The sequence below is a fragment of the Rhodnius prolixus genome, unplaced genomic scaffold, assembly GCF_049639745.1.
Source record: "Rhodnius prolixus isolate KJV_2025 unplaced genomic scaffold, Rpr scaffold_10, whole genome shotgun sequence".
In the NCBI taxonomy this organism is placed as follows: domain Eukaryota; kingdom Metazoa; phylum Arthropoda; class Insecta; order Hemiptera; family Reduviidae; genus Rhodnius; species Rhodnius prolixus.
In genome coordinates this window covers 12,627,526-13,780,958 of record NW_027411615.1, presented here as the reverse complement: position 1 = coordinate 13,780,958, position 1,153,433 = coordinate 12,627,526, and the positions used below count along the sequence as shown (strand labels likewise).

General features: G+C 32.8%; 41 protein-coding genes and 2 long non-coding RNA genes across 87 annotated transcripts; 27 read left to right on the top strand and 16 right to left on the bottom strand.

Annotated features, from left to right (window-relative positions):
• Positions 1-93,614: 93,614 nt before the first annotated feature.
• LOC141457078 (uncharacterized) lies at positions 93,615-94,406 on the bottom strand. The gene has a single exon (XM_074133592.1). The coding sequence runs from the start codon at positions 94,404-94,406 to the stop codon at positions 93,615-93,617; it is 792 nt and encodes a 263-aa protein (XP_073989693.1).
• Positions 94,407-133,587: 39,181 nt separating this feature from the next.
• Positions 133,588-134,184, top strand: LOC141457077 (histone-lysine N-methyltransferase SETMAR-like). Its single transcript, XM_074133591.1, has one exon. The coding sequence runs from the start codon at positions 133,588-133,590 to the stop codon at positions 134,182-134,184; it is 597 nt and encodes a 198-aa protein (XP_073989692.1).
• Positions 134,185-193,344: 59,160 nt separating this feature from the next.
• Positions 193,345-197,010, top strand: LOC141457076 (uncharacterized). The gene has a single exon (XM_074133590.1). The coding sequence runs from the start codon at positions 193,345-193,347 to the stop codon at positions 197,008-197,010; it is 3,666 nt and encodes a 1,221-aa protein (XP_073989691.1).
• Positions 197,011-211,229: 14,219 nt separating this feature from the next.
• LOC141457222 (calcium-activated chloride channel regulator 1-like) lies at positions 211,230-388,346 on the top strand. Of its 2 annotated transcripts, none has more exons than XM_074133888.1 (12): positions 211,230-211,658; positions 378,026-378,317; positions 379,933-380,089; positions 381,014-381,217; positions 381,324-381,435; positions 381,908-382,138; positions 382,219-382,554; positions 383,517-383,744; positions 383,834-383,989; positions 384,086-384,203; positions 384,374-384,532; positions 385,285-388,346. In XM_074133888.1, exons 1-12 carry the CDS (start codon positions 211,506-211,508, stop codon positions 386,550-386,552), a joined length of 3,414 nt encoding a protein of 1,137 aa, XP_073989989.1. In that variant the 5' UTR covers positions 211,230-211,505; the 3' UTR covers positions 386,553-388,346. The 2 variants fall into 2 exon arrangements, with proteins under 2 accessions (XP_073989989.1, XP_073989990.1); XM_074133889.1 differs by lacking the exon at positions 211,230-211,658 and adding an exon at positions 369,334-374,683.
• Positions 388,347-389,343: 997 nt separating this feature from the next.
• Positions 389,344-405,828, bottom strand: LOC141457223 (2-oxoglutarate dehydrogenase complex component E1-like). Of its 2 annotated transcripts, none has more exons than XM_074133892.1 (13): positions 405,581-405,828; positions 403,311-403,536; positions 401,329-401,652; positions 399,536-399,804; positions 399,044-399,172; positions 398,017-398,177; positions 396,291-396,426; positions 395,900-396,034; positions 395,459-395,662; positions 393,165-393,329; positions 390,715-390,901; positions 390,029-390,296; positions 389,344-389,829 (listed from the first exon to the last, which is right to left on the bottom strand). In XM_074133892.1, exons 1-13 carry the CDS (start codon positions 405,776-405,778, stop codon positions 389,418-389,420), a joined length of 2,814 nt encoding a protein of 937 aa, XP_073989993.1. In that variant the 5' UTR covers positions 405,779-405,828; the 3' UTR covers positions 389,344-389,417. The 2 variants fall into 2 exon arrangements, with proteins under 2 accessions (XP_073989993.1, XP_073989991.1); XM_074133890.1 differs by having other exon boundaries at positions 401,308-401,652; positions 405,581-405,827.
• Positions 405,829-406,726: 898 nt separating this feature from the next.
• Larp7 (La related protein 7) lies at positions 406,727-412,115 on the top strand. Its single transcript, XM_074134170.1, has 8 exons — positions 406,727-407,024; positions 407,159-407,337; positions 407,413-407,577; positions 408,083-408,377; positions 409,625-409,769; positions 410,616-410,880; positions 410,982-411,126; positions 411,899-412,115. Exons 1-8 carry the CDS (start codon positions 406,862-406,864, stop codon positions 412,048-412,050), a joined length of 1,509 nt encoding a protein of 502 aa, XP_073990271.1. The 5' UTR covers positions 406,727-406,861; the 3' UTR covers positions 412,051-412,115.
• Positions 412,116-413,292: 1,177 nt separating this feature from the next.
• Noc2 (Nucleolar complex protein 2) lies at positions 413,293-419,330 on the top strand. The gene is made up of 13 exons (XM_074134169.1): positions 413,293-413,736; positions 413,933-414,105; positions 414,269-414,378; positions 414,467-414,567; positions 414,838-414,995; positions 415,681-415,908; positions 415,987-416,175; positions 416,255-416,374; positions 417,500-417,631; positions 417,715-417,930; positions 418,039-418,299; positions 418,381-418,520; positions 419,069-419,330. The coding sequence occupies exons 1-13, from the start codon at positions 413,442-413,444 to the stop codon at positions 419,199-419,201; spliced, it is 2,256 nt and encodes a 751-aa protein (XP_073990270.1). The 5' UTR covers positions 413,293-413,441; the 3' UTR covers positions 419,202-419,330.
• Positions 419,331-420,691: 1,361 nt separating this feature from the next.
• Positions 420,692-427,372, top strand: LOC141457333 (GDP-fucose protein O-fucosyltransferase 3-like). 2 transcript variants are annotated; one of them, XM_074134172.1, is made up of 7 exons: positions 420,692-420,895; positions 422,131-422,179; positions 422,284-422,405; positions 422,503-422,719; positions 422,800-422,983; positions 423,954-424,128; positions 426,790-427,372. In XM_074134172.1, the coding sequence occupies exons 1-7, from the start codon at positions 420,839-420,841 to the stop codon at positions 427,264-427,266; spliced, it is 1,281 nt and encodes a 426-aa protein (XP_073990273.1). In that variant the 5' UTR covers positions 420,692-420,838; the 3' UTR covers positions 427,267-427,372. The 2 variants fall into 2 exon arrangements, with proteins under 2 accessions (XP_073990273.1, XP_073990272.1); XM_074134171.1 differs by lacking the exon at positions 420,692-420,895 and adding an exon at positions 421,060-421,320 and having other exon boundaries at positions 426,790-427,371.
• A 3,661-nt stretch (positions 427,373-431,033) lies between these two features.
• Cow (Proteoglycan Cow) lies at positions 431,034-721,364 on the top strand. Its single transcript, XM_074133234.1, has 11 exons — positions 431,034-431,480; positions 645,023-645,092; positions 692,256-692,502; positions 712,682-712,830; positions 712,964-713,184; positions 714,217-714,415; positions 715,394-715,559; positions 716,007-716,104; positions 716,207-716,344; positions 717,017-717,171; positions 717,251-721,364. Exons 1-10 carry the CDS (start codon positions 431,367-431,369, stop codon positions 717,139-717,141), a joined length of 1,527 nt encoding a protein of 508 aa, XP_073989335.1. The 5' UTR covers positions 431,034-431,366; the 3' UTR covers positions 717,142-717,171; positions 717,251-721,364.
• On the bottom strand, positions 694,929-705,914 carry eco (Establishment of cohesion). Its single transcript, XM_074133233.1, has 10 exons — positions 705,682-705,914; positions 705,184-705,397; positions 704,300-704,437; positions 703,904-704,218; positions 703,489-703,802; positions 702,602-702,707; positions 702,292-702,475; positions 701,691-701,849; positions 701,127-701,338; positions 694,929-695,814 (listed from the first exon to the last, which is right to left on the bottom strand). Exons 2-10 carry the CDS (start codon positions 705,378-705,380, stop codon positions 695,691-695,693), a joined length of 1,749 nt encoding a protein of 582 aa, XP_073989334.1. The 5' UTR covers positions 705,381-705,397; positions 705,682-705,914; the 3' UTR covers positions 694,929-695,690.
• Positions 721,365-723,740: 2,376 nt separating the features above from the next.
• Positions 723,741-727,526, top strand: LOC141456884 (regulator of microtubule dynamics protein 1-like). Of its 2 annotated transcripts, none has more exons than XM_074133240.1 (7): positions 723,741-723,988; positions 724,752-724,916; positions 725,042-725,296; positions 725,382-725,437; positions 725,514-725,651; positions 726,504-726,618; positions 727,176-727,526. In XM_074133240.1, exons 1-7 carry the CDS (start codon positions 723,881-723,883, stop codon positions 727,233-727,235), a joined length of 897 nt encoding a protein of 298 aa, XP_073989341.1. In that variant the 5' UTR covers positions 723,741-723,880; the 3' UTR covers positions 727,236-727,526. The 2 variants fall into 2 exon arrangements, with proteins under 2 accessions (XP_073989341.1, XP_073989342.1); XM_074133241.1 differs by having other exon boundaries at positions 723,838-723,988; positions 724,720-724,916.
• A 1,989-nt stretch (positions 727,527-729,515) lies between these two features.
• LOC141456878 (uncharacterized) lies at positions 729,516-815,477 on the top strand. Of its 7 annotated transcripts, none has more exons than XM_074133223.1 (29): positions 729,516-729,905; positions 737,639-737,847; positions 746,536-746,687; positions 748,355-748,398; positions 768,490-768,555; positions 772,095-775,520; positions 777,445-777,525; positions 786,123-786,346; positions 786,425-786,569; positions 786,643-786,732; positions 786,840-786,970; positions 787,419-787,491; positions 787,642-787,680; positions 793,929-794,085; positions 794,180-794,288; positions 794,681-794,713; positions 797,720-797,781; positions 797,853-798,022; positions 799,930-803,832; positions 805,568-805,630; positions 811,425-811,629; positions 811,709-811,849; positions 811,942-812,056; positions 812,141-812,252; positions 812,392-812,514; positions 812,905-813,041; positions 813,313-813,389; positions 813,472-813,667; positions 814,094-815,477. In XM_074133223.1, exons 2-28 carry the CDS (start codon positions 737,752-737,754, stop codon positions 813,641-813,643), a joined length of 10,146 nt encoding a protein of 3,381 aa, XP_073989324.1. In that variant the 5' UTR covers positions 729,516-729,905; positions 737,639-737,751; the 3' UTR covers positions 813,644-813,667; positions 814,094-815,477. The 7 variants fall into 7 exon arrangements, with proteins under 7 accessions (XP_073989324.1, XP_073989326.1, XP_073989328.1 ...); XM_074133224.1 differs by lacking the exon at positions 729,516-729,905 and adding an exon at positions 736,219-736,513; XM_074133225.1 differs by lacking the exon at positions 787,642-787,680 and having other exon boundaries at positions 729,520-729,905.
• On the top strand, positions 732,173-734,395 carry LOC141457074 (probable cleavage and polyadenylation specificity factor subunit 2). The gene has a single exon (XM_074133589.1). The coding sequence runs from the start codon at positions 732,173-732,175 to the stop codon at positions 734,393-734,395; it is 2,223 nt and encodes a 740-aa protein (XP_073989690.1).
• LOC141456888 (uncharacterized) lies at positions 738,672-739,726 on the bottom strand. Its single transcript, XR_012460099.1, has 3 exons — positions 739,689-739,726; positions 739,186-739,240; positions 738,672-739,092 (listed from the first exon to the last, which is right to left on the bottom strand). It is a non-coding gene; the product is annotated as an uncharacterized lncRNA (long non-coding RNA).
• Positions 815,478-817,552: 2,075 nt separating the features above from the next.
• LOC141456885 (thioredoxin domain-containing protein 12-like) lies at positions 817,553-827,547 on the bottom strand. 4 transcript variants are annotated; one of them, XR_012460098.1, is made up of 6 exons: positions 827,100-827,547; positions 821,812-822,017; positions 821,278-821,436; positions 818,752-818,864; positions 817,785-817,871; positions 817,553-817,687 (listed from the first exon to the last, which is right to left on the bottom strand). XR_012460098.1 is itself a non-coding variant. In XM_074133242.1 (4 exons), exons 1-4 carry the CDS (start codon positions 822,013-822,015, stop codon positions 817,681-817,683), a joined length of 483 nt encoding a protein of 160 aa, XP_073989343.1. In that variant the 5' UTR covers positions 822,016-822,055; the 3' UTR covers positions 817,553-817,680. The 4 variants fall into 4 exon arrangements, 1 of the variants encoding a protein (XP_073989343.1); XR_012460096.1 differs by lacking the exon at positions 827,100-827,547 and having other exon boundaries at positions 821,812-822,055; XR_012460097.1 differs by lacking the exon at positions 827,100-827,547 and having other exon boundaries at positions 817,785-817,854; positions 821,812-822,055.
• Hibch (3-hydroxyisobutyryl-CoA hydrolase) lies at positions 824,437-826,193 on the top strand. Its single transcript, XM_074133239.1, has 3 exons — positions 824,437-824,689; positions 824,845-825,856; positions 826,004-826,193. The coding sequence occupies exons 1-3, from the start codon at positions 824,687-824,689 to the stop codon at positions 826,129-826,131; spliced, it is 1,143 nt and encodes a 380-aa protein (XP_073989340.1). The 5' UTR covers positions 824,437-824,686; the 3' UTR covers positions 826,132-826,193.
• Positions 827,548-827,723: 176 nt separating the features above from the next.
• Positions 827,724-831,039, top strand: LOC141456886 (small ribosomal subunit protein uS11A). 2 transcript variants are annotated; one of them, XM_074133245.1, is made up of 4 exons: positions 827,724-827,862; positions 828,236-828,398; positions 829,905-829,992; positions 830,715-831,039. In XM_074133245.1, the coding sequence occupies exons 2-4, from the start codon at positions 828,250-828,252 to the stop codon at positions 830,931-830,933; spliced, it is 456 nt and encodes a 151-aa protein (XP_073989346.1). In that variant the 5' UTR covers positions 827,724-827,862; positions 828,236-828,249; the 3' UTR covers positions 830,934-831,039. The 2 variants fall into 2 exon arrangements, with proteins under 2 accessions (XP_073989346.1, XP_073989344.1); XM_074133243.1 differs by lacking the exon at positions 827,724-827,862 and adding an exon at positions 827,937-828,002.
• A 2,232-nt stretch (positions 831,040-833,271) lies between these two features.
• Syx5 (syntaxin 5) lies at positions 833,272-837,540 on the top strand. Of its 3 annotated transcripts, none has more exons than XM_074133236.1 (6): positions 833,272-833,692; positions 833,948-834,361; positions 834,966-835,222; positions 835,407-835,640; positions 836,062-836,183; positions 837,108-837,540. In XM_074133236.1, the coding sequence occupies exons 2-6, from the start codon at positions 833,977-833,979 to the stop codon at positions 837,265-837,267; spliced, it is 1,158 nt and encodes a 385-aa protein (XP_073989337.1). In that variant the 5' UTR covers positions 833,272-833,692; positions 833,948-833,976; the 3' UTR covers positions 837,268-837,540. The 3 variants fall into 3 exon arrangements, with proteins under 3 accessions (XP_073989337.1, XP_073989336.1, XP_073989339.1); XM_074133235.1 differs by having other exon boundaries at positions 833,647-833,838; XM_074133238.1 differs by having other exon boundaries at positions 833,658-833,751.
• A 1,424-nt stretch (positions 837,541-838,964) lies between these two features.
• Positions 838,965-840,760, bottom strand: LOC141456887 (cytochrome c oxidase subunit 7A1, mitochondrial-like). Its single transcript, XM_074133246.1, has 3 exons — positions 840,601-840,760; positions 840,267-840,356; positions 838,965-839,431 (listed from the first exon to the last, which is right to left on the bottom strand). Exons 1-3 carry the CDS (start codon positions 840,667-840,669, stop codon positions 839,288-839,290), a joined length of 303 nt encoding a protein of 100 aa, XP_073989347.1. The 5' UTR covers positions 840,670-840,760; the 3' UTR covers positions 838,965-839,287.
• Positions 840,761-840,916: 156 nt separating this feature from the next.
• On the bottom strand, positions 840,917-850,598 carry Ctf4 (Chromosome transmission fidelity 4). Of its 2 annotated transcripts, none has more exons than XM_074133232.1 (18): positions 850,438-850,598; positions 850,198-850,309; positions 849,975-850,126; positions 848,879-848,987; positions 848,561-848,794; positions 847,944-848,213; positions 846,001-846,175; positions 845,753-845,871; positions 845,228-845,412; positions 844,894-845,141; positions 843,890-844,098; positions 843,684-843,818; positions 843,442-843,597; positions 843,177-843,343; positions 842,967-843,091; positions 842,738-842,856; positions 842,095-842,262; positions 840,917-842,026 (listed from the first exon to the last, which is right to left on the bottom strand). In XM_074133232.1, the coding sequence occupies exons 1-18, from the start codon at positions 850,509-850,511 to the stop codon at positions 841,886-841,888; spliced, it is 2,898 nt and encodes a 965-aa protein (XP_073989333.1). In that variant the 5' UTR covers positions 850,512-850,598; the 3' UTR covers positions 840,917-841,885. The 2 variants fall into 2 exon arrangements, with proteins under 2 accessions (XP_073989333.1, XP_073989332.1); XM_074133231.1 differs by having other exon boundaries at positions 840,922-842,026; positions 842,738-842,886; positions 850,438-850,597.
• A 1,848-nt stretch (positions 850,599-852,446) lies between these two features.
• LOC141457318 (uncharacterized) lies at positions 852,447-853,411 on the bottom strand. Its single transcript, XR_012460309.1, has 3 exons — positions 853,267-853,411; positions 853,039-853,175; positions 852,447-852,903 (listed from the first exon to the last, which is right to left on the bottom strand). It is a non-coding gene; the product is annotated as an uncharacterized lncRNA (long non-coding RNA).
• Positions 853,412-853,526: 115 nt separating this feature from the next.
• LOC141457313 (probable salivary secreted peptide) lies at positions 853,527-867,773 on the top strand. 3 transcript variants are annotated; one of them, XM_074134080.1, is made up of 4 exons: positions 853,527-853,680; positions 864,931-865,099; positions 865,634-865,699; positions 866,261-867,773. In XM_074134080.1, exons 1-4 carry the CDS (start codon positions 853,553-853,555, stop codon positions 866,447-866,449), a joined length of 552 nt encoding a protein of 183 aa, XP_073990181.1. In that variant the 5' UTR covers positions 853,527-853,552; the 3' UTR covers positions 866,450-867,773. The 3 variants fall into 3 exon arrangements, 2 of the variants coding, with proteins under 2 accessions (XP_073990181.1, XP_073990182.1); XR_012460308.1 differs by having other exon boundaries at positions 864,931-865,699; positions 866,261-867,744; XM_074134081.1 differs by lacking the exon at positions 866,261-867,773 and having other exon boundaries at positions 864,931-866,141.
• LOC141457317 (probable salivary secreted peptide) lies at positions 865,352-873,557 on the bottom strand. The gene is made up of 3 exons (XM_074134088.1): positions 873,406-873,557; positions 867,808-869,964; positions 865,352-867,579 (listed from the first exon to the last, which is right to left on the bottom strand). Exons 1-2 carry the CDS (start codon positions 873,534-873,536, stop codon positions 869,715-869,717), a joined length of 381 nt encoding a protein of 126 aa, XP_073990189.1. The 5' UTR covers positions 873,537-873,557; the 3' UTR covers positions 865,352-867,579; positions 867,808-869,714.
• Positions 873,558-880,129: 6,572 nt separating this feature from the next.
• LOC141457315 (probable salivary secreted peptide) lies at positions 880,130-882,842 on the bottom strand. The gene is made up of 2 exons (XM_074134085.1): positions 882,585-882,842; positions 880,130-881,660 (listed from the first exon to the last, which is right to left on the bottom strand). Exons 1-2 carry the CDS (start codon positions 882,713-882,715, stop codon positions 881,405-881,407), a joined length of 387 nt encoding a protein of 128 aa, XP_073990186.1. The 5' UTR covers positions 882,716-882,842; the 3' UTR covers positions 880,130-881,404.
• A 6,973-nt stretch (positions 882,843-889,815) lies between these two features.
• On the top strand, positions 889,816-891,488 carry LOC141457316 (probable salivary secreted peptide). 2 transcript variants are annotated; one of them, XM_074134086.1, is made up of 2 exons: positions 889,816-890,021; positions 891,123-891,488. In XM_074134086.1, exons 1-2 carry the CDS (start codon positions 889,891-889,893, stop codon positions 891,376-891,378), a joined length of 387 nt encoding a protein of 128 aa, XP_073990187.1. In that variant the 5' UTR covers positions 889,816-889,890; the 3' UTR covers positions 891,379-891,488. The 2 variants fall into 2 exon arrangements, with proteins under 2 accessions (XP_073990187.1, XP_073990188.1); XM_074134087.1 differs by lacking the exon at positions 891,123-891,488 and adding an exon at positions 890,289-890,428.
• A 4,763-nt stretch (positions 891,489-896,251) lies between these two features.
• Positions 896,252-900,257, top strand: LOC141457314 (probable salivary secreted peptide). Of its 2 annotated transcripts, XM_074134084.1 has the most exons (3): positions 896,252-896,387; positions 896,540-896,626; positions 899,951-900,257. In XM_074134084.1, the coding sequence occupies exons 1-3, from the start codon at positions 896,350-896,352 to the stop codon at positions 900,207-900,209; spliced, it is 384 nt and encodes a 127-aa protein (XP_073990185.1). In that variant the 5' UTR covers positions 896,252-896,349; the 3' UTR covers positions 900,210-900,257. The 2 variants fall into 2 exon arrangements, with proteins under 2 accessions (XP_073990185.1, XP_073990184.1); XM_074134083.1 differs by having other exon boundaries at positions 896,324-896,626.
• A 3,222-nt stretch (positions 900,258-903,479) lies between these two features.
• Positions 903,480-909,607, top strand: Tsp33B (Tetraspanin 33B). 2 transcript variants are annotated; one of them, XR_012460307.1, is made up of 7 exons: positions 903,480-903,970; positions 904,040-904,134; positions 905,188-905,279; positions 906,916-907,117; positions 908,179-908,434; positions 908,562-909,003; positions 909,449-909,586. XR_012460307.1 is itself a non-coding variant. In XM_074134079.1 (6 exons), the coding sequence occupies exons 1-6, from the start codon at positions 903,803-903,805 to the stop codon at positions 909,551-909,553; spliced, it is 918 nt and encodes a 305-aa protein (XP_073990180.1). In that variant the 5' UTR covers positions 903,482-903,802; the 3' UTR covers positions 909,554-909,607. The 2 variants fall into 2 exon arrangements, 1 of the variants encoding a protein (XP_073990180.1); XM_074134079.1 differs by lacking the exon at positions 908,562-909,003 and having other exon boundaries at positions 903,482-903,970; positions 909,449-909,607.
• A 922-nt stretch (positions 909,608-910,529) lies between these two features.
• Positions 910,530-931,265, top strand: LOC141457311 (ABC transporter G family member 20-like). Of its 3 annotated transcripts, none has more exons than XM_074134078.1 (16): positions 910,530-910,669; positions 916,163-916,272; positions 917,258-917,390; positions 919,655-919,809; positions 919,904-920,011; positions 920,693-920,786; positions 920,905-921,033; positions 922,672-922,796; positions 924,444-924,672; positions 924,754-924,931; positions 925,348-925,463; positions 926,195-926,259; positions 927,185-927,273; positions 927,752-927,928; positions 928,001-928,087; positions 930,343-931,265. In XM_074134078.1, exons 2-16 carry the CDS (start codon positions 916,163-916,165, stop codon positions 930,561-930,563), a joined length of 2,016 nt encoding a protein of 671 aa, XP_073990179.1. In that variant the 5' UTR covers positions 910,530-910,669; the 3' UTR covers positions 930,564-931,265. The 3 variants fall into 3 exon arrangements, with proteins under 3 accessions (XP_073990179.1, XP_073990178.1, XP_073990177.1); XM_074134077.1 differs by lacking the exon at positions 910,530-910,669 and adding an exon at positions 910,968-912,411; XM_074134076.1 differs by lacking the exon at positions 910,530-910,669 and adding an exon at positions 914,265-914,407.
• Positions 931,266-933,973: 2,708 nt separating this feature from the next.
• Positions 933,974-958,370, top strand: LOC141457270 (ABC transporter G family member 23-like). 2 transcript variants are annotated; one of them, XM_074133999.1, is made up of 15 exons: positions 933,974-934,207; positions 939,196-939,328; positions 942,503-942,657; positions 944,159-944,266; positions 945,105-945,198; positions 946,728-946,862; positions 946,941-947,062; positions 950,135-950,360; positions 951,135-951,312; positions 951,515-951,630; positions 952,301-952,371; positions 952,442-952,530; positions 953,557-953,733; positions 954,944-955,030; positions 956,714-958,370. In XM_074133999.1, exons 1-15 carry the CDS (start codon positions 934,074-934,076, stop codon positions 956,926-956,928), a joined length of 2,040 nt encoding a protein of 679 aa, XP_073990100.1. In that variant the 5' UTR covers positions 933,974-934,073; the 3' UTR covers positions 956,929-958,370. The 2 variants fall into 2 exon arrangements, with proteins under 2 accessions (XP_073990100.1, XP_073990101.1); XM_074134000.1 differs by lacking the exon at positions 933,974-934,207 and adding an exon at positions 937,737-938,152.
• Positions 957,969-962,771, bottom strand: Zip88E (Zinc/iron regulated transporter-related protein 88E). The gene is made up of 5 exons (XM_074134014.1): positions 962,299-962,771; positions 962,124-962,203; positions 959,517-959,636; positions 959,215-959,421; positions 957,969-959,138 (listed from the first exon to the last, which is right to left on the bottom strand). The coding sequence occupies exons 1-5, from the start codon at positions 962,600-962,602 to the stop codon at positions 958,986-958,988; spliced, it is 864 nt and encodes a 287-aa protein (XP_073990115.1). The 5' UTR covers positions 962,603-962,771; the 3' UTR covers positions 957,969-958,985.
• A 135-nt stretch (positions 962,772-962,906) lies between these two features.
• On the top strand, positions 962,907-976,477 carry LOC141457272 (poly(A) RNA polymerase gld-2 homolog A-like). Of its 3 annotated transcripts, XM_074134007.1 has the most exons (13): positions 962,907-963,045; positions 963,133-963,211; positions 965,131-965,613; positions 965,780-965,959; positions 968,647-968,853; positions 969,073-969,184; positions 969,283-969,384; positions 969,482-969,650; positions 969,850-969,993; positions 970,120-970,248; positions 970,376-970,553; positions 974,186-974,301; positions 975,193-976,477. In XM_074134007.1, exons 3-13 carry the CDS (start codon positions 965,321-965,323, stop codon positions 975,339-975,341), a joined length of 1,779 nt encoding a protein of 592 aa, XP_073990108.1. In that variant the 5' UTR covers positions 962,907-963,045; positions 963,133-963,211; positions 965,131-965,320; the 3' UTR covers positions 975,342-976,477. The 3 variants fall into 3 exon arrangements, with proteins under 3 accessions (XP_073990108.1, XP_073990110.1, XP_073990109.1); XM_074134009.1 differs by lacking the exon at positions 962,907-963,045 and having other exon boundaries at positions 963,205-963,344; XM_074134008.1 differs by lacking the exons at positions 962,907-963,045; positions 963,133-963,211 and adding an exon at positions 964,483-964,860.
• A 506-nt stretch (positions 976,478-976,983) lies between these two features.
• Positions 976,984-977,801, top strand: LOC141457073 (histone-lysine N-methyltransferase SETMAR-like). The gene is made up of 2 exons (XM_074133588.1): positions 976,984-977,459; positions 977,558-977,801. The coding sequence occupies exons 1-2, from the start codon at positions 976,984-976,986 to the stop codon at positions 977,799-977,801; spliced, it is 720 nt and encodes a 239-aa protein (XP_073989689.1).
• A 1,311-nt stretch (positions 977,802-979,112) lies between these two features.
• On the bottom strand, positions 979,113-985,549 carry LOC141457274 (metaxin-1). Of its 2 annotated transcripts, none has more exons than XM_074134013.1 (7): positions 985,409-985,549; positions 985,120-985,266; positions 984,724-984,827; positions 984,469-984,634; positions 984,114-984,348; positions 983,677-983,825; positions 979,113-979,285 (listed from the first exon to the last, which is right to left on the bottom strand). In XM_074134013.1, the coding sequence occupies exons 1-7, from the start codon at positions 985,496-985,498 to the stop codon at positions 979,202-979,204; spliced, it is 975 nt and encodes a 324-aa protein (XP_073990114.1). In that variant the 5' UTR covers positions 985,499-985,549; the 3' UTR covers positions 979,113-979,201. The 2 variants fall into 2 exon arrangements, with proteins under 2 accessions (XP_073990114.1, XP_073990113.1); XM_074134012.1 differs by lacking the exon at positions 979,113-979,285 and adding an exon at positions 980,023-980,183.
• Positions 985,550-985,846: 297 nt separating this feature from the next.
• On the top strand, positions 985,847-991,879 carry bys (Bystin). 2 transcript variants are annotated; one of them, XM_074134011.1, is made up of 8 exons: positions 985,847-985,982; positions 986,054-986,239; positions 987,883-988,024; positions 988,408-988,557; positions 989,152-989,378; positions 989,465-989,673; positions 990,736-990,991; positions 991,110-991,879. In XM_074134011.1, exons 1-7 carry the CDS (start codon positions 985,854-985,856, stop codon positions 990,956-990,958), a joined length of 1,266 nt encoding a protein of 421 aa, XP_073990112.1. In that variant the 5' UTR covers positions 985,847-985,853; the 3' UTR covers positions 990,959-990,991; positions 991,110-991,879. The 2 variants fall into 2 exon arrangements, with proteins under 2 accessions (XP_073990112.1, XP_073990111.1); XM_074134010.1 differs by having other exon boundaries at positions 990,736-991,879.
• A 667-nt stretch (positions 991,880-992,546) lies between these two features.
• Positions 992,547-993,429, bottom strand: LOC141457278 (NADH dehydrogenase [ubiquinone] 1 beta subcomplex subunit 2, mitochondrial-like). Its single transcript, XM_074134018.1, has 3 exons — positions 993,217-993,429; positions 993,016-993,139; positions 992,547-992,737 (listed from the first exon to the last, which is right to left on the bottom strand). The coding sequence occupies exons 1-3, from the start codon at positions 993,318-993,320 to the stop codon at positions 992,663-992,665; spliced, it is 303 nt and encodes a 100-aa protein (XP_073990119.1). The 5' UTR covers positions 993,321-993,429; the 3' UTR covers positions 992,547-992,662.
• Positions 993,430-993,503: 74 nt separating this feature from the next.
• On the top strand, positions 993,504-1,023,742 carry LOC141457269 (uncharacterized). 5 transcript variants are annotated; one of them, XM_074133998.1, is made up of 17 exons: positions 993,530-993,791; positions 995,323-995,393; positions 997,215-997,338; positions 997,431-997,575; positions 998,170-998,226; positions 999,781-999,888; positions 1,000,928-1,001,962; positions 1,002,724-1,005,501; positions 1,005,577-1,005,720; positions 1,007,446-1,009,275; positions 1,009,368-1,009,485; positions 1,010,798-1,010,999; positions 1,011,088-1,011,271; positions 1,018,893-1,019,087; positions 1,020,346-1,020,516; positions 1,021,731-1,021,823; positions 1,022,821-1,023,742. In XM_074133998.1, exons 1-17 carry the CDS (start codon positions 993,738-993,740, stop codon positions 1,023,015-1,023,017), a joined length of 7,506 nt encoding a protein of 2,501 aa, XP_073990099.1. In that variant the 5' UTR covers positions 993,530-993,737; the 3' UTR covers positions 1,023,018-1,023,742. The 5 variants fall into 5 exon arrangements, 2 of the variants coding, with proteins under 2 accessions (XP_073990099.1, XP_073990097.1); XM_074133996.1 differs by having other exon boundaries at positions 993,535-993,791; positions 1,007,443-1,009,275; XR_012460296.1 differs by lacking the exons at positions 1,018,893-1,019,087; positions 1,020,346-1,020,516; positions 1,021,731-1,021,823; positions 1,022,821-1,023,742 and adding exons at positions 1,016,355-1,016,431; positions 1,018,566-1,018,726 and having other exon boundaries at positions 993,504-993,791; positions 1,007,443-1,009,275.
• A 1,120-nt stretch (positions 1,023,743-1,024,862) lies between these two features.
• On the bottom strand, positions 1,024,863-1,027,504 carry LOC141457277 (nucleoside diphosphate kinase homolog 5-like). 3 transcript variants are annotated; one of them, XM_074134016.1, is made up of 4 exons: positions 1,027,364-1,027,504; positions 1,026,902-1,027,080; positions 1,026,311-1,026,623; positions 1,024,863-1,025,150 (listed from the first exon to the last, which is right to left on the bottom strand). In XM_074134016.1, the coding sequence occupies exons 2-4, from the start codon at positions 1,026,977-1,026,979 to the stop codon at positions 1,024,894-1,024,896; spliced, it is 648 nt and encodes a 215-aa protein (XP_073990117.1). In that variant the 5' UTR covers positions 1,026,980-1,027,080; positions 1,027,364-1,027,504; the 3' UTR covers positions 1,024,863-1,024,893. The 3 variants fall into 3 exon arrangements, with proteins under 3 accessions (XP_073990117.1, XP_073990118.1, XP_073990116.1); XM_074134017.1 differs by lacking the exon at positions 1,027,364-1,027,504 and adding an exon at positions 1,027,198-1,027,343; XM_074134015.1 differs by lacking the exon at positions 1,027,364-1,027,504 and having other exon boundaries at positions 1,026,902-1,027,191.
• Positions 1,027,377-1,079,506, top strand: Moe (moesin). 5 transcript variants are annotated; one of them, XM_074134003.1, is made up of 13 exons: positions 1,027,377-1,027,515; positions 1,027,619-1,027,708; positions 1,030,491-1,030,540; positions 1,046,107-1,046,286; positions 1,066,703-1,066,825; positions 1,068,976-1,069,127; positions 1,070,105-1,070,335; positions 1,072,156-1,072,416; positions 1,072,506-1,072,632; positions 1,074,052-1,074,282; positions 1,075,780-1,075,815; positions 1,075,918-1,076,145; positions 1,077,595-1,079,506. In XM_074134003.1, the coding sequence occupies exons 3-13, from the start codon at positions 1,030,529-1,030,531 to the stop codon at positions 1,077,757-1,077,759; spliced, it is 1,746 nt and encodes a 581-aa protein (XP_073990104.1). In that variant the 5' UTR covers positions 1,027,377-1,027,515; positions 1,027,619-1,027,708; positions 1,030,491-1,030,528; the 3' UTR covers positions 1,077,760-1,079,506. The 5 variants fall into 5 exon arrangements, with proteins under 5 accessions (XP_073990104.1, XP_073990105.1, XP_073990106.1 ...); XM_074134004.1 differs by having other exon boundaries at positions 1,027,619-1,027,749; XM_074134005.1 differs by lacking the exon at positions 1,027,619-1,027,708 and having other exon boundaries at positions 1,027,411-1,027,515.
• A 16,925-nt stretch (positions 1,079,507-1,096,431) lies between these two features.
• Positions 1,096,432-1,100,049, bottom strand: Uba4 (Ubiquitin-like activating enzyme 4). The gene is made up of 8 exons (XM_074133873.1): positions 1,099,784-1,100,049; positions 1,099,639-1,099,714; positions 1,099,483-1,099,575; positions 1,099,259-1,099,379; positions 1,098,881-1,099,182; positions 1,098,470-1,098,696; positions 1,097,162-1,097,393; positions 1,096,432-1,097,082 (listed from the first exon to the last, which is right to left on the bottom strand). Exons 1-8 carry the CDS (start codon positions 1,099,895-1,099,897, stop codon positions 1,096,937-1,096,939), a joined length of 1,311 nt encoding a protein of 436 aa, XP_073989974.1. The 5' UTR covers positions 1,099,898-1,100,049; the 3' UTR covers positions 1,096,432-1,096,936.
• A 123-nt stretch (positions 1,100,050-1,100,172) lies between these two features.
• Mekk1 (mitogen-activated protein kinase kinase kinase 4) lies at positions 1,100,173-1,118,861 on the top strand. Of its 2 annotated transcripts, none has more exons than XM_074133871.1 (27): positions 1,100,173-1,100,371; positions 1,102,160-1,102,333; positions 1,102,423-1,102,520; positions 1,104,397-1,104,530; positions 1,105,039-1,105,212; positions 1,106,189-1,106,349; positions 1,106,626-1,106,711; positions 1,107,079-1,107,251; positions 1,108,487-1,108,602; positions 1,108,988-1,109,101; positions 1,109,181-1,109,304; positions 1,109,388-1,109,588; positions 1,110,518-1,110,679; positions 1,110,773-1,110,918; positions 1,110,992-1,111,096; positions 1,111,192-1,111,378; positions 1,112,021-1,112,173; positions 1,112,262-1,112,471; positions 1,113,049-1,113,212; positions 1,113,301-1,113,344; positions 1,113,443-1,113,619; positions 1,114,018-1,114,205; positions 1,114,289-1,114,457; positions 1,115,006-1,115,128; positions 1,115,218-1,115,324; positions 1,116,437-1,116,616; positions 1,118,623-1,118,861. In XM_074133871.1, exons 1-27 carry the CDS (start codon positions 1,100,313-1,100,315, stop codon positions 1,118,701-1,118,703), a joined length of 3,810 nt encoding a protein of 1,269 aa, XP_073989972.1. In that variant the 5' UTR covers positions 1,100,173-1,100,312; the 3' UTR covers positions 1,118,704-1,118,861. The 2 variants fall into 2 exon arrangements, with proteins under 2 accessions (XP_073989972.1, XP_073989973.1); XM_074133872.1 differs by lacking the exon at positions 1,100,173-1,100,371 and adding an exon at positions 1,101,945-1,102,039.
• Positions 1,118,862-1,120,172: 1,311 nt separating this feature from the next.
• Positions 1,120,173-1,125,075, top strand: LOC141457216 (uncharacterized). Of its 4 annotated transcripts, none has more exons than XM_074133877.1 (8): positions 1,120,173-1,120,271; positions 1,122,361-1,122,505; positions 1,123,096-1,123,213; positions 1,123,295-1,123,456; positions 1,123,627-1,123,857; positions 1,123,951-1,124,082; positions 1,124,451-1,124,623; positions 1,124,870-1,125,075. In XM_074133877.1, the coding sequence occupies exons 2-8, from the start codon at positions 1,122,366-1,122,368 to the stop codon at positions 1,124,940-1,124,942; spliced, it is 1,029 nt and encodes a 342-aa protein (XP_073989978.1). In that variant the 5' UTR covers positions 1,120,173-1,120,271; positions 1,122,361-1,122,365; the 3' UTR covers positions 1,124,943-1,125,075. The 4 variants fall into 4 exon arrangements, with proteins under 4 accessions (XP_073989978.1, XP_073989977.1, XP_073989979.1 ...); XM_074133876.1 differs by having other exon boundaries at positions 1,120,181-1,120,320; XM_074133878.1 differs by lacking the exon at positions 1,120,173-1,120,271 and adding an exon at positions 1,121,229-1,121,285.
• On the bottom strand, positions 1,124,837-1,130,373 carry LOC141457215 (palmitoyltransferase ZDHHC6). Its single transcript, XM_074133874.1, has 9 exons — positions 1,130,073-1,130,373; positions 1,129,685-1,129,866; positions 1,129,313-1,129,397; positions 1,128,909-1,129,072; positions 1,128,707-1,128,835; positions 1,127,526-1,127,657; positions 1,127,149-1,127,229; positions 1,126,883-1,127,070; positions 1,124,837-1,125,526 (listed from the first exon to the last, which is right to left on the bottom strand). Exons 1-9 carry the CDS (start codon positions 1,130,125-1,130,127, stop codon positions 1,125,391-1,125,393), a joined length of 1,152 nt encoding a protein of 383 aa, XP_073989975.1. The 5' UTR covers positions 1,130,128-1,130,373; the 3' UTR covers positions 1,124,837-1,125,390.
• Positions 1,130,374-1,139,870: 9,497 nt separating this feature from the next.
• LOC141457261 (pancreatic lipase-related protein 2-like) lies at positions 1,139,871-1,150,194 on the top strand. 2 transcript variants are annotated; one of them, XM_074133984.1, is made up of 12 exons: positions 1,139,902-1,140,037; positions 1,143,663-1,143,878; positions 1,144,828-1,144,944; positions 1,145,054-1,145,189; positions 1,145,610-1,145,772; positions 1,147,418-1,147,521; positions 1,147,729-1,147,862; positions 1,147,940-1,148,083; positions 1,148,278-1,148,385; positions 1,149,309-1,149,429; positions 1,149,500-1,149,657; positions 1,149,741-1,150,194. In XM_074133984.1, the coding sequence occupies exons 4-12, from the start codon at positions 1,145,101-1,145,103 to the stop codon at positions 1,149,875-1,149,877; spliced, it is 1,158 nt and encodes a 385-aa protein (XP_073990085.1). In that variant the 5' UTR covers positions 1,139,902-1,140,037; positions 1,143,663-1,143,878; positions 1,144,828-1,144,944; positions 1,145,054-1,145,100; the 3' UTR covers positions 1,149,878-1,150,194. The 2 variants fall into 2 exon arrangements, with proteins under 2 accessions (XP_073990084.1, XP_073990085.1); XM_074133983.1 differs by lacking the exon at positions 1,143,663-1,143,878 and having other exon boundaries at positions 1,139,871-1,140,037.
• The last annotated feature ends 3,239 nt before the right edge of the window (positions 1,150,195-1,153,433 follow it).

The window sequence follows — 1,153,433 nt, the reverse complement described above, 5'->3', positions numbered from 1 at the left end:
GTTGACATTTCGAGTGACTAAAAATTATACTTTTTAAAACTGTTTTGGATTATTCAAAGTGCGCCTATATCTAACTACCTAAATAACTGTTCCACTTAGATTTTTAACAAAAAAAATCAGTCATTCATAATTAATAACAATCGGTTTTTAAATTGGCCTACCTAAAAAATGTAATATTTTTCAACATTACGCTTTTTCATGCAGTTATTGACGATCAGCCCTTATACAACTATCCTACAGGAGAGTTTTAATTTCGTTCACACCTTCTAGGGCATCTGCGTCATTCAATTGTCGAGAAACTTCATTATACAAAACGTTCAAACTAGTATTGGCTACTTTGCCTCAAAAAACAGTTCGCTTATACTACTTGCAATGATAGGATGACGGTTCCGGAATGCTTTCTACCAAGATTTACCTGGTAGGTTATTATTGAAAGAGTTAAGTATATCTAGTTTTTTAATAAGTTTCCACACACTCATCACTAGAAGGCTATTAGTGATGGGAAACCCAGCTATGGCAACGGACGTGATCCACAAAACTAAAAAAAAATCATCTTACGCAGAGGAGAGTATCGTATTCGTCTGCTGACTGTAGATTTACCTTTCACATTGTACAGTAGGGTAACTCGAGCGACTTGGTGCTTTTTAGAAGCTTTAGTAATTGATATTCCTTCACCTACAACTAGCTCCCGCAGTTAACAACACATTATTGGCATGAAATATTATTCACTTATATACTACACTTTACTGAGTTATACGAGGGTCGTTTGAAAAGTCCGTGCAAAAATAAAAACTACTTAATTTTTTTGGGTAAACCTTTTTTATTTTTCAACATAGTCTCCTTTTAGGCTTATACACTTCGTCCAACGCTGCTCTAGTTTGTTGATCCCTTCCGAATAATAGGATTTGTCCAAGTCTGAAAAATAGCCATTCGTTTCTGCAATCTCCTCCTCGTTTGAATAAAATCTTTTTCCCGCCAGCCATTTCTTCATATTGGGGAACAAATAGTAGTCCGAGGGAGCAAAGTCTGGAGAATAGGGGGGATGTGAAACGAGTTGGAACCCTATTTCCATTAATTTTGCGACCACAACTGCTGAGGTGTGAGCTGGTGCGTTGTCGTGATGGAAAAGGACTTTTTTGTGGGCCAATCGTGGGCGTTTTTCTTGCAGCTCGGTTTTCAAACGGTCCAATAACGATGAATAATATGCACCTGTAATAGTTTTACCCTTTTCCAGATAGTCGATGAGGATTATTCCTTGCGAATCCCAAAAGACAGTCGCCATAATCTTTCCGGCCGAAGGAACGGTCTTGGCCTTTTTTGGCGCAGATTCCCCCTTGGTAAGCTATTGTTTAGATTGTTCTTTGGTCTCAGGAGTGTAGTGATGTATCCATGTTTCATCCACAGTGACGAAACGACGCTTAAAGTCCTGCGGATTCTTCTGGAACAGCTGCAAACCGTCCTTGCAACACTTCACACGATTTCGTTTTTGGTCAAGCGTGAGCAATCGCGGCACCCATCTTGCGGATAGCTTTGTCATGTCCAAATGTTGATGCAAAATATTATGTACCCGTTCATTCGAGATGCCCACAGCACTAGCAATCTCACGCACCTTCACTCTTCTGTCATCCATCACCATATCATGGATTTTATCAATGATTTCTGGAGTAGTAACCTCAACAGGGCGTCCAGAACGTTCAGCGTCACTTGTGCCCATATGGCCACTCCGAAAATTTTGAAACCACTTATAAACTGTTCTAATCGAAGGTGCAGAGTCACCATAATGTTTATCAAGCTTCTCTTTAGTCTCCTGAGGCGTTTTGCCTTTCATAAAGTAGTGTTTAATTAACGCACGAAATTCTTTTTCGTCCATTTTTTAAAAATCACTCGACTTCCTCGATTCAAACGAATGCCAAACACAAAGAAATAGACCGATCTGGCTGAAACTTGGTCTGTGTTCTTTCAAGAGATGCTACTAACTAAACATAACCTCGATACGCGCCAGTGGTGCTATCTCTCTGACTTTGCACGGACTTTTCAAACGACCCTCGTAAGTTATATGCTGTAGTTTCCTAGGGTAAGATCCATTAGTCGAGAAGGTATTAAGAGTTGAATTTTTTTAGGTCATGGTTTTGCTGTGAAATTGGGCCCTAATAACTCCCCAAGATAACAACAGATTATTCGTACGAAATTTTGTGCACTTACACACTCTGTTTTACTGAGTAGTATGCTATAAATTTCTTGAGTACAGATCCATTACATCAGATGATATTGAGAGTTGAAATTTTTTTGGGTCATGGTTTTGCTGTGAAATGGGGCCCTTATAACTCCCACAGTAAACAACAGATTATTCGTATGAAATTCTGTGCTCTTACACACTCTATTATACTGAGTAGTATGCTATAGTTATCTTTAGTAAAGATCCATTAGTTGAGAAGATATTGAGAGTTGAAATTTTTTTGGGTCATTGTTTTCCTGTGAAACGGGGCCCTTATACATCCCACAGTAAACAACAGATTATTCGTATGAAATTTTGTGCTCTTACACACACTGTTTTACTGAGTAGTATGCTATAGTTTTCTTGAGTACAGATCCATTAGTTGAGAAGATAATGAGAGTTGAAATTCTTTTGGGTCATAGTTTTGCTGTGAAATGGGGCCCTTATAACTCCCACAGTAAACAACAGTTTATTCGTATGAAATTTTGTGCTCTTACACACTCTGTTTTACTGAGTAATATGCTATAGTTTTCTTGAGTACAGATCCATTAGTTGAGAAGATATTGAGAGTTGAAATTTTTTTGGGTCATGGTTTTGCTGTGAAATGGGGCCCTAATAACTCCCACAGTTAACAACAGATTATTCGTATGAAATTTTGTGCTCTTACACACTCTGTTTTACTGAGTAGTATGCTATAGTTTTCGTGAGTACAGATCCATTAGTTGAGAAGATATTGAGAGTTGAAATTCTTTTGGGTCATAGTTTTGCTGTGAAATGGGGCCCTTATAACTCCCACAGTTAACAACAGATTATTCCTATGAAATTTAGTACTCTTACACACTCTGTTTTACTGAGTAGTATGCTATAGTTTTATTGAGTACAGATCCATTAGTTGAGAAGATATTGAGAGTTGAAATTCTTTTGGGTCATAGTTTTGCTGTGAATTGGGGCCCTTATAACTCCCACAGTAAACTACAGTTTATTCGTATGAAATTTTGTGCTCTTACACACTCTGTTTTACTGAGTAGTATGCTATAGTTTTCTTGAGTACAGATCCATTAGTTGAGAAGATATTGAGAGTTGAAATTTGTTTGGGTCATGGTTTTGCTGTGAAATGGTGCCCTAATAACTCCCACCGTTAACAACAGATTATTCGTATGAAATTTTGTGCTCTTACACACTCTGTTTTACTGAGTAGTATGCTATAGTTTTCTTGAGTACAGATCCATTAGTTGAGAAGATATTGAGAGTTGAAATTCTTTTGGGTCATAGTTTTGCTGTGAAATGGGGCCCTTATAACTCCCACAGTAAACAACAGATTATTCCTATGAAATTTAGTACTCTTACACACTCTGTTTTACTGAGTAGTATGCTATAGTTTTCTTGAGTACAGATCCATTAGTTGAGAAGATAATGAGAGTTGAAATTTTTTTGGGTCATAGTTTTGCTGTGAAATGGGGCCCTTATAACTCCCACAGTAAACAACAGTTTATTCGTATGAAATTTTGTGCTCTTACACACTCTGTTTTACTGAGTAGTATGCTATAGTTTTCTTGAGTACAGATCCATCAGTTGAGAAGATATTGAGAGTTGAAATTTTTTTGGGTCATGGTTTTGCTGTGAAATGGGGCCCTAATAACTCCCACAGTTAACAACAGATTATTCCTATGAAATTTTGTGCTCTTACACACTCTGTTTTACTGTGTAATATGCTATAGTTTTCTTGAGTACAGATCCATTAGTTGAGAAGATATTGAGAGTTGAAATTTTTTTGGGTCATGGTTTTGCTGTGAAATGGGGCCCTAATAACTCCCACAGTTAACAACAGATTATTCCTATGAAATTTTGTGCTCTTACACACTCTGTTTTACTGAGTAGTATGCTATAGTTTTCTTGAGTACAGGTCCATTAGTTGAGAAGATATAGAGAGTTGAAATTTTTTTGGGTCATGGTTTTGCTGTGAAATGGGGCCCTTATAACTCCCACAGTTAACAACAGATTATTCCTATGAAATTTTGTGCTCATACACACTCTGTTTTACTGAGTAGTATGCTATAGTTTTATTGAGTACAGATCCATTAGTTGAGAAGATATTGAGAGTTGAAATTCTTTTGGGTCATAGTTTTGCTGTGAAATGGGGCCCTTATAACTCCCACAGTAAACTACAGTTTATTCGTATGAAATTTTGTGCTCTTACACACTCTGTTTTACTGAGTAGTATGCTATAGTTTTCTTGAGTACAGATCCATTAGTTGAGAAGATATTGAGAGTTGAAATTTATTTGGGTCATGGTTTTGCTGTGAAATGGTGCCCTAATAACTCCCACCGTTAACAACAGATTATTCGTATGAAATTTTGTGCTCTTACACACTCTGTTTTACTGAGTAGTATGCTATAGTTTTCTTGAGTACAGATCCAATAGTTGAGAAGATATTGAGAGTTGAAATTCTTTTGGGTCATAGTTTTGCTGTGAAATGGGGCCCTTATAACTCCCACAGTAAACAACAGTTTATTCGTATGAAATTTTGTGCTCTTACACACTCTGTTTTACTGAGTAGTATGCTATAGTTTTCTTGAGTACAGATCCATTAGTTGAGAAGATATTGAGAGTTGAAATTTTTTAGGGTCATGGTTTTGCTGTGAAATGGGGCCCTAATAACTCCCACAGTTAACAACAGATTATTCCTATGAAATTTTGTGCTCTTACACACTCTGTTTTACTGAGTAGTATGCTATAGTTTTCTTGAGTACAGATCCATTAGTTGAGAAGATATTGAGAGTTGAAATTCTTTTGGGTCATAGTTTTGCTGTGAAATGGGGCCCTTATAACTCCCACAGTTAACAACAGATTATTCCTATGAAATTTTGTGCTCTTACACACTCTGTTTTACTGAGTAGTATGCTATAGTTTTCTTGAGTACAGATCCATTAGTTGAGAAGATATTGAGAGTTGAAATTCTTTTGGGTCATAGTTTTGCTGTGAAATGGGGCCCTTATAACTCCCACAGTAAACAACAGTTTTTTCGTATGAAATTTTGTGCTCTTACACACTCTGTTTTACTGAGTAATATGCTATAGTTTTCTTGAGTACAGATCCATTAGTTGAGAAGATATTGAGAGTTGAAATTTTTTTGGGTCATGGTTTTGCTGTGAAATGGGGCCCTAATAACTCCCACAGTTAACAACAGATTATTCCTATGAAATTTTGTGCTCTTACACACTCTGTTTTACTGAGTAGTATGCTATAGTTTTCTTGAGTACAGATCCATTAGTTGAGAAGATATTGAGAGTTGAAATTTTTTTGGGTCATGGTTTTGCTGTGAAATGGGGCCCCTATAACTCCCACAGTTAACAACAGATTATTCCTATGAAATTTTGTGCTCTTACACACTCTGTTTTACTGAGTAGTATGCTATAGTTTTATTGAGTACAGATCCATTAGTTGAGAAGATATTGAGAGTTGAAATTCTTTTGGGTCATAGTTTTGCTGTGAAATGGGGCCCTTATAACTCCCACAGTAAACAACAGTTTATTCGTATGAAATTTTGTGCTCTTACACACTCTGTTTTACTGAGTAGTATGCTAAAGTTTTCTTGAGTACAGATCCATTAGTAAAGAAGATATTGAGAGTAGAAATTTGTTTGGGTCATGGTTTTGCTGTGAAATGGGGCCCTAATAACTCCCACCGTTAACAACAGATTATTCGTATGAAATTTTGTGCTCTTACACACTCTGTTTTACTGAGTAGTATGCTATAGTTTTCTTGAGTACAGATCCATTAGTTGAGAAGATATTGAGAGTTGAAATTCTTTTGGGTCATAGATTTGCTGTGAAATGGGGCCCTTATAACTCCCACAGTTAACAACAGATTATTCCTATGAAATTTTCTACTCTTACACACTCTGTTTTACTGAGTAGTATGCTATAGTTTTCTTGAGTACAGATCCATTAGTTGAGAAGATATTGAGAGTTGAAATTTGTTTCGGTCATGGTTTTGCTGTTAAATGGGGCCCTAATAACTCCCACAGTTAACAACAGATTATTCCTATGAAATTTTGTGCTCTTACACACTCTGTTTTACTGAGTAGTATGCTATAGTTTTCTTGAGTACAGATCCATTAGTTGAGAAGATATTGAGAGTTGAAATTCTTTTGGGTCTTAGTTTTGCTGTGAAATGGGGCCCTTATAACTCCCACAGTTAACAACAGATTATTCCTATGTAATTTTGTGCTCTTACACACTCTGTTTACTGAGTAGTATGCTATAGTTTTCTTGAGTACAGATCCATTAGTTGAGAAGATATTGAGAGTTGAAATTTTTTTGGTTCATGGTTTTGCTGTGAAATGGGGCCCTTATAACTCCCACAGTTAACAACAGATTATTCCTATGAAATTTTGTGCTCTTACACACTCTGTTTTACTGAGTAGTATGCTATAGTTTTCTTGAGTACAGATCCATTAGTTGAGAAGATATTGAGAGTTGAAATTCTTTTGGGTCATAGTTTTGCTGTGAAATGGGGCCCTTATAACTCCCACAGTAAACAACAGTTTATTCGTATGAAATTTTGTGCTCTTACACACTCTGTTTTACAGAGTAATATGCTATAGTTTTCTTGAGTACAGATCCATTAGTTGAGAAGATATTGAGAGTTGAAATTTTTTTGGGTCATGGTTTTGCTGTGAAATGGGGCCCTAATAACTCCCACAGTTAACAACAGATTATTCCTATGAAATTTTGTGCTCTTACACACTCTGTTTTACTGAGTAGTATGCTATAGTTTTCTTGAGTACAGATCCATTAGTTGAGAAGATATTGAGACTTGAAATTCTTTTGGGTCATCGTTTTGCTGTGAAATGGGGCCCTTATAACTCCCACAGTAAACAACAGATTATTCGTATGAAATTCTGTGCTCTTAAACAATCTGTTTTACTGAGCCGTATGCTATAGTTTTCTTGAGTACAGATCCATTAGTTGAGAAGATATTTAGAGTTGAAATTTTTTTGGGTCATGGTTTTGCTGTGAAATAGGGCCCTTATAACTCCTACAGTAAACAACAGATTATTCGTATGAAATTTTGTGCTCTTACACACTCTGTTTTACTGAGTAGTATGCTATAATTTTCTTGAGTACAGATCCATTAGTAGAGAAGATATTGAGAGTTGAAATTTTTTTGGGTCATTGTTTTCCTGTGAAATGGGGCCCTTATACATCCCACAGTAAACAACAGATTATTCGTATGAAATTTTGTGCTCTTACACACACTGTTTTACTGAGTAGTAGGCTATAGTTTTCTTGAGTACAGATCCATTAGTTGAGAAGATATTGAGAGTTGAAATTTTTTTGGGTCATGGTTTCGCTGTAAAATGGGGCCAAAATAACTCCCACAGTTAACAACAGATTATTCGTATGAAATTTTGTGCTCTTACACACTTTGTTTTACTGAGTAGTATGCTATAGTTTTCTTGAGTACAGATCCATTAGTTGAGAAGATATTGAGAGTTGAAATTTGTTTGGGTCATGGTTTTGCTGTGAAATTGGGCCCTAATAACTCCCACAGTTAACAACAGATTATTCGTATGAAATTTTGTGCTCTTACACACTCTGTTTTACTGAGTAGTATGCTATAGTTTTCTTGAGTACAGATCCATTAGTTGAGAAGATATTGAGAGTTGAAATTCTTTTGGGTCATCGTTTTGCTGTGAAATGGGGCCCTTATAACTCCCACAGAAATCAACAGATTATTCGTATGAAATTCTGTGCTCTTAAACAATCTGTTTTACTGAGCCGTATGCTATAGTTTTCTTGAGTACAGATCCATTAGTTGAGAAGATATTTAGAGTTGAAATTTTTTTGGGTCATGGTTTTGCTGTGAAATGGGGCCCTAATAACTCCCACAGTTAACAACAGATTATTCCTATGAAATTTTGTGCTCTTACACACTCTGTTTTACTGAGTAGTATGCTATAGTTTTTTTGAGTACAGATCCATTAGTTGAGAAGATATTGAGAGTTGAAATTCTTTAGGGTCATAGTTTTGCTGTGAAATGGGGCCCTTATAACTCCCACAGTTAACAACAGATTATTCCTATGAAATTTTGTGCTCTTACACACTCTGTTTTACTGAGTAGTATGCTATAGTTTTCTTGAGTACAGATCCATTAGTTGAGAAGATATTGAGAGTTGAAATTTTTTTGTGTCATGGTTTTGCTGTTAAATGGGGCCCTAATAACTCCCACAGTTAACAACAGATTATTCCTATGAAATTTTGTGCTCTTACACACTCTGTTTTACTGAGTAGTATGCTATAGTTTTCTTGAGTACAGATCCATTAGTTGAGAAGATATTGAGAGTTGAAATTCTTTTGGGTCTTAGTTTTGCTGTGAAATGGAGCCCTTATAACTCCCACAGTTAACAACAGATTATTCCTATGAAATTTTGTGCTCTTACACACTCTGTTTTACTGAGTAGTATGCTATCGTTTTCTTGAGTACAGATCCATTAGTTGAGAAGATATTGAGAGTTGAAATTTTTTTGGGTCATGGTTTTGCTGTGAAATGGGGCCCTTATAACTCCCACAGTTAACTACAGATTATTCCTATGAAATTTTGTGCTCTTACACACTCTGTTTTACTGAGTAGTATGCTATAGTTTTCTTGAGTACAGATCCATTAGTTGAGAAGATATTGAGAGTTGAAATTCTTTTGGGTCATAGTTTTGCTGTGAAATGGGGCCCTTATAACTCCCACAGTAAACTACAGTTTATTCGTATGAAATTTTGTGCTCTTACACACTCTGTTTTACTGAGTAGTATGCTATAGTTTTCTTGAGTACAGATCCATTAGTTGAGAAGATATTGAGAGTTGAAATTTTTTTGGGTCATGGTTTTGCTGTGAAATGGGGCCCTAATAACTCCCACAGTTAACAACAGATTATTCCTATGAAATTTTGTGCTCTTACACACTCTGTTTTACTGAGTAGTATGCTATAGTTTTCTTGAGTACAGATCCATTAGTTGAGAAGATATATGAGAGTTGAAATTCTTTTGGGTCATAGTTTTGCTGTGAAATGGGGCCCTTATAACTCCCACAGTAAACAACAGTTTATTCGTATGAAATTTTGTGCTCTTACACACTGTGTTTTACTGAGTAGTATGCTAAAGTTTTCTTGAGTACAGATCCATTAGTAAAGAAGATATTGAGAGTAGAAATTTGTTTGGGTCATGGTTTTGCTGTGAAATGGGGCCCTAATAACTCCCACTGTTAACAACAGATTATTCGTATGAAATTTTGTGCTCTTACACACTCTGTTTTACTGAGTAGTATGCTATAGTTTTCTTGAGTACAGATCCATTAGTTGAGAAGATATTGAGAGTTGAAATTCTTTTGGGTCATAGATTTGCTGTGAAATGGGGCCCTTATAACTCCCACAGTTAACAACAGATTATTCCTATGAAATTTTGTACTCTTACACACTCTGTTTTACTGAGTAGTATGCTATAGTTTTCTTGAGTACAGATCCATTAGTTGAGAAGATATTGAGAGTTGAAATTTTTTTGGGTCATGGTTTTGCTGTTAAATGGGGCCCTAATAACTCCCACAGTTAACAACAGATTATTCCTATGAAATTTTGTGCTCTTACACACTCTGTTTTACTGAGTAGTATGCTATAGTTTTCTTGAGTACAGATCCATTAGTTGAGAAGATATTGAGAGTTGAAATTCTTTTGGGTCTTAGTTTTGCTGTGAAATGGGGCCCTTATAACTCCCACAGTTAACAACAGATTATTCCTATGTAATTTTGTGCTCTTACACACTCTGTTTACTGAGTAGTATGCTATAGTTTTCTTGAGTACAGATCCATTAGTTGAGAAGATATTGAGAGTTGAAATTTTTTTGGGTCATGGTTTTGCTGTGAAATGGGGCCCTTATAACTCCCACAGTTAACAACAGATTATTCCTATGAAATTTTGTGCTCTTACACACTCTGTTTTACTGAGTAGTATGCTATAGTTTTCTTGAGTACAGATCCATTAGTTGAGAAGATATTTAGAGTTGAAATTTTTTTGGGTCATGGTTTTGCTGTGAAATGGGGCCCTTATAACTCCCACAGTAAACAACAGATTATTCGTATGAAATTTTGTGCTCTTACACACTCTGTTTTACTGAGTAGAATGCTATAATTTTCTTGAGTAAAGATCCATTAATTGAGAAGATATTTAGAGTTGAAATTTTTTTGGGTCATGGTTTTGCTGTGAAATGGGGCCCTTATAACTCCCACAGTAAACAACAGATTATTCGTATGAAATTCTGTGCTCTTACACACTCTGTTTTACTGAGTAGTATGCTATAATTTTCTTGAGTACAGATCCATTAGTAGAGAAGATATTGAGAGTTGAAATTTTTTTGGGTCATGGTTTTACTGTGAAATGGGGCCCTAATAACTCCTACAGTTAACAACAGATTATTCCTATGAAATTTTGTGCTCTTACACACTCTGTTTTACTGAGTAGTATGCTATAGTTTTCTTGAGTACAGATCCATTAGTTGAGAAGATATTGAGAGTTGAAATTTGTTTGGGTCATGGTTTTGCTGTTAAATGGGGCCCTAATAACTCCCACAGTTAACAACAGATTATTCCTATGAAATTTTGTGCTCTTACACACTCTGTTTTACTGAGTAGTATGCTATAGTTTTCTTGAGTACAGATCCATTAGTTGAGAAGATATTGAGAGTTGAAATTCTTTTGGGTCTTAGTTTTGCTGTGAAATGGGGCCCTTATAACTCCCACAGTTAACAACAGATTATTCCTATGTAATTTTGTGCTCTTACACACTCTGTTTACTGAGTAGTATGCTATAGTTTTCTTGAGTACAGATCCATTAGTTGAGAAGATATTGAGAGTTGAAATTTTTTTGGTTCATGGTTTTGCTGTGAAATGGGGCCCTTATAACTCCCACAGTTAACAACAGATTATTCCTATGAAATTTTGTGCTCTTACACACTCTGTTTTACTGAGTAGTATGCTATAGTTTTCTTGAGTACAGATCCATTAGTTGAGAAGATATTGAGAGTTGAAATTCTTTTGGGTCATAGTTTTGCTGTGAAATGGGGCCCTTATAACTCCCACAGTAAACAACAGTTTATTCGTATGAAATTTTGTGCTCTTACACACTCTGTTTTACAGAGTAATATGCTATAGTTTTCTTGAGTACAGATCCATTAGTTGAGAAGATATTGAGAGTTGAAATTTTTTTGGGTCATGGTTTTGCTGTGAAATGGGGCCCTAATAACTCCCACAGTTAACAACAGATTATTCCTATGAAATTTTGTGCTCTTACACACTCTGTTTTACTGAGTAGTATGCTATAGTTTTCTTGAGTACAGATCCATTAGTTGAGAAGATATTGAGACTTGAAATTCTTTTGGGTCATCGTTTTGCTGTGAAATGGGGCCCTTATAACTCCCACAGTAAACAACAGATTATTCGTATGAAATTCTGTGCTCTTAAACAATCTGTTTTACTGAGCCGTATGCTATAGTTTTCTTGAGTACAGATCCATTAGTTGAGAAGATATTTAGAGTTGAAATTTTTTTGGGTCATGGTTTTGCTGTGAAATAGGGCCCTTATAACTCCTACAGTAAACAACAGATTATTCGTATGAAATTTTGTGCTCTTACACACTCTGTTTTACTGAGTAGTATGCTATAATTTTCTTGAGTACAGATCCATTAGTAGAGAAGATATTGAGAGTTGAAATTTTTTTGGGTCATTGTTTTCCTGTGAAATGGGGCCCTTATACATCCCACAGTAAACAACAGATTATTCGTATGAAATTTTGTGCTCTTACACACACTGTATTACTGAGTAGTAGGCTATAGTTTTCTTGAGTACAGATCCATTAGTTGAGAAGATATTGAGAGTTGAAATTTTTTTGGGTCATGGTTTCGCTGTAAAATGGGGCCAAAATAACTCCCACAGTTAACAACAGATTATTCGTATGAAATTTTGTGCTCTTACACACTTTGTTTTACTGAGTAGTATGCTATAGTTTTCTTGAGTACAGATCCATTAGTTGAGAAGATATTGAGAGTTGAAATTTGTTTGGGTCATGGTTTTGCTGTGAAATTGGGCCCTAATAACTCCCACAGTTAACAACAGATTATTCGTATGAAATTTTGTGCTCTTACACACTCTGTTTTACTGAGTAGTATGCTATAGTTTTCTTGAGTACAGATCCATTAGTTGAGAAGATATTGAGAGTTGAAATTCTTTTGGGTCATCGTTTTGCTGTGAAATGGGGCCCTTATAACTCCCACAGTAATCAACAGATTATTCGTATGAAATTCTGTGCTCTTAAACAATCTGTTTTACTGAGCCGTATGCTATAGTTTTCTTGAGTACAGATCCATTAGTTGAGAAGATATTTAGAGTTGAAATTTTTTTGGGTCATGGTTTTGCTGTGAAATGGGGCCCTAATAACTCCCACAGTTAACAACAGATTATTCCTATGAAATTTTGTGCTCTTACACACTCTGTTTTACTGAGTAGTATGCTATAGTTTTCTTGAGTACAGATCCATTAGTTGAGAAGATATTGAGAGTTGAAATTCTTTAGGGTCATAGTTTTGCTGTGAAATGGGGCCCTTATAACTCCCACAGTTAACAACAGATTATTCCTATGAAATTTTGTGCTCTTACACACTCTGTTTTACTGAGTAGTATGCTATAGTTTTCTTGAGTACAGATCCATTAGTTGAGAAGATATTGAGAGTTGAAATTTTTTTGGGTCATGGTTTTGCTGTTAAATGGGGCCCTAATAACTCCCACAGTTAACAACAGATTATTCCTATGAAATTTTGTGCTCTTACACACTCTGTTTTACTGAGTAGTATGCTATAGTTTTCTTGAGTACAGATCCATTAGTTGAGAAGATATTGAGAGTTGAAATTCTTTTGGGTCTTAGTTTTGCTGTGAAATGGAGCCCTTATAACTCCCACAGTTAACAACAGATTATTCCTATGAAATTTTGTGCTCTTACACACTCTGTTTTACTGAGTAGTATGCTATCGTTTTCTTGAGTACAGATCCATTAGTTGAGAAGATATTGAGAGTTGAAATTTTTTTGGGTCATGGTTTTGCTGTGAAATGGGGCCCTTATAACTCCCACAGTTAACTACAGATTATTCCTATGAAATTTTGTGCTCTTACACACTCTGTTTTACTGAGTAGTATGCTATAGTTTTCTTGAGTACAGATCCATTAGTTGAGAAGATATATGAGAGTTGAAATTCTTTTGGGTCATAGTTTTGCTGTGAAATGGGGCCCTTATAACTCCCAAAGTATACAACAGTTTATTCGTATGAAATTTTGTGCTCTTACACACTGTGTTTTACTGAGTAGTATGCTAAAGTTTTCTTGAGTACAGATCCATTAGTAAAGAAGATATTGAGAGTAGAAATTTGTTTGGGTCATGGTTTTGCTGTGAAATGGGGCCCTAATAACTCCCACTGTTAACAACAGATTATTCGTATGAAATTTTGTGCTCTTACACACTCTGTTTTACTGAGTAGTATGCTATAGTTTTCTTGAGTACAGATCCATTAGTTGAGAAGATATTGAGAGTTGAAATTCTTTTGGGTCATAGATTTGCTGTGAAATGGGGCCCTTATAACTCCCACAGTTAACAACAGATTATTCCTATGAAATTTGGTACTCTTACACACTCTGTTTTACTGAGTAGTATGCTATAGTTTTCTTGAGTACAGATCCATTAGTTGAGAAGATATTGAGAGTTGAAATTTTTTTGGGTCATGGTTTTGCTGTTAAATGGGGCCCTAATAACTCCCACAGTTAACAACAGATTATTCCTATGAAATTTTGTGCTCTTACACACTCTGTTTTACTGAGTAGTATGCTATAGTTTTCTTGAGTACAGATCCATTAGTTGAGAAGATATTGAGAGTTGAAATTCTTTTGGGTCTTAGTTTTGCTGTGAAATGGGGCCCTTATAACTCCCACAGTTAACAACAGATTATTCCTATGTAATTTTGTGCTCTTACACACTCTGTTTACTGAGTAGTATGCTATAGTTTTCTTGAGTACAGATCCATTAGTTGAGAAGATATTGAGAGTTGAAATTTTTTTGGGTCATGGTTTTGCTGTGAAATGGGGCCCTTATAACTCCCACAGTTAACAACAGATTATTCCTATGAAATTTTGTGCTCTTACACACTCTGTTTTACTGAGTAGGATGCTATAGTTTTCTTGAGTACAGATCCATTAGTTGAGAAGATATTTAGAGTTGAAATTTTTTTGGGTCATGGTTTTGCTGTGAAATGGGGCCCTTATAACTCCCACAGTAAACAACAGATTATTCGTATGAAATTTTGTGCTCTTACACACTCTGTTTTACTGAGTAGAATGCTATAATTTTCTTGAGTAAAGATCCATTAATTGAGAAGATATTTAGAGTTGAAATTTTTTTGGGTCATGGTTTTGCTGTGAAATGGGGCCCTTATAACTCCCACAGTAAACAACAGATTATTCGTATGAAATTCTGTGCTCTTACACACTCTGTTTTACTGAGTAGTATGCTATAATTTTCTTGAGTACAGATCCATTAGTAGAGAAGATATTGAGAGTTGAAATTTTTTTGGGTCATGGTTTTACTGTGAAATGGGGCCCTAATAACTCCTACAGTTAACAACAGATTATTCCTATGAAATTTTGTGCTCTTACACACTCTGTTTTACTGAGTAGTATGCTATAGTTTTCTTGAGTACAGATCCATTAGTTGAGAAGATATTGAGAGTTGAAATTTTTTTGGGTCATGGTTTTGCTGTGAAATGGGGCCCTAATAACTCCCACAGTTAACAACAGATTATTCCTATGTAATTTTGTGCTCTTACACACTCTGTTTTACTGAGTAGTATGCTATAGTTTTCTTGAGTACAGATCCATTAGTTGAGAAGATATTGAGAGTTGAAATTTTTTTGGGTCATGGTTTTACAGTGAAATGGGGCCCTAATAACTCCCACAGTTAACAACAGATTATTCGTATGAAATTTTGTGCTCTTACACACTTTGTTTTACTGAGTAGTATGCTATAATTTTCTTGAATACAGATCCATTAGTTGAGAAGATATTGAGAGTTGAAATTTTTTTGGGTCATGGTTTTGCTGTGAAATGGGGCCCTAATAACTCCCACAGTTAACAACAGATTATTCCTATGAAGTTTTGTGCTCTTACACACTCAGTTTTACTGAGTAGTATGCTATAGTTTTCTTGAGTACAGATCCATTAGTTGAGAAGATATTGAGAGTTGAAATTCTTTTGGGTCATCGTTTTGCTGTGAAATGGGGCCCTTATAACTCCCACAGTAAACAACAGATTATTCGTATGAAATTCTGTGCTCTTAAACAATCTGTTTTACTGAGCCGTATGCTATAGTTTTCTTGAGTACAGATCCATTAGTTGAGAAGATATTTAGAGTTGAAATTTTTTTGGGTCATGGTTTTGTTGTGAAGTAGGGCCCTTATAACTCCTACAGTAAACAACAGATTATTCGTATGAAATTTTGTGCTCTTACACACACTGTTTTACTGAGTAGTAGGCTATAGTTTTCTTGAGTACAGATCCATTAGTTGAGAAGATATTGAGAGTTGAAATTCTTTTGGGTCATAGTTTTGCTGTGAAATGGGGCCCTTATAACTCCCACAGTAAACAACAGATTATTCGTATGAAATTCTGTGCTCTTAAACAATCTGTTTTACTGAGCCGTATGCTATAGTTTTCTTGAGTACAGATCCATTAGTTGAGAAGATATTGAGAGTTGAAATTCTTTTGGGTCATAGATTTGCTGTGAAATGGGGCCCTTATAACTCCCATAGTTAACAACAGATTATTCCTATGAAATTTTGTACTCTTACACACTCTGTTTTACTGAGTAGTATGCTATAGTTTTCTTGAGTACAGATCCATTAGTTGAGAAGATATTGAGAGTTGAAATTTTTTTGGGTCATGGTTTTGCTGTTAAATGGGGCCCTAATAACTCCCACAGTTAACAACAGATTATTCCTATGAAATTTTGTGCTCTTACACACTCTGTTTTACTGAGTAGTATGCTATAGTTTTCTTGAGTACAGATCCATTAGTTGAGAAGATATTGAGAGTTGAAATTCTTTTGGGTCTTAGTTTTGCTGTGAAATGGAGCCCTTATAACTCCCACAGTTAACAACAGTTTATTCGTATGAAATTTTGTGCTCTTACACACTTTGTTTTACTGAGTAGTATGCTAAAGTTTTCTTGAGTACAGATCCATTAGTAAAGAAGATATTGAGAGTAGAAATTTGTTTGGGTCATGGTTTTGCTGTGAAATGGGGCCCTAATAACTCCCACCGTTAACAACAGATTATTCGTATGAAATTTTGTGCTCTTACACACTCTGTTTTACTGAGTAGTATGCTATAGTTTTCTTGAGTACAGATCCATTAGTTGAGAAGATATTGAGAGTTGAAATTCTTTTGGGTCATAGATTTGCTGTGAAATGGGGCCCTTATAACTCCCACAGTTAACAACAGATTATTCCTATGAAATTTTCTACTCTTACACACTCTGTTTTACTGAGTAGTATGCTATAGTTTTCTTGAGTACAGATCCATTAGTTGAGAAGATATTGAGAGTTGAAATTTTTTTGGGTCATGGTTTTGCTGTTAAATGGGGCCCTAATAACTCCCACAGTTAACAACAGATTATTCCTATGAAATTTTGTGCTCTTACACACTCTGTTTTACTGAGTAGTATGCTATAGTTTTCTTGAGTACAGATCCATTAGTTGAGAAGATATTGAGAGTTGAAATTTTTTTGGGTCATGGTTTTACTGTGAAATGGGGCCCTAATAACTCCCACAGTTAACAACAGATTATTCGTATGAAATTTTGTGCTCTTACACACTTTGTTTTACTGAGTAGTATGCTATAATTTTCTTGAATACAGATCCATTAGTTGAGAAGATATTGAGAGTTGAAATTTTTTTGGGTCATGGTTTTGCTGTGAAATGGGGCCCTAATAACTCCCACAGTTAACAACAGATTATTCCTATGAAGTTTTGTGCTCTTACACAATCTGTTTTACTGAGCAGTATGCTATAGTTTTCTTGAGTACAGATCCATTAGTTGAGAAGATATTTAGAGTTGAAATTTTTTTGGGTCATGGTTTTGCTGTGAAGTAGGGCCCTTATAACTCCTACAGTAAACAACAGATTATTCGTATGAAATTTTGTGCTCTTACACACACTGTTTTACTGAGTAGTAGGCTATAGTTTTCTTGAGTACAGATCCATTAGTTGAGAAGATATTGAGAGTTGAAATTTTTTTGGGTCATGGTTTCGCTGTAAAATGGGGCCAAAATAACTCCCACAGTTAACAACAGATTATTCGTATGAAATTTTGTGCTCTTACACACTTTGTTTTACTGAGTAGTATGCTATAGTTTTCTTGAGTACAGATCCATTAGTTGAGAAGATATTGAGAGTTGAAATTTGTTTGGGTCATGGTTTTGCTGTGAAATTGGGCCCTAATAACTCCCACAGTTAACAACAGATTATTCGTATGAAATTTTGTGCTCTTACACACTCTGTTTTACTGAGTAGTATGCTATAGTTTTCTTGAGTACAGATCCATTAGTTGAGAAGATATTTAGAGTTGAAATTTTTTTGGGTCATCGTTTTGCTGTGAAATGGGGCCCTTATAACTCCCACAGTTAACAACAGATTATTCGTATGAAATTTTGTGCTCTTACACACTCTGTTTTACTGAGTAGTATGCTATAGTTTTCTTGAGTACAGATCCATTAGCTGAGAAGATATTTAGAGTTGAAATTTTTTTGGGTCATGGTTTTGCTGTGAAGTAGGGCCCTTATAACTCCTACAGTAAACAACAGATTATTCGTATGAAATTTTGTGCTCTTACACACACTGTTTTACTGAGTAGTAGGCTATAGTTTTCTTGAGTACAGATCCATTAGTTGAGAAGATATTGAGAGTTGAAATTCTTTTGGGTCATAGTTTTGCTGTGAAATGGGGCCCTTATAACTCCCACAGTAAACAACAGATTATTCGTATGAAATTCTGTGCTCTTAAACAATCTGTTTTACTGAGCCGTATGCTATAGTTTTCTTGAGTACAGATCCATTAGTTGAGAAGATATTTAGAGTTGAAATTTTTTTGGGTCATGGTTTTGTTGTGAAGTAGGGCCCTTATAACTCCTACAGTAAACAACAGATTATTCGTATGAAATTTTGTGCTCTTACACACACTGTTTTACTGAGTAGTAGGCTATAGTTTTCTTGAGTACAGATCCATTAGTTGAGAAGATATTGAGAGTTGAAATTCTTTTGGGTCATAGTTTTGCTGTGAAATGGGGCCCTTATAACTCCCACAGTAAACAACAGATTATTCGTATGAAATTCTGTGCTCTTAAACAATCTGTTTTACTGAGCCGTATGCTATAGTTTTCTTGAGTACAGATCCATTAGTTGAGAAGATATTGAGAGTTGAAATTCTTTTGGGTCATAGATTTGCTGTGAAATGGGGCCCTTATAACTCCCATAGTTAACAACAGATTATTCCTATGAAATTTTGTACTCTTACACACTCTGTTTTACTGAGTAGTATGCTATAGTTTTCTTGAGTACAGATCCATTAGTTGAGAAGATATTGAGAGTTGAAATTTTTTTGGGTCATGGTTTTGCTGTTAAATGGGGCCCTAATAACTCCCACAGTTAACAACAGATTATTCCTATGAAATTTTGTGCTCTTACACACTCTGTTTTACTGAGTAGTATGCTATAGTTTTCTTGAGTACAGATCCATTAGTTGAGAAGATATTGAGAGTTGAAATTCTTTTGGGTCTTAGTTTTGCTGTGAAATGGAGCCCTTATAACTCCCACAGTTAACAACAGTTTATTCGTATGAAATTTTGTGCTCTTACACACTTTGTTTTACTGAGTAGTATGCTAAAGTTTTCTTGAGTACAGATCCATTAGTAAAGAAGATATTGAGAGTAGAAATTTGTTTGGGTCATGGTTTTGCTGTGAAATGGGGCCCTAATAACTCCCACCGTTAACAACAGATTATTCGTATGAAATTTTGTGCTCTTACACACTCTGTTTTACTGAGTAGTATGCTATAGTTTTCTTGAGTACAGATCCATTAGTTGAGAAGATATTGAGAGTTGAAATTCTTTTGGGTCATAGATTTGCTGTGAAATGGGGCCCTTATAACTCCCACAGTTAACAACAGATTATTCCTATGAAATTTTCTACTCTTACACACTCTGTTTTACTGAGTAGTATGCTATAGTTTTCTTGAGTACAGATCCATTAGTTGAGAAGATATTGAGAGTTGAAATTTTTTTGGGTCATGGTTTTGCTGTTAAATGGGGCCCTAATAACTCCCACAGTTAACAACAGATTATTCCTATGAAATTTTGTGCTCTTACACACTCTGTTTTACTGAGTAGTATGCTATAGTTTTCTTGAGTACAGATCCATTAGTTGAGAAGATATTGAGAGTTGAAATTTTTTTGGGTCATGGTTTTACTGTGAAATGGGGCCCTAATAACTCCCACAGTTAACAACAGATTATTCGTATGAAATTTTGTGCTCTTACACACTTTGTTTTACTGAGTAGTATGCTATAATTTTCTTGAATACAGATCCATTAGTTGAGAAGATATTGAGAGTTGAAATTTTTTTGGGTCATGGTTTTGCTGTGAAATGGGGCCCTAATAACTCCCACAGTTAACAACAGATTATTCCTATGAAGTTTTGTGCTCTTACACAATCTGTTTTACTGAGCCGTATGCTATAGTTTTCTTGAGTACAGATCCATTAGTTGAGAAGATATTTAGAGTTGAAATTTTTTTGGGTCATGGTTTTGCTGTGAAGTAGGGCCCTTATAACTCCTACAGTAAACAACAGATTATTCGTATGAAATTTTGTGCTCTTACACACACTGTTTTACTGAGTAGTAGGCTATAGTTTTCTTGAGTACAGATCCATTAGTTGAGAAGATATTGAGAGTTGAAATTTTTTTGGGTCATGGTTTCGCTGTAAAATGGGGCCAAAATAACTCCCACAGTTAACAACAGATTATTCGTATGAAATTTTGTGCTCTTACACACTTTGTTTTACTGAGTAGTATGCTATAGTTTTCTTGAGTACAGATCCATTAGTTGAGAAGATATTGAGAGTTGAAATTTGTTTGGGTCATGGTTTTGCTGTGAAATTGGGCCCTAATAACTCCCACAGTTAACAACAGATTATTCGTATGAAATTTTGTGCTCTTACACACTCTGTTTTACTGAGTAGTATGCTATAGTTTTCTTGAGTACAGATCCATTAGTTGAGAAGATATTTAGAGTTGAAATTTTTTTGGGTCATCGTTTTGCTGTGAAATGGGGCCCTTATAACTCCCACAGTTAACAACAGATTATTCGTATGAAATTTTGTGCTCTTACACACTCTGTTTTACTGAGTAGTATGCTATAGTTTTCTTGAGTACAGATCCATTAGTTGAGAAGATATTTAGAGTTGAAATTTTTTTGGGTCATGGTTTTGCTGTGAAGTAGGGCCCTTATAACTCCTACAGTAAACAACAGATTATTCGTATGAAATTTTGTGCTCTTACACACACTGTTTTACTGAGTAGTAGGCTATAGTTTTCTTGAGTACAGATCCATTAGTTGAGAAGATATTGAGAGTTGAAATTTTTTTGGGTCATGGTTTCGCTGTAAAATGGGGCCAAAATAACTCCCACAGTTAACAACAGATTATTCGTATGAAATTTTGTGCTCTTACACACTTTGTTTTACTGAGTAGTATGCTATAGTTTTCTTGTGTACAGATCCATTAGTTGAGAAGATATTGAGAGTTGAAATTTGTTTGGGTCATGGTTTTGCTGTGAAATTGGGCCCTAATAACTCCCACAGTTAACAACAGATTATTCGTATGAAATTTTGTGCTCTTACACACTCTGTTTTACTGAGTAGTATGCTAAAGTTTTCTTGAGTACAGATCCATTAGTAAAGAAGATATTGAGAGTAGAAATTTGTTTGGGTCATGGTTTTGCTGTGAAATGGGGCCCTAATAACTCCCACCGTTAACAACAGATTATTCGTATGAAATTTTGTGCTCTTACACACTCTGTTTTACTGAGTAGTATGCTATAGTTTTCTTGAGTACAGATCCATTAGTTGAGAAGATATTGAGAGTTGAAATTCTTTTGGGTCATAGATTTGCTGTGAAATGGGGCCCTTATAACTCCCACAGTTAACAACAGATTATTCCTATGAAATTTTCTACTCTTACACACTCTGTTTTACTGAGTAGTATGCTATAGTTTTCTTGAGTACAGATCCATTAGTTGAGAAGATATTGAGAGTTGAAATTTTTTTGGGTCATGGTTTTGCTGTTAAATGGGGCCCTAATAACTCCCACAGTTAACAACAGATTATTCCTATGAAATTTTGTGCTCTTACACACTCTGTTTTACTGAGTAGTATGCTATAGTTTTCTTGAGTACAGATCCATTAGTTGAGAAGATATTGAGAGTTGAAATTTTTTTGGGTCATGGTTTTACTGTGAAATGGGGCCCTAATAACTCCCACAGTTAACAACAGATTATTCGTATGAAATTTTGTGCTCTTACACACTTTGTTTTACTGAGTAGTATGCTATAATTTTCTTGAATACAGATCCATTAGTTGAGAAGATATTGAGAGTTGAAATTTTTTTGGGTCATGGTTTTGCTGTGAAATGGGGCCCTAATAACTCCCACAGTTAACAACAGATTATTCCTATGAAGTTTTGTGCTCTTACACAATCTGTTTTACTGAGCCGTATGCTATAGTTTTCTTGAGTACAGATCCATTAGTTGAGAAGATATTTAGAGTTGAAATTTTTTTGGGTCATGGTTTTGCTGTGAAGTAGGGCCCTTATAACTCCTACAGTAAACAACAGATTATTCGTATGAAATTTTGTGCTCTTACACACACTGTTTTACTGAGTAGTAGGCTATAGTTTTCTTGAGTACAGATCCATTAGTTGAGAAGATATTGAGAGTTGAAATTTTTTTGGGTCATGGTTTCGCTGTAAAATGGGGCCAAAATAACTCCCACAGTTAACAACAGATTATTCGTATGAAATTTTGTGCTCTTACACACTTTGTTTTACTGAGTAGTATGCTATAGTTTTCTTGAGTACAGATCCATTAGTTGAGAAGATATTGAGAGTTGAAATTTGTTTGGGTCATGGTTTTGCTGTGAAATTGGGCCCTAATAACTCCCACAGTTAACAACAGATTATTCGTATGAAATTTTGTGCTCTTACACACTCTGTTTTACTGAGTAGTATGCTATAGTTTTCTTGAGTACAGATCCATTAGTTGAGAAGATATTTAGAGTTGAAATTTTTTTGGGTCATCGTTTTGCTGTGAAATGGGGCCCTTATAACTCCCACAGTTAACAACAGATTATTCGTATGAAATTTTGTGCTCTTACACACTCTGTTTTACTGAGTAGTATGCTATAGTTTTCTTGAGTACAGATCCATTAGTTGAGAAGATATTTAGAGTTGAAATTTTTTTGGGTCATGGTTTTGCTGTGAAGTAGGGCCCTTATAACTCCTACAGTAAACAACAGATTATTCGTATGAAATTTTGTGCTCTTACACACACTGTTTTACTGAGTAGTAGGCTATAGTTTTCTTGAGTACAGATCCATTAGTTGAGAAGATATTGAGAGTTGAAATTTTTTTGGGTCATGGTTTCGCTGTAAAATGGGGCCAAAATAACTCCCACAGTTAACAACAGATTATTCGTATGAAATTTTGTGCTCTTACACACTTTGTTTTACTGAGTAGTATGCTATAGTTTTCTTGAGTACAGATCCATTAGTTGAGAAGATATTGAGAGTTGAAATTTGTTTGGGTCATGGTTTTGCTGTGAAATTGGGCCCTAATAACTCCCACAGTTAACAACAGATTATTCGTATGAAATTTTGTGCTCTTACACACTCTGTTTTACTGAGTAGTATGCTATAGTTTTCTTGAGTACAGATCCATTAGTTGAGAAGATATTTAGAGTTGAAATTTTTTTGGGTCATCGTTTTGCTGTGAAATGGGGCCCTTATAACTCCCACAGTAATCAACAGATTATTCGTAAGAAATTCTGTGCTCTTAAACAATCTGTTTTACTGAGCCGTATGCTATAGTTTTCTTGAGTACAGATCCATTAGTTGAGAAGATATTTAGAGTTGAAATTTTTTTGGGTCATGGTTTTGCTGTGAAATGGGGCCCTAATAACTCCCACAGTTAACAACAGATTATTCCTATGAAATTTTGTGCTCTTACACACTCTGTTTTACTGAGTAGTATGCTATAGTTTTCTTGAGTACAGATCCGTTAGTTGAGAAGATATTGAGAGTTGAAATTCTTTAGGGTCATAGTTTTGCTGTGAAATGGGGCCCTTATAACTCCCACAGTTAACAACAGATTATTCCTATGAAATTTTGTGCTCTTACACACTCTGTTTTACTGAGTAGTATGCTATAGTTTTCTTGAGTACAGATCCATTAGTTGAGAAGATATTGAGAGTTGAAATTCTTTTGGGTCATAGATTTGCTGTGAAATGGGGCCCTTATAACTCCCACAGTTAACAACAGATTATTCCTATGAAATTTTGTACTCTTACACACTCTGTTTTACTGAGTAGTATGCTATAGTTTTCTTGAGTACAGATCCATTAGTTGAGAAGATATTGAGAGTTGAAATTTTTTTGGGTCATGGTTTTGCTGTTAAATGGGGCCCTAATAACTCCCACAGTTAACAACAGATTATTCCTATGAAATTTTGTGCTCTTACACACTCTGTTTTACTGAGTAGTATGCTATAGTTTTCTTGAGTACAGATCCATTAGTTGAGAAGATATTGAGAGTTGAAATTCTTTTGGGTCCTAGTTTTGCTGTGAAATGGAGCCCTTATAACTCCCACAGTTAACAACAGATTATTCCTATGAAATTTTGTGCTCTTACACACTCTGTTTTACTGAGTAGTATGCTATCGTTTTCTTGAGTACAGATCCATTAGTTGAGAAGATATTGAGAGTTGAAATTTTTTTGGGTCATGGTTTTGCTGTGAAATGGGGCCCTTATAACTCCCACAGTTAACTACAGATTATTCCTATGAAATTTTGTGCTCTTACACACTCTGTTTTACTGAATAGTATGCTATAGTTTTCTTGAGTACAGATCCATTAGTTGAGAAGATATTGAGAGTTGAAATTCTTTTGGGTCATAGTTTTGCTGTGAAATGGGGCCCTTATAACTCCCACAGTAAACTACAGTTTATTCGTATGAAATTTTGTGCTCTTACACACTCTGTTTTACTGAGTAGTATGCTATAGTTTTCTTGAGTACAGATCCATTAGTTGAGAAGATATTGAGAGTTGAAATTTTTTTGGGTCATGGTTTTGCTGTGAAATGGGGCCCTAATAACTCCCACAGTTAACAACAGATTATTCCTATGAAATTTTGTGCTCTTACACACTCTGTTTTACTGAGTAGAATGCTATAGTTTTCTTGAGTACAGATCCATTAGTTGAGAAGATATATGAGAGTTGAAATTCTTTTGGGTCATAGTTTTGCTGTGAAATGGGGCCCTTATAACTCCCACAGTAAACAACAGTTTATTCGTATGAAATTTTGTGCTCTTACACACTGTGTTTTACTGAGTAGTATGCTAAAGTTTTCTTGAGTACAGATCCATTAGTAAAGAAGATATTGAGAGTAGAAATTTGTTTGGGTCATGGTTTTGCTGTGAAATGGGGCCCTAATAACTCCCACCGTTAACAACAGATTATTCGTATGAAATTTTGTGCTCTTACACACTCTGTTTTACTGAGAAGTATGCTATAGTTTTCTTGAGTACAGATCCATTAGTTGAGAAGATATTGAGAGTTGAAATTCTTTTGGGTCATAGATTTGCTGTGAAATGGGGCCCTTATAACTCCCACAGTTAACAACAGATTATTCCTATGAAATTTTCTACTCTTACACACTCTGTTTTACTGAGTAGTATGCTATAGTTTTCTTGAGTACACATCCATTAGTTGAGAAGATATTGAGAGTTGAAATTTTTTTGGGTCATGGTTTTGCTGTTAAATGGGGCCCTAATAACTCCCACAGTTAACAACAGATTATTCCTATGAAATTTTGTGCTCTTACACACTCTGTTTTACTGAGTAGTATGCTATAGTTTTCTTGAGTACAGATCCATTAGTTGAGAAGATATTGAGAGTTGAAATTCTTTTGGGTCTTAGTTTTGCTGTGAAATGGGGCCCTTATAACTCCCACAGTAAACAACAGATTATTCGTATGAAATTCTGTGCTTTTAAACAATCTGTTTTACTGAGCCGTATGCTATAGTTTTCTTGAGTACAGATCCATTAGTTGAGAAGATATTTAGAGTTGAAATTTTTTTGGGTCATGGTTTTGCTGTGAAGTAGGGCCCTTATAACTCCTACAGTAAACAACAGATTATTCGTATGAAATTTTGTGCTCTTACACACTCTGTTTTACTGAGTAGAATGCTATAATTTTCTTGAGTACAGATCCATTAATTGAGAAGATTTTTAGAGTTGAAATTTTTTTGGGTCATGGTTTTGCTGTGAAATGGGGCCCTAATAACTCCCACAGTAAACAACAGATTATTCGTATGAAATTCTGTGCTCTTACACACTCTGTTTTACTGAGTAGTATGCTATAATTTTCTTGAGTACAGATCCATTAGTAGAGAAGATATTGAGAGTTGAAATTTTTTTGGGTCATTGTTTTCCTGTGAAATGGGGCCCTTATACATCCCACAGTAAACAACAGATTATTCGTATGAAATTTTGTGCTCTTACACACACTGTTTTACTGAGTAGTAGGCTATAGTTTTCTTGAGTACAGATCCATTAGTTGAGAAGATATTGAGAGTTGAAATTTTTTTGGGTCATGGTTTCGCTGTAAAATGGGGCCAAAATAACTCCCACAGTTAACAACAGATTATTCGTATGAAATTTTGTGCTCTTACACACTTTGTTTTACTGAGTAGTATGCTATAGTTTTCTTGAGTACAGATCCATTAGTTGAGAAGATATTGAGAGTTGAAATTTGTTTGGGTCATGGTTTTGCTGTGAAATTGGGCCCTAATAACTCCCACAGTTAACAACAGATTATTCGTATGAAATTTTGTGCTCTTACACACTCTGTTTTACTGAGTAGTATGCTATAGTTTTCTTGAGTACAGATCCATTAGTTGAGAAGATATTGAGAGTTGAAATTCTTTTGGGTCATCGTTTTGCTGTGAAATGGGGCCCTTATAACTCCCACAGTAATCAACAGATTATTCGTATGAAATTCTGTGCTCTTAAACAATCTGTTTTACTGAGCCGTATGCTATAGTTTTCTTGAGTACAGATCCATTAGTTGAGAAGATATTTAGAGTTGAAATTTTTTTGGGTCAAGGTTTTGCTGTGAAATGGGGCCCTAATAACTCCCACAGTTAACAACAGATTATTCCTATGAAATTTTGTGCTCTTACACACTCTGTTTTACTGAGTAGTATGCTATAGTTTTCTTGAGTACAGATCCATTAGTTGAGAAGATATTGAGAGTTGAAATTCTTTAGGGTCATAGTTTTGCTGTGAAATGGGGCCCTTATAACTCCCACAGTTAACAACAGATTATTCGTATGAAATTTTGTGCTCTTACACACTGTGTTTTACTGAGTAGTATGCTAAAGTTTTCTTGAGTACAGATCCATTAGTAAAGAAGATATTGAGAGTAGAAATTTGTTTGGGTCATGGTTTTGCTGTGAAATGGGGCCCTAATAACTCCCACCGTTAACAACAGATTATTCGTATGAAATTTTGTGCTCTTACACACTCTGTTTTACTGAGTAGTATGCTATAGTTTTCTTGAGTACAGATCCATTAGTTGAGAAGATATTGAGAGTTGAAATTCTTTTGGGTCATAGATTTGCTGTGAAATGGGGCCCTTATAACTCCCACAGTTAACAACAGATTATTCCTATGAAATTTTGTACTCTTACACACTCTGTTTTACTGAGTAGTATGCTATAGTTTTCTTGAGTACAGATCCATTAGTTGAGAAGATATTGAGAGTTGAAATTTTTTTGGGTCATGGTTTTGCTGTTAAATGGGGCCCTAATAACTCCCACAGTTAACAACAGATTATTCCTATGAAATTTTGTGCTCTTACACACTCTGTTTTACTGAGTAGTATGCTATAGTTTTCTTGAGTACAGATCCATTAGTTGAGAAGATATTGAGAGTTGAAATTCTTTTGGGTCTTAGTTTTGCTGTGAAATGGGGCCCTTATAACTCCCACAGTTAACAACAGATTATTCCTATGTAATTTTGTGCTCTTACACACTCTGTTTACTGAGTAGTATGCTATAGTTTTCTTGAGTACAGATCCATTAGTTGAGAAGATATTGAGAGTTGAAATTTTTTTGGGTCATGGTTTTGCTGTGAAATGGGGCCCTTATAACTCCCACAGTTAACAACAGATTATTCCTATGAAATTTTGTGCTCTTACACACTCTGTTTTACTGAGTAGTATGCTATAGTTTTCTTGAGTACAGATCCATTAGTTGAGAAGATATTTAGAGTTGAAATTTTTTTGGGTCATGGTTTTGCTGTGAAATGGGGCCCTTATAACTCCCACAGTAAACAACAGATTATTCGTATGAAATTTTGTGCTCTTACACACTCTGTTTTACTGAGTAGAATGCTATAATTTTCTTGAGTAAAGATCCATTAATTGAGAAGATATTTAGAGTTGAAATTTTTTTGGGTCATGGTTTTGCTGTGAAATGGGGCCCTTATAACTCCCACAGTAAACAACAGATTATTCGTATGAAATTCTGTGCTCTTACACACTCTGTTTTACTGAGTAGTATGCTATAATTTTCTTGAGTACAGATCCATTAGTAGAGAAGATATTGAGAGTTGAAATTTTTTTGGGTCATGGTTTTACTGTGAAATGGGGCCCTAATAACTCCTACAGTTAACAACAGATTATTCCTATGAAATTTTGTGCTCTTACACACTCTGTTTTACTGAGTAGTATGCTATAGTTTTCTTGAGTACAGATCCATTAGTTGAGAAGATATTGAGAGTTGAAATTCTTTTGGGTCATAGTTTTGCTGTGAAATGGGGCCCTTATAACTCCCACAGTAAACAACAGATTATTCGTATGAAATTTTGTGCTCTTACACACTCTGTTTTACTGAGTAATATGCTATAGTTTTCTTGAGTACAGATCCATTAGTTGAGAAGATATTGAGAGTTGAAATTCTTTTGGGTCATAGTTTTGCTGTGAAATGGGGCCCTTATAACTCCCACAGTAAACTACAGTTTATTCGTATGAAATTTTGTGCTCTTACACACTCTGTTTTACTGAGTAGTATGCTATAGTTTTCTTGAGTACAGATCCATTAGTTGAGAAGATATTGAGAGTTGAAATTTTTTTGGGTCACGGTTTTGCTGTGAAATGGGGCCCTAATAACTCCCACAGTTAACAACAGATTATTCCTATGAAATTTTGTGCTCTTACACACTCTGTTTTACTGAGTAGTATGCTATAGTTTTCTTGAGTACAGATCCATTAGTTGAGAAGATATATGAGAGTTGAAATTCTTTTGGGTCATAGTTTTGCTGTGAAATGGGGCCCTTATAACTCCCACAGTAAACAACAGTTTATTCGTATGAAATTTTGTGCTCTTACACACTCTGTTTTACTGAGTAGTATGCTAAAGTTTTCTTGAGTACAGATCCATTAGTAAAGAAGATATTGAGAGTAGAAATTTGTTTGGGTCATGGTTTTGCTGTGAAATGGGGCCCTAATAACTCCCACCGTTAACAACAGATTATTCGTATGAAATTTTGTGCTCTTACACACTCTGTTTTACTGAGTAGTATGCTATAGTTTTCTTGAGTACAGATCCATTAGTTGAGAAGATATTGAGAGTTGAAATTCTTTTGGGTCATAGATTTGCTGTGAAATGGGGCCCTTATAACTCCCACAGTTAACAACAGATTATTCCTATGAAATTTTCTACTCTTACACACTCTGTTTTACTGAGTAGTATGCTATAGTTTTCTTGAGTACAGATCCATTAGTTGAGAAGATATTGAGAGTTGAAATTTTTTTGGGTCATGGTTTTGCTGTTAAATGGGGCCCTAATAACTCCCACAGTTAACAACAGATTATTCCTATGAAATTTTGTGCTCTTACACACTCTGTTTTACTGAGTAGTATGCTATAGTTTTCTTGAGTACAGATCCATTAGTTGAGAAGATATTGAGAGTTGAAATTCTTTTGGGTCTTAGTTTTGCTGTGAAATGGGGCCCTTATAACTCCCACAGTAAACAACAGATTATTCGTATGAAATTCTGTGCTTTTAAACAATCTGTTTTACTGAGCCGTATGCTATAGTTTTCTTGAGTACAGATCCATTAGTTGAGAAGATATTTAGAGTTGAAATTTTTTTGGGTCATGGTTTTGCTGTGAAGTAGGGCCCTTATAACTCCTACAGTAAACAACAGATTATTCGTATGAAATTTTGTGCTCTTACACACTCTGTTTTACTGAGTAGAATGCTATAATTTTCTTGAGTACAGATCCATTAATTGAGAAGATTTTTAGAGTTGAAATTTTTTTGGGTCATGGTTTTGCTGTGAAATGGGGCCCTTATAACTCCCACAGTAAACAACAGATTATTCGTATGAAATTCTGTGCTCTTACACACTCTGTTTTACTGAGTAGTATGCTATAATTTTCTTGAGTACAGATCCATTAGTAGAGAAGATATTGAGAGTTGAAATTTTTTTGGGTCATTGTTTTCCTGTGAAATGGGGCCCTTATACATCCCACAGTAAACAAAAGATTATTCGTATGAAATTTTGTGCTCTTACACACACTGTTTTACTAAGTAGTAGGCTATAGTTTTCTTGAGTACAGATCCATTAGTTGAGAAGATATTGAGAGTTGAAATTTTTTTGGGTCATGGTTTCGCTGTAAAATGGGGCCAAAATAACTCCCACAGTTAACAACAGATTATTCGTATGAAATTTTGTGCTCTTACACACTTTGTTTTACTGAGTAGTATGCTATAGTTTTCTTGAGTACAGATCCATTAGTTGAGAAGATATTGAGAGTTGAAATTTGTTTGGGTCATGGTTTTGCTGTGAAATTGGGCCCTAATAACTCCCACAGTTAACAACAGATTATTCGTATGAAATTTTGTGCTCTTACACACTCTGTTTTACTGAGTAGTATGCTATAGTTTTCTTGAGATCAGATCCATTAGTTGAGAAGATATTGAGAGTTGAAATTCTTTTGGGTCATCGTTTTGCTGTGAAATGGGGCCCTTATAACTCCCACAGTAATCAACAGATTATTCGTATGAAATTCTGTGCTCTTAAACAATCTGTTTTACTGAGCCGTATGCTATAGTTTTCTTGAGTACAGATCCATTAGTTGAGAAGATATTTAGAGTTGAAATTTTTTTGGGTCATGGTTTTGCTGTGAAATGGGGCCCTAATAACTCCCACAGTTAACAACAGATTATTCCTATGAAATTTTGTGCTCTTACACACTCTGTTTTACTGAGTAGTATGCTATAGTTTTCTTGAGTACAGATCCATTAGTTGAGAAGATATTGAGAGTTGAAATTCTTTAGGGTCATAGTTTTGCTGTGAAATGGGGCCCTTATAACTCCCACAGTTAACAACAGATTATTCGTATGAAATTTTGTGCTCTTACACACTGTGTTTTACTGAGTAGTATGCTAAAGTTTTCTTGAGTACAGATCCATTAGTAAAGAAGATATTGAGAGTAGAAATTTGTTTGGGTCATGGTTTTGCTGTGAAATGGGGCCCTAATAACTCCCACCGTTAACAACAGATTATTCGTATGAAATTTTGTGCTCTTACACACTCTGTTTTACTGAGTAGTATGCTATAGTTTTCTTGAGTACAGATCCATTAGTTGAGAAGATATTGAGAGTTGAAATTCTTTTGGGTCATAGATTTGCTGTGAAATGGGGCCCTTATAACTCCCACAGTTAACAACAGATTATTCCTATGAAATTTTGTACTCTTACACACTCTGTTTTACTGAGTAGTATGCTATAGTTTTCTTGAGTACAGATCCATTAGTTGAGAAGATATTGAGAGTTGAAATTTTTTTGGGTCATGGTTTTGCTGTTAAATGGGGCCCTAATAACTCCCACAGTTAACAACAGATTATTCCTATGAAATTTTGTGCTCTTACACACTCTGTTTTACTGAGTAGTATGCTATAGTTTTCTTGAGTACAGATCCATTAGTTGAGAAGATATTGAGAGTTGAAATTCTTTTGGGTCTTAGTTTTGCTGTGAAATGGGGCCCTTATAACTCCCACAGTTAACAACAGATTATTCCTATGTAATTTTGTGCTCTTACACACTCTGTTTACTGAGTAGTATGCTATAGTTTTCTTGAGTACAGATCCATTAGTTGAGAAGATATTGAGAGTTGAAATTTTTTTGGGTCATGGTTTTGCTGTGAAATGGGGCCCTTATAACTCCCACAGTTAACAACAGATTATTCCTATGAAATTTTGTGCTCTTACACACTCTGTTTTACTGAGTAGTATGCTATAGTTTTCTTGAGTACAGATCCATTAGTTGAGAAGATATTTAGAGTTGAAATTTTTTTGGGTCATGGTTTTGCTGTGAAATGGGGCCCTTATAACTCCCACAGTAAACAACAGATTATTCGTATGAAATTTTGTGCTCTTACACACTCTGTTTTACTGAGTAGAATGCTATAATTTTCTTGAGTAAAGATCCATTAATTGAGAAGATATTTAGAGTTGAAATTTTTTTGGGTCATGGTTTTGCTGTGAAATGGGGCCCTTATAACTCCCACAGTAAACAACAGATTATTCGTATGAAATTCTGTGCTCTTACACACTCTGTTTTACTGAGTAGTATGCTATAATTTTCTTGAGTACAGATCCATTAGTAGAGAAGATATTGAGAGTTGAAATTTTTTTGGGTCATGGTTTTACTGTGAAATGGGGCCCTAATAACTCCTACAGTTAACAACAGATTATTCCTATGAAATTTTGTGCTCTTACACACTCTGTTTTACTGAGTAGTATGCTATAGTTTTCTTGAGTACAGATCCATTAGTTGAGAAGATATTGAGAGTTGAAATTTTTTTGGGTCATGGTTTTACTGTGAAATGGGGCCCTTATAACTCCCACAGTAAACAACAGATTATTCGTATGAAATTTTGTGCTCTTACACACTCTGTTTTACTGAGTAATATGCTATAGTTTTCTTGAGTACAGATCCATTAGTTGAGAAGATATTGAGAGTTGAAATTTTTTTGGGTCATGGTTTTGCTGTGAAATGGGGCCCTAATAACTCCCACAGTTAACAACAGATTATTCGTATGAAATTTTGTGCTCTTACACACTCTGTTTTACTGAGTAGTATGCTATAGTTTTCTTGAGTACAGATCCATTAGTTGAGAAGATATTGAGAGTTGAAATTTTTTTGTGTCATGGTTTTGCTGTGAAATGGGGCCCTAATAACTCCCACAGTTAACAACAGATTATTCCTATGAAGTTTTGTGCTCTTACACACTCAGTTTTACTGAGTAGTATGCTATAGTTTTCTTGAGTACAGATCCATTAGTTGAGAAGATATTGAGAGTTGAAATTCTTTTGGGTCATCGTTTTGCTGTGAAATGGGGCCCTTATAACTCCCACAGTAAACAACAGATTATTCGTATGAAATTCTGTGCTCTTAAACAATCTGTTTTACTGAGCCGTATGCTATAGTTTTCTTGAGTACAGATCCATTAGTTGAGAAGATATTTAGAGTTGAAATTTTTTTGGGTCATGGTTTTGCTGTGAAGTAGGGCCCTTATAACTCCTACAGTAAACAACAGATTATTCGTATGAAATTTTGTGCTCTTACACACACTGTTTTACTGAGTAGTAGGCTATAGTTTTCTTGAGTACAGATCCATTAGTTGAGAAGATATTGAGAGTTGAAATTTTTTTGGGTCATGGTTTCGCTGTAAAATGGGGCCAAAATAACTCCCACAGTTAACAACAGATTATTCGTATGAAATTTTGTGCTCTTACACACTTTGTTTTACTGAGTAGTATGCTATAGTTTTCTTGAGTACAGATCCATTAGTTGAGAAGATATTGAGAGTTGAAATTTGTTTGGGTCATGGTTTTGCTGTGAAATTGGGCCCTAATAACTCCCACAGTTAACAACAGATTATTCGTATGAAATTTTGTGCTCTTACACACTCTGTTTTACTGAGTAGTATGCTATAGTTTTCTTGAGTACAGATCCATTAGTTGAGAAGATATTGAGAGTTGAAATTCTTTAGGGTCATAGTTTTGCTGTGAAATGGGGCCCTTATAACTCCCACAGTTAACAACAGATTATTCCTATGAAATTTTGTGCTCTTACACACTCTGTTTTACTGAGTAGTATGCTATAGTTTTCTTGAGTACAGATCCATTAGTTGAGAAGATATTGAGAGTTGAAATTTTTTTGGGTCATGGTTTTGCTGTGAAATGGGGCCCTTATAACTCCCACAGTTAACAACAGATTATTCCTATGAAATTTTGTGCTCTTACACACTCTGTTTTACTGAGTAGTATGCTATAGTTTTCTTGAGTACAGATCCATTAGTTGAGAAGATATTTAGAGTTGAAATTTTTTTGGGTCATGGTTTTGCTGTGAAATGGGGCCCTTATAACTCCCACAGTAAACAACAGATTATTCGTATGAAATTTTGTGCTCTTACACACTCTGTTTTACTGAGTAGAATGCTATAATTTTCTTGAGTAAAGATCCATTAATTGAGAAGATATTTAGAGTTGAAATTTTTTTGGGTCATGGTTTTGCTGTGAAATGGGGCCCTTATAACTCCCACAGTAAACAACAGATTATTCGTATGAAATTCTGTGCTCTTACACACTCTGTTTTACTGAGTAGTATGCTATAATTTTCTTGAGTACAGATCCATTAGTAGAGAAGATATTGAGAGTTGAAATTTTTTTGGGTCATGGTTTTACTGTGAAATGGGGCCCTAATAACTCCTACAGTTAACAACAGATTATTCCTATGAAATTTTGTGCTCTTACACACTCTGTTTTACTGAGTAGTATGCTATAGTTTTCTTGAGTACAGATCCATTAGTTGAGAAGATATTGAGAGTTGAAATTCTTTTGGGTCATAGTTTTGCTGTGAAATGGGGCCCTTATAACTCCCACAGTAAACAACAGATTATTCGTATGAAATTTTGTGCTCTTACACACTCTGTTTTACTGAGTAATATGCTATAGTTTTCTTGAGTACAGATCCATTAGTTGAGAAGATATTGAGAGTTGAAATTTTTTTGGGTCATGGTTTTGCTGTGAAATGGGGCCCTAATAACTCCCACAGTTAACAACAGATTATTCCTATGAAATTTTGTGCTCTTACACACTCTGTTTTACTGAGTAGTATGCTATAGTTTTCTTGAGTACAGATCCATTAGTTGAGAAGATATTGAGAGTTGAAATTTTTTTGGGTCATGGTTTTACTGTGAAATGGGGCCCTAATAACTCCCACAGTTAACAACAGATTATTCGTATGAAATTTTGTGCTCTTACACACTTTGTTTTACTGAGTAGTATGCTATAATTTTCTTGAATACAGATCCATTAGTTGAGAAGATATTGAGAGTTGAAATTTTTTTGGGTCATGGTTTTGCTGTGAAATGGGGCCCTAATAACTCCCACAGTTAACAACAGATTATTCCTATGAAGTTTTGTGCTCTTACACACTCAGTTTTACTGAGTAGTATGCTATAGTTTTCTTGAGTACAGATCCATTAGTTGAGAAGATATTGAGAGTTGAAATTCTTTTGGGTCATCGTTTTGCTGTGAAATGGGGCCCTTATAACTCCCACAGTAAACAACAGATTATTCGTATGAAATTCTGTGCTCTTAAACAATCTGTTTTACTGAGCCGCATGCTATAGTTTTCTTGAGTACAGATCCATTAGTTGAGAAGATATTGAGAGTTGAAATTTTTTTGGGTCATGGTTTCGCTGTAAAATGGGGCCAAAATAACTCCCACAGTTAACAACAGATTATTCGTATGAAATTTTGTGCTCTTACACACTTTGTTTTACTGAGTAGTATGCTATAGTTTTCTTGAGTACAGATCCATTAGTTGAGAAGATATTGAGAGTTGAAATTTGTTTGGGTCATGGTTTTGCTGTGAAATTGGGCCCTAATAACTCCCACAGTTAACAACAGATTATTCGTATGAAATTTTGTGCTCTTACACACTCTGTTTTACTGAGTAGTATGCTATAGTTTTCTTGAGTACAGATCCATTAGTTGAGAAGATATTGAGAGTTGAAATTCTTTTGGGTCATCGTTTTGCTGTGAAATGGGGCCCTTATAACTCCCACAGTAATCAACAGATTATTCGTATGAAATTCTGTGCTCTTAAACAATCTGTTTTACTGAGCCGTATGCTATAGTTTTCTTGAGTACAGATCCATTAGTTGAGAAGATATTTAGAGTTGAAATTTTTTTGGGTCATGGTTTTGCTGTGAAATGGGGCCCTAATAACTCCCACAGTTAACAACAGATTACTCCTATGAAATTTTGTGCTCTTACACACTCTGTTTTACTGAGTAGTATGCTATAGTTTTCTTGAGTACAGATCCATTAGTTGAGAAGATATTGAGAGTTGAAATTCTTTAGGGTCATAGTTTTGCTGTGAAATGGGGCCCTTATAACTCCCACAGTTAACAACAGATTATTCCTATGAAATTTTGTGCTCTTACACACTCTGTTTTACTGAGTAGTATGCTATAGTTTTCTTGAGTACAGATCCATTAGTTGAGAAGATATTGAGAGTTGAAATTCTTTTGGGTCATAGATTTGCTGTGAAATGGGGCCCTTATAACTCCCACAGTTAACAACAGATTATTCCTATGAAATTTTGTACTCTTACACACTCTGTTTTACTGAGTAGTATGCTATAGTTTTCTTGAGTACAGATCCATTAGTTGAGAAGATATTGAGAGTTGAAATTTTTTTGGGTCATGGTTTTGCTGTTAAATGGGGCCCTAATAACTCCCACAGTTAACAACAGATTATTCCTATGAAATTTTGTGCTCTTACACACTCTGTTTTACTGAGTAGTATGCTATAGTTTTCTTGAGTACAGATCCATTAGTGGAGAAGATATTGAGAGTTGAAATTCTTTTGGGTCTTAGTTTTGCTGTGAAATGGAGCCCTTATAACTCCCACAGTTAACAACAGATTATTCCTATGAAATTTTGTGCTCTTACACACTCTGTTTTACTGAGTAGTATGCTATCGTTTTCTTGAGTACAGATCCATTAGTTGAGAAGATATTGAGAGTTGAAATTTTTTTGGGTCATGGTTTTGCTGTGAAATGGGGCCCTTATAACTCCCACAGTTAACTACAGATTATTCCTATGAAATTTTGTGCTCTTACACACTCTGTTTTACTGAGTAGTATGCTATAGTTTTCTTGAGTACAGATCCATTAGTTGAGAAGATATTGAGAGTTGAAATTCTTTTGGGTCATAGTTTTGCTGTGAAATGGGGCCCTTATAACTCCCACAGTAAACTACAGTTTATTCGTATGAAATTTTGTGCTCTTACACACTCTGTTTTACTGAGTAGTATGCTATAGTTTTCTTGAGTACAGATCCATTAGTTGAGAAGATATTGAGAGTTGAAATTTTTTTGGGTCATGGTTTTGCTGTGAAATGGGGCCCTAATAACTCCCACAGTTAACAACAGATTATTCCTATGAAATTTTGTGCTCTTACACACTCTGTTTTACTGAGTAGTATGCTATAGTTTTCTTGAGTACAGATCCATTAGTTGAGAAGATATATGAGAGTTGAAATTCTTTTGGGTCATAGTTTTGCTGTGAAATGGGGCCCTTATAACTCCCACAGTAAACAACAGTTTATTCGTATGAAATTTTGTGCTCTTACACACTGTGTTTTACTGAGTAGTATGCTAAAGTTTTCTTGAGTACAGATCCATTAGTAAAGAAGATATTGAGAGTAGAAATTTGTTTGGGTCATGGTTTTGCTGTGAAATGGGGCCCTAATAACTCCCACCGTTAACAACAGATTATTCGTATGAAATTTTGTGCTCTTACACACTCTGTTTTACTGAGTAGTATGCTATAGTTTTCTTGAGTACAGATCCATTAGTTGAGAAGATATTGAGAGTTGAAATTCTTTTGGGTCATAGATTTGCTGTGAAATGGGGCCCTTATAACTCCCACAGTTAACAACAGATTATTCCTATGAAATTTTGTACTCTTACACACTCTGTTTTACTGAGTAGTATGCTATAGTTTTCTTGAGTACAGATCCATTAGTTGAGAAGATATTGAGAGTTGAAATTTTTTTGGGTCATGGTTTTGCTGTTAAATGGGGCCCTAATAACTCCCACAGTTAACAATAGATTATTCCTATGAAATTTTGTGCTCTTACACACTCTGTTTTACTGAGTAGTATGCTATAGTTTTCTTGAGTACAGATCCATTAGTTGAGAAGATATTGAGAGTTGAAATTTTTTTGGGTCATGGTTTTACTGTGAAATGGGGCCCTAATAACTCCCACAGTTAACAACAGATTATTCGTATGAAATTTTGTGCTCTTACACACTTTGTTTTACTGAGTAGTATGCTATAATTTTCTTGAATACAGATCCATTAGTTGAGAAGATATTGAGAGTTGAAATTTTTTTGGGTCATGGTTTTGCTGTGAAATGGGGCCCTAATAACTCCCACAGTTAACAACAGATTATTCCTATGAAGTTTTGTGCTCTTACACACTCAGTTTTACTGAGTAGTTTGCTATAGTTTTCTTGAGTACAGATCCATTAGTTGAGAAGATATTGAGAGTTGAAATTTTTTTGGGTCATGGTTTTGCTGTGAAATGGAGCCCTTATAACTCCCACAGTTAACAACAGATTATTCCTATGAAATTTTGTGCTCTTACACACTCTGTTTTACTGAGTAGTATGCTATAGTTTTCTTGAGTACAGATCCATTAGTTGAGAAGATATATGAGAGTTGAAATTCTTTTGGGTCATAGTTTTGCTGTGAAATGGGGCCCTTATAACTCCCACAGTAAACAACAGTTTATTCGTATGAAATTTTGTGCTCTTACACACTGTGTTTTACTGAGTAGTATGCTAAAGTTTTCTTGAGTACAGATCCATTAGTAAAGAAGATATTGAGAGTAGAAATTTGTTTGGGTCATGGTTTTGCTGTGAAATGGGGCCCTAATAACTCCCACCGTTAACAACAGATTATTCGTATGAAATTTTGTGCTCTTACACACTCTGTTTTACTGAGTAGTATGCTATAGTTTTCTTGAGTACAGATCCATTAGTTGAGAAGATATTGAGAGTTGAAATTCTTTTGGGTCATAGATTTGCTGTGAAATGGGGCCCTTATAACTCCCACAGTTAACAACAGATTATTCCTATGAAATTTTGTACTCTTACACACTCTGTTTTACTGAGTAGTATGCTATAGTTTTCTTGAGTACAGATCCATTAGTTGAGAAGATATTGAGAGTTGAAATTTTTTTGGGTCATGGTTTTGCTGTTAAATGGGGCCCTAATAACTCCCACAGTTAACAATAGATTATTCCTATGAAATTTTGTGCTCTTACACACTCTGTTTTACTGAGTAGTATGCTATAGTTTTCTTGAGTACAGATCCATTAGTTGAGAAGATATTGAGAGTTGAAATTTTTTTGGGTCATGGTTTTACTGTGAAATGGGGCCCTAATAACTCCCACAGTTAACAACAGATTATTCGTATGAAATTTTGTGCTCTTACACACTTTGTTTTACTGAGTAGTATGCTATAATTTTCTTGAATACAGATCCATTAGTTGAGAAGATATTGAGAGTTGAAATTTTTTTGGGTCATGGTTTTGCTGTGAAATGGGGCCCTAATAACTCCCACAGTTAACAACAGATTATTCCTATGAAGTTTTGTGCTCTTACACACTCAGTTTTACTGAGTAGTATGCTATAGTTTTCTTGAGTACAGATCCATTAGTTGAGAAGATATTGAGAGTTGAAATTCTTTTGGGTCTTAGTTTTGCTGTGAAATGGAGCCCTTATAACTCCCACAGTTAACAACAGATTATTCCTATGAAATTTTGTGCTCTTACACACTCTGTTTTACTGAGTAGTATGCTATCGTTTTCTTGAGTACAGATCCATTAGTTGAGAAGATATTGAGAGTTGAAATTTTTTTGGGTCATGGTTTTGCTGTGAAATGGGGCCCTTATAACTCCCACAGTTAACTACAGATTATTCCTATGAAATTTTGTGCTCTTACACACTCTGTTTTACTGAGTAGTATGCTATAGTTTTCTTGAGTACAGATCCATTAGTTGAGAAGATATTGAGAGTTGAAATTTTTTTGGGTCATGGTTTTGCTGTGAAATGGGGCCCTAATAACTCCCACAGTTAACAACAGATTATTCCTATGAAATTTTGTGCTCTTACACACTCTGTTTTACTGAGTAGTATGCTATAGTTTTCTTGAGTACAGATCCATTAGTTGAGAAGATATATGAGAGTTGAAATTCTTTTGGGTCATAGTTTTGCTGTGAAATGGGGCCCTTATAACTCCCACAGTAAACAACAGTTTATTCGTATGAAATTTTGTGCTCTTACACACTGTGTTTTACTGAGTAGTATGCTAAAGTTTTCTTGAGTACAGATCCATTAGTAAAGAAGATATTGAGAGTAGAAATTTGTTTGGGTCATGGTTTTGCTGTGAAATGGGGCCCTAATAACTCCCACCGTTAACAACAGATTATTCGTATGAAATTTTGTGCTCTTACACACTCTGTTTTACTGAGTAGTATGCTATAGTTTTCTTGAGTACAGATCCATTAGTTGAGAAGATATTGAGAGTTGAAATTCTTTTGGGTCATAGATTTGCTGTGAAATGGGGCCCTTATAACTCCCACAGTTAACAACAGATTATTCCTATGAAATTTTGTACTCTTACACACTCTGTTTTACTGAGTAGTATGCTATAGTTTTCTTGAGTACAGATCCATTAGTTGAGAAGATATTGAGAGTTGAAATTTTTTTGGGTCATGGTTTTGCTGTTAAATGGGGCCCTAATAACTCCCACAGTTAACAACAGATTATTCCTATGAAATTTTGTGCTCTTACACACTCTGTTTTACTGAGTAGTATGCTATAGTTTTCTTGAGTACAGATCCATTAGTTGAGAAGATATTGAGAGTTGAAATTTTTTTGGGTCATGGTTTTACTGTGAAATGGGGCCCTAATAACTCCCACAGTTAACAACAGATTATTCGTATGAAATTTTGTGCTCTTACACACTTTGTTTTACTGAGTAGTATGCTATAATTTTCTTGAATACAGATCCATTAGTTGAGAAGATATTGAGAGTTGAAATTTTTTTGGGTCATGGTTTTGCTGTGAAATGGGGCCCTAATAACTCCCACAGTTAACAACAGATTATTCCTATGAAGTTTTGTGCTCTTACACACTCAGTTTTACTGAGTAGTATGCTATAGTTTTCTTGAGTACAGATCCATTAGTTGAGAAGATATTGAGAGTTGAAATTCTTTTGGGTCATCGTTTTGCTGTGAAATGGGGCCCTTATAACTCCCACAGTAAACAACAGATTATTCGTATGAAATTCTGTGCTCTTAAACAATCTGTTTTACTGAGCCGTATGCTATAGTTTTCTTGAGTACAGATCCATTAGTTGAGAAGATATTTAGAGTTGAAATTTTTTTGGGTCATGGTTTTGCTGTGAAGTAGGGCCCTTATAACTCCTACAGTAAACAACAGATTATTCGTATGAAATTTTGTGCTCTTACACACACTGTTTTACTGAGTAGTAGGCTATAGTTTTCTTGAGTACAGATCCATTAGTTGAGAAGATATTGAGAGTTGAAATTTTTTTGGGTCATGGTTTCGCTGTAAAATGGGGCCAAAATAACTCCCACAGTTAACAACAGATTATTCGTATGAAATTTTGTGCTCTTACACACTTTGTTTTACTGAGTAGTATGCTATAGTTTTCTTGAGTACAGATCCATTAGTTGAGAAGATATTGAGAGTTGAAATTTGTTTGGGTCATGGTTTTGCTGTGAAATTGGGCCCTAATAACTCCCACAGTTAACAATAGATTATTCGTATGAAATTTTGTGCTCTTACACACTCTGTTTTACTGAGTAGTATGCTATAGTTTTCTTGAGTACAGATCCATTAGTTGAGAAGATATTTAGAGTTGAAATTTTTTTGGGTCATCGTTTTGCTGTGAAATGGGGCCCTTATAACTCCCACAGTAATCAACAGATTATTCGTATGAAATTCTGTGCTCTTAAACAATCTGTTTTACTGAGCCGTATGCTATAGTTTTCTTGAGTACAGATCCATTAGTTGAGAAGATATTGAGAGTTGAAATTTGTTTGGGTCATGGTTTTGCTGTGAAATTGGGCCCTAATAACTCCCACAGTTAACAACAGATTATTCGTATGAAATTTTGTGCTCTTACACACTCTGTTTTACTGAGTAGTATGCTATAGTTTTCTTGAGTACAGATCCATTAGTTGAGAAGATATTTAGAGTTGAAATTTTTTTGGGTCATGGTTTTGCTGTGAAGTAGGGCCCTTATAACTCCTACAGTAAACAACAGATTATTCGTATGAAATTTTGTGCTCTTACACACACTGTTTTACTGAGTAGTAGGCTATAGTTTTCTTGAGTACAGATCCATTAGTTGAGAAGATATTGAGAGTTGAAATTTTTTTGTGTCATGGTTTCGCTGTAAAATGGGGCCAAAATAACTCCCACAGTTAACAACAGATTATTCGTATGAAATTTTGTGCTCTTACACACTTTGTTTTACTGAGTAGTATGCTATAGTTTTCTTGAGTACAGATCCATTAGTTGAGAAGATATTGAGAGTTGAAATTTGTTTGGGTCATGGTTTTGCTGTGAAATTGGGCCCTAATAACTCCCACAGTTATCAACAGATTATTCGTATGAAATTTTGTGCTCTTACACACTCTGTTTTACTGAGTAGTATGCTACAGTTTTCTTGAGTACAGATCCATTAGTTGAGAAGATATTTAGAGTTGAAATTTTTTTGGGTCATCGTTTTGCTGTGAAATGGGGCCCTTATAACTCCCACAGTAATCAACAGATTATTCGTATGAAATTCTGTGCTCTTAAACAATCTGTTTTACTGAGCCGTATGCTATAGTTTTCTTGAGTACAGATCCATTAGTTGAGAAGATATTTAGAGTTGAAATTTTTTTGGGTCATGGTTTTGCTGTGAAATGGGGCCCTAATAACTCCCACAGTTAACAACAGATTATTCCTATGAAATTTTGTGCTCTTACACACTCTGTTTTACTGAGTAGTATGCTATAGTTTTCTTGAGTACAGATCCATTAGTTGAGAAGATATTGAGAGTTGAAATTCTTTAGGGTCATAGTTTTGCTGTGAAATGGGGCCCTTATAACTCCCACAGTTAACAACAGATTATTCCTATGAAATTTTGTGCTCTTACACACTCTGTTTTACTGAGTAGTATGCTATAGTTTTCTTGAGTACAGATCCATTAGTTGAGAAGATATTGAGAGTTGAAATTCTTTTGGGTCATAGATTTGCTGTGAAATGGGGCCCTTATAACTCCCACAGTTAACAACAGATTATTCCTATGAAATTTTGTACTCTTACACACTCTGTTTTACTGAGTAGTATGCTATAGTTTTCTTGAGTACAGATCCATTAGTTGAGAAGATATTGAGAGTTGAAATTTTTTTGGGTCATGGTTTTGCTGTTAAATGGGGCCCTAATAACTCCCACAGTTAACAACAGATTATTCCTATGAAATTTTGTGCTCTTACACACTCTGTTTTACTGAGTAGTATGCTATAGTTTTCTTGAGTACAGATCCATTAGTTGAGAAGATATTGAGAGTTGAAATTCTTTTGGGTCTTAGTTTTGCTGTGAAATGGAGCCCTTATAACTCCCACAGTTAACAACAGATTATTCCTATGAAATTTTGTGCTCTTACACACTCTGTTTTACTGAGTAGTATGCTATCGTTTTCTTGAGTACAGATCCATTAGTTGAGAAGATATTGAGAGTTGAAATTTTTTTGGGTCATGGTTTTGCTGTGAAATGGGGCCCTTATAACTCCCACAGTTAACTACAGATTATTCCTATGAAATTTTGTGCTCTTACACACTCTGTTTTACTGAGTAGTATGCTATAGTTTTCTTGAGTACAGATCCATTAGTTGAGAAGATATTGAGAGTTGAAATTCTTTTGGGTCATAGTTTTGCTGTGAAATGGGGCCCTTATAACTCCCACAGTAAACTACAGTTTATTCGTATGAAATTTTGTGCTCTTACACACTCTGTTTTACTGAGTAATATGCTATAGTTTTCTTGAGTACAGATCCATTAGTTGAGAAGATATTGAGAGTTGAAATTTTTTTGGGTCATGGTTTTGCTGTGAAATGGGGCCCTAATAACTCCCACAGTTAACAACAGATTATTCCTATGAAATTTTGTGCTCTTACACACTCTGTTTTACTGAGTAGTATGCTATAGTTTTCTTGAGTACAGATCCATTAGTTGAGAAGATATATGAGAGTTGAAATTCTTTTGGGTCATAGTTTTGCTGTGAAATGGGGCCCTTATAACTCCCACAGTAAACAACAGTTTATTCGTATGAAATTTTGTGCTCTTACACACTGTGTTTTACTGAGTAGTATGCTAAAGTTTTCTTGAGTACAGATCCATTAGTAAAGAAGATATTGAGAGTAGAAATTTGTTTGGGTCATGGTTTTGCTGTGAAATGGGGCCCTAATAACTCCCACCGTTAACAACAGATTATTCGTATGAAATTTTGTGCTCTTACACACTCTGTTTTACTGAGTAGTATGCTATAGTTTTCTTGAGTACAGATCCATTAGTTGAGAAGATATTGAGAGTTGAAATTCTTTTGGGTCATAGATTTGCTGTGAAATGGGGCCCTTATAACTCCCACAGTTAACAACAGATTATTCCTATGAAATTTTGTACTCTTACACACTCTGTTTTACTGAGTAGTATGCTATAGTTTTCTTGAGTACAGATCCATTAGTTGAGAAGATATTGAGAGTTGAAATTTTTTTGGGTCATGGTTTTGCTGTTAAATGGGGCCCTAATAACTCCCACAGTTAACAACAGATTATTCCTATGAAATTTTGTGCTCTTACACACTCTGTTTTACTGAGTAGTATGCTATAGTTTTCTTGAGTACAGATCCATTAGTTGAGAAGATATTGAGAGTTGAAATTTTTTTGGGTCATGGTTTTACTGTGAAATGGGGCCCTAATAACTCCCACAGTTAACAACAGATTATTCGTATGAAATTTTGTGCTCTTACACACTTTGTTTTACTGAGTAGTATGCTATAATTTTCTTGAATACAGATCCATTAGTTGAGAAGATATTGAGAGTTGAAATTTTTTTGGGTCATGGTTTTGCTGTGAAATGGGGCCCTAATAACTCCCACAGTTAACAACAGATTATTCCTATGAAGTTTTGTGCTCTTACACACTCAGTTTTACTGAGTAGTATGCTATAGTTTTCTTGAGTACAGATCCATTAGTTGAGAAGATATTGAGAGTTGAAATTCTTTTGGGTCATCGTTTTGCTGTGAAATGGGGCCCTTATAACTCCCACAGTAAACAACAGATTATTCGTATGAAATTCTGTGCTCTTAAACAATCTGTTTTACTGAGCCGTATGCTATAGTTTTCTTGAGTACAGATCCATTAGTTGAGAAGATATTTAGAGTTGAAATTTTTTTGGGTCATGGTTTTGCTGTGAAGTAGGGCCCTTATAACTCCTACAGTAAACAACAGATTATTCGTATGAAATTTTGTGCTCTTACACACACTGTTTTACTGAGTAGTAGGCTATAGTTTTCTTGAGTACAGATCCATTAGTTGAGAAGATATTGAGAGTTGAAATTTTTTTGGGTCATGGTTTCGCTGTAAAATGGGGCCAAAATAACTCCCACAGTTAACAACAGATTATTCGTATGAAATTTTGTGCTCTTACACACTTTGTTTTACTGAGTAGTATGCTATAGTTTTCTTGAGTACAGATCCATTAGTTGAGAAGATATTGAGAGTTGAAATTTGTTTGGGTCATGGTTTTGCTGTGAAATTGGGCCCTAATAACTCCCACAGTTAACAACAGATTATTCGTATGAAATTTTGTGCTCTTACACACTCTGTTTTACTGAGTAGTATGCTATAGTTTTCTTGAGTACAGATCCATTAGTTGAGAAGATATTTAGAGTTGAAATTTTTTTGGGTCATCGTTTTGCTGTGAAATGGGGCCCTTATAACTCCCACAGTAATCAACAGATTATTCGTATGAAATTCTGTGCTCTTAAACAATCTGTTTTACTGAGCCGTATGCTATAGTTTTCTTGAGTACAGATCCATTAGTTGAGAAGATATTGAGAGTTGAAATTTGTTTGGGTCATGGTTTTGCTGTGAAATTGGGCCCTAATAACTCCCACAGTTAACAACAGATTATTCGTATGAAATTTTGTGCTCTTACACACTCTGTTTTACTGAGTAGTATGCTATAGTTTTCTTGAGTACAGATCCATTAGTTGAGAAGATATTTAGAGTTGAAATTTTTTTGGGTCATTGTTTTGCTGTGAAGTAGGGCCCTTATAACTCCTACAGTAAACAACAGATTATTCGTATGAAATTTTGTGCTCTTACACACACTGTTTTACTGAGTAGTAGGCTATAGTTTTCTTGAGTACAGATCCATTAGTTGAGAAGATATTGAGAGTTGAAATTTTTTTGGGTCATGGTTTCGCTGTAAAATGGGGCCAAAATAACTCCCACAGTTAACAACAGATTATTCGTATGAAATTTTGTGCTCTTACACACTTTGTTTTACTGAGTAGTATGCTATAGTTTTCTTGAGTACAGATCCATTAGTTGAGAAGATATTGAGAGTTGAAATTTGTTTGGGTCATGGTTTTGCTGTGAAATTGGGCCCTAATAACTCCCACAGTTAACAACAGATTATTCGTATGAAATTTTGTGCTCTTACACACTCTGTTTTACTGAGTAGTATGCTATAGTTTTCTTGAGTACAGATCCATTAGTTGAGAAGATATTTAGAGTTGAAATTTTTTTGGGTCATCGTTTTGCTGTGAAATGGGGCCCTTATAACTCCCACAGTAATCAACAGATTATTCGTATGAAATTCTGTGCTCTTAAACAATCTGTTTTACTGAGCCGTATGCTATAGTTTTCTTGAGTACAGATCCATTAGTTGAGAAGATATTTAGAGTTGAAATTTTTTTGGGTCATGGTTTTGCTGTGAAATGGGGCCCTAATAACTCCCACAGTTAACAACAGATTATTCCTATGAAATTTTGTGCTCTTACACACTCTGTTTTACTGAGTAGTATGCTATAGTTTTCTTGAGTACAGATCCATTAGTTGAGAAGATATTGAGAGTTGAAATTCTTTAGGGTCATAGTTTTGCTGTGAAATGGGGCCCTTATAACTCCCACAGTTAACAACAGATTATTCCTATGAAATTTTGTGCTCTTACACACTCTGTTTTACTGAGTAGTATGCTATAGTTTTCTTGAGTACAGATCCATTAGTTGAGAAGATATTGAGAGTTGAAATTCTTTTGGGTCATAGATTTGCTGTGAAATGGGGCCCTTATAACTCCCACAGTTAACAACAGATTATTCCTATGAAATTTTGTACTCTTACACACTCTGTTTTACTGAGTAGTATGCTATAGTTTTCTTGAGTACAGATCCATTAGTTGAGAAGATATTGAGAGTTGAAATTTTTTTGGGTCATGGTTTTGCTGTTAAATGGGGCCCTAATAACTCCCACAGTTAACAACAGATTATTCCTATGAAATTTTGTGCTCTTACACACTCTGTTTTACTGAGTAGTATGCTATAGTTTTCTTGAGTACAGATCCATTAGTTGAGAAGATATTTAGAGTTGAAATTTTTTTGGGTCATGGTTTTGCTGTGAAATGGGGCCCTAATAACTCCCACAGTTAACAACAGATTATTCCTATGAAATTTTGTGCTCTTACACACTCTGTTTTACTGAGTAGTATGCTATAGTTTTCTTGAGTACAGATCCATTAGTTGAGAAGATATTGAGAGTTGAAATTCTTTAGGGTCATAGTTTTGCTGTGAAATGGGGCCCTTATAACTCCCACAGTTAACAACAGATTATTCCTATGAAATTTTGTGCTCTTACACACTCTGTTTTACTGAGTAGTATGCTATAGTTTTCTTGAGTACAGATCCATTAGTTGAGAAGATATTGAGAGTTGAAATTCTTTTGGGTCATAGATTTGCTGTGAAATGGGGCCCTTATAACTCCCACAGTTAACAACAGATTATTCCTATGAAATTTTGTACTCTTACACACTCTGTTTTACTGAGTAGTATGCTATAGTTTTCTTGAGTACAGATCCATTAGTTGAGAAGATATTGAGAGTTGAAATTTTTTTGGGTCATGGTTTTGCTGTTAAATGGGGCCCTAATAACTCCCACAGTTAACAACAGATTATTCCTATGAAATTTTGTGCTCTTACACACTCTGTTTTACTGAGTAGTATGCTATAGTTTTCTTGAGTACAGATCCATTAGTTGAGAAGATATTGAGAGTTGAAATTCTTTTGGGTCTTAGTTTTGCTGTGAAATGGAGCCCTTATAACTCCCACAGTTAACAACAGATTATTCCTATGAAATTTTGTGCTCTTACACACTCTGTTTTACTGAGTAGTATGCTATCGTTTTCTTGAGTACAGATCCATTAGTTGAGAAGATATTGAGAGTTGAAATTTTTTTGGGTCATGCTTTTGCTGTGAAATGGGGCCCTTATAACTCCCACAGTTAACTACAGATTATTCCTATGAAATTTTGTGCTCTTACACACTCTGTTTTACTGAGTAGTATGCTATAGTTTTCTTGAGTACAGATCCATTAGTTGAGAAGATATTGAGAGTTGAAATTCTTTTGGGTCATAGTTTTGCTGTGAAATGGGGCCCTTATAACTCCCACAGTAAACTACAGTTTATTCGTATGAAATTTTGTGCTCTTACACACTCTGTTTTACTGAGTAGTATGCTATAGTTTTCTTGAGTACAGATCCATTAGTTGAGAAGATATTGAGAGTTGAAATTTTTTTGGGTCATGGTTTTGCTGTGAAATGGGGCCCTAATAACTCCCACAGTTAACAACAGATTATTCCTATGAAATTTTGTGCTCTTACACACTCTGTTTTACTGAGTAGTATGCTATAGTTTTCTTGAGTACAGATCCATTAGTTGAGAAGATATATGAGAGTTGAAATTCTTTTGGGTCATAGTTTTGCTGTGAAATGGGGCCCTTATAACTCCCACAGTAAACAACAGTTTATTCGTATGAAATTTTGTGCTCTTACACACTGTGTTTTACTGAGTAGTATGCTAAAGTTTTCTTGAGTACAGATCCATTAGTAAAGAAGATATTGAGAGTAGAAATTTGTTTGGGTCATGGTTTTGCTGTGAAATGGGGCCCTAATAACTCCCACCGTTAACAACAGATTATTCGTATGAAATTTTGTGCTCTTACACACTCTGTTTTACTGAGTAGTATGCTATAGTTTTCTTGAGTACAGATCCATTAGTTGAGAAGATATTGAGAGTTGAAATTCTTTTGGGTCATAGATTTGCTGTGAAATGGGGCCCTTATAACTCCCACAGTTAACAACAGATTATTCCTATGAAATTTTCTACTCTTACACACTCTGTTTTACTGAGTAGTATGCTATAGTTTTCTTGAGTACAGATCCATTAGTTGAGAAGATATTGAGAGTTGAAATTTTTTTGGGTCATGGTTTTGCTGTTAAATGGGGCCCTAATAACTCCCACAGTAATCAACAGATTATTCCTATGAAATTTTGTGCTCTTACACACTCTGTTTTACTGAGTAGTATGCTATAGTTTTCTTGAGTACAGATCCATTAGTTGAGAAGATATTGAGAGTTGAAATTCTTTTGGGTCTTAGTTTTGCTGTGAAATGGGGCCCTTATAACTCCCACAGTTAACAACAGATTATTCCTATGTAATTTTGTGCTCTTACACACTCTGTTTACTGAGTAGTATGCTATAGTTTTCTTGAGTACAGATCCATTAGTTGAGAAGATATTGAGAGTTGAATTTTTTTTGGGTCATGGTTTTGCTGTGAAATGGGGCCCTAATAACTCCCACAGTTAACAACAGATTATTCCTATGAAATTTTGTGCTCTTACACACTCTGTTTTACTGAGTAGTATGCTATAGTTTTCTTGAGTATAGATCCATTAGTTGAGAAGATATTTAGAGTTGAAATTTTTTTGGGTCATGGTTTTGCTGTGAAATGGTGCCCTTATAACTCCCACAGTAAACAACAGATTATTCGTATGAAATTTTGTGCTCTTACACACTCTGTTTTACTGAGTAGAATGCTATAATTTTCTTGAGTAAAGATCCATTAATTGAGAAGATATTTAGAGTTGAAATTTTTTTGGGTCATGGTTTTGCTGTGAAATGGGGCCCTTATAACTCCCACAGTAAACAACAGATTATTCGTATGAAATTTTGTGCTCTTACACACTCTGTTTTACTGAGTAATATGCTATAGTTTTCTTGAGTACAGATCCATTAGTTGAGAAGATATTGAGAGTTGAAATTTTTTTGGGTCATGGTTTTGCTGTGAAATGGGGCCCTAATAACTCCCACAGTTAACAACAGATTATTCCTATGAAATTTTGTGCTCTTACACACTCTGTTTTACTGAGTAGTATGCTATAGTTTTCTTGAGTACAGATCCATTAGTTGAGAAGATATTTAGAGTTGAAATTTTTTTGGGTCATGGTTTTACTGTGAAATGGGGCCCTAATAACTCCCACAGTTAACAACAGATTATTCGTATGAAATTTTGTGCTCTTACACACTTTGTTTTACTGAGTAGTATGCTATAATTTTCTTGAATACAGATCCATTAGTTGAGAAGATATTGAGAGTTGAAATTTTTTTGGGTCATGGTTTTGCTGTGAAATGGGGCCCTAATAACTCCCACAGTTAACAACAGATTATTCCTATGACGTTTTGTGCTCTTACACACTCAGTTTTACTGAGTAGTATGCTATAGTTTTCTTGAGTACAGATCCATTAGTTGAGAAGATATTGAGAGTTGAAATTCTTTTGGGTCATCGTTTTGCTGTGAAATGGGGCCCTTATAACTCCCACAGTAAACAACAGATTATTCGTATGAAATTCTGTGCTCTTAAACAATCTGTTTTACTGAGCCGTATGCTATAGTTTTCTTGAGTACAGATCCATTAGTTGAGAAGATATTTAGAGTTAAAATTTTTTTGGGTCATGGTTTTGCTGTGAAGTAGGACCCTTATAACTCCTACAGTAAACAACAGATTATTCGTATGAAATTTTGTGCTCTTACACACTCTGTTTTACTGAGTAGAATGCTATAATTTTCTTGAGTACAGATCCATTAATTGAGAAGATTTTTAGAGTTGAAATTTTTTTGGGTCATGGTTTTGCTGTGAAATGGGGCCCTTATAACTCCCACAGTAAACAACAGATTATTCGTATGAAATTCTGTGCTCTTACACACTCTGTTTTACTGAGTAGTATGCTATAATTTTCTTGAGTACAGATCCATTAGTAGAGAAGATATTGAGAGTTGAAATTTTTTTGGGTCATTGTTTTCCTGTGAAATGGGGCCCTTATACATCCCACAGTAAACAACAGATTATTCGTATGAAATTTTGTGCTCTTACACACACTGTTTTACTGAGTAGTAGGCTATAGTTTTCTTGAGTACAGATCCATTAGTTGAGAAGATATTGAGAGTTGAAATTTTTTTGGGTCATGGTTTCGCTGTAAAATGGGGCCAAAATAACTCCCACAGTTAACAACAGATTATTCGTATGAAATTTTGTGCTCTTACACACTTTGTTTTACTGAGTAGTATGCTATAGTTTTCTTGAGTACAGATCCATTAGTTGAGAAGATATTGAGAGTTGAAATTTGTTTGGGTCATGGTTTTGCTGTGAAATGGGGCCCTAATAACTCCCACAGTTAACAACAGATTATTCGTATGAAATTTTGTGCTCTTACACACTCTGTTTTACTGAGTAGTATGCTATAGTTTTCTTGAGTACAGATCCATTAGTTGAGAAGATATTGAGAGTTGAAATTCTTTTGGGTCATCGTTTTGCTGTGAAATGGGGCCCTTATAACTCCCACAGTAATCAACAGATTATTCGTATGAAATTCTGTGCTCTTAAACAATCTGTTTTACTGAGCCGTATGCTATAGTTTTCTTGAGTACAGATCCATTAGTTGAGAAGATATTTAGAGTTGAAATTTTTTTGGGTCATGGTTTTGCTGTGAAATGGGGCCCTAATAACTCCCACAGTTAACAACAGATTATTCCTATGAAATTTTGTGCTCTTACACACTCTGTTTTACTGAGTAGTATGCTATAGTTTTCTTGAGTACAGATCCATTAGTTGAGAAGATATTGAGAGTTGAAATTCTTTAGGGTCATAGTTTTGCTGTGAAATGGGGCCCTTATAACTCCCACAGTTAACAACAGATTATTCCTATGAAATTTTGTGCTCTTACACACTCTGTTTTACTGAGTAGTATGCTATAGTTTTCTTGAGTACAGATCCATTAGTTGAGAAGATATTGAGAGTTGAAATTCTTTTGGGTCATAGTTTTGCTGTGAAATGGGGCCCTAATAACTCCCACCGTTAACAACAGATTATTCGTATGAAATTTTGTGCTCTTACACACTCTGTTTTACTGAGTAGTATGCTATAATTTTCTTGAATACAGATCCATTAGTTGAGAAGATATTGAGAGTTGAAATTCTTTTGGGTCATCGTTTTGCTGTGAAATGGGGCCCTTATAACTCCCACAGTAAACAACAGATTATTCGTATGATATTCTGTGCTCTTAAACAATCTGTTTTACTGAGCAGTATGCTATAGTTTTCTTGAGTACAGATCCATTAGTTGAGAAGATATTTAGAGTTGAAATTCTTTTGGGTCATGGTTTTGCTGTGAAATGGGGCCCTTATAACTCCCACAGTAAACAACAGATTATTCGTATGAAATTTTGTGCTCTTACACACTCTGTTTTACTGAGTAGAATGCTATAATTTTCTTGAGTAAAGATCCATTAATTGAGAAGATATTTAGAGTTGAAATTTTTTTGGGTCATGGTTTTGCTGTGAAATGGGGCCCTTATAACTCCCACAGTAAACAACAGATTATTCGTATGAAATTCTGTGCTCTTACACACTCTGTTTTACTGAGTAGTATGCTATAATTTTCTTGAGTACAGATCCATTAGTAGAGAAGATATTGAGAGTTGAAATTTTTTTGGGTCATGGTTTTACTGTGAAATGGGGCCCTAATAACTCCTACAGTTAACAACAGATTATTCCTATGAATTTTTGTGCTCTTACACACTCTGTTTTACTGAGTAGTATGCTATAGTTTTCTTGAGTACAGATCCATTAGTTGAGAAGATATTGAGAGTTGAAATTCTTTTGGGTCATAGTTTTGCTGTGAAATGGGGCCCTTATAACTCCCACAGTAAACAACAGTTTATTCGTATGAAATTTTGTGCTCTTACACACTCTGTTTTACTGAGTAATATGCTATAGTTTTCTTGAGTACAGATCCATTAGTTGAGAAGATATTGAGAGTTGAAATTTTTTTGGGTTATGGTTTTGCTGTGAAATGGGGCCCTTATAACTCCCACAGTAAACAACAGATTATTCGTATGAAATTTTGTGCTCTTACACACTCTGTTTTACTGAGTAGAATGCTATAGTTTTCTTGAGTACAGATCCATTAGTTGAGAAGATATTGAGAGTTGAAATTCTTTTGGGTCATAGTTTTGCTGTGAAATGGGGCCCTTATAACTCCCACAGTAAACAACAGTTTATTCGTATGAAATTTTAAATCTTTAGATTTTTTAAAACGATTCCTCTTTTTTTTGTGATGGTGCGGATTTCAGCCTTGTCAAATCCGATGATAGGGGGGGGTAGAATGGTGCTGATGGGTATGGTTTACAGCTTCGTTGATCTCGATGATTACCCGGTCAGATTTTGAGGTGTTTGGATCTGGCACAATTTAGGTGCGCCAGAACCGCCATTTTCCCTCTACTAATGTACTTGTGTATTTATTTAAAACAATAAACAAACTAAAATTGAGGAAGGAAGAACTGTATAAGAAATATGCTAATGAGTATGATATAATTTGCGCTCTAGCAGTGAAAATGTTCCACTTATTTTTTATTTATTTTTTTTAATATTATTAGCCACCATCCATTTACCTTTTTTCTTCTTTCTGTTACATTCCACTTTGCAGCATCCTACGTGCGGTAATAAGTTCCAAAACATCACCCACTTTCTAATTGCATTTACCTGCACTTTGTCTTCTGGCTCACTATTTCTTAACGCTACTAATTCTATTATACTAACGTTACACCAGGCCATTAGATTGTATACATACTCTAACTTAAAAAAGGATCCATTATTTTCCTTTATTATTGTTTTTTTCTTCAGAGTATTTAACCATAACCTTTGTCTCTCGAACTGGAACAGTTTCAATGGCGTTAGCCAATTAGAATTTTTTAAAATTTTTTCTTTTATTTTAATAAATATTGTCACTTAAAAGACTACTAGACCAATGTTCATCTCTTTCACTTAATAACAAACAGTAGTTTTACAATTCTATAATAAAACCCGCCTGGACGTACGGTACTGAACTGTGGGGTTCATAGAAACTCTCTAATCTTCAACGAATTCAATCTCTTCAGTCTAAAATTCTCCGCACTATCGTTAACGCTCCATTTTTACGTTTCAAATCTAACTATTCACACTGACCTGGAAATTCCGTTTGTAGGTCTAGGTTGCACGAACTCGCTATAAAAGTTTTCATCAGAACTTTTTCGCTCTCATTCCAATTCTCTTGTCCGCCATTTATCATCTCATCACCTTCCAGATCATCCTCCCAGATAATTAAAACGCCATTGGCCTCGCGATTTTCTCTCTTCTGAAGAGAGTAGCTAATCCTGGAGACGACTTAGGGCGTGTTATCACTGGGTAACTTCTCCCCACAATTAGTGAGTTTGTAATAGAAAAACTTAAAATTGTTTAACAAATATTTACGATCTGCGTTTTTTAACTTTCGCCATACACATTTTATAAAAGATGAAGAATTGTACACATCTCATAAACTCCTTAAATTTGAGTTCAATAATATAACTAGACATAAGAGAAAATGCCTTTGCTTGCACATTCTGCCAGAAACATAATGGTTTCTCCAATTTTATATGGCATTCGTCATTCAAATCCTTCATAATCAGGTAGTTCCAGGCAATCCCTTACAGCTTTTAGCGTAATATCAAGAGAAATAATTTCGAATAGCTAGTTAGATGGAGGCCCTCTTTGAATAATCCAGATCAGTTTTAATAAGTATAATTTTTAGTCACACGAAATGTCAACTCAAGATCTCTCTTACTTCCAATAATTAATCTTTTTTTTCCCCACCCATAGAGATGATGTCAACTGTTTTACTTCGAAGATAATTGGTGATAGTTTTCTGTCAACTTTGTTATTTCTGCGTTTTGTGGAGCTTAGATCGCGCTTTATAGTCCAGCAGTGTGACAGTAGCTTCTCGGTGTATTGGACAGTATAAAAATTATCTCACAAAGTAACTGGCTTTATCTTTAGATCACAAGATGTATCTTATAAATATTATACCTACAATTTTTAGCAAAAAAATATATTATCATGATAATGTAAAAAGTAATACATAGTAGTATTGGATTTCCACACGGAGATCCCGGTTTCGAATCTAGCTGCTGGCCCCTTAGGTTTTCTCTTTCTAGGTGCTTCTTACGGCTCACTGTCCGGTGATGGACAGTGTTGTCTGAATTGAGGAAACACTGTCCTGAGGCCGGCAGTGCACTGAAAAAAAAGCTGCGATTGCCAATAACCTGAGACGGGGACGTCGCACCTAAATAATAATTTTATACTAAATAAAATTAGTATAAAACCATAGAGAGTGTAAGTATATATTGCTAGAATAAACTTTTCTCTTTTTTCAGAACTGTTTTGGAAATATATAAATGCAGAAGTGGATTTTACAAAGAGAGTGCTCGTCTACTCTTTTTCCAAAATCGCTGACTCCGGTTAATTATAGGTCGATGTTTGTCAAGTAATGTGCGGGTTGGACTTAGTAATTTGTTAGAGCATGTTTTGGGCCAGATGCTGTCAGTTGCCTTTAAAAGCTACTTCGTTTTATCCAGTATATCTCAGACAGTAACCTAACAGCGCTACAAACCAAATTCTAATAACCTAGATTTACTTAACCGGAAACTTAATAGTTTAAAAAGTTAAGTATAAATTGTTGATTAAACGATAAAAATGGTACAAAACAGCAAGTACCCAACATTTCATTCATATTTCAGCTCGTAATTCCAGCCAATTAGAAACTTTCGAAAAAGCTTATGTGTTTTACTTAATTTCGTTTCTAATTTTGCCTCCATTTTTCAAAAATTATTTCCCTATTACTATTAGGGCTTTCTGAGCACTTTGCTATTCACCATTGAACCACGTTTCCATTAATCTTTACGTAAGAAGATATTGAAAATCCATTAATATAAATCCATTTTACTTCTTCAAATTTGTAACAATTTGTATCATTGTAGAGTGCTGCATTAAATTATCACTGATATTGTTTAGAATTTATTAGATAGATCCTTATTACGGCCATTTTTATTCATAACATATATTTTTTGTATAAATAATGATAAAATGTAATATAAATCTTTATACGAGGGTCGTTTGAAAAGTCCGTTCAAAAATAAAAACTACTTAATTTTTTGGGGTAAACCTTTTTTATTTTTCAACATAGTCTCCTTTTAGGCTTATACACTTCGACCAACGCTGCTCTAGTTTGTTGATCCCTTCCGAATAATAGGATTTGTCCAAGTCTGAAAAATAGCCATTCGTTTCTGCAATCACCTCCTCGTTTGAATAAAATCTTTTTCCCGCCAGCCATTTCTTCATATTGGGGAACAAATAGTAGTCCGAGGGAGCCAAGTCTGGAGAATAGGGGGGATGTAAAACGAGTTGGAACCCTATTTCCATTAATTTTGCGACCACAACTACTGAGGTGTGAGCTGGTGCGTTATCGTGATGGAAAAGGACTTTTTTGTGGGCCAATCGTGGGCGTTTTTCTTGCAGCTCGGTTTTCAAACGGTCCAATAACGATGAATAATATGCACCTGTAATAGTTTTACCCTTTTCCAGATAGTCGATGAGGATTATTCCTTGCGAATCCCAAAAGACAGTCGCCATAATCTTTCCGGCCGAAGGAACGGTCTTCGCCTTTTTTGGCGCAGATTCCCCCTTGGTAACCCATTGTTTAGATTGTTCTTTGGTCTCAGGAGTGTAGTGATGTATCCATGTTTCATCTACAGTGACGAAACGACACTTAAAGTCCTGCGGATTCTTCTGGAACAGCTGCAAACCGTCCTTGCAACACTTCACACGATTTCGTTTTTGGTCAAGCGTGAGCAATCGCGGCACCCATCTTGCGGATAGCTTTGTCATGTCCAAATGTTGATGCAAAATATTATGTACCCGTTCATTCGAGATGCCCACAGCACTAGCAATCTCACGCACCTTCACTCTTCTGTCATCCATCACCATATCATGGATTTTATCAATGATTTCTGGAGTAGTAACCTCAACAGGGCGTCCAGAACGTTCAGCGTCACTTGTGCCCATATGGCCACTCCAAAAATTTTGAAAACACTTATAAACTGTTCTAATCGAAGGCGCAGAGTCACCATAATGTTTATCAAGCTTCTCTTTAGTCTCCTGAGGCGTTTTGCCTTTCATAAAGTAGTGTTTAATCAACACACGAAATTCTTTTTCGTCCATTTTTTGAAAATCACTCGACTTCCTTGATTCAAACGAATACCAAACACAAAGGAATAGACCGATCTGGCTGAAACTTGGTGTGTGTTCTTCCAAGAGATGCTACTAACTAAACATAACATAACGCGCCAGTAGTGCTATCTCTCTGACTTTGCACGGACTTTTCAAACGACCCTCGTAAGTGTAACAATCGGGTGCTTCATTTTTACTCGGTACCAAATTATTCTCTTTATTTATCTATCAGATCTGGGTTGATGCAAAAAAAATCACAGTTATAAAGGAGGATTTGCCCTTTATTTTGAAGAAAAGTTGGGAATTTTATCTTTTATAGAAAAAGAGAAAAAAATTATCAAAGTTTAGTGTTTTTCAAAGCTACGATTTTCGTGCACTTTTTGTCGATCAACCATTCCAGACGATTTTAATATGCTCCCTTGCAGTGCATTCTCGATAATTTTCTAACTAACCTAAATAACATCATATAAAATATTTAAAAGGATTGCTGTAATTTATGAGACTTTATTTACCAGCTTTTCTATTTTCTGCTTATGATGGTGAAGTGGTTTGGGCTAGCTGGTGTATACTGGTAAAATTGGAACCCAATTCCCGGATCTATCTAATAAAATATAACTTATTTTACATATTTGGATTGTTTACTTTTCCGCCTCCGTACAATGCACAGGTTGCATAGTAGTATATGCAAATTTTGCCTGAAGATATAGGCATAATGTTATTTTAGTTTTCAATATTATGAACGAAAATGTAGTCAGGATTAATTTAGTATGCTAGCTATTGGATATATCCACCATCAATAGAGTACATTAATAGAATTTACCGCGTATAATATAAGCTATTATAGTAAAGGAGCGTTATACATTTAGAAAACAATGTTTCAGCGAATTTATTAAAGAACCTTTAAATTATTCACTAAATAATAACAACCAAGACCAATCTCAAATATAATATTCTACCAATACAATACAGTATATTGTTCATTTGCGGCTACAAATATTCCGAAAGGCTAATTACAAAACAGATTTAATCCGTAGTTATTGCGCAAAAAGTATTTTTTGACTTCGATAATATTATTTATAAGGGAGTGAGTATCTGTTCTCGTTTACCAATAATAATAACAAAAAAGTTTAGGAATTGGACAAGAAATGTAAAAAGTATGAACTCGAACTGTTGGGTTCAGCCAAGCGTTCCAATATTTACAGATTCCAAACTCTACAGTTCACGATTTCTACGCCTTATAATGGCTGCGTACTACATCTCTATTAGAACAATGATTGAATGCAATCCGATCTAAAAGTACCTTTTATTCAAGACCTAATCTCCTTCCATTGCAAGAAGTTTTCTTTCTCAGCTTTCCGCATATCCTAATCCTCTCATTGACCGACTCTTCCTGATTTCAATGTTTCCACAGCGCTTGACACATTGGAGAGCGACCGATGGATGGTAACTTCTCTCTTGTCAGAAGACTAATCATCTGATTTATTTCTTGCATGAGCAGTCGCTAATTCCAATTAAGTTTTTTTTTATGTTCAAATCATTGCCAGACGCCACACCTCTAAGGTCCAAATTTGATTTCTCAATTTTGAACTAGAGTAATGAAATCCAAGCAACTTACAAAAGTGGGACAATTTTCTTTACTTTTGATTGTACTTTGTTAAAGGTCCCAGCAGATATTAGAACGATGCTATCCTTGCATAGTGGGGCCTGCGACTTTTCCTGGTCTTTAAGTAAGGAATCTGATCTTGCTAAAAAACTAATTTACTTCGACTAATCATTGTAATATACTAACCAATCAACTGACTATCGCCGCTGTGGCGAAGCTGGAGGCATTTCAAACGTATTGATATATTCTATTTTCTTTTAGTAAATAGTTAGAAGACTTACGTTTGAAATATTGAAAATTATTCCAGAAGTGCTTTGGAAACAGGCTCTTCAAATAAAACTGCAACACACAACTGCACTTTTCACGGAAGAAAAGATTTAAATAGATTACTGATTAACAGAATTATTGAAATTGGGTACATGACTAGAATTTATTAACAAATACATTGCAAAATATATTTAAAAACAAGAAAATACATCCAAAGCTAAAACAAGAAGAACATTACATATTTCTCTTTTTAGAATCACGGATGTAGGCGAGGTATAATATGCGAGTATTTTATATTTTTAGTGAATATGGTGGGCTCAGTTATTTCCAGCGGAATCAATAGGAACGGCTAAAGGGTGCAGTAAAAACAGGGAAATCAGTAGGAACTCTTGCCTCTTCAGAGAGCCCAGAGCAGCATATTTGTCCGGACCTAGAAGAAGGGTGTGTTGCATTTAGCCTTGTTATTTTATCTCGCAGGCTTCCTGTAGTACATAAATATATATATTTTTTTTCACATATTCCTTTTTATTCACAATGATGGCCAAAGTTTAGATTTTGTATTCATCACATTGGTCCATATTAAAGTATTTGATTTACAGTATTTTTTAGTAGTGTACGTTCTTATTATTTCTGGGTAGACTTTAACTGTTTTTTGTGTGTGTTTTATTGTAATGTAAGCGCAAAAAGAGCTATCGGCTCGCTGAACTTGTATTGTGGAGCATCAGTATTCTAAATAGCACCAAAAAAAAACAAAACCATATATGCTATTGAGATATATGGACTTTAAATAAGGCTTTAAGGAAAAAGCTGCTAGCCACCATGATGGATTACTTGGAGAAGGGCAGCACGAATATCAAGGTTGGAAAGTGGAAGAAGTGAAGAAATAAGAAAGAAAATGAAAATTTCTAAAAATATGTAGCAGAAGATTGGCTAAAGAAATCTTAGGCGGAGAAGCTGAAGATAGAAGAAGAAAGAGTAGACACAAGGAAAAGTGGATAGCCAGCGTCCAATAAAGCCTCCACGGTTATGGACTAAGAGAATAGGATATCCAGGATAGATCCAGTTTGGAAGCTGAAATTAGAAGAAATATTTGGTTGAGGAAAACGTAAGCCTAATTGAGAAACTTTTGAAAAAAACTGCATAAAAAGTTAACATATAAGGGGTACCAGCACCCGCAGTGATGTTCCATTACCTGGAACATCACAGGTCAGTGAGCTGTAAGAAACTCCTAGGAAGAGAAAAATCTAAGGGGTCAGCAGCTGGATTTGAACCGAGGTCCTTCGCGTTGGAATCCAGTATACGCTAACCACTCAGCTAATCCCTTCCCTCTAATCATTACTAGGGTTGTACCATATTAGAAAATGCCTTTCTAAAAATGAACTCGCTGAATCATTTCAATTTAGCAAAGATATTTACGCAATTAATCACTGGCTGACTTAACCTAATAAGAAAACTTAACTAACGTTAATTAACTACTATTTTAATTGACATATAGTTATAGAAAAAACTATAACTAACTATAATCTCACAATCTGTTATGGAGTTTTCTTTTTTCACCACAATACACTTGCGGACAAATAGATGAAACTGGACATTAAAGATATTGTTCTCTCTTGGCCTTTTCATAGTCTCTTAACCATTAGAAATGATCGCAATAATCATCAGCAGTTCTTTTTCTTACGCTGAATGCTACAGAAGGTTTGTCTGTCAGATCGCTTTAATAGCGGTTAAGAGAGCAGTTTCTTCTGTGTGCTAAGATCAAAGATATTAATATTCAATGTTCTTTCCACTCTATTGTAGCTAATAATAATTGACTTAATGACAGAGTTGTAATTTTTTTTATTCCTCTGCTTTCATTTTTCTTGAACTTATTGAGAGTGTAATATCCACTAAGAATTTTCCACTAGCGTCTAAGAATTTATTAATATCCTAAAATGTTTAACCCATTTTTATAAAACTTTTCATACTCTTCTATTATACAACTGTTTCCTCTGAAATAAGAAAATCTAGCTCTAACAGAAAAAAAATAATCTCAAATTAGATTAGTTCAACAAATAGAGCTGTATTTTTGTAAGAGGAATTTTTTTTCCCCTTAACTTAGAATAAATCTGCTAAAGTTTGTTCAAGAAAAAACAAACGTAGATATTTGCGCAAACAAATGTAAATAAAAAGAATGTATAATAATTCTGCACAGAATTCTGCAGTACAAACATTTAGATTGGCCAGGAGTTCACCAACATTCAGAGTGAAACGCCATTTCACGTATTATTTCGTTGATTGTCTGGAAAACAAAACAAACAAAAAATCTAGCAGTGAATTCGGTTGGTTTATTTTTTGGCAACTTCGTTATGATGCGCATAATTTGATCGTTATTTTAAATTGCCTTGAAATTATGGCCAAACGGCTATATGATGAAGGAAGTTTTGGTTAGGTTATCCATTGGGAGGATCAATAATAATCATCCTGGGCTTGGCGAATATTTTATTACATGAGATTCATTTTTTATTGTTACCTAAATAAAGAAATTGGTCATTGCAAACGACAATTTTGCTATAGTGTCAGCGTTTTTAAAGTTTATTGTCTTTCTATGGCATAAATTTTACAATTTTGTTATTGATTACTTGTGTGAGGTGACTACAGAACTGTCGCTTCTCCCCCAATGAAAGGAAACATCATCAACATTTTTGGGCAAAAAGTAGTTTTTGGATGAAATTATCCATTAATTGCCAATAAATTAGACGGTTCAGGTCCCATAAATAAATCAGAAGGGATTAAACCTTAAACTGCTAACTTGTTATTGGCCCAAAAATATGTTTTTAATACTTCTGTTGACAAATAAAATAGCAACGAATCACGAATTTTTAAGCAATTTAACGAAGAAATTTGCCATTGTTAAAAAGTGGGACTGGTTTTTAATTATCCGAATCATTTTACACAGTAAAATATACAGAAAATATCTTAAAGAAATTGGGAACATGATTTTGTGGTGAGTTATTTTTAAGGATTCTTGTCATTGTAAATTTTTATCAGAGCAAGATATTTAGATAAGTTATACGTAAGAGATTTGCAAAAAGGATCTATGGATTGCAACTTTACAATCAATCTTTTGAATTTCCCAGAGATTTGGGCAGCATAAGAAGAATTGTTAGGAATTATATTTTCTGATAAATCTGTGTTTTTGTTTCTAGATTGATAAACTTTGTTCATAAATATGGACCTCACTTAAAAGAAATTGAAGTACCTTAGAATATAAGATCATTCATTACAGGATATAGAACGCTTTTGATGAGAAAAAGCCAGGAAAAAGGATAGATTAACCTTCAGTCAGTGGAGAAAGTCAGAGATGGACATGTTTCATTTTTTTTTCGAGCTATTTCGTGTGGATTATCGTGCTGAATGATAATCTAGAGTGGAGAGGAGCTTCAGCAGACGATTTTGGATTTTGGAGTGTACTGTGATTATGGAAGCAATCTCATGGTGGAGGGAGTCGATCTAGTAAGTCGATGAGATCCAGTCGCAAGTCCGTTGAAATTGCCGGTATTTTTGTTTCAAATTTGTTTTCTCAGTTTTGATACTGCTTGTAAGACAATCCTGAACTAGTTTTCAGTAGATATCGGTGTCAAAAATTAAGAAAAGTAAGATTTGTACATCTTCAGCTTTAGCCGAGGATTGTTTGTCCAAGTCGAGGTGCGGATGTTTAAGTAAAACGCATTGTTTTACTAGTTTCGTTTTGCGAGAAAATGGATTTAGATGAATTAGATCTTTGCGCTATTTATGTTATAGTTTGTACACATGATTGGTGATTATGTTGCTACATTTGTAACTAAAGTCATCTTTTGCGTTGTTAGTTATCAAAGAAATCACTGATACATAAATTGCATACAATTTTATCATTGGTAAATCGTTATAATAATTATAAAGCAAAGCAGAGGATTATAGCGATTTCAATCAAACTTTTACTTAGGCTAGCAAGTGTAGCGTGATAGAAACAAATATGGAATTCAAATCCTACACACTAAACAGATAAATAAATATCTGATAATGGATGAAAAAACTATTAAGGCAGCTACACAAAACGAGCTGGAAAGAACTTAATTATAATCAACGTTAAAACTAAGAATTAATCCATGTTTGAGACATAAATCTCATTTTTTTTGTTTAGCGAATTCCAAATTAATTAACGACTTAAATGATTCTTTAATTTTTATAACAAAATAAATAATTTCACATTTAAAAATAGACATTTTAATACTTTTTCACAATCGTAGTAATAAACATCTAATTTAACTGAAATCTAATTTCACTTAATGCATTCTTTAATTACTGGTAATTAGGAGAACCGTTGGTATTATACAAAATTACAATTTCATTCGACTATTTTATAATCTTATTTTACGAACGGGTCCATTTTTATTAGTTTTAAATACTGTATTTTGGTAAAGAAAATTGAGAATATAATTTGAACATAACCACTAAAACTTTTGTTTGCACTTTACGATCTAAAAAAGCCAATTATAGTAGAAGTAAATAACAAAATCTTTGGATAGACTTCCCTCACATAGATCTTAATTTTCAAAGATTTTGAAATCAAATTCATAACCGATTTCCCCAAAAATAAAATATTCATTAGTTTTTATTTAATCAGTAATGTAGTCGAGCCTAGTGACGGGAACTTGCGCTAGAAATTATTGATAATATGGATCTATAATCCCCACTTTGTGGTAAAGCAAGAAATCAATCAGCAGGTTTCATTTATCCTACTAATTGTAACGATTAGAGTAAAACAAATAAATCTGGTTTCGAAATTCACATCACTTACTTCAAAAGTTTTAGCTCTCAAATTTGCCTTAAAGCTCGAAATTCCGAAATATATATAGCTGTTAGATCATGCAGTTTGAATAAATCGTACATTAGACAGTAATCTGCCCGTTTTCTATCTAGAAATTGTAGCCCCATCTTCAAAAAAAAAAAAACCCCTAATATAAAGAAGTGATTAACCCTCTTAATAATGGGGTTTCTTTCGGTTCGATTTCTTTAAAATCAATAATTTTAGCCTCATAAATAATACAAAACCGTCTGTCTGCAGGATTTCTATGAATAAATAATATAATACAAACAAAATTTAGTTGGCTCGCAGCTCTCGACCTTCTTAGGAGGGGAGGTTTCACCTATTAGGTTTAAGGGGAAGGCACAATAAGCCTCGTGTGGCTGTGGTGCCGTGGGGATAGGGTCCCGCCCCGACTTTTCAAAATCTAAAAATCTAAATCTAGTTGGCTCGCAAAATTATTTAAATACTTTGAACAAGATAATAAAATAATTAGACTGACAGGTATTAAAACTTTTTAATTAAAAGGAGATAAAGATTTCTCATCATTGAATAATAATGACGGGAAAACATTCATAATTTTTAAAAATTAAATTATTTACATAAAAACGTCTATATTTTTTAGGCTGCCATTACATATAAGCATTCAAGTTTGGAACTATTTTACAAAGAATCAACTTCCTGGTGTCGTACAGTAATTTAAACCAAATTCCCTGACTCCTGTTTCTCCAAATAAGGGGTATTCTGCGAGAAAATGGACTATATCTTCTCAGTATAGTCAATTACAGAGATAGTATTTTTATTTTAATAAAAAATTTGAAGGTAGAGCCCTAAATTTTTTAACCTTTATTCTTAAACTTAATATCTTTAATAACGTAACAGTGCTGGATGCTGGTAATTGAAAGCTGCTGATATTAATGGATGAAAATGATTGTATGAAGATGAAAAGATCACGAAGTAAGAGTGAAATCCATCATAAAAAGTGTGTCCTTTGAATAGAATCCTTTGGGTAGACTGATTTTTGCCAAGAATCTTACACGACACAGTGTTCCCTTGTAAAATATTAAATTTGAAATTGCTAGGATTTTGAGTTTAGCTAAGCCTAGACAGAAATGGCCCACCAAAATAGTGCTACTAAATTATGTACAGCTTCTGTGATAAGCCCTAGGCGATGCCAACGCTCCAGATGACCTACTAATTTTAAAGACAAACTGGCCCAGGACACAAAGGATGGATTTCTCAAATTTTACGGATAGGTCCGCCGCAATACTGCATAATTTCGCACGCTTGTTTTTCTAGTTTTTGTATACCCAATCAGTTTCAATTCTACATTCATCATCAGAGCTTAATTAAACAATTTTGATCTAGAAAATCTGACTTTAACCATGTTTTTGAACTCAATCTACACTCGCTGATTTGTGTAAAATCTTTACATCAAATTGATTAATCAACCCAGAATGTCAGATAAAAGAATAAGTCCAGAAGATAATTGAAATTTGTTTTTATTTTGTGAAATTATTATTTGAATTTTTAATAATACCCCCTTTGAGATTGCATTTAAACTACGTCCTATTTGCAGATACATGTATAATAGCAAAGCCTCCAGAGTATTGATTCAATGCTACTCAGTACAGAATATTACAAATTCCAACTTGCCAAGCACTTAATACAAGAGGTACTTTAATTGTCTGGGTGAGCGTGATTAACCGCCACATATTGCGGGACATCCTAGAACTCTTGTAGCATATAATGCCGCTCTTGGGACTACGTTATGAGAAGAGTTATATAAGATATATGTGAGTTCGCTTAACATATCATCTCTACTTAGCTCCAATGCCAGTTAGGAGGTTTTAATACCCACGGAAAAGCGCCATTGTCCATTTACTTAACACTAGATCTTCCATTTTGTCCAGCTTATAATTTTGTTTAGTGTTAAAACAAGTTTAAATTAATAAATTCTTTAATCCTTAATGAGTCATGTAACAACTTAATAAATATAATATCCAACACTTTTTTGCAAGCAAATAGACTTTTGTAAATACTTTTTTTTTTTAATTTATTTTGTTATTTACAATCTGTATAATACACTATACAATAAGTAAATAGGGAGATAGAAGTATAGAGGCTTGAAAGGCAGGAGGAAAGAAACTGCCCAGCGGCAGCACTTTCTACAGGATATTAATTTTAGGCCTTCAGACTGCGAGGAAGTCGCGGGGCCACTGGCGATTCAGTCGGCGAGGAGGATTGTCAGGAATGTCAGAGGAGGCGAGAGACTGTACTAGAGGATTGGATCAAGTGGAGAGAGCAGTATGGAATTGTTGATATTTAGTCTTGGCTAATTGGTGTACGAAAGGGATGTTGAGGTCGTTGTGTAGAGTGAGGTTAGTCACCGTAGAAAGGAGCGTCAGCTATCTGTCGAAGTAGTTTTGATTGAAATGTCTGTACAGTCCGTATGTTTGTAGGTTTGGCTGAACCCCACAGCTCTAGTCCGTAAGTCCACATTGGTTTGAGGATAGTACTGTATATTAATCGTTTGAGTTCAATAGGTAATTTGGAGCGTCGTCCAAGAAGTCTGTAAAGTAGTTTCGCACGTTTTGTCATTGCTTGTCTTTTAAGTCTAGTGTGTGGGTTCCACATGAGTCTCTTGTCTATGTAGAGCCCAAGGTAGCGCACCAGATCTGTATAAGGAAGAGGATTGCTGTTGAAGAGGACAGGTGGACAGAAGCCCCGCCGGAGAGTAAACATGGCGTGCTGGCATTTCTGTGAGTTCATTTTAATCCGCCACTTCTTGGCCCAGGATTCTATTTTATGTAAGTGTGTCTGTAATTTGTATGAAGCTGATGTAGGATGTGTACTTGTGGCTAGTATGGCTGTGTCGTCTGCATATGTACAGAGTAGTGTAGAGGGTTGTACAGGTATGTCTGATGTGTATACTGTGTAGAGAACGGGGCCAAGTATACTCCCCTGCGGCACTCCCTCCCTCACTGTGGAGAAAGAAGAGATTGCTGAGCCAGTACTAATTTGAAAGTACCTATCTGAAAGATAGGAGTTTGTAAATACTAGATTTAAAAATACAAATTCCAAATGTTAATATGGACTAACAATACTTTACACCTTGTCCACTACAATCTTCACAATACACTTCCAAAGCTGCAACAAAAATTTTACTTCCACCTTACAAAATATAACATTCCTCAATTCTTATTTTACTAACAGTGGAAACGAAGGGAAACTCTGTCAATTATACAACAGGTCTACCACAAAATATGGAGAAAATTACTTATCATAAATATTTTAAATAATTAGCCTGTCCAAAGGTGCCCCCTCTAATATTATACACTCACTAATATTAATAGTACAATATAACCCATCTCCTACTTGCGACTAAGTCCCCGCTACTACATCTACTCATGTTTCTACTTATTTACAACCCAGGAAGTACTCTCCGTTTTTATAGCCTCACGGTGGCTGAACTCAGTATTCTTGTCTTCATGCTTTCTCGTTGTGTTCGTCACTTCTGGTTACACTAATTTAAAAAAAAAAGCTTGTCGTTTATTAGTGAAGTAGACAACTGTTGCTGGAGTAGAATATGTCCTTGTACAAAAAGGGTACCTCTAAATACTTATATAAAGTACGGGGAGCCATTGTTTCTTTTGTGTAGCATGGGCATCTGTTTGAGATCTTCATTACATTCTGCAGCATTGTACTACGCATAATTGAATTCTGCAATATTGCATTTAATTTCTTCCAAATAATAATTTACAGAAATTAAAAGTAATTTATCCCATAGTAATAACAAAGATCGCAGTTACTTATTTCATTTTCTTGCTATACAAAACAGGGTTGCCAACAGATTATACTAATTAATAATTAAAACTAGTAGTTAATAATTAGTAATAAAAATTCAAGTCACTGCACGACTGCTTCCAATACCTACTTATTTTAGTATCCGCTCCATTCTTAATGAACAGAATAAACACCAGCTTGTTTAGAAAAATTCCATGCTGCCAACATCTGTTGTTCGAGATGGAGCGACCATTTGCTTACCGATCTTTAGAATGATGGTGGTGGAGATGTTGTTGTGATAAAATAAACCAGACTTACTTATAGAATCATTGCGGCTATCAGATATCAGTTGGCTAATACGTTGAATTTAATGGCGTCTCTAATTAGAACTATCGAAATGCAGTAGTTTAAAGTTACTGTACTGACTTCTTGATACAATGATGGATTTTAGACTGATTAGAAATGTCTGGTTTCGTTAAATATATGACAACTCTTACTACCTGGGGTAATAAAATGGCGATCGTGTCTAATTTTTCGATATCGAATGTTTACCAGATGATCCTTTTGAAGGAACTCGTTCTGATAATGGTATTCTAACGGTATTTGCAATATTATATTTAAAGCAAATCATTTGGCCATAAAAAGCTGCATTTAGTTTCTAGAGACAGAAAAATAATCCATCTTTTGCGATCAACAAGTTAAGCAAAACATTTTTAGAGAACACGTGGCCTTGTGTAAACAACAATTTGACATCGCTAAAGATGCCCATTAAGTAATAACGCAGACGCGTCACGTAAAAGAACTTACAGTGATTACTTCATTTTATTAAAGCAAACGTACAACATGCAAAACAATGGGGATTCAGCAATCTCTTAGCCGGATGTTACAGGGTGAGATTGTCGCGTGTTGCGTCAAGTCCAGCATGCAGAGCTAGAAAATATTGCGTGACTACAATAAGAATCTATAAGCTGGCGACAATTATATCTAATTTTCATAATTTATTAATTATTTTTACCGAAATTAATTTGAAACAGTTTAATTACCTACCTATTGTACGAGTACACTAGATGAATTGGCAAGAATGTTATATGTTTAGGATAGATCAGAGTCCGGGGTTGAAAGAATTTTTTATAAGTATTTCAACCCCTCTAGGTTAATTTTTAGATTAAGTTTATTTTAGGATGTGCAGGAAAATTTGTTAAAAGTACTGCACATTATCATAGTTCTAGGGAAAATAGCCTTCTTATGGTAGATTAGGTCTAATTACATTCGACAATAAAACAATTTAGGTTTTGTCGTTAATATCTTAAGTTGATGTAGATAGGGGAAGGCACGAATGTATTCCACTCCCCCCCTCGTCTACTAGATCGATGAGATGAGAGAGGATGAGTGGAGATACTCCAACTTACCAAGGCTCCACCCTACCTTGCTCAGCAAGGTGCTGAATGTGAAAGCCAGAAGGCTCCACGTGGCGACCCAGCTCGAGTGGCTAAAAGAAGAGAGGAGCACTAAACGATTAGAGGCGCTAATGACTTCGGCAGTCGATGCGCCCAAAAAAAACTTACTAGATGAAACAATCATTAAGATCATGTAGAATTGACGATATCAAGTCTTCATTGGCAATATCCACGTAGAGATGTCCTTGTAGAAATTCGAATCTCAAGAAGAAATCTTGAAAAATACGTACATGGAATTCTTGCACTGATTAGAAATAAAGAAATAACACACAATTTGAAAGAATGATAAGCTTTTGCCCCATTATTGCGGATTTAAAGTATCTGCAGCTACCGAGTATTTAAGAATCATCAATTTACAGTTAGATTTCCATAAAAAATTGTTTAAAACTATTTTTATAATGAATTTATATCAACAAACAAACAGAAAAGGGATTAGCTAACTGTTTAGCTATTTCTTCAGTGTCTCCGAACAGTGTACTCTCGTCACGCGGTCCAAGACGAGCTGTGAGCCAGCTTGCAGCTCCTAAAAAAATAGATATTTTCTCAGCGAAATCCCGGGTTCGAACCAAGCGGCCGGCAATTCCTAAGAGTAAGCTAGTATAATGACGATGTAATGACTAGCTCGGCGCTAATAACCATCGCAGACGATGCGCCCAAAACAAAACAAAAAACTAAAATCATTGTTGGTGATGCAACGAGTTGTCTGTCTGAAGACCAACACTGCAGTGGAAAAAGCTCTGGGCGCCCGTAACTTCACATGTTGATGCGCCTTGGCTTACAACACACTTTAAGAAAAAGTACTTCTAAATAAAGTTACAAATTTTTTGTGCAAAATAAACATTTTACTAGAAGAGATAAAATGCTGTTAAATGCTCCCATCTTGACGATGCCAAGTAATCCATTCACAAGCTGTAGAACTGATGACTTCTAACTGTGTTTTTACTTTGTCAATGGGGGAACCAAGTTGGTAGAAACGCTGATGCAGCTGCAATAATCTTTCACCCTTATGTGAGGATAAATTACCCAACACCTTCGCACGCGCCAACATACCAACCACCGTCCTTTTCTTTTTGTTCCTCACCATTTAATTTTAAGAAGTAGGTAAGCGAAATAGGAGGTGTGGCTATTAAATAACGAAACTATTGCTATAAAACATTTTATTTTAAATTTATACATATTTAGTTATTATCACCTTCAATATACACCCCTCCCCTATCCCTAAAACGCTCCATGCGAATTTACCATTGTTCGAAACAGTGCTGGAAGTCTTTTTCTGTGAGCTCCTGCATGTCGCGTGCCGCTTTTTCTTTCACAGCTTCAACGGACTGAAATCTTGTCCCTTTTAATGCAGATTTGACTTTGGGGAACAGATAAAAGTCACATGGGGCCAGCTCAGGCGAATGGGATGGGATGAAAACTGGGATGTTGAACTTGGCTAGAAACGTCTTGACAGACAATGCAGTGTGTGCCGGCGCGTTGCCTTGATGGAGAACCTGTGACTTGTTCTTCCACAAATCGGGTCGTTTTTTCCTTACTCTTTCACGGAGTTGAGTAAGCACCTCACGGTAGTAATGTTGATTAATTATAATCGATATTTTCATCTGTTTTGGACGTGGAAGAGCGACCCAGCTGCACGATGGTTGTAGATATGGAGTAAGCGGTGGTGAACCTCTAAAGCTGCAGTGGGTACATAAGACTTCATGGTACCCGTCATTTCAAGCAAGCAAGTCTCAGTAAGCCACCGAGTAATCAATCTGTCGGCACTGCTGTCCAATAAACCACCGTAAGACACCAATGGTCTTACCGCCCAGGTATAGTTCCACAAGGTCGTCCTGGGGCTAAATAAATAGAGATGAACAAGACATGTGTTACCAGTTATACAGGGTGTTTCAGGGTAAAGTGTCCTAACTGAAAATATGAGTAGGACCTCAAAACAAGAAAAAATTTTCCTATGAAGGTATGCCCGTAAACGCTTTGTTTATGAGATATTCATGTCTAAAGATTTTAGAACGAATGATAAATTGATTGTATAACTGCTAAAATCACCTCGTGTCTCTAACTGCACATACCAATATTGACATTTTACGGAATAATACCATCTGGAATTTGCACTGTGGACTTTCTAAATAATAACACTTTCTCAATAACATTTATCAGTTTGACGCTTTTACAGAGTTTGCATCACACTCTGAAGAAGACACACTCACAAGAAATGTTCAGCCAAAAAATTTATCATCTCTGGATGCTCGAAAATCCTCAAGCACCATTTTCAGCGTGAGTTTCAGTGATATTAGACAGTATTTTAATTGCTCCGCATTTCTTACCACCTAGGCTTAATGCGGACAATTTTCAGCAGTTTCTTAGTAATGATTATTTCATTTTGATTGAAGTTGTTCCGCCTCAACTCAGAAGGAACTTATGGTTTCAATTAGATGGTTGTCCACCACATTTCGGCAGAGGTCCACGAAAGTGGCTAAATCAACATTATCCCAATCGACGGCTTAGGCTGCTTGCTCTCCAGATCTGACACCAATGGACTGTTTTTGCTTGGGGTGCCATGAAAGGAAAAGTCTATGAAATGCCGGTCAATGATCTTCATTCTTTAAAAAGAAGAGTAATTGAATCAATAACAGCAATCCAGTGCCGTTCGGCTATTGCTGCTGTGGAAGAAAGATACCGATTCCTCATTTTCTTTAATTTCATTTTAATTGTCATTATTTTCTATTAATAAAGTAGTTGGAAGACACTATTAATTTTTTTTATTATAACCTACCTAATATTACTTCATAAAATGGAAATCTTTATACGTGAATATCTCATAAACAGAGCGTTAACGGGCATACCTTCATAGGAAAATTTCTTCTTGTTTTGAGGTCCTAAATTTATATTTTCAGTTTGGGCACTTAACCCTGAAACACCCTGTATAGCTAAAATAATAACTTTCGGTTTTCCCGGTTTGTGGCTCCCCGTATTCACGAGAGTGCATAGCCTCAAATATTTTTGGCTTAAATACATAGTTATTTATTATTTGTTTGATTTTTTACCGGTCGTTTTAATTGAATTACGACACTTTTAGTTTTTTGCCCGTGACTTTCTTACTGGTTACCATGGAGACTACTAGCATAATGTTGCAGTTTTTACTTCTTTAAACAAAAACAATAAACTTTAAGGAAATACCTACTTTGTTTTTACTCACCTCATTATTAAAGAGAAAATGTTTCTCTTAAATATTTCTTAGAAGTACACTAAGATGTATATGACCTATTTCTCGCGGAAAAAGTGATGAAACGGAGTTCACATTCTCCTTGTTCCAGAAGAAAAGTGTAAAAGTGAAGTTGCCAAAGAAAAAAGAAAGGATTACTGCTGGCAAGAGAGCTTAGAAACTAATTAAAGAACTTTTAGCATTAAAGGAATAATAACTTCTGCAGTAAAAACTTGCGAGATAATTACGGAAATGCCAGCGGATGAGTAGAGAGAGAAAAATATTTGGAAAAGGAGAACTTTGAGAGTTAGTACGTGAAATTGGTGATGTCATTATTTTTTTGTTTAAATAAAAAAATAATAATAAACCGAGATGTAGGATACAGTCTACGTTTTGGTGTCACTCTTTGGTTGGACAAATTGAACCAATTTGTACGTAGCTCTAAGGCTGAAGGCGAGAGACTCGCTGATCACGCATCACCGGGCCTCATTCAATTATCCAAGCGATTGTATTATCTCTGCTTCCATATCTGAGTTGAGGTGGTTATATGGTCGGTGCTGGACAGCATCAGATCTGGAGACACCGTACACAATTTCATTATCTCGCAAACCCTTCTAACTAAACTTCTACCTGATGGGGGTCGCCTTCTAAATCAGTGACCTCAGTCCAACCGTGTTAGATTTTTGTAATTTTTGTCGCTCTCACTCTTTCCTCTCGGGGGGTTTTAGTTTACTTAGCTTCCATTAGAGGCGCTGCTGGTAAATAAATCAAAGCTCCTGATAAAAAAAATTATATGGTTTGAACACTAACTCGACTTTCTCACTCTGCAATTGACCTAATTAAGTTTTCTTGAAATTTGCCATTTTTCTAAATTTTTCCATTCAATAATACGAGGTCTGTAAATTAAGTAATGAGACTGATTTTTTAAAAAATTTTATTCAAAAAGAATTACAATTCTATATTGTCACCTTCAAAATAACTTCCTTCTGAAGCCACACAGCGCTGGAGACGTATCTTCCACTCCTCATAGCAGTGCTCGAACTGCGATACTGGAATAGCCTTCAGCTGGTCGGTTATAGCCGTTTGAATGTTTTCGACTGTCTGCCTTGACTTTTGGTGACAAGTCTTAGGTGTTTGAGTACGACACAGAAACCAAGCGCCAGAGCATGGAGTGGCACACTTCAACCTCTCCAACGCCCAAAAAAGCAAGGAAGTCGAAGCTCAACTGCATGCTGATTTGTTTTTTCGATATCCACGGAATCGTCCACAAAGAGTTTCTATCTTATGGTCTAACGGTCATTCAACACTTTTACCGAAAGGTTCTTGAAAAACTTCGGAAAAGGGTCATTTATATGAGACTAAACATCAAAAACAAGTGGGTGTTGCATCACGATAATGCTTCTTGTCACACAGCAATTTCAATAAACGAGTTTTTGGCCAGCAAAAACATTCCTGCGGCTCCTCAGCCTCCTTATTCGCCTGACTTGTGGCGCTGAATGACAAAGTAAATTTAATTGAATTTATATTGATAATATTTTTGGTGGCCTGACAGAAATTAGTGAATAAAACAAGGTGTTTCTTGTGTGGGTGCCCCGATCATTCAGAGTATAAGGGAAACTAAGCGGCATATCTCTTTGCTCGTGAGCAGCGCCTTCGGGTAGCCTTCGACGGCCCTTGAGACAGGCGAAGAAATTTATTATGGGCTATTCTCCAAGGCTGACTTTAGAATCTAATCTGTCAAGACCGTGTGGTTATCAGGATAATTGTAGGCCTATTAACCGGCCACTGCAGGCTCAAAAAACACATGCATCGCATGGGCCTGGCAGATGATAGCCTTTGTAGGTTCTGGCAGAAGGAGGAGGAGGAAAACTGCACTGCACGTGTTGTGCCAGCGTGAGGGGCTTGTTTGGCTAAGGATGTTACTTCTCGGCGAGGAAAAACCAAGGCCTGTGAGCTTTACCCAGGAGTCGCTCTCCAGAATTAAGAGTGATTAAACGGACGGGTCTGTTCAAAAGCAACTCCGACTGTATCCCCAAAATAAAAATCATTTTCAAAAGCGTGCATTCATTATTTTTGTAGAATTTTTTTAATTCAACTTACCAAGCTATTACTAGACTAGTTATCTGCACTGAGAAATTGTATCACTGAAAGCCAAATTTCTCTCATAAACCTAACGAATCTTTCTGTTATTGTTGTAACCAAGTGAACAGAGCGAACATTTTCCGCTTCCTTAATCTCCCCTAATCACAAGAGTGAGAAAAAGCAACATCTGAATGATTGATCATACTAGTTACATAGTTTTTATTTTGCAAATAATTTGTTTTATCTTAAAATACAATACTTAATAATTAGTATTAAGAGCAAATACAAATATTCACGCAAAAATGGTGTAATAATTTATACTACTCGCCACTTCATTTAATTTGTTGAATCAAGTGATTTCATACATTAATATGTAACTCATACGCCCAAAACTGTTTATCTAAATATCAAAATTTTAGACATAAAGCGCATTTATATCTGGTTCATTGTAAAAATACTCTTCATGATAATTGAAATTATGTTCCATTTCACTAATTTGAAATTTCCATGTATTTGAAATGCTAAAATCAATTCACTTTCTACAATCATAACTACCTTATTTACTCGTTGTACATGTATGATTGCAATTCTAATTGCCAGTTATTGTACAGTTATTTCTCAGATTTCAATTAACTGCGGGCTAGTGAGACATTTTGATGTAAAAATTTATAATAAAACAGCGTACTGCTCAAGATAGATTTGAGTTGCTAGCGCCCAGCTTAACCTTTAGTGACAGCCAGAGTGCGTTGTGTAAATTATCACATATACACAAACCAGTCTACAGGAATGAATCACATTATCGCAGAGATTGTAGAAACTATTGCCATTTTTAAAGAGAAGGGAGTCTGCATTAATTTTTTGTGGGTAAGGAGTCATTGTGGTATAAAAGAGAATGAAATTGTTGATACACTTGCAAAGGAAGCCACCAATAGTGGGGAAATGGCTAATTATAAATTACCACACACCGATATCAGGGGTATGATTGCAAAAGCAGCACTACAAAAATGGCAGACAGATTACAATAATGGTGATAAAGGTAGATTCTATAAAACTATGGCAGATCAGTTACCTAGACAACCATGGTTTAAGGGAACTGTCACTAATAAATGGGTTGTTACGACAATAAGCAGGCTGAGAGCGAACCACGCGGTGTGCGGATCGTATCTACACTGGATCAACAAAAGGTCCTCTCCTCTTTGCGTAGATTGCAATGAGGAGGAGGATTTCAAACATATAATAATGATATGTCCACGTTATGTGGTAGAAAGGAAACGAATGTTTGACGATATATACAGGTATTTAGATGCACCATTTCGCTACGAAGACATTATATTCTCCACCAACATTTATGTGCTTGGGTCGATAGCAGAGCTAGCAATGAAATATGAATGTATTTAAAAGCTATAGCCGAATTAGAATGAATGGAAGAAAATGCTTAGAGAAGGATTACGTGATTTTAATTTTGGTTAAGCTATAAGGATGGCAGGAGCACAGAGTGCTGCTCCATCCATTAGCTTTAGTTTATGTAAATAGCAGTATATAGTAGAATGATGAATGTGTGAAGCGAATGTATTTGTAGGTAAGAATGGAGAGTGAGTGATATTCTAGTAATAAGCACCTAGACGATGCTGGCTGTATGGCGGAAGCCAATGCCGAAAAAAAAAAAACAATTTGGAGTTTTTTGTTTTTATTTTTTGATATGGTTCCTTTATTGGTTTGTCCAGTTCTCTAATTGTTTGGAGTCAGTGCACGTAGATCTTACCGATGGATAAATACAGTCACAGCCGAACTGTCGGGTTCATAAGAGGCAATCATATCTTGTCGATTTCGTGAATCAAGTGTAAAATTTCTTCTTCAATGGCAGCATAGTTTCATTTGAACGTTAGGGCGACTATCAAGTTGGCATTTTCCCAAAGCAAGAACTGGAGTTATCATTTACATAACAAATGGCTAACAAGCTACGATGTATAAGCATTCTACCAACCTATCAGCATTAATTGAAAAGCTCAAATTGACATCTAGACAGACACATGGAATCATATCAGCCAATTCGTTTGGATTTTAACAAAATCATATTCAATAAATCAAAGATTCGAACGGATTTGGTACAGAAACCGTAATGAACGGTTGCATCTTTGTATCACTACAAACTGCACTTATTCCAACACTTCTTTAGCTGCAAGCAATACTAATTTTATTTATAGAAGTTAGAACAATTGAGATTCGAGTAAATATTCTTGACAAGTTATCCGTGGTGCTGTGCCTCAAGTTTCATTTTTCAGTTCAATTCTTCTATTCTAGTCTAGATAGCAACTACTGCAGTTACCGCACTTACTGACAATATCCTCTTTCTTTCCAAACATCTTCTATTCTTCTACATGTAACACAGAAATATCAGGCGCCACGGTATCCGAGCGGTTAGAGGCGAGACCTGTAAAGCTAATATGTATTGTGGTACTGGGTTCGATTCCCGGTCTTTGGCCTTGGATTTTATTTAATGTTTAATAAAAGAAATTTACAGTAAAGTATGTTTGCTAGTTGCCTCCGTCCACGACAATTGGTAGTTGGACGTTAAGACCCGCCTGAAAAAATAGGCGATTACTTTACTTTCACAGAAATATCAATTAGATAAACTAACAGACTGGTTTCATAAATTGAAAATTAGTGATAAACGGTGGCGATTATAAGACTAGCTTCAGCATTCGATGCAGACAGCATGTCCGACTTCTTCACAAACTACTCGTAGATTATATTCAAACCCTTTTTTTGCTTGCAAGAAGCAATAGCTTCAAACACAGACAGATCTATTTGTGAATACAATTTTTTCCCCTCTTTAAGAATCTCAAAATGGATATTTGTGGGGAATGCTCGACATGTGATCATAAATCAACATGTTTACAATACTTCTCACAATAAGAGAAATTAAACAGTAAATGTAATGGAAATTAATTTTAAAATACCTTAAAACTTGATAAATTCTATCTCTACAAAAATTTCAATCAGAATAAACACACACAAGTTGTAAAAAGTAACACTTTTAAAAGCCACTTTCAGTTTAAGCTGCGGGGGAGTCTCGTTGTAAAGCACTGATGTCGGTCTGGATATAATAAAAAAAAAAGTCAATAGTAAATATGCACGCGAACAGCGTATTATCAGGCAAAAGGCCATATCTACACGAAAAATACCAAAAATATATAAATATAACTAATTTCTCTAGCTTGGAAATCAATTTTACATTCCTTATCTGCACTTGATTTTCAAAGCAATCCTATGAATTAAATATTAATTGTTATTGATATAAATATTAATATAAAATTTAATAACTAATTAAAAGAATTGTTGAAAATGTTATTAGGTCCTCAGGGCTGGGTAGCATCCCAGATTTTATCCTCGTAGCGTACAAGTTTCTATTGTATCCCTGACAGGTTTTATACTTTCATCCATCAAACAATTCAACTATGTTTCCACAACAAATTGATGAAATCTAAGAGCAAATATATAAGCCGTTTGTTTGCAGTGAGCACAGCTAGCAGGAATCCAATCTTCTACCGTCTGCCGGAGTTTGAAACATATATTATTTACACAATTAGGAAACAAAAGTTGAAATTAATAATTTTACGTAAATAAATAAAACAAAAACATTTTAAATGCAGATTTGACTGAGAAAAACAGGAAAAGAGAGAAAATACATGAATTTTCAAAAGTTCATTCACTTTCATGACTGTACAAAAAGCTCCTCTCAGATGATTACAAAATCAAGAAACAGGTTCATTGAGGAATTTTCCTCTAAACTTCCATGAATGAGTTGCGTAATGGATGAGTTGAGGCCAATCTATACCATTCATCACGTTTACAAATCTTTCTAGAAAGAGATATCTTTCTCCAAAAACTGCCAAACGAATGGGCGACAGGACAGGGGCAGGTAGCAACAAAGTGGAAAGTATCCTCCTTCTCCTCAAGATTACATAGAGGGTATTCTACATCAGACTGTTGCTGGTCATAGGGCTTATAATTAAATCTCATCAGTTCTCCTCTCAGCTTGAGAACCCAACGAACAGAAGATAAGCTATTGAGAGTGTCTACCCCCTCACTGAGTAAATTAGCACATTTCACGTCATGATCTAACAATTTATAAATTGTAAATCTATGAGTAGTGCTTGCTCTTTATTTAAATTTATTTTTGGCGTTCACCCTCACTTGGTCTACCAAGCTCCCAATCTGAGAACTGAGGGTGGCGCCATCAGTTGTGCTCAAATTGATTGACAACGAAAAATGGTGTTACCGGTTTGATCGATTTTTATAAAAAGCTTATTATCATAAGCTTAAATGAAGCTTTTATCGAAAACCGTATTCACTTGTACCGTATAACACACTGAATCTTTCAGCAGTTTTATTACTTCATTACTTATTATCAAACGAGAACTGTTTTCGAAAATGCCGTTTTTCGCTCATTTTTTTTTGCCTTTTCTCTCGAAATCTCTTAGATCTGGGTTGTTGCAAAAAATTACAGTGGTAAACGAGAATTTGCCCTTTATCTTAAGAAAAATTTGGAAATTTTATCTTTTATAGTGAAAGAGAAAAAAAAAATTGTTAAAAGTTGGATGTTTTTCCATGATACGCTTTTTCAGTAAAGTTTTTGACGATCAACCCTTATACAACTGTCCCATCGGACAGTTATAATTACTTAATTGGCAAAACCATACAATAAACAATAATGTTACTTTACAGGAAAGGCTCTTTCACATAGAAAGAAGTAGTTCCGATTGCCTATTTTGAACAAAACTTCCTCAATCAGCATCCTCAATTAGCACTTGAGCAAAATAATCAAATTTTAACTTCATGCGATGGTTTGAGTTAAGTTGGATACGAACAGACAGACTGTGTTTTTTTTTTTTTTTTAATCACTTTTTAAGGACTCAAGGTACCACAAAACGGATTTTTTTTTAATGAAAACCCAAAAATGAGATTCTGCATGGTTACAATACTTACTTTTAAAAAGTAAGAGAATGGAAAAAGAAAACTGAAAAAGTTTTCTAAGTTAGTTTTCTAAACGTGAGAGAAATTCCAAGCACTTTTCGCAGGATAAACAGCGCTTCCGTCCGCCGACTAGATTAACTCGCCCAAAAAAAAAAAAAAAAAAACTGCCATTACTGTTACCTACTTTTAAAGATGGTGGAGGAATACTGTACCAGTACCCAGAATCATTTCACGAACTAACACCTCTCTAAGACCTTACTGCTTTTACACACATATACCCTACAATCATAGTTACACTAAAGTTAAATGTTTCATCAACAAGAGAACGATCTCCGCAGTTAGTGAATTTCAAGTTTAAAGACTATCTAGCAAAACTCATTTTCTGGGAAATTCAAAGAAATTCACCAATATTTGTAAAGTAATAGTTTCGGTGAATGAACTTTCTAGAAAATTCAAGCTTGGAAATTCCACTAGCACTTCTTTTGCTAGTGTATTTTAATTAATTTTAACAGATGACCGGAATGTGTACAATATTTAGAATTAGCACTTTACAGGAACGAACAATTTTAGAACTCTTCCGGTAAGATGGCAGTTTCAGAAATAGGTCACGATCGATTACTTCCTCATGCAAATACGTGAAGGTACGACTAAATAAATTGTTTTACAAAAAATGATAATAATGTTGATTTTAAAACAGGGAGAAGGGATCTTGATATGGATTTAGCTATGGACTGGCTTGACCTAAGGTAAATTACCAAAATAAATCCATAGCTAACGAATCCAGGTTTACAAGTTTAAATACTTTCCTTTAACCACCCTCATGTTTTGCTTCTTTTTGGCTGAACGGAATGAATCTGGAAATTACTTTTTGCTGTTAATCTTTTTTTTATTCGCTAAATATTGCGGTACCGCAATATACAGGGTGTACACGGAGGAGTGGTCGAAACTTCGGGAGGTGATTCAGCAGCTCAAATGCAACAAAAAATATTCTATACACATTGGCCCGATTCTCAATAGTGTCCATGATATTTGCATTTTTAACTTTTCCGTCGATATTCGCGTTTTTCACCATAAAAACGGCCGTAACTTTTCTATCCTTTATCTGCTTATTCCAAACGAAAGAGCATTAAATTTCCTATAAATTTGCTTGGTATAGAGCCTTAAAACGATTCTTATAACAATGAAATATTTACTTGAATGTCTAAAAATTTCGTTCTCGATGATTTTTGTTAAAATTTTCAACTGCATTTTCTCTATGGTTAATGAATCAAGGAATCACATAATTTCGGAAAAAGTTGCGCATTTATTGAGCTTCAAGATCATATGGATTTTTTTGGTTTTTAATGAAACCCTACCCCGAACAGAGGGGTGTAAATGCAGAAAACTAGGATTTTGCAAACTGGCTTTTCACTACTAATTTACTCAAATGTCAATTTTTGGAGAAGGAACAAAAAGAAAAGTAACCATTTTAGTTTTTCACAATTATCATTTAATAAAACGGAAGTAAAAAATAAAGTAGCAATAAAACGCAGTAGTTGACTACAATTGTTGGTGCAACTTATTTTAATGACATAATGGAGGTTTTTTTTTTTATCAAAGTTAATTAATAATAATTCAAAAATAAAATGGTTATATTCTTTTTGTTCCTTCTCCAAAAATTGATTAGTTTTGAATTATTATTAATTAACTTTCTCACCATCAATTCTTTTTATTAATGATTTTGTTAAAGATATAAATCTAACATGGATATTTTTTACTGTGAACTTATCAATATAGTTCACACTATACTTTTGCCCAGGCAATCAGCATTTAGGGCAACAGCACAATAAATAAACCGATTGAACGTTCAAATTTAAATCTTTTATTATTTGGTTATTAAATAAAGTGTATTAAACATGGATATTGTTCTTTTTTTACTTATTTAGAACAGTATAATGTAGGGCAACAAGCAAAAGTGAGGGTATAGAGGTAAACAAAAACAAGAATGGCACCTGATGTACTCATAGTACACTAACATGCTCCCCTAGTTTACAGTAAATGATCTAGAGGTTACATTTGCGCTTTAGGCTGGAAACATAGTGCAGCGGCGAGCAAAGCGGCGAAAACAAACAAAAGTTATCATATGGGACCGCGCATAGTGGAGAGCAAAGCGAAGATAGAGCAACGCTACCAAGAGAGAGTAGAGCAAAGCGTTATGACATGTTTGATTTCTTCGCTCTCATCGCGCTCAATTTCCGGAAAGTTAAAATGGATATTGCTGCATTTATTGGTGTAGTATTTTTTAAAGAAACCTCTGTGGGACCAAAAGGATCTTCTACATCACAACCGATTTGTGTTGGATAAGAAATGGGACAGGATTAATGGGGTTAACATTGAAATTCTTCCTTTTCTTGATTAACATGCCTTCAACACTGGCTGATATGTAATTAAATGCCACGGTAGCCGAGAGGTTAGAGGCGAGACCAGCGAAGCTAATATGTATTGTGGTACTGGGTTCGATTCCCCGGTCTTAGGCCTTGGATTTTATTTAATGGTTAATAAAAGAAATTTACTGTAAAGTAAGTTTGCTAGTCGCCTCCGTCCACGACACCTAATTGGTAGTTGGACATTAAGCTCCGCCTGAAAAAATAGGCGATTACTTTACTTTACTTTTTAGACATTCGAAAATACGCATAAAACTTGCCAGGATGCTCCCGAAGTTGTTGGTACAAGTGATGGAATTTACCAAGTTCATGTCTAGTTATTTTTATATCATGTACACTGCAGTTCCTGTTTATAAGCAGCTGTAAATACCAAATTTTCAAGGAAGAATTTTCGTATAGTAATAATTCCTCCATCTTGTCTCGTCGAAAGGAGAACGCCACAAAATTCGTCACTATGTGCATGTTAACTCTTTGCTCGTTGCTCTCTCTGATTTGAAACAACTATGTTTCCAGGCTTATGCATCACCTTGGGTCTCCATAGAGTGTGGTAGCTGATAATCAGGATATCACGGGATTCGCGTGAGTGGAAAAGCTGGAATTTAATTATTATTTTTTAATTTAGTGTTAACCAGATCGGATACGAACGGGATATAGAAGTAATTACGGAGGTTAAGTTTAGAGTTATAATTACCTACTTCCCTGGTGCTGCAGCCCGGGTCGGGCCTTGACCTCCAGAAGAAATCGACCCCAATCGTCCCTATCCAAAGCCTTAGACCGCCAATTCCGGGCGCCTAGCCTGGTTGCATCCCTTCCAACCTGGTCATTCCATCGAGCCCTCGGGCGTCCAACCTTTCTAGTACCGATGACACTGAAGTTCAAAACTTTCTTCGGCATTCTGCCGTCTTCCATTCTCAGGACATGTCCCACCCACCGGAGCCTATTAATGCGGATTAATTGCACTGCTGTAGTATCATCAAATTTATCGTAGAGCTCTTGATTATGCCTCCTTCTCCATTCACCATTAACTTGAACTGGTCCATAAATCCGCCTTAAAATTTTTTGCTCGTCCAAAGTTTGGAGATATAAAAGCGAATATCTGTAATTTGTCGGAGGATTTGACTGGATGTGACGGGAATGGGGAAGGCTTGGTTGAATCCCAAGTTCAGCAGATACCTCATTCAAAAAAAAAAAAAAAAATTTATAATAATGAATAAAATAAAAAAGTCGTATGACTTTTATTTATTACAGTATTTACACAAAATGGGCGCTACAAACTTATAAAGTTATTTAATAAATGAATTGCATTATTTTATTTGAAGCGGCCTCCGATTTAATTTTAATGCAGCTTTTTCGGTTACCTAAGATTGGACAGACCTGAATTAGAATATTTTCCCCAACAGAATTGGACGGTCTTGGTCTTAAGCCCCAGGATAAGAGTTTGTTTTATAGTAGATATAAATATTCCTTATATCTTGTTTAAATGTTCTCCTAAATTCCCAAATTAATCTGAGGATGTAATTGATTTTTTGAACGAGTAATTGTTGAAAATATTGCCGTGAAATAGACCGATTAATGTTGATATCGCATCATCTTCTCGACATATTGAAGAAGCCCTTAAAAAACTGACATTCACTTGCTAGATTAGATATAAGTTTGGCCACATGCCACTTTGGGCAATCATCTCCCCTTAATTTTGGCCACTTGTAGTTTTTTCTATTCATATCTATAATTTATAATGATAATAAAAAAAGACAGAGGACAATCCGAGGGGTACCTAATGGCCACAAGTATGGAAGATGGGGTTTTATATCTAAGGGTTGAAATAAGCTAATCTATTTATAGTGTAGCACATCACAGTGTGTCATATGGGATGGTTATATACATTGTTACTGCTGGGAACTTGATGGTGCCTAGTCTGTAGTGAATAGAAAAGAAAAAAAACGACGGAAGGCCTAAGGGCAGTATTTGCAATGGAATAAAGAGCGAACTGGTGGCATAGAGAGAGTATTGTGGGTGAGCAAGTGCCCATGAACATGGCAGCAGAATGCGTGCACATCTGGCCGCCTCTTGTAGCAGGTCCCTCTGGGCACCCCTACTAGTTACACACTTTCTAGCAGCTAGCAGGTGCCTTACACTGGGGGGCACAAGAACCTTTACAGAACTAGTTCACACAAACTCAGTTTCTCACATATCCCTTCTTGGTGCCCTAGTGCCGTCACACGTTTTCCTGCCCTAGTTACTTTGCTTACAAAGCTGTAAACCTTAGTGTAAAGCAAACTTATTTTCTCATACAGACTCAAACTGCAGTTTTCCTTCCACTTTACAATTCACAAGTACTGCACTTGTCATTTTACTTCTTTAAACAAAAACAAAAGACCAACTGCTATAAATACCTATTCTTACTATAAATAGACATTGTGAATTTGCATTGTACATGTTTTGCAGGACGTTTTGAATTCAAAAAAAAAAAATCTTCTGCGAACCCTCAAACGACTTTTTTTTTAGCGCAATTTACATTATTAAATTTTCTGAAACATTTTGTACAATATCTCAAAACATTACCTTCACTCACCGAAGCATTACTCTTCCTCCTATATTTTACAATTTAATTCCTTTACTTGTAATCAACACAGTCCGCTACCTTGGGCTTTACCTTGACAAAAGACTTACATGGAACCCTCATACTCGACTTAAGGAGAACAGAACTCAACAGACGCTTTCGACAACTGAAAAGACTACTCGACAACAGAACAAAACTCACTCTGGACAACAAAAGACTTATTTATGCAAGTATATTAAAGCCAGTCTGGGCTTATGGCATCGAACGTTGGTGTTCAACCAAACGCTCAAAACCTCCAAAGAATCCTGGCCTTACAGTCTAAAATTCTTCGCTCTATAGTTGGACCCTCCTTTCTACGTCACCAATCAAACCATTCACACAGACTTGAACATTCCTTTCGTCACAAAAGTTGCAAAAGCACAATACAGAAAATTCTATCTTAACATTCAATCTCATTACAATCCACGTGTACAACATCTATCTTCCAGAACATTTCCAGACAACACTTCTAGACGTCTTAAAAGACTGTGGCCTCGCGATCTTCTCTCTGATGAAGAGAATCAGTAGAATTTAGAATGTTATTGGAGTATTACCGTTGGGTAACTTCTCCACTCTGATATGTGTGATATGTTGCTTATTGTTACCCTTATTAAATTTAAATTTGTACAGCAAATGCAGCGGACTTAAAAAATATTCTTTCTTAAGGTACCATTTCAAACACAAATTATTCTTTTAAATTTATGAAATTTGTTTTGGACAGTGAGCTGTAAGAAGCTCCTAGGAAGAGATTAAAACTGTCCGGTAGGACAGTTGTATAAGGGTTGATCGTCAAAAACTGCACGAAAAAACGTAACGTTGAAAAACACCCAAATTTGACAATTTTTTTCTCTTTTTCTATAAAAGATAAAATTCCCAAATTTTCTTTAAAATAAAGGGCAAACCCTCCTTTATAACTGTAATTTTTTTGCAACAACCCAGATCTAATAGGTTTCGAGAAAAAAGTTGCCGAAAATGAGCAAAAACGGCTTTTTCAAAAAATGTTCTTGTTCTTGTTGTTGTTACCTTTTTTGTAAACAACGTAGCGCCTAAACGCGTGAACCGATTTTCATGAATGAGGTGTCATTCGATTCGGAATTTTATGTAGATGTGCCTTTTGGGGATCCTGACGCTGTACAATGAATGGGAGAGGAGTTAGCCCCCTTTATGTAAGGCCCTCTCCAAAGTTATTATTACTAATTACTCTGTAAATCTTGGCCCGATTTTGATAAAATTTGGTAGGATGATAGGGTTAGGACTCCCCTACGTAACATTAAAGCGGCGATCTGCTCTTACACTTATTAAGGGGATGTATAGCGATCGTTTCAAATTATCGAAATTCATTTTCATGAATGAAGTGTCATTCGAATCGAAATTTTGTACAGATTTGCACTTTGAAAGTCTTGACGCTGTGCCTTATAAGGACGGGAGTTCGCCCCACCCAAATAAGGCCCTTTCTAAAACTATTATTACCAATATTTCTATAACGCTTAGTCCGATTTTGATAAAATTTAGCACGAAGAAGTGATTAAAGCTCCTCTACGTGTCTGTGAAGTGCCATCATGCTCTTACTCCTACTAAGAGGAAGTACTGCAATCGTTACAATTATCAATGAGTGAACCGATTTACATCAATGAATTGTCGTTCGATTCAAAATCTTTGTCTCTTTGCCTTTTAGGGAGAAGTACTGTATTCGCAGTTTATTTTTCTTACTTTTCTTAAAAGGAAATACTGAAATCGCAGTATAATTTTGCTATTTACGTACAAATACCTTCCTATTTTATTCAAAACAAGTGATGAAATTCACCAAGTTCATTTCTAGACTTATTTATGTCATGTACACTGCAGCTCCTACTACTAAGCTGCTGCTAATACCAAAGTTTCAACGAAGAATTTTCATATAAAAATAGTTCCTCCATCTTGTTTTGTCAAAAGGAAAATTCTAAAAAATATTAATGAAAATTAATGCAGTAAAATTACTTAATAATATCAATGAAGTATTAATGAAATGTTGGGTACTTGCTGATTTGTGTACCTATTGGCGTTTAATCAACCCTTATACTTAACATTTTAAACTGTAAGTTTTTGTTAATAATCTATAATCCACCAATTGAATTCGAACCCGGGACCTGTGTATGGGAATCCGGTACGATAACCAATTATTTATTACGTAGTTATTACTATTAAATAGGCCATAAGTCCATGCTAATCAATAATCAATTAGTTATTTCTATTAAATAGGCGATAAGTACATACATTATAACTAAAATGGAACTTTAAAGTTGAACCCAACCACACTCGTTGCCCCGAAGTGACCTTGATATTATAAGAATTTATAAGTTAGAACCTTGATCATTATAGTGAGTAAATACACCTGATTTTTCTTCAAACAGATTAGTCTTCTAACAAAGTATCAAAGAGAAAATTAAAATTATTTATCAACTATGGTATAGATTATATACTAAGAAATACAATAAATATACTTAAACGGTCGATGACCTAAAAAGAAAATAATTGAAAGATAAAATTAGAATATTTTATGGATTTTTTGTTGTTTAATTATGTACACAGAGCAATGTTCAAAAGGTGGAAGGTTTCACAATATAAAAGGCTGTGCCCACATGGTTAATTTCTGTTTAATTCAAGTTAATCGTTCTGTTTTATCATGATAATAATAAAAAAAGAAAAAAAGAGCTACCATATAAGCGAACCACAAAGCGATAGAAATATACCCTAACCACAACGTTATTGATGACCTTTAAATAAAAGCAAAAGTTCATTGTATAGTAAAAAACCAATAATCGTAACAATGAGATAAACCAAAATAATAACCAAAAGTGATAATTTTAATGTACCATTTATTTCACGAAAGGTTGAACGTTTATTTGGAAAACAAGAGCAATTTAAGGTTAACTTTATTTGCAACAGATAATCAGTTATGTCCAATAAATGTGTTTTATTCCCTGTTTAAAGAGTGAGAAAGAGCTAGTCCATTTATTTATTCAGGAAATACATAAAACAGAGTATTTATTGAAGAGCTGATTATTTTCAGCTTAATCTAATTAACTTTTAATAAAAAATGAAAATATAGAAGATGAAAAATTGGCACAATAAATTCCAAATTTTAGATATATTTTCTAGCTTTTTTCATAGAAAAACTAATTCAAATTGATCAAAATAAAATCATCGTGAAATTACCTACGTCAACAATAAACTTATCTCGCTAAAACAAAAAAAAGAAGCTGAAATTTGAATTTACTGTGTGCGCTTTTGGCTAAGTACTTTACGAAACTCAAAACCAAAAAGTTGCAGATGGTTGAAATTCTGAAAATCAGCAAAAGTACAACAAACAATGGATGGCACAAAATAATTTTGGTCAAAATCAGTCAGGTGGTTGTATATACAGGGTGACCAGAGTTATATGCTCCACCCACTGTATCTCGAGATACTGCTCCAACTTTTGTTTTTCAAATGGAACGTTATATTTTTTTGCATATTTTTATAGTATTTGAGCTCCTAAAAAAAAAAACAAAAAAAAATTTTTTGATATCGGTTAGGTTTTTCAAAAGTTATGGTAACTTAAAATATGAAAAACAAATTCCATTTTATTGTCGAAATTACATTATTTTTTTAAAAAAAAAATCTGTTCAAACTGGGCACAATCAACGGATAGGCAAGCCAAAACTCTGGTCTCCCACGCTCTGTGTGTAGCAGCACTTGTGGTGGCGAAGTCAAGATCTAGGCAGGCTAGAGTTTTTCGACGTTTCAGATCACCGACTGAAGCTATGGGGTTAAGGTTACTGTACACTTTATTTTTTAGATATTCCCACAAAAAATAGTCCATTGGGGTTAAGTCCAGAGATCGAGGTGGCCATTGGATGGGACAGTGAGTCCCTAAGCACTTTTCATGGAAATTTCTGTACAGGTAAACTCGAACCCCTCTCGCATTATGTGCCGGGCAACCATCTTGTTGAAAATACATATCTAGCCGACGTTGTAGAGGAACACCTTCAAGTAGAACTGACAAAATGTCTTTTAAAAAAAGTTAGATACTTTGCACCAGTTAAGTTCTCTCTGTAGAAGTATGGGCCGATTAGTTGATTTCCTAAAACTCCACACCAAACGTTTGTAGAAAAAACAACCTGAACGTCGAATAACTCTAGCCTGCCTAGATCTTGACTTCGCTACCATAAGTGCTGCTACAAGCAAAGCGTGGGAGTCCAGAGTTTTAGCTTGCCTATCCCGTTGGTTGTGCCCAGTTTGAATAGATTCTTTTAAAACAATAACGTAATTTTTACAATAAATTGAAATTTGTTTTTCATACATTAAATTACCAAAACTTTTGAAAAACCTAACCGATTTTAAAAAATTTTGTTTTTTTTTTTTTAGGAGATCAAAAACTATAACGTTCCATTTGAAAAAACAAAGTTGGATGCTGTATCTCAAGATACAGGGGTTTTAAAAAATGGGTCAATCAGTGAAAATAAACTAGACTAAAAATGATTAAATACGTGTTTTTTATTTTTTCGAAATTTCCCGCCGTTTAAAAAAAAAGTGGGTGGAGCATATAACTTTGGTCACCCTGTATAAAGTAATAGCCTAGTTTTTCAGGCTAGGCTTAACACGTCCAACTACCGATTAGGTAAATTTGTTTTTTAACAAATAAAAAGTAACCAATGAGAGATTTTGAACCGATTATCGTTCCCTTACAAATCCACATTACTGACCAATCCACTAGCATCCGCCCTTGAAGTGCATTAATAAAATAAAATACTTTACAAAATTAATTTTTTTGTATTTTACAATTGAGAGAAGGAATTTCTAAATTTGAACAAAATCATTTAACTGAAAACGCTTCTCTAAAACCATTTTCCGTATTTTAAGTTTTTAAATTTAAAGTTCATTGATTGTAAAAACACAAATCTAAAACTTTCACCTATGCAGGGTGTCCCAAGCTATATGGATAACGACTTTTTTCTCGGAAACTAAGATAGCTAGAAAAAAACTAAAAAATACGTGTTCCCTTAATTTTTTTTAGAAATCCAAATTTAATTTGTAAATTTTTTTCGGTGCTTCCAGAAGCGAGATACAGGCACCAACTTCATTTTTTCAAATGGGAAGGTGCGGTTTTATTTCAGAAATAGATTCCTCTATTTTTTTTCAAGAAAAATTTACTTGAACGCTTTCTTTCTGTGAGCGATATTTTACAAGTTATGAATGAAAACATGATTCTTATAAGAAATGTCAAAATGATAATATTATAACGGTTTTTTTGATTGAATAAGAAGAAAAGTACTATTTTATTATAAATTTTACTCCTCATTAATATTATAGATCATGCTCCGTCTCGATACAACACCATCAGGCATGTAAAGAGATATCTCGACAGGCAATTTGATGGGCGTGTAACTCGGGAAGGCGATTCAGTGGCCACCTCTCTCACCGGCTTTGACACCTATGGACTATTTCCTTTGGGTATCCCTGAAAAACAAGGTGATTATTCATAACGTTTTTCTTTCTTTCCTTATTTCTGCTTATCTAAAAGCATTTCTAAATCTAGGTGCATCAGAATCAAGCCGGAATTGCATCTGAGATGAACTAAAGCTGAGAATATAGATGCCTGTAACTCGGTTAAAGCCGAATCTATTTCTATGGCAGTAAGGGGCAATTGGCAGGAAAGAGCATGTCTCTAATAGTAGAGGCCATCTCGAGCATGATCTGTAATATTAATACAGAGGAGTAAAAATTATAATAAAATAGTACTTTTCTTCTTATTCAATCAAAAAACCGTTATAATATTATCATTTTGAAATTTCTTATAAGAATCATGTTTTCCTTCATAACTTGTAAAATATCGCTCGCAGAAAAAACTGTTCAAGTAAATTTAAAAAAAAAAAAATAGAGGAATCTATTTCTCATTCCCCATTTGAAAAAATGAAGTTGGTGCCTGTATCTCTCTTCTGGAAGCACCGAAAAAAATTTACAAATTTTTGGATTTCTAACAAAAAACTAAGAGGACACGTATTTTTTAAATTTTTTTTCCTAGCTATCTCAGTTTCCGAGAAAAAGTCGTAATCCATATAACTTGGGTATAATCCATATACCTTGGGTATAATCCATATACCTTGGGTATAATCCATATAACTTGGGTATAATCCATATACCTTGGGTATAATCCATATACCTTGGGTATAATCCATATACCTTGGGTATAATCCATATACCTTGGGTATAATCCATATACCTTGGGTATAATCCATATACCTTGGGTATAATCCATATACCTGTATAAAATATTTTTTTCAAAATTTCTATTAACATTACTTTTGGGAAAGGGGAGGAAGATTTCTTAAAAAATGTTTAAGAATCAAATTTGGATAAAATTTTTTGTAGTTTAAAGGAAATAAGATTTTTTTTTTACCGCTACATCTTATTTTTACTCATGAGTCGGAGAAAAATAGAGCAAATAGAGCAAAAATAACCTTGTAAAACACTGCATAAAGCAAATGTTATTGCAGCTGACATAAACCTTGATATTAGTGAGAAAAATCTTGAACATAATTTAAAAAAAAATATATATGGAAGAAAAAATGAAAATTGCTAAGGACAAAAAAGAAAAGCTTTAAGAAATATTGTTAGCTGTATGCAGTTGTAATTTCCTCTTGAAATAAGATTATGTAAAATAAATAAATTCGACCGGGTATACTCGAGGGAAATTTGTACCATTACTGGCCTAACTCGCTTGAATATAGAATGCCAAAACAAAACCACATTCATGGCAGAAACCTGATTGTAGCCCTCCGACAATTCTCTTATTATTTATAATGTGTTCAGGCTTTGAAAACAGGCTTAGAACTTTATTTATTATATGCATGTATACAGCTTAAATTTCTTACAAAACAAAAGAACTAAACCAAGAAAATATCTTACTATTCAGGTAATTATATTAAAACTGGATGATGAACTGATGAGAAAGCAAAACTAAACGGTGACGTCGATAAACGAAAGGCTTTAAGTAAAAGTAATAAACCGGGTAACCTGGAAAAACCTTCTTTAACTTGAAAAAAAAAGTTTATCCGCAAGAATTTTGCAACCAAACTTCTAAATAATCCAGAGGGCAGTAATTAGATACCATTTTAAACGGAAGTTCATTGACAGTATTTGCGATTATTACAATGCTTTCCAGAATGCGAGGTGTGACTATTAAATAACGAGACTGATGCTGCTACAGAAGAACTATGCATGCGCCAAATCCTAACGACCGACAGCTGTGCAGCGTAAAGCCTTCTCTTTCGATTGCAGCGTCTCACGTGCTTGTAGAGAAATCTGTCTGACCGGAACCGCCGTTTCTGTAAGAGGTGTTATTTTCGTTTTGCCGAAAACATGATACTACACATGTAGTAGAGCAACGGATTGTCGTGAAATTTCACATGATACTTGGTAAAAACGCTACTAAAACTTATCTTTTATTAAAAGACGTTTATGGCGATGAATGTTTATCACGTGCGCGAGTTTTTAAGTGGTTCAAACGTTTCCAAGATGGCCGAGAAGACGTCGGAGATGATGACTGGCCGGGTCGCCCTTCCACGTCCAAAACGGATGAAAATATCGATTATAATTAATCAACATAACTACCATGAGGTGCTTGCTCAACTCCATGAAAGAGTAAGGAAAAAAGACCCGATTTATGGAAGAACGAGTCATGGGTTCTCCATCAAGACAACGCGCCGGCTCACACTGCATTGGCTGTCAAGACGTTTCTAGCCACGTACAACATCCCAGTTTTAGGCCATCCTCCTTATTCGCCTCACCTGGCTCCATAAGACTTTTATCTGTTCCCCAAAGTCAAATCTGCATTAAAAGGGACACGATTTCAGTCCGTTGAAGCTGATAAAGTGAAAGCGACACGCGTCATGCAGGAGCTGACAGAAAAAGACTTCCAGCACTGTTTCGAACAGTGGTAAATTCGCATGGAGCGTTGTAGGAATAGGGGAGAGGTGTATATTGAAGGTGATATTAACTAAATATGTATAAATTTAAAATAAATTTTTTTATAGTAATAGTCTCGTTATTTAATAGCCACACGTCGTATAGCAACGACCAGCCAATTGTTTTTATGTAAAACGTCCATATCCCAATTATTAATATCAAATTCCTGCCACAGTATCAATTTATGGGTAAATAAGTAGCGTATAAAATGGGTATGATATCTTGCTACTGGACCCACAGAGTGCTAACTTTTGTAAACCTAAAATAATTTGCTTAATTATAGTACTACTACTAACCTTCGAAATACCTTTCAAGTATAAATATTTCTTTATATAGTAGTAACTGAAAGGTGACCAAAATAAAACCAATCAAAAAGGCACTTACACCAGGGACAATCAATACGAATGTCGAATGTTCTAAGAGGTCAATAGGAAGCTGAATGATTCTTCTGAGATCTCTTAGGGCTTCACTCATTGCAGCGCCAAACGTTTTTGTTGGCCATCTGGAGTGCATGATCTTCTAACATAACATGAAGCCATTGTTTCATAAGTTATTCTTCAGTATTCCTACTCTAAGCATAAAGTTAAATAATTAAATTGAAATAGCCAACCCAGTTATTAACACTGAAGCGGCAAGTAACCTGGCAAGTGGATACTGCAGAGATTTTAAATGGCGTTAGCTGTTTCTACCTTCATCATTCGTAAATCAAGGACATCGTCCTCCCAAAGTCTCGTTCCCTGGCCTTGTTACAGTTGGGGATGATGGATATCGCCGCGCCAGTGTCCACCAGGTATCTTGTCCCTGTTTTTATGTCAGTGACGAAGAGACGGCGGAATTTATTAGCGGTAGCGGGTTCCGCCTTCCCGTCTACCGCGTCCCATTTGTTGACGGCTGGCTGGTGGTCCCCCATTTGCAAGGTTTCTTGCACTTGGTGGCCTTCTCCCCGAACTTGTGGTGGTAGTAGCAATACCCATCCTTGGGAGCTCCTTGGTCACGGTTACGGGACCTACTTCTTCCACGGTTGCTGCGCTGAATGGTAGTGGCCAATGAAGAAAATTGCTCGTGCAAATCTTGCAGTTGCTTCTCCAGTCGAGCCAGTCTGTCGCCGTCAGTATCTCTCACAGCGTGAACTGAGGTGTTGGAGTCTACCTCCATTACCTTGTCTGCCACAGTGGCCAACTTGTCTAGGTCGTCCTGTTCAATAGCGGCTAGAATCCCTCTCACTCTCTGCGGTAGTGCTCGCAGCCAAACGGTACGTAAGACGCCGTCCGACATCGCTGTACCCGCTTGGTTTTGCATTTGTCGCAACAGCTGTGAAGGAGTCATGTCGCCAAGCTGTGTTTGTTCCAGAAGCCTTAATATCCTTCTCTCCTGGCTTTGACTGTAGATAGCGATCAGTTTTTCCTTCGTTGACGTGTAAGGCACTGGACCAGGTGACTGCACTGAGCCGGCTATTTGTGTAAGCACCTGATATGGTAGCTGACCAACTAGGGCTTGAAATCGTCCAGCCTCGCTCTTGATCTTGTAGGCCCCAAATAGAGCTTCGATTTGTAGAAACCATAATGCTGGATTTTCCTCCCAGAACTGGGGTAACTTCACGAGGCTTACAGCCTCTGTGTCCGGTGCAGGCTCGAGCGGTGCGTCCCTCGCTTCATTCATCACGTCGGGGTCACCAATTGTTGTATACTAATGCGGCCGAGGGATGAAGTCCAGTATACAAGCTCTTCTTCTCACCGCTCGCAGGTACAAGTGACTGGATGGCCCTGAAAAGGACCGTTCACAAAAAATATGTCGGCGCTTGACTCGCCTATGGCGCTCCCCAGCGGGGAAGCCGTACAGTTGGGTGGCCCTGAAAAGGACCGTTCACACTGTTGGTTGAAGTTACTGCGCCGCTCCGAGAATGGCTTGATCCCAGCGCATGGCCACAGCCAAAGGGATGTGAGAGGCCCTGAAAAGGGCCGTTCGCTAATACCAGTCAACCGGCTTTGGGAGCCCCGGCAGTGTGGCCAGCACCCCGATAAACCCCGGTACCAATTGGCCTGGTCCTCGCTCGTATCTCACACTGTGGCAGCGCTGGTGATTCGTCTTGCCTTCGTAGCTGGTGACTAAGGCGACTCGTGTGCGGCACTTCCTTCTTTCTTCAAAATACAGGGGTTAAGTGATCGATTTTTTGTTCTGGTCCGGACAGTGAGGTCCTTTGGCCGGTACAGAGATCCAGGTTGAGAGTAAGGCCCAGTCAGCAATCTTCCAGCTAAGGTAGCTATTTTGGATGTTTTCCCGTTGAAAAATTATCTTGGACTGATGCAGACACGGCCGATTCTGCCCTTTTTATAGCGAAGTCGACCGTGCCGCGCCCTGGCGTCGCGACTGCGTCGCTATCTCTGTACCGTCCAAAGAACCACACTGCCATTCCAGAGTCTTGAGAAAGACTTTTTAAAATGGGCTATTTGCCTCTTTTCCTTTTTTATTTTTCTTTAATAAACAATTCTATATACATATAAAAATTATTTTTTTCCTATTTACAAAAATTATGTAGCTGTTCAATTATGCAGCAAAGTGAAGTTGGGGTTCCAACAATAAGTTTTCCTCATTGCAATAATTACTATTTTGGTATCCTGATTTAGAAGAAATTGCTATTATACCTTCTCACTAAGCCTCTGGAAAGGAACTCGTCTATGCGGCAATCTCTCTTGGTATTCTGTTGAAGCATAAAGACCACCATAGTCTTGAAATCAGCTTCCAGTCGCGTGTGAGTCGAAATGCACAAGCGCCATGACTAGAACTTGTCATTTCTGGAATACAGATTTAATACGCGAAGAGGCATATATTCAGTCACACCACTCTAAACTATTAATTACCTATAACTAATTAACTATCTAATAACTATTAATTTTAATTAAACTAATGTCCACTAAAATAGAAGTGATGAATAAGTATAATAATGCTAATAAAATGTAACAGCTTTAACCAGTTGGCTATTTTTCATTAGCTGACACAGGCCAAAGCAGGTTCTTTTGTTGACGGAATGCCTGCTTTGGTTCCTTCAGGAAAAAGGCTCTAATAAGGATGCCTTGACATGAAAATTCAATCTCCAATTCAAACAGGTAAGATCCAAACTGGACTTCCTTTTTCCGCTCCAGGAAGCTGTCCTGATGCCATAACTTCATGTTAGACATAATGAAGTTCAAAAGCCTTTTATAGGGATGACTAAATACCTTAACTTCCAATAAAAGAGTTTATTTTCTAAAAATAGACTCGGCGTTCTATTAAAATTTGAATGCTAGAATGGCCATTCAGTCTAATTAACAACCTTTTTAGCATACAAATTGTTTAGAAAACTGTATTAAATTTCATACTTTACGATTCAGCCATGCGATACTGTTTTGCCTTTGTAACTCTACTAATATCTAAATTAGTATACCGCCTTTTATATGGCCATCTGACCATGGTAAAGGGAATTTACTTTTCTTTTCTTTTTTCAAGAAAATCATTTTCCAAAGTTTTCCTTTGCATGGAAAATGAAAATAAAAATAAAATCTTTCTTTATATATTATTTTTACATTGTTTGAGATGAAATCATCCAAACAGTCCTTTTATGCTTAGTAAGTCTGGCAGTATATTAATATCTAACTTTGCCCAACTTTGGTTCATTTCTTTCATGTCACGTTAATTTTTATAAATAACTTATTAAAGGTATAAAGATTTTTTTTTTTTTTCATTTAAATTCATTTATTTGCTACCTGTATAAACATAAATATACACCAGGCAAATTGTTAATAGTACAAGTACGGTATAGGATGCGAAAACTGCCCGGCAAAGCCGACGCACACCGCAACCGTAAGGACGCAGGAAGAGAGAAATCAGCCAGTGCTGATATTCTCGGGAATTTTAGTTGTGGAAAGGTCTAGGTTAGCGTGATCACGAGGCCAACGTCGTTTTTGAAATTGAGGAATCGTGAATGGATTGTTTCAGTGACAAAATGGATATTTAGGTCTTTGTGAAGGATGAGGTTAGTGACATAACAGGGAGCATTTACAATACGGCGGAGGACTTTTGATTGGAAGGATTGGATGCGCGAGATATTGGAAGGTTTAGTTGAGCCCCACAGCTCTGATCCGTAAGTCCAGATGGGTTTAAGTAACGTCTTGCAGAGAGTTAGTTTGTTAGGTGTGGTTAGTTTAGATTTAGGTCCCATTATGTGTCTTAGTTGTCCGTACCTTTGGTTTAGTTGTAATCGTTTGAGTCTCGTGTGTGGATTCCACGTGAGCCTGCTGTCCAAGTAGAAACCCAGGTAGCGTAAGTACGTTCGAGGTAGGAATGGGGTTTATTGAGTATGAAAACACTGGGGCACGTTTGACGCCTGAGCGTAAAAGTTACTTGAACGCTCTTGCTTTCATTAATTTTTATGCGCCAATGGGTACACCAGCTTTCTATTAGGTTGTGGTGCTCTTGAAGGAATTTTGAGGTTTCGGATGGTTCTGAGTGGGTAGAGAGGATGGCAGTATCGTCAGCATAAGTAGTGATTAAGGTGTTTGGGTGAGTAGGAATATCAGCAGTGTAAAGGATGGGACCAAGGAAGCTGCCTTGTGGAACTACGGCGGAAATAGGTTTAACAGGAGAATATTCGGAGCCCACTCGAACTTTAAAATGTCGATCAGCCAAGTAGGAGCGTAAAATTAAATAATAAGTGCTTGGTAGGAATTTTTTAAGTTTGTAGAGGAGACCTAAGTGCCATACCTTATCGAAGGCCTGGGCAATATCCAGGAAAACTCCTGAGCAGTACTTTTTATTCTCAAAAGCAGAAGAGATAACATCGACGATTCTGAAGCATTGCTGGCTAGTGGAGTGGTTAGCGCGGAATCCGAATTGGTAAAATGGAATAATGTCATTGGAGTCAAGTATGGGCAGAATTCTTTTGAGGAGGAGCTTTTCAAAGATTTTAGAGAGGGTGAGAAGTAAGCTAATAGGTTTGAAAGACTTGGGGTCGTTGGGAGGCTTCTTGGGCTTCTCCTTCATAAAGAAATAAATGTTTTATTAGTCTATAATTTTCTTAATTATTTAAATAATTTTAATTTATGTTCATCACACCTAAATCTTCTCGAACCTTGGCCGCAAAAGTGGAGAATCAAAGTGAATGAATTGAAATCCAAAAACATAGTATTCACTCTAAACAAGAAAACTGTCTACTTCCATTGCACTTCTAAACCAATTATTAACCAAGTACAATGTCTCGGACAAAATCTTGACAAACGACTAACCCCTACATGAGACTCAAACGAATTGACCTTAATCTCAGGTACAAAATGTTAAAAAGACTACACGACAAACGTTTAAAACTGATTTCTGATTTAGACTAATGCATATAATTTAACTAATTCCTTTATTGGCTAAACAAACTTTTAAACTACCATTTTATAATAATTTATGAACTAATTATCAATAAAAATAAGTAAGAATTATACACGCAACCAAAAGTCCAAAATTTTGAAGGTAATTGGCGGACCGGTAATGCCAAATCACTGAATAGGATTTTTTTGAATTTTTTTAGCAGGAAGGAATAAAAAACCTTCATGCAGCGCCTCAAGTTATCCTGATCTCATGAAAGGCCACGAAGAAGAAAATAGTGGAACAGAGTCTTACATCGTGGAAGTTATGGAGTAGAAAGAAATGAAAGATGCTGCAGAGTAACTGTTCATTTAAAACAAATGAACGTCCGAAAAGATAGGTCTAGTTTTTCCTCAACAATGTATTGGTAAATTGAGGCATCAGTAGCTGTGAATACCAATGTTTGGTTATTTCCAGTCCTCGAAAATAATAAATGGTTTATGTGAAGACAAAAACATAATAAATAAATTAAATCTTTATCGATTAATTTTTCGAAAATAATATCTTTCAAGTGAACACTTGTAAGAAAATTTAACTGGATAAATTAAGAAAGTCATCACACTCGCACGTTCACTGCAGATTCTTTTTTGTGACGTGTGATTATGGCAATTGAAGCGTCATACTCTCAGCATATTCAGATGACATCATTCAAGCTCAAAAACTCTTCATTTCTTGTACAAAAAAAAATGTATGTGTAACGATCTCCACTTTGAAAGACACTGAGATTTGTATATCTCTCTTCATGAATTCAAGCATACGTATGTTTCCAAACCTTTATCCTATATCTTTGTATACTTACCGTTTGGGCTTCGTAACTATTAATAATTCATGAGCGTAAAGAAATTTGGACATATGTAAGTCGCGCTCTTTGTACGGCACAAGGATGTATTCAACGTTCGATGGCTTAAAAATGTTATCTGCTAACCTTTTCATACAAGTAAGCGTCTGTAGAATGCTGTTCTATCTATTTTCTCTGCAACCCTCAGCGTCTGGTAAATCGGTATGTGTCTGGCTGTCAGATATATCTCTATCAGTTTGAATATCCGAACACATATGTCAATCTATTTATATATAAACTATATCTATCTATTTTGGACATGTCATATTTGTTTTATGTCTGACACTTGTATTGATTGATTTGATTTTGTTTTTTATTATTATTAATATTTAGAAGCACCTAGATTTTTAAATGTAATTTTTTCTCTTGCTTTTGTTCACGTCAAGTTGGTGTAATTGCGTTTTAAATGGACAATTAAGATCTCCTCAATTACCAGTACAACAACGTTGTTTAAAAGCTTGTGAGTTTGTTTGTGAAAATTTGAGAAGAGATTTCGGATGCTCAAATTTCGGCGCTGCGTGTTCTATAATTTTAGCCTCAACTTTACTCATTCTTATTTACAAACATTTACTGATCTCAATTAGTAAAACGATTCAAAAAAGTGGAAATTCAAGGTTATCCCAACAATGGAGACAATCTTGTGACACCTCGGAAAGACGTGCATTGCCTCGATAATTTTCGCAGACGACCCCTACCAGTGTGACATTCACACAAAATATTTTAGCATTCTTTCTAGTGTCTAGAAGCTCCATTTAAGTTTCTGTGCAGTATGATGCATTTATCGATGGTATCTTTGCATTTAAGAAGCTCTGCGTGTACCTCCTCATCTTCATCTAGAGTTCTATTGTCCTAAAGAGATGCGGTTTCTCTAGTAAGGGGAATTACTTAATCTTCTTGCTGCCGAACCTGATGCTGTTGTATATCTTTAGCTTAGAAACGTCCTTCGATGACATACAATACATGCTCTTTTTTCTACTTAGTCTTCTATTGTTATGATGATTATCATTACTTGTTTATTTATGTTAAATTTAAGGTACATCATCAGTGTACCGAAGCTTTTTTTTGGTGCACTGCCTGTCTCCTGATAGTTTTCTCTTATTACAGACAACACTGCCATCATCGATCAGTTAGCTGAAAGGAATATCCCCGAAACAGAAAATCTAAGAACTAGCTGTTGGGACCAATCAAAACAGGGACCACAGGCTGGAAATCCAGGTATGCGCTAATACCTATTTACTATCCTTACTGAAGCCAGGACAACACTCCTCAGGGATTTCTCCAATAAGTATCTATCTTCAGCTTTCCAGATCCTGCGAGTATACATTTCCTCGGGCAATAGGCAGTTTGCTGAGATGTCAATCGGTATTATCCTTAACACATTTAGCTGAATACATACATATCTTTCAGTTCTATTGCTAGATCTTGTTATTTCCACCACTTCTTGTCCAATATTTTGCGGATCAATATAATCCAAGGGAATCCAGATGTTTATTACTTCGCATAATCCTCTAACGGGTATTTAAAATAAGAATTTCCGTCTTTTTGTGCAAGGCAGTTCTGTTTGTTCGATTTGGACAGCTAGAACTTGTTGGAGAATTAGCGCTACATTATTCTAAACTCTTGAGAGGTTGTAGGTACACTGTCAAACAATTTCTATCTCCCCGGTGTTGAATATAAGCTCTAATAATAATTTCCTGCTATCGGTAGGCTTTCCGGATGTTTGTCAGATCTTTTCTGCCCAAATTTCTTACCAAATAAGAACTTATTTCGGAAGATTTTGGATAGTGCATCGTATAAGTCACCTTTTTTCTTTTTTTTTTTTTGGCATTGGCTTTCGCCATACAGCCAGCATCGTCTAGGTGCTTATCACTAGAATATCACTCACTCCCCATTCTTACCTACAAATACATTCGCTTCACACATTCATCATTCTACTATATACCGCTATTTACATAAACTACTGCTAATAGATGGAGCAGCACTCTGTGCTCCTGCCATCCTTATAGCTTAACCGAAATTAAAATCACGTAATCCTTCTCTAAGCATTTTCTTCCATTCATTCTAATTCGGCTATAGCTTTTAAATACATTCATATTTCATTGCTAGCTCTGCTATCGACTTAAGCACATAAATGTTAGTGGAGAATATAATGTCTTCGTAGCGAAATGGTGCATCTAAATACCTGTATAAGTCATCGAACGATAAGTCACTTCTGTCCTGATGAATTCTTATAGAGCGTCCAGTTTCATGCCGGCCTACTTCACTTTTCTAAAAGAATATGTCAATATTCTTGATATGGCCCACTTATTCGGCGCTTTGATCTCATTTCTTCCACTTAGAAGTGTGGTTCTGACATTGTTTCTAAAATAAAAATGGGTAAATTATTTTTTTAGAGGGGCTTTCAGTCGCAATAATCATTGATGCCAAGGTACTTGTAGACATACGAGTATATCACGCCCTGTCTACTAATAATTGTACCGTCATTTACAATTATTTTTACAGCTCTGTGCTGCACTTTTAAATATGGACTTCTCGCTTCACCTGCCCTAATTTCCTGATAGTACACTAGGTATCTGCGGCGAACCATCTAGTCGGTCAGTGCCAACGATGGGCAGCCAGCGGCCCACATGTAAGATGGACTACTCTGGCTGCAGTCTATGTTGCTAATATCCTCCTCTACTACACTACCCTGGTATTAACCTCATGCTCTATAGGTGTAAAATGAAATCCACAAAACTCATCAGTCTTCGCCAAAATGGCCACCGGCTGATTGCCTTACCAGCTACGAGAGTTAATCCACCGCCTTCCCTGAGAACGCTGACAGAAAACGGACTAGCAGAACTTGCTGCTCCCGCATAGTTTATAGTCTACATTTTATGTATTACCTAATTCACTTATTTTCGAATGGCACATTAAAGAAAGAAAAGAAATTAACAAAAATGTTTCCATATTGTACAATGTACTAATTTTTATTAATAAACGTTAGTAAATTAATCGTGATCATTTTATTCTAAAATTTCTCTTGTATTCTATTTGTGGTATTCACAAATGAATGGTCTGTGAATATGTGCGGTATTAATGTCAGGTACATAGCAATGCTAAGGATGCACTATTGTGGTATGCTGACGATTTCAATGGGTAACGCTGAAGATCAAAGCTCATTCCAAGGACACTTGAAACAATGGTAGTTCTTGCTATTATTTCAAATGTTTAACATTGTTACCGTGATTTTAAGCAAAATATTATTATTATTTTTATTGCGAATATGGTCAAAATTCTTTTTCAATGCTAATTACCTATCGTACAACTGAGGTATGTGTACTTTACAAGTTATATACCTCAGTTATTGACGCGCCTTAACCAGTTAAGCGTGTTTGACGTGAATACACACTATAAAAACTCGAAATTTTAATAAAATACAATAAGAATATTATTTGGTGGAATGTTTCCTATATCTTACCAATAGAACTGCGGTAGGAGCCAGCCAAATGATAAGTGGTTGGTACATTGTTTGGTCTCCGCATTAGAGATTGGGAATTACGCACACAAATAAAAGCTCTCAACCCTTGTGCAATGCCCTTTCTTGCCTTAGATAGTGGTTCAGACCTCAGTAAGAGCATGATTTCATTTTGCACAGAATTCAAAGCTCTTTTCTTCCTTGTGCAAAGCTCTTGCGTCCCTAGTTAACTAGAGCAATGCATACGTGAAGCGGTGCAAGATTTTGAAAGAGCACAGAATGCTCTGTAATCTCAAGCCCCAGAGATTGTAGAAAAAGTCGCTTGTAGTGACTATTACGATGTTGTAAACTTTTGGATGTTTTGCCCTGCGTTCGACGTGTGTACACGTCATTGTCTGATTTTAATTCCGCAGACTGTGGAGGGGTTTTTGTTTAAAACTAAATTCCACGCTTAACTGGTTAAATCAATAAAAATAAATAATAATAATATAATAATAATAATAATATTAAATCAATTAATCATGAGTTAGTAACTGCATCATTCTCCTGTAACACCTAAACCTAACATGAAGATTGATCCTTACAATAAACCACACAGACAAATATTGTAATATAAAAACATTTTAAGTATATAGGGTTATTTAAATTTTCAATTAAGTTAAGCCGTTATAAAGATAGTCCTGATAATGTTTAAAAATATTACTAGAGTAAAACGATGGCATGAGATATCTAACTATATATTGTATGCGTGACCAACTCCAATGAATTCCGATCATGTTTAAACATGGTAAACAAATCTTCGGCATTACCCTTTATGAAGAAGATTTCAGATATAATTTAGTTTATAAGTTCATTCTAAGTTTTCTAATTTACCTAAACACTTAATGGTTTATTTACAAAATCGTTTATTTGCATAAAATAAGTAAATTTATTTGAGAAAACGGATATTAGAAATGAAGATAAATTTATTTTTCGTTTAAAGCATTTCTGATTTTCGTTTTTCTCTAAAGATAGGCATAATCGGTGGACACAGACTACAATAATGGTCGCATTCAGCAGACAAGAGCGCTACCAGATCGCTCCCAAAGGGAGCGCTTTATTTCTCTGAACGCTCTGCTACTAATGTAACCTAAACATAACCTTTTTTCGAATTAAGATTGGCGAGGAATCGGTCAAATAAAAAACAACTCGTCTTTTAAATCAAAAGGTGCTAGGCCATTTCAAAATCTGATATTTATTAATCATATTTCAATTTTTTTAACTTGTTGTCAAAGAGAAAGAAGAGCACGCGATAGGTCATTTTTATGTATCTTTTCATCCCCTTTCTACTAAAAATATTGCCAAGGCAGTAAAGCTAGTATTTTTCTTAATATCGGGAAATACATAAGTCGTTTTCTCAACTGTACACAAAATGGCTAAAAATTAATTGTACATCTGTTACAAACAAGAAGGTTTGATCATTATTTGGTAATTTTGGGAGAGTTGCGTTTAATTGCCAAAAAAATTGGAAAAATTTCAAACTTGTTTTGATAAATACACGTACTTTGCTAGTAGCGATCACCGCTCCGTCGAAGTAGCATAGAAAATTTCCGCTCCATAAGATGGCGTCCGCTCCCACAACATGTTGTGAGAGCGATGCTAAAAGTGCGCCATTCAGCGGATAGTTCCTGCTGAATGCGCCCAATGTTCCTAATGTATGTCATGAAACTCATGAATGAAGCGGCATTCCTTTTGAACTCTTGCTGTAATGCCAATCCTAGTTCGAAAGTCAGTCTGTGGCCTAGATAAAAAATCTTTTAAACAGGAAAGAGCTGGGATCGAGAGGAGCAGGATTTTTGGGATGAATGAATGACCAATCAGCACATGAAAGATTCTTTTTTTTTTAGCTACCTCTGCGATGAAATTGGTAAACCTGGCTAGATCGGTCGGATGGTTGTAATCGAACAAGTTCATTTGAACAGGTTTTTTCCCTGAGTCTTAAAGCTTGTGCTGGCTTCTAAAGAACTGGCAATCCGGAACAAAGCTTACCTGGAAGATTTAAGATTTGACCCGAGACTGGCAATGTACTGAAAAAAAACTTAGAAATTGACGTGCCTTAAATCAAAAACAAAAAACAAAGTATTTCTCTACAATTTATTCCTAAAAAACCAATTCGGGACTCGAGTTATGGGGTATATCCAGACATTCCTACATTCACCATTTCCATTTGAATAAAAAATACTCCGTTTTAAAACTAATGCTCCTTTTTACGTATGTAACAAGACAATTCATTCTGATCTCTAGATCGACGGCTAAGTACCATGCAATCTCTTTTAAGTGTATGGAGTAAGTATGAATATACAGGTTTTGTGACCGTAAATTATTCAATTAAGAATTCAAAATTGGCGAGGAATCGGTCCAAATAAAAACAACAACTCGTCTTATTGCCAACGTTTCGACAAATATATTGTCCTCTTCAGGGCGTGGCTATGCAGGTTGGTTGAGTTACAGTTTCATCCGTTTTGTACGTGGAAGAGCGACCCGGGCGATCATCATCTCCGACGTCTTCTCGGCCATCTTGGAAACGCTTGAACCACTCAAAAAGTTGCGCACGTGATTAACATTCATCGCCATAAACTTTTTTTAATAAAAGATAGGTTTCAGTAGCAGTTTTACCCAGTTCCATGTGAAATTTCACGACAATTCGTTGCTCTACTACATGTGTAGTATTATGTTTTCGGCCTCTTACACAAACGACGGTTCCGGTCAGACAGATTTCTCTACAAACACGTGAGACGCTGCACAGCTGTCTGTCGTTCGGATTTGGCGCATGTATAGTTCTTCTGTAGCAGCATCACTCTCGTTATTTAATAGCCACATCTCGTATCTCAGATAATCTAATTTCACAAAGAATGGTTTGTTTGGTGATATTAACTCTGTACATCAGGTATCCTCTCTGTTATGAAAACGATTCGCTGTTCTATACAAAGTATTGTATCTGGCGTTACAAACATTGTCAACCTCAACACTTAAGTAAGAATTAGCCTACTTTTCTACGAAACTTAGCAACAATTTCCTCATTTGAAAAGCTTCTCCTAGCTTGGATTTGAGTAGAGAAGCCCAATTTAGGTTTTTTTAAAACGTGACGTTTTATTATCTGAACTTCCACCAATTTTAGAACAGACTTACTTTTCAGACTGATGTATTTGGGAAACGAATTAATGGATCTCTGTTTAATCCTACGAGATTTCACAATCGGGACCGACAAACATGTCTAACAGAATATAAAGTATGTAATTAAAGTATCTTTGTAGTTTTTTCTTTTCTTTTTTTTTGGAAAGTTTAATAAATTTTTTTAAACTGGATAATTTTTTATAGTTATTTTTTAGGGCCACACAGAATGGAACTAATATATATTTAAGGGTACGTGCCACCGCAACATCCTTAACATTCCGCCCTCATTTCTTGTCCGCTTATCTGTACGTGACACGGTTTATACACATTATATTAATAATTTTATGTACTTTTATATTTTAGTAATAAAATAGTGGACATTCAACAAACAAACAAAAAAGTGGGGAAAAACATTAGTTAATATTAAAATTAAAAAAATAAATAAATGTAATCACGAGAATTCTTCCTATTTTCTGAAATTTATTTTGTATTTCACAGATATCTAAGAGCTACTAAAGCTTTTAATATAGATACGATAAGAAATTGTTGGAAATTAAATTATTACATTTCATTGGGTAGCAAATATTGGCTTAAACAGGAGGCTGAAATAAAATAAGAGAAATCTTTGAGTGGTTTATCTTGGTCGGAACAATGAACGAAATATTTCTTATTCCAGTAATAATCTGATTTATTTCCGCTGGCCTTTGTAACCCATTTCCTTTAGTGGCTCTTCTTCTGATCAAGGATGTTGGGTGAAAAGATTTGAGGCAGTTATTCATTATGATAGCAAGCAATCTAGAAAATACTGCATTGGTATCATTTTGATTGAATTATGCCTTAATAAATCAACTGTATTATGAACTCGTATTAGAATGGTTTCATTTTGTATCAGAGTGTGCGCGTTTGAAGCTTTTTAAAGAGCAGCAATTTGGTATTTTTTATGTGCGTGATTTTTATTTTCAAATATTGTTTGTAAGTAGTGACAAATTTTTGAAATTCCTTGAGATATTCAGACTAAAGAGAAAAATAAATTACTGATTCATTAGTTTTGGTAACTGAATCATAGTTTCAATAGGATGAAAAATTAATGCTAGTTTCAGTCATGATAAACTTTATTATGCCCAAGCTTTCGACCTAGGGACTAGGTCAGAGATGGCGAACCTTTTTGAGACGTGAGTCAAATTTTGTTCATTTTTTTTTTCAGTACTAGCTCTTGGGTCACTAATGCCCATTTGCACAAGAGTTAAGTTTAAAAATTTTAAACTGAATATTTTCAAAACTAAACATCTTTAAGATTCAGTTGGCTTTTACAGGTAAAACGGGACTAAACAAGTGCTACGGAAGTCTCTTTTTACAAACATAACTGAACAAAACCTTACAAAAGTGTGTATTATCTGAAGAAAAATCTAAATATGGTTATTTGCTTTAGGTTGTCGATTTTTTTAACAAACAAAATATGAGTAAAATTATACATTTTATTCGATATTTTGTAAACATTTTTGCTTTATTTCAACTACTACAAAAGCATTTGTCGTCATTTTCGTTTTAGAACTGTAATTATCAAACTAAAGGTTATAGATAGCATTTAAATTGCGTGATTGAAAAAAATACTGATAGAATATAAATTATCCACACAATTAGAAAATCTAAATCGACCCGCGTAAAGAAACAAAAATGGTTGCCTAACAATTGTGGGTCAGTGAAAAAGCTTGCGCGGGTCAGTGTCAGGGTCAGGATCATAGGTTCGTCATCACTGGACTTGGTCATCTTCAGGGCTAATTTACAATGTACTGTTTTACAACATTAAAAGAAGTCTTGTCTGTTCATGGACTTCTGTCTTTGTCTGTACATGGCAGTCCGTGAACAGTCAATACCGAATACACACCAACTCTCTAATGATGTAAAACAGTACATTGTACTAATTTAGTCCTGAAGATGGACTAGTCCTTAGTTCGAAAGCTCGATATAATAAAGTTTATCATGACAGAAACTGCATTAATTTTTCATCATATTGAAAAAAATAAAGTATTATTCATCTTTCTCTAGGAGGTCCTAGAAAAAAGAACTAGGATAACTTTGGATGAAGAAGTGAGGGAGGCTTTCCACGAGGAATTGTGGGTAGAAGGAAGAGTGGGCAGGATCAGGACGTGAAGGTCCATTCTTTGTTGCCTAGGGAGCCTCACAAGGAAACTTGAGGTTAGAACACTAGTAATTTTGGTAATATAATGCTCTGAATTTGTTGCTACAATACTCTCTAATATCAAAACAATTTACCAAGTTTTCAGGAAGTTATTTAATATAATTAGATACTTCAGAATAATATAAACGTGAATAATACTTGTAGACTGCAGCGGAGAATTCTTTAATATATCTATAGGTAATGCCGAAGGCGGTCTTGTGTGCTTATTACTTCTTGATTCTATATCAAAATTATTCTAAATTATTTACTTAATTTGACTAAATGTTTTTCTTAAAAATTGTAATTTTATGAACATTTTTACGTGATTGGTGCACTTTGTTTTCTACTACATCTGTTGAAAGTATTATTTAGAAAAGAACTCATCTTATGACTTTCATGTGCAAGAAATATCATCAAAGATGGCAGCAAAAACCTGTTCAAGTAGTTTGGAATGAGGATTCCAGAAGCTGTGCTATCGAAGTATTTTAAATGAATAAAACATTATTCATATTGAGTGAGTAGTACATATCTTCTTTGAGGTGTCAAAGATCAGAATTCATAAATACATATTTGGCTTTATTCTCTTTTATTACACCGACTATTTTCTTTAGTATTAATGGTACTAAAGAAGATCTTCGTCTTTCTTTCTCTGGTTATGGGAATACGATTCACAACGGACAGGAGGACATTATAAAAAATAAGTCAATGTGTAAAGTGGGAGCTTCAGTTCTGGAAGAGTAACATTTCAGTTAAGATATTCCTAGAAAATTAGAGCGCACTCTAAACTGTCGATGGAAATCAAATACCATTAATGGGTGTAAAAGATTAGATCTTCAGGTGTCTCTTTTGATTACATTTCCAATATTTGCATTTACTTAATGAAACCGTATCTTTACAAAACCACAAGATTAACAGCCACAGATGTTACCAACATTAAAATGGTTACTATAACTAAATTCTAATTTTATTTTATCAAACAAATTGAAACTAAGACTTGCTTTTATTTGGCCAAATGATTGTTCTTCGATTTTGTTTTTCCTTTTATTATTTAACTGTACAATGACCCTTAAAAATAATGAAATTTCAAACAAAATGGGGAAAAACTGCATACAAAAATATACAGAACAAAAAAGGAACAAATTTTGTCTAATTAATAACAATAGTATTGCCCTAAATTACATTGCATGACCAAAACACATAAGAACCTTAACATTAAGTCCAGTTGTTCTGTTCATTAATAGTCTTACACATGAAACAGCTGAATATTTCGCGGGTATCTTGAATAATATAAAATCGTATAAATTCTAATGTTAAAAATTCACACATTGAAAGATATTAACAAGACGTTAACATACTATATAAAGTGTAATGTACGCATTTATACTCGTTGAAGAGAAATAATGTATTGAAAGTTAATATTTTATTAATTATTACTACAAAAGTTTGAGATATATTTCAATAAATAACTGGTATTTCTGAAGTTTGGAAGGAATAGATGTTGATCAAATTCCCTTGACTACAGTTAGGTAGCGAAACTATAGTTCTAAAGAGATATAGGCAAAGTTAGTTACAGTTAAAGCGAGAGTTGTAGCCGAAAATGATTTAGTTTCCTAAAAGGAGTGATGCTTTCCATAAATGAGTCTGTAGAAAAGAGCTGAATTGCCCAGAATGGATCAATTAGAATATTGTGAATTATATTAATGTATCGTAAGATAGTTAAGTGCTATAGTGTGAAATATTAATTCTCGAATTGATCACGAGAGACCAATCTTCAGCTGAAAGTTTAAAAGACGATAATGATACTATAAAAATTATTATAATTTGAACTGAATACGTTATGTTTTTCATTTTTTATTAACTATTTATTTGTATTAAAGTATGGTTTCTTTTTTTTTTAATAATTCTCCTCTCTTCATTGATGTGTGACATAATCTCACGAGAAGCATAAAAGGATTTGGGTTTGTTTATTCGCTAAATATTGTGACTTTTAATCAAACTGGACAATTTCAGTCCACTTGGGTTTGTTGGGCTGTTAGCTACAAAGCTCTGCCGTTTTTTATAAAAGCCGGATTTAGATAGCTTATCAAGAAGTCTAGAAATACGTATATTTATTTGACAGTCGGATTCGATTCTATGTTCATATCTGTGTTCATGGTAGATTTTCTTACAAGAAATTGGATTTTTCCTAATATTAGTCCTAGAAGTTGAGTATTATGAGGGCATCGGTGGTTATTGCATTTCCTCCAAGAAAATTCCGTGGCATGAGTGGAAAATGATAAAATGGGAAAGCAGTCCAGAAGTCAAAGAGTTGAGAAAAATTCATGTCAAATGTACAGTCATTGTCTCATTCACAAGATAGATAATAGTGACAAGTCTCCAATTAATTGGTTCTTAGATTATTCTCTGTAGTTGTGGTAATTGTTATAGTGGGAATTTTTTCGTGAAATAGATAATAATTTGGACATCCAAGTTCTCCAGCCACATTGTTAGGATCTTAGGATACTACTTCGTGGAGACGCAATTGGCTACTTTCGGGGCAACAAAAGTACCAACGTGCTTGATTCCTGTTTCTTTAGAACATCCTATTCGCCTGTATTGCATTCTATGTAACGTTTGTCCCAAACCTATCTAATAATATCTAGTAGATTCTTCAACAATTTTTGCAGGCGTTTCTCTTCGTTTGAATTGTAGGTTTATTTTATTTTTTAGAGAGAGTTTGCCACTGTTCCAGACCCTTTTAAGCTTCTTTTGAACTGTACAACATCGACACGTGAATAACATCTACTTAAAGTTTGAATTGTTCCAATTCCCCAACAAATAATCCAACCAACGGCTATGTGTTGAAGTCTGGGCTGATCATTGCCACCAGAAATTTGATGTACTTGGAAGAAGTTAAAGAATGTCCTCCTAATAAACATGTTCATTTGATCGTTGTTGCAGCAGTTCGGGTCAGCGAAAAAGGCAGTCTCCCTTCCCAATTCTATCTGATAATGACATGATGGATAAAAAGCAATACTATTACAAAATTATAACAGATTTCAGTTATCCTGTTTCAGTGACAAAATTATATTTTATTTCTCTTTTTTTCATTTTCTGGATTTCATTATAAAGTTTATTTTAATAAAAAAAAAAAACTTCTGTGACATATCTGAAGTAAGATTTATAATAACGAACATAATTTATTTGTTATTTGAAGACGGCGGTATGCTTTCATTTATTTTTTAAAGAGACTGCCTTATTCTCTCTCTGAAATAAATTATTTGAATACAACTTTAATAAATTTTGTATGCTTTTTACTTTTTTTCACAAAAATATGGAAAATATTACGACGTGTCAAATATAAGATTTTGTCCTTTTACCGGAGAAATTTCTGTTTTAAGTAAGAAAAAGTAGTTTTTAGAAAATTTTCGTTTTACCGGTGACGATTGTGGCATTTTATGATGTTGATTATAGATTATTAAAATTACGGCGAGGATTAAAAAAGTGTAAAAAATTTATCAAATTACTAAGATTCTCTCAAATAATTCATTTTTTTTTTACACATAATTTAATTTTATAATGATGTTAATTACCCTTACAATTATTCTGTCCATAACTGGACATGATGGTAAATAACCTTGTTGTTGGCCGTTTGCTTCAGATTGTATTGGTGTGTATTTAAGTATTACGTTTTATTCGATAATTGCTTCGAAATCAGAGTTCCGCAATCTATTTCCACCTGACGCACCAAAATAAGTTGATGGTTAATCACAAATTACCGTTTTTAAAACAATTATACACATAATCAATGTCGTGGAAATCTATTCTGTTTTAAATCTAGTAACCGCTCTTCGAAGGTCCCTCAATAAATGGTGCACTGCAATGGGAACGAAAATAGATTATTGGGTCTTAAATTCATGAGATTCTTCTACCAGGTGATGAAAAACCTCTCCTTACAGGATCACAGGAGCGGCTGTGATCACTATTCGCTATGCTAACATACGCTTCATCTCCCAGATACTCCAGGACATTCTGAATAAGATCCGCCACTGTAAAAGACACTGGACGGTTCTTAGATAAGGCATATATCCTCTCAACACGTGTTAACTACTTGGGCTCTCCAAGGAATCCCCATAAAGGGGTGTATAGCCTGAAATATACTTCCATTACACCCAAACTCCTTGGTGCCAGCGCCTCTTGATTTTTCTGAGAATGGATCCACTAAGATGAAGGCGCCACGGTAGTTGAGCGGTTAAGAGGCGAGACCTGTGTAGCTATACAGGTACAGGGTTCGATTCCCGGTCTTAGACCTTGGATTTTATTTAAAGGTTATTAAAAAAAATTTACAGTAAAGTATGTTTGCTGGTCGCCTCCGTCCACGACACCTAATTGGTAGTTGGACATAAAGCCCCGCCTGAAAAAATAGGCAATTACTAAGATGAAGGGAACCAGTCTTACCAGGAAATTTTTGGAATAAAGAACGAGGCAGAGGGACCAATAAACTTCTTCCCTCCAAGAAATTCTGAGTAATAGCCTCCAATTTTTAAATCTTCTTTTAAGAAGCCTAAAAAGGACAGGCAGCCAGCAGTGGCGATAACTATTTCTTGAAGCCCTGTGTTCAACACACCGGTGTCCTGATTGCTCTCAAATAGATATATCCTTCTTCATCAATGGTTGCTCAGCTAGTTAACTTGAGGAAAAGAGACAAGGCTCTAAAGTCATGACGAAGTCCTCTGCTTTCGTACTTTGGAAATGAAAATTTTCTTCCTGATTGATAAATGATCAGCAAAAAAAAAGTCACACTAAAGTGCCTCGGCCAATCGGATAAGGTACTCTGCTTTCGAGAGGCTTTCCTTCATCTGAAAAAAAAAAGTTAGAGTCCAGCTTTCATGGTGTACACATGTCTTAAATCTGCTCTGTGAATTTTTAGTTTTTTATAGTGTTTCTTGTGACTTTTGATTTTCAATTTTTAGTGTAATTATTGTTATTAATTAAACTTTATAATTATTCTTTTTTATAAAAGTTATATTTAAATGAATATCGAAATAATAAGAAAAAAAGACGTTGAATATTAAGAAAATATCTTATTTTCGTTTAGTTTGTTAGTGTTATTATTTATAGTGGGATCAGAGTTTAAAATGGGAGATAGTGATAAACAGATCGGCCGTAATACTACAGAACAGAGTGGTGGGGGATCTGATTTGTCTGCTCGTATTTTGGATAGAATATCAGTTTTGCATGAAGATGTTAAAAAGGATATTAATGAGGTAAAAATTAAAAATCAGCAGCTGACTGATTGTATTAACACGTTTAAGGATGAAATCAAAACTAGTTTTTCCAAGGTTGACGAGGAGTTTACCAAGTTTAAAAACGAGATTTTTGCTTTGAAAAAAGAAAATAAAGTTTTAAAAAAATCTCTTTTTTTATTACAGTCATCTTTAGAGGAAAGTATTCAACACTCTATTTACAATAAGATTAAGATATTGAATGTGCCGAATCATCCAAACATTCAAATATTTGAAATTTTACAACGCATCTCTATTGTAATTGGTTTTGATTTCAGCAAAGAAAAACTAGGCGATTTTAATCGTCTTAAAAGTAAACAAAATACTAATTTTGCCCCACCAATACTATTTAATTTTTTACGGAATAATGATAAACACGAGTTTATGAATTGCTATAGAAAATTTTTGAAAAATAAGAAATTGACGTTGGATCAGATTATAAATGATTCTCCAGCGGAAGTAAACCCTTCGAATGTTCTATACATATCTGAACATCTCAGCCCACTTAATTACAAAATATTTAAACTAGCAAAAGCACTGAAGTCTCAAGGTAAAATAAAATTTGTCTGGGTTCGTAATAATAAAGTTCTAGTTAGAGTGGAGGAATCTGCCCCATCAGTGTGGCTAAAATCTGAGAATGATCTTCTTCAATATATGGATTCGGCACTGTCACATACTTTTTCTGGTGACTCTGAAAATGGAGATGAAGAAAAATCGGATAGTTCCACAATGAGCTTGCGTAAGAAAAGGAAGATAAAGCTGAGTGTTTCCAAAAGAAGTGAGCCTTTTTTACGCCCCAAACCTCTCAAAAACCCGCAAGATATTTGATAAAATCGAAGAATTCTCTCAGTTTCGGATTCTGGAATATTAATGGTTTGAAATCTTTGTTTAATTTATCGGTAGTGGAGTTAAGTGAATTAGTAAAATTTGATATTTTATGTTTGTATGAATCCTGGCTGACTGAGTCGCAACATATCTTACCATCATTTATGCAAAATTATGATTGTTATTTTAATGATGCTTTCAAGTGTGCTGGGAGAGGTAGACCAAGTGGAGGTATGATTCTTTGTCTTAGGAAGGGGCAGTTTAAGGTAATTAGGCATCTGTTAGTCTCTAGATGTTTTAGTTGTTACTTAATTAAGTTTGAAGAAATGTATATTTGTCTAGGAATAGTTTATCTGCCCCCTTCTACTCATAATGATTATTTATTGAATTATTTTCAATCTGACCTGTATTCTGTCCTATCGTGCTTGGAGAATGTTTATACAGTAATAGGAGGGGATTTTAATGGCAGAATTGGAAATCTTAATAACTTTGATTTGGAAGTTTTCCCAAACTGTAACATATCTGGTAGTAGATCCTCCTTAGATAGTGTGATAAACAAGAGAGGCTCTCAGTTAGTCGATATTATGGAATCGCATGGATTGGTTTGTTGTAATGGCCGATCTTTTAGTGATACTCCTGCGGCCTACACATATCTGAGTGATCAGGGTATGAGTGTGATCGACTTAGTTTGGCTGTCCCCTAGCTGCTTAGATTTTTCTATAGATTTTAAGGTTGAAAATTATTTTGAAACATCCGATCATTATTTGTGTAAGCTTTCATTTTGTTTCGATAATATAAGCAGTGAAGAGCCAAGTAACGAGGAGAGTCATAAATTGTTTATATATAATTTATCAAATGCAAATTTAATCTTGTTTAAATCTGTTTTGGATGACCAATTTAATGTAGATTTTGATTGTAATGACCCAGATATTTATAACGAAAAATTTTGTAGCACAATCCAGAAAGCTATGATTGAAACAGGAATTTTAAAAATAAAAAAGAACATACATTCAAGAATCTCACATGTAAACAAACCCTGGTTCACTCAAGAATGTTTCTTAGCTAAGAAAGAACTCAATAAATTATACGGACTCTGTCGTAAATCTAATTTTAAAGCAGAAGAACTTCAAAGATATAAATGCGCGAAAACTTCATATAAGCAACTAATAGAATTTAGTAAAACTAACTATTATACAGATATTAAAATGAAATTAAGAAATATTAGGTCCCCTTCCGAATTTTGGTCTACAATGAAATTGTTTCAAAAAAGAAAATGTTTCGAATGTCCTATCTCTCTGGCTGATGGGGAATCATTTTACAAGGAAATTTTACCCCCAAAAATTGTTAGAAATTTTGAGTTTCTTACTTTTTATAATCCTGAACTTGATAATGAGATCTCTTTTGATGAATTGATAGCCAGTATTAATAGAAGTAAAGTTGGTAAAGCTGCCGGGTTTGATAAAATTACTAATGAGTGCTTAAAAAACTTGAATGAACCATGGTTACGTTTTTTATTAGATTTGTTTAATACCGTCTGGGAAACTGAAAGGGCACCAAAAGTTTGGTCAAATATTAAACTGAAATTAATTCATAAGAAAGGTGATCCCACAAATCCTTACAATTACAGAGGAATTTCTATCTTTAATTGTATTGCAAAAATTTTTACTAATATTGTTAATAGCAGGCTAACTCAATGGGTGGAGTCTAGAGGTATACTTCCTAATGAACAGATGGGCTTCAGAAAAGGGAAAGGCTGCAGAGATAACATATTTGTTTTATCCTCTGCTATTAATCTGCATCTGAGATTAGAAAAGAGAAAAGTTTTCTCCATTTTCGTCGACTTTAAAAGAGCGTTTGATTCGGTTCATCATCACAAGCTGTGGTATATGCTCCATGATCTTGGTATCAACGGAAAATGTCTTCGTTTAATTATGAATATTTACGAATCAGCTACATTTAGAGTGAGTCAAAATAATATGTTGTCTAAGGATATAATTGTCTCAGAGGGTGTCCTACAAGGCGAGATTTTGAGCCCATTATTGTTTTCATTATACCTTTCCGACTTTAATTCATACTTTCAAGACTGTGATTTTAAAGGTATAGACATTGGCGGGGAAACAGATCTGCAAAGCTTATTCTATGCAGACGATTTGGTCCTCTTCTCTCCTACTTGGGGCGACGCTCAAAAAAAACTTAATAAATTGTCTGATTATTGTAAAGTAAAGTCCCTTCAAGTAAATATAGATAAAACAAAGGTAGTCGTGTTTCGAAAAGGTGGTAATATAGGGAATATGAAAAATCTTGTGTATGAGAATTCGGTAGTTGAGGTCTGTAACTCTTTCACTTATCTTGGAGTTCCTCTATCTTGTTCCGGTAAGTTTAGACAAGCAAGTAGCCATTTTTTAGCGAAAAGTGCGATTGCCAATAATAGGGTCATGTTTCTATTGAAATCTTGTAGTTCAGATTCTTGGGACTCAAAAAACTTATTATTTGATTCTCTGTCTGAAAGTATATTACTTTATCTGTCGGAGGTTTGGGCTTCTCAATACTCAAATATCTTGGAATCAGGGCAGCTGAAATTCTTTAAAATTTTGTTAAACCTTCCCATAAATACACCTAACTATCATGTTAGACTGGAAACAGGACGAACGCATGTGAAGTGTAGGATTTTCAAAAGAATGTTGGGTTGGTGGTGTAGGTTATTGACAATGGCTGATGATGAACTCCCCAGATTATGTTTTGAAAGACTTTGCAGACTGATAGACATCAGATCTATTCCGTATAATTGGGCATATGATATGCGAGAATTACTGATACAAATTGGTCAAAGCTACATGTGGGACAATCAAAATTTAACAACAATTAAGAGTAATACCAATCATTTAGTAGAAACTGTGACAAATCACTGTTTAAGTTTAGATGTCGAGTCCGCTATTAATTCCTCATTTAATTGTTTTTATAGAAATGTTAGTACATTTGGTCTAGGTGAGGAATACACCAGACATAATATTCATTTCAATAAGATCAAAGTCATAGCCCAAATCAGGTTAGCCAGTTCAAAATTCCCGACAAGAATTTATTTAAATAAGGTGAAATACATATTTGATGTAAATAAATTTTGTACCTATTGTAATTTGCGACAACCTGATTCTGTAACTCATTTCTTATTGGATTGCCCCAGTTTCCATTGCTATAGGAAAATATATTTATTGAAATATTTTAATTCCAATAGTTCTGAGGAAAGAATTAGTTGTTTACTAACTATTGATAATGTTCAAAAGGTTGACGATATTTATTTATATGTAGTTAAATCATTAAAATTAAGAGATTTTCTTACAAATTAGTTCAAAGTTTTGTTATTGTCTTATTATTATTATTTTATCTTTTTTCTTGAAGTTTCATGTATTTCTTTTATTTGTATTTTTTTCTTATCTTTTATGTAAAATTTCTTTTGTGTTAAATGAGTACTCTAACTCTTTGCTATGATGTATTTCTAAAAGCAATAAATATACATACATACATGCTTTCCTTCATCTAGAAATGTCTTCAATATATTCTTCCCAGTTAGAGGTTTAAATAAAATTTGGTCATCTAATGTCCGTACCAAAGCTGATGAAAAACCTCATCAGCTTTTTGTTGGTAAAAATTTTGAACCTAACCTACATAACAAAAGACTCTTATATCTACTGTTACTGCGACCTATTTGGTCATACGGCATCGAAGTATGGGGATCGACTAAGCGTTCCAACTCACTACGCCTCCAGGCATTACAGTCAAAAATACTTCGAAAACTTCTTAACGCTCCATTCTATGTATCTAACCTCACCATCCATAATGACCTCAAAATCCCTTTCCTTTACAGATCTTGCTAACACTCGTTTCTTAAAATTTCATTCCTTTACAGCAGCTCATCCTAATCTTTTAATTGAACACATATTCTTCCACATTACCAGGCAATCCTCCAAGGAGATTGAAGAGAAGATGGTCCCGCGACCTACTCTCCTCATAACAGTAAGCGATCTGATCACGTTAAAGGAGTGTCGCCACTGGGCGCCTACTCCAATCTTCAATCAAGACATTACATTACACCACATTTGCTTGTTGCAACAACCGTTGCAGTCGCAAGTTTATAAAAAATTAAAAAAATAAAAAAAATTAAAGTATAACTACCACACCTCCGAACCCTCTATCACAGAGCCAATTGCAGTTTGTGCAAGATATTTAATATCTTTATAATTCTTGTATTTAACGTACATCTTCAAATCTCTGGTTCATCTCCAGTAATTTTTTTTTTTTTTTTTGTGATTTAAGGCGCGTCAACATCTAAGGTTATTGGCACCCGGAGCTTTTTCCAGTGCACTGCCGGCCTCCGGACAGTGTTCTCTCGTTACAGACAACACTGTCCATCACCGGACAGTGAGCTGTAAGAAGCTCCTAGGAAGAGAAAATCTAAGAGTCAGCAGCTGGATTCGAACCCGGGACCTCCGCGTGGGAGTCCAGTATGCTAACCTCATAGCTAATCCCTTCCCTCACCTCCAGTAATAAATAAATAAATAATAATAATAATAATAACAACAATAATCTCAAAACACATGTATAAATTTGGGTAATCCACATCAAATATACAACCCTAATGATGTATGATGTAATTCTATGGCAGACGGTCCTTGCTGGCCGAAAGATAGCTTCACCCTTATTTAAAAGAAATCAATTAAATTATTAATTAAAAAAAAAAGTTTTCAGAGTCGACCTAGGGTTTCCTTCCCACGTTAATTAATAAAAGAATGTATTTAAACAGCTCGATTATTTATATCGATCCTTTTTCACGTTCATTTAAAAAGCTATCTAGATATAATTAGCCACTAATTATCTTCAATTTATATTATTAACAAGAAAATTATGGAAGTAAAGTAGAACAGGTAATATTAAAAAATTGAAATGAAAGTGCTTATTAAATGGGCTCTTTGAAATTTTTAGTTAATAATATTACCTGGGCCAAATACAAAGGGTTACCAATGGACAAAGTAGAAGTCTCAGGTGTTGAGGGATGAAGGTTTCATATCATATCCAATAGGAACTGTTTTTAACTTCTAAAGGGCGCGTCCTTTTAAATCACTTTACTAAATTAATTTTATGTAATCATAGTACAACATATGTATTCTTAAATACATACATAACGTACATATGTGTGTGTATTTGAACATAACCTTTATACGTGGTTGTAGTTGGCAGGAATTTGTCGGTGAGGTATCCGATTGTGTTAAGCGACCTCCGTAAGTTAGGATTTTATCGTACTATCATCTGTAGAACATCCGTTGGTGTAAGGTCTGTTGCACATTGGTTGATGCATGATTCGACACCAGCAATTATAAGTTTAAGCACTAGTTCAGATGGAGCGATTCGCAACAATATCTCCGGTAGCTTTACAACGACCTCATCATCCGTCCGTTTTGCCAGTAATCCCCTACATCGTCACAGAAGCACCGGACAAGTACCTGCTCCGGTCTTTCAGTAACACGTTTTGCCCACTGTAGGGAACGCCCATGTCCGGCAAAGTTATTGGCTTCACGCACCTTCAAGCAATTAAGTGTTTTGCCCAAATGCTTTTAGAAATTCAGTTTCTGGTTCTGAGGTAACAGAGCCATCTTATTAGAGAAAAATCAAGCTACCACAGTGCATGGACTCGAAATTTAAAAGACATACCATTCAAATCCATCATCGAATCCCAGCTAAATAAAACTCCACTTGTAAATTACGATATTTTTAATTTTTAATTTAGTTGAAGATTTGATAAAAATAGATGTTTAAAAAGTATAAACATTTAAAGAGGAGAAGAGTTTATTATTAAAGTTTTTACATTAATAAATGTCTTTGTTATCTGACTTGTAGTTAGTATTCCATTGTATTGGGTTGCACAGCGAGGAGAAGCTTCTGTCTTCAGGTTACATTCAAACAACCTTCTGTACATCCCACCGGAACTGCTGAAAAAGCATCTCGTTCAGTTATTCCTTCAGTTTTCTTTCACAATGTTAGATTTCCTGATGCTCAAGTTTTAGTGAATACCTATCCTGTGTGGTGTTTTGGTCCGATATTACTCCTCCAATTTGTAAAATGAGTTGTAATTGTAAAATACGAGATTTAAAATACAGTAAAATTATTCAAGTTTATTAATGACATTAAAGTTAAATTTAGTTGTAAATATTTAAATGAGAAATTACTAGAGTGTAAAAAAAGACAATAAATTTTAGCAACTTTTCATAATTTATGCGACAAGTTGCTTTGGAAAAGTGAAACGACTTGAATTTCTAATTGAATTTATGTACTTCTAAATGAATGGAACTTTGTTCTTAACCAGGAAATCTTTTGAGTTGACGTAATAAGGTTTTAGTAATGGGTTGGGTGAGTTGGCCAATGTAACTTGGGAGAGATGGCCACATATTGTAAATGAAATTGCACTAGTAAAACGTAAAAATAACAGAAAAAAATGAATGGTTACTTAATATTTAATACAGCTATGAGCTCCAGAGAAGTTAATAAAGTGAGAACAGACTTGACTCGTTTTCTTTCAGAGACGACAGTTTGGGTGTGGGTTAATACGATCTCAAATTTTCTTCAGTATAATTTCCGCGGTTTGTGTACTGTCTTTTATGCTGAGTTGGCATTTTTCTGCAGTGAATTGGAAACTGAGCCAAACTTTAACAGAAAAAAAGTAAAAATAATTGGCCATCTATTCCTACTGTTTGATGGCCATCTGTACCGAATGCTAGAGAGAGATGGCCAACATGATAAACATAACTCAACGCGTACTTTTTGACAGTTTTAGAAGTGGGGATTCATTAATGTATACTGTACTTTCCTAATATGTAGAAAACCACACTAAATTTCGACAAATGCATTTGCTGCAGCACGCAGTATGTAATTATCATAATATTTTTTGTTGAGACGATAATGTTTTTATTCTCTGAGTTAATTAATAACGCTTTGACGCAGACCAAAATATATTCACTGTAGTCAGACATGAAGGTTCATCACTTGAGAGGTCACTCAGCGCCGTCGGACGACATTTCGGTTAAATTTCGGCTGTTGGCCATCTCTACCGATTGGCCATCTCACCCGACGTTACCCTTTATAAAAAAAAATCTACTCTAGAAATGCATTTCCATTGTTACCAACTGTGATTTTTTGGTTCCAAACTTCACATTTTTAGAGAGAAAAATTCGAAATGAAAGTAGTGTAACTTCTTTTAATCTTTTAGAAAACAATTTCTCAGTACCAAAATAGTTTTAAATAATATAACTCTATATTAATTGTTTATTTTATTCAATAGCCTTTTTATAAATCCACCTATTTCATATCCATCGAGGAAGACATTGTCCAAATATTTACAAGAGAGTCATAAATCTCAAGTAGACTTTACTGAAAGAAAAGAAGAATTCTGTGGCAAACAACGCCATATTTCTAGAAAAATTGTGGGATGGTTTGTAGGAATCAATGGAGAAAGTAGAATAGAAGTGTTTTCCATTAAATTAATAGAAAGTGATAAGAATTGTAAGTTAAACGATTGTCAAGTTGTGAACAATAATATATATAATAATAATAATAAGTTGAGTAAATATAATATTAAGAGAATTTCATGACAATGGCAGAAAGAGAGGAAGGAACTTTGAGGTAATATTTGTGCTTCTAGATTTAAAGTGAGAAGAACCGTAGTGGTTCCAAGTGGAACCATAGTGTTTATGTTGGTTGCATTTAGAGGCGCTGTTGACGGCAAGGCGTGCTGTTGGCACCTGCCACTTATCTTTCTTTACCTTTTGAAATGGTCCAGAATTTTGTCGTTTTACAAACTCTTCTGTTGTACTCTTGTCATAGTGTTCGTTTATTTTCATTCTGTCTAACATTTTTCATATTGTTTAAATAAATATTTCTCTTATAAAACAAAATTAAAAAAAAAAAATGGTCAGTTATATGTTTATTGTGAATAATTGACCATAATAATTATAATTACATACAATTATTTGCTAAAATATAAATAAAATAGTTCTTCATGCAAAAGAAGTAAAATTATAGAGTTGAAATTTAGGATCTTTACGGAAATACCGAGAGTATTTCCTACCGCTAGGCTAGGAACACCAAGATGCTTCTGTTTACTAGAATGCATCATTGCTATTACTGAAGCTACAGTACACCTGTTTCGAGAAAGAGTACCCAATTGTCAAAGTTGTCGTTGTATGCAGAAATAGTTACCTTTAAGAAAGACATACAGAGAGGTATAGATTATTGACCCCGCTCTGAGCGTTATGAAAATAACAATAAGGTGGAAAAGATATATTTTGGAAGCGATACGAAGTGTGGCTATTAAATAACGAGACTATAGCTGCAAAACATTTTATTTTAAATTTATACATATTTAGTTATTATCACCTTCAATATACACCCCTCCACTATCCCTAAAACGCTCCATGCGAATTTACCATTGTTCGAAACAGTGCTGGAAGTCTTTTTCTGTGAGCTCCTGCATGACGCGTGCCGCTATTTCTTTCACAGCTTCAACAGACTGAAATCGTGTTCCTTTTAATGCAGATTTGACTTTGGGGAACAGATAAACGTCACATGGGGTCAGGTCAGGCGAATAAGGCGGATGGCCTAAAACTGGGATGTTGTACTTAGCTAGAAACGTCTTGACAGACAATGCACTGTGAGCTGGCGCGTTGTCTTGTTGGAGAACCCATGACTTGTTCTTCTACAAATCGGGTCGTTTTTTCCTTACTCTTTCACGGAGTTAAGCTAGCACCTCACGGTAGTAATGTTGATTAATTATAATCGATACTTTCATCCGTTTTGGACGTGGAAGAGCGACCCGGGCGGTCATCTTGGAAACGCTTGAACCACACAAAAACTAGCGCACGTGATTAACATTCATCGCCATAAACTTCTTTTAATAAAAGATAAGTTTCAGTAGAGGTTTTACCAAGTTTCATGTGGAATTGCACGACAATTCGTTGCTCTACTACATGTGTAGTATCATGTTTTCGGCAAAACGAAACCAACACCTCTTACACGGTCAGACAGATTTCTCTATAATCACGTGAGACGCTACAATCGAAAGAGAAGGCTTTACGCAGCACAGCTGTCGGTTAGGATTTGCACATGCATAGTTCTTCTTTGGGAGCATCAGTCTCGTTATTTAATAGCCACATCTCGTATGCAAACTATGAAAGAAAAAAAAGCACCAATTACTTCTCCCAGAAGTATAGAAAGCGATTTAGAGAGCAGACATTCGTAGATTGTGGCCTATGGTTTAAGGCCAGAGATGAAAAGGAAGGTTATTGGGTTTTTTGATTAGGCTGGCAAAATTGGTTCATTCGTTTGCTACCAATGATTAAACTTAAGTCTTGATGTTCACTGAGCAATTGATGTTTTCTATTATTATCTTACTCAAAAATATTTTCTTTGATGATTGATGAATAAGTTGCAACTCAGCATTACAGCGCAATCTAGCAGCCCCGCTGATCTTTCTTTATTTACTTAATTGGAGTGTTCTTCTCAATAAACCAAGTAATAAATGGTTTCAATTGGGTGAAATAAAAGACAACAAATAAAGTATACGTTTCTAATGTAAAGGTCATGTTACCGTATCAAGTTTTTGTTACATAAAATAAAGCATTTTTCTTTTCTTGAACTTCTGTGCGTATGTAGACCAATATAACGCGCAATTCCGAAAGACAGCGTTAAGAGAGTCAACCTTTTTGAAAGATAAAGTTTTGTCGTTATGCTAGAAATTGGGTATATCTCTTGCCAAGTAATCATACTTCGTTTAAAACGGAAACCATTCTTCTGTATTTCCGAGTATAGAAGAAAGATGGTCGATACGAATAGTTTACCACTGATACGTTGCAATAAGGTAGAAAGAAAGATCTGAATGAGACAACCTGAAAGTACCATATTTACGATGACCGTGAGACGTTAACATAATTTTGAGTTTGCTCTTCGAGGATACAGCAGCACTTTTTTACAAGTTGGCCTAGAATGATCTTTATCCATGGCAGAATAATGCTCATTGGTATATCGACATGATCTTAAGACCAGTTTTGATTCTATACTGAACATTACACTGGAGCCATCTACGTGTAAGATGTTTGCACTCTTGTTATAAAAATTAGTTTAAACCTTAGTTAGAATCTACTTACAATCGGTAGAAATTATTTCTCCCGAGTTAATTTCAGTAGAACAAGAGTGGAATATGATTGGTGGCTTTAAAAGATTCGCCAATCACTAAACCACTTCTTGTTAAACTATTTGCATTGTCTACCTCTCCAGTCAAAATCATTCACAACTTTTTTTTATTATTTATTTATTTATTTGCAACTGTACAAAATATACATTTAACAAAAGAGTAGTACAAAGAAACATTTGATTGTGCCACAGAGCTGGCTCAGTGCCATAACCAGAATGATGGGATGAGAGAAACCAGCCAGCGCTGGAACTCTCTAGGAACTTATTGGTGTTTAGGAAGCAATGAGGTCACGTGGCCAGCGTCGATTTAAGCGATTGTCAGGATGGGACGATGTGGATAGTGATTGAGCCAGAGACTTCGGGTTACCGGTTGTGTTTGCTGTGGAAATTTAGGAATCGGGTGTGGATTAATTCAGTTACATACGGAATATTAAGATCACGATGGAGGGTGCAATTGGAGTCATAGATTGGTGCATTAACCATTCGGCGGAGGACTTTAGACTGGTAAGATTGGATAGGTTGGATGTTGGATGGTTTGGCGGAGCCCCACAATTCTGCTCCATGTGTCCCATATTGGTCGTAATAGTGTTTTGTAAAATGTAAGTTTGCTTTGTACGTTCAAGGAGTATTTCGGTCCAAGGAGTCTCCTTAGTAGTTCGTGACGTCTATTCACAACTTAGCTTAACGCAGGTAAACTGTTAAAGTTAAAGCTTGTAATTTACTCATTCAGGTTGGTGCATTATTATTATTTTATTCATTTATTTGGTATCTAGAAATAGATCGCTCCAACTTTATTACTAAGTAATGACGAAATTGAATTTTACAATAGTCTAGAGAATTTGAAAATCTAAATTACTCTCTCTTACTGCAATTATTAAAAATACAAATTTGTGATTAAAAAGAAATAAATAAAACATTTACTATATTAATGTAAAAGTGGAAAAAAAATTATCATTATTACACAAAACGGAACTTATATAGAAATCTGAATCTAAACGGAAACATAAAGCAATTACGTACCATATTGTTGTAAATAATGTGAAAGCGGAAGATAATGGACAATGGACATCCCGGTATTACGGATACGTCAGCCGGGACGACTGTTTACTAGACTCGTAGACCACAAGTTCACTGTGCGGGCAATCAACAAAGCTAGTCTGACATTTTGCTATTTATAATAGAATATTTCTCCTATTGAATTAGATACATAAAAAGGTTTTTGTGAATATTTCAATTCATTTTATATAACCAAGACATTCGTAAATATTTTCTACATACCTACACTTTTAAAAATGTACGAAATGAAAATATTTTCATTAAAATTTGCCACAAACTTGTTATGAATTGCAAATTACATTATTATATTGCATGTTATTATATTTTAAAGGCAATTTTGAGGTTTTTGTGTAAGATAGAAGTAAGAAAAAAGATAGAAGTTAGAAAAAAGATAGAAGTTAGAAAAAAGATAGAAGTTAGAAAAAAGATAGAAGTTAGAAAAAAGATAGAAGTTAGAAAAAAGATAGAAGTTAGAAAAAAGATAGAAGTTAGAAAAAAGATAGAAGTTAGAAAAAAGATAGAAGTTAGAAAAAAGATAGAAGTTAGAAAAAAGATAGAAGTTAAAAAAAAGATAGAAGTTAGGAATTTTTTAGTGGCGTAGCTTCCTATAAAGGCTCCCAAAGATTGAGTATATACAAAATATTTTTCTAAAAAATAAAAAACGTTGTTTTGATCATTAATGCTTCGGTAATTGAAAATGAAAATTTAACTGGTACTTTCGGTAAATTTAAACGGTACTTACCGGTTCTGAACAAATTAACCCTGGACGTTGTACTGATTTCTGCAGCCGCCTTACTTCTAGTGGCTTGAAAGACTTCAGGTTCTAAAGGCTAGCCCTTCTGCTATCCCCAGTAATACTCGCAAAACTTTAGGGCTTGAATAGAGTATTTTTCATACTCTCATTTTTAACTGAAAAAAACCATTTAATTGCCCAGTTATCTTTTTCAAGTTCGAAAATTTGTTCGCTGACAGTCAGATTTAAAGTGAAAATTGTGAAAATGTGTATGACATATCAGCTTTTAGATTAGAACTAGAAAAGGTAATCTCTCTTTAGAGCCACATGGTGGGAAATTTACATGTCATTTCCAAAAGCAGTTTTCTGGACATATTTGTACCAGAAAATTGAAAATTGTTATTTAAATTTACTTCTACCGTGGAAAAAATCTCCAAACTTGTTTTAATGTCCTGTGGTTATTAGACCATGACAAAGATAAGTAAGACATTTGCAGGAGTTCATTATTGATGCACAATTAAAGAGTTACCTTGGCTACAGCTTACCTATGTAAAATAACAACGCTAACCTTCTGGGGGTCTTCAAAAACGTAAAATTATTTCGCAAATATTGTTTACACGGAATAGAAAAAGACTATCCAGAAGATGGAAGAAATTAAATCTGACATCTTTGACTCCAAAAGCTGTGTCCAGCTAGTGCACTTTCCTCCTTATAGATAACACGTCCATCGCTCTTGACTTCCAAGCATTGCAGCATGAGAATCTGCTGAAGCTAAGCAAAAAATTAATTTATTTATCTTGACTAATAAGCAGTTTCAAGCTCAAGTAGTTTGTCTACGTTCACATTAAGTTATTATTTGTGCTACAATCAGCGCGTCGGTGCTTCAAGTTACATCAATGAATAAGTAGTCCACAAGAGAGTGGAAATATTAATGCACATTATACAACTAGTTGAACCAAAAATGATTTTGTAGTGCAGAAAGTTAATAAAACAATGATGATTTAAAAGAAACTTTAAAACAGTAAAAATCAATAAAAAAAATGATGATTTAAGAGACTTTTCCTGTTTTAAGGCTTTTTGTAAACACACAAATCTATTCACAAATACTGAAGACGATTATGCCTGAAAAAACAAAAAAAAATTGTGACTGACGTCGAATGACAGATTTTATTTTAATATTGATTAAACTAATCAACACTTATTTATTATTATTATTATTATTATTATTATTATTATTATTATTATTATTATTATTAAAACTGTCCGGTTAGACCAGACGTTCCCAATCTTTTTCGGTTTGCGGTTCCCTAAATAATCGTTTTTTTAGGGAATTCACAAACAATTTATTGAACGTCCATTGATGATTAACATTTTTAAAATTATTAATGGGATGGATGGGCTTGATGTTCACTACACAACTTCTCAGATCTCGGAATAAAATTGGATTTGGCTACCCTCATTTCTTGTACAACGTTAATTTTCGAGCGATATTTACTTTTTATTACCGCGACCGCCGAAAACCTCAGCTACGCACCAATAGGATGTTGCAAATGGAATTAATATTCGTAGAGCTTTACCACTAACCAGTGGATATTCCTTTTTTACTGATATCCAAAAATCAGAAAGTTCCATGCTACCAAATTGCCGAATTGTTTAATTGAATATTTCGCGGCGCCCTTATGACGGCACCGCGGCGCTCCGGGGAGCCGCGGCGCACACTTTGGGAATCATTGGGTTAGACCAGTGGTCGCCAAACTTTTGAGCGTGTGAGCTAGCCTAGCATTTATAAATCTTCTAGTGAGCTACCAAGGAATACTGGACGAAAGAAAGTACGCAAAATGGAATTAACACACGTTTATTGCCTACAAACATACATTTCTAGTATTAAAATCTACATATCTGACAGTAAGTGCAACAAAAAGTTAAAATGTACATTTCAATGAGAGGAGTGGAACTGTTTTTGGTCATCAAGTATTTTCTTGAAGTTTGGAGAGTATGTTGTAGCAGCCATTCTGATGCAGTTGTTTAAATGTTCATCGGTCAGTCTGTTTCTATATTTCCTTTTTATGAACTTCATACTTGAAAAAGATGCTTCACACAAGTAGGTAGAGCTGAACATAGCTTTCAACCTCAACGCAACTTGAATTACAATTGGATATTTTTCTTTAAAATATTTCCAGTGGTAGAAAGGGTTCTTAGAGACAGATCATTTTAAAAATCGACAAATTCCATTAAAACTGCAGCCTGATCTCCATCGAAATGTTTTACAACACAAGCTGAGAAATCTTCTGCATCGATCTCTACAAAAGGATAGTTGACGAATTGGGCCACAATCAATATGCTTTTAAAATCTTGGAATCGTTGATCGAATAGTTGTCTTAAGTCTGAAAGAATTTCAACGTATTCTTGGTTATTGCTGAGTTGCTGGGGAGGATTTTGTTTGTCAACAATCTTCTTCAGACTAGGAAAGTGCTTATATTCAAACTGGATAACATTCTTTTCCCACAGCTCGAGCTTTTAGGAAAATGACGTTACATCTGAAATCATTACACCAATGTCATTATCTTTGCCTTGAAGCTGCAAGTTCAAACCATTCAACTTTTCGGTTATATCAGTGAGAAAGACAAAATCTTGTACCCATATGGGATCTTCGAGTTCAGTGAGATGCTCAGGGTTGCCAACCCGAGCGTGGCCGTGAGCTACCCAAAATTACCCCGCGAGCTCGCGATCGACTGTTTGCCGACCACTGGGTTAGACAGTTGTTTAAGAGTTTATCGTCAAAAGCTACACGAAAAAACGTAATGTTGAAAAACACCCAACTTTGACAATATAATTTATTATTTTACGAGTACAATTAAGTAATATTTAATTAATTTTCAAATCCTTTTACGTAATAAAAAAAAAAAAAAAATTCTTGCGTAAAAAGTTAATAGCATTTATTTTAGAAACATAACTTAATTTTGATCTCTCAGTAACAATTAAATAAACTCCATTTTCACCATTATATCAGCTTTCCCTTTGAGCTCAATGAGTGAATAAAAACAAAATATGAACGGGGATTCGCTTTTTTAACACAGACAATACTTGTCTGTTATGTTCAGTTGCTATTTTTCCCCTAATTGAAGGATAAAATGAACAAGAAATTATTTTTTTATAAATCATAAACTGCATTCTTTGTATTCAATTAAAAAGAATTGTAAACTGCAAACAATGTGGATGTTAATAATAAAATAATAATAATTTTCACTTTTATTTTTTTGTTATAACTTTACGCTATTAAATAAAATCTAGAAAGCGAATTGTCCATGAATTTGTACGCTAACGAGTTGCAGCTATTGACGCGTTTTCACTGACAATAAACTCTAAGGTATCTCCTTTTTAAACCTTTCTATTATCTTTTTTTAAAGAAATAGGTTAATTGATGTTTCCATTCAGGAATAGTCTTAGATTTTGTTTGAACTAAGCGAAGCACTGCTTGGATTTAATTTGCGATTACCGCGTGCCAGTCTAGCGCATTACATTAAAAACCCTTTTTTGCTTTGGGTTGAATCCTGAACTAACCAATCAAAGCTTTTATTTTTTCAGAATGAAGATGGCTTTTTTGTCCAGCTATTCTATATGAAGCCCTTCATGGAAAAAAGCAAAAATATGAGGTTCGCTTGTTATACGAGGTGAGGCTATTAAATAAAGAGACTATTGCTGTAAAACATTTTATTTTAAATTTATACATATTTAGTTATTATCACCTTCAATATACACCCCTCCCCTATCCCTAAAACGCTTCATGCAAATTTACCATTGTTCAAAACAGTGCTGGAAGTCTTTTACTGTGAGCTCCTGCATGACGCGTGCCGCTTTTTCTTTCACAGCTTCAACGGACTGAAATAGTGTTCCTTTTAATGCAGATTTGACTTTGGGGGAACATATAAAAGTCACATGGGGCCAGGTCAGGCGAATAAGGCGGATGGAATAAAACTGGGATGTTGTACTTGGCTAGAAACGTCTTGATAGACAATGCAGTGTGAACCGGCGCGTTGTCTTGATGGAGAACTTATGACTTGTTCCTCCAAAAATCGGGTCGTTTTTCTCCTTACTCTTTCACGGAGTTGAGCAAGCACCTCACGGTAGTAATGTTGATTAATTATAATCGATATTTTCATCCGTTTTGGACGTGGAAGGGCGACCCGGGCGGTCATCATCTCCGACGTCTTCACAGCCATCTTGGAAACGCTTGAACCACTTAAAAACTCGCGTACGTGATTAACATTCATTGCCATAAAATTCTTTTAATATAAGATAAGTTTCAGTAGCGGTTTTACCAAGTTTCATGTGAAATTTCACGACAATTCGTTGCTCTACTACATGTGTAGTATCATGTTTCCGGCAAAACGAAACTGACACCTCTTACTACGGTTCCGGTCAGACAGATTTCTCTACAAACACGTGAGACGCTGCAATCGAAAGAGAAGGCTTTACGCTGCACAAAGCTGTCGGTCGTTAGGATTTGACGCATGCATAGTTCTTCTGTAGCAGCATCAGTCTCATTATTTAATAGCCACGCCTCGTAAGTCACCTGGTTTCGCCTTAATGCCGTTTTCATCACGATTGACTTCAAGTCAAGTAGTTGAATGGGAAAAACTAAGATCACCTTCATTATTTCTGTCAGAATTATGTTTTCTTGAGGCTCCTATCTAAAAATCGCGGAGTGTTTCTTTTTTTCTTATTTAGTCAGACGAAATTTTGTGATTTAATATTTATGAATAAATGATTATTTAAAAAACAATAAGCATTCGTTTAATTTTGTACTTTTCAGGAAATTTAGATTTATAATTTAAAGCAGGCTTTGTAAAAGTACTATATTCGCTCATTAATATACAAACACATTATTATACTATGTGCCACATTATAATCATATCATGTAAAATTAACAGCGCATGAAACATGACCCGGTTACAAGGTTTTACTCCAAATACATTTACAAATACAAATATTTATAAATGCACATTTCATTTTCTTAGCGTTAAATAAATTTGTTGTTAAATTTAGTTAATTTCTTCCTACTTTTTTAATTAATGAATAATCTTCCTAATTTTATCTGCGGTATACTTTTTTACAATTAATCAGAATAATTAATATTTATTTTACGATCGTGTTGCACTATAGGCGAAAACTCTAGTACGTTACTCCAAACTGTCTTTCACAGACAACCAGATGTCTTAAGCTCTTTGAAGTTCATTCAGTGCAAGGATGTGACTCTTTAAAAATCTTTAACGAGCGCTATCATCGAAAATAAGGTCTTTCCCGTCAGTGTTCACAGGTTATACGTACGTGACCAATGATGCGGCAGATCGTTGGTTCCGAAAAAGGGTACTATGCAGTTTTCAAAAAATCTATGCGTTGCTATAAAAATGCTTTTTCATGTGGCCAGCTGTCAGAGAGGTGATGCTGAAAAAAAGTCACTGAAATCGTTAATGGAAACCTTTACAGGAGAATAAGAAGTTTATTAGTAAGTTTCTCGTCTAACTTAGTGCGAAATAACTTCAGCAAAGGCTAGCTGCCAATAGGATGGGTCATTGTACAATAGATTAGGTAAATATGCATCACTTGGTCCTGGCAGAGGTCCCAGGACTCATATTGTAAGCAGTTTTAAGTAAACTACTTTGTACCAAGTTTAGGGAAGGGATTAGCTATAAGGTTAGCATACTGGACTCCCACGCTGAGGTCCCGGGTTCGAATCCAGCTGCTGAGCCTTAGATTTTCTCTTCCTAGGAGCTTCTTACAGCTCACTGTCCGGTGATGGACAGTTTTGTCTGTAATGAGAGAACACTGTCCGGAGGCCGGCAGTGCCCTGAAAAAAGCTCCGGGCGCCAATAACCTTAGATGTTGACGCGCCTTAAATCATTAAAAAAAAAAAATCAAGGTTTGGCTCTTCGGGGAAGACCCAATACTTTGCTCAGGTACCTCTCACCAAACTCCTGAACTTCTTGTTAAACAGCCCAGAATGAAGAGGATGCGGCGGGTGGATGTAGATTTTATGGCTATCCTTGAAGAATCTAGCCTTTATAGGAGCAGTTAAAATTTTGTAAATATTGTATTGAAACCAGCAGAATTTATAACGTGGCCTTGGCCAAAATAGTAGATTAGATTAAATTAGATTAGGGCGGCCCTTAAGGCCTACGCCACTGCGACCCCTTCGGATCTATTGTGGCTCCCCAACTTTAGAGCACGCCCTCCAGACCCGTCCGTTTAATCAGACTCTTAATACTGGAGAGCGACTCCTTGGGTAAAGCTCACAGGCCTTGGTTTTTCTTCCTCGAGAAGTAACATCCTTAGCCAGGCAAGCCCCTCACCTAGACACAACAGGTGCAATGCCGTTTCCTCCTCTTCCTGCACAGAACCTACAAAGGCTATCTCATCTGCCAGGCCCATGCGATGCAAGTGTTTTCCGAGCTTGCAGTGGCCAATTAATAGGCCTACAATTATCCTTATAGCCCCACGGCCGTGACGGATTAATTCTGCAGTCAGCCTCGGCGAAGCCAAAACAATAATTCTGAAACTGTACATTGTTCTGGAATAGAATGAAAAAAAAAATTTACTTTCAATTAAACATATTGTGACTAAAAATTTTCTTGTTGGGACGTAAGTTGTTGCCTTACGGAAGTATGAAGCATTTTCTCTTAAAAGCATACAAGAAAACACACACACAAAGACAAGTCAATTGCCTAAAAACATTCCGAATCCAGAAATACCCTACGGCGAGAACTCAATTTATAAAATTCGTCACCATCTGTAGTACTATCTTTACTGGAAGTAAAAGCAACTAGAAAGAGAGAAAAACAACAAAGTTAAAAAATTGTGAAACAAAAGGAAATGGAATTTTCCCTCTTAACAATTTCCTTCTTTCACACTGCGGTCTTTTCAGTGGCAAGCACTTCTTCTGCACGGTGGTTCATTAAATATTACAATCAGGGATACAGGGAAGATAGATTTTTGGACAACTCTGGATGCACGCCCATGAGTTGAATGTGGTGCTTTAGAGAGACAGTGATAAAATGGATTACTTAATATGTGCGTGAGTATGTGTGCGGCTATATGGGCACGTGGGTCGGATGTTCACTTACCGGAACCGCAGGTTCATTCACCCGGACTATTTTACTTTAAAAAAAATATACTTGTCTCCAGGATGTAAAAAAGAGTGTATCACAGTTTGAATCAGATGTTTTGTAGTTCATTTCACTAATTCAATTATAATCTTTATACCATATTTTCGTGAACGTCGACTCTGATCGGTACGTGCATGTTGAAATTACGGCAGAGACTAATTTTGTACAAATTCGCACATTATTTGAGGCACAAGATATAATCAGCCTAACTAGTCAAAACTAATTAGAGATTTTTTAGTTGAAACTTTGGCAATGGCTTCTCTGATCGTAACTTTTGTATTAAAATTTCCTTCAAATTATATTATGCTAAATAACCGCTAAAACACACAAATTTTATTCCATAAAGTGGTACTACCAAATCAAACAAATCCTATACAAATAATGGGTTGGCAACTAAGTAATTTCGGTTTTCACTCACAGGGAGTGGACCTTCATTTTTTTTAATTAGTCACGTTGGTGGCGTACTTTGCCTCTGGTAAAGGTAATATTGAGGTTACTTTAGAAACAAGTTATGCGTGCTTTTTCCAAAACCCTTACTTGTTGGTCCATTTCAAATGGAGTGCAGAATCGAACATTTACTTTTTTATTTCCGCGAAGGGAAAAAAGCTGCTGAACCTCACAAAGAGACATGCAAAGTTTATGGCATTGACTGCTTAACAGAGCTCACTTGTCAGAATTGGTTTAAAAAATTTCGTTCTGGAGATTTTTCCCTCAAAGATGAGCAACGCTCTGCTCGACCTACTGAAGTTGATGATGACCAAATCAAAGTCATAATTGAAGAGAATCGTCATATACCTGTTCGAGGGATTGCAGAGAAGTTAAATGTATCCCATACAATAATTGAAAAACACTTAAAGTGTCTTGGACTCGTTAAGAAACTGGATATGTGGATACCACACGAAATGAAAGAGATTCACTTAACACAACGAATCAATATTTGCGATAAGCATCTTAAGCACAATGAAACCGACCCTTTCTTGAAAAGAATCATAACTGGTGATGAAAAATGGGTCCTTTACAGTAACATATTGCGAAAACGATCATGGTGCAAGCAAGATGAATCAGCACCAACCACATCGAAAGCAGAATTGCACCAAAAAAAAGATCATGCTGTCTTTTTGGTGGGATTACAAAGGAGTTGTGTATTTTGAATTACAATCAGACGATCACTTCAGAGGTTTACTGTCCACAACTTATGAAACTTGAAGAAGCAATCAAAGAAAAACGGCCAGAATTGGCAAATCGAAAAGGAATTGTGTTCCATCATGATAATGCAAGGCCGTACACATCTTTGGCATCTCGCGGGAAGTTATTGGTGCTTGGTTGGGAAGTGATGGCACATCCTCCAGTTTCAGCCCTGATCTGGCTCCATCTGATTATCACTTATTTCGGAGTTTACTGAATTATTTGAACGGAAAAACTTTTACAGATGAAAATGACCTTAAATCGCACTTGGAAAAGCGATAAAGACCAAAAGTTCTAGGAGCGCAGAATCATGAAGCTGCAAGAAAGATGGCAAAATGTCATTGAACAAAATGGAAAATATGTCATTGATTAAAAATTATTTTTTGTTATAAAAAGAATGAGTTTTATACCATAATTCAAAACCAAAATTACTTAACGTAAAAAATACGTAACTAGTTGGATCCGTTCTCGGGGAAAAATTTTCCCTTTCCCAAAACTGAAAAATTTATACGTAAAATAGAATTTTGGCGCTGTTACCAAATTTGGATTTTCAGCGATTTGTATACAATCACTAATCAATTTGTTAAAATTAATCGAAAATCTGTTCGATGGCTGTTCGATTTGTTGAATATTTTCTTTTACCAGTAGAGTTGGAAATCATTCGAAAAGAAAAACAAACCAAAAAATCTTCGTATAATTTAAGCCCAAATTTTCCAGTCCTTGACTATTAAAAGAAAAAGGGAAAATTAACAGTTTTCTGATAATAAAAAATATCTAATGTTATTATAATTTCCGGTTCAAATACAGATGTTTCTGACGCACTCATTTCCTATTCATTTAGCTGTTTGTCCACCCACTCGACATTATGGGGGTCTTCAAGAGTATCAGAGGAAGTGTTTTTGCCGTAAAGGAAAGACAGTTTTGAAAAATAATGATACAGATGTGCTGCAAGCGGATGAATGGACCATAAGGATCACATTAACAAAACAGAGGACTCTTTCTACATAACCTACTGAGGAAGTGTCCCAGGACGAACCTCTCTCTCTGAAGCTCTGACATGGGTTACAAGCGCCGTCGATATGTACCATAACTTCCTGTACAGATGTATCTTCATTACCTAGTTTCTTCCTTTCAAAATAAAATAAGGAAGACAAAAAAAAAGTACACCTTGTAGATATTATAAAATAATCGTAGAACTTTTATCTAGGGTCTAGCAGAGTTTACCAGAGGCAGACAGGTACCAGATGGTTTCCTGTTACACAGGTCATTAGTTCCCAAGGCTTTGCTTTATCACCTGTGCCTTCTAAAGCCGACATACTTCCGCAAACCTGTACTTCATTCATTGTAATCATTCAAAAAGAAAAAAATTGTTGAAACTCAATATAGTAAGATGTTTTTCATTTTTTTTTGTGTTAATAATAATAGGATTAATAATATAAATAAATCTAGTGGAAATAACACATGAATTGCTTCTACCATAGTTTACGTATTTAGATTTTCTTAGCACTTACAATTTATACTAAACAGCAGTTGTCTACAATGTTATGTATGTTCACTTTAAAGTTATCGTTTCCCAAAATGCGTAAAATAATGTAAAATACTTTGTTACTAACTAATAAATTGAAAAAAACTAAGTAGTTTGTCTTTCAATCAAAAGCAACTAAAAAATTGGAAGTCATTCGTCCATCTCCTCTTCTCGCAGTTCATAAGTATTAATTTTCTAAAATTCTATAGAATCTAAATGTTATGTAGCTCTATTTCACATCCCTGAACTCTTAATTTAATTACTTCTCACTTTTTTGAAAATCGTAAAACGGAAATTTTGCAACTCAGTACACTGGCATTCTGTGATGCAGTTCATTGTGACAGCAATATTTTTAACTAATTAAGTAACCTAAATAACAGAAAACGCTTATTTACTAAGACCTATTTGGTCATATGGCATCGAAAAATGGGTATCGACTAAACGTTTCAACTCACTACGCCTCCAGACATTACAGTCAAAAATACTTGGGAAAATTCTTAACGCTCAGTTTTATGTATCTAACCTCCGCTATCCATAATGACCTCAAAATCCCTTTTGTTAAAGATCTTGCTAACACTCGTTTTCTCAAATTTCATTCCCTCTACAGCAGCTCATCCTAACCCCTCTCATAGAACACCTATCTTCTTCCACATTACCAGGTAATCCTCTAAGGAGATTGAAGAGAAGATGGACTCGTGATCTACTCTCATCGTGAGAGCAGTATAAAAACTGGGTGCCTTCTCCTATCCATATTTATGACATTGTTATTGTTATATCGCATTTACTTGTTGCAACAGTTGTTTTTTTTTAATGATTTAAGGCGTGTCAACATTATTGGCGCCCGGAGCTTTTTTCAATGCACTGCCGGCCTCCGGACAGTGTTCTCTCGTTACAGACAACACTGTCCATCACTGGACAGTGAGCTGGAAGAAGCTCCTAGGAAGAGAAAATCTAAGGGTCAGCAGCTGGATTCGAGCCCGGGACCTCCGCGTGGGAGTCCAGTATGCTAACCTCATAGCTAATCCCTTCCCTTCAGTTGTTGCAGCTGCAAAGTTCAATAAAAGATTTTTTTTAAATAATAATTATTTATTGATAAATAATCTGCCAAAATTGTTAAAGTTTGCGCATTTATTTTAAATACCAACGTTTAAACAATAATTAATTTTAATGATATTTTTTTTAAACCTAACTCCAACTTTTCAAAGATTTGGAATTCCAAATGACCGTCGAATTTTGTGCACAAAAAAAAACTCTGTGGCCAGCTAGAGGGCTCTCAGCATTTCAATTCAAAGAAGACTTTCCGGTTCAACTTGTTCAAGTCATGCCTGGCTGCAGGACCTAGTTATACTTCCGGAGTGAACTATACCCTGTTATTGTGCATCGTATAAATGGTGATTTAACTATAACTGCAAAATTATGGACGTCTCCCACAATCTTATCACTAATTAAGGAATAACCCATAATTACGACGCAGCATTTAACAAATGCACAAGTTGGTCTTGCGAAATAAAAAAAAATAAAATAAAAAGTAAGTGTGTATATAAGAATCTGATAACTACGAAAAGTAAAAGTAGCATGATCCAGCTTTTGGAGTGAAGTCGTCCAAAATATTTGTCAAAGAAATGTACCCCCTTATATGCAGAAGACGACGAAGAAGAAAAAGAATTGTCCATGTATGTTTGGGAGTGAATGTTCCACCCTTCTAGTTGAACTTTGAATTGAACTGACAAAAGAACTATTCTACTTAGTTGAACACAGTGAATTTTTCAAGCAAAGCGTAACAAATGAAAAAGCTAACTAATTAAATTGAGAATATAATTTTTTGCTTCAACTATTCCGCAAGTGTTGTCAACTTTACAAACAACAACTGACTTTTAACCGACAAAACCAAACTTGCTGCGTTTAAAACTAAAAACTTTCTTATTTAAAACCCTTTAAACTAAATAACTAACCACATATAGTCATGAAAACTTATGCTTTAATGCTGATAAAGTTTTCTGGTAATTCTTTCGGTAAAAATCCGATTTATGAAAATTTCTTTCTTAGCTTTTCGCGTAATCATGTGGTAGTTATGATACAATCAGTGTCAGTAGTCAATCAATCAAAAGTAGAATTAAAGTTTTAGTCCAATGAATTAGTCACTCACTGAACTCTAATTAGCACGAATCAAGTAAGTGCGTCCAGTAACTAGGATAGAACTGAATATTAACTAAAAATAAGTCAGATTCTCTGGATTTATACAAATATGATGAATATTTCATTTTAAACACGGTGTAGAAACTGGTACCGAAGTCCTTACGCTGGTAACTCATAGTTGGTTGAGCCTATATTGGCATGTGAGCCTCAGCCATGCTAGAGGAGGTTTAGGCTATTACTTTCTGTACCAAGGTATTTGTTTAAAGCAGGGGTGTCAAACTGTCAAACGCATACGGCTTCCGAGGTAATTATTTGTAGCCTACGTTGTTCTGAAATAAAATGAAAATAGAAAATATCGTTATAAAGAAAAGCTTCGAGGAGATAGTGGCAATACCGTAGACAAAATTCCCTCGTTAACCCTTTAACTACGAAGAAGAGTACACGAGCCCAGTGTCTTATACCTGGAGGCCTGCGGACATGTACAAATACGCTGTCTCAGTTCCGACGACGTTAGGAAGCGATATGTCTACCACCCTAAGTGGCATTTCGGAAAGTTGCAATTTTAAAGGAAAACAAGAAGTAGGAATTCCCAAAATATATTCTTACGTTCTCAGTCTTTGAATCCAGATTTTAGAAAACTAGTACGAGGAAAGAGCTGGCAAGTTTCGAAGTAAAAAAAGAATAATTTTCGTTTCATGAAGACAAATGTTTAAATAATTACAATTATACATATAGTGTTTTAATTATCCTATCTCATATTCTTGAATCCTCACTTCAGAATATAAATTTAACAAAATTTGTAAATGTGATGTGGCCCGCGTGAATCTTGTCTGTAGCACCAAATGGCCCGTGTTTAAATTGTGTTTGACACCCCTGGTTTAAAGTTTATTTAGACCTTCACAACAATATAAGAAGTACATGAGTACATTGGAACTTTCACAAAAAAACTTATGGGAAGCTGTCTTCTACTGGTGGAATGTCAAATAGAAAACTTCAGATCAATGAAGGTGTTCCTTAAGAGATGGTGGTCGCGAAGCTCGCGTCGTTTGAATCTCCTGGGAGGTTTCTTTGGGATAATGAAAGAGAGTCTGTGAATCCGTCATTTAAGATGATAGAACTTGAAGTCATGGAATATGGAGGGTTAACAAAGAGTTCTAAGATGCATCAAGAAGGAAGTCGTTTACTTCGACTTCAGGCCATCAGTGGCAACCAAATTGTGTCCAACGTAGAGTGTGAATATATTCACTCCTTCACCAAGATTGGTAACTTAATTGGATATGCCCCAGTAAATAGTTCCAGTAAACCTTTGAAGGTCCTTAAACCCTTCTTTGACTACAAATTTGTTTTCAAATTCAAAGACGTTACTTGTGACTCTATTAAACGCTCGCAAATCTCATTCGATATTTCCCCTTTAAGATAAGTTAAACCAAAAAAGCTAGTTTAAATATGTGAACAACTACTAAAGCCTGTTTTTTATTTAAATAGATAAGAATTGCCATTTACTCTAAGATTTAAGAGAGAAAATTCCGTAGCATACGTTACTGGGAATGAATCCAAGATTTCTGATCTACTTATTTCAAAACTAATTAAACCATTTTTAATCTTTCGGTTTGGAATCTTAAATAATTCTGCTCAGAAATAAAAAAAAAAAATCTCATAACTAAAACAGAAAAATCATCTCCTTCAGAAACAATCTTTATCAATGTATTAATCACGAATCGTGACGCTATAGTGCCGCCTTGGAAGTGTACGTGAATAGCACATATGATGCGGCTACTCACGAAGTCTTCACACCTTGCCATCAGGAATAACGAGAAATCTTCAACTTATTAAAAAAAGATTACTAATTAACCGCCATTTTATTTTTAAATGTTTTTATTTTTTGATTGGGTAGCAAATAATTTCAATACAGAAAAATCATTGAAGCAAAAAGTTGGCATTGATAGTGTTCGAATAGTTTTAAAGCACTCTTTTATTATTTATGCCGAAGGTTATTCGAAAATAATTTATAAAATAGGGTTGAAATGCCCATACAACGTTCACTTGTTCAAATTGTAAAGGGCAATATTGCAAATTAAGAATAGTTTTAGAAGGGGAACCAATTACTTTCAGTTTTTGGTGTTTGTTTTTTAACTTTATTTATATTCACTTCTGCAATACACTTCTAAAACAAGTGAAGTTGATTCAACATGATACAAAAAAATACATAAGTACAATAGCAGGAATGAGTATATTCATCTATTGGTAAAACTACCACCAATTACAATTCTATACTCGGGTTTCATCACGAATAGGTAACGGAGTACAAGAAGATCAAGTGGCCACCCGGGTTTCGGCCGTCTTAAATAAAATTTCCTGGCAATGCGGTAAGTTGGGAAAACTAGATGGTTAGGATGTGAAGAAACTGAGACTTTGAACTTAACGTAACGGGGTTTTGTAGCTTCAGAAACGTAGGAAACAAGGAGATTTCGGTGCAAGATGAAGTTTCAGCGATTCGACAGTGTTTTTTTTTTTTTTTAAAGAAAAGATTGGATTTTAGTAGCTTTGGCTGAGTCCCAAAGTTCCATTCTGTGTGTCCAGATAGGTTTGAGTATCATAGTGTTGGTTAGTCGTTTGTTGTTTAGTGAAAGTTTCGATCGTTCGTCGAAAAGTCTAGAGAGGCTTAAATCGTCTGTATATATTTCAATTAAAGAATAGATTGCTGTTCATTATTTTTGGTGACTGAATCATAGTTTCAATAGGATGAAAAAATAATTGCCATTTCAATCGTGATGCATTTATTCTGCTGTGCTTCCGACCTAGGGAGTAGGTCATCTTCAGGGCTAGTTTACAAAGTAATATTTTACATTATATGGTTGGTGTGTCTTCTGTCTTGTGCAGTCCATGAACAGACAAGATATTTAAAAAATAACAACATTTATTTTATATATTTATTTATAAAGTTAAGTAATAAGAGATGAGTAGATAACAGCTGGTCATTTATTAAAAATGAAATTACAAAATTCTTCACATATGTGTTAAATGTCAAGGTATTACACATCATCTATTAGCTTTACATGCCGCATTTCTTAGATACGAACTGTTAAGTACTTTGCTCTTGCAAGTCTTCTTGATTGTTCAAGACAAAGTTTAAAGTATCTGGGTAATATAACGATGAGAAAAATGTTTGGAAGTCACAGATGCCATTATAAGTAAATAGTTTTTCTACGATAAAAGTTTATTCCGTTTTCATTTCTACGATAATTTGTTATAATGCTATAATTAAGTAGTAACACAGATAAGATTTTATTATAAAAAATTTTAAACACATAATCTTATCATTTTCTTTATAATAACAAGTATTATTCGAATATTGTTGTCCCTGTACAGATAGTAATAATGTGCTCTTAAGTAAGTTACTTCAAATCTGTTTTATATTTTACGCTACTTCAGAAGATCTCATAGCTCTTCCAAAGCGATAAAAAAGATCAATTATCTATCATTTTAAGTGTTGCTCATCTCTTACAATGGCACAAAGCCAGCGTTTCTTGTAAAATTACTCCTTCATTTCGTTCAGAATTTGTTTGAAAATGAAAAGCAGCGATTGTTTGAAATATCGAAAGGTTACAGATGAGAAACAAGAAGAAGGTTATCTGAATTAGGTTGTTGCAAGTTCAGTTGCATTGGTATCGAACTTTATTAACCAGTTAACTGTTTATGACGAGTATATTCGTCTTGCGTTTTCAGTAGTGACCATCAGCAAGTTAATTTTGCAATTCTAGTTAAAACTAAAATATATTCGTAAATTTATCTTTAATGTTTTTGGTTCCTATTTATGTTAATATAAATAAATGAATAAATGTACATGAAATAAATAACGAAAAAAACATACAAAAGTCATTTCATTGCAACCCAATTTCATCTCAAACATATTCTGGGTTTGACGAATATATCCGTCATCGCTTAATTTGTACGACGCACCTAGGGGACACATTTTCCAACAAGGTCGAAACAGTTATCTGGTTAAAGGCATGTGTTAAAAAGCATAACAATCAGATTCGTGGCTTTGATGCCTTCAAGTATTCGTATCTTTGAATGGACATCAGTCAAATATATTCTTGAATTTGATCATAGTGCTATAAAGGATTCTTTTTGGTACCTCGTTGAATTACTGGACATGGATTAAGCAGATATCTTTGTGCAAAAGTATTATTAAAAAAAGTAGAAAGAAGAATAAAACCTGAGGTTAGACCTGTATTAGAGTTTTTGTCGTAAAGAGCCGAAATCTCGACTACTGAATGTACAGACTGCAACATTGAACTCCGTCTGAACTGCTTAGAAAGGAAAGTCCTACTAGCTATATTCCAGCAAAGAACTAAAGAGTCGCGTTGAAGAAGAAGTCCTAGTAGCAGCCGATAACATTACGCGCTGGCAGAAACGCATACATTGATTTGGACTTCATGTTTGCTTAGAGAAGAAAAAGAACTTAATGGAACGTTTTTTGAACTTCCTTTTCTGGTCCTTCCTGCAAAAAAACTTGGAGTACCTCATCGCCGTCACACGTCTCCTGCAGGTAGTATACTTTCTTGTTAATCATTCTTCAATTGCCTCTCAGACACATTTGTCCCCTGTGAGAATGAAAGTGGCGTAAGTCCATTTTGAGTAGTTTTGAGATAAAACGAGTTTTGTGTTTTGCTCTGTAAATAAAATGCAGATAATAAAAATAGCTTTATTATTTTTGTTTTTATTAGTATTACATAGAATCAAACTTTTTGATGCATATTAGAATGTAATGGGATTTTAAATTATTTTAGAAAATGCAAAAATGTGACTTACTTCATTGTCATTCTCCACATATCTGGCGCAAGGTTAAACAAAGCGGCATTTAAAACCAATTTTAAGGGTTCTATTCCAAAAAACCAATGCTTCAAAATGCAGAAGACTCATCACAGAGACTCATTTTACTAGCAGATCTTATTTCAATTATAAAATCCAATCCTTCAAGTCAAAAGTTCCGTCGAATCGCAAATGCTCCTTACTATGTCCCTAACTCTACCTTGCACCGATATTTCCTTGTTCCTTATGTTTCAAAAGCTGTAAGATCCCGTTATATTAAATTCCAAACGTCAACCACCTCACATTCTAATCCACCAGTATCCCAACTTACTGCATTGCCTGGAAATACTCCAAGACGGCTGAAGCGCAGGTGGCCAAGCGATCTTCTAAATGAAGTAAATGCCAGTGCACAATAGTGAACTCCTCTTTGGGAGTTTTCTTTGGGAATGAGTGAATTCTCCCCTCATGCTATTCAGGTACTTATCTATTATCATTTTGTATGTATCAGCTTCACTTATTGCAGAAATATATTGCAGTTGTGAAAGTAAATAAAGCAAAAAAAAACAATCCAAATTATAATTTAACTAATAACACCAGCACTAAGGCTTATTTTTAATTTTTTAGTTAACTAAAACCATATAACAATTCACTAATTAACACCACACGACAATAAACTTCCCCAAGAAAACAGTCATAAAGAAACAAACAATCTGGTAGACTTACGCCACTGTCATTCTCAACAGTGTGAGCTTTTGATTAAGTACTCAAACTTTGTGCTTCTCCTGATGGCCAATAAGTGCACTTAGTGCATTGTTACTCTAAACAAAACAGTTGTAGAATATAAAGCTGTCGTTAACTTGATTTTAATAAAAAATGGACTTACGCCACTTTCATTCTCACCGGGTCAATTATAATTTTAGAAAACAGTAAAACATTTTTGTAAAAATAGTAAAATAGTGTAATGAAACCTAGTATGTATTTAAGGATTCTTGTCGCTAATGTTTTTAAGCAATAACTGATAAAATCAACTAAACTGCTCCACAAAAAAGTGGCGCACTTTGAAAAAAGCGTTTATTTTTTGTTTTATCTCATTTTGGGGAAAGATTATTAGTTTCAATTATTTTCATAAACTGTCAGGGAACAATTAATCGAAACAAGGTTCAAAGTTTCTTGGAAATAGAGAAGCAATTCCTCGTTTAATCCCCTTCGGTCTTTTTGTGTAAACAACAACGTGAACTTTACCTCAACAGTAAATAAATTTATTGATCTCTACAGTTGCGTTTCGACTTTTTTCAAGCTGAAAGCATTGCAAATTCTCAGAAAATGGTGATTACTGCAGAGCAAGTGGCCCGTATTATTGCATTAGTTGAGGATGGGCTGAGTCAGCGGTACGCAGCACGAACGTTAGGGTTGCCTGAGACCACCGTCCGTAGAGTCATCCATCGTTACCTGGAGACAGGCCTCTGCATTCGCAGGCAAGGTTCGGGTCGACCAAGAGCCACAGAAGCACTTGATGACCGATTTATTAGAATTCACACTCTGAGAAATCGTACATCAACTGCTTCTGAGACAGCTCAAACACTGCTTACTGTTCGTGGAGTTTCAGTCAGTGCCGAAACTGTACGAAGAAGGCTCGCTGAAATGAATTTACGCTCTAGGAAGCAAGCCACAGGACCATTGCTCACCGTAGACCACCGGAGAGCCCGTCTAGAGTTCGCTAGGGAACACCGCAACTGGTCTGAGAACGATTGGAGAAACGTTCTCTTTTCAGACGAGTCCAGTTTTACTCTCTACGCACCGAAGGCCTGGGGAGCGCTACGCTCCGTGCAATATTTCTGGTAGACTACCATTAGGAGGTGGTTCAGTGATGGTGTGGGCTAGGATTTCCATGGGGGCTTAGACTGAGCTCCACGTGTTCAACAGGGCAATCTGGAATGCAGATCTGTATGTGAGGGAAATTGTGCAGCAATATGTGATACCCTATGCACCATTTATTGGGGAAAATTTTATTTTTAAGCAAGATAATGCCCGACCACACACTGCCGCCTGTGTTGTTCAATATCTATAGGATACTAGCATTCGTGTATTGAGGTGGCCAGCACGCAGCCCGGATTTAAATCCAATTGAACATCTTTGGGATGAGCTGGGTAGGCGATTAAGATGGAGAAAAAATCCTCCCAGGAGCTTAGAAGAGTTGCAAGGTGCTCTGGTGGAGATATGGGAGGAATTAACGCAAGATTTAGTGAGAACTTTAATAAGGAGTATCCCGAGGAGATTGGATGCAGTAATGCGAGCAATACACGTTACTAAAATTCTTTTTCTCTTTTTTAATCGGAAGAAATACTTTTTTTTCAAATTCATTTTTTGCTGAGAAGTACTTTTTTGAGGTTTTCATTTCTTTTATATCATTTTTTATTTTATTTTAGCCCTCCCGTAACTTTATACTTCTTATATTTGCTAACTAAAATAAAATGTAGAACAAAAAAGTTACAGAGAAAAAAAAAATAACGCATTTTTAAAGTGCGCCACTTTTTTTGTGGAGCAGTGTATTCTATTTAGCTCTGCGTTTTCAGAAGTTAACCCATTACCAAACGTATTTATCTGCAAAAACCACTCGATTGAAAAATATTCATTTCACAAAACAAATCTTTCTTGAATTTATAAATCTATTTTTATAAATTTTATCTAATCGTACTTTCACTTCTAGCAATAAAGTTTAAAAATAAAATGAAATAGATTTTATTTCCTAGTGGCCAAAATGTTTCTGTTAATCTTTTTCTTAAATCTTCCAGAACAGTCGGTTTGATAATTTGATAAATGATCTATAAAACCACGGTCACACTGGATGAGCCCAGCAAATGAAGCGTAACTATTTTATTTCTGTGGCCAAAGAAATAGAAATAAAAATAGTTCAGACAAAATAATTTAATAAAATTGGAAACAGTTTGTAATTCTATTATTAATTTTAATGGTTTAGTGTTGTGTAAAATACATTTATATTTTTCCTCTTTATTTAGAATTTGTTCATGCATGTGTGGAAGTTTATTTACTTTAACAAGCAAATAAATTTATAAGTAAATGAAATAGGTTTGTCGGATCGGAGTAATTACAGTGGTGACAAATTGACAAGTGACGATACGTTAATGGATTTAACACCATTTAATCGCTAGATTGCGGATGAACATTATTTGATGGTAATTATGAATGGTCAAGTTAGATAAGGAATAGGGAGCTATTTACTATTTTCCTAAGAATTTTGGATTAAAGAGTCTGGATTCACTGACAGAACTCTTGGTTATACGATATAATTACAGCCTATAATTCTAGATTGTTCTGTTATGCAGTTGATATAAATAATGTTTTGTAAGTTTCGATTGTCTGTCAATAAGTTTTATAGTCTAGAAAGAGAGTTATAGGTGAGTCTTTTTGTTAAGGAACTGTCCAAGGTAACAGATTCTGTCGAAATGTCTGATTAATTTGAATTTTAGGAGGATATGGTACCATATAAAGATTTGATTTTTTTTACATTTAGACGCATTTGAAACTAAGCAAATTAACCTTCGATTATAAAAATAGCACTTGTTTAAAATATTTCCTAACATTTTCTCAAATATTTCAGTGATATCAGAAAAAGTACAATTTGTAATCTTTGTCTTACTTATTTTAAGACAATCTACTTTAAAAATTCACTACTGGTCCATCTAAAAGAGTTTTCAAAGAATTAAACCACTTGATAAACTAACACTGCTGAGTGCTCGTGAACACGTTTTCTTGCAAAACAAACGAAATTCCTCATACGAAGATAAAAGGAATCCTGGAAAATGATATACCGTTTGAAAGCCCATTAGGCAAGGTAACTTTTATAAAAAGTGCCAGCACCTAGGTCTGATAATGATCACATAAGGGCCTAATGAGTTTTCTTAAAAATATCGATTACTTTTATTTTCCCAGTTCCCGTAGGAAGATTGAGGCTGTTTGGAGAATAATTTATGCTTCAAAATGATGTCAATTTTTAAGAAATTTATCTGTCTTTCTAACTGCGCCATTAGAATCAAATTCGGCCAAAAACGTTCTGAGTAATAACATTTTTATTGGAAAAAAGTAATGATTTTAGAGAAAAAAAATTATAGTGACGTCACTCAAGAACAGTGGGAAATATGAAGTTTGTAATACGTCATTGAACTCCACTTTAGATGTACTACACACTGTAGGCCTATGAACATTACTTACTGGTTCACCCTGTATAAATGATGAATAGAAGAGTATTGAGCTTTGGGGAATGCCTACACTTGCGAGAAATACAAAGGAGTAGGCGGAAAACATCGTTGAGAAAGGTAAGATCTGAGAACAATGAGCTAGAAAGGATTATCTTGGTTACTCAGCAAACTGTCGTGGCCTTCATGATCAAAGGCCTGTGTAATGTCTAGGATAAATAGCAAGCCAATGCTGTTTAAGATCAAGGGATAAAGCGTTTTTTTAGATTATCATTTTTAAATGTATTAAAATGCAAAAGTATTATTGAATATGCCAAAAATAATAATATATAAACAATTTATTATTTATAAGTACCCCTTATAAAACACAGAACTTACTTAACAAACTAGCACAGAGTATAGTCCTACTATATATCCTGCAGAAAGAAATACCTAGTGTGCATCTGTCTGTATTATTGTTAATAGAGTGTTGGAACGGTTAAGGTGAAACGAGCTGAGACGAAGCTGTGTCGGAAATGAATGGCCACGTAACTTCACGGATTTCTTCCGTACGTGCCCGCGCCAGCTAATCTCTTGTTGTGAAGTGGCCATTGTCCATGACTCCTCCTCGCGGCAGGTCCCATACATTTCCCATTTCACAAGCTACCGCTTACAGCAATCAAAAAAAGTTACTTTGACAATTCTCATACCAGGGGGAAAAAGAGATTGGAATGGTCCGGCCTTCATTACTGTCTTACGGTAGTAAAATACTACTTTTTTTTAACGCTTTTCTCGTTCGTGTATCTTACGTTCGAGAATTCTATTTCTTTAAAAATATTGTATAAAAAAATTGATATTTTTTTATACGAAATTATTGAAAAAAAGGTTGGAAATTAATGTTACAATTTCTACTATCAGAATTACTACTAATTAATTATTATTTTTAAGGCAATTGCCTTAAATACAGAGTTTAGAGATCGTACAAAGTTTTACATAAATAAATTTAAATTTCATAAACTTTAGAATTAATTATTTGTAATCACTTAAAATTTAAAATTTGAAAGTTTATTTACAATTTAAAAACAGTTGTGCAAATATACAGGGTGACCAGAGTTATATGCTCCACCCACTTTTTTTTTTAACGGCGGGAAATTTCGAAAAAATGAAAAACACGTATTTAATCATTTCTAGTCTAGTTTATTTTCACTGATTGACCAATTTTTTTAAACCCCTGTATCTTGAGATACAGCATCCAACTTTGTTTTTTTCAAATGGAACGTTATTTTTTTTTTTTTTTTTTGCATATTTTTATAGTATTTGAGCTCCTAAAACTCTAGCCTGCCTAGATTTTGACTTCGCCACCACAAGTGCTGCTACAAGCAGAGCGTGGGAGTCCAGAGTTTTGGCTTGCCTATCCGTTGACTGTGCCCAGTTTGAACAGATTCTTTTGAAAAAACAAACGTAATTTTGACAGTAAACTGAAATTTGTTTTCCATATTTTAAATTACCATAACTTTTGAAAAACCTAACCGATTTCAAAATAATTGTTTTTTGTTTTTTTTAGGAGCTCAAATACTATAAAAATATTTAAAAAAAAAAAAAATATAAAGTTTGAAAAAACAAAGTTGGATGCTGAATCTCGAGATACTAGGGTTTTAAAAAATGGGTCAATCCCTGAAAATAAATAAGACTAAAAATGATTAAATACGTGTTTTTTATTTTTTCGAAATTTCCCGCCGTTAAAAAAAAAGTGGGTGGAGCATATAACTCAGGAAAAAAAACATTTTGAATTATTTATTATAAAATAAAGCAAATAAAGTAAAAATGCATCTATCTGTGTATATATTCTATACAAAAAATTCATTTATACATTAAAATAAAGAATTTAAAATCCAAATTTCCAACTATAAAATTATAAAGATTTCTAATTTTAGTTATAGGTAAGGAACGGATTTTTATGTATTTAAAAATGCCAAATATTTAACTAAAATATGCATTTATTTTCGTCAATTATGTGGAAAATATGTGATTTTCTTAAAATATTTGCTGGAATATTTAAGTAAAATGGACATTTTTTTTATGAAAATGGATTTTTTTTGGGGGGGGCAAGTTATAATTATTTATACAAGAAAAGAATATTTTTACAATTTATAATAATTTATTAGGAACAAAATAATTTGTTTTTACAAGTTATAATGATTTATACAACCAAGAACATTATTACTATTTATAAAAAGATGTGTTAAATTTTCAATTTTGAAAACTTCACTCTTCGAAATTGTTTGCAACCACATGAAATTTCAAATGTTGGAACGTAAAGTGACGACGATCTGGGCGTAAGATGGACTTGTAACGACTAAAAGATCGTTCAACATCTACAGATGTTATAGGTGCCTTGCTGAAAGAAGTTATCTGGTTGGTTGTAAAGGGTACACGATGTTCTGAGGTGACTTCTGTTCCACTGATAATATCAGAAATCTGGCAGATGGTCTCCCACCCCTTGTTCTTGCTCAGTACTTCTACCAGTTTTGATCTGATCAGATCTCCCTTACTCCCAGGTATTCCTTCCACCTTTTCGATGACTTTTTTAACGTTGGACACGTTTTCTGTCAGTCGAACATTTTGGGACTAAAGTTGGGTAATGGCTTGTGCAATTGTCAGAAATGAATGCAAGGTCGTACCTTAAATTAGGTTTCTCGAATAAAGACTTGGCTGTATTTATCGCTACTGCTTCGTCTTCGAGATGTTAAAGGACATTTTAGTCGTTTTCATAGTAATACTGAGCTGCTTCCAGCCATGTACCCCATCTTGTCAATATTGGTTCTGGTGGAAGGCACAAGTCTGGCTGGATAGAGATCTTTTAGCATTTTAATGCGACTTGGTGCTTTTAAAAACACTTTTTTAACCACTGTGATTCACAGTCTGTGGTTCACAGTTCCTGTCAACCACCTCCCAATTATGAAAATATGCCCAAAATGAAAAATATGTACATATTTTGATTAAATATGTAGAAATATTTATTTATTTTAATCAAATATGTATAAATATGCGATAACATCCAAATATGTGGAAATATGTGAAATAAAAGTAGGCTCAAACGGCTTAAAGAGTGTCAGTATGAATACTTCTAGTTGAAAAAAACTCTATAAATTGCCTAGAAAAAAATATGTAAATACATACGAATCCGTTCCCTAGTCACCATCTCTTTCATTATCAAAAAGTTCACCAAAATATTTAACTCTGAAAAAATTATTACTAATTAGAAATTCTAATTAACTTTGTAATTAATGAATTAACTATTAGAAAATTCGTTCGAGCCGAGCCGTTCATTAAATCCTACAGAACTAAAAAGCCATAATGTGTAACTTCCAGGTCGCCGTATTAATCCAAAAGCTTATTTACAGATAGTACAGATTCGAAGTATTAAGTTTAAACTTACCAAGACTTTTCCGATTTAGAATTATACTGAACACAAAACCCAAAAACAATTTGTACAAAAAATAACTCAAAATCAAAAAATCTGCATTACAGTGAGAGAAAAGTGAAAAATAGCAATGCCAATAATAGTATATAAAAAGATAATTATCCAATAGTTATTTATTTAACAAGTGTGGAAAGTAGTACTTTTCCTCACGCGAGGCAGGGTTTGCACGCACGAGCGAGCGAAGCGAGGCAAATTGCCGAGTGTGAGGAAAATACTTTACATTCGAGTTAAATATTATATTTTTTCTGCAACCATTAGATTTATTAACTAAAAAAATTAAAAATTTCATTTTTACAGTCTACAAAAAGTAATTTATTTATTATAAACATTTATTGTTATATTACAATTATTTACATTACTTACGTATTCACATTACTTATTACATTTTCTGCTGTTTCTTTTATTGATGGAGGAGTGTTTTCTAAACAGGAATCACTAGAATCCATTTTAAATTTCTATAAGGTAACACTATAACCTTTTTAACTGTTATAATTAAAAATATCTAATCATTTATTAAAGTATTATTTTTATTTCTATATTCCTTTCAATTTTTATTTTATTGTTTAATATTCGTTTTTTAATTATTTAGTTACGTTAAATAAGCTTATTAAAGTTTTACAGAAAATATTTATCTTAATAACAAAACTTCTTATATCAAAGAAGCACAATAAAGTTTTTCCACACACTAGTGCGGAAAGTGACACTAATGGGAATTTTTCCCCACTAGTGTGGGAAGTTGGGCATTACACAGCTGATTTTAATTGAGTAATGAGAACTTCCCGACATGGTTGCAGAAAAAAATATTTTATGATAAATATCATTTCATATTACGAAATTTATTATTATTATTTGTAATCAAAGTTCCTTGCTGATTGTATATAATTTAAAGTTTATCTAGGAACTAGAGGACGGAAATACTAGAAGGAATATTACTTGTAGATTTGATCCAATTTTCTAGTTGACTAGGACCTCTGTTGGTACGCATTACATTATAACTGAATTGTGGTTTTCGGTGTACCGTTAGCGCTCGGTAATCTCTTTCAATCGCGCCAAATATTATTTTTTGATAAAATTGTTTAAAATATTACTGTCGTTAAATGTAAATCTGATTTTATTTTGAGACAAAACAATTGGTACATTAGCTTAACGAGTTGGTGGAGCTTCACCTTGCTAAGTAATCTTTTCATAACAAGTTCGTTTTATTATTGCTAATTCCACATGATATTTCTGCTCGAGACTGGAATTGTAGTGATCAATTCAGACTTAAATTTGTTTGTTTCCAAGTTAGTTTCCACTAAGGTTAGATCTGTTGTTGGGACATGGAACGGATCCCCTAGAGATACTGCAACGTAAGATGGTTTTAAGTTCTTACATATTCAAGACAAGTGTCCTAAGCCTAGAAAATAGGCCTCGTGTTAGCCCCTAAATTACCCTTTTATTTTTTTAAAAAAAATACTTTTTTTACACTTCGCATTTATTTTTGTATACGACAATACAAAACGAGGATGCACAATTTTTAGAAGTTTGATGGCCAGTAATTGCACTCAAGTTTGGACGAAGTATTATAAATACAATACTTACGCAATTTTATATTAAAATTATATTTTTAATACTGACTTCTTTTAAAAAATTAAAGTGCCTCATTAAAAGGGGAGAAACGTCTTGGAGTTCAGCCCGCTTGTATCGTGTCAGGCCAGTTCTTTACCTGTGCAGTTGCAATATGAAGCCGATCGAAGCACCATTCTGCAATTGACCCAAGATAGTAAAATTGTCTTCGCCGGCTCCGGACTTCCTACAATCCTAAGAAGCTTGGCACAAGATAACCAAAGTTTCTATTTCTTCAGTTTTAAATCTTACACATTTCTTTAACTTAATTTTATAATTTTCGCCGAAAGTGCCGAATAAGAGTATCTGAAGATGAATGAAATTCCTAAAAGGTCAAAATTAGAGGAAACAGCCAAGTAAGAGGCAGAAAATCATTATTCCTCTTTTAGAAAATACATCTTTGAAATTTACGTTATGAAATAACTTATTTTTTATAGACAATTTAAATGGTGTAAGAAGCGAGTTTATTGCTTGAAAGAGCAATTAAAATAGTTGATGTAAAAGTTGTTGTTTTTTTTTTTTTTAGAAGTTGTGCGATTGGTGCTCTTTTTTTATAACAAATTTATTTACCAATACTAATTTTTGGTTAGTTACAATGAGGGGAGATTTTGTTATCTGTAAACCATTCATCATGTACACGCGATAACAGTTAGATGTTCACGAATGGAGGGCAGACCAAGGTAATCGATTATTCAAGAAGTAACTACAACAAAAACCAGACTGGATACCACACATCCCAGGTGTATTTCTGTAATGCTTATTCATTTGTTATTTGTACAACGGATTAGTTTAGGATTTTACCTTTTTTTTTTTTGATACAATACATTTCGATACAATGTCGAATGATTTATGACAAGATTCGACTATGGTTTTATTTATATTAATTTTAATTTAAGGCGCGTCAACATTTGTGGTCATTGGAGCCCGAAGCTTCTTTTAGTGGCTGCTGGCGTCCGGATACATTCTTTCGTTTTTAGGATAACACTAACTAATTCCGGAAAGTGCTATAAGAAGTTGTTTGATTGAAGAGAAAATCTATGAGCCGTTTGAGCGGTTTACTGCATTTATTTATTTGTATATAATTAGAAATATATTTTTCGCGTTCAAAGTTAAAGGGACTATTGAGACTGTTGTTTTTATTACAACGAAAGATATTTTGAAATCTGTTCTTCTTGAGTATCACCCACCCAGTAGGAACCATGTTCTCAGGATAGGGTTATTTAAACTAGGAACCTCTATGTTGTAGGCTCTATCAGAAGGAGGAGGAAACGGTTTCTCATTTTCTGTAGGAATTACGTCGCCATTGCGAGCTTATGGTGATAGATATTTGGCTCTTTGTGGCAACACGAAGACTAATGAAATGGCTAAATTAGTGATGGGCAAACTACGGCCCAAGGGCCAACTAAGGCCCAGTGAAAGGTTCAATCCAGCCCGTCACATATTTAAGTAATAATAATTAAAGATAACAATTACACTTCATACATTTGTGAGCAGCTTTTTCCAATAATGAAACTTAGAAAAAGCTGTGTCAGAAATAGATTGACGAATGAACACCTTAGTTCGCTCATAAGAATGACTACGACCCCAATTTGAACCAAATTATGACGAACTATTATCAAAACACTCGCAGCTTCATACGTCGCATTAGTTTAATTTTGATATTATAAAAATGGTTTACTATTTTTTAATTTTTTTTGCTTTTTTTAATCATTTATTTAGTTGCAATCAACGCATTTTACGTTATAAGGAACAAGGGTAACAATAAGCAACATTCACACATATCAGAGTGGAGAAGTTACCCAACGGTAACACTCCAAAAACATTCTAAATTCTACTGACTCTCTTCATCAGAGAGGAGATCGCGAGGCCACTGTCTTTTAAGACGACTAGAAGTGTTGTCTGGAAATGTTCTTGAAGATAGATGTTGTACAAGTGGATTGTGATGTGTTTAAATGCTAAGATGGAATTTACTGTAACGTGTTTTTGCAACTTGTGTGACGAAAGGAATGTTCAAATCTGTGTGAATGGTTTGATTGGTGACGTAGAAAGGAGCGTTTACTATAGAGCGAAGAATTTTAGATTGCAAGGACTGGATCCTTTGCAGATTTGAGCGTTTGGTTGAACCCCACAGTTCGATGCCATAAGCCCAGACTGGCTTTGATATACTTACATAAATAAGTCTTTTGTTGCCCAGAGTGAGTTTTTAACTGTTGTCGAGTAGTCTTTTCAATTGTCGGAGGCGGCTGTTGAGTTCCGTTCTCTTAAGTCGGGTATGAGGGTTCCATGTAAGTCTTTTGTCAAGGTAAAGCCCAAGGTAGCGGACTACGTTGACTATTTTTTAAATTAAAAAAAAAATTATTATGGCCCACCAAATTTGTTTTTCCTTTTAGTTTTTGGCTCGCTTCTAAAAAAGTTTGCCCATCTCTGGACTAAAGTAATGGGCCCAGTAAGGAGAGTAGCGATTTACTCACTAGACTATTCTGGAGAATGGTTGAAGGTCTCTTCGGGAACAGAACTCGCTGCTAGCCTCAATAATGGTAGTCTTGGGTCACCAGATGAGTTATATCATAGTTGCAGACTTACCTCCATTTTGATGTACTAACTCTGTAGCCATCCAGCTTTCATTCAAGATTTCCCATAGTCATTCAATAACAGTTTGCTGCTCGCTGAAGTTTTTGCTAGCCAGGATTATTGAGCGAGTCGCGAGTTCTTCAGGATTAGGGAGTAAACAAGCTTCACAATTACAACTACGGAAATGTACCTAATTTATTTCGCTGTCTTTTTTGTATTTTTTTTTTTTTTTTTATTGTGAACAACGTTTTAGAACAACGTAGCCATACTTTGTGAAATACATTAAATCGTTTTAATTAATTAAATTGCAACTTAATAGAAATACCGGTAAAGCAATTAAGGGAAACCGTCCAAAGGGTCTGTATTTAAATTGTCCCCAGGGTTAATAGTGGTTCGAAATTTATATGCCACCCCTTTTGTATAATAAAACTTTACCCTTTAAAGTTTGCCGAACACCCCCTAGAGCGGAGGGGGTGCAGTGAGGTCATTGAGTGCTTGAAATGGCGGAAAAGAAATTAATTTTCCCGGATTTTTTCTACATAAACAAACTGAGCTCTCAAACCATTACTTGTCTAGGGCACAGTTAAACCCTTCGCTAATTAGTACTAGGACTTTTATTAATGAGGCAAGTCCTGCAAAGGGTGTATATTTATATGTTCTTTCATAAATACAGTCTTAATTTTTATTCTATTTTATGTCTTTAACGTTATTACATTTAAATTATACCATGAAATATGGTCGGATCAGGATGGAATTAAAATTACACAGAGTTAGCAAAAGAAAGGACAACTGAGGAATCCCCATTACTCTAACTACCATGATGGTCAACATTAATATTAATAAAATAATAATACTGGTCGTTAAAAAGCTTTAAATAGTACCAGAGATTTATTGAAGTGTAAGAGTTAAAAGTTTTGTATTGTTAAACCGGGTTTTATGCAAAGTGGCTGGTCATAGACTGGATGGAACCCACGTGCATTTCAATATAATAGCGTATCCCCTAGCCATTGTTAGAGATTATTAGAATTTAGAACTAGAATATTAGAATTGCCATATTATTAGAATTATAATGGCTCCTAATTCTAAAAAAAAAAAAACATTTCCAACTCATGGTGCTCCATTAAATTTAAATCATAGTACGATAATTGTTATAGATAAATAAATCTTTCTAATAACTAGTTATGGATCACAATTCGTAGGAAGAAATTATTAATTCTATTTAAGCTAGGAATTTATTGTTGGGTTTATGAGGTTCGGTTGGAAGTGATAGACAATGTCTGAAATTTTTCCTATTTCCGAATGGTTTCTGATTTTAATTCATCAGAGATTTGTTCATCATTTGGGTGTAAAGAATGACTTAATTAGTACTTCATTCGAAGTACAATTGCTGAATGAGTAAGGTGTTAGAAAATTATTAAAAAGTAAAACAATTTTGTGAAAATAACAGTATAAAGCTAATGTCAATAACGTTCAACCAAGATCCAGAAGGCACTTAATCGAATTTTGCACGAAAAATGTTACTATATGCAATAAGTATTTTTTTTTTTAATTTGTTTATTTATTTTGCAACTGCAGTCAATTATAATAAGTAAAAGAGATGAGAGATAAGGGACAGCGCAAAAACACATGCACGTACATACATATATCCATTTACATTCACGTGCTGGCAAGCTTACGCAGCAACCATCCTAGGAGGTCGGCGTTATGTGTTGAGATGATCGCGTGGCCACCGCCGCTTTAGTCTGCGATGTCTGGATTTGAAGGAAGTGTTGTGGTAGACATGTTGTGGATCAGAGGGTTGTAATGACTGTGTAGATTTGAGTGGAGTTTTGTGCAACGAGATTGGGGCTATTTCAGAGACGAGAGGAATATTTAGATCAGAGTGTATTGTGTGATTGGAGACGTAGAAGGGAGCGTTAACTATTGTTCTCAGGAATTTAGACTGTAAGGTTTGAAGACGGTTGATGTTCGATTTTTTGGCGCTTCCGTAGTAGAGTTGTATTCCGTACGTCCATATTGAGGCAAGTAGAGCGGTATATAGTGTTCGTTTGTTTGTCAGGGTCAGTTTTGATGGTTTGTCTAGTAGTCTTTTCAACATTTTATACCTCAGATTGAAGTCAATTCGTTTGAGACTCGTGTGGGGGTTCCAAGTTAGTCGTTTGTCAAGATGTAGTCCGAGATATCGTACTTGGTTAGTAATTGGTATAGAAGTATTGTGGAAGGAGAGAGGAGGGAGAGTTTTCTTATTTAGAGTGAATACTAACTGTTTAGATAAGTAAATAGAATAAGTAAATTAAATTTGAGGAAGAAATTTCGAAAACTTTTTTAAAAACTGAAAAAAATCTATTCAGTAAAGCTGGAATATTTAGTCAAAAAGCTTTTAGAGTCGTTTTCGATCAGTAAGCTTAAACAAAATGTTAAATTTACTCCAAAGACAAACCAATTTGAAAGAAAAAAAAAAACACTTTTGGGATTCGATAAGTTCTCAAGATGGAGTTTTCAGGTGAAAATTCTAAGTCGAAACTTCGACAAAATTACAGTACTTCCTTTTATCTATTACCTACCCAGAAAGAGAAACAAATTTGGACTTTGGGTTCGCTGAATAAGGTCTAACTGTTTAGGAACGTGTGACTTGACAACTCTGCTACCATTAATATGTATAATCTGAGCAAAAGTTATGCCTAAGAGCAAATGATCGATCTACATAGAATGCTAGCCTCCGAGTCTGTGTTCTCTAATTACAGGCAACACTGTCTACCACCGGACAGTGAGCTGTGTGAGAAGCTCCTTGGAAGAGAAAAATCTAAAGACCAGCAGCTGGATTCGAACCCGAGATCTCCGCAATGGAAACTCAGTATACGCTAACCATAGAGCTAATCACTTCTCTCTCTAGATAGAATTATAAAGTCCCACTTTTAAATCGTGCAGTTTGTCTGCTCTTAGCTGTTTAATTGTATATTTTACTTGTAAATTGCTAGAAAATTTAGTAATTTTAGACATTAAATTATTAATTTGGAAGAGTCCTTAAATTCTAAATCCTAAAGTTTAAGTTTTCAATTTTTATTTCCTGTTAAAGAACTATCTTAAAATTTAGTTAGATAATATAGATTATATATTATCTCTCTGATATATAACATCTTATTAAGTAACATACTACAAAGAAATATGAAAGTTTTATAAAAAATAACATTAACAGCGCATTTCCGCAGGCATTCGGCTATGCATGTTCATTGCTTTAGTCTTTGTAACTTGATTTTAAAATATTTCCTCTTATTAAAAGAATCTTTTGTAGCATAAAACATAGAAGCCGATGTTAAATATGTAGAATATGAAGCTGACATGTTAATTAAAGCTCTTGTTAAGAAATATTTTATCCAAGAAATATTTAATAAAATACAAGGGAACAATGTACGCACCTTTGTCTTTTAAGAATGTTTTATGAAATACATAAAATGTAATTCATAAAGGTATCTTTATCTTTTAAGTTATTTTATAAATAATTAAAAGATTTTTTTTCCATAAAGTTAAATTATTTAGCTTCTCTTTATTAATAAATCATTTTTAATACAGTTCAGGTGACGGTGCAACAAACTCTTAACAAATTTTGTGAGATAATCTCTGCTTCATTTTGCTAATAACGGCTTTAAGGGTTATTCATCCAATTTCAGGGTGTCTTGATTTATTGAGTCAACCAGAGCCGAACTTGTCTTCTTCTTCTTTGTCTTAGCTCTTATGCCTTTCAGTGTCGAGCTTTTGATAACTTAGTCCTTTAAGTTTCGTACGAATTCTTCCCTATTACTTGCCAATCTTCGGATTGATGGAACTCTATTCCTTCTCTATTACTTGCCAATCTTCGGATAGATGGAACTCTATTCCTTCTCTATTACTAGCCAATTTTCGGATAGATGGAACTCTATTCCTTCTCTATTACTAGCCAATCTTCGGATTGATGGAACTCTATTCCTTCTCTATTACTTGCCAATCTTCGGATAGATGGAACTCTATTCCTTCTCTATTACTAGCCAATTTTCGGATAGATGGAACTCTATTCCTTCTCTATTACTAGCCAATCTTCGGATTGATGGAACTCTATTCCTTCTCTATTACTTGCCAATCTTCGGATTGATGGAACTCTATTCCTTCTCTATTACTTGCCAATCTTCGGATTGATGGAACTCTATTCCTTCTCTATTACTTGCCAATCTTCGGATTGATGGAACTCTATTCCTTCTCTATTACTTGCCAATCTTCGGATAGATGGAACTCTATTCCTTCTCTATTACTAGCCAATCTTCGGATAGATGGAACTCTATTCCTTCTCTATTACTAGCCAATCTTCGGATTGATGGAACTCTATTCCTTCTCTATTACTTGCCAATCTTCGGATTGATGGAACTCTATTCCTTCTCTATTACTTGCCAATCTTCGGATAGATGGAACTCTATTCCTTCTCTATTACTAGCCAATCTTCGGATAGATGGAACTCCATTCCTATTCTATTACATGCCAATCTTCGGATAGATGGTGACAAAAAAGCAATTTAAATGCTATCTATAACCTTTAGTTTGATCATTACAGTTCTAAAACGCAAATGACGACAAATGCTTTTGTAGTATTTGAAATAAAGCAAAAGTGTTTACAACATATCAAATAAAATGTTTAATTTTACTCATATTTTGTTTGTTTAAAAAAATCGGCAACCCAAAGCAAATAACCATATTTAGATTTTTCTTCAGATAAAACACACTTTTGTAAGGTTTAGTTCAGTTATGTTTGTAAAAAGAGACTTCCATAGCAATTGTTTCGTTCCGTTTTACCCGTTAAGTCAACTGAATTTTAAAGATGTTTAGTTTCGAAAATATTCAGTTTAAAATTTTTAAACTTAACTCTTGTGCAAATGGGCATTAATGGCCCAAGAGCTAGTACTAAAAAAAAAAAATATACAAAATTTGACCCACGTCTCAAAAAGGTTCGCCATCCCTGGCATAGGGTAAGCAATAGGAAGTTATCATTCTGGAAGAAGAAAGGATAGCCACTGCTTAGATTGTGAGCTGTTTTAGGACCTTACTGGGCTCATTGACTTCAGAAATACTTCCACATTAAAACTGTGAGAATGCCACTTTGCAAGGAATCAACTGGAAAGAGGATATTCCAGTCCTACTGTTGGGCACTTGGTCTGTGTTGCAGGATGTTTGAAATTACTTTAATAACGATGAAGATTTGTTCTAGGTTGGCCAACCTGCAAGATAACGCTAAGCAAAAGAGAGCAAAAAAATAAATAAATGATGATAATAATAAAGTGTACCTAGTGAAGAAGCAAAATGAGAAAAGTTATACCTGAAGAAGTTGTTCTACAGTGAAATAAGGTTGTCTTCTAGTATCTTTATGCAACTAAATTTATCAGCTAGCGGTGCCAGTGTTAGATGTAGTTCTCCGTTGAATTCTATCTCTTCCGCGCAACTAAAGTATTAAAACTCGAAGTTTTAATCTCTGAAAATATTAAATAATTTCGAAATTACTTTAACTCCAATGAAAGAGAATATTTCCAAAACAAAAGTTATAAATCAATGAAAATTGGCCATTTTTGAGTTACTTTGAGTTACCGCGGCAGGAAAATACGTAAAAAGCGAGATAAAATAATTTTTTGTGTGAATATTTCTAAGAAGTTTCCATTAAGGGTATTAGTTTTTTAAAAGATTGAATCCTAAATGGATTAAAAATTCCAACATTAGATTTAAGCTACAATACCTGAACAATGATTTGAACAGACTGGTGGGACTGCATAGCGGAGGTTGTTGATTATGTGAGCAATATACAACGCAGAACTTTTTTTCCCATTCAGTTTATTGTTAGTGGAACCTGACAATGTTAATAATATTATATAAAACATATTACAAGAGTGTATTAAATAAGATCATCTTGAATAACTCCAAACTATACAGGGTGTTCATTTTAAGTCGGCTCAAATGCATTTCATGCTTAAAATCTGAGCGAAAAATGGTAGAGGAAAAATTTGTTGCCCGTCACCTCTAGTTTCAGAATATGGGACTTGATTTTAGATTCCTGCCCGCATACGCGGCTGACGCGCGACCAAAGTGAAGGTTTGCAGATGACCCCCATTTTCATATACACAGTTTTAAAGAGTATAAAAAGTAATGAAAGAAACCGGAAACCGCAATTCGATATTTTCAAAATTAAAGGTGCTAGGACATTTCAAAATCTGGTATTTTTAATCATATTTCAATTTTTTTAACTTGTTATCAAAGAAAAAGAAGAGCACGCGATAGGTCATTTTTATGTACTTTCTCATCCCCTTTCTATTAAAAATATTGCCAAGGCAGTAAAGCTAGTATTTTTCTTAATATCGGGAAATAAGTCGTTTTCCGAGTGATTTTTCTAAGAAAAATCAACGGTTAAGAGCTTTAGATGTTCGCAAGCATACACAAAATGGCTAAAAATTAATTTTACATCTTCTACAAACCAGAACGTTTAATAATTATATGGTAATTTTGGGAGAGTTGCGTTTAATTACCAAAAACATTGGGATCCTTCTGCCCCATATTTAAGTGATCAATATCTATCATCTAAAGGATCAAACTTATTCCTTAATTTATCAAATAATGCACTTTACTCAACTTGTGAAGCATGTACTGTGCCTTCAAACGTGCCTCCTCTGGCTCGCAAGCCAAGTTAGCCAGGAGGTTATCAACTGCTCGCTTTAACTGAGGAGGCACCTTTGAGGGCACAGTACATGCTTCACAAGTTGAGTAAAGTGCATTATTTGATAAATTAAGCAATAAGTTTGATCCTTTACTTGAAAGATATTGATCACTTAAATATGTGGCAGGAAGTTTCCAATTTTTGGTAATTAAACGCAACTCTCCCAAAATTATCAAATAATTATTAAACGTTCTGGTTTGTAGAAGATGTAAAATTAATTTTTAGCCATTTTGTGTATGCTTGCAAACATCTAAGAAAAATCACTCGGAAAACGACTTATTTCTAAATCAAGTCACATATTCTGAAACTAGAGGTGACGGGCAACAAATTTTTCCTCTACCATTTTTTGCTCAGATTAACCATTTAAGAATGAAATGCATTTGAGCCGTCTTAAAATGAACACCCTGTATATCAAAGTAAATAAAGAAAACGCATATAATTCAACCTCGCTATTCCACATTGTTAACAACTGAAAATAATGTCTATTTTTATAAGCGGATTTTTGGTTCAGTTACTAATGCTGCTACAGAAGAACTATGCATGTGCCAAATCATAACGACTGGCAGCTGTGCAGCGTAAAGCCTTCTCTTTCAATTGCAGCGTCTCACGTGTTTGTAAAGAAATCTGTCTGACCGGAACCGTCGTTTGTGTAAGAAGTGTTAGTTTCGTTTTGCCGAAAACATGATATTACACATGTAGTAGAGCAACGAAGTGACGTGAAATTTCACATGGATACTTGGTAAAACCGCTACTGAAACTTATCTTTAATTGAAAGAAGTTTATGGTAATGAATGTTTATCACGTGCGCGAGTTTTTGAGTAGTTCAAGCGTTTCCAAGATGGCCGAGAAGACGTCGGAGATGATAACCGCCCGGGTCGCCCTTCCACAACCAAAATAGATGAAAATATCGATTATAATTAATCAACATTACTACCGTGAGGTGCTTGCTCAACTCCGTGAAAGAGTAAGGAAAAAACGATTTGTGGAAGAACAAGTCATGAGTTCTATCAAGACAACGAGCCGGCTCACACTGCATTGCCTGTCAAGATATTTCTAGCCAAGTACAACATCCCAGTTTTAGGCCATCCGCCTTATTCGCCTGATTTTTATCTGGTCTCCAAATTCAAATCTGCATTAAAAGGAACAGGATTTCAGTCTGTTGAAGCTGTGAAAGAAAAAGCGGCAAGCGTCATGCAGGAGCTCACAGAAAAAGACTTCCAGCATTGTTTCGAACAATGGTAAATTCGCATGGAGCGATGGTAGGGATAGGGGAGAGGTGTATATTGAAGGTGATAATAACTAAATATGTATAAATTTAAAATAAAATGTTTTTTAGCAATAGTCTCGTTATTTAATAGCCACACCTCGTACTTCACTGTTAAATCCCTTTTCTTAACCATTAAATAAAATCCTAGATCGGAAATCGAACCCATTACCTTTATTTATTAAAAATAAATCTGAATTATTTTTAAATTAAATAATTAAGTTTTTCTAGTAGCGAGCTTTTGTGATAACCCTCGTATCTCATTTGTATTGGATGTGTCATTTTTTAATTTAATAAATTTAGATACAGCGTAAAATTGACATTCTGAATAATGATTATAAAATCTAGTTTAGAAAATTTCCAGTTATAAAATATTAACTGTATAAAATATTATCTGGATAATATTTACGTTACTCTGACATTATTTGTGTGTAGCCTTTGAGCAAAAAATTTTGCCAATTAAAGTTTTAGTACAAGTAGCCAAAATGTTTTAAGAAAATTTTCTGATCAGAAGTTTGTCTTTTGATTAAATAGATTTTTGTATTTTTAATGAGATTTGTTCCAAAGATATTACCTTTTAAAGAAATTTTATTACGTTAACTGTGATACGAGAACCTCGAATTACTCTTTGAACTCTGTGCAGAAGAATTGCGCTTGATATCAGCCATTAATGGGCAACTAGGAGCAAAATAGTGAAAAACAAACTATTTTTTTCCGGAAGTAACTTAAATCTCTTTTTAACCAAATACAACAATAATTTTAGTACTTCATTAAATTAATTATTTATGTATCTTGATAACTTCTTAGACTGGTTCATCAAATGCGAATATTACTAAATAAATCCAGAGAAAGAGACTCCATGAAAATGAGAAACGCAATAAAGCGATGTCTTTTTGGATTCATTTTTAAGATTTCTAAAAGGTAATACTATTTAGCAATTAGGTATAATTGCATCTATTAATGAAATTAAAGTATTAATCCCAAAAATCACAACTGATCATAATTGATCAAGGATTCTTGCTATATTTGTTAATAAAATTAAACTGAAATCTTCAGTTTTGTCTAACTGTATAAACATAGAAAAAATAACTAATAAGCTGTTGTATTTTGTCGTGTGTCTTATTTATACTAGTTTGCCTGTTATCAAAATTTCTACCCTATCAGCTCATTTATGTTATAAAAACAAAAACAAAATATGCAAATTCTTAAAAAAAAAGCATTCATTATGGAAGATTTAGAACGATCGTGTGAAAATACAAAAAACCAATTATCTAAATATTTAAGCTTATAACAAATTACTATGTCGGCTAATTTCTAGTTTCACTAAATTAGACTAATTGTCTTACTTGATTATACCCAATAAACTACATGAATATAATTCTAGCGTAAAATTGAGGTCACGCGATAAGTAGGTATGTATTAAAGAAAATAAGACTACAATGTTGGCAATTTTTATAATACATATTTTTTCTCATTAATAGTTAATTTTTTTTCACACCATCAAATGGAATATTATGATTTTATAGATGGAAAATGTAACTACATTTAGTAACTTCGAGCAATGGGCAATAGAGGCGTATAAGTTCCTGCATTGGCCATATGAGTATTTCAGATAAGGTCGACCCTGGGCCGGTTATTGACATAGCAGGGGACAGTATCTGTCCTAAATACAGTTTCGAGACTCCTTTTCAGGTGTGTATTAAACCGAGGACTGAATGGAGGGTAAACTGGACGGACCAGTACCGGAAGGGAGGCATTTGGTTTACCGCTGGCTCCAAGATGGACTGTGGGACTGGGTCTGGAGTGTATGGGGTTAAACCCGAGGTACTCATTGAGAGATCTCTTGGGAGATACGCCACAGTCTTCCAGGACGAGGTTTTTGCTATTAAAATGTGCGCTGAGGAAAACCTGCGGATGGAACCTAGAATTAGGGAGATTCGTATCTTTTCGGACAGCCAGGCTGCACTGAAGGCTCTCGTATCCTTCAGAATGACCTCTTCCCTGGTCTGGGAATGCAGGAAGGCCCTAGAACTACTGGCGCGGCACAACAAAGTTCGGTTGGAATGGGTGCCGGGTCATGTGGGTATTGAAGGGAATGAAAAAGCTGATTATCTGGCCAGGAATGGAGCTAACACTCCTTTCATTGGTCCAGAGCCTGTCCTGGGGGTCACCAGGGGTTCGGTTCGTGCGGCTCTCAGAGATTGGATCTGGAGGGAGCACGAAAAGAACTGGGTGATGTGTCCTGGGGTTAAACACAGCAAGACCTTGATGCCTTGGCTGTGTAAGCAAAGATCCAAAAGTGTTTGGGCAGAAATCAGATTATTCTGATTACAGGCCTATTCACGGGGCACGGTAGGTTCAAGAAGCATCTGCGCAAGGTGGGGCTTATCAGCTCGGAGCTGTTGTGCAGATTATGCCAGGAAGTGGAGGAAACGGCCTCTCACCTGTTGTTCGATTGCGTTGCAATCGAACGTTTGCTCTATGAAACCTTTGGAACGTTGAGGCCGAAGGAGATAGTAGCGCAAAAAGAACTAGTAGGGAAAGTCCTCGACCTCTTTAGGAGGGGAGGGTTCGCCTACTAGAACTAAGAAGGGACTGGCACAATAAGTCTTCTGTGGCTGCAGTGCCTTGGGGCATAGGTCCCGTCCCATCAACTATCTTATCTTATTTTATCTTAGTAACTTCGATTATTATTTTTCTGGAATATGGATTTTTGAATATGGATAAACGTTTAATCTTAGAATTACGAATAAGATGAATCCAGTTTTTTTAGTTGAATAAAATAAAATTTCTTTCAGATGTTTCAGTAGCTGAGCTATCAGACGTGAGAATTGCATTGTTAGGATAAAGAATACACAATCTTGGGAAGTCTGAGAGCCAGAATTTTGTAAAATAAAATGTTGAAGGGGCTACGTCTACCCTGACTTTCTGTGTCCTATACGAGCCTTTTTCTAAAAAGATCATTTATTTGAAAATATTATCGATGTAATGTGATTTCATATTAACTTCAAAATTAATTATTTATTTTTACTGTGGCGAATTTACTTCCGTTTTCGAGTTCTCTTCATTTATCAAACCCGTCTCTAAGATTCCAGTACTTTTAATACATAACTTTTCTAGACCACCTCAGAACTTGTTTGATTGAAAAATTTATCAAGAAAACTCATGCTGACGGAAGTCTACAGAATAACTAATTGTAAAATGTTTTCACTCTTATTAAAAACAGAAAATAAAACACACATTGTGTGAAAAAAACAATTGGCCAGAAGTGAATCACTCTTCTATGAGGCTAAAACACATTCAAAATTCTGTCAACGCATTTACTTACCGTCAACACAAATTGTAGAAAATTTTATGCTCCAACATAAGCCCAATTCAAGTAACAACTTGGCCATTGTGAGTTTAAATGTAAAGATTCTTATTGTAAAATTCTAAGCCGTGTTTTGAATATATTTGAAATGAATGTGACGTAGAAATGGAAAAAGGGAAATGCGGCTTTAAGTTGATGGAAAAAAAGAAGGAAAAACTTGTTCGCTGTTACAATAAAAGAACCTGCAACACAATGGAAGCTTTTCTAATACTTAATTCTTTGTAATTTTATGTGGCTTATTTGAAAATATAAATCAATTTTCTATTTGAAAGTTGTCTCACAGAACAATAAAGTTTGTGGACGTTTTCGATCCAGGAAATCTTATTGTACATTTTTAAATAAAATAAAATCATATTTTCCGCAATCGCTAATAATGTGCCTATTTAGTTAATAAACTTAGCGAAGTTCGAACTTAAATAATTGTTTTGTGTGTTCTATTATTATGTATTCATTTTAACATTAACCGCAAAAACAAAATAATGTTATAGTTTACCGTCCGATAACAGCTAGTGTTGTCTGAAGAGATGGTACCAACCGTAAATATATATTCTGCACGCCTTCAAGTTCTTACTTTAGGAACGGAATCGTGGAACAAAGTTAAAGTTAAACATAGATAAATACGAGGGTCGTTTGAAAAGTCCGTGCAAAGTCAGAGAGATAGCACTACTGGCGCGTATCGAGGTTATGTTTAGTTAGTAGCATCTCTTGGAAGAACACACACCAAGTTTCAGCCAGATCGGTCTATTTCTTTGTGTTTGGCATTCGTTTGAATCGAGGAAGTCGAGTGATTTTCAAAAAATGGACGAAAAAGAATTTCGTGTGTTGATTAAACACTACTTTATGAAAGGCAAAACGCCTCAGGAGACTAAAGAGAAGCTTGATAAACATTATGGTGACTCTGCACCTTCGATTAGAACAGTTTATAAGTGGTTTCAAAATTTTCGGAGTGGCCATATGGGCACAAGTGACGCTGAACGTTCTGGACGCCCTGTTGAGGTTACTACTCCAGAAATCATTGATAAAATCCATGATATGGTGATGGATGACAGAAGAGTGAAGGTGCGTGAGATTGCTAGTGCTGCGGGCATCTCGAATGAACGGGAACATAATATTTTGCATCAACATTTGGACATGACAAAGCTATCCGCAAGATGGGTGCCGCGATTGCTCACGCTTGACCAAAAACGAAATCGTGTGAAGTGTTGCAAGGACGGTTTGCAGCTGTTCCAGAAGAATCCGCAGGACTTTAAGCGTCGTTTCGTCACTGTGGATGAAACATGGATACATCACTACACTCCTGAGACCAAAGAACAATCTAAACAATGGGTTACCAAGGGGGAATCTGCGCCAAAAAAAGGCGAAGACCGTTCCTTCGGCCGGAAAGATTATGGCGACTGTCTTTTGGGATTCGCAAGGAATAATCCTCATCGACTATCTGGAAAAGGGTAAAACTATTACAGGTGCATATTATTCATCGTTATTGGACCGTTTGAAAACCGAGCTGCAAGAAAAACGCCCACGATTGGCCCACAAAAATGTCCTTTTCCATCACGACAACGCACCAGCTCACACCTCAGCAGTTGTGATCGCAAAATTAATGGAAATAGGGTTCCAACTCGTTTCACATCCCCCCTATTCTCCAGACTTGGGTCCCTCGGACTACTATTTGTTCCCCAATATGAAGAAATGGCTGGCGGGAAAAAGATTTTATTCAAACGAGGAGGTGATTGCAGAAACGAATGGCTATTTTTCAGACTTGGACAAATCCTATTATTCGGAAGGGATCAACAAACTAGAGCAGCGTTGGACGTTGATAAGCCTAAAAGGAGACTATGTTGAAAAATAAAAAAGATTTACCCCAAAAAATTAAGTAGTTTTTATTTTTGCACGGACTTTTCAAACGACCCTCGTAAGTACCATTTTAAACTGTGGCTGGACTTTTTACCCTTAGTAAATCCAAGAACGCTTAAAAATAATCTTTATATTTAAACTCATAATTGGTAAGTTATTACTTGCATTGGCCTTATAGAGCAGGAGCGGCCAACAAGTCGATCGCGTGGCCAGTTTTGGTCGATCGTCGATCGCTCGCAATGTCTGGGGTGGAATTCCGTGTACCATGGACTTTGAAGCGATTGTAGAAGATAAACAAAGTAACTTCTAAATCTTTCTTTATTTATAGCTACTTTGAATTAATAAATATTGTTAATAATTAATGTTCTTTTAATTTCCCTGGATGTGAGTTTTTTGGCCCTTTAAATAATTATTTATTGTTGCTGTTTTTTACGCAGGTAGATAAGCCGAATATCTATATTTCAGTACGAGGTGTACTCAGCGAGCTATTGATAGATTAGCAAAAACTAAGTCATATTATTCTTTCATGATACATTTTCCTGGCCCCAAAAAGTGAAATATTGAAATCAAATTATCAGCCATACTGTGCATTTTTATAACAACTTTTTCATATTTACGAACAAATAGTACAACAACTTATACATTGCAGTTGATAAAAAAAATTAAATTGCATTTTAATTTAGCAAAAATCTACCTTGAAAAAGTGTCGGAAAATAGAATATTTTAGGTACCGCATGCTGCGGAATGCTGCTATCAAAAGTTGGGTCGGGAAATTTATTTTCTTCATGAGCCTGTATCTCGAAAACTTAATAAATGATTTAAAAAATAATATATTTTACTTATCTACCCATACCTCGCTGGAATGCACCTTATACTGAAACACAGTGTATAAACATAGTATGCATTTCACACCCCTTCTTCACCCCTTAGACTACGCCTATGACAACAAGTCGATCGCGACTCACTTTTAAGATAAAAAGTAGATCTTATGCACTGAAAAGTTGGACACCACTGTTATTGAGCATAAGATTCCAACACAATTTGTGTTGACGGAAAGTAAACGCATTGACAGAATGGGTTTCAGCCTGAATTACTTTATTTATTATGATACAATAAATATAATTTATTTATTAATTATACAAATAAATAGTGACAACATTAGATTCTTAAAACAACGTTACAATTTAAAAAAGCTCTGCAAAGAATCTGTGATACCACAATATTGCGCTTTAACCTCGAATAAGTGACGCAATGCGACTTATTTTACACTTTTAACAAACTTTTACTGCTAACAAACTAATTTGCTTGAATATCTTTTTATGTTAATTATCAAGCGAATGATTGCTTTAATGATTAATTAAAATCTAGCTGTGATAGTTTTATGATTTGAATCAATAAGTTCCTTAGATAGTAAATTTATTATTTTTTATTTTCTTTTAATGTTTTTAATTTAAACAATTGGAATGACCAATTGGCTCGGACTTGTTGGAGTAATACTGCAAAAAGCTCAGACGAGAGAACATTTCTAGTCCATAATAGTTTTAGGCAACGCTGAATTCATTTATTTCATTCATTACAATTAACATTTATACTTGAACCAATAAAAAAATTTTGGGCTACCGCTACAAAGTTCTTCATCTACAACCTTGACCGGTAATTCACCTCGAAATATTCTCAAAGACAATCGTGGCTATGATTGCTTCAGATTTCAATGTCCAGTTATTGTAGATGTTGCAGTCCCATCCCTTGACATGGAAGTCTAGCCTCTTTTTATGAAATCAAAGTACTTTTAAGATTATTGTTGCTATAAACATGGAGACAAAACGGTATTATCTAACTGTCTGATCGCTTGGATACCATTACTCTGTAGTTGTTTAATCAATTCATTCCAATAACAGTTGCTCCTTGAGGATGAAATGTCTTCCCTCGGTAGTCAAGTGGAGATGGTTACGCCAATGGAAGTCCATTCTTTAGAGGCATTGTCCTCAACTTCAATCCACATGACCAAATGATAAGTTATTACTTCAGTTACTTGAATACATACTTTTATGTACTCTACTAGTTTCGAAGAGCTGCTGTTGTAACCAGAAAGATTTCCCAGAAAGTTATACTTATTCATTTTCCAGAGATCGTAAAAGTAGTTTCCATAATTGGCTAAATGTGTTCGTTTGTTTAATCAGTATAATTCCAAAGCTAATTAAGTTTTTCTTTCAGAGTTTTGGGATTTACTTGAAAACTGTTTCTAAGGACTTCTTTAAATCCTCTTTCCTTATTGTACACTTGCAATTCTATGCGTCGAAAGGCCGTTCTGGGATAGAGTTGGGTAAAGATTTCCTCTAAAGTGATGTTGAAATGTAACGAGCGACTTCACCGCTTGTGTAATGTTAAGAAGCATTAAATAAATACAATTCTAAATTCGTAGGAAATGTGCTAAGCGGGAATTCCACTTTATTGAATAAACATTGGATTTTTTAACGATTTTTAGCGCACAAAATAGTTACCATAAAAATTGACGTAAATTCTGATAATAGGAAGTCGTGTACATGTTCGCGCCAAACTCCTAATTAAAACTGTTTCTATCTTCAAATACTATCTTCAAATTGAAGAACATACGAGGTGTGGCGATTAAATATCGAGACTATTGCTGTAAAACATTTTATTCTAAATTTATACATATTTAGTTATTATCACCTTCAATATACACCCCTCCCCTATCCCTACAACGCTCCATGCGAATTTACCATTGTTCGAAACAGTGCTGGAAGTCTTTTTCTGTGAGCTCCTACATGACGCGTGCCGCTTTTTCTTTCACATCTTCAACGGACTGAAATCGTGTTCCTTTTAATGCAGATTTGACTTTAGGGAACAGATAAAAGTCACATGGATAGCCTAAACCTGAGAACCATGACTCGTTCTTTCACAAATCGGGTCGTTTTTTTCCTTACTCTTTCACGGAGTTGAGCAAGCACCTCACGGTAGTAATGTTGATTAATTATAATCGATATTTTCATCCGTTTTGGATGTGGAAGGGCGACCTGGGCGGTCATCATCTCCGACGTCTTCTCGGCCATCTTGGAAACGCTTGAACCACTCAAAAACTTGCGCACGTGATAAAAATTCATCGCCATAAACTTCTTTTAATAAAAGATAAGTTTCAGTAGTGGTTTTACCCAGTTTCATGTGAAATTTCACGACAATTCGTTGCTCTACTACATGTGTAGTATCATGTTTTCGACAAAACGAAACTAACACCTCTTACACAAACGACGGTACCGGTCAGACAGATTTCTCTACAAACACGTGAGAGGCTGCAATCGAAAGAGAAGGCTTTACGTTGCACAGCTGTCGGTCGTTAAGATTTGGCACATGCATAGTTCTTCTGTGGCAGCATCAGTCTCGTTATGTAATAACCACACTCCGTATCCCCTTTGATGTGTATTTTTTTTTCTACAACGAGAAAAACTTTGCCGAAAAATGGACGAATATTGATTTTCAGAAATTTTTCTTGTTCTTGATCATTTTTCTTGTACTTGTTCTCCTTTATGTTTGCAGGGCCTAAACGCGTGAATCTATTTTCATGAATGAGGTATCATTCCATTCCAAATTTTATTTAGTTTAATTTCATTCTGTACTCAGAAATCTATTAGTTCATGATAAACCTTTTTTACCCACCTAAACTTTTACTAAATACAACAATCATTAGTAACAATTTAAGCTTAGGTATATTTTTATAAGTACTAATTTTGTTATTACCATACTTATTTTTACACACTAAAAATAATTAAAAATAGGCAGCTATGGAATTTTAGCGAAAGGTCATCGTTAATTATGAACCAAGCTAATGATGGTAGTGTATTTGTTTACGTTCAAGGTTAGAGTGATGAGGAAATCGTGATGATTTGATGATGTAAGGTGTGAATGATTGCTAAACATTGTGTTACAGCAAGGAAGCCTTATAATAATAATGTACATTCACTAACTTGTACAGCTAACATTCATTAATAATTTATTATGAGATAATTTATAAAATTACCTCTTTTGCAGTTTATATGTATAATATTGCTATTCTTATTATAGAATTATACTTTAGGGAAAAGGATATGTAATATTTAAATATAATATTACCTTGTCTCAATACTTAGTCATCAAATATTATTTTAATCCTGAAGCGTTTATTAATGTTTAATATTAGTATTATTTTAGAGTGGAATTTTGGGTTGCAAGGGAGGAAGCTAATCAAAAAATAAAGTTAGAATTTCCTGTAATTTTTAGATTTTACCGCAAACACAGACCATTTCATAAAAACCACTTACAGCAAACTCTCAACTACAAAGCACCTGTAAGCTCTAACTGCTGTTTTAACAATCACAGCAAATACTTTTAATGGTTTTATAGTCTACATTCTTTAGTGAAAGAATGCGTGGGTTCAAAAAGTTTGTTGGTTCCCATATTTAGCTAGGTACTGCCCTTAAAATATTTTCATGGATCCTCAGGTGAAGGACCTTTTTTTTTATTTTTACCTAAGATAGAAAAACAAAAATTTAAATCTGACAACTTCAATGAAAATGTTTTTACTTTTTGTCTCTCCATCTCTGTCTTTTCTTTTGATATTAAATTAATCTGTAAATATTGATAACTTCACCTTCTACTTCTTCACACCAGATTTAGAAATAAAAAAATAAATATTATAACAATGGGAATTATAGTTGGATATGTTTTCTTCTGAGAACTTATTGAAGCGTGTAATAGCTCATACGACATTACACTGAGAAAGACAAAAGCAGCAGGTGTAAATCGGTACGTGAGGAGGCAACTCTCGAAGAGATATTAGCCTGGTCCTCTGAAATCTAGACCCTGGCACGTACGCATTACCTATCCTATTGAAAACTATGGTCCTAGGAGAGGAAAAAAGACAAAAAAGAAGAAGAAGAATATTATTACAGTATTGGTTGTTGGCTCCATTATTCTCTGTGTGGCTCTCATATACTCGTACGATCAATACTTCTTAACAGAATGCTGACAAGTAATTTCTTAAACTGTAGGCCAAGACTGGAGCCGAAAGAAGTATTAGATGTGTGCGCCATATGGCACATATTTCCACTACCTACTACCTAAACTTTCACGGCCATAAATGACCTGCTGGGCGGATAATACGAAACAGGTGGTGTTCGCCCTAGAGAGAGATTTCTTTAATGCTGAAGAAACAAGTATAACATATGAAATCACATGGTCTTTGCACATTTTACATTGCTTTAAATTAACTGGAACGTTAAGATATAGTCATTTATTTTAACTAATATATTCCCCAAAAAAAGATGAGAGTCTCGGTTATTTTTCTTTTTTGCCATTTATTAAAGTAACTTTATGAAACTATGGCAGATCAATTACCTAGACAACCATGGTTTATAAGGGAACTGTCACTAATAAATGGGTTGTTACGACAATAGGCAGGCTGAGAGCGAACCACGCGGTGTGCGGTTCGTATCTTCACAGGATCAACAAAAGATCTTCTCCTCTTTGCGTAGATTGCAATGAGGAGGAGGATTTCAAACATATAATAATGATATGTCCAAGTTATGTGGTAGAAAGGAAACGAATGTTTGACGACTTATACAGGTATTTAGATGCACCATTTCGCTACGAAGACATAATATTCTCCACCAACATCTATGTGCTTAAATCTATAGCAGAGCTAGCAATGAAATATGGGGTGTATTTAAAAGTTATAGCCGATTAGAATGAATGGTAGAAAATGATTAGAGAAGGATTACGTGATTTTAATTTCGGTTAAGCTATAAGGATGGCAGGAGTATCCATTAGCTGTAGTTTATGTAAATAGTTGGATATAGTAGAGGGATGAACGTGTGAAGCGAATGTATTTGTAGGTAAGAACGGAGAGTGAGTGATATTCTAGTGATAAGCACCTAGACGATGCTGGCTGTATGGCGAAAGCCAATGCCAAAACAAAAAACAAAAAAAACTTTATGAAAACCAAATAAACCGTTTCTTGTGTTCTTGGGTTCTCTTTCTGCTATTGGGTGTAATTATAATTTAAAAATTATCTTAAAACTATAGGGAAAAGTCACCTAAGTCTTATCGGTGCTTAAGTCGTACTTCAATAATTTCAAAAGCACTTTTCTCGCCATACAATTGGCAACAGTGTAATAGTTATACTCTAATAGGCAGTGGCATCTGCGTTTCAATGAATTTAGACTGTTTTTAGTTAACAAATTATTTCATGAATTGATAATTGATAATTTCTCTGAAAAATCGAATGATTGACGTCAAAAAATTAATTATTTACATTGATAATGCTTAACAAATCGTTGTAATTTTCAAAGTACAAATATGTGTTTTTCGTTTCTCTTTTAAACATGTTTTATGTTTTACTCGACTACTACTACACCTTATAAAAGTTAATTGGAAATTCGCCATTTTTCGCCAATCAATTGGGTACCATTTTGAAGATTTCAACCAATCAGGCGCCTATTAAAGCGATAATTATAACACCACCAATATTTCCGGTAATCTGCTAATGCTAATGTTAGTTTATAATATGCGTATTAAATATACATTAACACCATTCAGTATTATCCCAATAATATAGAATTATCGCTAATCAGCTGATAATAATGTTAGGTTCTAATATAATACCATTACAGCTGTAATTTTATGCAATAACAGAAAATTTAATTGCTAACATTTTAATTATATAAATAGAAATAAAATTTGGAAATTTATAAAAATGAGAAATTGTTCGCACCAAATATTTATACGGTTACTATTGCTTCTGAAACCTTCTTTTTTTTAAATAAAATGAAATAAAAAATATTTCATAATAATACTAAATAAATAAATAACTTCCATGTTTGTGCACAAGAAATAAGTATATTGCAACTTATGAAGTTGTCACAAGCAGGCCGTGGCTGTTCTCATAATATTACATGAGCATTGTAAATGTATCGGAAAATAAATATCTTGTACTGAAATTATCTTAATTTGATATCAAATAATATTAAATTTGCAAAGCCATCAAGATGTTGCCAATTTCCTTTTCAGAAAATTGGATTTAAAAAAAAGAAAATATACATATTATTAAATATTTTATCGCAAATAAAAATTAGTTCTTAACTTATTTATGGTTGGAAAGAGTCCGTTAGTGAGTTTCCCTCATTAAAATTAGAACGAAAACGAGCTAATTTCATTTATAGGATGAAATTACTCGTAACCATTTCAACCTTAAAAGTGAAAGCCAAGTTTTTTGATGAAAAAAGCGATCTTAAATTTCAGAGCTACATTTAATTGAATTTTAAATTAATACTTGGCGACAGCGAAATTCTAATCAAATGCCATTTTAAGATTCCTTAATTATTTTATATTTAACTTCCTTAATTTTTTTTTTTTTACATTTAATTAAAAGATTTTTTAGAGCATGTTAATTTTAATGAAGTAGTCAATTTAACTTGGGGTAGCAGTTTGCTGGTTAATTGCATTTACCGAATACAGTAACCTGTATTCTAGTCGTTGCCTGACCTTAGAGTTTCTGTTCTGGCAGGTTCTTATAGATTAATGTCCGGTGATAGGGCAGTGTTGTCAGGAGAGATGACTGTAGCTGGACCAACAAAATAAACTACTGGTACTGAAATGTTGATTTGGTGGACTTGAAAACATTTGAAGGACGATGATCTGTATTTTCCTGTATATAAACGTAGTAAAAAAATAATCTACATGACTGCTGGATCTGGTAAGGACATGTAGCATCGATCTGTGGGGAGCAACTAAAAAGTCAAATGCAGCTCTACTTGAAGCGATGTAGTCGCTTATACTTAGACTTATGTCAAATGCGCCTGATTGTACTTTTACTGATGGTTTTAGGATTGAGGTGCGGCTAAACAATAAATTCAAACACAAATATTGTTTCATCTCACCAACGTTTCGGTAAATCTATTACCATCTTCAGGGTATTGTAGAATTTGTGGAGTTTTAACTTTAAGCTATATCATCATAACTAAAATACAGTAGAACCTCGATTAACCGGGCTGACCTCCAGCTATACCCACCTCGGAAAACTGAAATCCCGGTTAAACCGAATGCACAGTATTACATAGTAATACATTACTGTTTCGATGTCGATTTTATCTTCTATAGATAAACAAAAATACGTTTACGTTTATCACCAGTTTTCTTAACGGATTCCATTGCGTAAGTGAAATAAAAATTCGACCGAAAGGGGGCAAACGAAAGATGTTTTCTGTAGGACGAACTGATTAACACTGAAGACTAGCTTAAGATTAGGCTGCTCTCTGGGAAGATTAAAATAATGCCAGTAATTTTCCACAAAAATATTACATATAACCGTGAAGTTGAAAACCAACTATTTACGACACGTAAATCCCATGGTCTTTTGTATGATCGTGGTAAATCCTAAGAAATTCAGTACTAATTGCACCATATTTTGGGTTTTTAAATACATACATACATACATGACCCTTCAAGAAAATCAGGTAAAAAAGAGTTGCTGCCTCGCCTACAATTATATTACATCGGAAGACAAAAAATTTTCCTGTCGCCACCGAAAATTAACTTTTGTTTCGGCGCCGATCCAGGTGTTCTTATGATGACTCAATATAATCATCGGTTAATCCGAATCCCGGTTAATCGAGGTTGTACTGTAAAACTGTTATTATTGATTGACTGCACCACAAAACTCCCAAAATCATCAATTAACAACGGACGAAAACCAAAACTATCATTGTACTTTTACTGTTGATTATATTAAGTATCAAACCTGACAGATTTACAAATATACCTTATGAACACATGAAAATAACAGACCGCCATTGCTTCCATAATCACCTAGCTAAGAACGACGACAGACTCAGTTTATTGTGAAGATAGACACACTACCAAACAATCCAATTCACTGGAGGACCTGGTCAAGACGTCTTCTGCACTAGACAGACTGGCGTAACACAAATTAACTCTCTGACAATGCACAAAACTATATAACAATGGTTTTCTATTTCTTTATTTGTTTGGGCTGACCTATTTTTTTTTTTTTTTTTTAAATCTACAATACATTTAAACAATTACAATTATATTGTAACTGCATCTGCATCAAAATAACTGCATCACCTATAGTGACCTTTTCATCCTCCCTAACCTCCAACAAACTAGGTGTCAGTTTAAATTATTTTCTGCCAAACATCAGCCGCATTAATGCGGTAATGGCCACTATATACATTGTAAATTTGTCAATCAATAACAGAACAATATGACAACCAATCCCTCGGGGTAGCTAGATTTCAGGCTAGTTTGTGAATTGTAACCTAAATATTGTAGAGTGGCTAGCTACATGGTCTGTGCGTGTCCCACCTATGCAAACAGTATAATATAATTTCCATGATCGTCTGATTTAAGAGCATATATAGTCAGATCTAGGATTATTTTGTATTTTGCCAACTATAACCTTCGCACATGTACCAAAATTAATTACATAGTTTTTAATTGAATGCGAGTGGTTAATTCAGTTTAATATGTTCTCCTTTTATCTCCTGTGTTAGCCCTTCATGCTACCTTCATTTTAATTAACCCAGCTGTCTCAAACATTTTGTTTTAATTCAGCGTCCTAATTAAATATTTTTTTTTGTATTACTTTAAAAAAATGTGCTAAAAATAATTCATAAATTCCTTCATCATGTTTACAGAGTTGGCTTTTGTGTATAATGTGGTCGATACAGTAAAATAAAACAGGTTTACCTGGGCTTTGTTGAACTTCAAAAGGCGTTGGACAGAGAATTCAGACTGTGGACATCATTCAGTAAAACGCAAGTGAATTAGGCTCTCATTCACCAGTAGCATAAAGTCTTTTACGCTAGGGGCAGAAATTACTTCAGAACTTCCAATTTTAAACTGACGAGTCCTCAGTAAATTGTTATTTTTATGGATACGAGTGTGGCTATTAAATAACGAGACTGATGCTGCTACAGAAAAACTATGCATGCGCCAAATCGAAAGCTGTGCAGCGTAAAACCTACTCTTTCGATTGCAGCGTCTCACGTGTTTGTAGAGAAATCTGTCTGACCGGAACCGTCGTTTGTGTAAGTGGTGTTAGTTTCGTTTTGCCGAAAACATGATACTACACATGTAGTAGAGCAACGAATTATCGTGAAATTTCACATGAAACTTGGTAAAACTGCTACTGAAACTTATCTTTTATTAAAAGAAGTTTATGGCTAAGAATGTAAATCACGTGCGCGAGTTTTTTGAGTGGTTCAAGCGTTTCCAAGATGGCCGGAGAAGACGTCGGAGATGATGACCGCCCGGGTCGCCCTTCCACGTCCAAAACGGATGAAAATATCGACTATAATTAATAAACATTACTACCGTGAGCTGCTTGCTCAACTCCGTGAAAGAGTAAGGAAAAAACGATCCGTTTTGTAGAAGAACAAGTCATGGGTTCTCTATCTAGACAACGCGCCGGCTCACACTGCATTGAATGTCAAGACGTTTCTTGCCAAGTACAACATCCCAGTTTTAGGCCAACCGCCTTATTCGCCTGACCTGGCCCCATGTGACTTTTATCTGTTCCCCAAAATCAAATCTACATTAAAAGGAACAGGATTTCAGGCCGTTGAAGTTGTGAAAGAAAAAGCGGCACGCGTCATGCAGGAACTGACACAAAAAGACTCCCAGCACTGTTTCGAACAATGGTAAATTCGCATGGAGCGTTGTAGGGATAGGGGAGGAGTGTATATTGAAGGTGATAATAACTAAATATGTACAAATTTGAAATAAAATGTTTTATAGCAATAGTCTCGTTATTTAATAGCCACACCTCGTAGATAGGGAGTTGCAAGAGTATTAATCGAAAAAAAAATCAGCTTTCAAAAAAGGATCGTAAATGCAGGTATAAAGCTAAAGTGCATATCCAGAACAAAATAGAAGAAGAACATCTCCGAAGAGGACGAAGTATTTAGAAGGTTCCTGGTTTCGAGTATCTGGGAGTGCAAATAAATGAAAGCGGAAAGTTAGACGTGGAAATTATTGCAAGGATGGCCGCTGCTATGAAAGTTTTCTCCCTCATAAACACAAAATTTTAGTGGAAAATGGCCAAACAGACGAAAATGGGGTTGTTAACATCTAAAAAAACCAGTCACTTCCAGGTTATGGAAATGAGGTTCAGGAATATGGTAAAGGGCAGAACCAAGAGTGAGCAGTAAGGGCAACGTTTAAAAGCGAACCTCGTTTTTCAAATAACTGAGAAAGGAAGGAATGGATCATGACCGCTCATAAGAGCCACGAAGTTGAGAGAGATTCGAAAATGATCTCGTAAAAACGTTTCGAATGCAGTACTAGGCCGTCATGCGAGTGTTCAGAGATTTGTTTCTTTTAGACATTAGTGACGCACTTACTTAGTTGAAAGACTGTAAATAGGCTACAGTAAAGCGTTTACGGTAGATAGAATCATGTTCAGTAAAGCAATACACGTGGGATAGCTACCTTTATTAACAATGTTACTACATTCAAGCAATAATCCTCAGGTCAACATTTACCATGTACTGGAGCTCAAACAGTCCCCCTAACTCCAGCACAAGACCTATGTGGTAAGCACACTATAAGCGTGCAACAGTTCCCTACTAAGCTGAAGGTTGCACTATTGAGTGGCATTCTTTTCTAGGTCTATAATCTTGGGGTACTCTAGTTCCTTTACGCTGCTAATCTTCTTAAATTGAACCACAACTGTTTTTTTTTTTAAAGTATCAGAGAAAGGGAAAAATGTTGAGTTCGATTTATTCCACCCTTTTAAACGATTCCAGAGCTTAAGTTATTGGACAAAGCTTATTTTAAACTTCTTTTTTTTTTTATTCTTTGTATTATCCATTGGAAAACCATATGTTCCAGGCTTACCTTTCATGAATAGACGATACTGCAGGTAAGAAGCCATATGTTTGCTGCAAAAGTATACAATTATTTCTTGAGGCATTCGACAAAATTCAGTATACATACTTGCAAAAGTATTGCAAATAATCGTCATAGAGTTAAATTTATACTCTTTGGAAAATAAATGCACAAATAGACAATTTCATTAGGCCAATGCTGGGAATATTATTTACTTGTAATTAAACACGTATTATACTTGCTCACTGAATATCATTTGAAAAAATGGCTAAAAACCAAAAAATATATTCATTATCCAATTAAGCATGTCTGACGTGTATACACGTCAAACCAAATCTCTATTACAGTGCGTTCGACGTGCATACTCGTTGTTAAAAATATAAAATTGCCATTAACTATAAAAACTCGAAATTTTAATAGAATACAATAAGAATATTATTTGGTGGGATGTTTCCTTTATCTTACCAATAGAACTGCCAAGTATTTTATAAGGAGAAGGGAGTCAGCCAAATGATAAGTGGTTGGGTACATGTTTGGTCTCCGCATTAGAGATTGGGAATTAGGCACACAAATAAAAGCTCTCAACCCTAATGCAATGCCGGTTTTACCTTAGAAACGAGAATTCAAAGCTCTTTTCTTCCTTGTAAAAGCTCTTGCGTCCCTAGTTAACTAGAGCAATGCATAACGTGAAGCGGTGTAAGATTTTTGAATGAGCACAGAATGCTCTGTAATCTCAAACCCCAGAGATTGCAGAAAAAGTGCTTGCTATTGTTTCAAATGTTTAAACATTTTTACCGTGATTTTAAGCAAAATATTATTATTATTTTTATTGCGAAGTATGGTCAAAATTCTTTTTCAATACTAATTGCCTATCGTACAACTGAGGTATGTGTACTTTACAAGTTATGTACCTCAGTTATTGACGCGCCTTAACCAGTTAAGCGTGTTTGACGTGAATACACACTATAAAAACTCGAAATTTTAATAAAATACAATAAGAATATTATTTGGTGGAATGTTTCCTATATCTTACCAATAGAACTGCGGTAGGAGCCAGCCAAATGATAAGTGGTTGGTACATTGTTTGGTCTCCGCATTAGAGATTGGGAATTACGCACACAAATAAAAGCTCTCAACCCTTGTGCAATGCCCTTTCTTGCCTTAGATAGTGGTTCAGACCTCAGTAAGAGCATGATTTCATTTTGCACAGAATTCAAAGCTCTTTTCTTCCTTGCGCAAAGCTCTTGCGTCCCTAGTTAACTAGAGCAATGCATACGTGAAGCGGTGCAAGATTTTGAAAGAGCACAGAATGCTCTGTAATCTCTAGCCCCAGAGATTGTAGAAAAAGTCGCTTGTAAGTGACTAATTACGACGTTGTAAACTTTTGGTTGTTTAGCCCTGCGTTCGACGAATTTACACGTCATTGTCTGATTTTAATTCCGCACACTGGGGGGGGGGGGGGGGTTTCAAAACTAAATCCCTCGCTTAACTGGTTAATTGAATGAATTGACTTATTACGAATAAAACTCTATCAGTTTAAAAAAACGTGAAAGGAAAAGAATGACTCAATCAATAACAAGATTTTACTTAACTACTGAATGGAAATTATTAACTTTCTTCAAAAAATTAGTTTAAAATCGATTTTAAAACTAGGCATTTATCAATCGAAACTAACAAAAACTATACGTGCCAACTAAACAAAGATCTACCCTAAAAGTTGGCAGGTCTTTTTCGTGCTGATATTATCAAGTTTCAACTTTAACAATTTTAATTAATTTTTATTTATTAATTAATATTAATAATTAATTTTCATTTCAATCATAATTTTTAATAATACAAACTTATTATATTCCAACTTCTCTTGCAAAATATAATTCTGCAGAGGCTTTTATGCTCTTCAACAATGAACTAATGCATTGTTTGGGATATTTACAATTGAAAAATTAAAAATATATAATTGGAAAAAATACATGTCGGACAAGAAATAATATAGATTTTCAATTTATCGTTGTCAGAGCCAATTATCTAATACATAATAAATTAGTCCATCTATTCTGCATAGCATAAAAAGGAGATCGAATGTCCGATGTATACATTTCTCTGTGATAATCATCCACCATCGACATTAATAATTCTTTTGTTTTCTCTGATATTTAACAATCGATTTTAAAGCTAATGCAAATTTAATTTGACAATTACATTATAAAATGTTTTTTGTTTCAATTCTCCATGTTACATTTATTTCTCTACTACTTATTTCTCCCACTTACCTCTCCTTAGAAAACATCGTGATGGTGTAAGTTTTAGAGTTGTTAGTTTTTACAAAAATAAACGTTTGGAGTTTCCCTGAACAAAATGGTCCACGTTTCCGTCAGTCTCTAATTAGTCAGCAAAACACTTTATTAAAAAGTAGTACACTTTACTAAAAAGTGAAAGGGGTTTTGCCATTATTTATTGAAATAGAACCTATTTGAAAAAGAAAATTGTCGAACTAAAATTGTTCTAAATCAATTGATAACTTTAAACCTTAAGGGGAGGAATTAGCTATGTGGTTAGCGTACTCGATTCCCACGCGGAGGTCCCGGGTTCGAATCCAGCTGCTAACCCTTAGATTTTCTCTTCCTAGGAGCTTCTTACAGCTCACTGTCCGGTGATGGATGTAATTGAAAATCTATATTATTTCTTGTCCGACATGTATTTTTTCCAATTATATATTTTTAATTTTTCAATTGTAAATATCCCAACGTAAATCACGTTGTCTGAAACGAGAGAACACTGTCCGGAGGCCGGCAGTGCACTGAAAAAAGCTCCGAGCGCTAATAACCTCAGCTGTTGATGCGCTAAAAAAAAAAAAAAAAAAACCTAAACCTTTATTAAAGTCTTGATTATGTGGTAATAATTGAATTAAAGACAAGATAATGGGAACAATTTCAAAGTAACTTTCACAGATGGTCAGCTAATTAGGTTAATTAATTGAACTAATTTTTAAAAGCAGATAACGAATATTAACTATGAAAACTAAGATCTTTTTTGGTACTATTCCTTTCTCTTGACCTTCTGTCTGATTTCTAACATAAAGCTCCAAGAATTTTGAGAGTCCCAAGACGCCACCGTGAGCTCAGGAAGTGACCTCTTATGCAAGTCTGACGAAAAACGAACCGCCCTCTTGTCGCCCAACCTTTCATCATTTCATTCGAGATTTTTAAAAGCGCGTAGTTAACACTATTTAGACAAGCAGAGAATTGAATTTATTTAAGCTGTCACTGACGGATTGATATTGTAAACTGGGTAGGCTTAAGGTGAAGAAGATGAAGATTAAATGTTGTGGCTTTTCGAATAATATCAATTTACTAACTTGAAAAAAAAAAAAAATTCTTTACAATTGTAACTTAGTGCAATAGCATAATTAGTAACCTATAAAAATGGCTCAAAATGTTCTCTATAAGATCGTAAGCAATATTGACCCCTGCAAATCGTCACTTTATTGCTGTGAATATGATTGACAGTATCCATTACTGTTTCGAGTTACTGTTCTTGACTGTTTATTTCACCCAGCTGCTTTAAGTGACCTCAATGATACAAACCAATCAACAGGATTTAGCTGAGATGAAACAATGAAGTGATATTGAAATCTAGACTCTGCAAGGTAAGTGCTTTCAATGATTGAATAACTAAGTTGGGTTAAACGGCAATTGCTGACGATTAGACTTCGTTTTATCTTTTTTTAAGTTTATAAAAATCCTAAAACATGAATCTATTGCATTTCTATATTTGATCAAAATACTTAAATGGAATCTTTCTTCTTTAAATCATTGTTTACTTAAAATGATTCCCACGGACAAATTTCCCAAATTAAGGAAACTGAATTCCATTAAGAAACTGTCTGTCTACACCAGTGATGGCGAAACCTGTGACCCACGGGTCAGACACTGACCCGCGTAAGCTTTTTCACTGACCCACACTTGCTAGGCAACCATTTGTTTCTTTATGCGGGTTGATTTAAATTTTCTAATTGTGTGGATAATTTATATTCTATCTGTATTTTTTTTCAATCACGTATTGACACAAAAGCAATTTAAATGCTATCTATAACCTTTAGTTTGATCATTACAGTTCTAAAACGTAAATGGCGACAAATGCTTTTGTAGTCAAATACAACTTTTCTCAGTACAATTTAATATTAGAACAAATTTTGTTTACTCCAAAATAAAGCAAAAGTGTTTACAAAATATCAAATAAAATGTATAATTTTATACATTTTACTCCAAAACCAACCACCTACACAGGATATTTGCTGGATTATTAACAGATCAAAAAATTGGTTGAAATAGGTGACTCCAAAACCAACTTTTCTCAGTAAAATTCAATATTAGAACAAATTTTGTTTACTCCAAAATAAAGCAAAAGTGTTTACAAAATATCAAATAAAATGTATAATTTTATACATTTTACTCCAAAACCAACCACCTACACAGGATATTTGCTGGATTATTAACAGATCAAAAAATTGGTTGAAATAGGTGACTCCAAAACCAACTTTTCTCAGTAAAATTTAATATTAGAACAAATTTTGTTTACTCCAAAATAAAGCAAAAGTATTTACAAAATACCAAATAAAATGTATAATTTTACTCATATTTTGTTTGTTAAAAAAATCGACAACCTAAAGCCAATAACCATATCTAGATTTTTCTTCAGATAAAACACACTTTTGTAAGGTTTTGTTCAGTTATGTTTGTAAAAAGAGACTTCCATTGCACTTGTTTCGTCCCGTTTTACCCGTTAAGCCAACTGAATTTTAAAGATGTTTAGTTTTGAAAATATTCAGTTTAAAATTTTTAAACTTAACTCTTGTGCAAATGGGCATTAGTGACCCAAGAGCTAGTACTAAAAAAAAAATGAACAAAATTTGACCCTCGTCTCAAAAAGGTTCGCCATCCCTGGTCTACACAATGAGGGGAACACGATGTTCTGAGTATTGGTCATTGCATTATTTTATTAATAAGTTTTTGTAAGCAAACGATATTTTCATTCCACGTTTGAATATATGATAACCAAATACAGTTTTTTTTTTTAATTTCATAAAATGTATTAAATTTCGAGTGCACTATGCTCCCTTATTCCCCAATCTCATTTAACCACTACTTAAAAATTCATGTTTTCGACTCCTTTGTTAGAGTGTTTTCTTAAATTTGGATAATTTAAAGGAATTTGACCCGAATAAACTAATTAATTAAAGCTCTCTCCCATGACTATTAGCATGCTTCTCCAGTACTTCTGCTTCAAGCTAAAGCGAAGCTTGAACTTACCTTTATTGGTGTTGTTATCGTTCTGATTTTCAATTTTAAGTTTTTATAGAAATTATCCATTTAGAGGTCCTCAGAAAGCGGAAATGTGTTTTTTTAGAAATTGTTTTGTATCCGGGTGTACCCACCGTAACTCAAAAATAAAATGAACAAAAATCGCTGTAAATTCAATTTTTTTTATTCAGCATTGAAATGCTGAAGTTTTGTACTGTGCTTTTGAATTTGTCTTTATATTATACATATTACCTATGCAACTCTTTAGAGAGCTCATTGTTGCGAGGAATGGCCATTGTAGTAGCTTTTGTACACGTTCTTAATAATTTATCACTGTTATTAGTGGTCATACAATTTCTATCTCAATTTTCCATGCGACAAAAAGTCGAAAACTCTTTTGAGGACAATGAGAATTCCAAAAATTTTATCCATTTAGGCAGTCTAAGAGTCGCAAATTCAGACAACTGGAAATTTAGGAGCTGTGGCATGCAGTTAAACTTCTATTTTTTCTCAGCACTTGTTCGTGCTTAACTTCGCGATATTATTATTAAGTTTTGAATTTTTGTAACCAACTTATTATTATTATTATTATTATTATTATTTTTTTTAATTAATTAAGGCGCGTCAACATCTAAGGTTATTGGCGCCCGGAGCTTTTTTCAACGCACTGCCGGCCTCCGGGCAGTGTTCTCTCGTTACAGACAACACTATCCATCACCGGACAGTGAGCTGTAAGAAGCTCCTAGGAAGAGAAAATCTAAGAGTCTAATAATATTATTATTATTATTATTATTATTTATTTATTTTTTATTTTTATGATTTAAGGCGCTTCAACATCCAAGGTTATTAGCGCCCGGAGCTTTTTCCAGTGCACTGCCGGCCTCCGGACAGTGTTCTCTCGTTACAGACAACACTGTCCATCACCGGACAGTGAGCTGTAAGAAGCTCCTAGGAAGAGAAAATCTAAGGGTCAGCTGCTGGATTCGAACCCGGGACCTCCGCGTGGGAGTCCAGTATGCTAACCTCATAGCTAATCCCTTCCCTTATATTATTATTATTATTATTTGTCTTTAGATAAACTTGATTTCGCTGTGGCTAGTAGTTAATATCGTTTTAGGGTTAACTTTAAAAGCTGCCATTTCATTGTCTTTTATTAATAATATTTTTATTATTATGACTATTATTATTATTTTTTATGGTTTTATGATGCGTTCATTAAGACAGCCGAAAGCCGTTAATACTTTTCCACCAACTTTAGCAGAAAGCAATTAAATTTCCATTCTGGTATTCTTTTATTTATTTTATTTTTATCTTTCTTTTTAAAATCACTATTTTCTCAACATTAAAGCAAAGTTTTTTGCCCTTCAAGCAAACTTACACGCCCTGTTTAACTTTTAGCGAACCGGCTGGCAATATTCCATGTACCCTTAATGTATAAATTTCCATTACAAAAAATGTATTTATTTCTTTGGTTTGTTAGTTATATCGCTGTGGGGATAAAAGAAAAAAAGAAACAAACTACAGAAAAAAGTTTGTCGAAGCGCAAGCAGTTTTTGCTCCGTTAAAACTTTTAAAGCAAAGAAAAATCCTGATGAAACAAATGACCGTTTCTTACTTTATTGGCAACATTAGATTGTCAATTGTAAAGGGAGCAATTGTAACGGCTACATCCACTGAGAACTGAAATAAATTTTACGTTTTCTTTTAGGGTCAGTATTTATTACAGAATTTAGACGTCTGTGACGTCAATAATGTATTGAGTAGATATGTGATGAAGACGTGGGATTTGCCTGTGGGTTGGCTAATCCCAAGTAGTTGGAACCCATTTAACCAACCACCTACACAGGATTGTTAACAGATCAAAAAATTGGTTGAAATAGGTGACTCCAAAACCAACTTTTCTCAGTAAAATTTAATATTAGAACAAATTTTGTTTACTCCAAAATGGCTTGCATGTTCATACCAGTTCAGTTTTTGAAACAATTCCTTTAACTCTTATTCTGTCCTAGTAAAAAGTAATGTAACAAAAAAAAAAAAAAAAACGCTACTGCATCTCTAGGAACGAGGATTATTGTAAATAATTATTATTAATAACTGGCTCAAATTTTAGACAAAAATGAACAAATTGCGCTGCAGAAAGATTTGAATCGAATGGTTTGCATTTCCATTTGAACGCGAGTAACATTCATGAAATGGTTTGTAAGACTTTTATTTTGAGGGGATGCTGTGATTAATGTTCATAGAGACGCATCGGTCGCCTACATACGAACAAGTCTTTTTAGTTTGTAATAGTTTGTATTTTTTGTAACAGTTTTGTTTAATAGTTTTCTCTCGGGTAAAAAATAACTTTTTTGAAAAACCCACATGTGGCTAAAGACAAGTTTTCCATAGTTTTTCTTTCCATTCTTTGAGAACTTGGTGTATCGGAATAAGTTGTACTTACGAATAAAAGAGGGTATGAACGTTTATTGCTGAAATATTCAAAGTCTGGTAGGTCACATATGGAAATTTATTAATCATTTCTGAACGTTTTTCACAAACATTTTTAAGCATAAAGTATTTGCTGAATATTTAAAACTTTCATTAAATTTCTCATTTCACTACGAATCGTTTCTTCTGAATTGTCTACATCTGCTGTCTACCCAACTCTGGAGTCCTGCAAGGAATTATCCTCGCTCTTTTATTGTATCCTATCTAAATATCTGACTTTCTTCTTCAACTTGAAGACAAGTCTTCACCTCTGAAATACACGCCGTTAATACTGATTCTGTTCCCAACAACTTCCTTCGGGCTCATCTAGATAACATCCTTCACTCTTAGTAGAAAAATTCTCCCTTTTTGTTCTTGAATTATGTTTCTATTCCTTTAGCAAACACCGTTCGAGCTAACAAGCCCCACCTTGTAAAGACACTTCCTGAACTTACGATAAGAGTATTCTGATTTCTGCCCAAGCACAGAGTCTCTTCGGTTTTTTGTTTACACAGCAGCCAAGTCATCATAGTCTTACTGTGTTTGACCCCACAGGACATATCACCCAGTTAATTTTTTTTTTCATGTTCTCTCCAGATCCAGTCCCTTGAGAGCCACGCGAACTGAACACCTCCCTCTTCACCTTGAACAAGCGACTTATGTGGAATCCACAAATTAGACTCAAAAGACTTGAACTCACCAAGTAGGTACCGAAGCTCAAGAGTCTATTTTTACATACGATCAAAACTTAATCTTATAAACAGATGAAGAATGTCTTTTAGTCGTACACGCTTCTACCTAGATTTAAAGGGAATCACCAAGTGTTCAGTTCGCGTGGCTCTCAAGAGACTGGATCTGGAGAGAACATGAAAAAAAAAAATTAACTGGGTGATGTGTCCTGTGGGGGTCAAACACAGTAAGACTATGATGACTTGGCTGCTGTGTAAACAAAAAACCGAAGAGACTCTGTGCTTGGGCAGAAATCAGAATACTCTTATCGTAGGGCTTTTCACAGGGCAAGGTAAGTTCAGGAAGTGTCTGTACAAGGTGGGGCTTGTTAGCTCGAAACCGGTGTGCAGATTGTGTCAGGAAGAGGAGGAGACAGCCTCTCACTTGTAGTGGTTGCATTATGAAACCTTTGGATCTTTGAGACCAAAGGACATTGTAGCGTAAAAAGAAGTAGTAGGAAAAGTCCTCAACCTCTTCAGTAGGAGAGGTTTCGTCTTCTAGTACGAAACCTATAAAAATACTTGTATTATCATTTTTTAAGAATTATTTCTGTGGCTTGGTGCAAGAAGTGCCAATGTCAAAAAAAAGATTACGAGTGTACGCGTCCTCTTTGGTTTACCTGGAGGGGGGAATATTGATGCTAAATTTTGACATTGGCCCTAGTACGTTTTAGTAACTCATTCACTATTTGAAATTGACTTCGGCACTCCTTACAAGAAAAATTCTGATGGTTAATATACCAAAACAGAGTTTTTACTCATTTTTACCAAAATCTGACATTGGCACTTCTTGCACCAAGCCACAGATTTATTTATTGATGAGTCATAGAAAAATAAAGGAATAATTTTTCAGTACTTGGTAAAAAAATTGAAAATTAAGGTAAACTTTTCATGCTAGGAGCAAACAATAAAGTTGTAGTGCTGAGGGAAGCCATGCGAAAAACTTTTCAAGCATCATATTTTGGAATTAAGGAATTAAAAAAAAAGAAAATGCCGGTAGAATTACTGCCACTGGAAAACGCATTGAGTATTCTTCGCTAGATTTCACTGAGTATACATTTCCACAATACCTTTCCACAGCTTAGTGTGAAAATTTAAAAAAGCTAGACCTCAGTTATGTTATATATATTTCAGTTTTAAAGGAAAGGTAGCCAAACCCTGAAATGTGAGCAGCTTAGTATGGCGAATGCTTTGTTTTTTTCCTGATTAATAACATGACGCAACTGTGGCAATAATTAAAATGGAATCTATATAAAGCTAAGAGCGCTTGTTATTAATTAATATTTTTAACGTTCACCTGAATTGGAATTGCAAAAGTTAATTTACTAGAAAACAATAGAAAAATAAACTGCAGATTAATTTAAATACAAATCGCGCTTTTGCTCGTAAATCTCTTATTTCATTTTTCAATTACAATTAATGGAGGTCGAAGTGGTTTTTAATAATAAACGAAATATAGTAGGTTTGATTTTAAGACTAAATTAAATTGTTTTCAGAAATATTCAATAATACTCTTCACTAATAAAAAAAATGTTTACTTTTATTAAAGTTTTAATCAATATTTCCTCTTAAATGTTTAAACTAAAAACGTTTATAACAATAGGAGGAAAGATTAAAGCCAGTTTCAGTCAAAACTTTTAGTTTAGTTTATTTTTCAAGCTTTCGACCTAGGGACTAGGTTATCTTCAGGGCTTGCGCTTATTAACGATTATAATATTTGTTTACTTTGTTACAACTGCGGTTGATGTGTCTTCTGTCCTGTCTGCTGACATAACCTCCGTGCAGTTTACACTTTAAGAGCGAAATTAAGAGTGGGATATAACCTAAAACCAACGAAAAGCTTAAATAAGTAAAAAATAAATACTAGTAGGAAGTAATTTTGTTTATCTTGCATACCTCACCGCTTCTATGCTGACAATATCTCACCACTTCCATGTTTGCAATACCTCGCCGCTTCCATGCTGACAAAACCTCGCCACTTCCATGTTTGCAATACCTCGCCACTTCCATGCTGACAATACCTCGCCACTTCCATGTTTGCAATACCTCGCCACTTCCATGCTGACAATACCTCGCCACTTCCATGTTTGCAATACCTCGCCACTTCCATGCTTCCACAGAAATTTCACGTCTCTAAGAGAAGAATCAACTAAAAAAAATAGGTTAATTGAATACATTGTACATTATTAAGTCAAGATGAGAAACCAAATGTAACAATCTACATGTTCGGTCGTGACCGAGAACATTCGGCCAGTTTGGCTAACTTCCGACTCCCGCGGCTCAGTCTCGCGCCCGCGCGCGTACTAATGTACACATCCGCCTTAATTTCCTTCTTTCCACATATTTCTTATCGCTCATTAGTATGTTATTATTTTACACCTTTTTTATCCTCTCAAACTCTCTATATAAACTTGTTGTTTCCGCTTCTATTTCCTTTATTTGTTTTTCTATATTCTAAACTCTTTGCCCCACTACTTCCTTTAGGACCTTGTGGTCACCTTTCGAGCCTACACAGTTCTCTGCGGTACCGCGCTATTTACGCTTCTGTGCTTCTGGGCTAATACGCTTATATTCAACGCTTCACTCATCGCTTCACGCCTATCATTTTTCATCTGCATCTAGTGCCCTTAGTACGCTATTACTTTCATACTTCCGCTGACACCTAATAGTACGCATCATCCGCATCTAAACGCCTCTCCCGAATATCGCTTCACGCATATTCCACCGCTTATAGTGCACTTATTGCACTATTCCCCCTTTACTCTTCCGCTTACCTCATTTCCACTTCCGCTACGCTTCTCTGAGCCTGAGCCCAAATATTGCCTCCCTTTCTCAGAGCTCAACACACACACACATACACATTTACATAAACATATATACACGCTTCCGCTCCACAGCTTCCTTTCCGCTCATCGCTTCTCAGGCAGATTATCAACATACCTCACGCACATCGCTCCTTGCAAAGGGTAAGTACCTTCCCCTTTCTCTTTTATTTCTCTTTATTTTTTCTATTCTTCTTTGTCTACTATTATTTCGTACAGCGCCCACTTGGGCATTTGGGTGTAGGCGTACTCGAGCGCCTACATTTTGGTCCTCCGGGCCGGATTTATACAATTTATACAGTCCACTTCTTCCACTATGGCGCCTAAAAAAGGGAAAGGCACTGCAGGTGCATTATCGTTTGTTGCCTTCACTCGCTTAATCAGAGCAACTAAATTGGCCCTGGATCGCCATCTCGAGGACTTCGCCGAACGACTTAGAGTCGCTCCTCTGTCCTCAACGCTCATAGCTTCGATGACGAGATTGGTCGAGGCCGATTACGCTACATTCCTGAAAGGCGTTGAGCCTTATCTAAAGGCAGACTCGCTTCCTGAAGGCCTCTCAGAAGACCAATTGTCGGCTGAGGTCCAGCAAGTGCGGGACTTATACCGACAGATAATCTGCACCTTCGAAGAAAGTTGCCCCGCTTCATCCGCTGTCGGTGCAGCGACCTTCGCTGCCCCGCTCCTCCCCCCACTACCGATACCGGACTTTTCCGGCAATATCCGGGAGTGGCCGCACTTTAAGGACCAGTTTGCGTCCCTCATTATCGCCAACCCCGCACTTTCCGGGGTGCAGAAGTTTACCTATCTACGGGGGGCGCTTTCCGGGGTTGCGTGCTCTATCATTTCTCACATCCCCCTCCAGGAAGCGCAATTCCTGACGGCGTGGGATTTGTTGTGTGGCCACTTTGACAGCCACCGCAACCTCGCCTTATCGCTGCTCGACCAGTTACTTCCCCGCGCTCCTCAGACCCCCCCGCATACCACACCTCAGCATCTGGAGGCCTTGCTGGAGCAGGTGGGGTGTGCAGAGACGTTTCTTAATATCCCCGCGGATGACCCGGCCTCTTTTCTACTGTTTTTGCTCCTGTCTCGCCGCCTTGACCAGGAGAGTCAGCTCGCTTTCGAGCTGGCCTACGCTGATGAGCCCTTTCCCACCGTAAAACACTTACGCACGTTTCTGCGTAGGCGCTCGCTCGCCGTCACTCGGGTGACCTCTTCTGGTCCCCCTGTTCGCGCGGCCGTAACCCCTGCCTCCGCATGCGCTTCCCCCCCTGCGCCTCGCAGGGCATCCGCGCTTAATCCCTCCGCCTCCGCTCGCACCCCCTTGTATCCGCCCCGTGGAGCTATTGCCTCTCGGGACCCCTCCGCGCAATATGTAGCCCCTGCGCCCCCGGTGTCTGTTTACAGCTGCGAATACTGTGCAGCTAAGCATTCTATTCGGCAGTGTCCCCGTTTTAAGACACTGTCTATCACCCAGCGCCGGGCATATATAGATGCTCACCGATTATGCAGGAATTGCCTCTCCGCTAAACATCTGACTACAGCCTGCAGATCGGTGCAGTCCTGCCGCGTCTGTAACAAACGACATCATACGATGTTGCATCCCGTGTCTTCCGATTTCCCATCGGCACCCTTGTCTCCCACTGACCGCCCAGTGGCCCCGCAGATTATCCCTTCGACCTCCCCGCCCCGCTTACCGCTTGCCACTCCGGTGGACAACCCCACTGCCACCTCGCCACAACGTTCACCTGCCTCAGCGTCTCCCCCGTCGCGCTTTAGTTGGGCAAACTGTCCCTCCCCCCCCCGCGTCCGAAGATGAATCGCCCCCCTTGCCCGCTCTTCCTAACCCGGCTGAACTCCCCCCCTCTCGCAGGCATATCCGCTCCCGCGTTCCCCGCCCCTTATTGGACGCGGAATGAGGGTTTCCGCCAACCCCCCTCGCCTATACCATCCCCCCCGCGTATCCATACCCACTTTTGCCTACCATCACGGTACACGCTGTGAATCAAAACATTCACGGTTTTGTGCGCGCCCTAATTGACACCGGAAGCCACCAAACGCTCATTACGCGTCGGTTCGCTAACCACCTCCGCTCCCCCTTTCACCGGTGCTCCTCCGATTTGCTCACGCTCGGCGGCGCTGTTACCGCTCACTCCCGGTATCGAACCAACTTCTTTATCTCCCATTGCGGAGATCCCCCCCTGTTGCGGGTCCATGCTACCGTCCTAGAGGATATCATTCCTCCGCTGCCCACGCGGCCTTTTGCTTGCAGTTGGCCCCATCTCCAAGCTCTCCCCCTGGCAGACCCCTCATTTAATTATCCGCAGCCCATTGAGCTGCTGTTGGGTAATGATGTGTTACCGCACCTCATGCTCACTGGGGTAATTCGCCCCACGCTTCGCGCGCCGGGCGCTTTCCGCACTACCTACGGCTGGGTACTTCATGGGCCATACCGCCCAGCGCTGTCTAGGAATATCCACGTACGCTTCGCGCCCGGAACTGTGTTTCATACTCGCGAGTCCAATCCGTCTCCCCAGCGTTCCTCCGTGCCACCTCTCGATCTGGATGCGGTGGCTCTCATCCCTGCGCCTTCCGCCGCTGAAACCAGAGAATGCGTCACTCACACATCCGCAAATTCGTACTCCGCTTCCGAATCGGTCGCTCCAGCTATCGCGCTTCCTGTGGTACTCGACCCCGTTCCCCGAGACGCAGACGAAGACCTCGCCTATTTGGTCCGACGCTTCTGGGAGGTGGATAAGGTTCCGGAACGACTGCCGCTCACCCCTGAAGAGCGCATTTGCGAAGACCTCTACCTCCGCGATACATATCGTCTTGCTAACGGCCGCTATGTAGTTCCGCTTCCTCTCCGGGCTCCACATTTGGGTGCTTCCAGAAATGTGGCCACGCGACAGTTTCTCCGCTTGGAAAAACGCTTCGCTCGAGACTCAGAGCTTCGGCACGCGTACCATGACGTTATGCAGGACTACCTGGATAGCGGGCATATGGACCTTGTATCCGCGTCCGATACTCCCCCCTCTTATGAGCCATTTTATATTCCGCATCACGCGGTACATCGCCCAGACGATCCCCCGAACAAACTCCGCGTAGTTTTTAATGCATCATGCGCTTCCGCCAACGGACATTCTCTCAATGACCTTCTATTTACCGGACCCAAGCTACAAGCGGATATCGCCACGCTCCTGCTCCGTTTCCGCCTCCATCGCGTGGTATTCACCGCGGACATCCGACAGATGTACCGCCAGATTCGGGTGCTACCTGCCCATCGTGACTATCAACGCATAATTTGGCGATTCTCTCCAGATGAACCGTTGCAAACGTATCGTCTTAACACCGTTACTTTCGGCGTATCTTCCGCCCCTTACCTCGCGCTGCGCACCATCCGCCAACTCGCGCTCGATGAAGGGGATAAATACCCCCATGCTAAACTCGCGCTCCAAGAAGAAGTGTATGTCGATGACATACTCACTGGAGCAGACTCCGAGGTGACTGCAAAGCATCTGATGGAGCAGGTCCGGCGGCTTCTCATGGCGGGCGGTTTTGAGTTACGTAAGTGGGCCACGAATTGCCCATCGTTGCTCCGGAGCCTACCCCCCGAGCACTGCCGCCAACCCACCTCCGAGGACCCCCTTCAGCTTGATCGGGATCCTGTGCTCAAAATTCTGGGGCTGGGTTGGGATCCCACTACTGATAGCTTTTTCTACGCGGTGCGCATGGCTGAACCCGCATCCACCAAACGTGCCATCCTTAGCCAAATGGCCAGAATTTTCGATCCCTTGGGATGGCTAACCCCGGTCGTTTTCAAGGCCAAGTTGTTTTTTCGCCAACTCTGCCGGCTGCAACTTGATTGGGATCAGCAACTCCCTACGGAGCTCGCAGCCCCGTGGCTCGAATTCCAGCAACGCCTGCCCGAATTGGGACGTATACGCTTACCACGATTGCTTCCCACGATCGACGCCGCTTATACCCACCGCTTAGTCGGATTTTGCGATGCGTCCGAGAATGGATACGCCGCGGTCGTCTACTTGCATACCACCTCCCCCCGTGGAGAGTGCCAAGTGCACCAGGTGGCCGCCAAGTCGAAAGTTGCACCTAACAAGACCATGTCGCTGCCGCGGCTGGAGCTGTGCGGAGCACATTTATTAGCTAAATTGCTGCACTCCATTGCCTCGTCCATGCTCCCGCAGTTAGGGGCATATCTGATCGCGTTTTCTGACTCCACCGTCACGCTTGCCTGGATTCGCGGCGAGAGCCATCGATGGAAGACCTTTGTTGGCCATCGCGTAGCTGACATCCAGGAGCTCATCCCCGCTAATGCTTGGAGGCATGTGGTCTCTGAGGATAATCCCGCTGACTGCGCTTCACGAGGCGTGCAACCGCATCAGCTGCAGCCACACCCGCTTTGGTGGACCGGGCCACCCTGGCTCGCCGAGACTCTTGATAACTGGCCTACCTCTAATGATCCCGTGCTCTCGGATCTGGTTCAGCAGGAAGAACGCGCCGACCCCCCGCTCACGCTTGCGCTCCCCGCTCAAGAGGAGCCCTTTTTCACGCGCTATTCATCGCTTCTCCGCTTGAAGCGGGTTACCGCCTACTGCCTTCGTTTTTTGTTCAACTGTCGTAATTCTGCTACACCGCGCCAGGGTTGGCTTAGCACTTCGGAATTACGGAGTGCGTTCATCGCGCTAGTACGCTTATCCCAAGCTCATGCGTTCCCCGTCGAAATGAAGGAAGCACAAGACCCCCAATCGCGTCATCGATTGGTGCGTCAGTTGAACCTGTTCACGGACAAGGATGGAATACTCCGCGTAGGCGGGCGCTTATCCGCCTCCACGCTGCCTTATGGTTTTCGCCACCCGCTCTTACTACCTAAGGATCATCATCTCACGCGGTTAATAGTGGATGACGCACACTTACGCTTACTACACGCTGGGGCGCTTGCTACCCACTCCTATTTACGCCGACAGTACTGGATCGTCAATGGACGAAACGTGGTACGCCACCGCTTAGCTAAATGTAACCGCTGTTTTTCTGTCAAACCGCGCCCTGTTATCCAACCGCTAGGAAACTTACCCACTGAACGTATCTCCGCCGCATCCGCATTCACAGTGACCGGGGTTGACTACGCTGGCCCGTTCGCCATCTCCAGTGCGCGCCTCCGCGGAGCTGTCACCACTAAGGGCTACCTGGTGGCGTTCATTTGTTTCGCCACCAAGGCCGTTCATTTTGAAATCGCTTCGGAGCTCTCAACATCCGCGTTCCTCGCCGCCTTTAGACGCTTCACGGCCCGCCGCGGACTTCCCACCACGGTGTTTTCCGACAACGGAACTAACTTTGTCGGGGCCCATCACCAGCTCCGTGATCTCGGCCGCTTAATACGCAACCCCCGCCATCAGCAGTTATTTGTTGATTCCGCCTCCACGCATGGTATTGATTGGCGTTTCATACCACCCGCTAGTCCTCACTTTGGCGGATTGTGGGAGGCCGCGGTTAAATCCGCGAAGCACCACCTCTCCCGCGTGATTGGGAAGCAAACGCTAACGTATGAGGAGCTGCTCACTGTGGTTACTGAGGTCGAGGCAATCCTTAATTCTCGCCCCCTCTGCGCTCTCTCCTCTGACTCCGCGGATCCGGAGCCGCTGACGCCGGGACACTTCCTAATTTTCCGCCCCCTAACCGCTCCGCCTGAGCGCCGTCTTACCCATCTGGCACTCAACCGCTTGTCCCGGTGGAATCTGACACAACGTATCCAGCAGGACTTCTGGACGCGCTGGAGTCAAGAATATCTGCATACGCTGCAGCAGCGTGAGAAATGGTTGCTACCCGCCACAGCCATCTCGCCGGGTACTGTCGTCATTCTTCGCGAAGACAATGCTCCTCCCCGCCAATGGCCGCTCGGCCGCATTACCGCCTTACATCCCGGACGAGATGGCGTCTGTCGGGTGGCTGATGTGACCACCGCGTCCGGCACTTTCCGCCGACCGCTAAACAAGCTCTGTCCTCTCCCATCGCAATAGAGATTCCGCTTATCAATCTTCGCTGAAGCCAAGCCTTCAGGGCGGGCGGGATGTTCGGTCGTGACCGAGAACATTCGGCCAGTTTGGCTAACTTCCGACTCCCGCGGCTCAGTCTCGCGCCCGCGCGCGTACTAATGTACACATCCGCCTTAATTTCCTTCTTTCCACATATTTCTTATCGCTCATTAGTATGTTATTATTTTACACCTTTTTTATCCTCTCAAACTCTCTATATAAACTTGTTGTTTCCGCTTCTATTTCCTTTATTTGTTTTTCTATATTCTAAACTCTTTGCCCCACTACTTCCTTTAGGACCTTGTGGTCACCTTTCGAGCCTACACAGTTCTCTGCGGTACCGCGCTATTTACGCTTCTGTGCTTCTGTGCTAATACGCTTATATTCAACGCTTCACTCATCGCTTCACGCCTATCATTTTTCATCTGCATCTAGTGCCCTTAGTACGCTATTACTTTCATACTTCCGCTGACACCTAATAGTACGCATCATCCGCATCTAAACGCCTCTCCCGAATATCGCTTCACGCATATTCCACCGCTTATAGTGCACTTATTGCACTATTCCCCCTTTACTCTTCCGCTTACCTCATTTCCACTTCCGCTACGCTTCTCTGAGCCTGAGCCCAAATATTGCCTCCCTTTCTCAGAGCTCAACACACACACACATACACATTTACATAAACATATATACACGCTTCCGCTCCACAGCTTCCTTTCCGCTCATCGCTTCTCAGGCAGATTATCAACATACCTCATGCACATCGCTCCTTGCAAAGGGTAAGTACCTTCCCCTTTCTCTTTTATTTCTCTTTATTTTTTCTATTCTTCTTTGTCTACTATTATTTCGTACAGCGCCCACTTGGGCATTTGGGTGTAGGCGTACTCGAGCGCCTACACTACAGTCGATTTTAAAAAGAAAATGATCAGAATTATATATATTTTTTCAATGAAAGTTCTGTTATAAACTTGATAAAAAATATCCATTTTAACGGAGAATCAGCTCGATCAATTGATTACAATTTTTTAATCAAGATAGTCATATACCAGGTACAGTAAAATAAAGTAAAGTAAGTAATGCCTATTTCTTCTGGCAGGATTAATGTCCAACTATCAATTAGGTGTCGTGGACGGAGGCGACTATCAAACTACTTAACAACAAAAGTTCTCACATTAAACATTGAATAAGATCCAAGACCTGGAATCGAACCCAGTACTACAAGCGCCTCATTCACCAGATAAAATTCATTGCATTAAATCAATCACAATTTATAAAAATCAATTGCAGTTGAATCATATATGTAGGGTGTATGATTCAACTGTAAATAGCAAGGAAAATTTAAATATCAAAAAGAAGATAAAATCATCTGATATTCAAAAAATCACAAATTTTATTTACAAAAGACCAAAGTAAAATAAATATCCCAAGAGAGATACTTCTGCATTGTTTGTTGTACAAACTAAACCAATTTCTATTCAGAGAATACAATACATTATTTAATGGAGTTAAAAACCAATTTTGAAAATGGTTCTTAAAAATATTAAAAAAAAATTCGAAGGGTTAAGTTAATTAAGAAAAATTGATTGTTTTCCACCCCCCTGCTAAAATGAAAGTTTGGGGAGTGTGAAGTAGATGTGAGGGTCAAGTTTTGAAGGGATGCTGGTGCTGAGAGGGTTGTAATTGTGGACCTTAGTACCAGAAACCATCGCTAACACTCTTCTAATGTACTCACTGGACTGCGAACATAATTCCAGTATCTTTACCCTCCTGCGCCAAATCCACATCATCACCTGCCCGATGATTCATCTCTTTTCTTTTCTTTTCTTTCCTTCTTTGCTAAAGCCTCCCCCAAACACTCTGCTTTCGATGATGATTGAAGCGTGTGTTTGACTTTGATACCCTTCTAAATTGGATTTCTAGGATTGTAAGAAACATTAGAGCCAGCCATTTGCGAACTAGTTGTTGCGAAGTTTTTCATTACCCAGTAAAATCATATTAATATTTGATTTTTAAGTAGCAATATAAGACTTGACTGCACCTCTAAGTGCATAAGCATAGCAGGTCTGAAAATGATGTTCTTCTTAATACGAGGGTCGTTTGAAAAGTCCGTGCAAAAATAAAAACTACTTAATTTTTTGGGGTAAACCTTTTTTATTTTTCAACATAGTCTCCTTTTAGGCTTATACACTTCGTCCAACGCTGCTCTAGTTTGTTGATCCCTTCCGAATAATAGGATTCGTCCAAGTCTGAAAAATAGCCATTCGTTTCTGCAATCACCTCCTCGTTTGAATAAAATATTTTTCCCGCCAGCCATTTCTTCATATTGGGGAACAAATAGTAGTCCGAGGGAGCCAAGTCTGGAGAATAGGGGGGATGTGAAACGAGTTGGAACCCTATTTCCATTAATTTTGCGACCACAACTGCTGAGGTGTGAGCTAGTGCGTTGTCGTGATGGAAAAGGACTTTTTTCTGGGCCAATCGTGGGCGTTTTTCTTGCAGCTCGGTTTTCAAACGGTCCAATAACGATGAATAATATGCACCTGTAATAGTTTTACCCTTTTCCAGATAGTCGATGAGGATTATTCCTTGCGAATCCCAAAAGACAGTCGCCATAATCTTTCCGGCCGAAGGAACGGTCTTCGCCTTTTTTGGCGCAGATTCCCCCTTGGTAACCCATTGTTTAAATTGTTCTTTGGTCTCAGGAGTGTAGTGATGTATCCATGTTTCATCCACAGTGACGAAACGACGCTTAAAGTCCTGCGGATTCTTCTGGAACAGCTGCAAACCGTCCTTGCAACACTTCACACGATTTCGTTTTTGGTCAAGCGTGAACAATCGCGGCACCCATCTTGCGGATAGCTTTGTCATGTCCAAATGTTGATGCAAAATATTATGTACCCGTTCATTCGAGATGCCCACAGCACTAGCAATCTCACGCACCTTCACTCTTCTGTCATCCATCACCATATCATGGATTTTATCAATGATTTCTGGAGTAGTAACCTCAACAGGGCGTCCAGAACGTTCAGCGTCACTTGTGCCCATATGGCCACTCCGAAAATTTTGAAACCACTTATAAACTGTTCTAATCGAAGGTGCAGAGTCACCATAATGTTTATCAAGCTTCTCTTTAGTCTCCTGAGGCTAAAGTGGACGGCTATGTTACCCAAACTTGATGAAGCAATCAAATCAGAATTAGGTAAAAGTATACTCTGAATGGTACACGGTTCCAAATTATATTTTCCACTAATTCAATTTGTTTAGGTTTTCCCTGAAATTAGAATTAAATAACAAGTGGAAAACACACAGTTTTGAGGAAAGCGTTTTTCAAGCCTTTTTTCCCCAGATTTTACAATGAAAATATTAGACCCGTGACCCAGAGTTTTGTACCCAGAAAAAAATGAACAAATGATTCGTATTTCAGCCATGTTTATCTTTTTTGCCTATCGTAAAATAAGTATGTGATTCATCGGTTTTTGCAAAAATAAAAAATAGCCCTTCATTGCCAAAAAAAAAAAACATTAAAAACCCTTAATACTACTTAAAACGATTTAAAAAAGAAATGATTTTAAAGAGTTTTTAGCTTAATTTTTTACAATTTTATTTGTTGAAATGAAATTTTTGGGAGAAAAAAAGATTTGATCGAAACGTTTAGGCACAATATTCAAGCATTTCACAAAAGAAAAATAGTTTATAAAAACCTTCAGGATATCTGGAACAATGTATAGTCCTAAGGGGGTGGATATTCCAAACTGCCAGCTCCTTGCTACAGTTTTCTAGCAAAGCCTGGGTAGATACCAGCTGTTCTACCTTATCTTACATTGTTCCAGTTTCTTTGGTTAAACCACGGCTGAGAAAAAAAGGTTGCCAAACATTGCCATAAATGTTACAATAGCAAGCTAAGTAGAGCTAACAAATTGAATGACCAGAAATTACAATAGATAATTGAAAATACAATTGTTAATTTGTTAATACATTCTATGCGAACATACATTTTTTTGGATGAAGTTAAATTAAATTTTAGTTTAAAACACTATAACTTACAACCTATAGCGAACAGTTGTTTTCCAATTTGATCATAAAACAGCATACAAACACCGGATATAGACAGAGTGATTGCTATAGTAAACACCTAATCTATTGGCCTCCAAAACCAAACAATTAGTACTCCAACAATAACTATTGGAAATGGTCTTGCAATAGACGCTCTATATTAACTTTTTATTGACAATTTTGTTTAAAAACTATTGCTACTCTTTAAATCTTGACTCCACAAAACTGAAATAGTAGGTTATAAAATTTAAGTTTATTGAAATAAATAATTGCAGTAAATAATTGTTCAAATTTTTTGTGTAGTGTATTAATTATTTAAATATTTCGCAGTTTCCTTTTACTTAGTTAAATATTCTTCAATTTTTCTCCCAGATCAGCAGTAGTTCTAATTTGAGTCAAAAAGTTCGTACACGTTCATGAACATAACATTGGTTAAAAGCTCCCAAAAGGCACAATATTGAAATCAGAACTTTAGGTTTATAGTTCTCCAGGCTTAAAGCAATATGATTCTGGCCTAAACGTCAAAGAGAAATCCTTACAACTCCAAGCCTAAAAAAAAAAATAAAAAAATGACAAAGCTTGGGTTAGTTTCATGTAGGAGAATTTGAAGTTCAAATGAATGTGATGTTGCAGATTGCCTGATGTTTTCAAGCGATGGACACCATATTGAATTTTTAACCAATCCTGGACGTGAGTGCCCCAGAGCTGCTCGTGGTTGGTGGGCACTCTTAACGGACGCACCCATTGAGGTATCTAGTTTGTATAGTGCAAACTAATTGGATGCCAGGGTAAGAAGGTTTTGGGAACTGCTGTTAACACCGCGTTTCTTCACATCTCCAAAAGGGTCCATTAGATTAGGTATCTAAAGTGGATGGTAGAATGGTTAGCCGAATTATTTTTATAAGTATAATGTTGCACTGTGAACTCCAAGAACCGAAGTGTTTCTGAATCCAAGATATCGGAGAAATCTCCTAAACTAAAAAGGCTTCTTAAAGGTTCAGAAAAGTTTAGAATCTGGAAATGTGTGCCAATCCCAGCTTCTACAGGTGCTCTCTGGATGGAGAACTTATCAACTTGCGAAATTTTTCTTTACACAGACCGAGATACGCCTCAGACCTGTTCCGTTTACGATGTGTCTGGACACATGGTACACCTAGTAGGACCCGTGAGGATAATCTACAGCTTAGTTCTGCCGATCTCCTTCATCCTCTTCAGGACTTTCTGTTAAACTTGTCTTCTATTCCCCCAGAAAGATTCAGATCCCAAGAAAAGGGTTTAGACGCCTTGCCTCAACGAGGACATGCGCTGTCTGATTTCCTTCAACAAAGTCCAACATCCAAAATAAGATTACTTTATTTTCAGTTTTCTAATCATTGAATTTGTTGCGACATGCCCAATTCATCTCAGAGCTATTTAAAACTAGTGCTCAGTACTTTGTAAGCAGTCTTTCAAATCTAAAAAGATAACGATCTCCTGAGTATATAGTTTCAGTCGTGTTTAAACCCAAACTAATTCTAGAATTTCCGTTTAGAAGATAACAAGGAAATTTTCCCATGGGTTCCTAGCTCCAATTCCTACTCCTAGTTCTCTCTCGACCCACAGAGTTTACCATACAATCGCGTGTTTCTTAATGAAGGGTTTAATGTTTCCAGAGACGGTGGATTTATTGCTAAATTTCCTCTGAACTCATGGAACTACACGGTGAAAACTATCTCTAGAATCTGTAGTCTGAAGCTCTATTTTGACTGTAATGGTAACGTCTTCGCGCTCTCAAGACGAAACTAATAACAACCACTTCCACAATTCGAAGGAGCTTTGAATGTACGTTTTGTGTCTATGAGTAACAAAGCCGTTCTGAGTTTTCGATTGTTGCCCAGTGATGTACTTCAATTTCTTTAAACTCTTTTCCAATAATTACTAATGTGGTTTTCTGGCCTAAGTGTTGCTTTTTCTCTTCTGAAAATGGACAGAAAAGGTATCTCCACATCAACGTTGGTGCACTCAGATTCAGCATCCTAAAACCAAGCCAGTCTCAGCGTAACACAAATACTCCTTTCGTGCGTCCAAGAATCTCCTTTCATTGTGTCCTTTTTCCAGTAGAAATCAATTTGGAATACTTCTATTGAATAAAAACATAAAACTGTGAGAGAATGCTAACAAGAAATCGTAGATAGATAGGTAGGGTTGACGGTTGGAAAACATTCTTACAAGATGATGAGTTAGAGGAACTATGAACAGTGGTGATTTGTGAAACCAAGACACGCTTTAAATACAATGGCCACGTTCTGCTGAGAGGGGCACATACAGAAATGTGGTCCAGCATAACAAACGTACGAACTTGGTCCAAGAGGAAACGGCTTAACATCACAGTCCATCTGCTTTTCTGACGAACAATTGCTGCATACTTTCATTTTTTTTTTTTTGTGCATTTCATTTCAAAATAGTTTACATGCATTCATAATACGAATTATCAAACTTAAAAGACTATCAAATAAATATTGTGTAACCTTTTAATGCTTTCAATGTCCACAACTTACATCAATCAGTATCCAAAGTAGTCTAATAATCCTCATTTGAAGTTATCGACCCTATTGGGTCATTTGCCATCTTTAAAACCAAGTCAACTGCCACCTAAATTGTTAGGTTTTGTGGTTAGGTAAGTAGTGTTGAATAATATCTTTGATTTTATCCATTGTACTGCGCATGCTTATTGTATCCCTGCCTGGTTTCGGATATTCATCCATCTTAAGTGGTAGAACAAACGTTTCATTATGTTTCCGTAGAAATCAATTTGGAATACTGCTATTGAATAAAAATATAAAATTGTGAGAGAACTATTTGGTGTAGAGATTTCGACTTCACTTACGTTACTGTGCACTACACAGGTGTAAGGTCTAATAGATATAAAAAAAAATTCTGAATAATTCTTTTGGTTTTCAACCTTTAATAGATGATTTTTGGGAATATTTGAGGTGCGATCAATAAATTCTCAAACAAATTTTGATCCTTCATACCAACGTTTCGGTAAATTTATTACCTTTAGGTTTACAATCATTAAAAAAAATATATATTAAAAATATATTTATCTTCTTCTTCTTCAAGATATTTCCCTAATTAGGGTTCCTTGCACCAAGTGACCATAGATCCTTATTACGGGCGTTATTCGTACATAAACCTCGCGCAGCCATAATTTCTGAAACCTGCACGATCCAACTATCTCGAGATTTGCCTCTTCTCTGCCTTCCAGCGGGACTGCCAGTTAAGAACTTTAAATAGTAAAGTAATGCCAATTTTTTCAGGTGGGCTATACACCCAACTATCAATCAGGTGTCGTGAACGGAGGCGACTAGCAAACATACTTTACTGTAAATTTCTTTTATTAACCATTAAATAAAATCCAAGGCCTAAGACCGGGAATCGAACCAAGTACTACGATACATATTAGCTTTACAGCTCGGCTACCGTGACGCCTAAGGCTGGAAACATAGTGGAGCGGCGAGCAAGGCGGCGATGATAGCTGCTTCAAATCAAAGAGAGCGACGAGCAGCGAGCAAAGAGTCGCATGCACATAGTGACGAGTTTAGTCGCGTTCTCCTTTTGACAAAACAAGATGGAGGAACTATTTTTATATGAAAATTCTTCGTTGAAACTTTGGTATTTGCAGCAGCTTAGTAGTAGGAGCTGCAGTGTACATGACATAAATAAGTCTAGAAATGAACTTGGTGAATTTCATCACTTGTACCATGAACTTCGGGAGCATCCTGGCAAGTTTCATGCGTATTTTCGAATGTCTTATCAACATTTGATTATATACTAGCCCAGTGTAACCCCATTAATCAAAATCAAATTTTATTGTTTTTGAATAATACAACTCACAACAAAAGTTAGGCACAATATAGAAAAATTAACTAAATACAAATCTGTGTAACCCCATTAATCCTAGCAGTTACTTTAAGGTTAGAAAAGAATAAATAAAAACAAAATAGAAATGTATGCAGATAAAAAGAAATTAATCAATAAAAAAAACAATAATTTTATTAAATCACTTTATTATTACTAATAATTATTAAATCAGTCGTAAATAAATGTTGTTCATCTGAAAAACTGGAGTAGTACGACGCTACAGAAGAAGGATTGGAGAACTCGTTCTGATCAGAAGTAGTAGGACGTGAAAATTTAATTTAATTTTGCCTAGTATTTAGATGAAAGTTAGCATTAAGGGATCGAGAACTAAATTAAATGTAGCAAAAATTACCTGAATTCTCCATTATCTACTAATTGTTTATTAATTTTAACGATTAATTATTAATTGTTAAAAACTGTTGTAGCTTCGCAAATATTACGGTCCCACAGAGGTTTCTTTAAACAAACTAAACCAATAAATGTATCAATATCCATAACCTTTGAAAAATAACCTTTACAAATTGAGCGCGATGAGAGCGAAGAAATCAAACATGTCATAACGCTTTGGTCCACTCTTTATAGATAGCGTTGCTCTATCTTCGCTTTGCTCGCCACTATGCGCGGTCCCATTGGTTAACTTGTGTTTGATTTCGCCGCTTTGCTCTTCGCTATCATCGCCGCTTTGCTCGCCGCTCCACTATGTTTCCAGCCTAAGAGCTTTAAATATATTGATGTTACAGGTAAAAAAACCTATAGTAATTGGCGGACTGCGCCAGCTAGGCTTACTGAACAAAAAAGTTCGGGTTAGATAGGTCACCACTGGTAAGTGACCTCCATCAAACCAAAGGAAAGCCCAAGTGTCCTGAACGAAGATATGGGGACGGATCTCTTCAACAACTGCTGTTCTCTAGAAGATATAAGAGAATGTTAACAGAATAATGTTAACCACAAAGCAAAATTGATCTTGTATTGGGCTCTAGTATGGTCGAAGTTGCCTCAGTCTTCAAGGCATGGGTGATGGAATAATATTTTGACCTCTCTCAATTTTATTTACTTCTAGAATTCTCGAAGCTTTAAGTTATTCAAACTATGAATTTTCTAAAACAAAAGCAATATTACTACATTATCTGTATTATACAATAAAACAGAGTATTACACCAAAATGACAGTTTTGGTGGTAACTGCACGCATCTTTCTCAGAATGTCCTGAAAAAAAATTATTGTACTAGCAACGTTGTTTAAATAACAGTTACTGATCAACATTTATTATATAAATACAAAATCTAGAGACAATCGCAGAACGCATTTTTGAATTCAAGTCAGAAAAGTTAAAAAACCACATCCAATAAAGTAGAATTTTCGAGTTGAACAATTTTGATCGTTAAATTACAGTCGTCTTCCCCTTTTTTATCTCCTATTTTTATTTTTTGAGATATTTTGTAATTAACTCCCTAAAAACAAATACACAAAGAGAACTTTTTCCAAAAACTAATTTGTATTAAAAGCTTTTATGAAGTTGTTCCAAGAAAACAGGCTGAAAAACACCATCAATATTTTGAAGGCAACCTTCTATTCCGAGTTCACCCGATCACTAATCAAGATGAGAAACTTTATAATTTGGAAAAGTTTCAAATATTCATTTCAGGAATATTTGATGTTCATTAAATTATTAAAAGTTCATCATTAAATCAATTTAAAAAGTTATCATTTACCTTATTTAGAAATTAAATACAAATATTAAACAATAATTATATGAGGGAAGAAATTAGCTCAGTGAATCAGCGGAGAACGCTGGGTTCGAATCTAACTTTTAGATTTTCTGTTTCTAAAAACTTTTTACCTCTCATAGTCTGGTGATAGACAAGAACGCCAGCTGTGCCGAGAAAAACCTCCAATCGCCAAAGCCTGAAATGTTAACCTGCCTTAAATTGAACAAAAAATGGAACAACATAAAAATAATTACATATCTTTATGCTGGAAATTAACTACTAACTCATTAGAGCAACATGGGTCCTAGCCTACTTAAGAACTCCACGTCTATCCCTAGCCGCAATCCACCAATTCAGGACGTTTAGCTGTCTTCTATCATTCGCGAACTTATCTAGCCATCGCATTTTCTACCTACCAACTTTTCATTTCCCTCCTGGTTCACTTCTTCTGGGTATGGCAGTTTCCTCCATCCTTACAACGTTGCCTGCCGCTGCCCATTGCAGGCACGTCAACTGAATACTTGACAATTTCCACTTCTGAATGCAATTTACTTGCCCATTCCTCTCCTTGTAGCTTATTCTCCACTGTTCATTTTTCTTTCTTAAAATCCTGCTTTCAAAGGCGAGTAGCTTTTGCTCCGTCGCTTTGGTCATTGGCCCATGCCCACAGTTCCATACTTCAGAACTGAATACAAAGTACATTTTGTGACCCTGGATAGATTTTTTGGCTTTTCATATACCTCAGAAGTCTATAATAGCAATTATTGGCCTCTAGTTCACCTCCTGTTTTACTCATTATCCGCCCTTTTATCACCTAACCCAGGTTTTCAAAGGTGCAAACCCTTTCGCAGTTATATTCGTTGCCCTGGATGCTTGAACTTATTCTTATCATCTGCTAGCCCCATTTCGCTTGCAGCAAATAAAAATTTCTTTTAAAGTCGTTGAATATTTACCAATTATGCAAATGTCATCGCCGTTCGCCAGGATTTGCTCGCTTTTATAGTAGATTGTGCCACCTTATGAAGGTGGTCTTGTAAATAAATTATTAGAACTTCTTTTTTCGTAAGTTAAGTACATATAGTAAATGATCTTTTTTTAATGTGGTTTTAATATGGTTATCTTTTTCAGACTGCAACAGCACCTGAATCAAATTACTTCTGGCAGATTCTCATTTTAGATTTTATAAAACCAAAGTGCATCAAATTTCCTTTTTACTTATTTACGTACAAATGTGAAAGTCTGACCAACTGTCCATTAGTTCTGGACGTCCTGTGTGTTACTTACTCGCTGTAGATGACAGCCAATGAAACGATGAGATTCAAATATTCATAACTTTTAATACTATAAAGATACTAATTTTATACAATATTGAAACTTTAATGGCTAAGTTTCAATTTTAAAATTGAGTAAATGCATATTTAATTCTTTCTGAAATACCGGGTCAATATATATTTTAATCAAAGAAAATAACTTCTTTCTGCAACCATGTAGGAATGTTCTCATTACTCAATTAAAATCAGCTGTGTAATGCCCAACTTTACCTCACTAATGGGGAAAATTCCCATTAGTGTCACTTTCCTCACTAGTGAGTGAAAAAACTTTATTGTGCTTCCTTGATATAAGAAGTTTTATTATTAAATATTCTCTGTAAAACTTTAATAAGCTTATTTAAATGTATTTTATCTAAATAATTAAAAAACGAATATTAAAAAAATTAAATAAAAATTGAAAGGAATATAGAAATAAAAATAATATTTTAATAAATAATTAGATATTTTTAATTATAACAGTTAAAAAGGTTATAGTGTTACCTTATAGAAATTTAAAATGGATTCTAGTGATTCCTGTTTAGTTTTTATTTTTAGTTAATAATCCTAATGGTCGCAGAAAAAATATAATATTTAACTCGAGTGTAAAGTATTTTCCTCACACTCGGCAATTTGCACTTGCACTCGCCTCGCTTCGCTCGTGCGTGCGTGCAAACCCTGTCTCGTGTGAGGAAAAGTACTACTTTCCACACTTGTTAAATAAATAACTATTAACAGACATAAATTTATATGTAAATTACTGCTTTTAGTTTTCTTGAAAATATAGACAAAAAAATTAACTATGGTGTCCGTTAAAGAGAGAGAGGCGGTGAAGTAAAATTATGAAGAGTACAAAACAATTCAAGTATGAAACTCTTTAATATTCATCATATTTTGGTCCTCCTCAAGCAAAAGTTGGTACTTCAGTTGTCCAGTAAGTTGATCTAGTCGGTCGGTGATCCTGGAAATTTGGTATTTTCAGGTTATTACACTCATTAAGTTGGAAATTGTACGATGGGAATTGTTACACTCCCATGGGATTATGTTTTCAGTAGACGATGGTTTTCTTTAGGAATTGTTGAAGCAGATGGGAGAAAGATATGCAAAAATACATTCTGGACCAGCCTTCGTATTCTGAGTGAACAAATGCCTGAGTAAAAATAACCTCAGCAAATCAGAGGCGTGCCTTAAAAATAAAAAAGAAATTCCATGAACTGTTCGGTTTAATCAAAGGACATTGACTACTCTGACGGCTCCTGAAGAAGTTGTGGGTACAAAATGTGATGATCGTACTTGCAGATTTTGTGGTTAGATGGAGGAAAACTCCAATCAAACTCCCAAGTGATAGATAGATAGATAGATAGATAGATTAAACTAGGGCGGCCTCAAGGCCTACGCCACTGCGACCCCTTTGGATCTATTGTGGCTCCCCTCACTCTAAAGCTCACTCTCCAGACCTGTCCTTTTAATCAGACTCTTGATGCTGGAGAGCGGTTCTTGGGTAAAGCTCACAGGCCTTGGTTTATCCTCCCCAAGAAGTAACATCCTTAGCCATACGAGCCCCTCGCACTGACACCAACACATGCAGTGCCGTTTCCTCCTCTTCCTGGCAGAACCTGCAAAGGCTATCGTCTGCCAGGCATGCATGTATGTGTTTCTTCCTGAGCCTGCAGACCCAAGTGATAGTGACATAATCGTTCTTAGAAGATTCAGAACATCTGGGAAACTATTTGGTGTTTGAGGAGGATATACCATCCAGCAGTGCACTAGAGAAGTGCTGTAGGAATTCGCCTGGCTTCAGGAAGGGGCCAACTAGTACTTACAGGTCGCAGTGCATGGTTATAACTCAAAATAAAAGAAATAATGAGATGAGAGTTAATTCATAGACAGATAGACAAAAAATGATTCTTGTAACAGACTATAGTCTGATAAAAGTGAGCTGTAAACAATATCTAGCAAATAGTTTTCAGAAATATTATTTATTTTATTTTATTTATTCTAGCCGGTACAAAAAGAGTTGGATACATAATTGAGTACAAAATACATTCATACAAATAATAGTGAATATAGAAATAAAGAATAATGAAGCACATTTTATGTGTATATACAAAACAAAAGCAATTATAACAAGAACAGAACAAGACAGCACAAAATGTCAAAATTAAGAATAAGTGAAATTTATAATTTTAAATTGTATTAACTCTAAGTTAACCTAACAAATCAGACAAATTCTCTCTACAAATGCTGATACCAAAAGTAATGAAAATTATAATTTGTCCATATTTAATATAATTCATAATTATATAATTATATTTATTGTTTGGGCATATTTCTCACACAAAGAGAGAAATAAATGGAAACAAAATACCTTCTTACAAGTATTAGTAATACTTAGGATTAGAGTAATGAATATAAATTACGAAAAAATCGAGAGCAATGGGGAATAATGTTCTAAATTAAATTAGCTTATCAGGCTCAGATGATGAGTCAATCGAGTTCTCTTTTTAAGTGCGGATACCATAAAGTAATGAAGGTTATTTATTCGCATCATCGGCAGAGCTGTAATGATAAGAGTGAGACAAGATTCTCAGAGCTACCGCGCAGATATGTCTGTAAATACTTTGCTCTAAGGTCTTTGTAAAAAAGGACAGTGAACAATAAAATATGACAAATCAGTTTTCAGATATATTTTTTTTTTTTTTTTTTTTTTTTGGCGCATCAACAGCTGAGGTCATTAGCGCCCGGAGCTTTTTCCAGTGCACTGCCGGCCTCCGGACAGTGTTCTCTCGTTACAGACAACACTGTCCATCACCGGACAGTGAGCTGTAAGAAGCTCCTAGGAAGAGAAAATCTAAGGGTCAGCTGCTGGATTCGAACCCGGGACCTCCGCGTGGGAGTCCAGTATGCTAACCTCATAGCTAATCCCTTCCCTCTCAGATATATTATTGTAATCGATAAGTTTTTTGCACTTGTTTTTCTAAAATGGATACTACAATAGAACAAAAAAAAAAATTTGAAAGAAAAGAAAACTGCAGTAAATATTTTGCAGTTAGAGTAGAGGAGATGTTCCGAAGTTTAAGCAAAGGCGCGGTACGCTCAACAGGTAGCGCCGCCGACACAGGGTAGAGGATACCTCCTGTGCAACTATAGAAGAGGAAGGAAGACCGTGATGGGTGCAACGGGTGGAAAGAGACGATTGTGGTGGGGATATTGGAACGTTAGTGGGCAACAGTGTTAGAGGGGATACGCCAGTGCTGTCAGAGACGAGCCGGCTGTAACAAACTAGTTGTTGTGCTAGCACCATACCATAGTAACATCGATCGTCATTAACCGTACCATCATGTGTCACCATTAAACATTACGAACTTTATCTACTTTTTCTGTGTAAAAAATATATATAAAAATAAGTGTTCAATTTAATCTCTGTAAGAACATAAGATCAAGTTTTTTGTGACTTTAAAAAAGGAGAAGATTGTTTTGTTTACATTTTTTTTTTTTTTTTTAAATCATGTGTACACTGGTTCAATTTGTTGTGCTCGCGATATTTGTAACGTCAGTCACATCACTAGAATTCCTCGACGGTACATATCGCGGACTTACAATAGCAATTGAAAGTTCCGTCCCAAAGGATAACTGCCAAGATATACTCAACAATTTAGAGGTATGTAAACAACCCCGATTTCAATATAAAAGTTTTTCTCTGTTCAGAAACGATTGTCTTTATCTTTAAAAAATTTATACTTATTTTTATATAAATTTCCTCTTAAATGTTAACCACTTTTAGGTTTTTTATAATTATAAAGAAAAGAAATAAGAAAAATTGGGCCTAGTCTGCATTTGGAACAGGGAATGTCCTCATTACTAAGTGATAAGCCGGTACTTTCCTTGCTTTTTATCAAACTGTGCTTTCTAAGTCTGCAATAGAGTTCAGTAGTGTCTTAGCTGGACGGTAGAAAAATATATATATATATATATGTTTTTTAAAGAAATTATAATGTGTTGGTAAACATTTTATAATTTTTACATTAATTTCTTCTTTTTCCGTTGAGTTTTTTTTAAAAACTTGCCGCCTTAAGGGATATTTATTTTTTTTTAAAAAATATTCAGAATCCATTTTTGCTTGGAAAATATTCCCAATCAAAGATTTTTTTTAAAACAGAGTAAGCAGATTATTGCAACAATTCCAAAAAAAAAAATTTTAGCACGATAATTCATCGCTTTAATCCGATTTACAATAATCAAAAATTACTTTTTTTAAAAAATATTCAGAATCCATTTTTGCTTGGAAAATATTCCCAATCAAAGATTTTTTTTAAAACAGAGTAAGCAGATTATTGCAACAATTCCAAAAAAAAAAATTTTAGCACGATAATTCATCGCTTTAATCCGATTTACAATAATCAAAAATTACTTTTTTTAAAAAATATTCAGAATCCATTTTTGCTTGGAAAATATTCCCAATCAAAGATTTTTTTTAAAACAGAGTAAGCAGATTATTGCAACAATTCCAAAAAAAAAAATTTTAGCACGATAATTCATCGCTTTAATCCGATTTACAATAATCAAAAATTACTTTTTTTAAAAAATATTCAGAATCCATTTTTGCTTGGAAAATATTCCCAATCAAAGATTTTTTTTAAAACAGAGTAAGCAGATTATTGCAACAATTCCAAAAAAAAAAATTTTAGCACGATAATTCATCGCTTTAATCCGATTTACAATAATCAAAAATTACTTTTTTTAAAAAATATTCAGAATCCATTTTTGCTTGGAAAATATTCCCAATCAAAGATTTTTTTTAAAACAGAGTAAGCAGATTATTGCAACAATTCAAAAAAAAAAAATTTTAGCACGATAATTCATCGCTTTAATCCGATTTACAATAATCAAAAATTACTTTTTTTAAAAAATATTCAGAATCCATTTTTGCTTGGAAAATATTCCCAATCAAAGATTTTTTTTAAAACAGAGTAAGCAGATTATTGCAACAATTCAAAAAAAAAAAATTTTAGCACGATAATTCATCGCTTTAATCCGATTTACAATAATCAAAAATTACTTTTTTTAAAAAATATTCAGAATCCATTTTTGCTTGGAAAATATTCCCAATCAAAGATTTTTTTTAAAACAGAGTAAGCAGATTATTGCAACAATTCAAAAAAAAAAAATTTTAGCACGATAATTCATCGCTTTAATCCGATTTACAATAATCAAAAATTACTTTTTTTAAAAAATATTCAGAATCCATTTTTGCTTGGAAAATATTCCCAATCAAAGATTTTTTTTAAAACAGAGTAAGCAGATTATTGCAACAATTACAAAAAAATAATCTTAGCACGATAATTCATCGCTTTAATCCGATTTACAATAATCAAAAATTACTTTTTTAAAAAAATCTTTCTAATTTCTCTTTAAGCAAACAAAATTTATTTTTACAAAAAATAAAACTAAAAAAAAGTATAATTAGGCGTTTTAAAAATTGTTTTTTTCTCAAAAGAATTACCGAACACTCCGCTATATAAAAATTTGCATTTCTATTTTTGCCAAATCTCATTTCCATGTTCTATAGCCATTATAGTATACCTGATTGCCCTTTACAAAATCACGCTATATGAATCAATATTTCTTTGTAGCTATCTTCTGTTTGTACAGTTTTTATTTATGTATTTATTCATTTATACACGCCTCCTTTATATATATATATATAAAAAAAATTCGGTATTCTGTAGGTAATGCATTTTCCGGCAGAGAAAAAAAATAAGTAATTGAAATTTTTGGTTTTTCATTACTCAAGTGGTTGAATTGGACGTTTGTACTTTTGACAAATATAAAGAAATTGAAATTAATAAAAATAAATACGAATTACAGGGAATCATTAAAACAAATTAAATAATAATACAAATTGTACAATAATTCTGCAATCAAACTTGATAAAATAATAATTTACGTACAACAAAAAGTGGAGGAATCTATCTAAAAACGAACTTCTAATTTTTTTACAAGAAAATTGGATAAAACTGGGGAAAAAAAAGCTGTAATCCAAAGTGGTTTATCGTTTAAACTGATTTTGTTCGAAGCTACTTTCAATTATAAGCTGTCCACGTTTTTTTTCCCCCCGTTCGGCAGACGAGACATTCACTTGCCCAAAAAAGGACTCCGACGTAATCTAATTTAAAAAATACTTTTAAAATGTATTACTTTAGCTGGAGCAGCTCATCTTAACTGAGAAAATTGGTACATATAATCTTGAAATTTTGTAAACAGTTATAAATAATAGGATTAATAAAGAATAATACATTATCTGATAAGATTGATTTTATCAGCGTGCTGTAAATTTTGATTCATTTTTTAAAGCAATTATAACTAGAAGTGGGAAGTAAATGGTCGTTTTTAAGGAAAAATGAAAAATTACAATGTAATTTTATGAATGTCAAGGTTTTTTTTTTTGGCAATGGCCAAAGAAAGTAATATTTAACTATCTACCATTCGAATAGTGTAGGAGCTCTTCGTCAGGCGCTTTGGATTTATCAGGAAAGTGAAAGTAAACGGAGGTTGATTTAAAATAAACTTCAATTTTTAAGAAGATTTTTTTCCCCCCCTAATTGTAAGTCTAATTTTAAAATAATTTTGGGATTGATAAAGGTCGTGTGATAATTCATGTTTTTCATGAAAAACTCATTCGTTTTTTTTTATGGAAAATCCCAGGAAATTTAATGGACGATTTCCTGTTTCTTTCAGTACGATTTCCGTTATAGGTCGAGTTGCCAACTGTATCGATGAACAAAATGCAAAAAAAATGGTACTGGATTTGATGATTCTGATCAATTATATTCTTATGGTAGATGAATTCCTTTCATAATGTCGACGCTGTTTTGAGGCCCACTTTTTTTGCAATTAATCAGAGATTTCTGCATCAATTTTTAAAATAACCACTATTCATGGTATATCTTTCGAAAGGTGTTTGTATGTAGATGTTCTTCATGAATAGTGCACGTTTTAAACATACATCAAAGTAAACATAAGTCGAAAGTTTTTTTGGAAAAAAATTAGAAACTTGCTATTTCTTATGTTTGGGCCACAAAGTGAAATACTTGTTATTATTATTTTGGAATATAAATTAGCTTATTTAAAAGGAAATTTAACCTTCTATCTAATGAGCTTATTGAAATCGCTGTAGCTTTAATAGTTTGAGAAATATAGACAACTGTTTGCTAAAAAGTAGTAGTACCTTAGAAAAACATAATATTAAAAATATTTATAAAATGGAGACAAATCGTGAAATAGTTTATATAGAATTTTTAAATGATGCCCCGAATCGCCTCCCGAAGTAACGGTAGTCTTATGCTGAACACCCTGTATATTCCCGGGCCCCAAAATCCTGTCGACGGCCCTGATTGTACCTACTTTTTTTAGGGTGTCCTTTTTTGGAATTTTATAGAGTTAGCAACCCTAGTTCAAGTTGAATCTGGTCTTTCAAAAGCTCTCTCTCTCTAGTCGTTCAGTTAATCTATGTGAAGATCATTCTAAAGCAAATTTCCTTTTCGTTCTTCGTATTGGTCTTACGCTTTCAAAAACAATTTCCTAACTCTTGCTTTCTTTTATTTACTGAGGTTTTCTGCGCAGATATCACGCACTTGTTTTTAATATTCTTCTGATAATCTCTAATGCTCTCACAAATTTTCATTTCTTTTTATAATCTAATCCTTACTCAGACTCTTACCTGATAATTCTTTCCTTAATTAAGTTTCACTTCATGGATATTTCGTTGCAAAACACTGTTTACAACCCTGACGAAATTTTGTTTTAATTTACTAAGCCTTAAGAGAAGGAATATTCAAAATAACGTGAACAATTAGTAAAATTATTATCATAGGATAAAAGAAATACAGAAAATGAATTTAAAAAAAAAAAACAACCTTCTGAGAAGAAGAAACGTTAAGAGTTTGGGTTCTGTTATCTGAAGTAGAATGCGTAGCTTTTTCCTGCCGAGTTAGAACAAGTTAGTCCACCTTCTTCAGAAGACGTTACTAGGGCATGACTTAATTCTCTTTTCTTTTTTTTAGAAGTAGTCTTTTTTTTTTCTTTTTACATCATTCTGCTTCCATCAACTTTCCGCTTCTAATTTCTACTGAAGATTGTTTTAAATGTGATACTGCGACCGTTTTAATTACTGGTAAAACTATCTTCAATTAAACTGCATTACAAACCGCTAACTAGAAATAGTTGATGGTAATTATTTTGGTCTTTTAAACTGAAATACTTTATTAGTGTATTTGTATTTTTTGGTAGCTTATTTTGAAGAAAAAAAATAAATTTTTTGTCTCTTTACCGTTACAATTCTCGTTGCTGTTGCTACGCGCATGAATGCAACCAAAATCTCAAAATTTCCTAAAAAATTATTTTAAATGAATCATTTAACAGAAGTAGCTAGCTATCCGGAAATTGAGTGCCTTAACACTGCATTGCAAATGCTCGAACTTTAGTCAGTTATTGCCAATGTGGGAGTCATATTGACTCCATAATTTATTTTTATCCTTACAATTTTAATAATAAAATTTGCATTAAAGGATGAGAAAGAATAGGAATTAAGAACGAAAAAGACAAAATTTTGTCCACCAAATCGGCTTTAACATTTCACGCAGAAGGAATTAACTTCAACTTAGGATCGCAGTAATTTCAGTCTAGAATCCTGATTGACTGCCTTCTGATCAGGGACTTTTTCAATTTTTTTTAATTACTGTGCGCTGTTGACATAGATCGGAAATTACCCAATTCGCTGCAAGTTTTTAATGCAATTCGGACAGAAAATCAATTCTAGAAAGAGGCTTTTTTTTTGTGCCTTGATACTTTCTATGAAAATTATGTAAATTTATCAAATAAGCATTTAGGCAATAATCTGAAGTCAAGATATTAACAGAAAATCTACTTATATTACAAATCTGGAGTCGAAATGACTCCGATATATTCACGTGTATTGCCAATCTGAAGTCAAAATGACTTCTATGATTCAAGGAAACTAATCTACAAAAAGAAACCCAGAATTCCATGGTCTTCAGCTCGTGACTATCAAATGGTGAGAGAGTGGGGATAGCATATCTAAGAGCATTTCGGGATAGCTATGTGATGTGGGGGAAACAGAGCCATTCCTATTTCTTTGGAGTCAAATTGTCTCCAGATTGGCAATGCAGTGTTATTTCGTGGTAATGTTGGTAAGACTGACGTGAAAAAAACTTTCTTGAAACTTATCCCTACTGATTCCTTTAAATTTCAATTTAAAAACAAAAAAAAAATGTAATAAGTTTTCGTCTGAAGTGCTACTTCAGTACATTTTATGGGGCTACCATTGCATAACGATGCTTATAGAATTGGCTATGTTGCTAATGATTCTAAAATTGTGAGGGAAACGCCATTTTCTTAAAGTTTTTTATTTTTCCTTTCATTTCCTTCATTTTTCTGGCAAAACAAACCAGATGGTTTCATTAAATTAAATTCTTTGACAAATATGCCAAAAATGCGACAGATAAAAAGTTGCTTTTGTTTAAGAAATTGTTCTATAAATACTATAATTTAATTGGGTTTCTGAGTAAGATGGTATTTTTATCCCAGTTTACCTAAAACGCTGTGTTCTTTATGGTATTTAGCGATTAATATTTAGTTAACATTTATTTTTATTTCTATAATATATTAATCTTATTTTACAATAACTCATTTTTACTCACTAAAACTCTAAAATTTCTCTTTTAAACAATCCAAATAACTCTATTATTAAAAAAACAACATGTCTCTGACATAAGAAAAATATTAAAAATGTAATAACAAAGACGTAATTCTAAAAATAAATAAATTATTATACCGTACATGCCGTGAATCCTTTGATATGAAATGAGAAAGGTAAAGCCGGCATACTAAGTCCTCTCTAGGATTACCTTAATGGTTAAGCATTATTCTGTCCTTGCAGGTACCATTCCTCAGGTATTATCCTCTCTACCCACACTAATTTTTTTTTATTTAGAATGTCATTTTAACTGGCTGGTTTGGTTAAAATATAATTATTTTAAGTTAATGAAAGATTCTTGACTATTTTTGAACAGTTTCTGTTGAGGCGTTTTGGTTTTAGTTAATAAATAACTTAATAATGAAGTAAATACTTCGCTGCTTAGCATAGGACTATAGTCTATGCAGATTTTCTTTGCATTATTTTATAAAGTAGAAGCGATTTTTTCAAAAATGAGTGATTGTTGACACATTGTTGAAACTAAAATTGGCCTGCAGAAAGATGAATAATAACTCTTAAGAGGGAACGTTACCACAATCAATTTGGGAAATTTAGTTTTGGTGTTCCCTGACTAACAGATATCTTCTGTATTAATACTCACGAATCCTTCACATTCTATAAGTTCTTAAAAGAAACATCTTGCTTGAAAAATGGTAAAGTAGAACAGTTTAAGTATTAGAGCAGGTAAAGAAGATTAGGATGGTTTATTGCTCCTAGTAATGCCGTACCACAGGTAACCACAGTTACTAGTAATTCAACTTCATAGATTCCATCCGAATCCCCAATATTTCTTACCAATCCTAAAATTACTCCTTTTTTTTCAAATCATACGTTTCAAATAAAGGTGATAGATATAAAAGCCGTTCACTGCACAACTCGATTAACTCCATAAAACAAAAAAGTGGAGAAATGCTATGAAATAATGTAAATTGTTTTGCTAAAATTCCGTTTATAATATAAATTCAAATAAATTTACCGTTATCATTCAGCGCCTGCTACTGAATTTTGAGTTGAATTACGAGGGTCGTTTGAAAAGTCCGTGCAAAGTCAGAGAGATAGCACCACTCGAGCGTATCGAGGTTATGTTTAGTTAGTAGCATCTCTTGGAAGAACACACAACAAGTTTCAGCCAGATCGGTCTATTTCTTTGTGTTTGGCATTCGTTTGAATCGAGGAAGTCGAGTGATTTTCAAAAAATGGACGAAAAAGAATTTCGTGTGTTGATTAAACACTACTTTATGAAAGGCAAAACGCCTCAGGAGACTAAAGAGAAGCTTGATAAACATGGTGACTCTGCACCTTCGATTAGAACAGTTTATAAGATGTTTCAAAATTTTCGGAGTGGCCATATGGGCACAAGTGACGCTGAACGTTCTGGACGCCCTGTTGAGGTTACTACTCCAGAAATCATTGATAAAATCCATGATATGGTGATGGATGACAGAAAAGTGAAGGTGCGTGAGATTGCTAGTGCTGTGGGCATCTCGAATGAACGGGTACATAATATTTTGCATCAACAAATCTATCCGCAAAGCTCTCACGCTTGACCAAAAACGAAATCGTGTGAAGTGTTGCAAGGACGGTTTGCAGCTGTTCCAGAAGAATCCGCAGGACTTTAAGCGTCGTTTCGTCACTGTGGATGAAACATGGATACATCACTACACTCCTGAGACCAAAGAACAATCTAAACAATGGGTTACCAAGGGGGAATCTGCGCCAAAAAAAGGCGAAGACCGTTCCTTCGGCCGGAAAGATTATGGCGACTGTCTTTTGGGATTCGCAAGGAATAATCCTCATCGACTATCTGGAAAAGGGTAAAACTATTACAGGTACATATTATTCATCGTTATTGGACCGTTTGAAAACCGAGCTGCAAGAAAAACGCCCACGATTGGCCCACAAAAAAGTGCTTTTCCATCACGACTACGCACCAGCTCACACCTCAGCAGTTGTGGTCGCAAAATTAATGGAAATAGGGTTCCAACTCGTTTCACATCCCCCCTATTCTCCAGACTTGGCTCCCTCGGACTACTATTTGTTGCCCAATATGAAGAAATGGCTGGCGGGAAAAAGATTTTATTCAAACGAGGAGGTGATTGCAGAAACGAATGGCTATTTTTCAGACTTGGACAAATCCTATTATTCGGAAGGGATCAACAAACTAGAGCAGCGTTGGACGAAGTGTATGAGCCTAAAAGGAGACTATGTTGAAAAATAAAAAAGGTTTACCCCAAAAAATTAAGTAGTTTTTATTTTTGCACGGACTTTTCAAACGACCCTCGTACTGTGCAACGATTTACATTAGAACACGGCGTTGATCAAAATGTGTTCTGAAATAAATTATTTATTATTCAATTCGACGGTGTTAATCTTTATTATTTGGGGAAATTATTATAAATATAATAAAGCTATGACCTGAACCAAGTGCTTTGGACACTTTAATTTAAGATATTTAAAAAAAAAAAGAAGAGTTAATCGATTTGTGCCAGTGTACGGCTCAAATAAATAATCAAAATTCAAGGGTAGGCACAGCAGTGGAGATACAGTAACTGTTGTAGTCACATTAAATTTAAATATATTTTCATTTGGATCGCAAGAGCTTGAAATTATTAAGACTTAAGCTTACCTGAAGAACAAATTTAGATTGTATTAGAAAGTAATAAATAGTTTGCGACTTGAAAAAAGGGGAAAAAAAAATCCCGATGTATATCGACACTCTGTGAAATCCATAATTATCTGCATTTATTTATGTAGGGCAACATCGAACTATTTGTTTTCTATAATTTACTAAGTTTGATAAAGTAACATATAATCAAGAAACACGTGATTTACCTTCAGTAGACTTTGAAAAATAGGTTCTAGAAATATAATTTCGGTTTTCTACGTGTTAACATCATAATGTCCAAGGTTGAACATAACTCTATTGTTTAAAAACAAATCATTGAACAATGAATCATAGACGAATATCGTGATTTTAGCATTTACTTTTAAATCTTTTTCTTGCCTTGTAATATTAAAAAGTGAGCTAACACGGTTCGCAGGAGATATGCTAATAAAGTTTTCATTAAAGGAGTAATAATAATGATTTTTTTTATACAAAAAAGTAAATACATTTTCATTTAAAATAATATATAAAATAAAAAAACATTGTCCGGCATGGAAAAATCCGTCTGCCGGAGGGTTAACGCAAAATAAAATAAACACTTCAGTAACTCACAGTACAAAACTTACAACATTAGAAAGAAAAATTAAGTAAAAAATTGACAGCTTAAAAAAATTGAAAAAAAACTGTGGCTGTGTCATGGACCCGGCCGTGTGTTGTACGTGAATACGTTTACGTAACGGGTTATATTTTTTATATAAAATATTTTTATTTATTTATTTAGGATGAAATCAAGGAAACAAATGATTACTGTGTTACAATATAACTTTATTAATTATAGGTCTGTGATACGAAAAGTACGACACAAATGGCATACAAGATACATCGAGATTTCTGGTAAACGTTAAATCAATATAGGTATTACCTAACGTTGTTGGAGAAATTTCAGTATAAGACAAATTGAACTCGCTGAGCATGAAGTCGGGCAATGAGCGGTTTTGTGAGACATCAACATTAAAGTCTCCAACTATCATAATTGGTGTAGTAAGATCAGGCTTGTAATCGGGTATAATTTTGATGATATTTTTGGAATATTTTAACAACGATCGTAACATAAAGAGTTTAATTTCTGCTAACGCTGTGCCCGGATGGGATATACACAAACCCGAGTACGAATTTGAAGATGCCATTAGCCTTTACGTTTACTAGACAGACATCACCAGCTTTTGCGTCTATTATTTCCAAATAAATTTCCGAAATGTCAATGTTAACTCTATGACAATTAGTTGAAGATATTGATGTTGCGATATATGGCGACTCTACCGGCTTTGCGACTTTTACCATTCGATTGTTCTTGAGAAGCCCTTTCCAACCGTATACGATCCCTGTATTTGGTTTTGCCTTTTCGACGCCTATAGGCCGATATTATATATTTTTGATATTTTTTTATTCTAACACCTTAACTGTCACTATTTTACACTACTGTTTTATATACAATCGATAGATTGTGACGACAGCTGACGATTAAAACTTAAACGAACATCGTACCTTCTCCGAGTCAAAAGTTATACTAATAGCTAATCTCGATACGCAGCAAAATGATCTCAAAATGGCGGCGCTTCCCCCTCCACCGCGCGCGATGCGTCACAGTCCTCGCTTATCGTAATGAATTCTTTGATCCTTTAGCTATCCAGTGGTCTAATTTAATTTTGGATGTAGACGATAGATTCAAAACTATAATGCCAAACTTTATCCCCCGATTTTGTTATCATTAGGTTTTTTGGATTGCCACCATATGATTCAAAAAAGACGTATTCACGTCAAAAGAAATAAAAACTTATATAATAAGAAAGATAAAGAAATAATATAAACGAAATAAAAATAATCTGAAGAATACACAAGAAAATTATGCATGCTAAAAAAAAAAAAATTCATAAATAAATAGAATTGAAAATAATGTAATGTAACTAATTAGAACCTACGTCGGCGATAATGTCAATTAACCGTCGGCAATCTTTCACGAAAGAAGCGCTAAGAAACGTTATCAGTGCTGATGCAGGAAAAGAGCTAGCGCCAAGGTATTGCACCCGCAGTTCGCTAAGGGCCCATTACACTCGCACAAAAAATGATGTAAATCCTTCCTTACAAAGGGATTACAAAGGGAGCAGTTAGCATCAGGGACGGTCAAGCCATGGCATGAAATCCTGAGCTTAAACAACCATTTCAAATCGTTCAGTTTAAGAGCTAAATGGCACTCAGTCTCAAGACCAAAATAGTTTAACATTATTAACTGAGTTCTTTGTACAAGAGAAACCTGTCAAAATCTTGAGCAAGCCGTACACATTTGTTCAGTATGCCGAACCTTAAATAGTATCTAGCAAAGTCCTGAGCTGCCCTTGCCAGAGAGAAACCTGATCCAGAGAACTATCAAACCCACCCAGGAGTATCTTAGTGCCTGAACCAAAAAGCATTCTGATTAATTACCTCGATTGCCAGAATACGTGGTAAAAGATGAGAGGGAAGATTTATAGCCCTTAGACAATATCTGAAATGTAAATTTAAAGTAAACACTTTAAAGAAATTTCCAAGTAAATCATGTTTTCATTAAATGAGTAGTTAAAAAAACCTTCATTTTCAAAAATTATTTGAACCACAGTAAGTGATCACAAAAAAATTTTTTCTGCAACCATGTAGGGAAGTTCTCATTACTCAATTAAAATCAGCTGTGTAATGCCCAACTTCCCACACTAGTGGGGGGAAATTTCCATTAGTGTCACTTTCCTCACTAGTGAGTGGAAAAACTTTATTGTGCTTCCTCGATATAAGAAGTTTTGTTATTAACATAAATATTTTCTGTAAAACTTTAATAAGCTTATTTAACGTAACTAAATAATTAAAAAACAAATATTAAACAATAAAATAAAAATTGAAAGGAATATAGAAATAAAAATATTACTTTAATAAATAATTAGATATTTTTAATTATAACAGTTAAAAAGGTTATAGTGTTACCTTATAGAAATTTAAAATGGATTCTAGTGATTCCTGTTTAGAAAACACTCCTCCATCAATAAAAGGAACAGCAGAAAATGTAATAAGTAATGTAAATACGTAAGTAATGTAAATAATTGTAATATAACAATAAATGTTTATAATAAATAAATTACTTTTTGTAGACTGTAAAAATGAAATTTTTAATTTTATTAGTTAATAAATGGTTGCAGAAAAAATATAATATTTAACTCTAGTGTAAAGTATTTTCCTCACACTCGGCAATTTGCACTTGCACTCGCATCGCTTCGCTCACTCGTGCGTGCAAACCCTGCCTCGCGTGAGGAAAAGTACTACTTTCCACACTTGTTAAATTAATAACTATTTTTTAGATATTTTCATAGAATTAAGAGTTTTTACGTTCACCTGGAGCTTTCAGACTGCAGTGCCGTGAGTAAACCGGATAAATATAATCGATTGTTAGGCTCTAATTGCTGGACAAGTTCTATTTTTTTCCCCACTTTTGTTCTTAATTTCTTTCATCGTCAGAGCGTGCCGTCGTACCTAATCTATGGACTTAACACTTTACTAAAATCAATAATCTGTTTATAATCCAGGATAATGCCACCATTAAATAACAAAATCACTTAACGTATTCAGAAATTGTTCTGCCTTTAACTACACTTTTGAAACTTATCTTCCATCTTTTTCTTAGTTATTAATATTTTTTCCCCTCTTGGCAAACGATTCTTCCAGCAATAAACCATTACTTTTGAACCCAGCATTCTTTTTAGCAACACAATGATTCGGGTTCAAGAAATTAAAATAAAAATGGACGCCTGTTTGTGAAAGCCGTCTAATGCAGATAAAACTTTAAAATTAGTCTCCCCATAAGTTTTCAACCGTTCATTTAATGCAGCCTCTGTTTAATTGGAACTTTTTTCATGCATTCATTTAATATAATTACTACAGTAGTTATAAATATTGTTGGCTATTCATTTTGTGATGATTCCCTTTCTTTAATAATGGTAGTAGTGTGTTATTGTTTCGCGTGAAAATGGAAACAAAATAAAACAAAAAATAATAACTACCTGGATTTAGCAGCTTTTAGAAAATTACCAACAATGTAACAATGGAACAGTTTATTAACTTATTTTTCACTCCCCCGCTGAGCAGTTAGTTACGTTACAACTGGGACGTAAAATCGATTTGATGCTTTCTTTTCAGTCACTAAGAAGCACGTAATTTGACGTCAAAATTTTAAATTGTATTTTTACCGGAAGTGGTAGTCAAAGTTTAAAAATAACACTTTTTATTTTCTCATACTATACCTGCTTAGCAAAGAGGTATAGTATTGCAATCATTACAATTTTTCGTTGAGAATTCGTGCTCTTAAGAACCTAAAACTAAGTATAGTTCTTTAAATTGGTTCGTCTGTCGGTTGAATGTTTCAACAGCATAACTGAAAAAAAAACTTCAAATTCTATGTTTAACTCAACTATCAGACCTAACAATAAGCTTTTCGATAAAATAAGTCAACCCGAAGGGTAGCTTTGTAATTGGGAGATCCCCAGTTCGAATCCCGCGTATGACTACTTTTTATTTGTTAGAAAAAATTGTTTATAGTAAGGAATGAGCTCCGCCTGCAAAAAAAATAGGCGATTACTTTACTTTTGATTAATTGTAGGCATACGAGGTCTGAGTAATGAGACTGATTTTTTTAAAAAAAATTTATTCAAAAAGAATTACAATTCTATATTGTCACCTTCAAAATAACTTCCTTCTGAAGCCACACAGCGCTGGAGACGTTTCTTCCACTCCTCATAGCAGTGCTCGAACTCTGATACTGGAATAGCCTTCAGCTGGTCGGTTACAGCCGTTTGAATGTTTTCTATCTGTCCCAAAATGAGTTCCCTTGAAGTGATTTTTCAACTTCGGGAAGAGAAAAAAAGTCACAAGGACTCAAGTCAGGCGAATAAGGAGGCTGAGGAGCCACAGGAATGTTTTTACTGGCCAAAAACTCAGTTTATTGAAATTGCTGTGTGACAAGGAGCATTATCGTGATGCCACACCCACTTGTTCTTGATGTTTGGCCTCTCACACGAATGGACCCCTTTTTCATAATTTTTCAAGAACCTCTCGGTAAAAGTGTTGATTGACCGTTTGACCTTGAGGTAGAAACTCTTTTTTGGACGTTTCCGTGGATATCGAAAAAACAAATCAGCATGCATTTTGATCTTCGACTTCGCCATCCTTGCTTTTTTTTAGCCTTGGAGAGGTTGAAGTGTGCCACTCCTTGCTCTGGCGCTTGGTTTCTGGGTCGTACCATGACTCGTCACCAGTAATTACACGTTCCAGAAAATGGAACCGACCAGCTGAAGGCTATTCCAGTATCGGAGTTCGAGCATTGCTATGAGGAGCGGAAGAAACGTCTCCAGCGCTGTGTGGCTTCAGAAGGAAGTTATTTTGATGGTGACAATATAGAAAAGTAATTCTTTTTGAATAAAAAAATCAGTCTCATTACTTAATTTACAGACCTCGTTGAATGTTTATTTTTAATATCCCAAGAGAAGGGATTTAAGTGCTGTGCTTAGCGAATACTAGTTTCTAAAGCGCAGATCTCATAGGTTCAAATCCAGATGCTCTTAGATTTTCCTCTTCTGTAGCTCTACTGTCCGATAATGAACAACTCCGGGCGCCAGTCATCTCAGTGGTTGACGCGCCTTAAATAATAATAATAAATATATTTTATAAAAAAAAAAAATTCATTTAAAGGCAACTTTATTAGTCCCCCCAAAAATTTAGACTTTGTAGGAAACTATAAGACTTAAAGTTGTTTAATTTTCCAAAGTTGCTATCAAAAAAATCAAACAAAGGTAACAAAGGAAATTTACAAACCGGCAGGTTATTTTAATGTGAACAATTGGTTTTAATACAAAAACTTTTATTTAGACAATTTAATCAACTTTCATAGTTTTAATGCTTTCTTTCTATTAATTTATTTATTTTTCTAATGAATATGACAGATCTCGCTGGTGTCCCTTTCAAAAAATTACCCTTAAAAAGTAAATAATTTATTCGCTGACATGAAATGAAGACTTAAAAAAAAAAAAGATGAATATTTTTCGTACTCAATTCTTTGATTTCTCAGTCTCTCCTGTCTGGTAGATAAGTTAATGTTATTACCGCTGAAAGTCTATATGCGCCCAGCGTTCATTAAATATTAATTTGATTAACATTAATTTGACGGTGCCCTTCTGATGTTACCTCTCCGTTAGAAATCATGATCCGCCTCTTTCACTTCATTCTTCATCTTTTTTTTTTGTTTTTTAATCCACTTTTCTCTTCAGTTTTTCTCAATTTGTTTTTGCTTTCATCTCCACTGAGAAATTCATTTTAAAGTGAGCTAGGTAAATTATTTACTTGTTTTAAAGTGAGCTAGGTAAATTATTTACTTGTTTTAAAGTTTGATATTTTTTTTTTTTTGCTTATTAAGTACCTATATTTTGTTGGAGGCTGCAAAGAAATTTTTCTTCTAATGAAAACATATAAAATCTGTATAACCCTCATAATATTGATAACATTGGTCATACCAACTTCTCCTCTATATTCTACTTAATACTTTATTTGCTTAGCTACACATTTTGCTGGCTACTTTTTTCGACTTTTGCACAAATCTTTGATGAGCCATCAAAACCCATTAGTATCTATACAGTTATAATGATGCTAATGATTTCCGTGGAGCTCATTACGAGCCTAATTAGACACATCAGATATATAAATTAATTTTCCTCAGATGTTAAAACCGTTTAATATACTATAATTTAACTTTAGAAGAGAATTATATTACTTCATTTCTCCAAAATACCCTACATAAATTCATTTTCATGGAAAATGTTTAAATAAGAGCAAAAAATTGACAAGTATGAAGGGTTTTAATGAAAAATTTTAAATAAATTTGTTAGAACCAGTTCTCAAATCCGCTACAGGAAATTCCATCATAAAATACAATGCCATCACAATCTATTGTTACAACACGTTCCAGGACATTTCCAGGTAATACTCCAAGACTTCTTAAGAGACAGTGGCCTCGCGATCTCCACTCTGACGACAAGAGTCAATAGATAGTGTTGTTCAAGTATAAGGCTGTAAGGTTCGAGCCTTAAGCGCTTTTTATATGAAACATTTTATTTGTACTAATTAATAAATTCATTTCTTAAAATAAAATCAAGTTATAGCAGCTAATGGATTTTTCAACATATTTTTATATAAATGAATGCAATAATTTCTAAAGTGTTCATTGTTCATTGATTACTTGTCATTACTTAAGAATTTAAAAAGGCTTGCACTTTGTGAGCCTTCAACTCCAGGTTTGTGAGCCTCCAACTTGAGCTTCACGACTCCAGCTTTGCTCTGAAGGCTCAAGCCGTAAAGGTTCGAGTCAAAGCTCGACTCGGTTGAGCCTTCAGCTCGAACCTCAACTGAACAACACTAATAGATGGTGAAGTGGATGGAGTTTCACTTCTGGGTAACTTCTCCATTCAGAGTATGTTTTGGACTTCGTTTCTTATTATCTTTGCTGCTAAGTAGCGTTTGAGTAGTTTTGATTTTAATTTGGAATTTGAACTTCGTATCCAATTATTATTATCATTATATAAGAGAACGACCGTTCGGCAAACTATCCATAACTTTTTAGGGATAGGCACGGCCAACCTCCCTCCCAAAGTGCCCTTAAATACAGTTTCTTTTTTTGAAAAAATGATACAACTAAGTGATTTACGCCCATTTTTATGAAGTAAGTGAAATAGGTTTGTTTGAAGGAAAAACAAAATTGTGAGAGAAATTTTTCGAGAAAAATCTCAGGAAACCAAAAAAAATAGTTTATTGTAGGGTCATTTTCGGTTTGTTAAAGCCAGTACAGAAAATTATGCAAAATTACTCTACTTCAACTATTTTGCATTATAGTGACATGTCTCATTATAATTAAAACTTTTATTGTTCTTACTAAAATTTATTGCATAAATTGTTGGATTAAATGGTACACTCTGTCCTGATATATTTCTAGAAGCCATAGAAACCCTATGATTCGCAATATGTCCACTATCAAAACACATAACGCTAATCTCCTTGGATGGTTGCTATGTAAGCTTCCCAATGTGGAGAACTAACTGCTTCCATTACTGGATGGAAGTTGTTCACTCCAGTCGTGCTTGTGGATGCACATTTGTGGGTACAAACTGAACTGCACTTATATATTGCAACATTCCTTGTGCTTATCATCTTCCTCGCTATTTGTCTCGTATTTAGTGCAAAATAAATGAAAAAATGAAATAAAAAAACAAACTTTCAGCTAGTATGTAATTTTAAAAAGATAAAAAATAAAGGAAAGACATTTGTTTAAACAATAACTCACACAACAATTGTTGACACAGGGAAGGGGCACACAAAAGGGGGCGTAGTCCTCTCATCTGGCGTAGCTATAAGTAAACTACATGCAGTAAAAACTTCCCTAACAGTCAAAGCGATACCCTACAGAATTGTAGAACAGTCGATTTCTCTCGTAACACCTGTCATTCAGTCGACCGTGTCCACTGAACTTACTCAGGCAAAAAATAAAATGCCAGTAGAAACTGCTCCAAAAATGGTATATTTGAAAAATTACTTTGCTAAATTATCAAGAAAACTGGTTTGTAGACTCACATGACTTTTACTAATATTCTCACGGTTGTAACATTTTCTTCGAACTCCCAACGTATTGAGTTATACGTAACTCATTATTACTAGAAATCATCTAAAATTTCCTCTTTTAGAAGCATCCTTAACCGAATTCTAGGAGAAAATGTTTCAAATAAAAGTTATTACAAAGTTTAAATAATATCACAGGAGCCATTGGCGAGTAAATCTTAAAATACAGGAATATCTATTCGGTAAAGTGTGACTTCCTCTTTCTTTATTAGTCCTTTTTCCATGAAATACGCAGGGTTTTTTTTGAAGGATCATTCCTGCCCTGTTGTGTACTCTAGTCCTATCACGCAAGTACGAGAATTGTTTAACAAGTAGGAGTTGTCGCCACTCTATCCAGGGTGGTGTGCAAGCTAAACTCTGCGGGTGCGGAAGCGCCCAGAGTCGCAACTGCCGCTGGGAAGATTACATTCCATAACCTGAATGAGCGCCCAAAGCAGGTCCTGGGGTATTTCTTTACTCATCTGGCAAGTTGCACTTCTAGCTTCAGGCTAGCATTGAGGGTAGTTTATATCACGATCTCCCTTTTGCTCTACGCATAACTAAATTGCAAGCGACCGGGCTCGAAAGCCGACAATTGCAAAAGTAGCTGCAAACATTCACTACACTAAGATAACCTAGTGACTGATCTTCTAATCTATCCATCTATTGATTAAGACCCGTTGCCTGGGGTGTAAATGTGAACAGGAAAGAATTATGAAGAAGGGAAACGACTGATTGTCGTCAAATTCAGTCCCAAATTTGTTAATATTATACCACTCACGGTGTACCACAACTAGATTTAAAAGCTAAGCAATAACAAAACATGCGAAACTGCTTTACAGACTTCTTGGACGACGCTCCAAATTACCCATTGAACTCAAACGCTTAATATACAACACTATTCTCAAACCTATGTGGACTTACGGACTAGAGCTGTGGGGTTCAGCCAAACCTACAGACATACGGACTGTACAGACATTTCAGTCAAACCTCCTCCGACAGATAGCTGACGCTCCTTTCTTCGTGACAAAACCTTACTCTTCACAAGAACCTCAAGATCCTATTTGTAAAAGAACTCGCCAAGACAACGTTCCTAAAATTCCTTAAAGTTCTCACTCATTTCTATAATTCATGTGTAGTCTCTCGTCACTACTGTTGTTCCTGAAAATTCACCACTCTTACTGAATCGTCAATGGCCCCAAGACCTTCTTGAGGTCTGAAAAGCATCACCATCATAATCGGTTTCCTGTCGAGAATGCTACCGCTGGGTAGTTTCTTTCCTCCGTCTCTTTACGCACCAATATCTCATAACTTTTTAGGGAAGCGGAAATCCGGAAAACCCCATTAAATAAACTGTATCTATTTTTTTGGTCTAGTTTTCAAATTTTTCACTCCCGTTGCTGTATCTTCATAAAACTAATCAGGGTTGCATAACGAGCACTGGTCTTGACAATGATTATGAAAACTACTGAAAAATGACGTTAAACCCGTTTCGATATCCCTAACATTTGTCGAGATATTTAAGATCAAAGTTACAATTTTATCTATTCGTGAACGGTTTTCAATATTAATTTTCCACCAGAAATACACGGTTTGGGAGATCCTCTGACTGCACAAAATGTTATTTGTGACGCAAAGTACAAAAATAATAATTACTGAAGATTTTAAAAAAATGTAATGGTTGTGGGTAAATCAGGATAAATTTTGTTTAATCATCAAATATGATAACCTATAATTACGGTAAGAATATCTTGCCTTATAGAACCTTGATCAGGTTTTTGGCCGTCAATCCGTCAAAAATAAAGATACAGCATCGGGGGTAGAAAATTTGAAAACGAGACCCAAAAAAAATCATACAGTTTACTTCAAGGGTTTTTTCGAAATTCCGCTTTCCTAAAACGTTATTAGCGATTGGTGCGTTTTAAATGGATCACCCTGTATATATTGATGCAGACTGTAAATTACTAAATAAGTTATGTAAAAAAAAAAAAAAAAAAATTAATAGGTTGCAATACAATACAAATAAGGCGCCACGATAGCTGAGCCCTCATAGCTAAGATGTATTCAGGGATGTATATTTATTTACAAATCGCCTCCGTTCAGTGACAGCTAATTTCACATTTGGACGTAAGCCTTAGCTGCATTTGAAGTTTTTGCTTATTGAAAGGAATATTAGAGTTAATAGATACGGAAGTAGTAGATCGTGACACAGTGTCGCATCTAGCGGAAATAATGCGAGAGACACAGTAGATCCGGAAGTGCTTCCGCCACAGCCGCGCTTGTGACGTAGTCTACTAATAAAGAATATGAACTGTGGTTATACAAACATCTACAATTACAGTCCATTTTGTAAATACCACTTTTTGAAAATGTCCGCGAATACAATACAATTCGTTATTCGTAGCAGAGATGTAAATTTGAAAAAACCTGAACCCTCAGTGATCTTGGGTTGTGGTTAAAACCAGACAGAGAAACCATATTGAATCTACAATAGAATATGTTGCACATTTATATTCTTCAAAGAGAAGATAATAATGCGTATGAATTAATTTGTTTGGGTGAAAGGCGAGGTATTATCTTATGTGGACATATTATACATTCAGAATAGTTACGTTTCAAGTTTGCCTGCAGGTTATACAGTCTACAAATATTCCCACAGTTCACCTAATTGTCCATACTGTCCTATATAATTGCGCTATATAATACCTCTAAGGGTAGTATAACACTCGTTTCGTGATTGTTTTATAATTTTACTCAGGTGGTTTATTTCTTGCGAAGATGCTTGTACGTATGTGTTTACCTGTATAACGGCCATTTAATTGGTTCTAACCACAATAACCAAAGGGAGACCATTATAAGATGATCAGTCTTCTCTCCATTTAAGTGGTGTTCATTATAGTAAAACACAAATTATACCAATACCTGTAGAAAGAAAAAGGTATCGTTCAAAATCAAAGAATCTACTTTCAAGGTTAATTCAAACAACTAGTGTGAACTCTCAGCAAAAATTAAATTTATCCACTGTTTTTGAGAAATAGTTTATTTAGTTTTTGAGTTATGCTAGATCAGACATACATCTACCACGGTTAAACTAATACACCCGTAGATACAGAGCAATATTTAGTTACCCACTTTTTTGAGAGAAAGGGTTCTTTGGCCCACAAAACGGATCTTTTCAGTGGAAACTGGTAATCCAAATTTTGTCACGATCGCGCAGTACTTTCTAAAGTCTGTAAGAGAAAATATTAAAATATAAGTATGATCTTTTTTTTTAAATATCCAATTTCTATTTTATTTTAGAAATATCTCAATGGTATTTTCCCATTGTTCTAGAATATTTGCGTTGGTCGTTTATTTATTATGTTGTAACGTTTCATTGGTTCATATGAATTGGGTCATTAATACAGATTGTTGAATTAATGTTATAATATGTTCTAATATTAGCGGGGTAAACGTTTCAGTTTAATCGAATAATTTAAGAAGGTATTTCAGTTTTTCATCCAAATTCTTAAATTCCAGAATTATTAAAACAAAAGATTCCTGTTTTACATTGTCTTTTTAAAACTGTTCACTAACGGAATTACGCAATTGATGATACCAAGCGTGTGATTCAGTTCTGGTTTCCAATTTATCGTTATGTTTCCTCTTCGAAAGATATTTTTAACCATTTTATTACTAATTGAAAATAGTGATGATTGTGTCGCTTTTTTATTAGTCACACTATTTTCTCATAGCATCCGCATACTTGAAGTTCACATTTACAAACTGTTTCTTGCACTTTCAAGACAGACGTTCCTACTTTTCAGTATCAAAAACTACTGATTTATAAAACATTTCGTGAGATATTGGGTAAAACATCGTATTAACAACTCAAGAGATCTGCTTATAGTTTTCTGTTGCTTCTATTTAAAATTAGAATTGGTCACTTTTTTTGCATTTTTATTTTTTTTGAACCTAATATTCAACTAATTTCATAAGTTTGATTCCAAAAAAGAGATTTGCAAACACATGGCAACTCCACAAAGCTAAACTGAGGTAGACACGAGTACTGCAATAATCACGGCACTGATCATCATAAAGCTTTTGGCTAAATTAATCAATATTAATTCTAAAAATTCCAATCAAATTGTTCATAGAGTTTCATTAAGTTTAAACTTAACTATGTTAATTGTGACCATTTTCATTGCACCGTTTTCAAGGACGATCTTCTGTTATGTTCTGACAATTTCCTGTTACCAGAGCATAAACTGAATAGATTGTTTTGTTCCGCTCTATTGAGTACAGTCGTGTCTTTTTAGTATAGTTCTAAACAGGCTTTTAAGAAATTAGGATTTAATAGATCAAGCCGAGATTTGTTTTATCAGATATCGATTAGTACATAAATGGAATTTGTTAATCCATAAGTGCGTCTTTCTCAATGGATTTTTTTGTTTTTGTTTTTTCAGAGATTTTCTCGCGAATCACTTTTAGGATTCACTTTTTATCTTCTGATACATTATGCACACATGTAATTAAAACCTTTTATTGTCATTTTTCTAAAAAAATAATAATTGTTTTTGGGTTATTCTTAGGAATTAGGGTAGGCTTCCCTGTATGGTTATACAGTACAACCCCGATTAACCGGGCTGATCTCCGGCTATACCCACCCCGGAAAACTGAAATCCCGGTTAAACCGAATGCACAGTATTACATAGTAATACATTACTGTTTCTATGTGGATTTTATCTTCGATAGATAAACAAATACGTTTACCTTTAGCACCAGTTTTCTTAACGGATTCCATTGCGTAAGTGAAATAAAAATTCGACCGAAAGGGGCAAACGAAAGATGTTTTCTGTAGGACGAACTGATTAACACTGAAGACTAGCTTGAGATTAGGCTGCTCTCTGGGAAGATTAAAATAATGCCGGTAATTATCTATAAAAATATTACATATAACCGTGAAGTTGCAAATCAACCATTTACGATACGTAAATACTATGGTCTTTTGTAAGATCTTTTGTAAGACCGTGGTAAATCTCAACAAATTCAGTACTGCACCATATTTTGGGTTTTTACATACATACTCGTACATAATGACCCTTCAAGAAAATTAGGTATAAAAGAGTTGCTGCCACGCCTACAATTATGTTACATCGGAAGACAAAAAATTTTCCCGTCGCCACCGAAAATTAACTTTTGTTTCGGCGCCTGTTCCAGGTGTTCTTATGATGACCCAACATGATACCCCGGTTAATCCGAATCCCGGTTAACCGAGGTTGTACTGTATTTCTGTGCAATGAACAGTTTTATGAAATTTTATATTGTAGTTAAGAACTAAATATGACTCCAACGTTCGGAGTTAAAAGAAAATTTTTGAGATTCAATCTTTCTTATTTTTTCAGATAAGAGATATTTTTCTTTAATAAGTAAGTTTAATTCTTTCTCCCTTTACTCTATCGCAATTTAAAATTGTACCTTAACAAAGTGTATTGATCAATTTTCTTTTACTCTTGTCGGGTACACCTGTTTGTTATCTTCATTTACAAAGTAAGAAGAAATAAAAGAAGTCAAAGAAAAAAAAGAAGCAGAAATAATAAGGAAAAAGTTTATAACAGGCGAACAGAAATGAAAGGAAGAAAGAGTGTCCTAAAAGTAAACAGCGGAGAAGCATGTTAAGGTGTTAGGAGCTCTCAAGTTTACACTTCGCCTAATTTCCTTTCTTATTTCACTCAAAGCTCCTAACTTCTAAAAATTATCATTTACTTTCCATATTCTTCTTGAACAAAAAATAAAAATAACCTCGTCCTTTCACTTTTTATTGCGCTCTTCATTTAAATAAATAATTAACTATTTTGTAAAAATAGAATTAATATAGTCATTGTTCATGTTTTTGCGTAGTAAAAAAAATACATTAGCTTACATTATTTGTAAGCGTATATTAACTAAGAGATCTGTTGTATAGATGTAAATTCATTATTTGTCATACACGGATATCATATTGTTTACTAATTATAGATGAGTCTGCGTGGATTAAAAAAAGAAAAATTGTTTTAACAAATGGTTGTTAAGTACATGTTACCAACTCAAGGACATACCTGTTATTGAAGAATTTAGAATAGAGATGCTATTTGTTTATTATGTAAGGTGATATTTTATTGTAGAAGGTCTCTTCCTATGTGTATTCATTTCGCAACTTGATTAACATTTTGTAAATACTAACTACTTACTTTCATATTTTAAGGACGACTTCTGTAGCTTATGGTAACTTGTAACATATTTGTTTTTTCTCAAATCCATTTATGGGCTCTAAATTAATTTATTTGGTTTTAACTAATCAATTTCAGATCTTTTATTTAAGGGTTTTGGCAATTTTTTGTAAACAGAGCAACTATTTTTCTGTAATATTGGTAATTAACTTTTTTGGGCTTCCATAAAGGCAAGTTACAAACGTTAGAATTCCTGTAAAAGTTGTTCTTAAAAAGATTATTGCTGTTCGTAAAGTAAATAATGCCTATTTTTTTCAGACAGGTGTCGTGGACAGAGGCCGATTAGCAAACATACTTTACTGTAAATTTCTTTTATTAACCATTAAATAAAAAATCCAAGGCCTAAGACCGGGGAATCGAACCCAGTACCACAACAAATATTAGCTTTATAGGTCGTGCCTCTAACCGTTCGCCTTTATTCCTGTTATTAAGAGATTGTATACCTTTCATGTGTTCATCTTCACAATATATTTGAAATATACATAAAAAAAGAAATAATTAGAAAAATTTAAAGCCCAAAATTCTGTGGTTTAAAGATTTGACTGATTGACTTCAGAGTTTGATTGTGAGATTAGTTTAGATTTCCAATTTCCTGACAAGTTTGGAGCAGAAATTAACAAAATAATTAATACTTTAAATCAGTATTATTTTAATTTTATCATTTCTAAAGCAATCAATACTACTTTTCATTACAAGCAAAATTGTCTTGAAATGCGAGTAACACGAATATTGGTTTGGATACTTACTCGTATAGCGTAAGCCAAATTAGAGAGGAGCTTCTTGATATAATATACTTTAAGCTGGATATTGAGAGAAGGTATTATAAAATGGAATGTGTGTAATGTGGGCGTCAGTTAAGATGGTATTTTACATTCTGGGTCATGTTAAAAATTTAGAAAAAAAAAGGCTTTGACAAAGAAAGATCCTGACAAAATGTGAAATGAACCTGCTGCTAAATAACTCTACATTGACTAGCATTAATTGGCTAAATCAAGGTGTACCCATGTAATACAGAACGTTGTTATTGGCAAATTTTAATTATTAAATTTCAATTTCAGCCCCCAGAATTTTATGTTTTTTTTAATCTTCTTTTGTTTATAAAACATGTTTTAAATTTATAAAAGATTTTTGCATTCATTTTGTTCTTGCAACATAATTTAAAAGTTATAATTTTGTATTTTTATTTTCTGGAAAAAGTTTTTCGTAGTTTTTAAAAAATGTTATCTCTCTGATCTCTTCAAAAATTTGACTGGTTAGCTTGAAATCATGGTAGCTCGATACCCGGATTCATGCGGAGTTAAAACTGCCTGTCTACGAACTCTTCTCGGAACTTTTCTGATGAGAAACTGTTTTGTTTTTATGGATATGTTATTTCTCTTAGCATCCATTTTCCTTAGCTTGCTCCTCATTATTTTTTATTTATTTATTTTTTATTTTTCAATCTTTTATTGTAATTTACCACTGCAACAGTTGTTGCAACAAGCAAATATGGTAAAAGAAAAAAGAAATAGAAGAGATCATGTGTGGAGAAGGCACCCAGTGGTGCCACTCCAGTAACGTGCTTTGCTCTCACGATAAGAGAAGATCATGAGGCCATCTTCTCTTCAATCTCCTTAGAGGATTACCTGATAATGTGGAGGAAAATAGGTGTTCTATGAGAGGGTTAGGATGAGCTGCTGTAGAGGAATGAAATTTGAGAAAACGAGTGTTAGCAAGATCTGTAATGAAAGGGATTTTGTGGTCATTTTGGATAGTGAGGTTAGGATACATAGAACGGAGCGTTAAGAAGTTTTCGAAGTATTTTTGGACTGTAATGTCTGGAGGCGTAGTGAGTTGGAAAGCTTAGTCGTTCCCCATACTTCGATGCTGTATGACCAAATGGGTCGCAGTAACAGTAGATATAAGAGTCTTTTGTTATGTAGGTTAAGTTTCGAACGTTTGTCAAGTAGTCTAGCGAGAAGTTTTGTAGCGTTGGTCAGTTTCTTGTCTTTTCAGTTTAGTATGGGGATTCCATGTCAACCATTTGTCTCATTATTATTTTTGAAACTTGTAGTTGGGTCTATAATCCAGGACATCTTCTTGTTGGAATGAATCGCTTTTTATGATAGAAGCAAAAGCGAGCCAACCAATTCTCATCCTCCCTAGATACCACCTCCAGCGAAATGTAACCTTTCTGTGCTCCATTATTCTATGCTTAGTTGAACTGTGATGATAAGCATAATTATCTGGGAAGCTTCATACTTTCACATTTATGGCAATCTGGCTAGACATCTCCTGGCAATCAATCCCAGAAACACGCAACAATGTTTAAATAATATTCAATAATTTAGAGTCGTGCTTAGTGTCTTTGACGATAAACTTTAGCTTCCCACATGAACATTAGCGTGACGAGAATGAAGCAATATTTGGATTTCAATTCCAAGATACTTATGTATTCCTAAGTGGTATGGTCAGCTATTTTGAATAAATCATTAACAAATTTCTTTAGTTCAATAAAAAGCAAGTTGAACTGTACAAACTACATTACAATGATGGGAGTTGCCGCTCTGATTTCCTTTATAGCTGTACCACATGAAACACTTTCGGCCAGTATTCACAGGCAGATAGTAATGGAGGATAACTGGAAAGCTCTTAATCTTAGTTTCCTTAAATAGGACGACAGATGCTTGAACTATTGATGACAGAGGGAAGTGGTAATGGGAAGATTAAAGGAGATAAAAAGAAGCAATTTGCTAAGTGAATCCTTTGAACGGGAAAAAATACCGTACTCTGATGAAAGGAAACTAAAATAAGCAACTTTTTCTTGTTTATTTTGTAATTTTTTTGTGTTTCGAGTTCCTGTATTTGTTGCACAAACTGTAGTCACAAAATATCTTGCATTTACACGACATTCTTTTACTGCAGTTTACTTTTCTATGCATCTGTAAAATCGTCTATGCAACTGTAAAATTTACAATAAGGTAATGTGTGTAATAACAAGAATGGGCATTTGAAGAAGATACCCAGTGGTGTCACTTCATGGCGTAGAAATTAGGGAAGATGAACACAAGGCTACTGGAGGCTTCAGTCGTCTAACGGGAGTATCGGGTAAGTTTAAGCTTGAAAGCAGGTTGAATAAGAAGATTGTGATGATTAGATAAGGAGTTGTTGAATCCTTGCTAGCGGATTTTCATTAGATTGGACACGAAGGATATGAATAGATCATTATGTAGGGTTTTATTGGAGACAAAATAAAGAGCATTGTTGATTTCTAGAAGGATTTTCGGATTGAAGGCATTGGATTAGGTAAAGATTTGAATGCCCTACACAGATCAGAACCCTAAACCTCTAATCCATGGTTTTCCTATAGGTCGCATTAAGGTTTTCTATAAAGTAAGTTTGTTTTTTAGGTGTAAGTTTAGATCGTTTGTCACGAAGTCCTTGATAGCAAGGTTAGCCTACTTTATCTTCAGTCTGGTGTGAGGATTCCAAGTATATTGTTTGTCCATATGTAACCCAAGAGAGCGTACTCTGTCCAGAATCAGGAAGCAATGTATTATTGAATTCAGTGCTAGAGCGTAAAAGTGGTTTGAATTCAATTTTGGTTCATTCACCATTATCTTCCATTTTAAATTTTTGTTTAAAGAGTAAAACCCTATTCTAAAGAGATTTGGATACATACATTTATATAATTTTGAATACATTTTAAACAAGCATGATTCATATGCTACATAAAAGTGATAAACAATGTTATTAATACAATTCAATAGCAACTCAGCATTAATTACCAGTATCCAGTAGAACTGAAAACATAAATACCACTTAAAGTATTTTCAGACCAATTGAACGAAATTTTAGTATTACTGAAACCTAAGTAGTGTAAAAGTTTACAGTGTTCGATAGACACAGGGTTTGGGAAGTGATTTAGGCCAATCTGGGAAGCTGTATTGGCCATGCAGTAACACCTTATAGAGGCAGCAAATTGGACATATAAACAGTATATGGAGCAAATCATTATTTGTATTACAAACAGTACAATTTTTTTGTGAGTCTATTTTGAAGGTTTCTGAATTAATAGTACACTTAGAAAGTTATTGGGAGATTTTGAAGTAAATAATGGATTATTTTATAATTTACGATATAATTGGAGCTCTGTAAACTTTGTAAGTCTTTATTGTTCAAGTATTCTTTGAAAATTCCCAGTGCGTTAGGTTGATTATTGAATCAAATGCCAGGACAAGTAGAATGGAAGACCGTAAAAGTGGTTAGTGTACATTTTGGTTCATTCACCATTATCTTCCATTTTGTGCACCACTTTTCTATTAAAGGCAGATGTTCTTGAAGTTGTCTAGAGTTCGAGATAGGTTCTGGATGGGAAGAAACGATAGCAGTATCATCTACTAAGGTCGAAGTTACTGTTCTAGGATGCAAAAGAAGAAAGAATTATTGAATCATGTAATTTCTACAATACTTTTGCTAATTTTCTTCAAATTTGATTCTTATAGGTGGTTTAGATGGTACAATAAACTTTAATAACCTTAATAGCACATTAGAGAGTTATCTGAACACCCCTTTCTCCGGATTTGCGTCTTTAATAAAATGTCTCTGAATAAATATTTCAAAGAAATGTTAAATATCTATGTACCATTAGCACAACAAGGTCAAAGTAAATTATAACATCTGTTTTTGTTGAGTACGAGTAAATCCTTATAAACTGAACAATCGATTCAGTAAAGGTTGTTCACCTATTTTGGTCAAAACTATAAGCTAAGTAGTATTTAGTTCAGTTTTTTCGTTTTTGAGTTACCATGAGATACAGACACATACATTAGCTCAGATAATTTTGTAAAAAACAACCTTTTTTCGAGTTCAAGGGTCCTCAAAACGGAAACGGAACCTCAATAAAAATTTTAAATCGAAAATCTACATTGTTACCAACTGTTCTTTTCAAGAAGTTTAAGAGAAAGAACAAGTAGGCACTTTTTGTTGGACATATTTAAAGGAATAATGAATGAAGAAAAATCAAAAAATACTATTATCTTTCTGCATTTATTATGTTCGCTTTTGTTAGTTAATATGTTCTTTTTTTTAAAGATAACTTTTCTTCTCCGGAAATTTAAAAAGATAAGCCAAATAGTTCTTAAATTATTTCTGTGCGTCAGACAAATCTCTCAGTTAGATATTGAATTATTTATTAGCTTTTTGCCGATAAGAATTGAATGGAAATGGAAGAAAACGCATTAAATACACATTAAGCGTGAAACAAGACAGTCACTAGTCTTTTTCTACAGAAATGTCAACGTCCTGGTTCATCACTATCATCGGCATAATGTAGTATATATGTGTCTTTCTTAAGATAAAAACTAAAATACTATTATTCATTAAAAGAGTATACTACTTTATTTTAATATTAACTATTCTAAAAACATTTACTGCAAGTTGCATTTATGCTGAATACTAAAAAGAAATGCAATAAAATTTGTTAAGAACCATAAAGTTTATGCAAGTTTTACGATAACTTTGGATCGTTTAACTTTCTGGTCTGGTTCAGTGAAGACAATAAAGTTATAAGTGAGTCTAATTTCGCTATTTCTATAAATTTAGATTGAGCAGCTTAAACTTTTAAATACTGATTGAAAATATGGCACGATGTTTTTTATTTAAGGCTCCTTATTTTATGAAGTAAACAACTTAATTTTTAGTGAATACTCCCAAATGTTGATCTATTAATAAGAAAACTTGCACTAGTAAGAATATGTGACTTGAAATTCAAATTTACCGATACTGGGGTGCCAAGTAGTTATTCTCGAGCTGTCATTTAGATCATATATTGGGGAATTAGCTTCCAAATAGGTCCTCATTTTAAGAGCCGACTAACTAGATTACTAACGAGACTATTGCTGTAAAACATTTTATTTTAAGTTTATATATATTAGTTATTATCACCTTCAATATACACCCCTCCCCTATCCCTACAACGCTCCATGCGAATTTACCATTGTTCGAAACAGTGCTGGAAGTCTTTTTCTGTCAGCTCCTGCATGATGCGTGCCACTTTTTCTTTCACAGCATCAACGGACTGAAATCGTGTTCCTTTTAATGCAGATTTGACTTTGGGGAACAGATAAAAGTCACATGGGGCCAGGTCAGGCGAATAAGGCGGATGGCCTAAAACTGTGATGTTGTACTTGGCTAGAAACGTTTTTGACAGACAATGCAGTGTGAGCCGACGCGTTGTCTTGATGGAGAACCCATGACTTGTTCTTCCACAAATCGGGTCTTTTTTTTCCATACTCTTTCATGGAGTTGAGCAAGCACCTCACGGTAGTAATGTTGATTTATAATCAATATTTTCATCCGTTTTGGACGTGGAAAGGCGGTCGTCATCTCCGACAACTTCTCGCCATCTTGGTAACTCTTGAACCACTCAAAAACTCGCGCACGTGATTAACATTCATCGCCAGAAACTAACACCTCTTACACAAACGACGGTTCCGTTCAGACTAATTTCACTACAAACAAGTGAGACGCTGCAATCGAAAGAGAAGGCTATACGCTGCACAGCTGTCGGTCGTTAGGATTTGGCGCATGCATAGTTCTGTAGCATCAGTCTCGTTATTTAATAGCCACACCTCGTATTCAGGATTATCGCTCTACTATCGTGGTTCCTTCTTTTTGACTTTTTTTTGCTCGGACGATCACGCACATGGCTTGTCCACCATAAAAGTCCTCTTAACTGATAGAGCATTTTGATTTGTCTTGCCTTGAAGGTGGAATATTAAGAAATTCCATGATTATTTTAAGAATAATTCAAGACAGAGAACCTTGGAACAAATAGTAGAATACTTCTTCCCTTGTTAGTATTGTAAGACGGAAGCCAGGTATTGAATTTCCACTCTAATTATACCAGGTTTTGTTCCACAACTAGCGCGCAACTTTTGTGAATTTGATCAGACATAGACAAAAGGATAATTAATTCAATACAAATTTAATTAAAATTGAAATTCCTTTAAATTAACTTTAAAATGTTTTTAGTTCTTCTCGTTAAGAGAATGCATTGTGTTCATGTGAATTTCTTATTTTGAGATTTGATTTGCGAGAAGCGTCCATTTTGAGTTCTTCATACGACAAAAAAAAGAGGATTTTTTTGCAAATTGTTTTATCTGTCTCCGTATGAAACAAAGATAATAGTATAATTCCAAAAATGAAAGTCCCAGAAACTTTATTTTAATTTTTTTTAACCCAAAAATTATCTGTTATTTTTCAAATTTTATATTTCGAATGAGTGCTACCGATAACCAGCTTTTACTGCTCCAAACGTAAGCGCCACTTTACAGAATTAATTATTTAGTTTTTGGAATTCTTTCTTGAATGTTCTACCGATTTTCTTAAAATATTTCCTCAATTTTTGTTCTTTAAAAGACTGGGTAGCTTAAGGTACCCTCTCTAATGTGTTATTTAAGTACAATTAGCGGCTTTATCAAATATTTAATATTATTAGAAATTAAATATGTATGAAACCATCCAAATTTGAAACAAATCGATAAGTAGAGGTGCCAATTTACTGAACATACGTCACTAGGTATTCAGTGATTTTTTCGTACATATTAGCCTTAACAAAAGTTATGAGAATGTAATTATTTCAAACTAGACATCATTTAATAATAAAAATACGAGTGTAATAACAACTTAATCGTAATTTCTAACAATGATTTACGTATCAGTAAGTCGAAAAATATTAAATATATTTTGAATTTTGATTTTTACACACTGCATATAATTTTTGGAATTGCTTCACAGCTGTTTACACATAATACACAGATATTGTTCCAATCGTCTTGCTAATGTGTGTGTGATAAAATTTAAAATTAGCTTTTGATTACCTTTAATCTTTTTTTTTTTTTTAGAACTGTAAAAACAAATTCCAGATTAAAGTTTACACAATCGCAAATTCTTTGATTTCATTATTTTATTTGAAATTTGTATTTCTATAAATTAGTTTATTAAATGGATTTCCAAGTTGTCATTAAATTTTTGTCAGAATTTAGATATTACTTAATAATAAACAGAAAATGTAAGGAATATAATTGGCAGTAAACTTAGCTTCTCCCAATTGAAACCTTTTTTAAAACAGAAGACAACATAGTTATAACTACAGAAAACTTCAAAATTTAGATAAGAAATACATAAAAATATACTTTACGCGTATACTTTTACAGTATTTTTACAATCCCCAAGAGTTTGTTAACATTGCAAGATACAAAAGATCAAAATTAAGAACAAACGTCAAAGTGCTATCTGATTAATTTTTGTAATCATTCAATGATGAACAATTAGAAAGTTTCACTTATCTAGAAGATTTTTTTGTCTCCAGCATCTTTTTTCTTCCTTTATAATTTTAAAGAAGTGAAAGCTTTATTATATTTCACGATCACTGCCGATAATGGCACCGTTTGAAGAAGGTTCCCTTTTTTTCTTATTTACCTTGCTGTTTCACTACTTTCTAATGGCGTGTAACGGATTTTATTATTGGACAGATCGACTGTTCCGCTGTCTTTGTTTCAAACAGTAATACTGTTTAATATCGTAACTATAATGTAGGGATAAATTTTGATTACTGGAGATAATAGTTTTTGTGGTTGAGTTGTCTACTCAGTTGGGTATATTTTTTGTTCTTAACTAATATGGGATGTGTAATTTTGGAATTCTTTGCTTCAGTTTTAATATTTTGTCTTTTTTTCTTACTACAGATGTAAAATGAATTTTGGTACTATTGGGAATGATAATGGATACAGCATTCCACTGCTATACGTAGCTCAAGATGCGTGCTCATTTAGGAAACCTTGGTTTAAAAACATCTAATTCCTGAAACTCATTCGTTTACTAGGTATTGACCCGTAACAGGAGATTTTACCACCTACTTCTTCCATTTAATAGCGCAAGGTTGTCTCAGGAGCGTACACTTTGTCTTGCACCAAAACCACTGCCTATATTCCTACTCATCTTTCATCCTTAGAGACAAAATTCCAGAAAATGAAGATTAAGGCACACTAAAGGATTACACCTTGGCTTAGAAGAATCACTGTGACTGGCTCACTGGAGCCAGCAAAAAAATATCCTGACACGTCCTGGGTAAAAGGATTAAAAAAACATTATAACCGATTTTTAGATATTGTAGCAGCTGTGTAAATTATTGATGATCTCACTTAGTACAGAACGCAATGAGGAAAGTGAATAGAAATGAACTTGAGGGAAGGGATTAGCTAAGTGGTTAGCGAATACTGAATTCCAAAGCGGAGATCACGAGTTCGAATCCAGCAGCTTGACCCTTAGATTTTTATTTCCTAGGAGGTTCTTCTAACAGAAGGATATTTCGGAACCTACGGGTGGGGGAATATACCTTTGAAGGAGTAAGGAATTTCAAATATTTGGGTTCAGTGTTAACCTCTAAAATCGAGGTAACAGAAGATATTGCTGCAAGAATGGCTGCTGGAAATAGTTGCTTATGGGCTCTTCAAACGGTGTTGAAAAGTAAAAATGTGTCAAGAGCAGCTAAAATAAGGCTTTTTAAGACAGTGCTGAGGCCGATCGTCACCTATGGCTCGGAAACGTGGGTTTTGACCCGAGCAGATGAGCAAAGAATACGCAGGTGAGAAAGGAAAATATTAAGGAGAATATTTGGACCTTCGAGGACAGAGGAAGGCTTCAGAATCAGGACGAACCAAGAAGTGGCTGAACTGTTTGGTGAGCCTGATATTGTGTCTTGCATAAAAGCGGGAAGACTGCGATGGTTGGGACACATACACCGAATGGAGGATACAAGGGCTCCAAAAAGAGCGTTGTATGGGCATCCTGGCGGGAGAAGGCCCCGTGGCAGACCACGTCTGAGATGGTTGAGGGATGAGGAGGAAGATATTGAGGCGGTGGGCCTGCTAGGTTGGAGAAAGGCTGCGAGGGACCGTGAACGGTGGAAAGCTGTTGTGGCTGAGATCCAGGCCCTTCATGGGTTGTGATTAGGGAGTGAGTGAGTGAGGAGCTTCTTCTAGCCCACAGGCCGGTGATGGACAGTATTGTCTGTGACTGTCCGGAGGCCGGCAATAAACTGAAAAAAAAAGCTCCGGGCGCCAATAACCTCAGATGTTGACGCGCCTTAAATTAATAGAATAATAATAATAGAGATTTATTGTGCTCGCACTACCTGTGGATAAAAGATTAACTTTCATTTAAATCATTTAACTCGGTATAAAATAATCTGTTATAGTCGTTATAGATCTAAATATTCCTCTCGTTACCGAAATAGCCCAATCTCGATACACAGAATTCCACTCAAATCTACACAGTCATTACAACTTTCTGATTCACAACATGTCTACTACAACACTTCCTTCAAATTCTCAACGTAGACCAAAGCGGCAGTGGCCACGCGATCATCTTAAACATATAACGCCGTTCTTCTAGATTGGTTGCTGCGTTAAGCTTGCCCATGTGGCGAACTAAAGGCTTCCATCATTGGATGGTCGTCGTTCACTCCCCTCACGCCTCTTGGAGCATCTGCGCGTGTATGTATGTATTTATATATATATATATATATATATAAGTGCAAGTGTATTTGCGCTATCCTCCACATCTCTTTTTGCTTGTTGTATTGGATACAGTTGCAAAATAAATAAACAAACTAAAAAATCGTGGACAACAAGATTTTGAGAATAGCAAAGGGTTTAGTTTTCAGTTTTAAATGATTTTAAGAAACTTTCCTAACTATAAAACAATAAACTATAAAAAATAAAATAATAACTGTAAAAAATAGAACTACCACAAACTTGCAGATTACCCTTGCAAATTTTCTTAAATTATAGGAACATTTGAAGAGTATTCTCATTGAAAGGAAATATCTGATGTTGGCTGTAGGTGACCATTCATTGTATGGTAGAGGAACGTCCATAGACCTGCGCCATACAGCAGGAAGGGCTAGGGAGGATGAAGGTCATGGAACGTTTAGCCCTATGATAAAAATAAAGTACACAGGTACATCTAAATGAGAAAGATAATTCCCACATTGGCCTTACTGAAGATAACAAGACATGAGTGGATTCATTGTAGCTAGTTTTCAGTTGTCTTGTAGGGTTGAACCACTTCTTCTCCACCAACTGTGGTAATCCCAGCTGGCAGGTCTGCTAATGGCTGTAATCGTCCTTGTGGCACCCATTAAATAAAAATACGCACACCCACAAAAAAAAAACCAGCTGAGCAGAGATACCCTACAGATAAAACAAAAAATTGGAACATTAAGCCCAACTGGTCTCTAAAGTGACCCTATCTGGATTTCTCTTTAGCGATTCTAACACCAGTGGACCTTTTTTTCTATTGTCTTTTTTGTGAATTATTGGAGGAACAGTTTAAAATAATTCTGCGTATTTTACGAAAAATATCAATAATATTTGTGACTGACGTTTCTATTAGTTTTTAGACTTTAGAGTAAATGTCAAGGCGTAATTTTTTTAGATTACAACTTAAATTTTTTGTACAGTTAGGACACTGGTCCAATTTGGAAGAGATCTCAGACAAATTTTGATAGAATTTAGGAAGAAAAGATTATGGCTTACTTTTAATCCATTCTAAACTTGTTTTCCTTCATGATTTCAATTAAAAATCTAGATTCAATACAAAGTCTAGATCCAAAATATCATAAAATCAAGTTACTAAGTTTAGAAAACATGCAACAAAAAACGATATCAAAAAATTTGAGGCGGATTTGAAATCAATACCGCTTTACTAAGGTACAATCAGTTTTCTGGATTAAGATCTTTAATATAAGGGATGACTAGTTCGCTAATCTTAAAATTTCCAGAATTCCACGATTATCATTCCTATTTATGTGCTAACTCGAGTACCAATTCTTTCATATTTCATTGGTCTCAAAATTGTGGTTATATTGTATAGAGCGAATTGTTTATCATTAATTAAGTCATTTTGTACGAATATTAACTCGATGAGATTATATTTAAATAAAAAGTTGATATATTTAAAGTCTTTTATAGAAATGTTACGGCTATTTCTGAAATTAGATCACGTAAAGTAAAGTAATTTTTCGGGAAAGCTGAGTTTAAATAAAGGATATTTCAATTTCATTTCATTTCTAGTTGATTTACTAAAACACCCAGAAATAAAGTTGGTCATACGTTGATGGAATAATAACAGTTCAATGTTTAAATGAATGTATTATTATAATCTTTATTTAAATGAATACAATTATACAAAAGTGGCAAGTGCACATGGTATACAGCATGGCCATTGTCGTCTACTGTAGTAGCTGCTTATACAAATAATAGAAAAATACATTCAGATAAATGAATTACTAAGATATTTTATAAGGATGTTATTAATACACTAATGAGAACGAAACTAAAGAAAAAAAAAGAGATAATATAAAATTATAAAATGAAAAATAAAAGATGCTTGGAGAGTATAAATAAAAAGTAAGTTATACTAAAAGATTTTCAATTCTTCTCTGACAAAGAAAATAAACTAAATTATATACTAAATAAAATTAATAATTGAGGTGTTTTAATCTGCAGTTCCAGGCTAGTTTAGCAAAGGTAATGGTGGATCTACAATCTGGAGAAGAAAGAAGATTAACTATGTGATAACCTGTAACACTAGATTTTCCTAAACACTGAGATCGAAGCTCCGTTAATATCGGGACAATCAATCAATAAATGAAAAAGGTCTTCTTGGACACTTTGGGGAGCAAAGAGGACACAGCTTCTGAGGGTCCGCTTTTTTAAATCCAAAGCACACAACTCAAAGGGTAATAAATCCCCTCTGAGTTTACAAAAGCCAAAGCATATCACTCAATAGTAACTTACGTTTTGCAGTTTCACCAAAAAAAGTCCAAATTGAGAACTTAAAGAATCGTATTATTGAACCTTTTTATTTTGATGTCTACAACTTTCAAGTCTTCTGAACAGATCTATATCAATAAACAGTTGGTATTTTACGTGCATATCTATATTTTTTTAATTTAAAAATGTTGTGTCAAATGTTAATATCTGCCCCACTGGTGGGGTAGCTTTGAACACAATATAAAATAGAAAGAAATGATATTACTTTACTCTGGATCTACCTTCTATCAATTATTTCACTCACTAGTACATTACTTTCTCTTTTAAACCACTGAAATCTAGTTCAAAAATCAAGAATGACTCAGTTCGGGATGTTGTACCCGAAGTGTGATGGGTTTAGAAAGTTTGAACAAAATATTCGGTTTGTTGTGCTTCTTAAAGTAGGTTTGGACCACTTTCCCCTTCTCTGCGATTAAACAAAAAAAGTCACAAACTTGCAGGTCGGTAGGGCACATTTTAACTGTGATGTTGAAATGTGCCGCTCTCCTTCCATAAAAGAAAATATAATATCCAACACTTTTTGCAAGCAAATAGACTTTTTGTAAATACTAGATTTAAAAATACGAATTCCAAATGGTAATATGGACTAACAATACTTACACCTTGTCCACTACAAATCTTCACAATACACTTCCAAAGCTGCAACAAAAATTTTACTTCCACCTTACAAAATATAACATTCCTCAATTCTGGACTTTACAAGCAATGAAAACGAAGGGAAACTCTGTTAATTATACAACAGGTCTACCACAACATATGGAGAAAATTACCAATCATAAATGTTTTAAATATTTGGCGAGAAATTAAAACTGTTCAAAGGTGCTCCTCTCTCCCGTACATCACTCGCAGATTTAACATACCTGTTTACTAAGTATCACAAGACACTGCTAAAAAGTAATTAGTATATAATTTTCACTTAAGTCGTGAAAAAAAAACTTCTCTACAAAATAACTGCTAAAAGCATCTAACAGATACTGTTGTTGAAGTAGTTGTTAATTGTGAGAACAGAATCTTTAACAAATGCCTCTTTTACTGGATCTTTCAGTTGTAGTCCAACAATAGTAGTTTTGTTTTAAAGTTTTGAGATCATTGTGCACGATCTTTTAGACAGCCATTATAGTCACTGAACTTCCTTTTCTTATCAAGTTGCTTCATGTTTTTTTTCTTTTCTCTCTCTTTTAATCACTTAACACTTCTTCCTTCACTTACCTGCACTTGAATCCATTATCTTTATTTACATTATTTATGAGCGGTAATAATAAATTATTGTTAACTTACGTAACATTTTTTTAGTTTTGTCTATGTTTTACTGGTATAATGTCCAAGCTAAGCACTTTATCTAATACCTAGTTGCTTGATAAAATTCAAAAACATTCCCTAAAATGCTTGTAACGTACGATAATTCGGTTAAAATTACAGCGGGTTATTATTTACGTGTAGAATTTATTTCTAAATCTCTGGATATTTAATAAAATGCTAGCAAAAAGTATAGTCCAAATTTGTGAAACATTTTTTTCATAAAGCAGTGGTTGAAGCACATTAAATGGGGAGACTTAGGAATTGATGGCAAATATGACGAAGGAAATTTTAAAATTAATTGGAAAGGATTCCCTTAATTTTGGAGGATTTCGTAGAGCCCCGCAGTTTAGCTCCTTTTAAGTCCAAGTCAGACTCGAAGAAGTGTTTTGTTGAGAGTTAGTTTAGAGCAGGGGACCCCAAACTTTTTACACAGGGGGCCAGTTCACTATCCCTCAGACCGTTGGAGGGCTGGACTATAAAAAAAACTATTTTAATGTAAAAAAAAACAAAACGGGAACAAATAAAATATTTAAAATAAAGAACAAGTAAATTTAAATCACCAAACTGCTCAGTATTTCTGTGGGAACTATGGGCCTGCTTTTGGCTAATGAGATGGTCAATGTCCGGTTTAGTTATAGTGTTTTGCCTTTCTTCCTACTTCTGCTGTTATTTTTCGGAGCCGTCACGCGTGTGCTCCGCGTCATCGAAAGTAGTACTGTACATGAGCGACGTCGCCACATATAGTGCTCCTCTCACTGGCCACCAATGAAAGAGATGCTTCTTCCGGAAGTGCGGCGAGGGCCGGATAAATGTCCTCAGGGGGCCTTAGTTTGGGGACTCCTGGTTTAGAGAATATAAATAGATCAAATTAATAGTACAAAATTATTTTAATTCCTTTATTAGTTACAAACTAGTTGTTTTTTCTTTTAAGTATTGTACTAATTAGTTGTAATAAAAGTATTAAGGTTATAACCTTAAGGTTATATTCATTATTTTTGTTAAATTTTTAGTGAGTATTATAATTAAAATGTTTAATTTTTTATTATTATTTCTACATTGTCTTAGTTTTTCTGATATTGTAATTTGAAAAAGTAAAATTGTTAATTAAATATAAATGATTAATTATTGAATGAACTCGCTTTTATTCAATTGACATTTTAAAATAGTATTAATCACATTAAATAATCTGGCTAAATGAGTAATGCAACGGTTACAGATTCTGCCGGTTATTTATGTAAATAGGTATATATTGATTGAGAAAACAAACAGCTGATACTTTGATTAATATCATTCATTCTTTTATATTGTAATAATTTAATAAAATAAACGAGACGTTTTATTTAGTTTAGCTCTGACCGGCCACATTAGATAGAGGAGCTTATGCTATCTATTATAAGAGCTTACCCTATATGCGAGAGTAGCACAAAAAGGCAGACTGTCAGGAGTCGTGCTCATTAAAATGACAGTTATTATACTAAATATTATTCTCAACTTCTAACTTTAATCTTCCAGAATTCTATATCCGACTTCCTGAATATATAACCGTTTTTGCTTACAATTCCACTTTACCCAGTTCTATACAATTCATTCATGATATACGAGGCTATTAAATAACGAGATTATTGCTATCAAACATTTTATTTTAAAATTATACATATTTAGTTATTATCACCTTCAATATACACCCCTTCCCTATATCTACAACGCTCCATGCGAATTTACCATTGTTCGAAACAGTGCTCGAAGTCTTTTTCTGTCAGCTCCTGCATGACTCGTACCGCTTTTTCTTTCACAGCTTCAACGGACTGAAATCGTGTTACTTTCAATGTAGATTTGACTTTGGGGAACAGATAATAGTCACATGGGGTCAGGTCAGGCGAATAAGGCGGATGGCCTAAAACTGGGATGTTGTACTTGGCTAGAAACGTCTTGACAGACAATGCAGTGTGAGCCGGCGCGTTGTCTTGATGGAGAATCCATGACTTGTTCTTCCACAAATCGGTTCATTTTTTCCTTACTCTTTCACGAAGTTGAGCAAACACCTCACGGTAGTAATGTTGATTAATTATAATCGATATTTTCATCCGTTTTGGACGTGGAAGGGCGACCTGGGCGGTCATCATCGCCGACATCTTTTCAGCCATCTTAGAAACGCTTGAACCACTCAAAAAACTCGCGCACGTGATTAACATTCATCGCCATAAACCTCTTTTAATAAAAGATAAGTTTCAGTAGCGGTTTTACCAAGTTTCATGTGAAATTTCACGGCAATTCGTTGCTCTACTACATGTGTAGTATCATGTTTTCGGCAAAACGAAACTAACACCTCTTACACAAACGACGGTTCCGATCAGACGGATTTCTCTACAAACACGTGAGACGCTACAATCGAAAGAGAATGCTTTACGCTGCACAAAGCTGTCGGTCGTTAAGATTTGGCGCATGCATAGTTCTTCTGTAGCAGCATTAGTCTCGTTATTTAATAGCCACACCTCCTATCTTATCAAAATATGTTGTAACAATAGTTTTACCCTTATCATAGCTCTTATCTGTAAGATCTCTCTCCTCCTCACATTGACCTTTTCCTTAGATCAATATTTATAAGGGTCTAGTCCACTTTCTCTGCTTCCCTCGAAGAGACAGGCCTGTATTTCAGCCTCCAATCGTTTAAATAATCGGTAAAGAATTTTAAAACGAAAAGAAAAACTTATAAATCTGTGGCAGGATAAAGCATTATAAGAGGAAATCCATGCTAAATTCCAAAAAAATAAAAGTGGAAAGTAAATCGTAGTTTAGTAGAACCACCTCTATATCCTCGCCATATTGGATACACGCACTATATCTTACCATTTACTTTGGGGAAAATTTATTTTCCCAATAGTGTGGTTCTATATAAAAATATATTTGCTTTTGGGAAAGTAATTTGGCCATTCTTATTTTAAAAAGAAATAAATAAAATTAAAATGTTATTTTTCCTATTAAAAAATTTTCAATTTCCCAAAAAATTTTTTACCCTAATATTAGGACAATTATAAAGTTTTGTAATTAAAATTTTATTAACAATTAAAAAGTTGTTAGCAATAAACTCTTGTTGCTTAATTAAAAAGTCAAACAAAAAAATTATACTTATATTAAAATTGTAAAAAAAGAGTAAACTCTTTCAGAAATGGTTTAACTTTTTCGTAAAACTTTTTTATACTAGTGTTGTAATTAAAATGATATTAATTAACGACGGAAATGTTTCTCTAATATAAATTAATGCATTTTTTATTTTAATTATTTGATGAAGTTTTATGAGGAGACCTCTTTTATTGTTTTGCTTGGGTGTATGTTTATTAGATCAATTAAAAGATTTCATCGCTATTTTTTAAACTAACACTATTTTATTCATCAACCAGAAAACAATTATTAAGTCAAAAGGGGGTGAATAAAGATTTACATCACAAGTGTGAGAAAGAACAAGAGAAATAGTTATTTATTTAACAAGTGTGGAAAGTAGTACTTTTCCTCACGCGAGGACGAGCAAAGCGAGGCGAGTGCAAGTGCAAATTGCCGAGTGTGAGGAAAATACTTGACACTCGAGTTAAATATTATATTTTTTTCTGCAACCATTAGATTTATTAACTAAAAAAATTAAAAATTTCATTTTTACAGTCTACAAAAAGTAATTTATTTATTATAAACATTTATTGTTATATTACAACTATTTACATTACTTACGTATTTACATTACTTATTACATTTTCTGCTGTTTCTTTTATTGATGGAGGAGTGTTTTCTAAACAGGAATCACTAGAATCCATTTTAAATTTCTATAAGGTAACACTATAACCTTTTTAACTGTTATAATTAAAAATATCTAATTATTTATTAAAGTATTATTTTTATTTCTATATTCCTTTCAATTTTTATTTTATCGTTTAATATTCGTTTTTAATTATTTAGTTACGTTAAATAAGCTTATTAGAGTTTTACAGAAAATATTTATGTTAATAACAAAACTTCTTATATCAAGGAAGCACAATAAAGTTTTTCCACACACTTGTGCGGAAAGTGACACTAATGGGAATTTTTCCCCACTTGTGTGGAAGTTGGGCATTACACAGCTGATTTTAATTGAGTAATGAGAACTTCCCTACATGGTTGCAGAAAAAAAGTTATTACTTATTTAAGATTTTTTAAAATTTACTCCTGTTTGATAAATAGCTAACATTATTTCAATGCTATTCTAACATTGTAAAAGAGAAGAAAAAAATCTATTTCTTCTTTTAAGTAAGTGCTTGAGTTCGTGGTCATTTTCACTGACCTTCAGTTCAACTGTTCGTGAACTCAGTTAATGACCAACATCTGTTTTTCAAGTCAGTCTACTAGACTAGCATTTTCCAACCAGTGGTGCGCGAGTTGCTGGTTGGTGGTACACGAAAAATAATCAATAATGGCGGACATAAAAAGTAAAAATATCATAGAAACGTTTTTTTTCTATAATTCGTAAAACATTATTTTAATTAATAATATTACACACTAAAGTTGTTAATATGTACAGTAATAAGGTTAGTCTGTCTCGTAATATACGAGAAGATATATGTAATAGCACATTTAACAGGATTAAAATTGTCTTTCATGGGGTATTTTCCAAAACCCGCAAACACAAATTATAATTGGATTTCAAACCCCTTCTATAAAGAAAATTTAGGAAAAGCTACATCATTATCGATAAAAGATAAAGAAAATTTAATAGAATTATCATGTGACAGAGCTTGAATGATAACTATGTAAAGATCTGCTTAAAGAGGCTGATTGTAATGAGTAAGCTCTATCTTACAGGCTGTTGAATGCTTAAAAGAAATTAATTTAGAAGATTTGGGCGCAAATATAATAATCCCAAAGCAGAACTTTGTAAATTAATTAATAATAGGATGAAAAAATAATTACCATTTCAGTCGAGTAAATTTATTTTGCCGAGCTTTCGACCTAGGGACTAGGTCATCTTCAGGGCTAGTTTAGAAAGTAATATTTTTACATTTCAGGGTTGGTGTGTCTTCTGTCTTGTCTGTTCATAGACTGAGTGTGATCGGTCTTTGCGTAATTACACTCAGTCCATGAACAGACAAGACAGAAGACACACCAACCCTGAAATGTAAAAATATTACTTTCTAAACTAGCCCTGAAGATGACCTAGTCCCTAGGTCGAAAGCTCGGCAAAATAAATTTACTCGACTGAAATGGCAATTATTTTTTCATCCTATTGAAACTATGAATCAGTCACCAAAAAGAATGAACAACAATTAATTAATAATTTTGAAGAGAAAAATATGTTAGCAATTTTTAATTATTTAAAAAAAGTTTTAAAACTAAGATCTTACACTTTACAAACTTTATAAAGTGAACATGAACTTGAACTCCTTTGTAACAGATACATTGTATCTCTATACAAATAAAGATGATAATAACAAATTTCACGAAATACAATCATTTTTACGATGTGGAACAATTTAGCATGATGTACTACCAAGCGGTGCGCGAGCCAAAAAAAGGTTGGGAAACGCTGGTGTAAACTTTAAACATAAAATTTCTCCAATATCTATTCTTCTTTCATTAGATCATGACGGAATCTGTATCTATGGACTTCCGGCTTTCAGCACTAATCTCTCGTTACCTGCAAATGTCCATCACCGTCCTTGAAAGAGGAAATTCATGTCCAGTGGACTGCCACTGATGTAATTGACAATTTTTTTGAGAAATGGCTAGAAAATAATAGATAAATTTAAAAATAAGAGGCAAAACGATCTTAGATTTATTTCATAGATTTTCTGCCATAAAGGTACAGATTTATAAATTTACAATGTGAACAAATTCGGTAAAATTTATTTGCAAAATTAGCATTAAAATATCATTTTATACGAATTTTCGCAATAAACGGTTCATTTTTGGTGGTACAGTTTGGCAAATACTTTGTCTTTGAAAGTAATCAATTTAATAGGTCAAAGAAACCTATTTCTTGCTCAGTGAAATTAAAGTATTTCTGTTTAACTCGTACTAGTGTTAAAATTCACAGAATATAATTTGCATGAAGCCGTGAAAAGATAAAAATAAAAAAAAAAACACGGTTAGGTTCTATAAATATTAAATTTAAATAAATTTTCCACGGAAAACTTGTGGTGTTTTTGTTTTAGAACTTTTCCTGTTGCTGTATAAATAATAAATAGAAGGAAAAATATATCTAAATACCAGGGGATTAACTCACCTAGAATGGTCTTCTGGACATTAATACTTTAGGCATTCCGTTTTCCCCTCTCTGACAAGGCTGCCAACTGTTTTTAATTATAAACAACTTTTGAGTATATTCAGGGGTGACGATAAAAGTTTGTGCCCCCACTAGCCTTTTTTTTCAGTTTTCATCCGTTATTTGAAGCTAATGCAAATGTAAAAAAAAAAATTAGAGAATTTCACTTCCTCTTTGAGAAACGTCACCCTTTTCTAGAATAACTTTTAACGTATCCATCACACACTTCATTTTCAAATAAACTATATCAAAGTTTTGGATATCTTTGAGGAAGTAAGAGTCAGAAAATAATATATCTCACAGCATTTTCTTTTGTTTTACCTTATCAAACTAACTACGCTTCAGCGGTTTGTTGATTAACTGTCTCTGATAGGTTGCTCACACTTCTCGACGTTGCATAAGACGTAGCAAATAAATGAATATTTTGAACAAATATTTAAAGGAGAAATTTGGGCAGAGAGGTTACACATTGATTTTGTGGAAATCCCATTCGTCTAGTTCTTCTAATAAAGGCAGGACAAATTTTTCACTTTGTACCTAAAGTCAGGTTTCTCAATTAGTACCTTTTCGTGTTCATCTTGGATGATTTATGCTATATGATGAACAAGGAGTATGTAAACAGTAAATCATCGAAAGAGATCATCCAAAATTATGCATAAACAATCTCAAAAAGACCTGAGTACTCTATTCGTTCACTTTTGCTATTTCATTTAAATTATTTATCTAGAGAGTCCCTTGTAAACTAAAGTGATTCATTCATACTTAACAATACGGCTGACAATACTTGTCAGATATTCATCTTCTACTTATACTTGTCTTGAAAAACGTCAAAGGAATTGTTTTTTAATTTTTGTATGCTTTAAAAAGAAAAAATAATAATAATAACTTCTTTAAGAAGATATTTCAGAGAAAGGCAGAACATATAACTTTTTTTTTCCATAGAATGTTAGAAAACCGCTCACTCATGCCGCGCCATCTTGTAGAAGAACTGATCATTTTGTATGATTCCTGTAATCAAAAAGTGAATTCACTTTTTCTTTCACTCTTTAGTGAACCATTTGATGAATGTGAAAAGTGAATCGTGTGAATGCACCTTAACAATTGTCCGACATTTGTGGTTCTATTTGTTCAACTTTGTCTGTAGCTTGAACTAACAAACGCCCTAAGTAAATGACTGTATCTCTTTGTTTGTTTTTTTTTTATTGGAACAGATTTATGTTAAAATAAGCGGTTTCTCAGTGATAAGAATGTGAGAGACGATATTATAATGGAGTTAGTGAGCTTGCATGAAAGTTGCTTCTAAAAACGATACGATAATACGATACCCTAACAGGAATAAAGCCAAGATTAGGTTTTCGTGTACATTAATATTAATATATATATTTTTTAAATTTATATAAACAACTATGTTTTATATCTAACTTTATATACAGGGTGTTCAGCATAAGACTACCGTTACTTCGGGAGGCGATTCTTGGCATCATTTGCAACCAAAAATTCCATATAAACTATGGCTCGATTCGGCTCCGTTTTATAGATATTTTTAATTTTATGTTTTTTCAAGGTATCACTACTACTTTTTAGCAAACATCTCTCTATACGAGGGTCGTTTGAAAAGTCCGTGCAAAAATAAAAACTACTTAATTTTTTGGGGTAAACGAGTTGGAACCCTATTTCCATTAATTTTGTGACCACAACTGCTGAGGTGTGAGCTGGTGCGTTGTCGTGAAGGAAAAGGACTTTTTTGTGGGCCAATCGTGGGCGTTTTTCTTGCAGCTCGGTTTTCAAACGGTCCAATAACGATGAATAATATGCACCTGTAATAGTTTTACCCTTTTCCAGATAGTCGATGAGGATTATTCCTTGCGAATCCCAAAAGACAGTCGCCATAATCTTTCCGGCCGAAGGAACGGTCTTCGCCTTTTTTGGCGCAGATTCCCCCTTGGTAACCCATTGTTTAGATTCAGGAGTGTAGTGAAACGACGCTTAAAGTCCTGCGGATTCTTCTGGAACAGCTGCAAACCGTCCTTGCAACACTTCACACGATTTCGTTTTTGGTCAAGCGTGAACAATCGCGGCACCCATCTTGCGGATAGCTTTGTCATGTCCAAATGTTGATGCAAAATATTATGTACCCGTTCATTCGAGATGCCCACAGCACTAGCAATCCCACGCACCTTCACTCTTCTGTCATCCATCTCCATATCATGGATTTTATCAATGATTTCTGGAGTAGTAACCTCAACAGGGCGTCCAGAACGTTCAGCGTCACTTTTGCCCATATGGCCACTCCGAAAATTTTGAAACCACTTATAAACTGTTCTAATCGAAGGTGCAGAGTCACCATAATGTTTATCAAGCTTCTCTTTAGTCTCCTGAGGCGTTTTGCCTTTCATAAAGTAGTGTTTAATCAACACACGAAATTCTTTTTCGTCCATTTTTTGAAAATCACTCGACTTCCTCGATTCAAACGAATGCCAAGCACAAAGAAATAGACCGATCTGGCTGAAACTTGGTGTGTGTTCTTCCAAGAGATGCTACTAACTAAACATAACCTCGATACGCGCCAGTAGTGCTATCTCTCTGACTTTGCACGGACTTTTCAAACGACCCTCGTATTTCTCAAACTATTAAAGCTACAGCAATTTCAATAAGCTCATTAGAAAGAAGGTTAAATTTCCTTTTAAATGAGCTAATTTATATTTCAAAATAATAATATTTAGTATTTCACTTTGTGGCCCAAACATAAGAAATAGAATGTTTCTAATTTTCTAATCGAGCCATAGTTTTAAAATATATAGATTTTTTTTTGCTGCAAATGATGCCCAGAAGTTTCGACCTCTCCTCCGTGTACACCCTGTATAGGATATAGTTTTGAGTCTTCTGGCGAAAAATCAATTCTAAGTTCTTGATTTAAACATTTAATAATAATAATAAAAAAATGGCATATACACAGTCTTAGGAATGGGAAAGATTAATCAGCAACTTGCGGTAGAAATTTGTGGGTTAGCGTTGTGGCTTGCGAGCCATAAATTATTAATAAAGTTCACAGACACCTGTGCATAGAGAACCGCCTTGTAAGCTTCACCGTGTTGCCGACTGTAAATATTAAATCTAACTGCTGCGTTCTAAGTGGTATGCCTAATTAAAATATGCCTCTATGGGCATTCTCAATGAGTTTCCTCTCATTGATATGGTGAATATTTTTCTCGATGAATTATTTTTCAAAATTTCAAATTATATTAGTCTCATTTTTTGATTTTAATTACCAATTATATATATAGCCTGCAGCTTTCTGATTTACTTATTTTTATGTTTCAGGTATGTAACAACAATGAGTCCATCACGTGTAATTGGTTTCTTATTTGTAGAGAAATGTAAGTGTTTTTTAATCAAGAAATAATGTAAGTTTTATATTTTATCCTAAAAGTTTTCTATTTTCTGTCCGCTCTACAGATTTACTGGTTGAAGTATTCATTTACTTGGTAATTCTAGTAAAAATTAAGATAAATTTTCATTAATATATTTATCTCAAGAAATCTGTAGGTCTGTTTGGAGTAGTGGTTAAAAGCAAGGAATTGTATTTCTCTATTCCAAAATCTGCATGTAAATAGCTAATAGTTTTTTGGGTAGAAAAATATTATTAGGTTAAATTTGTGTTTCACTTCCTTGCACGTCCTAAATTTGTTTGTGGGGAATCTGCCTAGGATAATACGACACAGAGCCTCTGGTAAAAAAAAAAGGAAAAAAGAAAGATAGGCTTAAGCCTATAAATTTGGCGTACTTTTCAAAATCTTCACAATTGCGCATGAGCAAGAGAGCTCTAATGTAGGAATATGTGACTTCAGGTTCTCCGCGTTTACAAAAAGATTTAAAGAAGGTTGTCCGCTATCACCAACTGTATTTAAAGTATTTAAGGAACATTACTAGAAAGGTTTTTATAGTTGTAGCTGATGAAGTCGTGGATCTACACATGATGAAAATCAAACTGAACTTAGAATTTTTCAATTAAGGTCTAAAGAACAGCTAACACAAGTCAAGAGTGTACGTATTGTTCGTTACAAGTCGGATTGATTTCTTTACAAACGGTGACTATTGATTTGACATTCCCAAATAAAGAATTTAAATACAATGGATTTTCAATAAATTCATTGGAGAACCAGCGTAGAGAAAATTTTGTAGAAAAACAAATTTGTCAGAAACATTTTGAGTGCTTTGAACTTTATGCTTCGATCCAAGCAAGATAGTTTTAAAAGCTGTGGGCTAATGTGCAAATATCTGTGACAGGTAATGAACTGTGCAAAATAAAGAGATAAAAATATATTTATATTGGCAACCCTTGGCTGAGATGAAAGTTCAGATGCTTGGTACCATTTTTTTTAAGATAAAGTGAAATACTCGTACTTTTTTTTTTAAATTTGCGGGCGAACTTATCTCAGGGTTTACTTAAGTATAAGTACAGTAAAAGCTCCTTATTCGCGCTTCCTTCATTCGCGTTTTCACTATTCGCGGATTAAAAAAATGCGACCCAATTCCTATATTCGCGGAAGTACACTACGATAATAAAAGGATTCCAATAGGTATGCAACCCAATATCCTTTGTAAATGCCGTCAAATGAACTAATAAAAAAAGTAAAATAGATCTTATTACAACTTTGCCTAAAGTATGTTGTTAAATGATATCGCCGAAGACTTTGACATAAGCCGCCTTCGCCGCGATCGGTGTTTTTGAGAATGTAAACGCACAGAATGAAAGCAATTGTTCGTGATCCAGCAATAGAAGAAATGAAAAGTGGCGTTGTCATTATGGATCGAAGACCGCATCCAAAAAAGGGTGTGCCCCTGAGTGGTCCAATGGTCCGGGAGAAGGCAAAGTATCTTTACGCTCATTTTAAAGAACCTGATGGTAGTTGTAGTGGCAAGTTCAAACTTTGACTGCAAACAAAAGCTTTTAAAAACTGCCAAGCAAGAGGAAATTACAAAATTCTTCAAACCATTGCCTAAGCCTTAAGATAATTAATCAAAATGTTCAAAAACTTCAATTAAATTGATTTTTTTATATATTTGTTTTTTTTTATTTTGTCAGCTAGGAACGTATCCCCTATAATCCCATATAAATTACCATTCCGTATTCACGGTTTCTGTATTCGCGGCATATTTATGGAACATATACCACGCGAATAAAGAGCTTTTACTGTACTAAAGGTTTTTTTTCTGGATTATTGATCCAGTTTTTCCAGTGAATATAGCTAGAGTTACAAAAAAAATGAATGGAATCTTCAGAGAACCATCTGCAAAATTGACTGCAATGAGTTTAAATGCAGTATTGTAATAATTATTGCTAAATGCCTACTACAGAAAGCTTCTATTTCATACGCCTTGACCTTTTGCCTCCTTGCACATCTCCCTGATGGATCGTTAAATCCTTGAACTTCTTATAAAGTAAAACCTCCCTTTCCAATTGGGAAATAGCTATTGTTCTGTAATTATCTTTAGAGATGAGTAGTTGCTAAGATTTCATATCGCACAAGCATCTTTTTTTAAAACTAATCGCCGTAAAACAATGTTGCAAAAAAAATAAAGTTAGCGTCCAGGATTATTTTTTTACGATGGTTTCAAGCGGCTTAGTTGTCTTAAGGTAAATTTTAACTTTATGGACAATACAGATAAAAGAACGATTTTAGTTCCTTTTTTTATTTATTTTGCTAAACTTTCAACTAAAGGTCATCATCTTCAGGGCTCAAAGAAACTATCAACCCTTACACTTTGTGGTTGCAGTTTTTTAAAAAATACCACAAAGTGAAAGAAAAGAAAAAAATCATTAAGTGCACTTTAAATATGTAATCAAAACGTGCAATTATTAGTTAATCAATAAAAATCCAGAAGTGGCAGTTAATTCTCACTTCTCCCACACATAAATGCATCAATAAAAGTCATGAATTTTATAAAAAGATAAAGAAAAAATTTTATAACGATTTTACGAATTTTATACGTAAAAGAAAATTCAATGTTCTAAGGATTAGGCAAAATTTTTACCACGAATTATAAGTTTATTTTTATTTACAACGGCACCGTATTCACCAAGTGAATAATACAATAATAATTGTCTTTATTTGCAAATTACAATATATATATAAATTTATATTTACAAAACTACATGGTGAAATGGCCGTCCGAGGTGTTCTAGTAATTCTAAGCAGTTGAAACAAGAATAGTCAAAAATAACAAAAATAAAAAATGACTTTTTTGTAATTAACTTTTCAAATCCATGAATCACAAAAAATCTAGTTTACATAAACAAAATTAAATGAAATACACGAATGAATTAAATCTTAACTAAGCTCTAAATTAAGCTAGAAATACCTAACTTTATAACATTCCATAGTTACAATAAACTTGCCCTGAGCAGCTAGTCCTCTTTACAGTAGCCAATAAGTCTGTACCAATCCGAGTGAATATGTATTGAATTATTAAATCCTCTTAATTGAGTATTTGTATTTAATTGTTCAAAATGAAGGGAGAAACCTACCCATTGATAGCATTCCTAATTGTGCTACAAACACTCACAAAATTCTACAACATCGCAACAAACAAGTTGTATTATATTTATAAAGTTCTAAGTTTGAGAAGTTTGTAAAAACCTTCATTTTATTTTTTGAAATTGCGAGAAAAATCTTCGAAAATTTACTTAAGGGACAAAATTCATTCGTTTTACCATTATATTGTTTTTAAGCTTTATTTTACCTCTAGAATGCTAGACCCTTCAACGTATTAGTAAATTATATTGCCAAAAAACACAAACAATCTTGCACAATAAATAACAAATACCAATAAAAAATTGTTTATAGGTCAGTATTTTACAAATAATTTCATTAAATAACAGTTAAGGGAATTGTAATAAGTGAAATATGTTTATTGATCGTAAAAATGAATCTTGCACAGCTCTGAGCGGCCATTTTGTACATTGATCAGAATTAGAGGAACTGATCGAATGGAATTCATTTTTGGGTTTTTTGAAACTATTTGATTAATCTACAGGATATGTTTAAGCACCAGCAGTGGAGGGTGAATCTTTTAAGTATTTAATGGAACGATCTTTTTTCCTGTATCTTACGCTTAGTTAGAGGGTACTGTTGCAATCGTGGTAACATTTCCGTATTTTCAAAATGTATTTTTGCTGACTTTCCACTAAAAAAAAAGTTTTAAGGTATGTTCTGAGTTCTTCTTCTTCTTCTTAAATGGCGCTACAACTCATGAAGAGTCTTGGCCTCCTCAATACGTGCCCGCCAGGCGTCTCTATCCTGCGCAGCCGCCCTCCAGTTACGGAATCCAAGCAATGCCAAAGCATCTCTTGTTTTTCCTTTCAATGATTCCATGTCCGGTCCAACGCATTTCCTGGACGGCTGTCATGTCCAACTTATATTCGTCTATTATGTTTAGAAGCATTTGAAGTACTCCAGGTCTATATAAACTTAAAACATTCCAATATCCGAAGTTAATATCCTTTTGACGGCCAAGTCGTTTCCTTGAGATCAATCCGGCTGATTCATTTTGAGGTTTCGTGATAGGTTGGTTTAGGATGTGTGGGTTATCGGCCCTCTGAGTCTGACGGTAGGGCTGCTGAGACGGTAGAGCCGGACGGTAGAGAGAATTGAGATTTTGTAGGAGGTTATTTCTCTCATAAAATGAAGGACTTCTTTCAGAAAGTGAAGACTCTAGGAAAACAAAAATATGGGCCGTTTTTACATAGACTTTTAGGCTTTATATTGACCTCCTGCGAGTGCTAGACTCTTTCAAAGAAGACAGATCTAGGCTCCCAGAAATGCGCTGTTAAAAGTAAAGCTAGAACAGGCAGAGTAATGTATTCTACCATACGTTCTAGCCTAGGAATCAAGCGAGAACAAGATTTTTACTCGCAAAGAACAACTTTCTTAGTTTGGTCGGCCACCTAATGCGAATGGGAAACTCTCGACTAGCAAAAATAAGCTTCGAGTCTTCTTTTGGCTGGACGGATTTCTGGAGGAAGGTCTAGAATAAGTTTGGAGGAAGAAGTAAATGGCAGTTTTTAGCGAACGAGGGAGTCCAGTAACCATGCTTTTTACGACGAATAAAATCAGCGATATAATCTATCATCTGCATATCTAACCACATTTTCATTGAGACTAGGATAGTGATGATATCTTTAAATAAAGAATATCAAACAGTTGATGATTACTAAAAGAGATTTCAGTGTGAATGTTTCAATTAAATTGTTACAAAAATAAAATAAAACAAAAATCTATTTGTGACAAGCAGTGCTATAACCTAAACATAACCTGCTAATGAACTTTAGACAGAGGCGTATTTTCCTGCCATACAACCAGAATTTCAGGCGAATTAATTTATATTTAATTAATTTTAGGCGAAATTATGTTCACTATACTGACAGAATTTATTTCACTACGTACACAATTTGAAAATACTCTCCACATTTTTCGTTTTTTAGAATAATTAATTTAACTAAGAGTCCAAAGTTCATAAAAGGTCGCCATTTAATGCCCCAAATATACCCAAAGTTTGAGGTGGCTTAAACAATTCAGGGGCTCTATCCAATTAAAGAAATAATTTGACTGAATTCATGCAATTTAATGAACGTTTGCAGGACAAATGTTTTGAAGTATAGCAGAAATTGTTCTCAATATAGCCTTAAGTTAAATTTGTAGAACTGATAATTTATAATTTACAGCAAATATTGGATAAAGAAGACATAAACCAACAACAATTAGCTTAAACTATTCCGAATTTGCGCAATATGGAGAATAAGATGTCTTCTCTTGGTGCCATTTTGATTCACTCGTGTTCACTCGTTAAATTCATTCATCCTGAGGCTTCCTAATATAATTGTATGTAGATTAGTGCAGGCGGCACAAGTTTTTTTTTAATACGGATTACTGAATGTTCAGTTGAATTCAATTTTATAGTTTTAATAATCGTAAAATAACTACAAAATAATGACAAGTACATTATTGTGTGCCTTGGTTCAAAATTCAGAATTCTGTAGTTCAGATCGTTGCTACCAAAATAGTTCCTAATAATTTAGTTCATTAAAATAAAAATAAAAAAGGTTTTGCAGTAGATAATTGAAGAGTTACGAATAGTGGTGGCTAATTTAGAGCTATTGACCAAATATTGAACTCCTATTGAACTCCTTGAGGCTTAGTTTTAATTGATGGTACTGTTTATTGTCAGTTTTTTGGAGAGTATAACCGTGATTAGGCTTTTTTTTTAACAAATTAATTTTCTTTTTTCGCGCTCCATTTTCTAATGAAAATATTATTCAAAAATATTTTTCATAACTTGCTAATTTTAATAAAAATTTGAACATTTGGTCAATTAACCAAAGAGTATGAAGATGAAAAAAAATAAATCAAAACAAAACAAAGACAGTATAATTATGATTGCGTATCCTCTGACAGGAGAACATGACTTGTTGACGTAGGCGTACAGGTTTTTAGATGGCCGACCTTCTGAAATCTAGAGCCTTCAATTTCATAAACAAGTTTTAGTTGGGCGTAAAGTGCTTCTGAAGTTATTTAGAGGTCATATTTTTTGGTTAAAAACATTCTTTTAGATGTTAAAAATGTAGTGGTTGAAAGGAAAATTAACTATATCGTATCTTTTTGCGTAAACTGGCTAAAAACCATGGTGGTCATTTTGTTAATAAAATGATAATATAAAGTAGTGCCTATTATTTCAGTGAACTTTATGCCCTACTGCCCAATTAGGCGCTGCGGTCGGAGCCAGTTTAATAACAACCAAGGCCTAAAGACCGGGAATCGAACTCACTACACCGCGCAGTACATATAATCTTAGCGGAGCCTTGCCTCTAATCGTTTGGCTAGATTTTCTACTATCTCGTCTCCTAACAGTAAGAGTTGGAGATGAAAATCAATCAATTTTGAATTTAAATTTTCACCAGAATGATGCATTTTTATGGAATCGAAAAAATGTAGTGTTTATATAATTCAGAAAAACTGAAAATCGAGCTAAATTTCGATTGTTTTTTTGTAAATGAGCTTTTGAATCAAATCAGCTATCCTACTAGTGCTACTTTTTTCATTTTTTCGTTAAACTTTTTATAATTATTTCATATGGGTAGTTCTAGAACAGTAATGGCGAACCTATGACCCGCGGGTAAGCGACTGACTCGCGCAAGCTTTTTCACTGACCCACAATTGCTAGGCAACCATTTATTTGTTTACGCGGGTTGATTTAGATTTTCTAATTGTGTGGATAATTTATATTCTATCTGTATTTTTTTTCAATCACACATTGACACAAAAGCAATTTAAATGCTATCTATAACCTTTAGTTTGATCATTACAGTTCTAAAACGTATAATGTATAATTTTACTCATATTTTGTTTGTTAAAAAGATCGACAACCCAAAGCAAATAACCACATTTAGATTTTTCTACAGATAAAACACACTTTTGTAAGGTTTTGTTCAGTTACATATGTTTGTAAAAAGAGACACTCCATAGCACTTGTTTCGTCCCGTATTACCCGTTAAGCCAACTGAATTTTAAAGATGTTTAGTTTTGAAAATATTCAGTTTAAAATTTTTAAACTTAACTCTTATGCAAATAGGCATTAGTGACCCAAGAGCTAGTACTAAAAAAAAATGAACCAAATTTGACCCACGTCTCAAAAAGGTTCGCCATCCCTGTTCTAGAACATTTTTATAAAACAAATACCAAGGAAGTCCATTGAAAGCAATGGTCAAGCTTTACTCTAACCTGCCATTTGAATATGATTTGCTGCTTGTTAACCAGTCAAACAGTAATGGAAATTAAACTTGTAAATAGTATTTTAAATTAGAAGGAAATCGATTGGGCGAAAGTACCACTTACTGAAGAATATATTTTGGGTTTTTTAGCACTTTTCTTTTTAGTCTAGAAATTCAGATTCAAGGGAAAGAAGGTAATTAGTCGGTTCGTGCTTTGTTTTCTATTTTTATTTAAGTAATATTTTAGTAAATCTTTTTACATAATAATCTTAGACTATGATATATTTATTTTTTAATGTAGGTAGCTGTTAAATTTCCTATTGTAACTATTTCAGTAAAATTTCCTAAACTATGATTTGTTAAACTTAAGAACTAAACATGTCCCTTGGTACCATTGAATAATCTTCCAATTTTGGCTTAGTTAGTGTAGGAAATCCTGCGCTAATCGAGCTAAGGATAGTTAGCAATTGTGAAACCTTCCAACAAAGTTTGGCTAGATAGAATCTTGGTAGCAATATTGTTTGCAATTAAACGGAAGATAAGTTCTAATCCTATCGTAACATTCTATCATCGTATCTGACGCATTTGGACAGAAATTTATCACCTGAATTATGAAAATACTAAAGCAATAATTCCAAAGAATAGAAGAAAATAAAATCAATTACTGATACTAGATTAAATTTTGCTTCTTTTTTTTCTATAAATTGCTAATTATTCTGAAAAAGCGAGCATGATTGTAGTTTTGAAATTGTATTATATATCCGGAAATACTATTTCTATAAGATCCTCGTGAGTTTGAAACAATGTTTTTAGGGAATTGACTGGAAAAATCCATTTTGAGTCTGCAGATTTGGATAAATGACAAGTGTGTTTTTACGAAAAGCGGAAAAACGCAGCTAACTGAAGTTTTATATTTTGGTTTCATCCCATTAGAGGATCTAGACAAAAAAACATCGCAATCAAAATTCTTCAATCGAAAGTTCACCTCTTTTTTGAATTGATTGTTATTTATTTCTCCAAAATGACTTCATCGTCATTCTTTATACTTGCTTTATTCATATTATTCTTCAATTTTTATTCATAACGTTTTACTGTGATATAAATAGTTATTTATTTAACAAGTGTGGAAAGTAGTACTTTTCCTCACACGAGACAGGGTTTGCACGCACGAGCGAGCGAAGCGAGGCGAGTGCAAGTGCAAATTGCCGAGTGTGAGGAAAATACTTTACACTCGAGTTAAATATTATATTTTTTCTGCAACCATTAGGGTTAACCTAATTAAGTTAACCATTAACTTAAAAAAAAAAAAAAAAAAAAAAACTAAACAGGCATCACTAGAATCCATTTTAAATTTCTATAAGGTAACACTATAACCTTTTTAACTGCTATAATTAAAAATATCTAATTATTTATTAAAGTATTATTTTTATTTCTATATTCCTTTCAATTTTTATTTTATTTATTAATATTCGTTTTTTAATTATTTAGTTACGTTAAATAAGCTTATTAACGCTTTTCAGAAAATATTTAATAACAAAACTTCTTATATCAAGGAAGCACAATTAAGTTTTTTTCACTCACTAGTGAGGAAAGTGACACTAATGGGAATTTTTCCCCACTAGTGAGGTAAAGTTGGGCATTACACAGTTGATTTTAATTGAGTAATGAGAACTTTCCTACGTTGCAGAAATTTTATATTGACCATTTTTTCAGTTAATAAATTACCTTGTAAAAACTAAATTTCTGTACATGTACCTGCTAATAAGCGAATATTTTGAAAATATTCATATATTTTTTTTAATAACAAACACGGTTTTAATAAAATTTTATAATTGAATTAAATGTTAAATTTAAATGATATTATTATATAAATAATCCATATACCAAATGGAGCTGGAATCAGATATCTGCCCTCAGCATAGCTTTTTTTTGCGAAATTGCTAATTAATCCGTTTACTGCATTTTTTGTTTACTATAATAGTTCTTTAATTTATAGTTCTTTAATAACAGTATTGCACTAATAATAATAGTTCTTTAATCAAAAAATGTATTTCTTCAAATGACATTTTGTCAGTTTAATAACGTTTTATAAAGTGAATCGTTATTTGTGTATCATTGACTCCAAATCCGTGTTTTAAGGATATAAACCTATTTATCTACAGGAAGAAGTGTTTTAAGCTGGGATAACGTAGTGTCAGGAGAAAAATAAATAAATAAATAAATCGCTTCTGAATTATAAATATAGAAAAAAAATGCGTGCAAAGCGCTGGTAAAAGGCGAAGGGTCAAAGTGTAGGAATAAGGATAAAATACTGGACCAGATCTCTCTCTCTCTCTTTGAGATAAGTATCTAAGAAACTGGCCTGATGCCCACACACTGATTTTTAGTTCGACAATTTAATCTAAAACTAAACTACACGTTATTTAACAGTTTAGCCATTGTACATTTAATCACAAAATTTTACTTCAGTTTCTTAGTTTTTAGTTAGTTTAGTTGCCAGCAATTTATTTAAAATTTATTATTTATACTTTATTTGACTATTAATCTATTCATTGTGATTTCCACTCAGTTTTTGAAAAGACTACTTTGAGGGTCGCTAACGTTAATAATCAACATATCTTCAACAACCCTCCAAAATAAAAGGATACAATATTTAAGCAAGTTTAAGTAAGTATGCGGTATTTCTTCTTTGACCAAAGATAAGATAAACACGGATTTAATTACATTTAATGTAATAATCGATTTTTTTTTTGTTGGAAAAAATACCAAAAAAAGAATCGATTATTACATTAAATGTTTTCAGTTTTAGAAAGTAAAGTAGAATTAAATATAAATGAATGCAAAAGGAGTTCAGTTTGAACTAATTTAGTTATTTACAATTTATACAGTAAATAAAAGATTAAACCAAGAAATTTATACAGTGGTTGGCGCGAGGGAGCTGTAATTTAGCCTTCTGTAAGTTGAATAAAATTGTTTTCTCGTTTAATATTCAGAAGGGACGCTGTTTGTTGTAAAGTAGAAAGGAATAGGGGATTTCGTGGAAAAATAGTTTTATTTTTTGTGACTTAAAAAAGGAAAATATTATTCATGACAGGATGTGAATATATGCCTGTGTATGTGTATGTTATTAGGCAGGATACGGGGTGGTGAATTTGGGTGAATAATGGCTCTATTAGCAGTCTGCTAGTGTATGTGGTAGATCGTGCAAAATTTATATAATAGCACACATTATACCCCCGTATTCTATGTGCTATGGGATAAAAGCAAAATTACCCCCGATGAAATAACGAGTACATTTTTTTTAGTATTTAGTTTCTATTTATTTTCATACTTAAAATTATAGGTTGTGTATTATGTGTTTTGTAAATTTAAATTTTGGAGTTCGGGTGTCTTTCTCGATGTGAAGCAAGCCTTAGATAGGGAATGGCACCCGGGTTAGCTCTGGAAACTCAAGGGCATTCTTCCGTTCACTCACTTCCATATCTTGTGTCAGAGGGTTACCCTCAAATTCAAATCGGAACATCGTATTTAGCTAACGCTATTAAATAACGAGACTGATGCTGCTACAGAAGAACTATGCATGCGCCAAACGACCGACAGCTGTACAACGTAAAGCCTTCTCTTTCGATTGCAGCGTCTCACGTTCTTCGATCCTCGAAGGGATGTGCGGCCCCCCCGGCCTAGAATTTATCTTTTAGCACAGCATTGTGTCCGGTTGGCAGCACTGGAGAAGACAACGGAGAGGGGGCTCCAGTGTGTGCCTGGGAGCTCGAGCCAGTTGCCCTTGGGGCTTCTCACAGGATCCTGAGTCTGTGTCACTTTGTACGACGGTTGCAGCCAAGTATCTGACTGTAATATTGAAATTTTATGGCCATCGTCTTCCTGTGTCATTCCCAACAGTGTTTAAATTGTAGAAGAGCATTAAAGGCCAAGCACGTGCTGATGTTAGCTATACTCGTATGTCTGGTTATAGGGTTCTGAACTGTAAGTTGTAATAAGTAATTATGATCTAGACCTTATGGTATTTTCTTTGTACTTTTACCAAATTGAAAATATAAATATATTTGTTCTTTTTAAGTGAAGGTATTCTGGGTGTTGGTGGCGTCCCCCACCCTTCCCTTTCCTTTAATTTGTTATTTTATTTTTGTTGCTCTCCCAAATTGCCTAGGAAAGTCTAACACATTGTCCCTCAGTCTCTTCAAAAATCTTTCACACGTGTTTGTAGAGAAATCTGTCCGATCGGAACCGTCGTTGGTGAAAGAGGTGTTAGTTTCGTTTTGCCGAAAAACATGATACTACACATGTAGAAGAGCAACGAATTGTCGTGAAACTGGGTAAAACCGCTACTGAAACTTATCTTTTATTAAAAGAAGTTTATGGCGATGAATTTTTATCACGTGCGCGAGTTTTTGAGTGGTTCAAGCGTTTCCAAGATGGCCGGAGAAGACGTCGGAGATGATAACCGCCCAGGTCACCCTTCCACGTCCAAAACGGATGAAAATATCGATTATAATTAATCAACATTACTACCGTGAGGTGCTTGCTCAACTCCGTGAAAGAGTAAGGAAAAAACGACCCGATTTGTGAAAGAACGGGTCATGGTTCTCAGGTTTAGGCTATCCATGTGACTATTATCTGTTCCCCAAAGTCAAATCTACATTGAAAGTAACACGATTTCAGTCCGTTGAAGCTGTGAAAGAAAAAGCGGTACGAGTCATGCAGGAGCTGACAGAAAAAGACTTCGAGCACTGTTTCGAACAATGGTAAATTCGCATGGAGCGTTGTAGGAATAGGGGAGAGGTGTATATTGAAGGTGATAATAACTAAATATATATAAATTTAAAATAAAATGTTTTATAGCAATAGTCTCGTTATTTAATAGCCACACCTCGCATCTTATTGGAGCGGGTGTTCCGCAAGGAAGCTTCTTAGGACCTATCCTATATGTTATATACACAGCAGAGATACCAATCTATCCTGAAACTGTCCTTCTAACTTATGCAGATGATAGCGCTATACTTTCTTCTCACGTTAATCCAGTAACTTAAGGCAGTTACCTCCAGGCTGATCTCTTTTCTCTTGAGGAATGGTTTAAAAAATGAAAAATCAAGTTAAATGAAACCAAATCTCAAAATATTACTTTTACTCTCCGCCGCATCATTCTTCCTCCGATCTTCTATGACTCAATTCCAATTCCTCCTGCCAATGTTGTCCGTTATTTTGGGCTTTATTTAGACAAAAGACTGACTTGGAACCCGCACACACGACTTAAACGAACTGAAGTTAGCAGACGTTATCGACTACTTAAAAGACTACTATACCAACTTTCACTTAATAACAAAAGACTGATTTACAACTCTAGACTAAAACCCGCCGGGATTGAACTGTAGGGTTCAAAGAAACGCTCCAATCTTCACAGAATTCAATCTCTTCAGTCTAAAATTCTCCGCACTATCGTAACGGCTCCATTTTTGCGTTTCAAATCTAACTATCCACAAAATCTTGGAAATTCCGTTTGTAGGTCAGGTTGGCACGAACTCGCTATAAAAGTTTCCATCAGAACTTGCACTCTCATTCCAATCCTCTTGTCCGCCATTTATCTTCTCATCACCATCCAGATCATCCTCCCAGACGATTAAAATCAGCCAGTGGCCTCGCGATTTTCTCTCTTCTGAAGAGAGTAGCTAATCCTGGAGACGACTTAGGGAGTGTTATCACTGGGTAACTTCTTCCCTTAATTAGTAAGTTTGTAGTGGTGTCAGTTATTATTGTCATTGTTACTTATAGCGTATCTAGCGCTGGTGTCACTTAAATTTAAAAAAAATTGCACTAAAAAAAAATTGGTAAAATTGGTAAAAAAAAACATTGTCTTTACTTCTTCTATCTAATCAAATGAAATCAAAAAAATCATCCGTTTTAATTGATATTGAAGTTGAACCTTTCAAACTGAAATCAATGCCTAAAGTGTGAAGTTATTGTTTGTGCTGAGCTTTGTTAAGTGATTGAGGAATGAATTCAAAGCGTAGAGAAACCCGATATCTTCTATCCGGCGCTCCTAGTATGAGTAAAAAGCCTGCAATTAAGTGGGCTACTGTAACTCACTTCATAATCACCCATCTCATCCCCACTCCACTTTCAATCTTACACACGCGCACGCGTGTTGAGTGTGTATCTGTAGCCTGCTTACCTTAATAAAAACATCTATTTTGAAAGGACATAATTATATACTAGTATCTCTTATATACTATTTTTCCTAATCTGATCGGACCACAGCAGTAGAGCTCTGGGCCTACAAAGTAATTTTGCAACGAGCAATTATCATCTTTAAAGAACTTTGCAGCTAGTAATTCAAAAGCTGGCTTTATGTATATATATAAATTCGTCCTTATGGATGTGTGCGTTTAGCTTTAAGCGCTTTTAACAAACTTGCAAAAGCGTTTAGCACAATCCAATGAGATCTAGAGGCTTTTATTCAGACTACCCTAGAGCGGGATTCCCTTAATACTTGTTTAATTGCTTTAATCCGTCAAAAGGAAGTTGTTCATTTCTCAACTTCCTATAGAAATACTTTAAATTAAATTTTAATTGTTTACGATGATTAATGAGTATTTCCTACGAAATTCAATAGTTTAAAGATTTGAATTAACTAACAACTTCTTGAACAGTTCATTGTGAGGTTCATAATGAACATTAGATAATATGCTTTCCACGTTAACTCTCAGCGTATTTCTAACTTCCTTAATTATTAAAACTAGATTTTATATATATAAATTTACGCTGTATAGTTTTAATTTCTCCTACGCTACGAAAACAAGTTACGATCGTGCAGATTTACGATTCCAAAATTTTCCCGAACTGCACTGCTGAAATTCCTTTTCATCCTAGAAAAATAACTTCAACTTTTCCTGTCTTTTCGTCCTGCACCTGTCTCGAACTCTAGAAACCTTCCAGAAGATCTGCCCTTAATAGAACAGAGGTTGTGCGAAATATGTTGCGTTAATGGCGAATGAACAGAAAAATGAATTTAAACCACTTTTACGCTCACAAAACCCTACTTGTTCTAGCTCTGAATTCAATACATCGCTTCCCAGTTCTGAACAGAGTACGCTACGTTAAAAGACTACTATACCAACGTCCAAATCTTTCACTTAATAACAAACGACTGATTTACAACTCTAGACTAAAACCCGCCTGGATTGAACTGTGGGGTTCAAAGAAACGCTCCAATCTTCAAAGAATTCGATCTCTCCAGTTTAAAATTCTCCACACTATCGTTAACGGCTCCATTTTACGTTGCATATGGACTAGCAATAAACTTAGAATCCTCACACCAAACTAGGGAGAATGAAGAGATTAACAAACGATTTCTCTTGCTATCAAGGACTACGTGGCAAACGATTTAAACTTACACCTCCCTTTCTATAACTTTCTATAGAAAATTTGGTTCTCCCTAGATCTAGGGGAGCCTCATTAAAAAGAACCTATAGAGGATGTGGCCTGGCCTGAGATCTTCTACTTTTTCTGCAATTCCTCGGGGATTACCAGGTATTTATTTAGAAGATAATGGGTTCCTTCAAGAGGTGTTGTACCAGCTTAGTAGAGGGGCAACCTGAAGAAGATGCGTCTAGAATTTAAAGGCACTTGTAGATTCTTTGGAGAATTGTAGGAAACTTTAATACAACTTAGTTGACATTATCTAGTAAAGATTTAGATACGAACTTATCTTGTAGAAAACATTGCTGCAACATGTAGGTAATCCATGCATTAGAGGTGTAGGGTTCTGATAAGCATTCTAATCTTTACCGAATTCAATGCTTTCAATCCAATATCTTTCTAGAAATCAACAAAGTTAACTTATTTTGTCTCCAATAAAACACCTACATAGTAATGATCCGTTTCCTTCCATGTCCAATCTGTTGAAATTCCTCTATCATAACCACAACTTCTTATCCTATCAACACAATCCTCTTATATAACAGCTTACAAGCCTAACCTTACCCAATTCTCCCGTTAGACGACTGAAGCCTCCAGTTGCCTCATGATCATCTTCACTAATTCCAAGGCCATGAAATGATGGATCCTACTTGGGTATCGTGTTCAAATGTCATTCATGTCATTTTATTTTCACATTTTCTAGCTGAACATTTTAGAGTCTCAAAGAAATAAATGGATAATAATAATAATAATAAAAAAGTGTTTTGCCTGAAGTATCCTTCTTAGAGTTTCTTGGCGTCCCGAAAAAGTGGTTTTAGCAAATTGATCTGTTTATGCAAATTTCTCGTTTTCAAATTTAATTAAGTTTACCAATGAGCCGATCATGTTTATTTATTTTATTTAATGTATTTTTTCGATATCTTTTAGGGATATTGTCCCAGGGCAAAATACATTGTTTTTTCTTTTCTATAATCTCTCTAACGTCCATTTATTCCTTTTTTTATGATCATATTACGCTATACTTTGTGAAAACTATATTTTGATAATCACAAATATCGTAATTTTTTTTTCTAAAGATCAGTAATAATATGATTTTAGGCTTGGCTAATAACTACCAAAATAAATAAAAGCAATTTACTCATCTAAGTCTGTACAAAGACTGCTCTATTTCCATTTCTCCGACTACTTGCAGGTTGTTGAAGCAAGTAGCTTGGCTTGTCAATCAATGGTTCTCAGTGTGTTGAATGACATTTTGTCATTAATAGTGACAGCCGAACAACAATACAATCCACATGATAAAGGAATACCTCAATCACAGCAGCGAATGGAAATCTGTCGAACTATATCAAAAGTTGAAATCAATTTCACCTGTTTTACATTCTGGTTGAATATTGATTTTTATAACAACGTGAAAATTTATATCAAAAGTTTATATAATAGAATCATGGCCTTGTTTTAAGTAAGTGATGTTTTTTTTGTGGCATATATTTTGTTAAAGTCCTCAAAAACCAGTTTTATTTGGAGTTGCGCAGTGCTAACTAACGTAACCTTTAAACTTGTGTCTAGTTTAGACTTCATAGTTTGTCTTCTCTCTTAAAATTCTAACCTTTTAACCTCATTTCTCTCAACAATTTATGCATCTACTGCATTCTGCCCTCGTTGGGAACATCATTTCTTCTTATGTTTAATGAATAAATACATTATCTAAACAGTCTCACTTTTGTTTTCTTATTTACATAGTGAAACTCACGTGATGATAATTACTCTAATTAAGTTTTAATGTACGTAATTATCAGCAGGTCGTTCATCTCTGGTAATTTATTCATAATCTTCCCTACTTATTTTCTGCTTCTACTTTGAAGCAAAGCTTTCGGTTCGTGATTAACTTTTTTATTCGAATTTTCTGTTTTCTCCTCACAAAGGCGCTTTATTTTGAAGAAATTCTTAGGTTCGAACGAAGTTTTAGACTATAATGTTACACTACAAGAATGCCTTTACTAAAATACTATTTTGATATTTATGAAAGGAGAGAATTTTTTAGTGATAATTGCTTGCACTGCTCCCGATACTTTCATTCACATTTGCATCCTTAAACGCTGCTCTCTATCGGAATACGAGGTGTGGCTATTAAATAACGAGACTATTGCTATAAAACATTTTATTTTAAATTTAAACATATTTAGTTATTATCACCTTCAATATACACCCCACCCCTATCCCTACAACGCTCCACGCGAATTTACCATTGTTCGAAACAGTGCTGGAAGTATTTTTCTGTGAACTCCTGCAGGAGGCGTGCCGCTTTTTCTTTCACAGCTTCAACGGACTGAAATCGTGTTCCTTTTAATGCAGATTTGATTTTGAGGAACAGATAAAAGTCTCATGGGGCTAGGTCAGGCGAATAAGGCGGATGGCCTAAAACTGGTATGTTGTACTTGGCTAGAAACGTCTTGACAGACAATGCAGTGTGAGCCGGCGCGTTGTCTTGATGGAGAATCCATGACTTGTTCTTTCACAAATCGAGTCGTTTTTTTCCTTACTCTTTTACGGAGTTGAGCAAGCACCTCACGGTAATAATGTTGATTAATTATAATCGATATTTCCATCCGTTTTGGACGTGGAAGAGCGACCCGGGCGGTCATCATCTCCGACTTCTTCTCCGGCCATCTTGGAAACGCTTGAACCACTCAAAAAACTCGCGCACGTGATTTACATTCATAGCCATAAACTTCTTTTAATAAAAGTTAAGTTTCAGTAGCGGTTTTACCCAGTTTCATGTGAAATTTCACGACAATTCGTTGTTGCTCTACTACGTGTGTAGTATCATGTTTTCAACAAAACGAAACTAACACCTCTTACACAAACGACGGTTCCGGTCAGACAGATTTCTCTACAAACACGTGAGACGCTGCAATCGAAAGAGAAGGCTTTACGCTGCACAGCGGTCGGTCGTTAAGATTTGGCGCATGCATAGTTCTTCTGTAGCAGCATCAGTCTTGTTATTTAATAGCCACACCTCGTAGTTTTGTTAGCAGCCTTCACTGATAAAATTGAAGCTCGTTAAACGCTTTCAAGATAAGCATTTTAAAAAAAATCTGCTTTTTTAGTCGTACAGAGAGACATTTACAAAAACAAAGAAAGTGACGTATCAAAGTGCCACTATACTGAGCCCATGCCGTGGTTTTTTGCAATTGTTTTTGTAAAATATCATTACAGTAAAAGTGTTAAACGCAATAACGGGTAAAACAAAGGCATGCGAGTTTTTCTTAACTGATCTCTTATTTCTTATATATATTTTTTAATAATGTTGACCTGATCAAATATATATACACACATTGATTCAAATAAACAAATTATAGCATTTCACCTTTCATAATTACGAGATTGACATTTTCGTAATTGACAAGAATAGTCAAACCAAAATAAATAAACTAATTTTCTATTTAAATGGACAGATTCATCTGTGGTTTTGTTGATAAATTCTTGAAGCATAATCTAGGAAATTATTTAATAAACAATTTAGGCGATGAACATTTCTGCTGTTGACGGTTGTTCAATTATTCATCCAAGGCTTCCCAACTTGACACTTCTAAGGTTTCGCTTACATCGACCTTACAGCTATAAATAAATTTACTCGTTTTTGTTTGTTTATATTTTAGTTACCTTTTTATTGATGTTTTTAAAATAAATATAACGTCGAAGGCGCTAACATCTGCGGTAGTTGATGCTTAAAAAATAAATAAATAAATAAAAAATGACGTTGTGGATGTAAATATTATTTTTTTCAACATAAATCTCTTTAATTTGTTTTTGGTACAACCTATTTTACATTTATTTATTTTGTAAACATAAAGAAATTTACGGATTTTTATTTTAGCCCAATTTATGGATTAACTTAATAGTTGCAAATGGATAAATTAGTTAAATTATCCAATTTTTTGGCTTTCTCTTACTAGATAATTGTGTAAAGTTTTCTACTTCAAGTAACAACGGAAGTATCCTATTTTAGGTTAGGTTATGTGTGTGTATAAAGTCAAAAATCGCAGGAAGTTTAATATATCGTCGGAAGTGGCAACAGACGATGCCTCAGTAAGGATTTGATAACCAAAATCTGTCTAAAGGAGAAAGGACCCATTATGTTGAATATATAAATATGTACCAAATTTTAAGAAAATCAACTGATAAGAAGGGCCAGTTAGTTGTTCTAGAAAGCTTTTCTTTAACGTTTCATTTCAGTATAATGTACGGTATCACAAACTGTACAATATGTTGATAATAATTGAATATGACCTAAACATAATTAGAAGAAGCTGTAAGTTAGTAATTACTTTATGAGTAATAACCAGAGAAAGTCGCCAAAACATCGGAATTTTTGTTCACCATATTTTTTTACTTTCCATTTCTTCCCAAGAAAGTGAAGCTGTTGATGAATTCTTGAAAAGTTAAAAAAGTTTTTAATTGAAAATTGATTAAATTTTTGATAATTAACTTGAGATTGCAAATAGAAATCATAGGAGAAAGCATTTTTCTTTTAAAATTTCACTTTCTCCTTAAATTTCGATCTAATTGTCTTGAACTCAATTCAAGTAATTTATACTTTTATTTATATTGCACTTCTAATATTATTTTTATACGCATTTTTTCATTTTTGAAATTGAATTTAGCTTGTACAGTATCTAAGAAACAATTAGATAGGGGGAGGGGTGTATATTGAAGGTGATAATAACTAAATATGTATAAATTTAAAATAAAATGTTTTACAGCAATAGTCTCGTTATTTAATAGCCATACCGCGTGTCGTATTGAAGCGGGTGTCCGCAAGGAAGCATCTTAGGACCTATCCTATATGTTATACGAGTATACACAGCAGAGATACCAATCTATCCTGAAACTGTCCTTCTAACTTATGCAGATGATACCGCTATACTTTCTCCTCACGTTGATCCAGTAACTTCACACAGAAACCTCTTTTCTCTTGAGGAATGGCTTAAAAAATGGAAAATCAAGTTGAATGAAACCAAATCTCAAAATATTACTTTTACTCTTCGCCGCATCACTCTTCCTCCGATCTTCTGTGACTCAATTCCAATTCCTCCTCCCAATGTTGTGTCCGTTATCTTCGGCTTTATTTAGACAAAAGACTGACTTGGAACCCGCACACACGACTGAAGTTAACAGGCGTTATCGACTACTTAAAAGACTACTAGACCAACGTTCAAAACTTTCACTTAATAACAAACGACTGATTTACAACTCAAGACTAAAACCCGGTATTGAACTGTGGAGTTCAAAGAAACGCTCCAATCTTCAACGAATTCAATCTCTTCAGTCTCAAAATTCTCCACACTATCGATAACTGCTCCATTTTACGTTTCAAATCTAACCATCCACACAGACCCGGAAATTCCGTTTTTTAGGTCAGGTAGCACGAACTCGCTATAAAAGTTTTCATCAGAACTTGCCTTCTCATTTCAATCCTCTTGTATCTAAGAAACAATTGGTTAGACTTTTATGTTGGGGCAGAAAATAAAATAACTAATTGTTCAAAAGATTTTGTACAGTTTTATTTATTTTTTTTATTGAAATCGTGAATAGTCCGTTTTTTTTCAAGTATTAGCTTCTTTACGCTGGAAAGCGTTAATAATAGAAGCATCGAGTGAGAGAAAACTCCAGAAGGAAGTAGTAAGAGAAATTTAAAAACGCCTCATTAGAGCTGAGAGATAGTAACTGTGCAATGTTAACCAAGCTGATAGGGGTTAAATGTGATTGCGGCATCCAAACAATCCTCGTTTTATCACTCAATTTCCTGTAGAATTTTTTTCTTTTTCTCTTTTAGTAGGCAGAAAAAGTGCTTTCTGTATCTCCAATCAATAAAGTGGTCGACTTCCTTTTTTTTTTATTTTTTGTTCATTAAAATGGAACGTCTGATTTGTTCCTCCAATAATGAAGGTTCAGCGTTTTTTTCTTTCCTTTTTTTTATGTACGTACCATTTAATTTTATACTTTGAAACTAAGAGACTTGGTGCACCACCGACTCCTGAATAATGTCCGTTTGTTACTGTCAGCGCTGTCCAAAATCGCTTAAGACTCGTATGAAGAGAAAGCCAATGGCAACAGAGGCTAGAAGCCTGGAACTACAACGCATATCAACCAATTCTTTAGTTTTATTTTGTTTAGTTCTATGAAGATGTGTGGCAATTTTGCAGATTTTTATGTATGCGTTTTTACCGGGAAATTCAAATTTGGAGCCTTCCCTGAGCACGAAGAAGTGATTTTTACAAAGAAAGAGAAAGAGATCTATCATTACTGGACAATGGAAAATACTATAGAAGAATGAACAAATTTACTATTTTATTTAGTTTTCATTCCACAATATGCTTTCGTTGACATATTGATACTGTTTTCCAGTTTTAGGTTATTTGCACCAAAATGGTTCTAAAGATGTTCTACCAAGTTTTTACAACTTTTTCCACCCAATTTTCACAAAACAACAAAAGACTTATCTACACCATGATAATAAAACCTGTCTGGATTTACGGAATGGAACTTTGAGACTCAGTTTAAGCTTCCAATGTCAACAGAATCAAAATCTTTTCAATCAAAAACACTCCGTCGAATCGCGCCGAAGCTCCTTACTTTGTTTCTAACTCTACCTTGCACCGAGATCTCTTTGTTCTCCATATTTCTGAAGCTACAAGATCTCTCTTTGCCAAGTACTACGACTTAGTTTATTCACATCCTAACCCATTAGTTTCCCAACTTACTGCACTACCAGGAAATCCTCCAAGATGGTTGAAGCGCCAGTGTCCACGTGATCTTCTTAATGAACCCAGTACACGCGAGAATAGTTCTTAGTGATCATCTTTGATAGTTTTCATCATTTAATGCATTTTCCCTCATGCTACTCACCAAATTTGTTCATATGTATCGAGTGTACGTTGTGCTCTTCCCATCTATGATTGTGCCCAGTAATTGTTTAATTCTAGGGACTAATTTTAGATTTATATGCATCTTTAGCATCTGTTACTAAGAACAGTTAGCGAAGGTTCACTTTAATGTGAGCCGATGATTTTTTTTTTTTTTTATGATTTAAGGCGCGTCAACATCTAAGGTTATTAGCGCCCGGAGCTTTTTTCAGTGAACTGCCGGCCTCCGGACAGTGTTCTCTTGTTACAGACAACACTGTCCATCACCGGACAGTGAGCTGGAAGAAGCTCCTAGGAAGAGAAAATCTAAGGGTCATCAGCTGGATTTGAACCCGGGACCTCCGCGTGGGAGTCCAGTACGCTAACCGCATAGCTAATCCCTTCCCCGATGATCTGATGAGCCGATGATCTTTTGAAAACTGTGTTAAGGGTTAATTTATCCATCTTTATTATTATTATTATTATTGAACTAAGGAATCAAGATTGGCGAGGAATCGGTCAAATAAAAACAACTCGTCTTTTTGCCAACGTTTCGACAAATAATATTGCCTTCTTCAGGGCCTGGATATTACAGATACAAAAATACAAACAATTTAGAAAATCAGTAATACAAAAATAATAATAAATAAAATAAGATACAATAATTTTTTTATAATTATTGAAAAAATAAGACCTTACTTCTACCGGATCACTTCTGCAGTATGTGGTCGATTGCAAATAATGTATTATTATTATTATTATTATTTATAGAGCGTATTTGAAACACTGGTAAGGACAGTTTCAGCACCTGGCTGGATTAGGAATTGTTTGGATATGTAACTTGTTATATCGGCTTAACTTGTTGCAGAAATGTACTGCAGTTGTGGAAATAAATGAAATTAGAAGTTTATACTAGACTTTTCATTAAATCCACTAAATACAAGTAGGCCTATCGTTTTTATTTTAGACATTTTTACCTATAAAAGTAATATAGTAGTGATAAAATAATAATTGGGGTGTGTCTTGCTTCTCTGGTAAAATATATTTTGTGCCGTTTAGTAAATCTGAACAAATTTTTAGCAAAACTTACAAATGGATGACAATATTTTTGAGAATTTCAGCTGTAGAAAGTTCCATGATTGTATTGACACCAGTTTTTTATTCATAATTAAGTTTTTTTTTATGTAAGGCTTGACAAAATTTGAGGTCTTCGGAGCTGGGAGCCTTTTCTTAAGAGCATTACAGCGTTATAGTCAAAACTGTTTATCACCGGACCAGTACAAGTGGCTCCAAAAAAGAAGGAAAATTTAAATTGTAAGCCTGATTCAAATCTCAGAACTACCCGATCTAGCCTCTTCGGCCTAATGTACGACCGATGTTGTTTTAGTACTAACCAATATGGCCATCACTATTGTTTAATCAATAGACTGCTCATTTTAGCTCTATATTAATATTAGCATCTGGCCAATAGCAAAAATACCTGGCAGTGCCAGTTATGCAAGCCAATTGTGTGCGCATAAACTGCAGTTTTTGAAAATTATTTGCAAAAAAATAAAGTTAAACGTTGCTATTTTAAATTACTTATCTCTTTAACAAAAACACTTCAAAAAGTTAAGTATAAGGGTTGATTAAAGGCCAAAAGGTACACAAATCAGCGGGTACCCAACATTTCAGTAATACTTCCGCTCGTAATTTCAGCCATATAGAAAGATTCGAAAAAGCATGTTTGATGGAATTATAATAATAATAATATATTATATATATTATTATAACAATTGATATCATTTAATTGTTCAATTCATATCATTTGCTGCATTAACTTTTCCTTCACATTTTTTAGAATTTATTAGCTGTCACAGATTCTTAAGCTGGCCATTTTCCTATCCAAAAGATTTGTTCAAGTAGCTCAACATTTAACTTAGATTGTCTGTGATCTCTTTTTCTGCAATCCCTGGGGCTCGAGATTACAGAGCATATTCTGTGCTCATTCAAAATCTTACACCGCTTCACGTTATGCATTGCAAGAGCTTTTACAAGGAAGAAAAGAGCTTTGAATGCTGTGCAAAATGAAATCATGCTCGTACTGAGGTTTGAACCTCTAACTAAGGTAAAAACGACCTTGCACAAGGGTTGAGAGCTTCTATTTGTGTGAGGTAATTCCCAATCTCTGATACGGAGACCAAACAGGTACCAACCACTTATCATTTGGCTGACTCCCACCGCAGTTCTATTGGTAAGATAAAGGAAATATCCCACCAAATAGTATTCTTATTGTATTCTATTAAAATTTCGAGTTTTTATAGTTAATGGCAATTTTATATTTTTCACAACGAGTATACACGTCGAACGCACCGTAACAGAGATTTGGTTTGTCGCTTAACTGGCTAACAAAACATTATTATGAATAGACTGGCGGTCAACGCTTATTCAACTATTTTACCGAACAGTTTTCATTAATTTTGTAAACTTCTAAAACTCAGTTTATTCAATATTATAAATTCAATAACCTGTCTAACTTTCAGCAGGTGGCCTTTTCCACCTGAGTTTTAAACATCCTTCAAACTATTGAAACTATGGCGGCAATAAACAGATTAATAATGCAGTTTCGCACGTTTCGTCATTGCTTGTCTTTTAAGTCTAGTGTGTGGGTTCCACGTAAGTTTTTTGTCTATGTAGAGCCCAAGGTAGCGCACCAGATCTGTACAAGGAAGAGGATTGCTGTTGAAGGTGGACAGGTGGCCAGGAGCCCCGCCGGAGAGTAAACGTGGCATGCTGGCATTTCTGTGGGTTTATTTTAATCAACCACTTCTTTGCCCAGGATTCTATTTTATGAAAGTGTGTCGGTAACTTGTATGAAGCTGATGTAGGATGTGTACTTGTGGCTAATATGGCTGTGTCGTCTGCATATGTACAGAGTAGTGTAGAGATTTTAGCAAAATAACTAACTATTTTACAGCGGTATTTGATTAAAGCATGGTATATATATATATCATTTCTAATTGTTTAAAATTAAATGAGGAGAATAATTTTGGGAAGAAGCTGTATATTTACATTCGGTAACATGAGAACTGTAGCCATAATCTCATTTTAGAAATAAGAGAAGATTTGAATGACAAGGGAGAAAGAGACTTTGTAATATATTCAGTTATTTGATGAGGTTAGGACTGGCACTGAGTGAAAGGGTAAAAGATAAGACATTGGAGTTGTTTGTAATGATGCTAGATGATGATGCAAGCAAAGAGGATCTGTTGACGAAGTAAACTTCTACTGAGGTGAAAGTGTTGCAAATACCAGCAGAGTCTCATCTTCTCCACCTTTAAACCGCCACCATTACCTCGTGTTACCATACAATGTATTGAATATATTTATATGTTGTGCGTTTGTGTGGCATGCATCATTCTCATGGTTCATCAGCCACTCTCCTTATCGACTATAACATCTGTACAGTTTCAGCCTTGTAACATTCACACTCTCTTAGAAGCTATATGTGGGTCGACCTACTCATCCCGTTTATCGTTTCGCAATGTGTACATTCGCTCATGTTACACTCACTCTGTGTGCTAACCTACACCTATCGATTTATAACGCTCACTTTAGATATTTAGAGGGAAACAAGTACTTCCATTTTGATAAAGTAATTCTCAACCATTACTCATCTAATTTTATTCTATTAATATTAGATAAATATTAGGTAGGCAAACTATGTGGGGTTAGTTATTATTTGTTAAATGATATATCTTATTACTTTTTTTGCTTTTTAAGAATGCTAAGCTCTCCCTGAATTTGTAAGTGGATTCCAGGTCTGGCGTTAAGTCCATGAAGAGTACTAGGTACCTACCACAATCTGTTGTGGGAAGAGGAGTGAGGTTTAGGTAAAAGGGTGGAAGAATAGTTCACCCTAGGTAGGGTTACCATACGTCCCGGTTTGGCCGGGATTGTCCCGATTTTAAGCACTTGTCCCAGCGTCCCAGCAGGTTGTTAAATGTGTACCGGTTTTTAAATGTTAAAAAAAAAGATTTAATATTTGTTAAATATAAAGAAAACGTTTGCTTGAGTGTAACGTTGGTGCCTTATTATTTTGTAAAACTAATCTAAATTTGAAATGTAGTAAATTTTATGATTTAATTGGAAATGACGAAAACTTTCTAAAAAAAGTACAATCTTCTGAGAAATACTCTTGTACAAGAAAATAATATACATATATTACTGCAATTTTTATGTAAGTGACTTTTATTATATTTTTATATTTAATACCTACATTTTTTGTGATTTTTTTACGATATACGTTTAGTTGTGTGACACTCAATAATATTAATAATTTGTAATAGCAAAATATTCATAAAAGTGTAAGTTATACTCTATTAACAATGAAAAAATCTAACAAATTAAGCTATTTATTTATTTTTAACTGACTGTCCCGGTTTGGCGTAAAAATTATATGGTAACCCTAACCTTAGGAAGAATGCAATGTAACATTTTTATCCAACAAATAAACTCCCGGAATTAGAACTGGAGATCTCTCATCAAGTCCACTCTTCAAAACAATACAAAAAGAGCCATTGAAGCTATACAATCAAAAGATTTCTTCGTCTACTTTGATTTTGGGAGCTTTAGGAACTATCTTGGACATACCATACGATATCTTATTATGGAAACTACTGAACTTTTGGCGGCCTTTACACTAAGGAGGCAGCACACAACCTAACTTGATGGCTCCTACATTCTCTACTCACTAAAATTCCATCTTCCAAAGTGCAATTCCCTTTTCGAGAACCACCACCGAAGCTGACTCTCTAAAATGTAGCCCCATTCACAGATTAATGGACTTAAACTAACAAACTTGAAGAAGAATTCTTCAAATTTCTTCGCTTGAATTTAAAAAATTTCTTACTTAAATTTTCGCTAAGAATGATAAATGGCCAAAATGAAACAATACAATAGCCAATAAAAAATGCAGTATTACTTAATATCGTTTCGCTCTTTTAAAAAAACAAGTTTGAGAAAGTAAACATTTACCAGCACTCCTTTCCTAGGCTGGTGACTTTGTGAGACTTCTTCGTAGGTCCTTAAGCTCTTTTCACGTAATTTAGGTAGGCTAAAGGTGAGCCTACAATTAGTATAAACAGAAGATTAAGGTATTTAGGGGTTAGATAGGCAAGTGTTGCTAGATCTGTAGCCCATAATTTTCAGTTTCACACAAGAAGAAATTTTAATAACGTTTAGTGCTGTAATGTAAGAGATACACGTGTAAATGTTCAAACAAGATTGTTGTTAAATCATTATTTAAACAATTGTATTGTGTTTTTGGTATTTTATAAATACTATTTAATAAATCTACAATGTAGATTTGTAGCAATGATGGCAGAAAGTTAATTTAAAAACAAAAACCGCATATTTTAAGTTTCCACAACATTCTATAAGTAGACAGCGTAAAAGTTAATACGAAATTAAGTTAAAATTTACTTCATTGAAATTTATTATGAACATAAATTATGGTAAACATTTTTTTTAAAAAAAAGTATGACAATTCATTAAGTGCGAACAAAGTTCTCTTTACACAGGAGCCTGGGATATATACAGTTAATCAAAGTGTCAAGTCTAAAATACCCCAAGAGAGTATGGAAATTGTAATGCCCCAGTTACTTTGCAACCACTTACTTTATATCACAATTAAGTTTTAAGATCCAGTTTGGTAAAAGATACTTCTAGATATAGTTTTAACAATTTTAAATAAAATTTTAATTTATCTTAACCAGCTTTTATGTTAAAAGCATTATGTATTAAAATGGATCTTTCATATACGTGCTAGTGTTATAGCTTCTTTTTTGTAATAATAATTATATTTAGTGCTCTCTGGAGGCCTGCTTCAACAATCTCCTTTATTGTTTCATCCGTTTACACAATGCTTACTCTTAGAAAAGGTAATTCTTTTATAACTAAATAAACTTTCAAAATCAGCATCCATTTTGTTTTTTATCAAATAATGTAAAAAAAGTAAAACTTTTTTGTTAAATAGTTATTCATTTGAGCAAACAATTTTGAATCACTTTTCCTATAAATTAAATATTTTATGAGTCAATTTGTAAATTATTTAGTCCAATTTAAATAAATTCTTTAATTAAATAGTACGATGACTGAAATATGGTACATTTTTGTTTACTTCACGCAGCTTCATGTGTTTTTATTAGTATTTATTTAAACATTTAAATTGGTTTTGACTCAGTTATAATATTAACTTTATTGTAAGTCTTGATAATTATAAATGACGAAAAATAAATTAAGACAAAAATATAATATATATAATAACTTAAATAGTATAATGACTAAAACAATGCAATGGCTCTAATATAAGATAGTACTCTTACTAAAAGAGCTCTTTATGTTGAAGTATAAAAGTAAGATACTGATATATTTATTTATTTATTTTGCAACTGTATGCAGTACAATGAGAGATAAGGGATGGCACAAGTACACATGCACGCATATATATATCCATACATATACGCGCACATACATGTGCACCAAGGGCGTGAGTGGAGTGATGGAAGCCGTTAGTTCGCCACTTAGGCAAACAGCAACCATCCTAGGAGGTCGGCGTTATATGTTTGAGATGATCGCGTGGTCACCGCCACTTCAGTCTGCGATGTGAATTTGAAGGAAGTGTTGTAGTATACATGACTGTGGATAAGAGGGTTGTTGTAATGACTGTGTAGATTTGAGTTGAGTTTTGTGTAGCGAGATTGGGCTATTTCCAGAGACGAGAGGAATATTTAGGGCCAGAGTGTATTGTGTGATTGGGGACGTAAATGGGAGCGTTAACCATTGTTCTTAGAATTTTAGGACTGTAAGGTTTGAAGTCTGTTGATGTTCGATTTTTTGGCACTTCCATAGAGTTGTATTCCGTACGTCCATATTGGGGCAAGTAGGGCGGTGTATAGTTTTCTTTTGTTCGTCAGGGTCAGTTTTGAACGTTTGTCGAGTAGTCTTTTCAACATTTTATACCTCAGATTGAGGTCAGTGTGAGGGTTCCATGTTAGTCGTTAGACACTGATATAAATTTTTATGTAAGCATTGAATCTATATATTAGTTCATGCTGCTGCATTACTCTATGCAGCACAGACTGTATGCTTTATATTCTCTTTTAGTTCCCCTTTAAGATAATATTATGCTGTAGACGCAGTTTTAAGTTAACCAGGTTAGTCTTTTAACTATTCTCAATCCTGCAACCTACGACTTTTGGTATCAACTTATTTAGGTAATGGGTTAAGTTCTAGGATGTAACAAAAGTCATTGAAGTTTTTTTTTTTTCGCTCATACGAGTATACTTGAAAAATTGTGAACAGTAAAGAATGTGCTTCCGCCTCCGTCCGGAACTTTTACTTTTACTTTAATAAATATTAAAAAATAAGACTTAAGCTTATTCATCAAAGAAAAATCCATTCTTCCAATCTTTGTGCCAATAATTCAATTTCTCTTTGCATCCAGGATAGTACTTTGGAGGAAAAGTATTTAATAAAAACTACTTTCATATAATCTTCGATAGTAAAATTTTTATCCTGTAATAAATGATGTGTGAAACATAATAAATGGTAGTATGAAGATGCAGATGACTAGACTATTAGCAAGTTTAGATTCCAGCTCAATTTTATTTTTGAAGCTGCCTGATGCAAGCTTGTTCGGCCTTGTTATGATGCTGAGGACTTTTAAAAAAATAAAAAGGGGTATCCCTAAAGAAGAACTATTTTCTTAAAGACGCTGATAATTTCAAAGGAGTCGTATTCCCAACGGCCTAAATCCGAGACTTTTAATTTCTCCACTGCCTTCTTGAAGTCCTCTAGCAGCCATTTCCTCTGGGATATTCAACATCCAACTTTTCCCTAGGCTTTCCTTTCCTTTAATTTACCAAGTGATAAAATTAAACATCTTCGGCTGTTTCTACCCATTAATCCTGTATCACTTCCACCGTACCACCCAAATTTTCGTATCCACAACAGTCAAATATTTTTATTTAAAATTTAACCGTTATTATCTCATTAACTGTTACCACGAAAACATTGCGATTTATACTAGTTATAGAGAAAACTTTTAACTACAATTCGGTAAAGAATTCATTAAAATCGGTGCAATAAGTAAAGAGATGTAGAGGTTTGAAATTTGAACGCTTACAAAACCACCTAAATTTAACCTCTTATATCTCATTAACTGTTACCACGAAAACATTGCGATTTATACTAGTTATAGAGAAAACTTTTAACTACAATTCGGTAAAGAATTCATTAAAATCGGAACAATGTAAATAAAGTTATCGAGGTTTGAAATTTGAACGTATTTGAAAACCACAAAAATTTAACTTCCTATATCTCATATAGTATTAACATTAAAACATTTCTATTTACACTACTTATAGAAAAAACTTTTCTCTACAATGCGGTAGAGAATTCATTAAAATCGGAACAGTAGAAAAGTGATACAAACTTTATAGTCAAGGAGGGAAGCGTTAACAACTTCCTCGTGCTAAATTTTATCAAATTGGACAAAGCGTTATAGAAAGTAATAACAGTTTAGGTGAGTGCCTTACTTGTGACAAATTTCCCTCCTTAAGCAGCCCAGCATCGAGACTTCTAAAGTGCAAAACTATACAAAATTTCGATTCGAATGATACTTCATTCATGAAAATCGGTACACTAGTTTTGTTCCTACGTTGTTTACAAAAATGGTTAACAATAAGAAGCACAAGAAACAAGAACAATTTTTGAAATTGCCTTTTTGCCCATTTTCGGCAACGTTTTTCTGGAAATTTATTACATCTTGGTTGTTTTAAAAAGATTACAGTAATATAGAAGTATTTGCCCTATATTTTAAAGAAAATATGGGAATTTTATCTTTTATAGGAAAAGAGAAAAAAAATTGTCAAAGTTGAGTGTTTTTAAACGTTACGCTTTTTCGTACAGTTTTTGACGATCAACCCTTATACAACTGTCCTACCGGATAAGAAGTTTATTTTTTGAGATATTTCGTTTATAATTTTGAGATTAATATATTTGAAGAATTAAGAGAGAGATATGTATGTATGAGATATTCAGAATGCTGGATTACTAGACTAGACTATAATTTGTCATTCCTTGCAAGAATATTAAATACATTTACATGAGCGTTTTCCTCGCTTTCCCTTATTTCCCTGCAGAGACCAACTTCTTTGGTAGTCTCTGCTTGAGCGCTTCTCCTTTCCACATGTCTCTAGGGTTTATTTGCAACAGTATTAAGGTCGCACGAGGTTTACTTCGCTTAGGAAGGCAGACGCATACATTCTCAGCATGTCCTCAGCCATAGCAGGCTATAATTCCTAATCTCCCCCTAATTTATAAACGAATCCCACCAACTAAGTCTAAAAGTATTTGTCACGCATCAATTCACAGGAATTTTCCAATTGAAGAAAAAGAATTTATTTCTATATTTGAGAATATTTGAAATTCTTTTCAAATATATAATTTATAACTGAACGATAGATAAGAAATTTAAATTGTGAATTACACATACAAGGTGTGGCTATTAAATAATGAGACTATTGCTAAAAAACATTTTATTTTAAATTTATACATATTTAGTTATTATCACTATCAATATACACCCCTCCCCTATCCGTACAACGCTCCATGCGAATTTACCATTGTTCGAAACAGTGCTGGAAGTCTTTTTCTGTAAGCTCCTGCATGACGCGTGCCGCTTTTTCTTTCACAGCTTCAACGGACTGAAATCCTGTTCCTTTTAATGCAGATTTGACTTTGGGGAACAGATAAAAGTCACATGGGGCCAGGTCAGGCCTATTAAAGCGGATGGCCTAAAACTGGGATGTTGTACTCGTACTTGGCTATAGAAAAGTCTTGACAGACAATGCAGTGTGAGCCGGCGCGTTGTATTGATGGAGAACCCATGACTTGTTCTTCCACAAATCGGGTCGTTTTTTCCTTACTCTTTCACGGAGTTGAGCAAGCACCTCACGGTAGTAATGTTGATTAATTATAATCGATATTTTCATACGTTTTGGAAGTGGAAGGGCGACCCGGGCAGTCATCATCTCCGACGTCTTCTCGGCCATGTGAAATTTCACGACAATTCTTTGCTCTACTACATCTGTAGTATCATGTTTTCGGCAAAACGAAACAAACACCTCTTACACAAACGACGGTTCCGGTCAGACAGATTTCTCTACAAACACGAGAGACGCTGCAATCGACAGAGGAGGCTATACGCTGCACAGCTGTCGGTCGTTAGGATTTAGCGCATGCATAGTACTTCTGTAGCAGCATCAGTATCGTTATTTAATATCCACACCTCGTATTATACGATATGAAATTTCTAATGGAAAAAAATAACTTTAAAAAGTACCTCAGTTATGAAAATCGGTTCATGCGTTTAGGCAACAACAAAAAACAAGAACAAGTTCTGTAAATGCCAACTATCATTCTAAGCCAGTGGTTCTTAACCTTTTCATAGACGCAGAACACAATTATATGTATATATTATTCTCGCCGAACACTAACATTAAATAATTTGAAATTCGGTATTTAGCAATAACTTAAAATTCAATTCAAATTAAAAAAAAGGAACAATTTTTTGTTTTCGTATCTTTCCTAAGTTTCTAAATTTCAATACATTTAAAATTGAAATTTCACGGAACAATTGGACCATATTCGCGGAACACCGGTTAAGAACCACTGCTTTATATCTTCTAAAATTATAGATCTGTGCACAAAATAACTATAGCTTATAATTGAGAAAAACAAAGTGTACAAGAGAACAAAATTTCATACCAATACGTGGTTCAAAGTGGGAGATATAGAACGGCCATAATTTTACAGAATTTCATGACCCAAAAAATTTTCAACCCTTTATATCTTCTACATTTATAGATCTGTGAACAAAATAACTATAGCTTATAATTGAGAAAAACAAAGTGTACAAGAGAACAAAAGTTCATACGAATACGTGGTTCACAGTGGGAGATATAGAACGGCCATAATTTTACAGAATTTCATGACCCAAAAAATTATCAACCCTTTATATCTTCTACATTTAAAGATCTGTGCACAAAATAACTATAGCTTATAATTGAGAAAAACAAAGTGTACAAGAGAACAAAATTTCATACGAATACGTGGTTCAAAGTGGGAGATATAGAACGGCCATAATTTTACAGAATTTCATGACCCAAAAAATTTTCAACCCTTTATATCTTCTACATTTATAGATCTGTGAACAAAATAACTATAGCTTATAATTGAGAAAAACAAAGTGTACATGAGAACAAAATTTCATACGAATACGTGGTTCACAGTGGGAGATATAGAACGGCCATAATTTTACAGAATTTCATGACCCAAAAAATTTTCAACCGTTTATATCATCTACATTTATAGATCTGTGCACAAAATAACTATAGCTTATAATTGAGAAAAACAAAGTGTACAAGAGAACAAAATTTCATGCGAATACGTGGTTCAAAGTGGGAGATATAGAACGGCCATAATTTTACAGAATTTCATGACCCAAAAAATTTTCAACCCTTTATATCTTCTACATTTAAAGATCTGTGCACAAAATAACTATAGCTTATAATTGAGAAAAACAAAGTGTACAAGAGAACAAAATTTCATACGAATACGTGGTTCACAGTGGGAGATATAGAACGGCCATAAATTTACAGAATTTCATGACCCAAAAAATTATCAAACCTTTATATCTGCTGCATTTATAGATCTGTGCACAAAATAACTGTAGCTTATAATTGAGAAAAACAAAGTGTACAAGAGTACAAAATTTCATACCAATACGTGGTTCAAAGTGGGAGATATAGAACGGCCATAATTTTACAGAATTTCATGACCCAAAAAATTTTCAACCCTTTATATCTTCTACATTTATAGATCTGTGAACAAAATAACTATAGCTTATAATTGAGAAAAACAAAGTGTACATGAGAACAAAATTTATTACGAATACGTGGTTCACAGTGGGAGATATAGAACGGCCATAATTTTACAGAATTTCATGACCCAAAAAATTTTCAACCGTTTATATCTTCTACATTTATAGATCTGTGCACAAAATAACTATAGCTTATAATTGAGAAAAACAAAGTGTACAAGAGAACAAAATTTCATTCGAATACGTGGTTCAAAGTGGGAGATATAGAACGGCCATAATTTTACAGAATTTCATGACCCAAAAAATTTTCAACCCTTTATATCTTCTACATTTATAGATCTGTGAACAAAATAACTATAGCTTATAATTGAGAAAACAAAGTGTACAAGAGAACAAAATTTCATACGAATACGTCGTTCAAAGTGGGAGATATAGAACGGCCATAATTTTACAGAATTTCATGACCCAAAAAATTTTCAACCGTTTATATCTTCTACATTTATAGATCTGTGCACAAAATAACTATAGCTTATAATTGAGAAAAACAAAGTGTACAAGAGAACAAAATTTCATGGGAATACGTGGTTCAAAGTGGGAGATATAGAACGGCCATAATTTTACAGAATTTCATGACCCAAAAAATTTTCAACCGTTTATATCTTCTACATTTATAGATCTGTGAACAAAATAACTATAGCTTATAATTGAGAAAAACAAAGTGTACAAGAGAACAAAATTTCATGCGAATACGTGGTTCAAAGTGGGAGATATAGAACGGCCATAATTTTACAGAATTTCATGACCCAAAAAATTTTCAACCCTTTATATCTTCTACATTTATAGATCTGTGAACAAAATAACTATAGCTTATAATTGAGAAAAACAAAGTGTACAAGAGAACAAAATTTCATACGAATACGTGGTTCAAAGTGGGAGATATAGAACGGCCATAATTTTACAGAATTTCATGACCCAAAAAATTTTCAACCCTTTATATCTTCTACATTTATAGATCTGTGAACAAAATAACTATAGCTTATAATTGAGAAAAACGAAGTTTACAAGAGAACAAAATTTCAAACGAATACGTGGTTAACAGTGGGAGATATAGGACGGCCATAATTTTACAGAATTTCATGACCCAAAAAATTTTCAACCCTTTATATCTTCTACATTTAAAGATCTGTGCACCAAATAACTATAGCTTATAATTGAGAAAAACAAAGTGTACAAGAGAACAAAAGTTCATACGAATACGTGGTTCAATGTGGGAGATATAGAACGGCCACAATTTTACAGAATTTCATGACCCAAAAAATTTTCAACCCTTTATATCTTCTACATTTATAGATCTGTGAACAAAATAACTATAGCGTATAATTGAGAAAAACAAAGTGTACAAGTGAACAAAATTTCATACCAATACGTGGTTCAAAGTAAGAGATATAGAACGGCCATAATTTTACAGAATTTCATGACCCAAAAAATTTTCAACCCTTTATATCTGCTGCATTTATAGATCTGTGCACAAAATAACTGTAGCTTATAATTGAGAAAAACAAAGTGTACAAGAGTACAAAATTTCATACCAATACGTGGTTCAAAGTGGGAGATATAGAACGGCCATAATTTTACAGAATTTCATGACCCAAAAAATTTTCAACCCTTTATATCTTCTACATTTATAGATCTGTGAACAAAATAACTATAGCTTATAATTGAGAAAAACAAAGTGTACATGAGAACAAAATTTATTACGAATACGTGGTTCACAGTGGGAGATATAGAACGGCCATAATTTTACAGAATTTCATGACCCAAAAAATTTTCAACCGTTTATATCTTCTACATTTATAGATCTGTGCACAAAATAACTATAGCTTATAATTGAGAAAAACAAAGTGTACAAGAGAACAAAATTTCATTCGAATACGTGGTTCAAAGTGGGAGATATAGAACGGCCATAATTTTACAGAATTTCATGACCCAAAAAATTTTCAACCCTTTATATCTTCTACATTTATAGATCTGTGAACAAAATAACTATAGCTTATAATTGAGAAAACAAAGTGTACAAGAGAACAAAATTTCATACGAATACGTCGTTCAAAGTGGGAGATATAGAACGGCCATAATTTTACAGAATTTCATGACCCAAAAAATTTTCAACCGTTTATATCTTCTACATTTATAGATCTGTGCACAAAATAACTATAGCTTATAATTGAGAAAAACAAAGTGTACAAGAGAACAAAATTTCATGCGAATACGTGGTTCAAAGTGGGAGATATAGAACGGCCATAATTTTACAGAATTTCATGACCCAAAAAATTTTCAACCGTTTATATCTTCTACATTTATAGATCTGTGCACAAAATAACTATAGCTTATAATTGAGAAAAACAAAGTGTACAAGAGAACAAAATTTCATGCGAATACGTAGTTCAAAGTGGGAGATATAGAACGGCCATAATTTTACAGAATTTCATGACCCAAAAAATTTTCAACCCTTTATATCTTCTACATTTATAGATCTGTGAACAAAATAACTATAGCTTATAATTGAGAAAAACAAAGTGTACAAGAGAACAAAATTTCATACGAATACGTGGTTCAAAGTGGGAGATATAGAACGGCCATAATTTTACAGAATTTCATGACCCAAAAATTTTTCAACCCTTTATATCTTCTACATTTATAGATCTGTGAACAAAATAACTATAGCTTATAATTGAGAAAAACGAAGTTTACAAGAGAACAAAATTTCAAACGAATACGTGGTTAACAGTGGGAGATATAGAACGGCCATAATTTTACAGAATTTCATGACCCAAAAAATTTTCAACCCTTTATATCTTCTACATTTAAAGATCTGTGCACCAAATAACTATAGCTTATAATTGAGAAAAACAAAGTGTACAAGAGAACAAAAGTTCATACGAATACGTGGTTCAATGTGGGAGATATAGAACGGCCACAATTTTACAGAATTTCATGACCCAAAAAATTTTCAACCCTTTATATCTTCTACATTTATAGATCTGTGAACAAAATAACTATAGCGTATAATTGAGAAAAACAAAGTGTACAAGTGAACAAAATTTCATACCAATACGTGGTTCAAAGTAAGAGATATAGAACGGCCATAATTTTACAGAATTTCATGACCCAAAAAATTTTCAACCCTTTATATCTTCTACATTTATAGATCTGTGAACAAAATAACTATAGCTTATAATTGAGAAAAACAAAGTGTACAAGAGAACAAAATTTCATACGAATACGTCGTTCAAAGTGGGAGATATAGAACGGCCATAATTTTACAGAATTTCATGACCCAAAAAAATTTTCAACCCTTTATATTTTCTACATTTATAGATCTGTGAACAAAATAACTATAGCTTATAATTGAGAAAAACAAAGTGTACAAGAGTACAAAATTTCATACCAATACGTGGTTCAAAGTGGGAGATATAGAACGGCCATAATTTTACAGAATTTCATGACCCAAAAATTTTTCAACCCTTTATATCTTCTACATTTATAGATCTGTGAACAAAATAACTATAGCTTATAATTGAGAAAAACGAAGTTTACAAGAGAACAAAATTTCAAACGAATACGTGGTTAACAGTGGGAGATATAGAACGGCCATAATTTTACAGAATTTCATGACCCAAAAAATTTTCAACCCTTTATATCTTCTACATCTATAGATTTGTGCACAAAATAACTACAGTTTATAATTGAGAAAAACAAAATGTACAAGAGAACCAAATTTCATACGAATACGTGGTTAACAGTGGGAGATATAGAACGGCCACAATTTTACAGAATTTCATGACCCAAAAAATTTTCAACCGTTTATATCAGTGGTTCCTATCCTTTTCAGAGAGGCGGTACACAATTATATGTATATATTTTTCTTGCGGAACACTAACATTAAATAATTTGAAATTCGGTATTTAGCAAGAACTTAAAATTAAAAAAAAAAGGAACAATTTTTTGTTTTCGTATCTTTCCTAAGTTTCTAAATTTCAATACATTTAAAATTGATATTTCGCGGAACACTTGGACTTTATTCGCGGAACACCGGTTAAGAACCACTGTTCTATGCGATAACTATTAAAAATGAACATCAGAACCCCGAAAAAATCTAATAAATAGTAAAAAGTCACAGTTCAGAACAATTAAAGAAAAATAAATAGTTAAAAACACATTTCCTGGCAACCATATTGTTTTAATAATAAAAATATAAGCCACACATAAAACCAACATCCTGTTTATGTGTGACAAAAAAAAATTTCTATTACGCATAGCTAGATGATGAAGATCTCTGCCACACTGATTAGAATAAAGTAAACTAACTTTTGTTTATACAATTGAAAATGTCATATCAGCTAATACATTATTTAGCTTACGCAGCATAATTTGTTAATAATCACAATGTTAAATAATAATAGTATTAAAAAAAAAAACAAAATAAACAAGTTGGGACTAGTTTTCGTATTCGTTTAGTGTAAATATATGATTAGTCAGCGGAATAATCATTTTTCATTGTGTGGACGCCGTCACTCCAAGGTGATATGGGTCCGTGATGTAATCACTTTTAGCCCTACAGCCAGCCCATCATACGTTATTAGCTAATTTGTTAAAAGATTATTTTTATTGATATTTTTAGTAATATTTCACAATGTGATTTTGAAATTGTTTGGCTGAACTTTAATTTAGTTTTTTTCTTCTCTTATGATGACGCTATTTTTGTTTTTAGTTTTACTTGTGGTTTATACATGTTCTCATATAAGGGAAGTCAAACAAACGCTCAGACTGTAGAGATATTGAGGTAAATCCTAAAAACCAGTCATATTAAATTCCACAATGTACATTTTCTACATCTAGTAAAAATCTCATATTTGAAGAATACATTTTCAGTTAAAATAATAAAACAACACGAACGTATGATCTACCATTATTATTTTAAGAAGTTTTTTGTTTACATTTTCTTAACCTCGTTTCGAGTAAATGGACTTTTTGAAATTCTGTAACTAAGCGAAACTGGTTTTCTAGTCACTTTTTTTTTGTAATCGTATTTACGTTTTTGTGAGAGACAGAATGTTTGCTTTTGGTCTTAGGTCAGCGATACTTAAATGTGAGCAATTAAAAAAAAGAGTTGATATCTTGTTAAGATGATACTAAGATACACGCAAAAAATACTAGGTTTTTGGTCAAAAAAAGAAGACCAACCTGAGCTATATTCAAGTGGCTCTTGATCCAGGCACTTCACATAAATTTAGGACTAAAACTTCGGTTGTAAACTTGTCTAAGTTTGATGATGGTCAATTTAAGGGACGTTGGGCATCCTTTCTATAGTACAATTTTCTACATTTTAACGATTATAAGTTGCTAATTACATGTGAATTTGCTGCCTAAAGTCTTAAACATAATGAAGAACCTAATTTATACTTAAATGTAAAGAACTAAACAAACGATTCAAACTTCTTTTTAGACTTATCCACAAACGATCGAAACTTTTACTAAAACAGCAAAACGATTTATCTATTCTATGACATACAAACCCTTCTGAACGTAAAGGAATGGAACTTTGGGACTGAGCCAAAAATGTCCAATAAGTACAAAATACATCTTTAATTTATTCGAAATAAAATACCATTAGCATCAACACTTCTTTTGCCAACTTGAAACCAATCTGTTTATTCTATTACTGTGCAAAAATTAGCTGCCGTTATTCAAGGAATTCGACTGGTACTGTATTGAACTTGGTCCTCATTGTTGAATACTCTGTCTTAGCAATGATAGAATGAAGTAACAGGCTAAAATAGAACGTAGGTTCATTACTAATGCTTCCAAAGTGCCTTTTTTTTTTAACATTCCACGACAGAATTTTGGCAGAAGTACTATGAAGACGGTACCGTGTTGAATGCCTAGAAAGATCCTGACAGTAAACTAATATTATTTAATATGGTAAAATTATTTGATGCCTTCCTTCCAATTAAGCCTCTCCATGGTCTTACGGAAGAATATTGCTTAATCACCACAATCTGTGTCTCTTCACTGGGTTTAGAGTAAACGATATAAAAACTTACCCCGATTTGGCAAGCCCTTCGCTGGCAATTTTTTTGCAAACTCCAGAATTGTTTTGCTTCTGAATTTTGATAGATGATTTCATTTGGAAAATGGAGTTTTATTCTATTATTAAGATATTTTTAAAAAGTTAACTTTGAATGATGGCTTAAAGTATTCAAGTTGTGGTAAAAAAGTAGGAAGAAATCCACTTTGAGTATCGTATTACAAAATATTCTCCGAAAGTGGTACTTCTCGTTCTCGTTTCAAAACTTTAGAGTGACTGTTGAATAACTTAAGTCTTGCTATATAATATACTTCACTTTTGTTTATCGCACTTTTTTTAAAAAAACACTAATTAGGTTGGTTTATTTTCTGTTTCAGGTACGTTTTCAAGTTAAAGCTTAGGAAGGAGTTTATTTGTGGAGAAAACTGTTAGTAATGGAGAGACGTTTATCACTTATGTACGGATTGTTTTACATATTTAAGTAGAAGTTCTACTTCCAGTCGGTGCTGGTTTTTTCATGCAATTTAGCTTCGTTAAAAATCCAATTAGTATTTCTTGGTACTGTCAGTCGTGTAGGTAAACGCTAGGCTTATCGATTAGACAATGGGTCAGCTTGTATTTGTCTAAATTCTTCCTTAAACGCATCATCTTAAGATGTAAAATGTAGCTAATTTGATGATTTCAGCGAAACGCTTATTATTGCTTAGCTTTTTCCACTTAAAATGGCAATTAAGGTCCTACCTTGTCTGAATCAAAAGCACCAGCTAAAAAAGATTATCGATTAAAAAAAGATGATTTATTAATCGACAAATGTAAAACTTGTGTTTTCATCATTCAATGCTAGATTTGCTACAGATGCAAAATGACCTGATTAGATAGTGATTTCCAAATTGAGGGCTTAGAAATTATTCAAATTAGAGTAAATTCTTCCTATTCATTGTCATAGGTCATCCATGAATTAAGTAGGTATTGCGGCGACATAATCATGGGAGAGACCATTCCAGCTTTCATATTAAGGGATCAGTTTTGGAGTGAAGATGGTATTTGTTGTAATGATAAGAAGGATTATGTGATAAAGGATAAAGTCCTTTCAGTACTTCGTAACTAAGCAGTAAATATCCCTTAAAACCGTTGAAGGTTAGGCTACGTTTACTTAATTTACATAAATCACAAACATGAATCTTCTTAAACTTAATTCAATCTAACTAATAGAAGAAAATGAAGACAAGGAGATAGTTTAGAGGCCATTGTTGATGGAATATTAAGTACATTTAGTTAACAACTGTATAGAATGATCTAGAAGAATTCTAGACTGAGCAATCGGAAGAACTTTCATTCGAAGAACACGTATTTTTTAACACAAACGTTGGTAAAAACCGAGCGAGTTTTCCAATATATTTCATCAATGCTCGGAGGCTTCGATTTGCGGGGAGGTTTCAGAGCACGTATTCATTCGATAAGAGTAAACGCGCCTTTAGTCTTAATAAAGGTGAAATGGTCCTGGTATTGCTCAGGTTGTCCTATTGTCTGAATCTCGCCTTTCTAATACAGTAGACACTGAGAAATCCGATCGGCCTAGTCCGGACTATCGGTAGTCCGGATCGGATGAACTTGAATTTAAAAAAAATAAAAAGAAAATATTCTTTCACTGTTAATTACAGTACTAGTGTACAATATAATACAGAACAGCAGCTTACTGTTAATACACGTTAACAAATACAGTATAGTCATAATTGTTCGCCATAAAGACGGAAATCATCAGTCATGCTAACCTCCGGGAAATCCGGATTTTTCGAAATCCGAAATCCGGACCGGCTGTCCGCCACAAAAGTTCGGATTTCTGAGAGTCTATTGTACTTTAAACAAAAGACTAAAGATGTCTTTCTACTTAATGATAAGTCTTGATGAATTTGAGAGCATAAAATTAAATGTGTAAAATTAGGAACCTCTAAAGTATAAACTTGACGAATTTTTAATTGAGCATTTGTAGAAGATCTGGTCCACGGAAGATGGGAAATTGCGGCGTAATCACAAATTAAAAGCAATCTCAGAGATTAAATGAATATATTTTTTATTCAAAAACTTCGATTAAAAACAGTACCTAAAATAGACACCATTCTAAAATAAAGAAAAAATAATCGACCAAAATTATTCGCTACAATCAGAAATAATTGAATTTTAGTTTAGGTCATCACGTTTCCAGCCGGATACAATGCCACCTTTATTATTTATTTCTGTTCTTTCATTTTTATCCATCTTCTTTTTTTTTTAGATTCTCTGTCTCCTCATCCGGAGAAGTTACAGCCATTGTACAGATTTTCTATTTTAAATTTCCACTAGAAAATATTTTAAGGGCTTCTGAGTTTTTTTTTTTATAAAAAAAGTTTTTAAAAATTTGCGTAAAAACAGTTTGCGAACGAAGATATCTAATTTAGATGGCCATTACAGCATTACGATAACCAGGTATCATGTCTACCCGCCAATACGCTTTTTTAACAAAAATTATTTAACCCTAAGTGTAGTTTTCGTGACCCTTTTTGATTTTTTTTTAGACTTGAATTCTTAATAGCCTCACTTTGATCAATTTTGCTATAAAAATTCTCACCTTCATCTTGCCTATTGTGGCTGATATATTTGGATTGTACTAAATTCATTTTTGTGATTTAGGTAATTTAAGTAAACGTAGCTTAAGATGGCGTTTATTTCTGTCTTTTATTTACTGCTTAATTAAAAAAGCACTGAAAGCACCTTTCTTAATCACATAATCCTTCTTACCATTACAACAAATACTGTCTTTACTCAAAACAAATCCAAAATATAGAAGCTGAAAGCTCCCACGATTATGTCGCCATATTCCGCTTCTTAATTAATAGAAATTTTTCTGTAATTTGAATAATTTCTAAGCCCTGATTTGGAAATCACTTTCTTATCTTGCAGGCCATTTTGTATCTGCAGCAAATGTAGCATTGACTGCTTCATACTTTCTAAAACGCTCATAGAATTTTGTTTGAATTTAGGCCTACTAAGACAGTTCTAAACAAGTTAAGTTAAATTAAGTCCACTGGCTAAGTCTCGTAACTGCTCATTCCTATTAAGTTTTAGACAAAATAAATGGATAGAATTAAAACACAACGAATCTTTTAAGAATTTACCAACAGCCTATTAAAATTTTCTCAAAATAATGCCTACAGAGTAAAATATTCATTCTTTTGTTCTACATAATTTAAAAGAGACAAATCTCTCGTTAAGATTAACTCTGAGAATTTAAATAAAACCATTTACAACGTTATCTGGCAATGCACCAAATTATTTAGGTTCCTCATTGCGTTCCATAAATCTGAAATGGTCCACAGTCATTGCAAACACTACCTTTAAGCTTTAGTTTTAATTAAAAGGATTTAAATTTTCAAGCAAGTGCCAAAATAATGGTGGACATAAGAATGAATTCAGGCTCGTATACCTGACTTCACTACACTCAGGGTTACCATAATGGATAAGAAAATAATAAGTCTGATGCTGATAAAAACTTGTTTCTTAAGAAATAATTGTTTGGATATTGAATGATAAGCTTCTAAAATCTAATCTACGAGTTCTTTTGCAATCTACCGTGTAAAAAAATGCTGAAGTTGATTGGAAGTTTATAATCAAACTAATGTGCTAAGTTGATTAATCAGCAAGGATAAAAAATATAAACAGCCATAATTTATACATAAACTCTAACATAATCTTTACTGATAAATAGGGAACGGATTCGTATGTATTTACATATTTTTTTCTAGGCAATTTACAGACGTTTTTCAACTAGAAGTATTCATACTGACACTTTTTAAGCCGTTTGAGTCTACTTTTATTTCACATATTTCCACATATTTGGATGTTATCGCATATTTATACATATTTGATTAAAATAAATAAATGTTTCTACATATTTAATCAAAATATGTACATATTTTTTCATATTTTTCATTTTGGGCATATTTTCATAATTGGGAGGTGGTTGACAGGAACTGTGAACCACAGTGGGTACAATGGTTATTGTAAAGAATGCTGCTAAACAGTGACGGGCACTTGTTAGTTCTTTGAAGTTGTCTGACGTTGTCTGTTCTTTCAGCTCGTTCGTTGAAGTGTCCAATTCATTTCGTTCGGTCACTTAGTGTATTCTTTTTTGGGTGAAATGCCACGAACATCGGCCTCAAACAAACAACTGGTTGCTAAATATCTTCGCGAGTTTCCAGCAGAACTTTTTCGAAGTGATGGAGAAATTTTGTACTGCACAGCTTGTGACAAGCGCGTTTCTTGCTCTCAACGTTCCCAAGTCACCCAACATATTGCCACCGGATCGCACATAGAGAATAAAAACAGAAAGAAAGAGAGGACGTCCTATCAAGCCTTCCTTACATCTCCATCATCAAGTAAGTCTACTCTGAGTACAGATCTGTGTCGGGCTTTGGTTAGAGCAGATATCCCTTTCCACAAACTTAAAAATCCTCATTTCAAAGGATTCTTAGAGACCTATATTGGGAAAAAAATGCCTGACGAGATCACTCTGCGGAAAAACTACCTGGAAGATATCTATAAAGATTTCTTGTGGTTGCAAACAATTTCGAAGAGTGAAGTTTTCAAAACTGAAAATTTAACACATTATTTTATAAATAGTAAAAATGTTCTTTGTTGTATAAATCATTATAACTTGTAAAAACAAATTATTTTGTTCCTAATAAATTATTATAAATTGTAAAAATGTTCTTTTCTTGTATAAATAATTATAACTTGCCCCCCCCCCAAAAAAAATTCTATTTTCATAAAAAAAAATGTCCATTTTACTTAAATATTCCAGAAAATATTTTAAGAAAATCACATATTTTCCACATAATTGACGAAAATAAATGCATATTTTAATTAAATATTTGGCATTTTTAAATACATAAAAATCCGTTCCTTACTGATAAATATGTTTCAATGCCCTGAAAATGTCCTAGTCCTTGAATCGAAAGCTTGGGAGAAATCACTTCGATTACTGTCAGCGACAGCCGTAAAACTAGTATTCAGATTTCCAATACATTATGAACAGTTAGTGTATAGCTGAGCATATTCTTGTGACTTCGTAAAACGTCCCGTCAGCCTTGGATATCGTAATTCTTGAATGTTCAGGCTTCGTTTATTCGTAGAGTTCTTAATGCAAAATTATTTTTTCTGCAACCATGTAGGAATGTTCTCATTACTCAATTAAAATCAGCTGCGTAATGCCCAACTTCCCTCACTAGTGGGGAAAAATTCCCATTAGTGTCACTTTCCTCACTAGTGAGTGGAAAAACTTTATTGTGCTTCCTTGATATAAGAAGTTTTGTTATTAAATATTTTCTGTAAAACTTTAATAAGCTTATTTAAATTTATTTTATCTAAATAATTAAAAAATAAAATAAAAATTGAAAGGAATATAGAAATAAAAATAATATTTTAATAAATAATTAGATATTTTTAATTATAACAGTTAAAAAGGTTATAGTGTTACCTTATAGAAATTTAAAATGGATTCTAGTGATTCCTGTTTAGTTTTTTTTTTTTAGTTAATAACCCTAATGGTTGCAGAAAAAATATAATATTTAACTCGAGTGTAAGTATTTTCCGCACTTGTTAAATAAATAACTATTCCTTTTTATAAAGCTGATAACTTTATAAAAAAAAAAAATCATAGGCTCGACCTTAAAATCAAAAGGGAAGCCACTGGTTGTCAGTAACATTATTTTAACTGAGTTGTAGCTATCTAAGAGCAGAAGTAATCCGTAAATAGACAATCCTCATATCATCCTATAGTGCTAGAAATTTCCATTTCTGCATGAACGCAAATGATCCGCTACAAAATAAAAACAAATCACTTTTTACGATTGGAGTGATTCATTCAACTGAACAATTTCAGACTGGAACGAGAGAACGAGAGAGAGAACATTAAATAAATAAAACAAATGGAAACAAATTTCTTTGTTTCTTTTTAACGTTAGTTTACTTCTGTTTCTTATATTTTTTGTTTAGCGTTGATTTTAAATCATAACCTTCTTTTGTGAAGGTTTTTGTTTAAGTATCTTCTTATTTGAAATTTTACGAGCATGAAAGTTTATTATGTTTACTGAAACAAATTAAGAAGTTAAATAGTGTAATCAATATTTTCTAAATGGAAAGAAAACTTGCAATTCGTAGTATAAATTATTAAAGGAAAATGAAAGCATTGTTTAATCTGCGAAATATTCTCTAATTAAGTGTAAGACTTGAAAAGTAGGTCAATACATTTTAATGTTAATTAATTTTTTTTCTCAAGAAAGTTGAGAAGGTATTAAATATTGTAAGAAGTTAGTTCTTGGGAATTTAACTCACGGTCCAGAAGCTGTACTCAGTAAGTTACAAGCTGACGTCGCCATGTTGAAATAGATTACTCTTCATTTCGTGCCGAAGTTAATTGTGCCAAAGTACTTCATTGTTTTGCTTCTATTTCTTTTTTGAGAGACTTTTCACTTAATTTTGCCCGAAATAATTTCTTTTTCGTTTTGAACTAGTGCTGCACGAGACCGAGACAAGGCGAGACTTTATGCAGTCTCGGTCTCGGTCTCGTCGAGATATCTCGGTCTCGGTCTCGGTTTTTTGAATTTTTGTTTAAGTATTAAAAGCGGTGTGCTATCAATAATCTTTTCAAAAAATGTTATTATTTTCTAATAATTATTTTAATTTATATATTGGTAATGAAAATGTGTGTAAAAGAAGACAACTAATTACACTTCAATGCATCATATATTACTATTACTGTTATATATCTTTATATAATTTCAAAAAGATGTTGAAAACGCGCCAAATGAAAGACCCAAATAACATATCTGCCTGCTATAACAAGTCGATTCGTGAAATAAAAAATACACCTCCCAACAAACTTCCCGCTCCATTAGTTATGGCTGTTGGTGAAGATAAAGAATCTGATGATTCACCTTTTGACGACGACGACGACTGCATCAATATTTTTGCACCATTTGCTCAAAAATCAGCAAATATCACCGAAGCATGGAAGACAGAAATAATTAATTACACCAAATTAGACCAAGCACCAGTAGACGTTGACATTTTAGAATGGTGGAAAACACTTGAGAATTCCTTCAAAAATTTGTCTAGAATGGCAAATGATATTTTTAGTATCTGTGCAACTTCAGTGCCATCGGAAAGATGATTTTCGCAAGCTGCGATGATAATGACCAATAGAAGATCTTCTCTAACTTCTGACTCAGTAAAAGCTCTTTTATGTATCAATGCTTGGGCAAAGTGTATTTAAAAAACGAAAATTTGTGGCAATATTTTTTAGGTGCATAGATAGTCTTTTTTTTCAAATTCACTAATTCCCAAATTCTAAAATATAATTGAAATAATATCGAAGTTCAAAGTATTAGATTATTAATAGTGAAATTTATGAAATTGAATGAATGAATGATATGAATAGTGAAATTTAGTGAATTTATGTAAAAATTATGTAATTCGAAGGGGGCCGCCACGGTAGCCGAGCGGTGCGAGACCTGCCAAGCTAATGTGTATTGTGGTACTGGGTTTGATTCCCGGTCTTAGGCCTTGGATTTTATTTAATGGTTAATATGAGAAATTTACAGTAAAGTATGTTTGCTAGTCGCCTCCGTCCGCGACACCTAATTGGTAGTTGGACGTAAAGCCCCGCCTGAAAAAATAGGCGATTACTTTACTTTGCTTACTTTACTTAGTACAGATCACGCACTTTTGTGTTCGTTATACTGTAGTGTTTTGATTGAGGTTTGCTGCTAAGCTGTGTTTGTGTTATGGAATGACTTTAAAGAGTGTGTCAGAGTTATAGGTTAATTTGGTCATTCATAGTGTTTTGGCGAATTGGCTTTCTGTTTGTACATTTGTACTAAGTCAAATAGAAGTAGTAATATTGAACATATATAATAAAATCGTATCTTTTAATAATTAATTCAATACCCGTAATGATTATTAAATTTATTAATAAAGAACACAATTTTATAAATTTGTAGCTAAAAATTAATATTTGAAAAACCGAGACGAGACCGAGATTTCTCGACGAGATATATATCATGTCTCGATCTCGGTCTCGGTCTCGGTTGCTCAAGTCTCGTCTCGGTCTCGTTTCTCGTGCAGCACTATTTTGAACTCAACAAAATATTTCATTTTAGCTGCTACCCTTCGCTAAAAATAACAACAGGGGATACCTTCTAAGATTAGATTTTATTAAAATAAGGTGCGAGTTCTTCCTGTTTTTGCCAGGCATTGTAACCATGTGCTGAAGGTTGATATTACAGACTGCTGTTAAAAATTCTGCAGGAGAAACCTCTTATATTTTACCCAAGATCCTGTAGAGAAGATTGGGTCTCGTGATTTACTTCTTATTGTAAAAGAGCAATATAAATAAGTGTTCACGATAATGGAGTGTCACTACTGGGTGCTTTCTCCAATCAAATATCCTGATAACGTGTTCAACAATTACTTTTGTTGTCAATAATATGTGTATTTCCACCATTGGCCTACACTTCTATTGAGTTCTTCACAAAATGCTGGAAAATGTACAGATTTTTGTTTTTTTTTTTTCTTCTAACTTCTTGCTTTAATGTTTTACCTTCATTTTGAAAGTACTGTATTATTTCAAATTAATTAATGATTGATGCATCAGTTTTTTTGCAGCTATACCCTGAAAATTTATTGATGTTCTCTAAGTAATTCATAAAATCTGCTAAGCTAATATATAAAATGTACGGGGTATATCTGTTTTTCATTGTAAAGATAGCTTTACGGGTCATAAATAAAAACTGATCTCGGGTCGCCACCTTTTAGTTCGTGACCTACTACTCTCGACATTTGCACAATTATAATTTTAGATAATATATAATCAGATATTATGCAGCTTTAATACTTTCTGTAGTGTACTCTCTTTCTGTCTACTTCTAATCCTCTTCTGGCCTGCATTATGCATTAATAATGCACCCTTTGAGTGGCTGCTAGCTAGGATGTTTTGTAAAAAAAAAAATCTCTTGATAAAGTAGAGGTCTTCCATTTTTATGAAATTCATTATTAATATCATTATAAATTTAGGTACAGAAGTACCTAAGGAGATATTACACGGTTATACATCATTAGAATGATAAACTTTCATACTTTTCATTGTTTATGCTGAGCTTTGTATTTTTTATAACATCAGTGGGGGGTGCCCAAGCCCCAAGTTAAGGAGCACCAGCGGGGAAGTAACCATCCCCTTGTAGTTAATAATATTTCGACAACAGATGGACACCCCCTAGGGTGTGCTTAGTTTTGTAACAAAGTTAATACCTTAAGGTTACAATAAGGGTTCTCCATTGTATTGTATAATATAAACTGGTGGTTTTTTATGGCCACCGGTGTCAGGTGAAGTGTCTTCTTCTTCTTCTACTTCTTCTTCATGTTTCCAAGTGCCTTACTAGTAGAGGAGGAAGATACACCAACGTCTCTCGCCTTATAAGGTAGTTATCTTTTATAGTTGGCGGCTTGCGGACGACGGGTCACGAGTCAGGCCGTGACTTCTTACGCACGATCTGATCCTCTCCTTGCCCGCCAGCCATCGCTTTTGTCTGCCTCACAATCGTTAACTTCTTTCTTTCTTTCCGACTAAACATTCAACTCTTCTAGTCTTTAGTTTTAACTTTTCAATATATCTACTTCAACCTTCAATTTTACAAAAAAAAATACTTGAAATACTTCTCTTTAAAAAATTGAGAATTTTTTTTTTTTTTTTAGTTATTGCCTTTGTTTTCTCATTTTTAAAGAATTTTAATTGAATCTATAGCGATCGTTTTCACAAACCCATCGGCGAATTTCAAAATAAAACAAAATAACGTGCACAAGTAACAAACTGCTAGAATTTGCTAATGTAAATTGAGAAGTGACTGCTAATTTTATTTGGTGTCTTTGGTTCACTGTTTTTGCTAACTTTACCACTGAGCAAATTCCGTGAAAAGAAATTCCTATATACGAGGTCTGAAAATTAAGTAATGAGACTGATTTTTTTAAATTTTTGTATTCATAAAGAATTACAATTCTATATTGACACCTTCAAAATAACATCCTTCTGAAGCCACACAGTGCTGGAGACGTTTCTTCCACTCCTCGTAGCAGTGCTCGAACTCCGATACTGTAATAGCCGTTTGTCGGTTATAGCCGTTTGAATGTTTTCGACTGTCCCAAAATGAGTTCCCTTGAGGTGATTTTTTTCAACTTTGGGAAGAGAAAAAAGTCACAAGGACTCAAGTCAGGCGAATAAGGAGGCTGAGGAGCCGCAGGAATGTTTTTACTGGCCAAAAACTCGTTTATTGAAATTGCTGTGTGACAAGGAGCATTATCGTGATGCAACTGCCCACTTGTTCTTGATGTTTCAATAAACGAGTTTTTGGCCAGTAAAAACATTTCAGTTGAAGATTTATACTTTTGTAATTACTACGCAATGTTTAAGACAAATTCATTGCAAAGAATTATAAGAAAAACTCATAATAACAAGAAATCTATTTAGTAAATAAGCATTTCTTATAAGCCAATTTCTCTAATTTGGAAATTGAGCCCCATTTTTTATTTTCATTAATATTATATAGATGGCAACACTGTACTAAACAAACAGAATGTACAACATTGGACAGTTTAAACCCCTAAACCCGAATTAATTATAATTAACTAACTACCCCTTATAATCGAATTTCCTGCAAAGAAAGCACTTCTCCAAATAAAACTTATAGATTCACTACTTTAAAATAGATTCATCAACTTGAAAGAAAAATCATTCCAACAGTTTTAGAGAAAACCTTAAATAAAACTGAACAATAGTAATCAATAACATGGTTTTATCTTTTACTTGACCAATTTTGAGCAAACATTTATTGTGCAATAATCTGGTGGCGCCAAAGCAAATTATCTGCGATTTTTTTTTTTTTTTTTCATGCTTTGGTAAAATATTTTGGTAAAAACCGCTATTTCTGATTCTGGGGACATCAAAAAAGGTATATCTTGTGAAAGCTTAAAATTGAAAATTGGCACGACTTCAATAACTGAAGAGTAGATAGATAGATAGATAGATAATTTCTTTATTAAGGCTGGAAACGTGGTGGAGCGGCGAGCAAAGCGGCGATGATAGCGAAGAGCAAAGCGGCGAAAACAAACACTCTATAGACAGCGTTGCTCTATCTTCGCTTTGCTCTCCACTATGCAAGGTCCCAAATGTTAACTTGTGTTTGATTTCGCCGCTTTGCTCTTCGCTATCATCGCCGCTTCAGATCAAAGAGAGCGACGAGCAGCGAGCAAAGAGTCGCATGCACATAGTGACGAGTTTAGTCGCGTTTCGACGAGACATGATGAAGGAATTATTTCTTTACGAAAATTCTTCCTCGAAAATTTTGGTATTTACAAGCAGCTTAGCAGCAGGAGCTGCAGTGTACATGTTATAAACATGACTAGACACGAACATGGTAAATTCCATCACATTGTACCAACAACTTCGGGAGCATCCTAGCAAGTTTCATGCGTATTTTCAAATGTCTATTTCAACATTTAATTACATATCAGCCAGTGTTGAAGGCATGTTAATCAAGAAAAGGAAGAATTTCAATGTTAACCCCATTAATCCTGTCCCATTTCTTATCCAACACAAATCGGTTGTGATGTAGAAGATCCTTTTGGTCCCACAGAGGTTTCTTTAAAAAAAAACTACACCAATAAATGCAGCAATATCCATTTTAACCTAGAAAATTGAGCGCGATGAGAGCGAAGAAATCGAACATGTCACAACGCGTTGCTCTACTCTCTCTCTTGGTAAGGCTGGAAACATAGTGGCACGGCGAGCAAAGCGGCGATGATAGCTGCTTCAAATCAAAGAGAGCGACGAGCAGCGAGCAAAGATTCGCATGCACATAGTGACGAGTTTAGTCGCGTTCTCCTTTTGACAAAACAAGATGGAGGAACTATTTTTATATGGGAATTTTTCGTTTAAACTTTGGTATTTGCAGCAGCTTAGTAGAAGGAGCTGCAGGGTACATGACATAAATAAGTCTAGAAATGAACTTGGTGAATTTCATCACTTATAAGAACAACTTCGGGAGCATCCTGGCAAGTTTCATGCGTATTTTCGAATGTCTATATCAACATTTGATTACATACTAGCCCTGTGTAACCCCATTAATCAAAATCAAATTTTATTGTTTTTGAGTAATACAACTCATAACAAGAGTTAGGCACAATATAGAAAAAATAACTATGTAGGTTATTAACTAAATACAAATCTGTGTAACCCCATTAATCCTAGCAGTTACTTTAAGATAAGAAAATAAAAATAAAATAGAAATATATGCAGATAAAAAGAAATTAGTCAATTAAAAAAACACAATAATTTTATTAAATCACTAAATGATTTGTCGTAAATTAATGTTCATCTGAAAAACTGGAGTAGTACGGCGCTACAGAAGAAGGATTGGAGAATAATGTCCTGATCAGAAGTAGTAGGACGTGAAAATGTAATTTATTTTGCCTAGTATTTAGTTGAAAGTTAGCATTAAGGGATTGAGAACCAAATTAAATGTAGCAAAAATTACCTGAATTCTCCATTAACTACTACTTGTTAATTAATTTAAACTATTAATTATTAAAAACTATTGTAGCTTCACAAATACTATGGCCCCACAGAGGTTTCTTTAAACAAACTAAACCAATAATGTATCAATATCCATAACCTTTGAAAAATAACCTTTACAAATTGAGCGCGATAAGAGCGAAGAAATCAAACATGTCATAACGCTTTGCTCTACTCTCTATAGATAGCGTTGCTCTATCTTCGCTTTGCTCGCCACTATGCGCGGTCCCATATGTTAACTTGTGTTTGATTTCGCCACTTTGCTCGCCGCTCCAATATGTTTCCAGCCTAACACAACTAAAATTTTGAAACATATCTATTTACAAACAAAAAATATAAACAAAGACCTACGTTTGGTCACTGACTATCAGCGGAATTTGTGTGAAAAAATTAACAAAATTTTCACATACTTAGAAACTAAAAAAATTACTTAAAAAAGACTATTGAAATATAAATGTGATATAGAAAAATTTAATTTCGTATAGCAAAAAAATGTATTTACCTACATAAAGTTATAATAAAAATGAAACAAAATTAATTAAGCCACTATATCATAAATTATGCAACATTCCAGGTACAAATGAAAATCAGAAAAATATAAATAAGTAATAAGAGTAGATTAAGTTAGATTATCGGGACTGGCCCTACGCCCCACGACACCGCAGCCACAAGAGGTGTATTGTTCCTTCTCCTATTTGGATCTAGTAGACGAAACCTCCTCCTGCTAAAGAAGTTGAGGACTTTCCCTACTAGCTCTTTTTGCGCTACAATCTCCTTTGGTCTCAAAGTTCCAAAGGTTTCCTAGAGCGCAACCACTCGATTGCAACGCTATCGAACAACAGGTGAGAGGCCGTTTCCACCTCTTCCTGACATAATCTACACCTTCGGTTCTGAGAGCTAATAAGCCTCACCTTGAAGAGATACTTCCTAAACCTAATATGCCGCGTGAATAGGCCTGCGATCCAGAGTAACCTGATTTCCGCCAAAGCACAAAGTCTCTTCGGTTCTTTGTTTACACAACCATAGGCATCATAGGTCTTGGTATATTTGACTCCAGGACATATAACCCAGTTCATTTTCATGTTCTCATCAGATTCAGTCTCTTGAGAACCACGCGAGCTGCACTCTATTGGTGATTCCCAGGACAATGGAGGGTTATCTCCATTCATTGGCCAGTTGGCCGGCTGTTTCATTCCTCCTTGATCCCTACATGATCTAGCACCTATTCCAGCCAAATTTTATTGTGCCCAGCCAGTAGTTCCAAAGCTTTTTTTACATTCCCAAACCAGGGAAGTGGTAGTTCTGAAGGTAGTAAAGGCCTTCAGTGCAGCTTGGCTGCCTGAAAAGATTTCTCAGATCCATTCGCAGGTCAAGTAGTAATTGCAGCGATAAGTGTAAAAGAAAGTGAAAAGTATTACTTACTTACTCATTATCTGGTGCAACAGTCCTTAAAGTAGGACCTAGACCTCCTCAACAAGCTGCCTCCATCCGTTACGGTGTCTGCAGCCTTAAGGCGCTATCTTCTTACAAGATCTTCCTCCACATCATCCAGCCATCTAAGTCGAGGGCGCCCTCGAATTCTTCTGCCTCCTGGGTTTTCTTTTTTACAGTTTTCGGGGCACCCTTCCCGCAGGCATCCTCTCCACTTGTCCCCCAACCATCTCAATCTCCCCTTCTTTATTTGGGCGACTACGTTTGGTTCTCCAAATAATTCTATCAATTCGTCGTTCTTTCTGATTTTCCAGTCGATATTCTCGCACTTCGGGCCAAATATCTTTCTTAATATTTTTTCCCCCCAAACCTCGAGTGTCTTTTCACTTTCTTTGTGAAAAGTATCGCGTGAGTGTTTTTCATCAGATTTTCATTGAACACTTTTTTAACTCACAAAACGTTTTTTGAACTTGTGAACTATATCGCTAAGATAATGACTAAAAGTTTATTCAGTTCATTATTATGATCATATTTTCTTGAAACTCAATAATAAAGGTTAATTGCGGCCGTTAAATTAACTATCCGATCCCTTTATTAGCCTCTTACTCCCTTCACCACCTTACCTTAACCAGGCAGCACTTTATTAAGAGTTAATTAGAAAGAGCTTATTAACTAGAAGTGGAGGAGGTTGGTCATGTCAATAGGGTACCGTAATGTTATAGAACAGAGTCTTGTCGTTCAGTGTGCTATCAAAGTGGAAGTGAACGGTTGAATGGGAACTAGTTAAAGACAAATATCTCATTTTTATTTAATCTCTTATCTTATATCAATTTAATAAAGTACAGAGAAAAGGGAAAACATAAAAGAATGAAGAATTAACTAAGGTCTCTCATGTAGAAATATCGTTTAGACAAGCAGAAATGAAGGTAATATTGGAAAATAGAATAACTTCCTCGGTTTTTCTTAGTAAAGGAATTGTCGCAGAGAAAAGAGATATGGTATTAAGAGTGTAGAAGAATGTTTCCTGATAAGAACTTAAGGATTTACTATGTGCTGGAACAAACATCGTTACATCTAAACAAGAGATAAACCATAAGAAATAATATATTTATTTATATTTAACTTTCTGTATTCTTTTAATTTATTTAAGCTTTTACACGATAGATCATTTTATTTTTAATAATAATATCGATAAATACATAAAAGGAAATAAAAATTAAATTTAAACATAACCTCTCTCATCCGGTTGAATTTATTGTTTGAACAATTTTAAAATTATTCGTGAATTGGAGTGGAATGTTACAAATTTTCTACTCTTATGATTTTATACATATATATAATTTAATCCTTCTCCGTTGGATTAATTTTTATTTTTATTAAAAGTCAAATTAATAAAAATGGCAATATATTCTCAAAGTAAGGAAACAAAGGATTGAAAGTGAAAAGACAATAGTTTGATGGTTATTTTTAATTTATTTAAAAATAAAACAAAACAAAAATTGAATTAAAGAACTTCCAGTCTCGAAAAAATTGTTGAAGCCACTTTCGAAACAAATCAGTGAAGTCACTTGTCACTTGTATGATTAATGGATTTCGGCTGAAACTGAATTCTATGGCACCGGCAGCTTTTTCCAGTCTTCTGCCGGCCTCCGGGGTTGGGTCTGTTCTCTCGGTACAGGCAACCAGAAAGTGAGCTGTTAGTAGTCCTTAGGAAAAGAAAAATGTAAGTCATTTTTTCGAGACTGGAAGTTCTTTAATTCAATTTTTGTTTTGTTTTATTTTTAAATAAATTAAAAATAACCATCAAACTATTGTCTTTTCACTTTCAATCCTTTGTTTCCTTAGGAAAAGAAAAATGTAAGTCATCACAGCAGCTGGATTTGAATCCGCTATCTTCGTCTTGAAATTCATGATACGATAACTATTGATTTAAACCGTTTCCTGCTATTAAAGGTGCGTCAACAGATGAGATTACAGGTGTTTTTTTTTTTCAGTGCCTCCCACATTCTGCACAGTTATCTTTCTCATTGCAGACAACACTAACCATCAACTAGTTAGTAAGCACTTCAAAGCAACCTAGACAGAGAAGAAACTAAGGATCAGCAGCAGGATTCGGACCCCGAAATCTCCGCGTATGAATCCAGTGCGCTAACCAGAGAGCTAATGCCACTGCGTTGCGAGAATTGGCCCTAAACGTAATAATTGTATGCAGTAGGGTGATTAAAAAAATGATGACTTTTAAATTTTAAAGAGCGCCTTTGCAGAAAATCAAAGTTCATTTAAAAAAGTTTCGTCCGTAGTAGAGCAAAATCGATTAATATTTAGAGGTCGCTACCATCGATCAAAAAATTTTTGTTTTGCCTTCTTTTTTTTATAAAAAATCCTTATTAAATGTTTTGTATCTTTTAAAATAATTAGCAAAACATGTAATTGTACTAAGTTTATTTAAATATAATTTGCTATAAAGATAATGCAGTTGGAATCATTTTGATGGCCATTTTACTTTCAAAGTTATGAATAATTAAAGAAGCTGTATTAAAAAAAAAAATATTAAGAAAAATATACATTTTTGAAAAATTTCAATTAATTAACGTTAAAATCACTTCATTTTTTATGTGTTTCGTACAGAATTTAAAAAACAAATAATTTTAGTTACTGAAACGTCTGAATTAGGGAATATTTTTCATTTATTGTTATAATTTGAAATTGATTTACTATCAATCAATCAATTTCAAATTATAACAATAAATGCAAAATATTCCCTTAATTTAGACGTTTCAGTAACCAAAATTATTTGTTTCTTAAATTCTGTTCGAAACACATAAAAAATTTTAAAAATGTTTTTTAATGAACTTTGATTTTCCACCCGGCGCTCTTTAAAATTTAAAAGTCAACTTTTTTTGAAATACCCTAATATGCAGTAATAGTAATACAAAAAGAACATTATAAGAATACTCGATATTCAAACCCCATAGAATCAAAATCAAGTTTAAATTTGTTTTAACCCATTTCATTGTTTTTAGATTGTTGATTTGACCGACATTATCATTTATTTTTCCCTATGTAGGTTGCCAGGAGATGATTTTTAATTCCAATGGGTTTTAATATGTTTTTAAATAAGATTAATTCAGACATATAGAAAAAGAATCTTCAAGGCAAATTGCGGCTAAAGTTAGTTTCCAAATAAACGACGAAGAAAATTTTAAATGAATTTATTAGATAATAAAAGCTCAACGACATAGTTATGTGGACATTAATGAAAGATCGCTACTTCTAGACAAAGTTTTTTTCTACTCTTTCTCGACACATAATAATCGAGATGATTATATCCCATCCGCCCCCGCACAGCTAGCTAAAGGAAAGTGTAAACTCTTTTACCCCAAGTTGGAATAAAGCCAAGTTAGATAGCGTTTTTAAGGTGGCAAGATAAGGCTGGTTTACTTGGTGTATGGGTATTTAGAAAAGTCCCATTTAAAATATTTTTATGACTTCCCACGGTTATAAAGTAATGAGATAGGTGTTTCTGCTGGGTAAACAACGGTTCAGAATTGTACGGAATACTGTAAAGTAGAAAGAGAGCCTTATAAAAACTAAATCAAGATTAATAAACCATAAAAAGTTTGTCCTTTCTGAAAGTTACTAATAAATGTTTAAAAATGATAAACTATAGGTGTGTTTTAGCGTTCTACCTGGTAGTTAACAAATATAACCTCCATCCTGCTAAAACATTAGTTAGTGATTAAAAATTGTACTGCTGATTGATAGACAATCGTCTGATGTAAATTAAAGAATTCACAAATTAAGTTTTTCACAAGTTTTCTCAAATTAATTCATTTTCAGAAAGTACTTGATCATTTAACTTCATTAAAAAGAAGTAGCTGGCCCCGAAGCATGGACCATGTCAAAAGTAGATGAGAGGTCCTTGGCGGTATTCGAGCGGAAGGTTCTCCGTAGAATTTATGGCCCTGTACGTGATAGACAGAACTGGAGAATCAGGAAAAACCGGGAGGTATATGCTTTGTTCAAGGAACCGGATATCGTCAAAATTGTAAAACTCGGAAGACTGCGATGGGCAGGGCACGTGGCAAGAATGGGGGATGAAGAAATACCCAAAAAAATTATGGATGGTAGCGAACTAGGTCCCAGGAGGGGGAGGCAGACCAAGAACGCGATGGCAGGACTGTGTGGCAAGAGATGCTCTGGCATTGCTTGGATTCCGTAACTGGAGGGCGGCTGCGCAGGATAGAGACGCCTGGCGGGCACGTCTTGAGGAGGCCAAGACTCTTCATGAGTTGTAGCGCCATTTAAGAAGAAGAAAAACAAGTAGTTGGATAACTACAATCTAAATTCAAACTCGACATCTTTCTCCGTTCCATTACCGGGTTATTCTTTTTTTGCTTTCCCTTACTTGGTCAGGAAAATGTTGCAACTTCTTTTTCTATTTTCCAATATTCGTTGTCTACTTTTCACCGTTTTAATATTCGCATTCAAGGCTTTTTGAGACCAAAAAATGTAGTTTTGCAATTGAAATGTTAATATGTTGTTCTCAAGAAGTTGTAGAAGGCAATGTCTATATGAAAGAGATGGCGAAATTTTTGAATTTGTTTATAAAATAGAAACTAAATTCATCAATTGAATTTAAAGAAAATAAGCCTAAGTAAGCTAGAAACCAGCTCGTTCTTTTACCTAAACTAGATTTTGTTAATAAAAGAAGGGACTTCATTAAGAATTATCAGGTAAGACTTGAGAGTCTGAGCGAATCAGAATTTAATTAGGGAATCAGATCTGTTTCACCGAAGATTCAGTTAAAAGAATTTCTATCAGTGGTGGATTACAAGTAAGATCTAATGAATGTTTTTCAGGCAGAGGACTTGGTGACTGCTTAAGTGTTGCTCGCTGGAAGTAACTAGAAAATAGGTTAATGGAGAAAAATTTTCTCGAGACAGCCGGGGGCTGCTTTGAAGACCCTTGATAAAACAAGAGGGTTCTTCTCAAAGCAGGTACAGAAATGTAGAAGACTCAATGAACTCATCTCAATTCTTCCAAGGTCCAGAATCCTGTATAGCCACTTTTTGGAAGCAAGAATCAAAGAATGGGAATTACAAGAAAGAAACATAGGATGGCTTCCCACTTAACTCTTCGCGTCAAATCGAAGAAGTTTGTAAAGAATTTTAAGCCTAAGATTCTTTCAAGGTCGCAGGAGCAGGAAAGATGTAAAGAACATTGTAGCGGTGGTTACTGGACATGACCAGTAGCTTATCACCTGTTCTAAACTGAAGGTAATCCAGCAGACCCGATGTGGGATGCGCAGAATCACATCTTTAGGGAATGCCCACGCTTTTTGGAATGCAGATTGAGATTGATGTGGGTAGTTAGGTTCTAGATAGATAGGTGTTAGGTTAGGGTACCACTCTTTGGCATAATCAGCCGTAGCACGCGTATCTCGTATAGCAATAGATAAAAGAAACTATCTATTCAGCAGCGCGGACCGTCACAATATTGGCCGAAAAAGATTTCATTATAAATTGTTACATATTTTGTCTAAAAATTCAAAGTAAAAAAAAACAAGCCGTCCCAAAAGAATTTGTACATAGAATGACAGACAAGATTCAGTAATAAATATATCATCGCTCATATAGTCAGTCAGTCGTTGGAGGATTAAACTTCTGACTTCAATAGAAATCGATAAAAATGGAAGCAAATAAAAACCGATATTAAGGGCCGAACGCACCCTCCTAGAGATGAGGCCATATGGCGCAGTTTCTATTGACAATTCAGAATGCACTTGCATAAACATGTATGTACATAAATGCGGAAGATCATAAAATGGTCCACTATTATTGTGCTCAAACATTTACCACACTATTCCCTCAAGATTTACGCAGGAAGCCTACGCCAATGCAGGTTGTAATAGCTTATAGTTTAATTGTATCACATTGCCTTGTTATTTCATAAAACTGTTACTCATAATGCTAATTGCAGTAAATGATTCATTGTAGCATCAAATTAAAATTTAATATCCTCTAATAATAATGGCTTAATAATATCACAAATAATGATTGAATCGTTACTTTTTATTATTAACAATATTTATTCAAGGACTTTTTTAAAAAAAATACTTTTATTGTAATTTACAACTGCAGATGGAATGGCTTCTGCAATAGATAAATTGGGTAAATGATAATAATAATGTCGTGAGAGAAGTTACCAGCTCTCCAATGTCAATTATTTGTCTTATACCGCTAAGCGAATGGCGACTCAGTCGACGGTTGACATGATCCAGAGCAGTTGAAGATAATTGAGCAGCCAAGAGATTGCTATGTGCACGAAAAGGTGTAAGTAAAGCTTCTTATGAAGGTGTGATGATGTTTTGGCTTTTGATGAACAGTGTTCCTTCACCAATTCCCAAAATTCTCTTCCTCCAACTTCTCCTATCGTACCAATCTTCCTGCTCCAAATCTGTCGCGGCCATTCCTTCCTGTATGTCCTCTATCCATGTCTTTCTCGGATGCCTTCTTCTTCTCCGGATGGTGATTAAGTCCTAAATAAATGGATATTTTTTTTAAAAAAATTCGGATTGAATTGTTCTGTTTCATACGTAAAGTATACGTTCATTATACGGCGTAAAATTTCGATTGTCTTGTTTGGGAGTCAGTTAGATATTGGACTGCTTAGCGCAATCCCACAATTCAAGTATGTAAGTTTTGTAAATAGCGCGTTTTACGAGTATTTAAAAATTAGTTCATTGTTTAGCGTTAATTTTGATTCGCCTAACAAAGATACTTGCCGTAGATGCGGTTCAAGTTTATATTCTATGACATCTACGTGGATTCCATGTCAACCTGCTTTTACTTTTTTGAAGACTAAAATACTAAAATAAATAAATAGAAAATTCTGTTGAATATTTATAAAACATACTGCTTCTATTAAAACAAAAATGATATAAACAATGTACAATATTTAGTTTTTAATAAAAGCAATTTTCTATAACACCTATCGTAACCTACAATATACATTTTTATTGAAAACAAATGATTATTTATTTAGTTTTTAAATTTACAGTAAAATATTTGTGTTTCCAGTATTGCAAAATTATTTGTTGCAAGTCAGTTTCTTTTCACCATTAGCCAATGTTTTACGAGTATTTTATTGTTGCTATGGAGATACCTGATCCGTATAATTGGAAATCTTTATATTATATTGAATTCTTTTAGGGGAGCTATAAGATTCTTTATATATATTGCACTAATAAACAAGTTTATCTTCTCCTTTTTTTATATAGTAAATATGTAATCAATAATTAACGAAAATTGTATTCCATTAACAAGGATTTTATTTGATACAAAAGTTATTCGAAATATAGAAAATGTCGTTTAGTCCGGAGTACTTGATAATATCGCTGACTATCCGTCGGCGCACGCGTGTTTATTGCATATCTGACCAGTTCCAGTCTTTCATCCTAAATCAAAAGTAGATTAACCATTAATCATTTTGAGAATTCGATTCCGAGTCAGCCAGTATCTCTGGATACCAATAAACATGCGTGCTACATCGGTTAAAATCAACTATATTATTCCAGATATTTGTAAATGTGGAAAATGAGTTTTTCGGCGAAGACCACAGAAAGATTTAAAAAGACGCATGTTCTAATTTAAGGGTCATTTTGAATTATTGTATAATTTTGGAATTAGAATTTAAACAGATTCTAAGCGTATTATGGCAAGTAGGGACTTTTTCTTATTTAAAAAAAAGAAAAAAGAAAAAGTAATCCAACCCAGGGCAGCTTTTAAGAAAATGGGAGTACGTTGGAAATGGGCCCGCCGAGTAACTCACTTGAGTAAATGGACAGTCTCGACTGCTCGGAAGCCACAGTTCACTGAGCATTACTTTTTCTTCAAAAAAACTTACTTTAATATACTTAACTAAAACTTACTTTATACTGCAGATTTTGTATAAACCGGCTGCTAATAATTTGATAGCTAAATATTAGGAAGATTCCCTTTTAACTATTTCGCTAAACTACATAAATGGGAAAAAAGAAAAATCAAACTTCGAATTTAAAATCATATTTAATGCACACTGAAATACTCCAAATTATAAAACTGTACATTAAGTACAGAAATATATCTTTATAGGGAGCCTAAATTCGCCCAGAGAATACGCCAACAAAGAATTGTCCCAGACAAAATTAATTCAGTGTCTTGCCTCCAGGCAGTGTTCTCTCATTACAGAAAACATTGCCCATCACCGGACAGTAAGGTGCTAGAAGTTCCTTAAAAAAAAAAAGAGGAAATCTAATGGCTATCTAAAAAAAATGTGGTTTCGAACCTGGAATTCGTTTACCACTCGCCTAATCACTTCTCTACTTCAGATATTTTTGCATTGACTGCAAATAAATGCTCATTGTTGAATTAAATTACGTTATTTAGGTTATTCTTGTATGTACAGAAAAACAGAAACAAAACCAAAATCTATGTGGTTATAGTGTCAAAGATTAAGGTCAGAGGTTACCTCATTCTTGAGCACCATAACAAAGTAATAGAGTTTTTGATTAAAGGACTAGAGAAAGCATCGATAGTCAATCAAAGAAATGATGTCGAATGATTAGGTTGAAAGAGCGGATTTTATAAAATGGTTTTTGACAATCAAACATTGTTAAAAAATTACTGTTTATCAAAGTAAATGGTCATATAAATAATATTTTCAGACTTATCTAAAAATAAATGAACAATAGCTGCAATTGCAGAAGAATGGGATTAATGCGCTTGAATGCATATTAAAAGTACCACTTATTCATTCAAGGGTCATTAATATGGAATATTAATGACGCAAATGGCAGATTTACAAAAGCTTTTGTTTAATTTCAATTGGTTTAAAAAGTTTAATTTATTATATCCGGATTTAAAACGGAAGTACTTTAATAATATATGTCTACTTACAGAATTTTTCCGGCGTAAATGGTAAAAGTGCGTAGAGTACGCGTACCTGCCAAATTCAATTAAAACAAAAGAGCCTTCTATTTACAACTTATTCTGTTCGCACTTTGTGCAGAAGCTTTCCCTTTGTAGGTTCCAAGACTGAGCTAACCCAAAATATTTCATCGAAAAAAAAACATTGCTTTTGTTACTATTTAGGTATATTTCAACTAGGAATAATGCTTTAATTAAAAAAATATATATTATTTTAATTTTCGTGCTCCACAAATAAACGAAGCCTGCATGTTAAAACATTAGTACTAAAGTTTGTTGCTTTTCTCTGCCTTCTGCACTTTCTGAGCACCCGAAGGGCTTACTTTTAGGCTACTTTTGGAAGTTGTCAAAGAGGTGAGGCGCCCTTAAATCACAGGACAAGCGTATCACTGCTTTCTTGCTGTAATTATTGTTTGACATCAATTTTTACGTGTAGGATAGAGACAGAAAATATTAATATTATTATGTGTATGACAGAGATTTTGGCTTTAATTGAAAACCAAAATTTGACGGATACTTTAATAGAATGTAATAAAATCTCTTGCCTACTCTCAAGGTTAGAACTAAAAAATTTTCTCGTAATTGTAAGTATGATAATTGGGAAATTTACTAGTAATATTCTAAAGCAGTTTCGTGCGTAAAAAACTATTTCGAGTATTCCCGTCAAAAAAAATCAATAAAATTTGATTATAGATTAGTACTTAATAAACCCTCTGAACTAAAACCTATTTTGACATATGGTGTTCTTTCTTGGGGTTCAATGAAACACTCCATTCATCAACAAATGCAATCTCTTCAGACGAAAATTCACCTCATTATAGTTGTTGCTCCGTTTTATGTATGATTCAAATCTGGCCATTCAAATGGACTAAGAAATTCCGTTTGTTTGGTTTGGTTTCTTGAACCCTTTTTAAAAGCTTTCACCAGGTTTCATTTCAATCCTCTTGTCTGTCGTCTGGCCAAATTCTAGAACATCCTCCTAGGCGTTTAAAAACGCAAGTGGCTTCGCGATTTTCTAACTTCTGAAGAGCATAGTTAATCCTAGAGATGACTTATGGGGCGTGATACTGCTACCTAACTTCTCCGTTTTAGAGTGCTATAGTGCCAGTATTATTGTTACTAAAAGTGCAGCTAGCGCTGATGTAATTTTAAAAACAAATTAACAATAAAAAAGAAAAGTTTTTCAGTGCTAGATTAAAATTTTACAGGAATTCTTTCTCAGAGTGGCATCCCTGATTTGTTCCAATGACCTATATTTTATGATCACGATTCAGATAAGTCCGATATACTATTCATGTCTTTTAATAAAAACATCTTCGAAAAAATTGTGAACGAATCGTAAGACAATCTGCGGAAATACTACTGATTTCAAGTGCAAATAATCAAACGCATCCTGCTGGAATAGGTCCCAAGTAATTTTCTATATTTTGAAAAACGAAGTTTTCAACTAGACAGTAGTTGAACCAAATAATACAAAACAAAATTATAAAAAAATCAATTAATTATAACTATTTTCGATGAAAAAATGAAGCGTAATGGCGTAGTTTTATAGATTCCAAACTTACATTTACAAAACATATTAATGCAATTTGTCTGTAAAATCATTTGGTATCGCTTAAGTCATACAAAAAAAATCATAAACCTAAGTGGACAAAATTATCCCATAATAAATAGAATTGAGTTTTAAAGATCAGAAAAATTTGGTGGAGAAAAAATGGATAAGTGACCATTAAAATTGAGATTAAAAAATAAATGTCAGGAGAGCAAAACATTTCAATAAAGTATTCCGTGAAGTTGTAATGGAAGTGAACTACCCATTTTCCAGGATAGAAGCCATCCTGGTTTCTCTAAGATTCAATTTATCAGAAAATAATTTTATTCCTTCGCTTTTTCATTTCTATCCTTCTTTCTAAAATACTTCCGATTACTGGCAATATGGACATTAATCTTGAATTGGTTAATGATCTCCTTGAATTGCAGCTTGAAAGCTTGCTTTTCTGGTAATAGCATCACGATATTAGAGATTTTTTTTTTTTTTAATTTTTAATCAAACTCACAGAGTGCAATTTAGAAATTGACGAATAATTGAGATGTACTAATACTTTATTTCAATAAGTTATAAGAAAATTTTTTGAATAACCAGAGTACATAAGAATGATACTGTAATTTATCAAATAGAATTTAAAATTAGGCCATTTTTTCTAGAAGTTTTATGATGCAGAAGGAGAATCATAAAAATTAAATTACTGAACGAAGCAGTGACCTGAAAGGTGCGGACAAACTTTGGCCTGAGCTGGATTTAGTACAACTGGGGCTTTTATACAAACTTTTTAAAAAAGAGCACATTCAGTATTTATTTTGTGTATTTTTTCCATCTATATATATTTATTATTGTTACTTAAGATTCATTAACTTCATTCATTCATTCATTGGCTCCCGCAGCGCATTTCAGAGCACATGATAAGCGCCACGGTAGCCGAGCGATTAGAGGCAACGCCTGCAAACTTAAATTGTATATTATGGTACAGGCTTCTATTGCCGGACTAGGCCATGGATTTTATTTAATGGTTAATACGAGGGTCGTTTGAAAAGTCCGTGCAAAGTCAGAGAGATAGCACTACTGGCGCGTATCGAGGTTATGTTTAGTTAGTAGCATCTCTTGGAAGAACACACACCAAGTTTCAGCCAGATCGGTCTATTTCTTTGTGTTTGGCATTCGTTTGAATCGAGGAAGTCGAGTGATTTTCAAAAAATGGACGAAAAAGAATTTCGTGTGTTGATTAAACACTACTTTATGAAAGGCAAAACGCCTCAGGAGACTAAAGAGAAGCTTGATAAACATTATGGTGACTCTGCACCTTCGATTAGAACAGTTTATAAGTGGTTTCAAAATTTTCGGAGTGGCCATATGGGCACAAGTGACGCTGAACGTTCTGGACGCCCTGTTGAGGTTACTACTCCAGAAATCATTGATAAATTCCATGATATGGTGATGGATGACAGAAGAGTGAAGGTGCGTGAGATTGCTAGTGCTGTGGGCATCTCGAATGAACGGGTACATAATATTTTGCATCAACATTTGGGCATGACAAAGCTATCCGCATGATGGGTGCCGCGATTGCTCACGCTTGACCAAAAACGAAATCGTGTGAAGTGTTGCAAGGACGGTTTGCAGCTGTTCCAGAAGAATCCGCAGAACTTTAAGCGTCGTTTCGTCTCTGTGGACGAAACATGGATACATCACTACACTCCTGAGACCAAAGAACAATCTAAACAATGGGTTACCAAGGGGGAATCTGCGCCAAAAAAGGCGAAGACCGTTCCTTCGGCCGGAAAGATTATGGCGACTGTCTTTTGGGATTCGCAAGGAATAATCCTGATCGACTATCTGGAAAAGGGTAAAACTATTACAGGTGCATATTATTCATCGTTATTGGACCGTTTGAAAACCGAGCTGCAAGAAAAACGCCCACGATTAGCCCACAAAAAAGTCCTTTTCCATCACGACAACACACCAGCTCACACCTCAGCAGTTGTGGTCGCAAAATTAATGGAAATAGTGTTCCAACTCGTTTCACATCCCCCCCTATTCTCCAGACTTGGCTCCCTCGGACTACTATTTGTTCCCCAATATGAAGAAATGGCTGGCGGGAAAAAGATTTTATTCAAACGAGGAGGTGATTGCAGAAACGAATGGCTATTTTTCAGACTTGGACAAATCCTATTATTCGGAAGGGATCAACAAACTAGAGCAGCGTTGGACGAAGTGTATAAGCCTAAAAGGAGACTATGTTGAAAAATAAAAAAGGTTTACCCCAAAAAATTAAGTAGTTTTTATTTTTGCACGGACTTTTCAAACGACCCTCGTATATTTATTATTGTTACTTAAGATTCATTAACTTCATTCATTCATTCATTGGCTCCCGCAGCGCATTTCAGAGCACATGATAAGCGCCACGGTAGCCGAGCGATTAGAGGCAACGCCTGCAAACTTAAATTTTATATTATGGTACTGGCTTCTATTACTGGACTAGGTCTTGGATATTATTTAATGGTTAATACATATGAGGAATTTATAGTCAGGATGTTCGCTAGTAGGCTTCGTCAGCGACACCTATTTGATGTTAGACGTAAAGCACGCTTGAGAAAAAGAAAAGAATAGACAATTCTTTACTTAATTTCTACTTAACGGCACTGCCAAGCTGCAGACAATACTTTCTCGTTACAAACAACGAAGAGTGAGTTGAACGAGAAATTTTTCTCCTAAACCGAGAAAACCTAGAATGGCTGAGATGATTATTACTTTAAGAATCGCACCAAAAATGTAACATATATTCGTACAATATATATTTGAGTTTTTACAGAAAAAAAAGTCACGTTTCCAATCTCAGTAAAAAATAAATAAATCTTTCTTTTTCTTTGAAAAAGTTAACATTAATGTTGTGAACTGGGAGAAATATGACATCTTAAGCCATAAAAATCTTCCTCAGAAGGTGTGATAGGTTTTGACGTAGGGAGTATATTGAGATGATGAATTATTTAAAGCATTGGTTCAATTCACTTGCATCAATGTCAAAAAAAAAAAATCGATTGCACTTTCTCAAATTACAATTCTCTTGAATCGATTATCTTTAAAAGTTGCATTAATAAATGGAGATCAGTTACCCTAAATATTATTTATGTCTATAAATTTAAGCAATATGCTGCTCTTAGTTTGATATTGATTTGCTCTAGTTTTGTTTACAACAAATAGGCTACGTTAGGCTCTCTCCAAACTGTTTCAAAAATAAATTTTCTACGCATAATGTTTCAATTAAAGTTAGGACTACTGTTTTAGTTAGGATTTGGGCTTTAGGAATAGCGACAGGGGCGTGCTTTTGCAAATCGTTGGATCCCTTCTAAAAGGTAGAAATTCGGCTAGATTGGGGTTTTTGTTTTATTTTTGTATATTTCATGGGATTTTTGAAATTTGAAATGAGAATTTATTTACAATTTGAAAGAAAGATACAAATTGTGCAGAAGGAGGTTTCAGGCTGCAGTGCCTTTATACACTGCACAACCTTAATATTTACATTTGTAAATGGTCCAACCTAAGGCAAAAAACATAAAAAAATCTCTACTACGTAGAGTTATTAAAGCAAGATATGCTTTTGTGCTTGTATTTTGTATAACCAAGAGAACTTAAGTTATAATCTACAATATCTTTTACGGAAGTTACAAATTTTTCCGTAGTACTATAGATAAATGTAGACACACCGGCAACACAGGATTTTTTTGAAAGTATTGGTACAAATTTCTCATTTTGAAGGATCTCGATTTTCGAACAAATTAAGTAATGTAACGTTCGTTTGTTTGTTTTTGTGCCAGATTTATCTGATCTAAATCATTGATGAGTTTTGTAAGTTACTGATTTTCATAAATTTTTTTTTGTGAACTAGGTATTTTTTATATATTTATATATATAAAAGTGTGCTAAGTGTGGAAAAAAAACACACCTTTTAAACTTAGAGAGTGTCTTCTTCCCACGGCCATGTTTGTCTATATAGACTCGTGATGCTGCTATGCTAATCTAGTAGTTGTGTTCCAGGTGGTAGAGTCCGTCTTGCCTGAAGGCGACACGATCTTCATATACACCACACTGTTACCAACACTATCCTCTAGTTACACACAGTACTCTGCCACACCTGATCGTTACTAGATACTCAGCGAAAACACTACTCACATCTACAACGAAAATTTCGTGTTCAGATGGAATATATATATAATATGCAAACCAATGTTTAGAGGACATGATTTTCCTGCCCCTTTCATCCTTCCTTCCTGTTTTAATTACAGGACAGCTAGAGGAAACCATGGGTTTGACGAACCCAAGGGGTTGTTTAAAGGGGTTGTGAATATAGTAGGGGAACTTTCTCTTCGTCTTTCCTGTCAACCACCGATGACAACAACTGTGAGTCTATTTTGGATATGTAATAGGAGAGCTACGTTGTTAGGGACAGGGTGTACTGATGGGTTAGACACCCTAAGAGTTTAATAGACCCCTTGGCAGGAGATAGTGTGAATATCAAGTGGTATGAGATCTGCCCGGACACTAATGTACTCATTTATATGCTGGAATTCATTGTGCCAAGGTTGTTTAGAAGTTCCTATAACTCATACATAGGCATGTTGTCGGATATACAGAGGAGAGCTTCTCTCTCTGCCAAAGGATCTGTTAGATCTCTACCTCCCACTATTCACCTTAAATAAAATAATACGCCACATAAATAGTTATTTAAAAAAAAAATAATAATAATAATAATAATAAGTAAGAACACATTAACTGAGTTGGGCTCCCGCTGGCATTGTCCTACAAAGTGCTACTCAAGAGCCATCATCAATACATAGAGATCGCCGCGTGGAGCAATTTTTATTAAATTTCTCAGCTGGAAGTCTGACAATCTTTTTCATTTCTCTACTGTCCTAGTCACATTATCTTTCGCCCATTCTTTCTGCTCTTAATTATTATTAGTTATTGTTTTTATTTGTATTAACTTTTTAATTGTTGCCTTCAATATACTATTTTGTATTGTCTTTTAAGTATTCGTAAAGAATTTAATATAGTGTATATGTGATATGATTCACACTTACACACAGAGATCTGACAAAAGTTAATAACATTCGCCTCCCTCTCTGACTTCTAATAATCATCATCCTCGCTTAAGGGTAAAAAGGAAATTACATTGCATTCCTTTCTTTTATTTGGACGACCTAAATGAGCTGCAAATAAATCCTAACTAATATCCTTTAATTACGTTCCCTCGTATGTCATTTGTCTTTTTATTTGACAGTATTTTTTAATTTTTTTTAATTTTTAAGATTATCCTCTCCTGCCTTTTTATTTAAATAACAATTTACTTTCTTTCCTAGACTTGGTGCGCTATCTGTGGCTGTCCGTGGAACCCCACACACTATACTTGAAAGACTAGCCATGACAAAACGTGTCGAATCTTCTTTACCAATACTTGGATTAAGTTCTAAACTACCGTTTTGTGGAAATAAGCTATTGAACTATGGGGTTTAACCAAATCTTCTAATTCTCCAATTCCAATCAATCAAATCAATTGCTAATTTCCCTGAGTGGCCATATTGTTATCTGCATCAAGACAACTTCATTTTTTTTTTTTTTCTAACGTGGTTAAAACCAAATTAAAAGTTTCATTTGACTCTTAGTTTTCATAGCAACCCACTGGTTCGCCATAATGGTTCATCTTATTGTTTAAAATATCCCAGACTCCGTTTTGGTAGTGTCTGTGATAATAGAAACATCATGATGTACTAATGAAGTCATGAAGCCATTGGCGAGTTTTACACATATGATTTCTTAACTCAGAACGTCTCCTCCAGAAACTTTGCAATCAATCTCGACTGTCTACTATCGTTATCGGCCTCTATTCAGGCCTAAAAAATCTTGAAATATTTTTCACATATACACACACCTACCTCTTGAGCATGAAAATAATGATTTTAGCGAGTAAATTTTTCCCCTCGAACAGCTTAATTTCTTAAAATAACAGAAAATCCAACCAGATTTTTTAATTATATGAAACAATCGCTACATAGGTGATGGTTCACATCCTCAGGGGGTTTGAACACTGTTATGAACTATCTTTCTTTCTAACAGCTCGATAGAGATAGAATACTCTAACGCTATAAAATTACAACCGAATCTAAGAAAACCAAATTATGGGTTTTTAATTAGTATATAAACTTATCAACAAAATCCTTAACCAGTAAAAAAGAAAAACTTAAAGAAAGATTTGCCAAATTTTCGGAAAACTAGCCACATTTTTCGCTGTCTGGGATGCAATATACGAGTAGATTTATTTGTTTTTAGAGCAACACTCTTTACAAATAAGACTGACTGCTTATAATTTTAACATACAAAAACCGAATATGCTAACATACATTTCATTCAGTTTTCATTCAATATTCAGTTTTACATTTTATGTTTGTTTCAGAGGTCAGAGTACGGAAATAACTGTATTATAGATAAATGATAATAATAATAATGACAATATTAGTAGAAACGTTACCATGTCAATATAAGTTGTCTAATTTTCAAAGCTTCTAATGCAAAATAATAAATATCATTTATTTTCTCTTTAGAATGAACTGTTTATATGTTATGTAAATTTGTAAGATTAATAACATTTTTATCAATATACTTATATAGATATCTGCTCCTAGGGTCGTTTATACGTAGCACATTCCATTAAAAAATGCAGTAAATTTTCGGGTCTACTTGAGTTACAAATAGGGCATATTTCGGAGCTATTTAACTTAAAATGTTCATTATTAAGGTAAAAGGAAGGCGTTTAAAAATTAGGTAGACAAACAAATCTATGCTTTTTAATATAGGCGCCACGGTAGCCGAGCGGTTAGAGGCGGGGCCCGCAAAGACTCGTATTGTGGTACTGGGTTCGGATTCCCGGTCTTAACCCATGGATTTTATTTAATGGTTAATAAAAGAAATTTATAGTATTCGTATGTTTGCTAGTCGTCTCCGTCCACGACACCTAATTGGTAGTTGGACGTTAAGCCCATCTGAAAAAATAGACAATTACTTTACTTTTTACTTACTATGCTTTTTAATAGAACATCTAAATTCCACATTACTAGGCAATCCTCCAAGGAGATTGAAGAGAAGATGGCCCCGCGACCTACTCTCCTCATAACAGTATAGTGATCTGATCACGTTAATGGAGTGTCGCCACTGGGTGCCTTCTCCAATCTCCATTCACGACATTACATTACATCACATTTACTTATTAAAAATTTAAAAGTAATAAATAAAAAAATATTAAAGTAAGAGTATATGGGCTAGAAAAAGAAGATCCGTCAAGCATTTGACCTTTCGAAAAGTGACGGACAGATTGGAGATGATTGTTGCTATAATGCTTGCTTTCCTTGACAGTATTTATTCTAGGAAAAAGTAAGCACTCAGTCCAGGGAATCTTATTTCATTTTTCACTCGCCCTTTTGCTGCTAATTAGGAGTAACTGAAGGGCGCCCTTTTTTTAGAGATTCTTTGAATTAAGTTTAATTGCAATTATGTAAAAGTTCATTTCCACCTGCCAGCCTAATTTTTTTTTTCCTCTCTTTTTAAGAAAAAAAGAAAAAGAATTTTCAAGGTAGAAAGAATAAAACAGTTTAGCTTTACTTTTGATGTTTAGACTGCTTTTGAACTTGTACGGATAGCGGGGGGATTTGGGCATCGTTACGAGATCATATCTAGGCTATGGCGCGCATCTTGATTTTTCATTAAAAATAAGTCTAAAGTGAAACATTCGAAAAAGATTTTTAGTATCAATTATTTTAATTCAACAATCTTGGAATTTGGCTCAAAGAGAGAAGTCTGAGTTAGCTCTAAAGCTTAGGCACAACCTTGTGCTGTATATAACAGTATGAAGGTTTCAATTTCGTCAAGATTCATGCAGTATAAAAAAATATTCTGAAGCTTGGAATAAGTGATAATCTGAGACTGTTAATTGGGTGAGCTTATAAGAATTTGATAGGTGGTGGAAGAACATCGATCTCTCCTGCTAATCCATATTTGGATCGATGACTGTTAAATGAGTCACTTAATTAGGATCGGATCGTTTTTGTAGACCAATGCTGCCCCGTTGTTAAGAGTAATTCCCGGTTCTTTAACAAAAATTTATTTCTTACTCTTGTACTTATGTCCTTCGATAGCTCCAATATATGCACTTTATGGTAGAAATAACCTTTCAGACTCCTTGCTCCACTTCCTTTTCTCTTGCCAGGTTTTTTTGAGGCTTTCCGATCACATAAATCAGTGGTCGGCAAACATATTGGTAGCCAAAGAGCCAAATATGAACATAACAACAATTTTAAAATAAATTGGGAGCCAAATCTGCTTGTTTAGTAAACTTTTATTACACTAAATAAGTAGTACACTAAATAATACTAAATTTCATTCCCAAACCGAACAAACCTTCTCATCTTCCATCCTCATACCGGCCCATCAGTCTGTTACCGACCATGGGGAAACTGTTGGAAAAATTATTGCTAAAACGCATCTGTCCTATTCTTGAAACTGCAAATGTCATCCCCTCTCATCAGTTTGGATTTCGTCAACAACACAGTCCCATACACCAATGCCATAGAGTAGTGGACGCCATTTCTTCTTCTCTCGAACGGAAACAATATTGCTCCGGGGCCTTCCTTGATGTGGCTCAAGCCTTTGATCGGGTATGGCATCCGGGGCTGTTGTGGAAGTTAAAGAGAAATCTTCCTTCTACTTACTACTTAATTATGAAATCTTATCTTACACACCGTTTCTTTCAGGTTAGTTGTGGCTCTGCCACTTCTGATTACTCTCCTGCTCTAGCCGGCGTCCCTCAAGGTAGTATACTTGGTCCTCTTCTCTATACTGTATATACAGCAGACATACCGACTCACACTAACACAATACTATGCACTTACGCTGATGACACCGCCATTCTTGCTTCCAGTTCCGACCCTGTAACAGCTTCCACTCACTTACAGACACACTTAGACATACTTGAACCTTGGGCCAAAAAATGGCGATTAAAATTTAACTCTCAGAAGTGTCAACACATCACTTTTACTCTGCGACGCCGTACTTCTCCACCAGTCAGCTTTAACTCTGTACCTCTTTCTCCTGCAAATCTAGTTCGCTACCTTGGGATGTATATCGACAAACGACTAACATGGAACCCACATACTAAACTAAAAAGACTGGAACTCAACAAACGGAATAAACTGTTACTAAGACTAATTGGCAGACGGTCGAAACTTCCAATAGAACATAAACGACTATTATACAACACCATACTTAAACCAATGTGGACTTATGGACTCGAACTGTGGGGTTCAACCAAACGCTCAAACTCACAAAAAATCCAGGCCTTTCAATCAAAAATTCTCCGTCAAATTACAGATGCTCCATTCTACGTTCCAAACTCTTCTCTTCATAAAGATCTCAACATACCCTACGTGGCTGAAACAGCTAAAACTAAATACCGAAAATTCCATAACTCTCTTTCTCTATGCTCTAATCCTCTAATCCAAAATCTCGCCTCCACAGCTATTCCGGACAACCCCCCACGGCGGCTGAGGCGTTGCTGGCCCCGCGACCATCTCATGGATTGATAACCAAGCGGGAGTGTTGCCAGTGGGCAGCTTCTCTCCTCCAGCCAATCACGTCCATAGCATCATTCATCGGATTTGCTGATTGCATTGTTTGTTTTGTAGATAGTAAATGGCAAATAAAAATTAAAAAAAAAAAAAAAAAAAAAAAAATTTCATACTTAATAAATATTTATTAATGCGAACAATGTGCTTGCATCTCCTTGGAAAGTTTGAGTAAGTCAGGTTTGTATGTTGTTGTTTTTAATTTTAAGCATGATTCCAAGTTCTCATCAATAAGACGACTTCTCAGTTTGCTCTTGATAATAATGTTCATGCTTGAAAAAGATTGTTCGCATATTGTTAAGAGTAATTCCCGGTTCTTTAACAAAAATTTATTTCTTACTCTTGTACTTATGTCCTTCGATAGCTCCAATATATGCACTTTATGTAGAACCGAAAAGGGAAAGAACAGCAAACGCGAGCTTTTTTAGCTGATCGTAAGAGTCAGGAATACTATTCCAAACGTTGAAAATGATCATGTCTTTCTTCTCCAGGTCATTCAAAGCAGACCACTTGTGTTGTGAACTAAGATCACATTTTTTCTTCTCCAATATTTCCAATTCAACACAAAGACGTTCCAATTTAGAGCGCCATATCTCCTTGTTTTTTAAATCCAGCAATTGTATTTCAAAGCTACCAATGTCAATTTCAAAAGGAGAAAATTTCAACTCGGTTATCGTAGCATTAAGAGAATTTTTGACAAATGCTAAAGTTGCTCTGCTGTTTTTAAATTCCTGAAACCTGCTATAACATACGAACAATTTTGTTTGTGTTTACGTTTACGAAAACTAATAAAATTAAACTCGATGTTCGTATTTTTACAACAATATGAAATTTTAATTACCTATCTATCTTTTAACTTAAACAAAAAATTATACATGTTCTCGATTTATAGAAGAATTTTAATTTATCAAAATAAGATGTAATTTTTTTTTCTTGCCAAGTTTTTTTTTAAATGAAAATATTATTGCGCCTTCAGTGGATATTTGTGCCAGAGCCGCACTTAAGGAGCCAAAGAGCCACATGCGGCTCTGGAGCCGCACTTTGCCGACCACTGACATAAATTAAACAACTATATTGTAACAGCTTTGCCTGGACTCAGAGAACTATGTGAACCTATTTTCTATTAATTCTGTACATCAAATCAACGTAATATATGATTATGTCAAATTATCTTTAAAAATAAGAAGTTTTTTACGCAATGAGTGGTAATTTTTAAAAAGCTAATGAATGCTAAGATATGATGTAAGACCGAAAGGAAAGTAAAGCTCTTAAGAAGTTTATATAATTGTTTTCATGAACTTAAATTTATTATTTTGCGTATTTTTATATCTGGCATTTATGTATTAATTATGTAGTAAATAAAAATAAAATAATTCTCCGTTCTTTTAGTCGATTTCTGGACACAAAATTTCTGCATTATTTCTTTTTTGTTTTGTGATGGGATCTGGCCTTTGGAAAGTGTTTGGTAGACTCAGCCCCACTCTCCGGATCGTTTCTTTTTGTTTCACATTAAGAACGAAGCGCATCTTCAACTGAATCAAGATTTGGTTCAAATCCTTTATACAATTAGCCGGAGATCTACTACGTAAACTTAAAAAAAAAAAATCCCTTTAAAATGCACTCTCCGTGTAGATCTCAAAAATATCTACCACTACAACTCTTAGGTTCAACCTAAATCCTTGTTCCTAGCGTAGTCAAGATGGTCAAGATGATGGAGATTCAAGAAACACACTAAGAATGAGTAAGAGCACTAGTTGAACTAGGCCTCTTCAATAGCTTGAGAGTGGTTGGTTGGTATTGCCACCGGAAAAGTGAAGAAGTTCTATTCAGGATTTAAATTACTTTGTCGTAAAGATGTACATCCTTTACTTGAAGAAATCGTACAATTGAAAAAAAAAGGAAGTGAAAAAAAAATGTTTTGTTATATCAGTAACAGTGTTGACGAAGAAAGAGGACGAGATAGTAGTCCAACAAAAATATAAGGAAACAATCTGGGATAGAAATGGAAGAAAGAGTTTCTTTCAGGAAACAGAATAAGGTTTGTATGATATATAGTAGCTTATTGGTATTGAATGAATAGGAAACGTGCCTTGATTGGGAGACCGTTAAACTGAAAGAAATCACCACGACTTTCGGGATATATTTGATAGAATGGTAAAAAATAAAAGAGAATCTAATAATTAGGATCATCTCTTGGCTTATACTCATTTATTTTCTTTCGTCTCTGTGTCTTCCTTCTACTTGCTTACTGTTCTCCATCTTCTTCTAAACTTTAGGATCTTCTGTACGTCACGAAGTAACTTTCAACTATGGAAATGGCGCATCCAACAGCAGGCTATTTTCAGTTGCTATTATAACTTTCTCTTCATTTAATCACTTTTCAATATTGCCAACCAAACGTTGTTATTGTTCTATTTTCTACATTTTAGACCTAAAAACCATTTTATTTACTTAGTAAAGTGGATTTTAAGTTTTTTAAAAAAATATGCCTATAATACGGACCTCTCTCCTCTCATAAAGACCCGGCCCTTGCCTGTCGCTCCCTACAATCCCATATAGAATCTCTTAAGCCTTGGCTAAAGAAATGGAGAATTAAAATCAATGAAAACAATGCAATTTCATTGCCTTCTCCCTAAGGCGAACTATTCTTCCTCCCGTTTACCTAAACCTCACTCCTCTTCCCACAACAGATTGGGTTCAGTACCTAGGACTCTTCATGGACAAACCCCTTACCTGGAATCCATATACTAGAATCAAACGGAAAGAACTGAACAGACGATTCAAACTTCTCTCTAGACTTCTCGACAAGCGATCTAAACTTTCACTAAACAACAGGCGACTTATCTACACCATGATACTGAAACCTGCCTGGACTTACGGGAATCGAACTTTGGGGCTCAGCCAAAGCTTCCAATATCTATAAAATCCAATCCTTCCAGTAAAAAACACTCCGTAGAATCGCTAATACTCCTTACTTTGTATCAAACTCTACCTTGTACCGAGATTTCCTTGTACCCTATGTTTCTCAAGCTGTAAGATCCCGTTACTTTAAGTTCCACGTTTCAATTTCCTCTCATTTTAATACTCTAGTTTCCTAACTTACTGCATTACCAGGAAATCCTCCAAGACAGTAGAAGCACCGGAGGCAACGGGATCTTCTTAATGAATTTAATTCATGTACACAATAGTGAAATGTTCTTTTATTTTTTTGAGTTTCACCATTGGGTGAATTCTCCCCTCATGCTACTCATGTATTTATACGTATGGATCATGTTGTATCAGCTTCACTTGTTGCAGAAATATGCTGCAGTTATGAAAATAAAGTAAGTGGAAAAACAAAAGGCATTTTATTTGCACAGCATGCAATTTAAAATGATTATAATTATTATAAAGTTGCAGTTTCCAAAATATAGGCAGTTTTACTAGCAAATAGTCCTGTTTTCCTTTTTTTCGACAAATATTTTTGGGTGGACTAAGCCTCTGAAGAGAAGCTACGCCACTAAATATGATTATTTTAATGATTGGCAAATCAATTTCCGTAATTTTGAAATCGGCAAACCACATTATTTACTTGAAACTAGAATTGTGTAATGGTTGGGAAAATTTTCTAAACTAAATTAGATAATTTTTGTATTTTGTTTACTTGTAACGTTGGGAAATCGTACAATGTTATTCATTGAACTGAAACTAGTTTTAGAAATATCGATGGAAAAAGTTGTTGTTACATGTTATCCTGTGAATTGGATATTGGATCTTCTGTAAAACTAACTCCCAAGTAAAGGAGTAGATCACACGAGGTTAAATTTAGTTTTTCTCGTTAAAGGAGAAAAAGAAAAACTAGTTCTGTTCGTGATATACTCGGTTTATATCTTGAACTAGTTGGTTTGACCATGGCACCTTCCACCGAACTGAATATCTTTCAACTATAAAGAGAGGTTTTTGCTTTGAAGTATATTTCAAGATGGTCGTTTAAAAAATATATTGCCATCGTGGTGTGAACACTTTTTTTGCAGCTGTAACCAATGTTTTAACCTACACATTTTATTCAAACTTCGAGTTTTGAAAAATATTTAACAATTAAAGTCTACTTCAATCTCTTCCCAAATTTTCTGCCCAGTAAGCGCACTAGCCAGTATCATTCCACAAAATTAATTCTGCTAAAAAATTGTATAAATTAAGGTAATAAATCCAGAAGCATACTAAAAACGCTGATAATATTTCCAGTAATATTGTATGGATTAAACGACTGCCTTGTTTTCACAATAACTATTCGAATGCGCGAAGTGCATGAGTGCAATTGACTAATACGAAAACAATAAATTAACCTACTCAGAATTAATGAAGAGATATTATTGCATCTTCGGATGATAACACTCGTCTTACGTCTCTGATATCATCTTATTTATTTGTTGCAGCACTTTATGGAATTGCTGTTCTAAATTTCAACTAAGTTATCTAAAAAAATAATAATTACAAAATCAAAGTAAAGCAAGCTCCCATTACAAAGAAACATTAGCTTATAATTGGAATTTAAAAACTTTACTGGACTTCTCTATTGGTTATTTTAACAAAACAATAAACAGTGTTTCATTATTATTTTTCAAAAAGCATATTAGTTTCACAATTAAATAACAGAATTATAAAATAAAACTCATCACCTGCGTTCTTTGGTTCCGTAACTTTTGAGTTATATCATCAGAAAGTTAAACCAACCTAAAGAAATTATTTTACTTTTTACCCAAAAAATAAAGGGCAGAAATGAAGTTAAATATTTTTTTATCTTTTAAATTGTGGTTGAGGGTGCTCATAAATTCTATTTTTCTGAATTGTTAAACTGCTCGTAGAGTTAGCCGATAAAACGCTTGGCTATTTACTCGTTACTCACGGTTTATCCTTTGATTTATAACTTCTAACCCTTGTTTAGTATGCCATTTAATACTTCTTGGTTAAAGTTTTTCTTTTTTGCCACGATGATGGTACTGAGAGAATTTGAGTTTTTATTACGTGAACTAAGCTGTTGCTAAGAAGGCTTAAGGAAACTAGACCAACGAGTACTTAATTCTTGTCAAGTTAGGAAACTTATTGATGACATTTTGACTCTAAAAGTTACTCAATTTTCTTTTAAAATCTCTTTCTTGGGTTTTGTTTCTTAAGAAGTTGATGTTTCTTTGAGTAATTTAGATGATGTTTAAGTTTAAGTTAGCATTACACTACCAAACAGCGTATCACATCTGAATGGCATGGAAGCCATTTATAAGCTAGGTGATCATGAATAGCATTCTTTTGGTACATTTTTTTGGGTGTCCTTTTACGCTTAGTTTCAAATCTACGTTGGCTCTGCAAAGAGATGTTGGTACTCCTTGCTACTTTTGACACTCTCTTAAAGGACAGTGTAATTTGGTAAGCCCCAGGATTTGACAGGAAATCTAGATGTCCTGTTTGATATTTATCGGCTTCAGTGTGTCCTCATTTATCTCGATGACTACTAGATAGACTACTTGTTAAAGATTTTCCCGAAAATAGTCCCCAAGATCGCCTGAGAACTTCGTATATATACAAGCATAGATTTCACTTTTTTTTCTTCTTTTTTTTTGTAATTCGTTTTTGGGCATTTCCACAGGAAGGGCTGGACTAGGTATCTCTGTAAGTTTTGTATTTCATTGTAATGAACGGTTTTAGAAACTACATAATGTTGTTAATACATGATTAAATGTGACTCAAGATTTTAGTAACTTAAAGAAAACCTGTTAAGTTAGAATGCTGAGAATAGTAGTAATAAGGAAACGGAATATTTCAGTGGTTAACGTACTGAATTCCTACGCGGAGAAATCCTGGACCCTAATCCAGCTGTCAAACATTAGATTTTCTCTTCCTAGAAGCTTCTTACATCCACGAGAAAGTACTGTTCGAAGGAGGGACGACAGTGCACTATAAAAAGCTCCGAGCGCTCATGTAATTGTTCACGAATTTGTGGTGCCTTGAATTACAAAGCAAAGCAAGAAGAGGAATAATAAAAAACTCGGCATAACAGATATTTATTCTCATTATTTTTTAATAAACTTTATTTTAAGTTAACAATATTTCCAACTTCTAACTTCTTTAATTGTTTATTTAAAAAAAAAAACTTTATAAATATAAAAAAATGTAAGAAAAATATAATAAGTTCACAATGTAAGTTTGTTCTATATAAATTAAATGATATTCTGCATAAATATTAATAATTTAATGCGGGCCTTCATTCAAGATTAGCATATCGCCTAGATAAGTCCTTCGACCAGAATATCAATGTCAACATTTTCTTTATTACGTAGGAATAAAAAATGTTTTTTTATACTTTTTAATTAACTTTGTGCCAAAAATAAAAAATAAAATGACATGCTTTAATACAGTATTAAGCGCAGTTTATTATTTTGTATTTTATTAATTAAACTTTATTGGCTAAAGGAAGGGGGAAAAAAGTGGAATTTCATCAACGAGTTGAATAATGTAGGTTGCTAATTCAATTTTTTGTTGCTGCTGTTAGTGTAGAATGTAAGTGAACTTTGTAATCCGTTGCCATAGCGACTAGGAAGTTAATCATCTGGATAATTTGTATTTAATAAGTTAAAAGTTTTGTCTCTTCTTGTTAGTATATATTAGTTTTCCCATTTAGGGCATAATTTTGAAGTACACTCTCTTTATACAGTTTTATAATTTAATTTCTCTTATTTGTAATATAATTTGATACAGTTTCATGCATTTGTGATTACATTTTGTTTATCTAATTAGTTTCAAAGGATACTTTTTTGCGGTTTTTAAAAGGGGGGGCTACTTAAAAAAATTGTGAATACGAGGTGTGGCTATTAAATAACGAGACTATTGCTAGAAAACATTTTCTTTTAAATTTATACATATTTAGTTATTTTCACCTTCAATATACACCCTTCCCCTATCCCTACAACGCTCCATCAGAATTTACCTTTGTTCGAAACAGTGCTGGAAGTCTTTTTCTGTGAGCTCCTGCATCACGCGTGCCGCTTTTTCTTTCACAGCCTTCAGCGGACTGAAATCGTGTTCCTTTTAATGCGGATTTGACTTTCGGGGAACAGTGTGAGCCGGCGCGTTGTCTCGTTGGAGAACCCATGACTTGTTCTTCCACAAATCGGGTCGTTTTTTCCCTTACTCTTTCACGGAGTTCAGCGAACACCTCACGGAAGTAATGTTGATTAATTATAATCGATATTTTCATCCGTTTTGGACGTGGAAGGGCAATCCAGGTGGTCATCTTCTACGACGTCTTCTCGGCCATCTTGGAAACGCTTGAGCCACTCAAAAACTTGCGCACGTGATAAAAATTCATCGCCATAAACTTCTTTTAATAAAAGATAAGTTTTAGTAGCGGTTTTACTAAGTATCATGTGAAATTTCACGACAATTCGTTGCTCTACTACAAGTGTAGTATCATGTTTTCGGCAAAACAAAACTAACACCTCTTACACAAACGACGGTTCCGGTCAGACAGATTTCTCTACAAACACGTGAGACGCTGCAATCGAAAGAGAAGGCTTTACTCTGCACAGGAGTCGGTCGCTAAGATTTGGCGCACGCATAGTTCTTCTGTAGCAGCATCAGTCTCGTTATTTAATAGCCACACCTCGTAACTCAATTGATTCGTTAACCGACATAAGCACTGTCAATAATCTTTCCATCGAAATTAATCGAATTATTCCATAATTCTAATAATAGTGTTCTCGAGTTTGCTTTGGGTTGTCGATTTTTTTAACAAACAAAATATGAGTAAAATTATACATTTTATTTGATACTCGTATTTTGTAAACACTTTTGCTTTATTTCAAATACTACAAAAGCATTTGTCGTCATTTACGTTTTAGAACTGTAATGATCAAACCATAAAGGTTATAGATAGCATTTAAATTGCTTTTGTGTCAATGCGTGATTGAAAAAAAATACAGATAGAATATAAATTATCCACACAATTAGAAAATCTAAATCAACCCGCGTAAACAAACAAATGGTTGCCTAGCAATTGTGGGTCAGTGAAAAAGCTAGCGCGGATTAGTGTCTGACCCGCGGGGCATAGGTTCGCCATCACACTGGCATAGACCACTATTGATGGCCTGCAGATAATGCGAAATAAGTTTCTATAGACTGACAGCGAACTCGTCAGGACGATATGTAAGGTGGGCAAAGTGGAAAAATGTATTTTCCTCGCCTTTACCAGTTCTTTGCTTTTGCCATTGTTAGTGTTACAGTAACCCGCATTGTACAAGTGTAAGGAACGATAACGTTGGAGTTGAGTACAGATATCGGTGGCTGTGAAACGCTTTTTCATGTAAAGGGAGCTTAAAATGCTCACTTTAGGGTCATGCTTAGCGTTTTTTTGGTCAATTTTCTCCCTTCATATAATGGTTTGATTTTATTGGAGGCTATAATGTGAACTGAATTTCTGGAAGACAAGATGTACAAAATAAATATATTTTTTGACTTGAGTGTCTTTTCTATTCGATTCTTCTTACTAATGTTGTTAGTGTCAATTTCGATAGTCGATTTCTAGAGTTTACCTCTTTTTTATGGATGATTTCACAGGTTTTAAAAATAATGAGTGAATTAATAACACCAGCCCTGTTGACCACCATTCCGCAAACCTAGTTTTTAAAGGATTTTAGCTTTTAGGAATTGTTTTAGTACCAAACCTTGCCCCCAGGATGTTTCCTACTGTTGTACAGGGATTCAAATTTCAAAAAATTGGTAGTGTATTAAGTCATCCGAAAATTGTATATGTCTTACGACCAATGACTTTGCGAACCAATTTTGTGATGGGTAGGTTCCGCGAAGTCCATCTTTGAATTTGTAATTTAAAAAAAAACAAAAACAAAAACTTAGAAGATATATTTGATGGCAAATAAGTTAAAAGAAAAGCAAGATGGTATTAGAAAATCTAGTGTTAATCATTGAAGCAAAACACGGGCATTGTTTTGGATATGGATGAGTTAATTTACAGGTGGAAAAGTTAAAGCATCTCCCTCTCTGTGTACTCCTTCAAATGATTCTTTCTCGCATGTATCCCTGACCTAACTAAAACTGTCCGAAAGAACATAGCTGGCTGGCGCCGCGTATATCCATTAGTGCTGGTTGTCACAGTTCATGCATATTCACCTCTCGTTTAGATACAGTGGACGGTAGTTTACTAGGTCTACAATCACCGGCGAAAACTCTATTGTGTCCTCGATGTATGTACAAACAGTAGTCTGTAATGTTCCTGTTGAATACGCCTCACAGTGGGTGTTATGACATAGATTTCTCTGTCCACTTGGCTGTCTGTACACGTGCATATTACCAATTTTGCATACGGGACACTTTTTTTCACCTCCTGTAGTATTGACTTATTATTTTTGAAAAGTGAATATACATCTAGGTAAGGATTATAAAAAGAAGATTTCATCTCTTTTGTAGCACGTTCTACATACAGAATTTGTTTTCCTTTTGTTATTGGTCACTTAAAGTTGACAGTTTTTCTTTTCTCTGTGCAACGAGGTTCTTATATTGATCTGTTACTGGTATCATAGACCAACGGAAGCATCTTTGCAATTATCTCTAAACTTTTAACCCAAACAATGGAAAATTTTATAATTCATTTGGTATTTTAAAGATAGGCTAGTTATAAAATAATAATAATTATTATTATTATTTTTATTTATCTGATTTTATTACAGTAATAATAAAAAGTAAATTAAAACGCGTAAAAATTAAGTGTATGCCTCCCATGTAATTTATTTGAGGCTAAATAAACGTTTGAGTACAGTTTTTTGATTATTTTTGTTTGTTTTAATTTATATATTAATATATACAATATATTTTATAATTATATATTATATGTGTTGTTGATTTCTCGTTAGACAAAATGGAAACTTGGCCTAAACAGCACTCGGATATAATAATAAAAATGAAAGCTTTTTTTCGTGAAGAGTCTCTGTAACGAGCAAGAGATACTGAACGGTTTTTATTATTCAAAACGCTAATGGATATTAAACCTCAATTTGTTCAAATTATTAGTGACGATTACGGTAAACCTGAAGTTTGACGATTTGAAGTGGTTGGTTAGACTTAGAGGGGAATTATTGGCGTTGAACAAGGTCCTTTGGGTTATGAAGGATCCAGAGATTTGTCCTTTGTGCTCGCAGGGTCCTGAGGCTCTTTTACATTTTCTTATTACCTGTCCAACATTATCCAATTTCCATACAGAATATCTTGGTTCTAATATATCACCACACCAAATTGCGAATCTTCTCTGTTCGGTAAACTGCTAAAAAGTTATTTATTCTGCTAAAAAAGCGTGGTGTTATAGATATAAACAAATTACCTCCACTTAAATTATATCAACCATGATTATTATTTGTATATTATATTTAATTATTTTTTATGGAATATGATTCATAATATTGTGTAATTTTTTTTTTTTTTTTTGCGCATCAACAGCTGAGGTCATTAGTGCCCGGAGCTTTTTCCAGTGCACTGCCGGCCTCCGGACAGTGTTCTCTCGTTACAGACAACACTGTCCATCACCGGACAGTGAGCTGTAAGAAGCTCCTAGGAAGAGAAAATCTAAGGGTCAGCTGCTGGATTCGAACCCGGGACCTCCGCGTGGGAGTCCAGTATGCTAACCTCATAGCTAATCTCTTCCCTACTTTATTTTTGTTTTATTTTGTTTTATTGTTATTTTATTTATTTAAAAGTGCTATTATTTAATTTAATCATGCAGCAGCTCCAGCAGACGGCTTGTGCCATGCTATTTCTGAATTGTATGTAAATATGCTATTGTATTTTTTCTACCGAATAAAGAATTATATATATAATATGTGTATATTATTACATTCAAGTATGAATATATTGGTTTCGTGACCGTAAATTGTTAAACTTAGGATGGAAGATTTGCGAGGAATCGGTCATTTGAGGAATTTTTGACCTATTCCTCGCAAATCTTCCATCCTAAATTATATTCAAATTCTCCTCTTTTATCTGTTAGCAACTAAACATTAATAACAAGCAAATACAATTGTAGACTATTAACTGTTGTGAGCGATTTGTGTAGAAGATACCCAATAATATAAATTCATGCCGTAGGATTTAGACTTCGTCCTAAAGAAAAATGAAGCGGTGAAACTGGGTCTGTTTAGGGGACGGGTATAAGGACCTGAGAATTGTTTGACCGAAGGATAACGTAGTAATTGCGGAATGTATGATAGCGATGTTTTTGATAGTTGTAAAATATCTAATTTTTATTAGATGGGAAACAAAGTATAGGGCCATTATGTGCGGTTTTTAAAGGAGTCCTTGTAAGGATCTATGGTAATTTTGTTTAGTATTTTGGATTAAATTGATTGGGTTCAGTAAAGATTAGATTGCTTTGCCTTAACCCTCAAATCCGTAGAATCGCATAAAGTAAGTCTGTTTTGTAAAGTAAGATTAGATTGTTTGTTTACAAATCTTGAATGTAAACAAAATGATTTATTGTTTTCACTCTTTTTACAGTATGGAGGGAGGATTCTAAGTTAGCCGTTTACCCAAATGGTAACACAAGTTACCGTACTCCGTCAGAACTAGAACCAACATATTTAATTTAACTACAGAACAGATGGAATATCGAAGTGTAAAAGTGGCTTGAAATTGATTTCTAGTCGTTTATCTTTAGTTTCAAACTTATACGCCCGTTTTCTCTTAAGAACAGATGTTCTTGAAAGTCTCTAGAGGACTAGGTTGGTTTTGGGATAAGTGGATATTTCTTGTAACAGGATACGAAGGATCTAGAATATTTCCCTGTAAGACTCCTTCCATCTCAGGTTTATTGGAAGTAAAATTAAGATCCTTGAAAGGATCAAGAAAACCGGTCACTCAGGTACGATTCAAGATTAAGGTTAATTCCTCTGATTTTCTTCAGTATTCCGGATGCAACTCATCAAGAGTTATAGATGTATAATGCTGCTTCCCCCTCAAAGAAGAAGGCTGTTGCATCCTTTAAACATTGAAGTTGGTGCATTTTCCTGAATTTAATTACAATTTCCGAGCTAACTAACTGCAAGACACAGTTAGTAATAAATTATTTTGTTAATATGGCAATTAAAATGATTATATTACGTGTAGAGGGACTTGTAAAACTATTAGTGCTGTTACTCGTGAAGAACATTAAGGCGAAGAACCTTCTGTCTCTCAAATCTTATCCGTAAGGGCAGGAAATGGCTTGTAAGTGACACCTCCAGTATATTTTCTGTGAGCTGCAGATTTTACAACCACTGAGCGGTATTTGAAACTTCCATTCCAATAATGGTAATTTGACTAATAGAAAATCATATTATTGATTCTCCCAAAGTGATTTGAAGGGTAAATAACTAACTGGCCGTTCTCAAATTCCCACTTCTACAATCTTGTTTACATTTTAATATTTCATATTTCTGAAGGTTCCACAGATAACCTGAACAAGTTAGTGAGAAAATAAACAAATACAGACTTCACCCCCTCATTTTCTAGATTTACCCCCCCAAAAAAAATACCAAAACCTTTTTGAAAGTGAATTTCAAAATATATTACAAAACTTAAAGTTGGTAAATTCCCTAACTAATTCCAATTAATAATTCTCTTATATAAATTGAAATAGAATTATTGTTTGCAGTAACCGATTGAATTCCCATTCATTGCTGGAAATGTATCCACACACAGTTAACATCTCTCCGAGTCGACAAAGTTGCCCAGCACCATAATTGCTGGACCGAACACTTTGGTAATTAATTAACTTCGTAAACATGGCTACCATTTAATATTTTATTAGAAATGAGAAGACGATGGTCACACCATATTTTATTTTAATGGCTTCTAAGTGCAATAGTATAAATTCTAGATTTAGATATTGTTCTATAAACTATAGGTCCTTCTTTTAATTTACTTTATTATTACATCTAATTACATTAATAAATCATTCGTATAGTTCTTTAATTTTTCTTCAAAAATATTTGTTACTTTCCATTATACTATAATAATAATAATAATAATAGGGGAGGGATTAGCTCTGTGGTTAGCATACTCGATTCCCACGCGGAGGTCCCGGGTTCGAATCCAGCTGCTAACCCTTAGATTTTCTCTTCCTAGGAGCTTCTTACAGCTCACTGTCCGGTGATGGTGCACTGAAAAAAAGCTCCGAGCGCCTTAACCTCAGCTGTTGATGCGCAAAAAAAAAAAAAAAATAATAATAATAATAACAGTTCAAAGGGAAGGGATTAGCTATGAGGTTAGCATACTGGACTCCCACGCGGAGGTCCCGGGTTCGAATCCAGCAGCTGACCCTTAGATTTTCTCTTCCTAGGAGCTTCTTACAGCTCACTGTCCGGTGATGGACAGTGTTGTCTGTAACGAGAGAACACTGTCCGGAGGCCGGCAGTGCACTGGAAAAAGCTCCGGGCGCTAATGACCTCAGCTGTTGATGCGCCAAAAAAAAAAAAAAAAAAAATAACAGTTTAAATATACAGAAATAGATTCTTACTATCAGACTACTTAGTATTTTTTTTAAATTTATAACCGTTTTTCAACACTTCAAAAAAATAATTTGATTGAAACATTGTTTCAGAATAAATTAGATCAATCAAAGTAGATCTATTTATGAAAATCTGGTTAGATTCGCGATGCTAGATAATATCTTTGATTTTTATCTGCCATGGCACGCATGTTTATTGTATCTGACCAGTTTCGGACTTAAATCTATCATTTTGTTGTAGAGATTTTACGACTTTATTTATGTTTCTGTCTCACACTACTCTTGCCTGAATCTAAATTGTCATTTTATTGTAATATATGGTTATAATATTATGTGGTACGAGAGAAATACGTTTTGACATTTTGAATTTGAATAGAATGTGTGTTAGAATTTAGTAAATTTCAGTAAGTTGTAGGCATTTAAAAGATAAAAGAACCGTTATAAACATTTGAGCTAGAGCCTATAAAACTTAATAATTAACTATTTATATTTAGAGTATTAAAAGATGAAATGTAGAGCACTTATTTAAAATGCAAGACCAAGACCCTCTTTTAAAGGCATAATAACAGAATGTTAAATAAATTGCTAACAAGAAGCTGCCTTGAAGAACGGCATAGAGTTTTAGAGAATAACTTACAAAAGTTTATTTGCGGGCAACCAAAGAAACGGTTTTTGTCGTCGACAAGGTAAGGTTAGAAGGATGGTGTCTGTAGCAGTAAGAAGAAGAAGAAGAAGAAGTATTCCATCCTGGTAGAGTTTAAATACAGCCAACTTTAAATAATTCAAATAGTAAAAACTACCGTCAGTTCTGTAAATGTTTGGGTCCACCCTACTCTGCCGCTGTTATAATATATGTATATACTTATATACCACACTGAGACACCACTGGCTGCAGTGCGTGCAAAGACACTAGGTACCTTAACAGTAAATGACCTTTCTTCACGACCTTTTTTGTCTTTTTTTTTTTACTGACACAAACACTTCTTCTTAGAAGTCTCGCTTCCATACACTAGCAAAAGAATCGTGATCTTGCCTTATAGTTAACCATTTTGCTGCTAGATGAGTCAAAAGAAAGACAACACTGACAAAAATAATATAACATCTGTATACATATATATTATATACATTATCATACATCATGTCACGGTAGATTTTATACAAATGATGGAGTTTGAGAAAAGAATAAAAAAATGTTTTATATTTTTATTATTATAAGTATAACCGTATCAAGTTTTTAATTTCACACCGACTTTTTTACTTGACGTATCACAGAATCAGCTGATATTTTTAAAAATATGTGATATACCTATATTTTGTAAAAACAACTTTTTCTCTTGGTTTACTTTGCATTACGTGCTTACAAAATTTGAAATTTGTAATAAAAAAAATATTAGTTGCACAAAATCAAACAACATCCCGTTATAAGAAGCTGTTCACTGCACAAATCGATTAACTCCACATTTTATGGCCATTAAATAATAAATAATTTATTTCAGAATCTATTTTGATTTACTCCGTGCAATAATTTACGAGGGTCGTTTGAAAAGTCCGTGCAAAAATAAAAACTACTTAATTTTTTGGGGTAAACCTTTTTTATTTTTCAACATAGTCTCCTTTTAGGCTTATACACTTCGTCCAACGCTGCTCTAGTTTGTTGATCCCTTCCGAATAATAGGATTTGTCCAAGTCTGAAAAATAGCCATTCGTTCCTGCAATCACCTCCTCGTTTGAATAAAATCTTTTTCCCGCCAGCCATTTCTTCATATTGGGGAACAAATAGTAGTCCGAGGGAGCCAAGTCTGGAGAATAGGGGGGGATGCGAAACGAGTTGGAACCCTATTTCCATTAATTTTGCGACCACAACTGCTGAGGTGTGAGCTGGTGCGTTGTCGTGATGGAAAAGGACTTTTTAGTGGGCCAATCGTGGGCGTTTTTCTTGCAGCTCGGTTTTCAAACGGTCCAATAACGATGAATAATATGCACCTGTAATAGTTTTACCCTTTTCCAGATAGTCGATCAGGATTATTCCTTGCGAATCCCAAAAGACAGTCGCCATAATCTTTCCGGCCGAAGGAACGGTCTTCGCCTTTTTTGGCGCAGATTCCCCCTTGGTAACCCATTGTTTAGATTGTTCTTTGGTCTCAGGAGTGTAGTGATGTATCCATGTTTCATCCACAGTGACGAAACGACGCTTAAAGTCCTACGGATTCTTCTGGAACAGCTGCAAACCGTCCTTGCAACACTTCACACGATTTCGTTTTTGGTCAAGCGTGAGCAATCGCGGCACCCATCTTGCGGATAGCTTTGTCATGTCCAAATGTTGATGCAAAATATTATGTACCCGTTCATTCGAGATGCCCACAGCACTAGCAATCTCACGCACCTTCACTCTTCTGTCATCCATCACCATATCATGGATTTTATCAATGATTTCTGGAGTAGTAACCTCAACAGGGCGTCCAGAACGTTCAGCGTCACTTGTACCCATATGGCCACTCCGAAAATTTTGAAACCACTTATAAACTGTTCTAATCGAAGGTGCAGAGTCACCATAATGTTTATCAAGCTTCTCTTTAGTCTCCTGAGGCGTTTTGCCTTTCATAAAGTAGTGTTTAATCAACACACGAAATTCTTTTTCGTCCATTTTTTGAAAATCAATCGACTTTCTCGATTCAAACGAATGCCAAACACAAAGAAATAGACCGATCTGGCTGATACATGGTGTGTGTTCTTCCAAGAGATGCTACTAACTAAACATAACCTCGATACGCGCCAGTGGTGCTATCTTTCTGACTTTGCACGGACTTTTCAAACGACCCTCATAAATTGTTGCAATAATTTAACTCAAATTCAGTAGCAGGCGCTGAACTTTAATGGTAAATTTATTTGAATTTATATTATAAACGGAATTTAGAAAAACGATGGACATTATTTCGCAGCATTTCTCCACTTTTTGTTTTGTTTTTTATGAAGATAATTGAGTTGTGCAGCGGAACGGCTCGCGTAATGCCTGAATAACCAATTCTCTTTATTCTCTATGGCTCCACCTAAGGAAGAACAACTTCTTGAGTGATCAAGAAGATATTCAACTTTTATGTTTTCTCCGCGTTTTCCTTGGAAGCTGAAAAGAGTGTTTTTTTTACAAAATTAATCTAAACTTCAAAACGGACAATCCGCCGCTGCAAGGTTCATATTTCATATTTGTAATCAGTACCACCCATGACAACGTTTTAATAAAGTATTATTGGGACAAATCAGCCCAGCGGCTCCGAACTTGTACTTACTTTATTTTATCTTTATCTTTCACACATAATAATTGTAAAGTAAGTAAGAAGGTAAAGTAATCGTCTATTTTTTCCAGGCGGGGTTTAACGTCCAACTACCAAATTAGGTGTCGTGGACGGAGGCGACTAGCAAACATACTTTACTGTAAATTTCTTATATTAACCATTAAATAAAATCCAAGGCCTAAAACCGGGAATCGAACCCAGTACCACAATGCATATTAGCTTCGCAGGTCTCGATAATTGTAAAGTATTTTTCTGCTTATAGAATTATTGTTTGGAAACTCGCGTAATATCTGCGAAAATAGCATTTTTGTAATCGTTTGAACCCTTCATGGCCGCGATACACAACAAAGACAGAATTAATTTCAACAAGTTTTACAACAAAAAAATAAGGGTGAAAGTTGTAATCTTTTTAAAAATTCTCTCTTTAAGTTTTTAATTCTAATTTAAAATTTCTTGTAAGACAACTAGCTAGTAATGTATTCATAGTTGGTTCTATTGTTTTATAGTAACTTTATAATGTAGTACATGGAGAAAGAAGCTTGGGGCTTATGGTTATAAATGGCTTCTCCTCCAATATGTTTATACATCCCAACATCTACAGAGATCCTTATTGAGTGTGCGTGTGTAATTGTGTGAGTGAGGGAAACTACATGCAGAATTAGTCCCATATTGTATCCACTTATAGGACTTCTATGAAAGGAAACGTGAAGACCTTTTAAACCTAATCAAGTGTACATAAACTTAGTGTAATTTAATATCAGACCACAAAACACGCGTCTTGATTTTCCTTATTTAATGTACCGGATAAAATGGATAATTTAACAGTCAACAAAAAAAATTAAATATTAAAAACAAAAAGTTATAAATTAAACTAAAATTCAGTTTTGAATACTCTTTATAATGAATTCTTTAGTGTGGAAATCTAAGTCAGTCTCCCAATTAGACTTTTAAAACCTCTTAAACATTTTACATCTATTAAAAAAAATGGCATTAATGGCATTTAGAGTGAAATTAGTTTAAGAATTACTTTATTTTCATTACAAGCAATTTTTATTGCAAAATTGATGATCTAATAAAAGAAAATTCTCCTCCATTTTGTTATAAAATGCTTTTTGTGTTAGTTAATGCTCTAAAAAGAATTCATGTTGATTCATCATATATGTCATTAAAAACATTATTGCACAATGTTCTTACGCTCCCACAAATGTTTCACCTAAAAACAATTAGCTGCATAATCTTCTTGTCTCGCAGGACGTCTTCCTGCACTTTCTCGGGAGCCACTGCTTTCTAGGACGGGTGGGACTGTGTCGGGATTGGCACCCTGGCACGCGTATGAATGGGCTGCGTAAATGTAAATAGATTTAGGATTGTAAATGAGTGAGAGGAATATAGAGTACTCCACTCAATGTATATATAGGAATATAACTATTAGGATGAATGTATTTATTAGGATGATTGTATTTATTAGGATGATTGTATTTATTAGGATGATTGTATTTATTAGGATGAATGTAATTAATAAGATGAGTATATGAGTGTACATATAAATTTTGTGTAAATAGGTTTTTTTTAAATTTAGGTTAGATCTCTATGGGGTGCGAGGAATATCGAGTACTCCACCCCAACATTAGTTAGTTAGGTTAGAAGAAAATAGGAGTTAGGCCAACCGTTAGGTTTGTATCGATCAGATTGACTAGGTGTAGGTTAGGCTGTGTAGTAAAGTGTCTATTCTATAGTATAGTTTAGGTGCAAAGGACCCTTGTTGCGCACCTTACAAAACCCCAAAACAAAACAATTAGCTGCATAAAATTAAAGGACTGTTTAATGAATTCTAATTTATCAAAATTTGAAGAAAATTAGTTATTGCCAATTTTAGAGCACATTCAGGAGGTTTTTTTTCGGGAAATAAGCACCACCAATCGTTGCTAAACTTGAATCGCTCTTTGATAGGCAATCATTTGAAAGATTTTTGCTGAAAAATTTGCTCAAATAAGTGCAGGAATAACTTTTAACAGCGTTTTTTTTTTCTGTTATTAATGGCCTGTTATTATCTGCTCGCTCGGTTCTATTTCGATCTTTGTTCTACGGCTAACTGGATTAGGTTACTCATCGTCAGTGAGCTCTCCTATTCTGGTTATTTAGCTACAATTTTCAGTAACTTTCAAAGTTTCCATCGTTTTAGTTACCAGATTCTTTGAAAAGTCACGATGTTCGTGCGAAGATTCACATTTCAGCATGGCTTATATGTTTTACCGCCATTCAAACTTCTTTAATGCTCTTACCACTGAGCGTAGGGAAGCCCTTCCTTTCTTTTAGGCGTCGTAATTTGACGAAAGAAATGGTAAAGATTGATACACTTTGTTATGGGTAGTTTTTCGGTTGATAATAATTGCTTCTCTTTTATTTTTAATATTTTAAGATTTCTCATAAACGGCTCCTTAACAAAAACAAAATCGATTATGTTTTACCTTTACTTGAATGATTTTAATCGAAAAATTAAGGGTATAACTGAGAGAGAAGTGCTTAGATTCCTTCAAAAGTGGTAAGAATGAAATAATAACCCAAAACATTCGGAGTTGGTTGCAATTTTGTGAGCTAAAATTTTGAGAAGAAGTAGTCAGATAAAGTAGTTTGAGTGTTCAATCCGAATTTTATTTTTTTATATTAATAATAATATTTTCAATTTTATTTTACATTAATAACTTCAAAAAAGCAATATTGAAAACAAATTTACTTTTATATGCAAATTGGAGGTAATCTCTCTCACAATTCAACTCTTGATAACCTTTTACATTTTCCATAATATTCGCTTAAAAATAAATAATATTTATGCTTTCATTTATTTTTTTATGCAAATCGGAATTCAAAAAATAAACAGAAAATCCCAATTGCTTGAAAGTATTACCCAGAATTATTAGAGAGAAAAACATTTTTCTGTCATTATTTTTTATTTTATTTTTTATTTAGAATGTGCCCCTCCAACATTGATTTTGAATGGTTAAGTGAGCGTATCACATATTTCAAGTATTAACAGAATTCTCCTCTCTGCGCTCAATTTGTAAAATATGTTCTACTCGAGGGGGAAAGAATTTTTGGCCAATATATAAACTTCTAAAAGGGGACTAATGCCTCTTCTCACAGTTCAAATATTATTGTGATGAATTTTTTTTATTTTAACTGAGCAAAGCTGGTAATTCTTAGTTATTTTCTATTTTATACGTCGTAGCAAAATGTTGATTGTATCTCTGACCGGTTCCGGGCTACAATCCATCACTAAAAGTAGATTAATCTGTTTAAAGTAGAGATTTTGACTTCACTTACATTTCCATCTCGCATTACGCATGCACTAAACGTTCAAGAACCCTTTAAACAATTATTAGGTTTCCTTGATTCTGTTTAATTATTTTTCCAAAATAGTTTTACGATTCAATAAACATTTTGAAGGGAAAGAATTAGCTCTGTGGGTTAGCGTAAACTAGATTCCAACTCGGAGATCGCGGGTTCGAATCCCAGATGCAGGCTTCTTAGATTTTTTTTTCTCTTTCAATGAGCTACTTACAGCTCACTGTTCAGTTCTCTAACAAAACATCGTTATCTTTATCGATCTGGAGACCAATTAAGCCTGTAAGTCGGAAAAAGTTTTCCAAATCCGACAGTAAAAGTGAAAACAGAATAGGGCTTAGAGACTCCCCCCCTGCAATACGCCCTCTGTAACGGTTACACCTTTTGAAAGTTTGCCCCCTACCCTAATATACATTCGCGCAGAATTAGAGTAAAGCCAAAATCCTTAAAATTTTGCCGCTGACGCCAAGAGCCAATAGCTTTGACCATAACAGAGAGTGGTTGATCGAGTCAAAAGCTCTCTGTCAATGAAAATAATGTATGCGGCTCTGTTTCTGCCCAGATAGAATTGTGAAATGGCACTTAGAGTAAAAATATGTTCCTCGCAGGAGCGACCTCGCCTAAAGCCATTCTGATGCTCGGGAATGATCTGGTTTTCATCAGCCCAAGTGACAAGTCTATTTGCTAGGATACTAGTAAATAATTTTAGCAGACAACTTACTAGTACGATGCCACGGTAGTTATTTGGGTCGTTTCGGGGGCCCTTTAACTTTTGAAATTTCGTTCGGCAACTTTTCTTCATGTAACAATTTATTATACAGAGCCAAAATGAAATATAACCAATTATCCGGAAGATTTTTTATAAATTCGTAGGATATCTGATCCATCCCAGGGGATTTTGTATTTTTAGAAGAACTAATAACTGTTTTAATTTTGAGTTACTCAAGTATACACCATGTAACCTCCCTCGCGCCGTTATCAAGAAGTAAACAAAAGTGAAGTCGATTATCTTTTCATCAAACTACCTCTGTTGATGGATGAAATTATGATACCGGTCAATGATACAATAAACATAATTACTTCTACACAAAATAAAATCGAAGCTATACTAACATCGCGGAACTAACCATGTTTTCAGCTGGTAAAATTATCGTTAAAAAAAGTTACACCATATTTGAAGATTAGATGTAAAGTTAAATCCGAGAACAACAGTAGTTGATAGCTATAATTGTGCAGTGGATATGTTGCTGGATAAGTATACGATATAGTGGAATATACTGTGAACAAATAAGAAGTTATTAGTAAGTTTGTAGCTAAACTTACAGATCTCCAATGTTCTTTGTAGGCCTCTACTGGAAAATGAAACGAAATTAAATTTCTATTAAAGAAAAGATTAAAAAGTTCATGCGCTGAAGAAAGTTGAGAAAGCAATGGTAATATTATGGTTACAACTTTTTCAAAGGAATTAAAAAAAAAAAAAACACTGGAAAAGGTTTTTCTAGTTTCATATCCTTCGTTTTAATAATATTCTTAAAGGAAACCTTGCAGTTCCTTAAACACTCCTAGTTTTCCTTTTGTGCCGCCTAATTATTTGAATAGGAATGTTTCTTCAGGCAGTTTAGTATACGCCGCCTTTGTACCTTGCACCAACCACCGCTGGACGACCGCAACTTCTTGGAATGTTTCTGGATTTACTTGGCGAACAATAACTTACTTCCACTTTAAAATGGCATAGTAAAAGATTGTACGTATTGTCTGTTTTCTAATTTAATCAAAAAATTCTATTTCATTTGCCACGCTTACTCTTTTTAAAAATTTCAGATACAAATTTTTATTGTCTTTTTTTTGGTTTTTAAGATTAATTTCTTAATTTTTGAGGTACCCTACTTTTTTTTTAGACAAAATTGGTCGCAATTATGAAATTACTGTTTATTTAATCATTATAATTAAAGTCGAGCAGTAAGTTGAGACGTAATGTGGAACTAGGTTCGAGTACCGGTCTAGGTCTTGGATTTTGCTAGTTTGGTTAATAGACAGAATTTAATAGTAAAGAATGTTTGTTAGTCACCTCCACGACACCTTAATTTGGTAGTTGGACGTAAAACCCGCTTGAAACAATAGGCATTACTTCACAGCTTCTTTCTTTAATCATTATAATTATGTAGTATGTTTCGGTATCTTCAATATACCATCCTTTATCAAAACTGCGAGTTCTAATAATTCTTGAAAACATTCATATACAGGGTGTTCATTTTAAGACGGCTCAAATGCATTTCACGCTTAAACAGTTGATCTGAGCAAAAAAATGGTAGAGGAAAAAATTTGTTGCCCGTCACCTCTAGTTTCAGAATATGTGACTTGATTTTAAATTTCTGCCCGCATCTTTGAAGGCAAGTACATGCTGCACAAGCTGCGTAAAGTGCATTATTTGATAAATTAAGGAATAAGTTTGATCCTTAAAATGAAAGATATTGATCACTTAAATACGTATGTGGCAGTAGGTTTCCAATTTTTTTGGTAATTAAACGCAACTCTCCGAAAATTACCTAGAAATTATTAAACTTTCTTGTTTGTAACAGATGTAAAATTACTTTTTAGCCATTTTGTGTGTGGTTGAGAACATCTAAAGCTCTTGACATTTAATTTTTCTTAGAAAATTACAAGGAAAACTACTTACTTGCCGATATTAAGAAAAAATACTAGCTTTACTGCCTTGGCAATATTTTCAGAAGAAAGGGAATGAAAAAATACATAAAAATGACCTATCGCGTGCTCTTCTTTCTCTTTGATAACAAGTTAAAAAATTGAAATATGATTAATAAATACCAGATTTTGAAATGGCCTAGCACCTTTACTTTTGAAGATATCGAATTGCGGTTTCCAGTTTCTTACATAATTTTTTATAATCTTCAAAACTGTGTATATGAAAATGGGGGCAACTGCGAGCCCTCATTTTTGGTCGCGCGTCAGCCGCGTAAGCGGGCAGAAATTTTAAATCAAGTCACATATTCTGAAACTAGAGGTGACGGGCAACAAATTTTTCCTCTACCATTTTTTGCTCAGATCAACTGTTTAAGCATGAAATGCATTTGAGCCGTCTTAAAATGAACACCCTCTATTTACATTAATTTTCACAGCTGATCTTGGTGAATAGACACTATCACAGACTTACTTTTGCTACCGACAAACTAACCAAATTCTGTACTAAGTGGAGAAGTAAGATAAACCACTCTCTTCACCAAACGCAGACCCTCTTTAAATCGACAAATTAGACATAATAATTCTCTTAATTCCTTGGTCTACCCACAATAAGTTACCTAGGCCTAACTTTGGACAAGAAACTGACTTTCACTACACACGTTCAGGATAAAGTAAACTCAGGCAAACTGGACTACAAGACTATTATTTCCTCTACACTCACGTGACTTCAAAATGATTGTGACCAACAAACTCCTTCTTTACAACAAAGTGGTCATTTGGACGATGTTGCTCTACGCCTGGAGCCTGGACCTGTAGTAGCAACATCAAGAAACTCCAAAGACAACACAGAATAAATTTCTCAGACTTCCTTGACGCACTAAAATTGACTTACTCCACGAGACTGCATCCATTATCCCGTACACTCCTACATCCAAAACAGCCTGCAGGACCTCCTTTCCATCATAGACTGTCATCCTAATCCACTCTGCCGCGACCTAGCCTCCTACAGATCCTTCTATACCCTACAAGCACAAAAGAATAAAACACATCCTTCTCTAACTTTCTACACTATCTGAAGGTTTTTCCTTCCTTTTTCCCTGCATTCTTATCCTACACCTTAACCTTTCTTGTTATCCTCACCTGCTATGAAGGTTGCAATGTTTTGTACATTGATACTTCGTACTTATATTTATTTATTTATTTTCGTACATATTCTATTTTATTCGCAATTTTCTTTATATTCCCAAATCTCAGGGGAAAAAAACCTGTTGTAAAAAGAGTCTTCGTTAAGTATTTAAATAAATATTTCAGTTTTTGGGAATCGCTGAAATTTTTCTGTTTTATTGATAATTGCCATTAAAACTTGATTACACACATTTCAGAATAATGTTAAAGTTAAGCAACGTTTGTGAAACTGAAGATGTTTTTTTAGGTACTCAGTTTAAGATCATTAAAGTCCATTACTCAAGAAATTAGTCTTGTTTATTAAATTAGTTTTGGCAAATGATGAATGTGGAATAATTATCAGGTTTCTGATAGCAAAAATGTTTAGTGTTTTCAATTTTTTCCCCTTAAAATGTTTCTCTTTTTACGCGCATATTTTTAATTTTGAGAGTAGAACTAATTTTCTTTGCTAGTTTATTAGACATTTCTTTTTTCTTACTACTTTCAGTTCGTCCTGATTTCCTTTCCTAATGCCCGGGAATTTTTGTTTAAGTGATTTACATTAATCATCGTAATGCGTTCCGAGTGTAGAACTGAGTTAACAAAAATTCGTCTTTAGTAATGTCCAGTCATCATTGTATCATTTGTTTTAAGATTTTTCTGCCGTCATGTCGAGGAATTCACTGGTTAGCCTTTATATTAAGGTCTGTCACATGTATTAATTGTCTTGCAAATGTTGCAATCATTCTCTCTGACGTCACATGAAATAGCCGCGTGAAATAATTCACAGCATGAGAAGGCTTTAATCTGTACTGTTGGGTTTCTTTTGTCTTATATTAGTTGTTCGTTCGGGTAATGTTTAAGTTTGTGATTTCTTTTACAGTTGATATAAAATTACATCCATTAATTTCAATTTTATTTTGTTAATATTAGTTTTTTTAATAATTATGATGGTTGCTTTCATTATTTTCACATTAATTGATACCATATTTAAGCCTTTGTACCAACCTTAACTTTGAAACATTGATGTAAATACAGGGTGTCCCAAGCTATATGGATAACGACTTTTTCTCGGAAACTTAGGTAGCTAGAAAAAAAACTAAAAAATACGTGTCCCGTTAGTTTCTTGTTAGAAATCCAAATTTAATTTGTAAATTTTTTTCGGTGCTTCCAGAAGCGAGATACAGGCACCAACTTCATTTTTTCGAATGGGGAGGTGCGGTTTTTATTTCAGAAATAGATTCCTCTATTTTTTTAAAGAAAAATTTACTCGAACGGTTTTTTTCTGTGAGCGATATTTTACAAGTTATGAATGAAAACATGATTCTTATAAGAAATTTCAAAATGATAATATTATAACGGTTTTTTGATTGAATAAGAAGAAAAGTACTATTTTATTATAAATTTTACTCCTCATTAATATTACAGATCATGCTCGAATCATTAGAGATGCAGAGACATGCTCTTTCCTGCCAATTGTCCCTTACTGCCAAAGAAATAGATTCGGCTTTAACCGAGTTACAGGCATCTATTATTCTCTGATTTAGTTCATCTACAGATGCAATCCCGGCTTGATTCTGACACCCCTAGATTTAGAAATGCTTTTAGGTAAGCAGAAATAAGTAAAGAAAGAAAAAAGTTATGAATAATCACCTTGTTTTTCAGGCATCCCCAAAGGAAATAGTCCATAGGTGTAAAAATCCAGTGAACGAGGTGGCCACTGAATCGCCCCTCATGTCGATATAACACGCCCATCAAATTTCCTATCGAGAGATCTCTTTACATGGTGTTATTATATCGATAAGGGGGGCGATTCAGTGTGATGGTATCTCGCTTCTGGAAGCACCGAAAAAAATTTACAAATTAAATTTGGATTTCTAACAAAAAAAACTAAGGGAACACGTATTTTTTAGTTTTTTTTCTAGCTATCTCAGTTTCCGAGAAAAAGTCGTTATCCATATAGCTTGGGACACCCTGTATATGTTTCTTTGTTGTATCAGTACGTATTGGTTTTAAAAAAAAGGTCTTGTTTGACATCAGAACAGGTATGATGAAACTCTGGTTCCTTGAAAGATATTTATAAATTAAGAGAAACATACTTTGAAACTCTATTATAGGAATTTTTGTCACCTGTGAGAAACAACACTAATGAAGCTCTTTAAAAAAAAAAAATGACTAAAATTTCCATTATTTACACGAAATTATTGCATATTTCGTCAAATGAGGCTACAATCAACGTATTTCATCCATAAATTACTAGTTTTACCGTTTAACTAAGAGTGAATATAAATACACTTGTCATTTAATCATTTGAGAACGGAAAAATTACGGCAATCTGGACCATTTTATTTTGTGGTTAAATAATTTATGAGAGAAGATGATAAAATTGTTTTGGATACTAGGTAGTTATCTCTGTGTCACTTATTTTTTTTAGGTTATTTTACATTACGAGCGAATCTCCTACCGGTATTTTGGAAAACTAATCTTTTTTCGGTCATTTTTCACGCATTATCAAGCCGTTGCGACATATTTGGTTTCCTTACTTGATCTAAACGATCTTACTCAATACAATTTTCATACTTATGCAACAGTGAAAATAGCGGGACTAATGGAGCCTCAACTTCAGTACAATACAGTTCTAATAAAATAAATACAAAGGTGTCTCCAGTGTTGACATGGATCAATATGGTTCTCTGTAGTTTTGATATTATAAAAGCTTGAAGAGATATAAATTGTAATCAACACACTTTATATAAAAAAAAACATTCTTTACCTTTATATAGATTTTTGTTTTATAATACCTCGTGTTTGTGAAGTCCTTCAGATTGAATGGTTGTCAACCTTTTTGCGAGTATCGATTTACACATAGGATAAACGTCGCAGAGCATTTTCCAGGATAAAAGCCTTTTCTTTTTTTGGCAGATAAGAGCTTACACGTTCCAAAATCAAAGCTTTTGTGTTCATATTTATTTAAATTAAAAAAAAAACCTTCCCTTTGGAAAACCATATTCAACTTCTCTTTAATCTCTAACTTTTACTGTTCTAATTATGAATTTTCCCTATATATGGTAGATATAAACTAGTTTTGAACTGTAGTTTCAGATTTTGGTTTTCTAATTAACTTCGAGAAAATAATTTCCCAACTTTATGAAGAAATAATAAAGTTTCTTATCGTATTTATTTCATTTATATAACATTATGATGACTTATTCACTTGTGTCACGATAAAACTACGTACTAACTGAAACCCCTCTATATGGGCGTACATGTCTAAAATTCCATTTCTTCTGGCCACATAACATTGGAAACGGTTATTGATTGGTCAGGTCTTACCTTATGTGGAGAAGTATATTCTAATGAGGTGATAATTATAATATAATTGTGTTTAAATAATATTTTTTCTCGAAAACTATTAGATCTGGGTTGTTGCAAAAAAAATTATAGTTATAAAGAAGGATTTGCTCTGTATTATTCAGAAAATTTGGGAATTTTATCTTTTATAGAAAAAGAGGAAAAAATTGTAAAAGTTGGGTGTTTTTCAACGTCACACTTTTTCGTGCAGTTTTTGACGATTGGATAGTTTTAATTTTATGAAAAGATTTAATCTCTTTGCCATATTTACATTTATTTAGCCGTATTATTGAACAAAAAAAAGTCAAATAAAAGAAAGAAATATTGTTTTAAATTATAAAATTAACCGGCGAGAGAGATATAGACAAATAATATAATGACTTCAGAATTTTTCAAGCGTTCATCTAATCTTTATTAGAGAAAACAAAACTGAATAAAAAATAATAATAAATGGTATAAAAACCTATCGAGAGTGCTTAGATATCGATTAAACATTTGTTTGCGTCTGTGGAGAGCAGAACTGTGACGTGGCCTACACGAGTAAACAAAGGGACATTGTACTCATCTCGGCACATCTCCGTTTCCAATATATACAGAGAAAGGATCACAATAAAATTCTCCTGTATCCTTTCTTTTGTATAAGTTTACTAAGCTTAATACTATTTACTGTTATTGTCCTTTATCTAAATGGAGCACTAGGTTGAATTAATAGGAGGTGAAATACTATACCATTTGAGAGTAAAAATTATTTAAATTGTATTAATCAATTTGAAATTCAAACGAGAGTGTTTGAAATTATTTTTTTCTTGAATTTATTCTGTTTTCAATAAAAAATAAGATTCAGTTTTAATCCACCTGCGTGTTTTACAAAGATAAAAGAAAATCAATGCTTTTATAGCCTCTTTAGTCATATTCAATTTTGTACAAGTAGTGCTACGAGGGTCGTTTGAAAAGTCCGTGCAAAAATAAAAACTACTTAATTTTTTGGGGTAAACCTTTTTTATTTTTCAACATAGTCTCCTTTTAGGCTTATACACTTCGTCCAACGCTGCTCTAGTTTGTTGATCCCTTCCGAATAATAGGATTTGTCCTAGTCTGAAAAATAGCCATTCGTTTCTGCAATCACCTCCTCGTTTGAATAAAATCTTTTTCCCGCCAGCCATTTCTTCATATTGGGGAACAAATAGTAGTCCGAGGGAGCCAAGTCTGGAGAATAGGGGGGATGTGAAACGAGTTGGAACCCTATTTCCATTAATTTTGCGACCACAACTGCTGAGGTGTGAGCTGGCGCGTTGTCGTAATGGAAAAGGACTTTTTTGTGGGCCAATCGTGGGCGTTTTACTTGCAGCTCGGTTTTCAAACGGTCCAATAACGATGAATAATATGCACCTGTAATAATTTTACCCTTTTCCGGATAGTCGATGAGGATTATTCCTTGCGAATCCCAAAAGACAGTCGCCATAATCTTTCCGGCCGAAGGAACGGTCTTCGCCTTTTTTGGCGCAGATTCCCCCTTGGTAACCCATTGTTTAGATTGTTCTTTGATCTCAGGAGTGTAGTGATGTAACCATGTTTCATCCACAGTGACGAAATGACGCTTAAAGTCCTGCGGATTCTTCTGGAACAGCTGCAAACCGTCCTTGCAACACTTCACACGATTTCGTTTTTGGTCAAGCGTGAGCAATCGCGGCACCCATCTTGCGGATAGCTTTGTCATGTCCAAATGTTGATGCAAAATATTATGTACCCGTTCATTCGAGATGCCCACAGCACTAGCAATCTCACGCACCTTCACTCTTCTGTCATCCATCACCATATCATGGATTTTATCAATGATTTCTGGAGTAGTAACCTCAACAGGGCGTCCAGAACGTTCAGCGTCACTTGTGCCCATATGGCCACTCCGAAAATTTTGAAACCACTTATAAACTGTTCTAATCGAAGGTGCAGAGTCACCATAATGTTTATCAAGCTTCTCTTTAGTCTCCTGAGGCGTTTTGCCTTTCATAAAGTAGTGTTGAATCAACACACGAAATTCTTTTTCGTCCATTTTTTGAAAATCACTCGACTTCCTCGATTCAAACGAACGCCAAACACAAAGAAATAGACCGATCTGGCTGAAACTTGGTGTGTGTTCTTCCAAGAGATGCTACTAACTAAACATAACCTCGATACGCGCCAGTGGTGCTATCTCTCTGACTTTGCACGGACTTTTCCAACGACCCTCGTATCTAGTGATCATTTTTACAAAATAATTTTTGTCAATAAACCATAGGAGTGTAAAAGATTAATAGAATGGAAGAATTATTTTAGAAGCTGTGATTGATTAGTGTTCCTTTTTATGTTTATTTAGTGAATTGGCAATAAACGAAGAGAGTTATCCCTGTATCTTTCCGCTAGATATTTTATCAAAATCTATCTTCCCTTAGTAATCATTTTACCAAACAACCATTGCAAAATTTTATACATGAAATGTTATAGGAACTCCGAGAAAAATGAACAATTGATTTCAGCAAAATAATAAATTCAAAAAAGTAATTAATAATTGGTTTGGCAATTAGATTTTTAAAAAAAACTGTTGTTTTGGGGAAAAATGTTTGAATTGCTACTTAGAGATAGATTTTAGAAACAATTTGCTAATTGTTGACAGACATCAGCTTTGGATGATCATCATACATCGCTATTCTATTGCGTGCATCATTTTTTTAAAAAATTCAGCAAACCAGTTGATTAAGCATCAATCCACATACAACTATTTTTTAGCACCAGATGCAATTGTCACGCTCAGGGCAGGTTCCCCTTTCTATTTTGTGAACATATTTTTTTTCATGAATTCATATCTTTCTCATCCAATTAAGATTTCGCTAGTACGAGGTGTGGCTATTAAATAACTATTGCTGTAAAACATTTTATTTTAAATTTATATATATTTAGTTATTATCACCTTCAATATACACCCCTCCCCTATCCATACAACGCTCCATGCGAATTTACTATTATCCGCAACAGTGCTGGAAGTCTTTTTCTGGTGAGCTCCTGCATGATGCTTGCCGCTTTTTCTTTCACAGCTTCAACGGGCTGAAATCGTGTTCCTTTTAATGCAGATTTGACTTTGGGGAACAGATAATTGTCACATGGGGCCAGGTGAGGCGAATAAGGCGGATGGCCTAAAACTGGGATGTTGTACTTGGCTATAGAAACGTCTTGACAGACAATGCAGTGTGAGCTGGCGCGGCGTTGTCTTGATGGAGAACCCCGTGACTTGTTCTTCCACAAATCGGGTCGTTTTTTTCCTTACTCTTTCACGGAGTTGAGCAAGCACCTCACGGTAGTAATGTTGGTTAATTATAATCGATATTTTCATCCGTTTTGGAGGTGGAAGGGCGACCTGGGCGGTCATCATCTTCGACGTCTTCTCGGCCATCTTGGAAACGCTTGAGCCACTCAAAAACTCGCGCAAGTGATTAACATTCATCGCCATAAACTTCTTTTAATAAAAGATAAGTTTCAGTAGCGGTTTTACCCAGTTTCACGACAATTCGTTGCTCTACTACATGTGTAGTATCATGTTTTCGGCAAAACAAAACTAACACCTCTTACACAAACGATGGTTCGTCAGACAGATTTCTCTACTCTTTACGCTGCACAGCTGTCGGTCGTTAAGATTTGGCGCATGCATAGTTCTTCTGTAGCAGCATCAGTCTCGTTATTTAATAGCCACATCACGTAGCTAATGAGAACTATATTAGATAAAAGTTTAGCAATCAATATTTCTTCTTATTATTAAAGATTTTGTTTATAACTACTTCGCTAAAGAGATAAGATTTTTTTGTTTAAATGTTGAATAATAATCTAAGTTTTTAAAACAAAGAAAGTTTGTCTTTAAATAAAATAATTGCTGTTCCGAAAAAGGAAGTTTATATATCCTCATTGAATTCATATCGTATACATCAAATCTATAATGTTTTTGCAGATGTTTATGGTAAAAGTATATCTCCAGACAACTTTTTGATAGATGATACCTCTAAACGATGGGAAGGAAATACGAAATCTAAATAACATGAACATTGGAAATACATTAACGCTGCCAAAAAAAAATAATAATATACAGTAGGTTATTGCTTTTGCCTTTTGTTTTATAACAAAACTTACAGTTTTAGTAAAATCTGTAAATACTTCATGATGAAGTGAGAAATTACTTTTTACAAGTTTATTTATGCTCAGTTCTTGCTTTATTGTAAAAAGCAGCGTGATTTCGTATGATTTGATAAACTTTTAGTTTCATGCAACATTTTTATTGGAATAAAATGTATGGGGACGAGTTTTGAACTCTTGAATTCGTAGCCATAAAAATGAAACTGCCATTTGTAACCTCTTTTTTTTTCAAGACTCAGTTACAGACAGTTTAGTAAGTATATCATTCTCAAGTTGATGTTGGGTAGAAACAGGCTATTTATCAAGTAGAGAAGAATGATACTTGTTTAAATGGGCCACACTTGAAAGTTGAAAAAAACTGGAAGACAGATTTAAGTTAGCGTCATGTTAGGGTAAACAAGAACCCGATAGTGTATTATCTTTCAACTCTTTCTTTCCCTTCCAAAAAGATGTTTGTTTCTTTCTTGTTCTGTTTAAAGCAAAATATCGTGCGTTAGCCTTTTTTAGATTTATTTTTTATTGCATATAACGGAAATAAAGTTGATGTAATATTTAAAATGAGTGGTAATAATTCACAATTTATTTAAATATATTTGAAAATGTTTTTAAAATTTAAGAGATTCTTTTCCAAAGCGCATTTCTTTAAGGAGTCAGATAAGGAGGCGAGATTGGTCCTATAACCAGTTCATACAAGAAAAAAAAAAATAGTCTTCAAAGACAAATTATTGTTTGAAGAGACAGCTATAGAAACCTCCAGCAAAACCAGGGAGTCTGCAACGCTTAGCGATCTTGTGTATGAAAGTAAATATAGATCAAGATGTATTGAAACGATTGGACGGACAATCATATGATGAGATGGGGGAAATGCGCAAGAACAGGGTAAAACTAAAGTCTACCTAAATTAAATATTTAGCAGCACCAAGCATGGTTTTTGAAATCAAAGGTTTGTAAGAGGATTAGAGCAGCGATAGGACTTCGACCTGCGAGGATAGAATGTTAGTGAGAGGATTAGAGAGAAGGCTAAAGAGGAGACCAGGGATGAGCATCAACAAGCTCCGAAGTCTCCGAGAATTCTTAGTATATAAGTAGTTATAACTTATTTTCCATGTTGACGTTTGCATGAGTGACATGAACTGTATAATCAGTGATGATGTAGTTACTCTTATAAAATTGATGGCACTTCCAGAAAGAATCGCTTAAGAAGTAAAACTGTATAGGCTAGTTTGGACTGGATAAAAAGAACTGAACTCGATTGTTCAGCCACTACGGAGACGGCAACAATAAGGGTTATTTGCGAAGCAAGGATAGAGAAAGACTAAGGAAGACCTAATACTAGAACTTAAAAGAGGCTTTTTAAGACTCATGGTTTGACTGAAGACCAATATGTTAAAGACAGAGCAATAGACGGCCTGACTTGCCTTTAAACAACAGAAGAATAACAGCTAAAGACAGCGTTTTAGCTGCTCTTTGTAAAGACTTGTCATTTGACTTCAGCGATCCACACAGTTATGATACATGGAGTTTAAGAATTGGTTAAAAAAAAAATAAAATAAAGGAAGGTTCTTCGTTATACTGAGGTTATAACGCCCGGAGCTTTTTTCAGTGCACTCGTTAAAGACAACACTATCCATCACCGGACAGTAAGCTGTAAGAAGCTCCTAGGTACAGAAAATCTAAAGGCCAGCAGCTGGATTCGAACTCAGGATCACAGCGTTGGAATCCAGTATTCGCTAACCACTCAAGGTAAAGGTAAAACCATAAGGTAAAGTGGTTTTTTTTAACCTCCTAAATGGTTTTGTTTTACCCTCTTGCTTTTTAGAAATGTCATTTTTAGTTGAAAAAATGTTTCCTAGAAGATTATCATGTCATGCTTCCTCTAATATAGGCTCCCCATTATCTAGATTTTCATAGTAAATAGAAAGTTATTTGGGGCTTACAGAATTTAATTAAAACTTTTCGGTAGGACAGTTGTGTAAGGGTTGATCGTCAAAAACTGCACGAAAAAAGCGTAATGATTGAACAACACCCAACTTTGACTATTTTTTTTCTATAAAAGATAAAATTCCCAAATTTTCTTTATAATATAGGTCAAATCCTCCTTTATAACTGTAATTTGTTTGCTTATTCACTAGGGATCTTTTACACAAAACTCTTTCCTACATTTTATCGACCAGTTTTCGTTGTTAAGTTAGTATCGTACCATAAAGCGCAGTCTAAAACGTAATTAAAGCAAATCATTCAGCAAAAGTTCCATGCTTAAGCAAATTTTGCCGTTGAGAATTAAGCAAATTACATTTAGAACTTTTATTTTACCATCTTCCCATAACATTTTATGTAAACTAAAATCCTATAGCTCACCAAATACAAATTTCATACAAAAACCGCGCTTGAAATAATTTAAATATTAGCATTGCACAGAGTTTTTTTTTTTTCTTTTTGTGGGTCACTCTGTTTATATTTGCAACAGGCGTTTCAAACTTCAGACGCGCCCAAACCCAGTGTTACTTCTTAGCTTGCTATAATATTCCGCTCACTGGACAACCTGCTTTAATTTACAAAGGACATGAAGAAAAAGGTAAAAGTCTGTTCTGTTGTAGTTAACTTGATTATACCAAAGAATAAATTTAGCAACTCTAAATAAAACTAAAAGTTACACATATAAGGTTGGCTCTGGCTATTGTAACCAAATTTAAGCAAATATTAATGTAAGTTCTACTCGTTGTGGTTAATAATTTATTTATTGTAATTACTTTATTTCTTTTTTTTTAATTAAAAAAAAATATTTCTAGCTTATCCTTTTTAAACAAAAGGAAATCCTCGAAGCAAACTTCTCTTCTACAATTTTCTAAAAACCATTTTCTGCACTCAGGGATTTCAAAAAATGCGTTCGAGGCGAAAATTGAACCCGATGAGAGGAAATAACAATTTAAAAAAAATATTAAATCAATAGATTTATGAATCTTACAAATACGAGCAATAATAGTTATTTATTTAACAAGTGTGGAAAGTACTACTTTTCCTCACGCGAGGCAGGGTTTGCACGCACGAGCGAGCGAAGCGATGCGAGAGCAAGTGCAAATTGCCGAGTGTGAGGAAAATACTTTACACTAGAGTTAAATATTATATTTTTTCTGCAACCATTTATTAACTAATAAAATTAAAAATTTCATTTTTACAGTCTACAAAAAGTAATTTATTTATTATAAACATTTATTGTTATATTACAATTATTTACATTACTTACGTATTTACATTACTTATTACATTTTCTGTTGTTTCTTTTATTGATGGAGGAGTGTTTTCTAAACAGGAATCACTAGAATCCATTTTAAATTTCTATAAGGTAACACTATAACCTTTTTAACTGTTATAATTAAAAATATCTAATTATTTATTAAAGTATTATTTTTATTTCTATATTCCTTTCAATTTTTATTTAATTTTTAATATTCGTTTTTTAATTATTTAAATAAAATAAATTTAAATAAGCTTATTAGAGTTTTACAGAAAATATTTATGTTAATAACAAAACTTCTTATATCAAGGAAGCACAATAAAGTTTTTCCACTCACTTGTGCGGAAAGTGACACTAATGGGAATTTCCCCCCACTAGTGTGGGAAGTTGGGCATTACACAGCTGATTTTAATTGAGTAATGAGAACTTCCCTACATGGTTGCAGAAAAAAGAAATTTTCAAATTTCTCGTATTATCGAAGTTCAGCATTTCAGTTTACTTACAATAAGTTGTCTTATAAAAGACAGAATATGCTTTTAAGTGTTAAGATTCTTTTCCTTTCTCTCTTTTCGTACAGAAAAGTACAACTTTTAAAAGATAGCTTTGGTTTTAAATAAACGTTGAATTCTTTTTCTTTTAGTTCAACTTTTTTTATATGTAGCATAAAAATAGACGTAAAACTTTTTCACCTAGATTTCCATTCATTTAAAACAAAAAATATAAAAACACGTTTTCTTATTTTCCATTTGGTTCTTTTCCTTCGGAAAACTGGTATGAAAAGAGAATGCTGTTAACACAATGAATACGCCATCTTCAAGTAAATGTTGAAACTAAAAAGAAAGAAGAGCAACTTCGCTGCATGGTAAGCAAATAAACAATAACAAAAAAGATACGACTAGAAATTTTATACAAACAATTCACTGGAAGTAATAGAATACTGGAATGGGTGGTCCTCGATAAAAACAAAATATTTAAATAGAATGATACTGTTTTTAAGGCAAGGTAATGTTGAAGTAACAATCTGGAACTAGAAATATATTTCTTTCGATTTGCTTTTTCCTTTGGTTCTCTTAGTGGCAAGCTGCCATTGTTCTCAATAAATTTGTTGTAATTGCTAACATTAGTAGATTTTAGTATCCAGAAAATTAATATGGTAGTGCTTTAACTGAGGAAATCGCTAGTATTTCAGTTTAAATCAATCCGAATAGATATAATTTGAAAAATTGTGGAATATCTCAATGTTTTTGTCAAATTGTTCTTTGTTCTTACAAATACTTTTAAATTTGTTCGACCTTATCTAGTATTTTCGTGTTTGTTCAGAAAAGATTGTTCAGACTGTCGTATATTTTTTTATTTTTGGGGGATAAATAATTGTATTGTATTGCCTTCTTTTTAAATCTCCAACAACTGAATCCGTAAATCATCGAACAGTTCGAAGATTTGTAGAGTGAACTAATTGTCATTCGTTCTCTGAAAACGTTCTTACTAGGAAAGCTAAGTTGCTGCTGACGATTCAGGAGCCAATTGGAAGAATCGTGATATTGTTCGCCTTTGCATTAGCAAAAAAGACTTGTGTTTTCCACCAATTTGCAAAACTACAATGGCTGTTTTGGAGCAAAGATAATGATCTTCAATATTTTGTTTTTTTGTGAGGGAAAGAATTTATTATTGGGAAGACAGCAAGAAGGCAGTAAGAAAAACGAATAATATCAAATTTTTAATAACTAGCCTAAGAAAAAGCTATCATATCGCCTAGCTTTTTCATCCTGCTAGCTTTGTCTTACTTCAAAGCTCAGCAAGGGCAAGAAATGGTAGAAGTGTGGATGTAAAGGATAGTAAAGTCAATCAATAGACTGTACGTCAATAAAAGAGACAATTAGAAAACGGTCTTCTTCGTCGGCGCTAAATCTAAAGAGTATCTCTTTGTAATGGATATTGCTTGCCATCATCCATAGTTAATAACGCTATAATGAACGCTACGTTAACCACCCTGAAGACAATAGCAACGCAGTGGTTTCCACAGTGCGTTGTGAGGAAAATATTTTAGTAGAAAAACTTACCTAAGTTTAAAATAAATTAGTTTTCCCTTCATCATTCCAATTAAAATTGAACAGCTTCAGTTCCCAATTTATATTTATTAATTATTGAGTCTAATTATGTTTTATAAGGCTTCTTCCATAAATTTGAAGGCAAAAAAATAATAAAATGTTGATTACTTTATTTTTTTTTGTGGGTATACTTTTTGGATATCCAAAATTCAATTGAACGTCTTTGTTATATAAATATGCGGTCAAGTTAAAAGAATTATGAGTTCCTCTTTCTCGGTTACATTCAAAAGATGTTAGGTAATATTGAAAAGTAATTTTCTGTTTTGGGTGAAGGAAAAATTGAAGAAAAAAGTAAATAGAACAAAGAGAGTTTTTTTTACTGTAAGTATTCTGTTATTCAAGATTCACAATCGGTGCTGAGAGGGAGCCAAATAGCAAAGGCTACTTGAATAAATAAATTCCTTTAGTTTTTTAGGGATTTCCCGAAGGTTTTCTTTAGCTCTGATTAAACACTCACGCGTGATCTGCAAATTCGTAAAGCCAAGGATGCGATCTCCTTACAACATACATCTCCATACTCAATATTAGTCTCCGATATTAAAAATTTATGCAAAAGCGGAGAGCTGAACAGAATGGTTGCGGATATATGAATTGTCAAAGGCGAGAAAAGGATCAATTTTACACAGCCATACAATCTAGTGTCCCCAAAAGACCTTGGTTTTACAGATATAAAAACTACAATAGGAAGTTTGTTAGCACAGACATTAGAATGTGGTTTAATCACAATTATTCACCTCACTATCTTGCCAGGATTGGGGTGGAAACATCTCACAAGTGTTCCTGTACTTCTGGAATAAATAGCAGACGCCAACCATCTAATCCTGGAATGTGCTAACAATACTAAAGGAAGAGAAAGATTGTGAAGGGCTGTTCTAGCGACTGGATGTCCTTTACCTGCCCAATTTAAATACTATTCTGGCAGCTGATGATGGCAGCATTTACACAGAGCTCTTTGAGTTCATAACAAACAACAAGATAACTCTGTAAATATTCAATATACTAAAGAAGCTTCGAAAGAAGAATGTAAATGGCTGATTTGCTAGCTCAAGAGGCCAATTAAAAGATTAAAAAAAAAAAAAGTTGAGAATTAAATATATTTCAAAAACGTTTTAGAATCCAAAAAAAAAAATTTGATAATTAAAAGTTATGTGAGCGTTCAGAGCAGACTTTTCAGTGAGTTCTGGGGAGCATGTGGGTTTCGAGACGTGTGGGCGCCAAAAAGATAATAATAATGATGATAATGATAATAACCTTGCTAATATCGCCCGCATACCCGATTTTGCCCTCTCACAGAACAACATCGTTCGTTTCATATTAATGCTTCACAGTTTAAGGTGGGGTTTGCTTCAATAGCCACAGTTTTAAAAGGATTCTATTTCACTTTAAACGACTGTTAATTATTTTACTAGAAGCGGGATTTTATAAAACATTGTTACTTTAAAAAAGTTCCATAATGTTCTCTTTAATTGCTCTAATCCTTTGGTACAGTCTCTCGTCTCTACTCACATTCCTAACAATCCACCATGCCCACTGAATCGCCCCGGAACTTCCTTGAGGCCTGTAGATCATCATCGATATCCTATAGACTGTTTCCTCTGAGTTATTCGTCATTCTAGAAGTTTAAGACTCTAAACAATAATTACTTATATTCTAAATAAGTCTAAAAGCAGTCCAAACTCAAACCATTACATCCACACGGAGAAGAAAGATTAAACTTTATAGGCTGAGCAACGATTAAAAGTAAGTTTAGCATATGTTTCAGATATGTTTAATCAAAACAAATTAGCTTATACATAATTGTATCCAAATGTGTTAAACAAAAAAGAATAGCTTCTAAAACGTGGATTAATAATGATTTTTTTTTTTAATTTATTTTGTAATTTACAATCTGTACACATTGTATACAATAAGTAAATACGGAGAGAGTGATGAACTGGTGCGAGAGGAGAGCAGGAGGAGAGAAACTACCCAGCGGTAGCACTCTCTATAGGAGAGAGGAGAATGTGAGGAGGAGAGAGGAGAGATAGGAGAATAATGATTTAGGTCTTCAGCCTACAAGGAAGTCGCGGGGCCACTGGCGATTCAATCGGCGAGGAGTATTAGGGATATCAGTGGAAGCGAGAGACAGTACAAGGGGAGAGAGTAGTATAGAACTTTTAGGTATTTAGACTTGGGAGTTGGTCTACGAAGGGAATGTTGAGGTCGTAGTGAAGAGTGAGGTTAGTCACCATAGAAAGGAGCGTCAACTATCAGTCGGAGTAGTTTTGACTGAAATGTTTGTACAATCCGTATGTTTGTAGGTTTGGCTGAACCCCACAGTTCTAGTCTGTAAGTCCACATATAGGTTTGAGGATAGTACTGTATATTAAACGTTTGAGTTTCAATGGGCCATTTGAAGCGTCGTCCAAGTAGTCTGTAAAGCAGTTTCGCACGTTTTGTCATTGCTTGTCCTTTATTCTAGCGTGTGGTACCACGTTAGTCGTTCGTCCTATGTAGAGCCCAAGGTAGCGAGCGCACCAGATCTGTACAAGAAAAATAATGATTTAAAAAGAATATGAATTAAAAAGTACATTAAACAAATGGTTACCGCGAAATATGTTAAGTTTTCGCAGAGTTGTAAAAATTCAAAATCTATTGTCAGTTTTATTAAGTTAGTTAAAAAGTGTCGTCAATAATAGATAAAAAAAAAACAACTTTGTGTTTAACGCCTAAAAAAAAAAAAAGAAAAGAAAGTCCTTAGAGAAATGGTTGAGGTGCCAAAGAGAAACGGAGCATTAAATAGGAGGAGTTTTTCATGGCCAACTCTTAACACTGGTTCTTCATTTCAGGCAATAAACTTTAAATGAACACTATCTTTCATAAAGTGTTAAACCAAGCTTTCACTTCTATAATCTTGGCAGTTGCGTGCTAAATGTTTTACCTCTTTCTAGTAATTCCGACTACATTGTGAGTACTGCTTGTTTTTTTCTAATAATTAATATTGTAGATTAATGTTTACATCTTAATTAAATATTTCCAACAGAAGATATGAGAAGAACTTCTCACTTTTAGTTAGAAAATGAATAGAAAATTAGTCTCAGTATATGATCTTCCAAGAAAATGTTGTAGTTTAGTTGAACTATAAAATGGATGGTCCAAATTTATGTAATCATACGAATTAAGAATACTATATTACAAGACATTGCAGACATTGTAGCACTTTACAAGCTTCTTTAACCTCTTTACAAGGTCCAGGTATTTATTGCCGTTTTGGCCAAATATTGTTTATGCCGAAGAGTTACTAAGATCTCTCATACCCCATAACCTGGCGATCGCTAAGAGTTCAAAAAAAAAAAAATATGAAATACCATTTCCTGCTCTAGGGTTCGTAAAATAATAAACTCTCCCACACTTTGAACCCAAGAGGCCATTTTACGCCGTTTTATTTGTAATAGTTCTATGAAGGAAGAAAAAGGAAATCCTCCGCCTTTCTACAAGATCTAGATTTTTTTTTTCGCCCTCCAGTCGAGATTTTGCTTCTCAAAGGATCTCAGAAGCCTCAAAGAGAGCTATTGCGATGCAAACTGATTGGATATAAGAGGCTGTGTCCCTCTCTTTATGTGCTAGTCTCCCCAGAGACTGGGTCCATACGCAATGGAACATCCTGTTCAGATATTTTTATAAACAAACATCATAAAATACTTTTATTTTATAATGTCGGCTTAGACGAGTATCTTCTTTGCGATATTTAATTTAATTATTTAGATAACCATGTAATTTTTTTTTTTTCGGAAGGTGGTTCTTTCAATAACATTAAAACATCAAATTCATGGCGTCAAACTAGTCAGGAGTGTAGGAAACAGTTTCTTGATTTACTAATAATAAATCAAAACATTACGCAGCGTTCAGTGTAAAATTTTGAACAATTTGTGCTATCAAAACATTTTTATCTTCAAACAGTAAAAGATTTAAAAAAAAAAAATATGGAACTACAAAAGTAACTTGTTTTAAAAGCAGTTGTTTCATCATAAAAAAAAAAAAAAAAAACTTTTAAAGGACAATAAATTGGAAATATTCATGAGTGGTAAATCCTTTTGTAATAACTATTGAAGTATAATGTTGAGTATCTAAAACCTTTTGGATTTAGAGTGGTAATAGAACGGTTTCTTTTTGTTTTAAAATGTAGATTATGTCGCCGAGTTTGGTACACAGTGCTGTGTTGAATATTTGAAAGGGCGAAGAACCATTTTAAAATAAAAGTGAGATTCCCCTTAGACTTTAGAAGTTCTAAACTTAACATTTTCTTTAGTAAATCTAAAAATGTAAAAAGTAGAAGTAGAAGAAGAAGAAAAAAAAAATGAACATGGGAATTTTTCTCAGAGAAGTTGGTAACCATGTCTGGTTTGAGCATACTCTTTAGCTGAATAGGCTAGCTTTGTACACTAAGTATGACATTAGTTTGATGAATGGACGGTACGCTTAACTCTTTGTCATCAAAATGGCTGCACCTCTCTTTTATTTATTTAGTTGTTTTTTTTATGACCACCACAGCTTGGAAGGCAACTGTAGCCACAAAAGAATGTACTTTGAAATTTTAAAATCTCATTTCCTAGATATGATTCTATCAACAGAAGCGTTCAGGTTAGTCTGTTTTCTTCTCTTCATCACTAAGTTCTTTTGTATTCCTTCTTTATTTATTTTTAAAAATAACGTCTTAGTAAAGAAGAGAAATACATTTATCATTCAATGAATGTCTTTGCTTTTACTGTGTTGGCATCTCAATTAGAGTCCTTTTTTTAAAAAAAAAAAAATATTCCGCGTTAATTATTTTTGCGTGACTGTCGCCGTTTTTATTTTTATTTTTTTTAAGTTGTCATCTATTCATAGTAAAACTTATTAACAACAAATATTCTGTATTTATGAGGTCTTCTGGAAATGGTAAAAACTAATTAAACCCTTTTGCCGATACAACTAATGAGCCTTTTGTTCTATAATTCTTTTTCCTGGGCCAACCAAGTAACTCTAGGTAACCTAGGCCTGGAACGCCAAAACGCTGCAGCCAGTATTAGTAAAATGGATTATTTTTTAAATATTCATTTTATTTGAATTAAAGAATCCTTTATTATCAAGAACGGGGGAAAAAAACGATACTTCAAATATTTGGAATATGAAGAAAATTTGTAAATTAAAGTGTGCACAGGCCTAACCACTTTTGTGAAGCCCAGATAGCCTCATATCCGCTACTTTCTTTGAACACTTGCAGTCCATACAATCTTACTGCTAGACTGCAAGTACGTTACTTTCTTCACAGAAGTAACAGACTCACTCTGAGGCAAATAAGTGGCTAGTTAAAATGAACCCACAAAAATGTCTGCATGCCACGTTCACTCTCAGTTGGATCTCCTGTCTACTTCAACAACGATCCTCTTCCTATAAAATGTGGCCGTACATAGACAAAGGACTCACTTGGTACCCTCATTCTGGTGTTAAATGACAAGCTTACTAAACGTGCGGAACGTATTTACATACTACTTAGACGGCGCTCCGAATTGCCTGTAGAACTCAAGAGTTTAATATACAATACTATCCTCAAACCTATGTGGACCTACGGACTAAAGCTATGGTGTTCAGTCAAACCTACAAACATACAGACTGTACAAACATTTCAATCAAAACTGCTCCCGACAGGATAGCTGACGTTTCTACCTCAATCTTTACAAAGACCTTAACATCCTATTCGTACAACAACTTTCCTAGACCAAAATATCATAAGTTCCATACTGCTCTCACTTCTTGATCTAATCCTCTTGTACTTTCTCCTCCTTTGACATATCAGGCAAACCACCATGCCCACTGAATTGCCAGTAGCCAAGATAACCTTCCTTGGAATGAATATATCATTGACATCTTGTAAGGATTGCTACTTCTTGATTTTCTTGTTTCATGGTTATCTCGCAATATCATAGCTTCACGCATATTTTCTTATTGTATATTTCTGTTTAGTTTGCAAATTAGTAAGTAGTTTTAAATTTAAATATAAATTGAAAAGAAGGATTCAGATTGTCTTCATTCTTTCACTCTTCTATTTGAAGAATTCAAACTAAAAATTGTGTACTCGAACCTTTAAAAATGTAAACTTAGCCTCTGCTAAAATAACAAAAATTAAATCCTATTCAAAATTTTACTTAAACAGATAGCAAAATTTGGCTTTACGTTTAATGAAGTTATTTGAATATTCATTAGGCTATTTCTAAATTATCTGATTTAATTGAAGTAAACAAAAATATGCAAAGTTTTAATGGTGGATTGATATGTCTTGTTTTTAATTTAGAACGAGTTTCTTTTACTTTAAATGTAATATCCAATTACAGGAATCTATTATAGGAAGTATTAGATTTTCACATTTAAAAAAAGAACAAAATAGAAGCATCTACATTTTATCTAGATAAAAATAAAGATCTCCTATTAGATCTTTTACATAGATTTTGACCAAACGTTAAGAGAATTCATTTGCATGTATTTCTTCTAAGGAGGTTAGCGTTGGAATCCAAGCTTGGGAAAAAAAGCAAAGGATTATGGACAATGTTCGTGGTGCCCTGCGGATAGCCGTTCAAAACATTCCCACTTTACTCCCATAATATCAAAGTTCACCACACGACCTTTCAAACTGTACATCTTCTTTTTACTATTTATACATACTGGTTTAACTCCTTCCTATAGATGTCTCGATACGCTCGCTTACACTATTACAAAATTATTTACTATCTAAAGGAGAACATTTTAGTGTCATTGTAAACACATTTGTTCATGGTTTATTTTTAAAGTTATTATTGATGAAATAATTTCGTTACTAAAATAAAATTACATCAATATTTAACTACGAATAGAAAAGAATTAAATAACTAGGTGTTCCAACAATTTCTGGCTACATCTCCCCTTTCTTCATGAGTCGAAGAAAGAAAGAGGGCGAACGTTTTGTAATTGTAAAATGGTTTCATCAACAGAAAATTGCATGAAGCTCAATTTCGAAACCAGGAAAATCGTAACTTTTGTAATACTCGGTGTCATTTAACTTTATACTTTCCACCTTATTGTTCTGTAGTAAACATTCATTACCATTTTTACATTTTCAATGTACATTATTTATTAAAATAAGAAAAAATAATAGGAAGTAAAAAAGAGCAAAGAAACGTTAAAAGACATTTTAAATGTAAATCTCAGGCGCCACTGTAGCCGAGCGGTTAGAGGGCGAGAACTGCAAAGTTAATATGTATTGTGGTACTGGGTTCGATTCCCGGTCTTAGGCCTTTGGATTTTATTTAATGGTTAATAAAAGAAATTTTACAGTACAGCATGTTTGCTAGTCGCTTCCGTCCACGACACAACTAATTTCGTAGTTGGAGGTAAAGCCCACCTGAAATAAATGTTAATCTCATTACAAATACATTAAACACATTAAATTTAATGTGTGTACATAATCTTGTATCTAACAAGTAAATAATATTTACAAGCACAAACAACTATTTAAGTTGTTAATATCAAAACAATCTACATAATTTTATGTACATTACTTAAATTTATTTATCTGCTCTCACCAAATTAATTGGACGATAACAATGCTTCATACATAGAACTGATGATTTCTGTTTGAATCATTTTTATAATATATTATACATATATATTTGTTAGACTGAAGAGGAAATTATGATTTTATTATGCGAAATAAAGTCGTAAAAGGGCTGTACATAGATTTTCTACTCCCAGCATTGTGTTGTCCCAAAATAACTCCTAAAAATAGGTTTTTAATAAATTAAAAACTAAACTTAATTTCTGTATTATATTAATTTTAATTTATTTGTTTGCATATACGTATATTTATTTATTTAATTCATTTATTTTATTTTATTTAGGCAAATTTAATCTATGTTTTACTTATTATTTTAAGGTTATATATGTTATTACATGAGGTAAATTTGTTTTCAGACTGCACTGTCGTCTGCTTCAAGCGCTGTGTACAGATCTTTAAGAGGACGAGCTTCTTGGAAGAGCGTTACAGTATTAGTGCCTGGCAATTGGCCAGATACTTGTGTACCGGCTCACAGTACAATACCATCACGGGGTGAAAAGCCGGACATTAAGTTAGGACTACCACATCCAGTTTATAGGGATACTCCATGGACTCAACAAACAAAACCATGTGGGCAACAAGGAGATTTTATCTATCTTAGTTATCGCCTGTTCCTGGATCAGAATAGTTACAATCAGGATACATTAGGTAAGTGGACAGTGCAATTTTCTTAATTTTATTAAAATAAAGGATTTGAAGTTTAAAAAAATATACATTTTTAATTCAGTGTGCTTTAACCATCTGTACTTTGTGTTCATAAACATATCAAGAATCTTGATTGTTGTCGATATTTAGTTACATTTTGATTATTACTACAAAAAAAATGATCAGAGATGGGCACTAATTAAAAATACAATTTAATCAAAAATTTAATTAGCATTTTTTTCTCAATATCTATGTAAGATTAACATTATTTCTAAAATAACAACAAAATGTTATTAAAATATGAGAAAATAATAAAAGATTTAGAAAAATAAATGAAAGCTATTGAAGCACCATTGTTAATACATTTTGACCAACATTGAATCGGTTTGACGGGGCGTGATTATCCTAGACCAGGGATGGCGAACCTTTTTGAGACGTGGGTCACATTTTGTTCATATTTTTTTTTAGTACTAGCTCTTAGGTCACTAATGCCCATTTGCACAAGAGTTAAGTTTAAAAATTTTAAACTGAATATTTTCAAAACTAAATATCTTTAAAATTCAGTTGGCTTAACGGTTAAAACGGGACGAAACAAGTGCTATGGAAGTCTTTTTTTACAAACATAACTGAACAAAACCTTACAAAAGTGTGTTTTATCTGAAGAAAAATCTAAATATGGTTATTTGCTTTGGGTTGTCGATTTTTTTTTAACAAACAAAATATGAGTAAAATTATACATTTTATTTGATATTTTGTAAACACTTTTGCTTTATTTCAAATACTTCAAAAGCATTTGTCGTCATTTGCGTTTTAGAACAGTAATGATCAAACTAAAGGTTATAAAGGTTTAAATTGCTTTTGTGTCAGATAAAATATAAAATACAGATAGAATATAAATTATCCACACAATTAGAAAATCTAAATCAACCCGCGTAAACAAACAAATGGTTGCCTAGCAATTGTGGGTCAGTAAAAAAGCTTGTGCGGGTCATAGGTTCGCCATCACTGCCCTAGACTATTTTAAGTTTTAATCAAGTTTTTATTGATTAAATTGATTCAATTTTTGCCCATTTTGGAAGGGATGATGCGAGAGTAAAAATATTCCAAAAAAAAAATGCTGGGAGCTGTAGTTTCAGTTTTAAAGACCACTATGAAATCCAGCAAGTTGTTGCAATCATAATAGAGATGATTTTACTGAATAGTATCCAGTTCATTTCTTGATAGCAGGGAGTTTATAAAAAAAATATTTTGTTAACTACTGTTCATTATCCAATTACTTCCGTTTTTGAAAAAATCGCTCTAAAAATCATTATTAATTTCGACCTAACAAAACAAAATACACCTGAGATTGGGGAAACACCGTTTTATCCTTGTACTGCGTCTAAAAGTAACGGCTGCACCATCTAGTAGCAGTAAAACGAACCATTTTAAAATTCGATCAGCTAGAACAGTAGTTTGAAGTTAATACATCAGCTTCTTTTAAATCACATTTTTAACAAATTAACATATTGATCCTCACTAATATTTAAATTACTTTATAAAGCTTTACAAACTTTATGCGTAGAATATACTATTTTTATAGCAATGAATAATTAAATATACATTTTGCACTTAACAGGTAAAAGTTTAGCAAGAGAATGGGCAAAATATAGGTACGGAGTTTTTGATGAAATTGGCTACTTTGACGATCCAGTTTATCCTTCATGTTATTATTCAGATTTAACTGAAGAAATTCAAGTAAATGGTTGCTCAGATAAACTAATAGCCGAAAGAGGGTAAGTGGAGATACTTTTTCTAATTAAAATGCATTTTAAAGTAAAAAAATTGTTTCCTTTAAAGCCACATTTTTAAGATCCAGAGTTTAATTTATTTTTAATTACTTTGTTATGCTAAGTAGGTAGAATAATCAATAGATGGCAGTCTACTGAATGTAGAGCAAGTTTAAATGAACATAATCCTGATAAAGTAAAAAATAAATTAGTTTTCTATGATCGTGTAGAAATGTGTATCATGAAACTTTTCTTTGTATTTTTTTTTAACAAAACTAAAAATATTTTATAAACTTTTCCTCTTATAATAGATGTTATTACAAAAATTATCTTGTCAATATTACTGACTTTAATTAAAACTTCCAGTTTTAAGGCAAGATATGCGTAAATAAAATTAAAGTCTGAAATGTGGTTATGAGAAAAAATGTAATTCAAAACATGTCACTTTCAATAATAACTTGGGTAAAGTGCAAGTTGAATATTGTGAAATCTCACAGGGTTAACCTTGTATAAAAATTTCCGAACTTCTTTTCTTTGTTGATTCCCTCATGATTTAACCAAAAACGAAAGTTGCAAAAATAAATAAAAAGATATTTATCGTAATGTAAATGTTTCTTCTTTAGATTTATCAAAGTTCCAATAAAAAGAAAAGATAATAGTTTCGTGTTTATTTAAAAAGGTAATCTTAGTAATTTTCTGTTACTAACTTTTGCAAAAATCAAAACTATTGCATCTGTATACCATATTTTGAATTTTGCCTAATATTTTAAAATACAGGGAAAGTGATATTTGCAAAAATTATTTTGATTTCATTGCTTTGAAAAACCTAGAAGTTGATTGAAGTCTAACTCAGCCTTGCAATAATTAAAAATTCATTGAAAATTTGTCAATTTTAGCTATATGATTTTTCTAATAATTTTCTAATTACAGTATGTGCGCAAGTGGATCTTTAAATATCAGCGCATTAGTGAATCCAGAAGCTCAAACATCATTACTTTTTACAAATTCTCATAAAGTTGATAAATTCTGTGATGCATCCAGCCATGATAGATTTGCACCAACTAAACACAATAATCTTTGCCAACGGAAAAGTGTTATGCAGATAATTAATCAGCATCCAGATTTTACCAATGGGTATGTATGTTTTTGTTTTTTTTATTTAAGTTTATTTATTTAAGTAAAATGAAACTTCATTTTTGTTTTTTGTTTTTTTTTTATTACAATGTTTTATACATTTCAGTTCATTTATGACTAACGAACCGATTAATACTACGCCTACCGTAATTTATAAAAGAGAAAGTTTAACAAGATACGTAATTGTTATCGAAGATACAAAGGACATGATTATCAGGGTATGTAAAAGATAAAACTTACTGTTACTAATTATTCGTACAAGCACGATACTGATTTGTGATTATATTATATATTGCTTAAGAAAAACCTTAGCGGGTGTTGGTTTAGTAGTTGGAGCGTGGCTTTTTGAGTGGGAGATCCCCAGTTTGAATCCTGCATATAACTACTTTTTATTTGTAAGAAAAAATTGTTTACAGTAAACTTAAGCATCCGTCCCTGTCCACAACACCTAATCGGTAGTTGGACGTTAAGCCCGCCTGAAAAAATAGGCAATTACTTTACTGTATAAAACAACCCTTATAAAATTGATCACCTAATTAATACATTTATGTTAGCCCTTTTGGTTTGGTTATTTGTTTTGTTATTGTAATCACTGTTATTCATTGTAACAGTGTTGTAGCATTCACAATTAATCCTAGTGTAATCTCTGTAGTTTTTCTGTACCTAATTTTTTTATATTTTCCATTTTAGGAATCATGGTCTTATTTAAGATTAGCAATTAGAAAATGGGTTGTTGTTCAGCTGCAAGGCGAAATTGAAGTTGCATTAGTAAGTGCAAATGAAACATCAGCAACGCTTCTTCAAAAATTAACTCCTTTACACACGACTGCAGCTAGAGATTTACTAGCCTCGAATGTTCCTTATACACCTGGAGATTCTAGAGCTGCATGTTTGTCTTGTGGAATCAACATGGCCTATAAAGTTCGTATAATCTTTTTTTAAACTATTAGATTTTCATATTTATTCACATATTTCGCTTATAACAAAATTTTTATTTACAGCTTTTACACGATCGTTCGCAAATGAACGGTCCAGCTAGTTCAGTAATTGTGATAATTGCGCCTGGTACAATGGAACATGTGCCAGAACTTACTGAATTAATACCAAAACTGAATAAAGCTCACATACGTATTGCATCTATAACATATCCGTCACAAGTTAGACCAAGATCTTTAGATTGGTTAGCTGAAGAAACTGATGGTGTTAAATACACTGTTATGGAAACAAAATATAATATGGCAACGTCTTATATTTCAACTTATTTTAAACTTACTAATGTCATGTGGGAAATACAAAGAGCTTTTTATCAAGGCGACAAATCAGATCTTCCAATTGAGGTAGGTGTATTAAAAGTTAATTACCTCTGACAATTGTAACAGTAAAAACGATTTTATTTTTTTGGTCTTCAATTTTATCTATATTAGTGTAATATTCCTTATGTACAGACCCTGAAGAAGGTAGTAAAAATTACCGAAATAGTATAAAGCAAAAAAGTTGTTTTTATTGATGACCGCAACTTGATATTTCCAAAAATCGTCGTTTTTAAAATTATGACTTTTGTTATTTCAACGGCGAATGACTTTTTTCTTGGATCTGTACAGTTCTAAATCAAACATTCTTTCGCTGATAAATAAATTAGACGTTTGGCCGTTGTTACAATGCAAGTTAGTTACCTCGGGCATAAAAGAATGCTTTTTTTATTTTGAACTTTTCGGAAACCAGCCAACCATTGCAGTTGGTATTTAAATATTCTTTTCTTTGCTACCTTCCCTTGTTGTATCCCAAAAAGTGCCTGTAAAGCACGCCCTACAAACATTATTATTAAGTCAAAGGATGAAAGATTGTCGCCAATTTCAGTTACTATTATTATTATTTCATTTAGATTTTTTTTTTTTTTTTTTTTTTTTTTTTTTTTTTTTTTTTTTTTGCCAAGCTTTTGACCTTGGGACTAGGTTATTTAGGGCTTATGCTTATTAACCAATAATTTGTTTTACATTGTTACATTTTTCTCTTCAGGCCTAAACTTAAACAGGCACTCCGACCTTTGATGTTCATCATGTAAAACAAATAATCAGTGTTAAGAATAAAATCTGAAGATGACCTCTAGATCAAAAGTTTCGGCAAAAACATCGGCATCAATAATTAATGAATCAAAAAAAAGATGAACAAAGCTGTATATTATATTAAGGGCATAAATAACTGTTTAAACACAACTTTGTTGGAGTACTTTATAATGAGTATTCAGATACTTCAAACACATCATTTTAGTACAGTAATCAGCAATGAATTTAATTTACAGATACATCGGAAGGAAATAATCGATAATGGACAAACCTCAGTTGTTGGTAGTTTTGTCCTGGATGACTCCTTAGGTGAACCAGCCAAGTTTACTGTATTAACTCATAATACAGAAAATCCATTGATTCGAAGTATTAGTTTGATGAGCCCATCACATCGAATATATTCAACAAGATCTGATGCATTATTATCGTTAAAACTTTTAAACATTCCAGCTAATATAAATGAAGTAAGTTTTGATTGGTAGACGATTTATATTTTTGATCTGTTCCAAAATTATAGGTAAATGACTGTATTTATGTTTTATTATGTTTACAGACAGGTACTTGGACTTATACCATAGAACGATTTCCTGGTTCACCTCAACCACATTTTGTCCAAGTAATGGCTACTCCAAGATATAGTAGTGCACCAGTAGTAAATGCTAGACTTTTTACTAGTAAATCATTTGATGATCTCATTCTCTACGCTGAGGTTATTATTGAATTTAATTTTATCACCGACAAAATTAGCTAAAGACTAAATTAGCATACAAAGTAAAAAAAAAACAATTATTTCATTTCTTTCCAGGTAAAAAGAGGTGAATACCCAGTATTGGCGGCAAAAGTTGAAGTGACCGTTACAAAGATCGGTATTAATGGATCAGTACATCGGGAAAGATTTGAACTTATGGACACAGGAAGTGGAGGTAAATTAACCTTCATTCTCGCTTAATTAATAAAATATTTTAATCAAGTCTTAATTATCTAGCTAAGAGAGTTTTAGCGAAATTCCATGAACGTTAATAATAATCTTGATTTCAATTACAGAACTACGTTTAACATTTACTCTTACTTCATTGAATTGTTAATGTTTTAGATCCTGACTTAATGAAAGGAGATGGTATATATTCAAGATACTTCAGTGCATGCATGGGAGGAACTGGGGAATACACTTTTGAAGTTACGGTCAGCGATAATGGAAACACAGCTTACACTTGGCAGCATGGACATACATATGAAGGGCCACTTGTTACAGGTATGTAAATTAGCATTTATTGATCTTTACTGACTTATACGGGTTTTCCTCGTTTTTTTTACAACGATGTGGTTCTATTAGTAAGGTAACTTTTCGTTCAGATAGCTAGAATCACTATTTCTCCACTACTGACGGTAGTACTGTGATGTCATCCACCATCTTTCTTTATGATTAAGTGTTCGCTAAGTGTTTCTTTTCGGAACTCTCTTCCAATTCATTTCTGTCATATCTCAGAGAGCTTGTCATAAAATGGCTGCACTAGTAACTACAACTTATTTATTTTTTTAAAAAAAAAAAGAACCGTAAGAATCTTTTTTTTACGCATAAACATCTTTGGTTACATTTGGTTAGCGTCTTAACTTTATGGTTTATATACCATTAATAAAGGTACTAAGAGATTAAATGAATAGTTTCTACAACGACCGTACAGTTAAATTAGAATAAATAAGACAAAACTGTAAAACAGTAGTATTGTTAATATTACTATTTACATCGTTTAAAATTAAAAAAGAATTGCATTATAATTCTCAAGATAAATGTTCTATGTTTCGTTCAATAAATTTAATCGCCCTTTTCTATCCTTTACTGAATTAATTGCTTGTATAAAATTAAATACTAGGTTAATATCTTTTAAATAAAGATGGTCCTAGTAGAGTTCTACTCTGTTTTATCTTAAGGTACTTAAAAAGACAAACAAACCAAAAAACAAAGTTCTAAGTATTAATAAGGCATTTATTTTTATCATGTTACAGATGTACCATGCTGTGGAAGCAGTATGCCAGCACCTACTGTAGAACCACTTTCACCATTCCAAAGAGTACTTCCTCCAGTAACTCTTCATATTGAAAAAACAGATTCAGTTTCTGGCAGAGTTGGTGATTTACATGCAGTAATTTTGCCAGCAGATTTAAAAGCAAGACTTATTTGGACAGCTCCAGATATGGGCGGTAAATCTGTTGTAAAATATGAATTGAAATATGCAAACAGTATTGGAGATATATTGGATGGTTTCAATTCAGCATTCCCATGGGTCCATGGTTCTTCACCTTTCCCCTTGACACCTGGCTCTGAGACTACATTCACTTTAGATTTCACTAAAAATCCTTCACTATTAGATCAGACACTTTATTTTGCTATAAGAGGATTCACCGATCAAAGTGAACAAGGAAAACCTGGACCAATCTCTAACTGGGTTAGGGTGAACGTGCCATCTCCTCCGCCACCTCCGCCAGTCATCACTTCCACATCTACTGCTTATCCAATTTGGCCACCACAACAAGAAGAAAGCGCGGTACCAAATTTGGCCGAAACCTTTGAACTTAATCTTGAATTTATACTACCAGTATTAATAGGAATATTGCTCTTAATCATTGCCATTATTATCTACTGTTATTTTTGTTTTCGTAAGAGAGCTAAAAAGGACACACAGGCGAATCATCCAGAGAAACCTCTTAACGTTTCTATAGTTCCTACAGAAAATGGTAATAATATCAATCATCAGACACCAACAACACCAAACTACGAAGTAAATACAAGTTCAACAAATGTACCTTCTTTACCGCAATATGAAGTGCGCGTTGAAGATGATCCAAATAAAAGATACAGTATGACTCCATATGAAGGTGTAATGCCGAATGGTAATCTTTCTGGTCCTGGAAATTACGGTAATGGAAATTTAACAGTGATTAATGAATATGAAAATAGAAACAATACTCTTGTAAGAGAGAAAACCTTGAGCCCATATCAGTCGTGGACAGCTTCACAATTGTTACATGAACATGAACGCAGACAGAGCCCGTATGGCCAAGTGGAAGATTATTCACAATATTATCCCCCGCCGGTACCACCGTTGCCAAACTATCAACAAGAAATTTATGGGCCAGCTGGTGGACATCTCCCTCCGCCAAATCAATTTATGACATATCAGCCAAATCCTCCATTATATACACCTAGTTTACAAGGTTCAATGAGTTCAGTTAATAGCAGTGAAAGAAAAAGAAGAAATGTTACAATGGTATAAAAAGTAATTTTTTTAAAAAAATTTACAACATTAAAGAAAAGAGTCATTTAAACTATTTATAAGATATATTTTAATTCCAGCTTTTTATTAAAAGGTAATTTTCTATATCTGCCAACCACTCTTGAAATTGAAAAGCAGTAGTGGCTGCTTAAAAGTAATTGAGTGAACGTAGGAAAACAACATATAATTTTATTTAATTATATGTCACGTTATTGTGCATCTTACTGAGTGCACCTTAACATAAGTATCAAGCATTCTACGCTCTAAAATTCATTGGATTATTTCAAATCAAAACTGGAAGTATCCATTGATCTTTGAATTGTGTGATATTATTTCATTTTCTCTGTGAAGTTGGAAAAAATCTCGGAATTTTTTTGAATCAATATAATACGAACCCAGCTTATGTAGGGTAAAAAACGGCCAAATATTTTACAAAAAATGTCAGTTTACGTTCTTTCTACCAAGTAGTAACTCATAATTTTAAGATCCTATTTAACAAGTAATTCAAGCTGAGGTAATTTTGATCTAACTTTTTAAGCAAAAATCTCTCACTACTTTTCGTGGCCAATTAAAAAAAAAAACAGTATTGTATAAAGCCTCTGTGCTAAAGAGAATTTGATGTCAAATTAATTTTGTACCGTAAAGATAGGAGTAACAAAAAGATTGGTTGACAGATAAAAATATTTCAGAGAAAAAAATAATAGAAAATATTTTGTTTTTCGAAGGGGGGAAAAAAATCTTATGAATATTATCCGTCTCTTTAGTTTAATTTAAGTAAAATGACTTGTATATTTTGTTATAAAAATGTAAATTTATAATTGACTGAATTTCGATTTGTTGTACGGATAAAATCATTGTAACATTTTGTCGACTGTATAATTCGTGATAAAACTTTTTACTTTTTTAAAAATTTGTTTTAAAAGGTACCTATTTTCGTTTAGGATGTAAAAATATTTTGTTAAATTTCATTAATATAAAATTTATAAAAATAAATAAAAAGTGAATATGTATATATTTTTGTATAGTGCCACGTTTATTATTTTCTAGTCAATAAAAATGTAATTGCATCTTAAAATCGGATTTTTTAATTAGAAAACAGTGTAAATAAATTCACTACTCTTCACTCTTATTGAACACAAATTAAATTTAATATATTTTTATGTATATATCACATGGTGTTACAAATTAAATTTAAAAAATAAAAGTTGATGATACTTTTTACCTGCTTATTAGCGGTAAGAGAAAGTAAATAAGTCTAAATGGATCTCATAATTCGCCAGTCTTTTAAATTTTATTTGTAGCATCTAATTTTGAGGAAGCAAATTAGTTTAAATTTTATTATTCCATTTTTAAAACATCACTTATTTGTGTTTTTTGTTTGTTTATTTATTTTTTTTTTCGGTATTTAAACTCTCTCCCAAGTATTTTTCATTTTCTTTTTATATTAAATTCATTTTCATTGCTCATGTTTTCAAATGTTTCATAATAGTATGTCTGTATGTTCCTCAAAATAAATATTTGGGAAAAAAAAGCTCGTAATGTAAATTATGAGCAGTTAATAAAAGGCCAGTCTTGTAAATGTTAACGTAGTTGCATATATAGAAGATTAATTGTATTTGTATTTAATTTTGCTAAAATTTGTTATTTAAGCAGTTGGTAATTAAAAAAAAAAAATCTACATCTATTTGTATATAATTTTATATATTATGTCATTAAAATAAATACAGTTAATGTTCTAATTGATGTATATATGGATGTTTGCATGAATTGTAAATATAAAGATTATTACTTTTATTTTTTGTTCATTTACTTCCACAATTTAAAATAATTAAAATTGGTTGAAATAATTTTATCTCTTAAAGTCAAACTTTAGCAACAACAGGTGACAAAATTGTCTATTTCAGTTCTTGACTTTAGCAACAACAGGTGACAAAATTATTTATTTCAGTTCTTAAAATATCCAGAAAATAAATACTCTGGCATTATAATTCATTTTTACAATTTCTCAATTTATATCAAAATATTCTGAAAGCTAGAATTATCAGTAAACCGAAGTTTCCCAACCTAATAGTTATCTCATGAATTCTCCAACGTACTTCTTCACTGGGAAAAAAGGACCCTTATCTTAACCACCCAAAGTCTAATGTTACAATTCAATTTGGTAAAAAAATTGAAACGTTTTGAGACTAAGAATTAAAATGTATATGTGGTGGCAAAAGATTAATATATATTAATATTTGTTTGTTTTTTTATAAAGTATTATTTAAGAAGTCATCTTATTCTAAATTTAAGCATTCTAAAGTTTGTAAAAAACTTCTATAATTATCCAATAGAATAGATTTGGAATAAAATAAAAAAAGTCTTATCCAAACATTTGTTGCTTTCGATATCAAAAAATTTGCTTGAAAGCCAAAAATATAATGAAATGAATAAAAACCAGATTTCCAAAAAATAACTGTTAAAATTAATTTTATAGATCTTTAATTCTAACTAAATTAATATTTCTATAATTTTGAGAAAATCATATAAAATAAAAAACAAAAGAAAGCATGCGTTAAGCATGTAATTCTGTTTTAAAGACATTGATAACTCACTGCGATCGCCTGTTGCTATATCAGGAAGCTCAGTTTCGAAACTTTCACCGAATCATTAATTGCAAAATATCGCTTTTTTAATGCAGTAATGAAAAATATGATTAGTTAACTTTTCCGTGTATTTTGATGATTTTTAAGAAACCAAGAATACTTTATATAATTAGCGCTTGATTTGTACATTTCATATTAAACAATAATAATATTCTAAACCTTTTATTTAAAGGTACTAATCAGTGAAGTCAATTAAGGAAGGGAAAAGCATTGTGAAAAATTATAATTTCATAGCTTCTCTTAGAAATGCTTCTTTTTCTCTTAAATGTTCATTATAGTCATTTGTAGCGTGGAAAGGTGAAAATGGTCTTCCAATGTAGTCACATTCCTTTTTATACATTATCTTCAAGATTGTAGAAAGCCGTGGTCTAATGTAAGACCACCATCCATGATTTTGATGCTCTTCTTGTACCCAATATACGGAAGCATGTTTATAATTGTAAAGATCATTTTCCAAATCGCTGTAGGGAAAAGGACTTATTTGTTCCAACCGACATATGGCAATTTGTTTTGTTTGATCGTTAAATCTTCTATATTCGTAAAGATCATAATAAACTCTTCCAGTGCATAGCAAAACCTTTGAGACTTCTTCAAAATTTTGACGCTCCATATCAGGAATATAAACTTTAAATCTGCACAATTACACAAATTATTATGAGTTACAGAAATAATATAATTGTTTTTCAAGTACTCTAGCAATGAAAGTTACTAATAATTCACTAAAGCAACCAATAATTAATTATGAAATGCAAGTTATTATTATCCTGTAACTTCAATATAATGAAAGTGCGCTTATAAGAGAAAAATTGTACCATAGGATACGGTACTTACTTAGTGTTACCAAGCACTTCTTCTAGTGAAGATGTCATCTTGCTGGCGAAAAGTTTTTTGGGAAAAAACAAGATTAACGGCTTTCTAAAGTTTAATTTAACCTGCCTTCTCAATATGTGAAAATAATTTGCGGGCGTTGAAACATTTGCAACAATCCAATTGCATTTATTTAATTGAACACCCATATTTTTTTCAGGTGCCATTTCATCGTCACTACACAACTGTAAGAATCTCTTGGGTCGGGCACTAGAACATTCATCTCCTTCACCTGTAACAGAATATGTTATGGTTTAAAATATCTTTTATCTTATAGCATTGAATTACAGGATCAGCAGCAAAATATTAACCAAACAAATTCATCATATCAACAGTTCTTTATCATGTAAAACGCACTACATAAATTGAATGGAAAATTCATATTGCGATGAAATTATTCTTAACCTATTTTACAGTTTCGAATGCAATTCATTAAGGCCACAAATGTAACGGTTTTTGAAGATTTATATGTCTATAAATTCACACTTGTTATAATCTGACCACTCCGCCTCCTTCTCTCATTCTCCTCCTAAGGGTGGTGGAAGTTGACTCAAGCGAAAAGACTTGAAGTTAGAGCTTAGCATACTATCAAAGGTTTTACACTTATGTAAGTCGTCTGACTTTATTTGTATTGTGGAAACCTACTTTACCTTCCAATCCATGTGGGAGAAGACAAACAATGCCACATTGACGTGACCACATCGATTCTCCTGCTGCCAGAAAGACATCAATTATGAATTGAGCCACGTTTGTACGATCTTCTTTGTGAGACTGCCATATAACTAATGCCTTTGGATTTGTTTGCGCAAAACCAGTTTCAAAACCTAAAACAGCTAGCTGGCGACATCCCATTTGAGTTTTCAAAAATAAAATCATGTTAATATTTGGTGAGTGACTAATTTTATCATCAGATAGCTTGTTTGCATAAATTTCGTTATATTTTGTACATAAGTATTTGTATGGATGAAGTAAAGTAATGCCTATTTTTTCAGACGGGCTTTTCGTTCAACTACCGATTACGTAGTTTTGTAGACGAAGGGGAAGCAAACATACATTATTGTACATTTCTTTTATTAATTATTAAATCAAATCGAAGGTCTTTAGCAATCAGCGAAAAATCTTGTGTCTAAAGACAAATTCGAACCCAATTAAAAACTCAATCATTTCAATGTTAAACAATATTTGTATGAATATAGTAAGGATAAATGAAGATTAATTAAGATAATTAATTATGGATAAATTAAGATATTGAAGTTGTATGAACCTAATCCCTAATTGTCAACACAACAATCTCCTACAAGTTACATTCGAAAATGTTTATTGTTTTTTGCGTGTAACACTGCTTTATTTTGTTAGATTTACAAGTGTAAAGATACCAGCGTTGTGATATTGGAATTGATGGCTATAAGTGTTAGCAGTGTCTAGAGATGAACTCCAAAATAGTATCTATTTGAATTTTTTTAAGTACTATCATTCACTTAAGAAGCAGTGGTTTTCCTATCTTAGTAATATAATGATATCAATAGGGTATGAAGATGTAACTTGTTTTTCTGCTGTGGGATCATTGAAGCAGCATAAAGACAACAAGATTGTAAGATGGTTGAATCATTTAAAAGAAGTCTGGATTTAGGAAGAATTTTCAGTTCCTGATGTAGACTTCTTTGCCGATGTTTAATGACTATGGAGGGCTCTACCTTCTACGTACCTACCAAGGCACCAACCAATAAGGAAGCAAAGGTTAATTACCTGACTTACGAGGGTCGTTTGAAAAGTCCGTGCAAAGTCAGAGAGATAGCACTACTGGCGCGTATCGAGGTTATGTTTAGTTAGTAGCATCTCTTGGAAGAACACACACCAAGTTTCAGCCAGATCGGCCTATTTCTTTGTGTTTGGCATTCGTTTGAATCGAGGAAGTCGAGTGATTTTCAAAAAATGGACGAAAAAGAATTTTGTGTGTTGATTAAACACTACTTTATGAAAGGCAAAACGCCTCAGGAGACTAAAGAGAAGCTTGATAAACATTATGGTGACTGTGCACCTTCGATTAGAATAGTTTATAAGTGGTTTCAAAATTTTCGGAGTGGCCATATGGGCACAAGTGACGCTGAACGTTCTGGACGCCCTGTTGAGGTTACTACTCCAGAAATCATTGATAAAATCCATGATATGGTGATGGATGACAGAAGAGTGAAGGTGCGTGAGATTGCTAGTGCTGTGGGCATCTCGAATGAACGGGTACATAATATTTTGCATCAACATTTGGACATGACAAAGCTATCCGCAAGATGGGTGCCGCGATTGCTCACGCTTGACCAAAAACGAAATCGTGTGAAGTGTTGCAAGGACGGTTTGCAGCTGTTCTAGAAGAATCCGCAGGACTTTAAGCGTCGTTTCGTCACTGTGGCTGAAATATGGGTACATCACTACACTCCTGAGACCAAAGAACAATCTAAACAATGGGTTACCAAGGGGGAATCTGCGCCAAAAAAAGGCGAAGACCTTTCCTTCGGCCGGAAAGATTATGGCGACTGTCTTTTGGGATTCGCAAGGAATAATCCTCATCGACTATCTGGAAAAGGGTAAAACTATTACAGGTTATTATTCATCGCCCACAAAAAAGTCCTTTTCCATCACGACAACGCACCAGCTCACACCTCAGCAGTTGTGGTCGCAAAATTAATGGAAATAGGGTTCCAACTCGTTTCACATCCCCCCTATTCTCCAGACTTGGCACCCTCGGACTACTATTTGTTCCCCAATATGAAGAAATGGCTGGCGGGAAAAAGATTTTATTCAAACGAGGAGGTGATTGCAGAAACGAATGGCTATTTTTCAGACTTGGACAAATCCTATTATTCGGAAGGGATCAACAAACTAGAGCAGCGTCGGACGAAATGTATAAGCCTAAAAGGAGACTATGTTGAAAAATAAAAAAGGTTTACCCCAAAAAATTAAGTAGTTTTTATTTTTGCACGGACTTTTCAAACGACCCTCGTAAAATGATGAATATAAACTAAAACAGAATCTACTTAAACGGGGAGAGAACATCTAGTTAGTTCTAAGAGACTTCTACCAAAATTGTTTTTAATAAATTACTTACTTCTGCAGATATTGTATTTGTCACGGTGAAATTGGCATGATCTTTAAAAATGGATTTTAAAGGATTTCTTGATCGTTCTTCATCAATGGCTTTGAGTTCATAATGTCTATTTTTGTAAGACCCTCCATCTATTTCATCACCTACTAATCTTACATGTATTCCTTCCTTTACAAAATTAAAAAACTCAAATAAGTGATTTCTTTAGCAAATTACTAATTTGTACAATTTTAATTAGTCTTTATTAAAATAGAAATCAAGACACAAGAAATAAAAGGCAATTAAAAAAAAAAATTGTTAGATGCGACTCAATTAAATAAACTTTGAAAAATTCTGATTAAAAAATAACAAACAGAAAAAATTTAATCAGCGCAAACTAAATGAAATAAAGCAAAACAAAAAATCATTTGAAATGAAATAAATAGAAAAGGCATCATTTGAAAATATTTTAGGTATAATTATTGCGTTCGTGACTGATAGATAATAAAATAGATTAAATAAAATTATTTCTCGAGGTGATATAATAAATTTTCTAAATAGGAAAAAAAACCCTAACATATAGTTCAAAATATAACAGTTGTCCTTCTAATAAATAGTTGAAAAATACAAAGAATAAAAATAATTAAGATTAAAACAAAGCTTGTTCAATGTAATAAAAAAGTTGATGATTAAGGTATAACTTTTTTTAAAAAACTATCCCATAACACCCTGACGCTTATAAAACAGATTTAAATGTATACAACTCTAAACTTATCTGCTCAGCAGCAATACAATAAAACAAAACAAACGAAGTAATTCTAAAATGGAATTTAGAAATTTCCTAAGACATCAAATTGATTTTAATTAAATATTTCTCTTTGATTAAACCTTGCAGTTCATGAATATTCAATAGGAATCTCGATGAGCTTCATAATACGAATAACTTCATCTCATTTCTGCCTGATGTAAGAGGTCCTAATTAGATGGTCTATAACTTCGAAAAGCTGTAGACATTGTATGTAATCACGCTGGTCATTATTCTAATTTCAGTAACTGCAACTTTCCCAACACATTCTTGAAGCAAACTTCTTATAGCAACTTCCTACTCTACTACCTTTTGCTAGCCCTTCCTGACTCCTGACAAGTTGCACCGGCTGTGTTCACAAGTACATATGTATTATAATCCTCTGCATTATGTTGGTTAAACTAGTTTACCTTCCAGAATGCCTAATGTATTCTTTTCTACATACTTCCTCATTTGACTTGGTCAACCAAATTTGTAAAGTGGCGTTCTGTACTGTCCAGAACAGACTGTATTGTCCAGATTAAAAGAAACAATTAATCTAAAAAGCTGTTTTATTAAGAATAATTTTTTGTTAACCTCTATTTGTCTAATAATAATAAAATGGTAGAGTAATTGAAAAAGTAGAATCACGAAACGAGAGGTTTTTAGTTGTCTGCGCCACTTAAATTACAAAATAAATCCTCTGTTCATCAAGATTCGAGTCAGACTTTTTGGAATTTCTACTACAATTAATACAAATATTTTTCTTGGTTTTTGGCGATTCTCTCTAAAAACTTATAATAATATGTTTTATTCACTTGCTCATTTGGTATTGGCATGTTAAATAGTATGTAAGGGACAGAGATGTAATGTAATTAAAAAGAGTTAGGAATAAGATAATTGGTATTTAATAAGAACATTGTATAAAACTAAAATTGAAGTGTTATTGCAATTATTTGGTCACAGGCATCTTAAATTTGGCGAGGGCATGCAAGAGCTGCAAAGTGGTAGCAGTTGTGGGTGAGCCCAACAAATCTAATTGTCTTTGAGGTTGCCATTCTCTGGGTCCCGGCAGGCTGGCTAGCGGCGGTGAAGAGCCTCCTTTAGTTAAGTTTTGTAAAGATATTTTCACTATTAATGATTTACGAGTATGGTAGCTTTATTTTTTTAGTGTTCTATTTTATTGATTTTATTTTATATTAGTAGTTAGTAGGTATTGTAGTTATAATTTTCATAATTAATTATCAAATTGTGGGTAGTATGTATGGGTATGTAGTTTAACTTAAATCACTTGTACAGCATTAACCAGGACTTTAATTGTAACTCCTAAAGCCAGGGTGTGGGCGTGCCCTCGCAGAGTTGAGATGACTGGTAACACAGCCTGCCTTCTCGCAAAATAATTGCACTGACACGGCAATTTTAATTTTATACAATATTCTTATTAAATTACAATTATCTTATTCCCAAGTCTTATTAATTATATTACATTTCTGTCCCCTACACGTATGTTAAAATATTGAAAACTTATTTTTACCTCCAATAATGAACTAAAAACTAAAAACTCAGCACCATTCCAAGTAAGTTGGTCCTGTTGCATCATTGAAATTCTTTCATTAACTTCACGTAGAATGTCAGGATGAACATTTATATCAAGCGGATATTTCACAAATTTTTCCATTAATTGAGAGAAAAATGACTTAATAATGCCTGTTGATGGAATTTCGAACTGCAACTTTTCCTAGAAAACAGAAACTTTGACTATTTTCTCTCATAGTAATTTTTTAAAATGAAATGTTGCTTAAACTGCACAACTTAAAAATATTGATTTTCTTTCTTCCCCATTCAGAATTTTGTTTTACTAGTTGTTAGTTAAGGATCTTACAACAGTCTTACTGACAATCGCATCATTATATTTCGGCCTCGAACTATTATTTTCATTGGTTCGTAGTTCATAGTATCTATGAGCATCATTTACCTCAAAAAATCTCTTCCAAGGAGTATCTAACCATTCCTCTTTATCAAAACTTGTTCTGGCAGCTTTGGCAACATTGAATTCAAAAAAATTTTCAAATTTTTGAATCTGATCCACAACTTCATATTTGGTAATTATCTGAAATAATATTAAGCAAGTCACAAATTTATAAAAAATTATAAATCAATTAGATTTTGATCCAACAATTATTAATGCGTCTTCAACATTTAAAGAATCTAGTGAAACCCTTCCAATACTTTATTTAATGTTTGCAATAATTTCAGTTCTAAATGAAAACTTTTTTTAAGTAATAATTATTATTTTTCAATTTCGACTTCAACAACTGCGCGATGTAATCATAATCAAATTTTGTATATATTCCATCATAACTTACCTTTTCATCTATAAGTTTTTTGCTGTAGGTCTCTATCAATGGAACCATTTTAGATACTCTTCTTTCTAAAAATGTAGGAATTTGTTCTTGGGAAGAAAAATGTTTTCGAAAAATTATTAGATCGATTACCACATCCCTGCAATATTATTGTAAATTAATATTCTGTGTACTTTTTCGCTGTTTATTTATAAGTTATATAAAATTATAAAGATAATATATTACTGCTACGTTCCCGCCTGTCAACAATTTAGCTTGTTTATGTAAAAATGGTGAGAATATCAACAAAAATATGTAAATCAACCAAAATTACAAATTGTTAGGCTCAAGCAAAATCTAACCCAAATAAATTTTTGTATTTTTTATAGATAATATATGATCGGCTTCCAATTTTTAGTTATTTTTTATGCTTCAGAAGCTAAAGACTAAGTCTGATATTAAGTAATGAGAATATAATCAATACGCAGAGTCCCTGCGATCGTTCCGTAACAGGTTTGGCCATCTTCCTCTGCCAACTCAACCCCTGTTTGGCATGGACAATTAATCGTCATCGCTGAATCACTAGTAAAAACTAATTTTGTTTTAACGTTAAAAACTGGAAAAGCGAATTGCGTAGCGTTATAAAATGCTTTTTCTGCATGCTACTTGAGGTATGTTTAAGCACCAAGCATACCATTAGCATTATTTTCTGAAAGCAAAATTGATGTTTAGGAAGAAGACACTTCTGAAGGAGGCCAACATCGCGGACTGATTACAACACTGCCAGGATTATTATTGATTGAATGACGACACCGCCGAAAACTGAAAGATTACAGACTCTTACAAAACAACCAATGAATGTAACAACATGTAAATAAAAGAAAGATTTTGGAAGGAAGAAGAAAGAAAAAATGTTGGAACTGCTCGAGTCTCACAAATGAAATCTCCGACAATTATCCGCTTGGATTTCGTCTTGCAAGGAAATCCTTCACTTTCTTTTGTTGTTGCTGTGCTGTTGCACGTCAAGAGACTGACACAGTTATAAGAAGGCTTTGATTTGGCCATTAATCAAAGATATTGATTGTAAGAGATTGATATATCAGTACCTCGGAGGTATGCAACCCTAAGTCCGTTTTTTTTCAAAATTTCTTTTTCTAATGTTTCTAATACAAAATTATTTTTTTTATTATACAACCATCTGTTAACATGCTACTATGTTACTTATTATCCACCAAAGATTTAAGCAAAATAACTCCCGTGGGCTTACAAGTAAGACAAAAACCGCGAAAAAAAATTTTCATTTGCTCTCTGTAAAAAATTAAATATGTTACATAGAGTTGTTGCTGTGGTACTGATTTATATAAAAGAACATTTCTGGTTTATGGTCAACGCATTATAATTAATATTGATAGCCAGTTGAAATAGCTATCTATACCTTTGCCGAATGATTTATTTTTCTTGATTGCACTTTTCTTTGGATAATTTGTACTTCATTACTTTGGTTTTCGATTTTCTCACAACTGGCAACTAACTTATAATAGTTTTTTCGTTGAAGTTGAAGAATAATGAAGTATAATTATTTTTGAGTGAAAAAGGCCATCTCCTATTTCGTTGATTTGTACATTAATTTGCATAAGAGAAAATAAATTAATATAAAAATGTACAAAACCCCCTGTTTCCATTTTATTTGTTTTTATTTATTAGTTCCATCATTATAATTACTGCATAATGAAAATAAAGCAATATTTACGATTCAAATTTAATACGATACTCGGTTGCTACTTTCATGGCATATGCGACAGCTTCTGGGTCTCGACTGTTTACATGAAAAACAGGAGCCATTACTGCTCTCGCCACATCAGTTGCATAATAACAACAGTTTGCATTTTCATCATATGCAGGTACAGCAGTCTGAAACCACATTGAGATAATTTATGTTAATAGTATGTTAACGCTAAAATAGTTAAATCGTACAAGAAGTGCAATAATGTCAGCAGTACTTTTAGCTGATCGAAGAATTCTAGTTTCATTTTTTTCTATCTCATTTTTTAGTATTAACATATATACACAGAATTTGGTTTCTTTTAAGGTGGATATTGTGTGCAAAGAATTTGATTTAACTATACTCAAAACGTTAACGAATAAACTCCTGCTCTTCATGCACCAATATATCTCATCCACCTTCTAATTTACTTGTTGTATATATTTATGCAGATTGTAAATAACTAAATAATTTTTTTAAAAAAAAGTATATTGTTTTTTATAATTAAAATTTTTTATTGATTAAATTCCAATTAAATTAAAAGTTTATTTTATTCAATCAACTAATTTTGGTCATGATTAAAATTAAGTTTTGTTTTAGTTCAATTGGAATTTAATTGATTACAATTTTGCCCATTTCTGTTTCTGTCTGTATTTATGAAGGAGATATGAGGTGATAAAGTATCGGAGCTTTACATTTCCTTCACATTTCATATTGCTGCATCTCCTGTCCTGTTGCCATAATTTCTGTGAAAACATGGGCAATTTTAGTAATCATTGTCAGGGATTATCAGGTATTGTGTAAGAGGAGCGCTGGTCAACAATTGAATGGGCTAGGTTGAGCAGAGAGTTACCAAACGTGTAGATGGTCGACGAATGCAGAGGGTAACCTACAGTTATTTAGAGTTTAATGGTTCCACGTAACTAATTATAAAGTTAGATAGGATAAATGTGCTTTGTGAATTCTTTTCTCATTAACGAGAACCTTCTTTTATAAATTAAAATATAAGACTTACATGATCTGTTAGTACTATATGTATTACACCTTTTGTGTAATAATCAGACTGTCTTGAGAGTCTCATTGTTTCGAACAGTGTTCCTTGCCCATTAGTAATCGCATCTGTGTGAACAGCAATTGGCCAAATCTAAATAATCCAAAGAATAGTATTTGTTAAATCAATTTTACATCTAATTAAAAAGAGTATTTAAAAAAGCTGTAAGCTTGTAATATAATATTATTTCAACTAAATTACACAATTTGCTTCGATGGAGATAAAAACTATTCTGCTTGGGATGATATGCCAAGTGAGTAGGATTTAATTACTGTCACTTCTATGATTGAAGTCAGACAGATTCCAATCCCAAATAAATTTCCTGAGCTACTACTTATAAATATTACATCTTTGGTAAGATATTCAGCCTGTCTTGTGAGTCACCATTGCTATTAAGAGGTTGACTAAAACGCAAGAAAGAAACTAAAATATAAGATTTAACATGATATGAATTACTTTAGCATCTTCCTCTGAAAACACTTGTTCTGCTTTGGTCCTACCAGCGACAATTAGTTCTGCACATTCAACATATTCTGGAGTGTTTGCAATTACAAAGAATTCAGTAGGCAGAGCTTCGGCGGAAGAAACCTTTTTAATGTAGCTGCCAAAATAATTTTTAGCATCGTCAGGTAGTCCAAATTTAGTAAATGGAACAAACAAGTGATTCAATGGTTTTCGAAATGCATTGGCCAATATGTTAAGGCGTGCTCTATTAGTGTTCATTCCTGTAATAATATGTTTATTAAATTTAATTTAATTACTGAGTAAATTGAATCAGTTTATACAGTTAACAATATGTGGAAGTGCTTGGAGATTAGTACTGCATTTACTATGTTATTTTATTTTTTGTATGAGGCCATAAAGAGGATTCAGTGTTGATTTGAAACAGAGATCTTAAAAACTTCTTAAATATAGTAACACACCTTATTTCGAATTGCAAAAGTGATCTCCCAGATTGGTTAAATAAGTACCTATGTATAGGGATGGTTGACTTTTGTCTTGAACCAAAATTCGGAAAAAAATATTTAAAAAACTAGCTTGCCAATGCCGATAAAATAAATTAATGTCTATTTTTTCTACATTACCTAGCAAATTAGGTGGTAGTGGAGAGGGTCGGAATGCTCATATTGTACTATTTACTTTTTCCCAACAAATAAAGTATTACACGTGGATCTCAAAATAAAGTCTTCTCGCTTGCTGATCACAACCTCTTGACAAAACCTGCCTTAATAAAGGCAAATGAAAGCGTTGTGGATACAACCTGTATTTAGACTTCATCATCTTTCAATCGAAAATTTCTTCTTAACTTAACTCAATCTTTTTTTTTATAGACCTGACTACAGCACTAATAGTGTAAGTTATATTCATAGTAAAATCAATAATTATAGTTTTGAATGGAACATAAATTGAAAACAATCTCTACTGAAATTCTTAAGCAACAAAATTGCAGTGAAAGAGCTAAAATAACTGTCATTTTCTAATTTTATGTCAATAATTGATAGGAAGAAGTTTCTTTCTAGCAAGGGTCATCTAGGTGTTAAAGGAAAATGAGAAAGTTGATAAGTTAGCCAAATAGGTGTCCCTCTGGTCTGTTGGTAAACCTACAGACACATGTCTGTAAGTTCTTATTTCATTTATAAACTAAGAAATAAGAAATTGAAATTAGGCGTCGTATCGTTAACGTTATTTATGACATTTAACCTTATAATACACTTCAATAAATATATTTAGCCTCATACTTATTTTTTTTAGGGTGAACCAAAGTTTTGAAAACTGTGCCACACAGCTTTGAATAATTTAAATCGTCAATTGTTAAATTAATATTAAAGCGTTAGTTGCAAATTACTTTTTTATTTTTTTCTAGTTTCAGCAACAATAATTTTGGGTGGTTGCGATTTATGTATCGCTTCTAATTTAACTTCTGAGTGTAAGGCTCGACGAAATTCTACTTCAACACACTACTTTGAACCCACAATAAATATAATAATATAAATTTTTATCTCACACACACTTACGCTAAATTTTATGCAATTATTGCCAGCCGTTCAGCTGTGATCACCTCTCGCAGATGTTGCTTTAACATTATATTTAAGCTCTGAGTCAGTTTTTTTATTTTTCTCTCTCTCACTTTCTTTATAAACAAGAATGTATGTTTCTTTTATAAATGATAATTAACTTTGATGAAAGTAAATTATAGTAATGTTGACTTAGGACTGAAATTTAATTACCTAATACAAACGTTTGAGCACCTTGGGCCGAAGCGATATCTATCATAACTTGCAGAGCAGGAATCAACATTTCACATCCTTCTATTAGTGCTTCTCTTTTTACCAATAAAGTATTTTTTAAAAATTCTTGAAAACGAGTAATTCTTATCAGACTTTCTAAAATCATTTTTTTGACCGAAGTTGATTGCATTCGCTGAACTTGATTGGGATCTTCAATTTGTTTCCTTATCCATTGGCAAATATCGACTGAAGGTATATACATGTATTCAACACCAATTGTATTACAGTAAGAATTATTTAATCTCTTGATGATTTCATTAACTGTTAATATTTTTTGATTCTGACCTTAAAAAATATTTTTATACTTTTCAATATTGAGGTTTATGAATAAAACATTTTAGTTTATGGGTAAAATAATTATTTTATAACGTCCAGCGGCCAATTATGTTGCTCAGGTGCTGCCAATGGGCAACATTTGTTCTTCAGTGTCAGACTGTAAAACGCGTCCACAATTTAAATCATTGGTTTACCAGTGCCTTTTCTAGTGCCCACTGTCGGTCTCTCCAAATCTTTTTTTGCCAAAAGTACCGTTTGTAGTACCAGACAATGAGTAAGAGGAACTTAGCGAGAACATTACCTGCTGTGAGCAATTGCTAGTAATTGAAACATCTGATTGCAAAGGCAGTCAAGGAAAAAAAGTAATTTCTGATGTGTAGTATGTTGACTTACACTTCCCTGGATTTTGAAACTCCATGCGGCAACTATGTTAGCGGCATGTTTTCGCGCATTGATCTGAATTAAATTTTAGCATAAAATGTTTGAGATCGGAAACAGCATGTTTCAATTATTATTAGCAAAGTTTTTAATCCAAGGGACAACTGAAAGATTTATTTAATTTTATTTTAAATAATAGATACATAGATCACCAAATACAAATTTTTAAACAACGAAGTTTAATTATTATTGTAGTATTTTTAACAAATATTAAACTACAATAGATAAATATAATTTATTTCATTCTGAACAAGTCCAAGTTTCCTTCGGTAGCTGCACGAATTATCCAAAAAAATATAAGTATGAAACACAAAATTATTCTTGCAAAACGATACTTTGAACAAAGAAAAATTTAGTGCAGAATGACAGGGCGATCAGAGAGAGAAGGTAAAAAAAGTAAAGTAGAGTGATGGCTAGTTTTTCAATGGCTTAACGTCCAACTACCAATTAGGTGTCGTGGACGGCTACCGTCTCGGCGCCTGTGAGAGATGGTAAGAACTACCTATTAGAGAATTGCAAAGTTTATAGAAGGAAGGAAGGAATTAAATGCCTGTTAATCAAGCCTGTATGTCGTGTGTGGTGGGTTAAGTGGAGAAGGTGGAAGTTTTGAGGTTGGACAGAAAACTGAAGTAAGGGCTGAGAGAATTATGAAGGTATAGTTAATTGCGAACCGAGAAACTTCAGTGCTACGTGCAGGAACGTATAGGTGATCACTGCTTAGCACATCGTCAAACTTAACTCAAGACAAGAACCCAGACTAAACGAGTCAGCACGCGTTATTGGAGAATAAAAAGACCAATTGCAACTTGGCTACAGTTAGTTTTCAAATCAAGTATTAGTTCAGTAGATACATTTAGCACAAGCGCTTGCTATCTGTTATGTGCGTAAGTAACTAACTCGCTATGATTATTCTCCTATAAAAAAGCTGATGTTAACATTACACATAATCTAATATCATAGAAGATCTTAAAGATAATATTAAAGAACAAATAAATATTTAGTCAAAATTATAATAATTGTAAAATTCAAATTGACCTTTTTTAATCCAGTCAAAGCGTGGAATAAAACAACAGTAAATTTTATAACATAGTTATTACACAAGACAACATAGTTTTTTACTTATCAATAATTCATCCAGAGGACGCTCAGTCTCGCCTTTAATTACAACGCTTATAAAAATAATCCGATCAAATAAGAAATTCAGTTTCTAAAAATATGGTAAAACTTACTGCCAATAAATGTGTTTGCAGTTAAAAATATCATTTGGTCTTTATCTAACGGCATTGTTCTTGCTAATGATTGGAGCTCTTCTGGAAGTCTAGCATTATTTTTAACAAATGATCTCCTTTTTATTTCCAAAGGATCAACAGCAGCCATTAGATGACCTCTTATTTGATATAAACTAATTATTCGATGCATTTGCATTTGATCAGTAACGAATAGCTCATGTATGGCCTGCAACATTATACTACACTTTAGTTATCAATATAATTTTGCTTTGACGCCTGGCAACGCGTCACAAAGATCAATTATGCCTCTTAACAGTCAAACTATTCTTAACGAAAGTGGCTGCCCGATATCCTAAGCCCGAAATTTAGTCTTTGTAAGGTATGAAAATAAATATAGTAATAATTATAGAATTAAAACCGAAATTCAATGAACGGCTCGCAAAGACAACAGGCTTTTCTTAAAATTCCATACTACCTATTAAGAAAAATTACTTTTCTTACCACCTTGCACTTTTTCGGTAAGGTATAGTAGAGATAAGCAATAATGTCTTGAGTACTCTAAAAGATTCTCCCAGGAGAAATGGTATATCTGTGGAATTGTTGAAAAGTATTTTTGGATTAGGATTACCAACTCTGCCAATTCCTCATTGAATTAATAGCAGAATCGGATGTTTCTCAGCGAGGGGTATGATTTACTTCTAAATCCAGCAACAATATTACACTTGTGATAGAAATATGTAGGGCTGTAACTGATTTCGGATTTAGGTTCTATCTGTAATTGTGTGATTACAAGCCAACTGCACATTTATGTCCTTATTTCCTGTCGGAAGTATTTATTAGTAAAATCCAATAAAATATCTCAATCCAATGATAAGGTCACCTTTTTTTTCTTTATAATTCACTAGGCAAAATATGTAAATTTTACAGAATTGAGGTCTAATCTATACAAAAATTTAGTTCAAATTTCACGGTCAGCTCACCGATACTCCAATTCTGCCCCCTTACTACATGTTATATCGCCATGTTATAAGCTAACAGAAAAAGGTGGGTGTCTTAAACTTTCTTTGAGAAAGAAAAACCGTGAGACTGCCGACTATCGAACCACGAGATTTAATTAACCATAATTGGAGAAATCTGTCTCCAATGCAGCAAAAAACTAACAAAATAAAAAGTGATTAGGGTAATCTAGACTTTTTACTGGGACAGATTGTTTCCTATAACTATTTAAATTAGAAAGATGTTATTTGCTGTACAAATTAACGGGTTCGTGCATTACATTTTTCTACTCACCCTAAGATGAACTAGACCTATAGATCTTAAACTATATTATCACACAACCATGCTCGTTAAGCTCTTGAATGTGTTCAATAATTAAATTCAAAAGCCAAGGTTGTTATCAAGAGTGTTCTCCTGTCTAAAACTTCTGAATTCAGGCATGGACTCTGTCTAAGAAAATTGTTAAGAATAGTCCAGAGAGCCATGGAGCATGGAGCGTTCCATTTATTACAGAAAAACACACTCTTGACTGTGGAAATGAGGGAGTAGACACAGCTGAAAGTCTAAGTTGACGGTAAATCATCTTAGAAGGAATTTGGAGCAGGCTTCCAGTTCAGAGTTGGAAGTTGGTATATTATGGACCCTTTTTGGCAGGATCTGAAGATCGACAAATCAATGAAAAACATAGTTATTTTAAAGAATATGGTGCCCTCCTTGGAAGAGGTATTTAACCAGAAAATCTAGCTTCCTCAAAGGGCAACAAATTTATTCTCAAAATAAATTGAATAAATAAAGTAATAATTATTTTAATTAGAAGATGATAGTATTTTGTTGTTTTTTAATGTATAAACATTCGTTAATTTTGAATTTATTTAGTTTGAAACATTTAAAAGAAGGAAATATTAAAAAAATCTGTGTTATATTTTTAATAATCGCGTTTTAACTGCTGTGGCCAGCCAGTGGCACTGGAACCTTTTGAGAGCACTGTGCTCCCTTGAAACAGATAACATTGCACAAGATCGGGCAGAGTTTTGTAAGGGAAGCGGAACTTTTATCTTAGCAGCATAACAACCTTGGCCAGAACCCATTACTTGTGAGATGTTTATGTACCCTTACATTAAAGGGTTCCCAAAATTTCTGGGATTAACCCTCAATGATGATTTTCTTGAGATAACACCAAACAACAACAAAAGAAATGTCATCTTTTACATAAAGGAATATAATGAAATGAAAAAATATACTCATCGTATTACAGTTACTGCTTAGAAACATACATCAGCTTTCGATACATCTGCTACTGCAAGCTGTTCAACCTTTTTACCAACAACTTGAGGATTTAGCCTCAAGAAATCTAACCACACTGGTGGAACTTGTGAGGGATCTTCTTTCCAAATTTTTTTCATCTGATCTAGTAATGAAATTGCTTTTTCATTGATAGAAGTTCTGAGCGATCTTCTTATTGTAAAATACATTGTTGAATGACATATTTTACATTATTGAAAAATATGAATACCATGGTGATTCAAAATAACATGAGAAATAATAGATATTTTGCAATAATATTTGTGGATGATTAAAAAATCTCGTTTCCTAAACACTTTTATTTTCTTTTTATTTATTTATTATTCATTTATTGTGCTTCCACAATTATGTAATGTACAGATACCGTCAATTTTTCGAATTAAACTTCCCCGAAATAAATGTAAAAACAAAGGATATGAAAAAAATGTTTTTAGAGACTTGGAAATATCGGAGTGCCCTAACATTCTTCAGTATTGTAACAAAAATAAAAAAAAAAAACCTTGTGGACGGCATTATTTAAACTTCTAAACCTTATGATGAACTTAGCTCACAAAAAAAAATTTGATTTACCGTATTAAAAGGTATTAACTTTTAAGGAATAGTTCTTAAAAAGTCTACCAATTAAAAATGTGAATTTTTTTGTTTGTTTTATTTTAACGCTTCATTCATTTTCTAACTTTGCTTACTGACATGTCTATAAGTCGACAATATTTTACAGGATAATTGGTTTTTGTCCAAAGAAGTTACAACGTTAGGATTCTCTCTAAAGTAATTCTTAAAAATAATGAATGCATTTTATATTTTATTCAATTTATATTTGTAACTTTTTAAGACAAAATTGATTTAGGTAATTCTGAATATACGGCGCATTACGCTTCGAATATTAGAATTTGATAATTCTCAACCTAAATCTGCTAAAAACCAACATGACGCCCCCCATCACTTTAGTAATTTTAATGGCAACTAAACTTTTTACAAAAATTCAAATGAATTGTCGTCCACACTTTTAAAATGAATAGTTTTTTAAATTAATCTTTTTAATTGCTTACTTTATTGTAAAATGTTTGTATTAAAAAATCATTCTAAGTCGTAAACGTAAACACTGCTTTTGACGGATAGTTGACGTTTTGCTTCACATTACCTACGCATCTATTACCCGGTAAACGTTGCATATAGTTGATGAACAAGGGTGGTTGGTGATCTTGGCCGATTTCGAAAATTGATTAGTTCCTTATATTTTTGTCCCTGTAAAAATGAATGAAGAAGTAGACGCACTTCCAGATCTGCCCAAAGAAAAGAAAAGATCAAGGAAAAAACTACTTTACAGCAATATAAAAGGTTTAATGGAATTTTATTTCAGTGCAGCAAATCTTGCAAAAGACAGATGGTTAACACAAAGTCTTGATGAATCTGGATGTAAGTATTTTTACTTACAATTTGTACCTACCTATTCACACATATGTAAACCTTGTACAGATCACAATGATTCAGAATCTTCAACAAATGAAGGTATAGTGCTTGGAATTAGTCATAGATATTTTCCTTTTCAGCCATAGCACTGACTCATTTCCTTAATTTCAATAAAATTCGAGCATTGACAAATGATGTTAATGATATTGTTAAGGCATTAAGAAATTCAGAAATATTGGAAGTGAGTGAAGATTACAAAGTGAAACGAATTGTCCCTGTCCAGTTTAAAGAAAACACTGATGACTGTATTATATATGTAGTAAGTACTTTTAAATGTTATTTTTAGGAAGTTAATCAAAAAGTAAGGTTTATAGAGAAATATTTTAACTTGCAGGAACAGTTACCTTCCGATACTGATCATGATTGGTTAAAAAGTTTCTTCTCATGTTATGGACAAGTGGACTATATTTCAATACCGAAATATAATAACACCAAAAAGTGTAAGGGTTTTGCATTTATCGAATTCAGCGACCCTCAAGGTGCCGAAAATGCTATTGAGGTTAGAGTATGTGTTTGTTCAAGAGTTAATAATAAGATATGGAAAGAGATTAGTTCAGTGATGATGGATTTAATGAAATCAAACTCGAAGATCCCAGGTTCGATTCCATTTGCTTGCCTCTTAGTTTTCTTTTTTCTAGAAGTCTCTTGGCAGAACGTTCAGATATTCGTACCTGATTTCTTTGTCGTATTTTCATTGAAAATGAAAGCATTATGAAAAAGTTCTTAAATAATCTGGGCGACATTTAGGACATGTATCACACAAAGTATTGGCCACGCGCCGAGGAGTTATTGTTGAGTGTCAAGGGACAGCTTGCTTTTCGGTGATGTACTGAGAATATTCTCTGAAAAGAGGCGTGCATTTTTAATAATAGCCAATTAGCTCAGGTGCTCCTCAAAAATGTTCCACAAATTAATTTTCACTTTCAATTATCTTGTTATTTTAGAAGTTAAATGAATTATTTTGACTTTAATGCATTAATATAAATTTTCTTGACTCTTTTCAGGATTATAAAAAGGCCGGACGTTATTTATCAAATAATATTGAGCCTCAAGAACTCTTAAGCATATCCACCTTTGAGAAAAAGGGTGTACAGTTACCAAATTTGAACAGTGAAATGGAAGCAGAACATGTGGAATCTATTCGAGAAATCTCAAGCAATAAGAAAAGAAAAATAGAGGAAACAGTTGAAGAAGATACTATAGGTTCTGAAATTCCAAAAAAGATTAAACTACTTGATAAAGAAGAATATGTACAAAATTTAGAGAGTCATATAGTACAAATACCCAATCCACCTGAAGGTTGGTATTTTTTAATTAATTTTTGTAAATTAATATAATTATGCTTATTCAGATCCAATCAGTGATGGATAATTAATCTATTACCAAATATCTTGAATCTAATCTCATCACTTAAAAATGGGTATTTCTCTACTTAACAAACTCTCCAAAAGAGATCTGGAATGAGGCTCGTAAATTAATTATATTTAGTAGATTACAATGTTCAACAAGGGATCGAACATGCTATCAGTTTCAGGACCAGTCCAGGTTAGACTGGTTCGTACTTCAGCGAATCTATCTCCTTTTTTATTTCCCGAACTATGTTCTAGCACCCAGAGTAGGAGAAACTTCTTTGATACGAGTAACAGTAGATACTTTTTCCAATCTCATTGAACATTATGTTTTCAAATACGGGTTACTTTGCCACATGGTCTTTTAACTTCAAATAGTCGGCTGCTCATACTTCTGGAGCTTCCACCCATTCCAAAGGTATTGTGATAAGAATTATTTAATTCATTGCGCACTAACATGTGAGTTCGATTTCGCCTGGGTAGTACTATTTTAAAAAGAATTCCTCATGAGAAATTATACGCCAACCTTAAAAAACTCTTTACCAACATCTTTTCTAACATTAAGGGTGCACAGAAGAAACAATATTGTTTCTTAGAAAGCCTAGAAACTTGCGTAGCTACTGCGGCACAGTGTATTCTCTAGTGGCTTAAGTGCAATTCCTTCCTAGGGGGTCGTGGTTCTAGAATAAAATTTCTATTTTATTACTCTTCCTAGTTGTTGACGAACTTCCTAAATGGCTAACATTTTTATTAAAGTTGATTGAACTAGGAAGATTATCTGACTGGTAGACTGAACAAAATAAATCCTGCAATAAAGAAAGAAAGATGGCGATGTTCTCGCAACAATTTTTTTTTTTTTTGGAAGCATAATGGCCTTAGAACGATGTGAATATAGATGCATAGCAATTCTGGATTTGTTTATAATCGTCTTTAAAATGAACAGAAATTCCATTGATGGTTTCTTTATTCTCAGAAAATTAAACATACATATCTTCCTTGATATCTTATATTCTTTTTCCTTAAGTCTCTCACTTCTAATTAAATTTTTTATCGTAGAGTTTATTGCACAAATTAGATATATGATTTAAAAATCGTAGCTGTTTTCAAAAAAAAGTCTGGAAAATTGACCATAACCTACCTTGTTGTAAAGCTAACAGATCACATAGCAATTTTTTCTGATTAATAATTCATTTTCAGAGGAAAATTTGACTTCAGAAGATTATTGCGAAAGTTTAGAAGGCACTCTAGATGAATCTAAGAAGAAGAAAAATCGTAAAAAAAAGAAGAAAACCAAACGAAACAAAATCACACCCGTGACTACTGGATTTCAAATTTTATCAAAGTGTGTATTTTATTGATTATATTCAATTAGTTGTACATTCGTCCTGATTACGATGGAGAAATGGTGATGTGTTAACATATTTAAAAGAAAATGGAATTTTTGTCTAGTGCGATATTCTAGAAGTATCCGGAATTGAAGGGTAGGTTCAGTGAAACATGAAGTACGTAACATATAGGTCTTATTTCAGATAAACACGGCCAAACTTAATTACGATTCCTTGGCGTCAGAAACTGCTACTTCAGGCAATTGACACCAATGAAATGTGATGCCCAAAAGAAATGTTCAATTTCTAATTTCTTACATTTTTTTTTTAGTTTGACTAGCTGCTATCACACGGTTCAAAAACATTCACACATTCAAACATTTTTATAGATCGAGTCGACGATCAAGTCGTCTTCTTTTCCGAAGAAAATTTCGAAGTTTTAAAAGAGACAGTATTCCATTACTTCAGCAATTATAAATAGTAAACAAGCGAACGGAAAATAGAAATAGAAAAACGGAAAGTTAAAAACTGTATGTTAAAAAACTAAAAAGTGCAAATTTCCAATTAGTGTTACAAAATTTGGTATAACAGTATAAAACAAAGTAAAATTGCTTTTAAGAGTAAAAGAAAATTTTTGAAAATACAGTCTTAAAAGCACCTCACGTGGTATGGGCAAAATGGAAATAAATAAATGAAGGAGTTTTCTTTGAAAGTTCAAATTTGGGTATATTTGTAAAAAAAAAATCACATTATTTTGCTTTAGTAAAGTAATGCGTTTTGTATTAAGCAGGCTAAACCTTCTACTAGATCTAATTTTGTTTTTTCCTAATTGAAAAGTTTTTTAAAAACTTTTTTGTCTTCAGGAAAGATTGGAAATATTTAAGAAATAAATATCTGAATATTCAAAAAGAAAAAATGAAGCAATTAAAAAAACATTTGAGACAAAAACAGTGGGAGTCTAAAGATAGTATTAAAAACCAACACAATGAAATTAAACAAGAGAATAATAAAAAGAAAGAAACTAATGGCCAGGAACGTGTTGTCAAAACACCTTCAAAAAGTTTTATACCTGGAGTAATTGTAAAAGTAGAAGTGGTTGAACCATTAGTAGATTTGAAACAATTCAAAGTTAGTACATTGAGTTCTGGCTAATTTACCGAATTACTTTACGAGATTTTATTTTTGCTATTGAAATAATAATAATAAAACTATTTTTAATTATATTTTAGGCTGAAGTAAAGAGTAAAAGTGAGGAAGTAAAATACATTGACGTTAAAGAAGGATCGTTTTGTGCTTTTGTTCGAATGGCGACTCCAGAAGCTGCCCAAGCTTTATGTGAAAAGTCGGTTTGGAATGGAGCTGAAATTTTAGCAGGTTTGCTAATATGCTTAGCATATTTTATTTTTTGTTTGAATTGGTAATGACAAAATATAATTTGAAATTTTCAAATAGTAATTATTATTCTAAAGGAATTTTTGGAAGGATTGTAGGAATTAAGTCGCACATGATTTAGTTATTAAGTTACATGATATGTTATTATTAGTATATTAGTTTATTGCTCATGATTTGCATACTCAGATATCAATAAGGCTGTTGCAAAGCAGGAGAATCATTAATTATTACTGGCATTTGTCTTAACAAGTTGATCGTTTCGAACAGCAATCATGCAACTTAATTTATTGTTCAGATTACGACAAGACGGTAGGTCTCTTGAAGTAAAAGTAACGTAATCCCTATTTTCCCCATTCGGAATTCGTCAAACTGCCGCTGTAGTGTCGTGGATGGCAGCAAATAGCAAACTTTACTGTACATTTCTTTATTATGTTAGTTTTGATGACTTGTTCCTATCATTCGCTTTCTCCTGCAGCTTTTTTATGTCTTCTTCCACGTCTTTTAGCCCTCTTATTTTCGGCCTACTTCAAATTCTACCATCATTTTGATCACCTATTACCTTCATGGATCTCTTTCTTCTATCTTGTTACGTGCCCCAACCAACCAGTCTCCTTGCCTTCACGACTTCCACTAAATCAGGTTTGAGGGAACCTGGCCCATCAGCTCTGCATTTGCTCTTATTCTGCTCACTGCAATAATTTCTTTTTATGTAAGTATTCAATTTCATACATAGTGATTTTTTTTTTTTATTTAGCTGACGAAGAAATGGATTATTGGCAGAAATTAGAAGAAGATAGACATACAAAATTGTGTAAGGCCACCACTAAAGTTAATCGAAGAGGCAAAGAAAAGATGTTGAAAAAAGCTGAAAAAGTATTAGGAAAACATATTACTTTTGATGATTGATAGTAACTTCCTTCTTGTAAAAATAATGTTCAAGTAACTGTAAATAAATAAAATTGTGCCCTTTTTTTTTTTCTTCTTTTTTAATTTAATCATACCATTGGCATTTGAATCTTCTCAGGAAACTGTTAATCTGGTTCTCTCATTGCAGACAGATTTATTTATCTCCGTTCGTGAACAAGCTACTATAGGAACAAACAGTGCCGAACATAAGGACAGAAGATAATGGAATTGCTTCATAAAATACTGTCAGCAACAATCTAAAGCTAAAGCATATCAAAATGCAAAGAGCACGCTAATAATAATAAATCAGAAGTATCCGATTACAATTATCTCTGGATAATTTTTAGAAATTCATATTAGTTTAAGCGTTACTTCAAGAAAAGTTTCTGTCAGTATAAATCAGCTATTTGTTCAGTGCTTGGATTGTGGGAAAAAAGAAAGTAATGAATGATACTAAATGTTTTGCTGGTCTGAGCAATATCGTTGATAACTCGAGAGCTGCATGGTTGCCTCTTTGGTTCTTGATTACTAGACGTCGGCTCACAATATACAAATGTGCCTTAAATTTTTCCTGGGGAGATTTTGTATTAATCGTTGCACTTCTTAAGGAGTTATTACTTTGGGTGGAGAAGAAAAGAGAAGTGGGACGTCACATTCTTCAGTTGTTGAAGATGTACTGTGATGAGAATCCTTGACGTCGGGATGGAGTACAAAAACTTGGATGGAGAGGTGTTGGGCAAAACAGAGGGCTTTCTCTTCGTCGAATTTAGCTTATGACCCGTCTGTGCATTGAAGTGGATGAGAAGAATTGTATTTTAGAATCTTGGGTGTAATCGACCAGGGTGGGCTAGCGAAGAGATGAGAAGGTGAAATTAGATTGCGAAAAAGCGTCAAGGAGTGGTCTGTCACTCGGCTACCAAGGAATCTCGGGTTAAAAAGTTAAAAAAAAAATCTCAACTTGTTGAAAAACTAACGGGATACATGTATTAGCCTATGTCTATGATAATGAGTAATTATAGGCAGGGAGGCCATCTCTTTGAGAGACCGCTCCTTTCAAGTATCTACTTCGGTAGAAAACTAAAAGCGATGGGGTAGAACTGAAAAGAAACCAATATTTAATACTTATTCAAAAGTATTTTATTTCAGAAATCATATGGGGAAAAGTATCGAGAATTTGATACTAGGTATTGAAAGACAATTATCGATACTTGTATCGTGCCAGAGTTTAGGAAACCTCCATGACCGTATCTCCCTTCTCACGTGTTAGGTACTTGCTTAAGAATTATGTAGTTTTCCAGTTACGCGTAAGAATTATTGTTTATTACTGAGAAGTGAAGTTAGATTTAACTATTTAAAATTTATATCGTAAAATTTAATAATCTTTTTTGAAAATGAAGGATAAACAAATTAAATCTAATAGAAAACCCCCCCAAAAAGTACAATTTAAAGTTACTAATAATAAAAATAGGTATTCCAATAAATACTCAGATGATAAAGTGAGTTCTGATGAAGAATTTATCAAAGAAGATGAAACTGATCACTCTGATGATTCCGAGTTAGAAGAAAATATATTAGAAGAAGAGGAGTCGTCCAAGAAAGAAGACTTTTATTTGGCTGATAATTCAGATGATGAAATTTTGAAGAAAAAATCTGTTGAATCAAACGAAGAAGGTTCAGATGATGAATGTAAGTTTGTTATCAATTTTGTATGTAGTTATAGGCGAAAAGGGATTTTTTTCTTTTATAAAGCCATAGTACACATTCTTTCATTAATAATTTCTTAAAAAATTGGTTTTCTAATGTGCCCAGCATTCAGTTTCATTTCATTCACTTTTTTAAAAGTAATGCTAATTTTTTGTCATAAATTCATTTTCTGCATTAGGGCTGAACGCGGACATACAACATAAAAAATCACTAGAAAATTTAAAGAAGATAGATCCAGAATTTTATCAGTTTCTTGAAGAAAATGACAAAAAACTTTTAGACTTTGATGCATCTGATGAAAGTGATATTGAAAACGAGGAAAAATATCACAAGCCATCTGCGGAATTGGAGGTATGTTTAAATATTTCTTAATAAGTCTTGAAAATTATTTATTATAAAATATCTAGTTAGTAAAAGCTTAAGTCATTTTGCGAAAAATAATTTACTAAGTGGTAACACTAATAAAATTAATTAATTAAAATTTTCGTGAGATTGAAGAAACTGCTTGTTTCAGCTTGGAAGTGAAGAGAGCGATTATGAAGCAGAGGAAGGAGTGAAAGCAAGTGACAAATCAGTAACATTAGCGTTTGTCAAAACTTGTAGAGAGAAGCTGATTAATGACCCGTAATTTTCACTTGATCTTATTCTAATTTGCAAAATTAGTTTAACTCTTCTGATTTTGAATCATTCTGTCATTTATTGTTTCATATAGCTGTGTTGGAAATATAAGATTGGCTGTTGAATTGTTCCATGCAGCTTTAGATAGAGTGACCGGTGAAGATACATCTCCGTTCACAGTAGACGGAAGTGCAGGTAATTTCCATTTAGTTTTCCCACCACATTTTATGAAATTATTTCTGATCAGCCTAGCTATACGTATAGCTCTGAATTAATTTCTTACCCCAATTATTTCTGTAAACTTTAGTACAACTACTAAAACCTTATGCTGCTCTATATCCAACAATGTGTATCTTATTTTTTAGAGAAGATACATAAAAATGGAAATTAAGCAAACGAAACAAAAAAACAAAAAAACTTCTCTTCTTTAATGTATATGTTTTTTATTGTTAATTATTTTTTCAGTTTTCAATGCAGTGATGGAAATGTGTGTAATGCATTTACATAAAGCTATTGTAGAATTTTTGAAACTTCCAGCTCAACACGCAAAAGATCCTAGTAAATCTAAAAAATGGGTTAAAATAAAATCTCTTCTTCAAGGTTATTTCACTGATCTGTTCAAGGTACTTATTCCAGTTACGTAATAATATAGTAATGCAATGTAATTTAAAATTTTAGAAGGTCTTATTTTATATATCAGCACTTACATAAATTTGTATCTGAAGGTTGTGCTCTTGGTCCGAAAAATAATATTTTACGCAGCTCTAAAGCTCACTTATTGTAGAAGCTTTTAATTTCATTATACTAAAGTTAGTTTTCATTTCGGGTAGCTTAACTACACTATAATGTTTTAAACTTCTGATAATTATTTTGAAAATCATGCCCATATTATATTTTTCAGAACAATGGGATTCCTACCTAATAAGGGCTAAGTATATGACCATCACCTATCGGTTCCATTATTCTAGAAATTCCAGTCTTGAACTATAATGTATAAAATATGTATTAAGTGTTCATATTAAATATAGTTACAGTACATAAGCTAAAACACAAAAACTTATTTTTAAATATATTTTTGACAAATCTCCTTGGATAATTGTAGTTTTCGTGAGTTTAATAGACTATTTGCGTCGGTACTATCGGACGAACTTGTTCTGATCAGAGGGGTAAATGGCATTCTGACGTAGGAAGCTATGTCCCAAAGGAATATAGTTGTTCATTGGTCTTAAATAAAGAATTAAGCAGCTCTGTTAATTTTTTTAATTGAAAAAACAAAAATTAATTGTATTCCGCAACTCTTAATTTCAGATTTTAGAAGGAGTTGCCTCTGAGCATATAATTAGTGTTTTGCTAAAACATTTACATGCCTTATGCTGTTATGTTGCTTGTTTCCAAAAATTAAGTAAAGCTGCCATTAAACATTTAACAAAGTTATGGAGCACAGGAGAAGAGTCAGTTAGAGTATTAGCATTTCTCTGTATATTGAGATTATCGACAGTTGTTCCAAAGTCAGTGCTGCTAAATGCAGCCTTAAAGGTAACTGGACTCTTGTTATTTTCATTTTAAAATATTTACTGATAAAACATACCAATATTTAGATAAATGTTTTTCCAGCTTATGTACATTGCCTACATAAGAGGAGCAAAATTTGTTTCAGCAAATACTTTACCGCAAATCAATTTTATGAAACAGACTTTAGTAACTTTGCTGACAATAAACTCTTCGTTGTCATATCAACATTCATTTCTGTATATACGACAACTTGCAATACATTTAAGAAATGCTATTACCATCCAAAAAAAAGTAATTATTTTCCTTATTTTATCAGGTAAAGCAAATTATTTGATTCTAGTATTGATAAATAAAATTATTTGTGATTTAGGAAACATTTCAAAGCGTTTACAATTGGCAGTATATAAATTCTTTAAGATTATGGGTAGATTTGATGTGTGCCAGTCAACAGTCTTCGGAGCTTCAACAATTGCTGTATCCATTAATTCAGGTTAGTAATTGTCTTACAATAATGCGTGAAAACAAAGATAAAAAGACAGGAAACAAAATAAAAGTTAAATCCTAGTCTTCGAATAAATACAAAAAATAATACATTAATAAAGGCAGAAAGAAAATAAGTAAATTTTAAGAGCTTATATGAGAAACTTCTCTTACTATAAGTTCAGAACATTATTTAACTGACAAATAATTGTTAACGCTAACACCTATCTCTTTAGCAAAAACTTGCTGGTTAATAAGTTCAGTATAAGGGTTATTAAGCGCTAAAAGGTACACGAATCAACAATTACCCTTCATTACATTAATGCTTCATTGATGTCATTTAAGTAATTTTACTGCATTAACTTGTCATTAATATTTTATAGAATTTATTAGATGTAACAGACATAAATGCTGTCTATTTTCATATATAAAAAAAATTGTTCAATTAGCACACCATTTAACTTAGATTGGCTGTAATATCTATTAATTCCTTAAATTCATTAAAATCGGAACAATATGAAGAGTGATGTAGAGGTTTGAAATTTGAATGATTTACAAAACCTCCCCTCCCTTTTGACGTACATCGTCGAAATCCCCAAAAGGCAAATGTACATGAAGTTCCGAATCGAATGACTTCTCACTCGTGAAATTCGATTCGCACGTTTAGGCGCTCCGTTGTTTACGATAAAGGTAACAAGAAGAACAAGAACATTTTCTGAAAATGCCGTTTTTGCTCATTTTTGTTTAACTTTTTTCTCGAAATCTGTTTTATTTACGTAGTTGCAAAAAAAAATACTCTTATAATAAAAGATTTGCCCTATATTTTAAAGAAAATTTGGGAATTTTATCTTTTTCAGTAAAAGAAAAAAAAATTGTGAGTTTTGGGTGTTTTTCAACGTTACGCTTTTTCTTGGAGTTTTTGATGATCAACCCTTATACAACTGCCCTACCGGACAGTTTTAACATTAAAGAGAGAGATAGAATTTTGTATTTAAAACAATAATTCAGAGTATCTAAGATTATACAGATAATTCCATTATAGAAATTTTAAATATTGACCATTATAGGAATAGCACATACTATTACAAATTCTCCTTCTTTAACCACTAATCTGTATTAAAATGAATTTTTATAGATTATTTTGGGCTGTATAAGATTGATACCCACAGCTCAATATTTACCATTAAGATTCCATTGTATACAAATGCTAATCAAAATTGGAAATGAAATTGGTGCTTACACACCAGTCTTGCCATTTATTCTTGAGGTACGTCATTAAACCATGTTAAAAGTGAATATATAATGCTTACAGCATTGAGTACTGTCCGTTATCAACTTATTTTGCTTTAGGCAATATCGTGCGCTGACTTAAATAAACGTCTTAAAAAGGCTTCAATGAAACCATTTGATTTTACTTTTGTATTAAGACTTTCAAAAGCAGCCATGACTGAAACTGGATTTACCGATGCTGTGGTTGAAAATGTTTTTGAACTTCTATTAGAGACATGTACAAGTAACTCCCATAGTATCGCTTTTCCAGATTTGGTTGTCCCTACAATAGTTCAGGTAAGATTGACCGTAATAATTTACTAAATTATTTTTAGACTAAAATGATTAAATTTGATCTGTTATTATAATTTTATTTCATTTTTGAATTTTTTTGTTCGTACACAGTTAAAATCTATTATCAAGGAATGTAAAACTCCAAAATATTCATCAAAATTAAAACAAGCATTGCTGAAAATCGAAGAAAATTACAATTATTTAAATAATGAAAGAAATAAAATTAATATAAATTTAAGAGAAATTGATAAAATTAAAGCTTTTGAAGTGGATATTAAAGCAAAAGGTACACCTTTACAAAAATATTTAGATCAGTATAAAAAATCTCAAAACCTTGTTAAAGCTAAGAGAGTGGCCGATGAAAACGCAAGGGTAAGATTTGCTTATAAAATAGTTTACATGTTTAGCAATTTAAGTAGCTATATTTTAAATTACCTGCTATTTCATTTTTAGCTCTGTGATATGGGATTTCCTAAAATAAAGAGACCCAAATTAACAAATAAAGAAATTAAAAAGGAAAATGAGGGACCAGTCGAACTGTTCCCATCAGATGAATCTGATTTGGAAATACCAGAACATATTGGAAGTACCAAGTAAGCATCTTGTTCAATCCAATTTATTCAAAATAATTTCTCAAACGTGCATTTACTTTTAGAATTTAGATTTGGGATATTTTCTCCTGCTTTCTGAGTTTTGAATTGTCTCTGAAACTGCTGCAAATTTGTTTATAGTTTTTTTTCCTATAATTTTTGGTGGTGAAAAGCTTTAAATAGTGACTCTAATAGATAAGTTATTCAGTGGAAGAGAAGTGGGCTAGCCGCTACTTCAGAGATTTCAGCCTACCTTTGACGCCATTGAAATTTATAAATTTATAAAAAATACATTAAAATGACATCTTTATCGAAAATTCAAAGATGCTTTATCTAAGACTGTGCAAAAGATATTGCATCTAAGACGTTTTTTGGTAGTAGCGGTGGAACCATGATAGATTGCGCATCATATTTGGCAAAATCTTGGGTTTCATCCTTGTAGGTTTCTGGCTAGAATTTGACAAAATAGCAGTTATTGTTCATTACAAGCCCTCTAATGCTAATTAAAAACTCTTTAAAATTGTTATTCATACACAATTTACTCATTTCAGTGAGAAAAAAGACAAAAAGAAGAAAAAGAAAATAACAAAACCTTTAGTAAATGTTGATATTAAATCAGAAGATGAAATGCTAGAAAATGAAGTTGATGATCTTGTTGAAGAGCTGAATATTGATACATTTTAAAATTTATTTTATTAGTAAAAGTAAATGAACTCTAATCTTTATGTACCTAAAATGTAAATACTACTTTAGCAAGCAAATTTGTATTAAATTTAATCTATATGAATTTTTAATAAATTGTATAAATACAAATCTCCTTTAGACTGTTTTTGTTGCTTAAAAAAAAATATTCATTTTTGATCAATGAAATATCAGCTGTAGTATTGCTCGTCCATTTTGTTGGCCACCTCAGAATTTCTTGGTTTTTTTTTGTCTTAGCACAGCGTTTTTTTTTCGGCGTAGTGCAAAATTTGAAAGTTTTTCCGCAAAATTAACTGAGTTATTAATTAAGAAGAGGCCAGTTTTCCTCTCCTTTTTTTTGGCATCTTTTGCGCCTGCGCCCATCCAATTATTTCTTAAATATTCTTTGTACAACTCAAGTGTTGTATGTACATATGCGTGCACGATTGCATTATGTAATGAGCATTTTATGCATGCAATGTGTGCGTCCATTGAGAGCTTGCTACTAGATCTTTCTTTGATTCTTGCTCTCAAAGGCACTATAATTTTGCAGCGTTCAATCATCAGGAAAATAATTTTTATGATACTATTTTCTTTTATTACTGTTTTATTTTAGCCTTGATATCTATATTTAAGTTTAATTGATTAAACGTTTAAATAAGTTCAAAGAAATCGACAGTTGCAAATAGATTTGCAGCATAAACGCCAAAAGTTTGCACATTGTCGGAACAGTCTCCTAATCAACTATTAATACAGAAGAAACTTTCGAATGTTCATTATTTAAAATGACCAGTTTAATTTGATGAAAAAAAGCACAAACATGTTCGAATATCCCAAGGGACCTGACAGAAGGGACTTTATATCCTCAACAGCCCTCGTTTGAATCGAATTTTGTTTCTGTTTCTGGCAAATTCTATTGAGAATATTTTAGGGAGAGGAACGCTTCAATAAAAAAGTTGTATGAGCCGTTTTGGAGTTAAGTACGTCCTTCCAATTATATGCTGAAAAGAACATTTAGTATTTTACTAAAATTCAGAGTTAAAAGGAAATTCTTCAACCAGAAGAACCACATTACTTAAGGGTATTTCATTTTTTGAGATTTTCTTGAAAAAGGCTACGATTTTCTCTTATTTTTCGTTGAGCTCAGAACTTTCCCGTAGAAAAATATTTTATATTACATTAATTTGATTTTTGTTACAAATTTTATTTTTTTACAAAAATTAAAGATTTTAATTCATATTAAACTATTTTATAAGTTTAATTCCTTTCTTACACGAACAACAGAGGTACTTAGTTCCTTGGTTAAGCACTAGGTAGCATTTTAATTACCTTCCACGCATTGTGCTCGAGTAGTGTTTGTGATTTGACTCCCTATCACTTAGCGATACATGAAGTTAGATCTTGTATGCTTCCTATTTTTCCATCTAACAATTAAAAATAATAATCAATAGTAATCATCAAACGGAATTCCAAAAGTAGTCAGTATAACCGTTTGCTACATGTTAAATTATCATATAAAGCCGAGTTATCTTTATAGAAACAAACATAATTAGTAATGCTTACGGTTTGCCGTTACGAATTGTTAACAACATACAAACTTTAAAATGCTACTTGATAATTCAAGCTAAAGACTAATATTGATGTTCAATATCGAATGGTTCATCATCGAGAGTCCGCACAAAAACATCAATCGATGGGTATCCTTTCCAATCCTAGTTTAACTACCATTACCATGTTGATGGAAAAGTAAAACGATGTAAGGATCGTAACTGGAAGTTGGATTATTCAATACTAGTAATAATAGCAAAGAAGCTAGGATGTCGTTACTACATTTTTATTTTTCATGTTATCCTTTGTTTGCAATATTAAGTCTAGCAATAGTTTTCCATTCTGCGTCATGATAACTTCCTATTCTAAAACTTTTACCACAAAATTATGAAGCCACGAAGATAGTAGTAATGTGATTAATCTTTATCACAGGAAATATTACTCAGTATTTTCTATTATGTCTATGCTTGTGACCATTTTAGTTAGCGTTTTTAATAGAGTTATGTGTTCGTTTACTGGTAAATGTTTATTTTGTGTGTTAGTACTTACTTTGATACTTCAGATTTTTTTTTATGTAAGTATTTTTAGATTAACTTAGAAGAAGTATGTAAATTTAGAAGGGAACGTAAATTTCCTCATGTCTTTGATCTGTATTTGTTACGTATAGCTGAAAATAATCAGTGAAAATAATGAGTAATGAGCAGAATTTTTGGAGTTAGCGTTTAATATAAGTTAACTTAGGCTAATTTAGGGCGAAATTGTAGGTTCATTTGAAGATATATTCCAATTTATTTAAGCCTTCTCATATATCTTGTTTGCCTTAAGTGGCGAAATTTGATGTTCTATTCTCTTTTACAAGGGTACGACATCAACGTCAGTCTTCACACCTTTGAAAATAAGTCTTCGTTTCTTTTGTTTCAACAAAATTTATGGTTTCACAAAGTTTCATTATGATATGCTTACTACGGAAAATTCAAACACAGAAGTGTTGAATGTTTAAGTGTAAATATGAAATTTCTCAATGGAAGTTTTCTTTTCCGAGATAATAATGAAACTGTTTTACATCGTGAAGTTCCATTCGCCTTTTAATAATAGGTTTACAGTAAGACCTGACAAAAAAATCTGCAAATGTGAAGCAGTTATCTTCTTCGCGTTGTCGGTATCTAACTTGGAACTTGACAGTATCATGTAAGTCATTGCGTAAACTGCTTTGTAAGAATGCGTGAACAGTAAATTGAATATGGGGTACCGATAATAATTGTCTTTTTGAACGAAAGCAACTTCTGGTTAAAACAAATACTTTCTTCATGTTTTTATTAAAAACAAATATTAATTTTGTCATTTCTATAAATTTTAAAAGTTACCTATACTCAATTTTTTTCAGAATTTAATTACATTTAGACAAATAGAGGACAAGTGGAGCGTAGAAAATAGTAAGTTTAATTACAGTGAGTCCACTATTTCTCCCTAATGATTCTTATTAATTCCCTAGTAATTTCTAATTGCACAATGGTGTGTTCTATTAATATTTTTTCAGCAAATATTGTATTATGGTGGACACCTTTTTTGGACGAACCAGGGAGGATTATACGTTGTGGCAATTATAGTCGTTGTTTTTTAACTAGCAATAGAAAGTACAAGGACGATCCAAGACTAAAGGTATAGTCTTATTAACTTGAGTTACATATTTGTTAATGATTTTAAAGCAAAGAATTATTTAATCTATTTCCCTCCAATATTTGACATTATTCTACAGGCCTTACTATTTTATGGATCATTGTTCAATCAAAGTGATTTGCCTTTAGAAAGGAATAGTAAATTATGGGGACTTCTACATGAAGAGTCGCCGCGAAATACACCATTGTTATCACATGAAGTAATTTTATCACTTTTCAATTATTCTTCGACGTTTAGTCGCTTTAGTGATTTGCCTCTTACCTTGCAATATCTTCCTTCTCTTGATGATTTAACTGGTATTTTTTTTTTAAAGTTAATCATTATCAAATGTAACTGTGTCTTTGAAAAAAATACTGATTCATTTTATTTGTTTCAGACCAAAAATATTTAGTAAGTTTTGAAGCTAAGAGTAATTTGGAAGATAAATTAGCTCCTGTTGTATACATTCAATCAGATTGTGTGACGCCAAATAATAGAGATTCCTATGTATATGAGTTAATGAATCATATCAATGTTGATTCATATGGTGAATGTTTGAATAACAAAAAACTTCCAGTAAGGTAAACTTAATTAATTTTTAATTTAACATTGTTATTTTTGTAGTTAATTAACTTAGATTGCTTTAAACAGAGAAAAGTAAGATATTGAAAATGTTTCTTTGAGAATTTCTGTTTACATTTTGGAGCGAAAATTAAGCTTAGTAATAAATCGAGAGAGTTCAAGAGAAAGAGCGTTTCTAAAAGATGGGTTATCAAAGAAAACTATTTTCCTTGCAATAGAGTAGGTTCCCCGAATTTGGAAAATAATATTCTTAATAACTAAATATTATCTTGTTATATCCTATAAAAGGCTTTTAGACAAAATCCTTCCACTGTTATGTGTAATTAATTTTCTTATTTCTACATAACCAAATTTTTGGATGGTTTGGGTTGTGAATCGTGCCAAAAACAAATATGAGGGATTCATTTTACTTCATTACTTTGCATAGTCATTTAGGTTGAGCAAGGATATGGTTCGCTAAGGCAGATGTTGATTCTGGCAAAGGAGGTAAAAAGCTGGATCTTAATATTTTACTTTTCTCCCTATAGTCAATGTTTTATCGTTAAGATTTTTATAAATGTAAAAATCTCTTCTTTATTTTAATCTCCACTTTTCATTCATTTAAATACATTTTTAAGAATTGAGGGCATCAAACTTTTTATAATTTAAGCTTCCTAGGAGGTTCTTAAAAATGTTGCAGTAAAAAATTAAATTTTCTTTTTTTGAAAAACTGTTCAAGAATAGATTATAAAATTGCACGAGATATGTATATACCCCTAATGGACAGCCCCAGAAGAGCAGAGTCGACAGGTTCTAGTCTAGCTGACCGTCCTTGGATTTCCTCTTCCTAAAGCCTTTTAAAACTCACAATATCCTTGATGTGGACTGCCCCAAAGAGGAAATGCATTTAGTTGGATCCGGGTGCTAACAAAGCGCCTTAATTTTATAAACACTCATATTATGTGAATCAAACATTAATGCATTTTGCAGCCTATCAAATCCTTTAGAAACAATGATGTCAGATGAATTATTACATTTTGTCTCAAAGTATAAATTTGCAATTGCGTTTGAGAATTCTGTATGTGATGATTACATTACTGAAAAGTTATGGAGACCTTTGATCGCTGGTACTGTTCCTATATATTATGGTTCACCTTCTGCTAAAGTGAGTAATTAAAAAAATATATATAATAATAAATTCATTTATGATAAGGTAATTTGACTAAAGCAAATCCGCCGTGGCTCTTTATGTTCTCGTGTTTGTTCGTAGAATAGTTTTTCTAAGGTGTACAAATGTGTAAATCAGAATGATTGTGTGTAATGGGGAACTAGAATTAGTCTGAGGATCAGCTAAACTCCGTAGATTATTCAAATTAACTACCTCTGCAGCAATATGTGCATTGTGCCTAATGTGTGGTTGTTGAAGAAGTCAATATTAAGTATTGTTAAGCGTGATCTGCGGATTGAAGTTTTCTGAAGAAGTGAGAAGATCACGGCCCACCAACTAGGGTGAAGGCAACTACCTTACTGTTTGAATTAAGCAATAGTTTTACCAATTTTAATTTTTTTAAATAACTAGTTACAATTTTCTGATATTCTGAGGCAATAAACATCAGAACACTGCTACTTGTTTCATTTTATCAATTTTTCTTTTCTCTAACACTAGAAATATAAAAGATTTCTTTTTTTCTAACGAAATTACGTACTTTTTGTTTGTTTTTTTATGATATAGCACTAGCGTTAACAGTCATAACATTATGTTTTCCGATATGTTTATTTATTATTATCGATTATCGGTAAATAAAAGATATAGGCAAGAGGATGTTGTTTGTATAAGATTGCATTGTTTGTTTTTGTTTACTTATCAATACGTTCTAATATTTTCGTTACACTTTACAATATTATTGTAAACAAGCTAAGAGAATACATACTTTTTTTATTACATTTATTATAAACTAATTAAAGTTGAGATGTTTTTTTCTAATCCAAGTAAAAATAAGACAAAGATATAAAAAAAAAAACAGGTCTGTTAATGAGATGCTTATTCAAACAAAAATTTATTATTATTATTATTTATTATTTATTGAGAAATCATATATATATATAGCCAACGTAGATTTAAAAAATAAATAAAGCAATAGCAAATCCGTCTGCTTGAGAGCACTGCTTACATATAAATTAAAAAATACGAAATATTCAATAAAATAAATAAAGTAAATTAAAATAAAATAAAGTAAATTAAAATAAAATAAAGTAAATTAAAATAAAATAAAGTAAATTAAAATAAAATAAAGTAAATTAAAATAAAATAAAGTAAATTAATATAAAATGAAATATAAAATGAATTAAATTAATAATTTCTTTCCATTCCACTGAGATATAAAGTACAATTTTATATTAAATTAAATTCAATCAAACGCAAAAAAAGAAAAGAGGGGGAAAAAACAAAATGAACTGAATTACATATCGGAAATCCAGGAGTACCTTGCCTTCCATGCATGGCGAGCGTAACGGATAATTGGGCGAGGATCTGACTGGCCAGTTAAAGAAGAAATAATATCCGATCTGGAGAGTGTACCTTTACGGAAATAAACAAGGCGGAATTCTCTTAACAAAGTACACTCTCCAAGAAAAAGATACATCTCCTCTCACGTAACACAGTTACACAGAGAACACTTTTCTAAATCAGAGTCTCTGACCAACCAAGGCTTATAATTTAAATAGAAAAGTTCTCCCCTCAGCTTAAGAAACCAGCGCAATTCCAGGAATGTTAAACTTTCAGAAAACTCTGCCGTGGTACTATGTCTGTATTCTGCGATTAAGTATCTGTACAGTACAAAAACGCTCCGACTGAACCGCACGATTCACACATTCCTCCAGATGAGACTCCTTAATACTTCTGGACAACAAATCCAACTGGGCACGCCAACCATGCAAGGAATCCAAAGAGCCTTCAAAACTGAGGTTATTTGATTGGAAGAGAGTAAGCCAATGCTTGTACCAATAGGTTTTCTTTTCAATTATTTTAAGGGAAACTATTCTAGGAAGTCTGTGTGCTGGAAGAGATAGTACTTTGCATGGAGATTGAACGTATATACTTCCAGAGGTTCCAAACAAAACTCTATGGACAGAAGATAGTTTGGGGTAGAGGACAAAAATTTATATATAATTCATATTATCGCATAACGTATTTATTATATGTATATTTATAATTAAAGAAATACCTCATTATTACTATGTTACTATTATTATGTCTCGAGTATAGATTACATACGTTTCGCTTATTTCAACACTGCTGGATAACCTTAGCACTCTGCCTGAGTATTTTACTCTCTGTTATCAGTAATATATTTTTCTTCTTGGCTTTTCCAATGCACCTGAAATATACTTTTAACATATAATATTTTTTTGTTATGTTGCGCTATTTCTTTATTTCTAAATGAATTGTGAATTTTACCTTCCTTTGAGTACCATTTACTTCTAGCTTGGGACTCCAAAGACGAATGATGAAGGTAAATTTAAAGTTCATGTACAAGTTGTTCGGCTTTAAAAATAGGATATTTTATTTATTTATTTATTAGGGGAATTTTATTTATATTATCACATTACTCATCGTAAAACAATAAGTTTTGCTGATATATGTTATTTGATCTAGAAATCAAAAGTGGTATTACAAAACTTATTAATTCATTTTCCTTGTCGTAAGCCTAGCAAACAATGCTCGATTTAACTCTCGTTTAGGAATCTAGAAATAAGCATTTCTTTGACTTAATCATTTTTAAACTTAAACTTAAATTTCGAAAAAAAAATTATACTTTTGTTACAGGACTGGCTGCCCGATAATGACTCTGCAATATTTGTTACCGAATTTAATTCACCAAAAGATTTAGCTGAATATTTAATTTTTTTAGCAAACAATTCTACAGCTTATAACAAACATAGAAAACATAAAATTGATCAAAAAATTGCCAATAATTACTTAATAAAAAAATTTAGGCCTTATGAATGGACAACTGAAAATGATTCTGGAACTATTGTTGAAGAATTCGAATGTTTACTGTGTATGAATAGTTTTAATACAAATATTAGTATAGTTAATAAAAAACACTATGATTGCCCCATACCTGTTTCAATGGTTGATAGAAAGTATAATATTTCTAATTGGTGGCATAGAGATTATCATGTCACGAAATGTGAAGCATTAGCTTTAAGAAAGTTTATGTATAATATAGATAAAAATTATGAAAAAAGTGAAACATTTACATTTAATTATATTTATAACAATGATGAAATCTGTGTTTAACTTTAATTTTTGGAAAAGTGAAAATTATTTTTGATAAGATTTTCTCTAAACATTTTGTTACTGCTAGTCATTAAACAAAAGCTTTTTCTTTTACAAAACAAGAACTTATTTATTTTCCCCATTTAATGAACTGATCAGACTTTCAGGTAAAATAGTCTAATATAGTGTATGGTAGAAAACATTTAAAAATTATGTTAAGTATTAAACAAATATATTAATTTTTATTTTAATCTCAAACTATGAAACTTAATAACTTAAACGTATGAATTATGAAACTATCTTTAAGCTTACTTATCAACTTGAATACCGCCGATTTTCTAAAACTGGAACTAATAAAATAAAATTGAATAATAGAAGTTATCGATTTACGATAAGTTGAACTTGGAAGATCTAAAAAAGTAAAGAAAGCGTAAAGGGAAAATTGAATTATTTTTTGCAACGAAAGTGAATGCTATGCTGTCTAGTGGCGCTTGCTAGAACTACAAAAGGGTTGTAGTTTTTTAAATCGCCGCTAGATAGCATGGAAATGTACTGTGGCACGTTTATTGGACTACTCATCGACCCGATCAATTTAAGTATTTAATTAAGCATCATACACTTTTTAATAAGTAACATTTAAAAATCAAAATATTATTTGGAATAAACACACCTCTAATATAATGCATTTATAAGTAAATAATTTCAGATTGCAACAGCAAATTATTGTAAATACATATATTATTCCTCTTAGCATTTTCTATTAACTTATGTAGCCGAAGTATAGTAACTACTTATGTTTTTATGCCAAAATTATCTATCCTATTATGATTTGAATTAAATCTTCAAACATATTTCTTTTATTGTCATTAGTTTTATTTGTCAAAAAACAAAAGAAATGAAATGTCAAAATTTTCAAATATTACAAGTTTTCTTCAACATCAACCTTTCTTCTACGAAAGTGAGAGTACATATTCTCCTTATTGTATAGTACTTTGGAAATAAAGACTTTTTTTCTTCTTCTATTTATTCCCATTCAAACGAAAAAATTAATCCTCATTACCACTGACCGTACAATAAATACTTGGTTTAATAAGCAATAATTTACATAGGTTTCAATTAAATATTTCAATAAAATTTATTTATTAATTATTTTTTCTAAAGTAAGTACTTATTAAGGGCAAAGGAAAAGATTAGTAGAAATAGAGTTTAGTTTATGTTTACATATAAAATTACAGGTAAGCTACCTGAACAATAGTTCCACTGGCAGAAGAAATGGATCTTCTTCTTAACACTCATTGCGTAAAACGGAGGAAAAATCAGGAACTACCAGCTAGTTAGGACAGAAGAAGGGTATTTTGTGGTAATGACAGTGGCTATTGAAGCCAGTACTAAATGTACTAACTGGGGTTGATCTTTTTCTTAACACTCATTGCGTGAAACGAAGGAAAAATCAGGAACTACCAGCTAGTTAGGACAGAAGAAGGGTATTTTGTGGTAATGACAGTGGCTATTGAAGCCAGTACTAAATGTACTAACTGGGGTTGATCTTTTTCTTAACACTCATTGCGTAAAATGGAGGAAAAATCAGGAACTACCAGCTAGTATCGACAGCAAAAGGATGTTTTGTGGTAATAATAATGGCTATTCAGGCCAGTATTAAATGTACTAACTGGAGTTGATCTTCTTCTTAACATTCATTGCGTGAAACGAAGGAGAAATCAGGAACTACCAGCTAGTTTGGACAGCAAAAGGATGTTTTATGGTAATGACGATTGCTATTCAGGCCAGTACTAAATGTACTAACTGGGGTTGATCTTTTTCTTAACACTCATTGCGTGAAACAAAGGAAAAGTTAAGAGTTTTCATTTTATTAGAACTGTAAAGTGGTTTTTGGGGTAATGGTAACTGTAAAATTATTACTAATAATTAATTAAGTAAGTAGTTCCAGTAGGACGAACGACTTAAATGAAGAGTTTTACCGTTAAACTTAGCATTCACACTAGATACATGCAACACTAAAACTTGGTTTGAATTATTGTTCTTAGGATGGGCGATGAAGCATCCATTTCAGTTATTCCTAATAGTTGCACTACATTTGGGTATGAATTGGGTTCTACGACATGTTCAAAACTTTATATTTATATTTCAAGCACGTTTCTTTAATAATTCGTTTTCTGTGCAGTTATGAGGAGTAATGTGGCTTTACAGTTTCACTTCATTGTAATGGGCAGTTTTAAAGAAACAATATAATGTGAGAGGTTTGTTTTGAATTCTTGTTTAAATGAATTATATTGGCTAGAACTTTAAGAATTATCATAGTAGAAATTCCCGAGAGATTTTTTTACTTAACTTATCTATACGATAGACTCATCCATACTTAGGTATCAGTGCGCCATAAATGAGGGAAAGTTAGAGATAAACGCATTATATACAGGGTGAACCAGTAAGTAATATCCATAGGCCTACTGTGTGTAGTACATCTAAAGTGGAGTTCAATGACGTATTGGCCAACTTCATATTTAACACTGTTCTTAAGTGACGCCACTTTAAATTTTCGTTCTAAAATCATTACTTTTTTCCAATAAAAATGTTATTACTCAGAAAGTTTTAGTCCGAATTCGATTCTGATGACACGGTTAGAAAGACAGATAAATTTCCTAAAAATTGACACCATTTCGAAGCATAAGTCATTCTCCAAACAGCCTCAATCTTCCTCCGATTACTGGAAAAATAAAAGTAATAGAAATTTTTAAGAAAACTCATTAGGCCCTTAGTTGATCATTATCGGACCTAGGTGCTGGCACTTTTTAGTAAAAGTTTCCTTGTCTAATGGGTATATGATTTTCCAGGATTCCTTTTGTCTTCGTATGAGAAATTACGTTTGTTTTGCAAGAAAACGTGTTCACGAGCACCCAACAATGTTAGTTTATCAAGTTGTTTAATTCGTTGAAAACTCTTTTAGATGGACCAGTAGTCAATTTTTAAGTAGATTGTCTAAAATAAGGAAGTCATAAGGTTACAAATTGCACTTTAAAAATTTACTTCTGATCTCTCTGAAATTTTTGACAAAATGTGGGGACTTATTTTAAACAAGTACTTAAACAAAAATTCTTTTAATGACTTAAAGAAGCCACGATAGCTGAGATGTTAGGGGCAAGGTCTTCTAAGCTAAAATACATTCTAGTACAGAGTTCGCTTCCCGATCTAGGCCTTAGGCTTTATTTAATGGTTAGAAAAATTGGAGAATTCATATTGTATAAAGTAAGTATGTTCGCTAGTCGCCTCCCATCCATTATGTCTAATTTGGTGTTAAAATTTGCTATGATGATAGGTAAATTATTCGCAATAATAAACAAATGGATGCTTAAATTTAATAAATAATAATAATAGTTACATATTTTGAACTTAAAAAAGAAAAATAAGAGGGACATTATGATATCAGGTCGGTATTAGTTAAAAAGGTAGGAATATGTAAAACTATCTAATGTATTGTACAGTGTGATTCAAGAGAATTATGTACAATAAATGTTAATAATGGAAGCGTCGTGATGTTATTCTATAAAATGTTAAAATAGAAATTGGATTTATGCTAAATGAAAAAATACTAATGAAAGAGAGAAGAAGCCATATTTGTAAAGAAGTTAATTTTATTTTTTTACTTCAGGATTTTATCATCTCCTAGTGGGTACGAGTAGAGTCCCCGAAGGATATAGTACCTCTGGTTGCATTGATTTTCAGAATAGACTTGCGCCGTGCTAGACGGCTGCTGCCATCTGTCGGCATTCCTTCGCAACACTCCACATTCACGATCACCGCAGAGGTGTACCCACACCGTTCTCCTTTTCGTTGTTGTGTGACTCTCTAAAACTCGTCCATTGGACTTTTAGTTATACCCGTGTTTTCAAACCGTTTACTGCATAAGTAGGAACAGCTTTTTTTTTTTTTTGTTTATTCAATCGCATATTTTCTTTGCGGAATAAAAACTTTCCTGAAGTTTTCCTGAATATTTAAGAGTATTCAAAATAATATTATAAATAAAATAATTATTTTGAATAAGCCTTTTTGGGCGCTCTAATTTTTCGTGCGTGTTTTCTTAAGTGGCGGGCCCTCTTTGCATCCAAATGAGGTTCGTCACGTTTACCGCATTCATAGCCGTCCTCGTACTGGCCACCTTTCACCTGACCGAGGCAAAGAGGAAAAGGAAGTTTGATGGTGATTTTGAGTTTGCTGAAGAGGTAAGTTTGTTGATTTATTCCATTATCAAGTTTAGCAGTAAGCAAAGATAGGAAACAGAAGAGCGAGGAGGTTTTTTTTTTTGTTAAGTAACCTGACGAGGAGAGTTTGGTAATTTTTATAATTGTAATTTTTAAAACCTATTTTGTTTATAATTTTTGGTTATCTCTTCACTTTTACAAATTCAATTTTGTACTTAAATATACCGAGAATTCAACGCTATGTATATAAAACTATTTTTTTAATAGTTTCATCACCTCTAATAAAACGCATTATATATGATACTGGTATACAGTACCAAATCGATTCGAAATATATGTAAAATATTAAAATAATATTGATCAAACTTAAAGAAGTTAAGGGCATCTACTTTGTTTACAATTAGAAGGAAATTTGTAATGAATTTATTCTTTTATTATTTAAACGTATTATCTTTGAATAAGTATTACTCTCACTTTTAAGTTTTTATTTAAAATAAAAAAGTTGATTAATGAAAAACGAATTGATAACTGATGTAGTGGACAAATAATTAGATTATTTTCTTTTTTTAATTTAATGCGCAAAAATAAACTCAAATTTGATCAGGTTGTTTTTTTACGTTAATCTTTAATTAAATCTAATAAATTCGAATTTTATACAAATAATTATGTATTATGAAGTGGCTGAAATTGAAACTAAATGTTCTGATTAGATTACAGATATGAAATTATTGATTCCCATTATTATTATTATTTTTATAGCAATTAAATTATAAAAATTAATACTACTTCATTTTCAAAATAAATTACGATAAAATTCTAAAAAATATATACATGTATGTATATGTATAGTTGAATAAACATTTCTCACTAACCGCAGTTTTAAATTCAAATCGTTTCCTTTCAGCTTGCTTCAATATCTCAAGTTGACCCCTTAACGTTGTTTCGATCTTTTTAGGCTTTGAACTAGCCACCTAAAACTTAATACAAATTTATCAGTTTCTTTTTTGTTTTTAAAATTTTTTACTTTCACTGATTGATTGAAGCAGAATGGATTTTGCAATCTTATCCAAGTTTTTGAGTCATTATCGACTAAATGGATTTGCTTTATTTTTTAAAAATTTTGTAAGTCCTCTCTTTGCACTGAGGGCCACTAGAATGTATTCTCTTGTTAAGGAAAACGTTCTAGTTAGTGAGGCTGTAGCGGTTCCTAATGAGAGAAAATTTGAGGGCTACCACCTGAACTCGAACGTGATCCTTAAACATTCAGCTAATTCCTCTGTATGTTTGTCTGTCTCGAAGAAGATATAATAATTAAGAATCTAAATGCTAGTACTTCAATAAAATTCTGTTCATCAACCAAACTTCTGTACCCAAATCTTATCTACTTACTCTATCTAGTCTACTCTTGGGCAACCGATCGACAAGGAATCCTCATTCTGGACTGCAAAAGACAAGAAACTGATCGATGCAACGAACTTTTCGCTAGATTACTTGACAAAGCGTAAAAAAAAAAAGGCATTTTAAACGTACCATTACTAAAAGAAAACCAACTTAATCACGGAGTCATCAAGTATGGGAAGTCATACCAACGTTCTCCAAACCAATTGCTCAATGATCTTTTGAAAACACAATCCCTCAAATTTCATTCCGCCAAGCATTTCACCACCTTTAATAGTACACTAGTGGAATACCAGTTAATCTTCGAAGGAAATTGAATAGTAGATGGCCTCGTGATCTACTATTACAGTGACCGTAATCAAGAAGAACGATACAGCACTGTGCCTTCTCCAGTCTCAAACGTGATATTGTATTACCATGTCCACCGCAACCGACACCCACATTTTACTTATCACATTTTAATTGCGTTTCCTGCTCATAAAAATTGGAACGATTTCTTTTCAGTCAGTACTGAACAAAAAGTGAATCAAACTGCCAGATAATTTTTCAATTCGAACATTTTTTTTTTTTGAATTCTAGAAGAGTTGGCAGCACTGTAACTTCGTGCTAATTGTTAAGAAATAACCGTAAACAAAGTTTTGAAGTTTAAAGATCGCAACTAACTTGAAAAATTAATGAGTATATTTGTGCGTTTTCAAGATTTTCTCGAATCAGTTTCTTTCAGTTTTTGTATGCTAACTTATGTGTAAATAATAGCTTTTAAACAAAAAATAAATAAAAGGGCCTAAAATCCAACTAACCAATCACATAACAGTGGCTGCAAGCGAAAACACACTGTAAATAGATCATGCACGATTTACACATTTCTCTCACCAACCCTGTAACTCCATCTTGGTTACTCCCACCTGCAATACCCTTCACAACTTCATCAATCCATCTTCTTCTCGGTCTACCGACTTTCCTTTTTTTGTTTTAGGTTTATTTCTACATAAATTTCAGCGTGGTATTAAATACTTTTATTTTCTGGCAAACTTGCACACGGCTTTTTATAACCTGGATTGATTTTATTTATTTTTTTATTTTTTTTAAAGTAACGCTAAAAATTATAACATTTATTCCATAAAATGGCATATTTGCTCAATCGATTTTCTTACTTTTCATATTCCTATTAGTATTATAAAGGCAGTGTATTAAAACTGTCCGGTAAACTGCAGGAAAAAGCGTAACGTTGAAAAACAACCAACTTTGACAATTTTTTTCTCTTTTTCTATAAAAGATAAAATTCCAAAATTTTCTTTAAAATAAAGGGCAAATCCTCCTTTATAACTGTAATTTTTTTTGCAACAACCCAGATCTAATAGGTTTCGAGAAAAAAGTTGCCGAAAATGAGCAAAAACGGCTTTTTGTTCTTGTTGTTGTTGTTCTTCTTCTTCTTGTTCTTGTTACCTTTTTTGTAAACAAAGTAGCGCCTAAACGCGTGAACCGATTTTCATGAGTGAGGTGTCATTCGATTTGGAATGTTATGTAGATGTGCCATTTGGGGGTCTCGACGCTGTACATCGAATGGGAGAGGAGTTAGCCCCCTTTATGTAAGGCCCCCTCCAAAATTATTATTACTAATCACTCTGCAAATCTTGGCCCGATTTTGATAAAATTTGGTAGGATGATAGAGTTAGGGCTCCCCTACGTAACATTAAAGCGGCGATCAGATCTTACACTTATTAAGGGGAAGTATAGCAATCGTTTCAAATTATCGACACGTGAACCGATTTTCATGAATGAAGTGTCATTCGAATCGAAATTTTGTACAGTTTTGCACTTTTAAAGTCTCGACGCTGTGCCTCATAAGGAGGGGAGTTTGCCCCACTCAATAAGACTCTATCTAAAACTATTATTACCAATATTTCTATAACGCATAGCCCGATTTTGATAAAATTCAGCTCGAATAAGTGGTTAAAGCTCCTCTACTTGGCTGAGAAGTGCCATCAAGCTCTTGCACCTACTAAGAGGAAGTACTGCAATCGTTTAAATTATCAATGAGTTAACCGATTTGTCAATGAATTGTCGTTCGGTTAAAAAATCTTGGCCTCTTTGCCTAGAAGTACTGCAATCGCAGTTTATTTTTCTTACTCCTCTTAAAAGGAAGTACTGAAATCGCAGATTAATTTGGCCATTTACGTACAAATACCTTCCTATGTTATTTAAAACGCTTTTTCAAAAAAAATTGTTATTAAGGATGGTTTGGGGGACCGCAACTATAATCATTCTTTAAAAAGATCTCTCCAGTGGTAGTTACGGTTCCACCTTATCAGGTTATAATGATAGAATTGCTTATTCCAAATTTAAAAAAATCTGTAAAACAGATATGTAACTTCGCAAAATAGACAAAAAGGAAAATCTATCCAAAAGGTACAAAAATCTCCTTAACAAAAACTTACAGTTTAAAATGTTAAGTATAAGGGTTGATTAAATGCCAAAAGGTACACAAATCAGCGAGTACCCAACATTTCATTAATTCTTCATTAATATTTAAGTAATTTTACTGCATTAATTTTCATTAATGTTTTTTAAGAATTTATTAGATGTCACAGACCCTTTTGGCGTTTAATCAACCCTTATACTTAACATTTTAAACTGTAAGTTTTTGTTAATGAGTCACTACATTACCTTAATTGCCTCTACTGCGGAAGTTTCACTCCTTACCACTCTCTCGAAATTGCCATTAGAAGCATTTTTGTGACAAAAATGTTTCTGTTTAAACTTAACAGCTCTACATTTTTGTAGTTAGAGTAAGAATTAAAAAAAAACAAACCCAAAAATCAAATTGTCGGAGATGTTTTCTGAAAACATAACAAGAAATTCTGTAAATTGACTTAATTCGTCCAATAACTAATTTCGATGCCCATTATGGCGCTGATTGGAAATATCAAATTCAAAACTTTCTGCGATAATCCGTTCTTAAGGGGTTATAGGCAGTCAGTGGCGCCAAAAAAGTCATTTTTTCAAATTTTTTTGGGGGAAAAACGTGTTTACTATTTTATTCGGGAACTTTTGCGTCATATCAGTCCATGTTTAAAGAACTTACTGTAATTTTTTCGTTACAAATTAATAATAATTGTACTATTGGCGAATATTTTAATGCAACACGTCAAAAAAATGCAACCCTCTCGTGGACATGATATCTTGAGACTGGGTCATCTGAAATCAAAATTTCGAAAAGATTTCGTTAGTAGATGACTTTATCTCGTACTTGACCGAAGGATTTAGAAAAAAATTGAATTTTTAATTTTTGGGACAACTTTAAAGTTTGAGTCACGATTTTCACTAAAAAAAAATTGACCATTTTATGTTTGTAAAACAAGTTCTATTCATTGAAAAAAAAAAAAAAAAATCCTTCGTCCAAGTACTATTTTAATATGTGTAAAAGAAATACGTAAAATTTCAAAAAGATCGGTGCAGTAGATTTTGAGATATCGTGTCCACCGACTTTGAAAACGTAGTTTTGAGAAAAACGCGTTTAAAGTTTTCAGCGGTTAAAGGTTTGTGAATAAAACCTGGATAATCTTTTTTTCAACTTACACAGTGTCATCGATTCCAGGCCCATAAAATAAGTCCTTCATGTCTTCCAAAATGTCCCAAGTTTTCCGATTTCTGCTGTCTGCGTAGGATTCTTGCCTCCCGCGTAGCAAGTTGCGCTCTGTGCACAGCGATGGTAATTCGAACGGTCGGGGCTTGTAAACACTTTCACTCTTACAATTTTGCTCGGATCGACTTGAAATTTTAGGACAACATTCCTGAGATACTTTAATATAAAAAAATAAAATAAAAAAATCGATTTTTTCAAATTTCTGACTGCCTATAACCCCTTAAGTTATGCTAAATAGTGTACACAAATTTGTGTATGTGAATTATCGATAGAAATCTATCATACACTCTTTACCGATTTGCAACGTAATTACTTTGATAAAGGTTGTTAACACAATGAAAGGCATTCGGTTTGTTGAAGCCCAAATGCTTTTAAAGATTACTTCCGGGACTCGTACAAAACTTTATCCCTTATTCTAAGTCAATGTACTGAACAAAACAAGTATACGAGGGTCGTTTGAAAAGTCCGTGCAAAAAAAAAAACTACTTAATTTTTTGGGGTAAACCTTTTTTATTTTTCAACATAGTCTCCTTTTAGGATTATACACTTCGTCCAACGCTGCCCTAGTTTGTTGATCCCTTCCGAATAATAGGATTTGTCCAAGTCTGAAAAATAGCCATTCGTTTCTGCAATCACCTCCTCGTTTGAATAAAATCTTTTTCCCGCCAGCCATTTCTTCATATTGGGGAACAAATAATAGTCCGAGGGAGCCAAGTCTGGAGAATAGGGGGGATGTGAAACGAGTTGGAACCCTATTTCCATTAATTTTGCGACCACAACTGCTGAGGTGTGAGCTGGTGCTTGTCGTGATGGAAAAGGACTTTTTTGTGGGCCAATCGTGGGCGTTTTTCTTGCAGCTCGGTTTTCAAACGGTCCAATAACGATGAATAATATGCACCTGTAATAGTTTTACCCTTTTCCAGATAGTCGATGAGGATTATTCCTTGCGAATCCCAAAAGACAGTCGCCATAATCTTTCCGGCCGAAGGAACGGTCTTCGCCATTTTTGGCGCAGATTCCCCCTTGGTAACCCATTGTTTAGATTGTTCTTTGGTCTCAGGAGTGTAGTGATGAATCCATGTTTCATCCACAGTGACGAAACGACGCTTAATGTCCTGCGGATTCTTCTGGAACAGCTGCAAACCGTCCTTGCAACACTTCACACGATTTCGTTTTTGGTCTAGCGAGAGCAATCGCGGCACCCATCTTGCGGATAGCTTTGTCATGTCCAAATGTTGTTGCAAAATATTATGTACCCGTTCATTCGAGATGTCCACAGCACTAGCAATCTCACGCACCTTCACTCTTCTGTCATCCATCACCATATCATGGATTTTATCAATGATTTCTGGAGTAGTAACCTCAACAGGGCGTCCAGAACGTTCAGCGTCACTTGTGCCCATATGGCCTCTCCGAAAATTTTGAAACCACTTATAAACTGTTCTAATCGAAGGTGCAGAGTCACCATAATGTTTATCAAGCTTCTCTTTAGTTTCCTGAGGCGTTTTGCCTTTCATAAAGTAGTGTTTAATCAACACACGAAATTCTTTTTCGTCCATTTTTTGAAAATCACTCGACTTCCTCGATTCAAACGAATGCCAAACACAAAGAAATAGACCGATCTGGCTGAAACTTGGTGTGTGTTCTTCCAAGAGATGCTACTAACTAAACATAACCTCGATACGCGCCAGTGGTGCTATCTCTCTGACTTTGCACGGACTTTTCAAACGACCCTCGTAAATGTTACACACTACATTCAAACAATTTTAGGTAGTAAAAAACTTTTGCGGTTTATTTAAAACTATTAATGGTTTATTGCTATAAGAGTAGGACGTCTTTAACCAAAAACAAATAGGTCCGTATTCATTCAATTGCGGTTAATACAATTTGAGAAATCAGTTGGTAGACAATTTTCGCGTGTAAAAGGAACTACTCGAATCTAATTTTTTAAATAGACTATAAAAGCAAAGTCCTCTGCAAAGAAAAATAATGTTTTTAGCGTTAATATCCGGGCTATTTTGAGATAACAGAATACTTCAATAAATTGTAAGGTGTAAAAAGTAAATAGGTGTGTTTTACTTTAGTACAAAAAATATATTATTTCAAGATATTATTATTATTATTGCAAATTTTGGAGTAAGAAGTATTTAATTGGTGTGATTCTAAACTTAATGTTTAATTTGTTTTCCATTGATCTAAAAAACTAATTGATAAAAACTAAATTTTTGCCACAATCATGCAGAAAGACGATGTTTATCACATCATATTTGCAAAGGTGGACAGTTTTTCTTTGTGATAAGAACTTAAGTTTCCGCACTGATATCAATTTATGATCAGATTCGCACACTCATTGATAATATTAAGTTTAAAATTAGATTACCACGTTATATTTTACGTTTATCCATTTTATTCTGTTCGGTTCATTTATTAATTGGAATACATACACGAAAAATATGATTTTAATAAGTTGAATTTAAGATTAAAAGCCAAAAAAGTTTAATTAATCTAAAAAAATTTGTGTTTATACAAATTATTATTATTGTTTCAATTCAACGAGTATTGTGTGTTTGTACCATTTAATATTGCCTCGTTTCTGGCTTAATTATAATTTTCAAATTTATTTTATTTAGTTGAGCTATTTTGCTTTGTGAAAATATTGCTTTATTACAGGCGTTTGTTTTGCTAAACCTTTGTTTACTTTATTTCACATTGTTTTTTGAAAATATAATAATTAGTTTGGACTCAGTGAGTTGAGAACTAATTTTATAATTCTAATATTAGTTATTCTTGATTAAAATAATTGTTATTGGCAGATCAGAAACACAAAAAGCGCTATTATGTTATTCTTGTGTATTTCTCGCTAATTTTTATTAAACTTATAACACAATAATTTCAGGACTGTTAGTAAATAATTAAACTACTGTTTGGCAAGCGATATCATTACGGGACCAATTATACAATAAACAACACTCATTTCTTAATAAACAGTTTGTGCCATTATATAAACAAGTATTCTGTGCTCAAAATAAGCTAATACGAAGTCTTAGATTAAACAACAATAAAATACAAATTGGAATTTAATGATTATATAGTGAATTGCACAAGTTTAACGACATCTATCAAGCTGCGTTTGCATAAAATAAACTTCCAAACAGTGCAACTGCAACGGCCCCGGCTTTCATTGTGTCATTACTAAATTTTATTTTTACTTTATTGAACCATTTTTTTGTAAAACAAACTATCTTATTGTGAATATGTGAACGTCAATACACAATTTTATTTAGCTCTTTTAATGCCATTACTGTTTTTACGTATTAGTTCTTGGCCAAATTTCAGCCTGAATTTGTCATCGAAATTAATTACTTAATTTTTGTAAAGTTTAATGGGTTTTTATATTTTAGCGATTGGAGTAAGTTATGTGTTCAATAACTCATTTCATGAACAAGTTTTCGTTAAAAAGTCTATTATTATTCAAAAAGAAGTACTCGTATGTTCGGTTTAAAACAAAGAATCTCAATTATTTTTTGGACTTTTACTCTAAACCTACCACGAGCGGTCAATTGACCGTTTTTTAAATTTGGTTTAAATTTTTTAATTAAAACGTTATCATACCGCCATTAAACTTTACGACTTTTCCTAAAATATGTATACAATTGTTTTTTTAATATTCATTTCTTTTACTAATATTTGATTTTTGAGAAAAATATGTAGTCCGTCTTAACTACCGCGACCGGCTAAACATTTTCATTTTATTTACTTATTTTAATATTTTATTTTATTTATTTATTTATATTTGTCTCAGAATTCTCTCGAAAACTCAATTTGATAATGCATTTATCGGATTATTGTTTGCATGTGTGCATATGAGGCGAAAAATGTACGATATTGCCCTTTTCTATGGAACAAAAAATAGAGACGAGCATTCTTCTCAAACACTATGAGCAGAAATTTATAGACGGAAATTATGAGGTTTTTTTTTTCGATTGGATCAAAGAAATCATCGTTTACAAACCGATAAATTTGCTTTTGATTTCTAAATTTTGGAACAAAATTCGTTGAGAACGGTCAAAAATGTTATAATCAAAAGCATATATCTCTTCGGAGGACAATTGTGTTCCCAACAAAGTCAAGTTGCAGATTTACTCAGTAGATGACAAATAAACCGGACAAAAATTTGGTATCAAATCTTGGCTAGCGTTCGATGTAATAAAAGGCTTTCCATATTTGGGAAAACGTGAAAGCAGAGAACCTTCAGTTTCGCTTGGGGAGTTGGTCGCTCTGAAATTAGCAGAAATGTATACAGCTCGTGGAAGAAATATAACCGTGGAATACCTCAGAGATAGCCTCAACAAATAGTTTTCAATATCCTAGACTTAGCAGGGATAAATGCATGGATTTTGTATAAAAAAAACTATCGGAAGTGAGATTTCAAGGCAAAATTTGTGTTACCATTGCAAAAGCATGACAAATATAGTGCACGAACAAGTGGTCGGAAAATGGCCAAATAGATAAGCCAAAGGCAATAAGACTAAAAAATGCTGTCTAAAATGTAAAAAATACGTATGCGGGAAATGTGCAATCGAGAAGCCAATAATTATAAAAAATGATGCAATAAAGAGTAAAATCTACGAGATTTATTTTTAAACAAAAGAAACCATGATTTTTCATTGTTAAATAATTATTATCTTCATTCTATAATGAGAAATTTAAGTAATTTTAAAGTCCGGTCATTTGACCGGTCACGGTAGGAATAGTTATGCATAAATGTCGGTAGGTTTAGTGTTAGAGCTCTAAAATTATGAAATTTTACAGAAATAAGAGAGAAATGTATTTATTCTATGCATTGAATAAAGCGATGAATTTTCGAAAATTTCAACTGTTTTTCCAAAATTTTCCTTTACAAAAACCATATATGAATGCTATTTTATTATACCAATGCTATAAAAAATGCTATTCTATGACACCAATCACACATTCCTTTTGTCACACAAGTTGTTGAAACAATTTACAGAAAATTCCATCTTAACATTCAATCTCATCACAATCTGCTAGTAATACTTCCAGATAACACTCCTAGACGTCGTCTTAAAAGACAGTGGTTTCGCGATCTCCACTCTGACGTCGAGAATAAATGGATAGTGAAATGTTATTAGAATGTTACTACTGAATAACTACTCCCGTCTTAGTGTGTTTTAAACATTGTCTATTTCTTATCCTTATTGCTTACGACACAATATATGCGTTAATTGTAACTAAAAAATCTATTTAATTCATTAGTTCAATTCGACTTATCTTTTCAGAAATACCCAAATATAGAGGGTTTAATTAATTTTATTTTTAACAAAACCAGCCAAAAAAACTTGAGTTAATCTAACCTTTACTGTTATGCTAATAGTTATAATTACTTATCACAATATTTAGTACCGAATTCTTTCCTGGCATATAAAAATTGTCATGTTTTTCTCTTAATATTAAGTGGATGAAATACTCGTATTTCAATTTGAATGTATGGGATTGTTATTTCAGTATCAGTATGTTATTTTAGTATGTTTAGTATCAGGAATTTGTTCATGATAAAAATAACATCACTGTATGGAATGCGTCGTAAATATTTCGACTGAAATGAGAAGTTCATGCCAAATGGAATGTTCCAACAATTTAGCCATTACATTATAATGATTTGTTTTATGCTAATTTTGATTTACATAATAACATACTTAAGTAGGCTGCACTATAAAACTAAATTCTTTTCTGGTAAAATAATTAGTTATGTATTTTTTAAAATTTGAAATTATATGTTTATTCTCAAAGATAAGTGAATTGTATACGTCATATTTAATATTAGGAATTTTCTGTGGTAAACAAGAAGACATAAAAGATGAATGTAACGACTGGCCGGATCACGTTAAATTCCTCTAAACTACATTCTTGAAAAGTCTTTTTTTTTATAGTTATTTGTTAAAGAAGAGCTGGCTAGCACTCGAAATAGCGCTATTATAACTCTGTTCTCAGTGTTTACTTTAGATTTTTTAAGTTTTTTGTCAGTTTGTACTACGCTGATTTAATAAAGTTATAATAAAATAGTTTCATTCTAGTCAGTTTTATTTTAAACATCATTCTGAATGATCTATTTCAGTTAAATTATTACGAAACTTAATAGACAGGGTGACCAAAGTTATATGCTCAACCCACTTTTTTTTTAACGGCGGGAAATTTCGAAAAAATAAAAAACACGTACTTAATCATTTTTAGTCTAGTTTATTTTCAGTGATTGACCCATTTTTTTAAACCCCTGTATCTCGAGATACAGCATCCAACTTTTATTTTTCAAATGGAACGTTATATTTTTTGTTGCATATTTTTATAGTTTTTGAGCTCCTAAAAGAAACAAAAAAAAATTTTTTTGAAATCGGTTAGGTTTTTTAAAAGTTATGGTAATTTAAAATATGAAAAACAAATTTCAGTTTACTGTCAAAATTACTTATTTTTTTTTAAAGAATCTGCTCAAACTGGGCACAACCAACGGATAGGCAAACCAAAACTCTGGACTCCCACGCTGTGCTTGTAGCAGCACTTGTGATGGCGAAGTCAAGATCTAGGCAGGCTAGAGTTATTCGACGTTTCAGATCATCGATTGAAGCCACGGGATTAAGGATACTTTACACTTTATTTTTTAGGTATCCTCACAAAAAATAGTCCATTGGGGTTAAGTCCGGAAATCGAGGTGGCCATTGGATGGGATAATGAGTCCCTAAGCACTTTTCATGGAAATTTCGGTCCCGGTAACCTCGAACCACTCTCGCATTATGTGCCGGGCAACCATCTTGGTGAAAATACATATCTAGCCGACGTTGTAGATGAACATCTTCAAGCAGAACTGGCAAAATGTCTCTCAAAAAAAAAGTTGGATACCTTGCACCCGTTAAGTTCTCTCTGTAGAAGTATGGGCCGATTAGTTGATTTCCTAAAACTCCACACCAAACGTTTGTAGAAAAAACAACCTGAACGTCGAATAACTCTAGCCTGTCTAGATCTTGACTTCGCCACGATAAGTGCTGCTACAAGCAAAGCGTGGGAGTCCAGAGTTTTGGCTTGCCTATCCGTTGATTGTGCCCATTTTGAACAGATTCTTTAAAAAAAATAACGTAATTTTGACAGTAAACTGAAATTTGTTTTTCATATTTTAAATTACCATAACTTTTGAAAAACCCGACCGATTCCAAAAAATGTTTTTTTGTCTTTTTTAGTAGCTCAAATACTATAAAAATATGCAACAAAAAATATAACGTTCCATTTGAAAAACAAAAGTTGGATGCTGTATCTCGAGATACAGGGGTTTAAAAAAATGGGTCAATCACTGAAAATAAACTAGACTAAAAATGATTAAATACGTGTTTTTTATTTTTTCGAAATTTCCCGCCGTTAAAAAAAAAAAGTGGGTGGAGCATATAACTTTGGTCACCCTGTATGTACAAGTATATACAGAACTATCTAGAATGTTTACCTATAATTTAAAATATCAAATTTAAATTCTCTGAGATTCAGAAAATTCTTGCTTTTAAGTTCAGACTAATTTGTAAAGTGACAAGTTTTTAATAAGGAATATCTACAAAATATGCATTTTATTGAAAAAAAAAAAAAAAAAGAATTCGAGACTAAAATTTCCCCTTAATAATAATGCTATTTTCACGGAGTTATAGTTAGTAAAATGGCCGCCCAATCATTTTCACATTAAAATGAACTTTTCCAAACGTTTGCCAATTTGGCACCCGCGTATTTAGGGAACCATAGATAATAATGTAACTGATGTGGACGTGCACAACTGTTTCGTTTAGGTTTAAGGTTTAATAATTATGGACAAACATTAATTAAAACTTAAATCCAATCTGTCTGGATTGTGGCTGTACAATGAGCAGGTAAATTACTGAAAAAAATCTTACATGAACATTAACACCATTCTCTGTTTAATACAGTTTTCATGTTACTAATGTCAGTCTCCGAATAACGAAAATATATTAAATTTTAACTCATTATTAAATTTAAATGATCAAATATTCCCAACCTATTCAATTGATCAATTTTTATTTCAAGCAGATAGATTATTTATACAATTTAGAATATCAGGTTCTCATTTTTTAAAATTTACCTTCAATGCATACTTGATTCTAAAAATAGTTGTTCACTGAGTACAATTGTTTGTAGAATGCCCTGCGTAAATAATTTATCTAGAAAAGACTTAAATATTGATACTAAAAATGTAAATAAAGAACTGGAAAGAGTAGTTAATGATTTTTATTAGAAAAATATTTATAGTTTTTTAAAACATTTTTATTAAATGAATAGTAATGTAAGTTCAGTAAGTTACATTGTGAGAATTATGTCACTTTTTATGTTTTTACCCTCATATTTTTTATAATTATATTAGTTATAGTTTGTTTTTAATATTTACTTTTCAGTTATTTTCAAAGAAAGACTTTGTAACAGTCTTTGGATAACCTTGAATCGAATGAAACCTCATTCATGAAAATCGGTTCGCGCGTTTAGGCGCTACGTTGTTTACAAAAAAGGTAACAACAAGAACAAGTTCTGAAAATGCCGTTTTTGTTCATTTTCAGCAACTTTTTTTCACGAAATCTAATAGATCTGGGTTGTTGCTAAAATATTACAGTGATAAGAGAGGTTTCGCCCCATATTTTAAAGAAAATTTAAGAGTTTTATCTTAAAAAGAGAAATAAAAATTGTTAAATTTGGGTGTCTTTGATCCTTACGCTTTTTCTTGCAGTTTTTGACGATCAACCCTTATACAACTGTCCTACCGTGCAGTTTTAATAAATATTTCATTTTATTCTTTAACTAAAATTATTATAGTTTGTCTGCCCGTACATACTGAAATGAGACCCTGTTTAGAAGTAAACCTACATAACCCCAAGAATCTGCAGGATTTTTATGTATTTATTTATTTTTCTTAAGATTATTTAAATAAATGTTACAGATTGTGTGTGTATGCAATGAAATGTTGACGCGCCTTGAATTAAAAGAAATGAATTAAATCGAAACATATCAAGCAATTTTAAATTAATTTGTATACTTCTATAGTTTAAATTTAAACAAAACTTTTAATTTTAATAACTTAGGCAACCTTCAGCGGATAGCCTAAAGATTGTTGAAACTAAATTAATACTGAACACTTCGTTGTTCATTGTTTACAACGAACGATGCGATATCTACTACGCTCGAACAGATCTCAACTTCCCTCCCACTTGTACAATAAATATTTTTGTACGTGAGTAAGCAAACGTAAGAGGAAAAACGATCCATGAGAATCAAAAAGAGAAGTGCGCCTCATTGCACGTGAGATGGCCAAGCGTAAATAAGTGTGCAGCAGTGTGCACGACAATTCCCCAGTTAGTGTATCTCCGCCGTTTGTAAGTGGCATGTCGAGTCTCAAAACAACCTCAGTGGCGCCATCTAAACTAAATACTTTTCACTCTCTATATATTTATTGTGATTGTGTGCGATACAAGCAATGAACGGTGGAGGGGATTATCTAACTCTTGTACAATTTCCTCCAAGAGACGGCTGTATAATAAATGTCCCGTTTTAGAAACAATCTATCATCTTTATCACCATTATAAATATGAACCACCTCATTTTAAATTTCTATTTCATATATTTAGGTCGTTTGAGAAAAGTTATTTTAAAAAAATCTGCGTAAATTACACAGGCTAATTTCTTTTAACACTATTTTCAAAGTTCTATATCACAAATTTACTTCAAACCGAGTATTTGAAGTATTTTAAATTGTTTACCAACATCTTATACAGTTTGTGTTTGTTATTCTGAAACCTAACCTGATATAGACCTATACGGGCACCTCTCCTAGAACTGCCCTAAAAACAAATAAGACATGTTATACTTATATTTGTAATGTGTTATTCAAAGTTCACGATTATTGCTCTACCTCTTACAGCCTTTGGTTTTGCAGTTAATGGTTAGTAGCTTAGATCGATATTGCCATTTGTGGAATCTTAAATTAAACTTCGAAAAATCAAGGTAACGAAAGAATGCCAACATTTAGGAATCAAACTTGTTACTACTTTGTCCATGGGCAGACACTTCGTAAAATGATTAAATAGCATTTGGACTCATTTTAATTGAAAACAAACGATTCCCTTTAATTCGAAATTAAGAGTTATTCAATAATACCAGTAAATTCATCATGAGGTTATAGGTCTAAGATATAAAAAATCAGTTCAGATGTTTCTTAAAGACTGCCCAAATAATCCCTAAACGCATTTAAATTTAAAATTAAAACATCTACAATTTGAATACCTTGATAAAATTTTGAATATGCGCCCTTGGTGCATCCGTAGAAGTTGTAAGAAATAATGGGTTTTGGCTCAAAGCAATGATATAATACTCAAGATAAGTTATGTATTGATCAGTTAAGGAGTATGGGATAAGGTATTTAATATATTTAATAACATGAAATGAACAACCTTAAGGGAAATATTTTGTAAAAAAAGGTATCTTGTCGAAATTAAAAAATTCAAATAAATGTACATGTCAAGCACAGGATTACAGTACGCTTTAATTGGAGAATTTTATTTGTACTCAAAATTATCTCAGTTGAGCGTAAGATGGATTATTACAAATTTTTGGTAAGGTGTTACTAACTGAGTTTCAATCCAGTCTTTCAAAACGCAGATAGTTCTTTCTAAGTCTACTTTGTTATTTGCTAGAAAAGAAGAATTATATCATTTTCTGATTGTCTACCCAAAGTTTTAGCAAAATTAGATTCATGCTTTTTTTAATATGAAATAAGTAAATAAAAAGATTTTTGGCTTAAATAACGGTAGGAACTGGAAATTAATTTTAAAAATAATTATTGTTAAGAGCGCTTGAATGCTGACGTAGTTTATTGGGCAACTCATCATAATTAGTACTCATTATTTTATAGATGTGGTTAGATGCCAGTATGGGATAATATTGCTGATTTTATTCGCCGAAGTACGCTTGGTGAAGCGTGAGTCGGAAACATTTAAAACGGAAGTGTTTACACCAAAGTGTAAGAGTTATTTGGAGGGAAATTATGTGATTTTTTTTGCCACTAATGATTTTTTTAATTGCATTTTTCATTTTTATAATTATTTAATTTCACTTACTTTGTTTATTTTAAAGTATAGAAGCCTTGCTTTATATGTACATACTTTGAGCAGAATACGAAGTGTAGCTATTAAATAACGAGACTATTGCTGTAAAACATTTTATTTTAAATTTATACATATTTAGTTATTATCACCTTCAATATACACCCCTCCCCTATCCCTACAACGCTCCATGCGAATTTACCATTGTTCGAAACAATGCTGGAAGTCTTTTTCTGTGAGCTCCTACATGACGCGTGCCGCTTTTTCTTTCACTGCTTCAATGGACTGAAATCGTGTTCCTTTTAATGCAGATTTGACTTTATGGAACAGGCAAAGTCACATGGGGCCAGGCCAGGCGCATAAGGAGGATGACCTAAAAACTGGGATGTTGTACTTGGCTAGAAACGTCTTGACAGACAATGCAGTGTGAGCCGGCGCGTTTTCTTGATGGAGAACCCATGACTTGTTCTTCCACAAATCGGGTTGGTTTTTTCCTTACTCTTTCACGGAGTTGAGCAAGCACCTCACGGTAGTAATGTTGATTAATTATAATCGGATATTTTCATCCGTTTTGGACGTGGAAGGGCGACCCGGGCGGTCATCATCTCCGACGTCTTCTCGGCCATCTTGGAAACGCTTGAACCACTCAAAAACTCGCACACGTGATAAACATTTATCGCCACAAACTTCTTTTAATAAAAGATAAGTTTCAGTAGCGGTTTTATCAAGTTTTGATGTGAAATTTCACGACAATTTGTTGCTCTACTACGTACATGTGTAGTATCATGTTTTCGGCAAAACGAAACTAACACCTCTTACCCAAACGACGGTTCCGGTCAGACAGATTTCTCTACAAACACGTGAGACGCTGCAATCGAAAGAGAAGGCTTTACGCTGCACAGCTGTCGGTCTTTAGGATTTGGCGCATGCATAGTTCTTCTGTAGCAGCATCAGTCTCGTTATTTAATAGCCACACCTCCGTAATTATACTATAGTATAATCGTAAGAAGCAAAACTATTACAGTGACTATCATGAGTGGTATATTAAGTGTCTCATTACATCAGCATCGTTTGGAACACATTCATCCTCAATCTGAAATAGTGGAAATAAACTAGTTCCATGATTGGAAGATTGGAGTTATCCCAACGCAAAATGCTGCTTTACTAAGAACAAAAAAACAATAATAATGTTTGAAATTGAAGAAGTAGGTGTGAACGCAATGAAGTGACCTTGTAAGCCGAGGCGTGAGGTCAACAAGGTGAAAGCAGTATAAACTATCATGCTTGGCCAAGTATTTATTTCCAGCTGGTCATTAAGTTATTTTTGGTACTTATACTCAAGAGTATAATTGAGTATTGATCATATTTTTAAGCGATCAAACGTGCAGCAACAAACTTTAAGGTTGGTGAGAAAAAATCAATAAAACATTTCACATGCACATTTCGTATAATAAATATTAAATATTTTCTTAGTGTAAATTGGTTTTAATGAGATTATGTGGGTAGAGGTAGGATAAGACTAAACAGAAAAATATTTTTTTCAGTTTCAACAGCATGTTCTAAAGGGCATGCGCAGCAAGAATATTCTGAGTACCATTAAAGAGTTTACACAAAGCGAAGGCGAAATTCTTGCTCTTGTTCCAGGTTCTGTTTATCTTGAAAACGTACTTCTGAAGTTGTCATGGCGATTTTAATTGATGGATATTGTAACTAATCAAATGAACTTGCCAAAAAAGTATTTTAAGGCAGAACAAACAATATCTATATATAAACACATAACGAGTAAAATTTATTACTAATTGAAAAACAATTATCATATAGATCTGGTTAATATTTAAGAATATCACGGATTATTCAACGTAGTTCTTTAAAAATGGATATATGAAGCATAATTCACGCTGCGGAGTGATTTATGTTGCTGTCTGTATCTTGAATGATTAAATTTCTGTTTGTGGACGAGCATCTCGTTTAATTGTAATGATACAAGTTTTTTTGTTATTAAAGTTGAAATGCATTTGCAAATTAGTTTTACTTACTTTATTACTGCAGTGATCACAAATTTAATATTTGACGCAAATTTCTGCTGTCTTAGCCTAGAGTGAGTGAAGAACACCTCGGTCAATAATGGGGAGTAACAATTTATTATTAATGAATGCAGTAACTTAATACTACATAATCAAGTACTTTTAATGTTAACAAATAATTTTAAAGATTTTATATTTAAGTTGCAAAGAAAAATAAATAAAAAACATCAAAATGGAAAGGTAAATGGTACGAGGGTCGTTTGAAAAGTCCGTGCAAAAATAAAAACTACTTAATTTTTGTGGGTAAACCTTTTTTATTTTTCAACATAGTCTCCTTTTAGGCTTATACACTTCGTCCAACGCTGCTCTAGTTTGTTGATCCCTTCCGAATAATAGGATTTGTCCAAGTCTGAAAAATAACCATTCGTTTCTGCAATCACCTCCTCGTTTGAATAAAATCTTTTTCCCGCCAGCCATTTCTTCATATTGGGGAACAAATAGTAGTCCGAGGGAGCCAAGTCTGGAGAATAGGGGGGATGTGAAACGAGTTGGAACCCTATTTCCATTAATTTTGCGACCACAACTGCTGAGGTGTGAGCTGGTGCTTGTCGTGATGGAAAAGGACTTTTTTGTGGGCCAATCGTGGGCGTTTTTCTTGCAGCTCGGTTTTCAAACGGTCCAATAACGATGAATAATATGCACCTGTAATAGTTTTACCCTTTTCCAGATAGTCGATGAGGATTATTCCTTGCGAATCCCAAAAGACAGTCGCCATAATCTTTCCGGCCGAAGGAACGGTCTTCGACTTTTTTGGCGCAGATTCCCCCTTGGTAACCCATTGTTTAGATTGTTCTTTGGTCTCAGGAGTGTAGTGATGTATCCATGTTTCATCCACAGTGACGAAACGACGCTTAAAGTCCTGCGGATTCTTCTGGAACAGCTGCAAACCGTCCTTGCAACACTTCACACGATTTCGTTTTTGGTCAAGCGTGAGCAATCGCGGCACCCATCTTGCGGATAGCTTTGTCATGTCCAAATGTTGATGCAAAATATTATGTACCCGTTCATTCGAGATGCCCACAGCACTAGCAATCTCACGCACCTTCAGTCTTCTGTCATCCATCACCATATCATGGAATTTATCAATGATTTCTGGAGTAGTAACCTCAACAGGGCGTCCAGAACGTTCAGCGTCATTTGTGCCCAATATGGCCACTCCGAAAATTTTGAAACCACTTATAAACTGTTCTAATCGAAGGTGCAGAGTCACCATAATGTTTATCAAGCTTCTCTTTAGTCTCCTGAGGCGTTTTGCCTTTCATAAAGTAGTGTTTAATCAACACACGAAATTCTTTTTCGTCCATTTTTTTTGAAAATCACTCGACTTCCTCGATTCAAACGAATGCCAAACACAAAGAAATAGACCGATCTGGCTGAAACTTGGTGTGTGTTCTTCCAAGAGATGCTACTAACTAAACATAACCTCGATACAAGCCAGTGGTGCTATCTCTCTGACTTTGCACGGACTTTTCAAACGTCCCTCGTATTAAAGGTTGGTTTGGGCTGAATTATGGCTGTTTGGTTTTTAGAAGAATTGGCTACACCAAGGTAATAAGGAGTTATAGACTTTGTCTAACCTAAATCTGCACTTAATTTTTCCATTTTATTGTGTAAATTTCTTTTTTTACTCTAATTTAGAGTAACATTAGCTTTCATTACGATTCAGTCCAAGTTGTGTGTTCTTGAATACTTGAATTTAAAATTGTGGGCACCATAAATTTGGTTAAACAATTTAATTTGACTTACTCTTTCAAATCTCCTAGTTTTTTGGTTAAAGAAAACATTTCCTTATAAATATATTTGGAAAAAAGGGCAATTTTCTTTTGGGGCATCTCCTGTGTAGAACTGAGCTGAATACGAAATAGTTTAAGGTGAATCTAAATTTGTCGTTTTAAAGCATTTGATATAAATATATTGCCCTGTGGGAAATTTGTCCGTTTCTCTTGTAAGTTTAATTTTTCACTTAATTTACTGCTAAGAATTTGATTTATCATTTTCTCTCTTGGAAAATCGTGACCGTTTTTACTTATTTTAGGAACAATGAGAAGAAAAAGTTTGGCATTGCCTAAGGATTTCTTTTTTTCAAGAGCATTTCATAGATAGACTTGAGTTAACCAACCAAGATGACTAGGAAAATAGAAAAATTTAAATCCTTTTTATGTAAATAGCTTTGAATGGAGAAAATTGATATCACATTTTATATCTAGATTTTAAAGGAAATTGTTGCAAAATCATTTTACCTCTCTCAAGGAAATTTTTTGTATTCCATTTTTCACTGCTTATGCCCTACCAAATTCTAATCTATAAAACTACAGGATAACAAGCTAACAGTTGCGAGAAAAGTTTAAAAACAATGTTTTGACTATAGTGAGCTTCTTCAAGTCTTTCAGCGGGTCATTCTCCTTCACAGCATTTTTCTTCTTCATCGTCATTAAAGTTGATGGAGATTGCTGCTCCATCAAGCTCAGTTTTCAAGCACTGCAAAAGTAGATTTCATCTTAGGCTCATATACAATTTCCATGGCCTGTTTTTAGGGTAACCATGCCGCTTTAAATTAACCTCTAGAAATATCAGCCATCACTTGCGTTTCTTCGAGACAAAAAAAGTGACTGACTAACTTTTACTTTTGATTACTTATAGTTTAACACTTATAAAAGTTTTCTGTATTATGTACTTAGCTATTACGTCAACGACGGTCATGGACCACGTGTTTTTGTCTTTATATCGTACATATTAAGTTATACTGTACTTTTCGTGGAGATACAAGTAAATTCAATGAATTTTATAAAGTTCAAAAGATAGAAAGAAAAATGATTATGTTTTGTTTTGTTTTCTTTTTTCATTATGAGAAAATTGTGTACTATTTTGGTAATAAAGACTTTTCTTCTTCTTCTAAGCTGTTAGAACGATTCTGCTTCTGGATCCAACTAACCTAAGTCACAAAAGTGGTGCAAAGGTACAAACCTTTTTAAAGAAATTTTTGCATATCCCAACAGATTAAATTCATATTAAGTTGCTGTAAGTAGAATTTTGATTGTAATCGTTCAAGGCTGCCAATGTTACCATGACGAGCCTCTATATTGTACAAGATGTGAGGAAGTGCAAGCAAATCATTGGGAGATAGGTTGCTGGCCCTCTTCCTTTTAGGTTTTATCAACTTCGGAATGGTGTTCGCTTTCATTATTTGAAAGCCCAAGGCGTATAAGGCGAAAGGAAATCGTTGGAAAGCCCTTAGAGAGCCAACTGGCCATATTTCTGAAGATTTATCCACAGAACAATTCTTTGTTCTCATCAGGAGATACATTTTGACTGCTTAGCAATTTGTAAGAACACGTTAGCGTGTGTCTAGCTCTGCAGGACATTAGAACATACGTTGATTAAGAAGATGTCTACGCTAAGAAGATAGAGTTGTAATCTTGAAATTATAGATCTACTGGCGCAATATTGTATCATGTTCATGAGACTATATTGTTAAAGCCTTTGCGCTTAAACCTTCTCTATTTGCCTTCTCCTTAACGAATGGGTTGCTTTCAGTATTGTTGTAAAAATGGGGAAATAATTTTGTCCATTCAAAACTCTGAACCCAAATGGGCTAATACTTTGAAATTTCTGCATCTTTCTACTTAAAATTAGATCAGCTTAAGACCATCTTCTTCTTAATGGCTTCTTATCCAAATATATTCTTAGTTCACTCAAGAAAAAAATAATTTAGTTCCTAATAAATAGGTTAAAGTTACATTGGAAGCTAAATTCATTGTTTTCAAGTTACAATATTCTCACCACCTAAAGAAAATAATATATTAGATTTTTTTTTTCCAAAAGAATAAATCATTGCAAAAAAGATAAAACGTTATCTTTTAAGAATAACGGTGGGTATATTTCAGGAAGAAATATTGTAGTAGTTGGTCCAAAAGACAAAAGAGCAGGCAAGGCCATAGTAGGGTCCTAGATAGATGAAGTGTAGAGGGTGTAAGTGGATCAATGCGAGGCCTGGTGAAGAGTAAGAGGGCCATCATAAGAAGCCGTCGGTAAAAGGAAAATCATGGCCACCGTTTTGTGTAGAATAAAGAGGATCGCCTTGTTTGTGGATTTTCCTTGAACGTGGAAAGACCATTAATGGGCGATGTGACTCTCTAAGAAATGCTAGACGACCTGTGTAAAAAAAGATGAAGGGACGTGTTTTATTCTAAATAGAGTATAAAAAACTTTTTTTAAACATGCACTGATTTCCTTCAATTCAGCTTGGATAGTTTCTGTTGCATTTCTTATTTTTAATAATTTACGCTCATTGACAAAATAAAAATTTAGAAAATTAGCCCATTTATTGGCTATTCAGTTTTTTTTAAATTTGAAAATAAAATAATAAAATATTCTTTAAAATTAACAATAGTAATCGCTATCTTTACTAATCATCAGAGAAAAAACCTTGAATCAGATCTTTCAATTGCAACCACAACGAAAAAAGGAGTGTTGTCAGAGAGCTGTCAGAGATGGAATATGGGCATGAAAAAAGGGTAAGATAAAAAATAAATAAATACCTCAAGTATGAAGTACAGAAATACTTACTTAGAAAGGAGTTGAGCCAACTGTATTCGCTCTAAGAAAAGAATAGATATATTTAGAAATATGAATCTTGAAAAGTAGGTCGGTAAAAAAATACATTAATAAATAGAAAATGTGTACAAAAGTAAAGAAAAACTAAAGCTAATTTCTTTTTCTTAAAGTTCATCAACTTTAACCACTACTTCTCTATCTTTAAGTTGATGTGTTAAAGTTATCTTTTATTTATAAATTCTTTAAAAGTTACTATACAAAATAGCTTTTGTAAAATGAAAGCATAGTTTACGTCAATATCACGGTGATAAATGGATTTCTAAAATATTTAGAAAGCCTTGAAAGTAACTATTTATTCAGCAGTGGTACAGAACAAGTTACCACTGGGATAAAATTGCTTATAACTGTGAGAAAAACAAAATTGACACAATCAATACATTATTACCTTATTCGTTTATTACGTTGTCTAGATTAGGGCCACCCAGTAAACCGAGAAATACGAGGGTCGTTTGAAAAGTCCGTGCAAAGTCAGAGAGATAGCACTACTGGCGCGTATCGAGGTTATGTTTAGTTAGTAGCATCTCTTGGAAGAACACACACCAAGATTCAGCCAGATCGGTCTATTTCTTTGTGTTTGGCATTCGTTTGAATCGAGGAAGTCGAGTGATTTTCAAAAAATGGACGAAAAAGAATTTCGTGTGTTGATTAAACACTACTTTATGAAAGGCAATACGCCTGAGGAGACTAAAGAGAAGCTTGATAAACATTATGGTGACTCTGCACCTTCGATTAGAACAGTTTATAAGTGGTTTCAAAATTTTCGGAGTGGCCATACGGGCACAAGTGGCGCTGAACTGGACGCCCTGTTGAGGTTACTACTCCAGAAATCATTGATAAAATCCATGATATGGTGATGGATGACAGAAGAGTGAAGGTGCGTGAGATTGCTAATGCTGTGGGCATCTCGAATGAACGGGTACATAATATTTTGCATCAACATTTGGACATGACAAAGCTATCCGCAAGATGGGTGCCGCGATTGCTCACGCTTGACCAAAAACGAAATTGTGTGAAGTGTTGCAAGGACGGTTTGCAGCTGTTCCAGAAGAATCTTTTGTATTTTGAACTTTAATTAGTTGGATCAAGATACAGTTTGTATCTTCTCTACTTGGCAATTATATCGCCATGGATGATTATTACTGTTATCGGCCACTAATACGATGCGGAAGTGTGCTGCTACGTGAGAGGAGATGATCCGTGACTTCTCTCTTCCAACCACTGATGAGCTCACAGATTTTCACCATATTGGGCCACATTTTGACAGATAGGAAAAGACAATTTGTTTTTTTTTAGATCTACATCTGTTGTTTACTAAATAGGGCAGCTAGCACTGATGTAACTTTCAAAGTAAATTAAAAAAAAATTATTGATTAACATATGATTCTAATTACTCAGTAAATAATGCGTACATAAGCAAAACCTTAAAATGAAAAAATTAAAAGCGGTAGAACTTGCTGCAACATGCACGTTAAGGTTTCCTCAGACTGTGTTTGGTGCAGAATTAACAGTTATCCGAGTTATAGTTAATTTGGTTTTATACTAAGTATAGTTAATGCAGTATAATTTTTATTTCTAATGGCTTTGTGATAGTATATTTCTATTATTACTAAGATACCCAAAAGTTCTTCCTTTTCTTCCGATAAATGCACATATCCGGATTCCCAGTTTGTTGTTAATCCTAAACGAGGCTTTGAGGTATAGTTTTTTGAAAAATGCCCACTAAAATGGATTAAATAAGCGATGTTCACCAGATTTTCAACATATAGTACTGTTTCTCCGCAAGGAAGTCTGATTTAGGTATAATGAAGGTTGATTGTGGCTTTGAATATATAACAGTAACATAATTTTTTTTTTTTTTTACTAAATAGCCTTCAAATTAGTAGTTTAATAAAATTTGTCTGCTAAACTATAGGAATAACAGTTCTTAGCTCAGATTATTATTAATTTTAAATGGCGTCTTCGTAATTTCTACTTCATTTTATCTAAATTCATTTGCTTTAGTAGTCTAAGCTCGGTTTATTTATAAATACTTTTAATAGAACATAGTTTAGTTATCGTCTTAATCTAATGTTTAACCTAAATGTAGCTCCTTTCAAGCCATATGCCATATTCATGCAATATTCAGATCTCTTACGAGGTCTTATAAAGTTTTCAAATGATAAACATTTTTCAGTGAGAAAGCTCGATGAAAAACAAAAACTAAAAGAATTCAAAGATTGGGAAAGGTCAGAAATTACCCTTTTATCTGGTTGTTCTGTTGTACTTCAAACAAGTCAAAATCTAATTAACTACAGCCTGACAAGGCAAAGAGGTGTCTGTCCATCTATCCAATTAAATTCCATGTCTGTGCTAACCCGTGTAGAGTGAGATGTTCTCTCTTTAGCTTTTATTTATCAACCTTTTAAAACTTCAACCATTATTCTTCTTTTACAATCGCTCTTTAGAGGATCACACTGTGCTTATTACCAAGAGGGGAAGCCTCTACTTTTGACTAACTTCGGGGCAAATTAAATGTTATATATACGTACGTGTATAATACATAGTATACTAGTTGAACAATATAGCCATACTATCTAGAAATGCAGATGACTGAAGTTCTAAAAATAGCACGTAACAAATGGAACTTTACACAAATATGGGATATTACATTAAACCAAACAAAACTTATTATATTATTGTCATTGGAAATGGTATCTCATTTTTGCCTCGTCTTGAAATAGAATTCAACCAATTTATTATTTTATTATTTATAAAACACCATCTTTATAATTAATATAACTTTTCCTTTAGTAAATGATATCTCATTGCCTGGAGCTTCGGATTCATTTCTGTGCAACAATGAAATTACAAGAGTTGTAAAACGTCTACATAAACGTTATTTTCAGTTTTATTAGCTGTTTTAGTTTTTAGATTAGAAAAATTAGAATACATTAGAAAACAGCTGTATTAACGGATTAGAATTCAAAGCGAACTAAGCATCGATATGAAATCTTCAAAAATCTTACAATACACATTCTTTTACTTCGATTTACGTAAGTTAACTTTCTTGAACTGTAGAATTTGTTCTAAAATGAAAGTAGCTATCGATGTTAAACATGTTCACCGTAATAAACATTATGTTGAAAGGAAGTTTGGTAGCACAGATCGCCCACAGCCATACGAAGTTTCCTTAGAAAGAGGATTCAAACCAAACTGGAAGGTCTAATCAGACCTTTTGCCCATTTTAAATGAAGCCCTTTGGCAAGAGCCTGTTAAATTACAGATAACCAAAAAAAACCTTTCTCAAAAAGAAACAAAAATCGCCCTTAAATTCTACTTACTCGAAATTTCTATTTGCCTTTTCGTAATCAAATATTGCATTTCTACGAAATTCGTATTAGAACCCTTCAATATCTAGAATAGATCCTAACTATATCCCTCCCAATATTAAAATGTTGACTTAAAAATGTTTAAAATAAACGTAATACTCCTGCTGCATGTGCTTGTAAAGAAAAATCTTTTAAATCATTTCCTGAAAAAGATTGCTAATTACTGTAAACTCCTTCTATTAGACTACTTAAAAATTTTAAATTCTATTTACGAGTACAAACTTAATTCGTATCCACTTTAAGTGGTACTTTACGTGAAGCCTTTCCAAAACCATCTCTCAAAAGTGCCTTTCTATAAATATAGAGAAAATTTTACAACTAAATGGTACATATCCTATATATAGGTGCAATTATTGTGCAATATTTAAAGAAAATCGTTGCACTTTCTTTCGGCTAAATTTTGAAAAACATTCAAAAACAATTGATAATTTCCTTAGTTTAACCAGAAAATAATTAAATACATGTATAAATTACATTAAATGAAGAATATCAACAATGAACATTAAACAAAGACGTACAGTTGTTACAAGAACATCATCAGCGGAGAAGGCCAGCTTGCCGTAACAGCTGTAGATGAGAGTAATTATGGTTTTTTGTCCGCTCACGTGTCTCAGTAATTAACTTTAGAATTAATTTTATTATTTTCATTTTTTCTCACAACTTTTCAATTTTTTTACTCTACGAAATTAGTAGACGCATTATTCAAATCCAGGTGGTTCTCCGATCGAATTGAAAATGATCGGATTGAAAGTGATCCTCATGAAAAAGTGCCACAGCATTGCGAGAAACCGGGAAAGACTGGTTATATTGTTGGTTTCCAGACTTAAAACAAAGAACCGAAAGAAAAAACAAATGAAATAGTTCCTTCCTTGGCAGATTTCTTCTTTTCGTACTTTGACGCCAACAAAAGTTGTGGTTAGCCATTTGTGATCTTTAATCCAACCTAAATTTGGTATTTTTCGTCTTTACAGTATTATTACAGTTGCAAAAGTATTTCTAATTTTCTGTGAACAGAGCCCACGTCAATTTGTGAACACTAGTGATGTCGGCGAAAATAATGAACTTTGAAAATTTATAGTTATTGGTGCTAGCTTATAAGTGGCCTGCAGTGTACGAGGGTCGTTTGAAAAGTCCGTGCAAAGTCAGAGAGATAGCACTACTGGCGCGTATCGAGGTTATGTTTAGTTAGTAGCATCTCTTGGAAGAACACACACCAAGTTTCAGCCAGATCGGTCTATTTCTTTGTGTTTGGCATTCGTTTGAATCGAGGAAGTCGAGTGATTTTCAAAAAATGGACGAAAAAGAATTTCGTGTGTTGATTAAACACTACGTTATGAAAGGTAAAACGCCTGAGGAGACTAAAGAGAAGCTTGATAAACATTATGGTGACTCTGCACCTTCGATTAGAACAGTTTATAAGTGGTTTCAAAATTTTCGGAGTGGCCATATGGGCACAAGTGACGCTGAACGTTCTGGACTCCCTGTTGAGGTTACTACTCCAGAAATCATTGATAAAATCCATGATATGGTGATGGATGACAGAAGAGTGAAGGTGCGTGAGATTGCTAGTGCTGTGGGCATCTCGAATGAACGGGTACATAATATTTTGCATCAACATTTGGACATGACAAAGCTATCCGCAAGATGGGTGCCGCGATTGCTCACGCTTGACCAAAAACGAAATCGTGTGAAGTGTTGCAAGGACGGTTTGCAGCTGTTCCAGAAGAATTCGCAGGACTTTAAGCGTCGTTTCGTCACTGTGGATGAAACATGGATACATCACTACACTCCTGAGACCAAAGAACAATCTTAACAATGGGTTACCAAGGGGGAATCTGCGCCAAAAAAGGCGAAGACCGTTCCTTCGGCCGGTAAGATTATGGCGACTGTCTTTTGGGATTCGCAAGGAATAATCCTCATCGACTATCTGGAAAAGGGTAAAACTATTACAGGTGCATATTATTCATCGTTATTGGACCGTTTGAAAACCGAGCTGCAAGAAAAACGCCCACGATTGGCCCACAAAAAAGTCCTTTTCCATCACGACAACGCACCAGCTCACACCTCAGCAGTTGTGGTCGCAAAATTAATGGAAATAGGGTTCCAACTCGTTTCACATACCCTGCTGGAAAATTGCCTCCGTACTTGCAGCATTTTGAGCTTTTTTTTAGAAATTCTTTTCAGATTTTGTTGTATTCAAATAAGCGAGGTAAATTCTGTTACAGTTATTTTTCCTTTTAAAAAAATATTCTTCAAAATTTGACATCACAATATCTTTTCTTACCAAGCAGCGAAAGTGGTAAAACAAAATAGAATTATTCCAAAATTTTTTGAAATTTTTAATGAAAGAATTCAGTTAGCAAGGAATTTGATAATTTTAATAATAGGAGTAATTAATGTAGTTTTAGTTGTTGAAATAACGAGGGTTAATATTTAATTTCATTTTATGTTTTTCCAATATGTCTGCCTGGAGGTCTTTAAACGAATTTAGGATTAGACTTAATAAGAGTAATTAATGTAGTTTTAGTTGTTGAAATAACGAGGGTTAATATTTAATTTATAATTCATCGTCTAAATTACAAGAAAATTTCTCCTTTCTTTTTATAAAATGATATCATTACATTGAAAAAATCGATCTTCTATATCGAATTGGATTTTCCTTTTATTAAATCACTTCGTCTTCAATCTTCAATAGAAATTTTCAATTTTTAAGGTAATTTGAATAGTAGGTTTTTGCAAATGAAGAGCCTACTATAATTTTGACACAATAGTGCCCTCTGAAAGTGCAATAAGTGACGTGATAGCTTTTAGTAATTTTATTTTAATTACACTTAGTGTTAATAACACTTAAATATAATTAATTTTACGGCAGGGGCACTACTAACCAATCTTGCCTGTATGAGTAGCACTGTCATTAATTCTATTAAAATAATTTTACACGAACAGTCCTGCTAAACTCCTGCTGATGCAAAAATTTACAATCTAGACTAAAATAAGCGTTAAATTTGGTAAATCACGAGAAAATCCGTCTAAAAAGATTTACAGTTTTAAAGCGTTGTACATAAAATTTGACAGAAAAATATTTATGTATTTTTCAACAGACATACACACGTGAATTTTGGAGAGAAGGTTCCCCCCCCCCCAATTTATCTTCTCTATGGAGTGACTATGTAGAACTAAGAGGGGAGGCCCCAGGTGTTCAAGGACAACCAGGTCCAGTTCTTTTCTGCCCCACATTCCACCAAGGATCAGCTGTGAGGACCATTCTATTTATCTTACATACACAATATGAGCAGCCATAGATGGCGCTTTACTGGACTCAAATAGCTCGTAGTTTGTAACTTCATCTAATCTGTTATCAAATAATGCGAGGTGGGGCTATTAAATAACGTGACTATTGTTGTAAAACATTTTATTTTAAATTTACACATATTTAGTTATTATCACCTTCAATATACACGCCTCCCCTATCCCTACAACGCTCCATGAGAATTTACCATTGTTCGAAACCGTGCTGGAAGTCTTTTTCTGTGAGCTCCTGCATGACGCGTGCCGCTTTTTCTTTCACAGTTTCAACGGACTGAAATCATCTTCCTTTTAATGCAGATTTGACTTTGGGGAACAGATAAAAGTCACATGGGGCCAGGTTAGGCGAATAAGGCGGATGGCCTAAAACTAGGATGTTGTACTTGGCTAGAAACGTCTTGACAGACAATGCAGTGGGGGCTCGCGCGTTGTCTTGATGGAGAAGCCATGACTTGTTCTTCCACAAATCGGGTCGTTTTTTTTTTCCTTACTCTTTCACGGAGTTGAGCAAGCACCTAGTAGTAATGTTGATTAATTATAATCGATATTTTTATCCGTTTTGGTCGCGGAAGGGCGACCCGGGTGGTCATCATCTCCGACGTCTTCTCGGCCATCTTGGAAACGCTTGAACCACTCAAAAACTTGCGCCACGTGATAAACATTCATCGCCATAAACTTCTTTTAATAAAAGATAAGTTTCAGCAGCGGTTTCACCAAGTTTCATGTGAAATTTCACGCCAATTCGTTGCTCTACTACATGTCTAGTATCATGTTTTCGGCAAAACACCTCTTAGACAAAAGACGGTTCCGGTCAGACTGATTTCTCTACAAAAACGAGAGGCGCTGCAATCGAAAGAGAAGGCTTTATGCTGCACAGCTGTCGGTCGTTTGGATTTGGCGCATGCATAGTTTTTCTGTAGCAGCGTCAGTCTCGTTATTAGCCACACCTCGTAAAGCAGAAAACTCTATTTTTTTAACTTCCGTTGCAGAGATTCTATCAAAGATTCTTTCATATTTCGAATTCACTCAAAAAATCAACCAAAGGTAGTCCTGCAATCTTCAGAGTTCTTGCTATTCCCTACATACATATAAAGGTTAACTACATTTTCATTGATAAAGACCTGTAGGAGTTACAAAAGAAGTTGAGGACTGTTATATCTTGTATTTACACGGACAGAACTGTAAGTTTGCCGTCACTTAAATTCATCTGCAAACTGACCTTCGAGAAGTAAGGAAAGTAAACTTTAACAAAGGCCTAAGCTACATGCGGCATTGGAACTTGGAGAAACTTCTGCTTACAAAATATACGCTTTGTAACCTTCTCGCCCTACCCGAGAAGACAAAGTAAAGTTTTACAACGCAGTGGAATTAGTTTTGTTTAACGTATTTCATTAATACTCGCCGCCTGTAACAATATGAAAATGTTTCAATTCAGTGTTTTGCGTTAATACAGTAATACCTAGCTCTCAAATACTTCCTAATCATAACCCTTTGAAGGACATAGGCCCTTGGCAATGGACTTCCTGTAGGACCGATGAATGAGAAGTATTAGGATGCCTAATTCCTACTTGATGAAAGTATTTCCAATATTTCAAGTATTTCAACACTACAATTAGAGTTAGAACCGCTCTATTCTCTAGATTCAGAATAGTTTTGAAGTTCAGATAATGGAAAGAATTCGAGCCGAATTAACACATAAAACTTATGCCCCAAATCTACCCTCTACGAATGACCAGGTCAGAAAGGTACCGTCGTAACTTTCAAGAAGGCATTCGCTCTGAAAAAAGGGGTTCCGGAAGGAAATTAGATTGTTTTTTTGGAACATTACTGAATACCACAAGCAGCAGCGCTGCCTATTCGGCATCAACAGGAATTTTACACCATATTTTAATTAATTGCCAACTTCCATTTGGAATTCTCTCGGTAAGGAGTTGAAATTTTTGAATAATTCTTCATCCATAGATTTAATATCAATTTAATTTGTTCAGTAAGAAATCAGAGCGTTCAGCAAAGATTAAATGAATGTCGCTGCTCAAATTGATGTGAAGCTACTTTAAAAATGATAAAGAACTGCGTTAGAATACAAAATATAAGAGAGTTAGCAATTTACTAAGGTAAAATAATTGATCTTAACACCAGCCTATCAGAATCAGGCTTTAGAATTTGAGATACTGATTAAAACTGAATTTCATCTGCTTAAATTTTTTTTAAAAAAGTTTTCTTTTTATTTAATTTGATGACTGCATTGAATTAGTTATCACAAACTTTGATCTACAATTAGCCGATAGTTAATTCAATTAGACATACGAGTACAAAGCGTGGGAATGTTTAAATACAATCTAAGCGAACAACGTCATCTTACGAGTATATTGTATGAGGTATTCTTTATCTGTTGAAGCACTAAATATTAAGTATAACTTCTACATTGCTATTTTTTAAGTTATGTTTACATATTTAAATTTATTTATATATAAAATATCATCGAGAGAATGTTCTCTCATCTTTCTAAATAAACACAGTTTATGATAGTTAGTGTAATTTACGTGTATATTTAATTTTGATTGCAATCTTTAAATTTGTTTACCTTTAGAGTTTGATAATTAAAAGATAATTACATTGATAAGCACTGCTGCATAGTATTAGTGACATCACTTGGCCGATCGATTCTATACCATTCTAAAAGCAACAAAACATGGAGTTTAATTTTTACTATTTTATTTTAGGGCCCATCAAGATCTGTGGTCATTCTCTCGTTGTAGACCACAACACTGTCTATAACCAGATAGTAAGTTGTAAGAAGCTCCTAGAAAGAGAAAATAGAAACTAAGGACTAGCAACTGAATTCAAACCCGGTATCTCAGCGTTGAAATCCCAGTATACTAATATACTCATTCATTTTAGGAAACGGATAAACAACGGATAAGAGAATTATTTGGAACCCTTTTATACGACAAACACAAGGAAAAGACGACCCTGGAAATGATCCTTTCTGACATTACAAAACAATCATTTAGTATGCAAATCACTAATCAAACTGATCTGGACCTGAAAGCGTTGTGGTGTTCAATGCAAACGATCTCAGCCCTAACCATTTTAGCCCTTACAACAATTCCAAAATCCTCTGAACAATAATAAACTCTGCTCGTTAGGAATCTATAATGATCTGGATATTCCTTTACTATCAAAAGTAAACAAGCTTTGTATTCTGATATCCTATAGCATTATGTTCAAACAATCCACTCCTTTCGTCACCTTAGATACTGAACTCTTCTTAACAACCCTTCTAGAAGCCATAAACGGCGGTGATCTAGATTCTCAACGGTGCGAATGCTAATGTTAGTTGGAATAACATTTATCAGGCATACTTCAGCTTTTATTTTTTTATTCTGTTGTCTTTTTTTTATCATTTCTTTAGGTATTTATTTGTGAACTAGGATCCGTTGTCAACTTTTAAAATGACAATAGAAGCGTACTTGGAGAGGAGCGAATTATGATTAATCCCTTATTGCTAACCTGTTTGGGTACTATTGCCGAAATCCCCGGCTGGAAGAACGGATTGTTCAGAAGTTCAGCTTTTATGCATATTTCTGCACTTTCCCTAGCACAGTTAATGGGTTTATTCCAACTTTGTAGTACACTAAATTTCTCGTATTTTTGTTTCAAAATGGTTGACATCCTTTTACTTGTTAAGGACGTCTTATTTATGGCATTAATCAAAAAGAGAGAAAGAATATTGCAAATTTCAGTCATAATTAATTATTTTTGCCAAGCTTTCGATCTAGATTCTAGGTTATTTTCAGAGCTTAAGCTATTTACAATTAATTGTAATATTTTTTTTACATTGTTATTTCTAAGGTTAGTCTCTCTTTTTTTCTGACTATGTAATGTATGTTTATATCTGTTATTTTAGTGCATATCATTTAGGTCAAAAGCTTGGCCAAAAATTAAAAAACTTTTTTCTGCAACCATGTAGGGAAGTTCTCATTACTCAATTAAAATCAGCTGTGTAATGCCCAACTTCCCACACTAGTGGGGAAAAATTCCCATTAGTGTCACTTTCCTCACTAGTGAGTGGAAAAAACTTTATTGTGCTTCCTTGATATAAGAAGTTTTGTTATTAAATATTTTCTGTAAAACTTTAATAAGCTTATTTAACGTAACTAAATAATTAAAAAACGAATATTAAAAAATAAAATAAAAATTGAAAGGAATATAGAAATAAAAATAATACTTTAATAAATAATTAGATATTTTTAATTATAACAGTTAAAAAGGTTATAGTGTTACCTTATAGAAATTTAAAATGGATTCTAGTGATTCCTGTTTAGAGAACACTCCTCCATCAATAAAAGAAACAGCAGAAAATGTAATAAGTAATGTAAATACGTAAGTAATGTAAATAATTGTAATATAACAATAAATAAATGTTTATAATAAATAAATTACTTTTTGTAGACTGTAAAAATGAAATTTTTAATTTTTTTAGTTAATAAATGGTTGCAGAAAAAATATAATATTTAAATCGAGTGTTAAGTATTTTCCTCACACTCGGCAATTTGCACTTGCACTCGCCTCGCTTCGCTCGCTCGTGCGTGCAAACCCTGCCTCGCGTGAGGAAAAGTACTACTTTCCACACTTGTTAAATAAATAACTATTACTAAAATTAGCAATATTCTTTCTTCTTTCGGGATAAATGAATCAGTCACCAAAAACGATGAACAATCTATTACATTGTCAGGAAAATAAGATATTCTTATTCTTCTTCTGTGGTGTTTCTAAAATCAAACTGGATCTTACTGCTGAACATATCAAGTAAATATTGCATGTCTTGAATCCTGAAAAACACATCCAGGAAGTTACCAAAGAAATGTTTCCTTCTGTACTTTACATTCAGCCAACCAAGAAGTATGAAGTGAGGGGATAATATGTCCATTCCTTCTTATTCGTATTCAAAATAAAACGAATGCGGGAATTCAGAGAGATTTGCAATTTTAAATTCAACTCAGCAGTAAAATTATTTAACACCAAAGAACAGTAATCAAGTGAGGAAATAGATGAGAAGGTGGTAATATGGGATAGTCTTTTTTTGCCTTGCATATTTTGAACACTACTGAATTTAAAATCTACACTGAAGTAAAATCATAGACATACATTATTTGTTTTTTGTAAATTTGGAGTCCTGAGTGGATAAAAGCAAGGAGTCTGTGAAGTTACACTGAAAAAGTCTGTAGTGGTGCCATATTGGGTTTTCAGAAAGTGTGGTGGTAATATGGGACACACATAATAATTATATTTAATGTTCTCCGTTTCTCCATGAATTGTAAAAGTAAGCCTTAAATATACCAACAAAACTTTATTTTACGTAATTATCGTACATTAAGGATAAAGGATCTTTTACAGTCTTAATAGCATAAACCATGACCTTTTCATCCCTATTTTTACGTTTGCCTTTCGGTGATGGTCCTAATTTTGTTCTAGGCATACCTTTTTAGGCCCTTTATAGTACCCTGTAGAAAAAAAAACAAATTTATAAGTCACTAGTTTCGTCCTCGGTGCCACTTTTCACACTTGTTCGGCAGACGATTAACGAGATTGTTATATGGGACAACGCTGTCCCCATAATACCACCATACACCACGTACAATATAACCTCATTTTTTCCCCCAATATACATTCATATTTGAAATCCATAATACTGGCAATTAAAACTCTCTACTTTCTACATTTTTAATGTCTAAGGGAAATTATTCTAGCTTTCCTCGGCAATAACCAAAAGCAGAGGAAAATCAACCTTAAGAAAACTTTTTTAGCATTGACAAAATCAACACGGTCCTCTCTTGGACAAAGCTGCCATTCCATTGACGGCGCTGCCTTCTGCAGCAGACAAAGCCTACCCCAAAGTGTAGTAAGGCACCAAAAACTAACAGATAGCCACTACTGGTTTCACAAAAACAGGGGTGTCCCAAATTTCAACCCTGTCCCAAATTACCACCTTCTCCTCTACTAAAGTAGCGACCATCTGTTTTCTTAGTGTAATGAGCAAAATGTTTTTTATTATATTTGGTATCTATTATAAGTTAGTTCCACTTTGAAATTTTATTAGAAATGCCACTAACTTGATTATTCCATAAAATTCAAACAGCAATTACTGACATTCTTCATCTTACTTTCTAGCGAGAAAAATTATGCACAATTGTAATGTTAATTTTTGTAACTTGAAACAGCCTCGTTACTCTTATTTTGTAAACATATTCTCAAAAACAATCTCATAAAGAAAGTTTATGATTCATCTCAAATGAAAGAATAGTTTAAAATGTTAAAGAATGGATTAAATTCTCAAACCTCCATTAAAAAAATTGTTGACTACGTCCTTGTTGCCAGCAATAAATTTATACGTTTACAAAACATTTTATCACTTGGCAAAATGATTTACGATTACCGAATAGTTTATAAAGTGAATGAAATATTTGAGGAAAGTGGTGATATAATATAGGAATGTTGGCTGACTTTAGTTGAGAATATCTAATGTAAATGCATTTGAGCTAAAATAGATGCAGAAACTAATTAAATATCTATCTATAGATAACAATAAGATTTAGAGATGCCTTGCGAAATGAACAACTCTGAATCCATTATGGAGTTTCGCCAATGTAATCCGTACATTGTAATTTATACATTATAATTTGAGTTCATTCAAATGAAGAGTATAATGACTTTGAACCTAATTTTAATTATATAATCTTTATTCACAAATTTTATTGGCAAATTGTAATTAAATCTGGTTAAAAACATGTATGATTAATTTTAATAAAACTGTATTGCTTAGAATTAGAGTCTGAAATGAAAATTTAAAGTTTTAGAATTTGAATTTACGTACATCTTAAATAATCACGTGATCTCTGACTAGGAAGAAAATAGTTTTTAGCGCGTGTTTTATATGAACAAAAGCTCAAAAACGATTCGAAAAAAAAACAGAAAATTGATTCAGCGGCTCTTTCAGTAGACTGTTAGGCCTTACGGTGAAAAACCAAATGTCAAATTTGAACTCCAATTTTTCAATTTATATTGGACATATAACAACAATAATCCCCACAAAGGTCACCTGTAAAATGTGCTTATCAGAGTTCAAAATGTGTATTCTGGAAGAGTCTCCTAATCGATAGATATGATAATTGTAATCGTAATTTATGACTAAAGTTGGCAATACCTTTTTTTTTGCTTTTGGATCAATGATTCAGTCACAAAAGAACTAATTGTGTTGAAAAATATTCTATGAGAGTCAAACGACTAAACAATTATGACTGTAATTAGCTATAATTTTTCTTTCTTTTGAAAAACTATAATTATATAATATTAATGTTGAAGCTTAATAACAATTTATTGTCTGTGCTTTTAATTACGGTTTCAGAATGAATTAGAACATTTAGATTGTACTAATTTATTTAAACTTTTCCAAGTTGTAAAACTTAGTGACTTTCATTAACTTTATTTAATTTAAAAAGTATTTTTTTCTTTTTGTTGATAATTCGGCCATGATACACTATTTTAGTTGTCTACTTCCATGAGGTTGAATGTATTTTTCAATTATACGTAAAATGTGTAGGCGGTACCAAGATAAAATTTATTTTTACAACCTAAATCTAATTTTAACTTTGTCCACTTTGCCCCATACATATATTTAACTGTGTTTAGGAAATACGATATTTTCCATTTCTTTTTATTTAATAATATTCTTGTATTAGTTAATACAATTAAATAACTGTAACAATCTTTGTTACTATTTTAATTATGTTAATAAGAAGCTTAACAAGTGCCATAATAAATGGCAGTGGTTATTATTATTTTTAATTAGGTTTCTAGTTTTTGGGATGCCTACTACATAAATGTAGACAGTAGACCAGAGATGGCGAACCTTTTTGAGACGTGGGTCAAATTTTGTTCATTTTTTTTTCCAGTACTAGCTCTTGGGTCACTAATGCCCATTTGCACAAGAGTTAAGTTTAAAAATTTTAAACTGAATATTTTCAAAACTAAACATCTTTAAAATTCAGTTGGCTTAACGGGTAAAACGGGACCGAAACAAGTGCTACGGAAGTCTCTTTTTACAAACATAACTGAACAAAAGCTTACAAAAGTGTGTTTTATCTGAAGAAAAATCTAAATATGGTTATTTGCTTTGGGTTGTCGATGTTTCTAACAAACAAAATATGAGTAAAATTATACTAATAGAATAATAGATATTTTGTATACACTTTTGCTTTATTTCAAATACTACAAAAGCATTTGTCGTCAATTACGTTTAAGAACTGTAATGATCAAACTAAAAGGTTATAGATAGCATTTAAATTGCTTTTGTGTCAATGCGTGATTGAAAAAAAATACAGATAGAATATAAATTATCCACACAATTAGAAAATCTAAATCAACCTGCGTAAACAAACAAATGGTTGCTTAGCAATTGTGGGTCAGTGAAAAAGCTTGCGCTGGTCCGCGGGTCATAAGTTCGCCATCACTGTGATAGACCGTTTCGTCTGTCTTCAGCATCTATCTCGACGTTGTTAGTTACACAATTTCGTTATCAAATGGTAAACTAACATTACATCGAGTTATTCAGTGAAAACAGCCCAGCTGTCTAAATTAAGGATGATGATACCCTAAAGCGGTGTTTCCCAACGTGGGGCCCACGCCCCCCAGGGGGGCAATTTGATAGTTAAGGGGGGCAATTCGAAAATGGACTCGACACGACTTTAACCCTTTCGCTCCGGGCCATTTAAATGCAATGCTAGATATCGGTGCCAAATTTAACAAAAAAAGCAAATTCTTAAATAATTGCGGTAAATAATTATTAGGTATAATTCCGTTTGACGAGACCAAAATATCAACTGGGTGATTGGCGTCGTCAAGTAAACTTCGTCCGGGGTTCACCGCGGAGCGTGCAGTCTGCCGCGGGGAACCCCGGACGTTTTAAAAACTCGCTAAACAGCGCAGTTGTTGGCACTTAATTGGCCCATCGCTGCATATCAAATATGCAGTATCAAGAAGAACTCGCAGAATTGCAAAATGATGAGTCAGTTAAAACTTTATTTAATATAAAAGGAGCGATGGCATGGCTTTGTGAGGAAACAGAAATCAAATACCTAAATTCAACCAAATGTGCAAGAAAACTATTGCTACCGTTTCCATCTTCATTTTTAGCTGAATGTGGATTTAGTGCTGTAAATGATTTACTGGTAAAAAAAAAGAAATCGGCTGGATATAACACAACGTGGAGACTTGAGACTGCACCTAACCAAATTGAAACCTAATATAAAATCTCTGTGCAGCAAGCATCAAGCGCAAGGATCTCACTAAATTAAAATAATAAATTAATATAGAAAAATCTGTATTAAAATTATTTGGAATTTGAACTTCAGTTTTTCATTATATGTTTTGAAATTTTACTTACTGTGTTTTGTTAACAATTTCAGAGTGATTTCTTCCTAGAACCTATCATTTATGTTTCTTAAGTGAACGAATCAATTTTTTAATGTTAAAAATTATATGTTACATGGGGGGGCATAAAAATTTTAGAAAGGTTAAGGTGGGGCACGACACAAAAAAGGTTGGGAAACACTGCCCTAAAGGAAGTGAACACGTAAAATGGAAAACTAGCAGAAGAAGTAGCTTCTTATGTGTAAAGGATTCTAACCCAACAAGGCTCATCTTCTTTTAAAAATTGTAATTAATGTAACATTGTAATTGCAATGTTTTACGTTACTGCAAAACCGGTTTCGTGCGAAGCAAGCCTGGGGATCTAAATTTGCTATTTTGGGCTGTAGCTTATTAGCAAGAAAATACTTGTAAAACTGGTTGAAAATATGGCTTTCATTGTTTACAATCAAAGATTACGTAATAAGTTGTGGGAATCAATCTTATCATATCCCTTTTATTATCAGGCATCGCTTATAGTCTTAGATGGAATTTGGGAGCCTTTCTGTGACTCAGACCTTATTAGATTAGATTGTACAAGACGGGCGGTTCCACCAAAAAAAAGGGGAAGGAACGCAGGCAATCCTGATGCCCATTGTTCCCCGCCCACCCCTCATCTAATGAGAGATACCGGGGTTTAAAAACAAATCCGGCTAAAAATTACCAGATGCTAATATAATAACCTAACAAAGTAGCAACAGGACACTAGGGAGCTTGACGACTCAATCGCCCAGTGCACTGAATAAACCTAGAAAGTTCATTAAGATTACCAGATGCTACAATCTCCGGTAGGGAGACATTTGACCTTCCGAGACTCAGACCTTATAGTCTAGCATCCCAAGCTCAAAAATAACCTCCCTCAGATTCATTCTTGCATTTTACCTGACTGGTCGATTCTTTCAGATTCAGTCAACTCCACAATCTAGTCCATTTGTGGGAAGTGCCTTTGGACCAGTATTTAACACTCTTTTCCAAGATGATATTCCCATTTAATCTGAAACAATACTATCCCCTACTATAGTGATGAAATGGCGATCCTAGCTCGTAAACCACCATTTGTTATTTCTAGATTATAGATCACATTTTTTACTAACAAAATAAACAAAAACATAACACGATGGCGTCTGTGACGCCCAACCATCACAAACGTTCATGTAGACTCTCTTAACTTCCAATTTCAAATCATCGCTGGTCTCGCGACCACATTCTTGCAAGAAACACTTCTGTCCAGTGCTATGAAGTTTAAATGGGATTTCTCCAAACGTTTTTATGATATTTATATAATATGTAAGGCTTCAGATTCACTAGTGCGTTTTCAGCATCTATCTCAACGTTGTTAGATACATAACTTCGTTATCAAATGGTAAACTAACGTTGCAAATATTGCCTGAACATATTCCCATCATTGACGAATAGGTACCCTTAAATTGAGTTATTTAGCGAAAACAGCCTAGCTGTCTAAATTAAGGATGACGATACGCAAAAGAGGAACCCATTGCGTAAATGTCTAAATAAAAAATTAGGACGTAAAAACATTGGTATGTTGTACATCAGGTAAGAAAATGTATCGTCAACCGCAGCATAAACATGCTGTCCTCTACACCCAGAACTGCGCAGTTGCCGTCACTATTAAAGTAATAAATGGCGTGACTGCCCACCAGTTGGGCGACTACCATGTCGAGTTGCTTCACTCTTTAACACAGAACTCTTCATCTAGCTTCCATTTAGTCAGTAATGTTATTCATTTAGTGCGCTATTTATTGTCCTAATTCAGTCTTCTGCAGTAGTAAACACTTTTTCCCCTCTTGGATCCTCTGGGTTACTCTTTTTTCATCATTTGTCATCATCATAATCATGATCTCATGTACCGCCTTGGCATGAGGCTTCCATTCTATACATCTTCTTCTACAGTTTCCTGTCCTGAGCATCGCTCTCCTGCTATCCCAAGTAACTCCTCTCTTTTCACATGAAGGATCGCAACATGTCTCGTCTAGCCTTTCTTTCAACCTTTTTCAAACATCAGATGTTCGTAGCTATCTTGTTATTGGTAATTTCCTAGTTAATATCCAGTGCACAAAGATATATTTTATTAAGGAGTAAAACCTAAACCTGTATTCTCTATTGTTGAGGAAGCCTTTTTTGAACGAATTGAACATCTTTTCTGCAGCAATTATCTTGTACCTAACCTCCACGTTCATAAAGCCTTTTCATTCAGGATGAACGCCTAAGTACTATTCGGGTTTTCACAATGCGGTGCAGTTTGAACTAGGTTATTATTTTCTTTGAACAGGCTGATATTAAAGTTCCATTGTCAACTTCTTTTTCCCCTAGTCCTCCGTCTTCACCCTACCGTACTCCTTGGCGAAATCAACAAATCCCAATGTTTTTTACTTCTTCACTTTATGTTATATCCTTACCAATGTTATTTTCTTTTTCATCCATCATAATCACGGACAAGGTGTATTCCCAGAAGTGTGAGATTCCTTTTCTACACATCTTCCTCCACACTTCTCTGTCTTCTTCTAACGCTTTTCCATGTAACACCTCTTTTTTCACATGCTTCCTTCCTGAAATCTTTTCTGCTCGCCGCTAGCACTGTGACCCCTATCAGTTCCTTCTTCTTTCAAGGAGTTTCCCTAACCAGGGTTCCTTGCGCCAAGCATCCATCCTTCCCGATCCTGAGCGTCGCTTTTGCAAAGGCCTCGCGCTATCATTAGTTCCTTTACCTACGCGAGCCAGCTATTCTTAGGCCTTCCTCTTCTTTGTCTGCCAGCAGGTTGCCAGCAGAGAGCCTTTTTTTGGGAGGCGCGTATCGCTCATGCGAAGGACATGTCCAAACCACAACGGCCTTCTTTCGTCCACCCTATCCAGGATGGTTCTATCTATACCGACGGCTTCCCTTATAACCATATTTTGGGACTCTATCGAAGATTGTTTCCCTTAAACATCTCCTCCAGAATCCCATTTCTGTCGAATTAAGGGTATTGCGCTCTTTAATTGTCCGTGTCCATGCCTCGGATCCATACAGTATTAGGCTTTCTACGAGGGAAGTGTAAATTTGGTGCTTAGTGGAAATGCTCAAAGCGCGGTTCCACTATCAATTCCTTTTCCCTTAAATGCCTGTAATATTCCAGTGTCTTACTTGACTTGTTCTCGCTTGACTATAACTTTGTCCCTTTTCAAAATGCATAATAATCATGAGAAGTGTAATGGGGGAGGAGGAAGGGAAAGGGTAAGAATTAACAAGGCCGCTAAGAGAGATTAACAGACGGGCACCAGCCCTATTTATTAACTAAAACACAATAAGTACACTAACATAAAAGAAAAGAAAATACAAAGAAATAAAATAGCCTCAGGCTCCCTTAGCCTGGTAGTAAAAATAATAAAAAAGAAACTGTACGTGATGAAACGTCCTCCTTAAAGCGTACGCACACCTCAAGCTGGAGAGAGAGAAGAACTTGCACCGCTAGCGCCTATTACCTGGTCTTACGCCACTCAGGCCCTGACTGACTCCCTCCATTCGGCATCAGCGCTCGGTCAGGCTCGCTCCCCTCCCTGGTTCTCTTCTCTCGCGGCCGTCTCCCTCTCTTCTCTCTTGGTTTCTTGCGCTTACATTTGTCTCCCCCTTTTGAAAAGTGGAGTACCCAGTAAAGGCTCCACTTTTAGGGCATCCTCCTGCTTCTTCTCAGGGTTGGCTGCCATTTTTCCGTCTCCTAGCGGTCTCCTCCGTGAGGCGAATTTCGGCTAACAGTATGAACGCGCCGCTTGGGGTAGTATGTTTTCCACCTTATCTCATGAGTGGATGGGGCCTCTCCAAACGCAGCTGCCAGCGGACTGTTTACTCGGAGCTTACCGGGCCGCCTCCCCTCTTCCTCACAGACAAAAGGGTACGCTGTATCCCCCGTGAACGCCCCTTCCCAAGGATTTCTTTGTATTTTATGTCCCTAAACCTACTTACTGGCAAGGTTACCTTTAATTTCCCTGTTAACTACAACAGCATGCAACACATATTACTCTACTCGCCCCTGCCGTAAGGCCCTCATGCTATTATCTGGGCATGCTAATCTCGTTGGATTCGGCGCCTATCCTGCACGTTGACTCCAACATCCCAGGGAATCTCTGAGGTGGCTTCGCGGTCCCTTTCCGGGTGACTCCGTAGGTGATAGGGTGATCTGAAGCTGTCGACTTCTTCGGAGATTTCCTCCAGCGCCGCTTCTGGGTCCCAGGCGGACTCCTCCTCACTCCCTTCGTCACTTTGTTCATCCCCCCCACTAGTGTCGGTACCGTTCCCCGGGGGGATGTCTCCTATTTCCTCCTGGTGGCTTAGCTCCCCTTCCAGACTATCCTCATCATTTCCCCTTATCCAATTTTCGCATTCGCCGATGCGGCCCCCCGTTGGGTTTTCGCTTTCTGGGAAGGCCCCGATACCCCCGTTTGGATCCCGGTGCGGGTCCCTTTCCTCCGGGATGGCGTCGGGAGCCGGTTTTATCCGGTTTACATGTACTAGTCCATATCCCCCCTTGTTCAAGGCTAATTTATATGTCCAAGGTGAGGGTTGCGCTACGACCGTATGTGGTCCTGACCACGGGCGGTGGAATTTGCGCGCATGGCCGGCGGGGAGTGCAGGTTCATAAAGATAGACCTTCTCTCCTATCTCGTATTCCCTCATAACTTTTCCTTTATCGTGGGCTTTGGCCCTCGCGTGTCTCGCTTTCCGATGTGCTTCCCGAACTTCCGTGAACGCATTCGCCACCTTCTCTTGCCAGGCAGCCACGTACTCCGGCAAGTTGGTTGGCGGGCAACTGGGAGCAACTGAACAGTCAAAGGGTAAGTCCAGCTCCTTTCCATAAATGAGGGAATGAGGGGTATACCCTGTCGAGGTGTGCGGTGTGGTTCGGTAGGCCATCAAAACAAACGGCAGCCACCGGTCCCAGTCCCGTCCATCCCTCCTTACTACATGCGCCATGGCCTCTACCAAGGTCCGATGAAACCTTTCTACGACTCCGTTGCTTTCAGGATGGTAGGCCGTCGTCTGAAGCTTCTTTACCCCTAGCTGTTTACATGTCTGTCGGAACACGTCCGACACGAAATTTCGGCCCTGGTCCGTTAATACTCGCTTTGGAGCCCCATGCCTTAGGACGATACATTCAACAAAACCTCGGGCCGTTTCTTTTGCCGTTTGCTCTCGTAGCGGTACCGCCTCGGCGTATCGGGAGAAGGTATCTACCATCGTCAGTAGGTAACGCTTGCCTGAAAGGGAAGTGGGCAGTGGCCCCACGATATCAAGTGACACCTGTTCCCATGGTCGATGCGCTTCATAGGTCTGTCCCAGGGGTACTTGCAGCCCAGCTGGGGTTTTTCTTTCATTGCACCGCTGACATTTCCGAACATGTTTCTCTACATCTTCTTTGACTTTAGGCCAATAAAAGTATCTTTTAATGCGGTTGGTGGTACGTATAACCCCCGGGTGCCCCGACCAAGGGGCATTATGGAGAAGCTCGAGAATATGGTCCCTAAGGGATGCAGGGACCATTACTCTCCACTGATCAACGTTCTCCCCTCCCTCGGTCCAATATAAAAGGCCATTTTCCCCGGTCTTAACACACTCCGTCTCCCTTGAGAGTGTACTTTGGCACCACGAATCCCGTTGTTGTTCTCGCCGAAACCGGAGCTCCTCCGGAGTGGGTGAGCTTTGAATGGTTCCTACTGCCCGACTGAGCGCATCCGCGTGCTGGTGCTTCAAGCCCGGACGGTGCACCACCTCGTACGAAAATTCCGCTAACCGTAAAGCCCATCTAGTGAGCCTGGCGGAAGGGTCCTTTAGCCGCAGCATCCATTTCAAAGCTGAGTGGTCCGTTTGTAGGGTGAACGTTCTTCCCAGTAGGTAACAACGGAACTGAGCGGTAGCCCATACAACAGCAAGCAACTCGCGCTCCGTCGTTGAGTAATTTCTCTCGGCAGCGTTAAGCTGCCTGCTCACATACGCGATGGGCCTTTCCTTACCATCCCTTACTTGTGACAATATTGCGCCCAACGCTACTCCCGAAGCGTCCGTCGCCAATATGAAAGGATCTTTAAAATCTGGGTAGATAAGGAGGGAATCCGCGCATAAAGCTTTTCGGAGTGCCTCAAATGCCCTCTCCTGTTCCAGTCCCCACGAATATGGAGCCTCCTGCTTCAACAAGGACGTCAGTGGTTTAGCCGTATCTGCAAATCTCGGGATGAATCTCCGATAATATCCTGCTAATCCCAGGAAGCTTTTCAGCTCCTTTACACTCTTGGGGACAGGATAATCCCGAACGGCCTTAATCTTCTCGGGATCGGGTTTCAAGCCTTCTGCAGATACTACGTGTCCCAGATATTTAACTTCTTCCTGGGCGAAACTACATTTACTGAGGTTAACTTTCAGGTTAGCGTTTTGCAATCGGGTGAGGACTCGGTCCAACCGAGCACCGTGCTCTCCAATGGTGGCGCTGAATATCACTATGTCGTCCAGATAGACAAGGCACTCCTCGCCCTTGAGTTCCGCGAGCAAGTGATCCATCAATCTTTGGAAGGTGGCCGGCGCGTTGACCAGTCCGAAGGCCATTTTCCGATATTCATAATGCCCTCCCAACGTGGAAAATGCTGTCTTTTCACAGTCCCCAGGCCAGATGGGTATCTGGTGATATCCACTCGCCAGGTCCAGAGTGGAAAAAAAACGGCTCCTGTCTCCAGTGTCTCCACGATTAGGGGAAGGGGATAGGCATCAGTCTTCGTTATTTGATTAAGGCCTCGAAAGTCGGTACAAAACCGGTACCTGACCTCCCCTCCATTCGACTTTTTAGGTACCAGGATTACCGGAGCCGACCATGGACTTGACGACGGTGCAATTATCTCCCGATCCAGCATATCCCTCAAGTGCTCGGCCACTTTTCCCTTCTGGTAGTGTGGCACACGATAAGGTCTTTTGGTGATTGGCACCTCCTCATTAGTATATATGCGGTGGTAAACCGGTAACGTACACCCCTCTGGCCCGGGTTCCTCGAATAGGACACTATATTTCCTAAGAACCCTTAGGATACAATTCTGAGCCTCTTCTGGCAAATGTTCAAGTTTGCTCCGGAACTCCTGCTCCCGGTTATCTGGCGAGGCCGAGTGTTTCCTCGTGGCCTCCACTGCCGCGCAGTAGCCTATGATCTCCTGCTGTCCCATTAAGGGCTCAACGGTTCCCAGCGGTTGCCCTTTATCTAGGTGAATGGCTACTCCCGAGAGATTTACCACGTTTACCCATACTCGTTTCCCTGATGCCGTATGGACACTATGAGCCATCCTCAGGCCTAAAGGGACTGATGCCGGCTCAAACAACAAGTCTCCCTCCAATTTATCATGAAGGCGCCCTTCTAACAGTTGCTCACTTAACGGAGCCACCTCAGTCTTACGTGCTAATTTTACCTTCCTCATTCCTTGCTTCGAAACATTATCCGCTGTTCGATAGTCCGCGGAGTGTGCAACCTTCTCGATAAACCCGCCATTGGCTCTCACACAATTCTGCGGTACGTCCACTACCATACCCACGGCCGCCATGAAATCTAATCCGATAAGTCCATCCCCAATAGTACTGACTGACGCCACAGTAAAGCGGTGGGTTATTCTATTTCTACCTAGACGGCACGGTAACGTTTGGGTCCCCTGAACAGGGATAATACTCCCCGTAACCCCGGTCGCTGTAATCTCCGCATCTTTTAGGGGTACATCCGGTATCGCTTTCTTAATTATACTAATTTCCGACCCGCTGTCCACTAAAAGGCGTAGATGCCTACCCGCCACCTCGACAGTTACCAGCATATTCTTCGAAGTGTTCGCGCAGACGTTAGGAATCGAGATTGAGGCCCCTAGGTTCTTGTAGTTCCGGTGGACGGGGCTTCCACCGGTCCCTTCCCATTTGGGGCCTGGAGCTCCGCTACTCCTGAGTTACACGAGCAGACGTTTGCTGCGTTCGACCGCCTGGGGCATTCTCTCGCAAAATGTCCCTGCTGACCACAAACAAAACAGGCGCCCCTTTTCCCCTTCCTCGCGTTTCGTTTTGAGGGGCTCCCAGATTCCGGGCCTGGCTGAATTCCCGGGCAGTCTTTCGCCGCGTGTCCATCTTCTCTACATTTAAAGCAGGGTCCTCGGCGAGAAAAACGTGTCTCGTTACCGGATAGTCCTTGGACCGCACACACCTCCTGATTAGCCATGCGGACCTGTGCCTTTGCCAATTCTATCCTTGCTGCTGTAGCCACAGCATCTTGGAAATTAGTGGGCGGATGGTACTGTAACTGGAGCCCCGGCTCCCCACGCAAGCCCTTTACATAGGCGGCCAGCAAGACCTGTTCGGCTTGCTCCCTGGCGTAACGTGATTGCTCCGCCGTTAACGACTTTGGAATAGTACCTTCGCCCAATCGCCTGCATCGATCTGCAAAAGCCAACACCCCCTCGTCTGGTCGCTGTACAAGCGAATTTAATTGCAGCAGTCTCTGGGCTGGGGAGAGCAAGGTATCAAAACGGTCTCTTAATACCTTCTTAAGATCTTGGAAGGTTGCCGCCGGTTCTAAGAGCTCTGGGTGGCCCGCTATACACGCCGAAGCAGCGCCAGTCAACTTCAATCTACATATGAGTTTCAGATCATCATCAGTCCAACCCCCTGAGACCGCCAGCAGTTCAATATTTTGTAAAAATATATCTACTCCTTCCTCGTCTTCGCCTCCACCCCAAGGTCTTATCAGGGATTGCAGACTAAGGTCCCGTTTCGCGCTGCTAGTCTGAGCTGTAGTGGTACTAGACCGCGCTAGCGAAAGTCGCCGTAGCTCGTCGCATTCTTGTTTTAACACGGCCATTTCTTTCTTTAATTGCTCGATATCTCCCATAATGAATCGTTTCGTTAAGGAACTATAAATTCTCTAGAACAGGAAATATGTGGGCAGAGAATACTACAGAACTTTATAATTACGAATAATTGAAAACGCAAAAATTTGTCAGGGTTTCTTACTTTTCCAATAAAAGTTGCATAGATGCATAGGACTTTCAAAACTGTTTCCTATGATACCCAACATGCCATAGTGACAAACAACACTAATGATTACTATTAATTATATTTTAATTATTAATTATATTTTAATTATTAATTAATAATTTAATAATTTAATTATTACTTAATTACACTAATAAAGAGGAGAAAAAAAAATGCATAAAAATGATGAAAACGCTGCCGTTTCGCTGCAGACGCTCGAGCCTTTTTTGAGGCCGTTTTAACTGAGGCGTACTGTCTAGCAGCTCTCCCACTACTCCACTAAGAATCACGCTCTTAGCAACAGCCTCACCGACAGACAAACCTCTGTTGCAAACTTACTTTGTTATTCCAATGGTTATAAGGTCAACAAACATAAACAGAATGTCGTGCACTCGATTTGGTGTTTAATACTCTTCTATGGTAGTTAGTACACTATGTACAATAAGTTATTGACACTTCTATTCTTATTACTATTTACTTATTAATACCATGTACGTATTCTATCGCTAAATTACTAAATTTCAAAATATGGAACACACCTAAATTATCACCCACATAGAATAAACACAAACCAATTTTTTTTTTTTTTTTTTTTTTTTAATTACACCAAAGGAACCCCGTAACCTGACACCAGTGTAATGGGGGAGGAGGAAGGGAAAGGGTAAGAATTAACAAGGCCGCTAAGAGAGATTAACAGACGGGCACCAGCCCTATTTATTAACTAAAACACAATAAGTACACTAACATAAAAGAAAAGAAAATACAAAGAAATAAAATAGCCTCAGGCTCCCTTAGCCTGGTAGTAAAAATAATAAAAAAGAAACTGTACGTGATGAAACGTCCTCCTTAAAGCGTACGCACACCTCAAGCTGGAGAGAGAGAAGAACTTGCACCGCTAGCGCCTATTACCTGGTCTTACGCCACTCAGGCCCTGACTGACTCCCTCCATTCGGCATCAGCGCTCGGTCAGGCTCGCTCCCCTCCCTGGTTCTCTTCTCTCGCGGCCGTCTCCCTCTCTTCTCTCTTGGTTTCTTGCGCTTACAGAAGTAAAGGGGTTAGCACTCATTGGTAGTTCTTAGATATTAGATATTTCATTTTTGCCTTGCAGCTCCATCGTTCAAACTCCCCTACACTGAACCTGAGCCTACCATCGCTCCCTAAATCGTTTCATCGTCTCGAGGAACCTATAGGAGTCATCAAAATAATGACTTATGGTTTTGCATCAATTTGATTAAAGTTCTAAGCAGACTTGAATGGTAGGTATACAATATTTTGAAATAAATTGTTATAATGAGAAAATATAGAATTTTGGCCCAGATCCGTAAAATAGGGGCTTATCATTTTTAAACCCAGATTTCAAATCGGAACTTCCGATAAAATAGCCAATTTTTGATTTCTTTCTCTTTCAAACCATAACCTTAGTACGAGTACCTAATTGGAAGTTTTTGTTTACAAAAAATGTATTTATAGATTTATTTAAATAATATATATTTTTATTTTAATGTGATCCACCCTAATGGACCTGTAGCACGCATCATCATAGTTAGGATCACGGAATTATGAAAACACGCTAACTACTTTTAGAGAGATGTTACAAACTGTAGAGTCTTTGTAAATAACAACTTGATTAAATGCTAACAACTAAGGCACTTTTTAGGTACTTGTAAATTTTATTTTTTCTCTTTCTTAAATTCCTTGGAGACCTACTTAAATCCTCTTTACAATGAAACTAAGTTTAGTAGTTTAAACAGAAGTCCAGAGCATTAAGATTTTGTCATTTTGGCATTTTCGTGTCCATCACGAAACTTTGGTTATTTAGCTGGCATTTTTCTTTATATTTATTTATCTGTATTTTGTATTTTTCTTATATTTCTGTTATAACCTATTAAAACAATTTATAATATCCAATTTTTTAGGCTTAAGCTAACAAATTTTTTGTTAATCATTCCAAAGGCAGTTTTTTATTTAAAGTATTTTTTTTTTCACCTAAGAAATTCTTGTCTTTTGTGACAAAAGATATGCATGTAATTAACGTGTATACAATGTTGAAAATATCGTTACAAGTGTAGTGCGAGCCGCAATGAGCTTGATATAATTAATCGAACTGTTAATCGAACTAATTAATCTACTTGATTGATCGGATGAAAAACCGATACTAGGCAGGGCTATAATAAAAAAAAATCAAAGATGTACAAAAGAGATGTTTTAAAAGAGGGAAGGAATTACAGTGGCGTGTACTGGATTGTAATACAGAGTTCCCGAGTTCGAATCCAGCTGCTGGCACTTAGATTTTGTCTGTTCCTAGGAGCTTCTTACTGCTCTTTAGTGTTGCTTTTAACGAGAGAACACTGCTCGGAGGCAGGCAGTTTACTGAAAAAAAGCTCCGTACACCAATGACCTCAGATGTTGACGCGCCTTAAAAAAAAGAAGTTTAAAACTGGCAAGTGAAACGTTCAATGGAACGTTTTAAAACCAATGAAGTTCTTTAATAATTAATAACCCTAAAATTTGAATAGTTTGTTTAAATAATTGTAATTTTAGAAATAAACATTGGTTGGGAAAATCATGAAGGTTAGCAGAATTGCTATTAGTATATAGCGGCTATCTGGTAATTAAGATGTATGCACAATAGTTTGGTATAGTGAAGGCACGAGCCACGGAATAATCAATCCGCTCCTAGATTGCGTTGATGAATAGTTACATCGCCTCGAACCTAGTAGCTACTCTCTAGTCCATATCTTCTCTTAAACAGAATATCAACCTGTCAACCTTGCGAATAACTTTTGCTTAATCACCAAGTTAGGACGTAATTCTATGCAGGGTAATTACAATTCTCTTATTTAAGTGGAAAAGGCATTTTAATCCGAAACATGAATAGTTATCACAATTTTTTAAAATTTTTAAAAATTGATTTCTTGAATACATTGAACAGTTGAAGGCAATTTGTTTTCTGAATATATCAATTTAGTTTCATAATAATGTCGCTTCTAGGATTGATTTCCAAAAGATGAAAGTAGATTGTTCTTTAGTACTTTGCTTTTAAAACCAAATCCATTTATTTTCACGAGATTTATTATCTTCGCCAATAACTGATGGAAAGACCCCACTTTCAGACCTCATTATTTTTCCAATCTATCTTGAACCATGCTTGTTGACCTATTATACTCACAGTACTTACACAGAATTCATATCTTCTCCATCTTTTCTTTTGCTTTTTTTTTGGGTTTAATATAATTACATCGAAAAGATCTTTGTCTTTCTTCTTCGAAAAAAAAAATGTTATGTGGACCTTACATGATATACTATTACTGCAATCCTGTAGGTTGTAACTCACATATTTTATTCAAACTTTGAACATATTAGTCATATGTTCCTTACCGAACGATATATAGAGATAGAAAAGAAATTTATTATTCTGGGACAATTGTCCCCTAAGAATAAAAACAGGTACAATTAGAGGCCTTAATAGTTTGGCCTGTGGTTAAACTGAAAATAAATAAATAAATAAGTATTTACAAAAAGTGAAAATAAAAATAACAGCAGAAATTAAGGAAATAAATTAAAACAATTAGAATTTCGGAGGAAGCTGAATAGAAAGGAGATAACTGAATAGACGGGATTTAAAGATAGAAAGGGTAGGAGCATGGCGGACAGATGATGGCAAGGAGTTCCAGAGAGAAGTAGCACGTATTAGGAAGGACTTGTCAAAGGATGAGGTACGGTGAGAGAGAATATAGAGATCGGATGAGCGAGATCTGGTATTACGGGAATGAATCGAGGATTTAAACATAAGGAATTGAAAAATATAGGAAGGCCTTTGAGATTGGATTACTTGAAAAAGGAAAGAAGCCAAAAAAATATTGGCGGCGATAGACAGGAAAAAGCCACAACAACTCATCGTAGCAGTGCGAAATGTGAGAGTCTCTGGAAATGCTGAAAATAAATCTTATGAAGCAGTTCATGAAGCGCTTGAGCTTAGCTTCAATATCACCAGAAAGACCGGCCATACACTAAGCAACCATAGTCGAAATCGGGGAATATAAGAGAGGAAACTAGGAGTTGCCGGGTCATAATTGAAAAAAGGTGACGGGAACTATTAAATTGCTTAAGGATATGGAATATATTCAATAGTTTGCAACCATAATTACATCGAAATGTAACTTTAGAATAACCTAATCTATATCTCCGTGAGCATTGGCTTAAAACTGTAATCTACATCCAACTATACAATTGAATACAATATAAGCCTTGAATATATTTCAACGTTGAATATAAATTAGAAAGCTGAATATATAGAGACGAAGATATACTAAAACTAAACTATCCTAACCCAATTCGAGAGTAGTATTTCCAATATTCTCCAAAATTATTACTTTTAATATCTCAGTTCATTACGTTCAGAAATCCATAATAGTTTGATTGTAGCCTACGTCTAACTCTACAATCGAGCAAAATATAGAAGTTAAATGTATGATAGAGACGTAGATAGGATGTTGAAAATAGACGATCTTTCTTTAATCCAAAGTTATTACTTTTAATATCTCAGTTCATTACGTTCAGAAATCCATAATAGTTTGATTGTAGCCTACGTCTAACTCTACAATCGAGCAAAATATAGAAGTAAAATGTATGATAGAGACGTAGATAGGATGTTGAAAATAGACGATCTTTCTTTAATCCAAAGTTATTACTTTTAATATCTCAGTTCATTATGTTCAGAAATCCATAATAGTTTGATTGTAGCCTACGTCTAACTCTACAATCGAGCAAAATATAGAAGTTAAATGTATGATAGAGACGTAGATAGGATGTTGAAAATAGACGATCTTTCTTTAATCCAAAGTTATTACTTTTAATATCTCAGTTCATTATGTTCAGAAATCCATAATAGTTTGATTGTAGCCTACGTCTAACTCTACAATCGAGCAAAATATAGAAGTTAAATGTATGATAGAGACGTAGATAGGATGTTGAAAATAGACGATCTTTCTTTAATCCAAAGTTATTACTTTTAATATCTCAGTTCATTATGTTCAGAAATCCATGCTAGTATTAGCCTGTGTTCTATTTTTAGTTACATTCCAAAAAAGCTGACAAAACTTCATTGTTTAGAATTAGCGTGCTTAGCGTGTAGGAATTGGTAATTCAGGAATTGAATAGAAAAAGGAAGTATGCATTGTGGAAAGAACGAATGGCGTTAATCGTAATTCATTTGAATATTGTAAGAAAACAATATGATGTCATGTCACTGTTTATACGTCTCAATACTTCTTTAGTTTCATTGTTTGCATTAAAGTATTTTAGTTTACAAGGCCAACAGTATTAAAACTCTTGTGAAATTTTTCATTGATTTTTCTCACCAACCATAAAGGGTTGGGCTGCACGTTTGATCACTTAAATATATGATCAATACTCAATTACACTCATGAGTATAAGTACCAAAAATAACTTAATGGCCAGCTGGTCGGAAATGAATACTTGGCCAAGCATGATAGTTTATACTGCTTTCACCTTGTTGACCTCACGCCTCGGCTTACAAGGTCGCTCCATTGCGTTCACACCTACTTCAATTTCAAACATTATTATTGTTTCTTTTGTTTTTATTAAGTCTACAGTGTGTTGGACAGGAGCCCCGCCGGAGAGTAAACGTGGCATGCTCTGGCATTTGTGTGGGTTCATTTTAATACGCCACTTCCCTCAACAAATTTGGAATTTGAATTAAATATTAAATTACTGTAAATTATATAGGTAATGTGCTTACCCTTGTATAATACATTAGTGCAGGGGTCTCAAACTCTATTTATCCGGGGGCCGCTGGAGGTAGAGTCTGGGTGAGGCTGGGCCGCATCAGGTTTTCCACAAAGAAAAGCTCTTACAAAAACATTCCAATCTTATCAAATGTCTTTATTTTTTCATCTTATTTTGTGTTAAAAAAATAAAAATAACAAATTTATAAGAAATAAATAAATAAATCAGTAATAAATAAATGCCATGCATTGCAATCATTGTGAGCAACTCCTCTATGACTTCAAAATTGTCATCAACACCGCGAACATAGATTGCGAGATGGTCACAGTGTCGGTGATGTCTGTGGTCTCATCAAGAGCGACTGAGTATATACTGAAACATTTTACTTTCTCACACAGTTGATCATAAATGTCACTTGACAGGTGAGAAATGCGCTCTGCTAGGGTGTAGGCAGACAATACTTGCAGCCTGTAATATACACTTTTTCACAAATTCACCTTCATTGAATGGCTTTCCTGCTTTAGCAATCATCTCACTAACCACGTAGTTTCGACTGCTGCATCATTGTCTTTGGTTGCTTTCTTAAAGAAATCTTGTTGCCTCAGTAGATATGTTTTAAGATTAGCAACCCGGTTTCCCCTCTCTCATCACCCTGGTATTTTGCATACTCCAAAGCATGTCTAGTTGTGTAATGACGTTTCAAATTGTATTCTATGTGTACCGCAACTTTCTCTGCACAAATAAGACACGTCGGGATGCCCCTGTGCTCAACAAAGAAATATCGCACTTCCCACTTTTCCTGAAATTGTCTGTGCTCATCACCAACTTTTCTCTTCACTGCAGGGGCTTTGAAAAAGACATGTTTGGGGCTGTGCAATATACAGGGTGGAACCGGATAAGTGACGAAAAATTTTTTCCGTTAAACTACATTCAAAATGTAGTAGAACGCCGCCTGAACGAGTGTCCTATCTCTATCTGTTAGAAAGTTATGATTTTTTCAGGTTTTTTTTTCGACTAAACCCGACTTTACGTCATAAAAACACTATTTCTCTACTTGTGCCTCACTTATTTACATTTTTCACCTCATTTTCGGATTTAGCATTAAATTTCCTATAATAATAGATCAGTTTCGTAGTTATTTAACTTTAATCAGATTCATTTATTACAATAAGAACGTTAATTTTTTTAGGAATTTAGAATTTTCATGAATTTTCAAAAATTAGCCTCTTCGACAAAATTGGTGGGAGCAATGCGAAAACGCGCTCGGTTATGCGTCAGGAATCGAGGTCGGCATTTTGAGAACATGATACATCAATAATTACTAAGTAATTATGTATTTTACATGCTTAAAGAAATGATTTTGTTAATAAATAATAATTTTGATATGCGAGTACGCTTCATCCAGTCCCCTTTGCTTCCTTCGCTAACACCGTGTTTTTCAGCACTTTCTCAGTAATAGACCAAAGAAAACAGCTATTATTGAAACTGATTATTATACCATTGGAAAGAGTACTAAAAGGAGCAGTTTTTGGGAAATTTGACAGCCTCTAAGACCAATTTTGTCGAAGAGGCTAATTTTTGAAAATTCATGAAAATTCTAAATTCCAAAAAAAAATAACGTTCTTATTGTAATAAATGAATCTGTTTAAAGTTAAATACCTACGAAATTGATCTATTATTATAGGAAATTTAATGCTGAATCCGAAAATGAGGTGAAAAATGTAAATAAGTGAGGCACAAGTTGAGAAATAGTGTTTTTATGACGTAAGGTCGGGTTTAGTCGAAAAAAACCTGAAAAAATCATAACTTTCTAACAGATAGAGATAGGACACTCGTTCAGGCGGCGTGGTACTACATTTTGAATGTAGTTTAACAGAAAAAATTTTTCGTCACTTATCCGGTTCCACCCTGTATAATTCCACTTGGTGTCACTGTTTCACTGTTTAGCCGATGCGTCTTTTCGACTTTTTTTCTTCTGTCCCGCTGAGCAACAATTTCCGCGGCCGCCTTCGCTTCTGGGCCTGGGGCATTACCCTCGCAATAAGCCCGGCTGATGTCCCCCGCTTCCGAGAGCAATATACCCTACTGTGATTGGTAGGTTCATTCAGCTCCGCACGCAACACTGAAAAGTGCAATTCCTATCAAACTTGGGCCGCACTAACATTAAACTTTGATATTTAGGTGGGGACCGCAAACTATTGTCCCGAGGGTCGCGAGTTTGTGACCCCTGCATTAGAGGGAGGTATAACCTCACCAATAACTTCCTTGTTTCTCGGAAAATGTTCAAATGAAAGTTATATGTTAGATTTGATTACTTGATCATTTCAAATAAGATGCGAAAAACTGGGTAACCGATTTAGTACATCGCCACTGTCGGTTTATCTGATTTTGTTTTGCAGCATATTTGTTACCGAGTTGAACTTTCAAATTTGAACCCTTTTGCTATTTCGCGTTTTTGTTGCTTTCCATATTGAAATGAATTGTTGCAGTAAAATAATCAGTTTTAACTCAGCGGCAGTTTGTAGCCTACTGTACTCCTCAATCTGTTTTTTAAAGGTTGATTTCCTGGCCTACTATCATGTAATCTCGCTCATAAATATAACTACGCAATGTTATTAAAATTAAATTAGTATAATAATTAGAAGATATAACTGTTATTCGCATTTATTTGCATATTCGTAATTAATGAATACAATTAACATAAACTAATGTAATTATCATAAAGCTAATGTGGTAATGCTTACGGCCATTGTTTACATATGTGCGTATGTTTTATGCACAATAATGTTAGAATTCATTTTAGAGGATTCATTTAATTAATTATTAAATAATTCATTAGCTGATTGTTGTAATTTGTCCGCCATTAAGAGTAAAATTTAGAAAATCTGCCAGGCTTGTTTATTGATCTGAAGTTATGCAGAATACAGAATCGTAGGCGGATCTTGAGCAAGCGTACATGGATCATGTAAAATGTTACAGTTCTTAAAAAAAACTCAAAAATTTTTGTTTTCCCACAAATGGTTTACTTGTGTGTAAAAAAAGTTTATACGAGGAGTGGCTATTAAATAACGAGACTGATGCTGCTACAGAAGAACTATGCATGCGCCAAATCCTAACGACCGACAGCTGTGCAGCATAAAGCCTTCTCTTTCGATTGCAGCGTCTCACGTGTTTGTAGAGAAATCTGTCTGAACTGGAACCGTCGCTTGTGTAAGAGGTGTTAGTTTCGTTTTACCGAAAACATGATACTACACAGGTAGTACAGCAACGAATTGTCGTGAAATTTCACATCAAAACTTGATAAAACCGCTACTGAAACTTGATCTTTTATCAAAAGAAGCTTATGGCGATGAATGTTAATCACGTGCGCGAGTTTTTGTTTGATTCAAGCGTTTCCAAAATGGCCGAGAAGACGTCGGAGATGATGACCGCCCGGGTCGCCCTTCCAAGTCCAAAACGGATGAAAATATCGATTATAATTAATCAACATTACTACCGTGAGGTGCTTGCTCAACTCCGTGAAAATTTAAGGAAAAACGACCTGATTCGTGAAAGAATAAGTCACGGGTTCACCATTAAGACAACGCGCCGGCTCACACTGCATTGTCTGTCAAGACGTTTCTAGCCAAGTACAACATCCCAGTTTTAGGCCATCCTTCTTATTCGCCTGTCCTGGCCCCATGTGACTTTTATCTGTTCCCCAAAGTCAAATCTACATTAAAAGGAACACGATTTCAGTTCGTTGAAGCTGTGAAAGAAAAAGCGGCCCGCGTCATGCAGGGGCTCACAGAAAAAGACTTCCAGCACTGTTTCGAACAATGGTAAATTCGCATGGAGCGTTGTAGGGATAGGGGAGGGGTGTATATTGAAGGTGATAACAACTAAATATGTTTAAATTTAAAATAAAATGTTTTACAGTAATAGTCTCGTTATTTAATAGCCACACCTCGTATGTTGAGGTCTAAATAAAGGCGCTATATGTAACCCGGTTTTGGACAGATTTTGAACAATTTTTTTAGTCTGGATTGTCTGTCTGTAGATTCTCGTAAAATATCGGAGTAGCGCAGCGTTTCAGTTTGGTTCCATTCCGTCTGAAATTTTATCTGCTTTGCAAAGAAAAGACAGAAATGTTTTTATTATTCATTTATTTTTTAATTGCGCTATGTTTTGGAGACTAATAGTATAGATTCTTTCACCCTAAAGGAAAAGTGATTTGTTAAGTGCACGATTATGGATGCATCTTTGGGTTTTTCGTTAGTATTTTTCCTTATAGTATTGTCAGAGATCTCAGTGAAAGGTTTTTTGTAGTGACCTTGGTGTTCGCTTGATTGGAAAATGATGCACCGGGGAACTTCAGATTCGTGCGTGCAGATAACCCATCTTAGCAATATGTACTGACAATTCTTTAATTACAAAAGGCAGCTGCTAATAATTATCATATTTCACAAGTTTATTAAATGAACTAAGTGGTATAGCATAATTATAGTTATAGCATAGTTATGGCTTAGTAGCCGTACAAAATCTCCTTCGTCATTGAATGTAATGAACTTTTTTTAACTCACCGACCTAAATCTTTCGCTTATTAAATTCTAACTGGCCATTTGCATTTGGATTATTTAAGTGGGACAGCAACGTTACCTCTTTTTCTACTTTTTTTTCCGATGATTTTGCATTTAACTCGCTACATATTGTTTCATTTCCTAAAATGTATTGTTGAATAAATTATGACGATGTTCAATTTACATTATCACTTATATATGTGTTGGCTATACTCGTATATTGTTCGCATTAATAAAAGCCGATGCACTGAACAGAATGGTTTTTGTACTGGATTCAATTAACCGAACATTGAGCGTTGATATTTTATGAATTTCAAATAAGGATATGCTCGGTAACCAATTAAACTTCAAGGTAGGCTGTAATTCCCTTGGCCTATTCAACAAGAAATGTTGAGGCCTTTTTCAAATTAATTTTTGCTTTTGCTCGCCGTTCTTATTGGTTTACGCTGTATAACACATTCCAATTTTCAATTTGAGTTTCACGGGAAATATTTCTTTTGAGATTATCTGAATTTTGCTCAAGTATTTTTCACGATTCCAACCAATTCAGGATAATTATTTGAGCACACACAGACCCAAGATATAATTAAAATAAAATTCTCCATGAATTTAAGAATGTATAGTCTTTTGTTCCCTGAGGAGAATTATTATTGGCAAAATTTGGAAACATTTTACATGATATGGCAGCGTTTCCCGACTTTTTTTTGGCTCGCGTACCACTTGGTAGTACATGATGCTAAATTGTACCACTGTATTTCGTGAAATTTGTTATTCTGAGTATGTTATTTTATTATTATCATCTTTATTTGTAAAGGGATACAATGTATCAGTTACAAAGAAGTTCATGTTCACTTTATAACCTTTGTAAAGTGTAAGATCTTAGTTTTAAAACTTTTAAATAATTAAAAATTGCTTACATATTTTTCTCTTCAAAATTATTAATTATTTTACAAAGTTCTTCTTTAGGATTATTATATTCGTGCCCAAAACTTATAAATTAATATCTTCGAAGCATTCAACTACCTGTAAGTACCAATTAAATTTAATGTTGCTTGGATAGAGCTTACTCATTACAATCCAGTGTCTTTAAGCAGATTTTTACATAGTTATCATTTAAGTTCTGTCACATGATAATTCTATTAAATTTTCTTTATCTTTTATTGATAATAATGTAGTTTTCCTAAATTTTCTTTATAGAAGGGGTTTGAAATCCAATAATCATTTGTGTTTTCTGTTTTTAGAAAATAGTCAGACGACTTTAATCCTGTTAAATGTGCTATTATATTTGCTTGTATATCTTTAGGCAGACCAATATTATTATAGAACGTGCCTTTCTATAGTAACCCAATGAATGGGAGACTCGTTTTCAAATTGTGCACCGTACACTGAACAATCTTGTTGCCGCCGTGCACCTTGGTATAACATAAAACAAGATACTAAAGGCTGGGTGTGGTGCTGTTAAAAAGAACAATCAACGTGACCAGACTGCAAAAGTATACAATTACTTGACAACTGAAATTGTAAACAGCTTCTGTTGTAGTAAAAACGAGACAATATTAAGAATTATTGAGCTCGGACTTAAGTAAAACAAGAAATGGGTAAGACTATGAGAAAAACTATTCCTTTTACAGAACGAGATTTCTTCTTTAGCTAATTACATTTTCTTTATTAAACTGTATTCTTAATTCAAAAACTGTAGCAATTACAACAATTCATAAATGAAAAGTTTCCTTTTTTACATTGAAGGAAAAACGGTTTTTCACAGATTCCTTTGACAAACTTTGTCCCACTTAGTACTTCTACAATGTAAATTAATTATTCTTAATATTATTCAGGCAATAGAACTTAAAATGTTTTGAAATGAGATCTTAATGGAAACAGACACTCTTAGAGATAAATCTTCTACAATGGCGTGTTCCGAATTTCGACCTAAGTTATGAAATTTACTGTCATATATATCTTAACAAACTTTTAATTACAAAGAATTCTTCTTTTTCTATAGTTTTTAAACAAATCTAATAATTACCATTATAGGATTTACTGCATTGACACATATTTTATTGCCTCTGCTCTAGCCAAAAATACCATATACTGCGGTCGTTGTAAACCAGCTGTGCACAACCTGCGGCCAGCCAATATATTCTCTGCGGCTTGCCGCTACATTTTCCAGGCCTGATATTGTCAAATATAAGAGTAAATCAGATTTCAATCAGAAGATATTGTAAACTCAATTATTGTTTCTTTATTTTTTCATCATCCTAGTAGAAGCTCGTGTTTAATTTTACGAAATTAAGATTACATCGGAAATTGCAAGTAGACGCCTTATACGAGGGTCGTTTGAAAAGTCCGTGCAAAGTCAGAGAGATAGCACTACTGGCGCGTATCGAGGTTATGTTTAGTTAGTAGCATCTCTTGGAAGAACACACACCAAGTTTCAGCCAGATCGGTCTATTTCTTTGTGTTTGAATCGAGGAAGTCGAGTGATTTTCAAAAAATGGACGAAAAAGAATTTCGTGTGTTGATTAAACACTACTTTATGAAAGGCAAAACGCCTCAGGAGACTAAAGAGAAGCTTGATAAACATTATGGTGACTCTGCACCTTCGATTAGAACAGTTTATAAGTGGTTTCAAAATTTTCGGAGTGGCCATACGGGCACAAGTGGCGCTGAACGTTCTGGACGCCCTGTTGAGGTTACTACTTCAGAAATCATTGATAAAATCCATGATATGGTGATGGATGACAGAAGAGTGAAGGTGCGTGAGATTGCTAGTGCTGTGGGCATCTCGAATGAACGGGTACATAATATTTTGCATCAACATTTGGACATGACAAAGCTATCCGCAAGATGGGTGCCGCGATTGCTCACGCTTGACTAAAAACGAAATCGTGTGAAGTGTTGCAAGGACGGTTTGCAGCTGTTCCAGAAGAATCCGCAGGACTTTAAGCGTCGTTTTGTCACTGTGGATGAAACATGGATACATCACTACACTCCTGAGACCAAAGAACAATCTAAACAATGGGTTACCAAGGGGGAATCTGCGCCAAAAAAGGCGAAGACCGTTCCTTCGGCCGGAAAGATTATGGCGACTGTCTTTTGGGATTCGCAAGGAATAATTCTCATCGACTATCTGGAAAAGGGTAAAACTATTACAGGTGCATAGTATTCATCGTTATTGGACCGTTTGAAAACCGAGCTGCAAGAAAAACGCCCACGATTGGCCCACAAAAAAGTCCTTTTCCATCACGACAACGCACCAGCTCACACCTCAGCAGTTGTGGTCGCAAAATTAATGGAAATAGGGTTCCAACTCGTTTCACATCCCCCCTATTCTCCTGACTTGGCTCCCTCGGACTACTATTTTTTCCCCAATATGAAGAAATGGCTGACGGGAAAAAGATTTTATTCAAACGAGGAGGTGATTGCAGAAACGAATGGCTATTTTTCAGACTTGGACAAATCCTATTATTCGGAAGGGATCAACAAACTAGAGCAGCGTTGGACGAAGTGTATAAGCCTAAAAGGAGACTATGTTGAAAAATAAAAAAGGTTTACCCCAAAAAATTAAGTAGTTTTTATTTTTGCACGGACTTTTCAAACGACCCTCGTATACCATTCATCCTTAAGTCGTCCAGTTCATTGCATTGTCCATGCAATTGAAAAAAATTGCTGTTTAAATAGTTTAGAACTCTCTCTTTTTTTCATCGCCATCACTATCTGAGTGATGGCGATGAAAAAAAGAGGAATCTGTCCTGACCGGATTCCTTGCTGGACATGGCGATTTCACAGGACATCCATTACTTAGTGGAAGCTCCATAAAAAAGCTTTTCTTTTGAGAGTTTATGAAAAGGAAAAGTCAAAAGCTAGCGCGCTTAGACTGTTTCGGATATGTGAAGATATAGTTCCAGGTTCTAGGTTAGAATTTAGGTTGTTTCTCCATATTGGGTACCATCCGAACCATTATTTTCTAAGAAAAGCTCTGTTTGTTTTTTTCCTCCTCCTCTGGCTCGCAAGTCAGGTTAGCCAGGAGGTTATCAGCTGCTCTCTGTATCTGAGGAGGCACCTTTGAAGTACAGTACATGCTTCACAAGTTGAGTAAAGTGCATTATTTGATGAATTAAGAAATAAGTTTGATCCTTTACAAGAAAGATATTGATCACTTAAATATGTGGCAGGAGGTTTCCAATTTTTTTTTTGGTAATTAAACGCAACTCTCCCAAAATTACCAAATAATTATTAAACCTTCTTGTTTGTAACAGATGTAAAATTAATTTTTCGCCATTTTGTGTATGCTTGAGAACATCTAAAGCTATTAACATTTGATTTTTCTTAGAAAAATCACTCGGAAAACGACTTATTTCCCGATATTAAGAAAAATACTAGCTTTACTGCCTTGGCAATATTTTTAGTAGAAAGGGGATGAATAAATACATAAAAATTATCTTTCTCTTTGATAACAAGTAAAATAATTGAAATATGATTAATAAATACCAGATTTTGAAATGGCCTAGCACCTTTAATTTTGAAGATATCGAATTGCGGTTTCCGGTTTCTTTCATAACTTTTTATACTCTTTAAAAGTGTGTATATGAAAATGGGGCTCAACCGGGAACCCTTACTTTTGGACGCGCGTCAGCCGCGTATGCGGGCAGAAATCTAAAATCAAGTCTCATATTCTGAAACTAGAGGTGACGGGCAACAAATTTTTCCTCTACCATTTTTTGCTCAGATCAACCGTTTAAGCATGAAATGCATTTGAGTGGTCTGAAAATGAACACCCTGTCTATTAACCAGCATTGAACTACCAATCACCTCTTCAACTAAATGTTTAATGTTTAGGAAACTAGTTTTCATTAAAGAGCACTCCGCCACTTACGTCATAACATGACTGGCTATTTCCTGTCCCAGAACTAAGCAGATTTTTCCTTCCTACGCCTAAAAAAATCTATGAATTCTGCATACTCTCTGAATTGTTTAAATGTATGGTTCCTTAATTCATGACACGAATCATAGAAATCATTTCAATGATTTCCTTATTTGATAAATACTTAATATACTAGCTCCTAATTAAAGAGCGGTTAAAATAATATGGCCTTCAATGTCCAGTTAAAGTTCAGGAAATACCTTTAAAATGTTGCACGAGACTGCAAATTTATTACTCCTTAACAAAAACTTACAGTTTAAAATGTTAAGTATAAGGGTTGATTAAACGCCAAAAGGTACACAAATCAGCGAGTACCCAACATTTCATTAATACTTCATTAATATTTAAGTAATTTTACTGCATTAATTTTCATTAATAAGTTATTTTTTAGAATTTATTAGATATCACAGACCCTTATGCTGGCCATTTTCGTCTACAAAATATATGTTCAAGTAGCACTGTAGATTGACTGTAATATCTAGTTATTTATAATAATCAAACTATTAATTACAGGTTAAAAAGAAAAACGTTATAAAAAATAAAATAAAAATCGTCGGTTTAAGTTTATTCTTCGATTAAAGTAATTTTTATTGTATGAAGTAGTCAAACGTTTGTGATAATAGGTAATAATTATCTGGCTTTATCGCAAATAATATAGATTTCTTCAATTACATTCTCCATCTAGGTGTTCTTCCCACAATGTTGTATATATGTAATATAAAGTAAATAAGATATGCATATATTTATATATTTATATTTAGGACAGCTAATTATTCCAGTATTTTACTATAAGTAAAATTAGGGGGACTAAATTAAATTACAATAGAGAAATGAATAATTATTGTTTAATAATCTACTTGTTATTAACTGTGTGTTAATTGTGCTCACGAATATTTCGGTAAGACGAATTCAAGACAGTAGCCTACTCTAACTTTATCTTTACTTTATCATGCATGTACGTATATGTGATTTACCATCATTATAACAAAAAAATAATATAAATGAAGTGGCCAGCATAAGGGTCTGTGATATCTAATAAATTCTAAAAAATAACTTATTAATGAAAATTAATGCAGTAAAATTACTTAAATATTAATGAAGTATTAATGAAATGTTGGGTACTCGCTGATTTGTGTACCTTTTGGCGTTTAATCAACCCTTATACTTAACATTTTATACTGTAAGTTTTTGTTAAGGAGATTTTTGTACCTTTTGGATAGATTTTCCTTTTTGTCTATTTTACAAAGTTACATATCTGCTTTACAGATTTTTTTAAAATTTAGAATAAGCAATTCTATCATTATAACCTGATAAGGTGTTAACTACCACTGGAGAGATCTTTTTAAAGAATGATTGTAGTTGCAGCTCCCAAACCATCCTCAATAACAATTTTTTTGAGAAAGCGTTTTGAATAACATAGGAAGGTATTTGTACGTAAATAACAAAATTAAACTGCGATTTCAGTACTTCCTTTTAAGAGGAGTAAGAAAAATAAACTAGGATTGCAGTACTTCTCCCTAAAAGGCAAAGAGGCAAAGATTTTTTAATCGAACAATTCATTGATTTAAATCGGTTCACTCATTGATAATTTAAACGATTGCAGTACTTCCTCTTAGTAGGAGCAAGAGAATCAGTAACGTAGAGGAGCTATAACCACTTATTCGAGCTGAATTTTATCAAAATCGGACTAAGCGTTATAGAAATATTGGTAATAATAGTTTTAGAAAGGGCCTTATTTGGGTGGGGCAAACTCCCCTCCTTATGAGGCACGGTGCCGAGACTTTTAAAGTGCAAATCTGTATAAAATTTCGATTCGAATGACACTTCATTCATAAAAATCGGTTCACGTGTCGATAATTTGAAACGATTGCTATACTTCCCCTTAACAAGTGTAAGAGCTGATCGCCGCATTAATGTTACGTAGGGGAGCCCTAACTCTATCATCCTACCAAATTTTATCAAAATCGGGCCAAGATTTACAGAGTAATTAGTAATAATAATTTTGGAGGGGGCCTTACATAAAGGGGGCTAACTCCTCTCCCATTCGATGTTCAGCGTCGGGACCCCCAAAAGGCACATCTACATAAAATACTGAATCGAATGACACCTCATTCATGAAAATCGGTTCACGCGTTTAGGCGCTACGTTGTTTACAAAAAAGGTAACAACAAGAACAACAACAACAACAACAACAACAACAACAAGAACAAGAACAAGAACATTTTTTGAAAAAGCCGATTTTGCTCATTTTCGGCAACTTTTTTCTCGAAACCTATTAGATCTGGGTGGTTGCAAAAAAATTACAGTTATAAAGGAGGGTTTGGAGTAAGATTTAAAGAAAATTTGGGAATTTTATCTTTTATAGAAAAAGAGAAAAAAATTGTCAAAGTTGGGTGTTTTCCAACGTTACGCTTTTTCGTGCAGTTTTTGATGGTCAACCCTTATACAACTGTCCTACCGGACAGTTTTAATTTATATAATGGCTAACTGAATTATCTGCTTCAAAGCACAGGTACATTACGTTTTTAAACTTTCAGTGTGGCCTTAATTGTTTTAATTCTACACCCGTTCAGTGAAACTGTAAAATAAAATTAAGTACAATTTATTAAAATGAAAGTATTCATTAGTGCTTGTGTTAAAAATTCAAAATGGAAGTGATTTAAGTATGGAATAGTTTATTTTTATTTTTCCTCGTCGTGAGAGCAAATCGGCCTTGTTGAGTGTCGATTTTGTTTGCCGCCTTGAGTATGAGAAAAATTAATTTTTGTTTGCTTGAATGCTGACTGTGTGTTTTGTCTAACACAGGAACACAATATCGTAGAAAGTTCTAATTAGATATTTAGTTTAGACCACTGATCGAGTCCTTAACAAACAGCTTTCGGTTAAATATCATTTCCTCTGTACTAAAATATCTAAATATCTATTTCAAGTAAATCGTAGCCACAGTTTTCAGTAAATCTAAAACAAACCGAAATCTGCAATGTGGGACCTCCGTTTGATCGATTTTGGGCACCAGTTACGATCACTAGACTAAAGACAAATGCGAAGTATGAACTTACTTTACTGTATCGGTAAATTTTTAGTCAAATTAAGCTTGGAACTTCAGAATTTTTTTCTTGAATCAACTGATGTAGAAAAAAATATATCATAAACCCAAAACAAGGTAGATTATTACCAATTCAGGCATAATTTTAAATTATTATATTTATCCCAGCTTTCGACCTAGGACAGAGGTTTTAAGTAGAGAGCCATTTCTTCTTAAATAATTTTAATAAATCTTAACAAGAACCGCAAGGATGATAGTGTAGTCAAACTCTGTAGATCATTTGTATTCATAAATTATTATTTTATGATGTTCAAAAACATTTAAATGTTTTATGTATTTATTTTCATATATTGCAAAGTAAATAAACAAATAAATAATAACTAAACCTGTGTTTGAATGGAAATGGCGGCAGTCCTATATATTACGTACTGTATTTTAATGTAATTCTATTCAACTTCAAACCAAATCTCATTTAAAATTCTTTTTGAAAAAATATCTTTACTTTAATAAATGAAATTTTCATTTGTTTCAATAAAATTGAAATATACAATTTATTTTGGACAGGCTGAAGAGCCACAAAATTTGGATAAAAGAGCCGCACGCGGCTCGCGAGCCGCGGGTTGCCGACCCCTGACCTAGGGCAATGCTGGCGACGCTTTTGAGCTCGGCGTGCCCAAATGTTGAGAAACCCTAACTTAACTTTTACTTGTTTCAAATAGAAATATTCACAATTTCTTGATATTTGCAACCATAGTAGAAAAAAAGAAAAGATTTATTAAATGACCCACTTTATGATCAATGATCTGAGGAAAGTTTGCCAAATCCTTATTCTCAATAAATATCCGTAATTTCTACAAAGTACTCCACAAATCGTTTTATTGTTTAAAATTATATAATAATTATTTTGTCTCTATGGAATCGTGTCTTCCAAAATGAGTTTACGTGTTACCAATTTAGTTTGTCATCACGAACCTAGGGAATAGGTTATGTTCTAGGACGTAGACTTGTTGACAACTGTAATATTTTTTACATTATTAATATAAGGCAGGTGGTACACCAAGCTTTGTTACCTATTTGTCGAAAGCTTGACAAAAAATAATACAAAAATATTGCTGAAGTTGGCATTAATATTCCTTTCTTCTGGATGCATTAATCATTCATCAGCGATGAACAATTGCCTACAATATACCATACATGTTTTTATTTATTTAGTTTTAATTATTGTTTCAGGTAAGGTGTTAATCTGTCAAATATTAATAAAAGAAAATGGAAAGATAAGGTAAGAAGATTTAAAATGTTAAAGAACATTTTTAAAAATATCACAATTTTTCTGGTATTCATTTAATGATGCACGCTGTTGGCAATGATGATTTTAGTGATGACCGATTAGTTCCACACTTAGTACAAAGTGTGATGAAAAGTTTAGTTTACGAGGGTCGTTTGAAAAGTCCGTGCAAAAATAAAAACTACTTAATTTTTTGGGGTAAACCTTTTTTATTTTTCAACATAGTCTCCTTTTAGGCTTATACACTTCGTCCAACGCTGCTCTAGTTTGTTGATCTCTTCCGAATAATAGGATTTGTCCATGTCTGAAAAATAGCCATTCGTTTCTGCAATCACCTCCTCGTTTGAATAAAATCTTTTTCCCGTCAGCCATTTCTTCATATTGGGGAAAAAATAGTAGTCCGAGGGAGCCAAGTCTGGAGAATAGGGGGGATGTGAAACGAGTTGGAACCCTATTTCCATTAATTTTGCGACCACAACTGCTGAGGTGTGAGCTGGTGCGTTGTCGTGATGGAAAAGGACTTTTTTGTGGGCCAATCGTGGGCGTTTTTCTTGCAGCTCGGTTTTCAAACGGTCCAATAACGATGAATAATATGCACCTGTAATAGTTTTACCCTTTTCCAGATAGTCGATGAGGATTATTCCTTGCGAATCCCAAAAGACAGTCGCCATAATCTTTCCGGCCGAAGGAACGGTCTTCGCCTTTTTTGGCGCAGATTCCCCCTTGGTAACCCATTGTTTAGATTGTTCTTTGGTCTCAGGAGTGTAGTGATGTATCCATCTTTCATCCACAGTGACGAAACGACGCTTAAAGTCCTGCGGATTCTTCTGGTACAGCTGCAAACCGTCCTGGCAACACTTCACACGATTTCGTTTTTGGTCAAGCGTGAGCAATCGCGGCACCCATCTTGCGGATAGCTTTGTCATGTCCAAATGTTGATGCAAAATATTATGTACCCGTTCATTCGAGATGCCCACAGCACTAGCAATCTCACGCACCTTCACTCTTCTGTCATCCATCACCATATCATGGATTTTATCAATGATTTCTGGAGTAGTAACCTCAACAGGGCGTCCAGAACGTTCAGCGTCACTTGTGCCCATATGGCCACTCGGAAAATTTTGAAACCACTTATAAACTGTTCTAATCGAAGGTGCAGAGTCACCATAATGTTTATCAAGCTTCTCTTTAGTCTCCTCAGGCGTTTTGCCTTTCATAAAGTAGTGTTTTAATCAACACACGAAATTCTTTTTCGTCCATTTTTTGAAAATCACTCGACTTCCTCGATTCAAACGAATGCCAAACACAAAGAAATAGACCGATCTGGCTGAAACTTGGTGTGTGTTCTTCCAAGAGATGCTACTAACTAAACATAACCTCGATACGCGCCAGTGGTGCTATCTCTCTGACTTTGCACGGACTTTTCAAACGACCCTCGTATATATAATTGTTTGTATCACAAACATTGAAAACATTTCTTCTAGTTATTATTTATTCATTATTGTATGACGGATACATTATGTATTTCTATATGTACAGGAATAATAAATACATGTGCATACTCTCACCTTAGTTCAATTCATTCATGTTGTGCATCTAAACAATTAAACCTCTGGAAAGAATAGTGTTCCTTCCAAGTATCCGAGTACTTAAAGCAATAATTAATATGATTTCAATCAATTTATAGAAGGCATTTCAAAGTTCTGCATCCTGAAAATAGCAGGTGATATTTGCAAAATAGTTGATGATAGATTTCGTAACAGTTCTGGTTTTTAATTCTTGGTTTCTTTGTAAATACATTGAAATTTCTTGAATAATACTTTGAAAATATTAACAGCAAGTTATTGATGTTAAGGCTTCCACTTAGCTTTAGTTCTAGTTCTAAAGTTCCCCCAAGGAACAGCGCTGTCTTGTTTTCCATTTACTTTAGTTACAATAGTAACTGGCAACTGTAATCATCTCGACGTATTCAGTTGACTTGTAGATCTACTATCGCTGAAATCCTGCTTCATTAGCTGAAGGCATTCACTAAGTTCTGTAGGATCTGTTCTTGGGAGTGAAATTAGCGAAATTAATTATCTAAGACTAAATATTTCCAAGACATAAGCATTAATTGTAGTTAACACAGAATTTGTTAACAAAATTAACTTTAATGATTTACTTTATTTTAATAGAGAAATGCAAATTTATAGACAACGTTAATTCTGTTCACGATTTGGGTCTAATTATTCGTCTAACTCGCTGTCTTGAACTGAACACATTATAAGAGATAAACAGAATTAACTTTGACCCTCTGCTAACTAAATAAGCAAGTGTTATCGACAGAATATCTTAACAAGATGTTTCATACGCTGTTTGATTCAAAATGTTCCAACTTCTGAACAGAATAATTAACTTTTTAAAGAGTCCTAAATTCCTGCGTTGATTAATATTTTTGATTTCAGAAAAGATGCAAAAATTACGTGGCGTCTTTCATCTCTTCGTTGGCTAAATAGCAAATTTAGAAGAGAGTAATTTTTAGGACATAATGTTCTACTCTCTATGCAATGTCCGCTGTAACTTGCCGCATGTTCAGTAGTTTACATTACTAAGATTAAAACGCGATTACCAAGAACTTATACAATTTCTTCGTACAACCAAGTCTTTCATTAAAACTGTCTGATAGGGCAGTTGAATTAAGGATTGATCGGCAAGAACTGCACAAGATTACCATGTAGACATCCTGGAACTCACTGGAACATAATAAAAATAAGTTCTAAAACTTCTGCAGTTTTTCTTTCCAAAATCGTATGATCCTTTATTTTCTTTTCAACAACCTTGAGTTTTTACTAAAGGTTTTTTTTTCATTCTTTCGAGCATTAATCCACTAAAGAAAATTTTGATATGAAAAAGGGTCTACGTTAGGGTTTATACTAAAACCGACTTTTTAGAAAACCTGTTTTCGTATTTTAACTTTTCCATATCTCAAAATATTACCTTCACTCTTCGACGCATCACTCTTCCTCCTATCTTTTACAATCTTATTCCTTTACCAGTAGTAAACGTTACCTTGGGCTTTACCTTGACAGAAGACTTACATGGAACCCGCATACTCGATTTAAGAAGGACAGAACTCAACAGACGCTTCCGACAACTGAAAAGACTACTCGACAACTGATCAAAAACTCACTCTGGACAACAAAAGACTTATAGTTTATGTATGTATATTAAAGCCAGTCTGGGCTTATGGCATCGAACTGTGGAGGTTCAACCAAACGCTCAAATCTACAAAGGATCCAGTCCTTTCAATCTAAAACACTTCGCTCTATAGTAAACGCTCCTTTCTACGTCACCAATCATACCATTCACCCAGACTTGAACATTCCTTTCGTCACACAATTTGCTAAAACACGATACAGTAAATTCAATCTTAACATTCAATCTCATCACAATCCACTTGTACAACCTCTATCTTCCAGAACACTTCTAGACAGTCTTAAAAGACAGTGGCCTCGCGATCTCCTCACTGATGAAGAGTGTCAGTAGAATGTAGAATGTTATTGGAGTATTACCGCTGGGTAACTCCTCCACTCTGATATGTGTGAATGTTGCTTATAGTTACCCTTGTACAACGCAATGCGTTGGTTGTAACTAAGTAAATGATTAAAAAAAAAAAAATCCATATCATCGGTTTAAACTGGTTTCGAATTTTTCCGAATAAAAACAAGAAATACAACTTTATATAGAAATTGAAATTTTTCGTTTGTTATAATTCCACCTAGACAAACGGTTGACATAGAGTCCCCATACTAGACTGAAAAAACAAGAACTACGCTACAAACTTCTCGCCAGACTACTTGACAAACGTTCGAAACTTAACCTACATAACAAAAGACTCTTATATCTACTGTTACTGCGACCTATTTGGTCATACGGCATCGAAGTATGGGGATTGACTAAGCGTTACAACTCACTACGCCTCCAGGCATTATAGTCAAAAATACTTCGAAAACTTCTTAACGCTCCGTTCTATGTATCTAACCTCACTATCCATAATGACCTCAAGATCCCTTTCATTACAGATCTTGCTAACACTCGTTTCTTCAAATTTCATTCCTCTACAGCAGCTCATCCTAACCCTCTCATAGAACACCTATCTTCCTCCACATTACCAGGTAATCCTCTAAGGAGATTGAAGAGAAGATGGCCTCGTGATCTTCTCTTATCGTGAGAGCAAAGCACGTTACTGGAGTGGCACCACTGGGTGCCTTCTCCACTCATGATTTTCTTCTATTTCTTTTTTCTTATACCATATTTGCTTGTTGCACCAACTGTTGCAGTGGTAAATTACAATAAAAGATTAAAAAAAAAAAAATTATAATATTCAAAAATACAAAAAAGAATAGATAAAGTACATGTATGTGCATGCATAAAATTATACATTAATACTCTTAAAAATTACAGAAGTCATTTAATGTTTAAAATTCAACTGTTTAATATGTAAAAATTATTAATTTATGTCTTGTTCTGTTTAATAAAATATGACTTCAAAAAGCAAAGAACGTTAATAGATTTACTATTGATAAACGGTTTTTATAATCCGACAAACCCTAGTCTAGATGTTCACAAGTAGCTCTTACATACATAATTATTGTAGGCGATAAGTGCATCTTCTTTGGTAATGAATCTACCACGATTCCTGTTGAAAATAGCCATCTTTTGACCCAATCTTATTTTAACGTAGTTTCCAGTAGCGGAAAACATATGAATGTTGTAAAATATTAGCGTTATCATTGGGACGGCCTTTAAAATTGGTACTAGAAATAAATTACGTGCTTTTAAAATTTAGCGAACAATCCATTGCAGTCTAGTATTCTCTAGATCCAGGCGAGTGACTAGTGGAGGCGGTGACGATAATTATATTACATTAGCGGGTAGAAGTAGCTGGTGTTGGGCGTTACGAAGAGAGCGAGAGATAGATAGATCCACCTCCAGGGACGGCCTCGCAGCCAAACATCACTTCCGTTCAGATAAGGGCGCACCTCAATGTGCTACTTGCTGCCCCCACCTCACACTAAAATCCCTACCGCTGTTCATCCTATCTGATATTGCAATCAATATTTCACTAACATTAGACTTCACACCATCCGCCCAACACTATTGCGCTTTTATCTGCTCTTTTAGTCAATTCCTAAGTTTTCCCAAATTTCTCCATAAATCGTTTTATATTTATTTCTGAAGTAATTTTTACTTGTTTAATTTTCATTTTTCTGCAACCATGTAGGGATGTTCTCCATTACTCAATTAAAATCAGCTGTATAATGCCCAACTTTATCTCACTAGTGGGGAAAATTCCCATTAGTGTCACTTTCCTCACTAGTGAGTGAAAAAACTTTATTGTGCTTCCTTGATATAAGAAGTTTTGTTATTAAATATTTTCTGTAAAACTTTAATAAGCTTATTTAAATTTATTTTATCTAAATAATTAAAAAACGAATATTAAAAAAATAAAATAAAAATTGAAAGGAATATACTAGAAATAAAAATAATATTTTAATAAATAATTAGATATTTTTAATTATAACAGTTAAAAAGGTTATAGTGTTACCTTATACAAAATTTAAAATGGATTCTAGTGATTCCTGTTTAGTTTTTTTTTTAGTTAATAACCCTAATGGTTGCAGAAAAAATATAATATTTAACTCGAGTGTAAAGTATTTTCCTCACACTCGGCAATTTGCACTTGTACTCGCCTCGCTTCGCTCGCTCGTGCGTGCATGCCTCGTGTGAGGAAAAGTACTACTTTCCACACTTGTTAAATAAATAACTATTTTCATTATCCATTTTTGTTTCGTCTCATTAGAAGAAGAGCTGGAACCCAAATTTTCCACACTATTGTCCCTATTTTTACCAGTTCCGGCCGAAATCCATTAATCGGTAGTAGAACTTTAAAATGGATTTTTAGTTTTTAGACCTTCTGGAACTCCTTCGGTTGACTTTAACTTAAAGAGGGCGCTCTGTGCTGAAATACAACAATAAAGGAAACAACCAAAAAACACTTCAGTTTAATTTTTTTTTAAAAAAAACTCACGATTTCCTTTTAACGCACTTTTCGTAATTGCATTTTCTAGAATATTACAAATTTTTTACTGAAAATGGTCGAATTTAATACTGTTTTCACAAGTTCTTGTCCTCTTCGCTGCAAACTACCAAATTCTATTCAATGAATTGCACTTGCAGTCAGCCAATTATCCGAAAAATTTGGATTTTTGGTGATGTATCTAACCCTTACTAATATTTAACGCAGTTAAGCGCAAAATTTAATTTTAAAAACCCCTCCCACAGTGTGCGGAATTAAAATCAGATAATGACGTGGTATAAACGTTGAACGCAGGGCAAAACAACCAGAAGTTTACAACGTCATAATAGTCACTGCAAGCGACTTTTTCTGCAATCTCTGAGGCTTGAAATTACAGAGCATTCTGTGCTCATTCCAAAATCTTGCACCACTTCACGTATGCATTGCTCTAGTTAACTAGGGACGCAAGAGCTTTTACAAGGAAGAAAAGAGCTTTGAATTCTGTGCAAAATGAAATCATGCTCGTACTGAGGTCTGAACCTCTATCTAAGGTAAAAACGGCATTGCACAAGAGTTGGGAGCTTCTATTTGTGTGCGTAATTCCCCAATCTCTAATGCAGAGACCAAACATGTACCAACCACTTATCATTTGGCTGACTCCTACCGCAGTTCTATTGGTAAGATAAAGGGAAACACCCCACCAAATAAAATTCTTATTGTATTTTATTAAAATTTCGAGTTTTTATAGTTAATGGCAATTTTATATTTTTTACAACGAGTATACACGTCGAACGCACCATAATAGAGATTTGGTTTGACATGTAAACGCGCTTAACTGGTTAATAGATGTGTTTATTACACTTTAGATAAAAGCCCTACGTTACACTTATCTTAGAACCTTTATTCGAAAAAGCTGTTTTTGCGGGAGGGAAACAATTTTTAAAAAGGCTGAAAAATTGATTAAATAAAGTGTAAAGTGCCAAGTTTTTTGACTAAGCTCATTGTCGAATTCGATGGTGGCACCTAAATCACAAATCTAATTATAACTTTCTCTGATTTTTCGAATTTTTCCTTCTTTTTTTTAGACAGATAAATAAAAACGAATATTTGCTGCGAATTTTTCAAGAGATTAAGTGATTTAAATTCAGCTTAGTAAAAAAAAAAGTATAAATTAATTGCTGAGAATGACCTTCAATTTATTAAATAGGTTTTTAAAAGAATTTTTGGTTCCCAAAATGCCCTGCTAGACTAAAAGAAAACACATAATGTATTCACTTTAAGGTTGTTAACAACGAGAACTAAGTTTGTGTAAATTTGAAGCCTCGCCAGTTTTTCCATTGAAATAACACCAGCTTCTTTTTTCTTTTTAAGAAATAAACAAAATGGATGCCTTGTAAATTATTCTCTATGTAAACTGAAATAGGTTTTGGTTTCTTAAGATTCAAGTTTTCATAAAAACTTTCTGCTTTACATTTATTACATTTTCTCGACTTTTCTTTGTTTAAGTTTTTTTCTTTCTTTTTTTAAGTTTGCAAGACTGAGCGAGAAACAAAGAATGGAAAGATATTTTGTAAGGAGAGTCACCATTCTAAGGAAATATTGTGAAAGACGACACACGTCTAGATAAGAGTTCGGTCCTCTTTAGGTATAAATGAGGACAGAGCGTTGGGGGCCCTTTTCATTGCCACATTTAACCTTCAGCGAGTTTTTATCTAAACGTACCCTATCATTCAACAAATATATTTTTCTTAACGCCTGCCATTTGCCACCCGAATAAACGACTTCTTATTTTGTCCAATTTATCTTGAATAACTCGGGAAATTTTGAACTTTAAAAAAGTATTTATACTTTATCTTTACCACCACTTCTTAAACTGAAGGAAAGTTATCTGTTCTGAAGTTCAAGCGTCAAAAAAGTCATCAGCGCCTTGGCGTCAAAGAGTGGAAGATTCGTGACTTACGAGTACGATTCAAACAAATCTCTAATGGATCTTCAACTGTTTTTCCCATCGTTGCTACGAATTCAGTCTTCAATTCCTGGATGTGCTGCAGATTTTGAAGCCTGGTGATGGTCAGCGACTGGCGAAGGAATTCATTCTAGGATTCTCACCAAAGTTAAAGGCGGTTTCTCCTAGAACAGAGCTGAGAAGCTCTTAGATTCTTGGAGAGTATGATCTTTGAAGATACATTAGCCTGGTAGTTGATGTTCATTTTAAGTTTTGCATAACAAAGGAACTAACAACTGTGGACGTCCTTTGCCCATTATGAGGGCATGCCAGGATTCCACTATAATTAGGCCCTGAAACTTTCACAGTGTTGAGCTGAAACAAGGAGGCGTCTCTCAGGCAGCTATGTAGGCTGCTTCTGAGCATTGGGTTTGTATTTTTTACTCTGAACGTTTGATTATCCTTGGTTAACCGATGGATGTTACAATTACTCTGTTGGTCACGATGACTGTGGGCCGTTTTGCTCACAATTTTTTAATGTGTTAAGGAAGATGGGGTTTCTATTGAAGTATCTATCTCTTAAATTATCATTTCCTATTCAAACTAAGATCTGTACCATATTATACACAAATGGGATCATAATTATTCAATATAATTAAGTAAACACAATTAGCGAGGACAACTCAGCATTGAAGTCTTAATAAAAGCTACGTCATTACTTATAGTCACTAAATCTAAATTTTTTCTTATTTTTTTCAAATGAATATCCTTTAATTTGCCAGTGCTATATGTATATTTGTAACCTAAATTTAGGATATTTTTTTAAAAATTTCAGAAAACATGAAACCAGACAATTTTCCTCCTCAAGATTCAATGAAATAATAAATCAAGTAAATCCAAAACAATAGCATAAGTTAAATCCTAAACCAGCGTTTCCCAACTTGAGGTACGCGAATTACTGGTTGGTGGTACACGAAAAGTAATCAATAATGGCGGACATAAAAATTAAAAAAAAAAATTAAATAATAAAAATATCATAGAAACGGTATTTTATTAAAAAACTATTTGCACTCCCTTCCTGTACTCCCAATTACATTCTCCATATCGAAACCGCCATGGACCCTTTATTCCTCTTTACTTTACACCTGTATTTTAAATATTGCCTTAAAGTATTAGCCCTACCCTCGTTTCGACTGTCTCGTATTGTAGCTCTCGAAGTAATTAAGAGAAACACAGCTTTCTTTGGATGCTGGAAGAATCTTGCCGAGAAACACTCTGTGGAGTTTGACACTTCATTGGCCAGTCATAATCAATGGCAGTCACAACTATCGTTGTTAAGAGCAAAAATCCTCGCAACCTCTAGGGACGAATCTGTTAGAAGAGCTAAAAATACGGAACGTTTCCTCCTCTACAGGGAACTGACTACTATTAAAGTGGAATTTGGGGCCTATTTTGGTAAGAATCTGGATAACAAAAGTAAGTTGATTGATTTGAGATGGTTCTTCCGATTGAGAGGCGAGTTAGTAAATTTGGGTAGTGTGCCGTGGTTAGACAGTGAGGAGGATAAGAGACTTTGTACATTATGTACGTTTGGAGTGAGGGAGGATCTGTTCCATTTTTTGGCAGAGGGTCCGAGATTAAATGAACTTCGCATTAAATATATGGGATGCTCTAATATTTCCGGAACCCAGATTGTTCAGTTGCTATCCTCTCTAGACTATCACCCACTTGTAAAACTTTCCAGAAAAGCATGGAGTCTTAGAATTAAAATTCTTAAGGGAGACGATTCTTCCATTCAAAACTTTTAAATCCATAGTTATTTTAGTTAGAAGTGGTCGGTTTATTTTTTTTCAATTATGAAATCAACACAATCATAACTTTGCATTTCATTGTCAGAGTTTGCTTGTTTCTTCTTTTTATTATTTTTATGTCGGTATTATTACCTATATTGCTCCTTCTATTTTTTACTTTACATTATAAAATTTGGTGAATATATTATTTAATGTTTCTTTCACTGTTACATGACATCATTTTTTCTTTTATTATTCTATTATTATTATTATTATTAATTATTATTTTCTTCTAATGAATGTACCAACTCCTGCAGACGGCTATTAGCCATGCAATATTTCCTTATATTATAATTTATGATTTATGTATGTATATTTTGAATAACAAATAAAGGTTTATTATTATTATTATATCATAGAAACGAATTTTCCTATAATTCATAGAAATTATTTTAATTAATAATATTATACAGTAAAGTTGTTAATATGTACAGTAATAAAGGTTAGTCTGTCTCAAGATATATACGAGAAAATATAATAGCACATTTAACAGGATTAAAATTGTCTTTCATGGAGTATTTTCCAAAACCCGAAAACACAAATGATAATTGGATTTCAAACCCCTTTCTAGAATTAGAATTGCTCATTAGAATGGTTATAACTACAAACCTAATATTTCTATAATAAAACAGGGAACATTTGCATTTAACTGATTTAAATAGAATAAATAACATTATGTTTATTATATTTTGAAATTCTTAAAATTGATAACAAAATGTTGGTCAACAATATTTAACATAGATAATTTTTTTTCCAAGTTTTTTAAGAATTCATTCTGAATTAAGATTGGGTGGCCCTTATGTTATTAAATTTAAAATAAATAATGTAATTTTTACAATCAAACCCAAAGGTCATTGTTTGATAAGAATGAGCTAGGAAACATTAATTTACCGGTTTATCAGCTGCCCAGTCTACGAAAGTTTTAGAATCCCACTCCATATAAACAAATATAATAATCCTAAAGAAGAACTTTGTAAAATAAATAATAATTTTGAAGAGAAAAATATGTACGCAATTTTTAATTATTTAAAAAAGTTTTAAAACAAAGATCTTACACTTTACAAAGTTTATAAAGTGAACTTGAACTTCTTTGTAACAGATTCATTGTATCTCTATGCAAATAAAGATAATAATAATAAAATAACACACTCGGAATAACAAATTTCACGAAATACAATCACATTTACCAATGATGTACTAAATACCAATTGGTACGCGAGCCAAAAAAAAGGTTGGAAAACTCTGTCCTAAAATGATAAGTATTCAAGAAAATTCTTAAGTTTTAAATATTCATCCCATTTTAAAAAATAAACTGCGTCCATGAGGGAAATGTAATCTCGTTGGGCCTTTGTTCAAGTGTAAAGGAAAATATCAGAACTTCTGGTTGAGTAAATAAGGGAAGCTGACTCCTTCTAAGTTAGATGGAGCAATTGGTAGAGGAGTTAGTGGGTGCAGTTACACGGTACGGCCAGGGCAAGGGACTGAACTTCTATCACGCGAGCCTTAAATTTAGGTCAAGCTTGTTCTAAAATGTCGATTACATTGAGCCAGCTGGATTAAGGTATTAGAGGATTCACTCTTCATAATTGTACATTCACTTTCTTATACCTTCAAAGTGGTGTAATTGCAATCATAAATATTTTTCCCTTTCTCTTATTCTACGTACTAATAAAAGATATGGTAATTGTGAAGATTTTTGATTTATATCAATTTATATGAGATATAACACCAAGAAATTACTTGTAATTAAAATTAATTTGAAAGTAGTAAGATACCCTAACAAGAAAGTAACTGGGTATATATTTATTCTTATCTAATAATTAGCTATTTCAAAATCGTGTTCATCAATATCTAAACGAGAAGTTAGAGAAGTAGAACTTTAAAACAAGTATTTAAAGAACAGCTTCCGCCATTTAGTATCTTGACTTTGTAATTGTAATCTCTCCATTCTACTAAACAAACCTCTAGAAATTTATTACCTTCTGGTAAATACGTGAAATAAAGCCTGCGGTACACCAACTTAACAAAACCTATACACCTACAAGCATCTAACCGCATACCAGAACTGATCCGTATATTGCTGCATAGTAGTAAATAAAATATGTCTGTTATCCCATTTATTCTGAAAGAAAATTACAGTATATAATCCACAATAGACTTTATTTTCAAATATTTAAGTTTATTTATTTATTTAGACAATATTATTAAATACGGTAAATTATGATATTCTTTTAATATTCAAATTGTGGTAAAAATTTATACATATATAGGTGTTATTGAAAGACGACGGAAGAATTCAAAAGCGAAGACCCTATGAAGTCTACCTTAGAGAAAGATAATTTATGATTAATGATTAACTTTCAACTTATAAGTTTTAGAGGGGGGTACAATGATCCAACTTTACCAGATCTATTGTGTACCTCTTACTGGTACCACATGAAACCCTAAAGCTAATTCTCTCTATTTGAAGATATCTAAAAAATATATAGATTCTGAGATGGCCCTAGCTTCACCTAGAATCACATTTGTTGACCCAGATTCTTCTGGTGCTCTGTGTATCAAAGGTGCTTTGCAAAGAAACCTATTAGCTTACGTATTAATATTTATGAGGTTCACGGATGGGACTCTAAGACAATCTGGGCTGATAGACTTAAGAGTCTGGAAACAAGTACTCGGAACCCATGGGAAAATCTCTATGGATAATCCTAAATCATTTTCTAAGCTTTAAAATTCATGCAATAAGAAGATTGGTGCAGTTCAAACTCGACGGGATCTATCTAGGATTAGAAGATTGTCATACTCTCTGACACTAGGCTCTCATTAAAGTGATGAGCTCTATTATAACAACTCGAGGATGGTTTAAGAATGCCTCTGCTAACTGAATGACCTAGGCAGAGAAAATATAGTTACATAGGAGAAAGATTGTAAAGCTTCGCAGAGGAGTCAGCTTTACAGGTCTCCGACAGGCTGGAAGATCTCTCTTGGCAGATACGTATGACTGGAACCGACTTGGGCGAGCCTCGATATGAATGAATACCTAATAGGATAAATTTTGAAGGTTACAAGTTCGATGAAATCGTTTGAAGTCAACAAGATTACCTATGGATCTCACACAACTATCTTAACATAAAAACAAAGTTGATCAAAAATTGGGCATATTAACCCCGCACTCTGTAATTCGCATGTATGTGATACTATACTTAGGATTCAAGATTGGCGAGGAATCGGTCAAATAAAACAATTCATCTTTTTGCCAAAGTTTCGACAAATATATTGTCTTCTTCAGAGCGAGGCTATGCGAATTGGTTGAGTTACAGAATTTGACCGATTCCTCGCCAATCTTGAAGCCTAAGTTTAACAATTTACGGTCATGAAACCTATATATTAATATGTGATACTATATTTAAAGCCTTTCCATCAAATACATGTTCAAAAAATTAACTAATGCTGACAAGGATGCACAAAATGAGGCATGCAGTTTTCTTTCATAACGTAAACTTTTGGAAAAAAGAGGCACTTCAAGTGAAAGAAAGCCACCTCAGATGATGAAATAGACTAGACTGAGAGGAACAAAAATGATTGGCTAAGACTACCACCACCCTTGGCGGATCTATGGTATGAATTCCTGAACTAAACCTTTACTCTGAGAAGTTGAATGAAAGATGCCCTGAGAATGCAGCTATAAAATCAGATAATTCTCTGTGGAGATTCATCATTAAGTGGGTCAGCTGAACAACGGGTCAACTCCACATCAGCTGATGCTGAGGCAATTCCCTACTTCACATCGAGTTATCTCCTTCCATTCCGCCCCTGAACAAAGCGCGCAATTCAGCTGTGATTTGAAAAGAAAAAAGCTCATCCAGCAGGTTTTGGAAATTTAAGTTTTAAGGCGAGTGACCATTTCAAAACTTTAACTAATACCATTGTAGTGCCGCAATACAGGAGCGGTAAGTGACTTAATGTCTTAGCGACAGGAAATTCCTTTTGATTGCAGGATATCTACTTATAAGCCTGTTTGTTGACCGTGAATCAAATATATGGAGACCACAACCATTATACCAAAGGGGGAATCTGCGCCAAAAAAGGCGAAGACCGTTCCTTCGGCCGGAAAGATTATGGCGACTGTCTTTTGGGATTCGCAAGGAATAATCCTCATCGACTATCTGGAAAAGGGTAAAACTATTACAGGTGCATATTATTCATCGTTATTGGACCGTTTGAAAACCGAGCTGCAAGAAAAACGCCCACGATTGGCCCACAAAAAAGTCCTTTTCCATCACGACAACGCACCAGCTCACACCTCAGCTGTTGTGGTCGCAAAATTAATGGAAATAGGGTTCCAACTCGTTTCACATCCCCCCTATTCTCCAGACTTGGCTCCCTCGGACTACTATTTGTTCCCCAATATGAAGAAATGGCTGGCGGGAAAAAGATTTTATTCAAACGAGGAGGTGATTGCAGAAACGAATGGCTATTTTTCAGACTTGGACAAATCCTATTATTCGGAAGGGATCAACAAACTAAAGCAGCGTTGGACGAAGTGTATAAGCCTAAAAGGAGACTGTTGAAAAATGAAAAAGGTTTACCCCAAAAAATTAAGTAGTTTTTATTTTTGCACGGACTTTTCAAACGACCCTCGTATCTAACCAAATAATTTCGACGACAAAAAGATTACAAATAATCCTGAAGCACAAAAATACCTAATACCAAGTCAAACTTCATAAATCTGATTTCTCTCACTAATCCACGGTTAATCTTAAGTTCCATGAGTTCAATATCTATGATGAAAATAGAATTTACAGCAGCCTTTTATTAAACAAATTAATTGTTATACTTACACGTGTTATTTCACATAAATTTGGTGTCCAATTATGTAGAACCTTTGCGAAATTAGCCAACTTTTTGAGATTTATAACTTTTGATTTAACTTAATAATAGTAGAACAGTTTTAAAACTGCAATTATTTATTTTATAAAATCCACGGAAGTTTAAATTAATTTTAAATTAAGTTTCTATTTTGAGCTTTGATGTTTAAATAAAATAAAAAAAAACGTGAAGCAAAGTTATTCATTAAAGATATTTTTAAGATGCAGAAGTATTATTTTCAGCACTCCACAGTCCCTCTCTAACAATCTGTCTGCATTCAGCCCCATGATTAATTGTTTCTTCCCTGTAATTTATTTCCATTTGCTTTTAAGAAAAATGCTTTATCTGTTTTTCAATAATCTTACATTCAAGTATAATTTCTATAATCAATCTTTGGATTAGATGTTCTTTGTTTTTTTATTGTATTCATCTATTGAAAGATTTAGATTAAAAATTACTTTGATTTTCTTTAACAGTTAGAATCTATGTGTTTTCTCAAGACATTGCTTGTATTCGCACTAAAGATGTTTGAAAAAATAATTTGAACGAGAAAACCGCTAAAGTTTGAAACTTAATGCTTTTGTTTGAATTCTTTCACGAAACTTTCGCCTTAAAAGTTTAAAGTCGAAATCCGATATCCTGTCGTATCAACGCATCCTGCGTGTACTAATTGTGTCAATATTTTCTTTTTTGGTGTCTGAATTTTGCCAATTTGTCTTATTTTTTTCATTTATTTTTTAAACCCTACCAACTCAATACCCGAACAGCAATAATCATAGAAACAATTAACTATTAATCTTTAAGGTTTAACACACGATTTTTAACCACGCTATCATTCACAAAATGAATAAAATGTTAAAGCGCATTGTGAATATACAATGAAATTTATTAACAATAATAATAATGTCAATATCAATAATAATAATAATAATAATAATGATTACATTTTGAAATGTGCTGAAAAATAACTAGGTGTCCACCATAATTTCAGGTTAGAATTACAGGCAGAGAATGTTGCCCTCAAGATTAGTCTAATTCTTAAGCGGATTAATTCTATTCAGAAGTAAACTTTTAAGAACCGAAATTCATAAAAGCAATTTGGAAATAATTTAAATTTTATTGCGGTAAAGTTACGATCAATTAAGGATAGCCGGGAATTGGACAGCATTAGCATACTGCATCGATTGCACCAAAGAGATATACGGCCATAAATTAATTATTATCCCACTAGAGGGAGAAGATAACTTCCTGACAGTCGCTACCGCTATCTTGATTGTTTTGGATATGTTATTTACAATCCAACTGTAATAACAATATGGTTGATATTTGACATAACTTGGATTTGTTTAAGTACATAAGGCCGGAACCCTTGTCATCAAATTGTCGCTTATGATCATACTAAAATATTTAATCTGCTTTTTGGAGACAATATTGTCCTCTAGATTCGATTTACCAGTAATATTTTAAACCATTCAAATTCTGGAACATTCAATAAACGCAATTTAACAAGAAAATTAAAGTGATTCTTTTGTTTTAAAGGAGAGTTCCCCAGAGTTCTACCCGCGGCACACCCAATTCTTGTAGTTCACTTTGTCTGCCATCCTAAAATGTTTTCTGTTTATTGCAGAACATCATTTTCAAAACTTTAGAGACATATTTTTGCGTATTGATGCAATTTTTTTTCGGTGTTATGGAATTATATTTTGTTACACTAAAGATGTTCTACCTCGTTTCGTAATTTTTATGATCAAATGTTTATTTTTTTGTTTTACTATTAACTAAGATCAAAATAGTTTTACTAAGCCCTACACTCCTGAGGCCGCTCATCCTATAGCAGCCCCAGTTGGTGAAACCACTTAGCTTAATTCTTCAGTGCAGTTCCACGAAGAGCAGTGGTATCGGGCAGTAAGCCAATATAAGCTTTTCTCTCAAAATATTCTAAATATAATTTCATTCGCAACCTCAATGGCCAATCACTTTGCTCTAATCCAATGTTTCAACCAATCAGAAGCGTTATTTCAGAGATGCGTCCATTAATGAGCTCATAGTAATATGGTTGCACTAGAATCACCATCTTTTTTTAGTAGAAGGTAGGATCACCTTTCGCTGTACCAACAAACCATATCCTTCCAAAGTTCCTTCCAAGATATTCTGAAAAACAATCCCAGAAATTAATAGCAACTAAATGGGATGTTAAATCAGATCCTGTTTCTTCTTCAATTTTGTTCCAGCAGTTGAAATTAAATTCCATTTTTTGTTGCCAAAATATCCCGCTTCCGACGATGCACCAACGCTGTTAAAGAAGTGGGTTTACCCAAGCAAAATACAAAAAAAATTTAGGCATCCTGCATTTCTTTTTGATATTTTTGTTTTCTGTTTTCCTTAATCTAGACAATTTTCTCCTTTGTAAAACTATTTATTTCGCTGGTCTCGCGTAAAAATAACTAGACTTTTCCCTGACATAGAAATATTACCCCATTTTCTAAAAATGTTTTGCTACTAGTAGGAGGATGGCGTAGTGAATGGTAGGGTCTGAGTAATCAGCATGGAAGAAGGGTGTGCAGTGAACGTCAGTATCTTCTGTAAACAGACCGATAGGTTTGTCTTTTTTTTTCTTTCCACGGTGGCAAACAGAGTATCCAGTTAAGAGTAAACAGATATAAATCAACCAGGCATAATAATACTTTATTGAAACTATTGATTTTCTCTCCATATTTTTTTTCTCTCTTACTAGGAGGATGAATAGTAATCGTGCAGATTTTTTATTTTAAGTTTTTGAAAAGAAAGAAAAATAATAAAAAAGGCGAACCATTACCTTACATCCATCACTAATCTTGTAAATGGTGATCAGGTATTAAGTTTACTGATTTTCGGACAACCTATGCCTAAATTCAATTATTTCCATTGTTTTTTACAAATTTGTCTGGAAATAAGGACGACTCTTAATGTTATATCCATCCCTGTTCTAGTAAATGGTGATCAGAGATTAAATTAACTCCAGTTCGATTAATCTGGGCTGTGATTTCAACTATTTCCATTGTTTTTTACAAATTTGTCTGGAAATAAGGACGTCTGTTAATGTTATATCCATCACTAATCTTGTAAATGGTGATCAGGTATTAAGTTTACTGATTTTCGGACAACCTATGCCTAAATTCAATTATTTCCATTGTTTTTTACAAATTTGTCTGGAAATAAGGACGACTCTTAATGTTATATCCATCCCTGTTCTAGTAAATGGTGATCAGAGATTAAATTAACTCCAGTTCGATTAATCTGGGCTGTGATTTCAACTATTTCCATTGTTTTTTACAAATTTGTCTGGAAATAAGGACGTCTGTTAATGTTATATCCAACACTAATCTTGTAAATGGTGATCAGGTATTAAGTTTACTGATTTTCGGACAACCTATGCCTAAATTCAATTATTTCCATTGTTTTTTACAAATTTGTCTGGAAATAAGGACGACTCTTAATGTTATATCCATCCCTGTTCTAGTAAATGGTGATCAGAGATTAAATTAACTCCAGTTCGATTAATCTGGGCTATGATTTCAACTATTTCCAGTGTTTTTTACACATTTGTCTGGAAATAAGGAGGACTCTTAATGTTATATCCATCCCTGTTCTAGTAAGTGGTGATCAGAGATTAAATTAACTCCAGTTCGATTAATCTGGGCTATGATTTCAACTATTTCCAGTGTTTTTTACACATTTGTCTGGAAATAAGGACGACTCTTAATGTTATATCCATCCCTGTTCTAGTAAATGGTGATCAGAGATTAAATTAACTCCAGTTCGATTAATCTGGGCTATGATTTCAACTATTTCCATTGTTTTTTACACATTTGTCTGGAAATAAGGACGACTCTTAATGTTATATCCATCCCTGTTCTAGTAAGTGGTGATCAGAGATTAAATTAACTCCAGTTCGATTAATCTGGGCTATGATTTCAACTATTTCCAGTGTTTTTTACACATTTGTCTGGAAATAAGGACGACTCTTAATGTTATATCCATCCCTGTTCTAGTAAATGGTGATCAGAGATTAAATTAACTCCAGTTCGATTAATCTGGGCTATGATTTCAACTATTTCCAGTGTTTTTTACACATTTGTCTGGAAATAAGGACGACTCTTAATGTTATATCCATCCCTGTTCTAGTAAATGGTGATCAGAGATTAAATTAACTCCAGTTCGATTAATCTGGGCTATGATTTCAACTATTTCCAGTGTTTTTTTGCCTGGAAATAAGAGCCATTCTTTATTTTACATTTACATAATGAATTTTTTTATTACTGCGTCATATCATTTCTTTGAAAGTAACATTAAGAAGAACAAAATGTAAAGGTTAATTTCCTAGAGAATGTTATTGTTAGAAGATAAAGTGGCTTTGGAAAGGGTGGCTATTTGGTGGTGTAAAGGTCACAGAGGAGGCATGGAGATGATCGCTGGTGTAGTTAGAGTGTATTGCGTTTTTGTAGGCGATAATGTAGCAATCAATATAATGGCTTCTTTAAATTGTGTTTTATTTCTCCTTTTATAAAATATATGGCCGCCGCCTCATCACTGTGATGGCTGCTTTGGCCATTTGTTTTCATTCTTACACCTTCATTATACTGTCTTACAATCAGTAATCTCTTTCATTTTTTTTCTTTTTAATAATAATTTGCTTCATCGAGTAGAAAATTTGTGCTAGAAGTACTTTGTAGAGGTAAATTTTTTAAAATAAGTGGGAGAAAATGTAAATCGTAATATAAAATATTCACTTCACACTATTCAATAATAATCTTGAATACTTTTTCAAGATTAATTGCTACTAAAGGACAATATTACTTTCAGAAAATCCTCAATGAGTATGTTAAGTAATTTTTATTTCAAAAACCAACTTGAACTTTACTCATTAGGTAATAAATTTAATTGGTTTTTCCATTAAAAAAATGTTAGTTATTAAACTTTTTCGTTTCTTTAAATGAAAATTTACCTAGGATGAATTTCAATCAACAATCCTCCATTATAGTAAAATAATAATTTACAAAAATGGGAATGTTACAAGTATATGTTACATTTAAATTTTGTTGAACCAGTAATGTTATATTGGGTTGATACTTATCTCTTCCTCCTGAACTTCGCAGTGTTGTAGCGTTACTTCCTGTCGTTGGTGTCTAGAATTAAATGAAAGTCGAGCATAGGTTTCCCAAAATATTATTCATTTCGAACTTCAACTTACAATAGAAGTATGTACGCTGAAGATAAAAAGTACAAAAACTTAGTAAAAAACTTAATACTACGAGGGTCGTTTGAAAAGTCCGTGCAAAAATAAAAACTACTTAATTTTTTGGGGTAAACCTTTTTTATTTTTCAACATAGTCTCCTTTTAGGCTTATACACTTCGTCCAACGCTGCTCTAGTTTGTTGATCCCTTCCGAATAATAGGATTTGTCCAAGTCTGAAAAATAGCCATTCGTTTCTGCAATCACCTCCGCGTTTGAATAAAATCTTTTTCCCGCCAGCCATTTCTTCATATTGGGGAACAAATAGTAGTCCGAGGGAGCCAAGTCTGGAGAATAGGGGGGGATGTGAAACGAGTTGGAACTCTATTTCCATTAATTTTGCGACCACAACTGCTGAGGTGTGAGCTGGTGCGTTGTCGTGATGGAAAAGGACTTTTTCGTGGGCGTTTTTCTAGCAGCTCGGTTTTCAAACGGTCCAATAACGATGAATAATATGCACCTGCAATAGTTTTACCCTTTTCCAGATAGTCGATGAGGATTATTCCTTGCGAATCCCAAAAGACAGTCGCCATAATCTTTCCGGCTGAAGGAACGGTCTTCGCCTTTTTTGGCGCAGATTCCCCCTTGGTAACCCATTGTTTAGATTGTTCTTTGGTCTCAGGAGTGTAGTGATGTATCCATGTTTCATCCACAGTGACGAAACAACGCTTAAAGTCCTGCGGATTCTTCTGGAACAGCTGCAAACCGTCCTTGCAACACTTCACACGATTTCGTTTTTGGTCAAGCGTGAGCAATCGCGGCACCCATCTTGCGGATAGCTTTGTCATGTCCAAATGTTGATGCAAAATATTATGTACCCGTTCATTCGAGATGCCCACAGCACTAGCAATCTCACGCACCTTCACTCTTCTGTCATCCATCACCATATCATGGATTTTATCAATGATTTCTGGAGTAGTAACCTCAACAGGGCGTCCAGAACGTTCAGCGTCACTTGTGCCCATATGGCCACTCCGAAAATTTTGAAACCACTTATAAACTGTTCTAATCGAAGGTGCAGAGTCACCATAATGTTTATCAAGCTTCTCTTTAGTCTCCTGAGGTGTTTTACCTTTCATAAAGTAGTGTTTAATCAACACACGAAATTCTTTTTCGTCCATTTTTTGAAAATCACTCGACTTCCTCGATTCAAACGAATGCCAAACACAAAGAAATAGACCGATCTGGCTGAAACTTGGTGTGTGTTCTTCCAAGAGATGCTACTAACTAAACATAACCTCGATACGCGCCAGTGGTGCTATCTCTCTGACTTTGCACGGACTTTTCAAACGACCCTTTTATAATTATAACAGTACATAGATAACCACACGAATATATGAAAAAATAAACTAAAAATAAGAAAAAAGTAAACTAAATTTCTTATCAACCCACCTTAGCAACAGCTTTTCTTGATTTTGAACTACTAACAAACTTTTCTCTGATACCTAGGAACCTTACAATAATTAGCATCTTTCTGGAACTGCTGCCCAAAGGCTTCTTAAGAACGAATTTGAAAGAATCACCACTAAAAACGGTTCATATCCCTTATAATACCCTTTTATTGCTGGTAAGTCAATTACTGGTGCCAAGTCAATTACTGTTCCCTTCATCCTGCTTGTTCTAAGCATTTTAAATTTGATTATTCATCAACCACAATTATTTATTTATTTTTTTACACCTATTCTAATTCTAATAAAGCCCTAATGAAGATTTAAAAAAATCCGTTGTCAGGAAGATTTGTCTGGAAATAATATCTTATGTTACTTCGACACTGTTCTAGTAACTGGAGATCAGAGATTAAATTGACTCCAGTTCGATTAATCTGGGCTAAGATTTCAACTATTTCCATTGTTTTTTACACATTTGCCTGGAACTAAGGATGACTGATTCTAATAAAATCCTGCTGAAGATACAAAAAAAATCTGTCGAAACTGAAAACTAGGAAGATGTTTGTCAAATGTTTAGTTGCATCAAGTTTTGATTCTTACTTAGTAATGAAAGCGCTGTGAATATTAGTAAAAACAACCAATCTTGGCCTTAGACAGAAATAATATGGATTTATTATCATTGGAAGACGGAGCGGGACGTTTCATCCGGTTCCTTAGGGCACTGTGGCCAAATACGCTTATGGTACGATCCTCGTGTAAAGTCCAGTAGGTATGGCTTCGCGTCTTTATTGATTTAGAAGGGTTCAATTACTTAAAACATCTAACCAACTATTCATAATTGGGCACTGTAATTGATACCACCTGCTTTTCTGATTATATTAAACGGATTTAGAAAAGGAACAATATCTTTGAAATGAAGTTGTTCTATATACATGTTAGTGAATTTATTGTAAATGTTATTGTTTCAAAAGGTTAAGATTGTTGTCCTTTTAGTGGTTAAATCCTAGTGGTAGACGGGAGTTTATAGTTGGTAAAATCGGATTTACTACTACGGTTATTCTAGTTGGAGTCCGATAAACTATGGCCAACTTTTGTAATGAAACTAACACTGTAAGCTTTAATGGACTCATTTGGTTTACTCACTGTAACTCTCAGTATGTGAAGTTGTAAACTCGAATTTCTTGAGTAAAAATTTTATTAGAGTTTTTAGTTAAAATATTTTATTGATTATTTTGGGGTATTGCTCTTATTGCTCTTACAATAGTTTTGGATAATATTGGATTTCCAGGTTACGATTTTTTTTTATATTTTAGATCTATTGAGTTTTCCTGTACTGGTTCAGCACGTTGTCCTATTTCTTGCTCCAATACCTAATAACATCTCAGACGTCTGCATCTTCTTCAACTGTCTCCGAGTCAACAGTACCCTTTAAAGAAGCACTGTCAGATTTTGAAACTTATTTTTAATAAGACTGAATTACGCTTAAGATATCTTCCTATTAGCAATTGCTCAAATATAGCTTCGAAGCAGATAAGTACGTTTATCAGCAACACTCAGTTTAATACAGCAGTCATGATTTGCATCATTGTATCGAACTGTACTGAACGTAGATGAACTTACTGGAAGTTAGATGTTTCAAGAACTAGCCTCTTACTTGTCAGGCTTGAGTCTCTCAGCAGTTCAAGATCAGTCAGAAAACCGAAAAAATACGGTAATGAGGTCTCTCTTTTTAGGATTCTGCTTTGTGCAAGGCTGCTGAAGAGATTCCAGATGTCATTAGAGTGCGTCCTCTCGAAAATTATGTGTGACAAAATAAAAAAAAAAAAACACTGCAAGGCTTCTTCAAATAAGTAGCCTGACATTGTAAACTCATTGGCATCTGGGGAGGCTTTCATTACACCGCTGGTTGCCAGTATACTCTCGTTGCAAACAACATTGACCATGGACAGTAAATTGTAAGGAGTTCTTACTTCCTTAAGAACTAGCCGCTGGATTTATAGCCAGGATCTCCCTTGTGGGAATACAGTGCATTAACAACTGAACTAATCCTTTTTCTCGCTGTTCACTTTTCTACTTTTTTTTTAGATGGTGAAAGCATGAACAGATTTACAAACAACATTTCTTGTATTTGATTTGCTTTAAGTAAGAAGTTGTTGTTTTCAGCCTTTTGTTAGAATCTTCATGCATCTTTAAAATCACTTTCCTCTCACGAAAATTAATTTCACTGTAGATGTAAATAAAAAAAGAAAAAAGAGACTATAATGGAGGAGGTATTGGCTGGGATGTTAAATATGTATGTAACACTCTAAGAGTTCTATTCTTAAAGAAACTTCTGTAGTGTGCACTTCTTACTTTAAAGTAATGTCTATTTCTTCTTTTGTGATGTTTATGGCTTTTACAGTGTTAGGTACCATGCCAGGGCTTTCTTAATACATGCTTCCCTAGGTCCTTCTACACGCTGTTCTTCCATCTTGGCACGACCTCTAGGTCGCACCTCGTTTAGACTTCCCTTCGAATAGTTTTACTTTGACAGTTCTGTTAACTTCAATGCTCCGAAGTTGTCCGAACCACTGCACTCTGCCCCCTGAGTAGCTACGTTAATATTCTCATCGCCATCGTTCCAATTCCAATCCTTTCTTCTGTTGGTCCCGAAATACGACTTAATATCTTCCGCTCAAGCCATCAGTACAAAGAGAAAGGACCGCAGATTATGAACAAAAACAAAGGACACTAATATACTCATCTCTACACTTAGAAATATCCTTTACCAAATTTTCCCGAGAAAAATTGAGTCTCTCAGCAGTTTAAGATCAGCCAGAAAACCAAAAATACGGAAATGAGGTCTTTCTTTTTTTAGGATTCTGCTTTGTGCAAGGCTGCTGAAGAGATTCGAATATCAGTGGTACAATGTTAATGACCACTGTAAAATGTACCTTTAAGATGTTTATCCCAAAATACTGAAAAATCTCTGAAAATACTGTATACGTCCTGCTTCATGTTTAGAACTCACCTTCAAAATTTCGCCGCTGGCGCACAACTTTCGCCTACTGAGAGGTGACAGCATATGAAACAGAAAAGTAAAAAGTCTATTCCACTTTCTGGAAGGCTAAACGATATCTTGGTAGGTCATTCAGGTGCAGCCCCAGAAGGTTTTTTTGAATATGTATGACGACAGTAAAGAACGCACCGATATTTTAATATTAAAAACCTCGTTTCTGGTGCTTATTCAGATGTCTGAAAGGTACCCTGTATGAATATTTTACAAGTTTTACTTCTCTCGCAGAAATACTAAGGATTTTCGTAAATCTCTTTTGACGCTATTAATGCCTTTTATTCCACGAATAAAATAAAAGTCTTATTTTTTTGCACAAATTTGGTTAAATTTATTATTTCTTTAATTAAAATAAATAGTTAAATAAAAGTTAGTTTTAATTTCAGAGTAACTGCTATTTATGGATTTACGATCAGGTATCTTGGACAGAGGCAGATAGCTAACATAATTTCAGGATAAATTATATTTAAGGACTAATTTAAGGAAGAGATCTACAAAGATAAACTCCTTGACCAGTCTTCAGTTCTGTGACCGGCATAAGATCTGATTAGAAAATTATAACCGTAGCAGATCTGTCTGGGCTTGAATAAAGCTAAATTCCGCAAACTGACAAGTTTGTTCAATGGGGAATTGTCGATACAGAGAGCACTTGCAAATGCGGGTAGAGAGACGAAGGAAACTTGGTTACACTGCCTAATTGTTGGCGATGCCATTTATTCAATTTCCAAGTACTGGAGAAGGATCATACCCTCTCATATTTTAGGAATTATTCCTCATTATTGAGGAGTGTGCTTTATTAACCTGGCACCAGTAAGAGGGCTTAATGGAAAACTTGAGGTCGCAGTGCACAGACGTGCCCGTAACAAAAAAAATCATAAAAAGTGTTAAAATTACCGAAGTTTAGCGCTTTTCAATAGACACCCAGTACCAAGAGACCATTCTAGATCTTTTCCGATGCTGTAGAGACTTGCTTGTAAAAAAACATCCACAGAATAGGCGTACAGGATGGGCAAGGCCGTTGAAGATATTTGTACATTACCCCATCACGTATAGTGCAATCACGTACGTATAGTACTCCATCACGTGTAACTTAAATCCTAACTACGGAGCCGCACAGTTAAAAACCAGAAAGCATGAACCCGTTTCATCAAAAATGTACCCAACACCCCCCCCCCCCCACTATCAATTTTAAACTAAAAATAAAAATTTTTTTTTTTCCTTTCAAAATCACAAAAAATAATCTTTTAAAATTGAGCACCTTAAATAGATCTGAAGCAATAACAGTCAAATTATTCTATTCAATGCATATCACATTAAAAATTTACATAAACTAACCTCAGGAAAATTAAACCTAGTATTTGTACATAATTATCGTACATTATAGATTTATTATGGTAAATAGTGTAGGTACAATGTGAGTCACCATTTATTTCATAATTCTTGACATTTATTCTCCTTGGAATCATGATAATGCATTTTATGATAAACAGGGATAAAGTAACTGGATGTACACTAAAAATGCAACGATAAAAAGTAATTACATTTGCATTTTTTCCCTTTCCTCATTTGGTTAAGGAAGAATTGCGTTGAAGACAAAGTACAATATACATTTTTTCTTTGAAATATTCGTTTTAAGTCTCAAGAAGAGGTCCGAGTGGAGGCGGCGGTTTACATGAAACAATTGTGGTTAGATGAAACATGAACATATTAGGTTTCGTGACCGGAAATTATTCAATTAAGGATTCAAAATTGGCGAGAAATCGGTCCAAGTAAAAACAACCAACCCGCATAGCCACGCCCTGAAGAAGACAATATATTTCGTCGAAACGTTGGCAAAAAGACGAGTTGTTGTTTTTATTTGACCGATTCCTCGCCAATTTTGAATCTAAATGAATCAGTGAATCAATCCCAATGAGTCAGAGTCAGTAGCCTAACAAAGTAAAGGCTTGGAGCGTTTATTAATACGATCCAACTCTCGGCTCTCCCGGGGAAAACGAGTTCTCTCTGTGTCTGTTTGTTTACAAAATGTATAAAACAAAGAAATATTGGAAGAAGTTGAAAGTTTATGTTTCGATTGAGTGGCCCACCAGCTTCTAGCGTACCAAATTAGATACAAAAAAAGGAGTTACTTGGAGTTTTTGTTCTCACGTATAAACCTGATTCAATTGAAAACTGAGGTAATTGTGGTTTTTATTTTTAAGAAAAAAAGACTCTACAGCTCCCAGAGGAGGCTGCAGAATAGGCTGAAATATATTAATGGACGCTCAAAGTCTCCTCTTTTTTTGTTTTAGCCTCATGAGACTGACTAAACCAAGAATCCAAGGCCCTTTTTGACTTCTTTTTCTACCTCTGTAACTTTAAAACTGCCCTAAATATCTTTTTCCGTACTTACGAAATGATATTTTGTACATTCACTTTTTTACAGTTATACGAGGGTCGTTTGAAAAGTCCGTGCAAAAATAAAAACTACTTAATTTTTTGGGGTAAAACTTTTTTATTTTTCAACATAGTCTCCTTTTAGGCTTATACACTTCGTCCAACGCTGCTCTAGTTTGTTGATCCCTTCCGAATAATAGGATTTGTCCAAGTCTGAAAAATAGCCATTCGTTTCTGCAATCACCTCCTCGTTTGAATAAAATCTTTTTCCCGCCAGCCATTTCTTCATATTGGGGAACAAATAGTAGTCCGAGGGAGCCAAGTCTGGAGAATAGGGGGGATGTGAAACGAGTTGGAACCCTATTTCCATTAATTTTGCGACCACAACTGCTGAGGTGTGAGCTGGTGCGTTGTCGTGATGGAAAAGGACTTTTTTGTGGGCCAATCGTGGGCGTTTTTCTTGCAGCTCGGTTTTCAAACGGTCCAATAACGATGAATAATATGCACCTGTAATAGTTTTACCCTTTTCCAGATAGTCGATGAGGATTATTCCTAGCGAATCCCAAAAGACAGTCGCCATAATCTTTCCGGCCGAAGGAACGGTCTTCGCCTTTTTTGGCGCAGATTCCCCCTTGGTAACCCATTGTTTAGATTGTTCTTTGGTCTCAGGAGTGTAGTGATGTATCCATGTTTCATCCACAGTGACGAAACGACGCTTAAAGTCCTGCGGATTCTTCTGGAACAGCTGCAAACCGTCCTTGCAACACTTCACACGATTTCGTTTTTGGTCAAGCGTGAGCAATCGCGGCACCCATCTTGCGGATAGCTTTATCATGTCCAAATGTTGATGCAAAATATTATGTACCCGTTCATTCGAGATGCCCACAGCACTAGCAATCTCACGCACCTTCACTCTTCTGTCATCCATCACCATATCATGGATTTTATCAATGATTTCTGGAGTAGTAACCTCAACAGGGCGTCCAGAACGTTCAGCGTCACTTGTGCCCATATGGCCACTCCGAAAATTTTGATTCCACCTATAAACTGTTCTAATCGAAGGTGCAGAGTCACCATAATGTTTATCAAGCTTCTCTTTAGTCTCCTGAGGCGTTTTGCCTTTCATAAAGTAGTGTTTAATCAACACAAGAAATTCTTTTTCGTCCATTTTTTGAAAATCACTCGACTTCCTCGATTCAAACGAATGCCAAACACAAAGAAATAGACCGATCTGGCTGAAACTTGGTGTGTGTTCTTCCAAGAGATGCTACTAACTAAACATAACCTCGATACGCGCCAGTGGTTCTATCTCTCTGACTTTGCACGGACTTTTCAAACGACCCTCGTACTTTGTTTTTTACATTTTTTGTTTTGTTAATTTATTAGCTATCGAGAGATCTTTTGGAATCTCCTTCTTCTCCAACCTTCTTAATAGCCAAACTCACCATAGCTCTTCTAAAACGGCTAACCTTAAGGTTATTCCCAAGTATTGGCGAGTGGGGGAAATCCCGATTATTTAAGGGCAAAATCTTTACTTACGCTTATAGGTTTCAGCTTACGTTGAGAAAATGTTAGGAAATATTTTTTAAACAAGTTCTATTTTTATAAACAAAAATTCATATAGTTTGTATTTACTCCAAATTACAATTTCACACACAACTACACTGTTGAAAAATAAAAGAATGTGAATAAGTCTTAACAACCCTTTGAACCCACAAACTGATAGTACGTGTTTAAAATATTTCCTAACATTTTCTCAAATATTTGAGAGATCAGATTTTTTTTTTTTTTTTTAAGTGCAATTTGTAACCTTTGACTTCCTTATTTTAAGACAATCTCCTTAAAAATTGACTTCTAGTCCATCTAAAAGAGTTTTCAATTAATTAAAAAACTTGATAAACTAACACTGTTGAGTGCTCGTGAACACGTTTTCTGGTAAAACAAACTTAATTTCTCATAAGAAGGTAAAAATAATCCTGGAAAATGATATACCGTTTGAAAGCCCATTAAACAAGGAAACTTTTATAAAAAGTGCCAGCACCTAGGTCTGGATAATGTTCACGTAAGGGCCTAATGAGTTTTCTTAAAAATTTCGATTACTTTTATTTTTCCAGTTTCAGGAGGAAGATTGAGGATGTTTGGAGAAATAATTTACGATATGCTTCCATTTTTAGAAAATTTATCTGTCTTTTTAACCGTGTCATCAGAATCGAATTTGGACTAAAACTTTCTGAGTAATAACATTTTTATTGCAAAAAAGTAATGATTTTAGAAAAAATAAATTAAATTGACGTCACTCAAAAACAGTGGAAAATATGAAGTTGGCCAATACATCATTGAACGCCACTTTAAATGTACTACACACAGAAGGCCTATAGACATTACTTTTTTTATTTTATTTATTATTTATTTAAATAAAATAAATAGACATTACTTACTGGTTCATCCTGTATATGTGTGAATATTTATATAAATGCATTCATTACCTGTAAGTCATTTAATATTATCTTGTGATATTGTTCAGTCTCTAATTTTATTAATATATACGTAAAATTGGCGTCCATGTAGTCGGATGAGAACGATATAATGCGTGGCATGAGTGATGTTCGTTATTGAATTCCCAAGTTGCGGTATTGTCGGTGTATGCGCGCCCATTTGCTAGAATGTACGTATATTTCCCAGGCGAATGGTTACTTTAGGCAGTTAGCATTTAGCTATACCCTACAGTACGTTGTCAAAAATATTTGTTACATGACTAGTTTTTTAGCTAAATGATATTCAACTGTTATTTCACCGTGTATGATTCGATAAATGGTTTTTTCGTTTTAGACATTTTCTGAATTAGGAAAAATATAAGCTAAATACTAATGCGTTAAAATAAAATAAGTTTTATCAGGGGTGAAATTTCTATGCGATCATTTTCATTGTTAACGTTAAATTAAAAAAAAAAATCGAAACGTTTAGCAACAGTAACTAAAATCAAAACAGAAAAGTAAATATCAATAATCACAGAAATAATAATTCAAGTATTCAATCCCAAGTACTATGCCTATAAACAAATAAATGAATGCACTTCATCTAACCTGTATGTTACATTTTGCACCAGCCTTAATTTAATTGTCAAAGATAGCAAAAAACAGCTTTTTGGTCAAACTAGCAGACAATTCCTTCTTTTTCCAAACGTTTTTACCTTTTACTTTTCAAGTTAGGGCAACCTAACATGTTCTATTCAGCATTGGCGTTAATATTTGCTGTCAGTGACTGAAATTGCAGCTTTCTGGACTACCTAGCAGACAATTCCTTCTTTTTCCAAACGTTTTTACCTTTTACTTTTCAAGTTAGGGCAACCTAACATGTTCTATTCAGCATTGGCGTTAATATTTGCTGTCAGTGACTGAAATTGCAGCTTTCTGGACTACCTAGCAGACAATTCCTTCTTTTTCCAAACGTTTTTACCTTTTACTTTTCAAGTTAGGGCAACCTAACATGTTCTATTCAGCATTGGCGTTAATATTTGCTGTCAGTGACTGAAATTGCAGCTTTCTGGTCTGACTAGCAGACAATTCCTTCTTTTTCCAAACGTTTTTACCTTTTACTTTTCAAGTTAGGGCAACCTAACATGTTCTATTCAGCATTGGCGTTAATATTTGCTGTCAGTGACTGAAATTGCAGCTTTCTGGACTACCTAGCAGACAATTCCTTCTTTTTCCAAACGTTTTTACCTTTTACTTTTCAAGTTAGGGCAACCTAACATGTTCTATTCAGCATTGGCGTTAATATTTGCTGTCAGTGACTGAAATTGCAGCTTTCTGGTCTGACTAGCAGACAATTCCTTCTTTTTCCAAACGTTTTTACCTTTTACTTTTCAAGTTAGGGCAACCTAACATGTTCTATTCAGCATTGGCGTTAATATTTGCTGTCAGTGACTGAAATTGCAGCTTTCTGGTCTGACTAGCAGACAATTCCTTCTTTTTCCAATGGTTTTTTACCTTTTACTTTTCAAATTAGGGCAACCTAACATGTTCTATTCAGCACTGGCGCTAATATTTGCTGTCAGTGACTGAAATTGCAGCTTTCTGGTCTGACTAGCAGACAATTCCTTCTTTTTCCAATGGTTTTTTACCTTTTACTTTTCAAATTAGGGCAACCTAACATGTTCTATTCAGCACTGGCGCTAATATTTGCTGTCAGTGACTGAAATTGCAGCTTTCTTGTCTGACTAGGAGACAATTCCTTCTTTTTCCAATGGTTTTTACCTTTTACTTTCCAAGTTATGGCGTCCTAACATGTTCTATTCAGCACTGGCGTTAATATTTGCTGTCAGTGACTGAAATTGCAGCTTTCTGGTCTGACTAGCAGACAATTCACTTTTTTCTTTAGTGTACTTTCTTTTACTTCTCAAATATGTTCTGTCAGGAAATTAAAAAAACATTATTTAGATATCTCGGCTAAATTAAATTTTTTACAGCAATTTTCCTTGTACAAGCCCTTAATACAAATAATTCTGATATTTTTCGGTGGTTTTTGTAATCAGATCTAAAATTAGAGATTCACAAGATTGGCTACCTGCTTACTTCCATAAAATAACCATTGTACGATATTACTTTTATCAATTGGTAATTTACATGAATGATATCATTCTTTGGTTAACTACGTACTACATTTCATGGTGGTTAACAGATGATTAGAAAGCAAAATAAATAAAAGAAAGAAGACGAGAGAATTGTGGATGTTGAGTAGAGTTTTATATGTGAGCCAGTAGAATAACAGAGAAGATGAAGAGTTTACAGATCTGACAACAATCGTTGGATATATTTTCCAGAAAAGAAGGAATATGAAGCACATTGCTACTGAGATTGTCACGCCCTCTGGTATAATATATTGCTGCTCTTCTATTGAACCCTTTTCCTCTAGAACCCAAACCCTAATGTTTCCTTACTGCTATATAGCTGCAAAAGGACCGAGGACCGTCTAATAAAATGTTCCTAGAGTGAAGCACCCACTCCAAGTTATGTGTGTAAAATCTGCTTAGACTGCAATTCTTGTATTTTCATATCATTGTTCAAGTTCGTAGACACAACTTCATTCTAAAAAATGTGTCCTTTCTCCTTTCTTTGCCCAAAGACATATCGCTCACACTTTTTGCCTCTCTGTTCTAAAATTATTCTTTCTATTCTCTTTTCGGCAGCGAACAATTACTAAATTTATAACGCTTGAGACAAAACTTGGAATTAGGACTTTCAAAAAAAAAAAAAAGATCCTTCATTATAAGGCTTTGGTTATCTCGTAAAATTGGTTTGTATGTGATATTTAAATTTAAATCCTTCCAGACTAAGAAAAATGAAATTTGTTTTTGAATTCCCTTATAGTCACTCTCAGTTCGGGAGTATCTGAAGTTCTGGAAGCCATTTCTTTGTACATTGGGCTCGTTGATGTCCAATTATGTCTACAGAATTCGAGGGCACTAATTTTTCGACCAGCAAATAAGAGAGGAGGGATATTACAGATCGACAACCTTCCAAGTTCGTGGGTCCTTCCATAAATCTTAGCCAGAACCTTGTAACTGTAATCTTTACCAAATACATTTATTTATTTCTTCACATTATGTCTCCCGATATACAGACCCGGTGCTTGCCTATCGCTCCCTTCAATCCATGTAGAATCCCTTGAGCCTTGGCCAGGGGTCGGCAACCTATTTTAAGTAGAGAGCCATTTCTCCTTAAATAATTTTAATAAATCTTAACAAGAGCCGCAAGGATGATAGTGTAAACAAACTCTGTAGGTCATTTGTATTCATAAATTATTATTTTATGATGTTCAATAACATTTAAATGTTTTATGTATTTATTTTCATATATTGCAAAGTAAATAAACAAATAAATAATAACTATACCTGTGTTTGAAAGAAAATGGTGGCAGTCCTATATATTACGTACTTTATTTTAATATAATTCTATTCAAGTTCAAACTTATAACATTTACAATTCTTTTTGAAAAAATATCTTTACTTTAATAATGAAATTTTCATTTGTTTCAATAAAATTGAAATATACAATTTATTTTGGACAGGCTGAAGAGCCACAAAATTTGGATAAAAGAGCCGCAGGTGGCTCGCGAGCCGCGGGTTGCCGACCCCTGGGCCTTGGCTAAAGAACTGAGAATTAAAATCAATGAAGACAAATGTAATTACATTACATTTTCCCTAAGGCGAACTATTCTTCCATCCGTTTACCTATACCTCACCCCTCTTCCCACAGCAGATTGTGTTAAGTACCTGGGAGGGCCCATGGACTTGCCTGACCTGGAATCCACATATTAGACTTAAACGAAAAGAACTAAACGGACGATTCAAACTTCTCTCTAGACTTCTGGACAAACGATCTAAACTTTCACAAAACAACTGGCGATTTATCTGCAGAATGATGCAGGTTTTAACCTGCCTGGACTTATGGAATGGAACTTTAGGGCTCAGCCAAAGCTTCCAATATCTACAGAATCCAATCCTTCCAGTCAAAAACACTCCGTCGAATCGCTAATGCTTCTTACTATGTCTCTAATTCTACCTTGCACCGAGATCTCCTTGATCTCCATATTTCTGAAGCTATAAGGACCCTTTTACGCTAAGTTCCAGGCCTCAAATCCTAACCCTTTAGTTTCCCAATTTACTACATTACCTTGGAAATCCTTCAAGACGGTTGAAGCCAGATGATCATTCACCAGCCAGTGCACCATTGTGAAACGCTCTTCTTTCGGAGTTTTACCATTGGGTAACACACCTGTAGTATTAATTTCACTTGTTACAGATCTGTACTGCAGTTGTGAAAATAAATTTTATTTATTTAATCTTTTATTGCAATTGCACCACTGCAACAGTTGGTGCAACAAGCAAATATGGTAAAAAAAAAAGAAATAAAAGGAAATCATGAGTGGAGAAGGCACCCAGTGGTGTCACTCCAGTAACGTGCTTTACTCTCACGATAAGAGAAGATCACGAGGCGATCTACTCTTCAATCTCTTTAGAGGATTACCTGGAATGTGGAGGAAGATAGGTGTTCTATGAGAGGGTTAGAATGAACTGCTGTAGAGCAATGAATTTTGAAGAAACGTGTTAGCAAGATCTGTAATGAAAGGGATTTTGAGGTCATTATGGATAGTGAGGTTAGATACATAGAACGGAGCGTTAAGAAGTTTTCGAAGTATTTTTGACTGTAATGTCTGGAGGCGTAGTGAGTTGGAACGCTTAGTCGACCCCCATACTCCGATGCCGTATGACCAAATAAGTGAAAATAAATAGAGATAAAAAATGATAAAAACCTCATTACGCGATACTATTGAAGTTTGTTTCATTATTAATTAAAATTTAGTACATTTCTGATTTTGAAGTTAGCAGTTGATCTAAACAAGATGCTAAATCAGTTTCAAGTGATTGTACAGAAGTTCCTCGGTGCTGTTACCCTCCGTTCAGTTGGTTGGTGTTTGTAGAGTCTTAGCGTCGGTCTCTTGTGGTGACAGAACTTGGGACATCTCATTTAAACTCGCAAAATCCATCCTGAACTTCTGCTACAACTCTTGTCAAGGATATCATCAACTCTACATCTAAAATGCGCATGCTTTAGTTTTAATCATCTCCTCGTATTAATTAATAGAGTTCTGTTCACTTTAAAATTATTCTTTTATAAATCTTTTAAGTTGAATGTAAGAAAATATAGTTTTATTAAGATTTTGTTTGTCCTCATACTATTAAACTTTATGAAATTCAAGGAGAATTTTGTAGATTTAAAACTACAATTAAAAAATAGAGACCCAAAGATCATTGTCTTTATGAGTTGATTCTATTACTGATGGTGTTCAAATTTTTCAAACAATGGTAGAACAACATTCGGCAAACAGCCTTAATTATTTCGTTCCCAATATTTTAGTCTTTAAAGAAGTTCTGTTTGTTAAGTAAGGGCACTTCCTGACTTCTCAACTTCCATGTTGAGCAATTTGGTAATGTCAACACAGTTATGAGGTTACTGAAATAACTGGGATGTAGGCACGTACATCATGGTACTATAGTTTATTGCAGTCACGAACTATGGTAGCCTTACGTAACGTAATGCAAACTGTGATCAATATGTGATTATTTTATTTTAATCAAATTTCGTAGGATCCAGTTAACCAATATCGATTATTCTTCTTTTAATTATTTTTAGTAACCTACCACAATATATGAAGTCACTGGCACCTGCAGTCTATTTCGGCTTCCGAACAGCAATCTTATCGCCTGCACAGAGAACTCAATAAACACCTAGTAGGGATATAATATACTCTCAACTAATCCTGAGCTATAACCTGTTTGCTTTATTACAGTATATTTTGTTAAATACAAAAATCAAATAGCTTACAAAAATATCAACAATTAAAGCAAAATGATTAGAACAGGTTTTCCATTATCTTGGACATATGTACTCGTATGCTCTAGGTTAGCGTACTGGACTCCCACACGGAGGTCCCGGGCTCGAAGCCAGCTGCTGACCCTTAGATTTTCTCTTCCTAGGAGCTTCTTACAGCTCACTGCCCGGTGATGGACATTGCGTAATGAAAGAACACTGTCCGGAGGTCGGCAGTGCACCGAAAAAAGCTCCGGGCGCCAATAACCTCAGATGTTGACGCGCCTTAAATCATAAAACAAAAAAAATGTATGCTCTTATGACAGTAGATCGCGAGGCCATCTTCTCTTCAATCTTCTTGGAGGATCACCTGGTATTGCAGTTATTTAATTAATTTAATTTAGAACAACAAAAGACTGATTTATACTTCTATTTTGAAACCCATCTGGACGAATGGAATAGAGCTGTGGGATTCAACCAAACGTTCCAATCTCCAAAGGATTCAATCGCTACAATCTAAAATACTTCGAACTATCGTAAACGCTCCATTTTATGTCTCCAATCTGACTAATCACACTGACCTTAACATTCCTTTTGTCACACAAGTTGCTAAAACACGATACAGAAAACTCCACTTCAGCCTGCAATCTCATATAAATCCTCTTGCTCAAAAACTTTCTTCAAGAACTCTTCCTGATAACCCGGAGAAGACGCCTTAAAAGTCAGTGGCCTCATGATCTCCTCTCCAGTGAAGAGAGTGACTAACCTTATAATGTTACCACTTCTCCACTCGTTACTTATCATTTGTTTCTCGGTTATCACTGTTACTTATAGCGCTAACGCGCTGATTGTAGCATAAATAAACGCAAAAAAAAAAATGAACTCGCTAAATCTTAAAAATAATGTTTTCACTGTGATAATTGCGTTCGCTAATTAAAGTCACTTTAAAACAAAAAATTAAACCCAAAATGGTATTGCCTTCTTTATTACCAGAGGTATATTTCCTCGAGTTACATTATTCCGAACGTTCCTCTGTTTGAACAGTTAAATCGATAGCAGTTATTTTTCCTCTAGTTCAGATGTGAGAGAGGCTTTAGTCCAATACTCCTCTCTACTTCCAACTTTATTAGATTTTGCTCCCTCTTTCACTCTTCTCTCTCTTATGTTTAATATTCCGCTTTTTATGAAAAAGCTAACAGGAATTTCGAAAAAAGAATTATAATATTCAAAGTAAAAGTCTGTAGTTTTTCATTGTCTAGTCCATTGTTCAGTCCTTCATTGTTTTAATTGAATTTCAGGATTTTATTAAATTTTTAACTGCAATTTTAAATAGGATTTCGGTTTGTGTGTTTGTTGTAAATCTAGAAATGGGTTTCCATTTTAAATTAAAAATATTATCTGGGATAATAAAATAACATTTTTCTTTAAATTCACACCGTTTTAAATGATAATTTTAAATTCGTAGTTTACATAAAATTTAGTTTCTAAACTCTGACGATTTAGAAGTGGCTCTATGAAAAGGAAACCTTGGCACCTCAGCTCAACTAGAAATCCAAAAACTCTAGTTCTAACTAGAGTGGAAAATCTTCATTATAATACTGATTCGACTGCAGATTGTGCAAAATCTAACAGATTATCAGAAAACCAAAAATCAATTAGTCAATTTTGACTATTGAGATTAGATGTTAGGGTAGATTAGGCTGTATAGTAAAGCGTCTATTCTCCGATATAGTTCAGGTGAAAAAGGATGTTGCGCACCTTTTCAAATCAAAAAGAAAAAAGGAAACCAAATTCTAAAATAAAAATCAGATTTTTGTTACTATAATTCTCAAGGTTCTAACTTATTTTACCCTATACATAGAATTTTAAAATACAGTGGTCAAAAAAAGTATTCATACACTAAGTTTTCTTACTTTATCTACTGAACATTTCTTTCTAGGATGACTACTTGTTCAGCACTGAAATCGAAGATAGTTACAATGAATTTATTGCTCTCATTTTCTTTTATAAACATAAAGAATTGATTAAAAAGCAGAAAAATAATTTATTGTATGCAAAGTAAGTATTCATACACTCAGCCTGAATGTTATAATTAACGCAAAACTAAACACCTAATATTTTGTAAGCAATCCCTTTGCATTAGTTATTGCCTGAAGCCTCCTTGGCATAGATTCCACCAGGTTTAGTGTCTCTTGAGATGTGATTTCTGCCCATGATCTCTTTAAATTTGTTCTGAGCTCTTTTCTGGAAGAACATTTCAATTTTCGAATTTTCCTCTCCAAACAAGACCATGAATTTTCAATAGGGTTTTATTTTTCTGCTTTTTAATCAATTTTTTATGTTTATAAAAGAAAATGAGAGCATTAAATTCATTGTTACTATCTTCGATTTCAGTGCTAAAGAAATAGTCATCCTAGAAACAAAATTTCAGTACATAAAGCAAGAAAACATAGTGAATGAATACTTTTTTTGACCACTGTATATCTAATTTTAAACTTCGTTTACAGGCAATGATAACCTTATATGCATTGATACCTAACCATTTCCCTAGAACTGCCTTAAATAATTTTTGCAGAAAAGTTATAAAATCAAAGGTTAGAAAGCTTTTCAATTAATTTTTCAACGATTGTTAATTCCCTCTTCAGATTCAGATGTAGATACAAAGTGGTATTTGGCGAGTACTCAAGAAAAATATGTTTTAAATAATTATCCCCATTATATGCATTCCACTTTCATTTGAAATTATTATTTAGATCACTCAGGATAAAAAATGTTTAGGTACTAACCAATAATTAACTCCATCTGATCCTTTTTACGATAAATATATAAATAATTGTAAATGATGTACTGAAAGGAGTTTGGGCGAATAAACTTTATTATGTCAGCAAGGAAGGTTCTCTTCACTTTGCTGTTTATAATTACTTCTACACAGAACACCCACAACTTTCATTTTCTGAAAAAAAGAAATTGTAACAAAACTGTGAGTGAAAAACATGGAAAATTAATTAACCAACTGGAATCATGAATGCAAAAAATTAATTAAAAATATTTGGTTTTCCTTTTATATAAATTACAAAGTTGTGTTAAAATTTCTCTTTTTCTCACATATATGTTTGTTTTTTTGTTTATAAAATATATGTTGTTGACATTTTCCGAGGGAAATGATCTTAATCAACTTTTTTCTAGTAAAATGTGCAATTTTCGTTGAAGGACATGGCTTCTTAAATATTCCTTTGTGGAACTTATGCTTGCTTCTTCTACCACCTGTACGGCGATAAGAACACATTCTTATACAGTCCCGTCTAGTTCTTTGTTGTCTCTTTGTGGTAATGCAGTTTCTTTAATAGCTTAGGCATCTTAATCTTGCATTCCTGCATGCATCCTTACAATTCTCCTTTACAGCTTTTCTTAATTACTTCAGCTTCACAAAATAAGTAGTAAATTTCTTTCTCCAATGTCTCAAGTCTAATAGTCTTTTTTAGCCCTAACTAATAACTTTTTAGGCCCTTAATAGCCTTAGAACTTGGAGGAAACATCGTCCATGACGAAATTTAATTAGCGGCTTACAGAAAAAAAAATTATTTTCTTCTTATTTTACATTTTCAATACAGAAATGAGCTCTTTTCTCTCCAAATTTAAATAATTTTTTAACTAAGTTACTTCCCTTTTTATTTGCATTAATTATTCCCCAAGGAGAAAAAGAAAAAAAAAATTAAAAAGTAAAATTGAATTATTTTACCCCTTGTTTGTTCCTGGCGCTGTTGAGATGGAAATCTTTTTTCATTTCCTTTTTCATTTCTGACAGTTTTCCATTCGCCGACTGTTGTGGTGATACCGTTTATTATTGCTACAAAAATGGTGCACAGTTCTTTTGTTTATTGATTTGTTTTTTTGTCATTTTATTTGTTAATAAATTTAATGTTTAGGTATTTAACAGTAAAGGAAAGCCTTTCTTTGCAAGGTTAAATCTTGTAAATCTAAATGCTTAAATGAATTCTGTTACCTCAGTATACGAGGTCTGGCTATTAAATAAGGAGACTGCTTATGAAAAAGAGTTTAATTTTAAAAATTATTCTACAATCGAATGCTCCCCTTCAATGTACTCCCCTCCCCTCTCAACACACCGTTCCGTTCGTTTTTTCCATTGGTCAAAGCTATACTGGAAGTCTTCTTTTGTAAGAGCATTTAGGATTCGCTTCACCTCTTCTATCTACTCGTACCGCGTTCCTTTTAAGGCAGACTTGATCTTCTTAAACAGGAAAAAGTCACAGGGTGCTAAATCGAGGCGAGTACGCGCCGTGTTCGAGCACTGGAGTGCCTCTAGCTGCCTTCTCAGGCAGCGCGTTATGGGCAGGTGAGTTGTCCTGGTGCAAGATCCACGACTTGTTTTTCCACAACTCCGGCCGTTTCTTACGAACTCGCTCTCGCAGCGTGAAAACTTTCAAATAGTAAGTTTGGTTTACAGTTTGACCCTCTGGAGTCAAGATGCCGTTGATGTCAAAAAAAAACGATTAGCATGGCTTTAAATTTTGATTTCGACATCCTTGCTTTTTTCTTTCTTGGCGATGCAGAAGTTTTCCAGTGCATGGATTGCCGCTTAGTTTCAACATCGTATGTGATGATGTTTTCCATCAATTCAGGCTCTTCATCTAACCCAGGGGTGGGCAAAGTGCGGCCCGCGGGCCACTTCCACTGACACAAAGCGTGTTGTCGCCTTCGAAGCTACGGATATATATACTTATATATACTACGGCCCTCGGTAATAAACCAATAACCTTTTGCGGCCCTCGGTAATAAACCAATACCCTACCCTATGTGGCCCTTTACAGAAAATGATTGCCCATCCCTGATCTAACCTATCAAGAAAATCTGAGCAGATCTGTTGACGGACGAACTTTTGGTCAGGGGTCAAATGTTTTAGGACCAACTTCGCACAGACTTTCTTCATGTTCAATTCGTCGTGTAAAATTGTTCTGAAAGTTTCTTTATCGGCGTTTACAGCAATCATCCGAATGCTCATACAACGATCACCGCACACAATTTCATTGATTTTTGTCACTGTTTGCGGAGTTGAAACGTATTTGAAATGCAATGAGAGAAATTCCGTTATTATAGATAAAATTAAGGTTCCTACGATATCAGCCTTTCAGAGCCTTATTAGAGAGTTTTAGGGCTTTCCGATTATAGTTGCCTGATTTAGGGAACTACTTAATCGAGTTCTTAAACAGCTGGCTGGATAGAACTTTAAATTAAGCTGGGCGCTTCCCTAAATTGTACACCAACTCTTTATATACAGGACAATGCTCCTTCTCCTGGACATCTGTCCTAAATTTCATTTTTAAATTGGGACCGAACAGTTTCACGAATTAGGCTAAAAACGCTACTACCTCAATCTTAACCCCGCTTGCAATCAACATACGAGGTGTGACTACTAAATAACTAGACTATAGCTATAAAACATTTTATTTTAAATTTATAAATAATTAGTTATTATCACCTTCAATATACACTCCTCCCCTATCCCAACAACGCTCCATGCGAATTTACCATTGTTCGGAACAGTGCTGGAACAGCTTTCACAGCTTCATCGGACTGAAATCGTGTTCCTTTTAATGCAAATTTGACTTTAGGGAACAGATAAAAGTCACATGGGGTCAGGTCAGGCGAATAAGGCGGATGGCCTTATAAACTGGGATGTTGTACTTGTCTAGAAACGTCTTGACAGACAATGCAGTGTGAGCCGGCGCGTTGTCTTGATGGAGAACCCATGACTTGTTCTTCCACAAATCAGGTCGTTTTTTTCCTTACTCTTTCACGGAGTTGAGCAAGCACCTCACGGTAGTAATGTTGATTAATTATAATTGATATTTTCATCCGTTTTGGACGTGAAAGGGCGACCCGGGCGGTCATCATCTCCGACGACTTCTCGGCCATCTTGGAAACGCTTGAACTGCTCAAAAACTCGCGCACGTGATTAACATTCATCGCCATAAACTTCTTTTAATAAAAGATAAGTTTTAGTAACGGTTTTACCCAGTTTCATGTGAAATTTCACACGACAATTCGTTGCTCTACTACATGTGAAGTATCATGTTTTCGGCAAAACGAAACTAACACCTCTTACACAAACGACGGTTCCGGTCAGACAGATTTCTCTACAAACACTTGAGACGCTGTAATTGAAAGAGAAGGCTTTACTCTGCACAGCTGTCGGTTGTTAGGATTTGGCGCATGCATAGTTCTTCTGTAGCAGCATCAGTCTCGTTATTTAATTGCCACAACTCGTATACTAAGAGTCATTTCTTTTAATCGGTGTACCAGCTTACATTTTTAATGACTATTTGTGAGGCTACAATTACTTGGGAGTCTATTATCTCACTCGGGCTATGTAATCACGGTGCTGTTTCAGAAGGTGTAACAAATATGGGCAAATAATTCACCTCTCTGTCTATATTATATAAAACAGAAAGGTACAAACATTGGCAACCTGAACTTTTTTTAAAAAAATATAAAATCTATACAGCTTCTCTATATCGTCAAGATTCACACCTGTGCACCTTAGCCGGCTATAGAGAGGCTGACTGCCTTGTATACCCTCAGTTTGAATTTGGAAACTAACGTTATTGTTTCCGGTAACCTGTTTCCAAATCGTATGGAGGTCCCCTGCCTGGTTGTAGAAGTTTTTTTCTTTTAAATGCCTTTGATAGGAAAGTCCCCAGGGTAATTGGGCAAATAAAGTACATAATAATCCCTAGGACAAATAAAATCCGAGAGACCCCATCAACTTTGTTACATTAATATGAATTATACATGTAAATAAAATGTTCAAAATTTAGGGAAGACAGTCGAGTAGCCGCCATTTTACTGAATAGATATTATGGTTTTTATGCTTAAAATAGAATTTTTATTGCCCTAAATTGCAGTAACAAAAAGTCATCTAGGTGTTACACATTAAACTTCTAATTTTTTAGAAGTTTAATTACTTATACTGCATTATATTTATTTTTCAGAAAAATAAGTAGTTTAAGAGAGATTACTCACATCTATCTAGTGTGAGGTGTAGATTTAGAGTTGCTTAGAGCGGAAGGATGCTTAAGTAAGGACTAATGTTAGATAATAAGTTAATAAAACTTGGGACTTGCGCAAGAAGTTACATAAACGGCTCTAAAACTCTTCTACATTCCAGACTAAAAGCTTAACTCTGTGCATACAATTTCCCATTTAAACTACTAAGTTTCTAGAGCTAAATAGATCTTTGCTAAGTAATCAGTTTAAAGTTTTTATAAAAATATTTGTCTATCTAATCAATTAGTAGGTTTTTTAATACTGCCTGAGTGTAGTGGTAGTCGTGGATCGTGTCAGTTGAAAGGTAGTGTTTTAGACAGCTTTTTGGAACAAAGCTAACAGAATTAAAGAGAAAATTACAGACTGTTGATTTTAAGTGTCAATAAGCATCGAAAGTCCTTTTATAATAACAAATAACAGCATTTCTACAAATTTTCTTATTCATTTTTATTTATTAGATGAGAAGGTGGTAATATAGGGCAGTCTTTTTTTACCTTGCATATTTTGAACACTACTGAATTTAAAATCTACTCTGAAATAAAATCATAGACATACATTATTTGTCTTTGTAAATTTGGAGTCCTGAGTGTACTGCAGCAAGGAGTCTGGAGTTACAATGAAAAAGTCTGTCGTAGTGCAATATTGGGTTTTCAGAAAGTGTGGTCGTAATATAGAACACATATAATAATTATAGTTAATGTTCTCGTTTCTCCATGAATTGTAAAAGTAAGCCTTAAATATGCCACAAAACTATATTTTACACCAGGGGTGAGCAACCTTTTTAATCAATGGGCCAATTTAAATTTAATTTTTTTTTGGCGGGCCGCACATAGATTAACTCTTATTAATAATTTACGAAACTTTATTTATAATAAATATTAGAATAAAAAAATATAAAATTATTTTCAAATATTAGTGAATGTATTATCTGAATAACCAGCTGATAGTATTTGTCTCGTTATTTATTGGCAAATATTGTTGAACTATGTTTGCATTAAAATTACCGGGTGAAATACCCTGCCTCTATGATCAGATTGCACTAATGGATGCTCTTCCGCTTTGCTAGCTCTTAAGGGAATACTAATCAGTTCCTCTACTCGATTCAGACTTAATCAATTGAAGGGACTTGCACTAAATCTAAGTACCTTATATCCATCAAAGCTAGTGCACTTGTCTGCCTGGACCTGATAACCCTAATTTTATTACTTCAATCACTTTACTTCTGTGCAAGTTAATTTAGAATCTTCTTTACCTTAATGGCATGTTTGTATAAATCATTGGCGATAAAAATTGGTTTTGAGATTTTAGAATGAAATATCTATTTAAAATTCTATAATATAGAATGCATCTATTTAAAAAAAAAAAATACATTTTTGAATCTACAAAATGAAGAAAGACGATGGCGTTTAAACTAGAAGGGCTTTATAGATAGGGGTTTGGCCAATATGTCGTTTCCGATTCGCTGCTATTGTCTAATTTTAGTTTTATTTCGATCTTGAGGTCCGTAATTTAATTTTTGCCGGTCTAAGAGTGTCGAAATGTTGAAAACTGCTGCTTTAGAGCTTAAAGCTTACTGTCTAAATGCTACCACAGATTTCCCTTGTCAAGCTTAATTGAAATTACTACTTTAATTAAAGTTTAATACTAAATACTTAATTAAAATTGACTTAGGACTTATTGTTAATATTAAGATACTTGATGCATTCCAAGTGTTTACTTTCTTGGTTTAGGGCTATTAATATTCGGGTAAGTAAGCTAAATGAAGTGAGTCTACTACTCCTTAGCGCTATAGATTTCAGTCAAAAGCTTGTTAACTTTTATTATAGAGGAAAAACGTGGTTAGCAGCTCATTAACTATAAGAAGATATTGATAAATTTATTCATCTATAAAAGAGTTCAAGAAACAACTTATTAAAATTACTTCAACTTTTACGGATGCCAGCCAATCCAATCCGGTTTTATCTTCATCGATATTAAAATTTTACGAGAGCCGTTATTTATGAACGTAAATAAAGTGTTTTTGTGTAAGATCGTAGAAATTGAAATAGATTTTTATAGCAAATAAGATATTGACGATTCCTGAGCGAAAAACAAAAATATTTTGAGACTAACTGTAGAGTTTTGGAAGGTTTTGAGTGATATTATTTTTGCATTTGAACATTTAAATGTGAAAAATCAATTAGTTACAAGTTTTGGTTTCGACTTTAGTTTTCGTTAATCATGGTTGCCACCATTTACATTTAAGAGTTAATCAACAAATCAAATTATGGTTTAAAATCCTCAAAACGCCCCTAATTACTGAATTTTCGAATTTGCCATTGAAATATTTTATAAAATATGTGAATTGCAATAAATACGTAGTTTACTTAGATGGCCACATATACTGGGTGACCAAAGTTATATGCTCCACCCACTTTTTTTTTAACGGCGGGAAATTTCGAAAAAATAAAAAACACGTATTTAATCATTTTTAGTCTAGTTTATGTTCAGTGTTAGACCCATTTTTTTAAACCCCTGTATCTCGAGATACAGCGTCCAACTTTTGTTTTTCAAATGGAACGTTATATTTTTTTTTTCATATTTTTATAGTATTTGAGCTCCTAAAATAAACAAAAAAGAATTTTTTGAAATCGGTTAAGTTTTTCAAAAGTAATGGTAATTTAAAATATGAAAAATAAATTTCACTTTATTGTCAAAATTACGTTATTTTTTTTAAATAATCTGTTCAAACTGGGCACAATCAACGGATAGGCAAGCCAAAACTCTGGACTCCCACGTTTTGCTTGTAGCAGCACTTATGGTGGCGAAGTCATGATCCGGGCAGGCTAGAGTTATTCAACGTTCAGTTTGTTTTTTCTACAAACGTTTGGTGTGGAGTTTTAGAAAATCACCTAATCGGCCCATACTTCTACAGAGAGAACTTAGCTGGTGCAAGGTATCTAACTTTTTTTAAAAGACATTTTGCCACTTCTGCTTGAAGATGTTCCGCTACAACGTCGGCTAGATATGTATTTTCAACAAGATGCGAGAGTTGTTCGAGGTTACTTGGACAGAAATTTCCATGAAAAGTGCTTAGGGACTCATTGTCCCATCAAATGGCCACCTCGATCTCCGGACTTAACCCAAATGGACTATTTTTTGTGGGGATACCTAAAAAATAAAGTGTACAGTATCCTTAATCCCGTGGCTTCAGTCGATGATCTGAAACGTCGAATAACTCTAGCCTGCCTAGATCTTGACTTCGCCACCATAAGTGCTGCTACAAGCAAAGCGTGGGAGTCTAGAGTTTTGGCTTGCCTATCCGTTGATTGTGCCCAGTTTGAACAGATTCTTTAAAAAAAATAACGTAATTTTGACAATAAAGTGAAATTTATTTTTCATATTTTAAATTACCATAACTTTTGAAAAACTTAACCGATTTCAAAAAATTTTTTTTTGGTAATTTTAGGAGCTCAAATACTATAAAAATATGCAACAAAAAATATAACGTTCCATTTGAAAAACAAAAGTTGGATGCTGTATCTCGAGATACAGGGGTTTAAAAAAATGGGTCTATCACTGAAAATAAACTAGACTAAAAATGATTAAATACGTGTTTTTTATTTTTTCGAAATTTCCCGCCGTTAAAAAAAAAAGTGGGTGGAGCATATAACTTTGGTCACCCTGTACGAGTTTGTTCGTTCATACAAACCCTCGTATGTTGTTTGTGGCAGAATGCTACATTATTTATTTGTTTTGTGAAATCAGATACAACGAATTGAGCTTTAGGAATACACAAGGAAACTAATACTTCCAAAAGCAAAACAGAAAAGCGTATGCAAAAAACATAATAATAAAAAATTACTGTGAAATAAGTAAAAATGAAACTTTCATTTAATAAATATTAATAAAAGAAATAAAGCTGAAAAAACTATAAGATTACATAAAATTAAGATTAATTAGGTAAAGTACAATGGATTCAGTAAAGCTGGGCTCTTCTTCTCAGACATTCTGTTAAATAAATAAAAACATAATTCATAATAAAGTTGTAATAAAATAAATAAATAATAAAGTTGCCATTTGAAGCTAACAAAGAGGCAGAATGCTATATTATTCTGAAATATTTAAGATATAAAACATATGTCTTAGCTATTCCTACCTCCAAAAATGATTTTGGGAAGTATTATTCTAATAAATCGTTGACCCATTGTGCTTGTAGTCCATAAAATCCAGATATTTATAGGTTATCTTGGATCTGCTTTCTACAAAATTTGGAAAATAGTAACAGTTCTTTCATAAAATTATAACCAAAAGTTAGTAGTTCAACAGTGTAGATGTTACACGACCCACACCGTAGATAGATGACGCAGGATGTGGTACCCATTCAGTGTTATTATTATTGGGCAGTCTAAATATCAGATCTGTTTCCCAGCTTCTTTTTTCTTTAGGTAAGAGACTAACATAAGGGCAAGCGTAATAAAAAATAAAACATTTTGTAGATGTGAACCAGCTGAACAGACAGCCTGTGGTAGGCAATGTACCTCAGCAATCGGCTGAGATAAGGTTGATCCCTAACACTGGTTAATTACTAAAGTTGAAGTGAACGAACTTAGCGTTAACTAAAGTTTTAAGAAAATCCTCTATAAACTGTCCGACTTCTTTTATTGAGTTCTGCCAAACACAGACTAAATTTCCTCATCACATCCAATTGTTTTCAGGTGAAAAGTTAACGTCAAAAATGAAATACTTTTCTCCTTCAAATCATCTCAATTTTTTTTGCTTTCGAGTATTTAGTGGAAGTATCCGTTATTGAGGTCCCCTGAGACTCCAAAAAAATGGTCTCAGAAACCAAAATTTACAGGAAACTAAAACTTTATATTTAGATTAGGCACCTGTCTGCAACGTACATAGTTATCAAAATCCCGAAAATACCACTTTTGTGAATAGATTTTTTTTTTTCACTTTTTGAGATTTTCTAGTCCAGGGGTTTTCAACCTGGGTTCCACAGAACCCTTGGGTTCTCTGGAACGTTGGCAGGGGTTCCGCAAGTGATCACTATTTGCTCAGCCAAAATGCACGTAAAATGGAAATCATCGATACGATGATGTCGATACTCGTACAATGAATTTTTCATGTAGGAACGGGATATTGGTTGGTCTTATTTTTTTTTTTTTTTTTTTGGTGCATCAACAGCTGAGGTTATTAGCGCCCGGAGCTTTTTCCAGTGCACTGCCGGCCTCCGGACAGTGTTCTCTCGTTACAGACAACACTGTCCATCACCGGACAGTGAGCTGTAAGAAGCTCCTAGGAAGAGAAAATCTAAGGATCAGCTGCTGGATTCGAACCCGGGACCTCCGCGTGGGAGTCTAGTATGCTAACCTCATAGCTAATCCCTTCCCTGGTTGGTCTTATTATTATTATTATTATCATTATTATTATTTTATTATTATTATTATTTTTTTTTTTTTTTTTGGCGCATCAACAGCTGAGGTTATTAGCGCCCGGAGCTTTTTCCAGTGCACTGCCGGCCTCCGGACAGTGTTCTCTCGTTACAGACAAAACTGTCCATCACCGGACAGTGAACTGTAAGAAGCTCCTAGGAAGAGAAAATCTAAGGGTCAGCTGCTGGATATTATTATTATTACTATTATTATTGGACTGTCTTATTAAATGAATATAATATTTAAGAAATTTACAATATTAATATAAATAGGTTATAAAAAGGCAGTTGATTGTAAAAAAAAAAAATTATAAATAAAGCTTTGATTTCGACTATTTTATCTGCAACTCAAACAAGAGGTTTCTTCAAGAAAAACCATGAGATCGAAGGGTTTCTAAAGTGTAAAAGATTGTAGATTCCTGTTCTAGTCAATGGCTATATTTTCTTTTAAACTACGAGTATATGAACACATTGTACTTGAGATTTTCAACTACTTTTATTTCAAAAACTTTACAAGGTAATCTCAATTAAGGGCACATCATGGAGATGGGCAGGCTTTCCTCTAAAAGAACATATCATTTTGCATTATTTAATGTTCTACGGTATTATAATGAAGGGTTAAATATCTTGGCTAAATTTACTGTTTGAATGGAAATTTCACGACACTGTTCTATTTGGCTTTTCATTTTTTGAGGTTTTCCTCAAAGATGAATCCTTCTTTCTTTCTAAATTCTTCTGAATGTTTTTTATTATATTTTAAATGTGTCAGCATCTCGAAGATTGTGGTCGTGTAATTGTACACATCAATGTTTGTTTTAGTAAAAACAAATTATATTGTGAGCATTCTGATCGTCTAAATTTAAAAACAATCTTTTTTTTTTGTTTGTCTTTTAGCCAATTGGAGTTATTGTTTATGGCTTTACAACGTTTACTAATCAAATTGCCAAAATAAATCAAACTTAAAATGCTGTTTAATAAAATTTCCATCCAGAGAATTGGTTTGATTTAAAAGTCTAGTCTTCATCGTGATATTAATAAATCGTCAAATATCAGAGTTTTCCTATTTCGAAATGTTTTTCAATCATTTTAATGGCTAAATATATTTATTATTTAATTTGTTCTCTGGCTTTATGGTTGACAAAGGTTCTGGCAGCTCTTAGACTAATCTAAGCGTTTGTTTAATTTCCATGTACATAATTTTACCATCATTTACAATTCTCTTTTAATACATGTGCGCCATTACAATAGTCATTGTTAGGATATATACGACTGTTGTATTGTTAAAATTTAACCGTGAGTGTGTGTGCCTGTGTACATATTCAATTTGTTTAATTGGGTAGGATTTTAGGTAGTGGGTTATTACAGGGGAAAAACATTCCAGGTGCTTCTACAACATTCTGGATGATTTGATAATGGATTTGGAATTTGTCTGGAACTTCCACAATTTCTATATTGTTTCCCTGTACAGCTTTTTTGCTTTATTAAAAAAGAAGAAAAAAAAAACGAACAAAATTAAACGAGTTTTTCGAGAAATATGTGCGTGAAAAAGGTGCTTCTGGTTCAGTTTTAACGGCACTTTTATCTCTCCTTTATAATTTGTAAGAACTGGACTGCACATTATGCATAATTCTTTCTTTCTGCTGCAGTCTAAAATCATTTAGAACGTTGAGCATAACCGCCAACGTTATTATCAATTAAGCTTCAAGATGTGCACGATTCATGGCAGCCCTAGTCTGATAAAGTGCCACTCTAATCCTGAACAGATAATGTTGCAGATAATGTCAGCCCAATTGAAACTTGCTACAATTGCTGTGTTCTGTTATGTTGCTACAGTTATCTGTGTATTGAAAGTGATGACACAATAACATTTCATACTCTTCCTTGTTGCTCAGATCGATGAAATAAGAGGAGATGTGTGAAGACACCTTTGCATAATTAAGCTTGTTGAGCAAGGTGTTGTGATTGGTAGCTGTGGTATTGCTTTTGACATCCCAGCTAAAATGGCAATAGGAAAGTGAATAGAAATATGTTTGACGGCGCTGATGGCCGTGGAAGTCGATGCGCCAAAAAACAATTGCTCTCTTAGCAATTTCGAAGCTTATTTTCTCAGTTAACTGCGCTGATTTTACGCCTCTTTCAGCGGCATCAATGGGCAAGTGGTGTTACCTTGTATCATCAAGAATGCTCCCTTGGCTAGGCGATTAATATCTTTGTTACGTACTAAATAACCATAACTACTAAATAATAGAGGCAGAATTCTTCAACTTTACATAATAGTTTGTTAGTTTTCATTTTAATTCTGCTGACAGTCTACACATCTCTAGTAGGTAAAAGCAAACATAATTTATTGTTTCAACACAATCAAAAGTTAAGATATTAACGAGATTTGATGTGCTCTCTTCTAATACAAAATATTGTTTCAAAAATTTAGATCGAAAGCTGGAATAAATGGAGCATCCTAATAAGAGATGTTCTGCACTATTTAATATTAGATGTTTGCACAATTTACAGACCTCTTTCTTATAAAAGTAATATACGCCAAGTCTGGAGAATAGTGGGGATGTGAAACGAGTTGGAACCCTATTTCCATTAATTTTGCGACCACAACTGCTGAGGTGTGAGCTGGTGCGTTGTCGCGATGGAAAAGGACTTTTTTGTGGGCCAATCGTGGGCGTTTTTCTAGCAGCTCGGTTTTCAAACGGTCCAATAACGATGAATAATATGCACCTGTAATAGTTTTACCCTTTTCCAGATAGTCGATGAGGATTATTCCTTGCGAATCCCAAAAGACAGTTGCCATAATCTTTCCGGCCGAAGGAACGGTCTTCGCCTTTTATGGCGCAGATACCCCCTTGGTAACCCATTGTTTAGATTGTTCTTTGGTCTCAGGAGTGTAATGATGTATCCATGTTTCATCCACAGTGACGAAACGACGCTTAAAGTCCTGCGGATTCTTCTGGAACAGCTGCAAACCGTCCTTGCAACACTTCACTCGATTTCGTTTTTGGTCAAGCGTGAGCAATCGCGGCACCCATCTTGCGGATAGCTTTATCATGTCCAAATGTTGATGCAAAATATTATGTACCCGTTCATTCGAGATGCCCACAGCACTAGCAATCTCACGCACCTTCACTCTTCTGTCATCCATCACCATATCATGGATTTTATCAATGATTTCTGGAGTAGTAACCTCAACAGGGCGTCCAGAACGTTCAGCGTCACTTGTCATTGGCCACTCCGAAAATTTTGAAACCACTTATAAACTGTTCTAATCGAAGGTGCAGAGTCACCATAATGTTTATCAAGCTTCTCTTTAGTCTCCTGAGGCGTTTTGCCTTTCATAAAGTAGTGTTTAATCAACACACGAAATTCTTTTTCGTCCATTTTTTGAAAATCACTCGACTTCCTCCATTCAAACGAATGCCAAACACAAAGAAATAGACCGATCTGGCTGAAACTTGGTGTGTGTTCTTCCAAGAGATGCTCCTAACTAAACATAACCTCGATACGCGCCAGTAGTGCTATCTCTCTGACTTTGCACGGACTTTTCAAACGACCCTCGTATTTCAAGGAAATTATGATTTTTTGTAAAGTATACTTTCTTTGTTATATGATCCATGTGTTTGATTTTTCTTTTGTTATATTTATCCTTGAGCAAAATATAAATTTCAGGGGGTGTGAGCTTCGAATGAAATTTCTCTAGGGGTACGGGCCGAAAGAAAGGTTGGGAACCACTGGTCTACATAGACCGTACTGGTAGTTTCCACTAATTGATTTTTTTTTTTTAGGTTTTTTTTATTGTATTAGTTTTCGAAGTACAGCGAATACATTTAAATTGTACTTTAAAGAAAAACGAACTCAAGCCCCTTTCTTAGGAAGTATCCTAATCGATTTTTCCTAAAAAAAAGTGTGTTTTATTAAATATTTTGTAAGGAATCATTTGAATACAAGATTTGACATAGAAATGTAATGGAGAGAAGCGTATCCAGAAGCCAATGTTACATTACAGGGTATCGCTACTGATTACAGGGTTTACAGTGAACGTAGGGCCCAAGCTCGTTACTATCTTCTATCTCCCTTTTATAGAGCCTTCATCCCACTCTTAGTGTAGACTATTTGCCCTGCTACCTTAATGGAATCAATGAGCAACCTCCAAGCTACTAATGGATCTTACGCATCAACTCTTAAGCTCGTTGTACACATTGATCCTCTTGACTTGGCACTGTTTCTTTTTGGCAACATTTAGTAAACTTTGTTCTTTTAGAAGAAATTTATTAGAAATCTTTTTAGACATAAAACTACCTAACTCACCAAACTTACAAGTTAATATAATTGTGACTGAGTAGTTAGTTGCCTTTTGGTTGAGGTGGTTTTATACCATAGTAAAGTAATGCCTACTTATTCATGCGGGCTTTTTTGACCTGTTACTAAATTAATTGTGGTTGGCTCAAAATTAGTGACTAGAAATATTATTATTATTATTTATTTGCTTGAGACCGTGGTCTACACAAAGAGGTTTGTACATTTTTAAAAACTTAAATCAGACAGAGATACAAAAAACAACACACATGAAGTACTAAATAAATAAAGCACTTAATAAAAACAATTAATTCCATATGAAAGAAATTTTAATGAGCCTAGTAATTTCAACTGGAAAAAGATTCTTAACGGACATAATATTCTAGGTTCTATACATAACTAAACAAAAATTATTATTTTTCTTTTATACTTATATTAATAAATGTGTGTGAATATTAATAGATATGCTCCTTATTAATCTAAAATTAAATTCCTTACTTTAAATGCCCCATCCACGAAATAATAAATATCGTTTAATTGCTTTAAACTTGCTACTTGTAGCAAATCCACAAGAGGTTCGCTACAATTTTGGATATAATCCCGCAGAAATCTTTCTCTCAGGTTTGCCAACAAAGGACAACCTATAAAGAAGTGAGTGACGAAATATATGTGCCATTAAAGTAAAACCAAAGCTTAGACCGGGAATCGAACCCAGTATCACAATACGTACAACTTAGCTTTTTGGTCCTCGCCTCTATCCGCTCGGCTGTCACGGTAGAGGCCTAATTCAAATAATTGTGTACTTTTTTTTTCCTAACTGTTGTAAAAAGAACTCGAAAGAAGCAATGGGCTGTCACACAACTGATGTCCGCTGGCAGCCAACAATAAAATAGACAATTCCTAGCCACTAAAGGTAATAACAATTACAGTAAGTACCATTTTCTGCAATTAGCTGACCCTGTTTCTGGACAAAGATTAGAAAAAGATCTCTTGCTCGGTAGGGGATATTCCTGAATTTTAAACTGTGAATGGCTAGTCCCCAAACTAAGGTCCGCGGGCCACATACGGCCCCCTGAGGCCATTTATCCGGCCCCCGCCGCACTTCCGGAAGGGACATCTCTTTCATTGGTGGTCAGTGAGAGGAGCACATCCGTTTCCTGTGCTACTGGAGTACTGGAGTACAGTACTACTTCCGATGACGCGGGATGCACGCGTCACGGCTCCGAAAGCAGTGTGAAATAACAGCAGAAGTAGGAAGAAAGACAAAGCAGTATAACTAAACCGGATATTGACCATCTTATTAGCCAAAAGCAGGCCCATAATTTCTATTGAAATACTGGGCAGTTTGTTGATTTAAATTTACTTGTTCTTTATTTTAAAAATTGTATTAGTTCCCGTTTCGTTTTTTACTTTAAAATAAGATATGTGCAGTGTGCATAGGGATTAGTTCATTGTTTGTTTTATAGCCCGGCCCTCCAACGGTCTGAGGGACAGTGAACTGTAAAAAGTTTGGGGAACCCTGAGATGTACACAATAATACAAGCTACAGAAACACCAAAGATACCAGTAGAGAACGAATTCAAACTCCAAGGATAGAGAAATATCTATCAAGTTTCTTTCGTTAAATTGATTTATTCGATGACAGTCGTCATTCCGAAGATATTTTTGATAACAGAACTTTCGGAAGAATCAGAATGGAAACTGTAACCAAGACTTTCGAGTTTGTAAACTATCGCAGAACGTAAAAGTCCAGCGATAACTTAGTAAAGAAAATTTGACATTATCAGCATACTTTTTTCCAGAAAAGGGAACTAAAAATATCTAGAACGATCTAACACATTCTGCTGATGTATTCACGATATTTGAAAATAAAAGCCCAATATTCTTTGTGATGATGTTGTTATACAAACGGAGCTTTCTAGCTGAAGAACAGTCATAGTGTTATGCAGAAAACCCTTTGAATTCAATTCTGAAATTTGGTTACGATCCAAGTAAGACACTGTGACACTGACTCCACCTATTACCATCCGGCAATGAACATAACAGTTTGCTAGGGTATTAAAGAGCCATTTCCGGAAGGAACTTTCTGGACCTCTTCTCTCTCTGGGAAATGAAAGGAAGATGATTTAACAATGAAAACAGCTCCCTCCTTATAACTATCCCACAATTCCTGGCAAGCCACACTAGGGTATCCTCACTTCTTCATACCACCTTCTTTCTCAGACCATCTCGAAGTTTATACATACACTTTTGGTTATGTGCACCTACCATTCTTTCCCATCTTGGCCGCTATCTTTATGCACATTTATGTATTTTGTATGGGGTTTTTATGCTTACACATAGAGAGTGTGCGTATATACATATGTAAGTGTACTTGACTGTAAATATTATTTTATGTACATGTAGAAGCAAAAATGAAAGAAATCTATTCCTCTTGAATTGTAAGGAACGTTATTACTCTCTTATTGTCCCCAAATGTTGCTTTTTACTAACTATTTTATTAAATAATTCTTTTTCTTTATTCTCCATGACTTTTAACGCCATTTTAAGGAATGCAATTTTGCTATTTTTTGTAATTACATTGTTTATGTAACATTTATATTGAGACTTATAATTATTAGTCTAAAACTGTTAGTAAGTGCCTTTTAAAGGCTAAATGCTCAGCAAAATTCTGCCTTATTTTGGTTAAAAAATGGTAAACAAAAGAATAACCAAAAAAAAAGACAATTTTTCAGCTTGATATTTAGAAAAAACGAACCTTATTTAATAATATTTATTTTGTTTCAGGTGAGTTACAGTGCCACCTATATCTAACTGCAAGCGAGGTATTTATTTGTATTTTTCATTCAGTGGATCACATTGGATTGTTTATTATCAGTAAGGAAGGTAGTTCGATCAAATTTGGTGTTTTTTAACATTTCCTGTTCCGACCTACAAAAGGAAATATGGGTTTTATGAACATTTTCAAGATTATTTTTTGTGGTTTTGATTCTAGAAAAACCCTTCTCTTTCTATTTATATTATACATGTATTTGTACTGAGTACCTTAAACAAGGCACTTAGACCAAACTTTAATGTTAATATTGTAAAACAAATTATAATTGTTACTAAGTATAGGCCCTGAAGTTGACTTAGTCCCTAGATCGAAACTTGGCATTAAACAAGTATTGATTGCAAACGGCAATATTTCTTCCTTTTAAATAAATGAATCAGTCGCAAACAATAAAAAATGAACAATTCTATATAATCTATATTAACCTGTCTTGATTGTATAGTATCAGTAATATTTAAATAAAAAATTAACCCCTTAACGTGCACACTCGAGTTAACTCGAGCGCGCTAAACTGGCCAAACTGTGCACACTCGAGATATGTAATTCGAGCGGCGTTGCACTTTATGCTACTATAATTTTTCACTCTCGAATATAATCGAGAATTGAAAATAATGTGATAGCAAAGAAAAGCAATCGTTTTATAGATATTTATCATTTACATGGGATTGTAAGCTCTAACAATTACTTAATCAAATATAAAATATAGCGGTTTTTTCAAGAAACTGTGCATTAAGGGGTTAAACAAATTCTAATGTTGTAAGTTCTTGGTATTTTAAAAAAAGTGGATATTCTTTATTTAAGGTTTTATTGTAAAAAGAAATTAGTTACAAACTTCGTTTTAAAGTATTTTGAAATAAGTGTTATACCCATTTAAAGTCCCTCTATTAAGGTTTCTAACACAATTAGAACTTGAAACCTCCAACTATTTTATTAATTACTTCTGGAGGAACTAGTGTTGTTCTGTTTGTCCTTTGTAAGACACCATTTACTATACTCTGGACTCTGAAAAGTTGTATTTTATCAAAAGAAAATGCTTTACAATAAGGAATTCGGAAAATAGAATACAATTTCGTTTTAATAGTCGAAAGTAATATGTTATATTGAGCTTACATTTTTTTTAAATGATATTTTTGTATTAGGTAAATTTTTTTAACAAAGTAAACTTTATATAAAGTCTTATACCTTGATGAAAGCCAAAACAAACCACAAGAATATCTATATGCCAAAGAACGATCCTTAAGGATGTCTAAAATCTTTTACATCAAATTACTTTGAACCAAGTAGTTTTTAGCTAGGTTAGATTCTAGTAAAATTTTATTTGGTAAGTAGTTTGGTAATTGGAAGCTAAGGGAGAGTTTTAGATTAGACATTTTTCATTTAAATAATAGTTTCGATTTGAAAATAATTTTTCTTTTACTTTATCGAAATGTAGAGGTAATTGGTTCATTTTTTATTGACAGGGTTGAAGCGTACTGCTTTTAATGGGAAAAAAAGCATAAATCTACTTTTTCTAGAACTAATACATAGTTTAGAATATCTAGCCTTGGGTACAAAGCGCAAAATAAAAGTTAATATCAAAGTTAGAAGTATTATTAAACGGCATATAAGTTCTCTAAAAGAGTATCGTACTCCCTCCAAATAGAAAAGCTATATTTATTATGGTAATGGAATATGTTTGCAACTCTTTTTTAAGTTTTCCGGCCTGGGAAAGTTCACATATGTTGCTTGCTGAAGGTGAGAGAAAAACCTTCCTTTTTTTTCCATTTTTCACATTCATGTTTTATTTAACAATATCCTCGGCGATAATGTCATTTAGAGCTCCGCTGGAAAGAAGCTGATTTATCTTTTCTCTCTTTACTTTAAATTGTAAAAAGTTGTATGAAAATGGCTGTGGAAGCTCTTATTAGTGTAAGAAATAATTACGGTTATAAGAGTCTAGAGTGGTCAATAATTATTTAAATTATCTTCATGTTTAAGGAAATAGAATAGGAAGTAGATGGACACGTCCATTATCATTACGAATCATCAATTCATCGCGGTAGCAGTTGGCCAACTCAATCTTTAGCATCCGTTTAAACCATCATCACTTCAAGTCTATTTCCCTTATGGTGGCGATGATGGCAAATGATGTCTCCCTTCTTCTTCGTCCACACTCTAACGACTGCTTACTTCTCTTTTACAGATTTTTTAACTATTTTTTACAGTGTTAAAGAGTTGTTCTCAACCACAATATTAAACAGTTATTATGATTGAGAAGTGACAATATTGAGTTATCACTCGTTGATAATTTTTTTTTTTAAATTTTTTAAAGGAGTTGTAAATTATGAAGGGTTTTCGTAAGTAGAGGGAAAAATGATTATTGTTCTAAATCTTACACTCAATTTATCCGCTTTTAGAGATTACCTCTTGAACATTTATGGACTTGTTCGCTCTTTTGTAAGCTACTATTCAAAATTCTTAGCATTGGGTTAGAAGCAGTGGTGTCTTTGAGCCGGAACGCTCCGGAACATCGTTCCGGTACTTCCTTTTTGGACAGGAACGCGTTCTGGAAAGATGATTTCTGTTTTACGTTTAACGATAATTGGTTGAAATATTGAAAAAAAAAATACGTGAATACAATTGACTACCACTGGTAACTTGGAGGTCAGATTCAGCTCTGAATTCTCTAATTTATGTATTGCATAATTGGCTATTAAAATAACTAACTGCAACGTCATGTCACGCTTATCCGTGATTGCACTAAATTACTAAATCAACAAAATCATGAAGCTGAGACTTCCTTGACTAGGCCATGGAAGTCCCAGGATATAAGGGAAAGTGGGGAGTCTAACTAACTGAATCTGTTTAGAAGTCACAACAAACTGATAATAATTTGTTAGATCCAATGGAATGGCCAATGGATATTGAAACTTGACTATGAAGAAAATGAAATCGAGTCGTTATGCACCAGATTTAATTTAATAACATCAACGATGCGATGTATCAACGCGTTTAGAGATTATATTGATAATGGAGGCCCAGAAATTCCTGAAGATTTACAAATTTTAATTCGATATATACTATAAATACTACTCCTTGCAGTTCGGCAGAGTGTGAGCTAGAATTTAGTAATGGGAATATTATTTTAAATGAACAAAGGAATAGAATATTAATTGCAAATCTAGCAAATCTATTTATAAAAATGAATGGTCCACCGCAACAATTATTTAATCCAGATGATTATGTAAATATTTGGTTGAGGTCTCATCGTTCAGCAGATGACAACAAAATAAAGAAAGTTCAACCAAAAGATCCTGAACATAATTCTATTTGGAATGTTTTATAAAAATTGTGCTTATGAGTACTATACGTATTTTATAATTGGTTAACTATTTTTATAAAATGTTCTTATTATTGTAATAAACGTATATTATACAAAAAATGGGGTTCGTAATGATTTTCGCTTTCTTTCCTTTTTGGTGCATAAAAAATATTTTTTAATATATGCACACACCTAAGCGTTCCAGTAAACAAATAATTAACAGGACACTCCTGGTTTAAAAGCGAGATTACTTCTAAAAGAATCCAAGAAAATTTGACCTTAAACGTTGAAAATTGCAACTTGAATAGGTCGTCATTTTCAATCACCTTCTTTAATCAAGATTCTTGTAAAAATTCGCACTACCCTTATCACTGGACCACCCTAAAGATAATATTTTTAGAGAATCATTAATGTTCGTAAAGATTGAGCATCGCTTTACCAAAAAAAGAAGAGCTGTTATTTAGTTGTGATGAATCTTATACTCCTTTTATGTTGCGTTCAAATTCATTTTACATCGTGCAATTGATAGTGAATGTTTGGTTGTTAAAAAGAAACAAAAAAATTAAAGAAAAACATTCACAGCCAATGAAACATCCAGGTTAACGTTCACAATGAAACATCCAGGTTAACGTTCACAATGAAACATCCAGGTTAACGTTCACAATGAAACATCCAGGTTAACGTTCACAATGAAACATCCAGGTTAACGTTCACAATGAAACATCCAGGTTAACGTTCACAATGAAACATCCAGGTTAACGTTCACAATGAAACATCCAGGTTAACGTTCACAATGAAACATCCAGGTTAACGTTCACAATACAAAAAAAATTACCATTTTAATCAATTAATATTAATATGACTTAGGTGGAAAGTTCAGCATCATAAATAAAAAAATATGATTGGAATTGGCAATAATTTCTTTACTTTTGGATGAATAAATCAGTCTTCTTCAAAAAGATTAACAGCAATCTACCATTTATAAGTCATCTTGACTTGGTTGAGGGGAAAAAAAATAGATAAATAAGATAGAAATGGAAGAAAGTTAGGCAAGAGAAATAAGAAAATAGAGAAAAAGAATTCTGGGAAAAATAAAGACAAAATCAAATCAGTGCAGGAGTCGATCCTGGATTTGCGCCCGTTAGAAGTAGAGGATTAAATTTACTTTTCTTTTTTTTTGACTTCCAACTTCTCTCTCATAAACATTTACTTGCTCTGTCATCCTCAGATGAAATAAGCGCTCATGTCTTCTCAAAATGATTATAATTATATTGGGATGATAGAGAGATTACCTGAGTGTTAATGCATTAGAATTTCCATGCTGAGATACCAGGTTCAAGTCCAGGCTGCCTTTTTAGATTTCTGTTCCTAGGAGCCTCTTACAGATCACTTTCTGTTAATTGATGGTGTTGCCTGCATCGAGAGGACACTTTTTGAGGGCTGGCAGTCATAAAAAAAAAAGAGTTGAAATGAAATCACGGATTCCGTCTTGAATTTTGCGATTACCGTCCTGGAAAAATTAATTTCAGTGGGAAACTGTTACAAAATTATTAGAGCTGAGCGTTCTATGGTGAATGGTAATTTTAAGGAAAATCTTTTATCGTTATTATCAAGAAAATTGGGGAAAACTGTAATAAAGAACAATCAGCTATGACACACTTCTGCTCTTGTTCCTCCTAGTGCTCTTACTAATATCGTAAATTTTGCAATATTTAGTTTTAAACGGAAAAACTACATGAAGTACCTTTGATTTCCCTAAAAAAGCAACAATTTTCTCGGATAATTTATTTTCTGGGACAGTTCTTAGGTAGGGGAGAGGGGGCACATTTGAACAGAATTTACATTTTCTGTTACAGAGTGCACAGAAACGTATTATTGAACCTTTTTATTTTGTTTTCTACAACTTTCAAGTCTTCTGAACAGATCATATCAATAAACAGTTGGTACTTTACATACATATCTATACTTTTTTTATTTAAAAATGTGTCAAATGTTAATATTTGCCCCACTGGTGGGGTAGCTTTGAACACAATATAAAATAGAAAGAAATGATATTACTTTACTCTGAATCTACCTTCTATCAGTTATTTCTCTCACTACTACATTACTTTCTCTTTTAAACCACTGAAATCTAGTTCAAAAATCAAGAATGACTCAGATTGGGAATGTTGTACTCCCGAAGTGTGATAGGTGTAGGAAGTGTGAACAAAATATTCGGTTTGTTGCGCTTCTTAATGTAGCTTCGGACCACTTTCCCCTTCTCTGCGATTAAACAAAGTCACAAACTTGCAGGTCGATAGGGGCACATTTTAACTGTGATGTTGAAATGTGCCCCCTCTCCTTACATAAAAGAAAATATAATATCCATCACTTTTTGCAAGCAAATAGACTTTTGTAAATACTTGGTTTAAAAATGCGAATTCCAAATGTTAATATGGACTAACAATATTTACACCTTGTCCACTACAATCTTCACAATACACTTCCAAAGATGCAACAAAAATTTTACTTCCACCTCACAAAATAAAACATTCCTCAATTCTGACTCTACAAACCATAATAACGAAGGGGAACTCTGTCAATTATACAACAGGTCTACCACAAAATATGGAGAAAATTACCAATCATAAATGTTTTAAATATTTGGCGAGAAATTAAAACTGTTCAAAGGTGCCCCCCTGTTCAAATGGCCCCCCCTCTCCACTAATTGCCATGTATAGCTTCCCGCTTAATTGTGATTAGCTATTCAGCCTCTACATTTCCAAATTCATTGCCATTCCATCGTGTATCCATTGAAGCTCTACAGCCTTCAACCTTTTAACGTGGCAGTTTCTATCACTGTCTTACATTTGTATTGTAGTAGACGTTTCTGCGCAAATAACATCTATCAACGCTGCTTCGAGAATCCACAACATTGTAGATAATGCACCATCAGCTTCGAATTTTTGGTAAATTACGCACAAGCTTGCCTTAACAATTTGTAGTTTTCTTGAATTGAAAACTAAAAGCCTTCCATGTTCACTCTCGAAGCATTAAATCTTGAATGTCTGGTTGAACCGTCAAATATAGGAACTTAATTGTGGTGATTCCCTGTTCGGAATGTCTAAGAATAACGAAACTATATTTGTGGGGTGTTTTAAGAAGATTTATAAATTATAATTTGAACAATTGTAGCACTAGAAAGTCGCGTTAGTGTTAGTATTCTACACGTAATTTTAGCGCTGTAAGCAGCTGCGGTAATACCAGCCTTGAATGAAAAGTGAAGTCCTGAGAGCTTTTGTTCCATTTAAAAGACAAATTTAAAATATTAAGACTATACTTCCGCTTGGAGGAAATTTAAAAGTAAATACTATAGTAAATTTTACATTTTAAAAACTATACAAAGTAGTAAATGTATAAAACTGAAGTTACACGGTCGCCGTAAAGTGCAAATGTTATTGATTGATGTTGGCAAAGGGCTGGCACAGTCTAGCCGGCGCCTCTTTGCTCCCGCCTGGCAAGGGCGGTTACTCGGAGGCGGCAGACCCTCTCTTTTTGACAATAATACACTGTTCCTCTTCTTCTTTTTCTTCTTCTTCTTCTTCGTCTATCTTCGACCCCATTTCCCTATAGTTGTACTTAACATACTGCACACAACTTCATCACATTTGATGCATTCTTCTTTTTTTATCATGTCTCTTTCTCTATCGGACGATTGTTCGAGATAGTGGTGAGGGAATATTCTCGGTTTGTTTCCGCCGCCTCCTTCTACGATTTTATCTCTTAAAGTAACTTCCTTCTATTTATTGCCCCTCTTTTTCATCAAGTTTTTTTTTTACTTGGTTTGTTTTTGGATCCTAGAGTTAGGGTAATCATTTCTTGCTGGAACATGTTTAAACATGTTCATTCTACTTGATACATTAGTGAGAAATATAGTGTCTAGTTCTTGGTCAGAAATATTTATGTCCTCCTTAAGATGTCTATGATGACAAATAATTGCCCCATAAAATGCTAGATTAAGAGGATAACCTCAACAAAGCACATCATTTAAAAAACGTATTTTGCATCATTGTACTGCCCGATTTATCCTTTCCTTCTACAAGATCATCTTGTCATTGCACAACATTAACCATATTTATATTAGATGCTACATAGCGTTTTTAATGACTGTTGCTCCGCTCAAATACACTTGACTACTTCTGGGTATTCATTTTGGTTCTAGTTCAATTTCTTCCCGGTTAGTTGCTCTTGAGCTGCCTCTCGGAGATCTAAATCATTCTGTGATTCAAAGTTAAGCAGCCAAACAGTGGCACATACTTGAGACTTCTTGTGCAAAAACTCTCTGGTCCCTTGAAAACAGACTCTCTTTATTTGCGCAGCCCGACTGTATTTCTAGTGAAGGGATTCTCCTGAAAGAAGGTTCGGTATTTTTCCTCGGCTATAAAACAATGTATTAAATCGCTCCAGGGTAGACAAGAAATCCTATGCGCCCCAATTGGTACATAGTGACACCCACAAATTAGATCATCACCCTTAAGTCCAATCTGCTAGTTAGTTAGGTTTGGAGTTTGATGAGGGAATTCCGGGCTAAACCCAGAGCCATACGTGCAGAACCGATTCTTCTTCATTAAAGGAACCCACTCAAGCTGTTCTCAATCAGGCCCAGGCGATGCATGTTTAGATTAAAGAATGGCCCATTAAGAGGCCGGCGATGAACAACCCGGCCTTGCTGGGAGCATACCGCTATAAATTAATTTGTAACCGAATTGATGTTAATTAACATTTTTGCTGGCCTCTAGCCTTCCATCAATGCATTTATGTTTTTGGAATTACAGTCCTTGAGGGGCTTCATTACCAATACATTTTTTAATGCCCAAAAAAAGTGGTTCATGTTCCATACAAATTGTATGGGAATTAGGACTACCTCTCGAATGTGGCTAGACTATACCTTCTAGATGTAGCGAAACGGCTTGTCGTGGAGTTGAGCGATTACCTCACTCGAGCCCTTATACTTTTCAGAGAAAATCATTTCTTGGAGCAGCATTAAAACCAATACTTTTCGGAAATACAAGAATCAAAATTTCAGCGTTATAGTTGTAAATAAATATAAATCGACAGACTAACAATCTGGTGGTTGACAACCAAGGTAAAACGCCTAAAAGAAACGTTAATAGCCAATGAAAAGACAGACTACCTTTTCTTTGATATAGTTAATTTAATTACTTTTGTCTGACCCATTAGCACTCATAGTTGGGACAATGAACTACAATGGAAATCCAAGGGTACTTCATCATATACAGAACCTGGAATCGATTATGCGCATGATGTTCTCATTTATATAAAGCTAACACATCCTATCGTACTTGGAAGAATTTCTTGCCAGATCTTCTTGATCTAGTTGGTGAAGGTAGAAACATGTTTACAATCCGCGAAGAACCAAGAATTCAGAACAAGCTGTGAACAAATCAATAAGAAGAAATTTTTACACTTCAAATGTTTTTACTATTTTAATTTTACGAATACTGTTCTTACATTATTTACAAAATAGCAGTGATAAAATGTCAAATTATATGAATTTCTTTAATAAATGTTAACCCTGGCACATCCTGGGACACTAGCTACAGAGGTAATAGAAGGGAAGAAGTGGTGTTAGCTCGACTGAGAATCGGCCATACTCGACTAATCCATGGACATTTGATGAATAGAGATGCGACGCCGACCTGTAGTCTCTGTAATGTTCCTCTTACAGTGAAGCTCATAATGCTAGACTGTCCCGTGTACAATAGGTACAGAAAATCCAATCGTATACCAGTAAGAATAGAGGACTTCTCTCGGCAATGACCCGAGCACTATCGATAGAGTCATAAGTACCTGAGAAATATACACCTTTGTGATAAAATTTAGCTGAACCAGAAACTACTGAATTGTAAATAATATTAAATAGTTCATAATTTAAAAAAAAATAGTAATAAATAAATGTAAATAATGCTGGAATTGTTTTTATAAAAACTCGCTATGATGGTGGTTGATATTTGTATAAACGTATAACTTTTAATGATGAAATAACTAAAATTCCGTCGTATATCCATTGAAGCTCTACAGCCTTCAGCCTCTTAATGTGACAGTTTCTATCGCTGTCTTACACTTGTATCCATTGAAGCTCTACAGCCTTCAGCCTCTTAATGTGGCAGTTTCTATCGCTGTCTTACTCTTGTATCCATTGAAGCTCTACAGCCTTCAGCCTCTTAATGTGGCAGTTTCTATCGCTGCCTTACACTTGTATCCATTGAAGCTCTACAGCCTTCAGCCTCTTAATGTGGCAGTTTCTACCACTGTCTTACACTTGTATCCATTGAAGCTCTACAGCCTTCAGCCTCTTAATGTGGCAGTTTCTATCGCTGTCTAACACTTGTATCCATTGAAGCTCTACAGCCTACAGCCTCTTAATGTGGCCATTTTTATCGCTGTCTTACACTTGTATCCATTGAAGCTCTACAGCCTTCAGCCCCTTAATGTGGCAGTTTCTATCGCTGCCTTACACTTGTATCCATTGAAGCTCTACAGCCTTCAGCCTCTTAATGTGGCAGTTTCTACCACTGTCTTACACTTGTATCCATTGAAGCTCTACAGCCTTCAGCCTCTTAATGTGGCAGTTTTTATCGCTGTCTTACACTTGTATCCATTGAAGCTCTACAGCCTTCAGCCTCTTAATGTGGCCATTTTTATCGCTGTCTTACACTTGTATCCATTGAAGCTCTACAGCCTTCAGCCTCTTAATGTGGCAGTTTCTATCGCTGTCTAACACTTGTATCCATTGAAGCTCTACAGCCTTCAGCCTCTTAATGTGGCCATTTTTATCGCTGTCTTACACTTGTATCCATTGAAGCTCTACAGCCTTCAGCCTCTTAATGTGGCAGTTTCTATCGCTGTCTTACACTTGTATCCATTGAAGCTCTACAGCCTTCAGCCCCTTAATGTGGCAGTTTCTATCGCTGCCTTACACTTGTATCCATTGAAGCTCTACAGCCTTCAGCCGCTTAATGTGGCTGTTTCTATCGCTGCCTTACACTTGTATTGTAGTAGACGTTTCTGCGCAAATAACATCTATGAACGCTGCTTCGAGGTTATTTTTCTGATCTCTTGCCTTTAAGAGTTATTAGAAAGAAACATTCAATACAATATTGGAAAAAAAATCTCTTTTGGCACTTGGTTATTTTAAGAATAATTAAATTAAAAATTGTCCAACTACCTAATTCTATTATTTCATTTATATCCAACCAGAAAATAGTACGTTCCGTATCCAAGCTAATTTGCTTACAGTTGTAAAATGGAAATTTATATTTTCTTTTTTGTTCAATTCTTCGTTTCTTTTTGTTTATCCACTTCCTCAGTTTCCTTGCTGAAGAAAATTTTCATTTTCTTTTACTACCTCCTTTATTTGTGGTTCATAAAAGGTTGGCGTCGTCCTTATATTATCAAAGATATTTTTTCTTTATATCCTTCTCTGTTATACATTGGACGGGGAATGTATTATTGAATAAGAGGCGAGAAAATGTATTTTTTGTTTACATAATATACAATCTGTTAAAATATATACATTAAAATATAAAAATATACAATTATAAATTTAATGAAAATTGTTTTACAGAAGGCTGTGGATTAAAGTGGAATTTTTTTACTTTTTTCATATTTTGTCGCATCTAATGCAGTTCATGTGCATTAAACTTTGTTTCTGGATCACTTACTCATACTTCTATAAGTTTGATTTGTATATTACAAAGAGGAAAATTCGTTTCAATACAGTTTTTCAAAAAAAAGGTAGATTGTACACTTTAGAACAATGAATCTCTTTATAATTTTTTTTTGTTTTGTTGTGAAGTAAGAAATGATTACTTTCAAGAGGTCGAAAGAATGAAAGTGGAGCAGTGAAATATCGAATTTATAAGGCTTAGAGATAGATGAAAGAATTGCCGGCTAAACGCGGAAGCAGGCAATATTTCAGGTAATGACATCAATTAATGAAATCGTAAATCTTTACTGAGATCAATGGCCTACCTGTATTTGGTACGAAGAATTCCTTAGGGCTTAGCCTTAGATTGTAACTAAAAATTATTTATTATCTAATAACTTCAAAGAAATTTTATCGATCTTAATTAATGTCGAAAACAAATACTAATAATTGCAATAAATTTTGAAAAATCTATTGGAAAAATTTGACAGCGTCAGAAATAATAACGATAAAGCTACTGAATCGTTGATATAAAGCGATTCTCATTTATTTTATTTAATGTAATAAATCACTGGGATCCTCATTTCTCACACAGAACTCACTGGCATTTATATTGAGGCAATTTTTTCTTTCTTTTTCTCTAACTAAAGCTCGTATAATGGAATATTTAAGCAGGCGAGAAAAAAAGGAAAAATATCCTGTTGTTTTTTGTTATTAATAAATTTTCTCAAACTCAGGCTACTGTTTGGGTATTGGATACGAGGTGAGGCTATTAAATAACGAGACTATTGCTGTAAAACATTTTATTTTAAATTTATACATATTTAGTTATTATCACCTTCAATATACACCCCTCCCCTATCCCTACAACGCTCCATGCGAATTTACCATTGTTCGAAACAGTGCTGGAAGTCTTTTTCTGTGAGCATCTGCATGACGCGTGCCGCTTTTTCTTTCACAGTTTCAACGGACTGAAATCCTGTTCCTTTTAATGCAGATTTGACATTGGGGGAACAGATAAAAGTCACATTGGGCCAGGTCAGGCGAATAGGGAGGATGACCGGGATGTTGTACTTGGCTAGAAACGTATTGACAGACAATGCAGTGTGAGCCGGCGCGTTGTCTTGATGGAGAACCCATGACTTGTTCTTCCACAAATCGAGTCGTTTTTTCCTTACTCTTTCACGGAGTTGAACAAGCACCTCACGGTAGTAATGTTGATTAATTATAATCGATATTTTCATCCGTTTTGGACGTGGAAAGGCGACCCGGGCGGTCATCATCTCCGACGACTTCTCGGCTATCTTGGAAGCGCTTGAACCACTCAAAAACTTGCGCACGTGATAAACATTTATCGCCATAAACTTCGGTTTTACCCAGTTTCATGTGAAATTTCACGACAATTCGTTGCTCTACTACATGTGTAGTATCATGTTTTCTGCAAAACGAAACTAACACCTCTTACACAAACGACGGTTCTGGTCAGACAGATTTCTCTACAAACACGCGAGACGCTGCAATCGAAAGAGAAGGCTTTACGCTGCACAGCTGTCGATCGTTAGGATTTGGCGCATGCATAGTTGTTCTTAGCAGCATCAGTCTCGTTATTTAATAGCCACACCTCGTGTGTAATTGGATTACATGTCTGAATTTATCCCTAATTAAGTTTTGGTTCTTTTTTCTGAGTTAACTTTGCCATTCCATTCTCTATTTCTCCGATGGCCCTTCCTCGATAAAAGAGAGGGGTAGAAGATCAAACTTTTGAGCTTGTTCTGACCAGATTTGTTTGATTACTTCGTATCCGCTATTTCAAAATTGGGACGCGTGACTAAGTAACAAAGGCTTAAACTTAATCCGGAAGACATGCCAAACGTTTTATTATAAACTCTATGGGAAAATTAGTATTCTAAGTTTTATAATATTCTATGTAATATATACTGCAAGTTTGAAGATTTGATTTAATGAATTTTTACTGTCAACACGGACTTAGCTTGGGAAAGGCGGATAGATTCCTTAACAAAAAATCTCTTATTGTTTATCTTTTTCTCAATGCCAGAAATCCAATTTAAAGGAAATGTCTCTCTGATGTGTTGTCGAGAAAAACCAATATTCTATTTGCATCAACATATTGATGAGAAAAATCCACTTCCTTTGTTTTCAGTTCCTGTTTCTAATAAAACATCACCTTGAAATTCTTTTTTCTTTTGTGGAATTGGAAAGTACGGGTGTTTCTATCTTCTGATATTATTGAGTCAAAAAGTATAATGGGACTTTTTTGTTTATGTTAAATAAATTAAAACTTATACTGAAGTCAACAAGAAATCGTATTTCGATACTAGATTTGCTGAACATAAGTACGAAAAATCGGAGAAACTTCAAATATGGTTTAATCTCTAGTATAGGTCCGACAAGAAGCGTTTGGAACACTTTTTCATTGCTATTATTATTATTATTATTATTATTATTATTATTATTTTGCTGGGACAGGGTGGCAACCTTTGTCAAAGTAATAATTAAGAGAAAGAAACAGAAGCAGACGGAAGTCTCTATGTCTCCAATGGCTCCCTCAGCCGAAATAAGGCGAAGGATTGTAGTAGCTAACAGATGCTTCTTTGAGCTTTGCAATCATGTGGGAAGCCACCTGATAGACAGACGAAGTTGCGATTGTACAAGAACCTGATACGTCTCTGAAACTTGGAACACATCTAAGACAGTAGAATGAAGGCCTCCTAGTTTTTGAAAGGTAAATACTGCGGTGAATTTGCGGCCCAGTACACGTTCGACAGGAATGGAGGTCTTGAACGAATCAGGCTGTTTAAAGAAATAGATGTGGCCAAATTTTTTGAAGTTGGCTAGACTTCAGTGGGCTGGACAGGTGGCTAGGACGGAGGTGCTTTGGACGGCCGAGGCTGCGATGGACGGACGGTGTTGCTGGTGATACGAGGATGATATTGAATATCACCAACTGGAGAGCGGCAACACAGAACAGGGCTGACTGGCGGAAACTGGATGAGAAGGCCAAGACTTAGCAATGAGTTGTTGAGCCGTTGAAACTGCAGCACATTTGTGCAACAACTGAAGCTGATACAACATGATATTATATCGTACATAAATTCGTCAGTAGATAATTCACCCAATGGTGAAACTCCCCAAAAAAAAAGAGCAGTTCACTATTGTGCATTGCCACTTACTGCATTAAGAAGTTCACGTGGCCTCCGGTGTAACAACTGCCTTGGAGCTGAAACAGTAAAAATTATGGGAAAACGCCGTTTAGCAATTAATTTATAAACATCAGTTTCAACTTCAAACAATTTTACATAAATTGCTTTTGGACTGAAGAGGCCTCAAAAGTTGTGCTTTGGCGGAAATTCGATGTCGAAAATTTTACAGTTAGACAAAGTAAAATTGATGAAATTCTCACTTTTATTTTAAAACTTATTATTAACACAATGTACATCTTGTTTATTTAATTTAAATATCTATAATAAAAGATTTTTATTTCATTATTATTATTTTAGAGACCAAAAGAAAAGATAAGGGTGAAAAATAATATTCACCCTTGTTGGTTCCGCTCACGTCTCATTCCACTCCAGAGAATCTGAACAATACAGGAGAGTTGATTATAATTTTGTCTTTTGTCACCAGTTTAAGGAAGTTATATATATAATGTTTTTTTTTCTAAACTAAGGAATAGAAAATACAATTTTAAATAACAATAAGGGGCGGCAAAAAAAAGGAAGGGAATTTGTGGGGGGGCGGCCTTAGGTTTGATGATATGTTTTTGTGCGAGTTAGTATAATAAAAGTAAGTGGGAGAATAAGAGCAGAATGGTTAGTACAATGTGGCAATGTATGTCATATCGATCTTCACTGTAGCCTCTAACTGACCTCACAAACACTTTAAATTTGTTTTTTTTTATAATGTATATGTATAAAATATCTGCTTCTTTTGTTTTTCCCTTAATTTATGGTATAAAACTCGTTCCATTAAAGATTTAACTTTAACCATGAGAGTTTTAAGGATTCACTAATAAGCTTTGCTAAGTAGTGCTGTGTTAAATCTGCAATCTGACTTTTATATTAATGCCGTCTTTATTTAATGGTGTGTCTACATTTATTTTATTAGCTGTTAAATAGACGGATTTCATGCTGGCTTATTACTCTAATATGTGAATTGAATTGCTGGAGAATTAATGAATAAGTGTTTGCTTTACAAATTATACTAATTAATCACATTCAGATTTCCAGATTTTTCTATTTTCTAATAGCAAGAAATTTCAATTTATAATTATCCGATTTGAACGTAAATTATATCTTTAAAAAAAACAACTTTTCTTTCAAAAACACTGAAACACTCGCCCAATGAGCGGTAAGTAATTTTTACAAAAAATTAGTTGAGTCAAGTATTTCTGTCAATAAAGGCACTGGATTTTTATGGTCATTTTGTAACTCTACAGTTTCTGTTAATTAAATTTCAAAAAAAAATGTAAAATTTCGACGAGTGGTACTAAACTGAGGCTCTACAAAACGCTGTTGTACGTCCCCTGTAACAAAGGACAGTCACAAAGAAGGATGAAAATCGCTTGTTCCATATAAAGTTGCTTCGTAAAAACATTATCAAAATTAGTGCCAGCTTGGATTGAGTATAAAGAGAGAGATGGACATTTTGGATTAAGTTGAGTAGATCGAGATGGGTATCTTGTATTATTTGGTTCAGATGACAGTGGTGGGTAGTTGGGATTAAGCTGGATAGACCGATGGAACGGTCTTGAAGCAAGGGTGGCCTGAAATGATATCCTCCAAACTTCTGCGCAAGCTAAAGGATCAAAAACTATAGAATTTGAAGACCTACTTAGCGATGGCAAGACGATGGAATAGCCTAAGGGTACGTTCACAACGGAACTGTGAGTATAGATGATAGCAGAGAGTAAAATATAATCGCTGATTAGTGTGCACAACGGAGCAGTGATACATGCAACATGTCCGAGTAGTGAAGACGAGTTTTTATGTTCAGCAGCCACGAAATGGTATATTTTAAAGAAAAAACGCTTTAGAAAATATCATGTACATCCTGTAAATAAAAAACGAAGTACTTTGGGTGAATTTCACCATTTATATAAGGAACTTAGAAATTATCCGGATCGTTTTTTTGAATATGTGAGGATTGGTCCACCCACTTTCGACTATATTTTAGAAAAAATAAGGTCAAAATCAAGAAAACGGAAAAATTATCATGGAAATCATAGAAAAAAAACTACTGATTACTCTTAGGTAAGTAATGGTTTTATTGAGAAAAAACAAATAAATACACATAAAAATAAATGTAAGCACGATTTAAAAAACAAAATATTGTTTAAAAGTAAATAATAACAAATAAGAATGCCGGTTTTTACCAAATTTCTTGAAAAACAGAGGTATTTTGAACAGCAGTCAAATTTGAAGCTCCGATACTGGAGTTCAGCTAGCAGAAAAATGAAATATTTAATTCTATCATCTATGCTCGTTTATAGCAGCGCGTATGAGTCACTAGTCGCAGCTTCGTTGTGCACGCTCACATTCGAATGTATAATGTTTTTCTTTAAGCGCTGATGCATCAGTGCTATCATCTATGCTCACAGCTCCGTTGTGAACGTACCCTAACACGGAAAGAGAATCATCGAAATCCACAACTAGATGGTGGCTGCAAAACAGAAGAACGACTGACGAAAATATGAAGTGAAGCCATGGGATGAGCGCCATGAAAGTAGAAGAACAATTTGTAATTGGTTAAACAAAAAGAGAAGTAACTATATTCTGAATAAAAAATGGAAAATGCCAAAGGCTTGAATATTTTTTATTCTGTGTACACAAAGTTTCTCTTTTGTTGAATAAAAAAAAAGAAGAAGTTTTATGCGGAATAAAAGATCAAAGGAGGCTGCTTATGAACAGACCCTACAATGGGAGGGTGTGCTCCGTCATTGAAAGAGATGCTAGAACTCGCTAACCAAACAAAATATATTGTTTTACATCCATTTATACGTCAGTTTTCTATGTATTTTTTTCAACTTTTTCATTCTCTATTTTAATGTGGAATTTGATTATTGTTCCTTTCAGACTGTTTATGGTATTTGTTTTTATTCTATTCTTTTGACTTTATTCTTTTTAAGACTTTATTACTTTCTTTATGAATCCTAAAGGAATTCTATTATTTACTTTATATTAAGGAGTCATTTTTTGTTTAACCATCGAAAGTTGTAGGATGGAACTAACTGCCATTGTCATTATTTGAAGAATGAGTATGGTATAAACGTTTGAGTATGTTATACAAAAATATCTATTTCTTTTGTCTTCTTTATTTCGAACAGACCCTATTCTCTTGTCCATTGCGAATCAAGTAAAATACACATTAAACCCTCATACTTGACTAAGTAAAGTACGAGGGTCGTTTGAAAAGTCCTTGCAAAAATAAAAACTACTTAATTTTTTGGGGTAAACCTTTTTTATTTTTCAACATAGTCTCCTTTAAGGCTTATACACTTCGTCCAACGCTGCTCTAGTTTGTTGATCCCTTCCGAATAATAGGATTTGTCCAAGTCTGAAAAATAGCCATTCGTTTCTGCAATCACCTCCTCGTTTGAATAAAATCTTTTTCCCGCCAGCCATTTCTTCATATTGGGGAACAAATAGTAGTCCGAGGGAGCCAAGTCTGGAGAATAGGGGGGATGTGAAACGAGTTGGAACCCTATTTCCATTAATTTTGCGACCACAACTGCTGAGGTGTGAGCTGGTGCGTTGTCGTGATGGAAAAGGACTTTTTTATGGGCCAATCGTGGGCGTTTTTCTTGCAGCTCGGTTTTCGAACGGTCCAATAACGATGAATAATATGCACCTGTAATAGTTTTACCCTTTTCCAGATAGTCGATGAGGATTATTCCTTACGAATCCCAAAAGACAGTCGCCATAATCTTTCCGGCCGAAGGAACGGTCTTCGTCTTTTTTGGCGCAGATTCCCCCTTGGTAACCCATTGTTTAGATTGTTCTTTGGTCTCTGGAGTGTAGTGATGTATCCATGATTCATCCACAGTGACGAAACGACGCTTAAAGTCCTGCGGATTCTTCTGGAACAGCTGCAAACCGTCCTTGCAACACTTCACACGATTTCGTTTTTGGTCAAGCGTGAGCAATCGCGGCACCCATCTTGCGGATAGCTTTGTCATGTCCAATTGTTGATGAAAAATATTATGTACCCGTTCATTCGAGATGCCCACAGCACTAGCAATCTCACGCACCTTCACTCTTCTGTCATCCATCACCATATCATGGATTTTATCAATGATTTCTGGAGTAGTAACCTCAACAGGGCGTCCAGAACGTTCAGCATCACTTGTGCCCATATGGCCACTCCGAAAATTTTGAAACCACTTATAAACTGTTCTAATCGAAGGTGCAGAGTCACCATAATGTTTATCAAGCTTCTCTTTAGTCTCCTGAGGCGTTTTGCCTTTCATAAAGTAGTGTTTAATCAACACACGAAATTCTTTTTCGTCCATTTTTTGAAAATCACTCGACTTCCTCGATTCAAACGAATGCCAAACACAAAGAAATAGACCGATCTGGCTGAAACTTGGTGTGTGTTCTTCCAAGAGATGCTACTAACTAAACATAACCTCGATACGCGCCAGTGGTACTATCTCTCTGACTTTGCACGGACTTTTCAAACGACCCTCGTAAAGTAATCGCCTATTTTTTCAGGCGGGGCTTAACGTCCAACTACCATTTACTAGGTGTCGTGGACGGAGGCGAATAGCATACGCACTTTACTATTTCTCATTTAACCATTAAATAAAATCCAAGGACAAGATCGGGAATCGAACTCAGTACCACAATGCACATTAGCTTTGCAGGTCTCGCCTCTTAACTCTCTCATACTTGACTAAAACAGATACAAAATGCTGAAAAGATTGCTTGACAAACACTTTAAATTGACTCTAACGAACAAACGATAAATATATTAAACTTTACTATCACCTATATGCACATAAGGATTCGAATTATAAGAGACATAGTTAAACGAACTAACCTCAACCAAATACAAATCCTCCCAATTCCGAATCCTAGTAAACGCACCATTTTTATGTCTCCAACTTCATCCTTCTCTAATCCGTTGTCTTTCATCCAGAACATACCCAACTGATACTCTTCACAAACTCAGGTTTCGATGGCCTCATGTCCATTTAACTACACACCCGATGATTATCCTAGGTTGGCTGATATGTCTGCAGTAACAGTTGTAGAATAATTGCTAACAAACACTGGTTGGTCGCCGTTCACTTTACCACGATAAGGCGTGTACGTTTGGGGATATTGTGCATTCGAGTACAGTCGAACCTCTCAATAACGAGCACTGACGGGGGGAAACAAAGTGGCCGCTGTTTGGAGGTGGCCGTTAGAAAGAGTGTAGGCAAGTTTCGTAATGAAAAAATATGGGTTTTTTTTTCAAACTTCTATTTAAAAATTGTTTATTATTAATAGATTTAAAAACGTGCATAATTGCATAATTATTTAGCTATATGATATGCATCAAATTTTTCTTAATTATTCGATTTGGTTTTTACAAAATCTTTCAACACATTTTCTCTTCTAGAGTTAACCACTTTCGATTGAGAGACATATCGAAAAAAATAATATTTTTCGTCCAAAGTTATATTGAAAAATGATTAAAATGGTACAAGATGTATGGAGCTTATATAGGAAACTTTAGGAAAAACCAGAAAAAAAAAAAACTTGTGAGGGGATAATTATTTTGATCACGAACTTTTAATAATAAGGTGGTCGTTGGTTTGGAGATGAAACATATAATCCGTTCCCCAAAATCAATGTCCGCGGTCTCAATGTAGAGTGTCCGTTGGACGGAGGTTCTTTTATATAGAAAGTGTATAGGGGTAAAACGGGGAAATCCAAAAAACTGTCCGTAAATGGAGGTGGCCGCTAGTGAGAGTGCCCTTTTTGGAAGGCTCGACTGCATATTTGTAGGCAGTAAGTTCCGATATACTTGGTTAATGCTAGTCAAGGAGCATCTAAATTAGCAAAACATACATTTCGTCCAAAGATAAAGTTCATTTAAAGTTTATTAAAGTCAGTAATAATTACATGTCTAGCCTTGATTACTTCTATGAGAAGTGAAATTGCAAAACTCGTATATTTTTGTTCGTCTTCTTTTTCTTTTTTAAAAAAATCATGTTCTATCAGAAATTTTTTTTTTGAAATTTTGCACAATTATCGCAAAATGTACAAAAGATAAAATTGTTTAATGGCATTCATATTCCAATAAAATTTTGTATTATTTAGGACTTTTATTCGTGGTTGAAATACTTCAAACATTTTATGTGCCATTGTGCACTAGAATAATGCCAGCAATTCTAAAAGCCAAACGTTCTAGACATTTTATTGCAGTATTTTTTTTTAAACCCTTTTAAATGATATTTTTATTTTTTCCAGTGTTCGGGAGAGAATTGGGAGAATTATGGAATTTTATTGGTGAATTAATTATTTATTTGAACATTGAGTCAATACGAATACCTCTTCTAGAATAATGAAATAGCCTGCTATCAAATATTCTTGTATATTTAGGATAATCCCTGTCTTTAGAGAGGAATCCTTATCTTTTCCTAGTAACATATATTATGTAACGAGAGAGTTAATTACAGTTTAAAAATGTACGATTTATGATTAGAATGTTTCTATTATCGTGCCAATGTCCAAGAAAAGAGATAACTAGTAGTGTTTTCTTGATCAGGGTTCCCAGTAAACTGTACTCCTGGATTTCAGAAAACTAGATTGATCTTAATCTGGAAGTTGAGTAGTGTGGGTTCTGAGTTGACCCAGGATCTAATATTTACTGTTAAATAAACTAGCGAGAACCTCATGTGAATATCAAGATATTTGGTACATTGTAGTACTTACTTAGGTCCAAGGAATCCGGTGTCTAGGCATGTAATTTGGCAAGTATTAAATGAAAAAGGAGTTGCTATAATGAAAGTTTGCAGTTTGGCTATTTCAGAGCCTGTAAGTGGCCAAGAAATTATGTCTGTTACTTCCTGGAAACTGAAGAATTTGATGCACATCACAGGATGTAAAATCAAGGGTGCACTTTGAATTCTCATCATTCAGAAAGTAAGGCGTCACGGTAGCCGAGCGGTTAGAGGCGAGACCTACGAAGCTAATATGTATTGTGGTACTGGGTTCGATTCCCGGTCTTAGGCCTTGGATTTTATTTAAAAAAAGAAGAAGAACAAGAACATTTTTTGAAAAAGCGGTTTTTGCTCATTTTCAGCAACTTTTTTCTCGAAACCTATAAGATCTGGGTTGTTGCAAAACAATTACAGTTATAAAGGAGGGTTTGCCCTATAATTTAAAGAAAATTTGGGAATTTTATCTTTTATAAAAAAAGAGAAAAAAATTGTCAAAGTTGGGTGTTTTTCAACGTTATGCTTTTTCGTGCAGTTTTTGATGATCAACCCTTATACAACTGTCCTACCGGACAGTTTTAATTAATAAAAGAAATTTACAGTAAAGTATGTTTGCTAGTTGCCTCCGTCCACGACATCTAATTTCGTAGTTGGACATAAAGTCCGCCTGAAAAAATAGGCAATTACTTTACTTTTACTTAATTTACTTCATTCAGAAAATAATAAGAATTGAGGGAACTACACAGAAGGAATGTACGCTATTCTAAAGGATTTGATTTGGTACAGTTGTATACTAATTGCACGTATAGAATATATTCAAAACATTTATTTTCCACAGACAAAGCCTTTTATACTTTTTGGAGAAGGTGCTAACTCTAATATGCCCTTTCTGGGACTCAATCTTCGGGAATTCACCCACTCATTCAATGGGCAGAGGCATGTTGAAATAAAGTGACTCAAAAAACACATGTACGAACTCCATTAAAAAAAAACAAACACTTTTTTGGACTTGGGGTTCCCAAAAGTGATATTTCGGGAAATATCTAGTTCTAAATGTATTTATTCTAAATCAAAAATTGGATAGAATTGTTGTATTTTCTTACCAAGTAAGAAGCATGATAATGCAGTGAACTCATCGTCACATTATTGTATCCTTTATCTTCATTATCATGATTTTGTAAAGTACATTAACAATATTAAGTTATAGATACTTTTGTGTTCCTTTAAATGGGTTATAGGATATAAAGGTGGATATAAGAAGTGTACTTCGGCTATTGAGCAGAGAAATATGTGCTTTAAACAAAGTACAAGGATGTATAGGCAAGCAGCCATTGCTTTGGATTAGTGTACTTCTGGGTACTTGGGTGCTACAGAACAACCCATGCTTTTCTTTATACTTCTAGGCTATTTATCTCCTTAAATCTTATAGACAAGGCTCCTTAGAGAGTCAACAGGACTCCTTTTCTACTGTTCCTTTTCATTCCAGCTCTATTCTTCCTTTATTTTTACTAGTCAATACACTAAAACGGAATAATCTACTGAAGATACAACTGCACTTCTTTTTTTTTAAGAAGAAGCCATGCAATTGGAATAGTAATATAATTATAAACTTAATGAACTTTTCACCTTCTACCGCGCAGCGAAAATATGGTTTAAATAAATCCCTCATAAGATAATCATCCCTCATAATTGTGCAATTGGTAACAATTATAATTACCAAATTTTTATAAGGTTCAAATTGGTCACAGTAACGATGAATATTAAGAGGTAAAATGACGGTGTTTAGGATAGATTTGAGTAAACTACATTAGCGGAGGATCTGTCGTCATCAGCGTCTAACTTCCACAGATCAAAATTAGTCTCATGTTTGGTGTGTTAATTTTAACTCAAACTTTATACATAGTTAAGATTCCGACTGTTAAGATCTTGATTGATTTTGTATACTTAATACTTAGTAAATTCCACCATACACCAAGCCTATCGTGTCTTTAGACACTTATCACCACTTCTCTCGAATTGTGGTGGTAGTTGGCTGGAAGTTTTCCTGGATGTATCTTCAAACAATCGATAGAGTGTGTCATCAAGAGCTCTTGCTGAAGCTCAGAGATGTGCTTTCCAGTACCTAATATCTTATCCTACTTATCGCGCTTCTTCCAAATAGTTCATGGCATTTCCTATAACTTTATCTATCCCAAATTCACTGGAGTCTGCAAGAAATTCTTGCTTCCCTTGTGACATACTATCTACACGGATAACACTTCATCTACATATTAAAACTGCCCGGTAGGACAGTTGTATAAGGGTTGATCGTCAAAAAGTGCACGAAAAACCGTAATGTAGAAAAAATACCCAAATTTGACAATCGTTTTATCTATTTCTATAAAAGTTAAAATAAATTTTCTTTGAAATATAGGGCGAATCCTCCTTTATAACTAATGTTTTTGCAACAACCCAGATCTGATAGATTTGGAGAAAAAAAGTTTCTAAAAATGAGCGAAAACGGCTTTTCCAAAAAATGTTCTTGTTCTTGTTCTTGTTGTTATCTTTTTTTTGTAAACTACATAGCGCCGAAACGAGCGAATCGATTTTCATAAATGTGGTGTCATTCGATTCGATTTTAGGTAGATGTGCCTTTTAGGAATCTTAACGCTGTACATCAAATTAGAGAGGAGTTAGCCCCATCTATATAAGGCCCCAACAGAAAATATCATTGCTTATAACACTGTAAATCATAGCCCCATGTAGATAAAATTTGACAGAATGAAAGGATTTGGGTACCCCTACGTAACATTAAAGCGATGTTCTGCTCGTTCACTAGTAAGGAAAAGTTTTGCAATCATTCAAAATACATTCAACATTCAAACGTTAAAATCTCGTTTCCTAGTTTTCACAATTCAATGAATTCGTTGCCAAATTGTAGAGAAATGTTAGCTCTATAACTGGTATAAATTCCAATATTCTAGTGATAATAATGATTGAGATATAGTAGGTTAAATTTTTGAGGTTTTGTAAACCCTTCAAAATTCAAACCTCTATATCTCTCTTCTTTTTGTTATGAATTCAATGAATTCGTTACCGAATTGTAGAGAAATGTTAGCTCTATAACTGGTATAAATTCCAATATTCTAGTAATAATAGACAGTAAGATATAAGAGGTTAAATTTTGGGTGTTTTGCAATTCTTTCAAATTTCAAAGCACTATATCTCACTTCGTATTGTACTGATTTTAATGATTTCTTTACCTATTCGTAGAGATAAGTTAGCTCTATAACTGGTATAAATTCCAACGCTCTAGTGACAATATTGATTGAGATATAGTAGGTTAAATTTTGGAGGTTTTGTAAACCCTTCAAAATTCAAACCTCTATATCGCTCTTCTTTTTGTTCTGAATTCAATGAATTCGTTACCGAATTGTAGAGAAACGTTAGCTCTATAACTGGTATAAATTCCAGAATACTAGTGATAATAGGTAATGAGATATACAAGGTTAAGTTTTAAAGTTCCGCTAAAACTCCACAGGAACCCTCTCGGGCGTAGGCGAACTGCTGTCTTATCCTGTGTTTTCCCGAATGACTAGTCAACCAGATCATAAAGATCTTATTCTGGCTAATTATTGTCAGGATGTTTATTGATAAGTTCAGGGTGCTTGCTGCTAATAGTCAACGGCATCCATCTACAAACAGTTTTAAAAAGAAAAACTATTTTTAAAAAATAAATACTTCATTAATTAATTTTAACGTGGATGTTAGATCTATGTGATAGATTATTTGTTTCACCCGAATTTCTGCATTTAAACAAATATGCACTTAATTGGTGGAGTAAAATTATGAGGTATCTATTAATTAATGAAGGCTAATGCCCAATATAAATAGCCACCATTAAGGTATGGAGCTAATTAGATAGGTGTGGTCAGCTATTGCATAAGTGCCTAACTACATTTCTAGATCGAGTAGGTGAAGGAATTTAATTATTCAGAATCAATTTACTTTTTCCTTTAAATTTTTAATGGTAGCTAAGACAATATCAACTTTATTTAGTTAAGATATCGTGGGTTTAGAATAAAAATTTTGTGTTTAAATAATTTCTTTATAAAGTTGGCACTCCTTATTTCAAAGGAATAGTCCATCAAAGGTTTCTATTTTTTATTTTTAATGTATTTTTGTGCAATTAAAAAGATTATTGCTAACATTTTTCCAAAGTTCATATTTGGTGATTACTCAGTAGATTCCTGTCAGAATGATAGGTTTATACATTAATAAATTGAATATTCAGCAGACATCGATGTTTATGATCGAAATCGTTGGAAACTCATATATCTCCAGGAAGTGAAAAGAAAAATTCAATTTCCGGAATATTTCATTTTGAACTGACGCAGACGACCTATTTCACCTGACAAACCCCGCGCATTTACCCCCTTTTCATTTAATTTAACCCTATATTGATTTCTGTTTTCTGGATTTATTTTACGCTAATTTTTATTCGTCATTCAATTTGGTTTTTCTACAAACAAAAGGGATTTAAATTTGATGGTTTAAATTTATTAACCGCATTTTGTTTGTACCGTTGCATTCTTATTATAATTATGACCTTGTTTTATAATACTATTTCGGCACTTTCATGAAGTTTTCAATTCATTTAATTTTACATTTATGCCTACAAAATTTATAAGAATTATTCCGAAATTGTAGGCAATTTAAAAGTGAATGTATTTGCATTATAGAGGGGTATTTAAATGGCTTTCTTCCTTAAATTTCTCATGCTTACGGCCAGCTAGTGTCCTTTAAATTTGATCTGGTACCCGCCAAGGGATAAATCGTTGTTCGTGCATGTATAGAGGGAAGAAGCCATGAATTTTCTGTTTAATAATATCCATTCTATATGTCCAAATCTTTTCTAATCTTCTTTTTTCTATCCCTAATCATCCTGTCTCTCCTGATTAGTAGCATTTAATGATTCTAATGTCCTCATCCTCAACAAACCTGGCCATATCTTCTACGCTGCGATCTCCCTTTGATCATGCTACGTACCTAATTTCCATTCAAGTCAAACCAGTTATCAGATACAACTTCATTACAGCGATCATGTCTATGTTTTCCTCTATTACTAATTGAGGGAACTTTCTATCCAAATAGTTACTGCTAAACTTACAGCGCGTATTAAAACCTTTTTATTCGACCCACCTGTTTTAGAGAGTAGAAACTGCTACGGAAGTAGAAGTTTGCATCTACTTACTCTCAACTTTAAAAAGAATTTCTCTAATCATAAAAGATCTTCTAAATTTCATCCTGGATAACCATTCCTCAGAATTGTGCGTGGATTCTAATAATATGGGATAATCAAAGCCGTAGGTGTTTTCCTCATCGCTAATTGTATTTGGCATTACATTCCCTTTTATATAGGGTGAACCAGTACGTATTGTCCATACGCCTACTGTGTGTAGTACGTCTAAAATGGAGTTCAATGACGCATTGGCCAACTTCATATTTTCTACTGTTCTTGAGTGACGTCACTTTAAATTATTTTTCCTAAAATCATTACTTTTTTGCAATAAAAATGTTATTACTCAGAAAGTTTACAAACTATATGAATTTTTGTTTAAGTATTTGTTTAAAATATTTCAGAGAGAGATCAGAAGTAAATGTTTAAAGTGAAATTTGTAACCTTTGACTTCCTTATTTTAGGCCAATCTACTTTAAAAATTGACTACTGGTCCATCTAAAAGAGTTTTCAATTAATTAAACAATTTGATAAACTAACACTGTTGAGTGCTCGTGAACACGTTTTCTTGTAAAACAAACGTAATTTCTCATACGAAGATGAAAGGAATCCTGGAAAATGATATACCGTTAGAAAGCCCATTAGGGCAAGGAAACTTTTATAAAAAGTGCCAGCACCTAGGTCTGATAATGATCACATAAGGGCCTAATGAGTTTTCTTAAAAATTTCGATTACTTTTATTTTTCCAGTTTCCGGAGGAAGATTAAAGGTGTTTGGAGAATGACATGCTTCGAAATGGTATCAATTTTTAGAAAATTTATCTGTCTTTCTAACTGTGTTAACAGAATCAAATTCGGACTAAAACTTACTGAGTAATAACATTTTATTGCAAAAAAAGTAATGATTTTAGAAAAAAAAAAATTAAAGTGACGTCACTCAAGAACAGTGGAAAATATGAAGTTGGCCAATACGTCATTGAACTCCACTTTAGATGTACTACACACAGTAGGCCTACGAAACATTACTTACTGGTTTCACCCTGTATATGATGTAGAATAATATTAGCAATTTCTGCAATGTCTGGTACTTTACGAGAGTTTAATTATTTTCCCTAAAAAAAGTAACAAATTAGTTCTTTCCTGCCTGCCATTTTATTATACTTCTAACTTGATATTTATCCTGCACTCTACAATAAAAATAAATCCTAAATTAAATTACACCAGTTTTATTATTTCTTTTTGTTGAAAAGAATGTATAAATATATACATTATATACACACAAAAAAAAGAAATTTCTCTCGAGAATAAATTTAAATAATGGAGGTGAACGTTTACATAGGACATAGAAATAAATGAAAGTGTATTTACATTCTTTGGAGAAGGTAATTTTCCCGACTGTTTTCTTATTGCAGTACATTTTCTCTTGAACTAACACAATACCATAATTTTGAGGCGTTTCATGTGGCATTTCTCAGTGTTACTACAATTTACATTGTAGAGAGAACCATGGTTTTTTGGGGGGAGGAATATAATCTAAAAGTTTTAATATTTCTACAAGTACCAGTGGTTCTTTGAAGGCGAAGCTTTAGAAATGTACACGTTTCTTCAGGTGCAGTTTTTTTGTTTTGAGCTCAAATTGCAGTTTTGTGCGCATGTTACATTGTTGGGTCAATAATTTTTATTTTTTGTGTTAAGTGATTTTATTTTTTGTAAAGGCAACTTATTTTCTTTTGAGTTTCTCTTATTCAACAAATAAGTTTTTTCCCGAGAAAATATGCGTTTTAAAGTGTTCTGCGGTTTTTTACTAATTGTTTTGTGAGTGAGTGTGTGAGCAGCATAATTGGCAGTATGTTCACAGCTGAAATTTTGGTGCGACAATAGAACCTTGTAATAAGCTTTTGGACAAAATTAGCCTCATTTATAGAAACAATTATTCTGTGTTTTGATCCAATAAGACCATAAAATCTCTTTCTTTAAAGATATCATCAAAGAACTGTTCAGAAATTACCATGAATCTATCAACACAATCCTCCCATTTGTTATCTTTCGACCCGCAGATTGCTTGATAATCCTCCTAGAAAGTATTCGACCACGGGATTCCTTTTAGAGATAAAAGTGTTTTTTTTCCAATGCCATACATCATTGGCGCTCTGCCATTAGATGTCTCGCAGCCCAATATACGAGTATTTTAGCTCTTGAAGAGAGCTCGTCAGTATTTGTCGCAGTCAAATGGGACAGAGCTTCGCACTCAAAAAGATGAAGATCTCCTGTCATGTGCCCGTCTCCGCAAAGCACACAGTTCGGGTTGTCAACTACCCCGATCTTAAATAAGTGTGCCTGCAGGTAATCATGTCCAGTGATCAAACGAAAACAGGCCCCGAGGCAGGTTATTTGGCAGCACGTTGTCCCTCAAGATAGCCCATCGTTTGCCCTCTGATTGTATGGTGTGCAGCTCCGCTGTTCTCTTTTTGGCTTTTGTCCGGCAAATTCGTCTTGTGGTCTCAAAAGAATTGGGACCCTTCAGGCTGTGTCATATTAGCGAGTCTGTCAGGTTCCTCATTCCCGCTGAGGCCGTAATGGCTGGGGATCCATTGTAAAACCACCCTCACATTTTTCTCGATGAGGTCGTTAATTATTTTACGACATTGAATTATATCGTGAGAGTCGGTCGCAGCCCAAGTAGTCAGTGCCATTATCGCGGCCTGCGAATCGATAAAAAGGACTACATTCTTAATCGCCATATTTGCAATGCATTTCAGGGCTAAAAGGACCGCTCTGACTTCCCCGTCGAAATTAGAGGCCACACTTTCTACAGGCTCCGCCACACTGAAAGCGGAGCTATAAACCCCTGCACCTGCACTACCACTAGCGTCTACAGCTGACCCATCCTTATACACATGCAGCCAAAGGCTGTCCGGGTATCTATTATGGATGGTTTCTAAGGCTAGGGCTTTTAATTCATATGCTGGAGTTTCTCCTTTATTAACATCTTTGATGAGATACAGCAATCCTTTTTGGCGAGGTGCCTTTGACGTATCTCACCCACCAGCGGAAATAACTATCTTTCGCCTGCTGGCATGGCATACGAAGTTGTTATCTTATCTGCAATTGATAAAAATGTGCTTTGAGTTTTCAGGCGTTGAGTGGAGTCATGAGTTAAAAGAGTTTAAGTATGATCATTTGGCGGCTTTACGTACTGTATTTAATTTTTAGTCTGTTTTAAATTTGTTTGGGACAGTAAAGTTCTCGTTAAAAACAAAAACAAAAAAATTACGAAGGAGTTAATTTCCATTCCACGTCAATCTTTAAAATAAATTTCTTTTTACTAATTCGATGTTGATACCAATTAAAGTCGATTGCCTGATCAAGGCAAATTAGAAAATGTTACAATAACCTAGATTTTTAAAAATTTTTACAAATATTCAATCTGTTTTATAAAGAAAAACATAAAACTTGCGGTATTTTTCGCTAATACTTAATTTCTTTGTTAAAAGGTGTTATCTGTTGATAAAGGAACACTTTATGATTTAAGCAAAGAATTAAAAATTTTGGTTGCCCTATAAAATGCTAATATAATGTCTATTAAATCAACAAACATTAAAAATAATTTCAAGTGCTTCGAGTTGAGGCGGTGTGGTAAGCGTGCTATTATGGTAGCCGAACAATAAAACATTCTTATCTTTAAAAACCGCTGACCACAATTTGTTCAATATAATACATTGAATGAAATATTAATAACTCTTTGTGCATTTAATAATTTTGTTAATTATCGCATATATCACAAGGCTTTTTTTTCTTTTTTAATTATTTTTTAAGTAGCATCTCTTAAATGACTACCATGTTCAAATTGAAAGCCTTTTGTTTTTAAAACAGATCTTGAATTGGATCTGTGACTTAAAAACTATGGCGATTGCAGTCTTATTACAAAAAAAAGTTTTTACACGGCATTCACAAAAGGAGGCAAAATAATTTAGATGAACTTTAAGGATCTCTAACCTTTTTTTCTATACATTTAATTTATAAAAATATTCGTAAATTTAATAATGAAATAGCGTAACTACGTAAATAGTATAATTAAACTGAAATATGACAAAAGTTATTTCCCTGGACGCTAAGATAGCAAAAGAAAAACAACTCCTGTAATAATGATGAGATATGTTTACTTCTGTATTTTTTTTTTTAATTCTCTTGAGCAACATAAAAGAAGGTAATCCAAGTATTACAGTTAATTTACCTGCAAACCAGTGGTAATTAGATAAATAATGTTCAGATTATGGCTAAGAAAAAATTTAGAAAACCGGCAAAAGTTATCTTCCTATTTCTACGATGTAACCATTATGTTTAAATTTTCTGCAGTATTCCGTGGTTTTGAGATAGCACTTATCCGTGTGCAACAATTATTACGTAGAAATGTCTAATTATATAAATACTTAAAGTCTTTATACAGTTTAGAAGTGGTACTACAGCAAACAAGAACTGCTAAAGATGTGGTTAATATAATTTCCACTTATTACATTAGCCAGTTAACTGGCTGCTGATGAACTTTATATTTACTCTGTTAATTTGAAAGTCCCTTAATGTTGGTAACAATGGCTCAGTTCTTTGTTTTATTATTTAAATATTCTGATGTTAATGTATTCAATTATTTTGGTTCAAAAGGGGAAAAATTATAATTTTTTATTTTATTTTTCATCCCTTAGCTAAGACGGCCCTTAGTTAAGTCAGCTCAATTAGGGGAATTTAAGTTTAGAGCAGACTCTGATTCTGATATCCATCTAGCTCGAGCTGGTGTTCCTCAGGGCAGTGTCCTAGGTCCTCTTCTTTACTCCTTATATACCGCAGACATACCTCAACATCCAAATACCATTCTTTCTACCTTTGCTGACGATACTGCAATCTTACCTCCTCATTCCGATCCTCTTATTGCTATACGAACTCTACAAACACACATTAACCACTTACAGGACTGGCTTTTCAAATGGAGAATCAAAACCACCGTTACAAAGTCAAAGTTTATAGTATTTACTCTTAGACGGAAAATCCTACCTCCCATCATCTTGAACCAAACTCCTATACCAACTGTGGACAAAGTACGCTACTTTGGACTGTACCTAGACAAACGGTTGACATGGAATCCCCCATACTAGACTGAAAAGACAAGAAACTAACCAACGCTACAAACTTCTCGCCAGACTACTTGACAAACGTTCGAAACTTAACCTACATAACAAAAGACTCTTATATCTACTGTTACTGCGACCTATTTGGTCATACGGCATCGAAGTATGGGGATCGACTAAGCGTTCCAACTCTCTACGCCTCCAGACATTACAGTCTAAAGCACTTCGAAAACTTCTTAACGCTCCGTTCTATGTATCTAACCTCACTATCCATAATGACCTGAAAATCCCTTTCGTTACAGATCTTGCTAACACTCGTTTTCTCAAATTCATCATTCCTCTACAGCAGCTCATGCTAACCCTCTCATAGAACACCTATCTTCCTCCACATTACCGGGTAATCCTCTAAGGAGATTGAAGAGAAGATGGCCTCGTGATCTTCTTTTATCGTGAGAGCAAAGCACGTTATCGGAGTGACACCACTGGGTGCCTTCTCCACTCATGATTTTCTTCTATTTCTTTTCTCTTTCACCATATTTGCTTGTTGCAACAACTGTTGCAGTGGTAAATTACAATAAAAGATTAAAAAAAAAAAAGTTTAAATTTAAGGAACATCCTGTACAAGGATATTTGCATAATATTTATAATCCAAAATTCTCAGTTTTTGAGTTTACTTGAAACGTATTGCTAACCCAGATTATAGTTGAGTTGATACTCCTTTATTAACATGGCACTGGCATGAAACCCTAGGGAAGGTTATCCCAATAACTCCCTGAGAACTGCGTAAAAGGAATTTTACTCAAACAAAAAAAAAAAACAAAAAATATTAAAGAATTCCTGTTTACCAGTCTATCTACGTAAACAAGAATTTTATTCGTACCAACATTTTTTCAAAACATACCTCATACTAAAATATTTTTCACAGGGTAACCTTTCCTAAAAACTCTTCCCCGAGAATTGCTCTAAAACGATTTTATCTTTTTTTTTTTTAAAAAAAAAAAAAAAAAAAAAAAGTGATAGAAGCAAAAGTTAAAAAATTCTATTTGTGGTGTGTAAACGAAGATTACAGTAAAGCCTAGAGGGGCCATTTTGGTGAATGAGAACTATGCGTTGAGTTTGTAGGCTACATTCCGTACAGGAATTTACTTACAAACTCGATTTCAATGTCAAACTCAATTTATCATCATCTTTTAATGATACACAAAAAGATGAGACCTGTAAATTAATGAACAAAAAATAGTTATTTATTTAACAAGTGCGGAAAGTAGTACTTTTCCTCACACTAGGCAGGGTTTGCACGCAGGAGCGAGGGAAGCGAGGCGAGTGCAAGTGCAAATTGCCGAGTGTGAGGAAAATACTTTACACTCGAGTTAAATATTATATTTTTTCTGCAACCATTAGGGTTATTAACTAAAAAAAACTAAATAGGAATCACTAGAATCCATTTTAAATTTCTATAAGGTAACACTATAACCTTTTTAACTGTTATAATTAAAAATATCTAATTATTTATTAAAAATTTTTTTTTTTTTTTTTTTTTTGACGCATCAACAGCTGAGGTCATTAGCGCCCGAAGCTTTTTCCAGTGCACTGCCGGCCTCCGGACAGTGTTCTCTCGTTACAGACAACACTGTCCATCACCGGACAGTGAGCTGTAAGAAGCTCCTAGGAAGAGAAAATCTAAAGGTCAGCTGCTGGATTCGAACCCGGGACCTCCGCGTGGGAGTCCAGTATGCTAACCTCATAGCTAATCCCTTCCCTTTTATTAAAATATTATTTTTATTTCTATATTCCTTTCAATTTTTATTTTATTTTTTTAATATCGTTTTTTAATTATTTAGATAAAAAAATTTAAATAAGCTTATTAAAGTTTTACAGAAAATATTTAATAACAAAACTTCTTATATCAAGGAAGCACAATAAAGTTTTTTCACTCACTAGTGAGGAAAGTGACACTAATGGGTATTTTTCCCCACTAGTGAGGGAAGGTGGGCATTACACAGCTGATTTTAATTGAGTAATGAGAACATTCCTACATGGTTGCAGAAAAATGTTTTTTTTTTTAGAGAAATTCTTCTCACCTCCTTTTTCAGAAGTATCCTTAATCAATCTGAGAAAATGTTACATAACATAAACATTATAGATCTACACAATTGGTTCACGAAGTTTGAGGTATAAATCGTCGGATGTCTTTAGAACAGCGTTTCCCAACCTGTGGTACGCGAAAAATAATCAATAATGGCGGACATAAAAAATTTAACAAAATTAAATAATAAAAATATCATAGAAACGATTTTTCCCTATAATACATACAAATTATTTTAATTAATAATATTATACAGAAAAGTTCTTAATATGTACAGTAATAAGGTTAATCCATCTCGAGATATACGAGAAAATATAATAGCACATTTAACAGGATTGAAATTGTCTTTAATGGAGTATTTTCCAAAACCCGAAAACATTAATGATAATTGGATTTCAAACCCCTTCTATAAAGAAAATTTAGGAAAAGCTACAACATTATCGATAAAAGATAAAGAAAATTTAATAGAATTATCATGTGACAGAGCTTGAATGATAACTATGTAAAGATCTGCTTAAAGAGACTGATTGTAATGAGTAAGCTCTATCCAAGCCCCATTAAATTTAATTTAAAAAAAGTTTTAAAACTAAGATCTTACACTTTACATAGTTTATGAAGTGAACATGAACTAGGAACTCCTTTATCACTGATACAGTACATTGTATCTCAATACAAATAAAGATAATAATAATAAAATAACACTCTCGGAAGAACAAATTTCACGAAATACTATCATTTGTACGAAGTGGTACAATTTAGCATGATGTACAACCAAGTGGTACGCGAGCCAAAAAAAGGTTAGGAAACCTTGTTTTAACCGGTTGGACCTATTTTTACGAAAACCTCATTGAGGCAGCCTTGGTGGTAACTAAGCGAAATATCAGATTTAAACTTTCTGAGTGATAAAAAAAACTAATTTTTGTGTTACACTGGATGCACAAATAGGTAGTTCGAGACCTGCGCACTTACGACATCTCTTGGGCTCAGCAATGATGGAATCTCGAACTTGAAAATCTACTTGATTACAGTTCCTTCTCATATTAGTTGAGTAATAAAAAGTAAACCAAAAAAGAGAAGAATACCTAAAAGAATATCCTTAAAAAAAAGCCGCATTATATGGAAACAAATGAAGTGATATTTGAAGGTAAAAAAAAAAAAACTAGCAACAGTAACGCTGACACAAACAGGTAGAGCTAATCAGGTTGCAGGACACTCTGCTGTAATGCAGCTTGATGGCCTGCTCTGAAAGGACGGCAGTGAGGTTTGGAGAGGTACTCTACCGGTAAAATCTAATTATCTACAATAGCGCTAATGAATTTACTTTTCTTTTTTTTTCCATTTTGGCTGAAAATTGACCCTTATTTTTTGTCTTCTTTATTTTCCACAGAAAAAAAGAAAAACTATCAGCGAATATTTTTTGCAATCAAAAGGATCTGTTTTATTGAATTGTAACAGTTGTGTTGTCAAAAAAAAGAGGGGATATTAAATTTAACAACAAAAATCAATTCTTTTCGGTAAGTTTTTACTGATTTTCCATGTAGTTTCAAGTATGTAGTTTCGAATCCAGCAGTTCATCATCAATATTAATTAATTAAAATGAATTAAACTTAATGTGGAATATGTTGCATTTGAATCGAATAATAATATGTAAATCAACTTAAAATTATGGATGTAATCCAGTGGAGGATAAGGTAGTGGTAATGTTCATTGCACTGAACAGCCAATGTTCGAACCATTCATCATTTTCAACATTATAATTCGTGGCGCAACAACCTCTTTGGGGGTCAAGGCCTCCTATAAACAAAGTCCGCCAGACTGCCTTGCAGCTGGCTTTCTCTAGTCTCGAAAAAACGTAGTAACCTCCTTCAAATCCAATCAAAGCTTGCTTTTTTCTATTTTTACTAAAATTTTAATAAGTCAATTAATTAATCGGTTCACAATATATTTCTACGACCACCCAGAGAAGTCGCGCTCCATAGTTTAGGAAGCCATGCTTTATGTAATACCTACGGAGGAAAAAATAGGGAAAAAATTCTAAACTATTGAATTAAAAGAAATAATTAGCATTAAAAAAACTAATGGCGGATGGAACAAGGGTTAAGTGGGCGTATGTACTGGCCAATAGAATCGTAGGTAGGTGGGGTAAACCACGCTCAATTACACGCCCACATACCACTTTTAAATTCCACCATTAAGAATTTTTAGGCTAAATTATTCGTGACAAAAATGTACTCTAGAATTTTGTCACTATTTTTTACCTCCATAGGTATTTAATTAACAATGAAATTATGCAAAAACAAAAATAAATTATTTTGAAGATTTATATTACGTTTCACCAACAACTACGGTTTATGAATGATTGCAGAATGTAGTATATTTCAATTATGATGTGCCTAATTTTGATTTGATTGAAGAATTTTGTAACTAGGAATAAAACATTTAAGTTAAATATTACATTAATTTTTGTATTGAAAATATTTATTGCATAAGTTAATTGTTTATATTTTAGAACATAATCGACTGATTTACAACTGCACACACCAATCAATGTAGACTTACGGACTTGAACTTGAAACGTTGAAATGCTCAGAAAATACAAGGCTGCCAATCCAGAATTCCCCGTCAGATGGTATAGTATTCCGCATAATATCTCCAACTCTACTCTTTACAAAACATTCAACTTTTCTTACATAACAGAAGCAGCAAAATCGCTCAGCTCTTATACAAAATCACGCTTCTAGATATACTTCCGGAAATCCTTTCACGTCGGCTGAGCAGACGCTGAACTTGCGACCTTCTTCGAAACTAATCACAGTCTGATATTCAGCGTGAAAATGTTACCTTATTCTCTTGTTTCTCTTTCCACCCCTGTCAGCGCAACTCTTACAAATTTTGTTATATTAGGTTGTAAATTCCCCAAATTGAAATTAATTTTTTTTGCAATTTAGAATGTGTCGACATCTGTGATAACTGGTGCCCGGTGTGTTCATTACATCGATGATCAGCAGTTCTCTCATTATTGATAAAACTGTCCATTCACAACAATGAGTTGAAAGAATCTCCTAGAAAGAGAAAATCTAAGGACCCCGGCTCAAAACGGAAAAGAGACTTTTATTGAGAACTCAATCCATTGCATTGGTTAGTGCAGTGAAAGAACAAATTACTCTGCTAATCTCTTCCCTTAATTTACACAATAACATAGAATAATTTCACTTTATTAAAAGAAACACTTCACAATTCTGCTGGTAACAGTTGCAACAAAGCTGGACAGAAAGTTGAAAGATTGTAGGAGATACCCTGATGTTCTAATTAATTCGTTAAGATTGAAGTTTATTTTCCTTACTTCAAATTTAATTGGTTACAAGTCCCCAAAAAAAGGTATTAAATTTATTAACAGAATTCTGGAGTTGAATGATAGACTTTAGGAACAGTCTTCACCCAAGGGATATTGCTGACTTCATTAGTCCTTTTTTTTTAGACTACCTTTTCTGCTGACGTAATCGCTTCATTTATTTTTACGTTTTATATGACTTTCAACTTTTTAATAATTGTTAAAGATATATTTCATTTTTATTGACTTCCTGTTTCAGAATATAAGTAAATATATTCATTTTTTGTCTAATATGCAATTAAATTACTTAATTTATATTTTAAGTAGGCGCCACGGTAGCCTAGCGGTTAGAGGCGAGACCTGTAAAGCTAATATGTATTGCGGTACTGAGTTCCATTCCCGGTCTTAGGCCTGGGATTTTATTTACAGGTTTATAAAAGAAATTTACAGTAAAGTATGTTTGCTAGTTGCCTCTGTCCACGACACCTAATTGGTAGTTGGACGTAAAGCCCGCCTTAAAAAATAGGCAATTACTTTATATTTTAAGGATTTGTTAGTGGGCGAATAGGTGAAAATGATATCTTAAAATCACGAATAAGTAGGTAGAGAAAGTTAGGATAGCTAGAAAAACAAAAACTAAGCTAGAATCATATTTAAACCAAATACTAATAAGAGCTAAATGAGTGATGAATAAAAGAATTATGATATGATATGATGGCAGCGATTAGAGCAATATAACATGGTGTCAGATACAGCATTAAGCGATCATCTTTTTTTTTTTTGTAGATTAAAAGACCCTGATTGATTCATCATGCAATAGATCAGGATATGCGAGGTCGGAACGCGCCTCAGTTATAATGAACTTACAGACTATTTGTCAGTTTAAATTTGTAGTTGAGCTATTACCAAGAATCTAATAGAAGAGTAATCTATAAGCTAGAATTATATAGTGTAACCAAGTATTAATTTTAACTATTGTTTTCTGCACTTTTAGCGGCAGTTCAATTTTAAAAACCAAAATACAATACAAGCTAAAAAGCCAAAACTGTCGCCCACTCTCATCAATATGTCAAACATTTAAAAAACACTTAAGTGTTAAATAACATGTGACTAATAACTCCATGATTAAATAAATAACTGTGATAAATAACTCTCTATTTATTAAAACAAGATGAAGGTGGTGGAATAACGGTTGAAACTAAAAGTTTTTGAAAATGAAGAAGGTTACATTACACCTTCACACATTCGTTAATCTGCATGATTAGGAAAAAAGTAAATAATATGAAGTATAAATTGTATAATAGGTACAATAATTTTTAAAATAAACGTAAAAATATCAAAAAATATGTGGCTATTCGAAGGGATAAATATTTTAAATATGTTAGGAAAATATCGTAAAACACAAGAGATATCTGGCAGTGACAGAATAGCTAAACATTACAACTGAGTTTGGCTGGTTTGTCGCACAGACATTAATTGTATGTTGGTGTAAAACGAGCGTTGATTCGCCAGAAAATCTAGCGAAAAGGGAGATTTCCATGAATGTGAACAGTATTTAGTAAGGCATGTGAAAAATGGTGCATAAAAGCAAAAACTAGTGCAATTTTTGCAAGTGGCTTCCAAATTGCTCAGTCCAGAGAACTGCGGTTTGTCCACATATTATTTTTATTCATTTTCCCTCACGAGTGGATAAGGCTTAAGATTAATGGATAGGCAGATCAAATGGCTCGAGTTGGCTTTGTTAGTACCATCATAGAGGCTAATGCTTTATGTGGCACAGCAAAATGAATTTTTTTACGATAGTCTGAAGTGCGGCCTTTAATTAGACCCATTTCGTTCCCTCAACTATTGCCAGGTAAAACCTTGCAGCACCGTCGGTGATTAAAAAACTCACCCAATATCCCAGGTAAGTCCGAATGGAGAAGTGGGGAACCGGCATCGAAGGATAACTATTCCTTGAGCCATCCATCCCCTTAATTCATGATTTCAATCCTTAAATATTTTTTAATAAGCATTTACCTTGGGCTCTAAAGAGACAAACGACTCAAGAGGAACCCACATACTAGACTTAAAAGACAAGCAATGACAAAACGTGCGAAACTGCTCTACAGACTTCTTGGACGATGCTCCAAATTACCCATTGAACTCAAACGATTAATTTACAACACTATCCTCAAACCTATGTGGACTTACGGACTAGAGCTGTGGGGTTCAGCCAAACCTACAAACATACGGACTGTACAGGACATTTCAGTCAAAACTCCTCCGACAGATAGCTGACGCTTCTTTCTACGGTGACTAACCTCACTCTTCACCACGACCTCAACATTCCCTTCATAGACCAACTCGCCAAGACCAAATATCAAAAATTCCGTACTACTCTTTCGACTAGCTCTAATCCTCTTGTACTGTCTCTCGCCTCCTCTGACATCCCTAATACTCCTCGCCGACTGAATTGCCAATGGCTTCGCGACTTCCTTGCGGTCTGAAGAACTAAGCGTCATTATTCTCCTATCTCTCCTCTCTCCAACTCATATTCTCCTCCCCACACTCTCCTCTCTCCTACAGAGAGTGCTACCGCTGGGTACTTTCTCTCCTCCTGCTCTTCCCGCACTAGTTCATTATATCTCCTATTTACTCAATGTATACATGTATACAGATTGTAAATTACTAAATAAATAATAAGCTCCTCTATGAGGATTTAAGATAGGGTCTATTCTTCTAAGATACTTATTACATGCCCAGGATTTTCAAGAAGGAAGAAGGCACTCCACTTACGGCCTAAACTTCTCTGATGTTCTAAGGATGGCTTCCTCAAATCAAAAAAAAAAAGAGCCGAGTTTTCGAAAGATTTTTCACGAAGAAAGAAAAGGCACCAGGTCAGATAAAATCTTGCTGGCATTCCACGCATTCCTCTTAAATAGGTTCCAAAATTTAAACTCGAAAATCTGACAATGCCTTATAGTTATAACTAGGGAACGGATTCGTATGTATTTACATATTTTTTTCTAGGCAATTTACAGACGTTTTTCAACTAGAAGTATTCATACTGACACTTTTTAAGCCGTTTGAGTCTACTTTTATTTCACATATTTCCACATATTTGGATGTTATCGCATATTTATACATATTTGATTAAAATAAATAAATATTTCTACATATTTAATCAAAATACATATTTTTTTATTTTGGGCATATTTTCATAATTGGGAGGTGGTTGACAGGAACTGTGAACCACAGACTGTAGGGCTGTGAATCACAGTGGTTAAAAAAGTGTTCTTAAAAGCACCAAGTCGCATTAAAATGCTAAAAGATCTCTATCCAGACTTGTGCCTTCCACCAGAACCAATATTGACAAGATGGGGTACTTGGCTGGAAGCAGCTCAGTATTACTATGAAAACTACAATAAAATCAAGAATGTCCTTTCACATCTCGAAGACGAAGCAGTAGCGATAAATACAGCCAAGTCTTTATTCGAGAAACCTAATTTAAGGAACGACCTTGCATACATTTCTGACAATTGCGTATTTCTTGCACAAGCCATTACCCAACTTGAGTCCCAAAATGTTCGACTGACAGAACACGTGTCCAACGTTAAAAAAGTCATCGAAAAGGTGGAAGGAATACCTGGGAGTAAGGGAGATCTGATCAGATCAAAACTGGTAGAAGTACTGAGCAAGAACAAAGGGTGGGAGACCATCTGCCAGATTTCTGATATTATCAGTGGAACAGAAGTCACCTCAGAACATCGTGTACCCTTTACAACCAACGAGATAACTTCTTTCAGCAAGGCACCTTTAACATCTGTAGATGTTGAACGATCTTTTAGTCGTTACAAGTCCATCTTACGCCCAGATCGTCGCCACTTTACGTTCCAACATTTGAAATTTCATGTGGTTGCAAACAATTTCGAAGGGTGAAGTTTTCAAAATTGAAAATTTAACACATCTTTTTATAAATAGTAAAAATGTTCTTTGTTGTATAAATCATTATAACTTGTAAAAACAAATTATTTTGTTCCTAATAAATTATTATAAATTGTAAAAATGTTCCTTTCTTGTATAAATAATTATAACTTGCACCCCCCCCCCCAAAATTCCATTTTCATAAAAAAAAAATGTCCATTTTACTTAAATATTCCAGAAAATATTTTAAGAAAATCACATATTTTCCACATAATTGACGAAAATAAATGCATATTTTAGTTAAATATTTGGCATTTTTAAATACATAAAAATCCGTTCCTTAGTTATAACTAATGTAGCCTTCAAACAAATCACGATTGAGCAGTAAAATTGCAAGAATGTCGAGTAACTGATGAAACAGTTCATTACGCCTAATTTTAGAGCAGAATTATTTCTTTATAAAGGCTGCAGACACTTGTCTGCAGTTGTTCTCTTTCTGGGCCACAGCAGTCTGTGAAGTTACATGCACCGCATGATCCAAGCTACAGATAGCCTATGTACGAGGTTTGTACAAGAAGTGGTAGAAACATTTATTTCTTGGATGGTATTGGTTCTCTTGTTTTGGATACCACATTCACACAACTCAGACAATGAATGTTCTTTTCCATGCAGGACTATTGTATACATTCGCAGTCTAGGATCCAAATTTCGGAGAACATTAAAATGAAAACCTCAAATGAAACCTAAAATATGGCTTTAGAAACATGTACTGCCCTTCTAGTATAAACAAAGTCCAAGGGTGTAGCCTCTAAAAAAATAAGCAATCAATACAAATTTGGTTCTTTGAAAATACAGTACCCCCACTGAATTAGTCTTCACTTTGAAGATTTGAAAGAATCTTGACGAAATATGTTACATGTTCTCCTTTTGCATCAGTTGTCATTGCCCTATAGATATTCTATGTGCTGAAAGGTACGTTGTGCGCTATATTATTACGCAATACTAAGACATCTATTATTATATCTAAGCATTTTTAGATCTACCTTGACCCAAATATCCCTCCGGCTGTAATCCTATTTATGTAACAATGTACTTGCATCAAATTTTCTTTATTCAATTTTACGTGATAAGAAATATATTATTATTCAGCATTTTCTTATGAAATATGTATTTTCCTTTAATAATCTATTTTGTATGCACCCGATACCTGGCACATCTTATTCTATTTTTTATTATAATTTTTTTCTTACTGTTTATTAAATGACAAGATGACATTCATTAATTATTTATTAGGGCTTATTTATTATCTGGACCTGCTCAATTACTCCTGCCTTCTACTTCTTATAAGTTTTTAATTTAAGTGAAGTTAATCTTACTGTAGGATTTAGACAAGGGTTGGTCTTTGTACTACATATGTGTCCGCCAAAAATCAAAAGCGATAAATTGCTTAAAGTTATTGTTTGGTTTTTCGATTGCCAATAACTAGTTGTGAAGCTTTAATTTGAAACATAAAATGCAATAAATTTTGGCCATGAATGGTTTTATCTAATGATGTTTTTCAAATAAAACAACAATTCATAGCTGAAAGTTAATCTCTTCGTCAATCTGAACCGTAAAATTTCTCATAGACAAAGCCCAATAGCATTTAACTTTACTAGCAGCATTACTGTTCAATAATACTTAACCATTGTGGACAGCATAGCTTCCTTCTGGAATTGAACTAACTTTTGATTCATTTTCGGTAAAATCACTCTCTTTACCGTAACTAACTTCGTCTAAATTCGAACAGCAAAGCATCTCTGTAATATTTAAACTTTTGAATATCTTTTTTAGGGAAACTTAGCCCTTGTATGTTTTTAAGGAACCACGGAAGTCATGTTTCTCTCTAAATGGAAGTCAGATAAATGGGTCATCAGAAATTCTGATCTTTTAATAACTTTAATTTTACAAGCATAATTTTAAATAAATTGTTATAATTTTTTAAATGGAATGATTTCTTTGAATTATTATATAATAATATTTATTTACAAAACTTTACGTATGTACACAAAATTGAAAGAGTACAGAAGTTGAGATTTCAAGCTTAGCGCCTATATAATACACTCATCAGATTATTATGAGTACACGTTAAAAGGGAACATATTTACCTACTTTGAATAAATTATTAATTCATCAGATACACATACTTGTACACATTACATATTTTTACATTATTATTATTATTATTATTGCTGAAAAGACTTCTCGACAACAGATCAAAACTCACTCTGGGAAGAAAAGACTTATATATGTAAGTATATTAAAGCCAGTCTGGGCCTATGGCATCGAACTGTGGGGTTCAACCAAACGCTCAAACCTCCAAAGGATCAAGGCCTTGCAGTCTAAAACACTTCGCTCTATAGTAAACGCTCCTTTCTACGTCACCAATCAAACCATTCACACAGTCTCGAACATTCCTTTCGTCGCGCAAGTTGCTGAAAACACGTTACAGAAAATTCCATCTTAATATTCAAACACATCACAATCCACTTGTACAACATCTATCTTCAAGAACATTTCCAGACTACACTTGTAGACGTCTTAATAGATAGTGGTCTCGCGATCTCCTCTCTGATGAAGAGAGTCAGTAGAATTTAGAATGGTGTTGGTGTGTTACCGCTGCGTAACTTCTCCACTCTGATATGTGTGAATGTTGCTTATTGTTACCCTATTGCTTATAACGCAAAATGCGTTGATTATAACTAAATAAATGATTTTTAAAAAATATTATTATAAAATTCAGAAGGAATCAAATTTAATTTCGTTCAAATTTGGTGAAACTCTTGTATGTAATATAGTTCAAATTATTGTTGCAAAAGTTTAAATAATAATTTACCAAAAGTGATACACCTGCAGGAAACTGGTTTTATAGAGAATTGGAACGGATAGAGATATGATTATTGTTATTCAGAGGAGAGAATTTAGAGGATTAGATAGAGCCCTGTTGAATGCTCCTTAGGGCCTGATTAATCCAAGCAAACAGTTACTTAATCGGCTAAAGGGAACATTATCTAAATATATAACTGGCTATTGCAAATTTCGCTTTGCATTATTTCATATTTGATATCAGTTTCAATATAATGCAGTAATTTATTTATACTTATGTATACTAATTATTAATGATAGTTTCTTTTTTTATAATATTATTATTTTGTGTTCACAAGTTACCAGGTTAAAAGTTCTTTTCTTGGTACTAATTAACGTGCTCAACACTTCACCGACTTAAGAGGATTGTACCATCCTCCACTAATCCCTTCGCTAGCTGAAGATGCGTGAAATTTAAACGAAAAATCGTTCACGAAATTTCGATCATCATCAACTTCAAATTGCAGCAACTCATTAACACCGTATTATTCATTAGAACTAAATTTTGGAGAGAATTCCACAACTACAAATGCGATTGCTCCTGCAATAAGTAATCTTAGTAACTGATTCAATAAATATAAGGAGTAGTTTCAACTTCTTATGTAGTTGGCTCACTCATTACAGTCCATTATTCTCCAGTTAATTATTGCGCTGCACCGCCCAGTAGATCACGAGGGTTGTCAACAAAGATTCATCGGAGAGGATTAGGATGTGCGGAAAGGCAAGAATGATGCTTCTTCTAACCTGGCGGTGATTAGATCTTGAATTAAACGTACATTTAGATGGTTCTGTTAGAGACGAAGTAGTGTAATGACAACTGTAGTTGTTAGAATTGGTAAACATTGGACTGCTTGGTAGAACCCCATGATTCAAGGTCCAAAAAACCAAATTTATTTTTTATAATGCGTTATTTGTTGTCCTTTGTTATTTAGTGTAAATTTTTATCGATTTTCTAGGAGTCTTTCCTTTCTAGGAGTAGCATTGCTTGAATTCTTGTCGTTTAGTGGATTCCATGTCAAACGTTTGTCCAAGTATAGTCTTAGGTAACGAAGAAGGTCAGTTCAAGGAAGTTCAGTCCGGTTTTAGTAAACTGGATGACATACGACACGCCTGAGAGTGACGGGTTTGTTCTGAACCATTTGGACGTTTACTTTCATTTTTCCATTTTAGAACCCATTCTCCTAGAGAGTTTAGATGTAAGAAGCGTGTAGATTGTACAGAATTTGAAGGTAAAGATAGAATGACTTCAGCAAATTGTGAAGATGGTAGTATTGAATTAGGAGGCCTGAAGGAAATATTATGAACAGAATTGGTCCAAGAATCCTTTATCCCTGAGAATACTCCAGACTTCACAATTTTTAAAGAAATCCTCATAAATTAAATTTTCAACGTTTAAAAAAAAATTGCAGCCTTCTGTATGAGAGGATAGAGTACCAAAATTGAAAGAAAACAGCTAGAGTGGTCCTTTAAATACTCCAGGACCTCTTCAGGAACGTTGCACTTGTGGTCAAGTGATTGTCTTTGAACTTTAAATTTTTATACTCTTTTATATTATAAAAGTAGTAGGACAATGTATTAGATTAAAATGACACTTTAGAGCACCGTTTTCCGCCTCCGGAGTGCCAGTTCTTTGGTTAGTCATTTCTCGGTGAAAAAAGTGTTTCAAGATTTTAATAAAAAATATTTCCATTGCTAAAGTTCAGAAATATCAAAATTTGCCATTATTTTCATCTCTTGCCTCCTTCTAATCGAAAGATAACCTGAATTTATAGATTTATTTACTAAGCTGTTTTCCAAATATTTAAAACAAACTTTAATTTTGTAAAAATAATTTATGATAGTCATCAATTCATATGATTTGACCTAATTTTAATAAAAAATACAGGAACTAGCCATGATGCTCCTAAATACGCCTGAATTCAATAAATAATTCCATAGAAAATATGCAGCACCAGAATATCGCTTAAATTATTCTCTAGATTATTAGAATTATAATATTAATAACCACTGTTTCCTAAATTTCCGCAGTCAATTTAACTGTGAGATACTTGAAAGAATACTTTATAACCAAAGCCATTATAAAATCTTTTAACAAAGTACTCTATCGAGAGCTCCTTTTTTATATATAAAAATTCTAAATTACAACTACCCGTCGATATTTCTAAACTCTAGATTAAAAAAGTTCAATTTCAACGCTTCCTTTAATTGGATTAAAAAAAAAGAAAATGGTGGGGAATGAAATAACATTATTCCTTCTTGTACAATTTTAATAAAGTTTCATTAATAATATAAGTGCCAAAGTCTTAGAGAATTTTTTTGTATAAATGTTTCTATTTAACTTTAAATTAATACAGAATTATTTCTTTACATTTAATTACAATTTTTTTTTTATTTAAGTAAGATTTATTTATATTGGAAACTAATTATATACAACCTGTAACGTTTCTGGCCATTAAGGTAATATTGCATGCTTTCCTACCCTTGGATTTATATTTAACTAACATTTATTTTGTACAAAAACTTACTTTTAATGTAGCAATTTTAGTTCAACGCCTCCTCCACAATTCTTACTCTTTCCTACTAATTTCTCCTCTTTCTTTCTAGCCCAGTATTAATTATTGCCTTTTTTTAACCATTCAATAAAGTAGTAGATGGGACAAAGCTGTGGTAACGTACTTCAGGGTGCTTAAGATGAGCCCAAGATATTTCTCCATTGTTTTGGTTTTTGTTTATTTTTCTTTAAAAAAATGTTTACCTCACTCAGAAAAATATTAAGTATATATTTCTAACACAGTTTGGTATTGTAACAAATACAATCTGATTATTGATTGATCAATTAACAACGTTCATAAGGGAAACAGAAGAATAAAAATAACTATTAAATCCATTCACCCATTTATCACGTATTTATTTTAAATATTGTATGCTCTTTGTTTAGAGTGTGGTGTTTTATGTATCAATAAAACAAAATAAATCATACGCCCACACCCCATGGGATTCAAAAAAAAAAAAAATTAGTTGTTAAAATCTCTAAAAAATTTGGGAATGGTTGAGAATAGTCAACCCACTAAACGTGCCATTTCAGTTTAACGTATGGTTTCACAAACTTTTATTATTAATAATACTCATGGGCGTCGTCAGGGAGAAGATTGCATTCCCTTCCGTCCAGAGTCCTGGACCAATAAGTCTCGAAATAATTAAAGAAAAATTAAAAACTTACGGGGAAGAAAAAAAAATTTAACTCGTGCGAAAACTATAAACTTTGCTATTGCTTGATATTAAACGAATTAAAAAAATGCTGAACTGCTGGAATTTATGATTAAATTCACACGAAAATACATCTGCCTTTTGCACTAAATCTACATGTGAAAAGATGTATTACCTAGAAGAATTTGCAGACCAGAAAATTCCACCCTCTTTTTTATCCGTTAATCTGGTAATCGATTAGAATTTGGGAAAAAATATTATAAAAATTGGAGGCGAAGGTAAAAAGGTCAAATTAGTAAACAAATTGAATTTTTCAGAAGTTTTAGTCAATAATTTAAAATGACTTGAATTTTGGGAAAAAAGGACAATAAACTCGCCGATAATTACCAAAACTTTTGGAAGTCATTATTAGAGAAATGAATGCATACTAAAGTCTTGCAAAATTTATTTAAATTTTGGATAAAAACGCCGACAAAGCTTGTTCTACAATTAAGGGAAGTGTGCCTCTGAGGCACAGGGCAATAATCCCCATAACCTGAAGGTAAAAGAGCAGTGGGATAAATTTCCACTAACTTTAAACAATTATTATCAATTATTTGCTAATAAATAATAACTTTATTTCTTTATTATGTCTTCTTTTTTTTTTACTAGGGCTCTTTAAAATTTTTAGTTGCTTCCTCCAACCTGGAAGCTGGCGACGCTCATACCTAAGAATTAATTAAATAAGATTCAATAATTCAGAGTTAGAAGACGATACAAATCCCAGCAAATTTATAAGGAAAAAGTGATTGTTACAACTGTTTTTTTTTTTAAATCATTACAAAAGCTGCATTATATGAAGTAATATTACAGCAGTCTTTGATAGAAAAAACATCCAAGTTTTGTTGTACGCCTTTGTGGTATCAGTACGCATAAGGATTCATCTATTCACCGCATTTCCTTAATAAGTTTCAGTTTCTCAGAGGTAAAGCTTCTTCAACTTCCAACTATGGTATTATTATACAAGATATTATAACGTCTTACTTTTCATGAAAGCACAAAACATGCCTATCTCTTTTTAACCCGCTGCTAAACCTGTAATCTAAAGATACTGCCTAGGAAAATTCATTTGATAAGCTTTGACCTTTTGATGAAGTTATGAAACAGACTATTTGATACTACGAATAACACAATCACTATTTGTCATATTTTATTTAGCAATAAATGTGGCGTTATAAAATTTAGTACCGCCTTTTCCCAACAGATAGGGAGAGCTCCTTAATCTATATAGTATTGACCACCTAGTTTGGTAAAGTAAAGAGTACTTTGAACTTCCGATAAGAAGAATCATAAGAAATGATTAATAGTGAGTCTAAGGTTGAGTAGACATTGGTTACCGTATCACACCTCAATGAGTTTAGAAGAAACCGTGCAGTTTGGTGACAGCTTATGAATTTTCAGAATTCTAAAAAAATCTGTGGCCACAGATAAGGAGACAAGCTCAAGTTCGTACTGCCCTTAGTCTGCAATTAAAATGTATAAACAAATAACATCTAAAAATTTAACTACGTAATCTGTAGTTTTGTAATTCTAACTTAAATAATTGAATTGCACTGTAAATGTGTAGTTTCTATTTGTTAGCAGTAGCAGTAGTTGTAAATTTCAATAGTGGTTAGAAAGAAGAAAAAAAATAAGAACACTGAAATACCCCTTTAATGACAATAAATCCATTTACGTCGAATGATGCAGATTGGATTTGACGGAAGAGCTGCCATTCAACCACAAGATATTTTTTCCCTACGAATGTAGCATGTGGTTGTGAACGATTAAATTTTTTGCACTATTACTTTCCGTTCAAATTAGTACTAATTGATGGTTCTTCCAGGCGCAAGTAACTTAAATTTAATTTAAAATTTTACATTATACTCCATCAACCTATTTTACGAATCATTTATCACAATTGTGTAACAAAAATTCAGTGTCTATTGTTTAAGTATAATAATTAACAACTTAAAAGTTAATAATTGTTGCAAAATATATATCTTCTCAGTTACTAAAATGTATTTTCAAAGAAGAAATTCAACTTTAAATACCTTTCAGAAGTGTGAAGTTGTTTGTTAATAAGTTTAATAAAGTTTAAACCCATTTTATGTTAAAGAGAATTCAAATTCTGAAGTAAAATGAACTTTAATGTAATGAATTTTTGCTTCTTGTGCTTGTTTATTAAAATTTAATTTAAAAATATAAATTAATTTAATAACTTGATTTATACAACTGATAGAGGGTATAAATAATTTTTTTAGAGCTTACTTTAGCAGCTAAAAACATCAGATATAATCTGATGTAAATTTCTCTTCTACTTTACAAAACCAAAAATGTTCACAAAAGGAATTTTACTTTAACTAAAAAAAAAAAAGTTCAATCTATGAGGCAACATATTTATTTGAATTAAATGAAGAAACATCAAAGAATGAATGCGATACTTTTCCGTAAAATGTTTTTTCACTGGTGAAGAGCTCCCTTTTTATTGAGTTACTATGTACGTAGAGGTAACTTTTCATTATTCGTAAATATAAAGTATAAACATAATATAATAAAAAAATGAGAGACTACGTAGATTGTTTGTCAATCCTCTCTGTTGAAGTATATGTATATCCTTTCTGATCTGTATAGTAGATTGCTTTTTTCTCTGACCAGTTCAATTTCTAAACCAATCCACCATATGATAGATTTGTTCAAGCTCTGGTTACAGCAAGAAGTTTATATTCATGTTATTTCTTTGTATGGTTATTATTTTATATTTTCATCTATCATAGTAAATATTGACATTGTCATATCTATGTTGTAGAACATTTAATTATTTAGTAAACTAACTCGCTCTTTGGTTCATAGGCAAGTCTATTTTACTTGCCTTTGAATTTGGAAACTTTAATTTATTATTGACAAGTGATTGGCCTATTTGAGCAGTTCAAAACATCTTTTGCGTCTATCCCATCTATCTATTTTTTGTCTTGCTTTTGTTTGCTCTCATCATTATGTCGAACCATATATCCTTTCATAACTGTACATCTTTCTCGGATTTCTTTTCTCCAAGATTAGTGAACCCTTACTTCTTTATCTTGGTCGAAAATCCTTCGACCTCGGATATCATCCGCTCTACATGTTTCACAGGTTACCGACCAAATAATCTGGAGATTGAAGTTCTGTTTCACCCACATGTCCTCCAGATCGCTCCCCAATTTTTCAAAGCATCTGGATAATTTTCTTGCTGGTAGAGCGTACTACCTAAGACCAGGCAAAAATGGCACTCGTCAAATTTCTTGAATCAAGTGATGGAATAAATCGCTTTGTTTTTTTTGTTGGCATAGTGATTTATGGATGTTAGTGGCACTTTCTTCAAATAAATTGACCAAGTTTTTAGGTGAGTTATAAATTTTAAAGTACATCCTCTGAAATTTGCATCACTTTTCTGTTCAGCCTAATACATTGATGTTATTAGATAAGTTTTGGTTTTTTAATAAATTTCAGGAATCCAGCCTGATGTCATTTATCAGCCGCCATAACTTACTGGGTTACCGCCCAACTTTACGTCATTGAACGTAACTCACTTATTCCAGTTATTTGAATGGTTTGACTCATTGCGCTTGTTCTCTGGTATCCCGAAATGAGTGTGCTTAACCTCGTTAAATGTCATTAGCATAGTTCCAAGATCCTAGGATATTAAAATCTCTTTCATAGCTATCGAAGGTATTGCTATAATTAGTTTTTTTCCTTAAAATTATTGAAATATTTTGCTATTTCTCTTGGTTGAACCAAATTAAGAGAATATTTACCCCATTTAGTGCATCTTAGACTACAGGTTAGTTAGATGCAAGCACTGCGACAATATTTACTTGGGATATCGCACAATAAATAAATGCAGTAAGTGTAAAGGTACTATTATCTTAAAAATGCTGGAACTTTGACTTTAACTTGTCATCAATATAATCCAAAAGGAATTTAATACTACAACAATAAATTAACAAAATGGCATTGAGCTTTTGAGTTCATCTTAATTAAATTTATTTCAGCTCCACAAATATAAAATGAAAGGAATTTTTGTTGAGTGCCTGATATTTAATTTAGGAACAAGTCTTCTAATAGTGAATGTCGGAAGTATTTTCTTTCTTTTTTTCCATTTCCGCAGGAGCACTTAGGTATTTACATATTTTATCGTGTTTTTAGTCATAACAAAGCAGGTAGGCCAACGGAAGGAAAGGAAAACAATAAAATAAACATAAATCCCTGGATTGTAACGTTTTCAGAGAGATATATTAAAGCCGACTACTGTATATGAGCCAACGGAAATGTAAACCCATTCGTGTGCTTACACAGTGTTGCATTTTTATTCACCATTCTTCTATATGAAGTTTCGTTACGAAAAAATGCAATTTAAAAAATTTAGTTTCAGAGGAAATAAACAGAAAGTATTGAAAAATCTAAATTCATTTTCCTTATTCTGTTTGAAATACCACAAATTTAACATGATCAGTAATCGCTAGTTAAAATCTTGGAAAAAACAAAAAGAAAAAATGGATTTTACATTTTTTTTTCTCTCCTCGTACTATTTTCGCAAAATCAACAATTTTTTTTCTACAATTTCATTTTTCCAGGAGAATTAATTTTAGAGCAGTTCTAGAGGTAGATTTTTTGTAAGGCTTTTATCTAAATTAACACCTTTATAATGTGAGGATGAAATCAGTTACCCGAAGTCTAAGTTTAAAGAAAAGTGAATTTTCCGAAAGACATGAAAACTTATCTAGCTGATCGCTTAAATCTACTAACTATTTAGATTGTTGATTGTAAAGTAATGGCTATCAACTAAATCCACTGAGATCTAAAATAATAGTCTACTTAAATATAAAAGCAGGCGTGAGATAAACTCAAATTACGAGGACTGTTTTTTGTGTTGTAAGGCTGGGATACCGGCAGAAACGTCAAGAGACCCAAAGATGTGGCTAGCGCTAGGCTTATAATCTTCTTTTTTTTTTGTGAAATTTGATTGAACGAGATTGTTCAAGAAGATGGTTTTTTTGGGCTACCCTGTAAATTGCCCCTTGTTTGTACTCTCAAGGTTTTTTGCAATCTCTTCTAAACTTTCAATTTTGCCGAAAATCAGAAGGCAATTTCTCCCTTACGCTGTGAGAGTTGACAATTGTAAAAGAAAGTATTGTGCTTCTCAACTGATGTTTGTTTGTTTTTTTTTTTTTTAATCTACAGTTTCAACAAGTTTTAATAATTTATATTGACGGCAAAAAAAATAATAAATTGACAAAAAAGAGGCATACAAAACAAATGAGTCCATAAGAAGACCAAAAAATCTCACAATATAGAATTTATGTAAAATAAAAAAGAAAAAAGAAAAGTTAACTTGAAAATGACAATGAAAGATTACAAAATGAGTAAATATTCAGAAAAGTTTTGTCGAAGATATTGTTACAATTCTGGGCTTCCCGTATTTATAAATTAATTAGTTGATAAAGAAATTAGGCTGTACAAATGCAAAAAGCGAATATACAAAATATTGTTTCTTGGATACAGAGTAAAACATTTAGGGCATAATTAAAGTAAGAGAGGTACAGAAAGTGACGTCAAAAAGGGGCTTGGGTTTAATGACCCCAGCTGTTAGGAATATGGCGACTTATCGTTGAGAAAGCAGGATAAAATATATTTAAGGAACCTTAAACTGTTCAACAGGGTCAGTTTTCCTTCATCTTCCATGCGGTCAAGTTTCGTATTTCGTAAGTAAAAATGTTATCATATGAACTGTGAAATACTAAAAGAGTTTTGATATTCTGGTATCTTTGTAATTTGTTATTTTGATTGTACGAACTTTGTTTAGCGTCTCATTTAAGGGGAAGTCCCATACGTGTAATTTGAGATACTCATCTCATACCTGTGTAATCTTTTTTTTCTCTCTCTGCAGAATAACAAAAGAGATTATGGGATCATTTTGCAAATTCGGATTATACCAATTAAACAGTCAGCTGCAGAATCATGCAGTTACTTACGAAATATTTCTTAATGTGGACGAAGCAGCGACTAGTAAGTAGACACTAAGACCCTTAAAACTTTTTAGCTTCTAATTGGGCTGAAGATATTGCACTGTACCTTCAGCATTTCATTTACTTTGTAAGTACAAACTTTCTCTTTAATACTTCACAACAGCATTAATAGAACATAAAAACATAACAATTTGAAGCTAATAATATCGTTAATTATAGAAAAATTACTATTAGAACCACTGATATCAATTATATAAATGTAGAATATAAACAAATCTTGCAATCATTGTCAATTGTTAGAACTATTTGAGGTAAATTTGAAGAGTTTATGAAAAAATAAGTGCATCCTCCATTAATTATCTTTATTTAATCCACCAAACCATCCAATCGAAAACCCTTCTCACATTAACCAAACCAAAACACGGATCTTAAATCATCACAGATGATTCAAGTAAATACATCAAGCCAGTGTATTCACTCTTATCATTTTAACTTGTTTTTACATTTGTATATCTGAAATAAATTTTTTTATCCATTTCTAATCCTCCACTTATTTATTTTTGTTGTGAAAGATACTTAGTGAAAGTACTGCGCATAATATTCAGCTACTGTTCATATTATTTTCAAACTAGCGAAATTATTAATTAACGAATGTAATTGTGCTGGCTGCATTTATACAGAACTGGTACCATTGTGTCTCACTACAGGAATTAATTGGACGCTACTGATGTGAATAGCAAACTGAATACAGTACCATTATTGGCCATTAAAACCTGTTATTAACAGCTCAGTAACAGTAATTGAATTTCATAATTATTTGAGCGAAGTATCAATTAAATTATTCCAAATAATATCTGAAATTACCTTTAGCTGGAAATGAAAATCTAATGTTCAGTTGGAACATTAGTGTAATTGGTAAAATGAAATATAACTTCATATATTTCTTTGCGTCCCATCTTTTGTTACAAAGTGTCCTCAATTGACTCCGAAGTTCGACAACCCGGGTGATAGTAGAAACTGTTAATGACAACCCGGAAGGTAGTAGAAAGAGTTAAATCACGGTTTTCTTTGTATAATCTTATACCTTCGCAATCCATTTAAAACTTAACGCATTACTGGCCATTAGAACCTTCATTATTATTACTATTTCATTTTCAGGCTTTTTAACCACTTTAAAATAAGTTCATGTAGGTACTTGGTGTTGCTCAGAAGCATTGATTTAGGAGTACTTCGTTGCTAGACTTAGGTTGGTATTCATCTGATTTAAACAGTTAAATATGTAAAATTTATTAAGTTTTTCAAAGGCTTCAACTTGTAAAGTATAAAATATTAAAGCGAATCTAGAATAGCAAAAAGAGGTGAGCCTAGAGAAAGAGAACTGCAAAAAAAAAAAAAGAAATGAATGCAAAAAAGGACAAAGAAACTAACAAGCCTTTGGCAATCAAAATATATAATCAACGAAAGTTAAACAATCAGATTTGATTGCTTCATATTGAGCTCTTACAGTATAACAATTAAATTCAATATGCTAAAACAATCAATTGTGCTTCCGACAACGATTTAGATTAAATTCAAATTAACTCCAGTTAGCACTTTAAATTTTCCAATCTAAAAAATAATTAATTGCATCTGTAATTCATGAAAAAGATAAGTTTTTTCTTAAATTAAAATATTATACTGAGGAATTGAATAATCCATTTATAAAAATATTATTTCTAAATTACTTGTTTAAAGAATGAGAGAAAATTAGAAAATATGAACAAAACCCAAGTTTTGATTTGGTTATACTGAGGAGGTACCAAGCTTGGCGGTTTATTATTTCCTGTCCAATCTCAGGCAATTTCCCTTCAGTTTAGAAGCGAGCGAGTGAAGCAAAAACGTTGAACGAATGGGAAAGAGAAGTTTAGATGGGAGAGTTAGGCAGCTTTCTCTGGAAAACCCCAAGTTAAACCAAACTCTCACTCTAAATCCCTCTTCTATCTTTGCTGGTTTTATTGAGTTTACAAATCTCTGGGTTAGAGAACTGTGAGAGGCATAGTGAGTGAACTTCGACCCGACCTGAGAAGGAATACGATTACCTTTGAGTAGATTGAGTCAGTGTTATTATGTTTGAATTGTATAAACAATGTGTCTTTATATATGTATATATAAAGACACATTTATTACTTCATTTAAATACAAAATTTTGGCAAATTCAATAGATTTAATTCAGGCTTTCAAGTAAATGGTAAAGGAATGAAATAAACATTTCAACGCGCATTATTGAGGAACCTTGGTTTTGTACATTATTTTTGATAAGGATGCCAATTATTGGAAAGAAAGAAATAATGTTATTTTTACATTATATTTATTTTAAAATAACATAACATTTGTTTATAGTAAAGTAATGCCTATTTTTTAGGCAGGCTTTATGTGCATATACCAATAAGGTGTCCTGGACGGAGGAAGATAGCTAATACACAATTAAATTTCTCAATAAACTTATCCAATGCCTAGACCGAGAATCGAACCCAAGACCCCGTAATACATCTTAGCAAGAATCGCGCCTATAGCCGCATGGCTATTTCTTTATTATCTATGAAACAAATTAAATTAAATTCGATAATGCTGATATCCTGTAGGTTTCTTCTCTCAGTTTGAATCAGATGGATGTTTCTTTATTTGGATTTGTCAACGAAGCAAATAGGATCAATGGTAGTTTGCATGTTTTTTTTTAATCTTTTGTAATTTTTCATTTGATTTATTTATTTATGCATTTTTGGTCCATTATTTATTGCTTGCACATAAGAAACAGTTTCTTTTTTTAAGGTAGAGGTATAGGTCCACCATATTCAGACAGTGTAAAATCAGAACTAAAGGGACACCCAGCGTTGATTCCTCTTTGTAGACTATTTGCCACTAATAGTAGAAGATTTGCAACTTCAATTGTGATTGTTTTAAGCAGGTATTGCAGATAATGTTAGTAAAATTGTAATTTAATGTTACAAAGTTCTGCATCTTCAGATATATTAACAATAAAATTTTTCCGACAATGGTTCATTACTATCCCAAAGTGTTACAATAGCTTAACCATATAGTGTGCGGATCGTATCTACACAGGATCAACAAAAGGTACTCCCCTCTTTGCGTAGATTGTAATGAGGAGGAGGATTTCAAACATATAATAATGATATGTCCACGTTATGTGGTAGAAAGGAAACGAATGTTTGACGACATATACAGGTATTTAGATGCACCATTTCGCTGCGAAGACATAATATTCTCCACCAACACATATATGCTTAAGTCTAAAAACAGAGCTAGCAATGAAATATGAATGTATTTAAAAGTTATAGAATGAATGCAAGAAGGATTACGTGATTTTAATTTCGGTTAAGCTATAAGGATGGCAGGAATATAGAGTACTGATCCATCCATTAGTTGTAAGGTTTATGTAAATAGCGGTATACAGTAGAGGGATGAATGTGTGAAGCGAATGTATTTATAAGTAAGAATGGAGATTGAGTGATATTCTAGTGATAAGCACCTAGACGATGCTGGCTGTATGGCGGAAGCCGATGCCAAAAAAAGAAAACAAAAAAAAACATATAGTATTTTTCTGTTGTCCCTTGGATCAAATCTGGACGATATCGGTGCCACGATTTAGGAGCCTGCAAAGAATTCACAAAAACACTTAACATTTAAAAATAATGGGTCATTCTAGAAAAATAGATCATTCAGTAAAAATTTTTGTTTTAAAGAAAAAATAAACTGAAGGTTTGTTTTCTCAGACAAGTTGTTTATTAGTTTATGATTACACAGCCCCTTCAGCGTGACCTCTAACTGGTTTGTATTTGACTTCTTAAAGTTTAAATTATTTTGCAAAAGCCCACAAAATGTTAAAGAAATTTGTTAAACCCGTCCTTCACAGAAAAAAGATTGCGGCCTGCTGCGCATTTCTAGTCTGTTGTTAAATGATTTTGATACTCAAATTGCTCTGTACAATCAGAAATCAGTTAAAAGTTTTATTCGGTCATGCAAATAAATATTCGAAAACGATTTGAATACTGTTAGAACAGTTAACACTCATTGCGCAACCTCTGTCCATACGTAACCCAATCAGAGGTTTTGTTGGAACAAACTTTTATACAAGAATATATAAGAATTATATTTAGGTATATAAAAATTATTTTGTTAATAAAATTATTCAATACTAAAAGAAACAAGAGAAGATGCATTAAATTTAAAAAATGAGACATACGTTTGTTGAATTACACAAATTGAGTTTGATCTTACCAATACCAGTGTGATCAATTATTAGGAATTATATACTAATATTTACTCTTATTTCTCACGTTAAACATATAGATTACCTTTTCTATCTATATAAACAACAGCCTCTATTGCAGAAACTCTTTTCCTTACTTCCCAATTTGATTTTTGCAGTCTTCCTTAATGTCGTCCTGGGTAAAAATGGATTGAGAGGATCATGCGCTTACTGGGATCTCTTACTAAGGACACTGTCATCACTTACAACGACGTGGTTACTTTCCTCTATAACAAAGTAATGATGGTAAGGCAAAAGAAGTAGCAGAAGATAAAGCAAGAAATAAGAAATAGAAAGAAGCAGCTGGAAGACTTACCTGACAAAGTCCACACGGGGGTTTATTATGTGTGTGCTATGTTGAGATAACTTGAAGAGCTTAAGAGGAAGGAAAAGTCTGGTGCTCTAGGGAGAGCGAAAGGAGAAGTTAGAAACGTTGTTCTCTAACAAGTATCTTCAGGGTAGGGAATGGATAGCGGCAGTCGACTGGCACAAGAAATAAGAAGCACAAGTGTGCACTCCTTATCTTGTATTTTCTCTGTCCTTCCAATACTTTTTTCCTTTCGTTTCCCTTTATTCAATAACCTTTCACATCCTTTTTACAATGCTCAAAGGACAGATAAAGTTGTGTAATTTAGTGTGTTTCAGCAAGTTCTACCGCAAGTTTGCTACTGCACACCTAATAATAATATTTTTATTATTTATTTATTTTTTTAAGGCGCCCGTAGCTTTTTTCTAATGCATAGCCAGTTTCTGGATAGTGTTCTTTCGTTTTAGACGATTGTGTCCATCACCGTAAAGTGGTGAGCTGTAAGAAGCTAGTAGGAAGAGAAAATCTAAGAGCCGGCAACTGGATTTGTGATAACTGATTGAGTACTGATTTTGTTTTTCTTGTTTTGGCATTGGCTTTCGCCATACAGCCAGCCTCTTCTAGGTGTTTATCACTAAAATATCACTCACTCTCCATTCTTACTTATAAATACATTCGATTCACACATTCATCCCTCTAATATATCCAACTATTTACATATACTACAACTAATGGATGGATCAGTATTCCTGCCATCCTTATAGCTTAACCGAAATTAAAATCACGTAATCCTTCTGTAATCATTTTCTTGCATTCATTTTATTACTTTTAAATACATTCATATTTCATTGCTAGCTCTGCTATAGATTTAAGCACATAGATGTTGGTGGAGAATATTATGTCTTCGTAGCGAAATGGTGCATCTAAATACCTGTATATGTCGTCAAACATTCGTTTCCTTTCTACCACATAACGTGGACATATCATTATTACATGTTTGAAATCCTCCTCCTCATTGCAATCTACTAAGTACTGAGTTGAAACCATGTGAAAAATACCCATTTAACTTAATTTATTAACGCATCTTTCTGATTCCTACGATTAGTTTTACGGTATGATCATACATTTTATTGAAGTATAATAATTTTTTTAAATAAAGTGAAAATCCAAACGGGAAATATACAACAAGCACTCCCGAAGTACTGTGGGTTAAGGTTCTTCATCGTGAAGTCCTACAATTTTAGAAAAATCAAGTAAATAAATTTCTATTTCATTTTATCATTAGTTATCATATTTTATATGTGAATATTTAAATTTTTAAGTTTTTAATTAATTGAATCAGACCCTTTTATATGTAATTAATTAGTTGCTTTTTTTTCACTGAAGCTTAAGTAGAAGCTTTTGATGAAAGCCATCTCAGTTTTAATTAGTGTTAGTATTCCAATATAGGTCAAACTTTGGCTCGGCTTTATTCTCCACCGCTTAAACCACCTTCAAACGGTAACCATGGATTAAGGTACAATATTAAAATGAAGTCTACCTTGTATTACAACTCTGACATTTCCCTAACTAAGGAGTAGATTTCAGCAAAATTTACATAATAATTTTTAACTTAATACCTCTTTGTTGTATGCTGTAATAATTTGAAATGGTTTGGTTATTGTTTTATTCATCTATTTAGTAATTCACTACTTATGGAAAGAGAAATTACTGCCAATTTCAGTCATATTTTTTACCTATTTTTGCCAACATTTTGACTTTTGGAGTGGGTGATCTCTTTAGAGCTTACTACATTGATTAAATAAAAAAATGTTTTTCTGCAACCATGTAGGGAAGTTCTCATTACTCAATTAAAATCAGCTGTGTAATGCCCAACTTCCCACACAAGTGGGGAAAAATTCCCATTAGTGTCACTTTCCGCACAAGTGAGTGGAAAAACTTTATTGTGCTTCCTTGATATAAGAAGTTTTGTTATTAACATAAATATTTTCTGTAAAACTTTAATAAGCTTATTTAACGTAACTAAATAATTAAAAAACGAATATTAAAAAATAAAATAAAAATTGAAAGGAATATAGAAATAAAAATAATACTTTAATAAATAATTAGATATTTTTAATTATAACAGTTAAAAAGGTTATAGTGTTACCTTATAGAAATTTAAAATGGATTCTAGTGATTCCTGTTTAGAAAACACTCCTCCATCAATAAAAGAAACAGCAGAAAATGTAATAAGTAATGTGAATACGTAAGTAATGTAAATAATTGTAATATAACAATAAATGTTTATAATAAATAAATTACTTTTTGTAGACTGTAAAAATGAAATTTTTAATTTTTTTAGTTAATAAATGGTTGCAGAAAAAATATAATATTTAACTCGAGTGTCAAGTATTTTCCTCACACTCGGCAATTTGCACTCGCCTCGCTTCGCTCGTTCGTGCGTGCAAACCCTGCCTCGCGTGAGGAAAAGTACTACTTTCCACACTTGTTAAATAAATAACTATTATTAGTTTTGATTACTTTAGTGTATACTTAAACATTTTATTTATACGGTTTAAAAATTATGTGTAAACCTCAAAGGTTAACAGCTGCATGTTTCTGTGTTTATGGCTGTTTCGGTATTCAAGCCAATCAAAACCAATGTTTAACGTTTAAGAATCAAATAAAAAATAAGGCTGAATGTAATTATTTCTCTTCCCACTTTGTTTATCAATCAGTCACTGAAAGAAATGAATTTTACTTTACAATTTTCGTCTATTTATTTTGATATCACTATTGGTGGAATTCTAGTCTATTTTTATCGCTTACCAAAATCTTCCTTGGGTATTCCTTCTTTTTTGAGTGTGTACTCTAAGTTTATTTATAGTTATACTATTTTTGTTAACTTTCTATCACACCTAGTGAAGTATTTGCGACCGAGTTACATTCTCAATCACTGAAAATGTGAGTTATAACATCCAGCTTATATAAGAATAGTATCTGCAGCATTATCTGAAGTACGAGGGTCGTTTGAAAAGTCCGTGCAAAAATAAAAACTACTTAATTTTTTGGGGTAAACCTTTTTTATTTTTCAACATAGTCTCCTTTTAGGCTTATACGTACTCGTACACTTCGTACAACGCTGCTTTTGTTTGTTGATCCCTTCTGAATAATAGGATTTGTCCAAGTCTTAAAAATAGCCATTCGTTTCTGCAGTCACCTCCTCGTTTGAATAAAATCTTTTTCCCGCTAGCCATTTCTTCATATTGAGGAACAAATAGTAGTCCGAGGGAGCCAAGTTTGGAGAATAGGGGGGATGTGAAACGAGTTGGAACCCTATTTCCATTAATTTTGCTACCAAAACTGCTGAGGTGTGAGCTGGTGCGTTGTCGTGATGGAAAAGGACTTTTTTGTGGGCCAATCGTGGGCGTTTTTCTTGCAGCTCGGTTTTCAAACGGTCCAATAACGATGAATAATATGCACCTGTAATAGTTTTACCCTTTTCCAGATAGTCGATGAGGATTATTCCTTGCGAATCCCAAAAGACAGTCATTATCATTCCGGCCGAAGGAACGGTCTTCGCCTTTTTTGGCGCAGATTCCCCCTTGGTAACCTATTGTTTAGATTGTTCTTTGGTCTCAGGAGTGTAGTGATGTATCCATGTTTCATCCACAGTGACGAAACGACGCTTAAAGTCCTGCGGATTCTTTTGGAACAGCTGCAAACCGTCCTTGCAACACTTCACACGATTTCGTTTTTGGTCAAGCGTGAGCAATCGCGGCACCCATCTTGCGGATAGCTTTGTCATGTCCAAATGTTGATGCAAAATATTATGTACCCGTTCATTCGAGATGCCCACAGCACTAGCAATCTCACGCACCTTCACTCTTCTGTCATCCATCACCATATCATGGATTTTATCAATGATTACTGGAGTAGTAACCTCAACAGGGCGTCCAAAACGTTCAGCGTCACTTGTGCCCATATGGCCACTCCGAAAATTTTGAAACCACTTATAAACTGTTCTAATCGAAGGTGCAGAGTCACCATAATGTTTATCAAGCTTCTCTTTAGTCTCCTTGAGGCGTTTTGCCTTTCATAAAGTAGTGTTTAATCAACACACGAAATTCTTTTTCGTCCATTTTTTGAAAATCACTCGATTTCCTCGATTCAAACGAATGCCAAACACAAAGAAATAGACCGATCTGGCTGAAACTTGGTGTGTGTTCTTCCAAGAGATGCTACTAACTAAACATAACCTCGATACGCGCCAGTGGTGCTATCTCTCTGACTTTGCACGGACTTTTCAAACGACCCTCGTATATTAGTGGTTTCATGTTGTCACAGACCAGTTTACTGGATGCCTAATCGCTTCAATCAGTACATCTCTATCTCTAATGCTTTAGAAAATGAAGTTATTATAATATTCTTCCTTAGGTATCCAAAGATTGGCAGTGGTATCCGTGCAATGGTTTTGACTTTACAACTCACATCACTTGAGAGCATAATTGCAGCTAAGATATACTTTTACTTGGAATATAATTTTCGGCAATGACAAAAGAAACTCTTCTTAACAAAAACTTTTTTATTGGTGCTCTACGTTTCGGGTGTACCATTTACCAGTACACTTCATCAGGAACTTCTTTGGAATTAAAGAGTTGGTGACTTCCATAATGTTTTCTATTTTTAAAACAAAACTTTCAAGAAACAAAAGTTGTTTGTGATGAAAAGTTTCTCTGTGCATCCATACTCTAGTAATTTTAAGCCTGATAAATTGTGTCAGACAAGTCAACTCCCAAGCTATGCGGATAATGTTGAATGTAGATAATGATATCAAAAAGTCTTTTTATTTAAACGTCATTTCTTGTAAGAAGCGGTTCTGCATTCTAAATGGTTTCTAAGTTGAGTTTTCACTGCTAATAAAAGTTTTATGTAACGTTAAGTAATTTTTAAAAAATAGCTTTAAAAATTGTTCTGTATCAGTGCGATCTGGAGCCAAAAATTAATTAATTAATAATTTTATTGCTTTAATTACAATTGTAAATAAGCATGGAGTAGTGTTTAAATTCACACAAAAGGAAATAAATAAATAAAAAGCATACAAAACTAGAAAAAAAACAGTAAGTCATAAATCAGTATTGAAGAAAATTAATAAATTGAAAACAACTATAATGATTAAAAGAATATAAAGCAGTAATAAGGAAAAATAAAATAAATAAATACCCTCAATAAACATGATCACCAGACGAAAGAAAAAATACAAAACTTTTTACATAAACATTAAATAGTTATTTATTTAACAAGTGTGGAAAGTAGTACTTTTCCTCACGCGAGGCAGGGTTTGCACGCACGAGCGAGCGAAGCGATGCGAGTGCAAGTGCAAATTGCCGAGTGTGAGGAAAATACTTTACACTAGAGTTAAATATATTTTTTCTGCAACCATTTATTAACTAATAAAATTAAAAATTTCATTTTTACAGTCTACAAAAAGTAATTTATTTATTATAAACATTTATTGTTATATTACAATTATTTACATTACTTACGTATTTACATTACTTATTACATTTTCTGCTGTTTCTTTTATTGATGGAGGAGTGTTTTCTAAACAGGCATCACTAGAATCCATTTTAAATTTCTATAAGGTAACACTATAACCTTTTTAACTGTTATAATTAAAAATATCTAATTATTTATTAAAGTATTATTTTTATTTCTATATTCCTTTCAATTTTTATTTTATTTTTTAATATTCGTTTTTTAATTATTTAAATAAAATAAATTTAAATAAGCTTATTAGAGTTTTACAGAAAATATTTATGTTAATAACAAAACTTCTTATATCAAGGAAGCACAATAAAGTTTTTCCACTCACTTGTGCGGAAAGTGACACTAATGGGAATTTCCCCCCACTAGTGTGGGAAGTTGGGCATTACACAGCTGATTTTAATTGAGTAATGAGAACTTCCCTACATGGTTGCAGAAAAAGATCATTTACATTTTAGGCTCATCACAACAAAAAGATATATATTATTAATTTCATCTAGTCTAATAGAGGATAACAGATTTATTAAATTTTCTGACTCATTTGCAGATAATATATAGGTACTTAGAAATATATTTTGATCTGAGTGCAGATAGACCCGTACTGTGGAAAAGAAAGTGGAGTAAGGTATCTGGCTGGTGGGTCTGGCAGAGCTCGCAAGGTTTCTCTTCAGAAAATATGTAGCGCATTTCACCACAAATAATTCAGGAGTGCTTTTTATTTGGCAACCTGATCTGGTTAATTAATCTGATCTTATTTATGTGACATTTTAATGCTAAATAATTTTCAGGTAAACCAAAGGAAGAAATATTCCTGTACCATGAATTATAAGAGGAATTCAACACAAATTCAATGTCTGTACTGACCAAATGGTTTCTCATTCTAGACAAAATGTCGCTTTTATATTTCTTAATAAGAGCAGGATTCTGTTCCGACCAAACATTGTCGGCATCCAACAAATAAAAGCAGTTCCTAAGCTCGGAAACCCAGTTATATTACGGTCATTCACAAAATCTAATAAACGGAAATAACATAACTTGGGGATCCTATCCATCGACATTGTCAAAAGTTTATCTGGAGTCAAAAATTCAAATTCGATATTTCGTTTAGATGGATTTTATTGTGAATGTTTTAACTATTTTCTTCTTACTTTATAATCTCATTGCCGACATATTGATCTTTGATTTGAAATATTTTATCAGAGAAGCGTCTTCTTAGCGCTATACTGGAAGAGAGGTAGGTAAATCTTCTTTTTAAAAAGCCGTTTAAGAATAATGAGCGACCTTTACAATATTAATTGGAATTAGAGATATATAGTAAAATTACAAATTTGAAAAAAAAAAATTAGTTGAGCAGAAATGACTCTGAATAAATTTTTATGTAAGGAACACAGTTTTTTGTTACTTGAATTTATGGAAAAATATGTCTGCTGTGTGAGGATATCATGCCAGACATGTAATTTTTTTGAAATTCTCTTTCTGTTTATCATCTCCGAAAACGTCTTGAATTTAAGAAATTTATAATTATTCCAACAATTTTCTACAATTTTATTTATTCTGGCGGCTAGAGGTCATAAGCATTTAATTCTATGATGGACATTTGGTAGATAACATCTTATGTCTGTGTTTTAAATTGTTGGAAATATATATTCTTAGTAGTGGGTCAATATCAGTAGCCATTGGGTCCGTAGTGATCATCACAAAGCACTTAATGCCTCCGAGTAATGTCATCTCATTCCAGAAAAAGTTACAATGAAGGTTCTTAGAAGAAAATCTTCAACACTTGAATAACCTCACATCTCCACTTTCTACCACTGAGTGATCCTCCACTTTTAAAAGTTGTAATAGTTATAACTACTGTTTTATGGGTGAACTATTTTAGATAGAATGATTTAGTTACAATGGGAGTTAGAAACATTTAGAAACCCACATTCCAATGCTATTTGTCCAGAAAGTTTGGTAATAACGGGAGTTATTGATCAGTTATTGGGGCGCTTTTCTAAATGGTCTATAAAAAGTTTTTAACTTCATTCACCTGTTTTGTGCGTCTCTGGGGAGTAGAATCCCTGGTACATGGTTTATTTATTGATTGGAAATAGTGGACGTTTCGCTGCGCATTGTTTAATCTTAATTTTATGTATTGATTGGATAGTCAGATGAGCTTGAAGGTTTCTGGTCGAATTCTTTTTATACAGAAAGAAAGGCAGAGTTTATCAAAGAAAAATATTCTTTTCAGGCATGCAAAACAAAAAGCTAATCTTATTTACTAATGAATCTTGATTTCAGTCATAAAACTAAGATTTTATGGAAGGAAAACACATAGGCTGACCTTTATTTGGACGCTATAAATGCTTCGTCACTACAAAATGGGCCAGTCTCTGAAATCCATGAAAGAGGCTAGTAGTTATCTGTTTTAATGAAGAAGAAGATCGTTTTTGATAGACCAGACCAGAGGCCAAAGAGATTAATAGATTACAGGTTAAAGCTCTCAAAAGAGTATACATGAGTGCAAGGATACATTGACTACAAGAATGAAATACCACATTTGGCCAGATAAAGGATAGATCCAAAGATTCATTTCTCTCGATTCTCTGTGGCTCAGCCGAGAACAGAGGTTAAGCTGTCCAAATAGGTGACATTTTTTTCACATTTATCGATTCTACATTTACAAATATAAAAGAAAAGAATTAATTGCAATATGTTTTGGGCGATATCCAACGTTTAAGGAATAGTCTTTCACCCATGTGGCAGCGACTTGGATTTTGCTATCTCTCCCACTGTCTACCTCCAAAATGTTCAGTAATAATAACTTGGATAATTGAACTGTAAAAAGTATCGATATTGAATGGAGAGAATTGCAAGCAAAGTGGATGGGTAACTAAATAGTACAAAATAGATGGTCGTGTAATTTTCGTTTAGTGCTAGTTTCTGGTAATGAACTCGGTAATGAGACATCATTATTCGGCCTCCTGTTTTAGAGTGGCTGCCGACAATATGTATCAAATTTTATTTACTTATCCTATTACAAATTCTGAATATTAAACAGTTAATGTTTACATAAATTAGTTGATCAGATATGTTTATTTAATTGAATTGGTAGGCCTTATATTATGAGAAACACGTTATTTTTTTCAGGAAAGGCCATAGAATGCCTTTTTAAATAACTTGTTTATTGTTACTCTACGTTTCGATTATCTTTGATGCCCTTGTTCAGAAGATTTTAGTAATTTATAATTAAAGAAGTTATTGAAGCAATACGAGGAAATAATTGACAGTTTAGGCAGCTAATTCCAGGTGACTTTTTTCATCTATTTTCTCATTCACGTTGCAAATTTTATGCATAGAAAATTTAATATCAGCATCTACACAGATTATGTGTTTGAGTAGCCATCATAACTCAATTAGATTAATTCATAGGGTTGCAGAATAATATTCAAGTTTATTAACATTGACAAATATTTATACAGAGAAAAGGTAGAATAATGCCATTTTCAATCATTATTATTTTTTATTCTTGCCAAGTTTTCGTCCTAGAGACTAGATCATCTTCAGGGTTTAAGCTATTGACAATTACAATTTTTTTGATACATTGTTATATGTAAGATTGGTGTGTCTTCATAGAGTTCTTAAGCAGACAGAACAGAAGACACACTAACTTAGAAATAACGATGTAAAAAAATATTGTAATTGTCAATAGCTTAATCCCTGAAGATGACCTAGTCCCTAGGGCGAAAGCTCCGCCCAATAAATAAATATTATGACTGAAATCAGCAATATTCTTTCTTCCTTCTGGATTAATGAATCAGTCACCAAAAACAATGAACAAATATTTATAGTTTGAGAAGTATCATATGAGGTCTTCTAGGAGATTTACATGAATAAATATTTGAATTCACAACAAAGCCCTTGCGAATTTGAGAGATAACAGAACCATAATTAGAGACATTTGATAGTCCAGTATCAGGTAAAGGTGGCCAAGTTAGCCTTTAAACTTCGACGACCTTCAAACTGTGCTCTTCAGGAACGTTTGAGAGATTTAGTGCCGAGCCCAACCTATTCCTGGTAATATTGCCTGCTTTCATTAATAGAAACGTACAATCTTGTCTGCCTGACTAACATTACTGGGTTAGGCTGTTGTTTTAGGCTTGTCTCTGCTTGTTAGGCAATACCTGTACTATGTCTTAGTGGAATTACTTCCTCGTTAAAATAATGTTTATTTATTGTTCCATCAGAGAGTTAACTGATTTGCTGTTTCAAACATAATTCATCTTTACTATGACATCCTAGTTCAAAGATACATTTAAAATATCTTGGAAAATATGATAAAAATCTGCCGGCCTCCGGGTAGTGTTCACATTTTACAGCACTAATTTTTCATTTAATTAGAAAACGAATTTCAGTTAAGGATTGAATAATAACAATAACTTTGTGTTTCTGTGATATTACGTGGAAACACACCTAGCCTGTACCACCAAAAAATAACATTAGAAATAGCAGATTGTTTGGATTTAAGTTTTCCAATTAATAACTTATGCTTGTTAATCCAATGATTTTCTAATTTATCATCACTTAGATTAGATTAGATAATAGATGGGACGGGACTTACGCCCCAAGGCACCGCAGCCACAAAAGACTTATTGTGCCAGCCCCTTCTTAGTTCTAGTAAGAAACCCTCCCCTCCTAAAGAGGTTGAAGACTTTCCCTACTAGTTCTTTTTGCGCAATTATCTCCTTCGGCCTCAGCGTTCCAAAGGTTTCATAGCGCAACCGCTCGATTGCAACGCAATCGAACAGCAGGTGAGAGGCCGTTTCCTCCTCTTCTTGACATAAACTGCACAATGATTCCGAGCTGATAAGCCCCACCTTGCGCAGATGCTTCTTGAACCTACCGTGCCCCGTGAATAGGCCTGTAATCAGAGTAATCTGATTTCTGCCTAAACACAGGGTCTCTTTGGTTCTTTGTTTACACAGCCAAGACATCATGGTCTTGCTGTGTTTGACCCCAGGACACATCACCCAGTTCTTTTTTCGTGCTCCCTCCTGATCCAGTCTCTGAGAGCCGCACGAACCGAACCCCATTCCCATTCCAACCGAACTTTGTTGTGCCGCGCCAGTAGTTCTAGGGCCTTCCTGCATTCCCAAACCAGGGAAGAGGTCATTCTGAAGGATACAAGAGCCTGGCTGTCCGAAAAGATACGAATCTCCCTATTTCTAGGTTCCATCCGCTGGTTTTCCTCAGCACATATTTTAATAGCAAAAACCTCGGCCTGGAAGACTGTGGCGTATCTCCCAAGAGATCGCCATCGGTAAACCAAATGCCTCCCTTCCGGTACTGGTCCATCAAGTTCACCCTCCATTCAGTCCTCGGTTTAATACAAACCTGAAATGGAGTCTCGAAACTGTATTTAGGACAGATACTGTCCTCCTGCCTTGTCAATAACCGGCCCAGGGTCGACCTTATCTGAAATACTCATATGGCCAATGAAGGTATCATCACTTAATCCAACACTCTTGTTACCATGTCAAAATATACCTTGAAAGTCTTGCTACACAACCTTTATTTATTTTCTCTACCAAATATTTAAAATTGGCTGATTTTATCAAATTTGAAGATTCACTTATTTTTACCCACAAGATTGACGAAACTACTTTTTTTTAGTGTTGTCTTCATTTTTGATTCACAGATTGTCACCTTGATTAACTTCCATTTTGTTTTCTCTCTCTGATGTTCATAATACTTCAATAAGTGCTGATGAATCCACTGAATTAAAAAAAAAAGTCATTTATTACACATACCTGCTTACTCATAATAACATCATACTCTTTTTTTTTTGTTGCAGGTAGGTCATTTATTTCTGAGTTGGCTTCCCTACCAAAGAGGTATTTATAGAAATTAACATTAACCTGAAGGTTATTGAACCTCTTGGAACTATCAGTAATGGTACATATTACTGGAACTGAAGTAGTTAGTGATCATAGCCGGGACCGTAGTGTTGGAGTCTAGCTAGGGCACTTACACTGGGCATACCCTACATAAGATTGTTATATCAATTTCGATTTTCTTCTTCTTCTCCTTCTTAAATCACAATGCGACAACTCATTACTAGTCTTAGATAAATCTCAAATATATATATATATATATATGTATTGCCAAGTGAAAAACTCGCAAATCAAGAGTCTACCCGATTACCATACTTCTTTCTTAAAAAGGATCAGAGAAAGTAATGTATATTTACTTAAGTAAAGAATCTAAAACAAAACGGAAAGAAAAGGAGACAAACAATTGATGTGCACTTTGGCGTGAACTGAATGGCAGGGTTAAACATTTTGTCTTGTGTTATTGTAAGAATGTGCTCAGAGCACATAGTGATGTGTGTATACATGTGTAGAAAAAGGAGACACCTCGATGTTCCACTTCGCTTACATCAACTTTATTGTACAACCTGACTAACCTACTCTGACCAATAACATAACCAAAACCTCTCACACCACCACCACCAACCACCTTTACTTCTATATGTTACACTGTTTTTATGTACTTTATCTACTTTAAGAGGCTCTTTACTACTTTACACAGGACATTACCATTCCTGCTGGTACTTTTATCTCTTCAGTTCCTTCTTTCAGGAAAATCTTCACAAAATGTTTACTTTAAACATTTTTCTAGGCATCCAAATGAGTTCCATTTTTCTCGTCTTTGGCCATTAGTATTAACCACTAGACCTCCGTTGTACCCAGCCCTTAAAGTATTATGCCAAGAATTGATTAGTAATACAATATTTTAATCTATATTCCCTTCAATGTACATTTTTAATTTGAAATCTTATATCCTCAACTTGTTTTTATATTGATCGATGCATTTAGCGAGGAGTCTGCCCGATTACCATTCTTCTCTTACAAAGGGTCAGAGAAAGTAATGTATATTTACTTAAATAAAGAATCTAAAACAAAACGGAAAGAAAACAAAACAAACAATTGATGTACACTTAAGTGTGAACTGAATGGCAGGGTTAAAAAATTTAGACATCTGCAAACTGGTAAACAGACACAAACCTATTTTGACCAAAACCTTTATCGTTTTCTCTGGTAATACCTAAAGGAAAACTATGATTTGATATTTGATATTTCTGTAATTTCGTTTGAGTAATGGTGGATATTGTATCTAGTTCAATATATTATGTTAATGATTATTGTTATTTATTTTAAAGAAATCGTTCATTTTTAAAATCTTTTTAAACAATAAAATTAAGTTTATATATTCTGTACTTGCAACCTTTATGTTCCATTCGAGAGCGCAACCAACAAAACTTATAATACCCATAGACTCTTTGTTTGTGCATTACTTGGTCGATTATATTAAGAGATGTGAATAAATGTAAAGCTGTTACTCCAGCTTGCAGTCAAAAAAGTTTTGCGGAATTTGTTAGAAGATGAATTCGCACAAAAATTAGCAGTTAAACAAGAGTTCCGAAGTTGACCCATGTATTTTTCAAATTAAATATTGTTTCAAGCCTTTCAAAAGATGTTAATAAGTACAAGAATAAAACATCTGCAGGATATGTGTTTAGAGGTATTTATGCAAAATTTAAGCAGATTATTGATTTAAGCACATTATTAATCCGCTTAATGCTTGAATAGAAGTTGGCGCAATATTGATTGCCTCTCTTATCATTTTCCTAGCAACAATTCATAAACTTAATTCACATGAATGAAAATCCGACTGGGCTCTAATCGAGCTCTGATTACAACAATATACTTGAAATATGGAATAATTTAGTATTGTTTACCATTTCCTTGAAATAGAAATTTTGTAATATTTTATTACCTTTTTGTAAATGCGTTTGTAAATTAGTTGGCAAATAACTTGTAAGCGGACTTTTTCTTGTCCATGCAACCACGCAACATTGTAAGCTACATTCATTTAATTGTAATAAATATGTTTGCATGATTTTAAAAATGAATTTTGAATGTTAATCCACTTTATAACGATTCAGATGTACAGATTTTTTTTATTGATATAGTTTTATTACTTTAATGAGACTTAGGGTCTGTTTCGAGTTAGTTTAGCTGCCCTTTCATTCTGCGGCGGGTTCCTGGTTGATGTTACATAAATAATCATAAATAACAGCGTGAAGTCTACTAGATTTATATTGATCAAATCATTAAATGTAATTAGAGAATTGAAAACGTAAGAACATTTATTTCTGGAAAGTAATGGCATAATGATTTCTCTCTTGCCAGATCAATGCATTATTATAGAAGTGTACCAAAAAATATCGTGTTATTCGCGGTTTCTTCTGCTGCTAAGAAGTTATTGATTTACTTTGACCTATACTTTTTTTTTTAAATGGAACCAAACTTAGCCTGAGGAGATAAGAAGTATTGTGAACCAATAAGACTATAGAAATACAATGTTGATGATGGGCTTCCTGAAAAAATAATTCGCCGTCTTAAATGCCTGACAAGTTAATCTTAAAGGTGTTCCCTTATGATTTAAATCATGGCCGCTTGCTAGCAATCCCAAAGGACCATCATGAGGCTGCTAAATATGTATCTGTCACATACAAATCTGCATTCAGAAATGCCCTATTAGAAATGTGAAGTTCCGTCTTTGCCTCCAAAGTAATCCCAGCCCATACCTTTACTAACCCACCTCCAAATTGTCCTATCCCTGTAATATTTCAAGGCGTATAGTGAGCTCCACTCAAAGACCATGTAGGACATATAACATATAACATTGGTGCATATAGAGGGAAAACAACAACATCTGTAGAGATTAAAAGTCCTTCCACTCGATTTCAATCCAGTTGCAATAAATAGTCTTCGAGATTCTACGTTAAACAGTAGTAAATTCATTTCTGATAGCCTTTTTCTTACAATTTCAGCGCTCACTATAACTTCACGAACCGAACGAAAGAAAGAGTGCTAGCAATGAGGGTTTGAATTTAACTTTAGTGAAACACCTACCAGAAGAAAGGAGATCGAATTGTACCCCCGCAGTACAGCTGAACGTGTTTCAGAATTTAACATACTCTGCTCACCAGTGGAGATATAGATGGGTCCACGCGACCTAGAAATTAAAATAAGTACAGGCGAATGTAAAAAGTCCATTTCTTTGCAAAATTCTATCTTTTTGGAATTTAAACATTTGAAATTTACTCATTGAACATTACTTTTGTTGTGGTTCTAAGGGAAGGACTGTGATTCCACGGTTTCTTTAATAAATTTTAATTTTAAATAGTGAATATATTATATTTCAACTTTTTTTTTTTTACAAGTTTTAAGTTCAAATAGAATTTAATTAAGTAAGATGCAGTAATTAAAAAAAAAAATCCAGAGTATTTCTTTTATACCAGATCTCTATCTTATTTTTTAATTTTTTTTGCTGAGCAGGATAAAAGTTTTCATAGTTCTAAAGCATCTATTAAAATTGCTGCTCCAATTTTAATAAATTCCTTATTTTCAGTTTTAATAAAATATAAAAAGAGATCCATAAGGTTTAACAATCTCGCCAAGTAGTGGATGTGTGCTTGTAATATTTATTGAAATAAATTGCTTGTGGGAAAATGGTTATAAAACAGGCTGAAAATTTGTTATAATTTATGGAGAAAACTTGGCAAGCATATTAACATAATGGACAGTTTGTAAACCTCATTTTGTAAGTGCGGTTACCTTTATAATATGATCTTATATTATACCTTACCATCTTATATATATACTACGAGTATACAGACTTTACGCATAACATATTACGTGAATATACTCGCAAAGGCTTCTTTTCTTATTTATTTAACAAGAAATAGATTTTGTTTTTCTTAATGACATGTTTTTCTCTCTTTGCTGAACATAATTGTCATTCGCAATGTAATTATTTCAGTAATAATAAGGTAAGAGAAATAAATATGTAACCGTTTAACTGAAAGTGAAGAGAACCATTATATAGCTAGCTACTCCCTTTATTCGGGAAAGACGGTAAATGTTCGTCCTGAAGTTGTGGACGTACCTTCAGTAATCGATGGCGTTCAGTTCATAGCTGATCAAAAGGTCATGATAGGGAAGACCGACTAAAAAGTGAAGTCGGAAGCGAACACGAGTTTAAAGGTTAAAGCTTTCAAAAGACTGTATGAATACTGAGCAATACACAAATTATTCTATTTTTGATCAGATTAAGGTTAGCTTTAGAATGTGCTGTACTCAGTTCAGAGAAGATGACAGGCTGATAAGAGTTAGTCTGATGACGAAAGGTGTGCAGATGCTCGTCCAGAACTTTGACGGTTGCTTCGTTTAAAGGTATTTTAAAGAAATATAATGAATAACACTAAAGCTTTTATTAAAAAAAGAGAAACCAGCAAGACTTGTTGATTTCACTTGCAGCCCTCAGAATTGAAGAGGAATTCTACTGGCACAAGGTCTTGAACAAAAAAACTTCCAAAGAGTTGAACTCGTCACGAATTTGGCGAAATAAAATGCTGATTGACCAGTGTAAATTATTAAATTGAGAGTTTAAATTGACTCATGTTATAAAGGTTAAAGTTACCACCCACTCTAAAGGCCAAAAGATATGTTCGAAAATGAAAATGAAATGAAATTTGTCCGAATCCATTCCAATCCAATTTTTTGCTACAATGGATTTTCCCATTTTGTGCGACCTCTCGGCGGCACGTTAATTCGCGTACAGAAATTGCTAGGTTATTATGATGCAGATCATACTTTTACCTACCATAATTGTTCTCAATAGCTTTATGCCATGACCAAAGTCTCAATGAATAAATAATATGATTGGTAATAGTTCACTTTGCTTTAATCCACAGGCTACTTTTAAAAGACTTCTTGGTAACTGAAATAATAACCGAACAGAACACGAAGAAACAGCACGTGAAGAAACAGAACAGTGAGAAATGGAACATTGATCAAACAGGACAGTGAAAAACGAAACACTAACAAAAAACAGAACAGTATAACTATTTCTATTTTCCTACTACTTTTATTCTAACACTGCATTTTAACTTTATACTAACTTGGTACTCTTACCAAGTAACTGTAACCACTTGTCGAATAGTTCTGTTTTTTCACTTTTCTATATTTTCATGATACGTTTTCCTTAAGTAGGACTTATTTCGGGTTTACATGAAGATAATTATGTTAAAAAAGGAAATACTTCATTATTGTATGGTTACTTTATGGAATGGAATAATACAGATAAGTATTTCACAGCAAAGAGATTAGTTTAACATTCTATTGTTGAGAGGAGTGTCTGCAGTCAGTTTTTGTTACAGCAAACTAAATCACTAACAAAATCTTGACCCTTTTTTATTCACTCAATGAAAGTCTTAACATTTATTTAAAAAAATTGAAACGTACGAGTACGTACGAATAAGAAATGTTATTCAAATAAATTATATGTAAATGTTATTGTATACCGTAGCTACATCAACAAAGTACACCAGATGGTTGTTATTCAAATATAAGTAAAAAAAATGGTTTCCTTTGACACTTGAACCATCATTATGGGCTTTCAATTCTGTGTGATTTTATACAGTTACTACAGAGAGGGACTTTATTTACATAAGCGCAACCTCTGGCTATCAAGTACATTTCACAACTTTTTTATTATTGTTTGTTTATTTTAATTTTTTTCTTTTTTAAACTTTTTAAAGTGGTAAAGTTGGAGATAGCGGAACCTTCTTACGAAGGCTGTACAGTAGTAGAAGGGAAGGATTCTGCTTTCATTGAAGTTTCCTTCTACAGCAAGAAAGCTTGCAGCGTTCAGGTCAAAACAAAAACTAACGTTAACTACAAATTTTGCTGAAGAACTTCTAATACTATTTGATGATACCATCAACAAATCAACAAACTGCCTTCAACTTTGTCATTTAAGTTTTATTTAAGATGAATCATAAATTGTGTGTAGCTGAGTTCACTCTATAATCAACTCTCTTGAAGTATCAAAGATGAGAACATACTAATGTTTGAAGTTCTTTTCTTTATACTGCTGGCCTCTAAATGGTATTCTCTCATAGCAGAGAACTTTGATCAAGCAGAACAGTGTGATGTAAGAGGCTCCAAGGAAGAGAAAATCTAACCAGGACAGATATGTTCTTCCCAAGGAAACATGCCCTCTGAGTTTATCTCTTACCAATTAAAAATTATCGCTGTGTATATTATTTTTTCTGATTAATCCGCTATTTACTCTTTACAATTACTGGAACGTACGCTCTTTTTGTTTTTTAACTCTAAAAATTGTCCCAGTTTTCAGAAAAACAAAATTATAAATATAATATGAAAAATCAAACATATAAAAATTTGAGTTCCTAAAATTCCAAACTTGGAAAAATTGCATTGTTAGCAGTATGATTCTTCTGAAGATGTTTTAGCTTAAGGATAGCTTTGATTTTAAGTACATTCTAAGAATGTAGTACTTCATTCAGTATGTTTCCATCTACAGTATGATTCCATTGTGTTGGTTTTTCTTCTTCAGTATTGAACTAAATATTTATCAAGAATACCGAGGAAACTTTGCCATTTACAGTCGAGAAAGTTGCTTCTAGAGCTTGTCGTAAAAGCTGTATCAGGAAAAATGAGGAAATCTAAAAATCTATGTCTACAAATTCAAGCTCAGATTTATAACAATTTAAATGATTCACATTTAGATTTTGAACAACGGGACCAAGAGGCTTATTGTGCCTTCCCTTAAGTCTAGTAGGTGAAACCTCCCCTTCTAAGAAGGTTGAGGGCTCTCCCTACCAGTTCCTTCTGCGCTATAATCTCCTCTGGTCTCAAGGTACCAAAGATATTGTAGCGCAGTCTCTCGATTGTGCAACCGAGACTCAACAACTGGTTAGAGGCCATTTCTTCCTCTTCCTGGCACAATCTGCACACAACGGTTCTGAGCTAATAAGCCCTACCTTGTGCAACTGCTTCCTAAACCTTCCGTACCCTGTGAATAGGCCTATAATCAGAGTGATCTGATTCCTGCCCAAACCTACAGTAACTTTGGTTCTTTGTTTGCACAACAAGGGCATAGCCCTCTTGCTGTATTTCACTCCAGGAAGCATCACCCAGTATTTTTCATGTTCTCTCCAGATCCAATCTCTGAGAGCCTCATGAACTGCACCCCAGTGATCCCCAGGACTGGTTCCTGGCCAATGAAGGGAGTACTAGCTCCATTCCTGGCCAACAAATTCACATTTCACTTTATATATGGAAATACGTACTTAGATATCGGTGTGGTTCAGCGCAGTATTTTTTCGTTTTGTTTTCCAGATACATTTTTTATTCAGAATAAAATTTTTTTTTATTTAATATTTTTATTGTAGATAGTGCAACAAAGTTAGCGCATTATACCGCCTGTGTCTTCGTTTCCAATAATGCTCTGCAATCTTCTTAAAGGTAAAAGTATCTTTAGCCTATTGAGAACTCTATCCGATTATAAATTTAATATTATTCTCTCTCTTTCTGATAATCTCTTTCAATATGAAAGCCATGCAGCATCAAGCATTAGACTTGCCAGGTATTTTACCTAGTTAAATATTGGTAATGTTTGCTAACTGAGAGTTGTATATTTTTACAATGAAAAAAAAAGTATAAAAAATATAACACTATTTGGGGAATCAGTAAAAAACAACTGAAAAAAAGCCTTAACTGACTCTTTTTACTATTTTCAATGATCTAACTTAAACATTTTCTTAAAAAATCCGTATATTAATTAAAGAGTATTATTATACATTACTCTGATACAACAGGTAAGTCTTAATTATTCAAATTCAATACACGGAACACTGCATGAAAATGAATTTTTCTAGTAAAATACGAGGGTCAATTTATTTTTCAACATAGTCTCCTTTTAGGCTTATACACTTCGTCCAACGCTACTCTAGTTTGTTGATCCCTTCCTAATAATAGGATTTGTCCAAGTCTGAAAAATAGCCATCTGTTTCTGCAATCACCTCCTCATTTGAATAAAATCTTTTTCCCGCCAGCCATTTCTTCATATTGAGGAACAAATAGTCCGAGGGAGCCAAGTTTGGAGAATAGGGGGGATGTGAAACGAGTTGGAACCCTATTTCCATTAATTTTGCGACCACAACCGCTGAGGTGTGAGCTGGTGTGTTGTCGTGATGGAAAAGGACTTTTTTGTGGGCCAATCGTGGGCGTTTTTCTTGCAGCTCGGTTTTCAAACGGTCCAATAACGATGAATAATATGCAGCTGTAATAGTTTTACCCTTTTCCAGATAGTCGATGAGGATTATTCCTTGCGAATCCCAAAAGACAGTCGCCATAATCTTTCCGGCCGAAGGAACGGTCTTCGCCTTTTTTGGCACAGATTCCCCCTTGGTAACCCATTGTTTAGATTGTTCTTTGGTCTTAGGAGTGTAGTGATGTATCCATGTTTCATCCTCAGTGACGAAACGACGCTTAAAGTCCTGCGGATTCTTCTGGAACAGCTGCAAACCGTCCTTGCAACACTTCACACGATTTCGTTTTTGGTCAAGCGTGAGCAATCGCGGCACCCATCTTGCGGATAGCTTTGTCATGTCCAAATGTTGATGCAAAATATTATGTACCCGTTCATTCGAGATGCCCACAGCACTAGCAATCTCACGCACCTTCACTCTTCTGTCATCCATCACCATATCATGGATTTTATCAATGATTTCTGGAGTAGTAACCTCAACAGGGCGTCCAGAACGTTCAGCGTCACTTGTGCCCATATGGCCACTCCGAAAATTTTGAAACCACTTATAAACTGTTCTAATCGAAGGTGCAGAGTCACCTTCATATCAAGCTTCTCTTTAGTCTCCTGAGGCGTTTTCCCTTTCATAAAGTAGTGTTTAATCAACACACGAAATTCTTTTTCGTCCATTTTTTGAAAATCACTCGACTTCCTCGATTCAAACGAATGCCAAACACAAAGAAATAGACCGATCTGGCTGAAACTTGGTGTGTGTTCTTCCAAGAGATGCTACTAACTATAAACATAACCTCGATACGCGCCAGTAGTGCTATCTCTCTGACTTTGCACGGACTTTTCAAACGACCCTCGTAAAATAAATGTGTATTTAATGTAAATTTGTTGTTTTTTCAATGAAAAGAATTGTAGTTGAGAAAAACTCAAATAAATGGAAAAACTTTTTTTTGCCCTGAAAGTGCATTTTGAAGAGAGGTTCTGGGACTAAAAACTTCTCTCAAAAATTTTATTAAAAAATCGAACCGATTTTGAATCAACATTTAGTAAAATACAAAGTTTAATGAACTAATTTTTTTGATTACAAAAGGGAAATCTTTAAATTTATATTTATATTTAATCAGACCTTTTTTACTTTGTAGTTGTGCTCTAAAGCTGCCAAAGTATCACTCAGTCTTTATTTGTGCCATTGGTCTTTAATTGCTGTTACTTCGTACTTAATACAAAATGTGAATAAAGTATTTATTGAAATTTAAAATAATAAAATATAACTTTCTTGGTTATTAAGAACCTTGGATTCCTTTTCAGCACGATTCCATTTAAAAATAATTCTCCGGAATAGCAACCAATCACAATCCTTCAAAGGAATACTTTCAATAATTATTTACTATCACTTTGTCTATAAACTTGATAATTAATAGCCTTTTTTTCTTTTTAATTATTTACCATTTTTAATTTATCTTACATTATACAAGAGTCGTAGTCCTGTAAATTTCTACTTTGAGTTTTGCAACGACAAAAAACGAATTATTTTTAAACAGTTTTGGGGGAGATGTGGCCTTCTTTTCTCTAAAGTGTCTTTGCAGTGAATTGTATGGTTTTATCACCTATACAATATTAATTAGCATTAAATTTAGTTTATTTGCGCCGACGAAGCGAGAAGAGAAGTGATTGGCTAAATGATCAGAGCTCTGAATCCCTGGTTCGAATCCAATTACTGTAAATTTGAGTACTGCTCACTGTCCGTTAATTGACAGTGTTGTCTGTAACGAGAGAACACTATTTGGATACCACAGTTGACAAACAAATCAAGTGTGAATATTCATACTTACTTTTTTTTATTACTGTTCCCAGTTTTTAAACTAACAAATGTACTTTAAACCACATTTTCAAGATTTAAGAAATATCTAATTCGTATTAGAAGGAATCTATTCACCCCTCTCCCTGAAGTTTAGGTCGTAGAAAATACCAAGGCATAGTCTGGGAATCATACCAGTGATACATCTGGGCATTACGATCAGACGTTTAATATTTATAAAATTTGAGAGTTGAAATATTGATTAGCTTATATTCACCCTATAAAAGAAATGATTTATGTAACACGCAATATTGTTCCATAGCATTTTCTTATCCTTCTCACAATAGGTATACCTAATTGTACATATTGAATTCATGACTAAGGCTGAATTACAGTACACTGCGTGACTACAGCACTGTAATTCTGTATTACATTACTTCAGCCTGTTTTAACTGGTTCAGTTTTTATTCTGACAATATGGTTTCTTTTTCTTCATTTCTGATTGCATTCACAAAAAAAACATGCATGTAAAAATAAACAGAATGTTTGTTTATTGCACAATACTTTGATCTAATCTTTATTTTTTTCTGTTATCTGTATGACTGTTATACTTCAAATATAAACATGCGAATATCAGTACAATATCAAAAATTGGTGTACACAAATTCTATTCATATTTTCTTTAAGGGTGATCCATGAAATCTGAAAGACCTCCAGATTAGAATCTCGAAGCACAGCTAGGCTTCCAAATATTGTCTTAACATTGGCGGAACCATAAGCATGGGACAGGTTATTAAAAAATTTGAAAAATAGTGAATGAAAATTGATAAAAAGAGAATTTCTTGTGAGATTCTGTGTGTTAAGTAACTGAAATGTGAGCTTTTCAGTAAATGAAATGTCTTAATGATCTAATTTGTTTTTTAATTCGTTTTTTTAGCAAATAAGTACAATTATTTATGATTTTTTTTCGATTTATAAAAGTAACAGGTTTGATAAGGTCTATCAGTGTTTTCATGCGTAGAATAATTAAGATCTTTACAATGATAAAACTATAATTACTTCATGTTTTTAATGTTAATCATAATGGAGACTAGTAATCAATAAAAGATTAAATAAATCAAATTTCGATTAGAGAAACAACAATATATTACCTATATATATCCTTTAATATTGTGTATTCAAAGATATTATCTAATATTATCGATAAATTGTTCTCTGATTTGTATACATGGTTTGTATTAGTAGGATGATAATGTAGTAACAGCGATATGCAGCATATATATTATTGGACGGACGCGCCAAGGAGCAGACCGCATTCGGATGAATATTATGACTAACTCCTCTATGCTGTTTCTCCATCTGGCGATAATTATTGTAAATCTCTCGACTGCACACCAAACTGAAATTTTAATTTGTTACCTTTACAGACGGACATATTTCATTATTTATTTGATTCAGTAAATTCTCAATTTTTATAGCAGTATTATTTAGAATTGTTTGAAATGAAAAAATTAGGATTTTGTATTATTCCCAATGATTAATTAATAGAGGTTGTTCCATTTTGACAACTCCAGAGATATGTATCTATCAATACTTGATGTCGGTTTAGTTCCAATAGCCACCCAAATTATGCTTTCTTTACGTTCTATATCTATCGAATCTTTCTTACGAATCTTTACTCCATGTCCTTGCTGAATACGAAATAGAAATGAAATAAGTATACTTCCCAAATACAAACTTTTAGTAAAATTCCAACGTGAATGCGTGTTATTATTGTAGATAATAGCTCGGCAAATTATATTTACGAGCACTGCATGAATTGTATTGATATTCATATAAGTTTGATCATAATCATGTGGATAACCATATGGAAATGAAGAAGAGAAGTATTTTTGGAAATAAAACGAATCCTCGCTACAAAGATAGACTTATTGTAAGAAATAAGATTCTGTAACTGGGTGTAAGAGATTTTTGAGAAGTTTTAAATTAACATTGAAAAATGTTAAAACACGATAAATTTGACTATTTAAAAATATTATTGGCAACAGTTGCATTAATGAAATATTAACATGTTCCCTAAATTAATATTATTGGTAACTACTTACTAAAATAGTTCCAAGGAAAATTAGTTTTGTGTCTAAAGAGAAAAGCATTTTATTTACAATTTTTATAAGAAAAATATTACATAACTGCGTTGGAAAAGTTACCAAATTATGTCTGTCCAACTGCGTGAAACTGTGGATTGACTTTAAATAATAAGCTTAAAGCTCTCTGATCTGTTCAGCTCAACCGCTTACCATTCCTTGGTTTAGGTATTCCAAAATCTAGTTAGCTCAGTCTCCTACTCAACAGCCGGAATTCACTCATTTCCAGAAAGAACTTCTATAGACTGTCCTTGTACTAATTTGATGTTGCCTTCTTTGAAACTGTTAGTGTTTAAAAATAGCCTAACTGTCGGAGAAGATTCTGGTTTTCTTTATCCTTTCCCAATTATTCCCAGCACGTCATAATCAAGAATTGCCTTGAATTCTGCTTGAAGCGCGATAGCCATTTGACTTAGGGATAGAATTACTTCTGTATCCTCATTTCCTAGCCAAACACCAACTCCTATGAGGCCACTGCTCTGTAGTCCATGAAAGAAACTAATGTCAAGAAAGATTAGTTACCTTTGCGGAACAATGTGTGTTCTATGTGCGGTCAAAAGACCAGCGAACGATTTTTCTTTGGAAGGAAAAAAATGATAAATTATGCCTCTACTACCAGAAACGTTTTGCTTCATAATGAAAGAAAAATTATTTTTATCAATAGATATTTCTCTTTTAGTACTGATTAATTTATAATCGGTGTTATCGAAAGGAATGTTATTAACGCGTTCTTCAAATATTGCTACAAATTCCATTTTATAGATTTAATAAGAATTTTTCTTTCATATTCTATCCAATAAAAATCTCGAGCATTTGATTAATAATCCATACGTGAACCATCGTAGGCGTAGAATTCTTTAATTACACAAAGGCAGAGAATTTATATAGAATCAATTCTAAAAGTTCCATTACTTTTCTTCGAAATTCCTCCCTCAAAAAAGAGGAAAATTCATCCCAAAATTAGTGCAGTAATTATGTGGATGCCTGGCTGCCCTACAGACTCTCCACCTAGCTTTTCATTTCGCTAATTCCTCCTTAATACTTCTATTTTCCTTTCCAGATAAAATTTACTTCAACTTCGGAACTCACCAGATAAAATAAAAAAAAGATATCCAGAGCTCTGCGAACCTATATTTTCAAGATATCCGCTTCATCTTTGTCATTCCATCTCGCTACAATAATGTTTGGGCATAGATATTAATAAGTTAGAAGCAGATTTAAAATATACGCTGAAGTACGACAAATGTACGTTGGTTTAGAGAGACCTCCAATAATATTATGAATATGATAATAGTAAGCTCCTTGCAAAGCGACATGGCGCTCCACCTGGAATTGAGTTTTAAGATTTGCACCAAAAATCTTTTTTTTTAACAGTACCAAACCTGAAATAATATGCAAGGCTGTAAATTCAAATAACTTCCTGAAATATTATCATATGAATCACCGACTAAGCAATTTACTTTCTTGTAAGGGAAGTGTTGCCCAAAACGAAGGGCCAAATTTACGAAAATGTAGGAAATTTCTGTTTTCAATGTACTCTGAGTCAAAAAGATTGATTTTTATAAAATAGTCTGAGAGTATTTAAAAAATAACTCATAAATAAAAACTCGCTGAAATCTAAAATTTGTTTAGCGATCAAAATATCTCGTATCATTTTATTGTTTTTCTCACCCATTTATTTGATTATTCCTTTGAAAAAAGCTGTAATTATTTTCTTTTAACTATCTATTGTAGACTTGCAAGTTAGTGACTTATAATTTAAATAATTTTTTAAGGAAAATGAAGGGCAGTTTTGGGATGAGGGATTTTTGGTAGACTTCTTCCATTAATCCTTTCTCTTAGAATGTTGGCTCTGAACTCTTATACATTTTAAAGGAAGATTAAATTTTCTTAAGTTCAAAGAAAATACCTCAACTGAATGGATTTTTTAACTTTGTCGGCATTTTATCAATAATTACTTCTTGGATTTCTTTTTTTTTTTGTAAACTTCATGTTTATGATTACATACACTTAGTTTTATTAACTTTCACGTAATAATTGGTTGTGGTGTATTTTTGAGAAGAGATGGGAGTATTGTTCCTTCTTGTAAGGTACAGTTTTACAAACTATATAATCTGAGTTAGAGGAAAATCTGTTTTGGAATTCCAACCTTGAAGATATTGTAATACTTTGTAAATAGCAGTAAGAGAAGTTTAACAGATTTATTTATTTACTTATTGTTATAGTAACCACATTAGATTATTGATTGTTTTCTGTTTAGTTCACGTCAGACATATACATTTAGAAATAGTTATTTATTTAACAAGTGTGGAAAGTAGTACTTTTCCTCACGCGAGGCAGGGTTTGCACGCACGAGCGAGCGAAGCGATGCGAGTGCAAGTGCAAATTGCCGAGTGTGAGGAAAATACTTTACACTAGAGTTAAATATTATATTTTTTTTGCAACCATTTATTAACTAATAAAATTAAAAATTTCATTTTTACAGTCTACAAAAAGTAATTTATTTATTATAAACATTTATTGTTATATTACAATTATTTACATTACTTACGTATTTACATTACTTATTACATTTTCTGCTGTTTCTTTTATTGATGGAGGAGTGTTTTCTAAACAGGAATCACTAGAATCCATTTTAAATTTCTATAAGGTAACACTATAACCTTTTTAACTGTTATAATTAAAAATATCTAATTATTTATTAAAGTATTATTTTTATTTCTATATTCCTTTCAATTTTTATTTTATTTTTTAATATTCGTTTTTTAATTATTTAAATAAAATAAATTTAAATAAGCTTTTTAGAGTTTTACAGAAAATATTTATGTTAATAACAAAACTTCTTATATCAAGGAAGCACAATAAAGTTTTTCCACTCACTTGTGCGGAAAGTGACACTAATGGGAATTTCCCCCCACTAGTGTGGGAAGTTGGGCATTACACAGCTGATTTTAATTGAGTAATGAGAACTTCCCTACATGGTTGCAGAAAAATGTTATTTTGTAAAAAATCCTAATAGTAAATGTATTTTGCTTAAATCTTTATTTATTTTACTAACTCCAATATCATTATATTCAGCGAGTTATATGACAGTAAACATTACTGCGAGCTTATTGTGCAGTACCTCACCTTATCTCCAAGTTAGAGTTGTGCTTATTGTAGTTGCTAGAATGCTGTGAAGAAAACAATAGGTATTGCTTTAGTTCTCTTTCTCTTTTTCTGCTTAACGAGACTGAGCGAGATCACTGTTATCGCCTTTTCCTTGTCAGCCTCCTAAAGCTCCAACCGACCGTCATTCTCTGCCGATCCTTCAACCTACTTTTACTTCCCGCACTTCTTAGTCTTTTTTCTTTCCAACTCCTTCATTGTAATATTTTCCTTATTTACTTCCAAGTCCTTATCTTTAGTGTGATATTTCCTGTTTCTTACCTTTATAAAATCTTTGTTTCTCATGAGATGCCATGTTCTTTGTCAGATTAAAGTCATATAAACATCTTCCTATGTATGTTTCTTTCATCAACATATACTGAAAATAACTGGGTTGCTAAAAATGCATCATTACAAATTTCTTTTACGTCCAATAATTAACCTTATTTAGTTAATTATATTAGTGGATCCCAAAATGTGTTCCGTGGAACATTGTGATTTGTGACTGTACCGCCTTGTGTGATTTTTTTGCCTTTTGTAAATTGTTAATTTTTTTAAAAAAATCTTACGCTGGTTGCCAGTGATGCGTCTCTGTGATTAAGCAACGTGCAACTTCTTAGACCAGTATCTTTTAGCAACTTCTTGCTTTTCAAATCTACAACGAACTGCTCTGATTTTAGCTTTAGCTTCTTTAATAGCCCAGGAAAGACTGGCTCTCTTATGCTACCTGGAAGGCTATTTAATTTCTGTATACCTTACATGAGCTTGTTCTTTCTTTGTATCACTATCACCCATTCGTGGGTGAGTAGTTCGTTAAAGTAGAACCTCATCCTCTTTCTGATACGCTGCTTCGAGAGGATCATCACTTACCACTGCTGGACAGCAGCACTTGAATCTTCTGATCTTTAAGCAAACAAATGTCTCAGAGTATAAAGATCGCCTGCCTAACTAATATCAAACATCTCAGCATCTTAATTCCATCTCGAGTAAAACGTGGTATTAATAAAATAAAGATCAATAGTAGTAAAATGTACCTACTTAAAAATGTAATACTTAAAAAACTACCGACTAGTTTGAAGGAAGTACGAACAAATATCGTTTTCTAGCAAGTGTGTCTTCTACCTCGTAAAATGGAAATGAAAAGAATTTCAAATCAAATTTCTTAGCATTTCTGGACCAAAATTGAATAAGGTGAAAAATAAATAATACTGTTTTCTTTGGGGCGTGAACTGTAATGAAAAAATGGCCTTCGAAAGATAATATAAAAAGATTAAAAAAATCCTGTCAACAATAAATATTCTGTGAAGCAAAAAAAAAACAAATGAAATAGTTTTTTCGACTAAAAATAATAAAACTCGAAAACTTGGTCTTTTGTAAGAAACAACATGCTCATGTTCCACATTTATGCCCGTACTTTGTTTAATATGAATATTATTAAATTGTTTTCAATGAATCTTTGAATATAATTATTTTTTCTGCAACCATGTAGGGAAGTTCTCATTACTCAATTAAAATCAGCTGAGTAATGCCCAACTTCCCACACTAGTGGGGAAAAATTCCCATTAGTGTCACTTTCCGCACTAGTGTGTGGAAAAACTTTATTGTGCTTCCTTGATATAAGAAGTTTTGTTATTAACATAAATATTTTCTGTAAAACTTTAATAAGCTTATTTAACGTAACTAAATAATTAAAAAACGAATATTAAACGATAAAATAAAAATTGAAAGGAATATAGAAATAAAAATAATACTTTAATAAATAATTAGATATTTTTAATTATAACAGTTAAAAAGGTTATAGTGTTACCTTATAGAAATTTAAAATGGATTCTTGCGATTCCTGTTTAGAAAACACTCCATCAATAAAAGAAACAGCAGAAAATGTAATAAGTAATGTGAATACGTAAGTAATGTAAATAATTGTAATATAACAATAAATGTTTCTAATAAATAAATTACTTTTTGTAGACTGTAAAAATGAAATTTTTAATTTTTTTAGTTAATAAATCTAATGGTTGCAGAAAAAATATCATATTTAACTCGAATGTAAAGTATTTTCCTTACACTCGGCAATTTGCACTTGCACTCGCATCGCTTCGCTCGCTCGTGCGTGCAAACCCTGCCTCGCGTGAGGAAAAGTACTACTTTCCACACTTGTTAAATAAATAACTATTACTGCAATAAAACTAATGGTTCATGCAACTTGCTGTTTATTTTATTTTCTTCCTAATTACTCTCCAATATTCTCAATACATTGAACTATTAAAAAGTATTTTTGTATGTTACTGTTTCACAAGAAAAATTTCAAATGAAATATGTTCCGCCATTCTAATAAGTTAGAATGGTAAACTACTGCATTAATTATTATTAGCAAAGCTATAGTGCAACGTGCTTCCCAGAAATAAATAAATAATCTATGCTCAAAACATCCAGTCATGCCTGTTTCACTTGTGTTTGAGTTTTTGCCGACAACGCCGTCTTGAGGTCCCCTAAATCATAAAAAGAAGTGGTTTTCCACAATTTAAGTTTGTATCGAGACCTAAATATTTAAAAACTAAAAATATCACGAAGCTGAATTTCGATTTTGTCCACTCCGTGGAAAGCGACTTTAAATTTAGCGTTTAAATTGGACTCAACCAAAAGCTCCAATTTTCAGAGCGGTTTTTCTATATTTTGTTTAGACTTTCTCAAAGATAACTCTAACGATTTTCTCTAATAGAAGGGTGGGTAGACTTCCTTCTAAAGTTCCAGTTCTGTTCCATCCTGTGACTTAAAGGAGCGTTAAATGAATTACTTTTCTTCTTTTTTTTGGCGTTCATTTTTGCTACAATCAGCGCGTTGGCGCTATAAGTAACAGTGATAACTAGTGAAACGGATTTTTATGTATTTAAAAATGCCAAATATTTAACTAAAATATGCATTTATTTTCGTCAATTATGTGGAAAATATGTGATTTTCTTAAAATATTTTCTGGAATATTTAAGTAAAATGGACATTTTTTTTTATGAAAATGGAATTTTTTTTGGGGGGGTGCAAGTTCTAATTATTTATACAAGAAAAGAACATTTTTACAATTTATAATAATTTATTAGGAACAAAATAATTTGTTTTTACAAGTTATAATGATTTATACAAAGAACATTTTTACTATTTATAAAAAGATGTGTTAAATTTTCAATTTTGAAAACTTCACTCTTCGAAATTGTTTGCAACCACATGAAATTTCAAATGTTGGAACGTAAAGTGGCGACGATCTGGGCGTAAGATGGACTTGTAACGACTAAAAGATCGTTCAACAGCTACAGATGTTATAGGTGCCTTGCTGAAAGAAGTTATCTCGTTGGTTGTAAAGGGTACACGATGTTCTGAGGTGACTTCTGTTCCACTGATAATATCAGAAATCTGGCAGATGGTCTCCCACCCTTTGATCTTGCTCAGTACTTCTACCAGTTTTGATCTGATCAGATCTCCCTTACTCCCAGGTATTCCTTCCACCTTTTCGATGACTTTTTTAACGTTGGACACGTTTTCTGTCAGTCGAACATTTTGGGACTCAAGTTGGGTAATGGCTTGTGCAAGAAATACGCAATTGTCAGAAATGTATGCAAGGTCGTTCCTTAAATTAGGTTTCTTGAATAAAGACTTGGCTGTATTTAACGCTACTGCTTCGTCTTCGAGATGTGAAAGGACATTCTTGATTTTATTGTAGTTTTCATAGTAATACTGAGCTGCTTCCAGCCAAGTACCCCATCTTGTCAATATTGGTTCTGGTGGAAGGCACAAGTCTGGATAGAGATCTTTTAGCATTTTAATGCGACTTGGTGCTTTTAAGAACACTTTTTTAACCACTGTGATTCACAGCCCTACAGTCTGTGGTTCACAGTTCCTGTCAACCACCTCCCAATTATGAAAATATGCCCAAAATAAAAAATATGTACATATTTTGATTAAATATGTAGAAATATTTATTTATTTTAATCAAATATATATAAATATGCGATAACATCCAAATATGTGGAAATATGTGAAATAAAAGTAGGCTCAAACGGCTTAAAGAGTGTCAGTATGAATACTTCTAGTTGAAAAACGTCTGTAAATTGCCTAGAAAAAAATATGTAAATACATACGAATCCGTTCCCTAGTGATAACAGTAACAATGATTTAACAGGAGTATACGAGTGGAGAAGTTACCCCAGTGGAAACACTCCAAAACATTAGACTATTAGTCGCTCTCTTCACTTGAGAGGAGATCACAAGGTCACACTGTCTCTTAAGGCGTCTTGTTCGGGTTATCAGGAACAGTTCTAGAAGAAAGATTTTTAGCAAGAGGATTTATATGAGATTGCAGGTTGAAGTGGAGTAAATGAATTTCAGAGTTTGAAGAAAATTTCTCAATGAATCACTTAACTGAATGGATTATCAAGTTTCCCGAGATTTTCCACAAACTGGTTCCAATGATTTTTGCTATACGTCATTTTTATAGATTCCTTAGATTCTTTTTTTGGGCATTTGTAGGGCTGGATGGACATTTACTATATTGTAAGGGGCCATTTAATGTTTTGTCAACTGTATGTTAGTAAAAATGTTTTAAAATTTGTTTGAAAACAAGGTATTAATTGTAATTTATGGAATGTCGAAAATTTTAGTAAGAGAGTGTAGTGTGAGTGTCTACACGATTTTTTTTCTTAAGGCGCTTCAAAATCGTAAGTTCATTAGCGCCTAAAGCCTTTTCAGTGTACTGAAGAGTGTTCTCTCGCTACAGATAATAGAATAAGTTGTAGCATAGCAATAATTATTTTTATTTTTAAACAAAATTAATGAAATAGTTATTTGGTCATGCGACAATTTCAGGTGAGTAGGTCATAGGGTGGTTCAAAGGCCCAGAGTACTTCCGATATTGATTGACCCTATCAACGAGCTACGTTCTTTTTTTGCGATGGATATTAGATTTGACCATTTTAATAATTTTCTTTAAGGATTTTTACTGAGGCTTAAAGCACTACTTACTGCCCGCTTCATTTCGCTAAGTAAGATCTGTTAAATATTTTCTTATTAATTACTATAAAACAGCTTGACATTTTACCCTTTTTAAGGCATGGAAAGGTTAATTGCTAATTAAGAGGTTCTTTGTTTTTATTCACATTCCTAATGACTCCTCTTTCCTTTTAATTAATACTATTCTTCTACCGTTGAAATTGAAATACTTCTTTGAAATCACATTTAGTACTTAGGAAAGTTTCTTTTGATTAGAGTTATTAGCATCTTTTTGGAGAAAATAAGATGTTAAAAATTGATAAGTATCTTGTGTAATATAATGTTCAATTTTGACTGTTGTTAATTCATTGGAAAGAACATACTCTGTTCGAACACAGAAAATAATTGGCTTTTTGGAAATTGTTTCCAGTACTTATGTTTACTAAACATTTTCTGGTTTGCCATTAAACAATTGTCTCAAATTGTTTTTGAATTATCCATTTCTAGATATATTATCTTTTTGTTATTAATTTCATTTAATAAAACTAGAATATTTTTTTAGTGGAATCTTGCACAAAGATAATTGCTACATTTGCTTCTCTCATAAGAGGAAATAACGCCCAATTGAGACATATCACTCTCTGATTATATTTTTACTTTATCAATCTACAAGTAAAGCTAGAGCGATCATGCTCATTTTCGACTTAGCTTTCACGCAGGAAATACCAATTTTGAAGTGCCCTAATCGAATAAGTGTTTTATTTTTCACAAATTGATTAGTATGAATCTCATGTATCGAGTAAATCAAACATTATAAAAAAAACCCAGACACACAGAAAGGTCAAAATTGATTATTTGAAATCCCAGACATCAAGTAACCTATTAAATAAGCTTTTAAACAAAATCACCTAATCTGGAAATGGTGATTTCTGTATTAAATTGGTTTGAGAAATATTTGAAGTGAGAGCTCACATTTGCTATACAGTCGATCTTCTGCAGTAACTATTATTTGTGATTTTAGGTTTGGTTAATGGTTTCAATTTAGACATAGCTCTGTCCATTATAAAAAATTTGTGGATTAAGAAAGATAAAGGGGACAAATCAGGAATTACTGAAACAACTTTTCAGTTCTTTGGGATTTTTTTTTCAAAAAAACAATTTGTTTACAACTTGGAGTGCAGTTCGCATTCTCTAATAACATTATTTTGAAATATTTTCCCAGGAGAGATGCTTTTTAAGGCAGTTTTAGGAGGCAAGTGGTATTGAGCTTGTTTAAAAACCGTCATTTAAGTGAAATGTACGGACTCAATACCTTTACAATGCTTAAAAATTGAGTAAATAAATAATATTTGTCATTGTAAAATAATCAGATATACCGAAAAGCCATTAATACAAATAAAGTTTGTGTTTTTTAGCGATTTTTGCAGAAAATAATTAAATCAAAAATTTATTTCGTAAATTGTATGCGAAAGTCAAGTATGTTTCTTACAAGACTTCCAATTTTTTAAATTTAAAAAACCTGTTTTAGAAATGTTATTATTTATGTAGAAAAAAAATTAAAAAGCTTATATTCGATGCTGCTGTAGCTGAATAAGTTTTTTTTCTCCTACTGCTATTCCGCAAGGCATCTAAGGACGAAATTCGTCCGTTTAGCCCATTGAACATTCAAAGACTGAGTCTTTGGAAACCCTTCTTAGAAAGTTTATAATTTGGAATCTCTTATTTTGTGGAGATTTTGAGCTACATTGTTCTCTGTAGTCCATTCTGCATATTCTACGAATATACGTACGTCCATACTTTGTTAAAGTTTGTCACCACCTCAAATGCTTTGTTTTAAAGTAACTAATGAAAGAGAATAATAGCTTTCGTTACACATTTTCAACTAATTCACTTTATGAATAAATCCGCTGAACATTAAATTAAATCAGTTTTGTTTTATTCAAACTTTATATTAGTTCCATCATTATTCATTAAAAGTTTCATGGAATGTAACTATTTGTTTCAGGAAGAGACAAGGAACATAGCAACAAATGGAAAAGTGGCAGCTAAAAAGCGATGGATTCACGACCCGTTGAGTGAGTTACATATTCTTCTTTTTTTGCCCTCCATGTGTAGATTCTTCACTTTTAAGTTCAACCGCAGACCCCATTTATAATGACTGTTTTTTTTTATTTATCCAGCTTCAGCACAAGCGCCTATTTTTATACAAACCATAAAACGTTTTTTATTTTCAAGGGTGAATCCTTGATTAATTAAATTGACTTTAAATATTTAATGAACGTACGGAATACAACTCTACGGAAGCGCTAAAAAATCGAACATCAACCGACTTCAGACCTTACAATCAAAAATTCTAAGAACAATAGTTAACGCTCCCTTCTACGTCTCCAATCATACTATTCACTCTGATCTCAATATTCCTCTCGTCTCTGAAAAAGCACAATCTCGTTACACAAAACTCCACTCAAATCTACACAGTCACTACAACTCTCTGATCCACAAAATGTCTGCCACAACACTTCCTTCAAATCCACAGCGCAGACTAAAGCGGCGGGGGCCACGCGATCATCTCATCATTTAACGCCGACCTCCTAGGATGGTTGCTGCGTAAGCTTGCCAATCTGGCGAACTAACGGCTTCCGTCACTGGATGGTCGTCGTTCACTCCACTCAAGCCCTTGGCGCATATGCATGTGCGCGTATATGTATGGATAAATATATGCGTGCATGTGTATTTGTGCCATCCTTTATCTCTCATCTGTTTTGCTTGTTGTATCTATTACAGTTGCAAAATAAATAAATAAATAAAAAAAATAATAATAATAATATTTTCATCCGTTTGAGCTCTTTTTTCCAAATCTAAATACTGTTAAAATAAATTCTATTTAGCTATTACTTAATCTAAGAAATGTACATCTGACTCTATCGAACCTTTTAACCTAGTTTTCATAAGTACGTATCTTAAAATAACTTTTAAATATTTAATATCTGGGAAAACAATTTGTATTGATATTTACAATTAATCGTTTATTATCTACGCTTTTCTGTCTTAACAGTGACCATTTCTGCATTTCTGGCATAATCAGAGGTTATTTTCAGCAGATTGATGTAGGAGAATTTCATTTCTACTCCCAGGTAGGCGCCACGGTAGCCGAGCGAGTTAAGAGGCGAGACCTGCAAAGCTAATATGCGTTGTGGTACTGGGTTCGATTCCTCTTTGCCTTGGATTTTATTTAATGGTTAAATGAGAAATAGTAAAGTACGTTTGCTATTCGCCTCCGTCCATGACACTTAGTAAATGGTAGTTGGACGTTAAGCCCCGCCTGAAAAAATAGGCGATTACTTTACTTTTACTACTCCCTGGCGATCACAGCCCATGAAGGGCCTTGACCTCAGCCACAACAGCTTTCCATCGTTCACGGTCCCTCGCAGCCGTTCTCCAACCGGGCAGGCCGACCGCCTCAATATCTTCCTCCACGTCCCTCAGCCATCTCAGACGGGGCCTTCTCCCGCCAGGATGCCCATACAACGCTCTTTTTGGAGCCCTTGTATCCTCCATTTCGTTGTATGTGTCCCAACCATCGCAGTCTTCCTGCCTTTTATGCAAGACACAATATCAGGCTCACCTGCAACAGTTCAGCCACTTCTTGGTTCGTCCTGATTCTGAAGCCTTCCTCTGTCCTCGTATGTCCAAATATTCTTCTTAATATTTTCCTTTCCCACCTGCGTATCCTTTGCTCTACTAACTTCTGGCTAAAGACCGGTGCTACTAATGTGCTATGTTTAAATTCAATTTTTAATAAATAAATCACTGGCCATCTATGTGTAGCTTCAGAAATGTTGCTGTGTAACCAGCATGTAACCATTATTAGACATTATAAAGAATATTATGTTAAAATTCTTATGTTTTAGATTCATCGTTTGTAAGCAGAGCCTCCAATTCTTGTACTTAGCTGTTTATTTTATACGCACATCTCCATCGGTAATTTCTATTTAGATTTTGTGCTTAATAATTTCCTTTTCTTAATACTTAATATTTTTTAATCCCAATTAAAAAAAATTAATTGAAAAATTATTTAGAGCATAAAAGTAATTTATTTTAACTTTGAGGAATATACACACTGTCGTAAAATTCATTTCAGTTTTTTCTAGTTCTCTTTTATCCATTTCTTTCCGCAAATAATTTATTAAAGAGCTCTTTTTAAGAAAGTTATATTACTAAAAGAAGAACTGTGTCCTCTATCTAATACTTTTTCTAAATGCAGCCTTCTTCAGAGACCAAGCTCAGCTTTATTTGTTGATAAAAAGATTTTTCTTGGTTTCCTGCATAACTTTATAACTTTTTTTTCTAAGAAACTGATTCTCAGTTTCTACTGTGGAAATGTAAGTTATTTAAGTAATTTAGTGAATTAGTTAGCTCTTAGTTTATTTCTTCTTTTTTACGCGATTGGGTAGTTTATTGAAAAATCTAAAAATCTGTTCTAGTAATATAATTTATTTCTTTTCTTTATTTGAAGTCACAATTATATTTAGTACAATTTTAAATTAGGTTTAATATTTTGAGATGATAGTTTTTGATAGATCCTTGTCCTCCAGTTTTTTAATTATCAGCTGCATTAATTTGTTTTCCAAGTGGCTGCTTTCAATAATCATTTATTTTGTATACAACTAATCACTTCTTCTGCGTTTGAAAATTTATACTGTCATCTGTCAACAAACAGTCTCACCTTTCACTAAGGGCCTTACAATGGTTCGTAGCAGATAAGTGATAATATTAATAATAATAACACTTAGTTTCAAGGAAAATGAATGCAACTGTAAAACTATAGCCACTGTATCGTTCCTTTGCTAGCCACTGACACCTGCAAACAGAATCTTCTGTATAGCATCACCATGGTTTCAATCTGCTCTATTTTTCTCCTCGGTTCCTCTAGATCCTGGGTGCGTTCCACTTGGCGACCACAACGACCACGACCATGACCGCGATTTTGGCCGTTCCACTTGCTTGTGAGCGTTGCGATCGAAAACCCAAGTGGAACGGACTGTGGGCGTTTTAACCGTTCATGTAAACATTACATATGGCGGCCTCGAAAATAAGTTAGAAGCTTGAAGAGGTTATTTTTTAATTTAAACCCCATTTATAAGCAAATTTATAATAAACTTTATTAATTATTGGTAAAGCTGACTTATATTAAAAGAATATATATAATTCAATTTTTTATATTGCATTTTGGAGTATTTATAAAATTTACGTTTAAATAAAATTAAAGTGTCTTTTGTGGCAACAGTTGGATATTTATTAATAATGCTTTAGAAAGTTCTTTATCTAGTTCCGATTAGAGTGGAATGCAATTTTACAAAATCGCAATGATAAAAAGCGAAAACTTAGGCCAGTATTATTAGCTATCAGTGTAATTGATCTTTATTCAGATGAAGAATTTAAAAGTTATTTCAGGTAAATGATTTTGTGTTATTCAGTGATTTAGTATGTAAAGGGATAAGTAATTATTTATTTATTTATTTTTTGTAGACTTTCGAGAAACACATTCTATTATTTACATGAAATAATACTTTCATTTACATGAGATAATTTTTTCGGTCGCCATATTTTGTTTTAAAAATTGCGCCAATTCTGAAAGCCCACTTCGACCCAGCTTCTAAGGTGGGGCGTTGTGGTCGTTGTGTGGGCGAAAATAATGACGTCATTAGTGACGTTTTCGCCACGACCACAACGACCGCGGTCGCCAAGTGGAACGCCTGAAAGTATGTTTTGGTCGTTGTGGTCGCCAAGTGGAACGCACCTCCTATTTCAGTTATTAATCCTTTTAAAAGAAAATTCCATCGTCTGTTTTCAGCAAGCAATCTAGTATGTTCCACTTGGTCGCTTCCAATTGGCTGCCTTCTAGTTTACAAATCAACCAGCCACTCTGGTCTTCTTCTTCAACTACTCTATTCATAACATGATTGGCTCTCTCAAAGAATTTCATTCACTAAATAAAATTAAAAAATCTTTTTATTCTCTCAAGTGAAACTGTTTATCTTCTGCCTTGAAATATAAAATTGGTTCTTCCAAACTAAATTATTTCAAAATAGAACACAATTTTGTTTGGGTCACATCAAATATACCGTTGCTATTTAATTTATTTTTACATTATTTCATTTAATTCAAATTTATTTCTTAGCCGGGTCAGAATCGTTGACAAAAATGTTTTAGTTTAGTTCAATCTAGTTAGTCATTTTTGTCAAGAGCTAATTTTGAACTAAACCATAGGGAATTAGTAATTTGGCAAATAAATTTATTGTAGCTTTAAAGCCGTAAATTTTGTTTGCCTCAAATTAAGTAAATGTCAAATTTATTCTATTAAATGGCATTTTTGTCCCAAAATAATTTTATTTTTATAGTTTCTTATATTTATTTATTTTTTCGTAATTCTTATTTAAAAAAATAAAAATTAAAAAAACCACAGATCTTTAAGATATAACCTGAAGGATTTATAATTAAATCGGATATGGATATATATTTTATATTTATGTATAAAATAGAACATTTTGTGCAAATTGGAGTTGCTGATACAATAGGCAGTGAAGAGAGAAGTACTAAAAAATGAATTTTCCTCCAAGAAAATGAGAATACACTTGAAATGAGTTTCTGATGGATGTATGCTGCATCTGTTGTCACACTGTAAGCTGATATTTGCATATATTTATTTTCTCTTTTTCTAAAAGAAAATAAAATAACTTACAGACACGATCTTAAGATGTAAATGCCATGTGGGAAATTTTTTCAGTTTAGGTCGCAGTGTACTGATGTAAACATGTTGTATTGAATACAGAAAACAATGTCAGCACCTTTGCCATAATTCTCAAGGTATAAGAGAAATAAAATAGCCAAGTTTATGATGGATTTATTATTTTAATATGGCGCCACGGTAGCCGAGCGGTTAGAGGCGAGACCTGCGAAGCTAAAATGTATTGTGGTACTGGGTTCGATTCCCGGTCATAGGCCTTGGATTTTATTTAATGTTTAAAAATGAGAAATAGTAAAGTATGTTTGCTATTCGCCTCCGTCCATGACACCTGATTGGTAGTTGGACGTTAAGCCCCGCCTGAAAAAATAGGCGATTACTTTACTTTTACTTTTACTTTTATTTTAATATAACTCAGGGCCCAAAAAAGGTAGGAGGAGAGAGAAGCCGTAAGGTTGTAAATATTAAGGAATTATAAGATTGTAAAAGGAATCTTATTGGATTTTAATGTCTCTTTCTTAAGTTTTATGCTTTCTCACATTGCTATGAAGATCTATATGAGATACTAGAGGCGGCAACAGTTATTTTGAAAGAAAAGGTTATAACATAACTAACTTTATGTTTGTAACTTTTATTTTTTTATGTGTTTTTCAAGTAACAACATTCTATATATATATTTATTTCAAGTGAATTAGTTTTACAGACATATAATATATTTAATCTCTATAAGGTGAAAGTTTGAAAAGAACAAAACTTTGTTGTTTACTTTAATAACTTAGGTTCTTCGCCAGAACATTGATAGTTCCATTCCAAACTATGGTATCGACTTATCATCAAAATGAACAGTTTTTTTACCCCCAAAGTCCAAGAATGTTCCTCAAAGATTCAGCCATGATGTAGTTTATTATATAGTTTTGTTTAACAACATTTAAAATAAAATAAATGCATTTGCAAAACTATAGTTGCCTCCAAACATTCTTAGCATCCTTTTTGAGCGTTTTGTCGCACAAAAATTGTTTTTGAAGTAAAAAAAATTCGCAGTTATAATTTACTAATTTTTAGTAAATTACCCAGTGGTAACACTCCAAAAAATTATATGGTTAGTCACTCTTTTCTCTTGAGAGGAGATCACGAGGCCACTGTCTTTTAAGACGTCTTGTCGGGTTGTCAGGAAGATGATTTATATGAAATTGCAGGCTAAAGTGGAGTTTTCTGTATTGTGTTTTAGTAACTTGGGTGACAAAAGGAATGTTAAGGTCAGTGTGTATAGTCAGGTTGGAGACATAAAATGGAGCGTTTACGATAGTTCGAAGTATTTTAGTTAGTAGCGATTGAATCCTTTGGAGATTGGAGCGTTTGGTTGAACCCCACAGCTCTATATTATACGCCCAGATGGGTTTCAAAATAGAAGTATAAATCAGCCTTTTCTTGTCCAGAGAGAGTTTCGATCTATCGTCTAAGAGTCTTTTAAGTCTGTTCAGTTCTGTTCTTTGAAGTCTAGTGTGGGGGTACCAAGAAAGTCTTCGGTCTAAGTAAAGCCCAAGGTGGCGGGCAACGTTCACTACTTAGTAGAGGCGTTAGGTTATAAATGACTGGAGGAAGAGTAATGCGACGAAGAGTGAAGGTGATGTTTTGCAACTTAGTTTCATTAAGCTTTACAGCCCATCTCTTGAACCACTGTTCTAATGAGGAGAGATGAGATTGCAGATTTCTGTGAGCTATTACAGGATCATGATTAGTAGACAGTAAGGCGGTGTCGTCTGCGTATGTGAGAAGGGTGGTGTTAGGTCAGTTGGTATGTCTGAAGTGTAAATGGAGTAAAGAATAGGATCCAGAATGCTGCCCTGTGGGGAGAAGGAAGATCCTATTTGCACTCGGAAGTATCTGTCGGACAAGTAAGATTTTATGATTAAATAAAACGTGGCTTTAAAAATAATTAAAAAAAAATTATAGCAATATTGGAAAAATTCTACTACGAGCTAGAATGATGAAGAATAGATAATTTTCTATGAAAAAACAAAATTCGTTGAAGATAGTCATTTATAAAATCAACAAATGATGAGTAAATTTACAACAAATATTTATAAAAAAAGTGACAAATTAAAAATAAATTCACTTAATTGAGGTTTTGTGTTCAAAAATTTGAATTTGAAAATTTGAACATACGAGGGTCGTTTGAAAAGTCCGTGCAAAGTCAGAGAGATAGCACCACTGGCGCGTATCGAGGTTATGTTTAGTTAGTAGCATCTCTTGGAAGAATACACACCAAGTTTCAGCCAGATCGGTCTATTTCTTTGTGTTTGGCATTCGTTTGAATCGAGGAAGTCGAGTGATTTTCAAAAAATGGACGAAAAAGAATTTCGTGTGTTGATTAAACACTACTTTATGAAAGGCAAAACGCCTCAGGAGACTAAAGAGAAGCTTGATAAACATTATGGTGACTCTGCACCTTCGATTAGAACAGTTTATAAGTGGTTTCAAAATTTTCGGAGTGGCCATATGGGCACAAGTGACGCTGAACGTTCTGGACGCCCTGTTGAGGTTACTACTCCAGAAATCATTGATAAAATCCATGATATGGTGATGGATGACAGAAGAGTGAAGGTGCGTGAGATTGCTAGTGCTGTGGGCATCTCGAATAAACGGGTACATAATATTTTGCATCAACATTTGGACATGACAAAGCTATCCGCAAGATGGGTGCCGCGATTGCTCACGCTTGACCAAAAACGAAATCGTGTGAAGTGTTGCAAGGACGGTTTGCAGCTGTTCCAGAAGAATCCGCAGGACTTTAAGCGTCGTTTCGTCACTGTGGATGAAACATGGATACATCACTACACTCCTGAGGCCAAAGAACAATCTAAACAATAGGTTACCAAGGGGGAATCTGCACCAAAAAAGGCGAAGACCGTTCCTTCGGCCGGAAAGATTATGGCGACTGTCTTTTGGGATTCGCAAGGAATAATCCTCATCGACTATCTGGAAAAGGGTAAAACTATTACAGGTGCATATTATTCATCGTTATTGGACCGTTTTAAAACCGAGCTGCAAGAAAAACGCCCACGATTGGCCCACAAAAAAGTCCTTTTCCATCACGACAACGCACCAGCTCACACCTCAGCAGTTGTGGTCGCAAAATTAATGGAAATAGGGTTCCAACTCGTTTCACATCCCCCCTATTCTCCAGACTTGGCTCCCTCGGACTACTATTTGTTCCCCAATATGAAGAAATGGCTGGCGGGAAAAAGATTTTATTCAAACGAGGAGGTGATTGCAGAAACGAATGGCTATTTTTCAGACTTGGACAAATCCTATTATTCGGAAGGGATCAACAAACTAGAGCAGCGTTGGACGAAGTGTATAAGCCTAAAAGGAGACTATGTTGAAAAATAAAAAAGGTTTACCCCAAAAAATTAAGTAGTTTTTATTTTTGCACGGACTTTTCAAACGACCATCGTACGATCGGATTTTTATTTTCGTTAAAAAAACAAAGAAATATTTCCGTAGAAAATTCTGAATCGTAAATTTGAAATTGCTTTCTCTTATAGTCAAAGAAAATTTAAAAAAGTGGCCCTTTACAGTACAAAGGTCTCCTATAAAGGTACTAGATACTTGGAAAATATTCAATATCTTTCAGTAACTAACAAATCTAGTTCATATTTAGTCTTTCTATTATCTAAAGTATTCTGATAGAAGCTGACAATTTGTCTGAACTCCATCGACCAGGCAAGGAAGTGGCAATAGTGCCGCCATTTATCTAATAATTAACTTACTGACAGCAAAGTCCTAATCACAGACCGCCAGTTGGTTGGAAGTGCTTGCCGTGCAAACTCATACAAATTCCCCGAACGTCGACAGCAATCAGCTACTAAAACAGTCTTTCTCAGTATATTGATCTAAACTTGATCACTTTTACTTGGCCATCAACTAATGTGTTAAAAGAAATACAATTTCTTAACTGAAACTACATCATAAAATATTGCTTATAGATAAGTTTATATGTACATTGAGTGTAAAAGGTCACTTAACAGATATTTCTATCTACATTTTGAACGCCTTAAGAAGGTATTATTTTTATTGTTAAAAAAAGTAATGTACCTTTAATACAAAATATCCCGTGCTACCACACATCATTTCCACTGATACAATACTCAAGCTTCTAACTCATATTTTTCAAAAATCCAAATTTTTTTGAAAAATATCTTTAATTATGAATAATATTTTCAAAATAGTTAAATTGTACTGAAATGACACTTGGGGCAAAGAAGCCCTAAATCGAATACCCGTTACAAAAGTTATTAGAATTAAAGTACATGTCATGTATATTTATTAGATGAAGCCATTTTCGAGAAATCTCGAAAATTCGAAAAAAAAAATCCATTCAGTATTTCGATTTTTTTTTCGGTTTTGTGAACTTGAAATTTTAACAGTTCACTGACAGGATTACCTATAAATTACATTAAAATTGGCACTTTAAATCCAATCCTTACCAATCCAAAATCCTCTGCCAAATTTTCCCGAGCTTACTTATCCAACAATGATCTTAAAAATTCCTTTCGTTAAAGAAATCGTATCCTTCCGTTACCAAAAAGTCGCATGAATCTCTCCTAATTTATTCCATTCCTTTAGTCCTATCGTTGGCCTCTTCTCTCATTCCAGGTAGACCTCCAAGCCCTCAGAAGCGCCAGTGGCCGCGGTATCTGTTAATTTACAATTTAAGAACCGCTACAATTTAATATTGAACCTCTCGAGTGAGCAGGTAATTATATAATTTATTATAAATGGCATAAAAAATAATTTTAAATTCCTTAAAATTTTTATAATCGTCCTTTTTTGTATATATATAAAGGAAGTCTATCTTCAGGAATGCTTTTAAACGAATTATTCTGTAAAAATTCAAATGAAAATTGCAGATCTAGTTGTGTGCAACGAGTAGAACAAATTTATAGAAAATATTTGTAGCCATTAAAGAGAAAATGTCTAAAAAGAGAAGCAAAATCATTTTGTACAGTGGATTTTCAATAAAGAATGTTCATCGCAAAAAGTTTTAGTCGGCGAGGGGTTTCAAAAAAATAAGGTTTGAGTTTACTGGATTTTTTTCGAGATAGAATGTTGGCAAGACTTTTTGATTTTGAAGATTTTGGTTCAACAGCCCTTAAAGTAGGACCTGGACCTCCTCAACAAGTTTTCCCCATTCGTCGCGGTCTGCGGCCTTAAAAGACGCCTTCTTCTCATTCCAACCCGACGAAGGTCTTCTTCCAGATCATCCAGCCATTTAAGTTGAGGACGCCCTCGAATTGTTCTGCCTCCTGGGTTTTCTTTTAATAGTTTTCGGGGCACCCTTCCAGCAGGCATCCACTCCACGTGTTCAATCATCCCCTTCTTTATTTGGGCGACTATTTCTGGTTCTCCAAACAGTTCGAGGTGGTTCATTCTTATTTTCCAGTCGCCATTCTCTCACTTCGGACCAAATATCTTTCTGAATAGTTTTCTTTCCCAAACCCTGAGTATCTTTTCACTTTCTTTGTTGAGCACCCAGGTTTTGCTAGCGTATGTGACGATGGGTCTGATTGTGGTTTTACAGGCTATAATTGCGGGACAAGTTTCAGATTTGGGAGGCTTTATACACAAATATTTCCAGGCGATAACATTTTACACAATCTCATAGCAAAAATGTCTTAAATTAATTTCTACAGACTTGTTAAATTATAAAAGAGAATTTATCTGTATGTCAAATTATACAATGAAATACGAACTTTAATGTTTTCCCGTTAAAGCAAGAAGCCTGTGGTCCAGCTACTCGTAAATAACACAGGATATTGTGTATTATGTTAGGCTGCTTGGTAGACAGACGGAGCCTTCTATCTCTATTTTATAAGACAGCAGAATGCTACCACTAGGTCTATAAACTACTCGGTCGTTATTGTTTATGGATTGCACTTAAGAGGGATAGTGCGGTAACAGAGATTTGTAACGTCCTGGATTCCCAGCTCAGGTAGATCCTCTCTTAAATCTTTAAATCCTCCTTGATTTCTCACATTTCTCTTTTTAGTAAATTTATATATTAGTAACACCACGTGGAAACCTTCACCTCGAAGTTTATACTTTGTGTCCTTTTTGTTCTCTTAATTGAACTGAACGGGGAAACTATTTAACATAAAAGTGGCATGAATATAATTATTAGTTTTAGTCTATAAAGAATGTCGTAGTAAATTGTACTTACAATTTCTGTACCCAATTATGCACAACCTTCAATCTGTCGCTACTTTTTCCCGGTCTGATATTGCCAAATATAAGATTAAATTAGATTTTAATCAAGAGTATTGTAAAACTTATTTGTTTCTATCTTCCGGGTATAAGCAAGTATTTCAGAAATTAATCGTAAATTCACCGTAAATTGCAAGTAGACATCTTTCAGTTTGTTGGGTATTCGATGCAATCAAAAATTCTGTTTTGATAATTGGGATGCGGCATGGGCTTCTCTCCAGGTTCCTTTTTTTGGGCATTAGGTTTCACAAGTCATCTCTACATTTTGGGGCACATAACTTACCTTAGATGCCAATTTTTTGAGCAGGCTGAGGCTATTTCCATTTTTTGTTCTCGTTAATAACTGAAAGCTTAAGATGTTGAAGATCAAATTCAAGGTCTCTGGCCAGATAATTGTGTTTAGGAATTTAGAGTTAAATCCATTCTGACTAGTGTTTTATCCTATTAAATTTAAAGAATACTCCATGGTAATTTGTAATATAGAATGGAAATAGCTATCGGTGAGAATGTTAGAGGTGTGTAAGCAACGCCCCTGTTCTGTGCTCCCAGCGAATATTCCATCCTGGGTCCAAGCACGTTTCCCACCAACACCAGCAAGCAGAACAGTGAGTATTGTCTCTTTTATACCCATCTATTTTCTACAATTCCAGCCTCTCTTATGTTAATCCATGGCCATCAATCCTCCTCTTTTCCTGTACACAATCCTTTTTAGTCGCCACAACTTACTCAGGGCCAATTTGGTAACGCCTACTTTATTGTTTTTCCCAATTTAATTCGTAGCTTGCTCTGTTTGGTTTTTTTCCACCTACAAAAGAATGATTTTTCATTTAACTCTGGTCTGTTTGTATGAGTTTGTGTTTTTTTTTTCAGATTGTTTGTTCTCTTTAATTGTTCAAGTGAGTTTTGTTCGACTGTGGTACCGCATATTGAGTTTGTTAATGTTGGCATTATTGCGCCTAAGTTATAAAAAAAAGGAGAAAAAATAATAATTAATTTAGTTTACGTAGAAAATTAAAGTTACAAATGGGACATTTATTTTACTTTCTCTTGCTCTGCTAGTTTTTATCTTGCAGATTATCGATTGTGAGAATATCACCTAAAATATACGCTTTTAAGTTCCCTGAGTGTGAAAAAGTAGTTTTTACCAAATTTTGTATATATATGTTATATATAACAAAAACTTACAGTTTTAAAAGTTAAGTATAAGGGTTGATTAAACGCCAAAAGGTACACAAAAAAATGCCGTTTTTGCTCATTTTCAGCAACTTTTTTCTCGAAATCTATTTAATCTACGTTGTTGCAACAAAATTATAGTTATAAAGGAGGATTTGCCCGATATTTTAAAGAAAATTTGGGAATTTTATCTTTTATAGAAAAAGAGAAAAAAATTGTCAAAGTTGGGTGTTTTTGAACGTTACGCTTTTTCGTGAAGTTTTTGACGATCAATACATATATATACAAAAACAAAAGGAACGTTGACATTTTTAAAATTAGGTTAAGGACTATTTGAAATTCGAAATAAAATTCTAGTATTCAGTAATATTTTTGGTTTTAAAGATTTTTGATACCTGCCGAAACTCGACAGTCTGAGCTGGTATTGACATCCCGGTACTTAAGTGAACTAATGGAGAATGAACGAAGGTAAAGCGCGATTAAGAGCATAAAGGAAAAAATGTGCTAGGATCAGAATGTACAATAATAATAAGTGCAATCTTAAGACGTAGCCAACAGAGTAAACCTTGTGTTGTAGAGAAGGTCACAAAGAAAAAGTAAATGATTGCCGAACTTAAGCTGCAAGTCTGGCATACGTCCAAATCAGAAAAGGCTGAATCAAGAAGAAATAAAGTAATCGTCTGACCACCGCTGTGGTATAGATTGAGAAATTGTGTCGACCAGTAACAAGAAAGGAGGGAGAGTTGGAATAAGTTGTCAAAGTAGAATAATGGAAGATGTTCAGAGTTGTGCTCTAAGCACTTTAAATGAAGAAAATGAATGAGGATAATTTTTTCTGACTGATTGTCTTTTAGACGAAAACTGAGCATTCCTTACTGGAACTAGAACCAGTTAGATATTCACCTTCACTGTAGCAGAAATGGAATCAGCGATTTTGACAGCTGAATAATTAGTGAAGAACATATGTATACATTTCTATCCCTAAAAAGATTTAGTCTTGAATTATTTCACATAAATCATTCAGTTCAACACCTATCCTCTCACCAATGCAATCCGTTGCTTTGGGTTGTTCATTGGAACAAGAATAAATTGAAATCTGTAACGCAAGTACAAAAATGACGCTGTAACTATTGAAATACAACTTCTTAACAATAAGTCCCAAAAAACAATGACTTGCTCATACTTTTATTTCAAAACCTATCTGGACGTAAAGGCATTGAACTAACAGGGTTCAACCAAACGTTCCATCTTTTAAAAAATTCCATCCATATAATCCAAAATCATTCGCAGATTCATGAAAGCTCCTTTTTAAGTTTTCAGTTTAACCCTGTTCCATAAGATCTTAATATTCCAATCGATAGCTTAGTCTTCTAATCTCGCCATAGAAATAAAAAAACAAATTCTATCAGTCCTTATAATCCAGTCCAATCCTTAGATCGTTGCCTATCTTCCCATATTTTTCAAGAAGATTCTCCCAGACAATATGCCCGCTTATGTTATCGCTTTGTAGTTTCTCTCCTTGGAGAGAATCAAACAGAATTAAAGAGAGGCTCTTAGAGATGCAATAAGAGGCACATAATTAGGTATCCACTCGGAAATATTGATGAAACTGCCTTCAAATTGGCAATACACTTCTGTCCTCCCAGTAATACATATATTTATTATCATCAAAGGCAATAATGTTTGCCTGTATGGTCTCTAACCGTCCACCGAATTCCCCACTATCTCGATAGACTTATTTCCACCCAATGAAAGTTTTCGATCCACTATTTATTGTTCATGATTTTTCGTGTTCTGTTTATTTTACAGCCCCAATATAAATTTCTATTTTGTATCTACAGTCATAGCTAATGTATAACACATTATGGATACACTACATTCAACAAAGTAATAATTGGTTTAAAAATAAATAAATAAAACATTTAAAATTAAAAAAAAATCTGGACAGGGTACATGCCTTTAATTCTGTACCATCAGTGCCATCAATGACAATAATTATGTCTTTCTGATTAATCTCTTTCTCTAACCATCACCTTAATTTCAATTCAATTCATTTGACAATAAGAAAAGTAAAATTAAGTAAAATTAAAACAGAACTGGGTCCTGAAAATAAGGGTTCAGAAAACAACCATAAAATATTAATAATGTACATCATTCGTATTTACTGTCATAATTAGCTTCAATCTCAATAATTTTCTAACAAATGACATTATATGTGTTAACCTTTAAATACTCATAGAAATTAAAAACATTTACTCTTTGCTAAAACCTCAGCAAAATGTTATGGAGATCATTATTGGGTAAGAATGTTCGCAAGCAACAAAAACTAATAATAAGAAAGCTGTTCGAGATAGAACATTCCTGATTTTACAAATTGAATTAAGGCATATCTTTTAGTAGCTATATTATTTAGTTCGAAAAATATTCAACAGATGGTTCTGTTATGTCAAAATCATTTGGGTATAAACTAGAACATGGAGCAAAGTGTTCAATATCTCACTAAGGTAAACATATAATTGAAAGTAAAACTAAAAATTCTGCTTAAATTTAGATTTTTTTAATTACATTATTGGATGCTTTCCCAATGAGGAATGTCAGCACCAAAAGTACAACGATTTTAGGACATGTATTTGTGACGTAAACTCCATTGGTAAATGTGAAGTGGCAGAGGATGTAAAAAGTTACTTTATTAGAATAAAGAAAACTTTTCGACATCTTTTGTTTATTCAACTATGTGTGAAATGGTGTGCAAGGTTAGAGATCAAACTGTTGGAGTACGTGATAAGCCTACCAATAATGTAAATAGTTTACAAATTCGCATACTGTGAAATGTGGCAAGGTTTATGTATATATATTTTACTTTGCTAAAGTATGTAATAAGGTTGACAAATATTAAAAGCTTTGTAGTTTGTTATTTACTGAGTTTTACTTGGAGAGTAGCTGGAATGTTATGCATAATTCAAGTAAGTTAACTGTAAACTGTTTATCAGCCAGTAGCGTACCCCTGTATTAAAGCTTTGGAAAAGACCTTTCTTCTATTAACTAGAAGGGAATGGCCCCCTTCTAAGCCCTTCTCTCTGACATTTACCCTCGACATTCCTTCTCTGTTCACTTCCCTGTGAAGGTTACTACCTCTAGAAATGTTATTCATGAAAAACATTAAAATATTTCAAATACTCTCTCTCGCCCTTTTGTGTGTGTTTTTTTTTCTGTTTTTGTTTTTGTTCAAATAAAAACTTAGCTTTTATTTTTGTCTCTTTTATCCAGAATAAAGTAAGAGCGGCATAAATATTATGAATTCTGGAAATTTGTTACCCGTTTTCAACATTTACATACTTTTTACTCTCTAACTCTGCTTCGGAGTCAAATTTTCATTTTCTGCTACAATAAATTGTAACTATATGTAAATGATTTCAGGTTCTGAATGCGAACAAATGTTTTAAGAGTCTCTCTCTTCATCTCTCAATATATACTATGTATAATTATTAATTAATTCTCTCTCGATTCAGCACGTCTAAGCACTGGAAATCAATGCTCCTCCAGATGTTTAAAGGGAACTATGGAAACTATTTAACCAAGCAAAAAGAGTATGTTGATTAAATCGTAAAGAGAGGATGAACAAGTTTGTGATTGTAAATTGGAGCAGTATTAAAGAGATATGACTAAAGTTTTTGTATACGTACGTATTTCGGATAAGTGAAGATGCGTTAGTTCAGTGCAGTTTGTGTACTCAACAAAACTTGCATCTTCATCTTTACATTGAACAAGCTAGGTTGTTTAAGTTTAAGTTTTAGTTTAAGAAGTTTTATCTTACACTTCTAGATACCTTCACGGTGTACTTTTTCTTACACTTCTAGATACCTTCGCGGTGTACTTTTTCTTACACTTCTAGATACCTTCACGATGCAGTTTTTCACTTTCTTCCAGTCATTGCAATTCTGCCAGCACATCATCCCTGTTTTCTCTTCACTCTTCTGCCGCACCCCTGACATTAAATCATCCCGCTTAACTTGTATTAATTATTTTACTCTTGAATACACTATGTCATACATAACATTTTCCTTTAATCTCTTTATGAAACCACTAAAATATTTATGACACCACTTCTAATATTTCTTTACTATTTTGAATGTTTTAACTTTTGCCATTACACCATCTGGAATCTCTTCACTTCCTTGAAGGTATTCTTGATTAACATTTTTTAAAATTTATGGATGCAAGCCTATCTCTGGGTGAGAAATTGAAGAATGATGAGACCTTCAGGAAAATGCAATAGCTTGAAAGAAAAATCTGAAAAAGGAAACGAATTCTGTAAAAGAACTGTAAGGTCGATTGAATACTTTGGCAACGCTAACTCTATCTCTAATGGTTCTAAAATCCAATATGCGGGTCTTGGTCTCCTCTTATATCTCTGCTATTACTTCTGGCAGCCCCCATACAGTTGTAAGAGTCAAGTAGCTGTCCTGGTTCCAAAGTTACACTATCCGCCATCTGGATCTTTCCTACCTTCTCTTTTGATGTAGGAGTTCTTTTAGCGCTTTGTAAGGGGGGTTACTTTAGGGCTCATCCTAGACCACGAGACTTGCCCATCTTTTTCTATACAACACCTGTCAGAACACAATAGACTCTCTTTTTTAAAAAGTAGTATACAATCTCTGGGAAATACTTTGCCTCCATGATATTCAATCGCAAATAGTACCAACATTTTGCCGAGAGTTCATCTTTCAAATTCAGATAGCTATTGCCAAATTTTTGGGACCCATATGCCAGGATAGAAGAATAAGCGTTTCGTATGTTCTCAGCTTAGTTCCTCTTTCTATTTAAGACTTTTCATGTGGCTGTTCGCGACATAGTAACTTGTAGCAGCCGTTAGTAATCGTCTCTTATCCCATTATCAGATGTAAAGAGTGAGACGGTGTCAATAAACTTTCTTACACTTTCGAAAGCATAACTACCTATGAAGAAGCATTTTTGTATGGGCCAAAACCATTTCCATCATCACAGAACGTTACCTTCATATCACCAGATTATCTGGGTTAAAACTGAACAAATTTTAGAAAAATGATACCTGCTCTTGTTTTCCTAATTATGTTTTCAAAGACAAGGTTAAATAAAAGGCAGACCAATGCATCTCCTGACCTATTCATAGTTTGCAATTTAGAAGGAGACAAACGATAAATCCTTTACTGCACAGACGGTTTTCCGTACTACAGCTAGTCACAAAGTTATAGGCCATGGACTTATTTCCTTACTTGATATTTGAAATTTAAGCTTGCAGTTGTGTTATTGAAAAATAAGGCAATTATTGACATTCAAATCTCTATCCAAATCAAACTCAAATTTAAAAACTTAAGTAGATTCCAATGCTTCCTCTGGCGACCGGTATAAAACGAACTTAGTTAAAAATGTTTAATTATTTAGTTTAGTAAAGTTTAAATAGATTTACATTAAAAGAAAGCTTGAAAATTGAAATTTACCGCAGACGAAAGCTGAACTGTAAAAATAATGTATTTAATAATAATGGTCTTTCATGAAACTGCAGAGGGCACTTGTTTGCCCAATGAACATTTAGCTTAAAAACCTCCCCCAAAAAAAGCTGGTAATCCTCTTTGGACGCTTCTATTATTTCGTACAATTGCACAGAAGAATCCGATTTAACTCTTAAATTTATTGAAGTGGTTTAAGAGATTTATTTCAGCTAATTAAATTGGGTTTAAAAGGAATAGCGCTTTAAAAGTTCCAGTGTGAATTAGTCTGTATAGTCACTTAATTTATTTAACTGAAATCTAATGAGTAAATAGATTAAGAGTCCTTTATGTTAGAAAATCAATGCTTCTGTGAAAATCTGCTTCACATTTTGACTTCATAATTACACATGAATCATGCTGTTTAACATCAAGGTATTATAAAGAGAGCTGAACTCCAAAACAGGCCGACGACACATAATGAAGTAGGTTAACGTGAATATAATCTCTGTTGAATGAATTTTAGTTTACTGAAAGGTCATCTAATTTTAAATGGCTTATCATCTAGTAGTAACAATAAAGCTGCCACAGATATTTGATTTGGCTATCTTCAATAATTATACAAGAAAATATTCATCATTATTAACATTACGGTCAACTTCAACTAAACGTCCGCCATAGACAAAAATACCAATTTTGTGAATGATTTTAGGGATAAAGAGAGAGAGAGAACGAGATGTCTAGTATTTAAAAGTGATCTCCCAATTTCCTCGATTTCCTGTTCTATTTCCTGCTTCCATGATATCGAAGTGTTTTACTCAGGTGACCTCGAATTGCTAATGTATAAAGACGCTATGATAGCGTCAAGCTCCGGTTGAATATTGGTTTTTGAGTGTTTAGTCCATAGACTGTTCACGAAGAGTTAGTCCATAAAACCTTAAAACTAATTGTCGTAAAGATTAGTTTAAAGTTACTATTGTTAGCTTCTTCTTATTTGTGTAGTCTGGATTCGCAAAATTTGTCTCAAACTTCTTGGCTCTCTTTAAAACAGCATTTTGAAAGCTGTTCGCTACTTTTTTCAAACTGAGACCAAGCAAAATCATGCTGTGACTTCCCAGTTAAATAGGGTGGTAATCTTTCTGGCACTACCAAATGGTTGACAGAAGTTAAATTAAAAGTTCCTCACTTGTGACTAGGGCCGGATTTCCCTATAGGTACGTTGACCATTCGTACTGTTTTTGGCAGGACAGTACTGTTTTTTAAGACGCTGTCCTTCTTTTTTTTTTAAGCATAAATGTCCTGTTTTTTATTTATTTGTACTGTTTTGTACTGTTTTTCAATGAAATTTAAATTATACTCTTTTTTTTTTATATAAATCTTTTATTGCAATTTACCACTGCAACAGTTGTTGCAACAAGCAAATACGGTGAAAGGGAAAAGAAATAACGGGAAATCATGATTGGAGAAGGCACCCAGTGGTGCCTTTTTTATTTATTATGCAGGTAAACAATCAACAGCGACTTAAAATTGAGTTTTTTAAAAATAATAATAGTCTTTATTAGTTTGCGATACAACAATTTTTCTTATTACAGTACAATTCTGATAAATACAATCATGAGCAATCTGATGTGGAGTTGCTATGATTTAACCAATATAAGTGAAGATGCAGTACAAAAACATCAAACCTTACCTAAATAACTAAAACTAATTACAATTAAGACTAATTTGAGAGTAAAATTCTCAATAAAAATCCTCTGTTACTTAATATTATTGCAAAGAAAACTACTATTTTAAAAATTTTATTCTAACGTAAAACAAAAAATGCATAAATTTAAGAATGATTGTTCGATCCTCGAAGGGATGTGCGGCCCCCCGGCCTAGAATTTATCTTTTGGCACAGCATTGTCCGGTTGGTAGCACTGGAGAAGACAACGGAGAGGGGGCTCCAGCGTGTGCCTGGGAGCTCGAGCCAGTCGCCCTTGGGGCTTCTCAAAGAAATTGTTGTCAGTGTTCCTATGTCAGTTGACTTTGCCGCCAAGTCCAGCCATGATCAAGATGTCGTCCTGCTACACCGGTGTAGGTCCCCTGTTGTGTGTCTCCTTAAAGACTTTATTGTAAATATTTAATGGCCATTAACGTCGCGAAGTCTATGTCTATTGTGTCAAGAAATGAATTAATGTTGTAATAGCGAGGGAACATAAATTGTAATAAGAAGCCAAGCACGTGCTAATTGTAATTGTATGTCTCGGAAGGTACCAAATTGTAAGTGTTTATTATATATATAATATATGATCATTTACTATCCAATCTCTGTTATTATTCTGAGTGTTGGTGGCGTCCCTCACCCTTCCCAACCTTTAATATTAGTTTATCATAATTCTCCTTTTCCAGTCTGCTCTCCCAATTTCTTCTTTTAATGTCCTTTTGTTTCTCTAACCCCCCCCCCTCCTTCCAACATTTTCCAATGATGAAAAGGTTTTCTGCATAAAATTACATAGAACAAAAATGGAAGTGCTGTACGAACTAATATTTATATTTATTCACGAGCATTAGCTTTTATCTAAACTAGGCTTAACAATATTTACCGTCACATGCACCAGAAACTCATTGGGACAAGTTTTATTAATATTATATTATTGGAATATGAGAATGAATATGGTATTTTAAAATAGAAGAGGCTGGAGAAAGAATGATTAGGTAAGAGTTAATAATTGTGGTTTTTGAAATATAAAGGTGGATACTTTGATAATGATGGCTTCCTTTGTACCTTAGTTATGGATATATCAAACTGGGCGGCTTTGTTTAAAATATTACACCTCATATCACGTTTACAACGAATCCAGCCCAGCCTCACGTACAATAAGAGAGGTTAGATAAAGAAAATCCGCGTCATTTCCCTTATCTTGTTGCCCATAACTTAAGCTGCTGGTAGTTGGACAAGAACCGTGGAAAACCTCTTTGTACTGAATTTTAGACCAATCCTTTGTTCCAAAATCTAACTGGAAACATCCATTTACATATCCAGGAATCATTATTTGTAAGTTTTTGCTTTACAGATCTTGGAAAAATTATGTGAAAACAAAGAAATAAATGAATAAGAAAACTAGCATTATTTCATTACATTTCGAAAGAGAAAGTAAGAGAAGAAACTCCAATTTTCTTTACTTTTGGGGAGGGAATTTGAGAAAATTCATTATCTTTACAAATTTTTGTATAAATCAATATTACAAATAAATAAACAAGCCTTCCAACAACTTAATCTAATAAATATTAAACACACAACACATCCAAAGCGGCTGCCTCGGTGCCAGAAGTGTTTAAACACATTTTCAAGTAACCAAACACTCACATCTCTTATAAATACCCACCTTCAAACCTATCTTCGCACATCTTGCAAAATATCTCTCGTTTGCTACCTTTGTCATTCTGTTTAGTTACTTCTAAATGTTCTGAGGAGTGTGTAACACGATTAAAAACTATTATACAGCTAAACAATGCTAGCTACTGGAAAAAACAAACCAGCTTTGCAAGCAGTAGCTTAGAAATAAGTATACCAGTTCATAGTACGCATACCTGGGCAGTGGATTATTCATCTCAGCTGAACGTCTTGTGGGGGTGCCCCATAATCAGTAACGTCATCTAGGATCTGTATCGAACATAAGATCGATGGATAACCTAGGAGAGGGTTACACTAAAACCGTGTTCGGAGATATACGTGTATTTTTCTTTGTGAGCGTAGTTAAGTACTCGCCCTTACTTGTTTTCTCTATGGATCAGATTTGCTTAAATAGTACTGTGTTTCTTTGTGTTGATAAATCACCTACTTTCTCCCACAGTCTGATTCACAAAATAGCTAATCTTTCTCCGCGTAATAGAGGCTGAGTAAGTCATGCTCCCCAACATCTTGGTCAGTATAAATACAGTCGAGCCTCCCATAAAGGACACTCTCACTAGCGACCACCTCTATTTACGAACAGTTTTTGGATTTCCCCGTTTTACCCCTATACATTTTCTATATAAAGAACCTCCGCCCAACGGGCACTCTACATAGCGACCGCGGACATTGATTTTGGAAAATGGATTAAATGTTTCACCTCCCACCAACGACCACCTTTTTACTAAAAGTTAGTTTGACGCGGTGATCAAAATAATTATCCCCTCTCAAGTTTCTCTTTTTTTCTGGTTTTTCCTAAAGTTTCCTATATAAGCTCCATACATCTTGTACAATTTTAATTATTTTTCAATATAACTTTGGGCGAACAATATTATTTTTTTCCGATATGACTCTCAAACGAAAGTGGTTAACTCTAGAAGAGAAAATAAATGTGTTGGAAGATTTTGCAAAAACCAAATCGAGCCATCGTCAACTTGCCGAAAGGTTTGTTCTATTTTTCTAATAATAGACGATAGTATGATGATAATTTTACCATAAATTATTATTGTTATGAATAAATGTGATGATTATTATAAAAATTATTAAATAAGTCAATAATATGTAGTTTTTTGATAAATTTTTTGGATAATTAAGAAAAATTTGATGCATATCATATAGCTAAATAATTATGAAATTATGTAAGTTTTTAAATCTATTAATAATAAACAATTTTTAAATAGATGTTTGGAAAAAAAACCCATATTATTTCATTATGAAACTTGCCTACCTCCTTCTAACGGCCACCTCCAGACAGCGGCCACTTTGCTTTCCCCCACCAATGTCCGTTATTGAGAGGCTCGACTGTAGAATGTAGAATATTTTACTGCTCAAGGCAAGATTTGCTATAACATTCTAGAATTCAAAACAAGTAAAAAAACTAGTGTACAATGCAAGAAGTATTTTCAACAGGATTAAAAGCAATCTCTCTCGGATAGCTTTCAAGTTTAAGGAAGGTTTGTGTGTGTTTTTTTCAATAAGCACTAAACCGTTATACAATTAAGTCATACTTTTGTTGAAAAAGCAAGTTAGCAGCTTTTGTAGAAGACCTCTACTACATTGAAAAAGAAACTGTCCCATTTTGCCCAAGATGGGCTTAAAATATCTTCTTATTTTTTGCTCTTGAAGGCCTGCTCCAACATTACTAACTTTTCAACGACTATGAAAATAAGGTGATATCAGTACATAAGATTTTCGGCATGTTCGCCAATGGAAATTTAGAAGCAGAAAAAAAATAATGGCAGTGGCAATAAAACAAGTTCCTCTTTACTTTCTAGTCTTTAGCAATAATCTCAGATAAATCTGATATTTCTTGTCAAATCATCCACTAGAAACCTCAGCAGAAGAGTGAACTCAGTTAGACAAGTGACAGAATTACTTCAAGGAAACATAGATATCAAATTTAAGTTGAGAAATATATGATATATGCATTACGTGATACGTGAAATGATAAGTGTGATTGGTATTTGCGCAGAGAGTCCTTGTTCACGCTAGCAATTATCTAAATTTATACTATTAATAAGAAAAATGTTAATTATAAAATTGTGAAATGGAGATTCCAACAAGTAATTTATTAATTACTAGCTCTGAACCCTGCAATTATCCCGGATAAATAGTTACGCTGCTCTTATATTCAACCACATCTCCCAGTATGAAAGGATAATCCTTACATTTGGTGTCGAGCAAAGATCATATTAATGTTGTTATTTTTAATATAGATTCTCACGTCAGCTCCAAGAGAAAATGAAAATGATTCTTTCAAAACTTTGAAGTTAGGCGAATGAACATGTGTCATTTTAATCTACTTTTTGTTAAATTAATATTTTTTTTAATTATTTATTAAAATCTAGGATAATTACTTTTTTCTGCAACCATGTAGGGAAGTTCTCATTACTCAATTAAAATCAGCTGTGTAATGCCCAACTTCCCACACTAGTGGGGGGAAATTCCCATTAGTGTCACTTTCCGCACAAGTGAGTGGAAAAACTTTATTGTGCTTCCTTGATATAAGAAGTATTGTTATTAAATATTTTCTGTAAAACTCTAATAAGCTTATTTAAATTTATTTTATTTAAATAATTAAAAAACGAATATTAAAAAATAAAATAAAAATTGAAAGGAATATAGAAATAAAAATAATACTTTAATAAATAATTAGATATTTTTAATTATAACAGTTAAAAAGGTTATAGTGTTACCTTATAGAAATTTAAAATGGATTCTAGTGATGCCTGTTTAGAAAACACTCCTCCATCAATAAAAGAAACAGCAGAAAATGTAAATAAGTAATGTAAATACGTAAGTAATGTAAATAATTGTAATATAACAATAAATGTTTATAATAAATAAATTACTTTTTGTAGACTGTAAAAATGAAATTTTTAATTTTATTAGTTAATAAATGGTTGCAGAAAAAATATAATATTTAACTCTAGTGTAAAGTATTTTCCTCACACTCGGCAATTTGCACTTGCACTCGCATCGCTTCGCTCGCTCGTGCGTGCAAACCCTGCCTCGCGTGAGGAAAAGTACTACTTACCACACTTGTTAAATAAATAACTATAATCCTGTCCATAATTTGACGATAAATTTTAAAAAATTTGTTACGGCTGGATGATGTAAGTGGAAAAGTTATTAGAATGGAGTCAAGTAATTGATTTTCACTTTAAGAATGGGGCAGAACATTGTAATTAAATAGTTGTTGGAAGGAGAACATGGAAATCGTTCACAGCCTGCAATATATTGATTATCAATTGTATTCTGGGTCTTGTGATTGATTGGTTGATAGCATAAAATCGTAAGGCACCCATTAGGAGGGAAGGACCGCAGCCAGATATTGACCATTGTTTCCCCGTCCTAACATTCATAAAAAGTACCGCAAACTATTCTACATCTTTAGAATGGGCTACATTGTTATTGATGATTTTGTTACATGAAACAGTATTCCAAAGCACATCAAAACATTAAAATAAAACGCTACCGTCTTGAGACAAATTGGTTTTCCATTCTACTTCAAAGGAATTATAATTGAATAGCATTCAGCAAATATCAAGTTAACTCATTACCAAAAGGCAATCCAAATGCCTACAAACCTCTAAAAAGATCCTCTCTATCTAGGCTGCCGTATGCTTCCTTGAACTCTCCTTTCTCAGAGATTATCCTTCTAATCAAATTTCTCGTATCGTTTTTTTAAAAAAAAAACTCAAAATACTGGAAAATCTTTTTGTAGTAAAGTGGCTCTTTCGATCATCCCAATGTTTTCAAATTTTTAAAATTACTCTTCTATTTGATATTTTACAAAGTTAGGAAGACTGCAGAAATAACACTTTAGATCAGTGGTTACCAAAGTGGTCCCTACGGACCCCCAGGGATCCCCGGTATCATTCAGGGGAGTCCGTGGAAAATTAAAATTGATTTGGGGGTCCCTGAACAATGTCAGGGGGTCCGCGCAAGGTTCAATATAAAATAATAAAACTGTGACCCAATTTTTATTACTCGTATTATGGAAATTAGAAACTAAAAGGTGACCAATTAAATTTAATCAAATTAAAAGCGTAATATCTGCGTTTGTTGCAAAACGTTTTCTGTAAAAAACAAAACTTGGGAAGAGGAGAATGTTCTCAGTTTCCAAATCTTTCGAAATTGCAAAATAGAGACGAAGATTTGCTCGCTTACTGTCAACACTAACGGCTCTTCATGCCGACCTGAACCAAAGATTATTCGTGGGGATTTGCGGTAGCTACTCACAAACATTGAGCCGGATATAAATACACTCATAACATCTCATCACGTTCATCCAAATTATATTTTATTTTAAACAAAAGTTATAATTTCAATAAATACTTCTTCAGCAAAATACTTTTTTAAATTTGTAATTTTTATACTATGCATTTATGTAGCTTTTTCATTTGGGGGTCCGTGGGCAAGTTTTGACTATAAAAAGGGGTCCGTGGGCAAGTTTTGACTATAAAAAGGGGTCCATGGGCAAGTTTTGACCATAAAAAGGGGTCCATGGTTCAAAAAAGTTAGGGAACTACTGCTTTAGATAGACTCCAATCGGCCCTTTTCCCCAAAAGTACCCTTCATTAAAGTTTCGTGGAAAAGTGTTTCAAATAGAAGTTGTAGAAAATATTATTATAACATAAAAGTTTAAACAAAATCGTTGGAACTGTTTTATTAAAAATTTAAAACAACTTAAAAATTTACTGAGTAAAGTGATAGTTTCAGTTGATTGATTATGATCAAAATATTGTTGGGTTCTTTGTTTCGCACCAGCCGAAATATCAAATTTGATTTGAACTTGTTGCTTTTTTTGTTTTTTGAGTTTCGGTAGCTATATTATAATACAGTTCACCTAGACATCCTCAGAGTGTGAGCGCGGTAACTAAAATGCATTTTCCTGGTCTATGAATGGTTAAAACTCAACTAACTCAAAATTGAAATCTGTAAGGATTACTATACCTTCTCTTACTTAGTAGAATAAGTAAAAAGATGAAGAAAAAAATGTGTTTATGCGAAAAATGTTTTAGGAGAAAAATTGATATTTAGAAATAAACTGGAATAATGAAGTTAAGAAGTTTATTTAAATGTAAAAAACCAACTCGTTTGTAGCAGAGGTACATTGAATTCAAGAAAAAGTTCTGGATACTTTCTTGCTGTTTTCTAAAAAAATGGAAAGAAAAATGAGATGGGAACAGTTTTTTTTATCCAAGCGTAAAGAGCTCGATAAGAAAAAGTGGAATTAAAAAAAAAAAAAGCCATGAAAGGGACCACAGTTGAAGGGTGCGCAAAGGGATAGCGCAAGGAACAGATAGGGCTGACTAATGAGGAACTTTCAGAGCGCTTCTTCAATTGGTAACCTTCAATCTTATAGCCTTCTAATTACAAAATCATCGAACAGCTGTCCAATAGAGCGTGGGGAAATACCACAACGAAGCCTTCTTCTTTTTCTGCAAATGATATATTAATTAGTGAGCGAATGAAGAACTTTAGTATCTAAAGTGAAATTTATTGATGCTTCTTGTATTTTGCTTTTCCTTTTTTTAAATACCCTTCTTAAGTACTTCATTCTGAAATTAACTTCCTGCTACTAATATTTTCTTAACTGGGAATCGCTTTCAAGGATGTAGATATCTTTTATCAATTAAATCTCATTTAATATATTAATTTTTTGTGAAGACTCTTCAGGGCCCTTATTTGTTAGGAGGGGATATACGAGTCTGTAATGAGACTGATTTTTTAAATTTGTTTATTCAAAAAGAATTACAATTCTATATTGTCACCTTCAAAATAACTTCCTTCTGAAGCTACACAGCACTGCAGACGTTTCTTCCACTCCTCGTAGCAGTGCTCGAACTCCGATACTGGATTAGCCTTCAGCTGGTCGGTTACAGCCGTTTGAATGTTTTCGACTGTCCCAAAATGAGTTCCCTTGAGGTGATTTTTCAACTTCGGGAAGAGAAAAAAAAGTCACAAGGACTCCAAGTCAGGCGAATAAGGAGGCTGAGGAGCCACAGGAATGTTTTTACTCGGCCAAAAACTCTGGTTTATTGAAATTGCTGTGTGACAAGGAGCATTATCGTTATGCAATACCCACTTGTTCTTGATGTTTGGTCTCACACGAATGACCCCTTTTTCGAAGTTTTATCTAGAACCTCTCGGTAAAAGTGTTGATTGACCGTTTGACCTTGAGGTAGAAACTCTTTGTGGACGATTCCGTGGAAAAAAAAACAAATCAGCATGCATTTGATCTTCGACTTCGCCATCCTTGCAATTTCAATAAACGAGTTTTTGGCCAGTAAAAACAATCCTGTGGCTCCTCAGCCTCCTTATTCGCCTGATTTGAGTCTTTGTGACTTTTTTCTCTTCTGGAAGTTGAAAAATCACCTCAAGGGAACTCATTTTGGGACAGTCGAAAACATTCAAATGGCTGTAACCGACCAGCTGAAGGCTATTCCAGTATCGGAGTTCGAGCACTGCTAAGAGGAGTGGAAGAAACGTCTTCAGCGCTGTGTGGCTTCAGAAGGAAGTTATTTTGAAGGTGACAATATAGAATTGTAATTCTTTTTGAATAAATTTTTTTTAAAAAATCAGTCTCATTACTTAATTTACAGACCTCGTATAATAATAAGGATACTCCAGTGTCACCGTCCATTTTCGAGAATTTATTTGGAAAATGTTAAAAATAAAAATAAGGTAAATCTTTAAACATTAAATTTTATTTCATGTAAAAATTGAATTTATGAACTTCCTCCTTTATCACCCGTACTCTTCAAACGGTTCTCTTACTAGTCTATTATTAAACTACCCCCCAACAGAGTATTGAGTTGGAGTAACTTGTAATTATTCCCGTAATTGCAGCAGACTAAGATGGGATGATTTCAAGTCAGAGGATGATTAAACTATCGCTTCTGTGCGGTTGAGTTTGACAGCATATTTTCATCAATGAGACCGCCTCTGGTGCACGTTTTATTAGATTCCAGGTATTGTCTTCAGGACAAGCCGTTATTTCTGCACTTCTCAGTTATTTCGTGCTTTAAAGTGTGATATCACCAAAATTATTGAACTCTTACATCGCCTAATTCATCTCTTTTTTCCCCCAGTAACATCTCACTTATTCTTCATTCCATCACCTCACAACTTAATCGCTTTTAATCATCTTAAAACGCTTTATATTAACAATACGAGGTGTGGCTATTAAATAACGAGACTGATGCTGCTACAGAAGAACTATACATACGACAAATCCTAACGACCGACAGCTGTGCAGCGTAAAGCCTTCTCTTTCGATTGCAGCGTCTCACGTACTTGTAGAGAAATCTATCTAACCGGAACCGTCGTTTGTGTAAGAGGTGATAGTTTCGTTTTGCCGAAAACATGATACTACACATGTAGTAGAGCAACGAATTGTCGTGAAATTTCACATGAAACTTGGTAAAACCGCTACTGAAACTCATCTGTTATTAAAAGAAGTTTATGGCGATGAATGTTAATCACGTGCGCGACTTTTTGAGTGGTTCAAGCGTTTCCAAGATGGCCGAGAAGACGCCGGAGATGGTGACCTCCCGGGTCGCCCTTCCACGTCCAAACCGGATGAAAATATCGAATATAATTAATCAACATTACTACCGTGAGGTGTTTGCTTAACTACGTGAAAGAGTAAGGAAAAAACGACCCGATTTATGGAAGAACAAGTCATGGGTTCTCCATCAAGACAACGCGCCGGCTCACACTGCATTGTCTGTCAAGACGTTTCTAGCCAAGTACAACATCCCAGTTTTAGGCCATCCTAGCCTTATTCGCCTGATCTGGCCCCATGTGACTTTTAACTGTTCCCCAAAGTCAAATCTGCATTAAAAGGAACACGATTTCAGCCCGTTGAAGCTGTGAAAGAAAAAGCGGCACGCGTCAAGCAGGAGCTGACAGAAAAAGACTTCCAGCACTGTTTTGAACAATGGTAAATTCGCATGGAGCGTTGTAGGAATAGGGAAGAGGTGTATATTTAAGGTGATAATAACTAAATATGTATAAATTTAAAATAAAATGTTTTATCGCAATAGTCTCGTTATTTAATAGCCTCACCTCGTATGTGGTCAAAATCTGATAGACCTTTCATTCATTAAAAAAAGATAGTCAATTAAAATAGTTAATTATTACAAGATAATCAAATAGTTAATTATTACAATAAATTTTGATGCCACTAACTTACCTTAATCTCATTCAAAATTGTATGAACTCTTTTAAGGCGTTTTGAGCTTGAATTCAGAAGACACTCTGAGCCATGTCGAGAATGTAGGAAAGCTGACGAATCACTGGTGTATCGTGTTTGGCCAGGAATCTCTATAAGAATGGTTGGGTATACATTTTTGTGAAGGAGCAGCTAATTATCTGTCATTTGCGTACCAACGCGTCATGAAGGTGACTCAGAACCTCTTGCTGGTAATACTTGGTGATGGCCAAAGAGAGCAAAGTCGTGATGAACGCGACACAACTTGAGTTAAAGAAGAGATAAGCACTTAACCTACCCCAGCAACCACTCATCGCCCCTTATATGCAGAAAAATCGTCATACCTCATAGGAGAAAACTGTTTCTGGAGTCCAAAATAGTTGTAAAAACATTTGAATAATCAGAACAATACTTAATTCAATTTGATTCTACTTACTTTAAACTTCACTGATACTGCGACGTGCATTGCAAATATTAAAATCATCTTTTTTTATCTTTATTTTTTGCTAATTCTTCCAAAAGATCAGTTCAGAAATTGAGATCCATTTGCTTTAGTAAGTTATAAAAGCTGGAGTACCGGTGAAAAGAAAATCCACTATTATAATTCATAATACATAATGTAATATTTTGGCGATATTATTGGAATTTCATTCGACCATTCTAAGCCATAATTTTTACAATTAGGTAAACCTTATCATAGAAATCCCTTATTCATCATTAATTCTAACATCGCTTATTTTAATCTTAACCTTGATTTAAGAAATCCCTTAAACCAAGCTGTTCAAATAATAGATAATTTCTAGTAGGAAACATGTTTGTAATAAAATATCAAAACGGACAATGAAGATTCTTTAGTATATTTTTTTAATGAGTTAACATTTCCGAATGATCAGAGTGCTTTTGGTGGTTTTCTAGTGATTAAAGTTAGCCCAAATTGATGGATCGCTTCCAGTAATTGTAACATTATTTAGAACTGGTACACATTTGTACTGTTCGCACAAGTTATTGTGAACATATAATATATATATATACAAGTGTGAAATTGGTATTTGGATTTAGTAAAGTAGATTCAAACGTAGCCATTCAGCCCTCAGTAGTGACCGCGCTTGCAGAAAAACAAAAGGCCGCCTGTCAAACTTGAATTATTATTGCTCATTCTTTCACCTTTTGTTCCATTCTGCCCAGGTTTATGTTGCCACATTTTGTATTAACATTTTAACTTTATCAAACTTTCAACATTTATCAATTCAACTTAACGTTCCGACAATCATTTGTTAGAATGGCTACATTTATTTTTGCATTTATTGTTGTAGTGGAAAGTTGCAATCTAAATAAATGTTCGAAATTGTGTTTCATCACAAAACACAAGTTTTGAAAATATAAACAGCAAACAATTAAACAAAAAAGTGTTTGTCGGATGACATTAAGAGAGATCTTCTCTTTTATTAGAAATTATTCCGACGTTTATACGCTTAAGATGAAAAGAAATTTCAGACTATTTTTACATTAAATCACCAAACTTCCACCAAGTTTTTATGATTGACTTTATAGAGGAAATCTTAACAGTGTTCACAACATTCACAATAGTTCCTCTTTTACCGAGGAAGAAAGAAAGGATAAACCAGATTAAAGAACTCGACTATTTTAGCCTTGTTTAAAGTGGGAACACGAATTCCCCCAAATTAGCTAGTACCTATTTTGGATCCACTTTTATAAAGGATTAGATTTATTAAAATAAACAGTTGACTGTAGTAGTAAAGAAGATAAAGCATGAAGTCTAATTAGGATGTTGGAATAGTAATGAAATTGGAGACCTCTAGGATGTAGCGGTCAGGGCTAAAGCTTGAAGCTGTGTATTGATTGAGCAATCACCACCTGTCTTTTTGTAAAATGAAATGTACTGAATAATCTTGAAGATATAAATAGACTGTACCAATACGAGGTGTGGCTTATAAAATAACGAGACTATTGCTGCAAAACATTTTATTTTAAATTTAAACATATTTAGTTATTATCACCTTCAATAAACACCCCTCCCCAATCCCATAACAACGCTCCAAGCGAATTTACCATTGTTCGAAACAGTGCTGGAAGTCTTTTCCTGTCAGCTCCTGCATGACGCGTGCCGCTTTTTCTTTCACAGCTTTAACGGACTGAAATCGTGTTCCTTTTAATGCAGATTTGACTTTGGGGAACAGATAAAAGTCACATGGGACCAGGTCAGGCGAATAAGGCGGATGGCCTAAAACTGGGATGATGTACTTGGCTAGAAACGTTTTGACAGACAATGCAGTGTGAGCCGGCGCGTTTTCTTGATGGAGAACCCATGACTTGTTCTTCTACAAATTGGGTCGTTTTTTCCTTACTCTTTCACGGAGTTGAGCAAGCACCTCACGGTAGTAATGTTGATTAATTATAATCGATATTTTCATCCGTTTTGGACGTGGAAGGGCGACCCGGGCGGTCATCATCTCCGAAGTCTTCTCGGCCATCTTGGAAACGCTTGAACCACTCAAAAACTTGCGCACGTGATAAACATTTATCACCATAAACTTCTTTTAATAAAAGATAGTTCCAGCAGCGGTCTTACCCAGTTTCATGTGAAATTTCACGACAATTCGTAGCTCTACTACATGTGTAGTATCATGTTTTCGGCAAAACGAAATTAACACTTCTTACAAACGACGGTTCCGGTCAGACAGATTTCTCTACAAGCACGTGAGATGCTGCAACGAAAGAGAAGGCTTTAAGCTGCACAGCTGTCGGTCGTTAGGATTTGGCGCATGCATAGTTCTTTTGTAGCAGCATCAGTCTCGTTATTTAATAGCCACACCTCGTAGTAATAAAATTATAAAGTAATCTCTTTAATAATTACGTACACTCAAATTTGGGATCTCTTGTATCGTAATGAAAAGCATTACATATAATTTTGCTCAATTAAAGATAACGTTTATCTCTACAATTGTGGTAAATATCATCGCTAAAAATGGCATACTCTAGGAAATATTGAATGTTGAATTATATACCGTTTTATTCAGAATTGCACGCAATTTTTTGAGATTTTTAAGTTAGAGTTTTCATATAGATACAACTGTTTTTCGAACTTAATGGCCTCAAAATTTATTTCAGTTATTATAAAAGTTATAAATTAGGTAGTGGTTGAAACTTGTCTAACCTCATACAGCTTTATAATGTTAATAACTATAGTTGCACCCTTTAATTAAATTGTAGTAGAATGCTTTCTGCTTTTTTTAATTCCTTTCATTAATCATAGAAGAGAATTAATTGAAGACCTCAAAGTGGATGAAATCTCTTAAGGAGTATCTAAGCTACATTAATAAATCTTGTCTAATTGTACTGTATCAAGTAATCTTTTTGAAATATTTTTTCTAATATTATGATTTTGTTTTATATATATTCCTGCAAATTTTATCACTTTGCTTTAATTTAATATTTATAAAAAAATGTATCCTCTGGCAAAAGTAAAATTAATCCTTCAAGAACATATTATATAACATTCTTGGAAGTACGAAAGTCATTTAAAGTTTTGTTCGTTCTACTAACTGAGAAGTACATTTCTGCCAGCACAAGTTCTCCTATGAAAAGTTAGAGTATGATTGAATTGAGGTAACTCTCTCACTATCTCTAACACACCCTAACTCATACTTTAAATGGGAAAAAACGTTGAAATCGTTTTTTAAAAAAAAATCTTCACTTAAAAGTTTAAAAAAATCTATTCAATAAGGAAGCCATTTTTGGTATACCTATCAATAACATCCAAAATCATATAACATTTTTCAGTAGTGATACCAAAACTTAATATCAAATATGAGTTTAGTTTATAAGTTACGCTGACTACAGACAAATAGACCTGCCTCACACACAAAGGAAATTATAGAAATTCACTTTTTTCTCGTATAGTACTGTAACAAATTTTTCTGGTGAAAAAAAATCGTATAATTTCACGATTACAATACTTTCCTCTTTTAAGGGAAATTATTTTATAATTGGCATGTTAGTCTTCTATTGTTTATTTGGTTGCTATTTGATGTTTGTTTTTTTTATTAATTTATTCCTAAAATCTAAACTTTCTTGTCAAATTCATAGGTACAGGTTATATTATTGTTATAACTTCATACATAATACTTTACCCGATGGTATTTTGTATAAATTTGTCAAAAGTCACACTTTTAACTTCCTTGTATTATATCAATTATTCAGCTAATGATTTATAAATTTAATTCGAGGAAACGCTGGTGAATTGACCATCCTATTTCTTTATTTTCTTTGACGGAAGATTATCAAAAGCTTTCCAAGCAATTGCTATCTCTCCAATTATTCATTTCATACATATGTGTCTGTTTTATTTGAAACTCTATTTTAAATCCGATAGGTTATAGTTTGTGAACTTAGTTCATTTCATCACCGCGTTCGGTCATGTGAGTAAATTCTTATTTAATTGTAATAAAATTTCACTGTACTACATAAACTAGTTGAAGCCAACTCCATTTTTCAATAAAACTTTTCTCCAATTATAATAATTTCTTTTTAATAGTTCTGAATTCATGAAAATAAGGATATCGAGAAAATTTTACTTAATCTTTTATAAGGGGCATAGATTTCGAGTTCCCTAAGCGCCCAGGTTGTGTACCTACCAATGTGGTGTATCTTTAACCTCTACACTAGATCAGTAATTATTTCAGGGTTTTTGACTTTTCAGCGAGCACCCAGCTTAGGAAAACCCTCCCAATATCATATATTACTACTTTGGTTTCTGTGCGAGCAATACATCAGTCAATTTTTAAGACCTTTTGTGCACCTTCTCAGAAAAAAATTATTTATTTAAGTCAACGGGGACCTCACACCTATTTTTTCCCCATTACATTTTCGCAAATTGCCCAGTATCTCAGTAAAGCCTCCAATAATAGAAGCAGAAAGGCTGAAAACAAGTTTGGTACTGTGAATTTCAAAATTCATAAAGAAGTTATCTTAACGCTTAATTTATCCTTACCTAAATATTTAACAGTACTTAAAGTTTTCCTCTAGCCTTGTGAACAGTGCCTAAAAAGTTTATAACGTTTCCAATCGAATGCCTAATTAATTTGTTCTTTAAGAAACGGGTCTTTTATCGCTAATTAGGGGTAAAAGTTTTATCCAATCAGAACTTGAAGCAAAAAAAAAAGAAAATACATAACTTTAAATTACTCTTTTAATTAAATGTTTTTTTAATGATAAAAACTTTTTGGATGTAAGAATGAGTATAACAAAATAAATTTAAAAAAGAGTTTTAGAAGATAAGGGATGGTAGGAATAATATTCTATAATTCCCCCTAGTCGATTAGGTCAATGATAAGAAAGGGGATATGCCGATATGAATGCTATCTAGATCTGCGAATGAGTAGTCTTGCCATTTCAGTTCGGCTTGGCCTTGGACATAAAATTAAATCGATGATGATGAAGCTCATTATTGACCCCAAAGTCGATGCTGATTATTTTCTACATACTTTCAGAAAATTATTGTTCACTTAATGGAAGCATTACAATGCAATTTTTTACATTGATGTTTGTTTCTATTTGCATTCAGGAAAGCCACATTTTTTTTCAGAACATAGACTTCTATTCCTCGTATTAAACTAAATGCCAGCTCAGGTGGTAGCACTAAAAGCCATTTTTGAAATAGTGACAGTTGCATGGCAAGTGGATGTTTTAGGATATAGATGATAGTTATTAACTACAATTGTGTCCACAGAATCTGGATCTTTAACATTAATTTACAGAAACCAAATAGTCCTAGTGCATAAACATTATTGCCTGTTTTTCTGTTGTGTACCTACACACAAAAAGTGAAAGGTGCAATTGCCTTGTAATGGATCTTGGCATTACTTTTTTTTTTCTTTTTTTTGGCTTTGGCTTTCGCCATACAGCCAGCATCGTCTAGGTGCTTATCACTAGAATATCACTCACTCTCCATTCTTACTTATAAATACATTCGCTTCACACATTCATCCCTCTACTATATACAACTATTTACATAAACTACAACTAATGGATGGATCATTACTCTATATTCCTGCCATCCTTATAGCTTAACCGAAATTAAAATCACGTAATCCTTCTCTAATCATTTTCTTCCATTCATTCTATAACTTTTAAATACATTCATATTTCATTGCTAGCTCTGCTATAGACTTAAGCTATGTTGGTGGAGAATATTATGTCTTCGTAGCGAAATGGTGCATCTGATTACCTGTATATGTCGTCAAACATTCGTTTCCTGTCTACCACATAACGTGAACATATCATTATTATATGTTTGAAATCCTCCTCCTCATTGCAATCTACGCAAAGAGGAGAGGACCTTTTGTTGATCCTGTGTAGATACGATCCGCACACCGCGTGGTTCGCTCTCAGCTTGCTTATTATCGTAACAACCCATTTATTAGTGACAGTTCCCTTAAACCATGGTTGTCTAGGTAACTAATCAGCCATAGTTTTATAGAATCTTCCTTTATTACCATTACTGTAATCTGTTACGTTATTCCTGTCTTTTGAAAGTTCTGAAGTATACAGCTAAATACACTGTGAGAAGGTTGAAAGTATTTGGAATATTCATCGTTAATCTTTAGATGCTTGAAGAGCTCTCCCATCATAGAAACCATAAACAAACAATGTCATCGAATTCAGCTGCACTAAGAGCTCAATTTTTCTCTGAATTCCCTAAAAATACTAAATGAGTTGTTTAATTTTTTAAATAATGTCTGCTATACATCAAATAGAGTGAGTTATTAAAAAATATTTATGAATTTGTTTGTTGAAATGCGATTAGCGTTTTATTTTTGAGACTCTTGTAACTGAATAAGGAAGCAAATTTCTGTGCCATGAAGAAGGGAGTCTCGCAAGCGTAGAAAGGTTGTGCACCACTTCGTTATATTTATCCAGTACATTTGCCGCAGTCTTTGCCGTCTGTTTTTAGAGTAGCAAAAAGAGAACAAGGATATTGCTCCCCTCTAGGTGTAACTGAGAGAATAGGAATGGAAGGACCTTTTAATTAAATAAAAATGTCCTCGGACAAAGTTAATTCTGGACAAAAGGAACAGTACCGTGTCAAGTTTGCCCAGGAGGTGTTGCAGGAAGAAGGGAACTTAATTATCTTTCCACCTTTTACTTTCTCCTAGAATGGAACGAAAATGTTCTTTTTCTTTCTCTGTGGCTATGGTTCTCCCTACCACACCATTTACTAACTAGAATGAGCTCGTTTACTTAAGTTGGGGCAAATCTTACCTTTTCACTCCAAAAAAAAATGAAAAGAAAAACTGAAATGAGTCTGACTTGAAAGATCAAAATGAAATGTCAGAATAAAAAAAAACAGTTATTAAAAAGTTAAATGGGAGGAGATAGAGCTACTTTGATAAGTGTGAAATTACTTTTAGTATCTGCTATTTTCAACGAACAAGAAAACTTATTTCATATAGCACAACTGGAAGGTAATAACTGCTTGGATTCCATTTAAAAACAATCACAAGTTTCTTTATAACCAAAATATCCGCTAGATGGCATACGCAGTTCTAGTTGGCTATTTTGTAGTAAAATTCAGCTGTGAGACACCACTGAGTCTTTCTTTCCAAAGCTACTATGATTCTCTATATGCCGAATCTTGATTTCTCATTTCGTTCAGCACTATTCCATTATTGTCCATTATCAGTTGTTATATTTAAATACAATAACAATTTTTATTATGACGGAAAAATAGAAAAATTAGAAACATTTTTATTTTATTTGTAATATCACCAGATTTCCTATTCAACCGTCAAATCAGATTCTATGATCTATTGAAACCTCTCCTAAAAAGCTTTGATTCAATATCCAGGATCTAAAGTCTAAATTCACAGATCTGCTGTGAAATGGATTCTTTAAACTCTTTCTTATTTCTGTTTAGCATAGATTGTCTAGCTGCTTTTAATGAATTTTTTTTTTTTTTGAAAATTTAAACCAAAATTAAACAAGGAGATTGTTATTAAATGAGACAATAGAATTCTAGAGATTGGCCCATAAACCAGTTCATTTTAAGAAAGCTGCTATTTTTTTTTGTCTTTTTTGCTACCTTTTACTCCAACGGGACTTGTGTGAAGTTTTTTGTCCCAAAATATATGCCCAAGCGAATCATTGTATTAGTTATTATTTAAATGAATTCAAGCTATTTTGAGCATTTATTCTAATTTTACCCATTTATTTAAAATATAATTATGAAAAATATTATGTAATAATATTACTTTGTGGGTCTACTGATCAAGAGCGTGGCTTTATAAGTGGGAGATCCCCAGTTCGAATCCCGCGTAGGACTACACTTTTAAAAAAGTATTATGATTCTTTAAGTAATAAGAATGGCTGCATACTCGGCATCCGAACTGGGGATCTCCCACTTACGCTCTTGACCACTAGACCAACACCCGCCCCTCCCTGGCAAGATATTGTTACCGTAATCATAGGTGAAGAAGTCTTGCATACGAGGTACATTAACATGATGTGATGGTTGCTTTTATTTGATGATAAAACCAATTTATCCTGATTCACCCACAACCATTACGTCACACCACATGTTTTAAAATCCTCAATTATTATTATTTTTGTTATTTGCCTCACAAATAACATTTTTCGCAGTCAGAGGACCTCCCAAAACGTGTATTTCTGGTGGAAAATTAATATCGAAAACCGTACTCGAATAGATAAAATTGTAACTTTAATCTTAAATATCTCAACTAGTATTAGGGATATCAAAACGGGGTTAACGTCATTTTTCACAGTTTTTTATGAAGTTTTCATTATCATTGTCAAAACCAGTGGTCCTCACGAAACCCCAATCGGGTTTTTGGCTGTAACTCCGCCAAAAATAAAGATACAGCATCGGGGGTGGAAAATTTGAAAACTAAACAAAAAAAACATAGTTTACTTCATGAGTTTTTTCGAAATTCCGCTTTCCTAAAACGTTATTAGCGATTGGTGCGTTTTAAATGGATCACCCTGTACATATATTGTAATTACTGAAGTTAGAATTGTGTGATTGTTCACTATAGATTTTTTCAAAGGTAAATGGAATAAAAACCTGTAAGCAAGGTAAGTTTGAAGGGATTAAATAGGTCACAACTATAGATTTAGGTAATTACGTTTTTTATGTTCTAGAGAAGGCACGTAGATATTTTTATTTTTGCACCTGTTAAAGTAACAACAATTACAGTTTATTGCAGATTATTTCTGCAAGTTCTTTACTGAATTGTTAGCAAAACCTTTTGAGTTACCCCTACGTTGTTTCGCTTCGAGTTCAAACTTAGTTGAAGAATTGAAAATTAGTGATATTGTATTTGATTTAATTCTTTTCATTAAATTAAATTACTATATTTCTTAAGAAAAAAAACAACATACAAATGGGCAAAGCGGATAGTTCAGCTAATGAAAATTATTTTATAAATATTAATTTCATCGTTTGTTTAGTTGGAGGGTTTGGTTTTAATTTAAGGTTTCTTATTAATTCATTCGGGTCAATTAATGCTTATCGTTGTGGAATGCTGAAATCAGATTTACATGAAACGAAAACTAAGAAAAGGATCTAAGGCCTCTGTCCGCCTGAATGGACATCAATTAAGAGTGTTGTAAAATTTGAATAATTGATTGGAAATATTCTATCATCAGCCTCTTTATATATTTAGGGAAATGTTATAAACAGAAATAAGAAAGAGAAAGTTTCAGGTCCAGGATGGCGTCACAAAAAGTTCTCTTAAATTGCAGGACAAAAAAAAAAGTAAAGTTTATTTATGTGCTTGGTTCAGAGTTCAAGGAAAGATAATTTACATCCTCCCTACTTCTGGTGTGACAAAACTCTCCAAACTTTATTTTACCCTCAGTAAATTTTCAATAAATCACAAATTTCCTTCATACATTCAGGTGCCCTTGTATTAAGAAATTAGTTTGCTAGTGGAATCTGTAATGTTTTAATCCCACTATCTCCATTTCAAGCCGGGATGTCTTGTATACTCTATAAAACATTTTAAATCAATTTTTAGGTTCAAAATAAATAAATTTAAAAAAAACAGCGAAAGATTTATAGAACATTCCAATTTCAGAAAAAGTGCCAGAGTTGGAACCGTTTTCGAAAACATTTTTTTAAACTCCAGAATCTTTTCCCACAAAAAATGTATCATTCGTTAACAATTTTCTTTAAAAGTTAAATTCTAGCGAAAAAATTAACAACGTAACATAAAATATAGATGTATTATAACAATGTACAGAAATAGACATTAAGAAAGAAGCACAATGGGATAGTTTGCCAACAGTCTGCTAAAAATTTATTTTTAAATAGCCAGGAGAAGCATAAGTCGATGTCAATTAAATATGTAGCGGAAAAAATTTTAGTGTAGAATGAATACATGAAGTCGCCTTGCTTATTTCAGTTATTTGGAACACCAGGGAGCCTTCTAATTCAAAAAATTAATATTTAAAAAAAACGTGCTTTCTGATTTTTTTTCAACAACATAAATTGCTGTAAGCGTAAAGATTGTAATAATTTCTGGAGGCGCTCGCAGGGTAAAGTGAAGTGAATGTAAAAGAAGTAAATCTTTTAAAGGATTAGTTTTTGAGTGAATGAAAACTTCTAGAAGAAATAGAAAGTTAGGTTTTATTAAAATTATTAATACTTACAATACTTATGTAAAACTATCCAAAATATTGTGAGAAAGAAAAATGGAAGAAACTAGCACCAGCAAGTAGCCCAACCAATGTAAGCCAATGCGTGGAACCCTAAATTCCAGTGGCACTCTTGATGTGATGAGACCCTTGAAGATGCCAAGATTTAGATCAGAGCAACTTAATTCTGCCCAAAGGTCTTTTAACAAAGCACCCTCCAGACAATAATACCTTTCAACGGAGCCTTTTACACTCTCTAGCTTGCTGTAGCTAGACATTAATAGGAAAGGTCGAAGAAAAAAATAACACTATTTAACTGGTTGGAAGACCAGTTTCACATCATTTCGAAAGCAAAATAATACTCTTTGTGAGGGAGACTCTGGATAATTAAACTCTTGAAAAATATTAGTTTACAAACTAAGGTTATGTAATAACACCTATGCAGAAGGTAATTTTCTAATTTTTCAATCCACATTAAATTTGATAGGAAGTTATATAAAATATACCACTTACATATCAAATTGCAGTTACGTGCATCCTTAGTTACAAGTTGATTTTTTTTTTCATTTTATATTGTTGAAAAAAATTGTAAATGATCGCAGTAGCGTAACGATTCTTTTTCAAATAATGAGATTCGATTAAAAAAAAAGTTTTGAATTTATGAAAACCAACCAAAATGAGCACACATTGTCGGAAATTAGCTCTGATAAAATCCAGTATTGTAGGATTCTTGAAAAAATACACAAATATTAGAATCATAAAGATTTAAGATATCTAATTGAGCAAGTAAATTCTTTTTAAATTGGCATAAATGTTTTTCTTATGATATAATATTCTGGAAGAGGCTAAGATCGTTTATCCACCACGCAAAACTAAAATAATAACAGTTATTAAAACTTTAGAAAAATTCTAAGAATGCTGTGCACTGATTGATACATTAGCATCACAGTATGATCTACTATAGTTGCACCAGTACTTGGCCAAATATGTGGGCCAAGGGAATTTGTAATAAAGCTTGCTCAAAAAAGTTCCATCGACAATTTCTAGCAGAATGTAAAGAGAAGTTGTCCCATCCAGGCAACTTCCCTAATAGATTACTCCAGCTAGCAGACTTTTCCACACAGCGTTCCAGACTTCCATTCATCATTAAACGATTACAGAACCATTTATATCCGACTACTAAGCGATTGTAGCTTCTAACCCCTCGATTCCCTAACCTTCATTGCTTACAAACTTTTACAATCATATATCATTCTATCAGCGTTTCTTAACATTTTAGGTTTGCGACCCACTAAAGGTCGTGAAGGCCTCAAGTAAATAACTAAAATCAAACTGTTTCTGTTGACAGAAACCCTATCATAATTATTTTTAAAAAAAGTGGACTTTATTGTACCAGTTAGGTGGTGAAGGCGGCTAACAATAGTACTTTACTAAAAATTTATCATATCAAAATGAAATCCAAGCACGGCTTTTACTTTTTAAAAGTAAGGAAGTATTATTCAATTTTTAAAAATTAAGTTACCCCTCACAACTGCATAATTTGAGCTCTTCTGAATAAAATAACATAAATCTCGTGTGAACACTCATAAAACCTACTTCCTAAAATTACTGACCCATTCCTTAAAGGTTTAATTAAAAGTAGAAATAATGAATTTAACCAGAGGGAACACCGCTTAAAATTGAAGTCTTTATTACACATAAGCCAAGATATTAAAATGAAACTGAACTTTATGCAACCATTTTTCCCTTTTTAATCTCAACACAAATGCAAATCATGAAATTCAAGGAATGCAAATCGAGTTTAAGTTTGTGTATAGCAGCAGTTAGGTTTATTCTAGCCACAATTATATTAAGTTCAATTATTCAAGTATAATAAAAGCCTATCATTTACATAGTTGCCTTTAAATTCTAACAGAAAAAGGGAACTAACTATTGAACTCTTTTTTGAATTTCATATTTCTATTTAAGTCTACTATTCTCTCTTGAATTCGAAGAAACATTGATTTCTAACAATTTTACTTTTTTCTTAAAATAGTATTGTATACATTTTTTCCTTGAATGCAAGTAATTTGTAATTGTAAGTTGAAATAATTGAGGCTATTAATTGGATACTAATCGGTGTTTCCAGAAAATACAGTTGAAAAAAGACTCATTAAATAATTTCAGTTTCCAAAAATTAGAACAAAACTAATATTTTATTAGGAACATTATTTTTTATTTGCCATCAATATCAGAATTTTGGGTATAACATCACAGCTAATTAATGATGAGGCTAATTGTGTAATTATCTAATTATGTTCAAGAATGTTAAAAATCAATAAACATCAAATAATCAATTGTGAGCACTCACATTACTTTCTTGTGACCCATTTTGGGGAAGCATGAAGCGCCTGGTCTCTCAGCCCACAAATCTACATATCAGAAAAGATATTGATCTTACTCATCAAGATATAATAAACATAATGTGATTGTGCAACAAACCTCATAAACAACAACACTGCATTCGAGGCTTCAACATTTCAATCTTCATAAAAAACTATCCGTGAAAAGAAATCGCTATATGGCAATCGTGGCTCTTCACGAAATGTTCGGTCGAAAATTTACATTCTAAGAAGTTACCACGAAAATATTGAAGATATCGATCGTTAGAGTAGTAGTTAGGTTAGAGAAGTTTAACATCTTAAAGAAGAGTAATTCCTGGAGAAATATAAGCTAATATGTATTGTCTAAAAAGTAAGTATTTTAAACTGTGTAGGTTCTAATATTATCAAAATAAGTAATGCAACCTTTTATAACTATATCAAAATAGTATGTTGGCTTTAATCTGAGAGGTGCCATGAATCAAACCAGAGGTACAGTCGAGGCACTCTTTACGATTTAGCCACTTTGTTATAACCCATTCTTATAACTACAACAATACAACACTACTGGCTTGTTTTATCAGGTACAAAAGTTCTTTTGACGAGCTTCTATTTAGCTTTGTTTTCTTGTGAGCGATTTATGTTCGGTTCTAGATAAGATATAAACAAAGAGGTCCCAGCATTTTGAATAAAAGCGAGGGTAGTAGAGTAGTTGCTGCAGTTTAAGCGGAACGTCATCTTATCATTGTTTATGAAATCCACCAAGCGCAGGAGTATAAAAAAATAATATTAATTGTGTCCAGAAGTGTTAGCTAATAACATTATGGACAGCCTGTAAAATCGTTTTAAAAAGTTATTCACTTATCTTTCAAAATTGAATAGTAATTTACAATTCACTATGTTACCTTTGCGGATTACATATTTATATGCAGTCTAGTATGGTTTGATAAATAAGACCGGATAATATATGTGAATAGAGTTTCTCTCATATGAGATAATTCTGCAAGCCTGCATAGAGAGTCACCGGAGATGATATTGTGCCAGAGATTTGTGTTCTGTATGTCTATTTGTTTGTGCTCGCATCTCTGTACATGCTCTATACGTTTAGATATAATATTGCAATGTGGTATATATATTTGCTCCATGATACCATATATATCCAGTAAAGCTGAACATTGCAATTTTGCAAACGCTAACCAATTAAATATAACAATTTTGAACAAATTTATTCCTCATGAACACAGTTTTCTTATTTAATCTTTTTTTGACTTTGTTTAATTTTCATTGATAATTAAAATTTCATTGTATCGATACAAAAATTTTGTAATGCTTTAAATAAATATGATAAATTCAGAAAATTTTAAAATGTGTTCAACCAAGTTTAATGGAAATCAATAGCATTGTTTTTGGGGCAAATTCAAAAACTAGAAAAATTGATTCAGTAAATGGATCTTCCTATTAGATAATTCCGCCGCAATGGTTATTGTCAAATCCCATCGTAGCATCATATTTCTAAACTTTTTGAACTGTGATGACCACACACATACAGATTAATGTCAAAACCTATTATTCTCAGGAGACAAAGTATATTCAGATGAAAATCTCCAAATCAAAAATCAGTCCGGTCGCCAGATATGAATACGAATTAAAAAAATATATATATATTAGTAAAAAGTAAAGTAATCGCCTATTTTTTCAGACTAGGCTTAACGTCCAACTTCCAATTAGGTGTCCTGGACGGAAGGCGGAACCACATACTTTACTCTAAACAATTTTTTCTAACAGATAAAAAGTAGCCGTAAGCGGGATTCGAACTGGGGATCTCCCACTTACAAAGCCACGTTCTTGACCACAAGACCAACACCCGCCCCCAAAATTTAGTACTTTCGTTCCATCACAATCAGAACCAAAATACAATAAAAAAAAATGCAGAATGGCGCTCGCAGTCAACATACAAAGTGGGTCTGGCTCTGTGCAGGATAATTTACTATAACTTTACCCTTTAGATATTTTAACTGAATCTGTTGTTAGGGTCAAACAGATTCTTCAAAGCTCTTAAACAAAGGAAATATAACGTTATTTTGCATTTTAGAGCATAATTGTGAGTAGAAAGCTGTGCCCAGTTACCTGCGAAAGAGTTAATTGGGGTACCAGAAGATTATACGAGTTAGACTTATTCTCCAGTGTTGCAGGTGAATAGCGTTTTTATTCTGAATTTTGGAGGATATTAGAACTCATTTTCCTAACATAATTTATTTTCTGACGTTCACATTTAAATGTAATTTCCAATTCATTTAATAGATGTTTTAATTTATTCCAAAATTAGTAAGATTGACGTGGTATAAAATTGCCAAATCACCTGTAATGAAGTACTAATTCTACTAAAGGAAAATGTGGCCTTCACCATTTAAGTACCAAGTCGGTTATAGAAGGATTTAAGGAAATCATAATTGAGGTTCTGGAAGAAACGTTACACTTTTCTCAAAGTTAGTTAGTGTTCTATTATATTATTAAGGGCAAGTAACATTCAGTATAAATGAGGAGTTTGTTGAAATTCTACTAACAATCGTTTTTCACTTAAGAGAACGACTTATGAATGTTCAAATCATATTAGTTATTTCTTGCTGCGGTTATGTTATTCACCAGAAAGGTATTAAATTAATATGAATAATTTCTTTACTGATGAGTTACTTGAATGTCTCCTATTACTGCTCAGGAGTACTGAATTGACTTAGAATGAAGTCCCGAGTTCGAAACCACTTTCATCTCTTAAACTTCATCTTACCCTAGGATCCTCTCATTTTGTTAATGGTAGTTTAGCCAGAGCTTAAGAATAGTGCATTGAGAGATCTCGGCATTCTTCAATAATTGAAAAAATCCAGAAACATTAAATTGCTGTAAAATTTTAAATGGATACCTTGCAAAAAGAATTAATACAATTATTGAAAAACATTACTGGCAATTTTCTTTGTTTTGGCTGAATACAGTTTGGTGAAATAATTTATTGATTAGTTAACTACTTAGAAGAATCAAAAATCTTTTATTACAACAGTATATAAATGTAATCTTCAACATGCTGAATCAACCATCTAAATATTATTGAAAAAAGTGCAAAGATAAGCTTGATTGAATGAGCTCTAAATCTATAACAGAAGATTATCTAGTTGGGAAAATTATGTTATAGCACAAACTTTATATCACTTTAATAGGGTCCACTGTAACTTATTTGTTGCTCAATTTCCTCTTTTATGAGATAATGGTCCATTTCTGGGCTATAACCATTTATTTAGTTATTGGGAGTTTTCTTATTATCTTGTACTATTATTAATAGATTTCTTCTTGTAAGGAGCTTTAATAGGAATAGCATGTGATAACATATACTGAAAATACATTCTTTTTTCTTACGATCTCAGGAGCAATAAATGTTATTGCTATATTTCTTAAAATGGTATATATTTCTTCTTAAAGGAAAAAAAAATAATTCTAAAATTGTAAGAATAAAGTTCCAATATAAACACAACTAGATATTTAACTTTCTTTTCTACTCAAATACACTACCAAAAGTATATACACTACCAAAAGTAAATATACTACTAAAAGTAAATATACTACTAAAAGTAAATACACTATTCTAATGAAAGTAGTACTTTTAATTTATAACCAACTCATGGATGACATTCAGTGAAACTACTACCTTAGGACTTTAAGTCCTACCTATAAGATTGCTTCTTCCAAGTTATCCAAGTCTCCTCCTGCTCTCTTACACATCCAATCCTCGCTTCCTTGAAGGGATTATTCTCTCTCTACTCCCTAACATTCTATTTACGGCTGATCTTCCTCCACCCAACACTTCACTTTAGTCATATGTCAATGATACTTTCAACCTATCCCTCCGATCCATCCAGTCTCATCTCGAATGCAGATTTTGCTTAAAAAGAATGAAGGTAAACGAGGCCTTCAACTTCAATCATAAAGTATTCCCTCCAATTTATCAGAACCATAGTCCTATCCTCCGGTAGATAAGGTGCGATATCTCGGACTCTACCTCGAGAAACGCCTTCACATGGAAAAACCCCTGACTCAAGTGGTATGAACTTAACTTACGTTACCGAATGATCAAGCCTACTCGATAATCGATCCAAATTGACTCTTAAAAACAAAAAGAAACTATACAGAAAATATCTATATATATTGTATGTTTATTAAGTATGTTGTACGAAATCATATGATTACAACAAACGGATGTGCTTAGTTATTGCAGAAAAAAAAAATGGACGCTACAAAACAATAGCCTCAGCTCCACATGCTACCAAACCTTCACTGGCTCGTAATTCGTCTGAGAATTTTCCATTCCCACACATTCAGAGCTTGGTTGTCCTTACTAGTTAACTCGTATGTTATAATTGACTTTATATTGTCAGCTTCACACATCTAGACATCGTTCTAAAACGAGGCAACTTTTGTACGGCAAAGTAGGATTTAATGCGTGCAACCAATTTTGCCTTAATATCCGAGCCCACTTCAATAGACTTCCTGACAACCGTCCCTAAATATTTATATGAATTTACCCTCGCAGTTGTATGGTTCATCATCTCAAGGTTTCTCTTTCTTTGCCTGGTTCTTATAATGAATGCCGCAATCACCACGACATCAGCGAACGCCATATGTTGAGTAACACGTTTTTAGCTATTGTATTTGCTCTTACTGCTAATTCAACCGCTATGTTAAACAAACTGGTGAGAGAGTAGCATGTAACTTAATAACTTCTGAGCTGACGTCAATTACAGTGTGTAGAAATAATAGAATTTGAAAACCGAACAAATTAACATTTTGAAAAGCACATTTCCATAAATATCTAAACATTTTTCATTAAAATATTTTGTTTGTTTTCTTCCAGGTGAACTTTGCCAACCGTTGAACTGCAAAAAAAAGGAACTATGTCTGTTAGAGAATCCGTTCACAGCAGTGTGCGTTAGCAAGAAGGAATTACATAAAAGTGGCGATGTAGTGGTTCCTAGATCAAAATTAAGTCCAGAAGAAGCGGCTAGATACTCTCAGGATCAAAATGAAGAGGATGTATTCTATGACAGTGAAGATGAAGATGACGAAGATGATCCTGAAACCAATCAGGATGTTTTAACACCGTTAGTATTCATTAATAATATTTTCTCTGCCTAGAGCCTCTTTCTGCTCACTGTACAATTACATTAATGGAACGGACAGTAAGTTTAATAAAACTAAACAATTATTAATTAAAAGTCCTTATTAAGTCCAGCTCATTTTACTTACACATAGATTCTCCTGCAGATAGAAGCGATTCGCAATACAATAACTGCAATTTAATTATAAGTATAAGTACAAAGAAACAAGAGTTTTTGATCTTGTAATTAACTGATTTGAAGAAAATGTTACTCCTATGATGTACAACTAAAGTTAAATCTCAGTGATAAGATATAATAATAATTAATCCTTTATTTTTAAAATAAACAAATAATAATACAAAATACAAAATTTGGAAATTGCATGGCCTATAGCCGTCTGCAGGAGTTAGCCTTTATATAAAGAAAATATATATATATATAAATACATTAAAATAAGAAATACATAAAAATAAGGACATGATACAAAAAAGAAAAAAATAAAGAAAATGAGGTTTGAAGTAAATACAATGAAGAGGAAACCAAATTCTAAAGCTAAACAAAAAAGAAAAGAAAATAAAACAAACTTCTTGAGAGTTAAAAATAATAATAATAATAATAAAAGATATTTAAATTTTACATTCTACATTTATAATTTTGTGTCTTAAAATCCAGGCTCTCTTAGCAAAAGTGATCAGCGGAAGATAATCCAGGGTGGACAGTAAATCAACAATATAATGACCAGAAAGACTAAAACTCCCCATGATCTGGAGTCGGAGTTCACCTAGAGTAGGACATATAGCCAGGAAATGATACAGATCCTCCTGTGCCCCTAAGGAGCACAGAGGGCACATGCTCTCATCACCCTGCCGCTCCAACCATGGGACACTATTCAGCCTGAGTAGCTCGGCTCGAATTTTAAAGAGCCAGCCAAGGTCTCTAAAATTTAATTGCGCATTGGCTATATGTCCAAAAAGCGAACAGCTATCATCTATGTCCTCCATTAGTGTCCTGTAAAGGAGGAAACGCTCAGTCTTTCTGGCCCTTCTCACAGACTCCTCCCGAAAAGCACCCCGCACTGTATCCGCCAACGCAGTCAATTGCGGTTGCCACACATTGATGACGTCCAAGGATAAGTCGAATGCCAACGAATGTTTCTGCGCCAGGACATTCCAACGCCGAAAAAATGCCGCACCCCTTCCAATAATTTCAAGCGCCACAATACGTGAAAGACGGGAAGGTGGAAGCATGAGGATTTTACGGATGTATTTAAAGTGGAGGTGCAAGGTGAATACAAAAATAGGATCGACCGAGGTTTCCAAGTGGAGGATGTAATTAGGGGTCGAAGTGGGGAGAGCAAAGAGCTTTTTAATATAATAGCGCTGGAACTTTTCCAATACTTCAAATTCTTCAAAACCCCAGACCTGACAACCGTAGCAGACTATCGCACGGTGATAAGATATATTTTCCAAGTAAAAACTAGTAATGTTTAATAATAGTAAGTAGTTAGGTCTCCTTCAGGTTTAGCAATTACTATTTAGCAGGCAGGTTTATTGTTCATTTTAAAAAAGTACAGTATCTTTCGGCAGCTACATCTGCTAGAAGTTAATTATATTATATTAAAAATATATTACTTTAAAACTGCTAATGGCATCTTTAATGAGGACATTTCACTTCCAGTTTGCACAGAGTAAGAGATAACTTGAAATTTTTATGCACATCGATTTTTAAGGTTAACATACGTATAATATTGTAAAAATGTTTTTTAATAAAATAGCCATTCACTATTGCGTTTTCTTCATTTTTTTTTTTTTTTTTGTAGGTACTGTCTTGTTTTTGCTAACAATAATACAATAAATCTCTTGCAGTAACTTCATTGATCGAAATTTTTAATTTTTTTTTAAAATTATATTAAAAATATAATATATTTACGATTTCCATTTAGGATTAGGATTAAAATGACGCTAAAAACCCTCTGCATTTATCTATCAAAATGGTACTTCCGTTCATCCGATCTTTTCAAATTTGGAACGTACTGTAACTTTATATTGTACATAAGAGAGAAGCTTAACCGAATTCTCTCCCAGATTTGCGTTAATCTAAAGTTACATTTTCCAGGAAAATGTTTCATACAAAAGTTATAGAACTAAAAATTTGCAATGAGCATACAATTTTTAAAGAAAATAATTGTAAAATCAACTCGGGAACCTTTTCATTTACCAAAATTATTTCCTGCCGCAACATGGTGAATCATTTCACTTCATCTTGATAATGTTATCCTTACAAGTTAATCACCATTATTGACCATTGTACTAGGCTAATTAAAAAAAAAATCAGAAAACATCCCATATATTAAAATAAAAAAAAACTAGCGCGCAGTTGAATGCATAAGCAGTCTAGTCTCTTATGTAGCAATAAACAAAAGCAGGAACTTACAATCCAGAATTTTCAACAAAACTTTATTAAAAATAGAAAATACAAAATTAAACACTTCTTAAGTTAGTTTTCGTTTAGTTTTTTAAGTATAACTTTAAAAGAGCTAAATACAAAATTTACAAGTTACTGTATTTAAATTAAGTTATTAAATACTATGAAGAAAAAATACAAAATATACTAACTATGCAGGTACCTTTTTCATAAGTCTACTTAAAAAAAAGTCGTATTTTAATATTCAACTTTTCAGAAAACATTCCTTTCATTTAAAAGTATAAATTAATTTCCTTAAGTAAGTGTTTCTTTCATATTTAGAACTTATTAATCAAATGTAGTAACAATTCCACACATAAAAATAGATGGAAGTAAACATTTAAATTTATCAGTATATAAATATAGACATTTGAGGTGAAACAGAAACATTCCTTACGAATTGTCTTTCACAACCGGAAATAGCCAAAATAAACAAACGATATATTAAAAAAAAATACAGCCCCCTACAAGCAAACTATCACAATACATACAACTAATTTTTTTAACCTTAGCAGGATTTTTTTTAAATTATATTTCCAATATTGCAGCAAATGTTGATAATCCGTAAGTCAGAAAGCTGTAGGACAAACATTTTATTTTGTTCTATCAAAAGGAAAAGTTGTTGATTTATTAATGTGTTCAACATACATATACAAATTTATAATCAAAAATATCAATTAAATGAAACGAAACCAATATATAATAAACAATAAAATTATAATTATTAACTAAGTATATACATAATATTCTTTAGTCTTCGTATACGCTTCGATAAATTTTCGCCCATCTTCTGTTGGTGAAGAAAACGCCATGTCCGAACATTTGAGGATGTAGCCGAAAGTAAAATTGCATCTAATTACAAAAGTAAACAAAATAAATAAAGGTTTTTGAATATAAAAGATTTATGTACATATTTTATTAGCTTATATACACATATATTGCCATTTACTTATGGTATAAGATAAAAAAAAAACAAGCAATGTGCTAGGTATTCAGGATGAAGATGATAATTTAACAAATGTAGAATAAATATAGGAATGTGAAATTAAAATTTTTGCAAATATAATAATATTGTTTATTTTCTAAAACAGAAGTAGCGCTATAAGCGAAGTGCAGAAAACAAGACAAAAATGTCATTTTTGGAGTAATGCAGCGATAAGATAAACAATCAATCAATTTGCAGGTAGACGTGTTTGATCCTGAGTCTTGGTGCTCATTCATAAAAAAAATAAAGAATTTTGCATCTATGGAATAGACAGAAATATAGAGGAAAAAACAAAAGACTGAAAAATATGTTTCGCTAATCAAGTACAGCACAAATAACTAGTCAATGTTAGAAGCAACATAGATATCTATTATGCATATTGGACACTTATTCTAAGTGGGTAGAAATCTAGCCGACTACAGAAATGTTGGCCAGGTTTGGATTGCCGAAACAATACTTGTTACAGTTACCTGCAATGGAAGAAGTTATATCTCTCTGGCATTCAAAGAATTTTTGAAAGCTATTGGAATTCACTCACCACATACCTAATGCCCAGTAGCAATTAGCTTCGAATGATTAGCGGAAAGAAAGTCGTACGTCACATATTTAAAAAAAAAAGTAAGGTTGGACTAAGGAGACCTCTACTCCAAACTTACTCACTTTTTACTGTATTTTCACAAAACCCCGACCGCAATGACGAGTAAGTCCACTCATGTTTGGACAAAATATCCGCAACGTATTGGCTCTAGTAAGGATAAACAACTAAAGAAGTATGCTCAGAGCAGTTGCCGTACTCTCAGGAAGGAAGCAAGAAAGGAATTCTTTTTTAGGGGAAAAATTGTTAGTAAGGATTTACGACCGGAACACTAGGAAAAGGGAAGTTAGGAGGGGAGGGAAAGTCATGGATTGAGTGAGAATAGAGATAGTGAACTATGGACACGGAATGCCGACATTTAAGAAAAATGTAATAACCAGGGTCATACAAAAATATATGTGGAGAGTTGTTTTATTTATGTGTATTTTATTTTATTGTTTTATTATTGTTGTTATATATACAGGGTGATCCATTTAAAACGCACCAATCCGCGTACGCATCATTCTTATTACTTAAAAAATCATTACACTTTTTTAATAAAGTGTAGTCATACGCGGGATTCGAACTGGGGAACTCCCACTTACAAAACCACGCTCTTGATCATCAGACCAACACCCTGGCAAGATATTCTTACCGTAATCACAGTTCAAGAAGTCTTGCATACTGAGTACATTAAAATGATGTGATGGTTACTTTTATTTGATGATAAAACAAATTTATCCTGATTCACCCACAACCATTTATTTATGTATTTATCGTAAAATGTACATTATACTACATGTTTTAAAATCTTCAATTATTATTATTTTTTTACTTTGCGCCACCAATAACATTTTTGGCAGTCAGAGGACCTCCCAAAACGTGTATTTCTGGTGGAAAATTAATATCGAAAACCGTTCACGAATAGATAAAATTGTAAATTTGATCTTAAATATCTCAACTAATATTAGGGATATCGAAACGGGGTTAGCGTCATTTTTCACAGTATTTTATGTAGTTTCCATAATCATTGTCAAAACTAGTGGTCCTTATGAAACCCTAATCGGGTTTTTGGCCGTAACTCCGCCAAAAATGAAGATACAGCATCGGGGGTGGAAAATTTTAAAACAAGACCAAAAAAAACATATAGTTTACTTCGTGGGTTTTTTCGAAATTTCGCTTTCCTAAAAGGTTATTAGCGATTGGTGCGTTTTAAATGGATTACCCGTATTAAAACTGTCCGGTAGGACAGTTGTATAAGGGTTGATCATCAAAAAGTGCACGAAAAAGCGTAACGTTGAAAAACACCCAACTTTGACAATTTTTTTCTCTTTTTCTACTAAAGATAAAATTCCCAAATTTTCTTTAAAATAAAGGGCAAACCCTCCTTTATGACTGTAATTTTTTTGCAACAACCCAGATCTAATCGGTTTCGAGAAAAAAGTTGCTGAAAATGAGCAAAAACGGCTTTTTCAGAAATTGTTGTTGTTCTTCTTCTTCTTCTTCTTCTTCTTGTTGTTGTTGTTACCTTTTTTGTAAACTGCGTAGCGCCTAAACGCGCGAACCGATTTTCATGAATGATAGTACAGTGTGTTCATTTTAAGACGGCTCAAATGCATTTCATGCTTAAACGGTTAATCTGTGAAAAAAATGGTAGAGGAAAAATTTGTTTCCCGTCGCCTCTAGTTTCAGAATATGTGACTTGATTTTAGATTCCTGCCCGCATACGCGGCTGACGCGCGACCAAAAGTGAGGGTTCGCAGTTGACCCCCATTTTCATATACACAGTTTTAAAGAGTATAAAAAGTTATGAAAGAAACCGGAAATCACAATTCGATATCTTCAAAATTAAAGGTGCTAGGCCATTTCAAAATCAGGTATTTATTAATCATATTTCAATTTTTTAACTAGTTATCAAAGAGAAAGAAGTGCACACGATAGATCATTTTTATGTATTTTTTCATCCCCTTTCTACTGAAAATATTGCCAAGGCAGTAAAGCTAGTATTTTTCTTAATATCGGGAAATAAGTCGTTTTCCGAGTGATTTTTCTAAGAAAAATCAAATGTCAAGAGCTTTAGATGTTCTCAAGCATACACAAAATGGCTAAAAATTAATTTTACATCAGTTACAAACAACAAGGTTTAATAATTATTTGGTAATTTTGGGAGAGTTGCGTTTAATTACCAAAAAAATTGGAAACCTCCTGCCACATATTTAAGTGATCAATATCTTTCATGTAAAGGATCAAACTTATTCCTTAATTTATCAAATAATACATTTTACACAACTTCCGTAGCATGTACTGTGCCTTCAAAGGTGCCTCCTGAGATACAGAGAACAGTTGATAACCTCCAGGCTAACCTGGCTTGCGAGCCAGAGGAAATTGCCAAATAATTATTAAACCTTCTTGTTTGACACAGATGTAAAATTAATTTTTAGCCATTTTGTGTTTGCTTGAGAACATCTAAAGCTCTTAACATTTGATTTTTCTTAGAAAAATCACTCGGAAAACGACTTATTTCCCGATATTAAGAAAAATACTAGCTTTACTGCCTTGGCAATATTTTTTATAGTAGAAAGGGGATGAAAAGATACATAAAAATGTCCTATCGCGTGCTCTTCTTTCTCTTTGATAACAAGTTAAAAAATTGAAATATGATTAATAATTACCAGATTTTGAAATGGCCTAGCACCTTTAATTTTGAAGATATCGAATTGCGGTTTCCAGTTTCTTTCATAACTTTTTATACTCTTTAAAACTGTGTATATGAAAATAGGGGTCAACTGCGAACCCTCACTTTTGGTCGCGCGTCAGTCGCGTATGCGGGCAGTAATCTAAAATCAAGTCACATATTCTGAAACTAGAGGTGACGGGCAACAAATTTTTCCTCTACCATTTTTCGCTCAGATTAACCGTTTAAGCATGAAATGCATTTGAGCCGTCTTAAAATGAACACCCAGTATAAAATATATATGTATATAACAGAAAGACGCATTAAATTAGCTTCAATAATACATCATTTATGTGATATTTATGTATCACATTAAAACAATACAGAATGTATGAGCTGTTTATTTTGAAAGTGGGGCTAGTCTATTTTTTGATGAAATTGAAGATAATGGTAATTATAGATAAACTTAGTATGATTTCTTTAACTTTAAACAATTTAGAGTCAAAAAAATGCAGAATCCTAATATTTGGAAGATGGAAGTTTTAACTCTTAACAATATTGTAAATATGTTTAATCTAAGTCCATCTTAGGTTGAAATTATTTAACAGTACAGCAAAATTTAACTCCGGTTGCTGTATGTTGAAGCAAATGTGATGGTTTAACAACATGTCTGAAAGTAGGTTGTTTTTATCTATCTATTTTTGATATTGGTAATCAGTGATTGTACAATATTTCATAAAACTTATTATTATTTAATAATAATAATAAGTACATCTTAATTTTGTGTTTCATAACACCAATACCGGGAAATTTTAGTACTATTGGCAACACTCTGAAAAACTGTAAATTGTATAACATTCGACTGATATTATCGGCTATCAAGTAAATTGTGTTGTTTTGTGCTCGGTGTACGAAAAAAGTTTCATTATTTGAAAATTAATAACGGATGGTGGTTTATTTTATAAAAAGAAAAAATGGCTGAAACCGATTTCAACGGTAATTATAACTCTGATGCATCTGAAAGTGAATTTGGTAGGTACAAAAATAAAATAAAAATACTTTTCTGGGCAATAAAATCCTCATTTGCAAGTAACTTTATTATTTTTATTATGTTTGTAGTAATGAGACCCATGGCAATCGGTAATAAAAGAAGAATCTTGGAATCAGAATCTGAAGAATAGTTGAACTATTGATTAGTATTTTGTTTTTATTGTTAAAAAAAAGACTGATACGACTGAAGTATTATCCATATAAATCAACGATTACAATAATTCATTAATTTTGAAAGTGAGGCAAGTCCATTTAGTTATAAAACCTTTATTTTTCTTAGCCAGCACTGTAAACACTATTGGATTATAAACTTACATTATCTAATACCACATACAAAAAATATGTCTATTAATATTTACCAATATTTTTAAATTTACTGAACCGCTAAACATTAAATAGCTCGCAATAACAAAAAATGGACTTGCCCCTCTTTCAAAATAAAAGGCTCATATGATACTCGTAAATTAAAAATGTAAATAACGTCTACTTATTTAATTAGAAGAAATGTTCGTAACAAAATTGTAGGTATTATACATCTAAGTAGTATGGGGCAGTGCAAGTCAAAATTAAATAGTGACACTTGATCTTTCAAGTCACACAGATAGAGCACTAACTAAAAGTGATGAGTTTGAACACAGAATCTAAAAAAACTAGTTATCGACCCAAATAAAATAAAGGTGAACTGAACCGAACCAAACAAATTCTTTTAGGCAAGGCAGCAGTATGAGATCTAATCATCCATTCTCAAATTGCAAGAGTTACCCATAATAAGTGGTGAGGGAAAGTGAGCTTTTCTATTTGTTAATAATTTCACAAAGAAATAGATTAAATAGGATACTCATCTAAATATAACACTAAGTGAAACAAAATGCTTTACTAACCTTACACTATCAAGTAGACTGGTCGCAATATTGCAACGTCTGAAATGGTTGTCAACCCATATTCTAGAAATAAGACATTTTACTGGATACTCTTCTTCACTGCACAAACCAACATCGTCGCTTCCCTCAATGTGCAACATTTTGTGAGCTTTTGTTAGATAAGATACAGCGGCAACTCCGCGAATAAATTTTCCACATATGTACATATAAATCTAGATAGAAAAAAATTAGGTGAGTAAATACAATAAAATTAATTCGACAGAGGACAATTTTTATAGCAATAAATAAATTCAAAGCTAGAAACCGGTAATCAAACCCAGTATCACAATACTTCTTGGATCATGCAAAGTTAAGATGACATTAAACAAAAAGTGAACTCAGACAAACTTATAAAGCTATTGAATACTTTTCAAAATATTAAATTGTAGGATTTAAAAATTGGGAAAGTTAACTATTTTTATTCCAAGGACCAAAAAGCAGCATAAAAATTCTTTAAAATTCAGAAAACACTCTCCTTTAAGAATTACGAAACTAAGAGTTTTAAACAATCACAGCAATTCTCACCTGAGTAGTTTGAGGTCCGTTTGGGGGGTACCCAAGTTCAGAATCAATTATTTCCAAAACATTTGTACCTTTTTTCCACCACTGCCTGCAATCTGTATCTCTTACGCACACTATTTTATTTGCACCATCGTTACGTACAACTCTTTCATTTTTCCATCCCTAAACAAGAGAAAAAAACTAAATAACTAATATCTGAACACTAAACTCTTGTTAGGTTGTTCTCCAGTTAGCAATTTTCTGGTTCTTTCAACATTATTCTGAATTTAACAATGAAATCAAGTATGTACTTATTAAATTCTTATCACAATAGTTTTATAGATGTACATCCCTAACGATACGCTAGTTTTGTTTGGTCCACTATTTGGTACAAAAAAATTATCTAAATATTTTGGGAGCGGCATGTGCTCGCAAAAAATGATGCTGAAAATCATAGAGAAATTCTCTAGGTTTTCCAACTATAGGCTCATAAAATTTAACAAGAATTCTTCCGATTTATTCTACACATTAGAACTGAAAAGATGTTATTTCAAATCTCCAACAGAATAGTTAAGAAAAATTTAGGTTTCTATAAATATTTTATGTTAAATAAGTTTCAACTTACATTGTAATGCAATTCCTTAAATTTAAAGTGAAATAATTCATGCTCTGCCATATCTTCAGGATTCCCTTGAACATACATTAGTCCGCAGCCTGCGCATTCCACTTCCTTCAATTTATTTTGCCCCACATCTAACTGAAGTTGATTTAATCCCATCCCTAACTTCGGTTTCTGGCTAGAGAGTTCTCTAAAATTTTGATAATTGTTTTAATAAAAGATAGATTTTCATTTTACTTCAATGAAGGAGCAAAATCAATATTAAAATATTTCTAATATTTAGAATTGTCAACTAATGGAAAAGTAATTTACTTACAAAGTAGCTTTTGGAACTGGAGTAATGCCACAATTAGGAGTTTTATCAAAAACCGGAAACCATTTTTCTTTTGGAGGAGTGCTTGGGTCAATATTTTCATCATTAACTGCAAATAAATTTAATACCTGTAACCTTTATACGTTTTAAACAATAATTTTAAATTCATCTGGCAGTTTATGTCCAAAAAAATGAATCATTGGATAGTCCAAAGGTGAAATGGATAAGGAACCAATTTCGTGTCTTGTTCAGAAATTATTATTATTTTTTTTTTCAACTTCATTAAGGCATGCAAGATTTAAATGAACTGACTTCAAGCTTGAAGATGAAAAATAGCCAATAAAACTTAGTAGCCATCTACCAAATAAACCACTGCTTGCTGCAATATTGCAGCACTCTTAAGTTTTCCTAATAAAATGCAAGAGAATTCCAACTCTCGAAAGGTAAGCAGTAAGAGCGGGCGCTGATAGAATGAAATATAGAAATAACTACCCGAACAGAATGAACTTTCCAGCAATGATCACACAGTGTACATATATACAGCATCATCATTTGAGAAGAGACCCAAAATGTGATAACCAATCTGATCAGGCAATATTAAAAACAGTAATAATCTGAAGCACATTCTTTTAGATTGCCCAGTAAATGAGCGCTTTCAAAACAAGAATTAAGAGTACGGGCAGATCAACAAAAAGCATAATTATGAAAGACTAAGATCCAGGGCACAAGAGACATTTAAGTTATCATCTAACTCTGCTTAGAATTAACGAACGTATTAGTTAACCTGTGAAATCACTAAAAATTCCGGCTATCCGACGGAAAAAATGGCTTATTTAAGAAATTTTGCTGAAAAAAATTAATGAAACAAAAAATGTGAACAATTTTATTACCTAGGTTTAATGGTTTAATCATTTTACTTTCTTCTTTCACAGATTCATCAGGTTCTTCTGGTTTCCCCAGTCTGTCCAATAGATAGCTTACTTCCCGAGAAACTTCATCTTCTTCATCATCTTTCATCATGTCTAAAACTCCCTCTCTAATTTCTTTGAATTCGTCTAGGATATCACTCTGTTCTTCTTTTACAACTAATTCTTTACTCTTCTCTTTGGTTAGAGTGGTATCTGGCTTTTGTGGAGACATAAAAATGTCGTTTGGGAGCAAACGTTTTTTTTTAGTTGAACGTGGAGGTGTCATAACGACAGAACTGAAAAGAAAAACTGCTGAATAATGGCACCAAAATGGACTTTATCAAATCAGCAGATAATAGAAAAATAAGGCAGTAAAGAAATTATCGTTTTTACATACCTTCGCCAAGTATATTTATGCAAGTCTTCGCTAGTATTAAAAATTTCCCAGCTGTACTTCCGCTTAGTTTCATGGAGTTTTTCTAATTTCTCCTGTCTTTTCCTTTCTTTCAATTCTTTCAACGCTTTTTTCCTCTTCAGGATTTCGCGCTGTCTAATTTCCCTCTTAGACGGTTTTCTAACATCATGTCTTAGATTTGGTTGCAATTTAATCTTTTTACTAGTTTGTTTTAAGGATTTATTTGGGTCGCCAGATGATCGTGATCTTTTCTTATTTCGTGGCAAATTATCAAGAAAAAGGCAAGTTCGAGCCTTGCTGCAATAATTCAGAAATATAATATTGAATAATTCTTTGAATTTTAAATTAAAAGTAATAACACTAAAAATGTTTACTTACCTATTTTCTAGAACTGATTTTCTTATTTGCCTATACATTTCCGCTCCATCTGTTATTCTTGTTGGTGATTTAGTACCATAAAAAGTACTCGGCTTTATGAGTCCATGGTCTGGTGATAGAGGCTTTACACCACGCATTCTATGATGAGATATTACCATTAATTCATGTTATTAATGATATAATTATAATTCAGTTTATTAAAAAGAAATTTTAAAAACAAATTTTCGGGGTAAGGGCACAAAATTTTCCGAAGAAATTTGTTTGACTTCCAATTCTTCAACTCAAAGAAATTTCCCATTTAGCAATTGATGTTTGCTGATGCAATTAAATTGCCTATGAATACTGTTCAGGTAAATCAAGATTGACAAACTTCATTTCGAGTGGTTTGTCCGGCTAACCGCTCATACGTCCGAAAGGATATGATTTTAGATCCATAAAACCGAATTAAATATCCCTCTAAAAAGAAACTCACTTTGCTTTCAACAATTTTGCAAGTACTTGAAATAAGAACTATTCGGTTGGAAGATTTTTATAATTTTACGCCAATGAATTTAAATAACTCGTCAATTTAATTCTTACAATATTTTATATTTATTCCTTAAATTTTCTTATGGGACTCCATAATGTGTCCAAAAGCGGGTATGTCTAGCACCATGAAATCGAGATGTGATAACTCGCAAAAAAAGAATGGTGGATTAATCTGGACCTTTTTCGTAACAGAACTACAAGGGATCAGCACTAATGGCGAACATGAGGAAGCTGGGAAACAGTGCTCCCTCATTCTCAAGTTAAGCTCCTGAGGAAACTTTCACGAATTCCCTAGAGAAATTCAATTAAAAAATGTACTTTCTGCTTTCTCACTGATATATTGAAATTACTCTTACCTTAGAGGAGTCACAATTGGAATTGGTGATATTTTTACAGGAGAAAGAAGTTCACTGGATGTCCTACTTAATGGCGAAATATCGCTTAAATCTGAATCGCCCTTTTCAAATAAGCTTCTTCTGGTATCATTGTATGGATGTATTTCTTGAAGTACGCACTGTGATGCACGCTTTGGCGTTGACAGTGCATCAGCCATTTCGTTCTCTGTGATGGCTGCAAAATAAACATTGAATCTGATCTAAAATGCCATATTTAAGAAGTTTCATAATTATTGACTCTTATAAAACACTGTTGTATAAAAAGAAAACTGATAAATTATTTGCTAATTCTTTTTATTTGAGGCTGAAGCCTTTTTTAACGCGGTAGAAGTCACTTAGTAAAGTAAATAATACACATTTTGCTAAATAACTTGAAAAAACAAATGCTAATAATTTTGCCGAGTGTACACGGAGAAGTACTATTACCTTATAGTATATTATTAATTAAATAGTACCCACCTTGTTTAACTTCGAGGTTAGTCAAATAAATTTAACAACTAATTATCGGGTCGAAATTATCACAAAAATATGATCAAAAAACAAATTCAGGTTAAATAAGCTCTCTTAAAGAACAATTTTGAGTTTTATTGAAAGCTAGAACACATCAACTACTGAACATAGCAATGGCTACAACTTTTACCGCCAGAGACATGTTCCCGCCAAATGAATCCCCCACTATTCAGGAAATTCATGATGTTCCCACTCCACAACACAGTTGTTTTAGTGCCTGAATACAAACACAGCTGATGACGATGGAGCAACGTACGAAGGGAGTGAGTGAGAAATAGCCAAGAGAAGGCAAGTTAAGAAAATTACAAAGCTAACAATTTGCAACAAAAATGTAACATTTTTTTTATTATTGTGAAACATAATATTTTTAAGTTTATTTAAGCTTTTAAAAGGAACAAACTAACCTTTAATGTTTGTACCTTGAGTTTGAAGCCATATAATTTGATAAGATATGATTCAATGTGAATCGTTTAGATTTAAATTTTAAAAAAGAAGCAAAAAATAGCATTATGAATTGTCAGAGAGATTCGATAGAACGTTGTGACTAGTTATTTGATCAAAAACAAAAGTTCTTGAAATTTTGGCGACGAATGTTTTATACCCTGTGAAACACTTCCGTGATTCCTTCTATATTTCTGTCATTTTTTGTTTATTTATTTATTTTTTTTTTTTGTGATAGTAAAATGTTTTTATAGTTTTTCCAAAACTCGTTTTGAAGGGTCCTCAATATAAACTACTTGGTGCGTTAAGCTCGCTACTTTCTCTTGGTAGGCGCTCTTCCCCTCCAAATTTCTGTTACAAATTTTGATCACAAACTTACGAACAGCAAGACAATAATTATTTGCCCAGAAAAATGTTTTTTTCAAAATAATGGCCGGTTTAAATAAGTGCAGTTATTACTAAGTTCAAAGTAACTCAGTGAGGACCTATTATAGAAGTTTATACAAAAAAAAGGTAGTACCGTTATACCTAAGGGAAAGGGCTTATTTTTCTGACCATCGTTCAAATATTTAGCTTTTATTAGATATTGTACAAAGCCTTCACTCAGTGCATTCATTTTTGAGCCATCTCAGTACCGCTATGCCCTAGTTTGAACTTAAAAGAAGTTAGTTTGAATCGTCCGAAATCTAGTTATGAAAAATGGGAAAATGATAAATGTTAAAGTACAATGGAACATTCTTAAAAAACTAAAAGAATGACACAGTCTTTTGCCATAAATTAAGTAAATATTTAATTTTTAAAAACACTTTAAATTATTCAAATGAGCCAAAATTTTCAAAACAGAACAGGAAGTTACATTTTTGAGTTACTACCAAAGTTTCCATCAAAGCTTCCTTTGATTTTTCGTTTTTGAGATAATGTGTTCACTTAACAACTTACAAAAAAATACTTTATCGGACTCTTTAAAACGTTTATTTTAGGCGGAAACTTGACGTAAACGCATTAAGTCCTTCTTAACTAATCCAAAACAAGAAAAACCAACAGAAGATGTTGAAAAATAAAAGGATTAACTATTCAAATTCCGTCTTTACCCATGATCTCTTCTGAAAATTTTGCTACATTTTATTTGGTTTTAACCTCGTTATGATTATTATAATGCTATTTCCTTGTTTTGCTATAGAGATGAACTTAAGATTTATCAAATCTTGGCAATAATATACAAGTTAGCAAAAATATTTTCTTCAATTTTCATAATGCCATTTCTCTCTAAAATAATTTATTTCATAATTAATTGTTAGAATTTCAGACAACCTATTTAATATTCTCATTTTTATAAAAATGATTGTTTTGAGGATATTAACTAGGAAATTCAGTGAGAGTAGATTGGTTTGATTCACATAAGATATTTTCATTGCTCATTCATTTGTGTTAGCTTAATTGCCCTTGCTAAACTTTATATTTTGTGATGTACACCAAAGGTGTATCCTAAGAGGGAAATGCAAAATCAAGGGGATGAAACATCTGTTGGGGAAGGAAGACATTCTCCCTACTTCATACCATAGTCCCCTTTAAACTCAATGGCAGAGCTATCCTTATTTATATTTTGCAACAATACGGTCCCCCTTTATCCAAAAATCGACTGTTGAACATCAGCCTTCTTACACTGTTTACAATTTTTACAACTTAAAAATTTTTACTAATTCTCTTCTATCGTTAATTTAATAATAGATACATTAAACTCTAGTTACAAATTGCAGATTGTTTATTTCGTTTTCGTCTAGTAAGTTTATGGTCGTCAAATTTTCAAAATTTAAATTTTTAAATTCATTTTTTCAATTTTTTGTAAATATATGTATTAAGAGTTTCTGATAAATATTTTTAATGATTTTCTCTAATTTTCGGTTACATCGTTATTCGCTTACTTGAAATATTTTTTAAAGGAAAATTTGTTCTTTTATAAGTTCTTAGTGAAATGCAAGCGTTGGCCTCCCTCTTACATATTACTTAATCACAATGTTAGATATTCTGAATTTGACGAAAATAGGTAGATTTTGGAAGTGTGATTTAACCTAATAGAATAGATTTTTAAGTTTTTTTTGAAGATTTTCATTAAACTTGCTAATTGTTCTACTATTAAAAATCATATTATTTGATTTGGGTAGGAATAAAAAAAGACGTGTGAATTTAAATTTTCGTCACTCGTTCTATCTGAAGAAGACAAAGCGAGCTGCTTCAATGATAATGAACTCAGATTTGTCCCAAGCTCTGATTTTGTCTTCTTCAGCTTGCATTCTTTGTTGCAATGAAGGAGTCATAATGTTAAAAATTTGTCTATTACTACTCGGAATATATGCAGTAAGGGAATTCTGTTTCATAGCAGATTTTTTTAAAAAAAAATAATATTATTACAAAATATCCATGACGAGAAGTCCCCTAAATTCATTATTTGAACAAAAACAGTAACATTTTCAACAATACATATGTACATTAGAATGGGTTTTATTATTTTGTCAGAAGAACCAAAAATCATTAGCATTTTGTACTGTAGTGTATTTTAAATTATTTTATTGTTTGATGATTCTTTGTTTTAAACTTTAGTTGGTGGAAAATATAAAATTGATGGCCAATTTTTTTTTTATTCCAAACAGCCTTGGAACAGCAATTGGTGTATCGCGTTACTGGTTTTAAACATAACTATTGCATGAACTAGTGTTTGCAAAAATTTCTATTACTGGAGGATAGCCATTGAGGGAGATAACTGGATCTGTTTGAGGACTGAAAGTTGTAATGGACACGCGAGCAGCCTGTCTAGATTCTAGAACGTTCTACTAGCACTCCACTGTTGGCAGTGACGTCTCCTGAAGTAGACAATATTTCCTAGATCTTTTTCACTACCTTTTTCCCACACTATCATTCAACTGCAGATTTTTAATTATATCAACAGCTTCTAACACTCTTTAATATGTTATCTTCATAATACAATCCAACTCAAAGTCACGAAATCCAAAAACTACGTAAGTTAATTTTTTTTAATGTATCAAATAAATGTAAAACATATTAGGTAGTGCAAATTATATTTGCAATTTTTAGTATCATATTTTCAATCGAATGTAATAATTAGTCATTTATTATAACCGAAGTGAATTAAAAGAACCATGTTTGGGGAAATTGAAAAACAAAAAGAAAATGTGCACTTTTTTAATTGTCGAAGATATGATTGAAACCTTTATCTTTTGATTTCCACCTTTGGTGTTTACATTTAAGATTCTGTGATTTTTTTTATTTTAGATTTTGTCTATAACCCTTAGATTTTTGGTCTCAAAACATATTCTTAGAGATCTTTCGCCACCAAAAGATTTCCTAACATATAGATATTGCAGGGTAAAAACCAATTAATTTAGAAAATCTACCATTATAACTATAAATCCTCTTATAGCAATAAAAAGTAAAACCTTATTGGTTATAATAATTTATTTTCTCCGTAATTTATTTTATTGATCCAATTCCTGTGGGAGTAAATTTCAGGAAAAAGAAGTTGTTGCTGAGGGTTAGAGAAAAATGGATGTCTTTTTTTCATTGGTCTTTGAGATGGGTAGACAATGATCTTTCTATAAGATTCTTTTTCAAGATAAATTGTTTTAGATTTTCAATTTTTTGTTGATTTATTGTTCCGAAATATTTTTTATTTTAATGATTATATCTTTCTCAAACAGTCAAACTTATCAGGTTGCCATTTTTGTGTTATCGTTATATAGTTACACTAAAGCTATAACGTCTGGAGAGTATAATCGCTGTAATTTTAACCAATTGGTTCAAGAATTTCAAGTATTCCAGAGGAAACTTTAATTATTATTCTCAAAAAATAAATGCGGAACCTTCCACTCCAATATATCAAACCATTTAAAATGGCTAACAATTTGGATTTAGGTGTAGTTTTGGAAATGTGTGTATGGAATGCATATTAAAATTTCTGAAATTTATTTCTGTGGTGAGTTGTGGCAATTCCTATGTTTTCATGTACTAAGATTGGCAAAGATACGTTTTAATGGAAGCATGTTTTCTTTAGTGGCCATTAGTTATCATTGAGGCTTCTAATTTCAGTAGTGAAGACTAATTCCACTTTTTTAATGTCACACCTGGAACGCACTTATTCTGTAAACAGTTGGGAAGACTTCAATGAAGAAAAAATAATGATTTTCTGAAAGTTAAGAATTATATTGTTATCGGCTGTAAGAGCATCATTTAGACAGTTTGAAAAATCAATGCTTACATTTCTTATAGTTAACTGATCTGATTTCTTAATTCAAAAGTGTAAGAACTGCAATTTTAATAGGTTTGGAGAAAACAGAGAATGAAAAAATAGTACTCTTTACTTTACGCTTGTGTTGAATATTCATAATTTCTTATTATATTTAAGAAGCATTATGTAAAAACAATTTAAATTAAAATAATCATTAGTCAACTAATCACAATTTGATTTTGTTAGGTTACGAAATTCATTTAGACGATGGAAATACTCAAGTCTACAGTATGCAAATGGATGTCAATGTATAAGCAATTAGCGGACGTCCTGTCAGAGAGTTCTCTCATCAATAACTGTTTAGTCAAGAATTGTATTGCTCGCTAGTTACCCGTTCAGTATGTTGTAAACATTAAGTTACAAACTTTACTAGTCAGTACGCTTTGTTCAGTCTGTATTGAAGGATGTAAAGTTTAGGTACTCTACTGTAATCTAGTAGGTAACAACATCAGTGATGAATACATCAGTAGCCTCAGATTGTCACCTTTTAGTTATAACATTTAGGTAAATGGTTAATCTCACCATCAGCAAAATTACAGCTGTTCAAATGGTGCAGATCAAACTTGAGACTACTGTTGGAGGGGTGCGTTGCATTTTCTATTGCTCTGCACTTGGAATGTTTTTTTGCTATAGTTACTGTTATCTTCATTGATTACATCAAAGAAAGCGTTATAGGTTAAGATGAAATAGATGTGAAGCAGGCACCATAGTAGCTGAGCGGTCAGAGGCGAGGCCTGCAAATCTAAATAGAAATTGTGTTGTTGGGTTTGATTTCCAGTCTAGACCTTGGATTTTAATTGATAGTCAATAAAAGGAATTTGTATTGAAATGTGTTTGTTACTATCAGTCTACGATACTTAATTTGGTACTTAGACTTGATGCTCATCTGAAAAAAGTAGGCACTACTTTACTTTTTTTCTAAATGTGAAGCTGTAAAAAAATATAAAAGGTGAGAAGAGAATCAGTAATCCTTATATTTTTCAGTATGTAAATAGTATTCTAAGTCCCGAAGAAGATAATGAATACAAAGAAATATTGGCTTAGAAAAATTTAAATTTATTTTTATTGACCTCTTTCTAAATAGGAAATTCCAAAGAAGTGTATGCAAAAACTTAGAACTGTCGCCAAGCGTAGATAGCAATGCATTAATTATAATGTTTTTATTTACTAATTACTACTCTTTTTAATGCTATTTATGTCAGAACTAAGTTATGTTTTATCAATAATTTGCGGTTATAATTTGTATTAATCTCTAGTGAATATTCCTTGTAAAGTATATATTTAAGGCCAAATACAAGCTACCCAAAGGAGGTATTAAACATAGACGTTCACAAAAGATCGATCATTTTTTGATATGATTAAGATTAATGAATTTTTAAAAAGGAGAACAAAAGGAAAAACAATTTAATTGGTTATAAGTCCACTTATTAGATCTATAGTTTTTTTAACTTCTCTCTATTATTAGGTTGTTATTTAGTTTTAAATAAGTTTTCATGTTTTTTTTAATTAAAAATATTTTATAAAAGTTAGAAAAGTTTTTTTCTTTAATTTTAATCATTACTTTTTTCAACTTGAAATAACTTCTCTTTGTTGTCAAAAAAACGCTTGTTAAAACGCTTTATCTTTTTTATTAGAACAAACATTCTTCAGAACATAGTGAGGTCATCATCAAATTAAGCTTATTAAGAAAGTTACATTCTTTTTTAAAAATGTTAAATGCCATACCTTTTTAACTTGAATTTGAATTTTTATTGCCCTAAAAAATTGGCTTTTAAGTACCGAATGTAGGGTTTCCCTAAGAAAGTTTTGATTAATTAAATAAACCTTTATTCCCTAAAAAACGATACAACTTTATTCATTATATCAGCAAGGGTGTGAGCAATTTGATGCATTATTCGTTCGTATTCATTTTCGTTTGAATTCAACACTTTTTACTTTCGTAATCTTATACGAAGCTGAATTTTCTGAATCCTAACCCACCTTTCTGTAATTTGTCGGTTTATCTGATTATAAGGTCCAGATTTTCATATTTTTAAGTTTTATTTTCAGACCATGTTTAATTTTAAAACACAGTCTAAAGAAAAGTAATATTGTACGTTTATTAGAACTGTTTTAAGTTGTCCAGTGCAGTTAAGGTTATATTTTACATATATTATTTTTTTCTATTATAATTTTATTCTATATAATTTTATTCATATTCTGTTTCAGACGTTGCAATCCTTGCCCAGTTGTTAAACCCACCTTTCTGTGCGGAACTGATAACAGAACATACAGTTCATTATGCAGACTAGACTATCATAATTGCATCCATCACACCAATGTTAAAGTATTCTGTAAAGGATTCTGTCCATGTAAAGGTTTGTATTAACTGACTTATTTAATATTTTTAATAATATTATTGTTATGCACCATTAAGTATGCCATGTTTAAAAAAAAAAATTCAATAGCAAGAAACAATAATTGTACCAATATTATTTTTTATTATTTCAGAGGGAGATGTCCACTTGAGAAAGAAACAAAAACAAGAAGCAGAACGTATGACTAATTTGATGAATAAGTACAAAGCAACCGTTATTGAAGAATCTAAATTAAAAGATAACAATCTCATTAACAATGTTGACAAATATACCTTCACACCTCAAGATTTTAGTTACGATAATAAACATTACAAGTACATCAAGTATACCAAGCACGAGAATAAACTAAACAAGGTATGAATTCTGTTATGGCAACTCTTACAGAAGTAATTACTAGCGCTTTGTTTTTTTTTTTTTACTATTATACTTTCTCTTGTAGAAGAGATGTTGTAACATTTCTAAAAAATTCCCGATTATCTAGAAAATATTCCATGAAAAAAAAAATGTTTAATACTAAACTGAAAATTAAACCACCAAGGTACAATGCTCTAACTAAATAGATCTTGTCTTCGTCGAAATTCTGTCTTATTTTTCAAAACAGAGCCTCAGCAACCTCCACAATATCCTGAGGCACTACAGCCATGTCATCCTTTGCCTGAGAATTTAATTTAGTAAACTTCCCAACCTTTTAAAATTCGGCAAGGAATATTTTCTTCTTGGACTAAAAAAATAATAAATTACTTTTTTCTTCTGAGATAGGGATAAATAGCTGAGCTTAAGTATTTACATGATTATTACTGTAAAAATATAAAATCATTCTTTCACAAGAAGTTAAACTCTTCTCACAAAAATTGTTGACATCCTGTGACTTGCTTCAAAAAATCTCTCGTAATCCTCTTCGGGGAAAGTGATTTTTCCAGAATTCACTTCAACCATCGCTCGAAAGCCCTAGTGTTAAAAATCATTATTTTAGCACTAATACATCGGGTGGCATTGTCACACGGCTAGTATGGGTTGAAGGGATTAATTAAGAAGAAATTACATCATTATTTTGCATTCAAATATGCCTTACCACGGACGTTGGAGTATTGGCAAGTTAAGGTAGTAAATGATTAATTAAGTTGGGTAAGGTCCAGTGGTGAACGATATTTGAAAGACAGTGTGTTCAGGTTGCTTCTCCATTTTATTGTTAGGCACTGTACTCACCATTTTTGCTCAAGATGCCGATCAACTCTGAAAATCTCTTAGCTTTTATCCACCATCGTTCTCCGATAAATTTTTGGGGCATAGATTGTGTTGTAAAGTTTGTCACGGTTAAGAATTGGAAGATTATGGTTTTTACAACCTATAAAATCTAATTTCATACATTTTTTTTTTTTTTTGCAGGGAGCCACAAATCCACCCTTATACGAAGACAAAGAAAGAATGCGTGGCGATAATGACGTTATAGAAAGGAAGCCCGGTTCAAGAGTAAAAGTTGAATGCCCACCACCAGCACTTCAAGCCATGGGAGATCGATTGTTGGACTGGTTCTCTGTAATTATGGCTGACTCCAAACGAAGACAAACTCACACGCGTACAAAGGGTATTTAAAAATATTTGTAAACCATTTTATTGAATTCTTTGTTTTAAAATTTAAAAACAAAAATATTCCTTTAAGTCTTAGTCAAAAGTTACTTTGCCTTCTTTGCAATCTTCTTTGCCACTGTAATCGTATTTTTAACACAACTCTTACTATTTAAGAAGAAGATACTCTGGCCTTATTGGCGCAATGGAAAAGGCTTCGATAAACGAGATTCTTTATTTTTGTAAGTTATGAGTTAAATTTTACCACCAAATTTGCGTGAGAAGATATTTCTAGAACTACATACGGTTGCAGTAGGAGGTTTTCGGAACGGCGAAAACCACAAATAAATTACGTTGACGTTTTTATTGGTTGGTACTGTAGCAGAAACTGATTGCAGAATACCCGTATGTGAAGTGCTTTAGGTGTAGAAGTCTATTTGCTCACACTTGTCTATCTTTAAAAGAATATGACAGTTTCCCCTCGCAAAGAGTGGCCATGGATATTTTGGTGTCATTAACAGTACTCGTCCGACAGAATAGATACATCCTTGTTGTCAGCGACTACTTCACAAAATGGACGGAGCTGTACTCTGGCCAAATATTCAGAATGAACATGGTACTTTGTTGATGAGTTTGTGTATAATTATAAAACCCAGCTTGGATTTCACGCCGACCGCGGAAGGAAGGCCCTATTATGTTAAAAATTGGTTTAAAATCATAAGTAAGTATTAATTTCATTAAGCTGTTATTAATTTTTATTTTATTTCTTTAATTTATTCAATATTTTATTGGCTATATCAGGCCAACAAGCAATTACAAAGTAAAATAGGAATGTTAAGTATTTAAACTTAGCTGGTCCCCTCTTTAATTCGTAAGTAGCTCGCTTAAGTAAAGGTTTATCAATTATTCCAACAAAATTATCTATCTGCAACAATATTTAAAACTTCTAAGTTCAACTGAGCTGTTTTATTAAATTACCATTTCTTTCTGTTTGTAGCTGTAATTCGATTCCCATCAGGATGCAAAAATGAAGTTCGTTGGATGTTCCATCACCTTGATTCTGACTCCGATAGCAAACTTACACTTCAAGAGCTTTATGATCTTGAGCATGATCAAAATGAAAAATGCATAAAACCCTTCTTGGATGAATGTGATATGGACAGGTAGTAAAATATGAACATTATTTTTAATTAATTTTAAATTAATAATTAACTACTAAACTTAACATAGAAATATAATTATTTTCACTCAGCTTCATTACAAATAAATACATATATAATTCCTGTGCTTAAAAAATTAATACTCCATATGTAAGTTTCTTTGATTTTAGCCGTCCTAGCAAGCATGTTTATTGTATTCCCTGTCTAATTTTGGAGTTTCATCTATCGGTCTCACATTACTTGCTGACTGAGTGGGGAAGTAGTGCAATCGGAAACATAAGTAAAGTCGAATTTCCACACCAAACTGATTAGAAAACCTCTTATAATAGGTAAAAATCAGGAAGGGGTACAATAAACATTCGTGCTACACGAATTAAAAAAAAAAAATATATATTATCCATCACTACGCGGACATATCCACATTTTCAGTAATATGAATTTGTTCTTTAGGGATATATTTGTCACACCTCATGAATGGTGCAAATGCTTTGATAAAACAGATCGCCCCTGTGCTGCAGTAAAAAGGAGAATCTCTTCAAACATGCTAGGTATTTACAATTTAAATACAGAGTTATTTAAACATTTTAATTTAAAAATAATAATAATAATAGTAAAGCTATATCTCCTAATATTTTTTTTTTAATTTATAGGAGTATATGTTCCGGAGTGTGATTCGGACGGGTACTACTATCATACACAGTGCCACGTATCTGTTGGCATGTGTTGGTGTGTAGATAAACATGGAGTAGAATTACCAAATTCACGAACCAGAGGAAAACCTAATTGCGGTAACTTATTTATTATTTACATAATACCACAATAGGGTTAATTCAGTATTTTGGTCAATATTTTGAGATTTACTCGAAAATTATTCTTTACTAATTGTATATATGTAGATCTATTTATAACATTATTATTTATTACTTTTTCCCAGAAAATTGATTAAGAGTACTCTGAGTAAGAGTGGGGTATATTCCCTCTAAAATAAAAGTTTTCAGAATTATATGCTCCAATCTTACGTTTACTGTAAAAATGGTAATGTTAAAGGTGTTTCTAAAATCGAGTTTGAAGAAAATTCCTCAACCAGAATTAATTTAACACAATCGAAATTTTTTGGCTCTTAGGCTTTTCTTTAAACTTCGAAATGAAATACTTACACACAGATTTTTACCTTTATCATTTACCATTTTTCTATAAAAATTAGTTTTAAAACAGTTCTCGGAGGGAGGTTGGGATAGGTTACATTTCTCCATAATGAACGGACTAATCGTGCAGTATTGATGATAAATAAATATGGTTTAAATGTTCGGGGTTTTAAAAAAAATTATAAGTTAGGACCTTTCGAATTATTATTATTACTATTGTAAGTGAAAGTCCTAAGTCTTCTCACCTTGGAACTTTATTTCAGAAGGAAAACATTTAATCTAGTGTTTATATGATTAATTCCTAATCGCTTTTAGAATCTCTGCTTGGTAAAAGCAAGGGCAAGCAAACAGACGTCATTAACGACGATGATGAAGATGATGATGACGATGATACTGACCAAGATATAGAAGGAAGCGCCGACCAGCCGTTAGATTTTTAATTTTTTTTTCTCTCTGTTTATAATAACCAGGTAATTACTGAAATTGTTGAAAAAATTATTTTTTTCCCGCCTGTATATTAGTTAATTGAATCAGTTATTATGTTTTCAGGCCTATTCAAAATTGTGAATTAACAAATAAGTGTGAAAAATTATTTGGAGGCCTAGGTTTTTAAAGATGAACTTAGATGGACTGAGATTTGCAATGACGCCTTGTGATTTTAACAATGCACATAACTATATTCCTCTAAAATAAATAAATAAATAAATAAAAATAAGAAACATTTCAGTGTTAACCTAGAGACTTTTTTTTTATAGTCAATGTTGGTATACAAAAACAATTTTTATATTTATTTTTTGTTAAATTTTGAATTGTAATAAATACTTTTATTATTTTCATGTTTTCCGTTGTCTGTAATAAAGTTATTTTAATTTAGTAGCTATTATTTTAATTCAGGATTGCCATGCACACCTATACACTACAAATTTAATGTTAAATGGTAATTCAACAAAATTAAAATTTTGGGGCAATATTGTTATATCTCATGTCAAATGTGGTTGTTACTAGATACCAACGTAGGTGGACTCAGATGTAACAAGCATTTTGCTTTGTAGAATTAGCCAAAAAATTAATGTATAATAGAGATAAAAATTAAGGTGTTTCTTAAATAAATACCTCTTCAATGAAAAGTAACATTTTGAGAATGTTAGTGGAATAAATGTTAACATAAAAAAAAGAAGTAAAACCTTAATGAAGGTATGACATTTTAATTTTTTATCGCTTAATTGTAATTATATTTCACATTTACGTGTAATTTGTTATATTACCTCAATGTTACTTAAAGAAATTATACATATTTAAAATTCCCCTTAAAAAAAATATTAAATTAAAATTTTTGCACTTATTGTATAGATCCATGTGAATAATCTTAATAATAGTGGCTAATGTATGAAATTGGAACTATCTAATCCAATTTCTTCGAATATCCGATTATAATGTAACAGGTTCGCTGGCTCTAGATCAGGATTCTTTCTGGAACCAAAACAATTAGGGAACCTTAAATAATCACTTCAGCTTTCAGAAATTCATTTGATTCTTTTTAACTTCTAGAAGAGTTAGTTTTCTATGAAGAACTTTTTTCTTTAAAATATAAATGAAAGAATGATTCTACTTAACTAAATCAATTAGTATTTATTTTTATTTATTTAATATGATGATCAATTTATAAAAATTTGGAATTATAGTTTTTTTTCAAACGGTGCAGCTATGCTTCGCATTTTTTCAACTTTTCATCTTATAATTCTGATAACCGCACAATGCAATGAACCATTTTTCCGCATTTAGTTTTCTTTTAGCCCTATTATGCTCTACCACCTTGAGCGCATTATCTGGAGAAATGTGCAAAGCATTATACTCTTTTGATGACAAAAAATTACAAATTACTTCTTTTTTAACTAGTACATTATTTTCTCAGTTGACTAATCTAGTAAATACGAGTTTATTCCAACTAGTTGACATGTTTTTTTTTAATAAAATAATATTGTCCAACTTAAAAATATTTATTTATTTATTTAATTAATTCATTTTGTATTTTTTTTATTTTATTTAATTTTTTTACTCTAATTACTTTCAATTTCTAAAGTTTTTAAAATTACTAAAGGTCTTATTCCTGCTATTTCTTTTTGAAATACTCTTATTATTTTATTTTACTCAATCTAACTGGTTCAGTCAAAATCTAATATTTTAGAAACAAATATTTATCGCGGTAATGTTTTAATTATTCTGCACTTGAAGAACAGTACATATTGGCAGTAGAAATTGAGGCTGTGAAAAGTCAAAAACTTCTGATCGAATCATGTCAGTGGTTTGATAAATTTCTATGTTTCAACTCTGTTGCAAGAGTTTTGTGTTACTTTTTTTCATGGGCCTGTTATTTTTAATTCTAGGCAACACAAAAATTAGTCAGGATTTCTGTTCTAACAATCTCATAAGTTTTGATTATTTATCAACCAACAACTAGCCTGAAGAAGCCTTTGCACTTGGTAGAATAATTTCTATTCAAATTACGGTAGCGGTCTCAATCCCAAAGCGGTTACAATTTTCCTAATGAATCGAAAATAATTGTTTTGCCATCCTGACTGATCAATTAAATAACAACTAAATAACACAACTAATTGTTAAGAACTGCTATTAACATTTTTTGTTTTCAACATTCTTTTCACATAATTTTTATTTCGTATATTCTTCAAATTTTCATCCATTTGTGCTGCGATGGGAATAAATTGAGCTTTTTTTCTCCTCTTTTAATGTAATTCTTAGTTAAAATTTATAAAATCTCCACTCATCTATGTTGTCCAAGAATTATTATCTAATTTTTATCATAAAAAGAATTGGGTGAAAAGGTCGACATGGATAATTTTTTCGATAAGAAAAAGATAATGATTTTGAGGAAAAAAGTGCAAAAAAAAATTGGAGTGTAAATCTTAGTATCTTGATTATTTTTTTTTTTAGTGAAAATTAAATAAGGAAATAAAACTTTACTTTTACCGGAAATTAGTATAGTACTTATAGAAATAAAAAACTGTTTCTTGCAACACCTCAACTAATTAATCTTTGTCACACCAACTCCCGATATTTTGATGAAAACCGAAATATATCTAGTTTCAGATGTAAAAGATAACTTTAATTTTCGTTTAGTAAAAAATTTGTTTTCAGAGTTATTTTTTGGTTTTTTTACGAATAAATTATATTTTTCAACGCTTGAATGAAGGCTGCAAGGAGTCGCTCTTTAATTGATTGAACCGGCTTTGAGAAGAAGTGCAAATGTATTAAGTTTACAATACTGTTTGTACAAAAGTACATTCCATTTAGTTTATAATCCATTCCAGATATTGTAAGATTATAAAATATTTTCACATAATAAACAAAATTGTATAATTTTCATAAAACCAATGCTCTGAGTTCCACCAATTAAAACGTTTTTAAGTTTGTATTATGCCTTTTACTAATGATTAATTAAATAATATTTTTTTTTTATATATTTTTAACCGAAGAAGTTATTTGGCAATTTGGTCAAAATGCCTCTCTGCAACACTTAGAAATTATTAACTCAAAAAGTAAATACCGTCCGCCTTCTCTTTGTTTTTAGTATTAAGAACCTCTTTAACAGCTTTCTTTAATGTGATTCTTATTATTTTAAGTACATAGTTCGCCTTAAGTTAAAATTAATAATAATTTGTTATATCACCATTAGTTTAAGTTTGAAGTACATGTGTTTAGCAAAGTAACTGGTGCTTTCATTTTGTACTTCTTAAAAAGTTAAAAAACAAATATGAAATTTAAACTTTACTAAAATTTTAAAACCGTGCACCGTGCTTTTTAATCGTTTTTGTTTTGTAGCGTGGGTCCAATAATTTTACAAATTATTATAGACATAAATTCATAATGTAAGAGATAGTGATTATTTTATTTTATCTTATTTTTTTGTACGAATATTTATTTTAATTTTTAAATAAATCATGTACTTAAATTTTTACCACTTAGTGCTATTATTGTCATTGTTTATAGAATTGTATCTGTGTTAAATTATATTTAGGTGTATGGTGTTTTATTAGTAAATAATGTTCTTAAGATAGAAAATGTATATAATGATAATTGCTGCTCATGAGTTTTCTTACAACATTTAAGCATTTATTTTATTTCCTCCTTTTCGGGTTATGCCATCTAAAATATTGTTCATTGCAATTTTATTATCAATATTATTTATATATGGTAAATTACAAAAATAACATGTTTAAGAACAAAATATATAACAAAACATTCAATAGTTTGTTGTTACGTGCTTATAAATGTTTAGAATGTGGTTTATTGAAATGACTAGAATGTAGAATCTAATTCACAATAGCTTTAGCTGTAAAAGAAAGGAAAAATGAATTAAAACAGAGTGAATATGGGCTACTTCCCCTATTAAAAAAATATTTTCAAAACTTGTATAACAAGAAATAGCCCTCTTTTAAAAGAAGGAAACATGAAACAAATAATAATAAATAAATAATAGCGTATTTAATTAATAAACATGTTTACATTCGATATATTTACTAAACTGAATCTGTAAGTTGTACTTTTATATTTATCAGGTTTAAAAAATCAGGTAATATTAATGTATTTGTAACGTTAAAGAAAACGAAAGAGAGAGAAAAACAAATATAGAGAAACTTTACCTACACTTTCACAATTTATTGTTTTCGCAATCACTTTTATTCTTAACAGATACCTCCTTAACAAAAATTAAAAATCACGATTACAACTAAAATTTTACTCTGACTATACTTAATATACTAGTGAAAGAAGAAGTAAATAAAACTTACCGTTATCAAGCATTTTGGAAAACTCTGAACAAAATTCACCCTTTGTTCCAATAAAATGGATTATTTAAGTCTTAACAGTTTAACCGTTCGACACATAAATGCCAAGATAAATTTGAGTTTTTAGGCTTTACTATAAAGGATCGTCTATCAGGCAAAATTTTAACCTATTGATATTCATTTTTTGAAACTCCTGTAAAAAAAAAAAATACATTTCTATCAACTGAAACACGAGAGCCTCATTTATTCTCAATAAGCCTTATTATTATCTCACAATTTTTATTTCGTATATTCTGCAAATATTCATCCATTTGTGCTGCTGCGATGGGGATAAATTCAAGCATTTTCTTTTCCTCTACCAATCTAATTCTAAGTTAAAATTATTAAAATCTACACTCATTTATGTTGTCCCAAGAAATATGATCTAATCTTTAGCATAAAAAGAATGGGTGAAAAGGTCGACATGGATAATTTAAGGAATGATTTTCGATAAGGATAAGATGACATTATGAAAAAAAAGAGTAATATACCTGTATATGAAGTGTAAACCTCTGTATCTTGATTCACTAGTGGACTAATTTATTTTATTTTTTAATTTTATAAAATCTTTCAGACCAATAAAGAGAGAAATATTTGGAAAGTAATGTATTATGGAGCCTGAGAAAATTGGGGCGGCCCTGAGTATTGAAATGTCTGACAAGAGTTAGACATCAATAAATACTGCCTTTCCTAAAAGTTAATTAAATCAATTAAAACCAGTAAAAATCTTGGTAAGTCTTGAATACAATCTAAATTTCAGCTTCTGACTTATTATCTCACATCCAATAATAATTTAGAATTTTTTGATTAATAAAGTGCCAAGATCAAATAAACAGAAATTGATGCCTAGTTATTTATTTCTTTACAAATTATTAAAACCAGAACTGGGACAAGGCTGCTAAAAGGACAAGCAACCATTCTTTCTAGGCCCAGCAATGTATATCAGTTGCTGTGAAAGGAGCTGAAGGCAGACCGAATTTTAGGCCTTCCTCCAGAAGGCATAGTTTCAGCTACAGCTTCGGCAAACCTTTGAAAGTTTTTATTCTGAACAGAAAGACTAGGAAACGTATACCACTATTGCTAAGGCGATTGAGAGTGCTATATTGACGGCTCCAAAACGGAAGAAGGGGTGGAAGCTGAGGTGCTCGGAGTGCACATTAAACCAAAGTTTAATATTTCGGTTAGCCTAGATAAACCTGCTAAAGTAAAAAAATATTTTCGTCTGGGGATTGGAGCAATGAGGCGCGAGATCGTTTTGCCCGGTATAGACCTGGTGCTGTTTTCATGAGACGTTTACCCTTTTGCGGCATTCCAAATACTTTATCAGTGTGCCTATCAGAGAAGAGTGGAGGTTACTAGTTGCAAGAGTGATGGGAGAAAATTTCAGACCAGTGGAAAACGGAAAATTTTATTAGTTTTCAATTTTATTATAATATGAATTATTCCTACTCTTTGTAGGTATTTCTTTAGTCCTGAATAAACTATGTTAAGCTGGCATAGAACCTCAATTCTAATTCTTACTTAGTTATAGTCGGGATAATGAAATTACTGCGTAATGTACCATTTATCTTAGAAGTTTTGAGATTTATTTGTAAGTTTCTTGACAGTAACTATTTCTTCAACCCATAAGCTACACGGCCGTGAACAAGAAGTCTCTTAAAAAAATTTAATCTGTTGGAGCCAATTTCGATATAATTGACAGTTTTTCTATGGATAATCTTTCCCCATTCAGTTGCTACAACTCTGTATATGTTGGGAAAATTTTATTAGCAGCTACTCGCCTAAACTTACTAAGGCATTACTTCCGCAAGGGCGACTACCATTAGGGTGACCGTAGTGTCATTAGGACTAAGGTGATCTCTTCACTTGCCATTGTAAGCTGCCAGTTGGGCTCAGGAGCCTCTCACTAGACTCCTAAGTTGAAGTAAACCATTGGAAGTAAAAAGTCACTAATACTTCCATAGTATAACGATTTTTTTTTCGTTTAGGTGTTATGAAATTACTAATATGCCATTAATTAATCTTGAATAAAAAAAATTCTGCATTACTATTTCGGTCTCGTGTTCTGTATCGAAAAATTTATTTCCTTATCTTTAAATGAATAGTAATTTTTGATCATTGCTGCAAAACCTCTCTGGTGCTTGGATAAAAATAGAGTTGCAACACGCTACTTCTAATTGAGGATAGATAGCAGCAGTTGCTTTTGGAAAATAGATACGTAATAACCTGCTATGCCAAATTCAATATGTCAAATAAGACCCTAAAATTAATTTTGAAAGGTGTAATATAACCACTTGTTTTAAGCGTAATTACATATTTAAACTTTGAGAAATCAACAATGCAATTTATTCGGCGAGCTTTTCTACAATCGATTACAAGACCTAAAATAATATCCTACCCTTTTTCCTCTCTTAACCTAAGGGGAAAGTTTTTTTTGAAGAAATATGTGAGTAGTTTTCTTCAATATAAAGTATTATTTTTGTAAGCATGGTATTTTAAAATGAGATGTTATCCGTAATAGGTTCATGTTTGTGTAAATATATTTAACATTCAGTCTAATTTTATTAGATTTCTTTGTTTGGATCTTTGACTCGTACTAAATTCTTGCCAGAAGATAATGCGATTTTTTTTTTAGAAAGATTAAAAAAAATGATACATTTCAATAATGAGTCTAGTCTTTAAGTCCGAGTAACAAAAAAAATGTTTTTTGAAATATTAATAGGTATTGTTTGTTGGGTGCACATTATTAATACTGATTAGAATTTATTGGATCTTTCATCTCACATGGCAGAATTAATGATTGTTTTCAAAAGTGAACATTGAACACTATCACTTGTTGACAACACCAACCATTTATAAACTGGATACTTTCATCTTCAGGAAAAAGTCCATTTAATTGTGCTGAGAAATTTTCTGGAGCTAACTACTGTTTAATTTTTGAAGTCTGATCTAACCTATTTATTCTACTTTGATAACTTTAGGAACATCCTATTTATTTTCAGCGATATTTGTTCTAGTAATAGAATAGGTGCTCAAAGTACTTTATACGATTTTACAATGTTTTTGAACTAATCTTTTATTATGCGGGTAATATTACTAGTTAACAACCCAAGAATAGACTGGCCCATGTCATTATGGAAGAGTCAATATAAGAATAATCTAACTTTTATTTTCCAGTAAGTCAATACATATTTAAATAACGTTCACAGAAATGTCATAGTGGAGCCTTCGTAATTTCGTTTGCTTGGTTTTCACAAGCTCGAAAAGAAGAGAATGAAAGCGAAAAGCTTAAGCTACAGTTGCTTACACTCGTTGATAACTTGTATAAACAGAATAAATTTAGAGAAGTTTATGATCTACTAGTGGAACATAAGGTATTCCTTTAATTTGATTAAAATTTATACATTTGTTTACAACAAATATAATAAATTATTTACTATAAATAAAAGTTTAAGTAGTACAGTTTCGTGGTACTAACTTAATTCTTTATCACACTTAGAATTGCGATGATGTGGAGATTTTATGGAGGCTTAGTAGAGTGCAGTATAATATATCTCAAGAATTTGCTACCAATCCAGAAGAAAGGAAAGTACTTATTTTTGAAGCATATAAAATTATCAGTAAGTCCCTAGCCCTTGATGAAAATCATTTTGCTAATCACAAATGGATGTCAATATTATTGGATGCTAGAAGTATTTACTACGGCATTAAAGCTAGAATTTCTAATCTGGAGGTTGTGAAAGAACATTTACTGGTAAAATAAAGTAATCTTTATTTTATTAAAGTAAAATAAAGTTTATCAAAAGAAACTTTTTCTCGTAGTTCTTTTTTTTTTTTAGAAAGCAGCTGAATTGAATCCAAAGGATGCTACAACTCTGTATATGTTGGGATATTGGTAAATTTGAAGTAAACCGTTGGAAGTAAAAAGTCACTAACACTTTCATAGTACAACGATTTTTTTTTTCTTCTAGGTGTTATGAAATTACTAATATGCCATGGTACCAAAGAAAAATTGCTTCAATGATATTTACTACACCTCCAACATCTACTTTTGAGGAAGCTTTAGAATATTTTAATAAAGCAGAAGAAGTCGAACCGAGATTTTACAGGTATTTTGCACAAATATTCTAATCGTGTTTTATGTATAAGACAAAGAATTTGTTAGAATGTATATTAGTTCAATTAATTTATTTCTAAAGATCCTCATAATACGCTTGAATAAACAAATTTAGTTCCAGAGTTGATACAACCGTTCTAGTTGCTCAAGAAAAATTAACCTTATTTTGAAAGATTTTCCTTACAGTCTCAGCTTTCTCACTTTTGGATATCAATATATGTATAAAAGATTAGAAAAGATGTAGAAAGATTGGTATAGGCTTATTGTTTATTCAGTTTAATTGAAACAGTAAAGTTCTAGTTAGATTCCAGCTTATTTACCTTAGATAAGCTATTTCTAGGGGTTTATGACCCTAGACTGTGATGGAGAGTGTTGCCTGTATCTTGAGATTCTCTTCGGAGGCTCCCAATACCAATGATCTCAAATAGTTGTCCGCTTTCAACATTATATAACAAAATATATAAAGTTAATTCTATGATATTATTTATATCAATATGCACACTATATTTATATAGTAGATATATATGCAATATTTCCCTCAAATTTTGCTACTGGAAAAATAGGTATAGTGATTTGTTGGCGTATGTTAGTCAAAACTAGAATATTTTTTGGCCTGCAATACTTCTTGCCAAAGTCATAAATATTGAGATATATTAATTCCAGTTTAAGAAGTCAAATAGTATTACATATTAATGAGTTAATATGTAATACTATTTGACTTCTTAAACTGGAATTCATAATACGCTTAGTGCAACATAATTTATGCAATTCCCTTCAAAATTTGCCAATTTGATGAACTATCGGCTGAAATAACTCATGAATACGTAAATAATTTTTATTTCAGCCATAATTTGTTAATGTTAGGAAAAACTTACTTAAAATTAAATAAAGAAGACCAAGCACGTTACTATTTGGATCTCGCATGTAATTATCCAATTTCTACTGATGATGACATTTTGGTAAGTTAAAATATATTAATATAGTATTAATAAAAAAATGAAATTAATGTAATAAATAGCTCTTAATAATATTATTTATGCTCGAATAATTCAAAGCAAATATATTTCTTCTGTGAGTTTTTTGACTGAAATCTTCCGTGCTCTTACTTAAATCTAAAAAAAAAAAAACTTCTTGAAAAACTGAATAAAAAACTGTAGTGTTTTAAGTCGTTTTCAACAAGATCTCTAAAAAAAGGTAAACATTCAGTTTTGCACCACCTCTACCTGATCAACATTTTTATTATTTTTTTTAAATACAGTTTCTCGCTCCACCACCAACTTATTTATTATAGATTGGGATTTAGCTTTTGAAGTCTGGGTTAACTTGTTGATGCTATTAGATGCTTTCGGATATGTTTTGACAAGCAACACAAAGTCCTTCATTATTCGCTCAGCCAGAATGAAGAAGTGACAGGATTATGTCACTCATAAGGCCACAAGAATATCTGGCAAAAAGTTACTCTATAAATTGTTATGTTGTAGTGATCACGAATTCATTTTCTTTTAATTTATTTCAGGCAAACAAGGAAGCATGTGATCTGCTGATGAAATTAACACCAAAGAAAATAAGTATATAAAAATGACTTACATTCAGAGGTATTATAAAACTTATACATGTAAATATTTATGTAATAATTTTCATTGTTATAATTTTATTAAAGATTGACGGTTGATCGATCAGTCATATTTTATTATTTGTAACTTATTTCGTCCAACTGGTAGCTCTCTATGAAATATTTATTTTTTCATTATTTTATCTAAAAAGTAGTTTCAATTAATTTCTAAAAGTTGTAGTTTTCGTACTGCTTACTTAATTAGCAATGTATGAGCATAGTGTACCTAAGAAGCAAATATATTTTTGTACAGTTGTTGAATTCTATTATTTTTAGTCCATTACTTTTAAAGGAATATTACTATTTTCGAGATATTTATTTGACCCGGATAATAGCTTTATACTTACTACCTTTAAATGAAATCTATGGTTCTACACAAAGAATCATCTAGAATGGAAATCACATGTAATAACAATAATAATAAACATAACATATGGCGAACCATACTAAACAAATAATATTTAAAGTGCGAACGGAAGGCCTAAATTTAAATTATAAACCCTGGATCACTCGCAATTATTTGTGTTCAATGTGCTACCTCAGGTCTATTGAATCTACTTTTCATTTCTTGGATGAATGCCCCATTATGAGAGAGTTCAGGATACGATACTTTAAGCGCGTGCTTAATAAAGAAGAAGTCCTATGCGTACTAAATGGCAGTAATTGGAGAGCTCTAATTAATTTTGTAAAATGTGCGATGCGTTATAGGAGGTATTTAGTTAATGAATTTAACTATTAATTTATATATTGTATATAATTCTCCTACTTTAATTATTATTACCAAATACTAAAGTAACACTTAAAACTACTATTCTTATGTAAATGTAGTTTTCTTTTTCCTCACTTTTCTTTTCATTAAATATGTATTTATCATTAAGTTAATAATTTTTGTTTCAAATGAGACTCTGACAGACGGTAATGTACCATGTCATTGATGTTTATAGAAAGAATATGTATAATTTGTTTTCCCTATTCAAATAAAACATTATTATTATTATTATTATAAACATAACATATGGCGAACCGCGCCACTAACCGCTCAGGTAACATAGTGGCTCAACATTTTACATTCTTTCGCAGTGGAAATTAGTAAACAAAAAATTCTAGTGGATTTTTTTCCTCAAATTTTGACGAAAATGTCAAAAGCCACTCGGATTTTTGGATACTAATTCTCAGTAAAGGGGCTGTCACTCATTTATATTTATTATATACATTACTTATATTTATTTTTATACATTATCAATTTTCTGCATTGGTAGATAAAATGCTGTAAATTCCTGACTTGATATGTCACAACATAATTATTTCCTTTATTTTACCACTTTCGGAATTTATCTATTAAATTAAAGAAAGTGAACACAGTCAAAAGACAATAGACAAGAGATGAGATTGCATTTTTTTGAAATTTTCTCGAGTAGATTCTAACAGATATCTTTCAATTTTAAATTCTAACTACCCTGTTCATTTATAATTGAAACATTTATATTAGGAATGTTCCGGTCAATTTGTGATTTACTGCAATGTGAGATTCGCTTGGTCTAAATAACCTAGCCCTGAAAGTCGGAGTCATATAATACAAATGCCACTTATAAGTAAATGGAACCTAAGATAGAAGAAGATCCTTATGGTTTACTATAAAATACTGAGTATAAACAATTTATTTAGAAGTTGGTGTTTATTAGGCAGGCGGGAATTGGAAGTATAACGGTCAGGAATAGTTAGTTCAATAATTATTTCTCCCTTACGAACTTCTATTTTAATCAGCAAATATAACAATTTTTCATTATAAAGAAAGAAAACAAATTAACTTAACTTTCTTTCTTTTCTTTAAATCACAGATTAATCAATTGCATCTGATCTAATCAACAGTTAACAGACTTAATCCATAGACAGCAATTCAACTTCTACTGATAGGACCATGCCTCCGGTCTACTGGTGTTATTTTAGAAAACTAGGGCTGAGACGAAGGAGAACTTCTTCACCCCCTTCAAGTTCGACTTCAGTTTGCAGGCTAACTGTGACGAATTTCAAGCGATATCAGTGTACACACCTTCTAAAGTGAATAGAATCTGATGTACATGTTTAACGAGGTAGCCCCCCTCAAAGATAAATTTCTATAGCATATAATCAGTAAGATCATCAGAAAGGAGGACTGTTTAATATTTGATGAAGAAATAAAAAGAACAATTTTTTAAAAAAGTGTTTTATCGCATACATGGATTTTATTTAAAAGATAAAAGCTTGAATATTTTTTTTTAAATTTTGCATTTGATATTTTCACAACCAATCAGATTTTTATCTCAAGAAATGAGCATAATTTATAGAATTACATCGAACTACGAACACATTTGTTTATGTTATATGATATCAATATCAAACTAAAAAAAATTTCTTGAAGCGTTTAATCACAGCAGCAGCCAGCTGATTGAATGGCGGCTGGGTTCGGTTATGTCGCAGCAGAGTTGGTTTTGTTTGGAGTAGCCTTCTTGGTTCAAGCAAAGTATATTTTAAATGTTTCCTGCAAATTTTTTTAGTGCCCTCACTTCATAAAATGTCGGTTACATACCATGTCATAGGAATTGGATAGGTCTGGAAACTTTCAATGTGATATTAATATTATAATTTATGTAAATAGTAAGTATACTCTCATGTATTTAACTTATTCAAAAATATTTCAATAATTTAAAAAACTGTTTATTTTGTTTTCAATACCGTTTATTTGAAACACCATTTAAAAATGGGTATGGCTGATATCACTAGTGGGTACTCTTTTCTATACAATTTTTTAATGAACCATTTTTTTTAGCCTTAGAAGAGAAATTATTTTTTAGAAAAACTGTTGAAAGGGTATTAATTGATTATAAATATTACTTTCCATTAAGCTGCCGTAAGACTACAGATGAGAGGCAGAATGTCAACATATTTTACAGTACGATATAATAGGGCAGCCTTATCCGCATCAACGGCAACATGTAAATGATCAGTTGGAAGTTATCATTTTTACCACAAATTTTACCCTAATTGATTTTTTATGTTTTGCTGTAAAGCTTGGTCATCGTTTTATCTGTTTTTATTGCATCAAATATAAATCTTTATTTTTAAAGTTTGCCATTCAGTTACAAACTTCGCATTTAGGACACATTAGATGACACTTAAACAGTAACGTTCTTAATCTAGAATTCCTTTTATGCATTATCTCGCAGGGCAACACAAAATATATTCCCTGTTAAAACATCGGAACCAAATCCAGGTATCTCAGGTAGAGAGATCCATGATAATTAATTAATTTGCTGGAACCTCGGTCTAGGACGTGAACGTGAGGCTAAGATGGTTAGGTCATTTGTTAAGAATGGTTGTAAAGAAAGTAGCTAGGACAAGCTATGCTGACACAGAAAATGCTAAAATGCTGAGAGTACTCTTTTAAAGAAGATTTTAACCCTTATAGTACCGGAGATTTTTTTCCATACATATGCGAAAGATACCGGCGTTTTTTATTCTTTTTTCAGTGATATTATACCATATTGTATCTAACAGAATATGATTTGGATTGCAAAATATATAAAGTTTCAAACCTTGAAGAAAAGGACACATTCTGAAAAGTTTATTGAGGAAAATTTTAGAGGAGCGCCAAAGGGCCTCCGGGTTTTTTCGCATATGCATGAAGGAGCACGATCGCGTTTCCCGGTACTCAAAGCGTTAAAAAAGAAAAATTGATTGGAGTCGAAGAAAAAGATTGGTAGCGGAAAAGGGAAGTTGAAAGAAACTAAACACCGAAGGTACCAATTATCTGTAAAAGAAGAAAAAAAACCCTAATTGGTGGAAAAGAGTTTTTTTTCACCCGTGATACCCAACTGTTTGATTAGTGACATCAAAATAAGTAGCTTTTTAGTAGAATGTGTGGGACATACACACTTTTAGTAGGCAGATTTTTTTTTTAATTCTAATTAAGGCACATTTAAATCTGAGTCTTTTACTAAACCATGAAGTAGAGCTTCTTCTCATGCACCGCCTGCTCTCGAACTATAGCCCCTAGTATTCGTAAATGACAGTTTGATAAAAATTAGGTCCTAAGCACTGTCTTGGAACTAATCTCTTCCTAGCTTAATATTAAGTTAATTATGGTAGAATCTCACGTTTGATCTCTTGAAAATGCTGCTAGAATAAAAGTAAAGTGCTCATCTGTTTTCTTAAAAACTTCTAAAATTTAAATCCCTAATACAAATTTGAATAATTGATTTTTTAAAAAAACGGGAAGTATTATTAATTTAGATCAAATTTACTAGAAGGGAAAAATAAATTTCAACATTTTTTTATACTTTTTATAATAAATATTATCGTTGAAGAGAAGAGAGGTGGGAAATGGAAGTTATTTTAAATGAAGATTTAAGATAAATGGGAAAACTGGTCTTACTTATACTTTTTTTAACCTATTATGAAAATTATTTCTAAATTGACTCCCTAAACTACGTGATAACATTTTATTTTATCCACATTGTGTATTAACAATTTATTAACGCTCAGCTGGATTTATAGCAAATGTAGAAGCGCTCTCTTGTTGGATGTACTTAATGGCTAAACATTTGATTTTATATTTATTTCATTAATTTTTTTGAAGGAATATTTTTTTTCTTGTTTACATTTTTTCCAGATATTTCTTCATGTTTGTCCCTGTACTCTTTTTTTTTTTTTTAATGTAACCTATGTCTATCAACGTCATTTCTTTTAACCTCTCATTTATTGCTCTCCTGAGTAGCGTCACTAGTGTCTGCAAAAGTATATTTGTCTGCAATAATAACATCTAAGTCGAGTACTGAAAACTTGTATAAACTGTTTCGTGGACTACTGTTTGTTGTTGCAGTTAATAGTTTTAAATTTTACTCATTGTTAAAGCAGCTACAAGGATGACTTCAATAATTAAACTGAACGTATTATCTGGTGCAATGGATGAATCTCCTCCATGTTACATGTTACAAATCGACGATGCCAGAATACTATTGGACTGTGGCTGGAATGAGCATTTTGATCAGAATTTTTTAAATGAAATAAGCAAGCATGTTAAACACATTGATGCTGTATTGCTTTCACATCCAGATCCAGCTCATCTTGGTGCTCTACCATATTTGGTAGGTAAGTGTGGTTTAAGTTGCCCAGTCTATGCCACAGTACCTGTATACAAAATGGGTCAGATGTTTATGTACGATTTATATCAGTCAAGATATAATAACGAGGATTTTACAATATTTAACTTGGACGATGTTGATGCAGCATTTGATAAAATAGTGCAATTAAAATATAACCAGACTGCTAGACTAAAAGGGAGATGTCATGGCCTGAATATCGTTCCAATTGCGGCTGGTCATATGATTGGTGGTACAATTTGGAGGATTAAGAAAATTGGTGAAGAAGATATTGTTTATGCTGTTGATTTTAACCATAAAAAAGAACGCCACTTAAATGGTTGCAGTTTTGCTAGATTACAACGACCATCCATTCTGATAACAAATTCATTTAATTCAACCTTTCAACAGGAAAGAAGAAAAGTTAGAGATGAGAAATTGTTTACTAATATATTGCAAACGTTGAGCAACAATGGCAGTGTTTTGATAGCAGTTGATACAGCTGGACGCGTACTTGAATTAGCCCTTATGTTAGAACAACTTTGGAGTAATGAAAATTCAGGTTTACAAAATCATTTTCTTTGTTTTCTAAACAATGTTAGCTATAATGTTATTGAATTCGCTAAATCGCAAATTGAGTGGATGAGCGATGAATTAATGAAATCGTTTGAATCTGCACGATTCAATCCATTTCAGGTTAAATATATTAAAACTTGTCATAGTTTAATAGATATTCACAAAATTTCTGTCAGTAAAGTCGTACTAGCTAGTATGCCTGATTTAGAATGTGGTTTTGCTCGTGATCTTTGTTTAGAATGGCTCTCCGATCCTGCTAATACTATTATTTTTACTTCAAGAACTAGCAGAGGCACTCTTGCTCGAAAATTAATTGATTTAACACCTAGCCAAAAAACTATTCATGTAACAGTGAAAAAACGGGAAAGATTGACTGGTGAAGAGTTAGCTAACTATCGTAAAGAGCAAGATTCTTCAGAGTTTGACAGTTCAGATTCAGAAGATTTACAAATTATAGGAAATATAACTAAAAGTCATGATTTTGTTGTCAAACAGGAACAAACTAAAAAGAAAAAACGTAAATATTCAATCAGCAGATCTTATCCAATTTATCCAGCAGAGGACATTAAAAAAAAAAACGATGAATACGGGGAAATAATAGCAGTTGCAGATTATATGAAAGAAATAAAAGACCACAAAATTAATAAAGAAAAACTGGATGATGATATTAAAGATATAGTTGAATATCCTACAAAATGTGTAACACATGAAAAAGAAATAGAAATTAAGGCTTCAATTCAGTTAATTGAATTTGAAGGAAAATCAGATGGTGAATCTTTACAGAAAATTATTACAAGAGTCCATCCAAGAATGGTAATACTAGTAAGGTCTCCGCTACATGAAACTGGAATTCTAGCAAATTATCTTCGCCAGTGGGCAGAAACTAATGTTTTTACACCCTCTAAAGGTGATATAGTTGATGCTACAACTGAAGCACATATATATCAAATAAGATTGACTGATGCTTTAGCTTCATCGTTAAATATGCAACAGGGAGGAGATAATAATAGTGATTTAGAACTTGCATGGGTTGACGCAATAACTGCACAATCTTCAAGAAGTTGTAAACCACAATTGAAGAATAAAAACCAAGAAACTGAACAGAATGGTGATATAATAGCTGTACAAGATAAAACATTTAAAGCTGCCGTCCAAAACGATGATCTTCTAATGTTGGAACCAGTTGTAGAAAAATCTGAAATAATCCCACATAGTACCATTTTCGTAAATGAACTTAAACTCTCTGATTTAAAACAAGTTATTGTTAGAAATGGTATAGATTGTGAATTTTCTGGTGGTGTGTTATTTTGTGCGAATCGAAGTATTGCTATTCGCAGGGATCATAAAAGGAAGATTTCAATTGAAGGTTGCTTATCAGAAGATTATTATAAAGTTAGAACATTGCTTTATGGTCAATATGCCATTTTGTAAAATATTTTTAGTTCTTTGGATTAAATAATTTGTAATGTAAATATAGCTTACTATAGTAAAGTTTTCTTTAAAAGTGTTTCAGTTGTAGGGATTGCAGAACTCTAAAATAAATTTACATAAAACTTAATCCGTTTAGAAATGTTTAAAAGTTTAGTTTTTTACATTTTTTCTAGTAATTTTGTGATTAAGATTATTTAAAAAATTGTTTAAATTATTATTTTTAGATTTTTATTATGTATGTTTATATATATGTACATGTATAAAGGTATCGAATATTTCTTTGTGTTGACGGTAGCAATATTCTAAGAGTTATGATTAAATACTCCAAAAACACCCAAATTAGCGGATAATTTTATATGCTGCAATACTTTTTGGGAACTGAATAAGTCGAACTAAATTTCAAGTACCGTCAAGAATCTTCCGCAACTCGTATGTTCGTTTAATAATGAACTGGACATACTGCGGGGCCGAGAATACCATACTTAATCCTTCCTTATTAACAGTGTTCATGTCTAGAAGTAATATCTAAAGAATCTTGAAGACTTATAAAATACCATGTGGTACAAAGATTGCGTTCTTCTAGTCATGAAAATTTTTCTAAAATCATTGCAGTGATGCAAGGTTAATTATTTGAAGAACCATATTTCCTAATGAAAATTTTCTGGGTGGATGAAACTAAATTTATCATTAGGAGCATCATAAATCGCTAGAATTTCACGATATAGGTCGAAGAAATTCTGCGAGTTACGAACGCAATGCTATATCAGGTAGTAGACTTGTTGGGAATCATCTTATTGGACCTTCCTTAGACGAAGGAAGAGTGAATTATTATTTTTGTCTACAGCTTCTTGCACTCCTTTAGAGTAGACACGTTAGGACTACTCTTGAGGGGGATAAGTGAAAAAGAAGTGAACATAATAATACTCCATAAGTTTAAGCAATCTCTAGTTGAACTGAGACAGATAATATTTAAAGCATGCCATCCAGTTGAAGCTGAACTTGTTTTTTTGAATGCAAGGAATACATGTCAAATAAGAGAGGTTCTGTTACCTCTTTAGTGGCGAGTGCCAGCTCAAGCAAAGCCATAACAATATAATACTTTTTAATTAGGTTTAAGTTAGTGAAGATTATTTCTTGCTATTAAAATAAATACATATCATTTATTATAGGTTCCATGTGTGGTAGATTATTAATATTGAAGTTCTTCTATAAAAACTTGTTTTAACTTATAAATAATAAAAATTGCTTGCAGAAAAAAATGTAAAAGTAAATTTTGCATTCAAATTATGAAATTATTTTCGTTGAAAAACCTATACCTTCCCAATTGAAAAATAGAAATTTTAAGTCAGTATATCACTTCTTTCTCGCACTATTTATAATTTAGGTACTGTATTTAGGTAGAGCTTTGGAGGATTATTTGGCTGTATTTCTTTGTGGGGATATGATTGTCATTTCCTTTCACAATTGATGCTACCTACGATTCTTACAGTTGCGATAGTAAATAAACTACTAAATTATTATTATTATTATGTTAATCATTAAAATAAAAACAACAAGAGCTCTTGTAACATTTTGCCGTCTAAATTTTTTTTTTTTTTTAACTGCATAATTACTAAAGCTATAAGGAAAATGTGGTGCATTATTTATATTTTCTCAATTACGCTGTATAAGTTGGTAAATATAGATTTTGTATTTAGGTTCACCTCTTTAAACAAATTGTTCTATTAATAGTAACAAATGTTCCCTTAAAAATGTGTCAGTAGTGTATGAATTTGATTCATATATTAATTCATACATTTACGCAATTAATAGCCTTTTATATTGTGGTAGTTTTGCGAAAGAATTACTATTACTCCTTCTCTAGTTTATTTAGTTAATTGACAATAATTTAAGTTTAGTTCAGTAGAGAGGGGAAGCGTCCTCTCAGTATAGTGTTGAGATAAGGAATGAAACTGACCACTTGAACATAGTTCTATTTTAACTTTAGCCAACACTCTTTGTATATGAACCAAACACTACTACTCTTGGGATATATTTTTTTATATTTACAATATATGTTTGTTTTTGTGAAATTTTAAGTGAATTTAACTTTACGTTTAATGAAGATTTGCAACAAAAGTAAGTAAAAATATATTTTGGTCTTCATATTAGTTACATATCTTAATTGATAATATTTATTACAAAAACCTAAAGTTTTAGTTTAATTTTGAGTCTTAATTTCTTAAAGTTTCTAGTGTTTTAGTGATTAAGAACAAACCATCACTAACAATAAGTTTTTTAAAAAAATATCTCATTTCAAAATGTAGCAAGTAAATCAATCTGTGATAATTTATAAAACGTAAGTTTTCAAAGGATTTAAAATTTGGTTAATATTACAGTAAAGAGTTCAATACTATTATTTTTATTTTAGGCCATTTTTTAAAATTAAGTTTTCTTAATAAATAGGAAAAACAGCTTTATAAAAGAAAAGTAATTTGTTAGATTGTTAAATTTTTCCCGATTAATAACTTAAATTTTCTCGTAAGTATTTCTATTTTTTTTTATCTGTCTAAGTTACAGTGTTCTTTCTAGATTGATTTTTAAGACTGTTCTATACGCGCAATTTTATTAAATGAATGCATTCATAAAGATAATATGTTGTTTTATGTTGAAGAAAGATGTTTTTCTTTGTCTTTTTGTTTTTAAACTGGTATTAATCAATTGATTTCTTTACTAAATACAAGACTACTAATTCTATTTTACGTAAAATTTGTTTGTAAATGGATAAGAAATTTTTCAGGCTGTAAATGTTTTTTTTGTTTTTGTTTTTTTGTATTTTGAGAAAATGCTATTTTAAGAATTTAATGTGTTGATTAGCTGCAGCATCTTTTATTTAATGAAGTTCATTGTGAAAAAAAAAAACGAATTTTGGTATGATATTTGTGGAATATTTTTATCTCTTATCTACAAGTATTTTTCAAAATTCTACTTTAAGAGTATTTCTTATTCAATTGGTTCTATCATTATTATTTTCATTTTAAATTATCGTAGGATATTTCCTGTGAAATATTTCTCACACTGTTCTTACTTGTTCGTTGAGATCATATTCAAAAGTAAATGCATCTATTTTTGTTTTTACTCGGTAATATTTATTTTTAGAATTATTTATGGCAGATAATGTACTGTTTTAAAAATTGTCTTAACTTATATTCTTGCACCTACTTGTTGAATCTAATATTATGTATACTTTTTTTTCTTTTTCAGCATCGAACGAACGAGTTACCAATAATGATCAACTACACATTAGAAACTGTATGACTGATATAAGATTTTCTATTTAGTTTATCGAAAAAAAAAAATAACTAAAGTACCTGATAATGTCAACGAGAGAAGTTAATTTAGAAGGTTCTCCACCATGGGGCTTCAGAATGAATGGGGGAGCAGACTCTGGTCACCCACTCCGAATATCTAGGGTATGTACACCTACAAATTATACATATAAATTAATTCATGACATTATTTAATTACAATAATTTTTAATTTAATAAAACATCTGACGGGATGCCCTCTTCATAGCTCAAAATGGGTATTATTCTTGGATATAAAATGGGTACCAAATGGGATTCTCTTTTATAATTGTACTCGTATGTGTGTATGTAAAAAAACTATTATGTAAAAAAACTATATAGTTTTTTTTTCTTTATTTAATTTCCTTGTTGATAATATGAGTCATCAGCTCCACTTAATTATAAAAATAGAAACTCAAGATACTTTTGGTTTGTACTTTATACCTATGAAACAAATAATTTTATAACATTTCAGATCGCTTTTAGTTAAGAAATGCATGAGATATTTTTTACTTCATTTTATTATTTTTAAAGATGGATATGTTGATAAGATGATATGTTGTGAAAACAGTTTTCTCCTTAAATTTAATAGTTTATTGCTTCCAGTATAATTACGGGTTATCACCGAGGTTACATCGTTTCTCATGATTTATATTGCATTTAATCTTATGCATAAAATTTTATTTCATACCAGTAATATTTAGTAATTTTACAGTTGTTATTCTTGTATGAAATATGGAAAAATATAGGGAATAATTATTAGTTAATAAAATAACAGAAGAATATGATTTATTTTTCTGTATCGGGTTTTTCTATCTTGTGTTATGATCAATAATACAATTTCGGTGGAAGCAAAGACCCTGGAAATCATGAATTATACTAATAGATCTTTTAATATAGCGACAGCCCTAATAACAGAACCATCTGAGGGAAGAGAGTTTTTAAGTGTTTGGTGCTCATACTACATAGAAGCCCAGTTTTGAGTCCAGATGGCTACCTTCAGTTTTTATGTTTCTAGGAGCTTTAACAGCTCCCTTACCTAAGATAAATGTGTTGACTTTGGCTTGAGGACATTGTCGGAGGCTGGTACAGGTTGACCTCAGATGTTGATGCTTCTCTAGTGATAAATAAGTTCCACATGCCCCTATGCAAGGGAGGGAAGGGATTAGAACTATGCAGTTAGCGTATTGGATTCCCACGCGGAGATCCTAGGTTCGAATCCAGCTGTTGGCCTTAAGATTTTCTCTTCCTAGGAGCTTCTTACATCACATTATCTGGCGATGGACAGTGTGTGCTGAAAGAACACTGTCCGGAGGCCGGTAGTGCACTGAAAAAAGCTCCGGGCGCCAATAACCTCAGATGATGACGCGCCTTAAATCATTAAAAATAAAAAACCATTGTGAAAATACCATAATTTATTACTGTGTATAATAGCAGAATATAAGATGTATAAGCATAACTTACATCTCCTAGAAATGGCCCTTAAGAGAGTCGATAGGTCATTAACATACATGATATTCTAAAAATAGAAAAAAACTAAAAAAAGAAACTCTTTACTATTAATGAAACGAGTTTATATTTTAATCAATGACTACCAAATTAATGATATTTTGAAATTTACTTGGTGTTCATATTCATTCGGAATGTTCTGAAAGCTGAGACGTCATGCTTATATCAAAAATACAGTAAAATTATAAAAATACAATATAGTAAGTACGCTTGTTGAAGAAACATAAACATTCGAATTTTTAAGGAAACATGCAATTTAGTATTTAAAAACTTCCCCTTCCCTCCATTTTGTTCTCCCCTTTTTGCATTTTGTTTTTCTTTTTAAATTAAATTTAAAATATGAAATTGTTATAAAGTAACCCACACAATTAATTTTGTTAAACAGAATTATAAATGAAGGTAATTTTGTCACTATGAGAAATTACTTCACGAATTAGTTGAAAAATAATTATACTCACTTGAACATCATACTGAGGTCAGTTTAATAGACAGAAAGACTCACTTTGTTAAGTAAAAATGTTTTTGATGAGGGATTGTGATTAATTAAATGTTACAAAGAATGTTCTTGTTTATACACTTCCACTCGTTAGAGAAGTTATTTATTTTTTTTTTTTTCTTCGAATTTATTATAAGCCAAAAAATAATTTTTATGAAAACAGAACTGCGTTCAGGACCAGCTTTGTATTTATAGAAAAACCATGACCCTATTCTTATTTTCTAGTACATTAATATCTTGAAAAAATGAAAATTTGTTATTATTTCTTTTTCTGTACTGAAATAAATAATAATTTGTACTTTCGTTTTCACAAATTAAAAAGCAATCTTGGAATATTTTTATAGTTTCTATTGAATTCTTTTAAATTTGTACCGTTTCAATTTTAATTGAGCGCACCCTTTCAATTTTTAATACATTTTAAGTGCACTACTATTCCTTCCTATTAATTGAAATACCTAATTTTTTTTTTATTCGTTGAGAAGATACGTAAAAATCCTAATCAACAGTACTGAGTTTCAGAATCTTAATTACTGTGCGCTAATTTAAAATAAAAAATTGTAGGATGAAATATTTTTGTATTATTTTATAATTCTAATAAATAATTTCATTGTGATGTTAGTGGAAGATTATATTCTATCTTATCAAACTAATTTATTTGAATTAAGCAATTTCCTCTTTGCTTACATTTTGTAGCCTCAAAGTAACAAGATTCTTTTTATTCTTTTGACGTCTTCGCGAGTCGACGGTTGAGAAACGCTTGTCTAGATTTTTCTCTCTAAATCTAACAGTAATCTCGAATTATCTTTTTCAATATTAATTAGAAGAAACAATTTGCCCAATTGTTTTGGACTTGCACCATTTGGGAGTCTGTTATTTAAACAATATTATTTATCTGTTAATTAGTTCTGTTTTTGTTTTTTTTTAATAATTTTAAGTCTGTAGTATAGTGCCTATTTTCCAACACAAGTGTCTGCCAATAAAGCTAAGGATGTATTGTGGTACTGGTTTCGATTCCTTGTCTGGGCCTTGGATTTTATTTAATGGTTTGAGAAATTAGTCAAATATATTGCTAGTCGTCTTCGTTCACATTTGGTACTTAGACGTAAAGCTCGTGTTAAATTAATAGGTATTACTAGCATTTGCTTGTGTTATTTATTTATTTATTTTTTTTTCGGAGACTTTTATCGAACTTTTTATTCATAAGTGCGTCTTTATGATTTTTTTTTTTCATGCAATGAAATGTTTTAAATTATTTTAATATCCAGCATTAATTCTAATATTGACAGAAATGTAGCTGTAGTTGGACACATTATTGCCTTTTTAGAAAACTGGTTTGAAATAACGTATCGAATAAAGCGTGTAAAATGTTGTTTGGTCCGCTAGGGTGAACATCACTAGGAATGATTGGAGGTCATTATTCATTGTTGGCCCGCATTTGTTTGGCAGGTCCTTTTTTTACATCATCAAAAGCCACTTTGGCTGAGACATATTCTAAATGCGGGTGAATCGGATTAATAATTATATTTAATAGTAATGTCTCAATTACTTCCTTTTATTATTTTGCATCTTGATAATGAGGCCCTGAAAAAAATTTTTTTTTTTTGTTTAATGTCTAAAAGCGAAATATATACTTAACTTTGTTTGTGACTTTTAAAATCTGAGGTATTGGCGCCCGGTGCTTTATTTTTTCGATGCAATGCCAGTCTCCGGACAGTATTCTCTTGTTACAATGTCCAGTACCGGTCAGTGAGCTGTAAGAAGCCCGTAGGAAGAGAATAATCTAAGGGCCAGCAAATGGATTGCATTATCTCGGCGTTGGAATCCAGTATTCGTTAACCACTCAGCCAATCCCTTCCCTCGCTGTTGCTATTATTGTATATTATTATTCATTATTAGTGTAGATTATAAGTATAATCTAGAAAGTTCTTGTCAATCCTTTGGAAATATTTATTTTCATCTTCAGAGCCCCCAGTTCAGATGTGGTTTAGAGAAAACAAGTGTAATAAGTGCAACATAAGGTATAAACAATTACAATGTTTGTACTCGGGAATTTTGGAATTTATATAATCTCTAAGGGGACTACCATTTTTAACTGACTTCTAAATTGCCTCATCATGTAATAACAGTTATTTTCCTTTATCTGTGGGAAAGGACTAGGGCGTACGCTTCCCTAAGACGAACTAATTATAGCTACCCTAAAGAAAAACATACTCCAGTCGAAACTAAAAAATCCAGTCCAGGAATTTCCATTAATAACTTGTCTCCATTCGAAGTCAATAATGTGACTCATTTTCTAGGGACTGACCCATGAAAATAAAGATTCCAGAATAATAGTTAACAAAAAAATATTGTTTTTCAATTTGTAATTTTCCCAAACCTTGGAAATGAAATAAGTATACGCATAAATCTTTTAAAATAGATTGAATCTAGAATCAAATAAAATCAAGGAAACCACATTTCTTTTCTTATTTCGCCACAAAACTCCCCGGAAATAGTGATGCTTGTAAACTAAAAAAAAAAAAAACAACAGTTATTTACTTATTTAAAAAAGCTGATTCCTAGCTGCCTACTAAAATAAACTTTATATCTTTAGAATCGGTAACTAAAAATCAATGAAAGAAAATATCTTATAAAATTATTTGTATATTACTTCTATTTTTAGTAATTTTTTTTTAAATTTGTTAATTGTAAATAATATGTTGCGTAAAGAGTGGTTAAATCTTGAGAGTTGCTTTCGTGGTTATAATTAGGAATAATTTGTTAATTGTACCAAAGTTGCGTAAAGTGTGGTTCAAACCAATGCTTTCGTGGTTATAATTAAGAATAATTTGTTAATTGTACAAAAGTTGTGTAAAGTGTGGTTCAAACTAATGCTTTCGTGGTTATAATTAGGAATAATTTGTTAATTGTACAAAAGTTGCGTAAAGTGTGGTTCAAACCAATGCTTTCGTGGTTATAATTAAGAATAATTTGTTAATTGTACAAAAGTTGCGTAAAGTGTGGTTCAAACTAATGCTTTCGTGGTTATAATTAGGAATTGAACATACTAGAAAGCATAAAATTTTAACCAAAAATTTTGTACAACAACTGTAATATTCTTAAATAATAGTTTGGTGTGAACATCCACACAATATTACAATTGTGCTAAATTTCTTCTAATTAAAGTTTAAATAGAAAATTTATTCCAAAAGAATCATTAATAAAAAAAAAGTACTAAAGATATTTTTGATTGATTTAGTTAGACAAAGTATCTTCTTGTCGTGACGGTTCACACCTGTATGCTATTGTCCTGAGTGTACAAGAAGGAATGCAGGCATGCTGCCGCAGTTACTCTTTAGTAAACCTGTCACACTCTTGATATCAAATAGTACAGTCTCATACTTCAACTTGTTAACATCTAATTTTTTTATTTTTATTTTGAAAATTAATGTTATTATTCTTCTGTAGTACATCCGAGTTTATTTCAAACAAATGTTATTTGTTTATTTGTTTCGTTAAATTCATTGTCCTTTAAATTAGATTTTTTTTTTTTAACCTTCTCTTTTATTTATTTTTTTAAACATGAATAAGTGTTAAAACGATACAATCATTAACAATTTTTTTTTGTTTTTAAATTTAATTTATTTTAGGCAAGAACAAAATTAGAAAAATTTGATTATTTTTGTTTTAAGATAAATTAATAAAAATGGTTCGTGTTGTAAATATATCTGAAGCACATGTACATTTACATTATTCTGTAAGGAGATTCAGAGATCATTTAGTGAAGCATATAGAAAAGGAATCGAATAAATTAGTTTTGGTATGTTTTAATATATTATATATATTTGATTATAAAAAATTATTTCTGCTTCTTCTGATCTTCTGACATCTATTCATATCTTATATTAATATTTTATTTTTTTGGTTATGAGAAAATATGACAATCTTGAAAATGTTTGTTTTTATTTTTTAAAAAGCATTTGATGACCTGTGACTTTTTTTGATATATTTAAATTGCCTATGAGGACAACTTTAGCTGTAGTTTCGTGCATAAAAATATTACAGGATGTTCTGTTGTTATTCGTTGCTAATTCTTGAGCGTATTATCGCCCGTCAGAATTACTCTCCCCGAACTAATTATGAGAGTTTGATAACTGTAGGGCTGGAGTTTCAAGTTTTGTTTTGTTTCCATTTTACTGACTTTAACTGTTATCTTCTTAAACCCCGGTAGTATTTTATTTAAATCTAATATATACTGTGAGAACGGCAGGTCTTACATTTACATAAATTGCTATAAAAAAATTTTACTAAGTTTTAACTCACGCAAGAGGAAACAATGCAGTTTTTTCAATGTTTAGTTTTCCTAGGACTGACTCATTTTAAAGGTTCCCTGAGAAATACTGCTTTTTTTTTTGGAAATGGCTGTGTGTGTTTGTGTGAATGTCTTCGTGTGATCAGTATAAATCAAAATTTCGTCTAGACGCTACCAATGGATGCCTAAATAAGATTTTAATTAATAAAAGCTTAATGGAATCGCCTGCCATTTTGCTGGGTCAATTTTTCTTTTCTTTGACATTTTCAATGATTTCTTTTTATAATTTTCCAAATTTCTATTTCTTAATCACCTCACAAGCCCCACCATTATCGGACAGATTTTGATTGAAATAAATGTCTAGTAAATCTGTAATGGAGTTACCATAGTTCCTCCAAAAACTCTCTTAAATGAACTTCCCAAGAATAAACATTAGTTTGAAATATTGTAGCTCTTTTTAAGTATATTTATTTATTTAATTTCTATTTTTCTACTATGTAGTATTATTTTTAATGCTAAATTATTGGAATAAACAGAAAAATCCAAGTGTTAAGGAAAGCATACGCAGCGTTCGCTGTCGAAATGGATTTGTGGTTTTCTTTAAGTAATTGGAAGCGAAATTTTGTAATTTTAAAGCATTCCTTAAATATTCAATAACATAAAAAATCTTATGAGCTCGTATTAGTTCATTTCTCAGTATTCGAAGATAATCTAAAGATTGTAGCAAAGGTAAACGTATCCGAGTTTTTCACAGTTTGATAAATTATTTAGGTATATTTTGATTAATAAATTGGCAAACAAATAATTAATGTTAGTTTGTCTAACACTTTTTTGTTTTCTGAAAAATGTCCAGCATTTACTTTTTCTTAATTCGTTCTTATTTTAAAGTTGTAAAGTAATTTAAATTGTTGGTTATTCAGTTTTATCAGAATAATTTTCGCCTTCCTTATTAAAGTAGGCAAGCTAACTACTTTTAGCAATAGAGTGCACTACTAGTTTCATTCCTGCAGCAGATAATCCTTTTTTTTTTTTCTTTTTTTTTAAAGTAAATCTATTATTTAAATAAACCATTCCATCAGTTTGCTTTTATTTTATGAATTTTTAAGTAATTAAAGTTTCTTACGTTATATGTATATATTTTTGTACACTTAGTACTTAGACCAGTATCCTGACCAGGTTATGTTTTGTGGTTATTTAAAAGGAGATTTTGTGGTCAATGACTGAAATTCATATTTCTTTTTTAGATCACACTACACACTGCAATATCACAAGGTTCTATTTTATTTGCGTACATTGTACTTATAAAAAAAAGTTATTATTGCTTAATAAAATAGCTTTTATAAATTTTCGTAATTAGATGTTTTTAAAGATTAATTTTCGTTAATTTTATTGCTCATTTATTTAATAATAATTATCAAATTAAACACAGACGATAAAAGCATTCTGATATTCACTTCCTATTATAAGAACATCCAAAAGATATGGTAGCTTCAAAGAGTTTGAAATATCACTAAAACTCTGCTTTTACCTTCATCGTTTCCTTTTTCATCGTTACCCCCATTATTCATGTTTTTCTTCCCTGAGGACTTGTCATGCATTTAAATGATTACTTGAGAGTACATACATCTTTCTCGGGAATTCTTTATATGCATTATTTATATCCATTTATTTAGAAGCATTTCGTTATTGCTAGAGTTTTATTTACCTAGGTTGCCTATATCTTCATTATACTTCAAGTTTTAGAATGTGACCGTTATTTTAAAACTATTAATCTGGTACTCCTTTCAGAAATTGATATATTTTAATATAAATATATTTAAAATGACGTTCAGAGTTTACTTTTTGAAGTTGCATCAGAAGTGAAAAGATGGCTTCCGAAAAAATGTCTCTTTCAGATAATGACCTAATTTTGATATAAGAATAATTCTAGTTTACATAGCTCTACGGATTTGTTAATAATTGTGGGGATTCAAATGTGCGTGAATCTTTAAAAGTATTAATTCAGATTTTGGTTTACCTTCGTTAGTTGATAAATGTATTAATTATTTAGAAAAAATAATTTTTTTACATTATGTTACCATTTAACTAAAGTTATTATTTAAAAGTATACTAATTGATTATTTTTTTAGAATTGATCTGTGTTTATGATATCATATTCTCCTGGGATACATTGTAAAAAAAAAGGGGGCGTATTTTTATAAGCACATGTCTGTTGAATGATAATGAGTAGTTAGTTACAAAGTTGATTCTTTTCATATAAAAAATTCAATTCAGTATACTGTGTACATCCTTTAAGTTTGGAGTATTGTTATTATTATTAAAAAGAAACCGCAATAACAGATATTAATCTTTAAAAAAAATGTTAAAATTTCGTACAAATGCAAACATTACATGCAGGAAAACTTATATGGTGAAATATTATTCAAGTTATACTTGCATTTTGGCATTCTTTTATACTACATAAGTTTTTTTTTTTAATTATTATAAATTATTTTAATTATTTTTCTGTAATTTACAGGTCAATCCTAGTAGTAAAGCAGAATCAAAAGGAGTTAGAGAAGGTGATCTGATAACATCCATAAATGGACAATCAACAAAATGCCTGACAAATTCAGAGTCACACGCTTTGTTAAGAACAGTTAAAGAAAATTTACGGCTGGGATTAAATGAGTAAGTATAAATTATTATTATTATTATTAGTCCTGTATATCAAAAGTATTAGTAAATTCTTTTTTAATATTAACAAATATTATTTATTAGTGTAGGGCTTTTATAACAAATTTTATTGCACTACTTAATTGTTATTATAATTTCTAATTTTGAGGAAAGTTAGGTTTAAGGCAGGCAACTCAGATCGGTACAGTGTGGCAGAACTGTAATAGTTTAATTAGTCGTAATTATGCCTAAATTGATAAAGCACTAAGTATAAGTATCTAATCACATTTCCAATTGCTTTCGAGATTTTATTGTGCGGTTGGTAATATGAGCTTTTTTTTCTCAGCTGGCACAAATTCCTGCCGAAAATTATGACTACATATAAAATAAACGTCTAGTCGCGAACAAAAACGCTAAGTTTTGTAATCTTTGTTTCGCTCATGTTACAATTACTTAGTACTTTCGACGGATCTCAGTTTCAAAACAGTCATTAAAACAATGCTCTTAATAGAAATAATAGAAAGCAATAAGATTTCGAACTTTAGAAAAATAGCCAATTAGAGCTCTAAGAATAATGTGATATAATATTTTTATTTAAGTCAAAAACTTTGAAGTTATTAAGTAAGTTTTGTATTGAATAAATAGTTAACTTTAAGATTGCTTATGATAATCACCTTCTTTCTTAACAGTCTTTTCTACGGATTTTCCGAATAAATACTGTTGAAAGTTTAAACAGTTTTCATCGTACGAATCCGTAACCTATAAATCCCTAAAACTATTGAGCCGTTCACAGCACAACTCGATTAACTCCATAAATCAGTAATGAAGAAATGCGATGAAATAATGTAGAGTATTTTTTTTTAAAACTCCGTTTATAATGTAAAATCCAAATTTGCCGTTATCATTCAGCGTCTGCTACTGAATTTGAGTTGAATTATTGCAAAGATTTACATTAGAGGACGGAATTAATCAAAATGGCTTCTGAAATAAAATATTTATTATTTAATGGCCAAAATTGTATCGATTAATGGTGTTAATCTTTATTATTTGGGAAATTTATTATAAATATAAAAAGCTATGATTGATCCAAGTGCTTTGACAATTAAATTTAAGATATTTCAAGAAGTGGTGTTAATTGATTTGCACAGTGAACGGCTCAATTTATGTCTGTCTATTAAATTTACTAATTGAAGGGAGTATATTTTCTCATATTTACTAACCATCAGTTCTCTATCACTGTTTACGCTAACAAAGAAGCCCTTTGCCATTTATGCAGTGAAACATAATTTTTTGAAAAAAAAAAACAAAAAAAAATAGCGATTCGGACTCACCCTTTTAGTTCTATTCTATTATATAAAAAGTTGTTTCTTTTTTAATTATGCACTTTTTATATGACCTTCATCTTCTTGAAAAGAATTCTTTATAGACCATTGTACTCGAGTCTATGTTATAGTATAACCTGTTAAAATGACAAAACCGTGAGAATGTCTTGTAAACCCCGTTGGTTCACCTAGTATTATCAACATACTCGCATTTGCTATTTTGTTACGCCTTTCATTCTTTTTACTACCAGAATTGCTTTATTTGTATTTTTATTCTTCTTCTTTTTTACGTTCTTTGTTTTTTTTTTATATTTTCTTTAAACCAACTGGCCATATATATCATTCGTTCAATGTTTTCAGAGATAAAAATTCATCCCCTAGGAGGAGATCGAAGGAAATTAAATGTAAGTTGCATGTACGCTATACTGCATGCAATAAAAAAAAAAAAGGGTGATTTCGATTTGAATATTTTTATACAAACTTTTATTTCATTTTTATTATTATTTTCATTTTTTTTTATTTCTTCACTTAGAATAGATTTTTTTAAACAAAATTTTTTGACAACACCTTTATTTATTTCCTTAGCAATCTTTCACACTTTAAGTAGTTTTTATGCTTAACAAATTTGTTATTGTTACTGTTACTTATTTACTGTTCTCTTGGTTTCTCCAAAGCGGTACTATCTTTCATGATGTTTGATGTTATTTTAAAATGATGTTTCGATCATATGTTGATCATTCTTTCAGTAAAATTTTGTTTTAAATCCAACATTACACGATTTTTTTTTTAAAAAAAAGGATAGTTTTAACATAAGTGCAAACTGTTACATTCGTAATTATAGATTTAGAAAAAAGAAAAGGAATTTGTGAATAACGCCTCTGTCGAACATCTTTCCTAGTTGAAATTGCTTTTAAACCGTAGCCAGAAATATTTAAATAAAAAGAGCTTTTTTTTGCAAACTCTAAAAGGTTTATTAATTTGATAATATCCATCAGATATTACTATTTATTAATAAAACTATTTCATTGCTTTAATTTCTGCAATACTCGTAAAAGTATTGTAAATATAATTGTTTATAGTCGTAGTTCTTTCTTCATAATACTCTTTGAAAGTAGGACACAATTAACTGCTAGTTATGTATAAATAAATGGTTTATTTCCCTATTTACTCACATTCTTTCTTCCGATTGACAGTAATGGGAGAATGAATGAGCAAATTAGGTCTGCGGTTATCCTTTAGATTTCATAACAAAATTTCTCCACAATATTGTCCATTTGGACTTATTGTCTTCCAGAGTAATTAAGCTTTTACTCCCGAATTGAAGATTACAAATGAACTTTGTTCTTCCCGCGAATTTTTTTTTTAAATTCTGAAACCCTATTAGATAAACGAAATATTTTTAGAAGGATTACAAGGATCACAATGCTAAGAGTTAGTAAGTAGGGTTTTTCTCTTATCTATTTATTTGATATTTCTCATTCTCATATGCTACTCCTCCATTAAGCAATAAAGCTAAAAGTAATGATATGAATTATCGCTTACTTTTATGTAACCACATTAACTTTTCTAATTCAATTACTACCTTAAACTCAGGTTATGGTGAGTTGCTACCAGAGTTAGGCACTGATTAAAAAAAAAATTAAATTCTAAATTTAATTGATTAAATTTATTTTTAATTTTAATCAGAATTTAATCGTAAATTTAATCATATGACAATTATTTAATCAATTAAATTTCAGATTTAATCGTTAATCAAACTAAAAAAATTATGATTAAATCTGAGAATTAAATTGAACTTTAATTTTAATCACTGAATTAGTTCCAATTTCAATCGTTAATCAAACTAATTTATTCATCCACTTTTATGGCATTTCAACCAATGGTTCGAACCTTGTTTTGGCGAGGCCCTTTTTCTAAGCGTCTTTAATAAATAATTTTCGGTTAATTTTTGTAGACTTGGACTACTTCACGAGTCTCTAGACCAGTGGTTCGTAACCTTTTCATAGACGCAGAATACAATTTTATGTATATATTTTTCTCGCGGAACACTAACATTAAATAATTTGAAATTCGGTATTTAGCAAGAACTTAAAATTAAATTCAAATTAAAAAAAAAAAAGGAACAATTTTTTGTTTTCGTATCTTTCCTAAGTTTATAAATTTCCATACATTTAAAATTGAAATTTCGCGGAACACTTGGACCATATTCGCGGAACACCGGTTAAGAACCACTGCTCTAGACGTATATAGGACCACCTTACACTCACATTTAATCATGTTTACCACTCACTAGATTTTGATAGGACAACCTTGCACTAACATTTAACCATGGTGGCGACTCACTAGACTTATATAGGGCTACCTTATAAGCACATTTAACCATGTTTACCACTCACTAGACTTATATACGGTCTACCAGAAAGTTCTGTCCGTTTTTGGAATAAAACAAAATTTTTCTTACCAATAAACTTTATTAAATAATATAATTGTCATTATTAATAATGATATCTCGCCAGCGTGAGCGCAACTTATGTATTTCATTTTTGAAAAATGTATTATTTTTTGATGCGAGAAATTGAACCAGTACTTGTTTGATATTTTTTGTTTTCGTATCTTTCCTAAGATTCTAAATTTCAATACATTTAAAATTGAAATTTCGCGGAACACCGGTTAAGAACCACTGCATTATATCATCTAAAATTATAGATCTGTGCACAAAATAACTATAATTTATAATTGAGAAAAACAAAGTGTATAAGAGAACAAAATTCCATATGAATACGTGGTTCTCAGTGGGAGATATAGAACGGCCACAATTTTACAGAATTTCATGACCCAAAAAATTTTCAACCCTTTATATCTTCTACCGTTTTAGATCTGTGCACAAAATAACTATAGTTTATAATTGAGAAAAACAAAGTGTATAAGTGAACAAAATTCCATATCAATACGTGGTTCACAGTGAGAGATATAGAACCGCCACAATTTTACAGAATTTCATGACCCAAAAAATTTTGTACCCTTTATATCTTCTACATTTATAGATCTGTGCACAAAATAACTATAGTTTATAATTGAGAAAAACAAAGTGTATAAGAGAACAAAATTCCATATCAATACGTGGTTCACAGTAGGAGATATAGAACGGCCACAATTTTACAGAATTTCATGACCCAAAAAATTTTCAACCCTTTATATCTTCTACCGTTTTAGATCTGTGCACAAAATAACTATAGTTTATAATTGAGAAAAACAAAGTGTATAAGTGAACAAAATTCCATATCAATACGTGGTTCACAGTGAGAGATATAGAACGGCCACAATTTTACAGAATTTCATGACCCAAAAAATTTTCAACCCTTTATATCTTCTACCGTTTTAGATCTGTGCACAAAATAACTATAGTTTATAATTGAGAAAAACAAAGTGTATAAGAGAACAAAATTCCATATCAATACGTGGTTCACAGTAGGAGATATAAAACGGCCACAATTTTACAGAATTTCATGACCCAAAAAATGTTCAACCCTTTATATCTTCTACCGTTTTAGATCTGTGCACAAAATAACTATAGTTTATAATTGAGAAAAACAAAGTGTATAAGTGAACAAAATTCCATATCAATACGTGGTTCACAGTGAGAGATATAGAACCGTTACAATTTTACAGAATTTCATGACCCAAAAAATTTTGTACCCTTTATATCTTCTACATTTATAGATCTGTGCACAAAATAACTATAGTTTATAATTGAGAAAAACAAAGTGTATAAGAGAACAAAATTCCATATGAATACGTGGTTCACAGTGAGATATATAGAACGGCCACAATTTTACAGAATTTCATGACCCAAAAAATTTTCAACCCTTTATATCTTTTACCTTTTTAGATCTGTGCACAAAATAACTATAGTTTATAATTGAGAAACACAATGTGTATAAGAGAACAAAATTCCATACCAATACGTGGTTCACAGTGGGAGATATAGAACGGCCATAATTTTACAGAATTTCATGACCCAAAAAATTTTCAACCCTTTTATATCTTCTACCTTTTTAGATCTGTGCACAAAATAACTATAGTTTATAATTGAGAAAAACAAAGTGTACAAGAGAATAAAATTCCATACCAATACGTGGTTCACAGTGGGAGATATAGAACGGCCATAATTTTACAGAATTTCATGACCCAAAAAATTTTCAACCTTTTATATCTTCTACATTTATAGATCTGTGCACAAAATAACTATGGTTTATAATTGAGAAAAACAAAGTGTACAATAGAACAAAATTCCATATCAATACGTGGTTCACAGTGAGAGATATAGAATGGCCACAATTTTATAGAATTTCATGACCCAAAAAATTTTCAACCCTTTATATCTTCTACATTTATATATCTGTGCACAAAATAACTATGGTTTATAATTGAGAAAAACAAAGTGTACAAGAGAACAAAATTCCATAACAATACGTGGTTTACAGTGGGAGATATAGAACGGCCATAATTTTACAGAATTTCATGACCCAAATAATATTCAACCCTTTATATCTTCTACATTTATATATCTGTGCACAAAATAACTATGGTTTATAATTGAGAAAAACAAAGTGTATAAGTGAACAAAATTCCATATCAATACGTGGTTCACAGTGAGAGTATAGAACGGCCACAATTTTACAGAATTTCATGACCCAAAAAATATTCAACCCTTTATATCTTCTACATTTATATATCTGTGCACAAAATAACTATGGTTTATAATTGAGAAAAACAAAGTGTATAAGTGAACAAAATTCCATATCAATACGTGGTTCACAGTGAGAGATGTAGAACGGCCACAATTTTACAGAATTTCATGCCCCAAAAAATATTCAACCCTTTATATCTTCTATAATTATATATCTGTGCACAAAATAACTATGGTTTATAATTGAGAAAAACAAAGTGTACAAGCGAACAAAATTCCATAACAATACGTGGTTTACAGTGGGAGATATAGAACGGCCATAATTTTACAGAATTTCATGACCCAAAAAATATTCAACCCTTTATATCTTCTACATTTATATATCTGTGCACAAAATAACTATGGTTTATAATTGAGAAAAACAAAGTGTACAAGCGAACAAAATTCCATAACAATACGTGGTTTACAGTGGGAGATATAGAACGGCCATAATTTTACAGAATTTCATGACCCAAAAAATATTCAACCCTTTATATCTTCTACATTTATATATCTGTGCACAAAATAACTATGGTTTATAATTGAGAAAAACAAAGTGTACAAGAGAACAAAATTCCATAACAATACGTGGTTTACAGTGGGAGATATAGAACGGCCATAATTTTACAGAATTTCATGACCCAAAAAATATTCAACCCTTTATATCTTCTACATTTATATATCTGTGCACAAAATAACTATGGTTTATAATTTAGAAAAACAAAGTGTACAAGCGAACAAAATTCCATACCAATACGTAGTTTACAGTGGGAGTTATAGAACGGCCATAATTTTATAGAATTTCATGACCCAAAAAATATTCAACCCTTTATATCTTCTACATTTATATATCTGTGCACAAAATAACTATGGTTTATAATTGAGAAAAACAAAGTGTATAAGTGAACAAAATTCCATATCAATACGTGGTTCACAGTGAGAGATGTAGAACGGCCACAATTTTACAGAATTTCATGCCCCAAAAAATATTCAACCCTTTATATCTTCTATAATTATATATCTGTGCACAAAATAACTATGGTTTATAATTGAGAAAAACAAAGTGTACAAGCGAACAAAATTCCATAACAATACGTGGTTTACAGTGGGAGATATAGAACGGCCATAATTTTACAGAATTTCATGACCCAAAAAATATTCAACCCTTTATATCTTCTACATTTATATATCTGTGCACAAAATAACTATGGTTTATAATTGAGAAAAACAAAGTGTACAAGCGAACAAAATTCCATAACAATACGTGGTTTACAGTGGGAGATATAGAACGGCCATAATTTTACAGAATTTCATGACCCAAAAAATATTCAACCCTTTATATCTTCTACATTTATATATCTGTGCACAAAATAACTATGGTTTATAATTGAGAAAAACAAAGTGTACAAGAGAACAAAATTCCATAACAATACGTGGTTTACAGTGGGAGATATAGAACGGCCATAATTTTACAGAATTTCATGACCCAAAAAATATTCAACCCTTTATATCTTCTACATTTATATATCTGTGCACAAAATAACTATGGTTTATAATTTAGAAAAACAAAGTGTACAAGCGAACAAAATTCCATACCAATACGTAGTTTACAGTGGGAGTTATAGAACGGCCATAATTTTATAGAATTTCATGACCCAAAAAATATTCAACCCTTTATATCTTCTACATTTATATATCTGTGCACAAAATAACTATGGTTTATAATTGAGAAAAACAAAGTGTATAAGTGAACAAAATTCCATATCAATACGTGGTTCACAGTGAGAGATGTAGAACGGCCACAATTTTACAGAATTTCATGACCCAAAAAATATTCAAACCTTTATATCTTCTATAATTATATATCTGTGCACAAAATAACTATGGTTTATAATTGAGAAAAACAAAGTGTACAAGCGAACAAAATTCCATAACAATACGTGGTTTACAGTGGGAGATATAGAACGGCCATAATTTTACAGAATTTCATGACCCAAAAAATATTCAACCCTTTATATCTTCTACATTTATATATCTGTGCACAAAATAACTATGGTTTATAATTGAGAAAAACAAAGTGTACAAGCGAACAAAATTCCATAACAATACGTGGTTTACAGTGGGAGATATAGAACGGCCACAATTTTACAGAATTTCATGACCCAAAAAATATTCAACCCTTTATATCTTCTACATTTATATATCTGTGCACAAAATAACTATGGTTTATAATTGAGAAAAACAAAGTGTACAAGCGAACAAAATTCCATAACAATACGTGGTTTACAGTGGGAGATATAGAACGGCCATAATTTTACAGAATTTCATGACCCAAAAAATATTCAACCCTTTATATCTTCTACATTTATATATCTGTGCACAAAATAACTATGGTTTATAATTGAGAAAAACAAAGTGTACAAGCGAACAAAATTCCATAACAATATGTGGTTTACAGTGGGAGATATAGAACGGCCATAATTTTACAGAATTTCATGACCCAAAAAATATTCAACCCTTTATATCTTCTACATTTATATATCTGTGCACAAAATAACTATGGTTTATAATTTAGAAAAACAAAGTGTACAAGCGAACAAAATTCCATACCAATACGTGGTTCACAGTGGGAGTTATAGAACGGCCATAATTTTATAGAATTTCATGACCCAAAAAATATTCAACCCTTTATATCTTCTACATTTATATATCTGTGCACAAAATAACTATGGTTTATAATTGAGAAAAACAAAGTGTACAAGAGAACAAAATTCCATACCAATACGTGGTTCACAGTGGGAGTTATAGAACGGCCGTAATTTTATAGAATTTCATGACCCAAAAAATATTCAACCCTTTATATCTTCTACATTTATATATCTGTGCACAAAATAACTATGGTTTATAATTGAGAAAAACAAAGTGTACAAGAGAACAAAATTCCATAACAATACGTGGTTTACAGTGGGAGATATAGAACGGCCATAATTTTACAGAATTTTATGACCCAAAAAATATTCAACCCTTTATATCTTCTACATTTATATATCTGTGCACAAAATAACTATGGTTTATAATTGAGAAAAACAAAGTGTACAAGAGAACAAAATTCCATAACAATACGTGGTTTACAGTGGGAGATATAGAACGGCCATAATTTTGCAGAATTTTATGACCCAAAAAATATTCAACCCTTTATATCTTCTACATTTATATATCTGTGCACAAAATAACTATGGTTTATAATTTAGAAAAACAAAGGTTACAAGCGAACAAAATTCCATACCAATACGTGGTTCACAGTGGGAGTTATAGAACGGCCATAATTTTATAGAATTTCATGACCCAAAAAATATTCAACCCTTTATATCTTCTACATTTATATATCTGTGCACAAAATAACTATGGTTTATAATTGAGAAAAACAAAGTGTACAAGAGAACAAAATTCCATACCAATACGTGGTTCACAGTGGGAGTTATAGAACGGCCGTAATTTTATAGAATTTCATGACCCAAAAAATATTCAACCCTTTATATCTTCTACATTTATATATCTGTGCACAAAATAACTATGGTTTATAATTGAGAAAAACAAAGTGTACAAGAGAACAAAATTCCATAACAATACGTGGTTTACAGTGGGAGATATAGAACGGCCATAATTTTACAGAATTTTATGACCCAAAAAATATTCAACCCTTTATATCTTCTACATTTATATATCTGTGCACAAAATAACTATGGTTTATAATTGAGAAAAACAAAGTGTACAAGAGAACAAAATTCCATAACAATACGTGGTTTACAGTGGGAGATATAGAACGGCCATAATTTTGCAGAATTTTATGACCCAAAAAATATTCAACCCTTTATATCTTCTACATTTATATATCTGTGCACAAAATAACTATGGTTTATAATTTAGAAAAACAAAGGTTACAAGCGAACAAAATTCCATACCAATACGTGGTTCACAGTGGGAGTTATAGAACGGCCATAATTTTATAGAATTTCATGACCCAAAAAATTTTCAACCTTTTATATTAGTGGTTCTTAACCTTTTCATAGACGCGGAACACAATTATATTTATGTATAATTTTTTCTCGCGGAACACTAACATTAATTAATTTGAAATTCGGTATTTAGCAAGAACTTAAAATTAAATTCTAATTAAAAAAAAAAGGAACATTTTTTTGTTTTCGTATCTTTCCTAAGTTTCTAAATTTCAATACATTTAAAATTGAAATTTCGCGGAACACTTGGACCATATTCGCGGAACACCGGTTAAGAACCACTGCTCTAGACGTATATAGGACCACCTTACACTCATATTTAATCATGTTTACCACTCACTAGACTTTGATAGGACCACCTTGCACTAACATTTAACCATGTTGGCGACTCACTAGACTTATATAGGGCTACCTTACATCCACATTTAACCATGTTTACCACTCACTAGACTTATATACGGTCTACCGTAAAGTTCGGTCTGGTTTTGGAATAAAACAAAATACAAATTTTTCTTTCCAATAAACTTTATTAAATAATATAATTGTCATTATTATTAATGATATCTCGCCAGCGTGAGCGCAATTTATGTATTTCATTTTTGAAAAATGTATTATTTTTTGATGCGAGAAATTGAACCAGTACTTGTTTGATATCTACTTCATTTTTAAATGTTTCGCCCTTCAACAAATTTTGTAAGGACAAAAACAAGTTATAGTCGGAGGGTGCTAAGTTCGGGGAATATGGTGGATGCGACAGAATTTTCCTGCCTTGTTCTGCAATTTTTAGACGAGTCTTTAAAGCAGCATTTGGCCTGGCATTATCATGATGCAGTATGATGTTCTTCCTATTGAACATCGCCGGCCTTTTTTCTTGGACTGCTGTCTTTAAATTATGCATTTGCTAACAATACTTCTCCGAATTTAGCTTTTCGTTCGGTTTTAAAAGCTCATAATGTGTAGGTCCTCGAATGTCCCACTATATACACAACATTCTCTTATTCAGAGTGAAATTAGGTTTACAGGTGGAAGGGCTAGGTTTTCCGGGTTCACAATATGTCCTTTTCCTTACGATGTTTTTGTAGGTAATCTACTTTTCATCCCCAGTTATCATCCGGTTCAAGAAGAGCTCGATTTTGACCTCGAACTACGGATTTAACCCCAATAGACTATTTTCAGAGGGGATATCTAAAAAATAAAGTGTACAGTAACCTTAATCCCTTGGCTTCAATCGAAGATCTGGAATATCGAATAGATCTAGCCTGCGTAGATCTGGTTTGTTCCATTTGAAAAAAAACTTAGATACTGTATCTGGGGAAATTGGGGTTTAAAAAATGGGTCAATTACTGAAAAAAACTAGATTTGATTAAATACGTGTTTTCTATTTTTTTGAAATTTCCCGCCGTTTAAAAAAAAAGTGGGTGGAACACATAACTCTGGTCACCCTGTTCATAAGTCTATTGAGTCGCCAACTAGGTTAAATGTGAGTGTAAGTATAGTAAGTGGTAAACTTGGTTAAATGTGAGAGTAAGGTGGTCCTATCTAAGTATATAGTGAGAGGTAAACATGGTTAAATGTGAGTGTAAGGTGGTCCTATCTAAGTATAGTGAGTGGTAAACATGGTTAAATGTGAGTGTAAGGTGGTCCTATCTAAGTATAGTGTGTGGTAAACATGGTTAAATGTGAGAGTTAAGGTGGTCCTATGTAAGTCTTGAAAGTCACCAACATGGTATAGATGCGACACCAGACTGGTAGAATGAAGGTGCCAAGTTTAGGAAAAGTGATAATATTGATAGAGAAGAGGCACCAGCTAGGCGGAATAAAGATGCATTGGTCCGATTCTGGTTTAACCGTTGGCAATGTTTGGTTTTAAAAATTTATTCTCTCATATTTTGATTAAATTAAAAAATTTAGTCGTCCAAAGTGATTAAAACTAAATTTGGAATTTAATTCAATCAATTAAAATTTTGATTATTTAATTTTAATCTTAATTTTTAGTTATGATTAAAAATTTTAATTGATTAAATTCCGATTAAATTAAAAGTGAATTTAATTTTAATCAACTAATTTTGGCCGATTAAATTTTTTAATTTTAATCAGATTAAAATTAAATTTCGGTTTAATTCAATTGTTTTTTAATTGATTAAATTTTTGCCCAACTCTGGTTGCTACAATATTAAATATATATCTAAAAAGCCAATTCAGAACAAGTTTACTGGTTTTTTTTTAAAAAAAGTATTGCTTACTGATTTATTCCAGAAATTAGTTTTAGTGTTATTAATTAGAAAAAAGAATCTATCGAACAAGTATTTTGAATTTGCTAGGGTTTAGAAATGACACTAAACTAATTGCTTTAAACTGAAAAACGCTTATTGTTCTTAAATTAAACATTAAAAATATTGAATTGATTGGTGTTTCATGATTTTAAGTTTTAAAGTCTTTAAAATTTTTTCGGATTAGTCAACTTTGTTGACTCTAAAATGTAGTCAGTATGAGAATTGCCATTCTGAAGAAGATATTAAATGTTTAATTTGTAAAAACTAATAATTCGTTTATTAGAAAAGTTTGGTCGTAAAACATATTATTTTACCTTGATTTCTAAGCGAATTTCGTTTCAATAATTATTTTTTTTTAACGCATAACTTCCTTCAAAAAATTAGTAGAAACATTTTTTATAAAAATGACAAGGGTTAACAGAATAGTTAAAATTGTGAAAAATAAAGTACGGAATTATTCCTAGCTACAAGAGAGGAGAACAAATTTAAATACCTATTACAGAAAATTTCTAAAATCAGGTGAATAAAAATGAAGTACAAGAAGATAGAAAAGTGAGGAAAAACATAAACACTTGTACTAAAAAGTAAGAAACTTTGGAAAATATTCCTAAAAAAAATGTAGGTAAAATGGCCATACAATTAGAAACTGCAAAGAAATAAAAATTTTAAAACTATAATAAGACTAAGTTAAAATAATTATTGCTTTATTATTCACCCTTTACTAATTATTGTATATTTACTAAGTATATTGTTAAGGATTGTATGTAAAATTACAAAATGACCTAGTCAGAAATCTACAATTAATTGCGCCTTAGAGCAAAATAAAATTATCGAGAGCATGTTTTTTAAATAAGATCTTTAATTACGCTTATGTAAGTAACTAAGACAAATTTAAAACAATTAAGAAACCTTGATTATACTCGCTAGTAAATTTTATTTTAACTGTAGCAAACGTAAATGTAATTGGAAACGTTATTTTTTATTGTAATTGTAATTATATGTATAATTTTTACTTTCACTTATTTGATATAAGATATACATTAGAAAGATCGAACCTATTCCACTGGAAATTTGATAATTATTCCCTTATAAATTGTGGATATGACACGCAGGCCATAAGAACAGCTTGTGGTATAATGGACACGCAGGCCATGAGAACAGCTTGTGGTGTATTGGTTTATTTTGTTTGCTAAATAAATTATAGGTATGTTTTGCTAATTTAGCAGTTTCTCTGTTTATTTTAATTCTTAGTTCAGTGCCACTGAAAAATTAACTTCTATTGTATATATTTATTGTAATTATAAACGGCATGATCTTTGTTGAATTAAATCTTAAAAAATAATTTATCAATTAAAAAGTGCTTCAATGATTGAGTGATAGATATTGAAAAAGTTGGCAACGTTTTAAAGAGTTTTTGCTTTAAATAAATATTGTACAAACGTTGTCACATATTGTTATTGTTTGCTTCTTTTTTTTTAGTAGCTGTACTATCATAGTTATCGATAATATTAAAACGGGTATAGTTTCATTTTTATTGTTATTATTATTATTATTATAAATACTGACTAACTATGGGTAAGGTTTAATTATTATTTATTGATTTATTATAAACTTAACTTATAGATAATCAAATTTCTTTAAGAAGTCATCCTAAAGCAAGCTGGCATTTACTGAGTTGGCTTTTGTAGTAAAAGGTTACTGAAATATGTTGCCGTGCAATTTCGATCTAAGCATTATTTGAAAAAAATTCTCTCACCACTTTTTATGCACTTTCACTTTTGCTTATAGCTTGTTAATAACTGCATCCTTTTTTATTTGTTTTTATTTTTATGGTTAATATTTCTAGTTTAACTAAAGATGTTTAAGGTAAATTTAAATGTTTAAACATATTGTGATACCAATAATATTTTGGCATTATTTTCATAAATGAAAGCTTATTTTGTTTATAAAGGCTTTAGAACCACCTAATGGATTAACCTAATTGTTGTTTACAACATTTTTGCTATTTGTTGCTCTTTGCAAGAGAGAAAGTATTTAGAATGATCTTCCATTTTGAGTTTTCATTAGAAATAATATAGTGTTAAAAAATTGCACTTTTCTGGGAACGTGTCCTCCGTAATTCAAAAAAGTAAAAATAGCAAAAAATTTTAAAATAAATTAGATATTTCGCCACTAAAGAAAAGCACAATATTTCCCGAAGTCGAATGGAAGTATATTTAGATCGACTCGGTATCTTTTTTTTAGTTATTTGAGATTTTTTTTTTCGAAAATGATTCCTTCAATTTTGTTTATACTGGACCATCTAAAAAACGGTCTCATGTTGTAGTTTTGACATTAACTTTTTTAAGCATATTGTGGATTGCATTCACGGCTTGACAATAGGCAAGTTTCAGAACATATTTATACAATTTTTTCCGTTAGCAACATATTTAAAAAAATATAATAAAATAGTACAACCTCCCCAAGCATGTTTACTTATAGAGGATACCTTCAGGTATCAGTTACTTGTATGATTATAGTTAAATGAAATATGAAGCTAGGAGTTTCCTTAGGCTTTACGGTTTCATTAAGCTGTAGACTTTCAATCAAAAAAATATATAAAATCCAAAGAAAACTTAATTTTGAAAAGTGACCACTATCACAAGCTTGTGAAAAAAATAATAATATATCTTTCCATTTCAACAATTTCTTACTAATATTTGAGATGCAAGACTTATTTAAAGCCTAATCATACATTAGAAATACGTACATTTTTTCTGTTTTCGCACCTTTCATTGTAATCTCATGTTTATTTTTGAACGAGTATTGAAATCTGAACTCTCCTAGTTAATGAAACAACTAGTTTTTTGATAAATAAACATTGAGGTAACGTTTGTTGTCATTTTTCTTTTTAATTGCTCTCTCTAATAATGTAATTTTCCTTTAATATTAAAATAAACAAATTGCCTACTTAATATTAAATATATTAATTTGTATTATTCAAAAAGAAATCCTTATTTTAATTGATAGTAATGTCATGAAGCAATTATTGTAGCGATAAAAATATCTTTTAAAGAAAATAGTAACGATTAAATTGAAACACTCTTCATGAAAGTTAATATTGTATCAAACATTTCACCCTTCTATTTTCGGACTGCACAGATTTTCAGGGGGAACCTACTCTCGTTTAGCCCTTCGTTTTGCGATCGTGCAGAGTTTTCTCCGCATGAGTTGAGTAAGAAAAAGTGGGTTTTTACAGATTATTTTTTTTGTGAATGATCAGTTTTAGACAAAAAAAAAAGAAAAAAGAAAAGTGGTACATTTAAATTTGATTCTTGGAATTCGAAAATAAGGATTTTGAACCAAAAATTATCCGATCTAAAGTTCAAATTACTTTTTTGAGTTTTATTTTTTTTAATTGAAAACGGCTCTAACGGTTCCCTTCAAACTTGTAATTATTTTAGGTGTCGTAACTTTTTATTATGACATAATAAAGTACTAGTATAAATTTCTATGGTAAATGAAGCTCAAATTTGTGACTATTTTTATTTTGACGAATCAAACTTTTTCTAATTTGTTTTATTCAATTATATAATAGCGGCATTTTCATTTGAATATTTAGGGGACATTTGAATGTTACTTTCACAACTTGATTTGTTTTCTAAAATGATAAATTTTAAGAAAGAAAGAAGTTTGAAGAAATAACAATTAGGACAAACACAGCTTCAATTGCACCTGTACGAATTGAAGATATTTTTATTTTTGTAATTGTAATTGTCAGGAAGGTAATTGCTGTGAGGGTCTGCCTCACAAGAGATGAAATCTGTGCAACTTAATCGTAAACTTTAATTCGTACTTTTGATTGACATCAAATATATGAATCAGCAAGGAAGAAGTATTCATTCATTTGGGAATAAAGTAATTATTTTGTAACAGAAATGTATGTCCTTGGTTAGTAAAATTGCATCAAATCTTATATTTATAAAAGATTCATTTATTTATAAGGAGTGTTTAGTTGTTTAACGCTCTGTTGCGTACAAATTGTATATTTCAAACATAGGTGTGCATTCTATAAGACACAAAAACAGTCTTATCTCTTCTTTGTATAGTGTCGGTCATCCTTGGTCTCTTATTCCTGTACATTTGTTTTTGTTTTGTTTCTGTTTGTTTCTTATGTGGATAAATTAGTAGATGTCGTAATATCTATCTCAATCTTTCATTGATCAATAATATGAAACTATTTCATTGTACTCGTTTTAATAGAGTTGGTAAACTTGGTTGTTATGGTTTGTTTAAAGTGTTAACTTGTTATAAAAACAATAAGGATGCTAGATTTATTGGGTCACCTACTCTTGCTAGAAAGCATAGATTACAAAGAGTAAAAACTAGAAGAAATAAATCAGGTAATTTCTTTAATATTAATATTTTATGTTCCAAAAAGACAAAAATTCAGGAATCCCATTATTATTGCAAAATTTTAAAAAAGGTTTTTGTTGTATAACTTACTTCACAGTTAAATCTTCAGAATCTTGGCATTCAAAATGGTATCCCAACTTAATGATCACATTTAATAGAAAGCTCCATTACTGATACAACTTAAACGGGACCCTGACAGAGGAAGTTAAGGAAATTGCAGCCTGGAGTTGAACCTCTTGAGCGAATCTGGGCAACCTTTTTTCAACCCCAAAAACTCCCCATAAACTTTGAGTTATACTTAGCCAGTGGTATTTAAACACTCAAACTCTTTGGGTACCCAATGACAGATTTTTTTTTTTTTTTTTTTTAACAGAACTTTTTCTCTCTTATAGTTTAGAAGAAGTATGAAGAGATCTTGCCAAATTTTTGAAAATGATTTTTACAGAATATTTTCCACAAGACGAAAAAATGGAAACAAGGAAGATTATATTTACTACCAATAAAGACACAATAGATCTTGAAATTCTCTATGCATTATTGTACTCTGTTGCCAAGTCTGGAAATCAAACCAAGTGGCACCACAAAAATCCTACAAAGAAGTTGCGCGCTATTAACCCCACAGATGTGTGCACAAATTTGAGTTTCCTTTGATTTTTCATTCTATAGTACTTGCATCTTCATATATAACAAAAAAAAATTGGTACACAAATTAAAAATCTAAAAAAAAACCTTTAAACCTTCTCTCAATTTTGAAATTTTTTTATGTGATTGCTAAGACCCCTTTTAACTGGTGTTAAAAAGAAAAACCCGATAGTAAAATTAAATAATACGATATGATAAATAATAATACTTTGTTGGAATCCAATTTCCGTCAACCTTGCTTTTGAACTCTTTCCTTGATTTAATGGTAACAGTGCTGAATTTCTATCCCATGTCTATTTTTAAAATTTTGAGTCATCTTTAACTTTATAATTAGAGCAGGTCCTCTACGAGGTGAATGTTCCATAATAATTCACGTCCATTTTATTCATCCTTGTCAAGCTTTTTTTTTTTGAAATCTATTTAATTCTTGCTATTTTTTTTTTAATCTTTTATTTTTTTGTGTTACTGTCTTCAATTGAAATCGTATCACTTTAAAATCTGTCTGGAAGAATTCTGTCAAAATTAGGACACTAGGAAGAACTACATATTTATGAACTTTTTTTAAAAATTTTCACGAATCAAACTTGTAATTGATTTTATTAAATTATATATGTTAATAGAGGTATATTCATTTGAATACTTCATGAACATTTGAATGTTACATTCACTACTCTAGTTGTTTTCTAAAACGATGAGTTAATGCTAGAGTTATGTTTTTGTAGAGATGAGCATGGAATTAAACAAAAACAGATTAAATTTATTAATTAAAAGTCTAATTTTTATTTCTTCATTTTCTGTTGCGTGGAAGGGGCTTTATTCTTTACAATTAGTAAGACCTGTTATATTTAAAGGAACACCAGATTTGTTGATCTAAATTCTGTTGTTTTACTCCATATAAACGGTTACAAAATTTTTTTGTTCCGAATCTATTTTTGTTTTACGGTTCTTGACGGTTTTATAATTAATTTTACTCAGTCTTTTAGAAAGAATGTCTCAAAATAATCAGTTTATTTTTGTTTATTTGAAAGTACAAATAGGTTTTTTCGTTTCTTTCTCCTCTCAGTGAAAGATATATCTTGTTCATTTTGTATTATTAATTTTTTTAAAATATTTTACGAGTTTTATTCTCGCAAAGGGTGGAGTTGTGCACAATAATTAAAAGAGCTAATGCTAAGTATCTTAATTACTCAGTTTATATACTGTTTAAGCTTTTGGCTTTTACCTCTCTTTTTTTCTGAGTTATCATGGCAAATGTTATGTTCACCAAATTTGCTATAACGATTTAATCTACCCGCTTAGCCATATCTTTAAAAAAAAAAAAAAAGTTTTCTTGCCCAAGCCGTATTGGGCACCATTTTTTCTAGAATGTGTGTTACAACTATGTCCTACATTAGTGAAATCTAATTTTAGAACTGCCATGTCATCGAATGAAGTTCTAATTTCTGAACTTGATAGCTGTGGTTTTGGTTTTAATAATGTTGATGTGAATTAGACTTTTTGGAAACTGATACTTAGCAAAGTAATTGTTTCATTGCTATTTATCACTTTAACTTTTTTATTTTTTCATTATTTTTTACATTTTGTCCTTCATACTTCGTTATACAAAAGCGTGAGGCCCAAAGCTGGAGTTTGTCTCAAGAATATGACTCTGCGGTGGCATTTTTGTTTTACATCTTTATTTTTATGAATCTAATTAAAATGGTTCAGAGCATTTGCTTCTTCAATTTATCTCTTTTCCTGAAATGAAGATGATTTTTATTTTTTTTATGTTTATTGAGCTTACTCCCTTTTATTAGTGGTTTATTAGAGATTATTAGGTAGTAATTCTTAAATGTTGTTTTTGTAAGGTACCGTTACCAAAGTAGATTAAATTAATAAAATAGAATCTAAAAAAAAAAAAATTATATATAGGTATTAACCTTCGAATTAAAAAATAACATTACAGAAACTGAGGGGCGATTCTGTAACTAATTCAATTCATACCTTATATCCTTCCACTAAGTTTACTAATTACACTGCTCTTCTCTGAAAGTTTAGTATTACATTAATATTTATTTTTTTTTTTTACATTTCAATTGTAAATTGGTTTGTAATTTACTGCGTCTACTGCCTAAAAATAATAATCGTTTTAAAAATATTTATTTATTTTATTTTTAATAAAAAACACTGTAATAATTAAATTTGTACCCACTTTTTATTTTTAGTTGGTAGGAAATATAAACCATTTTTTAACAGTGTGTATTATAACATTTAGCTAAAACTATTTGGTGCTTTTAAATTGAGTTCAGCTGCCTGACCAACGCCCTAAGCTCCAACCCATTTTTTTACTTTTCTAAAACCACCTAATTTAACGTGTTTTGCAGCGGTGTGAATACTTTTGCTGGGCTTTACTGATATCACATCTCCTCGCCCAGTTTTAGTACAAAGATCTTCACATTCCAATACTTTTTAAAAAGTGTGTGTTTACATGTTATGAGACATGTTTTACATGTATCTTTTTTAAAGAAATTAAATATTCAAATAATTCAATGTGTGAACTAATGTTAATTAAAATTCAAGCTGCATCTAGATTTGTTGTCTTACCCGTTATTTCATTTGGTGGAGCATCTAAATATATGTAACAGAATTCAATGTGTACTACTTTATTATAGCATAGACATAGTTTACTTATTTTTTCATTTCACAATAAAATAATATATAATATAACGTCTTGTTATAATTTTTCACTTTATAATTGAATGTTAAATTAAAGCTTTTTTAGTGAATATCTTTAGTTACCTCTTTAGTCTGGTTTCCATTGTTTCTTTTATTTTATGATTTTATTGTTGCTTTTTAATTTTGCTTACTTAATGCAGTCGTGTTCAGCTCCATTTTTGGCTTAAGATTCTTATTCGAAAAAAAAAAATTAGAAATATAAAATTGAAGTTACATCAGGCGTCTCTCTTCACCGTGTTGCAGTTAATATATTATTTTATCCTTTAATTCTGACCCTTTTAAAGCTCTCGAAAATATGAAATCCTGCCTCGATTTCATTCCTAAATGGTATTATACCCGATCACAAAATAAAATCATTGAACGATTATAACTTCATTGATATGTAGTTACACTTCCTAACTTTATTCTGATATCTTGATCGGTCAATTGTCTTAGGGTTATAACTTGATAGACTAAATTGAAATAGAATCTAGTTATCTGTCAGAATGACAATTTGGAGTCTTGGAGACAACTTAGAAGAACTTCTTTGATGTAATAAATGTGATAGTGTTATTTATACCTTAGAATTTAATTACAATTAGAGTGAGTAGTCAGGTGCATTATTACACTAGTAAAGTAATTGCCTATTTTTTTCTAGCGTGCTTTACGTCCAAGTACCAATTAGGTGTCGTGAACGGAGGCGAATAGCAAACATTCTTTACTGTAAACTTCTTTTATTCATAAAATAAAATCCAAGGCCTAAGACCGGGGAATCGAACCCAGTACCACAATACATATTAGCTTTACTGGTCTCGCGTCAAACCGCTCGGCTACCGTGGTACCTCATTATTACACTATTTTGAATTGGATTTTAATTCTTTAGAAATAAAATCTGGTGAGAACCCTCGCTAACACGTCATTCTTTTTCAAGGTTCTTTCATAGTAGTGTCCTTAATTGATTTTTTTCTAAATTTTAAAAAAATATTGATTCAATGTAAAGTAAAATAGAAATACAATAAATCAAAATTTAATTGTCGCATTCCCTGATGACTCTACGTGTACATACAGAGACTGACATGCACCGAGACCTTTTTCAGGGGTTTCGTTCATAAAGGTATCATTCTGGTGAAATGTCAAAATCAAAAAGCTACTCGATTACAATACCTACTCTTACTAATGTAGTAAGAGAAATTAGAAAAGATAATTAGTGAATTCATTTAGTATAGAAAACCAGATTTACTATATAGTATGATAATTTTGTGAACCGTGGGAATTACTCGGGCCAAATACTGTGAGAGCATATCTTAGCATGACAAAAGTGCAGAGAGTACCCCCAGTTATAGAGTAATAGGGATGGTTATAGGTGTGCTCACCTGGTTTACTCATGTGAAGATTCGGATAGTGATGGAGGGAGTTATTGTAGGTGTGGATGTTCCACCCGATAGTTTTTCATTATTGTACTCCCTTCCGGTCTATACTTCCGCCAAGTTACACACCTACAACCTACATATTTGTGTTTGTTCAACTAGTTACATTGAATGTCCACTCCCTGTGCAGTGCATAGAACGGTCTAACGCCAACATTTCTCATTTATAGCCAGGTACTGACCTGATAACCATTTCTATCCTTATTTAGAGTTCCTTTTATATATATATAAAATTTCAAATTTTCAAGCAAAATTAGCTATACACAAATTTTAAAAGTTTTCATTTTGTTTAACTGTTGATAATAGTTCTTCTATTTCAGCAACAAGTTCAACATCAGCTGATAAGGAACAGTCTGAACAAGTTAATCAACAAACTAATAGTAAAGGTGAGTGTTTTTTATCAATTATTTTGCACCAAATTATCTGATAACAAGCTTTTTATCTTATACTACTCTTTTGAATTAACATCTAAAAAAAAAAAAAAAAATGGAAATATTAAATAAAAATATCTAAGACAACTGTAGACTTTGGTATAATATTGTGTGTTGTGTATTACTTCAAATAATTTTTAGGTACAAATAAAACAGATATTTATGTATTTAAAATAAATATATATTTTTTTACAATGTCTAATATGATTTTTTTAAAAAGTAATAACAGTGTAACTAATATTTTTTTAAGTGATTATGATAAAATGAAATTATTTGACTATAAAATTAGTGTTAAAGCAACCAGGAAAAAAAATGCATATAACACAAAAGGGAATACGAACTTAAATAAGTTAAAAAATTTTATATAAGTAAGTACCACACATTAATTTCGTCAAATTTCTAATATTCTCAATAACAAAGCATTTTTCTTTAATAAAACAACTTAATTTACTTAAATATTACCTTATTCTATTATACCATTTTTTTGTCATAGAGCAAAAGCTTTTTTTAAAAAAAACAGTTTAAAAATGGTCGGGCTAAAATTATATTTCAACTCTGATGGCAGCTTTAACGCCAATTCATTGGTGGAATGCTACAGTTTGGTCATTTTGTTGATAATCCAGACTAGTTGTTTTTTTAAATCCGAAAATAGATATACAGAACTTGAAAACATTTTAAGTATTTACAACGGTCTTTTTGTTTTTTTTAATTAAATGGTTGTAATTTTGTTTGCTATGTTAATAAATATTGATATAAATGGAAATGATTTGAAAAAGAATAAACTTAAAGATTAGTACCCTTAGGATTCAGTAACTATAAAACTCTTGTGAAATTAGTAAATCAAGTAAATAATTTTTTATTTAAAATATGTTTAACATTCAATTTTAAGGCGTCGTAATTTACATTGGTTTCATTTTATTGTTAGTTCTGTTGCGTAAATATTTATTTGGATCTGTAAAATTAAAAACAAACTTAAATATTAAAAATTTTGTTCCATTTAGGATGTGATTATTATCGGTTCCTTCTTCTAATGTCGGGATTTCAAAGCAGTTTCTTGTGCAAATGTAGTTGATGGAGAATGAGATTAGGGCAAACTGAAACAGGCCAAAGTTAGAATTTTCATTAAAATCTAACTCTTCAATAATTTTCTAGCTAAAAATTGATTAAGGAAAGGGATTAGCTAGCTCAGTGGTTAGCGTATATTGGATTCCATCGCGGAGATCCTGGATTCGAATCCAGCTGCTGGCCCCTTAGATTTTCTCTTCCTAGGAGCTTCTTACAGCTCACTGTCCGGTGATGGACAGTGTTTTTTTGTACGAAACGATGTCCGAGGGCCGGCAGTGCACTGAAAAAAAGCCTCGAGCGCCCAATGTAATCTCAGATGTTGGCACGCTTTTGATACCCGAGATTGATTGATGCAGCGGTCACTGGATATATAATTTAGTGTCAGAATTTAGATTGGCTTTAAATAGAATTTGGATGTAATTTTTTTACAATACTAACCTCCAAAAAATGGAAAACTATATAATTTTTGTAACTTCAATTCAAATATTCTTAACTTTCTCATACTATTAAATAAAACAAAACTCATCATCAACTCCATTTTTGGACAAATAATTAATTATTCAGAATGAATCGCACACTAACCATTTTAGATCGTTTCAAAAATAGGTTGACTTTAAATATTTCAAGGCTAAATCAGTGATTGGCACATTGTCCATTTAAATGACAAAAACTATTGTGTAAAGGACTAAAGCTAAATAGTGTGAACCTTATTCCGGTGAAAATACCTGTGTAGTTTTATTTTCTATCAAAACAAATAATCATCTTGCTGAAAATGTACCATCAACAAATTGGTAAAATTTACAAATAATTTCATTTTGTTTTTACTGTTCTTTTTCTTTATATAATAATAAGGTTTAATTATCACTCACAAACTTGTCTAACTATCATAAAACTAACTATAGCTATAATAAAAATTTTTTTAATTGTTTCAAGTAATTTTATTTTTAAAGTTTGGAAAAAAGTAAACTTAGCATGAAGTAATAATCTTTTCTTCAAGGAATTTGTAAACTAATATTTTCAATAGTTTATTGATTGTGAACTGTTCAACTTAAGGTTTTTTTTTAAAAAAGGACTTCGCTCGACAATCTCATCATTGCAACAAAGTTGTAATTGTTGAACTCCTGTTCAATCTAACGTGCTCAACTATACCAACGTCAGTGTACTGTATGTCAATGTGTATGTAGCCATCATCTTTAAAGGGTAGTTCATCAGATTTGTGAAGAGACACTGACTTACATCATCTTTCGGTTTTAAATTTTAATTTTGTTTTAAGAAGTAACTAGGTAAAGTGGTTTCACGATTTTAGTTGTTCTTGTAACTATTATATTTGTTAATATTTGATCGTTTAAAAATTCTTTAGAAATCTATTTTTAAAAAAATCTTTAGAATCAACTCATGGCGGACATGAGTCATGACGTTGGCCTACTAGTTTTTGGGGCTCTCAAAATTTAGAATTTATGTAACAACTGTATGTTCCAAATTTTCCGTTTGATGCTTGAGAATGAACTCTTGATGCGTTGGTCACAAGGGCACTTGTTAAAAGTTTATTATTTCCAAAAAGAAGAGGAATGTTCTCTTTAAATTTATTTCTTTTAATTAATAAATAATATTCATCAATGAGGTGGTTAATATTGCTAGTTCATAAAGCCAAAATTAAGTAAATTATGTATTTTCTATTTTTTTTGAAATGGATATACCATGCTGAAGATGAATTTAAGGCAATAATAGATACATAATTTCAAAGATTTGATTGGCCATATAACCAATTGCGGTATATACCAATCGTCAAATTGTACGAAATCTTTAGCCGCTTGCAAATTAACGAAGCCGTATTAAGGCTCACAACCTCATTCTTTTTTTTAACTCCTATCTAAAGCCACTGCATTTATATTCATTTTAATACCAGAGACGAGAAAATGCTTATTATATGAATGGAAATATGAGAACTAAAAACAAAAACATTATTTCAAGGTTTTACTTGGGATAGTTTTTAAAATAAGAACTTTAATCCAACAATAAAAATAAAATAAATAATTGGTATTCAACGCAATTAAGTTTCCAAAATGATAAATCAAATTTACCTCTTCTTTTCTTTTTTTTTATGAACAGTTTTCTTACAGGAATTTTGTGTCTTAGTATTCTAAAAAGCTTAAACTCAATAAACTCAAATTAAATCTTAATTATGCTTCAAATGTAAGCCATTTTGCCGTTTTAATTCTCATTCACTCCCATTTTGAAAAACATATTTTAAAAGTTTTCTCATTTTTAATAATACCTATGCTGAAAGTTGAACAGATCTTTTTGAAGTATTTGTTTGAGTTGTATACTAAACCAATTTTATAAATTATAAATGTATAAAAACTAAGTATTTTTTTGATAATAAACTATTCAGTTTAATGATATTTAATGAAGGTAATAATGTTATCTAGGAGATACAGCAATAGAAGGTGCTAAGCCATCATCTAGTAAATCTAGAAGACAGCGAAGAGCAAAATTAAAGATGAAACTAAAAGAAATATTAGGATATAAAGAAACAAAAGGGCATATAATAAATATGCATCCTGATTTAGGTGATAACTGTGAAAAAGTTGGTAGATATTCTGAAGGTCCATCTTCATTAAAATCAGAAACAAATAGTGATACTTCATCCGTAATACTTTATGATAATTATCAGGAAGTTATTAACAAAGGTGGTACATTAGAAAGGGAACAGTTAAACAACAATAATATCCATAAAAATGTAAATTTTAATAAATCTATAACACCACCCAGACAATCACAACAAAGTTGTTCAATGTCAAATATATCAAACAGTAGCGGAAGTCGAGCTAGTTCTCCATTGCCGGTGATTGTACCCGTTGATGTACCAAAATCAGCCTCAATCACTATATTAAAGCATAATGTCCAAAATGCAACCATTAATCAAGTTACTGAAGAAATCACCATTCATAACAAAGAAGTAATTGTTGATGAAATGAAAGAGAAAGAATTAGGTATTAATTCTAATAAAATAACTACTTCAAACGATATAAGCTCACGAATGCAGCCAAAACATTCAACTAAAGTTCTTGAAAAAGTAAAAGTTACTGTGACATCAGCTGGTGAAGAATCGCTAGATAAAAAGCAACAAACAACCGTAATAATTCATCATCCAGACGATATTTGTGAAGAATCAGTTAAATTTCTACCACCAAATGACATCACTGAATTGACAGTTTCATTACAACCAGTTGAACAAGATAATTCATATGAATTAAGTGTCAACGATCTTCATACACCGTTAATAACACATGCTGAGGAAAAACAGTTAAGAACATTTTTACAAACCTTAAATTTAAATACACCAGAAGATATACATACTGAAGAAGTGAATATTGTATATCCTTCTTATTTATTAGAACCATCAATGTCATACTACATGCCTAAAAGGCATTTGGATGTAATATCTGAAGAGACCAGTGATTTAAGTGATGTTGACAAACCAAATAATGATGCTGTAAAACGTACCAATTGCCAGAATAAAGTGCGAGAAGATTGGGAAAATTCACTTGGAGGTATAGATACATCGTGGCGTAATGGTAAAAGTCTTGAAGAGGTTTCAGATGTATTGATTGTGTCAGATTCATTATCAGACACTGATATTTTAACAGATGATGGAAAACAGCCGATATGTGGTAAAAGAGTTCATTCAGAAAGAACTTCGCAGCCACCACAGAAAGTGGAAGAACGTAAAAAAAAGGTAACAGAAGAGGTACACATCAATAAAACTACTAAAATTCCTCCAGTGTCAATTATGAAAACAACATTGACTAGTAAACCTCCAAAAAAGCCTCCGTACGAAAAGCCAGTACCGAGTGTGGCTATAGTAAAAAATGTTATATCTAGCTATTATAATTCAAAATATATTTCAGAACCAATTACTATCAGTAATAAAAATGTGGTATCAAATGAAATAAAAATCGACACTATTCCCAGCAATAAGTCGCTTACACAAAATGATGTAGAAATTGTATATATTGATAGCAGTGATTCTGAACCATTATCTACAAAGAGTGCGAATTCCTCATTTTCAAGTATAAAAAGTCAGACGTTTGATAATGAACAAGTGTCAGCTAATGATATAAACATGATGGCTGATGATAATATAAATAATGAAACGCAAGATCTATCAATTAAAAATATTATTTCTGACATTAACCAGACAGTAAAAGATATGGCTGACAATAATTTAATAGATAAAACTTCTAATAATATGAAACAGCAGAAATCATTAGTTAGCGTGAAACCGGAGTGTGTAGTTCTAAATAGTAATACATTACCTGATAGAAGATTTTCATTTCCAATTAGTAAAAATGATGTGGAAATTCCTAAAGAAAATGATTTAGAAGATGGTGGTAATATGTTTAGCTGTAGTTCTGAGAGTTTCAGTTCCCAGAGTACAGCTAAACATTATTATCTTTCCCAAGTATTATCTTTGAAAGAACTATGTTCAAATGTAATCTTAAGTTTACCAAACGGTTTAGAAACATTGAAACAATTAGGAATTGATTACTCAGATTTAGAACAGTATTCTGGGTATATTCCCGAAGGTTCTGAATGTTCAACACTGTCAAGACATCCTATATCTGAGAAAGAACTTAAATTATTACACGAGGATACTGAAAATGAAGTTAGTGTAAGTCAAGATTTTCCGACTGTGGTTGAACCGATAGAAAGTAGTTCCAAAGATTCTGCCCATGAAGCTGACAAATCAAATGCAGATGCTTCCCATGAATCTGTAAAAGAAAATTCAGATCCATGGATTGGAGTACAACTTATATCAAATCCACAATTACTAGTTTGTTTTTCACCTTCACAATTGAATCGCAAATCTTCACCTTGTGATTTAATAGATCTACATAAAAAATTTATAGAACGAAGAGGTTATCATGAAAAATCTCCAGTACCAAAGAAATCAAGTGAATATAATAAAACTGATTCAGAAGAAGTAATTAATGACCAATTTATTGCGTTGAAAAAATATCACGCAAGTCGACAAGAGAAAATGAAATCACAGTGCAAAATCAGTGAGGAATGTCAAAAAGCAAAAATTAATCAAAACATTGTTGAACTTCAAAATGAAGCTCAACTAACTAGCAACTATAATTCCAGCAGTGAAAAAGAAGAACCAATACTAGTTTACAATGTTACACCTAGAAAAGATTCAGAAAATAAAACAAATGATAAAGGTGATGTTTGTAAAGATAATGAAGTTGGCACATCACGTTTGTTGGAACTTATCCAAAATTTAGAGCCAGAAAGTTCAATTAGTAAGAGAATTACAGATGTAGCTTATCATCGGTTGATCGTTACACCAAAAGACGTTGCGTTCAGTGAAGTTCAAATAGAATTTCCTGCAGAAGAAACTAGATCATCCGATGATACAAGTAAAAAATCTGGTGAAGTATCTGTCATCAAACAACCGGAAACAAAACCCGAAATAAATATTGATCAAGTAGATGTTAAACAGGAAAAGGTTAGACCAAAATCTTTACCACAAAGTAATGATGTATTTCGTAAGAAAATGTACGATGAGTACATGGATAAACTAGCTGCATTAGCTGAAAGAAGGCAAATGAAAATAATTCGTATATCTCCACCAATATCTAATACTTCATTGCCCACAACAATGGCTGAAATTGGCCAGATTGAAAGTGAATTTATGATTAAAGTTAAAGAAAGAATGAATAAATTAGGTTTAACTGTAGAAGATGGTGATGAAAATGATGATATACCAAAGAAGATTTCCATTAAAAAATCTCAAGATTTACCTAAACATCTGCAAGAATTAATGGAAATTACTGAAGAGTGTGGCGGTGAGTTTATCTGTGTATATTTTATTTGTTTTTTATTTAATTAAATTGAATATATTTTTTGTAATAACCATTTTTGTGAGAGTTAATTTAGTGATATTAACACAATCATTCCGTTCAGAACAATGGTGCCCTATAACTTTATACTAAAAAAAGAAGTTAATTGTTAGGCATGTTAAAAAAACAAAAAATGCATTCAAAACCGAAATGTAAACTAGATCAAATAAACGTTCAAAATCTTGTTATATTTATAATTGTAATTTTCAATAAACATTACACTACTGACATAATTTTGGATAAAAATTGTAATTGTGTTCCTTTTTTGTTAGTATTTCGTATTTTTTGATGAACAATTATTGGTAACTTTAAAAGATATGACCTTTTCCAATGTGTATACAATGAAAATATCTCTTCTTTTTCAAGAGTAATACACAACACACTTTTTTTTATAAATATATACTGGGTTGTCTAACATTATCGTTGGATGAGATTAGGAGGAAATCAGAATATCTGACTGCTAATTATACGACTAGTACAGTGGTTCTCAAGGCTTATTAGCATTTGTTTGGAAAATTAACCAAAAAATAGTTATCTTTTCAAACTATTCTACGATATTAACTACTTTCAAAGATTGTTTATTGTTCTGAGTTCAGTTGAATATTGATTTAAGTTTGATAAAAACAATAAATTATTAAGAACAGAGTAAGCTTTGCTTGTTTAGTTAATGTTGAATATTGTACATTAAGTTATTAAATATAATTTCCAGATTTGTGATTTAGAGTTCATATCCAACCGTAAAGAAACTTTAATAGATTTAGAAATAGATAAATAAATTTAGTACAGTAATAAGAAACATAAATGTTTTAAATATAACTGGTATATACAATATATATACTAGTTATTTTTAAAACATTTTTTCTTGATAATTTGATTAGGGATACTAATGGAATATTCAGTAATGGATTGATGAGTAGATTCTCGCTTAAGTTCTTTATTTTATTTATATTTTTTCATGCAAAGTGGTCCTAAGTGTTAAAGGGGCTTCATTGTTTTCCTAAAATATCTTGTGAAGAAAATTCTTCATCCGGAATTACCTCTTGTTTTTTTCTTTCTCTGACTAAATAGTTATATGAATGAAGGAAGTAAAATAAAGAAATCTCAAAATTCTCAAGTCGAATCCTTTGATGAAAACATTACTTCAATTTTTTTTTTTTTTTTGTATTACAAACAGGCAAACGACACCATTGAGAGAAAGAAAGAACAAAATAACCTGTGAAGATATGTTCCATTTACTGAAACTAACCTTCAAAGAACATATTTCTAATAAAAACAATTCGAAAATTAGTCTAAAATGAAAAAATGTCTAAATATGCTGTTTAATTTCGCGAATATATTATTAAAAAGTTTACACGTCAACCAGAAAATTTACACATTTTAATAGAATATTCAATCAATGTTAACACACATCACATTCACGTTTGTTGGATTGGTTGGTTTGTTGGTTGAACAAATTATGGATCGTACAGCTAGCTTATAAGTTATAACTAATGACTGAGAAATACTGTACTAGTAGAAAAATTATTTTAATATGATAATATTTGCTGTTAGAATAATACACATAAAAATGATATCATAGCACCTATAGTTCTATTTAGGATTTCTTTTGCTTATAAACCCTGCTGTACATTTCACAATAAGTTTTCATTGCTCAGTTTATAGTATTATTCAATAGGGCAAAATAATTGTAAAGCTGTAGTTATTTCTTTAGTTTTATGCTTGTAAATATGGCTTTTGTAGTATATTTTAAATGCTGCACGTTTTTATTTTAGCCTAATGAAAGCTTTTTTTATTTTTATTTTCTTTTAAAGCAAAAAAAAAAAAAAAAAATGCTATTTTCAGCTTTACATTGCTTGACTGCACTTTGTAGATATCATTGGTAAAGACGGGCTTTTGTTTGAGATTGATCAAGCACTTAGTCCTGAACGAAAAGGCTTTTTAACTTTAAGAGGTATGCTTTTATTTTATCTTTCTATTTTCAAAACTACAGGTAACTCCTGACCTATATTTGTGCCGAACTCACTAAATTTGTTTTAATATTTTCCACCCAAAGTAAATTAATTTCGCTTCTTTATAAGAAATTTTGGATTTAAAAATATAAGTTTAGTTAAGAATAGGGTTTTGTAACTGACCGATGTATTATTTATAGATAAAGATGTTTTACTTCACTGACTTTCAACCAAGTAGTGTGGGTACTTGTACTTAAGCTTAGGAGTTATCTGTGTTAATATTTTTTAATTTTTTTTTGTAGAGTAGGCTGTGTAATGATTATTTGCGTTATTTAATAATAAGATAGCCTTAGGTTTTTCTTAACAATCGTCCGTCAGAGGCATGGCGTCAGTGAAAGCAGGGAATTTACTTAGTTAGGTTTTTATTAATTAATTTCAATATTTGCAAAAAGTATTAACTAAATACAGCCTATAAATAGGAATAATAGCTACTCATTGAACATGAAAGAGACATGACAGTTCACATTTGATAAAAGAGGCTACCGCAGGGTAATGGATTCACAAGCTGCTTGTGCTGCAAGTAAAAAACAGTGTCAAGATGAGTGAATAAAATAATGGATAGAAAACGAAATTGTCTGCAACGATAGAACACTATCCGGGGCAGAATTACTTTAAAAAGGCTCCTAGACACCGTTGTCTTCAGATGTTGACTCGCCTTTTAAATTAAAAAAATAAAATACTCATTTAGTTGATTTCATTTTGATTGAGGTTAGTTTTTTCAATTTGGAATTTATATCACCTTTACTCTTCGTCGCATTACTCTTCCTCCAGTCATCTATAACCTAACACCTCTACCAGTAGTAAACGTTGCCCGCTACCTTGGGCTTTACTTAGACCGAAGACTCTCTTGGAACCCCCACACTAGACTTAAAAGAACAGAACTGAACAGACGCTATCGACTACTTAAAAGACTCTTAGACAACAGATCAAAACTCTCTCTGGACAACAAAAGACTAATTTATACAGCTATTTTAAAACCCATCTGGGCGTATGGAATAGAGCTGTGGGGTTCAACCAAATGCTCCAATCTTCAAAGGATTCAATCTCTACAATCTAAAATTCTTCGAACTATTGTAAACGCTCCTTTTTATGTCTCCAACTTGACTATACACACTGACCTTAACATTCCTTTTGTCACACAAGTCGCTAAAACAAGATACAGAAAACTCCACTTCAATCTCATATAAATCCTCTAGCTAAAAATCTTTCTTCTAGAACTCTTTCTGACAACCCGACAAGACGCCTTAAGAGACAGTGGCCTCGTGATCTCCTCTCAAGTGAAGAGAGCGACTAATAGCCTGTTTTGGAGTGTTACCACTGGGTAACTTCTCCACTCGTATTCTTCTGTTATTTGTTGTTACCCTGTTATCACTGTTACTTATAGCGCTAACGCGCTGATTGTAGCAAAAATAAACGCAAAAAAAAAAAAAAGGAATTTATAAGGTTGAAATTGTATCTACATTCCTTAAAATTCATTTCACTACATTCTACCTGTAATGTTGAGTAATGTGACGCGATGCGCAATAATTTTATCTCTTAACATAAATTTTATTGTACGTTATATGACGATTAATAAAGATAATGTTTAAATATAATATATACTCGTATATCATGAGGTTTGTACAAGTTATGAACTGATGAAGTATATAAAATTTGAACTTTAAAAGTCATTATAGAGAGGTTTGTGATTGGATACCAAATTTTCTTTTTATTGTTAGGCTAGGAAAAACATATTTTTTTTATTTTCGTGAAAAACAGAAGTTTTGTAAATCTATGTGGTTCACATTACTGCAGAACTTGATGCCAGGTTCTCTCCGTATTTCTATAAAAAGCTCAGTTTGCTTCAGTTGCCTGCCAAACCCAGGCCAGCTAACATCTCATATATAAACTTTAATTTTAAACGATATATTTAATTTAAAAAAAATAAAAAACACAGAAATAGTTTTTTTTATAATTTAGTGGTTTAATTTTTTTTTTTGTTAGCGAAAGGTGTTTATTGTGTTCGACAGATGGAGTTTTCTATTCTCATATCAGCCATTTTCTCTTGCTTGAAAACATGATTTGAAAGTGCCCCTGTGTTTTTCTATATAGAATTAAAAGGAAAAAGTTCCATATTTCCTGAGAATAGTTAAAAACTATTATTATCGTTGCATAGTGCTTTTAAAAGTAATTTAAAAAAATGCCAGTACTCGATTCACCTACATTTGCTCCAAAATTTAAAGCAAACACTATAAGATCAGGTACCTGACAAGCAAATAATATTATTGCTTAAATAAATCTTAACTAAAACATCAGCGAAATAATAATTAACAATGGTTTCTGTATTTTAATAAATAAAAGTATGACAGTCTTTAACCATTATTTAAAAGTATTTAGCTGCTATTAAATCTCAAACAAAAAAAAACAAACTACATTTAGTAGTTATGCGTTATCAACCACTACTAACCAGCTGAAATTGATTAGACCCTTAGTATATTTAAGTATGTGATTTTTAAATCTAGAATTTGGAGATTAGCATCAATATAACAAATCAGAATATTTTTTAGATTAAAGGTCCTTAACAAAGTTTTATAGTGGATTGGTTTTTATTGGAATTGCTTAATCTTGTTTAATAACACTATTCAAATTAATACCTTCTGTACTTATTTATTTAACGACAACATTTCTCTCCCAGCTTTGTGGCCTATATTCTACGGTTCATTTATATTGGCAGACCATCAGAAAGTCTAGAATTATTTTTTAGTTTGAGGATATTTATTTTCTTGGCAAATGTTTTGTAGTTAACTATATTTAAATTATATTAAATATTCATTTATTTAAGTATCTTTAAATATATTATTTTGTTTAAATAGTTTTATAAACTATTTGTTTAAATTGGTACCAATTAAAAATCAATTAATTATAAAACAGACCCTTCAAACATTCTGTCATTCATTAAATATCTTTTCTAAATCTATCATTTCTTGTTAGGTACTGTAATTTATACATTTTGGCACTGACTTCAAAAAATAGAGCATGATTCATAGAATCTAACCGACTTTTTTAACATCCTGTTTATTCATTCAGTTTCTAATCGCTTTAAGTTATATAGAAAATAGGGCGTTATCTATCTATTCATTGGGTTTGCATTCAATTCGTGATTAAACTGAAAATTAAATATTGTCAGGTTCTTTTTATATGTTAGATTGGCAAGTTTGTTCATCATTCGCTCATAATATATCGATAATTCTCGTTGGTAAATAATTTTTTTTTTTCTTTGATGACTTTAGAGCACATGGAGGCGGTTAGCCTATTAGGCCCATGGAATCATCAACTTACCATCTATTTTGGTTCTTCCTGTTCCTCTTCTTTTTTTTACGTGGATTCTTTAAGAAGTTTGCTCTTTGCGGCCACCTCAGCTTCCCACACTACGCCAAGATACATACTAAGTGTTGTTTCCATCACGTATCCTTGGGCAAACCTCGTTCTCTTTAACCAATTCAATCCAATCGTGGTTGTCCTTAGGATCTTTTTCCAGATTCCCCCCCCCCCAAAAAAATCTTCGTATTTGTGATAGCTATCTTACGCTTCATTTGGTTCATTAAATTTTAGACATCTCCTTGCCTTTGTGAAAAGATGACTTCACACATTATGCACTCAAGACTATTCATAAATTACCACACAAAAAAAGTCAAGCGATCAACCAAAACCAGTCGATGACCAAAAACAAGAAGTAGGCTATCCAAGAAAAGATTTCAGATGTTTCCGTGACCTAACCCACAGGAATGCAAATTATTCTAATTAGTTGTAATGTAAATGTCCTCCAATTAAAAAGACATTTTAGTTATCATTGTTATCTTTAAATCAGTAAATATAGTGCTCATAAATTTTTGGCATTATTCCATATTTGTTGGCATATAAACTTATCATGACGTCACCAATTAGAACGCCACTATGCCTACAATCCTGCTATATTTAGTTTTACTCCTTCCTCGTGTAATCATTTTTAGAAAACTGTTTTTATTTTAATTATTTTATTATTATTATTTAATGATTTAAGGCGCGTCAACATCTCAGTTTATTGGCGCCCGGAGCTTTTTCCAGTGCACTGCCGGCCTCCGGACAGTGGTCTCTTGTTACAGACAACACTGTCCATCACCGGACAGTGAGCTGTAAGAAGCTCCTGGGAAGAGAAAATCTAAGGGTCAGCTGGATTCGAACCCGGGACCTCTGAGTATTCGCAGATACTCAGTATACGCTAACCGCATAGCTAATCCCTTCCCTGATTATTATTATTTCACATATGTTCATACCTTAAATACTTTCATCAAAACTTATGTATCTATTTTGTTTTTTTAATTAATCATTTTTTAAATTTGGACATCTATTTCGTTGCAGTTAAAAGTATTTAAACATGCGTATTTCGCCAGTATCGTATTAATCTTTAGCTGCTAACTTTTCTAAATCTAAGAATATTGTTTTTTAAAAAGTAAAATTATAATTTTTAAAAAGTAAATTTATTTTAATTTTAAGAATAAATTTTATTTACGAAAATGAATTGTTCCTGGATTTAAATGAATATCAAGCAAATAAATATGCTAAATAATCGTCATGTAACATCAATAGCGTCAATTTGGCAGTCCATAGTAAGGCCAACGTCTTTCAGGAAAAAAATAATGATTAAGCTTTTACCAAGCTTTTTTTTTAAGTCAAAGATGGAAGTGAGCAAGAAATATTTGACTCAGAAGTAGCAAACAGAAATATTTTTTCGGAGTAATTCCTAAAACATTTCTTTAAATTACCAGAACTTTTTAAGGATTAATCAAAAGTTGGGAGACAATCCACTGCTTTCCAAATATTATTTGCTTTGTGCTTTCTTTCGTTGCTTGAAAAAAAAGTCATTTTTGAAATTTAGTTTTTTTTAAAAAAACTATTCTACGGTTTCCAAAACTCAATGAAAGTAGTACTTAGTGATTAATGTGGAACTTATTTAGGTGTTTACTCTTTAAAAGTTAATATTGGTTTTGGCCCAATTTGAAAGTTTTTGTCTAAGTAAGTTTGCTGCACTACTTCTACAGTAATAGCAATAAATTCAATTTCCTCTTAACTCATATTTGTTCAGATTTCAAAAGAACAGTTTCAACTACATATTTCTTTAATTTTCTTTATTTTTGCTTCAAGTTTGTACATTGAATAGGTTGCAAGTTTGGTAGTTTTTAAAACAATTGATTGAAGCTTCATATGTCGAAACAAAGAGTATTGTTGTTACGATATAGATAGCGACTAGTAGAAAAGTTAGTTTATGTTTTGGAAGACGTATAAACTATAGAGGTTGATAATGGCTGCCTAGATACATATATTGGACTTCAGAGCATGATAAACACTGTCATTGTTTGGAAAAAATAAATAAAATAAACAGAACTAGAACTTGTGCTACATATTCTTCAATATGCTTCCTTACTCTTCATATTGTCTTATGAATGATATTTTGATGTTGCCTTTAATTGCAACTACCAGTAGATTTTCTTTCGAAGTTAACCCTATGAAGCAGTTTTTCCTACTGATTGTTTTTTACTGGAACTAATTTTTGAAATCGCAATTTTTTTCCCTCCTCAAGATGTACACGTTTTAAAGCCATTAAATTATGGTTTTGAATTATATTCGTACGAAACGATCAAACCGACTAAACTTAGTTCACTCATTACATACAAGCTGAGTATATTTCTTTTATTTTCAACATTTTCCCTTAAAAAATTCGCTTATTGCAATATTAATAAGGGGTTGGTCAAGAAACTAACTTTTATTTTATTTTTACTTTTTATTGAAGGATACTTTAAAACGTATTGTTCCTGTAAAATCTCAGTTTCGAAATGTAATCTTAATTATGATCTTCATGCTTGACAGACCAGAAAGGAAAATTCGAAGAAGTTCAAAACAAAATTGTCATTGCAAGTTAGGCTAACAATTAATTATACTATATTTATTCCGGATTGTAAATGCTTAATAATTTTTTACGGAATTTTTAATATGTTTCAAACTCATGTCTGCCTTATCTTTTAATATTCCTATTACATGCTGCGGGAGAGGGTAATAAAATTTAATATGGCATCTTCTTTTTTTTTTTTTTTTTTTTTATTTGGGTTTGGCAGGGTTTTCTGTCTTTGATTATTGTGGCATTATGCCCACATTTACAGACTGTAGGAGGACACCTTTGCCTCACTGTTTTTGCTTTGAAAGATTTTTCCTACCTCTATTTTATTATTTTAGAACTATACATTAGACTTAATGTTTTTGTTTTATAAAAAAAAGGCACATAATTTTTATTTCTACCAATAAATGTTGTGTAATTTTATCGTAAAAAATGACATAAAAATTATAAATGTCCCGTTATGTGCAGTATTGTCTCTAACGAGAGGACACCGTCTAGCAATCGCCAGGTCACCAAAAAAAGGCTCCAAGCATCAATTACCTAAATTGTTAAATGATGTTTGCTGCTCGTCTCTGCCTTCGAAGATGATCAGTAGTTAGACGTAAAACCCATCTGAAAAAATAGCCATAACCTCATTTTTATCAATATACGTACCTACTTGCACCTAATGAGGTATTATATTTGTTCTAAAGTACGAGTATTTACTTACACAAGATGCTTCTGATCCTTTCTTATTTAATAAATACAAGAATACAAACGAGGCAAATAATTATAGTATCCTTCTGTCAGAATCCTTACAAATATCAATAAAGAACTTATTAGAAGAGTGGTTAGCATATACTGGATTACGACGCGGAGATCAAGGGTTCGAATCCAGCTGTTGGGCCTTTAGATTTTTTACTTCCTAAAAGCTTCTTATAGCTCACGGCCCACAGTGTTGCCTGTAACGAGAGAACTCTGTCCAGAAGACGGCAGTAAAGTGAATAAAGCTCTCCGGGCACTAATGTTGATCTCAGGTATAGTCGCGCCTGACATTAAAAACAATAAATAAAATTAAATAATAATTTTTGGGGCTTACAAGCATTTATTTGACAATATTTAGCAATATTTAAAAAAAAAAAAATTGAAAAAATCCAGGACATAAAAAGGTACAAGATTTGTATTAATTAATATTAATGTCAATAAATATTAACATATTTGTGGATGTGAGGAGTTGGATAGAAATTCTGACATTTCTAGAGATGCCAGCACTGATTTCTGAAGGGAGTAAATCTGAAGGAATGTTGTTTACAGTGTAGGGAAGAGATTGCCCAAACAGATAAGCAATTTGGAGAGAACGTATTCTATTATCTCATAATTTAATCCTTAATTTATTATAAATGGATTGAATCAGATGATTAGGTTGTTCCTGACTATGTAGGGCTTTTTTATATTTTACACCCAAGCAAAAAAAAAAACAAATGGTATTTTGACATTAGGTCTTTTATCGTACTTAAATGTTAGAGGTTGTTGCGGAGATGATTTTTGTATTAGCAGCCTGAAGCATCAATTACTTTCTTAGACTAGAAATCTAAATCGTTTGTTCATTTGGAATGTTTGTAGATTTGACTAAATCGTATCTCAAGATCTAATGATTTGGTAGCCGAACTGTGTTTTTAAGATTTTGTGTTAAGAACAGGGATAAGGTAGATTAAGAATATTGTATTCTTGAATGAATTTATTTTCATTTAAATTCAATTTAAATTCTTTTTTCTCTCATCATATCCTTTGAGATGTATTTCTGGTGTCTGCAGTATTTCTTTTTGCATGATTTGGCCATATTCAACGAGAAGTTTTACGCCTTAATGTTTGTTATAAACATAATTGATTTATTATCAGTAAAATGTTCCAATAAATAACCTTAAGTACCATGTTATTTAGTTACTTTATTTAAATTTAATATTGATTTATAAATAAACTTGTCGAGAGGTGGAGTTGTGTTTAAACTTGTCGTAAATGCATCTTTGTTTTCTTACAGATATATTCTACTTAAATTAAATCATGCCCCGTTTTGCCCGTAAAAAATTTAGAAGTAATGGGAAATCAAATGAGTTGAGGAAAACCTTTTTTTTCTTTTAATCTTATATAAGTCTTAGCCTAAGGTACCGAGACTCTGCCACTATTGAGTTTCCAAAATCTGAGACTTGGTCATGAGATCGTATCAGTTGCAACTTGTAAACTAGTAGAGTTTGTATATTGCAAACTACTATTAATTATTTAGGCAAAAAAAATTGTAAGGGGTTAAGTTTATTTCTTGGTTAGTAAAAAGTAATTTTTCCTACAAAAAAGGTCAGGAATTCAAATTGACAATATTAGAAATTCTTTTGTTCTTTTACTTATTCAGTTTTAATCACATTCTTCTTCTTAATTGTTTGGCAAATATGCATCTAATGGTGGTGGTTGCATGTATGGTGTGGCTAAGGTTATTTTCAAATTGTGAGATAGCTTATTACTGGAATCCAAAATGTGTGTGTCTAGACATTAATTACGTAAGTAGTTTTTAGCTTTAAAGTTAAATTACTGTTTTTTTTTAAAGCTTAAAAGTTTATTGAAGCAAATTGGTAATATCTGTATTTAAATGTTTAAATTAAGGAGTATGGTCGCCTGCGCAAACACCAGAAACTGAAAGGAAAAAATACGATTTTACTGGCGAAACAAAAAAAGAAAAAACAGAAATATCTAATGTAGAAAGTGAACCTCAACCGGCCATTTGGACACCAAAAAGTGCTGGTGCAAGTCCAACTCTTGAAAGAAAGTATAGAGCCGTAAACTTTCAGAGTCCACCGCCTAAAAGAAAGGAATATTTATCTTCTAAAGTAAGTACGCTAAATATAAACCTGTGATTTAATGTTATACAAATAATTGCAATTTAATTAACAATTAACTTAATTAAGGAGGAACCAGAATTGCCTAAAGATCTTCCAGTAGAAGGTGCGTCAAGATTAGTGACTAGTGCTAGTGAAAATAGTACCTTATCAAGCCAATTACGTCTTCCCCCAGCACAAAACCCTACTATAACTTTGTTGCAAAAGGCCCGAGGTAAGTAATGAGTCAAATTTTGCTATATTTTATTTAATAATTTAAATTAACTGAAATCGTATTGTAATTTCAGAAGGACAAATACCAAAAGGTGCTCAATATTTAGAAGCAAGTGAAATTTTAAAAGAAAGAGAAATTAAAGGAGTGAACCAGGACGAAATATGTAAGAGATTTATCATTTATTCATTTAAAATTAATTAAACTTAATAATTTATTTAAAAAATAATTATTTAATTACTAATATCTAATCCAAAGATTGTTTTTTTCAAGTGTATACAATAAAAAAAGAATATACTACAACTGAAGATGAACGCACAAAGAAAATTGTAGAATTATCTCCTAGAAAATTTGAAGGAATTGGCCCAACAACTAGAGAAGGAATTCCAACGGTTTTAAGATCTGTGAGTTATTTCTTATTTAAACTTATTGCTATCCATTCAGCAGTTGCAGTTTTTTAAAGTAGACAAAATGTCTGCCTTTTTTCAAAAATTAGTCAATTCGACAAAATGCCAATTAAATGCAAATTATTTTTACCATTATTTTGTTTGTAGGCAGTTTTCACGCTGTTTTTTTTTTTTTTTTTTTTGGCGCATCGACTGCTGAGGTCATTAGCGCCTTTTCACGCTGTTAATAATAATACAATTATGGGTTTTAATTAATATTAAATTCGTTTTAAGTTATAATCAAATCGGCGAGAATCATTGTTTCTTACTCGTATATTTGTCGTTTTGTCTAAATTAACTGCTGTAGTTGTTAAAAATATAAAATTAGTCACTCTCTGAGAAGCAATACACATTTTGCGCTATATTTAAATATTATGCTAGTACAGTTTATGAAATTGCATTTCAGGAAATAAAGGAGGATAATCAGCAGAAATGGTACAAACGAATGTATGATTCTCTTCATAAAGCAGATCATGATAGTGAGTATTTACATTATATTCTAAACTTTATATAAAAAAAATAGTAAATATACTCACTTGTATATTAAAATATTGATTGCTGAATTGCACAGATAATGAAATTGTACAGCTAACTTAATGGTCATATTTTTCTTTGTGTCTTAATTACAGAAGACTTTGTAACTGTGAGGTATAAAACCAAACGGAGAGGTGAATAACATAGGTTTTAAAAATTTGTGCATTTTTTTTTTTTTTTTTTTTTTTTTTTAATTTTTATTTGCCATTTACTATCTACAAAACAAACAATGCAATCAGCAAATCCGATGAATGATGCTATGGACGTGATTGGCTGGAGGAGAGAAGCTGCCCACTGGCAACACTCCCGCTTGGTTATCAATCCATGAGATGGTCGCGGGGCCAGCAACGCCTCAGCCGCCGTGGGGGGTTGTCCGGAATAGCTGTGGAGGCGAGATTTTGGATTAGAGGATTAGAGCATAGAGAAAGAGAGTTATGGAATTTTCGGTATTTAGTTTTAGCTGTTTCAGCCACGTAGGGTATGTTGAGATCTTTATGAAGAGAAGAGTTTGGAACGTAGAATGGAGCATCTGTAATTTGACGGAGAATTTTTGATTGAAAGGCCTGGATTTTTTGTGAGTTTGAGCGTTTGGTTGAACCCCACAGTTCGAGTCCATAAGTCCACATTGGTTTAAGTATGGTGTTGTATAATAGTCGTTTATGTTCTATTGGAAGTTTCGACCGTCTGCCAATTAGTCTTAGTAACAGTTTATTCCGTTTGTTGAGTTCCAGTCTTTTTAGTTTAGTATGTGGGTTCCATGTTAGTCGTTTGTCGATATACATCCCAAGGTAGCGAACTAGATTTGCAGGAGAAAGAGGTACAGAGTTAAAGCTGACTGGTGGAGAAGTACGGCGTCGCAGAGTAAAAGTGATGTGTTGACACTTCTGAGAGTTAAATTTTAATCGCCATTTTTTGGCCCAAGGTTCAAGTATGTCTAAGTGTGTCTGTAAGTGAGTGGAAGCTGTTACAGGGTCGGAACTGGAAGCAAGAATGGCGGTGTCATCAGCGTAAGTGCATAGTATTGTGTTAGTGTGAGTCGGTATGTCTGCTGTATATACAGTATAGAGAAGAGGACCAAGTATACTACCTTGAGGGACGCCGGCTAGAGCAGGAGAGTAATCAGAAGTGGCAGAGCCACAACTAACCTGAAAGAAACGGTGTGTAAGATAAGATTTCATAATTAAGTAGTAAGTAGAAGGAAGATTTCTCTTTAACTTCCACAACAGCCCCGGATGCCATACCCGATCAAAGGCTTGAGCCACATCAAGGAAGGCCCCGGAGCAATATTGTTTCCGTTCGAGAGAAGAAGAAATGGCGTCCACTACTCTATGGCATTGGTGTATGGGACTGTGTTGTTGACGAAATCCAAACTGATGAGAGGGGATGACATTTGCAGTTTCAAGAATAGGACAGATGCGTTTTAGCAATAATTTTTCCAACAGTTTCCCCATGGTCGGTAACAGACTGATGGGCCGGTATGAGGATGGAAGATGAGAAGGTTTGTTCGGTTTGGGAATCATTTTTATGACTGAAAATTTCCATAATGCCGGAAAGTATGTAGTTCTTAGTACTGAGTTAAAGATGTAGGTGAGATATACTATTGCCTTTTGTGGTAGATGACGAAGAATTTCTGAAGTTATTAAGTCAAAGCCCGGAGATTTTTTCTTTGGTAAGGATTTTATTAAATATTTTACGTCAGAAGGAGTGAACGCTTTTGGAGGGAGACAGAGAGGCAAGGCGGTATCTAAGTCGGTTAGTATTTCAGCAGAGTGTATGTCGTCACTAATGTCAGGATGAGGTGTGAATATGTTGCTGAGGTGGTCTTTGAATTCTATGGCTTTCTCTAAGTCTGATTTCGTCCATGTTCCATCATTACGTCTTAAAGGAGAAGGAACAAGTTTGTAAGAGAGTAGTCGTTTGGTAGCGGTCCAAAGTGATTTGCGGTCAGATGCCAGGGAGGTAACATATTCTTCGTATTTCAGGGATCTGAAGTTTTGAAGTTCACGTTTTAACCGTCTAGTCAGTCTGTTGTAATTCAGTCTGTCACTCGGGTAGTGAGTACGTTGCCACACTGCTCGAGCTCGTCGTTTTTCTCTTATTAGCATTCTGATTAGAACAGGAAGGTTACGTGTTCGGGATTCGGTCTTGTAGAAAGTTTGTTTGGTAGAGTCCCAAATGGAAGTTTGTATTGAAGTAGTTAGAAAGTTTACTGCGTGATCTATTTCATCTGGCGTTTTTAGAGAGATTAGCAGATTCAGTTTGCTGTCAAGGGTATTTTCGAAAAGTGTCCAGTCAATAGGTCCAGTAATCAAGGCAGAACGTGGTAAAACAGGTTTTGGAATCGTGCTGAGGGTAAGAAGAACAGGGCTGTGGTCAGAGGAGAGGTCAGTGAGTGTGTAGGTGTCGAGATATTGAGATGAGATTTTGGAAGAGATAAAAATGTCGAGTATGTCTGGTAATTTGGATGGTGATGTCGGCCAGTATGTAGGTTGGTCTGGAGAAAAGACGGTATAATGAGAATGAGTGAGTGTGTGTAGAAGAGTTCGCCCGCGAGGATTAGAAGTTCGGCAGCCCCATTGAGGGTGTTTAGCATTATAGTCCCCACCAGCTAGAAATTTGGGTCCAAGAGTAAGGAAGAATGTCTCGAAATCCACAGAAGAAATAGATTTATTTGGAGGGCAGTAAACTGCTGCCAGAGTAAAGTTAAAAGGTTGGCAGTCTAAATTAATTGCTGCAGATTGAATGAGTTCATTTTGATAAGCAGGTAATCGGTGGTGAACCAAAGTATTTTTTATTAATATTGCAGCTCCTCCATGGGATGTATCGTCTGGGTGATCGGTCCTGTGAGTTGTGTAGCCGGGTATGTAAAAGTTAGATCGTCCTGTAAAGTGAGTTTCTGTGATAAGTGCTACGTCTATTCGTTTGTCATGTAGGAAAATGTCTAATTCGTCTCTGTGAGAGTTCAACCCATTGGAATTCCATAAGAGAATAGTGAGCGAATGCTGAGAATTGATCATCGAGACAATTTAGGAATGAGCTCAGTAACGAGAGACGTGAGAAGAGTGATGAGAGGTGTGATGAGAGATTTGAATTCAGAGATGAATGTAGTGAGAAGAGAGGTAAGGTCGTTAGAGATAGGAGAGGGAGGTACCAGTATAGGCTGAGCCGCTGACGGCCCCACGACCCTCGCGTATGATGGACTGTGACTATTAAATGGCCTGGAGGTTCCTTGGTGCCTTGGTTCTTCAGGTGCTAGCTGCGGAAATTCGTTGGCTGCGGGTGCTGGCATAGCTGAATGGGAGACTGCGCCAAGATGAGGCCGATTTCCACTTCTGTCAAGGCTGGTTCTTCTCCTGAGGCGTTGTAATTCTTTATGGGTTACACAACCTCTATAGTTTGCTGGGTGATTCCCTAAGCAAAGGGCACAAGTTGGAGGTTGCTCCCGAGGTTTTGTACAGTCTGATGATGGATGGGGGCCTGCACATTTTACGCACCTCGGATTATGGTTGCAATATGACCTTGTGTGACCATATTGTTGGCATCTTTTACATTGTAATATTTCTGTAGTTTTATGTGGCTCTTCTATTTTTACAATTGTATATACAAGGGTTCTCAAGTTAAATATTTCTTTGTTGTTTTCTTGTGGGTCCAGATCTACAAAGAATAATGGAAGTGGTGATTTTGTGGTGGGGTGTTTAACATTTGTGATGTTCCTAACTTTGAAATTGTGGCGTTCTAAATCTTCTTTTATTATTGTTGTTGGTGTGGAGTGGTGTAGGTGTCGTATTACTACTCGGAAGGCTTTTTCACTTTTAATTTGGTATGTGTGAAATTCAGCTTTTGTCCCTTGTAAGTAGTGTATGGCCGCTCTGTATCCATCAACTGTTTTTGTAGATAGCATAACACTATCTACACGAGACTTACAGTCAAAAGAATCTGGCCCTAATAGCTGGCTCAAAGTCTTGCAAAACTCTACGTAATTTGAAACATTATTTATGAAAATTGGTGGAGGTTTTGCATTTTTTACTGGCTGAATTTCTTCCTGTGGCTCCCTATCATCCACTCTGAGGGGTGCAAAGGGATTTGGAGTGCAAAATATGGAATCTGTTAGACTAACTTCTTTCAGAGTACGGTTTATTTGATTTTCTGTTTGCATGTTACTTTGTGAAATTGATTCCATAGAATTATTGATATTACACAGTTTTTGTTCATTATCATTGGTGTCTACGGTAGAAATAGGCTTGACTTTATTTTTTTTAATTTTTTGTGGAATATTTGAATTTAAAAATGATCTTTTTGAGCTTTTGTTTAGTCTGACACTTCTAGTGATCGTGCCATCTGGTTCACAGCTGACATTTTCATCATTAGTCTCCATGTGGGAGAATTAATAATTAAAATTGTCTAAAAAAAAAGAAAAGTACTAAAATGTCCATGTACTCACCTAACCTATAATTCACTGTTTACTTATAAGTTCAAAACAAAAAATAGCATCAGATTTAACAATGTAAATCAAAATGCTTTCAAGTAGAGAGCTTCAAATGTCTTAAGAATAGCTCCGCGCACTCATATACCCACTTTTACCTACTTAAATCACTTTGATTTTAAGAGCAATATCAAGCTGTACACTCAGTAGCACTAGCGCCCAGCTGACCCACGAATAGATGCATTTTTAAAAATTAAAATAGTGATATTAATGCAACATAATATCTTTATTTTCATTATTAACGTTCACATTGATTAAACTACTAATTTCTTAAACCATTTTTGATTATAATACTTTTTATTATTCTCTCTTTGAAGTAACATTCTAAAAGCTGATCCAAAAATAAGGATGCTGAAATTAGAATTAGACAAAAGGTAACAATAAACGATAATTAATTTTTTCTGCAACAAAAGTTATTATACTTTTCTAAATTAAAGGAATGTTTATACCGATTTTACGCCAGTTTTTTTAATGTTCTTGGAACGTGTTAGCATTTTCTTTTATACCAGCTCAGCAGTTAAGAATATTAAATTTGGCAAGTTGAAAAGATTTTTAACAGAGTGTAACATAAATGATAAAAACAATTGTATATTTTCTTTTAATGTCTAAATCGAAATAGAAAACCTAATTCGTAATTCTGTATAAGTCCATTCTTTTTAGTCAGTTTGGATTTAGAACGCCAGCAAGTCATAGGTACGCTATCTCCCGTAAACTTTCCGCTCATCTAATCCAGCCATGCCTGAAATATTACGTTTCTGTATTCTTAAGTTGCAAACTTTGTAGAGGGTAAATCATTTCATCATTTTCAGGCACTCTTATCAATCAAGTATCGATCAATTTCATGGGATGAATCCGATAGGTAACATAATGTATTGAACTACAAATTTTCTGATTACCTACTAAATGGAACCCTTCTCTGAGATCGTTAAACGAATACAGCTTTGTGGCAATCCCTCAGATTATGAAATCGTTGTCTTGAAACTAAGATAACGCCACGTACTTGATCACATTGTAAAGCTAAGTTGTATTTGTAGTACTGGGTTGGTTACCCTATCTAAGCCTTGGATTTATGTTTGCTATCTTCGTCTTTCTACAACACCTGGTAGTAGCTGGACATAAAGCTCGTTTGAAAAAAAAATAGAGATTGCTTTACTTATTTTGAAAGATGTTACAGTTGTAAAGTGGCTAACTTCATTAGTACTAATAGTTCAAGATCCTACGAAGGCTTCAGTTATCCAAACTGCACAGATTAGCGATCTTTCCAACTTTTTAATAATTCAATATTTAATATTTTATTGAGCTGCTGATATTTTATTGATTTCTAGGCGAATTTAAACGCACACATATTAAGAGATAATGCTAAAAGTTCAATCTAATCTGATTAATGCGTAAGCAGTAAATCCTTAAATTTTCTTTGAAGGATACTAAATTCTTTTCATACAGGATTTTCAACGTATTCATATTGATGGCAAAATATTTATTTTGCCTTACTTTATCCTAGCTTCTTATTTAGGCACCTTGCATTCCTAAAAGCAAAATTATGTCTTAAAATTTAATCAAAAAGAACATTTACCATCAATTTACGATAATCCAGAAGTTTAGATTAAATAATTTGAATAATTAAAGCATTAGAACATTAAAAGTTTTCATTCATGAACTAAAAACTTCATTGATATGGCTTAATTTAACTAATTTATTAAAGTTATTGGAATTTTTAACTAATAAAGTTGAAAATGTTTAACTTCTTGCATTTTAAACTTTGTTTTTTATCTAAACACATTTATGCACATATTTTTAAATGACTTGTTTGTTGCACTTCGTTTTTGGGGAAAAAATTAACTTCTAACTTTTTTATTATTCCTTTTTTTTTATTTAAAATTATTATAAATTCATTTTTAGGTCAGTATCCGTTCACTTATTCTGGTGGTTATGCTTCTGAACCTGAGAGATTAGGCTATGATTCTGATATATCTGTGTCAAAATATGCTACCTTGGATAGAAGAAAGATTAGAAACAAAGAAAATGATTTTACAACTAGTACAATGCCAAGGAACAAGTATGATATTATTGTTATTATTATTTAAATGTTTAACCTTTCATTAAACAAAGGCATAATACTTGTAAATTATTTGGGTCTTTAATTTCTACAGATATGCTCCTGCTGTGAAACATGCTTTAGATATATACAAAAATCAACCAGGTAAAATTGAAGATTACGAACCTGGACATTCATCAATTGCTGAGAAAGAAACTATACAAGTATTATTTTCTGATCTTTTTTTTTGTTAAATTATGTAAAACTTTCATTGCGTTTGGAATAGTACTAAGTGTGACTTCAAAGCTTCATGTGCGCGGCCGTACTAAGCTTCTCTTTAGGACTCACTGGTTGTATCCAATCTGAGATTTCTGTTCAGATTAATACTATTTTTCCAAATCTTCTTTGCAACTTCTTATATCAATGGAGGTTGATTTTTGATGAAGTTGCAGAAGCTTCTGGAAGAATTGTTTTTATTTCTCTAACGCTTCTATCTTTTTGATTGTGGAACTCATTCCTAAAAGTTTCCCTTACGTAGTGAAAGTTTGATTTATTTATTTTTAATTATAATAAACTCCTGAAATTTTATTTCTATATACTTTTCTTATCATTTTAGTGGTGGGACGAAGTATTGGATATTTTTGATGGGGTAAGTAACAAAACTATTGTGCCAAATTGCTACTTAGTTTTTATTTATGTATTATTTTATGACCCTTAAAGTTTAATTGTGTCTGTGTCTCATGTTCCTTGAAAAAGTAGTCAATATACTTTACTGAAAGGAGTCTGTAGTAAGCTCTATAAATAAAGTTTTTTGATAGTCGAAATTGTTTCAATTCCATTTATTTTATCAGCTTAGTTCAATTATATTTTGTATGCTGTATGAAATTGTAAATAAATTTGTAGAATATAAAGTAAACTTAGGATGCCATTTTTTCTGATTTGCAAAGTAATAACATACTTCAAATAGATTCATATAGCAATTTAAGCATTAGGGTGAAGGGACCAGTAATTGACTGCTTAAGAAAAAATTCGAGTTTAAGATAGAATAACTTCCGTTATTTTGGCTCCAGGTGTAGGTTGTAAAATTGTACCGCTCCAGTAGGATGTACTTTATTTTATTAATATTTTAAATGCAGTAAATTCGATCTTTATGTCAACCAAAAATGACTTTATTTGTAAGTATGTCAATGACCCAGTAATTGACATACCGAATTTTCGGTGGAACTAGTGTTTGACATGGAGTGGGACCAGTAATTGACATACAAATATATTCATGAAATGACATAAGGTATGCATTCAAAATCACTTTTAAATCTAAATAAATCACTTAAATCACTTTTTCAATTGGATTTATAACAAAAATCAGTCTTATTCATAATTAATTACAATCAGTTCTTAAATAGGCAAACCTAAATAATCTAATATTTTTTCATCGTTACTCTTTTTCATGCAGTTTTTGACGAATCCTACCGGACAGTTTTAATTAAATCTAAACCAAGACAGGTAATTTGAAGAACAGCCCTTTCTTTCAATAGTACCAAGGCGATATTAGCTAACATGCTTGTTAGATCGTACACAATGTCTGTCGGCTCGCTTTTATCTCTTTCTCTCAACCCTTCCGCTCTCTTATCCTTTCAAGTTTCCGCTAAATATTTTGTTACTTAAACCTTTTTTTTTTGGGAACTTTTTTGGTACTCACTTTACCAAACTCTACTTCCGATTAAACTATGTGGTCACATCCTTGTTTTATTCATTCCGCCTATAACGCTGCTACCGATCGCAACTACGCGACTTTGTGTTCGAGTTGTTGGTGCTTTCTAGTGAACCAAATTTCTCCTACGCTTCCCTTCTTTTGGAGCGCTTCGCTAATATTTTCCACAATCTGTGCTGCCAGTGTCATTTGCTTCGAAACCAAACTATCTGAATGTAATTCATTCTTACTTTCTGCATCTATTCAGTATTTTATTGTTTATTATTACTGAGTTACCTCTTGGGCACATGTATATTATACATTGTGTGCACGTTCCTCGCGTCCCGCCACAGGTTGTAAGCATTCGCACTTATAACAGTAATAAATAAATGAAACGTCAATGAAAAAAAAAACTAGATTAAAAAATATATATCTGTTATTGACTCTTTAACTTGGAAAGGATAGGTATTAAAATACACATACCTACAAATAAACCACTGATATTCACATAACTAGGTAACCAATTGACAAAAATATGTGTTATTAAAATAGGCACACCATAAAAGAAAAAATGAATGAAATAACAAAATATTCTTTCGGAATACATAGGAAATGAACATCATAATATATCTTATGTAATTGATAATTAGCCACTTGAAATCACAAGCCATTTGAAAACCTCACGAATTAACGGTTTTATTAAATTGGTAACGTTCTCCATAAAGTAGTACAGGGCGATCCAACCTTCACGACTTTGGGGATTAAAAATGGTTTTCATACCGATTTCATTTTTTTTTAATACAGTTTAGCCTATTTAGCCTATGGGATGCTATATATTCGTCTTCGGTCAACATGTCTGTCAATTAGTAAATACAATAGATCTTACAATCTTTTTTATGTTATTAAGGTGTAACATCACTAAGTCACCAACTCTCCACGTATGTTTGATTTCGCACCTGGTACTTCTCTTGAGGGAGCTTCATTTTTCCCCTGGCCGTTTCCTTTGATGGAATTCTATGGTTCAGCCATTTCCTCCCTTTGTTCTTTGTCATGTGGCTAGGACCCAAAACTGAGGGAGAATGAGAGATTTTCCAACTCCGATAAGTGGGCGTCGTTTTCATTAGTCACGTAGGCCTCGTGAAGCTGTTCGGCGATCACGATTATTCCAGTTTGTTGTTCATACATTGTTGTTCTCTACAGAATAATCATTCTGCATGCCCTCTTGAAATAAGGCGTACATTTGCTAATTCATTAATTTAAACATATTTTGTTGGAAGTTTTACTATTTATTTTGCCGATTTTTATCAATGATTTTATTTTACAATGATTGAATTTTTAATTATAATAAAATTTATCAACCTATCTTACCATTTTCCCAGGAAGTCAATCACTGGTCTCAAACAAAAAAGCTGTAGGACTAGTAATTGACATACATGTCAATTACTGGGCAGATTGCCGTTTCAAGGACCAGTGATTGACAGCCCCATTTTAATCCTCAATGCTTCTTATAACTAAAAAAAAACTACATAAATTAAAGCTACAAGCAATACTAATTATAACAGAACATTGATAACCACACGAATATATGAACAAATAAACGAAAAATAAGAAAAAAGAAAAATTATTTTCTTATCAATCCTCCTTAGCAACGGCTTGTTTTTTCCTTGATTTTGAACTTTTAACACAAATAACTTTCCACTGATACCAAGGAACCTTCCAATAATTAATATTTTTCTGGAACTGCTGCCCAAAGGCTTCTCAATAACGAAATTGAAAGAATCACCACTAAAAACGGCTCATGTCCCTTATAATACCAGTTTATTTCTGGTATGTCAATTACTGGTGCCCAGTCAATTACTGGTCCCTTCACCCTAGATACTTATTAATATTTGTGAATAATTATGTTGTAAATATTTAATTGTCAAAAAAAAAACAAAAATTGTAAAATGTCAATATGCTTTACAGGAATTAAATCAGCAATCAAAAAGCCAATATTCAACGCCAAGAAGCGGCAAATCTTTTACATAGTACGTATAAAACTATTATTTCTAAACGAATGGTCAGCGTCAATATTAACTTTCTACATATTTCACTTTAGCGCTCTAAAGGATACTGGTTATGAAAGTGATTCTACCCTTGTATTCAAAAGAAGGGAAAACATGAATCAGTTGTCACCGACCGAGCAAAAAATGGCTTACAAAGTAATACAAAGAGGTGGTGATGTACCCTTGCATGGACTTCGAAAACCTGCGCCCGAGCGGCCAAAAGGTTAGAATAAAGATATTATCACTATCAGCCTTTTATTGTAAGCTTAAAATGATTTTCCAAAATGAGTAGCTAAAATTTCCATACTTCACTATCAAAAATGCACCCAATGTTTATTCTTTAAATTCATTGGAAGGTTACAAAAATTTATCGTAAATTTTTCATTTGAAGAGGTCTGCATCAAGCAAAACCAGTCCAAAAAAGTTCAACTTCTTTGAATTAGGTTATTGCTAAGGTTTGTTAAATATATTTTTTAATTTGTGTTTTATCTGATAAATTATAAGGGCTAATTGTTAAAAGTGTCCAAAAGTTTCGCAGTAAGTATCAATTACTCTTTGAGATTCAGCCAATTCCTAATTTTAACAAAAAATCGATACTACAATGAATTAGCAAAGAATGGCGCACTATAGCTTAGCGCTTTCTAGTCGCTTAGAAAAAGTTTAGGAGTAACGAAAAAAGCAAAATATTACTCAGCAAATAGAATTTAACGTTAATTATACTGGACATGGGCCTTACTTCCTCGTTGAAGTAAAAGAATGTATTAAAATCGAAATGACTGCAGTAATCTTTGTTTGCATTCTAGAGTTCAATTATTGCAAGAAAGCTTACGTTATTTGTATGAAAAGTAATTTATTTCTTTTGTTCTTGGGATAATTGAAACTTCAGTTTATAAAGTTACTTTTGGCCTACTGTTTTTTGGATTTATCTTCCCTTTCTTTTCTGAAGTAATCATCATTTTTTTAGATATTAAATTTAAATTAAAAATATTTTACAAACTTTACATACATAACCAAATAGTCCTAATTAAATAAGAAATAAAAATAAATATCAGTCAAAATGAGTGTACATACGTATTCAATCGACCTAAAACAATAAGGAAACGTTCAGAAATATGTAGATGAAACCCAACTGTATCAATCTCTTAAGTTGGCAACTTAAAAGGTCGATTTTAATTCTAAAATGCCCAAGTTAAAATGGTCAGCTGTATTCGGATTAATAACCGAATCTTCCCTCCTGCCCGTTCTTTTACATGTCTTTAATCTCTTCATTAAAAAAAAAGAAGTGCTTTGCGCTTAAATTTCTGCATTTTCGTTAAATGTTATTTTAAATTATAAAGTAAAAAAAAGCAGACGATTTAAAGAGGTAAGTGAAAAAGAGAACTATTGCTATAGTAATAGTTCGTGCAGCATGGCATTATGTTAATAGTGAAATTTTATTAAAAGTGTGAGCACAGCATGTATTTTATTTTATATTGTTTAATTTTTTTTTTTTCCAATTTTTAATGAGCACTTCAAATAAAAGCATTTTGATGATTTTTAATAAAAGCACAATAAAATAATGCTGCTGCCTTAAATAATATTAAATTAATATTATTTCATTAATCTAAAACTTAGGACATTTATATTCCTTAATTAAATTTAACTTAGGCATTTCAGAAATTCATGCTTTTGAAAAAGTAGTGTATGATTTTTATTTTATAGAATGTTGATTTCTATTTTTTGCTTATAGCAATTTTTGTTTGTTTTATAAATTTTTTTATTTATTGTAAGTTGTTACGCACCTTTACTCTAGATCCTTGTTGGCATGTACCCCATTTGAAAAAAAGGAAGTGTTTTGAGCACATTAGAGCCACCGACAAATGCCAGTTTGTAAAAATGTTTAAAAGTTTTATATATTAGGTGTTAAGAATGTTTACATATTTTCTTTTTAAAATAAAAGTTATGCATATATTCTTAACATCTTATACAAGGCATGTTTGAAGGTGACGGTATTTTTTTTAAGGGATCTACCACCAAGCACCCATCACTGCTTAAGAAGATTATCTCCACATTCTAATCTCAGAACTAATAACTAACAAATCAATGATGTTTAAATTTAAATAATTTTATTTTTTGCCAATATGTTACCAGAAGATTCTGAAATTGAATACTTCCCAATTTCACCCACATTGACTAGAATCAGAGTGCATAAGAAATCTACTCCAGTAAGACTAAAAGAGAAAGTCTTTTATCCAGTTACACCAGCTACTGTTGAAGGGACAAGACATGCATATGGTGCTTATAAAAAATCTACTAGTAGAAGCTCATCTATACCATCACCACCACGTAGACAGTCTTCACGAAATAGTTCTACGCTGAAAATGTATACGAGAATGAGTTCGCCTGAAGTACGATCGGATTGTATGATATCTAGAGAAGCATCGGTTGAAACATCTAGACCAAAGCTCCAGCCGTCAAAGATTAGGACTGTGGCTAAGAAAGTAGAAGCTAGTAAGACACAGTACGGTTTGGTTAAGACTAAGAAAGAATTACTGAGAAAGTCACCGGAACTGAAAGCTCCAGCGGAAGTAAAAAAAGCTCTTAAAGATGGTAAAACTGTTGTTAAAAGTTCTACTACTCTGTACTCAACGTCTCGTAATAAAAAACCAACAGAAGATAAGTCTGTTAAAGTAACTGTTGCTATTTCTTCCAAAAGTTGTTCTGATCCTAAAGGCAAAGAATTGTTATCCTCTTCATCAGCCAGTTCGAAAACTGACTTGCGCAAAGCGTCACCATTGCTTACAAAAAATAGCAATTCAAGTAAGACTAAACCTATGAATGATAATAAAAAATTGAATGAATCTACTCAATCGTTAATTAAATCAAGTAGACCTTCAAGTAGGGCTAGCACTATTTCTAGTGCCACTATTGATCCTATTTCAAAAAAACAGAAGAAAGAAGTTAAAGAAGAACCAAAAAAGAAAAAGGAGAAAAAGCCTGAAGTTATTGTCAGAAATTTGGACAAAGCTAAAGACGAAGAAAAAAAGAAAATCAAAAAGAAAAATGAAAATGGTAAAAAGAAGAATGGTTTAAAGAAGAAAGAAGAAAAGGACAAAGAGAATGTACCTGATGAAGCTGTTGAAATTATAGAGAACGAAGTCGAAAAACCTAAGTCCCTAAATGAACAACTCGGTAAGAGTGATAATTTTTTCCAACATTTACTACTTCGTGAAATGAATTCTCCGACTCCGTCAGTTGTCAGTACAGTACAACGTACACCTTCTGTAACAGAACGTGCCAAAAAGTTCATCGAACAATCTCATAGCTGTTACAAATCAGAACCATCATTAAGAAATCTGCATGTATATCTATCGCAGAGAAAACCAGTATCTGAGTCTAGATTTCGAAGCCTTGATAGAGGATGTAGTCGTGCACTAAGCCCTTTTTATGGTACGTACGATTTTTATGATAAATTGGACAAATTTGATCGGCAGAACAATGTTTGGGATTATTCTTTAGCTACTCCTACGTATGAAACAGTGAAAGGAGGACGTAGTTCAAGTGAACCACCTTGTACATCTCCATCGCCGACACAGAATGAACAGGTTGACGATTCTACCTCACCAGCCGTATCTCGTTCACCTTCTTGTAGAAGAATTAGAAGATCAACTTCTAAAACTGTGGAAAGTGTTGCTGGTGTGAAAAGAAAGTCCAGGTCGAAGAGTCTAAATGAAGCCGATAGGCATTCTCAAATGGGAAGTACAAGTTCGCTTAGTCTCTCACATGTTCCTGATCAAGCGGATTATCAGTCATACGTTTTTGAACTTTTGCATTCAACCAGAAAATCAGAAAGATTTAAAGAATTACATAAATTTTACTCTAGTTTGGAGAGAATGGCTGAATTAGAAAAAACAACTTCTAACACAGATTTAAGACCAAGACTTAAAGGTGAAGAAATTATAGATTTTGATCGTTGGAAACAATTAAGAAATAAAGAAAGAGCTGAAGCTGAACTGAACACGTTATACCAGAAGTTAATGGGCGATCAAAAAGAAAAAGATCTTTTATTTCAGCCGAAAGAAACTATAAGATGGACTGGTGACAGAGGTCTTAGAAATAAAGAAAAATCAGTTGAAGATTTAAGACAGAAATTTCAAAAAATTGTGGAAAGTGCTGCAGAATTAAAGAAAAAAACTGATTTAATGAAGGATGTTTATAAACCTTTATGGAGAGGTAGTTCAGTTATGAATTTGGCTAATTCTTTAACAGCAGTTACGGCGTCAAAAAGAGGAAGGCCAGTCTGTGAAGGTGATCAACACTCGTTGGTAAAACCATCTGTTAAGATTAGTAGAGATATCGGAAGCCGCCTTTGGAGCAGTCTTTCCATGGAACAAGTAAATGCTTTAAAATGTCAGCTTTCTGAAATCTATAGTACCGTCTCAAATTTAAAACGTGATCGTATTCTAAAAATGAAACAAAATATTGAAGATTATGAGATGAATGTGTCTGATTTAAGTCAAGTAGATCCAGCTCTTCATGTGAGATGTAATTCTTTATTAAGCACTGATCAATTATACTCACCAAGTGTGAAGAGAAAAGATTTTAGAAGACAAGATTGTATGAAAGCAGATTCTATTAGCACGCTTCCCCATTGGAAATCTCCCAATAAATCATTATCTGAAAATGAAAAAAAGAAATTATCGATGACATTGAGTGCAGAAATCAAAGAAAGAATCAGTAAAAGAAAAAAACATGGTTCGCTTGTAATCCCTAGAGAAACTCTAGGTGCGGTGGCTGCCATTAAGGGGAAGAAGTTTAAAAGTTCTGGAACTTCTGAAACATCACCAAGAACTTGTTACTCATTATTGTCGGATGAATCTGTGGACAAACAGTTAGAAAAGAATAAGGACTTCTTATTGGTTTTAACACCTAAAGAGCAACAAAATGAGGTAAAGAAAATGGTAGATGATTGGAGTGGAAAAGAATTTTCAAAAGCAGCACCTACTTCAAGTAGTAGTTCTAGTGCATCGACCGTCATTCATTTAGGTTCTAAAGATGAATTTAAAATTGTAGAACCGAAATATAGTGAGATCATTCAAAGTACTAGTGAATGTTCTAAAGATCGCAAACGTTCTTCACCGACCAACAAAACGCTTTACCAATCTCAGTCTTTTACAGATTTGAAAGATCTTTTTGGTGAAAAGTATAACAGTACTTACGCTACGCTTCCATTAAGAAATATTCACAAACCATACTTTCATGCAAGCTCTGACAGTTTATGCAAGTCAATTTCTCCAGATCCCATGAAATATTATAGAGCTTATTTAAGCGTTGTCAAAGCTGGAGACGTAAGAAAATTAAAAGAGAAATTTGAAAGTTACGATGATTTGTACAATTTAAGAAAGGAAAGTCCATTGCCAAAGATGTTTCAAAGTGACCCAGATTTGACAAGGGATTTTTTATCAAGAAAAGGTGGTGAACTAAGTAAAGTGGTTATAAAAGGACAGGAATTAGGTGATGTACAATGGTTAAGAAAGAAATACGAACCTCGTAAAGTTTCTCCAGTGCCATTTAGATTAGAAGATCGTCACATGCCACATATAAATGTAATTAGTAAGACAGCAAGTTTACAGCAAAGAGCGCTGACTCCTCCACCACCGCCGCCAATCAATCGATGTATAGAAAAGACTGGCAACGTAGAACGCCTCAGACAACAATTTGAAATTCGTCACGGTATGTCTTTACTTGGGCAAATGTATACATCCACTCCGGAAATCACTGAACTAAGAGATATAGCTCCGTATTTAGAATGTGAATGGGCTGCTCATAGAAATCCTCGTTCATTGCATCCTAGGCGACGACCTCCTTTAAAAAGACGACCAGCATCTGCTTCACCAGTTCGTCCATCAATATTAAAAAATACACCAGATATTTTTGCGAATCAACATTTTGATCCGGAAGTGCATCGCCCTAGTTATAGATATCAACCAGACAGAGAATGTGATAGATTTTGGCACAGGCAATGGAATATGAAACCAACTGTCACTTTCAAAGGTGCCTTGTTTTATTATTGCTTGTTTAGTTAAATGAATTTAGTTTGTCCACAGCCTTATTTCATTTACAAAATTTTGTATTTGTCATAATTTGTCCAGACATCAACCCTCGGATACCCTCTTTAAGAATTAGTTCTCCAAATATGACTTGAATAGAATAAAATTTGAAAATTAAAACTAAGAAATATTCATTTGATTTTGCATATAAGTTACAACTCTTATTAGCAAGTTGTTCTAAAGATTGGAATTTTTACTAGATTCTTTACCCAACTTAATTTATGTATTAATATGTTATGATAAGAAATGGACTATATGCTTGTTGGATTTTAGTGTCAAGGACTACCTGAATGTAATCGAGTCCTTCATCCCTCAAAATTTCTAATAAAAGCATTACTCACAGATTCTTCAGATTCCTACCAACTCAATATTTTTAGCTGTTATTTAAGTGAAAACTAATAGGTCTTTTATATCTTAAAGTTAAAAATTAAAAAAATAATAATAAGTAATTTCTTGGCGCATATTTCAGAACTCCAAAATTTTTCTGTAATCACATGTAAATTTAACAGAATTTGTGTATTTAATGAACGTAACTTTGCAACACTTTATCACTCTCTTTCTCTTTCAATGGCACTACAACCCAGTTAGTTGGGTCCTTGCCTCCTCGATTTTACTCCGCCAGTCGTCCCTCTCAACTTTGCAACCTATCAGATATCAATTTTCCCAAATAAATGTTTCCATTTAAAGAGAAGTGTATTTTTTATTTTTTTTTTAGTTAGCAAAATTAAAAAGTAATAATAATACAATAAATTTCGGTGTAATTTGATGAATCTTTATTCTATTTAAAAATTAAATATGTTTAGCCATTCAGAATTGATTAAAATATTTACCTTAAAACCTTGAAAACTTTTGTAAAAGAGAATAATGTGTGTTTAAGTCCGATTCGAGTAATTTAGCTAGTGTTCCTTGTAAAACTAAAATTCTGATATGGGTATTTTACTATAAAGAAAATGAGAGAGATAATAGAAATACAACCTTTTTTAATCAAACGAAGTGAAATTTAATCAACTTTTAATCAATTAAGATGTAAAAGCCTTGCTCGGAAAATGTTTTGTCGAATTATCTTAAATATTTAAAATTTTAAAGATAGAACACGCTTCTGCTGTGGAACTTTCTGAAAACAATTTTTAACACTACTAATGTTTCAGTATCTTAATATTTAGTAAAAATTCCAAATTTATTGAATTAAATAAGTATAAGAGAAAGTATCAATTGTTTCCACACCATTTTTTATTACTTTATTTTATTTATTTTTTTAATTGATATTTTTGAAATGGATATTTTGTACAGAATATCGTTTATTAAAGAAAATAAACGCTTTATTATAAGGTTTTCTTGGGCAATGGACATTCCAACAGTTAACTTCTTAACTTCTGCTTAATTGAATCTGATGATTAGGTGGTGCGGGTAATCGTTGGAAATTGCATTCATATTCTCCAGATTGTTAATGTTATTTGATTACTTAATTTGTTTTTAATATAATGTACTTTTCTGACAATTTTAATTGCAATTTATCCAATTCATACAAAAGACATCAGAGATTTGAAATAATTCTCTTTGTAATGAAGTTTTTAGCATTCTGTAGCTTCTTTTTATTCTATTATTTTATTTTTTAGGCATATATTTTGCTGTCGTATGTTTTTCTTTCGTTTTTGTTTCTGTAGCATTTTGTTGTTTAGAACCCCTTGGAAATCCAATACCTACTCCACCGAGAGACAATATTTCAAGACCGCACAGCCAAGGTAATTTTATTAAACCTTATTCCTTGCATGAAATTCCTTATTTTATATTTTCATTTGTTTAATAATTAATTTTGTCGCTTATTTTTTACTCTTTTTTTTCTAATTAGGATGCACTATTAAAAGTTTATTAAATTGTATGTATACTTATTAATTTTAACTTTCGCATTTACTTATAAACCTCAGTTCAATAAAGAACTGCAAAATGTTCATGAAACTAATCAAATTGTCACTAACAAAGATGGATAAAAAATTACTCCAAATGGATTCCTACATTGTTAGTTTTGCTCACTTGAGCCAGTTCTCATTCTTATTGACTTTTTGATGAAGATTATAACATTAAAGGAACTTATTTTAACTATTTTCTAGAAATTTGTACCAACCGAATTCTAATGTTACATGAAAATTATTTTTATAGAAGTCCAAGATGGATGGGATAGCTACAAACAATAGATTATAGTCAATATTAAGGTGTGAATTTCTTTAATTGTAGATGAAAACGCCATATCTCATACATCTAGCAATTAGTGGCTCGGTAGCCGAGAGGTTAATGGCGAAGATTGCCAAGCTAAGAATTATGGTTACTGGGTTTGATTCCTAGTCTAGTTGGATTTTACTCTATGGTTTATCTGAGAAATTTATAGTAAAATGTGTTAACAAGTCACCTCCGAATAAGACACCTAATTTTGGTAGTTGGACGTAAAGTCTGCTTGAAAAAAATAGGTATTTCTTTACTTATATATCTAGCACAATCAACCTTGGCGACAGTCTGTCATTTACTACAATGCAGGTGATTAATTGGTTAAAAAAACTAAATTCTAAAACTCGCTGACATTAAGTTCAAAATAGGTTGGCTAACGTTTAACGTCATTATTAGGAATAAACTTTTTCTTATCATCAACCTAAAAGGTTTGCGGAAGGCTTTTTATAAATATTATCTTTTACAGCAAATTTCTACACATGAAAAAATGTTAGCAGTGCTCTAATAACTTTTCTTTTATTTGTGTTTACTCTATGTTTAAGTAAGGTATACTTGAGAATTAGCGATGTGTGCTTTAGTTTCTTTAAGCTTCATGCACTGTTGACTGTTTACAATGGAGTCGGTTCCACTATTTCGCTCATTATCCTTTTTTTTAAATATTTTTTTTTTGGTCAATAAAGTTATCACTTTCATTAGTGATGTACGTGTAATTCTCTAGGTAATTTTAATGTTGGCTAATTGCAAGAACTGTCTTAAAATTAAGTGCTTACAGCCCTCTTTAAAAATAGTGTATTTTTATTGTTAAAAAAAAAAAAGAGTTGCACATTGTTTTATTGAAAGTAGCAGGGAAATTAGCATGTTCTGTAGCAAGTGTTTTTTTACTTAAATTCTGCATAATTTAAAAATATAAATGAACTGGTTAACAGAAAGTAAGGAAAGTTTTGAATGGTAGCCGGTGTAGTTTACGAATTTGTTTAGCAGAACGACGCGAGTCAGTGTAAGTGTAGCTGCCGTGCAGTTAGCATCATAGAAAGAGACCAATATCATGTCTCATTGTCTCAGTTTTTATTTCATTTGTCTATTAATAGGAAATCTGCATTTAGATGTTACAAAAGTTAAGTGCAGTTAATCGTTCAATATTTAAAAAGAGTGCTTCCACTTTTTCTTCTTGGAATTTTTTTGTATAATGACTTGCCAGAATTCTGCCATAAATTTTGAAAATTTAGGAAGACCGTGCATAATTCCTACGAGATCTGTAAGCTTACCATCATTTCTGTACGGCCCTCTACCGTATAGTAAGTAAATAATATAAAATTTATTCTAAAATTATTTAATGCAGTAAAAGTAATTGAAATTATGATACAATAAGTACATTCTGTAATTAAAATAGCCGGTCTGTTTATTGAAATAATCCGTTAAAAATTATTTTTAATTTCTAAACTATTTTTGTTTCGATAATGACCTTTTTTGGAAGATAAATTAACCCTTTGACATTTATGATGTCTTTAAGATCAATACTGTAATCCTTCCTTCAAAATTCAAAATAAATAAAACACAAATCTTTATTTTGTTTAAAGCAATAAAATGAATGTACGTTGCAATCAATATGATTTTTCGAAATTCATTATCAATAGGAAATGTGTTTTAATGATCCTTTTGCCATAAAACCCTACTCATAGTACTTTTTAAGTGCTTATGTTACAAATATCTTAAATGATTTTTAATATCTATTTAAAATACCTATTTGAAATTGAAATGTTAAAATAAAATTATTTTAAGTACTTCTGAGAAAATTTATCCTTTTAGCGCATTGCCGTTTATTGTATGGTATCATGGTTCACACTATGGGTGCATTGATTATTAAAAAGCCCTTATCAATTGAAATTTTGCGATTGGTAGTTAAACAAAGTTGTTGCTCCACAAATTTAGCATTTATTAAGAATGAAATTAAAGGCAATTAATAAATACTTTAATCAGTTTAAGGCCAAAGAAGTTTTTTTTTTTTTTTGGTATTTTGATTTCACTGTGTTGCATTAATTTGTAAACCAGTAAAGCAAGATTAGCAGTAGTAGTGGTTTTATATTTATTTGGTGATTTCTCTTTGGTATTTCAACTTCTATGACGTGCTTCTGTGATTACTTGGAGAATTAGTCTAAAACTTCATCGAATTAATGTAGTCCTAAAACTGCATGTAGAATTTAAGAAAATCGTCAATTTCTACCAAAATACTAATCACAGTCTGAATGTTATTCTTGTAGTGAAATATTCGCGCGCACTTTTTTCTTGCTCTCTCCTTCCATATATGTTTATAGTAATCATATTTTATATATATATATATATTTTTTTTTTTTTTGGCGCATCGACTGCTGAGGTCATTAGCGCCATATTTTATATATTATTTAACTTACAGTACTTTTAAAGACTTACTTACTATTCTACATATGTCTGGAAAATAGGGTTTGCCATTGTTTCTTTTCACTTTAGATAAGAGTATTCCATTAAAATTTGCCAACGTATTTATTGCAAGTATTGTCTCAAGATTTCTTAGAATAATATTTCTGGTTCAATCTCTTTTTCGAAAATTATGAGACCTAGTTTATAATTTGAGGAAGAAATAATGTTTAATGAAATTAATAGCATTAAAATAAATGTATGGCTTCAGCTTTGTTTTGTGATTATTTAGTTAATTGTAACATTATGACTGACTATTTAAAAATTGAGAAAAGAAGAGAAAGATATGAATCTATTTCTTTTTTTGAACTTTTTTTTTATAAATTATTGCGTCAATGCTTTGTATTATTACATTTAAGAGGTGTACAAAAATTTAAATTAACAAGAAATTCAGGGGATTTAAAAGTGACGATATCCTTCATTCACTAAAACAACTATTACATAATCAAATTACGTGTTTTTAAAAAAAGAAACAAAACAAACATGAAATAAAACCTGGTTGTTTGCTCGTTTTATAAGCATACATCTCTGTCTTCATGTTGTTACTTTTTTTTGTGATAATTTAAAAAGAAGGTAGAAGAAAATATAGTTTAAAATAGATTTTATTATTATTTTGGTTTTTTGTCTTACTATAGAGTATAGTAAAGTCAAGTTTTTCATATATTATAAATTTAATGCCGATCGGCATGAATAAATTTAATTTTAGCTTAAGTTGAAGATGGCATTTATATGACCTACAAACTTAAGAATGTTTAAAATGGGGCCTAAAAATAAATTGGACTAAAAAAAAAAATTTGGTTGCCGTAGGCCAGTTACAAGAATATTGTAGTAGAAGACGACGTAGTAAATATGTTTCTTACCTAGCATCAAGTACCTGTGATTGATTTTGTTTAAAGACGGCACTTGTTGCGTAGTTGTAAAGGACAAGGTGATAAGGAAAGAGCTGCCGAATACTACTTTCCGTAATTTAGAACCTCGTAATAAGTATGCCCATAAAATAAAAAATATACTCTTCTCAGGCGTGAACATTGACTGTTCAACCAAAGTAGAAGTAGTATATTATGTATTTAATATTATTGCCTTAAAACAAAAATGAGGTTTCTGAATGCAGTACTGTTTAGTTTCTTTTAATTTTAACGTTATTAATTAGTCTCAAATTCCATTTTTCTTGAAATTGATGTTTCATTCTTCTAAAAATTGACTATTTTTAAATTGATGTTATATTCTATAATATTTTTTGTTTTCTAATTTATTTTAATACACTCACAATAACTTTTTTTGGTTTTTGGTTAAAAATTTAAATATTTATTTCAAGTTGAAATAAATTAGATATAATTTTTTCTTCGGTCCAAGGTAGCGTAATTCCTGCTTCTCTAATTCAGTTAAAAGTACATGAAGAAGCCATGTTACTACGCTAGATTTTTTCATTATAATTTAAGCTAAAATATTTTTAAAATTATATAACTATAAATAATATTAAAAATAAAGTTTTCTTTAATGTACTGTCACTTGTAAATATAACTTCTTAATTGCGGTAGTATTTTTTTGTTTATATTTTGTTTCTTGGATACCAAAAAAAAAAAATCATTAAAAAATGGTTGTTATGAGTAGAAATTTAGAGTTAGTACTAAAATCATAAAATTAGTAGTTATAAAACTAGAAGTTATCACATTAGTAGTTATTATAAAACTAGAAGTTATTACAATATTTTCGGGACCATTCTTTTATCGAATGTAAAAGTATGTTTTTACTTCTGAAGTATAAATGACTCAGTCTTTCATTATTGTGCATTTGCTAAACACAACGGATCTTTAAGTTGAGGCTGTATTAGAGATCTAGTATGTGTGTATAATACTAGATAGAATACTATTAAATATATAATAACTAGGAAACACTATAGAATACTATTTATCTAATACTGTTTATTTTATTTATATAAAAAAAAGAAAAGCAATTATTGCCAGTTTCAGTCTTATTTTTTACTTATATTTGCTAAGGTTTTTCCTAGGCATTGGACATGGTCCTTAGGCTTAGCAAAAATAATATATAAATAAAAAGATCTGGTGTGAACGCGACTTTCTGTTATTACAATTTTTGATTTTTTTAAATTTTTTTTTACTACATTCTCACACAACTCAGAATGCCCAAAATGAATTTTTCTCTGAAAAATTATTCCATCAGTCGCATTTGTTCTTGGCAACCACTGTCCATCCATCTTAGCTCGGTTTTCTCACTTTTATTTTGTGGGCTGACACTTCATTTGACAACTTAAAGGATCTCTTGCAGGTCATTGCGCTGCTTATTTTTAACAATCTATCTAAATATTATTAATTTTTATTATTTAATTTTTAAGGTGATAGGTTTTATTTATTAATGAATTTACAAAAGTAAAATGTTCAGATCTTACAATTATTGAGCGATGAAATTACATTATTCGATTGTACTTTACTTATACTTTAGACACAATAATTGTATTCCATATCAAAAATGTAATTTTAGGGACATTCGGTTAAATGAAGTTATTAATCATTTTTCCTTGGAATTTACCAATTCATCAATTATTAAGCAATATCAGTGTGTTTGTTAATTACAAAAAAAACATTGTGACATACTGCCTTACTATCTTTAATTAAAGATCTACCATTCACCGTGTTTCCTATATGAAATGAGAATTCTTGTTAGAAGGAAACTGTTAATATTTTTATAGAAATTACAATATCATTTCTCTCTTATTTTATTATTTCATTATTGGATATATTATTTAATCTTTAAAAAGGCAAAATTTTATTTTTAATAATTCAGTCAACAGTTTATATAAATATATATTTAAAAAACATTCAAATAATAATAATAATTTTTATGCAGAATCACCTCACCGATATGTTGAATCTGAGGTTAACATCCATTATCGTAGTCCAGTGAGAAGTGAAGCAAAAGCCGTTTGGCCGGAAGAGGAATTAGCCGAAAGGCAAGCAGAAATAATGCGCAGGATATATCAAGAGCAAAGAAGGACAAAATATCTGAATGAATTACATGATATGTATTCACGTCGACACACGGACAATTTCATGTGAGTTTAAAAAAATAAAATAAACTAACATTTAAAAATGTACTTAACTTGGAATAATTAGTGCATAAATCTTTTTCAGCCCATCACAGAAATCGCCAATTCCATTGAATAGATATGATGATTTTCCTCTTGAAACACAGCCACCTAGACCAAGGGACCGTACTCCTGAACCGAAATTAGTAGCGAGAGCTCTCTATAACTTTGTTGGACAAACATCAAGGTAAGGAATGTTTTTATTATTTTTTTTCAGACAAAAGAAGTAAAATATGAATATTGCGTAATTTTTGATTTTGATGTAATTTATATTTTAAGAGAGCTTAGTTTTCGACGAGGCGACATTATTTATGTACGAAGGCAAATTGACAAAAATTGGTATGAAGGAGAACATAATGCCATGATAGGCTTATTCCCTTTCAATTATGTCGAGGTAATCTTGAAATTGTGTAACAAACTGTAATTTAAGTATATTAAATCTTTGTATTCTAAAATTTTGTTTTTCTGTACAATTTAGATTATTCCGTACGACGGTATTCGAACATTACCAAAGAAAGCAAACGAAGGACAGGCGAGGGCTAAATTCAATTTCCAAGCTCAGACACACTTAGAATTGTCTTTAGTAAAAGGTTAATAATGGAAACATTTAATTGTTTTTTAATAATAAAGTATTAAAAATTTATCATATCGAACAATTTTTATTTTATTGTTGATTCTGGTATGGGCATTAACAAATATTTATAATTATTAATGACTGTATCTTTATAGGCGAACTTGTACTACTAACAAGAAGAGTTGATGAGAACTGGTTCGAAGGTAGAATTGGAAATAGAAAGGGAATATTTCCAGTTTCATATGTTGAAGTTCTGGTAGAACCTGGAGAAAGACCTAGTAAGTAGAAATCCATAATGCCATTAAACATTGTACCTTAAGTTTTTGATCTAATAGAGGTCAAAGCTTGAAATTCCTGAATAATCCATCCGGGAACTGGCAGAATTCTTATGTCTGCATGTTGATTTGTAATATAAGTCACACATTTTCGGATTGGATTAGGTGTCATGTGCGGGAAAATCCTACAGTTACTCCTTTTAAAATAAATTAAGAAAATAAGTGTATGGCTTTCCATTAATATGGTTTTTTTTAAAATCATTTCACCAACCATGACGTAATATTGAGTTAGAACTATTCAAGTGTATCGTAGGTTGAAAAATATTTATCAATGAAAATTATGGTAGGTGAAAATCGATTGAGTGATTCAAACCAAATTCTTTCTGTTTTTAGTGAGCCCTACTACTCCAGTTTCTACAAAACCTATTGTAGCACCAGCATCTCATAGCGTGATGTTAAATGGCGCTAAGGACCTAGGACAGCAGCATTATCAACCACCAAGACCTGCCTTGTACAGCTCAACATCTCTTGTAAGAAGTATATATTTAATTTGATTTTGTTTTACTAAAACTTTTAAAATCGCAAATTCTCATAATATTGATTTCATTAACAGTTGTTTCTTAACGTAACATCTAGTGCATTTCCTTACAATAGAATTTATCTCTCATTTTAAGTTATTTAAGAAACTATTAATTAAAATGTTTGGGCCATATCCTCATTCAAACTGTGTTGAATAATGATTTTATATATATATATATTTAGTTTAACAAATATGTTTACAATTTTGTTTCTTAATTTCAGCCAGCTCAAAGTAAAATAGGTGATATTAGTTTGGTAAGCCAAACACTACACATTGACACACAGTCAGATCCTGTACCGTGAGTATACAACAATTCGTAATATTATTTATTATTTACTGTACAATGAATAAATTTTTTTTTTTTAATATTATTCTTTTAGTTATCGTGTCTTGTACAATTATAAACCTCAAAATGATGATGAACTTGAATTAAAAGAAGGTGATGTTGTTTATGTAATGGAAAAATGTGATGACGGTTGGTATGTTGGTTCATTACATAGAAATGGGCAATTTGGAACTTTTCCTGGCAATTATGTGGAACGAATACAATAAAATGCTTCAGGAGTTACACTTTAGGTGAGTTAAGATGGGCCAATTATACAATAAAAGCAAATAAAAAAGAATAGTTGTACTTAACTTAATACTAAAAGCTAACTTATTGCACGGGCCAACAGTTTCTAAATTCTCGAATAAGATTCTCCGCCTTACGCGGACTCTACCCGATGAATGTTTTACTCCACGTCATCCAGCTATCTGAGTTGAGGATGTCTTTAAATTTTTGTTCATTGCGACTTCCCGTATAGGAGTTTATATTCTAGCCGTTTTTTAGGCATTTCATCCTCAACTCCAACCACCTCAATTTCCCTCTCTTTATCTGGGTGAATTTTATGGTTTTTCTTCCATCTAGGAAAATAAAAGAGGGGAAAAAATTCTGTTTAGGGTAAATAAATGTTTTTTATTATTTCGTTTCATCAAAAATGTAATTAATACCAAACATTTTAGGGCCTGATAATTAAGAAGACGCAGCTACAGCAGGAGGCAAAGCTTTTGCTAATTAAGAAGAGCCAACAGCACTAGTAAAAAAGTACGCAAAAAATAAATTTTTCTTGCTACAACTCAGATTTAAGGCTGGCTATTTTTATAATGATTGTATCAGTATTACATTATAGGAAAAAAAAAAACGCAGAATCTGTTATTAATGAAATATAATGAATTTACATTCATTATTTCACTTTTTTCTTCTTCTTTTCCTTCAGAATTAAATTATTTTGCACTTTTTCATTTCAAATGAAAGAAAACACCAAAATGAAGTTCTTTATGTTTACCATCTTTACCAAAAAAAAAAAAAAAAAAAGTAATATTATTTGTGTAGATGTCGATTATATATTTAACGTTCTATCATTGTGCACATTTTGTTATAAATGTGTTTGATTATTATTTTATTTTTAGATGACATAATTATTTAGCGTATAATTATCGAACTTTTATGTATTGACCTAATATTAAAACAAATTATAATATATAAGTTGGTAGATATTATTTACTTGTAAAGGTTTAGGATCAATTCTTCGGTCTTCTTTCGTCATGCCAAATCAATTTTTAATGTATTCAAAAATGAATATGTTTGTTACCTAACAATTAACAAAATTTATTTAACTAAATATTTACTTTATTTTGTTTAATTATTAAAAATTTAAACTAAAAACTAGTTTAATTGTTCTAAGTTTTAAAAATAAAAAGAGAGAGTAAAAATATATAATTTAATTTATTTTTAATTTACTAAAATATAACCACACTCTTTTTGTTTGATTTAAAAAATAAAATTATCAGAAATAGTTATTTATAATTCTTAAATTTTTGAATAGAGAATAAGTTAATATCGCAAATTTCATTTTTCAATTTCATTCCATGAGTTTATTCAAATTCATAACTGTTCCTTAATTGTTAAAGAAAATTTCTTTGAGTTCCTCCTTTAATTGGTGCCTAACAATGACAATTTTTTATTATTTTATGAGAGGGAAGTTCTTTTTGATTAACTCAAAATATACAAAATATTAAGTATCTGTAACTTTTTTTTTTTTTAATGTACTAAGTTATATCGTTCCTGCCCAAAGTGTAAAGTTTTACCTTAAAATCATAAATGAAATTAGGAAAAATAATTGTATCTTTTATTTAGTTATTTTAAAATTATTATCTTCCCGCTTGTAAATTATCTGCATTAAATGCCTTTCACAAATAATCTTCTGTGTTAATATTAATTGTAATAAGAAAAAAGGAACTAAAAAAAGTAATAAAATGTTGTTTGAGGCCTAACTTATAAGGTTACTATAGGAAATTTTAGTATCTAGTCATTTGTTAGCCAAAAATAAACAACCTAAAAAATGTATTTTATTTGTGTCTAACCTTCTGTTGTTGCCCTTAACTAACTGGAATTATGTGCAGAACATAAAATAATTTCGCTTAGTACGATTTAAATGGAAATAATTTTAAAAAAATATATTTTGGTCTTGGGCTTTTTTATGAAGGTTGCGAGCAGCAGCCTTAATCAGGAGTGTATATTTTTAAGAATCATCCTTTCTATTAGAAAATTAAACAAAAATCTATTAATAATTAAAATCTAATTTTCAGGGAGGGTCCTAAGCGTTTTTTGGCCCAAAACACCACACACTACAAATATAAAAAGTCAGACGAACTTAAAGACGTCTGGACCTCGTAATTTTTACAGATTTTAAGTTTAATTTAAGTGTTATCAGAAGCAGGGAAGAATTCGAGAAACGAATTAAGGGGTTTATTGTTTCGTACTGGCAGTGGTTGTTAACTAAATAAAAAAGATTGTTCAATCGTTCACTTGTTACGGAAAAATTGACAGTTCTCTAACGTCTGAACTAAACGAAATATTAAATTAAGGATGCTAGTTCACAACTCCGCATATATGGCATCCAATTGGGCAAAACAAATTCAGATTTTTTTGTTTTCTTACCCACAAGTTCCTCCGGGCAGACCATCTCAAAACATTGAGAAAGGCAATAGCAGTTAAATGATACGCTTAACCCATTATATGATACTGGGTGAGGAACCAAAGCAGTGACTACACTGTTCAAACAAATTTATAATTTTAACGATAACACAACAGTATCCGTAGCTCTCGAACTAGTGTAACTAACATACGTGTTTTTTAAGTAAGTACCATTTTGAAATAAAAACAAGTATATATACTTTTCTTAACAATTTTATTGAGATAGTACAATCTCAAATAGAAAAAGCTTTCATTGAATGAATGTACAGAATGTTTCAAAGAATTTAATGCATATCCAGACTTTTTATATTTTAATTTTTATGAATATTTAATGTTTTTTGTTTTCAAAGTACAAAAGTGACTACACTTCTCTCTTTTTTCTATATTATAAAATTATAAAAAAAAACATTTAAATATTTTATTCCGAAAACACGAGCGAAAATATGTGATTATTGAATGGGTGGTTGTGAATAATAAAAAAGTGTATAAAATAATCCTCTCAAAAATAACTCTACGACTCTTAAAATTGTTTATTAATCTTGAAAAACCAAAAACATTTTCCTGATGGAGGTGATTCATACTTAAAACAATTCTTGAACCAAATAATGTATTTAAGCTGTTGTCAACAAAAAACCAAAAATTCCACAAAACCATTCTTAAATTAGTAATAACCGGAAAAGATGCAAAAAAAGTGATTTGGTTTATGAATCCCTCCTTATATGTTATATGACAATAATAATTTATACTGTTGATCTTCAAAATATCTTTACTCACATTAAAGCCAAAGTGTAGATCGGAAAGCTGACCTCTATCCCCTGAGGGTGTAGCCGACTACTTTTTCTTTGTACAGGTCGAGTGCAACGGTATTAGGACTTTTCCTACGGCAAGGATTGCTTAATCCTAATTCTCAAATTTAGTTGAGAGGTGGGTAAAAGCAGCCATCCTTAGAATATCTGGGAAAGATGATTGTGGCGAGGAGAGAGAGTTGATAGCGGCAGGAAGTAGTTACTCTGACTGCCGCTCACCTATCTTCCGTAGCTCAATTCGAAGATGCCGTTTGACTTTTTGGTAAACCGTTTGGCGCGGGAGTGAGTCTAAAATTTCATGGAGAGGCTAGGTGAGTTGTTTCATCATCTGGGAGTAGTGTGACTGGTGTCATCTGGTACCAGTAGGACACAATAAAATTGACATTTAGGTCGTAATGAAGCAAACAAGTAATTAGACATTCCATTTTGTAGGAAAATCTTCATTCATCAATAATCATGTGGAAATAAGTCATTTTATTTAAATTACAAATCAAGTTTGTTTTAACAAATATTTTTTATAATATCTTTCTGGAGAAGATGAGAATTTAACTGAATGCCTTCAACATTTCAAAGGTATATTTTATTTATTTCAACTTTAAGTACTTCTATTTGTTATGATAGAAATTAATAATTCTCAAATACTTATGTAAACAATCAATTTATTTAAATATAATATTGTGTTTTGTAAATTATCTTGTATTTCTTGATTAACACTATTAAACAATGTTGTTTCTTTTTGTTTTGTATGAGTGAATTTATAAAATTGTTCAACACCTGTTTACGAAAATTAATGTTTAATAGAAAAAACAATCTAACAAATTTCTAAAATAACAAAATGCTATCAAACAGAAAATTTTATTAAAATAGTTACTTTTTTCCACAGAAATATGAGTTGAACTAAAAATTTTTCCTGAAGTTGTGATGAACTTTCTTATTTTAACCTTGATAAAAAGTGGTTCTATTAAAAAATAACAATCGTTAGCTAATTAAAATCATAGCTAATGTACTAGTCGGAAACCATAGTGCACATTTTCTACAAAGTACAGCGACTAAGTGCTGCATAATACTTTCCTATATTAGACGAAAAAATTGTAGCAATTCTCACTGGATATTTCTTCGAATGAAAAAATAAGTTCTTAAAAGAAATGACTAAAGAGAATTACTTAAACCGTACTTAGTCTTAGATCGCGAAGAAAATATAATAAACTACAACAGCAGCAAGGTCCGAACTGTAAATGTATTTTCTTGTGAACTACTGCAACTTAAGTTGACTTCCTAAACTTTCTTTACCAAGAAGGTTAATTGGGTATGAGCAAAATAGTTCAAAAAAAATTGTATACTTATAAAATTGCAACACCTCCTCTGACTCAACAAGTCTGAGAAATATCAGAATGTGAGGGTATATCTTCTTCAGACACTAATTAGTTCCAAGTGTCTAAATCTTCCAAGGAAGATAGTGGCATCACAATCAGTCAGGAGGTTTACTGACGTTTCCTCTATCTTCCCTCAGAATTGTATGTGTTATATCAATCGAGGCATGAAACCAGAGATCTGGCCCCAAGTAAGCACAGTTACAGACTGGGTTGCTGAACATAAGTCAGCTAATTTTGAAGAAGAAATAAATTAATTAATATTTTATTTACCTGATCTTTGACCGCTAAAGAGCTTATGATGGGTGATAGGGACTAGATTAATAAGGATATAGGATCTGAATAGAGTAAGCGTCAATTTTTTTCGTTTTTAAGCGATTTTTATATCGATATTCTAGCATTAAAGAGCGATCTCAGCTACCCACGCGATAAAGCTGTAAACAAATTGAATTAAATAAAAAATTTTACCTTAATGGATACATATTGAGCACTTGCACCATTGATACTATCAATTCATCAGTATTGGGATAGTAATACCGTTCAGGAAAATTTCCTATTCGGTTCGTTACTTGAAGAAGAACCTAAAGTAATTTAACAAATTATTTGTTAATTAATAATTATCAATTTGTCGTTAAATAGTGTTGTTATTTATGGTGAACGTTGAAAAGTTTTGTCTTATTACTTGCTTATTTTATGTAATTAGATAATGGCAAATTCATTTATGTGTGTTACTATGCTACTTAAGCATATGCACGTGTATGTGCTTATTCAGCTATCAGAGTTTCTTATAGTATTTATTACAAATGCTGGTGTAACAATTTAAAAAAAAAACTAATTACTGGACCAAATATAAAAATATACATTTATAAATACATAAAACATATTATAAACATTTACTTTAAGCGAGTACTTATCTTGAAACCCTAATTATACTAACGATGTATTATTAATTAACCAAGATGTTAATTGCATGGAGTAATAATACAATATTTTACAGTAGACGTGTAATCCTTTTAAAAGTGAATATAGATTGTAAAGAGAATTGTGTCGCTACAGTTTATGCATAGAATTTAGGAACTTGTAAAATGTAAATGTGGGTATTTGGAGGTGTATGCAGATAATAAGCTAAAGTTTTCCTGTGGATTTCTAAACCTAAGTAGTTGCACAAACATCAACATCTTTGTAGGTTCTACATATCTGAACGAATGTATGAGGTGTCAGTGGTATGTTGTTAAATTGGGATAAAGTAAAGAAGTGGTATTGTCCACTTCCACTAGAGGATGCCAATTAGTTGAGAGTACGTATAGTATTATTTAGATTATTTATAATAAAAATAAATGTTTAAAAAAAAACCTTATCAGAGCATCATTAGACTTTCTGTTACAATATGTCACTTTCGACTCAAAAATTTTCTTCAAAAGAACTTTAATAGATAATTTATATTTCTTAAATATGTATATTATAAATACACATTCATTGCAATTTAGTGAGTAGCTGCAAACTTAGTTAGAATCAAAGAAATCATCAAAGAAATGGTGTCTGTACTATAAAATCACCAAATTAATAGATTTTAAAATGTGACGTTCGATGAAAATTCGAATACAAAATGTGTATAATGGCAGAATTTCCTTTTGAAAACAGTAGAAAATATACGAGAAAGGAAGTTATCAAAGTAAGAACCGCCGGAAAATTATAAAAAATGAAATGCCTTTGGTTTACTGCTTGCAGTATTGAGAAAGTGTAAATCTTGAGTTAGAGTGAAACATTCTGTCATGTATGGCTTGCATAGTTATGCAGTCAGAATCATAATGAGAGATGACCGCATTATTGACAATGAATTGAAAATGGATTTCTTGGTAATGTAAGTCACTTATAGTGAAAAACATTTCTTCAAAAACACATTTCTCTACAAAATCCAGATAAATAAAAAGGACGCCTAAACAAATGAAACGATTTATAAAGAAATGAGCGCATTCAAAAAAATTAAAAATTGCCATTAGTTTTATTAAGCTTTATAATGTAGATGACTGTTAAAAGCCATCTTCCAACCAGTTGATGGACCCCACGATGATATTACTAATTGGATTTACAATTAAAATTATTTCTAGAAGCGCCGGTCAGGTGTAATTTTATAGAAAAACATGTATCCATCCTCTGCTACATCCAAGTTGAGCTGTAAGTTCGAGAGGCAGGTTCTATTGTTAGACCAGCAAGTTATGAGTCATTGTAAATGGATTTGGCTAGGCAACGTTTGGTAAAGCCTCATCAATGTCTCCTGTAAATATCTTTCTTTCTAAGGCTATATTACTCCTTAGAAATTATCTTTAACTTTGTTTCTCTCCTTAGATTTCTCGAAGATTTCGCGTAGCTTCAGTAACTCTACATTTTTTATTATGATAATGTTTAATTTAGTTGTCATACAATCACTAAAAAAAGTCTGTTGATTTTATCCGTCTTAAAAACAAGCAATTGAACTGCTTAATTATTTGAAGTGGACTCAGTAGTACAGCAAATCTGTATAGATTAATCAATTGTAACTGGATACCCCAACATAAAGGTTTATAAAAAATATATAGTCATAAAGCTTTCAAACAGTAGTAGAAACCACACAGTACATTTTTTAGGTGAGTGAATTAGGTTTATAGGAATTTGCTCAGCTATCTAACCTTTGGACATGTTTTTGTTTTAATGTAAATGAACGCAATCCTGAGTATAAGCCTATAAAAGACATTTGGGAATAAAGATATTAATAATGAAAATTATTGGAAAGGATTAGTTATTTGGAATATTAAAAATACTATTATTTTTGCAATAACTGTTTTTCTTTGGTTATTTTTTTTTTTTACCTCTTTTGACGTTATGATATTAAATCAATTAGTTTTGAGTCATTAAAAAAACAAAATTATAGAACCCTTGTTGATGTAAGAAATTTGAAAATATAAGATTTCTATCCGAGATTTGAAAATCTATATTAAAAAACTATCAATACATTACCTGTCCCTTAGGATTAAGAAACAATATTCTTGGCACATATGTACCATCAGGTGCGAGATCGTCTCTCAATTTTTCCTCTTCATCTGCAAGGTTTATCATTACGAAGCCAGAACTTAGTCGTGCAACATCGGAACAACTTGCAATTTTTGGTTTGAATTGCTGTGGGTAAAAAATTAACGTGTTTTTTTATACTTTTATTTTTAATTATTGATGTAAATTCCTTTAAATGTTACAAAAAGATACAATTTTAAACTTCAATATTTTTTCTGGCGCATCGACGTCTACGGTCATTAGCGCCTTCAATTAAAACAATTTAAATTTCCTCCTAGCGGGTGGAATACAGCCCAGAAGAAGAAAGGAACTGTGTCGGAACGTTTGCAAAAAAAGAAGTTTAATTTGTGTTTGCCTGAACTTCGATAAATTTTAATCAATCCAACATATTACGACCAACAAATTTAATTGCTACTGTAATTTTTTGAAGAAACTTTCTGCTAATCATATGAAAATAAGTGACAATTATTTTTTAAAACATACCAAGCAAGCTCTGCAGGTGCTTTTGTGTATCACAACCATTATTGGTCTACCATTCTTTTCTGCTTCCATCAAACCATCTTCTAAAAGCATCCATTTGATATGAGTACCAAGGCCACGAGCTACCTCTTTAGTTGATTTAATTTCATTTTTGGACAATCCATAAAAATTTGATAATAAGTCTACTATTACTGTTCCAAATCCCATTTCTGTGAAAAAGATGTTTACTATGGAAATTATAATTATAAGTAAAATAACTAATTGCATATGTTAATTAGATTTGTACATCATTATCGAAATTATTCACCAGTTCTCATCAGATTTTCGAATTTATTATTGTAAGCAATATTGTTTTGTAATGGAGGCATTTCAGGAATTAATTGTAGATACTACTACAATGAAACACTTTTGGAGAAGAGAATTCTTATTAATTTACTCCCTTAAAAAAAGATTCTCTTTCAGTTAATAAAAGTAAAATAATGCATGTTTTTTCAGGTGGGATTTACATCCATTTACCGAATAGGTGTCGTGACCGGATCTTTTTTTCTCAGAAATGGGATTTGGAACAATACCAATTGACTTTAGCGAGCGGATTAGCTGAGTGGTTAGCAAATGCTGGATCCCAACGCAAAGATCACGGGTTCGAATTCAGCTGCTGGCTCTTCGATTTTCTTTTCCTAGGAGCTATTAACACCTCACTGTCGGGTGATGAACAGTGTTATTTGTAACAAAAGAACACAGTCCAGAGGCCGGCTGCGCACAGAAAAAAGCTCCGGACGCCAATAACCTCAGATGTTGCTTTAAATATATTTATATTTATTAAATATATATATATAATAGTAGACTTATTATCAAATTTGTATGGGCTGTTCAAAAATGAAACAAACTTTACTGTAAACTTCTTTGATAATAAATAAAATCCAAGGCCTAGACTGAGGAATCGAACCCAGAACTACAATACATACATAATATTGTCTTTGCGGTCCCGCCTTTAACCGCTCGTCCTTTGTAGCACCTTCCTTCAGTGAATAAATATAGACGCAATTTATAGAAATTATAAACTGAGCTGCTACGGCGAAATTCTAAAACGCAAACCTATATATAAGCATGTAATAGACATTTAAGAAAAAATAAGAGATTATAAAGGTGGATCCAGTTGTGGATTTTAACTAGAAGAAGATTGTAAGACTTTCTGTATAACTTGAAGCCAGATTACGTTCCAGAAATAATTTAATTACTGGAAGATCGGTCTATATAATCAGTCTACAAGTCTTCAAAAAATAATGCACCAGGGTGTAATGTTACACTTTATCCTATGCTGAAGAAACAAGATATCCTTCTGAAAATAATTATTCATATTTAGAGAAGAAACTGTATGGGAAAGGATTAGAACGTACAAACGTCTTGCCTACTCTGAAACCCAGTAGATGTGCATACTTCGTAACAGGTTTCCCTGACATCCAGTATCGGAAAAATATTGGAGATTTACATAAAATGGATGTAATTACGGATATAAAATCTTTAATTCCATATAACTACTATTTGTTTGATAGCAAGTAAGTTTCAATTTAACAAAAGCATAACAAAATAAAGTTCAACTAAATCTTAAACTAAAAACATCTCTGAAAGGAAACCAGATTAAAAGAAATTTGTTTAAACAGAGCCAAAAGTGTTTCTATGGATTTTATGCCAGATGATCTTTTAGGCGGGGTGTAACTTAAGAAATTTTCTACCCAGATACTAGTAATGAAGTGAATGATTGTGAGGTGTGATTTATATGCTAAAACAACCCGCAGGACGACAAACTAAACTACTGAAAACTACTTCCTTAAGATACATATATCAATTGTGGGGTATTAGAATTAGGATTGAAAAACAACAGGTTTGACCCGTAAGGGTTATTTGTGATCAGATGCCATTCTGCCTGCCACTTGCCAATTGCTTTTTGGTTATTTAGCGCTTCTGCGCAATACCTGTACTGGTTTCAATTTGAGTTTGAGTTCTACGGTACTTTAATTATTTTACGCATACCCCTTTTTTTTTTTAACGCAAGCAAATGAAGCAGCCTACTGCGCAAAGTCTTGGAACATTAGTATAGTAAATACATGGGTTCTCTGGCAGATGTACCTCTGGTCAATCACAAATCAGAAACTAAACTTGATATGGAACAGTCGACAAAAACTTGGATATTGATTTGAATTCCAAACTCTCATTGCGCAGTACCGGACGGTCAAAAACAAACAAATTGGTGATGAATGATAAAACTGGCCTTAAGATAATGCTAGGGATTAAGGAAAACTCGAGCGACAAAATCTTGGTAGGAAATAAATCCATGGGGAAACATAGTAGTCTATTAAAATCAGGACTTAGTCTTCCAAAAATTTTATTTACAAATAAAACTACATTCCAAATGCTCATTACCATAAAAAAATATAAACATCTATATATTTTTTTTCTTGGGGTGGGGTTTCAGATGTACAATTTGCCCTCTCTCACCTGTAAGTTCTTTAGAAATTAATATTTGAAATTATGAAAACGTTCCTTCCTGAGCTTCTTAACTAACCCCTCCAAGAAAAACGATAAAATAATGATAATGATATCTACATATGTATCAGCTCGTTAACCTAAACTTGTACTATGTAGGCGAACTTTTTTTTAGGTTTATACTTACATATAGGAGAGTAATTAATTAAATATAATAAATAAATTCTTCTTTCAAAACGCAAGTACAGTAAATTTACGTTGGTAGAAATGCTTTATTTTTAGTTTCTTTACATTCCATGTAAATCATGTTTGTGTAGTTGTATGTATTAAGACTTTTTATTTCACTGAAAATTAATTAGGAGTTGCAAAATTTTATTGCAAGACATTTGCAACAATGGTGAGTTAGCACTTTTGACATATTTGAAATTAAGAAATAATTTAAAAAGCTTTCTTCAAGATTATTGTAATTGCATCTTTCATCCTCGTATGTTATTGATAATCTTTTTTTAACAACTTTCATAAAATTATTAAGAAGTTTGTTTTTTATTTTAGATTGCTAAGCGAACTCAATTTTTAAAAATTTTTGGGACCTTTAGAAGGTTTGATATCAGAAGAATGTCTACCTGTGAACCTGACATTGCTTGCGGCGATAAAGAAATTGTGTTCGAATGTAAAAACAACCGTGGAATAATAACTCTAAATAAGCCAAAAGCGTTAAATGCTATTAATTATACAATGGTCTGTAGAATTCTGGAAAAGTTACAAGAATGGGAATCTAGCATGGATATGGTTATTATAAAAGGTTCAGGAAGAGCGTTTTGTGCTGGTGGTGATATTGTGGACCTCACACGTGATGGGCCGGCTCATTCGCATAAGGGAAAATTGTTTTTCAAACATGAATATCTCATGAACAATTTTATAGGAACTTATAGAAAACCATATGTAGCCATAATAGATGGAATAACCATGGGTGGAGGATTAGGTTTAAGTGTACATGGTAAATATCGTATTGCCACCGAAAATACTATGTGCGCCATGCCAGAGACTGCTATTGGTCTTTTTCCTGATGTTGGAGGAACGTATTTTCTGCCAAGACTTGCTGGAGGTTTGGGAATGTTTTTAGCACTTACAGGTCACAGACTGAAAGGTGCTGACGTTCAAAAAGCTGGCATAGCCACCCATTATTGCACTAGCAAAAATGTGCCTCATCTTTTTGATGCTTTACTTAACAAGATTGATCCTTGCAATATTCAGAATGAAATTGATAAATACACAGAGGATACAAGATCTGTTCAATTTTCTTTAGCTCAACAAAAAATTGTTATTGATAGAATATTCACACTTCCAACAATTGAGGACATTTTCAGCGCTCTTGAAGCGGAAGGTTCAGGTTTCGCGTTACAATTAATAGATATCTTGAAAAAGATGTCTCCAACGTCACTTAAGTTAACTATGAAAGGACTGCAAAGAGGAAAACATATGTCATTGCAAGAATGTTTACAAATGGAATGTAGAATGGCAGGTCATGTATTAGAGGCCTGCTATTCAAATGATTTCTATGAAGGTAATTAATGTTTTATCATTTAATTCACCTTAAAAAATCCGAGTAAATTCATTTTATTCCTTAACCTTTAAAATTTAACAGTACATTAAATGTAATTTTCAACAGTTATAATACTTATTAAAACATATTAATCTTTTTATTCTGTAGGAGTTCGAGCTCTCCTCATTGATAAGGATAAAAAACCGAAGTGGTGTCCCAAACTTGAAGAAGTTACAGAAAACATGATTGAGACTTATTTCGCCCCATTGCAACCAGATGAAGAATTAAATATATAATTGAAAATAATTTTTTTGTTTAGCCGTTATAAAATTTAATAAATTTAATTTTATAAAAATAACTGCAGATATTGAATTTTTGCATTGAAATTAACCGAGATATTTATTAATCGTTCCATGTATGTATGTATTTTATTACATTCTATGACAGGTTAGTTGTAACTTCTAAAGTATTAAGAGCAGTATACAAATTTATATTTATTACGGACATTAAAATTCAGCAACCTTTTAACAATAGTAAAAAACTAAAAGTACAAACTTTCTGTTGGAAAAATAACTTACTTTTTATGTAATCATCAAACTATCCTGTGGCTTGAAAGCTATCAAATTAGTTCAGGTGCCAATTGAATGTATTTTTAGAATCGCTTTAATAAAAAAAAAGATTTTTTTTTTAAAAAAAAGGATGCTAAAAGTTAAGAAAAATTATTTAAATAAAAATTAGCACTTCAGTCTCTGCCTTAAATAGGCAATCTTGGAAGAAAGTAGAAACAACAGTACCTACGGGTGCGAATCGCTTAAATAATCAATCGAGGTGCTGTTAAATATCGCCCCTATAATCTCTCTGTGAGAAGTGATTCCTGAAGGTGCGAGTTGGTAAATGGCCGACGAGTAGGTCGAGATTGTAAAAAGATCTTAAATAGTAACATTTGTTCATATTGAGGAAGAGTATTGAAGATGGACTTATCGATTAAAGGATTTAATTTTGTAGGAAGTGCGAAGCTCCAGTTTGTGATGTGTTCCTAAGGCAGCTTGTATGCAGGATTAATTGAAAGTTTTTGACGATAAGATCAGAATCTATCAACCACACTCTATGCTGGGGTACTATCTATGAATGTGAAAAGAATTTAGTTTGTCGAGAGAAAAGGGTTGGTGGAAAAGTTAGGTTATGTAACTGGAAAAAATTGAAATTTTCTTCATACTTCGCTCAATTTATCTGTAATATTACCATGAGATACGTCATGTCTTACCAAGCGAAACCTCCGGTATTTTCGTCCTGCTCTGGGATCCCAATTTCCTCGACAGATCATCATATCAGTTGCATGGAAAATTTTCACAATTGCCACATCGAAAAGGTTTTTTTTTTTAAATGTACGGATCCCATTCCTGAAGTAAAGAATTAGAATATTCTGAAAAACAACATTAAGTTAAAATTATTTCTATATCAACCATCCAAAGATGGCGTTTAAAATTGTGCCACGCAATTCTTTGAGCATGCCACTTTTGGTTTTACATTCTTCCACTGTTTGTGCTGCTTTAGATTTTGTTCCCCACAGAATTCACGCAGAGTCCGAAAACAAAATGCTAATTTTCATACCGCGACACCAACAAGAGCAGAGAGAACTTATAAGACTTACAGAAAAACTGGACAAAATCTGAACTGTGATTATATAGTTCATTTCATTTTATCGTTAATGTTACACTTTAGGCAAAAATTCAGGGAAGTTAGCCGTACTTGGGGGCCATCTCTGGATATTATTTTTGTTGCCCGGCCAGATCACTAATAATAATAATTGATAGACAGCTGAATACACTGTGTAATTTCACTTTGAAATGAAGAATTTTGTGATTTAACAAAAAACAAAACAAAAAAAATTGAATTTAAAAGGAAAGCAACTCATATTCAAGCAATTGGCTGCTCTGGAAATTTCATCTCGATGCAAAGGCGGAGACAGAGATCCCTAACGGCAAAACCGTAATACATTCTTTGACTAGTGAATTTGTGTATGTTATGTGAGTATATTTATTTTCAACAATATCTGGTTTTATTTTTGCAATCCATTAATTCTTGTTATGTTTATTTAAAGCAAAGAATATTAGGTTTTATAAGCTGAATGAATTGAAGCTATTAGATATTACCCACTTATGTCCAGGTTAGAACATGTTTCAATATTTATGCTTTTTGCATAGTATTGAAATTAGATGTATTATCTTTTACTTTCATTCCTTTCAGTTTTTAGTAAATTTAAATTTTTTTTTAGTTTTAGGGAATCAGATTATAAGCAGGTTATGCATTAAGAGAAAACTGTTGATTTTCGTTTTTCAATGTTTAACCTGATTATGTGATCTGAATATGTTCGTAAGCATCGTTAGTTGATTTTTTCAGAATCGTTTGATAAAATGGCTCCGCGTAAAGGAAAGCAACAGCAAGAACAAGTCCAAGTGCAACTAGGGCCTCAAGTAAGAGAAGGTGAAACAGTTTTTGGTGTAGCACATATTTTTGCAAGTTTTAATGATACCTTTGTACATGTGACGGATTTGTCTGGAAGGTAAGACAAACTTTTTTTTCTTCATTTCCATCTGATCCACGCATAATAGTTTTAAGATTTATGTTGTAAATGGAACCATCCGCTTCCAATAAAGTATGAAAGTTTAATTCTCTCATTAATCATTCATTGCAAAATGCAAAAAGTCAGTTTCACAAATCATTTTAATGCAATGGTGAAATGTAATTTTGAGAAAACGGTTCAAATATTTTGGGAACCCAAGGGTAATTGAAGCATTTCAACGATCGTCTCAAAATTGTGTATACATTTTTACCAGAAATACAGTACATATTACTGCGTTCGAAGACATTTTTTGGTCTCCCAATGCATGTGAGATGGGGATAAACGTAAATGTGAGGTGGTAACTAAACATCTCGGTAAGGTAAAATAAATTCAAAGTTTAAGATCTAATTGACCCTGTCATGAACTTAGTACCACTGGAAGGTTTGTTAAGAGTAATAATTCTGAAGCTCAGTACTGAGTCATTTACTTTTTGCTCTTGAATAGTCACCTGAGCGTGTCCAGTTAGCCCACCTGCAACTTTTGTTATGCTTAAAGAGGAAAGGATCTTCGTGTCTACTTTCTTTTATTATCGTTTAGCCTTTCCCTCTGCTTAAACAATTTTTATTTGTCACAGAATGATTTTGTTTCTTCTGGTTCGGTACCGAAAAGCGGAGTTGGGGATTAGGATCGTGTTCAAATTATTTCTTACCTTTTGAAATCTATTTTGACATTCCCAGGATACCGGAAAAGATTCACACTAATTTTTGGGCCAAGGCCATTAAGTTATCTACAAGATCGCAGCTCCAATGAGGCTTGAATAAGGCCTTATTCAGCATAGCTCGTCATGTTGAAAAAATAATCTCACTTATTTGTGGTCTCCAAATTCTTCATCGAATAGTAGATTAATCAATTCCTTATTACTTTGCCAATAACATAGATTTCTCGGTTCAAAACTACAGATCAAGCTGTGCACCTCCAAATAGGCTAACTTTTCCTGACTAGAATCATCAAAATAGCGAAACTTAAAAATTCCAGCTAGAAAAAATTTCTACTGTTATCACATGCAGTGATGTGATAAATAAATATAAATTTTACTCGACGAGTTGAGGTAACTATGCATCTTTGTTTGATCGTAAATTACCCTAGAAGTAAGTAAATAGTTACCTCTAACTTTAATAGTATGAAGGATGGCAATAGAAGTTACTATTACAGTAGCTTCAGTCGTGAGAGCCCCCATATCACATTTTTTGTTATTTTAATCATAATAAGTTCGCATATACAATAAAGTGTACACGTTACGTATGTGCTTGTGTTAATACTCTAATAATTAAAATTTTTAATCTATATGTGCCTAAAGAAAATTAGAATTTTTAAAATAGAAGATTTGTTGCACAATCTGTAACTAAACATAATTGAAAACAATAATTTTGGTAGACATTTACTTATACAAATATTGTGAGTTTTAGTAAACAATAACAAATAACTAGTAAACACTCTTTTTTACAGAGAAACCATCGCTAGGGTAACCGGTGGCATGAAGGTTAAAGCTGACAGGGATGAAGCTTCACCTTACGCTGCTATGTTAGCTGCCCAGGTATTTCATTTTACTTTTATGTCATGCTAGTTTCTTTGTCTCAGGTTAGGAAAGTATTGCAACCACGCCTAATTGTCAGGGTTTTTTTTTTAGGTTACCTGAACTTTAAGGCATTTTTGTTTTGAGTATGTGTGTAACTGAATATCTCAAAAACTAGTCATCGATTTTTCACCAACGAGGCATTCTGTTTTGGGCTTTTAGACGCTTCAGATATCAAATTTTTGGCTAATATTTTTGACCACCGGGAATTCACTAAAAAAATGTTTCAGTTTTGCACCATTTTTTCGAAAATGATTTTTTTAATCCGTTCTAATTTTCTGCCCTTTCATCTGAAACTTTTTCTCGGTATTTTTTTTTTAATAAACACTTCTCATCTAAACGTAATATATTTTCGCCTTATATGTAATATTAAATACTGCTAATAACATTGCAAGAATTTAAAATTTGCAGGAAATCGGTTAGAGGTAACTATTTACTTACTTCTAGGGTAATTTACGATCAAACAAAGATGCATAGTTACCTCAACTCGTCGAGTAAAATTTATTATTAATAGTATGAAGGATGGCAATAGAAGTTACTATTACAGTAGCTTCAGTCGTGAGAGCCCCCATATCACATTTTTTGTTATTTTAATCATAATAAGTTCGCATATACAATAAAGTGTACACGTTACGTATGTGCTTGTGTTAATACTCTAATAATTAAAATTTTTAATCTAACAGGACGTTGCAGAGAAGTGTAAATCTCTTGGCATAACTGCCCTTCATATTAAATTGAGAGCAACTGGCGGCAATAAGACAAAAACACCTGGTCCAGGAGCACAGTCAGCATTGAGAGCATTAGCCCGATCCTCTATGAAAATTGGACGAATTGAAGATGTAACCCCAATTCCATCGGATTCAACACGTAGGAAGGGAGGTCGTCGTGGGCGTAGGCTCTAATTGTTCCATCTTATTTCATTTTACTTCACCGCAAGGTTTATTTTTTTATGTTTTTGTCATTCGAATAAAGATGTGATTGCAAATAAACCTTTAATAAATTCCCATAGTTATTATTTTTAATTAATATAGATATTCCAACCAGATACCGTATCTTTTAGTACAAGTGTACCGATGGAGTCAAATTTTCTTAAATATTTTCACAGGAAATCACATCAGGATGATTAGAAGTGCCCTAATATTGTTGGAAGTTGAAATTCTCTATTGCGCTTTAATGCTATCGTTACTCCCAAAAGTAAGATTTCGATCGACATCCTCTAATCGGATTACAACTTAATTGCTGTTCCCACTGTTAAACTTAGAATCTTACATAATCACGACCTGAATATAACTTTTAATTAAAACTTACCCAACAAAATTTTTTTTTTTCATTGAACAGCCAGCTTTCCTTTAAAAAGCCAGTTTAGACCATAAAGGCAATTTATTGCTTTTTAACTATGTAATATGAAGCGATATTAAAAGTATTGCTGGAATTCAATGTTTGTGGATACTCGGTCAAGTAGAAGTTCAATTTTAAGATTAGTTTATTGAGTTTTTTCTTAAAGTGCTTCCGTTTTTTTTTTTGAACTTTTACACTAATTGACTAACTCGTATGATCACCTATCAATTTTATTTCATTACTAAAAATTATTTATCAAACCGTTCTGTTCTCGAGGATTCGTTTTAAGTTTGATGAAAGACGTTTCTGACTCAAATAGAGTTAGTACTACCAATTGTTAAAGTGACTGTTTCAGTAATTTCAGAAATAGTTGTATGAGCGTTTTTCACTTGATTTTATTCTTTGTTTTTTTTTTTTTTAATTAAAAATGTCCGGTAGGATAGATGTATTAAGGTTGATCGTCAAGAAGTTCACGAAAAAGTGTAACGTTGATTAACATCCAACTTCGACAATTTTTTTCTCATATATAAATAATTACGAAATATTAATCATTTGGAAGGTAACAGTATATTTCCTTTTATTGTCCAAATTATAATGTTTAGTGACATTACGAAACAATTATAATTAAGGCTTACGGCAATTAATGGTTCAGTTGTGTCATCGTATCCTCTGACCAAGTAAATGCCTCAAGAAAGCGATTTTAGTTGCTGAAGACACGTAATTATCATGCCTAGTTGTCATTTCCATTTCTAGTTTTGAGCTAATTCTCGTGTATCGAAATATGATTTTACTGAAATCTTAATTTGTAGTTAAGATGTTACTAAACTACCTTAAAATAAATAAACATAACCGTAATTGCATTTAGAAATAATGCTAAATACAACAGAAAGCAAATATCCAATTGAGATTACTTATAGCAAGTTATTTTTTGTCAATGTAATTTTTTTGTGTTAACTCATTTACCAATGCACGATAAAAACACTGCAAATAATTTCAATTAAATGCATATGCTAATACTATTGACACAACCTGAAACGATAAACACAAGTCTAGCTTTTTTTTTTTACTTTCTGAACTAGCAGAGCAATTTTATACTGTATATGTTAAGTGGACAAGATTATTTAAAAATCAATTGCATTGGCATTGATGTGCTTCAGATTCCTTAAATAAGGTATTTAAAACTCCTTAAAGAAGTAAGTATGAAATCTTCCACATACAGAACTATTGCCTTGTTCCAGCAATGAACGGAAGAGGGGCCGAAATGTGAAAAAAGGCAAAAATCAATACAATGTTATTGTTTTTTTTCGAAAAAAATTGTTCGATTTCTAAACAACTCGAATTGACTGTGTAAATGATTCAACTATCATTTAAGAGAGGCGTTTAGAAAGTATTCAGGCAATTTCAAAATGGTTGATTTTGAACTACCGTTGCTGGCAGGTATGTACTCTCTCTGCTATCCATATGAATCACACGGAAAGACAGTAGAAGTTTTACGCAATTTAAGACGTAATCGCAATTACTCAATGGGCGTCTGAGAATTAACAAGAAAAGGATAGAGTTTTTAAAGAAGTTTAATGTTTGATTTTAATTATTTGAATATTATTGCCACGCTAGGATTTATTATTATGTCATCAAGCATGTTGATACTGAAAATCAAGAAAAATATCACTGATCCATGCCCTGCTGGCGGAGAGTAATGATAGATTTACATATCGAGTTGAACACAATTAAAAAATGGCACAAACCTTCCATGCAGTGCAGAAAAATTAAAAAAAAAAGAAAAGAAGTTTGATACTTTGAGGCGCATTTATTACTCATCATAAAGCGTATGGAATGGGTAAACAACCAAAAAGTAGTTCAACGTGTGTAAAAAATGACGCAAGATGTGGAGAAATTAAGAGAGAGGCCCCTTTGTTCTTGTATTAGCTCTCTTTTTTCTACAAAATTGAAGAAATATTAGAATTCCTTTGATCTAAGCCATGTGAAAATTGTACTTAAAGTTGTATTTACAGCACCCTATTAGATACTTTTTGCTTTTGTTGAATGAATTTTGAAATATATAACTTCTCGTAAATTATTACTGAAATTTGGCTGAAAAATGTTAATGTTGTATAGTTGATTTACATAAGAACAAACAATATGATTTTTGAACTCCATAAAAGTAATAAATTATAGTAAAAACAATTTTAAAAAACTTTGAGCCTTAATTAAGGGATATTTTTTAATTATTAATGTTGATTAAGTAAATTGCCTTACTAAGTTTGTATTTGTGTGATTCTGTATGTGTGTGTATACCAGCTGAGTGGTACGAACTTACGTGGAGGTAGTAAATTATATTAGTTTCAATATTTTCGGAAGGTTGTTTTTGAAATATTTTGTATGGTAAAGCATTGAAGTTTTTTTAGTGAATTGTGTAACAATAAATGTAAAACATCAGACGAATAATTTCAATGGTTTAGAGTTTTTAAAGTAATTACAATTGAAATGAGTTACGGATGTGTTTATGCTCTAGAAGATTATTTATGTATGTCAGTTAAGAATAATAGCTATTACTTATGTACTTTTTATTTCTTTGAAGGAACCAAGTAATCATGGTTAGATGATCAAATGTCTGCCCGACGAAGAAGGGTTGGATCAGAATCAGAACAGCAGCCTCTGATTCTTATTGACAACCTATCACAACAGTTACCTCAGTCAAGTAATTTTCCAGGATCTAGATTAGTAGAGACATCAGATAATAATGAAAAACCAAATAAAACTTATTTAAAACATCAAGACCAAATAAACAGGCCGAATATGTCTCGTGATAGAACTGCTGAATTTTCTAACGCCATACGTTCTTTGCAAGGTCGACATGTTATTAGAGCGATTGCTACTCAGGATCCTGTCAGAGCAAAAACGATACAAAGTTATGGAGAATTTATGATGTTAGCAAGAACTATAGGAAAAAATATAAGTAGCACATATGCTAAACTTGAAAAATTAACACTTCGTAAGTTTTTTTTTTTTCATACATGTCACATTTTATTCATGCTCTAGTTGAAACATGGGAGATGGGAAAAAATATACTGCCTCAAAGAAAAGAAACTGATTTAATTTAATTTTCTTCATTTCTTATTGATTTTCATAGTTTTAAGAGGTTGGACAATTCATTTTTTATACCAGTTTCATTAGGTTTTGAACAGAAGTAATGAGAGACCGCTTCTGTATAAGTTCGTGGTTTAAAGAATTATAGGAAATAATAATTGAATGTAAAAACAAGAACCAGAAACTAAAAATTGAATTTAATCAGACACTGGTGACATTCAAATGGTACATCTTTTAGACAAGAGATCATTTCAGTAGGATGTTAATTGGTTCTTTGCTTTTTTGTTTTAAACTTTGTGAGAAAATTATTGTTCTTTCACTTTTTAAACATTAAAAAAAATAATAATTACTGGGAATGTGGACTAGTGATACGCATACTAAACAGAAATTGAGAGTTGGGCATAACTTTTATATAATTTAATCATTTATTTATTCCTACCCTTCATCACATTTTTATAATTTTTAGAGTCGCTTATTATTTTTCAAAACATGGCAATGTTAATTTTTAGTGGCAAAACGAAAACCATTATTCAATGACCAGCCCACGGAAATTCAAGAGTTGACATACATGATTAAAGAGGATTTGGGGAGTTTAAACAACCAGATTGCTAAACTCCAAGAAATTGTCCGTAGGCAAAATGAAGCAAGGCAATCCACAAAAAGCCAGCATTTATGTTCCCATTCATCAACCGTTGTCTTATCACTGCAGGCTAAATTGGCTTCAATGTCTTCTCAGTTTAAGCAAGTTTTGGAGCTCAGAACAGAGGTTAGTAAACAATAATCTTAAATAGGCTACTAATATTAATTAGTGTGCATTGGAAAGAGACAATACAACAACTTTGCCGGCCCTATGTCTATCATGTAAGAGTTGGAGCTTCTAGAGTTGTCCCCGTATTTTAGGTTGGGAAACCCGCAGAGACGCCTCCTAATAAGAAATTTTGAATTTGCAGAACTTAAAAGAAGCAAAGAGAAGACGAGAACAATTTTCCCAAGGGCCTGTATCCACATCCCTACCCGCTGCTGCAGTAGCAGGTCAAGGAGGTTCGAACCAAGGTTCTGTACTGCTTGCAGCACAGAACGATCATTCTGTAATTGATCTGGCTGGCTCAACAGTAGCTGGAGGTAGAAATCACAATTCGCCTAGCTATCAACAACAGATGATGATTGCCTATGATGATCACACAGTGAGTACTTAGTTTATGTACAAATAGTTATACGAAGAATTTTGCAAGATGTTGTGTGGTCTGCGGGATTAAAAAAAAACCCTATCTGGTTCAAATTATTTATCTATAAGTAGTCAGTCCCTAAAATTTTCACTTTTTCTTTCCGCTGATTAGATGTAATTCACTTTAGCGAGTCCCTGAAACAAATTTTGTGTTGATAATTTTAAATAAAAATATATGAACATAACATAACTTGTTCACAATCATTTACATCTGAAAATCAACAGATGTTTGCAATTTTCTTGAAAAAGGCTGCACGATTTTCGGAAGGGAGCGGTTAGACTTCTACAATTACAGTTTGTAATAATACAATAAAGTATGAAAAAATAACTTGGAAACAATAGGATTATTCGCGTGACATATCTGATTTGTTTTATTACAGGACCAATATCTAAGTAGCAGGGCTGAAGCAATGCAGAATATAGAATCTACTATTGTAGAATTAGGAGGAATATTCCAACAATTAGCACATATGGTAAAAGAACAAGAAGAGATGGTCGACAGGTGATTTGTTACAATTATTTTTATGGCTTTTTCGTTAAAGAAATATTTAGGAAGAAATAAAACTTCTAAAAAATAGAAACTACTGAGGAAGAGAAATATAAACAGTTAATAAAAACATTCTTAGTGAATATTACACTATTGTTTATTTTTAAAAAAAATCTTAATCCCTGGCTGCTTATCACGTACCTAATAATAACGTATAACTGAAGTTCCTCTTTGAAAATCGATTATTAGGATACAGTTTAATCATATTACTTTTTTCAAAATGAGTTTAATATAAATACTGAATGTAGGTTATTTATATATATTGAAGTTCACTTATACATGTATTTCGCAAACTTTATTTAATGCGGTGACTAAGACGGGTGGTTATTTCTGTATATATATAATTTTATGTTTTATTTCTAATAATTTTTATTATTGATTTGAGAAATTGTTGTGATTATGCTATTTGCAATATTATAAGTATATTATCGAAAAACTTTTCAAGGTAAACAACGTACTTCAGTACTATACGCCAAATTGAATGTAGTCGTGTTTCAAGAAATACCAAACTTGAAGTATATTACTTGTTACTACTTCAGTTAATTTTTCGCAATTTGTATTTTTGACTTTCCGAGTACACCCTTTCAGGAACATTTTCTAAACATCTTTTGAATAAGTTGGGAAGAAGTTAGATTAATTTTTCTGTTATCAATTACTTTTTTCTCCGTTCAATTTCACAGTTAACTGTTTTGCTTCTAGTCGATGCTCTATTATTTTTTGTTTGTCTTAATTGGTAGCAAATTTCATTCACTTGCTCGCTATTAATATTATTGAATATAGCTTAAATGGGCAAGTCATTCTGGTAAAATTTTTTGGACTAGAAATATTTCTTTTTAATAATAATTATTATTCTAAATCATAGACATTTATTTATTTCAGGATTGATGCCAACGTTGCCGACACCGAATTAAATGTTGAAGCAGCTCACAGGGAGATATTAAAATATTTCCAGTCAGTAACATCTAATCGCTGGTTAATGATAAAAATATTTGGCGTATTAATATTTTTTTTTATGTTTTTCCTAGTATTCATGGCATAATAATTAGTAATTCTGGATTTTTCATTTATTTATATCACTTGTGTGGGTTAAGAAATGAAAGCAGTCTTCAATTTTTAGCCGTGATATGGCAAAAAAGTTCATTCCATATAATCCTTGTCTATATAAGTGGAAGGAATTGTTAAAAAAGAAAATTACTTGTATAATATATGTAAAGTTAATTATAACGTAAAAGAAATATTTTATATAGGCAATGTTATATAATTATAATATTTAATATATAAAAATTATTAAAATACACTTTTATGGAAACAAGTTTCTTTTTATTTTTAAATTACAAATAAGAATAAATTTGCAGCGTAGTCAGCTGAGCGGTTACGTTTCCAAGAAGGTTCTTTTACTTGGTGTTGCAACAAGGAATTCTTTGTCGGCCTTAAACTCTAGGTTTCTTGTACTGCTTGGGTCACATTCATAAAACCGAAATTTGACAAATAAGCAAGGTTGCCAAGAGTTTCTGAGAGCATCTTTATAATTCTGGAAGTGTTTTGGAATGGAACAATTATCTTTGGGAACTAAAACGCTCCGCTTTTATCGAATGATTAAGAAATAAGCTTCTCTAACATTTTTCTTCGAGTGTAGATAAAAAAAAATCGCTTAATTTGCAATAACTTTCAGGGTGCCAATCTGTATCAAACTGACAATACAGGATTAATTGGTATGTTTTAATAAAATAAAATCAATTTTTTCTGAGAAAGTATGATCAATAATGAAAGTATAAGAATTTTTGTATTTGTAGAATGAAAATATAGGTATAAATGTATATATAATATATATACATATAATTATAATATATATACATATTATATATATTATATAAAAGGTCTCAATGTAAGACCGCAAATACTTTTCCAACGCGTATGCTTTAGTGAACAGCAAAGGTGTGAATTTTATAATTACGGAACATTTTTATTAATGATCATGAAATGTTTTAATGTCAGAAGTAAGAAAAACCTTATATAAACATTCTGGCAAATTAAAATTTCATTCAATGCAAATTTATGACAAAACCAAAATAATTGATAAAATTTACATAAGCTAATAATTGTAAATTTCCAGATTTTTATTCCTTTCAACCTACCTTAAAACAAGAAAAAATAACGAAGTGAGTAGCTCCCAAATTTTATTCAATCAACTCAATTTTTATGTTTATTGATTTTTTATACATATTGATATAATCTACATGCTACTGTATGTTAATACGAAATATCAAATACGTAGTTCAATTCCATTATTAGCCAACACTAATAATTATCCTAGTAATGGACTCCTATGCGGATATTCCATAAAATATAACATGCTCTTAGATTTTTTTTTTTCAGAAGCCGGTATGCCCTAAAAAAGGCTACGGTTGCCAACGAACCGTTGAAGCGCCTTTAAAAAAAGTAGTAATGGTAAAAGTAAACATCTTTAACCACACTATTTTACTATTTTTTTTTTATTTTGTTAAGATCAGAAAAAATAAATAATTAGATAATATTCAAGTGTTGCTGACATTCACAAAATAAAGAAGTGATATTTTCATAAAATGATGCTTTTTTATAACCTTTATTTATTTATTTTATTACTCTCTTATTATTTGTACATAATAATAATTCTAATGTAAGTTTGTTTATAAGCAGATAAAATATATAAGTAGATATTCTCTTATATTGAGAGGTTCGTGTAAATAAAAAACAAAAGAATCTCAATAAATTTAATTTTTGTTGTCGGGTACTCGTGTTTTGCTAATTCGAGTTACTGAGTTCATGCAACTCGCACAACTGCACTATCAACACATACCATTATTTCAAAATATTTTTTAGTTTTATAAAATATATAATAATTGAAATTTCGACATTTACTTGGCCGAACCTTGCAACTTTAGCGATATAATTTTGATCAATTCTTAAAAAAAAATTTTATTTATTGTTTTAAACTGCCCTGGAGGCTTTCTTGCATACAGTTATTAAAACAGTGTCTAAAACTTTAAGGTTACTAAATCGCTCAAAAAATGAATTCAACACTAATTCTTTTTCTTCGGCAATGCCATTTCTACCAATGTTTTCGCTATTAAAAGTAAAGATATTACACAACATCCCGCTGTAACACCGAACAGCAATCTATCAATTATTCCTCCTTTGATGTAAACAGGTGTATCTTCAGGAGTCTGTACAACATATGAAAACATATTATTAATAATAATTTAAAAAATCGAGATAGTAATCAGAATAAATCTAATTTTTACCCATTCAACATGCTTCTTAAATCATCGTCATTCTCTTAATTCTGATCGATTTCAGATTATCCCCTAATTCAGACCAAATTGGTCCAAAATAAGCGGTTTATGCAATTGGTTTGTATGTGACCAATTGGTGTCTGTCTGTAGAGTGTGTCCAGCTTAACACCAAAACGAAATATCGCAGGTAATTAAGGTAATTCAGGTGCAGGCATACTTATTTGCATTACTTGGTTCTACAACTTTAATTGGAAACATACTCCTAGGGGAGTACGTTAAGGGCAGTTTTGGGCGAATGAGATGGCAGGACTTACCTCGAACGTGCTGTTTCAGAACAATGTACGAACTTATCACCTATTAAATGTATATATGCTTTTTTTTTTTTTTTAATTGGTCCCCGGAGCTTTTTTCAGTGCACTGCCGGCCCCCGGACACTATCAACACTGGACAGTGAGCTGTAAAAATCTCCCAGGAAAAAAAAATCTAAGGGCCAGCAGCTGGATTCGAACCGGGATCTCCGCTTGGGAATCCAAGACGCTAACCTAAGAGCTAATCCCTTCCCTCCTCCCTTCTATTAAATATTAATTGGGATTTAAATGTTACAAAGATTATTAATTGAAAAAAAATTGAATCGATGGCTACTTACTGAATTGATTACCATTATTTGAGAATTTCATATAAATGTTACCAACAAGGAAATTTTTCATAGTGCTTAAATACTTAAAATGAATACTTAAAGTGAACCATTTTCAACTAACTAACTCACCTGGAATACTTCCTGTTTGTTCTTAATATGTTCAGACAAAGTAGAAGTATCTGGAGCAGTTGACAACGATCTTGTAATTGCAGGGGTTGCCTTTTAACAAAATGATTATATTGTTTCATATTGTTAAATTTTAAATTGCTTCATATTAATTATACTTTTTTAAATTGAAATATATAGCTTTTTGTTCTGATGAAATAATGATCAGAATTTTGAACTATAAAAATTGTATTTATTTTTGCATTTTTCTATTGGTTAGCTTTATTTAAAAAAAAAAAACTTCAGTAAATCTTAGAAGAGCGGTTAATTTCAGTGAATAGTAAATGTTACAAATTACCTGCACACAGGTACATCGTTGCAAATGCTTAGCAACTTTTATTACAGAAGCAGCTATCTGACTTGCCATTTTCGAGTTACACACAGAGAATTAATAAGGCCCACGATGGATGCAAACCTTTTTTTGACATAGAGCCCGATATAAAAATAGAAAACGAAACATCTGTTCGCTTTCAAGTCTAGACAACCCACTATCCTATTTTTTGTTTGTTTATAACTTCATCATTTTATTATAATTTAAAATCTGTAATTGTTTTTATGTTTTTTTTTTACTGCAACACTAGGTTTAGGGAGGATGAAAAATTTATTTTGAATCTCTTGAAATTATACAACTCTATAATTAAACTGTGAACTAAATATAGTTTTATTTTGTACGCTAAATCTGTTGAATGTCTTATTTTAATTTACCTGTAGATAAGCTATTCATAACGAACAGATTAAAATTAAGAACCATATATTAGTTACATGAACTTTAAATTAGGTCTTACGAATCTTAAACATGGAGTTATGAATCACGACTTAAAACGAACTAAGTTGTTTCAAATCTTTATTGGTTCAACACCCGCTTCGTTTTTTTTTTCTTTTTTTTTACATCTAGAATTTTTATTTATATGTATACAAGGGAACATGATTTATTTCTAAAGTTAGCTTATCTATCTTCAAAAAGTAACAAATTATGGAGGCGTTAAAAGAATTTAAAATTTTAAACCATTAGCCTTGTGTTTCTGTACCCATGCCTAGGGTAAGTAAATTTTAATGTTAAATATACTTAGTTCCACAATTGAAATAAATAGTTTTAACAACTCTTTTAATTGAAAAAATAAATTTTTATTATAATCTATTAAAACAAAATTATTCCACATAAATTTTCTTTAGGTAATTTTTGAAATCATAGATATTCTTATATATTCTTTTTAATTCCACCATATACAAAAAATATTATAGCTCAATCTATGAGATTTTTTATTTATTTACACTGCTACATAAACTAACATTATAACAATGCTTTTCCACGGATATGAAATCTTAATGAACATTGAGTGTTCTCAAATCGTAAATGTTGCGTCAAATAAAATACCATAAGTCAGAAAAACAAAAATTTTTTTTACAATCTAATGAAACACCTCATAAATAAATATTTAAAAAAATTAATGTTCTTTCAGCTATTATTGATCTTCCATAATTTAAACTAAATTTAAATTCTAAAAAAAATTAATTACAAGTTTTCGCCTTAACATGATTTTACTGCTCATACTCATAAGTAAATAATTAATAATTAAAAATATTTAAGTGCGAGGTTTGAATGAAAATGATTTAAGTTTCGACAGTGAATTGGGCTTTTTCTTGCTATTATTTTCATCATCAGACCTACGAGCTTTCCGCTTTTTTGATTCATTACTTTCACCTGCAGGTGAAGGCTCGCTTTCCTGCAATAAAAAACTGTATGAACAAACGTTTGTGTCTGAATTTCATTATTACTGAAAAACAAACATACCTGTGTATCATTTGAAATTAAAGAATTATTGCTGGAAGTTAGCTTGTATTTTTTCATAGCAGCAATTACTAATTCGCTCTCCTTCAATAAAGGAAATTCTTCTTCAAGTTTTTCCTTATTTTCAGCAAACCATGTCATAAAATTACCTTTATTTGAATTTGAATCTTCCTACAACAGTCAGATTTCTTTTTCGTTTAAATTATTAACATACATATGTAGGTATATATTAAGTATATTCTAATTGTTTTTGAATTAATTCGCTTTCAACGAAAAAAATTATATTGAAAAATGCTGTTATGTTTTTTTAGTTATATTAATGCATGAGGATTATTACTATACGCCCCCTCCACAATATCTGATATTTGTAGTGCCTGCCTGAAAAGACTTCTGTTATGTGCCTTCAAGATAAAGAAACACTTACTTACTAATAACATACTGATACATACTTAATAATTACTAGATTATAAAACTTTACTTAGAAACTCATGAGGAGAAATATGTTTCAAATGAAGTTGCAGACAAACTTTATTATGTAGTATATGAGTGTACAAAACACTGATAAAGGAAGAATAAATTGGCTGTTCTCTTTTTTGCAATGATTGGATAAAGTAAAATAAAATAATAAACAATACTTAATAATTACACTATTCGATGTTACTCCATTTTGTAAAGATGAAACTTCAGTATTTTTCTTAAAAGGATTTCCTCCCCTGACGATTTTTATTGGTTTTGGACTTGATTCTTTTTCCTTCCTTTTTCTTTCTTGCATTTTCAAAATCAAATTTTCTTTCACTAAAATATTACGCTTTGGAGGATGTTACAATATTAAAAATTCATGAAAATGTTTGTTTGCCATAATCTTTAAAATTTACCTGAAGGCGTTCCCTTTGGAGAATCCTCAAACATATCTTGGGAATGATTTTCATTTGGAACATATTTTTTGGAAGACATTTCTTTCGATACCAACATCACATCGTGATTTTTTGAAAGAAGATTGCTAAAATACATAATCAACTGAAAACTGAAATATTACCTACTGTTAACGCTTATCACGTTCGTTATTACTCTAGTATCCATATTACCTCTCCACTTTTGCCACAAATTTTTGGGCAATATCTGTTACTTTAGTAGCAAGATTGTGTTGCCCAATTTTAACCGCATATTTACTAGCCAAATTAATCACATCCAAGGAAGGCATTATTTCACATAACGAGATAGCTCTTCTGTCTAAATTACTGCGGCAGGCTAACTGTAACAAAATTAATTAAAGATATTAATTTATAATTTAAAAGATCCATAAAGAAGTTAAAGGCCAGAAGTTCAAACTAAGATCCAAAAATATCTTACAGCAAAAAGTTTCATCGCTGTAATTGAAACAACTTTTTCCAAAGCTTTTCTACTATCTTCATTATTTTCTGTCGATAAATGAGGTACCGTGAGTCTAGATCGTACATATTCTTCCTCAAGTCGATTTTTTTCAGCATCCATTTCACATAGCGGAAACTGAAAGGAAGTAAATAATTTACAGATGTATCATTTCATGACAGTTATTGAGAGTCATTACATTCAATAAACTAATGACAGTTTACCTTCCATTTAACTTCAGAAATTAAAGGTTTAGGTATTACATGTGGGTAATAAGTCCCTTTACACAGTATACACCTAACGGTTTGGTATAATTCACTAATTCCCACAACAAAGTAATGATCAAACTTAGATTTACACTGTAACAATAAAATTAGATTTGAGTAACATAATAATTAGCGAAATTACAAAAATGAACGAGAAAATATACTTCATTATCGAGATGAGAAACCGGTCGCCACACGTCACCGTACTGGATTCGTAACACTCCAGCAGAATCATATGTTGCAAGGGACCCTTCGTCGGTATATCCAATCCACCTAAGGACACAGTCACCAGGAGAAAGTGGCAATGGTGCAACTGCTACTTGTGCAGTTAGCAACATCTCTTGGCAGCGGTATTCAGTGTACCATAGCCCTCCTAAAAAAATTTTTTGTTTCATCTTTTATTGTAATTTACAACTGCAAAAATTGTTGCAATAAGTAAAAATTATATATGATAACAAGGTCAGGATATTGGCTTGGGGAAGGTACCCTGGGGTGTCATTCCTGTAATGCAATACTTTGGGGATAGTGTAATTCGTTCCTTTTTATATTATAAATACAAAAATAAAATTATTTCTTAAAATAAATGATTATTTCTAGTATACAAAAGAGATTTCGCAAGAAAATTGACAAAGGGGATTTTGAGGTCATGGCTATTTATGTATGAAGTTGGAACGTTTGGTCGATCCTGATACTTAAAAGCCAAATAAATCGGCGTAACAATAATATAATATTTTTATTCAAATAATATATGTATATGTAGATCAATACATTTATATAATTATGATGTTTACATAATTATTTTGCTCATTAGATAAGTTTAGCAGCTCGAATTCATTGATTAAATTTAAATTAATTATTTATTTTATTTCAATTCACTTTTTCATTCATTTGCTCAAAATGTATTAAGTAATTGCATTATTACTCTGTAATTTGAAACGCACAATGCAAGAAATACACTTGTATGCCTTCAATAATTTTTTTAAAAAATCACAATACATCCACCCACACAGAACAATTTGTAAAAACAACTTTTTTTGGACCTAGGGAGACCTAACGAACACAATTTTGAAAAACTGATCCAATAGCAATACTTTTTCTAACTACTACAGTAACAGAAAGTAAAAAATTTGAAGTGATATTACTACTACTTAATGTGATATTTGTATACCTGCTGGTGAATGAAATACGACTGCTAATAATGATCCTGAACCATTCATTGCAACAAATTTTCCATGAATAGATGTAACATCTGTTTGGGTTCCATCAATAGTCATTATTCTGATATGCGATAAATTAGTTGCTACAGCAATCCAACCATTTCCACCAGTAACACCAATAGGTTCTTCACCATCCATCATAGAAATATCCCATTCTCGTTGGCTATCTCTTCCACCCAGCAAAACACACGTCAATTTACTGAAATCGTATTGATAGATTTAGAAGTAAATAAAAAATAAAATAATCAAAAACCAATTTCGAAATTTTTTTCACAGAATACAAACCTGGGAAAAGTTTCGTTTGTAGGACAAGCTAGTATGAGTGCTTGAGGGGTAAGAGCACCCATAGTGTGTCCGGCAATATTGTTCATGCGGAAGTTGTGGTGCAAACTAGTATCATGAAATTCTATATCTATATCATTCATGTCTTCTGTATTGAAATGGCGTACAATTCCTGTACTGTTCCAAACCTACGCAATTAATACTTCAATAATACGCGTCCAGCCTGTCCTCAGATATTCTCTTCTTAGAAGTCTCTTAGAATATCACAGAATAGTTCTCCACAAAATAGCAGCCAGAAAGGATACTTTTTAACTCTAAGTGCATCATTACTTTGAGAATTATAATTATACTCCCATAGTTTTTGTTACTGTTAAAGAAATTATAGTCGGCTCATACTCTTACAAAGAAAAACTATGTACAGAACATAAATGTTTAAGTTTCAAAAGAGAGAGAGAAAAAAAAAGAAAAAAAAAAAAGTTAACATGTTGCTACCATAATGATTAAAGATAAGTATTTTAAGTCAATCACCATGAATCTTTGCTGTAGATGTAGTGGAGTAGATGATGGTTGAAACGCAGGTTGCTGTTTTATTTCAGGAACTTGATTAGAATGACTTGGGAAACTACTCTGAGATTCCTCATCGGTACCTTTAAAAATTATTCATTTTCAAGAGGCAATAATGTATCTGTTATTCTTTTTAAAGAATGAGTAAATTCAATGTATAATAGCATTGTAATTAAAAATGAAACTTTTAAATCATAAGTATAAGGACGAACCCAAATTATCATCTGTTCTCTCTTTTTTTTCGCCTAAGTATTCTCCATCTTCACCAAAACCTGCTTCAGACTTAAGTTTGCCCAAAGAAATTACATTTTCATCGTCCTCGTCATCATCATCATCAAATTGTGGAACCCCTAATGGTATATCTCCTTCATCAGCTATTACATCATCCTGGTAAAAAAATATGAGATTCCAAGGATAAAGCAATTTTAATTTTAGAAATTTACAACTTCAGGAGGAAATAGTTGTAACAAATAAATCACTTGATTGGAAATATCATCCAGTGACGAATCTACAAATTTATTATTTTTTAATGATTCTCCCAGCTGAGAAAATCATGAGGGAAGTCGACAAATTGGTCGAAAAATTTAATAGAGAGCTGAGATTAAGTTTACAATAATTGATACTTTAATGTCGCCAGAGATAGTTATTTGTAACTTTTTGTCTAACTCTGGTAATTCGGAAAATTTTTTTAGTCTGCATTGATGAAGACAAGACCGGTAGATATTAGAGTGCATGACTAAATGAGTAAAGTCCTAATTTTTAAATCTAGATCAGTTTCTTGAGAGGGTTGCAGTATTTTGTTATTTGTACGGTTAATGTCAGGAATAAGTATAGGGCGCAATGCCAGAAAATATTTTACGTACTCCTAGTTTTGAAGTTTATAAGAGGTTTGTTTTTACTTCAAGTAGAAAAAAATTAGATTTCTTTTTAAACAAATATTTTAGAAATAGTGGTGTATTTCGAAACGGGTTTCTGGGAGATGTCAATAAGCGGATAAATTGAATTTTTACACTTCAAAATTGGGTTTATGTAATATATTCAAGAACAGTGTGACGGAACCATGTTTCTGTAACCTAGTGACAAGAGAATTTAAGAAATAATGAAAATGTTTAAGAAATTGGTTAAATTCATGTGCTTGTACCATGAGACAAAGCTGTGATTTGAAAATACTTTTAAAGGAGGGAATGAACTAGTGGAGTCAAGTCAGTTCTGATCAGACGACCAGGAAGAACGCAAAGACTATCCGCGGAGCAGGAAAGAATCCTCAACCTGGCAGGAAGCAGCTTGACGAGTATCCCTATCTTCATTAGTTGGGTAAATGCAAGATGATTCGAATGCGAGCGTTCCACAACTTAGTATCAGGGTAGGATTCTGTGTTATGCGCGGGAATATAAGATATATAATTAAGCATGCTGAATTCAGAAACAGTACGAGTTAGAAAGAGCAGTACTAGAAAAGGTAGCAAGCTATTAAGTGGGGCTCTCCTCGAATATAAGACTGTTACAGAGTTATGCTTTTATGTTTATATGCTAAGCTGTTACAGAAAAAAAACGTTATTAAAGTACTAGTGTAGTTTTATGGCTCAGCTGTGGAATCCTGACGAATATGTGGTTGGTAGCTTGGTAATGTTTTGTAGGATGCCTTATCCTAACAGTGGAGAGTGATTAATTGCTCGATGGAGGCAGGAGCCGCGATCCTGTCAATTTATATGTCAAGGTCAGCGTAACTTATAAACAAATGTCGTAGAAAGTTCGAATTTGATATTCCGGCTAGATGCGACTTTGGAACCGTGCGATTTTTCAATTTTGGGTATTTTTTCGAAATTAGCTTCCACGAGTTTCTTTAAACTTCCCCATAAAATGCTCTTAAGGCAGTTCTGGGGGGACAGATAAGGTTACGCTTCTCGCTAAAGTATCATAAGTGTAAAGAATGAGCCCATTATCTGTATTGTACTAATAGTAGGAGTTCAATAAATAATTCAAATTATAATTTTGAAGAAAATGGAAAGTACCATTTTACTGATAAATTTTGTGATTTTTAGCAACTTTTTCGCATTATGTTCAAAAAATATGTATACTTATATTGCGATAAGAAAGAGTCGTGTGAATGTTCACAATAGAGTTTGTTATAATTGAAATATCCAATATTTATTAACCATTGAATGTTGCTGTTCATTGAATTCTGCTTCTTCGGCTAGGGGCACAACAAGTTCAGCAAGCTGCCCAGCAACATTACAAAAAACCAAAGAAGAACAATCTTTCTTCCATGCAATTCCAGAAACGCTATGATTCTCTTGGCCAATGTTTGTTGACTTGTTGTAAGGAACTAATTCTCGCTCTGTAGTCAAGTCCCAGACTACTATATCACCGGCATCTGTACCTGCTGCTAAAAGGCGTGAATTTGGAGAGAATTTTACCACTGATACCTGTAACAGTCATAAAAAACATTTATTAGCAAATGAACTCATGAAACCAATACAAACTAAAAATGTGTATTCATGTTTCACGTACAAAACCGCACCCGTAGCAGTTGCCTGCTCGTGATGTTATTAACAAGGGATTCGAGCCTAGGATAATCAGGATCAAACGATATTGAGAGTAATATTAATATGTTTTGTTCCATATATACGAACACTGTATACTGAAACCGTATATTAATTAAATAAATATCTTTCTTAAAACAAATACACATTAAAATAGCCTTATTTTTGGTATAAGCCTACACTAAAAAATATACATATGTATAAAGAAGCTTCAATTATTAGGTGGGTACCTTTGTTGAAGGTGATAATGACTTCATTTCATCCCAAGATTTCCGTTCATAAATCCTAACTGTTTCTCCAAGAGGTATTGCTAGTAAGTTACCATCACGAGAAAAATGAATTCTACAAAGAGATTTAGAAGATTCAAAAGCATTGCACTTTGGTATCTCAGCAGACCATTCTTTCAGTACTTTCTTTGTTTCTACACACCATACTTTTACTGTAGCATCACAACTAGACGATACCTAATAATTAATAGACATTTCGAAATTTGGTAAATTGTTGTTATCAAATGCTATTAAATGTGGAATAATGCCAGAGTAACTTACTATGTATTCAAGTTTAGGATCCACACAAACACTTAATACAGGAGCTTTGTGTCCTGCAAATACTTTACAGTCCATAGTTGTCAAATCAACTAATCGTATTTCCATGTCGCTGCAAAAAATAAAAAAAATGAGCATAATATGAAAGGAATAATAATACATATATATTTGTTAATTGGTTTGACGGAAGTAAGGGAATCAATAGATTTACAAATGACCACTTTAGAAAATGGGGGAACGAGTTTTATAGTAAATAAATACTGGTGCGAAGATATTATTTGCTATAAATAAATCATAGGTTGTAGAATTTCAAAATTAATCTGGAAACTGGATAATAGACAACCAGGTCGAATATAAATAGCTAAATTGCCAGAATAAAGATAGGAGACAAAAAGAGAGTCAGAAAAACATAATTATAAATTAAAAAAATAGTTACGGATGGACGATATTAGTGAAAAGGAGATGAAAAGATGGAGTGAGTGGTATTCGAGAGATGTGAGAAGAAAACGAAGGAAGACTACGAGCTTAGGAAAAACTGTGGAGGAGCTCTCTGGCACGGGATAGACAGAATATCACATGGGATAGGAGAAAAGGTTTAGAATGTTGGAGGTTTATGGCAATCACAATTTATACAAGGATTAATATAAATTAGAACAAAAATGATTAAACCAAATATAAAATAATACTAGAAGTTGAACTAAAAATTGACTTTAGGGATGTAAAAATAACTTCCAAGCATAAAAAATTGTTTCAACATTTATGGAGATTTTACAATTTTTAGCGGACCATTTAAAGCCTAATACTGTGTACAATTCTATTGAAAATGTATCTTTCTCTAATGAAACTCGGAGGGGTAATTTTTGTTATATATGTATGACTATACTCTTACCCAAGTTGGGGTGTTGAAGCCTTCAGCTGATTAGCTTTATTTAATACAAATATGAAAAGTCAATCTATATTGTAATTATAATTTTGCGGCAGAAAATGGTAATACATAAATAACAAATATTACTACGAGAAAGTAATGAATTCTAAATAGTAACTTAAAAAATAGTTACTTTTGTCTATTTGAAAAAAGTAACTAATTTCTCAAACCTACCAAGATCCTGCTACCAATGTACGTCCATCTGGAGAGATATCAATTTGTGTGACTGGTGCTGTAAATCTAGTAATGATTCCATCTAATTCCATATCCGGAAAAGTATATGCTTGGACGATATTTGTATCAGTTCCAACATATAAACTATTCCCCTAAAAAAAAAGAAGATAGTCCTCGTTAGATTAATGTAATAATGTTTAAGAAGAAAATTCACTTTCTGTACCTTCTGTGCAATGGACCATGCACGTTCTCCAACGCAAGTATCTTTTTGATCTGCATCATTTACTCCTTCCCATATACGAACGTCACCTTCACAACCACAAGTCACTATGTATCTAGAAATCGCACAATATAAATAAATACAGAAGATAAATCTTATCTTAATTTACGTTCATGTCTAATAAATTAAGTCCAAAATATAAACATTTGCTTACAAAATATAAAGAAAATAAACTGTAATTACTTTGAGTTTTCAGAATAGCAAATATCTGTGTGTCCTTCAGCATGAGCGTATCTATAACTTCCGATTTTATCCATCTTGGATGATTTTATTACTCATTTAATTGCTACTTAAAGAGCAAAAATGTTACCTCTTTAAAGTAATGAAACTTATTGAGGGAATTTAAATTCCCGCAAAAACGACATTGCTGCCAACTTTCTCATGCTTGAAATGAATAAAAGGGATAAGTTAAATAAATATTAATTAATTTCTAAATGAATCTTTGTTAAAACTATTTAATACATCTCCATTCTAATTAAATAAGTTTGATTTTTTTTAAGGATAAACAGTTAATACATAAATGTATGTATATGTATATTTTTTTAAATCTTCGTTAAAAATGAATCACGCTGATTTCTAATGTAACATGAAATTTCATTCTATCAGTAATTGGTCTTCGTTAGATGTACCGAACTGCTTTTCTTGTACTGATAACTGTTGAACTGGTCTTCTCTTTGATTTCTCTATTTTTCAGATGATGCGGGCATTCAAGCCAAACTGACTAGAAATGTGTTCACGACTAGAATTCGTAAATAACATTGAAATGTAATTAAAAAGTGAAAAAGGATGAATAATTATTGTACCTTTTTTTGGAGAAGGTAATATGCTTAATGCATCTACAATATTGGACTCGGCGCTAATGACCATAAGACATCGATGCACCGGAAAAAAAAAATATTGGACTCCCAGAATGGAACTTCCCACCAAAACTCTATCTCATCTTCGGAACACTAACCTGGAACTGTTTGTCACTTTATTTCAGGCCTGGGCCTCATTTTCAAGGATAAATTAAGGAATTTGCTTTGCTACCGTTCTCATGACCTCGTAGGGAACTCAGTTAGGACCAGAGAATTTTCAGCTTCTCAGCAGGAGAAGGAGGTCCTGTTGCAGTTCTTTCTTAATGAAGTGTGGCACTTTCTCAATGTCACCAAACTCTTTCTGCTCAATAGGAGCTTAGGAAAGGAAGTGCTAACGTTCCCTTTCATAGTGGCAGCGTCCATGCAGTTTGATCTCTGCTGTAATTCGACAATTTGAATTCACGATCACTAATACTCCCGATCTTCTGGAAATAGCTTATCTACATTATTCTTCGTTAATCTTTGCCACTTCCTCCTAAATGACTTTCTATAGCAGGATGGCTTTTCGCTTCGCCGATCACTGACCATAAATAATTTACATTGGTAGCTGCTTCTAATATAATCTTCCACCACACACCAAATTATACATGCGAGGTCTGGTTTTTCAAGGCGTTTGGGATAGTGTCCTAATATCCCAAGCATCAAAACGTTGACTCATCACTCCTATTCAGGACAGTAATTCTTATCCTCAGGCCATTTATGCTCTCCTGGAATTAATGTCATGTATATCCTACCGAGAAGTGGATGTCCTTGAGAAGTGAAGGATTAAGATCAGATGATTATCTTGTCAGAATAAAAAATAAGAGTTGTTATTTTTATTTGTTTCAAATGTCTTGGTTATGGGAATGTTGCCAGAACAGATCTCTAGTTTTGAAGACCCAGAGCTTCCATCTTGCTTCATTTTAAGCTGAGTATCGCGCCCTCTAGTCCATCCAGTTTCTTTTGGAAATCGTGGATGCACACGCTTAGTGTAAAAATAGGAGTAGATGTACTTCTCCATGTGCATGAACTGGGAATTCGCCTTGGGCTAAGTGCCTTTACCACTTGTTGAAGAGGAGACTCTTATCAACCAGGTCTGTCGCATGTTCTGGCAACATTCCCATAACCAAGACATTTGAAACAAATAAAAATGACAACTCTTTGTCTCATCTGACAAGATAATATCCGATCTTAATCCTTCACTTCTCAAGGATATCCACTTCTCGGTCTCGTAGTGCTAAACCACTTTTTAAACAGTACTCTCCAATTTTGCGCAAGAAGAAATATCGCAGTGGGGGCGTCCATTAAAGCAAAGAACAAGACACTTCTTATAAGTTACAAATTAATTTATTGAAATTAACGTTATTTTGGAGTTTGCCAATATGAATGTCAAACTACAATCATTCTATATTTCAAACTCTTTTCTAAATTTGAAATACAAAATTAGTTTATGCCCATCATAATCTTAAAAATTGCTTCTGAGAATTGAATTCTAATGAATTAACAAATTTCTTAAAATTTTCAAGAGAAAAAATCAATTTTGGCAAATATGAACGAGATAAAAGATTTGTGTTTACTTGAAGATAAAATTTAATTATACTTTTTAAAAACAAAATAAATATTGAGAAATTCAATGATCTTGAAGTGAGACTCAAACTAAATATTTTAACAAATACTAGAAGAAATTAATGGAGTAAGATATTGAAATCTAAAATACAACTTCAAATAAATATGTATCGTAATAAATTAATAGAGAGTAGATTGATTTTTCATTCTTCAATAAGACATTGTTGATTGACCAAACATAAATAAACTGAAAAATAAAAAGTAACAAAGATACTAAGAACAAAAATCTAATATAATTCACTTATTGTCTAATATAATGGTTATCTAATTAAATTATTTTTATTGAAATTGTTGACTAGGGTCAAAAAACAAATTTTCTTACATGTTCAAGATTTCTGTTCCCTCTTGTAACGGCCAAACATTCAATTTATTCGTCTACTCTTTTTTACTTTTATTTTTTTGTGTTTCAAATTCTGGGCGTAAACATATATCTTGTCAGTTTGGTTGCCTGCGCATTATCTGAAAAAAAGAAAAGAAAAAAGGAATTGGATATCAAACATAGATTGGCAATTTGATGGTGAAGCGTAGTTATTCTAAAAAAAAGCAATACATTCGCTGGTAAATTATTAAAAAAATAACATTTCGTTTTCTACTATTGCTCGATATGTAAGCGTAAATTCATCGAATGCACCCTCCATAAACTGAACTACTCCTATTTAATGATATTATATTGTTAAATAAACATGTAAGAAAATATTTTTTTGTTTTAATTTCTTTTTATTATATTTGATAAATTTAATAGTTCAGATACTCACAGATGGTAAATAAAAAGATAATAAGAGGTGGGAAGTTTTTATTAAAAGAGCAATGTCATCGCCAGCATTTAGTAGTACAAAATGTTATCGTTCAAAACTATTTTCTGCATCATATTCCTGATTGGATCGTTAACCATTGCACCATGTACGGCTGTCTGCGATGGATTAAACCATAGTGCAACTTTCGGACACAGAATACAAGACGATCAGTAAGCAATTTAAAACTTATAGCCAAATTATTGAAAACAATTAAAAAGTAAATTAAAATTCTTTCTTAGATTTGCTGGAATTGCCTTAATTTCGGATTCTTACATTGTATTTTTATACCAAGAGTGTATTATACACATGTCGGCTAGCTTTGGATATAGAGATTTAGGTAAATAGAAAAAATACAAGTGTTTCTACAATTTCCTTTGGAACATTGTATTTTTAGGATGAGCGTATATTATACAAATTAGGTCGGTTGATTTTGTGTGTAGAGATTCAGAAAAATGGGAAAAAATCCACATCGAAATCAAATTCGCGCATTGTATGCTATCATATTGACCGCCTGCTCTCGTTCATCTCCAACAGAATTATAAGTGAAATATTAATCGCACAAGGCTGAAGATATTTTCCGTCGAATACGTAAGAAAAATTCCAATATGAGCATGGATTTCACAGCTGAAATCTACAACGAAGCGTTGATTGAAAATTTGTGCTTAGAAATCACGAACAAAATTCTCTATCAATCGGGAATGCCATCGCATAATCTATCTGCTGCTGCTTCGTTCGATGAAGAAGTGCGTCGTGAAACAAATTACACAACACGGGTGTTCTTTTGTCGTATGTGCAATCAAATACTAAAATCATAGAAATCAAGATATTTACAAAAAAAATCGTGACCTTTGACCCCTGATTTTCGGTAATGCGTACTCGAGATTCTACGAGACTTTTGAACCAACATAAAATGTCAAAACAAAGATTTATTAAAACTGTCCGGTAGGACAGTTGTATAAGGGTTGATCATCAAAAACTGCACGAAAAAGCGTAACGTTAAAAAACACCCAACTTTGACAATTTTTTTCTCTTTTTCTATAAAAGATAAAATTCCCAAATTTTCTTTAAAATAAAGGGCAAATCCTCCTTTATGACTGCAATTTTTTTGCAACAACCCAGATCTGATAGATTTTGAGAAAAAAGTTGCCGAAAATGTGCAAAAACGGCATTTTCAAAAATTGTTCTTGTTCTTGTTCTTCTTGTTCTTCTTCTTCTTCTTCTTCTTGTTGTTGTTGTTGTTGTTGTTACCTTTTTTGTAAACAACGTAGCGCCTAAACGCGTGAACCGATTTTCATGAATGAGGTATCATTCGAGTCGAAATGTTATGTAGATGTGCCTTTTGGGGGTCTGGAAGCTTTACATGGAATGGGAGAGGAGTTAGCCCCCTTTATGTAAGGCCCCCTCCAAAATTATTATCATTAATTACTCTGTAAATCTTAGCCCGATTTTGATAAAATTTGGTAGGATGACAGGGTTAGGGCTCCCCTACGTAACATTAAAGCGACGATCTGCTCTTACACTTGTTAAGGGGAAGTATAGCAATCGTTTCAAATTATCGAAACGTGAACCGATTTTCATGAATGAAGTGTCATTCGAATCGAAATTTTGTACAGATTTGCACTTTTAAAGTCTCGACGCTGTGCCTCATAAGGGGGGGAGTTTGCCCCACCAAAGTTAGGCTTTTTCTAAAACTATGTTTACCAATATTTCTATAACGTTTAGTCCGATTTTGATAAAATTTAGCAAGAAGAAGTGGTTAAAGCTCCTCTACGTGGCTGTGAAGTGCTATCATGCTCTTACACCTACTAAGAGGAAGTACTGCAATCGTTAAAATTATCAATGAGTGAACCCGATTTACATCAATGAATTGTCGTTCGATTCAAAATCTTTGCCTCTTCGCCTTTTAGGGAGAAGTACTATAATCGCAGTTTATTTTCCTTACTCCTCTTAAAGGGAAGTACTGAAATTGCAGTTTAATTTTGCTATTTACGTACAAATTACCTTCCTATTTTATTCAAAACGCTTTCTCAAAAAAATTGTTATTGAGGATGGTTTGGGGGACCGCAACTATAATCATTCTTTAAAAAGATCTGTCCAGTGGTAGTAACTCCGACTTAACACCTTTTCAGGTTATAATGATAAAATTAAAATTTATTATTCCCAATTTTAAAAAAATCTGTAAAGCAGATATGTAACTTTGCAAAACATACAAAAGAAAAATCTATCCAAAAGGTACAAAAATCTCTTTAACAAAAACTTACAGTTTAAAAAGTTAAGTATAAGGGTTGATTAAACGCCAAAAGGTACACAAATCAGCAAGTACCCAACATTTCATTAATATTTCATTGATATTATTTTAAGTAATTTTACTACATTAATTTTCATTAATATTTTTTTGAATTTATTAGATGTTTCACAGACCCTTATGCTGGCCAGTTCATTCATTTTCTTTTTCTTTTTTTTTTATGATTTAAGTCGCTTCAACATCTAAGGTTATTGGCGCCCGGAGCTTTTTTCAGTGCACTGCCGGCCTCCGGACAGTGTTCTCTCGTTACAGACAACACTGTCCATCACCTGGACAGTGAGCTGTAAGAAGCTCTTAGGAAGAGAAAATCTAAGGGTCTGCAGCTGGATTCGAACCCGGAACCTCCACGTGGGAATCCAATACGCTAACCGCATAGCTAATCCCTTCCCTTTGTTCATTCATAATATTTTATTTTTTTGTTATAATTATGATAAAATGTATATTATATATTCATAATTAAATAGGTACTTTATTTTAGCTTTATTCCAAATTATTCTTCTGATTTATCTTTATTATGCTCTTTATTCTGAGTAGTCACATGTATGTACGAGTATGTACATGCACGTTAAAGTAGAAAAAGACTAAGGTAGAGTCGGCTACTATTTAAATTTGAATCACGGATTTAAAACAATATTTCAGTCTAGAATTCGTCTTTCCGAAGTATTTGTGAGCACAAATAACGCGTAGGTAATATCAAGTAAATTATTCAACAATAATTATTCATTTCTCAATTGTAATTTAATTTAGTCCCTCTAATTTTACTTATAGTAAAATACTGGAATAATTATGTTAGCTGTCATAAAAATATGCATATCTTATTTATCTTATATTCCAAATATATAACACTGTGGGAAGAATACCTAGATTGAGAATGTAATTGAAGGAAACTATATTATTTGCGATAAAGCCAGATAATTATTACCTATTATTACAAACGTTTTTTTTTTTTTTTTTTTTTTTTTTTTTTTTTTTTTTTTTTTTGGCCTTTTGCGGTTAACAAATTAGCCATAATTACAAACGTTTGACTACTACATAAAGTAACAATTACTTTAATCGAAGAATGAACTTAAACCGACGATTTTTATTTAAGAAATAAAAATAAATAAATAAAATAAACAAAATCATTGATGAATGTTGGTGTGAGCATTTTTTTAAAAAAGTTTTTGAATTTTCTAGCCTCATATTTTTTTTAATTTTTTTTAATAAAGTGTTTCTCTTTAGATATTACAGTCAATCTAAGTTAAATGGTGTTCTACTTGAACAAATATATTGTAGATGAAAATGGCCAGCATAAGGGTCTGTGAAACATCTAATAAATTCAAAAAAATATTAATGAAAATTAATGTAGTAAAATTACTTAAAATAATATCAATGAAATATTAATGAAATGTTGGGTACTTGCTGATTTGTGTACCTTTTGGCGTTTAATCAACCCTTATACTTAACTTTTTAAACTGTAAGTTTTTGTTAAAGAGATACAAGTTTAAAGCTCATTATCCTTTTTTTACCTAATTTGACTTAGCTATATGTAATAAAGAAGAAGTAGGCATACATTATCGATGTAATTCTAATACAGATAACTCAAAAAACAAAAAAAAACAAAAAAAAAACGTTTTTAGCGCTAGACTATTTGTGAATGTTGTGCAAGTGAGATATTAAATATTTACTTTCGGTTTCTTATTAACGCGTCTTACATGGATAATAACACTTCAGGGCACCAAATGACAGACGCTTAGGTGATCCTTGGTCTGATGATTATTATAGCCAGTAGTGCATTACTCAGAAGCTCAGTTACCATATTTTACTTTACTGACCTTTGCCACAAAGTTTTATTGGTCTTAGAGTTATTAGTATCATGTCTGTATTTTTATCACCAATTTAGTTTCTCGTTATTATCAGGTGATTATCTCGGAGTAAACTTATCTGTACAGTCCCTTCTCACGTAGAACCAATCCAAAACTAAACACCTCAGCTTACTCCCAGAGATAAACCTCGTCTAATATTATATTAAGATTATCTTTGGTGATTGTTATACAGATATAAAGAAAAAAATAGATTTACTACAAAGGTATTCAAACAACAATTCACTGATTGTAAACACAACAAAGACTAAAATTCTCAAATTTCAGAAAGGAAGGCCAAAGAAAACATTAAAAATATTTTATAATGGCGTAGAATTGAGTCAGATTGCAGAATTTGATTATATGGGTGTTCTGTTCTCGAAGTAGGACCTCTTTATTGGGGCAGCGAAGCAGGCAATTTCAAAAGCTTGTATGGCGGTGGGCTCGGTTTTGAACATTTGTTTGAAATCTAGGCTCTCCTCCTGGGCCTCTAAGAAGAGATTCAATGAAGCTTTAATCTCTAGCGTGCTGCTCTATGGGGTACAAATATGGGGTCTCCGATACATAAATGAATTAGAAAAAGAATCACTATTGTTAAGCCGCGTACCGTCCTTTCTCGGCGGTACCGTTTGACAGTTCTCCATCTCGCCTTTTTCTATTTCTTTCTCTCTCTCCTTATTCCAATTGTCGTAGTACGCGTTATTTTTCGTTTATCTTTTCCTTTGGTGTCGCCGCCAATATCTTATTTTCCTGCTCTTTTGTGGTTTGTTTAGTTCTCAGTTCCCATGGTTTCAACCTTCCCCTTCTCTATCCTCTCTTACCCGTGGGGTTTTTCCGTCTGCTGTAGTTCAGTACGCCGCTAACTCTGTGCAAGTAAGTTTGTGTTCCTCAATTCTATACCGCTTCATAACGAGTCGACGTCTGGCCCTGCTCTGCATCAGATATAGTACGCGTCCGCTGGACCACCGCTTCAAGTACAGCTTTTCGTACTTCCGCAACGCTTCATCATCGGCTGCTTCCGGCCCTACGTCACTCGAGTCTGCCCGCTGGTGTACTTCTTACTGCATCTCAGCCTGCTACGAGTCACTTCCGTTGATATCTAGCACTTCGCTTCATCCGCATCTAGTGCATTGATTGTACTATTACCTCTTCCTTCATCCGCATCGGGTGCATTGATTGTACTATTACCTCTTCCTCATCCGCATCTAGTGCACTTGGTGCACTATTACCCTTCCCTCTTCCGCTTACATCACTTCCAATTCTAATACGCCTCTTTGGGCTTGAACCCCAATATTTCTTACGCTTCTAGGAGCTCAGCTACACATTACACACACACATCTTTACACACTTGTTTACCTAAGCTCCTTAATAGTTCCTATTCCATTCTACCGCTTAACTAGAGATCCTTCACCGCCTGGCGGATGCTGTGTGCGCTCGCTTCCGGTGCGCTAAAGGTAAGTGTTTTCTTGACCATTTTCATTACTAAATATTTTCTTTGTATTTATTTATCCCCCCCCCCCCGAGCACGTATCGATTTAAATTACGTTTACGTCATCTTCCCCTCTCCGCATCTGGGTGTAAGCCTAACGCGCTTACATTTTGGTCCTCCGGGCCGGATATACAGTCCACTATTTCCGCATCTTGAATTCTGCTTAATTAACTGCTTCTATAGCGCCAAAAATGGAAAAGGGTACCTTATCCTCTGATGCATTTGTGCGCTTAATTAGCGGAGCTAAATTGACTTTCAATCGCCATCTTGAGGCCTTCCTCCAGCGAAGCAAGGACTCTGAGCTGACCTCATGCTTCATCGCGTCACGGCGCGTTCTTATCGATGGTGACTTTGCCGTCTTCCAGAGGCGGGCTGAAAGATATCTCGTTGCCGACTTACTTCCTGATGGTCTCACTGACGAGATGTTGTTGGGCGAGATTCAGCGGGTGCGAGAGCTTTACCACCATCTTGCTGAAAAACTACAGGCAGCCTGCCCCGCCTCCTCTTCCCCCACTACACATTTCCCGGCCTATAGCCCTCCCCAGATTCTGGGTCCAAAAGGGGGAAGTGTTTTATCCTCCTTCGGATTTATCACCATGATCATTAAAACAAAGAATGCGTTAAATTACCATTTTGAGCTCTTTCTCGGACGAAGAAAGGGCGTTCCTTCGATCGCAACGCTTACCGAACTGGTCGACACCGACTTCGCCACCTTCCGGGAGCGAGTTGAGCCGTATCTGGAGGCGGACCGGCCTCCTGAGGGCCTCTCGGAATGGCATGTGATGGACGGGTTCCAGCAGGTGCAAAATTTATACCTCCAAATTAACGACATCTTTGCAAAAGCTAATTCCGCTTCCTTGGTCACTGCAAAGTCTTCCCCGCGTCGTAAAGCTACACCCACACCTCGTGAGGCCTCACATGTTTCCTCGTACATTGCGCGGCTGTCTGAGCCTATCAGCTCTCCTCCGCCGGCAGTCACCGCCTTAACCGCCTCTTCTTCGACCTGCCCAGCTGCATCTCCTCCCTCTACACCGCCACACGCGTCAGAGAGGGTTTCTTTCGCGTCGTCACAAACTTCTTCGCAATCGCTTTCATTCCTCGCTGCTGAGAAGCCGCACCCCACATCTCGTTCACCTCACGTTAGTGGGGTTGAGTACCCGTCTTCTCCGCCTTATATTACCGGAGTTAAATGCGATTCTCCTCCGCCTCATCTCATTGGGGCTGAGGGCGCTTCTCCTCCGTCTCATATCACTGGGACTGAGAAAGCTTCTTCTCCGCCTCACATCAGTGGGGCTGAGTGCTCTCCTCCGCCTCATATACCTGAGGTGGAGAACTTTGCTCCTTCGCCTCCTTTACTCCTCACCTCTGAGGAGCAGTCCTCTGCATCTCCTCCGCCTTATAGTAGCGGAGTTGAGTGCGCATCTCCTCTGCCCCATATCCGTGGGGCTGAATGTTCATCTCCTTCACGTCTTAACCGAGAGGGCGAACGTTTTTACCCTTCACCTTGCGTCTCTGAGGAACAGCGCCTATCTCTTTCTCCGCCTTATATCACTGAGGCTGAGGACGCTTCTCCTCCTCAATCAGCTATACTCTCTATCTCTGAGGAGCTGCCTCCTGCATCTCCTCTGCCTCACATCAGAGGGGGTGAGTGCTCTCCTCCGCCTCATATACCTGAGGTTGAGAACTCTGCTCCTCCGCCTCCTTCACTCCCCACCTCTGAGGGGCTGCCCCTCACATCTCCTCCGTTTCGTGTTAGCGGAGCTGAGTGCTCATCTCCTCCGCCTCATATCCCTGTGGTTGAGAACTTTACTCCTTCGCAATCACCTTTACTCCCCACCTCTGAGGAGCTGCCCCCTGCATCTCTTCCACCTCATGTTGGCGGAGCTGAGTGCTCATCTCCTCCGCGTAACATCAGTCAAGCTGAATGCCCTAATCCATGCCACACGGTTAACGCGGAACATGTCTCCGCTTCCGTGTTGACATCTAATGCAGTTTATCCTGCTAAAAAAGTAACAGAGGTTCATCATTCTCCTTCACTGCCTTGCTTAGCTCTGCAATTGAACCGCTCCTCTTGCTCTAAGGATCTGCTGCGCGTGGGTAGACCTTTCACCGCTGCATCTTCTCCCTACGCGTTTCGCTATTTTATAAGGATGCTCAAGGATCATCATCGCCCTCGGCTCATCCTTGATGCTACTCTTCATCGCCTGCTTCCCACAGGCGCATTAGCCGCCCATTCCTTCATCCGTCGCGATTACGGGACACGTGATGAACGGATGGTCCTCCTGCGCCGCCTGAGCAAATGCAATGGGTGCATCTTCGTTAAGCCTCGCCACATAATTCAAATTATGGGAGCAATGCCTTCTGAACGCATTATTGAAGCTGAACCTTTCGCAGGAACCGGGGTATCCGCCCGGTCCTGCATGATTTCTCGCGCACAATCGCGCGAGTCTTCGTTAATCTGGGACTACATTGTAGTCTTCATCTATTTCGCCACCACCGCAATGCAATGCCAAGTAAGGTTATTCACCTTCACCTACTGCGCTGCCATTCATCGTGTGGTTTCCAGGCGTGGGTATCTTTCCGCGATCTGTACCGATAACTGTACCAGGCTGGTTGTTGATTACACTGCACTTCGAACACTGAGCAGTTTCCTTAATAATCCGTATCAACAGCAAACTGTGAATCGCGCTGTCTCTACCGCTAAGATCGGCGGGCGGTCTACATCACCCGCTACTTTGTGCTTTAAGAGCCTATGGGTGGCATCCATCAACGCTAAGCTTCAATTAACACGCTCCCTCGGGGATCAACGCCTCATCTATGAGAATTCATCACTGACGGTGACCAAGAAAATGGCCATTGTGAAACCCCAGCCGCTAAGCGTCAATTCTTCGAATACAGCCGATCTAGAACCAGTGAAGCCTGGTCACTTCCCGGTGCGGCCTCCGCCACCTACTCCTCCGGAGCGAAGCCACTTTGCTTCAAATCCTCACCACCTCTGCCGGTGGAATCTTATTATTCGCATGCGGCCTGACTCCTGGAATCGGTGGCGCATCGATTATTTGCACACGCCTTCATCGCGATCCGAACGGACTCTTCCCGCCACCGATATCGACATTCGTCATGCAATCTCATCGTTAGCCAGGATAACCTTCTACATTGCTAATGCCCGCTTGGGCACCTTGCTGCCCTGCTTCCTGGTCGTGATTAGATCAGCCGCATCACCGACGTGTAAACCGCCTCTGGTATCCTCCGGCGACCCTTGGCGACGCTTCCCTGCTGCCCACGCAAGAATCACTGAAGCCGAGGCTTCAGGGCGGGCGGGATGTTAAGCCGCGTACCGTCCTTTCTCGGCGGTACCGTTTGACAGTTCTCCATCTCGCCTTTTTCTATTTCTTTCTCTCTCTCCTTATTCCAATTGTCGTAGTACGCGTTATTTTTCGTTTATCTTTTCCTTTGGTGTCGCCGCCAATATCTTATTTTCCTGCTCTTTTGTGGTTTGTTTAGTTCTCAGTTCCCATGGTTTCAACCTTCCCCTTCTCTATCCTCTCTTACCCGTGGGGTTTTTCCGTCTGCTGTAGTTCAGTACGCCGCTAACTCTGTGCAAGTAAGTTTGTGTTCCTCAATTCTATACCGCTTCATAACGAGTCGACGTCTGGCCCTGCTCTGCATCAGATATAGTACGCGTCCGCTGGACCACCGCTTCAAGTACAGCTTTTCGTACTTCCGCAACGCTTCATCATCGGCTGCTTCCGGCCCTACGTCACTCGAGTCTGCCCGCTGGTGTACTTCTTACTGCATCTCAGCCTGCTACGAGTCACTTCCGTTGATATCTAGCACTTCGCTTCATCCGCATCTAGTGCATTGATTGTACTATTACCTCTTCCTTCATCCGCATCGGGTGCATTGATTGTACTATTACCTCTTCCTCATCCGCATCTAGTGCACTTGGTGCACTATTACCCTTCCCTCTTCCGCTTACATCACTTCCAATTCTAATACGCCTCTTTGGGCTTGAACCCCAATATTTCTTACGCTTCTAGGAGCTCAGCTACACATTACACACACACATCTTTACACACTTGTTTACCTAAGCTCCTTAATAGTTCCTATTCCATTCTACCGCTTAACTAGAGATCCTTCACCGCCTGGCGGATGCTGTGTGCGCTCGCTTCCGGTGCGCTAAAGGTAAGTGTTTTCTTGACCATTTTCATTACTAAATATTTTCTTTGTATTTATTTATCCCCCCCCCCCGAGCACGTATCGATTTAAATTACGTTTACGTCATCTTCCCCTCTCCGCATCTGGGTGTAAGCCTAACGCGCTTACAACTATATTTGTACAAACGGCATTTTCAAAGTACCCCGAATTATATGATACGTTCGGAAACAGGACAACTGAATATAAGCTACAGATTCTTAAAGTTAAGCCAAAATTGGTTGTTGAATATTTTGGAAATGAGTGATCAAAGATTACCAAGAATATGTTACTGGAAGTTGTTGAGTATTTCGTTGTTTAATTCGGACTCGCGGTTTAACTGGACAGCCCAGTTAAAAGATCTCCTGCAACCAATTAACAGATCCGACATAGTATATACTGAAGATGCCTTTAATTTAAAAAAGAAAATTCCAGAAGTTTAAAAAGTTGTACCAAGAGTATTTAATTAATTCAGATAATACAAGAATTCAACAATCTAGATATAACAGCCACTATGTAAATGTTTTAAACCCCTCAATTGAAACACAGTCGTATCTAACATATAAAATGCCGTTTAATTACAGTAAATTATTATACCAACTTAGTGGAAAATACTCAATAAAGTTAACTCATGATACATTAGATCCTCAGTTGGATTGTGGGTTATGTCGGTTACAAAAGAAAGAGGACCTGGTACATATTCTTGTTGAATGCCCATTTTACAAACCTATTAGAGAGTATTACTATTCTGATAATGTATGGGAGATATTGAAAAATTGTAGAATCCAGACATCGTCAATTCGGCTCATGTTCTGTATAAATATGTAACACACATTTTGAAATTAAGGTATTTTCTCTCAATATAAGTATGAATGGTTTTATATAAACTTATATATAACTTAGGTTTGCAGAAGGTAATTCATTTATTTAATCTGTATTTGTAATTATTAACTTTTGGTTTGTTTATAATTGTCTGCGATTAATCTGTACCTTAACATCACCATGCTCCTTTGTATGGGGTCTACCCCTATAACAAATAAATAAATTGAATTGGATTGAACATTAAGTTTGAAGTCCACTAATTTCGAATTTCCATAAATTTTGTTTCTCCTTAGTGTATGATCTATGCCCCTTTTCTTCCATACCTTATTCTGTCTAATTTCCTTCTACATCGAAGAAATACTTCAAGGTACATTCTATGTTATCATATACCGGTCTATTAATATTATACAATGCTGACGATTTACTAACTTTAAGAATAAAACGTCGCCTTTGGTGAGTCATTTCATCTTAAGAAGTTAACGATCTCTATCTTCTGGTTGAACAACAATGAAAAAGTGACCGTCATTTCGCAATTTGCAATATTACTTCTTAATTGCAATGTCATATTATAACTGTTAATTAGTTAGGACACCAAGTAGCAACCCTGCTTGAATTTTTTTGAAGTGCTTTGATAGCAATACTCTTCAAAGTTAATTCTAATCTCTAGAAATAGAATGTACAATAAATCTGTGACCTGAAAGGGTTTGTTTATTAAGTTTTTTTTTTTTTATCATTTATCAAATATTAATTTTCACAAAAATTTTTGCAGAATAGTGTTCCAAGAGCAGGTAGTAGCAAGTTGGAAATTCTTATGGTGTACTTCAAGAGAAGTAAAGTATCCTTTGAGAGGACAAGACCAACTGGAAATCACATATATAGAGATCATCGATAATTATAGTAATGGCTACGGTGGATGTCCTTACATTGTAGAAGGCGGCGTAGGCAACAATTTTGTAAAAATATATATTAAATCGCAATTTAACCGAGGATTTGATTTTGAAATTAACATTTATGGCGTACAACCTCAAAAAAAAGGAGAAAAATTAATTTAAACGTGAAAATTACATGAAGAAAATTGTCAGGTTATCGACAGTGTTTATTGGCGCAATAGAGTAGGAAAAGCAAATTAAATATTAATGGTATCTTCATAATGATATGCAGTTCAGAAATTTATATCTACAAAACATATCTTGTTTTTGTACCAAATTGTTTTTATTGTTTATGAGACATAATTTTTGCTCAGTTCTTCTTCTAGCTCGCAATTGTTTTTTTTGGTAATGTAGAAATCAGTTTTATGTAGAAATTCCACAGATCTTAATAAAATCCTTTTCATTTTAAGGGTGAATGCGGCGATGTAATCTGACAGAGAAATACTATTTTATGCATATCTTAGAACATAGAATTTTTGTTATTGAATAAATTTAAACCACTTACGAGTTTTCTTTGTATTCAGATAAGCTTATCATTTTTAGCATGATCCTAGGAGACTTTATAGACTGAACCATAGCTCAGAACGGAGACAGGTTGCTGCCAGACATGTATGTACATTCAAATATATTTTTTCAAAAATCAGGAACAATTATCTCTGATATGCTTAATGTAATTTACATGAATTAATCTAGTGTACCCAAAAAATAAAGAAAATCATAGTACCATTTTTTTAAATGTAACTTCCACGACTTTTTCTTATTAAAATTCTCAAGGCTCTGACATAAAGACTTCTTCATTAACACTGAATTCAACATAATTTATAATAATTTTTTCTTTTCTCGCAATATTTATTTATAATTTGTTAAGCCTTTTGCCCCTACAAATGGGTTCAGTGCAGTTTGTTACAAAATAATTCAAAAATAATAAGAGACACACTTTACAATAAACAAAATAATAAAAATTTTAACAAACTAATAATACACTTCTTAAAGAATTGAATAAAATTAAACATATGAACATACCTAAGTCTAAAATAAATAAATAAATGTAATTTTACAAAAGTTGTAAATTAAGTAAACATTTTTTATATATATTCCTAAAAATTTTTTGTATTATAATGACATTAACTCCCTTTTTATTATTATTATTTTTTTTTTTTATGATTTAAGGCGCGTCAACATCTAAGGTTATTGGCGCCCGGAGCTTTCATCAGTGCACTGCCAGCCTCCGGACAGTGTTCTCTCGTTACAGACAACACTGTCCATCACCGGACAGTGAGCTGTAAGAAGCTCCTAGGAAGAGAAAATCAGCAGCTGGATTCGAACCCGAGACCTCCGCGTGGGAGTCCAGTACGCTAACCGCGTAGCTAATCCCTTCCCTTATTATTATTAATTATTAAGTATAAATAATAGTATATATCTAAAAGTGTATGTATGTAAATATTTTCTTTATTAATTACTCTACTTATTCTCAATGTTTCCCCCTAACATTTTATTTTATTAGTTAAATAAGATCATGCTTTATCACTATTCATTTATAATCAATGAACTGACTTTGAACATATTTATTAAATATAAAAATACATGGTTTAATTGCTGCAAATCTTTAATACATAATTATAGATTCCAAATAACTGCCATATTTCTGTAAGTAGAGCGAACTTAAATCCTTATATACAGGACAGTTCAGTACCATATGTTCAACAGTCTCAAATTCGTTTTTCAGTTACTCAAGGCACATAAATCTGTACACTTAACAGAGTTATTAAAATAGCATCTTTTCACGCAATAATCCAATAGGACAGTTTTTAACCCAGTATTACAATAAGTTTTGGCTTAGCAGCCCGCGTCGCCATCTATTAGCTTCTGTGCAGCTTTACAATAAATGTTAGATGGTTGATGAGTTTAGATTTATTGTATATTTAGTGATAAACTTCATTTTGTGACCTTCCTTCTATATAGCGTGTATACAAATGGTCAGGGTTTGAATTATTATGCTAATCGATGATGGCACGATGCTTAAACAAGACATTTTTAAGTAGTCAGAGCAACAAATTAAGGCAAAGAATTCTGTGATTGAAAATATAAGCAGCGCTAAAAAAATATATGATTTTAAAATTACAAAACTGGTTTTATTTAATTATTATTTGATGATAAAGAAAAGCTTGAAAAAAGTATTATCTAAATAACAACAATCTCTCAGTGCCACAGAATGCAACCATATAGAACAACTTTCTTGACCATGCTGCTGGTAAGAGTTTCGATTGTAGAGCTTACTTCAGCTTTAACATGTCATGGATTAGATCATAGTGCCTTTTATGGAGAAAAACACTTAGGAGACCGGTAAGCAATGTACTAAAAAAAGCAAACAAAAATTTGTTAAATTTGTACTATTAGAACTATTTGCCCTCATAGTGTGCTTTTTTTTTTGTCGTTCTAAGAATTGCAGAATTTCCAAACTTTCTGTTACTCGATCACGAAATAACAATCTGTAAAAGATTAAATTAAAAGTTATTACTTTCAAATACAAATAATTTTAGCCAAAGACATTCAAATTTCTTTCAAACCCCTCAGTGAGTTAAGATATTTGTACACTTTGCTTTGTCCAACCACAGGATAACATTCACCACTGAGATCTCGACATTGTCATTGTGAAATATAATTTATTATTAGTGCCAATTTTTAAATATTATAGAACGCATCGGATGGCTTCGTACCTGGTTTAAATTCGAAGGCATCTAGTACACTTGAGCAACTCTTGAGTGCAGCACCATACAAACAGACTCTCTAACGAAAACAAGACAGTTTCTAAGTTTGCAAAGATTTCATAGATAATATATGTGGTTGAGCACACGTTTTCAAAACTTATGGGGTCATATTCCCCCACGACTGTACATTAATGTACTATGTTTACTGTTGAGGAGTATATTAGTATGTTAGCATCGACATATTCCTATCTTTTAAAGCAGAGATATATTTTATCTAATAAAAATCTATTGTATATAAAGTAGAGGTATCTGTGTTTCAAAATTGCATTGATAATTCAATAATAAATAGAAAAACATTTATTTAATAAAAATTACACGCGTTTTAGAACTATTTGCAGTTATTGTATCTTTTGAAGTAGCAACATACGATGATAGATGTGTGGGATGAGCAGCGCCCTCGTCAACGGTACTGGTATTGTTATGCTGCTGTGTGTCTGACGGAGAAAGATATTACTATTCTGGGGAAATCCTTATCGATTGATGATGTGTACCCTCACACTGCTGAGATTGAAGAGAGCTTCTTTCAACGGAACCATGAGTCAGACTTTCATTATCGTGATCTTGCTCAAGTAGTTGGGAAAGTTGACGCAGGTGACTTTGGAGTGAGTTCGTTGGTTGTATGAAGTTGAAAGTTTGCTGGTTGTATTATGGTGAGAGTTTGGTTATTGTGAAAGTAGAGAGTCTGCTAGATTTGCATATTTTCTTTTAAGATCAAGGGGGGTCAGAAGCAAATATTGGAAATTAGTCATAAGCTATAATTCATGTGTGATTCCGATCATTACAATCCGTGAGCAGAGTAGTTTAGGATGTCAAGAATGCCTTTTTGGTAAAAACGGATCTAAGAGTAATTTTTAGTCTATTTTCGGATGCTGCAATGAAAATATTAGAGTGTGGTACGGATCTGACGAACAAAATTCTCCAATTTTAAATATAGTTCTCAGCAGCGTTCAGAAATTATAAAAACCTTCTACTCCAGGGATTATCAGAACGGTGAAAAACTTCAAAACTCAAAACTTCAAAAATACCAGTAAGTTAAGAGAACGGTGCTTAACTGTATAGGGAAGGAAATGGCGATCTTCATGGTTACCACTCATTATCCACTCAGTTGTCCGTCCGCAAGGTTATTGGGAAGCTGCTCGACATTACGACAATAAACATTTCCATCAGGCTTCATGAATGGGCTATTTGGGTTTGACGTTAACAGAAGATTCATGTATGCAATATTAAATGGTTCTATAAGATTTCAAGATTGTAATAAAAAAGAACATGATTGGGTCTTCCTTAACGTTACATGTACATTCGATAATGTAGTTCGAGATTATCCTGCAAGTATTATGTTGTTTGGGTGTGTGACAAGATTTGAGAAAGTGACTGATTGCGCATCAAACAATAAAAACAAAATTAGAATTAGGTTCTGCCAGCAACAAACAGGAACTCAGAGATTCGAGAAACACCTTTATCTCCTATTTTATACTATGTGGCCATCCACCGTGTATGCTTTGGGTTTTCCCCATTTTTCAAGAAATAAGTTTTAGCGAAGAGTTTGGAAACAGAGAATTCAAGGTTTATGGATGATGGTTTGGTTTGGGAGAACCTGACAGTTCATTGGCTCTATGGGCATAGACCTTAAGTCACCTGACGATCCAGGAAAAGTGCTAGATTTTATGCAATTGTCAAAACTGCTGGTTCTGGCGTTATCAACTCTCTCTCTGCAATTTTTTTTTTTAAGTAGGCTGTAAGTGTGCACGTATTTATTTATTTATGTACTTCATGTATATATACATTGCAAATATTAGGTATATTAAGTTTTCGTTAAATGTTCTGTTTAAAGGAAGCTAGGTATTTTCTTTTTACTGTTAACCATAAATTTTAACTATGAAATCGAATCCTCGCATAAATTGTGATAGAAAATAAATAGCTACATGGTCGTAGCCTACACCACCATCTATTATAGCAAAACAACCACCGTTTCCATCTGTGTATAGATCAAGAACCTCAATTGCTGTAATTTTCTTTTTATTTTTTCTGTTCACAGGGTATTCAAGAAATTCTTCAATAAATCCTAATAATGACCACTTGTGTGTCATTCGAGTCGAATACAACAATCTGAAAAAAAAAAAATTAAAAAATCGTTAGTGAAAAAGGGTATTATCCAGTAACTTATTCATAACTACAACTGAATATTCTTTAATAATGTTTGATAAAAGGACCTGGCTAACTTGGTGATTCTAGGTACATTCCATTGTAGAAGTATACTGATCCTACAAACTAGATTTATCTGCAAAGGCATTTTTCAATTCTTCTACGGAACATTACTACATATTTACAAAAGCACCTGTACAATATACTTGTTTTTTTTGTGTGCATTCCGTTAACAATATAACAGAAGATAAATTTAATATCAAATTCCTATACTTAACGTTTAAAGCCGAACTAATTTATAATTATGTTTCCCAAATTCTTAAAATGTGATTTACTTAAAAGAAATGGCACTACTATATGTAATAATAAATACGTCATTATTATTCATTGTTATTTTTATCGAGTGCATAGTTAATGCTACTGATCTAGCTAAAACATATTGTTTAATAATATTAATAACGATCTATTTTGGAAGGAATTAGCTCAGTGTTAGCGTATACTGGATATAAAAGCAGAGATCCCGAGTTCGAATCTAGGTGCTTGCTCCTAGATTTTCTCTGCGTTGTTCACTGTCCTGTGCTGCACAGTGGTGCTGTAACTAGAGGAGGCCGGCTGTGCACTGATAAATAACGATCTATCAAGTTTTATGAAGGTATATAAGATTATTTTTAATGATTCCAAGTGTTTATGTAAATTCTTAGAAGTTCCGTAATTATTATCAAAGTTTTGTATTTTACTCACATTATTCGTGAGATTGATTCAAAAAAATTATCCGCATACTTTTGTAAATACCATAAAAGGAAAAAATAATAATGTGATATCATTTTTTTAAAGGAACGTAAAATAATATAATTCCCGGAGTGATTGATTATTTTTACAGAAAAATAAGTATCCGTAAGGAATCCAGCCCAATAATACAAGCGAGGGAAGGGATTAGCTATGCGGTTAGCGTATTGGGTTCCCGCGTGGAGGTCCCGAGTTCGAATCCAGATGCTGACCCTTAGATTTTCTCTTCCTAGGAGCTTCTCACAGCAATTTGAAGTTATTGTTGTATAAAATAGATTAATAATCTCTTATACATACATTCGCTCTGAACACTTATACAATGATTCTTCTATAGAATTAAGGGCAATATTCGAACCAAATAATTCCTAATAAGGAAAATAGTATATACAGGGTGTTCAGCATAAGACTACGGTAACTTCGGGAGGCGATTCTAGGCATCATTTGCAACAAAAAATTCCATATAAACTATGGCTCGATTCGGCTCCGTTTTGTAGATATTTTTAATTTTATGTTTTTTCAAGGTATTACTACTTTTTACCAAACATTTGTCTATATTTCTCAAACTATTATAGCTGTAGCAATTTCAATAAGCACATTAGAAAGAAGGTGAAATTTCCTTTTAAATAAGCTAATTTATATTTCAAAATAATAATATTAAGTATTTCACTTTGTGGTCCAAACATAAGAAATAGCAAGTTTATAATTTTTTCCAAAAACTTTGACTTCATTTTTCTCAAAAACATTTTATATGAAAAAACCGTGCACTATTCAGGAAAAACATCTACATACGACCACCTTTCGAACGGTTACAATAATTGGGGTTATGTTAAAAATTGATGCAGAAATTTGTGATTAACTGCAAAAAAGTAGGCCTCAAAACAGCGTCGGCATCATGAAAGGAATTCACCTACCATAAGAATATAACTGATCAGAATCATAAAATCCAGTACGACTTTTTGCAAACGTGTAATTTAATAATTAATTTATTTAAGAACTATATTCAAAAATATATAATTTACATTATAAGCATTTATTATAAGCAAAATAATAAAATAATATAAAAAGAAGAACTTGGTGTATGATGTTTAGCTAGCTTCTCCACTATTCCCATATGTTGGCATAATGATAGCAAAACGGAACTAAATATCTAATGAAACTGTAGACTTTAAACTGGCTTTTCTTCTTGTTGCATTTATTTATTTTTATAAGTCGTATTAGGATAAAACATTTTTTAACTCGGGGATTAGAACGATAAGTAAGTTCTTGATTACTTATAAGCTCTCCACAACCGCCTAGTTCCAAAAGTTTGTTGAGTAGTTCAAAAAAATCTGTTTTATTCAATTTATTTAGCATATTTGTAAATTAACTAAAGAATAGCACACAGTCCTAAACTCGTTAAACGAAAATCCTTTCTTTTGGAATAGGTACCTAACGCTCATTTTACATCTTACACCAATTTCTTCTTTTTATATTATTTTATTATTTATAATGTAAATTATATATTTTTGAATATAGTTCTTAAATAAATTAATTATTAAATTACACGTTTGCAAAAAGTCGTACTGGATTTTATGATTCTGATCAGTTATATTCTTATGGTAGGTGAATTCCTTTCATGATGCCGACGCTGTTTTGAGGCCTACTTTTTTGCAGTTAATCACAAATTTCTGCATCAATTTTTAACATAACCCCAATTATTGTATACCGTTCGAAAGGTGATCGTATGTAGATGTTTTTCCTGAATAGTGCACGGTTTTTTCATATAAAATGTTTTTGAGAAAAATGAAGTCAAAGTTTTTGGAAAAAATTACAAACTTGCTATTTCTTATGTTTGGGCCACAAAGTGAAATACTTAATATTATTATTTTGAAATATAAATTAGCTTATTTAAAAGGAAATTTGACCTTCTTTCTAATGAGCTAATTGAAATTGCTGCAGCTATAATATGTTTGAGAGATATAGACAAATGTTTGCTAAAAAGTAGTAGTACCTTGAAAAAACATAAAATTAAAAATATCTACAAAACGGAGCCGAATCGAGCCATAGTTTATATGGAATTTTTTGTTGCAAATGATGCCTAGAATCGCCTCCCGAAGTTACCGTAGTCTTATGCTGAACACCCTGTATAGATGATTACCAAGTCTAAAGCAATGAGTTATTAGAAATTTACATCGGTTAGTTAGTGGAAAGAGATGTCTGAGTGGTTCGTAGATTTATCTTAATTCCCATTTATTGTGTGACAATGGTAGCCTCGAGTCGAATTTAAGTGTGACTAAAAATAGTTAACACATTATTGCTTTTAGGAACTAGTCTTTTCTTTTTACTGGCCAGCATTTTACTCAAACTAACCGATGGACATTTCTAAAACCTCATTGTTTTAGACTTTTGTAATCATTTATGTGTAGTTTTTCCTTATTTGAATATTGCCACTAATTCTATCGAAGAATGGTTGTATATTATTAATAATATTAGTGAGTTCATCCAACATAATATGTTAGTTATCATTCTTTACTATTCGGTTCTTATAATGGCAAAAATCCAACATCTTATAACAGTTAAAATCACTATTAGTTGAACGATTTCTTTTTCTAATTCGCACTTTATTAACGTATTGCTTACTTGTCATGTGGGGCTCTTTTTCCGAGGTAGGAAGGATACATAGTTTCTTTACATATACGAGCCGACGTGAGAACAATAGTCGACACTCCTACCACGAGTATGGTGAACCATATAGATCTGTACGGATGCATTCTATAAAACAGACTGACTGCGTTTTATTAGGTGCCACATTTTAAATTAAATTTTCCCCACTTCTTATCACGCTTTTCTTGGTCATCATAAAAATAATTAAATAGAACTAATCAGTTTAAAATACCAATAAATATCATAGAATGTTTAGCATAAAGATAGCTTAATTTGAGGCCTCTGTACTGCTTCACGATATCTTGATAAGCATCGTGTCATCATAAATTGGCATAATAATTCAAAACCTAGCCATTTATATGCGCTATTCAACGAAAGTCACGAAATAAAGCTGTTCAAGAATAATTAGATGATAAATCAACAACCTTCTGGTTACATATTGTAAGGCAGCACAGAAGTTTGGAACTACAGTCACGAGCTGCAATGGTAAAATGTTACATGATACTGGATTCGAACCCGGTAACGAGGGGAAAAAAATTATAGGAAACTGAGCTAAATTGGGAGTTTACTGATAAGTTGTGGGTCAGAACCTTGAGAACTGTAGAATCAGGCATTATGTTTTTGAAAATGAAATTCAAATATCAATAATCGTAAATATATCTGGCCGCCGCAAGAAGCGAACAATAAACAGGTTTTTCGTGTTTCCTGAGATTTCCTAGGCAGACATCACAGCAGACTTAATATGTTAGGCCTATTTATCAATTTGGTTCAATTTATTTTTTAGATGGTCTTCTTAAATGCTTATCTGGGGGAGATGTGAAGTCATTAACTTCAACTTCTCCTTTAATGGTACAGTATAGAAATTTGTTAGAGAGGATGTCCCATACTAAAGCGTTCAATGCGTGATTCACCAATGATAATAATTAATAAGAAATAAATTTATTAAAAGTTACGACTCCAATGATCGGTAGTAAAAAAAAAGGAAAAAAAACACATAATACTAGTTTGATATTTTTAAAAACAAAAATTTACTGCTACTCTTTTACGGTCGTAAACAAAAATGATTATTTTTATTACCACAGTAGAAATTTAATTATGAATAATATAGGTTTTAGAAATAATAAGCATTAATTACATAATTACAATTATTATTACGGTTATTGTAATTTTCCATATTTTGGTTATATTGAAATGTTGAAGGTAACATACAATATTAATTCTATTGTTCAATTACATGATGCAATTTCTTTAATTTTAATGGCACATTTATTACAACTATAAAATTGTTTAATTTCTGAGCTGAAAATAGTACTTCAAATGTTTCGTACCATTTCTCTGAGCCAATAAAAATATGTTTTATGCATTTGGTACGATTTAAATGACAAATTGTACAATCATTAAGAAGGAATTTGCCCTATAATTTTATCTTTTATAGAAAAAGAGAAAAAAAAAATTCAAAGTTGGGTATTTTTCAACGTGACGCTTTTTCATGCAGTTTTTGACGAAAAAACTACCGGTCAGTTTTAATTCAATTTTATAATCAATCAATGTTTTCGAATATATATAGTAATTTGGTATAGTTTTAGCTAGAAGTTCTGATCTAGACCAGCGTTTCCCAACCTGTGGTACGCGTACTACTGGTGGTACGCCAGCTGCTAGTTGGTGGTACGCGAAAAATAATCAATAATGGTGGATATAAAAAATAATTTAAAAAAGTTTGAGCAAAAATATATGTAAATAGTTGTATATAGTAGAGGGATGAATGTGTGAAGCGAATGTATTTATAAGTAAGAATGGAGAGTGAGTGATATTCTAGTGATAAGCACCTAGACGATGCTGGCTGTATTAATAGACGATGCTGGCTGTATTAATAGACGATGCTGGCTGTATGGCGAAAGCCAATGCCAAAAAAAAAAAAAATCAAAGAAACGTTTTTCCAATAATTCATAAAAATTATTTTAATTAATAATATTATGCAGCAAAGCTGTTAATATGTACAGTAACAACTTTAGTCTGTCCCAAAATATTCGAGAAAATATAATAGCACATTTAACCGGATTAAATTGTCTTTCATAGAGTATTTTCCAAAACCCGAAAACACAAATGATAATTGGATTTGAAACCCCTTCTATAAAGAAAATTTATGAAAAGCTACATCATTATCGATAAAAGATAAAGAAAATTTAATAGAATTATCATGTGACAGAACCTAAAAGATATCACTGAAAAGATCTGCTTAAAGAGACTGAAGGTAATGAGCAAGCTCTATCCAAGCAACATTAAATTTAATTGGTACTTACATGTAGTTGAATGCTTAAAAGAAATTAATTTAGAAGATTTGGGCACAAATATAATAATCCTAAAGATGAACTTTGTAAATTTAATAATAATTTTGATAAGAAAAATATGTACGCAATTTTTAATTATTTAAAAAAAGTTTGAAAACTAAGATCTTACACTTTACAAAGTTTATAAAGTGAACATGAACTTGAACTCCTTTGTAACAGATACATTGTATCTCTGAACAAATAAAGGTAATAATAATAAATATATAGGTAATAATCCCACACATCTATCGTATGTTACTACTTCAAAACATAAAATAACTGCAAATAGTTCTAAAACGTATGTAATTTTTTTTAAATAAATGTTTTTCTATTTATTATTGCACAATTTTGAAAAAGCAGATACCTCTACTTTATATAGAATAGAATTTTATTAGATAAAATATATCTCTGCTTTAAAAGATAGGAATATGTGCCGTTTATTTTGAATGTGGGGCAAGTCTATTTTTTGTTATTTTGATATATTTAAGGTTTTGTGGTTCAATAAATTTAAAAATATTGGTAAATATTAATAGGCATATTTTTTGTATTTTGTGGTGTTAGATAATGTAACTTTATAATCCAATAGTGTTTATTGTGCTGGTTAAGAAAAATAAAGATTTAATAATAATAATAATAATATAATAAAGTGCCTTTATTCAAAATTTTACAGAATTACATATTTGTTTATTTAATTCGTAACAGACAAATACTCATGGTTGAAGAACCGTCTGAGGGTTGTCCCTACTTATTTTTACCCTTCTACATGATGAAAGCACAATGAATGAACTGTTAAATAAATACAACAATACAAAGAAAAACAGAAACAATAAAAGAAACAATGATAAAACAAAACAAAAAATAAGGCACAAAAGACAGAAGCAAAAACTAAAATACAGAAAACAAAATATTCTTAAATACAGTATACGACGTTATATAATAAAGAATAATCAAAATTAAGGCCACTTAATATTTCATTTATTTACGGAATAGGGATACAGACACGTTTAGGTGATACAGATACACATTAATAATAGATAAAACAGTTTAATAATTAAATTCCTTCACCAGTTCGTATCTATATGCCCATGCCACTTTACAATAGTTTACCAAGCTTTTCCAACATTTGCCATTTAAATAGTCCATAAACTCCAGCTTATTTAAACAGTCTTTCTTAAAATATATGGACCTAAACTCTCTTAATATTGGGCATACCGCTATAAAGTGAAACACGTTTTCTTCTCTGTTTTCTAAATTACACAGAGAACATAACTTGATTTCCTTGTTGAATACATACTTATTGAGGTATAGCGACTCTCCCCTAACTTTAATTATCCACCCAATGGAGCGAGCATCCAAGTTATTGCAATGTACTAAATTGGGTTGTGGGTCCAACGTTTTATAAAGAGTATGATGCTGACTGTTCATGGCTAAAAGCTTGTATTTATCAAGTAGGCCATTCTTAATATTTTCCATCACTGAATTGACACTTATGTTAAATTTGATGAACTCAGTGAACGAGATTTTATAGGTATCACAGAGTTTTACCCAATCCTTATACAGAAACAATTTTCTCGCTATGATCTCGTTCATCAGAATATTTGGGTATCGATGCGCCGGTAGGGTTAGACATCTTTTTACATATAAAAATAAAATACAGATTTTTACAAAAAAAAATAAAGATTTATTATAACTAAATGGACTTGCCTCATTTTCAAAATTAATGAATTATTGTAATCGTTGATTTAAATGGATAATATTTCAGTCGTATCAGTCTTTTTTTAACAATTAAAACAAAATACTAATCAATAGTTCAACTATTCTTCTTCTTTTTTTGGAATCATTTTGGTCCGAATTGCCTTCGTATTCAGATTCTGATTCCAAGATTCTTCTTTTATTACCGATTTTCATGGGTCTTATTTCTACAAACATAATAAAAATAATAAAATTACTTGCAAATGAGGATTTTATTGAAATGGCGTTATTACCCAGAAAAGTAATAATAATAATAAATTGTCTTTATTTAAAAGAATTTACAATCTCAATTTTTTTTTTTTTTTTTTTATGCATGAAAACAAGACAATACGTACTACATGGTCAAATGACCGTCCGAGGGGTTCAAAGGAGCTGCAACTCTATGATATAGGAAAAAGCGAACGATAAATAAATTGCAAAAAATAAAAATAAAATCAAATAATTAAGCAAATAATCAATCCTCCAAATCACATCAAATTAATATAAATAAATAAACAATCTTCCAAATCACATCAAATTGATATAAATAAATAAACAATCTTCCAAATCACATCAAATTAATATAAATAAATAATCAATCCTCCAAATCACATCAAATTAATATAAATAAATAAACAATCTTCAAATCACATCAAATTAATATAAATAAATAAACAATCTTCCAAATCACATCAAATTATTATAAATAAATAAACAATCTTCCAAATCACATCAAATTAATATAAATAAATAAACAATCTTCCAAATCACATCAAATTAATATAAATAAATAAACAATCTTCCAAATCACATCAAATTGATATAAATAAATAAACAATCTTCCAAATCACATCAAATTAATATAAATAAATAATCAATCCTCCAAATCACATCAAATTAATATAAATAAATAAACAATCTTCCAAATCACATCAAATTAATATAAATAAATAAACAATCTTCCAAATCACATCAAATTAATATAAATAAATAAACAATCTTCCAAATCACATCAAATTAATATAAATAAATAAACAATCTTCAAATCACATCAAATTAATATAAATAAATAAACAATCTTCCAAATCACATCAAATTATTATAAATAAATAAACAATCTTCCAAATCACATCAAATTAATATAAATAAATAAACAATCTTCCAAATCACATCAAATTAATATAAATAAATAAACAATCTTCCAAATCACATCAAATTGATATAAATAAATAAACAATCTTCCAAATCACATCAAATTAATATAAATAAATAATCAATCCTCCAAATCACATCAAATTAATATAAATAAATAAACAATCTTCCAAATCACATCAAATTAATATAAATAAATAAACAATCTTCAAATCACATCAAATTAATATAAATAAATAAACAATCTTCCAAATCACATCAAATTATTATAAATAAATAAACAATCTTCCAAATCACATCAAATTATTATAAATAAATAAACAATCTTCCAAATCACATCAACTTAATATAACTTTTTTTTTCTTTTTTTTTTAAACTAAAACCTAAAAAAAAAAAAAAAAAACCTAACGAAATCAACAGCTCGTATAATCAGAAAACAATGTTATGCATGATGAAGACATTACAATAAACTCTGCCTTAACATCCATGCCTCTTTACAGTAGCCGATAAGCCTATACCAGTCATCTCCGTTAACATAGTTCATAAACTGATACCCTTCTAACCATGATTTGAGATTTTGAAAGATTAAGTTTTAAATTCCATTTTTCACAGTAACGTTCAAATGCGTTGATAGACTTTTGTAAAGATTTTACTTCTGAGGAGATCAAAACAATATCGTCTGCAAACGCCAGACTCTCTAGCGAAAACAGGACAGTTTCTAAGTTTGCAAAGATTTCATAAATAATATATGTGGTTGAGCACACGTTTTCGAAACTTATGGGGTCATATTCCCCTCACGACTGTACATTAATGTACTATGTTTACTGTTGAGGAGTATATTAGTGTATTAGCATCAACATATTCCTATCTTTTAAAGCAGAGATATATTTTATCTAATAAAAATCTATTGTATATAAAGTAGAGGTATCTGTGCTTCAAAATTGCATTGATAATTCAATAATAAATAGAAAAACATTTATTTAAAAAAAATACATACGTTTTAGAACTATTTGCAGTTATTTTATGTTTTGAAGTAGTAACATACGATAGATTTGTGGGATGAGCAGCGTACTCGTCGACGGTACTGGTATTGTTATGCTGCTGTATGTCTGACGAAGAAAGATACTACTATTCTGGGGAAATCCTAATCGATTGATGATGTGTACCCTGCTGAGATTGCAGAGAGCTTCTTTCAACGGAACCATGAGTCTGACTTTCATTATCGAGATCTTGCTCAGTTAGTTACATACGTCTTAGAACTATTTGCAGTTATTTTATGTTTTGAAGTAGTAACATACGATAGATGTGTGGGATGAGCAGCGTACTCGTCGACGGTACTGGTATTGTTATGCTGCTGTATGTCTGACGGAGAAAGATACTACTATTCTGGGGAAATCCTTATCGATTGATGATGTGTACCCTGCTGAGATTGCAGAGAGCTTCTTTCAACGGAACCATGAGTCAGACTTTCATTATCGAGATCTTGCTCAGTTAGTTGGGAAAGTTGACGCAGGTGACTTTGGAGTGAGTTTGTTGGTTGTATTAAGTTCAGAGTTTGCTGGTTGTATTATGGTGAGAGTTTGGTTATTGAGAAAGTAGAGAGTCTGCTAGATTTGCATACTTTCTTTTAAGATCAAGGGGGGTTAGAAGCAATTGTTGGAAATTAGTCATAAGCTATAATTCTTGTGTGATTCCAATCATTACAATCCGTGAACAGAGTAGTTTAGGATGTCAAGAATGCCTTTTTGGTATAAAACGGATCTAAGAGTAATTTTTAGTCTATTTTCGGATGCTGCAATGAAAATATTAGAGTGTGGTACGGATCTGTCGATCAAAATTCTCCACTTTTAAATATAGTTCTCAGGAGCGTTCAGAAATTATAAAAACCTTCAACTCCAGGGATTATCAGAACGGTGAAGTTAAAATCGCTCATATTACTAAAACTATTCTAAAAAAAATAATACTCAAAACTTCATGAATACCAGTAAGTTGAGAGAAAGGTGCTTAACTGTATAGGGAAGGGGATGGCGATCATTGATACCACTCAATATCCACTCAATTATCCGCAAGGTTATTGAGAAACGGCTCGACATTACCACAATAAACGTTTCCATCTGGCTTCAAGAATGGGCTATTTGGGTGTGACGTTAACACAAAATTCATGGATGCAATATTAAATGGTTCTATAAGATTTCAAGATTGTAATAAAATGTAGTTCAACGAGATTATCCTGCAAATATTATGTTGTTTGGGTGTGTGACCAGATTAAAGAAAGTGACTGATTGCGCTTCAAACAACAAAAACAAGATTAGAATTAGGTTCAGCCAGCAACAAGCAGGAACTACACAGATTCAAGAAGTACCTTTATCTCCTATTTTATTCAATATGGCCATCGATCGTGTATGCTTTGTGTTTTCCCCAGTTTTCAAGAAATAAGTTTAGCGAAGAGTTTGGAAACAGAGAATTCAAGGTTTATGGATGATGGTTTGGTTTGGGAGAACCTGACAGATCTTTGGCTCTATGGGCATAAACCTAAAGTCACCTGACGATCCAGGTAAAGTGCTAGATTTTATGCAATTGTCAAAACTGCTGGTTCTGGCGTTGTCAACTTTCTCTCTCTCTTTGCATTTTTTTTTTAAAGTAGGCTGTAAGTGTGCACGTATTTATTTATTTATGTACTTCATGTAAATATACATTGCAAAATATTAGGTATATTAAGTTTTCAACAAATGTTCTGTTTAAAGGAAGCTAGGTATTATTTTTTTTTAATTTTCACCATAAATTCTAACTATGAAATCAAGTCCTCGCAAAAATTCTGATATAAAATAAATTAATACATGGTTGTAGCCTACACCACCTTCTATTATAGAAAAACAACCCCCGTTTCCATTTGTGTATTGATCAATAATCTCGATTACTGTAATGTTCTTTTCATTTTTTCTGTTCACAGGGTATTCAACAAATTTTTCAATAAATCCGAATATTGACCACGTCTGTTTTATTCGAGTCTCATACAACAATCTGAAAAAAAAAAAAAAATTAAAAAATCGTTAGTGAAAAAGTGAATTATCCAGTAACTTATTCATAACTAAAACTCTTACTTTATTCTTAAATAATGTTTGATAAAGGGACCTGGTTAACTTGGTGATTCTGGGTACATACCATTGTAGAAGTATACTGATCCTACAAACTAGATTTATCTGCAAAATTATTTTTCAATTCTCCTACGGGACGTTACTACATATTTACAAAAGCAACTATACAATATACTTGTTTTTTTTACGTAAGTTGCCGGCCTATTTGATTGGGTTTTTGTAATCCTATCAAAAACACTCGTGGAGTTTTTTATAACTCCTTAAGAACGTTGAGGTATTTTTATTAAATCCTACTGTGTGCATTCCATTAACAATATAAGAGAAGATAAATTTATTATCAAATTCCTATACTATTACAAGAGTCTAAAGCAATGAGGTATTAGAAATTTACATCGGTTAGTTAGTGGAAAGGATGTCTGAGTGGTTTGTAGATCTGTTTTAATTCCCATTTATTGTGTGACAAAGGTAGGCTCGAGTTGAATTTAAGTGTGACTAAAAATAGTTAACACATTATTGCTTTTTGGAACTAGTCTTTTCTTTTTACTGGCCAACATTTTATTCAAAATAAACCGATGGACATTTCTAAAACCTCATTGTTTTAGACTCTTGTAATCATTTATATGTAGTTTTTCCTTATTTATTCAAATAATTCATCATTTTTGCCACTAATTCTATCGAAGAATGGTTGTATATTATTAATAATATTAGTGAGTTCATCCAAAATAATATGTTAGTTATCATTCTTTATTATTAGGTTGTTATAATGGCAAAAATCCAACATCTTATTACAGTTAAACAATTTCTTTTCTTTCTTTTTTTCTAATTCGCACTTTATTAAGGTATTGCTTACTTGTCGTCTGGGGCTTTTTTTCCTAAGACGGCAGTATGACTTGGAGCTTTACATACACCAGCCGACGTTAGTACAATAGTCGACACTTCTACCACGAGTATGGTGAACCAAATAGATCTGTACGGTTGCATTCTATAATATAGACTGACTGCGTTTTATTAGGTGCCACTTTTTAAATTAAATTTTCCCCACTTCTTATCACGCTTTTCTTGGTCATCATAAAAATAATTAAATAGAACTAATCAGTTTAAAATACCAATAAATATCATAGAATATTTAGCATGAAGATAGCTTAATTTGAGGTCTCTGTACTTCTTCACGATATCTTGATAAGCATCGTATCATCATAAATTGGCATAATAATTCAAAACCTAGACATTTATATGCGCTATTCAACGAAGGTCACGAAATAAAGATGGTCATGAATAATTAGAGCATAAATCAACAACCTTCTGGTAACACATTTTAAGGCAGCACAAAAGTTTGGAACTACAGTCACGAGCTGCAATGGTAAAATGTTTCATGATACTGGATTCGAACCCGGTCACGAGGGGAAAAAAATTATAGGAAACTGAGCTAAATTGGGAGTTTACTGATAAGTTGTGTGTCAGAACCTTGAGAACTGTAGAATCAGGCATTATGTTTTTGAAAATGAAATTCAAATATCAATAATCGTAAATATATCTGGCCGCCGCAAGAAGCGAACAATAAACAGGTTGTTCGTGTTTCCTGAGATTTCCTAGGCAGACATCACAGCAGACTTAATATGTTAGGCCTATTTATCAATTTGGTTCAATTTATTTTTTAGATGGTTTTCTTAAATGCTTATCTGGGGGAGACGTGAAGTCATTAACTTCAACTTCTCCTTTAATGGTACAGTATAGAAATTTGTTAAAGAGGATGTCCCATACTAAAGCGTTCAATGCGTGATTCACCAATGATAATAATTAATAAGACATAAATTTATTAAAAGTTACGACTCCAATGATCGGTAGTAAAAAAAAAGGAAAAAAAACACATAATACTAGTTTGATATTTTTAAAAACAAAAATTTACTGCTACTCTTTTACGGTCGTAAACAAAAATGATTATTTTTATTACCACAGTAGAAATTTAATTATGAATAATTTAGGTTTTAGAAATAATAAGCATTAATTACATAATTACAATTATTATTACGGTTATTGTAATTTTCCATATTTTGGTTATATTGAAATGTTGAAGGTAACATACAATATTAATTCTATTGTTCAATTACATGATGCAATTTCTTTAATTTTAATGGCACATTTATTACAACTATAAAATTGTTTAATTTCTGAGCTGAAAATAGTACTTCAAATGTTTCGTACCATTTCTCTGAGCCAATAAAAATATGTTTTATGCATTTGGTACGATTTAAATGACAAATTGTACAATCATTAAGAAGGAATTTGCCCTATAATTTTATCTTTTATAGAAAAAGAGAAAAAAAAAATTCAAAGTTGGGTGTTTTTCAACGTGACGCTTTTTCATGCAGTTTTTGACGAAAAAACTACCGGTCAGTTTTAATTCAATTTTATAATCAATCAATGTTTTCGAATATATATCTGTACCTCGGAGGGAAAAGGCACCATGTCACAAAAATTAAATTTTACAGGGGAGCCAAATGAAGATATTTTTCCAAATTCATTTTTTGTTCCACTTTTCCGGTTATACTCTTTCCTGTACTTCTCACCGTAATTATTATAGTTGGTATGGCCACTTTAACTCCCATATTTTAAAATATTTTACTTTGATCTCCATTGTGAAAAAAATTTATGTCCATGTAGTGCCTTTTACCCTTAAGCAATGAAGTATGATAGTGTTTTTTAAAAATACATAAATCGCTTAATAGTAAACATACGGCATAGTGCTTTACACCGGTAGAAAGAGCAACAAAAAATTTGTAAAATGATGCCAAAATCTGAAAATCGAAAAAAATGGACATGGTGCCTTTTCCTTCCGAGGTACAGATATAGTAATTTGGTATAGTTTTAGCTAGAAGTTCTGATCTAGACCAGCGTTTCCCAACCTGTGGTACGCGTACTACTGGTGGTACGCCAGCTGCTAGTTGGTGGTACGCGAAAAATAATCAATAATGGCGGATATAAAAAATAATTTAAAAAAGTTTGAGCAAAAATATATGTAAATAGTTGTATATAGTAAAGGGATGAATGTGTGAAGCGAATGTATTTATAAGTAAGAATGGAGAGTGAGTGATATTCTAGTGATAAGCACCTAGACGATGCTGGCTGTATTAATAGACGATGCTGGCTGTATGGCGAAAGCCAATGCCAAAAAAAAAAAAAATCAAAGAAACGTTTTTCCAATAATTCATAAAAATTATTTTAATTAATAATATTATGCAGCAAAGCTGTTAATATGTACAGTAACAACTTTAGTCTGTCTCAAAATATTCGAGAAAATATAATAGCACATTTAACCGGATTAAATTGTCTTTCATGGAGTATTTTCCAAAACCCGAAAACACAAATGATAATTGGATTTGAAACCCCTTCTATAAAGAAAATTTAAGAAAAGCTACATCATTATCGATAAAAGATAAAGAAAATTTAATAGAATTATCATGTGACAGAACCTAAAAGATATCACTGAAAAGATCTGCTTAAAGAGACTGAAGGTAATGAGCAAGCTCTATCCAAGCAACATTAAATTTAATTGGTACTTACAGGTAGTTGAATGCTTAAAAGAAATTAATTTAGAAGATTTGGGCACAAATATAATAATCCTAAATATGAACTTTGTAAATTAAATAATAATTTTGATAAGAAAAATATATACGCAATTTTTATTTGTTTAAAAAAAGTTTTAAAACTAAGATCTTACACTTTACAAAGTTTATAAAGTGAACATGAACTTGAACTCCTTTGTAACAGATTCATTGTATCTCTGAACAAATAAAGGTAATAATATTTATTTATTTATTTATTTACTCTGTTTATGCCGTTAGGCATACAGAGGGAGTTGGCTACATATGGAAAATTACATAAAATTATACTTTTGTTATAATTATACAAAATTAATTAAAGTAAAAATAAAAATAAATTGAAATTAGAACACTTTCCTTACCTAACAAAATAGTAGTATGTTACTTATGTACATGAATTAAAACAAGTAAACAAAAAAACAGAAAAACAAGCAAAAAAGCAGAATTACAAATAAAGAGAAAGAGAGAGAGACAGGAGATTTCTTGAAGTTACAATAATAATTAACCAATAACATTAAGATAATAAAGAATTTCTTAATTTAAAACTTTCGGTACAAAACAAGTATATATCTTTTATTTTCTCTTCCGACGTATTAATAGAAAAACTTAATAATGAAATAAATTTATCGTAGTCTGGGGTCGCAGAAAAATGTTTTTCTAAATATTTAGTCCTGTGTGATGATGAGGCCGGGCAATTCAATAAAAAGTGAAATAAGTCATTTGGTGCTTGTAATTGGCAGAGAGGACAAGTTAAATCTGCATCAAATTGATAGTACTGGTTATTAAAATGTATGCGACACATTTTTTTGTTATAAAGTCGCAACTGCACTATCAACCTAAGCTTGCTTATATGCATGTTTACCTTAAGATGCGGCTCGTCTAGATCATAGGTACTTAGATTGCGATAATTAAGATTATATCTACTATTTACAATGGCTTCAACATCACGACTTACTAGATTATTTCTAAAACTCGTTAAAATAGACTTATATTTTTCTTCAACTAGTTTCAAGTTCTGTGATTGCCATACGTTGTCAAAACCGATACAAGAAAGATAATGTTTCAGCTCTCTTGCCCAATTAAATGGCATGCCTGTATTGTCTATCAAATCTAATTGCTTCAGAAAACACATTTTAGAGAGGTTATAATCAGGCATTTTCAAAATAGCAAGCCACCAACTTAACATTCTGCTGAAAACTTTAAATTGTATGTGCACTCTTCCACATTCCATTCTAACATAATGGTTGGGAGTACTTCTAGGCAAATGTAGCAGCAATTTAAAAAATCTTAATTGACCCTTCTCAATTTTATCCGAATATCTGCATGCCCAAACCTCTGACAAGTACAAGAGAACACTTTCAGAAATTGCTTCATAAAGTTTACATTTGGTTTCCCAGTTATCGCTTCTACATGATTTTAAAAGAGCTAGGGCAGATTGAGTGGCAGCCATATTTTTCCCCAGAAAGTACTCCGTGGCCTTTATAAATTTAGCAGATGAAGCAATTGGGACTCCTAAATAAATAAATTTATTCTGATAATCTATGGGCTCAGTTCCATACTTTAGAAGTTTCTTTTCTGCAAATGTTCCAGATTTAGTAAACACCATTGTTATTGTTTTTTTAATATTCACTTTCAACAAGTTTTCATCACAGTACTCTTTTAATAGATTTAACTTTCTTTGAGCCTCAATCCAAGTAGGAGAGAACAAAACTATATCGTCTGCGTATAGTAATATTTGTAGATCTCTGTTTTTGTACAAAGGAATTCCCACGGAATTATTAAACACTTGGACAATATTGTGAGTAAAAAGAGAAAAAAAAATTGGGCTCAAAACTTCTCCCTGTAAAATTCCTTCCGAGACCGGGATTTCAGCAGAATTATAGGATTCATCGGATATAAGCATCACGGCATTATCATATAATACTTTCATTATCTGCAGTAATTTACGGCTTATCCCCAGATTGTATAATTTATGCCATAACTTGTCGTGATTTACGGTATCGAAAGCTCTTTTTAGGTCAATAAAAGTGGCGTAAACCTTTCTTTTTTTCAACCTCAAATATGCGTTTACAATTCCCGACAATATAAATACATTATCACGGCACCCTTTACCTTTTCGAAAACCTAGCTGCTCCTCAGGTATGACGTAATTACATTCCACCCAGTTTCCAAGCCTTTCATTAATAATATTTGTAAATATTTTTGTGAGACAATTAAATATTGCGATCCCCCGGTAATTGAACGGGTCTTGAGGGTCTCCAAATAAAGGTAATAATAATAAAACAGCACACTCGGAATAACAAATTTCACGAAATACAATCATTTGTACGAAGTGGTACAATTTTGTATGATGTACTCCCAAGTGGTACGCGAGTCAAAAAAGGTTGGGAAACGCTGATCTAGACCATTAATTTAACCAAACATAAAGGAAGCTTATTGAAAGATATATCTTAGTGACTAATAAATTTGCTCTTACTTAAAACAGTGTAATTATTAGATCATTTTTGTAAAGGAAGCTCAACTGATTGGGTGTCAAAAATAGAATTGAAAATGTTTACGATAATAGTTACATTTAGATGGATGTAGTTAATAATAATAATTATTATTATTATTTATTTATTGCTTTTAAATTTTGTACAATTCATAGCAAGGGTTGGTCTCGGTTACACATTATTATATATCTATATACAACACACAATAGAGTGATACATACAATTTTATAATATATTTGCTAATAATTATACACAATTAAATAACTATGAGATAGAGTATACAAATAAAAAGAAAGAAAAAGTAAACAAATCTGCGTTTAAAAAACAAACAAATAAGAAATATCAACCCACAAGTATAGCTCTTAGCCTTAATGCATTATAAACATAAAAATATATACTTTTTAATTTACTCAAGTTATCAACAGAAAGGAGATCTTCCTCTTGGTCTTGAAACTTTACATTCGATCGCACATAACTTCTTAAATAAGTGTCCCTAAAGAAAGATAATACAGTACACTCTAACAAAAAATGTGCAAATTCATCTTTAGAACATTTACATAAAGAACAAACATTATCAGGATTGAAGCTATGAACAGTTCCATTTAGATAAATTCTAGGTTTGATTTTGCTCATTAGGCGGATTTGTGACAAAGTCCGAATAAATTTAGGATCACATCTGAAGTAGATGTATGGTTCAGGCAAACCAAGAAGGCTTATGCTTCTAAAATAGTTATTAAAGGAAGCATGAGTCACAGAAAGTACATCCTTACTCAACAAATTATTTAGTTAATAATAAACTTTCGATAAGAATGTGGTATTAAAGAGTACCATTAAATGTACCCAACTGAGTTCTGAGCTGGAAAAAAAATTACATTATTAAAATGGCTGCAATATTTTCTTTAAACTTCTCTGTTTTGTTTTTCAAACATACTACGAAACCTTTTTTAATATCACTTTGGTTTTAAACTCTGTTTCTGAGAATATTGATTGTAGAGGTAGATGTATCGTTATTCTTCCTTCAACAGTATCCTTTTAAGATAGAGAACTTGTCAGGGAATTTTTTAGTGCAAATCTAGGTTTTAGAAAAAAGATAATTTATTTCATTTACGGTTATAAAAAGTAGAGTAAGTAATCATCTCTTATTTTTTGACACACATTTTACATCTTGGCCCATGTCAAATCGCACCATACTTTTTCAAGATTATACAAGCATAAAGTAGAAATTAATTGTAAATGTTAACATCCTCTTTGGCTCACCATATCTCTATGTAAACTGGGAGAGGGGAGTATTTATCAAATAAACAGCTTATCAAATACTGGTTTATGTTTGGTGGAGGCTAGAGATTTTGTTTTAATTGTCTGCCATACATTTTAACTATGAAATCGAATGCTCGATTAAATTTTAATTAAAAATGGATTTGTGCATAATTATAGCCTACACCCCCTTTAATTATATAAAAACAAACTTCGTTCCCGTTTTGATATTGATCAAGAATCTCGATAGATGAAATGTTCCTTTGTACTTATCCTCTCAAAGGGTATATTAAGTCTTTTTACGGTTATAAAAAGTAGAGTAAGTAATCATCCCTTATTTAGTGACACAACAAAATTTAATTAAATTTAGCTCATTTTCCTATAATTTTTTTCCCCTCGTGGCTGGATTCGAATCCAGTATCATGAAACATTTTACCATTGCAGCTCGTGACTGTAGTTCCAAACTTTTGTGCTGCCTTACAATATGTTACCAGAAGGTTGTTTATTTATGCTCTAATTATTCATGACCATCTTTATTCGAGAACTTCGTTGAATAGCGCACATAAATGGCTAGGTTTTGAATTATTATGCCAATTTATGATGATACGATGCTTATCAAGATATCGTGAAGCAGAACAGAGGCCTCAAATTAAGCTATCTTCATGCTAAACATTCTATGATAGTTATTGTTATTTTAAACTTAGTTCTATTTAATTATTTTTATGATGACCAAGAAAAGCGTGATAAGAAGTGGGAAAAATTTAATTTAAAAAGTGGCACCTAATAAAACGCAGTCAGTCTGTATTATAGAATGCAACCGTACAGATCTATTTGGTTCACCATACTCGTGGTAGAAGTGTCGACTATTGTACTAACGTCGGCTGGTGTATGTAAAGCTCCAAGTCATACTGCCGTCTTAGGAAAAAGAGCCCCAGACGACAAGTAAGCAATACCTTAATAAAGTGCGAATTAGAAAAAAAAAAGAAAAGAAATCGTTCAACTAATAGTGATTTTAACTGTTATAAGATGTTGGATTTTTGCCATTATAAGAACCAAATATTTGCCAAAAAGAACTCGGGACCTCCGCGCGGGAACCCAATACGCTAACCACATAGCTATTCCCTTCCCTCGCTTGTGTTGTTATTTTTAATCTTATATACCTTCATAAAACTTGATAGATCATTATTTTATTTTATTTTTTAATTTTAGACACCCGGAGCTTTTATCAGTTCACTGCCGGCCTCCTCTAGTTACAGACAACATTGTGCAGCACAGGACAGTGAACTAGGAAGAGAAAATCTAGGAGCAAGCAACTAGATTCGAACTCGGGACCTCTGCTTTTATATCCAGTATACGCTAACACTGAGCTAATTCCTTCCAAAATAGATCGTTATTAATATTATTAAACAATATATTTTAGCTAGATCAGTAGCATTAACTATGCACTCGATAAAAATAACAATGAATAATAATGGTGTATTTATTACAAATAGTAGTGGCATTTCATTTAAGTAAATTACATTTTCTTAAAATAAGAACATGAATACGACAAAGAATACGACAAACATAATTATAAATTAGATCGGGTTTAAACGTTAAGTAATTGAATTTGATATTAAATTTATCTTCTGTTGTATTGTTAATGGAATGCTATAATAGAATGGAAGGATATAATAAAAATACCTAAACGTACTTAAGTAGGTATAAAAAACCCACGAGTGTTTTTGATAGGATTACAAAAACCCAATCAAATAGGCTCATAATAATCAAATGGTGGCAGTGACGTAAAAAAAGCAAATATATTGTACAGGTGCTTTTGTAAATATATAGTAATGTCCCGTAGGAGAATTGAAAAATACCTTTGCAGATAAATCTAGTTTGTAGAATCAGTATACTTCTACAATGGAATGTACCCAGAATCACCAAGTTAGCCAGGTCCCTTTATCAAACATTATTAAAGAATAAAGTAAGAGTTGTAGTTATGAATAAGTTACTGGATAATACACTTTTTCACTAATAATTTTTTAATTTTTTTTTTTTCAGACTGCTGTATCGAAATCGAATAAGAAAAGACTATCAATTCTTAGGATTTGCTGGAAAATTTATTAAGTACCCTTTGGAAGGGCAAGAAAGAAAGAACATTACATTAATCGAGATTATTGATCAATACACAGATGGAAACGGGGGTTGCTTTGCTATAAAAAAAGGTGGTGTAGGCTACGACCATGTAGACCTATTTCTTATATCACAATTTATGCGAGGACTCGATTTCATAGTTAAAATTTATGGTGAAAATTAAAAAAAAATACCTAGCTTCCTTTAAACAGAACATTTAACGAAAACTTAATATACCTAATATTTTGCAATGTATATATACATGAAGTACATAAATAAATAAATACGTGCACACTTACAGCCTACTTAAAAAAAAAATTGCTGAGAGAGAGAGTTGACAACGCCAGAACCAGCAGTTCTGACAATTGCATAAAATCTAGCACTTTACCTGGATCGTCAGGTGACTTAAGGTCTATGCCCATAGAGTTAAAGAACTGTCAGGTTCTCCCAAACCAAACCATCATCCATAAACCTTGAATTCTCTGTTTCCAAACTCTTCGCTAAAACTTATTTCTTGAAAACTGGGGAAAACACAAAGCATACACGATCGATGGCCATATTGAATAAAATAGGAGATAAAGGTACTTCTTGAATCTGTGTAGTTCCTGCTTGTTGCTGGCTGAACTTAATTCTAATCTTGTTTTTGTTGATGAAACGCAATCAGTCACTTTCTTAAATCTGGTCACACACCCGAACAACCTAATATTTGCAGGTTAATCTCGTTGAACTACATTATCGAATGTACATGTAACGTTAAGGAAGACCGAATCATGTTCTTTTTTATTACAATCTTGAAATCTTGTAGAACCATTTAATATTGCATACATGAATCTTGTGTTAACGTCACACCCAAATAGCCCATTCATGAAGCCTGATGGAAAAGTTTATTGCCGTAATGTCGAGCAGCTTCCCAATAACCTTGCGGACGGACAACAGACTGGATAATGAGTGGTAACCATGAAGATCGCCATTCCCTTCCCTATACAGTTAAGCACCGTTCTCTTAACTTACTGGTATTTTTGAAGTTTTGAGTTTTGAAGTTTTGAGTTTTGAAGTTTTGAGTTTTGAAGTTTTGAGTTTTGAAGTTTTGAGTTTTGAAGTTTTGAGTTTTGAAGTTTTGAGTTTTGAAGTTTTGAGTTTTGAAGTTTTGAGTTTTGAAGTTTTGAGTTTTGAAGTTTTGAGTTTTGAAGTTTTGAGTTTTGAAGTTTTGAGTTTTGAAGTTTTGAGTTTTGAAATTTTGAGTTTTGAAGTTTTGAGTTTTGAAGTTTTGAGTTTTGAAGTTTTTCACCGTTCTGATAATCCCTGGAGTAGAAGGTTTTTATAATTTCTGAACGCTGCTGAGAACTATATTTAAAAGTGGAGAATTTTGATCGTCAGATCCGTACCACAATATTTTCATTGCAGCATCCGAAAATAGACTAAAAATTACTCTTAGATCCGTTTTTACCAAAAAGGCATTCTTGACATCCTAAACTACTCTGCTCACGGATTGTAATGATTGGAATCACACATGAATTATAGCTTATGACTAATTTCCAACAATTGCTTCTAACCCCCCTTGTTCTTAAAAGAAGGTATGCAAATCTAGCAGACTCTCTATTTTCTCAATAACCAAACTCTCACCATAATACAACTAACAAACTCACTCCAAAGTCACCTGCGTCAACTTTCCCAACTACTTGAGCAAGATCTCGATAATGAAAGTCTGACTCATGGTTCCGTTGAAAGAAGCTCTCTTCAATCTCAGCAGTGTGAGGGTACACATCATCAATCGATAAGGATTTTCCCAGAATAGTAGTATCTTTCTCCGTCAGACAAACAGCAGCATAACAATACCAGTACAGTCGACGAGTACGCTGCTCATCCCACACATCTATCATCGCATGTTACTGCTTCAAAAGATATAGTAACTGCAAATAGTTCTAAAACGTATGTAATTTTTTTTAAATAAATGTTTTTCTATTTATTATTGAATTATCAATGCAATTTTGAAACACAGACTCCTCTACTTTATATACAATAGATTTTTATTAGATAAAATATATCCCTGCTTTAAAAGATAGGAATATGTTGATGCTAACATACTAATATACTCCTCAACAGTAAACATAGTACATTAATGTACAGTCGTAGGGGAGTATGACCCCATAAGTTTTGAAAACGTGTGCTCAACCACATATATTATTTATGAAATCTTTGCAAACTTAGAAACTGTCCTGTCTTCGCTAGAGAGTCCGTTCGTATGGTGCTGCACTCAAGAGTTGCTCAAGTGTACTAGAAGCCTTCCAATTTAAACCAGATGCTCAAGGTACGAAGCCAGCTAGTACAATAATTACTCACAAGGGGCTTATCACTTTATCTTGTTTTTTCTCTTTACGAATCTCTGAAATCAAAATAGAAAGAACCTCACTTTTACATTCTGCTACAAAGGGAGGGCTCTGATTCTCAGGTTATATGTACCTACATTTTTAGGGAAGAAATAGCAGTTAACAAGCTCTTTGGAAATTTTCGCCTATAAGAGGACTACGCCATAAGAAGCACAACACAGAACACACAATTCATTTCATATGTATTCATTTTGACTGGGCATCCTTTATTTAAAAAATCGAAATGAAATGTGGAACAGTCACCACTTACTTGAAAAATTTCCCAATTGGTAGGTGGACGTTAAGCCCCGCCTGAAAAAATAGGCGATTACTTTACTTTTTACTTGAAAAATTTATGTAAAAATAAAAAAAAGTAAATAAATAATAATAATAAAATAAATAAATATATATGAATGTGTATAATAATAAGAGGATAAATCGGTATTAATGAACTCAATTGAATTTATTTTATTTGTATTTAGAAAGTAAAATAATATATTCTGCTTAAAGTAAGCGGTTAATAAATTTTCTGCTGTTCATTAGTAAATATTTTGGTTAAATTTTTGTGAAACAGACTCCACGGACGTAGTTGTGACCTAGTTGTTGTCTTTATAGAAAGGTATTCTTGCTTTGTATTGTATTTACTACAAAAAAGTAATTTTATGTTGTTGATTCTGTCTTTTCAAAACATCTATGTAAAACTAGGTAGTGATTCCCTTAGCCCTTAGCATGAAATTTAGGTAGCAAGTGAGAAGGATTCATGTTGGATAATTGCACCACACACCCTACAGCCAGCAGTGTGAAGAGCAGTTAGAGTCACAATAGCCAAAACTGTTGGAGAGGATAAGCTTCCTAACCTAGGAGAGGTTCAGGGTCTTCTTTCTGACAGAACATCTCCTATATACAGGTTTGGTGAGCTTTTAAAAGTTTTTGTTTCGGTCAGAGGGGGCTTGAAATCGTGGATAGCCAGATTCAGGAGACTGTGTGGAGCACAGGACACTCCAAAGGAGGAAATGGGAAACAAGGTGTTTGTGGTTAAACCGTGATTCGACATTTACCATAAGCCTCCTAGCTATAGCTAGCCTTTCAGGCTAAGCTGGTCCTAATATATCTAGGATAGATAGGGGCAAAACGCTAAAAACTGAATGGAGTCCTGAAGCGTGAAATGTACTATGACAGGAAGAAGAGGAAATGTCGTGCTCGTCCAATCTTTCTCTATAATCTTTGGAGAAGAAAAATCCACGCCTCTATACTCTGCTATAAAAGCACCTCACCAGAAGAGAGTTAATTACTAGAGATTATTGACAGAGTCCTGATTACTAAGATTAATTAAACAGACAGAACTGGAAGAAGTGCTCTTGTCTAATTAGTTAGTACTACAATAAATCTCCTGGGTCACAGTGTTTGAATTTGAATTTAAAAATGTTTGCGGTCAAAGTAAAGAAAACATAGATGTCATTTTGAATAATTTTTTTTTGCCAATAATTTAAAAGTCGCATCCAATTGTTATAACTTGGTTATTTGACAATCCAACACACACTCTAACTTATAAAAGACAGGAATATACAAAAGTAATTTATTACAAGGGCATTAATTCACCAGTTATATACAAAATTGTATTGGTCTATTTGCTGGATAATATGGTAATTGGATATTATTTCAAACATAAGAGGAACAGTTTACCAAACTGTGGTGTTATAGCAGTAAATAACACCTCTTTAACGAGTTATAAATATGCACTACATAATTCTATTATTTTCCTTGCATGGTAAAAGCTGCGTTAGGGTTAAGGGACCAATTATTTATACAATATAGACAAAGGCAATTATAGAAATGTTTTTATCACTTATAAAATTTAACTTCTTTTTGTTCTTAAATTATCATTAATAATTTTCCCAAAATTTAACAATTTTTGTTTGGTTTTCCACCTAAAAATTTCATTATTTAATTAAAATTTAATCACAATTCATTCTTTTTTTTCTGTGAAATTAGAATTGTGGTGTTGCTTTTAAAGAATTATGGAGTATGGTTAGATAAAAAAACACATTGTTTAAGTCTTAAGCCAATATGAATGCGATAGCAATACGATCAACACAAATCATCCAACGATCTCCTAAAAGTTAATAAAGATAATATGAAAAACAGGTTCAATGATCTGGTTTTAAAAAATTAATAATAATTTTACTGCTTTAAAATAATTTTCAATGGAAAGAACGTGGCAAAAAATTATTTTTAAAAAAACCACTTAGCTATAATGCTGTTTTTCGTTTTTTGTAGTGCAGGAGATGGTCAATAAATGTTTGATTTCGCCTTGAAGGTCACCTAGTCCTTGGGTGGAAAGCTTGGTCAAAATAATAATATTTATAATAAATTATGTCTGATATTGGTAATAATATATCTTCCTGTTTCTGTTCATTATTTTTGGTGAATGATAGATAGTTTCAATAGGTAGAAAAAATAAAGGGCAGTTTCAGTCATGATAAACTTTATTAAGCCTATTTTTCGACCCAGGGACTAGGGAATATGTTCCACATCCCTGAATATGACCTGAAGATTTATTTTTTCATCCTATTGAATATTTTATCCTTTTGTATTAATGAATCAGTCACCAAAAACGGTGAACAAATAGCCTTATGAGTTTTCCTTTTTTTCTGATGAGTAACACATTAATCAGTTAGATAACAATGATTATACGTAACAGAGGTGTGGTAATTCACCATGATTAATTTATGAATGTTATCTTTTCTAGCCCCACCTTGTAGAATGCAGATAAACAAATAAACACTTTGATGTTCTTTTTGAATAAAAACCTTAATGAGAAAAATAAGTAGGACTTATAATTACATTTAAAATTAAATTAAGTTATTATTAAATTTAGTGTTCCTTAGCTTTGTAGCTTTTTACATAAAAAATGTTCCATTCTAAAATAATTTGTTCATCAATCAGTGCGTTAATACTAACTGTAATGATTTCGATTAGTTGGTGTCCTCAAGGTGCATTGGCGTTGGATTGCGGAAAAAATTCTAGTCATAATGTTTTTTTCGGACAGTTATCAGATCACGACTCGTAAGTAGAATTTATAAAAGATATTTAATTATAATGATGAATCTTTAATAAGAAATGCAAGTTCTGTTTCACAATATACAGTCCGTTGACCATTTTTTTTAAAATGGCATTACCTGAGGTTAAGACTTTTGTTGACCTAGATAATGATGGAACGGTACACGGATTATTGCTTACTAACAAGCCCAGAATGGAATGTTCAAATTTAATTAAAATATACTCGAAAACCAACATTTCTGAATTATTTATCTTTTCGCGACCGTCGTATGTGCCGGCTCTGCAGGATAATGGAAGACAATTTGGGCAAGATGGACTTGCTTTATACTAAAACCTCTCTAAGATCATAATCCCTTAAAATAGTAAGAAGTAATAGAATTTTAACTTTATTTCGACTTTATAACAATATTTTATATTGTAATTTATTTTTTCTTTTTGTTATTATAAAAAAATTATTCTACTTACTACTTATAAATTATTAAAAATCATTTCATAGTAAGTGACTCTGAATAAATCATGTAGAAATATTAGATGACGTGATGACATTTCCACTACGTTTGTTGTAAATAATAAATAGAGAAAATTAGAGGAGTTTTCAGTATTTTCAGTCAGGTAGTTTATCTGCAAATAAACAAAGCAAAAAACAAAACAAAAATCAATAGATCAAAGGTCAAATAATGGCCCTACAAAAAGTAGAGCAATTTCAAAATCAATGAGTTTAAAGTATAGAATTTATTTTCAAATTATACAGAAATTACTGGTGCGAATAGTATATTTATGTTTGTGTTATTTATCAATAGATGAAATATATTATATAATATGAGTATGTAGGTCTGGAGCAATTGAAGAGCTTGGTGCAAAAAGGAGTTATCTACAGTTTTTTAAATTTTTTAGTAGGGACAAAAAACTAAATATGCTTTAAGATGTATTCCTTATGTTGTGTCTGCTGTAAGGATTAGTTAATATATTGTCATGGGGTCATTTGGGGCTCAATTTGAACTTTCTAGGGCATTTTTTAAGCTTGCTATAAGCAAAAGTTATTTTGCAGCTAACTCTTTTTTGCAGCAAAATCATAATTTTCAATAAAATTTGGGTACATAGTACTTAAGACAACAGATTTCTTGTTTTTGAGCTTTTAAGTGGCATTTTGTCTTGTCGAAGCGAATGTTAGATATATTATTATGCCTGTCAAAAAGAAAAATAATAATATCTACCTAATATAAACATTAAATAAACCTAATAATTTTTTTTTCCAATGAATGTAAAGAATGTAAGGAATGTAAAAGAAAGTTATCTGCAGTAGAAAACTCATTTTTGCACCAAATCTAACCTAGGTTAGAAAATAAGTAATAATAAACTGAGTATAAGACTCGTTTATGCACCAAAAGATGTAGAATTGAACATACAATAGGGGGCGCCACTAGACACATTTTCTGAAAAAAATGTAGATAACTCCTTTTTGCACCAAGCACTTCAATTGCACTCAATCTGATCTCAGCATTTTTAATATCAAAGACTAACGTGGACATTTCTAAATATATACTTTCTCTGTTTGAATATATAAAACCGATTTTTCTATTATAAACATTATTTAATTAAGAAAGGGCTTTCAAAAATTGTTTTAGATTATTATTTTTTCTTTTTTTAATCTTTTATTGGAATTTACCACTGCAGCGGTTGTTGCAACAAGCAAATGTGGTAAAAAAATAAAAGAAAAGAAAATCATGAGTGGAGAAGGCACCCAGTGGTGCCACTCCAGTAACGTGCTTTGCTCTCACGATAAGAGAAGATCACGAGGCCATCTTCCCTTCAATCTCCTTAGAGGATTACCTGGTAATGTGGAGGAAGATAGGTGTTCTATGAGAAGGTTAAATTGAGCTCAGCTGTAGAGAAATGAATTAAAGTATTATTTTTCTCCACTTTTTAGTAAAGTAAAACAAAATTTTTACTTTTAATTTTTTTAAAGTTGCTCTTACGAGACTATCGTGTGAATTTAACCAGTATCATCAAATTTACTTGATGCAACATTTGTTGTAGTTGTAAATATGGCAAAGTGAAAAAAAAAAAAAAAAAAAAAAAAAAAATTAAAGGCATTTTTTGTTTTAGGCATTTTTAATTTTCTTATGTTTTCTTTATGCGCATATTTTATGCTTCTTTTAAAAGTTAATGGTCTTTAAAAATAAATTTTCCTTAATGAACCCAGTTTTTAAGACTTGTTCCAGGAATACCTTATAAGCCTGCTTAAAGCCAACTGGATAGTTCCAGCTATGCGCGCTTGGGGTTTCTAGTCCTTTTCTATCTCGGTGGTGCCCAATTTATATTTTTATAACATTATTCTAAGAGTTGCGGCCTTCCCATTCTATTTCCTATCTTTAGCGCCAAACCCTACCTTCTCCAGTGCAGCTGCCACGGCAAATATAGATAATACAAACAAATTGGTAACAATACTTACCTTTCTATTTTAAATTTTCACTCGAATTATTTACAAAATGTCAGATGACATTCTAACACAAATAAACATTCTGACGAAATATAAAATTGGAGCTTACAATGATTTTATCGATTTTAGGTAGATTATTCGCTTTAATACATGTATACCTTTGGGCCGAGGTGTGCGGTTAGGTGAAGGGTTAAGGAATCTTAACTAATCTATATCAACACTAACCCCATTTCTTTAAAATTTCCTACAAGCATGTAATAAATAAATGTTCCATGTTAATAAAATCTCCTAATGTTAAATAAGGCAAATATTTAAAAACTGTTGGTTTGAACTGAGGAAATATAAAAATATGTATTTTAGATATCTAAAATTATATATCTGAAATTTGACAGATCTCAAATATTTTCTCTAAGCAGTAGAAAAAGAAACTGGAAATTGTGCCTTCTTTTAGCCATTTAATACTAATAATAATAATAAATAATAAAAACCCTTAAAGTTGTTTAACCATTCACATCTGCATCTGTTCATCTGATGTTCAACGCTACGATTGAATATGTAAAAAATTCTTTGAAAAAATAGAAAACAGAGAAATCTATTTTAGGTTTGAAGAGGCAACAAATGTTTCCCCGATAAAAATAAGAAAATGTACTACTATTTTGAACTATACGGCTTAAATCTACTGCACATTGAATTCTTTTGGGAAATAACATTTTTAGAAACAATAGATTTTTTGTTTATACGTGAAATATTTGATCAAACAATTATAACAGAAATTATTTTTTCTTACTTCTTTGTTTAGGCCATAAGCTCTGTTAGGATATTTTAATTATATCTATAAAACAGTTTCAAATATGATGAATTTATTTATTTTTTTTTTAATTATTTTTCAGATTGCTTTACATGAACCATTTAAAGGTGGATAAAAAATGGTTAAGAATTGTGACCACAGACGTTAACTATCCTTCATTTAGGAATATTCAAGGTGTTATTCATTATATTGAAATCGTGGACCAGTTTACCGATGGAACTGGTGGCTGTGCTTATATCATGGATGGTGGAATTGGTGAACAAAAAGTTTCTATTTACATAAAATCAAAAAAAAGTTATGGCTTAGATTTTATTATAAGGATTTATGGAATACCTGTGTGAAAATTATTATTTATATACCAAATAAAATAAAGCCTATCTTGTATGAAATTGTATAAACATTTTACTGGACAAAAATTATGTTCTTTTTTCCTAAAACCATATTATAAATAATTCTTCCAAAGTGTGAAACAGTTCTTACAGTTTTCTAATAATGGTTCTAATAGTCCCTTGTTCTACTTAAACATAATTTTTATTGTAGATATAAAGAAGAACAGGTAGTAGAATATTACAGTTGCTGGTCTTTAGCTTAAGACTGGGTTGAATAAGTCCAACAGTAACCTCTGACACTTTGATCACGAGGATTTCTGGCAGCAAATTAACTTAAAGCTCACTCATGTCGCAAATCACTTTTAAAATCATGCATAACATAGAAGTTAGAGGTCAGTGCCTACAAACTTAGGATGAAAACTTAGAGAAAATTGTCCAAGACATTTTGGAGAAACTTCCTTAAATCCCTCAAACTAATTCTGCAAAACAATACTAGGTTCTCTTATTTTTTAAATATTTTTTTGGGGGTGGTTAAAAAACCAGGAATAAAAATAATTTGGAATAGAAAAATATACGAGGTGTGTTCAAAAAGTAACGGGAATTTTTAAATTTCGCGGGTTTGGAGAGTCTGATTGTAAAATTTTTTTTTTTATTATGTTGGTACACATGCCCCTGAAGTACGATAAAAGTTTCAGTAATATTCATTGTTTACTTCTTAAGTGGCAGCCGTTAAGGTTAGACGTGTTTTTCGAGCTTGGCGATTTTTGTTTGTTAAAAAAAATGGATCAAAGAATTTGTATTAAATTTTGCGTAAAAAATGAAATAAAGTGTGTGAAATGTTAATAAAGGCATATGGTGAGTCTGCTATGAGAAAAACAAGGATTTACGAGTGGTATAAGCGTTTCCAAGATGGCCGCGAAAACGTTGAAGATGACGAACGACCTGGACGTCCAAGCACATCAACAACCGATGAAAACGTGAAAAAAGTGAAAGAAATGGTTATGAACGATCGCCGAATCACAATCAGAGAAGTCGCTGATGATGTTGCCATATCAATTGGCTCATGCCATGAAATTTTTTCGGATGTTTTGGGTATGAAACGTGTGGCAGCAAAATTTGTTCCAAAATTGTTGAATTTCGAACAAAAACAGCGGAGAATGGAAGTTGCTCAAGAGTCACTCAATGAAGTCGACAACGATGCGGATCTACTGAAACGTGTTATAACAGGTGACGAAACATGGGTTTACGGATATGATGTCGAAACTAAGGCTCAATCGTCCCAGTGGAGGCATTCTGGATCGCCAAGACCGAAAAAGGCTCGACAAGTGCGGTCGAATGTGAAGGTTATGCTCACTGTGTTCTTCGATTTTAATGGCATAGTGCATCATGAATTCTTGCCACAAGGTCAAACAATCAATAAGGAGTACTACCTACAAGTTCAACGCCGTTTGCGTGAAGCAATCCGAAAAAAAACGCCCGGATTTGTGGCAAAACAATTCATGGATTTTGCAACACGATAATGCACCTGCTCACACTTCATTGCTTGTTCGTGAATTTTTGGCCAAAAACAAAACTTTAACGATGCCCCAGCCTCCATATTCGCCAGACATGGCTCCATGTGACTTTTTTCTATTTCCAAACATAAAGAGAACATTAAAAGGCCGTCGTTTTACAAGCATAGATGACATTAAAAGCGAATCGCTGAAAGAGCTGAAAGCTATCACCAAGATCGAGTTTCAGAAGTGTTTCGAGGATTGGAAAAAGCGCTGGCACAAGTGTATTGTATGCGAAGGGGACTACTTTGAAGGCGACAATATTAATGTAGATGAATAAATAAATATTTTTTTCAAAAAACGAAAATTCCCGTTACTTTTTGAACACACCTCGTACTGCTCTAAAAAACTAAAGTAAATGAAATCGCTAAAAAAAATATGGATTTCTCGATTAAGCTTTTTATAACAGATATTACAATATGTTATAATGGGATTAAGTTAAAAATAGATAACCTTATTTAAGGATGACGACCATAAACTGTATTTATATTACAGTACAATGACAGAGCTTAAATTAATAGAATGTGAACTAATTGTAAATAATAACAGACCTTTAGTTTATTTATTTTTTTAACAATAAAATGGTATTTTAAGCAAAGGAATGAAGACCTACGTCTTCTGGTAGAAAACAAAAGGATCAAAGAGTGCGCTCCCTTGGGCATAATCTTAGAAACACAGCTCAGCTGTAGAGTGCATATCAACACAAAATTTCAACAAGCAATACACTGGACTGAAACAGTTATGGCCATTAATTAACAGATTCACACCGCTCAAACACTGCTGCACAGTACTGCTCTATGAAATGCTCCTTAGAACTCTTTTAACATACGTCTCCCCAGTCTGGATTGCAGCTAGTAATACAGTGATGAAAAGACTAAAGATTTTGCAAAATTAAGTGCTACGAATTGCACTGCACCCCAATTGTTTACTAAAAATACACAAATACAGGGAGAACTCGACATTCAACGAATGTCTCTGCAACACTTCCCAACAAATACAATAATACTTTATTGAAAAAATGAAATACAAACTTATATCAGCAATTTGAGCATTGCATAAGACGTCTGCTTGAGTTCACTGCAGAGAAGAAAATAAAAAAAATAACCAAAGTAAATAAAAATACAGAAGATACATAAAAAAAATAAAAATTCTAATCAGTTTTGATATAGAGAACGAATAGAAGATGCAAAGTGGGAGAAAGTTACATACTACCCAGAAATAAGGGCAAAACTTATTAATATTTAGCTAGGAAATTATAGAGAAAAAAAGAATGATAGATAGCAATTTCCAGGTAATAAGAAATAGCAATTAATACTACGGATTCCAACACTCTTGACCGGTCAAGAAATCAATTATTTCATTTCTGGAATAGTATAATTTCTTGCACAAGTGGTGAAGGCGCTTCTCAATCAACAGAGAACATTCCTCTTAAAGTTGTAGAGATCCACACGATGATTATAATTACTAAAACAAATTCCCATTATTCGACTTCTTTGAACCCTGGGTCGGAAATCAAATGTAGCAGCTTTCCACTAAACTTCCAAAAAACGAACCGAGATCCATAAGTTTCAGTATATCAAATAAAAACTTAGTTGTGAAATCAGGGGATTCAGAGATTATGATTTTACAAAGCAGAAACTAAGTGTCCGATTCAGGAAATATTACTGAATATGAGTTATCACATGTAGGAAACTAGTAACATGTGTAATATACGTATATTCTTTTTAGTTGTTTATTTATGCTTTAAGTATTTTTTTGTTATCACTATTTCGATCTCAAAGAAAGTAAATAAGAGTAAGTCTTTTTTGTAAAAATATTATTTGAATGTAAGGAAAACAAAAAAGTACTTTCTCTGATTAGTAATAAGCAAAATTATTTGGAAAGAAAACCCTTGTCTGTCGAAGTTCTTAAGCATTTTTTTTTGGAACAATAAATAAAGTCCAGTGCTGGTCAGACTTTTCAAAAAAAAAAAAACAGAAATAGCGATTGGTGTTCGAGAAGTAAGTAATGGATCCCCAAAAAAAGTGAGCAGTGAATTCTAAAGAACTAAACATGAAAGTGATACCAGTGAGTGTCAAAGGTCGCAAAAGAATGACCGCATTACTCTGCATTCTGTGTTGCACAGAAGCTTCTTTGGGATTAATTTTATTGGCTATAACTATTTTTCCACTAACAATTACACATTCTTATTTAAATGGAATGAAACTTATAATAAACACGGTAAGTCTATAGATTTTACTGATTCTGTAAAAAATAAAATAAAATGATTGAAAAATGAACATTTTTCAGGTATTCGAAACGGAACTATTGTGTGGAATTTGTGTTGTTATAAACTCTTTTGGAGGAGCAATAGTAAGTAGAGCTGTCATTGAAAGTTCAGTGCTGTGAGTAATTTTTTCTATTAACAGACTACAATTACAAATATTGTATAAAAGTTACATAGAAAACACAATTCTATAGAAGCCAGATAGAAAGGTACAGGGAAGTTTCTTATTACTGTGATCCATAAGAAAATGCATTATTAAATGTTGAGATAATCAGTAAGAAGGAAACTGGATTTGTAGTTCATTTTGTTGCCACCATAAAAACGCCCAATATAGAGATACTACAGCCAAAAATCATAAGGCTTCTGACCTTAAGGAAACTTTGTTTAAAGTTTAGCTGATGGATCTGTAATGTGCACTGACTTGTCTATCCTATTGCTTTTTAATATGAGTCTTAAGTTTGTCTTGTATTTCTCCATTTTTGCAGTATTTGAGTTTTTATTCAAAAAGATGAAATTTATTTATTAAATTTGTTTAATCACTGTTTAGCCTTACTGTTGTCAGTGTTTCATAGTAAGTAACAAACTTCATCTTAATTAAAGTAACGAAATTTTAAACTTATCAATTAGTGTGTAGATTTACTGATACTATTACTTCGTTCTTTTATAAACTTTAGCAGATTTCATATTAGATTCGTCTCAGTCCAACTTTCTCTAAAGCTTGACATTCGGTCATCATCGTGAAAAGCTTTCCCGGTTATTTTCCTCTTGCATTACCCTAAAAACAATTTTCGGATTCTTATCAACTACTTGCTGTTTTACTGATAGATGATCTCGGTTTTAATTTCATTCTTTAAATCTAGTTACCACCAATGATCTACCAGCTTTCTTTTTATAATTGACGAATACTTCTTATAATAAACTGACTTTAACTACGATATATAATTTGTTTTTCCAAAAGTACGATTCCCTTTTAAATCTAGTGTTTTCTTTCTCATTCTGCAGTCTGTTTGTTCTAAAAATAAATTTGTACCTAAATCCAGGCAAAGCTTTAGGTTGAGGCAGTCATTCTTTCAATCACAACTTACATGAACCTTTCTAGCTGGTCACCTTTCTATTGTAGACTGGTAGTCCCTTAATAATTTTTCTAAAATGTTATAATTACCAATTGCAGGCAATCTACAAAAAGAGCTTATCTAATCTGGTGTATTCTAAGCAGTTTATTAGTTATTTTCATTGTAAGCACAATTTTCATCCTTCCTTCGGGTAAGAAAGATTTATTATACGATAATGCAATAATTTAGTTTTTTTTTTTTTTTAAATGGAAGAATACTATCTATAATGTGGATTGAAATCATGTATAAAAGTTTATAAGAGTTGTTATTGAACCCATTACGTATAATTTGTCTGAGAGGAATCCAGCATATTAAGAATCTTTGATTTTTATACTTCAAAGCAAGAATTTTTTGCTCATTTCTAACCGGATTCTGATTACCATAAATCTAAATCTAGAGAGGTTTACTAAATAAATGGTACGCTCTCTGCTGGTTTGTAGCTCTATACTTCAGTCACCACACTAAGCTAAAAATATACTTAAATTAGGTTGGGTTCAAATTAAATTCATAAAACTGATTTGCATTAAATTGGGGGTACACCAATCATTACGGTAAAGCAATCATACCTTTATAATATCATGGTTCACTTTGACATGTGTGTCAATAGAAGTAAGATGCAGAAACTTCGATATCATATAGGATTTTAAATTATTAACAACATTGATTGTCAAGTTCACTCCCTAATCAACTTCCAGGCTTCTTTTGTTTCCTCCCGCACTAAACATAATTCTAGAATAACATTAACATTTCTTTTTGCTGCGCATGAACAGAATTTCTGATATTCTACCTGAAAATTTTAACAATTTCAAAAATTCTCTAAAAAAAAAAAAACTGTGTAGTTTTTTACGTACATTTACGTACGTACGTATAAATTATATCGTACATGGAAGGTTTAGCAATTTTTAAAATTATGCGGATTCTTAAGGTTCTTTAGTACAATTTGTTTGCATGCTTTGTAGATGTTTCATTTTTCGATAGCCATTTCAATCGTAGTTCTCTTTGTTTTCTTTGAATTGATGTTTTCTTGAAAAGATTATACACCATTACACATCAAAATGAAGAAGAATACATCTTTACTTGCTAATTTATAAGCTAATTTTACATCCAACGTTTGTGCACTATTTAATAGTAATTAATGATTCATGTTTTCATTTTTGTATTTTAGGATTTCGGGTAAGGCCACAAAGTTTTCTCTTTCTTGAGCCTACTAATAAGGAGTAATACAGAAAGTCGGAAACATAAAAACATTTTCATTTCTGTTTACAATATTTTGGGTTCAATTAAAACAGTGATCCCCCTTGATTTTCAAGAATATTTCTAGGCCATCCTCACCGTCCTATAATGGATAGTTATTATAAAAGAACTCTGTCTGAAGGATCGCACAATACACCCGGTTTAAGTAGAAGCAAAAAAAATGTTTGCAATATTGATGAATGATAGCGATAATTCCTGAAACATTAAAAGAAGAGACTAAATATGTTTAGCTTTTTAAGTTGTAGGGAAGTAAAAATTAATTATGATTGATTGCGAGATGGCCTTTTAGGTTGTCCTACTACCAACACCTCTTTACAATCAATCTTTAATTTTTCACAATAATTAAATAGTTGAACAAAGACAATCAAAAGTCTACAGATATTAGCAACATTTTGCGATTGGAGTATTTAATCACAATTCATCTCCGTTGATAGGATTATTGAAACTAGCCCTAGCTTCCTGATAAAAGTCTTCAAACCATTTAGTTTAGATTTAAGTAACTTTCTAAAACATAATTTGATTTGTATTTTGAGCATTTAATTCTGGAATGGAAGAGCTATCCTACTGCATAGAAAGGGGTATGCGAGAATACCTGCTTGAATCGCATTGGAAAGTAATGATAGATGATTTACAACAAGGTTTACAGTGTTGTGGTTTCAAATCATACGAAGATTGGTTCAAAACTATTTGGATTCCTATACAAAGTGTAAGGACAGATTTAGATCCTATGAACAGGTAAATTTAAATGTAAACAAAGTAAGTAACTATACATACGATTTGCCTTAATCAAATGAAAATTGAAACAAATGCATGAAAATAAAAATGGTTTGGAGGAATATAATTGGTGCTCTCAAACAAATCAGTTTTCAGTTCCCAAATTGAATGTGACACAGATCTGATTAAGAATAAGCATACTATTTTAGAAACATTAAAAAAATCATGGTCTCAGTTTGAATATTGATAGATATATTAATTCTTCTTTTAGCTCCGTTTTCAGAAAAATTAGCACATTAGGTTTAGGTGAAAATTTTATAACTTACAGAAACTCAATTCACAAAATTAGAACTATAGCACAGATCAGGATAGCCGGCAATAATAATTTGTTTATCTTTCATAAAGGAAATAAATATCATCTGAATTATTTTAATATATGTACAATCTCTAATACGAAGAAAGAAGAAGATTTAAATCATTTCTATTTGTATTGTCCTATTTACAACGCACTCAGAAAACATTATATTGATAAACACATATATAGAGGGTACCAATTGTGGACTGGCTGAACTTCTTACTGTGGATAATTTGACGAAAGTTAATGATTTATATTATTACACTATCGGAGCTTTTAAGTTGCGTTGATTCATTATTAACGACTAGCTCATTTTATTGTAATGAATAGATAGCTTTTAACTGAATTTAATGTATAAATGTTTGAATTTAATTTGTTATACAGCTTTCTTAGCCAATAGTATTTATTTTTAGTTATTTAATATTTTTTAACGTTTATATTTCTGTTATATTTATTTTTTCTTCAATTTATAATTAGATTTGGTAGATTTCCCGCAGCTTCGCTTTTTTAATTTCTGATTTTTATAATTTTAAATACAACGGGTAGTTATTTTTGTTTTTTCTTGAATCTTAAAGTAAAAATTGATTTACAATATTTTTGTTTATTAAAAGAATGTCAAACATAAACTCCTTGCAAAAGGGTATTGTAACCTAATATGCAATAAATATATTATTATTATTATTATTATTATAATCAGATGAAACTTAACAAATTTGAAAATATATAGTCCAGTAAAAGAAGACGGCAGTTTATTGGTGCCAATTGTGCCACATAGTTGTTGTAATCCAGAAGTAAGAATACCATGTCTACATGATACATTGCAACAGAATGATACTATCAGTCAGTGGTCCTCGGCCGGAGGTGCAGCTTCTCCATTTAGAGATTCTATTTACATAGAAGGATGCCATAATGGATTGTTGAAAGGAATGATGGGTGCATTGTCATCATTTAATTTTCTTGCAGCACTAATAATTATGATTCAGGTACCATTTTAGCAAAGAAAATTAATTGAATGATTTATTAATCAAGGGTGGATAAGTTTTTGACTGTATCTTATGTAAGAGAAAGTAGTAGAGAAGAATATTAAAAACATTTTTTGCTTTCTTATAGATAGTACTGATGTGAATAGATGTCTCAAAAGTATGTTTAATACATTTTTTTTGCCCCTCCAAATAAGAGTCCCAGACAATGGGAAAACATGCTAATATTAAAAAATCAAAACAAAAAAATTGAGCGTACAAAGAAGCTTATACATTGGGTTGCTTGAATATCGATTTTTGTCGTTCTCAATATTGAACTTCTAGATGTTTCAATTTTTTTTTTTTACTTTTCTAAGGTTTTTTGGGCCACAAAATGTACAGAAATGATATATTTATAAACAATAATGAAGCGAGAAAACTATGTCGAGCCGTAATTTCCACTATTAATCAATGGTTCACTGACTAATACTAGCGCTGTCACTATAGAGGATATTTGGAGGCCACTGATGTTTAGTCATTGATGATCTATCACGGTTGTAGGGAAGAGTTCGGAATGGTAGGCAACAGAAGAGGTATAGAATCTGTGGATTTGGCATTATGGAATTTTTTGTATCATAGTTTATTTTCTATAGGAAGAGGTTATTATTATTGCTAGAAGGAAGGAAATATTCAGGTCCTCGAGGAAATTTTGATTGGATAAGGAGCGATTGCTCTTGTTCCAAGGATTTTTAATTTTGGGACTGGGTTGAGAGTGGTTGAGGTTAATAACATTGGCTGAACCCCACAGTAAAGATGCCGTTAGGACGTGAAATCTTTGTAAAGACAGTCCTAGATTTGTTTTCTAGGTGATGTTTTTTTTTTCTAAAACATAAGTCGACAGACTTCTGTACAATCGTCACATCTTACTTCTGTGAAACTTACCACCTACATAAGTCTAACCTTACTCGAATTTATTATTAGGACTAAAATGTATTTGGGTTTCAAATGATTTTTAAAAAGCAGACATCAACGTTGCAGGTAGGAGTGATAATAATAGCAAAATACTTGCAAGATTTTACATCAAACAGACCTGTCAATACTAAGTTGGACGTGGTGGAAAGCGAAAAGCAACCTCTGATCTAGATATTTAAAAAATGGAAGAAAAATAAAAATGTGTTACCTCTTTCAACATTCGTTTTTAATTAGTAATTTCCAATTAATAGCTACTAGAAATTGTAAATGTTTAATTGCTGCCAATTACGGCGGATATTCTAAAGAGATCCTGCAGAATCTTATAATATAGCTTTGTACTCCATGTATTTTGTAATGTTAAGAGCTTGTATAGTTTTGAAGTCGGCTCTTCGGACACTGCAGACTTGAAAGTCTAATCAAACACTACAGATAAAGTCGTTCTAAATTAGTGAATGTCACAATAGGCTCATCAAACTGACCAGTCCTCAAAGAACCTGATAAAATTTCTTCGAATAAGTTAAAGGATTCATTGTAAATCGTAAAAGTAATTTAAGGTAAATCTTGGAAACCTTTTATAAGAAAATTAAGATAAACTGAAAAGCTCAAGCCGTACTTTATCCTGTTTCCGGTATACTAAGTTTTCTTGCGTTATATATTAAATAGTTAGTATAGTAAAATTTCCAAAGAATGTTTTCAGAGGTGTAATGACACCACCCCACGGAACAGCCTGAAATCTATAAAAATTTTCAGTAAAAAACAAAGCGTTCGTGGATTGTCTGTTTGTTAAGTCTAATTAAAAAATTAAAGATGTCTTCGATCGGAAATGGCGAAAAACTTATATTTAAGCAGCATTTTTGGAAAAAAGGAGTTAAAAGAAACGTCTAAGTGGCGACAAGCGGAATATCAATAAAGAGCTGCCTTCTAATTTGAGATATTTTATTTTAAAAACCTTATATTATTCTGAAGTATTCTGAAGATGCAAGATATAAGTAACATAAATAATTTAAATACAAAATATGATCTGCAAATAGTTCAGGAATTCTTTCTATTGCTGCTTTTTACTCGTAATAACTGTCTTATTCAGTAATCAATTATTTAAGTCTGTAATGGCTCAAGAAGTTCATTTGAAATATTAAAAACTATATCTACCTTCAATCGATAAATTGTGGACTTCATACGCTAGGAGAGTGGACTAAGGTAGTTTCAAAACGTATCGACATTTGTCAGTATATCATCACAATCAGTTACTGAGTCAGTTCTCATGGAGACCAACGTTTTTAATTTACTGTAAGTTGGTAGTCATTTAACTTACATGATATACACATTCATTTATTTCGATCAAATATCGATCCAATTTTCTTGTAACCTAGACCTGTAATTTAAGCAATAACAAGACATTCAGTCAGTAAAAGGTTTTTCCATGTAAGAATCTAAAATTAGCTCAAGCAATTAAATTTTTAGCAACTCATTGTTTGTAAAGCATTAAATAGAAATACCCAAGCATTAAAAAGAATGTTCAATGATCAATCTCTTTTTATTTTTTAGTTTCACCAATTTTTTATTTTTGAATCTTAAATATTTTTTGAAAAAATGACCTTTTTTCTTTCTCTCTTTATATGAGTGAATATATATATTTTGTGTCTGTGCACCTTATACAGAATAGTACAAAAAATAGCTTTCATTTCAAAATTTAAGAGTTGGTTGGAAATTATTGATAGAGTTTGACAGAGTTTTTGCCAGATTTAACTTCATTTGCTACTGTGAGTGTAAATAGTCTTGTCAACAATTTGTGGGCCTGTTTTATAATTTATTTATTCTAAGGACACATGCCCTGAGCTTAATGAGGATCTGCTCTTATCATCTCCCAATAATTAAATAAAATTAGCCATCCAAAGCTTGGCCATTTAAAGCACAGATTCTCCCTTTAGTTCAGACCCTTCAGCACCGATAAGCCTCCTGTCCAGGATCCACCAAGATATGGCGCTGTTATTCGCCTTCTTTATTTTTTTGTAGACGCCATTTCCTAAGTGGCTAACGCTAAATTTATAACGCCGAACAAAACCCCAGCCTTACTCATTCGGATCTAAACCTTAAAAACAAAAACTTGCAGTAATATCCATAAACTAACAAGAAAGTGCAAACATTTTGGCTTTCAAGAATCTACTGATCATCTCTAGTACCTCTCTGATGCTCTCCGATTTCTTGGAGTCATATATTTTACAGCGGATGCTGTGAATATAGCACCTATAGGATGACCTGAGCAATCTGATTGTGCGGTTTACCTATTTTCTCCCCAAAAAATTAACACAAACCTATTATTTTGAAATTCTTATTAGTTTTTGCCTTTTTTTCTGAAAAATTATGTTTCAAAAAAAGTAGGCTACTAAGTAGTTAAGTGTAATCTACTTCAGGTCGAAACTATATCTTAAGTAATTAAAAATATCTACCACTCCACTTAAAGACACTCTCTTATACTTTAACTCTCTCTGTTTAGAGTAAAAGGAACTAAAAATTTAGCTCAAATTCAATAAATTTGTCAATTATAATAGCAGTGACTACTTTAAATTATCTTAGTAGAGTTAAAACACCCACTATCTTAATAAATAAAACTTAGAAATAAACATTTCTATTCTGGTAAATATTAAATTGACCTTTAAAAATTTATTCCTAACTGTTTGACCCTATTTTTTTTCAACCGCACTATTTTGAATAATGTATTTTCTCTATGTTAAGTGCTGAATATAAACACATTGGCCATTATTAATTATTTACAATATTTGCTGATACATAATAACAGTGTACAGAATAACAAACTATAAACTTCCCACTAAATACTATACTTGCTACATTTAAGTGTTACCTTTAAAAGTGAGTTGTAATCTAAAAAAATATTTTTATTATTTTATTGAAAGTTTACTCCGTGTAGTTTTTCTACATTGAACATAATTTTAAATGAAAAACAAATATACAAATCTACAATAACTTGAAAGGAAATTATCAAAATTATGGCTACTGTTTTTGTAAAAAAGGTACGTATATATCAGTTGAATTTGTTTAAAAGTATTGTAGAATATTGTGAGCACTTTTCATTTTCACTTTCACTTCTCCTGGTAAGTGGATTAGTGCAAAATTTCCCGGAAATTTATGGTGTTGTTTTTAGAAAGTGGTCACTATGATTCGAAAACGAGCGATGCAGAAAGTACAAATTGGAAATTCATTTTACGTTCTAACATGGGACCTTACGAGCTTTGGATGCAAATTGATTTAAAAAAAATATAACACTTCATTTATTCCACTATTCATAATTTTTATTTATTTTTTTCTTAAAAAAATAGCTTAAATTTTCGTCGAACTTTGTAAATATATCGCTATATATGCTTTATTACAAAATCCACTTTCATTGTTTGAGTTGAAATCTTCTTTTTTGGAGTTTTGAGAAAGATACAATCCACGCTAAATCGTCATTTCTTTGTGCTATGCGATATTAACTCGTGACTAAACATTGGTTTACTATAAATTTGGTTTTACAGAATAATTGCTGTAGTTTTAGCCTTTTATGTATTAAATTACTGTTGAATAGTAATGAGAATGTTTAAAATATCAAAAGAAGATAGTTTCTCAAAAAATATATTTCTTATGATGTGGATTTACTTTTATTGATTAGTACTTATTTCACTCATGAAAAACCTTTACTCTTAAATCCACTACTTCTTATTTTTTGGCCTTCTACAACCATGAAGTTTTGTTTGTATTCCATTATCAAACTCTGCACAAAATTTTCAAATATAGCTGGAAAAATGTTTATTTTTGTTTCAAGCCGTTCAAATTGATTGCTAATTGATCTCTCAATAAAATGGCACTTGAGTTAGAATTGTACTAACTCTTATCAAGAACCTTCTAAAATAAATTTACTTAAAAAAAAGAAAAGATAGTTGATCAATCAAAAAAAGGCCTTGTCTTTATAGAAGTGGCTAGAAAATAGGAAAGTGGCTAGAAAATAAGGAAGTGGCTTTCTAAACACAATCCGATCCCCAGAACCTTTTAAAGTTGAAACTCTCCCTTTCCCGCAAGGTTCAAATAAGTGATAACTTCGTATACTTGTGATAAATATGTAAAGTTTTGAAACAAAGTCATTTGAGCTATATTCTATAAAATCGCCAGTAAAACAAAAAAGATTCTGTAAAGTGGTACTTCATTTAAAGATATTTGTCTGATTCAAACAGATTCTCTGGTAATGCTCAAATTAGACATAAAGCTATGTCTTACGGCAATTTTTCATTTGTTATTTTATTTATTTACCCAGGAGACTTTTAATACTCTCTTTTTTACTGGATTTTTGTTTATTTATAATTAAGAAATTTAACACACTCTTAATAGTTTTGTTCCAATCAATAATTATATTATAAAATTGACATGTTCTCTGTTTGGCAACAGAACCCGAGCACCAAGTTCATTTTCACAACGACCTTTGATAGTATTTCTACAAACCTATCAATTTTAAATTTGGTAAACCATTAAATTCAATTGAATCTATCGACAAAAAAAATATATCAACTAAAGGGAAAACTCATCAAGAAAGTAATTGTACATCTACCGAAACTATCAGCAATAAGTTATTGCAAATAAAAAAAAAAACATGCGCAATTGCAAAATATATACCTTAAATAAAATGCAATTATTTTCCATATTCCCTTTCTGAGATAAATTTTTATTATTGGTCATTCAAATTGTTAATAACCTAATGTTAAAAACTGGAAAAAAGGTCGATAGAATCTAAGTTTAGTTACTATTTCTGGCTTACAGGATGAGGGAATGTATTAAATAGTAATCCAAATATTTAAAATATTAAACAAGTTCTAGTTAGCATGGGACAAGGGACAAAATTCATTGATTCTTTTTCCAGTAGTAAAGGTTTACTAGTAGTGCGATGTATACAAGTTCACTTCTTAAAATAGAAAAAATATTTAAAATATACGTTGTAACCAGAATATGATCCGCATAAACACCATTCATAATTCTTATCATGTGAGTTTTTGAATTATATTCGTTTTTTTTTTGTTTTTTTTTAAGTGGAGCTTTTATTCTTGTTTTTCTGAATATCCGTTTATGTGTGGTTACCCAACGAAAAGTTGCCTTATATTTCAAAGATAGGCTACGAATTAGTTAAGAATTATCTCATATCTTGTGCTTATTTAATGGTAAAAATTTGAAAGCGCCTAAACAACTTTTTCAAAGACCAAATCAAAGCTTGTCGATACTCAGCGTAGCTTCAAATCCCCAGAATGTATTTATTTATTTAACAGTTTATAATTTCTTGTTTACAATTAAATGAACTTAATATCACAAAACAAAAGTCTGCGACGTCATAAAATTTTGTGTAAAATGTAATGTCTGTCCTAAAAATTATAGAAATTTCAGCAATACATTTAAAAATGAATTAAAAACATATGAACATATACAGTAATGTATAATAACTATAAACCTATCCAGATATAAAAGTCGTGTATGAGGATTCCGTATATAAAGCATAAAAATAAAAAATGGATTGTAGTTATCGGTGGGCAGAGAAAAATTAACCACTAATATTTTTCAATTGAAATATGTAATAATTAACTATATCTGATTTACAACCAAATTTATTCAGCAGTCTTAAGGATATTGGTAAATGACAGAGCATGTGTAGTGTGCGATGGAAATATAGTTGATTTCAGTCTCTCAGCACCAAACTGATTAATGGCGGATGAAATCCAAAACTGATCTAGAATAAAAAGAACATGTGCATTTCGACGGATAAAATCAAGCGATGTTATCTAGCACCGCGGACCTAACCATTTTATCAATAATAACATTGTTTGTTTTCTGTTTATGTAACCTTATAAACGAATATCTTCAAATTTTGGATGATTACTTCTGTAAAGTGGCGTATTTAGACAACAATTATAGTTTTTACAATAAATTAGACTAGATCAGGACACGGGGCGGGAGCTGTTGTTCAGGCAATCACTTCTTGTACTTATTGACATCTTGTAATACCTTCGAGAGAAACTCTACGCTTTTCAAAAGGTTCAAGATTTCCCCAAACGTCATTTTTAGTCTCCTCAGGGCAATGAGTGACAGGAACTCTTCACCCTAAGCTAGCAATACTGACGTGATCAGGAATGATGAAAGAGACAGAAGGAAACAGTCCGAGAGTATATTTTCTAAGCCTGTCTTAAATGATAGAAAGGCAATCAGTTTTTTACCAAAAATTACACCATTAGTTTTAGAAAAGATTACATTTAATACATTCAAAACATGTATTTTTTTCACTGTCAACCTATATACGTAAAAGATCATTATCTTATGTAAAGGCAACTGTCTGTTTTTTCTCTAAGAAATGGCTTAACCAAGACAAACCACTAAGTGACAAACGCGCTTGGGGCCGCTGAGCGTTAATAGTAATTATAAAAATAAATGTCCATATATGTGGCCAAGAGGTTAGTAATATTTATCGATCAGTGGTGTGTCTTGCTCACTTTGTGACAAATCAGGCTCTTAAGTCTTGGTTTAAGGCTTATGATTCGTTAGAAAAATTCAGGGCATTGTGATGAGGACGTAGGGCGGTATATTGCTTCTGCCGGGTTCCTGCTTTATGTACTGAAATCTCAGCTAAGAGACGGCCATCTCAAATGACGGGATCTCTTAATGTTACAGGAAACATTTTAGAAGTTACTTTCTCATATAAAGACAGAATAAACTTTTTCTTTTGTTTCTTAACCATTATTTTAAAAACTGTTGCAGATGACAATGAAAGAAGGTTGTGCGGTTATAGTGAAAGATGCTTATAAGCGTTATGGACCGAAAACAGTTATTCTCAATGGCCTTAATATGACAGTCGCTGAAGGAACAATGTAAGGAAATTTCAATTTTCATTTTTCTTTTGTTTTCCAATATTTTTTTGTGTTTAATTTTTTTTAATGAACTATTTTTGTGTCGTTAGCATACGGTATTCATATTCAGCTTGAATTCTATTTGTTATGAATGAATGTTTTCTATATTCTGAAGTACGAATCTCGGAACAATGTATGAATCAATTTGATCAACAAATGCTTCTCTAGACAGCCTGTCAGACAAAATCATATCGTAAAAATTATCGAATTTGAAACACATAAATTTGGTGAACCCTTAAATTCTTGTTATTTGGTCTTAAAAGTACCAGAGAATATTCAATTATAAGAACTTTTTTAACGAAGTTTACAGCCAAAAGTTGGTTTATTTAAGCAAAGTTGTGGAATCATTAGACGTAATGACTAAAGATCGCAGAATAAGATTAATATTGGCGCACAGAAAAAGAAATATTTTTTTTCATCTCAGCTAAGAGAAACGGTCATCTCAAAGCTTTACTATTGTAATGAGAGATACTTCAAATATTACCAAGGGGGCTATCAAACAGAAGTCTCTAGTTTTCTTAGTTAATTAACTGTTGAGTTAGTTTCTCAGAAACTGTTGTATAATAATATGTATGTTACATACTAATTTGCTTCCTTGCCTTTGGTCAGAATTCAATTTGACCAATATTTGTAGTGCTGTAGTGGAGAATTAAAGATATAATGTGCAGAAGCTATTACAATTTTTTCAGCTCACCAAAAAACAAGATAATAATAATTCGATTATATGAATCAAATGTAACTTTGTCTAAAGTCTTACCTCTAGACTCAAACTGCCCATTAACTATGGAAAATTCGTTTTCCTAAATAAAGAACTGGCATTGATGTATTTATTCGTTAAACTAATTTTAATTTTTAAACTTCAATAATTTTCTTATCTACTATACGTAAGAAATGTAATCAACTTTATTTTTTACTTATTCATTAATTTTATAAATTTATGTTATAGTTATGGCTTACTTGGACCAAGTGGCTGCGGAAAAACTACTCTTTTGAGTAGTATTGTTGGCATGAGAACTTTAGATTTCGGCACAATCGAGTTGGCAGTTAAACATAAAGTTGAAGTTGGATATATGCCACAGGTACTTATTTTATTTAACTTAAATTGATAAAATTTACTTTCATTAATCAAAATATTATGAACAAACCTACTGCTAATTTATTTCATCTCCCTCTATCTTGAACTCTAATTAAAAGACCCAAATGAACCTACCACAATTGAAACCGTACGAAGAATTTCTAGTCAAATTAAAAACAACAGCGTTGGTCACTATAAAAAACACTGCCACCTTCTTAAGTTAGGAAGATCTTAATTTTAATAATCTGAAGTTTCTTATTATGTAAAAAATGTTTGGATGTTTGAAACAAAACTGAGAGAGTTCATTTAAAAGTCAGGTAATGTTAAGCTATATCAATTCCGTAACTAAGGAGCTCCATTACATCTCCTAGGCCTTCAGATGCACCATTTTTTATCTTCTTTGGGTCTGTCTAACTGCTTCTTCTCATTTTTCTGCACTTCCCTACATTCATCATTCTTAATCACCTTCTTCCTTAATAAGGAAAGATTTTTTATTTCTATCAGGACTCTTCAAAGTAAGCCTTTCTTCTTGAACTGTAACACCAGAAATAAGAACAAAGTAAAGGTGCAGTATTAACACAATATATATTATACATTTCTTCTCTATTCTAAAGATAGATATATATATATATATATAGAAGAAATGTATATGTATTGTGTTTATACTGCACATATATATGTAAAAAAGAAATTTTTCTGACCATATTATTGCTAGAAAGCTGGTTCATTGCTAGCTTATTGACTTCACTGTAAGGTCGGCCCTCCTGCATAAATAGCGACAGATTTAGGCTGGAAACAATCTCAATTTTATTATTGAATAGTCTAGACCAGAGGTGGCCAACCCAAATGATCTTTGCAGGCCAATTTGGAAATTCATTATAAGCCTGCGGGCCGCTTATAAAATTATATGCATATCTATTAGATTGGGCCCATTACAAAAACTTTTTCCAATGAAAATTCAAAACAGTATTGATTTATATTATTGCTTTTATTTTCATTCATAAATATAAACATAGATAACATAGTAATGACAATTATGAGATGGTCGAATTAACATAATTCAATTAATTATTGAGATATTTGTTTCTTAACTCTACCAATTAAATTCTTGCAAATCGTTCTCAAAGCGCGGATTTACATAACGTAGTTGATGTTGCAGGTTTTCATCCGTTAAGTTCGAGCGTGATTTATATTGAGAACATTTCATTTTCGCCAAAAAAAAAAAAACGATTCGCAGGTGAAAGTAGATCCAAAAGCGCTCAAAACTTGTGTCAGATATTCACAATTTAGAAAAATTTTCTTTTGTGACATAGGTGTTATAAAAATCTATTTTTTATTCTGGTGTTCCAAAAATGTGTTTTAGTTCATTATTACTTTATTATTAACAGTCTATGACAAGAAAAGACAGAAGACATACCAACCCTCTAACGATGTAAAACATTACATTGTAAATTAGCCCTGAAGATGACCTAGTCCCTAGGTGGAAAGCTCGGCATAATAAAATTTATCATGACTGAAACTGGCATTAATTTTTCATTCTATTGAATCTATGATTCAGTCACTAAAAATAATGCACAGTAATTATAAGTCAATCAATTCCACTTGGAGATAATTATGAAATTAAGATGAGAACTATTATAATTGTCCATATTTTCGCAGAGATTACACAAATAGAACAGTAGATTCAGCCATTTGAAATATGATGGCAACGTAAAGTTCTAAAACTTTATCACCTTAAATCTCCTTCAAAAGTACAGACAGAAAGCTGTAATTGTGCACAATAGTAAAGTTGAATGAGTACTATAATTACCCATACTTTTGCAAAGATCACACCAATAGGACAGGAGGTATAGCAGTTAGAAATATGAGGGAAACGTAAAGCTCGCTAAATTTATCACCTTATATCTTCTTAATAAATACAGCTAGAAACTGCAATTTTGCCCGCGGGCCGCGGGTTGGCCACCTCTGGTCTAAGCCGAACCTAAAGCGAACATTTTCCAAAATACTAAAATCTCTTCCTGCTGACTTTAGTGTTCTATTACAGTAGAGCAGCAGTATAGTTTATTAATTACCCTGTTTGTTTTCCTAAAGAGATAATAAGGAAAAATATGTGGAAAACCCTGTACTAAACAATATCCTTTAACTTTTTTAATTCAAATTCAGTGCTGCAAGATATTTCTTGTATATTTCGGCTTCAGTTCTACTGGTCCATCAATAATTCCAAAACAATCTTCATACCCATTTAAAATTGTTTTTAATTCCAAAAAGGAAATTGCTCTGAACACCGAATTCACTATAAGAGAAGTGTTGCATTTCTACGGAAGAATTTATCAGTTCCCTATATCTAAGGTAGAAAAAGTTGGCCAGGAACTTCTGAACTTCTTAGAATTACCGCCAATGGATAGAAGAATTGGAAACTGCAGGTAATTCCTAGATTTTATAATTTTTGAAACATAATAATATATACTTTAATGTATGTTTAACTGTAGAATTTTATATTTTAATTGTGTTTTGCAGCGGTGGTCAACAAAGAAGAATATCAATGGCTGTAACATTATTGCATGATCCAAAATTATTAATACTTGACGAACCTACGGTAGGTGTAGATCCACTGCTCTCAAACAGGTTGGTAATTTGATGAAAGATCATAACAAAAACGTACACCTTAGCACTAAATTGAAGGCATAACTACTTCAGGCACTTTTCGCACTTTTTTGGATTACTAAGAGAAGATTAGCAATTAGTAATACAAATATTGACCCTTAAGAATTAATTTTGAACTTCCCAATCGAATTCAAGGCAGCCTAACGAGAACGCAAAATACCTACCACACTTTAGAAGAACTAAATACCGAATGAAAACTTGCCACATTTTTTTGGACACATTAAATCTACAGACAAGAACAAACAAACTTTTTTAAGATTTTATTCGGCTGTTAAAATTCCATTCTATTTATGATGGGTTATGTCAATTCACCCAATAATTATCTTCGTTTGCTTTTGGTCACCATGTCCCTTCATGAAGTTCACATACACAATCCGTAATTAGTGTTTTTTAAGTAATTTCTATTTTTCTAGGCAAGATGTATTTACAATTTTAACGGACAAAAGCGTAAGCTATTATAATTCACTGTAGTTTGTCATATTAAATCATTTTAAAACAGTTTAAAGTTTGTAACCATATCCAATGAATAGAAATGATCATTGTAAATCCATTACTTCATCACATCCTCACTCTGGTTAAATATACATCCAATTTTTTTTAAAGCTTCAGTTCTGAACCTCTGTTTTCAAATTTAATTTCCAGTATATGGGAGCATTTCTTAGATATAGTCGCGACAAAAGGGAAAACTATAATAATCACCACGCATTATATTGAAGAAGCGAAGAATGCAAATATGGTCAGTAAGATCATTTTCTCTAATTATGTCCATTAGAGAGTATATATACTCATCATATTTCAATAAAAAACTAAAACATACAATTTATTATTTGGCTAATTACATTTCTTGTTCAAAGATTGGGCTGATGAGAAATGGAGTATTATTAGCTGAACAGCCTCCTGGATTTTTAATGGAACGCTATCAGTGTGATTCATTAGAAGAAGTTTTCTTAAAACTAAGTGAAAAACAAGAAGGAGAAAATGAAGTAAAGTAGATTTTTGATTACAATCAAATTTCATTTGATTTTGTTGAGGAAAAAACTTATTGACAAGAAAGTAACTATTTTAAGTCTAGCTTCTCCACAAAGAGCTTATTTTCAAACAGTTCTCTTAATCTCAATAATATTTAACTAAAAATTATCTCCTTGTAAATGATTTATAATTATCTCATGATTGCAAGAAATTATTCATTTTAAATGTTTTTTATTTGTTGCTTGCTTTCAAATTAATTCAGATTTTCTGCACCAAATTGGTTTATATCATAAAACATTATCTATTTAAATTATTTAATTCTTTAAAAAATCTCTTTAAAATCATTTCTAATTAACGTTTTCTTTTAGACCATCAAATCATCTGTGGACAGGTCTTTGTTGTAATTTTTAATCTAAATTCACTAGGATCTGGAAATACGCCTTGATCATTACAAAGTGGTCAATATTCTCTGATTTAAAGCTAGCTATTACTTTCATTATTATTCCATTCTCCCTAAAAGAAAACTTACTCTTCCATTTGTTCTCAAAATCAGTCATCTGACAGGTTTATCACAAACCGACTAGTCTTGTTATAGTACCTTCACAAATCCGTCAGAGACAGGTTTATGAACTCAGCATTACACATTGCGGGGGCATTCCTCAAAGTATTGCATCACTTACTAACTATATTCTCCTGTTTCACATGTTGTGATAGATAACTGTTACATAGAACAAGTGGCCAACCACTGATGTATGTCCCGTAATCAGTGCTACAACGTTTCTTTAGATCTTTTGTACTCCATTAATTGATCTTGAAAGAATCCTTGGGCACAAGAATTAAGTGGACCATGTCCATTTCTTGTAATTCCCACTCTCTAAAATTGAAAACACGGGTTCTGGGCCTTCGAAGGATTGAGAAGAGCACAATTTGTCCGCCATTTCATTCCTTGTTGCCCTATATCCAGAAAAGTCTCACTGTTTTCTTTTAAACTAATTTATTGAGTCTTCTTCTACATTCCTTTACCATGGCCTTCAAAGTACCCTAGATAAAATCGTATCTGAGAAAATTTCATTCTAATAACCTATTCTTCTCTAGTTACCCCAGCGTGCAACACTCTAGGATCGCCATGACATCTGTCTAAAAAACAGTCATTTGGCGCCCCAGCAATGCTGTTAATTTTAAGTTTGACAAACGCAAAAATGTTAGTTGAAATATTCGTCATGGATCCTTTTTCTTAAATTAGAGTTTACCTTGCTCACTTCTGCTAAGTACTACACTGAAAATATCGTGTCAACTTGCAGCCAATTGGTTTAACAAGCATGCATACATTTCTATTTTAAATTCAGCAATATGGATCAAAGTAGGAAATAGTTTGATGAAAAATTCTCATGCAACCAAATATCTTTCTATCCGCTCTTGGAAGATTTACAAACATTTCCAGAAAAAAATAATTTAAAAAGTTAGACTCCTTTGGAATATCTTCTTCTAGTGAGCTGTTATTTAAAAAAAATAAAATAACTCTTCATTCAAAAATGTGAAAATGATGTGCGGTAAGGGGGAGTTTTTTTGTGTCACATTATTTCAATTTCTTGTAATTTTTCAGGCATTCAAATTCTAGGGTCTCTTGATTGACTTAAAAAATTTTATTTCAGCCAGACAAACCATTTCCTAAATCACAACCCAATGATTTACCGTTAAAGTCTGAAGAAAATTTTAATGCAAAAAGGTTCAAAGCTCAAGTGATTAAAAATTTTAATTGGACAAGAAGAAATCTTCCGTAAGTAATATCTTTTGAAAAGGAATTCACTATAATATTTGGACACTATTTAAATGGTTACTTAATTATTTATTTTTGTTTGAACTGATTTTGATTCAGAGCATTTGAATAAATTGAAGGGCAAGTTCTCTGGCAACTAAAAAGATGACATTGAAATTATTTTTGTTGTTAGTTACAAAGGGATAAGTATGACAATAACTAGTCTAGACTTTGTTGCAATATTTGTGCCGATTTTGTTGAAAGCTCGCAAAAATATATATATGTATAAGCAACCATAAAGCAATGGTTAGTAGCAGGTGGTTGAGTACTGAAAAAACAAAGTCGGTTGCATCTTGCGTTAAGGTCACCAGTGTTTTCTTGGATGTAAAAGGGATTCTTTTGTTGATTACTTTACAAAGAGTATATCAACTGGCAAACACCACGCAGACTTCTGGACCAAATTTGTAAGAAGAGACCAACATTGAAAACGAAAAAATCATCTCTTATGAGAGAAAAATGCTTTGGCAATGAAAACTGAGGGATTTGAGGTGCGACTTGTTGAAGTCTATTTCCTAATCAAAGCTAATTTGTGCCTGAAAAATGTTTTAGTCAAATGAAGAAGTGATATTATCATTAAATTTATATTTAGTTTTTTCCAGAATCGCTCTCCGGATTAGGAACTAATCACTTGACAAAGTACATTGGTCTATTGAATTTTATTGAACTAAAAGTGGACTAAATAGAAAAAATAAATGCATTTTGACATTAAATATACCTACACTATTTTACTGCCATGCCGATTTTTCACCTTGTTCAATAAATAAATAAATATCTATCGTGATAATAAAAATATATCGACTTTTACTGGCTCGTTATATTCTCATTGTAACTGTTGGCTTTCTAATCAATAAAGACACTCCCATCAATGTTCTTAACTATTCCTTTCGAATTAATTACTATTCCATTCCTCTTATCAAGTTTGTTATAGATCTTTTTTTTCCATCCCAGAAAATAGTTTGTGTATCATTATTTTACTCAGTGCGTTACATAGTTCTGATGCACTGAGACTAGAATAACTAGACACACCTACTGAATTAAAAATAAACATTGAATTCGGTTTAACGTATTTATGGAGGGCGTAAGAACAAATAGGAAATATAAATATCTTTACCAATTCAGACTCGTTGAAGAGATTAAGGAGTTTACAATTATTTATTCATTAAGACGCGGCAACAACATTGACCGGTTTTTACGGTAGTCTACAGATAGTGATCTCTAGTTAATGTACCTTGTCCCTCAGTGGTCATTAAAGGCCCCCAAGAAAAGAGTATCTAAAGGGAAGCAAGCTTACTCGATCGCCGCGTGATTGTTCAGTAAACTTTTACTTAGCTATTTTCTTCATGAAGTTCGACAGAAAAGAAATAATACATAATTTTTTGATGATTCATTATTATAGTTATTTTAAAAATGTTGAACAGATAGTAATTAATTTTAAATAGATATCCATTTTATTCAAATTAAAAAATATTATTACCTCTATTATTCCTTTCTAAATTTGTTGATTTGATTTTGTTTAATCTAAATTATAAATTTCCAATAGTAATCTTTGATTTGAATTGAATAATATTCATATTATGTAGTAAATTTTGATTTTTTTTTTTTCCGCAGAGTAACAGCGTTCGTAGTTTGCCTTCCAGCTATTTTATTCACAATAATTGGACAAATATCTAGCAAAGAAGGCGGTGACTATCCAGTTTCACCTAAACCTTTGGCCATTGTTAATGAAGAAGCCGATTGTAGAAATTCAACGCCTTTTTTGCTTTTATCACCCAACTGTAAACTGACAAGGCCATTCTCTTGTAGAGTTATAGAACGACTCGATGAGACATTTCCACTTGTTAGTATATTCATTTAGAATAAAAAAAGCATCATTTATTAGACAAAGAAAAAAGTGTTGATTTTATCCTCTATTTTTTAGGTATCAGCCGATTCAGTCCTGGAAGGAAAACATGCAGTAAGAACTGGCTATGCCGTTGGAGTGTTGCATTTTGGAACCAACTTTTCTGTTGATTTAATGGCCAGAGTAAAAGATGCTACTTCACTGTCGAACGAAAAGATTAATAGTAGTTCCATTCATGCTTGGTTGGACATGAGTGGTCAGTATCTTTGTTATGACCGTAGATTACTGTAAAAAGATTAAATAACTTTAATTTAGAGCCAGAGCTTTATACTTATTTATGAATTTATGTGTGTGTCGCCCTAAACAGTCTTCTACTGTAGTGTTGATCTGTAATGATTGTGACAGTGCCATGTCATACGATTCCTTAAAAAACCTATTACAACATAATCTAATTTACACTAAAAGACTCACTGTTCGAGAGAGCAAATAGAAAGTAAAAAGATTTCTAGTACAATAATGACCTACAAGTTGATTGTGAAGCTGGCCGACAGGAAAAGATTTCGTTAGCTTTTAGTTATATTGCATATCCAACGTGGAACGCTTTATTACACCGATTTATAAAGTGGATGATTATTTTACTGGGTTTAACTAATTTAATTATTTTTTATACAGATTATGGCTGTACTGTGCGAACCATGAGAGAATTAAGGGAAGGCATTGTAAAAATTACAAAGGATTTTAGCGAAGAGTGTGGATACAATCGCAAAGTGGCTGCAGTGCCAATGGATGTAAGTAATGCCTCTAACACTTCTACAGTTGAAAGTCCAGAAAGTGAAGTACAAACAAATCTTACTTCTGCAAATATTCTAAGATTGACTGATTATCTCTAATGAAGGTATTCAAGTACCAAACAAGACGATTCCTTTCTTCTTCCTATATTATAAAATTTACTTATTATCATTAATGATCATATTTAAGTACCATTTTTTGATACATCAATAATCTAAGTGGATTTTAATGATCACTCCACTCGTTGAGGATGTAACTGCTCAACGTCCATTAGACAAATAGTTGTGGTTTTCATTCGGTCGAATTGGACTCCTAACCTGATACTTTGCTCGTGAACAACTAGTCTGGCCCCTCGATTGTCACATAGCCGCTTGTGAAGTAAAAACCTCCCCTTTTAGTAGAATTTAAGAGAAGTTCATAAAGAGCCATGCCTTCCTTAGTGGTATGTAAAGTTGGGAAACTATTAAACAAAGACATGGAGATTGGAGTGGATAGTGTTGGCAAATACAATCATATGACTTTATAATAACGAAGGTTGTTTACCACAGAAAAGCATCAGACAGAAGAATAACCAAAGCTATGTATATAGTTAGGTAAGTTATTACAAGTATTGAAAACTTCGCCTCCAAATTGAAAGAAAGGATAAAGCTCTAATCACACCATTTCGACTGTAACAAATATATAGTCCATTCGCAACGCTGTCCTAATTTGTTCATTAATCTTTTTACAGTTTTCGGAACCGATCCACAAATCCAGGGACTTAATGCAAGCTATTTTACCTTCATATTTCTGTTCGTAAGTCAGCTGAATTTTAATAAGAACTAATAATTTCATTAATTTTTTATTGCCACGATTCTTTTAAATAAAGTCGCATATTGATTGGTAAAATATACGATCAGCTTTTGGATTTTATATTACTATTAAGGTTCTAACAGTACTTAACATATATCACTAGTTCCCTGTGAACTTATTATGTGTAACTTGCCTAGATGGGTTATATGTAACATGTTATATGGGTTGATTCATAAATTATAAAAGTATGTCAATATCAAATATAATAATTTAAACATCCAGCTTTGAGTATTTGGAACGACTCATATTCTTAAGTTAATAAATACTTAATTACAGAGTGTTTACCCAGTTTTAGTACAAAGCGCCAGCTGCTCCGTTTGATGAAGCATTTAAATGCTTCAGCAAGCAAGTACAAAGAGAAGTAGATTTATAAACCATTTACAGAACCTCTGTAGCAGGTTTTATTAAAGAGATCAGCTACTTATCGATATGAGTTGGTGTGCAATATGTAATGCAAGGTGAGTTTTAGTTACGAGGTTGTCGGATTAACCCTTGTTGCAGTTTTAGATTAAGGAACTATCTCTTAAGTAAGTTCCCAAGGTTCGCTAAGGGCCAGGTCAGTAGCCGCGTGAGCCCACGTAGCCACAGGGAATTCCTATGTAGAGCAAACCAAACAGAAATAGGAAATAAAATAAACTTTCTGGATATATTTTTGAGTAAACAGTGCAAAACTATAGTAAAATACTCATGATCAGTCTCCAATTTTGCACGAAATCGGAACAGCAAGTATGAGCTTCTTGAGGTTCTTTACATTTTTGAAAGACCAAGGAAAGCAGTGAGATTTAGCTAGTCTATTATTATTTATTTAATTTTTTGTGGGTAAATGTTTATTGATTTGACATAATAATAGTAATACATTTCCTTACAGAGTTTCTTTTTACACAACAACAATGTTTACCTCAAGTGCTATTGTAATGGAGAGGGCATCAGGATTGTTTGAAAGAAGTCAAGTAGCAGGTAACCTAAGCTTTATTTAATAATAAATCGGCAATTGTAAATTTCAAAAAAATCAAAATCAAATCAAAATCATTCGAACTGAAGAAAGCAGTATCGAATATTTATTTAAGCATAGGGCTAATGTTCAATTTTTGGTCACTTAATATTATCAACTTTTAACATTTTAAATTTTTAACCGTATGAGTTAATTTTAACAACTATAAACTAAGTGAAGTAAAGGTTTTAATTCCGGGTATATTGGACGCACATTTTAAACAATGGCTTTATAGCAGATTCAAAATTCTTGTTTTTGAACTTTTGAACATCTATCATTGCTAGGAAGCGATTCCTTAAAGTAGTCTTTTTCACCTCATAATAATATTTTATTCGTTAATAATTAAACAATAGTCTCTTTTAGCAGCATTAGATTCACTGAAACAAAATAATAAAAATATATTGTGATTTTTGAGCATTCTTATGCGATTTATCAACTTTTCAGGACTAACAATCATGGAAATTTTGGTTGCTCAAATGGTCATACAGATGTTTGTGATGACTTTACAAAATATACTCAGCTTTTTAGTACTGTACGGAATATTTTCGTATCCAATGAACGGAAGTTTTGCTTTAGCTTTTTTTATAATCAATATGAATGAATTAGACGGGATGGCATATGGTAAAAGTTATTGAAAACGTTAGTATATACAAATTTAATTTAAGCGTATATTAATCATCTTTCTTGTTGCAGGATTTCTTTTATCTATGTTAATCAAAGAGGAGAAAAATGTAGCATATGCAGGCATTTTTACCGTATTGTCTTTATTCATGCTTACAGGTAAAGTATTTTTTTAAAAAATAAATCAAGATTGAAAAGAAGTTTTCCCAGACAACGGTGATTTATGAATTAACCGCAGTATGACTTCCTTTTAGCCAATTTGTTTTCGGAAAAAGTAAATTTCTTTTATTAGATTTTTTAAAAATTATTAACCACAATACAAAAGCCGGTTTTGGTTTCAATATTTTACTTTACACTCAATACGAGCAAAGAAATGCTTACAGACTTAATTATGATCAAAGACTAAATGTTTCCAACTCCATACATGCTTATTTTTTCATTCGTGTGGGGAGTGCGCTGAAGAAGTATGGGAGAAGTATGAAGAAGTATACAGAATGACGAATGGAGTAACAAGTATTTCAAACATTGTTTTGAATTATATTCTTAGCAATGTTCCAGAAGGATAGAAAGGCTCTTCTTCAATCTGGCCAATCATATCATGCTTTCCAGCTGTATTTTGTTTTGCTTTTTTTTTTTAATGTACATTGATCATACTGAAGAGTATTGTTAAATTGGGGATAAAACTTATTTCTTATTGAGTTATTGCACTGATTGAAGTATCAGAGAGATTGTGCTATATTAGGAGACGAACGCTTAACAGATATTTTAAAAGAATCTCCATCTTACTATTCTAAATTTTCGAGCAAAAATTAAAATAATCTTTATTTTCTAATAAAAGTGTAAGGGGAAGCCCAAACTTCAGAAGCGTATAATGTCACTGAAGATACTAATGAATTAAAGAGCAGTATTTTAGGAGACCAAGTATCGGATTTATAATATGAAAGCGTTCTTAATGTTCTGGTGATAGCAATATTGCTTTTAGATACAAAATAATTCGCAGCTTTAGAGAATTTTCCCGAGGAGGAAAATGGGACACCAAGATAAACAAATGTGCGAACTAAAGAAAGCGGGATATTATTATGCGTGAATTGCCTTATTTTTTTAAAGCGACCAGATTTTTGAAAAGGAACAACTACGGTTTTACTGGTATTAACTTTCAGATCGTTCTCCGAACAGTACTGATGTAACAAATCCAATTTAAACTGAACATCCATCGGCGAATACGCCGTTATTGCAAGATCATCAGCGTAGAGAAGCATTAAAAGATCTTTGTCCTTATTAATTGAAATGCCTTCAGCACCCCTACTCCGAAAGAAACTAACTATATCGCTGATGAACAGGGAAAATAAAAGAGGGCTCAGTATTTCCCCTTGTAGGACCCCTTTCGTGACTCTAATTTCATTGGATTTAGCACCGTTCACATCAATCACTAGCCTCGCGCACTTATAAATTTCTTTAATAATTCTTATTAATTTCGGGCTAACATTCAAAGCGAATAATTTCCTAAGGAGCAATTCATGTAAGATGGTGTCGAATGCTTTTTCAAAATCAACGAAGATTATGAAAAAGTGACTTTTAGTTAATCTGAGCTGAAAGTTTATAACCGAACCAAGAGTAAAAATAGCATCTATACAGCTTTTATTCTTCTTAAAACCCATTTGCTGTACGGGCAGAATATCATTTTCCTCAGTCCACCCCACCAATCGTTCATGCAGTATACTGGTAAACACCTTGACGATACAATTCAAAAGAGCAATCCCTCTATAATTGGAGGGGGTATTTGGATCGCCTTTTTTAAATAAAAGTATAAGCTTGGATATTCCCCATCCTAAAGGTATTTTTTCTTGCGACCATACTTCGTTGAACAAGTTCAAAAGATATTGCACCCATGCAGGTGGTAAAATCTTGAAAACTTATTTCTTATTGAGTTATTGTACTGATTGAAGTATCAGAGAGATTGTGCTATATTAGGAGACGAACGCTTAACAGATATTTTAAAAGAATCTCCATCTTACTATTCTAAATTTTCGAGCAAAAATTAAAATAATCTTTATTTTCTAATAAAAGCTTGTAGGAAAGTTACGCACAATCTCTTAAAAAATTTCTTAGACATTTCTTCCATAAACTTTAAAATGTTACACAGAAGTGTTCAGTATTAGTCCGTTTTACTATATAATAGGGAGTCACCATGGCTACAGCTTGCTAAGATAAAATAACTCTAATGAATTTCTAATATTTCAAGCCCAGGATTTATCTTAAGACCAAGGCCAAAAGAAAAACACGCCCAAACCTTTCACATTATTCACACACACACTCGATATAACTTCTTTCTTTCATGCAAAACAAAAGTTTAACCCTGCTTTACTTAAATAATATATTATCATTTATATTATTCTCTTTATTACAAAAAACAGGAACTGTATGGCCAACTCAAGCTTTACACTGGGCGATGGTTCCACTGTCAAAAATGATTCCAGCCACACACACATCTGAAGCTTATTTCGATGTAGCAATGAGAGGGTTATCCATCAGCTATTATTCTGTCTATATTGGAATTTTCGCGTCCTTAATGGCTATTGTATTATTTGGTACATTCAGCTATTTAGCGTTTAGATTGAAAATAGGTTCAATTTAATTTGTTATTAGTTAACTTTAAAATAACTGCGGAAATAATTCGTACAACGAATGTATACAACAATCGTAAATTGCTCAATAACAATTAGTGACTTATCTATTTAAGACAAACTTTAGTTTAAGGTATCTTTGCAATTCAAAAAAATTATATAATGACTCTTAATAGGAGATTCACAGTTCATTAACACTACAAATTCAAGTTTCACTTTAATTGTATATTATTGCATGAATTATAAAACTTAGTTGGATTGGTCTAATATTTCAAAACGAAATGAAATATTTACAAATGTTCTTACACATATTGTATTTAAATGATAACTTAAAAAAAACTGTCATCTGCAAGTTTTGACTCCAAATGTTTTGATAAACTGTGATAGAATATTTAGATTAATATTTAACTTTATGATAACATTTCTTTTTACGTTTATTACACGGAATTATGTACAGATTAAAGAATTATGTAGCATTATTTTGCTTATGTTAAATGTTGTACAGAATACCTAAGATAGTATTGTAATTTTTACCCTATTTAGTTAGATATTATCCATCTTAATAGTGCTTCATTAATCATAAACAATGATTAATATATGTACTAAATTTTCTTGGCATTAATATATAATATAACTTTAGTTTAATATATAGAATAATGATTAAGATATATGTTTCTTTTGTGTATAAACAGCATAATGCTATTACCGTAATAGTCTCACAAATTTTGTTCATCTTTTTTTTATTCAAATGTTACAAAATGAAGATTTAATAAAAATTTAATATAGTAAATAGTGTTTTATTAGCTTTCTTTTTTAATTTTACTATTTTTTTAATTTTCTTCATTAATTTTATAATATTTAAAATTATTCATTTTTTTACCCGTACAAATAAGCTATTTATGAATCAATACATTTCAAAATATACTGAAATCCCAAAAGTTAGCACAAATATGAATCACGCAAATTATTAAATATGTAAAAATTCTATTTGACGTATTCTTTAGTTACTGTAAATGTGTTCTTCAGGGTACTAGTTACTGTGACTAATAGAGGAGGATTTTGATATAGTGGTTATGAAGTGTGATTTATATGCAGGGCCGGATTTTCCTATAGGCTAACTAGGCTTCAGCCTAGAGCCTCAAGATCAAGAGGGGCCTACATTCAAATTGTTAGCAAAATTGAAATTACACTATTCTAAAAACAGTGAACACTAAAACACTGAACCGAAAATAAGGAGAAATTCTACGCATATGACTAATAAATAAACATAAAAATGGGAGGTGAAAGGGCCTTTTAAGTGGAATAGCCTAGGACCTCTTTTTATCTAAATCCGGCCCTGTTTATATGTGTGAGTTTTCCAGTTTGAATTCCGCGTATAGGTACTTTACATTTATTAGTAAAATTGTCAATAGTAATTTCAGAGCTTCTTCTTCCTTCCACAACACCTAATTTGGAAGATGTTCTTTTACTTTACTTTTTACTAGAACTAACATTCTATCTTATTTATTTAAAGCAATTATCTTCAGAAATATTTTAACACTTGCAAAAGAAAGGCTTCTTAAATCTTTAAATTTAGTAAATGTAAATCTAAATTTACGCTCTTCTTTGACACCTGATTAATCAATAATTTCTTCAACATAAATCACTGTAGACATCGTTGCTTGCACTCTTGAGCGGAGGCAATACTGCCCGGCAGTCATCCTCGACATTTCTCAAACATTTGATCGGTTATGGCATCCGGGCTTAATGTGGAAACTCAAGGGCATCCTTCCCTCTACTTACTTCCTTGTCCTTAGACCATTTTTTACAACTATATAACTAAGTGAGCGCCATTTCCTGGTCATACAGGAACTTCTTTTTCCCTTGATGGTGTTGTGCAAGGTGGGTGGTAACCTTCTTTTGTATTCAGTATAAACAGCCGATCCCCCTCTACATCCTAACACCTACACTTTCATCTATGCTGATGATATTACCATCCTCTACCCTAGCAATGAAACCTACTTGACTTCTCGCCATCTTCAAGCTCACCTTAACACCCTAGAATCCTGGCTTCGGAAATGGAGAATAAAGATTAAAAAAAATGAATCATTTTTAATTGATACATTTTAATAATTAAGTGAAATTATTTTCCCTATATTTTCAATCATACATGTACATTTAAAATTATATTTTTGTAATTATATTTAATATACTTAGTATGTAACAGAGGTTGATATTAGTAATTTATCTTCAAAAATGATAAAACTTCATAAACTTTTCATAAAATAAAAACAGTACTAACGAGTACTTTAAAAATTAATGAGAAAGAAACACGCCATAATACAAGCATATTTTTTTATATATTAAATAATAATTATGAAAATTACTGAATACATAACTACCCCTGGGATATATCATTAATAGGAAATTATGGATTAAATATTAAATTCACTATTTTTGAAACCTCTACAGGCTAACAAGTTCTACGAAGTTAATTCAAGGAGTGTGAGACTCTCTGGTGGACTTACTGATGATATTACAGAACGTGAACATTTCCGGACATTTAGGACAAAAACTTAATAAGATTATAACTTGCTTTCCTGGGAACCGTTTCCAAGTTACCCTCAAAGGAGTTCAGTTTTTTTAGGACATAGGAAAATGGCGCAATGATGCAACCAACAAAGTGTTGGAGTAACAAAAAAAATATTTGTAGAAATTGGTGAATGAAAATCTCATAAATAAAGAAGTGAAAAAGTTAATTGTTAACTCGCTTAAGTTTTCGGCTACATTACTCAAAAAAAAAGGTCGACAGACGATCTGAAGCTTTAAAATCTGTGTAGACATATGCATTGCTTAGGCATGTCAATGTATAGTCAGTGTAGGTTTGCGGAAAAGAACAAGAAACGGCATTACACGTACGAAATTTGAAGGTCCCCAGACTCTTACGAAGTATGCTACAAACAAACTCTTGGTTGCATGCAATAGGCTGACTAGCTAACCTCCACAAAATCTAATGAAATCTAAATTTATGTCCAATTTTTTGTTTAAAGAATTATTTTCAGAAAAACAGACAACAGATGGATTCATGTTGTTATGTAGATATACGAGAATTCAGTTTAAATAATTTACGTAGTCTACTTTACATTTACATTTTTTTGTTCTAGCTTATTGTTGGAAACTTTTATTTAACTTCTTCGTTTTATAACCCATTTTTATAAATATAAATAAATTAATGTATGAGACTGAATGTAACATGACACTGCATACATTATCTCTACGTTTCATTACAGGTTCTCAGGAAAAATATATGCACATATTATAGCCATTTTATTGAACTTTCCACATTAATATTGACTACAATATTAATCATTTACGATTTATCGACATATAAAAATCTAAAACAATCGGTCCTGTCCACTATTTATTGTTACAATGTAGGATATAAATATGTTCATACAGAAGTAATTAAATTTTCAAGGCAGATTATGGTGGGAGCAACCTAATATACTTGTCAGTATATTTGGAACAGTGGCCCAGACAAAATGATATCGACCATGTGCGTATCAAATGAACAGCAACAAGAACCTGCTGTACATGTCAATTTAGCTTATAAAAGATATGCCACAAATGCTGTTATATTACGAGGCCTCAACATGACCGTTAGCAAAGGCACAATGTAATTACTTACCATTTGTTCAATGCAAATCAATTTTCGGTGTCAATTATGTGAGCGAAACGTGTTATGCACTTAACAGCACAATTTTTTTTACAATGCATTAACTTAATTTAAATCACTTTGTACAATGTACGCTAGTTAATTATTTATCTCTTTTTACTAAGTGCATCTTGCGTTTAAGTCACAAAATCTACACTTTTTTTTTTTTTTTTTTTGAACACTGCATACAACTTTTTTGAAATCTATCTTAACTTTTTATTCACCAATTTCAGCTGACCAATGACTGCATTTAATTTGATCAGCTAATTGACACACGAGACTCATCATTATTTCTTTTTTTACTGTATAGTACTGTAACATTACTCTTTTTTTTTTTCGTTAAGGTTGAAAGAATTAAATTTCCTTTGGTCCAACAAAATTTAAGAATTTTCGATCAAAGAACAAGTTTCTAATCTTAATCTTTACAGTTTTTTTTGAGGAAAAATATGCAACAATCATATCCACCACTCGAAATTAGTTATCGCTAAGAATGCTGGATTTGATACGGTCACAATAACGAAAAAGTTTTTGGCTTTTAAGTATTTCGGTCAGCAGACAAGATTTAGAGAAAGAACGAAATGTGATAACAATAGTACTGGAAGCTGCAACTGGAAATCTATTCTAGACATCGCCAGGAATTCAATACTGGTTTTGTACACTTGTATTCAACGAAATTATTTAGTCAAGTCCACTTCTATTATGTTGATAATCCTTTTATTGAAACTCAAGGAATGCCTTGTAAGTCGGAGAAAGAAAGTATACTTGAACCTTAAATTTTCTGTAACTATTTTTATTTTATTTACAAAATACAAAAGTACAAAAAATTACAAAAATAAAGAAAATTATTAACAGTGTTAATAGGCATGGCTAACGCCGTCTGCCAGAGTTTGCTAGACATTGAAATATTACAAAATTATCTTAGATTAGATTGCTTAAGACGGGCGGTTCCACCAAAAAAAAAAGGGGAAGGAACGCAGGCAATCCTAATGCCCATTGTTCCCCGCCCACCCCTCATCTCATGAGAGATACCGGGGTTTAAAAGAAAAACAAATCCGGCTAAAAGTTGCCAGATGCTAATATAGTAACCTAAAAAAGTAGCAACAGGGCACTAGGGAGCTTGACGAATCAATCGCCCAGTGCACTGAATAAACCTAGAGAGTTCGTTAAGATTACCAGATGCTACAATCTCCGGTAGGGAGACATTTGACCTTCCGAAGACGAGGAATCTAGTTTTAGAATAAACTGGGCACACCTCAACGAAGTGCCTCACAGTTTCATCGGACTCACCACAGCCAGCACAATTTGGCGACTGGATAAGGCCGCATTTAAAAAGATGATACGCTAAATTCGCATGTCCACTCAACACCTGAACCAACTGGCGGATCCGGGACCTGCTAAAACCAACCATATCCGTTCTTGACAGGCCAAGGATTTCCTTAGCCTGGCGGCAGTCAGTTCGGGATCTCCACCGTTTCCGATGTTCTTTCAAAATCCACTGCTCCACCTCTGTTCTACAACGTCGATAGGATACAGGGATAATAGGCTGAGGAGTCATTGTTATCATCGCAGCTCCTTCCTTTGCTGTTTCATCAGCAAGTTCGTTACCCGGAATCCCAGAATGACCAGGGGACCAAGCAACCAAAACAGTATTCAAAGCTCCCAACGAATTGAGAGCAGCATGGCAAGAATTGACTGAAATTTGGTTCTTACTAGGAGAGGTCAGAGCTTTAATTGCAGCCTGGCTATCCGTGAAGAACCTAATATCAGTATCGGCAAATCCCTTCCAGCGGAGTAAAGTAGCCGCCATCTCAATGGCAGCCAACTCCGCCTGAAAAACAGATGCATAATTACCAAGGTCAAGGCAGGTGCGTTCCCATCTGAGCCCAAACTGGGGTCCCCAGATGCAGAGGCCAGCACCTGCCCTATCCATCAATGACCCATCCGTAAAAACAGAAATGGCGTTTGTTGATAACTCGACAGCCGAAGCACAAGCCTCCTCCCTCGCAAGTATCTGAACCCCATAATTCCTACCGAAGTCCAGAGTCGCAGGGATGAAGTCCCCCGGCATGGAGAGCACTGCAATTTGCTTTTTATCCTCTCGAACCAGATCAGCATGACTAATAAGCCTGCCTTTCCGACCGAGAAGGTTCATTGATGCCCACGTGCCGACACTCTCAAGTCTACGCGCGGACATCAAAGCCTCCCCTCTAAGAAAAATATCCAAGGGAGGAAGCCGTAAACAAAATTATCTTAACAAACAAAACAAGATTTTTTTTTTCCTTTGTTATTGGCCTCTTGAGCAAGCAAATCAGCCATTTAAATTCTTCTTTAGCATCTTGAATATTTACAGAGTTATCCTGTTGTTTGTTATAAGCTCAAAGAGCTCTGTGTAAATTCTGCCATCATCAGCTGCCAGAATAGTATTTAAATTGGCAGGTAACGGACATCCCGTCGCTATCACTGCCCTCCACAAACGCTCGATTTATGTCAAAGTAAAAGAAAAACTGAAATTGTTTTACAATAAAAAAATGTTTACCCTGCTCAATAAAATTAAATACTGGATTTTAAATAAAGAATGGTATAAGAAATTATCAGATACATCAGAGATCTATACTGGGAGGTAGATAATTTAAATAAGTGATTAAATACAAGAAAAATAGAAATTATATGAAGTTATATGAATTATGTGAAGTGCTTAATATATAATAAGGAAGTGTAAATATTAGTAAATAAATGAAAACTTAGTTATAAACATGAGAATTATTAGGAGGTCAAGTTTTTCAAAAAAAAAATCCATAGCTCTACGAGTATATTCAAGAAAGGTTTACACGACTTGGAGGATAACATCTGCACTATGTCACTCCCTTGAAGAGTAGCACTACCAAGGAACCGTTTTCTCAAATCACTTAGAGCGGTATTTATAAAGTACTTAAATGGCGATAATTTTTAGTTGTAATACAATAATTGTAAATTGGCTTGATCATACAGATATAATTTAATTTTAGAATTCAATTTTTAATTTTATACTGTTTTTATTGTACATTTATATTGTTTTTAGTGCAAAGCCTCCTTTATTCATTTATTTTGACGTGAATACGTCTTTAACTTTGCTATCATAAGGAGGCAATCCAAAAAACCTAATGATAACAAAATTGGGGGATACAGTTTAGCATTATAGTTTCGAGTCTATCGTCTACATCCAAAATTAAATTAGACCACTGGATAGCTAAAGAATCAAAGAATTCATTACGATAAGCGAGGACTGTGACGCATCGCGCGCGTTGGAGGGGGAAGCGCCGCCATTTTGAGATCATTTCGCTGCGAATCGAGATTTGCAATTAGTACAACTTTTGACTCGGAGAAGCAGCGGTGTTCGTTTAAGTTTTAATCGTCAGCTGTCGTCACAATCTATCGATTGTCTATAAAACATTAGTGTAAAATAGTGACAGTGAATATAATAAGGTGTTAAAATAAAAAAATATTATCAAAAATATATAACGTCGGCTTATACGCGTCGAAAAGCCAAAACCAAATACAGAGATCGTATTCGGTTGGAAAGGGCTTCTCAAGAACAATCGAATGGTAATAATAAAACACCATATGACCGAGTCAAGCTGTGCCGGGAACGTAAAAGAATGAATGCGGCCGAGCGGATCAACGACGGTGTCAGTACATCTGCAGCTGGGGCGGTTGAAATTATGCAAGTGGATGATGAAATCGCTTCTACATCGACAACGGACTGTATAGGCATAGATTGTGTTCGATCGTCGATTTTTTTCCTTGATTTCATCCTAAATACATAAATAAAAATATTTTATATAAAACATATAACCCGTTACATAAACGACGTTACAGAAACGTCGTATTCACGTACAACACACGGCCGTGACCATGACACAGCCACAGGTTTTTTTCAATTCCTATTTATTGTTTTTTTATTCAACTCCTCTGATGGTGTTTAACACCAGAGAGTATTGCCTTTTATTAATTATAATAAAAAATATTATCATTGTTATTATTATTATTATTATTATTATAGCTCCAGTCCCTTCCAGGATCATGGAAACAGACATCAGTATACCAGATGGAGTCTCCCTGTAAAGTTATTCAATGGTCTACTCTGATGTATCGGGTACATGTATAGCAGACTATGCATACTAGAATATTGGTTCTAGTTACTCCGCAGTTAAACTTTAGGACCATACAATCCGTATGCATGCCTTATCTAAAATCAAGTCCGACGACAACTTGTGCATTTTGTAATGGACCGGAAAGTGCGGCATGATTGTAGGCACTTGCATTGCATATGCCTATTAGTCTCCTCGTTGAATTCATCTTGAATTCACCAGAAGGAAAAATAAGATTCGGCCCCTTTAGAGTAGCATATACAGTCAGTCGCCTAGGCAATAGTTAAACTAAGTCGAATAGCTCCATTCTATGAAGCATTAATCCTTCAAGCCACTTCTTCTCAAGATATCATGAGTCTGTAGTACATCAGTAGCAATTAGAAAATGTATCAATTAAAAAATTGAAGACAAAAAAAGAAAGTTGTACATACTTTTTAAACACTTTTTTCAACAAGAGGAAAATTAATAATTTTACTAGTATTGTCAAATGACACAGCGAAAGATATTTTTTCCTGTTACTGTGAACGAGCCGAATTTTTAAAATAAATTTTTATAGGAAAAAATAGTTTTTAATTCTTCTGAGCAAAAAATAATTACAACTTGTTCTGTAAGTTTTTTTTGGGTCTCTTTCTAAGCTTCGTTCACAAAAATAGACATTTCATCTGAGTTGTGTCAAACATAGAATATTTCAGTGCAAGTTCCATAAAATGTATCTCTCGTCAGTGTTCTTTTAAATTTTTAAAGACCTTATTTGGAAATATCCATCGAAATAATATAATTGGTAATTGACATAATTTTTGTAAATACAAATATTGTTTTTAGTTATGGTCTTCTGGGGCCGAGTGGATGTGGCAAAACTACACTTCTTAGCTGCATAATTGGTAGACAAAGGCTGGACCACGGCACAATAGTTACAGCTTTTCATAAAAAGAAACAGATTGGATATATGCCTCAGGTATTTTATAACAACTTTTTCTAAAATGTACATTTAAACTGTGATTTCGTTTGGGCTCTTTTATGAAATCATACTACTTTTCAATTTGATAAACATTTTTCTTCACTCTACATTCTCTTTCAACTTTTCTTTACTCGAGAACTTCACAGAACGCTAGTTCCCTCTTTCTTGTGGTGCTGCTATCAGACAATGCAGACTTAGCAATCTAAGCGATTGCTATCAGTTCCTTTTTCTTTATCTTCTTTAGTTTTCTGTTACGCCGTTCTTTTTAATTTTAAAGGGAGTATAGAGTTAACATTAACCTCAATTTGAAATCTATGTTCCTACACAATTACAGCCGTAACAATCCTATTGCAGGTTGCCTCATTCTTAGTTATTTCAGCCTTAGTCGTAGCTGCAATGAGGCAAAATCTTCTTGCCATATTTCACATTTCACACTCTTATTATTTATTTTATTTATTTATTTATTTACAAGACGGGCAATCACCCAGTTACAAAGAAATATAATTTAAAATAACATTTAATAATAACTCAATATATAATAATTATAGAATATACATATATCATACATTTATACATATATATATCATAGAATAGAAATAAAGATAAAATAGAAATAATATATACACATAATTTACTTAATAGATAAACAAAATACTTCAAAATATGTACTATAAAATATACTTTAAAAATAGAAACTTTACTCAATTAATAAATCTTTATATCACAAATAACCGGTAAGTTTTCCCTAGTACCAATCACCGCAAAATCAGCTATTTAACAAATGTTTCAACTCGATCATGTTGGTGTTGAATATATCAAAATCAGCGGGTAGATGATTAACTTGATCCGCAACTCTTGGAAAATAACTGAACTTACGATAATTGGTACCATGGCACACTTTAGAAAACACTTGTTTTTGTCTAGTACCGTTTGTTGGCACGTGAAAATTTAACAATGATAAAAGTTCAGGGCAGTTTATATTATTATTTAGAATTTTGAAAATAAAATTTAAGTCTGTGGCTTGTCTACGAAACTGTAAAGTACTCAAACCAGTAAATTCCATTACGTCATCGTACGGTACCTCCGTCATGACTTTTGTCTCTCGATACCAGAGCAATCTTAGGAATCTTCTTTGAAGTGATTCAAGTTTGTTGACGTAAGTTTTCTGATAAGGAGACCATAAAGCAGAGCAGTACTCAAGAATGGGTCGCACCATTACTTTGTAAAGGATAATTATGGTTCTGACATCTTTAAAGTTTCGAGTAGATCTAGATATAAAGCCAAGCATTTTATTTGCCTTTGTGACTATGGAGTTCATGTGGAGGTTGAATGAAAGGTTAGCACAGAACGTAACACCAAGGTCCTTCACTACATTAGATCTACTTAGAGTTGAAGCATGAAGAGAATAATCGAAGTTTGTACACGTCCGACTACGATGATAGGATACTACCTTACATTTAGAGATGTTTAGGCTCATATCATTTTCATCGCACCAAACACTCAGTCTATGAAGAGAGTTTTGGAGGAGGAGAAAGTCATCCGCAGAGTTAATGGCAGTATAAATCTTTAAATCGTCAGCAAAAAGCAGAAAGTTTACTGAATTGAGACAGGTAGATATATCATTGATAAAAATTTTGAATAAAAAAGGGCCAAGAATAGAACCTTGAGGTACACCAGATGATACAAGAAATTCTTCTGACATTAGTGATTTGTATTTAACAGATTGATGTCTTGCGGTGAGGTAGGAGTAAAACCAGTCAAGTAGTGATCCATGAATTCCACAATGGGATAGTTTATGAATTAGTTTGGAATGATTGACACGATCAAAAGCTTTGGCGAAATTGAGATATACAGCATCGACCTGCTTGGCAGTAACTAAGGCTCTCCGCAGATAGTCCTCAAATAGTAACAAATTAGTGAGCGTCGATCTACCAGAATGGAAGCCATGCTGTTCACTGAGGATGAGGTTGTCGAGTAAAGGCCGAAGAATGTCAATTACAGACTTTTCAAATATTTTCGCAATTGCTGATTGAATGCAAATTGGTCTATAATTTGTAACATCCCTCTTATCTCCAGATTTGTAAATCGGAACTACAAAACTTGTTTTTAGCATGTCCGGATAAATCCCATGTTTTATGGATTTGGTAAATAATGAGGCCAGAATCGGGGCCAGAGCAAGTTGACAATTTTTTAATACTGCAGATGGTATTCCATCAGGTCCTGTACCTTTCCTGATGTTGACATTAGACAGTTGTCTTAGTACATCTTCAGTGCTGAATTCTATCATTGAGATGTTCACTGAATTCAAAGATATCACATCTTTATTGGTTGCGGTATCTAGAACAGACTTATTATATACACTTGAGAAATACTCAGCAAACAGGTTTACCGTATCTTGGTTACTCGAAGAATAAGTGTTATTGAAGTGGGCAGCATCTGGAATGGCATTATCGTTTTTTTGCCTGTTGATATAGTTCCAGAAATCCTTTATATCACAACTTTCATTTATTGCTGATTCTACATCATGTATATAGAATGCATAATCCCGTTTAGTTAATTTTTTACATTGCGCACGTACCTTAGAGAAGTGCTCATAGTCCTTACGAAGTAGGGTAGTATTAAACACTTAATTTACTGACAATCTCAGCTTTGAATGTTAATATCTCCTCACATTTCATATTTCTAAATCTCCTTCTACATTAGAAGGTCAAAATTAATTAGACTTATGATAAATAATCAAAATCCTTATATCCCTCTCAAGCACGTTTAAAGCAGCAACCGAAAAAAGGACTAAGCTACTATGAGGTTATAAACAAATCTTTAGTACAATGTAGGCACGTTAGATTCCCAATAAAAACAAGGAATAAAGGTAACAAGCATTAAAAAAAACTCTCGCTTTATGTTGGATCTCATTTTGTGCACGTTCTAATATTCCTGATACAATTATTTATCATCTGCAAGGGTTCATGATTTTTATATCTATCTGCAGTTTAACTATTCTGCAGTAATTATCAAACTCTATTCCATAAAGAAACCATAAAAAAAAAGTTGCAGTAGCTCCAATTATTTTCATAACAATTGGTATTTAAACAGTTATCAAAAGTAAATTAAAAATTTAAAAAGAAGTGCATTTATTTAGAAATCTCAATTAAATAACATTTATGTTTACAGGAAATAACACTAAGTGGTGATTTAAGTATAGAGGAAATTTTAAATTTTTATGGAAAAATATACAACATGCCCAAATGGTTAGTGAAACAAAGAACCCAAGAGTTAATCACATTTCTAGATCTACCGCCTCTTAACAGACAAGTTAAAAACTGTAGGTACGTAATCAAATAAAGCCATAAATGAACAAGCTTTTAAAAAAATTTTTTTAGAATACTTGTGCGTAAATAAAAAAAAATTTGCCTTAAAAGAAAGAGCAGCATTCAGCATCATTTGGTATTACCAAGTACACTGAAGCCGATATTTGAATATTTCCAATGAAATTAGACGAGAATTTTTCCATTAATTTTGCAATCGTAACTAAGAATTCAGGCTGTCCTGTGTAAACATTATACCTCTGGTTTATTATTAATACAATAAAGTAGAAATCCAAATATTCGAGTTACTATTACAAAATAGTAGGAATAATAAGTCCTTCTTGACTAGTTTTAAACCTAAGTCTTCTTCTTTAGTGTATTAACTATGACAGACGAGTATTGTTCACACTGGATAGCCTAAATTTGGAATAGCCATGGCAAAATTAATGGAAAAATAAGTAATTCTAGTCTAGAATGAGATTTCGACTTTAGTGTATTAATATCTAAGTCAAAAATGGATTGCACAGATAGGATACCCTGATTTGAAGGTACGATTGCAGAATTAATAGAAAACTGAAGCATTCTCATCTAGTTTGACTTAAAAGATTGATATTTCTTTCTCCATTTTCCGCAGTCTTTCTCATTCTATGGTTCAAAATTCTATTGTACTCAGTCTTGATTATTAATAAACACTGAAGCAGAATTCTCTATCTTTCCGGCAAACTAAATGAGAAATCCTTATTTTTCTTTTATATTGCAATCGCAATACCAAATTTAGTTTATCCAGTGTACACATCTCACTTCTGCCCTAATTATACGAGTAATACACTGAAGTAGAAATCCAAATATTTCCAGTCATACTAGACGAGAATTCATTATTTTTCCATTTATTTTGTAATGAAACTTTAAATTCGGAGTACCCTCTTTGTACAATTTGATTCTCGCTTGAATTTCGAATTACCAGTAGAATATAATAGGGAAAATAAGTAATTCTTGACTAGTTTTGATCAAAAATATTTTATTTCTTCTTCAGTGTATTAACAACTACGACAAAGATGGATTTACACACAGCGGAGCCTAAATTAGGAATTACAATTGTAAAATTAATAAAAAAATAAGTAATTCTTGTTTAGTTAGCTGGAAAGACAAAAATTTCTGCTTCTGTGTATTATTAATTAAAGCAGAGTTGGAATGTAAACACATGGTAGACGGAATTTGAAGTAAAGATTTCAAAATTAATGGAAATTAAGGAATTCTCGTCTAGTTTTACTGCAAAGATTGAGATTTCGGCATTATACATTTAATTACTGACTAATTACTAACCGAAAATTTTCCCTTCTATTGCAAAAAGTATTTACACATGAGTAAAGTTTAACATTTTTGTTTCTTAATTAGAAGACATTTATTTAATTTTATTCCTTGTTCAACCTTCAGTGACCTCTGCTTAATATTGAACCAAAAAAAAAACAAAATATTAGAAAATCAAATTAAAAGTCCTTCTTTAATATAATAATGTTCATAGCGGAGGACAACAGAGAAGAATATCATTGGCTGTAACTCTTATCCATGAACCAGATCTTCTAATTCTTGACGAACCGACTGTAGGTGTAGATCCTGTATTGTGCGCCAAGTAAGTAATAATTTAAACACTCTTAGATTCTATACAATGTACAACTTTTTTTATCACAATAACTAATAGATGTTGATTTGTCGGGTATAAATTTTTGCTACAACAATATGCTTATTAGCAATTGTTATCACGAAAAGCAGCCATTTGATCTAAAAAGATTAAGTGATCATCTTAAACTACACATTGAACGAAATTAAAACTGAAATAAAACAAACAAATTAAAACTGTCCGATAGAGCTGAGATCAGGGGTGAAGGGAGTTAATGGTAAACGTTTACAGGATCTGTCGGAAAATAGATTTTATTAAATTATCATTAATATAAAATAAATTGTATAAAACAAAATGTAGAAGAGCATACTTTTTATTAAACAAATATTATTTTAATTTTTATAACGGAATATTAATTTCCAAGGTATTCAACCACATTTGTCGCTTGAAACTGCTCTTTCTAATTGTTCAATACTGTTTTATCATAGCGAAAAGTAGGTTGAAAAAAGAATTAAATAGTAGGAAAAATAAAAATCAATAGAATGATCCAATTTGTATTCATCATACAAATTATTTATTACAGAATCATAAGATAAAATAAGAAGCTATTTAATAATGAATTCACCCCAAAACTTATTATTGTTATTTACTATTTTTTATTTTTATCACATTCCATTGTTAAAGAACATTACTGCAAAAAAATCTTCAGAGATTTTTATCTCCCAATTAAAAAAAAAATGCGGTTCAATAAGTTACTTCTCAACCAACCGCTAAACTTTTTTTTTGTTATCAATAAAACTAAAAAAAAAATTATAACAATTTTATTTAATTTTTCTTTAATTAATTTTAGAATTTGGGAATGTTTCCTACGACTGGTGTACGAGAACAACAAAACTATAATTATAACGACACACTATATACAAGAAGCTAAGAATGCAAACACTGTAAGAATAACCTTATTTCTTTTATGTTCAATTATCTTAAAGTTTACAATGATCAGTTATTGTTTGATGTCTCCGCCTGAATATGTAACTATGAAATTTTACCGATTTATGATATAAGTACCATTAGTGACACTGAAGATATTGTTCTTCTTGTAAACTTTTAGATTAAGGACTGGGGGCCATTGCTAACGGAAAGTGCGGAGAGTCTAATGAAACTGTGCAATACGTTGTGCAGGATGTTGCGCTTATGACAGATCCAGATTTCTTATTTTCGGCTAGGTGAGGGCTCCCTTCCCGAAATTCAAAATCCTGGAAGACTGGATTGTCTTTTCCTCTAGTATTTTAATATCTGGCAACCATCCAGCGTATTGGTAGGATGATCCTTGTTTAACGCCCCATGGTCCCTATGAAGATGGGGGGGATGGTCAAGTATAACGAGTGTAATGGACAGTGTTTTCCTGACTCGTTTGCTTTTTAGGTGGGACCGTCCGTTGGGCAATCAATCGCTCAAACGAAATGAGCTGCAATCAACAATCATTACTTTTAACTGAACACTTGATTGGATCCGAAAAGCTTTACAATATCTGTGGTTTCAACTGTCATTGCTTGCTTGTTTTTTGTACTTTAGACCGACCCTTCGGATTTTCATCAACCATTCGGACATTGACAGGTTAATATAGAGAAATGTGATTTCTAGTTATAAAACTCCTATCAATTATTGCCAATAGATAATATTTACTGGTATAGTAATAACGTAAGCTAAGTAGTGAAGCAAAATTTTTCTTTACAAACCTGATGATTCTGTAGCTCAAGATCAAAATAAAACCAGTCAGAATTACAAAAACAAGCATGTAATCAGAAAAACCAATCAAGAGGACTATAAATACGCAAGCAAACCTAACAGTAATAAAACTTAATACACTGACCTCATAAAATAGAGCCACAACTGGATTAGAAAACATAATTTTTATTGAAGGATTCATTTACTCTTTAGAAATATATCACGTATTCTTAAGAATTAATGGGGCCTCAAGTATTGACACAAAGTATTGAAATGATCGTGCCTAAAATACTGTTTCGCAGCATAAAATAACTCATGGAGGAATTATTGAAATGATTTTATCTTTAACTGCAAATTGGAATAACGTCCACCATAATTCTAGTGTTCAATAAAAAGCGTGAAGAACAATTTCGTAAGTAGAATGAATCTAAACAGTTTAAGAAATACAACAAAATAAATGGACGCCCAACACTGGTTCCAAAGCACAGCTCGCAACACTTCTTATGTGTGGATGTAACGGTGTTCTGTTACTCTAAATGACCAGACTCTTTGAAAAACTGGAGAACTCTTTTACTGGCGCGTATTTCTTCTACAAAAGAGATAAAGACAACATTCCTTGACCTTCAAATGAAGCAGATTGGCTAGGCTAATCAGATCTTACTTACGATCACAATGAATCTCCTTTCTTTTTCTGTATCCATACCAGCAACTACAGATTTAAAATATTGGAATTATTGGTGGATTTCAGATTGGTTTGATGAGATCTGGCGTACTGTTAGCTGAAGAATCACCAATAAAACTTCTAGAAAGGTACAATTGTGAAAGTTTGGAGGATGTATTTTTAAAGTTAAGTGAAAAACAAGAATACGTTGATACTATGCCGGTAATTTTATTGAACATTCATAAATTTTGATATAAATAAATAATGAATGAATAGTTAATCATTGTTTTATGGAATCAGGAATTACCTTATCCAAAAATTGTTAAATCGGTATCACCTATTAAAGAAGATAGAACCTTTAGAAAACACAGATTTATGGCACAAATTATTAAAAATTATTTATGGACTTTGAGAAATTTGACGTAAGTATATTAACATATTAATGAATAATGGGTTTCTGAATATAGGCCAATGCTCAAAAACTTGTATTCAGATTAAACTATTTATTTTATATTTTCTACGAGCGACTAATTCCATTTAAACTAGATCAGTTGCGTGTTTCCCTGTTGCCACCAATAATCATTTGAAATCTATCCACGAAGTCGCTTGCAAGGGAAGCGGTCCTATTGCTCTCTATAAGTTGAGATAGTTTACTGGTAGAATGCAAATTGGTCGCTTTCCCTACCATTGGAAGAAGATCGTAAGTCGTTAGATTAGATGATAAATAATTTCTGTATGTAATCTCCTTAACAAAAACTTACAGTTTAAAATGTTAAGTATAAGGGTTGATTAAACGCCAAAAGGTACACAAATCAGCGAGTACCCAACATTTCAATAATACTTCATTAATAGTTAAGTAATTCTACTGCATTAATTTTCATTAATAAGTTATTTTTTAGAATTTATTAGATATCACAGACCCTTATGCTGGCCAATTTCGTCTACAAAATATATGTTCAAGTAGCACTGTAGATTGACTGTAATATCTAGTTATTTATAATAATCAAACTATTAATTACAGGTTAAAAAGAAAAACGTTATAAAAAATAAAATAAAAATATGAGGCTAAAAAATTCAAAACCTTGTTTAAAAAAATGCTTACACCAACTTACATCAATGATTTTGTTTATTTTATTTATTTATTTTTATTTCTTAAATAAAAATCGTCGGTTTAAGTTCATTCTTCGATTAAAGTAATTGTTATTTTATGTAGTAGTCAAACGTTTATAATAATAGGTAATAATTATCTGGCTTTATCGCAAATAATATAGTTTTCTTCAATTACATTCTCCATCTAGGTGTTCTTCCCACAATGTTGTATATATGTAATACAAAGTAAATAAGATATGCATATATTTAGGACAGCTAATTATTCCAGTATTTTACTATAAGTAAAATTAGGGGGACTAAATTAAATTACAATAGAGAAATGAATAATTATTGTTTAATAATCTACTTGTTATTAACTGTGTGTTATTTGTGCTCACGAATATTTCGGTAAGACGAATTCAAGACAGTAGCCTACTCTAACTTTATCTTTACTTTAACATGCATGTACGTATATGTGATTTATCATAATTATAACAAAAAAATAATATAAATGAAGTGGCCAGCATAAGGGTCTGTGATATCTAATAAATTCTAAAAAATAACTTATTAATGAAAATTAATGCAGTAGAATTACTTAACTATTAATGAAGTATTATTGAAATGTTGGGTACTCGCTGATTTGTGTACCTTTTGGCGTTTAATCAACCCTTATACTTAACATTTTAAACTGTAAGTTTTTGTTAAGGAGATTTTTGTACCTTTTGGATAGATTTTCCTTTTTGCCTATTTTACAAAGTTACATATCTGCTTTACAGATTTTTTTAAAATTTGGAATATGCATTCTATCATTATAACCTGATAAGGTGTTAACTACCACTGGAGAGATCTTTTTAAAAAATGATTGTAGTTGCGGCTCCCAAACCATCCTCAATAACAATTTTTTTGAGAAAGCGTTTTGAATAACATAGGAAGGTATTTGTACGTAAATAGCAAAATTAAACTGCGATTTAAGTACTTCCTTTTAAGAGGAGTAAGAAAAATAAACTAGGATTGCAGTACTTCTCCCTAAAAGGCAAAGAGGCAAAGATTTTTTAATCGAACAATTCATTGATTTAAATCGGTTCACTCATTGATAATTTAAACGATTGCAGTACTTCCTCTTAGTAGGAGCAAGAGAATCAGCAACGTAGAGGAGCTTTAACCACTTATTCGAGCTGAATTTTATCAAAATCGGACTAAGCGTTATAGAAATATTGGTAATAATAGTTTTAGAAAGGGCCTTATTTGGGTGGGGCAAACTCCCCTCCTTATGAGGCACGGTGCCGAGACTTTTAAAGTGCAAATCTGTATAAAATTTCGATTCGAATGACACTTCATTCATAAAAATCGGTTCACGTGTCGATAATTTGAAACGATTGCTATACTTCCCCTTAACAAGTGTAAGAGCTGATCGCCGCTTTAATGTTACGTAGGGGAGCCCTAACCCTATCATCCTACCAAATTTTATCAAAATCGGGCCAAGATTTACAGAGTAATTAGTAATAATAATTTTGGAGGGGGCCTTACATAAAGGGGGCTAACTCCTCTCCCATTCGATGTACAGCGTCGGGACCCACAAAAGGCACATCTACATAAAATATTGAATCGAATGACACCTCATTCATGAAAATCGGTTCACGCGTTTAGGCGCTACGTTGTTTACAAAAAAGGTAACAACAAGAACAACAACAACAACAACAACAAGAACAAGAACATTTTTTGAAAAAGCGGTTTTTGCTCATTTTCGGCAACTTTTTTCTCGAAACCTATTAGATCTGGGTGGTTGCAAAAAAATTACAGTTGTGAAGGAGGGTTTGGAGTAAGATTTAAAGAAAATTTGGGAATTTTATCTTTTATAGAAAAAGAGAAAAAAATTGACAAAGTTGGGTGTTTTTCAACGTTACGCTTTTTCGTGCAGTTTTTGATGGTCAACCCGGACTATCGGACAGTTTTAATTTCCCAGTTGGATCTGAAAATCCCATTAAATTGTGTATTACCTGTGATTGTTAAACCATGATTTCGACTAAAGTCTTTTAATGAAAATGTCAAGGCGGCCAAAACTTCCAAGATTCCTACCAGTTTCTCGCATTTAAGCGGTCATAGGGAAGATGTTGGAATCAGTGGCTAGAAAGCCAAATTCTCTGCTACCGAAAATGACTTAAGGGAATGGTAGAATAACCAAATAGTTTAAATTATAATTTAAAAGAATATTTTCAAACAGAACTCTGAGCACTACAGAGAATTATTTGAGAACTATACATGTATATATAATTGCTAATCTATATTTCTCTAGGGAAATTTTTTTTGGCATTTCTATAAACCTGCTTAATTGATTAAAGTTAATAATTGTAAATTGTCAAATAATAATTTTAAAAGAATAAATCTGTGTTTCTTTTTTCTTGAAGGGTGACTTTGTTTGTATGCTTTGTGCCAGCACTTAGCGTAATTATTATCTGCTCTTTGGACATTGATAACATTGTTAGTACACCAATAGCTGTTGTAATTCCAATAGACCATACATGCTTTAAAACCGAAGGATCTATAGAAGCTACAAAAACGAAAACTAGTTGTATTATAGAAGATGATCTGGCATGCTACTTTATCAGGACATTAAAAACAAAATATCCTCTGGTAAGGTTTTAATTCCATGATTAGGGCAATATTATTATGCTTAATCCTTTCCACGACTACTGCAAAGGTATTTGAAGTCACAGTGTGGTGTCAGATTTTTGAAATTGATGTTTGTGGTCTTCTGAATATGAAGCAATTTTTATTTCATACTTTTCTTTGTTGAGCAGTTTTCTCAAAAACAAAACAAAAAAGAAGGGACTTTTTCCAGTAAATTCTGCAGCATTTGTTGAAGAAGTTTATTTCATATTATTTATCTAAACATCAGTTAAAATGGATTTCATTTTTATGATTTTGCTCTCAGCTTTTTGTAGCACTTGAGCCAAATTATTGTAATAACCATAAGCTTCCAAGTTTATTGAGCGTTCTGGAAAAAGATTAAAAGCCTTATTCAATTTGGTAAGTTGGTACTTCAAAAGGCTTGAGAAACCCTTGCAAATTCTGTTGGAGTAGATTTAGCTTTTGTTGGATACTGTTCCTTTAAGTATTTCTTAAGCAAATATACACTTATGCATCAAACGTCCATAAATTCCGTTTGTGGGCCTCTTTTTTGCATCAATCTCTAGCTAAAGCAAACACCTGAATTTGTGCTAACTAACACCTGAGTTTCTTTTTTTCCAGGAGGTTTTAGAGTTGATTGAAAAATGCTCCTATTCATAACACAATAATTACTCTTTAATTCTGTCAAGAGTAAGCTTGCATAGAATACTCTCTCAACTCTTTTACTATCAAATAATATTAGATTATTTTTCTAAAAATAATTAATTCTATTTTTAGGAAGTCTTCAGAAATTTGTCAGATGCCAGGCAAGAAGTACTCGCTGGAAGAAAGTCAGCCATAGTTTATTTACCAGATAACTATACTTTGGGATTAATGGATAGACTAGAAAAACAGGCTTTTGCCTCTGAGTGGGCTATTGATCATGGTACTATATTGGTTTGGGCTGATTTATCTAGTTGAGTATTATTATTATTTATTTTTTATTTTATTTATTTAATTTTAATTTTTTTTTTTTTTTTTGAGTTTCGAACAGATCGATTATCAAAAGATGCTAATAATAAATAATATTTATTTTTTAAACATTTATTCCAATACTAATTTGCATCAATTTGTATATATTTTAGATGACTAAATTCAATAATGAACATATATTTCAGATTTCTTACTGGCCTACAGAATTTTAGAAGTAATCTACAAAAATCTTGTGAAGTTACTAGAAGAAGTATGTTCGAAATGTAAAATTGATCTCAGATTTTCTAGGATTCCTTTAGCAGTAAATATACAATATTTTTCTAAAATAATCGAACAATTTGAACATTAAATTTAAGGAAAAAGTTGTGTCTTTAAAAAAAAAAAAAATTATAATAACATTTAAGGTTTAAAAGTAGTTACATGCACATCTCTAATCTTCCTCCTTTCTAACTTGTTCTTTCTACACCTATATTGATACTAATCTGTCAGGGTCTTTCCTATCCCTAAATTTTGTGACAATTGTCCGTTAACACACTTTAGAGGAAAGCCAACGTCAACCTTTTCTATCCTGTCCCAACCAACCCATCCTATCAGATTCCGTAAATGCCATCCGATCCATCAATTCTCATCGAACCCTGGTTTCGCAAAGCGACATGAACTTAACTTACGTTATCAAGTGGTCAAAATACTACTCGACAAACGATGAAATTGGACTCTAATGAAAAGCAGCCAATCTCTCTAATAGAAAATACTTCGCACCATCGTTAAAATAGAGTAATTAAATAAAATCAAATTTTATTAAAGTTAGAATGTTAATCGTATGTACACATAAGTACAGTAGTTAATTTTAAACATTTTTCCAGAAAAAAGGGGTAAGGGTTAATGCTCTGAATTTACGAGGAGATCCTGGATTGGAGATCGGCTACCTGCTCTTAGATTTTTTGGTTGGGACTTAATTATTTTTGTTCCAGTTTCAGGAACCAGTTTACGGCTCAGTAGACATGAAATATGTTACTTATTTATTGCCAGGAATCATGTGTCCGTAAGTAGAGATCCAGTGAAGATTCTTATAAAATTCTGCCATACTATAGTGATACAATTTTTGTCTTTAGGTTTGTATTCTACATGACGTTCTTGTTTTCATCAACTTCTATAATGATGGAAAAGATGTCCGGGCAGCTAGAGAGAAGTCAAATTGCAGGTTTGTAAACTTTCATGCGCCTTACTAGGCTTTTAAAATTGAATAATTTTGTAATTACATGTTTTGGTAAAACATTTATCCTAATGAATGTTTGGGAACGTTCAATAGATATTAATTATATTATTATTAAATAATAATAATAATAATAATAAATGGCAGGGACGTGATTACCTATGCGGTTGGCGTAATGGATTTCCAAGCGGAGGTCCCGGGTTCGAATCCAGCTGCTGGCCCTCAAATTTTCTCTTCCTAGGAGCTTCTTACAGCTCACTGTCCGGTGATGGACAGTGTTGACTGCAAAGAGAGAGAACTGTCCGGTGGCCGGCAGTACACTGAAAAAAGCTCTGAAATAACCTCAGATGTTTACGCGCTTTAAATCATTACAAATAATAAAATAAAATAAATGGCTGCTTAGTGAAAGGTGAGCATTGCTTTTGGCGAACACCATTTCTCACGTTGAATTTCCCTTACCGAATATCGACTAAACTTCTTCTTCCACATATACCAAATTCTAACACTGCTTCTAGGTCCTCAAATATGTAAATTTACATTTTAAGGTTCATAACAATTTAGGGAACACTGAGGATGAGAAGGATTATAATATGCAAGGAAAAAGGATAGAAAAACATGCAACTAGGGAAGAAAGTTATGGAAGGATATGTTTAGTTCTTTTGTGCCTGTAAGGAATGGATGAATTACGCGTCAGAGTTCGTTAGGATGCAATCTAGAGTGGAAAGAAGTTTCAGTAAGGTTTTACATAAAGGTGTGTACGGGTATTTTTGAAGCAGTCTCATGGAGTGCATCGATTTTAGCTCGTGGAGGAAAGTCCGTCGTAAGTCTGAGAAATTTGTTCTGTGTTGTCCGGAGTTTCTTGAAGCTAATGCTACAGGATTAGTCTCCAGGCGGATCAATATGACGTTGAGAAGAAAACTAAGAAAATAGAGTTTTAATTTTTGAATCTTTTAGCACCAATCTTGGATCATAATTTTAGTGATATAAACATTTTTAAAACCTTTTTTTTTTCAGGACTTAATCTGATGGAAATGATAGCAGCCCACATAATTATTCAGTTTCTCATTATGTGCGTGCAAAACCTCATTTTATTTGTACTATTATACCAAGTTTATGATAATATTATGAACGGAAGCTTATTTCTCGTAACTATTTTGATTAACTTTTGTGAAGTTTTAGGAATGTTATATGGTAAGTAACTTTGATATTTTACTTGCTTTTTGTGTTGTGCTGCCTAACAATTTATGTTCCACAGTGTTTAAAAGAGTCAATGTCTACTTTTTATAAAATGTATATTTAATCTTCTCGGCTATGTACATCAGTTTAGTTAATTATTATAAGTTGCATGTGGTACTTTTGAGAATTAAACATGTTAATAATTTCTGGTAAAATTAACTTCCAAAACTTTTAGCAAAGCATTTTTTGTTTTTCTTCTTTGGAAGTCTCACTAAAAAATTCTACAAAATTTAAAACATTGTAATTTAACTAGAATGTTTATAATATGTATAATTAAATTAATAATTAATATTACATTTTTCTTTCTCAACTTCCTATGAAGTGAAAACTGTTTCGAAACCGATTAACATTGGCTTGTGGTGATTGAGGTCCTACCCCAATTGGGTGCAGTAATTGTCATGTATTATTGTTAAAAATTGATTTTAGAATAATTAATCTATAGTTCGGGCGCTAAAAACCTTTGAAGTAATAGCGCAAAAAGATAATACATTAGGATAATAATAAATGCAGGACATTCAAAATGCATTTGTTTATTTTTAAGGATTTTTATTGAAAGAAGGTATTGCAATTTAAATGATATTGCATTTTCATTCTACTTTGAATCATTTTTTTAGAAAACTGAATTTAGTGATTGATAAAGTAAGGTACAGCTATAATGTGCAATTGCAATGATATAAAATTCTGGCTATTCTTAATGTGAATTATATAGTTTGAGAAAATTTTGAGTTCAATTTTCCAAGATTTTCTTGGTACTTACTCAAGTTTCTTTAGTCCTGTCAGAATAATGATTTATACTAAGATCTGTTTGTTTTGTTTAAAATATGTTTCAAGTTTCAAGTATGTTTGAGAATTAGTTAAGTAAAAGAAAGTAAAGTAAAATAATCGCCTATTTTTTCAAGGGGGGCTTTAAGTCCAACTAGGTATCGTGGATGGGGGGGGGGGCAAGTACGTACTTTGCTGCAAGCAAATAAAAAGTAGGAATTTGTAAGATTCGAAATGGGGATCTTCCATTTTCAAAAACACGCTCTTAACCAGTGAGCCAATTTGGATTTGGATTTGGATTTTAGCATAATTTACATACAGTAGACTTTACTGTTTATTGTTTCTAATTTTAATATTATTCATTCCAAATTTAACATTTTATTATTATTTATTTATTTATTAGGAGTATTGGTGTCTTTGTTCTTGGGCAGTGAAATATCAGTGGCTTATCTTGGGATCTTCACAATGCTAACATCATTCGCATTGTGCGGTAAGGACTGTTAATTTACTTTTCAACTTTCTTAGGGCAGGAAAGTATGATTAAGAATCTCATTTCAAATACACTCTTCTTCTTACTTGAAATAAATAATATATATTTGTGACTAACTACTGGAAAATGGAAAATGCGGAATACATATAGTCTAGTGTGTGTGTTCTACGTGAGTCGTTCGTCTATGAAAAGCCCAAGGTAGCGCATCAGATCTGTACAAGGAAGGGGATTGCTGTTAAAGAAGGCAAGTGGACAGGAGCCCCCCCGGAGAGTAAACGTGGCATGCTCTGGCATTTCTGTGGGTTCATTTTAATCCGCCACTTCTTTGCCCAGGATTCTATTTTATGTAATTGTGTGTGTAACTTGTATGAAGCTGATGTAGGATGTGTACTTGAAGCTAATACGGCTGTGTCGTCTGCATATGTACAGAGTAGTTTAGAGAGTTGAACAGGTATTTCTGATGTGTATACTGTGCAGAGAACGGGGCGAAGTATACTCCCCTGCGGCGCTTCCGCCCCCACTGTGGAGAAAGAAGAGATTGCTGAGCCAGTACTAACTTGAAAGAATCTATCTGGAAGATAGGATCGCAGAATGAGGTAGTAAGTTAAGGGAAGACTCTGTTTTACTTTGAACAGTAATCCAGGATGCCAAATACGATCGAAGGCCTGGCTTACGTCTAAGAAGGCCTCTCAACAGCAATACTGTTTTCTTTCCAGTGCTGAAGCAATAGTATCAACAACCCGGTGGCATTGTTAAACAGTGCTTACTTGTTGAAGGCCGTCTTTAACATTGTTAGATGCGCTATTTTTTTAACTGAATTCTATGCTTAGTAAAACTTATTTGTTCATTAGGTAGCATCTGACGTTTTCTTGCAGACGAACAGACCAGCTCCAATCTTCAATTGATTTAAATATGGCTTTTGTTGAGGATATAAGTCTTAATGTGGTTAGATCCTCAGTGCTCGATAATAGCTTTGATTTTACCATTTATTGTATAATCGAGGCCGGTTTTTTTATCCATTATCGAAGGTAGATTAGTCAGTTTTATGGAGAGATTTCGAAAATAGTGTCATTACAAAGAAGTTGTGCTATAATACATAAGCCGTTTTGGAGTAAAGGACTATAACAAAATTTGTAGGTGGTACCAATATGGCTGAGCAATTTTATTATTATTTTTTTAGAAATGTTTTAAATAATTTACTCTTAATTTGTTCTTATTAAACATTAATATTTGACATTTTTAGTTTAAACGAGTTAACTCAGAAAATAATTACAATAAAAAAAACATATTTAAAGGGTTCTGAGGCATCTATGAAGACCCTATGACATCTATGACGACGATTAATGTGCCATTCGTAATTAAAGTTCTACAAATTATATGCCCTCTTTTAATTGAAGGTTCTGTTGAAAATGGTAATTGACTTAAATTACCTTTCCATTTCAACACACTTCTATTTTCCTACTAGCAATTAAATCATCGAAGTGCACTATCCTTAACAATCCATTTTTTGAAATAAATTCAATTTGACTAATGTAATTATTGTTGAGCGGGCACGTTTGTGTGCCTTCATTTTAAAATAAGAATTTCACCCTTACATTCTGATACCCATCATCGTCAATATGTGCTTAGTTAAGCTTGAATATCTGTATTACGATAGCTAATAAAATTTCTGCTTTTATTCAGGAGCTGTTTGGCCAATAGAAGGACAATATTGGATGGTAAGGTACTTATCAAAATTATTTCCTCTAACTTATTCTGCACAAAGTTATTTTAATATCTCCGTAAGAGGGTGGGGCTTTTTAAAAACATATGTTGGTTTCATATCAACTTCAGCAGGAATCACATTTTTGGCAGCAACTTGTTATGTACTATATAGAATGAAAATTTTACACGTTTGAGAGCAAAAATCCAAGCAGTTAATTGTACTATCTAATGCGTAATTTAAACATTGAAAAACAAATGAAAATTTCTTAAGGCACATATTCAACACTTTTTTAGTGGAAATGTATAGAATTTGTGTAGAGATTATTATTGAAGATTTCCAAAACCTAAATTTATTTTTTCCATTTTAAAATATTTATCATTAACTTATTACAACATTGAATAAATTATTCTAAAAAATATGTATAAAATTTAAAAAAAAATAAAAATTGCTAATTTTAAAGGACAACGTACTTCATTTTGTAACCAACATCGATTAAATTAATAGCTATATAAAAATTAAATTATTTTAATTAGAAACATCAGGTTACCAGAGAAGCCCATTAGAAAATATTTTCAAGTACCATTATTAAGCTCTTTACAAACTGATAGTGTATCCTTAGTGCTTTATTAAAAATTTATTTTACCATTCAAAGAATTGTAGGTTTTTTTTCCGGTCCGCCTTAACAAGTAAGATTGCATCCAAAATGACAGGGACCAAATTTTTTATTCTGTTCCTCTTTACGTATCTATTCCTCCTTACTCTCACGAATTACTAATAAGTGCAACAAATTTATGAGCAGTGAGAAATTTCCTACGCAGCTCTAAGTTTTTGCTACAAGAACTGGTGGATTACCTTACATGTATCTAATGAAAACAAACATTTTTAGAAAATTACGAGTATCTGTTTCGTATGAAAAATCAAGTTTCCAAATTCAATTTTTACCACAATCAAATTCATACCACATATCGTGATTGTTTATTGTACAATAATTATAGTTAAAACATAACTATAACTGAAATAATCTGAGCACTTATTTAATTTTTGAGATGTCAACTCCTTGACTTCTTTTTTTTAACCTTAAAAGTTCTGAGAAGGGCGATTAACAATGAGGTGAAATTTTAAAAGATTTTTATAATTCTTTTCGAGAATAAAGATACCTTTCAAGTTTTCTTGCAAGGAAAATGATACTCTAATTTTTATTTATTATAAATTTATTTCTTTGTTTATAAAACGTATAAATAGTATGTATAAAAACAAAACTTGTAAAAGATACAAGTTATTTTTAATTATAAATTTTTTGTAATCAGTTCTTCATTTTGTAATTAGATCGTGCAACAAAAAACAAAAACAAATGTTTATAAATGCTGAAATTTATGATTATGGATTAAAACTGTAACATGTTTACACAAGTTTCTCCTATAAAATTATAGTTTAAAAGTGGTTAACAATTTAAAATTGTTATTATCACAATAATTTCGTTTATTATCTTGCAAGATTATATATAAAAAGACAGAGAAAGAGAGAGAGATAAAGCTTTTAAAAACCTTACTGCAACACTGTACTGAAAGATTCTAATCACATAGGGATTTAATAACAATAAATAATTATAATTAATAATCATTGTGGCAGACCACTTCATAATAAGGCAGTGAAAAAATTTTTATAATGAAAATCATTTGTTCTTCTAAACATGGTCTTGGGAGTAACTAAATAATAAGATTAGGAAGGATCTGAACCATTCCTTAGAAAGTGTTCGCTTAAGAGAAATTAATAGAAAAGTTTTCCAGTGAAATGTCGCTTTGGAATCTTTAAAATATGAGGTGACTCTTTTAAGAGCGGAGAAGAAAATAGCATTAAGAAAACCTTTGGGCTTCCTTCCCTAGATAACAACAATTACAATATATGTTTCGTACTCTGCCTTAAACAAAAAGATCAAAAAGTAAAAAGGTCTAATAGCTAATCTAATGATGGCTCAAATATTTCTTTAACGCTAAAGTAAACTAATCTAGGCTGAATTAACGCTACAATAACATGAGGAATACTCACATGTCTTCATTCTACAAAATTTCTAAATGACTATTTTTTAGACTAGGAATTTTTATGTAACATTTTGTTCCCACTCTACTTTTACATATAACACTTCAAATGTTAAATATAACAAAGTACCTTCCTCGAAAGAAATCTCTTATGTATGTGTTAACTTTATAAAATAACGAATCTAAACTATAATTTAGTTGTTCTTATTAAATATCAAGAAATCTTAGAAAGAAATGCCATAAACATGAAACCACAACAAAGTGAAATATATTGTACTATCGCACAATATTTGGGTAATAATCTTTCTCTTTCCCTAGGTATAATTTCAGTAACGACAACATAAAGCAGAGTACCTCCTGCTAAACCCTGCAATAAATTAAACAATTATAAACAAAAATTCTCAACTCCCACTATTCAAACTTACTAATGACATTTTAAAAACCTGCAATATAGGTTCTATCATGGTTACACCTGGAGCACTTTCAGGCAATAAGATACCCAATCCAATGCCAACTGAAGATCCTAAAACAAAAACACTCAATGGAGGTAGTATAGTGTGCAAAGGCTGGCCACCCTTGCTAAGCTCAGCACCCAAACAAAACGCGACTAATAGTTTGTGACAACAGACTGCTGTAAATAGAAGCAATACCTGCAAAAGAAAAAAACTTTTGAAGAAAATACATAAAGATGAATTTTATTTCTTTTAAAAAACGATAGCCTTAAATTGAGGCAAAATATACCTACACCAGAACGAGTAGATTCAACGCCTATTACCAGTCCTTCAAGCAATGAGTGCACTGAAAATGCAAATAACATGCCAAAGTCTAGGCAATTAATTTTACTCGACAATCGTACTGCCTGTTCCTGAAAAAATTCATTTTGTCATTATTGAACAGAAAATTTTTCTATATTTTAAATATTTAGCCGCACAAAAAAAAACTGCTATGATGCAAGAAAATTACAAATAAATATTACGGTATGCAAACGAATCAGTAGCCTTCGTTTTCTGACACCTCATTTGTAAGTGTAACAGACCTGCACAATATGAGCACCAAAAAAAAAAATCATATTATTTTAAAGCATTCACCAAATTCTCACAGCAATAATATTCCAGCAATTTAGCTGATCAACATAATCGTCGAGACAAATGCAAGACACCGAATGTAATAAATCGCCATTTTTAGGGCAACAAAAATTGGTCTGAATGTTCCATGTGAAATCAGCAATTTATTGATGAATTATACAGCACGTGGTGAACTGAGGTAACAATAAAAAAAGTATCACATTACCTTCATCCAAGAACTCCGATTTCCTGCAGCCTACCATACCTTCAGATATTTGAACTTTAGACTTAAAGACACTTTTTAGACAAGATTCCAGATCATTCTCTTTCAAGTTCGTTACATCCTCCAAATAAGCCCATCTCTAGACACCGATTCCTTTCATTCTTTGAAACTCTTGTTCGAACTTCATTTCTGGTGGTGACTACAAAGACAAAAAACACCCTCACAGAAAGATGTATTGACAACCCCCCTGAGGGCGAACATCCTTGACGCTCTATTTTATTTCTTGCGAATATTTCTTTCCTCCTCAACTCTCTTGCTAACATCTCCTTCAAAACATCCCGGCATTCTCCTTGAGCCACATCTATTCATTCAGACATTAAAACTCTAAATAATCTTTCTTCTGATCAATTCCAGTTCTCTTAGTTCTTGACTATCACCATCACATTGTCTCTTGAGATCTTCCCTGACCGCTAGTGTTACTCATGGGAAACGGTTCCGAAAACTGCTAGATGACAAACTGAACTTGATATAGCCTCTAATCAGAGAACAAATGAACGATGCAGTTTACGACTTCTGTAGACTCAAGTAAATAAGAACTACCAGGGACTCAAGTGATAATAATAGTGTCTGGGACTCAAGTAACAAGAATAACCTGAACTTCTCTTCTCTGAAATACAGAGGTTAATAACTAATACGCGCAGAGATCAAAGTGGCACCAAACCAGGTGTCTTTCCGACTAAACTACTTACAACAGACTCCCTAGACAACTAATAAACGCTTTTACAAATTTCGAATGAACACACACACACAATGATTACACAGTTTTTCTTAAGTCAGAAAACAAATCCCTGTAAATAGCAACTCGATGAACTCTTTCTTCTTTAGAGACACCCACTCGATTACACAAAGACTACACCAGATGGGCCAAAACTAAAAATGAAAAACGAACTTATTACTGAATATTTGACCACAATCTTTAAACCACATCACCGAAATATCTGTGATTTTGATTTTACAAATAAAATATTCAATGAGCTCAACATTCCTGATCAATTCTCTCCTCCTACTAATCCATTCATCTGACGTTTCATACTTTATTAAAGATATGCCTTCAAAAAATGTCCTGGTTACGACCTAATTACTTCAAAAGTTTTATCGATCTCCTTAAAAGAACAATAGTATATTTACCTTTTATGTATAACTCTATTTTCAATAATCTCTCTAATCTGTGCAACATACTTCGCCAATCTTTGCAAATTCTCCAAAATTCATCTTCGAATTTATTACTACCATGATTAGAGAATATATTAGATAACCTTTTCCAAAAACGGTACTATTCTTTTCTTGACACCCAAAACATCTTTATCTCATCACCAGTTTGGATTTCGAAGCCTTCATTCCATATATATCAATGTCATCGTCCCATACACCATGTTGTCTCATTTCTTTAACAAATACTTCTGCATTAATACTTTACACTGTGGAAGCTAGCGTTCCTTGGGTCAGCATTCATGGATCTATTCTCTTCAATACACACAACTGAGATCTTACATAACAAAGCAAACCTATGCAGATGAACAGCTGTTCTCTGGCCTAGAATCCGCATACGTGTCTTTAATCGTTAAGAACTAAAGAAACGCTATATTCAGGCGCGCCTACTAGGGTATCCAACAAAGTACCTATGTATTTACAACTCACTACTGAAACCAGTTTGAACTTACAGACTCGAAATATAGGTGTTAGCACAGCTTTCAAATTTTTACCGTCTCCAACAAAACCATTCAAAATATTTGCCGAAAAAATAAAGCACCACATTACCTCCCCAACCACACCATCCATAATCTTATCATGAACTTCGTAACTCTAGCTACAAAAAGTTTCCTTCTCTTTAAAATCATCCTATTTATTCATCGATCAGCTCTCAACTCATACCCTCTCCTACAACCACTAGATGATGACTTCACTCACGTCTTTGATGTCAGCTGATTTTTGTTGTAGGCCTTATGGCTCTGCAGTTGTAAATTTCAAATAAATTAAAAAAAAAATTCCTGAATTTAATTATTACCTGGCTTTCAGAATTTATTACTACCGCTGAATCTTCAATCGTGCCATAACTATTAATATCTTCTCTTTTTAGGAGTTCACCTAAAAAAAACGATTTACCAAAAAACATTTAGTTAATAAAGACATAACTTCAAAACAAAAATGAAACTAGTTATATTCTAAAATAAGATACTCACTCTCGGTTTGTTGTTTGCTACTTAACATAACAACGACAACGTCCACGAAATATATTAACAAATATCCAAGGCAGAATACAACTTCTGACCATTGTGACAAGTCTTTTCTAATATCTGGTAAAATATGAATAATAGAAGTGGCAAATAAAACTCCACCACCAAAACATAAAACAGCTGAAAGGGTGACAGAATTCTGATACTTTGTGCCCAAACCAAGAATGTTCGGAAGCACACCAAAAAAATAGGAACCGAATGATATTACTACAATCGCAATTAATTTTAAATCTGAAATGGTATAATACATTGTTTTTGAATGTAAAATGACTACAAAACTTAAATAGTTTACTTTACAACTACTTTTTGATGTTTTGTAGTTTTAAGTTATTATGAAAAAAAGGAGATTATAATACAAATACTTGCATTTCTGATTGATAAAATAACCTGACGAGCTCACTGACTCATTTGTGAAGTATAAACGTCAGAGATAATCTCGGACATGTCTGCAACCGTAACATTAACCCGTTTACTTTAACTTCGACAAGATTCCAGAATACATAGTGAACAGCGACTAATTAATGGATTTTATTAACTGTTTACAAATCAACAATGACCCACATGATCTCGTTTCAGTTACAGGTGATAAGATATAAGGTAGTATAATACAGACAGATTATATAGATTTTAGGTATAGTATAGTATACCCAGTAATTCAATTTTCAAATATTTATCAAGAGAATAATATTGAAGGTATATTTCATATTTTTATTCATTTAATCTAGTTGTTTCATTCATTAATGTTCAATATTTCATGAATTTTTTTATATTTTTTTTAAGCGGGAGCTCTTCATCTGGCAACATACTATCATACCAGCCGTTATCTATAAACTAATGGCGCTTGGTAACGTGTTATCAGGTAAATTTCCAATTTTGTATTTTAAGCAACATGTGGTGTTACTGTTTGAATCAAAATTAGATAATTATGGTTTTCTACGAGTTAAAAATTTCTTCTGAAAATAAAGTGCTTGTTATAAGTTTACTTTTATTTCGTAAGTTCAAGTTTCTCGAGATACAAATAATGTTTAACTACACGTGTGTAATAAAAAATAAGTTTTTACAATTACTAATTTAGATTAAGTATAATCTAACAGGTTAGTGGTTGAGAGGTAGCGTTCACTTTTTTCATGAAGTTGAAAGAGAGTTCCCATAGAACAAAAAACCCATGTTAAGTTTTATGTAATTTATTTTCTTTACCCTTTGTTAGTGAGTCTTGGTAAAAAGGTCTTGCGCTGACAGTATAAATGACTAAAGGTATATTACGTATGAGATCAGTGAATAGGCTTAATTTATTAGGACTCTTTTTGAAATTCCGTAAATAAAGTGTTCACTAAAAGGAGAGGGTAGACGTCTCCTTTGTTGAATTTTGAGTTTAATCAAACTGGTTAGTGGTTAAGTTTTAGCATGCACTTTTTCCTCAAGTTTGAAGAGAATTCTCTTAGCTCAATGAATCCATATTACAGTTAAATTATTTTCTTTACCCTTTCTTAGTGAGTGTTTGTTAAAGGCTCTTGAGCTGTCATTTAAATTAAGTGATTAAACGTCTATTATGTATTATTTTAGTGAATTGAGATTAATTTATTGGACTCATTTCGAAATTTTGAAAAGGAGATGTAGTTGCCCGCTTTATTATATTCTGTTTATAAGTGTTCCTTTTAAATAGTAAACAGGACATGTACTTACTCAGACTGCGTTTAATTGAAAACAAAAAGGAACCAACATTAAGGGTTACATGCCTCTTACAAGTCTTGTTAAACTGTTTTAAAGGATTTTTTCATTATTTCATATTTATCAACACTTCATATTTCACGAATAGAGCCAAAAGAAGCGTACGTTCACCACTTTTTTTAAGAACTAGTTTCAGAAGATTGCTAGTACTAAGATAGTGAAGCTTCAGTAATTCTTGCAAATATATACATATATTTGAAATTAATATTTATCATTAATTATAACTTTCTTCTCAGGTAAAAGTATAATGTAATATGAAAAGCGGCCAATGTTTCCATTTCTTTAATTTTTGAATTCAATTTTTTAATCAGTTTCAACAAAAATGAGACCGCATTTTCTTAATTTTCATATGTTTTTATTTTATTACTTTAGTATAATACTTACCTTAATGAAGAAAACATGTGATTCAATTTGGTTTCAAACTCAGTATTTTTAAGTGGCTCTAAATCTTGTGTTGCATTCATTTTACACACATCAAATCATTAATTTCTTCAGTTGTAGTACAAAACTTGATGGATCATTTACTTATAAACCAATTCAAATTTCAAAATGCTAGCCTACTTGCAAATTAAGAATTTTCTATTTTTGAAAGATAATACAATTATTTGGGCTCGAAGTAGAAATCAGCCTTTTCAAACATTGCTAGCGAAACATTAGTACTAGAGTTCATCAATATTGAACCGTAGTGGTAGTTTTTCATGCATACACCGACTTCATTTAAGTCGGTAATTGCTTTTGCCGTATCAACACCACATCATTGATCAAATTAAAGGTTTTCAGGTAAACAAAAATTTTAAAATGTCATGTTTTTTATTATAAAATACATGCGCTGAACTTGCATCATTGATCTTCCATCGTTTTGAACATTATACTTCAATTTGTACTTTATTTGATTTCTTGTAAACAAAATGGTCTATTGGGTAAATTTTAATGTTTGTTAATAAAAATGGACTCCTTGAATGTACTTTATACATGTATATTTTGCCGTTTTAAATGTTAGGCTGTTTATAATGCTTTCTTCATAATGCTTCCTTATAATTTTTGTTTCAGAAATTCGAATTTCGAGCTTAGTATATTGAACCAAACACAATAAGTTTTCTTGAAATGTTAGTATTTGAAGGTGAATATTGAAAAAGTGTGAACTTGATAATAAGGCAATTCCCTAACTGTCTAAAGTACACATTTGCCCTACTCAAATGTGGCTTTCATTTAAAGTAAGGTACCATACTACATTGAAATAATGTATAAATCAATGTATCCTTTGGTACATTTAACATCACAAAATAATCCAAATGAGGGCAGACAGTTTATGAGCACACCAGCTTTAGATTTTTATCACCTTGTAAATGGCGATATGCCTTATACACAAAGAAAAGAATTTCTTCTTCAAGCACATAGTGCCATTAATTTAGCTAATAATGGTAAACAACAGATGGTTCCTTCAAACGGTGCCAATAATGGCAAGACATTTTATAATACATCAAACAAAAGAGAAAATTGGGCATCAAATAGAGGTCATGGGAAGCCTAAAAGGTTTGTAATTTTTTTTTATTGTAAGCTTCGTTTTAAATGTTTGAATATTTATATTACAAGCTTAGACACATCACATTTAAAACATTTAATAAATAGAAAATCCCTGACAACGTAATTGAAGCACTGTTTTTATATTAACGAATGATTATTTATTTATTTATTTTAGATTACAACATGGACTGTCAGCTCCTTGTTTAACCAATGCTGCCACAGATGAATCAAGCGATAGTGGGCTTTCTAGGTCGCCTACACCGAGCAGGAGAAGTAGTAATCACTGCTTTTTTAACACAATCAATTCCACAGAAAATACTGAAAAAGTGGCTGACATAGATAGTACAAATAATAAGTGAGTTTATTTTTAACTATTAAAAAAATACATCTTTCCGGAGAAAATTTAAAAATATATGCTTCTCAATGAAAAGTAAATTTAATGTATTCTGACAATAGCTTAAAGTCCATTATAACATCCAATAGATAATCCAATTGCTACGTTTTCAACCTATTCTTCAATCGTTGTGGTAAGAAACATCTCTAATTGAACTATCGCTATTTTTTGTTTTAAAATAGCCTCACCACTTTCTCTTCTAACACTTTACATGAAGTAAATTATTATATGACCGGAATTTTTAACGTAAATTTGATTTGGTGGAACCATGCTATTTAAATTGAAGAATGGAAATGGTAGAGAGAATCTCTTTAGGCACATTATTTAAACATGTGGTATTGCTTAACAACTTAGTTGCTTAAGCATAACTTAATGCTGGGTCGCACTGTGAGCAATGGAATGATCGATAGAAAGTTTGAAGAGCGTTGTTGATAGAGGTCCATTTCGAACTGGGCTCCGACGAATCTGAATTAAGAGGGTCTTCCTAAACCCGACATTAATGTGAATAGTAAGGTTACTCAATAAAGCAGAAGTAACTCCTCAAGTCGGGCGATTCCTCAGGAATTTTACTTTGTGATCATGAATATTAAACGCTCTGATGAGATCGATGAACGCGATCACGCAACCTGTTTATTACTCTAAGCATTTTATAATTGTTTTCATTAAATTGGTATTAACATCGCCTCCCCGGAAGTTCTATGACAAATCGCTCTGGCAGGGATGAAATGAAGTTTTTTTGAGCTATTCGAGGTAGAGCATGTTCTCTATAATACGGCTCACTAAGGAGTGGGGACAGTAATAGGCCTCAACGACGAGAAGTTACTGCATTACCTTTTTCTTAGTAGATAAATATTGTTCCGCTGAGGTGTAGAAGTCAAGGTATGTTAGACGTTTTAAGAATTTTTTCAGTTATCAATTTCGGGATGTGGGAAAGTCGAAGTATTTTAAAGTAGATTCTTGACCATACAAATATAATTCGTAAGGTGTAATAGCTTTGTGAAAAGTTTGCACACATACTGTCAACAGTTCTGGCTTTCTTTCAGACGATTCTCCGAGTTGAGTATTCCTTGATTAAAGACTTGTTTTATTGTAATCTTCAATAAACTTCGTCATTCTTTCTTTCTTCAATCGTTTGAACATTTCAGAAGTAAATCTTATCAGTTTGCAGAATAGATAAATTCATTCCATATGTAATTCAAATTATATGTAAGTCATAGGGATAGTCAGTATTCTTTATGAGATATTAGTTTTGGTCTTGTCTCTGGTGTTATTTTTCACCATTGAACCTACTATAGTCTGACTATATTCGACATTTTCAAAATGAAAAGGAATGATTTAACTGTAATTTTAAATGGCTGCAATATTAAGCTTTAAATCTAAATTTTCTGCAGTTATATAATATGTGGTATTTATCGTATTCAAAATTATGTTTGTCATTATTTAATTCGTCGACCGATTTTAATCTACATAGATCGCAGTTGGTACATTGTGGTTCTCTTATATTTATCATTCATTGTTAATATTTCATTGGAGTAAACTACTGTATAAATGTTTGGGGGTCCAGTATACGAAGAAAAACATAATTGCAAGTGGTCTGCAAAGCTTGCTTAAAAGATATTCTTAGCTGAATCACTGAATGATATAAACTTCTCTAATTCCTAGTTTTGTATTTATTTTAATTTTTATTTTAAGCCCTACCCGTGTAGGGTTTAAGGTTTCCTGGCTTCCTTAGCAATTTTCTTCGTCTCTCTCTCTTCAACCCTGTATTTCCATCTGTATAACCAGCTTTGCAATATCCTACTCAACTTCTTCAATCCATCTTTTCTGACTGCCGAGTTTCCTTCTTCCTTCATAAGTTATATTTCTATATAACTTATTAGTAACGATCCTAATCCTATCTTGCGCCACTCAAGTCTTTTTCCTTTAATTTTTGCTATGTCTGGCGACACATATAGCTCACTGTAACCATTCCATCTATTGTTCTTATTCCATCACAAAAGAAAAAGATTTATGTAAAGTATTTTTTGTTTTGTTTCTTGCAGACGCCAATTATTACGGATAGTTAGAACTTTTAGAATCTTTTACCATTTAAACGTTTTGGCAACGTTACAAAAAATTGTAGCTTTTTCTCATTTGTTTTATAAATTCTTTTAAATAGTGTATTGAAACAAACAGAAACACAAATTTTCAATTAAAAATTTATCAAGAAAGAAAAAAACGAAACTTTTTTTAAAATAATTTAAAATTCTCCCAACCTTCAGTTCTAATTAGATTTCTAAGTATTATAATTTAAAATGATATAAACACTAAGTGAATAAATGGTTGAATGATGGAAATATTTTATTAATGGTAAAAAAATCAGTTTAGTGATTTTTTTTACTTTTTTAAGAAGGTGAAGAAAAACTAAAGATAGGGTATGTCCTTCTAGGTGAAGGATATGCATCAAAACTTTTGTGACGAATTCCTTTGAAGTCATTTGCAATTCATTAACTGCCATTTCTCAGGAAACGAGAAATTGCCTTTTGGTCAAATTTCTAGTTCTTTGAAAACTCAGTTTCGAACACACTAACATTTTTGAAAAAGAACGACGTTACAATTAATATTTTTAGATAAATGTTTCTACCTCTTACCATATTTCTTTAATACAGGCGTCTAAGTTATATAAATCAGCAGCAATTGGTTTCTCAGAACAATAACAACATAAACAATAACAATAGGCACCTTCAACGAAGGAATGAAATTCAAAATTACCCAAAAAGGAGGGTGAATTACGCTCGAAACAATCCTTTTAATTTCCGACTGCGCAGAATGAGCAGCCTGACGTTACAAATGGCAATGACGCCTTTTCCACAGAGGTATTGTAATTCAGTTTTGTTTTTTAAAATTTATCCTGTAATTTTCATTTTAGGAAAAGTTGCGATCGGTAAACTTTTTTTTTTAGAATTGGCAGTTATCATATTTATTTTGTAACCTAATTTTTTTTTTTCTGTTATGAAGTTCGTTTAATGTTTTAAAATTAAGTGAACATTGACCTTGTTTCGCTGCTAAAATTAAATTAGAAAATGATGTTTTAGTGCAATGATCACTCCGTTTTGTACAGCGCCAGATCGTTTTCTATTGAGATCTCATTTAATGCAAATTAAACACATTCCTGAAGAGCTCAGTGATGGAACAGTTTGGGAACAGGTTTGTGGATACTCCATTTTCTACTAGATAAAAACAATACAACCTAAATCAAACTATATATTGTTCAACAGCCTTATCACTATTGTTTGTGTTTGTAGTTATCTCAATCAATATGGAAGAAGATACTCTTGAGTCAGCAAACTGAAGAAACATATAAAAGAAAAATGGCACTCTGGAAATATCTCTATGTTACAATTAAAGTAAGGGAAAAGTTTTGAACTTTTATCTTTCCAGTCTGCTAAAATTACTTAGTTTCATTAATTACATTTTTCATTTAAATTTATTTTTTATTTTTAGTCTTATTATCCCAAATATGGCCTTTACATGGTAGGCTCTACCATGAACGGTTTTGGAATTGAGTCTAGCGATGTGGATATGTGTTTAGTAATTAGACATGCCGAAGTAGACCAACGAAATGAAGCACTCTCCTATCTTAAAGAAATACTTAACATATTTTCACAGTGTGGTAAGTAGTATTTATTGTTTGCCTAATTATTATTCTTAATGTTTAATTTATAATTTGCAGTAGAGAAAACATTTTTATTTGACCGATCGGCTTATTGCTGCATCACAAAAATGAAAAGAAATTTAAATGCATTAATTTTATATCGTACTTTTCGAAGAAATGGTAATATTAAAAATGTAATGTTAGATTTTCGTTTTAGAATACGTCGAAAATTTGGAATTAATTCAAGCCAAAGTACCTATTTTAAAATTTCGAGATTCAAAACAGGGAATGCAGGTTGATCTTAACTGCAATAATTCAGTTGGTATTAGAAATACACATCTTTTATATTGTTATGGAAGGAGTGAGTATTTTTTGTTTTTTTCAATTTGATTATTTGATTGGGAAGACACTTCATTTAACCATGAAATGACAATTTGTTTTTATGCCAGTAAATTATTTGTAAATTTGATTAAAATTATTATTTTAGTGGATTGGAGAGTTCGGCCTTTAGTTATGATTGTCAAGATTTGGGCTCATTGGCATAACATTAACGATGCCAAAAATATGACTTTGTCAAGTTATTCTTTAGCACTCATGGTTATACATTTTTTGCAATGTAAGTGAAATATTTCTTTTTAATTTTTTTTTATCGGTAACTCCTAATAAAGTTTAAATGTTACTATCTAGAAATGTAGCCAGTTTATATATATATATTGATTTAACACTACTACCTTTTTCTCTAGGTGCTGTGAATCCACCAGTATTATGCTGTTTACATAATGCGTATAAAGAAAAATTTAACTCAAGTTCAGAGATAGGGACAATAGATATTCATGAGGAACTGGATCCATTTATTTCAGAAAACAAACAGTCATTAGGAGAGCTTTTAGTGCAGTTTTTTCAGTATTATGCTACATTTGAGTGAGTTGTTTTACTCTTAAAGGTGTTTGATTTTGGCATGTCTTGAAGGGGATTGACTAATTTAGAGAAGATTTGGACCCATTAGGGGCTGTAGCGCTTGTTTAGTTGTGTGTGAAGGCTGTATGTTATTTTAATTAGAGAATTATTCTAGCCCTAGTAAAAGAATTAATTCAAATTTTAATAATCGTAAATATTTCAATCCTAATCCTCGTTATTATCTAACAGTTGTATTTTGATAGTTGTTAGATAGTAATGCATTAAAATTAATTTTTAAGTTCTTATTTTTATCTTGGATTAATTAAAATTATATAGTTTTAATATTAGAGCGTTTTAAGCTTACTAACGTTTGTAAAGGGAAAGTTAACAATAAATTTTTTTTCTCGCTCTTTTTATTTTCTTATTTTTCAATCGTTTTAGTAATTCTTCAAATCTTATTTTTTAAGAGTTTTAGGTAATTTTTTTCAGTTAATTAGTTGCAATGTAAGATATTTTATTGTTTGAAGTTAGTAGGATTAATTTGTAACAATTGCAGTTAATTCTTTTATTAAAAGAACAATGTATTTTGCTCGGTAATAATTATGTTCCTTATAAGAGCACGCTAATACTAGATTATTAAGAAAATATACGGTAACCAAAATAACCTACCAGTTTTTGATAGTTCGATACTTGTGTAGTGTATATCATTGTGCCGAATCATTTATTGTGCGCGTGCTTCAGGTTGTTGAATGGATTTAATGTAGCGTTAATTTATAAATAATAAAGTATATTTGTAGAAAATAATTTTCCTTAAAATTTATAGAATCTTAGTATTATTCTGTAAATGTAAGATATGTGTAGAATGAAATTTTGTGGACCGTTCGTTTCAAATGGCTTGGTTGGTTTTTGGTTTTTTAGGCAGCTTTCGTTTATTTAGAAATTATTACCAATAAGAGATTACCCAAGTAAATGTACTTTTCTTATCTAATTGGAGAAATTAAAAGCGTAAAAACTTGTCGGTACTAAATACTGAACGTGATAGAGTAAGAAATCCAACGTCTAATCTGCGCAATCAGATATACGGTCTCTTCAAACACCTTACAAAAAATATTCGTTTGCTGGAAGCAACTGGTCCTAACGTATAGTGAATAATGTGCTTTATAAACATACTATTTTATGAAGCAATTGTAACTTTCCATGATTTGTTAATCAAACGTTTAATCAGTTTTAAGAAACTGACTAGTTCTATGATATGACCTCATTTCTTTATTCGAAATATTTGTAGTGTAGATAACTTTAATGTCACTTGTCATGTTGTAAGGAATCCAAGTGAGAACCTTTCTTGGCGATTTGAAAATTGTTTCGTGTTACTAAATTATTTAAATAAAATATCTGTCAAGTAATTGATGAAATTTTATTTTGACTAAATATATATGGCTTTGAATTTAAATGATGTTGCCCATAGCTGAAAAAGACTAATGCTAAAGACTAAAGACTTGGCTTATTGGACAGCCCTCGTTTATTTAGAAATTATTACCAATACTAATGATTGCAAAAGAAAATGGTGGAAAATGGAAATGGAACTGATATTTTCGAATATACTCGAAATAGAAAATTTGATATGATCGCAATAAAATTATTGGGCATTTTATAAAGCACACTTAGAGAAATTCAATTTTACATCTGTGTGGGAACAGTTTAAAAAGTTGTAATATTTCCATATCGAAACGATTATGAGAAGATAAGATTAAATTCTACGTCGAATTAAGCCAAAAATACATATTAACCATTTTCGAGATCGTTGTTTACAAAATTTTGCATTAAGAAAATTATTGAACAAAAGATACAAAATGTTGACTGTTTTTACAATCGTTTTCCCGGTATAAAAGCCTACGGTGGTGACTACTAGCTTACCCATATTTTAGGAAAAGCAGAAAAAAATCTTCCATTCTCATGTTAAAATATATTTGTTTCTAATCTGGACAAGTGTGAGTTCTTGAAGTGAAAAATTTATGTTAATTATTAATAGAAATTTTATATACCATAGTATTTGTAGGCGCGCGAATACGCCTACACCCAGAAGCGGAAAACGCAAGAGTTTTAGAGAGGGTTAATCTCTAGTGCCCTTAGTGCGTAAGCCCCACCACCTCGACAAGGTTGGACACCAAGTGGGGTCAAGGCCTGAAGGGCCAGGGCCATAAAGAGGGCAAACAAAAGACACCGAGACAACCCTGCAGATGTAAATGGAGAAAAACTGATGCTGAAGAGAAGTTTATTGTAAAGGATACAGGAAGGCGGTTGTTGCTCCTTCTTCTTACCGATGAACGAGGTGCACTGTAGCCTGAAAAGAATAGAAGTGAACATACAATGGGCGCATTCACCAGACAAGAGCGCTACGGAACTATTTGCTGAATGGTGCACTTTTAGCATCGCTCTCACAACATGTTGTGGGAGCGGTCGCCATCTTATGGAGCGGAAATTTTCTATGCTACTTCGACGGAGCGGTGATCGCTACTAGCAAAGTACGTGTATTTATAAAAACAAGTTTGAAATTTTTCCAATTTTTTTGGTAATTAAATGCAACTCTCCTAAAATTACTAAATAATTATTAAACCTTCTTGTTTGTAACAGATGTACAATTAATTTTTAGCCATTTTGTGTATGCTTGAGGACATCTAAAGCTCTTAACATTTGATTTTTCTTAGAAAAATCACTCGGAAAACGACTTATTTCCCGATATTAAGAAAAATACTAGCTTTACTGCCTTGGCAATATTTTTAGTAGAAAGGGGATGAAAAAATACATAAAAATAACCTATCGCGCGCTCTTCTTTCTCTTTGATAACAAGTTAAAAAGTTGAAATATGATTAATAAATACCAGATTTTGAAATGGCCTAGCACCTTTTAATTTAAAAGACGAGTTGTTTTTTATTTGACCGATTCCTCGCCAATCTTAATTCAAAAAGAGGTTATGTTTAGGTTATATTAGTAGCAGAGCGTTCAGAGAAATAAAGCGCTCCCTTTGGGTGCGATCTGGTAGCGCTCTTGTCTGCTGAATGTGCCCAATGAAGGTTACAAGATGCGAGGCTACAGAAGTTTGGCGGGAACCAAAACGCGGGAAATTTAAAAAGAGGGGCGCCAAGAAAAGATGAGTTCGACTGAACAGTATTCAAAATGGAATATAAATATTTAGAATTATTTAAACTCTAATAACTGTACACAACCGAGAGCAGTATAAAAACAAAAACCGTTGCCTATGTGGGCGTCAGGAGCCCCCCATCACTCCTAGTCACTTAGGTGAAAGTCTCTGATCTCTGTCAAGAGCTACAAAAACTAGTAACAAAATAGGAATTATTTTTCATTAGTGAAAAATGTATGTTCTCAGAATATAGTTCTGGCATAGTAATGTGGCTTGAAGCTAGCTTTATTAGAGGAACTATTGAGTAACGATTGTAACAGGAAAATATCTTGACGGTTATTTTCGAATAATATTGCTGTTAAAAATAAATAAATGATCCCGTAACTTGATAATGTTCTCAGGTATTAAGGGTAATGAATAATCGTTCCCATCGGAAAGTAAAATAAAAATATTTTTTTAAAGAAGGAAACAACTAGTTTAGATTATTATTAAAATTTTGAAATTTTTGATATTCCAGTTTTCTTCAGTTCGCAATCTCAGTCAGATTAGCCTCTGTGATTCCTATCGAAGAATGTCGTATGGTAAGGATGCCAAAAAATGATCCACATCAATGGAAACTTATTTGCATAGAGGGCAAGTATTAAAGATCTCATTATTTATAATCTTGAAATGAATGGAACCTATGAAATTCTCTGATTTAGAAAAGAGCAATATAAATATTTTCAGTAATTAAATGTGGATGTTAGTAACTTAAAATAATGTAAATAACTGTATCTTAGATTATTATTATTATTTTTTTTTTTTTTTTAAATCTTTGTCCAAATCCTACGTTATGAACATCTCAGTTGTCCTTAGTAGAGCATTGCTTTAGACGGGAAAGATTAATCCACTTTCAAAATAATAGTGGTGAGTCTAGATAAAAAAAAAAATCCTCGCCTATTCCAAACGTTATTATTTTGAAACAAGATTTCTCTTTAGAATATTCAATTCTATCATATACTTTTTCTTAACTTAGGCATTTTTTTTTATTAAACGTTTACTTGCTCCATGACGTTTCTTTTTTCTTTTACCCTGTCGTATTTCGGATTTATGTATCAGGGATTAAACCGTCGAATTTTTTTTTTTTTTAAGAGAAATTTCTGTTTATGCCCTTTCATCACCATTACTAGTAAGGTAGTTTCATTTTTTTTGAGATATTTCATTTTAATATTCATACAATAATTATTGACGAAAAAATGCAAAAACAGTCCAAACACAAGTTCTGTTAAGTACAAATCTGAATGTATTGAATTGGAAGAAGGAAACATTAAAGTTAAAGGGCAGGATTGTCTGTGAAAAATTAAATTCAGTACTTGCTTATAAACTTATTTATTAAAACTGCCCTGTAGAACAGTTTTATAAGGGCTGCTCGTCAAAAAGTACACGAAAAAGCATAACGTTGAAAAACCAACATTGACCATTTTTTTCTGTTTTTTGTTTTTATTGAATGCGTTTAATAATTATTTATTTTATTCTTTAATTTAGAACCATTTGACCTCACGAACACGGCGAGATCAGTTTACGATGCTGAAAAATTTAAACACATTAGAAACGTAATTGCCAGATCTGCTCACGCACTTTATCAAACAAGAAATTTGGAATCAATATTTACATTGAATCCACCTTTGGTGTGAATTACTAACGAATAAATTTTGCTATTGGATAATTTTGTGCATACATTGACCTCCCCTTCGGTCTATTCGGGTTACATATGCAAAAAAAAAAACCAATGGCTATTCATGGAGAGAAAACGAACTAATTATGGAGGTATAAAAAAAAATAATAAAAAAAAATTAAATCTTAAAAAAATTAAAGAATTACGTATGATGGATAAGAAAGAATCTTATTGTAATAATGTCTTGTTCCTAAATGTTTTAATCAGAATCTTTTTTCTTTGGAAAAGTATGAAAAAATATGAAATTAACAAAAATTATATTAATCAAAAATAAACAAAAAAAAAAAATAAAAAAAAATTGGTTAAAAATAAGAAAAAAAAGTTATCTAAAAACATAAAACAAAAAAAAATATATATATGGTTCAAGCTGACGATTCAAACACCCATAGAAGATTATTTTGTCGGTTGTAGTTATCAGAAGGTACAGATGCTCAAATATTTAAAAATAAATTGTACAGCAAAATCAAATCATTAAATTATTATGCAACATAGAAGTTGTTTGATTAAGAGGTTATAATTTTTTATTTATAATTTTGATAGTTGATTAATTAACTACTAGTAAGAAAAGTCAGTGTTTGTGTCAACAATGTAATACATATTTTCTATCATATTTTGTGACAATATAAATGTGATTTTAGGATAATGAATTCATTTAGAGCCAATAATTAAACAATAGAGAATTGAAGTGTCAAATTTAAATGGAACATATCATTAACTGGCCTTGCTTTTTTTTAAGTAATAATATTTAAAAAAGACTTATTGTTTAAGTTTAGTCTCTTTGTGATATAACCAAATTAGGATTAAATTTAATGTAGTGTTGAAAAAAGGATTAAGATCCAAGTTAATTTATTTGGTATAAACGCAAGTATGACAATAGTGTATGAAAATATTTTCTGTCTTCTTTAATAACATGTAAAGGCTGTATTTTCTATTTGAGCATAAAGTAAATTATAAGATAATCATCATTCCAAGCGTTCAGTTGTGATCGCATTGGTTTAGCAAAACTATAAAATTTACTTAATCTCACAACTGACTAGATGTATATTTTTTATAGTAATATTTATTGTAATAAATTAGAATTTCAGCAGTCAATAATTTTGTATCGCCATTTCTTTTAATTCTTACCTCCTAGCTTCTGAAACACCTATTAAGTGTTGCTAGTTTGTTTTAAAATATATCTATCACCCATACCAGAAGTCGCTACCCCACGCTTGTGCCGTTCAACTGCTGGTTCTTTATCTCTATAACATTCTCCTCATTCCTCAAACTAGATTATTCTTTATACAAAGAAATTCCACTTATATTTTATTTAAAACCGTACAACTGGTTATGAAGCCAACATCTAAATCTAAAGTTACGATCTGTGAACATGTAACTACGAAATAATGATATTTCTTTGAATGCACATTCGAAACATTGAATGTATTGGATTTAGAACTTAAACATAGTACTACGGTAAATCAAATATAAGCGGTAATTTTGCTATTCTTCTTAGAGTGCAGGTCCCACCTAGATAATGTGGGGAGTAGATGTTTGGTTTATGAGGAGTGGGGGAACCGGTCTGGTTAGCGTTCAAGGTCGCCATTGACGTCAGTACAGCCATGACCGAGCAAGAGGTCCCTTCGTCTGTTGCGCAGCGGATTATCATAAAGTTTTTAACCAATGAAGGCGTTAAACCGTCGGAAATTTTAACTCGTTTACGGGCACAGTTTGGGGACAGTACACTATCTCAGAATCGTGTGTTTACGTGGGCGAGAGAATTTAAGGGCGGACGAGAACGGGTTGAAAACGAAAGTCATGATCGACGCCCTACGACAAGCCTTACAGATGACAATATTCGTGCCGTACGAGAGCTTATTGAACGTGATCGCCGGTTAACCGTGGAAGAAATTTCAACAGAAGTGGGTATCAGCTATGGAAGTGTTCAATCCATAATCACTGATCAACTCGGTTTCAGAAAAATTAGTGCTCGATGGGTTCCGAAACCAAAAACAGGTCGCCAAAAACGCTGGAAGGCTTCTGGATCGATTTCAGCAAGAAAGGGTAAATCACTACACCCCCGAGTCAAAAATGGCAAGTAAGGAGTGGCGGAGAAAGGATGAAGGTTGCCCTGTGAAAGCCAAAACTTGTCTCTCTGCTGGCAAAGGCCTTTCAACGATTTTTTTTTGACTCTAGGGGAATTTTATTGGTCGACTTTCTACATGATCAACGTACAGTGAATGCGGCTTACTACTGTCAGTTGTTACGGTCGGCGAAAGCCGTCTATCGAAACAAAAGACGAGACATGCCCATCAGAGATGTCATTCTCGTCCATGACAACGCCAGGCCTCACACCGCGGCTTTGACAAGCGGTACACTGAAAGAATTGAGCTGGAAAACCCTTGAGCACCCTCCTTATAGCCCTGATTTGTCCCCTTGAGACTATTTTTTGTTCGCGCCTTTGAAGGAATCGCTGGGAGGAAAACGATTTGAGAGCAATGAAGAAGTCGAGGAGCACGTGCGCAATTGGCTTACTACTCGCCCTCAAACTTTCTATGACCAGGGAATACGGAAATTTTCAAATCGATGGCAAAAGTGTGTAGATCACGCAGGAGACTACATTGAAAAATGTTAATACAATAATAAGTGTATAATGTTATCAAATAAAGGTAAAAAAAATACCGTTTATATTTGATTTACCTCGTATTTCAAGACAAATTTTTTCTTTATATCACTCACTCCAATCATTCCATATTTAAGAAAAAAAGCTTTGATATGGAATTAAAATGAAATTTGGTTTCATGAGGATTTTTCTCGTTATTTATTTAACATCTTGCCATGTTATACAGGCATTAAATATCTCTTGGTTACATTACTTGGAACGTTACTTTAAGTAACAGAAGCGCTAATGACCGCCACAGTTGAAGCGCAATAAAAAGAATACAAGAGACAGAAAAAGGAATAGTTCATTAGGAGGACATAAGTAAGTCGGAAGTCCCGACTTCAAATCTAGGCGATTTTACTCTTTCTTTACCTATAGCACTTACGGTTCACTGGACAGTTGTCTGTAGCGTAATAACATTGTCCCGAGACCAGCATTGCATTAAGAAAGTCTTAGGAAACGCACAGCTTTTTTTCGTTTGCAATTCTCAACATCCAATCAACAAAATTAATTCATTTCCTATCATATATGTTACTATGTATGAATATAGAATAATACGTAAAAGAAATGACCGGAGATTTCGAGTAGTATAGCTTCTCTTTAAAATAATTTTATTATTTTTCAGTTAATGTGTCAATAAAAAGTTTTGTCATGTTGGAACCCCACTGCTAAACAAACAAAGCTTTGTTTTTGAATTCAAGCAAATTGGGAGATTAATTAATTTTTGCTCAATAATATTTATGTCATTGGTTCACATGAATAAGGTTCACAAAAATATTGCCTTTTTTTTTTTAACTTGAACGAACGCACTTAAGAGATCTCTTTAGCACCATATGAACTTAATCAAATAAGATGTAATTGCTCTCGAATTACTCCAATTGAAGAGGTTGTATTTTAGGAATTGCAGATTAAAAGTTTAAGTAAAGATAAATATTTTAGGAATTTTTTATTTACTTATCTCTTCTAATTTAAAAAAAATTGCAGAAAATTATACTGAATGTAAATTACACTAAATATTTATTCATTCCTCGTAAACTGAAGAAAGATTGGGAGAATTCAAAAAAATAATTTTAAAATCAACTAAAATAATAGAGTATGACAAGTTTTTATTAATCCAGTTAATTAACTGCATTAACACAAATGCAAATTATATTTATATATATGGAAATGACTAGGACTTAATTTTCTTCTCCATAATCTTCAGGCGGTTCGAACAGCAAAAGCTCCTCATCTACACTGCTTTTGGCATCAATATGAGGATTCTGAAAAAATATTTTAACCTAAATTAATGAATTAAAACAAAGTAGGTAAAAACAAATCAAAAATACTGTATTATAATTTTTAAAAAAATAAGAAAACCAAATTCTGATTCAGGTTCGCTTTTGTTTCCAAGGGCATCAACAGAAAATTAATCACGAAAATAAAGGAAGCTGTTCTGTATTATGAGGAAAGTAGGAAAAAAAAAATAAAAAAGGGAATAAATACCACAAAAACCACAGAAGTAAAAAAAATCAATCATTTGTAGATTGTGGAAAAATTGAAAGACAATATTTTTTGGTAAAGCCAACAAAATATTTTTTTCAATTTAACAAATAATATAAAAATTAATTATTTAAAAGTTTTTTTCCTCCTTTCACAAGAGCTAAAAAAATATTGTTTTGATAAAAGACAGAAGTGACAATCTGTAAATAAAAATAATGGAGTAAACTTAACTCCATCTGACAAATTCCACATTTTAAAAAACACACTGTTACTTCTAAATTCGATAAGAACAGATCTAAGAATTCGATAAAGATTACAAATTTGTTAAATTTAAATTTAGTTTATAGAGTTGGTTTGTAAGGTTTTTGTGAATATCTCGTTTTAAAGAACAAGACTATCAAGTTTTTTTCCACAATGTGCTCTTGAAATAAGTCAGTTACTTCATTCAATTTAATTATAAATAAAGTAGAATTTTTATGGAGTATAAGTCTAATTAAAATAAACGAATCAAAACATATTAAAAAAAATGTACTGTATATTTAATTTTGTAAATATTTAAAAGTATATTTGTTGTGTATTTGTTTAAGAATTGGTCATTTTCTTCCAGTCCCATAGAAGACTCAGCCGAACATTAATCGGTTCGGATTTTCTTTTCCAAAACTTCCAACTGTATGGGATCTAAAAAAACTTGCAGATTATTTTAGTGTTAATATTAAAACTTAACAGAAGTACTAGCTAAACAGGTATTTGTTTTTTTTCCCCCACTATTGTAGTTAAAAGGAAGGGTGACCCTGCCAAAACTGGAACGGTGACCATGTCAAATTTGTGAAACAGAGTATTCACATTTTGGGAACCCTGATTCTGAAAAAGTAGTTTATAGATGTAAATAATTCAGCAAGTATAGTGAGCGACGGATAGATACTACAATATAAATGATGATAGATTGAAGTCCGTAACTGGTCAGGGATATAATATACCTTTGTTCTAAGACGGATAAAAACAATGATAGTTTATAGAAATGGTGTGTAAGGATTTTTGTGAATATCTCGTTAAAAATTTATTCTCTAAAAATTAAAATAAATTCATTTGTTTTAGGTGCTTCTAGGAGGCTAGATAATTAGGTTTCGATAACGGAAAATCCACTTTTTGGCATGGGTAGATTTTTTAATTTTTTTGCTATTTCTTTTAGAGAAGGCTTGTACCACATCCATTACAATTTTTTACATAAATTAGATTAATCCTTTAGCAAAGTACTTCTCACCTCTTATCCAAGGGAGATGTCAATAGTGATATACAGAGAGAAATGGGTAGAAATGTAAAACGGATGGAAAGAAATGGTTACTACCCAAGTGTAACATTAGCTTATAAAACTATGTTGACGATATATAAGTAGTCCCAGGCTATGTAGGCGATAGACTTTACGGGTATAGGCGGCTAAAATCACCTAATTCTTGATACATAAAGCAGATCTATCCTACACCTTAAATTGAATTTATCTTGGTAAAATTTAGTTTATGGGCGTATATTGTGGAGTGAAGAAGTTAGGCTCTTTACTATTACTAAAAAGGAAAGTACTAATTGTTTTAGGGAAAATTCTAAAAATTGATTTCCACATTCTGAAACTGAAAAATCTATCTGTAAAGAAGTAACTCCGGTTGACCAATCATTCTTTAATAATAGAATGTTACACGTTTAATTATAATTAATATTTAACGGATCTTAAACTTCATGCATTACAGTAAATGAAACTTTAGAAAAATGGCAATAAATTTCTTACCCCTAAAAAGAAAAGTGCCCATGGGAAGTTTTTCAGAAAAAATATTTATAACAAAAGTTATAGAACAGTTTATGTGCTATTAGTTTAAAATAAATCGTACGTGCTTTACTTGTAATTTTTTTTTTTTAAATCTAAAAATCGATTTAGTGAAGGGGTATTTCCGATTGACCAATTTTACTCAAATACGGATTTTTTTTTTCTTATTTAAACCTAATTAACGTTTTAGTAAGTACATATATTACAGCAAACAGGCATTTTACCAGATTCACCCACCACCCCCTAACCAAAAAGTGTCCTTAATCGAAGTATTTCAGTAAAATGTTTCCATTAAAAGTGTGAATATTCATACTCACACGACTTTTATTTAAAATAATTTTTACTATTTATTATATATATATATATATAGAATAGAATAGAATAGTGTTTTATTAAATATAGGTACATTAAAAATATAATAATACAAAAAAATAACACTTATAGGACAATGGACAATCTGTCCGTCTGTCAAGTTAGCCAATAACATACATACAAACCTAAAATGCTCTCCTTACTATTCATCATTATTATTATTATTATTATTATTATTATTATTAACCAAAGATAAACTAAATTAACTCCATTAAAGCACTTGAAAAAGAAAACTAATGTACAAAATGAAAATTAAAATCCAATCAATTAATAAACACACCAAATTTATAATAAACCTTTTCTGGGGTATTAAACTCTAAATAACTAAAAAATGAACTTAACTAATTTCCTTATTCATTATCAATTAAAAATTTCCTATATACCGCCGCCCTGGTCACAAACTGAAATACTGCGTACCAGTTTCCGCCGTTTAAAAGGTCGACCACTTCCCCTTCAGAGCACCGCACTTTCCCAAACCATCTCAGTCTATACTCCCTCAGGATATTTCCGATTGACCAATTTTACTCAAATACGGATTTTTTTTTTCTTATTTAAACCTAATTAACGTTTTAGTAAGTACATATATTACAGCAAACAGGCATTTTACCAGATTCACCCACCACCCCCTAACCAAAAAGTGTCCTTAATCGAAGTATTTCAGTAAAATGTTTCCATTAAAAGTGTGAATATTCATACTCACACGACTTTTATTTAAAATAATTTTTACTATTTATTATATATATATATATATCTACTATTTATTTGTATATTACACATTTTATAAAGGGGTTTTCTTGGCTGTAAGTTGTAAAGAACAAATAAATATTTTCCTTTACACTATACAAGCACTCCAGCTAAAATTAGAATAGGTGCAAATCTGTGCCCTTTGTATATGTATATATTCAATAAATTAGGAGTCAACTAAATGTTCTTCGTCAGTGTTAATTTCAGGTATTGAAAATTTCTAGTTTATTTTATCAGAGTAAGCTGTATCTAAGTAGTTGTTCTTTTTACTTTTTTTTATATCATTATTCAGCATTTTAATTATTTTCGAGTAACTCAGGATGTAATGGTTTTAATTTGATGTTTCTTAATTTTTGTAAATTGTTGTACATTTGCAGGACAGTCTCCTGCCACAAGATATATCTTCCTTTAGGCAAATAAAATATATGTATTATTATTTTATAAAGAGGTACTTTCGTTTGAAGAATTTGCAAAAAGCTTGAAATTTTAGCAACATATTTAACCCTCTTTAATAGTGCAAAAGTGAAAGGACCGTACATTAAAGACAAGTGGCACTTTAGAGGAAATTAACACATTTCTTTTCTCTGAGAGACCCTCAATCAAATGTTCAAGATTTCAAAAAAAGTTGTATATTTATATATTTATTTATTATCACTATTTGACGTTTCAATAACATTGTGAGGAACATTATTTTTGAGAAAATCTCAAAATACTGAACAACTATTCGGTAAAGTGGCACTTTCGGTCATCCAATTTTATTTAAGTTTTAATTTTTGTTTTTCCAAATTTGATTCTACCATTACACCTAATATATTACCATTATATTGCTGGCGAGACAGTACAATTAACGATAAGGGCATCTTTCATTAAATAGGTTTCCTGATATAGGTGCAAAGATCTAATGCTGACGTTGGATATGCTATATTCATAAACAGAGACCGACTTCGACGAACGTTTCTTTCTAAACTATCAATCTCTGTAATTTTTTTGCACTGTTCAGCCCATGAAGGTGCCTTCCTCTATACGGCATTTGTTAAGCAATGCGCAATTTTTAATGTTATTTATATCTTTTCAAGAGATGATAAAAGCATAAATCAAAAGTTTAGGTGGTCTATGTAAGAAACACAGTAGTTCAATGGAGGATTAACAGGAAAATCTGTGAAGCCTTCTGTTAAAGTAAGAAAATTCTTACTAAAATATCCGTTAATATCTCTCTTTATTTATAAAATTAACCTTGCCTACCTGAACAATTCCTGCAGAAACGGCGTAACTTAACATAGCAATAACAGCGAATAAAGTTGCAAAAAATTGATTTCTTCTCTTATTAGGAAATTCAGTATCATTTGATCCAACATTAGACTTAGCTTCGTTTCTTCTTTGCGTTTCGTAATCTAGAAAAACAAAAAGTTAGCTAAACAACATTCAAATGAATCTTAATGTGATTGATATGCGAGTGATATGACAGTTAACTCGTCTCAGAGACGAATATTGCCCAAATTGATATGTTGAACAAATCTCTGAAGATGGATGAATATCAGAGATATGTCCGAAAAAAAGCATGCTACGGAGACGAATAAAATAAGAAATATTGTTTTAGCAATGTAGACCCAATACGTATTCAAGAATGCATGGTATGAAATAATACACTAAAAAAAAATTATATAAAAACAAACATTAACCTTGGCAATCTTTTGGAAAATAACGCTGCAATATTCTAATCACAAACTTCTGCAAATTATGGCATTCTTTAAGATGATTCTGTAATAACGTATTTTTGAAAGGAACTTTTAAAAGTGGTGCAAGATAAGCAAATAATGTAGCATCAATTGAAGTTGGATGAGCACCAAACATAAATTCAGATGAATCAAGCCGAACTGAAAGTGATGTAAGACATTTTGAAGCATCACTGTACACCTAGAAAATTAAGATGTTAAGATTCTTCGGCTGCTTTTAAACTTGTTAACATTCAGTTAATATTTTACATTAGTATTTTGTTTTTACATTTCATTAACATTAAGAAATTTAATTTCCTACTTTGGTCTCAATATTATCTTGGCTTCCAAGAGAGTCAAAAAGTGCTTCCATAACAGAATTTGCATGATTCTTAAACTTTCTAGGATAATAAAAATTAAAAGGAAAAGGTAACGCTTTTGCATACCAAGGCTTTGTTAAGGTAGTGAAATTTTTTTCATCAATCCACCTGGAAGCAAAAGAAGAGAAAACAATATTTCTTTGATACACTTCTTATAGCAAATTACAACTTTCTTATGTATTAATTACTATCCTCACCAAGTGTACAATATCGCTGGATATAACTTTTCCTTTAACATGTTAGTGTACGCCTCAGCTTCGGCTAATTGTTTCTTTGATAAGCCTTCATCCGGTGACATATTCTGAAAGAACAAAGTAATTCATTATTTGGATGTGTGGAAGAAAATCATCATAAATATTCCTAAGATTTAAATTGTTAAAATCCAAAAAGGTTCATTTTTCCAAGTTGCTGTTATTAGACCAATTCCAATTTGTGACTCTTAATTTTATACTATACTCTGTGAATAAAATAAGACTGGCAAGTTCCAGAGAAGTGAAGGAAAAAACAGGCATTTTAGTCCATACATAATAAATTATTATGTATTTGGCTAGAATAATAAGAAAAACAAATTATTAGATTTTGAAAATATTCACTTTGAATTTGAGAAGTGCTTGTAAATCATCAAAATCCGTTATATCTCTACTCCCGTAATGAGCAACTGGCAATGCTCCATTTGGAGTCCAGAATGGGTTGTTAGTCTTTTTTACATCAAACTCTAGATTTGAAAAACGTGTACAAGCCTGCAAATCAATAACGAAGTTCAGATTAAATATTAAATGAACCATGCTATTATTATTCGTTAGAAATAGCAGAATAAATAAGATTAGAAAATTATATTAATTCTGACTATAGATAAAGATAACAAAATACATTTAGACTCACCATGAACCTTAAACATTCAATATCAACTGAAGGAAGGCCCCAGTCTCCTTTCCAAACATCTAATTTGATGGTTGGACATTTTAGAGCCATTTTTCCTTTTTTTTAATACAATTATTAATATTCATTCATATTTGGCAAAGGAACTGATTATAATAAGAGTTTCTTAAACTTTTCGGTCTTGTAATTTTACATAATGGCCTTAACTTGATAAGAAGGAATTGTGAGAATTACCAATTGTTATTACGAAACGCGAGTTGCATCGGTGATTATTTAGAAACATGTTTCCATGGTTCCAGAGATTTTAAATTGCAGTTGCTTAACACGTGCTACACAGTACACAACATACAATACATATAAAATTATTGGCAAGAAGTGTAACCTTCACGATTGTAACCTACGGTTGTTATTGTTACCCTAAAAGTAACACGTGACAGTAGATAGAAAAATGGGAAAAAATAAGAAGATTAAACCATCGTTGAAACTGATGAAAATTCCTTTAGAAGAACAACTAAGTGATAATTTGCAAGTCAAGAATCGAAACAAAGTTCGTTCCAGAAAGGATAATGACGAAGAGGTCAGTAACGTTTTGCCTTGTAAAATCAACTCTTCTTATTGAGGAGCTTATTAATTTTTATTTTCATTTAGTTTGTGGATTCACGTTTATCAGAAAAAATTCTCAGTGATGCCAGAAAACAGCAGCTCCAAATTGAGGAAGAAGTTGATGAAGAATCAAACCAAAGGATTACTTCCCTATCAGAACCTGGAGAGCAGGAAATAGCATCTGATGAAGAACAGCTTCCTTTAGATGGAGCTGATTATTATGACAATATTGTAAGTATTACATTGTAAAATGAAGTCATGAGTGAAATGAAGTGTGTCTAAATTCACATCATTAAATCTGAGATCCATTTACATCTTGAATCCGGGTAGGATATGGTAAATTATTGTAAGAAACGTTTGCATGACCTGCTAAGCTAATTTAATCTATTCCTCTTTTTTGAGTGGGTGTCAAAAAAAGAAAGGGTTATACGTAGATGCATTAATAGGGTACTAATTTTGTCTGCCTGAAATAGGAGGGCATTAAAATTAATATTGAGCACATTATAGGTTTTACTGCTATTGAAAATTATTAATTTGAAATTTCTTATGTTTCTTTAAGGTCTGAGATATGTGTTAGGCTAGAACAGTGAGATCTTAAACGTCACGATGGCGTATGTACTTCTGGCTAATTTTTTTTCCATTAATATTTATTTTTTATGCATTAAAACTATACGGAAAAAAATCGTTATTAGTACATTCAATATCGGTTCAACACGAAAACAATCTGACAAGTGCTTTTTTTTTAGCTGCTTTTGTTTATTTTATTGTTAAAATGCTAATAAATAGTTTCCTTTGCCAACATCCGATTTATCTGGTAATAAAGGAAATTCTTCCAGCTGCCCGGCATCCTTTCTCGTCGACTTTCAAGCACTACCTTATCCTTAGATCATATCTCACTGATCGCTATGTGCTGGTCGTCCGAGCCAATACCTTTTCTCCTATATTTTATATCCTTGCTTGGTGTCCCGCAAGAGAGCATTCCCGTCTTTTATATTCAGTATAATCGGCCGTCCTAACACCTTCACTTTCACTTACGCTGATGATTCAGCCATCCTCTCCCCTAGTAATGATTACGTCATCTCAAAGCTAACCTTAATACCCTAGAATACAGGAATTGAGAAAAAATCAAAGAACCTGGTGTTCTCATAAACCAAAAAATCCTTTCCTGTATATATTTCAGCTATAGGTAAATATAGATATCCTAACCTAGGACTACATCTACACGAACCATTATCTTGGAATCCTCATACTCGACTTGAACTTGAGTAAATTACCGACACAGAAAGCTAGAAAGACTTAGAAAAGTGGTATAAATTTAAATTGACTAACAAAAGACAACTGTATATTTCACTATTAGTCCCTATATGGACGTTCAGGCACGAATTATATTGACAAACAGACAAAGATGTATCGTATTCTATCCCTACAATCCAAAATCCATCCACCTCAGTCAATGCACCCTTTTACGTATCTAACCTAAACATTCATACGACCTGTGACCTTTGTACCCGATTTATTCATATCCCGTCAACTGAAATTCCATTCCAAACTAGCTCCTCATTCTGATCGGCTCGTCCAAGCCCTCTCTCCCACTGTCCCTTAACCCGCCTAGACGTCTTAAGCCACGCGACTATCTGGAAGCCTACCAGAGAGGCAGTAGCACTTCATAACGCCATAATGGTCTATTACGTCTGACATCGCTGGATAGCCGTCGTTCATGAGACCAAGTAATGTGCGGACCAGTCTTAAGCCAAAGCATATCCCTCGCAGATGGCTCTGTAACGAATGTACTCTGCCTTGAGAAAAATCAGTCAAATACTTTTTAAAAATATATTATTCAAAACATTTAGAAAATTACGATTCCTATTTTTAAGGAAATTAATGAAGAGGATGAGAAAGCTCTGGAAATGTTTATGAGCAAAAATCCTGTTCCAAGGTTTACACTTGCTGACGTGATTAGGGAGAAAATCACAGAAAAACAAACAGAAATTCAAACCCAGTTTTCTAACAACGGAAGTGAGTTTCTTTTACTAATTTTCATTAACTTTCAAGTCGTATCTTTTAATTTATTCTTTAGTAGCACTATCTTATTTTAAAAAAAAACCAATTTTTATTTTCTTTACTTCAGAATAAGTACATGTAGTTTATGTATGCTGTGACTACCCACACAGACTAGAAAGAAAATTTATTAAGAAGTAGGAAACTGCTTGCTTTGATGAAGAATTCAATATGTGATAATGTCTAGTGCAGCAGTCCAAATCAAATCATAATTTTTAGATTAATTTTATTAAATTTCTTTCTTTTAATATTTAACGATCATTCAAAAAAAGATGTGTAGTAAAATATCTCTTTAGTGCTTTCAAACGTACATTCAAGATTAACATTGGATTTCTTGCTAGGCGTGCAGTTACAAGATATTAACCCAAGGGTGAAGGCTATGTATGAAGGAGTGAAAGAAGTATTGGCTAAATATAGATCTGGTAAAGTTCCTAAGGCATTCAAAATCGTTCCAAAACTTAGGAATTGGGAACAGATATTGTATCTTACAGGTAATTTCATAACCATTTTTAGAAAAATTGTTATAAAAATTAAAAGCCAGTTGAAAAACTCAAAAGACTTCCTTTTTCTGCAACTATTACATTTAATTTACTAATTATCTTGAAATTAGAACTAATGTATGTACTAGTTCTTAATTTATCAGGAAATAAAAAGTACAGTCCTTAGTAAAGACCAGAGAGTTTTTTTTGTGCTATAAGCTTCGTTTATCATCCTTCTATACTTGTTCGTACTTCATTACACTGGTAATGAATAATCCGTATTAAAAAAAATACAAAAAACTAAAATTTTCTTTCTTTGAAAAATTATTACTACCTACTTATTTTCCAGGCGTTTTGTGAAAGAACTAGTTTTTTTTTGTTTTTTTTTGCAATATAAATTATTCAATATTCTGGCTACATATATATAGTAAAGTAATGCCTATTTTTTCAGGCGTTTCTTTCTCTGGTTGCAATGATTACTAATTAATTCATTCATTTTTGTTACTTAAATTTTACTAAAAGTTTAGTATTCCTTCATCATACTCGAGAAAAATTACAAAAATTATTTATACCGCATTTGCAATTATATGACGATTTTTTTTCCAGAGCCATCAGCTTGGTCAGCTGCATCCATGTACATGGCTACAAGAATATTCGCTTCTAATTTAAAGGAAAAAATGGCTCAAAGGTTCTATAATTTAGTATTGTTACCCCGGATTCGAGATGATATTGCCGAATATAAAAGGCTGAACTTTCATCTCTACCAAGCATTAAGAAAAGCTCTCTTTAAGCCAGGTGCATTTATGAAAGGAATATTGTTACCTTTATGCGAGGTTGTTATTTTGTATTTTTTCATTAATATACGGTTAAAGGTGAAAATTGCGAAGTAGATGAATTAATTTTCTGATTTTAAATCTAGAGCGGAACTTGTTCATTGAGAGAAGCAATAATAATTGGTTCTGTATTATCGAAAAATTCTATACCAATGTTACATTCAGCTGCAGCAATTTTGAAAATTGCTGAGATGGAGTACAATGGAGCAAATTCCATATTTTTAAGAGTTCTCTATGATAAAAAATACGCTCTACCTTATAGAGTAGTCGATGCATCAGTATTCCATTTCTTGAGGTAAGTTTTTGTAGTAACAATCATTTCATTATTCACTTTGTGTCAATTTCGCTTAGTATATTCATATTAGCGTATTATTTTGATACACAATCCTAATATTATAAAAATCATGTAAACATACGACTTTCTATGCAATTTTATGTCGACATATTCTACTAATATTGAAGTTTACCGAAAGCAAATAAAGTTATCTTTAACTATCTTGGTGGCTAGAGCCTTCCTTAAATTATTTTCAAGAAAGTAGGAGAACACAACGCTACCAGCCAAAAAGAATTTTTTTTTTTTATTATCAACCACTCGTAGAACCCCTAAAAAAGTTTCTTGAATTTTTTTTAGCTATTATGATATTTATTGTGTTAAGACTTTAACTTGCCAAATTTAATAAAACATTGAGAAATCTCTCCTTTAATGACTTGCTAATAGATTTTTTTATTTTAAATATAGCAGTCCTTTATGTCTCATAATAATAGTGGAATCGGGTATTCTACAAAGGTGGCATTTTAGAGTGGTTTAAAAATGAAGCCTCTTGAGAAGCTGCAGAAAAATTAATGTTTCAAACAAAAGAAGTAGATCTTAAGCAGATAAATGGTTTTCGAATTTTTAAAAAAAATAATGTTTTCGAGAAAACATCGAAAAACTAAAATTAATAAAGATGCTCTTCCAGATGACAGATTTTACACGAAGTTTGTAGTCCCAAGTCTTACGATATTTCCAGTAAAACCATAATTTCTATTATTTGGACGATTGCAATACTTCTTTTATTGGTCTATCTTTATTTCTTGCAATAGCTTGCCTACTATTTTATATTTTTATCTTTTAAAATTCATTCTCTTACGTTGCGACCTTCTGCCTTGGAGCAAAAACTCTTCTTTTTTTTTTATCACAATTGGCTATTTTTGCGAAATTTTATTTTGTTTTTTAAAATATTAACTTACCAACTTTTGTTGATTACAATCAAAGCAATAATTTCTTTATCACTTGACGTGAGTTTATTCCCTTGTTTGGCTTTTAGTAAGGTATTTATTTAACATTATTATAATATAATTAATTATTGAATTATAGGTTCGAAAGAGATTCCCGAGAAATGCCAGTACTATGGCATCAGGCTTTACTGACATTTGTTCAACGTTATAAAAGTGATATAAGTTCTGAACAACGGGAAGCACTTTTGAAACTTCTTCGACACCAGAGTCATCCTACCATTACGGCAGAAATTCGTAGGGAACTGCAGAATGCCACCTGTAGAGACGTGGAAATGAATGAACCTCTGTCAATGGAGCAGTGAATTTTTCCTCATTGAGACAAAACGGATGAAAAGGTGCTGTACAAAAAATCTATTAAGACGTCAAATATTTTTCTGTTGCGTGCGCTATTTTTAATTGATTTGTCAAGTAACATGGTTTAACAGTTTGTAAAACCTTTTTATAACATTGTAGATTTCCGAGTTGACCAAGTTCTTGATGCGGGAAAAAAAATTATTGATCTCCCTCAACCAATTTTTTTTAACCAAGTTATCCTGCGTTTCATTAAGCTATTAGAATTGAGTACATCAGAAAAAAAAAGTATTAAAATTGTTAACCACTAAGCGTTCATAAATGTGAGACGATTCTTGGGATTCAATTCTTTTCCAATGATTAAAAGTAAAGGGCTAAACAGCTCTGTTAAATGTAAATACATATGAAAAAGCATAGAAATTGACTAATCAGCCCAACTTAGAGCTATCATACATTTATATTATAATTTTCTGTAATTACATTCTTAATACGATTAAATATGTATATATTTATGTACTTCATGTATGTAGTAATATTAAATATTTTTAATCAATTTATCCTTAATCATCTCCTCACAATGTTACATCTATAAAAAACAGATATTTTGCATAATGTTTAGGATAGGCTATTATCATTCAGGTATGTAACTAATTATTTGGGTATATAATTTCTTTAATGTAATCTATTATATGGGCATCTAATGTTATTTATGTATAACATAGGAATGAAATATTATTGCAAGTAACTCTTTATTAGTTATTAAATGTGTGTAATTTGTGCTCACGAATTCTGCTATAAGACTAATTCAAGATAGGTCTTTCGTTTTAACTTCATGATTTAAATTACATTAGTAGAGCTAATGTAATTTAAAATAATAATACGTCACATTTATAATTAATGTAGCTTAAAACAATAGTAATGATAATAAAGCTGTATCGTACATATTATCTTCATTTTAACAAATTATATTATGTGTGAAAGTGGCTAGCATAACAGCTGTAAAATCTAGTAAATTCTGAAAAGAAAAGAATTATGAAAATTTTAATTCAAGTAAAATTATTTAAAAATCAATTGTTGAAGAATTTCCAAAAGTACAATCGATTTTTGCTTATTAATATTTTCTTCAAGGATTCATAAAAATATCGTTCAAAGGGAAAGTTAAAAGTCTTAGAGAAACCCCATAATAGTAAGAGTAGAAAAATTTAGATAAAACGTAAGCTTTTACGAACGTCAAATGACTTGCTGTTTGGTATTTGCAGATTAATGTTCCTTTTGTCGAGTAATATATTCTTATTCTTTAAGTTTTCGTTAATTTAATACATCACGAAAAGTAACACCATCATGAATAAAACTATCTATGAAGGTATCATTTTATTATGGAAGCGAAAAATTAACATTTACTGTTGTACCGATCAAGAGTCGAACTTTCTAGAGAGGAATTAGGGTCTCAACTGTAAAGAACTGATGCAAAGGATTAGGAAATAGCAAGGAAATTTAATCAGTCGGAAATGTCTCGTAACTCAAACAAGCAAAACAAAAATGGGCCCTTTGTAAAATAGCTCTACTAAGACAAACATTTGAAAATATAGAACTAGAAAACCCAGGCAAAAAAGATTTTTTTTTTTATTAATAACAACCATTTTTGCTAATATGTTGTATTAGCTAGTAAACATGTGATAATTCTAAATTCATTATGTTATCATTAAAACAACTGCTTAATCCGCATCATCAGGTGGTATGCCGAGTTCCTCATTTGTCCATTCACTTGGATCTGGGTAAGGAAATTCGCCCTAAAAAGAATAAAAAATTATGAACTGCAAAGTAATAGTTATGAACTGACAGATGCTTTGGATATTATGCAAAAATTACATTCGTTTAAGTAACGAATGTATTAAAAATAAGAAATTCAAAAAAATAAAGATCTTTTTTTTAAAAAAAAAAATAACCCACTTGGATCAACTTATACAAAATAAAATTTTTATATTTGCATTTCTTATTATTTCTGTTAAAATTAACAGATTAATTGGAGAAATTGAAAACGAATTTTAAACAATAAAAATATACAAACCACTATGTGATCAAAATCATGCCATAGATGCCACAAAATCCACCACCACATAAATCCACCTAACATATTTCTACCTATAATCTGAAATTTAGTATGAGGGTACCCTCCTACCCTGTAAGAATACCTGGAAAGATACACAAAAATATAGATCACATTTTGCAAATTAAGCACAACTACAGAACCAAATTAATGTATTCTGACAGTCCTCCACTATTTCTGACAGGTTGATATATTTTTCCTAGAGTTGGTTTCCCTAAAATAGATTCAGCTTTTTTAAATAAGTGGATTCCTCTCGAAACTGACATTGTATACTACTTTCAATGCACTAAACAGAGTACACTATTTATTCTTAAATTCTTATCTCTGACAAAAAAAAAAAAAAAATAATCCAAAATGGACGGTTTTAGATACAACCAGTGCTGCCTTATGATTAGAAAAAACTTTCTCAAATATTTCAAACAAAATTACATATGCTTTTGTATGATACAATTTTTCATGTGTCTTTTATATAATTTAAAATAATTAATTAATATTCGTCATAATTTATATGTAAATATTGACGGTGGAACCAGACAGGAATAGTTTTAGAGTTGGCCCAGTGTTACGGTTATCCACAAACATTTGACTAATTGCGGCTTTCATTGGGGAGGTTAAACTGAAGGCACCGTTTTGCTAACGTTTTGTCAAATGCCTCAATATTAGAGTTGTGTTAGTTTTTTGTAATGGAAAATAGTATAGACTGTACACAATGCATTCAGTTAAGTAAACGTGTAAAAGTAAGTGTTTTTTTTTCATAATTTTGTTCTTGGGAAGTACCGGCTTCATACAGTACTATCTTTTTACATTCACTCTTACTTAGGTTTCACACTTCGTGTTCAAATAGTTTTTTGCTGATTAAGATAAAATACGAAATTTTACAATAGTATATGTTAAAATCTCTGTCTTGTACAATTTGCGTTACAAATTTAAAAAAAAAAAAGCAGTCAAGCGTACGGGTCTTTCGGTTATAGTGGTGGCAGAGGCACCTAATTAACTACTGAAATGATAAGTGAAACTGGTTGTATTACTAATTTGATAATGTTAGGTTGCACTCTTGATATTTGCTCATTAATCCACCCTCAGCAATGATGGTGAAAATAACTTAACGGAAAAAGTAAAACTAAAACATGTTGGAAATTCCCATAATCTAGTTAAAATTCGTCCACGTACACATTTGGACTTATTAACAATTCACCACAAAATTTATATAAATAATTTTTATAGGACAAAGCTTTGGTCATTAAGTTGAGTTACTTTAGGTTCATATCTACTCTTAACAAATAAGACTTTAACATTATGAGTAAACAGCCATCAACAGCTCTTTTGCCATCAACCTGTTTCAACAAAAAATCTAGAATCTAACTTTTTACGATTCCAAATAATCCGTTAGATTAATTGGTGTTCCCAAATTCCTCTCTTCCGAATTCTTCAAAGTAGGTCTGGTAAAAACTCTTTAAGCAGAGATGTTCCCCAAACCGTGTGCCAATTATGGAGTTTGGCCAACCAGGAGTTTGAAAGATATCTCTAAAAAGTCCAGGATAATCTATCAACTTTATCCAAACCCTGCTATCTGCATTTTAGAGTCTAGACAACTCAACCAGCTCATACTATAAACCGGCTCATTCTTTAAGCTAGACAGACATATCTTTTCTGTCGTATCAGTTTGATTATATGTATGTTCATTCATATGTTCGATGTATATGATTCAGAAAGTATTGTGCGAGACAGAAACATAAATGAAGTCGAAATCTGTACACTAAACATTAATTTACCTTTGATGATGGATGAAGTTTGAAATCAATCAGGGATATAATAAATCAAAGATATCGATCACTACGGACTGAACCACTTTTTCAATATACAAACAAATTTAAAAGGCTTTACAAGAAAAAGTGGCGTTTAATATAACCAATTTTCTCATTCTAATTTCCTTATTTCAAAAAAAAAAATTCTCTAGAACTGACATTCGGGCCAGAAAAACTCCTTGCCTCTCAGAACATTCCTGCTCAATTATAAGGTGAAGACAGAAGTCATGCCTTCAGTGCAGCTGATTATCCTTCAATTCAAGAACCGCGCCTTTTCATAAAAAATGAATAAAGAAAATGTGAATCGAAACTAATTGCTTTTGAACTACTTATCCTAGATTGCGGAAATTTCTAACATTTAATTAGTTTTAATTTGTTATTGTCATTCACGTTAAATATACTTTTTAAATGTTTGATTATTCATGTAATTTTAATTTATTAAATCATCTTGTTTTCATTTTAGGAAGAAAAAGTCAAAAATAACAAAAAGAAGAATTTAATTAATCTTTTCAAAGAACTTCTATACGCTCATGAGTAAGTGCATTAGATTAATTTCATAATTGAGATAATACGTAGAACTTAATCGACTTGCAGATATTTCAAGCAAATAGCCTCTCACTTCCTCATAGTAAAATCTCCGACACCAATAATAAAACTGTTTTTACAAAATCAGCTTGATAGTTTATGTTTAATGAATGTTTATTTACTTCTCTTTTGGCTTCTGAAAGTTCAATTATGCTTTCTTTTAATCATCTATTCTAAAACTTCAAGTAGGTAAGAATATAATTGTGAAACTTTAACTATGTCTATATTTCTTGTTGCTGTGAAAACCTCTTTTTGAGTTTTGTAGTGTAGAAACCTTAATTATTTATCTGATCAGTTTGTCTGAAAGAATCCGATATTCATCGGGCTGAAGGAAATAGCTATTCTCGATCTGACTGATCATTCGGAGTATGACTGTATAGGGCTCTGAAGTAGGGGTCGAGGATAGAGGAGTCACTACTCTGTAAATATACTCCCGACCCACGAGAAGTACCATTTCACGACTTTTATTCTTCAAGATTGTCATGCCAACTATCCTATTGGGCAATCTAAACCCCCTCGAAATTGTGCTATGGCGTCAGGTTTGAAATTAATTCTGCGCAAATACTCACCGTAGCCTCGATTTTTTATGAATTAGTTTGTCGGTCTGGGAGAAAACCGTTTTCATATCTCGAATTTCTTAGTTACCATCAGACTATCACTTTCATTTCAGATGTCTGCAAATCCCCATTAAGTGTGCTGCTACTTGTCCAATTTTTCTCTCAGTGCCTTTTAGATAGTCCTTGTAGACCACCTAAAATAAGTTAAATTAAACTGTGAATAGAAGCTAAATATTTCGATTTTTGAATTTTTTTTTAATGGCATTTGTTATGCTACCCTACGCTCAAAAAGATGTATTGTGTCCCTTTTGGTATCAGGTGGACTTGAGCTTCTGCAGATTTCCAGTTGACTTACTAAGGAACTCAAGCGAAGTTCAGGAAAATGGAGAAACCGGCAGAGAGGATTAACCACTTGGTGCCAAAATTCTCCACGAATAATCTTCTTTCCCTCTCCTCAATAAAAGAAAACTGAAAGGGTTCTGTGAGGGTGTATTTCCCCAACTAAACGCAAATATGTACGTCACCGAAGCCTCAATTTCAATGAAGTAGCTTGTCAGTCAAGAAGAAACCGTTTTCATATCTCACATTCCACTGATACCAACAGCTTACAATTTCACAATTCTGCAGATTCCCGTTAAGATCCTACGTCCTTTATTAATGTGAAAAATAGTGAATTGAATAATTTTTCTCTTAGAGACTTTTGGATATTGCTTGTAGACCACCTACATGTTATACCTAGTGGCTTCCTGGTTTTCGAAGGAAGGAGAGGGAATCTGGCACCCTCTGGTGCCAACAAATCCTTCAACGCTCCCGAAATCTTCTGGGAAAAACTCCTTCCAAATTAATGGGAAGTTCTTCGATTAGGTAGCCAAAAATTTGTAGTAATGATTGTTGGTAAGAACCAGATTTCGCTCATCAGATCTGATGGGTAGTAGGATACAAAACTAATGAAATTAGCATTATTTTTGTATTTTAAGGTGAAAAAATTATATTTAATTAGAACTCTGCCCATGTTTCAGAAAGTGGATAATCAGGAATAAATTTTTGGTGAGAAAAGTGGCTAATGATGTTATGTTTGTTCGTTACGATTAATTGTACCGTTTTCTTCCTGAATATCATATTATTTGGATATGAAATTAGCAAATTCATATAATTATTAAGTTTTATCCACTAGTTTTGATTCTTAATCTCTATCTTGTATTTGTTTTTCCAGCATAAAATTATCAAATTTTTCAAGAACTAATTTAAGGGACGTTTACAACAAGTATTTAATTGATGGTGAACATGTGCGGCAAAGGTTATCATCTACTTTGTCTTCTTTGAATGAAATAACAGAGGTAAGTAAAGTAGTAATTAATAACATTATGTTTCAATGTAAAAAAAAAAGAACAAAAGTCACCTATTTAATTGATTATTTATTTATTTATAGGCTTATTCTGCAGCTAATCAATCTAACGAAGTTTTTCAAAAAAAGGCGCAAGATTTAGAAGCTAAATTGAAACATTTAGAATTTCTTAACAAACAACTAAGTGATTATTACAACCAAGTGGAAACCCAAAATAAAAAGCAAAAAAGTAGGTTAAATGAATTCACCTTAATTTTCATGAGTCACAATTATCTTGAATAAAAGTTTATATTTTAGTTAAAAAAAAATATTGAATCAAGCTGGGTCAAATTGGCTACAACGGTTATTAACTGTACACATTACGAATAGTATAACTTAATCTATTCGTTTTATTATCATAATATGTTTGAATAATAATATTTCAATTTAATTTTAATATTGGTAAATAATTGGTAGCAGTTATTTTTTTACCCGTTTTAGAATATTTGTTTTCTTTCATTTTGACCAGGGAAATATAAAAAACCATGCATGTTAAACGGAGAAAATCATTATGTTCAGCGGGTCTAACCATTTTTTCAAGAAAAAATATTTTTGATTGTCTTTCAATTAAGTAAAGTTTTTTTTTCTTCAGAAACACTGATAACCGTCTTAATTCTTTCGATTTTTTTTTTAACTTATGAATAAAAATTTAGTTTTCGAGTTTTCTCTTCTATTTTTTGTAAGCTGATGTATTTTTTATAAATAGTAGATACTTATGTGATGGGGTATCTGAATTCTTTTGTGAAGTAGTCTTTTAAATTACTTTTCTTTTCTTTTTTTACAGCTGAATCTAAAAGTTCAAAAACTAAAAAAGATTCGAAGAAAACAGAAAAAAAACTTAGTAAGTATAAAATTCACCCACTTTTCCTTGATTTTAATTCTTCAAGTGGGAAAATAAAAGCTAATCGCTTGCGGCTTTAAATTCATTTTTTAAAATTTCATTATATAAGTGGTCCTTATTATATCATTTTAATAAATTACTGGACTTCGCTTAGCTACCAGTACATTTGGGGGGGGGGGGGCATCAATTTCCTGCTTATCAGCGTAACCAGTACTATTGTTATAATGTAGCTAATTGATGATAGAGCAAATATCTGTGAAGTTGACTGGAGTGAGGTAGCGAATCCGTTCTTTGAATCATGTAGTTTGGAGTATTGGATATTAAACAAAACGTTAATATGGCCCTAGTTAATTCTATGTTAGAAGGATTATTTTGCCATTGATTTTGGATAGTAGCAATAACTTACGGAAAGTGTGATTTGGCTCATCATAATGGATCTAGTAAGTTCTCCTACAGCTATGTTGGCTATGTTGACAGTCGGATCTAACTATCTATTATGAATACAATGCTAAAACTTCGTGTTTTTTCAGTGGAATTACGTTAGCCCATCGTATTAGTAAACAATATGTGGGCATCTTGAGTAGTGGTGGAGACTCCCATTAATTACATGATTGTTTAGGATTATCTTCCGTCTGATGTAGCAAAAATCAGCAGTGTATCTTGCAATCTGTGCCGTTAAAACTAAAAAGCAATTGAGACAGTACTTTCTTTCGGCCCGTTTGCAACAGCCCTTCCAGTGTCAGCCAGATGGAAACATTGTACGTTGTGCCTCCTACAAAAATATAATCGGCATCAAGAAGTGCGTACGTTTTATTGTATTTCATAAGAAATAATCCCTAAAACGTTTCTCCGCTGCTTGTACGCTAGAATTTTCCCCTCCATAAAATTTAAGTTGGATATTTTAGTACCAAATTTCACTGTCGTTGTATTTGCTCGAACGAAAAATACATTTTCTATTTCAAAGCAGTGAGCTTTAAAAATAAAGAAATTATATTCATGAAATGAATAAGTAATATAAATGTTTATAATAACTACAAGTTCAAGCTTATTCATATTTCCACATCCTATGTGGTTCTCATATGCACAGTCAGCGCACTCATTTGCACACCACGTCAACTGTAAGATATAAGAGTCTTTGGATAGAGGAAAAAACGAAGTATTTCGTTTTGATATTGTAGGCTTTCCTTGCCTATTTCCTAGGCAGGTTGGCATTTATTTGCCTTGTGCTCTTATTTAATGTAATTACTTGAATAAGTAATAAAGAAATGTAATGTCGGGCTTAGGACATTAGTGCAGTTCCGCACGGCTTTCTTTCAGGATTCTTGTGTCATACCCAATATGGGTAAAAATGTTTTCCAATTTAATTTAATTTTAAATTTATTGTACATGGATGTGCGCATGTATGTATATGCATATTTATGCGTGTATATGGATTCGCACGATTTCTTTACTCCCATCTCTTTTGCTTGTTGTACATAGATATCAGTCGCAAAATCAATAAACAAATAAAATAAAAAACTTATTATCTCCTGAATTATTTATTTTTTTATGTAGATCTCAAAGTTGAATTAAAAAGTGGCTCTCCTTCCCCGATAGATGTCCGTAATGACAAGGATGTTAATTTCCATTCAAACAACACTGATTTTTCTGCCGAAAATTCAGGTAATATATTTTGTCTCTGATATTAGTATTTCATTATTAGTTTTATTATGTAAGTATGTAATTAGTAATAATTTTGTCTCCAGTTTGGTATCAGTTGCATTAATTCGATGTAGGATATTTAATTAAGACGAAGCAATTCTTTGTTTCAAGTGTTACTTATTAGATGTTATAATCTTGAGATTCTTAAACTACTGCTCTCATCAAATTCAATTTGTTAAGAATAGTCAATTCAATATTTCTTAATTTGTTTTCAGCCATTGTTTTCTTTTGCGTAATTATCACCTCTAAGAGGGAGTTTAGAATCTATTCTCCTAGCTACCTCCTTAGTTGCTATTTGATCTCAGTGATTTACAAATTAAGATTCTTTGACTCACTTACAGTAACGAGGTGATAACTGCGCTTTGGAAAAAAAAGGATTTTATGTTGTTATTAATTAAATTCGTTTGAATTGACTTAGGTGATAAAATGCCAACTTGTTTACCTAAATTAGAGTAATTTCATTTAGTTGAAACCTTTTTTATAAAAAGAAATTATTTTGTCTTCGTATGTTATGCATTAATTGGCAGAGGAATTTCTTTTAATTAAAAAATTGAACATCTCTTCAAAATTTATGTTTGTAGGAGCGTTGTCATTGGTAGTGCTTCTGTTCGTTCCACCGTCTTTGGTAGGATGTTTATTAAACAATCATTGATTGTCAAACAAACTAGCTCTGAGACATTTTGCTACCTGAAATGCAATTAAATTTTCTCAGTTTTTGCAACTTTTTCAATTTCTGTAACGATTTACTTTGATATAGACCAAACTTTGTTAGTACTCAGTTGAATACAAATTTTAGATCATATATTTCTTTTAAAGAAATTTAATTAATTTATCAACTCAAGATTGGAAATAGGGAAAAAATAAAAATGATTTCTTCTTTTATTGATTCTCTTTTAACCCAAGGCACTTTTTTTTTAAAGAAAATATGCGTGCTAAAATAGAAGTTTCATTTTCATGTAATATTAATTTCTAAAGATAATGCAGTTTTATTATTTTGCAGTTACTTTTGATGAAAATAGTACCGAAGAACGCAGGTTAGATAACGCAACTTCTAATGCAATAGAAGTAAGTTCAAATTTAGATACTGAAGAACAGGATAACCTAACTTTAGAACAAGAATTATTAAAAGCCAAAGACGTTTTAGATTCTTTTAGTGACAGTGAAACTCATACAGAATATTTAGACACTAGTGATGAAGAAGATTTGAGGGTAACCGAAACCTCATCAGTGAAACAGTTACTTACAAGTTGTTTACCTGATTTAAATATAATGACGGAAAAGTGTAATGTGTTAGTGAATGGATACAAAAAGGTCTCATCTGAAGAAACTGTGAAATTTAACGCAACTAATAAGTTTGGAAGCGGCAATGTTTTAAAAAATGGCATATATAACAGCAGTTCGCCTGTGGATTCTGGTATATTTTCAGCCAATACTAGTCCAGCGATAAGTGATACGGGTGTGGAACAGGACTTGGATTGTGAACAAGAAATTTTTAAAGGAAGTAGTAGGAGTATGTGTTCAAATTCGCTATTGAAAAAATCTGAGGAAGTTATAAAAGAGTCATCTAATACATCAAATTGTGCAGTTGATAATATATTTGAACAGGACAATAGTGGTTCTGAATTACCTCATTTAACGAATGATTGTAATGACAGTATTTCTAGTTTAAAATTAGTTGGAGAAAATGTAAATCTAATTGTAGATCACCAAACTGTACCTAATATAATTTCTCCCCTACGATCTTTAAAAAAAAATACTGCAAACAATTGTAAGAATTATTCAGGTAATACGCATAATTCAATTACGTCAAGCGACCAGAAACATAAGGATATTAGAGAAATTAATGAAAGTAATGTCATGGAATCTAGTCAAATAGGAGATTCAATTAACTTTTCAAGAGATACTACAAAATATCCTGAAGAGAATAATGAGAGTATTTTTTTCATTGATGAAGAAGATGAAAATAATAAAACTGATAATATTGAACAAATAAACGATGTAGTTTTTACCACCACTCCGGAAAGTACGAAATGTGGTAAGTTTTTCAGTAATGTTTTCTTTTCAATTTGAAATGAGATTTATCTCACATTTTTTCTAAAACTTCTGGAAGTTAACTTCTTGTGGGTTCATATTTTTCTTGTTCGACAAGTTATTAGTGATAGTAAGGATAGGATTATCTCGCAATGGACGACACTAAAGTCTTTTATTCATTGTATCACGCATTTTAACTTTCATTCAATCGTCTGTAGGCCCTAGAAACGTTGTTTAATGTTATGATTCGATGCACAGCAGTGCAACAGTTCGATCCATCAACCATCGGATTTTTATCGGATTATTCACGATTTGCAGAAGTAGTGAAGTCGAGCTAGCTGCAACGTTCTCCATTTCCGTCTTTGTGAATCTTTTGAATAGAATAGCGTTGGCTATCTGTCCCGAACTGTTATCGCTTTCCGAAATGCAGTGTTCTTAAAAGAAATGTTTCCACCAATATCTAATAATTACTCAAACCAACGGAAAAGATGAATTCTTGTGAAATATTTTTAAATTGATGAAATCTAAACTGCAATAGAAACTTGTTTTCATTCATTGTTCTCTAATCGGTAATCTATCTAAAGGTTATACACCGCTTGGGTCATTTGCTTGCGACAAGCAGAAAAAATTAAAATGACTTGATTACATGATTAAACATTTTATGAAAATTAGTTATATTTATTTAGTAATTATACAATGTTAACGACTGTCCTCTTTCTATGTATTGTGTTAATTATTATTATTTTATTTTTTGCAATGTTTCAGAACGATTAAATGAAAAGAAGACATTTATAAGACAAAACTGTATTTTCCCTGAGTCGAAATTATCTTTGCCTAAACCAGAGACAATGAGACCATCTTCTTCTTGGTTTTCTGCTGATGAAAATTTAAATTGGGTCGAAAAGCTTAAATTACAAGATTCTAATACAATAGATTGCGATTATTTATGTAAAAATTTTAGTAAAAGTATGAAGTTAAAAAGAAGACCAATGAAGAAAGGTAAACCTCAAAAGCAGACAAATTCTACGTTGTATAATAATCTATTTAAATCTGTTACTAGTAATGGTTTAGCAAGAAATTCTAGTACCTGTTTCAGAGATATAAAATCATGGGCTAATTTTCGCGTTTTTGGTGATTTTACTGAAAAAAGTGGAAATAATGAAAATAGTTGGAATCAAGATGACTTTTATACGTATCCGAATAATGAAAACTTATTTTCAAATGAGCATACATCTAAAAAATATTTTTCACACTTAAGAAGAGGATTTAAAGCAAATTATGACAGTTTTTTTAAATACAGGGATAACTTCAAAGAAAAACATACCAAGAGCCAAAGTAGCCTTGAGGAAAATAAGAAAAACTCAGATTCACTTACTGTTACTTACAGACTTGTTGCTAATGATCTCGGATATCCATCTCATGATGAAATCTTGAAGTTTACTTTAATCCATCCAATTGTAAAAATTATTGGCTTGAAAGATACCTGTGTTGTTGTAAATTCTTTGTTTGATCTTACTGCAAAAATTAGAATGTTCATTGATGAACTGGATAGATTTTATGAAGCATATACCAATAAAAAAAATGATCGTGAATTTCCATCGAGCCAGTGGAATTGCCAAAGTTTTTTTAATGAACATTTATTAGATTCTAAGCATAAATTACCGAACATGAAATATACTTGTTGCAATGGCATGTGTGAAAGAGAAACTGCTTTTGGTAGAGTGCATTTTCATCAAAGGGACTTTCAGACCATTAATAATCCTAATTGGAACTGCTGTCAAACATTGTATAATAATATTAATCCTTTGTTAATGAAGACATGTTGCAATCCTAATTCGAATTGTAATCAAGAAAATATTGGTAACAGTAAACATAATGAAAAGTGCAATACAAGTGAGCTTAATAACTGTGACCGTGCAACTTCTGCTTTGAACGAGAGTTTATTGGTCAGTACAAATAGCTTTCCCACACATTTAAGCAATAGTAGAAAAGTTGCTAGAGAGTTAGATAAGAATGTTTCTTCTGAAAATACCATTGCCTTTACTAATGTTTCCCAAAAGAGTGTATTGGAGGTTTGCCAGCCTAATTCACCTGAAAGTGTGACAAGTAGTAACATTGATATTCCAGAGAAAAGCAGATTTTCTATTGTGACTTCACAAAACTGTAATAATTCCCAAGAACTAGGAAATAAAATGAAGAAATTGTTCATGAAACAGATTGAAAAACCATCTATGATAGAAAATATTCAAAAGACAGAAACAAACGGTTTTAAAAACGTAGCAGGGAACGAAACGGAACATTTGTCCTACTGCTTAAGTTTTCACGGGCACGACTGCCAGAATGCTGGAGATATCCTAAAAAAAGACTGTCTTAACAAAGGGGTCGTAAGATTTAATGAAAGTCAGTTATCAAGAACTAAGCCAGATGAATGCAATTTATCTCTAAATGGAAAAGTTTGCAGAAATGATGGTCAAAGAATGAATTATAGGATAAATTCAGGCAAAATTGCTTTTAAAGATAAAATTTCACTAAAAACAAACAGCAATCATGTAAATAGTCCAGTTGAGGAAGTCGATTTGATGAATAACTTAAGTGAAGAAGTAGTTAAAAATGTTGCTAATGAAAAACTTGAGTCAAATAACGTTAAGACTTTTTCAAAAGTTCTTTTAAGAAAAAGCTTACTTACGCCTGTTGTATCGAAAAACAACTTTTGCAAAATAAATAATAATGATTGTCATAAAAAGACATCTAATGCAAGTGATGCTGTAAGTAGTAATTCTACTAGTTCAGAAAAATTAATTTCTGAGCAAGTTGAAATTGTGCCTACGCCCACTTTGTTAAAGTCAGATAGGGAGAGAAGTTCGAAGCATCCAACAAAAGGGAACGAATCCGACAGTAAAATTACTGTACAGAAAGATAGAATCTTTTTGGAAAGGCATCAGATTTCTTCGTTTTCTAGTAATGAAAAATTTAAAGATAAAGAAAGAAAATTAGTTGATAATTCTCATTCAGTGACTGGCAAAAATAAAACATTTCAACATGAAACTAAGGAAGATGGCAATTCAGTTAAAAAGATTTGTAAGAATTCATTCTCTGATCTTGCTGGAACTCAAAATAGGCCGAGCAACCAAATTGTAAATTTAAAGAAAAAAAACTCGGAAATTAAAGCTGATGTTATTGACAAAGAACATGAGGAGTCTAATGAAGATAGTACTCTTAAGACAACTAAAAACACAACCGGAGAAAATGAAATTCCCAGAAATGTACTAAACTCTGACCCACTTGAAACATCAAATAAATCTACATACCACAGTAATCAAAACTCAGGGAAAATAAATTGTGAAGACATTACTAAAAATGTTGATCAAAAGAATGAAAATGACAGTATAAATAAATCTGGTATTAAACATAATTCCGCAGTTAAATCTAAAAAAGAATCAACTACTAACAAAACGAGCTGTTCACAAAATATAGTTACAAAAGTTAAAACATCGAAAAAGATTGATGTAACGGAAACTGATGAAAATATAAAAGAAATTTTTGGTAAGTATTAAGTAAAAAAGCTGAATTATTCTTTTTTTTATACTATTAACTAACAACAATAAATCGACTTTTCAGGAAATGAAGTAACAAATAGTAAAGAAAAAGTTGGTGCTGGGATTGCAGTTGAAGAGGAAGAGTTATCAGCAATCAGCGTGACTGTAACAAGTATCATGAAGGAGTATAAGCAGATGAGACCACTGTCACCACTTCCTGAAATAGGTTTGTTCTACAACTTAAATCCTTAAGGCTGATTTTCAATCGAGCTCTTCCGGTCGGATATTAGGCTTCTAGTGTTTAGGGTTTAAGTAATTGATGGTGAATAAGTGTACCAAGGCTCAAAAGGTATAAAATAGTCATTTTGAAGTTCCCTCATCATTTTTTATGCTCTAGTTTGCCTCGTTGGGTGAGTTGTTTTCTAATTATTCACTGTAGTATCCTGTTTATTACAAGAATTTACTAAAAATTGTTTGTAAGAAATGAATTAATAATAAATAAATATTAGTTCTGCTTTCTTTTTTTACATTATTATTTCAATTTCTCACTAAGAATTATTCTATGACTTACCTTTTTTTTCACAAACATTTTAGTGTGATTTAATCATGAATGTAAATTATGAGTTTGTATCTACTGCTTTTTTTATCAAGTAGGTACTTGAAAGAGTGTTACTTGTCTCCACATCAGTTCCCTGGTTCTTTAGTTTTAGAATTGAAATCGTTTGTGAATAAGTCGAGGAAAAGCTGCCCAAACAATGATTGATTTACAGCGGCATTATTTATATTTCTCTTTCCTTAAACGCCATTCGTTTCAGTAGCTGATCCGCATGTTGCCGGATCTTCCGCTCACTTATTTCATGCGGTATGAGATTTTCTTTACTTCTCCGGGTATACATTTGGTTCCTTGCTTAAACAATACCGTCCCAGCCTCAACAAAGGACCGACACTTCGCAAGGCGGTCATGGACTTTTCTTTGGTATAAAATGTCTATTACTTGTCCTCGTTCTTCAGCTCTCAATACTCTAAATTTAAACCCTTCTAAGTCGTCTTGCCAGTTAAACTCTTGTTAGTGTCCTGTAGTTTGTGGTAAGTGGCGTTTTACTATTGCTTTCCAAGACCTGCTGTGGTCGTCTAGAAGTGGCTGATTTAGTAGCACCTTAAACGTCCTCTCAGCACGCTCTACTAATCGATTCGAACGAGATATAGTTTCATCACAGTATGTTTCATTATAAAATTAAACATTACCGGCACTTCAAACTGCACCTCTAAGTTAGCTAGTTCGTGTAAGCTAGTATTGCAGCTTAATGTTTGGTAAGAAAAGTTATGAGACCTCTGAAAGTAGCTAAGGTCTGCTCTCAATTATGCTGGTTAAAGATGAACTTTGCTCCGCCCCTGAGATCTCTTAAATTTCTTGTCGAGCTATACTAATTCTGTATTATACAGTGGTGAGGTCTGTATTATATTTATGCCATTTCAAGGTATGAGTTACATAGAGATGTCTAGACCATTTTAAAGATAAAATTGCACTAAAGACCAACAGCAATCATATAAATATCTTCCATCTTTAAAACCCTTCTGTTTCTCCGAAATTATAATTGTATTCACTAATATTAATCTTTATTTTTGTAACTACTTATTTTTATTTATAAATATTTAAAATACAAGCCAAACTAATACGGCCGCCTCCAACTGTAAATGTTTCTATTCATAGGGGACATTATTCCCAGAATAATAAATTTATTTTCTATTCTATTCTAAATTGTCCAGGCGAGGAAGTCGTGATTTAAACTAGACTATTATTTAAATACAATTTCAGCAGGGGGCCGAATAAACTTGAACACTGTAATGTAGCTTATTTGTTAATAGCTTTGTAATTATTGTTTAATTATGTATAGAATATACAATTTTCAAATTTAGTGTCGCTAATAAGTTCTAATTTATTTTCCAGAAGATATGGAATTGGTACCTGAACATCTTTCAATTGTTGCTAGTGAACATCTTTCTCCGGTTAGTGATATGATGCAAAATTGTAATACATTAGATCATGAAGAAGAGCCTAAGTCATTATTGCCAGAAACGTGTAGTTCATTGAACAATCCAAGTGTTTGTAATGGAACGACAGAATTAGGGAACCTAAATATGGAAAAAATACATTATTTCGGTAAAACTTCTGAAGAATTAAGCGATTTGAATGTAAGTTTGGATGTACAAATTAATAATAATGGAAAATGTAATACCTCGGAAAATAATAATGAACTAATGAACTGTACAGTATCACAAATTAATGTAAGCAATGATATCATTTATGAGGAAACAGTAATTGGAGGTAGCACTCAGAGTTTAGTTGTGGATACGTTAGTATGTCAAGATGTTATGCCGATCGGAACTATATCTAACACTGGCACAGAATTAATAAATAATAAAAGTAGTGATGATGACTTTAACGGTACTGTGAATAATCAAAATAGCAAATGCTCCACCTCATTAACGGTTCTTAATTTAAAAGAAAGGGAAGTAAGTGAATTACGAAAAGAATCCTTACCTACTTCTACAATTCTACATCAAGAAGTCAACTTGGAAGAGAAAGACAATAATTATAATCCTAATATTTATGATGTAGATTATATTGAAGGACGTTTGATTAATAATGACTTAGAATTATCAGGCGTTTGCAGCTCTACAAATGAAGCTGAATTTCCGAAAAGATCTGAAATCGGAGAATTAGCTAATCGTGGTAGCAGTTGTGTCGAATTAAGAAGCACCTCATGTTCCAGCATTGAGGAAGCGGCATCTGATATTCTCAATCCAAAGACCTTAATAAGTGTAGGTAAAGAAATGGAACATTCTCCTTCCAAAGAAGCAGATAATTCTACTTTAATTACTACTATTAAAGACAGACTTCGACCTAGAAAAAGTAGTTTAGCTGTAAGTCCTGTGAGGGTATACTCAAGGAGATTAAACAGGAAATCGTGCTCTCCAAAACATAATAAGTTAAGTAATGTAGATACGGATGAAATTGAGAAGTCACTGTTTAAAAAGAAGGAAGTTATAAGTGAAATAAACATCTACGGAACCAGTGAAGAATTATCCAACGCAGAATCTAAATTAGAAGATATTAGTATAAATCAGCCTAAACATCCCCAAAAATCAGAAGATGAACGTGGTTTAAATGAACTTTATCAAGAAATTAGCGATCTAATACCATTAGATTTTAAGGCAGATGAAACAAAATTATCATTTGATAGTCAAACAAAACTGTGTTATTTACCTACTAGTGATTCCTCAGTATTAGATGTTAATATAAATGTTCGTAACGAAGAAAAAGATAAAACTCGTTTCGAAAAAGAACGTTGTGGTTCTGATGAAAGAAAAGAACAGGAAACCCAATCAATTTGTATAGGTTTTTATAGAGATATTTCCGAAGAAAAGGAAGGACTAAAAAGTACAACACAAAATGAGTCCGAATCAAAAAAAGAATCACCCAACTTTATGAATGATTCTGATCTTCATTCTGGTAACCCAACGTACAGTAATGAATTAGATCCTTTCAGGAGTACTGTTTCCCCGCTTTTAACTTACGGAAGAAAAGCAGATAAACGGAAAGTATGTTCGAACGACTCTAATTTTAATTCTAAAGTTCCTCGAACAATTTCAAGTCAAGAAATTGTAGAATGTAAAGGTGATAATGCAATGCGAGTTACCCTCCGTTATATTACGGATAAATTGTTACAAGAAGGTAAACCACCAACAGCTAAAAAGAAAAAGTCAGTGATCAAAATAAGTAAGCGGGTTTTTTTGTAAAGTATATTTGCTGATAATCTAAATTAGAAACAAATGCTTAGTAAATCAATGTTTTATTTTTATTTTTTTTAGGTGACAAACGAATAAAAAGCTACATTGATAGCTATGTGGCTACATCGAGTGAAAATTGTGAAAAACTTCATGCTATTATCGACGAATTAAGTATCTTTGATGTTAAAATCGTTGCAAGGTAAATAAGACTAAAAACTAGCCCTAATTAAGCTGTTTTCTATTTCTATAACTTTTTTCAAATACCCAAAAAGGTATAAAGTTTTAGCTTATTTAAATTTTGAAAATTCTTCAAAACAGAAAGATTGTCTTGAGAAAATGGTCAAGAACTTTATACATAGATTAAATGTTGATAAAAAATAAAATAAAAAGATAGCCCATAAAATCCATGCTCTAGATTTACTTGTACTTCTAAGAGAATTGTATTATATATTTTATAAATGTGTTATTAACAGAGCTTTTCAATGAACTGAAAAAAGTTCCGGAGACCAGTGACCTCAGATGACACTCTTAAAAAGAGGCTTATTATTGTTATTTTTTATTTAAGACGCGTCAACATCTAAGGGTTATTGGCGCTCAGATTTTTTTCAGTGCACTGCCGGCCTCCGGACAGTGTTCACCCGTTAAAAAACTACATGCCCATCACTGGTCAGTGAGTTTTTAAGAGCCCCTACGAAAAAAAAATCTAAGGGCCAGCTGCTGGATTCGAACCCGGGAACCCGAGTATACGCTAGCCACTTAGCTTTCCACATTATTACAGTCTTCTTATTATTATAATTCAAACATTTATTCATAATTTCTAAGGCCAAAACATAAGGAAGGCTTGAGGAGAGAAGTTTAATAATATACTGATAATGAAGTCAAGAGATTAACAAATTTAGTGGGTGTTCTTTCGTTTCTATGTAAGGTATAGTTTCATGTGGGAACTTAAATTTCTTTTTAAGAAGACAAAAAAAAAGTAAACCGCTAGCTTAATGCTTGATGTAGTTTGATGTAGTCGTGCGGCGCGTAGCGTGTGATCGCCCTCATTATAGCTTTAAATATATTTATTTCGCAGTTTAAACATTTTGTTCGAAATTAGGATACTACAGAGAAACTGTAGCGACCTTGGTCTTAGTCTTCCTTGAAAATGTTGCTTAAATACTCAAATTTATGGTCAAGTTCCGTTCAAATAAGCTGAACTTTGAAAAGAACCGGAAGCAGATCATTGAATGCCAAATATTTAAATCGTTAGTTTAAATATTAGAACCTGTAAAATGTTGCAGAGTTTTATCTATATCTTACATTTTATTGAAACGCGTAGATTTTTTAGGAATCTTTTTTTTTTTTTTTTTTTTTTTGACAAACGAACAAATCTTACATCTGCATCTGAGTAATAATTTATCATTTATTATAAATTTAAATATTGCTGTTACAACTAGAATGAGTTGAACCGCAGTTTTCTCTAAATACATGCTTTATTCAACCTTAACAAATTTCTTTTATAATTTCAGTGTCATACTAGAAACTATTATTGGAGATAAACAAGAAATGATGGCTCCAATTGGAAGTAATCGGATGCCTCCACTAACTCAAGTCCAGAAACGACTCCTAATGCTAACCATATCACTAGCTCAGCATAATAAACAGGTTTATGATGAAGTTCTTAATTCACTTGAAGAATCATTAGCATCATTTCGAGACAAAACATTAAATGTAAGATGGATTAAGCCCTTTTGTATTTACTCTTTTGTTTTACGTTTTTTGGTAATACATATACTTTATGTCTTTTATTTCACTTCAGGTGGCAAACGGTTGTAAAATGATATTCTTCTATACGGTATTATGTAGAAGCCAAGGATTTTTAAGTAGAGCCAGAAGTTTGCTTTTGGATGTATTATATACAAGAAACAGAAAAGCATTCCCTGTAGTTTTAAAAATGGTAACCATTTGGCCATTTTTAATTCCACATGCTAGTTTTTCCAGCGGTAAGTTGTACTTATCTCTCATCATTAGTTATGAAAGAAAACTTAAACAAAGATTTCCTGATACAAAATTAATTATATAGGCTTAAAACTCTTGCGGGGCACTTTTGATAGTTGTAGCCGAGAATAAATAATTATAATTGCTCTTTAGGTTGCTACAAAATTGTACATTCTTTGGACCTTTACTGCCCTTCTTGAGTTTAGTAAAAAAAAAGTAGCTAAAAACTGTTTTTATCTTTTAAAATGAATAAATTTTTTTTTGCTTCGTATTCTCGTATTTTAGTTCATTGTTTTATACATCGTCACAATTAACAGAGAATATCTATTTTATTGAGCTATTCTATTTTAAGGATTGCTTAAAAACTAAAGCTTATTATCCTCGCAAGAGTTTAGTTTCTGATATTAAGTCTGTGTCAGTTAGTAGCATAACAGACCAAGAATGCTATTGTAGGCAAACTTTAAAATAAAAGGATAAGATAAAACACTTTTTTTTCTCTCTCTGAACAATCAATTTAATTAAGATAAAAATAACAATTTCTTAAAAGTATGTATTTTTTTTTTTTAATGACAGTTCATGAAATATTTATTTAAACTTCATTTTAAATGTTGATTGCACATTTTTAATGTCCAATGTTTTCTTGTAATAATGCAATTTTCATTACCTTTTCTTTTAGTTTCAAAGCTATTTTTACAAAATCTGTGGTTTAAATATCACCATGTTTTTAATACCCGAATTGCAATGTTACTTAGAATGCACACTATGTTTTTAACTTTATTGTGAGAGAATTCTGGAAAGTGAATGCTCTGTAAAGTTTAGAACATAATATAAGAAAGGAAGGCGTAGTCCTAGGGGCCCTGGGTTTAGTTTGCTTAGAGCAAATACGCAAGATCAGAGCTCAAAAGCAGACATCAAAGTGCCTGAATGGCACTTCCATTAAGCTCCCTGCACATTTGTATGTCTAGTTAGAGGGGTTCCCTCTTACAACCTACGCAAGACAGTAGACTTCTTCTTTAGCCAACGAACCTGTAATGGCCACTATCTTGAAGGAGATCCCTCGTCCTTTTTTATAATAATAATTTATAATTTTTATTATTCTTTTCGGGTCAGATTTCTGCCTTATCATTACCGAAGGTCCTGCATATTTGTATAGATCGACAAAGAACTTCATGCCCTATTAATGTCTTGGTAAAAACGTTATTCAGTGGCATTGGATACTTAACTTCCAAATGATGAAATTGAAGCAAAAAAAAAAACCCTCAGACACATCAGTTACCTTCTGAGTTGGCACATGTTTTGCCGTAAGCCTTGTTCCAGTTCTTCAGAATAAAAACTAATTTTTCAACTGATCGTTGAAATACGAGTACCTTTCTAATAGTTTCAGTGATAAATTATAAGTTAATATTTTAACAAAAAATTATTTATAAAATTTTCTATATATAAAGTGTTTGTAATATGTTAGCTAGATATACCTTACCAAATTCTAAATTCTAACCAAATTTGTTAACAATAGAAAATCGTGTGATTGCTTTTTACTTAAAAGGCGAAGAAAATTTTGTTCCGATTATTTTTCACAAATGTTTTTCGATGCTTAATAAAATGGGTAATTAATGGATTCGTTTTTTAGAGTTTCAGTTTTGATGTATAAGATCTTACCACTTATATGGCAGATCTTATAATAAAAATGTATTATTTCGTTTTTCTATCATTTGCGTTTGTAAGCTTTGGTTTTCCCTTGCAAAACCTATACATACTTTTAAGATAATAGCTTTTAATGATCTTACAATCTTATCGTACAATGGCATTCTTTAGTCAAGCAGTTCCCTATCAAATAATTATCATTAAATTAGAACATTTAATTTATTCTACTTTTAGAAGTTGAGATGGTGAAGAACATTTCTGTTTTTTCGGATGGTCTTCGCAAATAAAATAAAATAAAACACTAATTGCAATTAAAAATTATGCCATGCTTTTTGAAGTTTAGGAAATTTAGAAATATTTACGAATGTTTGGCGGTTTTTGGTTTGGACAGAAAATATTTCACAGTTTTAAAAATTAAGAACATATTACTAAAGAATATTGGAAAGCATTTTATCAGATTTTCTTAAAGATGTTAAAGTATTGTCGTCCTGATTCAATTTAACTGAAAACTTACTGATCCTAATCATTGATTGCAAATTACCTCTACATTGTTACGTAATAACGATAGATTCTTTCTTAGAAGAACATTTTACCTTTTTTGTAAATTGTATTTAAATAATACAATCATTAACCAAAATGGAGTTCATGAGTTTTGTATCCTTGTAAAATGAAGTAAGGAACAATGAGAAAACGTAGTTTTTTTGTTTTATAATATTATGTTTATTACATTGCTTTCTAAAGATTTTGTAAATTTATAAGAATTAATGTTAACTAACAATTTCTTAAAGAAGTATCACCTTTTTTTATTTTTATTTTGGACTCCGTTCTGTTTGGTGTGAGTTTTAAAAATAATTTTTTTATTTATATTGCAAAACGATTCGGCACTCTTCCCAGGCCAAGCGATCTGCCGCTTTATTGCTCCTATATTCCGCATTTGAGCTACCATTTCTCTTTAGAATTTCTATGAAGCACTAGCCTTGAACAGATTCCATAGGTCTTGATACCCTCTAAGATCTTCTGGCTGCCCGAGAACGTTGGGACTACGGAATTGATTGCCACATTCTAATGTCCTCAGCAGTACTAAGAACTACTGCAACAAGCTCCTCCCGACATACTGCAGCTAATCGCTTTCGAAAGCCATTTCTGGCCACATAAATGAATTTCTAAAGTATGTTGATTAGAGACAAAAAGATAGTTAGAATGAAGAATGCTGAGATAAGATAAATGAAAACAGGAAAGAAGCTTTTTGAAGTTATTCAGGGTAAAAGATTCTTAAGGTTTACGGTTGTGAAAAAGGTGATTGCCTTTGAAAAACAGGATGTACTAGGCTAGCTTATTTGAAGAGAAATTAGATGAATATGATGCGTATATATGAAAGTATAATTAGATGAAATTATATACTTTTATATGTGTGAGTTTATATTTATATATATTTTTTTGATAGCTCAAGAATTGTTTTAGGAAACAACGCAAATTACTTTTATTGTTTGTACAAGCTCTAAGAACAGAAAATTAACAGTTAATCCATCATATGCAACACCTGTTAAGTGTGTTTTCGCCCATATGATTTTATGGTCAAAGCTTTTCTAATTTGCCCCATTCCCCTTGCTGCCTTAAAACACTATCAGATTACCTTAATATTCAGCCAGAAATTGCATTTTTTTCGATTATCTATTGTTTAAAATTTATTAATAATATCACCATTTTATGTCAGAGAAGAAACAGATAGTGTTACATTCTCTTGGCCTGACTTATTGTTATCTAGTCCAGACTTTTCGTTGAATACAATTTGTTGTAAGAGAGATGTACATGCTTTGGAATGGAGCGCCATATGTCACTTGATTAAAATTATGAATTAGTTTACTCGCGTAAATAATGTTTTTTTATTGATAAACTCTTTTTTACTAATAATAATTTTTGCTTCTTCTTTTTTTTATTTACTTTAATGCAATTACTAATTTCGATTAGTGAGCAACTTTCAGTTTTTTTTTCAAACATTTATTTTAAACGAATATTTCTATAAATTTCCTCTAAGTGGCAAAATTATTTTTTTGCAATTTAGTGAGTCTTTTCAAATAATAATGCGCATATGCATCACTTTGAATAATACCTCTGCATCGCATAAACATTCAGAGTGTATTGTCAAGATAAGTTTGTGTCGCTTTACAAAATTTTATTTCTAGTCAAAATGTGGTTAGGTCCGCACTTTGGGTAAGATAATTGACTTTAACTGTTCACAGCTTCTTCTTCATCCTTTTTGTTTATTTATTTTTTCCTGAGCGGTTTTAGATTTTCATCCATTATTATTGTAGACTCAGTCAGCAAGAAGTATACTGAGTGACAGAAACATTATAGGTGAAAGTTAAATTGAATTTTCCAATCGAATGATGAATCTGAAAACTGGTTAGAAATAAGAAAAATGTCTTTAAAAACAAAATCTACTTCTTTTCTTTTTAACTGAACAATAAGCACAACTAAATAACTCACAAATTTTCATTGTAAGCTGAACCAAAATCTGCTTCATTTCTTAGATTTCAAATGCAACAAAAAGCCTAGTTAACATAATTTATGAATTCATTCTTTTATCATGTGTTTCTATTATGAGTGAATACAGAATTACAAAAATTGATAACTATTCCAGATTGTAGTACACACCTTTCCCTTCACTCTTCATAAACACAATTTGGTGTAGGTTCGTTGTTAATATAATATTCAAAAAAGAATAAATAAATAGATGTGAGAAACAACAAACTAAAAAAAACGTCTTAGTGAAAACGATGCAGAGCAGATGTGTTTTTGAAGTAGAAGGAAAGAGAGAGGATACAGCTAGATAAATATGCAGTATTGCACAGCTATTCGCTTCATGAAACAACGTTTCTGTGATTTTCGAGATATTAGTTTAATTTTGACAACTTCTTTAAGATTTTTTCTAATTTTTTGCAGTCAAGCAATTAGTAATATTTATGAAAACCAGTTCAAAAAACTAGTTTGCTCAGGCTTTTACTGCACAAGAAGGACTAGAAGACTTATTTGTTTCCTTTTTGCCCTGAGGAATCCAGCTGTGACTAACATTTCAATATTTTCTTAAATTCTCAATTCTTTTTGAACTTAAGGCCCGTTGTACAAATTTTTATTCACCTGATCATTTAATGCATATGTGTTTTATTATTTAGAACGGACAATATCCAAAGAACCTTAATATGGTTTTATAGTTATAATTGTTACAACTTTTCATTGAGTAATCTTGAAAACAATGATATTTACATTTTTAATGTAATTTTCTTTTTATTGTATTGAAAATTAACGTAAGTAAAGAAAACAAAGCTATGCAAAGTCTAGGAATTATTTTCTTTTTTTGCGTTATAACAGTATCACTACTTTCTCTTTTAATTTGATTTAGTTTTTATAGTCTACAGTTTTTTATAATAATTTTAAAAACTATTGCAGGTACGGATATGACGTAGATATATAACTAATGGGAATAGTGATAAAAAGGAAATCATTTTAGCGGTGTCTGGTTTAATGTCAGTATATTCGGTTAATAAATTTACTACATTTTTTACTTTCTCATTAAAGAAGAGAAAGTAATAAACAAAGTCGGGCCATTGTTTTCTTGATTGTTATTTTTCAGAATCACTTGATCCAAACATTGCTTTAGCCAATTGCGACTAAATATTCTAATTGCGCAACCAAATGTGCTTCCTACTCCTCTCACCAGTTAATGTTTTGTGCCTTGAAATTTGTATCTTAAGTTAGTTACTTTTTTTTTCGCCTAATTTAAAAAAAATATTTAAGTAAGGTCTTAACTTTTTTCTTGCTTTGTTCTTCATTTGTTGGTTCATTCCCTTCAAATAAGATTTACTCATCATTTTTAGTATGAATTATACCTAATGTTTAATTAGAATTGCTAATAATTTAATCTTATTATTCTTTGTTATTTATGTTTCACATTTTCATTTCTTTTTAATTTAATCAAGATGTTATTTATTCCCTGTCTTTTGATAGTTTATGGCCAATGAAAAATGTTTTTATTACTTTTACCATTAATTTTGTAATTCATTTAGATATGAGTGTAAACTGAAGCTAGTCGTGATATTATACAATTATTAAGACTTTTTAAAGAAGAATGAGTATCCCTTACCGATTGTTAAGCTTACAGAAACCAGATAAATCGAAATAAAAATAACTCTAGAAGTTTTCAAGCAACTCACACCAAACATTCCATATGATTAATCTTTTTCTTTTCTTTTTTTTTGCTAAATGAAATAATCCTTATCCTGGAAGAACTCCAAACATATTTTTAAAAATATCTATTCAATTTAGTAAAGTTATCACAATTCCAAAAACCTAAAAAATACAACCGCCATAAAATTTCTAAAAGGCAGAACGAAGATGGCCATTAAACTGTCAGTGTTTTTATGTTAGAATGTTAACATTTAGTAATAATAAAGTTAAGTTAATTTAGCGAATATTTATTTCGTTCAAAATTTACTTAAAAACATTTCTTGCAACTCTCTACGGAAATCCAATTTTGCAAAAAAAAACAGTGCATTACTTTTTAAAGTTTTGCGAAAAGTTTTTGTACGTTTTGAACTGAGACCAAGCTGTGTAAGCCAAGGAGAATCCCTCTTCATTCTATTGTTTATTTTATTTTTTTCAATTTTTTTGACTCATCTGGAAAACTCTCACTGACAATCGAAAATACTCTATAAATGATTGTTCAAATTATAGTCTTGTCTTTATTATTATTGAACGTTTTGGGAGTTTTGTTTTGGGCCTACTTATGTGTTTCCAAATAAGTAAATAAAAAACAAGTGAAGTATAGTATTAATAATAGAGTTCTGATTCATTAACAATTTTCTAGCCAATTATATCATTGAGTTTACTTTGATTTCGGAAGGTATTAAAATTAATTGCAATGGAGTTTCTATTCCAAACAGACAAGCGCTTTTACCAACAAGAATATATTAATTATTTACCTTTACTACACAAGAATTATTGCGATTGCTTCTAACTTTTAGAGAATTAGTTTTCCCTTGAATCAATCATAAGATTGATCTCTGTGATTAATGCTAAAAAAATAAGGTGAATTTAACGGTATTACGTTTACAAAAAATACCAATAAAAAATCAACTCAGAACTCGAAACTGACTTTTTCTATCAAACTGTCAGTCGACTAAAATCTCAAAAAAAGTGAAAACCCTTCAGGTTTATTGGCATATCCAGTTGAATGATTTTTCTCACTGTTACTGTCACATTCCCGGACTGTATTCAAAATAATTTGTGTTTCCCTGTGATACTTCATTTTTGAACTAGTGCTTACACATCCCATTAAAAGCATAAGTACCATTTTTTTTTTAAATCTTTTATTTAATGTGAAAACTTAATATCCAAAATTTGATGATATCTCAATACTTCCTTTACTTGATAGTAAAATAAAGTAAATAGGTCAACAATGTACTTATCCAGTCGAAATATGATTCTCCTTAAAAAAAAAAATACAGAATACACTTACTTATTATACATACACAGTTTATTTTATTTTTGTATGATTTGGAATGTGTTAATGACGAAATGAAAAAAAAATAATATAACAACTCATTTTATTGTGATATATTATTTTATTTAAAAAAAAAAATTAATTGTACATTTCTAAAGCTATCCACAGGACTGATTCGAATTAAATCACAACTTTTTAAGCCATTGTCAGCAAACAGATGGAGTCACTCTTATTACTTAAGAGTGAACTACTCCTTTTTTTACTTCTTCCTCTAAGACCTTCCAACTTTCCAGTTTAAGAAATTAATAAGTGTTTTGTGGTTAGTAATGATATACTTAATAATCATGAATACGTATGAAAAAAGAAAGAAAGTAAAAAAAAAGGCTTTATTTTAGTAACATAATAACAAAATACCTCAAAGAGTACATTGCTGCTGAATATCTAGATAATAACAATATTTTTCTTATTGTTTTTGCTCTCTTTAGGTTGCTTATTAACATCCGTATTTATATACATATTATCATCACCATATACTGGGACAGACAAGACGGCGAAAAGAGAAGCGGCAGCTTTAAAGAAAAATATCATGACGAAGTATGGATATAATGAACGAGGACAAGAGTCACGGCTAACAAGAGATGAACTTTTTAGAGAGATTTTATCGAGAATAACTGAGAGAGGTAAGTTTATATTGGGTTGATTTTTTTTTTTAAAGAAATTAACTTCTCCATACTTACAAACAAAAATAAAAATAAAATTTGTTTGTCATTAAATAATTATATTGTTAAGTTTGTGGAACTAACCAGGATAAACTAAATTGTAGAAAATAGAGGCAAAAACTATTTCTAAATGTTGTGTGTTTTTGGCTTAGCTAATCGTTATGGGTTGCTGGAAAAACATATTATTTTCTTTATTGTTCATTTTGAACAGTAACACCAGAAATGACAATAATGTAGCCAAGGTGGCTTTAGAGTTAGTTAACTATCTTTTAGGATAAAAAAAAAAGATGTCTCTCAGATCTTTTGTGAATTTTGAAAATTAAATTGATCCAAAATTTGATATAGTAAAAAAAAGAAAATCTTTTCTTAGATTACTAGGACCTGACAAGAGGGTTACTTATTAGATTCGAAATCTGAACTATGAAACTTAAGACGATTTTGGTCTTCTCCTAACAACAAATTAGTATAGAAAAACTTGTTGAAGTAATCTTAAATTGAAATGTGTAATCTTAATCATTACGTGTTGCTGGAAAAGCATAGATTTTCTGTTCTGACGTGATTTTAATTGTGTCTTTTTTTTGCAATCATCGTAATTTAAAAGGTTGGCGTTAATACATAAGTGCAACATAGTGGATGAATGCACGTGGATGAAGTGGGGAGTTCCTCCATGCCATACCCATAGGCAGTGTTTTCGCATAATTCGGTGTCATTTATATACTTGCGAGAAAGGCATTTGCAGTCATATTTAAAATACTTTTCTTATAATTTCAAGTTACATTTGAATATTTAAAATTTATATATTCGAATTATTATTAAAAAAGGGAACAAAAAAGATAAAAATAATAATTACATAGCAATCATTATTGTTATATAATTATTAGTTTTATCTTTTGACCATTGTTAATAAATTCATTACCGACCATTGCATAATTTTTTTTTCGAAATATTGAGATTCGAACTAATAATGAGACTTGGTTTTTCTTTCAAAAAAATAAAAAAATATTTTTTTTTAGTTATAAGTTAGTTTAGTAATTTTGATTAATAGAAGATTCTTACAGTAAAACGTCTCATTAGTTGTAGTTGCACGTAAATTCTTCTGGAACATGCATTTATACGTACAAAACAAATTATGTATCATTTTGGTAGAATTGTTTGTCACTATCATGTTCAAATTATTTTTAAGATTATTATTAATTATGTAATAATTTGTTCTGTTTAGGAAGTGGCCTGGCTCTTCTTCTTTTAGCGAAATTTGAAGGCAATATTTGGGCAACTAAGATGGTCGAAAGCTCCTTAGTTCCTCTTTTACAGAAATGGTTACATGCTGAAAAGACAGCGAACGGTAATACCAGTAATGACAATGTTGCAGCAGAGATTGCTTTGGCGTTAGGTAACTATCTTTTCCATTAGAACAAAGATATCTCTCATATTTATTTCGAATCTTTCGAGAATTTTAAAATTAAAGTGACACAATACTTTATATAGTAAAAAAAAACCACTAATTATGCAAAATTAGATCACAAGAAACCAGACCACAAGACGAGTGGGTTATTTATAATGTTCAAACATCACACTATGAAACCCAAAATGTACCTTTAATAGTATAGTAGGTGTGATTATTTTTTCTGGTTTATTCTGTCTTATAAATAATATAACTTCTATTAGTCGATTTAATATTAACTCAAAGTTTCCATTATGTTGGTTGGGCTATTTTTCTGCATTTATGAACATAGTAAATTTTGTTCTGATTGGATAAAATGATCCAATATTTGACAAAAATACGAAACCTTTGGTGTTTAAAATTAAAAGTTCAGCTGTCCTTTGATTAGGCTTCCTAGCAATCGTAAATCAAATCTCTAAATTCTCTTAAAAGTAGAAACAAAATACAAATATAATAAATTTAAAGTTCAATATTTCAATATCTACTGCAGTAATTAATATGAAAATTTCCCTTTAAAAATTTTTACTTATTATTTATATATGTGGTTTCTTGTTACTATAGAATGGACCACAAAAAATTATTCCATTATCTTAAGTTAATCTTTATTTAATTAATTTTTATTCGTATTTCTCTGTTGAAATAACTAAAAATTAAAGCGAGTTAGATAACGCATTAATTTTGTTTTTTAATTATTTATTTATTTTAAATAATGAAAAATAGAACAATATTTATAATTTATTATAATGAGAAACTGTTCAGGTTTGACGTTTTATTTCTTAAACCAAGTAGCTTTTTGTTGCTATTTAGTGAGATGAAAAGCATTAGATCAAATAATAAGTCAAACTTAAGAACCGATAAAGGTTTTCATTTTGAAAGTAAAATTTAGATACTGAAGTGTACAAAATACTTGAATCGTAAAGCTGTCATGCTACTTGGTAATAAGGTTTTTAGCCAACATGCTTCTTAAAATCAAACATTTGGATTATTAGCTTCTAATACTTTGCAGAGCTAAGAAATTTAGCTAATTCATTGTTTTAATGTAATTTATCTATTTTTGTAAATATTATTAATAGAAAGATCAATTACAACGTAACCTTTTTTTTTTTTTTAGAAGTGTGTATATAATTTATTTTTTACTTTACATGTTTCTGTTAAAATTGCAGGAAGAATCGTCAGAGGATTTCCAAAACTTAGTAGCCGCATATTAATAAACAACAGCATCAAAATATTTGAACATATGCTGAATGAAACAAACAGTAAGATATAACACTCATTTAATATTTTTTAAATAAGTTGTGTGTAGATTTTGCTACTCCAAAAACTGGTTTTTTCTTCCCCCTAAGCGATTTTAGGTAAGGTGGATGCTTAAAATTGAAACATGGCTATAAGAAGAAAGAGCAGTATGTTATGCATTCTTCGTTTTTGAAAGTTTGCCCTCACTCGAAATTTAATGACAGTTTCTTAGAAGCCTGCTCTTTCTAATATAGCCTAGAAATAAGCGACTGAATTTCAAAGTACTCACTTTTCTTAAAAACGATCTAATGAAGGGTCGCCAAACAGTACAGATGATAACAAGTGCACAATTGGATATTATTTTGTGCGCCGATTAGTTACTTGTGAATATCGATACGCTATCAGTTCGACCCTGGTGAAATTGGCTTGAAACGAAACAGCCAATTCGATTTCATCTGTCGAAAAAGTCATAACATTGTTATCTTGGCTGCACATGAGATCGTTATTATTATTTACCTCGCCAAGGTAGATGAAGTATTTATTGTTGGAACATCCTCCCTAATCAGCAGGATGTGTTTCTTCTGACTTGTACCTATTCCCAAACCTAAAGAAATATTGGGGTAGGAAACGTTTTGAGTTAAATGAAGAGTTGTATCTTACCAGTATTTCGTTAACCTATTAGAATCGAACTTCAAGAATAGTTGATATCTGTTCGTTGAAACATCGTTAGACAAAGTGATCTAAAAAGATAAATGAGTTTTGGAACTAAATTGTCCAGCGGAGACCTTTTTTTTGTCCTCTTTAGTAGTTTCCACAACTTTATGTATTTAAAATATGTTAAGCAAGAAACAAATATCCAAAATTCAAATTTAAAAAAATAAATTATAATTTTCCTAACTTTTTGAATGATCTCCCTAATTTTCGAAATTATTATTTTCATGCTCGCGCAATGGATACATTTTTATTCAGGTCTCATGTTTTGGTTTATTTGAAATTGATACAATTGATGTTTTATTTCAGATTTTGCAGTAATGGAAGCGGTAGCTGAAGCATTAGTTATGTTAAGAAGACATAATTTACCCATGTGTGCTGCAACACTCGCCAAATGGCATCCTAAAGAAAACGTAATAACGACAAGAATTATTGAATTAATAAGGTCCGTTTTATCTGTCAAACCTCTTACACAATGGCTTAGCTTTCTTAGCCGTGTTGATTAGTGAGGATATTTGCTGTATAATTTTTATTTATTCTAGATGTTCTTTTTATTTTTTTTTTATTTAAATATTTTGCTTTTGTTTTAAACTTGTACCTGAAAGGAAGTGTAATTTTCTGAGCAAGATTTTTTTGATTTTTGTAAATAGATGTAAATAAAGCTTTTCAAGTTTGTACCATTTACATTATTAAATATGTAAAATCATTTTTAGCATTTCAATATAAAGTACATTTTTTGATAGCATTACTATCTAGTTATAGCATAAACTTGAATGAATGTATGTAAGCGAAATAATTATAACGTAGAAGAATACGCTATAGTAGGTTTCTGCTAAAAATTTAAATTTAAATTGGGATTAGATTAGCAGCAGTAAATGGTATGCGTATCAAAATTGTGATCAATTTTAGACAAAAGAACGCTGAGGCGTGAAACATCATGAAGTGATAATTGTATTGATCTACATTGTAGGGATCTTGTAATTAGGATTAGGGTTTACAACTAAGACACATTTTTTTTTTAACTAGTTGTTTGTTAACTAGTGCAGCTTTATTTTTAAAATACTTTCTGTCTAACATATAAATGTACCTAGTTTTATTAGTACTAGCTTTCTTAATATTTTTAAAGTGGGAATATCTCTGTAAAAATGAAGTATAATGTTTATTTATTCTTTGGATTTTTGTAACATTTCTTGAGTTTTATAAAATATAAGAAACCTTATTTTATTTTCAACTTCTCGTTTATCTTCCAAAGCATATACTTTCTGTCAAAAACTTTTCATCTATTACTACACCATTACGGCTTTGTTACTGTTTTAATAGAGAGATTGGAATGGTAAACTTTTTTATCTTATAGAACTTTCACCCATTGTTTACTCAGAAATCATTACGGGTAGTGAAATAAAAATACCTTATATTTTACATTATAACATGAAAAGTTATTTTCAAAATTTCAATAAGATTGAACGGTACAATCAGAGGAATAAGGCATTCGTAATCATTCTTCTGTTTTAATTTCAATTCATTCATTCCCTTAACACACACTTTCAGAAATCAAATATAAGTATTGATTAAACGAATGAAGATATACAAATCAGCAAATACCTAACATTTTATTCATAATTAGCTGTTGATTTTAGCTAGTTAGAAAAGCTTATTATTCTATTTAAGGTTGGTTCCTAATTGTTTGCCCCATTCTTCTGAACTGATTTCTTTAACTATTGGGGCTTTTTAAGAACTTAACAGGCGGCCATTGAACAATGTTTTCATGAATCTTTAAAGAAGATATTAAAAACATTAAAATCCATAATACTGTTGGAAGTTATATAACAACTTCTAAGTAAATTAGCTGCAATTAATTTTCATAAATTTTTGTAGAATTTATTAGATGTTTTAGACAATTTTTATTAGAGGCTTTTTATAAAGCTGAGATTAGTTTGGATTGAGATGCCTCTCAATTAGTGAAAATCTGATAGTAACTGAAACCGTTTTCCGTTTAATAATTTCAATTTTACTTATTTGGATATATCTCTATTGCTCAGATAGGCTTTCTTTAGATAGCTTTAAAGCACTCCATATTGAATAAGAGGAATTCGCTGCTCAAGATGGCGTAAAACTCATATTCCATCTATAATGAGTTCACTTGCATTCATTTTTTCAGCCCAAACTGTTAAAGGTATATTATACTTTTAGTTGCTCAAATCATTAATTTAACTTGAAGTAGGTAAATGAAATTAATACTGATTAATGAACTAATCTAGAGGTGAGAAAAGTAGTTCACAGATAACCACCTTAAGATCCAAAATCTCTTTAAAATAAATATCATTATAAATAAATGAATAGTGCATCTCATTCTGAAGTCAAAATTATTATAAATTTGTAATTTTACGAAAATATGGCGCATTTGTTTCTTTTTGCTACAATTTGTTGAGCTTTTTCTTCTTCAACGATATCATGAGGATAAGTCACTTTTATTTTCGGTATTTCAGGGTTCTTTTTCTCAAGCCATCGTGTAAACCACATTAATAAATCCGGGGATTTATATTTATAAAGATCCCCAAGACTTTTAATCAACATAAAATGAAATTGGTCTTTGTAGGAGTCCATACTCTCTAGCGTTGTTGAAAGAGGCTCAGGTATTCCTGAAAAGAAATTAATTATTCTTTATAACAGAAATATCAGCTTTAGCACACAAACTGTTTCTAATTTAACAAAATCTACGCAAACTGAATTTATTTTTTATTATCTATTTATTATTACTTAAGTAAAAGTGGTGCAAAAGTAAATAAGCTCAATTTAAATTTATGTTTTCTGTTTGGGTTTTAAAACTCAGTGAAATGCTGTAAAGTGTCAAAGATTAAGGTAATGCCATTTTTAAAGTTGGAAACAACTGTGGTGAAAAGCAGTAGCAGTATATTAATGAAGAAGCATGTACAAAAAATCTAAAGAATTCATTCATCACCAGACAGTACTGATACAAAATTTGTCAATTGAATTTAGTTAATAAGCTACTTTTTCAGAGATTTCCCCTTTCCACCCAAACAATTGAAGCACCCTTTATTAGTAATATTTACAACTTCTACAAGTAAATTTTATCTTATTGGATCAGTTCAATTGTAATGTTATGTTAGAGCATTCACCCTGTGGTGAAACTTATTCACAGTGGATTACTCTCACATCAATAAGGCCACTTCCGTTGCAAGCGTAGAGGATTTGTTAGAAGGTGAGGAGAGGAGAGCTGTTGCACGAGAGGAATAGGAATGGTGAGCTAGTAAGGCTGTGAAATATGCGGTAACGAGACTTGATAAATCGGTAGTAAAAACCTGATAATCAAATCAAGACTTGGACCACAATGAAGAAACGTAGAGCCAGATTGCAATTAGGAACTACTCTCCATATCTAAACACAAGAATCTAATTTAATATTTTAAATGGGATATAAGTATTTGCACTTCGAACTGAGCAAGACGTTGTCGCCCAGTGGTCAATCCAGTGTTTGCTATAAGTTCTCTGAATTTAATAACGAAACGTCTCCGAAGATTGAAGAGAATATGTCATCATTTCAAGTATTCCAGATCAAGTCATTAGAAGAATATATGTTAACTACTTTCTTACTATAGAGAAGCTTAATTCATTGAAATCTGTTTCGATTATGCAAGCATTATTTCAAACTAAGATAATCATTTTAGTTGAATCTTATTGAAAAAATAAAGCGAAATGGTTTTTAAAAAAGGTGAAACAATTTTTCATAATCAAATATAAATAGTTTCGTATTTAAATCATCTCTGGTCTTTTAATCTTACCTTGTGGAAAGAAGAAATGAATTTCTCTTAGAACTTTCTCTCTATTATCACTGCCGTGAATACCATTAGTAGCGAAATCACCTTTTAATCCATACATAGCTCTGAGCGAATAAGGAGCAACTCTCCTTGCAATAGAAACTCGTGGAGGGCCCATTAATTCTTTAAAATCTTTTATGGCGTGATCTTTAGCCAGTACCATAACCATTAATGGGCTTTTACTTAATTTAATAACCATTTTTGGAAACCATGCTTTTCCATAATGTTCAAAGAAAAACTCACTAATCATTTCAGGAGAAACATGAAGTTTTCTTGACTGGAACAAGCAAAAATTAATGAATACTGTTCAACTTATATTCCTATTCTAGTCCTTCAATCTTTCTTAGTTTTGATAGGTGAAAAACGGAATAGATTAGCAGGATAAGGCTAAGAATAATTTGTTGCCTCTTCCTTTAAAATGAAAACGAAACAAGATTTTTCTTAAATTCCATCTCTCTCCATCTTCAATAAAAAAAGTCAACATTTTAATTTTTTTATCACAAAAAAATGAAGGGGGCCGCCAAAGTAAAACAACGCTGTGAATTTACAACTTACCTTAAGAATAGTAAAACCTTCATTTTGAATACGATTTACTATTTCAGAAGCGAACCTCAGCGCACAGGGCTTTATCATTGCAAAAGTATGTTCTTCTGGTTCCGACAAGGGCTCGAATGGTTCAACCCCTTCGTACGGAATAGCTCGGAAATCAAAATCCACAGGTTCATAGTCGAATTCTGAAATAGGTTCATAATCAATATCTATATCAGAATATACGAATTGATGAATACTTTCGTTTGAATGTTTAGACATTGTAAAATTTTGAATCGAAATACAAATTTTAAAAAAAGTACCAAGGAAACAGACGTAACAAGTGGTTTAATAAAAAGTAAATATACAGATGCAATTAAGACTAACGAACTGTATTCTCATACTATATTAAAAATAACTTGTAATCCTTTAAAAAATATATATATTTATTAACTGATTTTTCTATGTTCAAAAGTTAGAGGTTTCTACCTTGTTAGTACGTTCTAGCCATAATGAAGCGCCATCTTGGACGTGAGTTGTCAGTCAACAGTCAACGTGATCAGTGAATTTGGTTTTCTTGTTTTGCGGGGCGGGTCTTTCCTAATGCCAAAATATTTATCTGGATTAATGTTGTAATTTCTGTAAGTATTATTAATGTACTTCAATTTGTATTATGCATGGAAAATACATAGATAAACTTTTTTTCGTAAAGCAATGCCGCATTATTATTGTTTGTTCTTTTAGTTAAAAAAACTTGTTGAGACTGATGTATAATTGAAACTAACGTCAGAACGTACATTCTTCTTCGCCTATCAGCTAACGACTTGGAAAAATGTAAAGTATACATTATTCTTCAAAATTTCATTTAAACAAAGGTATCAAGCATGTAAATATTTCTAATGATAAAGTTAAATTCAATTGTGCTTATCCTGTAAATCTAAATTTAGAGAAAAGTACTATCAATTTAATGCAGCTGAATTTTATTGAACAAAAACATGAATATGATTTCAACTTAAATACCTTTCTCTTTAGCAGATTTCCTATTACATTTGTTTCATGATTACTTTCAATTTGGTTATGGCTTCAAATTTTTTGTGAAATTCTTTAGATTATGTGAAGAGAAAGTTTAAAAAAGCAGAAATAGCTTTCTATAAATCTTATTGGCTCTTTTACAAAGTTGGTTTACTAGTCAGAGTGAAAAACTGGAAGAACTTAAGTATAATGGAGATATAATTAGTCTGATTCATTCTTTCATTCTTAATAGAAATTGCTAATTTTTTATATATACGCTTTTACCAGGGTTGGAGTGGAAGAACAGTTATGCATAGTGTCGTATTTTGAATTTAAAATATTGTATTCATGATTACTATTATTAAATGTGAGCTGATGTTTTTTATTCTATTAATTACTTTAGATAATAGTATAAAATACATTCCGACGCGGGGTTCCCGGGTTCGCATCCAGCTGCTGGCCCTTAGATTTTCTCTTCCTAAGGAGCTTCTTAAAGCTTAATGGACGGTGATGGAAGTGTCTGTAGCGAGAGAACACTGCTAGAGACAAGTATTGCACTAAAAAAAGCTGCCGGCGCCAAAGAGCTCAGACGTTGACGCGCCAAAAAATAAAAATAAAATACTGATATATAGTGTCCTCATCTTCGAAAAGGCTTTATCTATTTGCTGAGTCTATACAGTTTAGTTGTTAAATCATTTTGTTTTTGGATTCACCAAGTTTAGAACAAGTTGATAAAAATGCATTAATTTAATGAAATTAAAGTTTTGCAGAAGTTAATAATTAAGGGAACGTTTCAGAACTAAGGTGAAGCAGACAAATCAATTTTCTTAAAAAAAAAAAAAGAAAAGAAAAGACAATTGTGTTAATAACTTTTATTTTATTGGTTTTTATCTTTGACCTTTATGGTATAATATAAAAGTTGATATCTTTTATTAGACTTCAGATAACATCCAAAAAGTTTTGTTTTTTTCTGAGTAAACATAAATTTTTAGTTGTGTGGTTGTAGCAGTTTACTGGCAATACCTTTTTTTTCTTTTTTTTTTGTTATATTAATGTCTGCAAATATATTTCAAAAAATGAGGGAATTATCCCTTTGTAGCGTTTTCGGTAAGATAAGTTCTTTCAATTTTGTAGGAAGATAAATTATTTGCTTTCTCAAGCTTTATGTATTTTTTTTTTTTTACATTACGGTTTCCATATAAATTGTTGCCCAACATTTAATTTGCCAAGCTATTTTTATTTTGAAATTCTAGAAGGGCTATTTTTGTGTTCAAATAAATATAAAGCTACTGGGAAATTAAACTATGTCAAAATTAATTGTCATTAAATTGTTTAATTTCACAAGGGATTTGCTTAAAAGCCAAATTCATATTGACCTAAAAAATATCATGTGGCTCCCATAAGTGTCGACTGTTTTTTTCTAGACTGGTGTCAATAAAATTTCAATTCCTCACGATGTATGTGTTTGAAAATGTTGGGATACCAGTGTGTTATTAGTCTGGGATACCCGTCGGCATGCCAATTTACTGTGACACTAAAGTAACCTTTATATACCTCATTAAAATTATAAACTTATACAGTAAATGGTCTCTTCCAATATCCCAATTTTAAATAGCAGAAGTTTGTTTGTACGTTTGCTGTTTCTTATTACTAAATTAAATTGTTCTCTTACTACACCAGTAAGGGGAAGTATATCAGAAATATTCATTTTGAGTGAAATAAAAATGTTTTCAGAAAATGGTAAATTTAAATTTATGAATGTATTTTTATTCCACCTTCCCTTGCTTTACACCCTGCGATTTGCACCTCATTTATCAATTGTACCCTTTTTTTTTTGCTATGATTATCCGGGGATCTACTTCCTTTTCTGACCGGTTCGCAAGAAGTGGTTGGATAGAGTACTGGAGGAAATGACAAAAAGATTACTGCAAGTGGAAGGGAATGATAAAAAATAATGGTTTTTTAATGTTACAGTACACAATGTTTGCTTTAAAAAAAAAAGAATAAGTAGTTACTATTTATTTTCTGATCACTGTTTTATAATGTAATGATTACCTCCGGTAGTCTAAAGCAATAATATCCAATCTCCGGCCGGAAAATGTGAAAAAGGAACTTTGAATATTAAAAAAATAAAAAAAAATTAATAATCTATTTAAAAAAAAATATGTATTCTGCTGAATCAACTAGAAACATTTCTACAGCGGATAGAAAAAAAAAAAAAAAAAATCATTGACAGATATAGGCCACATTGTTGGCTTGTTATTACCTTGTAATTAGATGGTTTTTTTAATCAATCAAATATTAAGGCCGCACCTAAAACTTCTTATCTAATGGAAGAATCCCAAAGCTTTTCTATTTGACGCTAAATTTGACCATCATTCGGGTCATTAAAATATTATAGACGACTTTTTTTCTACTTAAAATCAGAAAAATTAATTTAGATTTCTATTTATTTTGCTCACAAAATTTTCAGTAGAATGCTTGAAATAAATTGAATACAATGCCGTTTTTCACTCAGTTGTAATTTACATATTTAAATATATATACTGACAATAATTATCATTAATTATTCATGTTTAAGTATCATTTGTTACTTTTGTTTCAGAACGTTCTTCTCAAGCTGTTGAACTACAAAATATCAACATGCCAAAATCTGTGAGTACAGTCTAAATTAACTATTCAAATAATTTTTGGACTTTTTTTCCACAAATGATGGAAGTCAGGACTTTTAATATTAAGCTCAGATGGTTTGGCTGATTAGGTGAAGACTATGTTTCTTGGAACTTTATAATAAAAAAAAAGTTTCAAAAGAATAATTTACAAAGTAGTTAATTATTTATCAATGAAACTTACAAAGCAATGTAAAGCGACTAAAGTTTTGGCTAAGGAGGTTATACTCAGGTTTCTACTAACTTAGGACCTCTATTTATTGATGGACATTAAAAAACTGCATAAGAAACTTCATTTTTTCCCTCAAGAAAGATTTTACACTTCTCTATACTGCTTTCAATTCTTCCTAAAACCCTGAAATGTTTTGTAAAATGAAAGTAAAGCATTTTATACAACCGGTTGCCTAGTCACTTCTTCCCTATACGTGTTATCGACGAGAGTCAAATAAATCCGGTGAGAAATTGAATCGAATGCATTTTAATTGGGAAAGTCAGTTTAGATGCAGTAAAAATTACACAAGACAACAGAGTTGGACTGGACAGCGTTTGGAATTGCACGAAACAGTCATCTTTAATCAAATATAGTTATACAAATACCAGTCTAAAAATGGGCGATCTGATTCTTTTAAGGAAATGATTCAAACAAATGAGAACTCTATCATAATGATAGTTTGTTTTGATTCCCTCTTTTTGATTTTTTTTTTTTTAGTTTTATTTTATTAGACTAGGCTGTAGTTTGCCTTTTATTACTATTATAAAATGATTTATTTCTCAGGATTTAAATGCGGAGTAAACATCATGCGAAGTGCTTTCATCACCAATGAAATATTTTTAGGATGAGGAAGCCTTTCATATTTGTAAATGATTGAACCCAGGGGTTAGAGAGGGCAATATAGCAAGAAACCTTATCCCACTGCGAAGTAGCCAACGAAATAGCTCTCTCCTAAAACTGGACTTCGTTTAAGGCCCTGGAATGGAAGAGAAGTTCAGAAATGATGAGGGCCAGAGTTGGGGTGCTGCTAAAATAACAATATACTCAGTCAGCATGGTTGGACTAAACTACAATAAGATGTACTGGAAACATTCATCTGTAATTGAGCAATTGAAGTTCTGAACGAGACATGGCCAAGAATAACGCTTTCACAGCTGCCTTCAAAGTACTTTTTCATCTAAAACCAATTCTTATCTACATCCAAGGCTTAACCTGACTGTTGCAACAAATTTGTTAATGGAACAAGCTTCCATTAGCATTAGTTTTCGCAAGGCCCAATGGAGTACATTAAAACCTAAGCAACGAACCGGTTTTGTGTCGTCTCACCAATAGTAGAGCTCCTAAATACAGGTTCGGCAAATTCTTTAAAGTTCTAGTACCGGACAGAAAGCTTGGAAGTGAGGCAATGATTCTGTGTGTTACATTGAAGATTCCAAAACAAAACTTAGAAATTTTTAAGGGGCAACAACCCTTTTTGGGCCAATGGTTAATAATATAGCGCAGGCCTCGAAGGATGGTGTATACAACAGGCTCCTAGTAAGAGAAAAATCCATGCCTTCATAATCAGACGAGGAATCCAAAACCAGACTACTTAGTTTAAATAGCACAAAGAATTGGAAAAGGTACTCTAATTGTGGGTGCCACTATAGATCCTTTGGGTCGTGGCTTTCAGAAAACACCTGTGGAATCTAATCTGTTTAAATAGATGCTACATAAAGTCTAATATTCCATGTTACAGTGACCTATTTCTTTCTGCCCTCTACCTGAAGCGCCATTGAGAGCATCTGTCTCCATACTATTTCCTTTGTGGAGTTTCGTAGACGTTAATTGATTTTACTTGGTTGAGGCGAAAAACATTTTTGCAAATATAAAAGAATACACAGCCTGTTGGAATCTGGAAAAAAAAAATTGAATAATGAACTGGGGAGTGCGAGAAAAAGCGCTTAACCACGTGCAAGATGAATGGATTATGCTTAGGACTTCACAAGGAGCATGGAAAAAGTAAAGTTGCAGAAAGGAAACGTTCTGTAAACAGATTAGTAGTTTTAAACAAGGAAGCCTTGTTTCTCATTAGGCTGTTGAGCTAAGTAATTTCACAATAAGGTTTACAGAAGGAATGTCTCAATAAAATTGAAGGTGCGTCAACATCTGAGGACATTGGCGCCCGTAGCTTCTTTTAATTAGCCTTGCAGGCCTCTCACAATAGACAACACTATCCATCACCGGGAAGTGAGCTGTAAGAAGCTCCTAGGAAGAGAAAAACTACGGTTCATTAACTGGATTCGAACTTATCACTTTCCTTTTTTATTTTTTTGTTGAAGCCAGGATACCTCTTGAAACGTAGATTTGACAAGCTCTAAATGCAAGCATCAGAAAAGAATGTATACAAATGTTAACGATCATAACCTGCATGTTTAGAACACACAGACTTATAAGTTTTTGCAGAAGAAGTGGTTAGCCAGCAGAAATTGCTCAAACTGTTTATTTCTTCTAGTGATTATTGATTTTCTAATCAATAAGACCATTAAGAGAAGGTAATTTTGTGGTTAATGTGTTTAGTATTTATCGTAAATAAATGATTGTACGATAATTTTCTTCATGATTAAAGTGGAAAGGAAATAGCGGATATGTGGAGCATGTCAGTGTATCGTGCCTACATTCAAAGTCATTACGCGTGCAATTGAATATATACTTATTTTTTATATCGTCTAAAAACTTTCATTGTGTTTATATTATAATCAAAATGTTTTCATACCAATTTCTTTTAAAATAATTTTAGAATGATTCAATTCAAAGGAATATGAAGGAAGAAATATTCTTACATGACATACTTAGAAAAATATATTTAATTTCTACATATTTCATGTTTTGATTTACGTATTTTGTCTGTTCACTCGGATCAATATCTCAAGGACAAGGTTCTGAGATGCCAAAAATGAAAGAAGTTCTCGACAACAGATTTATAAGAAATGCTAAATTTTTCGCTTTGAATGTTAACAACGCTTCTAAATCTGCTTCTAAGTTCGTGTAGTTTTGCTATCTGCACTGAAACTTCAAGAAGAATACTTCTAGAAATAAATTTACATCATAGTAAAACTCAACTTTCAAGATCAATGCTCACTTTAGAACGTCGAAGAGTAAGCTTTGAGTTTGGTATATGGAATGAAAGAGAATTGAAGAATGTACAGTATTTTTTTGTTCTCAGATGAGAATCTATTCGCTCTCTAGGCTCTAGATGGGTGACTTCGAATTTACCGAAGACCTAGCAAGTGCAACATAAAATTCTTGAAAAATGCGATTCGGATATGATTCAATGAAGGATTTGATTTCTATAGGGGCAACATTTCTAAAAGAGCATTCGACACAGTTTCGATGAACGTAACCAATTTTGTTCTCCTCTCAAATTTAAAGAATTTAATCGTTCTACTATTCTCACGCCAAAAGAAGGTAGTAAGAAATTCAAATAAAAATACATTTTTCACTTTAAGACTTTTTTTTTAAAAAAATATTAAAAATGTGCTTAGATAGTAGTGTTTGATAATAACTTTAATTTTATTTGCCTTAGCAGCATGTTATTGCATCTCTGACCGGTTTCAGACTTTCATTATGGTTAGATAAATCAGTATGGAGTATAGATTTCTACTTTAAATACGTTACCATCTCGCACTTTACCTGCTGACTCTGTCCGAAACTGGTCAGGGACGCCAATAAACATGCGTGTTACGATGGATAACATTGAAAGATTTTTTTTTTTTAAATTAAAATTGTCCGGTAAGACAGTTGTATAAGGGTTGATTATAGATTACATATGCAAGTTGTTTATCAGTATAACTGGTAAATTATTAAATAAATATTTAAATATAAATATTAAAATAAATATTTTACGGACTTAGGAGTCTTTAAAGCAGATATTTCCCATGAAAACTTAGCATTTTGAATGTTTTCCATTATTGCAATAATTTCCTTCTAATAAGAGAAAGAAAAGAGAATATACTTTTTCATCAGTTTTAATGGACCACTCCCTTCTTTGGAAGTAAATCAATTCAAAGAGGCAAACTAATTCGTTGACGCACAAGTTGGTTTTTCCTTGATTTCTGGGCTTTTGTTTTGTGCTAGTATAACAAGAATTTACTAAAATAAATTTGCTTTGTTAATTTTCTAGTACAATAAACTGTTTTTTTTTGTTTTTTTTGTGGTAAATTCTGTTGTAATTGAAAGATAACTAGCTAAATAATATGCTCGATATTTCATATATATGAAGCAACATCTGGATGACTTTTTTTCCTTTGTATTTATTTATTAATGGATACCACATTTTACTTTGCATATAATGAAAGATATTTGTTGGGTAAGTTTCCTTTTAACAGAACATATGAGTTTATTCATCGATAAAAGTTAATAGTCATAGAAAAAATTATCAAAATTTAAATTTGGCTAGGTATTGAAATCAGAAAAGCTGACATTCAAATATAGTATATCACTTTGGGTACCATTAAAAAAGTTTATAATTTACTTTAATTCATTTTATAGATTTAAGTGGTGTCAGCAACCATAAAAATAATAAACAATTTTATAGATAATCTCTCAATTATAATTCCGTCAGCCAAGTAGGGCTATTTATTACGAGTGACTAAGGATTGAAATAAAGACAAAATTACCTTCTGTTTTTAAAATATTTATTTCCAACACTCACTTTTATGCATCTGTTCTTTGGTGCCAAATAGTCAAAGATTTCATTTGGTGTACTAATTACTAATATTAAGTAGTGTAGCTTCTCTTTAGAATCCAAGACTGAGTCTCCCCAATAAACAGAGTGTTCATTTTAAGACGGCTCAAATGCATTTCATGCTTAAACAGTTGATCTGAGCAAAAAATGGTAGAGGAAACATTTGTTGCCCGCCACCTCTAGTTTCAGAATATGTAACTTGATTTTAGATTCTTGCCCGCATACGCGGCTGACGGGCGACCAAAAGTGAGGGTTTGTAGTTGACCCCCATTTTCATATACACAGTTTTAAAGAGTATTAAAAGTTATGAAAGAAACCGGAAACCGCAATTCGATATCTTCAAAATTAAAGGTGCTAGGCCATTTCAAAATCTGGTATTTATTAATCATATTTCAATTTTTTAATTTGTTATCAAAGAGAAATGAGAGCACGCGATAGGTCATTTTTATGTATTTTTTCATCCCCTCAGGTAGAGAGAGCAGTTGATAACCTCCTGGCTGACCTGGCTTTGCGAGCCAGAGGAGGCACCTTTGAAGGCACAGTACATGCTTCACAAGTTGAGTAAAGTGCATTATTTGATAAATTAAGGATCCTTTACATGAAAGATATTGATCACTTAAATATGTGGCAGGAGGTTTCCAATTTTTTTTGGTAATTAAACGCAACTCTCCCAAAATTACCAAATAATTATTAAACCTTCTTGTTTGTAACAGATGTAAAATTATTTTTTATGTATGCTTGACAACATTTAAAGCTCTTAACATTTGGTTTTTCTTAGAAAATCACTCGGAAAACGACTTATTTCCCGATATTAAGAAAAATACTAGCTTTACTGCCTTGGCAATATTTTTAGTAGAAAGGGGATGAAAAAATACATAAAAATGACCTGTCACGTGCTCTTCTTACTCTTTGATAACAAGTTAAAAAATTGAAATATGATTAAAAACATCAGATTTTGAAATGGCCTAGCACCTTTAATTTTGAAGATATCGAATTGCGGTTTCCGGTTTCTTTCACAAATTTTTATACTCTTTAAAACTGTGAACTGCGAACCCTTACTTTTGGACGCGCGTCAGTCGCGTACGCGATCAGGAATCTAAAATCAAGTCATATATTCTGAAACTAGAGTTGACGGGCAACATATTTTTCCTCTACCATTTTTTGCTCAGATCAACCATTTAAGCATGAAATGCATTTGAGCCGTCTTAAAATGAACACCCTGTATGTATATTTTTTTAAGTTGCTTTTATTAGTCTTTTTATAAACACCAATTTTTAAGGGTAAGGCAGTTTTTTGTTTTGGTTTTTTATACCTGTAAAAAAAGATTGATTTTGACGTCGTGTGAGACGAATGAGATGTTTTGACTAGGCTATATTTTAGCTTCCTCAACTTCTGATAGCATTAAGGTTAGTATACTCTTTTAATGCTATTTGTCAGTTAGAATGCTGAAAAATGCAAAAAGAGAAAGTTTAGTGTGGTTATTTTGTAATAGATATTTTTAACCGATGCCTACTTAAGTGTAAGATGCATTACATCATTAAAGATATTAGGAATTTAATTACAATAAAATTTGAACTTACTTTTAAATTATATTTTTAGAAATGAAACTTACAAAATTTTTCCGCGTAATGAAAGTTATATTTATAAAATTAGATTTAAAGAATTCAAGGCGAGAAAGTATGGAATTGATCAGCATAGGCGTGGCTTGTGCAGGAAAGTAAATCTTCTCTTTTCTAGTGACATCCGATAAATGTCTAGAGAAAAATATGCTTTAATTTTTAATCTTTAACCATTTAAAAAATGTATCTTTATTAAAATATTTATTTTATTAGTACACAATATAGCAATGGTTATCTAGGATTCCTCCCATTTTAGCTAAGGCCTTTGCAAGGATACAGGGTTCCTAACACCTTGCTCTTCCGGGGTTTAACGTTTATATTTTTATCCAGAAAAGAACTGATAGCTTGAGACAAGTTGAGACATTAATTCGAAACACCACAGCTAGTGAAACTTATTTAATAAAGTTTTAACTTAATTAAATCTTATCCTCCGATTGTTAAGTATCGTCCTTAATATAAGACAAGCTTGCAAGATAGATATTTAATTTAAGAAGTAGAAAGGCGCTTCTTGTAAGTGAAGGTAATTCCAATGTAGTGAAGGCCAAACTGAGTTTGTGATGATTCATTTTTGGGAAGACCGTGAATATTATTCTTTACCTAGATTATGTTTTACTCAAATCAAATTTAGATCTAACCTAGCAAAAAAAAAAAATTGAGTGCAAGTTAAGGAATTAGTTCAGTGGTTAATGGCTAATGCATTGGATATCACGTGGGAATCTCAGTTTCGAATCTACCTGCCGGCTCTTAGGGAGCTTCTTACACTCGCTGTTGTTGATAGAAAGTGTTGTCTGTAATGAGAAAACATTGCCCGGAGGCTGACAGTATCAGAATGCTGTCCTAATGGTCTCCTACTTTTAAGCATTTTAAAAATCAAAATAAATGTAAGGCCAAACTAAAACAGAGTTTACGCCCATTATTTCAGACAGGCTTTAAGATAACTACCATTCAGGTGTGGTAGTTGGAGGCGTATAGCAGAAGTACTTCATTATAAATTTCTTTATAAATAAAAATCCAAGGCCAAGACCGGGAATCGAACCCATGCTATCACTATACTTCTCTGCACTGCCGGGTCTGCGCCTCTGCGGTCAAATTTCAAGTTTAGACAGATTTTAATCCGTGTTCCTGATTTCTGGTTAAAAAAAAAAAAAAGCGTTCCCGGCAGACCAATAAAGAATTTTGCGGGACATCATCAATTTAAATATTTTAACTAAATCGCTTCAACATGGAGGCGATAGTAGTAGTTGATAGTAGATCCATCTATCGTATACTTGGGGAACTATTCATTACTAGCCATAGCCATAGGCTTAAAATATGACTTCAGGCAGAAAAATAACGTTGATTCGGTTATTTGCCATGACACCTTGTAATTTCTTTTTTAATTGTATAAATACTTTTTAAACAACGTTAAGGACAATTAAATATCTAAAAGTTTCAAGTCTTAACAAGATTTTTAATTGGATTGTTAGATGATATATTACAAAAAAAATAATCTTAGAAAATTTCAGGAATATTCACAATGAATATTATAAATAAATAAAATTTTTCCTTTTAAAAAAAGATTGCACACGATTATTACGTAATAAAAAAAAATCATTTCATTTAGAAATTTTAAAGATGACGCAATGTTTTTGAATTAGTCATTTTTAACCACTATAGAATTGAAATAAAAATTAGCATACATTTCTGTCTAGTATAAAAATTCTATATTGGTTTGTTAGGGCGTATTTTATATTTATTTTGAGCTAAAATATAATTTTAGCAGATTTAAAATTTACTCACTTTTATTCTAAACTCTTCTAAAAAAATTATCATTTTTTGTTTGTTTACAATTAATTATATTTAAAAACAAAATCTTCTTAATCACATGCCTATCTCTTATGTCAGTAAAAACTCAATTTAACATGTAGGACTAGTGTACTTATTTTGAAACATTTTTCCAACCAATTATATGTATTTACATATATGGTATTTCTCTAAAGTGCGTTTTTAAGTATTGTACTGTTTTATCACCCATATAATATTTGATTATTATCTTACTAACAAAAATTGCTGAATTATTCATTTAGATAAAACATGTTTAGGCTTATCTATTTTGGTTTAAATATTTTCTCAAAGAATTTGGTGGTGTGGTTTCAGAGTTGTCTCATTCAAGTGACATATATTTAAAGTCAGCCATTTTTCCTGAAAAAAAAATTCTAATTTTCATAAAAATTTAAATTGTAAATTGTTGATCGGAAAAGTTGTTTTTGGATTTTTTTTTTTCTAGATTTTGTTTTTGTTTTATTTTATTTGGTATATTCTCGAACAATACTCTATAATTCTCTTCATTACACTTACCCATCTCTTCTTACTCTCATTTTATCCAACAAATGGCTTCAGAATGTGAGCTCCCTATCGATCACAAAACGCTTGAAATAAAGCAAATTAGTACTTTAATTATTATTATTGGTTAAAGCAAATTAGTTAACCACTAATTGGAAATACTTGCGCGCGGAAATAATAAACATAAGGCTAACTATGTTAGCTTAACCCTGTAATTAGTAAATAATTTGATAGAAATAAAAATAAAAAATGACATAAAAATAGTAAAGGGTATAAATAGATTATTCACTTACTGAATAGAGTGATGATATCATTTTATATCATATGTAGGTTTATCTCAGTTTGGTGTCCTTCTGTAAAGTCATTTAGTTTACAACTTTTATCTTGAAATCATGAAATCATTTAATTACTCAATGAAAATAACTTTTGAGTCATTAAATATGCTAATCAGTTGTGACCATGTTTGTATGTGTGTGTTGTTTTTATAGTTTTCTGGATATAAGTTAATTGTAATAAGTTACTTATATTATTATAATTTTAATTATAATTTTTATCATATTTTATTAACTTTACATAAATATTTCTTCTAAGTTCGCAGAAATTAAGGAATAAGTCAAAAATATTATAGGCATTGTTTACATTCTCTTATTTTGTGTTAGAATAATATTGTTTTCTTTCTATGAAAATATGTATATGAAAAGTTGTAAAATAAATGACATCAACAGGAAGGATATTATCTCCAAATTTCTTTTAATATCTTTTTCACTTTGATACTGTACTTGTTTATTTTGTAATTTTTTACCCTTTTTAGCAATTTTTAAAACTATCTCAAATAAATATTTATTTATTTGATAGATTCTCAGATATGAGTATAACTCCTAATTCGTGTGCCAAGGATTGCTTATTTTATCCGAGAATAATTTTTTTCTGGATTTTAAAAGGAGATTACAGCCAATAAATGCTACTTAGTGTCCTAAGGAAGCATTTTAAGGTACACTGTTGACGAAAGGTACTCAACTGACACGACCTGAATAAGAATAATCGTCCTAATATAGGAGTATTCGGAATATTGTAAGACTAATCATTCTAGTCTAGGAATATTCGGAGTATTCTAAGAGTAATCATTCTAGTCAAGGAGTTATTCGGAGTATTCTATGAGATATCGTTATAGTCTAAGAGTATTCGGAATGTTTGTTTAAGGTACTTTTACAAGCTACTAAGATTTAAATTAGTTTCAGAATTTTTTTCGAAATATTTTGGTTGCAGATTTGTGTAACATAATAAATAGGTCATTTTGTAAGTTATAAGAAGTTTAAAAGCACATTGTAAATGTAATTGCATTGTATGGAGTTAAAATGAACGTTTTAAATCATTGAAGTACAGTTTATTACATGTGACGTAAGATAATAAATGAGTTATTATTTTAGTGTAATCTATAGCCTTCAAATTCAAATTATATCATTTGGAAACAAATTGCCGCTTTGTAGTAATTTTTTGTGTGAATTTGTTTTGTAAATTAAATGTATACATTTCATGTACCTATGTAAATGTTATCGGAGAACCAATCGGATTTTAGTTGAATTTAATAGTACTAAATTCAAAACCTTGGCGTGGTTTCTTTTAGTTGAGTGACAGTTTGAGAATTTTTTGTATTAAAGAATAATTTCTGTATTAGGATCATAGATAAAAACACTTTTAGCAGAAAGCCTAACCAAAATTTCCCCCTTAGAAGTACTATTAATGGAGTTTTCTAGAAACAAATTTCAACCTAAAAAAATCGTGAAAGAAATGAGCTCGTGAAATTTAAAACAAAAATCACAAATAATGAAGATATAGTTCAGTTTAAATGATACGTATATTGAAAGTACAAACATGTTGGAGAAAGTAAACTCCACTATTTTGTAAATATTATATATGTTATTTTCGAAAGGACATATGTAATTATGTGTAAAATTTTTAGTAGAAGGTTAATTAGATTTGACATTCATTTAATAGTCAATAGATGTTACTAGACTATCCTCCTTTTTATGATATTTATTTTTAAATTAGTTATTCTAGAGTTATTTGTTCAACCAATACTACCCTCATTTTATTTTTTATCTTCAATCTTTAGTGAATTTCCTAATTTCTTCTAATGTAAACTACTTGAAATATTAGTTTCTTATCTAGGAATAACTTGCACTTAATCATCTGTTTAATGTTTTATCTGAATGCAAAGCTCCTTGACCTGAATTAAATGTAAACAAAGAACTTTTTTTTGAAAATATGGATTTTTCGTGCGTGTTTTTTAAATGCGGTTTTTCTTTTAAATTGCTTGCAATCAAAAAAAGATACAGTTTTTTTTTTATATATATATTTACAAATTAATTATGGGACACCTCATAAATTAGCTTACCCATATTATTGGGTTGTTCGGAAAATGCATGCAGAATTATGGTTTTAAAAGAAAAAAAATAAAAATTAATGATTTATAACTGTTTTTATTAATCAAAATAGTCTCCATTACTTTCTATACATTTCTGCCAACGTGTGGGTAACTTTTCCATACCCTCTGTATAGAATTGGGAATCCTTAGAATTTATAAATTCAGAAAACGCATTTTCTGATGTTCTTTGGTGAATAAATTTTTTATTTTGTAAATAGCGGTCCAGATGTCTAAAAAAAATGGTAATCAGTAGGCGAGAGGTCCGGTGAGTAGGGCGGGTGTGGCAGAGTCTCATAGCCGAGCTTCAAAAATTTTCGGGAAGTCAAACGTGAGATATGTGGTGGCCGAGTGTTGTCATGCAACAGAATGGCTTCTCCTTTCGATTGACTAAAGATGGCTTCATTATTGCCAATTTCTGATGCATTACGTCAATTTGTTTGCAATACGATTCGGCATTGATGGTTTCGCCAGGATTCAAGAAGCTGTAATGAATCAGACCAAATGAAGCTCACCATACTGTAACCATCATCTTTTTATTGATGATTTGGGGGGCTTTGGAAAATGTCTTGCTGCTTCTCCTTTGTCAAGCCACTGTCCAGAGCGTTTGCTGTTGTCGTAGAGGATCCACTTTTCATCGCAAGTCACAATTCTGGACAGAAAAGGATCGCTGTTGTTTCGGCAAAGAAGGAGCAGCACAAATTTCATATCGCTGATCTTTTTTGGCGGTCGTTTAATGTGTGAGGAACCCAACTTCTATGCTTTTTCACCTTCCCAATCGCCTTGAGATGGTCATGGACGGTTGATTTGCTGACTTCGACTTTCCCTGCCAGTTCTCGAATAGTTGGTCTAGGATTTTCTTCCACCAAAGCTCGAAGAACATCGTCATCAAGGGCAGAACTTCTTCCACGGCTTTCTTTGTCTTCAAGGCTCAAGTCTCCCTCTCGAAATCTCTGGAACCACTGTTGAACAGTACACTCTCACTTATACTGCCTTCGCCCCAGACATTGTTGATATTTCTGGCCGTTTGGGCCCCCGTTCCGGCCGAGTTTGAACTCGTAAAACAAAATTATGCGAAAATCACTCTTTGACATCTTAGTGAAGACTAAATTATTTCCAAGTAGCAAAATGTTACAGAGGTAAACAAACATTTTTGTTTGAAAAAGTGTTTAGATTTATAAAAGTCAAAAGCCAACAAACATAAACAGTTAACTATTTGGAAGGGTATTTTAAAGAAAACATAAAATCCTGCATTATATTCTGGATAACCCAATAATTACGAGGTGTGGCTATTAAATAACGAGACTATTGCTGTAAAACATTTTATTTTAAATTTATACATATTTAGTTATTATCACCTTCAATATACACCCCTCCCATATCCCTACAACGTTCCATCCGAATTTACCATTGGTCGAAACAGTGCTGGAAGTCTTTTTCTGTGAGCTCCTGCATGACGCGTGCCGCTTTTTCTTTCACAGCTTCAATGGACTGAAATCGTCTTTCTTTTAATGCAGATTTGACTTTGGGGAACAGATAAAAGTCACATGGGGCCAGGTCTGGCGAATAAGGCGGATGGCCTAAAACTGGGATATTGTACTTGGCTAGAAACGTCTTGACAGACAATGCAGTGTGAGCCGGCGCGTTGTCTTAATGGAGAACCCGAGACTTATTCTTCCACAAATCGGGTCGTTTTTTCCTTACTCTTTCACGGGAGTTGAGCAAGCACCTCACGGTAGTAATAGTTGATTAATAGTTTGACCTTCAGGAACCCAGTGAAGGTACACAATGCCATGAATGTCGAAAAAAACTATCATCGCTTTGAATGTCGATTTGCTCTTTCGAGCTTTTTTAACTTACAGTAAAGATAAACATTCGTCGCCGTAAACTTCTTCTAATAAAAGATAAGTTTCAGTAGCGGTTTTACGAAGTTTCATGTGAAATTTCACGCCAATTCGTCGCTCTACTACATGTGTAGTATCATGTTTTCGGCAAAACGAAACTAACAACCTCTTACATAAACGACGGTTCCGGTAAGACAGATTTCTCTACAAACACGTGAGACGCTGCAATCGAAAGAGAAGGCTTTACGCTGCACAGCTGTCGGTCGTTAAGGATTTGGCACAAGCATAGTTCTTCTGTAGCAGCATCAGTCTCGTTATTTAATAGCCACGCCTCGTATTTTTACTCATATTGTTTTATATTCCAAATGGAGATCTTCAAAGCTATTGACATACTCTTGGTTTCAATTTTCTTGAAAAGCTATAGGTTTGCCAATGGTGGTAATGTGGTTGGCAGTGTTTGAAGGGTGACGAAGAAGTTGTCTTGTTAGTAGTTCTCTGTATATTTGTGGATACCTAGTAATTCGGCGTGCGTTCAGTGCAGTACTTTATTTTCAAACAGTCTATAGCCTGTTCGACAGCATTTTGCTAGCTATCCAGACTGGGCAAGCATATCTAAGCTTCTGATGTTGAAACTTTAAATAAAATAAATTAATTTAGGAATATTGTTCATCATTGGAGACGTGATTTATTAATCGAAAATGAAGAAAGAAAAAGAAAAATATGTCCTGAAATTCATTGAGATTTGAAAAAAAATATGTAAGTTGGACCTTGAGAATTGTCGTATGTGTTCACACTTTTTTTTTCATTTTTAATTATTCCTGCTTTTACAAGTTTTCCACCATCTATTATGTTTTATGCAATTCATTAGAGTCCTTGAGAGAGAGAAGCTTCTGGCTAGACAGACACAAACATTATTTATTTGTCTTGAAACGTAAAGAAGCTCAATTCACTTAAATTAATAATTTCACCCCATTTTGCATGGTTACACTCATCTTAAAAGGAAATAATATTCAGGGTTAAAGCAAAAAAAAAAACATAAATTATTTATTGTAAAAAGTAGGAACAACTTTGTTTTATATCCTTCATGATGACATCTGTGTTTTTAGGATGGGTAGTAGTTAAGCTAGACAGAACTTGGTGTTAGTAACGAGTTAAGTAAAGGTATTTCTTGATTCGTATAGTCAATGCTATATCTATTATAATATATAATAATTTATTATATTTAAAAGCTGCTAATTGCGAAAAGAATTAAAAATAGAAGATGGAGAAATAAGAGCTATTTTTATTTATCCCAACTTTAATGATCAGAAATTGCAAATGTTTTCTAGAATTAGAAGGAAAGTAGAGATATTTTTCCCTGACTACAACCAATAAGTTGTTAATAATTTTTGTATAATTATGACCGATACATGTAAATTCAATTCTGTTGAATGACCTAAAGGACTTGGGCAAAGTAATTGGAATAAATAAGTGACAAAAGAGAAACCTATTTCTTATTGTTATTTAATCAATGAATTTTTCAATTATTGCAGAAAAGAAAATTATTATTGATTTCCTTGATTTTAATTAAAATTCACCCGTAGATGGAACAATATTTTATTAGCTACGAATTTTTTTTTGAAAAAAGTAAAATTTCATTTATCTTTTCAAAGTGACAGAAGTAATTGTTTGCTTATTTTGTTCTCTCATTTTTTGATCTCTTGTATATAAGTGATTACATCATTTTTTTTTTTTTTCTAAAGTAGTAAAGATAAAAAGATGTGTTTAGCGGTCTCCACATTTGCTTATGAGTCATCTTAGAGTTTTTGTTGATTTACAACTTATATTTTTTATTGAACACAATGTTTTAGCTATTATAACTTAAAACACACAATGTATTAGCTAAAATATATTTATAATTTTATTAAATTATATTAAAATAAAGTTTAATAGTAAAATCAATCATATTATTTCAAATAAAAATGACTTAAACAAAAATAAAGGCTTTACCATTTATTTCTAAATTATCATTGGTTGTAGGATACTCCCTCCTATACCACTTTACAACGGCTTGTTCAAGGCCAGTCGCATTGCTTCTCCCCTTTGCCACAGTTGGTTGCTGAGTTTAGTTGTGACTTGGAAGCTTTGACTTCGTACATGTAATACATTGTATTAAGTTCAAACTAGAAATTAGTATTTTTTAAAAAGCAGAAAATGGTTTCCGGAAAGTCGGTTAGTATAATTATTATTTTTTTTATAAAAGTGTCAGTAATTTGTATAAATACTTAAAAAGGTTTTTTTGTGTGATTTCAAAAAAATAGGTTTTACATAGTGTATATTTTAGTTTTGTGAACATAAATTACCGTTAAAACAGTTAACCAAGATATCCTAAACAACTTTTATAGCGACAAGTATTCGTAGATAGAAAGATTCACAGACTAGTATATGATGAGATTACTTTTATTGTTGTTCAAAGAGAACCGGTTTTTTCCTTCTATAAAAAATTTCTTAATAGTTTAACAAAACTTTAAAATGTATTATTATCTATCCTTTACCTTAAAGAACTTGTCAAACGTCCTCCTTCTTGTAATTAATAAAGTAATATTTTGCATTTATTCATTTTTTTTTTTTTTGTTTGTTTTCTTCAGATGAATGTACGTGTTACCACAATGGATGCTGAGTTGGAGTTTGCTATACAGCAAACAACAACCGGCAAACAACTATTTGATCAAGTTGTTAAAACAATCGGATTAAGAGAAGTTTGGTTTTTTGGATTACAATATACGGACAGTAAAGGAGATTTAACGTGGATTAAACTATATAAAAAGGTCAGTCATTTTATCTTATGTTTTATCATTCCTTCTTTTCTTTTAATTATTTTTTTTAACATAATTTTTGTGCTCTTGCAAATAGCTCGTTTATTGCAATTTTGTGAAAAGTGATTTTTTTTGTGTAGAAAATTCTTTCTTGTTCATCTTCTAGTTTATTATCAAATTTTAGCTATATCTTCTTTTTTAATTGGGCATATGCATTACTCTTATAATTAATTGTAAAATATTATAATTTAAAAAATATGGTGTGAACACTACTCACACAACTTTCTTTTATTACAATTACTTAGAAAATGCTTTATAGAAACCATTTTAACACAACTAAAAGTGCTTAAAACAAATTTATCCAGATAAATTATTTGATTAAAAACTTTTCATATAAATTGGAAGTTTTATAGAAAATTTAGGAGAATAAAAAACTCAGAAAAGTGAAAAATCTTTCGATACTTTTAGAAAATTATATAAACTTCAGAGTAAATTAAGTCATTTAACCGCCCATTTTAATGCATAAAAAAACCGCGAGTTCGTACATTGTACTGAAATAGCACACTAGAGAGGCAAAGACTAGGCTCAAAAGTCCCTTTAACTGAATATTTTCTTGGATAAAAATTTAGCAAAAAACCATAGTTGTAGGCCCACCCTAGTGTAACGAGAATAGAAAATTAAAGAAAATAGTTAACCTTCTCTTCCATTTTTCATATTTTTTGATGAGTGAGTTATTGATCAAAAAATGGAGAAAAATGGATAATTTCAGTCATAATTTTCATAGGACAGAAGACACTAAACCTTGAGGATGTAACAATGTAAAAATTATAATTGTTAATTGCATCAGCTTTGTACATATGTAGATGACTTAATCCATAGGTCCGAAAGCTTGGCAAAAAATTATGTCTGAAATTGGCAATAAGTTTTTCTTCCATTTTGGAGAAAATAGTTGTGGCTATTTTTTAAGAAAATCTCAATAAAATAAATAGGCCTTCAGTATAGTGTTTACTGTTAACTTTATGGTGGTGGAATTTTTCATCAAATTGGGAATCTTAAAAATGCATTAAACTGTCCTTTATAGTATGTAGGACACAAAACTGTAAATTATATTTGAAATAGTTCTGCAGAGGAAATCCTTTCTCCACCCCTTCTCATCTAGAAGTGTCCCTAATAGTATTTTCCAGAGAAAATGTTTCATGTAAAAGTCATGAGTAAAATTTTTTTGAAAAAAAGAGTAAATTTTCATTTTTCTTTGGTTAAAACCACTTTTTCAGACTCTGGGGAAAATTAAAAAATTTACATCAAAGTGGATATTTCTGGTATAAACACTAATTAGAAAATTTGACAGTTGGTAACACTTCCTGTATTTATATTAAATGAAAAGAATGGAAACACATCTAGAATTTCACACTGTAATACCTCCTTAATCTGGGAGGTTATACTAAGTAATTTTTTTTTTTTTTTTTCGTTTTCTAAGAAATATGACAATTCATAACCTTCAGTTCCTTTTTGTTTTCGCCTAGAAATGATTTGTGTGAATCTTCTTTATATAATTGTCCTTGGTTAACTAAACAATACATTTTAAGCACAGTAATATTGTATAATTGTTCCCTCATTTATTTATAAAGGTTATAAAACGATATGGTAAAATTTTATTTAATCTGTGTAAAATGCCTGACGTTTTTTCCCCAATTCTTTTTTTCAAATGTCTTATGCATACAAATCATATCTTTTAACTTATTATTTTAATGTATTTTTATTATTTATTAATTATATTTTCTAAAAAAAAGTGTGATACCTTAAAAAGATTTTTTCTTTTATTAATGCTTTTATCTTTAAAAAATAAAATCATCCAAGAAAAAGTAATTATTATTTAGAAAAATTCTTAATGCCCTCAAAACACTTTAAAGATAACCTTCTCTTCCTCTAGTAACCTTTTTGCCTGAACGTATTTCAAACGAATAAAACTTGAAAGCCTTTGTATAGACAGTAAAAAAATAGCTTATCTAGTCAACCAATTCATTTCAAATACTCCAAATTTTGGCGATGATTATTTTTTTTTTTTAATATACATAGTTAAGCAGTATCACATGACTTCAATCCTAATGAAATGAAGTGTTTCTATTTATTATTTAAAGAGGTTAAATTTAAATAATTTTCTGAATTAGCATTAGAGAAATGTCTTAATATTTATTTCTTAACTCCCCTCAGAACTTTTTCTAAAATGAATTTTATCGAAAAATATTTACTATTTAAACAATTTAGTTTTTGAATGGTTGGCTGGAGGTCCAAAGAAATAATTTTTTTTAAATGTTCGGCGTCATTGGATATCTCTGGTGGTCCTTCAAGAAATAGTTAATGGAAATTGGAAAGGATGGATTAGTCATTGAAGATAAGATGTGCCCAAAACGTCGATTCTTCTGGAATTATCTTCTAGTTCGACCAGAAATGTGCTATTTTTTGTTACCGTTATCTAATATTTAATTTATCGATATAAGTTTTCTTTTATGGAATGTATAGTTGTAAAGTAAAGTAATCGGCAATTCTTCCCGGTAGGGGTTTAACGTCTAAACTACTATTAATTGCTTTACAAAATACATATGTCGCGTTTAGAAAAGAAAATTCACTAGAAACATGTTGTAACTTACTTTAATTATTTAAAATTCAATTTCTAATTCATATGGAAGGGAACTAGTAACGGACCAATTACCAATTTCTTTATGAAATGCATATGAGACGTTTGGAGAAAAATCGATTTGAAGACTTTTAAAATAATATTGATTTTTTTAGTCAATTTTACCAGTTTTTGTGAAAAATTGTTTTTTTTTTAGGAGATTTCCGGGGGAAGTAGAATTGGGGGTTTCCTCTTAAGTGTTATTTTTTGAGGGAATTCTACTTTTATATATATATATATATATATATAAGGCAGTTGCCATTATTTATATGTTGCTAAAAAATCTAAAAATTATTTGAGAATTTTTGTAGGCAACATCGTGTGAATGTCACCTAGGTATATATTTTCCAATTTTGTGCTTTCTTAAAAAAAAAAAAAAATCATACTCATCGTTCCCATTAATTTATAATAATATAATAAATTAATTACATTTGAATAATTAAAAGATAATTCTTCAATGAAATAATTCAACAATTGGAAATGTCCTTCATCAAGGTAAATACAAATCTCTCTTTAGCTAGGTCAGATGTTCAGCGTGTCAAGGAAACATTTTCATTAATTTATTTATTATTTTATTATTTATTTTAAATTTGATCTGTTTATCAGGGTGTATACATATACAGGGTGTTCATTTTAAGACGGCTCAAATGCATTTCACGCTTGAACGGTTAATCTGAGCAAAAAATGGTAGAGGAAAAATTTGTTGCCCGTCACCTCTAGTTTCAGAATATGTGACTTGATTTTAGATTCCTCCCCGCATACGCGGCTGACGCGCGACCAAAAGTGAGGGTTCGCAGTTGACCCCCATTTTCATATACACAGTTTTAAAGAGTATATAAAGTTATGAAAGAAAACGGAAAACGCAATTCGATATCTTCAAAATTAAAGGTGCTAGGCCATTTCAAAATCTGGTATTTTTAATCATATTTCAATTTTTTAACTTGTTATCAAAGAGAAAGAAGTGCACGCGATAGGTCATTTTTATGTATTTTTTCATCCCCTATCTATTAAAAATATTGCGTCAAAGGTGCCTTCTCGCAAGCTAGGTTAGCTAGAAAGTTATCAAATGCTCTCTGTATCTGAGGAGGCACCTTTGAAGGCACAGTACATGCTTCACAAATTGAGTAAAGTGCATTATTTGTTAAATTAAGGAATAAGTTTGATCCTTTACATGAAAGATATTGATCAGTTAAATATGTGGCAGGAAGTTTCCAATTTTTTTGGTAATTAAACGCAACTCTCCCAAAATTACCAAATAATTATTAAACCTTCTTGTTTGTAACGGATGTAAAATTAATTTTTAGCCATTTTGGGTATGTTTGAGAACATCTAAAGCTCTTAACATTTGATTTTTCTTAGAAAAATCACTCGGAAAATGACTTATTTCCCGATATTAAGAAAAAATACTAGCTTTACTGCCTTGGCAATATTTTTAGTAGAAAGGGGGTTGAAAAAATACATAAAAATGACCTATCGCGTGCTCTTCTTTCTCTTTGATAACAAGTTAAAAAATTGAAATATGATTAATAAATACCAGATTTTTAAATGGCCTAGCCACCTTTAATTTTGAAGATATCGAATTGCGGTTTCCGGTTTCTTGCATAACTTTTCATACTCTTTAAAATGGTGTGTATGAAAATGGGGGTCAACTGCGAACCCTCACTTTTGGTCGCGCGTCAGCCGCGTATGCGGGGAGGAATCTAAAATCAAGTCACATATTCTGAAACTAGAGGTGACGGGCAACAAATTTTTCCTCTACCATTTTTTCGTCAGATCATCCGTTTAAGCATGAAATGCATTTGAGCCGTCTTAACCCTTTCAGACCTAAGATTCGTAGATATAAAAATTAACCTTTTTTCCCCTTTTATAAAAATTATTTAGACCTGTTAAGTCGTATAATAGTGATTAAATTTAGGTCAATTATTTTAATTATACTGAAAATTTAATGTACACAAATGTGTACATTGGGTCGTGGTCTACATAATGAATAACAAAAGTATTTCATGAAAACATTTTATTTTAAAACTTGAAAACAGAATATTAAGTATAAAAAAGAACTACTACATAAAATTAGAGTATAAAAAAGTAGATATTTCGCTAATAACACTAATTATTTGTTATGAAAATTTATGAAACAATTTTTTTCTTTTTGTAAACACAAATGAACTTTACATTTATTACAAATAATTCTGGTTCTTCCTTTGCAATTTGGGAATTTGCATCTACTTGGCAATTTTCCTTGATCATGTTGAGGCCAGTGATGATAACCATCGTACTGGATGTCATCTGACGGTCTTATTTCTCCGGGACGGCGTGGAATGACCGGAGGAGGAATGGTGGACGAGCGTTTTCTTTTTACTGTAGATTTTTGATACAAAACTAAACTTTCGGATACCCGAATCCTAAACTGAAGCAAATCCAAAAAATGTTTTTTATTGATTCCTAAAACTTCTGCATCCTTTTTATATTCTATCCAACTTTGGACAACTGCAAAATCTACGGCATGGAAAATGGCTCTTAAAGTCCATTTTTTTGAACGAACGAAAATTCTGTAGTAACTAATTAGTTGATCAAACAAATCAACCCCACCCATAGCACAATTATAAGTTTTCACCAGTTCTGGACGTGCCACTGTCACATATTTCTTTTGATGTTTGTCCCACCTCTGAACTGTATCCTCATTTCCTTTTCCGATGAAATTTGAACATAGGGCAACTGGTCTGCTATCCAACCATTTTACAAGCGTAACTTCTTGGTTGCTTGTTACTTCATCCACATACCCTCTCTCTTTTTTCAATAATTCTTTGTCCCCTAGAAGAGGAATATTTTTCCCAAAACGATTTATCCTTACTGTTCCTCCAGCCATTATTCTTTTATGATTTAAAACTTCGAATAAGTTATACGATGAAAAGTAATTATCAAAAAATAATTGGTGACCATTTTCGCCTTCAAGTCTCTGAATTAGTTGAAGAACAACGGCTGGTCCTATTCCCATCTTTCGAGTATATTCTTCTTGCAGTTCAGTTCTACGACCTTGGTATAATATAAAATCATAAACCTGGCCACTTTTCCCACAAAGCATAAACATTTTGATGCCCCATGGGTTTGGTTTGCCTTTGACATATTGTTTTATGTCTAATTTCCCTGTAAAAGGAATCATCCCTTCATCTACGCACAAATATTGTTCGGTTTCAAGTTGCAAACATCTTTCTCGAATAGAATTATACAAAGGACGTACTTTGACAAACCTATCATTATTGTCTTTCGGTATTTCCAAGTTATTTACAATATGTAAATTTGTACGCAACTGAAAAAATCTGTCCCGAGACATATTCTCCAAGAATAGGTTCATTTTTATGCTTGTATCCCAGAACATCCGCACTCTTGGAAATTTCAATGTACCAATTGCAATGTGGAGCCCAAATAATACTTCTATTTCCTCCGGGGTTGCATTTTTGTATTTCAGTACGTTTTTTTGGACTGCATATAAATTTGTCATCTCAGCTATTAATTTAAATAAAGATTTTGGTATATACCGATAAAAATATTTAACTGGGGCTAGTAATTCGGTATCCCAATCATCGGCCTTTGGTTGGGACCATGTTGAGAAATGTTGGGATATTGGACGATGGCGCCATTTTATATCTTCTTTCTTTGAAAGTGGAGGTAAAGTCGAAGAAAGAACGACTTCTGCAGGTTCTATAGCTGCTGCTTCTAAATGTTCTATGTCTTCATTTTCTTCTTCCTCATCGATTTCTTCTACAGCATCATTTTCGTCTATCTTATCTGCACCAAGTCTCACACTTTTTTTTCTGTTCTGTTGCGGAATAACCGATAAATCTTCCTCTTCACTACACGAAGATAATTCGGAAACATTTGGATCTAAAAGCAACTCTTGGATTTTATCAATATCTTTATCGATATCATATACTTTGTTAACATCATACTTCGATAAACCAGCACGTTTTCCCATCTTGGGCTGTATTCTAAACAAAGTAAAAATCGAGAAACGAATAGATAAAAAGAAGCAACACATTATTACTCAAATAATAATATGAAAATTACATTTGTTTTGTCAACTGTAATAACAACGAAAATTTACAATTAAGCCCTGATGTACACAATTGTGTACATTAAAAGAAATCAATAAATAATTTATATAATCAGCATTAGAAAAAAAATGAATGTTTAATACCAACCTTTTACTTCCTTTAATGATGAAAAAATAAGTTCCTCGTCTAAAACTATCTAAATAACTAATAAAAATATTATATAAAGAGGAGGTTTCACTAATTTGCTTGAGTGAAATGCCGCGCTTTGAAAGAAAATGCAATACAGTTGCCAAATTTCGCCGACCAAGACTAAAGCGCTCCATTCGAGTAGAAGTGTGTTGTACAAATGTGTACAATGGGCTCCAGTGAAGAAAAATCTTAGGGTAACTATAGAAATCTAATACAAACTTTATGTACACATTTGTAGCCACGGGGTCTGAAAGGGTTAAAATGAACACCCTGTATATAAATTGACTAGCCACTAATAATGAATGAAGATTCCGAACATATTCTTTAAAACATTATCTTTTCCTTTATCTTAGAAGAGAGTGCTTTCATTCAAAAATTATAGTTTTTTGCAAAATATACTGTTTTTTTGCTTGCAATTTGTTTTCTATTTTATTTTTTCTTTTAAATTGCATGCATAATTTTTCTTCCATTACTATTTATTTTATTTATTTTTGTTAATTAATAGAAGTAATAAAAATTTTCAAGATTATCTTTTGTTATAAACATTTCATTTTTTAAAACCAATTAAAGTTTCGAGTTGTTTTTTTTATCAGCCATTTTTATCTATTGCAATCTTATCAACATAGAATTAGAATAGTAGATGGGACGGTTATCAACATAAATTACACATAAAAGTTACGATTGTTATGATATTTAATTTACATGAAGTCATACTTTTTTATGAATCAAAACACTGTTTTATTATTGTAACAATATAGTTTTTAAAATATTGTACTTTAATGAATTGCAGTCATTTATCCATTATGATAGAAAGTTTATATGGAGGGAACTCCGGCCGATAACGTTAGAGGTATGACTAATCCGTCTTCCCATTTCAACCTCGGGGAATAACTATTCTTTCCCAAACTTTTGGCTAGAAGTGTGCGAAATTAAGATAGAATTCTGGTACATGTGATCTGTATTTGTTAAACACTGAACTTAAATTAAAAAATGTTTTTAAAATTATCTTCAGTAAATTCGATTTAAGAGAATTAAAAAATATATACAGGGTGATCCATTTAAAACCCACCAATAACTTTTTAGGAAAGCGGAATTTCGAAAAAAAACCCACGAAGTAAACTATGTTTTTTTTTTTGGGTCTAGTTTTCAAATTTTCCACCCCCGATGCTGTATCTTCATTTTTGGCGGAGTTACGGCCAAAAACCTGATTGAGGTTTCATAAGGACCACTGGTTTTGACAATGATTATGAAAACTGCATAAAAAATTGCGAAAAATGGCGTTGACCCCGTTTCGATATCCCTAATATTAGTTGAGATATTTAAGATCAAAGTTACAATTTTATCTATTCGTGAACGGCTTTCAATATTAATTTTCCACGAGAAATACACGTTTTGGGAGGTCCTCTGACTGCCAAAAATGTTATTGGTGACGCAAAGTGAACAAAAAACAAATTTAAGATTTTAAAACATGAAGTGTAATGTAATGGTTGTGGGTGAATCAGGATAAATTTGTTTTATGATCAAATAAAAGCAACCAACACATCATTTTAATGTACCCTGTATGCAAGACTTCTTGACCTATGATTGCGGTAAGAATATCTTGCCAGGCTGTTGGTCTAGTGGTCATGAGCGTGGCTTTGTAAGTGGGAGATCCCCAGTTCGAATCCCGCGTATGCAGTCATTCTAATTACTTACAAAATCCTAATACTTTTTTTAATTAAGTGTAGTCATAGGCGGGATGATTGCTTTTATTTGATGATAAAACAAATTTATCCTGATTCACCCACAACCATTACATTACACTACCTGTCTTAAAATCTTCAATTATTTATTTATTTATTTTTACTTTGCGACACTAATAACATTTTTTGCAGTCAGAGGACCTCCCAAAACGTGTATCTCTGGTGGAAAATTAATATTGAAAAGTGTTTTCGACTATAAAATATTGTAACTTTGATCTTAAATATCTCAACTAATATTAGGGATATCGAAACGGGGTCAACGCCATTTTTCGCAATTTTTTATGCAGTTTTCATAATCATTGTCAAAACCAGTGGTCCTTATGAAACCTCAATCAGGTTTTTGGCCGTAACTCCGCCAAAAATGAAGATACAGCATTGGGGGTGGAAAATTTGAAAACTAGACCCAAAAAAACATATAGTTTATTTCATGGTTTTTTTCGGAATTCCGCTTTTCTAAAAAGTTATTAGCGATTGGTGCGTTTTAAATGGATCACCCTGTATATATTTACATCAGCAGTTTGTTTAAAATAAAAGTCAGTTTGCCAAAATAAATCAAAACACTTAAGTGCATCAATTATAATTAATGCACTTCTACAAATAGATAGTAATTTGTAAAATAAATCAAATGATTGGCAGCTACTAAATAATAAAAAATTATGACATCAGATACTTGCCCAGGAAATATCTCGTCTCTTTTTTAAACAATCAGTTGTATTCACGTTAAAAGTCTAGACAGTGATTAAACAATTCACAGAATTCAATTCAGTTAAAAAACTGTGGATAGGGGCGTTGCCTTTTTGTGGAAAAATGGGAGTTTGTTGTTTACAGTTGAACAGAGAAGGAGAGAGAATCTGATAAGTCGGTTGTTCTAAAAACAACACAACTTTAAACTGATTTATGATCGATCAGAGTAGTCAAAGAACAAATCATGTACTATTTTTTTTAGTCCAGGATATGCGCTTTTGGCAGCATGCATTGGAATGGAAACAAATGACCCAACTCTCAATTTAGTTAGGATTTTCATATCCGTGGTCTCCAGTAAAGTAAAGTAATCGCCTATTTTTTCAGGAGGGGCTTAACGTCCAACTACCAATTAGGTGTCGTGGACGGAGGTGACTAGCAAACATACTTTACTGTAAATTTCTTTTATTAACCATTAAATAAAATCCAAGGCCTAAGACTGGGAATCGAACCCAGTACCACAATGCATATTAGCTTTGCAGGTCTCGCCTCTAACCGCTCGGCTACCGTGGCGCCTTGGTCTCCAGTGTTCATCTAGTTTATGTGGAGTATGTCCTAGTCTTGATGTAGCTGAGTATTTTGATTTGGCCGGAAAAATACTTTTCAACATTTAAATATAACGATCACAAGTCGTGCTATATTCTTCTTCCTCCTCGGCGCTACAGTCCTGAAAGGTCCACGGCCTCCTCAATCAAGGCTCTCCACTGAACTCGTATCAAGAGCCTTTAATCGCCACCTTCGGCACACCCATTTTTTTTCTTAAATCCCTTTCGACGTCATCAAGCCAAGTCAGTCTTGTCCTACCTCTTCTTCTAACGCTTAGATTAGATTAGATTAGGGCGGCCTCAAGGCCTACTCCACTGCGACCCCTTCGGATCTATTGTGGCTCCCCTCACCTTAAAGCACACCTTCCAGACCTGTCCTTTTAATCAGACTCTTAATTCTAGAGAGCGACTCCTGGGTAAAGCTCACAGGCGTTGGTTTTTCCTCCCCGAGAAGTAACATCCTTAGCCAGACAAGCCCCTCACACTGACACAACACGTGCAGTGCCATTTCCTCCTCTTCCTGCACAGAACCTACAGAGGCTAGCCATCTGCCAGGCCCATGCGATGCATGTGTTTTCTGAGACTGTAGTGGCCCAGTTAATAGGCCTACAATCATCCTTATAGCCCCATGGCCTTGACGGATTAATTCTGTGGTCAGCCTCGGCAAATAGCCTTTAATAAACTCCTTCGCCTGTCTTCTGACGCTTCCGTGGCCTTCCATACAAAAGTCGTTTAGGGATTCTGTTCACCACCATCCTCTCCACATGTCCTCTAACCAACTCAATCTTCCTTTTTAAAAAAAAAATGCATTCAACGATGTCTCTGCTTGTTCATAAAGAGTTTGCAGTTCCAAGTTGGTGCGGATTCTCCATCTTTCTTCCTCGTTTACAGGGCCACCTACTGTCTTATTAACCTTAATAATATACTGCTGGTTTTTGATCGTCATTGGCACAAATATCCATCTTTATCCTGCATCCATCCCAAGATATTTAAAAAGTCTAAAGGATAACTTGCCATTTACATCTAAACTATTCTTAATGTGGATCTTTTGCGTGGTTATAGCTGTGTTGAATTATCATCTATTAAAAAGATTCGCCTTCATTAGAGATTATCCTTAAAGTCTCAGCGGAGATATTGCCCTTAAGGATTACCTAGTGTCTTGATTCTCTTATTAATTTATACTTTATTTCATTCATCAAAGATGACCAAAGAAGATCTCATCCACGATTTTATTAAACAACATTAGACCCAAGGAATCACTTTTTACAATTCCATTATGGATAGATTATTTTTTGGGCACATCTTTTTAACTCTTGATTGAATACTGAATTGGTGACTAAATAAACAGATGAAAAATATAATTTAGTAACTTTATTTCTATTTATGAATAACCTGATATTAAATGAACTTTTATTATTGATAAATTATAATTCTCTATCTCGTTTGAAAATACTCATTAAAATAAAGAAACTGTAAACAAAATAAAAAAAAATTAATGAGTAGAAAAACATTAATCTTATCAAGCAAGCAGTGGTTAAAAGAGTAAAAATATAGCAGAAATTTTAAAGAATCTTAATTCTAATTTAAACATTTGAGTACACATATGCTACGGTATAATTCGTTTTTAGTAATAATATTTCTTAATAAGAACGATTTACTATAACAACATTATTTTTCACAAAATAGATTAAATCTCAAAGTAGTGAAACACTTAACCATAATTGTCTAATAAAGCGTTTAGCTAGCTTTTTAATTCAAAATGACCGCGTAATATTATATTTGTTTATCCGAAGGCTGCCTAAGACCGTATATGTATGTATATCTAAACGTAGAAGGCTAAAACAACACTCAGGCTTTAATCATAAATTTTGAGGCCTTTTTTTTCATTCATTAGGCTATTTTACTTCGAAATTATGTATGCGGAACAGCTTAACAATAGTGCACGATAAAAGCAGTGTTTTATTTATTTTTTTAAAAATATTTTGAAGGTTAGGCCAAGCTAGTCACTTATTTATTTATTTTATCTGTACTTATTATGCACATTCTATTCTTGAACATAAGTTTAATAAAATGAAATGAATTGTTGTCGACAATAGAAAACCTTATGTGTAAACTGGTGTCACGTATGAATTTACTTAAAGGACATTACTTACAAAATAGATCAAGGAGATTTAACTACATCTGCTATTCGATTATTTCCTCTCAAATTCCTCAATGAATTTTGCTGTTTTGTTTTCTGATAGGGTTTTCCTTATTTTTGTAGTAGTGTTTTAATTTTATGTTAATAAATAATTTATTGGTAATATAAGTATCTGGCAAAATCACTTGAAGTTTAAATCATTTATACAACCAAATATGGAATTTTAGAGTAATACTATATAACTAAAATTGTTAATATGGTATTTGAATAACACACTTAGAAAAAAAAAGCTAATAAGGAAGTGAAGATTATTGTAGAAAAGATGAATTATTTCAATTTCGGTTAATAAAAAGTTATTTTCACATTACATGCCAGCCGGACAATATCATCTCAAGGCTAATAAAAACTTATAAAATGCAGCTACCACAAAAGTGTACTTCAGATATGGTAAGGGGAATTTAATAATAATAAACAGATTTAAATTATTATATTTAAGAACAAGTAAATAAATAAATATTTGTACAATACAATAATCGTAACAAAAACTAAGTTTTATTTTGTAAATACAACAACTTTTCATTCAGAATTTATTTTTGTCTTTATTATTATCTTTAAAGTAAATATTATAATAACACTTTTTCTCTAAAATTAAAGCGCATGGTTTTTAGTTTTTGATTCTTTAGATTTATACTACCTTTTAATGCATGTTCTTTGTAATTAAGGACTTAATTAAAATATAAGCATGTTTTTGTTATTGAAAGTTCAATTTTAACTCAAGCTTTGTTCATCTATATATTAAAAAAGAAAACATTTCTCTCAAATATTTATTTCAAAAATAAAAGTTCTTAATATAAATGAAAATACTTTATTTCAACCTAACTAGTGTTTTTATTTTTTATTAAATGAAGTAACTAATTTCTTTTTCATTTTTTTTTCTTTTTCGATTGTTTGAAATTTATTAAGTTTCGTACATCTTGTTTGATTTGAAAACAAAACAAAAAATATATGTTGTGGAGAGCACTCATAACCTTTCTCTTGTCCATATTCTCACTTTTCTTACTCTCCCTTAATCGTTAATGTTGCGAAGTTAAGAAATATTAAATGTATTGAGCGCGGATCTTACTCCGTCATAACTCTGTAATCGAGCATTTTAAGAATATAGAATTATCAAGTGAATTGTAAGGTTAGAGGAGGTTTTAAATGTATGAAGTACTCTCAGTCAGGTTTTATACTTCAGGATCAAATTTCTTTCAAGTGATTAATTCTAATTCGTTCTTATCAGAAAATGGATTACCTTATTAAAGTTTGGATTCCTGATATTTCTTTGTTTCAATTATGTTCTGCATACATACAAAAGTGGGAAATTTAATAAGATTGTAAATTATCCTCTTGGTATCAATAAGGGAAAGTAAAAACAAGAATACTTTCCTTCTATAGTTTCTTTCCGTCTTAACTCGTTAACATTTGGGTCGTTGCCCTAATTTCTGCTTTGACTTGGGTTAACAAAGATTTCATAATCAGAAAAAAATAAAAATAAATTTTCCATCCTAATTTTAAATAGGAAATATATTTATTCATATTGCTTATATCTGTTTTACAACGCTTATAACCATATCTTACTACTAGAAACCAAAAGGTTAGTCTTCCATTTTTATTATCAAGAAGCTTTACAATTTCATACATTTACAATTTAGTTTACAATTTCTTAATGAAGTTAACTTTATAGAATTCTTAAAATTACCTTTGTCCTTGTTTTTTGAATGAATATATACCACATATTTTTTGACTAACTAAGGAGTATACATTCCAAAGGTGGATTATATTGAAACAGAAGAATAGTGGAACCTCCACACTTAATGTATTTGTGTATTTAATGTTGGGAATTTGTATTTAGAGAATTTCGAGTGTTTCTTAACAGCAGATATTTTTAACAATGTTTAGATTTTTACATTGTTTAGTTGCAGTATTTTTGTATTTTATTTATTTTTTCTAGTCTGGTTTGAAATATCCTTGGAATTGATAATACAAGTAATTTTATTCATTCCACCATAATGCAGCAAATCTTTTTTAATTTTTATATTTTCTAAACCGAAAAAAAAATGTATTAAAGACATTTTTTAGAAATTATATGCAAAACAATTTATTCAAAACAAAAAATTTGTATAATAATTTAATTATTTTATTTAAATAAAGCATTTTTTAAAAAAACACAGACTGTTATAATCATAACATTGCATTTTTTTGATTGCTGCATGCTGGGACGCTGTATGGAAGCCAGATATAATCTCTTGGGTGAGTTCTGGTCTTATTTGCAATGCAGTTAAAAAAAAACAAAAAAGTGTGTTTTGAATTTTCTTTTAGTTTTTTTAAATTTCTTATTTTGATTTTTTTGTTTAATGAACTTTGCCAATATTGAAGCCTATATAGTATAGTAGTGGAAAACGGCTTTCTGTAAGTGTTCTGTACAGCTTTCTCCGTACTGAATAAATAGAAAGAGAGAAGCTCCCTTGCAAAAGATAAGAATTGGTGGACGACTCATCATACATTATGTTGTTATCCTACTTATTCACTTCGGTGCATCATCCAATATTTTTCTTTTCTTTTTTTTTCCTTATGATTTAATTTTTTGCCCATAAAATTTAATATTCTTAAGGAGGTAATTCTCTTTGTTTTTATTGTTTTTCTTTTGTCTAGGCATGTATGTAGTAGTGTGTATTAGTGATATTTGTAAGCCAAATATGTAGCCCCTTTTGATTGCTTTTTAGAAAAGCAGGAATTTTAATTATTATTTTATTTCATTGTTTTAAAGTTTTTAATTTTGAAATAATATCTAGTTATTTCAGAATAAATGATTAATTTTATAATAAAAAAAGTACCATATGTATTATCCTCCGAAAAGCTTACATTCTTAACTCAGTCTTCAGATGTGAATTATTTATTTATTTATTTTAAGGAGATAATATTCTACATTACAGTCTTTATATCTGCTGTACATAAGGGAGTTTATCGTTTTAATTCAGTTATTTATTGTATAAAAATGCACAAATTGCATTTAGGTAATTTAAAAGTAAAACTTGCATCCCTAAAAAATCCAATAATTATGCTTAAAAAAGTTTCTTCTAAATTTATTCATTTGAACTAAACTTTACTACATATGTGTACTCACTATATTATTTATTTACTACCTTAAAGAGAATAAACACTGTCCCTAGCCATGGAACAAAGCTTGCAGTAAATCTTTCACTTTTGCAAAGTAATCAATTAATAATAAGTTATGGAATTAAAAAACCTGATGGTTATATTATGTATAAGAGTTATGATTTTATTGTTCCAAATAATGTTATAAATATTATCAATGAAACGTAAATGAAGTAAAAGTGAAATAAATAAAGTTATCTATGCTTACGTTGAATTTTAGTGTTGATTGAAATCTTAATATGGATTCGATTAGAAAAAAGTAAGAACATTATCATTGAAACGTAAATGAAATAAAAGTGAAATAAATAAATAAAGTTATCTATTCTTACGTTGAATTTCAGTGTTGATTGAAATCTTAATATGGATTCGATTAGAAAAAAGTAAGAACATTATCATTGAAACGTAAATGAAATAAAAGTGAAATAAATAAATAAAGTTATCTATTCTTACGTTGAATTTCAGTGTTGATTGAAATCTTAATATGGATTCGATTAGAAAAAAGTAAGAACATTATCATTGAAACGTAAATGAAATAAAAGTGAAATAAATAAATAAAGTTATCTATTCTTACGTTGAATTTCAGTGTTGATTGAAATCTTAATATGGATTCGATTAGAAAAAAGTAAGAACATTATCATTGAAACGTAAATGAAATAAAAGTGAAATAAATAAATAAAGTTATCTATGCTTACGTTGAATTTTAGTGTTGATTGAAATCTTAATATGGATTCGATTAGAAAAAAGTAAGAACATTATCATTGAAACGTAAATGAAATAAAAGTGAAATAAATAAATAAAGTTATCTATGCTTACGTTGAATTTTAGTGTTGATTGAAATCTTAATATGGATTCGATTAGAAAAAAGTAAGAACATTATCATTGAAACGTAAATGAAATAAAAGTGAAATAAATAAATAAAGTTATCTATGCTTACGTTGAATTTTAGTGTTGATTGAAATCTTAATATGGATTCGATTAGAAAAAAGTAAGAACATTATCATTGAAACGTAAATGAAATAAAAGTGAAATAAATAAATAAAGTTATCTATTCTTACGTTGAATTTCAGTGTTGATTGAAATCTTAATATGGATTCGATTAGAAAAAAGTAAGAACATTATCATTGAAACGTAAATGAAATAAAAGTGAAATAAATAAATAAAGTTATCTATTCTTACGTTGAATTTCAGTGTTGATTGAAATCTTAATATGGATTCGATTAGAAAAAAGTAAGAACATTATCATTGAAACGTAAATGAAATAAAAGTGAAAAAAATAAATAAAGATCTATTCTTACGTTGAATTTCAATGTTGATTGAAATCTTAATATGGATTCGATTAGAAAAAAGTAAGAACATTATCAATGAAACGTAAATGAAATAAAAGTGAAATAAATAAATAAATAAAGTTATCTATTCTTACGTTGAATTTTAGTGTTGATTGAAATCTTAATATGGACTCGATTAGAAAAAAAGTATATATAAAGATACATAAACAAAGTATTTAAGCATTAGTTCAATAGATGCAAAGAACCTTAATTTATTGAGCACCTGAACCAAAAAATAAAAAATAAATTATGAGAGAAAACTATAAAAGTCTTAAACATTGTTAGTAGTTACATGAATGGAAGGAATTATTCAACAACATTTACCATTTCCCGTAACATTTTACCAACAAAAGCGCAATATATATGAAAAGTAATGATATAAAGCTTCGCTTATTTTGATCAATAAAAATTGTTCTATTCAGTTAACATATTTTAAAACTTCAGCGAATGCAAGAAATATTTTAAGGAAAGATTTAACCGTATAACATAAGATCGTATCCCAACAATGTTAATTTAGTTGAATAAACGATGTTTTAACAGAGTTATCACGATTGTAGGTGGTATTGGTAAAAGATCAATTTTTATTGACAGAAATTGTTTAATATTTCTTTTCTCTCTGAAATGCTTTTATTAGGATTATGTTGATGTTCTAAAAATATCTGTGATGTGAATTTCATTCTATTTAAGTATTCTTTTGTTATGTTTCTGTTCTAAGAAAGTAGCTTTTGCCTAGTAGGTAGATAGTATCCGGATGTTTCTATTAAAACGCCATTTTCCTATTAATAGAATTTGCATTGTTAGCAAATAGCAATTAGTAATTTTGAGATAATATGCTTCTGATATCCCCGCTATTAACAACTTCAGATTTAATATTTTTAATTGGAAAATAATACAAGTAATTTGGCGTTTATAGTAGAATATAAATCTGCTTCAATTCTTACTAAAATAAAATAAAAAAACCTCGCTTTTAAAAATGGCTATTATGAATAGTATCTTCTTAAACCTTTAAACCTTCTCACCTTGAGCCAGGTATTTGCCTGTAACTCTTCTACCGTCATTATTTAAGGAATTAGACTACAGCCTGAAAAAAGAAGTTACAAGTAAAGCCTTATGAATCAGAAATACTTCTTTCTCTGTTGGAAATCCCATTTTTCCTTAAAAATATAAGTTTTATTTTATATTGTTTATTTCATAACAAACTTAATCTTCGTTTCACAAATATTAACTCAGGTAAGTAATTCAAACATTTGGTGATCATTATTATTTTTTATTCGTGGGCTTTGCTTTGCCAACCAATCGTTCCCATTTCTCTCTAATATATTTTCAGGGTTCTGTACACACCTTAAACGGGATCATCAGCACTTTTGCTGATTCCACTAGACTTTCTTTAAGTGTCCTGAGATGCTAGGATGTTCTAGGCAGATCAACATCTCTTATAATAGTTCTTTGCGTTTCTCAAAACCGTGAGAAAGAATAATGGAATAGCGTGATAGTTATTGTCATTGTAACCATCATGTAAGAGATAACATGTTTGCAGTTCTTCTAAAATGATTTGTATTCTGAAATAATGCAAGATAAGCAACCGTTTAGGTGCACTTTCGTGATATAAAGTACTTAATGTATTTTATTATAAATTTTGTCTTTAAATAATAAATAAAGAAAATACTAATATAATAAGGTTGAATTCTTGTTTTGTGAAAAGTAGTCAAATATTTTTTTTCAAGACATGTTTTAAAGAAACATAAATTTTTAAATTCACTAAAGCAAGCAAAATAGTTAAAAACATAGACGTGTATAGGATCAGTAATTTAAAGAATTTTCATTTGAAGGACAAAAGTAAATAACTAAATATTATTCTAAAAGCAAGCAAATGAATATATCTTTAGTCCTCTTTTCGTGTGAATGTTTTAAGGATTCAATGTAAGAAATCTTTTGTCCTTCAAAGAAAAAGAAACAAAATTGCTTCAATTAACGAGAAGAATTGATATCAAAGCTGTTTTTCCATTTGGTATAGGTGCTTTTTAAAATAATCTTTTACTAAATATATCTGAAAGACATCTTAGTTTCCAAAGGTTAGGCTAATATTTAATAAGATAGAAAAATAGTATGGAAAATGTGGTTTCACATGCCATCTTACGTATCCTAAATACATAGATAGATTGTAGAGAGGAATATGTGGCTTCACAATTGCCATCTTATGTAACCTAAATACATAGATTGTAGAGAGGAATATGTGGCTTCACAATTGCCATCTTATGTATCCTAAATACATAGATAGATTGTAGAGAGGAAAATGTGGCTTCACAATTGCCATTTTATGTAACCTAAATACATAGATAGATTGTAGAGAGGAATACGTGGCTTCACGATTGCCATCTTATGTATCCTAAATACATAGATTGTAGAGAGGAATATGTGGCTTCACAATTGCCATCTTATGTAACCTAAATACATAGATAGATTGTAGAGAGGAATATGTGGCTTCACAATTGCCATCTTATGTATCCTAAATACATTTATAGATTGTAGAGAGGATAGCTAGAAAGCCCATATCTACAGTAGCTTTAAAGATTTATTATTATTTTAATTCTTTTTTAAATGCCTCCGTACAGTGTTCTCTCCAACAGTAAACACTGCCATAACCAAACAGTATGCTGTTAGAAGCACTTATCAAGAGAAAATCTAAGGGCCAACAGTTGGATTCGAACCCGGCACCTCCGCGTGCGAATCCAATACGCTAAACGCATCGCTAATCTCCTCCCTCTAAGATCTATTATTTGTTTTCTTTATTAGTGTCACACTATCTTCATAGAATATAAACACCACTGTAACTTAGTGGTGTTGTGACACGAGTTTGTTAGTGCACAGAACCTCCCAAGTAATAGGGTACATCTACTGCCTTTGTAGGCCCTGTGTGTGTAGTACTGGGTGATTTGTGAGATTACGCTACTAGCTGGGACTCCCAAGATCCCTGAAGAAATGGCTAATTCTATTTCCCAAAATGGGATGACCTATATAGGTATAAAAAAGAATAAATAATATCAATTTTAATTTCAGTTTTTTACTGTATTTGTCCTAGATATCCTTTTCTCCCAGTCCCGTAACTCTGGAGGTCTTCTTGGACGCCATCTATCCAATTTTCCCTTGGATATGCCCTTTCTTCTTCTTCTTCCTTCGGTTCCAGTGATCCATCTCGTTTTTCCTTCAAAGCGCCATCTTTCATCATATAAGTAATAATTTATAGGAAGAAAATCCTAATGTGTCTGGATTAGAATACTTTTTTAAATGAATTCTTTTGAGTTTTTATTAAACTTTTTTTTTGCTGTTCGCAATTTTTATGGTGTAGAATACATTTTTTTCTATTAGATTCCACCTTCTCGTAAGTAATGCACCACTGACTTCAATAATAGTGACCCCGTTTTATTTTTTGTTGGAAATTATCATATATTATTAAATTACTAATTTCATCCAAGAAATAATGTTAGAGATTTATAGTTGACAAATATATTATTTATCTATGTGTATAGTATATAAATTTATATATGCAATTTTCACAAAAGGTTTCTTTGCGAAGATGTATTTAAAATAATACATTTTTACAAGGTCAAAAAAGCGTGTGTAAAATATTAGATGTGCCAGGGTCTTATAATATGTCAAATCCTTGAAAATATTGTTGTCAGTAGGTCACAATTTAAACAAATTTAATTATATATGCATAATCTTCTTTAAAGAAGAACTTAAATTATTTTAATCAGGCCTATTTTATTTGTTTGGGTAGTTGGTAGAAAAAAAAAATTAATTTTTTGTTTATTTATTTTTAAGGTGATGAGCCAAGATGTTAAGAAAGAAAATCCACTTCAGTTTAAATTCCGAGCTAAATTTTACCCCGAAGATGTAGCCGATGAATTAATTCAAGATATAACGCTACGTCTATTTTATCTTCAAGTAAGTATCTTTTATTTAGTTTATTCGTCTTTAATTTTTTTTTTCAAATAATGATGGATAATATCTGGGTTTGTATGGTACAATTTCACTCCAATCTTAAGATTTCTTTGCTATTAGTTCTCTTTTTAGCTTCCGTAACAGATTGATTCTTTCCGGGAAAGTATGATGCAGCTCACACTTGGAGAGCTCCCTGTAGAGTTTCCATGAAGGGAAATAATGATCTGGATTAGGTTCTTAACATTCCTGACCAAAGCAAAGAAGATGGAAACTTAAAAACATTCCCAATACTTTTAATAAGAATGAATGTAAATTCATTTTTTACTGTTTATACTAACTAGTAAAAAGAAATTCACTCTTATGATGGATTTTTTAGACTTTAATTGCTTTCCTTCTTCATAAAAATCGTACTCAATTGAATGTATGATTATAAATATGGAAAGAATGTGTCTATATCTTACTGAAATTACCATTAACTCATTTTTTTTAAAATTGGACTTATACCACTTTCAAAAATAACAGCTCATATATTGTTTTTGTGACTTCAGGCGCGTCAACATCTAAGGTTATTGGCGCCCGGAGCTTTTTTCAGTGCACTGCCGGCCTCCGGACAGTGTTCTCTCGTTACAAACAACACTGTCCATCACCGGACAGTGAGCTGTAAGAAGCTCCTAGGAAGAAAAAAATCTAAGGGTCAGCTGCTGGATTCGAACCCGGGACCTCCGCGTGAGAGTCCAGTATGCTAACCTCATAGCTAATCCCTTCCCTATATATTGGTTTTACAAATGCTTATTACTCTTGGGTTTCTTCTACTTGTATAATTAGGATATTAATTTACTAAATAAAAAGCTCAAATGTCATTTAGGGTAGTATTTATTTATTTTTTGTTTTGACTTTTTGATTATTATGTAAACAATAACACTAGTTGTTAAAATATTACCTATATAAACAAAGATATTGAATTGTTATCCAAAATTTTAATAACTTTTGTTATCTGAAACTTGAGTCATTTCTCATAAGCTCATATTACATAGATTTGAAAATAATTTTTAATACTATTTTATCAGAAGCTGTAAAAGACAAATAACATTCGGGCTAATAATGATTATTCAAAATTGCTTTTTACTTCCACTTTAATTTATCAAAATTAACTATTATTATTTTATATTTCTTAACTCAAGATTATAATTAGGGCTAGATTTCATTTATTTGTAGCATTCTGCCATTTGTGGCCAGTGTCACGTTTTCAAGTAGAGTTTCTCTTTCATTTAAATTTGTAAAATTTACTTTTTCTAGTAAATGCACTTTTTATATACAGCTACTATTCGCTGTTAACCTGTCGAAATGCGTATAATTTTCATATTACTGACCTGTTTCCTATTTTTAAGCAACATCTAATGTCGATTTATCATTTTGATATAGAGATATTGTCTTCCACTTATAATTTTCTTATCTCACATGTTACCCTTAAAGGGAAAATTTTTAGTAGAAATCAAATTCACTACACCAAGCTGAAGGATCAACTTCTGTTGATGGATGAAAATCTGAAATCGTTAAGCAACATGTGCCTTTAGAATCAGCATATTATTCATTACTACCAACCTAATTATATTTTAAAGTTTAAATACAACGTTTTTTGTTGTGCGCTTCATTTCGTCGATATCTCGTATATTTTTGTACTATTTGTTCACAAATAAAGAGATTAAGTGCTTTGTATTCCGTTGACAAAAATTTTTGTGCTTTATTGAAAAAACTCTTTTTTATTTCAATGATTTTTTTTTTTTTTTTGTAAAAAATGTTATTAAATCAGCTAAATGAAAAGAGGAACAATAAACAAAAGACCGTTCACACGGTAATTAATAAATTGAGGATGTTGAATGAAAAGAAGAAAACAATAGGTAATATTTATTTCCGATGTATTGTGTAAATATTTCGCTTGTTTTTCTTTCTTTTTTTTTTTAAAAAAAAACTAAACCAAAGTATATTAACGAGGTAAACTTGAAAAAAAGAAATATTTTTTATACATTTTCTAAAGAATTTTGAAAATCAGAGAATTGATTTTGCATATTATATTTTCAGCTTCTCTTAAATTATAGAAGCGTTTTTCTGATGTCTTAAATATTTTAATTTTCAAAGTAATTTATTATTTCTAGGTGAAAAACTCAATACTCTCAGATGAAATATACTGCCCACCAGAAACTTCAGTATTACTAGCTTCTTATGCTGTTCAAGGAAGACATGGTGATTTTAATAAATCAATTCATAATGCGGGATTTCTTGCAAATGATCGCCTTCTACCACAGAGGTATTTTTTTTTTTTTTTTTTAAATTTTATTAAGAGCTTCATTGTTATAATGTAAGAAAAAGTTAGGTTTCAAAATTCATTCGTTCAACTTGTTACAAAAAATTAGGATTGGAATGATTTAAGGAAAAGTTTTTGTGTCAGGAAGGAAACAAAGCAAAAATTTGATTACTATGTTTGCTACTTCCAAGTACTACCTGTATGGTTGTGCTTTTATTTTGTTAGCATTTGAAATGGAAAGCATTTTACCAAAACTCAAAAGAATGAATAAAATTTTATCATATTTTAAAGAATCAATGATTCTTGAAAGAATCAATGTTTGTGTAATCTATGTTTTATTATTGCTATTGATTCTATGGGAAGGTCTGGTATCCGAGACCATGCAGCCTAAAGCGAGAAGGCAATAGATGGTGCTGATAGGTAAATTTCCTCTATTTACAATGTCTAGAATCTTCTCAGAATCTTTGTTGGGAAATGATTTCTTCTGATAGCAAAGATTCACTTTTCTCATTTTTGTGAACTCCTGATGGCAACCAAGTGAAACAGGATGTGAAAAGTTGTTCCCTACACTTGGCCAAAGCCTCACCAAGAGAAGAACCTACAGTGTTTAAAGAAGCCAGTCATTACCAGTTTGTTTTGGTTCCTCATGGTTTTAACATTGATTTTGGGAATGGAACTAGTTGCAAGTTGAAACTCCAATCATGGCCAGCTCATCAGCAACTTCGTTGTCCCAGGTGATAACATGACTGGCACCCACTCCAAGAACTAACTCAGTCGAATGTTTAACTGAAGTCTCAGTACTTCTCAGATAGTCACAATGCACTAAGTACGATTTTGATGATTTTTAATCGGAGATTATTTTGCATACAATAAACTGATGTGAGACAACGGATTAGCCTTTATATTAGCTATGAACTTTTTTTCTAATTATAATTATGAAACAAACACCTCATTTTTGTTTTTTTTTTTTTTGTTTTTAGAGTTATGGATCAACATAAAATGTCTAAAGAAGAATGGGAACAAAGTATAACAACATGGTGGAACGAACATAAAGGAATGCTAAGAGAAGATGCTATGATGGAATATTTAAAAATAGCGCAAGATCTTGAAATGTATGGTGTCAATTATTTTGAAATCAAAAATAAAAAAGGGACCGAATTGTGGTTAGGTGTTGATGCGCTTGGTCTCAATATTTATGAAAAAGATGATAAGTAAGCGATTTCTTTTACTATTTACTATTAGTATTTTATATTATCTTGATATCATAGTAATGTTGCGTGAAAAAGGATTTCTATGCAATTTATCGACTTTAAGTATTGCTTACTTACTTACTTTTGTTGGCTTGTACTATCTCTTAACGATTAACATTCAGGTGGGATGACTTCTTCGTTTATCATCATCCTTGCCAGTTATTATCCGAAGACCATTTCTTCCCGGATTTCTTTATCTCAGATTTCGAGGTTAATGCTTTTTGTTCTGGTAGCAGTAATTTATTAGGTCTTCCCTTTGGTGCTACCTTCCTCAAATGCCAGTTTAATTTCCTGTTTGAGTAAAAATACGATCGGTATGGCCGCGTTCGTCAAGGGTAGGCCCTCTTGACCTTTATAAAAGCTGGAGTCCCTCAAGGAAGCATTCTAGGCCCTTTTCTTTTTCTAATATATACTTCTGACTTACCTCTGTTCCAAAATACAATAGTTTCAACATTCGCTGACGATACTGCTATACTTTCATTCCACTCCGATCCTGGCCAAGCCAGTCAGAACGTTCAAATCCATTTAAATTTTTTTGAAACCTAGTTCCGAAAATGGAAAATAAAAATAATGAGCAAAAATCAGTGCACATTACGTTTACTTTACGAAAACCTGCGATTCCACCAGTTCAAAGGGTGTAACGATTCCTCCAGCTAACGTAGTACGATACTTAGGACTGTACATTGACAAGAAACTCACGTGGAACCCACATACTCGACTGAAACGACAAGACGTGAACAGACGCTGTAAGCTACTTACTAGACTGCTTGACCGCAGATCCAAACTCGACTTAAAACACAAACTGACAATTTACAAGACACTTTTAAGACCCATATGGACATACGGAGCTGAAGTGTGGGGCTCAACCAAACCCTCGTAACTCCAAACGCCTGCAGACACTACAGTCTAAAATCCTACGGAAAATCCTGAATGCTCCTTACTACATTTCTAACCTTACCATACACACTGACCTTCACATCCCCTTTGTCACTGACCTAATAAAGTCTCGCTACCGCAACTTTCACAGCCTTCTAGCTCTCCATCCACTAATCCTCTTGTACAACAGCTCTCCTCTTCTAACCTTCCAGACAATCCTCCTCGTCGCTTGAAGCGGAAATGACCTAGGGACCTACTGATATGAGTACAATCCACTGAAAAAGAGTTTCACCAATGGGTGATTGCTCTTACATGACATTCATGAGAACTTAACCAGTTTCATCAAATTTACTTGATGCAACATTTCTTGCAGTTGTAAATATACTAATAAAGTGAAAAAAAAAATAGTAAAAATATTTTAATAAACTCACAACTTTGCCATATTTTGTTTCACTCTTTCTGATTTGGCTAGAACCATCAGATGTCTATTCTTTCTCTCTATCTTCTTTTTTCCCCCCTTTAAAAATGTTAAAATGTTAATTTCTACTGCGTTACATTCAGATTTATGCGAACAAAGAATTGACAAATTATTAAGGTTTCATGAAAACAGTTAGTAAATTTGTAGTATGAGAACCTCATATAATTACAGTAATTTTTCTTGTACCTAACTAGCCTATAAGTTTGACTCCTTTATTTTGGTGTAATATCGGCCATTATAGTTTCTATAAAAACGATTATTTGCTGCTTTAGGTTTATAAACAACAGTTTCATTGCTTTTTTTTTAAAAAAGTATGGCTAATTTTGGAACAGTTTGGAAAGGTTTGAACAGTGAAGAAACTAGTATACTTTCATGCTTTGGTTCTTTATAAACATGAGATTTATAACCATATTTTCATATATTTCAGACTTACCCCTAAGATAGGATTTCCTTGGTCAGAAATAAGAAATATATCTTTCAATGATCGTAAATTTATTATCAAACCAATTGATAAAAAAGCACCAGATTTTGTATTCTTTGCTGCAAGGGTCAGAATTAATAAAAGAATTCTAGCTTTGTGTATGGGTAACCATGAGCTGTATATGAGGCGTCGCAAGCCTGATACAATTGATGTACAGCAAATGAAAGCCCAAGCTAAAGAAGAGAAATTGGCTAAACAACAGCAGAGGTTAATATCTGTTTTTACTTCAATCTTACTATTAATGTTCTTTTGAAACCATATTAGAATTTAGTTTTACACCATCCATCTATTTCTAGAGAGAAATTACAACTTGAAATCGCCGCTAGAGAAAAAGCTGAAAGAAAACAACAAGAATATGAAGAAAAAATTAAATCTATGCAAGATGAAATGGAAAAGAGACAGCAGGATCTGCAAGAGGCTCAGGTACTTATTGTAGATGTATTAACATCTGTTAAGTATCATTAATCATACGTAATTTGCCTGTAGAAATTGTTGTTATAAGTAACTTAATACAGGATAAATTGCTACCCAGCACTCCAGAAATTCAAACTGGCATATTGTACCCCATTCCCCTGATTACAGTTAATTCACTGACAATGCTAATCCGGAGATCCCGGGTTTGACCTACTATATCTTTACTTAATGTTAAGGTTAACAGTGCTTCCACTATTAATGTCCGAAAAAGGCATTAATTTTTCTATCGTTTCGGCAAACTTAATTAACCAGTTAAGCGTGTTTGTGTACACGTCAAACCAAATCTCTATTTCGGTACGTTGGACGTGCATACTCGTTGTGAAAAATATAAAATTGCCATTAACTATAAGAACTCGAAATTTTAATAAAATACAATAAGAATATTATTTGGAGGGATGTTTCCTTTATCTTACCAATAGAACTGCGGTGGGAGTCAGCCAAATGATAAGTGGTTAGTACATGTTTGGTCTCCGCATTAGAGATTGGGAATAACACCCTTGTGCAAAACCGTTTTTACCTTAGATAGAGATTCAGACCTCAGTAGAGCATGATTTCATTTCGCATAGAATTCAAAGCTCTTTTCTTCCTTGTAAAAGCTCTTGCGTCCCTAGTTAACTAGGCAATGCATACGTGAAGCGGTGCAATATTTTGAATGAACACAGAATGCTCTGTAATCTCAAGCCCCGAGAGATTGCAGCAAAAAAGTGCTTGCAGTGACTTATTACGCTGTTGTAAACTTTTGGTTGTTTTGTCCTGCGTTCGACGTGTATACCACGTCATTGTCTGATTTTAATTCCGCACACTGTGGAGAGTTTTTAAAACTAAATTCCACGCTTAACTGGTTAGGTCAAGTAATAAAATCTGGCTAATTTTTACTGTATCACCAACAAGATATAAAAGTAAATATTTTAACCAGAAAAAAAACTACCAAATTTTGCGCCTGCATAATCCCGCAGCTTAACATTTCTTCTTTAATAATAACATGTGTTTTTACAATTTCCCAATAATTTAACATTTTATGCTTGAATTTAACAAATTATTATTCAGGAAGCATTACACTTAATTTTAACTTTTCGGAATCGCCAAATTCCTTTCCCCATAACTGAAATAGCTGAAATATTCATCCACCTAAACTTCTCAATCAACAGCTTAAAATTTCGAGTTCAACATACTTAAGAAGATAACTTTCAATATTTTCTAAAATTTCAAGTAAATACAGACTCAAGGCGAAGACTCTTTCACCACGTTCTCCCTAATTCGATTGTGGTTTTTTAAATTAATTAATCCATAAGGAGGGAAACTATTCAGTTTTCTCGTTTTTCATCTTTTCGCCTACTACGAATATCAAATAGCGATGGATGTTTACAGGAAATGATCCGTCGTTTAGAAGAACAACTGAAACAGTTGCAATTAGCCAAAGATGAACTAGAGGCACAACAGAATGAATTAACAGCAATGATGAATAGGTTAGAAGAATCAAAGAATATGGAAGCTGCAGAACGTGCCAAATTAGAACAGGAAATTCTGGCCAAACAAGAAGAGGTTACAAGAATTCAAAGCGTTGTAGAAGCTAAGGATGAAGAAACTAAGAGACTTCAGGTACATATTATTTCTCAGTACTTCTTTGTGAATTTGATAGTAAATTTTAATAACTAGTCGCTAAACGCTTTTAAATTAGATTACATCTCTTGCAAATATTATTTAGTTTGATAATATACTTGATTTTTTTTTGCATGCCGCTTTGGGAACCTAATCACCATTAGGCAGAATTAATTTCCTTCTAAGTAAAATTTAAAAATAATTGGAATATTACAGATCACTTTTTCAAAATAGGATTTATTGAAGTTAAAACTCAAACCTGGTTAAAACTAAATTAATTCATACTAAAATCTTATTTTTCCCTCATGTCACGTAAAATAACTTTACCAATTTCTTTCCATTCCAATTATTATTGGAATATTATTGGTTAAACAATTGAAGTACTGATTATACAAGTTTACTGAAATTTTCTCATATTTGTTTTCTGAATCAAAGTTACTAAAATTATGTGTAAACATTTAAGTTAGTCACTTTTTTTGCGCAACACTTAAAATAATTTAAAATTAACGTTCGTTTGCAGTAAATCATTATAATTTTTATTATAAATTCAACACATTAATTTCCGCAATATTCACCTAGTACAACTTTCTGACATTTTTTTTTTTAATGTGTACGATGAACTTTATCAAAATAATAAATTTTCTCTTGATAAACGTCCTAAATTCTCTGTAGGAATTAGACTTCTGAATCTATCTTTCCATTGTTATGAAAAGGAAAATTAATTTCAATCGAAGTAATAAAGAAAATACTTAAAGAAGCATTCTTGAGATTGATGATATCTTCCTTCAAATATGCTGTAGACATAAAGGTCTTCTTTTTTTTTTAGTAATGTGTGGTTTAGCAATCATTTTTGTGTTTATCCAAATCTATTTTGTATCCCGAAGCTTTTCCTCCCTCAGAAACCTTCAAGACTTAATATTTGTTTTAGGCGTTAAGATTTTTAAAATCATCTGGCGAAATCCCGGACTACGGTCTCTGTGTAGTTAGAAGCTCCTAGAAAAAAAAAACATATCTTAGAGAAACACGCTTGGATTTGAATCCGGCACCTCTGGTTTATAGCTCCATCACACTACCAACTGTGTTTCTATTTTTATTGCTATCTACAAAGCACTATTTCTGAATTAATTGCAGTTAATATCTATTTCTAAATTCACTATTGCCTGAATTTCCAAACATTTAAAGATTATTATCCGTGGTCATTTCTTTTGGACTCTATTGTAAAAAATATCGATAATCCCTATTTTATAGCAGAAAGAATCCTACTTTTTCCTTACTTACTGTAGGCAGTTATAAGATGCTATCTTCTAAATACAATAGCAACCCGCTCTTTAAATAATTTTCAGTAGTTAACAAAATTTCATTTTTTTTTCTTTTTCCTAAATTTGTAGAAAAAAAAATTATTACAGTAATTATTTGTTATATTTTATTAATCATTTACTGTTTTAACTCATTTTGTTGTAAGTAAAAAGGAGATATTAAGTTTTTGTAATGTTGTAGGATGAAGTAGAAGCTGTCCGCAGAAAACAAGCTGAGGTGCGTAAAATACATTATCTGGTTTGGGGGGGGGGGGTATATTAAGAAATTTGTCGAAAATATTTTTTAAGCTTAAATTAATAAAAACTTTTTACAAAACAGGAAGAAATGGAAGCTGCTAGAAAGAAGCAGGAAGAAGCTACTGCTGCAATGTTGGCTGCATCCACTCCGCAACATCATCATGTCACAGAAAATGACCAAGATGATAATGATGATTTGCCAAATGGTGATGTTTCTCGAGACTTAGCCACTGATGATAACATTGTGGATCCTGTTGAAGAGAGACGTACCTTAGCAGAAAGAAATGAAAGACTTCATGATCAACTAAAGGTAATTATCAATAAAAGGTGTTATCAATAAAAAAAAGTCGAGAAATCTTTCTCATTAATTTATTTGAATTTTAAAAATTAAAGTTTTAATTGAAGTACAGTTCTCATGGTAAACAAAAATGCTACATTAAAAAATAAATAAAACGTTACCTTAGTGAGGGGAAAACATTTAAGGAATTCGTCTAAATATTCCACTCAAGCTTTTATTTCCATCCATTTTAAATGTTTATGTTGTTATCCATTTTGAACTATATATAGTTCTTCTATATATCCACATTCACACACAATAATCTATTCTCAAACTATATATATATATATATATTATACTATACTACTATATAAGTTCTGTATCTGTGAATTTTTGTTAACACGAGATTATATGAAAAAAGTAATGACCAATAAGGTATTCGTTTTTGATGCTATTGTCGCTTCAGAAACAAGTTTTAGCCCGCAATCCGTTAAACAGATACGATTTTTCTATTCAACTTGTTCACTATATGACTATTTTTTCATTTTTTTCGGTATGATGGTGCAATACGACTTTCAAAATTTATAAGCACCCAGTCTCAGTGTGAAGAAATCTCAGGATCTGAGATTGTTCCAAGAACGATAAATTCTTTTCCAGCATTTGGGAGTTTCCCTAGGTGTCTGAAATTTTTTCGAATAATATCGTCGCACCTACTGGTATGGTTGTATTGGAGTATCCTTCATTTTCCCCTATTATTTGCAGTTGCCATCACAATAACCAGTGAGGGGATCATCAGTTACAGAATTTATTTTTCTTAGGCCGAAGCTCGCCTCAAATCTGTTTCGGTTACCATTGCCTAGACCGCGAATTCTGATCCAGATCGACCCTCTTCCTCCCTTATCATCTAACCAAGAAATCTATCGCCTATTTCTCAAAAGGATTCAGGTTTCATTAATGGAATTTTCAGCCTTATGCATCGCCACGGCGTCGGCCATTTCATTCCTTTGCAGGACGACAACACCCAACACTGATTTTAGAGTTACTAAGTTAGGAATACATTCTCAGACCATCTTCATTTCTAACGTAGGAGATCACTTCATTGCTGGCAGCCTATCTTATCAGTGAGGGTCACTATCTCCCTATCCCGATAGATCATGTCAATGATAAAACCGAAAGCATCTTCGGGAACAAGCTACGAAACTTTCTTATATGCTCATTTTTTACAAAATCCTGAGTTCAAAACTACCAAGAAGTTATAAAAAAAATTGCTTGCAATGACGGATAAATTCAATGATACTTTTCATCATATTCATTCAGTTTTTAAAAGCTTTGCCAATTAGAATTCTAATTATTGCAATTAACATAAGAGAAAATCATGAGAGAGTCCATACCTTTTTTGTTTTCAGAAAATTCATTTTGGTATTTATTTTTGTGCTGTTAAAAATGAAAATTTATAAGAAACATTTTTTTTTATAATCGTAGATGTTGAAACAAGATCTGGCCCAATCAAGAGATGAAACTAAAGAGACGGCAATGGATAAAATTCATAGAGAGAACGTTCGTCAAGGAAGAGATAAGTATAAAACATTAAGAGAAATTCGAAAGGGTAACACAAAACGTAGGGTAGATCAATTTGAAAACATGTAAAATTTATTTCTGAATTTAACAATTATAGAGTGTTTTTATTGCTAGAATTTGAGAATACCCATAACGAATTAAGATGGTTTATGGAAACATTTTGGTTACTAAATTTGTTCCTACTTAGTGACATATCTAATTTTGTGACCAAAATTTTTTCTAGCTTGCGACGCTCAATAAAAGCCGAGTCATGTATATTTTTTTCAAATTGTGGCATAAAAGTATATAAAAAAAAAAAGAAGAAGGTTAAACATTTAATATACTAATTTATTGTGCGAATCAACATCTTTAGAATCAATATCTAATAAAAGGACATTAAAACAAAAAAATTCGTAAAAGCCTGGAAAAAATAAAAAAAAAAAACTTTGTATCTTAACTTATTTTGAGTAATTTTTGCATTTAATTTCATATATAATATATATTATATTTTAAACAGTTTAGTTTTATACGTTAAAGTAAACATCTTATAAGTAACACTAAATTCTTAGTAGTTGCCAAAGCATTTTTTGAAACTATATGAAGCAAAGAACTTATAGTCGCCTTATTAAAATACAATATAATTCCTTTTTTTTTTTTGTTATTTTTAAAGAATTGTTACTATTAATAAAATATTAAAAAAAAATACTTTGAAATAAGTCTAAATTGTCAATATAGTGTCATATGTTTACATTATTAAGATAAAAAAAAAAAAATGTTAATATCATATCTGATGTATATATAACTCGAATATCAGAATAATTATTTATGTTAATAAAGCACCTTCAGATGTACTTGAGAATTCAAACCAAAACTAAAAATTTGAAATATATTTTTTGACCAAATGAAAAATAAATAAAATTGTCATATACTTAAAATGGTACATTGCTATCTTGTACTGAATGGGATCTATTAAATGGTGCTTTTTTTCAAGAATGTTCACATATTAATATAAATTTGAAAAGTTTATTGGAAAGTAACTTATCGAAGAAAATATATATTTATATTTTAAAATAATAAGAAAGAACAAATGATTTATTATAACATTCCGAACTTCCATTTTTTACATATAACTTCGTATCCTTCTACTTATTTAAAAAAAAAAAAAAAAATTATATATATATTTATATATGAGTTACATTAGTGAAGAAGTGGCCTTACGATAAAATTAGACTTACCTATGGTTTAAATAAACTGTAGTTTTATTAAGCTTTAAGTGATAATATGTATCAAAACCCCTGCAATCATTTATGAGTGTACCCCTTGATAGAAAGTATAAAGTTACACAAATTGATTTAGAATGGTTTATTTAATAACATTATATCAAAAACAAAATTTTCTAGTATTATAAATTAGTATGGACTAATTTGGCAAATTATTGGTACTTAATTTTATTTTGGTTGGTCTACTTGTAATAAATAAAAAATTACTTTTACGTAACATCTTTGTTCTTGTTTTTTTTTTTTTTTTTTTTAGTCATTAAATAATGGCCCCGTACAACAATTTAACTATCTCTTGCAACTGTCTCTTCCCCCTATCTTGATTTACATTTTCTCCTTGTTTTTTTTTGTCGTTATATAATTTTTTTTTTATGCTTCTGTTACGTTTAATTATAATGATATATTTCATATATTTTGTTCATTGCAGTTTAAATTTTGCAATTATTTAAATATTGTAGATATTCTTATGCTTTCAATTAAAACAAAAAATATTTATGTACTGTATTTGTTTAGTCATGTTAACAATATATATATATATAATAAAATGGGGTAAACTTAAATTTGGTTTATTTTCGGATTCCTTGCTCATGGTATTTTCAGGAATTTAAGAAAGTAATAAAAAGGGATTTTATGCCGTAACTTTTTTGGGGCAAGTCCGGCGTCCTGTCCTCTGCAACTAAAAAATTTGTTCTAGCAATAGCTTAAATTCTACTAATCTACTAATATTCTAATTTTTCTGTTATTTTTATGTAAGTGAATTAAAAATAGTTCTATGTGATTGGAAAATGACAGAATTAACGTACACATTTTATGTTGAATTTTTCAATCAAATAAAAACCAAAATTTCAGCTTTTATTTTGACGAGGAAAAAATTCAAATTATATGAAAAAGATTTTAATTTATGTTGTATTACTTTGAAATAATAGAAATACTTCCTTGAAGAACAGCTCCCTAAGGTAGCGTAGTAGTACATAGTTCTTTAATTGAATGGAATGCAGAAATGATGCGAAATACCTCGCTTACGAGCGGGCGTGCTGATATAAAGTGCACCATGGTCACTTCGAGCCAGCGAAGGGAATTGGATCAAGAAAAAATTAAGCTCTATAATAAAATCATAATTAGTGATAAATAAATAGGTTTTTATTTAATATTGAAACCTATATCACGCAATTTAGACTCTAAAATGATACAATAAAGTTGAGACATGTCCTCAAAAACAGTCTTATATAATGTGCATAGCAAAAACCATTTAAAAATTATATTATGCCTTAAGCAAAAATATTAATTTTTGTTTTAATCTCTATTCAAACGAAACGAAATAACAACGTATTAAACTATCTTTAGGCTTACTAATCAACTTTAAAACAGCCGGTTTTCGAAAACTGGAACTAATAAAATAAAATTGCATAGTAGAAGTTATTGTTAAACTATAGGTTGAACTTGGGATCTACAAAACTAAAGAAAGCGACAGGGAAGAATTGAATTATTATATGCAGCCAGAGTTGGCCACTGATTAAAAAAAAAAAATTTAAATTTAATTGATTAAATTTATTTTTAATTTTAATCAGAATTTAATCGTAATTTTAATCATATGACAATTATTTAATCAATTAAATTTCAGATTTAATCGTTAATCAAACTAATTTAACCAAACTAAAAAAATTATGATTAAATCTGAGAATTAAATTGAACTATAATTTTAATCACCGAATTAGTTCAATTTCAATCGTTAATCAAACTAATTTAATCATCCACTTTTATGGCTTTTCAACCAATGGTTCGAACCACGTTTTGGCGAGGCCCTTTTTCTAATCGTCTTCAATAAATACTTTTCGGTTAATTTTTGTAGACTTGGACTTCTTCACGAAGGAAGAAGTCTAGAGCAGTGGTTCTTACCCGGTGTTCCGCGAAATTTCAATTTTAAATGTATTGAAATTTAGAAACTTAGGAAAGATACGAAAACAAAAAATTATTACTTTTTTTTTAATTTGAATTTAATTTTAAGTTCTTGCTAAATACCGAATTTCAAATTATTTACTGTTAGTGTTCCGCGAGAAAAATATATACATATAATTGTGTTCCGCGTCTATGAAAAGGTTAAGAACCACTGATATAAAGGGTTGAAAATTTTTTGGGCCATGAAATTCTGTAAAATTATGGCCGTTCTATATCTCCCGCTGTGAACCACGTATTCGTATGAAATTTTATTCTCTTGTACACTTTGTTTTTCTCAATTATAAACTATAGTTATTTTGTGCACAGATCTATAAATGTAGAAGCTATAAAGGGTTGAAAATTTTTTGGGTCATGAAATTCTGTAAAATTATGGCCGTTCTATATCTCCCGCTGTGAACCACGTATTCGTATGAAATTTTATTCTCTTGTACACTTTGTTTTTCTCAATTATAAACTATAGTTATATTGTGCACAGAACTATAAATGTAGAAGCTATAAAGGGTTGAAAATTTTTTGGGTCATGAAATTCTGTAAAAATATGGCCGTTCTATATCTCCCGCTGTGAACCACGTATTCGTATGAAATTTTATTCTCTTCTACACTTTGTTTTTCTCAATTATAAACTATAGTTATTTTGTGCACAGATCTATAAATGTAGAAGCTATAAAGGGTTGAAAATTTTTTGGGTCATGAAATTCTGTAAAATTATGGCCGTTCTATATCTCCCGCTGTGAACCACGTATTCGTATGAAATTTTGTTCTCTTGTACACTTTGTTTTTCTCAATTATAAACTATAGTTATTTTGTGCACAGATCTATAAATGTACAAGCTATAAAGGGTTGAAAATTTTTTGGGTCATGAAATTCTGTAAAATTATGGCCGTTCTATATCTCCCGCTGTGAACCACGTATTCGTATGAAATTTTATTCTCTTGTACACTTTGTTTTTTCTCAATTATAAACCATAGTTATTTTGTGCACAGATCTATAAATGTAGAAGCTATAAACGGTTGAAAATTTTTTGGGTCATGAAATTCTGTAAAATTATGGCCGTTCTATATCTCCCACTGTGAACCACGTATTAAAACGGAATTTTGTTCTCTTGTACACTTTGTTTTTCTCAATTATAAACTATAGTTATTTTGTGCACAGATCTATAAATGTAGAAGCTATAAAGGGTTGAAAATTTTTTGGGTCATGAAATTCTGTAAAATTATGGCCGTTCTATATCTCCCGCTGTGAACCACGTATTCGTATGAAATTTTATTCTCTTGTATACTTTGTTTTTCTCAATTATAAACTATAGTTATTTTGTGCTCAGATCTATAAATGTAGAAGCTATAAACGGTTGAAAATTTTTTGAGTCATGAAATTCTGTAAAATTATGGCCGTTCTATATCTCCCGCTGTGAACCACGTATTCGTATGAAATTTTATTCTCTTGTACACTTTGTTTTTCTCAATTATAAACTATAGTTATTTTGTGCACAGATCTATAAATGTAGAAGCTATAAACGGTTGAAAATTTTTTTGGTCATGAAATTCTGTAAAATTATGGCCGTTCTATGTATATCTCCCGCTGTGAACCACGTATTCGTATGAAATTTTATTATCTTGTACACTTTGTTTTTCTCAATTATAAACTATAGTTATTTTGTGCACAGATCTATAAATGTAGAAGCTATAAAGGGTTGAAAATTTTTTGGGTCATGAAATTCTGTAAAATTATGGCCGTTCTATATCTCCCGCTGTGTACCACGTATTCGTATGAAATTTTATTCTCTTGTACACTTTGTTATTCTCAATTATAAACTATAGTTATTTTGTGCACAGATCTATAAATGTTGATGCTATAAAGGGTTGAAAATTTTTTGGGTCATGAAATTCTGTAAAATTATGGCCGTTCTATATCTCCCGCTGTGAACCACGTATTCCTATGAAATTTTATTCTCTTGTACACTTTGTTTTTCTCAATTATAAACTATAGTTATATTGTGCACAGAACTATAAATGTAGAAGCTATAAAGGGTTGAAAATTTTTTGGGTCATGAAATTCTGTAAAATTATGGCCGTTCTATATCTCCCGCTGTGAACCACGTATTCGTCTGAAATTTTATTCTCTTCTACACTTTGTTTTCCTCAATTATAAACTATAGTTATTTTGTGCACAGATCTATAAATGTAGAAGCTATAAACGGTTGAAAATTTTTTGGGTCATGAAATTCTGTAAAATTATGGCCGTTCTATATCTCCCGCTGTGAACCACGTATTCGTATGAAATTTTATTCTCTTGTACACTTTGTTTTTCTCAATTATAAACTATAGTTATTTTGTGCACAGATCTATAAATGTAGAAGCTATAAAGGGTTGAAAATTTTTTGGGTCATGAAATTCTGTAAAATTATGGCCGTTCTATATCTCCCGCTGTGAACCACGTATTCGTATGAAATTTTATTCTCTTGTACACTTTGTTTTTCTCAATTATAAACTATAGTTATTTTGTGCACAGATCTATAAATGTTGATGCTATAAAGGGTTGAAAATTTTTTGGGTCATGAAATTCTGTAAAATTATGGCCGTTCTATATCTCCCGCTGTGAACCACGTATTCGTATGAAATTTTATTCTCTTGTACACTTTGTTTTTCTCAATTATAAACTATAGTTATATTGTGCACAGAACTATAAATGTAGAAGCTATAAAGGGTTGAAAATTTTTTGGGTCATGAAATTCTGTAAAATTATGTCCGTTCTATATCTCCCGCTGTGAACCACGTATTCGTCTGAAATTTTATTCTCTTCTACACTTTGTTTTTCTCAATTATAAACTATAGTTATTTTGTGCACAGATCTATAAATGTAGAAGCTATAAACGGTTGAAAATTTTTTGGGTCATGAAATTCTGTAAAATTATGGCCGTTCTATATCTCCCGCTGTGAACCACGTATTCGTATGAAATTTTATTCTCTTGTACACTTTGTTTTTCTCAATTATAAACTATAGTTATTTTGTGCACAAATCTATAAATGTAGAAGCTATAAAGGGTTGAAAATTTTTTGGGTCATGAAATTCTGTAAAATTATGGCCGTTCTATATCTCCCACTCTGAACCACGTATTCGTATGAAATTTTGTTCTCTTGTACACTTTGTTTTTCTCAATTATAAACTATAGTTATTTTGTGCACAGATCTATAAATGTAGAAGCTATAAAGGGTTGAAAATTTTTTGGGTCATGAAATTCTGTAAAATTATGGCCGTTCTATATCTCCCGCTGTGAACCACGTATTCGTATGAAATTTTATTCTCTTGTACACTTTGTTTTTCTCAATTATAAACTATAGTTATTTTGTGCACAGATCTATAAATGTTGATGCTATAAAGGGTTGAAAATTTTTTGGGTCATGAAATTCTGTAAAATTATGGCCGTTCTATATCTCCCGCTGTGAACCACGTATTCGTATGAAATTTTATTCTCTTGTACAAATTGTTTTTCTCAATTATAAACTATAGTTATATTGTGCACAGAACTATAAATGTAGAAGCTATAAAGGGTTGAAAATTTTTTGGGTCAGGAAATTCTGTAAAATTATGGCCGTTCTATATCTCCCGCTGTGAACCACGTATTCGTCTGAAATTTTATTCTCTTGTACACTTTGTTTTTCTCAATTATAAACTATAGTTATTTTGTGCACAGATCTATAAATGTAGAAGCTATAAACGGTTGAAAATTTTTTGGGTCATGAAATTCTGTAAAATTATGGCCGTTCTATATCTCCCGCTGTGAACCACGTATTCGTATGAAATTTTATTCTCTTGTACACTTTGTTTTTCTCAATTATAAACTATAGTTATATTGTGCACAGAACTATAAATGTAGAAGCTATAAAGGGTTGAAAATTTTTTGGGTCATGAAATTCTGTAAAATTATGGCCGTTCTATATCTCCCGCTGTGAACCACGTATTCGTCTGAAATTTTATTCTCTTCTACACTTTGTTTTTCTCAATTATAAACTATAGTTATTTTGTGCACAGATCTATAAATGTACAAGCTATAAACGGTTGAAAATTTTTTGGGTCATGAAATTCTGTAAAATTATGGCCGTTCTATATCTCCCGCTGTGAACCACGTATTCGTATGAAATTTTATTCTCTTGTACACTTTGTTTTTCTCAATTATAAACTATAGTTATTTTGTGCACAGATCTATAAATGTAGAAGCTATAAACGGTTGAAAATTTTTTGGGTCATGAAATTCTGTAAAATTATGGCCGTTCTATATCTCCCGCTGTGAACCACGTATTCGTATGAAATTTTTTTCTCTTGTACACTTTGTTTTTCTCAATTATAAACTATAGTTATTTTGTGCACAGATCTATAAATGTTGATGCTATAAAGGGTTGAAAATTTTTTGGGTCATGAAATTCTGTAAAATTATGGCCGTTCTATATCTCCCGCTGTGAACCACGTATTCGTATGAAATTTTATTCTCTTGTACACTTTGTTTTTCTCAATTATAAACTATAGTTATTTTGTGCACAGATCTATAAATGTTGATGCTATAAAGGGTTGAAAATTTTTTGGGTCATGAAATTCTGTAAAATTATGGCCGTTCTATATCTCCCGCTGTGAACCACGTATTCGTATGAAATTTTATTCTCTTGTACACATTGTTTTTCTCAATTATAAACTATAGTTATATTGTGCACAGAACTATAAATGTAGAAGCTATAAAGGGTTGAAAATTTTTTGGGTCATGAAATTCTGTAAAATTATGGCCGTTCTATATCTCCCGCTGTGAACCACGTATTCGTCTGAAATTTTATTCTCTTGTACACTTTGTTTTTCTCAATTATAAACTATAGTTATTTTGTGCACAGATCTATAAATGTAGAAGCTATAAACGGTTGAAAATTTTTTGGGTCATGAAATTCTGTAAAATTATGGCCGTTCTATATCTCCCGCTGTGAACCACGTATTCGTATGAAATTTTATTCTCTTGTACACTTTGTTTTTCTCAATTATAAACTATAGTTATATTGTGCACAGAACTATAAATGTAGAAGCTATAAAGGGTTGAAAATTTTTTGGGTCATGAAATTCTGTAAAATTATGGCCGTTCTATATCTCCCGCTGTGAACCACGTATTCGTCTGAAATTTTATTCTCTTCTACACTTTGTTTTTCTCAATTATAAACTATAGTTATTTTGTGCACAGATCTATAAATGTAGAAGCTATAAACGGTTGAAAATTTTTTGGGTCATGAAATTCTGTAAAATTATGGCCGTTCTATATCTCCCGCTGTGAACCACGTATTCGTATGAAATTTTATTCTCTTGTACACTTTGTTTTTCTCAATTATAAACTATAGTTATTTTGTGCACAGATCTATAAATGTAGAAGCTATAAAGGGTTGAAAATTTTTTGGGTCATGAAATTCTGTAAAATTATGGCCGTTCTATATCTCCCGCTGTGAACCACGTATTCGTATGAAATTTTTTTCTCTTGTACACTTTGTTTTTCTCAATTATAAACTATAGTTATTTTGTGCACAGATCTATAAATGTTGATGCTATAAAGGGTTGAAAATTTTTTGGGTCATGAAATTCTGTAAAATTATGGCCGTTCTATATCTCCCGCTGTGAACCACGTATTCGTATGAAATTTTATTCTCTTGTACACTTTGTTTTTCTCAATTATAAACTATAGTTATATTGTGCACAGAACTATAAATGTAGAAGCTATAAAGGGTTGAAAATTTTTTGGGTCATGAAATTCTGTAAAATTATGGCCGTTCTATATCTCCCGCTGTGAACCACATATTCGTCTGAAATTTTATTCTCTTCTACACTTTGTTTTTCTCAATTATAAACTATAGTTATTTTGTGCACAGATCTATAAATGTAGAAGCTATAAACGGTTGAAAATTTTTTGGGTCATGAAATTCTGTAAAATTATGGCCGTTCTATATCTCCCGCTGTGAACCACGTATTCGTATGAAATTTTATTCTCTTGTACACTTTGTTTTTCTCAATTATAAACTATAGTTATTTTGTGCACAAATCTATAAATGTAGAAGCTATAAAGGGTTGAAAATTTTTTGGGTCATGAAATTCTGTAAAATTATGGCCGTTCTATATCTCGCACTTTTAACCACGTATTCGTATGAAATTTTGTTCTCTTGTACACTTTGTTTTTCTCAATTATAAACTATAGTTATTTTGTGCACAGATCTATAAATGTAGAAGCTATAAAGGGTTGAAAATTTTTTGGGTCATGAAATTCTGTAAAATTATGGCCGTTCTATATCTCCCGCTGTGAACCACGTATTCGTATGAAATTTTATTCTCTTGTACACTTTGTTTTTCTCAATTATAAACTATAGTTATATTGTGCACAGAACTATAAATGTAGAAGCTATAAAGGGTTGAAAATTTTTTGGGTCATGAAATTCTGTAAAATTATGGCCGTTCTATATCTCCCGCTGTGAACCACGTATTCGTCTGAAATTTTATTCTCTTGTACACTTTGTTTTTCTCAATTATAAACTATAGTTATTTTGTGCACAGATCTATAAATGTAGAAGGTATAAACGGTTGAAAATTTTTTGGGTCATGAAATTCTGTAAAATTATGGCCGTTCTATATCTCCCACTGTGAACCACGTATTCGTATGAAATTTTATTCTCTTGTACACTTTGTTTTTCTCAATTATAAACTATAGTTATTTTGTGCACAAATCTATAAATGTAGAAGCTATAAAGGGTTGAAAATTTTTTGGGTCATGAAATTCTGTAAAATTATGGCCGTTCTATATCTCCCACTCTGAACCACGTATTCGTATGAAATTTTGTTCTCTTGTACACTTTGTTTTTCTCAATTATAAACTATAGTTATTTTGTGCACAGATCTATAAATCTAGAAGCTATAAAGGGTTGAAAATTTTTTGGGTCATGAAATTCTCTAAAATTATGGCCGTTCTATATCTCCCGCTGTGAACCACGTATTCGTATGAAATTTTATTCTCTTGTATACTTTGTTTTTCTCAATTATAAACTATAGTTATTTTGTGCTCAGATCTATAAATGTAGAAGCTATAAACGGTTGAAAATTTTTTGAGTCATGAAATTCTGTAAAATTATGGCCGTTCTATATCTCCCGCTGTGAACCACGTATTCGTATGAAATTTTATTCTCTTGTACACTTTGTTTTTCTCAATTATAAACTATAGTTATTTTGTGCACAGATCTATAAATGTAGAAGCTATAAACGGTTGAAAATTTTTTGGGTCATGAAATTCTGTAAAATTATGGCCGTTCTGTATCTCCCGCTGTGAACCACGTATTCGTATGAAATTTTATTCTCTTGTACACTTTGTTTTTCTTAATTATAAACTATAGTTATTTTGTGCTCAGATCTATAAATGTAGAAGCTATAAAGGGTTGAAAATTGTTTTGGTGATGAAATTCTGTAAAATTATGGCCGTTCTATGTATATCTCCCGCTGTGAACCACGTATTCGTATGAAATTTTATTCTCTTGTACACTTTGTTTTTCTCAATTATAAACTATAGTTATTTTGTGCACAGATCTATAAATGTAGGAGCTATAAAGGGTTGAAAATTTTTTGAGTCATGAAATTCTGTAAAATTATGGCCGTTCTATATCTCCCACTCTGAACCACGTATTCGTATGAAATTTTGTTCTCTTGTACACTTTGTTTTTCTCAATTATAAACTATAGTTATTTTGTGCACAGATCTATAAATGTAGAAGCTATAAAGGGTTGAAAATTTTTTGGGTCATGAAATTCTGTAAAATTATGGCCGTTCTATATCTCCCGCTGTGAAACACGTATTCGTATGAAATTTTATTCTCTTGTACACTTTGTTTTTCTCAATTATAAACTATAGTTATTTTGTGCACAGATCTATAAATGTAGAAGCTATAAACGGTTGAAAATTTTTTGGGTCATGAAATTCTGTAAAATTATGGCCGTTCTATATCTCCCGCTGTGAACCACGTATTCGTATAAAATTTTATTCTCTTGTACACTTTGTTTTTCTCAATTATAAACTATAGTTATTTTGTGCACAGAACTATAAATGTAGAAGCTATAAAGGGTTGAAAATTTTTTGGGTCATGAAATTCTGTAAAATTATGGCCGTTCTATATCTCACGCTGTGAACCACGTATTCGTATGAAATTTTATTCTCTTGTACACTTTTTTTTTCTCAATTATAAACTATAGTTATTTTGTGCACAGATCTATAAATTTAGAAGCTATAAACGGTTGAAAATTTTTTGGGTCATGAAATTCTGTAAAATTATGGCCGTTCTATATCTCCCGCTGTGAACCACGTATTCGTATGAAATTTTATTCTCTTGTACACTTTGTTTATCTCAATTATAAACTATAGTTATTTTGTGCACATATCTAAAAAAGTAGAAGATATAAAGGGTTGAAATTATTATGGGTCATGAAATTCTGTAAAATTATGCCCGTTCTATATCTCCCGCTGTGAACCACGTATTCGTATGAAATTTTATTCTCTTCTACACATTGTTTATCTCAATTATAAACTATAGTTATTTTGTGCACAGATCTATAAATGTAGAAGCTATAAAGGGTTGAAAATTTTTTAGGTCATGAAATTCTGTAAAATTATGGCCGTTCTATATCTCCCGCTGTGAACCACGTATTCGTATGAAATTTTATTCTCTTCTTGTTTTTCTCAATTATAGACTATAGTTATTTTGTGCACAGATCTATAAATGTAGAAGCTATAAACGGTTGAAAATTTTTTGGGTCATGAAATTCTGTAAAATTATGGCCGTTCTATATCTCCCGCTGTGAACCACGTATTCGTATGAAATTTTATTCTCTTGTACACTTTGTTTTTCTTAATTATAAACTATAGTTATTTTGTGCTCAGATCTATAAATGTAGAAGCTATAAAGGGTTGAAAATTGTTTTGGTCATGAAATTCTGTAAAATTATGGCCGTTCTATGTATATCTCCCGCTGTGAACCACGTATTCGTATGAAATTTTATTCTCTTGTACACTTTGTTTTTCTCAATTATAAACTATAGTTATTTTGTGCACAGATCTATAAATGTAGAAGCTATAAAGGGTTGAAAATTTTTTGGGTCATGAAATTCTGTAAAATTATGGCCGTTCTATATCTCCCACTCTGAACCACGTATTCGTATGAAATTTTGTTCTCTTGTACACTTTGTTTTTCTCAATTATAAACTATAGTTATTTTGTGCACAGATCTATAAATGTAGAAGCTATAAAGGGTTGAAAATTTTTTGGGTCATGAAATTCTGTAAAATTATGGCCGTTCTATATCTCCCGCTGTGAAACACGTATTCGTATGAAATTTTATTCTCTTGTACACTTTGTTTTTCTCAATTATAAACTATAGTTATTTTGTGCACATATCTAAAAAAGTAGAAGATATAAAGGGTTGAAATTATTATGGGTCATGAAATTCTGTAAAATTATGCCCGTTCTATATCTCCCGCTGTGAACCACGTATTCGTATGAAATTTTATTCTCTTCTACACATTGTTTATCTCAATTATAAACTATAGTTATTTTGTGCACAGATCTATAAATGTAGAAGCTATAAAGGGTTGAAAATTTTTTAGGTCATGAAATTCTGTAAAATTATGGCCGTTCTATATCTCCCGCTGTGAACCACGTATTCGTATGAAATTTTATTCTCTTCTTGTTTTTCTCAATTATAGACTATAGTTATTTTGTGCACAGATCTATAAATGTAGAAGCTATAAACGGTTGAAAATTTTTTGGGTCATGAAATTCTGTAAAATTATGGCCGTTCTATATCTCCCGCTGTGAACCACGTATTCGTATGAAATTTTATTCTCTTGTACACTTTGTTTTTCTCAATTATAAACTATAGTTATTTTGTGCACAGAACTATAAATGTAGAAGCTATAAACGGTTAAAAATTTTTTGGGTCATGAAATTCTGTAAAATTATGGCCGTTCTATATCTCCCGCTGTGAACCACGTATTCGTATGAAATTTTATTCTCTTGTACACTTTGTTTTTCTCAATTATAAACTATAGTTATTTTGTGCACAGATCTATAAATGTAGATGCTATAAAGGGTTGAAAATTTTTTGGGTCATGAAATTCTGTAAAATTATGGCCGTTCTATATCTCCCACTGTGAACCACGTATTCGTATGAAATTTTATTCTCTTGTACACTTTGTTTTTCTCAATTATAAACTATAGTTATTTTGTGCACAGATCTATAAATGTAGAAGCTATAAACGGTTGAAAATTTATTGGGTCATGAAATTCTGTAAAATTATGGCCGTTCTATATCTCCCGCTGTGAACCACGTATTCGTATGAAATTTTATTCTCTTGTACACTTTGTTTATCTCAATTAAAAACTATAGTTATTTTGTGCACACATCTAAAAAAGTAGAAGATATAAAGGGTTGAAATTATTATGGGTCATGAAATTCTGTAAAATTATGGCCGTTCTATATCTCCCGCTGTGAACCACGTATTCGTATGAAATTTTATTTTCTTGTACACTTTGTTTTTCTCAATTATAAACTATAGTTATTTTGTGCACATATCTAAAAAAGTAGAAGATATAAAGGGTTGAAAATTTTTTGGGTCATGAAATTCTGTAAAATTATGGCCGTTTTATATCTCCCGCTGTGAACCACGTATTCGTATGAAATTTTATTCTCTTGTACACTTTGTTTTTCTCAATTATAAACTATAGTTATTTTGTGCACAGATCTATAAGTGTAGAAGCTATAAAGGGTGGAAAATGTTTTGGGTCATGAAATTCTGTAAAATTATGGCCGTTCTATATCTCCCGCTGTGAACCACTTATTCGTATGAAATTACATTCTCTTGTACACTTTGTTTTTCTCAATTATAAACTATAGTTATTTTGTGCACATATCTAAAAAAGTAGAAGATATAAGGGTTTGAAATTTTTATGGGTCATGAAATTCTGTAAAATTATGGCCGTTCTATATCTCCCGCTGTGAACCACGTATTCGTATGAAATTTTATTTTCTTGTACACTTTGTTTTTCTCAATTTTAAACTATAGTTATTTTGTGCACAGATCTATAAATGTTGAAGCTATAAAGGGTGGAAAATTTTTTGGGTCATGAAATTCTGTAAAATTATGGCCGTTCTATATCTCCCACTGTGAAGCACGTATTGATATGGAATTTTTTTCTCTTATACGCTTTGTTTTTCTCAATTATAAACTATAGTTATTTTGTGCACATATCTAAAAAACTAGAAGCTATGAAGGATGGAAAATTTTTTGGGTCATGAAATTCTGTAAAATTATGGCCTTCTATATCTCCCACTGTGAAGCACGTATTGATATGGAATTTTTTTCTCTTATACACTATGTTTTTCTCAATTATAAATTATAGTTATTTTGTGCACAGATCTATAATTTTAGAAGATATAAAGCAGTGGTTTTTAACTGGTGTTCTGCGAATATGGTCCAAGTGTTCTGCGAAATTTCAATTTTAAATGTATTGAAATTTAGAAACTTAGAAAAGATATTGTTCCTTTTTTTTTTAATTTGAATTTAATTTTAAGTTCTTGCTAAATACCGAATTTCAAATTATTTAATGTTAGTGTTCAGCGTCTATGAAAAGGTTAATAACCACTGCACATGGGTAAATGTGAGTGTATGGTGGTCCTATCTAAGTCTAGTGGGTGGTAAACATGGTGAAATGTGAGTGTAAGGTGGTCCTATCTAAGTCTAGTGAGTGGTAAACATGGTGAAATGTGAGTGTAAGGTGGTCCTATCTAAGTCTAGTGAGTGGTAAACATGGTTAAATGTGAGTGTAAGGTGGTCCTATGTAAGTCTTGAGAGTCACCAACATAGTACAGGTGAGACACCAGACTGGTAGAATGAAGTCGCCAAGTTTGGGAAAGGTGATAATATTGATAGAGTAGAGGCACCAGCTAGGCGGAATAAAGATGCATTGGTCCGATTCTGGTTTAACCATTGGCAATGTTTGGTTTTAAAAATTTACTCTCAAATTTTGATTAAATTATAAAAAATTTAATCGTCCAAAGTGATTAAAACTAAATTTGGAATTTAATTCAATCAATTAAAATTATGATTATTTAATTTTAATTTTTAGTCATTATTAAAATTAAATTTCGGTTTAATTCAATTGTTTTTTAATTGATTAAATTTTTGCCCAACTCTGTATGCAGTGAAAGTTAATGCAATGCTATCTAGTAGCGCTTGCAAGAACTACAAAACGATTATAGTTTTATAAATCGCCGATAGATAGCATGGAAATATTTTTTCGCACGTTTATTGGATAACTCATCGGTTCCAAAAATGTACAATGCAAACTCCAATGCAAATTTTTAGCAATTAAAAATAAAAATATTATTTGCAATAAACACTTACTTTTAATATAATGCATTTATAAGTAAATACTTTGAGATAACAACAACAAAGTATTTTAATTACTTATGATATTCCTCTTAGCAATCTCTGTTATTAAAGAAGCCGAAGTATTGTAACTACTCACGCTTAATTGCCAAAATTATTTATCCTATTATGATAAAAATACTATTTAGCTGATACTAATCAACTTTATTTTCCAATCATTAATTACGAAATTTATGAACAATTTTCATTAGATCAGTTATTTCTTCAGTTCAGTAAGAGTGGCACATACTTTACTTCATTTATACTTTCACCTCATTAATAATGTCTGCTGATTATGTAGACAACTGCAACACAAAGAATATATAGACGATACAAAAAAATTGGAAAAGAAATAAAATATTTGAAGCTTGCACTTACCAAGATATACTTGTTCAGGTAAAACTAGCCGAATCATCCTTAAGTTGATCATCTTTTTAGGCACCCGTTATTGTCGTTTAAAATTCATAACACAAAATATTTAGATAAAACCAATATATTCATATTTAGATAAAATTACAAATCTGGTTCTTTCCTCAATTATGAGGGTCCCTCAGTCCAAATGCTATCGTGTCTTACAAATTATATACCAACTAAAAATAAATCAAAACATTGAAAAAACTAGGATTATCCATCCAACAAAAAACCACCTATACCGGACCAATCATTGTTCAATAGCGCGTCTCCATTGGTCCCTATCCATTGCATCCTCCTCGCAGAGTCCCTTACCAATCATCATCTCTTCCACTCCATTCCTCCAGTTATTTCTGGGTCTTCCCCTTTTCCGGCGGCCTGGAGGGTTCCATTCTAGGACTGCTTTGGGTACTCTGCTCTCTGGCATTCTCTTCAGATGGCCGAACCAAGCAAGTTTCCTGCGATCAATCTCTTCTAGCACAGATTTTTCTTTCTGCAATTCTTTTTATTTCAGAATTTCTTCTTCTTTCCGTGCGAGATTTCCTGGCCGACCGTCTCCAGAAATCCATTTCTGTCGCAGCTATTTTTTTCTGTAACCTCATGCTAATCGTCCAGGTCTCCGCAGTATAGAGCAGTATGTTCTGGACGATTGAATCATATATTAGATGCTTGGTCTTCATCTGGATATTGCTGCTCCATAAGATAGGGTTTAACATTCCAATAGCTTTTCTTGCACTAGTCACCCGTCTTTCTATATACAGATGCGACGCGCCATCCAATTGGAGATAAGAACCAAGGTACTTGAAGTTCAGTATTTTTTTCAATCTGTGGCCATTGATCGTACACTCATTAACAGGGTCTGCCGTCATATACTCTGTTTTGTCAAAATTGATTTCTAGACCCCACTTTGCGTATTCTTCCATCAGCTTCCTCAGCATGTAATTAATGTCTTCCTCATCTTGAGCAATCAGAACCTGATCGTCAGCGAAGAGCAGGTTAGAGAGGCATAATCCTTCTCCGATTTGGATTCCCATTTTGCTACACTTCCTGGTCCACTCTTTCAAATTCATGTCGAGGTAAATTTTGAACAGGACCGGTGACATTCAACATTCTTGAAGAAGTCCTTTGCTTGTGGGAAATTCTTCAGAGATCCTCGAGCCCACTCTTACCGCGCATACATTCCCATCATAAATCTTCTTCAGATTACAGATTCACTGATCCCAGATGTTTGAAGGGCGTGCCAAAGCTGTGACCTGGGTACGCTATCATAAGCCTTTTTAAGGCCCACGAAAAGCAACTCGGTGGAAATGCCTTTATCCCGACGCTTCTCTAACAGATGTCGGAGCGTAAAGATCAATGCATGATCTACCAGCTGTAAAGCCACACTGGATTTCGGAGGTCTCAAACTCGTATTCTATTCGTCCCTTAATTAGCCGACTAAGCACTTTCATAACAGAATTTATGTCACAGATTCCCCTATAATTCGTGCATATCTTCCGATCTCCTTTCTTAAAAATTGGTATAAGATGCCCTACTTTCATTTCTTGCGGAATATTTTCTCCCTTAAATATAGCATTAAACAGTTTTGTCAGCAGGATATTAACCTTATTACCCCCATACTTCAATAACTCCATATGTATTACACCAGGACCCGGGGATTTCCCATTTTTTCCTTGTTTTACTACCTCTCTCACCTCCTCTTCAGTCGTTCTCAAAATTGTACGCTCCTCGGACTCCAGCAGTGTATCGTCAATCACAAACTGAGCTCTCTCTTCCTTTAGCAGCCCATCGAAATATTCACACCATTCCTCCATTTTGATTAGCATTTTATTTTCTAAAAGACTATTCCCTCAATGGTTAAAAATGAATATTCTCAACTAATCTCACAAAAACATTATATAAAAAACTAGTTTTGCAATTAACAAGGGGTAACTTTACTATTCAGACAAAAAGAGCATAGCTTTTATAATTTATAGTTAAGTGATGAAGATCATAAATATTATAAACAGGTTTTAGTTTAAGAATATGACTTTTTTTTTCTAATTGAGCCAATAATATTGAATTGTTAATAATTAGGAATGGTAAAATTGTGGAATAATTAGGAATTTTAAAGATTATGCAATTATTAAATTTTAAATATAAACTATATTTAAATTATTAATTTGAAAATTAAATATCAAAACTTTTATATCAATTAAATTTTAAATAAGCACAGCGATCAGAAGCTCTTGATTTGTAATTCTAAATGAGTAAAATTTTTTAAAGTTATAGAGATTATTTGCTAAGCAGATATAATTTTTTGCCATAATATCTGTGTACCATTGTTTTTTTGTGATTTATGTAGCTTTATTCAATGTGGAGAATCACATTAAGGAGTTTGCTGTTAGTTTCCAATCTAAAATCTCGATAGGTAGTTGGATGTAAAGCTTGACAGAAAATACGTAGGCTTTAATTTAAACATAAGTCTAAAAAGACTTCCGCTTTCATAATATTATATATAACATATTCATAATATTAAAGCCAATTTTTTTATTTAACTACTATCTGCTGTTTAATTCACCATTTTGAGAATTCTAATCAACAATTATATTTCTGACGTGGTAATAAAAAGCACAGAGAAAAGAAGGAAATTAGAGTAAACTGCCTTTTAATGTCAAGAACTTTTATTTATTATTTCAAAATAACAAAAATATAACCAAAAAATTGTTAATCTAAGATAATTTTAATGGACAAACATAGAAGCATCCTTTCTATGACCTTGATTTACTTAATTTGTATTTAGTTTGTCAATACTATACCAATACATCAAATTATAAATATTCAAAAGTTTACAGACATGGTTTCTTCTACCTGAAGTTCATTATTCATCGAAATATTCTTAAAAGAAAATCAATAAACCAGGTCATCAGACAAAGGCACTTAAGGTGAATGAAAACAGACTATTGGAATCATCATAGTAACTAAGTAACAAATTTCCCAATTTTCTAATTATAATATCGGTCTTGTAGGGTAAGTACAACTTAAACATTGGTTACTTATTAAAGAATAATTTATCGCTGTAGTGGTTTTGGACTGCAATTGCTTTTCTTAAGTCATTTATAGTGAAAGCTTTTCAATTAATAAAGAATTTTGACTTGTTAAAAAATAAAATTAATAAACCGGAAAAGATTCATCTAAATCACGGGCCCATGCATGAAGTCCACCCTTCAAATCACACAAATGAATTTGCTTAAATGTTTCTTTCAATTTAATTACACCTCGTTGAGAATCATTTCCTCTTCGACATATTACACACACTAAAATATATACACACATGTTATATAAGCGGACTATTTTATTTATTGCTACTGGTTTTACAAAACATATAATATATACCTTTCCTCAAATTATTTGCGTCTTCTTTAAATTTTGCCTCAAGCATTTCCTGACTCTCAGGTTTTGATAAATCATTTAAGGGAATATTGATAGAACCAAAAATATTACATATCTGAAATTCTAATGGTGATCTAACATCTAAAAGAATGGGAGGTGATTCGGTCCTGAGATCATTATAAAGATTTTCTGGAGTTATTCTTTCATTAACATGTAATAACTTCAAGTTAGGATTCTGTGAAATCAAAGAAATTGTAATAACTTCTAAACTAAAAAAAAAACCTGGTCTGAAACTCTCAACTTCATATACTAACTTAAGACAACTTTTTTTTTTAACTTTTTTGCAAATATTTAACATAATTCGCAATATTTAAATATATACGATCCGAATCAAAGAATACATAAAAATTATTTTAGAGGACAGCTTGAACACTCTTTCTCCAATAAATTCACAAATTACTTTTTTTGTAAGAACAGTTTAAAAAAAAAGTTAGATTTCCAAAAATTTAAAAAACTGTCTATAAAATTCTAACTTTTGATCTCCGATATTATGTAGTTGATAGGATAGTACATTCCGCTGAACTGGCAATTTTTTATTGTTTAATAAAGCCAAAATCAATGCAATCTAAGATCTATTGTGCAATCCTTAAATGTTTGTACGTTGATTTTAGGCTACTGTAATTTATTACGTATTAACGTAAGTCATGATGATGATGTCCAAAATTTGCATGTAGGCTCACTGAATTCAGGTAGTTGCTCATATCAAACTATCTCTGATTGTGTATTAAATCAGTATGATAGAAGTGTTAGTTTTGAATGTTTAGACGGGATAATGATAGAAAGTACAAGTACCTTAAAGAAGTAAGTTGGTTCACTTCCTCTTGGGGAATAACAACCTTAAAATAACCTGGGTTTAAGTATGTGAAATTTAAATAAAATCATGGGAGAGCGCAAAAAAGTGAGCGTTCCGATCAGAAAAAGTTTATCCAACTGGAAAATTGATCGTTATATGATTGTCTCGCGTACCTTGGCAGTTCTTATACATAAGTTGAACTGCCAGCGATTTTTAAAAGTCACTTTTTTATGTTCCAAAGGATCTAAAAAATGTATTTAAATTTAAAACTCAGTTCTAAAATAATAAGCAAAACTAAGCTGTCGATGCGCCGAGGGGGGAAGCAAAACTACATTGTCTCTTACCGAGAAAGCAATAATCAATAATTTCAAAGTAAGATTTTCAAAAAACCAAAGGTAATGAAAAAATATCACAACTTGTATCAAATAAAAATACAAGTGTTTTAAAAACCTGCTCACTTTATCTGCAGCTGGGGCTCCACAAAACTGTTCGTAATCAATAAGTTCAGTAATTGTAGGAGATTCTCCGCAGACCACACAAGATTTAATCCTACCTCTAAGTTTAATAGTCCTGAAATGTGTTTCAATGCCTTCAAACATTAGAAGGCTTCTAGATAGTATCTTTTCACTTTCTATAATTATATATATTACTTGAAGGGCTTGCAACACACCTATAACACCTGGTACTTAAATACCAGGAAATTGTTTCAAATGAAAAGTTATGAATAAACAATACGTATATGTTGGCTATGACTCAAGTAGTGTGAATAATTCAATAAATGAGAATATTCCAATCAGCAAAGAAAACTTACCACAGTTTAACAATAATAAAAATCTAAATTAATTCTGAAGTCAATAAGTAAAACTTACTTGGACCGAGCACTCCTGCATCACTGCAGTTTGTGACTGTTTCTGGAGGCGGTGGATTAGGAAAGATGCATCGATAACATGGTCCATTTCTATAATTTAACACCATCAACTGACCCTCAGTTCGCACAGCACTTCCAGAAACAAGTGGTTTACCACACATAACACATGCATCGTTTATTAAATATCGAGTAGCAACATTATCAGTTGCATCTACCACTACATCGTACTGAGAAATGATAGGTAATGCATTTTTGCTATCCAATTGAACCTTGTATTCATCAATTATCACTTCTTTATTAAGCCTAGAAATAAAAGTTTATCATTAAAAAAGTGAGGTACCAGGTCGAGTTGAAATTTAGAGTACCAAACAAAACTCACTTTTTTAGAGCCTCAGCAGCTGATTCAACTTTACTTTTACCAATGTTTTCTTCTGAATGCAACAATTGCCTATGAATATTATTTAATTCCACTAAATCGTAATCTACAAGGCCCAATTTACCTAAAAAGAAGAAGAAAAAAAATCACTCATAAAAAATGTACAGTAGTATTCTCCTTTTATAAGAAATTAAAAAAAATGACTGAAATTAAATAAGGAATATTACCAACTCCGCAACCAACAAGATATTGTGCTGCAGGACAACCTAATCCGCCACAACCAATAATCAATACAGAGGCATCTTTAATTTTCTCTTGACCTAAAGACAAATTTCATAATTACTTGTAAAAGGTGTTTAAAGTAAATCAATACTGAATTATACCTTTTACTCCTATAGATGGTAAAATTATTTGTCGGCTGTACTTAGATATATCTCGATTTGTAAGTGTGTGATTATTCTGTAAATAATATATCATCATTATTATTATAAAAGCTTCTTATATTGCATTTGGGGTTAAAACACACACCTGTTTTTGAGCCAATGACTGCAACGCTTTCTCTTTTTCTTTAAGAAGTATTTTCAATGAAGATATTTCCTTTTCAATCGCTTGTTTCTGCGTTATGTAATCTAACATTTCCATACTGAACAGTTTAACGTACCTGACACTAATTTCACAAATCTACTCACCAGTCACCGATATTTGGTTTCTAAAATAATGCATAAAATTTAATTAAACTTCATGTAACGTAGAAAAAACGTGAAAAATTGTTTTGATGAAAAGTCTGTCTTCAAACTCAGTTTTTCTCCAGGTACAATCTGCATCTGCACTGAAAACCTCCTCTAAACCATGAAATAACCTTCCAACTTTAAAATAAAAAATTATCAACTATTCGATCGGAGTGTTTGTTAGTCCGCATCAAATGAAGTATGAGTTTGCATTCGTGGTTATCCTAAGAGGCAGAGTTTTTTTTTTTTTTATTTTAGCCAAGAGAAATTAAGTTTCTTTCAAAATTTTGTGGATATATGGCCTGTTACAAGTTACTTGGTATTTTAGCATGAATCATATAATGAGCCTTCTAAGTAACGGAGATGAAAGCTCTGCGGAAGATGACAGGCAAGTTATGAATTTACATAATACAAAACAAGGGCTTTTAACACAAAGAGTATTTATTTTATATGTTGCTAATTTGAAGCTATAAGTATTTCAGTATTTTTTATATACTAACTACGCTAAAAGTTAAAAGAAATGATTTTTAATTTGACATTGGGAGTCTTCTAATGTGAAAAGTCCTGCCAGTTCTAAAATAATATCTTAACGCTTTGTTTATTATAGATATACAGATTCTATGTCTGAAAATTTATTATCAGCATTAGTGCACAATCTCTGAACTCTAGACCCTACTTAAGACTTCTACCGAATGCAATTCGCTTAACGGTTATTCGGTTAATCGAATTGTTATTTTTATTAACTTTTCGAAATAGAAGTTTTTCAGATTATGTACAATTGTCATTGTAATTCTTAGAAAATGTTCTTTTTTCTAAAGTCAATTACGCATTAACCCAAAGTGTAATTAATGAGCAGGAGTAAAAAAGCTTCCTACATTAATCTGGTCGTCAGTCCCTTTATATTGTAGTTTTATGCCTACATTAAAAAGAGATTCTGTAAACTTATTTTTCTTTATAGAACTCTTTGGTACCTATGTATTTTCTTTATTATTATTTCTTCTGCAGCTTTTATAGTAGACAGTAAAGTCTAGAATTCTAGACAGTCACAACTATTTGCGAGCGTTTATAAAATGTATAGCAATGTATAATGCTACATTGGGTACTACGGAGGGTGCAAATTCGTGCCAAAACATTAGGGGATAAATGAGCCTACCTTTTCATCTAAAAGAAACAGTTTTTCAATCTTGTTTCAAAATTTTGCATAACTTACTTCTATTTGATTGCGGTTTTCCTCATTTAACATCTGGTTTATTTTGTTCAAGGCTGGAGAGAACGTTCATATAAATAGTTGTAAGAATTTCACCAAAATCACTTTATAAGCAAGTATTTTTATCTATGCTCTTAATATATTTAAAACTTTGGTTTGAACGAAGCTTAGTCGCATAGCATAGATCTGTCTGCGGAACATGTGGTTTATTTCAAATCTTTAGCCACCATGCCCAACGGTGCGACTCATTTCTTTGTAGGATAAAGCGCCCACTTCGTAAAGCACAATTTGAAATCTGTTAGGTGTCAACAGAACCATTAACTCATGGTATATTTCGCAACTATTTGCAAGCGTTTATAAAATGTATAGTGCTATATTACCTACCGAGGGTGCACTTCCGTGCCAAAACATTAGGGAATAATAAAAAAATGATAAACCAGATTTCAGAATATAAAGTAATTAAAAAAAATGTTTGAAACAATGGAAGGTTTTATCTAAGAAAATATATTATTTAACAAACATTTTTAACATCATAAAATTATATGTTGTAACCAGCATAAGTTAAAAAGAACTTAGAGGAGTAATTTGTTTTATTAATAAATTAATTCTACTGTAATAATTACTTTAATGAGTTTTCTGGATAAATATTGGTAAAAAAAATTCTATTTTTAGTTTTTAAAGTAATTTGAAATGTTCGAATTATTTACTTGCACATTATATATCCTACTAAATAAATATAGCTATCTTTTTTATTGTAAAGATAAGATTTTTGTTTTATCTTTTCACAGTGTATTCTAAGTGTTCAGTGCTAAACATCTAAATTGATCCAGATATGTTGGAAGACTTAATGTATTAGATATTCTTGTTAATTATTTTGTATAAATTTTACTATTGCGTTTTTACATATTTACTTTAAATACTTTAATTTGAAGCTTAGGAAAATAAGTTATGTTTACTTTGCTTATAAAGGCACCGCATTTCGGATGATTCACAACCAAGCCCATCGACAGAAGAAGATTCTCTTGATGCATTTATGCGTGATTATGAACAATTAAGTACAACACCGCCGCGCACGAGAATATTGCGGAGGGATAGAAGTAAAGAACAAGCAAGATGTAAACATAGAAGCCGAAAGTGTTATGTGTAAGTTAATTTTAGTTTCCCCACTCACATTTTATATAATCAAGCATGGTAGTTTTGATTTCATTAAATTGTTAATAATTATTTTGTAGCCAGGAAAGATTTTTACGTAAAGTTATAAGCAATGGGAAGCGTTATATAAACAATCATTTGTCTTTGCTAAGTCAAGGGGAAGAAGTTTGTGATTCAGGTATTGTTAATTACTTTTTTCCTTAATTTTTTGTGTTGAAAAGCACAAACTAAATAATAGTACTGGAAATAGACTGTACATAAATATTATTTTTACTATTATTATTATTGATCCGCGTGGAGGAATCGTTCTACGTAAGAGGAAGTACTGCGGCAAAAACTTACGATATCGAGTTTTAACCGCAAAATTCCGTTTTGTGGTGCGATGAGTTAAAAGGAAGGTGTTTTATACTGGGTCTCTCTCTCTCTCACTCTCTCTGTTGCGTGTGAATATATAATGTATTTGTAAGTGAGAATGTGGTCAGAGTTATTAAAAAGGGAAAATTTCAGAAAGTTCAAAATTGAAATTTGTCTTTAACACAATTGTAAACGGACATTTAGCTTCTGTCTTCTTTATTACCGCATTGTATCCGAGCCTGCAATCATGGTAATTGCTGGGGTTATCCCTATTGCCCTCTTAGCTGGAGAGCGGAAGAGGCTTTATAAAAGGAGACCGGAAGTTAACAGGGAAGCCGTGTCCAGGGAGGAGCGTTCCCGTACCGTGCTGAAATGGCAGGCTGCTTGGGACGAGGAGCCGCGTGGCCGAAGGACCGCCAGGCTTATCAGAGATATTAGTATCTGGATAAGGCGGTCGTTCGGAGAAGTGGACTTCTACCTTACCCAACTCTTGAGTGGGCATGGCCTTTTCAGAGCATACCTCAAGAGGATGGGTAAGGAGGCACAAGAAGATTGTTTTTATTGCCCAGGAACGAGAGACGAAGCCTACCGTACCTTTTTTGTGTGTGAAAGGTGGGGTCGCCCCAGAAGAGATTTGGAGTTTTGGTTGACTCCAGAGATGCTGGTAGAGGCGATGCTCTCTTGCTGGACTAATTGGTCGCTAGTGGCTAGTTTTGCAAGAGAAGTACTCAGTATGAGTAGGGTCCCCTGAGTAGGGGTAGGACTGAGGCCTAGCCTGATGTAACGCTGACATCACAGCGATGTAGGGGGGTGTTTTAGCCGGTAGGCCGCAAGGGAGTCCGGCACAATGTGCGTAAGTTGCATTTCACCCCTATTACTATTATTATTTTTTTTTATATATATGATTTTTAAGGCGCGTCAACATCTAAGGTTATTGGCGCCCGTAGCTTTTTTCAGTGAACTGCCGGCCTCCGGACAGTGCTCTCTCGTTACAGACAACACTGTCCATCACCGGACAGTGAGCTGTAAGAAGCTCCTAGGAAGAGAAAATCTAAGGGTCAGCAGCTGGATTCGAACCCGAGACCTCCGCGCGGGAGTCCAGTACGCCAACCGCATAGCTAATCCCTTCCCTTACTATTTTTTTTTTTTTTTTTTTTTTTTTTTTTTTTTTTTTTTTTTTTTTTGCGCATCAACAGCTGAGGTCATTAGCGCCCGGAGCTTTTTCCAGTGCACTGCCGGCCTCCGGACAGTGTTCTCTCGTTACAGACAACACTGTCCATCACCGGACAGTGAGCTGTAAGAAGCTCCTAGGAAGAGAAAATCTAAGGGTCAGCTGCTGGATTCGAACCCGGGACCTCCGCGTGGGAGTCCAGTATGCTAACCTCATAGCTAATCCCTTCCCTATTACTATTATTATTATTGTTATTATTATTATTATTGATTTTTATTTTTAATTGCTACTGCAAGACAATAAAGTTCCTATAGCAAGTAAATAAGCTGAATATGTAAATATGAGAGGAATCAATAAATAGTAATTAACCAAAAAGTAACATTTATTGAACCAATACTTCAAGCCCAAGTTGTAAATTTCAAAAAAAAATTATTTATGTCAACCGTGGAGAAAGTAGTGTGTAAATTCGTCAAATTTTTTTTATTGAGGAAGGGAATGTTTAAAAATTTAGTTTTTAAACACTTTACAGGGAATATTAAGAAAAGAGTTAGCAAAAGAACTATGCAAAGAATTAGAGATTCAGAAAGAGATCTTAAGCTTGATGTGGATTTAAAAGACGTTGGTGCAATTCAAGGATGTGTGGATAATCTTCCTAATTTCAAGGTTCTTATGTTTTTTTATTATATTATAAATATAATTATGACTATATTATATATTACATATATATTATATATTATAATAATCACTAATCGTGTGGCAGTTACGGAATTCAGAAATACGATGCGCAATATTCAATGGTATAAACAAACGTGCCGTCGATAGAAAACGCGAAACTCTGGCAAACCTAATTGATCCAACTATTTGAAAATATAAAAATTAAATAAATACATAATTAAAATTTCATACTAGGTTTGGCTTGTGCAAATAACTTCACTCAAAATGAAAGTCTCTGATGAATTAACTCCTCCTTTTAAATATTTTTTTCAACTTAGTCTAACCTCGAGAATTTTGATGAATAGTTCTACTTATTTACGAATTTAAATTGATATTTCTTTTAAAATCATTATTTCAGTTTCCCCAAATTCAAAAATTAGAAAATTATGTATCATTTGTTCAATTCAAATTCCTAACGAAAGCTTAAATAAGCACGTAATCAATTGCATTTAAATAGGTCGAATCATCAAACAGATTCCTGAGTTTAAGCTGTAAACTCGTAAAAACTGCGATAAATTGGCGTAACTCGTTACCAGAAGGTAGTGGAAGAAATCGAATCGAGTTTCATGATAACTTTGCGGAACTGATAAAGTCAGGAAATAATGAAAAGGATAAACATTGTAAACGTCAGGTATGAATTTATTCTGTCATTTTATTTGCTACTGCTAATCAATGTGTAATTACTTTGATTGAAATTGTTCTCACCCGACATGTTCATTTCATTCATTAATTTTTTTTTTTTTTTAATCACATTTGATTTCATAGCTATCTGATTCTTTCTGAAATAGATTTATTAGATTTAATTAAAAATATTTTTAAAACATTTATATTTTTTAAATTTACAAAGATTTATTAGAAAAAGATTTAAAGATTATTTTCTTATCTTGGATAGAATCAAATATTAATCTACATATTTGCTTTAAAAATAGTGCTCTGTTGTGTAATTTTTTGCGTCAATTTCTGTTAATATTGACAAAAACAGCTTTTCATAATTTCATTATCTTTCAAAAATAACCATTTTGGTGATTTTAAGGCGAACTGTTCTGTTAGGATTTCGAGGCTTGGATTATTAGAAGTATAGGGTTGGTAAAATCAAAGAAAGATTGTGGAAATATTTACTCTGTCAAACCCTTATATAAGTGAAACATTTGCTGGATGTTGAAAAGAAACATTTTATTTTTCATTGCATTTTGTAATATAGTTCATAAAGATATGCAATCTATAAGCTGAACCATTCAATCAAAGTCAATTTTCAATCAAGCATTTTTAGTTGTTCGAAATAGATTTTTTCTCACCAACTATGAATTTATATAACTTTCCGGGTGAATGTTTACTGTTTTTATACCATATTACACGACCTTAAGAAATTACTTGGCATTTTGACATTCACCTACTTGACATTATCAGCGCACCATTTTCGAAGTATTGTATTTAAAATATTCAATTTAACTTCCAGTATAGAGAAAACTTGTGTACAAAATTAAAGACATTTGCGAACGCAAGCATTTCATTATCAGCCTTTTTTTCTACATCCATCATTAACGGAATAAATAGAACAATAAAAGAAACAGTATAAAATATAACTACAAAAATGTGTCATTGTACAGTTGAGTCGTGAAGAACATTTATGGCAAACCGAATTGAAAGACATGATTTGGTTGGAGTTGCAAGCGTGGAGAGCTGATAGGACACCTACAGAACAAGACGACTACCTCTGTACAGTAAGGCAATCGATTCCCCATCTTCTGACGGAAATCTTAAATTATAGGTAAATCTTTCAATTAAAGTTGTAAATGAATTTATTAGTTACACATTTCATTTATTTCTGATTTAAATGTAAAGTAAATATTTACTAATTAATATTAATTAAATATTTACAATTGTTTTATATTTAATAGCTTATATTTACATTTTAGTTTAATATCACTTGCAGATCTAGAATTCCTAATTTGCAATTTTCCATTATGATATTTACTGATTCGTTTTGTAACATCATTTTTTAATTCAACGCACTATACTTAAATATTTGTTTTTATCGCTAAAGGTATGAAAAGAAGCCGGAAAAATTATCAGCTCAAAGCAGTGACAGTGGAATTCAATTATCATCTGAATCAGATGTTTCCTGCAATGGTAATATAATGCAATAACAACTGAATCACTAAAGTTTGACTTTTATATAAATAGAAATTTTATATATAAGAAAATTTTATGAATATAGAAATTGTAGAAATTTTATAAATACATTGAAGTTCGAATGGTATTCGCGGGCCAAAAGAATGGTTGTTTTAAATGAAAACACTGTTTCTCCATCATATCCGTCACAGTTCCTGAAGAAGACCAAAAGTTTATCTTATCATTATATTTCACATTTTGTGGAAATTTTTGTTGCTCCCACCTTCCTTTAAAACTTCATTACATAATATATATAAGCAAAAATAAAATTACTATGTAATTATATTTTTTCAGATTTGTTAAGTAATTAAAGTTTTCTGCGCAGGTTGTTTATCATTGTTCTGTCCAACTTGCATAGAACATGAAAACACAGCTTTACATGAAGTCGAAGATTTAATGCATAGACTTGAAAAAGCAGAAGCTTTGTTTCCGTCAAGTAAAGCATTTGGAAATCACTTTCCATTGTACAAGAGTAATGATTTCATTGGTAGAGTCAAGGTAGGTTGCTTAACATTTTAACGTAAATTTAAATAATTTTAATTGTAATAAATTTTAAGTTTTCCCACAGATTGTTATGACTAAGTACAAAAATACAAGAAAAAAAAACAAAACTGAAAATCTTCAGATTCAATGCCTAGAACATCACATAGAAGTCTAAAGCATTACGTGGTATATGTTTATGAGTTATGAAATCTGGTTTCCTAATAAGTGAAAGAAATTTTTACATAATATAATGCATGATTCAATGGCTTTTATTTCATTATAAATTTTGGTATCATTGTTTTGTGTATATCGTAATATTTGGGGATACCACCGCTTTTTAACTAAGGGTTTACAGATTCTGAATTAAATTGAACCGAGGATAATATTATTTTGCCAGTCTTTTTTAAGTCTTATAAAATTTATGGATTGTTCGTACTCCTAGTTAACAAAGAAAATACACAAGTTTGTTTTATAGCACTAGATTTTTGTATGTTTTAAAATACATACTAGAGAAAGTTTGATAACGCCATTTTAACTTACGGCATTCGGTCTTAGGTTGTCAAACAACACAAACAAATTCTCTTGTAGAATTTAAAATAAAAAAGGATGTCGCATTTGGATTTTCTTGAACCTAGAGTATAAAAGCTGTGTTGACTTAAAAGAGCCATATGGTCAATCTGACTGAGTGATTCCCTGATTTGAGCCATTACCAAATTATATAGCTATTAAGCGTTCCAATAAACTGATGAAATGACAATCCGGAAGTTGCGAAGATGGGGGAAAAACTGTGTGCAAGATGGTTGAATAATGTCCAGGAAGATTGGAGGATGGAATCAATTTATAATAGTTTCAATAATTAGACGACTTTATTACAAAGTTGTTTCTAGTTTCGTCTTACTTTTGTGGCTTAAGAGAGTGAATTCACTTGCATGTTACTTACAGTGTTCGTTTTCCTGACATTCAAAATATGTGCTTTATATTTTGTTGTTTTAAATAATTTAAATACGATCAATTTTACATGTTTCAAGTAAAAGTTAATTGTAATGTTTCCCGCAGTTGTTTTTCATGTACCTACTCTTGATTTGTACAAAAATAATTCTTACAGACTTGAAAACGTGCATGCTGTTTTTAAACTTAAAAGTGAAAATACTCTTATTTGAACGTTTTTGTTTATTTGAATTTCATTAGTTGTGTTCCCTTAAATACATTTTTAGATTGCATTTAAAATTAAGTGTCCTTGCATTGTATAGGCGATGTGTTTGTGGTATAACATAATGCGACATCACAGGCTTAAACTTTTAATTCTGGGAAGACAGTTATTATCATACGCTGCAGGCAATGATGCTGATAAAAGTACAACTAACAGGCATGTATAGTTCAGTATTAATTTAATAACAAAGCTTGAATATTATTGTAGGTCAAATAAAAGCAATAAAATAGTAACATAAATTCAAAGATTTATCATTTTCTAAAACTCGTATAAATTGTATTATCACAGCATCAAGTAACTGCTTCAGTACTAACATAAGCGTAAAAAATATTATTCCAGGTTCAGGTAAGTATTTTCATTTAAAGCTACGATTTATTTTACATTTACAATTTTTCAAATGAAGAAAAAGCTCTGATTGAATGTTACTATTAAATATTTGCTTGGATTTGCAGAGCTATGCAATTAAAACAGATCTTATCCGTAACAGTTTCATGCTTGTTTTTTCTTCTTTTTCTAACTGATAATGTTATGTTTATTACAGTGATTCACCAGGTTTTGGAGGTTCTCGTGATTGGGATTTTTATAATATTCAAACTTTACAATCTTTAGGAAGGTATTTCCATCATGTTGATTCAGGGGACACACGGACGTACAGGTTGCATATTTTGTTGTTGTTGTTTTACTTTAGAATATGTTACTGAATTAAGTTGATTTTTCTTTTTTTTTTCTTTTAGAAAGTTTATTGAAGATGTTCTTAAAATCAGAGGTCTTAGAAAAGCCCTTCTTTTTCTGGAGCACTTATATTTGAAGGTACTAAGGAAGGGAAGGATAGCGCTAGAAAAACCAAAATTCGATGAGGTGCAAGATTATTTTCATTTATTTTGAAAAAATCAGTTTTTGAAAAATTTTATTTAATGAGTCTGTGATGCTTGTCTTTCTAGGATTCTAGTGATAAAAGTGATGATGAAAATGAACTAAGACGCTACGGATACTGGAGCCCTGAATATCAGTCTCTTAATATACCTTCATTTAGACCGGCTTTTTTATTTATTTCACGTATCCCGTTAGATGTAATACATGAATTTTTATGTATGAGACTTGAAACAAAACTTGACAAACCTTCAGCACTTAGTATTCGACAGGTATGCCTCAATTTTTATGTAGTTACGTTTAGCTAATTATATATGTACTTGAATTACGTACAAATACGTCGTATTTGTTGAACATATGTGTTTTAACTCCCTATGTATTTTTTTTTTTTTACTTCGGTATACATGTATTATGAAAAAAGAGTTGTAAGTTAATTTTTTTGGGAGTGCATTGCTTGCACTTACTTTTTTATTTATTAATTTTTTATGGATAATTTAATTCAACCAACTACTTACGATGCTCGAGAAGTAGTTACAGTTTAAGTGATGGTTTCGGTTAAGGATGAAATCTAATTTGCTGAATAAAAATGTTTTCGTTGTTTAATTATCATAGCTAACGCTACGCTTAGTTTTATGACAGTGATAAGTAAATAATACAATAATTAGCTTAGATTATACCCTTTATTTCGACTCCTAACAGGCACTCACACACAAAAATAGTTGTTTTACATGTATCATTATCATTCTAAAATTTTTTAGAAGTTGTTATGTTCTAAAATATCAGCAAATAAATAAATACGTTCATTTCAAACATAGAATTCGGGTACGTATCAACTTTAACTATTCATCGCGTTATTTCTTCTAAAGTCAGGCTTTTAATTAGGACTTGTACAATTTATGATTATTTCCAGATTCTAAAAAAAAATCCTGTATAGTTTTTTGAAAAGAATTTGCTGAAGCTGCGCCGTAGGTTTTTTTAGTAAACTAAAGGTACAGGAGGCTTTATTCTCGGAGAATAACCTTAATTTAGGGTGAGGAACGACCTAAATATTTAATCTCAGTTGTAATGCAAGCAGGACTGCTGAATTGACAAATCTTCCTTTTATTCAAAAATGAAGATTATATATAATTTGTTGCAGAATTTTTATTCTAATTCTTTCATATATAAATGTAACATTGAAATACTTACCTTAACTTTTTAGCTTATTAAAGAACTAAAGGAAGGTCTAAGACTTTCAGTCCTAAATAAGCAAAGGTATTTACAAAATTGTGACTTATCCCTAATTGATGTGGATGAAGAAACACAGAACAAATTTAAGCATTATATAGACAATTTTGACGAAAGTGTTGTAGCTGTTTTTAATGTAAGTTAATTCTGTTAATTAAGTTGAAAGTTAATTATGTTGAGTCAGATAATACATTTTATATGCAGCGTTTTCTTCACTTTATTATTTCAGCTTTATCTTAATTATTTACAACAATGGGTAGCAATGACCCAACGAGAAAGGCACCAAAAGAATATATTGGAAGAAGAGTGGAAGTTCATTACATGTACTGCACCATCTATACCTAAAGGAGAAGCAGTGGCTTCTGGCATTTTTTGGTAATAAGTTTAAAATTTTTGAATTTTTTTAATCTAAAATCCTTTAAATTATTTTCATTAAATTTTGTTATAGTAACATTGCAAGTTCTATGTTGTTATCGATTTCCAATCATATGAAGCATACTGTTAGTTGTTTGAAAGAAGAATATTGTGACAACAAGGAAGACAGTTCTTTAAAGTAAGTAATAATTTCATTTTCCAATATTTGTTCTTAAAATAAATTTAAATTTTCGAGTTGAATTGGAATCAACAATAGATAATTATTATTTTCAGTTCAATGCCTAAACAAATAATTCTTCTGTTGAGTAGAGAATTACAAGCATTATTTTTAGAAACTCGAGAACGAACATTTCGTGTAATGAGTTTGACTAAAACTTTAACCAAACATTTAGAAGGACTTCTTGAAAAACCCACAGAAGTTCCTAGTGAGAAAATTGGTGAATCATTGGATAAACTCAAGGTAAATTGATTTAAAAAATATTAGAAACTTTTTTATTTTTTTGATCATCTCTTTCTAGAAGATTAGACATTTACAAATCCTACACCATTTTCTCAATATTTTTTTTAAATTTCACCAAACAGATCTAAAAATCTTGATCTTAGGCGCTATTCGCAGCTCGCAGAAATTTAGTTAACGTCCGTGCCAGTGATAACGCGTTTGAGTTCACTAAAATAAAATTAACTTCTTTTTCTTTTGCAGTAATGAAGAATATTGCAAAATTGGCTTTCGGGAAGATGTATTTTTTAAATAGATAAATGTTATAGTTAGAGCTTCAAAGTATAAAAAGATGTTAAAGGATGGTAGCCGGTTCGTGGGGATGTTGCGTGTTAACGTCGTAATTATGTTGGAATTATATAACATTTATAAAATAGCAACATTGATATAAAACTGTTAACGCTGTTACTAAGATATTTCGTTTAACTCTAAAAAGGGTCTAGATAGTTTTTGTTTGACTTACCTCACTTTTGTTTATTGTTTTGTAGAAACTTTTTAATTTGAAGAAAGTTAATTTTGTAGTACTGATAATTGCAGTGAAGACTTCCTTGCCACCTTTTTCTACCTTTAATAATTGACCTTACTAAATTGTGTTACGCTTCATAGGATGCTGTAGTGGAAATGAGCACTTCTCTTCGAGAAATTACTTTGTTAATTGACAAAGAAATGCTTGATCCATACCTAGAAGACTTGGACAACCTTGCCGGTCAATCACGCTGTAAGGAAGTACTGCATCAAATATACAAATTTACATTTGATGTTTGTATCTTGTCATATTTTCAATTATTAAATCATTTATGAATTAAAAAAAAATACCAGAAAATATAGATATTTTATTATTTTATAGTATCAAAAAGAAGCCATCAGATTTACAAATGATAAATGCCTAGCAGCTCGATCTATGATAAATTTTGCACAACAGTGGATACATTTTGTGATAAATCATTGTGAAAAAGGTAGAGGTGTGAGACCAAGATGGGCTAGTTATGGACTAGATTTTTTAGTGACTGTAACTGATCCAAAATTTACTTCATTCTTAACTGAAAAGGAATTCGATGTAAGTTATTTTTAATTTATTTTTTACAAATGTTCTTCTTTTATACGGTAATTTGTACTAAGTATAGTACAGTTACATAGAACAATTTTCGGTCATTTAATTGGTCAAATAACAAGGAATCTAAAAACATTGTACGACGTGAAGACTCATCTAAACTGTGAATGGGTTAAAAACTTCATTCTTAAGCTTGAATTCAAATTCGGTTTCATGTTTGTAGAAAGGAAAGTTTTCATTTTGCTTTAGATAGATCTGATGGAATCAGTACAAATAGGAGCTGATTTTACGATTTCTATTATAAGAATAGTAGAGAGATATTATTATAGTATTACAATTGTTTTTCGCCTTTCCAGTCATATACCACGTTCCCCAAAATAAATTTGATGGCTCCATTGCCATAGCAGTTTTTTGAGAATGTATGGGATTTAAAAATATTTTTATAATTATATACTTTTCTAAGAACTTTGCAAAAAATGTATGTCTCTATGTAATGCTGTGTACACTGATTATTCATTTGCAATGTTCCTGTCATTGTTTTTGCAATGACCTCACTATAAATGTGTTGTTATATGTATTACAGTTGTTCCGTAAAGATATCGAGGCGTGTGTATCACACATCATGGGTGCACCACACTCAACCACAACTTTGTCTCACACTTACTTGCCCAGATCATCTTCACCTTCACCGTCTGTATCCTACCATAAACTGAGCTTCTCCAACGCTTCTGACGTTTCACCAAACTCGTAATTCTAGTTTATTATTTTACCGTAGTTTATTTATTTCATTAAAATTACTATTTGTTGATATTAACATGATTTTTTTTTTTTTAAGAAATGAAAATGAGAGTTACAAATTCATTAACTGTGATCCTAAATGTAAGTAAATGTTCTATTCTGTTTGTTTACATCAGTTTAAAAATAGTTGATATCACGAAATTTTCAAATTTAAGTTAAATGTCTAAATTTGTTTTTAGACAGCAATAAGCTTGACAGAATAGTAACTGCTGTGCAAGAATTAGATTTTAAACTTGATTCGAAACTTCGAGAAGCAGAACTAATTGGGAATGTGATCGTTCCGGCACCAAATGTCGAACGGAACTATATCAGACCCAGAACAGTCAATTTCCCATGGCAGAGAGGGATAAAAATTGGTAATTTTATTTGTTGTTTTTTTTTACTTTTTCTTAATTTACGATATTGTTTTTTTAAAAGAAGTATTTTTAATTGGCATTTATTAGAACATTAATTCAATCCACATGTTTATCATATCTTAACATCCTTAGTGTAGTGACGCAAAAAAAAATTTTTTAACAAGTGTGCCCTTTCCTATGTATCAGTGTGGTGTACAGCTTAATTCAAAAATGAAAAGCCATGGAAAGTTATCTGTTTTTCACCAGATTACTTTTTTCGACTTATAAGTTTTCATTCATCAATTCATTCGGTGTTTGTAAAATGTTTGGTAGTTGGAACCTTGGAGAATATTAGTATCTTACATAACATCTTATTTTGTATTTTCAGTTAAACAGTTAAATTTTTTTTTTTATTGTAGGCCAAGGAAGATTTGGTAAAGTGTACACAGCTGTAAATACAGATTCCGGGGAATTAATGGCAATGAAAGAAATTTCATTGCAGCCAAATGATATAAGAACTATACAGAAAGTTGGATTGGAATTTAAAATATTTGAAGGAATTGTCCATGATCATCTAGTTCGCTATTACGGAGCAGAAGTACATAGGGTAGGAAAGTTATACGTATTTGCAATTTCGTTTAATTTTTAATTTCTTTATTAACCTCATTGTTCACGATTTTCCATTTCCAGGAAGAGTTATTAATTTTTATGGAGTTATGTACAGAAGGGACATTAGAATCTTTGGTTGCTGCAACAGAATCGGGCTTACCAGAAGGATTAGTCAGACGATACACCAACCAGTTGGTCAGCGCCATTGCCACGTTACATCACCATAGTATAGTTCATCGTGACATAAAAAGTAATCTGTCATTCATTTCTTGGTAAAATTATTATTACAGTTATGGAAAAATTTGAAATTGAAAGAGAACGTTTTCTTACACCCTGCATTAGAAAAAAATTATTTCTGTTATTTTATTCAAGGAATGGTAAAGAATAAACTTAGTCAAAAGATATTACATAATTTTTTATTCTCAATCAATTTTAGTTATTCTGATCTTATATTGAGCAGTTACTTATGACACTATTTATTGTAGGATCTACCGTATTTATTCGAATATAACTGACTTCTGCTGGCTCTTTTGCGGGCTACGTAGCAAGAATTTTAATTTCCTAAAAATTAAAGCCTTGTAGAACTCATTCTAGTTTTTTTATTTATTTTTATTTATTATTAATTTTTAGGTTTTGTAATCTACATCAATACAGTAAACTGATGCATGGAAACCTTCGCCTTTTTTGGATGTTATGCCAATGATTTTGTTTTCTTTTCTTTCTTTTTTTTTTTTTAATTGAATTGCATATATTAAAACGTAGTCGAATAATTACAACATTCTTGGTTATTTGTTTTAGCTGCAAATATCTTCTTAACAGCAGAAGGAAATTGTTTGAAACTGGGTGATTTTGGTTCTGCTGTTAAAATTAAGGCACATACAACTGCCCCGGGAGAATTGAAAGGATTTGTTGGTACTCAAGGTACGCAAGAAGGTTTTTCTTTTGCAAAGTTTTATTATTTTATTCTTAAATTTGTTTAATTTTTTTTACAAATTTTATTTTTATTCCAGCCTATATGGCTCCAGAAGTCTTCATGAAATCTAACACAGTTGGACACGGCAGAGCTGTTGATGTTTGGTCACTAGGCTGTGTTGTCATTGAGATGATCTCAGGACAAGTACGATTTAAGATTTTTTTTATTTGGAAATGCCTTCTTTTAATTATTTCTGTTTTAATTTAAAAATAAGGAACAATTATTTAACTCATTTAAAGGATAACCGATTTGAATAAAAGTGACAAAATTGTTTAAAATGATAAACCATCTCAGAGAGTAGAATCAGAGCTTTAATTTTTTAATACCAGGGTCTTAAATGTTTAATGAAACTGAAAAATTCAGGATTAATTGGCAATAGTAGGTTGTTGAGAAAGAATGACTTCTTTTAAAATAATTCGTAGTTCTAAAAATCTCGATCATTCGATTAAAATATAGTACATATTTCATTAAGGCTCAGATCTAATCCGATTATATACTTGATTTTATCCGACATGAATGCTTCTTCTCTTAAATCTGACCGGTTTGGAAATTTTTATTCGCTATTTAAGGTTGATGTAAGACTTTAAAATAGAAAATCTGGGAATTAGCAAATTTAGCCAGTAAATAAATAGAAGCTTAAATTAATTGGTCACCACAGTGACGGATCCACCTCTGATGAAAGATTGAACTGATGTATTTTCCAAAGCGATTAGGTTAAAGAAAACAAGAAGCGTCCTGTTTTGGCGTTATTAACCACGCGGACCCTATAAAATTTCTAATAGGCCTACATCAGTATATGCGCTGGCCGATTGAACTAATCTGTGCTATCCAAGTTAAGCTCGCTTGAAAAGATAGGCAATATATTTTACTTTTACTTCTTGCGAGTTTTGTGACTAAGATTTAGTCCAAATAGTTGCCTTCAGGCTAATAGCTTCTCCTAGATTATTACAATCTAGGAGATCTTCGTGCTCCAATGGACTGAAAAGATAAATTTACGCTATCTTCCTACGAATAATATGAACTCAGGGAGTAATAGTACAAATTGAATGCGTCTTTTTCAATCTGCAGCCTACAATGTGCAATATTTTTGAGTAGTCAGTCAAACAGGAAAAAATTGAATTTAAGTTAATGAAAAATTATTTATCTATAAAAAGAAGTCATAAAAAACTACAAGTGAAGATATCGATTACTTTTTATTAAAATTGTTTCATGTTATCCCATAAACAATAAGTAATATCAATTATTGTACTTTTCAGAGACCTTGGCACCAATTTGATTCCAATTATCAAATTATGTTCAAAGTAGGCATGGGTGAAACTCCGGAAATTCCGTCAAATATTAGTGAGGAGGGTCATAATTTCATATTAAAATGTATTCAACATAATCCCAAACAAAGGGCGACAACTTTACAACTTCGCCAGCATACATTTCTAAAGGTAATTGTGTCTTTGTGTGGAAAATTTATTATTTCACTAGATAAAAAAAAAAAGATGGTTTAAGATTCTTATCTTAGATTAGACTAGGGCGGCCTCAAGGCCTACGCCACTGCGACCCCTTTGAATCTATTGTGGCTCCCCTTACTCTAAAGCTCACCCTCTAGACCTGTCCTTTTAATCAGACTCTTAATGCTAGAGAACGACAAGTTGGGTAAAGCTCACAGGCCTTGGTTTTTCCTCCCCGAGAAGTAGCCATACGAGCCCCTCACACTGACACAACACGTGCAGTGCTGTTTCCTCCTTTTCCTGACAGAACCTATAGAGGCTATCATCTGCCGGGCTCATGCGATGCATGTGTTTTCTGAGCCTGCAGTGGCCAGTTAATAGGCCTACAATCATCCTTATAGCCACACGGCCGTGACGGATTAATTCTGCATTCAGCCTCGGCGAATAGGCTCTAATGAACAACTTCGCCTGTCTCTCTATTTCTATGTAATAAACGGTCATACTATACCAATTTGAATTTTTTTGTATCTGTTGGTTTAAAATTGCCAAACTGAAAGATATTCTTGAAATGTCACAGTTCAAAACTTTTTTTTTTTTCAAAACAAATTTTCATTTTCTCTTATTACAGGAAGTAAACTGTGCGATCATGGTAAACTTTCACATATTTTACTACCAATTTCCGTTTTAATGCTTTTCAAAACCGATTTAGTGAACATTTCAGTCTATTTCAAAAAAACCTAAGTGATTTGGTCTTGCCAGGGAGACATTTCTATCAACCGGAAGTTCTTCATTACCGAATTTGTTTTCCTTTCTCTTACTGTTGTACTACGTAAGAGAAGATGATTATTGTAATCGTGCAGGTCTTAGATTTTGTGGTTACCCCAACCATATAGTAGCAAAAAAAAAAGGAAAAGTTTTTGAGGGGAACTATTCATCGTAGCCTCCTGCAACCCCCCGCCCCCCACACAAAATAGCAGAAAATACAAGCTCGATATTCCACTACAGGAAGCAACATTAAGTTTGGACCATAAAAGGTCATCCGGAAATAACAATTTCTACGAAAGCGATACTTTTTCGAAATTTTTGAAATAGACTTTTTTTTTTGTTCGGTTGTTATATATCATTTATTGAAGAACTTTTCCAGGGAAATTCTATTGACGTCACTTCAGGAAGTGGTTACCTTAGGTAACCTTTCCTTCAAAGTTCCATATTCTTGCCATTTGTACAATAATAATAATAATACTAAAAGAAGGGATTAGCTATGCGGTTGGCGTATTGGATTCCCACGCGGAGGTCCCGCCTTATATTAAAAAAATAAATAAAAGTCATACGTATGTGCCAATAAATTTCCAGTATTAAATAAATTATATTATATAAAATTAGGGGCCAAGTAAATTCCTCTATGGTGTCGATAGTTAAAACGGCTTGAAGGTAAAGGTGGTAAAGAATTTTATGTCCAGAAAGACCTTATTTTGGTCACTAATTTCCTTCAGGGCACTCAGACAGTCCCAAACCAGCCTTGAGTTGACCTGGTAGGTACTAATAGCTCGTAGAGCAGCCTGACTATCTGAGAAAATTATGACCTTAGAATTAATAATTCCTCGCCCTCTAATCTCAGTAGCACAGAACCTAAAGATTCTTATCTTACTTTAACCTTGTGCTATCCTCACAATTCTAATTTACAAATTTACAACCCACAAGGGCTCTTCAATAAATAGTTAGTACATTTGTGGTGATGAAACATTAGATTAGAGGTACAGAACCTCTAAAAATTATTGTTCCATGGAAAGCATCTAATTCCAATATAAAGAGCCTCTATTTTATTTGCACTCTAAAAAAAATGGTTTGATCCTTTTCCGAGGTAATCACGAAATTCATTAGGGAAGATCACATTTCCAGTTTTTAAAAAAAATCTTCTTGGATTGTCTGGTGATACCTGAGCTGAGAATTATATTCAACGTTTCCTATAGTTTCTAACGATAATTTTGTTTTATTTTTAGGTTGATTCAGAAGAAGAATGTTTATCGTTTAACATGCCATCAGTTTTGGAAGATTACCTTAAACTTGGTATTAAAAGATGATTATAAAACTAATGATCTTTACTCTTTCAAGATCTTTATTCAATTTTTACATGTCTGTAATTTATTTCTGTCTTCCGTTTTTAGATTTCAACGATAGTTTTTTAATTATTTGTTTTTGTCAAAGTTTAAATAAAATCATTGTTTTATAAAAAAAAAAATGTATTAATTTAACCTCACTTTTCTGTGATTATTACCTTCGATTATCTTAAATATGAATCAAATGATTTCACAATCATTAACAATTTACAAATCTTCTGAGTAATTGTAGGTACAGCGGAGGCTGGAAACATAGCGACGATGATTGCGAAGAGCAAAGCGGCGAAAACAAATACAAGTTATCAAATGGAACCACACGTAGTGGGGAGCAAAGCGAAGATAGAGCAACGCTACCAAGAGAGAGAGTAGAGCAACGCGTTGTTACATGTTTGATTTCTTCGCTCTCATCGCGCTGAATTTCCGAAGGTTAAAGTGGATATTGCTGCATTTATTAGGGTAGTTTTTTTAAAGAAACCTCTGTGGGACCAAAAGGATCCTCTACATCACAACCAATTTGTAGAAATGGGACCTTTAATTATAAAAATAACACTTGTTTTAAAATATTTCCTAACATTTTCTCAAATATTTCAGATAGATCAGAAGTAAATGTTTAAAGTGAAATTTGTAACCTTTGACTTCCTTATTTTAAGACAATGTACTTTAAAAATTGACTACTGGTCCATCTAAAAGAGTTTTCAAAGAGTTAAACAACTTGATAACTAACACTGTTGTGTGCTTATGAACCCGTTTTCTTGCAAGACAAACGTAATTTCTCATACGAAGATAAAAGGAATCCTGGAAAATGATATACCGTTAGAAAGCTCATTAGACAAGGAAACTTTTATAAAAAGTGCCAGCACCTAGTTCTGTCTGATAATGATTACATAAGGGCCTAATGAGTTTTCTTAAAAAATTTCGATTACTTTTATTTTCCCAGTTTCCGGAGGAAGGTTGATGCTGATTGGAGAAAAATTTATGCTTCAAAAGGGTGTCAATTTTTAGAAAATTTATCTGTCTATCTAAGCGTGTTATCAGAATCAAATTCGGACTAAAACTTTCTGAGTAATAACATCTTTATTGCAAAAAAGTAATTATTTAAAAAAAAAAATTCAGGTGACGTCACTCAAGAACAGCGGGAAATATGAAATTGGCCAATACGTCTTTGAAGTCCTTCCTTCAGAAGTACTTAACACAGTAGACCTAAGGACATTACTAACTGGTTCACTCTATATTACAAACCTTGAAGCTGCAATAATTATTTTGGAGCGTTGGGATCCTGCTTTGCAGGTTTATGTACGTGAAATATACATAATCAGGCAAGGCTTAACCACCAAATTCATAAATGACACTACGACGGTTCTACCTATGAAGGCTAATACTTTGCGGTTTGCGGTTAATATTTCGTCCAACAAATGAAATGTAACTTCAGGCGGGGTTCGAACTAGGAGTCCCCCACCTACTAGTCCGCACTGATAACCACCACGCCAATTACGCCCGCTCAGTAGTGTTTTAGACTGAACTTCAGTATCCCGGTAAGTTATTACCAATTACATCAAATATAAAATATCTACGGAAAGTAAGGTAAAGGAATTAATTTATAATTCAGAATTTAAGTACATTAGTGTATAATCAGCCTCATGTCGATTTTGGATTGTTGAAGGGGAAGGTACATCAAATGCACTAGTTGACTGTCTACGTTAGAAACGTAAGCGTGGAACTAAGAAAAAAATACCAATGTTATCGATCCCCTTCTTTTGCCTAATCAATTATTCACTTAAACGAACAGTCAAACATCAAACTAATTCGAAGTAATAATATTCTGTGTTCTTACAATTGTATTATTTTTCAATAAATGTTTATGTCATAAGTTGATGCTCGAACATTGTTAGATTATATAATTTTTAATTAATTTAATTTTAATTTAATTATAAAGTGCAACAGGTTCATAAAAGGCATCGTGTCAGGCGATTGTTCAAGGTCGACGTCATTTGTGACTTGCACTTGCAATCGTTGGGATTTGAGAAATTTCAGCCGGTTAAAAAATGGCCTAAAAGATTGCAATTTGAGCAAAAGTAATTTTTAAAAAAACATTGCGATAAAAAGATATTTAATATGAAATTTATGTTTAATTTTGTTCTAAAAATGTTTTAAGCATTTCAAGCGGTAAATACTTCACTTCTAAAGGGCAACACTCACATAAAATCAAATCTGACTTTTGACAAAATATTGACATGAAACACGTTCTCATTCAGCACTGTCACCTTTTCGTACTATTCTTGTAAATTAAGAGAAATTAAAAAAAGTAAAAAAAAAAATTAAGTGCTCAGTAATGATGTCCTTGCCTAGTAACTCGTATACCTGGATGAGATTAGCAATAAAAATTATAATAGGACACTATTATACTCGTACTAGGTGTACGGAGTTTGTAATAGAAAAATGTGCATATTTTCATTGATTGTTTTCAACACTGTTTTCCTTTTAGGCCTTGAATTGTGTAATGAGAACAGAATGAATCTGAGTCGTTTCATAACTTCAAGCAGGAGTAGGTAAAAAAATAACTTCCTAGAAGATATAATGCCCATTTAAGGCGTCCATACAGATAATGAAGCATCTACAAAATAGCAAAATCTAGAAGCTTGTTTTCGGATTCGCAAGTATTTGCTAAATAATTTTTGCCTGTAATGCAAACAGCAAGAACATTAAGCATGACATAGAATATTGAAGTGCTTTCTTTGACAGAAAAGTTAAAAGCATTCAGTACATTACAGCTGATGGCTCTGTTTTAGTTCCTAAAGAGTATTTATTTATAACGATGTAAGGCCAAAATATTTTATATATGTAGCCATGCAAAAAGTTTTTTTTTTTTAACAGCCAGCACCTGATTAGACATACTTTCTGTAACAATTTCTGCTGAAAGAACCGATCAAAATCTGCTGAGTTAAATAGATTCACACGTACTGGGCAGTAGTTTGTAACTAACCGTTCAAGCCAATAAAATGGATTCTTGACTTTACCCCTGTCAATGCTAATGTTCTGAAGACAAAAAAATAAAACATTAAAAAAATATACAGACAATCTCAAGGTAACATGTAGAATATCTGGTAAATTGTAGTTAAGGTTCAGTAACAAGATCATCCTCTATTCGGTTCGGATGTTTGTCGTTTTGAGTCTAGCTGCCTCCCCTTAGATTTTCTCTTCCTTAGAACCTCCCCAGCTCACTCACTGCCTGTGGAGAAGAGTGTAAAGAGACCAATAGTGCACTGCAAAACTCTGCGTTGTGTGCTTATTGGTTAAGTATTTAAAGGTGGTAGACAGTCTAAGAAGTGGCTTATATTTATCTGATACGTAGATTTGTCGAAAAATTGATGAAATTTACAGAGATTTATCCTGTTTTACAGAGAACCTGTTTCATGGGCTGGTGGAAAACTGGCGGTTACATCTAAAAGCCATCTTTATAAAGTTCACTTATTTTCACTGCTTCCACACTACAATCAATATATAATAATAATGTTAAGACCCTGTTATCTTTTTAAAATATTGTTTCTTCATATGCCCCTAGATAGTATTTAAACATTACTTTCCAATACAAACAGACGTTTACTAATATTTATTTTTTTCCAGAAAACATGGGACTTCCAAAAACCTTTGTAGAAAGATTTCACGAGATTGAGAGTGTAAGAAAAATGCCGTACAAACAACTGGGAAGTACTGATCTACAAATATCTAGGCTAGGATTTGGTGGTGGTTCATTCAGTGGCTTTTATGGGTAATTATTAGTATACTGAAAATGGAGCTGTAAACCGCATCTTTCAAATATAGCGGTTGAATCAGAGTGTCATTGAGACTTATATCTGACCCTCAGTTAACATTTATTTTTAAGTCATCTCTACATAAAAAACCAATGAAAAAATTTAGAATTTATTTACTACCTCAAAATTGTCAGAGATTGTGTGAAACTACAATACTTTCTTTTTATACTGAGCTCCAAAAGTGCAAAGGTCTGAGAATTATTGGCATAAAGTCACTTTATGCATTTAACAGTTTATTATCATTATTCCTCTGTTTTCTTTAGTTCCACTTTCTGATGCACTTCACTCACATAGGCCATTTAATTTTATTTTCCACTTGAAAGCTGCCGTTCTGCATATCAGAAAACAGGTTTGTGTGGCAGGGATAGAAGAGAAAGGATTTATCTACACCTCATATTCTTTTCTTTATTAGAAATTTATCACATCTTTTTGTTTTATTAATACTATTATATTTACCTTCACTCGGTTCTAAATTCGGAAATTTAATCTGAATTTCTGCCCCGTTAGTTCACTTTCTTTAAAGATTGCAACCAAGTGTTTGTTATAGAAATTTTGACGATGAAAAAGGAGTTGCTACTGTAATTGAAGCAGTAAAAAAGGGAATAAATTACATTGATACAGCTCCATATTACGGAGAAGGAAGATCAGAAATTCTTCTAGGGAAGGTATATCCATAAGCTTAATAAGATCTACTGTGAAAATTATTATAGAAATAATAAATAACTAAAATGAATTTACTTTTGCAGGCTTTAAAGCATATTCCAAGAGAAGCTTATTATATTTCAACTAAGGTTGGAAGGTACACAACCAATTGGGAAACTATGTTTGATTATTCAAGAGAAAAAATATTATCAGGTTTCGAGCAAAGTTTGAAGAGGCTTGGATTAACATATGTTGACTTTGCAGTGGTATGTTCATATACAATTAATAAAAAGAGAAAAAATATTATCAGGTTTCGAGCAAAGTTTGAAGAGGTTTGGATTAACATATGTTGACTTTGCAGTGGTATGTTCATATACAATTAATAATTTTAGAAATTATACATTTCAAATAATCTATTATCTTACCGACTGTTAAGGTTCATGACGTGGAATTTAACACTCTTGATGATATACTAAAAAATGCCCTACCAGCTGTTAAGGAACTTATAGCTGAAGGTAAAGTTCGTTATTTAGCTATTTCAGGTTATCCTCTCAGCAAACTATGGGAAGTTATTAGTAAAAGTGATATTAAAATAGACATAGTTCTTACTTATAGCAGAGATACACTAATTGATGCTTCTTTGTATGAGTACATTCCATTGTTTAAAGTACGTATTGCTTAAAGATTTATCTTGTTAAAAGTAGTAATCTCTCGGAAAAAGGCACACATTCTAAACCAAATTAAATTATAACTTTTTTAGAGTAAAGGATTAGGTGTAATAGACGCTGCACCAACTGCAATGAGGCTTTTAACTAACATAGGACCGCCAGAATGGCATCCAGCAAACCAAAAAATTAAAGAGCTCTGTGCTCAAGCCGCAAATTATTGCAAAGTAAGTTTAATAAATCCGTTAATTTTTAACAGTAAAATTAAAGCTTATCAAAGTAACTACAACTTTAACTTATTAAAGCTCTGCCTTTAATTTTTAATTTTTTAAATTAGAAACATTTGTAAAATATTCACGAGTAAATATGTTAGTTAGAACTAACATTTCTTCCTATTACGTATCAAATAAGGCATCCGATATAATTAGATAAAAGGTGTAATAAAAGAAACTGCGAGAGTCGCTGCAACAATTTTATTAGTTTTTATATAAATTAACTTTTTTGCTTAAAACATTAATTAAAAAATATTAATTTCAATATATAATGTAGTTTTTCACATAACTATCCCAAAAATTCATTATATTAATTATTATAGGAAAATGGGGTGGAATTGGGCAGGTTAGCCATATATCACACGCTGCTTAATTCTGAAGTTGAAAACTGTCTAGTGGGCTTTAATACAATGGAACAGTTACATTCAAATTTAGATACATTACTAAATAAACTGTCAGAGAAAGAAGAAGACGTTTTAAAACATATAAAACAAAAGTAAGTAGAATATTATTTGTATGAGAGAAGTAAATCCTATATGATAAAATTAAAGAAAATAATTAAATGGTCCCCCGTAACTGAACAGGAATTTTAATAGAAATCTATGTGAAATTGACTTTATACAGTAAATAAAATCGAGACCAAGTATTTATCCTCTTATTTTTATGAATATTTAATAAAAATTAAATACTTAAATCTCTAAAAGGACGGTTATTTTTTTTTTTTTTTTTTTTAATGTTAAAGGTACTTTACATTAAAAGAGAACTTAGAATGGGAAGGCGTTGAGATCGAATTATACAAAAAGCATAAGAAGTAGACTTAACTGTTTGTTATTGCTTATTTGTACAAATGTATGGAAGTACAACTATTAATGGATGTTGTTAATCCTAAAATACTATATTTTTAAATTTATGTTGTCTTAAATATTACAAAATTTCAACTTACATAAAGGGCAGACAAACTAACAACTTAATATACAATTGTTTCTTAGAATAATATTTTTATTGTTACTTTATATATTTAAAATATGAATACTTTTTAGTTATTTAATAATTCATCTTAAAACAAAAAATGAGTTTCATGTTATAAACTTTATAATACAGCTCTTTAATTTAAAATATGCTATATAATTATTCTAGCAAAATTTTTTGTAATGATTGAAATAAAAATATCATTTAAAACATATAATACAGCATAAATATGGGGCATAACAATAAAAATAAATACAGAAGATTTGAAAGAAATAAAAGGCAACGAATGTGCGATTACTGATTTTTTTTTACATCATTACTTACAGTATCACCGTAACCTCCTATTTCAATTACACAGCATCTCGGAAACCAACCTCGAAGCCTCTTTGCACAAGGATCGTCTGTTACTTTTTCTCCAAATAGCCAATACCTGTAGATAATAAGGTTTTTAAAGATTTTTCTAAATACTGGAATGTTAAACGTCTTCAATTCACATAGAAGCAGCGATATGGGATTCAAATGGGAAAAATTCAAGAATAACCACTTGATAGCATGAATTGCATTGTTTTATAAGTTGAAGAGTGGGCTAATGTCTGTTCCAGTCTGTTAAAGTTTTTTTTTTGGAGCAATTTAAAAATACGGTTGCTTAAAATAAACTTGTGTATGTTCAAAATTCTTTAAAAACAATCAGTTTATGGTAGCTTCCAGCAGTATGATTCAGCTTTCAATGATGCCATTTTAATACATTTAGCTAAAGGCTGTGGCTTCGCTTCTTCTAATTTCCAATTAATTCTTTCCATTCATACTAATTACTACACAAGATTAGTCTCAAAGATATGGAACAAAAGAAAAATGAATAAGATTGTTAAAGTACAGAACAGTTCCCATTCTCCATTCTTATTCATCACATACATAAGATATGCAAGTAATTACAAACTAGGTTATGCAGATAAAGTGCTGGCGAGTATCTATAAATGGTAGTTATTTTCCTTTCACATTTATTACGTATAGAGTTATTCATTTATAAACTTAGGCCTATCCTACCATCAACGAAGTGGTTATTCCTTTCTTGTGCATCCTCCATTAAACCATATGTTTCTTTACTTTGCCCATCAACCACAGTCTTTTAAGTTATCCGTCCGAACCAATTTTTGGTGTATACCAAAACCCGACAGCAAATTTTTAGTTTTAAAACTAGTATATGTTGTGTTAATAGCTTGTAACTAACTTTTATGTTCCTTACAAGATGTCAAGGATTCCGATTAAGTACGTATTTATATTAACATAATAATTGTCCGTGTATGTATAATAAACCTTTTAACACTTAATAATAGCCGTTTTCTTGGATACATCTCATTTCTGTTGAGACTAATTTAACAACTTTTCAAGCAGCCTGTATCTCCTCCCTAACCTATAAATATGCAAACAATTCAGAAGAGCTTCCAATGCTTACAATAGAAAATTTGATCTATCTTAACCTCCATTTATTCTAACTATAAATTGTTTGTGACTAATCGGTTATCTCTGAAACTAGTTTTAGGTAGCAAGCTTTGTTGAAATTTAAGGATAAGAATACATTTTTTTTTTTATCTTATAAATATGAACTTGGAAGTGGGCGACCATAAACCAAATCGTAGCATCATAAACGCTTAGAATTTTTCCAAATTTTTTGAAGGAAGCCTTTCGTAAGTAGGCAAAGGTAAAAATCTTCAAATGAATTTAAAAAATAACAATTATTTCTAATACGAGCACTTCACATATTTTAAACAAAAAGGAGTTTACTTACTTTCTCCACCGTGTGACATTGACTGTTTCAGAAGGGTTAAGAGGTATACGAGGTTCATCCGACAGTGGTGGACTGAGGCATACCTTCCAACCATGTGTAATCGGAAACCACCATCCATTATATTTCTTGCATACAAGATAAGGTTTGGTCCTCAACCTTTTCTCTTGCTTTTGCTCTTTTTGTTCAATCTGCAGGCATATAAATACAATCAACTATTCCCGTATTTTTTTTAATGTTAATTTTAAGGAAAAAGATCAATTACATACTGTTAAAGTGAATTGATGACATCCTTGTACAACAGGCCAAGTTATCCCATCGCCCACTGTCTCAAAATTAAAACTGAATACCTAAAAAAATTAACAATAAGAAACTAGTAACAATAATCATCATATACACTGCTTCAAAAGAAAAAAGTGAAGCCCAATAAAAAAATGCGTTATTATTAAAACTGTCCGAAACAGTTGATCGTCAAAAATATTTTAGGGCATCTTTTATATATAAAAAAAAATTGTTAATGTATAATCAATCAACTCAACGTATAGAGTTTTCTTTTATATAGTGAAATATTTACTCTTTTGATGGCCATTAATCTAGATGTATAATATAAAAAACATTTTTAGAAATGTTTAAAGAATCTAATTACTTGTTTAAAATTTTCTTTCCAACCTAAATTGTAAGGATATATGAATGGAATATCATTAGGTTCACGACGTAAAATTGCTTTAGCTAAAATCCAGTCTTCAATGCCAGTGCGATTCCGTAAAATAGCTCTGATCTGAAAAAATTAAAGGCTGTTAGTAAAGTTGAAATGCTTTCAGAAAAGAACAAGTTATCACTACTTTATTGAAATTTTAATATTTTTTTTTTAGCTTTAAAAATATGTTTAATTAATTCACAATAGCAAAATATAATGTGAAGTTAACTGATCTACTGCCATGTTATCCGATGCCGAACACTTTAACTTATCTTTCTCTTTCTAATGAAATTTAGAATAATTTTATTTGCCATAGGTCCGTCCCAACGATTAGAGTTCGCTGTTCCTTTCTTATAGTGCATATTCATCAATAAAAGCGAACGGAAATACAACTTGAAAAAGGATGGTTTGTTGTGATGGTCTAGAGTTTCCATTCCTTATCTGTCTGACAGGCTTATAGGAAAACTATTTTTCTCTGCTCTACAATAAGATAGTGATGGAAATCGTTTCATGATAGACAGCTGTACTTTTTTTTTATGTCGACCAGTCTAGGAAGTTACCCCGTTAAAGTAAATTCAGAATAGACAATCAACATAACTGGAACTTATATTTTGTACGTAGAAATTAAGGTAGGAATTATCGCACTGATGATCCAGAAACCCAGAAGCCGAAACCGGCTTAAGTTCAAAAATTGAGTCGCCAATAGGGAAACACACTTTCGATATCTAGCTCTGCAAAACGAATCAATGTGACTACGATGGTTATTCTTAAACCAATGTATTTGGTTCGTGCAAATGTAAATAATTACTTCCTTCTGCCGCATCCCCAAAGAATGTGCTCGGCAATATTTTTACTTTTAAGGGTTTACAAGATTTTTTTGTGGTTTATCAATAAAATAATCTAACGGGTAATGGATTTGAATAGTGGATCGTGCATTTTATTCCTACGCGGATATACTGGGTTCGAATCTAACTGCCTGCCCTTAGATTTGTTGTTCCTACGAGCTTCTTACTGTTCTACGCGTGGTGATGGGTAGGCAGGTTTGCAACGAGCGAGAACTGTCGGGAGGTCAGCAGTGCAATGAAGTAGGATGTTTAACGCCTTAAATAAAACTGAATAATCAAACATACCTGGAAAAAGAAAAGTGCACCAACTGACAAAACAACTCCGATGGCTAATCCAATAGCGAAAACAGTTAGAGCTAATGTAGACACAGTGAAGTGAACTGGATTTTCATATCCATAACTTGAATACCATATCTTGAATAAAAGGAGATTATTACACACAAGACTCATTATTTATCCAATAAGGTGGACTAAAACAAGTAATTACCTTACTGAATGCTCTATACAAAGAAATACTCATAATTACTGCAGCCTGAACACAACCACACACACTGAAGAACAGAAACAATGTAAAATGAGCATGATTTGCATGGCCAACACAGTTGTTGATCCATGGGCAATGGTGATCCATTTTTAAAACACATCTACCACCTAAGGCAAAAAGTAAATTTATAAGAGACGCAGATTTCATTTAAATAAAACAATGATTTGAAATTTAAAAAATAAATAAAGAGAAAATAAGATTTGGTCAAGGAATTTTATAAACAATCAAGCATAATGCAACTTTATTTAAATGATTATTTCCCCAATGTGAGCAGTCACTTTTTTAGAAATGACCTACTTTTTTAATAATGGCCTAACTTTTTAGCAAAGCAACTATTTAAAAATTACATTTTCTGCAATGATGGGATCTCGGTGCCTTGAATCCCTCACAAATCTTACAAAATTGTAGATAAGCTTCGTCAGCAGCATATTCCTGAAATAAAATACTTAATAAATTATATTAACAAAAACACTTAAAACTTACTTTTAAGATAGGAGCATGCATAAAGGGAAGAAATACACAAGTTAGTAGCTGAGAAGAAATAACTAAGATTGGCTACGAAACCTGTGAAATAAACATTGGCTTCAACGGAAAAAAGGTAAAAATTTCCATGTCTTCAGACAAATCAAGCTCTTATTTTAAGGAACTTCCCTCATTAATATACAAAGAAAGTTTTAACAGATTTATACAAATTTGAATAATAACATAAAATAAAATACCGGTAGCCATCTAAGTGGAAGATATCCAGGTCCCTCAAACATTGAACTAAGAAAATTATAAATAGTAAGGCCACTACAAAGTAAGAAAGTGATCATATTCAAAAATCCCAGAAAAGATCCAGTTGGTGGTAGGAGCATGTTGCAGCAATGTACCATCATAAACGAAACTATCTTTATTATTCCTAAAAATAAAAAGGATGGATTAAATTATGTGAGATGCAGAGTGCTCATAACTTACTTCAGTATTTCTTGATTGAGTTTATCATTCAAATTAAAATGTTGGATTTAGCAAAATGATTTAATTCTTGTAGGGAAATGAAAAAGTCATACGCTTAAGGCATTTTCATCTCTATAAGCAAATAAAATAATTTAAACAAAATATATTTACCGAGAGCTGTTATAGGGCCCCAGTGACACAGGCGTTTTAATGGACCAATACACATATTGCTTTAGCAATTGGGAAACTATATTTGTTAAATGATACTTTCAGACTTCGCTTCATTATGTAAAAAATGCTCATCCATAAAGTATGTGAGGAGAAATCGTGTGTTTTCCATGCTTCTTATGTTCCACATTTAACAATAAATTTAAGATATAGCTCAAAGAAGGAGTAAACTAAAATAGATGTCATGTCGATATTAAAATTTAAGAAATATTAAAACAAAACCGCAAAAGTCTTTACGCACACCAGAAGGAAACTAACCTAGTAATAAGATAACCTAAACAAATAAAGTCTGACGGTTACAAGGACCAGGACTGCCACTAGGTCTTGTTTGTAACGTTCAATTTAAATCGTTATTTGATTTGTTATAAGTAATAGAAATAATATTCCAACAACCCTGTTGTTGATATAAAATATAATAAATATAAAAATTTCTTTAAAATATAAATATCAAAATAATATCAATCCACTCTTAAAAGAATAAGGAAAAGTAAAATTTTAAAAATGTGTTCAACAAAGAGGAACTTACGGTTGACGAAATTCTTTAAATAAGGAACGTTTGTAACACTTTCACATTATAATTAACATTGAACGGGAGGTAACTCCATGCTTAGCAGTAAATGGCACATTGGAAGATTGACCATCATTGGTTCCCTCAAAAAAGGGTCTTATTCGAAGTTTTTCAGAAAAAATGTTTATAACAAAAGCTATAGATCAGATTGTGCACTGTAAGTACACCAACTTTAAAATAAATCTTAGCGGAAATATAAAAGAAAACTTCTAAAATGTAAAATCGATTTTGTAAAATAGTATTTCCGGTTGACCAATTTTCTTTAGATATAGAATTTTTGTTTCACATTTAGTCCTTATTAATGTTTAATAGGAAGTAAGTCCATATATTACAGCGAACTGTCATTCTACCGCACTGATTAACTACCCCCTCCCCAAAAGTGCCCTTAATAGAACTATTTAAAAAAAATGTTTCCTCTAAATGTTATAGAACTATTTGTGAGCTATAATTATCCCGAGTTTGAAGAAAATCGGGCAAGCGATTTTTGAAAAAAGTTGAAAAAGTGAAAAATCTATTCAGTAAAGTGGTACTTCCGGTGGGCCTATTTTGTCCAAAAATGTATTGACGCTTCCTCTGGTGGCACTTGAACGAAATATCAAATTTGAAGTTTCTGCGATTATTCGTTCCAGAGATATGGAGGATAAACTCGCGACAGATTAGTAAAGTCAGTACAAACCTATGCCATTAAAGACCGATGGGTTAGAGAATAGCAAATTCCAGGAACTCTAGATCTGTAACCCATCGTGCCTTAGCCGTGCTTTTTAATATCACATTTCTCTCTAACAAGCCGAATACGATCGGTTTTTGTCGGCAATTTTCGGCTCAATTGACCGTGAATATTAACTTTTATTTCCAATTTAAATATTTAACATTTAATATGCACACTCACACGATTTTCTTTAACTTGATTTCTATCAAGCCAAATGCGATCGGTTTTCTTCGGCAATTTTCGGCTCAGTTAACGATTGTTGATTTTTTCCAATATAATTTTTAACATCTAATAAGCATACTCTCACGACTTTTTAAAAATAATAATTAATGTTTTTTTTTTTTAAACTAAAATTCGTAGCAAATAATTTTCCTATTTTTGCCAACGTTTTTCTCAAAATCTATAAAATCTTTGTTGAAAAAAATTACACTAATAAACAAATACATAATATGCCCTATGTTTAAAGACAAATTTGGGAATTTTCTTTTGTATAGAAAAAGAAAAAAAAAATTGTCAAATTCGGGTGTTCTTCAACATTATGCTTTTTCGTGCCCTTTTTGACGATTAACCTGACACTTTTAATTACAAAGAAAAACGCTTTCACAGTGAGATTAAGTGATTAATAAACGTTTTGATGGAACGTCCCCTATTATGAATTAAGTGATAAAAAGAATTGTTTTTTTTTTTCTTGTTGACTGAACGTGAATGTTATAAAAGAGTCGTTAAAGTTTGATCGTTATCAAATTTTTTCATTGTTCAGATTTTTTAAACGCATGGTTAATGTGAACATTATTAATGTTATACATATCTAGTGATTTCGTTTGATCCTACTCTTAGATATTCCCTAATTTAACTGTGAAGGTAACGAAGAACTGTGTTGTTTTTTTTAAAATAATATTTGATCTTTAAAGAGTTACTGTTAATCAGGCGTCATTGTTAACACTCCAAATGTATTTATACATTGTGAGTCAAATGAAAAATTCTTAAATTATTACAAACCACATAACTATTACAATTTAATAATTTTATGCTCTTTGTTCACTTCTTACAGCTTCCTCCATCTCAGGCTTGCGAATATTTTTTTGCCCTTTTAATCCAAATTAACATTTAATATGTCCATTTTTTTTTTTTTTTTGAAATTGGCCAGCCGCACCAGTGCTCCATTTGCTCCTCTTCCCCTTTGCGATAAATATTTTTGTATTTCTCTGAAATATTTTTCAGCAAGACTATAAGTTATTCTTGCAAATATTTCCCACATAAATTTACATTCATTTCATCACTTAGCTACTTATCTGTCATTTAGCCTAGAAAATAATGTCTTTGTTTACTAATTTAATTTAGCTAATTTCCACCTACCAGGTACGAATATAGTGTTCCTAAATGTGATCTCTACAACGTTTTTTGTTTTTGTTTTATTAATAATAAAATACTAGTAAAAAAAAAAGCAATATATTTAGGAAGCAAAGCAACTTAAAATAATTTTACTTGTTAAGGTTTCTATTACTAGATAAAAACAAACATTGCAGCCATGTTAAACTTCCTCACGATTATATTTAAGCAGCCTTCATTAAAGGTACACACAAAAATAAAAGTCATAAATGAAAATTAGGCCTAGATTTCTGATAATAAAAACCTTGTTAATGATTGTATTTACGGAAGCAACCATGATTTCCCGCATGTGCCACGTGCCACTTATAATTAATTATTTGTGGGCGATGTAATTTAGATCTTAGATTGGACTGACATTCATATGAATTTGTGCTAAACCATATTTGGCTTTTTCAAAAACAGTTAAATGGTTAATATTTGTACAAAGAAAGATTATTATTCTTACAAACTGTCAATGGATAAAATAATTATTTCTGTAAAAAAAAAAAGTTTCAACAGCAAGTTTCCTTTAATAGCATTAAGTAATTAAAGTACAATCCATTCCCTCTCATTTTAAGAAGTACAGCTAAGTTTACGAAAAATTATTTATTTTCTTCTAATTCAAAAACTTGGAATTTTCTTTCTTAAAGTATAATATTATCTAAAACATAAGGTGCTACCTACAGAATAATCTGAGAAGTTAGAAATGCAATTATAACTGAAAAGTTTATCCACAATTATCACACAAGAAATAGTGAGAGAGATTTTTGAAAACATTTCTTTCATTATTAAGAACTCTGAAAACTAAGAATTTAAGGAAGATATTATATGTATGATTTCTGGTGATAAAAATAATTAAATAAAATAAAAACTCACACAGCAATCTCTTAAAAAAGATTTTAGATTCCTATATTTCAGAAGGTGCTTCAGGATAATGCATCATTTGTTGATTTTGTAGACTGAGAATTCCTTAATATTACGAAATCAGAATTTATGAAGATAAAGGATATAAAATAAAATTTTAATTTTTAAAGAAAATCTACGCACAATCTTTTCAAAACTAGGAAACCAATCCTATAAATTGCCTTTTTTGGATGTTGAGAAAACATGGTTGGCAAATAAGGCAACGCTTTGGCGTAAATTCACGGTAAATTATTATAAGTACTATTATATACGTTTTAGTTGTTTTAGATTATTCCATGATCATATGCTACAAATCTCAGAAGGGAATTCAATTGAAAACAATTAATTTCATTTTCATTAGGAATTGTTCGCAATTACTTGAAATTTGTCCTCCAGTTCCATATCTGTATCCAACCTGGGAGTTGTATGTGAATGCTGTTGAAATTCATTTTTTTTTTCACTTTTTAAAGTGATTATGGGAATAAATTTAATGCTAGCTAGGTTACACTTAACACCACAAGGTTAAATATAGAACATCTTCCATTATAATCAACATATTGTTTACGTTTCATACACCATATTTTATTTATTTTTTAAATAAAGAGACGCCGACATCTGTAGTTATTGACGCCCAATGTCTATTTCAATTGCACTGCCCGCCTTCAAACAGTGAAAAGAATACAACATTAGAAAGAAGAAACTTAAAAACATGAATTTTTATTGATTTAAGAAAAGTTAGAGAGCAGGTTTTAATTGATGTACCTCTGCCTTTCTAATAGTAAGGAAATTAAAATTAGAGCATAAGCCTCATCACAGTAGTAAGAAACTTCTTCTTTTTTGGCTTCTTAGGTGAGAGAAAGTTAAACAAATGCATTTGTCTCTCACCAGATTTTTTTAGTGTAACTCAAAGAAAATTAATAAAAGAAAATGCATTCCTAGACAGAGGCAGTAATAAGACAGTGACAACTGTGATAGAAATTGAGGACCGATTTTAATCACTTTAATCAAAGAATTGTGCACTATAAACTATTAATATGTGTGGCGTCACGGTAGCCGAGCGGTTAGAAACGAGACCTGTAAAGCTAATATGTATTGTGGTACTGGGTTCGATTCCCGGTCTTGGCCTTACATTTTATTTAATGGTTAATAAAAGAAATTTACAGTAAAGTATGTTTGCTAGTCGCCTTCGTCCACGACAACTAATTGGTAGTTAGACGTTAAGCCCGCATGAAAAAATAGGCGATTACTTTACTTACTTTACTTTACTATTAATATGTGACCAAAGTAGTGCACTGTTTTCAGAATGCTTTTAAAGGATTTTGTATTTTGTATACCTTTCCTAAATTGATTTTACTAATTGACATACAACAATGCATTTTTCACTAAACTCTACGGGTTCGATATCTAAAACATTTGTATTAATAATGCTTTTTAATACAGAATTTTATTTGCATTAAAACTTTTTATTCTGTCTGTATTTATTTATTTATTTATTTTGTTAGCAGTTAAACATTATAAAATAGCATGATAGAAACTATTTAAATATCTTGGCAAAACAAACCTAAATCTCTGTTAAATTTAATTGATGTTTTCTCAAGCCTTGTTGGCCTTGAGAAATACACTCATCTTTGCGCACTTCCTTTCTGCTCCAATTAAACAAACTGCTTCTCTCTGATTGGAATTACTTAACTTACAAATTGCAAGTTTTTGTCTCGTAAAATATATAGTATTCTTATGAAAGATTCTACTGAATCTTTTTAATTTGTGAGCCTCCTTCCAGGCAGTTCAATTGGTTCAGATAGCAGAGAATTTAACAGGAGGCCCCATGCTTGGTATGGGCGAAGCGTAATAAATTGTAATAAATAATAATTTAGCAATTGAAGATAAAAATGAAGTAGCAGAAAGTTATTGTTTCCAGTGACCTTTTAGGATTTTTAATATTCTTAAGTCATTAAGTAAATTTAATCAAGAGATGACTCTTGAAATCCAAGTTACGCCGTTTGAAAAAAGTTTCAGGCAGTGAAGATAAGAAACAGGGTAGGCGATACATTCTTTTTAACTGTCTCAAAACATGACATGATGTAAGAATGACAGAATATGCAACAAAGAATGTCCTAGCATTTCGCTGAAGCAGACAATGTGCTCTTAACTGCATGGTCAAAAACAGCAATGACTAGAGTTTTTGAAGAATTTAAAGCCACAACTAAAAGAATAAAGTTATGTGCAGAAAACTTTAAAGATGAGAGACGACACATCCTCAGAGTTAAAACATAAGTCTATGAATCCTGGGAATAAGAAAAACAATGTTGATTACATGGGCAAGGAAAATATTCAGGAAAACCTATAGATGTGTCTGTGAGTATGGGATTTGGAGGATAAAAAATAACGAAGAATTGTGGCTCAAGCTGGAGAAACGGATATGGTATTCTTTAAAATACGAGCAAACTTAAACGTCTGGGATATGACGGGAAGATGCTGGTGGTAAGAGTCCCCCAAGAGGTTTCAAGTAGGAAAACCCGATGAAGAACAGTGAAGAGGCAGATTTCGAATGTCATATCCATAAATAAGAAAGCTCTAGGAGAAAATATCGACTAGTAGTCGAAAAAAATCTCTGTTCCAACGTAAGCTCGTGTTGTCCATTTCGGAAAAAAGAAAAGAACGGTTGGAATTTAAAAATCTTTAAGATGTTCCCCGAAATTAACCCATGTAATCATTTAATATGGTATTTTATTTCCTTTGTACTTTTCTACATTTACTTTAAAGAAAAAAATCACTATCTTGTAGAAACCTATTTGTACGAAAGTAGTTCAAAAATCAAGAATAATGTATAATTATTTTCAAATGAACACTGGCCATCTTATTGATTAATGACATGCACTAAATAAATTGTTCTTTATTTGCTGGCATACAGATGTCAAAAAAAGAAGTTTGTATTCATGAAAGAGAAAAATTTGACCTTGTACCTGCAACATGCTGATTGAATATTTTAACTCGTGGTTTTGATAAACATCCCAAATATGAAAGATTTGAAGCGTTACTTTACTTCTGGAATTAAAATGTAAGTGAAGAAATAAATAGAATTGATCTGTTTAGTAAGTTTGTTTTGAAACATTTCTTGGGAGTTAATATTTGTTTAGATTTATATTACATTAGAAACAGATTCATTGAAAGTCAAATGAATGAACAAATTAATCTATGTATTGAAATTTTGGATAGTTATGTGTCAATTTTTGTCGTAATCTTTCTTTAATCTTATAAAAATATGTGTTATAAATGCAGGTGTTGGATGTAGGTGATTCATACTTTACTTTGAAAAAGTGTTACAATTCCTTCAGAACCAAGCAGACACAAATCTATTTTCTTTAAAAAATAATTTTAAATAACAGGTAACGGTTGTAAGTAATGAAAGTGCGAAGTTTAAAGAAAATCAATGGAACCACACTTTCACTAAAATCGCGAAGAACTGAAATGGCCTTTTTTAGTATAGATACAGGGTTTTGAGACGAAACCACTTTGATCATCTAGGGCAGAGATATAGTTAATTGATCCGATTACCAAGCATGGGTTTTTGTTATTATGTTAAAGAATGTTTTAGTTTTTATGGTCTTACCGACTATTTTTTTTGTGGGCTGGAAAAAACCCACAACTTGTCTTTAAAATTTATTTTATTCACTTCTAACCTTTCATTTAAAGCAATTTTTTTTTTCTTAAGCAGTTTTTGTTGTCTCTGCAGTCCAATAGGTGTCACCATTGGTTTTGACAATAATCTTTTGAAGTTTTGTTCAAATCATTATTGCTCACAAATAATTTTTACAACTTTTGTTTGAAGTATTATTAAGGATTTTTCAGATTGATTATTGTGCTACTACGAGAGGCTCGAAAGAGACACATTTCAGAGAATGAATGGATTTCTACTTATTAAATATTAATAATGATCAAACATATAATTATAATTCAAAGTTTGAAGTAATTTAGCTGTCCGGAACTTATGTTTCACTAACAAGATTTTTATCGTTTTTTAACGATTTTTCAGAAATTATTCTTTTATTGAGTAAACGCGTATGAGGTCTTGTTTTTTTTTTCTTGTAGCACTAATTGAAGTTTCAAGAAAGTTGAATTGCATGGCAAACATTACATTGTAATGTTTAAATGGTGTAAAAGCAAGATTATATGGTTTACGTTATATCAGAACAATGGAGTAAGGTAATCCTAAATAAGACCTTTTGTTTAAATGAAATTAAAAATACACAGCAGCGCTTCTATTTTTATATATTGCAAACATTGTATTTGTTCTAAACGGAAATCGTACTAATGCGAACTCTTCGTTTAAAAATGTTGCTTATATTTACTGTATTTTTGATTTGTAAGATTAATTGGTCGTTTGGCTCTAAAAATAACTTTTAATCAAATAAGGATTACTTTATTTCTTATTCCTAGTTTGAATGGACTAGCCACTTATTTATAGATCTATTTATATTTATCCTTGTATAACAACTCGAACAACATTATTCTGACATTGCCAACAAATACTTTTACAATAAGTTGCTCATGTTTGCAAACAGAAGCATTTAGCAAAAACATAGCCAATATCTATAGCACCATCATCATCATGCACAACTTATTGTACAAATTACAGTTGTCTTACAATTAGTTATAGAAACACTGATACGCAAGAAAGCCACAGTAGCTCTATTAGTTACTCACACACATCGAATTTTCGAACTTTGTAGCAATATTACCTCATGGTAGTAGTTAATTTAAATTACAGTAATCAAATTAAATCTAGTGACCCAGAGTGGAATAATCTACGAAGATATCTAGTCACCTTGAACCTAAAAGATACGAAATATTATAAATGAACTGTTAAGGGGAAGTTCGTATGTGAATGCAATCCAGTTTCCTCATTTGTAATGGAGGTAAATTTTATGATGAATACGGAAACTACGAAATACATTTTATGCCCACACTTCTTCCTTCTAGTACTCCCTAACAGTTGACATTTTTAAATTAGGTAAAAAATGTATATTTTCTGAGAAATTAGCTATCGTAAACTAGAAATGACCCTAATAATTCTTCTTACTTCGAAGTGTTAGAATTTTATTTTTTAAACCTAATTCAACGGGCCATATGTAATTGAATTTTTCCCGGCCCACCGGGAAATTCCCAATAAATCGCCTTGCCCTTTCAATACTCTAACTTTTTTATGATGTGGTTATTATTTTTTAAAAAAATAATTATCTTTAATAATATTAAAAGACCCAATAGCAGTATCACCAATTTTTCTTCATACAGACCAAAATACTTTTATCACTGGCCAACTTAATCCAGATGTCATACCTACCCAACGGTATCTCCGGCATAGAACTCGTCTCAGATAAAGATACATTTACTGTTTTAGTTCGTCGAAATTGACAATAAAAAAGAAGAGTTGTAAATTTGGTATCTGCTAAACAATAATTAGAAAAAAAAACCTAATTTTTAAAAGTAAATTTAGGAAAACAAAATGTCTTTAAGACTATTGAGATAAAGGGCTACCTGAAGTTTACCAGAATATTTCACTTGCTTAACTTAACATTCTTTCAATTAGTATACTTTGCTGTAGCTAAAATTCTTTGGAAGATGAGGAGGAAACAAAAATTATATCTTTAAATGCAAAAAAGTTTTAGAATTAACTCTGATAGGAGTTCTGCTCGGCACATTTTTTTATATATATATTTTTTAAATAATATAATAAAAACTTTTGCTAAAAATCTTTAATCCTACAAAACTAGTAACGATTAAGGATTTGGGACGGATTTCATCGTTATGTACGCCAACAGGTTCGGAAATCAATAGTTAGACCAGCTGCTAAATAAACTTCATCTTTTCTTTTTACTCATGATAGCGAATAAATAGGCATGTAGTCTGGGGAAATAATGTCTAATTAATAGTATCTCATCCTAGTGGAGCCCTGAATGACTAACATGCAGCAAGGAAATCTGGGAACAAACCAGTTATAGAGGTTTCAACTTCTTCCTTTCAGTTAACTTGATCTGTTTATTGACGCACTAAAATAATCGAGAATGCTGGAGAGCCCCATAGCGTTTGCCAAGGACATTTCCAAGTTCACTATTAATTCTCTTTTCCCACTCTCCTATTTTTTTCCCTCCTTTAATGATATAAAATACATATATATATATATATACATAAAACTGAAAAAAGACAAAGTCAAATTAGCAGTTGTTGGTGGAATTATAGTGTGTTTGTAAACAGGGGTACATTGGAACTGGGCATTATATTATATTAGTATCTCGGCTACGTACTTTCCTAAGATGTTCAGAAGAAATATTTTTATCCCATTTGTTTTATGTCTATTTTTTTGTAAGTAAAAACTTTTTATTTTTTTAATTTAATAAATTTAATTTTAATCTCAACATAAAGCGAGTAATTAGATTAAAAACTGATTTGTTTTAAATCAATATCTAAATCAGTTTCTTTAATTATGACTTAACTAAATTTAAAGATTTCAATTCAGGATTAAGATCAGATTTTCGATTCCTGTCTGTCCCTTGACTAGGAATATATTTCAAGATCATCAGTGCATTAAAAAAATAATGATGTAGTTATTATTCCTGTCGTACGAAGGTAAAACTCATTTTAAATAAATTCATTAAAAGATGAAGATTGAATACTACCTATTTTAATATTTATGCTTTTAACATTTATTATATGAATTGACAAAACTTGCTTGAAGAAAAGTAGCTCCATTACTGAAAGTTTATTCTTTGATTCCTAGACGAGAGAGCTATTACCAGAAATAAACAAGAGTCCCTTGAAAACGAAAAAGAAAAAAAAGATTAGTAACACAATGCCAGAAAGTGTTTGCATTATGACAGAAAATTTCAAAAATGAAACTATGTTGAAAGCACAAAATTTGATGAACTTTTAACGGTTGTCAAATTATGAAAACTATTGTTTTGGTCAAAATTTGTGTTTCGAAAGTGCAACGTTTATGATTGGTATTTCGGTTTATCGAAAATGGATGTAACAATCTTCTTTAAACGTTGTATATTTTTTCGCACCTACTGGCCAACCAATATGAAGCATTTTACCAGAAAAATGCATTTTTTTGAAATTGTCTCAGGTTATTGCAACCAACTTTAAGAACCTCTGTAATTGGTTACTCAATTGTAAGGTACCGTCTTTTTCACAAGGGTAGAATTAAGTGATAGAAATTGCTCCAAATTTGATGGAAATCGATTGAAGTGAAGAGCAATGTTTTCTGGTAAACTGCTTAATTTTATTAAACAAGGTATGATAACTAACTGCAAACTATCAAATCATTTCTATTTAAAAAAAAAAAAATCCAGAATTAATTATTTTATAGGACTTTCGGAACCACAGAAGTAACAGAATAGATATTTCTGAATTTATTGTGGTGCTGCAACCTAGCGGTAGTGTAAAGTCATATTTTCTTCTTGCTGCTTACTTTATGACAGATTCAGGGGTTAATTATAGCTCATTGAAGTTCAGTAAAATCAGAATTAATGAAATTACTAAGTATAATTAGAATGTGATTATTTTCGTAAGAGAAGCCGTTTTAGTAATTCTACGTATGTGGTGTCCGGCTACTTGCTGTTAACCGTTTTATTCTAGTACATACTTAATTATTCAAGAAAATTTGGAATGGTTGTAATACTTATCTAATGTGAGAAAGGAAAATAGTAATTTAATTTAATAATTAATTCCTCCGGATAAAATGAAGTGTGAAGCCATTCTTTGATTTCGAGTAAAATTTCCTGCAACTGAATTCTGCATTATTACATTTCTAGCATTTAAAAAGAAGTTTTTAATTATATAATTTTCTGAAAAAATCTACATAATTTTTTGTTTTAATATAACAAAAATTTAATTAGATTTGAGATTTTTTTCGGAAACCGAAACCTCTTAGACTTATGACTTTAGTCACCAATTAAATAATAGATTTACATGTTTCATTTTACATTTGAAGCATCGCACTTCGTTCGAAATGATTGCTTAATAAGTAAGATTAACTTGTAAGACAAAGTAAAACAATAATCAATGATGGATTTAAACAAATATTATATCTCCCATTTCTAAACCAGCGGTGGTTTTTTGTGCATTGAATGTTGTCCAGTTAAGAAGGCACTCCAATAGGTACCACTTGTGTTTTTTTTATTATCTCTGCGATTTCCTTTACTTATTGTTCATGGACAGTTTTAAACAAGGAGAGTGAGAGAGTGAGAATATAATGTTGTCTAGATAGCAGGAAATCATTTTCATATATTGTAATAAATGGGTAACCCAGTTACAGACGTTGAACTCTCATATGGGAAATACCGGGATCTAGCCCAGACAAAGATGCCCTTATATATTCACTCCCTATGAGAATCTAAAGTTCATTATACCGTGAAGAGTTGCCTGTAATAGGAAACCACTGTTCACAGCTGCCATGAATTAGGAAGTTCCCATAGCCATTGACTCATATGTGATTCGGGTTAAATTAAATCCATTTTCTTGGATGTATTACAAAAACCAGACTTTTTGCTGGCAATAGTTCTTTTTTTAGTTTTCCTCATTAATATCTTCAATGGCAGATAGTTTGGATCAATAAGAGAGAATTCATCCACATACATAAAAGAAATTTTATATCAGGTATATGGAATAATTCGTTTTTGCAAAACACAGGGAGGTTGAAAAGTAGATACATTATTTTGTAATTTTACTGAAAAGAACAAGTAATTTTGCAAAATTTCTTACAATGTTCTGACTATTGGAAAAGAGGCCAATATTCATTCAATTTTATGAAACAATTTAAGTAATTTAGCAAAGGTTTCAAATTTCTAATAGAACTCAATAAAGACTGAAGAAGAATTTAATTTTCACCATTTTTCTTTAAGAATGTTTGGAATCGGCGCCAAATAAGTCGCTGTACGGGGAACATTTCCTGTACTTTAGTTGGGTGATATGATTCAATTTTCTGCTACTGAGTAAACTAATAACCAATCAACCAATTATTAAAAATGTTTTCTTTGTTCATTCTTTGAGCTTATCCATTGCCCATGTAAAACTGCAGACATCAGTAATTATCATCACTAAAAATCGCAAAAACCTAAAAATTATTTCGTTTCACCGCTTTCTGTCCAAAAATCAGTACCAAAACTGTTAAAAGTTTTCTTGTTAATGTTTTTAATTGTGAGGTTTCTGCTGCAGCTGCTACGAATAAACAACACTTATATGTTTTATAGTTTTTATTTTAATTGTACTTTATTACACAAGGTACTATATACACTTGACGCTAACTCACAGTACACAACAACAACAGCAACAACAATGACGCTGTACAGACGCTACAAGCCGCATTACTGACGCCACAATGCCGCCAACCCACAAAGACAAAATTACCAATGTATTAATTAAACATTATTTAACAAAAACCAATTCCAAGTTTGAGCTTTTGGTACATTTCATGTTTTAGGTAGTCTGTTTACATAAAGTATTTACTCAATATATATAAATATTTATATATGTACTATCTAGGAGTCTGCCTTACACCGTCTCTCTTTTGAGCCTCACCTTAACGTTAAACTGCGCTTGTCTAAATTCGCCCTCAACTGCACTTGGGCAAAATTAATTAATAAATGTAATACCCTTATTAATGCCAAGTTAAAAGTTTTTTATGCAACTTCTCGCTCGATAATGACATATGCAGCCCAGGTTCGGGGATTTAAAAAATATGCCAGTTGAAAAATTGCAACGGTTTTTTGTGAAAAAATTGTTTAAACTGCCGAAAAATACTGCAAATTATATAGTCGAGTTAGAAACGAGCTTGGACAGCATGTATGTGTATACATTAAGGCTGCAGATAAAATATGTTTTAAAAGCAATAAAAATGTCTGATTACAGATTATCCAAATTAATAGCCCATAGAATTTTATCTAATAAAATGTTATGTTATCGAGATTGGGAAAATCTGTGTTTACAGTTGCAAGTGCCGCTATTTCAAATAGAAAACCCAGAAACTTGGAAAGGTAACTTGGCACTCCTTTTATAGCATATAAGCGCAAATGAGCGATTGAATGCTATATCCAGGGCGAGACAGGGACAAACACCACATAGTTTACCCGAAGCTGGTGTATGACAGATGCGATTACCTCTATAGTGAAAAGTTTAAGGATACACTGTTGATTTTGAAAGCAAGGTCAGAATCGCTAAGTTTAAATTACAAACCATTTGATACGGGAGCCTCCTAAACTTGTGCCTTATGTAATTTAAATGAGGTGGAAAATATTGTACATTTGATTGGAGTTTGTCCGATTTTGGCACCTTACAGAGTACATTATTTAAAAAAAAAAAAATCTTATCCAGATGAAGTCTGTTTTATTTTGAACGGAGACAATTGGCCGAATTTAATTAATTAGTTAAAAGAGGCGCTGCAATATAGGAAGGCACTTGTTGACGAATTTAACTATTGATCTTTGTTGTTTTCATTTTTAATTTTTTTTTAGCTGCAGGAGGGTTATGTTCAGTGAATGTATGGTTTTTTCTCATTTTATTATTTGGGTATAAAATTGAATAAGATAAAGAGGGGAAAAAGAAAAAGGAAAAATAAATAAATTTCTCTTTTGTAAATTTTTGTAAAAATGCAACTCGGCAGACAGATATCCATTGCCATTAAGAGTTTTGATTAGTTTTTTATTATTTTTATTTTTTATTAGGTATTTGTTTGTTTTTTCTTTTGTTCTTTATCTTTTTACTTATTTTTGTATGTATAAGAACATTTTCTGTTTGGCAATAAACTCTATTATTATTATTATTATTATTATTATATGTGTTATAATATGAATCTAACCGCGAGTACCTTTTGTATTGCATTAACTGGATCTGAAAACAAGTATTTCTCCCAACGCGTAAGATCAATATCGAAAATTTAATAAACTAATTCCTCTTTTCCCCGATTAAAAAAAAAAAATTAGAAGTTTCTATTCCGCTCATATAATTCAGATTCAAAAAATAGTTTTAAACTAAGCTTTACTCTAAATGATTCCCAGAGGAACGAAACAAGAAATTATAACGTTTCAACTTTTTGCAACTCCGAACTGTAACTTATATTATTATTATTGTGTAATATCTCCAACTTATTTATGCAGGTAATGAAGGACATGGAATATTGAAATTTTTAAGAAAAGCTAAATGTCTATTTCCCAACGGTTCAGATCACTTAACCAGAGCTTTGCTGCTTCAACAATGTTTTTCAGAAAAATACGGTAAGCAATTACTATGGTTTCTTTAATTAGAAAACATTACAATAGGTGGTAAAAATGGTTTTATTATTATTTCATAAAATATTAATTTATAAGATCTATTTCTGTACAGGCCAAGGAAATGAAACCACATGTTACGATGATCTAGGATGTTTTCCAATGAATGATCCTTGGGTGAGCTTGATACGTCCATTTCCTTCACCTTATCCACCTGAAGATGTTGATACTGGTATCACTCTGTACACAAGGTTGGTAGTATCTGCCTTGAGATTAATTTGATAAAATTATTCTCCATTGAATGAAACAGAGATATTTTTATTATATTTGTTTATTCAAATACTGAAGTGAAACCTCGGTTCTCTGTTTCACAAAAATAAATGTTAAATTTCTTCATTAAATGACAAAAGAAGGTTATATGAAATTACAGCATTTCTGGTTAAAATGTTCATAAGAAATAGTATAAAATTCCTATTTTCAGAATAGATTATACATGTCACTATTAACCAAGTTAAAAAGAATGTAATGCAATAGTATTACAGGTGTGAATCTATCAGTCATTAAAGCAAAGATTTTTGCAAATACTTTAAATGTAAATCAGTATACTGTTTGTTTTTAACTCACTGAGGATTTACACCTAAATTTATGTTCTAACCTATGAAATATTTTAGGAATGCTCCTTCTGGACACAATATAACTCTATGGCCTGAAATATCTCTGGAAGGTTCTGATTTCAAACCTCGCAGGATTGCAACCTTATTTCTAACTCATGGGTTTGCAAGTAATGGTCGTGTTGATTGGTTGTTGGAGATGAAGGATGCATATTTAGAAAAAGTTAGTAAAAACAGAATTTTAGTTAGTAAAAAAGGAACACACCTTATTATCTATTTAATGCAGTTAAAATAGTCTTCAGGGCAAAGTCTATCAGGCGTTGTAGTGAATAATCTTTTTATAACGATGGTTTGATTAAACCCAGTCCCACGTACTGAGTGGACATCCACGTTTTGGTCCTTGGATACTTCTTAATAAGGAACCTAAAACGAAGCTTAACGTAAATTCGAATCATCCGATTTTGTATTATTTTACTGGCACAAATTAAAGTCATATTTCTTCAGTAAATGAAAAAAAGCATTGCTATTTAAAATTTTCAAAATGAAATAGCAAACTATCTCTGATAGATGATACATAAAAAGTCACAATTAACCAAGTTAAAAAGAATTATGCAAAAGCATTATAGGTCTAAACATTGTGAATCTATCAGTAAATAAAGTTTGTAACAAATATGTACTTTAAATGTAAATTAGTAATTAGAAATTATAGGTTTCTTTCCTGCGAATGAATGTAGTTTATGTTTGAAATATAAAACTGGAGCTAGCGAGTATAGAGAGAAATAGTTCTAGCGTATAGATCCAATTATTTTAAAAGACAACTCAATGAAAATAGATAAAACTATTTTCTAGAAAAATATCTCAACCCAAAATTCTTTTCGATAAAATCGCACTCCTGGTTAACCGTTGACCTTATGAAGATATTTGTTCGTGGTTGTAACTATTTTTTCTTTATACTTCGAAGAATATGATACATATAATTAATTTTTACTATAACCTTTGTCTGAGAAAATATTGATTTTAGAGGGGATTTAGGGAAGTTCTCTAAAGTGCCGTTTCAAGATATTTTTATTATCTTTGTTTATAAAAAAAAAATGTGCTCATTAAGTACAACTGAACATGAGACTTCACTCATTTACTAAATTGTTTGGAAAATTCTACTTACTGAAATGAAACCTCAGTTCTCTGTTACACCAAAATTGAAATTATGTATGTATATTTATTCCATAAATGTAAAAAAAAGGTTGTATGTAATTACAGCATTTTTAGTTAAAATGTTCAAATGAAATAGCTTAAAATTCCTGTTTTCAGAATAGATTATACTGTCCAAGTTAAAAAGAATGTAATGATTTTATGAGTTTTTGTGAATTGTATTCATCATATCTGCTTAAGTGAACTCAAAGGGCCTATTTACTCCCGAAACCCTATTATCACCATCTCCCTTGCTAAAATTATCTGGTTAGGAAAGTTGTACAAAAGTTGATCGTCAATATCTGACGTCATTCCATGACCAATCGAAGTTATAAAGCAGAAAGTAGGAAAAACTCTAAGGAATTTGAAGATTTTTTTGTTTATGGAGAGCAGATTTTATCCTAAACATAATAACAAGAAATATAAAAAAATATATCAAATTTTTAGGGCCACAGAGATATTCAGCATATACGAAATAATCAAGTTTATCATATTTTGGTTGCTTATAAGTGTCAAAATTTACGAAACATTAACTGAGATAGCTACTCTCAACCGTCAAGGCTTTTTTGAGGTTGACATTTTACATTATATCGTTAATAAATTTTCGTTGGATTATAAGAGATACTACCCTCTCCTCCCCTCAAAAAATACTGGAAAATTAAGTTATCTTTTTATTTCAGGATGATGTAAATGTATTTGTGGTAGATTGGGAGAATGGATCATCAATTTGTAGTTACTTGCAAGCTGCTTCTAATACAAGAATAGTAGGTGCTGAATTGGTGCGGTAAGTTGAATCAAAATCCTTGCTACAAAAATTTCTTTTACATTATAAAATATTAATAAAAAATAACTTAAATTTGTCTCATATTAACTTGGACAGATAACCTTTTATATTACCAACAGATAATTAATTGTAAAATGAAATTTCAACTTCAATGTACTACTGTTTTTTTAACTTTCTCTTAAGCTTCCTTCTTTTTTCCCCTCTTAGGTTTGGTAAACATTTAACGAAAAAGGGATTGAAACCAGCAAACACACACTTAGTTGGACATAGTTTAGGAGCTCACATTATGTCCTACATGGCAAAGGGACTTAAAACACCCAGACAATTAGGAAGACTAACTGGTAAAGTCTTATTTATTAATTAAGAGAATATTCCAAAAATTCTAATCCATACACTAATTAGAATTGAAAATTCACAGCATTAGACCCTGCTCAACCAGGTTTTGAAGGCGCGGATAAAGCAGTTAGATTAAACAAAGATGACGCAAAATTTGTTGACGTTATTCACACTGATGCAAAACCATTTATACCTTTCATTGGTTTTGGAATGATGCAGCCAACTGGTAAATAATATAAAAGTATTATCTAACTTAGAATGAAGAAATCATAACTTTGTACGCATCTTAAGTAATTGATACGTTTCTAGACTGTGGTTAGCTAAATTGCTTCCATTAGTTTTATTGAAACTTTCCATAGTTAGTAAGATGAAAGTTGGTAACCATTAAACTGAAACTGAAACAAACAATTTAATTTTTAGGTGATGTCGATTTTTATATGAATGGAGGTTCACGGCAACCGGGATGTATGTCTATAGATGTTCCAAATATTACTTCGATTTCTGATTTAGCCAAAATACCAGTAGAAGGTAAATTTTTCGAAATTTTAGCATTATTTCTAATTTAAAACACAAATTATTCTTTAGTATAAAATCTCTTCTTGATGTGGCAGAAGTGCAATGAACTTAAGCTTCATTTTTAAAGCATCATTCTTTCATTAAGAATTGCAACCTGATCCAATTCAGGTACTCAAGTTGCCAACTCCCCACTAACAGAACAATTATTTTTGTCCATAATGGAATAAATGAGTTTTCCAGCTTACAATGATTAATTGTTTAAAGATGGAACACATTACTTGCTCATATTCTCTTATTTATCTATCTTAAGTTTATTTTGAGAAACATTCCTTACAGCTGAAAGAGAAAACAGTCTGGAATCTAAGACTAATTATTTTTAGAACATTTCTCCTGGGAAGCCATAAAACGAAATGAAAGCAAAGTGATATGTTTGAAATTCAACTAGGGGTATGCCACTTATTCTAAGGTTATACGAAGCTTAAAAAAATAAATAAATAAGAAAAGAAGTTGGAGTAATTTCTAGCTGAATAAGCTGATGAAATTTGCAACCCTACGATTATTTTTAAACTGAGCAACTGAGGTTTCGCTTTCCATCATGTTTAAAGGGAAGCTGCTAACTACATAGTTTTTTTTAATTTTTTTTGCTAAGCTTTTCAATCTCATCTTCAAGAACATATTTATTAAGAAATAATTGAAATAAACAATTATTTGATTGAAAAAATAGTTTACAAAAATTATTTACCATATATTTTCTGGCAATTATAATTTGTTTTATGTTGGTAACAATTTAACAATTTAATTTCTGCACAAACCTTAAACTTCGTCAAATCATTAAACTATCCAACTTCTTAGAGTTATTTCTTTACTTAAAGTTAAGATTTTTAAAAAGTTTTGTTTTCTTTAAAATGGAATCTAAAAGATGAATTATTTTCTAGCGATTTCAAAGTGGGTATCGTGTTCACATGGACGATCTTATGAATATTTTACTTGGGCACTCAAACTGCAAAATTGTTCCATGTGGGGAAGGAAAATGTCATCAACTGAAAATTTTTTAAAGTAAGAATTTTTATTGAGTTCCTTATAAGTTATCAATTTAACAATTTAATAATATTATTTTAAATTTTAGAGTTTCCACGTTAGGTGCATTAGTTTTAGCAGAGCCAGTTATCAAGGCCTTGGAGGAATGTGATGATAATTCTTGTTCAGTACTTGGTTTAGATACATTTAAATTAAAAGCAAGAGGTATATTTTCAGTAACAACAGCATCTGATGAACCATTTTGTGGTACGTTTAGATTTTATTAATTTCAAAACTATAAGTTAACACTTAAGTTAGTAAAAAATCCTAATTTTTTTTTTTTTAACCAGAAACAACTTCTGAACAGTCACGAAAATTGAAAAATCTTCTAACTGGAGCCTTGTACAGTGTAGTTTCTAGTACTTTCACCAGACCACAATCTGTTGCAAATGAAACATATAATATTTTTAAAGATCTTTTCAGGTAACTGTAACCTAGACTTTAACAATTCATTTTCTTAATATTAATTAATCAAAATGAAACTGCCTACACTTGTAGTTGCTGTGTAACAATTTCTTGTCAAATGCACTTATTGAATAATTGTAGATATCTGTACATATTTAGATAATTGAAAATGTCTCAATTCCTTACTTATGTAAGTTTTAGAAGTACAAATTGAATGTAGTATATTAGTCTATACGAAAATAACTTTATTCTTGAAGGCATTTTTTTTAAATTATAAGTAGTTTTTAAGAGTTGAGTTTATTGTTTTGTTCATATGATATTAAATATGTATAATTATTTTCGAATTATTAACTTCTACATGTTTATAACATTAAAACGTTTTTTTACAAAGTAGAAATGTAATTTTCATTAACTACATATCTCCTGAATAGTAATATTTAGTATTGTATTCACTTTTATAAGAAAATAATTTTTAGATGAACTATAGAATATTGCAAAAATTAACAACTTTCTTTTTCTTAGTTTTACTTTCAAATATTTAAGCATGTATACATAACATGATAGTGTTTTTTTTTGTCATAGAACGCACTGGAACGGTTTCCACCACCTTTTCAACTGATTTTAAACGTTTTAAATTTTTTTTTTTTTATAATTTGATGAACATTTCCTGACAACACTACCAGACGTCTTAAAGGACAGTGGCCTCGCGATCTCCTCTCTGATGAAGAGAGTCAGTAGAAAGTAAAATGTTTTTGGAGTGTACCGCTGGGTAACTTCTCCACTCTGTTATTCTGTTATTTATTGTTATCATTGTTGCTTATAACGCAAAATGCGTTGATTGTAACTAAATAAATGATAAAAATAATAATAATAATTTGATGTTTGGTCCTTCTAAGAAAGGACCCTCTCATCGACATCTCCTAAGTACATTTTATACAAAATTGAACGAGTCAATGGAAAGAAAATTGCTTGATATGAAAGACGATGAGTTGGCGTTTGGTATCGAGTACTTGATCTTAAAACATTGGCCTAAAGATATTAATGCTCAACTGATATTCGGAGAAATGGAAATTAGAAACTTGACAATCAGACAGCATCTGAATGAAAGGGAAATGATTCGTGCCTTCCATGAATAAATTCTTGAAAAGACTTATCCAGGAAAACTATTACATTTGATATGTACTTTAAACACCGTTCTGATAGTTTCAAGTGAATGTGAACGCGGGTTGAACATAATTACCACTTCAACAAGAGCTTAGTTAAAGATTAAGACAATTTCAGCTCTTTTGTTCATAAAACTTTTCGGACCGTCTTTGAGTCTTTTCGATCCTTCAAAATACGTTGATCTCTGGTTGCTCAGAGGAAGCCAGTCGGCCACAGATACTAGATCCAAGATCAAGAATTCAAGATTTGTTAGACGAGAATTGGACATTGAACATTTGCTTTAAACACAAATTGTATTAAAACTGACCGGTAGGACAGTTGTAAAGGGTTAATCGTCAAAAACTGCACGAAAAAGCGTAACGTTGAAAAACAACCAACTTTGACAATTTTTTTCTCTTTTTCTATAAAAGATAAAATTCCCAAATTTTCTTTAAAATATAGGGAAAATCCTACTTTGTAACTGTAATTTTTTTGCAACAACCTAGATGTAATAGATTCCAAGAAAAAAGTTTCCGAAAATGAGCAAAAACGGCTTTTTCAAAAAATGTTCTTGTTCTTGTTGCCTTTTTTGTAAACAACGTAGCGCCTAAACGCGTGAACCGATTTTCATGAATGAGGTGTCATTCGATTCGGAATTTTATGTAGATGTGCCTTTTAGGGGTTCTAGATGCTGTACATCAAATAGGAGAGGAGTTAGTCTCTTATATGTGAGGCCCCCTCCAAAATTATTATAACTAATAACTCAGTAAAACTTTACCCTATGTGATGAAATTTGGCAGGATAAAAGGGTTAGGGCTCCCCTTAGTAACATTAAAGCGACGTTCTGCTCTTACACCTATTAAGAGGAAGTTTTGCAATCATTTAAAATTATTGTTTCGTGAACCTATTTTCTTGAATGAATTGTTATTTGGTTTAAAAAGTGATGTAGATTTGATGTAGATAGGTCTATTTGCTGTGTACCTTTAGTAGAGGAGTTTGCCCCACGGTGGTCAGGCCCTCTCTAAAACTATTATTACTAATGTTTCTACAACGCTTAGTCCGATTTTGCTAAAGTTTAGCACGAAGATGCGGTTAAAACTTCTCTACGAGTCTCTAAAGTGCCACCATGCTCTTACACCTACTAAGAGGAAGTTCTGCAATCGTTCAAATTATGGCGCACGAACTGATTTAAATGAATGAATTGTCTTTCAGTTAAAAATTCTAGATACGGTAGTTTCGGCTTTTTGGGGTCTCGATGGAATATACTTAGAAGGGGAGTTTGCCCCACGTAAATAAAATCCTCTTTTTAACGGTTATTAATAATAACTCTGTAAATCTTCCCAAGTACTTGTTTAAATTAGGCAAGAAGAAGAATTTAGATTGCGTGACATTTAAGTGTCATCGTACTCTTACACTACTAAGGGGAAGTATTTGCAACCATGCAGTATTCGCAGTTTAATTTTTTTTTTTTTAACAGAGAAGAATAGTAATTGCAAATCATTCTTCCTTCCCCCTCTTTAGAAGTTATTGTGATCACATCACTCTTACATCCCTTAGGAAATAGTTATCAAAATTTATCTTTTTCTTTTGTTGGAAGGTACTAGTTATTGCAATTTTCTTTCTATTAACCCTCTTAATGGGTTATAATTATCACTTAATTCCACTTCATTTCTCCATTCTCCGTCTTCTTCCCACCAACTAGTTACCATTCCCCCATAACATGTGTCAGTTTTTTTTCATCCTTGATCTTCTACGGGTATTCCCGATACTCGTATATTTAAAAAATAATTGGATACATAAATTTGTTCCAACCAAGGAACAAAAAGAAAAATCTATCTAAAAGGTACAAAAATCTCCTTAACAAAAACTTACAGTTTCAAGAGTTAAGTATAAGAATTGATTAAACGCCAAAAGGTACAAAAATCAGCAAGTACCCAACATTTCATTCATACTTCTAATATAATATTTTTTAGAATGTATTAGATGTCACAGACCCTTATGCTGGTGGCCATTTTCATGCATAAAATATTTATTCAGTAATGAGCAGCACCCACTAAATTTAGATTGTAATAGGAGGTATTAAACTATTCATGCACAGGTTTATGAAAAATATAATTTTTTGACGTTAAAAATTAAAAATGCCAATTTGCCAATTTTATTTTATTGTTTTTAACATCTGATTTAAGTGGAAGTTTAGCGCAGCAGAAGGAAGTAAACATTGGTAGGTTTAAGTTCATTGTTCAATTAAACTGATTGTACTTTCACAATCATTGTCAAAACCAGTGTTCCTAATGAAACCCCAATTGGGTTTTCGGCCGTAACTCCGCCAAAAATAAAGATACACCTTTAGGGGTGAAAAATTTGACAACTAGACCAAAAAAAAACATATAGTTTACTTCATGGGTTTTTCCGGATTTCCGCTTTCCTAAAAAGTT

Excerpts from the sequence above, each read along its gene's own strand:
- LOC141457078 (XM_074133592.1), bottom strand. The coding sequence starts at position 94,406 with ATGAATGAAGCGAGGGACGCACCGCTCGAGCCTGCACCGGACACAGAG.
- LOC141457077 (XM_074133591.1), top strand. The coding sequence starts at position 133,588 with ATGGAGTGCAGAATCGAACATTTACTTTTTTATTTCCGCGAAGGGAAA.
- LOC141457076 (XM_074133590.1), top strand. The coding sequence starts at position 193,345 with ATGCTCACTGGGGTAATTCGCCCCACGCTTCGCGCGCCGGGCGCTTTC.
- LOC141457222 (XM_074133888.1), top strand. The coding sequence starts at position 211,506 with ATGTGTACACTGGTTCAATTTGTTGTGCTCGCGATATTTGTAACGTCA. Across the intron at positions 378,318-379,932 it reads TTACAATCAGGATACATTAG|GTAAAAGTTTAGCAAGAGAA; the intron begins GTAAGTGGACAG and ends TGCACTTAACAG. Across the intron at positions 381,218-381,323 it reads CATCCAGATTTTACCAATGG|TTCATTTATGACTAACGAAC; the intron begins GTATGTATGTTT and ends TATACATTTCAG.
- LOC141457223 (XM_074133890.1), bottom strand. The coding sequence starts at position 405,778 with ATGTATTTTACAATAAGAAGATCGCTCAGAACTTCTATCAATGAAAAA. Across the intron at positions 401,653-403,310 it reads TGCAAACACATTTATTGGCA|GTCAGAATCAAAAAATATTA; the intron begins GTAAGTTTTACC and ends ATATTTTTTAAG. Across the intron at positions 396,427-398,016 it reads TATCGTATTAAATTTGAATC|GGATGTGGTAATCGATCTAA; the intron begins GTAAATATTGCT and ends ATAATATTGCAG.
- Larp7 (XM_074134170.1), top strand. The coding sequence starts at position 406,862 with ATGAATGAAGAAGTAGACGCACTTCCAGATCTGCCCAAAGAAAAGAAA. Across the intron at positions 408,378-409,624 it reads AATACCCAATCCACCTGAAG|AGGAAAATTTGACTTCAGAA; the intron begins GTTGGTATTTTT and ends ATTCATTTTCAG. Across the intron at positions 411,127-411,898 it reads TGGAGCTGAAATTTTAGCAG|CTGACGAAGAAATGGATTAT; the intron begins GTTTGCTAATAT and ends TTTTTTATTTAG.
- Noc2 (XM_074134169.1), top strand. The coding sequence starts at position 413,442 with ATGAAGGATAAACAAATTAAATCTAATAGAAAACCCCCCCAAAAAGTA. Across the intron at positions 414,996-415,680 it reads ATTTCACTGATCTGTTCAAG|ATTTTAGAAGGAGTTGCCTC; the intron begins GTACTTATTCCA and ends TCTTAATTTCAG. Across the intron at positions 418,300-418,380 it reads TGGCCGATGAAAACGCAAGG|CTCTGTGATATGGGATTTCC; the intron begins GTAAGATTTGCT and ends TTTCATTTTTAG.
- LOC141457333 (XM_074134171.1), top strand. The coding sequence starts at position 421,204 with ATGTCTATGCTTGTGACCATTTTAGTTAGCGTTTTTAATAGAGTTATG. Across the intron at positions 422,406-422,502 it reads AGGACGATCCAAGACTAAAG|GCCTTACTATTTTATGGATC; the intron begins GTATAGTCTTAT and ends ATTATTCTACAG. Across the intron at positions 424,129-426,789 it reads ATGGTTCACCTTCTGCTAAA|GACTGGCTGCCCGATAATGA; the intron begins GTGAGTAATTAA and ends CTTTTGTTACAG.
- Cow (XM_074133234.1), top strand. The coding sequence starts at position 431,367 with ATGAGGTTCGTCACGTTTACCGCATTCATAGCCGTCCTCGTACTGGCC. Across the intron at positions 714,416-715,393 it reads AACTCACACGCGTACAAAGG|CTGTAATTCGATTCCCATCA; the intron begins GTATTTAAAAAT and ends TTCTGTTTGTAG. Across the intron at positions 716,105-716,206 it reads AATCTCTTCAAACATGCTAG|GAGTATATGTTCCGGAGTGT; the intron begins GTATTTACAATT and ends TTTAATTTATAG.
- eco (XM_074133233.1), bottom strand. The coding sequence starts at position 705,380 with ATGGCTGATGCACTGTCAACGCCAAAGCGTGCATCACAGTGCGTACTT. Across the intron at positions 704,438-705,183 it reads CCAATTGTGACTCCTCTAAG|AATGCGTGGTGTAAAGCCTC; the intron begins GTAAGAGTAATT and ends ATCTCATCATAG. Across the intron at positions 695,815-701,126 it reads AGTCTACTTGATAGTGTAAG|ATGCAATTTTACTTTCGGCT; the intron begins GTTAGTAAAGCA and ends TTTTGTAATTAG.
- LOC141456884 (XM_074133240.1), top strand. The coding sequence starts at position 723,881 with ATGCAATTTATTCGGCGAGCTTTTCTACAATCGATTACAAGACCTAAA. Across the intron at positions 725,438-725,513 it reads CTGTATATGTTGGGATATTG|GTGTTATGAAATTACTAATA; the intron begins GTAAATTTGAAG and ends TTTTTCTTCTAG. Across the intron at positions 726,619-727,175 it reads CTACTGATGATGACATTTTG|GCAAACAAGGAAGCATGTGA; the intron begins GTAAGTTAAAAT and ends AATTTATTTCAG.
- LOC141457074 (XM_074133589.1), top strand. The coding sequence starts at position 732,173 with ATGACTTCAATAATTAAACTGAACGTATTATCTGGTGCAATGGATGAA.
- LOC141456878 (XM_074133223.1), top strand. The coding sequence starts at position 737,752 with ATGTCAACGAGAGAAGTTAATTTAGAAGGTTCTCCACCATGGGGCTTC. Across the intron at positions 786,347-786,424 it reads AGGAATATTTATCTTCTAAA|GAGGAACCAGAATTGCCTAA; the intron begins GTAAGTACGCTA and ends AACTTAATTAAG. Across the intron at positions 797,782-797,852 it reads AGCGGCAAATCTTTTACATA|CGCTCTAAAGGATACTGGTT; the intron begins GTACGTATAAAA and ends ATTTCACTTTAG.
- LOC141456885 (XM_074133242.1), bottom strand. The coding sequence starts at position 822,015 with ATGGGATTTGGAACAGTAATAGTAGACTTATTATCAAATTTTTATGGA. Across the intron at positions 821,437-821,811 it reads GCACCTGCAGAGCTTGCTTG|CAATTCAAACCAAAAATTGC; the intron begins GTATGTTTTAAA and ends TTTTACCCACAG. Across the intron at positions 818,865-821,277 it reads TTCTTAATCCTAAGGGACAG|GTTCTTCTTCAAGTAACGAA; the intron begins GTAATGTATTGA and ends AAATTACTTTAG.
- Hibch (XM_074133239.1), top strand. Across the intron at positions 825,857-826,003 it reads TTCAAATGATTTCTATGAAG|GAGTTCGAGCTCTCCTCATT; the intron begins GTAATTAATGTT and ends TTTATTCTGTAG.
- LOC141456886 (XM_074133245.1), top strand. The coding sequence starts at position 828,250 with ATGGCTCCGCGTAAAGGAAAGCAACAGCAAGAACAAGTCCAAGTGCAA. Across the intron at positions 828,399-829,904 it reads GTGACGGATTTGTCTGGAAG|AGAAACCATCGCTAGGGTAA; the intron begins GTAAGACAAACT and ends TCTTTTTTACAG. Across the intron at positions 829,993-830,714 it reads CTGCTATGTTAGCTGCCCAG|GACGTTGCAGAGAAGTGTAA; the intron begins GTATTTCATTTT and ends TTAATCTAACAG.
- Syx5 (XM_074133236.1), top strand. The coding sequence starts at position 833,977 with ATGTCTGCCCGACGAAGAAGGGTTGGATCAGAATCAGAACAGCAGCCT. Across the intron at positions 834,362-834,965 it reads ACTTGAAAAATTAACACTTC|TGGCAAAACGAAAACCATTA; the intron begins GTAAGTTTTTTT and ends GTTAATTTTTAG. Across the intron at positions 835,641-836,061 it reads TTGCCTATGATGATCACACA|GACCAATATCTAAGTAGCAG; the intron begins GTGAGTACTTAG and ends GTTTTATTACAG.
- LOC141456887 (XM_074133246.1), bottom strand. The coding sequence starts at position 840,669 with ATGGCAAGTCAGATAGCTGCTTCTGTAATAAAAGTTGCTAAGCATTTG. Across the intron at positions 840,357-840,600 it reads AACGATGTACCTGTGTGCAG|GCAACCCCTGCAATTACAAG; the intron begins GTAATTTGTAAC and ends TTTTGTTAAAAG. Across the intron at positions 839,432-840,266 it reads ACAAACAGGAAGTATTCCAG|ACTCCTGAAGATACACCTGT; the intron begins GTGAGTTAGTTA and ends TATGTTGTACAG.
- Ctf4 (XM_074133231.1), bottom strand. The coding sequence starts at position 850,511 with ATGGATAAAATCGGAAGTTATAGATACGCTCATGCTGAAGGACACACA. Across the intron at positions 850,310-850,437 it reads TGCTATTCTGAAAACTCAAA|ATACATAGTGACTTGTGGTT; the intron begins GTAATTACAGTT and ends TGCGATTTCTAG. Across the intron at positions 842,887-842,966 it reads TCCAAAGGGAACGCCTTCAG|TGAAAGAAAATTTGATTTTG; the intron begins GTAAATTTTAAA and ends GTAATATTTTAG.
- LOC141457313 (XM_074134080.1), top strand. The coding sequence starts at position 853,553 with ATGTTATCGTTCAAAACTATTTTCTGCATCATATTCCTGATTGGATCG. Across the intron at positions 853,681-864,930 it reads CACAGAATACAAGACGATCA|AATAGTGTTCCAAGAGCAGG; the intron begins GTAAGCAATTTA and ends AAATTTTTGCAG. Across the intron at positions 865,100-865,633 it reads CTTACATTGTAGAAGGCGGC|CATGATCCTAGGAGACTTTA; the intron begins GTAGGCAACAAT and ends TATCATTTTTAG.
- LOC141457317 (XM_074134088.1), bottom strand. The coding sequence starts at position 873,536 with ATGCATCCGTACAGATCTATATGGTTCACCATACTCGTGGTAGGAGTG. Across the intron at positions 869,965-873,405 it reads AAAAGAGCCCCACATGACAA|ATTGTTGTATTCGACTCGAA; the intron begins GTAAGCAATACG and ends TTTTTTTTTCAG.
- LOC141457315 (XM_074134085.1), bottom strand. The coding sequence starts at position 882,715 with ATGCAACCGTACAGATCTATTTGGTTCACCATACTCGTGGTAGAAGTG. Across the intron at positions 881,661-882,584 it reads AAAAAAGCCCCAGACGACAA|ATTGTTGTATGAGACTCGAA; the intron begins GTAAGCAATACC and ends TTTTTTTTTCAG.
- LOC141457316 (XM_074134086.1), top strand. The coding sequence starts at position 889,891 with ATGCAACCGTACAGATCTATTTGGTTCACCATACTCGTGGTAGAAGTG. Across the intron at positions 890,022-891,122 it reads AAAAGAGCCCCAGACGACAA|ACTGCTGTATCGAAATCGAA; the intron begins GTAAGCAATACC and ends TTTTTTTTTCAG.
- LOC141457314 (XM_074134083.1), top strand. The coding sequence starts at position 896,472 with ATGTTCCATTCTAAAATAATTTGTTCATCAATCAGTGCGTTAATACTA. Across the intron at positions 896,627-899,950 it reads CAGTTATCAGATCACGACTC|ATTGCTTTACATGAACCATT; the intron begins GTAAGTAGAATT and ends ATTATTTTTCAG.
- Tsp33B (XM_074134079.1), top strand. The coding sequence starts at position 903,803 with ATGAAAGTGATACCAGTGAGTGTCAAAGGTCGCAAAAGAATGACCGCA. Across the intron at positions 903,971-904,039 it reads TGAAACTTATAATAAACACG|GTATTCGAAACGGAACTATT; the intron begins GTAAGTCTATAG and ends AACATTTTTCAG. Across the intron at positions 907,118-908,178 it reads GATTTAGATCCTATGAACAG|TCCAGTAAAAGAAGACGGCA; the intron begins GTAAATTTAAAT and ends GAAAATATATAG.
- LOC141457311 (XM_074134076.1), top strand. The coding sequence starts at position 914,372 with ATGATCCGCATAAACACCATTCATAATTCTTATCAT. Across the intron at positions 914,408-916,162 it reads CCATTCATAATTCTTATCAT|ATGACAATGAAAGAAGGTTG; the intron begins GTGAGTTTTTGA and ends AAACTGTTGCAG. Across the intron at positions 920,012-920,692 it reads GATCCACTGCTCTCAAACAG|TATATGGGAGCATTTCTTAG; the intron begins GTTGGTAATTTG and ends TTTAATTTCCAG.
- LOC141457270 (XM_074133999.1), top strand. The coding sequence starts at position 934,074 with ATGATATCGACCATGTGCGTATCAAATGAACAGCAACAAGAACCTGCT. Across the intron at positions 942,658-944,158 it reads AGACAAGTTAAAAACTGTAG|CGGAGGACAACAGAGAAGAA; the intron begins GTACGTAATCAA and ends TAATGTTCATAG. Across the intron at positions 953,734-954,943 it reads AGTTTTAGGAATGTTATATG|GAGTATTGGTGTCTTTGTTC; the intron begins GTAAGTAACTTT and ends TTTATTTATTAG.
- Zip88E (XM_074134014.1), bottom strand. The coding sequence starts at position 962,602 with ATGTATTATACCATTTCAGATTTAAAATTAATTGCGATTGTAGTAATA. Across the intron at positions 962,204-962,298 it reads TAGCAAACAACAAACCGAGA|GTGAACTCCTAAAAAGAGAA; the intron begins GTGAGTATCTTA and ends CGTTTTTTTTAG. Across the intron at positions 959,637-962,123 it reads TAATAAATTCTGAAAGCCAG|GAACAGGCAGTACGATTGTC; the intron begins GTAATAATTAAA and ends GAATTTTTTCAG.
- LOC141457272 (XM_074134007.1), top strand. The coding sequence starts at position 965,321 with ATGTATAAATCAATGTATCCTTTGGTACATTTAACATCACAAAATAAT. Across the intron at positions 969,651-969,849 it reads TAACATATTTTCACAGTGTG|AATACGTCGAAAATTTGGAA; the intron begins GTAAGTAGTATT and ends TTTTCGTTTTAG. Across the intron at positions 970,249-970,375 it reads GGTTATACATTTTTTGCAAT|GTGCTGTGAATCCACCAGTA; the intron begins GTAAGTGAAATA and ends CTTTTTCTCTAG.
- LOC141457073 (XM_074133588.1), top strand. The coding sequence starts at position 976,984 with ATGACCGAGCAAGAGGTCCCTTCGTCTGTTGCGCAGCGGATTATCATA. Across the intron at positions 977,460-977,557 it reads CCCCGAGTCAAAAATGGCAA|GGGAATTTTATTGGTCGACT; the intron begins GTAAGGAGTGGC and ends TTTTGACTCTAG.
- LOC141457274 (XM_074134012.1), bottom strand. The coding sequence starts at position 985,498 with ATGGCTCTAAAATGTCCAACCATCAAATTAGATGTTTGGAAAGGAGAC. Across the intron at positions 984,828-985,119 it reads AAGCACTTCTCAAATTCAAA|AATATGTCACCGGATGAAGG; the intron begins GTGAATATTTTC and ends TTGTTCTTTCAG. Across the intron at positions 983,826-984,113 it reads TTTTCCAAAAGATTGCCAAG|ATTACGAAACGCAAAGAAGA; the intron begins GTTAATGTTTGT and ends TTGTTTTTCTAG.
- bys (XM_074134011.1), top strand. The coding sequence starts at position 985,854 with ATGGGAAAAAATAAGAAGATTAAACCATCGTTGAAACTGATGAAAATT. Across the intron at positions 986,240-987,882 it reads CTGATTATTATGACAATATT|GAAATTAATGAAGAGGATGA; the intron begins GTAAGTATTACA and ends CCTATTTTTAAG. Across the intron at positions 988,025-988,407 it reads CCAGTTTTCTAACAACGGAA|GCGTGCAGTTACAAGATATT; the intron begins GTGAGTTTCTTT and ends ATTTCTTGCTAG.
- LOC141457278 (XM_074134018.1), bottom strand. The coding sequence starts at position 993,320 with ATGTCAGTTTCGAGAGGAATCCACTTATTTAAAAAAGCTGAATCTATT. Across the intron at positions 993,140-993,216 it reads GTCAGAAATAGTGGAGGACT|GTATTCTTACAGGGTAGGAG; the intron begins GTCAGAATACAT and ends GTATCTTTCCAG. Across the intron at positions 992,738-993,015 it reads ATGATTTTGATCACATAGTG|GGCGAATTTCCTTACCCAGA; the intron begins GTTTGTATATTT and ends TATTCTTTTTAG.
- LOC141457269 (XM_074133996.1), top strand. The coding sequence starts at position 993,738 with ATGGAAAATAGTATAGACTGTACACAATGCATTCAGTTAAGTAAACGT. Across the intron at positions 997,339-997,430 it reads CTTTGAATGAAATAACAGAG|GCTTATTCTGCAGCTAATCA; the intron begins GTAAGTAAAGTA and ends ATTTATTTATAG. Across the intron at positions 997,576-998,169 it reads CCAAAATAAAAAGCAAAAAA|CTGAATCTAAAAGTTCAAAA; the intron begins GTAGGTTAAATG and ends CTTTTTTTACAG.
- LOC141457277 (XM_074134015.1), bottom strand. The coding sequence starts at position 1,027,156 with ATGTCTAAACATTCAAACGAAAGTATTCATCAATTCGTATATTCTGAT. Across the intron at positions 1,026,624-1,026,901 it reads AAGGTTTTACTATTCTTAAG|TCAAGAAAACTTCATGTTTC; the intron begins GTAAGTTGTAAA and ends TGCTTGTTCCAG. Across the intron at positions 1,025,151-1,026,310 it reads TCATTTCTTCTTTCCACAAG|GAATACCTGAGCCTCTTTCA; the intron begins GTAAGATTAAAA and ends ATTTCTTTTCAG.
- Moe (XM_074134001.1), top strand. The coding sequence starts at position 1,028,938 with ATGTCTGCAAATATATTTCAAAAAATGAGGGAATTATCCCTTTGTAGC. Across the intron at positions 1,028,993-1,030,490 it reads ATCCCTTTGTAGCGTTTTCG|AACGTTCTTCTCAAGCTGTT; the intron begins GTAAGATAAGTT and ends CTTTTGTTTCAG. Across the intron at positions 1,066,826-1,068,975 it reads TACGTCTATTTTATCTTCAA|GTGAAAAACTCAATACTCTC; the intron begins GTAAGTATCTTT and ends TATTATTTCTAG.
- Uba4 (XM_074133873.1), bottom strand. The coding sequence starts at position 1,099,897 with ATGGAAATGTTAGATTACATAACGCAGAAACAAGCGATTGAAAAGGAA. Across the intron at positions 1,099,183-1,099,258 it reads GCTGCTGAGGCTCTAAAAAA|GCTTAATAAAGAAGTGATAA; the intron begins GTGAGTTTTGTT and ends TTTTATTTCTAG. Across the intron at positions 1,097,394-1,098,469 it reads GAGCCCCAGCTGCAGATAAA|AATCCTAACTTGAAGTTATT; the intron begins GTGAGCAGGTTT and ends TTGATTTCACAG.
- Mekk1 (XM_074133871.1), top strand. The coding sequence starts at position 1,100,313 with ATGAATCATATAATGAGCCTTCTAAGTAACGGAGATGAAAGCTCTGCG. Across the intron at positions 1,105,213-1,106,188 it reads ATAAACATTGTAAACGTCAG|TTGAGTCGTGAAGAACATTT; the intron begins GTATGAATTTAT and ends GTCATTGTACAG. Across the intron at positions 1,109,102-1,109,180 it reads GGGGACACACGGACGTACAG|AAAGTTTATTGAAGATGTTC; the intron begins GTTGCATATTTT and ends TTTTTCTTTTAG.
- LOC141457216 (XM_074133875.1), top strand. The coding sequence starts at position 1,121,248 with ATGAATCTGAGTCGTTTCATAACTTCAAGCAGGA. Across the intron at positions 1,123,214-1,123,294 it reads CAGAAATTCTTCTAGGGAAG|GCTTTAAAGCATATTCCAAG; the intron begins GTATATCCATAA and ends TTACTTTTGCAG. Across the intron at positions 1,123,457-1,123,626 it reads CATATGTTGACTTTGCAGTG|GTTCATGACGTGGAATTTAA; the intron begins GTATGTTCATAT and ends CCGACTGTTAAG.
- LOC141457215 (XM_074133874.1), bottom strand. The coding sequence starts at position 1,130,127 with ATGTGTATTGGTCCATTAAAACGCCTGTGTCACTGGGGCCCTATAACA. Across the intron at positions 1,127,658-1,128,706 it reads GTGCACTTTTCTTTTTCCAG|ATCAGAGCTATTTTACGGAA; the intron begins GTATGTTTGATT and ends TAATTTTTTCAG. Across the intron at positions 1,127,071-1,127,148 it reads GTCATCAATTCACTTTAACA|ATTGAACAAAAAGAGCAAAA; the intron begins GTATGTAATTGA and ends ATATGCCTGCAG.
- LOC141457261 (XM_074133983.1), top strand. The coding sequence starts at position 1,139,989 with ATGTTCAGAAGAAATATTTTTATCCCATTTGTTTTATGTCTATTTTTT. Across the intron at positions 1,148,386-1,149,308 it reads AGCCAAAATACCAGTAGAAG|CGATTTCAAAGTGGGTATCG; the intron begins GTAAATTTTTCG and ends ATTATTTTCTAG. Across the intron at positions 1,149,430-1,149,499 it reads TCAACTGAAAATTTTTTAAA|AGTTTCCACGTTAGGTGCAT; the intron begins GTAAGAATTTTT and ends TTTAAATTTTAG.